Source organism: Rhinatrema bivittatum, chromosome 2 (genome assembly GCF_901001135.1).
Source record: "Rhinatrema bivittatum chromosome 2, aRhiBiv1.1, whole genome shotgun sequence".
Classification (NCBI taxonomy): domain Eukaryota; kingdom Metazoa; phylum Chordata; class Amphibia; order Gymnophiona; family Rhinatrematidae; genus Rhinatrema; species Rhinatrema bivittatum.
The window spans coordinates 327,891,231-329,044,663 of NC_042616.1; the positions used below are offsets into that span (position 1 = coordinate 327,891,231).

At 44.0% G+C, this 1,153,433-nt stretch overlaps 1 protein-coding gene and 3 long non-coding RNA genes across 5 annotated transcripts; 1 reads left to right on the plus strand and 3 right to left on the minus strand.

Moving 5' to 3' along the window:
- Positions 1 to 106,039: 106,039 nt before the first annotated feature.
- Positions 106,040 to 748,743, minus strand: BMPER (BMP binding endothelial regulator). Of its 2 annotated transcripts, none has more exons than XM_029589775.1 (15): positions 748,642 to 748,743; positions 746,722 to 746,807; positions 630,313 to 630,412; positions 618,716 to 618,798; positions 592,925 to 593,015; positions 586,640 to 586,722; positions 441,099 to 441,198; positions 413,750 to 413,859; positions 400,132 to 400,272; positions 399,548 to 399,652; positions 394,873 to 394,918; positions 376,082 to 376,411; positions 337,206 to 337,542; positions 209,159 to 209,289; positions 106,040 to 107,762 (listed from the first exon to the last, which is right to left on the minus strand). In XM_029589775.1, exons 1-15 carry the CDS (start codon positions 748,691 to 748,693, stop codon positions 107,581 to 107,583), a joined length of 1,977 nt encoding a protein of 658 aa, XP_029445635.1. In that variant the 5' UTR covers positions 748,694 to 748,743; the 3' UTR covers positions 106,040 to 107,580. The 2 variants fall into 2 exon arrangements, with proteins under 2 accessions (XP_029445635.1, XP_029445633.1); XM_029589773.1 differs by lacking the exon at positions 748,642 to 748,743 and adding an exon at positions 747,942 to 748,456.
- LOC115084643 lies at positions 432,760 to 435,085 on the minus strand. The gene is made up of 3 exons (XR_003854619.1): positions 434,788 to 435,085; positions 434,002 to 434,092; positions 432,760 to 433,413 (listed from the first exon to the last, which is right to left on the minus strand). It is a non-coding gene; the product is annotated as an uncharacterized LOC115084643 (long non-coding RNA).
- On the plus strand, positions 747,313 to 753,007 carry LOC115084642. Its single transcript, XR_003854618.1, has 3 exons — positions 747,313 to 747,667; positions 750,015 to 750,101; positions 752,200 to 753,007. It is a non-coding gene; the product is annotated as an uncharacterized LOC115084642 (long non-coding RNA).
- A 234,765-nt stretch (positions 753,008 to 987,772) lies between these two features.
- On the minus strand, positions 987,773 to 991,251 carry LOC115086128. Its single transcript, XR_003855094.1, has 3 exons — positions 991,111 to 991,251; positions 990,871 to 990,958; positions 987,773 to 989,838 (listed from the first exon to the last, which is right to left on the minus strand). It is a non-coding gene; the product is annotated as an uncharacterized LOC115086128 (long non-coding RNA).
- Between the last annotated feature and the right edge of the window lie 162,182 nt (positions 991,252 to 1,153,433).

Genomic DNA, 1,153,433 nt, shown 5'->3' on the forward strand with positions numbered 1-1,153,433 from the left:
GATACCTCAGTATCCAAGCATGGAAGCATATTCTCATCCATAAAAGATGAGAACTTGTTAGCTGGTCTCTATGGGAAGGCGATCCAGCAGCACCTCCTCCTTCTCCTGCTCTTTCTCCAGGTGCTGCTGCTGTTGATTCTGCTGCTGAGATGATGCCACTTCCTCCTCCATAACCTGTGTCTGTGTATCCACTGGAATGTCTTCCTGGTAATGGCTGGGACCTGAGGCTTGGCTGCTGATACCTATGGAAACAAAGATGAAAAATATAGAAGGATTGCAACTATTTAGTTCCTGCATGGCCACAGCATCATTACATTTCAGCAAAATGTACACCTGAACATCAGCAGCATAAAAATAAGAAACATTGAATTTCTCAGACTAATGGGGCTTAATAAAATATATTAAAACGTGTCAGGAACAATATGGACGCTTGTGATATCCCACAACCTAAAGCAGTGAGCAATTGTATTCCAGCATCACAACTTGCCCTCAATCTCTCAAGAACAACTAAATCCATCCTATCTAGGTCTTGTGGTTATTTATGTACTTGCAGCCTGCAAGATAAACCCTTCTATTAGTTTGATTCTATCATTCAAAGGGGCTGAAGCTAAAGACTGAGTTAAAACTACATTGAAATTCAGCACAGAGTTTCTTAATGCACAAGCTAATTAATTTTTAATTCCCGATGCAGTACGCAGTGGCGTAGCTAGACAATTTGGCGCCCGGGGCAAGAGACTTCTTCGGCGCCCCCTCCCTCCATCAATGATTTGCATTGAAATCGGTGCTATTTTTCTGCAGAGCCAGGCGTTTTGGCGCCCCCTTAGACCCGGCACATATGCTCAGTGTGCATGGAGTTTATACAGTGTCTAATTAGCATACATGGCTGTTATTACATCCCGTACTTCCACAAGTTTTTGCAGGATGCGCACCAAAAAAATCCACGCAGAAAAATCAGCAGTCTTATTACATTGACCTGTCAGATAGCAGCATCACCCCGCCCCCATTAGACCTTCTGAAAGATAAGAGAAACACGATAGTGGCGCATGTTATCACTGTGGAAGTCTCCAAGATCCCAGTCCAGCTCAGTTCACAGATATACTGATTTCCCTGCTGCCGGCGGCTAACACACAACATTCAGTGTCTGACCTGCACTCAGTACGCGGTGCTGCAGGGGCCCTCCACGGGCACACCCCTTCTTCCTGTACCACCCCCCTTTCCTTTTGGCCACTACAAAGAGGAGTGCAGTTCTGCAACAACGCTGCTGGACTCCTCTCGTTTGACTAACAGGAAAAGCTCCCAAAAAAAAGGCGGCGCCACCACCGCCTCAGTCAAAACAGAAACCAAGCTCGAATGAGCTTCCGCCCGCCGCGGTCTACTTCAAGCAAGTCCACTCGCCGTCTCCCGGGAAACACCTCTGACTGCCGGCCGGCTCCGCCAATCAGAGGGCAGCAGCAGCGAAGACAGATGAGAGACTGCCGCCAATAGGGGACACGAGCGAGCGAGGTTGGGGAGGCTTCACGGCCAGTTTTTCTCGGCTACAGTCTGCGTGTGCCGGCGACGGGAACGATTGGGGTTCCTTCCAGTTGTGCGCGACAAGCTATGGTAAACTGCTGCCACGAGGCGGTGCGCGTGGGAATGTAAAAAGTTGGTCGGAGAGCGTAACAAGAGCTTTGTGATTCCTAGAGCGTATCCCTCACGCGTTTTGGTGCCCCCTTAGACCCGGCGCCCGGGGCGGCCGCCCACCCCGCCCACCCCTCGCTACGCCACTGGCAGTACACTAATGATATGCTACTGCATCAGGAGTTTAAAAATGTACACAAACTAGAAAATGAGCACAAAGAAAAGGCTTATGGCCTGATTTTCAAAAGCATTTACATGCTTAAAAATGGGTTTTACATGTGTGAATGTGCTTTACCCAATTAAGTGGTTTTTGAAAATTGCTACAGTATATACCATAGAATTGTCAATAGGTTTTATCTGCATTGAGTGCACTTAGTGTGGGTGAAAGGAAAATGTGTTCTTACCTGCTAATTTTCGTTCCTGGAATACTATTGATCAGTCCAGACAAGTGGCTCCCACATCCGCACCAGCAAATGGAGACAGAGAAGTTGGCCTCACTTGTTCCAGTAAGGTAAGTTAGAGTTATCCATTCATTTTTCTGTTCTATTTTATGCATTCATGCTTTTTTTGTTTTTATGTGGTTATTAATTTGGTTGAATATTTACTATTTTTTTTTGTTATGAGCAATAGGTTTTGTTGTATGAGGCAAAGAGAGAGAGAGAGAGACTCTATAGAGACCAATATTTAAGTTTAGTATTTATACCACTGTAAGAGGGGGCACTTGAATCAAGCTAGGTAGAGAGTACACTGTAACAAATCAACTCCTCTTCTACCTTTCATCATTCCAAATGAAAGAAAATCTTCACTGATGTCAACTTTGTTGATGGTACTTCTGACTGCGTATGTAAAACTGCCCCCCCCCCCCCCCAAAAACCTAACCACCCCCAAACATCACCATGAGTTATAAATGGCCCCTCTTACAGTTGTATAAATACTAAACTTACATATTGGTCCCCATATAGTTCTCCTCTCTCTCTCTCTCTTTCTCTTTCTATGATAAATGACCCTGTGAAAAAGGTCTTTATGAATAAGGCACTAAACTTTATGTTTGTGTTAAGCATGACAAATGTATTACAGATTTCTAAAACTTGCAAAATATTTTAATTTAGTGAAGGTGCACATTACTACTTCTTATGCAACTTTGAAACACTGTCTTGTACAAAGTAGATACAATTTTTCTTTCAATAGAAGCAGTCAATTTGTGCCTCTTCAAGAGGCTTTTCAAGCTTTGGGAAATAAACTCATCTAGAGAATGAATAGTTTTTGAAAATTGTGAATGTCACATTGTGGCTGATTTGCAGTCCACTTTTCCCTTCAGACAATGCAAAGGCTCAATGAATAAAATGACTTCAGTGAAAATGTCATCTTCAATTTCAGAAGGCAAACATGTTCCCATGTTACATCTTAAACAGGAGTTTCCACCCAGTAGAATAGCTCTGAATTGCCTACGGAAGTTTAGGAGGAAGGCTTTGATTCTATCAGGGTTTTAAAAGTGACTTTGATGTGAATAGATCTGACTAGCGTTGCTGATGACAGTCACAGAAGCCTGAAGTAGAGCCTTTGTTCTGAGGAATAGTAATGATGGGACTGACGTCAGTGTTTATACTTGCTTTATTTTTATGCTTTTCCTTATATGCATTCTCTTGAGTGCTTTCACTAAGTACACAAACTCATAAAGGTGACTTTTTTTGTCAGTGTGCAGTTTGAAATGCTTCCATTTTAGTATTTTTGTTACTAATCTCACATGTAGCATGAGAAACTTGAGTTTGGGGAGGCTTCTGGGGATTTACGATCCTTTCCGATGTCTGACTAGGGATGGGCAGAGGCAAAATTTTTGTTTTGGGTCATTTATTCATTTTGTAGGTCACTTCCATTTTTTTCATTAGTTTCAAATGAAAAACAAATGTTTATTTGTTTCATTTGTTTTCTTTTTTTATTTTTGTTTCCCATTAAAGCTAATAGGGTATGTAATGCATCTTATTTTGAGCTTCATAACTCAGATTTTCTAATAAATTCAAATGAAACTTATGGATGGACAACATCAGAAGAGGGAAATGAAATACGATGCATGAAGACTATGTCAACATGCCACTAAAAGTGGCATGTATAATATCAAGGATGCACAAAAGTTACCAGCAGTTTGCAATAGCTCTCCAAGGCACCATCAGAGGAGCACAACAGCAGCAAGAGTGTCAAGAATATCCCAAGGCTTCAAAAGAGGTCACCAACAATAGTGACATAAAACCCAAAAGCAGCATGAGAGGAGTAAAGTGGCACTGAGATGGCATGAACATCCTAAGACACCATGTAAGGGGAATAAAGCAGCAAAGCTAGCAAAAACAAAACCAAGGCAGTGATTTTCAGAGCAAAACAGCACAAAGAGTGGCATGAAGAAAAGACAACATGAGAGGTGCAAAGCAACTACTAACAGTGGAAAGAATGCCCCAAGGTGTAGAGATTGGGATGTGGCAGCAAGGCAGAATAGCAACAAACTGCAAGGTATAAAGTCTGGGTATATCAGCAAGGTTGAGTCGCAGAAAAACTCTAACTTGTAGAGTCTGTTCATTGGCAACTTGGAAGTGTGGCAGCAAGAACCTCAAGGTGGCATATGAAGGAGTATGGCAACTAGGGGAACACCAGCAAGACTAATGTGTAGCTTCAGGGACATGACAGCTAGACTGAGCAGCATCAAGACCTCCAAGGTGCTTTCTGTCATCTTACTAATGACATGAATATTCTGGAAAACTCAGCAAAGACAAATTGATTTATAAAAAGAACAAATTTTCCATCAACTTTGGTGCCAGCTTTGAACAATTAAAGCTTATGATGAACAGTGCCAATGAAAAATCATTTTCACTGAATAGGTTGGTGAGCAGGAGTCATAATGCTGAGCCACCTTGGCAGTTAGAGCTAGAATGTGGCTATGTGTGCCCAATACACCAATGGATCTGTGTTCATGTTTTTGATGGGCTCTCTTAAATAGCATGACACAGAAAGTTTTGTTGAGGTCTCCTTTACTGGGGTGGGCCAAGGGTCTTTCTTACCAACTGCTTTAGCTATAGCCTGTAAGGATGTGATTCGACCAAACCTTTCGGTTCGGCCTTCATTATCGGCCTGCCACGGGAAATTTTGTTTTCCCGTGATTTGGGCCGATTTTTTTTGGCCACCCCGATTTTCGGGGTTAGAGCCTGTTAACCCCCGTTAGTGCGCACTAACTCCCTGTTAGTGCGTGCTAACTTTGAAATGCGAACATGAGCAGCACCTTATCAGCTACCACTTCCTCCTCCACCTCAATATGCTAAACCTTTATTGTTCCCACAGAACCATCTCTCCTGACAGGGGCTACTAGGGATGTGCATTTGTCCAGGAGGAATTAGGCAATTTCAACAAAATTGATAATTCATCCTGGTTCGGTCACCCTGAAAAACGAAGCAGATTGAAATGTTAGCGTGCTAATGGGAGTTAGCACGCACTGACCCTGTCAGTGCGTGCCAACCCCGAAAAATGAATTTTCAGGAAATTTCAGGAAAATCCGCTTTGTTTTTTGGGGTGGCCGACCCTGGACAAATGCACATCCCTAATAGCCTGTGTCAGTAGAGATGGTTCTGTGGGAACAATGAAGTTTTAGCATATTGAGGTAGAGGAGGAGGTGGTAGCTGACAAGATGCTGCTCATGTTCGTACTACTCTCTGGGGTGGTGATTATGAATGAAAAGATTAAGGGACCGATATTCAGTAAGCAAGTGAGCAGACAACTTATTCAGCTAAAGTTAGCTGGATAACTTGTCCCAGATATTCAGCAGAATAAATGCCCTACTGAATAATCATAATTAAAATTATCTGGCTAACTTTAACCAGATAACTTTTAAATCTAACTGGCATATTTGTGTGACAGCATTCCCAAATTTTAGTCCCTGCCTGACTGAGCTTATGTTGGTACCGAGACAAGAAATTGGGCATGTGACTGAGGCACAAAATGTGCCTAATGGACACTAATGTGCCAGGAACTGCAATCTGCTTCTAGCTTCAGGAACTGTTTATAGTTTAAAATGATCACTGTAAGAACATACCATACTGTCAGATCAAGGGTCCATAAAGTCCAGCATCCTGTTTCCAACAGTGACCAATCCAGGCCATAAGAACCTGGCAAGTACCGAAAAACTAAGTCTATTCCACACTACTGTTGCTAGTAATAGCAGTGGCTATTTTCTAATTCAACTTAATTAATAGCAGGTAATGGACTTCTCCTCCAATAACTTATCCAATTCTTTTTTAAAACCAGCTACACTAACTGCACTAACCACATCCTCTGGCAACAAATTCCAGAGTTTAATTGTGCGCTGAGTGAAAAAGAACTTTTTCCAATTAGTTTTAAATATGCCACATACTAACTTCATGGAGTGTCCCCTAGTCTTTCTACTATCCGAAAAAGTAAATAACCGATTCACATTTACTTGTTCTAGACTTCTCATGATTTTAAACACCTCTATCATATCCCCCCTCAGTCGTCTCTTCTCCAAGCTGAAAAGTCCTAGCCTATTTAGTCTTTCCTCATAGGGGAGCTGTTCCATTCCACTTATCATTTCGGTTGCCCTTCTGTGTACCGTCTCCATCGCAACTATATCTTTTTTTGAGATGCGGTGATCAGAATTGTACACAGTATTCAAGGTGTGGTCTCACCATGGAGCGATACAGAGGCATTATGACATTTTCCGTTGTATTCCCCATTCCCTTTCTAATAATTCACAACATTCTGTTTGCTTTTTTGACTGCCGCATCACACTGAACTGACGATTTCAATATTTTATCCATTAGGATGCCTAGATCTCTTTCTTGGGTGGTAGATCCTATTATGGATGCTAACATTGTGTAAATATAGCATGGGCTATTTTTACCTTTATGCATCACCTTGCACTTATTCACAATAAATTTCATCTGCCATTTGGATGCCCAATTTTCTAGTCTCACAAGGTCTTCCTGCAATTTATCACAATCTGCTTGTGATTTAGCTACTCTGAATAATGTTGAATCATCTGCAAATTTGATTACCTCATTCATTTTATTCCTTTCCAGATCATTTATAAATATATTGAAAAGCACGGGTTCTAGCCAGCTAATAAGATAGCTGGCTAGAAATTAACTCTCTATCTTAAGGGCATCCCAGAGGCATAATTGGAAGGCTTGAGTTTGCCAGCTAAGCTCTAGATTCATCAAAATGCTATAAATATAGTGGAAATAGCATCTGTGATTTAAAAAAAAAGGGGGGGGGGGCATGGTTAGGCTAATTTCCCTCCTCATTCATCAATAATTTTCACAACACGGGGTGAGTTTTGGGGGGCAGTTTTACATACACAGTCAGAGGTACGAACAGCAAGGTTGACATCAGTGAAGAAGTGATGAAAGTTAAAAGAAGACTTGATTTGCATAATGTACTCTCTACCTTTTCAGTTAGGAGCTGCTCATTTCCATTAACTTCTCCTAAACTCCTCCCATGCATTACGGCCTCAAAAGGCCCTAACACAAAATGATAAATGACCCTCTAAGTTAGTCAGCTAAGTCTGATATTTAAGATAGCCAATTATGTTTAGTAGTGTGACTACACTATTGAATATACCACCAAAGTTTGCCGGATAAGTTTGCTATGCAGACTGTGTCTGAAGATGGACCTCCAGTGTTTATAAGTTAAGGTATATTAAGAGTTGCTGTTAAAGCACTGAAGCGACTGTATGAATACTAAAAGGACATGTATATAAGGTGATAATCTTTGTACAAAACCCTCAAGTGTTATTCCATTTTATGCTTTATCCTTTTCCCCTACAATATTGACTGCCTGTTGTATTTATTTTGCTTATCAGGAAATATGATGAAGGCTTGCACTGTCTGGTGACTGCCTGATGTACCTCTGATGCCACTAGAAAGGAGAGTGGTAAGTGTTTATTGGGTGCCTTAGAGCTGGAAAAAGTGGGCAAGGATTCATCTAGCCCTTTTTCTAATAAGCCGCAGCGCCCATCCAGTTCCTACCCTAAGACCAGGACAGGTAGGGTTTTTTCTGTTACAACTTCTCTGCTCTCTTGGCGGCAGTTTATATGCTTTACTTGAGGGTGGTGCAAAATTCAAAAATAGCCAGTTAGTTTTAAAAATTATATGGCCTCATGTGGATAATTTATTATTAATTTTCTTCTTAACTGGTTATATTCAAAAGAATATAGGCAGATAAGTTGTGCCAGGCCTCTTAAAAAAATTTGTTGCAAGCAGGTTGGCAACCTGAATCTGATCCCCTATTCCTGTTGCAATGCGATGGGAGGGAGTGCTAGGGGGTGCTCCCCAGTGCAGGATGAGATGTGTACCCCTGCGGTGAGACGAGCCCCTTCTGGGTAGACAGGAGGAATCTGGAGGTCCTGACCCTCCACCGGACCTGCACACCCCGGTGAGACCATCTCCAAGTGGACCTCTGACCACTCCAAGCCCTTTCGGAACTGCTGCTGGGTAACGGCAAGGGTGGCAGGCCGGACAGAGGTCAAGGCGGAAGAAGACATCGGCACTGGAGGAAGAGACAAAGACGTAGGACTCCGGTAGAGATGTGGACTCAGACGAGGTAGCAGACGAGGACACAGGGTAGAGGCTAAAACTGAAGGGGCTATGCCATGCCACGCACCCTACACAGCCAAGCCTGGCTGGTCACGGACAATGTAGCGGCGAAGCAGACCCCATACAGGCATCGACTCAATTACAAGAGTTCAAAATGGAAAAAGGTACTGACAAAGACTCAGGTGCTGAAGGTGACGATCCATCTTTGACGGGACTTCGTAGACCTGGTGGGAGAGGTCAGAGAAGTTGGAGAGAAGACGGAGTGATCATCAGAAGATGAGACATCAGAGCATCAACAACAAGACATCAAAGTAGGCTAAAACGTCAGGCCTCCAGGTGCTGACGGAGGACATGGAGGATCCTTGGCCCAGATGGAGAGATATCCGCCTGAGTGCCCTACACAACCCAGCTGGGATGGTCGCAGACCACACAGGATGGACAACAGGACCTTGGAAGCCCCAGGATGAGACGAGACGGGCAGGCAAGCAATGACCCACAGTCGCCCTACACAGCCCAGCCGGGCATGTCGCGGACCTCACTGGAAGGACATCAGACATCTAGACAGGTGGACGAGAAAGATCTTCAGCCCCGTGAGATGGAGGGATCCCACCAGTGCCCCACACACCCCAACGGGGGTGGTCGTGGACCACTGGGCCACTTCTTGCCCTACCAACACAGACCACAAGGGACGGGATGACAGAACCTCAGGAGGAAGAACTTCGGGATGAAGACATTGGACATCAGGAATAACTGGGAATATCAAGATGTGAATGCAGAGACTAGAAACAGGACAACGTGTGATCCCATGCAGAGAAAGTATGCCAAGCAGGAGCAGGAAATGAGGGGTCCTCAGGAGACCAGCTCCAGAAGGACAAGCTCCAGGGAGGAACTTGCTCCTTGCGAAGGCAAGTTGGAAGTAACAGGGGAGCCCTTTTGTAGGGCTAAGGAGACAGCGCCCAGGGAGGAGTCAGAGGAGGACCACACTTGCACTGTCCTTTTAAAAGGCAGAAGGAGGCACGGCCCTGTGCCTAAGGAAGCAGGAAGAAGACTGCAGGACCCTGGCAAGATGGTGGCCACGGGCTGCGGAGACCTCGGTGTCCACAGCTTCTACCACGGGAGCCCATGTGGGCGGCCTTCCGGCTGCAGATGACAGCACTGGGGAGGTGGACCAGCTGGCCGAAGAAGGTAAGTGGCGGCTCGCAACAATTCCATGTAGAAAAAAAGTAGCTTGCCAGGCTAAACCCTCTACCCCCCACAAAACCATCGAGATGTGATTTAAAAGAATTGGAAGTTGGACATATGGCACAAACATCCCTCCACCCCCTGCCTCCTGTCCAGTTAACACAGTCTTAAAAGGAATGCCCTCCTCCTCTTCCACCCCTACTCCTACCCAGTATCTTTTATACTATCCTGTGTCTGCACCAGAATCACATTCAGCTGCAATTCTGGTGGCATCCAAAGTTCCTTTGACAGCAGGGCTGAATGTGTAAGCTAACAGCGAGGCTGTCAAACATTTGTCTGATAGCAGCACTGTTAGCTTACACATTGCTGTCAGGCAGAGATTAGGAAGCATCTTACCTCACAATTCGGTGATAAAGAAAACCTTATAAAAATAATGTAGATTTAGAGGAGAAAGCAAGGTGTGCTGTCATAGTTACTGTCACTTTCAACATGGCATTGAAAGAGTGGAGCCCCTAAAATAGGTGAGATTGAGAAGATAGGTGATGGATTTAAATTCACTTTTATAATTATATGATGCACTTTTGAAAAAGGAAGGACATTATAATCGATATAATTTTATTGCACAAGAAAATCTAGAAAAAATAGAGTGGCATGTCAGACTATGTTTATGAATAATAATGGTTTACATATGAAGGAGTATTTTTTTTCATGATAGATAGCTTTACCACAATTTATAAGTGTCCTTGCCCTCTTTTAACTATACCTCTGCTTATTTTCCAGAATATTGCATATCCCTGTCACTTACATGTTATTCAAATCACATGTGATTAGAGTTATTTGTGGTGGATTTCATATTTTTTTGTTCTTTTTTGCCTTTAACATTGTACACTAAAAGCCTCAACATACTAGTGATCTGTTTTAATAAATTCCAGCATGTCACTGGCATCAAGAGACAAATATGACAATGGGAGAAGAGGGAAGGTGATTCCTCCAGAAAGACATGGGGCCACCACAAGTAGCAGTGTTGATGATGAGAGGCACAGGATCATGAGGACTAAGATCTTCCTCTGCTGAGATCAAGAGAGATTTTTTTTTTTTTTAAGATGGGGAAACCAGCTAGAAATGGAGGGTTAAGAGAGAAGCTAGAGCAGTAGCCACCTGCTCCCATCTCCATTATTGGCATGGTACAGGGATGGAAGAAGGCAAACGCACTGGAGGGTGGCCGCAGCAGTGGTGGAGAACAAGGAGGGCATCAGCTAAATCCAACACAGCTCTCCCCATTTCATCCTCACCAGTGACTGCAGCAGATCTTTGAAGAACACTCAAATTCTAATGAATCATGTGAGGGATATAAACAGGGAAACGGGATATTGAAGTCTAGTAGCTGAAGAGGGTACAGTCAGGAATATGAGGTAGTCAAAAGCATGAAGGATTTCCTTGGCCTTTTAACGCCTGATCCACCCATAACAGCAGTGCCCGAGGATCCAGAAAAAGAGATCCTGTGTCAGGATTTGAACATGCAGCCCGGGAAGTTTTTGCCTTTGTACCTGAAATGGTGCTACAGAGGCTGTTGGCTCTCCAAAAAGTCCTAGTATTTTTACCCTTTCTACTAGGGGAGAGCTAGATATGTCTTTGTAGCAGTCCAATTGGACCAGTGCTGGGTGTGCCCAAAATTGACACCAGCATATAAAGAACTTTCAGAAAGCACACAGTCTGATCCAACCAACCTTCTCTTAATCCTCCCAGCAGAAGCGCTATCCATTTTATTACTGATCCCACCCTGTTTTAAATGTTCCTGCCTAGTTATCCTATTCCAATGACCTGCTTGTCTATCTAGTTCCTGTGCTTCTGGCTCCTGTCCTGTCATTGGGATCCACCAACCTGACCCGGCCTTGCCTCTCCTAGGTGCACACCTTCTTTCTGGGGTGACTTCAACTTGCCGAGCTCTGATAGCCCTGACATCCTGAAAGACATTAGTGATATGAAGGTGTTTTAGAATTATGGAGGATCAGCATTTTGTAGCTGCATTTACTGTGGGAAGACTATTAATAGAGGAAAGATACTGAGCCATCTTTCAAAACATGAAGTTAGTTGCAGTGTTGCACTAAGCCATAATTTATTTTCATGGGAGGGGTTCCACTATCATGGGGAGGTGTTGCTTAGATAGTGGCCCTCCCCCTAAAATTCATCACGGCAGTATTGCCGCATTGTTTAGTCTTGAAGAAAAACGCCGTGGGGCAAAACAATGCAGCATCAGTCATTTACGTGCGATGATGGCCCCCAAAGCATGGCATGTTAGAGCCCTACTGTGACTTGCTGCATCTCCCAGATAGTATGCAGTATAAAGTGCAAAAACAACACCCATTAGTGTCAGTTTCGAGGGAGGCTGGTACTAGTCTGGGGTTCCTGACCTTCAATTAAAGCACTGGAAACAGCAGGAATACCATAGGAATGGGGAGTTTTTCTCCCAAGCTGGCACCCTGAAACCTTACTTCAGTGAGATAGTGTTAGGTTCTGTGGACCCAATGGCAGTGAAACAACCTTACTTGAGCTCAAAGTCCAATCCAAGTCTGGGGTGGGCAGCAGGCAAGGCAGAATCCAGGGGCAGTCCGAGTCCAAAGGCAAAGTAAGTGAAAATTGCAGAAAGCAGCACCAGCACCAGCAATTCTGTAGCCAAGGCAAGGGCTTGTGCTGGGCTGCCAAACTAAATAGTCAATTTTCCTGCACTAGCACAGGGACTGTCGGGAGGAATGCTGACATGAGGGGAGGAACATGGCCGCGCTGACTTGAGCACCGTGCCACTGCGCACAGCCGCATCAGAGATGACTCACATCGCACCGGGAATCAACGGCAGAAAAGAGGTACATGGCCGAGACCTAATAGTAGCCCCTCCGCGAGGGCCTCTCCTCTGCTTCTGAGGTCTGGGTTTGAGAGGAAATCGTAAATGAAATTCACAAATTAATTGGGGAGCTTGAATGTTCTTGGCTGGTTCCCAGGAGTTCTCTGAACCATAGATTTTCCAGGATATTAAATATTGAAATGTCCTTCCTTTTTGTCTGATGTCCAAAATTCCTTTAACTTCATATTATGTGTCCTCCTCCACTATTATGGGTAATGCTTGTTTAAGTTTTCTAGAAGACCAAGACAAGATTGCTGGTTTCAGGAGACATATATGAAACACATCGTGAATGCGGCGTGTTGGAGGTAAGCGCAATTTATAGGTGAACTCCCCGATCTGTTTATCGACTGGGAATGGTCCCATGAAGTGGGGAGCGAATTTCAAGGAAGGCATGCTTAGTCTAAGATTGCAGGTGCTCAACCAGATTAGATCTCCAAGATGGAGCTGAGGAGCTGGTCTTCGCTTCTTGTCTGCCTGTCTCTTTGCCTTGATTGCCACCTGTTGTAAGAGGGCATGAGTATTTCTCCACAGATTCCTCAGATTTTGGGTGGCTAAATCCACAGCAGGGCAAGATGAGGATGTAGCGACAGGTAGCGGTATCTGAGGATGCCGTCCAAAGACCAAATAAAAGGATGAGGATCCAGGGGCCTGCCTACAGTGATTGTTATGACAGATCTCTGCCCAGGGAAGTAGTGAGGACCAGTTGCCTTGTCATCTGTTCACATAACAATGCAGGAACATCTTAAGTGTCTGATTAGTCCATTTTGCCATACCATTGGTCTGAGGGTGGTAGGCCAAAGAAAAATTGAGTTGTATTCCAAATTTTTTGCATAGGTTCTTCCAATAGTGTGCTGTGAACTGTACTTCTCTATCTGAAAGGATATGTTGGGGGAGTCCGCAAATTCAGAAGATGTGTTGAACAAAGAGATGGGCTAATTTTGGTGCTGAAGGTAGCCAAGGAAGAGGGATGAAGTGGGCCATTTTTGAGAACCTGTCTACCATGACCCAGATGGTATTTCCTTCAGAGAGAGGCAGATCTGTGATAAAGTCAGTGGCAATGTGAGTCCAGGGTTTGTCAGGTATTGGTAATGGTTGGAGTAAACCCAAGGTCTAGTCCAGGACGTTTTGTAAGCAGTGCAAGTAGGGCAGGACTCAACAAATTTTTTAGTATCCTGTTTCCATTACAGCCACCAGTAGTAGTGGACAAGGAGTTCTCTGGTGCATTGAAGTTCTGGGTGACATGCCACATGATGGCTCCGACGCCCAGGGCAGAGGCGTCCACTTCAATAAGAATGTTGAGTAACCAGGAATGAATTGTTGGTAGTAGTTCGAGAAGCCCAGGAATCATTGTAAGGATTTTAATCCTACTGGTTAGGGCCAGTCTAGAATTGCCTTAAGCTTCTCTGGGTCCATTCATAGACCGGCCTGAGAAATAATGTAGCCTAAGAAGGGGAGTTCCTCCTTGTGAACATACATTTCTCTATTTTTCAAATAGTTTATTTTCACAAAGGCGTTGGAGGACCTGTCAAACATGAAGAAGATGTTGATCCATGGACTTGGAAAAAATAAGAATGTCATCCAAATAACAAGGATGTGTGAGTACAGAAGATCCCAAAATATATCATTGACCATAGCCTGAAAAACTCCAGGTGCGTTTCATAATCAAAAAGGCATTACCAAGTATTCATAATGTTCATCACAAGTTCTAAAGGCCATTTTCCACTCATCCCCTTCTTGGATTCGTACAAGATTATAAGATCCCCGAAGGAACAACTTAATAAAATTTTGTGCACCTTTAAGTCGATCAAATAACTCAGTAATCAGAGGAACTGGATATTGATTTTTCCGAGGGATGGCATTTAGACCTCGATAGTCAATGTATGGTCGTAGAGAACCGTCCTTTTTCTTAACAAAGAAGAAGCCGTCCCCTGCCAGAGATGAAGGTGGCCTGATAAATCCACGGGCAAGATTCTCTTGGATATATTGACTCATGACCTCCGTCTCTGGTCCTGAAAGTGCATAGACTCTTCCTCAGGGAGGAGCTTTCACTGGGAGCAAGTCTATACAACAATCGTAGTCATGGTGAGGAGGCAGTCTCTCTGCTTTTTGTTTGCTGCAGACATTCGTGAAATCTGTGTATTGGTTTGGCAATCCGGAAAGAGTAGATTTCACATAAAAGAGATTACAAGGAAGAGGTTTTATAGGAAGCAAACAGTTACTGTGACATTTAGAACTCCAACTGGCTAATTATAGTGTCTCCCAGTCTATTCTAGGTTGATGCAGTCTCAACCAAGGCAGGCCCAGAATGATCTGATTTACTAAATAAGCAAAAACATAAAGACGGATAGTCTCTTGATGCAGAACTCCAGTAGTCATGGTGATGGGCCTAGTGATGCACAAAATCCTGTCCATCAGGGGTTGTCTGGAGACTGATGAAAAGATGAGGGGCACTTTTAATTGTTCTGTGGGAATTTGAGTGTTGAACTAGATTTTCTTCAATGAAATTCCCGGTTGCACTGGTATCTAAGAAGGCCTGCAAATGAATAGGTTTCTTGGCAATGGAGAGTGCTACAGGAATCAAAATCTGAAGAGAGGAAGTCACATGACCCAGGGAGGCCTCTCTCACCCATCCTAGGTCTGAGAGTTTCCCGGCTTTAGGGCAAGTTTTAGCATAATGGCCAGTGCTAGCACAGTAGAGGCACAGATTCTGTTGTCGCCGCTGTCGTTCCTCAGATGAAATCCAGAATTGGTCAGTCTGCATGGGTTCCTCGGTGGTGACAGGTACCTCCTGAGGCTTGGTAGAGATGATCAGTCACTGAAATGAAGGTGTTAAGCGCATCAGATGACGAAGAGCTGCCCTTTCTCTGGAATGATCCTGAAATCGGAGATCCAGGCAAATAGCTAACCGGATCAAATCTTCAAGGGATTCTGGTGGGTCTTGTTCAGTCAATTCATCCTTTATTGAGTTTAAGAGGCCCTGACTAAAAATAGCAGTAAGGCTCTTCTCTCTCCAATGAAGTTCCATGGCAAGAGTCTGAAATTGGACTGTGTATTCTCCCACAGATCTCAAGCCTTGTCGAATCTAAACAACTCTGAAACCGCAGAGACAGATCACCCCAGTTCATCGAAAACCATCCAGAAGTCCTTAAGGAATTGATCCAGATGATTTAGTAATAAATCATTATGTTCCCAAAGTGGAGAAGCCCATGCCATGGCCAAGCCTTCTAAGAGGGAAAGGATAAATGTGACCTTGGTTTTATCGGTAGGAAATAACAGAGCTTGCAGTGAAAAATGCATCTTGCATTGCTTTATAAAACCACGACAGAGCTTTGGATCTCCATTGAAATGGGGAGGAGGAGGCAGGCACAGAAATGCACTGGGATGAGGGGGCATCAGAGGTAATGGAGGAGGTGCTACCGCCAAGGTGTCCATATGAACTGCCAATCTTTTCAGTATTCATGTTACCTGGTCCAGAATGCCCTGTTGTTTACTTGTGTGGCAAGTCCTGGAATTGCCTACAAGGCTGTTAGATCTACTGGGTCCATGACCTTGGCTAGATGTTAGGTTCTGTGGACCCAATGGCAGTGTAACATCCTTACCTGAGCTCAAAGTCCAATCCGAGTCTGGGGTGGGCAGCAGGCAAGGCAGAATCCAGGGGGAGTCCAAGACCAAAGGCAAAGTAAGGGGAACTTGCAGAAAGCAGCACCATCACAAGCAAGCCTGTAGCCAAGGCAAAGGCTTATGCTGGGCTGCCAAACTAAATAGTCAATTTTCCTGTACTGGCACAGGGACTGTCGGAAGAAACGCCAATGTGAGGGTCCTCACATTGACTCGAACACCGCACCGCAGTGCACAGCCGCATCAGAGATGTCTCACATCACGCCGGGAATCGGGCAACAGAACGAAGGTACAGGTCTGAGCCATAACAGAAGGAGGCTGCAGGCCCACATCTAATGAGGCAGCAAGCCACCAAAGAGCAGGTGGTGTGGTGCTCTACATCACTGTCCTGGGAGAAAAAGCAGCCAGTATCAACAATGATAACACGGTGCATTATGGAAATTATTGTCCTGGATAAGCTGCCCTTGCAGGTGGTTGAAAAAGTGAGATTCAAGTGGCTGTTACACTTTGTAGTCTCCAAATGCAAAGTATCTTCCAAGAAAACATTTAGTAGGTGGGTGATCTCCACTTTGTACAATTAATAATATACCCAGATGCAGGTGCAGCTGGTGAAGGTTAAAGATAGAAGTATTCATTTTACCTGTGACATCTGGACCAGCCAGAATGCAACACATGCTTAACTCTCCCTGAGGGCACATTAAAGGCAGCTGGACCAGACAGGGACAGGTAGCAGTTGTAACAGGGTATATCAGATAGGAATGTGCAGGAAAATCAGGTGATGGATGAGAGCCATCCTTTGGCCTATATCTTGGCAGCAATAAGGGGGATGATGATGGTGGTTAGGCCAGAAACACATAACTGTTGCTGATTTTTTTGTTACAGACATAGCAGCAACATATGGGCAATGGGAGCTCCCAGGCAGTAAGGGCACCCTGGGATTGGAGATCAAGGAAGGTGGTAGCTTTATCCTGTGGGAACTGATAGAGAGGTGCAGGAAAATGGCAGGGCATTTTAACTGGGATGTAAAGGGTAGGCAGCAATGCTGTGAGAAGGAGGAAGCAATGTGTGTGGGTGTATATAGTGGGAGAGCAGTGAGGGGCACCTCATAGAAACATAGAAACATAGAAATGACGGCAGAAGAAGACCGAATGGCCCATCCAGTCTGCCCAGCAAGCCTCACACATTTTTTCTCTCATTCTTATCTGTTACTCTTAGCTCCTTGTTCTATTCCCCTTCCACCCCCACCATTAATGTAGAGAGCAGTGATGGAGCTGCATGCAAGTGAAATATCTAGCTTGATTAGTTAGGGGTAGTAGGGGCAGTAACCGCCGCGATAAGCAAGCTACACCCATGCTTATTTGTTTTACCTAGACTATGTTGTACAGCTCTTGTTGGTTTTTTTTTTTTTTTTCTTCTCCCCTGCTGTAGAAGCAGAGAGCCATGCTGGATATGCATTGAAAGTGAAGTATCAGGCACATTTGGTTTGGGGTAGTAACCGCCGTAACAAGCCAGCTACTCCTCGCTTTGTGATTGCGAATCCTTTTTTCCATTACCTCTTGCTGTTGAAGCTTAGAGCGATGTAGGAGTCACAGTAAGCATGTGTATGTTTATTTAGTAAGGGTATTGTGTCAATAGCCATCATTCTGGCGAGTCACCCACTCTTCATTGGTGGCCTCTTGACTTTATGGATCCGCAGTGTTTATCCCACGCCCCTTTGAAGTCTTTCACAGTTCTGGTCTTCACCACTTCCTCCGGAAGGGCATTCCAGGCATCCACCACCCTCTCCGTGAAGAAATACTTCCTGACATTGGTTCTGAATCTTCCTCCCTGGAGCCTCAAATCGTGACCCCTGGTTCTGCTGATTACACTAGACTATTCAGGATGCAGATATCAGATGGAACTCCTAATCTGATGATGCAGAGATCAATGGAGCAAGATATGCCCCAGGTTAATAGCTCACATTATACTGCCTCTTTCTATTACAGTCCATTTCTATGGTAACATAAGTCTGTCTCCCCCACACACCATTCCCCCTCCTTCCACTGGGAGAGGACGTTCCAGGCATGTATCAGATTATTATTCCTGGGTAGCCCACTCACTGGAGTATATTCAAGTTATTAGAGATGTGTACTAAAAAAAAAATGTGATTTGGTTTATTTTTTTAGTTTATTTGCCATTTTAATTTTATTCATACATTTTAGTTCCCAAGTTAATTAATTTATTTCTTTATGTAGGTTAATGCATTTCCATTTATGTCATGGGGGAAGTAATACACCCTATTTTGGTCTCTCACCTTGAGGTTCTCAATCTATATTTAATGAAACTTGCAGGGAGGCCTCAGCAACAGAGGAAAAAGCAGTCCAAACTACTAAGAGTGATTAAAGTAGAGCATGAATAGCCCAAGACACCATGAGAGGGGCACAAAAGCAGGTGACTGTTATTCCCCAAAAGAGATGAAGAAATGCCTTAAAGGAGGGATACATGCAAAAGGCTGGCATCTTGTAGAGGGCAACAAGAAATTTAAGTGAGGGAAAGTATACCCCCCTTTCTGGGAGGGGAAGTAAGAGAGAACATGCAAACATTGAAATGAATTGAAATAGGAAGAGGCAATGTAATATGATCTGTTAGCCTGGGAAAGTCACAACCAGGCTGAAACAGTGATCAAGACCCTTACTATGAAAGTGACCAAAGCACCATTGTGGAGGTATGAGTCAGAATTTCAGGTTGGAGATTTGCATATGACAACCCCTTGAGCCTTAATGCTGAATTACACTCAATATTACCTCACAAACAAACAAAGGCAAAGTCTTAAATTACAGAACTTTGACTAAAAGAAGAACTTGCATTGGGAATATATTAAAAGGGAGAAGAGGCTACAGAGTTTTAGTAGTACAGTGGTAGAAGCTTGGTCCAGGAAGAAGACTCTGTTTGCTGCTGCTCCACTGCCACTTCTGGCGGTGGTTCCAGGTGCCGGTATTCTTCCTTCGAATCGTCTTCTGGCTTTGACCCCGGCTTGTCTCGTCGTGTGCTGATCTCCGCCTGTCCTGACCCAGGTCTGTCTATGCATCTCTTCCGACCCCAGTGGTCCAGATCCTCACGGGCTCCTCCTGGAGGGATCTCGGGCTTCCAGGGCAAAGTTTTCTTCAGTCTTCAGCTTCAGATCGGCCTGCCGGCCTACTTCCTTCAGCGGAGTTCTCTCCATCCTCTCTCCGCCCGATCGGCCCAAGGATCCACTGCTCTGGTCACAACAGTTTGCAAGGCCATGGATCCGGCGGATATCCCGGGTCTTCAAGCCATCCCCAGAATGGCCCAGCGCCTACAGCAGCAGCAGCACTGTCTGGACATCTTAACTGCTACAGTAGAGCGTTTGGCTAATTGTCTGGATGCCAATCCTCCGGAACCGGTGTTAGTGCAACTCCCAGCTCCAGTAGTGACCGTAAGCACCCCAACACAGCTACCAGCCCCTTCCCATTATTCCGGGGATGCGAGGAGTTGTCGGGGGTTTTTGAACCAATGTTTTATACTGTTCTCCTTGTTACCTGGTCAAGTTCTCACGGACTCGGTCAAAGTGGCCTATATTCTCTCCCTTTAGGATGGGAGGGCCCTGAGCTGGGCATCTCCTATGTGGAAGCGGAGTGACCCCATGTTGAACAACTTGTCCCAGTTTGTGGAGAATTTCAAACAGGCTTTTGATGAGCCTGCCCGCACAGCTACCGCTACCTCTGAGCTGCTACAGCTGTGCCAAGGAGCTCGCTCATTAGCGGACTACGCTTTAGAGTTTCGTACCCTTGTGTTCGAAGTTGGATGGCGCGACGACAGTCTGTGAGGAGTATTCCTGGAGAGTCTTTCACCTCCGATAAAGGATGAGCTAGCTGCCAGGGACCTCCCGGAGGATCTCAATGCTGTAATCGACGTAGCTGGGCGCATTGACCGACGCCTCCAGCAAAGAACTAAGGAGGGGTGTCCTTCTCGCCGAATGGCTCCGTTGGCTCCTGCTTTTTCCAGGCCCTTGACGCCTACAACTAGGTCTGCTGCAGCGCACTTGGAAGCTTCAACAGAGGAGCCTATGCAGCTAGATCGTACCCCCTTGTCTGCTGAAGAGAGACGTCGCCACCGAGCTTTAGGGCTATGCCTTTACTGTGGCAGTAAGGGGCATTTCCTGGCTCAATGCAAGGAACGGCCGGAAAACACTAAAGCCTAGGTGACATAGAGGAGCTACTTCTAGGCTGTGTTAATTCTGCTCCTCAATGTACTGTCATTCGAGACTCTTGCTTTCATAGACTCTGGAGCTGGGGGAAATTTCATTCTCTCTGATTTGGTACAACAACTTCAGATCCCTACTCGTCCGTGTTCTCCTCCACTCCGGATCAAGTCCATTCGTGGAACAGTTCTTCCCGGAAGTATCTCGACTATCACCGTTCCCCTCACTCTCAATTCCGGAGTCCTGCATTCTGAGGAGATTTCCTTCTTGGTTCTCAAAAAGGCAGTACATCCTATAGTCCTCGGATTGCCGTGGCTGCAACAACATTCTCCGGTGATCCATTGGGATACTTTACAAATTGTGCAATGGAGCTCGTTCTGTTTCAAGAATTGCCTCAAGACTCGTTGTGCTCCCTGAGTACCCTTGCTTCACACCTCCATTCTGCTTCTCGTGCCTTGCAAAGAATTTGCGGAGGTATTTTCTAAGGAGAAAGCGGAGATCCTACCACATCATTGGCCCTTAGATTGCACTATAGAATTCCTGCCTGGAACTACACCACCCCGAGGAAGGGTTAACCTCTTTCTCTATCTGAGACTCAAGCGATGTCAGAGTACATTTCTGAGAACCTCGCCAAGGGATTCATTCGTCCCTCCAAGTCTCAAGCAGGGGCAGGATTCTTCTTTGTAGGAAAAAAGGACTGATCCTTGAGACCTTGTATCGATTACAGGGGCTTGAATGCCATTACCAAGAGGGACTGATATCCTCTCCCATTAATCCCTGAACTCCTGGATAGACTTCAAGGAGCAAAAATCTTCACCAAACCTTGTCCAAATTCGACCTGGAGATGAGTGGAAGATTGCCTTCAACACCCGGGATGGGCACTATGAGTATTTGGTAATGCCCTTCGGGTTAAGCAACGCCCCAGCAGTCTTCCAACATTTGATGAATGAAGTGCTTCAGGAGATGTTATATTCCTCGGTAATTGTGTGCCTGGACGACGTATTGATTTACTCCCGCAATTTGGAGTCTCATCGTCAACATGTCAAACAAGTGCTGCAGGTGCTTAAGGACAATCATTTGTATGCGAAATTGGAAAAGTGCATGTTTGAGCAAGACTCTCTGCCATTTCTGGGATACATCGTTTTGGCAACAGGATTCCATATGGATCCAGAGAAGGTATCGGCTATTAAGAAGTAGCCTCGCCCCAAGGGGTTGAAAGCCTTTCAACGCTTTCTGGGGTTTGCGAACTTCTATAGACACTTTATACCTCAGTACTCACGTATAGTGGCTCTACTCACCGCGCTGACTAGGAAAGGAGCTGATGCCAGTGTGTGGTCCGAAGAAGCCTGTCAAGCTTTTGAGAACCTCAAAGAGGCCTTCTTACTAGAAACTTGCTTACATCATCAGGACTCACTCCACCCATTTATTGTGGAAGTTGACGCATCCAACATTGCTGTAGGTGCAGTGCTTTGTCAAAGCTCCAGTTCCGGTCAACTACTGCCTTGTTCTTACTTCTCCAAGAAGTTCTCCTCTACAGAATGCAATACAGTATAGGAGACAAGGAGCTACTAGCCATCAAGCTAGCCTTTGAGGAATACGGATAACAAGAACCTAGAATACGGATCACAAGAACCTAGAATTTCTGTGTCAAGCTCAGCACCTGAATCCCAGGCAGCCTCGCTGGTCCCTGTTCTTCAACCGGTTTAACTTTGTACTTCACTACCGGCCAGCCTCTAAGAACATCTGAGCGGATGCCTTGTCCCGCAACTCAGAGTTGGAGGAGGGCGAGGAGCAACCACAGTACATCATCGATCCTACCAAGATTAACTTGTCTGGCACCACTTTAAGTGCTCAAGGAAGGACTGTCGTCCCTCGTCAAGACCGCAAGAAGGTCCTAGATTGGGCCCAGGGCTCTCTCACGGGTGGCCATCTGGGTCGGAAAAAAAAATTTAGATCTCCTTAACTGCTACTACTGGTGGCCGAACATGCGGCAAGATGTCTGCATCTACGTAAGTTCATGCCCTACTTGTGCTAGACAGAAGCCATTGACTGGATGACCATGGGGGCTTCTGCAACCCCTGCCCGTACCTGTGGAGCCCTGGACCCACATAGCTATGGATTTTGTGGTGGACCTGCCGTCGTCCGAAGGGAACACAGTGATCTGGGTGACAGTGGATCATTTCTCTAAAATGGTTCATTTGGTCCCTCTTCCCAAGCTGCCTTCTGCTCCTGAGTTAGCTCAACTATTTACTCAGCACATCTTTCATGCCCACGGCCTCCCGCAAAACATTGTATCGGATCGCGGTCCCCAATTTACTGCTCGATATTGGAGGGCTATATGCAAAAAGTTTGGGGTACAATTGAACCTGTCTACAGCCTTTCATCCCGAGACTAATGGGCAGACTGAGCGAATGAATCGTTCATTGAAGACATTCCTCCACAGCTTTGTACAGAGAAGCAAAACAACTGGGTAGCGCTGTTGTCGTGGGCCCTGTTCTCTTACAGCAATCACACCCATTCAGCTACCGGAAGATCACCCTTCCAGATTGTCTTTGGTCAACAGCTCAGACCTCCCATTCCATTGCCAATTTCCATTTCGTCACCAGCAGCTCAACTTTCTGCCGATCAATTACAGAGTCTCTGGAGATCAGTGCAGCGCAAGCTCTCCCGGGTGGCAAAACTCGCACAAAGGATAGCCGATCGGCATCGATGACCTGCACCTAACTTTCTACCTGGCGACAAGGTCTGGCTTAGCACTAAGAATCTCCATCTTCGTGTGCCATCTCGAAAATTGGCACCCAGGTATTGTGGGCCTTTTCGCGTGGCAGAGAGGATTGGCTTGGTGTCCTATCAGTTACGTCTTCCCACCACGTTATGTGTGCACAACGTGTTTCATGTGTCTTTACTAAAGCCAGTGGTGCTCTCCAGATTTCATCATCGGTTGCCTGATCCGGCAGCCACCCAGATTCAAGAGGATAAGACATATCAAGTCCGTGAGGTACTCAATGAAGGCTTTTACCATCGGTGATGGGAATACCTCCTGGCATGGGAGGGGTGTGGCCCAGAAGAGAAAACAAGGGAGCCCACCTGAAATATCCTGGATAAATCCCTACTGCACCGATTTCATCACGAACATCCTGGTAAACTGGGGCTGTTAAGAAGGGGGAGTAAGAGAGGGGGTACTGTTGTGGTCCCGGTCACAACCCTCACAACCGGGTCCTTACCTTGGCGCCCGAGGAATTCTGCCGGCAAGTCCGGGGATCCTTTGGGCCTGCTCAGGCCTCCACGGCGGCGCCTCTATGAGGGAGATGCTGCCGAATGCTGAGATGACTCCTCCCCCTTAGGCACATGCGCGCGCAGAGGGAATCCTTTTAAAGGGACTCTGGCGCGAAATCGCAGCCGGCCCCTTTCCATGACGTCAGACGCCGGTGGGGATTTAAACCCGGCGTCTGACCATAGTTCCCTGCCTTGCAACGTGGTCAACTCCTTGTGAGGGATAAGTTTCAGTTCCTGCTTGTTCCTGCCTGTTCCCTGCTTGTGCCTTGACTCCCGCTCTGGATCCGGTTCCTGGTCTTCCTGCATCCAGCCCGTGGGTCCCCTTCGCTGGAGTCTGTCTTGCTGCTGCTCCGCTGCCACTTCTGGCGGTGGTTCCAGGTGCCGGTATTCTTCCTTCGGATCGCCTTCTGGCTTTGACCCCAGCTTGTCTCGTCATGTGCTGATCTCCGCCTGTCCTGACCCAGGTCTGTCTATGCATCTCTTCCGACCCCATGGTCCACCTAAGTCCCAGCGGTTCGGATCCCTACGGGCTCCTCCTGGAAGGATCTCGGGCTTCCAGGGTGAAGTTTTCTTCAGTCTTCAGCTTCAGATCCGCCTGCCGGCCTACTTCCTTCAGCAGAGTTCTCTCCATCCTCTCTCCGCCCGGTTGGCCCAAGGATCCACTGCTCTGGTAACAACAAATGAGACTTGGGGTTCAGTAGGAAATGAAAAAGGGGAAGATAACTCTATTGGCTCAATGGCAATACAAGAGGTTCTTATATATATATATAAATAGATAGATAGATATAGATGTAGCTATATATAGTGATACCTCATGGGAATGAAGATTCCCAAGTAATAAAATGCTGTTTGACATTTTGTAGAAATGTATATAACCATGTAGCCTAATAAAACATGTACATACTTGTTAAATATTGTATTTCCTGTTGATGGTCCCATCTGGTTTTGGGGTTTTCCTGGAGTGAAGGGAAGGAAATACCACCCAATAACTCCTTCCCTAGGTGAAAGCTTCAGGTGCTAAGCACTCGAGGACCAATGGACATAAGAACATAAGAACATGCCATACTGGGTCAGACCAAGGGTCCATCAAACCCAGCATCCTGTTTCCAAAAGTGGCCAATCCAGACCATAAGAATCTGGCAAGTACCCAAAAACTAAGTCTATTCCATGTTACCGTTGCTAGTAATTAGGGATGTGCAGAGGGACACCATACATTGCATTCGTGATTCGGATTCGTTGGGGAGCAGATACGTTGCATTCGATCGTATGGCACCCCGATGCGTTAATACAGCGATTTCTATTCGTGTCCCAGCTAAAATTAAAATTAACTACAACCCCCCACCCTCCTGACCCCCCCAAGACTTACCAAAACTCCCTGGTGGTCCAGCGGGGGGGGGGGGGTGTCCGAGAGCCATCCCCTGCACTCTCACACCCTCGGTGCCGGTTTCATCATGGCGCCGATAGCCTTTGTCACAGGGGCTACCGGTGCCATTGGTCAGCCCCTGTCTCATGGTCATCGGCGCCATCTTGTGCTCCTACCATGTGACAGGGGCTGACCAATGGCACCGGTATCATCACTTTTGAATATAATTTCTAACATGCATATAGCTCTTACTGTTATGAGAGTCTCTGTTTAGTGGACCCTTGGACCGACCTGCTGGAGACTGGGAAAGGTGGTCAATGTCTCTAATGAATAGCAGGCCGGGAGGCAGATTTTCAGGCAGGACGTAGATGCTCTTCACCCTGGAAGCTGGTACTCCCCTGGGAGGAGCCCGTAGGAGCCCAACCACTAGGACTTAGGTGGCTTCACCCTTGGAAGCCAAAGCCCCCCCGGGAGGAGCCTGTAGGAGCCCAACCGCTGGGACTTAGGCAGGTTGTGGAACAGGACAGGTAACTGGAACCAGACTAGGACAGTAGCAATACTGTAACTGGGCTTGGGTTCTGGAACCAGGCAGGAACTGTAGCAAGACTCGGGTACTGGAACCAGGCAGGAACTGTAGCAGGATTTGGGTACTGGAACCAGGCAGGAACTGTAGCAAGACTTGGGTACTGGAACCAGGCAGGAACTGTAGCAGGCAGGCGGGAACCAAGCAGGCACTGTAGCAGGCAGGCAGGAACCAAGCAGATACTGTAGCAGGAATGGAGCGAAGAAGCAAAGCGAGTCACTCCAGGGCACAGCGCAACAGGAAACCGGGAGGCTAACCCGTTGCAAGGCAAAGACTTGCCGGCTGGCTTATGAAGGCCGCAGCGTCTGACGTCAGAAGTTGGGTGGAGTCACCACTGGCGGGAAATGGCCTAGAAAAGCACCCAAGTGGCGCGTGCGCGCACCTAGGAGCCAGGCATCCATGGGAGACCTCGCAGCGGCGCAGCCCCAGTGGGGACACCGCCAATCAGGCTGCAAACCAGGCCTCTGAAAGCATGCTGTGTTGCAAACCTTCCCAATGAGACTGTCATTCACAGCTACAGTATGCCATGGTCAGGCCCGCAAGCGGCTCACTTACCTCCAATGAACCCCAGTGGTGTCACTTACAGATATGGTATGCCACGTTCCAGCCATTTCTAATATTGTGAGCACAGAGTGTGGTCACTTGCTTGAAAGAGAGAAAACCCATGGATCATAGCAGAACCTCAGAATGAGGCTCCAAGGTAGACACCATGGGAGGCAAGCGTATCCAAGCATGGGCTGGACTTGGAACATAGCTTTAGACTTGGAGCTCTCAGACCTCCACTGAACCTGCATGTGTAGTGTGAGAACTAACAATGCAATGCTGGTCGCTAGGTAGCCACTCAATTGCCCTTTCGGACCTGTCACTTGGAACGGCGAGTATGTCAGGATAGATGAAGGATGAGGACAGGATATGGCATGATGAGGAACATGGATGAAGACACTGAAGGCTTGGCACTTGGACAAAGACTTGGCACTTGGATGAAGTCTCTGGAGTTGAGGATCATGGACAAATACTCTGGAGATGAGGAACATGGATGAAGGCTCAGGTTCAGGCTAGAGTTCAGCTTCCATGGGCATTGCACCTCAGTAAGCCCTACACAGCTTGCCATGGTCTGATTGTTCTCCACACTGCCCCACTGCGCACCCTACACAATCTGCCGCAGGCTAGTCATGGACCATTCTGGGAATGGGACAGGCTCAGGATTGAGACTCAGATGAGGACGGGAGCCAGGACATGGCTTAGAATGAGGAAAATTGCTTGGAGTGAGGAACATGGCTTGGAACGAAGAATATGGAGATCCACTGGTTGGACAGGCTCAGGACTGAGACTCAGATGAGGACAGGAGCCAGGACATGGCTTAGAATGAGGAAAATTGCTTGGAGTGAGGAACATGGCTTGGAACGAAGAATATGGAAATCCACTGGTTGGACAAGCTCTATGAGATCTGGAACTAGGAACATGACTTGGAACTTGAAACTCTAAAAACAAGGATGGACTCTGAGGACTTGATCCAGCAAAGTTGGACTTAGAGACAGGTCTAGCACCAGGAGACATCCTACACAGACACCATGGGCTGGTCGCAGACCACGTCACTGGCACGCCTGGAGGAAGGATGAGAGAGGATCTAGAAGGCAGACCTTGGAACAAAGAAATGGACATCAGGAACTTGCTTGAAGATTCAGAAGACTTGGATGAGGCAAGGACTCAGAAGACTTGGACAAGGAACTGATGTGAGACCAGGAACATGGAATATAGAACATGGAGGAGCTCCCACAGAGAGCAAGATGATTATAAACATGGAACAGGAACAGGAAGAGGAACAAGAAGACCAGGAACATCCAAAGAAGAACATGAAGACCATCAAGACAGATAGATAACCACGGAAGACCTTGCAAGAAGAAGAGCCATGGACGACCATGAAGATTCCTTGTGAAGGCCCTGAGGAACTTGCAGAGACATTTTTATAGGGCTGAAGATGTTAATAACTGGTGACATGAAATGGAGCCATGGGGCTTTTCTCACTGTGGGTCCTTTAAATTGCTTGCAGAGATGCGCACACACCCAAGATAATGTCAGGTGCAGGAGAAAGTTGGTGGCATCCCCAGCCACACTGAGGGGCCTGCATTGATGGCATCCCAGCCACAAAAATCATTATTGGTGGCTCCCCAGCTGCAAAGATGATGGCAGGAGCAGCAGCAGGAGCCAGCGGACGCATGCCACTAAGAAGAACAGTAGCTGTGCCAGTTCCTAGTTGTGAAGATGGCTGGAGGCATCAGCGGCACTCGGGCCACAAAGACATGGAGGCACTGGTGTCAGAGCCACATGGGAGCAGCGGCACAGCAGTGCTGGGGCTGCTTGCAGACCACAGCTTCCAGCAGCATTGGGAATTAGCAACGCGGCATCAGGTTGGTGATTGAAGCCGTGCTGCTGAGGCCACGAGCAAGCACAACAACCAATGAGACCTGTCACTTACAGCTACAGTATGCCATGTTCCAACCATTACCCATGAGGCCTGTCTCAGCAGCTACGGTATGGCATGTTCCAACCCTTAAAGTACAAACCAACAAAGGTAGAAAACTTTGATTCCAATAATTCTATTATCTTAAACATGAAGGAATCATAAAATACAGTGAATATATTACAAATGACTTTAATTAATAGTTACAAAAACTTAAAAATATTCCATAATCAAAAAGTAATCAGAATATAATGAAATTACTAGGGATGTGCAGAGCAAAAGTTTAAGTTCATATGTCCATATGTCCAAAGGGGGTCCCATTTGCGGTCAATATGGACATAAACAGAATTCAATGAGTTGAGTATATGTCCATATGTGCAAATAAAAATTTAAACCCCTCACCCTCCTTAATCCCACCCCCCCAAGACTTACCACAACTCCCTGGTGGTCCAGCGGGGTCAGGACGTCATTTCTGACCAACTTTGCAAGGAGCACGTGACGTCGGCGTCACGTCGGAGTGACGCGGCGTCACGTGATTCCTCGCGGGTTCGCGCCGGAACGCTTGTTCGGCCCAAAAGGAACTTTTGGCCAGCTTGGGGGGGCCTCCTGACACCCCCAAGCTGGCCAAAAGTTCCTTTTGGGCCGAACGAGGGTGCCGGAGGGAACTCGCGGGGAATCATGTAACGCCGCGTCACTGCGACGTGGCGCCGACGTCACGTGATTCCCCGCGGGGTCGCTTCCAGGATCCTCGTTTGGCCCAAAGGGAACTTTTGGCCAGCTTGGGGGTGTCAGGAGGCCCCCCAAAGCTGGCCAAAAGTTCCTTTTGGGCCGAACGAGGATCCCGGAAGCGACCCCACGGGGAATCACATGACATCGGCGTGACGCGGCGTCATGTGATTCCCCGCGAGTTCCCACTGGCACCCTCGTTCGGCCCAAAAGGAACTTTTGGCCAGCTTGGGGGGGCCTCCTGACCCCCCCAAGCTGGCCAAAAGTTACTTTTGGGCCGAACGAGCGTTCCGGCGCGAACCCGCAGGGAATCACGTGACGCCGCGTCACTCGGACGTGGCGCCGACATCACGTGCTCCTCGGAAAGGCTTTCAGAAATGGCGTCCTCACTCCTCGCTGGATCACCAGGGAGTTGTGGTAAGTCTTTGGGGGGGGGATTAAGGAAGGTGAGGGGTTTAAATTTTTATTTTGGATCAACAATCGCGATTTCCAACTTATTCAACATAGCTATGTTGAATAAGTTGGAAATCCGATCGTTTATGTCTTATCACTTTTTTAAGTTAAAAAAAAAAAATAAGTAGGGTTTTACATTTATGTTCAATACGAATGCACACCCCTAGAAATTACATACAATGCTTAATCATACATGTACACACATAAAAACAATACTCATATGTATGCTCACACACAAGGAACTACTAACTGATATATTAACCAAAAAGACAGAGTTACACATATATATGTTACAATATATCATTCACTATTATACATTGTATCACTTCAAAACCAGTAGTACAATGTTCTTGACAGCTATAAAACATGTATCCCAAAGTGTAAAACAGATATTAAAGTTGGTAGTAGAAGATACTTGGTTTCAATGTGCTAGGTCAATTATTTAAGTGTTTGTTTATTTATTTATGTATTTATTTATTTAAAATCTTTTCTATACCGTCACTAAGTTATATACCATTGCAACGGTTTACATGTAGGCACATATTTAATGTAGGTAAAAGTGTAGTATAGTACATTCTAACAGGTGCCGTCAAAGGTTCGGTTACAATATATCATTAGAAGGGGAACTTGTAAGTCCTTGACAACTTTTCCTATTCATAGAAATAACTGTAGTGATGTGACTCTATTAAAGCTGCTAAAAAATTCTGTGGTCACGCTGTGTTCTTTTCCTATGTGAAGGATTCACTATACAGATGTTTGTCAAATGAGTCCCAACAAAGAAAATTCTCTTTGTTTCACCTTATCTAGCCTTCCTCAGGGGGTATATGTAAATCAATTGAAACCATGTAAGCTGTAGCACAATCCCAATGTTTATGACAAACTATTGGGAAACAGCCAAGTCAAATTAAAGTTCTTTGAGCTACAAAAGTAATATAAAAATGATTATTTTATAAATAGATTCATAAATGCATTAATTCAAGCATCAATATTAGATGAAAAAATGTTACCTAACGTCAAAATCAATAGTAAATTCAAAGTGTATGACAAATTCCTTGTGGTGAGTTTGATTCCCACAACAATTTCTACAATCAAATAAATGAATGAAATTAATGATAATGCACTCTCAAAAATCATCAAATGTAGACGGTATATTAATTCTTATATTACCTTACCAGCTGTACCCGGCCACGCGTTACTGTGGCTCAGTCTGGTTAAATGGAAAAGAAAGAAAAGAGAAAGTGCACGTTTCGAATATGGTTAATTTCACAATGCTTGTGGGTATGCAATATTTTTTGTTGTTCCATTGTCTGTGCAGATATAGAGATTGTCTGGTTTGCCGACTCTAGAACATACAACATATAATTGTCCATGTGAGAAGCAATCCGTGTCTAGATGCAGAGGCTTCTGTGCTTCAGACAATTTTGAGGCATGCACAGAAGATACTTGAGCGGCAGAAGGTCCTGGAATCACTGGCAGCATCTATGGAGCGCCTCAACGCCCACTTGGATTCGGTAGTTTCCACCACTGCTACCGTCCCTCCCATGCCGGGCTCCACGGCGGCAGCTCCGGTTCCTTGCCCAGTGATCCCTCTGCCAGCTCCGCTCTGCTATGCGGGCCATCTTCAGCCGTGCTGTGGGTTTCTTAACCAGTGCAATATGCACTTTTGCCTGCAACCTGCGCTCTTCCTGAATGACCTCACCAAGACTACATATATCTTGTCCTTACTCGAGGGTAAGGCTCTGGCATGGGCATCACCCCTATGGGAGCACTCGGATCCATTCTTACTGGACCTCCCAGGGTTCCTGGATCGGTTCCGGGTCATCTTCAAGAGCCCCGGTTGGCAGACCCAGGCCAGCACAGAGCTCCTACATATCCATCAGGGAAGATGGTCTTTGATGAACTACACCCTGACAGCCTTTAACACCTGAGATGGCCACTATGAATACTTAGTCATGCCATTTGACCTCTGCAATGTACCCACCATCTTCCATGACCTTCTCTATGACTGTGTAGTCATGTACCTGGATGACATCATGGTCTACTCCAAGACCCTGCAAGATCATCACCAGGATGTCTGTCGAGTTCTGCAATGGCTGCAGGAGAGTCATCTATATGCCAACCTCGAGAAGTGCCTCTTTGAAAAAGTCTCCATTCCCTTCCTAGGATACATTCTGTCCAACCATGGCTTTTGTATGGACCCAGCCAAACTAAAAAGTATCCAAGACTGGCCACGATCCACAGGATTACGCACCCTCCTACGATTTCTTGGATTTGCTAATTATTACCACAGATTTTTCAAGAACTACTCCAGACTGGCTGACCCTCTGACCGTCTTGACATTCAAGGGGGCCCCAGTTAAGGACTGGCAGGGCAAGACTTGGACATCTTCTTGGCCCTTAAGGAGGCCTTCCTGCGCCGACCCTGCCTCTGGCACCCAGATCCCCAGCTCCCCTTCTTTGTGGAAGTGGACGCCTCTTCAGAAGGGGTCGGAGTGGTACTGAGCCAACATGATCCTGTCAGGCCTTACATCCATGCACCTTTTTCTCCAGAAAGTTAATTCAAGCCCAGTGAAACTGTGCCATTGGCGACCAAGAACTCCTGGCCATTAAACTGGCGTTTGAAGAATGGTGCCAATGGCTGGAAGGTGCCCAGCACTGAATTACGATCTATACAGACCACAAGAATTTGGAGCATCTGCAACAGGCCCAACACCTCAATCCCTGCCAATCCTGTTGGGCCCTGTTTTTTACATGTTTCAACTTCTTTCTGTGCTTCCGCTCTGCTATTAAGAAGCAATGAGCTGATGCTCTTTCTTGCTCATTTTCACCGGAAGACCATATGGAGCCAGTATGGCATATAATTGACCCCACACAAATCATCGTCACCTCGTCCCAGACAGTCCCACCAGATATGACAGTGGTACCGCGCAGACTCCGTGATTGGGTCCTGAAGTGGGGACATGACTCCCGTACTGCTGGGCACCCAGGACAGGCAAGGACTCTGGCTCAACTGCAACAGTTCTATTGGTGGCCCAACATGCAGCAAGACATCCATGCGTACATAGACTGCTGCCTGACTTGTGCCCAACAGAAGTCACCCATGGGCAAACCCTGGGGCCTGCTGCAACCTCTTCCTGCACCCAGCAAGCCCTGGAATCATCTTTCGACAGACTTTCTCATGGACTTAACGGCTTCTGGAGGAAACACCATCATCTGGGTCATGGTGGACCGGTTTTCTAAAATGGCCCACTTCACAGCACTACCCAGCCTTCCTTCAGCTACCCAATTAACACAGTTGTTTGTGCAGCACATATTCTGACTCCACAGCCTCCATCAGCATATCAGCTCAGACCATGGCCCTCAGTTTACTGCTAACTATTGGTGAAACCTTTGTAAAAAGTTCCATGTCATCCTGGATTTCACCTCAGCCTACCACGCTCAAGCAAACGGCCAGGCAGAATGGACCAACTGGGCCCTAAAGCAGTTCCTAAGGATGTATGTCAATGCCCGCCAGCACGACTGGGCCAATCTGCTCCTATGGGCTGAGTTATCACATAACTCGCACCCCTGTACAGCGATGAGGGCCTCCCCATTTCAAATCGTTTACGGGAAGCAACCGCTCCCCCTGTTATCTCTGCCTCTATCCGTTCCCTCTCCCGCCACCCAAATGATGGCTGGAAGATTGAGAGAACTCTGGACCCAGGTATGTCGAATGCTTCAGGAAGCGGCCCGCGTGGCCAAGAAGTTTGCTAACCACCACCGCAGACCGGCCTCCCAATACCATCCAGGACAGAAGGTCTAGCTCAGCACTCGCTATATCCACCTGAGAGTCCCATCCATGCGCCTCACATCCTGCTACATTGGGCCATTCTCTGTACTCCAGCAGCTGGGGCCAGTAACCTACCTGATTCGCCTACCATTGTCCCTAAAAATCCACAGTGCCTTCCATACCTCCTTGTTAAAGCCCCTGGTATTATCTTGGCTCTCTAGGAAAGCACTGGAACCTCCTCAAGTCTCCGCAGAGGAAGAAACTACCTACCAAGTCCGGGAGATCCTTGACATGCGAAGAAGAGGAGGGAGATGGGAGTATCTACTGTCATGGGAAGGATTTGGCCCAGAAGAAAACTCCTGGGAGCCCTCCACCAATATTCTTGACAAGAACTTAATCCGACAATTTTACAAGGATCATCCCAAGAAACCCAGAACCCCTGGGAGGGGGCTTAGAAGAGGGGCTACTGTACAGGAGCTGGCTGCGGAGAACCGCGACCAGTTTCCTGCACCTACCACCATCGTCGTCCCTCCTTTGCCAGACCCAGGAGCCTCGTGGTGGCAGGAAACCACCACTAGCACACCCCGTCACACTGCCTTGCTGCTGGACCTCCCTTGCCGATGCCGCATTGTGGCCTGGACGTGGCTGGGCTCCTTTCGGGCCTGCCAGCTGACCCCTGGCCTCCTACATGCGTGCGCCACATGACCCTATTTAATGGGATCACTGTGGGAGGTGCCTGGGCCCCTCCTTCGAAGCGTCCGACTATTTAAGGCATGGCCTGCTCCTCAGGCCTTGCCTTGGATACTTGGCTTCTGCGTTCTGACTTGGAAGCCCATTCCTGCGTTCCTGCACTTCATCCTGCTTTTGGATCCTGTCAAGACCTGCCAAGAACCTTGCCTGCCTGTCTATGAGATTTGCCGCCTGCCAAGACCCTTCCCTGACTGACCATGAGACTCACCACCTGCCAAGACCCTTGCCAGTACTTGGCCTCAAGATCCGCTGCCTGCTCATCCTGCGCCAGCCCCAGGTTGCACATCTACGGTATCTTCCAGCTCAACCCTTGAGACCCCATGTAAGTCCAGCTGGCCCCGGTACCCAAGGGCTCAACCTGAGGGGAACGAGAGCTGATATTGGTGAAGTCTGGAAACCCAGAACCCTTGGGAGGGGGCTTAGAGGAGGGGGTATTGTACAGGAGCTGGCTGCAGAGAACCACGACCAGCTTCCTGCACCTACCACCATCGCCATCCCTCCTTTGCCAGACCCGGGAGCCTCATGGCGGCAGGAAAACACCACCGGCACACCCCGTCACACTGCCTTGCTACTGGACCTCCCTTGCCGATGCCGCATTGTGGCCTGGACGTGGCCGGGCCCCACTCGGGCCTGCCAGCTGACCCCTGGCCTCCTACATGCGCGTGCCACATGACCCTATTTAATTCCCATTAAATAGGGTCATGTGGCACGCGCATGTAGGAGGCCCCGGCCCCTCCCGCAGTGAGGGGCCCCGGCCCCTCACTGCGGGAGGGGCCGGGGCCCCTCCTTCAAGACCTCAGACTATTTAAGGCATGGCCTGCTCCTCAGGCCTTGCCTTGGTTACTTGGCTCCTGCGTCCTGACTTGGAAGCCCATTCCTGCGTTCCTGCACTTCATCCTGCTTTTGGATCCTGCCAAGACCCGTCAAGACCCTTGCTTGCCTGACAATGAGACTCACCACCTGCCAAGACCCTTGCCAGTACTTGGCCTCAAGATCCGCTGCCTGCTCATCCTGCACAGATGCGCAGATGTGCCCCCGGATGCACATCTACGGTATCCTCCAGCTCAACCTCCTGAGACCCCATGTAAGTCCAGCTGGCCCCGGTACCCAGCTGAGGGGAACGAGAGCTGGTAGTGGTGAAGCCCCAGTGGGGTCTCAGGCCTCCCCAGCCTTGCCTGCCGATGGCAGGAACCCGTGGGGCTCCTCCCCACTGGTGGTACCAACTCCCCTTCGGCCCAAGGATCCACGTTCATAACATCAACATCACAATGATGTTACAACTGTAGCTCTTACAAGAATATAATAGTACAATTATTTAACAGGAGCTTTGTAAATGTAAAATAGGTTCAAAAACAAAGTGAGGGTCAATGGTAGTAAATGAGAAGTGGCATGAAATCAACTTATAACAGTGGTAGCCACTCAATCTAGCGATTTAAACCAGATGGGCTCAATGTATTCCATTCATAAATAAATCTCTGCTCCCTGTGTATCAGTATCTCAAATACTTCTCCACCATGGCTGTTAAATATCTGTTGGATCACAAAATATTTCAAATCAGACTCATTATGTGCTTATTTAGCCCAGTGGTCGGTTAAGGGTGCATATTCCTTGTTGGTCTGGATACAATTGAGATGTTCTCTAATACTGACTCCAACAGTGTGTTTTGTTTGTCCAATGTATATTAGATCACATGGGCAGATAATGGCATAAATTACTTGTGATGTTTTGCATGTAAAATGGCCCCTTAAGTGCATATTGAAGTGTCAATGTGGGATGTTGGAATGTTGTGACATTCAAAGAATGAGAACACACTGTGCATTGACCGCAGGGAAATTGACCATTCTGATTCATGGTAGTATTATAAAATGTAACCATATTGGAAGAAATTAATAAGTCCCTCAAATATTTTTTCTTTTGGATAGCAAAAATGGAACACAGTATCACTTGATAGTAAATGCCAATGCTCCAACCCTTATCAATGGGGTCTGTCACTTACAGCTATGGCATGCTATATTCCAAACATAACCAATCAATCTGTCATTTACAGCTATGGCATGCCATGTTCCAACCATTGACAATGAGGCCTGTCACTTACAGCTACAGCATGCCATGTTCCAACCATTGACAATGAGGTCTGGTCACTTACAGCTACACCATGCTGTGTTCTAACCTTTACCAATGAGAGCTTTCACTTAAAGCAACTACAGCGTGCCATTTTCTAAAGATAAACAATGAGGCCTATCAGTTATAGCTATGGCATGCCATGTTCCAACCATTAATACTGAAGCCTTTCATTTACAGGTATGACATGCCATGTTCCAACCGTTATCAATGAGGCCTGTCACTTACAGCTACAGCATGCCATGTTCAAACCCTAACCACTGAGGCCTGTCACTTACAGTTACGACATGCCATGTTCAAAGCATTACTGCTGAGGCACTAGCCATTGATTGTCTTACAGACTTACTGAAACACTCCTTAGGATTTTAATATCATTATTCATCTATGGTTTTCACCTTCTTGCCATTGCTATCCAATATTTTGCACAATTATGATGCGTATTGTGTCTGTGGGCGAGAGAAAGAATGGGAGTGAGAAGCCTGTGTGCATGTTGTGTCTGTGAGTGAGAGAGAGCGTGGGAATGAGAAGCCTGTGTGTATGTTGTGGCTGTGGGCGAGAGAGAGGGTGGTAGTGAGAAGCCTGTGTGAGTGTTGTGTCTGTGGGCGAGAGAGAGCATGGGAGTGAGAAGCCTGTGTGCATGTTGTGTCTGTGGGCAAGAGAGAGCTTGGGACTGAGAAGCCTGTATAGAGCAGGATGGAGCATTTTCATATGCCTTGTGACTCCTGGATTGGCTTTTTCTGGGGACCACAAGAGGCAGCAGCAGCAGTGTGGTGTCAGTGGTGCTGCCGGTGCCCCAGCAGGTGGTGCTGGGAGCACAGCTGCACAGAGCAAAGCCACTCTTCCAGCCCTCGACCTTGCATCTCGGACCTGGACAGAAGGCAGGAGAAGGGCTGACTTGGTGGCAGGCTGTAGTGTGCCCCAACGGGAGGTGTCGGGGATGCAGCAGGACGCAGCTTCATGAAGAAGCCAGTCCGGGAGTCACAAGACATGATGAATGCTCCATCCTGCTGCGTCCCCAACCGACCTTGCATCCCAGGCCTAGACAAGAGGCTTACTCCTCCTCCCAGTCACAGGGAATGTTTGGATTCCCAAGCAGTAGAAGGTTCATTTTGATGAAAACCAATTGCGCTACTAAGTCTGGAGACAAACGTGCACAGTGTGGACTCACAATGGTCCCTGTCATTGAAAATACTCTTTCACTTTGCACACTGGTTGGTGGGCAGAAAAGAAAGTGCTGTGCTACTATGGCAAGATCAGGCCACAATGAAGCTTTTTCTGCCCAATATCTCAGGAGATCTGAGTCCATGCTCTGAACTAGCTCAGAGTGAGAAGCCTGTGTGCATGTTGTGTCTGTGGGCAAGAGAAAGCTTGGGACTGAGAAGCCTGTATAGAGCAGGATGGAGCATTTTCATATGCCTTGTGACTCCTGGATTGGCTTTTTCTGGGGACCACAAGAGGCAGCAGCAGCAGTGTGGTGTCAGTGGTGCTGCCGGTGCCCCAGCAGGTGGTGCTGGGAGCACAGCTGCACAGAGCAAAGCCACTCTTCCAGCCCTCGACCTTGCATCTTGGGCCTGGACAGGAGGCAGAAGCAGGCCTGACTTGCTGGCAGGCTGTAGTGCACCCCAACGGGTGGTGTCGGGGATGCAGCAGGATGCAGCTTCATGAAGAAGCCAGTCCGGGAGTCACAAGACATGATGAACGCTCCATCCTGCTGCGTCCCCAACCGACCTTGCATACCAGGCCTAGACAATTGGCTTACTCCTCCTCCCAGTCACAGGGAATATTTGGATTCCCAAGCAGCAGAAGGTTCATTTTGATGAAAACCAATTGTGCTACTAAGTCTGGAGACAAACGTGCACGGTGTGGACTCACAATGGTCCCTGACATTGAAAATACTCTTTCACTTTGCACACTGGTTGGTGGGCAGGAAAGAAAGTGCTGTGCTACTATGGCAAGATCAGGCCACAATAAAGCTTTTTCTGCCCAATATCTCAGGAGATATGAGTCCATGCTCTGAACTGGCTCAGACAGAAAACTCTTCACATTAATTTCTGAAAGTTTCTCTTGCATGTATTGCTGCTGGTTATCAGCACCACTCACAATTCTGCCAAGAAGTGATGTTCTTGCCTTTGAAATGGCACCCATTTGATGAAATTTGGGAGGAGGATGGGGTGTCATGAGAGGGGAGGAGCTGGTGGAAGCAGTTGAGCAGGATGGAGTTGGAAATGGAGACTGAGATCCTAATTCATCATCCCTCTTTGACATCTTTTCAAACATTGTAGTCAATTTATTTTTCCAGTGTACAAGAGCATTGCACTTGAGAGCAAAACTGCCTTTCACACATGGGTCACACATAGTGGCTAACATTTAGCAATCCCTTTCCATGAGAGGTTTCAACCTTTTCTGTACTTGCTCTTTTAAGCATTTCACAAGCTGCAACACTTGCTTCGAGAAATCTGACTGATGCAGAAATTCTTCTAATACCTACTCCAGATGGTATATTACAGGGATGACATCACCTAACATGGCCATAGCTGCACTCAGTTCATCAGTATATTCTTTGAAAGGCTCAAGGATATCCACCATCTGTGCAATGTTTGTCCAGTCCTGACATCCAAGAGGACTTTCCAATCCAATTTCAGATTCCAATGCCAAATCATGCAGAGATGTCTGCAATTCACACAACCTCTCCAACATAAGATAAGTGGAATTCCATCTGGTAGGCACATCTTGAACAAGGTTGTGCAATGGTGCCCTAACTGCTATTTGCCTCTCTCTGAGTTCCTTCCCACTTTTTACACTGTGATTGAAATGCCCAGCTATTTTGCGAAACTTTTCAATCAACCACTTCAGGAATTGACTAGTACCACATTGCACTTCCTTGCCACTTAGCCCCAAAGCATCCCTCACTACCAGGTGCAGCATATGTGCAAAACATCAAATGCCCTTGAATCCACCATCAGCCAGAGCCTTAACAATATTGGCACCATTGTCTGTAATGACATATCCATTTAAACATGCCATATCACTGCTTCTAAGTAGCCCTTTCCATCCTTCCATCATCCCCTGACTTGCCTGTAAGATTTTTTTGGAAGTGTGTCTCTTGTCTAGCACTTGAGCATGCAGTAAAGCCCACCGGTATCCTGGTGAAACTTTTTTGGAGCTGCTGGTGCTACTGCCACTGCTTACAGTTAATGCCTCATCCAGCTGCCACCAATGTGCTGTTAGAGACAAATATGCATGCATTGCATTCATACTAGTCCAAACATCAGTGGTGAGATATATGCTCCTCCCCTTTGCCCTTCCCATAACAATCTGCATTTGAGCATGACATTGTATTTACAGGGAAGGAATCATCCAACGGCTAAATGTAGTTCTTGAAGGAATTTTGTAGTCAGGGGCTAAAAGATGGATCAGCTGCTTAAATCCATCATTCTCTACAATCTGCAGTGGCTGATCATCCACAGCAATCATTACAGCAATTTGTCGTGTCACCACTTTGGATATTACTTGCTTCCTAATCTGTGAAATTGCAGAAGGACACCACCCCATCTGCTCAATGGTAGCTTGCAGTTGCTGCCGGAGAAGAGGAGAAGTAGACTGCTTCTCCTTCACATGCACTAGGAGGCTAGTGAATAAAATGAGAAGCTTGGGAGTGAGTGACAAGGTGGTGGCCTGGATAGCAAACTGGTTGAAGGACAGAAGACAATGTGTGAAGGTAAATGGAACTTACTCAGAAGAGAGAGTGGTGATAAGCGGAGTGCCACAAGGTTTGGTGTTGGGACCGGACCTGTTCAATATCTTCGTGAGTGACATTGCAGATGGGTTAGAAGGTAAGGTTTGTCTATTTGTGGATGATAATAAGATCTGCAACAGAGTGGACACGCCAGAAGGAGTGGAGAGAATGAGATGGAATTTAAGGAAGCTGGAAGATTTGTCGAAGATATGGCAGCTGAGATTCAATGCCAAAAAGTGCAGAGTCATGCATATGGGGTGTGGAAATCCAAAAGAAATGTATTCGATGGGGGGTGAAGGGCTGATGTGCATGGAGCAGGAGAGAGACATTGGGGCGATAGTGTCTAACAATCTGAAGTTGGCAAAACAATGTGACAAGGTGATAGCTAAAGCCAGAAGAATGCTGAACTGCATAGAGGTGGGTGAAGAAAAAGAGGATTTATAATGAGACAACAACCGATAAGGACTAAATTGGACAGGCTGGGTAGACAAATAAGCATGGGAGTAGCTTGCTTTTTGCAGCGGTTACTACCCCTAACCAATTAGGCTTGATACTTCACTTTTATGCATCTTCAGCACTGCTCTCTACATCAGAGGCAGGGGTGGAAGAAATTTAGAACCAAAAAGTTATCAATAAGGGCCCTGACTTCAGCGGTCAGAGTAACAGATAAGTATGAGAAAAATAACTGTGAAAGTCTGCTGAGCAGACTGGATGGGCCGTTTGGTCTTCTTCTGCCGTCATTTCTATGTTTCTATGTTTCTGAACTACTTTCCTTCTGTGGCTTCCCTGTTGCTTCCCCAGCTTCTTTTGCAAGCAACAGTGCTCTATATTCTCTTTCAAAGTGATATTTCATGTTGCTGTTAGTAAGATGTCCAAGAATTCTTCCACGGCTCACCATCTTTTTACAATGGATACATTTGTCAAATCTCCAATCAGCCACAACATGAAAATGATTCCAAATCTTAGATGTCTTCCTACTGTCCCTTACTCTAGGCTGGACACTTATTGTCATTTTCATAGTAGAAGTAGAAGTAGGAGAAGTAGAAGAAGTAGTTGTTATTGTATTCACTTGCCAATGTTCAAATGGTTTAGGGATGATACTGGCACTGGCAGTGGTTTTTGCAATTGGACTACCATTACCTGCAACTGACAGTACATTGTCATTGGTGGTGTTCTCCTCCTCCTCCTCAGAATTTTTACTAGACAAGAAACCCTGATCATCAACATCGTCATCCTCCTTATCATCATCTAAAATCTGATTCTTCATTCAAGACTTTCTTTACCACTGTTCTTTCATCTAAGAATGAAGTACGCTGCACAGATTTGATTTTTCCCTCATATTGTTCTGAATTTGCTCCTTCCTCGTCCTGCAAGTTACCTTGCGCTTCTACATCCTCACATGCATTAGAAGGGGTAGCATTCTTCTCAAAAAAATTTGCAGTTTTTTTCTTGGGACTGGCAGACTTCTCTTTCTGGTAGCAGTACTAATACTAGCACTTCTACCACCGGTACCCTTCTTACCACCAAACACTTTAAAACTTTAATGCTATAGCAGCTAATAATAGCCCCAGAGTACAGGACAGAGGATTGAATATATATTATATATTATATAATATATTACAATGAGTGATCACTGACTACTTGACTAGTGATCTGACTAGTGGCTCACTGGTAGTAGCACTATAGGAGCGAGTTACCCCTTAACAGGAAATTATACTAGCGCTACTGAGTGATTTATAACAGCCAGCCAGTCTCAGTCAAGCTGCAAGTACAACTCCAGCACCAACAAGTAAGCTGGCACAGCAGTGAGTGAGACACTAGTGTGGTATTTTACTTTTTAAACTTAAGCAGCTAATAGCCCCAGAGCACAGGACAGAGGATAGGATATATAGTTAGTGACACATCACTGAGTAGGGATGTGAATCGTTTATCGTCCGATATTTTCAATATCGTCAGATATCGGGGGGTCCCCGATAGCGATAGGAAACCCCACGATTAATTTAGTGGGTTTTCTTATCATTATGGGGGGGGGGGGCGGGAAGAAAGGACACAACCTAAAAACACAACCTGACCCTTTAAAATGAGTTTGTTAGTATCCCCCCACCCTCCGGACCCCCCAAATTTTTTTTTAAATACCTGGTGGTCCAGCGGGGGTCCCGGGAGCATTTCTCCTTGCTCAGGCTGTTGGCTGCCACTAATCAAAATGGCGCCGATGGCCCTTTGCCCTTAGCATATGACAGGGTATCCATGCCATTGGTCGGCCCCTGTCACATGGTAGGTGCACTGGATGGCCCGCGCCATTTATAAATGATCTGGAAAGAAATACGACGAGTGAGGTAATCAAATTTGCAGATGACACAAAATTGTTCAGAGTAGTTAAATCACAAGCAGATTGTGATAAATTGCAGGAAGACCTTGTGAGACTGGAAAATTGGGCATTGAAATGGCAGATGAAATTTAATGTGGATAAGTGCAAGGTGATGCATATAGGGAAAAATAACCCATGCTATAGTTACACAATGTTAGGTTCCATATTAGGTGCTACCACCCAAGAAAAAGGTAACACATTCAAATCGTCGGTTCAGTGTGCTGCGGCAGTCAAAAAAGCAAACAGAATGTTGGGAATTATTAGAAAGGGAATGGTGAATAAAACGGAAAATGTCATAATGAGTCTGTATCGCTCCATGGTGAGACCGCACCTTGAATACTGTGTACAATTCTGGTCACCGCATCTCAAAAATGATATAGTTGCAATGGAGAAGGTACAGAGAAGGGCAACCAAAATGATAAAGGGGATGGAACAGCTCCCCTATGAGGAAAGACTAAAGAGGTTAGGACTTTTCAGCTTGGAGAAGAGACGACTGAGGGGGGATATGATAGAGGTGTTTAAAATCATGAGAGGTCTAGAACGGGTAGATGTGAATCGGTTACCAGCTTTACCAGCTTTATGGCCTCCTCCTGGAAGACTCATGGTAGTCCTAGATGGCACTGTAGTTTGCTAGCTCAAACTTCAGCTGATTCTGGAAGCACCCACTCCAGGCTATGCTCCTCCATTAATTGTGAGAGGTTGAGGGAGACATTTAGTTGGCTGGGCAAACCCAGGGGTTGCAGCATCACAAATGGGTCTGCAGTCTGTGGCTGCTGCTCCTCCTCCTCTTCCTCAGCACTGACCTGCATCTGGGCATCCACGAGGAAAGGCCTTTCAAAACTTGGTGATGGATGGCTGTTCCATGGCCCTTGCTGGCTTGTCCCTGGGGCATCCTGGCTAGGATGGTAGCTTGGTGGGAGAGAGCTGTGGAAACAAAACATAAGACATAAGTACCAATGGGAGTAAATATCCTTTTTTCTTTTGGCATCAGAGGTGCACTTTGCTTCTTTGCATTGTCATCATCCTGTAGTAGCCTTTGGATTAGACAATTTTCCATTTGGGTGATGACAATGGGACTTGGGGCTTCTCATCCCATCATAAGTCTGTGTTTGTTTTGGACTGCCACCTTGGCTTTAAGCTGGCTTTATAACTCCTGTACCAGTGGGTGACCTGCTCCCTGCTTCTTGGTACGCCTCTGTACATACTGATGGCCTGGGCTAGATTTCACAATATCTGGCCCTTTGCTGCCTTTGGTGTTTTTTTGCCTCCCAGCTGCCAAACAGCATAGCATAGTTTTTCAGGACCCCTGCAATTACCATTTCATTCTCCATGAAGCTGAACTTTATGGCATGGAGGTGAATGCATCCTGCTGGCTGGCTACCAGATGGGGTTGCCACTTCCTCTTCTGTAGAGCTGTCATCCCTGTCCTCACTCTCCGTCCCACTCAACTCTCCCCTCCCTTCCTCTCCCCCCCCCCCCCCCCCGGTCTTGCCCTGTAGTCTCCCTTCCCCTCTGCCCTTTCTCTCTCTATCCATAGCCTGGCTTACTCCTCCCTCCATGCTTACCTGCCTGTCCCCTTCCCCCACCCATCTCCTCCTATCCCTTCCATGCTCCCTCTCTCTGCTCCTGTCCCTGTCCCTACTCTGACTCCTACTCCTTCCCCTACTACTCCTGCCCTTGTCCTCCTGCCTTCTCTCCTCCCTCCTCCTCTCCTCATGACTCTCCTCTCTCCCCACACCTTTCACTCTCTATCCTCTCCACATCCTCCACTACTCCACCCACTACTCCTCTGCACACCACTCCTCCACACATCACTTCCTCCACTCCTCCACACATCACTCCTCCACACACCACCTCCTCCACTCCTCCACAAACCTTCTCACTCCACCACAGAAAAGGACAAATGGACAAACTTCACAGATCAACACAAACCTTCACACAGACTAAAGACAAAGGTAAAAGTAAGCAAAAGGAAGAACAGTTAATCACAAGACAATGCACTCAGAACTCTCAATGTAAACTATCTCCTAATACCACAACAACTACCCTCCTCTCCTCTAAACCACATGTCAATACAAGAGGCAGTACCAGGAAGGCTGTATATATAACCTGGAAAAATAATGCACCATGTGATGATGCAATGCATGACTCGTTGACGTAGCATTGTATGTGCTGCATGCGTTGACGCAACACAAATCGCAATGAAATAACATCACATGCAAAGAAATAATATTTAGTGATTCGCTGCCTCTGGAAGTACATTACCCTAAATACACCCCTTTTTTTTATCGTGGGCACTATTCTCGCAAAATTTATAGCAAAATGATGAATCTAGGTCTAAGGGGGTCATGCTACTTTTCAGTTTATATGTACAAAAGTATACCTGCATATAGGGAAGACAATTTTATAACATCATTTCTGTGGATAAAGCACTAATTAAAACAAATTGTCATTGAATGCATGTTAAAATGTTTTAATGTGATAATGGGTTATTGAAAATTTGAACATTATCATAAATACTGTTTTGCAGGCCAGCAAGAAAAGACAAGTTTCTGCAGAAATAAAAATATTTTGCCTGTAATTGCGTCATGTTATTTTTTTAGGTGTTGAATTCATGCATAGTTCTAAGTGTGAGGGGCAGCCCTGCAGCACCATTACAGAGACAGAGACCAAGGTAAAGAGACGTTCTTTTTGTGGTGCAGCCAGGAAGGGGTACTATCAACTCTAGGCAGGGTATAAGGGAGGTAGAGAGGGGATCAGGGATTCCATATTTCTTCCAGGTTGGGGGGGGGGGGTTGGAAGGATTATTGCTGGGGCTGGGGGTGGTGGTCTTTTAACGGAAAAGCCTAGGATATTGCCTCCCACACATTAATTGACAGCATACAGATATGGGTGTGCTATACACTGCAGGAGGTAACCAATTTAGCAAGGCAATGCACCCGAAATGAACTTACTGCACCTTGGTAAATACCATGATAATTGCTATTGAACTCATTATCACTGCCTTTAATTATTCAGTACATGTTGCAATGCTAAATTTAATGCACTCATGTTAATTTTACCCTTGCAGTAGTCACATGGTATATAGAGCTATATTTTGCCTTCCTAGCACAACAGAACAATCCACTTGACTGCCACCTACCAGCTGAACCTATCAATCCATGATATCATAAATGGTTAACAGTTGTGTTTATGTTTAACAGCACATAAGATATGAGTTTATCAAAGTTATTTTCATTTTCAAAACATATAGGGTCGGATTTTAAAAGGGTTACGCGCGTAACCCTTAAAAAAAAACCCTATGCGTGCCGAGCCTACTTTGCATAGGCTGAGCAGCGCATGCAAGCCCCGGGATGCGCGTATGTCTCGGGGCTTGCAAAAAGGGATGGGGCGTGGGCGGTCTGGGGGCAGGGCGTGTCCTGAGCCTCCAGGCACAGCGGCCATTTGCCGCTATGCCCAGGATCGCGGCCCGGCCATCGGCCGGCGCGCGTAAGTTACGCCTGCCAGGAGACAGGCATAAGTTCTTCAACAAAGGTAAGGGGGGTTCTAGGTAGGGCTGGTGGGTGGGTTAGGTAGGGGAAGGGAGGGGAAGGTGTGGGGGAGCGGAGGGGAAGGGAAGGGTAGGGAAGGGAGGAGAAGTGTGGGGGAGGGTGTGGGGGAGCGGAGGGAAGGGAGGGGAGCGGAGAGGAAGGGAGGGGAAGGTGTGGGGGAGCGGAGGGAACGGAGGCAGGCTGCGTGGCTCGGCGTGCACAAGTTGCACAATTGCGCACCCCCTTGCACGTGCCGACCCTGGATTTTATAACATGCTCGCGGCTGTGCGCTCATGTTATAAAATCGGGCGTAGATTTGTTCGCGCTGGGTTGTCCGAACAAATCTTCACCCGCGCGCAGGTTTTAAAATCTGCCCCATATTCAACAAGACACGTCTCCCAATGAATATATTCAGCCAAAGTTCTCATGTAACTTTATTTGGCTAACGTTAGCCATGCCACTGAATATACATGGGTAAACGTTGTCTGAATAAGTTTGTGGTGCACGGAGTGGCTGTGTGCATCGAGGGCAGCGCACGGAGGAGCAAGGCTCGATAGGGACAAGGAGGACGTCCTACGAGGACGTATGAGGCGGCAGGAACTGCAGCGGGCAGCCGAAGGGACCTGAGGACCCGTGAAAAGGGGAGGTATTTACAGGAACTGCGCCCCCTGCGGCAGCCAACGCTGGGATCACTGCAGCGGCGATACGGACGCTGATTGTAGGAGGCAGGAAGACGGTGGCCACGAGGGCAGCTCAAGCGGCACGGCCGAAGGGCAGAGCAGCCCAGCAAGACAAAGCAGCGATCCGGATCTGGATTCGAAAGTCAGGCAGGCGGTGGCCACGTGGACAGCACGAGCGGGATGGAGGAAGGGCAGAGCAGCGCAGTGCAGCGAACAGAAGCAGCTGCAGGAAGAACCAGGCAGGAGCCGGACAGCTGAGCTGCGGGGAAGCACGTGCGTGTGTACGGATTTCAGCACTACAAGAATTTTAAAGTTACAGACTTATTTCGGGAGGTAAAAGAGCTGGAGCTGCGCACAGAGCAGCCTGAGCAGGGTCAGCGCAGAGAACAGAAGCAGCTGCAGGAAGAACCAGGCAGGAGCCGGACAGCTGAGCAGCGGAGAATCACGTGCCTGTGGGCGGGTCCCAGTAACCCAAGAATTTTAAAGTCGGACATACCCCTGGAGGCAAAGAGTTGGAGCCGAGCACAGAACAAGGTACCTGCCAGCGCTCCTCCCGTTAGAAGCTACAAACCGTGAGTAAACAATAATAAACAATTAAATAAAGAACAGTAAAGAGTCATTTGTATTTGACCGCGAGCATGCCGGGTAGAGGAGCGCAGAAAGCACGGGGAGGAGCAAGGCAGCAGAAACCCCGGGGAGGAGCGAGGCAGCAGAGGGGCGCTGAGCCGCGGGACGCACCAGCGGTTCCTGCCCCGAGAAAAGGGGAAAGAGGGCGAGAAGCCGGGGGGAGGCGAAGACCACAGGCCAGGAACCAGGGCGAGCCAGGATTGATTGGAAAAGGCAAGAAGGTGCAGGCGAGGAAGAACGGAGGCAGGAGACAGCAGGCGAAACCGGCTTCGGCGGAACAAGTCAGCCACCATGGGTCGCAAGGCAGGCAGCTGGAGTCGGGGCAAGGCGGCCCACCGCAGTGGGGATGGCCCATCTGGCCGGCGATGGGAGCAGGAGCCATGCAGCCAGCGGGAGCACCCGGACACTCGCCAGAGCCGATGACACAAGGTGGGATGGGTGCCCAGCCCTGGATGGCCTCAATGGGCAATCCTTACCAGCATCACATGTACCCCTCATGGTGGCAGGTACCTCCGCCATGGTACAACCCGGCAAATGGGGGAACGATGGCGCCACAGGACGCGGGCACTGGAGCCCAAAAGACATTGGGGCCCATACAAGGGCGAGAGAGGAGGACCAAGTCGGGTCACCAACCCAAGAAATGGACCGCGGCGAACGGTGCCGGCAGAGGGCAAGGAGCGGAGAGCCGAGGGGACGACGAGGGCTCAGTGGAGGACGGCGAGACACAGGCACCGGACGAAGCAGTGGACTTGGCGGTCAGATCGGAGGCACCCAGCGAACAAAACAGTGGAGGACGGGGCAAGGATGCAGTGTCCAAAAGAAATGGTAATAAGAGATTGAGGAAGGACCGCAAATCTTCCTCTGATTCGTCAGAGGAGGAATCTGACGTGAGCGAGGGGGAAAGAGGGCCCTCGGAGACAGCTGAGCGCGCAGCAGCGGGCGCGAGAGCGGTAATGGCCTTGCCACCTTTAGCGGAGCTGTGGGAAAGTGTTCCGAGGGTGTTGCGCAGTAAAATAAGGAAAAGGGAATATATAGATATATTCTCCATATTAGAAGGCAGGAAAGGTGCAGCAGAGAGGAAAAAGAGGGGAAAGAAGGAGGAGAAGAAAGGGGGGGAAGTGAAGGTGGCAAAGAACATAATAAATTGGGCTAGAGCCTTTTTGAGGATGATCAGTGTCACGGGAAGGGAGGACCCGTCGCAGTATGCGCCCATGCTTAGCTACGCAGATGCCATACTCGAGGGTTACAAGGAGTATCAGGGCTGGTGCTGGCTAAATTATGATGAGCAGTTTAGGGATAAAATGGAAGACAACAGGAGCATGTCATGAGGAACACAGGACGTTGGTCTATGGCTGCGTCAGATGACTAGCAAAGTCCTGGATACAGGTGGAGCACAGGGGACTGGAAAGGCGGGCAATGGGACTCCTACGCCGGGGAGTAGTTCCTGGGGAGAGAGCGGGAATAACAAAGTGTGTTGGAGATTCAATAAAGCAGGGTGCACCTTCCACGAATGCAAATTTAAGCACGTGTGTTCCACGTGTGCCGGACCGCACCCGGCAAGTAAGTGTCTCAAAAAAGGGCAAGGGCCGGCGGGAAATTTCGGAGGAGGAGGAAAGCAATAGTGTTTTCAGCAAAGCACCGTCGCCGATACAATTGGCAACCATGTTGGAATGGCTGGCAGAATACCCTAGAAGTTTAGACGCTGCCAGGCTGAGGGAGGGTTTCAGATACGGTTTTAGAATACCGTTTAAGGGAAAAATTGGGAGCGTAAGCTTAAGTAATGCGGTTTCAGTAGGGAGACACGCGGGCATAGTACAAGAGAAGGTACTTAAGGAAATCGAATTGGGCAGGATGGCGGGCCCATTCGCGGACCCCCCCTTCCAGAACATGATGATATCACCCTTGGCAGTAGTGCCCAAGAAAGAGCGAGGGGAATTCAGGCTTATTCAGAACCTGTCCTATCCCCCAGGGGATTCAGTTAATGATCACGTGCCGGAGGATGCTTGCAGGGTCCAATACGCATCCTTCGATGAGGCGATCGCTTTGGTAAGGCAATGTGGCCAAGGGGCTTTACTGGCCAAGGCGGACATAAAGTCTGCATTCAGACTGCTGCCCGTGCACCCCGACAGCTTCCCGCTACTAGGTTTTCACTTCAATGGCAGTTACTACTTCGACAAATGTATGCCGATGGGGTGCTCTATCTCTTGTGCTTGTTTCGAGACGTTCAGTACATTCTTGCACTGGGCATTGCAGACAAGGGCGGGGAATGGCAACGTGGTGCATTACCTGGATGACTTCCTGTTTGTGGGACCGGCCAATACGAACACCTGCGCGCAGCTGTTGGTAGAATTTCAGGAAATGGCCCGTGAGTTCGGAGTCCCATTGGCACAGGAAAAGACGGAAGGCCCCGCTACCACCCTGTCCTTTTTAGGCATAGAAATAGACACCCAGACAATGACATCAAGATTACCGTTAGAGAAGGTGTGTAAACTACGGGACTTACTGCGACAGACATTGGCATCAAGGAAGGTCACTTTAACCGCGATGCAATCCTTAATCGGAAGTCTGAATTTCGCCACCCGGGTAATACCCATGGGAAGGGCTTTCTTGAGGCGACTGGCAGATGCGACGAAAGGGGTGAAGCGCCCGCACCACCACATCAGAGTAGCTAGACCGATAAGGGCCGAAATTGTAATGTGGTTGCAATTCCTGAAAAATTTCAACGGAATAGCAATGTGGCAGGAGGAGATAATGTCCAACAGAGACTTAGATATTTACACGGACGCGTCGGGCGGTTGGGGATTCGGGGCGTATTGCCAGGGTGCTTGGTGCGCGGCGCCTTGGCCGCAGGCATGGCGGGACGATGGCTTGGTAAGGAACATAACGTTCCTGGAACTCTTTCCCATATTGGTAGCGATTACGGTATGGGCCCACAAGTTGCACAACAAACGGATAGTCTTTTGGTGTGACAACGCGGCAGTAGTGACGGTGTTGAACAAACAGGCTGCCCACTGTCCCCGGGTGGCTGGGTTGTTAAGGGAAGTGGTCCTGCAGAGCTTGCGATTGAACATGACGTTAGGGGCGAAACATGTACCGGGTGCCCGGAATCAGGTGGCAGATGCGCTCTCGAGGGCTAAGTGGGATGTCTTTCGCCAACAGGTGCCGGAGGCAGAGGCGGAGGGAGTCCCAATACCGGCCCGTCTATGGCAAATTGGAACAAGGTCGAGCAGGGACTGTTGAAGGCGTCGGTTGCCCCGGCGACCTGGAAAGCATACTGCCGGGGATATGAGAAGGTTCAGGAATTCCTGTTAGGGCAGGGCAGCGCGACAGGAGCGGTAGAGGCCAATCAGATAGTTCGCTTTATATCCCGGTCAAAGGAGGCAGGCCGGTCCAGAGGAGCCAGATCAATCAATTGGCTGGCTTTGCCTTCTTCACCAAGGCGCAGGGTCGGGGCGATCCGTTCAGCTTCTTCATAGTCAAGAAGTTGCTAGCAGGGTGGGCGAGGGAGGTAGCATGGGAAGGGGATAAACGACGACCCATCACGCACGAGCTACTGGTCAGATTGTGGCACGCAGTACAGCAAGTATGCACCGAGCCATTTGAGGTGGCGTTGTTCAGGGCAGCGTTCTGTACGGCGTTTTTTGCTGCGTTAAGAGTTAGCGAGTTGGTGGCCCCATCCAAAAACGATAAGGGTAATAACGGGTTACTGTACGGCAACGTACAAGTCCAGGACCGTCTCATTAGACTCAGAGTACACAAATCAAAGACGGACCAGAAGGCAAAAGGGGTGGAGATCATATTGACGACGGGGGGGGCGCAGGTAACTTGCCCAGTAAGCAACATAAAGAACTATTTGCGGATAAGGCCGAAAGGTGGGGAGCACTTGCTGGTGCACAGGGACGGCGTTCCACTGACTAAGTATCAGTTCGCAGCGGTGTTGCGCAAGGCTTTAGAAAGCACGGGGGCGGACCCGAGAGATTATGGAACACACTCGTTCCGGATCGGGGTAGCGACCAGCGCAGCGCAAGCGGGCTTGCCGATGGAGACCATCCGCAAGATCGGTCGTTGGCAATCCGCGGTGGCCAAGCGGTATGTGAGGCCGGAGTTGGTTCAGATGGATAACTAATGCGTTTAATTTCACCCGCAGATGCATGGAACCGAAGGAAGATAGCATGGGTAATAGGTCATTCCTTCGTGAGATGGGCGGCAAAAAGGGCGCAGGAGAGACCTTACGGAGTGCACTTGGGGCTGGCTCCGAAAGGAGTCAGCCTGAAATGGATGGGAAGGTCGGGAATGAGATGGGAACACCTGTTATCGGACCTCCGGCACAAACTATGCACGTTTCAGCATCCAGATGCCATAGTTATTCACCTCGGGGGAAACGACCTGGGGGTGCATTCGGCTAAACAGTTGATTGAGACGGTTAAAAGGGACTTGGCCGCGATTAGGGAGTTGACACCGGGAGCAGCTATCATTTGGTCGGATATCATACCTAGGATTAAATGGCAGGGCAGCAAGTTATGGGGTAGGGGCAGGAAGAAGATTAATAGGCAGGTTGGTTTATGGGCACAACAGAGGGGCATTCACCAAATCAGGCATGATTGGGCAGACGAACCTTGTCCCGGCCTATATCGGCCGGACCAAATACATCTGTCCGACATAGGTTACGATTTATTTAACAACTCCGTTCAAGAATCACTGGAGCGGGTGTTCTGCAAGGGTGGGCCGCAGCAAGTGGGGGAGACTGTGACAAGTGGGGCACTGTCCCAGTCTGGTGGCGGGGGGTACCCGAGCCGGTAGGTAGGTGGGGACATCGAGGACACGGTCAGGACGGACCGGAAGTCCTAGGTAAAAGAAAGTGCATGTATTCAGGCGTGGGCGGCCTGGAGGAATGGCCCCGTGGCTGTGGCACGGCACGGGGCCGGTAAGACGGTGGCAGTCTGGCTTAAACGGCGGACGCCGGTTTGACGCCCGGAATGCACTAGGGTTGACGTACCGACAGCTCGGGTACCAGTAATGTAATTATGTTGATTTATGCTAATTAATGTTAATAAATGCTGCGGCCTTGTTTCACCAAGCAATGAGTTTCTGTGTGATGTGTGGGGGCGGCTGTAAAGGGGGGGAGGGGGGACGACGACACGGAAGTGCGGACTGCCAATGTTAAGAAACTAAACTGTCAAACAAACGCAATCCCAAAGCCCCCAAAATATTTCATAGAAATATTGGCGCCTGTCACCCAGTCCTCACAGACCCAAAATAATTAAACCAATCTTGACACCATAGTGACTTGAGCCCCCCTCCCACCTCCACGAGATATTTATATATTTATTTAAAATGTTTTTATACTGCTCATAAACTTTGCTAAGCAATTCACAATGGTACATTCATAAAAACAAATTATGTAGCATAAAATTTGAAAAAGGTAAAAAATTCAACGACATAAAACTTAAAAAGCCACAGACATACGTACCTCAATCTACCATCAGACCACTTCAAGTATTCCAGAATACAGCTGCCCGAATTTTAACAGGAAAAAAAAAGTTTGACCATATTACTCCGACTTTAATAACTTTGCATTGGCTACCTGTTCATTATAGAATTTTGTATAAGGCTGCATGTATAATCCATAATATAATTTATGGAGAAAGAACAGAGTGGTTGAATGCAGCTCTGAAACTGCATGTTCCACAGCGTCATTTGAGATCGGCGGACAAAGGTCTCCTATCAATTCCCACAATAAAATCAGCACACCTCAGCCAGATCTGAGAAAGAGCATTATCCATCGCAGGCTCAAAGATGTGGAACTCTTTACCAACTCAATTAAGGACACAGCGAGAAAAAAGCAAATTTAAAGCAGAATTAAAGCAGAATGGTTATTTAATGCAGCATACAGTGAAAATTTAGTGCAGGCCACTTTTATTAATTCGCAAGAAAGGCTATAATGTATATAGTTTTATTGTTCTTATAATATAGTTCTTATTAGTTTTATAGTTTTTATTCATATTTTATATTTTAACAGCTATGAGTTTTGTAATTTCTTTCTTTTAGAATATAGCTGTTTTATCTTTTATGATTGAATTGTAAATTCCTTACTGTTTATTTATTTATATTGTAAACCGCTGTGAAGGCTTGCTGAGACAACGGTATATAAATGATAATAAACCTTAAACCTTAAAAAGGTAGATTTTAAAACAAGCGGGCGTGCGTCCATGTGCGTGCGGTTCCTGGCGCTTTCATATGGACACAATCATTTTATATCATGTGCTGTCTTCATGCGATATCCGCGCGCACATGCATGCCGGATTTTAACATCCATGCGCATGTGCGGGCAGCCCGTGACGGTATTCAAGGTGCGGTCTCACCATGGAGCAATACAGATGCATTATGACATTTTCCGTTTTATTCACCATTCCCTTTCTAATAATTCCCAACATTCTGTTTGCTTTTTTGACTGCTGCAGCACACTGAACCGACTATTTCAATGTGTTATCCACTATGATGCCTAGATCTCTTTCTTGGGTTGTAGCACCTAATATGGAACCTAACATTGTGTAACTATAGCATGGGTTATTTTTCCCTATATGCATCACCTTGCACTTATCCACATTAAATTTCATCTACCATTTTGATGCCCAATTTTCCAGTCTTACAAGGTCTTCCTGCAATTTATCCCAATCTGCTTGAATCTGTAAATTTGATTATCTCACTCGTCATATTTCTTTCCAGATCATTTATAAATACATTGAAAAGTAAGGGTCCTAATACAGATCTCTGAGGCACTCCACTGCCCACTCCCTCCCTTCCACTGAGAAAATTGTCCATTTAATTCTACTCTCTGTTTCAGTAAACACTGAAGCAAAGAAATCATTTAATCTTTCCGCTATGGCTTTATCTTCTCTAAGGGACCCTTTAACCCCTCGATCATCTAACGGTCCAACTGACTCCCTCACAGGCTTTCTGCTTTGGATATATTTTAAAAAGTTTTTACTGTGAGTTTTTGCCTCTATGGCCAACTTCTTTTCAAATTCTCTCTTAGCCTGTCTTATCAATGTCTTACATTTAACTTGCCAACATTTATGCATTATCCTATTTTCTTCTGTTGGGTCCTTCTTCCAATTTTTGAATGAAGATCTTTTGGCTAAAATAGCTTCTTTCACCTCCCCTTTTAACCATGCCAGTAATCGTTTTGCCTTCTTTCCACCTTTCTTAATGTGTGGAATACATCTGGACTGTGCTTCTAGAACGGTATTTTTTAACAATGACCATGCCTCTTGCACACTTTTTACTTTTGTGGCTGCTCTTTTCAGTTTTTTTCTAACAATTTTTCTCATTTTATCAAATTTTCCCTTTTGAAAGTTTAGCAGGAGAGCCGTGGATTTGCACACTGTTCCTCTTCCAGTCATTAATTCAAATTTGATCATATTATGATTACTATTGCCAAGCGGCCCCACCACCGTTACCACTCTCACCAAATCCTGTGCTCCACTGAGAATTAGATCTAAAATTGTTCCCTCTCTCGTCAATTCCTGAACCAATTGCTCTATAAAGCTATCATTTATTCTATCCATAGATTATCCCTCGCCCCAACAAGATTTTCCTCCCTCTCCTCACCTTGCAGCTGCTGAGGCAGGAACAAAACAGTTGATTCAGCATTCCCTTCCTCTGCCAGCACCATACAGCTCTCAGAGGCTGAACCTGATCCTGTGGTACCCACGAGACATTTAGACCAATGCAAGAGTTTGGTCACAACAAGCTCACACTCTGAGTACTGTGTGGTTCCAACAAAGAAAGCCACCTCCTCTTCCAATGGCAAAGTGAGGCAGAATAGGTAATCTCGTTGAAGATCATTGTGGGGGAATAGAGATCATTACATAGTGGAGTATGATGACAGATTAATTATTGTTGGGAGATGGTGAGGAAGTGCTGGTGGAGGAAAGAGGTACTGTATGAATGTCGGGGGAGGGAGAAGTGAGGAGAGACTGCAAGGGGTATCAATGAGGAGGGTTTTGGGGATGAGATGGGAATCAGCTGGGGGGGAATTGGAATCAGCTGATAGGGGTGTAGTGAGACAGGAAATCAAATTGAGGAGCATGCGTATATGAGAGTTTAGAACAGGGGTGGGGGGGAGCAGTGTATGTATGTATGAAGTGGACATGATGAGCATCCCAGCTATCAAGATGACCCAGAACCACACCACAAGCAGTGGCTATTGTCTTGCATCTTGACATAACTCATGGGGTTGAAGAGCAGATTTTGTGTCCCCTCCACTTCCCTCTCTCCTCTGCAATCAAACTGACTCATCTAATATTTTCCTGCTACTAGCTCCTCTACCACCACCCCCCCCCCCCAAATGTGGTTCAAACAGCTGATTTGCATGGAAGAGGAAGGATCCAGTGAAAAAGGAGGTTAGAATAATTGGGCCACCAGCTCCCCTCTCTAGTCAGTCTGGATGTGGATGAGGGGCTTGGAAGGTGATGAGGAAGAGAAATGGATTTGTAAGTTAAGGGAGTTGAAATGCACAGGAAAGGAGAAGGAAGGTGGAAGTTGGAGGTTGGAAAGTGAGGAACAGGAGGGATGGACAGAAGTTTAGGAGAAGGGCAGAAGGTGAGAAAGAGATGGAAAATAATTTGGGGTGGGGTGTTTGAGATAGCAGGAAAGAGATAGCTTTTGAGGGAAAAGGCAAGGGAGACAGCTGACAATATTAAAGATAGCAATGTAATGATGGAGAGATGGAAGATTGAGAAGAGACAATAGGGAGTGTGGGGTTGGGGAAAGGAGAAGGATGGATGACATTTAGATATATGAGTATATTGAGGCAAACAGAGAGAAATGGAGAAAATCGAGATGACAGAGAAAGATCTATAAAGAAGGAACTGAAAAAGAACTATAGAGAACAAATCTAAAATGGATAGGAGACCCAGAAAAATAAATTAGGAATCTGACACAAGGAAATAAAAAAAACTAGATGAGGACCACAGTGATTAGAAAAATTTCAACACAACAAAGGTAGAAAAAGCATTATATTATCAGTTTAGTTAATGGAATATGTATTTTCGGAATTGTGCATCTCTGATAACTTTGTATTTTCACAGTACAGGAGGTAATGCTTTTGAGTTTGTTTTTTATTTCTCTGGTGTTGCATTGCATGCAGAGTCTGGCTTCTTGAGTTTCAATTTCAATTTTTGTTTACATATTTGTGTTTCTATTTTGTGGTCCCTCCCTTCTTCTATATTGGTGAGGGCCTTTCTGTGTTTTGTATGTGTACTAAAGGCGAAAGATTTTGTTAAAACACTTTGCCATTGTTTGGTTTTTGTATAGGAATCTGTAGCAGTCCATAAGAGCATAAGAATTGCCATACTGGGTCAGACCAAGGATCTATCAAGCCCAGTATCCTGTTTCCAACAGTGGCCAATCTAAGTCACAAATACCTAGCAAGTACCCAAACATTAAATCGATCTCAAGCTACTATTGGTTATTAATTAATAGAAGTTTATGGATTTTTCCTCTAGGAACCTATCCAAACCTTTGTTAAATCCAGTTACCCTAACTTCTGTAACCACATCCTCTGTCAATGAATTCCAGAGCTAAACTATGCATTGAGTGAAAAAGAATTTTCTTCAATATGTTTTAAATGAGCTACTTGCTAATTTTATGGAGTGCCCCATATTCCTTCTATTATCTGAAAGAGTAAATAACCGATTTACATTAACTTTTTCAAGTCCTTTCATGATTTTGTATATCTCTATCATATTCCCCCTCAGTTGTCTCTTCTCCAAACTGAACGGCCCTAACTTCCTTAGCCTTACCTCATAGGGCAGCCATTCCATGCCTCTTTTGGAATTTCGGAAAAATTTGTTTTTCAGGTTAGCGCGCACTAACTCCCATTAGTGCACGCTAACTTTAAAATGTTAGCACACACTAATGGGAGTTAATGCACGCTAACCCGAAAATCGGGGGTCCCCGAAAAAAAAAAAAAAAAAAGCCTGAACCGTGGGAAAATGAAATTTCCTGCAGCGGGCCGCATCCAAAGCCTGAAACAAATATTTTACCCAATGCATGTCTCTACTTTTTTTTTTTTTAAATGTATTCTTTATTAATTTTTCAATGATTACATCATGCAAACAAAAACAAATATGTATCACAGTACAATTACCGCAGTACACATTACATAATACGGGGGAGAATATCTACTATTTTTTAAGAAAATTATGTCTAATTGGAGTCCTCTATAATCTAATGAGACTCCCTTTAGTCAATAAACCATAAATGAAGACAGGAGTGTACTATTTATTAACAAGGGCCCTTTACCCCTAATTTTCAATTTCACTTGCTGATTAATCAAATAGGAATGTCTCTAAATGAACTGGATCAGTGAACCCAAATTTTTTCCCTTTATAATTAATATAACATAAACAAGGAAATTTTAAGAAGAAAGATGCCCCTAGAGCCACTACATGATGTTTTAATGCTAAAAAGGTTTTCCTTCTTGCCTGAGTGACTCTGGCTACATCCGGGAATATTTGAACCTTAGATCCGCAAAAAGAGACATCCTTATATACAAAGAACTTTCTGAACAGTTTATCCTTATCTTGTTCTGATAAAAAAGTAATAAAAAGGGTTGCCCTATTCTCGATTAAGTCTAGAGCAGTGGTTCTCAACCCTGTCCTGGGGACCCCCCAGCCAGTCGGGTTTTCATGATATCCACAATGAATATGCATGAGAGAAAATCTGCATGCACTGCCTCCATAACATGCAAATTTTCTCTCATGCATATTCATTGTGGATATTATGAAAACCCGACTGGCTGGGGGGTCCCCAGGACAGGGTTGAGAACCACTGGTCTAGAGACTCCTCCAAGAAGGCTGATATACCAATACTTGGAGGTGATTCCAGACTACCACCGGGTATGTTCTTTTCCCTTTTCTTTCTAAAATAATACATTTTTGATAAACTAGGAAATTCTTCATCTTTATACATTAACACTTCCTTAAGAAATTTTTTAAACATTTCTAATGGGGACAAAAGACGTGTTACAGGAAAGTTTACCAATCTCAAATTTTTTATCCTCAACAAGTTTCCCATTCATTCTAGTTCTTTATGCATATTTAAACTATCAGACATAAAGGTATTTTGTGATGACTGAACTAGTTGCACTTTCTCCTTCACCTCAGATATATCTTTCTCACATTTCAAAACTTTTATCCCCTGTTCATTGATCTTTTCAGAGTTTACATTAATAACAGAGGATAAGGATCTGTTCATAAGTACAATGTTATTATCTATTTTTGAAATAGCTTTCCATAAATCTGATAATGTAATGTTATCTGGATTAACATCCTGAACAACGTTACTGTTAAGAACTGAAATAGTTTCTAAATTTGTAACTTTAAGTAAGGATTTCCCACTCCCATGGCTTTCTGCTCGCGAAACCAAGCTTACTTCCAAGGGGTTAAGTCCTACCAGTTCTGTAGCCAGTTCAGTAGGTGGAGTCTTACATGACTGCGGCGGTAAAATGGGACCTCCTTCTGGACTAAGGGAAGCAAAGGATAAGCTTCCCAGAACATCCTCATTCGGATCAAATCTCTGTCTTACGACGTGTTGATCCATGGGGCCGGTGCGATGTTAAGGCACTGGTGACGATGTAGTTGCCTTAGCTTTTCTCTTTTTCCCCATCTATGAAAAAGAGATTACACGAAGACAATCTCCTGGCCAAACTCCCAAACTCTCCCAGACGAAGCCGGACCAAGCCGCGCGCCCCTTCGGCGCATGCGCCGCGTCACTGGCAGATTTCAAAGCCATAGCCATAGCTGAGGACGTCCCCGCTTGCTTTGATGCAAGCGGGGACGTCCTCAGCTGTAGATGGTTATGGAATCAGGGGCTTTCCCTCGGCACAAAGTCCGCACAGCTCTCACCAGATGTCAACAGGTTAAACCCCTTCTTCCTGTGCAAAGTCTCGGGGAGAGATGGCCAGCGGCCCCTTCTGTCTCCTGCTCTCTCCCCCGCATGTCTCTACTTCTTAATAATTCCTGACCTTGTGTTTGCTTTTTTGATCCCCACAGCACACTGAGCTGATGATTTCAATGTTTTATCCACTATGATGCCTAGATCTCTTTCCTGGGTGGAAACTCCTAAGATAGATACTAACATTGTGTAACTACAGCAAGGGTTATTTTTCCCTATATGCATCACTTTGCATTTGTTCACATTACATTTCATCTGCCATTTGGAAACCCAATTTTCCAGTCTCACAAGGTCCTCCAGCAATTCATCACAATCCGCTTGAGATTTATCTACTCTGCATAATTTTGTGTCATCCACAAATTTGATCACCTCACTCATTGTACCCCTGTCCAGATAGATTAAAAAGCACTTGTCCAAGTAGAGATCCCTGAGACCCTCCACTGTTTACCTTTTTCCACTGTGAAAACAGACCATTTAATCCTACTCTCTGTTTCCTTTTAACCAGCTTGCAATCCACAAAAGGACATCTCCTTCTATCCCATGACTTTTTAGTTTTCTAAAAAGTCTCTCATGCGGGACTTTGTTGAATGCCTTCTGAAAATCCAAATATACACATCTGCCAGTTCATCTTTATCCACATATTTATTCACCCCTTTAAAAAACTGTAGGAGATTTGTGAGGCAAGACTTCCCTTGGGTAAATCCATGCTGGCTTTGTGCAATTAAACTATGTCTATCTAAATGTTTTGTGATTTTATTCTTTATAACAGTTTCCATGATTTTTCCCAGCACTGAAGTCAAGTTCATTGGTCTATAGTTTCCTGGATCACCCCTGGAGCCCTTTTTAAATATCGGGGTTAATTTGGCCATCTTTTAATCTTCAGATGCAACAGATGATTTTAACGATATGTAAGAAATTAATTGAAATAGGTCTGAAATGTCATTTTTTAGTTCTTTCAGAACCCTGGGGTGTATGCCATCCGGTCCAGGTGATTCACTTCTCTTCAGTTTGTCAATCTGGCCTATCACATCTTCCAGGTTCACTGTGATTTGGTTCAGTTAATCTGAATCATCATCCTTGAAAACCATCTCCGCAATGGGTATCTCTCCTACATCCTCTTCAGTAAACACTGAAGCCAAGAAATTGTTTAATCTTTCCACAATGGTCTTATCTTTCCTAAATGCCCCTTTAACCCTTTCATCATCTAACAGTCCAACTGACTCCCTCACAGGCTTTCTGCTTCAGATATATATTATTTAAGCAACAAACAAGGGATGCCACAAGAGTGTCTTTCTCAAATTTTAATCAAGGAGACGTAAAAAATTATTGCCCGACTCTGGCCGAGTTTCGCCACATGTGGTGGCTGCCTCAGGGGCTGAATAATCTGAAAACAATGTTCAAGCGATGGTCTGGATAGAGTCAACAACAGTCTGTTCATCCAGAGGAGACGTACACTGTTGGCGTATTCATGAGATATGAATTTTTATTGTGGCATCCCTTGTTTGTTGCTTACCTACGGTTTCACTGGATCGCCTACCCTGCTGTTTTTTGGGTCCTTCTCAGATATATTTAAGAAAGTTTTTATAGTGAGTTTTTGCCTGGCTTATCAATGTCTCTTAGCCTGACTTATCAATGTCTTACATTTAACTTGTATGGGGTTTTGTTTCCCCGGGTGTTCTAGGGCCCTTTGCTGTATGTGCAGTGGGAGTTTGCTTTGCTTTTAATGAAATCTAGAACCTAATTAGGTTAATACAATCACAAATCACACCTTTTACAACTCCTACAAGGTAGAGATCAGTAATCAGTCAGACAGATGTTGTTAAGGGTTTATTTGTGTTCATGTTGCCACATGTGTACAAGGTGAGGGTGCACTTTGCCACTTGGCCATAGATGGCACATTGTCTGGCTATAGACCTGTGATCTAAAGGAAAAAGCAAAAACTCCAGGCCAGCTAAGCTCCAGGTAAAAAGAAGAACACAATTTTTGTTACCTTTACATTTGAAAAATACAGATTTCAAGAATCAGGAAGGGCAAATTGTGAGCTTATTGTTGGGACGCATATAGAACTGAACTATGTGTCATCCAAGGCCACAATAAAATATGAGCATAATATATGCCAATAAGGCATACTTCCAGAACAAAAAAGAGATAAACATTATTTTTCAACTCAGAAGATAAATCTGTCAGAAAGCCAAAAATTCAACTGCACTAATAAAGAGGCAGTTAATGAAAGCTATTCAGAATGACACAGTCATACATAACATAATTATCCTGAGAATCCTGGTGGCTTTCCAATTTAGTTCATGACTTTAGCTTATAAGTGTATTTGTTGACTGATGTGTAGTGAATCAAACAAAGAAGATTTCTTTCATGTTCCATGAAATACTTCATGTGAGCATTGGGATGAAGGTCTTCCGGTGTGCTGAGACGTGGGCCACCACACCAATAGCAGCATGAAGTCACCCAGGGGGACCCAACTTGCATTTAAAATGTATTCTCAGGAGAATAAAACAAAATGTACATCTGGATGCCTACTGTCCCTGAGAGGGACGTAATTCTTTTCAATGCATTTTATGGTTTCAATAACAAAAGCCTTTTTATCAGTCCTCCTGCGACCAGTGAGAATTCATGGCAGATAGAATGGTTTAATTGCCTTTCCAATTACAATATGACTTTTTTTCTTTGACAAAAAAACAAACTGTCTTTCTGTGAATCTTTTAGCATAATTTTCTATTTTAATAAAGAGGCTTTGCCCTAGAATACTGATCTCTTGAAGTTTAGTTGTAAAAATGGCAAAATGCTATTTTTGGAAGAGGAAAAAATTGGGAAAGCAAAGCAACAACTTGGTAAAAATATTTGCCTGACTCTTAAAGTTATTGCTTTCTCTGCATACGTTCCACAGTGATTTTTGCACAAATTTAGCTTCCACAAATCTTTTTTTGTAAATGAATTCCTCTTCCTAATGTTAAGCAAACTGCTTGGTACTTGCAGGCAACAAACATTTAAGGAATCACACTTTTTTAGGGCAGTTTTGAAATAGCCCCATAATTGTGAAGCTTGTTGGTGCTTTTTGCCCATGGACGTCATGTTAATCTTCGAAGAGAAGTCATGCAGGCAATTCTTCTTTGAATATTAGTGTTAAAAGCGGCCACACACTTTGCACCTGCTGTTTTGTGCAGGTGTCTGAAAGGGACAGAATAGCATGAATACTCATTTAGCCAAGTCAAATGGTTTTGAAAATGTTCTTTCCCATCAGCATCATTCCAAAAAGTTATTCTGATAGCCAAGTGACCAGCAGCAAGGAAAAGAAAAGATGGAAGTCGCCTTGATGGCATATTTTTGCTAGAAAGTGTTGCGGTCCCGGTCGCAGCATTCGCGACCGGGACCTTACCTTCTCTTCCGGGGTCCCGGGCCCGGGAGCTCCGCGTTGGTTCGCCGGTCCATGGGCCTGGTTCCCGGCAGCAACCGCTGTGCCCGGGCGGGCCGACAAGACCTGATCTGTGGCGGCGTCTCCATGAGGGAGACGCCGCCAAGTCGCTGAGTTCATCCCCTCCCCTCCTAAGCGCGCACATGCGAGGAGGGAGAATTTAAAGGGCTTTTCCCACCACATGGCGGCCCACCCCTTTCCATGACGTCAGACGCCGGCAAATACTTAAGGCCGGCGTCTGCCTCTGTTTGATGCCTTGCAACAAGATTACCTTCTGGTGCTTGTTGCTGTGTGCTCTGGGTGCTTGCCTGCTTCCTTGCTGTTGCCAGTTCTTCCAGTTGTTCCAGCTCCAGTTGCTCCAGCTCCAGCTGTTCTGTCCCAGTTGATCCAGTTCCAGGTATGGATCTTCCTCTCGTGCTCCAGCTTCTGCTTCAGTTCCAGTTCCAGTCCCGGTCCTTCGTGTTCCAGATTCCTCTCTGCCTCTGTTCCGGTTCTGGATCTTCCCTGCCTGTCCTGGTACTGCTTCTCTGGTTCCGACTTCAGCCTACTTATGACCCTCCGTGTCTGCCGCCTGTCTCGACCCCGGACCGTCTCTACTGGTTTCGCTGATCGCCTAAGCCCCAGCGGCCCGGGTTCCTCCCAGGGGAGCCTCGGGCTTCCAGGGTGAAGTCCTCGTCTCCTAAGGCCCAGTGGCTCAGCTCCTATGGGCTCCTCCCGGGGGACTTTAGGGCTTCCAGGGTGAAGATCTATCTCACCGCTCTTCCAGGTATCCGCCTCCCGTCCTGTGTCCCATCTACGGAGACTCCTCTTCTCACCATCCCTCTTCTCCGTCAGGCCGGCCCAAGGGTCCACCAAAACACTCACAACAGAAAGTGCTGGATGTGCCTCTTTAGAGTTTGTCCCTTCGCTGCATTGGTTGTTGCCTGCCCCTCACTTGTGAGCCCTTCCTAAACTTGCAGAAAATTAAATCTTTAGATAAAAGATGTGCTGTTTCTAAAGCTTGCAAGCAAACTGACTTGCAGGCTTTGGGTACTTTCCTCCCATTGCTAGAAATAAAAGTTAGCCCTCGAAGTAATTTCAACATCATCAGCAATTGTGAAAGGAGCCCAAGAGGACAGGAGAAATTATTAGGCTCTCAGCATCATCATCACCAGCAATATTAGTGTGGACTCTTAACAATTATCATCACTGCAATGTTATTGTACTGTTGTTGCCATCATTCTTACCATATATTATAGGTTTACATGAACACTGTAATAATCCAAGTAACCTTTCAGAAAGGTAGCCTGCCTGTGAGATAAGGGGACATTGTGAGGAATACTCAAGTCAGATAAGCTCCAGTTTAAGGGCACTTTTATTTAACAGTCCAGAAAACTAAAACAAGCACAATTTCAATCAATGAGAGTTAATCATTTATAACAACTAAAAGAAAAAGAAGAAAGAAGGTAGAAAAAAATAGCAGTTGTGAAAAATCAATGAGCATAGTTACAAGCCATTTATTTGCACTTTATTCATTTATTTATGCATGCTTAATTCTAGAAAAGGCAAGCATTAAGAAAACATTTGATCATTTTTACTTTGTACCTGCATTTCCTCTTTTACATTTCTCATTTTAATTGTATTAAAAGGGAAGATTATTTTTTAACAGAATGTTTATTTTATGTTATTTGGGTTGGGTAGTGGGATGAGTTGATTGCTGAATATTTGTAATTTTATTGTAATTTGCTTTGAGGTTTTTTTTTTTTTTTCAAATTATTTTGTATTGCTTCAACAACAGTTTTACATCAACACTACTACTACTACAATTAAGGATCATAACTGTGCAGATGAACAAGCCTTTTTATAAAATGATATCAACCCATGATCCATCCTCCTCCCCCATACACATGTTGCGTGTCCCGGCCGCGTTGGTGCCATGACCGGGCCTGCTCACCTTGTGCTCCCTTCCACCAGCTCCTACTCCTCATCTCTGGCAGCCGCAGCCAGCTCCCACCGTCCGCGGCGCCTCCAGGCATCCCCAGGCCCGTCGGGGCCTTCCGACTCTCAGCGTTCCTCTCGCCAGGGTTCGGCATCCTCCACAACGTTGGCCCCGCCCCTAGGAATGCGTGCGTGGACCACACATCCCTTTAAAGTGCACAGCACAGGAATCCGGTCTGTGGCGCCCGATGAAGACATCACATAGTTCCTGTATAAAAGGCGAGGTCCCGTCCCCAGAACCTTGCCTTGGCAATCGGGTCGACACCTCGGTGTTACTAGTTTGCTGTCCTTGTCCCTGCGTTACCTGCTTCCTTGATCCAGTCTTGTTCCAGTGTTCCTACGTTCCTGTGTTCCTGTCTTGTTCCTGCGTTCCTGTGTTCCCATGGTCCTCTCTGTGTTCCAGCACCTCTCCTGATCCCTGCTCTTCCTTCCTCCTCTTGTCGTGCCTCCTCGGACTGATTCACGGTACTGACCTCTGCTTGCCTGACCACGTTTAACTGCTGCCTGGAACCAACTAATGCCTGCCTTCTGGCCATGTTTGACCGCTGCCTGGAACTGACCACTGCCTGCCTTCTGACCATGTTTGTCCGCTACCTGGAACCGACCACTGCTTACCTTCTGACCATGCTTGACCACTGCCTGGAACTGCCCTTTGCTCATCTTGACTATGTACGGACTGATCTTGGAACTCACCCTTGCTTTGGCTGACCACTCTCGGACAGATACCCTGGCTTTGACCCTTGTGCTACACTTGGATACTCTGTTTGTTCCTGTGAGCACTAGACCAGCGTGTTCGGACACTGCCCACAGCCTACATTGGACTAGACCAGTAGGCGCTGCCTATCTGGACAGGAGGACCTTCATCTCCTGCTGCATTCCAGAAGTCTCCAGTGATCCTGGTTCAGGTCTAGTCCCTCTAGTCGTCACCAGCCATGCCCCTTTGCTCGTGGTGGGCACACCTTTCTGCTACCTCTCCAGGAGACCCTCTGAGGCCCACCTAAGTCCAGGCGGTCTGGGAACCCAAGGGCTCAACCTGCGGAAAGCCTGAAATGCTATTGGCGAAGCTCAAGCTAGCTTCTGTCTCCTTGTGTGCTCCGCCTCCTGGTGGCAGGCGATCTCTGGGTCCGACCAGAGGGCCATACCAATCCTGCACCAGGCCAAGGGTCCACCCCCAGCGCAACAACACACACACCATTACAAAACAAGACAGCTTATAAAATGACTTCTACATATGTTATGGACTACAAGAAAATAGTAATCCACATACTCCCAACTCCTTCACAAAATCCAGCAAGAGAGGTCAAAACAAGGTGATCTCATGGTGTTACAGATTTCCAAGACACAAATACATCCCAAATGCGTTCAAATTTCACAATAGAGTGTCTCTTTATTGCAGTTAATTTGTTCAATTGATAAACAATATCTAATCATTTAATAACCTCTATCGCGGCCGGTGCCTCAATCGCTGGTAAAATTGCTGGTTTATTTTCTTTTTTCACCCACCAAATAATATCTATGACTTTACATACCCCCTACTCCCTACCTCACCTTCCCTACCCTACCGTTTGCCTCTCCTCCCCCTCCTCCCCACCCTCTAAACACTTTCTCCTACCTTTTGATTTTTTTATTTTGATTCTTACTGCTCCAATGGAGCAGTGGTAACTTGTGCACATCTTCCATCCCTTCCCCGATACAGCAGCAAATGGCCGCTGTACTGGCCATCTCCAACCCCGCCACTCCCCGCCCCTTGGCCATGCGTGTAATTCCCGTTTTTTGTGCATGTGGGAGATTTAAAATGTGGCCCTTAGCTATTATTTTAAGATCAATATTAAGTAGTGATTTCAGTCTATATGAGCCACAAAAAGAAGGGTCATGCCCACGTCTTGCTATTATGGAGTTGCTGGCCAAGTTGGCCCCTGGAAACAGAGTCCCTCCATCTCTAAGTGAATTAAACATATTGACCAGGGACACAACCTGATTTGAGGAGAAGCGCTCATAAAATTGTGTAGTAAAACCATCGAACTCTGGTACTTTGCTAACTTTAAGTTCCTTAATGACTTGCAGAACTTCAAAAGCTGTAATTTCTTGATCCAGCATTCATTTATGCTCCTCAGATAGAACCGTAAAATTAACATTTTGAATATATGCCCCAATTTCTTCATCTATAATGTGGTTTTCCCTACTATATAGGTCTTTATAAAACTGTAAGAACTGATGTTGATATTAGTAAAGGATGTCACAATATCTCCTCTCTGGGTCCTAATATTGGTTATGTGGGCTTGTACAATTAACGTCTTTAAGTGTCTAGCCAAGAGATGACCGGCTTTATTTCCCCATTCAAAATGATCTTGTTTAACTTTCTCCATATTCAATGAAATCCTGCCAAGATCCAATGCTCTAATTTCATCTCTAATCTGAACAATTTTTGCATTAAGCGACTGGGAAAGTGTGTGCTTATGTAAATTTACCAATGAAGCTAGTTTAGCTGATAGTGCTTCTCTAATCATCTCCTTTTCTTTTTTCAGATAAGTACCCCTAGATATTCATTTTCCCCTCATCACCACTTTTAAGCAATCCCAAAGAGTGAACAGAGCAACATCCCCACAATTATTAATCTGCAAATGCTCTGTGATCTCCTCAGATAATTGGATGCAAAATGCATCATCTGCCAACAGAGTATCATTAAGCTTCCAATACCTTTTTTTCCATGTCTAAATGAGAGATTGTCAAATCAATCCAGACAGGTGCATGGTCTGACCACTTGATAAACCAATACCAGCACTTGTCACCTGACTATAAATCTCTCCTCCAAGGAAAACTCAATGTGGGAGTATGAGTCAAGGGGCGGATTTTAAAAGGCGCGCGAATAGCCTACTTTTGTTTGCGCTCCAGGCGCAAACAAAAGTACGCTGGATTTTAGTAGATACGCGCGGAGCCGCGCGTATCTGCTAAAAACCTGGATCGGCGCGTTCAAGGCTATGGATTTTGTATAGCCGGCGCGCGCCGAGCCGCGCAGCCTACCCCCGTTCCCTCCGAGGCCGCTCCGAAATCGGAGCGGCCTCGGAGGGAACTTTCCTTTGCCCTCCCCTCACCTTCCCCTCCCTTCCCCTACCTAACCCACCCACCCGGCCCTGTCTAAACCCCCCCCTTACCTTTGTCGGGGGATTTACGCCTCCCTCCGGGAGGCGTAAATCCCCGCGCGCCAGCGGGCCTCCTGCGCGCCGGGCCGCGACCTGGGGGCGGGTACGGAGGGCACGGCCACGCCCCCGGACCGCCCCGGGCCGTAGCCACGCCCCCGGACCCGCCCCCAAAACGCTGCCGACACGCCCCCAAAACGTCGCGACGACCGGGCCCGCCCCCGACACGCCCCCCTCGGAGAACCCCGGGACTTACGCGAGTCCCGGGGCTCTGCGCGCGCCGGGAGGCCTATGTAAAATAGGCTTCCCGGCGCGCAGGGCCCTGCTCGCGTAAATCCGCCCGGTTTTGGGCGGATTTACGCGAGCAGGGCTCTGAAAATCCGCCCCCAAGTGAATAGGAGAAAAAATTATAGTTATAGGCAGTGAGGTTTCGATGTCTCTATATGTCTGTAAGATCCCAGTGAGACATTAAGGGGCAGATTTTCAAAGGGTTACGTGCATAACATACGCGCTTAACCCCCGAAAACCTGCCCCTGCCTGCCCCTGCGCGCACCGAGCCTATCTAGCATAGGCTCAGCGGCGCGTGCAAGCCCCGGGATGCGCGTATGTCCCGGGGCTTCGAAAGGGGCGTTCTGGGGGTGGGACGCTGGTCCGGGGGCATTACGGGGGCAGGGCCATGGGCAGGACGCAGGTCCAGGGGTGTTCCGGGGGCAGGGCCGAGACCTCCTCCGTTGCGGCCCTGCCGAGGGATGACGCGCGTAACTTCGACGATAAAGGTCAGGGGGGTTTAGATAGGGCTGGGGGGTGGGTTAGGGAGGGGAATGTGGGGGCTGGCGGAGGGAATGGAGAAAGGCTACGCGGCTCGGCTCGCCAAGTTGCACAATTGTACATCCCCTTGCGCGCTTCGACCCTGGATTTTAAAACATGCGCGCAGCTGCGCGCGCATATTATAAAATTGTGCGTAGATTTGTTCATGACGGGTTGCGTGAACAAATCTATACCCGCACGTATGTCTGAAAATCTACTCCTAAGGATTTAGGCTGTTTTCTGTGCTGCTTAGATGGTAAACCCCCTCCAGCAGTATTATCCACCGAGGGAACTCTGGTGGCATTAAAATTCCCTGCCACTAGTATCAAATGACCCTCTCCTACAGAGGATAAGATCTTACCCAAAGTGAGAAAAAATGAGCCCTGGTTAACATTTAGAGCATAGATATTAACCAAAGTGTATGTCCCACCCTCCACCTCAATTTGAATGATAATATATCTGCCTGTTTCATCAGAATAGCTCTTCTTCAGATGACATCTAAAATCTTTTGAGAAGAAAATCCCAACTCCTGTATATTTCACATGCTTGGTGGCTGCTGAAAAAAATCTGTGTGGATAGTTAAACAGCCTCAATCGCCCTTCATACCTTTTTTCAGATGTGTCTCCTGTACAAAAGCTTAGTGGCTTTAAATGAAGTTATTTCCCTCTCCAATAATTGGCACTTATGAAAATAATTCAACCCCTTGACATTCAAAAAGATGATATGTATTTTAGCCAATTTAGTCACAGAAAATGATAAACATACATATGCATTTACATAAACCCCACCATTTTCTTTTCAAAATTCCAAACTGCAAACTTTGGCAGAACTCTCTTGAGATACAAGGGAAAGTTCATAAGCCTCTTCCATACCAATAATAATAAGCTGGTCATCAGTACCGTTTTCCCCGCCCTCCCTCCTAGTCCTGAATCCCTCTGCCAAACATCCCCGGCAGATCTCTTCCTAGAGAAAAGAGGGGCAAAGCTTTGACCAGGATTTTACGTACCTCTCCCAAGCCAAACCCCACCTACCAAAGAGTTAAACCAAAAAAACCCCCTAAACTTCCATTCCCATTGATAAACCAAACCTTATAGCATTCCACATTATTCCATTATGTAAACCATCAGGAAAACTTGCCAATTAACCATTCGGCCAACACCACTGAAAGACTTAACCAAGCAGCCCATGTTAGAAAACTAGGAACAGTTAACAAAAAAAAAGAAATGTTAGCCCCCATGTCCTCAGTCGCCAGCTTCTTTCGATGCAGTTGATTCTCCTGACTGCCTTTGAAATCTTTTGCCCTTTTACCCACATGCCACCACCATGAAAAAATAATCTTTCTGGGCTCCTGTAGAGCGATTGCCATACGGGGGACTTGCAATGGTAATTCCTGCTTCCTTTAAGATGGGTTGCCACCTCTGCTGCACTCTGAGCCCGAGATGTCACACCATTAATAGTCCAACAGTGACAGGTAAGTGAAAGCACGCACAAAAACCAAAATCAAAATAAACTTTCACAATAAATTTTCTTTAAATTTTACAAATTAACCAGCATGGATTTAAGAACATTTAATATAAGGAGGCAAAAGACCTCAGAGCCAAATATACAAAGTTCTCCATGGAACACAACACACATATCATTAGGTAGTTCAATCAGAGGTTTTGAAAAATCTCCATGTTAAATTCTTTTATTTTAATCAAAAACATGAAAAATCTATTATGTTCTGATTTTTTCTTTTTTTTACTTAGTCCCATAGAGAAACCACTTGTATAATCATTTGCACTTGAAGAGATGGCATACAGCCGAAAATACAGCTGAAAGATCTTAAACTTTAAAGCTGAATATCAAATATTCCAAAAAATGACTTGTCTTTGTTGTAACAATTCATGTAGTTAAATATTCAGCCATATACTACATTCATAATGGCTATACAACTGAATGCCCCAATGTCAAAACCAAAAGGCTGTCTGCCCAGATGCAAAAAGTTTAACGCTGAATAACAGGTATTTCAAAAAAGAACTCATCTTGTTCTCAAATGTTCAGCAGTATGTTATATTCTTGAAAGCTGTAAAGCTGAAAGCCCCGATGTGAAGACTAAAGGGCTGAATGCCCCAAATATAAAAAGTTCTCTATGGAACATAACACACATATCATTAGATAATTCAATCATAGGCCCAGCGGCGCGCGTAAAGGCCCGGGATGCGTGTAAGTCCCAGGGCTTGAAAAAATGGACGGGGCGGGGAGGTCAGTGGGCGGGGTGGGGCGGGGTCAGAGGCCTCCATACAGCCGCTGGGCTGGGGGATCGCGTGCTGGCACTCGGCCATTGTGCGCAAGTTGCGCCTGCCTCTGGCAGGTGTAACTTCCACAACAAAAGTACGGGGGAAGGGGGGGGTCGGGACAGGTAGGGGAAGGGAGGGGAAGGTGAGGGGGAGGGAATGGGGAAAGCCAGCTGGTCTCCCCGAGGGCTCTGCATGTGCAAGTTGCACTAGTGTGCACCCCCTTGCGCGTGCCGACCCCTGATTTTCTAACATGTGTGCGGCTACGCGCGAATGTTAGAAAATCGGGTGTACATTTGTGCGCGCTGGGTAGCACGTACAAATGTAGGCCGCGCACGTAACTTTTAAAATCTGCCCCTTAATGCTCACAATAAGATAAATCAGCATCCTTAAACAAAAAAGATAGTATAATTTCTTATTAAGGGGAACATAAGAACATGCCATACTGGGTTAGACCAAGGGTCCATCAAACCCAGCATCCTGTTTCCAACAGTGGCCAATCCAGGCCATAAGAACCTGGCAAGTACCCAAAAACTAAGTCTATTCCATGTTACCTTTGCTAGTAATAGCAGTGTCTATTTTCTAAGTCAACTTAATTAATAGCAGGTAATGGACGTCTCCTCCAAGAACTTATCCAATCCTTTTTTAAACACAGCTATACTAACTGCACTAACCACATCCTCTGGCAACAAATTCCAGAGTTTAATTGTGCGTTGAGTAAAAAAGAACTTTCTCCGATTAGTTTTAAATGTGCCCCATGCTAACTTCATGGAGTGCTCCCTAGTCTTTCTATTATCTGAAAGAGCAAATTACCGATTCACATTTACCCGTTCTAGACCTCTCATGATTTTAAACATCTCTATCATATCCCCCCTCAGCCGTCTCTTCTCCAAGCTGAAAAGCTTCATATATCTGCTTCAGGTCTTTACAAAGTTCAATGCTTCTTCACCACAGAACACCCACTGCTAACATCTTTGATGAAAAATGCTGGCGCATGCGCTTTGTTTTTATACACTAGTTTGACCAATGAAATTGATAATGGTAATTTAAAGTCCAAAAAGTGTGTAATCTCAAAAATTGTGAACAATACCAAATATATCAATAATAAAACACACCTTACTTCAGCATGAGATCTATGAAAGATCATATCACTGTATATAGAAAGGTATTGAGATCGAGTGAAACACTCCTGCTGCAAGACAAAGACCAGGAACTGAGAATCGAAGACTAGGAACTCAGGAACAAAGACCAGAAACACTGGAACAAACACTGAGGCAAATTGCTCCACTCAACATAGTGGACCTATTGCTGAGGCATGGACTGCAGGAAGAGAGGGCCTTTTAAAAGCCTAGGCTATGAAGGGGCCATGGGGCCTTTCCTGCTGCAGTCCCTTTAAATTTAGGAAGGAAGCATGCGTGTGCACCTAAGGAAGCTACATCTTGCAGGGATCAGTGGTGGTGACCTGCCAGGAGAAGATTGCTGGTGACATCTTGTCGCGGGCGGCAGCATAGTATGTCAGAGAGTCTTCTCCATGCTGGGACTCAGTGGTTCTGACTGTAAAAGTTTAAAAGTCAGCACGGCAGGGGCGCTCTTGAGCAGCGACCAAGATGGCCGCTTAACCTGTGAGCTCCGCCAGACCCAGCTCTTTATCACTGGAAAACCCCATTTATTTTTATTTTTTCTTCTTCTTACGCTTGAGCGGATACCTTCTGATACTCTTCCAACATGTCTGTGACTAAATCCGGAAAGATTGATGCTGCTTTCGCTGCGGTATCGGGCTCGAAACGCGCCAAACCCGATCCTCCCACGCCGGAGAAGTCTGCTCCTAGCAAAACAATGGCGTCCGCAGAACTCGTCCTTCTAGAACTCAAACAATTGAAGGAAATGCTTCAACTAAATACCGATGCCACGACGGCGATTAGGTCAGAATTGAAGTCAGTAACCCAACAAATGACGCACTTTCAATCGCGCCTAGACGACGTCGAAGCCCAGACTGCTTCACTATTACTTACTACGTCATCTCTCCCTAAATTTCGTCAAGAAATGGAACTTATGCAATCTGAAATAGAGGATTTATCTAATCGAAATAGACGGAACAACCTTCGGGTGCTCGGCGTTCCAGAGGGCGCAGAAGGTACGGATATTACCGCCTTTCTTTTACATCTCATTCCGTCTGCCCTGAAAATGAAATTCGACAAGCCCTTTGAAATAGAGAGGGCACACCGGATTCCGGCTAGGCCTCTACGGGAGGCAAAGTATCCTCGGCCTATCATTTTCAAAGCCCTACGATATCCGCACACACAGCTTATTCTGGCAGCGGCGAAATCTCAAGCTCCTATTAGTTTCCAGGGTAATAACATTCTTTTTGTTCCGGATTTCGCTAAACATACAGCGGCAAAACGGAAAAGTTTTCTGGCGCTTCGTCCTCGCCTCAGAAATTTGGGAGCGCAATATGGCCTTTTCTACCCGGCCCAAATGAAGGTCACATACCGCAATCACACACAGACCTTCAATAACCCTGCAGCGCTTGAAGATTATCTTCGGTCCCTTGACCAAACTACTGAAATGGTAACCTGAACATTCTTTTTATGTTCTCTGTCTATTCAGTACCAGGTAACTTTTATGGCATATATTGTTATACTGCCTAACAAGGGATAGCCCTTTTTAGGGCGTTTCTTTTTTTCTGCCCTCTCTACTCACTGCGAGTAAATATGGCCACCAGTTTCAGCGGATGAAATTTTATGTTATTATACTCCGCATTACAGACTATGTGTTATCGGACTACTCCTCATGGCCTATTCACAGTTCAGTTTTTTTTTTTATATTCTTTCTCGCTCATAGCCATTATCATGAGTCGGTAGGTATGAGCGATTTTCTTTTTTTCTCATTTTTCTCTGTTTTTGTTTTTTTTTTCACTACATAATATGGGGTTATTTATTGTACTACTATATGGTCTGGCGAGAGTGGACGGTTACTTGCGACCTCTGGCACTACAAGAGGCTCGTTTACATACCATGGCCATTATGGCTACTGATTTGTTTTTTTCTCTCCATGTTTTTTTCTATCTCTGTTTGTTTATGCTCTACGGATATCCTTGGATTACACCATACTTTCTTTCTATCTATGGCTTTTTCTCCTCACCCGAGCTACTTCCAACTGTATTTTTGGATGGATACTACCTAGCATGTGATGATTATGTAAAATCATGGCGTCATCAATCAATGCTATTAAGATCACCTCTCTGAATGTCAACGGCTTCACACACCAAATTAAACGGAAAAAGATCTTGACATATCTTCAGACCATTAACACAGACGTCGCTTTCTTACAAGAGACCCACCTTTCTCCTACTGAGTCGCTCAAACTTAAACAACAATGGGTGGGCCATGTTCTTTTTAGCCCCGCAGTTCATAAAAAACGAGGGACTGCAATTTTATTGCATAAGAGATTAGAAGCTAAAATTCTTCATTCCTCTGCTGATGAAGATGGTAGATGGTCTTTGGCGCAAATCCAGATTGCGCAGCAAGCTTATACACTAATGAACATCTATGCTCCAAATGCAGACTCACCTGAATTTTTTCAATGTATGTTTGCCCGTATACTTGCTATTCCATCGGCTCCTGTAATCGTAGGGGGAGATTTTAATCAAATTCTAGATCCTTTCCTAGATCGGACGACCAAGCTACGCCCCCACATATCAAAATCCTGCAAGGTACTACAGGCACTATTGCAATCACATGGACTGTCAGATCCGTGGCGCCTTCTCCATCCTACAACTAAGGATTACACTTTTTTTTCTGCCCCGCATAACACGTACTCTAGAATCGATTTCGTCCTTATTTCCAAACAGTTGGTGCCTTGTTTAACTGCAGCATCCATCCAGCCTATCTTGGTATCTGACCATGCAGCGACTCAGATCACGATTCGTTTATTCTCCAATATTTCCTCGGAACATCGGTGGCGGTTCAACTCTTCACTTCTAGCGGATTCCTCATTTATATCCAAGACACAGGAACAGATACAAGAATATTTCCTGTCTAACTCTACCTCAGATGTTTCGCCTGATATTTTATGGCAAGCTTTTAAAGCGACGATCAGAGGCTCCATCATCAGCTACTCCATACAAAGTAAGAAAATATATCGTGATGCCTTATCTACTTTGCAGAAAGAAGTAGAGACATTGGAACATAACCATGTTGCTGATCCTACGCTCTCCTCTCTAACTAATCTACTGAAAGCGAGATATCGCTACAACCAACACTTGAGTTCTCAGGTTCAACTTGGTCTCACCCGAGCTAAGGCCACTTATTATGCCGAAAATAATAAATGCGGTCACCTCCTGGCCTCTTATCTCAAAAAACGTCAAGAGAAAAAAAGAATTGATATGATTGTCTCTTCAACTCAAGCACCTTTGACCACAGATGCTGAAATCTTACAGGAGTTTCGCTCCTTTTATGACTCTCTATACCGAGCGGAAGTTGATCCTTCCTCAGATGGAATACGTTGCTTCTTGAACAATATCACTCATCCGGCTCTCACTGCAACACAAGCTTCAATGTTAGATGCACCTTTCACTCAAGAGGAAGTTGCTTCGGCTATTTCCTCACTTTCCATTGGCAAGGCCCCCGGACCTGATGGACTCTCTACAGACTTTTATCATGCTTTTAATTCACAGCTTGCTCCACATTTACATGCTTATTTTTCTTCTCTGCATTCCTCTTCTACTGATACCTCTAAATTCACTGAAGCCTGTATAGTGGTTCTTCCGAAGCCTGGTCGTGACCCTACCTCTGTGTCCAATTATCGACCGATATCTTTATTAAATACAGATTACAAAATTTTTGCTAAAATACTAGCTACACGTTTATCCCAAGTACTATACTCAATCATTCATCCCGATCAATCTGGTTTCCTTAAGGGTAGACTTATCGCCAATAACTCCCGCATGTTTTTACACATTCTATCTCAAGCGCCCTCCTTATCCATACCTGCAGTAGCCGTATCATTAGATGCCGAAAAGGCGTTTGATCGCGTTGAATGGCCATTTTTATGGGCCTCTCTGGAATGGTTTGGTTTTGGCCCCGCTTTTTTATCATGGGTCAAAACGATATACTCCTCTCCTATGGCCTACCTATTTGTTAATAACCACTCATCCTCCCCATTTACGTTACATAGGGGCACTCGCCAAGGATGCCCGCTGTCCCCATTACTTTTTAACCTGGCTTTAGAACCCCTTCTATTATCTATCAGGCAATCAGTGAATATAGAAGGTTTTAATATTGGAGATTATACTTATAAGTTATCGGCTTATGCGGATGATGTTCTTCTTTTTTTAACTAATCCTGATCTTTCCCTTCCCTCGTTATTTTCTCTCATTTCTGCGTATTCATTGGTTTCTGGGTATAAAATCAACTGGCATAAGACTGAGATGCTTCCCTTAAACACTCTTGGGTCTCTTGTGGATTTAGGTGATCTTCCGATTCAAAGGGTAAAAGGGGGTCTTAAGTACCTGGGTATTAAATTCCAGATGGATATTAGTTCAACAATATCTCATTGTGAAGAGTCAACTCTCCGTCAACTCAGCGATGCTATCCTAACTTGGTCCCCTCTTCATTTAAGTTGGTGGGGGAGATTGGACTCTATCAAAATGGTTCTTGCTCCACGGATTACTTATGTCCTCTCTATGCTGCCTATTTTTTTTTCTCGATTATTTTATAAACGAGTGGACCAGATTCTTGCTAGGTTTTTGTGGAATAATAAGACCCCTCGGATAGCGTTATCCAAATTAAAGAGAATCACTAAGTTTGGGGGGGTTAATTTTCCAGATTTTTATCAATACCATCAAGCATATATATTGCAACAAGGTCAACGGTATTTTGCTGCAGATAGATCACATCTCACCTCCCCTAGATGGTTATCTATAGAGTTAGCTCTTCTACCCTCTGCTCCATTGGAATATCTCCCTGGAATTCCACTTTCAAATTGCATTAGACGCAATCCTATTTTAAGATCCTTATATATAGCCATGTTTGATTTTGACACTTTACGGCCATCTGAGATTCCGGCTTGGACTTTATCCAAATTTGCCCCAATATGGCATAACCCAAATATAAAAGTAGATGGACGGCCTATTAGCTGGCCTCTTTGGCAAAAATGTGGGATCTGGTTTCTCTCCAGTTTACTGAAACACAACCGGATTGTCCCATTTGAATGTTTACGGGACACATTTGGGCTACCATCATCTCAGTACTATGCCTGGCTTCAATTGAAACATATCTTTAAAGATTTTTCTGTCTCTCTTCTTTTCAATCATACTGAGCCACACTTGCTTTCTTTTTACTCTTTAAATGGGGACAAAGGCCATCTTGCTTCTCGCATATACAGGTACCTTAAGTCCCGCATGCCAATTGGTTCTACCACGGGACTGCAGTCCCTTTGGATGTCTACACTGGCTGTCCGACTGGATGCAGTCCAATGGCATGCTTTATGGCAGAAATCAGTACGCATTTCTTTGTCCTCTAGCTTAACCCAGACTTCATACTTTATTTTGAATCGAGCAATGTGGACCCCATGGAAATTACATAGAGCAGGATTAATAGCTACTCACGACTGTTGGTCCTGTGGTGAACCTAATGGAACTCTCTCACACATGCTTTTTTATTGCACCTATGTTCACCGGTTTTGGCTCCAGATATGGTCTATTATTTCCACTATACTCCCTTTGAAATGCCCAATTTCCTATTCCTTGGTTATTTTCCGTAGCTGGGATCCGATATTGGGTCTCAACCCTGCTCATGGAAGATTATTTGATTTTTTAATGCTTGTAGCTATACACAATATAATGGCTAATTGGAAACAGAGTACTTTACTTTCTGAACACTTATGGTGGAATTCAGTATGCATGTATAGTAAGTATGAAAAGGCTATGGCAATCAAGTTCAGACGGCTTGCGTCATGGTCTCAGGTGTGGAAGCCGCTTGACGATTATGCTTTGTTTATGAATAGGGATGCTGGGTAGGTTATCCATACGACTCAATCCCTGTGATTGTTATTACACCTACTGTATCATTACTTAGTACTCTGGGTGTTTCTTGTTTCTTTATTTTTTCTTTTCTTTCTCTCTCTTCTCTTTCCCTGGTTCTTTTTCTCTCTTTCATTTGTTTGCCGTTCTATCTCTCTAATTCAGGACTCTTGCCCGCTAAATGGGAGGTACCTCCTTGGATATTATACTTGTGTTATGTAAATTATGTATTTGATGGATAATATCAAGCATGTATGGTGTAAATAATTGCTGTACCTTTCAATAATAAAAAATATTTAAACAAAAAAAAAAAAAAAAGTCAGCACGGCAGTTCATGGGCCTAGCCCACGGACCACTAATCATGACAGTATTTCCCCTCTTAAGCTCCTTCTTGAGGCCTTGAGTTTGTTGGGGTAATGGGAAAGAAAGCTTCCTCGGGTACTTGTAGATTTCCTGGCCCAAGCAGTAGCTTCTACAACCAAACGATTGGCTTTTTCCCCTAGTTCATGAAATTTCAGGGAGGGAAGTGGAGCTGCAAGTGAAGGGATGATTTCTTCTGCACCTTCCTGGTGAGGGATAGGCTCTACATAATGGTAAAGGCCTATATCAAAGACTGTTGGATTCCTATTGTTCTCTTCCTTTCTATTGTTGATAGAGGACTCAAGTTTCTTCTTAATGAGCTTGTGTTCCTTTTCCAAATTTTTTCAGTCGGACTTCTCTTGTTCTAATTGTTCTCATAATTTTTCATAGACAGCTTTAAGAGTATTTCTTGGGAGCTGCTCTGAAGCTGTTTGTTTAATCTTTCCACAATGGCCTTGTCTTCCCTAAGCACCCCTTTAACCCCTCGATAATCTAACAGTCCAACTGACTCCCTTGCAGGTTTTCTGCTTTTAATATATTTTTAAAAGTTTTTATTATGAGATTTTGCCTCTGTCCAACTTCTTTTCAAATTCTCTCTTAGCCTGTCTTATCAATGTCTTACATTTAACTTGCCAATGATTATGCTTTATCCGATTTTCCTCTGATGGATCCTTCTTCCAATTTTTAAATGATGATCTTCTGGTTAAAATAGACTGTTCCACCTCACTTTTTAATCATGCCAGCAATCATTTGGCCTTCCTTCCCCCTTTCTTAATGTGTGGAATACATCTGGACTTCGTTTCTAAGATGGTATTTTTAAACAATGTCCATGCCTGTTGCACACTCTTTACCTTTGTAGCTGCACAGTTGTTTTTTTATTTTAACTATTTTCTTCATTTTGTCAAAGTTTCCCTTTTGAAAGTTTAGTGCTAGAGCCATGGATTTATGTACTGTCCCGCTTCCTGTCAGTAATTCAAATTTGATTATGTTATGATCATTATTGCTAAGAGGTCCCACCACTGTTACCTCTCTCACAAGATTCTGGTCTCCACTGAGAATTATATCTAAAATTGCTCCCATTCTCCTGGGTTCCTGAACCAGTTGTTCCATAAAACTGTAATTTATTCCATCCAGGAACTTTATTTCTCTAGCATGTCCTGTTGTTACATTTACACAGTCAATATTGGGGTAAGTAAAATCTCCCATTATTACTGCACTACCAATTTGGTTTATTTCCTTATTTCTCTTAGCCTTTCACTGTCCATCTCATCATTTTGACTAGGTGGACAGTAGTATACTCCTCTTCCCGACAATAGCGAGAGGATGTAGGTAGTCTTTGTCAAATCGTCTAGTAACCATGGTGTGTGCAAGGTAAAATCTGTATCACACTGGTTCAAGAAGACATGGCATTGCTTCAGATCCCTTGATAACTGGGGCAGAGCCGGTAACTGCGGTATGGGATGGCTGGTTACTGAAGGTGGTGTTGGTACCACTACTGTGGAAGGCAGTGCGGCAGGTATGGAGAAGGTGTCCAAACTTGCAGCAAGACGATTCATGTCTACTACAAGGAGTTCCAGAGCCATCTGTAGTGCCTGCAATTTCTGTGGTCTTTAACATGGAATGGTCCACTGGGTCCATGGCCTCAGCAATCTGTTGCGGGCGTGGACCCTTGGACCAAGGTGGAGTTGGTGCAACTTGCAGGAAGGAGCTCTGCATGCCCCTACCATCAGCTGTTGGAGATGGCTGTGGCAGAGGCCCAACTGGAGCTTCATCTTTACCAGCCCTCATTCCCATTAGGGCCATCAGATCTTGGGTGGGGGCATCTGCTGATGAACGGGATGTCTGTGTGTTGCAAGCATGGACCTTTAGACAAAGGAGGAGCTGGCGCAACCTGCAGGGAGGAGTCCTGAAATACCCTACCATTGGTAGGCGGAGCTGACTGGAGCAAAGGCCCAGCTGTAGCTTCACCAATACCAGACCTCATTCCCATTAGGTTGAGCCCTTGGGTGCCAAGGCCAGCTGGATTTAGGCAAGGGCCTCTGGGTTGGTGTAGTTCCAACAAGGTACAAGTGCAACAGGCCAGTATAGGAAAATCAAGCGGAGTCAGGTTCAAGCGAAGGTCTAGGCAGGCAGTGATCAGGCGGAGTCATGGTTCAGGCAGTGGTCAGGACAAGTGGAAGTCAAGCAGCATCAGGGTTCAAGCCAGAATGTAAATCCGAGATGAAGTCAGGAGACGGTCCGATATCAAAAGCCAGAATCCAATCCAAGAGACGAGGAATGAGGAGGGGCAGAGAAGATGAGACTCTGAAGACAGACGAAGGAAGGACTGACCAGGAAATCAGGAACCAGACCTTAGAAAACCAGGAGCCAAGACAGGAACACACTCAAGAACGAGAATCAGGAACAGGAATGCAGGGCAATGGAGTGTTTTAGACAAGACAACCTATTGCCAAGGTACTGCAGGAGCGTGAAGTGTGGCCTTATATAGGCCCTAGCTTATGAAGTAATCTGAAGGCGCCACCTGGTCGTTCCCACCACTGGCTCTTTAAAAATGGGGCAGATGGCTGCATGCACATCTAGGGAGGCAGAAGAGATGGCTGACTGGAAGACAGCCAAGGCCCTGATGCTCCAGTGGTGTCCTTCCATGCCCCAGGGAGATAGAAACTGGAGCAGCATGGCATGGCTTCCTGCTGCACTCAGAAGAGGATGCCGAGCCAAGCCCATTGGAAGCAGGGGAGGCGTGGCATTGTGAGGCCATGGGACCGGGCCCGACTGGCAGGTAGGGGCAGTGGGCCTGTGGGCCACCGAGCATACCTGTACCCCCTCCTCTAAACACCCTCCCTAAGGGTTTAGGTTCCCTGGGATATGAGGTATGAAATTCCTTCAGGAGATTTTTATCTAGAATGTTGGAAGCAGGATCCCAGGTGTTCTCCTCAGGTCCTTAATCCTCCCAGGAGTTAAGACCAAGGACTGCTGAGGCAAAGACCACGAATAAAGACCAGGAACACTAGAACAAGTATCCGTCCAAGGGAAGGCAGGATGGATAGGCAGGATAAGGAGGCAAGGAACAGCATAAGAGGACAGATGAGACACCGAAGTATAACGATTGGTGCTGTGCAGGCTAGTCCCAAGGACCGCTGCTCTCACCTTAATCCCAAACCAGTCAGGAGCGGTCCTTGGGACTAACCCACAGAGCACCAATCGTTACACTTCGGTGTCTCATCTGTCCTCTTATGCTGCTCCTCACCTCCTTATCCTGCCTATCCATCTTGCCTTCCCTTGGACGGATACCTGGTATTGACTTTGGCCTGCCTTCTGGACTCTCCTTGACTGCCGCCTGCCACTGACCACTGCCTGTTACTGGACATTCCTGATTGCTGCCTGCCCTGATCCAAGCTTGCCTGCGACTGGTCCCATTCACCTCAACCTCATCCATGGATCTTCTGTCCTTTGGCGAAGGCCCCCACCCAAGACCTGCAGCCCTGGCATCGGAGGGCTCAATCTAAGGGGAACGTGGGCTGGAAAAGATGAAGCTCCAGTTGGGTCTCTGCCTCATCCCACTCTGCCAGCCAACAGTTGGGACCTGTAGGGCTCCACCCTACAGGTTGCACCAACTCCACTTCAGTCCAAGGGTCTATGCCTACAACATCAGTGGCCTCTCACTCCCTTGGTAGCCGCAGGTTGAGCCAGGGCTCAGCACTGACCCCGATCAAACTCCCCTTTTTTTCCGCAATTTTCTTTTTGGCCAGCAGCCCTTTAAGGCAATGGTGGTCTACTGAGGTTGAGGCCTCCATCCCATTAAAGGGCCATTTGGTGCATTCTTTTCCCCCATGGGGTTTGGCTGAGAAACAAAATAATGCGCCATAGAGCCGTGATGTTTTTTTTATAAGAGGGGCCCCACTATAATAATGACACCTTCCACGATAGTGGGACCCCTCTTGCAGTAAAACATCATGGCTTACTTCATCTAGAGCAGTGGTTCTCAACCAGTGTGTTGCGACACACCAGTGTGTTGCCAAGCACCGGCAGGTGTGTCGTGACTCCCGGTGTCCCACTGCCCGACTTGTGCTTCCCTTCTCCCCAGGGGTGAACTGGCCGATGCAGTTGATAGGGGAGTGCCACCGCCGGAGGCTGGGCCGGTGGCGGCTGAAGAGCAGAGAGATGCTGAGCCACTGCCGTTGGAGGACAGGCCGGCGGTGGCTGAAGTGCAGAGAGATCATGCACGCTGTTGCTGGAGGCCAGGCCAGTGGGCTGAAGAGCGGAGAGACGCTGAGCACCGCCATTGGAGGACAGGCCAGCGGCAGCTGAAGTTCAGAGAGATGCTGCGAGGTGCCGCTGGATGCTGGGTCGGTGGCAGCTGAAGTGCAGAGAGACCGTGTGGGCTGCTACCGGAGGCCGGGCTGGCAGGCCAAAGAGCAGAGAGACGCTGAGCGCCGCCAGTGGAGGACAAGCTGGTGGTGGCTGAAGAGCGGAGGCCAGGCTTATTGGGCCAAGCAATAAGAAGAGGCTCCATGTGAGCATATGTGTGTGGATGGCAGCTTTGTGTGCATGTGGTAGAATGGGTGCCTGGGTGCGTGAGTGAGAGCTTGTGTGTGTGTGTGTTAGAATGGATGCCTGAGTGGCAGCTTTCTGTGTGTGTGGTAAAATGGGTGCCTGAGTGCGTGAGTGGCAGCTTTGTGTGTATGTGTGTGGTAGAATGGGTGCCTGAGTGCGCGAGTGGCAGCTTTGTGGGTGTGTGGTAGAATGGGAGCAAGAGCATTTGTGTGTGATTAAGAGCTTGTATGTAAGTGAGAGAGCATGTGTGCGATTGAGAGAATCCAATAACACACTGGAGCACTGCTTGCACTCTAAATCAATAATATCCACACAAGTGCAAGAAAAGAGTTAGATCCTGGTATACTTTCAAATTTTGAACATATGCGATTTTATTTCGGCAACTCCTTAGTTCAGATACAGATACAGCATAGTATTAAGGACTGTATCTGAACTAAGGAGTTGCCGAAATAAAATCGCATATGTTCAAAATTTGAAAGTATACCAGGATCTAACTCTTTTCTTGCACTTGTGTGGATGTGATTGAGAGAAACCATGGTCGGAGGTGATGTGTTTCTGTGAGATGGAGAGAGACACATTGGTCAGGGAGGTGACTGATGTGTGTGTGTGAGACAGAGACTGGTCAGGGAGGTGACTGGTGTGTGTGTGCATGAGACAGAGACAGGTTAGCGAGGTGACTGGTGTCTGAATGAGTCAGACTGGTCAGCGAGGTGGCTGGTGTGTGTGTGCATGAGACAGAGACTGGTCAGGGAGGTGACTGGTGTGTGTGAGACAGAGACTGGTGAAGAAGGTGACTGGTGTGTATGAGACAGAGACTGGTCAGGGAGGTGACTGGTGTGTGTGAGACAGAGACTGGTGAAGAAGGTGACTGGTGTGGATGTGTGAGAGACAGAGACTGATTAGGGAGGTTACTGGTCTGTGTGAGATAGAGACTGTGTATGAGTGACTGGTTGTGGGCCCTAAGGAAGAGGACTGTGAGGTCAGAGCTTCAGCAGTCACTGCTGCTTCTGGTGAGTGCTGTTGGCTTACAAGGGAAAGAAGTAGGAGAGTTGCTGGACAGGGTAAGTAAAGGTGACTTTTAAAGTTTATTTTTCTTGATTGACTGCCATTTTAATTATTGGGTATTGTGTGATGGGTCTGCAGTTTTGAAATATTTTATTGATATTTGGACAATTTTTAATACTTTTTACGAGTTTTTAATTGGTGGAGTTATTCTGTTCATCAGCTGTTTTGTACCATTTATTAGTATAGTTTTATAATTATTTCTGAGTGGGGATCTATAGCAGCTTGGCTTGTTCTGTTTTCCTAATAGGAGGTGTATTAGTGATTAGGGCCTGGTTAAATATTTCTAGTGTTGACTTTTCATAGATAGGGTTGTTACTGTTTGAGTGTGTTCCATAACACAGGTGTAACTTTGTGTGGGTTAGTTTGTGTGCATTATTGCAGATCCTAGGACTAGGTTAGGTGCTATATTTCTCCAGGTTTGCACTGCATGCAGAGTGGTTGTTTTGGTTTCCCATTCCAGTTTGTCTCCATATTTATAATTTATGGTGAAGGTCAGTTCTGGGTATGTGACCGAGGTGAGGTATTTTACTAGCATGTAGGCATTTGTATCAATCTTATTTGTTGTGTTTTCTCAATAGGACATGCATTAGTGGTAAATTACTTTCTTTTCATAAAAGGGGTATGGGAGTTTGTTTTGCTTTTACCGAAATGTCATCAGAACCAGAATATCATTTTTTTAATGCCCTAGTTCTGCTCTGCACCCATTTTTGGGGGTCGAGGGAATTCCAGAGGATGCAGAATGTATATTTACATTTAGCACCATGTTGGTCACATGTTCAGTGTGTCACGCATGTGAGAACCATCTGTCACCTCACCTCACCTCACCTCACCTCACCTCACCTCACCTCGGCCAAAAAAAGGTTGAGAACCACCTATCTAGAGGATAGTTAATGTTATTTTATTTAAATGTAATGTTTCTTATTTCTTTATTATATTGTCTAATTTTACTTTATTTTTACCTTGCTTTAATTATTATTTATGCTTTTACTTTGGAAATCTGAGGTTGTCAATAATCATTATTGCTCTCACTATTTTTGCCTATTCACCACAGAAAAATGCATATCACAGACGTATGCATACACCAGACTGTTTTTCACGGACTTTTTTTTTTTTTTTTTTTTTTACAGATTATGGTGTCCATAAAACCTGCCAATTTGCATCTTCCAGACATGCTGTGAAAGGCACCATAAAAATATGATGATCATCAGAAACCAGAGGTACAGCCTATAAGAAGCAGAGGAGAGGTGATCAGCATCCTTGGAATATTGGAGAAAACATCATAGGCATTCATCCATAACACTAATCAGATCCAGCACATATCACATGCCACATAACATCATCTCAGGTGACCCTGTACAGGAGCAAAGGCTCCCCTTGTTTCTTAAATAGTCTCCCAGTGTTATGACCGTCGGCCGCGGGTGGCCACGGCCGACCCAACTCATGTCATGTGCTGTTCTGCTCTCCTCACTGGGCGAATTCGCAGCTGTGGTTAGCCGCTGCCGCCGCATGCCATCTGCCTGCCGAGACTTCTCAGGGTGGCTGGGATGACGCCAACCCCCATGTGCGCGTATCACCAAGTCTCTCTTTAAAGACACTATGACATCACAAACGGGTTTATAAGCACCTCCCTTGGCCTACTCTAATCGACTTGGCAACAAGTTCCTTCGCTACTGGTGCTTTTCCTGTATCATCGGATGTCGGTGCCGGACTCGGATCTCTGCCTGCGGTTCTGGACTCTGGCTCGGATACCTGGTCCTCGGGGGCCCTTCGTGCGCTTCCCTGGGAGACTTGTCTCCAACCTCCCCACTCCTCAGGGTGGTCCCTGCACCTCTCCAGAGGTCCTGCCTGCTGGCCTCCCCACTCCTTGGGGTTGCCTTGAGAACTGCCTCACCACCAGAGACTTTGACTCTGCTCTCCCTGCTCCTCGGGGTAGTGTCTTCATCTCTACACCTGCGACCTGCTCATGCTTCCCCGCTCCTCAGGGCAGCATCTATGTCTCTGCACCAGTGACTTGCTTTGCACTTCCCCGCTCCTCGGGGCAGTGTCCACGTCTCTACATCAGTGACCACTCCACACTTCCCCGCTCCTCAGGGCAGTGCCTACATCTCTATATGAGTGACTTCCTCCTGTAGCCTATGTCACTACTGCCAAGATTGATTCTGCGCTTCTCCTGCTCCTCGGAGCAGCCTATGTCACTACAGCCAAGACTGACTCTGCGCTTCCCCACTGCTCGGGGCAGCCCCTACGTCATCATACCAGAGACTCTGATCACTACTCTGTCCTACCCCTCCGGACAGTCTCTGCAACTCGCCTACAGGAGACCCTGTCCTTGCACTCTCCGCTCCTTGGGGTCTGCCTCATGGCACAGCCCTGGGCTTGTCTGCAATCACGTGGAAGTTATGCAGGACATTCTCTCTACTGTACCACTACCTTGTTCCCTGCTGCAGCTGATCTTGCCTCCTGACGGTCTGGACCTGTAGGGCTCCACCCCTCAGGCTGTAACAACCATCACCTCGGGCCAAGGGTCCATGAAACCCATGAATCCTAACACCCAGAAATTGAGGTGCTACTCTATGGCACACACATGGAAAGCTATAACGAAAGAACTTATCAACCAGAAGATAACAACAATTACATATCAAAAGCTACAAGACAAGGGATGGTGGTGGCAAAACAGGGGACATAATGAGCAGGCAAAGAGGAAGTCACTGCCAGAAAAGTATAATGGAAGCATAAACTCACAGTCCTTGCAAATGGTAACCACCCATATGAGAACTCTGATCAGACTATGCTCTTGCAACACTATAGTAGAACATAAAGACACTCTTCCTGCTGTTGTAATCCAGAAGGATGTGTAGTCCACAACAGTTTGTTTTTCAACTTTGCATTGTGCATCTCCCTATGGCTGTATAGGTGTGCAAATGGAGTCCTTAAACCTTGAAAGGTCCAACCTACTAAGTGCTGTAACGCATGTAGGAGAGTGTTTAACTGTAAGTCTACTATATGTGACACCATAACAAACAGACAACAAGGTAGACACCTTTACTTTTACACAATGTGTGTAAACGATACTCATATTGGTTAGTTTGCTTCTTCACTCTACTTAAAGCAATACTGCAGTGTATAGTATATCACTTGAGAGGTGCATAAATGAAAAGAAACCCACAATCCATCATCCCATTAGAAGACAGAATTCCATGCTGACTAATAGCTTTTATGAATATGCCTCAGGCACCTAAAAGCAACCATACACTGTGTCTGCTGAAGAGACACGGTTCTTTGTGGGCTTAGATGCACCTTTGACTATGACTACTCTGACGAAACTTAAAGACACTGTTCAAGTCCTGGAACTTGTACTTCCTGGCTTGCAGCTCCATTTGCATCTTATGCCACAGAAAGGCCACATTTGAAGCACTGCTACATTGTAGAGTCTAAGAAAAGCCTGCGTTTTTCTGATAAGATGCTGTAAATTGAGAACCCTTGGGAGATGCCACTCCTCTGTGCTGTCAACTGGTTCCATTAACATTATTTATTTATTTATTTGAAATCGTTTGTTGTCCACCTATATCGAAACCACTGTGCGAGGTGGAGTACAAAATTAAAATCATTCATATTTCATGGGACAAATGCACAATTATATGTAAATATATCAGACATATCCAAAATAGCACAGATATTATACCAAAAATGCTTCTTAAAATGTTAAGCTTTCAATTGTTTTCTAAAGATACAGTAATCATTTACTGAATGCAGTGAAACAGACAATTGGTTCCACAAAATGGGCCTATAAATGAAAAGTCTCGTGATCTGGTAAATTGCAAATGGCTGTCTTTGATACAGTCAGGAATCCTTTGCCCTGGAAATGGAGTAACCTAACAGCATTAGGGTGACAACAATGACTGAACAATTGTTCTGAAATCACTTCTCTCCGATATTTAGTGAAAATACCACAGCATTTGCAACCTGAAATAACCAGTTATTAAGTCCAATTGTATTTGTGGCCTGTAAGAGAAATGATTATCAAAAAGGAAATCAAGGTTTCTAATTATTCCTTTAAAATGAATAATTTTTAAGATCAGCGGTCCATGGGCTAGCCCCACAGTCTGCCCTACCATCTCTAGCCTGGTCTGGGAGACAATTTGGTGTGGTCGCACACTGCCCCCCGACACGACTGAGATGCCACCAACACCCTGCGCTGAGGCGCATCCCCCTTAGGCAAATGCACATGCTCCCTTGCTAAACTTAAAGGGACCGCAGCAAGAAAGGCCTTGCAGCCCCTTTTGATGAGTTTGGAGGCCAGGATTTCCCCACGGCATAGACAGAGGTTTCTGAAGGTGTGGCAACCCTATATTCAATCACTTTCCTCGAGGGCCCGCAGCTTGGTGATTAATGACTAAATTTCTCTGACAGTATTGATGTATCACCTTTTCTGTAATAGTGTCATGCTGCTCTTGGTGTTCTGATATATCAGATTGGTTTCTCTTCTTCTTCGTAGGGGGGGGGGCGGGGGCGGGGGGCAGGTGTTCAGGGGATTATTGAGATACTTAACAATGTATGTGTTGATTGCAGCTGGGGAGAGCCAAGAGCCTTGTTCTCCCTAGGACTGTTGCTGTTGCTGTAATTTTGAAAAATTCAATAAAAACATTTAAACACAAAGGTACATGACATTTGCATTGCCTGTTTGGTTACAGCTTGCTGACTTATATGAATCAAATTAGCCAAGGAGAGCTGTAACATGTTTATAATATAGTGCAATATGTTCTTTTTTTAAAGCAATGTATTTCACCCACTCCTTTTCTTATCACCAACCAGGTATGCTTTGAAATAATAAAGGTTTTGTTTAAAAAAAAAAAAAAGGCCACTCCTTCCTGCAACCTGTGCCTTGCAATAGGTCCACTACCACTGAGTAGAGCAAGTTGCCTCAGCATCTGTTCCTGTGTTCCTACTTCATGTTCCTGTGTCTGTTCCTCTGTTCCAGCATTCTTGTATTCCTGGCCCTTGCCCTGGCAGTCCCTGATCGTAATTCCTGAGTTTTATGTCTTCATCTTCAGTCTTTATCTTCAGCTTTATCTTCAGTCTTTTTCTTCAGTCTTCAGTTCTTCAGTATATTCTATGTCTCCTGTGTTACGGTTCGCGGGCACAGCACCCATGAGCCTTGCCCATGGCGGCAGACCCCGACAGGACCCCCCTACCGGCTCCGATGCTCCTCTTCACGCTCCGCACCGCGGTAGGCCTCCAAGAGCCTGCCCCATGGCCGCCAACGCTGTCCTCAGCAAGGGCTCCTCCTTGACACGTGTGGAAAACTCTGCCCCTTTAAGGGGCAGTGATGCAACAGAGGATGATCTCATAAAGGAGGGAGTATTTAGACCTGGTAGCTGCTGTGGAGAGCTGCCTTAGCAACAGGTTGTCTCTCCTGAAAGTTCAGTTGCTGTTCCTGCTCCATGCCTTGTTCCTGCTCAGTGCATTGTTCCTGCTCCTGTTCCTGTATCCGATCCTTAGCTTGATTCCTCGGTTTGACCTCAGCTTCGTCTCCAGACGTCCTTCTTGTCTGCCGCCTGCCTTGAACCTCTGGACTGTCATTGACTCTTCTTGTCTTCTGCCTGTCACGACTTGGATTGCTCACTACTTCTCTCATCTCCAAGAGACCTCCTAAGTCCTGCCGGCCCTCTCAGTACCTAAGGGCTCAACCCACGGGGAACAAGGGCTGGTATAGGTGAAGGCCCTGTCATGTCTCCTGGTCTTGATCCACCTCCCAGCTACGAGCATCGCTGCAGGCCTTCCTGCAGTAGTTGCATCTTTCACTCTAGCTGGCCCAAGGGTCCACGAACTCAACATCCTGTCCACTTGTGCTGTTCCTTGCCTGACTTCCTGTCCTGTCTTTCCTTGGATGGATCTCTGGTTTTTACTGCAGCTTGCTTGACTCAATTACTCTTGAACTCTGCCTGCTACCAATCACTGCCTGGTTAACGACCACGCCTGAAATCTGCCTGCCTCGACATCTGCTTGCCTCCTGACCATGTCTGAATGCTGCTTGCCTTCACTACTGTCCATCTCCGACTGCACCAGAACATAATCTACCCCAGACCCTGGCCTGTGACTTGACCATCTCCATGGACTTCCACCTCATCAATGGAGGCCCACACCTAAGCTCTTCCAGTCTCTAGCAGCCGAGGGCTCAACCTAAGAGGAACGAGGGTTGATATAGGTGAAACTCCAGTTGGGCCTCTGCCACAGCCAGCTCCACCAGCCAAAAGGGCTCCTCCCTACAGGTTGCACCAAGTCCATCTTGGTCCAAGGGTCCACACCTAAAAAAAATTGGTGAGCTCATGGACCCAGCACACTTGTCCACGTTAAAGGCCCAGAAATTACAGGCCCTACAGACAGCTTTGGAATTCGTGGTCACAGACATGAATCACCTCACTGCATGGTTGGACACTATACCCATCGGCGAGCTGCTGCTAGCAGCAGTTTCAATCTCAGTCTCAGGAACCGACCGGCCAAATGCTGGGGCTTTCTCAACCAGTGTCAAATACACTTCATGCTCTAAGAAGCCTCTTTCCCAGTGACTCCACAAAGACTATCTTCATACTTTCCTTCCTGGGTGGTAAGGTCCTGACCTGGGCCTTTCCACTATGGGAGCATTCAGATCCTCTTCTCATGAATGCAACACTTCATTTTGGCCTTCAAGCAAGTCTTTGATGCAACTGGCTGGCTGCGCTTGATGGGCTCTGACCTCCTGCTCCTGTGCCAGGGCACCTGGCCTCTAGTGGATTATGCCATTGAGTTCCGAACCCTGGCCACAGAGCTGAACTGGCAGGGAGACAGCTTGCTCGCTATGTTCCTATAAGGCTTAGCCCCCAAGATTAAGGATGAGCTTGCTGCCCAAAAGCTTCCCACCTCTCTCGAGGTGCTTATTTATCTCATGGGGAAAATAAATAGATGTCTCCAGGAGAGAGAAGTCTGAGAGGGACATTTAGCACAAAAGAGCATCTCTCTGTGCCTGACACCATTATGTCACTGGGGATTTCACCTGAAGAGCCCATTCAATTGTGCCAGACTTGTCTCACTCCTGAGGAAAAGATCTGACATTGACAATTAGGCCTATGCCTATATTGCACAGCCCAGGGCCACCTATTAGTTCAGTGCCTGGAGAGAAACATTTTTCCATGCTCCGAGTCCCCTGAGTTTCTTCTGCTCATCACTGTAGAACAATCTGCCATATGCTTCTCCAGCAGAGCCCTGGTAGACTCAAGTTCTAGGGGACATTTCATCCAGCAAGAGTTGGTTGAGTGCTTTTGGATACCTATGGTATCTGATGACTCCACCTCTAGTTGCACTGGAGAAGGTACAGAGAAGGGCGACCAAAAAAGTTAAAGGGGATGGAACATCTGCCCTATGAGGAAAGGCTAAAGAGGTTAGGGCTGTTCAGCTTGGAGAAGAGACGGCTGAGGGGAGATATGATAGAGGTCTTTAAAATCATGAGAGGTCTTGAACAAGTAGATGTGAATCGGTTATTCACACTTTCGGATAATATAAGACTAAGGGGCATTCCATGAAGTTAGTAAGTAGCACATTTAAGACTAATTGGAGAAAATTCTTTTTCACTCAATGCACAGTTAAGCTCTGGAGTTTGTTTTCAGAGGATGAGGTTAGTGCAGTTAGTGTAGCTGGGTTTAAAACAGGTTTAGATAAGTTGTTGGAGGAGAAGTCTATTAACTGCTATTAATCAAGTTGACTTAGGGAATGGCCTCTGCTACTACTGACATCAGTAACATGGGATCTTCTTAGTGTTTGGGTACTTGCCAGGTTCTTGTGGCCTGATTTGGCCTCTGTTGGAAGCAGGATGCTGAGCCTAATGGGCCCTTGGTATGACCCAGCATGGAAATTTCATATGTTCTTATGTATATGGGAAACCTCTTCCAGGATGAGTGATCTGGTCCACCGTTCCATATACTCTCTAGAGCTGTGAGCCCGATCATTTTAGGCCTGCCATGGCTTTGATGACACCAGCCACAGTTTGACTTGTCCACATTGGAACTCATCCAGCATCCAGTAGGGACCCGGGTGTACTAAATCCTGTACGGAATCTGAAGGTTTGGCTCATCCACTAATTATGGCTTCCATCCTTCCAATGTCTCCAGCTCCTTATGCAGAGTCCTGAGGAATTAAAACCTCTCTGCAGCACCTCCATGAAAGTACGTTTAAAATCATCTTTGGACAATTAAAAGAACAATTAGGACAAAAAAGGGATGAACATAAAAGTTTGGAAGAGAAGAAAAATCTTCTAAGAGAAAGTTTGAGAAAGTCACCAAGAAAGATGAACAGATATGAATTCTGTATGCCCGACTTCAACAAGAAGAGGAGGGGAACTCTTCACATCCATTTAGTTCTATCAGGCGAGTTTCCGAAAAGTAAACATCTCCACTTTCATGATGAGGAAGGTCCTCCGGCAAGACAATCCAGATGAGTTCCACCCTTCGCCTGCGGCTCCGCTTCAGTCTCAGTATTGCATGAACTAGAGGAAAAAACCAAACATTTAATTGTAGAAGCTAACCCCCAAGCTAAGAAGCCTGTAAGGGTCTGAAGGATTCTTGGTGGCCAGTACCCCCGCAAACTCATGGCCACAGGAGGAGGGGCTTAAGAGAGGGTGTACTGTCAGAACCGATGGTCTGGGGGCTAGCTCCATGGACTGCTGCTTTCACCTCTACCCCAGTCTCGTAGATGAGGCTGCCATTCAGCGCGGTCATGTGCCACCATCTAAAGTGGATGAGATACTGCCAACACCCCCGTGATCAGGCACTTCCCCCTTAGATGCACACTCATGCTCCCTTGCTAAACTTAAAGGGACAATGGTGGGAAATTCCCCATGGCCACTTTTGTTGACCTCACAGATTTGGCTACAACCTGTGCCTCAGCAATAGGTCCACTACCATTGAGTAGAGCAAGTTGCCTCAGCATCTGTTCCTGTGTACCTGCTTCAAGTTCCTGCATCTGTTCCTGTGTTCCAGTATTCCTGGTCCTTGTCATGGCAGTCCCTGATCTTCATTCCTGAGTTCTTGGTCTTCATCTTCATCTTTTTCCTGCAGTCAGTTGTCAGTTCTTTGGTGTCTTCTGTGTCTCCTGCCACCTGTGCTGTTCCGTGCCTCCCTGCCTGATTTCCTGTCCTATCTTTCCTTGGATGGATCTCTGGTTTTGACTTCAGCTTGCTTGACTCGATTACGCCTGAACTCCACCTGCCACTGACCTACAAGTACACCTGAACTCTGCCTGCCACCGATCACTGCCTGGTTAATGACCATGCCTGAAATCAGCCTGCCTCGACCGCTGCCTACCTCCTGACCACATCTGCTTGCCTTCACTATTGCCCTTCTTCGACTCGCCAGAACACAGCCTACCCTAGACCCTGCCTGTGACTTGACCATCTCCATGGACTTCCACCTCATCAACGGAGGCCTGCACCTAAGCTCTGCTGGTCCCCAGCACCCAAGGGCTCAACCTAAGAGGAATGAGGGTTGATAAAGGTGAAACTCCAGTTGGGCCTCTGCCACAGCCAGCTCCTTTGCTGACACTGATTGCCTGCTGGGCTCCTCCCTACAGGTTGCGCCAACTCCACCTCAGTCCAAGGGTCCACACCTACAAAAATAATGTTGCCATTCGTAGCTATAGGAAATTTAGTTACATCAGGAGTAGTAACAGATAGCTGATATATACATAAGGTAATAGTCTTACTGAGGGTTCAGTAGTAATTTGTTAGAAACTATCCATGAATTAATAGTGGAAAGACAAGATGAAATTTGATCCAATTCAATGGATGATAAACACTGCATGAGAAAAAATACCTGGATATCATCCTTATAAATGTGAAACTCTAGCTCTAATAGCTCAATGAAAACAACAATGGCTGAATATAAACATTGAAGAAAGCCACAGATAAAATCAAGCCTTGAGGAACCCCATGATTCTGTTTAAAACAATTGGAGAAATTCTTATCAAACACCATGTTTTGTTCTCTTTCATGTAGATAAGAGCTGAACTATTCTGGCTTTTACGTGCATGGCTGGGCCTTTCGCCGGGCAAAGTTTTGAATAGGTAGGCCAGGGGGGTGTATTCTGGATGGGGATGGGTGGGGCAGAGGGTGGGCCGGGACAGCACCATTGATGGCTGTCCCAAAGACTCGAGCACCAGCAGTTGGCCAGCGCGTGCAACTTACTTCAGCTCGGGAGCTGAAGAAAGTTGTGAAACAAAGAAAAAAAAAAGGTATGATTTAGGGGGTGGGGAGGAGAGGGGAAGAGGGAAGGGCTTAGATAGGGGGGTAGGGAAGTTCCCTCCCAGTCCACCCCTTAATTGGAGCCGACTGGGAAGAAACCGTGAACAGCCCGAATGTGTCGCCACGCGGAAGTTGCATAATTTCTCTCCCCCCCCCCCCACACTCGCCACCCACACATACGCGCTCAGATTATAAAATCCAGCACACATGTTATAAAATCAGCACGTCCATGTGTGTGCGTAGGGAAGTGAACACACATGGATGCGTGCGCACACTTTATAAAATCTACCCCTGTGTCTCCAATACCTAAGGCATGTAAGCACTGTAATAAAATTATTTGATTGACGGTGTTTTATGCTGCAGAAATATTAAAACAAATGTTAATGATAATACTTTTATCTAACTCTTTCAATAGGAAGTCATTCACAGATACTAGTAATGTTTCTTTACTGTGTTTTTTTATGAAAACTACAACGGAAAGAATACAAAATATTATTGGAAGTCAAATAATCATTGAATTTCGAATACACTGCTTTTTCTAATAATTTATCCAATGTGGTAAGATTAGACCTAGGTCTGAAACTACTTGGACCATCTGTAACCCATTGATCTTTGTTTATAATAGGTCAAATCAGTGCCTGTTTCAAAACTGAGGGAATTAGCCCTTCCAGTAAGGATGTATTAAATAGTAGAAGCAGTATCTTTTTGAAATCATCTCTCTCTTGATAAATTATAGAAGAGGGAAAAGGATCCAAGGTATGAAAAGAGTTCTTTAACTCTGTCAGAAATCTTTCAATTTCAGACCAACTCACTTCTTCAAAATGATCCCATTACAATATTTCCTCACTAGACATGTTAACATATCTTATGATTGAGAAGCAGAAGGTTGATTAATGATCTGTACCAATTGGATTGTTTTCATTTTTTCTGACAAGGAGTTAATTCAATCCAGACAAAAATCGGCAAAATCTCATGGACTAAAATAATCTGTCAAGTTATACGGATTTGCTTTTCTTGAGTATTGGCCAAGGAATCTAAATAACTCTCGAGCATGATTCAAAGACTCATTATCCCAAAGTTGGAAGAATTATTTCCTAGCAGTTTCAAAGGCAAACTTATATTTTTGGCATTCTAAGGTAAATTTACTTTGATCCACTACCAGGATTTTTTGTGCCAGTTTTGCTCCGAGTGCCTTAAATGTAGTATTTTCTCAATATGTTCCTTGCTGAACCATGGAACCTTAAAGGTGAATTTTAGACTTCCAATATGCACCGAAATTAGGGGATGCGTGAATATGGCGGGCTTGTGAGCACCGAGAAAATTTAGAAAGCCACCCAGATATGTGCGTAAAAGCCGCTGCACATAGTTTTAGGAACTTTTCAAAGGGGAGGGGTATGGGGGTAATCTGGGCAGGGCATGGTGGTACATGGGCATTTTGGAACATTCATCAGAAATTTGCATGTAAATACTTACATGATCTGGCGCACACTGAGGTTCCCTGCCTAGTAACTTTACATCTGCTATGGATGGTGTGTAAGTCCTGGTTAGGACTTGGGGCTTTTCATAAAATCTATTTAACTTTAATGCAAATTTTAAAAAGCTATGATCAAACCATAAAACTGGCTGAATGATCAAATCATCAAAAACTGAGTTATTCTGGGAAGAAATTAACAACTGGCCAAGAATATGACCATCATGATGTGTAGGACTAGAAAGTAAGGAAGACAGCTGTATACTTTCCAAACAATCTTGATAGACTTTAAATGATACCACAGGTTTACTATCTGAATCTGCTATGTATAGTGTCATAGCAAGTGGTCTAGAGTCTGCAAGGACAAGCTTTGTAGTCTGCACGTTGATATATGGCGTGCACATAGTTTTTGGTAGGATGGGTCAACCTATTTAGTAGAAAATATAGTGCCCTTGTAAAAAGGTATAGCTATAGAAGGAAAGCTGAAGCTCGCATATCGAAACCACATTGCCGGCTAATGCAACAAAAAGATCTGCAAAACACACTAGGAAAGCCAGTACCAATCTGACACATATCTGAAGGCCTTTTGTTGAGAGAAACTGCTAAGCATACAAGGCTTTATGTTTGAATAGCAGACAGCACCATTGCCTCCAGAATGGTTGCTGCAAATACCTACACTTGAACACTTTCACATATAGTAGTGCACAACTCTTCATAATATTGAGCCTTGTGGTCATGTAGTTGCAACCGTCTGTGCAGTCTCAATCAAGAGAGAGAGACAGAGTGGGCCGGATTTTAAAAGCCCTGCGCACGTAAATCCGGCCGGATTTAGGCGCGCAGAGCACTCGTGCACCGGCATGCCTATTTTGCATAGGCCGCCGGTGCGCGCATAGCCCCGGGACGCACGTAAGTCCCGAGGCTTCGTAAAAGGGGAGGGAGGGGGCGTGTCCAGGGGCATGTCCGGGGGACAGGGGGCGGTTTGGGGTGGGACCGGGGGCGTGGCGCCGGCCCGGGGACGTGTTCGAGGCTTCCGGACTAGCTCCTGGGTTGGGTGATGGCGCGCCAGCAGCCCGCTGGCGCGCGCAGATTTACACCTGCTTTCGGCACGTGTAAATCTGCCAACAAAGGTAGGGGGGGGGGTTTAGATAGGGCCGGGGGGGTGGGTTAGGTAGGGGAAGAGAGGGGAAGGTGAGGGGAGGCGGAAGGAAAGTTCCCTCCGAGGCGCTCCGATTTCGGAGCGGCCTCGGAGGGAACAGGTAGCGTGCGCCAGGCTCAGTGTGCGCAGGTTGCACAAATGTGCACCCCCTTGTGTGCACCGACCCCGGATTTTATAAGATACACTCGGCTACGTGCCTATCTTATAAAATCCAGCGTACTTTTTTCGCGCCTGGTGCACGAACAAAAGTACGCACATGCGTAAATTTATAAAATCTACCCCAGTGTGTTCACACTGTGCCTAGTATTGCAGTTCTGCCCCTACAGAGCATCGGCATGAATGCTGAAGCCTCTTCATTAAATGACTGCAAGATTTTGCAGGAAATTGTGTACACTGAGTTCTGATCCCTTTCCTCTTCTGTGCCCCTAACAAATGATTAATTTCTTTAGGATCCATGTGAAATATTTGCCTATGCAGGCTGCACCGGCTGATACCTGGTTTTGATTTGTACATACATCTCTCAACAGTAAAAGCATTTCTGTGTTACCAAGACTAGTGTCCCCAACAATTTCTTTTCAAACACCAGCACCTGAAAACAGCTAAATCACATACCAAGTCAATCACACACTGTAAAGCTCCACTTTCACATTGCTCCATTAACAAGGGGATGGTTTTACTTTATAAAGTTCCTAGTCACTCAAGGATTTAACCAAAGTGACTATTTACTGTTTCTTTATTAACAGATCTGCTATCCAGTGTTCAAAATAACTCACTCAATATACTTGTCCAGATAGGTTTTCAATATAACTGGCAAAGTGCCTTAACCATCTAAGAGCTGTTTGTCCACATAAGCTGTACTCGTACTTTAAGTTTCTAATCAAATAAAATATATCCGCCTATATGGATATTCTTTATCCAGCTATCATCTCATTAAAAGGAAGATAGTCATCCATTTAAAAAAGTTAACTGGTTATATGTCTGCTTGCTTCCTAGAGGTTGGCAGCTTGGCCGCATGTGCTGGAAATCAGCCAAGATAAATGTTTTCTAAACTTACAGTCTGCTGGTGATTAAAATCTGTAGCTATAACCCACTAAGACCTACATGTGGAATAGTAGGGGAGAAAACCATAGTTATATTCAGGGCACTGTTCCTGTCTGTGCACTTTTTGCATTCTCTGTCATTATGGAGTTCATATTTACCTAGAAATGTTCCTCAATTAAGTTTTGTCTTATATTTTGTCCAGCTGCTGGTGCATCATTTAGTATGTCTGGTAAATCATGTTCTGAATCAGCATCAGAATCAGTGTTTTCTCCATTCTCTCCTCTGGTGCAGGAATCCCTCATTTGATTATAATGTTGTGGAGAATACAGCAGGCCACAAAGATCTGACATACCTTGTCTGGACTGTAAAGTAAGACTCCTCCCATCTTATCAAGACATCTGAAATATGTCTTGGAAATACCAAAGGTTCACTCAATGACAAATCTGGTGCATTTGTGAGACCTATTGTACTTTTCTTCTGCTGGAGTCTATGGATTTCTAGGGGGGATGAACACCCAAGTTTTTTGTGGGTAGTCTCTATCATCTGTGCAGTGGAGAAAAAGAAATGTAGATTACAGCATCTATTCTTTATGGAGACAAGCATGGTGTACATTTAAGATTCTGAAAGGAGGACTCCACACTATCAAGCTTGCTTTGGTGAACTAGTCTAGACAGGAAGCTACTGCATAGATCAAAGGTGACTATGTGCCAGAGCCAAACAGTTCATTTTGGTTGTGCACAAGCTAAAAGAAGTTCCTGGGCATAAATGATAAGGAGAAAGTTATATATCCTGGATTTTCTGCATTATTACCAATGTCACATGCCAGATTGTAAATACTAAACTATACAATAAAGGGCAAATTTTAAAAGGAGCGTGCGTGCGGTAATAAACGTGTGTTAGTGGGCACATGTGCCAAACACAAAGTATTTTGTAAAATTTGCACACATTTGCATATTTTCGCAGCCATGTATGCATGTTCTACAGGCGTGAGTTGTTTTACGTGTACATGCATGCAGGTGTGAAGTGGAACTTCCTAAGAACATAAGAACATGCCATACTGGATCAGACCAAGGGTCCATCAAGCCCAGCATCCTGTCTCTAACAGAGGCCAATCCAGTGCATAAGGACCTGGCAAGTTCCCAAAAACTAAGTCTATCCCATGCTACTGTTGCTAGTAATAGCAGTGGCTGTTTTCTAAGTCAACTTAATTAATAGCACATAATGGACTTCTCCAAGAACATATCCAATCCTTTTTTAAACCTAGTTACAACAACTACACTAACCACATCCCCTGGCAACAAATTCCAGAGTTTAATTGTGCGTTGAGTGAAAAAGAACTTTTTCTGATTAGTTTTAAATGTGCCACATGCTAACTTCATGGAGTGCCCCCTAGTCCTTCTATTATCCGAAAGAGTAAATAACCGATTCACATTTACCCATTTTATACCGCTCATTGTTCCTACCATGTGACAGGAACACATACCCCCCCCCCCCCAACTCACCCTGACCCTTTAAATATAATTCTTTAGAATCCCCCACCCTGCCGACCCCCCAAAAAACTTTCTTAAAATACCTGGTGGTCCAGCTGGGGTCTAGGGAGTGATCTCCGGCTCTCGGGCCATCGGCTGCCAGTAAACAAAATGGCACCGATGGCCCTTTACCCTTACCATGTGACAGGGACAAGGGTAAGGACTGGGAAAGAGACAAAGAACTAGAGTTGGAGGCATAAGACAGAACATTGAGGCACTGGCCAGGCTGGATTAAGTAGGGCTTAAGCTTGGGGATCAGGTGACCAGGAAAGTAGTGACTTGTGCATCTGAAAGCATGTCTTGCTGAGAGCCACTGGTGAAGGGAAGACTGCACAACAGTCTGAATCTTGGCATGGAGAGACTGTGCAACAGGCAAATCCATGACAATACCATGTTTGTGCTAAAACATTGCACTGCATGTGTTCTGCGCCCTGCATGATCTCAGACAGTAGACACAATGTTGCAGAAGTTGAACCGTAAGTTCTTTCCAGAAGGGAGTGAAAACTTTGAAGGAAACTCATGAAGAAGCATCTTCCCATCCAAGATTGGGTACTCTTTTATTGTCTTGCCCTTTCTACCTCTGGTCCATGAATCCTTTAAAATGGCTTCTACTCCATGATATGGATGGTGAGGTAGCTTCAGGAGAAGGGACACATAGTGGTATTCTTGATAACCTGAACTTCCTTTGCTTGCAAATAGTAATAGTCAGTGTGACCAAAGGCAAATGCAGGCATTTTGAGGCTTCAGCATGAATAGCTGGCATCATGCCAATACTGCCATAATAACTTGTTACTCTTAGAGGGGGAATCATCAGATGTTAATGTCTATCTGACAACTTTTCTTCCATGGAATCAATTTGATGGATGTGTCAGAGGTGGATGAGGCACTTTCTGTTGCCAGTCCTTCTCCTTGGCAGATATCTGAGGTGACTGCTTTTCCATTGGTTTCTCTCTAATTGAACTCTCTTCTCTTCTTTCACCTCCTCTCCTGGAATCCAAATGCTTTCTCACTTTTGCCCTCAAATCTGACAATCAGCCCTATTTGCCAGGTTCACTTTCATACAGGGTTGCAACAAGGGGGCTGTGCTATAAGCAACCGAGGACTGCAAATGTGTAGCATAAATATGTGCACAAGTTACGCCAGCCTCAGGCAGGCGTAACTTTTGCAATAAAGGTAGGGGGGGGAAATTAGTTAGGGCAGGGGGCGCGGGTTAGTTAGGGGAAGGAATGGGAAGGTGGAGGGCACCGGAAAGAAAGTTCCCTCCGAGGCCGCTCTGATTTCGGAGCGGCCTCGGAGGGAATGGAGGCAGGCTGCGCGGCTCGGCGCGTGCAGACTGCCGATTTTGCACAGCCTTGTGTGCGCCGACCCCAGATTTTAAAAGATACGCGCGGCTATGCGAGCATCTATTAAAATACGGCGTACACTTGTTTGCGCCGGGTGCATGAACAAAAATATGCGCTCGCATACTTTTTAAAAATCTGCCCCTGAATGTGCAGCAAAGCCCACCTGCAACCTGATGCTCTGTCCTTGCTAGAAATGTTTCTAGCCACTTCCTCAACAACATCCCACTAGTGTGTAGTAAGGGAGATATAAGCATGCATAACCTATGTGCTAGTCCACATATCGCTGGTGAAATGCATGCTACTTCCCTTCTCCTTAACCAGCTGTGCCTGCATGCAATTATGGCATTGCTTGTAAAGGGTGGGGATGACCTTCCTACTGAATGTATTGCTAGAGGGCACTTTGTAATTGGGGGCTAATACATGCAACAGACATTTAATCCCTACATTCTTAACGACCTGCAGGGACTGATTATCAAAGGCAATCATTTCCCCAATGCTTCTTGTTACTACTTTAGAAGCTGTCTGCTTGCCTCTTTCTCCAGGACAATGATATGGAACATCACTCCCTTTCCTCAATGATGGGTTGCCATTTTGGATACATGACTGGGGACTGCTAAATGGTGGAAGGGGCTATGGGATCATCTTGTGGGAAAGTCTTTTCCCTTTTAAACCCCTTTCCTCTGGCTTTTACTTTGATTGACAGAAGTGATCCCCATTCTTAAATTGCTACTCTCCCTTGATGCCAATGCTAGCAGGTGCTGCTTCTCCAAGTGATGCTGCATACCAGCATTTATCAGGTGCCCCACTCTCTTTCCTCAACTGATATCTTTACTGCAGTGACTACATGAGCAAGCGTGGGTCCTCCATCACTTTAAAGTGCATCTAGATCAAGGATGTCTTTTATGAAGTCTTCTCTGCATCATTGAGGACCAATGCTGGAACTAGAGTTGAGATTGTCAATGGACACCAAGGAGAATTGCTAGGGGTATCACTCATGTTCTTTGTCTATACTGCCTGCTTTTGTTGTGGATTGTTCTCATCACCATCAGTATCATTACCTATCTCCTCTATCACAGAAGTGAAGGCTAAATTGCTATTGACTAATCCTCACAAATGTTTTCATCTACTAGGGAATTCCAAACAAGATTCTTCCTCAGAATCAATTGTTGAAAATACTGCATCCATTGTCTGAGAAGCAGTAAGCAAGGTAGAGGAGCATGCAGCTGGTTTTGACTGTTGCACTCCTGCTGTCCCAATCAATGCCCCTACTCTACTACAGAATGCCTTGGTTGGCTCTCCCACCTTTTCTCTCTACTCTTAAATAAGAGGTAGAGGAATAGGTGATGATGGAACATGCTTTCCAAATTTCAATTTCTTCAGCTTTGAGCTATCTTCTATCCCTGACACTCTGAAACCAAAACAGTATCTTTTTAATTTTTGTGGAAGATTTAATATTTTATATCATTGTTACTATGATGGGCTGCCTCTGTATCACTTGCTCTACCCTGCCAAAATTCCATCCTGTACGTTTTTCAGACATTATGGAATTTGTTCAAGTGCACTGCCTACTGCAGGTTTGAATAATACAAATTAATTCAAAACAAAGAGTGAAGATTACCTAAAAACTAAATAAGAATAACTAAAGAGGGAAACCAGAAATATATTAAAAAAGACTTTTGGTCGGCAGCAATGTATAAAGAATATTCAGTGGAAGGTGACACCAAGCTTGTCAGTATATCCAGCTAGATTAGTCATGGATCACCTGGTCAGTTCGATCATTCACCTTCAAAATAATGGGGCAGATTTTTAAAATTACACATGGGGGATACATTTGTGCGCACTACCTGGCGCGCACAAATGTACACCCGATTTTATAACATGTGCGCACTGCCGCACGCATGTTATAAAATCCAGGGTCAGCGTGTGCAAGGGGGTGCCCACATGTGCAGCTTGCACGCACCGAGCCCTAGGGGAGGCCCGATGGCTTTCCCCATTCCCTCCAAGGCCGCTCCAAAATCGGAGCGGCCTTGGAGGGAACTTTTTTTTTTATCCCCCCCCCTACCTTTCCCTCCCTTCCCCTATCTAACCCACCCACCAGCCTTACCTAAATCCCCCCTACCTTAATTTGTTGAGTTACGTCGTAACTTGCGCATGCTGGCTGTCTGCCTGCATGGCAGGCCCTGACACAGGCTGCTGTGTTGGGGCACTCGGCCATACCCCTGGACCGCAGTGCCGCCCCTACCCCAGCCCATGCCCCGCCCATTTTTGCAAGCCCCGGGACATACGCGGGTCCCGAGGCTTGCGTGCGCCGCCGAGCCTATGCAAAATAGGCTTGGCGCACGCGGGGGGGGGGGGGGGGGGGGGGGGGGGGGGGGGGTTTAAGGGTTATGCGCGTAACCCTTTTAAAATCCGCCCCAATATATTTTTTTTAATTTTTTAACAAAGCATGTAAAACAGTCACAACAATTGTGATACTGAATTTCAAACAAATAATGTGAATTAATTTATTTAGTGATACCTTTACTGTATCCCTATTCACAGTACCACTCACTGTATGGAGACCCATGTCACACACACAGACATATATGCTGTGCCTGTGTGCTGTTCTGTGTGCATTAGTGTTGACTAACCACATACAAAAAATTGTTAAGCACTAACAGCACCAAAAAGACTGGCAGACTGATATGACTCTTCTCTTCAGTCTCTGAATGTGTATTGGCTGCTCACTTCATTGGTATCCAGACAGAGCTAAAAAAAAATTTCTATATATACTTCTACTAGCATTGCTGTACCTTCCTCCACACTGTTCCCACCCCAAATCAGCAGTGCACTGCTTCTCTTTCTAGCACAGTGAAAGTGATTCCACTGCAATGCAGAGAAGATCAGAAGCAGCCAAAAACCAATGCCAAATACAAAATTTTCAAAGCTTTTTTTAAACTCTCAGCACAGGTATTTTCCTAATAATTGGTAGATAAAATATAGAGCTTCTTGAATAAGCTCAGTGTTTACAGTGGAAAAATGTCTGACAAGGTGGTGAGGTCAAACAATAAAGAGCTGATTGTTACAGTTATCAATTTTTTTTCTTAGCGGTACACAGCCATAGATTTGAATGGGTCTCAGAAATGAATGGGAAACAAACAAATGAGACGAAGATTATTGGTTTCATTTGTGGGACTCCCTCCATTCATTTTGGGAGCCATAAGAACATAAGAAATTGCTATGCTGGGTCAGACCAAGGGTCCCTGAAGCCCAGCATCCTGTTTCCAACAGAGGCCAAAACCAGGCCACAAGAACCTGGCAATTACCCAAACACCAAGATCATCCCATGTTACTGATGCCAGTAATAGCAGAGGCCATTCCTTAATCATAGTATACCCATTTGTTTCAAAAGAATGCACATCCCTACAATTTGTGCACAAAAACAGGGCAGAGAAGAGTTTGATAAAAAAAATATCTATTTAGAGGATACTAGTAACATCATTTTTAAAAGCTATAAAAGAAACTGAATAGTGACCAGATAACCCTTTTAACAACACAGCTGCTATTTGAAAAATTCCTGCTATTTGAAGCTCCTTCATCTGAAGGAGGCCTGCATCTCTCAAGGTGAATCTGACTCCTATCTTTTTAAGCTGCAAAACCTGTTTTAAAGTTAATGGCTGGATAGGAATAATACAGGTTATATTTTATGAGCCCACTTGTTTTTGTTCCTTGTCATTTTACCATTTTCAATATAATCTCCCCTTTACTGTTTGGTATGTCAATGTGTTAATTTTATTTTATTTTTATTTTGCCACATGAACAAAAAGTGACAGAAATTAAATATCTACAGATAATCTGTCCATTTGCATTGCTGAGAAATTCTGCAAAGTAAGGCCAGTTTGCACCAAGTTGGTTGATGCACTTTTCTTGACATGATTTTCTGCCTATTATTGATGGCTTTCAGAAAATTGGGTCTATGATCTCTTTCTCCTAAAGCATAAGAATTACATTAAAAATACAATAAAATAGCAATTATATATGTAAATGATTTACTCATGACATGCTTGGGTTGACAAGGTTTGCAAACGAATGTGAATGCCTAAGAGAGGGGGAGGAGGGAAAAAGCACTTTAAAAAAAATAACTAGGAAACTAACTTGGGGTGTGATGTTAAAACCACTGAAATATGGGAAAAGTCATACATTGCCACAGATCCTGCCCCAGTCGCCATACTCTTCCTATGTAAATGTCTAAACTTGACTAATTCTGTTTACACTTTTGTTTACAAATTTCATTATAAAGGCATGTACAGAGTATCAAATCTGAAACAGTTTCTTTTTCACTCACCATCTAAGTCACATACTTTGTTGAAAAATTATTGGTCTCTTTTTTGCTCAGATCAAATGCAAGTGCTAAGCCATCAACTTGGGATGGTCCTTTCTTTACTTTTTGGCTGAGATTGAGAACCTGTGAAATAAAGTGGTTAACGCCGTTCCACCCAAACTAACTGGTGGCTGGATAACTTTACAACTATGGCCAAAGCAGGAAGATTAAACTTTAACCTCCTGTTAAAAAAACAAGGATCACTCAAATAGGGGCCGATGCAATAAAGGTGCTTAGAAAGCGGGCACTGAACAGTCAGTGCCCGCTCTCTTAACGCACGCATGGCGCCCCAAAGGGGGGCACCATGCAATATTTAAATTAGGTTTTCGTGACTGCTGTACGCCGGTCATGAAAACCGACACTGATAAACCCGGCGTCAGTTTTCGTGACCGCCGTATGGCAATAAGGGAAACCGACGCCAATAAACTCGGTGTTGGTTTTAGTCGCTAAAAACCAATGCCGAGTTTATCGGCGTCAGTTTCCCTTACTGCCATACTAGTGCAGCGGGCACTTAGCTTTGGGACAATGGAAAGGATCTTTCATTCCTAGCGACAGAGGTGGCAGTAAGACTTCGGGGCAGTCGGCGCATTCGACGGAAGGCGGCAGTAAAACTTCTTTTCTAGCGACAGAGGAGGCAGTAAGACTTCGGGACAGCCGGCACTTTTGACGGTGGCAGTACAACTTCTGCTGCTCTCTTAACTCTCTGGGATGTGGCAAAAGCAACTAGGCCTTCCCCCTCCCTCCCATAGAAAAGCCACTTGTGAGGACGGCCTGCTCAGGGGCTTTCCTGACCGGCAGCGGGCTGCTCACTTTTATATGTGGCAGAAAGCGCTCAGGAGAATCAGGAGAATTGGTTTTTAGCGGTCACAAAAACCAACACCGGGTTTATCAGTGTTGGTTTTCCTTAGTGGCGGACAGCCACAAAAACCGAAGCTGATAAACTCGGCGTCTGTTTTTGTGATGGGCCCGATCATGAATTTTTTTTTTCTTTTTTTTCTTTTCTTTTTCTTCTTTTTTTGATGTGCACATCTATTAATGTCTGCGCCTGGCAGGCGTTAATAGATGACAGTTATATGTGTGTCCGAGACGCACATTTTTCTTTTTGCATCGGGAGTGAATGCCTAATAGCCTCATTCACATGCATTTGCATGTGAAGACCGCTATTACATTCACTCCGTATTAGACGCGCGTTGAATAGGCGCTAATCCCCTTATTGCATTAGGGAATTGATTAGTGCCTATTCTACCCGCATCCAACTGCTCATTAAGAGTGCGCTCGGCTCAGCGCACCATATTGCATCGGCCCCTAGTATTTTAATATGCCAGGTATCAAGCATGCTTTCCCTCCATAAATTGCCTAAGGATAATGAACCTGCAGAGCTTTGCACCTTCTTTTTCAGAGGACACTTTTCCTTGAAAAAAAATTGCAAGTAATTTTTTCTGAGCCTGCCTACTTTTCCCCACAAATAAAAATATGGACATTGTTGATTGATACCCACATGTTTTTTTTTTTACCTGCACACAGCATAGTACATTTTCAGACAATTTTCCCTGGTAAATGGTTTTTGAAAATTATCTTCATATTACACTGGAACCAGCTAACAGTATACTGTGTTTGCAGAATTAATATGGCAACAGCATAGTCCTTCTGTTTAACATAGCCTCTGTCTGCAACAATCATTATTATAGAATCAAGGCTGATTCAGCATTATATGAATAGTAGGCATACTCATAAGCAATAATAATAATTACATTTATATAGTACATTTCATCCAACAGGATCTCAACACAATGTACAATTCTAATACTTCAAAAACATGCATGCAGTCGCTCTCGGTGATAGAATGTCTGACTAGATTATTAAAATGTGTGCCTCATCTGCATGACAGCTTCCAAAGATCAGAAGGGAGATTGACAATGTTCGTTATTAGTTGGGGAAACTGAGGAAAAGAGATATAAAGCAATTTGCCAAGGTCACACAAAGAGTCACTAGTAGAGAGAATTTGAACTTGCATACTAGTAGTGCCCCTAGTTTAGTGCTTTAACAATCAGACTATATTATTAATATGCTTGTGCACATTGAATATATCATAGTTAATGCAATTTTTTCTTTTGATTTTCTAATATATCTTTGTAGTATTATTATTGCCCCCAAAAGGGTCAGTCGGGTCAATAAGACTTTTAAAGCTTCTGAACTGGAAAAGCTGAGTAATTGTTCAAAAACTAAACAGCAGCACCAACCCAATGCTCAGTGGTAGCTCAACAAATTTTTTTTAAGTTTGTTAGAAGAGATTTTTCAAGTTAAACAATGATGTTAATAAATGTACTCTTAAATACCAAGCAAAGCATGGAAATTGAAGAATTATGTTAAGAAATAAAATGCAATAAAACTGAGCACAATAATATTCACAATAATGTAAATGTCTGCATGTGCCGTATGCATTGCTGATAATTTTGGGGAGCTAGTAAAAAAAGGAAAAGCTTAACTCACAAGCCCTGAGCCATATCAATAAATTACTTATGGGCTTTCTACCAGTAGATTACAGCTGAATGAAAAACAGAAAGACACAGGATGGGTGTCCAGGTTTTTAAATCATGCAATTCCCAGGCTTACTCAAGAATAAAGAAAGATCATGTCCATAGCAATCATCCAATCTGTCTTGAAAATGGCTGTGTGCAATGACTCAATAAAGTAGAGAGGCCAATCCCTAGCTTTATCTGCATCATTAAATGCTGTCATCAATCACTTGTCAACTCTAAAGCACACATTACTTTTTTGTGCACATTTGAAAAGATCCTAGACTAATCCAGTCTCTCCAGAGAGGCATGTTTCCCTGTTCCAGCTGTAAGTCCTTGTTCTATGTTGTAGCTATAGCCACAGTCTAGCAATCACATGGCTCCATAAAAGCTTCCTTAGAAAATAGAAGCTTATGCAATCATAAAATCATTCAATATTTTTTCATGCCACAATATTAAATTAAATACATCTGGTTTATTCATAATAGTTACTCAAATAGCTTTCAGATTAGGATCCTAGAAATCATACATAAATCCTAAAGCAAAAAATATACATATAAAAATTCATCCTTCTTTGTTTATAGAAATGACGCTTTATATATATTTATATATATTTATATATTTAATTATTTATTTATTTATAGCATATGTATATGTCCATGTGAATGTGTTTCTTTTACAGACTCTACATATAAAGAGCACAGTCCTTTATTAAATGTGAGCTTCAGAAATATCATCGACACAAGTCGAGATGAATCTAGTGTCACCGTTGTGGGCAAAAGGTTGGTTTGATGCATCTTCCTTTATGATGAACTAAGTTTGCTGGGCAGTGACAACCTGCCACACATGGCTTATTGCATGGGCCAATCTCATTCCAGCTATCACATGTCTTGACACATCCTGGGCCACAAGTATCATATACTGCGCCGTGCTTACACTGGGATGCTGGGGAAAAAGTGAAAGATATGCAATTATTGATAGAAATTCATACTTCCTAATTAAAACAAAGTTACCTTTCATTGTGTTCTTCCACAATTGGTGTGTCATAATATTATTTCACTAAACACATTGCATTCATTTTACTCGTTTGCTTTGTTTTATTTCCATGATGCTTGTTTTATCTACATTATGTCACACAATTATATCAGCAACAAACTTAATAAATATCAACATTTGCTTCTTATCAACATTTTCAAGAAAATAGCATGGGAAAAACTTCACTGTCACTTAATAGAAAATGAGACATTGAAAAAGCCACTTAACACTGTCTTCAGTATACATTGGCTCAAAATCAAAGTAACATGGATTTAACAGATAAACGTCATGTAGGTTGAAATCTCTACGTTATCATGCATTATTCTGGTTGGAATCTCACCCTGTAAGAAGTATTTATTTACACTTTCTGAGTATTAACAGCTGTTCAGTTCTTTGAGAGGCTACCAAATTGCTTAAAAGCCCATGCTGCTATGCTAATGTATTGGTGCTTAGATGTCTTCACTTTTTTGTATATCAGCAGCTGCTTATTACCAATGTTTTTCTATTAATCATATTAATATTAAGAGGCTTCCACTGCATCCATCTAAGGCTTAATTCAAAATGTCTGAAAAGGGATCAATGAAGAATTGATAGAGTATAATACCACTTCTGTCTACTAAACAGTATCACAATTTCCCAACAAAGAATATTCACCGTTTATCCTTTTCTTATATGCCTCAGATAATATGGGCTTAAGCAAGGAATGGTAAGGATGATTTATGAAAAGAGAACCATTCTGACTTCTGACTTCTCAGTCTGGCTGGAATAGATGACAAAATCTTGGTACATATTCTGATGCAATGTGAGATGAAAGCACAAGTGGGATTTGCCTGAAATATCTAGGCAAAATTCAAGTTTCTCGCCTTTTTGGCTATGAACAAATGTAAGGTCTCAGTAATGAGCTAATGAAGGTCCCCATTCTTGGCTTTTTGGTTGAGATTGAGAACCTGTGTAATAAGGAAGAAGGAAAGGATAGCACTCTGCCATCCAGCTCCACTGGGGACACAAAACCATTTGGACTCTGGCCAAACCCGGAGTATAATGTTGAGATTACTTACCTGATAATCTCGTTTTCCTTAGTGTAGACAGATGGACTCAGAACGAATGGGTATAGTATGCTCGTGCTAGCAGTTGGAGACGGATCTGATGTCAGCACGGGTGTATATATACCCCCACAGGAAGCGTAGCAACTTAGTAATCTTCCTTGCAAAAGCTGTTATGGATGTGTGTACTGACGCTCAGTGAAAAGTGAAACAGGATTCTCCTGACCGATTGATAGTAGCTGGAGACCGCCAGCATTCCCAACCGGAAGGCGTTGACACCTGGTAGAGTGTACGCTCTTATGGAAACAGATGACATGGCTGACCTTGCATCGGTGAAACCCATGTACACAGGCAGCTGAGCGGGATGCTGAGTCCATTTGTCTACACTAAGGAAAATGAGATTATCAGGTAAGTAATCTCAACATTTCCTGTCGTGTAGCCAGATGGACTCAGAACGAATGGGATGTACAAAAGCTTTACTCCCAGCCTGGGCGGGAGGCTGCCTGAGGCCCATGTAGGACTCTCTCGCAAATGCTGTGTCCTCCCTGGCCTGGACATCCAGATGGTAGAACCTGGAGAAGGTATGGAGGGAGGACCACGTTGCCGCTTTACATATTTCTGCAGGCGACAGCATCCTGGATTCCGCCCAGGATGCCGCTTGTGCTCTGGTAGAATGAGCCTTGACTTGTAGAGGCGGAGACTTCACGGCCTCCACGTAAGCTGCTCTGATAACTTCTTTAATCCAGCGGGCGATGGTGGGCCGAGAGGCCGCTTCCCCTTGTCGTTTCCCGCTGTGCAGGACGAACAGATGGTCTGTCTTTCGGACATCTTCTGTCATTTCCAGATATCTGGGCAGTATTCTGCCTATGTCGAGATGGCGTAGCCAACGCCCTTCTTCAGATTTCTTTAAACCCGCCGTAGTAGGCAAGGATATAGTTTGGTTAAGGTGAAACTGTGAGACCACTTTAGGTAGAAAGGAGGGAACTGTGCGAAGATGGAAAACCTCTGGAGTGATTCTCAGAAAGGGATCACGGCAGGACAGTGCTTGTAGCTCTGAGACGTGGCGTGCAGAACACACCGCCAATAGGAACACCATCTTCAAGGTTAGAGAACAAAGAGACAGGCCCCGAAGGGGTCTGAAGGTGGATCCCGCGAGGAAATCCAAAACAAGGTTGAGGTTCCACAAAGGCACTGGCCACTTCAGTGGCGGACGAATGTGCTTAACTCCTTTCAGGAAGCGAGACATATCTGGATACATGGCAATGGTCTTGCCATCCCTCCTGGGACCATAGCAAGACAGCGCAGCCACCTGAACTTTGATGGAGCTGAGGGAGAGACCTTTCTGAAGCCCATCTTGCAGGAAATCCAGAACAATAGGGATTGTGGTCGCATGTGGATTGGTGCCATGAGTGTCGCACCATGCTTCAAATATTCTCCAGATCCTTACGTAGGTGAGGGAAGTGGAAAACTTGGGTGCTCGGAGGAGTGTATCTATCACGGGCTCCGAGTAACCTCTTTTCTTCAGTCTAGCCCTCTCAATGGCCAGACCGTAAGAGAGAATTGAGCTGGATCCTCGTGGAGGATAGGACCTTGATGTAGAAGGTCCCGGAGAGGAGGCAGGGGAAGGGGCTCCCCTGCCAGTAGTCTTCTCATGTCCACGTACCAGGGTCTTCTTGGCCAGTCTGGTGCCACTAGAAGAACTAGGCCCCGGTGTTTCTGAATCTTGTGGATGATGGCGCCCAGCAGAGGCCACGGAGGAAAGGTGTATAGCAGAGTCCCTGGAGGCCATGGCTGAACCAGAGCATCGATTCCGCGTGAGAATGGGTCACGCTTGCGGCTGAAGTATCTGGGTACTTGAGCATTGGACTTGTCCGCCAGTAAATCCATGTCCGGAATCCCCCAGTGATCCACAATCATCTGGAAGGCTGTGGGTGACAGCTGCCACTCTCCCGGATTTAGGCTAACTCTGCTGAGGAAGTCTGCCGTGGTGTTGTCCTTCCCGGCAATGTGGATGGCGGAGATGTCCTAAAGATGCGCCTCTGCCCAAGCCATCAGTGGGGCGATCTCCAGAGATACTTGTCGGCTTCTGGTTCCGCCCTGACGGTTGATGTATGCCACCGTGGTGGCATTGTCGGACATCACTCTGACTGCTCTGTTCTTCAGTCTGTGAGTAAATCGAAGGCATGCCAATCGGACTGCCCGAGCCTCTAGACTGTTGATGTTCCACACGGACTCTTCTCTGTTCCACCGCCCTTGTGTGGTGAGTCCTTCGCAGTGTGCTCCCCAGCCGCTCAGGCTGGCATCTGTGGTGAGCCGAGTCCACGTGGGGGAGGACATCTTCGACCCCCTGCTCATGTGATCGGACTGCAACCACCACCGTAACTGGGTCCGTACTCTGGCAGGCAGAGGTAGGCGCGTGGAACAGTTCCGTAGCCGAGGGCTCCAGCGAGAGAGCAGGGAGTGTTGTAGAGGTCTCATATGGGCCCTTGCCCAAGGTACCACTTCCAGGGTGGATGCCATGAGACTGAGAACCTGCAGATAATCCCAAGCTATGGGCCGACTGGCTCCCATCAGGTACTGGATACACGTCTGGAGTTTTAACCTTCTCTTGGTAGTGAGACTGACTGTGTCTGCCTGGGTGTCGAACTGTACTCCCAGGTATTCCAGCGACTGGGAAGGCTGTAGGCAACTCTTGCTGAGGTTGATTACCCAGCCCAAGCTTTCCAGAAGGGCGATCACTCTGTCGGTTGTCCGATGGCTCTCCTCTCGCGATTTCGCCCTGATCAGCCAGTCGTCTAGGTAGGGATGGACCAGGATTCCTTCCCGTCTGAGTGCCGCCGCTACCACTACGACCACCTTGGTGAAGGTCCGTGGTGACGTGGCCAACCTGAAGGGCAGAGCCCTGAATTGGAAGTGGCGGCCTAGAACCTTGAAGCGCAGGTAGGGCTGATGATCCGGATGGATCGGGATATGTAGGTAGGCTTCCGACAAGTTTAAGGCCGTGAGGAATTCTCCTGGCTGTACTGCGGTCTTGACGGAGCGCAGAGTTTCCATGCGAAACCTCGGGACCCTTAAGTATCGATTGACTGACTTGAGGTCCAGTACGGGCCGAAAGGTGCCCCCTTTCTTGGGTACCATGAAATAAATGGAATAGTGTCCAGAATTCACTTCCCAGGCAGGTACTGGGATGATGGCTTTCAAGGACAGGAGCCTCACCAGGTAGCTTCCAATGCCGCCTTCTTGTGTATGGGACATGAAGATTCCACAAACTTGTCCGGAGGGAGATGATGAAAGTCCAGATAATATCCCTCTCGGATAATGGCGAGGATCCACTGGTCCAACGTGATCTCGACCCATCTGGGGTAGAAGAGGGTTAACCTGCCCCCTATGGCTCCGTCCCCCAGATGAATCGGCGGATTCTCATTGTGAGGCGCGGCCGGGACCTGAGCCCGGGCCTGCTCCCCTCTTGCGCTGCTTGGTCCGAAAGGACTGATTCCTGGCCTGAGGACGCGGCGCCTGGTAGTGACTCCTGTAAGGAATGAAGCGCTGTGAACTCCTGCCCCTGGAGGGCCTTGGAAAGGCACGCTGGTTCCTTCTGAACCGATCTTCTGGCAGTCGAGGCACTGGAGAGGCGCCCCATGTGCTGGCCAGCTTATCAAGGTCGCTGCCAAACAGGAGAGAGCCCTTAAAGGGCAATCTGGTGAGGCGTGTCTTTGAAGGTGCATCAGCTGACCATTTCCGGATCCAGAGCTGCCTCCTGGCAGCTACGGAGGATGAGATCCCCTTGGCTGTTGTCCGGACTAGGTCTGATGCAGCATCTGTGAGGAACAAGAGAGCTGACTCCATGTCTGCTGCTGGAGCGTTGTTCCTGACCTGTGACAAACAGGAACGCGTCACCACTGTGCAGCAGGTTGCGATCCGCAAAGATAGAGCTGCCACCTCAAAGGTCTGTTTCAGAATGGCGTCCAGTCACCAGTCATGAGGCTCCCTGAGGGCCGCCCCCCCCCCCTCAACTGGAATGGTAGTGCGCTTGACCACAGCGCTAATCAAGGCGTCCACCTGAGGGCACGCCAGCAGCTCCTGGATAGCCGGTGCCAGGGGGTACATGCCTGTCAGGGCACGACCCCCTTTGAATGAGGCCGCTGGTGCAGCCCATTCTAAATCTATCAGTTGCTGTGCTGCTTGCAGGAATGGAAAATGGCGGGCTGTAGGACGAAGACCTTCCAGCAGGGGGTTCTGCGCAGAGGGTACCGTAGTGCTGGGACCTGTAATATCCAACTCCGCCAGGCACTGAGACACCAGGTCGGAGAGATCCTCCTTAGGGAAGAACCGCCTCATGGTTCTGTATGGCTCAATCCCTGAGGGAATTTCCCCCTCGTCCGGGAGTTCGGACTCGTCCGGTGAGACCTCCTAGTCCGACTGATCCGGACTGTCTAGCGGCGGGAGGTCCCGCTCACGATAAGGGCGTGAGGGTCCAGGAACAGGATCCGCTGGAGCCGCAACCGCAGCAGCCGCCACCACAGTTGCAGCCACCGCAGGAAAAGCAGAAATAGCAGGAACAACAGGAACCGCAGGGCCTGGATGGGAAGCCGTTTGCATCTGTACAAAGGCATGAATCCCCTTAAAGAGATCCACCCAGGAAATGGAAGCGGTCTCCAATCGCTGGGGTACAAGATCCCCCGGGATTCCAGATTGGTCGAGACTGCCCGCTAAATCCGGGGTAGCCCCTGGGGAACTGTCAGCAAATCGGGGCTGAGACTGGTCCTGGCCCGAGGGTCCCACGGCCTCCTCACATTGGGCACATAGGGAGTCTGGCTCTTCACTGTGCGTGGCTCTAAGCTGGCATGCAGAGCAGAGGCCGAGGGCTTTAATGCCGGAGGCAGGAGGCGCCCCCGCTGAAGACACTGAGGCGTTCTGTTCCATTGAAAAGTATGTGCTGAATGATATGCGGCAGCAAGATACGCTTAATACAACAGGCACACAATAATATGTGGCAGCAATATACGCTTAATATAACAGGCGCACAATAATAAGCGGCAGCAATCTACGCTTAATATAACAGGCGCACAATAATATGCGGCAGCAATATACGCTGAATACAACAGGTGCACAATAATAAGCGGCAGCAATATACGCTTAATATAACAGGCGCTTAATAATATGCGGGCAGCAATATACGCTCAATGATATTCAATATGCTCTCAGCAATATGCGGTCAGCAATACATGCTCAATAGTATACAATATGCTCTCAGCAATAAGCGGTCAGCAATACACGCTCAATGGTATACAATATGCTCTCAGCAATATGCGGTCAGCAATACACGCTCAATAGTATACAATATGCTCTCAGCAATAAGCGGTCAGCAATACACGCTCAATGGTATACTATATGCTCTCAGCAATATACGGTCAGCAATACACGCTCAATGGTATTCAATATGCTCTCAGCAAGAAGCGATTAGCAATACACGCTCAATGGTATTCAATATGCTCTCAGCAATAAGCGGTCAGCAATATACGCACAATGATGTATATAATATGCGCTTAGTCATGGACATGCGCCTATCACGGGCGCTCAATACCTGACCAAGGCCCACAAAATGGCACCCTCCACAGCGTGCCACGCCGCCGATCCTCGGTTCCTCGGAGACCAAAAGTAAGAGATGTACGCCTTACCTGATCCTCGGCGCTTCCCGGCTGGAACCCGGGCGGTCTCCGGCTGCGGGGGGAGAGGGCAAGTACCTTCACCGCCGCGTTTGAGGATATGCACCCGCTGCCTCGTCCACGCCGGGACCGAGGCACCTCGTATGCCTCACCCAAACCTCACCCGGGGGCTACGTCCCTGCCGCGATTCGGCCACCGGACCGAGGTCTTAAACCTCCGGGGGATCACGGAAATCACCCCGGGAAACTCTACTGGGAGAGGGACCTTAGGGTATCACCGCAGGAGTGAGGGGCTCGATGCTGTAGAAGTTTTAGTAAAAAGAAAGTAGATTTGGAAAACACGCTCAGCGAGCGTGCAGGCTCTCCAAACTGCTTTGGAGATGGAAATTACTAAGTTGCTACGCTTCCTGTGGGGGTATATATACACCCGTGCTGACGTCAGATTCGTCTCCAACTGCTAGCACGAGCATACTATACCCATTCGTTCTGAGTCCATCTGGCTACACGACAGGAAATTACTTACAATTGCTATGAGAGGTTATTCTTCTAAAAAGATGAAATGTGCTGACAATCATCTGCATGAGCTTTAAAGGTTTATTGCTCAACTTTCAAATAAACCTTCCTCCTTACCCCCTGACAACACTATCTGTTCTGCTAATAGTTTTGCTGATATTTTTTCTCTGATGAAATTGCTGCTATTAGCAAGGACTTTCTGGATAATTCTGGTTCTGTTTGTCCTTCCTCCTCTTTCCATTAGTAGTAAGCTTACCTCTTTCAATAGACTACTAAAGTTGGCTCTGGATTGTTGCTAAAATCCTTGCCCCTTACTATATCCCATCTTGCCCTCAAAATTCTTGAAGAATCCTTCCCTCCTTGTAGCTGGGCTTATTTCTACTATGGTAAATGCTTCTCTTTCTACTGTTTTTTTCCCCTCATTCCCTAAAGAAGGAATCCTTTGATCCATTGTTTTATCTAACTATAAACCAATTTCAAATCTGCCACTTCTATCCAAAATCACAGAAAACATGGTTGTGGATCAATTGAGCAACATTGTCAGTAAGAACAATGTTTTGCATCCATAACAGTCCAGCTGCTGTAATGGGCACAGCAATGAATCTACTATGCTGGCCCTTATCAATGATGACATTAGAATAAGAGCAGATGGGTGGAAGGCAGCAATCATTGTCTTCCTAGACATGAATGCTGCCTTTGACAACATTAATTATATCCTTCTTCTGGAGTGTCTGAAGGAGATTGGTCTTGCTGACATTGCGCTCACCTGGTTCTGCTCATATTTGTCTGATTGGTTCTTCCAGGTTGAATGGAACTCTCACCATCTCTTCTCCAAAGCCTCTTTTCTCAAGTGTTTCTCAAGGCTCCCTTTCTTTCTAACATTTTCTATCTCCACTAGCAACTCTCATTCAAAATTATGATTTTTGGCCCTTCTTATACACCAATGATATCCAAATCACTGCATTTTTACGAGACTAAATCTAATGATTCTCTCTCAGAATTAAATAACTGTTTTGATCAAGTTGCCACATGACTTTTGTTCCACAAACTCAAAGTTAACCCATCAAAATCTGAGGCTCTATAGATCAGCCCAAGGTTTTCCATTCCTTCTTCACCAGTTTTGGGAGTCATTTACTAAGCATTTTTCTCATGGGCATAGAACAGGAGAAAAGGATTAGTAAATCAAGACCTTTGTTAGGCACTCCTATTACAATTAAGGATTGTGTTTGTGCACTGGGTGTTCAATTGGATTCTAAGAGCTAGAGTCATAATTTTGCTATAAATTTTGCAAGAAAAGCACCAGTGATAAAAAAAATGGTTTGGGCAATTTTCCAATTGCAAACTAAGACGTGCCCAGGCAGGCTTTTATTGCATTTTGGACAGCTGCTGGTGAAGGAGAGATGGGGAGGGAGAGAGAGAGAGAGAGAGAGAGAGAAACTCTTTATAAAGCCCTCATAAAGTAAACTATTTATACCACAGTAAGAGTGGCAACTAGTAACTCAGGGTTAGGTTTTGGTGGTGGGCTAGGTTTTGGGGAGCACTTTAAATGCACAATCAGAGGTACAAACAGCACATTAGACATCAGTGAACACTTTATGTGATTTGGAGTGTTGAAAGGTACACAAAGATGAGATTTGTGCATTGTACTCTCGGCCTAGCTTGATAGCAGCTAGGCAGAGAGTGAATTAAGCTAGGTCGAGAGTACATTGTACAAATCTCACCTTTTTATACCTTTCATCACTCCAAATCACATAAAATCTTCAAGGACGTCTACTGTGCTGTTCGTACCTCTGACTATGTATTTAAAACTGCCCCCCAAAACCTAGCCTACCACCAAAACCTCACCCGAGTTCATAATGGCCCCTCTTACAGTGGTATAAAAAGATGCCTAAATTGTGTGCCTCCCCAGAGTCTCTCTCTCTCTCTCCCCCTGCCCAAAACGGGATTTGTAAATATCGCAAATGCGCATAACACACAGCATAATGCCAGGAAAAAAGGTATAGTTATTTCTGGCATTATATCCCACAATAGCATGTGTTACGCTATTGCACGCAAAGTTAAGCACCCCTCATTTTCATAAACTCCGCCCAAACTCCTCCCATTTGACAAGTGTTTTAAAATTTGCATATGCATCTCGCAATGCCTTATTTATCACATGTGTTATGGCATTATCGCAGGCGTTAGGGCCCTAATGCCCACGATAAGGGCCTAATATGATTTGATAAATGATCCCCCCCCAAATTCTCTATGGAAAATCACATATCCTCTGTAGTTCAAAAATCATTCTATTTTCTAAGATACGTCTGCCATCCATGGCCACTTCTTGAGCATAGTGACCTGAAGCTGTTGATTCACCCCATGGTCATTTCCACAATAGACTACAGTCATTTTCTCCTTTCACATTCAACAATCCTCAGATCAAATGGCTCCAAGTGCTTCAAGACACTGCAGCCAACGTAATATTTGGCTTGAAAGAATTCAACAATGTCTCTGCTGTTCTCCAGGAATAACATTGGCTGCCATTAATTTGCCACATGGACCTCTTTATTTTTATCCCTATAGGAAAGTTATTGTATATGCCAGTGCTAATTTTTCAGTGAAGCTTTCTGAGAGAATCACAAAATTGAAATATTTACAAGTGAATTTTTAGAATTGTGCAGGGGTTTCATGTATAAAACTAGCATACACGTGCTGTATTGCATGTAAATTTGAATTGAAGAAAATAAAAGGATGATTTAGAGATATTCCAAGGCAGCGTTGAAAAATATGCACATAAGTTGCTATTTTGTAAGAGGTATACATGCATACATTACTAAACTTGTCAAAATGCTTTTAAACCCACTTAGTGACTCACACAATTAAAATTGGACGTGTCTTTTGACTGTAGTGTTTGGGTGGAATGTCTGGCTGAACTGGTGGGAGTTCAAGGTGAAGTGCTAGAGGATCCAGATGAACTGATGAAGTCTGAGTGAGCTGGTGGAGATAGCGGGAAGCTGGTGATCCCAAGTATATGCACAATTAAGTATTTTCAGAATGGTACACATGTGTATCTTAAAATATACCTGCCTCTGGCTTTAATTCTTTGTTATTATGAGTGAATTGTCACAATGATTTCGCATATAACACATATGCACATATAGGGGTAGATTTTAAAAACAAACATGCGCACGTCCATGTGCGCGCACTACCCGGCGCATGCACATGGATGTGCGATTTTATAACATTCGCACGCCGGTGCGCGCATGTTATTAAATATAAAGTGGCACGTGCAAGGGGGGGGGGTTAGAATTTTTGCAAGTTTCGCAATTAAGGAGCGGACTGGGAGGGAACTTCCCTACCACCTACTCTAACCTCCCTTCCCCTTTCCCTCTCCTCCCCACCCCTAAATGTTACGTTCCTTCAGGGTTTTTTTTTTTTTGTTTTTTAAGTTGCTGCTCCTCCAGAGCAGAAGCAACTTGCACGCACTGGCTGACTACCGGCATGCGCTTCCCCAGCAGAGCGGCAAATGGCCGCTGTACCGGTGCCTCTAGCCCAGTCCTTCCCCGCCCCACCCCTTTTCTTCAGCCTGGCTCTTCTGCACGTAATGAGGGTTACGTGTGCGGCTGGGACCCTTTTAAAATGCGTGCAGCGCACGCAACGCCTGCCCACACACGTAACTCCGTTTTTTTTTTACACGCGTTGGCCATTTAAAATCGGGCCAATATTTTTTAAAAGAGCAGAATAAGTATATGTTTTCCTGCATTAGAAATACTGAATATGTGCATATTTTTGTGGCAGAAGTGTGTGGTATTTTGTAAACTGTGCCGCTCCCACAACATGTTTATAAAATTCCAGCATACATTTTTGCACATCCACTTTACGTGTGCAAATTGTGTATCACAGACGGTTCTGAAAGTTCAGCTGTTCAAGTTTCATTTAACCTAGTACTCCAATCTTAAAGGTGAATTTTACAAGCCTGGAGCATGCCAAAACCAGGAGATACTACACAAGTCAGGCTGGCACATGCTGAGCCGATTTTAAAAGCCACACATCCTTGCTGCTATGGGCACAAATGAAAAGTTCCAAAAGAGAGGCGAGGTGTGGGAATGGTCTAGGTGGGGCATGGGCATTCCTGGACTTTACCTTGAAATTATCACGTAAGTACTTACATGCACAGGTGCGCACCGGGATCCCCTGCCACGTAACCATACTTCTGTTATGGAAGACATACAAATTGTAAAACAAAATGCTCTATGTAGATCAGAAGAATTTTAAAGGTTGGGACTAACAGGAAAGAAGGGAGGCTAATAAACAAAGGGGGTTTGGAAGTCGTATTGCTTACCTGGGCAAACTGGGAATGAACTGGGAAAACTGGTAATGGTATTGGCACGCGCATCTATTAAACTCCCCCCACTTCCACGATAGAAGCAGCATATGCACGCATAGGTGCATGTCCTCTTAAAATTGCACACAGTCAACCTATTTTATAACATGCACTCATATGTGCACATATGTCATAAAATGGCTGCATCCTTAGGCACGGGCTGACAAACGTGCACACATGTGCCCCCACGTGCTAGTTTATAAGTTACCATCCCTGTGTCTTGCAGTGAGAAATTCAAAATGCAGCGCTTTGAAGTTAAATATTTCATCTTTATCCCTTCTAAACTGTACAGAGTAGGGATGTCAGCTCCGGCATATATGCAATTTGCACATATCCTACACAACATGCCATGCCAACCTGCGAAATTGGTATTGTAAGCATCTTCAAAATTTATGATACAGTTGCACTGATCTTGTCTGAGATCAGCAAAGCTGGCCTGTGAATTCTGAAAAGGCATGAGGTGCCAATACTGTAGATTAGAACAGTGTGCCAAGCAGAAGGGAAGTTAAACAAGAAAAGTTGGATTTGATTTGGGGTGGGCATAGACCATGGAGGCATTATTCATCAAGGAGAAAACCAAAGGAGGCAGAATTCATCAGGGGAATCCCCATCAATATACCATCACTCAAGGAAACATTTTGACACATTGTGTTAAAAATGGCACACTTTATTACATAGACCACATAATATGGGTCTAGTCTAGCCAATTATTTTGCTGGTGTTCAACTTCAATAAGATTCATTTTCATGTTCCCATGTGAAAACATTGTTACTATTGCAAATAAGCAACTTCAAGTCTGAGACAAGGAAGATAACTTTTAAACTGTGCATGGCAGCATATGCACATGTATTTTTTTTTTTTTTTTTTTTTTTTTATTTAACAGCTTTTAATATACCGGTGTTCGTGCAAGCACATCACGCCGGTTTACAATAAACTTGAGAAAGGAGGAAATTACAAAAAACAGGGAGTGGGGGAGTGGAGCAGGAGCGAAAAGAGGGGGGGGGAAGAGGGGGGAGAGAGGTAAAGGAGGAAAGACAGCAGCTGAGAAAGGTACAAGGAACATATCAGTATTTACAGGAATGTGTCCAAATGCAGTTTACCATAGTATTTTATAACATGCATGTATTACATATGTGCATATTATAACATATGTGTATTTTTACCACAGAACATATGTGCATATGTAGGCCAATGTACAACCATATATTTCAATACATTGAATGTGCATATTTTACCCATCTATTTTACAAATCTACATGTATATTTTACATGTGAAAATAAAGTAGGACTTCCATTAGTCAGGATTTACTCATATACATTTGTGTATTTTAAAACATATTGTATGTGTATGAGTGAAATTACCAGTATAACCTATTAGTCCACCAGTTTGTCCAGTCCTTCACTAGGTCATTTAGACACTCTTTGTTCTTCAGCCTGAACTCCCCCCAGTTCACCCATCCTGTCTGTACTACACAATAAACATTGTTTAATATCACTTATGCCATCTCTAGCATGTATCATGTTGAAAATTCACCTTTGTGAATTACAACAAAGTGCAACATGCCTCCTATTTGAGCAACACAGAATCTCATCACAATGAGGGCTGGATTTACCTCTGCTGTGCCCCCTAAGTCACAGCAGCAGTGTGAGGGCAGAGGGTTGACCTTTGGAAGCTGTGGCACTGGGACGAGTTGGGAGGGAGTCCCCTCCAAAAATGCATCACAACCAATGGACACCTTCTCCTCATTCCTTCAAGCAACTCTCTCTCTCTCATCTCAGACCTGCTTTCTTTAAGACATATAAACCCCTCAAAGATACAAGATGCCCGAAGATAGCTGCCTGCTCTGAATAATGGGAAATTCATCTCTGATCACAACACAGAAAAGTTCTAGAAAGTAGCATTAAAAACCAGTACCTGCCAAGATCAGGTGCAAGCCATCATATCTCTGTACCCACTGATTATTTTGCCTATTTTGTGCCTCCTTCAGAGCAACATATGTACCTTATGGAATAAGTCAGGAGCTTGAAAACAATGTCTTATATGTTATGGGAGTCTCAGTTTAGTGGACCCTTGGGCCGACCTGCTGGAGACTAGGAAGAGATGGACAATGTCTCTGATGAACATCAGGCCAGGAGGCAGATGTTCAGGCGGGACGTAGATGCTCTTCACCCTGGAAGCTGGTGCTCCCCCGGGAGGGGCCCGTAGGAGCCCAACCGCTGGGACTTAGGTGGCCTCACCCTTGGAAGCCGAAGCCCCCCCCGGGAGGAGCCCGTAGGGGCCCAGCCGCTGGGACTTAGATGGGTTGTGGATCAGGACAGGTAACTGGAACCAGACTAGGACAGTAGTGATACTGTAACTGGGTACGGGTTCTGGAACCAGGCAGGAACTGTATCAGGACTCAGGTACTGGAACCAGGCAGGAACTGTAGCAAGACTCGGGTACTGGAACCAGGCAGGAACCAAGCAGGTACTGTAGTGAGCAGGCAGGAACCAAGCAGGTACCGTAGCAGGCAGGTAGGAACTAAGCAGGTACTGTAGCAGGAACGGAGCGACGTAGCCAAGCAGGTCACTCCGGGGCGCAACGCAACAAGAAACCAGAATGCTAACCCATTGCAAGGCAAAGGCTGGATGGCCGCGGCCAGCTTATCAAGGCCGCGGCGTCTGACGTCAGGAAGTGGGCGGAGTCAGTACTGGCGGGAAACGGGCTACAAAGGCACCCAAGTGGCGCACGCGTGCGCCTAGGAACAGGGCATCCACCGGAACCTTCACGGTGGAGCTGCCCCAGCGGGGACGCTGCCAAACAGGCCGCAAACCAGGACTCCAGAGGTGGGAGCAGGTCCAGGAATCAAGAGATAAGGGCCTGGCCGTGGTGCTCACGGCCAGGACTGCAACAGTACCTCCCCTCTTACGCCCCCTCTTAGCCGGTCCGGGTTTACTGGGGTGGTCCAAATGAAACTGCCGTAATAAGTCCTTGTCAAGGATATTACGGGCCGGCTCCCAAGAGTTGTCCTCGGGTCCGCAACCCTCCCATGCAAGCAAGTATTCCCATCGGCGTTGATGGAACCGGACATTCAAAACTTCACGTACTTGATACGTAACCTCGTCCGGTACTGAAGGGTCCGAGGGTTCAGGAGCCCTGGAATGGTATCTGGACAACATAAGAGGCTTCAACAATGACACGTGCAACACATCATGTATGCGCATGGAGGCAGGTAGGCGTAGACGGTATGAGACCGCTCCCACTCGTTTGGCGATTCGGAAAGGCCCACAGAATTTTGGGGCTAGTCTTCGAGAAGGAATATGTATCTGTAGATTTCTGGTGCTAAGCCAGAAACAGTCTCCTGGGAGGAAGATAAGTGCTGGTTGATGATGCCTATCCACCCACTTCTTGGCGGACAGGGCGGCTTTACGGATCTTTTCCTGGGTAGAGCTCGGAGCTGGCGAGCTGAGAGTTGCACTAGCAGAAGTGTACTAGGTTCAGGTGAAGGTAGAGGTGGACAAAGTTGCTTCCCATAAACAATGAGGAACGGGGAACTTCCCGTACCAGCATGTGTGTGATTGTTATATGAGAACTCCGCCCAAGGGAGTGGCTTGGCCCAATTATCTTGTCGTTCGTTCACAAAGGCACGGAGAAATGTCTTCAGGGTTCGATTGGTTCGTTCCGTTTGCCCATTGCTCTGAGGATGGAATGCAGACAAAAGACTAAGTTGCACATTAAAGCTCTTACATAGGGCTTTACAATAGCGGGCTGTAAACTGTGGTTCTCGATCGGAGACGATATCCTGCAGAAGACCGTAAAGTCTAAAGATGTGCTGAGCGAACAGACCAGCTAGGTCAGGGGCAGAAGGAAGTTTTGGCAAGGTAACAAAGTGTGCCATCTTGGAAAATCAGTCCACGGTTACCCAGATGACAGAATTACCTCCTGAGACAGGAAGATCCACGATGAAATCAGTGGAGATATGTGTCCAAGGCTCCACCGGGATGGGCAATGGTTGTAACAAGTCCATGGGCTTTCCAAGGAGTGGTTTTTGAACCGCACAAGTAGGGCATGAGCCCACAAAAGCTTGGACATCTTGTCTCACCGTTGGCCACCAGTAGAAACGGTTTAACAAATCTAACGTCCCTTTCCAACCAGCATGGCCCCCAGTGAGGGAGTCATGGGCCCAAGCGAGGACTGCTCTCCTGGAGCGATGCGGAATGATGGTCTTTCCTTGGGAGGACACCAAGGTTGCAGCAAGGCTGACTTTTTCAGGGTCCAAGATATACTGAGGTGTATCAGGGGTCTCTTTGACCTCAGAAGAGTGTGAGAGCGTGTCAGCTCGAACATTCTTAGAGCCGGGTCGGTAGCGTAAGGTAAAGTCAAACCGATCAAAAAACAGCGACCATTGGGCTTGTCTTGGTTTCAGGCATTGGGCTTGCTTCAAGAATGCTAGGTTTTTGTGATCGGTGTAAATCGTGACCGGGTGGTTGGCTCCCTCCAACCACTGTCTCCATTCTTCCAGGGCAAGTTTCATGGCTAGCAACTCTATGTCACCTACACAGTAGTTGCTCTCAGCTGGGGAGAATTTATTTGAGAAATATGAACAAGGCAACAGCTGTCCAGAATCAGAGTACTGGCTCAGTAGGGCCCCACGGCCACATTGGAGGCATCAACCTCCACCACGAAGGGCCGGCTGGGATCCGGATGACGAAGGCAGGTATCTAGTAAGAAGGCTTCCTTGAGGGCCTCAAAAGCTTGGCAGGCAGAAGGAGGCCAATCCACCGCGTTAGCCCCCTTTCGGGTGAGGGCAGTTAACGGAGCCACAATTCGGGAGTAGTTGGGGATAAAATGACGGTAGAAATTAGAAAAGCCGAGGAAGCATTGCAATGTTTTAAGACCCCTGGGCTGGGGCCAATTCTTAATAGCCGCCACTTTCTCAGGATCCATTAGAAAGCCTGCTGCAGAGACTATGTAGCCTAGGAACAGCAGGGAGGTCTTCTCAAAACTGCACTTTTCCAGTTTCACATATAGACCATGCTCCCTAAGTATCTGGAGCACTTGGCGGACATGTTGACGATGTGACGACAGGTCCTGGGAGTAGACTAACACGTCATCGAGGTAAACAATTACACAGGTGTTCATAAGGTCCCGCAACATCTCATTCATCAGGTGCTGGAACACCGCCGGGGCATTACATAAGCCGAAAGGCATCACGAGGGTACTCGTAATGCCCCTCTCGGGTATTAAACGCGGTTTTCCACTCATCTCTGGGACGGATTCTGACCAAATTATAGGCTCCTCTTAAGTTCAACTTTGTGAAAATCTTCGCTCCTTGTAGCCGATCAAGGAGCTCCGGGATTAACGGGAGCGGGTAGCGGTCTCGCTTGGTAATCAAATTTAGGCCTCAATAGTCTATACACAGCCTCAGGGAGCCGTCTTTCTTGATGACAAAAAAGAAGCCCGCCCCTGCAGGTGACTTGGATGGACGGATAAACCCCTTGGCCAAATTCTCTGCAATGTACTTGGACATGGCCCGGGTCTCAGGTATGGATAAGGGATAAACCCTTCCTCGAGGGGGCATGGTACCAGGTAGCACGTCAATAGCACAGTCATATGGACAGTGCTGCGGAAGGATCTCCGCCTTGGTCTTGGAGAATACATCGGTGAAGTCCTCATAAGGTGCAGGGGGACCCACAACAGAGTACATCAATGGAAGTGCGGGGGTCCTAGGCACCTTCATACAATTAGCTAGGCAGAAGGGACTCCATTTAACAATCTGTAGCGTATCCCAGTTAATCGTGGGCGAGTGTTTCTGTAACCACAGCAACCCTAGCAGCACAGGGTGGACAGCCTTATGCAGTACTAGGAAGGCTATCTCCTCCGAATGGATCGCCCCGGTGTGGACCGTAATGGGTGCTGTGGACAGCTGGACGGGACCAGGAAGGAGCATCCCCTGGATCGAGGTAATTCATAATGGGACCTCCCGTCTATGCGTAGGGATTCGCAACTGAGAGACTAAGTCGTGCAGGATGAAATTACCTCTGGCTCCAGAGCCCAGGAACAACATTGTCTCAAAGGAACCTCCATGGTATTCCAGAGTAACAGGAACAGTGCATTGAGGAGCTGTAGCACAGCCTAGGAGGAGCTCCTCCCGACCACCTAGGCTTTGGCATTTTCCACACGCTCCTGGCAGCGTGCCAAGAAGTGGCCCTTCTGGCCACAATATAAACACAACTTCAACAAACGGTGACATTGTCTTTCTTCAAGAGAAAGCGGGGCCCATCCCAGCTGCATGGGTTCGCTGGTGGGGATGTCTGGATGAGAGCTCTTAAGAGAGGGCACAGGTCTTGGCCCACAAGCCGGACTATGGCAAGAAGAGCGCTGCTCCTTGGCCTGTTGATGTAGGCGGTGCAGCCATCTCGATCAAGGCATTGAGGTCTTCCGGCAAATCTCGAGCAGCAATCTCATCCTTAATGCGACTGGAAAGGCCTTCCAGGAAGATGGCCTTAAGACTATCATCCTGCCAACCTACTTCCTGGGCTAAAGTCTGAAATTCCATTGCATAGTCTGCCAAGGATCGAGACCCCTGATGAAGTTGCAGCAGATCAGACGTAGCCGTGGCTACTCGGGCGGGCTCATCAAAGGCCTGGCGAAAGTTCGTGATGAACAATTGTAAATCCGTTAGTGAAGAATCATTGTTTTCCCAAAGGGGAGAAGCCCATAATCAAGGCTTTCCCATCGAGCAAGGACAGGATGTATGCCACTTTCACCGCATCTGAGGGAAACTGCTGAGGAAACAAGGAAAACCGTACAAAACATTGGTTCAGGAAGCCGCGGCAGGTCCTTAAATCACCAGCGTAGCGGGAGGGTGCTGGCAGCTGAGTCATCGACGAATCTTGGGCCTTGGGTACTGGTTCTGGGGCAGAAGAAGACCAGGCATTCAGTCGGGCCAACAATTCCCCTACCGAACCAGTGAGGACCTCGAGGTATTGTTGCTGATACTGCAGCTGCTGGGCCAACCCTGGCAGGTCCAAGGGAACAGGCGCATCCACCATGTCCATGGCCTTGCAATCTGTTATGGGAGTCTCAGTTTAGTGGACCCTTGGGCTGACCTGCTGGAGACTAGGAAGAGATGGACAATGTCTCTGATGGACAACGGGCCGGGAGGCAGATGTTCAGGCGGGACATAGATGCTCTTCACCCTGGAAGCTGGTGCTCCCCCGGGAGGAGCCCATAGGAGCCCAACCACTGGGACTTAGGTGGCTTCACCCTTGGAAGCCGAAGCCCCCCCGGGAGGAGCCTGTAGGGGCCCGGCCGCTGGGACTTAGGCGGGTTGTGGATCAGGACAGGTAACTGGAACCAGACTAGGATAGTAGTGATACTGTAACTGGGTACAGGTTCTGGAACCAGGCAGGAACTGTCTCAGGACTCGGGTACTGGAACCAGGCAGGAACTGTAGCAGGATCGGGTACTGGAACCAGGCAGGAACTGAGCAAGACTCGGGGTACTGGAACCAGGCAGGAACCAAGCAGGTACTGTAGCAGGAACGGAGCGACGTAGCCAAGCAGGTCACTCCGGGGCGCAACGCAACAGGAAACCAGAATGCTAACCCGTTGCAAGGCAAAGGCTGGATGGCCGCGGCCAGCTTATCAAGGCCGCGGCGTCTGACGTCAGGAAGTGGGCGGAGTCAGTACTGACGGAAAATGGGCTACATAGGCGCCCAAGTGGCGCACGCACCTAGGAACAGGGCGTCCACTAGAACCTTCACGGCGGCGCTGCCCCAGCAGGGACACCGCCAAACAGGCCACAAGCCAGGACTCCGGAGGCGGGAGCAGGTCCAGGAATCAAGAGATAAGGGCCTGGCTGCGGTGCTCGCGGCCAGGACCACAACATTAGAAATGACTGATTTGAAGGAACTCATGGTAATATAATAAAAGGGAATTTGGCATTTTTGCCTTTAAGTGATGCTGACTTTCTTGTCTCCTTGCATTATACTGGCATGAACTGATTTTGGTCAGCCATTTTAGAAGGCTGCTTTTCATGCACTCATAAAATCTACTAAATCCATAAGTTTGTATATTTCTCCAACACACTGATATTTTAGAGTTAATAACTGAGGGAGATATGAAAGAGAGGGGAAGAGAAAGATGACTTAGTCTTCCAATGAAATGAAAAGTAGTGAGGGAATTGTTAGGAAGGAAGAAAAAGCCATACAAAGACATGCTGTTCTCATGGCTACAAGAACATTCACAGTCACAGAAGGAGCAGCAGAGGCCCTGGCAGCAGAAGAAGAGGCAAAATGCCAGACTATCCCATCACATTCACTATCCCCTCATTTTGTAAGAAAAAAAAGATGAGTTTTTAGCTTTGCCCATCTTTGATTTGTATTCAATAATTACCTGTGTATATTGTTTATATGTCTAGTGCATGCTGTCTATGCATGACTTGCCTTTTGCAGTGCTGCTGTATATGCCAGAACAGATATGAATAATATCCTGTAAGTAGAGTGTATATGATAACGCTGTATGAGTGAAATATGTGTGCAGTAGGCTGGAAACTAGAGATATGACTACTAGAAGCAGGGCTACTTAGTCTTGTGAATAGTTTGTGTGGTCAAGTCCTACTTGCTTATATAAGTGAGCAATATTCAGTACTGTATTTGTCTTCTGATGATCTACAGTCTTCATATTTGCATAGATGTGTGTTATGTATTGAGGAAAATAAGAGTTATGTGATGGGGGCCTTGCCCTTCACTAGTATTTTTCCCCAAAATATATTTTTCCTAAGCTAAGAGTAATTGGAGGAGTTACTGATGGTTGAGTTTCCTCCCATTGCTTTAACCCCACCATTTTGGGGAAAAGGCAAGTTAAGGGGTTTATAATCCCTGGGAGCAGGTCCAGTGGGTTAAAAGGAGTTAGAGAGAGAAGGGAGTGGAAGCGAGAGAAAGGAATTAGTTTGGAGAAATGGATGGCCAGCGCCATCTTAAAAAATGGCGTGGGCCATCCATTGCTCCTATCATGTGACAGGGGCTGGCCATTGGCACCGATAGGCCCTGTCACATGGTAAGGGCAAAGGGCCATCGGTGCCATTTTGATTAGTGGCAGCCAATGGCCCAAGAGGGGGAGATCGCTCCCGGGACCCCGCTGGACCACCAGGGCCTTTGGCAAGTTTTGGAGGGTTTGGGAGGGTGGGGCATTGTAATTTATTAAATCTGAAGGGTTGGGGTGGGTTTGGTTTTTTTTTAATGTGCCCTTTCTCCCCCCCCCCCCCCCCCCCCCCGAAAACGATAAGAAAACCACATGAAATGTTGTGGTGTTTTCTATCATTTTGTTGCAAACGAATGCACATCCCTAGTGCTCATAAATACATATTTGCCTGAGTATGCACCCAGATACAGAGGTAAGTTTACTTCTGCTAGGGACAATGTGTAAGTTAAAAATAAACAGAAAGAGCCATTTATCAAGGGTCTAAGGGTCTGGGGGAACAGAGGAGAGTACAGACTATCAAACCAGGGGGGTTTGGAGAACATAGCGGTTAAGCGGGTGAACTGATGGATGAACTGGTGAAACTGGCAATGGCGTGAACATGTGCCCCTTTTAAAATTCCATGACTTATGTAAAGCGTGATTTATGGGCTTAGGTGTGCAAATTATAAAATGGCCACATATCTGGACTTGCACTGACAAACACGTGCCAAAGAGCACACGCATGCCAGTTTGACATCTCTGTGTAATCTGCAAAAAAAAGATACATCTTTCCTTCTAACCCACAAGTTGGCAACCCTACTACCTGTCTCCTTCTTCTTCACCATCTGTAGCTCTCCCCTGGGAATGGGGGAGGGGTGTGAATGGCAGGGAGATGCATTTGTGGCATATACTCTTACACTCACATCCCCCATATACTCTTGCTTTCTTCTTCTCTCCCCTTTCTTACCCCTCTCCTCTACCCCCTCTACCTTCATGCTCCTTTACTCTCCTCTTTCATCCATCTCTACTTCTTTCAGTCACATTCCCTCCTCTTCCTCTTGCCCCTCTCCATTCCTTTCACTGACATTCCCTCACTTTTGTCTCTCCCTTCTCCATTCCTCTCACTCGCACTCCATCCCGTTTCTTTCACCTCATCTCACATACACTCTCTCTGTTGCCTCTAAAACCGACACTCTTCTCCCTCCCTCACCTGCCTTTAACCCTTACCTTCCTCATCTCCCTCCTTCCACGTTGTCTTACACTCCTTTTCCCTCTTCTCACCCCTGTTCTCCTTTCCTTCTCTCCCCTTCTTTCCTCTCACATACTCTCCTTTCTATTCTCACACCCCTCTCCTCCCATCACTCACATCTCTCACCTCAAAAGATTTCTCAGCTGCAGGGGTTGGGGGACCTACCAACACTTCCTTCTTCTACCCCACAGGCACGCAAGACCTTCTGTCTTGCTGGTGGAGGTTGGAGGCCCCACCAACACTTCCTTCTTCTACCCCACAGGCACGCAAGACCTTCTGTCTTGCTGGTGGAGGTTGGAGGCCCCACCAGCACTTCCTTCTTCATTTGCGGACCCTGCCAATATTTCTTGCTTCCATTGCCACACAAAACTTGTTGTCTTCCGAGCACTTCTTCTGCCACCGCATGTGGTGAAGAAAGAAAAAAAAAAAAGAAAATGATGAAACCTTACTCCATGGGCCAGCTTGGCCATGGGCAGGGAAGTCTTTGGCAGGCTGTGCAAAATTGCCCTTCGGGTTGGATGCAGTCCACTGGCCATAGTCTGGTGATCCCTGCTCTAAAAAGTATATTTTAATACTAAAGCTACTGGACTAACATCCACCGTTTCTGGATCTGAAACAACTTTCCTCAGGAGGAAAGGAATGCATTATAATACCAGGGCTTCAGTTACTAAAAATGTGCAAGGTATCTAATGGGCTTTAATTGACCTGAGAACCACAGTAGTGTAGTTATACAGTAGACTGCATCACACACAACCACAACAGGGCTTATTGTGAAAAACTGCAGTATAATTGTAGTAATTTACCCTAGTAAGCGTGCAGCTAGCCTAGTGGATTATTATATCACATAGCAGTAAGCAACTGGTGGAGCTGCTGGTACTTATATGTAATGGCCACTACTTTAAGCTTGATTCATGTTATCTTGACATCACTTGAATAACGTAATGCATTTTTTAAACATTTCTGACAACTATAAAAGTTCAAAGAGTTGCACACCTGCACCCTATCTGTATACTCATCATTCCTTATTCTTCCAGGTTATCAAGACTGTTAGTCACTATAGAGAATGAAATGGAAAAATGTAATACATTATATTTAAAGTGCTGAGATTTGGCCTCTCAAATCATAATCCTTAAATGATTCAAATATGTATTTTAGCAGATTGTAATATTTTCTCTTTTTTTTTTTTTGGCTATGCATAGCCAGGTCACTGTGGGGGGGGGGGGGGGTGTCAAAATTATACTAGTAATGACAAGAGTTCTCAAAAGCACCAACACAGGTAAAATTTGCAAAATAATAGCAAGAAGCTGAAGCAGGAGAAAGGCAGGACTCAACGAGTGAAAAGGGCAGCAGTAGCATGAATGGCATCTGGCAACCACACAGCTAGATGATGAAGAAACTTCTGGGGCATTGGTTCAATGTAGCTGTGCACTTGCATAGAAATTCATGGAAATCAAACAGAGGGAGATTTATTTTAGTGCAGGCCAACTTTTCCACCAACTCTGGGGCCATCTGTAAATAAATGTGGTCTTACAATGTCCACTGTTAGAAGAATAGGCACACAGGTTGCAGGATAGAAGAGGAAACGCTCGGCTACCTTCTGAGGTCTGGCCAGACCACAGCCTTGTGTGCCCAGTGGAAATGAATCTGCAGCTATATCTTCTATAGGCTCTGCAAGACAGGATGTGACTGAAATTTCTGCTGGGGTCTCTTTTGCTGCTTACTGTTGTATCTATGGCCTGTGTCAGGAGAACCTAATCAGCAGTGGCCATGGGCAGATGTACTGCTTCTCATGCTGACTATATGTGTGGGATGTCTTTCTTGTGCTGCATCCCTGTGCCTCTGGCACTCCCATTTGTGTCCCCTACCCACCAGTGTTTCCTTCTAATGAATTAGACTATTGGATTAGAGAGTGATACTCCTTTTTACCAGTAAGTCACTCTGCATGACTAGCAAATATGTATCCTAGTGAGGGTTTGAATTTATCTTGTACCTGCTTCTGCAAAGAGTCCAAAAACAGTAACAGTATTGCCTTTCTAATTGGACTACCAAACTACTGGATAAGGGCTATTCAATTACTTCAAAATGCCGCTGCCCATTTCGCTGCACATGGTAAATTGCAAGATCATGTTTTGCTTATGCTTGTACTATTGCACTGGTTACTAGAGGAACAACATATTACATTTAAAATGTTAATACTTATCTTTAAATTATTCATGGGGGAAGGCCATCACATTTATCTAGTCTAATTTCTCATTATTGCCCTTCCCGTTCATTATGCTCTTTGAATGACGAATTATTGGTTGTGCATTCTTTTAAATATAGTCATCTTGCAGAAACTCATGCTCAGGCTTTTACTTTTAATGACACTACTTTATGAAATGCCTTATCTAAATACTTATGCCTCATTCCTGATATCAAAACATTCCAAAAACAACTAAAAGCATTTTTATTTGAAGAGGCATTTCTGAATATTTTATTGTGCTGATTAATTTTATTGCTTGTTATTTTTAACTCTTTGTTTTATTGTTATATATCTGATATGAATTTGTTTTAATGTTCTATGGTACATATGAGACATTGTACACCACTTATTACAATTAATTTGTTTCTAGTGATATATAAGAACTCTTAAACAATCACCTGCCTTGGACAGGTGTTAAAACTTTACTGGATCTACTGCTACAAACCACCCTAGCTCTAACTGGCCTGAAGTAAAAGAGCTGGTAAGCAGGGGGTATTTCCTCACCTTCCCTGAACATAATCCCAAATTTGCCATCACCTGTCCCCACAGATTGCTAGCACAACTTCCGCCCTCTGGATTATCAGTCCACATTCCCCTACACATATACAGATCAACAGAACCAACTTCCACCACCAAATTAATCTGAACAAATCCCTCCTTTAACTCACAATACACCCCCCCCCCCACACACACACACATACACAGATAATCAAGTGCATAACTCTTCTATGAATTGTCAGGACTGTAAGAGTACTTTAAAAGGTTTTCCAATAAAGCCAGACTAGTTTGATGGCAGTGAAGAAATAAAAGATAATTGCAGCAATGAGATTGCACTGCTCAAACTTGTAAAACTATTCAAGGCTGCTAAAATGCTAGAAAATATGCTAAAGGTCAAAAATAATATATTAAAGGTCAGCATTGAGTTTTGTTTTTTTATTTCTGGCTCAATTTACAATAAATTAGATAACTTTCAAAAATCATATCTCATTAGCATATATGAAATAAAATTATAATAACCAATTAGTGGTGTGCAAATTAGAGGTGGTTACCTATTTAATTTATTGTATCTCCAACATTCTCTGAGACTGCTCCTGAATTGTCTTGCTGGTAATTGCACTCTCCTGAGATATTTTATTTTAGAACTTTCTCTTTTTGGCTGCCAGTGTTAAGTGTTTATTTACAGCCCACAACAATTTAACTCCTCCTTCTGATCACCAGTAAATCCCACCCCAAGCTACTTTTGAACTTCTCAGCAGGACGTCCTGACAATAGGAACCCTCTGGAATGAAGGTTTACCATTCTAGATGGTCCAACTGTACTTCTGTGGTGAGTTGCCACTTCAGATGCATGGCTGGGAACTGCTGGCCTGCCAACCTATCTGCTGGAAGCAGTTGTGAGTACAACTTGGAGAAATGTCTTCTCCTTTTGAACCCCTTTCCTGTGGCTTTTACTTGGAGTGAAAGAAAAGGTTTCTAAGCTAGTATTGTCACCCTCCCTTCATAACAATGCTAGTGAATCTGCTTCTGCAGGGGATGCTGAATGCCAGCGTTTGTCAAATGCCTTACTTGCTTCTCTTGATCCTTATCCTTCTTTCAATGAATATAATGAACAAAATGTGGGTCCTCCCTCACTTTAAAGTGCCTCCAGATCAGAGATTTTGTCCATGATCTCAATTCTATATCCGTTGAGACTGATGCTGGTACCAGAGTTGATGAAGAGGGTAGACCCTGAGGAAAATGCCTGGATTATTGCTCATGCTCCATACCTGCATTGTATGTTCTTTCTGGGATTTGATCTCAACATTGTCATTTCATCTCTCTCCCCAATCACTACCAGAGGTTAAGATGCTAATGAGTAAACTTCCCAAATTCTCTTTGGCTATTAGTTCTTCAATATCTTCTGATTCAGGGAATCTCAGACAAAATGCTATATCTGAATCAGTTAGTGCTAATACTGCCTTCATTACCTCAGAAGCAGGAACCAAAGAGGAACACATTGCTGTTTTGGGATTGTACTTATTCTACCACTGCCCTGCTAATGTCTGTCTTGGATGGCTCTCCCACCTTTTTCTTCTGCTCCAAAACAAGAGGGAGAGTACAAGGCAGTGATTACACATGCTCTCTAAATTTCAATTTTTTTTTTTTTGCATTGAGCTATCTTTCTTTTCAGTTATTCTGGACCTAAAAAAGTCCCTTTTCAATTTAGGTGCAGGACTGCATTTTCTATTGCTGCTCCTGCAAAAGTTGCCAACCCTGCCAACATTCCCTCTTCTCACTTCTGAGATGATAGAATATTTTAAGGGCATTGCCTATCGGTTGTTTCAATATTACAAAGGAAACTGTAACTATACCCTCACTCAGAGTACCATTCAGCTAATGGAGAAATGTCTGTCTCTTTTACACATACAGTCACATATATCATATATGTATGCGGTGCTCTGTGCCCTAGTGCTGATTGATTCCACACACAAAAAAATTGTTAAAACACTAACATACAAAAAAGACTTGCTGCCTGTTAAAAGTCTCCCCTTCAGCTTCTGTATGTACACTGTTCACTTCTCTGGTATCCAGACAAAAAAAAGCAAAGAAAAAAATCACTAGTACTGATATAACCGCAATCTATATTTTCTAGTGTCTCACACCCTGAGCGTCCCTCAGTGAAGAGAAAATTCAAACAGCAGAAGTATACTGCCTCTCTTTCTGGCACTGTGGGTAGGTGAGACCACTGTAACACAGAGAACAGCAGAAATAGCTCTTTACCAGTGTCAAATCCTAACATTTGTAATCTTAAAAAAAACCAAAAACTCAGTGAAAGCTTTTAGTAGCATGTTCTTCTCCACCAACGACTACAGATGACATAGAGAGCTACTTGGACATTCTCAAACTTTACAATGAGAGTGGGTTAGCTTTCCTTGATTCAGATAGCAGCTTTATGTTTCTTAAAATGATGCTGCATCATGATTTGTCCTCTGGCTAGTCTCCTTGAGAACTTATCCTGCCTTGGATTTGACAAGTCTCTTACAGGACAGTGAGGATACATAAAAGCTGGTTGCAATAGTTACCAGTTGTTTTCTTTTTCTCAGCAGCCATAGAGTTCAATGGGATATAGAAATGAATGGGAAACATAAATGAATAGGACAAATAATATATATTTTATTTGTAGGATCCCTCCATTTGTTTTATCGAGGGGGGAGACACAAATGAAATAAATATGGGCTCATTTGTTATGTTTTACCATTAGTTTCAAACAAATGCACATCCCTACTAACCAGCTCTTTCTGGTCAGAACAGGTAGCATGGGAGGCAAGAATACACTTGATATATTTTTGGGGGAAAATGTGCATGCTCCTACTGTGGACATGCTGAGAGCAATTTTGAAAGGCATCTCCTTAGTAAAACAATACCTAACTCCTGAAAATGACCTATTATGAAACTTTTTAAGTGAATTTTTAAAAGGTTACATGCAGAAAAAATTAACATATTTGCACATAAAAAGCAAGTATGTGCACATATGCTATTTTATAAACATCAGATATGTTAGAACATTTTCCAACTTACTCATGTAAATAAAGACTTACATGGGTAAGTCCTACTTAATTTTCACACATATATTATCCACGCATATCATTTTAAAATAGATTGGAAACATACGCACATTTTTTTTGCAACATATACACATTCAGTAGTTCAGCATTACTTAGCTGGAGAAGTATCAAAAAGTACTACTTATCCCCTGCTGGGCTACCTTTAGAGTTGCTAGGAGGGAGGTAAGCAAGGGTCCACCCAGACACTGGGGTGGGCATTACACAATTGGGGGGGGGGGGTATTTTGGACCAGCATGGCCTTTTTAGAAGATGGCAATCCCATGTGAAAGGGTCACCATTACATAATCTTCCCCTTTCCCTGCATTATTTTTCCTTGATTAATTTTTTCATGTCAATAAATAGAGAAGTTGCATGAAATTTTACTATGGAGGGGAAAAATCCACTGAAATGTCCCCTCCCATGATAAAATACAGTAGCATAGTAAATGACCCTCTTAATATGTTAATTTAACTGGATAAGTGAGTCTTTTTGAGACTTATCTGGCTATCTTACTTATCCAGATAGATCGCCCTTTAATTTTAAATTTATCTGGTTAACTCATTTATATATGCATGCATATTTATATTTACATAGAAATCTTGCAAGTTAGAGTTACATGTATTTTATAACACACATGTATATGATATGCACCGGTTACATGATCCTAGGGTAGATGTGTATACAGCCTTTTACACATGTAGATGGAGCCACACAGTTCTTTAAAAGTTATCGTTTATGTGATTATGTCATATATGCACGTAATTTTAACCAGACTGAATGCAAGTATGCTTGGGGTAGAAGTCAGGGAGATGTCTGTACTTACAAGCATATGCCCCGTAAGTTTCCTCAAAACATTTCCAGGCACACAATAGCAGGTATATTTGGTGGGATAATTTTCAAAGCCAACAGGTGCTTGTAAGTTTGCTTCAAAAATTAGTGTAACTTACACATGTATTTGTTGGCAAATTAAGAAATGTAAATGATGTGGTAAGCATATTCCTTCTCTTCTCTCACTCTCATCTTTCGATCTGCTCTTTTTCCTTTCCTGATTTCTTCGCCTTCCAGGTTCCTTTCCACTCACTCCACAAGTTCCTCCCCACCTCCCTCCTCCTTTTTTTCTTTATCTCCCTTCCCCAGTTCTCTCTTCTTTGGCAAGTACCTCTTTCTATCACCCCCATAAATTCATTTTCTTCTCCCTTCTCATTTTTCCCATCCCCTCCTCTTTCCCAGGATTCCTCTTTATCTCTTCCTTATTTGTTTTTGATTTTCCCCTATGTCCTGTGCATCTCTCCTTTCCCTTGAATATATTCCTATCTCTTCCCTCTTTTCCCATAAGTTCATCTCCATTTCTCCCTCCCTCACTCCAAACATCCTCTACATTTCACCTCTATGTTCCTCTCGGTTTACTGGGCCACAGCACTATGGACAGAGTAGTGACAGGTCATTAGGCCCAAGACAAACTGTGCTCCCTGTCCCCTTGGCTGCTCTTCTTCCATAGTGTATTTCCTTTCTAATTAGGAAGCATAGAAGAAGAAGCCACAAAGACTTGGAGCACATGCTTCTGATCTACCATCACTGCTGCTGAAGTGAGTATCATCCAGAGTATGAGGAGAAGTAAAGTTGCCCTTTTAAATGTAATGTTTTATAACACTTAACAAGGGAATGACTTTAACAAGGGAATGTCCTATATTCTAGAAATGAATGACATCACCCAAAAAGATGAGAGAAAAATAAGGAATACAAACACAAATACTTACAAGATTTATAAACAATAATTTTTCAACAATTTTAATCAATAATAAAAGTAAGAATTTATATATTACATAACATTATACAAAAATATAATAATCAAACAAAAATATAATAATGTTGCAACTATGCTGGAAGTACCTATTTCCCACTCCCATTTATTTAAAACCCACACATGTAACCAACATTTACACTTTCTAGAAATAGTGGCTAACCCAGTAATAAAACTAATAGGGCCAGATTTTCAAAGGGTTACGTGTGCCGGGCCTATTTTAAAAAGACCTGGTGATGTACATAAAGCCCCAGGACGCATGAAAGTCCCAGGGCTTTACAAAAGGGGCGAGGAGGGGGTGGAGTGGGGCAGAGCGGGGGCAGGGTGGAGGCAGGGTGGGCACGACTTGAGGGCATGGCCAAAGGCCTCCGCATGGCCGCTGGGCCAGGAATCGTGTGCCGGAAGTAGGCTGGCGCGCGCAACTTACTTCAGCCCCAGGGCTGAAGTAAGTTCTGAAATAAAAAAAAGAAAAATGGAAAAGGTAGGGAGGAAAGGGCGGGGAAGGTAGGGGAAGGGAAGGGAAGATGGGGTGGGGGTGGTAGGGAATGGGGGAAGGCAGTGCGGCTCAGAGTGGGCTTGACACACACAAGGTGCACAATTGTGCACCCCCTTGTGTGCGACGACCCCTGATTTTATAACTTGTGCATGCCTGCGCATGCAAGTTATTAAATTGGGTGTACATGTGCACACACCGGGTAGCACGCACACATGTACGCTGTGCGTGCATGTTATAAAATCTACCCCAATATGTATATGCTAGAGAATTGGGCAAGCCTAAAACTAAATGAATTCTTTGATCTTTATTGTGAATGATGTTGGGGATATACACAAACTGAAACCATTCTTTGTAGGCAATAATTCACAGAAACTGAATCAAATCAAACTGAACATTAAAGAGGTGCAAGAGTAACTTAATACATTAAATAGTAGTAAATCAACAGAACCTGATGGTATTTTATTAGAGTTCTAAGGAAATTCAATTATGAAATTGCAGACTTGCTATTGGTAATCCTTAATTTATCATTCCAATTTGCCTCTGTACCTGAGGACTAGAGGATAGCCAATGTGATGCCAATTTTAAAAAATGGCTCCAAGTCAGCTCTAGTAACTAGACACCGTGAATCTGACATCAGTCTTGGATAAAATGGTGGAACCAATGCTCTGAACAAAATTACTAATTATGTGGATAAACATGGTTTAATTAGGAAGAGTCAGCATGGATTTAGCAAAGGGAGATCATATTATAGTAGTTCATTATAATACTTTGAAGGTGTGAATAAGCATGGGGACAAAAAGGAGCCAGTTGACATACTGTATTTGGATTTTCAGAAAGCATTTGATAAAATCCTTAATGAAAGTCTCTTTAGGAAACAAGAGTCATGGGATAAGAGGCAAGGTCTTGTTGTGGAGATGTAATGAGTTAAAACAAAGAGGAGAACTAAATGATCAGTTTTCCTAATGGATGGAGATAAGTAGTAGATGTGTATTGGGATGGATCTAGAAAAGAGAGCAATAAGCAAAGTGATCACATTTGCAGATGAAACAAAAATATTAAAGGGAGTTAACCACAAGCAGACAGTGAGGATTTGCAGAAGGACTTTGCCAGATTGGAGAACTGGGCATCTTCACATATTGAAAAATAACCCTAACTACAAACCTTGATGCCAGGAAAAATGATAGAAGCTATTCTGAAGGACAAATTTACTGGTCATCTGGGTAGACATTAGGGATATGCAGATCCAAATTTTTCATTTATTATTTTTCTTCATTTCAGGTTTTTTTTTTTCAATTTTTTGGTTTCTTTAATAGTGTTTTTTTTTTTTTGTTCGGTTCATTTCCCAAATGGAAATAAATCTTGAAATAACCAAAAACAACAACAACAACAACAACAGCAACAACAAAACAGCTTAAATGATACTTCCCAAGACCTTGCAATACTTCTTATATAGATATACAGATTAATGGCACCAGCCAAACATGAGATGGGTGGCAAAGTAACATCAATTTAGTGCCATGCTGAGGGCCATTTGCATTATTTTTAAAGTTCTGAACATGAGTGCAGAAACAAGTTATCATCACTCCTGCCCTTTGGACCCTGCTGACCCCACGAATGGGATATATGGACTGGGGAGGTTCCGGGCGGGAGACTTATTTTATGACAGAAGTGGGGGTTAACAGTGCCTGGAGAGGTTCTGGCCAGACCTAGCTCAGTCCATTGGGGCAGGAAGAACGTTAAGGAGGGCCTTTTTTAAACTATGAAACAAAATTATCCAAAAAGTTTGGGTAAGTTTTTGAAAGGACATGTTTGGTTCATTCCATTTGGAACGAACCAAAAATAGCTTAATTTGTCATGTTTTATTCATGTATTTGAAATGAATGCAATTTTTACTCTACTTTCTATAGCAGAAAGTTGAATGATATTGAATGAACAATTCACAAATTATTAGGGGAGACACATTTATGAGGAAGAGGGGGGTATGCAGATAGATACACCGACATGATGATTTTATAAGGCCAGTTTTCCTGTAGAAAACTAGGCTAAGATAACTGTTAAAAATTGATTTTCTGTGAACTAAATAGTAAAATATGTGGGGACAAATTCAAACCTTTTCTTATCAGTATGTACTCTCTGCACTGAGCAGATTTATATATCACCAAAAAGGAGTGTTAGTTCGACTGTTAGATGATCGAGGAGTTAAAGGGGCTCTTAGAGAAGATAAGGCCATCGCGGAAAGATTAAATTAAATGATTTCTTTGCTTCGGTGTTTACTGAAGAGGATGTTGGGGAGGTACCCGTACCGGAGAAGGTTTTCATGGGTAATGATTCAGATGGAGTGAACCAAATCACGGTGAACCTAGAAGATGTGGTAGACTTTATTGACAAACTGAAGAGTAGTAAATCACCCGGACCGGATGTAGGCAATAATAATAAGAAATTTCAGAAATTTCAGACCTATTAGTAAATATTTGTAACCTATCATTAAAATCATCCATTGTACCTGAAGACTGGAGGATAGCTAATGTAACCCCAATATTTAAAAAGGGCTCCAGGGGTGATCCGGGAAACTACAGACCAGTTAAGCTGACTTCAGTGCCAGGAAAAATAGTGGAAAGTGTTCTAAACATCAAAATCACAGAACATATAGAAAGACATGGTTTAATAGAACAAAGTCAGCAAGGCCTCACCCAAGGCAAGTCTTGCCTTACAAATCTGCTTCACTTTTTTGAAGGAGTTAATAAACATGTGGATAAAGGTGAACCGGTAGATGTAGTGTACTTGGGTTTTCAGAAGGCGTTTGACAAAGTTCCTCATGAGAGGCTTCTAGGAAAAGTAAAAAGTCATGGGGTAGGTGGTAATGTCCTTTTGTGGATTACAAACTGGCTAAAAGACAGGAAACAGAGAGTAGGATTAAATGGATAATTTTCTCAGTGGAAGGGAGTGGGCAGTGGAGTGCCTCAGGGATCTGTATTGGGACCCTTACTTTTCAATATATTCATAAATGATCTGGAAAGAAATACGACGAGTGAGATAATCAAATTTGCAGATACAAAATTGTTCAGAGTAGTTAAATCACAAGTAGATTGTGATAACTTGCAGGAAGACCTTGTGAGACTGGAAAATTGGGCATCAAAATGGCAGATGAAATTTAATGTGGATAAGTGCAAGGTGATGCATATAGGGAAAAATAACCCATGCTATAGTTACACAATGTTAGGTTCCATATTAGGTGCTACAACCCAAGAAAGAGATATAGGCGTCTTAGTGGATAACACATTGAAATCATCGGTTCAGTGTGCTGCAGCAGTCAAAAAAGCAAACAGAATGTTGGGAATTATTAGAAAGGGAATGGTGAATAAAACGGAAAATGTCATAATGCCTCTGTATCGCTCCATGATGAGACCGCACCTTGAATACTGTGTACAATTCTGGTCGCCGCATCTCCAAAAAGATATAATTGCGATGGAGAAGGTACAGAGAAGGGCTACCAAAATGATAAGGGGAATGGAACAGCTCCTCTATGAGAAAAGACTAAAGAGGTTAGGACTTTTCAGCTTGGAGAAGAGACAGCTGAGGGGGGGATATGATAGAGGTGTTTAAAATCATGAGAGGCCTAGAATGGGTAGATGTGAATCGGTTATTTACTCTTTTAGATAACAGAAGGACTAGGGGGCACTCCATGAAGTTAGCGTGTGGCACATTTAAAACTAATCAGAGAAAGTTCTTTTTCACTCAATGCACAATTAAACTCTGGAATTTGTTGCCAGAGGATGTGGTTAGTGCAGTTAGTATAGCTGTGTTTAAAAAAGAATTGGATAAGTTCTTGGAGGAGAAGTCCGTTACCTGCTATTAATTGAATTGACTTAGAAAATAGCCATTGCTATTACTAGCAACTGTAACATGGAATAGACTTAGTTTTTGGGCACTTGCCAGGTTCTTATGCCCTGGATTGGCCACTGTTGGAAACAGGATACTGGGCTTGATGGACCCTTGGTCTGACCCAGTATGGCATGTTCTTATGTTCTTATAATACTTTTTTGAATTTTCTTGGAAGGGTTCTGTTGATACTTTAACCATAGCCCATATGTTTGACATAGAGGGGTAGATTTAAAAAAAGAGCGCGATCGCGTACTTTTGTTCGCGCAGCAGACGCAAACAAAAGTACGCTGGATTTTATAAGATACGCGCATAGCCGTGTGTATCTTATAAAATCCTGGATCGGCGCACACAAGGCTGCCGATTTTGGGCAGCCTGCGCGCGCCGAGCCACGCAGCCTGCCTTCGTTCCCTCCGAGGCCGCTCCGAAATCACCCTCCCCTCACCTTCCCCTCCCTTCCCCTACCTAACCCACCCCCCCGGCCCTATCTAACTCCCCCCCCTTACCTTTGTCCCTCGATTTACGCCTGCTAGAAGCAGACGTAAATCTACGCGCGCTGTCATCCGACCCGGGGGCTGGTCCGGAGGCCTCGACCACGCCCCCGAGCCGGCACCATGCCCCCAGTTCCGCCCCCGAAAAGCCGTGTCCCGCCCCCAAAATGCCGCGTCATTCTGCCCCGCCCCCGACACGCCCCCTTAAAAAACCCAGGACTTACGCGCGTCCCGGGGCTCTGCGCGCGCTGGCGGCCTATGCAAAATAGGTGCGCCGGCGCGCGAGGGCCCTGCTCGCGTAAATCCGGGCGGATTTACGCGAGCAGGGCATTTAAAATCCGCCCGATAGCCTTTTAAATTATTGCCAGACTTATTTCTTTTAAAATGATAATACAAATACCAGTCAATTGTTCACTAGCACTGCTACATGATGCTATGTGGAAGATTGTGATTTGAGTCCTGAACCCTCTTTGTGCTCCACAGGTCAGTTAGGGGGCCTGGGGAATGGTATGGATGTGAGTTGGGGAGGGGGGAGTTGGAGGATCAGGCTCAAGGTGCACATGTGCTTGATTCTGGTTGTTATCTGGTCCAGAATCATCATTGTGATGGTTGGAACAGATAGGAAGGGTTTTAAATATGGAAAGAAGACAATAACCCAGGTCAAAGCAAATACAATTCATATTGGTAGAGTATGAAACACTATTACATTTTCTCCTTTCTTTTATACTGGATAATATACAGTAAGTAAAACCTACACTGGATTTTCTGTAGCAGAAGGAACATAACTCAGATCTCGAGCACCATACATTAAGGCTCCGATCTACAGTATCTGCAATTCACATGACTGCTTAATCTGGAATTTGCACTACTATATTACTATTAATTTTACTAATTATGGATGGCCTAATGAGAAAGAGAATTATTATGTTTTCAACCTGTATACCTATAGAACTGGAATAGTCTTTAGTCTTTGAACAATGAGATCCCCCTAAGCATAATGCTTTTGAGTGCCTCATTTCATAAATCCATTATCCATAAATCTGAAAAATAAGCAATCTGAGCCAGCAAAAAGGATTTGCAGATTGTTTTTATTGGGTCAGGTATATCACAAACTACTACTCATAATTGTATAACAGCCCTGGAAGAAAAACAGCATAGATTATTTTTCATTTTTAAATTGCACTTCTCTACCATATGATGCATCTTATCAGTGATTAGAAATATTATGCATTCATTTTCATTTGCTTCAGTAGAATATGCATGCAGATATTTTAAGCACAAAGAATGGCATTTATGTGCATAAACTACCAAAACGAATGAAATGATCAAACCACATTTAGTGTGTACACATGCCTATTACTGATTGTGTGACGTACCAACTATAATATAGTGGTTTGGCTGTGCCTGAATTCTAAAGCGCCAGAATTGATTATAAATCAGTCTGTCAGCTTGCTCAGTTAACTGACATGATCCTTGCCTGTATTTCTCTCACAGAGTGAGTGCATGCAGAGGAATACCTAACACCCTTTGGTCCTCTTGAAAAAATGCCACTTTGTAAGAACGACTGGAGGTGTGATTAACAATGCCCTTTTCTCTGACTGGCTGTCTGATACTAGCATCTAAAAAAAAGTATTATTTTTTTATTCACAGCAACGGTTAGATACTTGTGCCACTTCTGGAGTATGGCTATTTGTGTAGAAAATCTGATTTGTAGGTTTTTTATTTTACATTTGTGCCCAGAACCATTGTTATATAGAATGACTCCTGCTATGGGTATTATTTTCTGAGATAAGGCATTGACCAAACTGCATTTTTTAATAGATGACTCAAAGAATCAGAAAGATGACAATTCATACATTTAAATAAATATGTGATTAGTTAAAGAAGGAAACCTAAAAATAGCACTATATTGTCAGGTAGTAATAGCAAAACCTTTCCTAGCTGGGCTAAATGCCTTTGGCTTAGCTTTAGGGCTTAAGTGCCACTTAGCAAGTTATTAACTACCAGCAGATGCCCTGACAAGAGCAAATTATTTTCCATATCATAAAAATAAATTCAAGATCTGGACATATATGATACAGCATTCAATATCATTTATTGATCTGATAATAATAGGTAGAGACTTAGAAACTGTAAACTGAGATTTGTGCAATGTTCTTTCAACCTAGCTTGATGGACTCTCTACCTGGGTAACATCAATCTAGGTTGAGAGAACACTGCACAAATCTCATCTCTGAGTGAGTTTCCTCACTCTGAAGGTCATCAAATCTTCACAAGAGAGCACTGTTCTGTTCGTACGTCTCACTTTGAATGTCAAAGTGGCCCCTAACCCCTATACTACTACCTAAACCTCACTTCGAGTTACTAGGTGGGCCTCCCATAGAGATATAAATACCTATCTAGTGTGATGGTATTATGGCTAGGTGCACTCTCTCTCTCTCTCTCTTTTCTCTCTCTCTCTGCCTATTACCATGCCCCTTTTTCTATCTCATGTGATATTTAGTGCATTTTGATAAATCCAGGCCTTAGATTGTAAGCCCTCTGAGAATAGGGAAATACCTACTGTACCTGAATATAATCCACTTTGAAGCACTGAAAAAAGTGCAAAAAATAGTGGAATATAAATCTAAATAAAATCTAAAATAAAATACCGTCCATGAATGACAGAAACTTACCAAACAATTGCAACTCTGTCCCATGTCTTTGTCAAAGAGTAGGATACAGATAGCCCTGTTGAGTATTTGGGATAAAGTCCTTCCAGACAGTGGTCTACCACTTGCAAACAGATTGATTATTAGAGCACTTCAATCAAACACTGAAAATTATGCCTAAGAAATTTATTTCTGAGTGGAACAAGTTGATACTAAAATTGCTTTTCACCATATGATTGGTCCACCAAGAACTGATGCGCTTCAAGTCTTTCCTGTTGATGTATAGATCTCAGACAAGGGTACTTCTAGGCATCATGTAGGAAGTATGGAATGAACCCCAACCCAAAACAGAGTATCAGGTGAATTTTAAAAGCTCTATGCGTGTCAAAGCCGAGAGATATGAACGTGTCTCGAGCCGGCGCCACCGTGCGGATTTTAAAAAGCGCACAAGTATGCACATACCTCTTGATACGCACATAAATCAAAAAGCTTTAAAAAGGGGCAGGGCATGAGTGTGGTCTGGGTGGGACATGGCATTCTGGGAAGTTATCTTGAAATGTGTGCATAAGTATTTATGCGCACGCACTGGTGTTCCCTACGGTGTAACTTTATTTTTGCTATGGGACAGCATGTAAGTTTTAGAATAAAAAAGCTAGGCAAGTCAGCAGGGTTTTAAGAGTCGGGGTTAAAAGGGTAAAAGGGAACCTAAATAACAGATGGGGTTAGGAAATCTGATCCATTAACAGGGCGAACTGGGTGTGAACTGGGAAAAAGGACTATTGCTTTGGTGCACATATCTAATAAAATTTCCCCCACTTATGAGGTAGAGCCAGCATTTGTGTGCACATGCACATATAAAATTATATGCAAAAATACGTGTATAGCAAATTATGTACCACATGTGCATATATGCACATATGTGTTATGATATCGAGGTGTTTGGTGGATTCTCAGGGGCAACAGTGATAGTGTCTCCCAGGGAAGGAGCCCCGTAGGGAACTATAGCACCAGGCTTGACTCAGATACACAAACACAGAGAATATATCTTTATAATGCAGCTTGTATGGTTTACCAGAGGTGGCAGTAGAGAATGGATTGGTTTGCAACAGTCTGTGATCCTTGGCGGAGGAGACCCATCCCACAATGGTGATATAAGGCCCCGATGCAGATATCCAGTGAGGCGCTGTAGGAGAGACAGACTGGCAGATGTTATTACACACTCTCTTGTAGCTGAATAGATAGAGTTCCCAGTAAGCAGTAGAGAGAGGATAGGTAGCAACAGTCTGTGATCCTCGGCAGAGGAGACCCGTTCCACAATGGTGGTGTAGGGGCCGATGCAGATAGACAATGAGGAGCTGTAGATGAACAGACTGGGAGAAGTAGTACTCACTCTCTGTAGCTGTTAGGTAGTGTTCCAGCAGGTAGAAGAATTGGTAGCAGGCACCAGGATAGACAAACAGGCCCTCGAGGAGTGAGTACCTGGATTCAGGATAGGCACCTGTAAATAAGCAAAGGGCCCCCGAGGAGCAGGTACCCAAGTTAGTAGAACCCCGGAGGGTGTAGGTAGCATCCAGCAGTAGCAGAAGCGGCAAAGCAGCTTCAGACCGGAACAAATCCAATCCGTATCCAATCCGTTGCTAACTCGGCGAGAGTCAGCAAATGGGCAACCTTTTGTAGTCGGAAGCAGTGATGTCACTCGAAGGGGACGCCCCCGAGGTTCGCGCCAACACTGCTACAAGATGTGAGGTGTGCGCGCGCCCTAGGAGGCCTCAGGTACAACATGGCGGGACACTGCACCAAAGCCGCTCCGGGACGCCGGAGGGTTCGGCAAGGAGATGCTATGGAACCATTCTCCCTAAGCTGATGGAGAAAGCTGAAATAGAGATGAGGCATGTCGGGAAAAGCCGTCTACCGACAGATGCAACAGTACTCCCCTTCAAAGGACCTCCTCCAGACCCTTTACCTGGTCTTGGTTTCCGAGGATGTGAATGATGATACTGGTTCAGCATCTCTTTGTCCAGAATGTTAGACATAGGTTCCCACAATTTATTCCCATACTCTGCCTCTCTCCTGTACATCAAGTTATAGTGTCTCCTTTGTACTCAATGTCCTCTTCTGCGTCAACAGGAGGGGGATCTGGTGTCTTGGTGCTGAATTTGTTGAGAAAGAGCAGTTTCAGTAATGAGACGTGAAACGCGTTATGGATCTTCATTGCTGGAGGAAGTTTGAGACTGTAGGAGAGATTGCCCATACATCGGAGGATGGGGAATGGTCTGACATAGCGTGGAGCGAAGCGAGCAGATGGCAACTTCAATCTAAGGTGCTTCGTAGACAACCAGACCTTATCACCAGGCTTTAAGTTCAGGAGTCTTGCCGTGATGAATGTCATAGTCTCGTTTTGCTCGAATTCCAGCTTTGATAAGCATCTTCTTTGTCTTCTTCCACAGTTTTTGAATTTCATCGACAGTGGCTTGTGCTGCCGGGGACGACACTGAAAGCGAAAGTGGAAAAGGTGGTGAAGGTAGTCATCCATATACCACTTCGAATGGTGTTGATTCAGTAGATGTTGCTGGATGAGAGTTGATGGAAAACTCGGCCCACGGTAGAAGTTCAGCCCAGTCATTCTGGTGTGAAGAGACATAGACTCTTGAGGAACTGTTTGAGGGGATGGTTCATCCTCTCAGTTTGGCCGTTGGATTGCGGATGGTAAGATGAAGTGAAGTCGAGAGTGATATCAAACTTCTTGCAAAGAGCCTTCCAGAATTTGACTGTGAATTGCACACCTCTGAGACGATGTGCTTTGGTATTCCATACTGGCGGAATATGTGGCTACTGAAAAGCTTTGCAAGTTCACTGGCAGATGGTAAGCCAGGAATCGCCACAAAGTGAGCCATCTTTGAGAATCTGTCCACCGTTACCCAGATAGTGTTGTTGCCCCCAGAGAAGGGTTAGTCCACCACAAAGTCCATGGCGATGTGAGTCCAGGGTTCATCCGGTATGGGTAAAGGTTGTAACTGACCCCAAGGATGTCCAGGCGGAGGTTTTTATCTGGCACAGTTGGTACAGGCTGCTACATAAGTGAAGGCGTCTTCTCTCATAGACGGCCACCAATAGAATTTTTGCAGCTTCACCAGGGTTCTCTGTTGACCGGGATGTCCAGCCAATTTAGAGTCATGAGCCCATGCTAGTACTTTCTTCTGGAGGTTGCTAGGCACAATCGTTTTGCCCGCAGGTACTGGGTAAGTAGTTGATAGACCTGTTGCCAAGGCAGACAACTAGTGGCTGGGCCCTGCCTTAAATACTAAGGCCCAGTGATGTCATCAACAGGGGCCTCGGGATATTTTCATGGCAGGAATCTCGGGGGCTTTCCCTCCAGATGATGTCTTCACTCCATGATACCCTTAAATCAGCTGGCCCTGCCTACAGACGACTTGGCAACGAGTTTCCTCATTGCTGAATCCACTTTGCTCACTACGGACTTCCCGTTCCAGTTCCTGCACATTTGGCGTGAGACGCTCCGGGTACCCACTCCTGGGGGCCTTTCTCATCTCTGGCTATCAGCTCCTCAGAGGGCCTTTTGCCTTGGACTGCTGCCTATCCCTGTTTCCCGGGGCTTCTGCAGGAACATTCATTACTGTGAGTACCTTGACTCTATGGATCATTACTGTACCATCTCTAGTGTGGAATCCTCTCCGGTGTACCCCGCACTGCGGGCCACTATCGAAGCATCTCTAGAAGGAAACCCTCACTGATGTACCCCATGCTGCGGGCCACTACCATACCATTCCTAAGTGAGGAACCCCTCCGATGTACTCTGCACTGCAGGCCACTACAGAGTCATCGCTACAGAGAAACCTCATCGGTGTACCCCACCACACAGACTTTGTGTCTTTCTCCTGCACTCCCTGCTCCTCAGGCAGTGCCTTTCTATCTCTCTAATAAAGACTCTATTCCACAGCTGTGTCTGATGTCCGCTGAGATCTCGCCTCCCGATGGTGAGGCTCACAAGGCTCCTCCCTGTGGGTGGTACCATCCCTCATCTTGGCCCAGGGACCACATACCTATAAATCCTAACAGTGGGATTCAAAAGAGCTTATCTCTGAATGCATATAGGTCAGGGGAAAAAACAACATTGTGGAGATTAGGATTATCAAATGTTTGTGGTTGTTTTGCCCCCAAAGGCAGTTCACTTTATACTGCAGTGGTTAATTCATTGTGCTAGAAAAAAAAAGATATGAAACTGTGAATTGTTTGCTTAAGTGAAGTAAAAAAAAACAATCTTTCTAACATAATGGCAGTTTTTCTGCAATGAAGAGAGAACATCCAGTTTGTTTTTTCTTCTTTTACCTACATATACATTATCCAACATTAGAACTGCTTACAGCATCAGAGGGCACTTGGGAGCAAAGGGAACAATGAGGAGGATGAGGTGAGCTGCATTTCCATGTAAGAGAGCTTTGTGAATCCTTCTGCTGAAGTATGCTTCATCTCCATATGAATCTGCCCCCTCATTCTATACAGCTCTTCCGGCAGATGGGACATGCCACTAATGATCTAGTCAGATTAGTAAGAGGTACTGATGCCTCTTTCACAATGATTACAATATTTATCATTTAAGAGGTATTTCATATTTCAATAGAACCCAAATAGCTCAACATTGGCAGCTGAGGTAGAAAAGGTCATGTGATCTCCTCCTAAACAATAATTCTACAAACAGAGATCTTGGATGCATATGATAAATGTGTGTTTCAATTATCTTCTTTGTATAGAGAGCAAAGAGAAAGCAGATTCTTCATGTCTTTGACTATCTATTTTCCAGCCTAAAACAATATTTATATTCTTGGAGCATGGTTTTTACTTAATGCATTTTACAAACAGACCAAGCAACTCTTATTATTCTACTTCCAGTTAAAATTGGTTCTCGCTTTATGGAGGTCAAATGATTTCAGTGAACTATGCTGGATTCTGACTTCGGTAACTCCAGGTTTGCATGATGTGAGAGGCTGTAAAGTCATTCTCTCAGCAAAACAGAAATAACAACTTAAACTTTAAGACTATAGCAATTCACAATCTTCCAGACAGCGAACTCCAAAAAGGAAAATACACCCTTTGTTCTTTTTGTGGTGTATCTGCACTGTTTACACCATGTTGACGTGCTTGTTATTTTCAGAAAAAGGTCAACCATGCAATATATTCATATAGTACAAACCTTGATCCATGATAACTTCAGAAATGCCGAATAACCAATGTTGCGCCTGTTGGTTGCAGATGGCTGCGCCCTCTGATGCTCACCTCTTTTTTCCCTGCACCAGCGATTTTCGGAAGAATGGCGGCCTCAGCTTGGGAAGGCGTGAGCGATCCCATCTGCCATCTTGAATCGGCGATTACCTAGGGCATGCGCGCGTGTGCCAGAGCCTCTCTTATACGTGTCATGGCGGGAATCTCGGGGGCGTCCCCTCCGCATGACATCACCCGCCAGTGTATTTAAGCTATTTGCCTGTGCTTACTACGAGTTAGCAAGGACTTCCTTTCTGCTGAACTCCATTCTACTCTGGAGATGCTTCACTACCTTGAATTGTGTTCCTGCATTCTGGGACTTGAACGCTATAGGTACCTGCTCCTCGGGGGCCTTGTTGCGTTCTGGCTATCCGCTCCTCGGAGGACCTTCCTGCCTGGAGAGTCTATCTACTTACACCTGGGATTCTGCCTTATTCAGCCTTGTGAATACGCTTCTCATTTACTACCATCTTGCTGACAGAACCTCCGGTGTACCCCATGCCTTGGGCCACTACCGTGCTCACCTCAGCATAACATCTTCTACACTTCGGAGTGAGTACCTTCATCTACCCAGCTCTTCTGACCTCCTGCATCTCTCCTATCAACATCTGCGCTGATTCTCGGCGTACCCCATGCTGCGGGCCACTACTGGATCCAACTTGAGAGGAGTGTGTTATCGGGAGGAGGAATTCCCTGGTGAGCACGCTCCGCGGGCCACTACCAGGGATCTCATCACTGGGAGCCCTTGCTGCTCTGGACTGTGTCTTACTTTCCACTGTGGGCACTTCATCTACGTTCCAGTATAATAAGTTTCGTACTACCTGTGTCCTTTTCTGCTGAGACCATGCCTATCTTGATGAGTCCCCACAGGGCTCCTCCCTGTGGGTGGAGACAGCTCTTACCATGATCCAGGGTTCACAACCATACCACAACATAAGAGATTGCTAACTTCATGGACCCTGCTCAGGTCTCAGTCCTGCAGGCCATCCCTGGCCTGGCCCAATGTATTGCTGAACAACAGAGGACCTTAGAGACTTTGGCTAATGCTTTTAATCAGCTGAACTCAGAACTGAACATCTCTGCAACACCTGATAAAGATACTTCGCCTCAAATGGTTTCTGTACGAACTGTAATACCTTTCCAGCCCCCACTCGCTTCTCAGGAGATTCACTGTTGTGTAGGTATTTTTTAAACCAGTGCTGTATGTACTTTTCCCTACAACCAATTTACTTTCCTAATGCAGTAGCCAAGACTATGTATATCCTGTCTCTTCTAGACGGGAAAGCCCTGGCCTGGGCTTCACCTCTTTGGGAACGCAACGACCCGATCCTCAGTGACTTGCCTAGTTTTCTTGCTCTCTTCAAGTCAGTGTTTGATGACCCTGCTCGCAAAACATTCACTGGATCTGCTCTTTTACACCTCCAACAAGGAGCTAAGCCACTCCCAGACTACGTTATTGAGTTTAAGACTTTATCTTCAGAACTCCACTGGGACCTGGGTTACTTATGTGCAATTTTCCTAGAGGGCCTTAACTCTCGCATCAAGGATGAATTAGCAGCACGTGAGTCGCCTGACACCTTGGATTCACGCATTGACCTCGCAGGGAAAATTGATCGCCGCCTGCATGAACATTCACAGGAGGTAAAGAGTCCTAAGAAACATCCATCAGGGAGTTTGCACTCACATCCTATGCCTGCAACTCAGACCCTGCTGTCACCTACCGTTGAAGAAGATGAACCCATGCAATTAGCCACAGCCACTTAACAACCAAAGAGAGGAGCTACTGTAAGAGATTAGGTCTCTGTATGTACTGCGGACAACCTGGCCATGCGGTTCATTCCTGTCCCATCTGTCTGGGAAGCATGCAGACCCAGGATCCGCTGGAGGACTCTTCCTAGGTCTGACCACTCTGTCTCCTCCACTGCCTCTCCCAGTCTCAATCATCTCCGGGACTCTTGAATTTCAAACTCTTGCACTTATAGATTCCAGAGCAGGTGGACATTTTATACTTAGAAGACTGGTGGAGCACCTACGGATTCCTATCATTCCGAAACCTATTCCACTGCTTCTTCTCCTCTATATACAGCGAAACACTACCAGGAGAGGTTTCATACACCACACAACCAATATGCCTGTGACTGGTTCTCTTCATACTGAGACCATCTTATTTCTGGTCCTTGACAAAGCCATTCATCTAGTAGTACTTGGCTTAATGTGGCTGCAAGACCACACACCCCAGTTTGACTGGGGCACCCTGGAACTATCACAGTGGGGAGTGGCTTGTCACGACAGATGTTTGAAGAAAGTAACACCCATGCCCTGCATGTCTACCACTACTTCGCTCCCGGGTCTGCTGCCCCAGTACTCGTCCTTTCCAGATGTGTTTTCTAAGAAGGCAGCGAATGTATTACCACCTCACTGGTCCTTCAACTGTGCTATTCATTTAAAGCCTGATTCTGAGCCCCCTAGAGGAAGAGTATATCCACTTTCTCTATCAAAGACTGAGGCCATGTCGGCCTATATTCAAGAAAACTTGCAAAAAGGTTTCACCTGGCCTTCCAAGTCGCCTGCCGGAGCCGGATTCTTTTTCGTTGGCAAGAAGGATGGATCACTTGGCCCATGTATAGACTACAGAGGACTTAACAAAATCACCATAAAGGATCGATACTTTTTCACGAAATTGGACCTAAAAGGGGCATACAATCAGATCTGCATTCATCAAGGGGACGAGTGGAAGATGGCCTTTAATACCTGCAATGGCCATTTTGAATACTTGGTCATGCCCTTTGGTGTGTGTAATGCTCCAGCTGTATGCCGAAATATGATGAATGAGATCCTGCGAGATATGCTGTACCAATGCGTGGTTGTGTATTTAGACGACATACTCATTTTCTCCCAAGATCTACCAAGTCACCAGAGTCCTGCAGAGACTACGGGACAACCTTCTCTATGCAAAACTAGAAAAGTATCCCTTCCATCAGGAGTCTGTACCCTTTTTGGGTTACATGGTGTCCAGACGAGGCTTTCAAATGGATCCACAAAAGACCAAAAGCATCATTTATTTATTTATGTATTTATTTGAACTCTTTTAATATACCGATGCTCAAGACAAATATCTTATCGTACCGGTTTACAGCAAAACCAGGGATAACCAATTAAAATAGAAGAAAAGTTACAAAAAACAAGGTGAAGAATTCAGGACAATTAAGAGAGTAAGAGATAGCTTAACATAGCGCTACAATAGCGTAGGGTAAATAACAAGCAACTTATAATGGTAACTAGGTCACTGACCTGAAAGGTAATTCAAACAGAAACAGTTTGAAAAACTGTTTCTGTTTGAAAAACAGAAAAGCATACAGGACTGGCCTCAGCCCACTGGTCTCAAAGCACTTCGCCGATTTCTCGGCTTCACCAATTATTATCGCACATTCATCCACCACTACTCCACCTTGACTGCACCACTTACTGCCATGACGAAGAAGGGAGCCATCCCTTCACAGTGGTCTCCAGAAGTTGTTACTGCTTTTCAAACCCTCAAGGAGGATTTTCTCAAAAAACCTTGCCTTCGCCACCCGGACCCTTGACGACCATTTATAGTCGAGGTTCATGCCTCCAATGTCGGAGTTGGATCCGTTCTTAGCCAGAACAGTGATACCCATACACTGCACCCTTAAGAACATAAGAAAATGCCATACTGGGTCAGACCAAGGGTCCATCAAGCCCAGCATCTTGTTTCCAACAGAGGCCAAACCAGGCTCAAGAACCTGGCAAGTACCCAAAAACTAAGTCTATTCCATGTTACGATTGCTAATGGCAGTGGCTATTCTCTAAGTGAACTTAATAGCAGGTAATGGACTTCTCCTCCAAGAACTTATCCAATCCTTTTTAAACACCGCTATACTAACTTGCACTAACCACATTCTCTGGCAACAAATTCCAGAGTTTAATTGTGCACTGAGTAAAAAAGAACTTTCTCTGATTAGTTTTAAATGTGCCCCATGCTAACTTCATGGAGTGCCCCCTAGTCTTTCTACTATCCGAAAGAGTAAATAACCGATTCACATCTACCAGTTCTAGACCTCTCATAATTTTAAACATCTCTATCATATCCCCACTCAGCCGTCTCTTCTCCAAGCTGAAAAGTCCTAACCTCTTTAGTCTTTCCTCATAGGGGAGCTGTTCCAGTCCCCTTATCATTTTGGTAGCCCTTCTCTGTACCTTCTCCATCGCAATTATATCTTTTTTGAGATGTGGCGACCAGAATTGTACACAGTATTCAAGGTGTGGTCTCACCATGGAGCGATACAGAGGCATTATGACATTTTCTGTTTTATTCACCATTCCCTTTCTAATAATTCCCAACATTCTGTTTGCTTTTTTGACTGCCACAGCACACTGAACCGACGATTTCAATGTGATATCTACTATGACGCCTAGATCTCTTTCTTGGGTGGTAGCTCCTAATATGGAACCTAACATTGTGTAACTATAGCATGGGTTATTTTTCCCTATATGCATCACCTTGCACTTATCCACATTAAATTTCATCTACCATTTGGATGCCCAATTTTCCAGTCTCACAAGGTTTTCCTGCAATTTATCACAATCTGCTTGTGATTTAACTACTCTGAACAATGTTGTGTCATCTGCAAATTTGATTATCTCACTCGTCGTATTTCTTTCCAGATCATTTATAAATATATTGAAAAGTAAGGGTCCCAATACAGATCCCTGAGGCACTCCACTGCCCACTCCCTTCCACTGAGAAAATTGTCCATTTAATCCTACTCTCTGTTTCCTGTCTTTTAGCCAGTTTGCAATCCACAAAAGGACATCGCCACCTATCTCAAGACTTTTTACTTTTCCTAGAAGCCTCTCATGAGGAACTTTGTCAAACGCCTTCTGAAAATCCAAGTATACTATATCTACCGGTTCACCTTTATCCACATGTTTATTAACTCCTTCAAAAAAGTGAAGCAGATTTGTAAGCAATACTTGCCCTGGGTAAAGCCATGCTGACTTTGTTCCATTAAACCATGTCTTTCTATATGTTCTGTGATTTTGATGTTTAGAACACTTTCCACTACTTTTCCTGGCACTGAAGTCAGGCTAACTGGTTTGTAGTTTCCCGGATCGCCCCTGGAGCCCTTTTTAAATATTGGGGTTACATTGGTTACATTGGTTTTAAATATTGGGGTTACACTGTTCATTTTTTTCTCAGCGGTGTTGCATCCGTTGGTCGCAGACGGCTGTGACTGCTCTGCCTCACCTCTCTTTTACCTTTTTCCTCCTCCTTTGGAAAAATGGCTACCTCCGCTGCTGTTTGCCGAAACCCTTGGTGGCCGCCATGCTTCTTCCTGCGGCCTCCTAGGGCATGCGCATACACTCTGCCTATGTTTTTGAATACATCATGGCAGGAACCTCGGGGGCAGCCCTACCACATGACATCAGTACCTCCGGGTATTTAAACTTCCGCTCCGCTCCAATTGAACGAGTTAGCAAGGATTTCGGTTTTGCTACTGACTGCTCTAAGCTGCTCCGGGGTATCTCGCTACTACGGAAGCTCTGGGTACCCGCTCCTCAGGGGGCCTCTCGCTTCTACTCACCCTCCGGGGTTAATATGCCTAACCTTAAGGACACCTTCCTCGGGGGACCTGTCTGCTTTCTTTCAGGAACCTTCAGCGCTTCTAGGTACTCGCTCCTCGAGGGCCTATTCTGCTCAGGGTATCCTGCACCTCGGACCTCAGATCGCTCTTTTCATTCAACTACCGAAGGAAGTTATCAGCACTGTTACTCTGTGAGTATCACTACGCTCCAGCTCTCCTCATTCCACCCTTCAGGTTCACAGCGCTGCGGAACACTACCGGACCTTTGCTACATCTGGGTGAGGCCATCATCTACAGAGACTGTCTGAGCTATTGTGATATCGCTGGATTACAGCACTGTCTGTTCCTTGGGCAAGATTCTACTCATCAACTGCAGTATAATAGAGCTTTATCTCCTCAGTGTCTGCTTACTAAGAGTTTAGCCAATTGATATGGTTCCCCACAGGGTCCCTCCCCGTGGGATGAGTCATCACCACTTCGACCAATATGCCACAAACCCAACAGATTGCTAACTCCATGGATTTGGCTCAGCTCACAACCTTGCAGACCATTCCTGACCTAGCCCAGCGATCACTGAGCAACAAAAGTCTCTGGAAAGCCTGGCTGCTGCCTTCAGTCAGTTACATGCACAACTGAATACTTCGGCAACTCCAGTGAAAGAATTGCTGTCTCCAGTGGTGACTGTCAAGACCACCGTACCGTTATCCATGCCTACCCGCTTCATGGGTGAAGCATGGATGTGCAGAGGGTTTGTCAACCAATGCAGTATGCATTTTTCTTTGCAACCTACCCTCTTTCCCACAGAAGCTTCCAAGACCACCTATATCCTATCTCTACTTGAAGGAAGAGCCTTGGCTTGGGCTTCACCATTATGGGAATGTGAAGATCCTATCCTGAATGACCTATCAGGATTTCTGAAACTTTTCAAGTCTGTCTTCGATGACCCGGCTCGCCAGACCATCGCTGGATCCACTCTGCTTAATCTCCAGCAAGATAATAAGCTGCTAACAGACTATGTGATCAAATTAAATCGATTTAGCATCTGAACTACACTGGGACACAGGATGTTTACATGCTATCTTCATGGAGGGCCTCAACTCTCGCTTAAAGGACCAACTGGTGGCTCGTCACCTGCCTGATACCTTTGAATCTCTCATGGAACTGGCTGGGAGAATAGACCACCATATTCGAGACAGGACTGGAAAGCCCGTCCCGGGAGCTAGCTGTCCCAAACCTGTGCCAATTGCCTCAAGCCTACCGTCTGCTCCCTTAGAAGAAGATGAGCCTATGCAACTAGGACGAAGTCATTTAACTTCTAAAGAAAGACAATTCTGCAAATGCATGGGGTTATGCATGTATTGTGGCCAATCAGGCCACGCCATCCAAACCTGTCCCATCTGTCCGGGAAACTGACAGGCCTAGGATCCACAGGAGGACTCTTCCTAGGCCTCACCACTCCTCAATTATCTCTTCTAGCCGCACTTATCTGTGGAAGCCTCGAGTTTTAGACCCTTGCCCTTATAGACTCCGGAGCCGGAGGAAATTTCATCTTAAAACGCTTAGTAGAACATCTACGGATTCCTAATACACCAATAGCTAAGCCATTGCTATTGTTTTCAATCCATGGGGAACCACTGCCTGGAGAGGTTTCGTTGATTACGCAGGCCATTGGCCTGCGCACCGGAGCTTTACACTCTGAAACCATCTCATTCCTCGTCTTGGAAAAGGCCATGCATCTGGTGGTACTTGGACTGCCCTGGCTACAAGATCATATGCCACAGTTTAACTGGGCAACGCTGGAATTATCCCGGTGGGAACCTGGCTATCATGGCCGGTGTCTCGCGGAAGTCTCGCCGCTAATATGCATGTCAACTACACCATCTTTACCAGGTTTACCTCCACAATACACCTTCTTCCAGGATGTCTTCTCTAAACAAGCAGCAGATGTACTTCCACCTCACAAATTTTTTGACTGTGCTATAAACCTGAAACCCAATTCAGAGCCTCCAAAAGGAAGAGTTTACCCTCTTTCTGTAGCTGAGACTAAGGCCATGTCCGCCTATATACAAGAGAACCTTCAGAAAGGATTTATCAGACCCTCCAAATCCCCAGCTGGTGCAGGATTCTTTTTTGTGGGAAAAAAGATGGCACCTTACGTCCCTGCATCGACTATAGGGGTCTGAATGAAATTACCATCAAGGACCGTTATCTCCTGCCCTTAATTTCCTGTTATATTTTAAGAATGACTTTGGAGATTAGAGGAATTTGTGGAAAAGCATAAAGGAAAAGATTTTTCCAGTCCATCAGAAAAGCATTCCTTGTTATCACTTTTCTTGTGTAAATTCTTAAACAGAATGCCTCTAATTTGTTGCTTTGAGGTGATGCAAAGATATCTATGGTTGTTTTACCTCAATGGACAAATAGATCCTGTAGGACTTGGTCACTGATCTCCCATTCATGTTGATTGAATTTCCAACTGAGATTGTCTGCTATTACATTCTCTTCCCCTGGAACATATACCGTATTTTTCGCTCTATAAGACACACTTTTTTTTTCCCCAAAAGTGGGTGGAAAATGTCTGTGCATCTTATGGAGCGAATATAAAAAAAAAAAATAACTACAACCCCCCACCCTCCTGACCCTCCCAAGACTTGCCAAAAGTCCCTGGTGGTCCAGGGGGAGTCCCGGGAGCGATCACCTGCTCTTGGGCCATCGGCTGCCAGTAATTAAAATGGCACTGGCAGCCCTTTGCCCTTATTATGTGACAGGGGCTACCAGTGCCATTGGTCGGCCCCTGTCACATGGTAGGATCAATGGACTCTTACCTGGAGGGAGGCGACAGGTTCAGCAGCGACCCGTGGAGGAGAGGAAGCTCTGAGTGAGGGCCAGGAGAGGACCAACGGCTTCAACAAGGACACATGAAACGTGATATGGATGCCCATGGCACAAGGTAGCTGGAGTTGGTATGATACCGCTCCCACTCTTCAGATTACAGGAAATGGTCCGATGTACTTCGGAGCCAAGTGATGAGAGTGAAGTCTCAGTCATATGTGTCGAGTGCTTAGCCATACCTTTTGGTCGGGATGGAAGAACGGAGCAGGACGTCTATGGATATCAGAGTTACGCTTGGAGCATTCAGCGGCTTGAGAAAGACGCTCTTTTACTCGGTTCCATACCTGATGAATGGTGTGTGTCAATGGAACAGAAAGAGGCAGGTGGGGCTGATGTCCGAATACCACAGAAAATGGGGAAACATCGGTGGCTGTAGCAACTTGCGTGTTGTGTGACAGCTCGGCCAAGGAAGAAGATCAGACCAATTATCTTGCTGATCATTTACATAGAAGCGGAGGAACGTCTTCAGGGTCCAGTTGGTCCTTTCCACTTGGCCATTGGCCTATAGTTGATAGGCCGATGTATAGCTTTAGGAGATGTTGAACGTCTTACATAGAGAACGCCAATACTTGGCAGCAAACTGTGGGCCCCGATCGGAGATGATCTCCTTGGGGAGTCCATGAAGGCGAAAGATGTTCTTTAAGAACAGCTTCGCTAGTTTCAGGGCTGAAGGGAGGCTCAGCAGAGGAATAAAGTGACCCATCTTCAAAAAACGGTTGATGATGACCCAATTCACCGTGTTGTTCTGGGAAGGAGGCAGGTCCATAATAAAGTCCGTCGAGATGCTCGACCATGGTTCGATAGGTGCCAGGAGTGGTTGCAGTAAGCCCCAGGGCTTTCCAGTAGGAAGCTTCTGCTGAGCACAGATGGGACACGAGTTCACATAGTTTCGGGAGTCTTGCATCATATTGGGCCACCAATAGTGTCTTTGTAACATCTCTAAGGTTCTGGCAAGCCCAGATGGCCTGCTAACTTGGAGTCATGAGCCCATTTCAGAACTCGTTCACTTAATCTCTTAGGAATGACAGTTTTTCCAGTAGGAACTGTAGTGGTCACGGCAAGGGAAATACAGGCAGGATCAATAATGAAGCTAGGAACTTCAAGGACATCTTCAGGTTCGAATGATCTGGATAGCGCATCAGTGCGAACATTCTTAGAGCCAGGACAGAAACAAAGCATGAAGTTGAATCGTTCAAAGAAAAGTGTACATCGGGCTTGACGAGGGTTCAGGAGTTGAGCCTCTTTCAGATGCTGAAGGTTCTTATGGTCAGTGAAGATGGTAAATTTTTGTTGCACCCCTTCCAACCAGGGGCACTACTCCTGGAGTGCCAACTTGACTGCGAGGAGTTCACGGTCACCAACGATGTAACGCTGTTCCGTGGGAGAAAACTTGTGTGAATAGAAAGAGCAGGGAATCAGTTTGCCTTTGGGGGAAAACTGGCTCAAGACGGCTCCTGCGCCAATTGCTGAGGCATCGACCTCCACAATGAAGGGACATGTGGGGTCCGGGTGCTGCAAGCAAGGACCGGAGCAGAACACTTCCTTGATAGTCTGGAAGGTAACAAGTTCTTTGGATGTCCATTCCCGGGTGTTGGCCCCTTTCCTAGTCATAGCAGTAAGTGGGGCAACTAGGGAGGAGTAATTAGCAATGTAGCTCTGGTAATAATTGGCAAAACCAAGAAAATGTTGCAAGGCTCGGAGACCTACTGGCTGGGGCCAGTCGCAGATCCCCTGGAGTTTCTCGGGGTCCATGGAAAATCTTCGGTCAGAAATGATGTACCCTAGGAAGGGTAAGTGATTACACTTAAACAGGCATTTTTCCAGCTTGGCGTACAAGTGGTTCTCTCTTAGACATTGCAGTACGATCCTGACATGATCTCTATGAGATTCCAGGTCTTTAGAAAAGATCAAGATGTCGTCAAGTTATATGACTACGAAGGAGTACAGAAGATCTCGGAACACTTCATTCATAAGGTGTTGAAAGACCACTGGGGCATTACATAGCCCAAAGGGCATCACAGTATATTCGTAGTGACCGTCCCTTGTGTTAAATGCAGTTTTCCATATATCATCAGGTTGGATGCGTACCAAATTGTACATACCCCTCAGATCCAGCTTGGAGAAGATCCGTGCCCTTTCAAGGCGATCGAACAGCTCACTAATGAGGGGCAAAGGGTATCAGTCTTTGCGGGTTATGGCATTGAGCCCCCTGTAATCAATACAGGGGCGTAAACTGCCATCCTTCTTCTTGATGAAGAAGAACCGCACACCAGCAGGGGAGTCAGACGGATGGATGAAACCTTTCTCTAGGTTCTCCTTAATATACTCTGACATAGCCTGAGTCTCAGGTTGAGACAATGGGTAAGTTCTGCCTTTGGGAGGCATAGTGCCCAGCAGGAGTTCAATAGGACAGCTAAACTTGTGTAGTGGAGGCAAGGTATCCGCTTTCTGCTTCAAGAAAACATCATTGAAGTCAGAATACTGCAGAGGCAAAGCAGGTAAGGTAACAGACCTCAGGACAGAAACTACTGGAGATATGGAATGCAAACAAGTCTTCTGGCATTTGGAGCCCCATTGTACCAACTGCAGGGTTTGCCAGGTGAACTGAGGTTCGTGAGCCTGGAGCCAGGGCAGACCCAGGATAACCGGGTGCGTTGATTGCTTCAGTACGTAGAAAGACATCTCTTCCTCATGGAAAGTACCACAGTAAGATGGACAGCCACTGTCCAGTGAGTAATGAGTCCTGGAAGATGATCCCCCTGAATGGAGGCAATGCTAAGACTCACCTCCAATGGCTGGAGAGGGATGTTCAAGAACTTGACAATGTCATCCATAATGAAGCTGCCACTAGCTCTGGTGTCAACAAGAGCAGTGGTAGTGAAGGTGTGGGCCTTGATGCCCAGGGAAACAGAAAGCAAAAGTTGAGGGCCAGTAACAGTTGCGCCCAAGCTCGGGACCCTCGCCGGGCTCAGTGCAGTTTCCCGGTCACACCGGGCAGGACTGCAGATGACGTCCACAAGTGCCACAGTAAAGGCAAAGACTCTCCTTCCACCGACGTAGCTGTTCGGTCGGAGACAAACGCCCACGATTCACCTCCATGGGTTCCACCACGAAGGAAGGTGGTGGTGCAGAATTCTTCTCTGGAGGATTGGAGGTACTTGTGGAACGTGCTATAGAAGAGCATGGAGCTTTTACTTCTAGGCGTCTTTGCTGGAGACGATGATCAATTCACTCGGCCAGGGAAATCAGGTCCTCTAGAGATGTGGGAGTCTCATGGATGGAGAGCTCATCTTTGAGAACACAGGAGAGTCCATCTAGGAAGATGGCTTGCAGACAATCTTCTTGCCACCCAAGCTCCGTGGCTAGAGTTCGAAACTCCACTGTTTACTTGGAGAGGGTCCTTGTCCCTTGATGGAGGTGGAGTAAATTATGGCTGGCAACAGCCTGGTGGCCTGGGTCTCCGAAGGTCTGCTTGAAGAGAGTGATGAATTCAGATAACTTGGAAAGAATGGGATCTGAACATTCTCATAGGGAGAGGCCCAGGCAAGGGCCTTCCCTTCCAAATGAGACAGGATGAAGGTCACCTTAGTGATTTCCTTCAAAAACTGTTAGGGTTGCAGTGCAAACTGCGTAAAGCAGTGATTAAGGAAGCCATGACAGGAGCGTGGGTCCCCATTATATCGAGGAGGTGCAGAAAGTGCCAAAGATGCATTGGGAAACATGGTGGCCGAGAAGCCCACAGGATTGGCCAAAGCTGTAATTTGTAGCTGGGAACGAATTTCTTCCACTGAAGAGGCCAGCATTTCCAAAGCTTGATGATGTTTAACTGTGGCGGCCAAACCTGGTAGGGCCCTGGAGATGGGAGACTCCACCGAGTCCATGGCCTTGGCAACCTGTTGCACTCGGGGGTGGACCCTTGTCCTATGGCAGTGGAGATGCGCCTCCTGGAAGGGACCAGGAGGCAAATTGGGCAACTGCCCCCAGGGGCCAGAGCAGGAAAGGAGACAGAGGCTAGGAAGAGTTTCACCACTGGAAGTCCGAGGTCCCCCCGGGAGGAGCCCATAGGGACCCGGGCCGCTTGGACTTAGGTGGGCCTCACAGGGTCTCCTGAGAGAGTGGAAGTCCGGCGTGCCCACAGACAGAAGGGGAGCACGGTCAGGTTCGAGACTGGAGGTCAGGTGGAACAAGGAAGACCAGAAGAGCGTAGGTGCTAACAAGGCTAGGAACAGAGCCAGAATCTAGAGATGAGGTCAAGCAGGCAGAGGTCAGAGTCCAGGAGTCAGTCCGAGGAATGGTCAACAAAGCAGAGGTCAGGTACTGGAGGTCAGACGAGGTCACAGGCAGGCTGAGGTTAGGAGGTAGGCGGCAGACAGACGAGTCAAGTAGCAGGCTGGAGTCAGGAGGCAGGCAGCAGGCAGGCAGGTCGAGGAGCGAACTAGAGTCAGAAGGCAGGCAGCAGGCAGGAAGGTCGAGGAACAGACTGGAGTCAGAAGGCAGGCAGGCAAGCAGACAGGTCAAGTAGCAAACCGAGGTCAGTACCAGAGAGACAGTCCAGAGGTACTACCTGGGGAGACGAACAGATGAACAGGAGGACACTGGAGCTAGGAAGCAGGAAAAAGGCAGGAACAGAACTGGAACAGAAGGATCCTGGAACGAGACTTGGAACAAGACAGGAGCAAGTACAAGTGCAGAGACAATCTAGCATAAGCCAACCCGATTGCCAAGGCAAGGAAGTGCAGGCAGGAACTTCCTTATAATAGAGAATCAATCAGGGTGCATTGCGGAGCTAAGACCTGCTCTTGGCCCTACAAGAGGCCGGGTGGCATTTCAGCCATTTCTGGGCAGAGGAGAAGGTAGGCAGGTGGGGGAAAAGAGAGAGAGAGAGAGATAGAGAGAGGGAGAGAGCACCTCTGGGAAGGCCTTCACAGCATTTAACTGTTTCTATGGCTATAGGAGGGCCAGCTAATAGCTCAAGGTAAGGTATTGGTGGTGGCTTAGGGGCAGTTTTACATACAGAGTGAGACGTACAAACTGCACAGTACACCTCGGTGAAGATTTGACATCATTTGGGGTGAGGAAAGTTTCACAAAGATGAGATTTCTACTATGTTATCTCATTTTTGCTTGATGGTACCCTGTTATAGAGTCCATCAAGCTAGGGCGATGTCAAATCTTCACCGAGATGCACTGTGTAGTTTGTACGTCTCACTCTGCATGTAAAACTGGCCCCTAAACCCTAAACTACCACCAACACCTCAACTCGAGCTATTAGCTGACCCTCCTATAGAGATATAAATAGTTGATTACTATGAGGGTCTTATAAATGGGTTCTCTTTCTCCCTCTTTCTCACTCTCTCTCTCCTTCCTCAGAATTACCCTAAAAACACCCTTTTCTCATACCATGGGGTTATGCATTTTGAGTTACTGGGCTTTTCTCCTACGAGTATGTTTATGGGGGGAAAGGCTTAGTAAATCTGACCGTTAATATCTAGATTTTCTTCTTATGTTTAATCTTTTGGTGCATCGGGACTCTTTTTTGTCATGTTTTATTCTTTTATCAGATATTCATTTAAAAGTCTTTTATTGCATGACAAGTAAACTTTCTGGCTTTTGAAATTACTTATATTAAGAATGACTTAGCAAGGCCATGGGAACTATTTATTGCCACATTGTAAAAAAAAAAAAAAAAAGTTTTCTTTTAACACACGTCCTCTAATTAGGGAAGTGCAGCCAAAAGCTTTCATTTGTTTTTGTTTCTTTTTTTTTTCATTTGATGTAATTTCATTTTAGCATGCATTATTTTTTTTTAGTGCATGTAAAAATCCATTTAGTGCACACTCAATGAGCTCTTATGTGCACATTCAGTACTGTCTGCTCATACTGAATAACATGTGTGTGTATTCAGTTTAGTGCACAGGACCTTTATCTACTTTCGCTTCCTCATTAATGGCTTTTGCAGTTTTGGAAAGAGCAAGGTCTTAGAGTATTTTCTGTCATCTAAAAGAAAAACATAAGAAAACTTTGAACCACTTCAATTAAAATCTATGAACCTGATTCACATAAAATTGTGGCTGAGAAAAAATATATAGCTAAAAGTTATTTGTTAACCCGGCAAATACAATTAATCGTATCCTATAATTAAAAAAGTAACTTTGAGGCTCTATTCGGAATGTGCAAGGAAAAAAATTGTTTTGTTTCATTATTTCCTTTTGTTTGCCATTTTCTGTTGCTTTGTTCACTTCATTTCCAAATTTATTCCGTTATTGTGTCATGTTTCTTTTGTTCCAATTAAAGTAAAGGGGGGGGGGAGCAATAAATCCCATTTTGGACACCTCCACTGGGGTTTTCAATCCAGATTTAATGGAACTTATAAGGTGGCATCAGCAGCAGCGGGAACAGCCCTTCAAGACAACAAGAGTGGAGCTAAGGGCCACTGACAGTGACATGAATAGCCCAAGAAACAGTGAGAAAAGCAAAGCATCACAAACAGTTGCAAGAATACTCCAGGGCACCATGAGAGGGGCAAAGCAGTATCAGCAGTGGTATAAAGAGTAACACCTCATTGTATATAGTGCAGAGTGAGACAGCAAGCACAATGGCATCCAAACCCCAAGGCATAGAATGAGAAGTAAGACAGGAAGCACCTTTATCCCTCATTCTATACCCTGAGACATAGAATGAGGGATAAAGCAGCAAGCACAGTGCCGTCAACACCCAAGACACCGCATGAGGTATAAGGCAGCAAGAGGAGTGGCACTGAACCAAGAGGCAGGCAGGGCAAGAGGGGCAGGCTGGGCAGAAACAGTGGCACTAGAATGCAGTAAGGTGCTGACACAAGAAAGAAGTAGAGCAGGAGAAACAGGCTGGACATTAGCAGCAACAGGGATACCAAGTTTCTGTTATGGTTTTGCGGTGTTGGAGTGTATTCCTGGGTACTGCAGTGATGGCCACTCCCACGGGGAGGAGCCCCATGAGGAACCTTCCCTAAGAGCCCCTCTTTCATCTAATGGTCCAACCGACTCCCTCACAGGTTTTTTGCTTTGGATACATTTAAAAATATTTTTATTATGAGTTTTTGCCTCTATGGCCAACTTCATTTCAAATTCTCTCTTCGCCTGTCTTATCAATGTTTTACACTTACCTTAACAATGCTTATATTTTATCCTATTTTCTTCAGATGGATCCTTCTTCCAATTTTTGAAGGATTTTTTTTGGCTAAAATAGCCTCTTTCACCTCACCTTTTAACCATGACGGTAATCGTTTTGCCTTCCTTCCACCTTTCTTAATGCGCGGAATACATATAGACTGCGCCTCTAGGATTGTATTTTTAAACAATGCCCAAGCCTGTTGAACACTTTTAACCTTTGCAGCTGCACCTTTCAGTTTTTTTCTAACTATTTTCCTCATTTTATCAAAGTTTCCCTTTTTAAAATTTAGTGTTAGAGCTGCAGATTTACTTATTGTCCCCCTTCCAGTTATTAGTTTAAATTTGATCATGTTATGACCACTGTTGCCAAGTGGCCCCACCACCGTTACTTCTCTCACCAAATCTTGCGTTCCACTAAGATTAAATCTAAAATAGCTCCCTATCTTGTTTGTTCCTGAACCAATTGCTCCATGAAGCCGTCATTTATTACATCCAGGAACTTTATAACTCTAGCAAGTCCTGATGTTACATTCACCCAGTCAATATAGGGGTAATTGAAATCTCCCATTATTATTGCACTGCCAAATTGGTTTGCTTCCCTGATTTCTCTTAGCATTTCATCATCTGTCTGATCATTTTGTCCAGGTGGATGGTAGTATACTCCTATCACTATACTCTTACCCAACACACATGGGATTTCTACCCATATAGATTCTACTAAGCATTTACTCTCTTGTATGATCTTTATCCTGTTGGACTCTATTAGGGATGTGAATCGTTTTACGACGATTAAAATTATCGTCCAATAATTTTAATATCATCTTAAACCGTTATGAAACACAATACAATAGAGATTCTAACGATTTATCGTTATAAATCGTTAGAATCGTGAGCCGGCACACTAAAACCCGCTAAAACCCACCCCGACCCTTTAAATTAAATCCCCCACCCTCCCGAACCCCCCCCCCAAATAACTTAAATTACCTGGTGGTCCAGCGGCGGTCCGGAACGGCAGCGGTCCGGAACGGGATCCTGCTATTGAATCTTGTTGTCTTCAGCCGGCGCCATTTTCCAAAATGGCGCCGAAAAATGGCGGCGGCCATAGACCAACAGGATTCGACGGCAGGAGGTCCTTCCGGACCCCCGCTGGACTTTTGGCAAGTCTTGTGGGGGTCAGGAGGCCCCCCCAAAGCTGGCCAAAAGTTCCTGGAGGTCCAGCGGGGGTCAGGGAGCGATTTCCCGCCGCAAATCGTTTTCCGTACGGAAAATGGCGCCGGCAGGAGATCGACTGCAGGAGGTCGTTCAGCGAGGCGCCGAAACCCTCGCTGAACGACCTCCTGCAGTCGATCTCCTGCCGGCGCCATTTTCCGTATGGAAAACGATTTGCGGCGGGAAATCGCTCCCTGACCCCCGCTGGACCTCCAGGAACTTTTGGCCAGCTTGGGGGGGGCCTCCTGACCCCCACAAGACTTGCCAAAAGTCCAGCGGGGGTCCGGAAGGACCTCCTGCCGTCGAATCCTGTTGGTCTATGGCCGCCGCCATTTTTCGGCGCCATTTTGGAAAATGGCGCCGGCTGAAGACAACAAGATTCAATAGCAGGAGCCCATTCCGGACCGCTGCCGTTCCGGACCGCCGCTGGACCACCAGGTAATTTAAGTTATTTGGGGGGGGGGTTCGGGAGGGTGGGGGATTTAATTTAAAGGGTCGGGGGTGGGTTTTAGCGGGTTTTAACGATTTTAGCGGGTTTTAACGATTTTAACGATTTATCACGATATTTTACCCCCCCCAAACGGCAACAATACGATTCCCTCCCCCTCCCAGCCGAAATCGATCGTTAAGACGATCGAGGACACGATTCACATCTCTAGACTCTATATCCTCCTGTACATAAAGTACCACGCCCCCACCAAGTTGATCCTCCCTATCATTGCGATATAATTTGTACCCTGGTATAGACCTGTCCCATTGGTTATCCTCCTTCCACCAAGTCTCTGTGATGCCAATTATGTTAATCTCATCATTTGCTACTATACATTCTAACTCTCCCATCTTACTTCTTAGACTTCTGGCATTGGCATACAGACATTTCAAAGTGTGTTTTTTGCTTGTTTTAACAACCTGCTTTTAAGTTGTTCGGGATAATTCGGAAATCATTAGCTTTGGTGATTTTTTACATATAGGCATATGAACTATGTTTGCTTTTAATGGAAACTCTCTGTTGGGATGCCCTAACTCTCCTGTTTCATTAGTATCCTTCAAGGATACATTTCTCCAAACCATGCACTGCTGAGTGACTGTTGGCTTTCCCCTTTGTTCTAGTTTAAAAGCTGCTCTATCTCCTTTTTGAAAGTTAGTGCCAGCAGCTTGATTCCACTCTGGTTAAGGTGGAGCCCATCCTTTCGGAAAAGTCTCCCCTTTCCCCAAAAGCTTCCCCAATTCTTTACAAAGCTGAATCCCTCTTCCTTGCACCATCGTCTCATCCACACATTGAAACTCTGGAGCTCTGCCTGCCTCTGGGGACCTGCACGTGGAAGAGGAAGCATTTCAGAGAATGCCACCCTGGAGGTTCTGGATTTCAGCTTCCTACCTAAAATCCTAAATTTGGCTTCCAGAACCTCTCTCCCACATTTTCCTATGTCGTTGGTGCCCACATGTACCACGACAGCCGGCTCCTCCCCAGCACTGTCTATAATCCTATCTAGGTGACGCGTGAGGTCTGCCACCTTCGCACCAGGCAGGCAAGTTACCAGGCGGTCCTCACATCCACCAGCCACCCTGCTATCTACATTTCTAATAATCGAATCACCAACTATGATGGCCAGCCTAACCCTTCCCTCCTGGGCAGTAGCCCTGGGAGATTTGTCCTCAGTGCGAGAGGACAATACATCACCTGGAGAGCAGGTCCTTGCTACAGGATCACTTCCTGCTACACCAGGTTGATGTTCACCCGGTAAGGGCTCTCCATGAATAGAGGACAAAAGTAATAGAGACATCATGGTAGTGGTAGGAATCCGCAAATATTCCCCTAGCCGTTTCAAAATGAAATTTCCCCCTGCCCCAGAGTCCACTAAGGCAAGGGTCTGGTATTTCAGAGGCCCACAGATTAAAGATACTGGAAGAGAGAGTGAAGCAAAGGGGTAGATTTTTAAAAAGTGCGCCTTCGCGTACTTTTGTTGGCGCACCAGGCGCAAACAAAAGTACACTGGATTTTAGTAGATACGCCCGTATCTGCTAAAATCCTGGATTGGCGCGCGCAAGGCTGCCGATTTTGGGCAGCCGGCGCGCGCCGAGCCGCACAGCCTGTCTCCGTTCCCTCCGAGGCCGCTCCGAAATCGGAACGGCCTCGGAGGGAACTCCCTTTCGCCCTCCCCTCACCTTCCCCTCCCTTCCTCTACCTAACCCACCCCCCAGCCCTATCTAAACCCCCCCCTACCTTTATCCCTGGATTTACGCCTCCCAGAGGGAGACGTAAATCCACGCGCACGTGGAGACGCGATCCGGGGGCAGTTCCGGAGGGCACAGCCACGCCCCCGGACCGCCCCGCCCCGAAACCACGCCCCGGGCCCGCCCCTGAAACGCCACGTCCCGCCCCCAAAATGCCGCGCCGATCGGCCCCGCCCCCGGCACGCCCCCCTCGAAAAACCCCGGGACTTACGCGAGTCCCGGGGCTCTAAGCGCGCCAGCAGGCCTATGGAAAATAGGCGCTCCGGCGCACAAGGCCCTGCTCGTGTAAATCCGGGCGGATTTACGCGAGCAGGGCTCTTAAAATCCGCCCCATAGGGTGCAGTTAGACCTAAGAAGAGTCCTTCCACAGGACTTAGGTCTGCCAGTTTCCTGGACATATAGGGCATGTTTGTACAGCATGACCAGCTTGTCCACAATACATGCATAGTCCCAACCTCTTTCGAATTTACTCTCTTTAGAAGTCAAATGACTGTGGCCCAATTGCATTGGTTCTTCTTCACCAGCAACAGGGCCTGGGTGTGTAGGCCTGGGTATAGACTTGACACGAGTTTCTCCCTGAAGTGGTCTTCTGGGACTCTTGACCTCTTGAACCTTGTCGCGAAGTCGGCGATCAATTTTTGCTGCCAAGTTCATCAGTTCTGCTAAGGTTTCAGGCATGTCACGAGTCACCAGCTCATCTTTCAACTGGGAGTTCAGGCCTTCAAAGAAGAGGGTTTTCAGGCACCTAGGGTCCCAATGTAATTCAGAAGCCAACGTCTTGAATTCAATGGTGAAGTCTGGTAAAGGTTTATTACCTTGTTTTAGATAAACCAAAGTTGATCCTGCAGTCGAGTACCGGGCAGGGTAATCAAATACTGATTTGAACAGTTCAAGAAACCCGGCAAGATCATTCAGGATAGGGTCATTGTGCTCCCACAGTGGTGAGGCCCAAGCCAGCGCTCTTCCGTTCAGATACGAAAGGATATAGGTGGTCCTGGCATACGCTGAAGGGAAATGGTTAGGTTGCAGAGAAAAGTGCATGCAACATTGATTAATAAATCCTCTACATTTCCAAACTTCACCCACGAAGCGTGTTGGGGCAGATAGAGGCACTGTAGACTTGTCAGTTCTAGCGGTGTAACTTCTTTACCTGCGGTAGTCGGTGTATTCATATGAGCGTGTAACTGGTTAAAGGCAACAGTCAAGTTGTCCAACGAATTCTGTTGTTCGGAGATTTGCTGGGCCAGGCCCGGAATGGCCTGCAGAGTAGTGAGCTGAGCTGAATCCATGGAGTTAGCAATCTGTTATGGTTTTGAGGTGTTGGAGTGTATTCTTGGGTACTGCAGTGATGGCCACTCCCATGGGGAGGAGCCCCATGAGGAACTGCAGTACTAGGCTAGACTCTATACACACAGACACAGAGAATTTGTATTTATTATACAGCTTGATGGTACTGTCCGGGGAGTGGACAGCAATGAGGTAACCCAGTAGAAGTAGTCCAGGGGTCCTCAGCAGAGCAGACCAGTCCCACACTCGAGTAGAAGGTAGGCAATTCAGGGTATCCAAGGAAGATCCAGGATGAAGACTCCCAGGGCTGAAGCTGAAGGTGAGACTGACCGACAGGGTTACTACTCACTGACAGGCCGATACAGTAAAAATCGCGGGAGAGCGGGCGAGCGCCCACTCTCCTGTGCGAGCGATTCAGTATTTAAATGAGGGCCCTTGGTAAAAAGAGGCGCTAGGGACACTAGCACATCCCTAGCGCCTCTTCTTTGACAGGAGCAGCGGCTGTCAGCGAGTTTGAGAGCTGATGCAAAATGGCGCCGGCTGTACGGCAACACGATTCAACTGCAGGAGGTCGTTCTGGACACCCGCTGGACTTTTGGCAAGTCTTGTGGGGGTCAGGAGGCCTCCCCAAGCTGGCCAAAAGTCCCTGGGGGTCCAGCGGGGGTCCGGGAGCGATCTCCTACGCTCCTGACGTCGGGGGACAAAAAACAAAATGGCGCCGGCGCTACCTTTGCCCTGTCATATGACAGGGCAAAGGTAGCACCGGCACCATTTCTACAACGCACCACAGGCCCGAGAGTAAAAGATCACACCGGGACCCCCGCTCTGGACCCCAGGTAATTAAAGGCATTTTGGGGGGGTTCGGGAGGGTGGGGGATTTATTTTAAAGGGTCGGGGTGGGTTTTAGGGTTATTTTAGTGTGCCGGTTTTTCCGCCCTCCCCCTTCCCCCGATTTACGATTTTTGACGATAAATTGGGGGAATTCCTATTGTATCGCGCTTCTAACGATTTTTGACGATTTAAAATATATCGGACGATATTTTAAATCGTCAAAAAACGATTCACATCCCTACTATACATCCCTACACAGAAAGTACAAAATGGCAGAATACCTCACCTCAGTCCCACATGTGGAACACAGACAGACACTGACCAAATACAGAATAAATTGACCATAAAGCTAATGTTTTTGTTTTTCTATTGTTGCATTGCATACAGAGTTTAGCTTCTTGTTGTTACCAGTTGTTTTTGTCTGCACATTTCTACTTATACATTCCTTAAGAAATATAAAATAATAATTGTAAAACTATTCTAATAAAGAGAATACATGTTTCAAAACAACTAATGAATAATTAATATCCAATAATTACAAGCTAATAAAAATTATTAAAAGTTCTCCAAACACCAATATAATATTTCAAAATAGCAGACACATAACATAATACCCAATAATTAAAATGGCAGTCAATCAAGAAAAATGAACTTAAAAAGTCACCTTAACTTACCCTGTCCAGCAACTCTCCTACACCTTTCCCTTGCAGGCCAGTAGAACACACCAGAAGCAGAAATGGCTGCTGAAGCTCAGTTCTCACTGTCCTCTTCCTTAGAGCCCAAAACCAGTCTCTCTGTCTCTTACACACACACACAAACACACACCAGTCTCATCCCCATGACTAGTTTCTGTCTCTTACACACCAGTCATCTCCCTGACCAGTCTCTCCTGCTCAAACACACACACTAGTCACCTCCCTGACCGTCTCTCTCTGACTCTCATACACACCAGTTAACTCCCTAATCAGTCTCTCACACACACTAGTCACCTCTCTAACCAATCTCTTACTCTCACAAACACCAATATCTCTCTCTCTCTCATACAGAAGTCATCTCTCTGACCAGTATCTCTCTTTCACACCAGTCACCTTCCTGATCAGTCTCTCTTTTTCACACAGTCACCTCCCTGACCAGTCTTTCTCTCTCACACATGCATACCAGTCAACTCCCTGACCGGTCTCTCTCACACACATATATGAACACCAGTCACCCTCCTGACTAGTCTTTCTCTCTCTCTCTCTCTCTCGTGCACACACACACACACACACATAGCAATCAACTCCCTGTCCAGTCTCTCACTCACTCTCACAAACACCAATCTCTCTCTCTCATACAGAAGTCATCTCTCTGACCAGTATCTCTTTTTCACACCAGTCACCTTCCTGATCAGTCTCTCTTTTTCACACAGTCCCCTCCCTGACCAGTCTCTCTCTCTCTCACACACATGCACACCATTCACCTCCCTGACCAATATCTATCTCAATCACACACATGCTCTCTCTCTCTCCTTCACTTGCACACACATGATCTCTCTCTTACTTGAACTCAAGCTCTCAGTCACACACATTCTCTCTCTCATTTACGCACAAGCTGGCTTGTTCTCAATTTCACTCACTCCCCTCTCAGAACACAATGGTAGCTGCAGCAGCCTTCTCCTCCAGTCCCCACTGCCCAAGAAATAATCCCATCTTCCACGGGGACTAACACTGCTGTCTCCCATTGTGGATCATCAGCTGCATTTCTCAAGGCCTGTGCTGCTCCTTGAGCTGATACTGCTGTGACTTTTGATTGCAACATGGCCCAAAGGTTGGAAGAAGAAAAGACCATGCTGCAATTGCCAACTCCCACTGATACTAGTGCTGTTCCTGTCTGAATGTTACGACTGTTACTGCTCGCCGTCTCCACTCCGCCCACCTTACCTTTTTTGCGACTCCTCCTGCGGTCGATGGACAACTGGCTGCCATCCTCTCCGGTGTCCCCCGTTCAGCTTGCGCGCTGCATCCCATGTTGTCCAGTACCATAGGGCGCGCGCGCCGTGTGGCCCTGCTTCTTATTCTCTCTTTGGCACGAACTTCAGAGGCGTCCCCGTGATGACATCACGCATCCCGGATACAAAAGCCTACACTTTTTGCTAGCTAATCAAGTTAGCAAGGATCGGGATCTCCTTACGGATGGGATTCGCTCTCCGTACCTAGCTACTCTGCCTCTCCAACTTTGGACTTTATCCTAACGGGGTACCCGCTCCTCAGGGGCCTCTCTCATTTCTTTCAGGTCACTATCAGGAACTGGTACTCGCTCCTCGAGGGCCCATGTTCCCTGACTCGCTGCCTGAACTTATCTCTTCTGCTTGGAAGAAACCGCTGCCATCATCATCAGTGAGTTACCAACTTTATTTCCTCAGAGTTGCTCCCTGGAACCAGATACTCGCTTCTCGAAGGCCTGCCTCTATTCCAGCTTCTGTGTTACCTTCCGGGAGAAACCGCTGTGTGAGTAACTTAACCAATGAGGCTCTATACCAGAACTCTGTGTATACTCCACTGTACTCACTATCTCAGTTTCTCCACTACAGCACAGCCATAGAGGGAATCTCCACTACAGAATCCTGAGGAACCCTAGCCCAGCCGGGCTTCATCTCTACTCACTACTGCCACCTCTGGTGTCTTCTCAAATCGGTCTAATAAAAAAATATAACTCTGTGTTGTGTGTCCCAAAGCTGAGCCTGACCTGTGGCCCCTCATGGGACCTCCCCCCGTGGGCGTGGTCAGCTGCCACAGTGTCCAAGGGTCCACCCAAATCCTTACAAACAATAACACTGGATTTGAGCATGCTGACAGCCCAGGTGCTAATGGCAGTAGTGCAAGGATGTCTGCAGTCTCTCATTAGGGTAAGAGGGGAAAAGAAGAGCAGTTGGGCCAGAGAGAGTATGTAACATCCCTGCCAGTGCTTGGCGACATACTGGTTGAAAATTGCTCACCTAGACCATGGTCAGCTAGCTCTACTAATATTTCTTGACCTATCAGCAGCCTTTGACATATTTGACCACAGTTTCCTCATTTCTTGGCTTAACAAATTTGGAATTAATAGCCTAGGACTAGCCTGACTCACCTCTCTCCTACAAGATCACACCCAAAATGTTGAACTAGGAAGAGCTCTCTCGGAACAGCAACCACTCACTTATGGGGGTCCAACAGAATCTATCCTATCATCCACCTTATTCAATATTTACATGGCTCCCCTGGCCAAACTCATTAAAGACTACTACATCACATACTATTTTTATGCCGATGACATCCAACTGTTGGGCTCACTCAAAACAAATCAAATTACAGCCATCACCAACGTAAACAACTGCCTGGAAAAAAACTGAAAACTGCTTATGATGAAATAAACTAAGCCTGAATAAAAAAAAAAACAAAAAAAACCAACCCAGAGATGCTATGGATTAGAAAACATGAACCCAGTCATCTTCTTCTAAAAGAGGGAACAAACCTAATCCTAGCTCCCAAGTGCAGAGCCTAGGGTTCATCCTTTACTCCCAACTCACTATCAAATCCCAGATTCAAGCAGTGACCAGAACAACCTTCTTCTAACTTTGCCAACTCCTCCCCTCCTGTATAACAGTGGTCTCTCACCTATATTACTGCAACAAACTATGGGGGTCATTTATCAAAATACGATAAGGCACTTTCGCATGCGGTAAGGGCTTATCACATGTGAAAAGCCCCATTAACGCATGCGATAGCACCATATCGTATGGTGCGATGCAAATTCAGAAAATAGGAGGAGTGTGGGCTAGCCTACACCTCTTTGAATTGTGTTATGCTAAGGCCTATTTGAGGTGAATAGAAGGAAGGAGAGAGAGAGAGAGAGAGACTGGCCATAATGTCATCCCCATAGGTAGGTATTTGTATCCCTATGGTAGGCCCACCTAGTAACTCGAGGTGGGGTTTAGGTATGAGTGTAGGGGATTAGAGGCCACTTTGACATTCTATGTGACACATACGAACAGAACAGTGGTCTCTTGGAGTGAGTTTCCTCACTCCAAAGGTCATCAAGTCTTCACAAGAGATCACTGTTCTGTTCGTATGTGTCGCATAGAATGTCAAAGTGGCCCCTAACCCCCTACACTCATACCTAAACCGCACCTCGAGTTACTAGGTGGGCCTACCATAGTGATACAAATACCTACCTATGGGGATATCTCTCTCTCTCTCTCTCTCTCTCTCTCTCTCAAAAATGCAGAAAATACTACAGGTATGACACCTATCACAATGGGGCGGATTTTAAGAGCCCTGCGCGCCGGTGCGCCTATTTTACATAGGCCTACCGGCGCGCGCAGAGCCCCGGGACTCACGTAAGTCCCAGGGTTTTCCGAGGGGGCGTGTCGGGGGGCGGGCCCGATCCGTGCGGCGTTTTCGGGGCGGGACGTAGCATTCTGGGGGCGGGTCCGAGGGCGTGGTTATGGCCCGGGGCGGTCCGGGGGCATGGACGCACCCTCCAGACCCGCCCCCAGGTCGCATCCCGGCGCTAGCGGCCCGCTGGCGCGCGGGGATTTACGTCTCCCTCTGGGAGGCGTAAATCCCCCGACAAAGGTAAGGGGGGGTTTAGACAGGGCCGGGGGGGTGGGTTAGGTAGGGGAAGGGAGGGGAAGGTGAGGGGAGGGAACGGAGGTAGGCTACGCGGCTCGGCGCACGCCGGCTATACGGAATCGGTAGCCTTGCGCGCGCCGATCCAGGATTTTAGCGGCTACGTGCGTATCTACTAAAATCCAGCGTACTTTTGTTGGCGCCTGATGCACCAACAAAAGTACACCAAATCGCGCTGTTTGAAAATCTACCCGAATGTGTACTAACTTAGCTCTTTGCATAGCTAATTAGCACAAATTGCAATAAACTGAATTTTTGCATAAACCACACCCCTTTTGTTATCGCATGCGGTACTTACCGCATTTTGATAAATCCAGGCCTATATGTCAGAATCCCAAACACATTGAGTCACCATCTACAACCGATATAAAATGCAGTAGCCCATATGACAAAGAACAAAGACAAATCTGAACACATAACAGCTGTCCTAAATTCCTTATATTGGCACCCAACACTATACTATGATACATTCAAACTCCTGACTCCCACCTAAAAAACTCCCAAGGGAATGGCACCTACTTACCAAAAAAAAAAAAAAATTAACTCCATACATGCCCACCCGTACCCTTTGCTTGGCAACACAAGCCTGCCTAACAGTGCCCTCTCCCAGAAAAATGTGCCACATCAAAGGAGAACTTTTGCAGAAACAGTCCCTACCCTATAGAATTCCCTACCACTTTACATCTGACTTTCAGGAAGTTAGTGAAGCCCTGGCTATTTGAGGTAGCATTTTGAACAAACCAGTAACAAACTCCACTTACTATTGCCCTACCTGTACTCTTTGTCTCTCTGCTGATCAGGAAGCCCAAACAGGATCTTCCCAGCCCCTACCAAATGGAACTGCATCTATGCTCCTTGAAATCATTGGTAGCTGAATGTGATGCCCCTTTAAATTACTTTTACCTGATATAAACTGGTCTTCTGAGCTATAGTAACATAGCGAATTTGCCCTAAACTGGTACCTGCCCAATGCCTAATGCAGCAACTACTGTTGCACCTGATTTAAACTGTAATATATCCTTTGCTATGTTTACTCTCTACAAAGTGTTCACAGATCTTTGAATTTGTACTTGTTATCTATTACACTGTAAAACAGCTCTGTCTGTATAAATGCTTTGAACTCTCTGGCTAGAAAAGCGTGTTATAAATAAACAATGATGATGCCAACTCAGAAAAGACGAGGAGTCCTTATTTTTTAGGAAAACGTTTAAAGCTGATGTTTTAGGCATAGTTTATAAGAATTACGTTTTAATGTGTGCATTTTAATGTAAAAATTGTGAATGTTTTGTATTAGATTTACTGCATCTGTTACTTTGAGAGCCACACTGATCAATTTATTTGGAAATTATGGAATATAAGTGCAATAAATAAATAAATGATGATAATGAATAGATTTGATAACAACCTGGAGAAGAGACAACTGAAAGAAGATAGGATAGAGTCTATGAAAGCTTGAGTGGAGTGGAATGGGTAAATAGGGAACAGTTATTTACCCTTTCAAATAGTACTAAGATTAGGGGACAATCCATGAAGCTAACTGGTAGCACATTTCAAACAAATCAGATAAAATATTTTTTCATTCAGTGCACAATTAAAACTGTGGAATTAGTTGTCAGAGGATATGGTGAAAGCAATTAGCAGAGCTGGGTTTAAAAGGGGATTAGACAAGTTCCTGGAGGAAAAAGTCCATAAACCATTATAACTTACTGTATGTAAACTTGGGAAAGAAGGATTGGATCTAATCTTTGGATTCTTACCAGTTTCTTGTGACTGGAATTGGCCACTGTCAGAGACAGGATTCAGGGCTAGATGACCAATCCTGAAGCCCTAGGAGGCAATCCAGACTTTCTACAGACAACTCATGATGGTGTCTGCTACTCCACTATCCTCTGCATCACCAGATAGGTTTGATTTCACCTCCATTACATGCAAACTTATTTCATGGAAATTCATTGTAGATATCCTGAAAATGCAATTAGATGGGGTCCTCCAGGACAGGATTGGGAAGCACAATTTTATGGTAAGCTTTAATAGGCTTTAAAAAGAAATTCTACTGGTCCCTTGCAATAATTTCATCCCCTGCAGCTCCTGAACACTGCCACAAATTAAACTACACATGCTGGAACTGATTGATTCTCCTGAGGCATAATGACCCTAAATAAATCCCACGTACACCAGATAACCCATAGACACAAAATAGGCTAAAAGTCTGCCTTGCACCAAAATTAGAGGATCTGTCAATATGTCGGGCTCGTGCGTGCTGAGTGGCTTTTAATAGCTGCACAGATATGTGCATAAGTGCCGCTTCGTGCACATCTCCTAATTTCTCAATATGGGATGGGGTGTGGGCATGGTCTGTGCAGGAAATGGGCAGTACATGGGTGTTTTCGGACTTTCACCAGAAATTTGCACATAAATACTTACATGATCTGGTGCTTGCCAAGACCCCCTGCCACATAACTTTACTTCTGCTATGGATGGCGTGTAAGCACGAAAAAAATTAAAAAGTCATTTTGGAGGGATTTAAAGGATCTGGAATAACTGAGCAGTCTACAGGGTATCAAACTATAGGGGCTTGGAGGACCAATCTGCTAACTGGGTGAATTGAGAACAAACTGGTAAAACTGGCAAATGCATCGCTGCGCATCCCTTTTAAAATCTCCCCACTTACGTGGTAGAAGCGGCATTTGTGAGCACATATGCTCGTGGCCAAGCTATTTTATAACCTACGCGACCTCTCTGCTGCCAGGTATGGGAGCAGAGAGGTCGCTCCTGGGCCCACACTAGATCACCAGGGATGTTTTGATGAATGGGGAGGGGGGGGGAATTGGGGGAGCTAGGAATGGTGAAGGAGCTCAGGGTTAGGGGCAGGGCCTATGATCAGGGTTTTAACAATTATTACTTTTTCTGAGAAAATGGCCACCTCCAGGGGTAGTGGGGTCTCCAGAGATTCACGGGGTCTGTGAGACTCCGGTTTTTCTTTGTTTTTGGTTTCAGAAAATAGCATGCACTATTGGAAAATAGTGTGCACTATGTTCCGAAACCAAAACCAAAATGAAAAAAGAAAAACTATACACATGAAACGACATACAAAACTACATGATATTTTTTCCTGTGCACACTTCTAATTGAATTGAATTTGAATTTATTAGAATGTATCATCTGCATTGTCACAAAGGCTCAAGGCAGATTACAGAAAAATAAAAACATACAAAAACTTAGCTAAAGAAAATTACAACAAAAGACAATTAGTCTGGACTGTAACAACAAATAGCAGAAATAGCTAATTTGGCATGGAATAATTAAAAAGATCATTGACCTGACTGCTGTCCTTGGTCCATTCCTGATTGTACAGAACTGCCATATAGATAATGCTGTAACTCGGGGATTGATGTCTCAACAGTTTTTCTCTTTTGTGCTTAGAGAACATAGGCCCTAATCTTTGTGACTGCCTCAGACAGTAAAAAGCAGTTCGTGTTGTAATAGGCAGCACCGAAATGCTACCCAAAATGACTTTCTGCCACCTGCTTTAAACACACTGGGGTAGATTTTCAAAAAACGCGAATAGGCGTACTTTTGCTGGCGCATCAGACGCCAGCAAAAGTACGCTGGATTTTAGTAGATACGCGCGGAGCCGCGCGTATCCATTAAAATCCTGGATCGGTGCGCGCAAGGCTATGAATTCTGTATAGCCGGCGCGCGCCGAGCCGCGCAGCCTACCCCCGTTCCCTCCAAGGCCGCTCCGAAATCGGAGCGGCCTTGGAGGGAATCCTCTAACGCCCTCCCCTCACCTTCCCCTCCCTTCCTCTACCTAACCCACCCGCCCGGCCCTGTCTACACCCCCTCCCTTACCTTTCTCCGGGGATTTACGCCTCCCGGAGGGAGAAGTAAATCCCCGCGCGCCAGCGGGCCTGTTGCGCACCGGGACGCGGCCTGGGGGCGGGTATGGACGGCGTGGCCACGCCCCCGGACCGCCCCGGGCCATAGCCACGCCCCCGTACCCGCCCCCAAAATGCTGCCGACACGCCCCCTAAACGCCGCGACGACTGGGCCCGCCCCCGACACGGCCCCCTCGGAGAACCCCGGGACTTACACGCGTCCCGAGGCTCTGCGCGCGCCGGTAGGCCTATGTAAAATAGACTCACCGGCGCGCAGGGCCCTGCTCGCCTAAATCCGCCCGGTTTTGGGCGGATTTAGGCGAGCAGGGCTCTGAAAATCCGCCCCACTGTCTGGAATTTAGCCCTCACCACTGGAAAAATCAAAGACATTTTCACATTCACGCCAGAGAGAATGAGAAAGGCATGTTAAAAATAAAAAGCTGGCATTGGGGTGTGAACCTCATGGACACTCTAACCAATCATCACAGAAAGGTACAAGGACAAAAACATTGGTAGTGTCACAGAATCAATAATCAAATTAATTTTAGACAGTGTCTGATTGTTCCAATTTTTTTTTAAAGAGGAATGTTAATAAAAGTGACACTCCTATAGCACCACTATGTACACAGCACTGTACAAACATATAAAGAAGAGAGTCCATACTCTGTATAGCTTACAATCTAATCAAGCAAATATAATCAAGATACTTTGGAAATGTATTTTTAAAAATGGTTAAAAATGTATGAGGCTGTAAGCAGGACAAACAGGGGTTAAGATTAAAAGCATCCTCAAAAAGGTGGGTTTTTCGATGGGATTTAAATAAGGCAAGAGAGGGAGCAGGACGCACCAGCTCAGGAAGTCTATTCAAAGCCTATGGTGTAGACAGATGAAAAGCAAGGAGTCAGGAGTTCATGGTAGAAGAGAAGAGCATAGATAAGAATGACTTGCCTGTTGAGCAGAGTGCATGTGGAGAGAGAGATGAGCGAGGAGAGGTAGTGAGGAGCTGCAGCGTGAAGGCACTTGTAGATGAGTAAAAAGAGTTTGAACTGTATGCAGGAACAGAGAGCCAATGCAGTGACTTAATAAGAGGAGTTAAATAGGTGTAGTTACTTCAGCGAAAGGTACATTGTGTAGCTGAATTTTGGACAGATTGTAGTGGAGAGGTGGCTTACTGTGAGACCTGTGAGGGGCGATTGGAATAGCCTAAGTGGGAGGAGATGAGAGAGTGGACAAAGATTCTGGTAGTGTGTTCAGAAAGGAAGTGATGGATTTTGGTGACATTATAGAGAAAGCAATGGCACAAGAACACTATTCTCAATAGTTTCGAACCTAACCAGTGACAAGCAAGAATCACCACAAAACCTACCAGAAGCAAAATGTAATGAGATTGCCAAATTTTTCAGTGACAAAATTACTAAATTAAGAGACAAACTTACAAACGCTGCCAACCAAGAAATCAAAATGCAAAAAAGAGATGTCAACCAATGGACATCATTCACTGAGATATCTGAAATGGAAGTGGAACAAATGCTAAAAAATGTAAACCCTGCCCCACACAAAATTGACGCAATACCAACTATTGAACTTAAGAAATCAGCTAACACAGTCACCCATACACTGACTAAAATCATAAACCTATCCCTTGAAGAAGGAACAATGCCAGATATACTGAAAGGAGCAATGATAAAACCAATCATTAAGAAAAAAAACAGTGATCCCCTTATCCTGAACAACTACAGGCCAGTATCAAATCTTCCCTTATTAGCTAAACTAATTGAGAAAACAGTACAGAAACAGCTAGCTGAACACCTAGATGACAATAACATACTGTATCTATCGCAACACGGATTTCAAAAACACTACAGCACTGAGACATTGCTCCTCTCTCTAACAGATAACATTCTAAGAGGCTTTGATAGCGGTAAACACTATATTCTAATAATGCTTGACCTATCGGCAGCCTTCGACACAGTTAACCACAAAATACTACTAAATAGACTAGAAGAAATCGGACTACAAGGCAAAACATTAAACTGGTTCAGCTCATATCTAAAAAACAGGTTTTTCCAAGTTCAGATCAATAACACGTTATCAGAAAAAATCAACCTCAAAACAGGGGTTCCGCAGGGATCAGCCCTGTCTGCGACCCTTTTTAACATATACATGCTGCCATTATGCCACTTACTGGCAGGACTAGGAATTATACTTTACATTTATGCTGACGATATCCAACTAATTCTACCTATAGATGACACAATAGAGAAAACATTAAATCTAGCTAACATGTACCTAAGCATTATAAAACAACTACTGACACAAATGGAACTTGTTATTAATATTGATAAAACAGAATTTCTACACCTAGAACGGAAAAATACTGAAATCAGCCAAACCTCAATAATCCTCAAAGACAACCAGAAAATTGAACTAGCTGGAAAAGTATGTAACCTTGGAATAATAATGGACCCTGAAATCAATCTAAAACAACACATATCACTAAAAGTAAAGGAAGGATACTCAAAACTCATGGTACTCAGAAAACTAAAACCACTACTAACTCAAAATGATTTCCGAACAATTCTAAAGGCACTAATTTTCTCCAGCACGGATTACTGTAATGCCCTGCTGCTAGGACTACTAAATACTACGTTAAGACCACTTCAAATACTTCAGAACATAGCAGCTAGAATACTAACAGGAAAAAGAAGGAGGGACCACATAACCGAAACCCTAGCGGAACTACATTGGTTACCGATTGAACACAGAATTAAATACAAAACCCTATGTACCATCCATAAACTAATCCATGATGAGAAATCAGACTGGCTAAACACAGCATTACGGGTACACGTCCCACACAGAAATCTTCGATCAGCAAATAAAGCACTCCTAACCATCCCTTCAGTTAAAACAGCAAGACTAACCCAAGTGAGGGAAAGGGCCTTATCATTAGCAGGACCCACAATTTGGAACACAATGCCTCCAGAGATCAGATTACAAAGTGATCTCAAGGCATTTAAGAAAAGTTTAAAAACATGGCTTTTTAAACAGGCATTTTACAAGGAGATGGGAGAATAGAAATTATTCAGGAATAAGCAGATAAGCACCGACACACAGTACTTAGGACAACACAGTAGAGTAGTCTATGAACCCCACATCACAACTAGCATATTGATAACACTATGTATGATAAATTTACCCGTAAAAGTACTTTCAGTACACTTGGTCATGACCCACTTCTCTAAAAATTATTTTGTCTAATGATATATTGTAACCGAACCTTTGACGGCACCTGTTAGAATGTACTATAGTACACTTTTACCTACATTAAATATGTGCCTACATGTAAACCATTGCGATGGTATATAACTTAGCGACGGTATAGAAAAGATTTTAAATAAATAAATAAATAAATAAATAAATAAATAAATATAATTTTTGTAGTATTTTGGATCTTTGTAGAGAAGAAGCAAGAGGAGTTCATGACTCCAAGGTTACGGGCTGAGGGGACTGAGAAGATTAGATAAATGAGGAAGAGGGGAACTAGGCTTGAGGGGAAAGATAAGGAGTTGTGTCTTGTCCATGTTGAGTATAAGGTGGTGATGGGTGAGGTATTCAGACAGAAATATCAGACAAGCAGATTCTGGGACTGGATTCCTGATGACATTTCTGGCATAGATAAATCTGGGAATCGTCAGCATAAAAATGTTATTGAAAGCCTTGAGAGGAAATCTGAGCACCAAAGAAATTAGTATCATATCTGGGAACGTTTGATTTCCGGTCACTCTGAGATTATTATGTATTAGTGGGAGGCAGAGGCAGAGGAGAAAAGGGCATGTATGTACATAACTTTCTCTCAAGCACACACACTAACATATATTTTCACTCTCAGACATATACATGCTCTTTCTTCCACTATCACTCTATCTCACATGTTCATTCTCCACCATGCACACACACCTTATTATGTTTGGCGGTTCACAGGTCCATCTTGTGAACCGCCTTACTCACCCTTGACATCACCAGACTTGTGTGGCCAGGATGCTACCTCACTCCACTGTCGCTCAATGCGGCACAGAACACCGCCAGCTTCCAAATTCCTACTTCCCTTAGGTGCGTGTGCACCCGATGGACCCACTCTTAAAAGGTCCAAGGAGGGAACTCAGCAGCGGCACCTGGTGATAACATCACCGTCTCTTCTCTACAAAAGGCTCCTCCCATGAAGCAACAGATGCCTCAGCAACAGATTTCCTGATGTGCCTGTGCCTCCATGCATGTTGTCTTTATTCTTGTGTTCCAGCATTCCTGTCTTGTTCTTGGCCTTGCTCCTGAGTTCCTGTCCACCTTGTCCTTGCCTTGCTCTGTCCCTCTCTGCCTTGCACAGCTATGCCCTATCCATTGTCTTTGCCCTTGTCTTGGTCCTTGTCTTTGCCTTGTCTCTCCTTGTCTTCCCTTGGATTGGCCTTTCTCCAGTATCTCCTGTCTACTGCCAGCCCTGACCTCGGTCTGTTATTGGACTCTCGTCTGCCCGACTGCCCTAGGGACCCACCTAAGTCCTGTCGGCCACCAGAACCCAAGAAGTCAACCTGCAGGGGAGGCAGCTGGTATAGGTGAAGCTCCACTTGACCCATCACCGGGAACATCCACCAGCTGTCAGTGTGGACCTAGAACAGTCACCCGCTAGGCTGTGCCAACCATACCACAGTACTAAGGGCCCACTGATACTGAGTTCATTACACACCTTTACATGCTCACTCACTTCTCTTCTACCTCTACGCATACTTGCATACTCACACTTTCACTTCTGTCCCTCTGTCACACCCACACACACACACTCAATCATTATTTTCTCCCACCAACAATAGCAGTCTCCTCCTGCCCCCACCCATCAATAATTAAGCCTCCTTTATCTCCACAACCCACTGATTGCAGCCTCTTCCTGCCTTCCCCTGACTCACCAATGGCAGCCACATCCTTCCTCCCCCATCCCCAAACCTACTGATCGCAGTCTTCCAATCTCAACAGCCTTCTCTTTTGGGCCTATGTATGATTAATTTTCTCCTTTTTCAGTTGCTGGGAGCTGACACTGCCTTACTTTCATTGTGCAAGCTCCACGCTGTCTGTTTTATTTTTCTTCCTTGTGGGTCCAACACTCCTCCTTCTTCCTGCCCACATGGGCCAGCTGATTTGACATTTCTTCTTCTGGGGCCTATTTCTACCTTCTGCAACAGGTCCTGGAGTTTTTTGTATGTTGGTCCAGAGACCTGGCATAAATTTCAGAGTCTCCAGGCCAAATCTGGAAAGCCCCCAGGTATGATTAGTATGCACAGAAAAGAGGGCCCAGGACAAATCCATGAGGTACATCAACTGATAGCAGGATAACAGCAGAGGAAGATCTGCTAGAGGAAACAAGTACAATGGGAGAGGTATGAAGAGAATCAAGTCATGACAAAGTCCCAAAATCCAAGTGAGGACAGCATATCAAGGAGTAGGTGGTAATCAACAGTGTTAAAAGCAACAGATAGGTCAAGGAGGATAAGGACTGAGTAAAGGCCTTTGGTTTGAGCCATGAGCATGTATTGGAGACTTTGGCAAGAGCTGTTTCTGTGGAATGCAGAGAGCAAAAACCAGATTGGAGTGGTTCAAGAAAGGCTTGATATGAACGCAGGTTCAAGTAGTTTGAAAGCAAAAAGGAGGAAAGAGATGAGATGATAGTTGGCAGGGCAGTTAGGGTTCAGTGAGGGTTATTTGAAAAGTAGTTTATAGTTTATTGTTTTTCTAGACCGTCACATCAGCCATTGTCTTCACAACTGTGTACAATTATATTTAACATGAGAAATACAATAAATTCTTAAAAGGATAACAGCTAAAAATACTAAAAGATGAAGCACAGAAAAATAAATTAGCTGGTAAAATAACATTATAATAGTATAACATTTTAAAAGAATAGTTACAATAAAATTCCTAAACAATTATTAAAATAAATCAACCATCCAATATTTGTGAATATTAAAAGAATAAAAAGAAAAGAGAACAGTAGTGCAATCACAGCATGTTTGAAGGCAGCAGGACCAGTAGCAGTGCCATACTGGGTCAGACCAAGGGTCCATTAAGCCCAACATCCTGATTCCAACAGTGGCCAATCCAGGCTACAAATACCTGGCAAGTACCCAAAAACTAAGTATATCCTAAGCTACTGATGCCAGTAATAGCAGTGGCTATTTTCTAAGTCAACTTGATTAATAGCAGATCATGGACTTCTCTTCCAAGAACTTATCCAAACCTTTTTTAAACTCAGCTACACTAACTGCACTAACCACATCCCCTGGCAACAAATTCCAGAGCTTAATTGTGCATTGAGTGAAAGAAACGTTCTCCGTACCTGGATGGCTGATCAGGGAGCAGAAGGTGGAAGCAGCAGAGGTCTGAGCTGGGTTATGGTAATTTCCAGAGTCAATCACTGAGGCAGCCAGGAGAAGAATGCAGATGGGCTGCAACCTTCCTGATACCAGTGAGTAATATAGCATCAATATAAACATGCTTCCGATAAGACCAGCCAAGGACCCTCACTCCTGGCCTGTTACACTGTTCTGAGGTTTTCTGATTTTGGGCAAATGTGTACTTGGAGCTAGCTTAATGGCAGACCTGTTTTCACTTCAACCTACATTTCTAGGGGTGAGACTCTCAAAGCACTAATCACCTGCAATGCTTTTCTGCAGCTTACACATAATCATCTATGTAGCAAAATAGCTCTCCCAAGTTCTCCCCAGAGTGAACTGAAATGTATATGTTAGTGGAAATTATCATTCACTGTTACCCATTTGCCAGTTATATACTATTTTTAGGATGCACTAAAATAACACTGATTGAGCAATGACAATTCTATGTGTACTTTTGCCTGCATATAGGTGAAGAACTTTCAAAAAGGCCATTTCTGCGGGTAACACATTGTTCTACCCATGGAAACAGCTTTGAAAATGACTTTCCCTGATGTAAAGAGGGGACAGAAACATATATTTTTATTTGTTCATCAGCTACTGTCTAAAAACTAAACTACGGTACAAAACCGTTCAATTTCAGTCTCATTCCTGGAAACACTAAACCTCAGAAATACATAGAAGAGCTAAAAAAAAAAAATCACAACCAATGGTATTTTTCATCTGGTGATTGTATTGTATGAATACAATGCATATTTAACTTGATGTGCCTCTATGTGACCTTCTGTTTTATTTAGTGTATCATCCGACTGTGAACCTTTCTTTTCTTCTCTGTAAACAAGAAACAGAACCTGAAATCTGCCCTGTCCTGTCATGGCAGCCAAAATTAGAGCCAGTGAGCACAAAAGATTATTGGATCTGGGCAAATTACTTTTTCTCCCTGCGTGCAGTTTCTAACTTCAAATGCACACGTACCCAACAGAAGTTGTGTAGTGAACAAATGTCTGTGTAGGTATGCATTACAGCCAGCTGCCTGAGTATTAGCTCTGCTCATGCTTGAAAACGGAACTTGAAGAGAATATCCATGACAGAACCACCCACGTCCCACCAAAGAGGCCTATTCACCAAACAATTAACGATGACCACGTTCAAATCAGCACATCGATGTGTGGTAAATAACACACGTTAATAGATGTTTTTCCCCCGCAATTAATAAATCAAGTCCCTGAATAAGCTGAGCCATGCCATGTGGAAATGTGTTCGAATTTTCATAGCCTGATAAAAGAGATGAATGAATTAATTTCAAATTGTGCACAGGTCAGAGCTGATTGCGGCTCGAATAGGTTGTGAACCTAATCCAAACTGGTGTGCCTGCCCCTGCACTATTGATGTTCCAGAATGCAAAACAGAGTTCCTCTCCCTTTAGTGCAGGGATCATCCGGTGTTTGCAACTGATCCCTCACCTCACACAGACATCCCGCATTTCATCTACCATTTGCAAGTCACACGATACACATATTTTATACATCTAACAACTTAATTTGCATTTAGTGCTCATCAATGTTCTATTACTATTTTTATGGAAAGTGTAATGGAATCACTTAAGAACACTTTACTTTGATAGCCCTTTCATATCTTTCAAAAATAATGAAGGCTTTCAGACACAATCTATTTTTCCATAAAAATATTTTTCACTCCATGATAATGTCATTTCTGATGTATTCAGCACCAAAAGGGAATTCAAGGTCACTAGACTAGCTGCCAGGGATGAGCCTTTCTTTACCTGCACGCCAACACCACAAAGAAAGACAACTAGTGCTGACTCCCTCTGTATATTTTACAAATACCTTTCCACCTTAAGCATGATCCATACAGTTATATCAGGATGCATTTACAGTATAAATTTTAAGATCTGCAAATTTACAACAATGGGTTCTATCTATTACTAAACATTTAGGACCTGGTTTACTCAAAGTTCGATATTCAAAACAAGGCTGATTACCTAAATTTAAGCACCTAAGCTGGGCACTTAAATTATTAGCCTATTTATAGCCAACTCTAGAGTCCTACTTTTAGGACTACTATTTATTTGATTAGATAAAGACACCTAAGTTAGGTTCCTAGTGCTGAATATCAGTGCTAAGCTCCTTTTTTTTTCCCTGCACTAACTCTGCACTGTAACCACTAGGGGGTATGCAAGCCCAAAAAATTGTGTCTTGTGTTTCATGTCACTTGGAGGCAAATTTCTGTGTTGTTTAGGATTTTTCCCAATTACGTATTTGGTTTTTTTAGGTTTTGGAACTAGAGTGCACTATTCGGACAAAAGTTTACACTATTTTTGCAAATAAAGTAAAGTATACTAAAAATGATAGAAGTATACTAAAAATGACAGAAGGAAAGACTCAAAAGTTTGTGTGTTTTTCCATTATTTTGTTTTGAAAATTCCGAGTAGCTACTCACTATTTATGATCTTAAATTTGGAAACCTAATGAAACTAGGAACCTAAATTTAGGTGCTCAGCCCTCGTAAATTTTGAAAAGGGGCAGTCTAGGGTCAGTCTAGGGGCAATAGCAGCTTGGAAACAGCCAGAAGGAATAAGAATGCAGACGGACTGTTTGCCTTTGTGCAATTTTATTTGCAGTGCTATATCCAAGTAAATTCAGCTCACCTTGCAGCTGTAATACACAACACCAACAAACATAGCAACTTTAGCATAGGCTGGGCTCCTGCCTGCCTCCCCAGGGCCTCTCTAACCCTTCTGGGACGTGCCTTCTTATGCTAGGCTTAAGGGATCCTCCCTAGGCCCAGAATCCCTTCCTGGGTTGGGACTTAAGGCACAACGGGTCAGATAGCTATGGCTGGTCCCTTAAGGTGGTCTGAGGAAGTTTCCTATAGACTCCTTCACAGAGGCCTAAATTCTAATGTTAGGCACCTAAATACTTTGAAAATTAACCTTTAATCCTTACATACACAGAATAGGAAAAATGTTTTAATAAATGAGGGACTCAATATACAGGTGGTTTGTCTGACTAAGTTAGGGGCTTAACTGGATAAACCATGAGTTTTAAATTTCTTGCCCCTCTGACAATCTCTGACTTCTCTGACTGTTTAGCCAGATAAAAGCAGGACAAGTTGGAGACATTCTTGGAATGTTCCAGAGCAGAATTATATTAGATAACTTATCTGGCTAACTCCAGTATTCAGAATTAGTTGAATAACTTATCCAGCTAACTCCGATATTTAGAGATAGCTGGCTAACTTATCTGGCAAAGTCTGGTCATCCCAGAGATCAGTCCTATGGGTTGCCAGTTAACTATTTTTTTAGTTTATTTAGATTTAGATTTAGATTCCGCTTTTCGCACTTTTTTCAGCACTTCAAAGTGGATTACATTCGGCTACTGTAGGTACTAAGATTTTATCTGGCTACATAGAGTAGAGCTCCTGATAGCTGTGCATCACTAAATAATACCTGTGACAATTTATCCAGCTTTATTTTGCTGGTTAAAATCTCTGCTCAGCACGCTGCTGAATATTGACCTTGAGATCCTTCCTTATTACAGCATAGTACTACTGGGTATAACCCTGGCTAAGGTCACTAGAAAGGAGAGCTGGAGAATGCTGCTCTCTAGAAGGTTCAACAAAAAGACAGAGAATTCTGTTTCCACGGTGCTCAGCAAGTTGCAAGATCTTCCATATGTAGGAGGGGTTTAGAAGGGATCACAGAAAGTTACACCTCATGTTGAGTGGTAGTAGGAGGTACATCTCCCCAAAGGGGGACGGGTTTGAGGAAAGGGCATACAAGCTGCTTCCACAGGCATTTGTGTAGGAGCAGCGGAAAGAGCTGAAGAGGAGGAGAAAAGAGGTGTTAGGCTCCTAGCACAGGATCCCTAACTGAGAGCAGATTCTTTGGAAGTTAAAAATATTTCCAGACCACTATTTGTGTCATCCAGAAGATACCTTGCTTCAAGGAATAGAGGAACTGTTCTGACTGGGGTAGCCCACAGAAGACATGTTGAAGACCTTTTTATGGCATTTAGCTGGGACCCAATGGATTTGGGACCCTGGCAGAAAAGAGGATCTTCTCCTTGGAATGAGGGAGTTGGAGCAGAAAGACTATACTTGAATGTACCTCTCTTTAATTGCTTTGTCTGTATTTTTTATATTGAGATCTCTTTTGGAGGATTACAGCTTTCTACATTTTGGGGTTTTTTTTGTGTATTTTACAATAAATTATATTTTGTTTGGAACCAAGCTAAAAGGTATGGATATTAAGTTTGTGACAAGTCTCCCCTTGGGTCTCCCAGAAATTCTCTGGTCCCTAAATGGCAAATACTGGTGGACTACCCCATTCTGGGGGGGTAGGGCAGTGTCACTCATACTCTCTGTAGTTCTCTGAAGATGACCCCAGCGGAAAAAGGGGTTATATAGATCTATGCCAGATACCAAACAGTCAACTGTTCTTGTTTTCTGGACCACCAGGGACATTTGGGTGAGTCTTGGGGGAGGGGGGTCGGGAGAGTGGGGGCATTGTATTTAATTAAATTTGAAGGGTTGGGATGGAATTTTTTTTTTTTAAACAAAATTGGCAACAAAAAAAAATGTCCAATCCGGGGATGGACAAATGGCCCATCCCCGAACCGAAAATGAAACGGGGGATGAAAAAAAAAATGTATGCACACCTTTAGTCTATATTTTCTAGTAGTAGGCAATTCAAGTTTTGTCTTTTTTCAAACAATTGTCAGGAAACTTAAGCTCAATTTTCAAAGGGCGCAGACTCATAACTTTTGGAGTTAGGCTTCTAAATTGGCATTTTTGAAAATTTACTAGGAATGAGTGACTACATTTAGGATCCTGGTTTCATTAGGAGCTAAATTTAGGGACCTAAAACATGAGTTGCTAAAACATGAGTTGCTACAGATTTATGGAGGGGAAATAAGGTTATGTGTATAGCACTGAGGTTCAGTACTATACTCTTGGGGGAATTCTGCACACAAAACTTAAAATTCTGCAAAATTCTGCAAGCTGTATATTGGTCAAAATAACACAATTTATATGACAGTCTTTAAGTAATTGAATTTTAAATTAATACAGAAAAAAGTTATTACTTAAAGATGTAGAATTTTAAATATTTTGAGCAGAATTTCCCTAGAAATTCACTGTAAGAGTGTCCCTTCCACTCACTCTCCCTACTCCCCTGGCCACTTTACCCTCTCAGGCCCCAACTGCTACACCTGCCAGTATCTCTCCCATCCACTCCATCGCCAGTCTCAGAGTTTGACCCTGTTCTCAGTATTGCTGCTCACACAAGCTCCCTCTGTTCCTCCCTCTCTCACACACATGCTCCTTCTCTCTAGTGCACATACACACACCCTCATACAGACTCCCTCACTCTCTCTCACACACACATCCCCTCATTCAGGGTCCCTCTCTCTTGCATACACACCCACACAAGCTCTCTTTCTCTCTCACACAAACATCCTCACACAAGCTACCCATGTCTCTCTCTCATGCATCCCTTCACACAGGCTCTGCTTCATACATGCACAATCCCTTCTCACAGGCTATCACCCTCACATACACACGGTCCCTTTTTCATACACACCAACTCCCAATCTCTCTCACACACACACACACACTCCTTCACAATCTCCACATTTAGGCTCCCTCTCTCTGAAACCCACACTCAAGTATCACCCCCCCCCCCCGGTCTCTTATCTCCCATGCTCTCTCTCACCCTCCCCTCGCTTACATCCCTCTCCCTGCTCTCACCCTCCCCTCCCCCACACCGCTCTCTTCTCTCACACCCCTCTCCTTCTCCTCACACACACACACATTCTCTCTCACCAGGGCCTTTATCTTTGCCGCGAGCGGAGCATACTTTGTTCGTGGCACACGGGGGCCTTCCATCTTCGCCGCAAGCAGAGCACACTCCATTCATGGTGCCCAGGCCTTCATCTTCGCTGCGGATGGCGTGCATCCCGCGGCACACGTGGGCCTTTGTCTTTGTGCGCTCCGTTCACGGCATGTCGGGGTCTCCTCTGCTATTTTCTACGCAGAATTTGGCATTTCTATGCAGAAAATGGCAATTCTGCGCAGGAGGGGAATTCTACGCAAATTCTGCACTCCGCAGTAGCACAGAATTCCCCCAGGACTAAGCACTATGCACCTAGCTTAGGATCCTAAATTTAGGCACTCAGAGGTCTATAATCTGCCGCTGAGCAACTAGAAAAGTTAGTCGGATAAATTTACCCAACTACCTTAGCCAGGATATTCAGCAGCACAGGCACACTGCAGAATATACTCAGCTATCTAGAAGTTAACCACCATTTTAACATATCAGGTATCAAGTCTGTAAAATATGCCAAGCACACATTTAATTTTTTTTCTTATGAGTATATCAAAAAGTGTATGCATGATTCAAGTCTTATTTGTCTCTATTTGTCTCTATTCCATAGAAATTAACTTTCCCATCAAGTTTTGGCAAATCCATGAAAAAAATCTGCAGGTCCACTGCATTAGAAAAGTCACATTTTTGGAAAAGTCTGCAACAGACTCTTGGAAATTCAAAATCACTCTGAGGAAATCTGCTGCACATTTTCTTGAATCACTGGACCCATAGAAGATTCTTTTGTGGATCCACTTCTAGTTTTTCAGATCTCCTTCAGATTTTCCCTAGATCTACTGGGATTTGGGGGAAAATTAACATTTCTTGTCAAATTCAAACTAGGCTGAAATCTGCTGTTGTTACTATATTGCATTATTAAACTTGAAATTCTAACCCATGAGTATCATAATATTCAAAAAACCTCATCAGTGAAATAAAGGGTTAGAGCAAGTGAAAGAATGTCTAACTTGCTTGATCCCTATCCAAAGTCTACAGTTTTACCTCCAAAGTATAAAGTAATTCAGGCAAACCCTTGATCACTACACATATTTTTTGACAAGAGCATGGAATATCAAACAAAAACCACATCAGAAGCAAATCTAAACTGTGCTGCTATTTGAAAAAAAGCTGCCTACACTGACATGAATCCCCTGATGAAATGATGGTCAGTTGAATACCAGATGTTGGCTCTTCCACTCACATTAGCACAAGAAGTGTAATTTTTGATAGTGTGTCTATGTGGGCACATAGAGTACATGCACACATTAGTACACCTAATCTTACACCTGTGTTTCAATTAACTGTGTGGCAGGAGCTGTGCAGCTTATAAAAATATTGTGTATTTCTGCACCCCCCCCAGACTATGTTCATATGTGTACTACCATGCACACACATTTTATGGAGGGAATTTTCAATGAGATATGCAGGTTAAGAAGCATGTTCACATGTCTATGCTAATTTGGAATCATCACGAGTATGTGTGAACCTATAATGTCATGAATAAATCCATTTTATAAAATTACGCAAATATGTTTTAAGCATGTAATAATTGTAAAATGTGCTAACCCTGAGTAACATGAGAAGGCAGGTATTTTATAAAGAATGCCTGTACTCCACTTCTGAAAATACTTGTGTGCGTACTCGTAGTTGCCAGTGCGCCAACACCTGTACCAGTTCACCCCAGCACTTAACTCAGACCTCCCACTCAAAAACTACTGAGAAAAGGCAAGTGCAATTTTGCCTTTGTGACTTAATTAGCAGGTATAAAGCGTACAGATGAGTTTTTCAGAAGGAGGAACTTAAAAAAAAGGCACAGCACTTGAGACTTTATGACAAGGGGTGGCTGCAGTAGCTGTAGGGTGACCAGGAGCAGCTTTAATGATAAAGTCACTACTGCCAGTGCCAATTAGTGCAATACTGGCTCTCTCACTCTAGACACTGACAACCTAAAGGTCAGCATTATTTTATTTATATTCTGATTTCAGCACTTCAAAGTGTCAGGTACTGTAGTTATTCCTCTGTCCCCAGAGGGCTCACAATCTAAGTTTGTACCTGAGGCAACAGAATGTACAGTGACTTGCCCAGGATCACAAGGAGCGGCAGTGGGATTTGAATACTGGTCTCCCTGGTTCAGTGCCTGCTGCTCTAACCAATATAAACTTGGCCACTCTATTAAGGGGAAGGAAGGGAAAGATGTAGGGCTGACACTTTAGACACTACCAGGCCATTACAGTAAAAAATGTGGCAGAGCGGGCGCTCAGTGTTGAACGCCCGCGCTCCCGACGCGCACCCAGGCACCTCTCCTGAGCGCGCGCGATTCTGTATTTAAATGAGGTGGTGGCTAATAAGGAGGCGCAAGGGACCATAGCGTGTCCCTACGCCTCCTTATTAGTAGTAGAGGTGGCTGTCAGCGGGTCCAACACCCGACGCTCTATTTTACCGGCGTCGGTTTTCGAATCCTCTGACAGCCACGATTCAGGAAAACGGACGCCGGTAAAACTGAGCGTCTGTTTTGCTGACTAATGACCGGCGGGTAGATTTTTTTTTTACTTTTTTTTGGTTTGGTTTCTCTCACTTAATATCACTAGGATATTAAGTAGGAGGGTGTACAGAAAAGCAGTATTTTCTACTTTTCTGTATACTTTACTGGGTTGCTCAGAAATTAACACTTGCCCTTGGGTAGGCATTAACTTCTGAGCATAAAATGTGCGGCTGGGCCACACATTTTACTTTCAGTATCCTGGGGACTAATAGCCTCAACAACATATATTTGCATGTGATGAGTGCTATTAGTTTTCGGGAGGGGGGGGGGGGTTTGGCTGCACGTTACTGTATAAGGGGTAATAGGCGCGCGTCGAAAACGCATGGCCAATTGCAGGTTAAACGGTGCGCTCGGCCATGCGCGCCTTACTGTATCGGCCTGTATGTAAACTATATGCACTGTGTAAACTATCACTATTGCTACTGAACTCTCAATAGTCTCTGCTTTTTAAAATATTTTCTTACTCTTACAAGGTCAAAATGCCAAGTGGGCATAATAATTGCCACTAAGGATTCAGAGCTAGCAGCCTAAAGGGTAATCTCCACATGGCCAGTATGGATATGCATCTGTTTGTTTTCAAAACAGAACAAAAGAAAAACTTGCAACATTTTGATAGTTTTCCTTTCATTTAATTTTGAATACACGCAATGACAAAAAGCAAAAAAAAAAAAATCTGTCACTGGTGGGGCAGACATGCCAAGTCTCAAGCATTAAGCATAAGATGTATGCATCAGGAGGGGGGGGTCTCATGATCTCACGCTGTGACCCCCTCCTCTCATGCATTTGGCCGCAGGGAGCAGTGGCAGCAAGATAGTGCAAGCCCCTGCCTACCAGTGCCCAAAGAAAAGAAGCGGGGGCTAAAGCAAACTCCATCCAGTCGTAGCCAGAAAAGAGGCCAGGCAGGGCTGCAGCGTATCACATCATGCCATGGGGGGCCACAGCAGACCCATCCTACTGTGGCCCAAAGAGAGGATCAGTGGGGCCACAGTGGACCTCATCCCACTGTGGCCTGAAGGATGGAGGAGGCCCTGAGAGAGTGAGTGTGTGTGAGAGAGTGAGAGCCTGTGTGAATGTGTGTATGTGAGTGGGTGAGGGCTTGTGCATACGAGAGAGGGAGTGTGTGTGTGTGTGTGTGTGTGTGTGTGTGATAGCATGGGTGTGTGAAAGCCAGAGCACTTAAATATAAGTGATATGTTTCCCTCAGAAGATTGTACTTTGAATGTCATTAGAATTGTGTTGGAGAGGGCTATGGGGAGGAAGACTCCAGGCTGTAAGTTTTGTTTAGGATGCCTAATACCCTAATACCCTGGTCGAGAGCTACACATAGAAAGTGCACATGGAGAGAAAAAGGAGGCCATAGCAGCGCTTGGAGCCGCACACAGGCAGAGACAGGAAACCAGGATAGCAGAAAACTGGGAGCTGAGAGGAGCTCAGTGATATATTCCTGAAATCGTTGAGCATACCAGTCTCTAGAAATGTCGAGTGCACTATAAGGTTTAAGGTTTAAGGTTTATTATCATTTATATACCGTTGTCTCAGCAAGCCTTCACAGCGGTTTACAATACAAATAAATAAACAGTAAGGAAATTACAATGCAATCATAAAAGGTAAAACAGCTAAATTCTAAAAGAAAGAAATTACAAACTCATAGCTGTTAAAATATAAAATGTGAATAAAAAACTATATGCTTGCACAATCAGCAAAAATTATCGCACCGGGTTGACACTTCATGACTTCTAATCGTTTATGCCGACCTTCGATTTCTGATCATTTGCTCCCCCCACCCCACCTCTTCGGTTTTCCTCACAATATTGAAATACCCTAGAACCACCAAGTGCACATTGTCGGGCACGTGTACTTGTACTGTACCATATTCCTGTACTATGCTGACATTCAGTGTCAGCCTGTGGTATCTCATGGCTTAGAAGCTCTGCTACCTCTGCTACCTATACAGATCACTTTTTTTGATTGTCATTGTATCTTTGAGCCACTTATCAACTGCCATGTACACATTTTTTGCCTGTGAACTTGCACTGTACTATTTACTGTATTATGCTGACAGCCAGTGTCAGCCTGTGATATCTCATGGCTTAGATTCTCTGCCACATATACAGATCACTTTATGAATGTCATTATGGTTATAACCACTTATCTTCTGGGGGTTTTTTTTACCTTTATCTTTTCTCATTGCTCCCTTGTACAAAAAAATGTCTGGGTATGTAACTTTCTGCAGAGAAACTAAGAGTTGGTAAATTTGCTCTGTTTCAAGAGATTTGGAACAGGTTTATTAGAAATATATAAATGTGCTACCAAGCTGGCCCACAATTTTTCATTGTTATTATTTATTTATTCATTATGGCACAGTAAAAGGACAGCTTTTCCCAATGAAATCCAGGTGCCAGATTTTGCAGTTCATGATTCTTAAGCCAGATAACTACTGCAAGAAATAGAAATGGAAAGAGTACAGATAGACATCAAAGTGCCTCAGAAGATGAATCAGGATGAGTGGAATGAATTCCTTTATTATAAGTCATATGATACTAACAGTAAAGAAACCACTGTTGTCTTAGACTGTGCCATCAAAGTTTAGAAATAATTTGATAGAATGCTTAATTCTTGTCTGCACATATTACAGAGCATCAATTTTTACACAGATATCATGTGTGTTCTTTCAATTGCAGAGCCCAAAACATAGGTGAATAAAAATCTGACGTGGTGGTTCTAGGGGGTAGCCAATCTCTGCAGGTCTAGTGTGTCCTCTGAGAGGGAAAACACTGTCTGCTCCCAAGATACAGGGAGTAGCCCAGATAGGATCCAAGATAGCCCAGATTTGTATCCTAGACACACCACCTGAAAAATCTCTCTTTGGTCTACAATCTCCCTCATTGGGGCGGGACTATTCTAAGCATCCATGGGTCTAGGACTCCTCAGAGCTTCCTCAAGGCCTCCCTAAGTACCCCCCAAGGCCTCTCTATGGCTCTTCAGGTCATTCTGAGCCCCTTTGGGACTCTCCAAGGCCTCCCTGAGGTCTTTTCCAATTATCTAGAGTCTGAGTTTATCCTGCCTGGGCTGAGCCGAGCCAAGCCCAGCAAGGCCTGGCCAAGGCCCCTAAGACCTCCTACCCTGGAAAAGCTTCCAGGGCCAGGGCTGAGGCTGGTGATTTTTGTGGGCCCCTCTGATCCCCTACCCAAAAAAAAGTTGCTTAGGCTGTGGACCTACCTGGCTCCTCTTTCCCTTTCTGTGGGGGTCCTAGAGAGTGAAATGGGCAAAAAGGATGCCTACTTGCCTCCTGTCCCATCAGCATCCCTTTAAAAATGGTGCTAGCCATCCTGAGATTGATGCCATTTTGATGTTATTATAGTGCCAGTCTCAGGACCAGCCAAGCACCATTTTTATGAGTTGCTGGCAAGAGAGGAGGTGAGTGGGCAGTCCCCTCGCTCCTTTCACTATCCAGGACCAACATGGAAGATATTTTATATCTATGGTATTATTCTCTCGTGGTACTTGAATAAGAGCTGCCAAGAAGGGTCCTTGGGTCAGGAAGTCCAATTTCTCACCTGTGTGCATGCTTGTGAATGAGGCAATAAATGCCCAAAGCCATCTTTTCGGGTCCATATCCACAAAAGTGAATGCTTACCAGAAGCAACAACTGTGGCAAACCATGGCTAATCTGCTAGAAGACATCTTCCTCCAACCAAGGGATATCTTTAAGAATGTGGAAGCCAAACAGGCAGCTCTAAGAAAGAATCCTCCTCCTCAGTTGACTCTGACCTCAAGCGCCTGGTGCTGTCCATGTTGGAGGAAGCAACTGTCTTTGGGGTAAGCCAGTGGGATACCTCCCATTCTGAAATCAAGTTTCCTTTCCTGCATTTCTGCCTTCTTTGGGTGAATATATAGCAGCCATATGTACTTTTCCTGACAGAAGTAAGATTGCCCTTGTCTCTAGTCATCGAGGGCCTGTAAGTTATAGCCTGTGACAGAGCTTGCAAGTTTCGCAGTTCTTGGAGAGGGAGATGAAAGGTCAGTGCTGGATTTCTGACAACCCCATCTTGACTCATAGTTCTGGAAGCAGGAAATTTGCATGGGCTGAATTAGCGACTTGGAAGACCATAATGCATTGAGATGTAATTTTAAAAGCAGAACTGGCCACCAAGTCTCACTCGTACAACTGATTACCTTGGTAGCTTGCCTCAGCCTCCTAGCGGACAGGAAAGAGGCAAGCCCTCACAGTGTCCAAATCATTCTTTTCCCATGAAAAGATTCCCGAAGGCTTTTTCAACCTAGACCTGTCGCCTTAGGTTGAAAACGCACAATTGTACAAATAAAGCTTCTGCCTTCTGATTCGATAGACCATTTTCCGGTGTGTTTCTTGGGAGCTATCTTCTGTGTGGCAGGCCACAGATCTCCCTCCAACTGCTGGCACAGGCGCAGAATGGTTACCTTATTGAACTTAAACCTGCGTATCACTTGCTTCTCTGACTAATCCCCAAAAACAGAGTACCAGGTTATGTGCCTTTGTCTTTTAACTATGTTGGTTTTATCTTTGTTTTAGATCTGTTACTATTGTTTGAAATTTTCTTACTGTATGTATCAGGCTATGCTTTAGATTAGCAAGAATTATTTGTAATGATCCCCTGGGGTTCATTACTAATATTGCCCTGGTTTAATTCTTTTAGCTAGGAACAGTACAGGTTAGTGATTAAGGGGAGGCACATTCAGTTCAAACCCTCCCTTTGAGGGTGCTGGGAAAGCCATCTCCTTGTGGCTATAAATGCAGCTCTCTCCCTGTGAGTTTGGGGCAGTACAGTCTAAGTTTGGAAGTTAGAGGAGGTATTGGAGCTTTGACATTTTTTTGGATTTTTGGATCTACCTTTGGGGCTAAGGCACTTTAGCCTGATGAGCCAGAAGGAGATCGGGGGTCTGCTGGTACGGTTTGCATCCTGGGTTGCTTTGGGCTTTTTCTGAATTTTCCATTTTAAGAAGCCTGCGAAACCCCTTGGTGTTGCCCGAGAGAGGTCATGGGGAAAGCTCTCTGCATCCTCTATGAGAACAGAGGAATGGTGGTGACCTGCTGCTGAGAACTTCTGGTGTTTTGGACTCAGTTTTTGGGAAAAGACTTTTTGGTTAGAAGACCGGGGAGGAAGAGTTTTGCTGCCCCCTTCCTATCCTGAAGAAGGAACATCTGAGGGCTGTATGTTCCTGTGTGGACCCTTTCTACCTAGGGAACCAGAGAGTGACTGAGAGAGACATCTGGAGAACCTCAAGTAAGATCAAATTTGAAATAATCCTGAGGACCCCCACTTGAAGTCTTCACCCCTGGAAAAAGAGAAAATTAGGACTCTGTGCAGAGACTGTGTTATTCTTCTTTTGACCAGCTTGGAGGGGATTTTCTGCCCAAACAATGACATCCCTGCCCACTTGGGAGCCTCATTTATCCAAGCCCCAGAAGGTGACTGTTTCCCTTGCCCTGATAGAAAGAAACCCTTGCACAGATAGAGGACGGACTGTGAATTGTAAAGGCCATCACTACTGATAAGAACTGACTGATATGTGCCATTACCTTGACAACCTTTTCAGCAAAGTTTAATTTTAGACACGCCATCAGAGTCTCTTGGGTGTTACTGGCACCTACAGCATTCAGAGCTGAAGGCATTATACCTCTCTCAGGTAAAAGAGCTATAGTGTCACCACTGCCATTCAGGGTCTTTTAGGAGAAGGGAAGGAATTGTATACCGATAGGAAAACCCCATGAAATTGTTTGTGGGGATCTCTTATCGTTTTGGGGGAGGGCAGGAAAAACGGCAACCCCTAAACCCACCCTGACCCTTTAAAACAGATCCCTTAGCTTCCCCCACCCTCCCGACCCCCCCAAAAAAACTTTTTAAAATTACCTGGTGGCCGTCCATTACTCCTACCATGTGACAGGAGCCGGCCAATGGCATGGATACCTGTCACATGGTAAGGGCAAAGGGATATTTGGCGCCAATTTTATTAGTGGCAGCTGACGGCCTGAGAATGGGAGATCGCTCCTGGGACCCCCCACTGGACCACCAGGTAATTTTAAAAGGTTTTTTTTTTTTGGGGGGGGGGGGGGGTCGGGAGGTTGGGGGGAAGCTAAGGGATCTGTTTTAAAGGGTCGGGTGAGTTTTTTGTTTATTGGCTCGGGCGCAGCCGATAAAAAAAAACCCGATCGGACCGCACGAAAAAAATTTCACGATGTGAATCGGAACCGATTCCGGTTCCGATTCACATCTCTAACAGCCAGTAAAAATGTTAGGCTATCAGTAACAAATCCTAAGATTGCCAATAAAAATGTTTCTCAGGAGTTGGCAACCCTGACTAAGACTATACTAAGAAATGTATAATAAACTCCAAAGGGCTACTGAGCTGTTATCTTGGTTATTTTTTAGCCAAGTTTTTAGCCCTACCAATTGGCTAGGTTCCTGTTGAAAATGTTCCTAAATCTAGACTCTCATCTTTTCATGGTTTTGGAGGAGGTCATCCCAGGCATGAGGGGGATTGTTTCTTTGACAAGGATGGGAAGGTGGAGAAGTGAAGCTGGGGTGGGGGGGGGGGGGGGGTGTGGAAGGAGACATGATATTTGAAGAAGAGCCCATGGCATGGCTTCCCCCATTTGTAAACAGATGGAATATCAAATTGATGCACTAGTAAAACCCACCTCCCAAGAGAGACAGAGGTTAAAGAGCATGCTACCATTTAAGTCAACTGCATCAGAGAAAAAAACAGGAAAATGCAGCTATGTAACATGAGCCATGAGCCCAGGAAACCCAGAATGAGATTGAAAAGGTTGCCAGACCAGTTATTGTGAAGGTGCTTAAATGACCATCGAATAGATGAGTCAGAGATTCAGGTAGGGGAATTACATGTCACAGCCCCCTGGACATCTGTTGATAATTTGCAGTGAAATATCACTTTAAATCAAAGGATAACAAAATCCTAAATTACAGAACTATGACTGGAAAAGACTTACATTGGAGAATTTTGAATGAGAGAGGGACTTGTTTGAAAAATATACTGAAAAACAATGCTACGAAATAATCAGATTCTCACCCTGACTAAAAAGGGGAGTCAGACACTTGGTTACCCAGTTCTCAGACAACAGAAAAAAGCCAGGCAGGATGGAGGGATGTGCACACATTCTCTTTACATGGTCCTGCCTGAGTCTTGGCCTTTTAGCTGAGAAAAGACGATCCATCAGGCTGGGCAACAGTGAATGACTAGCCATGAGCTTAGCGGAGCTAATATCACAGAAAGCTGAGATTGTGGAGGACCTGAATCACTGAACAAACAATGAGCCTAGTAAAGCTATAAACCCAAGCCAGGAAAAACCCTCCTACCAAGGGAGAAGAACCGAAGGACTGTGGCAGATCTGGAGGAAGCGTGGTCCCCCAGGAGGGTATGGACTCCAGCAGCATATTGGGAGGTGACCCTGGGTCCCCCTTAAGCAAAGGGACCACAGCAGCAGATTGAGAAATCCCCCAGGAGGGTATGTACCCCAGTGGCAGATCGAACAGCCCCCAGGAGGGTATGAATCCCAGTGACAGGACTGGAGATGGAGTCAGACCCACAGGAGGGCATGGATACCAGCATTGGCATGGACTTTTCAGAGGAGCAGAAGTGGCACTGAGGAGATGGCATCAGTTTAGATATAACGGACCCCCCAGGCCAACACTGCCCACCAGCTTAGTTGCATCTTTTCAGATGGGTGAGACCTGGGAAAAAGGGAGAGGATAATAATAACACTTGATTAAGTGGGAACTCAAAAGGTCCCTTCTATTCTATATGGTGGTATGCTGTGGGGGCCAACAACACCAAATTGCCAAATATTAAATGTTCTTGCTACCTTGTAGAAGTGTATATTAGTTGTGTGGCCTGAGACTATTAACCACAAGTAGATGTGTGCTTGAAAAATGGGCGGGGTATGGGCGGGGAGGGGAAGTGCATGGGTGGGGCCAGAGTAAATAATAAAACAAAGGTAGTGGGGGGGATTTAGATAGGGCTGGGGGGCGGGTTAGATAGGGGAAGGGAGGGGAAGTTGGGGGGGAAGTTGGGGGGGGGCACGGAGGGAACGGGGAAAGCCATCGAGGCTCCCCTAGGGCTCGGCGCGCCCAAAGTGCACTTACATGTGAATATCCTATGAACAATTCAAGGGCATATATTGCAGAGATGTGCTTCGTTTTTTACTATCGGGTCGTTTTTTGAGTTGGACGCTTCGGGGTAAAGTTCAGTTTTCCTCAGTTAGTTTTTTTGACAAACGAATAAAAAACTAAGACAGAAAAATGAAACCGGCTCAAAAAACGACGCAGGATAATTAAGCTAAAAAAACCCCACCCCAAGCATTAAAACTTACTATAAACATTAAATACAACCCCTCCATCCCGATCCCTCCCCAAGACTTACCAACATCCCTGGTGGTCCAGCGGGGTCCCGCGAGCGATTTGTCCCTCCATGCCCAGAGTGCCTGCCTCGCTCAGAATGGCACCGATCGCCTCTGAATTACTATGTCACAGGGGCAACCGGCACCATTGGTCAGCCCCTGTCACATGGCCATCGGCTCCATCTTGTGCTCTTACCATGTGACAGGGGTTGACCAATGGCGCCGGTAGCTCCTGTGACAAAGGCTATCGGTGCCATTTTGATTACTTGCAGCCGATGATGAGATCGCTCCTGGCAAGTCTTGGGAGGGTCAGGAGGCCCCCCCCCAAGCTGGCCAAATGTCCCTGGGGGTCCAGCGGGGGTCCCGGAGTGATCTCCTGCCCTCGGGCCGTCGGCTGCCAGTAACCAAAATGGCGCCGATAGCCTTTGCCCATACTATGTCACAGGGGCTATCGGCGCCATTGGTCAGTTGCTCCTACTATGTGACAGGGGCTCTCCAATGGCGCCGGTAGTCCAGCGGGGGTCGGGGAGCGATCTCGTCATCAGCTGCCAGTAATCAAAATGGCACCGATAGCCTTTGCCCATACTATGTCACAGGGGCTACCGGCGCCATTGGTCAGCCCCTGTCACATGGTAGGAGCCAAGATGGCGCCGATGGCCATGTGACAAGGGCTGACCAATGGCACCGGTAGCCCACTGTGACATAGTAATTCAGAGGCTATTGGCGCCATTCTGAGCGAGGCAGGCATGCTGGACAAATTGCTCACGGGACCCTGCTGGACCACCAGGGATGTTAGTAAGTCTTGGGGAGGGATCAGGATGGGGGGGGGGTGTATTATATTTAATTGTAATGCTTGGGGTGGTTTTTAATTTAAAAAAATAAAATGTTCCCCTCTCCCTGTACAAACCTGAAAAACAGATTTTCCCCGAAGTTCGGGGAAAATCCGTTTCGGGGTTCGGGGCCCCCGACCCACAACGAATTAAACAATTTCGTTGAAATTGCCTAATTCATGATAAACGAACCACATCTATAATATATTGTAGCAATTTCCAAAAGCCTACTTACACAGGTAAAGTGCATTTACATATCTGTAAGGAATCTTTTGTTTCCTTACTAGAAGGAATGTACTAACCAGCAGGGGAAGTTCAAAGCTATTCAGTAAAAAAAAAGAGAGGTTTATGTTTACTTTCTCATGTGGGAGCTGTAGATGGTATGATCTAGCTGTTTATCACCACCAAGCATCATCTTAGGAGGGTGGATTTTAGTTTGTATTTTACTGGGGCAAGAACTTTCAGCTATTTTTTTTAACTTAATGAAGAGAGAAGCTAGTGAATGTTTTCCCTTGAAACCAGCCAGCCAGACTGATTTATTTGAAGCTGTGTTTACTCTTTTTGACCCACATTTTAAGATTGTTCTCTTTGAGAGCCTTGGTGCCCCTTCACAGAGGATTGGGGCTTCTCTGAGTAAAGTTAGATCAAGGGATAGGGAAGACTCTGGCAGTAATAGTATGTTATCATGCCTTCAGGAGACAGACCTGTCCATGACCCAGTGCAAAGAAGTTTCAACTTTCAGTTGTTTTTTTTCTATCAGTAACATTCTCTTCATTTTGGAGTCAAAGAAGTTTTTCCACCCTTCCTGTCTCTTGTTTATTTTCTCCATTTTGAGAGTTAAAGATTATGTTTCTCTTTATTCAGAAATAAGTGCTCTTGGTATCAGGGAACCAGTTTCCTATTCTATGAGGAAAAGACATCTTTCACCTGGGAAGAGCCTGAGGAGGGAAAAGTTTTTCATCTAAGAAGTGGAGTCCTGTCACTTTTCCAGAGGGAAGAAGCTGCAGGCATTGAAGAAATGTGGACTCAGGTGTGATACACTTGATGGAAGAGTGCCCATCTGGTACCTCATAAGGAAAACTAAAGTAATTAGGAAATCTTCAGGAAAAGTAGGAGAGAATTGGAACTTATGTTTTGAAAAGGTATTGGAATGTTATTCTAACCAGAGCACAGTGGGGAGAAAGCACTGGGAGAAAGTAAGAAAAATGGGGGTTGAAAGGAGGATTGGACTATATTCAATCTAAGTAATTTGATTATACTGGGAAGAGAAAGAGATCAAGTGTTAAGATGTGGGCGTCCAAGGAATTAAGAGACTTTGCTAGAAGTGTGGGGTCACAAGTTTATTAATATTTCTGGTGTCCTATTATTTATTGACTTTATCTGAAACCAGAATTGTGTGCTGTAAATATTCTTCAGTCATCAAATTAACTATACTGCTTCTCAGTGTGATTTTTGGATATAAAAGGCTGTGATCATTATCAGTGCTGTTTACAGTGAAGGAAAGGGACTTGTGCTGGGACTATGGAAAAAAGGCCTTGGAACTACTGTTCACTCCCCCGCCCCCCTACAGGAAGCCCTGGCATTCAGAATGGTGAAATGCTATCCGAGGAGAGACTGAGAGACCTGTGTGTGCAGAAAGGCTCCATCTTCTTTTCTCTGTGCCCCTGGATGCAGTTTAAAGGATCTGTCCTGCCCAGGGATTACACATGTAAAACCCAATTTTAAGCATGCAAGTGCTTTTGAAAATCAGGCCCTAAATATGTACTTCAAATTATCTCCTAGTACTGGAGTCATAGAACAAAGCCCGTTAATGACTAATTACATCATTATCATGTTATTTAATGTTTAGCATATGTGGGCATATTTAGAGCTCTTGCACACGCAATAAACAGTATACCCTTTGCGTTGCGTTAGGAGCTCAGTACTAGTGTGTTAATTAGCATGCGTGCTAACAGTGTTTAGCACACATGTATAACATACTTTTAGTAAATAGCATCCCCCCCCCCCCTCCCGCCGTGGGTTGAGATGTATCATGGCTTTCCACACTGAAAATTCTTGAATAAACCAAAGATGCTCTCCTTCACTGGTAAGGGAACCCATACAATTCACCAATGTCTGCCATGTGAAAGATGTGAATTTGTTTCTGATATACGGGGTAAAAAAAAAAAAGCTGTAAAGAGGACAAATATGGCAAACATCTACAGATAGGAATGGTAATTTTTAAAAGGGTGCAAGGGCAGATACACACACATGTTATAAAATGGGCCAGGTGCATGTGTGTGTACTCCCTATTTTAAACATATAAGCACACATCAGGGAAATAACAACATAAGAAATTGCCATACTGGGTTAGACCAAGGGTCCATCAAGCCCAGCATCCTGTTTCCAACAGTGGCCAATCCAGGCTACAAGTACCTGGCAAGTACCCAAAAACTAAGTATATCCCATGCTACTGATGCCAGTAATAGCAGTGGCTATTTTCTAAGTCAACTTGATTAATATCAGGTAATGGACTTCTCCTCCAAGAACTTATCCAAATCTTTTCTAAACCCAGCTACACTAACTGCACTAACTGCATCCCCTGGCAACAAATTCCAGAGTTTAATAGAACATTGTGTGAAAATTAACTTTCTCAGATTAGTTTTAAATGTGCCACATGCTAACTTCATGGAGTGCCCCCTAGTCCTTCTATTATTCGAAAGAGTAAATAACTGATTCACATTTACCCATTCTAGACCTCTCATGATTTTAAACACCTCTATCATATCCCCCCTCAGCCGTCTCTTCTCAAAGCTTAAGAGTCCTAACCTCTGTAGTCTTTCCTCACAGGGGAGCTGTTCCATCCCCTTTATCATTTTGGTCGCCCTTCTCTGTACCTTCTCTATTGCAACTATATCTTTTTTGAGATGCAACTTGAGTACTGTACACAGTACTCAAGTTGCGGTCTCACCTAGGAGAGATATAGAGGCATTATGACATTTTATGTTTTATTCACCATTCCCTTCCTAATAATTCCTAACATCCTGTTTGATTTTTTGACTGCCACAACACACTGAGCCGACGATGTCAATGTGTTATCCACTATGATGCCTAGATCTCTTTCCTCGAGATTAGCTCCTAATATGGCTTTGAGAAACACAAGAGAGGGAATTTTATAACAAGCGTGCATCCAGGACATGACCAGTTTCACCAGTTAGTCCACCAGTTTTCCCAGTCTATATCTAGTTCCTCAAGACCGCCCTGTTTCTTTAGCCTGCACTCTCCCTAATTAACCCAGACCCCTCAAACACTTCATAGATGCCTTAAAATTGTTTTATTCTGACTTACACCTCAATCATAGCAGAAGTAACTTTGCAGAGAAATGGAACTGGATGCATGTCTAGGGGTGTAGCTCCATATGTGCATATCTCTTCTCTCTGTCCTGGAATGCCCATGCCCTGCCCCATTCAACCCTCATTTTCTTGATGGGCAGTTTATAAAATTGGATGGACACACGCATGTGCTGGAGGTGCACCTGCCGGTTTTGGCACAAATCTGGCTTTTAAAATTCACCTTTAAATCTTTAAAACTAAACCCATAATATGTATGTTATGCCTGTCGGTCGCAGACGGCTGTGACCACTCATGCTCACTTCCTTTTTCCCTGCACCATCAATCCTAGGAAGAATGGCGGCCTCCGCCAGCCACCGCTGACCTCCCCGGGGTCTCCGGGACAGCGTGGGCGCTGCCGAAGCCATCTTGTCTCCAGAATCATCTAAGGTGTGCGCTTGCAAGGGCCTCCTTTGTACACATCATGGCAAAAACCTGGGGGCGTTCCCTCCGAATGACGTCAACTCGCTTCTGTACTTAAGCTGACCAGCCCTTTGCTTCAACGAGTTAGCAAGGAGGTCCCTCATTGCTGAATCCACTCCATTCTTGGACTTCCAGTTCCAGATTCCTCTCTTGGCGTGTGGACACTCTGGGTACTCGCTCCTCGGAGGCCCTTCCACATTACTGGCTATCCGCTTCTCGGAGGGCCTTCCTGCCTTGTACTACTACCTGATCCGCTTCTCGGGTCATTCTCCTGGAACTACCACTTGTGAGTACCTTACTACAGACTTCAACAATAATAGCTTTACTGAAGCTTCTCTGCGGTGTACCCCATGCCTCGAGCCACTACCGTGTCCTCTTCAGTAGAAGCTGTTCCAGTATGCCCTGCGCTGCAGGGTATTGCCGTACCAGCTACAAGATCCACTTCCGGGTTCTTGCATCTCAGACTATTTCATGATCATCATCTTCAGTACAGTCATCCTCAGCGTATCTTGCTCTGCGGGCCCCTACCGGATCTGCACTTCTGAGGTAATCTCTACTCTTCTGAAGGGACTTCCTGACGTACCCTGCTCTGCGGGCCACTACAGGATCTTCACATCAGTGGTATCACCCTGGGTATACCCCACTGCACAGAACTGTACTTATTTACATCTCCCGCTCTGTGGGCTCTGCCTTTCCTTCCTTCATAATAAAGTATCTAACATACAGCTGTGTCCTATGTCACTGAGACCGTGTCTACCGACGGTGAGGCTCATAGGGCTCCTCACTGTGGGCGGAGACACCTCGCATCTCGGCCCAGGGTTCACAAACTTACAAAAACATAACAATGTACATATACAGTCTCTCAGTATTTATATGTCAAACAGGGTGGTGTGCTCAACCAAGGTCAGAGAATCTCTTGCCACCTCTTGAAAAATACAGAGAATAATGCCTTTTAATATTTTGCACTGTCGCAAGACACCGATGCTGCAAGCCCAAAAGTTTGTCACAAAATGAATTGTTTCCCAGTTTATTTTTCTTTTCTGCTTATGTTTCAGAAAGTACAGTATCAGCCTGTTCTGCCTGCCTTTTAGTCTCTCACAATCTGAGGATATTCATGCAACTTCCAGATGAGGCTTCTCTGACAGCTGAGCAAAAAAAGAACCATGTCAAGTACATTTTATTTCCGAACTGCAGTAGTCCAGAGACAGCACTCTTCTCCTCTGCCACGAGACTTCTCAGGCTATTTGTAGTCCAGGTGAATGTGGAAAGTGAAAATCCACCTTCTGTAGCTGCATTAGGTTTGCAAACGTTGCTAGAATTTATCTTTAAAACACCTCCCACTGAAGCACTCTATTCCTCAAGCATGTGCATTTCACTCTTAGTTATTGGTGTAATTACAGCAGAGAAGGCAGCATCAAGCTTCTAATAAGTGACATAGTTTGTCCAGCTGGGCTTGTGGTTAGATTGGCAAATAAGCTGATTAGAGTCTCCTTACCTGCACAATTTGGCTCTGGTTTCCAATGGACTTTCACACCTTCCCGCTGACAGGCTCTGGAATAGGCTAGAAATGACTCACAGTAGCAGTTCCTATGCACTGGGCACTCACACATGTCTGTCACACAGGACCTGCAAAAAATAAAACCCAGCAGAACATCAGCAAGGAGGACACGGACAAGCAGAAGTACAGTCAGAAGTAACAGGAGAGAGCAGAGTCTATCTGCAAAGGTTAACATGCTTCTTACTTTTTGTTTTCGTTTTGTAGAATTGATAATGCAATTCAAAATCAATATATATTAGTACCAGATACAGAAGTAAAAAAAAAAAAAAATATATATATATATATATATCTAGTATCTGCTCAAAATAACCCTGAAGATATAGAGGATACGTTAAGTTTTTTGATAGGATAGAAATTCACCTTCTAATAAATAAATGTTATATTTAAAGTTTTAAATTTCCCGCTCAACCCATGGTCACGAGTTCACAATGGGCCAGATTTTCGAAACTACGCGCGCAGCCACGCGCATGTTATAAAATCCGGGGTCGGTGCGCGCAAGGAGGTGCTCGGCCAAGCGCACCATTTAGCCCCCTTTGGCCACGTGTTTTTGACACGCTATTATTACCCCTTTTACAGTAAGGGGTAGTAATAGCGCATGGAAAACGTGCGGCCAACCCCCCCGAAACTAATAGCACTCATCACAAGCAAATGCATGTTGATGAGCCTATTAGTCACCCAAAATACAGAAAGTAAAATGTGCGGTCAAGCCACACATTTTACTCTCAGAAATTAACGCCTGCTCAAAGCAGGTGTTAAATTCAGACGGCACCGGGCTTTTCTGTACACTCTCTGACTTAATATCAGAGCGATATTAAGTAGGAGGCCCCAAAATAAAAAAATAAAAACGTCTTTTAAAAAAAAAGCAAAAAAAAAAAATCGGCCTGCAGGTTGGAAAATGGACGCTCAATTTTGCCAGCGTCCATTTTCCAAACCCGTGGCTGTCAGCGGGTTCGGCAACAGCTGCTGGTAAAATTAAGTGTCTGTTGTCAGACCCGCTGACAGCCACAGCTTCCAACAATAAGGAGGCACTAGGGACGCGGTGGTGTCCCTAGTGCTTCCTTGTTAACGTGGCCCTAATTTAAATACTGAATCGCGAGCCCAGGAGAGGTGCCTGGGTGCGCGTTGGGAGAGCGGGCACTCGCCTCGGAGCGCTGGCTCTCCTGCGGATCTTATTGAATCGGCCTGTTTAATAGATCCCATGCTACTAATGCTGGCAACACGCAGAGGCTATTCCCTATTAATTAATAGCAGTTTATAGACTTCTCCTCCAGGAACTGATCCAAAGCTTTTTTAAACCCAGCTATACTAACTTCTTTAACCCCATCCTCTGGCAATGAATTCCAGAGCTGAACTGTGTGTTCAGTGAAAAAGAATTTTCTACGATTTCTTTTAAATGCACTGCTTGCTAACTTTATGGAGTGCCTTTGGTTGGCCCCTGTCACATGGTAGGAGCACAAGATGGCGCCATCCATCCATTGCTCCTACCATGTGACAGGGGCCGACCAATGGCACCGGTAGCCCCTGTGACATAGTAAGGGCAAAGGCTATCGGCGCCATTTTGAATACCGGCAGCCAACAGCCTGAGTGCAGGAGAATGCTCCAGGACCCCCGCTGGCCCACCAGGGACTTTTGGCAAGTCTTGGGGGGGGTCAGGAGGGAGGGTGGTTGTAGTTAATTAAGTTTAAAGGATTGGTATGGTTTTTTTTTAACTTTAATGGGAAACGAATACCATTTGTAACTAATGGACGAATCGGGGTCCCTCGAAAACGGATGTAATGGTTTGGGTCCCGACGAATACGAATACCGAATTGAACATATCCATCCCTGTTGCACATCCCTAAGGTGTAGATACAGCATTTGAACAGGAGAAGGAGAATTAGAGTGACCCAACGGGATACTATGGAGCCCAAGAGTATCACCAACTACTGGAGCTGCAGAAATTAAATATGGATGGGGCAGACAGGGGTAAAGCAGCACTTGGACTTAGAGAGGCATCTGAAGAAGAGGAAGCCTCTTTCTCTCCATCCTCAATCATGCTATTTAACTGATGTGCTAAGGCTAATCCATAGGGCCTATAGCCGATACAGAAGAAGTAGTAAAAGTCTTACCCATTCTTTTACATCACATTTGCAGTATAGGTGGCTCAAAAATGGAGCAAAGGGGCACGTTCCTTTGGCACGCAGCTTCGGCAGCACAATGGCAGCAGAGCTGCTGCTGCTCAGATCTTGGAGAGGCAATCTGTCAGCAAAAGATGACGTCAGCCTTGCACCAGCACACGGAGGAAGAAACAGTGTCGCTGCTTTAATGTTGTCCCAAAGCTTCTCTCTCTGCTCAGTGAAGGGACTTTGCATTTTTGCTATTTTTGCTCATGGACATTTTTATGTTTTCCAATCAATAAAATGTTGGAAAGCAAATAAACATATAGATAAAGGCGAACCGGTAGCTGTAGTGTATTTGGTTTTTCAGAAGGCATTTGACACTCATTAGAGGTTTCTAAGAATACTAAAACATCATGGGATAGGAAATGATGTCCTTTCATGGATTACAAACTGGTTAAAAGGTAGGAAACAGAGAGTAGGATTAAATGGTCAATTTTCTAAGTGGAAAAGGGTAAACACGGGATTGCCTCTGGGATCTGTACTTGGACCGGTGCTTTTCAATATATTTATAAATGATCTGGAAAGGAATACGACGAATGAGGAAATCAAATTTGTAGATGATAAAAAATGATTCAGAGTAGTTAAATCACAAGTGGATTGTGATAAATTGCATGAGGACCTTGTGAGATTGGAAGATTGGGCATCCAAATGGCAGATGAAATTTAATGTGGACAAGTTCAAGGTGTTGCATATAGGGAAAAATAACCCATGCTGCAGTTACACGATGTTAGGTTCCATATTAGGAGTTACCACCCAGGAAAAAGATCTAGATATCACAGTGGATAATACATTGAAATCTTCAGCTCAATGTGCTGTGGCAGTCAAAAAAGCAAACAGAATATTTGGAATTAATAGAAAGGGAATGGTGAATAGAACAGAAAATGTCACAATGCCTCTGTATTACTCCAAGGTGAGACTGTATCTTGAGTACTGTGTACAATTCTGGTCACCACATCTCAAAAAAGGTATAGTTGCACTGAAGAAGGTACAGAGAAGGGAGACCAAAATGATAAAGGGGATGGAAGAGCTCCAATAAGAGGAAAGGCTAAAGTGGCTAGGGCTGTTCAGCTTGGAGAAGAAACAGCTGAGGGGGCTATGATAGAGCTCTTTAAAATCATGAGAGGTCTAGAATGGTTAGACGTGAATCTGTTATTTATTCTTTCAGATAATAGAAAGATTAGGGGGCACACCATGAAGTTAGCAAGTAGCACATTTAAAACTAATCGGAGAAAATTCTTTTTCACTCAGCGAACAATTAAGCTCTGGAATTTGTTGCCAGGGGATGCGGTTAGTGCAGTTAGTATAACTAGGTTTAAAAAAGGTTTGGATAAGTTCTTGGAGAAGTCCATTAACTGCTATTAATCAAGTTGACTTAGGGAATAGCCACTGCTATTGCTTGCAACAGTAGCATGGGATCTACTTAATGTTTGGGTACTTGCCACGTACTTGTAGCCTGGATTGGCCACTGTTGGAAACAGGATGCTGGGCTTGATGGACCCTTGGTCTGACCCAGTATGGCAATTTCTTATGTTCTTATTGATTAAGCCTCTTTCAGTATGAACTGTGATGATTGTGTGTTTAAGACAGTATGGACTCTATCAAGAGTATTCAGTGCCTGTCATTGACAAAATGCTACATACCAGAAGATGCCTGAATAAAGAGGACATTTTTCCTTAACAAAAGGGAGATCACCCGAGATCCACATCTACAACCACAAGATCAAATTAATGTTATACACATGTCTTAGGTAAACAAAATAGTTTCTCTCTGTTTTGCAAAGTCAAGAAGGAAGAAATTGTAAACTGCCTCAGGTTGGAGTCCCTCCCACTTACGTGTCCTGGGCCAAGGGGGGGGCTGAAGGTAGGTAGGGACTCATGATATTCCCTTGAGGGTATACACCTGAAAAGCCATTTTTCCTACTGAGCTTTCTGTGGTCAAGTATGGCCCACCCAGTCTGTCTTCCGGGGTTAAGGAAGAAAAGCAATGATAAAATTAGGGAAACATCTAGTGAGAGAATTTTAGTCAAAAACACTCTTCAATAAAAGATTCCTGCAGTAAAAGTTTTAAAAGTTTTATTTTACTAGCTAAACAAAATAATAAAAAGAATTTAAAAAAAAGAGCAGGCTGGCAATAAACAATATAAAAGGTACTTGAAATCTTTCAACTAGTCTTTTCTTTTTAAACAATACTTCATGAAAAGGTTTTTTATATACTCTTATATACGCTTAGACAACAATTAGAAATTTCAACCAATTCAAACTTGTTTTTTTCTTTTAGTACAAAATACCTTGAAACACTATGAATAATTATATACTTTTTCTCACAGAACCTTATACCATATGTCAACTAAGAGTCAGATAAGTATTGTCTTTGGATATCTCTTTGCTTTACTTTAACTGTACTTCCAAAGATGTATTTTAAGAAAATGATTATTCATATTGTTTTTCTCCTTACAGGCTCTTCATATACAGAGTCTCTTTAGGTAAATATTCTTGAACTCTTTTGTGTGGGTTTTTTTTCCTGTGTTGCTAGTCTAGCCAAATCTTATGTGTGTTTCCTGGATGTTGGTGTGTACGCTTATCTCTGGTCCTTTGTTTGAGTAGAAGATCAGGTGCAGTGGACTCTGTAGCAGCAGCCATCTATAGGTGACTGGTCTGATGGCAGTGGCTATCAGCCCTTCCTTCCAAGATTCCTACTCTCTGATTGTACAAAATCCACAAGAGAGCCCAACTCCCTGGCACCAAGAATCTTTCACCAACAGGTGTTCGCTAGTAAACCATGCAGAAAATACAATATCCCTCAAGTCTGTGTAAAAAATATTTAAGCAAGATCTTCTCCTACTTTTGACATCAGCCAATATATAAATCTTGGGTCTTGTTGGCCATGTGAATATTGCTTAAGAATTTTGTTTATCTGGTTGGATGGTTGAATTAAGCTGTAATGAGAAAAAGGTGGATCCAAGATGGCGCCATAGAGCAGTCTGTGGGAGTCTCGGCGTCTTTTGTTTCCTGACCAGCTTGCTTATTTATTTATTTATTTATTTAGGGCTTTTTTATACCGACACTCATGATACCAATCATATCGTATCGGTTTACAATAAACAGCTTGGTGCAAATGCCGCATACAGCCCGGAAGCACAGGGCGAAGGAGAGGGCTGACCTCGCAGTCCTCTCAGGAGCCCCCATTTCGGGCCCTATGGACTTCCACGTCCAGCGAGCAAGATTGGATGTGTCGTCCTTGGGGGAGGCAGCTGGAGGAGAGCTACCGGCCTCTCCCCTGGACCTATCAACTTCTTTATCCCCGATCTTTAGAGCTCCACTGGCAAACCCGGCTGCCTTCAGAGCCCCAGGGTTAGCCGACGGCGGGGGCGATCGCTGAGGATGCAGACGCCCTTCGATTCCGTGCGGGGTTGGAACACCCTTTAAAGCCTGGAGGAGAGGCAGGAGATGGCCCTAATGTGGGTAGTGCTGGCTCATCGAAGGTAGGAGGAAATCAGAATCAGACTGAACAAGTTTTTACTACCGATTTGAATCCACTAAGTAAATTTGTTATGCCTACTCTGGTAAGACCAAGCTTAATTACTTTGGACACGATATGGGAGACCATTGTAAATTTGGGAACCTCCATGGCAATGCAACTTAATCCAATAGTGGGTAAAGTTAATAATATTCAAGACAGAGTTGTCATGCTGGAAAACCCAAAAATATCCCTTTTGAAAGAAACTGGGGATTTAAAATAAGATATAAATAATTTGAAGCTTACCCAGGATGTGCTTATAAAGGAGAATCAACAGCTTCAAATTAAAACTGAGAATTTGGGGAACGTAATGTGAGGGAAGAATCTTTGTTTTATTAACTTTCCTAAGCTTCCACATATACCGACGAAGGATATATTTAGAAAATATCTATTAGAAATTCTCAAAGTTCCAGAGGTGGCTATACCACCATTATTTAAGTCATATTATCTGCCCCCATTCAAGAAGCAAGAATCTCCAGAGAATCAAGATGGTGCTCAGGAGATGGATTATTTAATTCCTAATTTGGATATATCCCAGTTACTGGAAACGTCTGACAGTGCTCTGGTGCAGGCGGCCACTATGGTGGTCACATTTGCACTAGAACCTGATCGTGACTGGGTTTTGAGGCTATTTTTTTAAACATCGTACTGAAGTATTTTTCCATCTCAATGTAAGGGTCTACCCAGATGTTACCAAACAAATGCAGAAGAGGAGACAACAATTTCTTCTATTGAGACCCAGAGTTTTGCAGATAGGGGCCTCTCTTGTTTTGAAATATCCCTGTAAATGCAATGTAAAATATAAGGGTCTTTCATATGTTTTCTTTTCTCCTCCTCAATTAACCTTTTTCCTAAGTGACAAACCAAAAGTGTAATGTAGTGGGAATTGATTTATTTCAGTTTTGTTCTGCCTCTTGTACGATGAGTGCTCTATATAAATATAGTATGCTCGCTGTTTAAATACTGCTTTTTTCTTAAATTTCCTTAGGGAAATTTTTCCTTAAATAACTATTTTTGCATTGGATCCATTATTGTGGACTTGTAGAATTGAAGAAGTATGTATTTAATTGCCTCTTTCTTTTTATATTATGAATGTTTTTCCTTTCTTCTTTCTTTTTCCGATCAATAAAAAATGTTAAACATGTTTGTTATGAAACTTCCAACATTTTACATTAAAACAATATGTTTTTGTGGGGTAAATTAATATAAATGTGACATGAAGAGAACATTTTCTGTTACCCTAACATATATATTTTTATAGGATTTGTTTGGTAAAACATTTTTCAAATGTCTCTTATACATCAAAAACATTGTTTTACCATCCAGCAGTATTACAGAAGGTATACCCTGTTGTGCTGGAGGTGGACCCTTGGCCTGGCGCAGGATTGGTACGGCCCTGAGGGTTCCCAGAGGGCGCCTGCCGCCAGGAGGCAGAGCACATGAGGAGACAGAGGCTGGCTGGAGCTTCACCAATAACAGTCCGGGGGCTCCGTGGGTTGAGGCCTTCGATTCCCAGACCGCCTGGGCTTAGGTGGGCCTCTGAGGGTCTCCCAGAGAGGTAGCGGAGAGTTGTGCCCACCAAGAGCAAAGGTGCGCGGCCAGTGGAGAACAGATAAGCTAGACTGGACAGAGAGTACCGGAGACCACTGGAACGGAACAGGAACTGAAGGTCCTCCAGTCAGGATAGGCAGCGCCTAGTGGTTTAGCTTGTAGAAGGCCACGGGTAGCATCAGAACAGGCAGGCCTGGTGGTCACAGGAGAAGCAAGGAGAGTGTCTGTATGGAGCGCAAGGGTCAAAGCCAGGGTATCCATCCAAGGGTGGTCAGCCAAAGCAAAGGTCAGTTCCAGGTACCAGTCTGAGCGTGGTCAGTAGCAAGCAGAGGTCAGTTCCAGGCACCAGTCTGAGCATGGTCAGTAGGAAGCAGAGGTCAGTTCCGGGTAGCGGTCCAAAATGGTCAGAGGCAAGCCGAGGTCAGTACTGTGTATCAGTTTGAGAAGGTACAACCTGGGTAGTGGAACGTGGAACAGGAAACAGGAACAGACACTGGAACACAGGAAGGACAACAGGAACACAGGAATGCAGGAGCACTGGAAGACACAGGAACACAGGAATGCAGGAACACTAGAACAAGCACCGGAACAAAGAACGCAGGAACACTGGAACAAGCACAGGAACAAGGATCACAGGACAGCAACTAGCTTCACACAAGTGTGATGACCCGTTTGCCAAGGCGAGGAACTGAGGGAAGACCCTCACCTTATATAGGACGCTTACGTGATGTCATCAGGAGGTATCTGGCAGAGGTTCCCACTCTGGGCTCTTTAAATGAAGGAATGCCGGCCACGCGCGCATCTAGGGGTGTGGCTGAGGACGCAGAGGATGCGGAGCCCTTGCGAGAGGTCCGCTGAGAGGCCTGTGACGATGGAGGCGTTCAGGGTAGGCGCTGGGGATGCCGAGAGCTGGCTGCTACTGCTAGGGAGGACAGAACGGAGCCTGTGGAGGGGAGCCCGAGATGAGGAGGCCCGGTTGCAGCACCAGCGCAGCCGGGATGCGCAACATACCCACTGTGTTTGTCCAGATTAAATAGCTAACATTTCGATACAATGTAAGTACAGTTGGAATTAGAGCATAAAGGTTGGATGGATTGTGCCCTACAAATAATTTATGGGATCTTTTTGTTTGCTTGCTTCAGCAATCCATTTTTCTTTTAGGTTCCCTGGCTTGGAATTTTTTTTTCTTTAATCTTCTCCTCTTTCCCATCCCCAACCATTCTTTGTCCTGTACGATATATAAAAATGTTTTGTTTTTTTTATTTCTTTTTTCTTTCTCCTCGTTGGAATCTAAGAATGTAAATTTTCACCATAAACGTATACTTATTATTTTGTCTCAAGAAATGTTTTTTCTTGATTGATTTGTTAAAATATTAAACAGATAAAGTAAAAATAATAATAATGTATTGGATTATTGTCCATGTAATTCGGTTCAACAAAATATTCCTGCCCAAATGCACTCAGAATCCACCAATGGATGCAACGTTCTCACATTAACATAATGGGTATCAACAAAAAATGCTTGTTAGTGATGTATTCAGGAGCTGGTTCCCTGGGATCCAAAGCAAATTGGGTGCTTGTGATAGGGCAGTAGAGACAAGCTCCACATCAGTTCTCAAGTTAAATGCCTCATCGCATATTTTAGTGATTTGATGAAACAGGAAAATGGAACTCTAGTACTTTAAATAACTCTTTGTCTTTTTCAGCTCTTGGTGAATCTGGTCATTTTGTGCTTATGTAACCCTTCTTCTCCCACCTTGGGGAATGAGGTGAGGGTCCTAGGATGGACCCCCAGTTTGGATGATACAAACCAATTGTCAGAGACAAACAAATGATGCAATAGTTCTTAAGGGTATCTGTGAGTCTCCTGCAAAACTCCATTTAAAAAGTAAACAAATAGAACCACATAAAAATATAAAAATGCAAACAGCATGAAATTCATTGAAGAACACTATTTATACCCTAGCTGATTAAAAACAGAATTAAACTGGTACTGCAAAAATAAATGTAGACAAACTGATCTAAGGGGCTAATGTGTAAAGCTGAGATAAAGCGTTTGTACATGTTAAATGACAATTTTGACATTTAATACACAGTAAAACATATTATTATGTGCTATTTGGAAATAATGCAAAATTAATGATTATTGCAGCTTTCACACGTTATTTCTGCACACATAAATCAGGAGCAATGTGGCCATGGTAATGAGCTGTGTCAAATGCAAATGCATGCAGAGAATCTCATTGCCATGTTACTGAGTAACTGGCTCATGAAAAAACTGTGTGTTATGTGGTACTCCAGGATAGTTAGCTATACCTCAAAAGACATGGCCAACTTACTTCCAGGATCACTATCAGGCTAAGGCGACTGACAGTACTTCTGAGCCAACCATATTAAAGGGACCACCACAAGGCACTGTTAAATGCCCTGTCCCTCAGTCAAATAAACCCTAGTGACCCATTAGAGCAGAGTTAAAGTCACTTTCTGACTCACTCGGCACATGCATTTATTTATTTATTTGCAAACATTTGGTTAAACACTTTTTGCTATAAACATCTAATTGTGATACAATCACAATAAAACCCATCACCTCTGCCCCAAAAATTCCCACAATTCACATAAATAAAAACTATAGAGGTACATATTCAAAAGCATTTAGCTGGCTAACTGAGACGTTAGTCAGCTAAATGAAAATTTGGTCACTTACTTGGCTAAATTGTAGACAGATAAAGAGAAATTAGCTGGGTAAGTTAGGAGCATTCTAAGAGCATAACTGGGAGAAGTTGAGTTAGCCAAATATGTTATCCAGTATTCACAGCTAGCTGGATGATTTAGCCGGCTAACTCTAGTTGGCTTGTAGAACTATCCTAAAGTTAGTTAAACTTATCCAACTAACATTAAGATAGGCAGGTATATTCAGCAGCACGGTTGCATGCTGAAGATACAGTGATAGTTAACTGGATAAGTTTATCCAGCTAATTAACAGAACTGCTCAGCAGCTGAATATGGACCTCATACTGAATACATTTAATCAAACAAATCCTTTAAAATTAAACAAAGCCATTTAACAATCAATCACAAAGGTTTTCCTTCTCATAATGATCCTAATTCTTAGGCCCAAGTCATCTGTCAACTTTGGGTTATTAAACCCATGCTTTCATTTCCAGAATTAAATTAGTACCAAATGCACCCGCACATTCATTAACCTGAGCTGGTAAAAATCCAGACCTCAATAGGTTTCCTGAACTTCATATAGTTTGCCTCTAGTCTCACCTCTAATGGCAAGGTATTCCAGGCTTTTGAATATATTTAAAAGTAATTCCCATGATTTGGCCCTCCCACCCAGTAAGTAGCCCTCAGCCAACAAATCCTGTTCTCCAGTCACCAAAAACACCCTGTCTTGCCCCCAAGCTCCACTTCTATGAACCCCAACTCCTGTATCTTATTCGTTCATCATAGCCATATCCCCAGTCACTCTTGCCCCACCGGTATTGAAAATCAAAATGGCATCAGTTGCCCCTACACAGGACAAAGGAGAGCCTGGGGTCAGATGGAGCGTTAGAGAGCCTGGGTCAATTGGCATCAGTTTTTGAATACTGCAGCAGTATTCAAGAATAACTTGTGATTTCTCCTGCCCCTTTGGACTCCACAGCCATGGGGTAAGAAGCAGGGAGGGGGGTGGGGATTTTTGAAGACTAGGGTTAGACTTTGGAGACCAGGGGATGCTAAATCACAGAATCTTTTTTAAATATGTATGTGCCAGGTTGGATAGAAGGGGGGCCAGAGGATTTATCTTTGTCCCCACAGGTGATTTTGTGCTAGTGAATAAGGGGATTTGCTATCCTTTTAGACTCACAACTCAGGGTCTTGATGCAGTGCTGTCCTGGGTCATTATGACATGTTCTTTGCTAGCTGCAAAAAAATGAGATTGTGGCATGGGTCAAGGCAGAAGTCACTAAAATGAGGCACATCGATACCACAATTTGGTTAAACCCAATGAATTTTACACTTGTTAAAATGGCAAAGACAGCCCCATTTAAATACAGCTAAGTAAATATGACCCTAAGTTATGAAATCTATAATATTGTCTAGACGACCAAAACTCCTGCCCCAAAGTGGGAGATATCTTCTGATTGAAGATATAGCTACACTGATATGAGGCCAATCTTCAAAGGGACTTTTTTTGGCTAAAGTATTCCATTTCCCACATGAAATTGCATGACCAATATGTGAATAAACTTATGTGCAAAAAATTATGTGCATATGCAGTAGGTCATGCACATTCATTGAGTTACCATAAAAGGACAGGTGAAATAACAAACTCACTCAAAATGTAACCAAGGGAAACAGAGCTATTGAAGAGACCACCATACGTGGGAACCTTTAATCGCTAAAGGACAGAGTTTCACCCAACTTGGCTGGACTATCCAGCGAACCAATATTTTCATTTTATTTTAAATCATAGGTCTCATAAATGTGTCCACAAAAAACACAAAATTTAAAAAAAAAAAAAGTTTTTAGGTATATTTTCCTTTTATCATTTAAAATCCCATAAACTTTTAAAATACTTTCAAAAGAGAGGAAAAATGACTTATCTTTGCGAAAGCATATGCATATATTTTCATTGATTTCTTCTTCTTTTTAGATGAATACACTAATCAGAAACATTTATATCATGCCATGAAACCATGCTACGTGTTTCGATCCTTCATTGGGGGCAATATATTCCAGCATTAAATGTTCCATGCTTTCTCCTCTCACCACAAGATGGTCTCTTTAGTAGCTCTGTCACCCTTTACCACAGAAAAACCAAAAGTCAAGGATAAAGAGATTTACAGTGGGCTCAGGCAAGAAAAGATCTGTGACCCACAGGCACCCATTCTTGACAGCTGTGCAACCCACAAGTCTACCCCTCCTTTCACACAGGGCATTAAGGAACTCAATAAACAACAAGATTACAGAGGGCTCTGGTAGAATTGAACCTCTGTTGCAGAGACACACACTGTATCAAGTGCAACAAGTACAAAAAGCCTTCTCTGTATTAAATACTGAAGAAGCTCTTGAGAAAAAGATCGACGTGTTATCTGAAAAGAGAGAAGAAACCCAATGCATACAGGAATTCCAGATCAGTAACCAAAGGAAAAAGCTCATTGTGCTGGATGAATCTATCATCAAAGGCACTAATCTTTCCCCTTGCACAAATGCAAAGGGAAAGGGAATAGTGGAGAGCAAAACTCAAGTAAAGTCACAAAAGGAGTCCAGGAACAGCAGTAACCTGAACGAGGAAAGTTGGAAAGCTATAAGCACAAATGCTCATAGTTTGGGCAATAAAATCCCAGATCTGCAAGCCCTAATGGTGGAGGCAAACTTGGACATTGTTCCTGTCACAGAGACGTGGTTCACGGAATCTCACGATTGGGATACGGCAAAACCGGGCTATAACTTGTTAAGGAAGGACAGAGAGGATAGGAAAGGGGGAGGAGTGGTTCTTTATATCAGAAACAATATCCAAGCATCTGAGCTGCAAGGAAGATGGGGCAATGAAGAAACACTATGGGCCAACCTAAAAAAAGATGGGACATCCATTTTTATTGGAGTGGTTTACAGGCCTCCAAACCAAAAGGAAGAGCCTGACAGAGATCTGGTTGAAGATATCCAAAAGATGGGAAAAAGAAGGGAGAAGTGGTGATTGTTGGAGACTTTAATTTGCCGGATGTAGACAGGAGAATCCCATCTGCAGTATCTAACAATAGTAGAGAAATAGTGGATGCTCTGCAAGGAGCTTTCTTCAAACTAATGGTAATGGAACCCTCAAGAGAAGGAGCTATACTCGATTTAGTGCTCACTAATGGAGATAATGTCTCTGATGTGCAGGTGGGCGCCCACCTCAGCATCAGTGATCATCAATCAGTATGGTTTAATATCACAAAAATGATATAGAAAAGAAGCACACAAACCCGAATTTTGCAGTTCAAAAACACAGACTTTGATGAAATGGGGAAGTACCTGGAGGAAGAACTAGTAGGCTGGGAGAACGAGAGAGATGTGGAACAACAGTGGACCAAACTAAAAGGAGCAATTACCAAGGCAACTAATCTATATGTTAGAAAAGTAAAGAAAAGCAAAAGAAAAATGAAACTTATCTGGTTCTCCAAGGAGATGGCTGACAAAATAAAGGCTAAAAGAACAGCGATCAAGAAATACAAAGGATCTCAAAGGGAGGAGCACAAAGAAGAATATCTGGTAGAACTGAAGGAGACAAAGAAAGTAATCAAGATGGCAAAAAGTCAAGCGGAAGAAAGGATTGCCAAAGAGATTAAGAGAGGTGACAAAACATTTTTCAGATACATCAGTGAAAGGAGAAAAGTTCAAAGAGGTATAGTGAAATTGAAAGGTGAAAAGGATCAATGTGTGGAGAGAGACGAAGAAATGGCAGAAATATTAAACACATACTTCAGTTCTGTGTTCACTAAAGAAGACCCTGGAGAAGGACCATTGCTAGTTAACAAACTATAGGGGAATGGAGTAGATGTAACTCCATTTACAGTAGAGAATGTATGGGAAGAGCTGAGGAAACTGAAAGTGGACAAAGCCATGGGGCCTGATGAGGTTCATCCCAGGATACTGAGGGAGCTCAGAGATGTGCTGGCGGGTCCACTGTGTGACCTGTTCAATAGATCCCTAGAAACGGGAGTGGTGCCGAGTGACTGGAGAAGAGCGGTGGTGGTCCCGCTTCACAAGAGTGGAAACAGAGAAGAGGCTGGTAATTACAGACCGGTTAGCCTCACCTCGGTGGTGGGAAAAGTAATGGAGTCGCTGTTGAAAGAGAGAATAGTGAACTATCTACAGTCGGGAGAATTGCTGGATCAGAGGCAGCATGGATTCACCAGGGGAAGATCCTGTCAGACAAATCTGATTGACTTTTTTGACTGGGTAACCAAGGAATTGGATCAAGGAAGAACACTCGATGTCATCTACTTGGATTTCAGCAAAGCTTTTGATACAGTCCCGTACAGGAGACTGGTGAATAAAATGAGAAGCTTAGGAGTGAGTGCCGAGGTGGTGGCCTGGATTGCAAACTGGATGATGGACAGAAGACAATGTGTGATGGTAAATGGAACTCTCTCTGAAGAGAGAGCGGTTTTAAGCGGTGTACCGCAAGGATCGGTGTTGGGACTGGTCCTGTTCAACATCTTTGTGAGGGACATTGCGGACAGGATAGAAGTTAAGGTTTGTCTTTTTGCGGATGACACTAAGATCTGCAACAGAGTGGACACGCCGGAAGGAGTGGAGAGAATGAGACGGGATTTAAGGAAGCTGGAAGAGTGGTCGAAGATATGGCAGCTGAGATTCAATGCCAAGAAGTGCAGAGTCATGCATATGGGGAGTGGAAATCCGAATGAACTGTATTCCATGGGGGGAGAAAGACTGATGTGCACGGAGCAGGAGAGAGACCTTGGGGTGATAGTGTCTAATGATCTGAAGTCGGCGAAACAATGTGACAAGGCGATAGCTAAAGCCAGAGGAATGCTGGGCTGCATAGAGAGAGGAATATCGAGTAAGAAATAGGAAGTGATTATCCCCTTGTACAGGTCCTTGGTGAGGCCTCACCTGGAGTACTGTGTTCAGTTCTGGAGACCGTACCTCCAAAGAGACAGAGACAAGATGGAGGTGGTCCAGAGAAGGGCGACCAAAAAAGTGGAGGGTCTTCATCGAATGACTTATGAGGAGAGATTGAAGAATTTAAATATGTACACCCTGGAGGAAAGGAGGAGCAGAGGTGATATGATACAGACTTTCAGATACTTGAAAGGTTTTAATGAGTCAAAGACAACGACAAACCTTTTCCGTCGGAAAAAAATCAGCAGAACCAGGGGTCACGATTTGAAGCTCCAGGGAGGAAGACTCAGCACCAATGTCAGGAAGTATTTCTTCACGGAGAGGGTGGTGGATGCCTGGAATGCCTTTCCGGAGGAAGTGGTGAAGACCAGAACTATGAAGAACTTCAAAGGGGCGTGGGATAAACAATGTGGATCCATAAAGTCTAGAGGACGTGAATGAAGAGTGGGTGGCTCGCGGGAATGATGGCTACTACCTGGAGATAATACCCTTATTCAATAAACATACACACAGTTAATGTGACTCCAACATTGCTCTAAGCTTCAACAGCAAGAGGAAATGTGGAAAAAAGGATTTGCATTCACAAAAAAGCTGGGAGTAGCTTGCTTTTACGGCAGCTACTACCCCAAACTAACTAAGCCTGATACTTCACTTTCAATGCATATCATTATCCAGCATAGTTCTCTGCTTCAACGGCAGGGGAGAAAGACTGATACTTCAAGCATATCCAGCATAGCTCTCTGCTTCAATGGCAGGGGGAATGAAGAAAGGTGGATCTATATACAGACAACAATCAACAAGGACTGAATTATTTAGTCTGGGTGGGCAGGTGGGCATGGGTGTGGTTTGCTTATTGCGATGGTTGCTACCCTAACTAATTGGGCTAGATATTTCACTTAGATGCAGTTCCAACATTGATCTCTCATTAATGGTGGGGGTGGAAGGGTGGGGGTGGAAGGGAAATAGAACCAAAAGGTTACTAAGAACCATGAGAAAAAAAAAGTACAAAACTTGCTGGGCAGACTGGATGGACCATTTGGTCTTCTTCTGCCATCATTTCATTTCATTTCTATGTATTTTTATTGAGACACACTTCGCCAGCACAGGGTGTGGACCAGCAAATGTGTTGTCCCACTTCTTATCCAATGCAACCAGGAGTGCGTGCTCTAGTGAATCCCAAGGTGGTGCTGTAGCAAAGCGGTATGCTTCAACTTCTATTTCCCTGCACATCCTAGACCAGGGTCAGTGGAGATCCCCAAGGGGGTCTTTACATGTGATGTTCTTAAAAGATTCCTTGAGGGAATCAATGAAAAAGAATTTATCATATAATATAAAAAACATGATACGCAGATAATCCAAGTCCTAAACCATCCTCTGAAGCAACAGCACAGCAGTCCCTGTAAACCTTTGCATAATTTGCATTGTGCAATCCTCACACTGAAGCATGAGGCCATTTTCTTCTTTAAATCCTTAGGACAATGCCTGAAAAAGGATTACATCAGTTCTGTGCTTTGTTGAGGGTGAGAATATTTTAGTGGAATCCTAAAGCTATATTCCACTAAAACCAGTCACACTCAAAGGCATCAAGTTAATTACTTACAGCTTCAATGCACTGCCCTTGGTTCTGCAAAATTCACTTTAATTCTTAAAGAAATAATTAAGGCACATATCTTCCATTAGCAATGATATGTATGGTTCAGGCAAAGAAACAAACTGGAGTTCCACCATATATCCTTTTAGTCAACAAAAACAAAATGCCTCATTTCTTGATTGCCTGTGATTAAGATCTTTTACATCAATCTTCCCATGTGATTATAGGAAGTAAATAATCCAACGGGAAAGAAAATGATGAAAAGTCTAATTTACTAAGGATTTTTGTCCCTATAGATGCAATGGTGAAAAAAAAATAATTATTAGCAGTAAATCAGGCCCTAAAGTTCTACTAGCTACAGTATCATGCAGTTTTTTCATTTTGCTGTGAAAATAGATTTGGTAGCTTCACTTGAGTACAGCTGCAGATAAATGTTATGTCCTGGCCTTTGAGTATGGACCATGTGTTATTATGAGGAGTAGTGCAAATAATGCAACTTCTCTGCACATTCTGAAGTGTCTCAGAGCTATAATAACGAGGCTTAGATGGGTGCATAGATAAATTTAGGTAAATAAACACAACACAATGTAAAATAAGCATCACTAGGCATTTCCTACATCTTGAAAAGAGCAACAGAGAGATGACCCGGAGACTGGTTGCTGAGCTCAATGAATCATTAGTTTGACTCAGAATGGCACTTCTTAAGTTCTGATGTTTTATTATTATACCTCACATTTTAATGCCTGGAAACTTAGAGTTGTGGACAATGCCTGGAATTTAATGCCTGGAAACTTAGAATTGTGGACAAGACAAAATGATACACAAAGGGAAACATAATTCCAACTACAGGTACACAATGCTTAAGTCCACATTAGGAGTGCCCGCCTGGGAAAAGAATCTTAGAGTCATTGTGGACAGTACATTGAAATCCTCAGCACAGGATGCAGTAGTAGTCAAAAAAGGAAAGAAAATGTTTGAAACTATTTGGAAAGAAATGGAGAATAAAGCAGAGAGCATAGTAATGCCTCTGTATAGATCCATGGCACCTCGACTATTGTGTGCAGCTCTGATAGCTTCATCTCCAAAAAGATCCAGGGGAACTAGGAAAGGTATAGAGAAGGTAAATAAAAATGATATAGCAGAAAGAATAGTCCCCTTATGAAAAAAGGCTAAACAGGTTAGGGCAGCTTGGAGAAAAGATGACTGAGACGGGACATGATAGAAGTGTATAAAATCATGAGTGGGATGAAACAGGTGAAAAGGAAATTATTTCCTCTTTCAAATAGTACTAGGATTAGGGGACAATCTTTGAAACTAATAGGTATCAGATTTAAAAGAACTGGAGAAAGTATTTATTCACTTAGTACACATTCAAGCTGTGGGATTTGTTGCCGGAAGACGTAGTCATGGCAATGAGCATAGCTGGGTTTTGAAAGGGTTTGGATAAGTTCCAGGAACCTCAGAATTATCATCGATAAAGAACTTTCATTCAAGAACCACATATCAAATAAAACTAAAAAAGGATATCACAGACTTCTAACCCTAAGTCATTTAAAACCTTTTCTTAACCCTTATGATTTCAGAACTGTCTTACAACTACTTATTTTCTCCACCTTCGACTACTGCAACTCCTTACTAATTGGAATACCTTATTCAACCCTCAAACCGCTCCAGATTCTACAGAACTCAGCAGCCAGAGTTCTGACTGGAACAAAAAGAAATGAACACATAACGCCCATATTGATCTCACTTCATTGGCTCCCAATTAAAGCACGCATCGAACACAAATCAATGACCATCATTCATAAAATTCTAAACAATGATCATCAAGGACTAAATGGCTTAAACATAACCCCCCAGAATCCTCAAAGAAACCTACGTTCAAACAACTCAGGATGCTTAAACATCCCCCCCATCAGAGATGCACATCTGACAACTATAAGAGAAAGAGCCTTTTCCATTGCCTCCCCTAAATTTTGGAACTCCCTACCAAAAGATCTGAGAACCCAACCTCAAAACATTCAAAAAAGACCTAAAAACATTACTGTTCGGCAAATTCTACACTGACCTTCATTCTTCTGAACATCCTAACTCCCAATCGAGCTTTCATCCAAAAACCTCAAAATAACTTCTCTCCAACTAGAACAAACAAGCCTCCTCCCAATTAATGATACTTTCTGGACTTGAAATGTTTAACCTCTATTTAATATGCACATTGTTATACTTTTGCACAATTGTTAAAAGAGTTACAATTTAAATTTTGTAAACCGTTATGATGGCTTTACCGAATGACGGGATATAAAACTCAATAAATAAATAAATAAATAGAATAAATTTATAAACCCAGTGATTCCAGGAAACCCACCATTCATCTCTGGGAATGAGCAACAAATAATACTAAAATAAGGGGATATACCATAAAACTAACAGGGCATTTAAAAGAAATCATAGACAATACTTTTTCACTCAACACACAATCAAGCTGTGGAATCTGTTGCAAAGGATGTGGTTAAGGTGACTGCCATAGTGGGATTGAAAACTGGTTTGTACAAGTTCCTGGAGAAAAAGTCCATAAACATTATTAGCCAGGTAAACTAGGGAAAACCATTGTTATCCCTGGGAATGAGTAACAAAAAATAGATCCACTTTTTGGGATCTGTCGGGCAGTTGTAACCAGAACTGCTCACTGTCAGAGACAGGATCCTGGGTTTTATGGATCTTGATCTGACACAATATGGCATGTCTTATGTTCTTATTCCTATATGCTCAGGTTTCCCAATGGAGAAATGTGAATAGTAGAGAGCATAAAGGATCTATCCTTGGACCATTTTTGTTTAAGTTATTCATTAAAGATCTAGAAAATGACGTGGACAAGTTTGCCGATGACACAAAATATGCAAATTAGTTAAAACACAAGTAGACTATGAGGAATAGCAGAAGGACCATGCAAGACTGGGGAACTGGACCTCTAAAAAGCAGATGAAATTTAATATGGACAAGTGCAAAGTAATGCACATAGGAAAAAATCATTCCAACTAAAGGATCACAACGCTGGGTTCCACATTAAGAGTTCACCACCTAGGAAAAGGATCTTAGAGTCATTATGGACAGTATTTTGAAATCATCAGCACAGAGTTCCGTGTTGGTCAAAAAAGCATACAGAATTATAGGAATCATTTGTAAAAGAACTGAGAATAGAACAGAAAATATCATAATGCCTCTATATAGATCCATAGTGCAACCATGTGAGCAGTTCTGGTTATCCCATCTCCAAAAAGATCTAGTGGAACTAGAAAAGGTACAGAAAAGGGCAACAAAAATGGAAAAGGAAATGGGATAACTCCCTTATGAAGAAAGGCTACACAGGTTAGGTCTCATCAGCTTGGAGAAGCGAAGATCGAAAGGGGATATGATGGAGGTTTATAAACTCATGAGTGAAACAGGGAAATAGGAAACAGCTTTTACTCTTTCAAATAGCATTAGGAGTAGGGGATACTTCTTAAAGCTAACATGTAGTAGATATAAAAGAAATTGGAGAAAGTATTTTATCATTCAACACACAATCAAGCTGTGGAGTTTATTGCTGAAGGATGTAGTCAGGGCAACTAGCATAGCTGAGTTTAAAAGGGGTTTTGACAATAGGAATGTGCATTTGTTTTTGACGAATGCAAAAAATGCAAAGAATAATGTCATTTTCGGTTAATTCCAAATGGAACAAATAAAAAATGGCCTCTGACAAAAATACCCCACAAGTTCAGGTATTTTCATATTTGTTGCATTTTAAAAAATGGGCCTCTAGTAGCCCAGTCATGGCCTAGCAGCAGCCCACTTATAGGCTATGGCACCTGGCTGCTGTGCCCAGCACCGTGGACTAGCCCCGATGCCAAAGCCTAGCTCAGGGCTGGTCCTGGCACTGAGGTCTAGCCCTTGAGTTCCAGGCCAAGCCGGGAGCAGATACCTAGCGCCAATGCAGATGTCTAGACCCGGACCAGGTTTAGCCTGAAATGGGCTGGAACTTTCAGAAATGCTGAGCTGGGAAGCTTTCACCCCAGCTGGGTCTTACCCCTTTCCCAGATGCAGCAGGATCAAGTCCCCATCATTCCTGCTCAGGTCCCACTGCTTTAAAAATGGTGCCATCCACCTGTGGACAGCGTCAAAGTGACATCATTTGGCTACCTTCCAGCAGTCCTGCCAGTGTCATTTTATTCTTATGTATTATTAATATTTATAACCTATCTATCAGCAATTCATAGGCAAAGTGGAACCTCATATACATAGGGGTAGATTTTCAAAGGGTTACGCGCGTAACCCCCAAAAACCTACCCCAAACCCCCCTGAGCGCGCCGAGCCTATTTTGCATAGGCTCAGGGCACGCGCAAGCCCTGGGGCTTTCCCGGTGGGGGGCATGTCGGGGCGTGTTGGGGGCGTATCGCGGCGGTGCGTCATCTGGGGGCGTTTCGGGGGTGTGGCCGCGGGCGTGGTTCCAGCCCAGGGGTGTTCCGGGGGGGTGGCCGCAGCCTTCGGACCAGCCCCCGGACCGGAACCTGGTGCGCCGGCAGCCGGCCCATGAGCGCGAGTTATGCCTGCCTCGAGCAGGCGTAACTTTGGGAATAAAGGTAGGGGGGTGTAGATAGGGCTGGGGCATGGGTTAGGTAGGGGAAGGGATTGGAAGGTGGGGGGAGGCGGAAGGAAAGTTCCCTCCGAGGCCGCTCCGATTTCGGAGCGGCCTCGGAGGGAACGGGCAGTGTGTGCAGGGCTCGGCGCGCGCAAGGTGCACAAATGTACACCTCCTTGCGCGTGCCGACCCCGGATTTTATAAGATACGCGCGTATCTTATAATATCCGGCGTACATTAGTTTGCGCCTGGTGCGCGAACAAAAGTACGCGCTCACGCTTTTTTATAAAATGTACCCCACAATAAATAATTAAACATAACAGACATAACAAAATGGCACCAGTCACACTGGAGATCCATGGCCCCAGCACTTCTGAAAAACCTGGCCTGACCCAATATAGTTAGGCAGCAGGGCTAGGCCCCAGCACCGGGACCAGCCTGGGGCTAGGCTGCAGCACCAGATCCAGCCCCGGACTATGTCTCAGCGATGGGCCTGGCCCAGGGCTAGGCCTCATGGCTGGGCTCAGCCCAGGGTTTGGCCTCAGCACTAGGGGTAGGCCTCAGCATAAGGTACAGCCCGAGGCTAGGCCTTGGCACTAGTCCAGGCCTTGGGCTAACTTTTGGCACCAGGCTATGTTTGAGGCAAGGCCTCAATGCTGGGGCTAGGCCTTGGCACCTGGGCCCTTCGCAGGTCTAGTCCTCAGTGCCAGTTCTCGGCACTGAGCCCAACCTTAGGCTAGGTCTTAGTGCTCAGGGCAGTTTTTTGGCTCTGGAAAGTAAGCCAGGGCAGCCCAAGGCCCCCTTTTTTTTTTCAGTGGTTTGGGTTTTTTGTTTTTAGGGGTTTTTTTTGTTTAATGTTGTTTTAGTTTAGCAAAAAAACTGAACTAAAAAATTACATGAAATGTAACAAACAAAAATAAAAAATAAAACCACCCTACTAAAACAAAAAAATGAACACAACTTGATATTTTGGGGCTGCACTTCTTTACTGGAGAGGTTCCTGGAGAAAAAGTCCATAAACTGACTTGGTGAAGCACACTGCTTAGACCTGGGAGAATAACAACCAAAAAATTGGATCTACTTTTTGAGACTGGCCACTATAGAAGACAGAATGCTGAGCTTTGGTCTTCCCAGCATGGCACTTCTTAAGTTCTTATGTTTCTTCCAACTCTGCCAATGTCTTAAAACGGTGTTGACAGATTCTTTACATTGGTGTCCTGTTTTTTGTAAGCCAAATTCCATGTAAAAGGCAGGTCTGTTAAATCTCTATGATTATATAAATCATAAAAAATATTAGATGCACGAATAATAAAGCTGAACTGAAATACTGCATGTTTATAAGTCAGAAAATAACAAGGGCCACTTCACCCAGAGGAGGTCTGTTTTCCTGCATCTAAAACTACAATTATAGCAGCCACATTTTTTTAAATCAGGCCAATGAGAAGTACTTCATTATTCTTGCCTAATGAAAGTCTTAACTTTCCACTGCCCTAGCAATGAGCTGCAAAGCTGCTGGAAGCTTTAGAAAGGATTCAAGCTTCTTTTTATCTATTTAGGGGTGCTCATGAACCTGTACACTGCATTCTACATGCGCTTCGTTTGACACCAATGATGCGCCTTCCAACATAGAATGTTTCTTTTTTGTTTAATGTTGATGGACTTCTTTTTTTTAAATAGCACCTGATACATGATATTTAGGCAGTTCCAGGGTAATTTTGTAACATCGCACATAAATTAGCCAGCAAATATGCAGATAAGTTTCACCATTAGTCAAAGTGGACCTACGTATCTAAGTTCAATTTAAAAATTATGCCACCAATTCTACCCACACCTGCAAATATGTCCACACAAATATTTCCTGAAAATTTAAATGCATACTTTTTAAAATCCAAAAGTATGCACATAAATCCAAACGCCAGTGCAAGTCTGCCCCTGGAAAGGCCTGGGAGCCAGAGAGCAGAGGGAGTTATTAAAATTTTGGGTTGTATCAAGGTAACACAAAAGTTATCTAGGCAAAGCCTTTCATTATTAAGCTCATAGAGTTCTAAACACCAAACCATAGCTGAAAGAAATCAGATTATGTAACCACCATTTCCAGTGATGGTAACTTTTAAATAGACGCACGGGCGCACATGTACGCACATTTGTCAACCCGTGCCCAGGTAGCAGCCATTTTATAACATACGTGCGTATATTCATGCAGCTTATAATATAGCCTGACCATGTGCACGTGTGCATAATTTTAAGTGGGAGTGCGCCTATGCATGCAAATGCCACTGCGATTGTGGAAGTAGGGGAATTTTAATAGGCATACGTGCCAACGACATTACAGATTTCCCAGTTCATTCCAAGTTCACCCAGGTAAGGGTTAGGTCTCCCAAACACCCCTAGTTTAGTAGCCTCCCTTCTCCCCTTTTAGCCCCAACCCTTAAAACTCCACCAATCTATTTGTCTTTATTTTATAACTTACACGTCATCTATAACAGAAGTAACGTTACGCAGCAGGGCACCCCATCGCACACTTGTGCGCGTTAGTATTTTGACAAAGAAATCCAGGAACGCCCAGACCAAGCCCACGCCCGCCCCTTTTTTGAAACTTTTCATTTGTGCACACAGCGGGAGATGCGTGCGTACTCAGGCGCTGTTTAAAATCAGCTCATTGCACGCTGGCCCGACATATTCGAGCCTCCTCTAATGGATATGCGCGTCAGGCTTTTAAAAGTCACCTTTGTGTGTGTGCAAACAGGTCGTGAAACAAGCGCACACAGGAAAACAGTATGCACAGGAAAAGGAAAATAGAATGTTGCTTTAAAGAACAGTGCACACAAATTTGGAGGCTATGTTGCACATGAGAAGTTTTTTTGCATATGCAGCCCACAACAAATGAGAGGGAACATTGCTAATCACCACATCTCTGAAAAGGGCTGAATGATTACATTAAGCACTAGCTGGCCAGGACAAATGAAAGCAGAAAAAGTCATTGTTAAGCCTTCATATAACATACGCCCCCATTGGGCTAAAATATGGCTTCTGCTTCAGCCCAGGTAAACTTATGAGCGAACATGGCATGCGTGCATACATTTTCCTGCATACTGGGGTGGACAATTTTGCAAAAGGGCATCTTTGAATGTAAAACACTGTTTTATCCACAGGCATCGCTTTGAAAATGATCCTCTTGATATGCAGCTGCACACCCTGGCTACATTTTGTCCAAAAAAAAAAACCCAACACATGTAAAAGAAAAAACAGTCAGTCTGATTGGGCTTTTTCCAAGGTAAAGGGCTGAGGTTGCTGCTCATTTTGGCTGCATGGATGGTTCAAATTGAGCCATATTTTCTTATCTTACAGATGATACCCTTCTTTAACTTCTATAACCTTTCATCTCCTGTAGTGAAGCACTTTATAAATGCAGCCCGTGTTATTATACATTACTCTTCATTCATAAGGCTGAAAAATAGCCACAGAGTATCATGGCTGACGTTTCTCCGGGCTGCCTCCATCTGCACAGAATCTGAGACACCTTTGCTTTGTTATAAGAAGATAACTAATGTATGATTTACATATTTAAATGTATATATATATACACAGTATATTTATATATACAAGAACAATTTGTTTTTGTTATAGCTTTCCCATGGATAACCTATAGCTTGAGATCTTAAGGCTTTAAGTAAAATGGTGGTTCGTTGATTCCCTCTAGTGACTACAGGTGGGAACTACAACCAAAATTCAACCTGGGAAATCTCTCACAATAACTGAGAACAGAGAATCCTTTTCCTATTAAACATAAATGAAACAAGCTAATGAACATTCCTACAGACAAGTTCAAGCTGTTGATTTCCCAACGGCTGATTCATAAAAGGACTGTAATTAATGATATAAGCAAACCTTCAGAAATAATTATGCATGCGCACACCTAGAGATTTTTGCTTCATAAAGTTTCTCCCCTTAACGCCAAGCAGGGAAAAAATATAATGAAAGAAAACTTTCATTAGATATTCATGGCACTTGAGAAATTTCACCAAACTCAGCAAAAATGGGGTGCATGTGTTCTCTGTCTAAAGGTGTTTCAAAGAATGATATGGGCAGATGGAACTACAATATTTTTATTTTATACTAGCTCTTCCCGGCCACGCGTTGCTGTGGCTCAGTCTGGTTAAATGGAAAAGAAAGAAAAGAGAAAGCACACGTTTCGAATATGGTTAATTTCACAATGGTTGTGGGTATACAATATTTTTTGTTGTTCCATTGTCTGTGCAGATATAAAGATTGTCTGGTTTGCCGACTCTAGAACATGCAACATATAATTGTCCATGTGAGAAGCAATCCGGGTCTAGATGTAAACCGCATAATTCTAGAAATGAAAAAGAATGAAAAAAGAAAAAACATAAACTATACTCACTAAATGAATGGTATGGTAAACGACACAGCTCAATTCCAACGCAATGTCACACGAAATAATTAAATCAAAATGAAAATAAATCGAAATCTATGAAAATTCAATTTAACAATGCAATCGGAAACATTGAAATGGAATCGTAAAATATTTAGTCCAAGCCGTTAAGCCCGTTAAAACGGGTGAGATTTTTGTCCCCTCTCCTCCTACGTCTTTGCTCTGCTCCACTCCTCCCCACCCCCAGCACCACGAAGGGCCAGAGGCAGCGGCGGTGGTGGTAGGAGCTACAGCGGTGGCCGAGGGGGATCTCGCGAGGCGTAATGGTCCTGCCATCCCAACTCCCTCCCCCCTTCCCCGGTGGCGGAGGGACAGACTCAGACCCCTTTCACTCTATCCTTACAGGCCCCAACTCCTTTGCTCTCCCATTCCCCTCTACACTGAACCCCTTCCACTGTAACCTATAAGTGGAGAGCTGGGGGGTAGAGAATCTTTCTCTCATTCAGCCCCCTACATAGGCTTCCTCTCTCTCTCTCTCTTGCACATACACTCTCCCTCTGTCCCTCACACACGCATGCCCAATCCCTCTCACACACATAAAAAATCCCTCACAAAGTCTCCCTCTCTCTCTGGCACTCACACTCGCCTTCAGCACACATTACCACACTTCTCTCTCACACAGTTGAAACGGGCAGGATTTTTGTCCCCTCCCCACCTAAGTCTTTGCTCTGCACTAGCAAGAGCTTGCAAAGTTCCCATGCCAGTTGTGTCTGGGAGAGAGAGGAAAACACTCCGTCCCCACCCCCACTTGCAAAGGGCAGGCGGCAGGCACTGCAACAGATTTGGGACACATTGCCTAGCTTACTTTGCTCTTTCTGGCAGACCTGTGCCTTTAAGAAATCCGATCAGGGGCTTGAGAGGGAGGAGGGAGCAGGGCTCTGGCTTTCACTGTCGTCACGGTAAGTGGGGGTGGAGCGATGACCATGTAAACTCTTCCCATGGCGGCTGAGACCCACGGGCGGGCTGACAGCACTGCCTTCCCCCTCCCCCCCCACCCCCCCCCCGCAGTTGAGGGATATTTACTTGGCTTCAGGGGGCGGGGGAGGAGGGCGAGCTGTTCTCTGTTCAGCTCTTTGTGCTTTGGCTGCAGCTGCTTGTGATCTCTTCACAGCTGCTTTCTTCTGCATTTGCTCTGCTCCGGCCATCCCAACTCCCTCCCCTCTTGCCCGGAGGTAGACGGACTGGCTCGGCGACTCTTCTACCCTTTCCTCCTCCTGTGTGTAACTGTCTGGCAGTCCCTACTCCCTCCCCCCTTCCCCAGCGGGGGAGGAATGGGCTGAGCCGTTTCTCAGAGCGGCGACTCGTCTGCCCTTTCCTCCTCCCCTCTGTGACACCCAGCACGTAGCGCAGAGCTCAATGGTCTGCACATGCACTGTAGAGCTGCTCTCTACTGCGCATTTGCGGGCCATGGTTCAGAGCCCATTTATATTGTAGACAACGTGTGTTGCTTGTAAATCCAACAGATGGCGCTGTTTTTCCAAAAAAGCATGGTTTTACCTGTCACAGGTGTGACATATATATAATATAGGATTATAAAAACACGTGCGTATTCGAATGCAACGTTGTGTCAAAATTTCAAAGCAATCGGTGAAGAACTTACGGAGATTTAAGATTTTGAACAAACGAACATTTACATTTTTATTTATATAGATTTTTCAAGAATAATGAAAAGCTTTCATTTTTTTCTCTTGGAAAATGATTTTGCTGTGAATTATGTTTACGCACTTTTTATCTAATACAAAAAATGTGTTACATTTACTCTCTAGTGATAGAATGCTATAGCACCTACTGTAATCTTTTCCCGATTAGGCTTGAAACTTGAGCTATTGCAAAATTGTTAACCCCTCAATTTTAAAAAGAGAAAAACAAACAATTCAAATTCATCACCTATAATTATTTGTCAGTTTTCTATTGTAAATCAAAATAGGCTTTATGGGAACACTTCACCACTCTACTGCTCATTCTAGCAGTAGACAAGAAGACAGCATTCATTGATGCAAGCAACAAACCACCAACTTCAATCAACCAGGATCAGTACAGAGATGTCACATAAATGCAAATACTTTATTCAGGATAGTTTAAAAGAATAACCAAAGCTTACATGGCCAGAGGTGAAGGCAAGCTACAGTACCCTAATGACGTTCCCCTTTGTCAAGTTTGCAATGACACTTTGTCAATCGTTTGCACCAGAATAAGCACCTTAATTATTGTATCAAAGAAAACAGATGTACACAAGCCCAGATGAAAGACAAAATAAATTCTGTTCTCTTCTGTCGATAAATTGCTAGCAGAAGAGGTAGAGGAAACTCTCTACCATTATTCCACATACTTAAAAATCACTCAGTCCATTCCTGGGTTGACGGAGGTCAATTCAGAACAGTTTCAAAAACTAAACTGCTCAGATTCAAAAATCATGCAACTCAAGATATAAACTGGTCCTTCTAACAAGGAGCCTGAATCCCTAGATGCCAGGCAGTATTTCAGAACTACAGATGGCACTATATACTTCCTGCATGACTGCAATGTTATGTTTTTTTTGGCCTGACAGTATTCATTTGGCTCCTTTAGGATTCCAACTCAACTTAAACTAGTATTTATTAGGTTATGGAGCAATCCTTCACAACTATCTGAGACATTTTGCCCTATTTTTATATTTCCATTCAGCTATGTCCAGACATCACAGAAAAAATCCCCAGCTTACTCTAAAACCTGGCAAACATGAACCCTAATTCTAGCCACTAGATGTCACCATTGAGCAGTAGCAGAGACTCCCTTTCATTAAGGGCTGTGAACCCTGCTTCTGTAGCACCTCCAGTCTCCACCAGCCTAGGAAGCAGAAGCCTGGCCCTTGCATCAAACATAGGTTCTCCACATGGCCAGCCCAACATAACAACAATTTTAACAGCAAGCAAGATTTATTCCTGTTTTAAAGATCTGATGAGGCTGGTTCACTGAAATCATCCCCAGCCCTGAAGGAATCAAGGTATAAAACAGGGATAGAATTAAGAGGATAACTTTCAAGCAACTGCACATGGCTCCATATATGCGTGTATATGGCAGTGCATAGATTTCCTACAGTATTTTATAACACGCATTCACATATATGTAGGCTTAGGCGCAAATACATAAAATGCATTGAAAGCGAATATATCAATGCATTGAACGCATGTAGTTTACCCACCTTTTTTAAAAAATGTATGTGTGTATATTTTATGCGTAAAAGTAAAATATGATTAACTGCATAAGCTGGTGTAGTTTATAACATGCACACATCAATAAAATGACCAGTTTTACCAATTAGTGCACCAGTTGACCCGGTCCTTCTCCAAGCCATCAAGACCTTCCTGGTTCTTCAGTCTGAATTCCCCCCAGTTCACATAGACTTTAGATCACCATTTTTGCTGTCTGAGAATAGGCCTAGTAAATTAGCAGGTTCTTGGAGCTCCCTCCAACATGGAAGCTTAAAACTGCAGGAAGGGACAATGGCTGAAAGATACTCCTCTATCATCTGGGCCCCCTTTTTATGTTAAATGATGATTTACTTTGGATACTTTGCAGTCCTGGAGAGAGGCTCAGGTGTTTAGTCCAGGGCTTCTCAAACCCAACCTGATGACCTCCACAGTCAGTCGGGCTTTCAAAATGTCTACAATGAATATGCATGAGGTATATTTGCATAATAATAGATCCATAATGTGCGCAAACTTTTCTCATGCACATTTTTCTATGGATATCCAGAAAACCCCAATTGGCTATGGGGACACCAGGACAGATTTATGAGGTCCTGGTCTAATTGGCATTCTTCTTTTCTGATCAGTGTCCTCAGGCTAGCAGAAGCAGTCATCTGCAAGCACTAAAGAGCTTGGGTTTACTAAATTGTATCTCCCTTTTAAGCCAGGAATGCAGTTTTCCTTCCCACCCATGGGCAATTGTTCTGCCATTAGTATATCTGGAAATGTTCTGGATTTAACTCAGAGTCTCCAGGTTCCGTGTGGCTCTACAAGCTTCTTGAAGAGTTTCCAGGTTCTCTGGATCTGCAGATGCCCATGAACCAGTGCCGCTCATTCCATCCAGTGATGTGTAAACAGAACCAGTGCAGTTCCAGAGCTACAGAGAGAGGAACTGTGTGGTAATTAAAACAGGAGGTGCTTCTCTTCGTCTCGTGCTGCTCGTACCTCCCTTTGCTACCTATTTCTCTAAGCACAAGTGCACTAATTGATAGGTTGCAAGAAGAAGTGGGAGAAACACTTACTTGAATTACCAGTGTTGCACCACTGCTATTTATATGACACTGGAAAGGAAAGAAAGGGAGGATAAAACATTACAGGGAAAAGGAGAACAGATGGCAATTGAGGAAAGAGACTGGGAAGCCATAGATAGCACTGTTGTGGGCTAAAGAACTTGTGGCCACTGTTCTGTCTAAGCTGTGTGCAACTGTGCATGTGCAGTACACAGGCCATGAAATCCATGCACACAGCAAAACACAGCACACACAAGAAATCCTGGTACTATTTGTATTATACAGGCTTCTAGTGCACAAATTTTAACTTGTTTAATGCCTGTAGTGGTTGAACCCAGAGGCCACACTTCAATTTACAGTTTTAAACAGTTCACTTTCAGATAGTTAAAGATATTACTGCAGGGTTTACTCAGGAGGGAACGACTACTTTCAAGTCCCTTCGCATTGCAAACTTTTAATTCCCAATTACATGTTCTTGTAAATTGCAGTGATGATAACAGCACAGACAAGCGTTAAAGTCACTAAGCCAAGGAAACACACTGAAGACTTTGGTGGTTTCCAATAATACTTTTACTGATAAGTTGTAAGATGATGAAATAAAGTTCTTTACAGCTGATTGATTCATACTGAGATGGTACAAGTGCTTTTAAATACATTTTTGGACTTATTTAAATTCTTGTGTAAGTTGAAAATGTTAAAGCCAATTTATATAGTCTTTAAGGTCATGCTTTCTTCCTTCCCATGGGTAGAGGGCAAGTTGATTGTTTCCCTCTTACGGCAGGTGAAATATCAAAGCTGGTATTCATGTTATTCAATTAATTAATTCCTTCTTCCTCCAAGCTGTCTCTTCACACTCCTTATTCACCTCACAGTACCTGAAGGGTAACAGTCCTTTGCCTCTTCTCTTTTCAGTATCAAGATGAGGCCTTGTAGTTTCTCTTCTCCAAATCTCCAGTAGATGTTCCTGAGCCCAAGTGTGGGTCCATTCCAACTCCTTTTCTCCTCTCTCTCTCCGTTTTCTTCCTTAGATGACTGGAGGTCATCCTGTTCCTTGGATCTTGATCAATTCAGATTCCTCTTACATGAAGGGGATCTCTCCCATTTGATGGCAGAGCAGAAAAGGAAATTAACTTAATTGAGTGTCTAGATAATGGGTACTCCAAAATGGATTGGGAGGGTGGAAAGAAACTCCCATCCAAATAAAAAGGCTCCATGGAGGCATTAACTCAATATAGAAAATCAGAGGACAGCCAAGAAATTCTGCATCTACAAAAGAAAATAGCAAATCCACACAGTAAGATGGTGGTCTGGCTTTACATATCAGAGGGACTTTCCCAGTACCAGCTTCCACATGGGGAAGCTATACACTCACATGATTACTATTATGTCTCACTCCACAATAATGGAATTTCCTTACTGAATCCTAATAGGGAACTGAAAGGATTCTTATATTTGGCTTACAAAACATTTCACAAAAAGATAAGTTTTGTACACAGTCTTTCAAAGAATTGAGGGAACACTGGTTGTGATCCTGCATAGAGTAGAAAGGAAAAAGAGCACTGCAAGCAGATCCAATAGAGTTAGGAGAAACTAGAGAGAAGAAAGAGTAAGAGAGGAGAAGGAAGAAGGAGTAGTGGGGACTGGAGAGGCAGTGCAGGAGAAGTGGAATAAAATCTGATAGAGAAAGTGAGGCATTATTCAACACTTTTTGCATACCTGATAGAACTAGAAGTCAAAATTGTAGTTCTTGATGTGTCAGCAACATTGAATCTTCTCTTCTCTTCTGTTTACCTTATTGCTAGTAGTAACCTACATTGGCACCTACATGACAATTTCTGGCACTATCATGTACCAAAAATGTTACATGAATTTCCAACTCCTCTGACACCTCACAGCAAATTCATTAATTTTAGTGAGAGAAAAACCTAAAAGTTTCCAGTTATGCCTTCTAGGTCCAAAGGATCAACATTTAGAATTTAATTTCTCCACTCTAGAGTGGCCAGTGTGGATCAGAGCAGTCATTTTGGAAAGGTCTCAGACTCCATTATTAAATTAGTTAGGAATACTGGGATGACTGTTGCAACAAGTTACTTTCATAAAGCCATTTTATTCTCTTAGCTGTCCGAGGGCAAGGAGCAGGAGTGATTTTATGCTGGACAAGGCCGGGTCACCGATCTGGAACCTTATGCTGCGATGGCTATCCACGCTGGCTGAAGAGAAGGAGGCAATATCAGCAATTAATGCAGGCTGAGAGAAAAGAGCCTGCCCAAGGCCTTTTGGGAAAGGCGAGTAATACATGTAAGCAAAGGATTAATGTAATGGTGAGAAATAAATGTAAATGCTGGTTTAATATTTGGCTTTGTGGAACTAAAGTCATGTGGTATGCATTAACTTATTGAGACTCTTGGAAGTTGAGGTAGAATAGATAAAAATGATAAAACAGACAGAAAGAAAATAATCACAAATCAGATGAAAGGATTTGGAAAGATATGCCATTTGAAAGTAAATCACTTCATCATGCCTTGTGAAGACCCAGACCACAAGTACTATGCAGTAGACTTGCGTCTCCTCTGAGACTAGTGAGAAATGGTCTTTCATTACATGTGTGAATTGTGAGGTCTGATTCCTATAAGAGTGCATGGGGACCTGCCAGTTTGGAGCCTTGGGGTCATGCATCAAAGATATTCTAAGAGCCACATCACACACTTAAATATCAATGCACGATGCATGCATGCATATAGGGGTAATTTTCAAAGGCAATGATAGGCATTAAACATTGTTTTATGCATGTAAATGGTTTGTTAGAAAATTTGCCAGTCCATGATTGCAAAACGTATTCCTGTAATTCAATTTCATGTGTACCTTGTCAATGCAATGAAAGAGTCATTCTGGAGGGGGGGGGGGGGGGGGGGGGGGGGGGGGGGGGGGGGGCGGAGTTTAGATTTATGTGCATGCTTTCAATTTTAAATCCACCTGCACAAGTTATACCAGGCCAGCAGGAGGTGTCACTTTGTCCCACAACCTATCTACTATCCCCACATAATGCAGTTGTATTCCTAGGGGCAGGTTAGGGTTAGGGGAAGCAGCAACCCATATAGTTTTGTCTGAGAAAAACTACCTGCAGAAAAAGCAGGCACAAATCCCTGAGGGTACTTTATCCCATGGCAATAATGAAAGCAGAATGATTTCCATAGTTTTGCTTTATTGGTGCAAACCCTGTGGGGTCAAAACTAACTGTGGAATTTACACAATTATAGGAAGTTTAATTATTGCCCCCAAAATGTAGATACACAAGCCCTAAAAGATATATAACAAGTGACAAACTAATTATGACTAATGGAAGAGAAAGAAGAAAATGTGTTGTAGAATAAAATTCTGTTCATGGTATTGGTAATAAGTCTCTTGCATTCCATTTTTTTTTCCACACAACCTCAGTACTCTGCCACCATAGCCCCAGGCCTTATAGTCCAAGCCTTCTTCGTCCTCCTTCCCACACAGACCAGGTACTCACATCCTAAGCCCTTACAGCTCCATTCCCAACACTCTTACAGCCCCAGCTCTTGCTCCTACAAATGACCTCTGACTAAGATTTACACTTCTCCCAGTCCTCCCCTCCTCCAAGAAAGATTGTCAGGTCCTCCATTTAACCCCCCCTCCCCCCATTACCTGTAGATAAATTCTGCTGTCCTCCACCCCCGACTCTGGCCCCAGATGACAGAGCAGTTCCTAATGTTATCAAGTGTCCATCATGATGGCAGCAGAAACAAAGTGTTTTTTTCTTAGGCAGGCTAGAAGCTGCAACTCCATTCACTGCACTCTGTGAAGTGTACATTTCTGGGTTAACAAGAGCTACAGGTATACTGTCTGGTGCCCCAATAAACTGTAGGTAATCTTGTGGTAGCTTGAACTGAGCATACAACTGCAGGCTGCATATATTTTGCAGAAAAGTCGCATCAGAAATGCAGCTGCTGGTATAAGATAACGCTTATGCAAGGGTTGAGAGGGAACAGTAACAAAGCCTCAGGCTGCAGACCCCTGCAAAACAAGAACACTAAGGGGCAGATTTTTAAATGAGCGCACGCGGGGTACATTTGTGCGCACTACCCGGCGCGCACAAATGTACACCCGATTTTATAACATGCACGCGCTGCCGCGCGCATGTTATAAAATCCAGGGTTGGCGCGCACAAGGGGGTGCACACTTGTGCACCTTGTGCGCGCCGAGCCCTAGGGGAGCCCCGATGGCTTTCCCCGTTCCCTCCAAGGCCGCTGCGAAATTGAAGCGGCCTTGGAGGGAACTTTTCTTTCGCTCCCCCCACCTTCCCCTCCCTTCCCCTATCTAACCCACCCCCCAGCTCTACCTAAATCTCCCCCTACCTTATTTCAAGGAGTTACGCCTGCCTCTGGGGTAACTTGCGCGCGCTGGCCAGCTGCCGGCGCGCCATCCCCCGGCACAGGTGCCGGAGGGCCTCAGTCCCGCGCAGGACTCCCCCTGGACCAGCGCCCTGCCCACGACCCCACCCCTTCCCGCCCCTTTTTCAAAGCCCTGGGACATACGCGCATCCCGGGGATTGTGTGTGCAGCCAAGCCTATGCAAAATAGGCTCGGCGCATGCGGGGGGGGGGGGGGTTTAAAGGGTTAAGCGCGTATATTACGCGCTTAACCCTTTGAAAATCTACCCCTAAGATGGTAACTTGCGCACATGTGCGGGCATTCCAGAGATGTGGCCATTTTATAACATGTATACGTATATGTACACGTTGTAAAATAGCCTAACTGCATGCACATGTGCACATAATTTTAAGTGGAAGCATGCCTATGCACGCAAATGCCACTTCTACCATGTAAGTGGGAAGATTTTGAAAGACACAGGCACCATCACGATTAGCAGCTTTCCCAGTTCGCCCAGGTAAAGGCTAGGACTTCCAAACCCTTCTAGTTTAAAAAACTTCCCTTCCCTCCTATTAGCGCAGACCCTTAAAACCCCGCTGATCTATTTTTCGTTATTTTATTACTTACACATCCTCCATAGCAGAAGCAAAGTTACATGGTAGGGGACTTTGGCGCACTCATGAATGTGTAAGTATTGAAGCACTAATATGAAGTTGAAATCTAGGAACACCCATGCCCCACCTAGACTATACCCACATCCTGCCCCTTTTCTAGAACTTTGCATTTGTGCACACAATAGGAGATATGCACGTACTCGGGCGGCTTCTAAAATCCTCTCAACACGTGCCAACCCGAATATTCCCATATCTCTCAGTTTTGGCGCACATCGGGCTTTTAAAATTCACCTATTTCTGCACAAAGATCTAACTCTCCCAACCAAATTTTACATAGGAAGTGAAGACATGACAATGTATAAAATCTTATGCTGAGTTCAGTGAGAAATATTGTCCCAGTGACATCTGAAATCTTGTCTTGAAAAAGAAGCAAGATGTGTCAGATAAGAAATGCAATATCCATTGTCTGCTTCCTTTACACTAAGGCAATGATGAGTGGTTGTATTTGAATCTTTAAGGAAGATATCGGAAGTTGATATTCTCAGGATGTATACATTTTCTCTTTTGTATTCCAGATCATGGATACCAATAGACAAAAGCATTGTAGGGGTTGGGGCTGGGATCATGAGACCCCACTTGCCACCCACCAGAAATTTAAAAAGAGTCATATGTCAAATTATACTATTTTATAAAGTGGTACATGGCTGCTGATGGATTTTCTTCAAGGGTACCTTGTCCACTTCTTTCTCTGTTTCTATTTACTCCTCTCCCCCTTTTCCTAGCATTACAAAATTATACTTTAATTTGAAATGAATCATAAACCAGTCCCACTAAACCCTCACAGGTAGTGCCAACTCCACCTTGAACAAAGGATCCACATTTCTGAAGTCTAACAGTAAACCAAGGCCATGGATTTGGCGGAGGCTTCAGCTCTGCAAGCCATTCCAGGCTTGGCCCAGAAGATTCTGGAGCAACAGCGAGTCTTAGAGTCGTTCGCGTCCTCCATGGAGCAGCTCAACGCCTGTTTGGATTCGGTAGTTGCGACTCATGCAATCCCTCCACCAGCACCGACTCTTCCCGTGATGCGGGAACCCACTCGCCAGGCAATTCCGCTGCCTGCTCCTCCACACTATGCTGGTGAACCCCGCCTGTGCTGGGGGTTCCTTAATCAGTGCAGTATACACTTTCACCTTCAATCCTCCCTCTTTCCGGATAGTGTGACTAAAACCACATACATCCTATCCTTGCTGGAGGGCAAGGCCCTGGTCTGGGCCTCTCCGCTATGGGAGCATTCCGATCCGATACTGCAAGATCTTCCTCGCTTCCTAGAACTATTCCGGACTGTGTTTGAAGACCCAGGAAAACAAGTAGCTGCCGGCTCCAACCTTCTGCATATCTGCAAAGGAGGACGTTCTCTTGTGGACTACATTATAGAGTTCAGAACCCTAGCTTTTGAACTCCATTGGGAGGAGAGCTGTCTTCGGACCATATTCCTTGATGGGCTCTCTGCCAAGATTAAGAAAGAGCTGGCAGCCCGGGAGCTCCCACTCTCGCTTGACTCCCTCATCGAGCTGGAAACTAGGATTGACCACTGGCAGCAGGAAAGGGCTCACGAATTTCAAGACTCAAAAAGATGTACAGCGGTTTCTTCTCCTCCACTTCCATCTTCTCCCACCTCCCAGCCTCTTCCCACCACCAAGGGGACAGCAGAAGAACCGATGCAATTAGGATGAGGACCTCTCTTCCCAGAGGAAAGGCAAAGGCGTCGCAAGGCGGGCCTCTGTCTCTACTGTGGAGGATCAGGCCACCTCATTGCTCTCTACCCAATTCATCCGGGAAACTCCACAGCCTAGGCTACACTGGGGGAGTGACCCTAGGCACGACTTCACCGGCTCCCCCGCTTACCTTGCTGTGACCCTCTTCCTGGGGGGGGGGGAGGGGTTACGAATTTACCACGCTGGCCCTGGTGGATTCTGGTGCTGGAGGAAACTTTATCCTGAGGGACATGGTAGAACAACTACTCATCCCTACCTGTCCGTGCCCGAGACCTTTAAACTCTCTCTTCCATCCGTGGAGATCCCTTCCGAGGAGAATAACGCACTGCACGGTTCCCCTGGAGAACCGCATCACACTGGGCCATACGGAACATATCACTCTGTATGTCATTCCGAAAGCCATCCACTCTGTGGTACTCGGCATATCTTGGTTGCAACGCCACAACCCGCAGTTTGACTGGACATCTTTACAACTAACCCGCTGGGGTTCCGCATGCTATGAGACCTGCCTTAAGAGGTTACCCCTCTCCTCCAGCTGTCTCTGTACATCGCTCTTGGAGGGCTTGCCAACGCAATACAACCAGTTCGCCGATGTGTTCTCCAAGAAGGCCGCGGACACCTTGTCCCCACATCAAGATATCAATTGAGCTATCAATCTGGTTCCTGGAGCCACCCCACCTCGCGGGAGGGTCTACCCACTGTCCCTTCTGGAAACTCATGCCATGTCCGAGTATATTCAGGATAACCTTCAGAAGGGGTTAATCCGATGATCAAAGTCCCCAGCTGGGGCTGGCTTCTTCTTCATCGGAAAGAAAGACGGGACCCTGAGCCCTTGCATTAACTTCCATGGCCTAAATGCTATTACCATTAAGGACCAGTACCCATTGCGTTGATAGCCGAGCTCTTCGACCATCTGCAAGGGACGAGGATCTTCTCAAAATTGGACCTTTGAGGTGCCTACAATCTGATCCGGATACGAGAGGGAGACGAATGGAAGATGGCCTTTAATACCCGGGATGGCCATTATGAATACCTCGTATTGCCATTCGGACTCACCAACACTCCTGCCGTCTTCCAACACCTTATTAATGAAGTATTTTGGGACCTGCTCTATGAATGCATGGTGGTTTACTTGGACGACATCTTGATCTTTTCTCGAGACCTACAGACACATTGACAACATGTCGACCAAGTTCTGCAATGTCTGAGGGAGAATCAACTTTATGCCAAATTAGAGAAGTGCATTTTTGAAAAAGAGTCCCTACCCTTTTTGGGGTACATCTTCTCGAATCGGGGATTTCAGATGGATCCTACCAAGTTGAGATGTGTCCAAGAGTGGCCCCAACCTAGTAGGTTACGAGCTCTCCAGTGCTTCCTTGGTTTCGCTAACTACTATCGTAGATTTATTCGGAACTTCTCTAAATTGACCACGCCTCTCACGGCCTTAACTCGCAAGGGGCAAATATCAAGGTTTGGCCTGTTGAGGCTGAAGAAGCCTTCCGGGCCCTCAAGAGATCCTTCCTGCAGAGGCCCTGCTCTGACATCCTGACCCCAGATGCCCGTTTACGGTGGAAGTATAACTGAAATGCTTCCATAACTAAATACATGCATTCATATTGGAAAGTGTTTGAAGTCACTGAGTTTAAAATACTGAAAGTATGACAGCTGTAGCAGATTATTTAGAAATCTATTGTCAGGTGCGCGCTAAAGTATTTATCAATAAGAGTATAATTATCATGGCTCAGACTTGTATGCTTAGTGCCCACACAAGTTAACCTTGGGCCCAGACAAAAAACTCTGTTCTGGTTATGCCACTACTTTGCACATAGTGCAGGACACATTCAGGACTCCCCACTGAGGGCAATTTTATTAAATTTAATTTAAAAAATTTAAAAATTGCCTTTCCTGATGGCAAAACAAATCATGGTGATGTACAATAAATGATTTATAAAACAAATAACAACATATTTAAGTAGACAATACAACATAACATAAAAGACGACAAATATGTACCTCAGTCAAAAGTAAGTAAAAAGCTCACCATCAGTAGAGTAGACAAAAGAATATAAAAAGGCCCACAATCCATAAAAGCAAGCAATTAGAATGAGACCTACAATCAATGAACAAACAATCCAATCCTGCCAGCCTGCCACAACAGAATACATTTAAATACAGTTTAAAAGAAATCAGAATAGCCAGAATAAGCTTGTTTGTCACCACATTGAATAGGTTATTGAGGGCTTTCTCACTATATGTGGGGTGCTTCAGCTGTTAGTAAGAAACTGAGGCTGCTCAGCCTGTCTGAGAGCAGTTCTGCTTCCCTCTTTTTCCTAGATTGCCAAAATTAATCCAGGCTGAAAACTCAGCAGCCGGCATTCATAGAGCGAGCATCACCTTGCCCCCTCTGCCATTCTTTATATAAATATATGAAGCAAGGAAGTGACTGTATTTATTTACAGTTTTACATGCTACCCTACCCATAATACCTTACAAAGAACTGAACAATGAATAGCAGAGTGGAAACCTGAATGAAGCGCAAACCAGAAAAGTAGCGGCATTTAGCCAGATAAGTCTGAAAAGCATTGGCTGTGCATCTTAGAAGGCTTTCCGGGCTTATGCAAATATGTAAGATAGACAGATAAGTCTCCAAGAAAAGTGCTACTTATCCAGATACGTTCAAATTTGTCTGTCTAAGTAGCAGCAAAGATGTTATATAGCCAGATTAGTCAGAATTTAGCTAGATAAATTTTGCAAATTACATAGCTGCCCAATTTTATTTCAAATTTCTAGTTTGTTTATTATCATTTTGTATTCTCTATAATTGCAATTGTAAAGCACCATTGCTACCTTTCCTGTTGAATTTAACCGATGTGATGTTTTCACTAAACGAATGTCGGTATAGAAAAATCTGCAAATAAATAAATAGATACATTTCAGAGGGATGCATGAGTTCATAGTACTCTTATTTAGATGCATTTACCTAACCCCCCCCCCCCTCCCCCCTGCAAGTTTGCTTTGCACACACAAGTCAGGGGATTTTCTAGCATGCGTGGGATAACAGCATAACCAGTTTTACCAATGAGTCTACCAGTTCACCCAGCTAATGAAGACCCTCCTGGCTCTTCAGCCTGAAATCTCCCCATGTCACCCAGACCCTCCATGTAGTCATTTTTTCATTTTAAAGATGTTTATGATTACTTATGCCAGATAATGACCAGGGGTAAATATACCAAGTAAAAGACTTATATGTATCACTTTGGTAGGCTTACTTGCATAAATGTTGGCCCCTGGCCTGCCTCTTTTTTATATGCACAAATGTATTCGTTGACCCTGATTTACACGTGTATGATGCGGTTTTTTAAATGGCATATACTTGCGTGTGTGCTATTTTACACGTGCAAGTGCCATTTTTTATGAGTGCAACTTTTGAAAATTCACCTTAGGGTAAAAGTTAGGCACTGGGATATGGCAAGTATGAAAAGTGACTTTTGAGTTTAGAGTGCCAAGTGGTACGGTAAGTAGAATCTCAAACATCTGAGAACAGTTTGCTCTAGACAGAGGGTGCTATTAAGAGGAAGGCATGGAAGCAAGCAGTTGCTTGCCTTTTGCAGCGGGTTGCAAAGATCTAGAAATTCAGAGCAGAAAATCTTTGGGAATTCAACAAGACTAGAGGGAGGTAAAGACGAGCCAGGCTTTGCCTGCACTTATATATATAACCTAGGGTTTGACTTGTGCATGATACTCACTGATCAAAAGTGAATAAATGGAGCACAGCTGAGGTGTGATATTTGAGTAGCAAAGAGATTGGAAGAGAATGCATGCAGCTGAATTCCACAGGAGCTGGAGAGGAGGTAATATGGAGTTAGGGAGATCAGCAAGGAGGGCATTGCATCAGAGAAGAGGCTGGCAGGAGCATGCAGATGGAGCTGGAGCTGGAAATCATCAAAGGAGAGGAAGGAACGCATCTTCAAATATTCTAGAGCTTGAAATGAAGAAAGAAGTAGGGAGCAGATTCTGTAAATGAGCTTGAGGGGAAGGGAAGGGTCAGTCACCACCCCTAAGCTTTTATCAGACTACACAGCAGCAATAGATTAGGAATTAATACAGAGAAAGCCTGAGGAAAGAAGTGAAAATTACTAGAAGCCAAAAGTACAGAATCTTCATTTAGAGGGGCTGCATCAAGGAGATGGTGCGTAATAAATTCACATGTATTTAACATTATATGGTGATTTTTTTTTTTTTGCAAAACTGGCCAGCCCTATTTATTCAGTCTGTCAAAAAAGTTCTCATCCACTGGACTGACAACATCTAGGACCTGATTTTCAAAGAATTATTGAGTGTAAAACATGGTTTTATGCACATACATGGGCTTTTAAAAACTAACTGGAGGAGTTGTGTACATAACAGCACAGGCAGAAGTGATTCTGTGCATACATTTATGTGCACTAGAAAGGTGTTCTGGGGCAGATTCAGGGCAGGGAAACCATTTAAGCCCATACTTTAGATTTTTTAAAGTATGTATGTAAATCCACTTGCACACTTTTACACCAAGCAGGACTAAATGTGTATATATATATATATACCATGCTGCTTTGTGCACACAACTAATATTTTCAAAACTGGACTTATGTACATAAAACCTTTTTGAAAATTCGGGCTCAATTCTGCATGGACTTTACAAAATAGTTTCCCAATCAAAAGGCACATTTCACGTCACATGCTAAAAAAAAAAAAAAGGGTTCCAGAATCCCATTACACAACTACCAATCACTGCACATGTATACTTACAGACCAATATGCAGAAAGTAAGCAAATGAACAAGTTATCTGGCTAAAGTGAGATATAACTTGCTCCAGATATTGAACAGGATAAATGCCCTATTAAATATACTCACCTAAAGTTATCCTGCTACCCTTAGCTGCAAAATGTTCAAATCTAACCAGTTCTGTTTGAATATAGTCAGTCTGGTTTCAAAGTTATCTGGTCGGATTTCCTACTTAACTGGCTATATTCAAAATGTAGGAACATAAGATTTGACATACTGGATCAAGCAAAAGGTCCCTGAAGCCCAGTATCTTGCTTCCAGCAGTGGCCAAACCAATCACAAGTACCAGGCAGGATCCCAAAATATCAATAGATTCTATGCTGCTTATCCCAGGGATAAGCTGTGGATTTCCCCAAGACCACTTTAATAATAGGTTATGGACTTTTATTTCGGGAACTTAACCAAACCTTTTTTACATCCATGTACATTAACAGTTTTTACCACATCCTCCAGCAATGAATTCCAGAGTTTAATTATGCTTTTAGTAAAGTAATATTGTTTATTACGCTACGTTATGCTTTTCACACTTTGTTAATTGTAAACCGGGTTGATGTGATGCCTGTCATGAAACTCGGTATAACAAAAACAATAAATAAATAAATAAAATAAATAAATATTGTCTCCTATTTGTCTTAAATGTATTACTTAGTAACTTCATTGTTCGTCCCCTAGCCTTTGTACTTTCTAAAAGAGTAAACAACTAATTCACGTTTACCCTTTCCACTCTAGTTTTTTTTCTTTTTATAGAACTCTAGTCATATCTCCCCTCAGCTCCTCCAAATTGATGAGCCCTAACCTCTTTAGCCTTTCTTCATAGGCGAATCGTTCCATCCCCTTTATCATTTTGGTCATCTTTCTCTGTACCTTTTCCAATTCTGCTATATTGTTTTTCAGATGCAGTGACCTGAATTGCACACAATGCTGAAGGTGTGGTTGTACCATGGAGTAATACAGAGGCATTTTGATATTCTCTGTTTTATTCTCCATGCCTTTCCTAATCATCCCTAGCATTCTATTTGCTTTCTTGGTCGCTGCCATACACTGAGCAGAGGATTTCAAAATATTATCCATGATAACCCCTAGATCCTTTTCCTGGGTGGTGACTCCCAATGTGGAACTACAATTTGAGTTGTTCTTCCTTAAGTGCATCACCTTTCCTTTGCTCACATTAATGTCATCTTCGATTTGGATGTCCAATCTCACAAAGATAAGTGGCTACAAATTGGAACTTTATAAAAACAAAACTTCTGGGCTTTCAGGCCCAATCCCCCAGCCTCCTCTCCCACTCCAGAAATAACATTAAAGTAAGTTAGGCATTACTGAGCTACCAGTTGCAGGGGGAAGGGGCACTGGTGGAGGAATAGAGGATTTGGGGAGTGGGAATGTGGGAAAGAGCAGATCATGATTTTGCATCAATAAAGCAGAAAGGGGTGGTCTCAGAGTGCTGGTCCCTGCTTTTTGTTTTTTGTGAGTTGGGGGTTAAGTAACAATTTATCTGAACACATGCAGCAGATTAAATTTAGGACTGCTGTGAGGTAATCTTAGAGTTGTCAGGCTAACTTAGAGCCTGATTTACAAAGGCTTTTTTCCCATTCTGTGTCTATAGGAAAAATGAGGCCCTTAGCTAGATAACTTTCTCAACCTCGGAACATCCCTGGCTAAAACTTGGGTGGTCAATGGGGACTTAGCAACGATGAATCATTTTTGATTGTGCACCTTTCAGGGATATACATTATAGACTACATCTCTATGATTTGCCATTCTGTTAATGATTTGCAATTCCCTAACCCTTTATGTAAATCTCTAAGCTATTTTGAAAAATATTTACTACAGTATATTCATGGAGGCTTTTTTAAATAACACTTCAACAGAGGCAAGGTGTATGGTTCTTTGATTAATACAAAATCTTCTTTAAAAAAATCTGTAACTAAGAAGGCTTAATAGATTTTCTGTTTTGTTTTATTGCGTCAACTCAAAGTATAAAAGTGAGTACTTTCACAATTTTTTCATTGAAACTTATTGCCATGGCACATAGATTAAGCCCCTGTTTTAAGCATTACCAAGAGTCGCCCAACCTTCACTATTTCCCAGCCCCCAAATAATGTGCTACAGGCTTAAGAAAAGGGGAGTATATCATTTAAATAGTTCCACACAGTCTGACAATCCAACCATTATTCAAGACTTATTAAAAACTTAGCATGACTTTTCAGTAATCTAAGAATCACACGGGGGAGGTCTGAAGCCTCAACCCAAGTGAAATCTAAAGGAAACAGGTTTAGATGTGTGAACCGAACAGGAATCACAAGTCATCTGCAGGGTGCACGGCAGGGAACATGATGCCTCGGACAACATCCAACTCCTAACTTGAAATCAAAGAGTCAGCTCTTGGAAATGTCTCATAAAAATACATCATCACATGCAATGAAAAACAACGGGAAGGCGTGACACGGAAAGCGCTACAGTAATGTAAACACAACCAAAGTCGTCTTCAGTTTCTGATGATGTTTCACTACTGTATATATCTCCTTGGAGGTCTTGCAGTATAATAATAAACAGTCTGTCTGGGGGAAGTCCCACCTGCCTAATCTGTGCATGGCTGACCCTTGCTGGGCTCACCCCAGTGACATTTCTAAGAATGAAAGTAGTGCTATCTTGCGTAAAATGCTGCAGCATTTTATACATCTCAGAAGCCAACAGTCTAAATGACAGGATGCAGTTGTTGTTCCCTCATGACGATGTGCAATTGCAACCTGTCACATTAGCATATAGTAGCACAAGAACTCTGGATGAAGGACATGCTCACCTTTTTAATTTTTGTAATTTGTAAAACCAACAACAGTACAAATGGACAGACTAGGTTTCTGGCTAACAGTGGCAGAGAAGGAGCTCTATTTTCAGGAGTTTTGCCATAGTCACAGAATGGGCAGAACCCTTTTGAAAAGTTCATAATTCCAGTCTTCTCTGCTCTTTGAGAGTGTTCCTGGTTCTTGTTCTAACTGTTAAAACTCTGTGTCTAGTATTTCCCGACAGCCCTTTCTCCTTTGTTGCTTGAGGATGTCTCTGGTTCCTATTTGAGCTGCTATGGCCCTGGCTCTGTTTACCTGTAGCCCTGCCCATTCCTGTTGATGCCATTGGGAGCCGACAATAAGTAGAGACCCACTGGAAGTGATGGAGTGCCATAAAAGGGGCATATCAAAACAGGTTACCCCTTTGGGAGAAAAAGGGAGTGTTAGTGATGCTGTTTCTATTGATTTCAGTTGGAGTAGGAATTGATGTGGATAGTACTGGTTAACTCTGCCTCTGTTCCTCAGTGATAGAAGGGATTGAAGCTAGGATTAGTAGAAAATGCTAGACATTTTTTGAATTTGCGGATTAATTTTGTAATTTTTATTTCATACAATTAGGAACCAGAAAGTAGATCATGGTGAATAGCTATTCAGGAACACTGAAAGAATGAACAAAATGGGATTCAGAACTGGAGCAGAGGCTGTGCAGAAGTCAAATATCAGCAAACTGGGTGACAACGGGAGTATAATTTTAATATTTAGGGATTCATTTATCTTTAATATTGCACACTTTATTTGTCTTAAAGGTGGATTCCAAACACAATCCTTAAAATCATGTACTATCAACAATCATAAAACATATAAACTAAAACACAGCCTACTCTTCATTAGTTCTTGTCCCTCTCCATTTCTAATCCTATTCCCAGTGCTTCAGTTAGATCTAACAGCAAAGGTATGTGCATACCTTGAAGGCCACATAAAACGAGCTGATTTTTAAACCTTCATACATTTTATTTGAAAATTGAGTTGGTATATGGCTAAAAATACAAGTGTACCCTTCACATTTCAAAACTGTGGTATAAGTTAGTCCCATTGGTGGCACTCCTACAACGTGCATACTTGGGGATGCATGAACAAGTTGAGTTCATGCTCGCCTACTGTACTTTAAAAGCCACCTAGATTCAAGCGTATCTCCTGCAGCTTGCATATCTCACTCCAAATCAAAAAGTGGCATGGTCTAGGTGGAGTCTGGGATGGGTATGGCTGTTGTAGGGTGGGGATGAGAGCTGTGCGTGCAAATACTTATGTGTTATGCTCGCCACCCGCAGCAGCCCTGCGGTGCGGCCCTCTCACCTTTCTAATCAACTTCCAGGCTCCAGCTCCCCATTGCTTGCGGCAGTGGGCCACCGGCTCCGACCTCGGGCTCCCACCAGCGCCACCAGCCCTGCTCCACTTCCCGGGACTTCCTGCCAAGATGCCTCCATCCGTCGAGCCTCTCTACGGGGTTCGCGGAGAGACGCCGCCAGCAGCACCACACTCCACCCTAGGCAAGCATGCGCACATCAGTAAACCTTTTAAAGGGCCCGCAGTGGGAACCTGGCCGCGGACCAGGATGCTGATGTCAGATCCTTCAGTGTATAAATGTTCAGGCCTCACACATAGTGTTGCCTTTGCAACAGGTCTCCTCGGGTCCCTGTTTGGTTCTGAGTACTCGTTGCCTCCGTGCTTCCTTGATCCGTGTTCCTGATTGCTTCCAAGTTCCTGATTCCTCGTTCGTTTCATCTGTACTCTGATTGACTTCCTGGTGCCGACCTCTAATACGAGCGACCTTGCCTGCCTTCTCCAAGCTTGACCTCTGCTACGTCCGACCTTGCCTGCCTTCTCCAAGCTTGACCTCTGCTACGCCTAACCATGCCTGCCTTCTTCATGCCTTGACCATTGCCACGCTTGACAACGCCTGCCTTCTCCGTGCCTTGACCATTGCTATGCCTGACCACGCCTGCCTTCTCCGTGCCTTGACTATTGCTACGTCTGACCACGCCTGCCCTCTCCGTGCCCTGACCATTGCTATGGATGACCATGCTATAGACTCCTTTGTGTCCAGAGTTCTACGTTGCTTGTTACACCCTCCAATTGCCGCCAGCTCTAATTCAAGTTCGACAGTGACGCCTCTGGACGTGGACTCCTAAGGCTCCAGCCTTTCTTTGCTCAAGCACCTTCAGTCAATCCTCGTTCCTTGGTGCTTGGGTTCCTATACTGGAACCAGTCCAGGATAGAACTACGCCACCTGCTGGCTGCTGTCTCTGGGCTGAACTACCTGCCTTTGACGTCCAATCTCGAGACCCGCCTAAGTCCAGCCACCCCGGCTCCCAAAGGTTCAAGACGAGGGGAATGTGGGCTGGTATAGGTGAAGCTCCAGTGGCCTCTAGCTTCAGCCCACTCCACCTGCTGATGGTGGGGACCCGTAGGTACTTGCCCTCGGGTTGCATCAACCCCACCTCAGTCCAAGAATCCACCTCCAGTGCAACAGATTGCAAAGGCCATGGATTTGGTGGAGCCGCGTGCCCTCCAGGCCATTCCAAGCCTGGCTTCCAAGGAGCAAGAACAGCAGCAATTCCTTGAAGCACTGGTTTCCTCCATGGACTGTCTTCATGCCTGGGTCAATGCCTTCCGTAGCGATCCGAATCCTCCTCCTCCACAGCCACCTCCATCATCGCCATGAGCCTTGTTGGCTCTCCTAGTGCCTCCATGCTTCAACGGTGACTCCAAGCTCTGCAGAGGGTTTATAAACCAGTGCTATATGCAATTCGCTTTGCAACCCTCCATCTTTCAAGATGATTTAACAAAAGTCACATTTATCTTGCCTCACCTTGAAGGGAAAGCCCTGGCCTGGGATTCTCCCCTGTGGGAACACTCAGACTCCCTGTTGAGGGAGCTGGTTCAATTTGTGGCTGTCTTCAAACGGACCTTTGACGATTCTGGGTGGCATGCTGTAGCAAGCATTAGTCTAATTCACCTTCATCAGGGACAACAAAGTCTTTTTGATTATACAATAGAGTTCTGGACCTTGGCTACTGAGCTCGCTTGGCAAGAAGATTGCCTTCGAGCCATTTATCTTACTGGTCTCTCCTTGCATTTAAAAGTTGAGTTGGCTGCTTGGGAGCTCCCTTCCTAATGGAGGACCTTATAGGCTTGATGGGCCGAATAGATTACCATCTTCAAGAGCGTCACCGGGAGAGTCAGATGCCCAAGAGGCCCTTGTGGGTTCGTTCCCGCTCACCACCCGTTATGAACTCCACATCCAGTGACACTAGAGTGGTCAAGGTGGAGGGACCCATGCAGTTGGGTCATGGGCGACTGACACCGGAAGAGTTCCTCCGGCGAAGACAAACCGGCTTGTTTCTGTATTGTGGAGCACCATGCCACCATCTACAGAATTCTCCCATCCGTCCGGGAAACTCTAGGGCCTATGTTCAGTAGGGGTCCTGAACTTGGGTGCAACTTCTCCAGCTCCTCAACTCTCAGTTTCTCTTACACTAATTTGGGACTCCTGGTCCTTTCCGGTCCTCGCTCTGGTCGATTCCAGAGCAGGAGTTAATTTTATTCTCAAAACTCTCGTGCAACTTTTGGGTATAAAAACCTGCTCGTTAGTTCCCTCCTTGTGTATTGCCTCTATATACAGAGAGCTGCTTCCCGGCCATATCGCCCTGACCACGGAACCTGTCCAGTTACGCACAGGGGCCTTACATCTTGAGGAACTTGAGCTGCTAGTATTGGATAAATCTATTCATCCATAGTTCTTGGACTTCCTCGGCTACAGAAGCACTCTCCCCTGTTCAACTGGACTTCACTACAGTTGGTAGAGTGGGGTCCGGTCTGTCACCAATCCTGTCTTCAGAAAGTGACTCCATCAGCAACAATTCCTTTGGTTACCACCTCTTCTGGCATACCTGCTCCATACACCGCCTATGAGGATGTATTTTCCAAACAGAAGGCCGACCTTCTCCCGCCTCTTCAGTGGTTCGATTGTCCAATTGATTTCCTTCCTGGAACCATGCCCCCTAGTGGACGCACCTACCCTTTGTCACTACCTGAGACAAAAGCCATGACTGAATATATTCGAGAGAATCTGGAAAAAGGGTTTATCTGTCCCTCCATCACCCACCGGAGTGGGATTCTTTTTTGTGACAAGCAAAATGGGTCACTTAGACCGAACATTGACTTCCGGTCTAAATGCTATCACCCGTAAGGATAAATATCCCTTACCATTGATTTCAGAACTTTTCGATCGTCTTCAGGGCGCTACCATCTTCAAGAAGCTGGATTTACGCGGGGCGTATAATTTAGTGAGAATCCGTCCCAATGACATCTGGAAGACCGCCTTTAATACTAGAGACAGTCACTATGAATACATAGTGATGCCTTTTGGCCTTTCCAATGCACCTGCTGTATTCCAGTGAATGATGAATGAAGTTTTTAGAGATCTAATTTACACCAAAGTCATGGTTTATTTGGATGATATTCTCATCTTTTCGAAAGATCTTGACACCTCGTTCAACTCATCTGTACTCTGATTGACTTCTTGGTGCCGACCTCTGCTACTTCCGACCTGCCTGTCTTCTCCAAGCCTGACCTCTGCTACGTTCGACCTTGCCTGCCTTCTCCAAGCCTGACCTCTGCTACTTCTGACCTTGCCTGTCTTCTTCAAACCTGACCTCTGCCATGTCCGACCTTGCCTGCCTTCTCCCTAACCTCTGCTACGTCCAACCTTGCCTGCCTTTTCCAAGCCTGACCTCTGCTACATCTGACCATGCCTGCCTTCTCCGTCCCTTGACCATTGCTACACCTGACCATGCCTGCCTTCTCTGTGCCTTGACTATTGCTACGTCTGACCACACCTGCCTTCTCCGTGGCTGACCATTGCTACGGATGACCACACTATAGACTCCTTTGTGTCCAGAGTTCTACGTTGCTTGCTACACCCTCCAATTGCCACCAGCTCTCATTCAAGTTCAACAGTGATGCCTCTGTCCCTATCCTCTGGATGTGGACTTCTAAGGCTCCGGCCTTTCTTTGCTCAAGCACCTTCAGTCAATCCTCATTCCTTGGTGCTTGAGTTCCTGTACTGGGACCAACCCAGGATAGAACTACGCCACCTGCTGGCTGCTGTCTCTGGGCTGAACTACTTGCCTTAGATGTCCAATCTCGAGGCCCGCCTACGTCCTACCGGCCCTGGCACCCAAAGGCTCAACCCGAGGGGAATGTGGGCTGGTATAGGTGAAGCTCCAGTGGCCTCTAGCTTCAGCCCACTCCACCTGCTGACAGTGGGGACCCGTAGGCCCTTGCCTGCGGGTTGCATCAATCTCACCTCAGTCCAAGTATCCACCTCTAGCACAACATTATGTGCCTGGGCAAATGCCTAGGTCTCGTGCTATGTAAGTTTACTTCTGCTATGGAGGAGGTTTATATTTTAAAAAAAGAAAACTAGCCATATATGTTGCGGTTCTGGCCACGAGCACCGCGGCCAGGCCCTTACCTCCGGGTTCCTGCACCTGCTCCCTCTTCCAGAGGTCGGGTCTGCGGCCTGGTTGGCGGCGTCCCCGCTGGGGCTGCGCCGCTGCAAGCCCTCCCGTGGATGCCCGGCTCCTAGACGCACGCGCGCAACTTGGGCGCTTTTCTAGGCCGTTTCCCGCTACTGGTGACTCCGCCCAATTTCTGACATCAGACGCCGCGGCCTTGATAAGCCGGCCATGGCCATCCAGTCTTTGCCTTGCAATGGGTTAGACTCCCGGTTTCCTGTTGCGCTGTGCCCCGGAGTGACTTGCCTTGCTTCGTCGCTCCGTTCCTACTACAGTACCTGCTTGGTTCCTGCCTGCCTGTACAGTACCTGCTAGTCCATGCTTGCTTGCTACAGTACCTGCTGATTCCTGCCTGCCACAGTACCTGCTGGTCCCTGCTCACTTGCTACAGTACCTGCTGGTTCATGCTTGCTTGCTACAGTACCTGCTGGTTCCTGCTCGCTTGCTACAGTACCTGCTGGTTCATGCTTGCTTGCTACAATACCTGCTGGTTCCTACTCTCTTGCTACAGTACCTGCTGGTTCCTGCTTGCTTGCTACAGTACCTGCTGGTTCGTGCCTGCCTGCTCAGTACCGGTTTGGTTCCTACCAGCCTGCTACAGTATCCGGTTGGCCCCAGTCCGCCTGCTACAGTTCTTGCCTGGTCCCAGTACCCGGTGCCTGCTGCTGTTCCTGCCTGGTCCCAGTACCCGAATCCTGCCAAAGTTCCTGCCTGGTTCCAGTACCCGAGTCTCGCTACAGTTCCTGTCTGGTTCCAGAACCCGAACCCAGTTTCAGTATTGCTACTGTCTTAGTCTGGTTCCAGTTACCTAGTCTCACTACAGTTCCTGTCTGGTTGCAGAACACGAGCTCAGTTACAGTATTGCTACTGTCTTAGTCTGGTTCCAGTTACCTGTCCTGATCCACAACCCGCCTAAGTCCCAGCGGCTGGGCCCCTACGGGCTCCTCCCGGGGGGGCTTCGGCTTCCAAGGGTGAAGCCACATAAGTCCCAGTGGTTGGGCTCCTACAGGCTCCTCCCAGGGGAGTACCTACGTCCTGCCTGAACATATGCCTCCCAGCCTGCTACTCACTAGAGACTTGACCATCTTTCCCTGTCTCCAGCAGGTCGGCCCAAGGGTCCACTAAACAGAGACTCCCATAACAATATATAAGGGTTTTAAGGGTCTGGATTAACTGTGGGGAGTGAAGGCTATTAAACTAGGTGAGTTTCACTCTTAACTGGGTGAACTGGTGGAAGAACTGGTAAAACTGGAGATGGCATGGGCACGTGCCCCTTTTAAAATCCCCGCATTTTCAAGGCAGAAGCAGAATTTGTTAGCACATGTATGCACCCACTTAAAATTGGGCACACGTATGCATAGCCATCCTATTTTATAACATGCACACATGGAAATGTCCCTAGAAAACTGGGACTTGTAGTAAATCCAGTTTTTTCAGTGGGACATTTTTTTTGTCTTATAAATATAAGGTATATCAATAAAAGAAACGCAGAATAAGCAAGACGGAGGATGTTCGCCAGTTCTGCTGATTATCCTTAATACATTTGTTTATTTATTCCTTAGTCACTCTTCTCTCATTCTGTGATTATGGGATAAAACATTACAGATCCGTTTTTCAAAAACCCAGTGTGTGAGAGATAACCAGGGACATTTACCCAGTTACCCCTGAATTTCAACCACACTTACCCAGCTAATTGTGAGGCTGAATATCTGGCTAAATCTACCCTCTCAGACCTGTTAGATAATTAGGGTCTCTGTCAATGTAGATACTTAAATGATTTTATTTATTAATTTCTTTCTTTATATAGTAAATTATCTGAGTTACTCAGGGGAAAAGAAGATATAATTATCAGAAAGATATTTAATGTGGCATCTGCAAGGGTATTGTAACATAAAGGAAGCCCCAATGCTAACACCTCCTGTCTAAACGCAAGAAACCCCCTCCTCCACTCCTGACTAATTCTAGATAAATCTGGGAAAATATGGACTTTTTCACCATATCAAAATTAAGATTACAAACGTAAAAAAATATAACCATACTTAACTCTCTATCAATTATAAAAGAAACAAGCAAATTAGCATGCTCAATTATATCTGGATGTTGTGAGAAAATGAAATATGTTAAAAGAAGGCAAATTAAAACATAAAGAAACTGGAAGAAAAACTGTCTTATTAATAGATGGTAAAGCATCGGCGGAAAATTTTAATACATCCAGAAAATTTCTCTTTAAGGTCCTAATAGGAAGTTCGCCCTTAATCAAAGGGAAATTCAGGAAGCAGAAATTCAGATGACTTGATGAATTTTCCAAAAATTCAAGCCTTCTAGAAAGGTTTCCCTGATCTTGAACCAAATTACACTGAGCAGCATCCAAATTATCCAGATCTTGCTGAAAAGAAAAAAAAAATGTAGTATCATGCTCATGAATTTTAAGTTCATGAAGAGAAACCAGTGTGTCCAATTTGGAAGAAAAGGAGTCCAGCTTTTGGGAAACTGTAGTCAGGTCTTGACCAAAACGAGAAATAATTTCCCATAATGAATCTAGCGATACCTCTGCCGGTTTCATGGGGGGATTCGGGAGCATCCCAGAATACAGATGAAGCAGGAAAGCCCAAAATGGGAATCGAAGAAACAGCTTTCAGGGGAGACAAAACCAACCCCGCCAACAAAGCTGTAGCAGATGCCTACTGCTCGATGGCCCCCTCCCACACGACATACGAGTCCATCATGTTGCACCACAGCGATTGACGAGGGAAAGTCACGTCCAATTGCCGGCAGGAAGACTCGAGCGCAGGGGCTGAGAGAAAGCTCTCCCCGTGCAGAGACCGGCACTTCTCCACTGGAACTCTCAATGGGGACCAAGCTGCCCAGGACTTCAGGGGAAGGAGACATGAAAGAGGTGATTAACTGCTGCCCCTCAAGGTATAGGGTTTCTGGAGAATAAACCCTAACATTTCCTTTCTGTTTAGGCGCCATGTAAATAAGAAATCAATTAGAAGCAAAATGGAACTGGGAGCAGCTTTCCGCATTTCCAATCTCGTGGCCATCTTGCGTCGCCCACTGGATTTTTTTCAAATATAATTTATAGTTGCAGTACCTCCAAACCTTAAACATGTTAAACAACTTTCAGAAAATCTTTCACATTAACAGTCTAAAACTAAATTTCTGAAAAGTTGATCAAATAGTCCAAAACCAGATTTCTCAGCAATTGGTCAAAACAGGATGGTGTAATAGTTTCCTTGTCTTAATCAGTGATGACTTTCTTTCTTTTAAGAAGCAACAGCTTGTCTTTATTGATAAGGTTATTAATCAACCCATGGATGAATGATGAAACAAACATTTATCTTCTAAATAGACAGTAGAATACCAAAGTCTAAACTCTGTCTACGTTTGTCCACCGCAAACATGATTGCCCCTTAAAAAAGTATCTATTGGTACTCAGCATTGTATACCAGTTTAAAAAAAAAGAGGGGTTATTTATTCATGTTTAGGTTTGTATCATATAGAGAATATGTCAGATTTGATTCACTTATTTATTCATTTTTTTAAATTTATATTCTGCACATATCCACTATTCGTGGTGGATCACATGATTAAAAAAACATACAATTTGACTAGGGGTACCTCTATCTATATGTTTGTGTGCAAAGAGTCAAAGCCATTTTCATTAAACTGTAATTGAGTCAGTATCATTGCTGCTGAGTACCAAACCATGCATTGTTGTGATTGTTTTCAATTTTTCTCAATCAAAATTTTCAACCAAGTAACATTTTTAAGAACCCTGCAGCAATGTACTGGTGAAAATGTTGTTCGTTTCCACTTATATCCCTCCCATACTGAGAGCTCGATGGGAAGGTTAAGCTGGCTGTTAGACTGTAAAGAACTCCTTTTCGTGTGTGTGCCTGGGATAATAGTTTTGCAAATGGAAGGCTGCCATGAAAAATTCAGAAAAAAGGGGATAGGGCAGAGGGGAAACACCTGGAATGCTATCGTGTTTCTGTTTTACTTCCGAATGACCTAAATCCAAATCCAAACTACATAAAATACAAAATACTTTAGGTCTGTTGCCTTACATTATCTCCCTAAGCACATGCAGTACACTGAATGATGCACGCAGAGCTGGGCAAAACTCATATGCTGAACCCCACGAGGAAATTTAAGCCGATAATTGCTTCAGAAAGGAGAATACGTGAAGAATTCAAACCATACAGTCTACACCAACATGTGTTTTCCAGTATGTCCTGTGGAGCACAGGACATACAGTACAGTTACTATTATCAATCACCTGTTAGCCAATAAAATATCAGTGGCCTCAGATATTTGTATATGTTAAGAAATCTTTCCCAGGGTTGAAAGCTGGCAGAAACTACAACAGGCTCTCTTTATTCTCGTCTTGGAAGAGTAAAATAAACAAGTGGTTAAAAACATATTAGCGTCTGGTACAGCGTGACTGAGACAACATGACAGTCAGAATGGAAGGAACACTCGGTTGGTTTCATTGGAATCCCTTCCATCAGTCTGAAGAACGGGCCTGGCAACCTGGGATTCACTCTATCACCAGCAACCTGCATATAGTACAGTTCCCCACCTGAGATCAACAGGCACCCCTGGGAGTCCGCTGGCAATCTCAGTGCACTGCAGTGTGCCGTCCACAGACCACACCAAGGTACCCACAGAAATCACAAACTCTCTCTTGCTGCAGTGCAAATTGATAGGTCACTGATTCCTGCAGACCTCCCCAAGGGTACACTATGAACACCCAACTTTGTGCAATGTGGGTGTATGCATTGGAAACACACTTAACTCGATCTTAAAGTTGCCAACTAGGACAGAGGAAGACAGAATGATAAACTAGTTCTGTATCCAGCCATGACAGTGGAACAAATAAGCCTGAGTCCCTGAAAAGGGGTGGCTTGTGGTTCAGAGTTTCTCTTTCCTCACTTGTGATAGTGCTCCTCCTCGAACTTGGATTTCAAGCACTAATTAATAGACTGAGGGCAGAAGCAGAATTATTGCCAAGTCTCTGGGGCCACAAATCCATGCAGCGCCTGGTCAACGAACACAGCAAACAGACGATTCCACAGCTATCAGAACAGCAAGGGGGAGACTTCACCGCAGCAAAACATCAGTCCAGCATCTCAGCTGGTGCTGTTACAAAAACAGTTCCTTTTTTACACAAATCACCCTCTGCTCTTCTAACACTCTTTAATCTTAACACAGCTGCAAGCCTGCTTGCCCAGGGAAGCCTTCTAGGACTCTGACCTTTGGATAGATGCTTGTGTGTTCTGTCTGGTAGTATTTATTGTTACAGTCAAGCTAATGATTCACTTTCTAAAGGGGCTTCAGAAGAGATCACTCTTTCCGGCAGCCCCGCAGACCAGTTGATGTTTTCTATTGCACCTGTAGCTGCAATAAGGCAAGAAAAGACAAAGCACCCTGTGTATTTCTCATGCAGTCACTTTGACTTCTATTTGGATTTAAACAAAACACAACAATAAAAACAGGAAAAGCTAATATTTATTCTTGCAGGATACCAAGAGGGTCTTCTACAAATCGTAAAACCGAGGTCAATGGTTGCAAGTTACATTACTCTGAATGAAAGTTAGGCACTGGCTGAAGACAGGGAATAATGGGTTTATCCAGGCAGAATACAGTTTGCTTACAGCTCTTCTGGGGCATTTTGTTGCAACAATACCTCAAAATTCCCTCTACCACCAAGAAAAAAACCATAACCCAACTTCTTATTTTAAATTGTAAGCTGTCATCTGAGTTTTCAGTTATAACTAGGGGCTCAGTGCACATAAAATCTTTCTATCCTCTGGAAGAGAAAAAAGGCTGAAAAAGCCTGAATAGCTACTGGTATACATACAGCTATTTGGAAGAAACGCAACAACAACAAAAATAAAATTTAAAAACCCATTTGTTATGGCCTGGACAGAGATATTCAGAGTGTAAAAAAGTTGTCAACATAGACACGTCACTGATACTCTCTACTCCACCTACCAGACATATCAAACGGTTGATATAGTGCATTTAGATTTTCAAAAGGTGTTTAACAAAGAACCTCATCAAGAAAGTAAAGGGTCATGGGATATGGGGCAATGTCCTAATGTCCTAACTGGCTAAAAGGTCATTGATAAGTGGCTAAAAGTAGGCAACAGAGAGAAGGACTCAATGGTCATTTCTCTGACTAGAGAAAAGTAAATAGCGGTGTTCCCCTGGGATCTCTACTGGGACCAGTGCATTTTAATACATTTGTAAATGATCTGGAAAAGGGATTGTAGAGTAAGATGATCATATTTGCAAATGACACAAAAATATTCAAAGTAATTAAATTGCAAATCGATCATGAGGAATTGTAAGAGGACCTTGCAAGCATGGGAGACTCGGCATCCAAACAGCAGATTAAATTTAATGTGGACAAGTGCAAAGTGATGCATATAGAAAAGAATAATCCAAAGTACAGGTACATTCTGCTGGATTCCATATTAGGCCTAATCATCCAGAAGGATCTTGAAGTCACTACATGTAATAGGGATGTGCATTCATTTAAAACAAATATGGAATCCAAATCAAATAAAGTAGATTTGTTTCAGATTTTTGAAAACAAATACAAATGACCAGTGCCCTCAAACATCCTGAAAAGTTTTAGGTTCATTTGTTTCATAAATAGTGCAAACTATTTTCTGAAACAAACAAAAAAAATATACAAAACAAATAGAAAACTACGCACAAATAGAAAAAAAAATAAAAAATAAATGAACTGAAATAAAATTCTGTGCACAACCTTAATGGATAATACATTGAAATCCTTAACACAGTGTGCAGCAGGGGGAGAGGAAAGGGGGGGGGGGGGGGGGTCAAAAAACAAATAGAACTTTATGTATTATTAGGAAAGGAATGCAAGATTTCATAATGCTTCTGTATTGATTCATGGTGCAAACGCACTGTGAGTATTGTGCGCAGTCCTGGTCATCCCATCTCAAAAAAGATATAGCAGAACTAGAAAAGAAGGGTGACCAAATGATAAAAGGAAAGCCAAATAGGTTAGGGCTTTTCAGCCTGGAGAAGAGATGTGACAGAGGTCTAGAAAATCATGAGTTGGGTGGAATGGGTAAGCAGGGAACAAATAGTACTAGAACTAGGGGGAAACTCACTGAAGCTTATAGGTAGCACATTTAAAACAAATTGGAGGGCATATTTTTTTCCCACACCACATAAGTAAACTGTGGAATTTGTTGCCAACGGATGTGATGAAATCTGTTGGTGTATCTGAATTTAAAAAGGGTTTAGATATTGCCCTGGAGGAAAAGTCGCCATGAGATGTGCGTACAAGTAAGTACATGCCTGGACACACACCCGGGTCCAGTGCTGCGTATGTTTACTTTTGCTATGGAGGACGTATAAGTTTTAAAAAGCCCAAAATATATAGGTATCCCTAAAGGGCTTAAGGAGTCCAGGGTAACAGGGGGGAGTGCAGGTTAAAGATCCAGGGGTAGTTGGAGAAACTGCTACATTGGGTGAATTGGTGGATGAACTGGTAAAACTGGTCATGGCATGGGCGCTCGACTGGTATAAAATGTTCACCACTTGCATGGCTCAAACCTGACTTTATACACCCGCTTGCAAAATTAGGCACACACATACATGCATCTAGGCTATTTTATTTATTTTATTTATTTATTTAAATTCTTTTTAATACACCGATGCTCAAGACAAAGTCTTATCGTACCGGTTTACAGCAAAACCAGGGGAAACCATAATTAGAAGAAAGTTACAATGAACAGGGAGTACAATTCACGAAAATTGAAAGAAAAAGAATTAGTTTAACATAACGCTTCTAAAAGTAATGTGAACAGGCAACTAAAACAATTGATTAGCATGGAGAGCTAATTTAGCGGCTAAATTAACTAAGTGATTCGATCTTAACGGTTCCTTTAGATAAGTGGTAGAGGAGGCTTCATACCGGGGAGACGACAAGGGCTAGAGATGGGGCAGTGGCAGGCAGAGGTTATGGGCTCGAGGCGAGGAGGGAAGGTGATGGGGGTGGGGGTGTAAGAGTCATTGCTAGTTGGGGAGTGTCTCATCAGGGGAAGGCTAGAGAAAACAGCCAAGTTTTCAGTTTCTTTCTAGAGGAGGAAGACATTGTTCCTGGCGTAGATCTGGGAGTAGTGTGTTCCATAGATGTGGTCCAGCGGTGGACAGTGCTCGTACGCGTGTATGTGCGCGCATGTTATAAAATTGCCACGTCTTTGCATGCACATGAAAATGTGCGCCCACCCGTTTGAAAGTTACCATCATACTTTTTAAAATCCAAAACTATGTATGAGTACATTTTCAAAATAGCATATAAATATGCTATTTTTATAAACATCAATAGTATGTACATATTTTCAGTTTCGTGCATACATTTTATACGTGCAAAAACTAGGTATTCCAGGACGGGGTCAAGATGTACATGCAGAAGTTACTATTTTATTATATATATATATGTATAAATTATTGAACTTTTTCAAACTATTTTACACCCGCCATTTATTTATTTATTTAGGATTTTTTTTTTATATTACACTTTTCGGCACTTCAAAGCTAAATTACATTCAATATTTTCCTATTCCAGAAGTCTCACAATCTATAATTGACGAGCACATGAAATTGGGCTTGGGCTTGTCTGTTCTCTGCCATTTTTGGGTGGGTGGTCTGCATGAACTGTTTGGGGTTCAGGGTGAACTTCCAGGGCTCAAGGCGGATTGGAGAGGGACTGGGAGAACTGGCAGAGGTATCAGCAAACTGGTGATTTCAAGTACATGTGCAAGTGAGTATTTTCAAAACAGAGAGACGGTAACTTTAAAAACAGTGCCTGGGCACAGATGTGTGTGCATTTGTTGGCCCGCGTCCGGGGACGTGGCTATTTCATAACATACATATGTATATGTGTGCATTTCATAAAATAGTCTGACCACACACACATATGCGCTCAATTTTAAATGCACAAATCCTGCATCTACCAAGCAAATGTGGAAATTTTACGAGATACGCGCCGATGCCATTGCTACTTTTTCTAGTTTGTTCTCAGTTCACCCAGTTAAAGGATAGGACTTCCAAACCCCAATAGTGTAATCGCCTCTCTTTCCTCCTGTTAGCCCTGACCCTTAAAACACCACTGACTTGCTTAGATTTTTCATCCCCTAACTGAGACGTGCGTCAGGCTTTTAAAATTCACCTTTCTACGTGCCTACTTTATAAAATACCAGCCTCTGCTTATGAACTGAGGTTATCACGCATACATATTCTATTTTTTTCACACCTAAAATATAGGTGTGTATGTTTATCAAATAGGTAGAGAAAGAAAGTAGTTTCATTGTGCTGAAATTATATGTGTGTTCTTTCAGAGGAGAACTACTATCTCTGCATGTCCACTTACTTGTGCAAATCCAACACTGCAAATGGGTTTGAAAGTTATACTCTGGTGTGTAAGTCCAGACCCCTCTCAGCAACCTGCACCCTCTCAGCAAGCACCCAGCAAGCATCCAGTCTGCGCACTCATCAGCAAGCACTCAGCAAGCATCCAGTCTGCGCACTCATCAGCAAGCACTCAGCAAGCATCCAGTCTGCGCACTCATCAGCAAGCACTCAGCAAGCAACCAGTCTGCGCCCTTTAGTCTGCGCCCTCTCAGCAAGCACTCAGCAAGCATCCAGTCTGCGCACTCATCAGCAAGCACTCAGCAAGCATCCAGTCTGCGCACTCATCAGCAAGCACTCAGCAAGCAACCAGTCTGCGCCCTTTAGTCTGCGCCCTCTCAGCAAGCACTCAGCAAGCATCCAGTCTGCGCCCTCTCAGCAAGCACTCAGCAAGCATCCAGTCTGCGCCCTCTCAGCAAGCATCCAGTCTGCGCCCACTCAGCAAGCACTCAGCAAGCAACCAGTCTGCACCCTTTCAGCAAGCAACCAGTCTGCGCCCTTTAGTCTGCGCCCTCTCAGCAAGCACTCAGCAAGCATCCAGTCTGCGCCCTCTCAGCAAGCACTCAGCAAGCATCCAGTCTGCGCCCTCTCAGCAAGCATCCAGTCTGCGCCCTCTCAGCAAGCACTCAGCAACCAACCAGTCTGCGCCCATTCAGCAAGCAACCTTCCAGCGTTCTTCCAGAGCACTAACCAACCAATTATTTATCTCCTAATCCCAGCCTATCCTCCCATCTGCCTTCCGCCTACACTCTGCGCCAGCCAGCTAACCATCCACAATGTCTCTTGCTCTTCCAATACCAACTCTACAATACCGCCTCCTACCTAAAAGAACATCTACCAGACGAGCCCTTCACAATAACTTAAAAACCCTCACCCCAATCTTGATTACACCAATCACCCAGCTTCTAGGCCTCTCCCTCTTCTCACTCTCTCTTTTCAATGCACAATCTCTAACGAAGAAATCCCTAATTTTCAATGATTATCTCACCGACGCCAAGCCAGATATCTGTGCAGTTACCGAAACATGGCTTAAGCCCTCAGATACAGCTTTAATAAACCAACTACCTACACAAACCTATGATTTCTTTTCACTCCCGAGACTGAAAAAAAGAGGAGGTGGTATCCTTCTGGCTACCAAAAAAAGCCTCAACTTCTCCCAACATCCTTTCAGCTCTAACTCTAAACTGGAAGTCGGCTTCTTCACCTCACAACATCTTCAAATCCTTCTTATCTACGCCCCCCCGGGACTCCTAGAATCCAATGTCTCCCCCATCCTTGAAATCACCACCATGCTCATCAACCTGGATACTCCAGCAATCATTTTAGGAGATTTCAATCTGCACATAGACAATCCCTCACCATCTAACAGCTGTGTAACACTCATCACAGCCCTGTCTGCTATGAGATTCCAACAACTAGTCAACGAACCCACACACAAAGCGGGTCACACTCTGGACTTGATTTTCGTCAACAAGGGCATTACGACTACATCCAATCTGAAGAACAAAAAGGTTCCATGGTCAGACCACACTCTCATCTCTACTTCATTCACGCTGAAAAAATCCAACACTCCCTACATCCCCTCTCCTTCATTCCACTACAAGAGGCGATGCTCACCAGAAGACCTTAACAACCAATTGGTCTCACAGCTCCCCCTATTAGACCTCACCGACCCGAACACTGCCATTCGCTCCTGGAACATCATAACAGAAAACATAGCCAACAAGCTCTGTCCTTCAACTACAAAAAAATCTCACACCAATGCATCCAACAGACAACCTTGGTTCACTAATGAACTCAGAAAACTAAAACAAAGTTTAAGAAAAAAAGAAGCGACTTGGCGCAAAACCCCTTGTGACATCACCATCTTTTCATACAAATCCACACTATACCAGTACAAATCCCTCACTTCAAAATCAAAAAAAGACTATTATGCTTCTAAGATTCACAGCCTGGTCTTTGACGCCAAAGCCCTCTTCGCTTATGTCTCCAGCCTCACTCAAACCATTCCGCGAGAAATCCCCGGCAACATGGCACAACCCAAAGCGGAAGAACTCGCTCAGTTTTTCCAAGATAAAATCACCAATCTCCTAACACAACTGCCTCCCAATACAGCCGACCTCCAGACATATCAACAACCTGCCCACAAAAACGTCAGCTTAAACACCTTTGAACCCGTCTCTTCCACGGAAATACAAACCATCCTGAGAAGAATGAAACCTTCGTCTCATCCTGCAGACCACATCCCCTCCAAACTACTTCTATCTGTTCCAGACACAATAGCCACCTCATTGAAAAATATCATCAACTGCTCTCTAGCCCAAGGAACCTTCCCAGATGATCTCAAAATGGCCTCAATCTCACCGCTCCTAAAGAAACCTAACCTAGACCCGAAGGACCCTAACAATTTCCGCCCCATAGCTAACCTCCCATTCATCGCCAAGATCATGGAAAAACTAGTGAACTCCCAACTCTCAGATTTCATCGAAGACAACAATCTTCTCTTCACACCACAACACGGCTTCCGAAAAAATCGAGGCACAGAATCCCTCCTCACCTCGCTGACAGACCATATATTACTGGGCCTCGACAAAGGAAACTCTTTCCTATTGATCTTGTTAGACCTATCCGCAGCGTTCGACACTGTCAACCACGCCATCCTCCTAAACCAGTTGTCGTCCATAGGAATCTGCGGCACCGTCCTATCTTGGTTCAAAACCTTTCTCAATAACAGAGGTTACAAAGTTAAACTCCAAAACAAGGAATCCTCAAGATTTGACTCGGCCATAGGAGTCCCACAAGGTTCTTCATTATCTCCGACTCTATTCAATATTTACCTGCTTCCTCTCTGCCAACTTCTCACTGACCTCAATCTAAAGTACTTCCTATACGCAGATGATATTCAAATCATCATCCCCATCAAAGACTCATACTCTAAAACTCTTGACTACTGGGAATCATGCCACCAAAAAATCAAACATCTACTCAACAGCCTTCACCTCATCTTAAATTCCTCCAAGACAGAAATCCTACTCATCTCTCCTGAGAACAATACACCTAACATTGCTCTTCCTACCAACCTACATACCACACAAGTTAGAGACTTAGGAGTGTTATTGGATAACCAGCTAAACTTCAAGGCACACATCAACAAAACAACCAAAGACTGCTTCTTTAAACTCCAGGTTTTGAAAAGGATAAGACCTCTCTTCCATGCTCAAGACTTCAGAACGATCATCCAGGCAGTCATTTTTTAAAAATTAGACTATTGCAATTCCCTATTGCTAGGTCTGCCTTCTTCCTATTCCAAACCATTACAGATGGTGCAAAATTCAGCAGCCCGACTACTAACAGGCACAAGAAAAAGAGACCACATATCACCCATCCTGAAAGAGCTGCATTGGCTACCTGTATACTTCCGTATCATGTACAAAGCCATATGTATCATTTTCAAAACTATACATCAATGCACTTCCCTCGATCTTCAATTCCCTCTCCAAGTATACAACTCGACAAGACCTACCAGAGATGTTTATAGAGGCACACTCCAAGTTCCCCCTGCGAAAACGACTAGACACATTACCCTAAGAGATCGTGCCACCTCCACAGCTGGCCCCCTTCTGTGGAATTCCTTGCCCACAGATCTCAGACTAGAACCCTGCCTCCTAACTTTTAGGAAAAGACTTAAGACTTGGTTATTCAACCAAGCTTTCCCAGACACAATTTAATGACACAATTTAATGACACAATCCAAGGACACAATCCAAGGACACAATCTAAGGACTCCTCTAAAACATTCAGCCATTAATCATGCCATTTGCACATAACTTGTAATTTGACTTGTATATCGTTTAACCAGTTTATTCTTTCCTATTTCTTCCTCTTCACCAAGTTTTGCTACCCTTGTTAATTGTAACTGTACCTTCGGTCACCTCAGTTCTAGTTTGATGTATTTAATGCACTCCCGTTTCATGTAAACCAGCAAGATATGTTCTCATGATTGCCGGTATATAAAAACCTTAAATAAATAAATAAATAAATAAATAAATAAAATACCACCTCTTAGAACAGGTAAACTTACAGAGGAATATTACACACACTTGTAAGTCTACCCACAGATCAGATGGGCCAGTTTATAAAAGCCCATTCCTGCAGGTAAAACACTGTTTTACCCATGCAAATGCTTTTGATAATTACCCTCTTAGGGTGAATTTTCAAAGCCATTTATGTGGATTTCTGCATGAAAATAGCTTAGAATAAAAATGACTGGGGTTTGTGCATTCGCAAGTAAACATGCAACCTGTTTTTGGCATATGTTTGTGAGCACAAAACAAGATGCGTTTGGTTGGCTGGGGGGAGGGGGGTTGGGGGTGGAATTTGGATTTGCATGCATGCTTGTCAATTTTTCACAAGTATTCACGCAAATTCTTAAGCACAAGTTATGCTATGTAAAGAGAAGGTGTATCTTTGTGTAGGAGCATTTGCATAATTTTCAAAGTGAATTCACGCACATAATTTTGCTTTAATAACTGGTGTAACTTATGTGCACAGCTGCCACATAAATTAGTCACAATGTTATATAATTACTAGGGATGTGAATCGTGTCCTCGATCGTCTTAACGATCGATTTCGGCTGGGAGGGGGAGGGAATCGTATTGTTGCCGTTTGGGGGGGTAAAATATCGTGAAAAATCGTTAAAAATCGTTAAAAATCGAAAAATCGAAAAACCGGCACATTAAAACCCCCTAAAACCCACCCCCGACCCTTTAAATTAAATCCCCCACCCTCCCGAACCCCATCCCTCGCCGGAACATCGTTAAAAATCGAAAAATCGAAAAACCGGCACACTAAAACCCCCTAAAACCCACCCCCGACCCTTTAAATTAAATCCCCCACCCTCCCGAACCCCCCCCCAAATAACTTAAATAACCTGCGGGTCCAGCGGCGGTCCGGAACGGGCTCCTGCTCCTCAATCTTGTCGTCTTCAGCCGGCGCCATTTTCCAAAATGGCGCCGAAAAATGGCGGCGGCCATAGACGAAAAAGATTGGACGGCAGGAGGTCCTTCCGGACCCCCGCTGGACTTTTGGCAAGTCTCGTGGGGGTCAGGAGGCCCCCCACAAGCTGGCCAAAAGTTCCTGGAGGTCCAGCGGGGGTCAGGGAGCGATTTCCCGCCGCGAATCGTTTTCGTACGGAAAATGGCGCCGGCAGGAGATCGACTGCAGGAGGTCGTTCAGCGAGGCGCCGGAACCCTCGCTGAACGACCTCCTGCAGTCGATCTCCTGCCGGCGCCATTTTCCGTACGAAAACGATTCGCGGCGGGAAATCGCTCCCTGACCCCCGCTGGACCTCCAGGAACTTTTGGCCAGCTTGTGGGGGGCCTCCTGACCCCCACGAGACTTGCCAAAAGTCCAGCGGGGGTCCGGAAGGACCTCCTGCCGTCCAATCTTTTTCGTCTATGGCCGCCGCCATTTTTCGGCGCCATTTTGGAAAATGGCGCCGGCTGAAGACGACAAGATTCAGGAGCAGGAGCCCGTTCCGGACCGCTGCCGTTCCGGACCGCCGCTGGACCCGCAGGTTATTTAAGTTATTTGGGGGGGGGGTTCGGGAGGGTGGGGGATTTAATTTAAAGGGTCGGGGGTGGGTTTTAGGGGGTTTTAGTGTGCCGGCTCACGATTCTAACGATTTATAACGATAAATCGTTAGAATCTGTATTGTATTGTGTTCCATAACGGTTTAAGACGATATTAAAATTATCGGACGATAATTTTAATCGTCCTAAAACGATTCACATCCCTAATAATTACCCTTCCTGTGTGTACAATTCTACCTCTTTTCCAAAAGTATTTTTGCATTTGAAAAGCTTCCATTAATTCTAGGATCACTTATTTTCAAGTTTTAGAGACTTATACTTTTTTTCTTTTTTTTTTTTTAATGTAAACAAAGTTCTGTATTAAAAACAGATACAAATTAGTCAGTTTTGACTTTACAGTCAATGGAAATATTTGCTTTCCCTCCATTTCCTCTTCTGGAAGTGAATGAGTTGTACATTTTTCAGCTTAATGTGAAATCCTATACTAATCTTTGAATAACATTTGGAAAACTGGAGCAACTCTGCATGGGTTGAAAAGTGTATTGCACAGCTCCACTGAAATTCTGGTATTGAAGACTCCCAGAAGAACCTAAATGCAAACTGTGGAAAGGCACTTGAGATCATGAATGAGACCATACAGCGGGGCTTCCCATACCTGTCCTTGTCACCCCCACAGCCAAATATATGTAAATGTATCACATACATAGTCACTGTGGATATCCTGAAAACCAGGTCTGGCTTTGGAGATTGCCAGAAGAACCGTGGGAAGCTCTGCCATAGGATGTCACCGTGGTTTATGTAACTATAGCTTTCATAGGAAAACCACACTTGTTTAAAATGTCTCCAAAAATGAATATTCTTTTGGGCAAAATACTGAATGAAGTCGTATCATAGATATGTACATCAGAGATAAAGGTTAACAAACACATTGTAGGAGATACCTTTTGTATTGGAATAAATACATTTTTTATTAACTTTCAAGAGCTATACTCCCTTTATCAATGTTGACCTGACGAAGGAAGCACAGCTCTCAAAAGCTAGTCAAAAACATTAACTTAAGGGAAAAGATTAAAACAGTAAAACAGGGTTTTTTGTAACATCGCAGTACAAGATCCACAAACAGATTTGGTTTTCATGATATCCTTATAAATTTTGAGGGTATCCACAGTAAATTTTCATGGGATATATTTGCATATATTTTTCCAAGAATCTAATTAATTTGTGTATTGTGGTTACCATTAAAACCAGACCTGTGTGTTTCCCTTGCCGATGGAAGTATCCCTGTATTAAAAACAGCAATAACAAAAAAAAAATCACTGAATCCAAAAGTAGCAATGAGCTGTAGATCTATAGCACTTTAAACATACAATATGAATCGCTGTGTTCTGGCCAAATCCCCTTCCCCATGAAGCTGTGACTTCTATATACCAAAATTGCTGACAAAAATATTTTTGAAAGCCAGAATGCTGTGCCCTGAAGGTGGTCCTGAATGGGTGGTCTTGGATAAATATTGTATTTTCTATACAGAATACAGTGCCTACTCTGTACTATGTTAGAAAACTCTTTGGAGATGTCCAGTACTAAGTTCAATGCTATTAGCTGACTTGATTGAGAGCTGCATAAATAAGAGTAAGGATGTCAGAGAGAGCTTTCATTAGCAAAAATCCTAGCCAGAAATACAACCCATTTACTATCCAGGGTAACAAAGTTAACAATCAGCCTTTATTATCTCATCTGCCATGGCCGCATTATGCTCTATTAGTATTCAATCCACAATCAGTTGTATCAAGGACAAAGACAAAGCAAGTGAGGAAAGCAAAGGCCTGCTTCATGAAGGCTTTCCAATACAGATTTGTAGAAGAGGTTTGTGGAGGTGTGGAGTGTGACTGTGGGAGGGCTTGTGATGGGGCTGCATTAAGAGGAAAGGAGAGGCGTATAGATGGAGTGTGTGGGATGGGATGTGTGTGCAGTTGGGTAGGATTGTGTATAGGAGACACCTGAGTGTGAGCGTGGATGAGTGGTGGAGATCTGTGTTTAAGTACAGGGTAAAGAACTATGTGCAGAGTGTGTGTGTGTGTGTGTGTGCAGAAACAATTGGAGTGATGGATATGTGTGGGAGGCATGTGTGTGGACTGTGTATGGGTGAAGGTAGGTGGAAAGGGTATGTAGGGGGCAGTGTGGAGGTTGGGGGTTGTGTATGTAATTTAGAAGCAGCTTTTGTGCCATCCTTTGCCAGTTACTTCAGTTATTTTTCCCTGTCTCTGTCTCTTTTTGCCTGTGGTGGTCTGTTGCAAAGATCTGGAAGGGTGGCATTTGGAATGGGGAACTGCTCAGTATTGTAACATAGTCTGAGATAGACATATTTTCTTTCTATTGGCCAAATATGATGAATTTATATTCTTTTTTTAGAGAGTAATTGTGCCTACAGACAGACAGAAAGCCATCAATATATTTTATATAATTCTTCCAACATTCCATATGTTAAAAAGCACAAAAATGGAAACCAAGCCAATATACAATTACAAATCCCATCTTAATGGAGTTGCACTGTGTCAATCATATTGCACAGATACTCCGCAGGTCCTTATCCAGGGTTATAAGAAATAACATGTATTTCTATTTCTATTTAACATATAAGGGAAGAGAAAGAATGATATAAGTGATGAAGTGGAAAACATGAGATTTGGAGAGAAGAAATCACAAACAGTTGAGAAGTTTAGATACTTAAAACCACCAATAAATGCAAGTGGATCCCTTGCAGACATATCAGAGCAAATGCCAAAGATGAATGTCCAAAGTGGAAAGAGGGAAGTGGTGTTATTTGTTAGAAGGGAATTGTGGCCTGATCAAAAGAAAGATAAGGCAAGATGGTAATACATTTAGTACTAGTCTATCACGCAGATTACTGGAAATGATAAAGACAACGGAACAAGAAACAGGTGTGATAGAGGAGGATACTATGCTTTGATATGGTGTGAAGGTAGAAGACCTCATGTGTCACCTACATAGGATTGTACAGAGTGTTGGGGAGGAGCCAGCAGTTGTAGTAATTTTAGTTTTATTTATTTAGCCATTTTATATACCGTCATTCCAAGTGAAGTTCACAATGGTTTACATAATAACATAATTATAGGTAGCCAAATACATTCACTGGATGAGTTCATATATCATATTTTTTAGCTAAAGCCACGTACGTTGACTAAGGTGGACAGGGGAGGGGAGATATTCAGGGATGAGGTAGCAGGGATGAGGTAGCACTTTTAGCATAAGGTGCTGAAGGGATATAAAGGGGGGGGGGGGGGGTGAGAGAAGATGTGGTTCCAGTGACATAGGAAGGTGAAGAAGGAAGGTTCTGGAAGCTAAATTTAGAATGTCGAGTAGGTAATTAAAATCCAGAAACTCCAAGCTTGCATTCTCAGAAATGCTTCCTGTTCCATGTACAGGACTACAGAGGCAGGTTGCATTACAGAGTCTCGGTGCATGGATGAGACGACGGCGCAGGGAAAAGGCTTTTAGGTTTGTTAGGTACTAGGGAACATTCTGGGGAAGATGAAGCCTATTCCTTCAGGATGGGCTTTGCCTTAACTAGAGTGGAAACAGGCTGCTGGCACTAACTTTTAAAAAAGAGTTCGAGCAGCTTGTAAACTAGATGATGGAGGAAAGCCAGCAGTTGCTCGGAAGTGCTTGGTTCGAAATAATATATCTTTGAAGGATAATAAAACACAAAGGGAAGTTAGGGTATCCCAACTGAGAGGTTGCAACAAAAGCTAAAGTAGCCCTAGTGCCATAAAGTAAAAAGGAGACAGAGAAGAAAAATTCCAAATTACCCCATCATCTGATAAGCAGGTTGTTAATGCAAACAAAAAATACAGGGCCTGATTTACAGGGACAGTAACTTTCAAACTGGCACGGTGCACACTTTGGCGCATGTGCATTGAGGCACGCCCAGATATGTGCCCATTTTATAACTTGTGCCCACATATACATGCATGTTATAAGATAGCCTGGCTGCGCAGACATGTGCGCCCAATTTTAAGTGGGCTCGCAAATCCTGATTCTACCTCGTAAATCAGGATATTTTATAATGAGCGTGTGCCCAAGCCATTGCCAGTTTCACCAGTTTGTCCACCAGTTTGCCCTCCGAAGTCCTCTGGTTTGATAGCCTGCACTTTTCCCAGTTACCACAGACTCTATAAACCCAGAAGAAATGGCAAATTTCTTTTATTTTTTAGATTATTCCTCCTCCATAGCAGAAGGAAATTTATGCGGCAGTGGACCTGGGCGAGCACCAGGGCACATAAGTATTTACATGTACATCTCTTGACCATGCCCCAAAATGCCCACACCCCACCCAGTCCATGCCCAGACCATGCCCCTTTTTGAAATCAAGTGAGATGTGCACGCAGTTGGAGATTCAGGCACATCTGGGCAACTTTTAAAATTAATTTTTAAGGCTTTTCTCCCATTCTATGTCTATGGTAAAAATGCTTAGTACATGAGGCCCATAGTTTGAAATGTCTGTATATAAATGCTAGAAGTCTAAAAAATTAAAAAGGAGAGTTAGAATATAAATTATTGAATGAAGAGAAGATATAATTAACATTTAAGAGATCTGGTGGAAAGAAGATAACCAATGGGACACTGTAATACTAGGGTACAGATTATTTTGGAATGATAGGGTGGATCAACTTGGTGAAGGGTGGTGTTAAATGTTAAAGAGGGCATATAGTCAAATAGGAGAAAAGTTCCTCAGGAAACAAAATCACTATAGAATATTTATGGATAGAAATTCCATGTTAGAACTCGTGGGTTAGTGGAACCTTTGGCTCGAGGTGAGAGATGGTACCGCCCACGGGGAGGAGCTCACCATCGGGAGGCGAGGTCAGCAGCAATAGGTGAAACAGCCCAGAGAGTACGGAGAGAGGGATGTGGATACAAATGCCAGAATAGGTCCCCCTAGTGGTGAGGAGCTGGGCAGACCCTGAGGCACGGGGATGGAAACTGAGTAATGAGGAGTGCAGAGAGAGAGAGCGTCCCCAGGGGGCAGAGCCACGGAGAGCGTCAGCACGGGAGGTATAGCGTAGGCTTACCCAAGGAGTGGGAAAGCCCAGGGGTCTCTAGCAATGATTGAGAGAGAGCTACCCCAAGGAGCGGGGGAGTGCTGTGCGGTCCCTGAGATGCCGCAGGGCACTACCCCAAGGAGCGGGGAGCAAGGTGAAGTCACTGGTATACTCAAGGCGCTACCCTGAGGAGTGGGGAAGCGTGGCACAGTCACAAGATACACTACGCGCTGCCCCGAGGAGCGGAGGGTGCCACACAGTCACAAATGAAAGGCAATGGCCCGCGGAGCAAGGTACACCTCCGTAGATCTCCACGAAGCAGAGTAGTGAGCAATGGCCCGCAGGACAGGGTACACCTCCGGTGGTCTCCACGAAGCAGAGTAGTGAGGCAATGGCCCGCAGGATGGGGTACACCTCCGATGGCCTCCACGAAGCAGAGTAGGAAGGCAATGGCCCACAAAGCAGGGTACACCTCCATAGGTCTCTACAAAGCAGAGTAGGAAGGCAGTGGCCCGCAGAGTGGGGTACACTTACGTGGAGTCTTCACAAGGCGGAGTGGTTCCGGAAATGACCCCGAGGAGCAGGAAAGCTGGAAGGCAGAGTCCAAGGCGCAGGGCCCTCAGAGGAGTGGATAGCCGGAGACAGGAGCAGGGCCCCTGAGGAGCAGGTACCCAAGAGTGTCTCATGCCAGGAAGAACAGGAACCAAGAACTGATGTCTGTAGAGAGATCAGCAGGATTCAGCAAGGAAGTAACTCATTGCCAAGTCGATTAGGGCCAGGCCCCGATGAAGCTTAAGAGTCCAGGGCTAGTGATGTCTCAAGGGGAGACGCCCCTGAGGTTCCCGCCCTAGCGTCCATAAGAGGGGCCATGCAGCGCACGCGCGTGCCTAGGGAGGCCTGGAGATGACATGGTGGTCAATGGTGTCCTCACCACCTCGGGGAGTCCTGGAATGGAGCAGTGAGCGACAGAAGCGGCTGGCCACAGCCATGAGTTTCCTCAAGGGGGAGAGAAAGAGGCAGAACACGCTGTCATAACAGTAACCCCCCCTCTTAGGGCCCCCCCCCCGGGGGTTTGGGTTTTTTCAGATGTGTGGCATGGAACTGCCTAATTAGATCCTTGTCAAGGATGTTGGCCGCAGGTTCCCAGCTGTTTTCTTCGGGCCCTAAGCCCTCCCATGAGAGGAGATATTCCCACTATTCCACGCTTCCTGACGTTCAAGACATCTTGCACTTGATAGGTAACTTCCGCCTCTGATGACAGAGGTTGGGGCTCAGGTGTTTTTTTTGAGAAGTTGGACAGTACCAGAGGTTTTAATAGCGAGACATGGAAAGCACTTTGGATTTTGAGAGACGAAGGCAAACGAAGACTGTAGGTAACTGGGCCCAGACAGTGAAGCATGGGAAAAGGCCCAATGTATATGGGGGCGAACCGGATCGAAGGCAGATTAAGATGGATAAACCGAGTGCTGAGCCACACTTTGTCTCCTGGATTAAATTGCGGAGCTTCCCGATGATGAGCGTCATAGAGCATTTTAGATCTTTGGGTGGCTTGCTGAAGGAGTTGTTTAGTGTTGTCCCAGAGTTGATGCAACTCCTGCTCGGTGGCCTGTGCAGCTGGGGACGGCACTGAAAGTGAGAACGGCAGAGGAAGCAGCGGCTGGCGTCCATAAACCACCTGGAAGGGTGAAGACCCGAAGGATGCGGACTGATGAGAATTCAGCACAAACTCCGCCCACGGCAGAAGGTTAGACCAGTCATTCTGCCGTGAATTTACATAAGCTCAAGGAACTGTTTTAAGGTCCTGTTCGTTCTTTCCGTCTGACCATTGGCTTGGGGATGGTAAGCTGAAGTGAGATCCAGGGTGATGTCAAACATTTTGCAGAGGGATCTCCAAAACCGGGCAGTGAATTGTACTCCTCGATCGGAAAGAATGTGTCTGAGGAGACCGTGGAGGCGGAAGATATGGCAGATGAACAAATTAGCTAGCTCTGGGGCTGAAGGAAGGCCAGGTAGTGCCATAAAGTGAGCCATTTTCGAAAAAACGGTCCACGGTGACCCAAATCATGTTATTGCCACTTGAAAGAGGAAGATCCACGATGAAATCCATGTCTATGTGTGTCCACGGCTCACTGGATATGGAAAGAGGTTGTAGGAGGCCCCAAGGATGACCCACCAGAGCCTTATGACGGGCACATGTAGGGCAAGACTCAACATAGGCTTGTGTGCCTTTCTTCATGGTGGGCCACCAATAGAACTGTTGGAGAGTGGAAAGGGTTCTCGACTGTCCCAGGTGGACTGCTTTTAGGGAGTCATGAGCCCAGCGGAGCATCTTCCGTCAAAGTTGTCGGGGAACAACCGTTTTCCCAGGTGGCACAGTGAACATGGCAGAAAGGAGGACTTTAGCTAGGTCAATAATGTGTCGTGGAACATCAGGAACATCCTCAGTGACAAAAGCCCTAGAGAGTGCATCGGCACGGCAGTTTTTATTGGCTGGACGGTAACGTAACTGGAAATTAAATCGAGTAAAAAAAGGGCCCTTGATGATTTAGTTGAGCACGGTGCAAATACTCAAGGTTCTTGTGGTTAGTAAATACAGTAATCTGATGTTGCACCCCCTCGAGCCAGGGACGCCACTCTTCGAAGGCCAGTTTAATTGCCAACAGCTCCTTATCCCCGATTGCGTAATTATGTTCCGCTGGAGAAAAGCGTTTAGAGAAGAATGAGCAAGGGTGTAAGGTATGAGTGGCCGAATACTGGCTGAGTACTGCTCCTACGCTGACATCAGAGGTGTTGACTTCGACGATGAAGGGCCGTCGTGGATCTGGATGGCGTAGACATGGCTCCTGGAGGAAGGCGGCCTTGAGGTCCTGGAAGGTGGAAATGGCCTCGAGTGACCACTGAGACAGGTTAGCCCCCTTGCGAGTCATAGCCGTGAGTGGAGCGGTTAGCGTATAATAGTGATGAACAAATGATCTGTAGTAATCGGTGAAGCCCAGAAATCTCCGGGTTGAGGCCAGTCGTGGATACTTTTGGATTTTTGAGGATCCATCCGAAAGCCTTGGCTTGAGACCACACAGCCCAGGAAGGGAACGGACTCTTGTTCAAAAGAGCACTTCTCCAGCTTGGCATACAACTGGTTATCCCGCAATCGCTGAAGGACACTGCAGACGTCTCGATGATGGCTCTGAAGGTCTTGAGAAAAGAAAGATGTCATCCAGGTATATTACGACGCTCGGTAGAGCATGTCTCTGAAGACCTCATTCATCATATTCTGAAAAACTGCTGGAGCGTTACAGAGGCCGAACGGCATCACAAGATATTCAAAGTGGCCGACAAGCATGGTAAACGCGGTTTTCCATTCATCACCCTGGCAAATTTGGACCAAGTTGTAGGCCCCTCTAAGGTCTAATTTGGTGAAGATTTTAGCACCCTGAAGTCTGTCAAAGAGTTCAGAAATTAAGGGTAGAGGGTAGTGATCCTTCAGAGTGATCTCGTTCAAGCCACGGTAGTCAATGCATGGCTGTAGTGAGCCATCTTTCTTCCCCACAAAAAAAAAAAAAGCCCGTTCCAGCAGGAGACTTGGAGGGCCGGATGAAGCCCTTGGCTAAATTTTCACGAATAAATTCCAACATGACTTGTGTCTCAGTCAAGGACAGTGGGTAAATCCAACCCCGAGGAAGCTCGGTGTTGGGTAGAAAATTTATTGCACAGTCAAAGGAGCGATGTGGGTGTAGGGTATCTGCTGTCTTTTTGGAGAAGACATCCGCATATGAGGAATACTGCGGCAGAAGACCCGGAAGAGAAGCAGTAGTGTTTAGGCAAGGGACAGGTGATATGGTCTCCAAGCATTTGTCATGGCAGGAGCTACACCATTGAGATAGCTGTAATGTGACCCAGTCAAACTGCGGAGTATGTAGCTTAAGCCACGGCAGTCCCAGAACCACGGGGTGAATAGCTCTTTATCCAGAACTAAAAGTGATATGGTCTCCACGTGTAGAGAGCTGGTACAGAGTTGGATAGGAGCCGTGGAGTAAGTAACCTCGCCTGGTAAAAGTTAACCATGAATGGAAGAGAGTAATAAGGGTACTGGGGAGCGGATGGTGGGAATTTGAAGATGTACTACAAGTTGCCTCAGAATAAAATTCCCGCTGGCCCCAAAGTCCACTAAAGCCAAAGTGTGAAACTCGTGTGTCTAGTTTTATGGAAACTGGCAAAGTTTTTGGAGGAGAGGGCGAGGTTAGGCCTAGGAGTAGTCCTCCAGCTAAACCTGGGCCTGGGAGTTTCCCGGACAGACAGGGCATGAGGAAATAGCATGTCCGGGTTGGCCACAATACAAGCAGAGGTCTGATTGTTGGCGGCGACGTCTTTCTTTTGGAGATAGCCTACTTCGACCCATCTGCATTGGCTCTTCCACTTCTTTATTCGGAGTGATGTTGGGCTTGGGAAACTGAGTACAATGAACTCGGGGTGAGCTCAGTGCCATCTTCCTGGATGCTCTTGCCTCTTGAGAACGTTCTCGAAGACAGCGGTCATTGCGACTGGCAAGGTCTATCTAAGAATCCAGGGGTTCAGGCAGTTCCTGGGCCACCAACTCATCCTTGATCCATGGGATGAGACCTTTGAGTAAGATAGTATGTAGGCAGTCCAAATTCCAGTGAAGTTCAGACGAGAGGGTCCTGAACTCAATGATGTAATCGGTCAAAGACCTAGCTCCTTGTTGGAGATGAAGGAGGGAAGATCTGGATATGGTTTTTCGACCAGGATCTTCAAAAACAGAGCGAAATAAAGCGAGGAAGCCAGGCAAATCTCAAAGAACTGGGTTCACTTGCTCCCAAAGTGGTGATACCCAGGCCAAGGCCTTACCATCCAGGAGTGACAGGATGTACATCGTCTTGGTAATCACATCTGGGAAGTAGGCAAATGTGCATATTAAACAGGTTCAGGAAACCCCTGCACATAAGAGGGTCTACTGAGAGATGTGGGGGTGCCGGCAAGGGCACGGTAGGCCGGTGAATCACCATGTGTGTAGCAGGAGTAGGTTTGGCAGACGTCAAGGGGGAGTCCAACCTAGTATTCAGGTTATCTAAGGCGGATGCCAGTGTTTCCAAAACTTTTTATTGTTCAGAAATTCGTTGTGTCAGACTAGGAATTGCCTGGTGTGCCAAGACCTCTGCTGGGTCCATGGACTTGTCAGTCTGTTAGACCTCATGGATTAGTGGACTCTTGGCCCGAAGTGAGAGATGGTACCACCCATGGGGAGCAGCCCAACTGGGCCTCACTGTCGGGAAGCGAAGTCAGCAGCAATAGGTGACATAGTCTAGAGAATATGGAGAGAGGCATTTGATACAAATGCCGGAATATGTCCCCCTAGTGGTGAGGAGCTGGGCAGACCCCGAGGCACGGGGATGCAAGCTAAGTAAAGAGGAGTGCAGAGAGAGAGCGTCCCCAGGGGGTGGAGCCGCAGAGCCACAGAGAGTGTCAGCATGGGAGGTATGATGTAGGCTTACCCAAGGTGCAGGGAAGCCCAGGGACCTCTGGCAATGATAGAGAGAGCGCTACCCTGAAGAGCGGGGGAGTGCGGTATAGTCTCTAAGATGCCGCAGGGCATTACCCCAAGGAGCGGGGAGTGAGGTGAAGTCACTGGGATACACAAGGCACTACCCCGAGGAGCATGGAAGCGCGGCACAGTCACAAGATACACTACGCACTAGAGATGTGAATCGGAACCGGAACCACATCGTGAAATTTTTTTCGTGCGGCCCAATCTTTTTTTTTTTTATCAGCTGTGCCCGAGCCGATAAACAAAAAACCCTCCCCAACCCTTTAAAACAGATTCCTTAGCTTCCCCCACCCTCCTGACCCCCCCAAAAACCTTTTACAAGTACCTTTTACAAGTACCCTATCACATGGTAGGAGCACTGGATGGCCCGCGCCATTTTTAAAGATGGCGCCAGCCGTCCATTACTCCTACCATGTGACAGGAGCCGGCCAATGGCACAGATACCCTGTCACATGGTAAGGGCAAAGGGCCATCGGTGCCATTTTGATTAGTGGCAGCCGACGGCCCGAGAGCGGGAGATCGCTCCCGGGACCCCCATTGGACCACCAGGTACTTGTAAAAAGTTTTTTTTTTGGGGGGGGGGGTCGGGAGGGAGGGGAAGCTAAGTGATCTGTTTTAAAGGGTCGGGGTGGGTTTAGGGGTTGTTTCTGTGTGCCGTTTTTCCCGCCCTCCCCCAAAACCCCACACACAATTTCGTGGGGTTTTCCTATTGGTTTCGGGGAGCCCCCGATTTCTGACGACTTTGAAAATATTGTATGATATTTTCAATCATCAGAAAAACGATTCACATCCCTACTACACACTGCCCCGAGGAGCGGGGTGAGCGACACAGTTACAAATGAAAGGCAATGGCCCGCAGAGCGGGGTACACCTCCGTAGGTCTCCACGAAGCAGAGTAGAAAGGCAGTGACCTGCAGGGCGGGGTACACTTATATAGAGCCTTCACAAGGCGGAGTGATTCCGGGAGCGACCACAAGGAGCGGGGAAGCTGGAAGGCAGAGTCCAAGGCGTAGGGCCCTCTGAGGAGCGGATAGCCGGAGTCAGGAGCAGGGCCTCCGAGGAGCGGGTACCCGAGAGTGTCTCACGCCAGGAAGAATAGGAACTAAGAACCGATGTCCGTAGAAAGATCAGCAGGATTCAGCATGGAAGGAACTCGTTGCCAAGTCAATTAGGGCAGGGCCCCGATGGAGCTTAAGAGTCCAGGGCTAGTGATATCATCAAGGGGAGACGCCCCTGAGGTTCCCGCCCTAACGTCCATAAGAGGGGCCATATAGTGCGTGCGCACCTAGGGAGGCCCTGAGATGACTTGGCGGTCGATGGTGTCCTTGCCGCCCCGGGGAGTTCTGGAATGGAGCAGTGAGCGAAGGAAGCAGCTCGCTACAGCCACGAGTTTCCCCAAGGGAGAGAGAGCAGCAGAACACACAATGAGTAATAGCGGTCGCAGCTGTCTGCGACTGATGGTCATAACATTCCACGTGAGAAGGTAAATAGAATATCAGTGGTAATGTTCTACTGTCCCCCTGGCCAGAATGAATAGCAAACAATGAAATGCTAAAAGAATTTAGGAAAGCTAACAAAATTATCAACCCAGTAATAAATAAATAAATGACGCCTTCTTGGAGCAGTTGGTACAAGAACCAACAAGAGGGGAAACTATTTTAGACCTAGTCCTTGGTGAAACACAGGATTTGGTGCAAGAGGTAATGGTGTTGGAGTCACTTGGCAATAGTGATCTTAACATGATCAAATTTTATTTGAATGGTGGAGGGAGGCCACTAAGGAAATCTACTGTGATAGCATTTAAATTTCAAAAGGGAGACTATGATAAAATGATGAAAATGGTATTGAAAAAACTGAAAGGAGCCACTTCAAAGATTAAGAGATTATATCAGGTATCGATTGTATTTAAAACTACATTTTGAAATCCCAGACCAGATATATTCTATGCATTTAAAAAGGTGGCAGGAAGGCCAATCAACTGCAAGCATGGTTGAAAGGTAAAATGAGAGAGGCTATTCTAGCCAAAAGAACATCTTTCAAAAAATAGAAAAGGGATCTGATTGAAGAAAACCAGAAATACCATAAGCTCTGGCAAAGCATTGATAAGGAAGGCAAATCAGAATTTGAAAAGAAGCTTGCTGTGGAAGCAAACTCTCATAATACAAGCTTTTTTAGGTACATGCAAAGCAAACAGCCTGCAATGGAGTGAGTTGGACTATTAGATGATCAAGGGGTAAAAGAAGCAGTAAGTGAGGACAAGGCTATAGCAGAGAGATTAAATTGATTTTTTGCTTTGTCTTTACTAAGGAAGATGCCAGAAGTGATATTTAAAGGTACTGTATGATTCTGAGGAACTGAAGAAAATCTCAGTGAAACTGCATGATGTACTAGAGCAAATTGGTGAACTAAAGAGAAGCAAATCACCTGGACCAGATGGTATACATCCCAGAATGCTGAAAGAACTGAAAAATTAAATTTCAGACCTAATATTAGTATTCTGTAAACTATCATGAAAATCAGCTACAGTGCTTAAATATTGGAGTGTGACCAACATAACACCAGTTTTAAAAAAGGTGTCAGGGATGATCAGGAAACTACAGACTGGAGAGCCTGATGTCAGTGCTGGGAAAAATGGTTGAAACTATTATAAGGAACAAAATTACTGAACATATAGATAGTCATATTTGAATGGGACAACAGACTAGAGACATCCTTTTTCAGTTTTTATTTTATTTTGCTTGAGACTTTCATTGTTAGGACAAAAAAGAAATCATTAAAAAAATGACTTTTCCACTGATGTTTCTCCTGTGTGTTATATCAAAGTCAATTTTCCACTAACCTTTTTTTTTTTTTTTTTATAACATTGTAACTCTCAGGCAAAATAAAATAAAAACTGAAAATGAAGTTCCCTAGAAGCCAACATGGATTTAGCCAAGGGAAGTCTTGCCTTACCAAGCTACTATTTTGTTTTTTGAAGGCATGAATAAATACGTGGATAAAGGTAAGCCGGGTGATTTTCAGAACGCGTTTGGCAAAGTTTGTCATTAGAGACTCTTGAGGAATTAAAACGTCATGGGATAGAAGTCAATGTTCTAGTGTGGATTGAGAACTGATTAAAAGAAAACAAAGAGTAGGGTTGTATGTCAGTTTTCTCAATGGAGAAAGGTAAATAGTGGAGTGCCTCAGGGATCTGTACTGGGATCACTGCTCAGTGCTTTTTAACATATTCATAAATGACCTAGAAATGGGAACAATGAGTATGATGATCACATTTGCTGATGATACAAAATTATTCAAAGTTGTTAAATCACAAGAGGATTGTGAGAAATTGGCAAGCAAACCTTGTGATACTGGGAAACTGGGTATCCAAACAGCAGATCACATTTAAGATGGACAAGTGCAAAGTGATGCATTTCAGCAGGAATAATCCAAATTGTAGCTACACAATGCAAGATTCCACATTGGGAGTCACTATCTAGGAAAAGCATCTAGGCATCATCATGGATAATATGTTGAAATCCTCTGCTCAGTATGCGGTGGCAGCCAAGAAAGCAAATAGAATGCTAGTAATTATTAGGAAAGGAATGGAGAATAACACAGAGAATATCATAATGCATCTGTTATCACTCCATGGTATGACCACTTCTTGAGTATTGTGTGCAATTCTGGTCACCACATCTCAAAAAAGCATAGCAGAATTAGAAAAGGCACAGAGAAGGGCAACCGATATGATAAAGTAGATGGAATGATTCCCCTATGAGGAAAGGCTAAAGAGGTTAGGACTCTTTAGTGTGGAGAAGAAACAGCTGAAGGGAGATATGATAGAGGTCTGTAAAATAATGAGTGGAGTGGAAAGGGTTAAAGCGAATTGGTTGTTTATTCTTTCAAAAAGTAAAAAGACTAGGGAACACACAATACATTACTAGTTAATAATACATTTATGGCAAATAGGAGAAAATCAGTTTAGGAAGAACTTTTGGGATCCTCCCAGGTACTTGTGACCTGGATTGGCCTCTGTTAGAAACAGGATCCTTGGACTGATGAACCTTTGATGTGCCCCAGTATAGAAATCTTACGGTTAAGAATAAAGAGATTAATAAAGGCTTAAAGTGCCTGAAAATATAGGGAAGTTGAGTGAAAGAAGAAAGGTATGGTTTAGACATGTGGACATTTGAAAGTTGAAAGTTACAGTAACAGGAACATATTGGGAATGTATATGGAATGAAAAAGACATTAGAAATGTAGGTGGAAGGAAAAATCCCAGATGAAGAACGCTATTACACCAGGATATTAAAGCCCTTAGCTTAGGCAAGTGATGCACATAACTAGTTATCATGGTAGAAGGAAGCATGCATCAAAGGAGGAAGAGGAGGGATATGCACTTTTGTCTTCATGACAAATGGTATTATGATTATTAATGCTATTTTAAGCCCCAAATGAGGTTTACTTACTTTTATATGATGGGGGAATTTAAAATGCATTTCAAATTAGTCAACTTTGAAGGTCAGCTAAATTGAAATTTTACTGAAAGCTATACAAAGTCTTCAGCCCCTTCCAAAATGTAAATTCATTTTTGCCTTGTAGCCGCAAAAGCAAAATCCATTAAAATAGTGTATGCGGCATGTATCCCACAATTGTTAAATGAAAAATATATTAGGGAATTCCTTAGAAAGGAGCTACAGACTTACTTGGTCAAGATTGGTCAAAGTGTGTATATGGCAACAATAGCACAAGCAGCCCACAAATTTGAGGGTAGATTTTATAAAAGTACGCCCGCGCGTACTTTTGTTTGAGTACCAGGCGCAAACAAAAGTACGCCGATTTTAATAGATATGCGCGTATCCTTTAAAATCCAGGGTCGGCGGGCACAAGGCTGCCCAAAATCGGCAGCCTTGTGCGCCGAGCCACGCAGCCTGCCTCAGTTCCCTCTGAGGCCGCTCCGAACTTTTCTTCCACCCCCCCCCCCCCCCCGCACCTTCCCCTCCCTAACCCACTCCCACAGCCCTATCTAAACCCCCCACCACACACACACACACCTTTGTTTTAAAGGTTACACCTGCCAGAGGCTGGCCGGCGTGCGATTCCCCGGCCCGGGAGCTGTTTCGGAGACCTCGGCCATGCCCCCGAAACGCCCCCGGGCCGGAAACACGCCCATGGCCCCACCCCCGAATGACGCGCCGCTGTGACACGCCCCCCCCCCCCCAGGAAAGCCCCGGGACTTACGCACGTCCTGGGGCCTGTGCGCGCTGCCGAGCCTATTCAACATAGGCTCGGTGCGCGCAGGGGGAACTTGGGGCAGGTTTTAGGGGGGTACGCGCGTACCCCTTTGAAAATTTGCCCCTTGGCCTTTATGGTGGTGTGGCAAGAAGGAAGCCTTTGCTCAAGTAAGCCCACTTTGAACCTCATTTGAAGTATGCAAATAAAAAAACTCAGGATTCTGTAGCCATATGGGAAAACGTTTTGTGGTCTGAAGAAATTAAAATAGAACTTTTTGTCCTGAAGGCAAAACGTTATGAGGATAACTGTCATAACTGCTTGTGTGCACTCATTTACATGTGTATATGGGGAAACACAAGTTTACTAACTGTATTTTATAACCTGCGAGTAGATTATGGGGTGGATTTTAAAAGGTGCGTGCGCTTCCCGCGTGCCCACTCGTACGCGCCAATTTTATAACATGCGCGCACCTACGCACGCGTGTTATAAAATTCCATGGCCACATGCACATTCGCGCCGGATTTTATAATCCACATGTGCATGGGCGGGTGCTGCGCACAGGGGGGCTTAATTTTGTAAGATTACGTGCGGCAACACAATCGGACCTCCCTGAGATCCCTACCCCCCTACCAATAGTCCCTCCCTCTTCCCCTCTCCTCCCCACCCCCTGAACCCTCTCGCCTTCCTTTCTTTTTTTGTTTTATCGCTTACTGCTCTGTTGGAGCAGAAGCAATTTGTGCGCGCCGGCTGACTACCAGCGCGCAGTTCCCCGACACAGCAGCAAATGGCCACTGTACCGACCACCTCCAGCCCCACCCCTCCCCATCCCCCAGACCGCCTCTTTCTCTGGGCCTGGCACTTCTGCGCATAACGGGGCTTACATGAATGGCCAGGTCCCTTTGAAAATGCGCGTGGCGCGCACAAGGCTCGGCCACACATGCAACACCTGTTTTTTACGCGGGTGGCCGTTTTAAAATCCAGCTGTATATGTGCACATTGGGACCACCTAGGTCTCCACTAGATGGCCCTACATCCTTTCCTTGACGTTGGCCAGCTAAGAGGGTGATACCATTCCCAACAGCACTTCCCCTAGAGGATTTCTGTGATGGTTATGTCCCAGCTCAGAAGTGGGGGGAGGGCTAGGAGATTAGAGAACTTAGTCATTTTTGTTTAGCTTCTGGAAAATGAGGAACTGTTTTGTTGACTTCTGCCTTGAGTTAGGACCTCCCAGCTTAACTTGATATTTGAAAGGAGATTCCTGCAGTGCCCTCCATGCCCATTGGAATCTGCCTCCAATTTTGTGGCAAGAGATGTTGGTTACAGATTGGGCACTTTGGGATTTCATTTGTGGTGAAACTCTGGTCCAATCTGGTGAGGGACAAGCCCCGGATCCAGAGGCCACGGGTTGCAAGATCTGTGTACCCCTTTCCCTGCAAGTAAGGGGTTGCAGTGACTTATCACCTCAGAGGACGTTTGACTTTGAAAGTGGTTTTCCCTTTTTGCTTGTGAGAAGGTTTAGTACCCCCCCTCCTCACAATGACGCTGGGCTATAATAGTTGTTTTGTTTTTCCAGTAACCGACTTTTTCTAATAAGAGGTCACTTAAGCAGGAGTCCAGAGTAAGAAGCACAAAGAGAAGAGGCAAGATCTTTGGAGACCTATCCCTGGGATTCCCACCCTTTTGGGACACTGGAAACAGGCTGGGGTTAGACAGAACTGGACTTTCGTGGACCTCAGGTGTGATTTTGAGACTAAAGTGACCTTCCTCGTGCATAGGGATTTCTCTACCCTCCTGGGATATTTTTCTCTCACTCTAGCCCACAGTATCCTGTACTGAGGACACATACACAGAGATAGAGAGGGGAGAGGAGATCAATGAAAGAAGCCAGATTGAACACAGATGTACTGTGGACCAGTTATTCATAATTGATTGTACCTTATTTATTCTGAAGAACATCACACTAAACTTTAATTTGAACACCCAAATTGTGTCCTGTCTGTCCCTGCAGCAGCATCAGATCCGAACACACAAGTAGAGATGTGAATCGGAACTGAAATCGGTTCCGGTTTCAGATTCGTGGATTATCGGGAGATTATTTTTCCCGTGGTCCAATCGTTGTTTTTCTTTTAATCGGCTGCGCCGAGCCGATAACCCAAAAACACAGCCCGACCATTTAAAATTAGTTCTTTAGTATACCCCCACCCTCCAGACCCCTCCAACCCCCCAAACAATTTTTTTAAGTACCTGGTGGTCCAGTGGGGGGTCCCGGGAGCATTCTCCCGCTCTCGGGCCGTCAGCTGCCAGTAAAGAAAATGGCGCCAATGGCCCTTTGCCCTTAGTATGTGACAGGGTATCCGTGCCATTGGCCAGCCCCTGTCACATGGTAGGAGCAATGGATGGCCGGTGCCATCTTTAAGAATGGCGTGGGCCATCCAGTGCTCCTACCATGTGACAAGGGCCGGCCAATGGCATGGATGCCCTGTCAATACTAAGGGCAAAGGGCCATTGGCACCATTTTGTTTACTGGCAGCCGATAGCCCGAAAGCAGGAGGACGCTCCCAGGACCCCCACTGGACCACCAGGTACTTAAAAATGTTGGGGGGGGGGGGGGTTGGAGGGGTCCGGAGGGTGGGGGAATACTAAAGAACTAATTTTAAAGAGTTGGACTGTGTTTTTGTAAGTGCCCCCCCCACCCCATAACAATAAGAGAACCCACAAAATTAATCATGGGGTTTCCTATCGCTATCGGGGACCCCCCGATATCTGACGAGATTGAAAATATCATCTGATATTTTTCAATCGTCAGGTAAACGATTCACATTCCTACACAGTAGCACACCGGAGGAAAGAGGATTCCACCAAACCACCTGGGTCTTGAAGGTCATCCTTCCCTCCAAGAGAAAAGAACCCACTCCTTGGGATAAGAAGACTGGGGTATGAAAACTGGAATTAGCCACAAGAGATAAGTATTTTATATGGATACTTAGGACACAGCCCATCTACTAAAAGGGGGTTACATGCAGATTATAAAATATGAGTATATATGCATGCACAAATGCTCGCATATGTAAAATCCATGAGTTGTACAAGTTCAGACTTATCCAGAAAAGTAGTGGCACTTATCCAGATAAGTTCCATTTTAACCGGCTAATTAGTGGCATTAAGCTGGATAAATCTGAAAAGTGCTACTGATCTGACTAAGTTAAGTAGTGCTTTTTGGACTTATCCACGTAGGTAAGATAGCTGGATAATTCTAAAAAACAATGCTATTTATCCAGATAAGTTCAAATGTGTCCAAGTAAAGGCAAAGGAGCTATTTAGCCGGATTAATTGGAATTTAGCCGGATAAGTATGTGTAAATGATATAACCACATATTTGTACTTTAAATTTAAAAGGGATATGCTAGCAGATTTTACTTGTATTATTTAGATACATTTACCACCTGTAAATCAGCTTTTATATGCATAAGTCAAAGGATTTTCTAACATGCGAGTGGCAAAGAAACAAACAGCTTTACCAATTAGTCTACCGGCCCACTCCATCTACAGCTCATAAAGACCCTCCTGGCTCTTCAGAATGAAGTCCCCCATTTCACCCAGAACCCCCACCCCCACCCCACACACACACACCCCGTGTCATTTTTTCACTTTTAAGATGTTTACAATCATTTACTTTTGATATTCAGCAGCATTAAATATAGCATCATCTACAATTAGCTTTAATGGCCATGCTTTAATACTTATCATAAGAACATAAGAACATGCCATACTGGGTCAGACCAAGGGTCCATCAAACTCAGCATCCTGTTTCCAACAGTGGCCAATCCAGGCCATAAGAACCTGGCAAGTACCCAAAAGCTAAGTCTATTCCATGTAACCATTGCTAATGTCAGTGGCTATTCTCTAGGTGAACTTAATAGCAGGTAATGGACTTCTCCTCCAAGAACTTATCCAATCCTTTTTTAAACACAGCTACACTAACTGCACTAACCACATCCTCTGGCAACAAATTCCAGAATCTAATTGTGCGTTGAGTGAAAAAGAACTTTCTTCAATTAGTTTTAAATGTGCTACATGCTAACTTCAAGCAGTGCTCCCTAGTCTTTCTATTATATGAAAGAGTAAATAACTGATTCACATTAACCCTTTCTAGACCTCTCATGATTTTAAACACCTCTATCATATCCCCCCTCAGTCGTCTCTTCTCCAAGCTGAAAAGTCCTAACCTCTTAATCTTTCATCATAGGGGAGTTGTTCCATTCCCCTTATCATTTTGGTAGCCCTTCTCTGTACCTTCTCCATCGCAACTATATCTATTTTGAGATGCGGCGACCAGAATTGTACACAGTATTCAAGGTGCGGTCTCACCATGGAGCGATACATAGGCATTATGACATTTTCCGTTTTATTCACCATTCCCTTTCTAATAATTCCCAACATTCTGTTTGCTTTTTTGACTGCCGCTGCACACTGAACCGACGATTTCAATGTGTTATCCACTATGATGCCTAGATCTCTTTCTTGGGTGCTAGCTCCTAATAGGAAACCTAACAATGCGTAAACTATAGAATGGGTTATTTTTCCCTATATGCATCACCTTGCACTTATCCACATTAAATTTCATCAGCCATTTGGATGCCCAATTTTCCAGTCTCACAAGGTCTTCCTGCAATTTATCACAATCTGCTTGTGATTTAACAGCTCTGAATAATTTTATATCATCTGCAAATTTGATTACCTCACTTATCGTAATTCTTTCCAGATCATTTATAAATATATTGAAAAGTATGGGTCCCAATACAGATCCCTGAGGCACTCCACTGGCCACTCCCTTCCACTGAGAAAATTGTCCATTTAATCCTACTCTTTGTTTCCTGACTTTTAGCCAGTTTGTGATCCACGAAAGGACATTGCCACCTTTCCCATGACTTTTTACTTTTCCTAGAAGCCTCTCATGAGGAACTTTGCCAAACGCCTTCTGAAAATCCAAATATACTATATCTACCTGTTCGCCTTTATCTACATGTTTATTAACTCCTTCAAAAAAGTGAAGTAGATTTGTGAGGCAAGACTTGCCTTGGGTAAAGCCATGCTGACTTTGTTCCATTAAACCATGTCTTTCTATATGTTCTGTGATTGTTGCGGTCTGTACCGCTTCCCCTCTCTTCCCCGTGACCAGCGCCTACCTCCGCGTCTGGGGACGCCGCACTCCGCGGTCTCCAGGACCCAAGGACGCGCTCAGTTCCATGTGGCATCCGCCATTTGCCTGTCTCTCTCACCAAATTGACGGGCGCTCAAGCTAATGAAAGCACAGGGACGGGCGGGCATGACGCCCTTGGCTTTGGCGCTCAAGCCCATGAAAATACGCTTCGCTTCCAAGGCCATAACTCAGCAGTCTTTTGGGGGGGGGGGGGGGGGTGTTTAGCTGTCAGCCAGAAGTCGAGCTGGCTCCCAGCTCCTCTCGAGTTTAGCTGGGAAATGTTATTAAGTGGGGCCGTGCACTGTCCCGGACAGAGGAGCTTTGCTATGGATCCCGTTGCCATAATCTCTGCCTGTAGATGGTTAAAGGAAACCGCGCCGTGGAGTACCTGCTGGAACATCATCGAGAGCCAGGAGAACCGGGACCTGCGCGGGGAGGGGGGGGCCGCTGCAAGCCACTTTCGCCGCCGGCTGCCCCCTCCAGAGGATGGCAGAGAAGGTTGAAGGGGCTGAAAGCAACAAAAAGTAAGTTGATAACATGTCGAGTAGCTTCGGGAGGAGGGGATTTTAGGTTTCCTTTTGGGGGAAAGTTTGCTGTCTACCCTTACCCCTGCTTCTAACGCAGGGGTAGGGGTAGGCGGTAAATTAGCAGGTTAAACGCGCGGCTAAACTCCAGGTTAAAAAGGCGGGGCATGCGTTACTGAATGGGGGGGGAATAGCTAATCCGATCGTTTACATCTAATATACATGCCGCGGGCGGAAGGGGTTACGCATTGATTTAAAGAGGCGGTAAGAATGGGTTAAAGGGGATAGTGAATCGCGGGTTGGGCTAACGCGGCCAAATTGTGAGTAAAAGGCGGGTTAGAAACAGGGTAACCGTGGCCGCACTTTACTGTATTGACCTGTAAGAAAAGCAATAGGAGTACTAATCAAGATAAGCCCCAGCACACTCCTAACCATATCATTTAGGGCAGGGGTTCAACCCAGTCCTCAGGACACACCTAGCCAGTCAGGTTTTCAGGATATCCACAATGAATATGCATGAGATATATTTACATGTACTGCCTTCATTATAAGCAAATCTATCTCCTTATGTTCTTTGAGGATATCCTGAAAACCTGACTGGCTAGGTGTGTCCTAAGGACTAGATTAGAAACCTTAAGTCTCAGGTCTTATTGTTTTTGGTGTAGGCCCCACACCAGTTTGGTAGCCTGTCTACATCCTTATGCAGCAAAAGCCTCCAGGATTGGAAACAAAACAATATTGTAGCTAAGGTCACTAATGATCAGTACAGAGGCATTATCAGCTTACTATACTTTAGCCAGCTTGCTCCTATCCATTCTCTTATTTCTTTATCCTATAATAAGTAAACCATAGTCAAATTGTTCATATCAACACATGGGGAAAATGTATGCATTCTATTATAGCTGTTCTTGAAAATACTGAAAAATGTTGAATTATGAAATAATTTTTTATGAAAAGTCAAGCATTCTTTCAGGACAGGGTATGCTTTGGTTTTAGATTCCATTGACTTTTTAATATCTCTCAACCCATGGGTCAGAAGTCACATATGGAACTTCAAGATCTTCAATGTGGCTCTTGCACTCCACAGTTTTTAGCCCACTACAAACTAAAATGGAATGAATGCCGTCAGCATTCAGATAAATCGTGTTGAACAACTTTAATATGTCTTTTCTGAACCAAATAACATGACAACCACAAAAGTAGAAAATGACTCAAATTAAGTTATTTGAGGTTTATTTCTGAGTACCATGCATCCATCTGCTCTCTATGCCCTGCAGAGACTATCACAGAGCTTTAGATGGCATGCTTGGCTCTCTTATAGACTATACAGAGCCTAGGAATACTGGCATTGGTCGAAGAAATTATTTTTGGGCATATGCTGAACCCCAAAACTCAGAAAAAAAATAAGTTTTCTTTAAAAAGTATAGATGGGCAGAAAAATCTTGATTAGTGATCACAAACTCAAATGCTGTCCAAGTTCTGGGCATTGTCCAAGGATTGACTGCTGATCACAATATCATCACCCTAGGAAGCTGGGGATTTAATGATAAAGTCCCCTAGTATGGTCAGAAACTTTGTCATGTTTAGGCGGATGTCCTGGGCTTTTTTCTTCACCTCCAGAAAATTATGAACATGTCTTATGACCCCTTTTCATAATGTTTTGCCTCATCTGTATTTAATAATATCTTCTTTATAAAGTCCCCTAGCATTTTAATTCAATTGTTTTTGGGAATCAGGAGGTTGAAATAACTTCTCAACTTAGACCATGTACAACAAAGAAGGCTTAAAAAATGTAAGAAATGATCTAAGCAACATTGCTCCAATTGAAAAAAGGTGACAAAAACAGAAATTCTAATTCAAAGTATTTTTTATTTTGGCCACAAGCTGATGTTTGCCATGTGTAGAGAAGTAAATTAGTCACCCAGGAACCATAAGCTTTTTGACTTTGCCAACTATGTTAATCAATTAAAATGTATTAAAATGTAGTATGTTTCTTCATTAAAGTACAGTAAGAATTAATTTACCATTTTACCCGTGCTATACTTCTGAGCTATCAGTAATAATGCACAACAACCAGTCTTCCCTTCCCCCCTAATCTATTTTGTACTTTGATTTTGATTTGTATTTAATTGTGCTTTAAATTTGATTTTTATTTAATTACATACAACTATAGAATTCCAGTCATTCTGTTTTACATACATAAACAAATTCAAAGTCGAGCACAAGTAAATAAGTCTGAGAATGTGGACAAAGTTATTTTACCATGACTAATGTTTTTGATCTACATCAGAACTTTCAATTTGATGCTTGAAAAAATTGAAAACAATTTTTCACTAGAACGATAAAGCATTTACGTTTCATACAGAATAACATTGAAAAAGCCTCTTGAGAATTGTATAGATGAGATTAATTTCTGGGTTTTTTTTTAATAGGGGTGAGCATGGTGAAGAGTTATTTGAGGACTGAAAAGAGAAGATTGGCAGCTGCAGGATAGAATAAAGGATATTTAGAGAAAAGGATGTGAGTTGCATGCTGATTGAACAACTGCTATGAACAAAGCAATGTAATTGGTTCTTCAGTGTCAACCAATGTCATGTGGAGGGCAGATTGGCTCCATGGTGCAGCATTCCAAACAGATAAATGACCAGACAGTTGGTTTTGGAATACAAGAGAAAAATGAGAAATGCCCAGAGATGACAGATGAAATGAAAGATGTGGAGGCAAAAACTGGAAATTGTGACTGGATAAAGTCTAAAAATATTGATCCTGAGATCTAGTCTTACTTGAACAAACTGTTGAAATTCAGCTGCATCTGGTTTTCTATTAAAAAAATGTTTTTACACACATTTGTGCCCTTTGAAGGAGCGCTGAGCACTTGTTCATCGTGTAAAAAAGAAAATGGTTTGATAATTACTAACCAGGTCATTCATCAAAATGCGTTAGGGCCCTAACACGTGCGATAAATCTCACAACACATGTTGGTATGCAAATTTTACTTTTAGTATGCAAGTGAGAGGAGTTAATGAAAGGAGGATCTGCTAGCAAGGAATGGGGTAGAGTAACGCACACACTAAGGTGGGATTTAACATCAGAAATAATTACACTTTTTTTCTGTGTGTTCTACCCGTGTTAGCAGGGAAATGTTTTTATTGTGGAGGGGGAGGGAGAAAGACAGAGAGAACCTCTGTAAATATGACATGCTAAATATATACCACCTTAAGAGCTGACACTTTCAACTTGGGGGGTTTAGGGGTGTTTAACAAATACAGTCAGAGGAATTAACTACAAATTTGATATGACTGGTGAATTTGTATCATTTGAATAAATGAGAGGTACCAACAAGAGGAGATGATTAGTTCAAAGCAGTCTCTATCATCCCGAGTTGAAAGTGTCCCCTCTTACAGTGGTTATATATATATATATATACCATGTCAGATTGCCTCTATACAAAAACTCACTTTCTCTCTCTCTCATTCACTCTCTACAGCTACAGTTAGGTGTTGCAATAATATACTGTGTTTATTTAAAAACAAATAGGGGCAGATTTTAATACCTACACCTGATTTTATAACATGCGTGGGCCGCGCGCATGTTATAAAATCCGGGGTCAGCACGCGCAAGGGGGTGCACACTTGTGCACCTTGCATACGCCAAGCCCTAGGGGAGCCCCGATGGCTTTCCCTGTTCCCTCCGAGGCCTCTCCGAAATCGGAGAGGCCTCGGAGGGAACTTTCCTTCCGCCTCCCAGCCCTACCTAAACCCCCCCCATACCTTTGTTTTGCAAGTTGAGCCTGCCTCTGGGCAGGTGTAGGTTGTGCGCACCGGGCGAGTGCCGGCCCATGATCCCCTAGCCTAGAGGCCCTATGGAGGCCTCTAGCCACACCCCGCCCCTCACCAACTGCTCACACCCCGCCCCTTTTTTCAAGCCGTGGGACATACGCGCGTCCCGGGGCTTGCGTGCTTCGCCGGGCCTATGCATATTAGGCTCGGCACACGTAAATCCATCTGGATTGTGTCCAACGAGGGTCCCGGAGCGAACTCGCGGGGAATCACGTGACGCCGACGTCACGTGCTCCTCGCAAAGGAATACAGAAATGGCGTCCTGACTCCCCGCTCGACCACCAGGGAGTTTTGGTAAGTCTTGGGGGGGGATTAAGGAGGGTGAGGGGTTTAAATTTTTATTTAGGATCAACAATCGCGATTTCCAACGTATTCAACATAGCTATGTTGAATAAGTTGGAAATCCGATCGTTTTCGCCTCATCACTTTTTTAAGTTAAAAAAAAAAATTACGTTGCGTTTTACATATGCGTTCAAAACGAATGCACACCCCTAGCATTCTGGTTGTCAGATGCCAGTGGTGAAATGTACACTAGCCCCTCTTCTTTAGCCAGGTGTGCCTCCATCCAGACACAGCATTGTGCACACAAATCAAGCTTTCAGAGACTAAGTATTTTTTTACTCATGCTGGAAGAATGGATTGAGAGAAATTTGGAAACAGCAAATGCCAAGTAAGAGGGATGTGATAGCCCAGGAACCATGTGTTGATGTTTGTGAAAGTCACTGAGAGCATGATTTGTTAGAATAAGAAGCCATTGAGGAGAGCACAGCATGTGACAGCTTGATACAGAGGTGAATGTGGCTACAGTAACTGAAACTCAAAATTAACGTTCTGTGAGAGCTTGGGAGCCTGTGGTTATATAATGTGAAAGCCATTGAGAGCATGATGAGCAACTTGTAGAGTAAGAGAAGGCAGGCTTAGGAGATCACAGCATGTAACAGTGTGATAGAGAAAGGATTGTGACTGTAAGAACTGAATTCCCACTGAGCACTAATGAGCCCCTTTGAAAAAGCCTACTGAGGCAAAACATAGCTAAGTTGGAGGGTTGTAAAGATCTACAACAGGATATACTGATGTCAACACCATAAGGAGTATGGAGAATTATACAGTCTCATAAGATTGTAAAATTAAAAAAAAGAAAAATTGAACAGTTACAATATAATAAGTTGGTGACATTGTAAAAAACGATGTATTTACTAAGATGTTGAATGTGGATATTATTGTGATGTACGAGATTAAAGTGAATGATGCCTTTAAAAAATTTTTTAAAAATTTAAAAATTTCTAGACCACCAATCACCATTTCTTGGCAGTTTACAATAAACATTTATAATATTAGCTCAAACAAACATATTTTAAAAACGTATTCAAAAACCATTAAAAAAACTATTAAAACATACATATTAATAATAACGGCCCTCCAAACTCTTATTTACAATATTGCAAGATCAAGTTTAAAGATATGTAAAAAGTAAATAAAAATGTAAAACTATTTTCTTATGAAAAAAGTATTATATCTATTTTGTTGTTGTATTTTATACTATATATAATATAAGGATTTATTTGTGAATTATATATATGCCTTCTTTTCTACATAATTCTACCATGCATGAAATGGATGTTTGAAAAAAGTAATCACATTTCAATAATCACATTTCCATAAATTGAAAAGAAAAAATGTTATTAGGAAAGTATTGAATCAACTAGAATCAATCTCTTTAGCTTTTCAAGTGGCAGATACTTTGTGTTGATATAACAGTAGGGGATGTGTCGCTGGAACTGATGATATTCATTGTCCTTTATCTGAATCAGTTGCTAAGAGACAATAAATCTACCCAATTACAGCAGTATGTTAAGTTTGGTGGCCCTGTGAGCCACGCTCTCACCACAAAGAACCCTCGACCCACCCGACGCAATCCTCTGCACCCTCTCAGCTGTATGCCACTGTCTCTGCGAGTATTTGCTGCTTAAGAAGGCCCCACAATGGGACTGGCTCTGGCAGCACTGGCTGATGATATTAGGGAAGGCTGCCTCTTAAGCCCAGCCATCTCATACTCCAGCACCTCAGTAATAGTCTCCTGCTTTGCAGTTCATGTTGCCATGCCTACTTCATCCTTGGCTCGTCCAAGCCTGCCTCATTTTCACCTTGCCCAATCATGTCTCAACCAGGCTTTCCTTCACCAGCCTTGCCTCATTCCATCCAGCCTCGCCCTGCCCCTGCCCTTGACTGGTCTTTCTGGTCTCGCTCCGTCCGCCTATCTTGTTCCTGCTCTCTGTGTCCTGACTCATCTTGTCTTATCAGTCTTGTCTTGTCTTTCAGTGCCTTGTCAGTCTTGGCCTGATTCTCCAGTTCTGACCTTAGCTATGGATCTTGACCACCCCATTGCTTGCCACCTGGACCTGATCTTAGCCTAGAACTTTTAATATCTCGCCTGTCTGCTGCCAGCACCGATTCTTGGCCCATCTCTGGACTTTGTCTTTGATCCCTCAAGCCACCTGCCAGCTGCCAGAACCCAAGTGTTTAACCCGCGGGAGGAGGTGGCTGGTCCAGGTGAAGCTCCAACCTGGGCAGCTTCAAGGCATATTCTCCAGCTACCAGTGTAGGCCTCATGAGGACGTCCTCAAGGCAGCGTCAACTACACTGCAGCACTAAGGGATCATGCTCATGCCACTCCTTAAACAGTCAAACCCATAATTTTCCAAGGAGCAGAGGAAGAGAGTGTGGGAGGAAGGACCAGAGGTAAGGAAAATGAAAGGGAGATGGGATGATGGGAAAATGGAGGGATGAGAGACTATGACAATGAGTATGCCTTGAAATGAAGTGTGAATAATCTAAGAGACCATCATATAAACCCCTCACTTTGATATCTTTTAGAGCCTTGCGTTGTGCTCTATCGATAGATCAAAGGGGTGCACTTTTAATCATTGGTCCAATTTTTAAAGAATTTTTTGAAGCATTTTTACAAAAAATTATAGTTACTAATAATATATCATTTTTTGTAAAAATCCTTCAAAAAAATTCTTAAAAAATTGGACCAATGATTAAAAGTGCACCCCTTTGATCTATCGATAGAGCACAACGCAAGGCTCTAAAAGATTTATTTATTTATTTATTTATTTAAAACTTTTTTTTTATACCGGCATTCGTAGGACACATCATGTCGGTTTACAAAAAACTGAGAAGGAAAGGAAATTACAATGAACAGGGGAGGGGATAACTGGGTGAGTACACAAGTAAAAGAGAGGATATTTAACAAGCAGCGATACAACTATTTGCATTCGGGTAGGGTTATATATGCAAATGAACTAATATACAATGTTACATGGCATGTGCACTTGACACATTTAGCATGTGGAACTTGATTACAGTAGCGCGGGGCTTGTGCACTTGATATACAGTGACGGTTACAGAGGGGGGGGGTGTTGTGGGGGGGGGGAAGGAAGGTATCTAAGTGAGGAGTATCTAAGTAAGGAAGATATCTAAGGTATCTAAGTAAGGAAGATATCTAAGTGAGGGGTTTATATGATTGTCCCTTAGATTATTCATTGTAATTTTTGGTGGATATGTCTTTTTGTATTTGATTGTTATATTGTATTGCCCATTAAGGCTTTTTCTATATCATGAAATGAAGTGTGACAGACAATGTAAATTGTATCACATATATATAGTATAAAATGAAATAAAGATGCAGTACTGTTTCTTTAATATTCTGGTTCCTAATAAGTTTTCAAGGGGAAAGAGAGGATGGCAGGCCTAAAGATAATAGGGTAATGGAGTCAGAGTTCAACTGCTATGTTATATATATATTGATAAATCCTATAGCTTCTTCCAGTTCACTGAGCACAGTTATGGACTGTGTGTTATTTTTTTCCATTCTTTCTTCAATGTATTCTGCCTTTAACAGAATAATTCTGTCAAAATATTGCAAGTCAGGAAGTCTTCCACACCTTAAATTAAAAACTGTATCTGCACTTGCACATAAAATCTGTCTGGCTCTTTTCAAGCTAATGTCTGAAGTACTGTTTCAACAATCCTGTTGAACTATGTATGAGCTGTGAGCAATTCAGCAAACATGACAAGAGCATGTAGAGAAAATACAGTTGTTCTGAGATCCTAGTCTTGGCAGAAGGGGGAGGGAAAATTGCAAGAATATATTTTAAAAATTATGGGGTCATTTACTAAAGCGATCGTGTGCGATCACTAAATGTGGGCGGCGTCAAGACAGGAAGAGGAGTCGTCGGGGCGGCACCGGGGCGGACGCCGCGAAGACGGCGCTGATGGCGAAATGGTAAGCTGCCTATTTCGCGCCGAATAACTACACATTTTATGGTGTAATTATTTGGCGCGATCGCTGCCGGCTATCGCAGGACCGACCCCCCCCCCCCCGTTTCACCCCCCTGCCCCCTTGTACCGCGGAATTCAGAGAGCCCGGCGGTGTTAGTAAATCCAGGCTTAAATGAGAGAGAATTTCAAAGAAAGTATATTTCACTCGATGCACAATTAAACTGTGGAAAGTGTTGCCAGAAGATGTGGTGAAAGCAGTTAGTGTAACTAGGTTTAAAAAATGGTTTAGACAAGTTACTGGAGGAAAAGTCCATAATCCATTATTGACTTGTAGACTTGAGAAAGCCACTGCATATCCCTTATTATAAGCAAGAAGAACTGGATCTATTCTTTGAGATCCTGCTGGGTTATCTGGATTGGACACAAAGACAGGATGCTGTGCTTGATGGACCTTTAATCTAACCCAGTATGACATTTCTTATGTTCTTATAAAGGCCCTGATTCATTAAGGCTTTTCTTCTCTTCTTGTATTTATGGGTGAGGCAGAACATTAATTTGACAATAGTTTGCTTGACATTTAAAATTCCTTTTACTGGACAGCAGGTGGCAGTGTTCCAAAGTCACCAGTAACTAGGCTGAAGGGGTTAATCTTAGACAGAGCTAGGTGATAATGTCAATTTGCTGCTGCTGCTGCTGCATCTTGAAAGATTGACAGTAAAAAAAAAAATACTATTTTTGAAAGACACAGCCAAGAGAGACATACAGATGGAGTCAGACTACCAAAAGTTACTCAGCATTGTTACTGATAACTGAGTCAGGAGCAACATTCGGCCCTGCACTAAGGTTCAGTAAATTATTTATGTTGTAATTATTTATGACACAGTTGTAACACTTATTAACTGGCTGTCATTATAAACAAGTTACAATAGTCACATAAGAAGAAAATAAAACAGATAATCATATAAAACAATGCCATTTATTATTTAATCAATAATTCAATTTAGAAGCTGCTTTCCTGATTTAAAATTAAGGGCCTCATTTTCCAATATCACATTGGTATCGCATGCGATACCAAAAAGGGGTGTGGCTTATGCTAATAAGCATGTGTATTGCAAATTGCACTATCAGCTCTGCGAAAAGCTGTTATTGCAAGTTGTTCTATTAGCCCAATTTGGGCTACATTGCCAGTATATCACAGTTCATGATGTCTCTGACAGGCCTGTTCCAGTATATGAGAGAGAGAGAGCACCTTGTCATAGTGCCTCCTCCCTAGACAGGTATTTATACCTCTATATGAGGCCCACCTAGTAACTCGAGGTGAGGTTTAAGTATTAGTGTAACTGCTTTTTAATATACCGGTGTTCGTGCAAGCACATCACGCCGGTTTACAATAAACTTGAGAAAGGAGGAAATTACAAAAAACAGGGAGTGGGGGATGGAGCAGGAGCGAAAAAGGGGGGGGGGGGGGGGGTTAGGGGCCACTTTCACATTCAACATGAGACGTACGAACAGAACAGTGGTCTCTTGTGAAGATTTGATGACCTATGGAGTGAGGAAACTCACCCAAAGATGAGATTTGTGCAATGTTCTCTCCACCTAGCTTCATGGACTCTCTACCTGGGTAACAACAAGCTAGGTGGAGAGAACATTGCACAAATCTCATCTTGGAGTGAGTTTCCTCACTCCGTAGGCCATCAAATCATCAAATCTTCACAAGAGACCACTGTTCTGTTCGTACGTCTCATGTTGAATGTGAAAGTGGCCCCTAACCCCCTACATGAAAAAAAAAAAACCCGAACTGTGGGAAAAACTAAATTCCTGCAGGGGGACCCTGAAACGAAGCCCGACACGATAAAGCAACCCAAAGCACATCTCTAGAAGCAGACAAGCAGATACATGCAGGGTCAATAATATGGCAAGGTTCTTCAGGGATGTCATCTGGTTCAAAGAAGCGAGACAGGGCATCCGCCCAGAGGTTCTTCTCTGCTCAATGATACCACAGTTTGAAGTTGAATCTAGAAAAGAACAGTGCCCAGCGGGCCTGGCGAGTGTTGAGATGCTGGGCATGACGAAGATGTTCAAGATTCTTATGGTCTGTGATGAAAGTGAATTTATGTTGAGCGGCCTCCAGCCAGGGATGCCATTCTTCCACAGCGAATTTGATTGCAACTTTCTCTATCACTGATGCTGTAGTTTTGCTCAGCCGGAAGGAACTTGAGGGAGAAAAAAGAGCACGGATGAAGGGTTTCCTGGGTCAAGGGTTGTCTCAGAACCGCCCCAGCCCCTATGGCAGAGATGTCCCACTATGAAGGGGAAATTCGGGTCAGGGTGGCTTAAGCATGGTCCAAAAGGAAAGCGTCCTTAAGTTTTTGGAAGGCAGCGAGGGCTTCAGGTGTCCAGTTCCTTGTGTCGCTGCCCTTGTGAGTAATGGCCATAAGAGGCACTGCCAGCGATAAAATGGAAATAGTAATTTGTGAACCCCAAGAATCTCTGGAGCGCTCGGAGGCCTATAGGCCGGGGTCAATCTTGGATTCCTTTGAGCTTGCTTGGGTCCATGGCGAATCCTTGCTGAGATATTATATCCCTTAGGAAGGGTAGACTGGACTGCTGGAAGAGGCATTTATAAAGTTTAGCAATTAAATAGTTCTCACAGAGATGTTGGAGTACTGTGCAGATGTCAGCACGGTGTGTGGAGAGATCCTTGGAAAAGGTAAGGGTGTCATCTAAGTATGCGACGACCTTGGTGTATAAGAGATCACGGAAAATCTCATTTATCATGTGTTGGAATATGGCAGGAGCATTACAGAGGCCGAAAGGCATGACTAGGTATTCGTAATGTCCATCCCTGGTATTAAATGCCATCTACCAGCTTTCTTCTGGGCGTATGCGTACCAGGTTATAAGCGCCTCGCAAATCTAATTTAGTAAATATGGAGGCGCCCTGAAGACGATTGAACAGTTCTGAGATCAATGGTAAAGGATACTTGTCCTTATGGGTTATGGAGTTTAGACCACGGTAATCAATACATGGCCTCAAAGACCCAACCTTCTTTGTCACAAAGAAAAAGCCCGTGCCTGCGGGCAAGGTTGAGGGGCAGATGAACCCTTTAGCCAAGTTCTCTTGAATATACTCTGACATGTCGCGGGTCTCAGGTACCGAAAGTGGGTATGTCCTACCTCTGGGAGGTGTTGTGCCCAGTAGAAGCTCAATGGGGCAATCAAATTTGTGTAGAGGCAGAAGGATGTCAGCCTTCTTCTTGGAATAAACATCTTCATAATCTGCGTATGGAGACTGAAGGCCAGAGGCAGTTACTGCCAAGGAAATCACAGGAGGAGGTGCCACCTTCTTCAGGCATGTCCAATGTCAGGCTGGGCTCCACTCAGTGAGTTGTAGAGCTCCCCAGTCAAACTGGGGAGAGTGCCGCTGAAGCCAGGGCAATCCCAAGTCCAATGGATGGATAGATTTTTCCAGAACGAGGAGTTCAACTTCTTCCTCGTGCAGAACTCCAGTGAGGAGATGGATGGATGCCCTCATGAGGGAAATCTTGCCGGGCCACGGCTCACCATAAATGGAGGCAATACATAGAGATGTCATGAGGGGGCGAGTGGAGATGCCCAGGAGATGCACCAGGTCCTCAAGGATGAAATTCCTTCCTGCTCCAGAGTCAATCAGAGCCAGGAACAGGAAGGAGCTAGAGTCCCAGGTCAAAGTAACTGGCAAGGACAGTTGAGGGGCTGGAGAAGTAGCGCACAAGTTCAGGACCCCAACCGAACTTAAACCTGGAAGTTTCCCAGATGAATAGGACAAGACTGGAGGCGGTGGCCGGGAGCCCCGCAAATCAGACACAGACCTGAATGCCTCCGTCTAAGGCGTTCCTCTGGAGACAAGTGCCCTCAACCCAACTGCATAGATATTCCGCTTTTGTGGAAGGCGGGGGTTCCACTAACAGCGGATCCCGCTGTTGGTGGTGAGTGGGAACCTCCATGGTGGATCATCTGGGCATTTCTACCTCTCAGTGATGCTCTTGGAGGCGATGGTCAATATAGCCTACCAGGTCGATAAGATCCTCAAGGGAGGAAGGTAGTTCATGAGCCGCGAGCTCGTCCTTAAGTTGAGAGGACAAAACCGTCCAAATAGATGGTTCAGAGGCAATCTTCTTCCCATGATAATTCTGTAGCGAGATTTCGAAACTCAATGGTGTAATCATTAAGAGCTTGTTGACCTTGCCACAGGCGTAGGAGACTGGTGCTTGCCATGGCCTGCCCCCATGGATGTCGAAGGTCCAACAGAAGACAGCTACAAAATGAGACAGTTCCTGCAGGAGAGAGTCAAAACGCTCCCACAGGAGGGAAGCCCATGCCAACACCTTACCCTCTAGTTGAGAAAGAATGAAGGTAACCTTCGTGAGTTCATGCTGGAAGATGGAAGGTTGCGGAGCAAACTGCATGAAGCATTGGTTGATAAACCCTCTACAGAGCTTGGAATCCCCATTGAAATGGGGTGGAGCGGATAGGGCCAGCAGAGCCCTAGAAGGTGAGGGCAACGGCTGATGGCTGGCTGGCTGGCTGGCACCGAAGTTTGTGCTGAAGGGCCTGCGTAGGTATCAAGTCAGGCGTGGATGCGCTCGACGGAGGTGGCCAGATCCTCTAAGAACTGCTGCTGCTCCTGGACCTTGGAAGCCAGGCCCAGGATGGCCTGGAGGACGGACGGCTCCGCTGAGTCCATGGCCTTGGAAATCTGTTGCACCGGAGGTGGACACTTGGCCCAAGGTGGGGTTGACGCTACCTGCAGGGCAATCCCTATGGGTCCCCACCATCAGAAGGTGGAGCTGGCTGAGCGACGGAGGCCAGCTGGAGCTTCACCAAAACTAGCCCTCGTTCCCCGCAGGTTGAGCCCTTGGGTGCTGGGGCCAGCTGGTCTTAGGTGGGCCTCCATCCAAAGACTTCCAGTGGATGATGTAGGATTCATCCAGGAGCCAGCAGGGATCACAGGGAGGAGAAGACGAGTCCAGATGAGGCAGGAATCCAGAGACCCGAGCACCAATGGAGAAACAGAGGCAGGGACAGGAGGCAACCGAGTAAAGAAGGCTGAGGTCTGCAAGGCCAAGTCCAGGGTAATAGCAGAAGCAGAGATAGAGAGCAGACTGTAGTTGGGACAGGTGGCAGACAAGGACAGGTGGTCGAACAAGCAAGGGTCAAAAATCAGGAGTCCGTCCGAGTATGGTCAAATGTAGCAGGTGTCAAGCCAGAAGTCAGTCTAAACATAGTCAAGCGTAGCAGAGGTCAAGCCAGAAGTCAATCCAGATGTGATCAAGCATAGCAGGGGTCAAGCCAGAAGTCAATACAGGCATGGTCAAGCGTAGCAGAGGTTAAGCCAGAAGTCAATCCAAATAAGGAGAGGCTGGGACTGGGTATGGATCAGGAACAGGAACCAGGAACGTAGTCAGGATCAGGAACGAAGACAGGATCAGGAACAAGCAACGAGTACACGACAAGCGTGGAGAACTGTTGCCAAGGCAAGGAACTAGTGGCTGGGCCCGGCCTTATATATCAGAACCCAGTAATGTCATCATCCGGCGTCGCGGGTTGGATTCCTGCCGTGACCCCTTTAAAATCTGGTGAGGCAGCATGGTGCTGGGCGGCGGTGTCTCCCCGTGGCAAACGCGGGGAGACCTGCCAAGGAACCAGAGAGTCCACGGAGGAACCAGGGATGGCAGAAGAAGCTCAGGTGTGCAGGTGGCTGCCTACTGCCACAAGGGAGGTTGAACCGGGAGCAGGAGCTGGAAGCAGAGGGTAAGTGGGCCCAAACACAGGCCTGCCGCGGGTGGCACACTCAACAAATACAAAGATCAGGGGGGGTTTAAGGGTCAGGGATATCAGGGGATAAGAGAAACGGTTTAATTAGGGGGGTTAGGAAGTCCTGTCCCTTACCTGGATGAACTGGGAACAAACTGACAAAATAGGCAATTGTGTCGGCGCATGTGACTTTTAAAATCCCCCCATTTGCGTGGTGTTCGCAAACTTAAAATTGCATGCACATGTGGACGCTCTAAGCCTAATTTATACCATACACGCATATACGCATCCATGGGTAGAAGCCGGCAAATGCGCGAACATGTTTAAAATTTACCATCCCTGAGGGTAATTTTCAGTGACCCATGTAAGGCTAATATCTGTGCACACTTTATAGCCGCAAACTTTAGCATGGATTTCAAACAGATTTATGTGCATAAATCCACTGTGAAAATGTATGGGTGTGTGCAGAACCTGGTGTGGCACACACAAACACACACACAAAAGGTTACACTCGGTTAACAGCAGGTGTATCTGTGTGCATGTGAAGTTCAAGCACACTTTTGAAAAGCGAAAGTTATGCATGTAAATCCTGTCGTCATCGCAACTCCCTCCCCCCCCAATGTCTACTTACTATGCAAGTAAAAGTGTGCACAAAATCATGCTGTGCACCTACTTTTACTCACAGAGATCCTGACATTATTTTCAAATAGCAATCGATGCGCAGAGCGTGACGTTTCTGCTTGTAAATCCTTTTGAAAACCAGGCCCCTAACAACATTATATTTTCTGTTATCTACTGAAGAACTATTAGGACTCAGAATTGGATCCTAGACATGCGAGTCAAAGAGGGGTGGAGGGAAGAAGAACGTTCTGTGCATGCCATTCTTTTAACAACAGAGACTTAGCTTGATTTCAATTACAGAAGAGTGTGTTGGTGCATATGGTTTTTCCATAAAGCATATTTGAAAAACCATTCATGTTCCAAATACGGAAGTGCAGACTGGGTCATAAGGGGATGCCTGCCTGGCTTAGCCTGGAAGGAAGCCACTCAGACAGTCCCAGGTGAGTGCTATCTATCCAATACCACTGCATAGTCCGATAAGATTCTGAAAAAGCAGAACGGTCCTCTTGTTCCGAACCCCCCTCCCTCCCCCAACCTCACACCCTTGTTCTCGTTCTTTCCTATTCTCTTCCACCACACTGTCTTTTGCCCCTCTTCTTTCCTTCCCACTCTCCCTTCCCTCCCCTGCTCACTCCACCCCACCCCAGCAGCAGGAAAGAAGACATCTGTGAGTACTCTGGCAGTGCTTCAATCTTTCACAGCTGTAATAACCACCGACACAAAGAGAAGAATGACTTCTGCTCCGGGAGTCCTGCTGAACCTTTTCCAAGTCGATAAGTGTGTGGGGCTCTCCGTACAGTGACTAACTCAATGGCTGGGGTAGGGAAGAAGGAAGCAGGAGTCACGGACATCTGAGGTCAGCATGGGGTCAGGCTGATTCTCTAGACCCCTAATCTATGGGCCTTGTAATCCTAAATTCAAACTTTTTTCCTGGTATCACGTTTATTCTCATTCTCAGTTCCATATGTGTTATTGCCTCTGGTGTGTCGGAAAAAAAAAAAAAGTCATCCATATATATTTGAAGAGCTGTAGAACTGCTGTGTTTGGCTTTCAGTATGTAGTATGTACACATTAATATCTGTGCTGTTCGCAGCCACCGCAGTGCTGTGCATATGGATTTGATTTTGCTTCTGGAATATACATTGTGTAGCTGATCCAAGATGAAAATGTGAGTTCTCAATAGAGAGTTAGCCACCCCATAGCAACAGATGTGATGTTGCTTTATTTTATTATTCAACGTGATAAAATACCGCCCTCCACAAAAAAGCTTTTTATGACAAAACTTAGCATTTAAAGAGGAACACATTAATATTTTTTGGTATGCATATCAACATAATTGAAAACAGTCATAATATATATTCCGTGTTGGACATTTAAATAAGGCAGCCTGTTATGGACATAGGTATGCTAAAGTTTCATCCCAGGTCACATGCCAATATGATCTAGGGACATAAATCTACTTGAATCCTTATAAGGGGTTTTCCCATCCATGTTATGACATGTATATTTAGAATCCAGATGCTAAAAAGCCCAACACCAAATGTTAAACTCAGTAGTAATCTACCCCTGTATAATCAAAACCATCTGAATGAACCATCCAGCATGAAAAAAAGGGTTGTCATATATTCTCACGCTTAGACTGGTATGCAGTAAACCATATATGCCTGCATTAACAAATCATTTGACCCTTAAATGGAAGGCTGTCCTTAATCAGGTACAAAGGGCTCATACATAAAACACTTCCATTCTTCCACCAGCTTCTCAATGTATATGCTTTTGATCATTCTCGCAGATCCTGGGTTAACCAGAATCAGCAGTGTATGTATAAATTCAGCAGAAACAATCCTGGATTCAAAGAGGCACTCCCCCCCAGTGCTGGACACATCAGCATTTAAAACAAAATCTGTTTTTCTTAATTCAAAGCCAGGTCTGTAACCTCAAGAATGTCACCATTCAAATCAGTAGGTAGCCTATCTTCAGCCATGGTGGAGCGCCTCATGTAGCCAGCCAAATTTTGGCAGACTAGATTTGAGTGGATTTTCAGTCGAACCTAGCCAGCCACATTTTCAAAGGAAAATCAGCCTAAATTTAGTTAGCTAGATTTAGATCACTCACACTTGGCCACCTAAACTTATCCAGCTAAAGATAACCAGCTAAATGTGGAGATCCAGCTCTATAAACATAAACATTGCCATTGATCTTTAAGACAGCTGAAAGCATGCTCAAAATTAGCTGGCTAAACTTAGCCAGCTAGCATTAAAAATCTTCTCCGTCTAGCTAAATCTTCTCCCTGCTCCTAATCACAACTTTAGGCCCACTATTTGGACAACTAACTTTACATGCCTAGGTTAATCTAGATGGCTAAAATTTAGCTGCTCAGCCCTGATCCATTTTCAAAGGCATCAATTTTAACTGGTTAGATCCCTTTGAAATTTTACATTTTATATATATATATATATATATATATATATATATATATATATATATATATATATTTAAAATTTAGCATCCAAGATAGTAATAGTGCAAAAGTATGGTCACTACTGTGATAATATCAAATGGGATAATGGCCAAAATCACAGAATAATGGACTTATTGTGACTTGGAAATCAAGTTGTCAACCCTGAGGGTATTAATTTGCACGGTACCCTAGCATTATCCAGTGAACTGGATAATGCTAGGGTATCCAGTGAACCTTGAATATACTGAAAAAAAAAAAAAAGACAATCCCTGAAAGTTCCACTGCTGATCTGCCTGTCCATGCATGACATGCCAGAGCAACCCAATTCACAATAAAGCCAAACGTGGTATATTATCTAGCAGCCAGTGAACTGTTAGAAGGGAAACCGGAAAGCAAGCCCTGGCTGCAGGGAGAGGTAGAAAGGGGAAAAAAATAATCCCAGTCTATTATTTAAAGTTTTAAACCTGGAAAAGATGAGAAGCCAGAGACAGGAAAGTGGATTATAAGCACAAGCGTGTTTCACGTCAATTGGAAGATAGCATAAGGAAGAAAATAACTTGTTAAGGAGACCAAATGTATTCTCTGTGGCCTCAGCTCTAAGCTGTTTGAATGTCCGGTTATCTGGGGGCATTCAGCCCATTTCATTTTTTGTCATACTGCACAAAAAATATTTGAGTTGGATCAGGGGAATTACAGTTTTATTCCACAGTTTGTATCACTATGTATAGTACCATCACAAATCTGATTTACTTATCTACAATGTATCTCTGGCCATTGTAGCATCATGGAGGAATAAAGGTACCATTTTTTTCAGTTTGGACTGTCCATTAGGCAAACTTTGGCGGTCGCCTAGGGCGCCAAGCCATAAAGGGCGCCGAAGAGCAGCCACGTGGTGCCACAAACGGGGCCTATCCTGCTCGCGGCAAAGAGAAATAGAGAAACAGGTAGGGGGGCAGGACAAGGGTCGCCTAGGGTGCCCAATACCCTTGCACCAGCACTGGTCCTACTACAATCTATTAAGTGCAGATGTCATCGGGCCTGTTTCTCACACAAAACCTATGTCTAGAAAGCTATGGATTGTCAGATTTCCAAAAACATAAATTATTTATATTTGTTCCTGAGAACAAAAAATGACAGTTTATTGCTGTATAAGAATACCCCATGAATGAATCTGGAAGCTTCTAGCAGCTCCTCAAATGCAGTGGACATGCCAAATTTCTGTAAAAGTCAAAGCACCTGAAGAAAAATGTAAAAAGCAGCAGCTTTTTCAAAATCATTTTAATGTCAAGCAGTTGATTTTCAAAGCTGGCAGCTGAAAGCTCTTTGGTCAATGTGATTGACAACTGCTTTCAGCAGCAGACATTTTGTATTCATTCTTGGATGTATGGGCATTGGAGTTGTTGATGAGTCCAAACAAGGCCTAAACTAAGCGGTTATAAATATTTACTCACCTGGTCAGGAAATGTTCTCAATTCAATCAAAAGCTTCCCAAGTCTCAGGCTGCTCCCTAGATTTTGATTCTCTGGTTCAGCAGAGCTTGCAAGGAGTGGGCGTGCAGTGGGGCCACGTGCCCAATGCCTGGGGAGGGAAGCCAAACTGCTGCTTGCCTCCTGCAGCCAGCATCTCCAGGCAAAGGAAGCTCTGCTGAAGGTAAATACTGGAGGCCAAGTATTTCCCAGCCCTACTAGCAAGCAAAAGAACATGTGTATCACCAGCACCTGATGGTTTGGGTGGAAGGGCACATAAATAAAAGGGAGATAAAAGCATTCAGGATTCTATTTCAAAGATAATCAGCCAAATCAAAGAATAAGGGAGTGCAAGTGAAAATACAGATGTTCCTTTATCACATGACCTAAATTAGGCTCAGACCATGCTCAATAGGATAAAGCTAATAATAATCGTAGACACAATTAAAAAGAAAACTTGGTAGCAAAAGTTGCATGAACGTCTATGTTGATAACACAGCAAAAAAAATAGCCTTCTCTTAGTTTTGATCAAATCATAATCCGTGTCAAGAAAATGTTATGCTTATCTCTTTTCCTTGTTACACCAATCTGAAAAATGTACTTAACATTTACCTCTCCAGTTTATTCTCAATTCTATATCACTCTCTCTACCTTCCAGAAAAACACTGAATAAACCTCCATGAACTATTATCTGAATTACACTTATTTGTTTTAAGAATGCCATGTCATTGTTCCATAAAATATCAAAAAGGTCAAGGGATTATAATGTAAAGTTGGAGGGGAGGAGAGCCCAGATGAAAACTGAGCAAATGCTTCTTGAAAAGGTGGCGGATGCCTAGTACAGCCTACCAGCAGAAAAGGTAGTAAAAAAAACTGGACTAGAATGTAAGCGAGCTTTAGATAGATACAGAGGAGAATGGTAAGAGCCTGGGTGTGGGGAGAGATAGGGGTAAAACACTAAGCATGGAGATCCACAAGTTCATTTACCTGGAATTATAGAAGGATTTGAACAGGAGGGGGAAAGCCAAATCGGCTTGCATAGAGCAGTGGTACACCTGTCTGAGTTTCCAAAGCGAAGGAGGCAAGATCAAATAATATATCATTTAGTCCATAACAGACAGTGTGGAGCAATCAGGTCAAGTGTATGTGCATGCGTATTATCCATCACACTTTCCTAAACACAGCCTCTCCCAGAGGGGCTGAGCAATTACAAGTGCAACATTTCAAAAATGTCAAATATAAAAGACAATTTGTGTTTAAGGGGGGGATGTGTGTACTGCTGCGTGTGCATTTCCGAAAACCCTGCACATTGTATGGCAGATGTTTGTATTGCTGGAAGCGATCGCAAAGTTAACCCGCTTCCCAATCATGAAACAAATGTAAACATCCATTAAGCAATTACAGATGAGGCAATCCAAGTTTGTTTGTTTTATCATTTGCAAATCCAAATTTAGTAGTAAGAAAGAGTGAAAGTGAACATGAGAGGGAGAGACAGAAAGAATGAAGGTAGCATGGGGAGGACTGGAGAGAGAGGGGATGGCCCCCAGATAACTCAGAGTTCGATCTGTTGCAACACAATTTCATCTACTAGATTTTATTATTAATGCATTTTATTCCTAATATTATATATCCATTTTCTTCTCTATCAGCACATAGCTCTTTGCTGCTGACGTTTTTGTTTTGAGCAGTCACACTGGCAATGGCAATACAATGCTTATAATACAAAAGGCTAAACTAGAAAGCAAAGGTAAGATGGAGAATAATCACCATCAATAACTTATTCATCTAGAGCTGCATTTTCAAATCATCTAGACACCTGACTTTGACAGTAAGGCAGCTAGATTGGCCCATTAAAAATTATACACATCTGGGTAACTATAGCTGCTGTAAACGTGGGTGGCTCTTGGGGTAGAGTTTGACTGGGGGAGGGAAGTAGGTGCCCTGACCTAGGCATGGGGATGGGGGCACTTTTGAGTAGCCTGCATAGTGGATGATTATTCCTATAGGTCATGCTTTGTAATTAATTTTAAAAGAAAAAATGACTGGGTACTTTCTATTTGAAAATTTTCAGCTGTAAATTGTGCATGCTAAAGAGTGCTTGGGCATATTATACTCGCTGTTTGTGTGGGTAAAGTGCCATGCATACATACATATTTAGATGCTAAGTACATATGCTGTTTCCTTCCCTTACCTAAACACATACCAAGGAGCCCCTCTTTTTAACCCAATTAATAGTGCATGCACAGTGGAAGCCTACACATCACTTCAGCCACTCTGAGCATGGCAATTGTCAGAGAGGCCATTTTACCTGGGTAAATAACATTGAAAATTGCCCTCAGGGATTGCAGACAAATCAATCTATTTATGCCTGCACACTTGGATTCAGAGTTCAAACTCCTCCCAAACCCACAGTAGTCCCAACGTAATCAAGAAAGGCCCTCAGACCTCAATGCTGAACCTCTCTATCACTTCCAACAAACCATGATGCACAGAATGGCCCCATACCCCCAAGTGTCCCATCAACTACCCCAGCAAACCCTGGAGCTTTAGAATAGCTCCCACAAATCTGCTGTCCACCATCCCATCCTCTTGGGAACCTCAGTGATAAGAACAGTTCCAATGTCCTTCCCTTTCACCCCCTGATGCTTAGATGAAAGGTCCCCACAGACTGGATGATCTCTCTCCTACCCCAGCAAACCCTTATGCTTAGAAGAATCACTCCTTCCCCCAAACACTGGCAAACCGAAAAGCTTGGAAGAATTGTCTCGCGGCCCTGATGACTTTGCTCCCACCCTGGCAAAAACCACTGGAATGGAAGAATGGAATCAGAGGCCCAACGCCAAACCCCATTCCTAGGAAGGAGGAAGAGGGGTGATGGGCAAGGGGTGGAGGGAGGGTAGGTAAAGAAACATTGAGCAATGGGAGTTGAGTACCAAGGCTGCAGCCCATTCTTGATCAGATTTTGGGTGAAAGAGGGGCATTGGAGCTACTGGGAGTGAAATATGGTAAAGATCATGGCTGTGAATGTGTAGCCTAAATTTTCTAGGAGTCCCGGTTTTGGCACATGCCAGGCTTTTAAAATTCAGCTATAAGTGAACGGAGAAGTCCTCATGTATTCTCAAAGGGACATTTTTTAATGAGGGATAATCACATATTAACCTGGCTATATTCTTCTGAAAATTATCCTCAGAGTTTCTGTAGGCAATGGCATCCCCTCATTATAAGTTAAAGATGTTTATAAAAAAAAAAAAGAACCAGTCTTCCCCTGTGTTTTTCTGCCTCTTTCATCCTCTAGTCTAAGGTCCCATCTGACTTTGTGATCTGCAAATTGCTTTTGCTGCTATCAGGACCATGTGAATCATTCCATATTCACCATCCGAGTGAAAATCCTTACAGGATGGGTTCCCACACTTGTCACACAGATTCCACAGCCAGTTTTCAGAAGAGCCACAATGACTGAATATCCATGAGAGGCGTATTGGTCAACACTGGAGACCCAGTGAATGCCAATTTATTAGGGGTGAGCATTCGTTTGCAACGTATTGGTAATCCGCAACGTATATGCCATATTCGTTGTATTCATGGGGGTCGCGAAACATATGGCGAACCCCACGAATACAACGTATCACTAATGAATAAACCCCCACCCTCCTGACCCCCCCCCCCCCGAAGACTTGCCAAAAATCTCTGGTGGTCCAGTGGGGGTCCTGGAGCTATCTCCAGCACTCGGGCTGTGGGCTGCCGGTATTCAAAATGGCGCCGATAGCCTTTGCCCTTACTATGTCACAGGGGCTACCGGTGCCATTGGTCGTCCCCTGTCACATGGTAGGAGCACAAGATGGTGCTGGCCGTCCATTGCTCCTACCATGTGACAGAGGCCGACTAATGGCACTGGTAGCCCCTGTGACATAGTAAGGGCAAAGGCTATCGGCGCCATTTTGAATACTGCAGCCGACGGCCCGAGTGCAGGAGATCGCTCCGGGACCGCCGCTGGACCACCAGGGACTTTTGGCAAGTCTTGGAGGGGGGGTCAGGAAGGTGGGGGGTGTAGTTAATTAAATTTGAAGGGTTGGGATGGGGTTTTTTTTGGGAAACAAATACATATGTAACTAATGAACGGATCGGGGTCCCCTGAAAATGGATGCAATGGATTTGGGTCCTGAAGAATACGAATACCGAATGGGACAAATCCGTCCCTGCTGCACATCCCTACAATTTATGCCATGCATTCGACTGTGGCTCTCCTAAAAACACACCTGATTGTGGGGTCAACAGGACAGGTTTGTGAACTGCTGCCCTGAATCAAAGAAAGTTCAGATTTTTCCAAATTCCATGCCCACTTTTATAAATGAATGCTACTTCTCAGTTGAACTGGTTACAGAATATAATCTTTTGGAGTTCTTAGCTCTGCCTTATGCTGGAGGCAAAGGTATCACAGAAGATAAATTGTTCAAGGTCCTTCAAAAGCACAATATGTTCACTTATGTAAGAACAAAAATTTAGAATGGTGATGTAAACCAAATACTGTAATGCCGTGAAGCAGAAATTATGAAATGGAAGCATTTTACATCTTCATGCATAATCTTGCATAGTTTATGAATGCCTCAGATTACTACAATGAACATCTTTAACTTACAAGCATTAGATATATTTTCATTCCCACCTGCTCATCCTCCACTTACATATTCTCTCTCTCTCCCTCTCTTTCCTTTTCCCTTCATTCTCTCTAAACTTTGTACATCCCTCTGTACATCCCTACTTCCCAGAAGAGTTCATCCCTCTGTACATCCCTCTGTACATCCCTACTTCCCAGAAGAGTTCTAGGACATTGGTTCTCAACTTTTCATGAGTACTATATACCCCTTTACCTTGTGGGCCAATTTTGATAAAATCCACCAACCTAATATTTTTCTACAATCCACCCCTGTGCCCATCTACAGTGGTACTTATATAGAGAGTCCTAATTCACCCTATTAAAGTTCTCTTTCTCTCTCTTTCTCTTCCCCCATGTGATAACGGCTGTGGTTGTGAGATAATGGGGCGGATTTTCAGAGCCCTGCTCGCCTAAATCCGCCCAAAACCGGGCGGATTTAGGCGAGCAGGGCCCTGCGCGCCGGTAAGCCTATTTTACATAGGCCTACCGGCGCGCGCAGAGCCCCGGGACTCGCGTAAGTCCCGGGGTTTTCGGAGGGGGCGTGTCGGGGGGCGTGCCGGGGGCGGGCCCGGACCGCGCGGCGTTTTCGGGGCATGCCGGGAGCGTTCCGGGGGCGGGCCCGGGGGCGTGGCTACGTCCCGGGGCGGCCCGGGGGCGTGGCCGCGCCCTCCGGACCCACCCCCAGGTCGCGTCCCGGCGCGCAGGAGGCCCGCTGCCACGCGGGGATTTACGCCTCCCTCCGGGAGGCGTAAATCCCCCGACAAAGGTAAGGGGGGGGGCTTAGACAGGGCCGGGTGGGTGGGTTAGGTAGGGGAAGGGAGGGGAAGGTGAGGGGAGGGCAAAAGGAAGTTCCCTCCAAGGCCGCTCCGATTTCGGAGCGGCCTTGGAGGGAACGGGGGTAGGCTCGCGGCTCGGCACACACCGGCTATACAGAATTGATAGCCTTGCGCGCGCCGATCCAGGATTTTAGTGGATACGCGCGGCTCCGCGCGTATCTACTAAAATCCAGCGTACTTTTGCTTGCGCCTGATGCGCCAGCAAAAGTAGGCCTATTCGCATAGTTTGAAAATCTACCCCAATATATGGTGTGTTGTGATAAATGACAATGCGGCAAGTCTACATTTGCCTAACCATGCCCATTTTTTTATCAAGACCCATGATTGCACCGACTGGTTGAAAATCTGATAAAATTATTCAGAAAAAAGCACCAGTGCTGAGGTCTTTTTTCCTCTAAAAATAAATAGAAAATATATGAAAGACTATCATTTCATGCAGTCATTAAGTTAAAATATTACCAATGTACACCAGCCATTTTGATTTTTTGTGTTGTGATAAATGACAATGCGGTAAGTCTACAATTTGCCTAACCATGCCCATTTTTTTTTATCATGGGCGCTATTACTCCATATTTATATATTTACTTATTTATTTATTTAATTTGTTTATTTAGTTATTTTATATGCTGTCATTCCAAGTAAAAATCATAACGGTTTACAAAAGTAACAATCATACTTTAGGTCAATACATACTTTGGTATAACAGAAACTTTGGAATAACACATATTTATAGCATTTTGATGAATCTAGGGGTTTATTAGATATCTGGAGTGACTGTCAAATGTCAAAGCAGAGAGAAACTTATCAACAGGGAGAAGTGAGAGGATAATGATATTCACTTTAGCAATATTGAGTGATAGTCTATTGTGACACAGCCAACTGTGTATGGCAGAAAAACAGAGAGATGTGAATTTAATAGTTAAGGCCCAGAATGACTTTATGGGAAAAAATAATTTTATATTGTCTGCATAAAGTTTGAAGAAGACCCCAAACCTGGCCTGAAGGTGGCAAAGTGGTATAAAATATATATTGAAGAGAGCCGCTGGCAAGTTTTAGGGACATCAGGAGGAAGAAACTGGTACGTTATTAGAATTCCAGTCTTAGCAATATTCAGGGCCAGCTTATTGGCAGTAAACTATGCCTTAATTGACTGCAAACAAAAAGATAAACTGGTAAATCCTTCATCATAGGTGGTGGAGCATAATGCAGATATGAAAAACTGGATATTGTCTGCATAACGACAGTATCCAATGTCTGGATTTGCCAGCAGTAAATTTACAAAGAGGTGAAATGTAAATGCTGAAGAGCAGAGCAGAAAGGGCAACGTACTCGGGATGAAATTCTTCTCCATAGACTGATCCCAGTGCTATAAGAAGGTATTTTAGTGCCAGGGGCAGATATTCAGATTTGTGCCAGACCCCTCCCCCATAAGTAATCTCATTCTAGCTGTCTGCCCTCTCCCTCCCAGTGCTCCAATCACAGCCAACTTCCCTCCCACCTCCCACTGCCCAGCAACCTCCCCCTTTCTTCCTAACATCTCCCCTCTCTTCCTTCCTTTCTCCCATACCAGCAGCTCCTCTCTCACTCTCTATCCCCACACAGTATCTCCCCTCTTCTCTCTCACCTTCTACCTTTACCCAGATCTTCCTTCCCCTGTGGCATTGGTAAATCCAGGATTCTGGCCCTGCACAGAAGCAGCCACTAAGAAAAATTCAGCACTGGGCCTCATCCCTCACACAGGTTTCCGAGATAACAGGAATTCCAAGTAGAGAGTGGAGTGGGGATACTGTAGGGTCTAAGAGCCTTGTGCTTAGTTTCTTAGTTAGCGCTGCTGCACAGCTTACACTCCTTCAGCAGGAGGAATTCACAGCACTGCCTGCTCTCCTCCTGCCCAGTCAACAATCTTCTGGCTGGGGCAGGGGCAGGGAAAGGAGTTGATTGTGCTGCCTGTTCTCCTGAATGAACACTGCCTCTCTCACCCTCCCTTTTGGGTCGGCTTCATCCTCCTTACCACCCTGTTTAATGCTGTCACCCTCTTAAGGAACCTGCTGAATCCTAAAAAATATCAACTTCCTGTTTATTTTATCTGTTAATATTTCCTTTTATAGTCCTTTCACTAGGTCTTCCTTCTTTTTTTACTGTGATACATCTTATTAAAATGCACTTTTTTTTTTATTGTAGTCATGCCTCTACTTATCACATTTCAAAAATGTGAAAAGAGCTATTTAATTGGTTGTAGACATCTAACTTTCTATTTTTCTGTATGTCCATCACAAATGCAGTCCAGATCGTAGGAATTATACTGAACTTACCATGTTTGCATGAGTTTCCAGTGAGCTCTAGAAATTTTTTGTACCAAGAGTGGTAGACATAGAACAAGTGCTCTCTTAAGGGTATCCATCTTTTTTCTGGTATTCTCAGCCTTTAGCAAGGAGATGCTGCTGCTAGGGTAGCCACAATATCCCATAGACCCAAGGGTCAGAAGACTGGCAATTGTTGACATCAAAATGGCAGAGTCTGTGTATTCCGTGATGTCACACTGAGCAGGCAGGCCTGGCACTGTTCTGATGATGGCTAAACTTGGGAAATGAGCTTTCCAGGGTTGCCACATCCTCAATCAACCAGCCATACAACCTTCTTCCCCCCCCCCCATATACCCAACATTCAGAAGATTAGTAATGTTAATGTCACAATAGACCTTCCACTGCCCAAGAAGCATACTTTAATAAACCCTTGAGTTTATCAATCATACTTGTGTAGAGACTCCCTAGGTCTCCACTACATATTTTGTCTCTTGTTCAGGCTCTGTTAGTTCTTAGGAGTAGGAGAGGATGGACCATCCTTGACTAGCCCCTCCTTTGAGGCTGCTGGGTTGGTAAACCCAGACTATATAAATAAGGTCAAGCAGAGTGAGAAATCCATGTGAGACTTTTCAAGTTCGTTTTGAAGGAGGAATGTGCATTTTGGATCTAGTCTCCAAAATTAGGCCCCACAGCCTTATACCAGAGAGAGGGGAAAGGGGCAGATTTCTGTCCAGTACCCAACCAGTCTGATAGGGTTTGTTTCAGTTTTCTGAGAGCAGGGTTTTTTGGGGGTTTTTTAAGAAAATTTTTGATTTTGTGAAGAGATTTGTGGATCCTGGTTCTGCTGCTGTGAGGATTTTTCCCCATTCCTAGAGATGGTTAGGGAAAAGAAGATTATGTGGTTCCTATCCTACAACACAGGAAGGGATAGTAGTTTTATGGCCACAAAAGAGATGTGTGCATTTTGCAAAGAGAATTGTTGTTCCTTCTTGTTGGGAGGAATTTTTACCACCATTCCTGACCAGGAAAAGGAGCTGAGGAGTACTTTTCTTTTGTTGTTGTTGTGGGACATTCTACCAGAGAGATCCCAGGGAAAATCAGAGAAGGGACAAAAGACCTAGTACCCCCACTAGGAGCCTGGCTTCCACCACCTGGAAGGAAAAGATTTTTCCTAGAAACTGCCAAACTGAGGGGCACTCACATGGGGAAGAAGGACTGACACTGTTATCACATCTGAATTTGGTTCACAAAGATTAAATGTGAAGATTTCAGTGATTGACTTTTGAAGATTTGTTTACAGTAAGGTTTTATGTGGAACAACCCATCTGAATGTCCTGTGAGTCATTGGTACTGGGGCAGAAACTGTTAGAAGAATTCATCAAACAGTGAGTACGCCCAAACAGAAAGAGAAAAATGTTCTTCCTATAGGCCTTGGAGGTTCAGCCTCCCCACCATTCAAAGAATCCACACCATGGGGTTAAGAGGACTGCTGACTGTGAACTGGTACTTAGGCCTAGGACTGAGTGTGACCCCTGCACCCAATCTGACTTTCATATCAGGGGGCAACACTATTAAAAAAAAAACAAAACACCTTTCCCAAACCACTATATTGTTCATATTATTTTCAAGCTTTATCAGTCTGATGTCTTCATGGGGTCCAGAAAAGGAATAGCGCTGCAGTCTCCAATGTGCTTAGCTTCATATTGGTGGGAGGAGGTTTCAGGAAAATAAAAACAATAATATCTCATTAAGAAAGAAATTTTAAAAGCTGAAAATAAAAGGTGGATATAAATGGCTTTGTTTTATTGCTAAATGAATTATATTAGATATTTTTTTGCTAGTAGTTCTTTTGCATTAATCAAAGGCTGCCTGTGTTTCAGTCATTCCCTGTTTGGGGGGTTTATTTAAAATTTTTTCTCTAACATTTGCATTTTCACCCACATCGAACTTCTCAGGCTCATGGGGAACCTGCAGCAGAATGCACGTGGGGGACAAGCAGAATACAGGAACACATGGAGACTGGATGCTGAGAAACCTTCTCTTTCTCTGCTTTGCAGTGCTGGATAGCAAGCATGGTTTAAGAAACATGGAAAAGAGAGAACTTTAAATGGGGCATACTGGAGCAAAGAATTTGGGATGGAATGGGGAATAGCCCAGACCATCGACAGTTTATGTCCCTCAGACACCCCAGTGCCTGGAGGTGTTGCTGTATAACCTTGTATGTATGTATATTTATTTATTTATTTATTTATTTATTAATAATTTTTGTATACCGACATTCTTGATAAAAATGTCAAATCATATCGGTTTCTATTGAAACAGAACAGTCGCAGCTATGGCGTTACATTGAAACAAGTCGACAAATCATTAAATAACAGGTGAATATAGAAAATAATAATTGTAACTAAGCAATTGTAACTAAAACAGGTGAATATAGAAAAAAATAATTATAGATAAGCAGTTATAAATAAAACCATTATAGTTAAAATTTGATTATAAACAAACAGGTCGTCAAAAACGAATGACAAATATAATGGGGCAGCAAAAACAGTGGAAAACAAGCGATACATAAAGAAAGGCGACTGATATATATTGCTGTGCGTAAGCGGAATAGAATGGGCGTGGTGGGGCCCAGGGGAATCGGGTGGCCATGAGGAAGGAGAGGGTTGAGAAGCTCCGGCTGAAAGGTGGATAGAGAAGATCTGGTTGAAGGATGGGGGAAAGGAAGAGCGAGGAGGATGGGGGAAAAGGAAGAGCGAGGAGGGGGAGGGATGAGTGGTATGAGTGTATAGGGTCCTAGTGGGATCACTATTTTTTATTTATTTATTTATTTAAAATTCTTATATACCGGCATTCATGATACAATCACATCATGCCGGTTTACATAGAACAGGGGTGTACAAAGAACAAATGAGTAACCTATTAGTGAGGAGGAAGCAGTTACAAATAACAAGGTACTAGAACTGGGAGTAGAGAAGAAAGGGAGAGGATAACATTAGATAAAGATATTTACATTAAATTAACATTTTTACAATGGGAGGTAGTTCAACAGGCTGCAAGGGTTAATCAGTGTCCGGGAATGCTTTTTTTGAACAGCCAGGTCTTAAGTCTTTTCCTGAAGATTGGGAGGCTGGGTTCTTGTCTGAGGTCTGGTGGGATGGAGTTCCATAAAAGGGGGCCGGCTGTTGAGAAGGCCCGATCTCTTAGAGTGATGTGTTTAGTAGTTTTGGCTGGGGGTACTTGGAGGTATGGCCATGCAGAATGGCCGTGCAGTTAGAGGAGGAGAGAGAAATGCACCATCCCTGTTACAGCACCCCTATGTAAAGTTGCTGCCATGAGCTTATCCTCCTGGTATAAAAACAGCAGAGGCATGCAGTAACATTTATAACAGGGGAGTCAATCTTGCTCCCTCAGGCCCCGCTCCCTTTCCATCCTGCCCCAGTCCAGGTCACCAGTAATCTCACTCCCTCAGTGCCCTCTCCCCTCCCATATCCGTTGCCTGTACTCCCTTCCCAGTCTCTAGCAGTCTTGCTCTCTCAGACCCTCTCTCCAAGACACAATAGACACATGTAACCCATATGGCATTAGGCCTGCTGTAGCATGTAATGGGTGTGGGCTTGGCCCTCAGAAAACCTGAATAAACAATTACAATATAGTAAATCTCTCATACCAAAAACAGTACTAACTGTCAGCATTCAAACAGTAGCAACCCTACCTATGAAAAGGCAACACTGCAAATATTACATCAGGCTCTAAATTACCAATACATTTCCTATTTTGAAAACAAAACAAACCAGGCTGCCTAAAATACCTGTAAAATAAAAAATACATGTACCCAAAAATATTGTACAAAAGCTTTTAAATCTACATAGGTTTTATCTTCAGATGTCAGATCGCAGACATTCACATTTATGGACGATTCCAATATGTTTCAATAACTCATGTACAATATTTGTGGATAATACTTACATAGATCCAATAAAAACTAATCACATCCTGCCAAGAATATAGTTTACCCGAAGAGACAAATTTGCCATATCAAAACAACACTAACTCCCAGGACTCAAACAGCAACAACCCTACCCAGGAAAGAGCAGCATTGCAAATATTATATCAAGCCCTGGAAAAACAATGCAACTCCTATTGAAAACAGAACAAGACGGACAGCTATAGACACAGAAACTATACATTAGCAGAATCCTTCACCTCAGTCACTCATATAGAACACAGACAGACCCTTACCAAAGACAAAATAAGAGACCAATAAAAAAAGATATAAAACATCAATAATAAAAGTAAAACCATACTAATAAAAAGAACAAATATTTCAAAACAGCTGGGATGTTTTGATTTCCAGCCACTAAGATTGTTATGGATTGAGGGAGGAGGGCTGCACAAACTTTATCCTCTCGCTCACCCCCTCACACACAAACACTCACACATAGGGTCTCCTCCATACACACAAACTCATACACACACACACACACCAACTGCCTTTCTCTCTCTCTCACTTACACACATAAACACACACACACATACAGAGCCAGGCTCTCATCCACCCACTCACACCTCACACCCACATGCACAGGTAGTCATACACACACAGGCTCCCACTAACACACCTACCCATCACCTCTCACTCATCCACCCACACATGTACACACAGGCTTTGCCCACCCACTCAGTTACACACCCACACACATACAGCTCTCACTCACTTACACACAGCCTCACACCACATACACATACACACATAGGCAGTTACTAACCCATACCCACAGGTAGTCATACACACAAAGGCTCTCACCAACACTTCCACTCACTGCTTCTCACCCACCACCCAGCCACACACCTCCACACCCATATGCACACAGCTTCTCACATATACACACACGCACACAGCCTCTCACCCCCACCCGTACATACCAGCTTCTTACCCTCTCACATACACACAGGGCTTGGGCCTCTTCTTCAGCTGCCAGCAGGATGGGGTCTGCTGGGTCATACCTCTCTCTTCAGCTGCCAGTGGGACAAGGTCCACTGGTACCCACCCCATCTTCCCTCTCTTACAGGCCGCCAAAGAATGGGCTCCACAGTGACTTGACAATCCTCTCTTGTTCTTCATCCGCCAATGGGATGAGGTTCGGCAGCCACCGGGTCCTCTCTCTCTCTTCGAATGCATTGAAGGGTGGGCAGCAGCAGGAGCTGCATTTATCTAAATGTCATCTCCTGCTACTGAGGGGCCAATCTTGCAGTAAGAGCTGGGGGCTGGGCTCCATAGCATCAGGAGATGATGTTCATTTAAACATGTCTCCTGCTGCCATGTGAGGAAGCGCGTTGCTACTGATTGGATTGGCAGGGGATTCGGCACTTGCCACTCCCTAGCAATGCATATGAGCTGGGGATTCATTGAATCCCTTGAAGGCCCTGACTGCATGCCATGGAAAAATAGGTGTCTCCTAGTGGACTGTGTGGATTTTGAGTTGGCTTTTGAGAAAGAAGCAGCTTCTAAGTTCTGTTTCTGTTGATTTGTAAAAGAAAGGCCCTGAGCTTTAGGGTAAGGAGCCCTAGAAGATGTAAGGATGTTTTTAATCCTAAACTCACACCCATTGAATAATAGATTTATGCCTAAGTGATTTTTGAGTGTCATTTCTGAGAATCTGATTTTGGGAGGAAGTTTTCAGTCACCCTTCCTCCCCAACCAGAGCAGAAAGGAGCCGTTTGTTCAGCTGTGATTTCCCTAATGCAGAGGATTGAATTGCTCAACCAGCAAAGGAAGGAGAAGAAGTGGATACCCAACTGGTTCCAAAGTCTGGGAGGAAAGAGAAGCGAGTCATCCACTAGGTGCTTGTCATCAGCTAATTGTGGTCACGGTGCCCATCTGGTATCAGAGGAAAGTAGAGAGGTGACAGTGAGAATTCCAAGAGGAGCTGTGGATCCCAGGTATTTTAAGGGGGCCTTTAAGGGAAAAGAATAACCCAAGTCCAAGGTACCCAAAGAAGATTCATGTTTAGTTCAAAAATAAAGAAGGGACCCTAAGGAATGGACCAAAGGATCAAAGGATCACAGTTTTATCAGTACACAAATGTTTAGTCTAAGAAAGAAAGGTGGAAAATGCCATTTTTTTACGTTTGAGTGATCTCCTCAGTAAAGTTTTGTTGGAACACCAGTAGTGTGTTGAGCCTCATCATTGGCATTTAGTAATGGACAGTTAACTAACACCTAAGACCCGGGACACGATCATCCTACTCCTTCAACCCTACCCTCCTTCCCCTTCGCTCCCTGGATGGAGGATCCTGCACCAAAGAATAGAGATTGAAGATGCTGTGGAACCATAGTTTTACCTCCAGTTTTAAAAGTGTCCCCTGTGTCTCAGTGGGGATGTTGTGAATGGGAATCAGTCCTACATGTCTCAGATCAGGCATACCTTATGACCTGTCACAACACACTGGTGAAGTGACTGTTATCTATCATTTGGTTTTGGGAAGAGTTTTTGATGGGGAGGGAAACTCAAGAGTTCTCACTTAAACTCCTATTCCCCCCCACCCCCCCCCAAAAAAAAAAATAACAAAGACATATTATCCACCATGTCATCATTTAAAGCTCTCAAGATATTGTGAGGAAAGCACATCTTATTATTAATAGAATAAGGCCTGGGGGGGGGGGGGGGGCTGAATGTCTAAGGGATAATTATTCCCTTTTTTGATGAATTATTTTATATGCTATTGCATTTGATATGCTATTGTATTTGATGTTTTTGATGTGTATGATGCTATGTTTGATGTATACTGTGTATTTTGAAATGTTGTAAGGCACCCTGAGTTCTTTGTTGGAGTAGCGGACATATAAACCAAAGTGTAATATAATGTAATGGCTGCATTATACCTATTAAAAATAAAGCAAATGTTATTAGAGAGGCCAAGTTTTCTTTGTCAACTGCAAGGGTACTGTCATCTTCTTGTAGAGAGAAGAGAATCCACTTCTGATACTGAGATCCTCCTTTCTTTTTATGTTTATTTTATCTCCTTCTCTTCCTTCCATTTTTTCTCTTAGTTTTTCTTCTCTATTATTCTCTATGTTATCTTTGTGGCTCTATAGTCTATAGTATTCCAACTTGCTTCTGCAGCACTATGGAAACTAGATGGCATGATAATGCTATTATTCACTTCTGGGTTCTGTGACACTTGGGAGGTTAAAAGGTTGTGCTATGTGTTATACTGTGGAAATTTCCAGAGTCATTGGTCAAGTGAAGTGCATGAAGGAGTGTGTCAGTTTATGGATGGCAGTGTGACTCAATACTATAGGGGAAGGTATTAGAGTAGTATAAAAGGACGTGTTCCTTAGGTAGAGGGAGCTGGTCATTGAGGAAGGGGTCTCAGGGAAGGAGTTCCTGGTGGATCCAAGCCAAAGACAAAGGAACATGCGCTACAGCCAGTGGTGCTACAATTTCCTGAGGTGGTTATCTGAGAGCTGAGTGGGGTTTGGGGTGCCTCCACAAGCACTCAGGGAGTCGAGAATCAGGAGAGGAGGTGGAAGAAGGAGACTGATGCCAGAGGCAACTGAAGTAAAAGTGAGAAGCTGTGTGGAGTTCTACAGGACCCAAGGGAGCAAGGTGCCTGGGAGAAATTCCAAATTTTGGCTAAAGAACTGCATCCTCCTACTGAAAGGGGTGAGATGCTGGGGGGGCAGAGTAGTGGGCTATATGAGGATTAGGCTGAGAAAGAGGCTTACTGAAGAGACACAGGTGTGGAAGATTTAAGATAAAGAAGTCCTGAGAAAAGAAATTGAGAAAGATATTGTGTATTAAACCTGGGTTCCCAGAGGGTCTGCAGAATAAAGAGCAAGAGTAATAGAGCAATGTGTGGGAAGTAGAAGAGAGTGGACTGTGATATTTTGTGATTTGACCAGTATGACCAGTGAATTCATTATGGAAACAAACTGGGATTTGAACGTGATGTTTTTCCTACTAAGTTTTGTTTTTTTTTCTAAATAATCTATTTTTTGGAATACAATGCTAGTCTGGACAATGGATTTTTTGTAGCTGTGTCCTCAGTCCAGTTTGGGCCATGAAGGTGGTCCTGCCCCCCAGTCCATGGTGCCTGAAGATTTTGAGAGTTTCCTCACACTGGTAGAGCCACTCCAGTGCTCCCCAGGGCTGGGAAGGTGTCCCCCGAGGAAGGTGGGGTTAAACTTCTGAGAAAGACAACTGGAAGACGGCTGAAGTGAAATTCCAACACTTGTCTCCAGTCGTATTGCTGGATGAAACTCATTTCAAACTTTGATCAAGCCTGGTCAGTTTCTCTCTCCCTGCAATCCCGTTGTATCTGACCTGCCCTGCGACCCCACAGGTTCCTTCAACCTAGGCACTAGTCATGCATTGCAGACCCGCTGGGGTCCTTCATAGGTGCTAAAACTATCAAAAATGTCTTTTTCTTTGAGAGGTCATAATTCATGCAACTATTTGATTTATTTGATTTACATTCTGCTTTTCAGGAATTTCAGATACCGTAGGTATTTCACTATCCCCAGAAGGGTGTGTTCCAGGCTCCGAATGGATCATCAATGCCACTTTTGCAATTAAGGAGGGGTCTGGGGGTGGGCTAGAATGAGAGTTGGGGTTCCATTAGTTTGCCAGGGATGTTTTTAAGTGTAAGAAGAGGTCTGGGAGGTGGGAGTGCGGTGGTCTACTGGACAACTAGGGCAATTTTGCTCTTCATTGGGGGGTCCAGGGGGTGGGGGTGGGGTTTCCAGTCACCCAGTCTCCAGGGGCCAGGTTTTTTTGAGTGAAGGGTTGGGGCTTTCATCATTCTTTAAAACAGTTTTTATTAATTTATTAATTTATTTATTTACATTCTTTTAATATACCGATGCTCAAGACCAGGTCCTATCGTACCGGTTTCCAATAATCTTTACAACTATGGGCCATCAGCAAGGGCAGTGAGGGGGTGGGGGACAGTGACGTTTGTGCAGAGCCACAGGATTTTCACTTCTTGCAGAACGTGCTTACTTGGAGCCGAGAAGCCTCTTTAAGACAGGGCCCCGCATGCATTTGGGATGTGCGTTAACATCCCGATGCACCCAGGGGAATTTAGCTACAGCTCTTGAGTTATAGCTAATTTCAATTCAAATAATGCAGCTTGCGAATTCCTCGGCAAGTGGCATCATTTGATCAGCATAGTTTAAGAGATTAATGAGCTCATTAGCATTCATCTGCATGCTACTGAGTCACTTTAATACATGCGGTGTTGGGGATAATTTACCATGAGATATTTGAAATATGTCATGCTATCCCCTGTGATAAATGACCTATCATGGCTTAGTGAGTGAGCCCCCAAATTTGTATCTGAGGCAATAGAGGGTGAAGTGACTTGCCCAAGGTTAAAAGGAGCAGCAGTGGGATTTGAACGATGGCTTTCCGTGTTCACAACCCACTGCTCTAACCAATAGGCTACTCCTCCATTCTATTGCGCAGTGTTAAGTTATCTGCATATATTCTCATTAATAAAAAATACAAAGCTAACTCAGACTATAGAATGATCAAGTGCAGGGGCAATACCAAAAGTTTTTTTTACACAATAATATATGTTTATCCAGGTAACAACGCATTTTGAAAATTGCCCATCCACCTATATGTGGGAAATAGCATGTGGACAGTTTCACAGTCCGCATACTAGTACCCACATGAAAAAAAAAAGGGACAGGGGGGACAGGCTGAAGGAGTCAAAGTAGGAGTGAAGATTGCGTTTTCTAATTTCTGCATGTACTTTACAATGCACACGTTGCTTCTGCTCCCAAGCAGATGGCAAAGTATGCAAGCACCACTTTCTGTGCGATGGACGTACTTTCAAAAAGGAAACTCCAGGGAGAAGGACAGCTTTACACACTAGAAGTGCATTCCTCTGACAGCAAGGAGGCGAGAACCTCGCTTTACCTTCAGATTCAGTAGTCCAACCCTAATGTAAACTTTGCAAACATTCTTTCTCTTCTTGCAGTAAGGCATAGATAGTAAATATACATTAAGCATTTGCCCTTTCAGTCCTGTCGAAGTTTAGAAGAGCCAAAGCTGAACTGTCTGTGGGGTTCTTTTTCCATGTGGTTACATTACTGAGGTCTTTCTCTCCACCTCTGCCAAGATATAAATCATGTTCCTTCTTGATGTCAAGGAGAATATAGCAGTACATTAATCACAAACCACTTTAAAAGGCGAAGAAGAAAAAAAGATCAACATTGCAATGAAAGGGAAATTGAACGATCTGGTGTTCAATTTCATAGGGACCCATCTTTTCGGTGTCTGCTCTCCATTTTCACTTCTATCATTTTGACTCTAAAATATTTCAGAAGGCATTTGTATATATTCACCAAATCCACTTCAGACGCATCCCTAGATTCCATTCCCCCAGCTCTCATTGTAACTCACAGCATCAAGGAAGTACATGTTGCAAGTGATGGGGATTCTCAGGCCCCCATGCGGTGTTTTGTTACTAGTTCTGCCCACCAGAGTGTTTTTGCTCTCCCTCAAGAAAGGAAAGAAAATCTTCTTACATGAGGTTCTCAGACCATAAACTAAGTTCTTCATTCAATGAAGACATTCTCCTATTGCACACGGGATGGTTCTGACCACATAGAGTGCATGATTTTGTAGGCTGCCCCCTCTAAAGAAATGAAAGCTACAAGCCCACGTATGCAAAGAAGCAAATCCAAGACTCACTCAGTCCATCCTTGATGACCTGGACTTAGCAGCTAGCCCAAATAGAAGGGTGACTACCTAGCTTCCTAATCATATGGAACAGATCAGTCAATCTTGCTTTTCCCAATTCTAGTTTCCAGGTGTTGCACAATGAGAACCTCCCCGCTCCTAAAATATGTTTTGAAGTAATCGTTGAATAAAACAGGACTGAGCCCCTTTTGTCATGATCTGGATAAAAGTGACCACATTATTTACAACACAGACAGATGATGTTAAAATTCTATGCAATCACTATGCATCATTTACTAAGAAGGAGGAGCACAGTCACTTCAGTGCAGCTGTCTCTTTCCCCCTTCTCCGGTCTGATCCAGAACTCAGACTGCTCTGTCACATAGGAAAGACTCTACCCATTCCCTAACTCTTGCTAAGGTATAAGTAGGGGTGGATTGGCCTATCGAGGCATCGGCATCCCCTGATGGGCCGGTTGGGCCAATCACATGGTTCGTGGTGGACGCGGTGGCCCCATGCTTGTGGAGTTGCTACAACCAACAGCAGCCCTGCAGCAGCATTTCTCGCAGAGCAGAAACCTCCCCCAAGACATTCTGCTCACTTCTGTTTCTTTATTTTACCCACAGCGGCAGTCATGGATTCAGCTTCGCTCCAGTCTCTCTTCACCCTTCCCCCATCATCATCATCATGGCAGCAGGAAACTTATTCAGAGGTGGAGGGGGAGAAGAGTGTGAGAGAGACCATGTGTGAGTGAGCATATCTGTGATCATCTGTGAGCGAACATGTATGTGAGAATGCGAGAGAGCGTGTGTGTGTGAGAGAGCATGTCTGTGAACATGAGAGTGTGTGTGAATGTTTGTATGAGTGTGAGAGAACATATATGGGTGTGTGTTTGTGAGCGTAAGACAGTCAGTGAGCATATATGTATCATTTGTGGGGGCACAACCGATTGCATGGATTGAAGGGGAGCTGCAACTTTATTTGCTTACCCCTGGTGTAGTGTGTGCTCTACTACGTAGTTATTTAGGGAAAATGTGAAATTTATGCTGGAGATTTTCAGTCTCTTTTCTGCCAGACTTCTGGACTCTCAAGATCATCCTGGCTAACTTTTCAGAGCTGTTCAAACACACGTTACATGGATGGGTACACAGGAGAGTCAAACAGATATCCCGTTGACTGATTTTGAAAAAGTTCCCTGGGTTTATATTTTCCTGAAATCCACCCCTGGGCACAAGTAAGGGTAAGGGCTGATGGTAAACCTAATCTGTGTTGAATGGACATTGCAGCACTCTCATTCTGCCTTGGGTTTCTAGGTAGTTCTATTTTTTTCATGAGAGGCAGATCCAGTCCTAGCTTTATTCCATTGCCTGCAGGGACTTGCAGTTCTGATTTTCATACTGATTTCTCTGGGAAAAGCAGGCCTGTAAGTCCATATATACATAGGCCAATGCAGTAGCAGGTGTTCAGTTCAGCGCGCCACTAAATGTGTGGGTGGAGACATGTTACGGACATGCTAGACTTACACCCAATGCAATACTGGGATCAGCGCATTCAAAACGTGCATCCAAATCAGTGAGTAGCTAATAGCGCTCATCACATTTAAATTCCATGTAGATGAGGCTATTAGCTATTATCCCGTGATACCAAAAATTGCTGCGTATCCAAGGCACTCATTTTAACACGGCAAATTTTACATCTGCCCAGGAGCTAGCATTAAAGCATGCCACACTCAAGGGCTCACCGAAAAAAAAAATCCGGCTTTCTGTGCTTCCTCATAGGGGCAACCACAGAAAGCAGCATCCCCAAGGTCTGGCCCAATTAGAACCCCTGAAGGCAGTAAATGAAGGAGTGAATAAATTAAAATTAAGTGCTAGACACTTAATATTGATTTAGTCACTCCTTCAGTTACTGTTGATTGGTCCATTCACTGTCACATGTCAGTGAAAGGACCAATCTCCTTTCAGAAGGCTGTTCTGAAAGAGGATTGGTCCTTTCACTGACAAATGTCAGTAAAAAAGACCAATTGGGAACAGCCCTGCTGGGAGTGGGGAGGGAGCACTGGCCAGGCTGCTGTGGGCGCACAACCACAACTCCTGCGCACCCAGGGGTAGATTTTATAATTTAGCGCGAACGTGTACTTTTGTTCGCGCACCAGGCGCGAACAAGAGTACGCGGGATTTCAATAGATACGCGCGTAGCGGCACGTATCCATTAAAATCCGGGATCGGCGCGCACAAGGCTGCCAATTTTGGGCAGCCTGCGCGCGCCGAGCCGCGCAGCCTGCCTCCGTTCCCTCCGAGGCCGCTCCGAAATCGGAGCGACCTTGGAGGGAACTTTCTTTCACCCTCCCCTCCCCCTCCCTTCCCCTACCTAACCCACCCCCCTGGCCCTATCTAAACCCCCCCCCCCCTACCTTTATCGCCGGATTTACGCCTGCCGGAGGCAGATGTAAATCTGCGCGCGCCAGCGGGCTGCTGGCATGCCATCACCCGACCCGGGGGCTGTTCCGGAGGGCGCGGCCATGCCCCCGGGCCGAAACCACGCCCGCGGCGCCACCCCCGAAACATCGCGTCGCCCGCGCCACGCCCCCGAAACGCCGCGTCACTACTGCCACGCCCCCGCCACGCCCCACGGCACGCCTCTCCATGCAAGCCCCGGGACTTATGCGCGTTCCATGGCTTGCGCACGCCGCCGAGCCTATGCAAAATAGGCTCGGCGCGCACAGGGGGGGGTTTGGGGTAGGTTTTCGTGGGGTACGCGCATTTCCTATGCGCGTACCCTTTGAAAATCTACCCCCCAATGTAGAGTGCTAGGGATGCACAGATTACCTATAGTGTGTCCCTTTTTGCATAGCAGCTCATTTGCCTATTGCATCGAGCGCCCAGGAGAGGTGGGTGTGCGCACATTCAAAAAATTTGCGCCCAATTTGGACACACGTTTTTGCACAATGATATTGCATCAGCCTGACAGTGGGGTTAAAACCAGGACTGAATCAACCTACCTTGAAAAAAAAATGGCAACCTTAATTCAGCACCAACTGGTTAATGCAGTGTCTGCAGAGCAAAAGCAAATTTTAGTGCCTCAGGGAAAAGTTCACAAGACAGAACTTAATCTACAATCAGCATTGTATTGTAAACTGATCAGTATGGCTTTTTTTTTTCAAATCTGCCTTCAAAAACTACCTTTGTTCCTATTAATTGCCAAAGTGCTAATGAACAAGAAATCCTGGAAATTCAGCACAGTTTGCAAAACTTCCTATACACACGTAAACATCCTGCGATTACAGCCTACTTCGTTTTGGGCCTCTGTGTTGCGAAATTGTAAGGTGTACAAAATGTTATGCAAATAAGGAAATCTGTAGAGGATCGAGTCAAATATCCCACCAGCCAACCCAAGTCACATGCTTGCATCTTGGGAAGACAATAGCAGAAGGCTCTAGGCCAGATATCTCAAGATACAGGTCCTCGTATGCCATTTAGGTCCTTTTGCAGTATAGAAACCATAGCCCTGAGGTGAAATTATCTGCAGTACTAGAGAACCTGTAATCAAAGGTTTCTCTTAATAAAAATAAATTAAACAAATGAAATATATGCACAAATGACCACAAATTTGAGTTTATTAATTTAAATGACAAATTTAACAATGAAGAGCAGGTACAAAAAGATACCATTTGTCTCCAGCAGACACTCTGTCAACAGGGCCGGCGGAAGCACTAGGCGAGCTAGGCCAGTGCCTAGGGCGCCAACAGTTAGGGGGCACTGCCACCGCTTCAGGCAGCAGAATTTTGAAAGGGCAAAAAGTGCCCCTTCAAAATTCTGCACCTCCCCCTCGTCGTGCCACCTTCCCGACGCCCTCCTAATAGTCCAGCGGAGGGCCTGGGAGCGATGTGCTGCTCCCAGGGCCTCGGCTGCCACTAACCAAAATGGCACCGGTGGCCTTTAGCCCCTACCATGAGACAGGGGCCAACTAATGGCACCAGTAGCCCCTGTCACATGGTAGGGGCTGAAGGGCACCAGCGCCATTTTAATTACTGGCAGCCGATGGCCCAGGAGTGGCAGATCACTCCCGGGCCCCCCGCTGGACCACCAGGTGATTTTATGAGTTTTGTGGGGGTTTGGGAGGGTACGGGAGTGAGGGAGTGGCAGCATGTGGTCCTCGCCCCTAGAGTCGGGGCTGCGACCGGGGGCGGGGCTGGGGGTGGCACGACGGGGGAGGGGGGGGGGGGCGGCGCAAGGCTGAAGGTGCCTAGGGCGCCCAATCCCCTTGCACTGGCCCTGTCTGTCAACCAAGTGACGTCTGGTTCTATGTCAGCTTCTAAAGCAAATTTTGTTTTCTGAATCTTTTTTGGGCTACTTACCATCTGAGAGGTATTTTTATAATTTTATTTTAATACTGAAAAAGCTAAAATTAAAAAATGAAATCCCATACTGTCATTCAACTATGTATGTTGTGTCTTTTTAGCACTGCCATTGGCCACTTTAGTTGCGAGTCACATTTCAGAGTCACAATCAAAGACAACCTTCCCCTTAAAATGTAAGTATTGTCTCCATTTCACCCTATCTTATTTCCTAAACTCTGAGGTGCTAAAGAGGTATATGTGGCTCCTTAGTTATGGCTCACGAACCACTACCATATGCTGTATATTTGTCTCCAAGCACTGTCATGACTGATGCCTCCCACGTTTTGCTTACTGTGGTTGTACTTACCGATAAAACATGGCGTAGTCTAATGTAGAATGGCAGTTTTGAAACTCCCATGCTTTAAGCTTCTGGCATTCACGGTGGGCCCGGAGTTTGACCTTCACCGTCCCTTGGCACAGTTCAGGCACCGGCTTCCTTTGTAAACGATTACAGAATTCATTGGATTCCACCCTCCAGGACTCGGCAAACTCATCTATACCAAATTTGAAATTGCCATCTCCTCCGATCAGGTCGTCTCTTTTGTGCCCATTGTAGTTGCCACAGAGGCCACAGAGCTTGCCTTTGAGAAGTGGCGTGGCCATAACTTCAACAAAACTGTCTCCATCCCAAGAGATTTCCAGTCCTGAAAATAAGAGAACAAGAAACAGGTGCTTGGCATCATGTAGTTTAAATGTACTCCATCCAGCCCTGGATTTGTCATTAGGCACCACTCATTATACTTGTGCCTAGAGGCAGCAGGCTGACTAAGATTTGCTGCCTTCCAGCTCTGCCGAATCTCATTCAGCAGAGAACAGCCTCCTGCTGCCCTATATCAGAGCCTTACAGGAGGTAGTGGGTTTAAAGCACCATAAATCCCTAGGGGAGCCAAAATCCATCCCTGATTCTATCAGTTATCAGTATAGTGCAAATGAGAACATTTTCTAAAAGAGAAATTCCTGACTATCCTTTTCTTATTTTAAGCATTTTACTGACGTCTTGCAATTCTGTAGCTTTCCTCCTTTTTGTTAAATTGATCTTGATACACAATTGGCACATCCATCCAGAGCAATGGTGCATCATTCAGCAAATGGCTGACCTTTCTGTATTAGTATTAGAGAAGCTCAACAGAATCTCTGATTGCAATGTAAGGTGTACCAAAATACTTCGCACGTGAGTTTTGGTGGCTCTGAGCTAAAATCATCTCCCATGCATGTGCTAACATGTTTGTTGGCACTATGCAGTGTTTTAGACGCAATATAAATTGTGTTTCAAGATATTGCTATGACATTTAATGCAGAATCACAATGGGGGTCAAGCACGTGTCAGGTAAAAGCAATATTTTTCACACATTCTGTACTTTGAAGTGAACAGGACAATGGATTAGATGTATCTGTCATTTGAAGTAACTAGATAACTAGTTATCTGGCTAGAATTTAGATGTATAAGTGGCTGAATATGCCAGTTTGCATATCAAACTGGCATATTTTATACTGTTGTATTTATGATTGTCCCTTTAGGATATTTTTATGGTTGAATTTACATCTGTACATTGCACAGATTTTGGGAGCCAAACCGTACATTTTGTATGCATTTTTTTAATGGGAAAATTAAATTGCTTACATGTTTATCTCCTGATATCTTTACTGTGTTTACATCAACATGCATAAGAGTTTAACTTTTCATGTATCTATAAGATACACAAGTACTACACAAATGGTCCTCATACACAAGAATCAATATTTAACGAAAGTAAAGAATTGCTGAAATTATAATTCAGTGGGGCATTGGGGAATAGTCTAATGTTTAGAGCAGTGGGCTCAGAATTAGGAAAACTAGAGTTCAAATCCTGCTTCTTTCAGTGATGCTCCTTCTGACCTTGAACAAAGTAATTTCACCTTCCATTACCTCAGGTGCAAACTTAGGGCCTGATTTACTAAAATCAACCACAAAAAGACATCACCTATCACAATCCACTTACACCCATTCTAGACAGCCTCAAAAATACATCCTACGTAAGAGACTTAGGCGTTCTTCTGGACAATCAGCTGAACCTAAAAAGATTTGTAAACAACACAACCAAAGAATGCTTTTTCAAATTACAAGTTCTGAAAAAGCTAAAACCCTTACTACACGCTCACGACTTCCGCCTCGTCCTGCAATCAATTATCCTCACCAAAATTGACTACTGCAACGCGCTACTACTCGGTCTACCAGCCTCCACCATCAAGCCTCTCCAGATGGTACAAAATTCTGCAGCTAGGGTCTTGACCAATTCGAATAAGAGAGACCACATCACGCCTATCCTCTACACTCTCCACTGGCTTCCAATTAAATATAGAGTCTTCTACAAAGTCCTGACCCTCATACACAAATCCTTAAACAATATAGCACCAATCGATCTTACCCATCAACTACGTACCATTAAATCAACAAGACCAATCAGAAAAGCCTACCAAGACACCCTGGTCATCCCTCAAGCCAAAACTCCGCTAAGGAACAGGGCTTTTCCCACCGCAAGTCCTTCCCTTTGGAATTCACTGCCACCAGAACTCAGACAAGACTCTTGCCACCAGTCATTCAAGAAAAAAGTGAAAACCTGGCTATTCAGCCAAGCATTTCCCTGATTACTAACAAGCCGCTTTCAACTTGCATTTTTACATCTGTTTTGCTCTAAATGTATAACTCCACCTTCCTCCCCACCCCTTTAAACTTCATTCCCCCCCTTATAAATACAATTTTACCCACCCATCCTGACCCCCCCAACCCCTCGCCCCCCTCGCCCCTGTCCTACCCTTTCCTATCCCCCCTGTACCTTATCACTACTGTTCGTTCGATTCACTCACGCGGAAGTTTAGTTATCTAAGGCCTCTGTCTGCAACTTCTTATAAGACATCGGTACAATTAGGAATAGGAATATTTCCTAATACCATGTTTCTTTTTTACACATTGTTTTTTTGGTCATTTATTTTTTTCTTCTATTTAACTGCTATTTATAAAGGTCTATTTAAAACATTAAGACTTTTAGACATTTAAGACGTTTTTTGTCATATATATTTTTCTTCTATTTAACTGTTTATTTAAAAAGTTCTTCGTTATATGTAATTGCCCCCAAGCAAGTTTTTCAACTGTTCTATGTAAACCGATTTGATTTGCATATAATGTAAGAAGATCGGTATATAAAAAACATAAATAAATAAATAAATAAAATATTTTCCCCATAGAAACAGAATGGGAGAAAAGCCTTAGTAAATCAGGTCTTCTGACTATAAGTCCTCCTACCGACTGTTGAATTTGTAACTTGTCTTGAGCTTGGATTTGGAAAGGGGAGTAATTAAATCTAAAACAAAATCTAAATCCAAACTTCTAATGAAATATTCCCAGGACATAACTCTGATCACTATGAGGAAACCAACAAATAAAGAAGAGACTAAAAACATAAACAATTGAGCATCAAATTAGAATTTAAGATAAAAGAATGAACGGTATATCAATAATTGTTGATAGGCCTGTCCTCCAGAAACTTGTCCAAGCCTTTAATAAACATGACCTCATCCGCCAGCAACAAATTCCACAGTTTGATTGTGTGATGTGTGTTGACTGAAAAAAAAAAAACTTTCTTAGTATTAATCTGCTACCACTTAGTTTTCTTGGAGTACCCCTTAGTCCTAATATTATTTGAAAGGGTAAATCACCATTCTCAAAGAACTTGTTCCACAGGACTACTTGTAGAACTAGGAATCATAATATGAAGTTCCAAGGAAGTAGACTCAGGAACAACATCAGGATGCCTGGAATGCCCCCCCAGAAGAGATGGTGAAGGCAAGATCAGTACAGAATTTAAAGGGACAAGCGAAAAACATATAGGATTCCTAGTAGAGATGTGAATCGGAACCGGAATCTGATCGGTTCCGATCCAAATCTTAAAATTTTTATCGCCCAGCCCGATTTGAGTTCTGATTATCGGCTGCGCCCGATCCGATAATCAAAAAACCCTCCCCCACCCTCCCGAACCCCCAAAAAAGGTTTTAAAATTACCTGGTGGTCCAGCGGGAGCGCGGGGAGCGATCTCCCGCTCTCAGGCCATCGGCTGCGTTAATAAAAATGGCGCTGATGGCCCTTTGCCCTTACCATGTGACAGGGCAAAGGTAGCACCGGCGCCATTTTGAATATTGGCAATACGGCCTGAGTGCAGAAGATCGCTCCCGGACCCCTGCTGGACCCCCAGGGACTTTTGGCCAGCTTGGGAGGGCCTCCTGACCCCAAGACTTGCCAAAAGTTCAGTCGGCCCCTGTGACATAGTGAGGGCAAAGGTAGCGCCGGCGCCATTTTGAATACTGGCAATACGGCCCGAGTGCAGGAGGTCACTCCCGGACCCCCGCTGGACTTTTGGCAAGTCTTGTGGGGGTCAGGAGGCCCCCCCAAGCTGGCCAAAAGTCCCTGGGGGTCCAGCGGGGGTCCGGGAGCGATCTCCTGCACTCAGGCCGTATTGCCAATATTCAAAATGGCGCCGGTGCTACTTTTGCCCTGTCACATGGTAAGGGCAAAGGGCCATCGGCGCCATTTTTATTAACGCAGCCGATGGCCTGAGAGCGGGAGATCGCTCCCCGCGCTCCCCCTGGACCACCAGGTAATTTTAAAAGGTTTTGGGGGGGGAGGCTAAGGGGGTCATTTTAAAGGGTCGGGTGTTTTTTGTTTTTTTTTATCGGGCCATCGGCGCTATTTATATTACTGGCAGCCAAAATGGCGCCGATGGCCCAAGTGCGGGAGATTGCGCCGGGACCCCCCCCCACTGGACCACCAGGTAATTTAAAACATTTTGGGGGGGGGGTTCGGGAGGGTGGGGGATTTGTTTTAAAGGGTCGGGGTGGGTTTAGGGGTTGTTTTGGTGTGCCGGTTTTCCCGCCCTCCCCCCTCCCTCCTCCCCCTCCCCCGATTTACGATTTTTCACGATAAACCGGGGGAATTTCTATTGTATCGCGACTCTAATGATTTTTGACGATTTAAAAAATATCTGACGATTTTTTTAAATCGTCAAAAAATGATTCACATCCCTAATTCCTAGTATAGCAAACATACATTACGCATTTGCCCTTTTAGTCCCATTGAAGTATAGAAGAACCAAAACTAAACTGTCTGCAGGGCTCTTTTTTTCAGTAACAGGATGGAAATGAAGAACTGGAGTAATCTGTGGTAAAGTTTGGTATTACATTTCTGCCTCGGGGTAACCTAAGGGAGCAGCAGTTGCAAACCTCAACAGAATGTATGGGGATAATCTACATGGACTAGTAGTTACAATCCTAAACAGCCTGCTGGGCAGACTGGATGGAACATTATTCACTAGTTAAGTCCACTGTCAAATGTACAGAATTATCAGCCACACAATAATGAATTTAGATTATAAATGAGAAGTAAAAATAATATAGCAAATAATGCCAATGGCTGACCACCCATCACACATAAATTTTTACTCAAAACCATGAAAATATTCACTTCCCATTGTATTCAAAAATCTATCATGAAGTACAGAGGTCCTCCCCTTACAAAATTTAGATGAATCAATTGAATATCTGCCATTCTATGTTGAAGTTCATACCATGCAGATAAAAGGAGTTGAGTTTATAAAATATGCACTGCTGTTCCATCATAAATGCTTATCAATATCACCCCCCTCTCCAATAATCCATTTTATTTAACCAATAATAAAATACTTAAGTTGGTGAAAGGTATGTCCAAGGGCTTAACAATGATTGACCATTGGGGCTTCAGTTTTTCTGATATTTAAACAACTTTGATTTTCAACTAGGCAGACTCATATATGGTTTTAAGAGAAAGAGAATGAACCTCCGTTGGTAAAATATGGTAAATGATAAGTTTTCTTAGAAGTCAAATGAATAAATGATTTTAACTTAACATTAATCACACATATGGAATATGAGCCACAAGGAAATTGGCCGAAGCACAGAAGACCCTACACTGAATTTATTCATGTTTCCATGTGTAAACACAAGCAAAGTTTCAGTTCAAAGGACTTGATGTAATCTCAGACCAATATGTTTGTATTATCTGCTTTACTGTACCCGATAACACAGAATTCTTGATTGTTTCTGTCTTAATAAATTGTGGTTTAAAACAAAGCCTATTTATAAGCAGTATGGATAAACTGAACCGTGTAACAAAAAATGTAAGCTCAGTTCCTGTTCTCATTTAGAATTGTCAACACTACCACTGTTATGATCCTGCGAAGTGGACCCCTGTTCCGAGGTAGAGTTAGCACTACCACAAAAGGGTATAACCCTTTAGGTCTCTACCGTCGGAGGGCAAGGCCTGCAGATGCAGATGTTGAAAGAAGACTTCACCCTGGAAGCTCGTGATTTCCCCAGGAGGAGCCCGTAGGAATCCGGCCACTGGGACTTAGGAGACTCACCAAAGACTGATTGTAGATCTGGATGCAGGCGCCTCCTGCGGGTCGTGGATTCCAGACGGCTCGTGCCTCCAGCTGGTCGTAGACAGTCAGGGAGTCAAAGAATAGTCAAGAGCCGGTCCAAGGGTCAAAGTCCAGAGAAGGGTTGTATGCCGGACCAGAAGCAAGTCAGGAGAATCGTCCAAAGCCAGTCCAGGATCAAAGCAGGAGAAAGGTCCGAAGCCAGTCCAAAGGTCAAAAGACGTGGAAACAGGAAGCAGGAACAAGACATGGAACAGAACCAGGAACATGGAGCACAGGCAAGCTCCCTCCAGAGCCTCAATACCAAGGCAAGGTCTGAGGAGCAGACCTTGCTTTAAATACCTAAGATGAGGAAGGAGTCCCAGGAAGGAGCCACGACACTTCCTGTCGTGGCCCCTTTAAATCATATCTTCAGCCCCGCGTGCAGCCTTAATACAGCCAGCAGGGGGAGGAGTAGTCCCGGCCGAACAGAGACCTGCGGCCTTCCTTAGCAGCAGCCATGACCGTGGGGGGAATGTCGAGGGAGGCTGCCTGCTCCGGCAGGAGCCTCAGAGCTCACCCGATGCTGTGGGTGAGTATTAGATCCAGACCACGGACCGCTGCGGCTGGCGGCCATGACGATCAGCCCCAGTTGTGGCTTCCCGCGGCCGACATTCATAACAACCACAAAGTTATCTAATCCACAAAAATTTTCCTAAAGGAAGATTTCATTTGAATTTATAAGAATGAAAACTTTCAAAATGCAGCAAAGCATTACACTCAGTTGGCTTATTAAACACAGAAGTACACAAACAATTTCTGTTCTATCTATTCATGTATCTAAAAAAGAAATGGTATGCAGATCATAGGAAGTAAAACATTTAAGTTTCAATCTCATGAATCAAAGCCACAATAAAAACATCTCAAGCTCTTGCACTGTAACTTAAAAATATCATCTATCTACCTCTTCTAAAGATGGGCTATATCAGGGGCCACAGTAAACCCCACCACGTAGCTGCTGCTCTAATTTGGAGAGAAAAATCTCTTTCAAAGATAAAAAAAAATATTTTACATAAAGCCAATGGTGAGGCCTTAGTGATGGATTCTGTTGTAATACATTGAGGCAATGGTCAGAAATGCAGTGTTTGCAGGATGATTTCCAAAGCACTGTCTTGAGGAGTGTTATATCTAAGGCTTCTGTGTTAAAGGTAACCAAGAATACAGATAATGCAATAGGAGAAATAGAGGCTAAAATGTTAAACATGGGAAAAGAATCTGTAACATTAAATAGAATGATTGATACCAAGTGGTTCCAAAAATGTATCCACACAAAGTTTAAAACAGCAAGTAAATTATTAAAACTATTGGATGGCCAGGTGGTTAGTGTTATGATTTGTGAATTTTTGGCAAAATATTCAAAGTAGGGGTCCTAGGGTATGAAACCAAAAGAAAGGAATACTCAATAAGGCAACCAGATTCTCAACCAGAAATAATAAGAAAAGTCACTCCTTTCTGAATCTTCCTAGTAGGATCCTCTGGAAGATGGGTATGACAAAAAGCATCATTAACTCTGTGAATTTCTGGAAGCTAGCTGGAATTGGATAAGACCACGAAATGTCCCCCTTGGTCAGCAAATGTTAGAATTTTCTCAGCATCTCATGATAAATGTTTCAAAGCTCCACATTCTTAGTGTACATTTTGAAAAGGTTTGGCATTTCACTTTTCTTTCTCTACCATACCACACAAAAAATGTTGCTTAAATGTTTATAGTGGATCTGTGTTATTCCATGATGACAAATATATCTTCTATTACAAAGAATTAGACTTAGCAAAAAAAAAAAAAAAAAAGGCATAATTTTGGTCTGTAAAATTCTAACCTGAACTGAAAGGAACCATAGATTGATGAAGGAATAAAGGATCTGGTTACTAGACAAAGGGAGACCAGATATGTTAGCTCTAGCTGAGTGTGTGTAGCTTGTTTTATTTGTGTTTTAAATGCTTTCGGGCGGATTTTAAAAGCCCTGCTCGCGCGCCGGCGCACCTATTTTCCATAGGCCGCCGGCGCACGCAGAGACCCGGGACGCGCGTAGGTCCCGGGGTTTTTGGAAGGGGGCGTGTCGGGGGCGGGGCCCGATGATGCGGTGTTTCGGGGGGCGGGGCGCGGCGTTTCGGGGCGGGGCCGGGGGCGTGGTCCAGGCCTTCGGACCAGCCCCCGGGTCAGAGCACGGCGCGCCAGCACTCCGCTGGGGCGTGTAGATTTACGTCTGCTTCTCGCAGGCGTAAATCTACGGACAAAGGTAAAGGGGGGGTTTAGATATGGCCGGGGGGGTGGGGTTAGGTAGGGGAAGGGAGGGGAAGGTGAGGGGAGGGCGAAAGAGAGTTCCCTCCGAGGCCGCTCTGAGGGAACGGAGGTAGGCTGCGCGGCTCGGCACGCACCGGCACGCACCGGCTGCCCAAAATCGGCAGCCTTGCGCACGCCGATCCAGGATTTTAGAGGATACGCACGGCTATGGGCGTATCTTATAAAATCCAGCGTACTTTTGTTTGCGCCTGCTGCGCAAACAAAAGTACGCGATCGCGCTGTTTTTAAAAATCTACCCCTTTGTGTTTTTATTTATAATTTGTATTTTAAATGTTTAATGTTTTCATATATAATCTGCTTTAAACAACGTTTAAAACAGCAGAATATAAAATAAATATAATCCCCTCTTCAGGGACCTCCCCAGGGCCACTTCTACTCCCAACTCTCTGACTCCTCTCAGTTCACAGCATGACACTGGCATGCTGAGGTTTGTTCTGGCAGGAAGGAGGGTAAACCTCTGGGCCTCTAGGCTCACAGGGATGGGGACCCACATACAGTCTCTCACTTCCTTTAAACTCTTAGGATCCACAGTACTCACACGTGGGATGTCCTTGGCTTGAGGGCAGTCTTGACACTGAAGAAACCACACTGAACATTCTGGTGATGTGTTCAACATATATTTACTGCAACCAAGAATACTTAAAGGTCCAGTTCATAACAGAAATTCTTCAGATAATCTTCACACAAAAAAAGAAACAGTCCCAAAGTGCCTCTTTCTCAGATCTATTAGCTGAGACACTGTCCCTTTGGATGACAAGCACAAGGAAAAGATTTATTGCTCTGGGATGATAGAGCGTGGGCTCCTAGTAGGCCTGGAATCTTCTTATCTCTTTCTCTGATTTTAAAAGCTGAAATTCTGGTAGTAGAACGGCCCAAAAAGTATTCAAAATCTATAATCTCTCTCTCCTTCTCAGTGGGAAGGAACTGGTAACAAATATTCCTCCCAAAACCAGAACCAAATTCTTAGCAAAAATATGTCTTTCTTCTTCAGGTCACTGCTGTCCCGTCTTAGCTAGGCAGAAGGAATCACAGCACTTTCCTGACCTCCCAAGGCAGGGGTGGCAATCCTCTTTATGCAGGAGGATCCAAAAGCAAAACTGTATCCCCCCCCCCCAAAAAAAAAAGAAAAAAGCAAGCAGCTTTTCTTACTTCTTTTAAACTTTCTTCACTCCTCCCAGACAATCCTTTACAGGCCGTGGGATACTGGCCAGGGTACTGGATCAGGCAGTGAAGCCCAAAATAGGGATCAGCCACCACACTACTCCAACTCAACAAAACTAGAAAAAAATCAAAAAGCCACTTCCCCTGGTTTCCGGCTGAGGGCCAAAGATGGGGTTCACCATCCTTGAATCCAACTAAAAATGCCACTCTGCTCCTCGTGCAGCTCCTGCTTTTATAGTGCACTGTTGACTAATCCAGAAAAGCCTCTGTGGAGGTGCTGGCAGCAGGGATGGTCTGCAAATTACAAAACTCCTAGCCTGGGGATCCAGCTAAGGACCATCCGCCTGGATAGTGGAGACCTAGGGGTCTCTACATAAATAGATACATTACAACTGTGCTGGGTCTGAATGCAAGGCCAACTTCAATTGTAGTTTTGGGATATAGATATTTTGTTTCTGTTGCATGGCCTCAGACAGGGTTTGTAAATGTCAGGATCTGTGGACCAAAAAAAAAGGAAGCATTCATGGAATTTTGGCTATGATAATCTCTAGGCTTGTTATCCACACTAGAGGATCTGGATAAAAGATCTCTTATATTGGTATATTTATATGAGTCCCTTTCGTATGTTTCTACATTTGAATTTAAACGTTGATAGAAAACCATTGTTTCTGTTTCTTGTGCCTATAGTTTAGTTTTCAGTAGGAGTGGGCACAGAGATTTTTTTTTTATTTGGGTTCCTTTCCATTTTTTCCCCCCCATTTCATTTGTGACTTGTTTTAATTAAACAAAAAGAAACAAAAGTAAGGAAAAAAAAAGGAAAGGAAAAATAAATGGAGCCTGGCAGAGGCAATAAAGCGTCCCATGTCCCACCCCCGCCGAATCGGCTTACTATATTTTTCTTTCTTCAAGGGGCAGGAGCGATCGCCAGTCACTTCTGCCCCGCCAGTGGCATGCAATGGAGCCAGCAGACTGAGGCTGCCATCATTTTTTTATGTCTTCCATATAAAACGGTGCCAGCCTGGGTGGTGCCATTTTGTACAGAAGAAACCAAAAAATGTCACTGGCCTTGGTTTGCCAACACCATTTCTAATCCTACCACCGGTGGAGCAGGAGAGACCGGGGTTTGCCTCTGGCCTGGGAAAGGAAAGAAATTAGGGGAAGAGGGATTGCTGGTGATTTTTATTTGGAGGTGGTTTTAGCGGTGGAAACATTTTTAAAATACAAAGAATGAAAAAGAACCGTTGTGATGGCAAAACCGAATGGCGGTATATAAAACTCGATAAATAAATTAATAGATAAATAAATAAATAAATAGATTTTGATCTCTCTTTTTTTGTTTTTAAAACATATTAAAACAAAAAGGGAAATGATGCTAAAATTTCCTATTTCATTTCAAATACAGTATATGCACATCCCTAGTTTTCAGTGCGGTCCCCCTGCGCGCATAAAGCTGCTGCTTTAGAAACAGAGAAAGAAAGACCTTTTAATGATGTCTGCGTATTTATGGGCCAGGCAATCTGTTCTACATATGACACCACTAATGGAAATTCTAGATTTGTGCATTCCAATGATGGGAGAACTTTAAATGTCATATTGATAATTGAAATTTCATGTGAAGCATGTCATTGGAAAGCTCTCATGCTGAGCTTTAACATAATACCAGGTTCATCTGGCAACTCCTAACTGTAATGAGAAATAACTGAATCTAAACAAGTGTCAGATATTTTCCTACATATTCCAAGAGAGAAATGATAGCACATTTACTTAAATGGCACTTTTTCTGTTACCACTTAAAAGACAAGCTGGTGTCATTATAAAACACAGTCTTGAAATTTCAAGCAATTATAAAGGTCATGGTATTTAAGATCAAAACTGTTCCAATCTTTTGTTTTAGAATTCTTCCTCCTCCCATAGCCTGACTTGAAACCTACTTGCACTTAAATTGTCCCTTTGCTGTAACCTGGCCTGAATAAGAACAGGCACAGGGAGCCAACCTGGTGATCCATGCAGGGGATGCAGATTCTGTTCTGGACCCAGCTTCTGATCCTGGAAACGGGTAGGGCTGCAGACGCTGCAGTGGTCATTTTTAATACTACCATAAAATAGGCTTCTTTGATTCTACACTTTGAAGGGTTTCTTAAGCCAAGGTTATAATAGTAGCACTGTCCACATGTCCCTCTCAATAAATCAAAGTTTCATTGAAGAATATGCTCCAGGATAGGGGGTCAAAATCATTCCTCCCTGTTTGGATACAGAGCTAAGAAAAGTTCCGGGAACTGATGTGCTTATCTGATTAGCAGAAAAATTACCCTAGTTCGGCATTGTGTACATTTTATATGTCACTATATTTTGACTTCTTTTTCTAATTATACTTTAAGACATTGTTTCCTCCCTCACTACTACAGGTTTCCTCCAAGAAAAATATGCAAGGCAAAATAAATTGTCCAAAAAACTGTCCAGCATATTACTTTAACTGCCAAGCAGCAGATATTCTATATACAATGTGTATCTGTTTAAAATATAGTGTGTTACAAATGGGAGACAGAGAAGATTTACTTGACAAAAGGCCATCTTTTAACCTTTAAGTACTTATTTGTTGTGCATTCCATATTCATCTTTCTCTAAACTACATACTAATCCACCTCAATTTCTGATGAACAATGGGAACAGTTAAAATAAGTAGAAACCATCCACAGTTTCTGTCCAGGTTCAAGAAAAGTCCAGCATTAAGTAATCATGATGGAGCTTCCGCTCAAAGGAGACAGAAACCCATAGAGATTATTTGGGCGAATAAAACTAAGGCTAGTGGATGCAGATGTTATAATTTATATTCCACTTTTGAGGCACTTCAAAGCAGATTACATTCAGACAATGTAGGTATGTTCTGTCCCCAGAAGGCTCATAATCTAAGTTTGCACCAGAGGCTATAGAGGATGACATGACTTGCCCAAGGTCACAAAAATCAGCAGTGGGAACTGAACACTGGTTTGCAGCCCACTGTTCTAACCACTAGGCTACTCCTCTACTCCCAAATAATGAAGTACGCCATGTTGTACCCACACCTGAGAAGTGCAAAACAGCTTTCACAATCTTATAATATGGGCATGTCACATAAAAATGATTGTTAAGGAGACTGGAGAATGGGCCTAGAGAGAGCATTCTGTCACACCTGGTCTAGTGATATGACCCCAAATAGCAGAATTCCTCAAAAGAGAGCCAAATGTCAATCCATTAAGAGCAATACTAGTCAGAGAGCAACGAACCAACTACTCGCTTTACTCTTCAACTGGGGGGATAAAGTGGTGATGGCCGCAGTAGGAGTTCTATCACTTGTCTTCATGACCTTCATTGCTCTATCAGAAGTGGTTGCTAGGAGACAAATCTCCCCTGTGACATCTGTCAAGATTCCAGTTTTCACATGTGTAGCAGAAGAGAGTATGAGATGAAGAAACCAGAGGTGAAGACAAACATAAGAAAGATGGGGAAAGGTGGAGGGATGAGAGATGAGAGATGAGGAGGAAGAGGGCTTGGGAAGTCAAAAACAAAGAGGAAGAGGAAATGAAATATGGAACGATAGAGAGCTTGAGATTGAGATATAAAGCTAAGTATTAAAAAAAAAAAAGATTAAAAGGCAACGCAAATTTTATGAAGTATACCTAGTTTATTCATACTTGTAAGTGATACTGCTCTAAGGGCCGGATTCACTAAGCATTTTTCCCATAGACACAGAATGGTAGAAAAGCCCTACGGCCAGATTTTAAAAGGGCCACACGCATAAAAAAACCGGGGGTTATGCACGTGGCTGGGCCTTGCACGCGCTGCGCACATTTTAGAACAGGCCCGGCCACGTGCGTAACCCCCGTTAGGCACAGAAGTGCCGGGCCCTGCAAAAGGGGCGGGCTGGGGGCGAAGTCTGGGTGGGGGTGGGCCGGGACAGTGCCATTAACTGCTGTCCTGAGGAAGTGCATGCCAGTAGCCAGCTGGTGCATGGTGATTACATTTGCTTCCGGGCAGCAGTAAGTATTAAAATAAAAAAAATAGGGATAGGTATGGTTAGGTAGAGTTAGGTTAGAGGTCGGGGAGGAGAGGGGAAGAGATAGGATGGATAGGGTTAAGGATAGGAAAGTTCCCTCCCAGTTTGCTTCTTAATTGGAGCGTACTGGGAGGGAACTGGGGAAGGCGTGAATGTGTTGCCACATGTATTTTGCTAAAATCCCCCCCTTGCGCGGGCGACTCGCGGGCGACCCAAACACATGTGTGAGCGGATCTTAAAATCCAGCAAGCATGTGCATGCAGCCATTGGATTTAATAGCATGCGTGCGCCAGTGCGGTCATGTTATAAAATCAGTGTGTTCATGTGAACGCGTCGGGAACCGCGCGCACATACACGCACGTGCGCAGGTCTTAAAACCAACCCCTTAGTGAATCAGGCCCTACGAGAGCAATTTTTAAACTGCCCACTTTGCTGCAAAGTCCACAAGTGGTGCATATTTCTCCATTCCCGGGTGACTGGATGAATCAACTGATGAAATGAGGATGGAGCAAAGCCTTGAATCTGAGGAAGGAGGCATATTATTATATTATATCATAATGTATTGCTAATGTTCCACATGTTTACTGTTTCCGCATGTTCATTGTACCACTTGTTTCGCTGTATCCGCCCCTCGGCGACAGTTCAGTTTCATGTAAACCGGCGTGAAATGTATCCTATACAGGAACATCGGTATATAAAAGCTAAAAATAAATAAATAAATATTGAGGATCTACAATGGAGGACCAGTGGCATGGAAACTAAGAATGGTTGGAGAAGGGGAGGGAAGGAAAGAGGGAGAAAAGCAAAAGCAGAAGGACAAAACATAAGGGAAGCAGTCTAGAATTTGTCACAGACACACAAAGGATCAATTAATTGTATGATTTTAATGTTGTTATGAATTGATGTCATTTTTTTTATTATTTTTTTATTTTGCTGATATGATTGTCATACCTGGGAACTCTCCAGAAGTTTCCCAGAGATTCTGAAATTCTTAAGTGAATTGCAGGGTCTCCTGGCCACCTTGGCTAAACTCCAGGTGGACTGAGGAAACACCCTGCATGGCCCAGGTGACTTCCCTGACCGCAATGGCAGGAACAAAGGAACAGTGATAGTAGCGGCCAACGTGGCCGCAAGCAGAAGGATGTTTCCTATCAGTCACGCGGGCCCAAGTGAGGATTCTGCTGCATCAACCGAAGGAAGAACAGACTGCAGCATCACTCTGCAAGCCTAGAGAAAGAAGAGGCTGCTGCATTGCCCCACGGCCTGAAGGAAGAGGAGGAAGAAGAGGCTACTGCACCAGGGGCCCAGAAGAGAAGAAACTGCTGTTCCTGGTAGGTTCAGGATGGGGAGAGAGGATGAACGAACATGTATATAAGAATAAGTGATACAGAATGTATGTGTTGAAGAGGAAGGAAGTGAGAGTGTGAGTGAGCATGTATATGTGAAAAAGTAAGCAGGTGGTGGGCATGTGTGAGAGAAAGTGATTATGTGTAAGTGAGCGGGCATGATTTTTAATGTGTGCGAGAGTGTATTAATGTTCATGTGTGTGTGTGTATAAGAGATAGGGATGTGCAGAGCAAAAGTTTATGTCCATATGTCCATATGTCCAAAGGGGGTCCCATTTGCGGTCAATATGGACATAAACAGAATTCAATGAGTTGAGTATATGTCCATATGTGCAAATAAAAATTTAAACCCCTCACCCTCCTTAATCCCCTCCCCCCCCCAAGACTTACCACAACTCCCTGGTGATCCAGCGAGGAGTGAGGACGCCATTTCTGAAATTCTTTGCGAGGAGCACGTGACGCCGCGTCACTCCGACGTGGCGCCGACGTCACGTGCTCCTCGCAAAGGATTGCAGGAATGGCGTCCTCACTCCTCGCTGGATCATCAGGGAGTTGTGGTAAGTCTTTGGGGGGGGATTAAGGAAGGTGAGGGGTTTAAATTTTTATTTTGGATCAACAATCGCGATTTCCAACATATCCAACATAGCTATGTTGGATATGTGGGAAATCCGATCGTTTATGTCTCATCACTTTTTTCAGTTAAAAAAAAAATATAAGTAGCGTTTTACATATGCGGTCAATACGAATGCACATCCCTAATAAGAGAATCTGTACGCATTAACATCTCCTCGCCTCAATTCACAATAATCTCAGGATGACTAAATTCAAAAGTTCCCAGGTATGATGACCGTGAGTTGCCCAGCATTTCCTTTCAAAACTTGTGTGACATAAATGCAAATACATTAATTTAATTAAGCATTCAGGACACTCAGAATGAAAAGGATGACCAGGACAATATTCTTATGACCATCCTGAGACATAAGGCCGGTAGTTGCTGCAGCTGTGAAAATGAGCCCTGGTTTGAAGGCTTAGTCATCTGTTATCATTTCTTGCACAGGCAATAGAAGGTGCAATCATGCAATGGATGCTAGAAGGTACAGATTTTGACAGTAGAAATGACAAGAATATCTGTGAGGCAGCACACAGATGACAAGGCATGAACCCAAAACAGGGAAGTTGTAGGAGACTGGAGAAGGCTGAGACCACCAAGACAGTCATTCCTATGAACTCCCTCCCCTTCTGCCTCTTAACAGTCTTGCGTGTATTTTTAGCTACGAGTCTGCGGTCAGGCTGAACCCGCACCACGCTGCAGAGAGGAGAACAGAGAAGAGGGTCACACTCGGCAGCAGTGGAGATTCTACTCCGGGAGCCCCATATTTGTTTCTGTGTTTAAAATAGTATGGTTGTGCTCACAGGTCCATCTCCTAACCCCCTAAAATAATGAAAAAAAAAAAAAATGAGGGCCATACTACCCGATCCCTCCCCCCCCCCCCCAACCGCAGCAATCACTTCAAAAAATTAGCTGAATACGTGTCTCCAATTCCATCCCCATTCCCTAACTTAAACAAATTATTAGTGGCAATCACCACTGCTCTCCAAACCCCGGAACCACCAAAATATTCCCCAATGTTGAATTTTGAACAGGGATTTTATTAATGAATGTTTTATGTTATTTAATACTTTTTATAGTCCACAATTTCCTTAATAAGGTCAAAGTGGAGAACAATAAACATTCTTCAAATGTAAAGATAAAATGGACAATAACTATCACATCAAACAAATACAACTAACATATTAAAATGTAAACATCTCGTAAAACTTATTTCTAACATACCAATGCTGCTATAAAATGCATTGCTCTTAACTTTTTAAACATTCTTTATATTTTTCTAAATGTAATCCCACTGACAGACTGTTCCACAAAAGGGAAGAAAAACAGGAAAAGGTCAGCTGTCAGTGAAGGTCCAATCACAAAAGAAGTGAAGTGAACACAGTGTTTGGGTACTTGCCAGGTTCTTATGGCCTGGATTGGCCACTGTTGGAAACAGGATGCTGGGCTTGATGGACCCTTGGTCTGACCTAGTATGGCATGTTCTTATGTACTTATTTTTGTGTGAGTTTTAGTACATAGTCCCCTTCACCTGAATCAGTTCACTTCTCCCTAGGTTGAATACCATCAATCTGCAAAAGACAGGCCTTCTGCATCGAGAGCCCAACAGACATCAGAAAAAAAAGAGGGGAGGAAACTATTTATAATCTGCAACATTTTCCCTTCTCTTTATCTTGTCTTGAGTAAAAAGGCAGCCAAAAAAGTAAAACAAAACAGTTTTACTTGAAAGTTTTCCTTCCAATCTTTGCTGGAGATTAGTTAGGATAAGACCTTTTCCCCAGAGATCAAATGGTTTTATTTTTAACAAGCCATGGAACAAAATGGGTATTGTACTTGAGAGAATGTGGTAGCAATTTCAACTTTTGAAAAGAGAGCCTTACCCGAATATTTTGCTTTTTGGAAACAAGTTAGAATGTATGTTCCTTGGTTCCCTATTCTGGTTGGTAGAGATTGTGCCAGCTACCGATGAATGAAAACCACCTGCTCTCCAGCAAACTTGTGGAGCGTTTTAACACATCGCTTCAATGGATGAGTCACTGCGGAACAGTACACCCCATTACCACGCTGAGGCCTGCATTTTCTAATGTGTGGCAGACGACATCTCACCCCCTCGCCAGGCGGAGGTCGCTAATGAGAGGGCTGCAGGCAGCTCTATCTGTACCTTTCTCCAACCAGAGGAGAAAGAGAGCAAATTATGGCCTCTGGATCTGCCAGCCTGATCTTGGCCTCAATTCCACTTCCGGCAAGTTGCGAATAGCCATTTGAAAATTATTATGGCCTTTTGCCTGGAACACACAGATGTTCCCCAGTTTAAAAGAAAAACTATTTCGCTTTTTCCAAGCAAAATTGCCATTTATTTTCAGAGCAAGACAATTGTTAAAAGAGAAAACAAATCCAGAGTAGCATCAACAGATGGTGGTTAGAATGATTAGTGATTGTGCTTTTTATTTTCCTTTTTATTAGAGAAGTATGAAACATGCTGCTTTTATTACTCTGAAGTGGAACAGCTTCTAGCTTAAACAATTATTTCCAAAAGCAAGTGCAGTGAATAAGGGAGAAATATTCTTTTCTGTAATTGTGCTTCATTATGGGATTTAGCTATTCAGGGCACTGTAAGCTGCACTGGAATTCCTGACTGCAAATCTCAAACATCAGAAGACAATGGCTCCAAGAGAAATGACCTGTGGCACTCATGCATTCACACAGCACACCCACGGGTGCAAGTGCCAAGGCTCTCACGTTCAGCAAGACACTTCCCGCATCTGGGACCTGTCCAGAGCCAGAACCAGGCAATTTGGCACCTGCGGTCAAATGGAAAATTGTCCTCACCCTTTTACACACCACACACCACCTCAAGGTGGGAGCCTAGGTTAAATGTTTAGCTTTTAAAATGTAAAACAAATCATTATGATTATTTATAACCTACAGTAGACACAAGTGTGACTCTAGTCCAAAAGTGTGACCCTTGTGTCTGTATGGACATGATCCTTAACCTTTACTAGAACTGACAGAGTGTGCCTTTAAACAATGATGAAGTGATGTCATCCATGACCTATCATGGTTGTAAAGGGTGAGAGGCAAAGGGGGGATGTGTTCCTTTTTGTGGGGATTTTACTGAAGAATTTCAGTATATAGGTATTAAATCTACCATCAACTATTTTGACTATGTCATTTTTTAATGTGACAACAAAAATTAATTTTAAAGGACATTAGTAGAAATATGCAAACATTTTAAAAATTTGCCATTACAAAAGTCAGTTAAAGAAATGTTTTTTGGCGAATGATAAGAAACTGCCATACTGGGTCAGACCAAGGGTCCATCAAGCCCAGCATCCTGTTTCCAACAGTGGCCAATCCAGGCCATAAGAACCTGGCAAGTACCCAAAAACTAAGTCTATTCCATGTTACCATTGCTAATGGCAGTGGCTATTCTCTAAGTGAACTTAGCAGGTAATGGACTTCTCCTCCAAGAACTTATCCAATCCTTTTTTAAACACAAAGCCAAGTGCTCTTGAAAGCCTTTATCAGTGGAAGCATTGCCTTCGAGCTTCTACTGAATTATATGACTTTTTTATTATATTAAACTAATTACTTTCCAGATGTCATTAACAGCTAAGCAAACTTCCTCCACTGATATTGCAATGCACCACAAAACCCTGCTGAAAACACTCTCAGAATTTTTGTAGCAAACCTGCCAGACCATAATAATAATAGCGCTAATAGATATGTCTTGCATAGCAACACCCCTGCCTATGAAAACAAAAGGCAGCACTGCAAATACAGTAACCAGCCCTAGAACCCCAATATACCTTCTACTGGGAAAACAGAGTAAGCTGGACCCCTCCAGATCTGTGCACAGAAACAAACCACTGGCAAGATCCTTTATTCTTTCACACATGCAGAACACAGAAACACCCTCACCAGGTACAGAATAAGGAACCACAAATTAGGAATAGAAAGAAACACACAGACCCAAGAAGCTCACCTGGGAACTTTTGAGTTCTGGTCACCCTGAGACTCCTGTGGTTTAGTTGGGGAGGGGAGAGACCCTAGTATTCTCCTCTTCCCCAACCCCTATGACAGACTCCAGCACTTTCCCCTCCCCAGGTTCAATTCCTCCTCCCCTTTTCCTCCTCTAGACAGATCCCAGCAATATCACCTCTTTCATCCCACATTCCCCCTGGATGGACTCCACTACTATCTCCCTTCCCACCACACCCTCACTTGGATGGACCCCATTTTCTCACTCCCCTTCGTCCTCCACTGGCTAGACCCCAGCATGTTCCCCTGCCTTCCCACCCTCCTCAGGCTGAACCTCAGCACTTTTCCCCCCTTCTCTCCTTGCCCCCAAGGCTGGACTGGGTACTCTTCCCCTTTTTCTCTCCACCCCAAGCTGCACCCATTAGCACCATCTCCCTTCTCCCCTCCCCAAGTCTAATACCAGCCTGCAATGTCTCACTCTCCAATCCACCTGGCGGGAACCCAGCACTCCAGCCTGCACCCCGACTCAGGCTGATCAGCAGCAACAGCAGCACTTTTCTCTTTAATACTCTCTCCCGCAGGCTGCCTGCTCCCAAGCACTTTTCCCATATAATCCCATCCCCACCAGAGATCATATCCTTCCACATTTCTTATTGCTTGCCTCTATCAATGTTCCATTACTCTCCCTTTCTTCCCCTTCAGCTCTGTATCTATCCCCCCCCCCCCCCAGCCTCTGCTCCTTCCCCCTTCGCCTTTCCCTAGCAACCTCTTCCTCTTCTCCAGCATTCCCCCCCCCCCCATTACCGCCTTCCCCAAAATCTGCCCCATGCTTCTACTCCCTTCACATCTAACCCTCCCTGTGCAAGCACTTGCCCCCAGGCTGCCTCCCTCTCCCCTTCAGCAATATCTGCCCCTGCCTGCCTGCCTTCTCCCTTTCCTCAGCATCTTCCCCTGCCTGCCTGCCCATGTTCCTTTCCCAGTATCTGCTCCTACCTGTTCCTGCTCATGTACCTCCTTTAATTTCTACGACAACTCCCCCCCCACTTCAGAATGAAGTATCAAGCTGCACCACAAAGTGACAAGCAGGTTCAAAGATTAGGGGCAGCTACTTCCTGCTGGTGATGTCATGCATTGTGAGATGAGCACCAGGAACTGCCAGCTGGTGAGGTTTGACTCTGCTAGTCACTATGCTGCAGAGAGAGATGGTGCAGAGTGACAGCAAGAGACAGGCTTCCATTCTGCTTTTCTGTGGACAGAAGTTCCACCACCACCTTCAAGGGATGAGGAGGAATAGGGTGTAAGTGTCACAAAACTAAAACTAAGCGGTGCTCCCTCTCCACCACTGGCCTGCCATTGATAATAACTGCATGAAATGGTCCGGTGGCACAGAGCTATTGTGCCTAAGGGCAAAGCCATTTTGGCCTTAGGCTCACCACAACTCTGGGCCTGTCTGCATTAGAGATGTGAATCGGAACCGGAATCGGTTCGGATACCGGTTCCGATTCACATCATGGGTTTTTTTTTTCCGTCCGGTCTGATCGCGGTTTTGTTTATCGGCTGCGCCCGAGCCGATAAACAAAAAACCCACCCCGACCCTTTAAAACTAATCCCTTAGCTTCCCCCACCCTCCCGACCCCCCCCCAAAAAACATTTTACAGGTACCTGGTGGTCCAGTGGGGGTCCCGGGAGCGATCTCCTGCTCCCGGGCCGTCGGCTGCCACCAATCAAAATGGCGCCGATGGCCCTTTGCCCTTACCATGTGACAGGGTATCCGTGCCATTGGCCGGCCCCTGTCACATGGTAGGAGTAATGGACGGCCGGCGCCATCTTTAAAAATGGCGCGGGGCATCCAGTGCTCCTACCATGTGACAGGGCCCGGCCAATGGCACGGATACCCTGTCACATGGTAAGGGCAAAGGGCCATCGGCGCCATTTTGATTGGTGGCAGCCGATGGCCCGGGAGCGGGAGATCGCTCCCGGGACCCCCACTGGACCACCAGGTTCCTGTAAAATGTTTTGGGGGGGGGGGGGGGGGGGGGGGGGGGGAAGCTAAGGGATTAGTTTTAAAGGGTTGGGGTGGGTTTAGGGGTTATTTTTTTGTGCCGTTTTTCCCGCCCTCCCCCAAAACGATAAGAGAACCCCCACGAACAATATCATGGGGTTTTCCTATCGTTTTGGGGGAGCCCCCGATTTCTGACGATTTTGAAAATATCGTACGATATTTTCAATCGTCCGAAGCCCGATTCACATCCCTAGTCTGCATCACTCCCATAGATGCAGAAGTAACCCCCATGAACGCGGGCAATCCTTGCTCCCTTCCCCTAAGCTTGATCTAATGCCTACTTCTATTCCCTATTCTCCCACTAGCATGAACACCAGTCCTCACCCATCCACTCCCTCTCCTCTTTCCATTTCCCTCCCCTTCCCCATGCTTCTAGGTCCGTATTCCCCTCCCTATTTCCAGCTGGCAGAAATAGAGTGACTTTTAATAACCATTTATTTATTTATTTATACAGTTTTCTATACCATTGCACAGGAAAATTCCATCTCAACGGTTTACATAATTATACTAAAAGGAAATACATGAAATGAGTAATATTCACATAAAATTATCTAATATAAATTATTAAAGACAATATTAACTACCACTAAATAACCTTAATAAAGATTAAAAAGCCTCATCTACTATCTGGTATGAAATACATTGGACCCCACAGATCTTGGACTGTTCTTGTGGGAACTGCTGGCATCATTCTACATCTACAATTAAACAAGCTTTGCTGTTTTTCACATTTTGACAACTGTACTTCAGGTCTGCATGAAGATAAGCAACTTTGCTGGGCTCTCATAACAACCCCAGGCTAGGGAGAGGAGGGGAGTGAGGGGTGAGCCTAGGGATGGGGAAGAGACAGGGGATGAATTGGGGGTCTCAAGCACGCATGACTCTGAGGGAGATAAGCATTGGGAGAGATTGAGAGGGGGGTGAGGGGGGTGATGGCGGTGGGAAGTCTGTACAAATCCACAGTGCAACTGTACCTTGAGAATTGTGTGCAGTTCTGGTCACCCCATCTCAGAAAAGACATAGCAGAGCTAGAAAAGGTGCACAAAAGGGCAACAACAATGATAAAAGGGGAAGGAATATATCTCCCATGATGAGAGACTATGCCTGCTTGGGGAAAAGAGACAATTGAGAGGAAACATGATAGAAGTTTATAAATTCATGGGTGGGGAGGAGTGGGTAAATAAGGGACAGTTATTTATCCTTTCAAATAATACTAAAACAAGGGGACAGGCCATGATGCTAACAATCAGAAGATTCAAGACAGGTCATAGAAAGTGCTGTTGCCAGAGGATGTGATCAAGGCAACTAGCAGCATGAAGGGGCAGGTGAGGGTTAAAAGAGGTCTGGACAAGTTCCTGGAGGAAAGGTCCATAATAAATTAGTCATGTAACTCTTGCTACCCCTGGGAGTGAGAAACAGGAAACAGATCTTATTTATGGGATCTGCCAGGTATTTAAAACCTGGATTGGCCACTGTCGGAGACAGGATGCTGGGTTCCATGGACCTTGGTCTGACCCAGCATGGCATGTTCTTATGTTCTTATGTACTACTGCTATTACTACTACTTACTCTTAAAGTGCTGCTAGACATACACAGAGCTGCACAGATACATTTAAAAAACAGCCCCCCTCTCCACGGAGCTAGTCAAGACAAACAAGAGTCTGTGGGGAATGTAATGATTGTAGAGAAGTGATTTGCATTTAAAAGCAGCATCAAAAAGTGAGATTTTAGACTAGACTTGAATATGGCCACAGAGGGAGCATCACATGCCAAATCAGGAAGTCTGTTCCATGTACACAGCATGGCACGGTGGCAATCACGGAGTCGAGAGTTGGCAGGGGAGGGGAAGGGCACAAACAACAGTAACTGCCTCAATGAACAGAGTTCACGAGGAGGTGAACAGAGAGAGAAAAAAGAGGATAGGTAATGAGGAGAAGCAGAAATGTTTTATATTGCTGTTCTTTGTATTACCAATCTATGTGTATTTTTATTGTATTCACCACTTGCGTAAAATATTTTGCAGGTGGTAACTAAAGTTTAACAAATAATAATAATACATTTGTAGACAAGTGGGAGAAGTTTAAACTGTATGTGGAAACAGATAGGGAGGCAAGGCAGCTTGAGGAAAGGGTCATAGAAACATTGCAGGAAGATAAGTTGTGCGGAACAATTTTGAATAGCTTACAGTAGAGAAAGATAATTCAATGGGAGGCCCACAAAGAGCAAGTTGCAGTAGTCTAAAGTGGAAGGTGATAAAAGAAAAGGGATGTGCAAACCAAAAATTTTGGTTCAGTTTATTTTTCCATTTCAAGTGGCAGGGGTGGAGGACTTCATATTTTCAGATCATTTATTTTTTTATTCAGTTTAGTTTGTGTCCCAATAAAAACAAAACAACCCCCCATCCTGGCCCCCCTGGAGATGGGGGCCTACCTGGCTGGGCTGAGCAGGGCCCAGCCAGGGCCTTCCTAGGCCCTTTTCATGCCCCTCCTGCCCATTAAAAATCTAGCCCAGGGCTCAGGCCTACATGGCCGGGGACTCTCTTGACCCTCTCCCAACCAGTAGAAACATGGACCATGGCAGGGTACCTTTCCCCTCAGCCCCAACTTACCCCCCTGCCACCACAGGTAAGGAATTAAAAAGATAAAAAGTTCAGGAGGAAGGCCAGTACTCTTGACCCATGATGCATGTTTTAAATTGGTGCCAGTAGCCCACATGCTAGTGCCAAATGTCACTTTGGCACCAGTGTCAGGTGCAGCCAGTGCCATTCAACACAATGTTGCTGGCTGCACCTGCAACTTGCAGTGAAGAGATGTCACAATGGTGCCAGTGTCATGGCTACTGGTGAAAATTTTAAAGATCTGGGCATGGGGCAGGAGCAATGGTCTTTTTATTCTTTTAATTTTGAACCTATTTGGGATAAATGGGAGCTGGGGAATGAGGACTCCAGCCACAATTCAAGTTTCTGGGGGTATTGTAGGGCCTGGGGCCCAGCTGGATAGACCCAGGCCTTGGGCTAGATTTTAAAAGTGCGGGAGGGGGTCAGAGGGACTTGAAGAAGGCCTAGCTCAAATTAGCCAGGTAGGCCCAAGCCTGGGGTTTTCTTGGGTGGCAGGAGGAGGTTTGGTGGGTCTCAGGGAGGGGCATTTGTTGGTGGGATGTGCGCAAAATTAAAATTTGGGGGTATTTTCATGAGATGCCATTTTTGTTTTATTTCATGTGCAATGAACTGAAAATTGTCCGATTTGACACATTCATGCTAAACAGATGTGCATCCTTGGCTCAGTGGGTAGCAGCAGTAAATAAAAAAAAGCAAATAGAATGTTAGGAATGATCCAAAAAGAAATGGAGAATAAAACACAAAATATCACATTGCCTCTGTATCGCGCTGTAGTGCAACCGTACCTTGAGCACTGTATGCAGTTCTAGTTGCTGCAACTCAAGAATGACAAAGCAGAAGTAGAAAAGGTGCAGGTGAGGATGACAAAAATGATAAAGGGGATGGAACATCTCTCTTACGCTGAATGGCTACACAGGTTAGGGCTCCACAGTTTTGAAAAGAGACAGCTGAGAGGGGACAAGATAGACATTTATAAAATCATGGATGGAACAGATAAACAAATAATACTAAAACAAGGGGACACTCCATGAAACTAACAATTAGCAGATTCAAAACAAATCGTAGAAAGTACTTTTTCACTCAGTGCATGATCAAGCTGTGGAATCTGCTGCCAGAGGATGTGGTCAAAGCGACTAGTGTTAAAAGCGGTTTGGACAAATTCTTGAAAGAAACGTCCATAACATATTAGCCAGATAGACTAAAAAAAATAATATTGATATCCCTGGGAGTGAGTAACAGGAATTAGATCTATGTTATGGCATCTGCTGGGTACTTGTGACCTAGATTGGCCACTATTGGAGATAAGATGCTGGGCTCGATAGACCTTTGTCTGATTGTGCATAGCAATTCTTATATTCTTATGATCTTAACAGAGTGGATGAATATTTTGGTAGCATGCTCAGAAAGGAAAAGATGGAATTTAGTTTAAGTTATAAAGGAAGAAATGACATACTTTAGTAGTGTTTTGGAAATGGGGGAAGAGAGGAGGGCGAGGGATGATCTTGGGGATAGAGGCAGGGGCTAACATGGAGGGATCAGTCCAGAAGGAGAGTAGATGAGTGGTTGAGTCTGAAGAGCTGATCCTAGAAGACTGAGAGGGATTGAGTCTGTGGTTGTGTTGAGAAGGAAGGGTTGAGCTGGATATGGGTTGAGAGAGAGGGAATGGGCATGCAGTGGTGTTTGTCAGAAAGGGGATGAGTCTGGAGAGGTGAGTCTCTGAGGAAGGGTCACAGAGCAGGAATGAGCCTGGGGTTGGAGGGATGAAAGAGAAGGAATGAACCAGAGGTGAGCAGTGAGAGAGAGGGGATGAGCCTGGGGGTGAATAAGAATGAGGAAATGTCCCGGGAGGGTGAACCTAAAGAGTGTGAGAGAGAGGGGATGAGCTGGGGGGAGGATGGGGCAGTGGATGAGTGATTGATTCTGAAGGAGGTGATCCTGGGGGCATGAGAATCTCAGAGGGGAAGGAGAGAAAAAGGGGATGTGCCTGTCACGGTGGTTGAGAGACAGGAGATGAGTCTGAGAAGGTTAGCCTGCTAAAATGGGGTCGCAGTGGAGACAAGTTTGGGTAGTCCTGGTGTATGCATGTATGTATCATTGAAACTTTTCTATATAATGTGACCTATCTAATGAATATACATGTGCACTGCCCCCTCAGAAATGAATGTGGGCAATGTACATCTGACCCACATGCCACACTTTGTAAAGGCATGGAATAAACAGTGCAATGTGCATACAGGGATGTTAGCAATATTAAATCTGTTTCCTTGTACAGTTTCCTTGTAAGCATTTTAGGAAGGTTTTAAATGCACAGTTATTTTTTGAAGCTTTTAATTTACCTCTTCTGTTTTTATTATAATTATGTATGTTTTAATCTTTGTAAACCGCTTAGTTCCACTTCGTGTGTATACGCGGCATATAAAAATCTTTCAAATAAATACATAAATATATAAATGTCGATTTTTAATTTTATATTAACTGATTGTTGATGTTTTTATTGTGTGCTCTGTTTGTAATCCGCCATGAGCAGATTCTGGTAAGATGGAAAACTATGCTGTACATTTTATAAAATAAATACAGTGCTATACAGATTTCTGAACAACTGTGAGAAATCTCAGGGATTTTTATGGAACATTCTGTAAGTGTAAACATGGTAAAGCCTTGCTGAGCTAGCAAATGTTAAGCATTTTTGAATGGGATGGGCAAACCAGTTTGGATTTAATCTGAACCCCCAAATGAACAGAACGAGATGGGAGACTGGATAATTAGAGTTGAATGGGGACAGGTCATGAATCAGATACAACAAACCCAAGGCATTCACTTTTTTTTTTTTACAAATCTAGAAACTTGCCAGGCACAAATCAATCCTTCCTGTTTACACCTTTCTCTTCTAGGTTGAATGAGAATATTCACAGGTTCATGCGTTTATTGAAAGATGTAAAAATGTGTATTATCTTCAAAATGCAGAAGTGTTTACATAAGTACAAATCCAGATTACATATATGTATATCTATATAAATATATTTATATCAATCACATTTGAACCAGCTGAAACTAACACAGATTAAGTAAATCTGAGCCAAATATTAAGAGAGATGCACCTGAATCTGAATCAAATCGAAGGAGGTTCATGCATGCTCAGAGTCTGAAAACATAAACACAACTTTGCTTAATTCACAAAGCACTCTGACATTTTACCATGGTTACAAATGAAAAATCAAGGCAAGCTGCAAAACATGACATTATCTTCAGTTTGCTTCTTTTACAAGAACATTTCTACCCCCACCCAAAAAGTTGTCTAAATTTTGAAGCCAGTATGGATGCTGCTATGCCCCCTAAGCACAGCATAATATAATTATTAAAAACAATTATTCCTGGTCACTTTGGATGAGAACTTTGCTTATTTGCCTTCACTTGCTTGTAAAATCATTTAGCTCTAAACCATTCTTTACTTTGGAACAGTACACTATTATGTGTCCAAAATCCCCATGGGCTAGTAAACATATGACACGCGCTAATAGGAAGTTTCTCAGTTTCCAGTCTATGTTTATCTATACCACGATATTGTGGACTTGGATCAGTTTAGCTTTTTAAGCTTTCCAGTTTAGCGTTTCGACAATTAGCATATCTTCTAGGATTCCGGGGCCTGTACAGTCTGTCTATTCACTTTGAGTTACTCAAGGGAAAACGCCAGATGTTCAAATTGTTATTCAGTGTGGACTTACACAGCCAACCTAGCACAAAAAAATAAAATTGAGCATGCTGCAGAACATCAGAGACCCTTTTCCTGGAAAAGGCAACAGGTCAGGCCAGAATTTCACAGTGACCCCACAGTCAGTTGGGTTTTCAGGATCTTCATAATAAATTATGCATAAAATAAATTTGTATATAATGGGTCTACAATGTATGCACATTTGTCTTGTACATATCCCTTGTGGAGATCCTGAAAACCCAACTGGCTGTGAGTTTGAAAAGACAGTTTTGGAAAGCCCTGAATTAGGATGTAGAGACAAAAGGGGTAAGCATTTCTCCCATTTTACATCTGTGGGAAAAATGCTTAGTACATAGGGCCTCAAGTTTTGAGGAACTGTGAGGACACTTCAAGAAAAGCTGGACTAGAGAAATGCCTAGTGGTTGGAATAAGGGGGGGCCAGAAGACCTGAACTCAAGTTCTGCTTCTGCCACTGACATTCATTGTGACCTTGCACCAAATCACATTGCAGAACATAAGAAGTGCCATGCTGGGACAGACCACAGGTCCATCGAGCCCAGCATCCTGACTCCAACCGTGGCCATCATATTCAGGAAGCTAATAAGATTTGATGACTATTTCCAGTATTTTTGCAATTCTGAGCTAATTTTAAACTAGTTTTATTAACTATGGTAAAAAAAATAGTAAGTTAAAGGTAGCTTTTAAAAGCCCTATACGCTCCAAAGCTGGGAGATACGCACGTGGCTCGGGCCGGCGCTCTCCGCATGCATTTTAAAACGCGCGAGAACACACAAATCTCCCGGTACACACACACACACATCTAAAAGGCTTAAAAGGGGGTGGGGCGTCGGTGCACATTGTTTTTAAAATCCCTCCGCTTATATGGTAGAGGCGGCATTTGCACGCACTTGTGTGCGTCCACATAAAATTATGCACACATGTACACACGTCAGCTGATTTTATACCATGCACGCATATTACACCTGTATGTTATAAAAGGGCTGTGTCCAATGGCACTAGCCAGCAAATACGTATACATGTACGCCCATGCAGCTGTTTGAAAGATACTGTCATAGTGTAGTAAATGACAGCAGGTGAAGACCAAAATGGTCCATCCAGTCTGCCCAGTAGAGATTCCTCCAATGTAGGTATATATGCAAAAAAAATCCCTTCTGCAATCCACCTTCTTAGAAAATTCAAGGGATTTGGGAATGCAATTGTTTGCAAGGTAGCAATATTTAGATACAAAAAGTAAATATCCTGAAGGATTCAAACCTTTAGCGAGAGTGCCATTTTTCCTCACTATGGGCCGGATTTTTTTATTTATTTATTTATTTATTTATTTAAAGTCTCTTATATACCGATGTCCGTTCGCACATCGCATCGGTTCACATTAAACAAAAACTTTTGGGCGGAGCCCTTACATAAAACTGAAAAAATACAGGTAACTATAGGGAGGAGCCCTTACATATAACCAGCGGAGAACAAAAACAAGGGGAAGGGTTATGGGTAGGGGAGGTGAGGTGAGGGGAAGGGTTAGGGGTTGGAGGGGTCATGGGTAGAGAAGCATAAACAATGAATTGGAGAAACTATAAATTATATACAATAACTAACAATAAATAATTTCAATAAAGTACAATGTACAAAATGGGGATATAGCGTATTCCGTATTCAGACCGCTTTCATAGACGTAAATCACAAAAATACGCGTGTAAACCCCTCCGGATTTTACACGTGTAAATCCGGAGGGGTTACGCACGCCGGGCCTATTTTTAAAAGGCCCGGCGACGCATGTAAAGCCCCGGGACGCGTGTAAGTCCCAGGACTTTACCAAAGGGGCGGGGCATGGGCGGGGCGAGGGCAGGTGTGGGTGGGGCGGGGCGGTCTGGGGGCAGGGGCGGGGTTAGAGGCTCCAGGCACTGCGGCCATTTGCTGCTGTGCTTGGGATCACGTACCGGCAGTTGGCAGGCGCAAAAGGTAAATTAAAAATTTTGGGGGGAGGGGGTTTAGAGTAGGGCTGGGGGAGGAAAGGTTAGGGGAAGGGGTGGGAAGGTCAGGTTAGGGGGAATGGGGGAAGGCAGCACGGCACGCAAGTTATAAAACTGGGTGTGCAAGTGTGCGCGCCGGGTAGTGCGCGCACATGTAGGCCGCACGCGCTCCTTTTAAAATCTACCCCATGTGTTCAGCCAGCTGCATGAGAAAGAACTGCAGTTCGAGAGACATGGTCTACATTGGATTGTAACTCTCAAGGTTCTCACAGGTAGCCATGCATAAAGGGGCAGATTTTCAAAGGGTTACGCGCGTAGATATGCGCATAACCCCCGAAAAGCTGCCCCTGTGTACGCTGAGCCTATCTTGCATAGGCTTGTTGGCGCGAGCAAGCCCCAGGACGTGTGGTATGTCCCGGGGATTCGAAAAAGTGGCGGTCTGGGGCGGGGCCAGGGGTGTGGCGGTGGTCCGGAGGCGGGTCTGGGGGTCAGGGGGTGGTCCAGGGGCGTGGTTGAGGTTTGGGGGCGGTCCGGGGGGTGGTCCCAAGTCCTCCGGCACAGCGGCCTGTGCCGGTGGATGGCGAGCCAGCGCGCGCAAGTTACGCCTGCCTCAGGCAGGCATAACTTCGGAAATAAAAGGTAGGGGGGGATTTAATTAAGGTTGGGGGGTGGTTAGATAGGGGAAGGGAGGGGAAGGTGGAGGGGATCGCAAAAAAAGTTCCCTCCAAGGCCGCTCCGATTTTGGAGCGGCCTTGGAGGGAACAAATCTATGCCCGCGCATAAGTTTAACAATCTGGCCCAAAGAGTGTAAAACGACATCCACCCCTTTCTCACCTGTCTTCCTCTCTGAATTAGACTAGCTCCTCCCAGAATAACTTAGACACATTATAGGTGTTGTATTAATATGAGTTTTTTTTAATTGTATGCCAATATTGATATTTTAAATGTATATGTTAATTTTGTAAACCATTGTGACCTTTTAGGCACAGATGGTATAGAATGAATGTTTAAATAGAAAAATTAAATATGGCTACATAAATAAGATGGCTACCGTTCATGGCATTACTGTTTTTGGATGCTGGACAAGGAGCAACGCACACCAGAGAGTGAGGCTATTCCTAGAATCTAAAGCAAGTGCACAGAGGTAAAACAAGGAAGAAAAAGGTCACAGGACAATGCTGCTTGCTTTCTCAAAGTTGTATATACTGTAATAAATTCCATGAAATGTTTATTGTTTTTAGACCATATATTGGTCTGTTTTGGATGTTCTGCTGCCTCTGCTTACACTAGCTGGCAGATCATCATTTCCACCCATTCTTTTCTATATACATTCTTTCTGTGCAGCGTGTGTTACTTATCAGTCTTCAGTGCTTGGTGTGTTAATCAAAGAATTCCATCTTTTTGTTGTGGTGGTAGTAGGATGGGGCCTGGGAGAGGGCAGTACGTCATTTGAATAAACACAAGAGACAACTTTATAACAATTTCTAAGTGATCTAACTTCTGAGAGCTTTCAAGCTGGAATGTGAGTTGCAGTCCAAATTTGTCATATACACATATATACAGTATATGAAAAATATTTATTACAGAGCTGCTTGTTTTTCTGGCATCACACAGACCCTGTTGCTCACACACACCCCTCCTCCTCTCAGTTTGGCATCTCTTCTCCCAAGGTCAGACTTCAGCCCTTCTGCTACCTTCATATTTGTGTATGTATCGTTACTGCACTACCACAGCACACATGCATGCAGTCGTCTGTGTAAAAAAAACCAAACAGCATCAACTGTCTCAGAGCTTAAAACACTGCATGAAAGTTTCAAGAATGGAAAGCATGAGCAAAATATGTGTACACTGGCAGTGTTGTGCCCTGTGATAAGAAAATTATACAGAAGGGGCTTGTGTCGTTTTACTTCCCAGGGCACTATGACAAAGGTGTGAGAGCTCTCTATCATTTGTTTGGAACAGACATTTGGAAATAAAATGGTTTTGCTAGCTGCTATGAGATATCTGAAGTCAGATGACAACAGAAATAACATTCAGATATAGGAGTTGAATCCCAGACAAATGAGAGCATGGGAAAAGAGTTACATTTCCAGCAGTGGTCCCTCTCAGCTGACAGACATGGTTAGGTTGGGTTAGATTATTTATTTATTTTGTTAATCACCTTTCTAATATAAAATGAAAGCGATGTATATCAAAAAAAAAAAATGATACAATAGACAAAGGGAGTTCACCAAAAGTTAATATCCTGAAGGCAGCGCTTTATGAGTCTGTCTGAATCATGTTTAGTGTTGACAGTTACTGCTGCAACCCTTTCCTGATACTCTTTGGCTACACTTGCAGCTTTCCGGTCCTTATAGCTTTAACATATCCATTGGCTGTACAGAAAGACAGTGGTTGTAAACCTACTAAACGGTAGATCTAAATCTGTAGAGTAGGAGCCTTCCATGGGTTTTATAGAGATTGGACCTTTGTTCATAGCATCAATATTTTTGTTTATTTTGTATTATTTGTTTTTAGGGTCATTTTCAATGGTGTATATAACTCAGCACACACGAACAAAAGTAGGTGCTCCTAACATTATATAGGGATGAGCAGGAGAAAACGTTTTGATTCAAATTTGTGTTTTTAGTTTCAAAAGACAACAAAAAAATATTTGTTTTTTAGTATGTCTTTTGTTTGGCATTAAAGTTATTGGGGGAAGTATTGCAGCCAATATTGGGCTATAGAATTGGGGTTTTCTAATCAATTGTCTTAGACATTATGGAAAAAAATCATCAAATGAAGAAAGAATCCAAAGTACCTAGAAAGACTGTAGAAAGTGGCATCAAAAGTGGCATGAATAGCCTAAGGCTACGTCAAGGGACAAAGGGGTTAGAAGCATTGGCAGAATTTCTCCATATCACTGTGAGAGGAACAAAGAAGCAGCAAAAGTGGGAATAACTTCCCAAGGCTCCAAAAAAGGGCACCAGCAACAGTGACATGAACCTTTGATGGCATCTTATGAGAGAAAATGGCATCAAAAGTGGCATCAGTTTCCTAAGGTACCACAGAAGGGAAACAAAGCAGAAAAGGTGGCAGAAAAATACCCTAGGAAGGCACTGCTAAAGGGGCCAGGCAGCACAGAGTTTCATCAAGACACCAAAACAACATGAGAGGTGCAAAGCAGCCCCCGAGACTGGCAAGAATAAATCAAGGTGTAAGGCCTGGTGTATTTATTTATTTATTTATTTATTTATTTATTTATTTATTTAAAAAAAAATTTATATCGGTATTAGTCGAAACATCATATCTGTTTACAGTGGAACAATAGAATGGAAAATACAATGAACAGGGGAGAGGGGAGGGGGTACAATGAACTGATAAGAGTAGCATGGAAAGAGCAAAAGAGCAAAAAACAAGGTGCAAGGCAACTTGGAAACAAATGCATTGCAATTATAACATAACTATGTACAAACTAAATACAAGGGTTGGTTAGTGTCTGAGGGCATGGGGGCGCGATTAGGTGTATGACAGCAAGGTGCAGTGGCAAAAACAACTCCAAGGTATAAGGCCTTGGCATGGAATCAAGGCTGAGTGGCACAAAAACCCCACGTGCTGGGTAGAATTTTGATTTCCTTATAAAATAGGGCTTCCAGATGAAACTGATATCACATTCAGAACATGAAATAGTTTTACAAATAATTGTGATTAGCTTTTATATTAATTTGTATGGGTTGTTTGTTTTAGAAACTTTTCCCATATTCTGCAGCAGAACTCTGTTCTATTTCCTAGTTTCTGGTTTTGCATGAGTTCTCTTGCTATGCTAGCTGTTATGACATTCAGTAAATGGTTTTTCTTGGGCATCTTTTCTCTTTTGCTTGTATATCTTCCTTCTATAAGAGGGCTTTTTCGAAAAATCACCTCAGTATAATCAACCATGAAACAGGAGAGCAAGGTTGAAATTGTGGAGGGGTTGGAGAAAAGGAAGAAGTATAGACTAGGTGCTATGTCATGGTAATGAAACTGTATCTGTTTTTATTTTTTCAAATTTTTGTTCTGAGTTCAAAATATCCCAGTATAACAAACCAAGAAGAAAGAAAGTGTGGGTGGGAAGAATACCCCAAGGCTTCAAAAGAGGGCACTAGCAACAGTGACATGAATCCTTGATGGCAGTGGTATCAGCATTCTAAGGCACCGTGAGGGGGGAATGTAGTAGAAAAGGTCGCAGAAAAACTATGAGACAGGCACTGATGAAAGGGCCAAGCAGCAAAAAGAGTGGCTTCAAGAGATCAAAACCACTTCAGGGTGTAAAGTAGCCCCCTAAACTGGCAAGAGTTACTCAAGATTAAGGTCTGGGGTACAACAGCAAGGTACAGTGGCAAAGAGAACTCCAAGCTTTAAGACCTGGGCATGGAAGCCAGGCTGGGTGGCACAAGTACCCCCAAGGTGCTGCTAGGTGGAATTTTGGTTTTCTTGTGAAATGGACCTGCCAATGAAAATATCACATTCTGAACATGTAAATAGTTTCCCAAATGAGTATAGATAAGTTTTATAGTAAGTTGTGAGGGCTGTGATTTTTAGAAAATGTTTTCTATATTCTGTAGCTCAATTCCAACTTTACTATTTCCTGATTTTCTGGTTTTGTATGAGTTATCTCTGCCTGACTACTACTTTTAACATACTCAGAACATATAAATGGTTATTCTAATGAGTGTGGTTAGGTTTTATAGTAAGTTGTCAGAGTTTTGGGGGGTTTAGAAACAATTTCTCATATTTACATCTGAACTCTGTCTCTTCCATTGACTGATTTTCTGGTTTTGCATGAGTTCTCACTGCTCACTGATACTTTTAAAACACACAGTACATTTAAATGGTTTCTCTCCTCTATGTTTTCTGTTCTGCCTGTATTTCTTCCTTAAGATTGAGGGCTTTTATGGACAACCAGTCACAGTATAATCAACAGAGTGGAAGAACCAGGTTGTGAACACTGCAGATGAGTTAGAATAAAACAAAGAACAGTAAATTACATGGAGAGGAGGAGAACTTTTTTTATTTCTAAATTTTTCACTTTTTTTCTGGGGAAAAGCAAATACCCAAGTATCAAAAAGAAACAAACAGCAAACAACAAGGAGGCTCCAAAACCCCCATGCTCCTACATAGTAGGCAGGCATAGCAGGTAGGCATAGCAGTAGCATCAAGACCTCTGTGGTGATATAAGGGGCACAGCAGGCAGATAGAGTGGTAGCAGTCAGGTCCCTGTGGTGGTATAAGAGACATGGCAAGTAGGCTGTGGCAACAACTTGCAAGTTTCCTATGGTGGCATAAGTGGTGTGGCAGGTAGGCATGTGTCACCAAGTCCCCTATGGTGGCATAAGGGGCATAGAAGTTAAACATATGCTAGCAAGTCTCCTTTGGTAGAATTAGGGTCATTACAGCTAGACATTAGGCAATAAGTCCCCTATGCTGGTACTAAGAATATGACAAGTGGGCTTTAGGCAGAACTAGATGAATTGCAGCTGGGCATCAGGCAACAAGACAACTATGCTGTACTAGAGGTATGGCAGCTGGGCATCAGGCAACAAGTCCTTTATGCTGATTCTATGGGTATAGCAGGCTAGGTAGGTATCAGGCAGCAAATCCCCTATGATGGTAATAGGAGAATGGCAGGTAGGCATGTGCCAGCAAGGTCCCTATGGAATAATTAGGAACATGGTGGGTAGGCATGTGCCAGCAAGTCCCCTTTGGTGGAATTAGGGGTATGGCAGGTAGGAATGTGCCAACAAGTCCCTCTTGATGGTATTGGGGTATAGCAGCTAGACATGTGGCAGCAGGTTTTCTATGCGCTACTAGGGCTATGGTAGGTAGGCATCAAGCAGCAAATTCTCTATAGTGGAACTAGGGGGTACAGAAGCTGAGCATCAAGCAGCAGACAGATATGACAAAAACTACAGAAGGAATGAACACTTTGTACAGCACATCTCAGACATGCTCAGTCTTCAAGATCAGAATCGCAGAACAGTGATGATAGATGAGTTTAGAAAAAATGCTTCACTGTGATATGTTTTCTCCTTGACAACATGTCCTGTCAAGGTCTAACAAGGCATACCTCTTTTTTTCCCTAGACTATAATGGCTATTTAATGAATGGGGGGAAGAATGAATGAAATCATTAGGATTTGTTTAATTCAGGGGTCCCTGTCAATTCATTCTGGGGACCCCAGAAGGAAACAAAAAAGACCCAGTTCTTTTTGGGATGCCCATTTTTTTTAATCGCATGCACATCCCTAACATTATACTTGTACTTTATCAACTCTGCAATGGGAGCCACATGATTTCTAAAATACTGCATAAGTATGTGTGCATGTTTCAGTCTACACATGCTTTGTTTGATGTGAGGATCTGCATAGTTTGTACACCTATTTTAAATGCAAAATAATTGCAACATGTGCACATATCCCTGAGTTTATGTGCAGTGGCAGGTAGTTTTATAAAGTGGCTCATATAAATGCATATCTTGCTTATAAAAATACCTATTGGTGCACACACTTTCAAGGACCAGTTTGTTGAGACCTCTGGCACTTGAACAATGCCCTTCACCAGTCCACCCACACCTGCATCACGTGCCCCAGACCACTTACCCAACAACTGCAGACAAAAGAGAAGTCAGAATTAATTTCTATAACTTGATTAGCAGATATAAAAGTGTGCATGCATGTTTGATGACTTATGCATGTACTCCACTTATAAAATACACGAGTGGACAGACACTTTCCTGTCCTACTCCACAATGCCTTTGAAATGTCCTCTTTATCTGTGCATACATTTCCATATGGCTGCGGATGTACACATGTTCTTGTGGGCTTCTGAAAATGCTTGGCCTACACAAAGGTTGCTTACAAGCATATATGTCGATTTTACGCATACAAATCCTTTAAAAGTCTTTGAAAATGTATCCCTTTATGTTACTTATATTGGAGTGTTTGATGTATATAGATAGACAGATAAATAGATAGGGGCGGATTTTCAGAGCCCTGCTCGCCTAAATCCACCTAAATCCGGGCGGATTTAGGCGAGCAGGGCCCTGCGCGCCGGTGCGCCTATGTTCAATAGGCCTACCGGCGTGCGCAGACCCCGGGACTCGCGTAAGTCCCGGGGTTTGGCGAGGGGGGCGTGTCGGGGGCGTGTCGGGGGCGGGCCCGGTCGGCGCAGCGTTTTGGGGGCGAGTCGGCAGCGTTTTGGGGGCGGACCCGGGGGCGTGGCCACACCCTCCGTACCCGCCCCCAGGTCGCGTCCCGGCGCGCTAGCGGCCCGCTGGCACGCGGGGATTTACGTCTCCCTCTGGGAGGCATAAATCCCCCGACAAAGGTAAGGGGGGGTTTAGACAGGGCCGGGCGGGTGGGTTAGGTAGGGGAAGGGAGGGGAAGGTGAGGGGAGGGAACGGGGGTAGGCTGCGCGGCTCGGCGCGCGCTGGCTATACAGAATCAATAGCCTTGCGCGCGCCGATCCAGGATTTTAGCGGCTACGCGCGTATCTACTAAAATCCCGCGTACTTTTGCTTGCGCCTGATGCGCCAGCAAAAGTACGCCAATTTGCGCGGTTTGAAAATCTACCCCATATTGTGTTATTTATGTTTTAGCTATATGTATTTTATTTTTGTTTTTGAGCATTTTTTATGAAAAAACAATTAATTACATTATTTAATTGCATAAATAAATAAGTTCTGTGTCTTAAAAATTGTTTGTGTATCTCTTGTCTCCCAGTAGAATGGCTGATGCAACAAAAGCTTTAATTCACTCCTACGAGTTGATGCCATGTAACACTGAGTGTAAATCACTGAGAGGCCGAAGGTATTAATATGCCTAGTTCACCTAATGGGATGCGTCAGCCCTGCTGCCTCCTTGTTATAGCCCAGCCATAAAGGCAGGAATGGCCCTGAAAGAGCACACTAATGTGAGGGCATCAGAAGATATAAGGAGGCAAGACAAGATGGCAGTTTGAGGAGGAGGGCTGGAAGAAGGTGGAGATTAAGAGCTGATTTCAAGAGAAGAGCTGTTATTTAAAAAAGCTTCATGGGAGGTCTGATCCTCACAGTTTACTTAGAAGCCAAATGGCTTCATGTCCCCAGTGTCTTTAACCTCCCATATTGTACAGGTTCTCAATCTTGCTGAAAAGTGATCATCCTCAGTTCAAGATCCATACCTTACAATTGATTTTAGCAAAAAAAGAGGCAAAGCAGCAATCAAACATGCTCCTGGGTTGTTGTAGATAGCAGCCTCAGCTCATCACATAGCTTTATGCCGGATGCAGCCAAGCAGAAAGTGAAATCCTGAGCCCTAGAATTGAACAATAAACTATCTGCTGGTTACAACCTTCCATATGTGATGAGAGAGTCAGAGAGACTGCTGTCTGAGTGGCCTGACGTGCATTACAGAGTCCACCCAATACTTTGATTAGTACTCCAGTTCCTACAGCAGGCCAGCTGAGCATAGTTCTCCACTTTACTTCTTCAGTGTTAACTGTAAATAGTTCCACAAACAGGCATAGTCTGCCAAATATTTGCACAACTGCTCCTGAAATAAAAATCATTCTTCTCACATATACTTAGTTATAGTACACAACAGGAACTAAAGTCAAAGTTAAACCTGAAACAGAGTCAGAACAATAATTTAAGATCATCAAAAGACAACTTTGATTAGAATGGTATTTCTCTGATGGTAGGGTTGTAGAAAGAGGATCATGATAGCTTTCATGAACTGCACTGAATTTAAAGATAACGGAGAATTGAGATGAAAATGTTCTAACCCTTCATAAATAGGATTGTTTGGGGGACACTGTAGAAGAACACTAAAACAGCTCAAGTTCCTTCCATGAACAATCTGATAGGAAGAGAAAAAAATAGCTTTTCAAGCCTCACCTATTTTCGTTGTCACTCTTAGCAAATAGCCATCCAAGTCAACCTGAAACTCTGGCGTTTCATAGGGCAGTGATATGCGTGTCCCATTCCACTTCACTGACAGGTGCTGCTGGAGGCTGATAGTGCTCTTGCCTAGCACAAGGTCCACAGATTTGGTCCAGGAGAAAGAACGGGTCCGACGAGCATCATTTTTTACTAGCACTTGAAAGGGAGAGGCAGAGGAGGAGCAGTCTTTTGTCAGAACATATTGACACGTTCCCTGAAAGTTAAAAGTCCGTCCATCAAAAGTATTGTAGTGGGGATCTCCAAATACAGTGCAAACTCCAGGCTCTGCAAATGAATAGCAAAGAAAAGTATGATGAAGTTTAAAAAAATAAAATAACATATGCTAGAAACTGAAAACATATTGTACATACAGTATATGGCAAACATTTTCTTTGCATACTCCTGCTATGTCAAATACAATAACCTAATGGTACATAAGAACATAACAGCAACAACAAGGAGCAGGTGGTACACCCAAACATATCTAAGAAGAGATTAGGAGGGTGTAACAATAAACATAGGCAAGCTCATTGATGAAGTTCAGGGCATAAAGAACAATTTATTAAAACATGCACAAAGTGTTGAATGGAGAACATAACTTGATGGATAATGGTCACCAAATTGCATTGATGGCTCGGAGGATTTTTAATTCGGCAACAATTATTCATCAACTTACGTTCTCCATTTACCACTTTGTGTGTTTTTAAATAGATTGTTTTTAATGCTCTGAACTTCATTAGTGAATGTTCCTATATTTGCTGTTACAGCCTCCTAATCTCTTCACATAAGAAATGCCATACTGGGTCATCCCAAAGGATCATCAAGCCAGCATCTTGTCTCCAACAGTGGCCAATCCAGGACACAAGTACTGGGCAGAATTCTAAAGAATAGATACAATCCTTCTTACTCCTAACTAAGGTTAAGTAGTGACTTTCCTGAGTTTACATAGCTAATAATTAGAGGTGTTCAGTCATTTGCAATAAAATAGGAAATACCAACAATATTTCCTATTTTGTTTCACTTCATGATTTAAAAAAAAAATTTCCCTAGTGTTTTTTTGGGGGGCCAAAAAAGCAATATTTTATTTTAAAAAATGATCATAGGTCCCGCCCAATCCTTCCATTAATTAAAATATTCAGCCGGGCTGCCCAATGCCCCTATCATATGACAGGGACTGCCAAATGGCACCAGTAGTCCCTGTCACATGAGAGTGGCAAAAGGCAGCCAGCGCCATTTTGAATAAAGGCAGCCACCATGCTGAGAGCGAGAGGTCACTCTCGAGCCCCTGCTAGACCACCAGGACATTTTGGTGAATTCTGGTGGGGAGTTGAGAGGGTGGCTAGGGTGGGAAAGGGGGGGTTAACTAGTGGGAGAGGCTGATTATTTTAATAAATGGGAAGGGTTGTGGCAAATTCTGGGGGTTTTTTTTTATAATGAAACAAAAAGAAAAAAAATGATTTAGGGTACACCCAAAATGACCCACTCCCAAAACTATATGAACAATGTAATGAAATTGTTTTTTGCTACCACCCCTACTAATAATAGTTTATGGACTTTTCCTCCAGGAACTTGTATAAACCCTTTTAAAACCAGCTATGTTAACTACTTTCACCAGGTCCTCTGGCAACAAATTCCATCATTTAATTTTGCAAAAAAATTTCTTCAGTTTGTTTTAAATGTGCTACTTGTTGCGTCGGAGGTAGGCCAAGGTGGGGTTGAAACAACCCGTAGGTAAGAACCTACGGGTCCCCATCGTCAGCAGGTGGAGTAGGCTGAAGCTAGAGGCCGCTGGAGCTTCATCTATACCAGCCCTCGTTCCCCTTGGGTTGAGCATTTGGGTGCTGGGGCCGGCAGGACTTAGGTGGGCCTCGAAGTTAGTTAGAGATGAGAAGCGATTCAGCCCAGAGACAGCAGCCGGTAGATGGACTGGATTCAGTACTGGAACTCAGGTGCCAAAGGAACAACGAGTAACTGGAGGTGCTCAAGCAAAGAAAGGCCTAAGCCTTGTAAGTCCACGTCCAGAGGAGGCGTCACTGACAGGCTAGGATCAGAGCCGGCGGCAAGTGGAAGTTGTGGCAAGCAATGTAGAACTCTGGACACAGAGAGATCTGTAGCGTAGTCATACAAAGCAATGGTCAGGGCACGGAGAAGGCGGGCATAGTCAATCAAGGCAATGGTCAGGGCACAGAGAAGGCAGGCGAGGTCAATCAAGGCAATGGTCAGGGCACGGAGAAGTAGGAGAGTGGTCAAGTGTAGCAGAGGTCCGGGGCTGGAGGGAAGCTGAAGAGTAGTCGGGCATAGCGGAGGTCCAGGGCTGGAGAGAAGCAGAAGAGTCATCAGGTATAGCGGAGGTCCGGGGCTGGAGAGAAGCTGAAGAGTAGCGAGGAGTAGCGAGGCGTAGCGGAGGTCCGCGGCTGGAGGAAAGCTGAAGAGTAGACAGGCGTAGCGGAGGTCCAGGGCTAGAGAGAAGCTGAAGAGTAGTCAGGCGTAGCAAAGGTCAAATTCAAAGAGTCAGTCCAACATATAGATGAAACAGGAACAATGAAGACAGGAACCGGGAACCACAGGAATCAGGAACACAACGAAGAGGCGATTCTAGGATCAGCAACGAGTATGAGGAGACCTGTTGCAAAGGCAACGCTATGGAGCGAGGCCTCAGCTTTTATACGCTGAAGAGTCTGACGTCAGCATCCGGGTCCGCGGCCACGTTCCCGCCGCGGGCCCTTTAAAAGAGCTAGTGATGTGCTCGTGCCTAAGGAGGGGCATGGCGCCGATGGCGGCGTCTCTCCGCGGGTCATGTGGAGAGGCCCGAAGAACAGGGATATTTTGGCTGGCAACACTGGGTAGTGTGGCAGGGCCGGAGGCACTGGAGGGAACCCGAGGTCAGAGCTGGTGGCCCACCGCCGCCAGTGAAGAGGAGCCAGGAGCTGGAGTCTGTGTGAAAAGGTGAGAGGGCCGCACCGCGAGCCTGCTGCGGGCGGCACGCATAACACTACTTTTTAGCTTCATGGAGTGTCCCCTAATCCTAGTATTATTGGAAAGAGTAAATAACTATCCCCTGTTTACCCGCTCCATCCCCCTCAAGATTTTATAAACCTCTATCATATCTTCTCTCAATCATCTTTTCTCCAGGCTGAGGAGCCCTAATCTATTTAGCTTTTCCTCATAGGGGAGCAGTTCCATCTCCTTTATTGTTTGGTTACCCATCTCTGTACCTTTTCTAGTTCCACTAAATCTTTTTTGAGATGGGATAACCAGAAATGCATACAGCATGCAAGATATAGTCACAACCTGGATTGTTAAAAAGGGCATTTTGATATCCTCAGTTTTACTTTCCATTCCTTTCCTAATTATACCTAACATTTTATTTGCTTAATTAACAACCACTGTGCATTGGGCGGAGGATTTCAAAGTAGTGTACACAATGATTCTAAGATCTTTTTCTGTTGATGACACCTAATATGAGACCCAGCATCATAAAACTATAGTTTGGATTATTCTTCCCTATGTACTTGTCCACATTAACTTTCATTTCCCATTTAAATTCCTAATCCCCCAGTTTCACAATTCTTCACAATCAGCTCATGATCTAACATCTCTGAATAGTTTTATGTTATCTACAAATGTGTTCACCTTACTCATCACTCCCTTTTCAGATCATTGATAAATATATTAAAAATCCCCATCCAAGTACTTATCTCTGGGGCACGCCACTGTTAATCTTTCTCCATTCAGAGAAATGACTATTCAGTCCTACTCTCTGTTTCCCTTCTTTTAACCAGTTACTATCCACAATAGGACATTGTCTCTTATTCCATGACTTTTTAATTTCCTGATGAGTCTCTCAGAAGGGATTTTGTAAAACACTTTCTAAAATCAAGATATACCATGGCCAATCCTTGTGATCTGGTGCATCCCAATAGGCGAACTAGGCGGTCACCTAGGGCATCAACCATTAGGGGCAGCAAAGAGCAGCCATGTGGGGTCACAAGTGGAGCCCATCCCACTCTGGGGCCCAGCCTGCCCTCTGTGCAGGATGCTGGGCTTGATGGACCATCGGTCTGACCCAGTATGGCAAGTTCTTATGTTCTTATGTTCTTACTAGCCCCTTCAAAATTTTTTTTAAAGATTTCTAAGACAAGATTCCCTTTCCTAAATCCATGTTGGAATTGCCTCATTAATCTATCTATCCAGATGGCAGGTAATGTAGTTCTTTAGAATAGCTTCTACAATTGTGCCCACCACCTATGCCAAGCTCACTGGTCTGTGGTTCCCTGGATCATCCTTGGAGCCCTTTCTAAAAATGAATGCTATGTTGGCCACCCTCCAAGAGATAGGAGATAAATGGATTTCATCCTTAATATTTCACCTACATTCAGAGTGAAGCACTAAATGTGACCTATGTCAGCGGGATGAGTGAAATATCAGAATAAAGAGTTAATTATTTGGCTTTATTATCTTAAACTTTAAATAAGACTTTGAGAAGTTAAATTTAGAAGTACTTGTAACATTGATAAGTGAATAAAATAGCTGTAAAGACTATTTTCATCATTTAAAAACATATCAGTAAAAATAATGTTGGAAATCAAGTCAGCTTCTAGTATGCTTTTTACTGCCTAATGACTCTAATTCTCATCAGTGCTGTTATTAGTGCTGTATACAAGAACTGTGAACTGGGACTTAAGCATTTGCAATGCACAGGGCCTTGAAGGTTTCCCCCATCCCTGATCAGAGAATCCAGGAAATGTAAGTACTTTAATATCAAGGGAAGTGTACCACGAAGTACTGTAATTTGAGATATGGCCTCAGGATTACTAGCTCAAGGATTACAAATGTTACACTTTAATTTGGTGATTTGCTCTATTACATCTTCCTGGTTCACCATTATTTGATTCATTTCCTCTGAATTACCACTCTCAAATAGTGATTTTGGCTTAAGTATCTCCCTAACACCCTCCTGAGAAAAGACCAAAGCAAAGAATCAATTTAATTTTTCTGCTATGGCCCTGTCTTCCCTGAAGGTCCCTTTCACTCCTTGGTCATCTAGCGGTTCAACTGACTTCCTCATAGACTTCTTGCTTCGAATATCCTTGAAAACATTTTTTATTTTGAGTTTTTGCCTCTCTGGCTAGCGTCTTTTCAAATTCTGTTTTGGCCTGACTTATTAATGCTTTATATCTAACTTGTCAGTGGTTATGTTTTGTCTTGTTTTCTTCATTTGGATCCACTATCCAGTTTTTGAAAGATGTTGTTTTGGCTTTAATAGCCTTTTTTACCTCACCATCTAAGCATGCTAGCAGTCGGTTGATCTTCTTTCTATCTTTTCTAATGCATGAAGTGCATTTAGACTGGAATTCCAAGATAGTAGTTTTTAAACAGCATCCATGCCGCATGCAAACTTTTAACCTTTGCAACTGCTCCTTTTAGTTTTTTTCAAGTTAATTTCCTCATTTTGTCATAGTCTTCCTTCTTAAAATGAAATGCTACTGAGGTAATTTTACTTAATGTCCTCCCTTCAGAGAGCATGTTAAATTTGATTATGTTATGATCACTATTGCCAAGCGGCAATAATAAATGCTCTCTCTTTAGCTGTGCATGATCATAATCTGATCATCTGGATCCACTTTTGGTAATTCCATTTATGGAGAGGTCACACAGAATAGACTCAGTTTCTTTATTTCTTCTCTTCCCCTTTATCCAGTTTTGTTTCACACGTCCCACTCCTGTATGTCTTCTGAAATCTCTGTTACCATACCATTCACACCCAGAACTTTGTAGTAATCTTTGATCACTCTCTTTCCTTTTCAACTTATATTTTTCTCAGCTCAAAACATGCTATAAAAAGTCTCATGCATATTCACACTTTGACATCTGCAACTCATTTCTGCCCAGCCTTCCCAATTATTTTCACTACAGTGCATTCTCAATTTTGCTCATGCTTCTTCTCATTTACATTCTTTTCATGGGCTTCTCATTGAATTATGTATTCATAGTGCTGCAGTCAGATGCGGCTAGATGTAGGTTAAACCTACCTATTTTCACAAGGCATGTGTACCTATAAACTTCAGCAGAAAGCTCAAGTCTCCTGGACCTTTTGAGAAACTCAGGCTGTTGAACCTCAATCCTGCTTCACAGTTTCACTGTTGGATCTCATGGAGCAGCAGTACCTGCAGTCCTGGAGGAATTCTGCACAACTGCAGAATGCAGTATTTGCGCAGAATTCTCCCTTCCCACAGATTTCCTCCCTCACCTTGCAGAATCACAAATTTCCTCTCTCGCCTAGCATAGCAGTCTCAGCTACACTGCCGCCAAGGCTGCTATGCTAGCATGCTCACCTGCCGGAAGAGGAAGCATCACCGGAAGTGAGCAGTGTCATCACGGCACAGGCGAGGTTCTCACGGAGGCATTGTGGCACGGGTAAGATTCATGTGGGGAGCAGAGGCAGCGCGGCACGGGTGAGGTTAGCAAGATCCACCGCGCGAAGGCCAGGACTTAACAATTGGTGAGAGAGGAGAGGGGCGAGGGAGAGAGAGGGGGGAGGGCGAAGTGAGAAAGAGGGATAGAGAGAAGGGGGAAGGAGGCAGAGAGGGGAGAGTCTTTATATTAGGGGCTCGAGGTATGAGGGGAAAGCAGGTGAATGGGGATGGGCAGAGGTCAAGAGCAGGTGAATGGGGACAGGGGCAGAGATCAAGTGGGGGGATTCATATTTCCATTTGTTCTGGGCCAGAGGTCTGCAGCCTTTTACATGTGTGCTCTGGCACTGGACAACTGAGCGGACTCTGACTTCACCCGCAGGGATTGCGTTTAACCAAACTTTATCTCCTGCTGTGTGAGACCAGCCCTACAGCAGCTGGAGATGTTTGGTTAAATGCAACTCCTGCTGCTGCACGTGAGGCTTGGAGCTAGCTTCCTGATTCAGTAGCTTCCTGATTCAGTAGCAGTGGAGGTCATTGTCTGCTCTGCTGTCCAGTGCCTTGTCGTGCCATACCATGGGTTGCTGCCCTGGCCTAGAGCAGGTAGAGATGTGAATACTCCTTTGACCTCTTCTTCTGTTCCTGTTTACCTCCTCTCATGCCACCCCCACCGTGGTGAAAGCGAGAGAGAACCCAGGGGCTGCCAGAAGACCTCATCCCGCTGGTGGCTGAAAAAGAGGCCTAGGCCCAGGCCCTGAGAGTGTATGTGTGAGCCCGTGTGTTTGTTGTAAGCTGATGTGGGTGGGTAGGTGTCTGCCTGGGAGTCTGTGTATGTGTGTGTGGGTGGGGGGGGAGAGAGAGAGTGTGTGTGTGAGAGAGAGAGTTGTATGTGGGGGGACAACATGTGTGTGACAGATGGTATGTGAAAGCATATGACTGATAATTCGCAAAAAATAGTGTGTTATTTTGACAAATAAATGCGCAGAATTTTGCAGAATTTAGAAAATGTGTGTAGAATTTTAAATTTTTTGTTGCAGAATTTAAATTTTTTTGCGCAGAATTCCCCAGGAGTAAAAACTGAAACCTTTTCTTCCACCCAGTGAAGGTGGAGCTGCATACCCTCAGCCACTCCCAGATGCAGAAGAGTGTACATGCCATCTTCTTTGATCTTGACAACATCCATCAGGATATGCCATATGGCTGGTTTGAGAGCCAGTAGCCATACAATGATGGCCATGAAAAGTTGGTAAATGTCCCATGCCTAGGTAATCACCTTTTGGGAAAAAAGCTTAGCGAGACGGTTGCTCAAATAAGGAAACAGAATGTGTCAGTTCAGTCCCACTCTATGGAATAAGAAAAACAGTCTTCCACAAGGTGCCCTTATAAAACTCTTAAAAGACCATATTCCCAGACACATCCCTTCTGTCAATTTGAAAGATACTAGATGCTGCCTCTGCTCCCACAAGAGCAACAACTTCTGGCTCATACTTGCTAACATGTTATCAACCAAAAACAATGTATCAAGCCCAGCCAAAATCTGGACCAAGTTTTAAATTATCTTTGAAAACCAAAACCCATCCTCATCAGAAGGGGGGAGAATCTAGCACTACCTGGAGGAATGGTGCAAGATCACTAGGTTCTCAAGACTGTGGAGTCTGGATACTGCATGCATTTCTCCAGGCTTCCCATGCTTCCTCATTGCTCAGCCTTCAATCTGGCTCCATCTCACTTGATGCAACTTTGCCTAGAAGTAGAGTAGCTCCTCAAACTGCTGGCAATAGAACCTCTTCCTCCCCATCACTATAGCCAGAGGTTCTACTCCCAGCTGCTACTTCCTTATTTCCAAGAAATCTAGGAGACTGAGGCCCATCCTGGATTATGAAGTCTAAATAAGCATATAATCCTGGAGAAATTTGACATGAATTCTCTCCTCGCAATTCTCCCCTTTATCCAGAAGGGGGAGTAGATGTAGCTTTGGATCTAAAGATGCTTATGCACCTATTTCCATCCATCCCTCCCATTGATATTACCTGCCATTTATAGTGAACTCTTCCCACTGTCAGTACAGAATGCTCCCCTTTGGCCTCTCAACAGTACCAATGATCTTCACCAAGAGCCTGGCTGTAGTAACAGCACATCTGCAGGATCAGGACATCTGAATCTTTCCTTATCTGGATGATTGGCTTGTGATGGCAAACTCTGAGAAGGGTATGCTATTCTCCCTGTAGAAGGTGGTATAACTGCTTCAATCCATAGGATTCCTAGGGAATTCAAGAAATCAACTCTGATTCCCTTCCAGAAAATCAAATTCATTGGGGCGTGGATAGATTCTCTATGAGAGAGCTTTTCTTCTGTCAGACCAGGTGGATATTCTCAGGTTCCTTGTGTATAAATTATTGACCTCAGATCAGTCAATGGCCAGAAACGTTCTAGTCATTCTGGACCACATAGTGGTGGCAATTCACATAGTTTCACTAAGTCACCTTCACATATGGCTCCTGCAGTGGGACCTCCACTCTCAATGGAACCAGCTCACTCAACCCTTGTCAACCAAAGTGACAATTTCACAGCAAATGAAACAGGATATATACTGGTGGTGAGATCCCTAATATTTTTCAGGAGGTATTGCCACTCCTCCTACTTCTTCACCAAGTCATATTGGCAACCGATGCCTCCACAATAGGTTGAGGGGTCCATACGGGACCTCTTTGAACTCAAAGAATGTGTCATTCATAAAAAGACAATTTCAAATCAACTTCCTAGAATTGAGAACAATCAGATATGTGCTAACAACTTTCAACCACTTCCTCCAGGGGAAGAGCATTCTAATTCAAACTGACAACTAAGCAGCCATTTTCTATCTGAAAAAACAAGGAGGCACAGGGTCATGGACTCTGCCATAAAGTGATAAAGATATGGGAATGGGCAGGCAAACATCAGGCTGTCTTACAAGTGACCTACCTTTTAGAGATATCCAACATGTTATCAGATTGCCTCAGCAGAGTTTTTTAATCACATGAATGGTCTCTACAGAAGTCAACAGCCGACAGACTATTCATTCTATGGGGTTGCCCATTAACTGACCTGTTTGCATCAAAGCAAAATAGAAAACTGGAAAAGTTTTGCTCCATTTTTCCAAGCAAATTCACATCAGGTCAGGTTGTTTTTCTGTTCAATTGGAATGCAAATCTCATGTATGCTTGTCTACCAATTCCACTGATAGTTTATGAGCACTTTTTACATTTCTTTTGCTATCTGATCCTCATAGCTCCAGCATAGCCCAGAAAAGTTTGGTTTTCATATCTAGTACAATTAACCAGCAATCCTCCAATTCCTCTTGATTCATATTCATCCTTGTTAACTCAAGAAGAGGGAAATCTATTTCATGTGAACCTTCCCTAACTCAACTTAACGACTTGGATATTGAGTGCTCAATAATCAAGGAATTGTCCTTACTCAAGGAAGCTGAGTAAATTCTGGTGTCTGCCAGAAAACTATCAACTAGTAGAGCCTATGGGTTTAAATGGATAAGATTATATACATGGTGTCTATAAAATACCTTGGCTCCATTCGCATGCAAACCCAAGGAGTTACTGAACTATTTACTCATTCTGTCTAATTCAGGATGTCATCAGTGAGAGTATTTCTCAGTGCCATAGCAGCTTACCATGCTCAAATCAAGGGCAAGCCTATCTCAGTTCATCAGTTAGTTTCCAAATTCATGAAAGGCTTATGGCATACTTAAATCTCCGTCATTGAACCACCTGTTCCCTGGGATCTAAATACGGTTCTGACACAACTCATGAAGCCACCAAATGGAGTCTGCTTCTCTCAAGTTCCTAACATGGGAAATAATATTCCTGGTAGCAGTAATCTCAGTGAAAAGACAAATCTTCTACAATAGAGGGGTGCTTTTTGTCCACCCAAAGTTTCTACGAAAGATAGTATCTGCTTAACATATTAATCAAGCATCATGTTGCCTATGTTCTTCCCAAGGCCACATGCACATGAAGGCGAGAAAGCCCTTCATACCTTAGACTGTAAATGGGGCTTTGGCCTACTTCAAAGAAAGAACTCAGCCTCATCATCAGGCTTTTCAACTATTCATCTCTTATAATACGAACAGACTGGGCCTAGCAGTGGCTAAACAAACATTGTCCAACTGACTAGCAAACTGAATTGTGCACTACTATAAGCTAAAAGGCTTACAAATTACAGATATCCTCAAGGCTCATCAAATTAGAGCCATTGCCACATCCATGGTTCATCGGTGAGCCATGCCTCTCGAAGACATCTGCAAAACAGCAACTTGGTCATCAGTACACACTTTTGCAGCCCATTGCTATCAGAACAATCAAGGAATGATAGCAAATTCAGACAAGCAATTTTACATACCCTGTTAACCTAGTAGTCCACTTTCCACAGTGGGGTCTGGGTTATTTTTTACAATAAATGCTCTGCCATAACCCACCGCTTGGCACTCCCTACATCCTCCGTAGAATAGCAGGATGAAATAGCCATACCAAATAACCGCCTGCCTCCCCTCTACCTCTTGCTTATCTTCCTTATGAGAAGAGTGTCTGCACAATAAGACATGCTAACACAAGTTATCTTAGATTGTAAGCCCTCTGGAGACAGGAAATGCTTGAATGTGATCTGCTTTGAAGTAGCTGACCAGTGACAAAAGGCAAAATATAAATTTAAAAAAAAATTTAAATTAATTGTATTACTACATGGAGTGTTTCATGCAGAAATCATTTATAAAGGAGACACTGGAGGTGTCATTCTACACAATATGACCAGGAGAATGGTGAAAAATGGAATTCCTCAAAATGCTATCAAATATCAATAAATTAAAGAAAACAATGCCATTGATAAAACATTGAACCAATTGTGTCCTTGGCTCATCAACTAGAGCAGGGATGCTTAAACAGTCCTTAGGGAGTCCCCAGCTAGTCAGGTCTTCAGGATATATCTAATGAATATACATGAGATTTATTTGCATGCCCTATTTCCTATGTGTGCAAATATTTCTCATCTATATTCATTAGGAATATCCTGAAAATGTGGAGAGGGAGGAAAAGGACACCAGACCTGCAGCTGGGCCCCAGAAGTGAGAAATAACAGAGGAAAGGAGAGGGAAGCAGCCCAGCTACTCATACAGAGTAAAGAGGAGCATGATGCAGGGGACTTGGAGACGGGGGGCCAGGCTGGAAAGAAGGTTCTGAAGCAATTAATCTTGAAGGAGACAGCGATACGGAACTCTGATATGAGACAGAGGGGGAGAAGTTGTTCATATTAGGGCTAACAAGTTTAGCTCTGACACAACTAACTTTGTTGTTTTGTCTTATAAGAAACAGTTTGTTCATTTATGGGTGGAATCTGACCACTGAACCATTGCTGGCTGTTTAAGATCCCCATGCCCCAGTAAAATGCACGAATGAATGATAAAACATCCTTCCATAACTTTTTTTTTCTCTGAAACTTCATACAACCAAGTGTTTAAGAATAGATGAGGCATTTTCACTCCCATAAACATTCCTGAACTGAAACAGAAGTGCAGAAATTCTGCACTTTTAAGCAATAGTGTTTCAATACAAAGGCAATTATGGATATACAGAATTTACAGGGGGAAATTGTAATCTCTCTTTGAAACTGTTATGTTTGCTTAGTTTCATACAATATGTGTCAATGTGTCTTATCGTACAGATAACGTTCCATGAGGATCCCAGATAATGGATCACATACAGCCTTCTATGTAGTGCCTGAGGGATACAGTATTCATGCACAAGTTATATTTTTGACTAAATTACAAGTTTCATTATTTCCTTCCAAAGGTTTTCTTACAATTTCTCTTGGCGAATAATATTATTACATCTTACATCATTTACTGATCAAGCAATAATACTGACTTTCAACAGGAATTGCAGGTAACACAATTTACATGTAAATGTTTTACCATGCCTTCAGATTTTCATGTTATCCATTTTTAGGTGACACAGCATATTATAAGAGCCAATATTTTTTAGATAACGCTAGCACATGGAGAAGGATGCATATTCCCCAGACTATAAAGTGCATCTGGGATTCAGAGCTGACTGTCTGGGTCCACCCCCTCTTTCCTTGTAAAAACATTATCTAAGCAACAGACCACATTACTTCATTATATTTTCTAACACTAGATGAAATGTATGCAGGAATGTATAGCAAAACTGTTTAGCACATGACAATGCACTCCTGTCCTCGAAAGCTTATGCCTTGACAAATATGTTAGTCTATAAGCACAGTGCCTAATCTCCTGAGGCAGATCAAAGGCACTTTCTGCAGTAAAGATTTTTAAATTCTGGGACAATTATGAAGCACATTTGTATAAATGTGTACATGAAATAATGCAAAGCTGTAATTTACTTCATTTAAATAAAGTTTTTTGACATATCTTGGGTGCCTAGATAATTTATTTGGTTCTTTTTTTGGAGAAAAGGAATCTTAGTGATCAGTGCTGGGAAGGGGGTAGGATGATAGCGGATAGGATAGGGAAGGAGTTCTGGGGGATGGGCAGGAAGTAGGGATCTTAGAGGAGGGAGATGGAGTAGGGGAATGTGACAGATGGATAGGAGATAGAGAGGGGTTGGGAGACTGAGGATAGGGTGAATTGGAAGCAAAGGAAATGTGGATGGGGGAGGGAAATTTAGAACGAAGGAAGAAAAGGTAAGAGGAAAAAGAGAGATTGTGGATCATGGAGGAGGAGATTGGGATAAGGAAAGAAAAGGTAGACACATCCACTCTCTCACATTCTTCCTTCCAACTCCGATCTCTTCTATCACTCACACACACAAGCCTCTCCAGTTCTCTCACTCACTCATATATTCCATGCCCCCTCCAAACCCCTTAGTCATTCACACACATCCCAAAACCCCTATGTTCCTCTCACACATTTATTTACTCAGTTTTATTCTCAGCCTCTCTCACATATATACAAGACAGCTTACATATTAAACAATGAAAGCATTAGAAAGCAAGGCCAGATTCAGAATGAAAGCATTAGAAAGCAATGAAAGCAAGAGATTGCTGGTTCAAACAAATGCTTCAACTCTGTACCCATGAACTCTACATCCTACAACACCAACAGCCCTCAAAGACGACAGAGCAGGCAGAGGTGTGGGCCAATTTTTTACATTATATACAACCCAAGATTAAGGCAACATAGGTGATGTAGATGGGAAGAGCTGGCAGGTTGCTCTCCTCTAGCTTAATTGGTGAACTGATATATGGGGTACTCTACTAAGCCAAGGGTCTTAACAACTGCACTCCCCCCTCAAACATCAGCTGGTAAACGTCTTCCGATTGCTGAGGTGTCATAACTACATACTTACTACCTTTGTTTTTAAGCTGTATATAACACCCAATGTTACTATCTCTCGCTCTCTCTCGTGGAAACATTTTGATCCCCATCAGAGATGCCCTATTTATATTCCCATTCATCAATCAACATATATTACCCAACTGAGTTGGGGGGGGGGGGAGAAGGGGGGATTACAGTTACAGACACGGAATATCACAGGTCGGGTGCCCAGAAGGAAAGTTCAGTGGCTTAGTGCCAATCTTTGATTTTGCCCTGTATCCTGTATGGGGCCCGCATAAGGCCTAAACATTTAATACATATTAGATAACAGCTGCGTTTACCAAGCAGAATTGTTGAATAGCAATATAATGTTGTCCTTTTCCGAAGATGTTTGGAGGTTTCATGGTTAAGTGTCAGATAACACACTGTTAACATGTTACAAATATGTATTCTCCTATTGCTCCATCTTTCTTATATGAAAATTCTAATAAAAACAATACAAAAAAAAAAAAGAAAGCAATGAAAGCAAGGCCAGATTCAGAATGCAAGAACAGATAATTGAGTAACTCTTTTGGTTCTCATGCAAATGGCTCCAAATTGCTAACCTTTTCCATTTAAAATCATAAGCAATTCTGGTTAACGGGTTTTTTTTTTATGGATATTAATGTCTTCCACTGCTTTAGGTAAGGACAAGTCCTTTATCAGTGAGAGTTCAATATCGAAGTTGTCAAGTTCAGGGAGAGAAGATTCAGATGAAATAAACGTTCCTCTTCTTGAGTTAACAAGTATAAATCTGATCCAAGAGGTATTGGAGGATGACTGGAGAGCTGTACTAGATAAGTGAACCAGACTTGTCTCAACCATGCTGGAGCTATGAGGATCAAAAAGGCTGCTCTTTCAATACTTTTTGTACTGTTCTGGCTATCATCGGAATCAGTGGAAAAGTATACGTGAGATTTGCATTCAATTCAAGAAGAAAACATTTCCTGAGAAGCTCTGAGTTTGCTGGGAAGAATAGTGCACAACCTTTTGAGCTTTCTATTTTGCTCTGACACAAATAGATTGATTGCTGGAAATCCCCTGAGATGGAATCATCTGTTTGTTAGCTGTGGATTATTGAAAAGACCATTCGTGTGGATAAAAGATTTTGTTATGTTGATCTTCCATAATGTTGGAGATTCCGGGAAGGTAGGTTGCTTGTAGTACTGATTGTTGTCTGCATGCCTACTCCCAGACTTTTATCACTTCTTAGCACAGAATCCAAAATCCTGTGCCTCTTGTTTGTTCATGTAAAACATGGTGATTTGATTGTCCGTTTGGATTAGAATTTTCTTTCCTTGAAGAGGGAGAGTGAAAGTTGTTAGAGTATACCTTATCACTCCCAACTTGAAGAAATTGATTTGAAATTTTTTCTCAAAAATGACCACGTCACTTAGAATTCAAAAGGGGTTTGTTTGGGCCCCCAACCCTTTGTGGAGGCATCCATTACTAAGGTACTTGGTGAGGAGCTTGCTGCAGTGGTATCTCCCTGCTGTCTCTCTATAGCGTCCCCGGGCCGGCTCGATGCTGCAGATCCGCCATGTTGCTTGAAGCCTAGGGCGCACACGCACGTGCGTGCTCTGAGTGAAGTACCAGCAAGGGCGCGAACCTCAGGGGCGTCTCCCTGAGATGACGTCATCTGCTTCCGATATTTAAAGGTCTCTGATATCACTACTAGTTGAGTTAGTAAGGGCTAAGGACTCGAATCCGTTCCTGTCTAAGCTACTCTGCCTCCTCGGACTTACCAGAGGTATCCACTCCTCGGGGGCCTCGCTCTCTCTCTTTGCCTTTCAGGTTACAGACAGGAACCGGTACTCGCTCCTCGAGGGCCCTCGTTCCTGACTATCTGCTGATTCTCTTCTGTCTGGAAGTTATCATTATCTACCTCATTGTGAGTTACCATCGCTCTCTCTGAGCTTTCCTTGGAACCAGGTACTCGCTTCTCGAGGGCCTATCCTTTCCAGCTCCTGAGACCAATATGTGAGTGTTGTCATCTAGTTCTGTTCATGAACTCTGCATACCCTACCTACTCATTGTCTACAGTTTCTCAACAGCTCAGCCTTCCAGGGATCGCTGTTACAGTATCTGAGGGACTTCAGCCCTACCGGGCACTTCAGCTCACTACTGCCACCTCTGGTGTTTTCAAGACCCGTTTAATAAAAGAACTAGTGTGTGTCTGTTTCCATACTCTAAGCCTAGCCGGTGGTCCCTCTCGGGATCTTCCCTCGGGGTCGTGGTCATCTGCCACAGGCCAAGGATCCACTTACTACCTTCTCCGGCAGTCTATAACAACAGATTGCTAAGTCCGCCTACAGAATACATCAGATTGACACTCCTATCTGATTGCTCCTCCCATCAGCATAGCGGATCATGATAATAAGAAGTATAGTGATAGGAGTATACTACCATCCACCTAACCAAAATGATCAGACAGATGATGAGATGCTAAGAGAAATCAGGGAAGATAACCAATTTGACAGTACAGTAATAATGGGAGATTTCAATTACCCCAGTATTGACTGGGTAAATGTAACATCAGGACATGCTAGAGATGTAAAGTTTCTGGATGGAATAAACAATTGCTTTAAGGAAGAACTGCTTCAGGAACTAATGAGAGAGGGAGCTATTTTGGATCTAATTCTTTGTGAAATGCAGGATTTGGTGAGAGAGGTAACGGTGGGGGGGGGGGGGGGGGGGGGCAACTTAGCAATAGTGATCATAACATGAGGAAATTTGAATTAATGACTGGAAGGAGACAATATATAAATCTTCAGCCCTAACACTAAATTTTCAAAAGGGAAACTTTGAAAAGAAGGAAAATAGTTGGGAAACTAACTAAAAAGTGCAGCTGCAAAGGTTAAAAATGTACAGCAGGCATGGATATTGTTTAAAAATATAATCTTAGAAGTTCAGTCTAGATGTATTTCACTCAATAAGAAAGGAGAAAGGAAGGCCAAATGATTACCGGCATAGTTAAAAGGTGAGGTGAAAGAAGCTATTTTAGCCAAAAACAATCCTTCAAAAATGGAAGAATGACCCATCTGAAGAAAATAGGAAAAAACATAAGAAATGTCAAGTTAAGTGTAAAACATTGATAAGACAGGCTAAGAGAGAATTTGAAATGAAGTTGGCCGAAGAGGCAAAAACTCATAATGGAAACTTTTTAAAATATATCCATTGCAGGAAACCTGTGAGAGAGTTGATTGGACTGCTAGATGACCGAGGGATTAAAGGGGCTCTTAAGAAAGATAAGGCAATTGCAGAAATACTAAATTAATTCTTTGCTTCTGTTTTTACTAATGAGGATGTGGAGGAGATACCGTTTCCAGAGATGGTTTTCAAAGGTGATGAGTCAGATGAACTGAACCAAATCACTGTGAACATGGAAGATGTAGTAGGCCAGATTGACAAACTGAAGAGTAGCAAATCACCAGGACCAGGTGGTATACACCCCAGGGTTCTGAAGGAACTAAAAAATGAAATTTCAGATCTAATAGTTAAAATTTGTAAACTATCATTAAAATCATCCATTGTACCTGAAGACTGAAAGGCAGCCAATGTAACTCCAATATTTAAAAAAGGTTCCAGGGGTGATCCAGGAAACTATAGAGTCTATAGACCAGTGAACCTGACTTCAGTGCTGGGAAAAATAGAGGAAACTATTCTAAAGATCAAAATTGGAGAGCATATAGAAAGACAACGTTTAATGGAACATAGCATGGATTTACCCAAGGAAAGTCTTACCTCACAAATCTGCTTCATTTTTTGAAGGGGTTAATAAACATATGGATAAAAATGAACAGGTAGATGTAGTATATTTGGTTTTTTAGAAGGTGTTTGACAAAGTCCCTCATGAGAAGCTTCTAAGAAAACTAAAAAGTCATGAGATAGGAGGCGATCGCCTTTCATGGATTACAAACTGGCTAAAAGACAGGAAACAAAGAATAGAATTAAATGGTCAATTTACTCAGTGGAAAAGGGTAAACAGTGGAGTGCATCAGGGATCTGTACTTGGACTGGTGCTTTTCAATATATTTATGAATGATCTGGCAAGGAATATGATAAGTGAGTTAATCAAATTTGCAGATGGGTCAAAATTATTCAGAGTAGTTAAATCACAAGCAGATTATGATAAATTGCTGGAGGACCTTGTGAGGCTGGAAAATTGGGCATCCAAACGGCAGATGAAATTTAATGTGGGCAAGTGCAAGGTGATGCATGTTGGGAAAAATAACCCATGCTGTAGTTGCACATTGTTAGATTCCATATTAGGAGCTACCACCAGGAAAAAAGTTCTAGGTACTGGTTCAGAAAAAGCGGCTAAACAATGAATTAAATTCTTTGATACCATCATGGGATCCAATTATCTTGGCCATCCCAGACCTTCAACAAAGAAGTTTTCTAAAATTAAAGCCATGGTAGTGACAGTTTACCCAGCAGCAGTGGCAGTATGAATGGGGAGGAAAGAGAAGAAAAAAAGTTATTCCCTATAGAACAGCCTCCCAGTGGAAGTGGTGGAATATAGGTACAATTTCATTTTCTCTGATACAAGTCCCTGTACAGTTATCAAATAATGGGACTTTTCTCTCATTATGACTCTATGGGAATAACGATTAATAAATCAGGACCAATGAAATGCATATAAAATACTGTTGATTTATGTTTAAGTGAAAAAAATTCCAAAATGACTGAAGTGAAAATAAATGTGTGTGTTATTTCCAGTATAGCTTCAATGTAAATTTAGAAAGGGTACTAAAACTGTTGATCTGAACTGACTCTCAAGCTTTTCCCAATGTCAAACATTTGTGGATTTTCTACCAAATCAGGAGCATAACGTTCTTATTCTTCAGTGCCCCAGCTCCTGATTACTAGAGGATGACGCAGCAAAGAATGATTGTTATAGATAATATAGACTACAGTATACAGAAATTAAATAGAAAGAATGTACTCACTTTCAGTGCAAATAGGACAGCACCCTTTTCTGTTCAGGATTTTACCCTAATAGGGGAAAAAAGCAATATTTTCATAAAGCCCATATCTGTCACATGTATGATGAGCCAAAGTAACATGGACTTCACAGTAGTAAGTCTATCTACTTAGGAAAAGGCAAAATAATGTGTTTATAACAAAATTCATACTTGCAAGAGGGTAGATACTTGTGTGTATGGGCATTGTTCAACTTATAAGAACGAATCACATTTGGTGAAGTTTTGTTTTTACAGCTGCCACTGGAAAGAATTGCCCAGTTCTAATGCGGTATGCTTTCAGTTCCTAAATATTATATTGATGCATACTATATCTATTTAAAAAAAATCAACAATCACAACCACCAACAGAAGGCCATAAGTTCAATTGAGGTTAGAATTTTCGGCCTAGTCTGCCAATCATTTGAGCCCCTACACAGGTACATGACCTTGTTTCATCCTTACAGCACAGAAGATCTTTGTAGCTCACTTATGCTGCAGGGGTAAATCAGCAGCTCTGTCCCTTATAAATAAGGCCCATTGGTGTATTTTTGCATACCTGTGTTACTGAGACCATGCAGTATCTCTGCTTTTTTCTTGGTAATAACCAATTTCTTTGATATGGCAAGATCAATCTGGATACTGTCAGTGCTAATTAATATTATTACTTCAATTTTTCTGGTTGATTGGTTCAGATAAGGTGAGCAATGACTTGGTGCACAAACTTGTGCACATGTGGGTGAAAGATGCTCGCACACAAAAATCTAGTTGGTATCCCAGGAAAGAAACCTGAAGGGGATATTGGTCAATTGCAAGATTTCCTCCCAGTCCTTCTTACCAGAAGTAAGAAAAATAAAAAGATTCCATTTCTCTTGATAAATATTTTTGATCAGGCCACATTTGAGGGTTTTTTGTTTTTTTTTTTGAGGTTTGGTGTCTGAAGGTTTTCAAGGCAAGAATAATTATGTTTGTGTTTGGTCGTACAACAACAACAGCTGTTATTTTGTGTGCCTTATTTAGGCACTTGGAATAAAAACAGCAACTTTTTAGTTCTAATAAAGTGCAGATGTACATGGAATTAAATATCTGAGTATAATAAGCAGGGGAAAACATGTGCCAGAAAAATGTACAATTCACTCACATCAGAGATTCAAAACTTATTTGTGGAGCTGAACTGCTTTCAAAGGGCTCATATTCTAAGAACATAGTCCTTTGAGATTTCAGTACCTAGATCACATAGGAGGATGTCATGTTCCACAAGGGGTGTCAGGTTGATAACACAGTATATAATCACCAATATCAATAAAGACCAGAAAAAGATGCTCCTCTGTGGAATTTCTTGTTGAGTGACCTCAGAACACAATTATGCACTTAGAGAAAAACAGAAAGAATCGGGAGGGGGTAGGGAAGAAAGAAATGTGAGAAAAGCGAGGGGTGCTGAAATGAAAGACAAGAAAAGAAATGACTAAAGGACAGCACAGAAAGAGACAGTAAGGGTTTTAATGGAAAGAGTCAGAGAGAGTAGGAAGGCTCAGGGGAAGTAAGGTGAAGGTGCAGAGAGTCAGGGGGTAGAAGGAAGTAAGTGCTAGTCTGTGTAAGAGCCAGAAAGAAAGACTGCGGGAAGCAGAGAAAATGACTTTGGAAATGAGTAAGAAGGCTGAGAGCCTTCCAAAATATTAAAGAAAGATGAAATCAAATTTAGACAAAAGAGTCTGGGAAACAGAGATGGCGAGGACAATTTTCAAAGCCATTTCAGCACATAAATCAGTGTTTTACACAAGGAAATGGGGTCTTTGAGAACTGCCTAGCCTCCTGTCTGTAAAAGAATGGACATAGTGCCACTTCATGGGGACTTTTGTGTGCAAGCAGCGGTAGAGCTCCTGAGGGCTGAGCCAGGAAGGGATTAGCACCTCCGCACCTTTGTGTGCACACAACTGGGCAGGAAAAGGCAGGTGCAAGCATTGGCGACAGAATGGGGCAGTCCACAGGTGCCATGGCCCCACTAACTTTAGAAGGCGATTCGTCCCCCAACCCCCTCCTGCCTCCCTGAATATTCAGTGCAGAAGGCAGAAAGCCATGGATCCCACTCAAAGCTGAAAGTTTGTTTTTAAGTGTTCGCTGCATTTAGGAACATGACAGGAGACACTGAAAGCTGCCGAGAGATAAACCCAAACCCTCCACCTCCCTGAAAACCTCCCCCATTTGGGCAGCTTGTTCACAGCAGAAGATTCGTAATTTCTGCCGCAGGCAAACTGCTCAGAAGGTGGGGGGGCATCACCACATACAGGGCCTGCCGAACACCGCAGCTGCTCTCACCGGCCCAACCTACTCAACGCTGCCACTGCTGCTGCTGCCTCTGCCACCTGACCTGCCGAGTGCTGCCGCAACCAGTAATAGCGTTTCCACAAGACGCTAGGAGTCACATCTCCTGCCATTGCCAGTACTGCTTAGTGGCTGTGGCTCCTCCATCGTCCCCCGCCTGCTCCAGACTGGAGACACAGAGGTGAACTGGATGACGAGCAGAGGATGGGGGCAGGACGAGGTACAGCGAGGAGCAAGAGGATGACAGAGAAAGAGGAAAGTTGGAACCAGGGCAGAGAGAAGAGGGAGGCTGGGGGCAGGGGAAGAAAGGAAAGGGAGGGGTTAAGGGAAGGGAGGAGGAGGGGGGCTGGCTGATGCAGTGAAAACAGGGGGCTAGGGAGAGAGGATGGGGATCTGGAGAAGGATAAGAGAACAAGGGTGGGATGGGGAGAGAAGAAGGGGGCTGAGTGGAGAGAACAGGTCCAGAGGAAGCGAGCAAGAAGGTGTGGGATAGAGGGAGAGAGAAGGGGGCTGAAGGGAGAAGAGAGGGATGGGGGAGAGCAGCGGGGAGCTAAAGGGTGGAAAGGAGGAATCTGGGAATGGGGAAGAGAGCAAGAAGAAGGGACTGGTGGCAGGGGAGAGAAGGCAGGTAACTGGGAGCGAGGGGGGGGTTGAGGGGAGAGAACAGAAAACTCATCGATTTTATTTGGAGTATTATGTTGCAGCCACTGAAACTTTTTTGTTTTCTTTGGTTGGGGGAGGGGGGGGAGTAGATTGGTATTAGGTTGGGCCTTCTGAGTCTACATTGTTTTTCTTGTTGGGGGAGGGGCAGTATTAGGTTGGGGCTGCTGAGTCCCCAGCAGCATTCTTGTGGGAGGTGTTAGGTATCATAACAATCTCCGCTCCCCACAAGAACAATGACTGGGACCTGGCTTAGTATAGGAGAAAATGTATTTCTCTTTCTGGCGCTCTAGTACTCTGCTGCAAGCAGAGTTTGGCTTCTTGTGGTTACCATTTCAGTTTGCGCCTGCATGTTTTTGTTTATAATTTGTGCTCACTTATTTTGTATTTGGTGACGGTCATTTTGCATGGGTGACCAGGTGAGGTATTCTGCTAGTGTGCGTTTTCTATGTAAGGATCTGTAGCTGTTCATCTTGTTCTGCTTTCCAGTCTGCACCTCCCAATAGTAAGTGTTTTGATGTTCTAGAGCATGTTGAAATATTTGTAGGGCTGTTCTACTTGATGGACATCGCTGAAATTGGTTAACAGAGTACCTTGCTGAGACATTAATACAGGTGTCAAATTTCAGCGAGATTGTTCAAGTGGAAGGGTCTCTGATGGTAGTTTGGCTCTGCATCCATTATTGGACTGGGGTGGGTGTGGCGGGGGTCGATGGACACAGAGTATATATTTACAAGGTTTACACTGTGTTTGTCTTGCCCACACCATGACAAGAATGAACTTCACTCATAAGCCAGGGTAAGTTGGGTATCATCTCAGTCTCTCAAATTTGCTGCTCTTGATCTTCAAAATACATGAATTGTGCCAGAGAGCTTCTTTCTGAAGTTTGCACGGTGTAATATATACAGGCATCATATCAAAGTGAGCTTAGAGGTTATTAGCACACATATATACTGTAGAGAGAAAAGGCAAGGTGGGGAGATATGTCGGAGATTTAAGTACTTCCAAGGTATTAATGTATAGGAGGTGAGCCTCTTTCGGTAGAAAGGAGACTCTGCAACAAGGAATCATGGGATGAGGGTGAAAGGTGGTAGACTGAGAAGTTATCTAAGGAAGTGTTTCTTTACAGAGAGGGTGATGGATGCATAGAACAGCCTTCAAGTGGGGGTGGTGGAGAAGAGCACAATATCTGAATTCAGGAAAGCATGGGACATGCACAGGGTTTCTTTGCTGGTCTATTGGGACTGTATAGCTGAGTAGTTATGTGGTGGGCAGACTAAGTAGACCTTTTTCTGCCATCATGTTTCTATGTTTCTTTTTATTCAGGTGAGGGGTGCACAAAGAATTAGGACAGTTTCTGTATCATTAGGCCTTACTTTCTTGATCTCTGATTAAGAGTGGAGTAGGGGCAGAGATTAGCTGCCCCCCACCCCATCCCCCAACCATAAAGGAATTCCACTGCCCCTGAATACAGGTCTGTGTGAATCCTTTTTTCTGACTCCATTTTCAAAGAGAACTTGTTCCCTTTGAGGCACTTGCAAACTTTACACTTTTGTACACAGTTCGAATGTTGCCCTCTAAATGCATTGAAAGAAAATAGTCAAACCTACAAAGAGAGAGGGAAAATATAAGTTCAAAGGGCATCACTTGGTTTCCATTACAAGTCCAGAGAAGTACTCACAGGAGGGCAGCTGTTGATGGGAATACACTGCTTCTTGCGACACTCTGTCTTGCCTTTCACACAAGCACAGATAGTGCAGTTAACAGAGGACCACATATCTCCATCCTGTGACACAAGATGATAAAGCAATCATCAGCTGGAGCTGTATGTGGAAGCTTACTCCTTCTGAAATGTGATAGCAAAATAGTCTTTGACCTCTTCAAATCCAGACTCAGATCTATGAACATCTGTCTCAGAATTACTCAGATACACCCTGCTTCAACCCAGCTGATAATAACAATAATAATTTAAATTGTTAATCAGAAAAGCCAAATTAAGACAAATACTTTGTTTTCAAGTGGGTTCTGCTTGGAATCTGACATGTTTTTCAGAAATCTATTCAAATTTCCATGAATATTTGGTGTGAGTCATCATATAGATGTAAAAATCTTTCAATATTTTCATCCAAACAGATTCAAAATAATCTGATTCCAATACAAACATTTTATTCAAGCCTTAAATGACATAGATTTACCCTATCCTATCACCAACTCTCAACTCTGTGCTTTCCACCTTACTGTGCTGTAAGCTTGAAATAGACTTACTCTGAAGATTTTGTTGCCATATTTGCATACTTTGACTTCCTCTTTGGGCAGGTACGAGACACATTCATCGCAACAGGGCTCTCTGCTCTTAATGCAGGTTCCAGGCAGTGAACATCTCTTCTTGCAAACCACCGTGGAGTCCTGTGTGAATGGGCAAAAGGGCATTAAATTGTGCATTCCATTGGCTTGGCATCATTTTTAGAAGCATTCACTACTTCCACACCCACCCCATATCCTCTTTACCTCTCGAACAAATATTATCACTCACATCTAAAGAGAAAGCAGGAGAGAGAAAACAAATGGCCATGTCATTTAACTTAGAGTGTATAGTGTCAGCCAAAAAATAACAAGAACATTGATTTCTGTGGAAAACCACAGGTCCAAGGCATCTGGCAGTAGGAATCCTGATGGTCGTGGCAGTTAGGTTACCTCCTGGGGCTACCATGTCTGCTACTTGCCACCTAGAGCTTCCCCCCAGAGGCAAAGATGCAAATTGTAAAGCTGGAAGCCTGAAGGACTGCCCCACCCCATTAATCGACCCGTCGCTGTTTAACTTCCAGCACTCTCCAATCTCCCTCGAGTGGAAAGAATGATTAATTCAGCAACTATCCAAGCGTGGCAATGTGTTTTCCACCCAGGAGTGGGATGTGGGGTTGGCCAAAGGGGTAGAGCAAACTATACCCCTGCACGACACTCATCCTTTCCATGAGAGGTTATGGCGACTAGCCCTAGGCAACATTGAGGACAGTCAAAAGCATCTCCAGGACCTGTTGGCTGCTGGAATAATACAAGAATCAAGAAGCCTCTATGCCTCCTCATAATGAGGGTTAGGAAGAAGAATGGGGCAGATCAGATGTGTATAGACTACCAGACACTGAACCTGAGAATTATTCCAGACCAATACATCCTGCCGAGGTTAGATGATGTATTAGATTGTCTGACAGGAAGCAAATGGTTCTCTATGTTAGATCTAAGAAGTGGGTATTACCAGATCCTCTTGAAAGAAAATGATAAGGAAAAAAAACGTCTTCATCTTTCCCCTGGGTTTCTACCAGTTCAAGCAGATGCCCCAAGGAGTTACAGAAGCTTGGAGCATGTTCCAGCAACTTATGGAAAAAACTGTGGGAGACATGAATCTCCTGGAAGTGTTGGTGCATCTTGATAATATTCTGGATTTAAACAGTTAAATGATGAAATTAATGAAACAGCTTTGCACAAGTGAAAGAATGTGATTTGTCATTATGAGCAAGAAAAACAGTCCTTGGATGACAGGCAGAAGCAGGTTGCGTAGACAGGCAGAAGCAGGTTGCGTAGAAACTTGTGTAAGAAACTTGCTGATGCTTCAAGGCCTGGCTACTGAGTAGGGAAAGGAGTGTACCAAGATAAAGGCATTGTGACATCATTAGTTTTAGTAGACATGTATATAAGACAATGATGTATCCTGTAATAACTGAGCAGGCTAGGTAATATGTCACCATTAAGACTATTACGCTGCTCCCAAGAAACCTGTTGTATTTACTCTCACTTTCTTGCTTACTACTAATAAAGATTATTTATTTTAAAGATAAAAAGTAGTTGTTAATTATTAAGAAGGGCCTTCTCTGAACTCTCTGTGAGCGTGGAGAACACAGGTAATGATTTTTCTTTGAAATCTCTGCGTGCTTAAAGCATTCAGATAAAAATTTGAACTCCCTGTAAAAGCAGGTAATGATACTCTTGAACTCCTGGAGCATGGCAGCCCTCCAGTAATGAACAATCTAGATTAGGGATGTGAATCGTTTTTTGACGATTTAAAATATCGTCCGATATATTTTAAATCGTCAAAAATCGTTAGGGCCACGATACAATACCAATACCCCCGATTTATCGTCAAAAAATCGTAAATCGGGGGAAGGGGGAGGGCAGGAAAACCGGCACACTAAAACCCCCTAAAACCCACCCCCGACCCTTTAAATTAAATCCCCCACCCTCCCGAACCCCCCCAAATGCTTTAAATTACCCCCGCTGGACTTTTGGCAAGTCTTGTGGGGGTCAGGAGGCCCCCCCAAGCTGGCCAAAAGTTCCTGGGGGTCCAGCGGGGTTCCGGGAGCGATTTCCTGCCGCGAATCGTTTTCCGTACGGAAAATGGCGCCGGCAGGAGATCGACTGCAGGAGGTCGTTCAGCGGGGGTTCGCGGGGGTTCCGGGAGCGATTTCCTGCCGGCGCCATTTTCCGTACGGAAAACGATTCGCGGCAGGAAATCGCTCCCGGAACCCCGCTGGACCCCCAGGAACTTTTGGCCAGCTTGGGGGGGCCTCCTGACTCCCACAAGACTTGCCAAAAGTCCAGCGGGGGTCCGGAACGACCTCCTGCGTCGAATCGTTTTGGTCTATGGCCGCCGCCATTTTGCGGCGGCCATTTTGCAAAATGGCGCCGGCTGAAGACAACACGATTCAATTGAGGGGGCCGTTCCGGACCGCCGCCGTTCCGGACCACCGCTGGATCCCCAGGTAATTTAAAGCATTTGGGGGGGGGTTCGGGAGGGTGGGGGATTTAATTTAAAGGGTCGGGGGTGGGTTTTAGGGGGTTTTAGTGTGCCGGCTCACGATTTTAACGATTTTCACAATAGTTTACACACCCAAACGGCAACAATACGATTCCCTCCCCCTCCCAGCCGAAATCGATCGTTAAGATGATCGAGGACACGATTCACATCTCTAATCTAGATGACCTCATTGTCTCTCGAAAGACATTAGAAGTGCATGAGGCCAGGCTAATGAAGACCATAGATCGGTTGGAGGCTCGGGGGCTCAAACTGCCCCTGGACAAGTGTCAGTTCTGCCTGCCTCAGGTGAAATATGTGTGGCATATTGGGTCGGAGAAGAGCATCGCTACTGACCCTGACAAGATTGCAGCAGTGGCTATGTGATTGAGGCCTACAATTTTGAAGGCCCTGAGATCCTTTTTAGGATTTGTGGTCACTACAGATTTATTTAGAACTATTCCTCAATAATAATAAGACCCCTGCAGACCTCACAAGGAAGAATGGAGGAGTAGCCTAGTGATTAGAGCAGTGGGCTATGAACCAGGAGACCAGCGTTGAGTCCTGCTCTCATTCCTTGTGACCTTGGGCAAGTCACTTTACTCTCCATTGCCTTAGGTACAAATTTAGACTATAAGTCCTCTGGGGATAGGGAAATACCTCTAGTACCTGAATATAATCTGCTTTGAAGCATTAAAAAAAGATTTTTCCACAAGAAGTTATCCCCCAGAAAGAAAAGATAAGACCAAGGCCCCTGGCTTAAGAGTGAAGTATTCAAACTCCTTGAACCTTTTGGTGCCAGGAGGACCACAGACTGCAAAGAGGCTTTCAAAGAAATCATTTATCGACTAACATACGCCCCTATGTTGGCTTTTGCTTACAGCCATCTGCCGTAAATCCTGCACATTGACCTTTGCCTGGAGGGGTTGGGCACAATACTATATGAAGAGCACTACAATTGCATGTGCCTATTGCTTTTGCTAGTAGGAAGCTGACTGAATCTGAGAAAAAGTACCCAGTGCATCAGCTTGAATTCTTACCATTAAAATGGGCTATAGTGGATAAATTCTATGATTACCTATATGATGCCAAGTTCACTGTGTACACAGTCAATAATTCATTGACCTATGTACTCCCCACTGCTAAGCTCAATGCAACAGGGCACTGATGCTTGGCCACTTTAGCCACAAATGACTTTGACTTAAAATATCATCCTGGTAAGACCAATATTGATGCTGATGCTCTGTCATGAAGGGTCTACAGTAAGAAAGACTCAGACCAATGGATACAGGAGCCAGAGGATAGCATAAAAGCCTTGTGTCACCCCCAGATGAGGTAGAAGCTATAGTTTTGCTGCTCAAATCTGTCACTGCTTGCCAGTTACCTATATCAGAGTTGCTAGTCTGAAAGGGGAAGGGTTAACCTCCCTACGGAAAGCTGATCTCCAACAGGCTCAGAAATGTGACCCTGGCCTTGGGATGTCTGGCAATCTAAGAAGTACCACAGGCCAACTCCATCTGTGGTGTCACAGCACCCAGATGTTCCCCTGTGGCTGAGAAAATGGGATTGCATAGTAAGGACCAGTGACTTACTACACTGAATCATTTAAGACACTGAATCTAAAGTAAAGAAGCAGCTAATATTGCCTCAGACGTTCCAGAGGTGTGTACTGAGGATCTTGCATGATGATACTGGACACATGGAGATAAATCGTATTACTGAATTAAGGGCCATATTCTATTGGCCCCTGCAGTCAGCAGATGTGGAAGCATATGTAAAGACCTGTGGGAAATATATTGGGGTAGATTTTACAAATTTGCGCATATGCGTACTTTTGTTCGTGCACCAGGCGCAAACAAGAGTATGCAGGATTTTAATAGATAAACGTGTAGCCGCGCGTATCTGTTAAAATCCGGGATCGGCGTGTGCAAGGCTGTGCAAAATTGGCAGCCTACATGCGCCGAGCCACACAGCCTGCCTCCGTTCCCTCCGAAGCCACTCTGAAATCGGAGCGGCCTCGGAGGGAACTTTCCTTCCCCCCCCCCCCCCCCGCACCTTCCCCTCCCTTCCCCTACCTATTCCATCCCCCCAGCCCTACCTAACCCCCCCTACATTTGTTGCACAAGTTACGCCTGCCCAAGGCAGGCGTAACTTGCGCGCGCCGGGCTGCCACCGGCACGCGATTCCCAGGCCCGGGAGCCGTTTCACAGGCCTCGGCCACGCCCCCGAAATGCCCCTGGGCTGGAACCACTCCAGCAGCCCCGCCCCCGAATGACATGCCGCAGCGACACGCCCCCCCAGGAAAGCCCCGGGACTTATGCGCGTCCCGGGGCTTGCGCGCCCCGCCGAGCCTACTCAACATAGGCTCGGCGCGGGCAGGAGGGAACTTCGGGCAGGTTTTTCAGGGGGTATGCGCGTATCTTACGCACGTACCCCTTTGAAAATCTGGCCCATTATGTGGAAGACCCTCCCTACTAGAACTGCCCCCTTGACTAATATCACCAGCAAGGGCTCCCTTGATCTGGTTTGCATTGACTTCCTGTGCTTAGAAAATGACACCTGCAATACTGGTAACATCCCAGTAGTTACTCAACACTTCACTAGATATGCCGAGGCATTCCCCAACAAAAATCAGCATGTAGTTACTGTGATCAAGGTACTATGGAAGAAATATTTTGTCCATTATGGACTTCCTAATCATATCTACTCAGATCAAGTTTGAGACATTTGATTAAGGAAATGTGTCAGATTTGTGATATCAAGAAATCACATACCACCCATTATACCCTCAAGGTGATCCCCAGCCTGAGCGATTCAATCAAACCCTGCTAAATATGCTGGATACTCTAGATCCCTAGTAGAAACTTCAATGGAGCCAGCATGTGAGCAGGTTGGTTCATGTATATAATTGTACAAAGAATGAAGCTACTGGATATTCTCTCTACTACTTCATATTTGGTAGAAAGGTTCAGTTGCCAGAGGATTTATGCTTTGGAGTGTTCTCTAATGACAACTCTGCAAGAAGCCATCTCAAATATATTGAGGACTTAAAGGAGCAATTGAACTTGGCCTACCAGGCAGTCTCTGAAGCAGCAAGAAACTGAAATGCCAGTAACAAAATCCGATATGATGCCAAAGTTAAGAATCATGAACTGATTGATGGGTATTAGGTACTGATGAAAGCCTAAGTTGATCAATCAGTGGCACAAAGAAACATATCTCATTTTCTCCAAGTTACCAAACCTACCTGTCTACTGAGTAATGGCCAGAAAGTGGTCAAGGCCCTGAAAGAACATTACACCAGATTCACCTGCTCCCCCTAGGGCAGATGCTGCAATTGCCCTCACTTGACAGTAGGGATGTGCAAAGCCTGAACCTTTCGGTTTGGGCTTCGTTTTTGGCCCACCGCAGGAAATATATTTCCTGCAGTTTGGGCCTTTGAAATTCAGGGGGACCCAAATTTTGGGTTAATGCACGCTAACATTTCGGGAAAAATTTGTTCGGGTTTCATCCTAAATGAATGCACATCCCTACTTGACACTGCTCCCTCATTTACACCTTAGCCACAGCCACTCCGGCAACTGAGGTTCCAGACATGGTAGCACACCTGTGAACAAAAAGGTTCCCCCAGACCAATTAGTAGAACCATCAGAGAGTGAGGGCTCTCAATCAGATTCTGCTGCAGTCTCATGAAAGAAGAGTTCTGATCCCATCGCGTAGGTGAGACATTTCACCCAAATACCATCAGTTAAACCATTGGGGGCACTATGCCCTCAGACAAAATCTTGCACTAATTCAAGCTTCTTCTCTTTTTACCTCATTGCTTCCTATGTCTGAATTTGTTAGGGCCACCCCTGATGAGTCGGGTGAACCTGAACCCCTGTCTGAGCTAATCAGTGGGGAGAGAAGCCTTTCAGGCAGTGCAAAAACACATGAAAATTCAGAAACCAGTGGGCCACCCCAGGTAGTACTTGAAGCCCCTTGCTATAGTAATGGTAGAGAGGATGATCCACAGTTGGAAAATGGTGGGGGAGGTTAAGAACCATTAGGAAAAAGGGTGATTAAGCCAGTACAGAAGCTCACTCAACCAACAGCCTCCTGGGGGATAATGGCAAGTATGAAAAGAACTCTAAGTTTGAACTGATTTGAGAAAGTGAATGCTGTTAATGTTGCTGTTTTATTAGTTAGTGATTGAATTGTATTAGACAAAGGATGTTTAACCCTTTTCCTTATCAGAGACATGAGGACATACTCTGCAGTTAAGTGAGTGGGGAATGTAGCAAGCTAACATACAGCAGGTTCCTGCCCCCACAAGCTTATCATGTGTTGAAGCCTTACAATGTGGACCAAGCTGTGTCTAGATCTGAGTGATGTGTTTTGGGCCTGTCAAAACAGGGTTTTCAAACCTGCAGAGACTACAAGCTATTGCAGCCAAGGTGAAAGAATATAAAAATATGTCAAAACCCCCTTTGTGCTCTTCTGTGAAGGACACATGTTCTGTCAGAACCAGCATCCAGCACTCACAGTGTTAACAAGTTTAGAAAAGGGCTGTACTGTTTAGCCTGCCCAGAGGACAGCACTACATAGCTGGCAGAGGAGGAAGCCAAAGGAATGCTGGGAGACCATTTAAAGAAGAAAAGGCACAAATTGGATGGCTCTGTCTGTCTGTGAGGGGCAGGGATGGCCAGGAGTTGGAGCCAGGAGTCAGGAAGAGAGGAGTGCATCTGGAAGCTCTGCAATCAGTTCTCTTTAAGAGCGAATTATCAAGAGGAAGAGACAGAAGCCTGTACTCTGAGGAAAAAGAGAAACAGACATCTCTTCTTGCTTCATAGCCGAATTACATGTAAAATTTCAACAAGGGACAGAGAAGCCGGGTACTGAGAGACAAAGAGACTGAGAGAATTCCTATCCAGGCCCAGGAGCACATGGCTGGATCACCCTCCTGAGAGACTGAGTTCAGTAATCTAAACTTTGCACAGAGAGTATCTTAGCAAAGGAGGGAGAAGGTTTATTTCTTTGCTTTTGTTACAAATTCAATACCTCATTTTATCTTTCTCAGCCTTTCTTGCCACAGCCACACAAATTAGGACAGGGAAAGAGAAGCTAATGGACCGTGGTCTTTTTGTAAGAGAGTGGAACCAGGCCCACTTTCTGTTTAGTACCAAGTAAACCATTTGAGGAAGTTTCCCAGGAAAGAGAGTACTCAAAGGTAAAGACAATTTTTGAAAGTTGTGTACTTCACTGTTTCCCCCCCCAACCTTTCTCTATTAGCATTCCTTATATTTTTCTGACTATCCACATGAGTAAGTTGGTTGCCCTGGCAAACAGGCAATATCAGTGTTGTTTTTGCATTGCTTGATTTAAAATGAGAAAAATGCAAGTTCATATTATTCTTCACTACTGTACTTTTCCTATTTAATGTTCTGGTTGGAGTTACTGTCTACTTACATAATACTGGTAAAAAGATTAATTACGGTTCTTTTCTGGTGTGATGATTTTATCTGTCCTGTGCTGCCACAAGTGAGAGGTTGTTTGGGGACGGCACAGAATTGTGATATCGGGAGACCAGGACCTTGTCTCATCTCCCACTCAGGCTATGAACCTGAAGATAAATCATTTAGTAAATATAATTTCTCATGTGGTACTCCCCACCCCAAGCATAGGGGTAATTCATAGTCTGGACCGGGGGTGGGGGAGGGGCATATTTATATTCCAAAATTACTGAAATCAAGAAATAGGCATAAATCCCACAGCAATTTCATAGAATATTTTGCTTGCAATGGTTTTGTCTGGGGAATATTTTTTTCCCTTCCAGAAATCGCAGCAAATTGACTATTTCAAAATTGTGCAAACTAACCAGCAATGTCACCTCCTGAAACTTAAATCTGGCCATTAGGGACCCCGAGAGTAACAGGGGCCAGCACGGACACACAAGCTTATGCTCAGAACCAAGGTTTACTTTGCGCAGTGTTAGCAGGAGAAGACAAAGGCTAACTCAAGCACAGGAAACAATGAAAACATTGGTCCAAATTTCTCATAACTACAACTGCATATGCTTCCTATAAAACTAGAGAAAAAAAAATAACCTAGACAGGCTTAAATGCGCAGGAGGCAACAAAAATAGCAAGGTAATAGAAAGCAGAATAAAAAGCACGTGCATAGAAAGAAAACCAAAATAAAACAATGGATTATCTATGAAGCTGTACCAGCATGCATTTCAAAAAAAAATTATTTGGATGGCAACAGTAGGAATTAAGTTGATGTTACAGGAAAGTTTACACTTCAGCCTCGAGGATCTCTTACTTGAGACATGAAATACTTGGCGCTACAGCAAGACGTATGCCCTATACCAATGCTGCAGCTATTTTTACTACATGTGGTATTTATTATTCTGATAAACAATGCACTGGGAGCCAAAGCCTGTTCCAGACAATAAAATCTCAGCCTGAAGAGGGTTTCATGCAGGACTGAGATGCATTTTTTCCCCCTTACCATAGCAAACTCATATTTGGCACCCATGACAAGAAGTATCGGTATTAATGTTTTAGAACAATCCTTTCCCTTAATTCAACCACTTTCCCCATCAATAAGCTCAGTAAACTTGGGGGGGGGGGGGGGGGAGGCTAGGCTGGGCTGATCCTTATTAAAAGAATCCACAGAAACGACAACAGAGGCATATGACAATACTTAAATGTGCATACCTTTTCTTACAGGAAAATGTGAAATATAAAGAAAGACTCTGGATCAGCAGGAGTGCTTACAATATGATTGAGCAACCCCCCCCCCCCCCCCCCACCTTGCTGACTGGGAGCTTTCTATCTTTCTTCCATAGGATATGCCCTCCCCCTCCCCACCCCATTCTATTAGTTTTGGCTGGGCTAGGAATGGTGGTCCCAGTAGGGGGATGAGGGCATCTAAAGGGGAAAGGGAGGGAGGTATTGGGCATCGGCTAGCCAATTGGAGTCAGTGCAAGGAAGGGGTGACATTAGGGATGTGCAGAGGGACGCCATATGTTGCATTCGGGATTCGGATTCGTCGGGGAGCAGATACGTTGCATTCGGCCGTATGGCGCCCTGATGCGTTAATACGGCGATTTCTATTCGTGTCCCAGCTAAAATTAAAATTAACTACAACCCCCCCACCCTCCTGACCCCCCCAAGACTTACCAAAACTCCCTGGTGGTCCAGCGGGGGGTCCGGGAGCCATCCCCTACACTCTCACACCCTCGGTTCCGGTTTCATCATGGCGCCGATAGCCTTTGACCTACTATGTCACAGGGGCTACCGGTGCCATTGGTCAGCCCCTGTCACATGGCCATCGGCGCCATCTTGTGCTCCTACCATGTGACAGGGGCTGACCAATGGCACCGGTAGCCCCTGTGACATAGTATGGCCAAAGGCTATCGGCGCCATTTTGATTACTGGCAGTCGATTGCCTTTGCCCTCACTATGTCACAGGGGCCAACTGTTGATCCCTGTGACATAGTGAGGGCAAAGGCGATCGGTGCCATTTTGAATACTGGCATCCAACGGCCGGAGTGCAAGAGGTCACTCCCGGACCCCCGCTGGACTTTTGGCAAGTCTTGTGGGGGTCAGGAGGCCCCCCCAAGCTGGCCAAAAGTCCCTGGGGGGTCCAACGGGGGTCCCGGAGCGATCTCCTGCCCTCGGGCCATCGGCTGCCAGTAATCAAAATGGCGCCGATAGCCTTTGCCCATACTATGTCACAGGGGCTACCGGTGCCATTGGTCAGCCCCTGTCACATAGTAGGAGCACAAGATGGCGCCAATGGCCATGTGGCAGGGGCTGACCAATGGCACCAGTAGCCCCTGTGACATAGTAGGTCAAAGGCTATCGGTGCCATGATGAAACCAGCACTGAGGGTGTGAGAGTGCAGGGGATGGCTCCCGGACCCCCCTGCTGGACCACCAGGGAGTTTTGCTAAGTCTTGGTGGGGGGCAGGAGGGTGGGGGGTTTTTTCAAATTGATTTATTTAGGCGGCCATTCCATGCCCCTTATCATTTTGGTCACCCTTCTCTGCACTTTCTCCAGTGTAGCTATATCCTTTTTGAAATGCGGTGACCACAACTGCACACAGTATTCAAGCTGTAGTCTCACCATGGAGCGATACAGAGGCATTATGACATCCTCCGTTTTATTTTCCATTCCCTTCTTAATAATTCCTAACATTCTGTTTGCTTTTTTGATTGCCATAGAACACTGGGCTGACAGTTTCAATGTATTATCCACTATGACGCCCAGATCTCTTTCCTGGGTGGTAACTTGTAAGATAGAACCTAACATTGTGTAACTGCAGCAAGGGTTATTTTTCCCTATATACATCACTTTGCACTTCTCCACATTAAATTTCATCTGCCATTTGGAAGCCCAATCTTCCAGTCTCACAAGGTTCTTCTGCAATTCATCATAATCCGTTTGAGATTTAACTACTCTGTATAATTTTGTATCATCCGCAAATTCGATCAACTCAATCGTTGTACCCTTTTCCAGATCATTTATATCATTAAAAAGCACCAGTCCCTGAGGGACTCCACTGTTTACATTTTTCCCCTGTGAAAACTGACCATTTAATCCTACCTTTTGTTTCCTGTCTTTTAACCAACTAGCAATCCACAAAAGGACATCACCTCCTATCCCATGACTTTTTAGTTTTCTTAGCAGCCTCTCAGTCGAACACCTACTGAAAATCCAAATATACCACATCTACTGGTTCACATTTGTCCACATGTTTACTCACCCCTTCAAAAAAATGTAGGAGATATGTGAGGCAAGACTTCCCTTGGGTAAATCCATGCTGGCTGTGTCCCATCAAACCATGTCTATCTAAATGTTTGGTGATTTTATTCTTTATAACAGTTTCCATGATTTTTCCTGGCACTGAAGTCAGGCTCACCAGTCTATAGTTTCCAGGATCACCCCTGGATCCCTTTTTAAAAATAGGGGTTACATTAGCCATCTTCCAGTCTTCGGGTACATCGGATGATATTAATGATAGGTTACAAATTTTTACTAATAGGTCTGAAATTTCATTTTTTTAGTTCTTTCAGAACCCTGGGGTGTATACTATCTGGTCCAGGTGATTTACTACTCTTCAATTTGTCAATCAGGCCTAACATATCTTCCAGGTTCACCATGATTTGGTTCAGGTGATCTGAATCATCACCCATGAAAACCTTCTCTGCAACGGGTATCTCTCCAATATTTTCTTCAGTAAACACTGAAGTAAAGATATTGTTTAATCTTTCTGTGATGTCCTTATCTTCTCTAAGTGTCCCTTGACCATCCAACGGTCAAACCGACTCCTTTGCAGGCTTTCTGCTTTGGACATATTTTTAAAAGTTTTTATTGTGAGTTTTTGTCTCTATGGCCAATTTCTTTTCAAATTTTCTCTTAGCCTGTCTTATCAATTTCTTACATTTAACTTCCCAATGTTTATGCTTCCCAATGTTTATGCTTTATCCTGTCTTCTTCTAATGAATTTTCCAATTTTTGAATGAAGATCTTTTGGCTAAAATAGCCTCTTTTACCTCACCTTTTAACTACGGATGTGCATTTGTTTATCACGAATTAGGCAATTTTGATAAAATTACCTAATTCTTAGTGGTTCGGGGGACCTGAACCATGAAATGGATTTTCCCCGAACTTCGGGGGAAATTCATTTTTTCGGGTTAGTGCGGGGGGGGGGGAAGGGGCATATTTATTTAAAAAGAAAAACACCCCAACCCTTCACATTTTCTGTATTACAACCCCAAAACCCCCCCCCCCCCCCACCATCCCGATCCCTCCCCAAGACTTACTAAAAGCCCTGGTGGTCCAGCGATCTCAAGTATAAAAGATTTAAGAGTTACTGGTTTGTTACAAATGGACAATTTAGTTCAGATGAGAATGGTTTCTTTCAGGCCGATACAGAAAGAAACGCTCTGTTCTTCCATTTGCACACACCTCCAAAAGGAAACATTATGAAGCTGGATTCTCCTTTTCCTTTTCACAATGATGATGAAGGAGAAAAGTGTCATCTTAACTTTCCTTAGCTAGATTCTATAGAGGTTGAGACCTATGGAAGGGCATAATCCTCTCTTTCTCGAAGTCCCCCCTTCTGCTGTTCATTCTGCATTAATGTACGCATGTGTATATATACATTAATGCAGAATGAACACATGCATAGCAATGCAAGAGGGATCCAAACAGCAGCATCTTTAGCTACATACATTCAACGCGGCAGAGGCAGTTTTTAGAAACATTACAGCACTACTTTAGAATGAAATAAAAATCAGAAGGAAGAGGGAGGTCGTAACTATTTTGTTTTGTTTTAACCAAGTGCAATTGAATGATGTTTCCTACTGCTGCTTTGATTTTCTTACACTACCGCAGAAATAAAATAATCATTCCAGCTATCCACACACCCAGCTGCCTGTAAGAGCGCACCATGAGCAAAAGAAGAAATATCCCTGCAGGATGTTGTGTTTCGCAGACCCTAACCAAGCATTCTCAAAAAAAGACTGCAAACCGCCAACAAAAATGTCACATTCTTAATGTGTGTGGGAAAAAAATGCCTCCTGCTTCTTCGCCTCCACATTGAGCTTTGTACATTTGTCTTTTACTGTAGGATTCTATTTGGCTCAGGGTTTAAATTTCCTGCCAAGCGAAACACAAATTACTCTGCATTTGCTTGCAATTCTGCCAATTTTTTTCTTGTGGCAGGAATTTTGCCCCAGGTTTAAATCTAACCCTGAGTCCTATATTTATTTTTCATTGGCAGATGTCCATTCCTTTTAAAGCTGACTAGCCTAATAGCCTTGTTCTTGCCTGTGCATCTTTCCTATTAATTAGGGACATTTTGTTTTCAGCTTTTACTTTCTTTTCCATGAGAATTTATCAGTGTTTATTATTATAACCAAACAAAAGAAAATGATTATACAAAAAGAAGTTATCCGGCTAAGGGGCAGCTGCTGACCCTGGGCAGATATTCAGAACTGCTTCCCCCCCCCCACCCCCTCATGATTTTCTCCTGTTTTTGTTGGTTATAATAAACAAAGGTCCCTGCCTGTATTACAAGGATAATAGGTAATAAGTGACTTACCATACAGGTGCATGTCGTGCAGCCATCATACGCAAAGGTGGACTGGTTGTCGTAAACTTCACTGCGGAAGAGGCAGCTTCCAAAAGGGAGGTCAAACACTTTCCTCTGGCCTGCAGACAAACCAACAGCAAGAAAGCAAGAAGATTTAGAGCACAACCCTGGTGAAATACTGCCATGCCATCAACCGTAAATGCAGCCAGGTGAAAATGAGCAGGAACAAGCAAGTCCCACATAGTAACATCTAGAGATACAACGAGTCATGCTTTTTCCTGCCCCTTGCTTAATATCCCTTTAATGGTGAGGAAAAAAGGTCCCGCTATTTTAGCCTACTGCAATAAGATCGTAGGGTAATAGTACTGTAATTAAATGCAAAACTGTGAAAAAAAAAAGTGAATGGAATCTTTAATTGTAACCCCTTTGACTGATTTGTAATGAAATGTAACATTATATTATATAATATTATTATATTAAATCCGCCCCTAAGTTTGTATCTGAGGCTATGGAGGGTAAAGTGACTTGCCGAAGGTCACAAGGAGTTACAGTGGGACTTGAACGCTGGTCTCCTAGTTTGTAGCCCACTGCTCTAACCACTAGGCTACTCCTCCACGCAGAAAGACAGTGGTATATCTTTTCAGTGGCAGAAGAGTCAGCTGCATATTGTCATGAAAATCCCCAGCAAATCTGAACCATAAAGGTAACCAAGAGCCCCTCTTCAAACCAGACCTACAAAAATTTAATTTTGGGTCATCCCCTGAACCAAAGAGCATTAGTAGGAAGCCATATTGACTAAATCCATGAGAAAGGAATACATATTTTGAAAGAATCAGTTTCCCTATTCGCAAAAATGTAAAGCATACGATTTGTCAAAGCATTTTTATACAAATAGTTTGTGTATACACAAAGTCCTACTTGTTAAAGAATAATACAAAAGACTTCAATTAGCACCTCACAAGCATATTTTCTTTTGCTCTAGGTTAAGTACTGATCCTGCTTCAACGTGACTTAAGCAGTAACAAAAAATGTTCTCCACTTCAAATTATGGATTCCAGAGCCTTATTTCAGTAATGCACCCAAAGGAAACTGATCCTATGGTAATGCTGCAAAGGGAGTATAGGAATGCCAATTCCCACAGACCAGTATGGTGTGGTAACCTCATAATATGCTAGCAAAACTGCAGGAGCAGGGGCGGATTGAGGGAAAATAGTGGCCCGGGGGATTTTTCTCCATACTGGCCCGTGGGTACCCAATTACATTTACATATATAATTTACATATTTAATTTACATATATATGTACACACCCTTATATTTCAGCATGCTACTCCCGTATCAACACAGTACTATTTGCCAAAACTCAAAGAATAACAACCCCACCTATGAAAAAGAATACCACAAATATTACACCAGAATCTAAAATATCAATACACCACCTATCAGGAAAACAGAACAGGCCAAGCTACTACAGATCACTACAGAGAAACCACATGCTAAAAGAATGCTTCCTCTCAGTCTTTGCATGCAGAACACAAACTCTCACCAAATACAGAATAAAGCCACATAAAGTATAAATAGAAATGTGCAGACAAAAACTAAACTGTAAAACGTATCATGCCAGACTCTATACAGTGCAACAATGGAAAAACAAAAATGTCACCATTCCTCATGAAACAATCAATAAAATCAAGATATATAAATCATGACTCATAATTATAAAATCATACTAATAAAATAATTTCAAAACAGCTGATGAATAGAATATCCAATAATTAAAGACTCAAGGAAATTTTGAAACCTTTACCAAACACCAATAAAATATTTCAAACAGCAGACACATCACATACTACCCAATAATTAAAATGGTAGTCAGTCAAGAAAAATGAACTTAAAAAGCCACCTTTACTTACCCTCTCCAGCAGTTCTCCTACTCCTTTCCCTTGCAGGTGACGCCAGAAGCAGCAGTAGCTGCTGAAGCTGTCCTCATGGTCCTCTTCCTTAGGGACCACAACCAATCTCTTCTCTCTCTCACTCACACACACACACCAGTCATACCCTCAAGACCAGTTTCTGCCTCTCACACACCAATCATCTCCCCAACTAGACTCTCTCTCTCTCACTCACACATGAGCACACACATACCAGTCATCTCCCTGATCAGTCTCACACATACACATGTCACCTCTCTGGCCAGTCTCTCTCAATCGCACAATGCTCTTGCTCTCTCTTACTTACACAAAGGCTTTCAATCATACACATGCTCTCTCTCTATTTCACTTACACACAAGCTCTCAATTATACACATGTTCTATCTCACTTACAAACAGGCTCAATCACACACATGCCCTCTCTCACAGCCACAAGTCAGGCAAAAACATGCTCCAAATCTCTTGCACACACACATTGACACACAGAAGCACCCTCCCTGTTTCACATACACATTACACTCACAGAAGCACCCTCCCTGTCTCACATACACACTACACTCTCACAGAAGCACCTTGCTTTCAGACTTGCAGCATTTTTCACTTTTACTAAAAGTGAAAGTGATAATCCCAACCATTAAATAAGAAAACCACATTCCTATCAGAAGCCGAAATGACACCCTTCCTTCAGGTTCTGTCCTCCCAAGGGAAAGCCACCCACACCGTACAGCTTCTCTTGTTTTGCGCTTTCAGGCAATAAAGCAAGTGTCTTTCTTCAAACTATCAGTCATATGATTATTCATGTGGGAGATATGGAACCGAAAAACATCCTTAGTCAACTTCCCTTTTAAATGGGAAGATTCCAGTCTTAGTCATTTAAAAATATACATTTTCTAAAGGCTTAAAAAAAATGGCAAAACCATTTCAGATTGGAACTATTCTAGTCTTCATGCTTAAATTATGCTAAAAAAAAAAACAAAAAACCAACCCACCTGGCATCAGTATCTTAAATTTGTGATTTTGCTGAGATGAACATTTTAAATAGTTTAATTTTTTTTTTTTTGCTTTAGTATTTGTCTCTACCCACTTTGCTACATTTTATTTTCTAGAAGAGGGATGCTTAACATTCAGTAATTTAATCTTTCATCCAACTTTTCAAAAGTTGCACTATTCTCATACACACACACACATACAAAAGCACCGTTCCTTTCTCACATACACACAGAAGCACCCTTCCGATCCAAGGCTTAACAGCTTGTCTCCAGCGGCGGTTCACTTCTTCGGCCCCTGCCGGCCTCGATTTTTATTTCTTCGGCCCCCGCCGGCCTCAGTTTTAATTTCTTCAGCCCTCTTGGCCTCCCAGCCAGCCCCCGCTTGAGGCTGGCTGGGAGGCGCCCATCTTCTTTTCTTCGGCCGCCGCTGGCCTCGACTTTAATTTCTCCGGCGGGGGCTGGCTTGGAGGTTGCCATCTTCATTTCTTCGGCCCGCGCTGGCTGATCTTCTTTTCTTCGGCCCCCGCCGGCCTCGATTTGTATTTCTTCGGCCCCTGCCAGCTTGGCCACCAGCAGGGGCTGACTGGAAGGCGCTGAGACTGGGCTGAGGAAGAGCCACGCGGTCGAGACCACGTGACAAGGTAGACTGGCCCACCGGGGGATGCCCGATCCCCCGATAGGTCAATCCACCCCTGTGCAGGAGGCATCAAGTGCGCCCAGTCCCTGGCTTCTGAAAAGATGAGGTTCTTCCTTATGTACAATGTATGATAAAAACGCTTCTTTTGTAGCTCTCAATTTTGTGTTTCAGCTGTAAACTATTAACAGGCAAATTCAACACTACCTTTATATAGCCTGCTTCCAGCTACAGGAAGGTAAAAAAGAAATGTGTCCTTTAATCCTTAAGGGTGAATTTTCAAAGGAGCTGTGTGTGTAAAATCAGCATGTAAGTAGCTTGTACTTGTGTTCATGCTATTTTATAAACATAAAATATATGCATGCATTTTTGCCTTGGCATGCATATTTACCTTAGCAAAAAAAGGGCAGTCTCTAGCAGTGTTTTTGCATGTAAATTGCTATTTTATAAGAGACTTGCGTGAGTACATTAGGAAACTTATTCGCACAATTTTACACCTGCTAAGTAGTGCTATTGATATCAGACTCATCTCATCTGCTGCCTACTATTGTTGGGTTGGAGGTCTGGGTGAACTGGGGGGGGGAGTTTTCAGGGTGAAGAGCGAGGAGCAAGGAGGATCTCAATGATCTGGAGAGGGACTGGGTGAAGATATTGGCAAACTGTTGATTTCAATTATGCAACTTCCGCCTGTAAATCAGGCTTTTACGTGAGCAATCATTGGGGTAGATTTTTAAAGTTATACGTGGGCTTAGATTTGTTCACGCAACCCAGCAGCGTGCGCATGTTATAAAATCCAGGGTCGGTGCACGCAGGGGGGTGCACAATTGTGCAACCTGCGTGCGCTGAGTCGAGCAGCCTGCCTCCGTTCCCTCAGAGGCTGCTCCGAAACTGGAGCGGCCTCGGAGGGAACTTTTTTTCTGGCCCCCCCGCACCTTCCCCTCCCTTCCCCTATCTAACCCACCCCCCAGCCCTAACTAAATCCCTCCCCACCTTCGTTCAGAAAGTTACGCCTGCCATTCCCAGGCCCAGGGGCTGGTTTGGAGGCCTCAGCCACGCCCCCAGGCTGGTACCACACCCAGGGCCCCGCCCCCAGAACGCCCCCCAATGCCACGCCGCCCCCGACACACCCCCCAAGCAAAGCCCCGGACTTACTTGCATCCAGGAGCTTTGTGCGCGCCGGTGGCCTATGCAACATAGGCCCCTGTGCACGTAAATCCAGCTGGATTTACGCGTGCAGGGCTTTTAAAATCTGCCCCATTATTTTTAATGTGTGTAAAATATAATCACATATGTTTATAAAATAGGCAGAGAAAGCATGTGCTTTCAATGCATTGCAGGTGTTTGTGTGTAAGCATGATTATGCACATATGTTGGGGGACAGGTATATGCTTATTTGATAATCTGCACATATGTGATACTTGAAGGTTATAAAATCCTGTAATATATCTCTTTGCTGCCATATATGCGTGTATATGCAGCTGAGCAGAGTTCTCTGAAAGTTATCCTCTCAGAGTGAAGCAGCACAGGCCCTTCTGAGACACATTGGCCACTGCAGTTGAATACTGGATTTCCTGACCCATAGCAATTCACGCCACAGTATAGAGTTATTTAAAAAAAAATAAAGTAAAACAATGAAAATGTTTACTTGCCAAAGTGCTGTTATCTTTGTTTTAACATCCAGGCAAAAAAAGTGCAGTTCAACCTGCCTATCTCAGAACAGAAAGCTTCACTTCTTGGCTTAGTATGAACAATTTATGGAAAAACAAATGGAACGTCATGAGACTTGCTAGACTTCTCATTGTAGAAATCAAGGACTCAATTTACCCCCACTGAGGACTTAGAAAAATGTATATAGTTCAAATCTGAAAAAAAAGCAGAACCATATCCCTTAATGTAGACTTGTTGCATTCTGTTGCGTCCGTCGGTCTCAGACGGCTTTGACCCCTGTGCCTCACCTTTCTTCACTCTCTCTCTCCTCAAGCCTTGGGAAGATGGCTGCTGCCGCGTCTTCATGCCGCCCTCTCCGGCGTCCCCGGAACGGCAAAGGCGTCGGTGTTCGCCATGGATTTCCTGAGGACATCCTAGGGTGTGCGCTCGCACGCCACCCACGTCTTTATCCATGTCATGGCGGGAACCTCGGTGGCGTCCCCTCTGAGTGACATCATGCCATCCAGGTATTTAGCCTTCCCTTCGTTGCTGACTAATCGAGTTAGCAAGGACTCAGATTCGGACCTGTCTCGTACCGGTCTAAGCTGCTCTGCTGCTCCCAGCTGCCGCTGGAAGCTCTCTACCCTTCGGGGTCAACTCTAACCTGGGTACCCGCTTCTCGGGACCCTTTTGCTTTCTTTCAGATACCTAACTGGGATATCGGGTACTCGCTCCTCGAGGGCCTGCTCTCCCTACTTGGTACCTACTGCTCTACTACTTCTCAGCTTGTGTCATCTTACAGCTTCAGTGCTGGGAGTCTACATCTGGGCTCCCTCTTCCATCCTGCACTGCCACATGAACGTGGGACTGGTCTCCTCTTCCGAGGATCCCTGGACTACCTACTGGGTTACCTCACTACTGCCACCCCTGGGCAGTACCATCAAGCTGTATGATAAATACGAATTCACTGTTTTGTGTATTGAGTCTAGCCCAGTACTGCGGCTCCTCACGGGGCTCCTCCCCATGGGCATGGTCATCACCGCAGTACCCAAGAATCCACTCCAACACCTGAAAACCCTAATACATTCTACCTTGCAAAAAAGAAAAGAATCATTGTAGAACAGTACTTCCGATACTAATCATCCTTAATCCCTCCACTGATCCCTCAAGGCAAACAAGTGTTGAAAACGGAAGATGTATCAATTTGAACTATTATTCCTGTCTTCTTTCTGTCTAACCTCCGATAAACATCATCTAATCACAATAACAGAGTTTTGACTCCTTGACCCTTTCTAAAGCCAAACTGCTTCTTATCTAATAACTGGGAAGTTTCCAAGTAATCATGTGTTTGATCTAAAATCCAATTCTCTAATAGCTTATGAAACCAACCAAATTGCTCCTGACCATTCCTGAATTAATAGCTCCTCTCATTGCCAACATTATTAATTGCTCCCTAGCACTAGGTGAAGCCTCCACCGTGCTCAAACAAGCCATCATTAAACCCATATTGAAAAAACCCAAAGCTGATGCCTCCAACCTGACCAATTACCGCCCCATTTCCAACCTGCCTTTTCTGGTGAAAATCCTAGAAAAACTGTGAGCATACAACTCACTGAATACCTTGAAAAACATAATTTTCATTCACCCTCTCAATTTGGATTTCATAGACACTTCAATACTGAAACCCAACTTATCTCGCTTGCCAACTCCCCTCCTCACTGGGCTAAACAAAGGACAATCATACCTACTAGCCATGCTCGACATATCTACTGCATTCGACACCATAAACCATAACACCCTCATCAACCGTCTTAAAGAAATAGGCTTATCAGATACCCCCCTCTGTTGGTTTGAGTCTTACCTTCAAAGTAGGCAATATAAAGTAAACTTTGGAAACAAAGAATCACAACCGTATAATCTATCCCACGGAGTCCCGCAAGCGTCCACCCTCTCATCTACCCTCTTTAATATATACATTCTTCCTCTCTGTCACCTTCTTTCCGAGCTCGGCCTCACATATTTCATATATGCGGATGATGTGCAAATCATCATCCCCATTACAGACTCTCTACATAATGCCCTTAAAACCTGGAACAATGCCCTCGCAGCTATTAGTGCACTCCTTACCAGCATTAACCTTGCTATCAACCCTGACAAAACTGAAATCATGCTTATCTCCCCCCAGAGAAGCAATTTTATTGACACTTTGTCCCCTACCCAATTCCCCGCAATCACCCTCGCGCAAAGTGTAAAAAACCTTGGAGTCACTATTGACAACCAGCTAAATCTTAAAAAACATATTAACAATACAATAAAAGATGGTTATTTTAAATTGTACACTCTAAAAAAATTAAAACTTCTACTCTATCAATGTGATTTCTGTACCGTTCTTCAATCCCTTATCCTCACAAAAGTAGACTACTGTAACTCCCTCCTTCTTGGCCTCCCCAAAGCGACCATCCTACCATTACAAATGCTGCAGAATGCAGCTGCATGCATACTTACCAACACCCGCAGATCTGAACACATCACTCCTATCCTCAAAGAATTACATTGGCTTCCCATCGCACAACGGATAAAATACAAAACACTATCTTTAATACACAAAATCCTACATACCGAAAACATGCTCTGGCTCAATAATGCTCTATACTTCCGCAAACATACCAGACCATCCAGAACATAACACGCTGCTACATTACACAGGCCTTCTCACAAAACCACCTTATTCAACTCAACTAGAGAACGCGCCATGTCTATAGCCAGGCCGGCAAGCTGGAACAATATGCCCCCAGACCTCAGTCAGGAATCATGCCCAAAAAAGTTTAAACAAAAACTTAAAACATGGCTTTTCTTGCAAGCATTTACCTAACGATCCTTCTCCCCTATAATAGCAGTAGACATTTTCCCTTCATGCCCCCTATAGTTTACCATTTATTGCCAATGCGTTAATAACCTACCTCCTAATTGTACATAGCTTCAATTTATTGCTCAATTTTTGCAACTTATAGCATTATCCTGCAATATTCATTATATATCTTAAATATGTATATCCCATCTATTCCTTACACGTTCCACCTTATTCTTGTTTATCCCCTTCCTGTCTTACATATACCAAATCTTTCCGCTTACATTCTCAATTTATTTCTCTTTACACAATATGTAGTATGAGTTTTAATCATACTAGTTTCTCATCCTCGCAATTTTTTGCAACTTGTATTTTAACTTATTTTATTTAATATGTATTTTGATCTTTTAACTTCTTAATCTCTGATTTATCTAGTTTATACTTCTTTATCTTCTTCAAATGTTCCTTAGATGTAACTAGTATTGTTATTATTTCTAACCAGTTCAACTGTTCATGTATAAAGCACCATTGCTACTTGTTACGTTATTTGTAAACCGATGTGATGTTACTAAACGAATGTCGGTATATAAAAGCTACAAATAAATAAATAAATACAATAATCTGAAAATACATCTGACAAATGTTTAATTAGCAAAAAGGCCATGGGTCTAAACAATTATTAATTATCCTAATCTTATCAAAAAGATCTTCAAGTCCATTTTTATTTATCAACCGGAAACTATCCAATGTGTTGTCTGTTGCACACAATGAAACCACATCATATGTTTCAATTCTATTATTATCTATATCTAACTTATGTTTTAGCTTTTCCATCTTCTCAATAGAAATCTTTGCAAGATCCTATCCACTAGGGTGCTCATTCAGCTAATATTTAGGTTGGGCAAGAGCAGTTGTAATCATTGTAAACTGCAATGGTTTGTTGACAGCATTACATATTAATAAGTAATTAATATTTTGTTAATAGCTCTATATGTCAGCACTACAGCATTATAATGTTTCTTCTCCTCAGCTGATGGTTTCTTCTGCCATTTTCTCTCAGCCTTCTGCAAAACGCTTCTCTGTACACACAAATCTGCATTAACCAATAAGCCTTTATGTTAATGACATTTTTCTTCAAAACCACAATTACAGGAGCTACCTCACCATAAACCTTAACAAGAGGCATGTGTTACAACCCTTTGGAATCAACTCGATAAGACTCTAGTCTTGAACCCTGTGAGTTAGGATGGGAAAGGTAGTGGAGGGAGGGGTGCTCCATTTCTGAACAGCTCCCCCACTGAGGTTGCTGGAATGGCCAGCCCTCTGCTGCTTATAAAGGCAGGCTGCGGTATTGCTGGGTGTGGCATTTTGGTTAGGAGTTAGAGAGACTAGGAGTGTTCTTCCTGAGCTGTTCCCCTGCGTGGGTTCTGGGTTTCGCAGCCTGGGCCAATTCCTGAGTGGGAAGGGGATCTGTGCCTCTCTGGTTGCTGATTCTGTTTTTGAATAGGACTTTTGGGATGTTTTTGCTATTTTTGAGAATTCCTTCCTTGAGAGCCCTGGCTGGAGGAATTTGGGATATCCACCAGTTAGGTTAATTCAGGAGGTAGGTAAGATTCCAAATGGTGACCCGCTGCAGAGTAGTTCTATCTTTTTGCCTTTTTGTGAACATTTTTTTAAATTCTCAGGAAGAAGTTTTGGCCACCATTCCTGCCTGAAAAGGGAAGACCTGTATAGAGATTTTGTGTTCCCCGTTACTGGACTTTTCCTAAGAAAATTCCTATTGAGACAACTGAGGACACATAACGGCGGCGTCACACTGGGAGAGAGAAACTTAGGGGCGGATTTTCAGAGCCCTGCTCGCGTAAATCCGCCCAAAACCGGGCGGATTTACGCGAGCAGGGCCCTGCGCGCCGGGAAGCCTATTTTACATAGGCCTACCGGCGCGCGCAGAGCCCCGGGACTCGCGTAAGTCCCGGGGTTTTCGGAGGGGGCGTGTCGGGGGGCGTGTCGGGGGGGTGGGCCCGAACCGCGCGGCGTTTTCGGGGCGTGTCGGGAGCGTTCCGGGGGCGTGGCTACGGCCCGGGGCGGCCCGGGGGCGTGGCCGCGCCCTCCGGACCCGCCCCCAGGTCGCGTCCCGGCGCACAGGAGGCCCGCTGACGCGCGGGGATTTACGCCTCCCTCCGGGAGGCGTAAATCCCCCGACAAAGGTAAGGGGGGGGTTTAGACAGGGCCGGGCGGGTGGGTTAGGTAGGGGAAGGGAGGGGAAGGTGAGGGGAGGGCAAAGGAAAGTTCCCTCCGAGGCCGCTCCGATTTCGGAGCGGCCTTGGAGGGAACGGGGGTAGGCTGTGCGGCTCGGCGCGCGCCGGCTATACGAAATCGATAGCCTTGCGCGCGCCGATCCAGGATTTTAGCGGATACGCGCGGCTCCACGCGTATCTACTAAAATCCAGCGTACTTTTGTTTGCGCCTGGAGCGCAAACAAAAGTAGGCTATTCACGCTCGTTTTAAAATCCGCCCCTCAATGAAGACGCTGCGGATACTGTAATTCTTTTTGCCAATCAGTATTTTTGGAAGGGATTTTTCCATCCCATCTAAAAACACCCTGCCCGACTGAGATCCTTGCTTGTCTAAATCATAGTGGGTGAGAGTTTCCCTGCCTAATAATGAGAGACACTTGCACAGTTAAACTGAAAAACTGTAAATTTGACCTGTTTCAAGTCAAAAACTGGAATAAGCATTAGCAGTGCCAATTTGCTATTTATGAACTCTGACAGTAAAGATTTAATTTTGGACATTCAGTCACTCCAGAGTCTTTTGCGGCACTCACATCCCTTGAAGTGAATAGTGACTGGCTAACCCCTCAGGGCAACAAACTGAGAGTCCCGCGGCCATCTTGGGCCCTGGAGGATCTAGTCCTCCCCCCCCCCCCATTGGAAAAAGAACGCAGTCCCAGGGCCCTTGGACTGTGTCAGAGTGCGAGAAAGTTAAAGGATTCTTCCCAGGACTTTTGTGTGCCTCTTCCCTCCTGGCTCATAAACTGAAGAGGGGGTTACACATATACCATCCTGCTACAGCTTGATCCCAAGAGTCAAAACTTTCAACTTTATTTATGTCTTGCCAACATCAATTAAATTCTTCTTTTTCAAACTTTTTACTGTATCATACATTAAATGTAACCGAAGAATTTTTTATCTCAGGATCCCTCACTTCAAATAACAATAAACATGATCTGACCAGGAAACAAATGCATTTTGCAACTTTGAAATCATGTTACACTCTACAAAGCTTTCTTCTTCTACTAACAGGAAATCCAAGATGTGACCTGCTCCATGTGTAGCCTCTGTCTCAAGCTGTTTTAATCATAAAATATCCAGAGCAGCTGAAAATTTCTTAATTGTAGAAGATTAGTATCCTCGTGGTGCATATTAAAATCACCAATCAGGAATAATCTTTGATGCCACAAATATAAGGAACTAATAACTAATAATTACATCTGCATATCAACAGTCTGACAAGGTAGTATATAAAGCAAAAAATTTGTAAATGATTGAATCTGAAACAACGTGCCCTCCATATTGCCAATATCTGTAAAATTTTCCTCAACTACCTTCAATCCTTTTCTTAAATTACTAAAACCCCACCACCCTGCTGCCCCAACTTGGATACACCATCATAAGTGCACCCTGGGGGACACAAACTATTTATGAAACCTATGTCACTATCCCTATGTCATAACTCATTAATACATAGCACATCCACATTACATTGCACTAATAGATCTGCAATTTCCACATCCTTTTTCTGAACAAAGCAGGCTTCAATATATGCTACAACCAATGTTTTATCAAGCTTCACATTACTCCCCACACACACACAAACACACACACAAATTCTTGTTGATTATACCAAACATTGCTGTCATCCAAAATCGGTACTAAACTTGGAAACTGAGCCATACCTTCCTTTACCCAATACAACAGAAATATTCTGGCCAGTATCACTGGTCATATAATATCTTATTAAAATGAAGCTTACTCACAAAGCAAACCATACGTGCAAAAATACAACTGCAGTCACACAGTATCTTATGGCCCCACTAATGCTGTATGATTATATAACATCAAATAATGCATGATTTCTATCAAATTGCACATTTCCTCTCTATATGGGGCTATTGATTGCAGTCATGTCCCTATAAGGGTCCCAGGGGGAGATGAGGCTACCTATTGCAATCAAAAGTGCTTCCACTTCCTCATTATTGCAGGTGGTCTGCGATGCCAAAGACACCATCTTTGATATTATGCCCAGATTTTCAGGATCCACACATGATGCCTACATCCTTTCACAATCAGGAATTCATGACCACTTCCAGAATAGACACATCACTGGGGCCTGACTTCTTATAGAAATGCACTTATCACTACCACCACACACCAACTAACCTCTTCTTATTGTCTCCCTCATATTTAGGTGGACTGACAGCTTTGGCACAGGAGTACTGCTCTAACCCTGTTCTGTGCACTGTCCCGCTGCTCAAACCAGAGGTATATCTAACTGCTCTTCTTTGCCTTCTCCCCTACAGGTGATAGAGGATATCAACTCAAAACCTGGCTCATGATCCCTGATGGCTAACCCACAGACTACTGCAGAGGTTCACCACATCGGGGTCCACCAGCAGACCAGGGAAGTCATCAAAAGAATCTTCGGCCTACGAAAAACAGAATTCTGCTGCCTGAACATATCTGTGTGATGCCTTCACTACACTCCACCTAAAGTATGTGAGATCTTTCTAATTTGCTGTATACTACATAACCTGGCCAAAACCAGATGCCTGCCTTCTCCAGAGGGACAAAGATAATCCAGATGACAAGAAGGAGGAGGAAAAAGAGGAGTCGAGTTAGGAGGAACTGCAAGAAATACATTGCATGAGTCAGTAGCAAGCTACAGATGAAATTATCACTCCGAAACAAAGACATTTTAGATGATGGTTAATTTATTGGTATGGTGTACTCTATGTGATGAATAATACAAGATTTAATTTGCCTGCCCTCTTTATCTGAGTGGCTCAACATCAGTTTCTTACATTGTCCAATTCTGGTGCTCCTCCATAGTGGTGTCCTGTCGCAGCTGACGCTGCCTTCAGAGGGCATGGCACATGGGGGTAGTAGCACATCAGACCTGCTGGAGGGGTCCATAGGACTCAGAGTCTGGCCAGAATATGGCCTGGCAGCTATTTATCTATTTATTTATTTATTTGCATTCTGGCTTTTTTGGCACTTCGAAGTGGATTACATTCAGGTACTGTACATACTGTAGTTGTGGTAGGCCTTTCCTCCTCCTCAGCCATGTTTTTGTTTGGAGAAGTGGAAACATCTCTCTGAGATGTATTGCTGCAGGCTTTATAGTTGGAGGCGGAAGTGACATAAGAGGAGCAGCCAAGGGGTCAGGTGGAACTCTGGGCTGGGGAGATGCCATCCAGGAGCCTAGTGTGGCAAAGGATGTTGAAGAATGGATCCAGGGACCCATGAAATAGTATGGAGTAGGTGAGGGCTGCAGCTGGCAGGGGGCATCCTTTGCAGTAACTCCCTCTACACTGCTGTCTTGGCCTCCACAGAAACATCAATCTTCCCTAGCTCCAGGTGAATACCATGCATCTCCTGCTGCATGCCCTGAATCTCGGTCCACAGTTCTGCCATATTGTCTACTAGTCTGACATTCAGTGCTATTAAATGCCACTCTGCACCTCCTCTTCTTCAGGAGATGAGTTCTTCCTCTACAGAGCTGTGCTCCTCCTGAACACCTGCAAGCTGCCAGAGATCTGACATCTGGAACTGAGTATCTGTTACCTTGATTTCAGTCACCTCATCCTCTTCCTCCTCCTCCTCTCTCATGGCAGATGTTTCTCAAGTGTTTGGTGCTCCTCTGCAAGTTCCTCCTCCTCAATGCCTTCTTCAGGACTAGGATGAAGCACCCAAGAGCACTGCCTTGCCCATCAGATGCCATTTGTTCTCGACCTACCTAATTTCTCAGCTGGCTGCTCCCTGGTAAAAGAAATTGTGTACATTCTTTAAATATACAAGAAATCTGGCTTGTTCTCTTCACAATCACTGGGGCTTTCTTTCTGCCTAACTGAGCAGCTCCCTGGGCCCATTTCCAGTATTTCCATTATACCACTAACTGTATAGAAAACATTCCCATTGTCTTTCTATTTGCCTTTGAAGCATTTGTACAGCTCCAGCAGCCATCCCTGTTCCCTTCCTTCCACCCTCCCCTCATCCTCCTCCCCTCTCGCCAGCCCCATCTTCCTTCTACCTTTCCATTACCGCCCATATACCCTGTTACTACCTTTCCATTCCTTCTACCTCTCCATCACCACCCATATACCCTATTATCTTGTGAATAGTTAATGAACCTATTCCCTTTTACTCTCCTCAAGAGTTTATCATGTAACCACCTGATAAACCACCTGTCTCAAGTTGAGTTAGTTGTCATAATGTTTATATATTTTAATTTATTGTAAAGCTAAATAATGTTTTATGTTTATCTATCCTAAATTATTGTAAAGCCTGTTGCTACGTTACGTTACATTGTGAACCGGGGTGATGTTTTTAACGTGCCCCGGTATATAAAAGACTGTTAAATAAATAAATAAATAAATAAATAAATAAATAAATAAATATGACTCAGTGCTTCATCTGGACCTGGATTAAGGTTGACAACAAGATCAATATTTCTGGACTGATTGATACAGTCCTTGATTTATCCTATAGCAATCTGGGAAGAGCAGTCCTAAAATGCCTATGGCTTTTCCTTTGAACAGATAGATTACTAGATCTGGCATTCAGTGGGCTAATACTAGAACATCTAGCTGTTCACAATATATACAGCCACTTGGCTTCCTTATTCTTCTATGCTAGCCCATTCTGACTAATACAACATATGATATATCAAACCTGAAACATATGTCTATATAAGTAGGAGAAATGTGTGTACATCAGTGTTTATTCCAACACTTTACAAAAAGCCAATATGTGCCTACTGCAGGTCCGAGTGCTCTCAGTGAGGCTCAAGTTTCTTCATATATAGCCTGTCAGCTGACAGGATTGTGGCAGTATGCCATGGATGTATAGCACTCCTCCACTGGGTGCGTTGTCTTTACTGAGTGGCTGCATGGGGACAATATCTTCTTAGATATTGTCCCCATGTAAACAAACTTTTCCAAATTTTTCATGCCTAATATCCATTAAAGAGAGGTTGGCTCCTAGCCCCCTCCACTGTATATAGTATTTATTCTATTTTATTGCACTTTATATATTTATTGCTCCGTTCACCCCTTCTTTATTTTCCTACTCCAAGTTAAGGCTTCCTTGTTATAATGTAACTGTATGCTCTGTATCTCTTGTTGATTGGTTAATTGTATATTCTACTTAGTTCATTGTAAACCGAATTGATTTGATTTGTATCAAGAAATTCGGTATATAAAAGCCTTAATAAATAAATAAATAAATAGAGGAGTCTCTGAACAGATTTAAAGATAAGGTTTCTAGATATGTAAAAGAGTGCACACAGAATGAGGGTCCAAAAAGATGTAGAGCAGTGTAAAAGGAGGTACTATAGGTATGGTATCCATGCCAGGGAACACCCACCAAATTTGGAGTCTGAATTCAATGCATGCAGCCCTAGACTATAAGGAGAGGGAAGATGATATAGCAGGTCATGGTTACAACTATCATCTATGGTGGGACCTAGGATAGAAGTGGTACCTGTCCCAAAGAATCGACCAATGTACTGGGACTGCAAATGACAAAGCAAAGGGATATTGTTGTTTCTGGGTGAAAACAGAGACTGTAGCAACACTAGACAGATAAGATGCCAGGTGATACCATCACTGCTAACCCATCATTCTAGAAAGCTCTATATTTGCAATGATAAGCCAGATGTGCTGATGGTTTAATAGGAGATAATGACAAAGGAGCAGTCCAAGTCTCAGTGCTTATCACTGCATTAAGCCAAATGCACTGCTTTGCTTTTCCCCACTGTCCATGACCTCAGGAAGGTCATGAGGCCTGGAGTGGCACATCGCCCTCCTTATGTATCCAAGTACCCAGGACCAACACTGGGTGAGGAGCACATATAAAAATATTTATCTTGAAACATATAAGATTTATTTACATGCATGCATCTTAATGAACTTTCCTATATCATATGCTCACCTTGCTGGCTTTGAGGTTGGGAGGTGTCCAGTCAGCCATTCCCTCCCACAGCTGCATCTGAAATGGTGCTCAGTACCACCTGTTCAGCTGTGGTGAATTTGATCTGGCTGTCAGGCCCCTCAGCTATCATACTGGCCTGCTTCCTCTTGACTAGATGTCTGAGGTGCAGCCTTTGTGCTGAGGTCTTTCACACTGCTGTTACTGTGATAGATTGCATTCAGCCTGTGGTGGATCTTCTCCCATATTGGCTCCTTCCTGTAGGATCCTGCTGTCTTGAACTGGGGTCATACAGAAGATGCTGGACTTTCATGACCTCATGGACAAGAAGGCTCACTTTCCTGGTTAGGAAGTTGGTCTTCCTCACAAGTGTTCCACTCCTTTGGAACATGGTACAAGTAGGAAGACATGGACTGGGAGACAACATTTTATACCCATATGCACATGTAAATTGCATGCATTTGCATGCATAAAAGGGCAGGGCATATGCAAATAAACAGTACACATTAATATGCTTAAAATAGATAGCAAATATATACACATTTGTTGTTACTGGTGTATAAAACAGTAACATACATGAGTTTATTTTTTCACATGTATTTTGTGCACTATTGGTATATGTGTTTTTGTGCACTAGTGAGTACAGAGTTGGTCAATACAAGGGATAACAGCTTGAACTATCAGCTCTGGGATATTAGTATCTGGGCCAATGTTTCTTCCTATATTTTGTGATTTGGGAAAGACCTCGCCTAGACCTGGGCCAGACTTGCAAGTCCCTGATGCAATGGAGCCTGCTGCTAGGACACGTCCACAAGGTATGTCTTGGATACTGGGATAGCATGGAATGTATTCAAAAAAGCATCATCATCAGAGATCTGGTTGATAAATATATTAGGATTGCCCTTAATCCCAGTAAACCAGTATTTCTCACCATGGAAGTGGACCTTATGTTTGGCAGTATGTGTATCTCATAGTCTTTTATCTGTGTCCTGCGTATCTGGCCCAGATTTTTATCAGATACTCAGTAGTTTCCTTTACCCTTCTGACCTTTTGTCCTCTTAATTTAATATGAATAAGTGATAGCTGATGACAATGACACTTCAGACCAAGTTCCAGGTACGAGACCAGCTCTGATGATAGCCTTAAATCTGTTCAGTGTTGTAATCCATACCATTTACCAGTGGTGGAAGTGGGTGAAGTGGCCAGCTTATTTAATCACCAAGGGGTGACTGATTGCTCTAAGCTGGGGACTTTGGTCTAAGAGTTCTCAAAAAAAGCACAGGATCCTGGATGTCTTGTAGAACAGAAGGTTTACAGTAATCTAGTATGCAGATTTCCTTTGAAAGGTAGAAGTATTTGTGGTTAAGTCTTCAAAGAAACTGGCAGATGGGAGCTCAGAGGCTTCCAAAAAAACAGCAGGGCCCTAGCAGTATTGATAGCTAGGGGTGTGCATTCGTTTGCAACGTATTGGCAATCCGCAACTTATAGAGCCATATTCGTTGTATTCGTGGGGAAGCGAAACGTATCGCGATTTCCACGAATACAACAAATCTTCACCGAATTATTCGGCCATCTAAAGGAGCGAATTTAAACAAAACTCCCACCCTCCTGACCCCCCCAAGACTTTCCAAAAGTCCCTGGTGGTCCAGGAGCGATCTCCTGCACTTGGGCCGTCGGCTGCCAGTAATCAAAATGCAACCAATAACCTTTGCCCTTACTATGTCACAGGGGCCGACCAATGGCACTGGTAGCCCCTGTGACATAGTAAGGTCAAAGGCTATCGGCACCATTTTGAATACCGGCAGCCGACGGTGTGAGTGCAGTAGATGGCTCCTGGACCCCCGCTGGACCACCAGGGAGTTTTGGCAAATCTTGGGGGGTTCAGGAGGGTGGGGGGTTGTAGTTAATTAAATTTAACCGGGAAATGAATAAGAATGGAATGCATGAACGGATCGGGGCCCCCCCTTTGCTGAATGCAACGTATCTGCCCCCCCACAAATACGAATACTGAATGTAATGTATGCGGTCCCTCTGCACATACCTATTGATAGCCATTGTGTTAATGGAGAGGGGTAGGCTGGATTCTGCTCATTAATCTGACACCTGTTTTAAGGCAGGTAGGCATTCTATCTCTGAAGTCTAGAGGACATGAAGGTTACTTAATAAACTTTTAAGCAGCAGTCTGCTTCAAGTGACTGTTGCTCCTACCAGAAGATCTATATCAAACCTCTTCTCTGTTGGCAAGTGTAGAGATTCAGAAAGAGCCATTTCATTGTTCTCCTAATCACCCAATGCTGTGATTTTATTTAAGGAGATACCTAAAATACTAGAAACTTTATACACAAAACCCCTGCTTATGGCTCTGCTGCACTCACATCTGGTGCCTTTCGGGGAAGTAAGAGATACCTGGGGATATATACCTTTTGATTTGTAGTATACTTTATTACCGGCAGTTTTAGGGGTGCCAGATTAATACAAATAAATCAACTACATATGTTGATGTAAGGGTAGATAAGAGGAGTCTAACAATTATTGGACAAGCCAATATGACAAGCCACATGGAGGGCTATGTGTGGTTCAAAGAGTTATGAATATTCCTAAAGGTACTTTACTGTTGTAGAAAATAAACCATAATATTTAGCAAATAATGGAGACACATACCCAAAGTAAAAATAAACTTGTAAAACGTTTATATAAATTATAAAAAAAGATAAAACTTTGTTACAACCATGTACAACATGTATAAAAAAAAAAAAAGGGATAGGGGTGGGGCATTCTAGGGTACAAACTATTTACAGAAACGAAAAAAGGCCCTAGGATCAAGGGAAGCCAGGTGCTGCAGGCATAGGAGTCTGAATGGTGTGGTGGGGGCCTCATGACAATAAACTGCAGAGCTATCATGAGGTGGTCTTGAGTCTCACAGAGATGGTCGTCACACTGAGCAGACTCCTGTGGTCAGCTCAAATCCTGTTCATCTCCTCCATCATCATCTGCATACCCTCCCCAAAAACCCACTGAGACACTGGCTTATTTCCTAGCGTGAGTGCTCCAGACAATGAGCCAAGCTCAGAAGCCCTTAGCAGGGTACCAGATGGTGGATAGGGATAGATGGGGATCAAGCTCTCCTTTGACCAGAAACGGATGGCGTATATGAGTCCCAGCATCCCTAGATCCTGGGGTAGAGCAGGGAGGAGGTCCTACCAGGATGGGCAGAGTGATATTATCTTCTTCAGGCCTGGGGTTTGCTGGCTGGGAGTGGAGAAGGCTGTAATGACCCAGCAGGGTCTCCTGGGGATGGGGAGGAACAACCTGCTCCTCTTCAGCAATGGTACTGGCAGGAGCTGCAGGAGGAGCCAGGACCTCACTACTGTCTTTCTCCTCCTCCTTCTCCTCTTCCAACAAGGAGGAACTCTCACCTGTGAAGAGAACAACAAATGTATGGCAGTCCATATGCTCATATTCTGCAGGGTGTGATGTGCACAAACATACAAGCAGTTAGAGGGCATTCCTTTTCTGGGAAAGATATAGGCAAAGGGAAGTTCTCCTAGCTACGGGACACCCATGTCATATAGGTGGTGGCAAGTCCATAAAATGATTCCTTGACATATGAAAGTTTGATTTCAATGGTATTTTATGTGATGATGGCTCACTTGTGTTATGGGATCAAAGTTAGGGTTTTTAGCATAGGGTTGTGGTCTACCTAGCAAAGCACCTAGAGCCAGGAGACAGGACTTAGTTGCATAGCACAGGGAGCATATACTTTCAGTGAAAATAAAGTTAGGAGTGGGTGCGAACACCATGAAGGTTTTACAGATAGGCATGAGGATAGGCTTCAAGATAGTGCAACTCATGTCCCAGAAAAATGCCAAGGATTAAGTATGTTTGTATGAGGGTTTGTTTAAGTTCAAGGCAGAGACAGGGTGGTGCTGAGAGAATGTGCCCGATGATGGAGACAGGACATAGAACTTGAGAAAATCTTCCTGGTGTCAATATCATGATCTTACCTCCAGCCTCATCCCACCTGGCTTGCAGTCAGTCCAGCCACCTTCTCCTCTTCCGGCACAACTCCCGGGCCTTCTTCTTCAGGATCTCAATCTATTCAAAGAAATAGGAATACAATGTTGAGTGTGCACTGCAGCTGCTCCTGTCATCTCCACATTGATATGCATCTATGTTTTCTACTGATATCTGGAATAAGCAGCATGGCTCTTGTATTCCCTTAATGCACCTAGAAGCATTGTGCTAAAACAGGCCCAAAAATCACCCAGACCAGGGACATTCCATGAACCATCATGATATACCTTTTGATAAGGAAGCAAGTTGGACATTCCAGCCAGTGGGAATATTCATTTCCATAGAGCACACAGCTGTGGAGAGTAACTGGAAGCATGCAACAGAGCTAAATCTCTCCTTTCTAAAGGAAACCATAGGTTTTCTCTGCTATTGGGACCACCATTAAATTAATGACATGTCCTAGAGGAAGCTGTAGCTTGTAATTGCACCTTTACTATATTTGTGACTATTGGTTTAAGTCATCCCTTGTCATATTTGCCTATGATTTCACTCTTACAATCTATGACATTGGCAATACATGTACATCCATCATGCTGTGGATGGAAAGTGTATCTGTTACCTATTGAGTCTTACCCTATTTGAAGGCCACATAGAAGCCCCCTCTAGTGACCTAGCCATACACACCCCAACCTGCCTCCATACCCCTAGAGCCCTCCCTAGTATCCCCCAGGCACACCCTAATCTGCCCCCACCCCTATTACCTGCTATCTACTTACCCCACATGAGTATGATGCCCAGTGATTAAAGTCTTGCTACAGGCCCCTCCAGGCCCGCCTCATTACATGCAGGTTCATCCTCTGTCCCAGGAAGGGGAATAACTCCTGTTTGTGCTCCACCACTAGGGACACCAAGCAGGCAAAGTCTCTGATGGTGAAGTTCATCTGCTTGGCTGGTGGTGGCATCATGGAATAAGCCTGCCCTGGAAAACCCAGAAATTGTGTGTCGTGGAAGCATACATTAGAGAGGTGATTTGGGTAAAAATTTTGTATCGGGCTTTGTTTCAGGCCGCCCCCCCCCATGGGAATTTCGGTTTTCCCGTGGTTTGGGGTGGTTTTTTTCGGGGGCCCCGATTTTTGGGTTAGTGCGCTGGCAGAGTTAGTGCGCACTATCGGGAGTTAGCGAGCACTAACGGGACTTAGCACACACTAATTCCCGTTAGCGTGCACTAACTCAAAAGTGAATTTTTCCCTAAATTTCAGAAAAAAATCAATCATTTTTTGGTTTTCCCAAACCATTCCAAATTAGGCAATTTCACATACACATGCATGATTTATGCTCAACATTGCACAGCATACAACATAGCAACCATACATAAATGTACATATTCACACATGAGTACATTAAAATTACCTGTATTTTGAACAAAGTGTGCAAATGTGCATGCATGATATAAAATACATGCGCATAAGCATGTATTCTAATATGCATGCAAATTTCTGCTCACATGCAATTGTTTTGAAGGTATCTGCCCTGTGTGTGAGCCACTTTCCTCTGTGTTGATTGATTTAGCTGTTAAAGTTGGTTTTCAAGACAAATACGTAACCAGAAGTAATCAAGACATAAGATTCCTAATTTATTTTATTATTTTTTAATTATGTTTCTAGCAATTGTAGATGTTAAAATGATTCTAAGCATCTTTCGCCTCAGTTTTAATTTTTATATAATTCCTGAAATGATATAAGCAAATTAAATCATTCCTTCAGATTTAAATGTTTACCTTGGAAAAAGAAATATCTTTGCAATAGAGTTCAAAATACTATAAAAACCAATTTACCAGTTTGAAATGCATAGTGGGAAAGTTAAAAGTTTGTTCATTGTTTTTTCTATTTAAAAATCTGATTACATGGCTTTGGAAATGTTTAACTATTTCATATGTATTTTTTTAAAACTCGAGCTGTACACCTGATATTAGCAATGTTCTACTTTTGTTAGCTCTATGTCTTGAAATTTTGGGTAAGGGGTGGTACATGTACTCTAGCATTTGCTTCTTTCATTTGCACCTCAATCCCTGTCTCAGAAGAAATCCATAATCTAAACTTGGGCTGCTTAAATGTGCATTATACATTTTCTTCTCAGAGTATCCCAGAACTAAGCTGTAAGGTACAGCAAAATCAGCCTCTGTTACCACCCTCTTAGCAGAACTCCCTCAGTTGCTCACTCCTGTTGCCCTTCTGTGGCATTCCCTACTTCCTCCCTACCACTCTCCTCTATTCCTTACTGCCATGCTGGGCAGCCATGGATCAGGTTATGGGCTTGGCATGATCACACCTTGCAATATCACAGCCCCGCCTCCTTGTTCTTCTGGGCATACTTACAGGCTAGGAGGAGGAGATAGGGCCATATCACTGTGGCTTACTACCTTCACATTCAGGCAGGTATCATATCATCCAGTGTATTTTTGAGGAGCTGACATCCAGATCCATCTCTCGGCATCACAATTTCATCCAGAATCCAATACCAAATCTCAGTATGTCTAACTAACAGGTCGATACTCTAAGGCCGCGGTAGAAAGAGTGCGGCAGTGCCTGGCGCACCCTCGTTCCCCGCACGCACAGTTCTCTTCACCTACCGCTCGATACTCTCTTCTAATTGCATGCAAATGCATGCCGCGTCTGCGAAGTGTTAGGGAAGCGTTAGGCCCGTGCAACCCATTTTACTGTAAAGAGCGCCTATACAGTAACCTGGGTGCTCAGGCCTAACGCTTCGCGGCCACGCTGGTATCTGTCATTTCAAATGTCATTTGAAATGAAAGATACCAGGAAGTCGGGATTGCCGTCCCCTCTCCCCTCCTCCCGAAGCAAAAAAAAAGTGAAAAAAAAGTTGCGAGAGAAAGAGGGGAGAGGACGGCAATCCTACGCTCGGCGACTTACTTTTGCAGCCCCCCTCCGGACATCGTGGCTTCCCCCGTGCCAGTTCCCCTTCCCCTCCTCCCGAAGCAGGGCGCGAAAAGCGTGAAGCGACTTACTTTTTGCAGCCCCCTCCGGACATCGGACGACCTCTCCTGCCTCCAGCTGCTCGCGAAGATGGACGCCTGCACGGCCTCTGAAGACGTGACATCACGACGTTTGGCGTCACGGCATGTGATGTCACGTCTTCAGCGGCCGTGCAGGCGTCCATCTTCGCGAGCAGCAGGAGAGGTCGTCCGATGTCCGGAAGGTGCTGCAAAAGGTGAGTCGCTTCGTCGCTTTACACTGCCAGTCCCTTCTTCCCTCCTCCCGAAGCAGGGCGCGAAAAGCAGCCTTGCTCCGGGAGGAGGGAAGAAGGGACTGGCAGTGTAAAGCGGCGAAGCGACTTACTTTTTTTGCAGCCCCTTCCGGACATCGGACGACCTCTCCTGCCTCCAGCTGCTCGCGAAGATGGATGCCTGCACGGCCGCTGAAGACGTGACGTCACATGCCTGACGCCAAACGTCGTGACGTCACGTCTTCAGCGGCCGTGCAGGCATCCATCTTCGCGAGCAGCTGGAGGCAGGAGAGGTCGTCCGATGTCCGGAAGGGGCTGCAAAAAGTAAGTCGCTTCGCCGCTTTACACTGCCAGTCCCTTCTTCCCTCCTCCCGGAGCAAGGCTGCTTTTCACGCCCTGCTTCGGGAGGAGGGGAGAGGGAACTGGCTCGGGGGAAGCCACGATGTCCGGAGGAGGGGGGCTGCAAAAGTAAGTCGCCGAGCGTAGGATTGCCGTCCTCTCCCCTCTCTCTCTCTCTCACAACTTTTTTGTGGGGAGGACTGGGGCTGCCCTGGAGGCCAGCGTCCATGGACGCGGCCAGGGCAGGTGAGAGGGGGCTGGGGGAAAGCTTGCCGCCTACCCTTACCCCTGCCTCTAACGCAGGGGTAGGGGTAGGCGGTAAGTTAGCAGGTTAAACGCGGGGCAAAATGGCAGCGATAGTCGGGGCGTGCGTTACAGTATCGGAGGGGAATAGCTAATTCCTTCATTATACAGCTAATTCGTTCATTTACATATCATATACATGCTGCGTGCAGAAAGGGTTATGCGTCTGTTTTAAGAAGCGCTAAGGACGCGTGAAACTGGAGACTGAATCGCTGGATCGCCTTACGCGTCCGAATTGTGCGCTCCCAGCACGTTACAGACGGGAAATCTTCAACCGCACGTTACAGTATCGACCTGTTTGTTCTCTGGGTGTCCCATCACTATTTTGAACTAAGCATGGCCAAACTAGAACTTCTTATCTTTCCTTAAAAAACCAACATCTCTCCTTTTTACCTCTTTCCATCTCTATTGATAAACTATCATCCCACAGGTGCCCTAGCCTGCAATCTTGGGGATCTTCTTCAACTCCATTCTCTCTTTCTCTTCACACACATCCAAAACACTGTTAAAGCATATTGTTTCTTTTTCTATATTATCAAAATTCATCCCTTCTTTTCTGAATGCACTACCACAATCCTTAAGTATTCTCTAATCCCCTTCTACTTAGACAACTTCAATTTGCTCCTCCCAAAGCTCTTACTGATCCACCTTTCTCCCCTACAGTCTATTCAAAATTAGGCTGCTGCTATAATCATTTAACACCTCTTCTCAAGTCACTACCCATGGCTCCCCATCCAATTTCACATTAAAGTCAAGCTTCTCCCACTCATCTGCCTGTATCTTCATTCTAGGGATGTGCTTTCATTTGAAACAAAATGCATAATGACAATGACATTATCTATATCATTTCATGTTATTTTTTAAAAGAAACCGTATAAAAAGAACATGAATTTTCATTTATTTCTTCTTTCATTTATTTAGTGTACTATTTCTGAATAGTGCACATTACAATGTGGTAGATTTTAAAAGATGCGCTCGTGCGTCCATGTGTGTGTGCGGTTCCCGGTGCGCCCACATGGACATGCCAATTTCACCGGCGCGTGCATGTTATAAAATCCATTGGTCGTGTCCACATGTGTGCCAGATTTTATAATCTGCACATGCATGTGCGGGCGGCGTGGGCAAGGGGGGATGAATTTTTGCAAAGTCCACGCTGTCCTGGCCGGCCTCCATCCCACCCCTCCCCGCCCCTTTTCCAGGGCCCTGCACTTGTGCACGTATCAGTACTTACGTGCATGGCCGGGCCCTTTTGAAAATGCGTACAGCGCCCGCAGGACCCGGCTACACGTGTAACTACCGATTTTTATGCATGCCGGGCATTTAAAATTCGGCCAAATATTTGCAAAGAGTGTGCACTAAGAATGAAAGAAAAAAAAAAGACTGTCATTTCAAATGAAGCATATTTCTAGAGTGAAGACATAGTTATATAGAAAGATTAATAGTAACCTATACAGTAAAGTACTAATGATGACAGATAAAGACCAAATGGTCCATCCAGTCTCCCCATCAATTTGTTAATGGCAGTAACTGCCACTCCGTGCAGGTTAACACTTGTAGATCAATAGGGGAAGTTTGACCTTCGTGTGGAATTGGATGGGGAGCTATGGTAGTGGCTTGAGAAGAGGGGTTACATGATCATAACAATGGAGAAAGATACGTTTTGCAGCTTAATTTTGAATAGGCTGTAGGGTGAGAGATGGTTCAATGAGATGTTTGTGAGAGGCAGATTGCAGTAGTCTAAGTAAGAGATGAAGAGAGACCGGTTAACGATTTTGGTGTGCATTCAGAAAGAAAAGGATCGATTGCAAATAGTGCATGCAAATCGGGATTGTAAATTCTAGGGTTTGCAACAGTACACGCCATGCAGAAATACTGCACACAATTTGCAGGAAAAAAATGAAATAACAATTTTAAAATGCCCCCAACGTAACGGAATTCAGACAAGAACATTCCCCCAACAAAATGAAACAAAACAATATTTTTTGGCCTGCATACCCCAACTTCACGCTGTAGTTTCTTGTTACCTCTCATCTTTTATTTTCTCCAAATCTCTGATCGTGACCTCTGTTCATCAGGTAAGTTACTCTTACCTGTGTTGCTCTCTTCCATCGCCAAATCCAGACTCTATGCCTTCCACTTTGATTTTCCATATACCTGCAACAGCCTTCCTGAATTGATACATCATGCTCCTTATCTGAGTGTATTCAGACCCTGCCTAAAAACCTACCTTTTTGAGGTTGCTTTTAAATCTTAAACCCTGGCTTTTCCCAGTTATAGCCTTGTAAATTTTAACCACATTTAAATACATTTCCTGAAATCTCTTATTCATCTTCTCCATGCATCTTGACTAGACTGGAAGCTCTACAAATGAGGGACTGTCCCTTTACTGTCTCTAATTTAGATTCAGGCCTAAAGGCACACTTTATTTTATTCACTTTCTTGCAATGTTGTATTGAGATGCAGCCACTATTCAAATTTTTTATTCCCTCAAAATGTGAAGCGACAAGTGACCTATTTGACATACTGTAACCCATTTTGAGTGAATTACATTTTCAGAAAAGCAGGATATATTTCCAAGTAATAAATAAATATTGTTGCAGTTCTCTGTATGTCTAATAGTGCAACAGAAATTATAAGCAGCAGTAGGACTTTGCCCGTGTATAATATTATAGCTTAAAAGGGAAAGTTCCTTGTTACAGTCATAAAATGAATGATTTGAAAAGAGTGCAATTGACTATCAGATGTTTTGCATCTGGATAAACATGGTTGGTGCTCCGTGTACATCCGGGTCTTTTGGTCTGAGTGCAGCAGAGCTGCTCTGGGACAGCATTAGACACCTTAGCTGTCCTTCATCTGTTAGCACGTAAACAAAAACCACCCGGTGTTTAAGCAAGACGTTACAATGTCAACCAAGATATTTCTATAGCCAAGGTGATTTTATAATTTGCTCATAATTGTTTGACTCTTTTTAAATATTATAACAGATTGTGCTTTTATATAGAACCAACAAAAACATGCTCAGGTATGAAGAGAGAAACACAGACTCCTGGAATTCAGTGACAAATTTATTAGCATATGCTGCTTCCCCATGCCTCCCCTCCCCCAACTCCCCTTCTCTCTTTCTCCATCCCATCTTCTCTCCCCAAACATGCATAGCAAAATCTTGGGAACCATATGCTTCCCTGTTAAAATTACCACTCACCTAAGCATTTGGGGCAACACTGTCCGGAGGGGATGTGACTGAGATGCTGGGGACATGACAGAATGGGGCAGACTTCTCTTATGCACTGTGTCCTGCCTCCCTAGAGGAAAATAGGCTTCAGTTAGCAAAAAAAAAAAAAAAAAAGTGAAGAAAGACATGGGCAGATAGAAAGAATTACAGATGCCCCCGTTCCCGCTCTAATCAGGCCCAGCCCTTTAAACAGACTCATCTGCATTGCTTGCATTTAAATACTTATGTATAGCACTACATGAAGCTTGCACAACTCTGCCATTTTCCTAACTAGCTATTCACACCAATTTCCATGCTTGGCATGTCAGTGCTCATCAGGACATGGGATTCTGCAAGAGACAGCAGGGGTAAAACTATTGCAGGTTGGCGTAAAACGTATTTTCTTGCTGGAACTGAAAGGCACACATGCAGTCTATGTCATTCACAGAGGGGTAGATTTTAAAAGAAGCGCGATCAGCCTACTTTTGCTTGCGCATCAGACTCAAGCAAAAGTACGCTGGATTTTAGTAGATACGCGCGGAGCCGCGCGTATCCACTAAAATCCTGGATCGGCGCGCGCAAGGCTATCGATTTTGTATAGCCTGCGCGCGCCGAGCCGCACTGCCTCCCCCCGTTCCCTCCAAGGCCGCTCCGAAATCGGAGCGGCCTCGGAGGGAACTTTCCTTTGCCCTCCCCTCACCTTACCCTCCCTTCCCCCTACCTAACCCACCCACCCGGCCCTGTCTACACCCCCCCCTTACCTTTGTCGGGGGATTTACGCCTCCCGGAGGGAGACGTAAATCCCCGCGCGCCAGCGGGCCTGCTGCGTGCCGGGCCGCGACCTGGGGGCGGGTACGGAGGGCGCGGCCACGCCCCCGGGCCGTAGCCACGCCCCCGTACCCGCCCCCAAAACGCTGCCGACACGCCCCCGGAACGCCGCGACGACCGGGCCCGCCCCCCGACACGCCCCCGACACGCCCCCCCCTCCGAGAACCCCGGGACTTACGCGAGTCCCGGGGCTCTGCGCGCGCCGGGAGGCCTATGTAAAATAGGCTTCCCGGCGCGCAGGGCCCTGCTCGCGTAAATCCGCCTGGTTTTGGGCGGATTTACGCGAGCAGGGCTCTGAAAATCCGCCCCAGAATGAATACCACCTTTTCCTTTGCTCTTTTCTCCCTCCTTCCCCTCCCCACCCCACTCCACCCCACCCATGAATTATTCATTATTATTTCAATTGAAGGACTCTTCTTTCTCTCTTAGGGGGTTATTTTCTAAAGCTTTATCGTGTGCGTTAGGGCCCTAATGCACGCGATAAGGCCATATCGCATGCGAAAAGGGTCTTTTCGCATGCGATATAATGCAAATTAGGGGGAAGGGAGGAGTCAGGGCAGGGAGGGGAGGAGTTGAGGCAGGGAGGGGGCGGAGTTGGTGGTGGCTTCGCTACCAGCAATAATGTTACTAACGGTGGCGCTGTTCGGTGCGAAAGCCGGCAGCCGGTGCATCGCCATTGTGCGAAGGTTGCGAGCTTTCGCAGGCCTAAACCCCCACCCCCCCTGCCCCCCGTTTTCGCAGAATTCATCATTCTGCGAAGAATGATGAACACAGGCCTTAGTTTTCATGTTCCTTCAACAAGGTTTTTAGATAACCTAAGAAACTGGAGAGGCAGCACCACTTCAAAAAAAGGAATAACAGGAATTAATAGCAGAAAGAAAAAGGAAAGAAAAGAAAATGAAAAAAAAAATATATATATATGATTAAATCTATCAGAAACATTCATAAAGGTCAGGACTATGAGGTTTAATCAAGGTGTGTATATATCTGTATAAGTGGCCATGTCAGGACTTATGTTTAATTTTTTTTTTTTTTTTAAACTGTTCCTTATATTTATTTTTTGACTTTAATTTTCCATCTATGTTATTCTATTTATATTCAATTAAAGTTTGCTTACATTGCTATGCTTTATTCGTAGGCTTTAGTCATGTGATTTTTGAACCATGGTGGCCTTTTGTTTCATATATAACTGATGCATATCTATATCTATATCCATCTGTTTTATTTTCCTACTTTTTTTGTGATATATTAGGGGGGTTTTTTTCGGTTTTTTTTTAATGTTTTGCTCAGTACACAGTATTTCAATTTAGTGTGTACTATTTCAATGTAATGCACACTGGGCCGTATTTTAACATGTACGCATGGGCGTACATTTGTGCACGCAACCTGGCGCGCACAAATGCACGCCCGATTTTATAACATGCGCGCACAGTTGCGCGCATGTTATAAAATCTGGGGTCGGCACGCACAAGGGGGTGCACACTAGTGCACCTTGCACGCGCCAAGCCCTAGGGGAGCCCCGATGGCTTTCCCCGTTCCCTCCGCCCCTCCCACCTTTCCCTCCCTTCCCCTACCTAACCTGCCCTCCAGCCCTACCTAAACCCCCCCAACCTTTGTTTTACAAGTTGCGCCTGCCTCCAGGCAGGCGTAGGTTGTGCGTGCTGGCCAAGTGCCGGCGCGCAATCCCCCCACCTAGCGGCCCTACAGTGGCCTCTGGCCATGCCCCCGCCCCACTCCACCCCGGCCCGCCCATACCCCGCCCCTATTTTCAAGCCCCAGGACGTACGCGTGTCCCGGGCTTTGCGCGCGTCATTGGACCTATGCAAAATAGGCTCAGCGCGCGTAGGGCTTTTAAAATCTGCCCCACTATGGGCTTGATTTTCAAAAGCATTTACACACTTAAAAATGAGTTTTACATGCGTAAATGCACTTTACCTGTGTAAATGGGCTTTTGAAAATTGATACAATGTATGCCATTGAATTGTCCTTAGGATTTACCCACATAAATGCACTTTACATGGATAAATGATTTTGAAAATTGTTGCAATAGTAGTAACCTCTTGAAAATTAGCCCTTCTGTGAGGTAGTGCACACTATTTGAGTTGTCATAATGTGTACTAACTCAATATTGTGCACTAAATCGAAATACTGCACAATAAATGAAGAATGTATAAAAACAAAATATCATCAGTTGTTTACCTTTTCAGATTAGAAATGAAATGAACTGAAATAGGCAATGTCAACATGTCATTAAAAATAAAACATAAGAACATAAGAAAATGCCATACTGGGTCAGACCAAGGGTCCATCAAGCCCAGCATCCTGTTTCCAACAGTGGCCAATCCAAGTCACAAGTACCTGGCAAGTACCCAAAAACTAAGTCTATTCCATGTAACGATTGCTAATGGCAATCCCTAATGCATACATCCCTAATGCATACAGACATACATGTCTAATGATATATACACATCTTAATGAACTTGTCATAGCCCTGTCCCTCTGGAATATTTTAGTTATATTTAATTATACATAAATACCTTGTATTTCTTTTTCCCCCTTTTATTCTGCAAGTCATTTCTTTTGTTCAAATGCTCTAAAAATATTATTCCAATGTGATTGTTCACAAATAAAAATTTATCCATGTTGAGCTTACCACTGTAAACATTTTCTGGATCATTTAAATGAGAGAGGGAAGTTTGACTGAATTTTGTTTTAGTGGGGTTTAGTTTTTTTTCATTTTGGGAAAACAATGCACACTATTTCCATTAGTGCACATTATTCAGAAATAGTGCAAACTATTTCCCAAAACGAATAACCTGAGAATTTTCAGGTTTTTCAGAAACACCATTGTTTTGTTTTTTAAATTTAAATTGAACCAAACCAAAAAGGGGCTTTTTTGATTCAGATTCCAAAATGTATAACTCTCCCCCTGACTCAGTGCACTGAAACTGGGAGACAATAACAGATATGATGCACTTTTTGATGGCTACCACAAATCAGATAATTGAGATTCTAGACTAGGGGAGGTGTTGGATAAAATTAAAAAGATGGCATGCGAGCTGAAAGGCAAACAAAAGAAAAGAAAAGACGGCAGGTGGTCTGAAATGCTCAGTGGCATAAAAAAAATCTTAATTAATCTTAGGGTATACATGGAAAACAATTTCATTTTGTATTTTTTGTTTCATTTTATTTAGTTTTTCCTCTATTCCGTTTGTTTTGTTCATTTTGGGACGGATTTTAAAAGGGGTATGCGCGTAGCCCTTTTAAACCCCCACTGTGCGCGCCAAGCCTATTTTGCATAGGTTCGGCGGCGCATGCAAGCCCCGGGACGCGCATAAGTCCCGGGGTTTCGTAAGGGGGCATGTCGGGGGCGTGTCGGGTGGGCGGCGCGAATTTCGGGGCGTTCTGGGGGCATGTCGGGGGCGTGCTGCCAGCCCAGGGGCATGGTCAAGGCCTCCGGACCAGCCCCCAGGTTGGGTGATGGCGCGCCAGCAGCCCGCTGGCGCACGCAGAGTTACGGCAGCCACCGGCCAGCGTAACTTTAGCAACAAAGGTAGGGGGAAGGTTTAGATAGGTCTGGGGGGGTGGGATAGGTAGGGGAAGGGAGGGGAAGGGAGGGGAAGGGAGGGGGGGGGGGGGTAGAAGGAAAGTTCCCTCCGAGGCCAATTTCGGAGCGGCCTCGGAGGGAACGGGCAGCGCGCGCAGGGCTCGGCACGCGCAAGTTGCCCAAATGTGCGCGCGCGTAGATTTATAAAATCTACCCCTTTTTGTTTCATTTTGGTTTTAGTTTACACTGTGTTTTTAAATTTATTTATTTGACATTTATATGCTGCCAATGCCAAAGCTCTAGGCAGCTAACAATGCTACTTATATAATCATAAAACTAACAAATAATCAGCATAATAGACAAAATAAAGCAGAACTGTATAAAAATCCATGGTCAAAACAGGTTACAAAAAAAGCCTGCCTGAATAGATGTGTTTTCAATGACAACTTACAACTTTTAGTACATGTAAATATTTACTTATTTATGTATTTAGATTTTTATATTCTGCTTTTTGGCACTTGAAAGTAGATTACATTCAGGTACTATAGGTATTTCCCTATCCACATAGGGCTTACAATCTATGGGGGTCATTCATCAAATCACGTTAGGGCCTTATCTAACGCTCATGATAATGCCATGATGCATGCGATAAATAACGCATCGCGAGATGCATATGCAAATTTAGTCAAATGGGAGGAGTTTATGAAAATGAGGAGTGCTTAACATATGCTATCATGGGATTTAACACTGGAAATAACTACACCTTTTTTCCTGACATATGCCCAAAATGAGATTTGTGATCTCTATTGCAAATCCTAGAGGAAGAAGGAAAGGGAAAGAGAGGGAGAGAGGGAGAACCTCTAGGGAGGTGCACATATTAGGCAATTATTTATACCATTGTAAGAGGGGCCATTCTGAACTCGGGGTGAGATTTTGGTGGCAGCCTAGGTTTGGGGGGCAGTTTTACATGCACAGTCAAGTACAAACAGCATGGTAGACATCAGTGAACCCTTTATGTGATTTGGAGTGATGAAAGGTACACAGAGATGAGATTTGTACATTGTACTCTCGACCTAACTTGATAGCAGCTAGGTAGAGAAGAGTGTGCATCAAGATAGGTAGAGAGTACATTGTACAAATCTTATCTTTGTGCACCTTTCCTCACTCCAAATCACATAAAATCTTCACTGACGTCTACTGTGCTGTTCGTACCTCTGACTGTGCACGTTAAACTGCCCCCCAAAACCTAGCCTGCCATCAAAACCTCATTCTGAGTTACTAGTTGCCCCTCTTACAGAGGTATAAATAGTTTACTTATATGACAGCCTCTCTCTTGCTGACATACACCTTTTTTTTATTAGAGGTGCTACCTTATAGTAATAATGATGAATCTAGACATATTTTTGCAGTGGGGGCAATGTGACTTACATACAGTCACAACACATAGATTTGAACAGTGGTTTCCCTGCATCAGAGCCCCCTGCTCTAACCACTAGGCTAATACTCAACCTTTTTGTGCCTTCCTGTCAGTCACACATGATTAACAGTAGGGACTGTCAAGCAAGCTTCTTTGAGATGACTGCAAAGTATGTGATGGAATTGTAAACACACAGGATGGTGTTAAACAAGGGAAAAGAATCTAATGCAAGGAGCTTATGCACAAGCATTGCTACCTTGTACATCACCCTTCCTTCACTTGGCAATCAGTGAAGAAGGTACAGTCCTGGAGAGATATGATCTCTCATAACGTGGCCAGAAATCAGATGGGCCGCTTCCTTAAATAAAAGTTGCAGAGCTCATAGCAACATAGCAGGAAAACCTATATATGCAGCACCGCAATAGTCCAGCATAGCTATAATTAAAGATTGTACAACCACTCAAGAGTCCTTAGCCATCAATAATGGTTCTAAACCATACAAAGTACATAGTTTGAAAAAAGTGTTCTATTGCAACTAGCATGTGCTAATATGACAGAAACTACAAAAAAGATATTTTGTTATGTCTGTGTGTCATTTCTGATGGAAAATTCAGCATGGGTCTTGCAGTCATGCTCATAAGCCTTGCAGCAGCTTCAGCCTCTATATATATTTGATGAAAAAGGGATGGATGATGATCCCTTTACTATACTATTCTTTTCAGTCATGTGTTTTGTAGAATTGTTTGTTTTAGATGATTTTAGATTTGTAATTTTATTATGCATGTTTAGTTGTACACTAGTTTGGACAGGTATTATTTAGAACTGGGGAAGCACTTAATAAGCAATTTTAAATATATACATTAATGAATTAGATCTATAAATAGATTACGAAAAGCATGTGAGGGAGGAGGGGGTAGGATGGCTCACAGGCCCAACACTGAATTTTCTTTACGTGGTTGCAGCTACTGTGGGACAGTGCCACTCTACATGACAAGCAGGTAACTCAAAGGGGAGGGGAAATGCTTGGAGAAGGGGGGATCTGAGAGGAGGCTCCTCCCTCCTGATGACTTCAGGGGAAATGCGCCCCCCCTACTGAATATGGGCACCCACATTTTAAATCCACCTTGACCTCAACTACTTCCACTGATAGGCTAATTCTCGACTTTTTCATTTTCCTTTTTGGTACTTACAAGTCTCATAATTTTTTTAAATAATAAATTTGAATTAGTGCTGGCTGTACAGAGTGCATACATATAGAATAAATCCAAGAGATTAAATGTTATGGCAATGCCGTTGGCTTCTAGGGATAGAGGGCTGATTGCCATATTTTTAATAAGGATGGGACTGAATTAGCTACATATGCATGGGGAGGGGGAGAGAGGAGGCCCACCCATGTAGAGACATGAATATAGGGTAACTATAGAGCACCAGGTCGGATAGAATGAGCCAGACCCGATTTTACACCATGGCATGTATGGAGATGTAGTTCTGGCTTCCTTAAGAAAACCAGGACTAAATTTTCATGCATGTAGAGGAGCGAAAACAGACCTGACTTAAGTTGCCACATATGGCATGGACATTGATATTTTTTATTTTGCCCACTGGCTTTGGTGGAAGCAGATGGGGGGGGGGGGGGGGGGGACATGGAGGGCAGGGATAAAACCAGGAGTGGAATAGCCTGTTCAGACTTACCTGGGTGAGTTGGCAACCGCATTCAGTGATCTTTAACTCTTCACCCTTTAGAAATGCCCTTTTCTCTCCTCTCTGTCTCCCACACTTTGTTTCTCCTCTGCAGCTTCCCAGTCCCAGCAGTATGTTAAAAGCCAAGCAGTCTCATTTGCAAGCTCATAGTTTGAATCCCTAGACCTTTCCCCATGACACCAAGGAGAGTGAACAATCTGTTAGCAAAAGCACTGGAAAAGGCAGTTGAAGACACCAGCACACTTCAATGAACCTAGACTCAGGGATCTTGGACAGCAAATTCCTCGATTATCTGAATCCAGAATTGGGTCTTGGGTCTTAGAGCCCCTGATTAGGGGTACGGTCTATTCATCCCTATTAGAGTAAAGCAAAATAAAATCCACTTTGAAGGAATGCTACTTTAAACTTCGTGTCTTAAAGAAACTAAGACCCCTCTTACATTTCAATGACTTTCGCACTGTCCTACTGTAATTCCCTCCTCCTAGGCCTCCCCTCCGCTACCATCAAACCCTTCCAATTGTTACAGAATGCGGCCGCCAGAATACTCACCAACACTCGTAGAAAAGACCACATCATTCCCCATCTGGAGGAGATGGGGAACCACTGGCTCCCCATCTCCTCCAGAATTCTCTACAAAACCCCCTCCCTTATACACAAGACCATATATAACCAGAACATCAATTGGCTAAACGACTCACTCCACTTCAGTACATCCAACCAGATCTGCCTATAAAGGAACCCTTCATATACCCTCTCCTAAAATCACACAATGCTCTTCCACTAAGGACAGAGCACTCTCAATAGCAGGTCTCATAAACTGGAACTCAATGCCACCTGACCTCCGCATGGAACCTTGCACACAGAAATTTAAAAAAAAACCTAAAAACGTGGCTCTTCAAGCTAGCCTACCCCTAACGCCTCCCCCTCACCCCCCTCCACTGCCTTCCCTCGCCCTCCGACCCACCCTACCCCACCCCCTCCTCTCCCCATGCCTTCCTCGCTCCCCCTTTGTATCACTTCTTAATTTATTTGTACACTATCCCCATTCCCCCTCATGCAAACTGCTAATTCTCTGCTCAGAAAATTACCAATTCTTCCAAGCTTATTTAGCATTATGTCCAAAGTTACCAGTTATTACTAAGTTTTTAGTTAGTGCAAACGGTTATCAGTATATAAAAACCTTTAAATAAATAAATAAATAAATATTTTTTAGGTGGTACCGTGATAATAGGCTTCTGGCTTATAATGTCACTACATGCATATGGCAACTGTAAGTGAATTTCCATATAAAAGAGCCAAAAAATATGAGTCAAAATATATGCATCAATGTCAAAAAATAAATCTTGTTTTCCACTCAATGCAAAATCTGCTCACCCCCACACCTTCCATAAATCATTATTATGATTTATAAGATGGATATTTGATCAGCTTTACATTTCTTATGTATGCAGACAATTATTAAAACCTCAAAAAAAAAAAAAGATTTGAGTATGTAAACTTTCAGTAATATATATTCAAAGATAGATATATATATATATATATATATATATATATATATATCTACCTTGGGACGAAACGGTATCAGAAATTGTAATGCTTTTATGTTTTAATCTGCAGGCTCTTGCCGGCAATGGGCTTCAAGCATTATCATTAACCAAGCATTCAATTCATGTCATGTGCCTTTTCCCAAGTTAAAATCTACTTTTTAATAGTTCACAAAAATCTTCCCTAATTTTTATTTTCTATATAAAACCACTTAGCTTATAAATCCCAGTCTTCTAGTCCCAACATTGCCAATGTTTCAGCATCCTATGATGCCTGCAGCAGGGGAAATCTTGAATAAATTCCTCCAATATACAACCTATCCAGCACTATATGGCAACTGAAAATTATTTATTTATTTGTTTATTTATTGAGTTTTATATACCATTGTTCGGTTTCGCCATCACAACGGTTTACAAAGTATCGATGTTTAACAGAGTGTACAGAAATTCATGTGCTTGTTAACATTGTTATCGTAGTCGTTATAAGCATAGTTCATTTGATAAACTGTACAGGTTAATTACGTGCATTGGATTGGTTCTGCATGTTTATATGTAGCATAGAGTCATTGGGTGTTTTTAGTTCTTTTTTGAAGGTTTTTAAGTTTTGCTTTGTTCTCAGTTTGATTGGGAGGGTGATCCAGAGTTCAGTGCTTCCTAGGGAAATGGCTCTCTTCCAAGTTGAGGTAAGTTGTATGTGGTATGTAGGTGGAATTTTTAATAGACCTTTGTTAGCTGAATGGAGATTTCGGTTTGGTGAGTGTAGTTTTATGGATGCACTTAACCAGTTTGTTTGTTCTTCATATATTATTTTGTGTATTATGGATAGTATATTGTAGTCTATCCTGTATTTTATTGGGAGCCAGTGTAGTGAAATGAGAGTTGGAGTAATGTGATCGTATTTTTTCATTCCGGTGAGTATTCTGGCGGCTGTATTTTGAAGGAGTTGGAGAGGTCGGATGGTGGTAAGAGGTAAGTTGAATAGCAGGGAGTTGCAGTAATCCAGGTTGGAGAAGATGAGTAGTTGGAGGACTGTTCTGAAGTCGTTGGGGGAAAGGAAAGGTTTTAGATGTCATAGGGTTAGGAGTGTGTGATATCCGTCTTTGATTTTAGTGGAGATGTGGTTCCTTGTCGATTATGAATCCTAGGTTGCGGGCATGGGTGACAGGGGAGATTGCAGTCTTTTGATTCATTTTGTTTAGTGGTGGGAAGTGTGTAGGGTTGTTCTTTCTATCCAGCATGATTATTTCTGTCTTATCAATGTTTAGGATAAGTCTCATGTTGGTTAGTAGTTGCTTTATTTTGGTGAGGTAATTGGCTGTTTTTTTGTAGGTGTCTTCCAGAGAGTTGTGTATTGGGATAAGTATTTGTATGTCGTCAGCATATATGAAGTGAGTCAGTTTAAGGTTTGAGAGGAAGTGGCATATAGATGTTGAAGAGTGTCGCCGATAGTGCTGAGCCTTGGGGAACTCCAGTGTCAAGGTTTATTTTCTTTGAGAGGGTGTCGTTGATTGACACCTGGCAGGTCCTTTGTGATAGATAGGATGAGAACCATTGAAGGGTTTTTTTCGGTTACACCAATTTCGGATAGACGGTCAATCAGTATTGAATGGTTTACCGTGTCGAAGGCTGCTGATAGGTCTAGTAGGACTAGAAGGTAGCTGTGGCCATTGTCAAATCCTTTAAGCACGGTGTCGTTTAAAGATAGGAGTAGTGATTCAGTGTTTAGTTGTTTCCTGAAGCCGAACTGCGTGGGGAGTAGGATGTTGTTCCTTTCCAGGTGGTCACTGAGTTTGGAGTGGACGATTTTTTCAATAATTTTGGCAATGAATGGTAGGTTTGATATGGGTCGGTAGTTTAATGGGTTTTCTGGATCAAGGTTGGTCTTTTTTTAGTATGAGTTTGATAATTGCTGATTTTAGGCAGTCAGGGTAGTTTCCTTCTGTGAGGGATAGGTTTACGATGTCGGTTAACATTTTTGTTATTGAGGGTTTGATGGCTTTGATCATCTGTATGGGTATGCTGTCGATAGGGTGCTTAGCTGGGATCATTTTTTTGATATTTTGGATTTCCAGTGATGATGCTGTATCGAAGTTGGGCCAGCTTGGTGTTTGATTGATTTGTATTTTCGGGTCTTGCGTGTTGTTGAGGATCTAGGTGGGCTTTTTTCTGTTGTAAGTTTACAGTTGGAAGACAGGTTGGCGTAGATTAGAGAGTGGTCTGACCAGGGGATATTAGTGGTATTTGTGTGGTAATTAGCCCATATGTCAGTATTGATGAAGATGAGGTCTAGTGTGTGACCTGCTTTGTGTATTGGGCCTTTGATGATTTGTCTTAGTCCTAGGGTTGATAGGGCATCTGTATTGCATTGCATGTGGGGGAGTGGGGGATTGTGTCAACATGTATGTTAAAGTCTCCTAAAATGATGATGGGTTTGTTGATAAGAAAATGCCATACTGGGTCAGACCAAGGGTCCATCAAGCCCAGCATCCCGCCTCCAACAGTGGCCAATCCAGGCCACAAGAACCTGGCAAGCACCCAAAAACCAAGTCCATTCCATGTTACCATCGCCAATGTCAGTGGCCACTCTCCAAGTGAACTCAACAGCAGGCAATGGACCTCTCCTCCAAGAACCCATCCAATCCCTTCCCAAACACAGCCACACCAACCGCACCGACCACATCCTCCAGCAACAAACTCCAGAGTCCAACAGTGTGCCGAGCAAAAAAGAACTTTCTCCGATCAGCTCCAAATGTGCCCCATGCTAACCCCATGGAGTGCCCCCCAGTCCCTCTACCATCCGAAAGAGCAAACAACCGACCCACATCTACCCATTCTAGACCTCCCACGATTCCAAACACCTCCACCACATCCCCCCTCAGTCGTCTCCCCCCCAAGCTGAAAAGTCCCAACCTCCCCAGTCCCTCCTCGTAGGGAAGCCGCCCCACTCCCCCCAACATCCCGGCAACCCCTCTATGCACCCAAGAATACTTCTATTAGTGGAGAGCAGTTCCAATCTAGTGAATTGGGAGGGCAGTATACCAGACAGATTTGTATTAAAGATGAGTCGAATAGTGCAATTTCCAGTGGTGGGTGGGTGTTGGTTGGGAGTAGTTTCATGTGTAGGTTATTTTTGACGATTAGCATTAGACCTCCTCCTTTCATTTTTGGTCAAAATGTTCTGTAGATAGGGTTATTGATTTGGTTGATTAAGACTTGGTCAGTATTTCTTATCCATGTTTCCATGATGGCTATGAAATCTGGTTTGTGATCGTCGAGTAGGTCAGAGATGACTTGTATTTTCTTTACTATGGATTGTGCATTGAATAGAAGGAATGATAGTGTTATGTAACTGTTGTAGGTCTTAGTGTTGATGTGAGTGATGTTTGAGTGTTAGTACTTATAATCTTTCTTTGTTTTTTTTCTTGTTTCCTTCTGTGGGTTTTCTGTGCTTTGATCCTTTCTTGTTTCTTTCTGAGGGTTATCCGAGCTGTGATCTTTTCTGTGGGACCTGAGGTGGATGTAGTCAGGGGTTTGAGTGTTTGCCATTTCTTGTGGAGTGTAGCAGTAGATTTGCTGAGTTTGGGGTCTGCACTAAGGTTTGCACGAAGGGGTGCACAAAGGGGAGTGCCCCTTTGTCGCGCACCTTCAGAACACGCCACACAGCGTGCAATGCCTGGGAGCGCGCCTCCATTTGATGTGCATCCGGAGCCGGCGCTTCCGATGATGTCACTGGGGGGGGGTGGGCATCCCAGTCGAGGAGGCAAGCCCGCTGCTCCGGTATTCCTCGGGGCGTCCCTTCCTTTCTTCTTCCTCAGGCTCCTGCCTGCCCTTCTTCCTCAGGCTCCTGCCTGCCCTCGTTGCGGGCGCTGCGGGCAATGGTATCGGGCTATTCTAGTAGGGATGTGCATGTGTTTCAAATTAATTTCAAAAATACAATGAATAAGGGCTATTTGTTTCATTTGTGGAGTCCTGAAATGAATTGAGGGCTCCTCTGAATGAAACAAACCTAACTCATTGCTTTCTTTGAAATTAATGCATTGGGCCTAAGCCTAGGCCTAGGCCCAAAGCCAGGCCCTCACTTAGGACATAAGCCAAGGCCCAAAGCAGGGGCCATGACCTAAGCCCAAGCAAGATACCAGGATCATAGCCTAGGCACAAGCCAAGGCCGGGGCCTCTGCCAAGACCCAAACCCCCAAATAGATCCTTATCTGATCCATCAGCTTTCTGATGACTACACCGGGCCTTGGTCCAGGTCCAATACCAGGGTCTTGGCCCAGACCCAAGTCCAATGCTGTGGCCTGGCTTGGACACCGGTTCCCAAAACCTGGACCTTGACCTAGGGTCAGGTCCAGGCCCAGAGCCCAGGCATCACAGCTCTTCAGGCGACGTCCTCTTCCTCTTATTTCTTCTTTCTTCTGAGGCCGTGCACTGGGCTCATGCCGATTCCCCCCCCCCCCCCAATGTGGGAACCCTGGGAAGTCATGGGACCTTTCATAGTCCGTGGCCCTCCCTGTATGTCCCATGCCCAAGAGTTGATTATACTGTGTATATAAACATATATATAAAATATGATTGCAGACGTTTTACATGGCAGTCCTATATTTTTTGATGTATCACTGTGGTAGCTGTGGGGAAATGCTATGCTGTTAGCATGCTACATGATCTATGTGCTTTATAGCACACATATTTTTGTGAATAGTGTCTGTTATTTCAAGAGTACATGTGCTGTAAAGTGCAAAGCATGCACTAAACCAATGTGCCATGGCTCACTCCAGTGCTTTAGACCTGACCAAGTGTGCCACGGAAAAGTCACCACTGCCAGTGCCTGATGATAAGATTCAGGCCAGCACCTGGGCTCTGCTCTCAGTACCTCACAGCAACAAGAGCAGTGGCTCCTAAACATATAGGAGCTCCTTTCTGAGAGCAAGTGTAATCAGGCCTGAACCCCAGAGTATGGTAATTAATGGACAGCATGCAGGGCATGAATAGCTGGGCACTGTTTTGTTCAGCACACACAGTGCCCATAGCACCTCCTTATCTTCCCCTTCTTCCTTTGAGTTTTTCCAGCCTCTAGCTTATCTCCATGCTGAATGAGACAGGGAGAGCATTGACTGAGCTCTGGATATGACTCACTTTGAGTGCTGGGGGTCAGGAGCAGCAGTAGTGGAGGAGCTCTGGCAGCCACAGACAGCAACCGAAGTAACTAACTGAGCAGGATGCCCACATCACCTTGATTTTGTCCTTCTCCTACATTTGTATATAGAGGTACCTGGTCACTGCTACATATTTGTGTATAATTCTGACCTTTCTCTCCCTTTGTTTTACAATTTGGAAGGGAAATCGATTAGAAGAGAAACCTCTCCATGCTCTTTAAAGGCTGGGGTGCCACACAGCATTTTTGTTAATGTAGGTGTGCCTAGGGATTGAAAAGACTGGGAAACACTTGACTAAATTATTTCAGTATACATTGTTTGCCAAGCCATACAACCCTGTGGGTTAGAAGAAAACACAGCCGCATGGCCACAAAGAACTGGATCCAGCAGCCCATGTAGACTGGAGGAAGGACTAGGCAAAGCACTGCAGATACGCTGGGGGAAAGGGAGCCAAGGCTTGGGTTGAACTGGGGAACTGAGGGGATGAGCATGCTCAGGGTAGCCTGGAGAGGGGGCAGAATAAGAGTGCTGAGCTAAGATGAGGGAGAGAGAGTACTATGGTCTATGGTAGGTGGGACAGAGAGGGCTGGGTCAGAGAGAGGCAGGAGAGAAAGTTCTGGAGGTGGGTTAAGGGAGTGGAAGAAAAGAATGTGGTTAGCATTGGAAATCTGTAATATGTTCCATTGATTTTTCAGTGAGTTTCTATCTAGTTTTTGTTTTAATGCACTTGCATAGTAACCAAACTAGCATCAATAATTCTATTTGTATTGGTATTCAATATCATCCCAGTCCTGCTTTCCTAATAACTGCAGGCTTTTATGCTGGAAAGCAAATCTTTGGATTTTAAAATCACACATAAAATGCTGTCTTTCTCACCATAATGCTACTGTAAAGAGGGGTATAGCAGGTATTTAATTTTTTGGGGGGGCCCAAGGTTGGTGGGCACTGTGCTAGCCCCCATTCTCCCCTTCCCTTATCCCATCCTAAGTCTTCCTGCCAGTGGCTACAAAACCCTTTAATTTCTGGCAACACTCTGTATCTACTGTCATTTCATTCTCTCCTTGCCGTGTCTGTCTGTTTCTTACAAGTCTGTTTCTATACAAGTTGCTGAAGTGCAATGATGTAAATAGGCTTCCACCCAGCCCAGGCATTCCTGAATTTGAAGGTGCTGAGAGAAAGGGGATAATTATCTACCAAAACTAAACAGAAAGAATTTTATGGCCTCAGACTTTTACAGGATTAGTACAAAGGCAGTGTTTCCCTGTTCATGTTCGCCTCCTTAAAGGCATAGGGGACAATGGACTGGAAGTAATTCCAGTATTTCCGGGTCCTCTATCTCAGGGCTTCCCAAACCCATCCTTAGGACTTCACAGCCAGCCGGATTTTCACAGTATCCACAATGAATATGCATGAGATAAATTTGCATGTACGGAATCTCCATAGTATGCCCATTTATCTCGTGCATATTCATTGTGGGTATCCTGAAAACCTGACTTGCTGTGAGGTCCCCAGGACAGGTTTGGGAAGCCCTGCTCTAACTGCTGTACACAGAAGAGTTGACTCAGATGGGGCATGACGCTGCTTCTAGCGCTGGGAGCCTGAGCCAAAAATGAGGATGCACAGTCCCTTGAGGCCCAACCAGAGTTACGCCCCTTCTGTAAACAGAGATAGCATTAGGGCCAATACAAAAGATACTGTATGTTATAGGGTAACTCCACCTTACTGTCAGGCCGATACAGTAAAAATCGCGGGCCGCTCTCCTGTGCGCGTGATTCAGAAAAAAAAATTATTCAAATTAGGGCCCGCAGTAAAAAGAGGCGCTAGGGGCACTAGCGCGTCCCTAGCCCCTCTTTTTGGACAGGAGCGGCGGCTGTCAGCGGGTTTGACAGCCGACGCTCAATTTTGCCAGCATCGGTTCTCAAACCCGCTGATAGCCACGGGTTCGGAAACCGGACGCCGGCAAAATTGAGCGTCCATTTTCAACCCACAAGCCGCGGGCCGATTTTAATTTTTTTTTTTTTTTATTATTATTTATTATTTTTAACTTTTGGGACCTCCGACTTAATATCGCCATGATAATAAGTCAGAGGGTGTACAGAAAAGCAGTTTTTACTGCTTTTCTGTACACTTTCCCGGTGCCGAGAGAAATTAATGCCTACCTTTGGGTAGGCGCTAATTTCTAAAAGTAAAATGTGCGGCTTGGCTGCACATTTTACTTTCTGTATCGCGCGGGAATAACTAATAGGGCCATCAACCTGCATTTGCATGTTGCGGGCGCTATTAGTTTCGAGGGGAATGGACGCGCTTTTTCGACGCGCTATTCCCCCTTACTGAATAAGGGGTAAAGCTAGCGCATCGAAAATGCACGTCCAAACGCGGGTTAACTGTGCGCTCTGTACTGTATTGGCCTGTATATAGGAAGCCCATCGAAAAATAGGCAAAGAATATTATAGATTTTACATGCTAAGCATGTGCCATCTCCTCCCACTTCTCTAGCCCCACATACCAATCTCATTCCACCCCTCTCCCCTGTACTCTCACTCCCCCCCACCTCCCAGCTCAACCCAAGCACTATCCCCCCTTTACCCCATCATATCTGCAAGGCTGCCACTTTGTCACTCCCTCACCCCACTATATCCAACTTCTTGCGGCTGAGTGCATGTGTTTTCTTCCAGCTCTGTGGCCAAGTGGCTTGGCAAATAGCATGTGCTAAAATAGTATAGTGTGCTTTGAGGTTTAGAACACATGTACTTTTCAAATTGTGCATGCTGTTTGCAATGTATGTGCAGTGCCAAGCAGATAGCTTGCATTAACAGCATAGTGCCCCCCTGCAGCCACTGCCAGAATAGCATCTCTCCAGACGAAGGATGAGCATGCAAAACGTCTGCAAGATAGAAGATTGTAAAGGTAACTGCATTGCATGATAGGGATGTGCAATCGTTTTTTCCAGAATTAGGCAATTTCAATTAAATTTGCTAATTTGGTATGGTTTGGGAGAACCGAAAAACTATTGAATTTTTCAGAAATTTCGGAAAAAAAATTCATTTTTGCTTTAGCGTGCACTAACGGGAGTTAGTGCGCGTTAACTCCCCTGATTGTGCGCACTAATGTGGCAGAATTAGTGCTCATTAACCCCACCTTAGTGCGCAATATCGGGAGTTAGCTCGCACTAACTCCTGTTAGTGCACACTAAAGCGAAAATCGGGGCCCCCGAAAAAAAAAAACCCTGAACAGTGGGAAAAATTAAATTCCCGCGGGGGGGGGGGGGGGGGGCCCGAAACAAAGCCTGACACGAAATTTGATCCCGAAGCACATCTCTGTTGCATGAAAGAAATTACATTTTTTACCAAAACAAAAAAATAAAATCATCAAGTTTCCCACAGAAAAGAGCACTCAGTCTATCATTTGTACAGTACATTACTTAAAATCAGTCACTGATCTGCTCACCTTCCAACCCTGTGTTTAATTTCATGTTTATCTTGTTGCTATAGTGTGGCGTGGTATATATTTATTCAGGTTGGGATTTTTTAATACAGACTTTTGTTTGAAATATTCCATTTGGTCTTATAGCTGAGGGGCCTTCCTGAAAGATACAAATCTCATTCAGAAAAAAATAACAATCGCTCCCAACCCAATGAGCACGCCCACAAGCATGCAAATGCACATGCACACATGCAGGCCCAGAACAAGGTCAGTCCTATGCTATGATCATGGAAAGAATTGAATCCCGACAGATGTGGCTAAAAATATCTAAGATCAGAAGACAAGCACAATATCCTGACACATAATGGGGAGTTGGAATGGCTCGCAATCTGGTTTTATTATTATACTGCACAGAGAACATAATTGCACTCTCCTCAATTCTGCCAAACACCTAAGCCACATCATTGGCCGAATATCTGGAGACGTTTGGCTCACAGCATTTTTTCATAGGCTGTAAAAGAAGATGCTTGTCTCTATCCTGCAAAGCCTTATATTTTTGCATAAAACCTTCCTCAGAACGGACTTTTTCCCATTCTCTGCCAAGGGGAGAATTCTCTTTCCAAGAAGAAGAGACCACTGTTATTTACCTTTACATGAAAAAAATGAAAACATTAAAGTCTGAAAATGTTACCTTGCCTATAATATTACAAATCAGAAGAAATCAAATCAGCGTTGTCCATAAGATGGCAGCATAGGTTGGTGCACTGAATGCCTCACAACTTCTTTTTTTTCCACTATTATGAACTGGGACCATCCTTCATATATTATTGTTCTGTAAAGTCTTTTTCAATGATCATTTTGTAAAGCCTTGTGGGGGCTACTGCCCAAAGAGATAAGATCTTGAAAATGAAGATCTTACATTTTCTTATTTTACAGCTCAGCACACCAGTGCATCAAAGGGCCTATCTATGCTAATGGCCATTAGTGTTAATGCCCGCTTTTAGCATATGTTGATATGTTAACGAGGGTGTTAGCTAACACACTTTCGGGCCGATAGAGTAAAATCATGGGAGAGCGGGCGAGCACCCGCTCTCCCGGCGCACGCACAGGCCACTCTCCTGTGCGCACGATACAGTATTTTAATTTATTAAAATTAGGGCCGGCGGTAAAAAGAGGCGCTAGGGACACTAGTGCGTCCCTAGCGCCTCTTTTTTGACAGGAGCAGCAGCTGTCAGTGGGTTTGACAGCAAAATTGAGCGTCCGGTTTTCGACCCACGAGCCGCGGGCCTATTTCAAACATTTTATTTTCTTTTTTTTTTCTTTTTTAACTTTCAGGACCTCCGACTTAATATCGCCATGATATTAAGTCAGAGGGTGCAAAGAAAAGCAGTTTTTACTGCTTTTCTGTGCACTTTCCCGGTGCCCGGAGAAATTAGCGCCTACCTTTGGGTAGGCGCTAATTTCTGAAAGTAAAATGTGCGGGAATACCTAATAGGGCCATCAACATGCATCTGCATGTTGCGGGCGCTATTAGGTTCGGGGGGGGGGGGGGGGGTGTTGGACGCACGTTTTGGATGCGCTATTACCCCTTACTGAATAAAGGGTAAAGCTAGCGCGTCCAAAACAAGCGTCCAAGCGCGGGTTAACAGTGCGTTCCACCGGAGCGCACTGTACAGTATCGGGCTGAAAGTGACCAAGTACATACCTGCACCAGAGGAAGACCTGACAAAACAGCCCAGGATGCAAGTGATTGCAGGAGAGTGAAAACGAGATGAAATCGTAGGCTCAGTGTGCTGCAGCAGTCAAAAAAGCAAACAGAATGTTAGGAATTATTAGGGAGGGAATGGTTAATAAAACAGAAAATGTCATAATGCCTCTGTATCGCTCCATGGTGAGACCGCACCTTGAATACTGTGTACAATTCTGGTCGCCACATCTCAAAAAAGATATAGTTGCAATGGAGAAGGTACAGAGAAGGGCGACCAAAATGAAAAAGGGAATGGAACTGCTCCCCTAGGAGGAAAGACTAAAGAGGTTAGGACTGTTCATCTAGGAGAAGTGGCGGCTGAGTTGGGATATGATAGAGATGTTTAAAATTATGAGAGGTCTAGAACGGGTAAATGTGAATCGGTTATTTACTCTTTCGGATAATAGAAGGACTAGGGGAACTCCATGAAGTTAGCATGGGGCACATTTAAAACTAATCGTAGAAAATTCTTTTTCACTCAATGCACAATTAAACACTGGAATTTATTGCCAGAGGATGTGGTTAGTGCAGTTAGCGTAGCTGGGTTCAAAAAAGGTTTGGATAAGTTCTTGGAAGAGACGTCCATTACCTGCAATTAATCAAGATGAGATAGAAAATAGCCACTGCTATTATTAGCATCAGTAGCTTAAGATATACTTAGTTTTTGGGTACTTGTCAGGTACTTGTAACCTGGATTGGCCACTGTTGGAAACAGGATGTTGGGCTTGATGAACCCTTGGTCTGACCCAGTATGGCAATTTCTTTTGTTCTTATGTTCTTAAAAGGAAATGACTGATGAGCAAAAGAGTGAGCCCATGGGATTAGCTTTAGGAAAGAGAGGGACCAAATTCCAACTCCAACCTAGCTGGAGGACTAGAAGAAGGGAATCAGACTATGATGTTTGAATAGGGAATGATTACTGAACACATGCTGGGAGAGAGAATGCAAAGGTTCTAACCAAGAAAAGAGACTCAGAAATTAAAGGAGATGAACAAGCAGCATATAAAATGATACAAGCAGACTTGGGGCCCACCTAAACAGCAACATTCCTGAACCCAAGTGGGTCCCCAGATGACTGCTACATGGAGGCCAAGAGGCTGCTAGAGGGTTGTGTTAGGTGCCCCGGCCCTTAGGGAATTGAGCTGGGTCCCCTCACCTGTGCGGGCAGGAAGCCCGTTCCAGCGTTCCCCTCTGCTGCCGCATCCGAGCGCAGTTTGCCACTGTTGTGGCCTGCTCTCAGTGCTCCAGATGCCACCGATTCCGGAGTGATCCTTGGGCCCCCTAGGTATAAATACCCTGCCTTGCCACTTCCTCTTTGCCTCGGCAACAGGTCCAGCTCCTGATGAGTGCGTGTTGTCAGCGCCCTGATCCCGCAATCCAGTGGTTCTCCTGCCTCCTGCTCTGGATCCTGCTCTCGCTCCAGCTCCAGTTCTAGTTGCAGTTCCTGCTTTCGTTCAGCTCTTCCTTGTCCCTGGTTCCTTGGATTGATCTTCTGGCTCTGACCCTGCTTGTCTCCTGGTTTCTGCTTGTCCGCTGCCTGCTCTGATCTTCAGCCTGGTTCTTCATCCCTGCTTGTCCACTGCCTGCTCTGACCTCGGCCTGGCCTCCATCTTGTTTTGTCTGCTGCCTGCCTCGACCCAGAGACCTGTCTCCTGCCTGCCGTCCCAGAGACCCGTGCCTAAGTCCTACAGGCCCCGGCCCCCAATGGCTCAACCCGTGGGGAACGTGGGATGGTATAGGTAAAGGTCCTGTTGGGTTCTCTCTCCCGGATCTGCCTCCCCATGATGAGGACCACCAGGGGCTTCCCCTTGGTGGTAGCAACAATTTTGTCTCGGCTCAAGGGTTCACCTCCCTTACAGGTTGTTTATCACATATAGTGGCAGAATCAGAATTCTTTCCCTTGGACATCCCCATGAGCTGAACCAGGCTGGTGATCACAACAGAGAATCAGATGTACAATCTATGACCAGAAGCAGCCAGAAAAGATGCTGAGCATGGCTCCTCTATGCATAGAAAAGGATACATTGCAGTCTTATTCACTTTTATTTTGTTAGTTGTGAAGCTCCCTACCAAAATGAGTGCTGGTGTAAATAATAAAAAGAAATATTCTCTCAGTATGTAAATGATCAAACAAAAGGGCCAGCATACCTAACTTAGGCGGTCATTTTCTAATGGGATCGCAAGCAAAAAGGGACTTTTCGCACACAAAAAGTCCCTTTTCACGTGCGATAGCTAAATCAGGGAGGAGTCGGGGCGGCGTCAGCACTGGAAGAGGAGGAGTCGGGGCGGCACCGGGGCGGATGCGGTGGAAACATCGCTGGCTGCGAAAAGGTAAGAACCCTTATCGCTGCCAGTAGCGCGCCCAATAGCACCACCTTTTACGATGGCGCTATTGGGTGCAAAAGCCGGCAGCGATTGCACCGCGGAGGTGCGATCGCTGCCGGCTTTCGTAGGCCCGCCCCCTGCTTCACCCCGCCCCCCATTAGTACCAGGATTCAGGAAGCCGCGGTAGTTTAGAAAACCCGACCCTTAGCTGGCCAGATTTTAATCAACTAAGTTAAACACATTTCCAGCCAGCTCCTTGGCCCTCTCAAGGGTTAGCAAAGTCTCATTTTGAGCAGTTTGGGAACCCTGATTTAAAGACCTTGAACCTGTCCCAGAGCAAGTAAAGTCTGTGCCACCATCACCTCAGTGAAATTCATGTAGCCGCAGCAAAACCCTGATAAAACTGCCAAGTATCAACAGTGTTTTATGCTGATTTTGTTAGATACTCTTTGGAAGGGATGAAGCCCTTCACTTTGATGACAAATGAGGTGTGAATCTGAAAGGCAAGGCTGAAAAAGAGCAGACACTAACATCCTTAGAATTAGTACTTTTGCATTAGAAGGTACATCTGTCATCACCCCCCACTTAGAAGCGCAGTGAGGCACTTGTCTAAATAAACATAGCAGCTGCTCCACTCAATTAATGCAAGAATTCCTGTTTCATATATATATATATGTAGATATTGATTTAGAGACATAGTATATGGATATATATAGATAGATAGACAGATAAATATGATTAATATTATGGATATGTGCTGGTTGCTTCTTCCGAGCCCCGTGCCCTTCCACAGAGGTGACCCCCACCCTTAACCCCTTCTCCTAGAGAGAAATTCAGGCAGCCCTTCTTTTGCTATCAAAATAAGCAGCAATACAGCGAGGACAAAAATAGTCTAAACAAGGCCAACTATTGGTTAATGCTTCTGAGAACACAATGTACATTGTACATATACCAGGCTGTAAGAAATAGCAAACTATAGTTATTCCACTCTGAGAAGCTTCAAATAATAATATCCAACTCATGCATTTCATGAACAAATAAACTCAGTCAGAAGCAGGCATGATACAGTAACTTTAAATAAAAGGTATGCTAGGCATATATACCATAGTATAATCTCGTACTAGAACAGAGGACTTTGATTTCCCAACTGAATATGACTTCCAAAAAGATAGCCTATTTGTGCAGTAGAAAGAAAAATACTACTTAGCATTATCAGATGGTTCCAGAATATATTATATTGCTTGAAACACCTTAAAAATCAATTTGCTTGAAACACCTTAAAAATCAATTTAGCACTAGCAGCAGGCTGAAATTAGCAAACAAAACCAACAAGCAAGGCCTCTGGAATGAAATATATGATGAAGAGAAGGAGGAAAGAAAATAAGTGGACTTTCCTCCTCAAGCCACCCATTTGTGATGGCGCGACTAAAGAAAAAAAGAAGCTGGAGTTGGCATTTTGTCTCCAGCACTGAGACACAGAGCAAATTTCGTTATAGCTTATTTATTTACATTTAGCTCACGCCTTTTCATTGATAGCTCAAGGTAAGTTACATTCAGGTACAGCAGGTATTTCCCTGTCCCCAGAAAACTTTCAGCATAAGAAGCAGATGCAAAAAGCTGAGCATTAAAACTATGTCTGAAATTAGAACATAAGAAATTGCCATGCTGGGTCAGACCAAGGGTCCATCAAGCCCAGCATCCTGTTTCCAACAGAGGCCAAACCAGCCCACAAGAACCTGGCAATTACCCAAACACCAAGAAGATCCCATGCTACTGATGAAATTAATAGCAGTGGCTATTCCCTAACTAAACTTGATTAATAGCAGTTAATAGACTTCTCCTCCAAGAACTTATCTAAACCTTTTTTGAACGCAGCTACACTTACTGCACTAACCACATCCTCTGGCAACAGTTTCTTAATGCACAGCTAACTTTTTTTTTAATCACAATAAGTTATTCCCATTATACAAGTGAGTAACGACCCCAACAACTCAAACTTTCATTAACATTCCAGTGTTATTCCCAGACATTGCTCACTATGCAGGGGATCACTATCATGGAAGTGTCTTCTAAATATCCTTTTCTCTCTCCTGGGCCATTCTCATTAGTGGTTCTATACATATTGCTTTTTTTGTGTGGTAATATTCATATATATATGTGCTCAGTTACCAGCTAAGGCAGCATATGATCAGATGTTTTGCTATTAAATTACAAATTGCATTACTTAGGATTTTGGGGAAGGGTTTGCTGTAAGTTATATTACTGCTATTAGCCAACAAGCCAACAAGAAACAGGGAGCAGGTACATAATATATATAAGATGATAAATATTTTTTTATCTTGTCACAGTATGCAGTATACAGAGCTGCTTTAATTTAATTTCACTTCACCGCAGTGCTGCCCACTTATATTTTTGGTTTAGGTACAACATGGATGGCAGGCTTGCTATCTGTACTTTTTCCAGCTTCTGAGGCTCTGAGGTGGTCCTGTCTGTTTCATGAGTGCTTTAGCTTAGTGGCATCACCCACAGTGGAAGAAACTACTGATTAAGTCGTTGGAAAGCCAGAAAATGTCCTATTTGGAGGTTGAGGGCTTGAAAATTCATGGTGTTGCCACTGCCACTGCTGCTGCTTCTATTAAAAGTTATAGTACATTTAGAGCTGCCAAGCCCGGTTGTTGATTCCTCAAAATTTTACCTACCACCCACAAAAGGAACAAAAAAAAAAAAAGGATGCCAGCCTCGCCGGCTGCTAAATTGGTTATCTTGACAAAGAACCTTCTAGCACACACTCTATTGGCCTGGTAATATGTTTATGTATATAATATATACTTTCATATATTATCATTTTCAGAGATGAAAAATTTCTGTGCATAAGTATTCATAAGCACATTTTTGCGGTCGGTACTTGGCAAACAGAAGGTCTAATTCACTAAGCTTTTTTCCCCATAGACAGAATGGAAAAAAAGCCTCTTAAAAAATCAGGCCCATGGTAAGCAACTACTGTGCTAGCCACTGCCTTCTTCAGAAGGTTTATTTTTTCTTATCTATCCTTTTGTTTTCTTTCTTTGTGGGGAGATGAATCCCCTTCTATTTTTCACTTTCCTTTCTTTACAATTGTGACTCTGGTCCAAACGTGTGACCCTAAAGTATGCAGAAAAACGACGTGGGTAGATTTTCTTTTTGAAATTCCTGAGGGTAATGTTCAAACTGCTCACGTGTGCACGTAAACTCGTGTATATGGGTGCATGGTAGTTTGCTATTGTAATTTATAACCTGTGCGCATATGGTATAAATAGATTATATAATAGGAGTACATATGTGCACACAAATGCTCGTGCATGTAAACCCACGAGCCGCGCATGTTCAGAGTTATTCAGATCTATAATGATTTATCCAGCTAAGTAGTGGCCCGTAGCCGAAGAAGTCCAAAAAGTGCTACTTAGATGGACAAGTAGCACTTTTCAGACTTATCCAGTTAAGTAGGCCTGCTGCTAAATAGCTACATAAATTGGAATATTGCCAGGTAAGTGCCGCTACTTATCCAGATAAGTTCAAATTTGTCTAAGTAGCAGCAAATGCTTAACTTAACTGGAAAAATTGTAATTTAGCTGGATAAGTGTGCGGAACTGATATACCCAGATATTTGAACTTTGATTTTTAAAGGGATATGCGAATAGATTGCACGCATATTATTTAGGCGCATTTACCCCCTTAAGTCAGCTCTTATATATGCAAGTCAGAGGATTTTATAACATGCGCGTGGCAATGAAATTACCAGTTTTAACAATTAATCTACAAGTTCACCCAGTCCAACCGCAGCTTGTAAAGACCATCCTGGCTCTTCAGCCCGAAGTCCCCCATTTCACCCAGACTCCCCAACCCAGTCATTTTTTCACTTTTGAAATGTCTGCGAACACTTCTACCAGATATTAATGCACTTTCGTTATTTCAACCAGCACCCACTTTGGTAAGAGCTGCACAGCCAGCAAAAGACAGGAACCAAAGCAAAGAGAGTTCCAGCCCAGATCCTGAACAGTCCATATCACTAGAGCGCCCCTTGCTGCATACATGGTATGACATTAACAATACTGTGAGAAAAGCACTTCCCATGGTATTTCCAGTCTGGAGGTATCCTTGGTACATTTAAAATTCGAACACATGATTTTTTGTTTAAGTCAGAATCATGGTTATTTCCCCCAGGTCAATATAAAGTTTATTTTAGAAATCTAAACATGGGATCCAGAGAGGGACAGGGGCTTCATTTTTTTGGGACATCTCTCAAAAACAGGACTGTGTCCTGTATGATATCCCAGTGCTATTTTACATATAAATTCCTAGGGAGTCGGAGCTATCAATCATGATTCAATCTATGGTGCTGGCATTGCCCACAAAATAATTTATTAAGCAAAAATATTTTGATCAAAAAATGGTTAAACAAAGATAAAGGTAAATTTTAAAACATGCAGTTCCCGGCGCATGCACAAGGACACACCAATTTTATAACATGCGCATGCCGACGCACGCATGTTATAACATCTGCTACCCGCGTGTGCATGAGCGCCCGATTTTATATTGGCGCATGCGGGTGCCGACTCACGCACGTAACGGGCGGGGGAATTTTTTAAGAAGGGCGCGGCAACGCGATAGGCCCTTCCCCCCCAGATCCCTCGCAGTCCGCGCCAATAAAGGATCAGAACTTCCTAAAGCCCCTAGATAACCTGCGTCCCTTTTCCTCTATCCGCCCCGACCGCTAAAACCCCTCTATCTTTTTTTTTTTGTTTTAATATTTACCTGCTCTCTGGAGCAGTAGCAGGTTGCGCGGGCAGGCATGCGTTTCAGCAGGACAATGCCTAATGGCACTGTCCCAGCCTGCCCACACCCCGCCCCCTTTTTTTTAGCAGGTCCTTCGGCGCGAACATGAAGATACGAGGGTAGCTGCGGGCCTCTGAAAATCCCTGAGATGCGCGCATGGCCTGGCCACGCGTATATCTCCTGATTTTAACGCACGTAGGCTTTTTAAAATTAGGATGATAATGAGCAGAACAATTTCCTTACAGCTACTATTTTCTAATCCTATGGACTTAAGTGTTCTGATTTATGAACTGAACACTGCAGTTCTGATTAATTTTAAGCATTCTGTGGGGAATTTATATCTGTTTTAATGCTTTTCAAATTCTGCTTTCTCTTTTCACAGTCAATTATTTCCCACCTTTGTTCATCATTCCCTGTAGTCCCTGCCATTTCCCATGAGCAAATGGTTACACACAGGTCCACACAAATACACACAAAGACAGCACTGTATATATCCCCTCAAACATATGGCAAAGGGAGTTCCTAAAATTGCTTCACTCTATCCCTCACCATAAATTCCCTCTAAGCTGAGTGTGTGAGCAACTGCTCATATATTTCAGAGCATCACGCACAGGTTTTACATGATCGCGCACACACATTTTTCTTTGTGCTATATAGAGAAATGCAATGCTAATACTGGCGCTCAAAAACTGTTGGTTTAAAAAAATTGTTTCTCACACGAAAAAAAATTTGCACATACCTAGTCACTCCTCGGAGGGAGCATTTGGGCCCTCACTGGCCATCTGTGATTCCACAAAAAAAAAATAAAAAATTCCCTAGAATAAATGAAGTTGAGGCTTTCATGTGTCCAAATTTGCTTAAAAAAAAAAAACAAAACAAAAACACTAGCATAACCAAATCTATCATGTGCTGTCAATGAAATCCATAAAGAAGATAGATGTGAGTGACACATTGCAAGCATAAAACATTTGGTGAGAAAGGACCTATCTTCAAAGCAAAATGATGTTTTCTCTCTAACATCCTTTCCATCCACTGACTTTTCAAACATTTGTATTTAATTTTACTGTTTTTCAAATGTCTTTCCAAGCTGGATCATATCATTTCAAATCACACACATGCATCATTTTTTTTAAACTTATATATTAGTGTTTGGGGAAAAGTTTGAGCAGGAAGTAAAGAAGGAGGTGGTGATCATTGCACTACCATCACTGCAAAGAACATGAATCGGGCAGAGTTAGAATGAATCAGATAGACAATTGTGCTATTCCCCATACAAGAACTCTGTCTTAACTAATCAAAGAAAAAAAAAAAAAAGGTAGGGGGGAAGAGAAAGACTGACTACCTGCTCATTTGCCCCTCCCCCCACTGATGCCACCTCCCCTCACTATGGGTACCTGCCTCAGAGCATAAAAAGCGGCGCACAGCAGCGCGCCACCACCAGCGCACCTAAGTCGTACAACGAAGGGGCGCGCCCCTGGGGAATTTTCCTTTCAGCATCTCTCTCAGTTTCTTGATTCTGCTATGGGGAAGAAGAGAAAAGGGGACCTCAGTACTCTCCCCTCCACATCGGTAGCTCCTTCTCCTTCCCCACAGGTGACTAGTGATAATTTTTTCAACCACAAGCAACAGGCACAGTAGGCATTAGAGCTTCTAGCTCCCTCCATGATGAGACTCTGATCTCTCTGAGCAGTTGGACCTATACCTCCGCAGGCTTTTATTTTGGCTTCGGGGGGGTCTCTGTTAGCAAGTCTGGAGGGATGAGTGTTCCCACCTCCTCTCTCCTTGCAAGTGGGGGAGACACCTATTAGGAGGTATAAATCCTCAGCCAGGGTTGGTTTTGTGGTTTGCTATCACCAAAATGGACCAGTCTGTTTCTAACAAGATTGACTCCTTTGTTAAAGAAGTCCAGGGAATTTCTCTATCCTTAAATGAGCATTCTCTGACTCTAAAAGATCATACTGAGAAAATTAATGAACTTAAAAATCAATGTGTCAAACTGCAAGAATGTGATGCTGTTCTTATTTGGGACACACAGTCTATCCACCATAAACTGGAAAATATTGGAAACCATCTCCGAAGACTACATTTGCATTCCTTAAATTTCCCTACATGTCCTCTCATTTCTCCTAAGGAAAAATTAAGGAATTTTTTTTTAGAATTTCTTAATGTCTCTAAAGAAATAATTCCCTATATTAATAAAGTATATTACTTACCAAGCAATAAGAAACTCATCTCCTTTGGTTGGAGTTCCTCCTCCTAATTTAAATATCTCTGCCTTTCTGGCGCAATATAGCTCTGAAATGGTGGAGAGAGCTACTCTTTTAGTGAGTTTTTCCTAAAGCGTCTGACAAGCAGTGGACTCTGCATCTTTTCTTTCGACAAAAAAATTCTTCTTTTATGGGTCAAAATATTTCCTTATTTCCAGTTGGGGTGAGAGAGACGCAAGAAAGACATTGTTTTTTTTTTCTTTTGAAGACACCTAGGGCCAGATCTTAAAATCTATGCCCGATTTTATAACATACACGCGCTGCCGTGCGCATGTTATAAACTCTGGGCTCGGCGCATGCAAGGGGGTGCACACATGTGCACCTTGCACGTGCCGAGCAAGAGGGAAGCCCCAATGGCTTTCCCTCTTCCCTCCAAGGCCGCTCCGAAATTGGAGCGGCCTCGGAGGGAAATTTTTTTCGGCTACCCCCCACCTTCCCCTCCCTTCCCCTATCTAACCCACCCCCCAGCCCTAACTAAATCGTCCCCCCCTACTATTATTTCAAAAGTTACGCCTGCCCAAGGCAGACGTAACTTGCGCACGCCGGCTCGCCATCCCCCAGCACAGGCTGCTGTGCCGGAGGACTCAGGACTGCCCCCGGACCCGCCCCCGGACCGCCCCTGAACCGCCAATATACCCCTGGACCCGCCCTCGTACCGCCCCCGGACCCGTCCCCTTCCCGCCCCTTTTTCGAAGCCCCAGGACATACGCGTGTCCCGGGGCTTGTGCGCGCCGCCGAGCCTATGCATAATAGGCTCGCCGCTCGCAGGGGCAGTTTTTCTCAGGTTACGCGCATATGTTACGCTCGTAGCCTTTGAAAATCTGCCCCCTAGAGTTTTAGCCCTAGGTGCATCATTTGTATTGAGGTTTCCCTATAAGTGCATTCTTAAGTGCCAAGGAATGCAATATGTTTTTTGATTCTATCCATTTGGAACATTTTTTGCAAAACAGAACTGCCTCTTTAGATGTAATGGATTCCCACTCATAAGCTTTGTAGGTCCTTATTTAATTAAATAGAGATGTGATTTGTTTACTTCTATCGGTTCTGGCTTCGTTTTTTGGCCCCCGCGGGAAATTTCATTTTTCCCGTGGTTCGGGGGTTTTTTTTTCATGTGTCCCGATTTTTGTGTTAGAGCGCACTAACATGAACTACGAAGTTTTCCGAAATTTCGGAAAAATTCCGTTCGTTTTTCGGTGCCCCCAAACCATGACGAATTAGACAATTAGACAAGCCCTAACCTCTTCAGCCTTTCCTCATAGGGGAGATGTTCCATCCCCTTTATCATTTTGGTTGCCCTTCTCTGTACCTTCTCCATAGCAACTATATCTTTTTTGAGATGCGGCGACCAGAATTGTACACAGTATTCAAGGTGCGGTCTCACCGTGGAGCGATACAGAGGCATTATGACATTTTCTGTTTTATTTACCATTCCCTTCTTAATAATTCCTATCATTCTGTTTGCTTTTTTGACTGCTGCAGCACACTGAACTGAAGATTTCAATGTATTATCCACTATGACACCAAGCTCTTTTTCCTGGGTGGTAGCTCCTAATATGGAACCTAACATCGTGTAACTACAGCAAGGGGTTTTTTTCCCTATATGAAACACCTTGCACTTGTCCACATTAAATTTCATCTGCCATTTGGTTGCCCAATCTTCCAGGCTTGCAAGGTCCTCCTGCAATTTATCACAATTCGCTTGTGATTTAACTACTCTGAACAATTTTGAATCATCTGCAAATTTGATTACCTCGCTCATCTTATTCCTTTCCAGATCATTTATAAATATACGGGTAGATTTTAAATGCCCAGCGTGCGTAAATCCCGGGTGTTACGCACGTGGCTGGGCCTTGCACACGCTGCATGCATTTTGAAATGCTAACTCAATTCTTCCCAATTACACCCCTGGAATGTCCCTAACTTAGGGGGTCATTTTCTAAAAGAATCGCATGCGAATATTCCCTTTTCACGTGTGTTAGCTAAATCGGGGCAGAGTCTGCACTGGAGGGGGAGGAATCAGGGCGGCATCAGGGCGGACTCCACACCAACTTCGCTGACGGCGAAAAGGTAGGACACCTTATCGCTGCCAGTAGCGTGCCTAATAGCACTACCTTTTACAATGGTGCTATTGGGTATGAAAGCCAGCAGCGATAGCACCGTGGAGGTGCAAAAGCTGCGGCTTTCACAGGCCCACCTCCCACTTTGCCCCCCCTCCCCCCCCGGTCCCCGTTACCACCAGATTTTCTAAGGTCTGTGACCTTAGAAAATCTAGGCCTTAGCCGGCTAAATTCTAGCCAGTTATCTTAACTGGCTAGAATTTAGCTGGATAAGTGCCCAGATATTCATTTAGCCAGCTAACTTCTGAGTTAGCTGGCAAAATGCTTTTGAATATGGGACTCTTTGTTATTAGATATAGACTGTAGCAATCTGTCATTGAAACTGTATTTTTTTGTGCATAGTTGTAGGGAGAGATGTTTTCTATAGTACTCCAAAAGTATAATTAATATATTGCTCTCATTTTTTTTTCTTTCCCTCATCTTGTCAATGTTTTTGCATTCTCTGAATGAAAGATAGTCAGGTATGCAAGCAGTCGTTTGTTTTATGTGTACTTTTCTTCTCTGTTGCACTTTAAATATGTGTCTGTTGGTATCTGTCCCTTCCTTCCTGGTCTCCAAATCCCTGTCTCTCCTACTGATAATTGTTTTTCTTTGCTAGATGATAGTCATTTGGTTGCATTTTTTCTGTTTTCTTTGTTTACCTTGTTATCTGAGATGCTGCTGCCATGTTGATGAGATCTTTTATCTGTTCCGTCTATACTACTATTTTTGGCATTAGCTAATGAATGTGAGCATGCTGTTTAATGTTTTTATTTTTAACTTCTAAAAATATTAACTCCCCTTAAAATGTGTTTCTCTTAATATTAAGGGATTGAATCATACAATTAAAAGAAAAAAAGGTTCTCTCATTCCCAAGGAAAGAAAAACCTTTGTTTTGTTTTGTTTTGTTTTTACAGCAAACATGTTTGTCAGCCACTGAATCTGTAAAGTTAAAAGGGAATGGTTTAGTGAATGTCTTTTATTCACTCTTGTTTCTCATACTGTGGACCTTGCACTTCGGATTTATGTGCATGACCCCCACCCCCACCCCCTTGGTCTGGATTATGAATTACCCCGTATTTATTAATATGATATATTTTCAGTTTTGTAGCCAGAATGGGGGATGGGGCAGGGTCCCAGTCACAATTCTGTGCCCTTCCCAAACAACCTCTCACTTGTGGCACCACAGCCCAGATAAAATCATCACACCAGAATAAAACTTTAATTAACCCTTTTACCAGTATTGTGCAAGTAGACAGTAAATCCAACCAGAACATTAAATGGGAAAAGTACAGTAGTGAAGAATAATATGAACTTGTAATTTTCTTATTTTAAATCGAGAAATGCAGAAATAACACTGGGTATGGCCTGTTAACCAGGGAAACCAACATTCTCACATGGATAGTAAAACAAAATAGGGAATGTTAATAGAGAAAGGTTGGGGGGGAAAGCAGTGAAGTACACAACTTTCAAAAATTGTCTTTACCCCTGAGAACTCAAAAAGGGGGGAGAAACAGATCCACTCTAATGTCACCAGTTTGTAAAGGGTGCACCCTGGCCCAAACACAAAATTGTGTGGAAAAAAAACAATCAAAAAAATGAAGAAGTCCCTCTTAATGGTGCAGTTGGTTAGATGGCAAGCCAAATAGACGAGCACTGCAGTGTGTGAAAGGTCTCTCTCTCTCTCTCTTGGGGAGATTTCCCAAATGGTTTACTTTGCACTAAACAGAAAGCGGGCCTGGTTTCAGACTCTTTCAGAAAGACCACGGTCCACCTGTTTTTCTTTCTCTGTACTTGCCAGCAAGGGTTACTGCTTGACTTCAGCTTATAGGCTGAAGCAGTTAAGATGAGATACAGAGTTTGTGAAAATAGACAAGGAAATAAACCTTCTCCCTCTTCTGCTAAGATACTCTCTGTAAGTTTAGATTACTTAACTCAGTCTCTCAGGAGGGTGATCCAGTCATGTGTTCCTGGGCCTGGATATCTCTGGAAAGGAAGTATGTCTCTCTCTGAGCTCCTGGCTCCTCGGTCCCTTGTTAGGATTTTACATTTAGCTTAGCTATAAAGCAAGAATAGCTTCTGTCTCTCTATTTCCTCAGAGTGCAGACTTCTGACTCTTCCTCTTGTTAATTAGTTCTTCAGGAAAAAACTGATTGCAGAGCTACCAGATGCACTCCTCTCTTCCTGGCTCCTAGTTCCAACTCCTGGCCATCCCCGCCCCAGAAATACAGACAGAGCCAGCCAATTTGCACCTTTTCTTCCTTAAATTGTTTTCCAGCATTCCTTTGGCTTCCTCCTCTGCTGGCTATGTAGTGCTGTCCTCTGGGCAGGCTAAACAGTACAGCCCTTTTCCCAACTTGTTAACACTGAGAGTGCTGGATGCTGGTTCTCGCAAAACATTTGTTATTCATAGGAGAGCACATAGGGGTTTTTGATGATTTTTATATTTTTTCACCTTGGCTGTGGCAGCTTGCAGTCTTTGCATGGCTGAAAACCCCTTTTTAACAGGTCCAAAACACATTATTCAGATCCAGAAGGAGCTTGGTCCACATTATATGGCACCAACACATGATAAGTTCATGGGGCTAGTAACCTAATTTATAGTGGCTTGCTACACGCACAAATGATGATTGTGTTGTCCTCAAACTCTTATTGACTCTAAGAAATTTAAAAGTGTCATCGCCCCTGCCTTCTGATTTGGAAAGAGGATGGATGTGGGAAAGTCAGCACTGTTTGTGAATAGTAGAGGTATCCTCTCTGAAGGTAATTTCTTTTTCCCTTTCTATGCCAGACATTTCCTTGTTTTTTCTCTTTTTTACCTAATGGGCTATAGACTGTAAAGGTATAATATGAATGTTTCAGTGTATTGTCTTTTTATGTTTATTTCCTGATTTGTATGTATTTTTTCTTGTGCCAGTTATGCTTTTCCATTTCAGTACATGAAATTCAAAGAGAAAAAGAAAAAACAAAAGCTTGAGAGAACTCAGCCATAGGCCCATTTCCACCTAGAGCCTTACACAAATTAAGGAGCCAATGTCATGCATTAAAACTGTGCACCGAAATTCTTAATGCATGCGCTATACAATATTTAACTCCTGATGCAATAAGCAAATTGTATACTAATGCATCAGGAGCTAAAAAGTGTTCAAACATAAATGTGCGCACAAATCTGAGTTAAAAAGTGTGCTCAAACTTTGGCACTGGCTGAGCGCACATTTTAACTCAGGCGGAAAAAAGGAGTCCCAGAATCATGATTTAGGTGCACAAAACAAACACAAACCATTGTTTTGTGCTTGTTTTGTTCTCATAAATCAGGAGACAGGAGAGGGAAGAACAGAGCCAAGGAAACAGAGACTGCAGGGGAGAAAGTAAGAGGGCCCAGCTCTCAAGTCCCTGTATGGCTGCTGTCTCCTTCCCTCCAACTTAAACACTGCAGGCAGCTTCCTCCCGAAAAGAAGGATTCCCCACTCCTGTCCCTGATGTCACTGCCCTTTTTGGGAAGAAGCTGTGGCAGGCAAATCTTTTTTTAAGCAGGAGAGAAGGAGAGCCTGAAACCTTTTGGAGAGAAGGAGAAAGTAGCCCTGCAGGGGCATTAAAAAAAATTAATGGAAAGAGGGAGAGGAAGGCAAGATTTATGCGCACAAATTAACATTGGACAATTTAAGCAAACATTTACATGGGAAGTTGAAGTAAAAAAGTTACGCCAAGGTCAACTGCTTCTTGGCGCATAGCTATAAATCTCCTCCTTCAGTCTTGTGTAACCCTACATAGATCCAGAAATATCCCACAAATAAAGCCTGTAGGTTCTGCAAATGCAAATGTAAAATTATCCCAGTCCTGAGGAAACACAAAAGTTAGCAAAAGCATAGCTCTGTAGGACTGGTCCACCACTCATCTTTCTAACACCGCTGATAGATTCAAACTGTTTAAACTGATTAGCCTCATCCATCGCATCTCCCACAGTTTCAGAGCTCTTCCCAGAAGGAAGAAAACAACTCTTAGTCACTGGAGCTATTGCTTCCTGAGACATTTTTAACACAGGAGAAAAGCAATGTATTAGGAAAGTTCAATACTCAGACATTAAAAGATTTAACAGTGTTCTCTAAGTGTTCAATCCTGAAAAGAATTTACTAATTTATCCTGAGCAAGAATTATCTGAACAGCAGACAATTAAGTAGTACTCTGCTCTAAATTACCAATTTTCTCTGTGTGGGAAGACAAGATAGGTTCCTGTACTTGAAAGTGGGAATGAATTTCAGTGGTTATCACAGCTAATGCAGAAATAGATTTTTCCAATGAGGTCAAGACCTCAGAAATGCCCTCCAGGGTGATTGAGGAAGGCCTGGGTGTAAGGGCTTGCTGCTGAGGAATGCTATAGCAGCCAACACCTCAGGGGAAGAACCAGATCCTCCCTCAGAAGGGAGACTCATAGCTCCTTCACTTTGAAATACTTAATTTAGTTTATTTATATCAAACCTTGAGTGGGATGCCAGATGTCTTCCCCCACCCCAGCAGTCTCCATTGATTTAACATTGCAGCCAGACTCTAACAGGGATGCACCCCCAGACAGAGCACCCCTGCTATTACACCAGATAGAAGCCATCACATTAGGCACCGGTGTCTCTGCTGCTACGACACAAGCAAGAGGAGCAGCTCTGCTGTCAGGGCTTGGCAGCGCCTCAGTGTCTTACATTCAGCTGTGCCACCTCTCCTGCACTGGCATCAGCAATGGACCCAACCAGTAGCACAAGAAGTTCCAAGATCGAGAATTGACACATGTGGGAGGGCACTGAGATGCAGGAGGACGTTCACAGACCTTCCCTTTCCTTTTCACCATGACATGTAAAATAATTATAGCCTATCCCCGGGAGCTTCTCGCAGTACATCTTCTCCTTAAGTCATAAGACCCTTTGGTTCTTTGTTGGCTCCTTGGTTATGAAAACCTTATGAAGAGTTCTCAAGAAAGGGTATCGCTGAAGCTATTATTGTTTTGCATAAACTGGGGGGTGAACCTTTATTCTCACATAATTACAGACCCATCTCGTTATTAAATTTTGATTGTAAGATTTATGCTAATGTAGATAGGTGAGAAAATAAATAAAATAAATAAATATCTGCATCCATGGGGGGGGGGGGGGGGCTTAGATGGTGGCTTCATGTAGGAAGTGACCCGTTTTTTTTAGGGTCTGGCTGACTGGTCAAAAAAAAAAAGAGTTCCAGCAGCTGAACGCCATGGTTTTAAAAGTGAAAGCGGTAGGTGCCACGCTGGGTCCTCTGGTGGCATGATCGCTGCATTTTGAAGGAGGGATGGGCCATGAGAGGACCAAGCCGGTGGCGACTGAAATGCCGCGTTTGGTTTTTTTGTTTAGCAACTTGTGCCGCGAGTGCAGAAGGATTTTGTGAGTGATGTGAGTGATGAAGGAGTGGATTTGATGTGTATATTTCATATTTTGGAGAAGGTGACATTTTGTTTGGAAAATATAGATTTTAATTTTATTTAAAAGTTTGGTCTCTGTCACTTATTTATTTATTATTTATTTATTTGTTTTTATATACCGGTGTTCGATTTTACATATCACATTGGTTTACATACAATTTAGTGGTGCAGGAAACAAGCGTTTCCTTTTGTTTAATACAAGGAACATCTAAAACAGAAACATGGATAATGGGTTAAACAAATAGTCAAAGGTGTAGATATTGCCAGAGCATGTGGTTAGTGCAGTTGGTATAGCTGTGTTTAAAAAAGGATTGGATAAGTTCTTGGAGGAGAAGTCCATTACCTGCTATTAAGTTCACTTAGAGAATAGCCACTGCCATTAGCAATAGTAACATGGAATAGACTTAGTTTTTGGGTACTTGCCAGGTTCTTATGGCCTGGATTGGCCACTGTTGGAACAGGATGCTGGGCTTGATGGACCCTTGGTCTGACCCAGTATGGCATTTTCTTATGTTCTTATGTTCTTATCAATAGCTATCCAACATCGGCATCAAAGGCACTGCACTGAATTGGTTCAAGTCTTTCCTCACAAACAGATTCTATAAGGTAAAAATCAACAATAAAGAATCTCAACCGGTCAGCTCATCCCTGGGAGTTCCACAAGGCTCCTCCCTATCCCCTACCCTTTTCAACATATACCTTCTCCCGCTATGCCAGCTCCTTTCCAACCTAAAGCTAACTCACTACATATATGCAGATGATGTGCAAATACTTATTCCGATTACAGACTCCCTTCACAATACCCTCTGCTTCTGGAACAATTGTCTTAAATCAATTAACCACTTACTCGCAAGCCTTAACCTCATACTTAACACTAATAAGACGGAAATCCTCCTCATCTCTCAGGATGCCAATCATGTTACTGCTAACAATCTGCTTTCCACAATGCAATCCCCTCTAGCCACACAAGTAAGAAACCTCGGAATCATCATGGATAATCAGCTAAACCTAAAAATTTATCCACACCACCACGAAGGATTGCTTTTTTAAACTACAAGTCCTAAAATGGATGAGACCGCTCCTCCACTTCCAAGATTACCACACCGTTCTTCAAACAATCATCTTCTCAAAAATTGACTATTGCAACGCGCTTCTTATCGGGCTCCCAGCAAATTCCATCAAACCCTTACAGATGTTGCAAAACGCCACAGCAAGGATTCTGACTAAGACCAATAAAAGGGACCATATCACACCCATCCTACGGAACCTGCATTGGCTCCCAATCAAGTTCAGAATCATGTACAAAGTCCTTATGGTCCTACACAAAGCTATCCACAACACCGCTCCACTGGAACTTACTATCCCACTTCGTCCGCACTTACCCTCCAGACCAGTAAGATCTGCCTACAGAGACACCCTCATCGCTGCCCCCGCAAAAAGCACATTAAGGAAACAAGCTCTTTCCACAACTGGCTCGCAGCAATGGAATGCTCTCCCACCAGATCTTCGGTGTGAACATTGCCCGATTACCTTCAAAAAAAGACTCAAAACCTGGCTATTTGAGCAAGCTTTCCCTTAATTTCACTTGTGCATTCCACATCCACTCTTCAGAAGATGAGTTCCGTATACAGGTCCACTGTGTACATGACACCTTCAATTTCGCAGGTTCCCTAGACATAAGACTCTTTTCAGCTTTTTAGGCACCCTTTAGGTACAGTCAATTTGTTCAGTTCTTTATCTTCCGGCTCTCCGGAAGAGCCCATTCTTCTTTTCCCCGGTTGATCCCAGTTTAATGTATCCCTTGTTGTGATGTAATGCATGCTTACATGCCAGTTCACGTTCTATTGTAAACCGAAGTGATGTGTAATTTTTTACATGAATATCAGTATATAAAAATGCTAAATAAATAAATAAATAAATAGCTAATAAACGGTTAAACAAATATTCACAGGTATACCTATTGTATATCATATCAGTATACACTTGGAAAAACAGTTCCACCAGTTCAAATTTCAGAACAGCTGGGCAGGGAAAGCTGTTACTATGGAGTCTCCTTGACAACATAATCTTATCAAAAATTCTTGAAGTAAAAAGGCAGAGTAATGTTACCATTTAAAAGTCAAAGCACTTTTAACATATTTTTATTTGTGAAGATAAACAAAAGTAAAAATAGATTAAAATTTTCTTTAACTTTATTGTTCACTAATGGGATGGTTAAGTAATAGATATATGTCCTTATTTACCTTAAATGAAGAGGCAAGGAACTATTTTGTTTAGTGACCTCATCGAGAGTAATAATCTCTTAAAGTTACAATTTAGAACATTGGGAGGATTCCTGACCTGAAATCCGAGAGAGAAGGATCTGTGCTGCTGATGATGATGATGATTCTTTGAGGCCTAGTAGAAAAACACTTTAGCTGACGATAGTTAGCAAACACACTGAATGTTTGTGATGAATGTTTGTGAGAGTGTGTGAACATACTTATTATATTTCTGGAGGTAGCAGGATTGATTGAAAGTTTAAAATTAACTTTAATTGATTCGGGGGAAATTTTTGTCAGTCTTTGATAGTGAATGATTGATAGATGAATGAATGTTAAAGTAATTTTATAAAAATCCACAAAGATTTAGAAAAATCTTAATTGATAAATTATATCATTGAGAGAGAAATCTGGTGTGGATAACCCAGTATTCTAGTTGATACAAAAAGGGTAAATCTAATATAGCTAAATTAGAACCTTTACTGTTGCACTCGGAGGTGGACACTTGTCCTGGAGCAGTGGAGAATGGCTCCCTGGTAGGGACCAGAAAGCATTTGCCCCCAGGGGGCGGAGCACTGGAGGAAACAGAGCCTAGGATGAACTTCACCACTGGAAGCCCGTGGTCCCCCTGGGTGGAGCCCGTAGGGACCCAGGCCGCTTGGACTTAGGTGGGCCTCACAGGGTCTCCTGGAGAAGTAGTAGAAAGGCGTGCCCACGAACAGCAAGGGAGCACAGTCGGACTCGAGGCTGTAGGTCTGATGGAGCAAGGAAGACCAGAACAGCGTAGGTGATGACAAGGCAAGGGACAGAGTCAGAATCAGGAGACGTGGTCAATGGCAGCCGAGGTCAGAATCCGAGGATCAGTCTGAAGAGTAGTCAATGAGGCAGGGGTCAGGTTCTAGAGGTCAGACAAGGTTACAAGGCAGGCAGAGGTCAGAATCCAGGCAGTAGACAGAATGGTCAAGGAATAGGCCGAGGTCAGTACCAGAGAGACAGTCCGAGGGTTCTACCTGGGAAGACGGGAGAGACGGACGCTGGAACAGAAGGACGGAACAAGACTTTGAACGTGGAGGCAAACTAGTACACTTACAGTGCCGACCCGATTGCCAAGGCAAGGAAGTGCAGGCAGGAACTTCCTTATATTGAACATTCAATCAGGGCGCGCCGCGGAAATAGGACCCGCCCCTGGCCCTACAAGAGACCAGGCGGAGCACATGTGCACACGTCGGGGCGTTGCCAATGCCACTGGAGATGCTGAACTCCAGCGTGAGGCCTGGTGCGTAGTGGAAGGCCCGGTGACCGCCGCTGCAGGATGCCGAGGCCTGGAGGAGCTTGAGGCTGCCACTGGGGAGGCCAACTCATGACCTGCAGAGGAGCTAACAAGGTGAGCAGGCCCGTGCGCGGGCTGGGCACGGATGGGGCACGTAACATTTACTAACTGTAACTGAATTTTTTTTTTTATTTTGCCCGAGAGTAACAGTAAATATCTGATACCCTGAATAATTATATAAGGGATTTCTTGATATGTGTGCTTGAGTGAGTTTGTTCCTGGAATCCTGATATTCTTGATTGATCCTGAAGGAGAAGAAGATCTTCAATCAAAACAAACACTATAACAGGGTCATTTATCAACTCGTGTTATGGTGTTTTCACATGCAATAAGCACCATAACGCATGGTGCGATGCAAATTTTAAAAGGGAAGGGATTGGGGAGGAGTTGGGGCAGGATTTCCACAAACGTAGGCTGGCTTTGTGAAGCCATAATGCACAGTTTTAATGCCAAAAATAACTGCACCTTTTCAATTGTGTTAAGCTGTGTGATCTCATGCATTATGACCATTATGCAATTTGTGATTTTTTTGAAAATTCTATTTGGGGCATTTTTAGGCTGGGAAAGGGCCTGAGATATGGGGAGAAGAGAGGAGGGGAGGGGAGAGAAAGGTAGAGAGCCTCTGGGGATGGTTCCATAGTAAGCAGCTATTTATGCTACTATAGGAGGCCTACCTAGTAACTCGAGGTGAGGTTTAGGTAGTAGTGTAGGGTTTAGGGGCAACTTTTACATGCAGAGTGAGACGAACGAACTGAAAAGTACACTCTTGTTAAGATTTGATATCCTTCGGAGTGAGGAAACTCACACAAAGATGAGATTTGTACAATGTTCAATGTTCTCTCAACCTAGCTTGATGTTACCCAGATAGAGAGTCCATCAAGCTAGGTTGAGAGAACATTGTACAAATCTCATCTTTGTATGAGTTTCCTCACTCTGAAGGACATCAAATCTTCACAAGAATGTACCGTTCTGTTAATAGGTCTCACTCTGCATATAAAAGTGGCCCCTAATCCATACACTACTACCTAAATGTCACCTCAAGTTACTAGGTGGGCCTCCTATAGAGATATAAATAGATAACTACTACAAGGGCCTAGTAGGTAGTCTCTCTCTCTCTCTCTTTCTCTCTTTTCCCATCACATGCAATATTTACTACAGATTGATAAATCTATGCCTAAAATAGATTAGGTCACTGAGAGTGAGGGAAATATTTATTGGGGTTTTTTTTGCAATAGTTAGAATTCTAGTACACTAAGGTTCATGTATTGCATAAATGCAGTAAGACTTTAATCAACGGAAAAGAAGAATTGAAATAGGGAGTTAGGTTTTCCCTTATTGGTTTATTAAGTGAGGATAGTAGGTGAAAGAGACTACGAGTTCATGAGGTGCCAGATTGAATACGAGTATCAGAATCAGATTTCCAAGAAGTGTGGGTAAAGAGTTGCAGCCTGCGCTAGCTAGCATTGCAAACCAGCATTTCTTGTCACGAGCCTCTAAAGCTTCTCATCTGCCTATGATAAAGGTTAACCTATGGTAGCCAGCTAAGGACGCAAGCATCGTATTTTTATTTATTTATTTATTTAGAGGCTTTTATATACCAATGAACGTTGGGAACATCTCATCAGTTTACAGGGAACAAAACATGCGGCAACACAAGCTTTACAAAGAACAATGAACAAAGCACAGAAACAAAGTGGCAAGGCAACTAGGGCGTACCGCAAAATTAAAACTGAACAAATAACCATATATGTGGTAACAAAATATAATTAATAAAAGATAATTAAAATATAATTGAGATATAATTTACTAATTACGTAAAAGAAGGCCATATAAGTAAGAGTATAAGGGATTATGTACTCAATCATCCAGTGAAGACTAAAGCTAAGTTCATTAGATTTCGTCACATGAGACATTAGACATTTCACATGCAAGCTTAATTCAAGTTTGGTACCAAACCAAGTACTAGTTATATTATATTACTCTGTTAAAATATATATATCCATTTGAGATATAAAATACCAAGATAAAGGGAATATACTATACTTGACCATCAGTGATTCATGATTGTTAGTTGAAATATCTGTCATGATATGCTATGTACATGTTTAGTGAATTTAAGTATATGAATCAAGAGTTCATGCTAGAATGAATACATATGTATGAGAGATATAGGGGTAGATTTTAAAAGGTGCATGCACATGTCCATGTGCACGCACTTCTTGGTGCACATACAAGGACATGCCAATTTTATAACACGAATGCTGGTGTGTGCATGCTATAAAATTGATGCGTCCATGTGTGCGCGCCGGGAAGCACACGCACATAGTTGCGCGCATGTACCTTTTAAAATCTACCCCATAATTCGTTATAAAATATACCTATGTAAAAAATTATAAGAACCACAAAGTATATGTTAGAGAATTGTTTTCTTCATTAAAGTTAAGATGTGCCTTTAAATAAGAATTTACACAAATCCATAAGTGTTTGCTTATGCTTCTATAGTTCAATCACTCTACTTCATAATACATAAGATTGTTTGGATAACAGTTAAGCTGTATAGAATAAAGATTGAAAATTCTAAAGAATGTTGATTTTGTAACATTAATATTGGCACTTTTGAAAATACGCTCTTTTCACGTGAAATGCATCTGAATTTTTGGGGCTTTGAAATTGAAGTTGGATGAGAATATCTCCTTTAAGTTAATTATTTTTAGGTCTCATTCAGGCCGATACAGTAAGGACGTGTAAGAAAGAGTGCGGCAGTGCCGGGCGCACCCGCGTTTGCCACACGCACAGTTTAGATCACATACCGCTCGATACAATATTTAAATGACACACAAATACAAGCCGCGTCCAAAGCGCGTCCATGAAGCGTCCATGAAGCGCAATCCATTTTACTGTATAGAGCGCTATACAGCGCCTACACAGTATCCTGGGTTCGCTGGTTCCTGTCATTTCAAATGTCATTTCAAATGACATTTGAAATGACAGGTACCAGGAAGTGGATGGTTCACCTGTGCGTGCAGCTCCGATTTTCCGCCTCCTTTGGACGGGCAAGAGACGAAATTTCATGGGCACACTTTCCCCCCGCCCCCGCTCACCTGCCCTAGCCACGGCCATGCAAGCCCCCAGCAGCAGAAGGGCGTCCATGGGTGCCGGTCTCCCGTGCGGGCGCGCTGACAGCTCCGGAGCTGCCCCAGTCCTCTCTCCCCTCCTCCCGAGGCGCGCACCGCAGCTCCCCTGCCTCTCGGGGGCAGCCGGCGGCGAGAACGGCTTCAGCAGCCCGGGGCAGATCGGGCGCTCCCCATGCGAAGTGCGGCTTCCAGCAGCCCCCGCCGGCGAAGGTGCATGAACGCCCGCCTGTACGTGCATGAGCGCACGCCGTGACCTCGGACGTCCAGCCGGGCGCTCAGGTCACGGCGTGCGCTCATGCACCTTCACTGCCTTGAGCGCCCTGTACGTGCATGAGCGCACGCCGTGATCTGAGCGCCCGGCTGGACGTCCGAGGTCACGGCGTGCGCTCATGCACGTACAGGCGGACGTTCATGCACCTTCGCCGGCGGGGGCTGCTGGAAGCCGCGCCTTGCATGGGGAGCGCCCGATCCGCCCCGGGCTGCTGAAGCTGCTCTCGCCGCCGGCTGCCCCCGGGAGGCAGGGGAGCCGCGGTGCGCGCCTCGGGAGGAGGGGAGAGAGGACTGGGGCTGCTCCGGAGCAGTTCTTGTTTCTGCTGGCGACATATCTGTTTGTCATTCTAAAGAAAATTCACATGCAGTATGTTTGTTACAATTTATTCACTATAATAACATGTTGAGTCATTTTCTCTCTTTTGTTCCTGGCTGACAGCTTAATAGCATCATTTCAGCTTTGGTATTGCTGCCACTTTAGTAATTATTTCTCCTTTGCAGTGAGCTTTAACACTGTTCATTTTTTAATTTCGTCTCTCTCTGCTAAGTTCACCACACTAACGCCAGGGTAAGGGTAGGCGGTAAATTAGCAGGTTAAAGACGCGGCAAAACAGCGGGTTAAAAAGGCGATAATCAGGCTGCACGTTACTGTATGGGAGGGAGTAGCTAATCCGATCGTTTACATATCATATACATGCCGCGGGTGGAAAGGGATATGCGTCGGTTTCAGGAAGCGGTAAGGATTGTTAAAAACGGATAGTGAATCGCGGGTTAGACTTTCGCGGTCAAATTGTGGGTACAAAGCAGGTTAGAAACAGGGTAACCGCGGCCGCACTTTACTGTATCGGCCTGATTGTTTGCCAAACTATTATTCAAAGAATACTAAAAGGTTGCATGATATTTTGATTGTGCTATCTTTGAAAACTATGTTGAATAATGTTCAAATACAGTTTTTATTACAACTAAAAGTTAAACTATCAGTAATCAATTTCTGTTCATAGGGGAGGTAATTTTTTAAAAATTATTAGATGGGTAAATGTAACATACTAATGTAGCAATTTTCAAAAATTCATTTACATGCTTAGGGCCTGATTTTCAAAAGCATTTTCACACTTAAAGCTGGGTTTTACATGTGTAAATGCACTTTACCCATGTAAATGGACTTTTGAAAATTGCTACAATATATGGTATAGAATTGTCCATAGGTTTTACTCACGTTAAGTGCACTTTAATTAGTGTGTAAATGGTTTTTGAAAATTGCTACAACAGATTGTTACATTTGTATGCATAACTCCTTTGAAACTTCACTTGATAAAGTGTTCTTACACTTGTAGAACCGATTATTAATTAAATGGCTTATATTGGAGCAATTTTCAAAAGCCCACTTACCTGCATAAAGTGCACTTACACATGTAAAATCCAGTTTTAAGTATGTAAATCCTTTTCAAAAATTACCCCTAAATGTACTGTAATTGAAATTCTGATATTACTGCATCTCTCATGTTTTGCCTGTTTTATTTTCTAGTATTGGTGTTTTCAGCTTTACTTGCATTATGTATTAATTCTATGGATTTCATATTGTTAAATATATAAAAAGTTTAAAACTTAGAAAAATACATTATTTGTAATTTAAATTTTTGTTTCTTCTCAGTTTCATTATGGAGCTAATCACTTCAAAGTGCTATTCTTTGGTATCTTTCCAGCATTCTACTCTAAAAATGAAAGTGTAATCAAAGCCTTGGAAAGGGCTTTAAGGACAAATATAAAACAAAAGGTCTCACAACCAACATTTTTATGACATTCTGCAAAAACACAGATGACTTGAGTTAGCAGCAGGTTTACACTAAGACCTGCCACTGACCTTATAGTTTAAAATATTAGGTTGTATTCAATTGCTGTAAGTCAGAAATACTGTGAATCTTTGTACAAAGGGTAAACCAAGATGGTATCACCGACTTTGTTATGAAAAGTTTGATGACCGTCTAAGTGCAGTCTTGGAGAAACTGGATTCCATGCAAAGTGAGATACCTTTTATTGGACCACCATGTAAATTACGTAAAAATATTGTTGTACAAGGGCTTTCAAGGCCATGTGGGTCCCTCCTTCAGCGGGAACATGTCTTTGCATAAGTTGCATGAATTCAAAAGAAAACACAGAGCAGTTCATGCAAAATATAGATTAACGGTTTGTAGAACCAGATATTGTTAATTAAACTACGCAATATTCTTATATGCAAGAGTAAGATTATAATGTTTGATTGTAAGTGACTGAAGAAAATGCTGATGGGAGGAGCCTCTGCTGATCAGAGGGAGACACTGCCCTATAACAGCCAGACTAAGAATGAAAGGGATTACCTTTGCTGGTACAGGAATTTTGAACAAGTGGAATTTCATTTCAGTTCATTGTGTTTTTCAGTTCTGGGGCTCTGTTTACTAGGCATTTTTTCATAGATACAAAATGGGAGAAAACCATTAATGTATAGTGTCTTACTGTTACTTGTATTTGTATAAAATTATCAGGCCCTTGGAAACGGTTTTAGTCATTGCTGAGGTTGGAATTTGAAACATCTTCAGTATTTGCGTAGGGAAAACCTGTTACCTAATTTATGGTGGCAACTTTCAAATATTCTGCATAGTCAGAAAGTATGTGGGTGCTTTTAGCACATGCTTTAGTGTAATTTTTGAACAGAAGCTATCTGAGTAGTTACTCCGTGTGAGCAGCTGAAAGGGGCAAAAAAGCATGCCGACTTTGGTAAATATCATGAATGCTTGCTATTTCCCTCCTGACTTAAAACATACACACACACACACACACACACACACCAGGAATGCATCTCACAATTCGGCACAGTGTGGAAGCCTACACTGTATGTACTTTGAAGCGGCAAGTTTCAAAGCGACGTGACAATTTTATAATATGCACATTTATGCGGGCATGCATAAAATCAACTATCCATTTATCCATAATAAATGCATGCACAATTTTATATCGCTGTGCATGTGTGCGTAAATGCTGTCTCATGCCATCTCAAGTGCATTGGGGGGGGGGGTGGATTTTAGTGGGATGTACGCAGTGATGCCAATATCCATTTTCCCAGGCCGTTCCCAGTTTACCCAGTTAAAGTATACGATTTCCATACTCCCCTAGCTAGCCTGCCTTTCTTTTCATCTCCCTGCCCCCACCCTGAAAACCCCACTGACTAGGTTAGATTGTTTTATTTTTCTACTTACACGCCATCCACATCTGAAGTAAAGATACGTGGATTGGGAGCCTGGTGCACGCTTGTATGTGTCAGAGTTTCACGCTGATGTCACTGGGAAAATCAGGAAAGCCCATGCCCCGCTCAGACCACATCCACGTCCCGCCCCTTTTTTGCAATACATTTTTTTATCTGCGTATGGGGAGATATGTGTGAGGCTGCAGGCCTTTTAAAATCCACGCAGCCCACGCGCATCCAAATCACACGCATATCTCCCGGTTTGTCCGCGGGCAAGCCTTTGAAAATATGCCTCTTAAGGCAATCGGAAGAGGGCAATTTTCAAGCAAGCCATTTTACCCAGGTAAATACATTTTTACCTTAGGTAAATGGATTTGAAAATTGCCCTCCAGATGTTCATCTGCTATGGTCTGTACAGAGACTAATACTATTAATGATATTTCAATACTTTACAGAACTGGAATATATATGATCATATGTCACCCATGCTTATGTCCCTTCACAGGCTCCCTATTGAACAAATAATTCAATTCAAAGATCTCTCTTATGGTACACAAGGCCATAAGTGGCAAAGCCCTGCCAGCATCAACTCACTGCTAAAAATCTACCAACCAACAAGTTCACTAAGATCTTTCAACCAGTGTCTAATAGACATCCCAAGCTTTTGGGTAATCAAGACTTGATGAAACCAGGGAAAGAATCCTTTCAGTTGTAGGCTCATCACAGTGAAATTGCTTGCCAATGTTAATCCGCAAGGAAACCAATTCCAAGACCTTCAAGAAACATCTTAAGGCACAACTATTTAAGGAAGAGAGAGAGAGAGAGATAGAGAACCTAGCCATGATGCCCTCACACTAGATTGGTATTTATATCTCTATGGGAAGCCCACCTAGTCACTTGAGGTGAGGTTTAGGTATTAGTGTAGGGGTTAGGGGCCACTTTGACATTCAAAGTGAGACATACGAACAGAACAGTGCTCTCTTGTGAAGATTTGATGATCTTCGGAGTGAGGAAACTCACACAAAGATGAGATTTGTGCAATGTTCTCTCAACCTAGCTTGAGAGAACATTGCACAAATCTCATCTTTGGCCGCTGTGCCGGAGGCCTCGGTCACACCACTGCCCCACCCTGCCCACTCCCCGTCCCTTTTTTCAAGCCCCGGGACATACGCACATCCCGGGGCTTGCGCACATCGCCAGGCCTATGCAAAATAGGCTTGGCGCGCGCAGGAGGGGTTTAAAAGGGTTACATGTGTATGTTATGCACGTAACCCTTTTAAAATCCGCCCCATGGCTTTATACTCCATCAGCAAAAGAGACACCAGAACAAATATCAATCACATACTAGCTGGCAGAGGCCATAGATCCATTGACAAATTTGGCACACAAGACTACAATATGACCAGACATTTCCAATGTGGGTCAATATTTCCTGTCCTAACCAGCATGCCTAGTGAACATGTATTCTCAATAGCAGGGACATCATGAGTCCATGTTGTGCGGGCTGGTACCAAAGAAGGTAGAAATGTTCATCTTTCTTTCAGGGATGGATTTATGATTTTTCCACCCCTAGGCACTGAAGGTGCTATGCTTCCTCCTCCTTCCTCTGGGGAAAGGTTGGGCAACTGAGGTCTAAGACCCAGACCCAGAGTTTCTTGCAGCAGCTGAGGGATAGATTCTGTACCAAAATTTGAAAATTCTGAGATACACTGACAGTCAATTCCTTCCTTTACTTTACATTATAAACCTCGCTTATGTTGGTATAATTTATTTTCCTTTCATTGGCTTAAGAAAAGGGTTCTCAAGTACCTGTACAGGGAAGAGAAGTCAGGGATGAGGAGAGGAGAAGGAGAAGGTGAGAGGTTGATGGCTGGGGAAAGGAAGGGAGGAGGACCAGAGATGGGGAAACGTGAGGGGGGAAGGTGAGATTAGGAATCTGGGATGGAAGAAAAGGAGGGAGAGGGACAGAAATTCTGGGATTGAGGGAGGTGAGGGGCTGGATAATGAAACAGCTATTCTCTGCTGAAGGAGATTCAGCACAGCTGGAAGGCAGTAAATGTTCAGCCAGCCTGCTGCCCCTCCAGATTTTTGTCTCCCAAGGCACAGGCCTAGTGTACCTATTGACAAATCCAGGCCTGCTTTCTTTAACAAAACCTCCCTCTGGTGGGTTTCCTAATTTACTTTCCTTTAGTGGGTTTAAAACTGACTTGCTCTCACCAGAGGGGAAAATTCTACTCCTGTATCTTTTCTGGTCCCTAATATTGCACAAAAAGTTCACAGTTACAGTGCATAAGTCACACATTAGCCTCTCTGAGGCCAGTTTTCAAAGGGATCTATCCAGAGACGTAAGACTTTTTCTGGCTACATCCCTCAGAGTGAATTTTCAGGGCTAGTCAGTTCCTCCTTTACTAAATATTTTTCTCATAGACACAGAATGGGAGAAAAGCCTTAGTAAATCAGGCCCTAAGTTAGCCAGCTATCTTTGAGCGCACTTATAGCTGACTTAAATCTAGCTAAGTTTACTTGGCCTGATTTAAGAAAATATTTAGCTTATCCTAACTATGACAGCAGATATTGATCTATAGGTGTACTAAGATGAAAGCCATTAAATCTTCTCACAATACACATCTGATGTTTTTGGACTTACTGGCACTTGCTTTCTAACATCCATTGGCTAAGTTGATTTTACCAGTTTAATTTTTGTTCTGCCATATGATGGACAAGTCAATAAAATGATCTGCTACATTGCAAACTAATGCAATGCTGATAGAGGGCACTGAAACAATGGTTGATAGTTTGCTACAGAAATACCTTTTCTTCAATTATATATTAGAAAGTGGCACTCTCTCCTCGCATTCCTATGCTTCACCAGATAATAAGGTGTTTACATCCCTCTTATGTAAATCACAATCTTCTTTCTGTTTTATAATTTGTACCTAAGGTCTGCATCCCTCATCTCCAATAAAACATTTTGATTCATGACCTTCGTGCATAGAATACTGTGCAAATACAGGAACACGTTAAAGCTTTTAACAGGGAGATTCTTAGTATCCTATTGAAAAACCATGGACAAAATAGTGCTTTAAGGGAAGGAGATGGTGAAAAAAAAATATATGGCAACATTTTTGGCTTAAAAGTTAGAGCATTTCTCTCCCAAACAGGCATGTCAGGCAACAATGAAGCTATCAGTAGCAGCTAATGAATCCCTGCAGACCCTGCTGGCTGTGCAGAAGCAGGTGGGAAAATGACCTCCAGTTGGTTCAGATTAGTTAGTTCTTGCTGTGTCCAGGTATCACTGAACACAGAGCCCTTGTTTTCTCTTACTGAACTGTCTCATACTTTTCAGCTGCATGCTACAGTGAGTGGTTATGATGACACCACTTTATGGAGAACATTGACCCTTGGTAAATTTTATAGGATTATCATCCTATGCGGTACTGTTTAATAGACTTTTAGAAGCAGAGGGAAAGGACTTTCAAAGTAATCCTTAAGCGCACTGCAGTCATAAAGGCTTCATTTGAAATATGTTGTACAGTTCTTATCCCTCTAGAAGTGAAAACATATTCATGAGACCAGGAAACTCATAGAACAATAAACTATAGGCCTACTGGTAAGACTAGGAATATTTGCTCTGGAAATGCAGAGTTGTGATGAGATGGGGGGAGGAGGGGAGGTATAGCATAGTGTTATACAGGGTTTGGGGTTTTTTTTTTTAGAACTTTACAAAAAAAATGTTCAGAGTCTTTCAGAATACAATAACTGGCAGAACAAGTGGACACACTAAAACTGATTGCAAATAAACTAATTACAAACCTGGTGAACTAATTACAAACCTGGTGAAATAGTCAAGACTGTCTGCCTTTAGAATTGGGATTCAGTCTCAAAGGACTGGTTGGGAATTACACAGTAAAAATGGGGGTTATGGATGCAAAATGTCTGAGTCTACCTAAGTGGATTTACAACCAGTTAAAAGTGTACATGTTTAATTTAGCCATATAACAAGTCTATATTCAACCTCAAAATACATAGATACCTTGTGATTTAATATCAGCGAGATATCAGTAGGCTAAAATATTGATTAGTTAGGCTCCCTATTAAAAATAAGTGCTATTATACATTGCAATAATATTAATTTGCACAAGGATGCAAAAGCACAATACAAAATGAATTAATGAAGAATTTCAAATTAATCTGGGGCCTGACGATTGGTGCAGCATATGATAATATGAACACAAGATCTCCATGTGCTACAGAAAAAGCAAATTGATGTACAGATTGCTGCAGAGAATCTAAAGATACAGTATCCTTGTTTTATGATAAATATAGCAGATCAAGCTCCCTCTATTGAAGAAGATATGGAGAGGTGCGTTCTCATATACACATGTAATGGCAATGTTAATACTTAGATTTTGGTTCATAGACAAAGATATTAAGTTTATCACTAGTGCTGATGCACCTCTCTCTCCCTCGATATGTAACCTGGGATAGGGCAATATTACCTCCAAACTGAAAGTAGTTGGCCACCCAGTTATTCCATGCTAGGTTTAATATTTCCTACTTTTAGAAAGCTGTATCCCAGCTTGAATCTTGGAGACAGGACATAGTAGATACTGTATAGTAAGCACTGAAAAATTAGCTTCCGCTCTTAAAGGTTCTAAACAAATTTGGGACCTATTTTGGACCTGATGTTTTCGAGCAGAAGAATTTAATTAGTACATCATTGTGTAACGAATATAAGATGTCAAACAAGTCTCTATATAAGAACTTATTTAGACTGAGTTTTTCTCTTGACTTGCACTTTGACAGAGAGCATAAAGCCCACCTACTAAGGTGTACTGTACAGGGACATTTTATTTCATAAGAACATAAGAAATTGCCATACTGGGTCAGACCAAGGGTCCATCAAGCCCAGCATCCTGTTTCCAACAGAGGCCAAACCATTGCGGTTTGTTTTCTTCAATTTTGGATCAATTTTTATTCTTTTTTTCATTTCTGTTTGATTTAGAAAATAGCACATACTGTTTGCAAATTTTATTTTCCAAAATGAATGAACCTAAAATATTTCAGTAGTTTGTGTGAATTTCTTATGGGGTAAAACAAACTAAAATGCTTGCTTCAGTTTTGATAACCATTTTTTTTAAATGAATGCACATACCTTCCATATACTATAAATGCAAGCTACCTGTCTAATTTTGTACAAGTGTACATTCCAGCCAATATTCACAATATCTGCAATGCAATGCATGCAAATTTTGCACAAACTTTACAAGTGCTCTTTCTTCAGGCAGTCAATTGGGAGTAAAACAGCATGAAAATAGTTAAAAATGAATTTGTATAGCTTTTACTAAAACCCTGACCATAATGGACACATATTTCTTCTTTGTCGTCAGTCTAAAAACTATTGATATATTCCCCTCCTAGAGGTCTGGGAATCCACTTGGGGCCAACACCATTTGTCCACCTAATTTCAGACTTAGCTGGACAAATGAAGAGATTTGAAAACCTCTGCTGGTGAGCACCTTTGAGTTATCAGCTAAGTAGTTAGTTGGATAAAAGTTAGATGAACAGCCTGGAGACAGAGTTATGTTAGCTAAATAACTTATCTAAGGCCTGGATTTATCAAAATGCATGTGATAGGAAAAGAGGTGTGTTTTATGGTAATAGGCAGTTTATTGCAATAATATCTATAGTTTTAGGTTCCTGGAGAGCCAGCCTAGCCATCAGGGCCCTCCTACAACCACTGGGGAGAGAGGGAGAGAGAGAAAGAGAGACTAGCCATTATGGGGTGGATTTTAAGAGCCCTGCTCACCTAAATCCACCCAAATCCGGGCGGATTTAGGCGAGCAGGGCCCTGCGCGCCGGTGAACCTATTTTACATAGGCTCACCGGCGCGCGCAGACCCCGGGACTCGCGTAAGTCCCGGGTTCTCCGAGGGGGGCGTGTCGGGGGCGGGCCCAGTCGTCGCGGCGTTTAGGGGGCGTGTCGGCAGCGTTTTGGGGGCAGGTCCGGGGGCGTGGTTACGGCCCGGGGCGGTCCAGGGGCATGGCCGTGCCCTCCGTACCCGCCCCCAGGTTGCGTCCCGGCGCGCTAGCGGCCCGCTGGCGCGCGGGGATTTACGCCTCCCTCTGGGAGGCGTAAATCCCCCGACAAAAGTAAGGATGGGGTTTAGACAGGGCCGGGCAGGTGGGTTAGGTAGGAGAAGGGAGGGGAAGGTGAGGGGAGGGCAAAATAAAGTTCCCTCCGAGGCCGCTCCGTTTTCGGAGCGGCCTCGGAGGGAACGGAGGTAGGCTGCGCGGCTCGGCGCGCGCCGGCTATACAGAATCCATAGCCTTGCGCGCGCCGATCCCGGATTTTAGCGGATACGTGCGGCTCCGCGCGTATCTACTAAAATCCAGCGTACTTTTGCTTGCGCCTGATGCGCCAGCAAAAGTAGGCCAAATCGCGCGGTTTGAAAATCTACCCCAATGTGTGCACACTAGATAGGTATTTATATCTCTAAGGGAGGCTCACCTTGTAACTCGAGGTGAGGATTAGGTATTAGTGTAGGGGTTAGGGGCTACTTTGACATTCAAAGTGAGACGTACGAACAGAACAGTGCTCTCTTGTGAAGATTTGATGACCTTCGGAGTGAGGAAACTCAGCCAAAGATGACCATCAAGCTAGGTTGAGAGAACATTGCACAAATCTCATCTTTGGCTGAGTTTCCTCACTCCGAAGGTCATCAAATGTTCACAAGAGAGCACTGTTCTGTTCATAAGTCTCACTTTGAATGTCAAAGTGGCCCCTAACCCCTACGCTAATACCTAAACCTCACTTCGAGTGACTAGGTGGGCCGCCCATAGAGATATAAATACCTATCTAGTATGAGGGTATTATGGCTAGTCTCTCAATCTCTCCCTCTCCCTCTCCCCCCCCCCCCAGTGGCTGTGGGCCCTGATAGCTAGGCTGGCTTTCCAGGAGCTTAAAACTACCAAAAATGGCATTTGCAAAACAGCACAACACATGATAAAGCCCTATCACACAGCTTTACACAAAAGAAAAAGGTGTAGTTAAAATTCACATTAAAGCCATGCAATATAGCTTCACAAAACTGTGAGCCCAGGCCACATATCCTCCCCTTTTTCTCATTTGCACCGCACCATGCATTATGGTGTTTTTTGCATGCGAAAACGCCTTAACGCATGCGAAAACGCCTTATAGCACTTTGATAAATGACCCCCTAACTTTGATATTCTGCTAGCCAGATAACTTAGCCAATTAACTCTATTCATGGCATACAGTAGCCTTAAAAGTTACAGGTTCATTTTTCATTTAGCTTGATGCATTCTTGAAGCTAGGTAGAGAGTGCATTGTACAAATCATCTTCTCTTGTACCTTTCATCTATTGAAATGATAGAAAATCTTCAGTGATGTCAGCTTTGCTGTTTGCTCCTCCTCCTGTGTATGTAAAACCACTCCCCAAACCTACTCCAGACCCCACTTCAAATTAAAAGTGCCCCCTCCTACAGTGAAATAGAGTGACATTGTTCTCTCTCTCACACTCACTCACTCTCTCTCTCTCTTTCTTTCTCTAACGTAAAAACCTTTCCCCCAGTAACGTATCCTGCATCTATCAGTGCATGAAGCGAAAAATAGCACAGGTTCAATAAATGTATTGCACCTTGTGGAAATTACCTATGCAATGCGGGAGAAGGGTAATTAGTTAACCACGCCCATTTTTTAGCACTGGTGCTATTTCCACTATATTTAGAGCATTTTGATAAATCTAGGTCTTAGTTGGATAAAGTTAGCCATCTATCTTTAAGATAGTCAGGTATATTCAGTGGCGCTGCTGTACAGTTTAATACCCTGACAAAGTTAGCCAGACAGGTTACCTGGCTAAACTTTGCTGGCCAGTGGCTGAAAATGGACTCCTTTTATTTTTTTATTTGGATTTTTATATTCTGCTTTTTGCACTTAGGCAAATAGTGTCCAAATATCAAATTTTCTCATATATCTTCAGTTGAAAAAGGGGATATTTGGCTATTCATGGTGATTGGAAACATTTAAATAGTTATTCAGAAGGATAAAAAAAATATTCAAATGCACAAGAAAATAAGAAGTGCATGCTGGGTCACACCAAGGTGCATCAAGCCCAGCATCCTGTCTCTGACAGTGGCCATTCCAGGTCACAAGTACCTGGCAGATCCTATAAAGTAGATCTAATTCCTATTACTCACTCCAAGGTATAGCAATAGCTTTCTTCAGTCTACCTGGTTAATAATAAGTTATGGACTTTTCTTCCAGAAACTTGTCCAAACTTCTTTTAAAAGTTACTATGCTAAGTATTGGGCCTCACTCCACTTCCATCTCGGACCCAAAGGATTATTTATAGCTCTTATTTACTTCCTCAGGGCTTGTACCCTGAACAGATTTACTCCCGCACAGAGCAGGCATGTTTTTGTGTAACCTTTTTTGTCCACATATTGCCACTTCATGCCACCCTGTTTCCTTTGACTCTCTCCAATTGCACTGGAATGAAAGCACAAAAAAAAGAGTCAGGAAACCAATCCCTTTCCCATCACCTTTAAAAAGGCAGTAGCATGATTACTGCAGCACACTGCAGCACTTGTCTGTTTACAGAGGCTTTGAAAGTCCCTATCTACGGGGCAAGTTTCCCAACCGATTCACTAACCACAAATCACCCTCCTCCACTCCCATCATTCATTCCTCAACCTCACAATCATTCTCATAACACGTTCACTACTAGGAACTATACTGCACACATGCATTCACACTCCAGCACTCAGTCCCATCATTCACGTTCACATATCACTAAACCTATTCATTAACAGACATAGGACATTAAAGTTTTGAAAAACAAAGCACATTTATTTTTAATCCACAATTCTACCTCCCTCTCCCCAATTCTTGGAAGGTAGCCATGTTCCCACCATCTCTTGGGGTAGGGGATTGAGATTCCTCTTTCACTTTTGAGGGGCCTTCTCCACCCCACCCCACCCCCACACACGTACATACTTCTGGAGGCAGAGTAGGAGTATATCAAGGTAGGCTCAAGACAAAATAAAGGATAGTCAGTGAGGATGCCCCGTGAACAACACAGAAAGGAGCAAGTGCAGGGGGAGGAGATTTATAAGCAAAGAATAGAAGGATAAATGTCCAAAAGGAAGAAGACATATCACCTAAACAAGAAAGACTAACAGGTCGATATAGTAACGTTGAGTTAAAGATTCCCCATCTGTAACGTGCTGGGAGCGCACAATACAGACGAGTAAGGCCATCCAGCGATACAGTCTCCAGTTTCACGCGTCCTTAGCGCTTCCTAAACCCTTTCCTAAACCCTTTCCGCACCCAGGATGTAAATGAACGAAAAAGCTGTATAATGAAGGAATTAGCTATTCCCCTGCGATACTGTAACGGGCGCTGATATTATCTCCTCCGTAACCCGCTGTTCTGCTGCGGCCTTAACCTGCTAGTTTACCGCCTCCCCCTAGTAGGAGTTAGTGTAGTGTAGTGTAGTGTAAAAACATTGCTTACCCGCCCTGGTCCCGTCCGGTCTCCTGCAGCCCCGTCCGGTCCCCTCCTCCCGAAGCAAAATAAAAACAAACGAAAAAGTAGCAAGGCTCGGGCCTGCTACGGTAAGTGTAAAAAGTGTAAAAAACAAAAAACCTGTGTGTTATATAAAAAAATAAAACAATTTTAAATACCTGTCGGAGGGCCGTGGGTCCAGGCGGCCAGTGGGCGGCGGGCAGCCATCAGCGGCATCCGGTAGTCCCTTCTCCCTTCCTCCCGATTTCGCATGGGCATTCATCCAGGCAGAGGGAGCCGACGGCGAACGACCTCCGGCTCCCCCTGCCTGGATGAGCACCAAAATCACACGGGCGGGTCGGCAGCGGGGGGGGGGGGGGGCGGCAGCAGCAGCGGGGGGGCGGCAGTAGGATCCGGGAGCGGCGGGTAGGCAGCAGCGGGGTCCGGGGGGCAGCGGCAGCAGGATCCAGGGGCGGCAGTGGCAGCGAGATCCGGGGGGCGAGTAGCGGCAGCGTGTTCGATCGGGCAGGTAGGTGGGAAAAAAAGATGGCCGCCTGCACGGGGGAAAGCTGCAATTGGCCGCTGAAGACGTGACGTCACACCCCGTGACGCCAAACGTCGTGACGTCACGTCTTCAGCGGCCAATTGCACGATTTTCCCGTGCAGGCGGCCATCTTTTTTTTGCCACCTACCTGCCTGCCCGATCGAACACGCTGCCGCTACTCGCTTCCCGGATCTCGCTGCCGCCCCTGGATCCTGCTGCCGCTGCCCCCCCAGACCCCGCTGCTGCCTACCCGCCGTTCCCGGATCCTGCTGCCGCCCCCCCCGCTGCCGCCCCGCCCGTGCGATTTTGGGAGAAGGGACTACCGGATGCCGCTGATGGCTGCCCGCCGCCCACCGGCCGCCTGGACCCACGGCCCTCCGACAGTATTTAAAATTTTTTTATTTTTTTATATAACACACAGGTTTTTTGTTTTTTATACTTTTTACACTTTTTTACACTTTTTTACACTTCCTGGTGCCTGTCATTTCAAATGTCATTTGAAATGACAGGTACCAGCGCACCCAGGTTACTGTATAGGCGCTGTTACAGCGCCTATACAGTAAAATGGGTTGCGCGGGCATAACCCTTCCCTAACGCTTCACAGCCGCGGCATTCATTTGCATGCAATTAGAAGAGAGAATCAGGCGTTAGGGTCAGGAGAACTGTGCGTGAGGGAATGAAGGGTGCGCCTGACACTGCCGCACTGTTTTTACCGCGGCCTTACTGTATCGAGCCGTAAGACAGGTAATATGACAGACACTGCTCAGGGAACATAATAAAAGCAAGTACTTTTCATTTACATGCAACAAAGAACATTAATAAAAGCACAAAAGGAACCAAGCTCACACCACACACAAAGGCACAACTGAAGGGGACAGAAAGAAAGTGCATGCACTGTGGACAAGTTGAACACAAAGAAAGACAGGTTTACACAGCAGGCAGTGGCACCTTTAGGGAAGGGTAAACTGGTAAAACACCAAATGATCCACACTTTAGAGAGCCCCATTGTTTTACAATAATTTTTTGGGAGGTGAATTTTTTTGCAAGGCTCTATTTACATTTTAAATATTCATCCGATTCCCTCATAGAATATTAAAAAGATCCATGATACAACGGTGCTGGCTTCATATTTTCCTAACTACATACATCTTGCTTCTTGTTTTGTATAGTCTCTAGGAATAATAAGTAGATGTGAACAGATTTTGTTAATATTTGATTTATTCAGCAACCTATAAGAGAAAATGGGCTCCATGATAGGAGGGGAAGAGATTTAAGTGTTCTCTGACTGGCTTTATGCCTGTCTTTGTGCAGCCTGTATTGGGGTAAACAATTGAGGTGTGAATGAGATAGCGCTCATCACATGCAAATGCATGTGAATGAAGCTATCACTCATTCACTCCAAATGCAAAAAAATAAATGTGCATCTCAGACACACAGTTATCGCTCAGATATTAACGCCTGCCTGGGCGAATATTCATTAAGCCATAGCTTTCAAGTCTGCACTGAAGAAAACATGGAAATGGTTAGCAATGTTTGGGCCTATTTCATCAAGGAATTTTCCCATAGACACAGAATAGGAGAAAAGCCTTAGTGAATCAGGCAGTTTTTTTGAATTTAGGAAGTAATCTCCAACATGCAGTACTTTGTAATACCACCCTGTGGGAGGATGTTCCATCTTGGCCAAATCCACTCTTATGTTACACTTTACATCAATGAAATGGCAAAATGAACCTGGAGCAGGCGTTAATAGTGAGCGTATTTTAAAAAGTACAGAAAGCTGAAAAAACTGCTTTTCTGTACTTTAAAAGTTAAAAAAAAAAAGAAAAAAATCCTCTGCCGGCTGCTTTGAAGACCGATGCCGATATGCTCGGTGTCAGTTTTCATAACCAGCCGGCTGCAGTTATGAAAACCAACGCCAAGTTTATCGGCATCGGGGTTTATAACCGGCAGACCGCCGGTAACCGCCTCCTTGCTAGCGTGACCCCCTAATTTGCATATAGCATGGCGCTCCCCCCCCCCTTGCGGACGCCATGCGCGCATTAAGAAATCAGGCACTTACTTTTCAGCACCTGCTTTCTGCATTTTTTATAGCATCGGCCCCACTGGTTAGGAAACAGTGCCCCAAGCTATTCCAACTCCAGACAGTATCACTGCAAGTTAGAATTATAGGAGCAATGCAGAAATGTCCTATAGGAGAATTCAGATAGAATGGATTACTTAGTTTCATTAGAATTGTCAATTTCATTGGCAGGCTTGAAAGCATTGATTATAAAAGCTTGCTAATTTCTCAACATATAGACCCAAACTGAAGATGCATTTATAGGATGGCAGTAAAGGGTAGCTCCCTTGTTGGATCTATCTGTAGACCAGTCAGTTTGATGGTTTTTTTATTTAATTATTTTATAATAGCTGTTACAAACAGAAATGTGGCCAAATAAAAATTCAAGCCACATTCTTTGGTAGACCAACTTCAACCCATCTAGGTTCAGCTTAATCTGCAGGTGAAAGAGGTGTTGAGCTGAATCCAGATGGGCCTCTGACTCTCTTGTATAAATAACAGAACTAGTAAAGGCAAGTCCTGGCTGGGCTGAAACACACTTATTGGAGGCCAGAGAACGAGCTCTAGTTATTGGCTTTTATTGGCTTTTTTTCTTCTAGTAAAGATTTTTTTTAAAATGCTATGGTATGATGGGTTTTCCTTTATCATTTTGAGGAGACATTAATCTAGAGGAAAGAGTGCTGTTTTTGAACAGCTATCCTCCGTTTCATTTACCAATGGAGAAGAGGTCCAGGGATGCTTTGGTAAAGCTCCGCTGAAGCAGGTTGCCACCCAAAACACCATCAATGCCAGGTTGTTAGATATTTGGCATTTTCTTACTTTAAGGGTGTTTCATGAAATTATTTCAGCACAGTGAGTGATATATTTAGTAATAAAATTTGATTTTGGAACAAAGATTGTATTTTTTTAAGAATGAACTGATGGACTTTGTCAAGATTACAATACAATATTTTTTTACTTAATAAAATTAAATGGATTCTCTAAGCATTAGATTATAATCTATGCCTTTTGTTGCATGTATTATAAGATAGTAGCAGAATCACACATGATTATGTGAAAAATTACTTTTAATTTTTATAGCCGATTTGTTTGGGATGTGTTTCCTACATTTTTTTGTGCATTGGCACACCCACCACCAGCTTCACTTTGTCACAACACACCATCATCTTCCCTCCTCCCATCCACTTTCTAGCATCATCACCTTCCCTTGTTTCCCTCCACCTCCTGGCATCATCTTCTCATTCCTCCCTCCTTTGCACCCCCCCCCCTCCCGCTCCGCTCATCATCACCATCTTGCCTTCCCCTTCCTCTTCCCACACTGTCTATGAAAGCTCATATTTCCACAATATCACAAACCTATTTAGCAAAGCTAAAATTACTTTTGCATTTAACACCTCTACTTAATTATAATGATTTCCGTACAGTTCTTCAAACACTTCTATTTTCATCCCTTGAGTATTGTAACTTCCTCTTCATTGGATTACCTCAGAGTACAATATGTTCATTACAAATTATCTAGAATTCAGCAACCAGAATGTTGACAAGAACAAGAATCCATGATCATGTCATGGATCCCATACTTTCTTCATTACATTGGTTACCTGTGCACTGGCGTATTCAGTATAAGATGGTGTCTATAATACACAATTTACTGCATAACGTTTCCCTCCCATGGATCTCTTCCATCCTCAGAATTCACATTCCTTGTCGTTCACTACAGTCATCCACTCAAACCCTTCTAGATGTACCTGGCCTGCGTGTTGCCCGTCTAGACTCCATGAGAGAAAAAGCTTTTTCATTAGCTAGACCAATACTATGGAGCAAATTACCATTACAGCTCCAGTTTATAAATGACCCAAAATAGTTCAGGAAGGGTCTGAAAACATTTTTATTCAAAGAAGCCTTCCAGGATTTCCAGGAACAATAGAGGATCCCAAGCAATTAATCTCCACCTCGCAGAGTATTAAGTCATCTTCTGCAGATTTTTAAGAAATGTTTAAATTTTGCAGCCTTTGGCTTTGTATCTCTTTGTTGTCACTTATGTAAGTCATTGCTGATTGTGTGTGTTTTTATGAATTCTGCCCCAAACGTTGAAGGGTGCAGAATATAAATAATTTTAAAATAAATAAATACTCTAGCACCCAAACTTCACCAATTTCCCTTCCCTCCTATCATCCACTGGCATGATGGCACTACCACTTCCTTCCCAACCCCCCCCCCCCCCCCACGCAACAACAATTCCCTTTCCTCTCCCCACCACCTAGCATAACTACCTTCCATTCCTTTTCCTTCCCCCACTCTCTTTACTATCTTCCCCTCCCTCCTCAGGATCATCTCCATCGAGCAAGCCGCACTCCTTACTTGCTGCTGCTGCTGCCTCTTCCTCCTCCTCTGCCTGCTTCTCACAGAAGTTGGAACTGTACAGGACCTTATGGTCTATTGGTTCCAGAAGATTTTGTATTTGCTCAGGGGAGGGGGGGTGTCATAGAGGAAGCACAATGAATTTCAGATTGAGCAAGAACCAATTTCTTTTCCTTGCCAACCTAAGGGGGTCCTTTTCAAAGGCTTATCGCATGCGATAAGCCTCTATCGCAAGCAAAAAGTCCCTTTTCTCGTGCGATAGCATGCTGGGGGCGGAGTTGGGGCAGCGAGGTGGTGGACTCGGTGCTGTCTTCGCTGGCGGCGATAAGGTTAGTAACATTATCGTCGCCAGTAGCGCGCCGAATACCACCACCTTTCTCGGTGGCGCTATTCGGTGCGAAAGCCGGCAGCGAAGACACCGCAGTGGTGTGAAGACTGCCGGCTTTCGCAGGCCCACCGCCCTCTTCGCCCCCCGCCCCCCTGTTTTCGCTGGATTCATCATTCTGCGATAGAATGATGAATCCAGGCCTAAGTGATCTAGCTAGACTGGGGAAGCAGCTATGGGGCAAGCTCTTTGTCTGGGGGAGCCATGCCCTCCTGCCTCCCTCTAGAATTTCTCCTGCCATAGTCTTGTGAGGATCACAGGCCCCATACAGCAGCAGCAGGTAAAAAGCAATGCTCACTGACTATTCCTGTTGTCAAGGAGCCATATATAGGGGAGTTCGGGAGTAGGAAGGAGGAAGGAAGACTTTGCTAATGTCAGCTGGTGGAGGAGGGCGCAAACATTTACAGCATGCCATTGGGTACTGCTGGAATAGAGTGTGGAGAATATTGTTGTACATCCACTTGTTTTGTATACAAATATCAACTTTGTCAATTCTGGTTGTAGGTGACTGTTATTCAGGTAGTTCTACAAACACACGAGAATTCAGAAAGTTCTATTGCCACTGTAGCTCGGCATGAAAAGTTTCCAAACCCCTTGTACCACATCCAAAAGCAGTCAAGCAATTAACACAAAGTAGATTGTATATAGGCATCTGCTGACCTTTTATGGAAAAGTGTTTTGAAATTTTTAGAGGTGCCCAAAATAATATTTATCTGGACCGTTTAACTAATGTTTTGAGAGCTATTACCAGGTTGGCATGTTGAAGACCTCTCAGAAAGCTATTTGCTCACTGGGTGGTCTCTTACTGCCAGACATCCTAGCTTCCCAATTCAATGTTGATCCTTTTCCATTCTATGGTACACAGTTATGGACTCATATGGACCCCAGAAAAAAAAAACTCTGCTTTTAAAGATGTTGACACCTAATATTAGAGCAACATGAAAACAGTACACAGATGCTGTTGTGCATGAGTTTTTGAGACCATGGACGTTCTTCCTTCAGATATCCTTTTTCAGTTACCTGAAGAAGGGACCTATGTGGTTTTGAAAGCTGTTGAGTAACAACGTTCTTTGTAACATTTTATTGTTGACCCAAGGAAAAGTATCACAACCTGCAAAGTATTCCGATCCAAAGTTTCCTTAGTTCATACATATGCCTAGAGTTTGTACTGCACTGTCCCAAATAACTAATTTGTTAACCAAGAAAATCAAATGCCTTTTTAAAACTGGGTCTCAGTGTCATGTGGAGAGTTGCTTAAGGTCCCACAGACTGATAGAGCGGAATTTTGAATTAATCTCCCCTGAATTTTCCTAAATCATAGCCCAGTGCTCTACCCATTTGTCCACCCTCTTCCCTAAACGGAGCTACATTCAAGTAAATGTTTACTGCCTCAATCCCACCAAATTTATTTCCATAACAAAATCATTCCAACCACTAACAAACAAACAGACCCAGATTACAGCATTCCAGAATGTGCTATGTCAGTTTCACCAAGATGATGTTATACCTGATTTAGGGCTTGATTCACTAAGCTGCTTTTCCCATGGACACAGAATCATCATCATCATCTTTAGCTCATCCTTTTCCAGCAGAAGAATTCAAAGCATGCTACAACAGAGTTTAGATTTGCACTAGGTATATCAATAATGGAGTTTCAAAGCCAAGTATAGCTACAGTAGAGATAACAAATATAATGGAACAAGTGTAAAATACATTTGAAGTTTCTGTTGTGGTGGGCTGGATTAGGAAGTCAGGGTTCCAGCTGTAAACAGAAGGCTGCTATAAATAGTCAAGTTTTCTATTGTCTCCTAAAGGTGAGGAGATCTGGCACAAGCCTGTTGTCTAGAGATAGAGGAGTTACAAAGGGTGTCGACTGATTCCTAAGACCAGTGGCAGGACCAGCTTTGGTGCACCTGGGGCAGGTATTCCATTGCAAGTAGGATCAAAATTGTATTTTTTTAATTTTTTAATGTATGTATATTTTCAAATGCATATCAAGAAAACACTTGAATTGCAATCCAAGAAACTTAGTAATAAAAAAAAGGAAAAATTAAGAAAAAAGGAAAAAGAAAACTATTGTTTCACATAATCCAAGTCCTCAATAAAGGGAATTCCATCATCACAACATCAGGAAACAACAAATAATTCTGTTAAGAGGACAGGACTAGCAGCCAGAGAGGCCCAAAACATTTATGAATGAGCATCATTACTAGTCAATTGCGTCCTACCTAAGCATTAGGAGAAGAACAAGAGACAGAAGAAAATGTATTACTCAAGAAGGCAGAAAGCTGTGATGGTAAGAAAAATATATAGGAAACATTATGATATTTAATGATACATTTGCAAGAGAACTTTGAAATAAGAAAAAGCTCCCAACTAATGGATCTCTGGGGAAATTAATACATCGTAAATTTCTCCCCTATACTTGAATTTCCATTTGTTCTAATTTAGAAGTAAACAACTTGTTTTGCTTAATCATGATTTGTTGTAGGTCCTTTATATTGCCAAAATCACTTTTTAGAGTCTAAACTTACTTTTATTGGTCAAAATCTCAGATTCCACAGTTTTCAGGCAACTGTCCAAAACACCCAGGAAACTAACCACTGGCCTTATCTGATTACAAATATTTGTATTCAAGGCTTGAATTGCATTCCAAATTACATCTAAGGTAATTGTAGCAGGTCTTACCAATTCAATGGTCTGGATATAAGGTAACTTGAATGTATCTTATCCCAATTGCCTGGGAGCAACGTTGCCTGCAGTGTCTCCTGCAACAACGAGATCTTCAATCGGCTCTGGGGTGCTTCCTGCTTGATCCGCAGTCTCATCACAGTTCCTGGCACCTTCAACATCTTTTGCTGGTGTCAAGCCCTGCAGTGGGTCCAGCACTCGCGCCTCTGCTGGGTCTGCAGGGATAGTTCGTCCTTCCGGGGATAAAGAGATCAAAAGCTCAGGGAGGGGGTCGCGTTCAACTTCTTCCCGGCCAACCTGCAGCGAGCCAACTCCCAGCACAAAGCCTCCCCGACTTACATGGGCATCCATCAGGCCCAGCACAACAGTTGATGAAGAAGGAAACTGGGCTTCCTGCTCTCTGGCTCTTCTTTTCCTGCCAGAGTGTGGCATCATAAATCGGTTCAGGGATACGAGGGAACAAGCTCAGGTAAGTCATGCTAGTTCAGCTGTCTTGGATTACCCCCCCCCCCCCCCCCCCCCCCACCGTAGGGTCAAATTCTTGATTGTGTGCCCTTGGGTCCATTATTCTGGATTTATCCTACCTAAGAGTTACACCTACACAGAACCTACATACTAGCAAAATGTTTTACCTTGGTCTCATATACAGAATACAGATCCTCACCACAAACAGAATAAGGAATCACAAATTAGAAATGGAAATATGCAGATAAAAACTGAATTCTTCTTTATTCTGCTAACCACTGTAGCTTCGTCCCATCGTCCCTCTCTCCATTCCAGTTCCAGACAGACAGGAGGAGAAGAGGGAACAAGAGGAGACTAAGAGCTGGATTAGGGAGCAGAGGGCTCTTCTTTGCTTTGCACTGTGCTTTGTCTGCTCCAAGCTCACTCCTGTTCCTCCACCCTATTCCTTCCATGCTGCTTGGAGGGGAAAGTCAGGAGCAGGAAGCAAAAGGTTGTTCTCCATTGCCTGAGATTCGGGGAACTGGCCAATAGAGTCATTAGGGGCAGAGCCTTATGTGCTTATGCCCATAGGTAAAATTAGCCCTGCTGACGATGCACACATGGGCTTGACACCTAGGATAGCCATTCTCTTGTCCCCCGCTATCCCCCCCCCCCGACCCCCCTGACATGACTCTGCCTGAAAAGACTCTCTTCCTAGTTTTGTTGAGCCACATTTCCTGAGACAATGAGCATAGTGGGTGGGTACAGGGTGAGTTGGTAGTTGATGTAGGATGATGCCAAGCCCTTGAGTGCCTTGAAGGTCAGGACCAAGATTTTGATTATGATGTGCTAAAATGGAAGAAAAGTCTTAGTGAGTCAGGCCCTTAATTACCTAAGATTTCTGTTAATATGCCAGCATTTACAGCGCCTTTATTATAGCTATTTTATTCTCAACCTATTGGAAGTTTAGCTTTTTTTCTCAATATATTTTATTGAAGTGATTAAAAAATAACAAAATCATGCAGGTACAGAAGAAGAAGTGTTATAAAAATATGGTAGCCTATTAGCCTATGTGATACAATAACATCAACATCACTTCTGTTTTCATATATTACAAAATCCATTCACTTACACCAAGCACACCACATAAGTAGTGCACCATTCATACCCCAAGCATTCAGAAACAATTCAGAACAAAGAAACCGGTTACACATACATTGTTTCCTACATGACATGTTTAACCTTATCCCACATGTGAAAATATCTTCTTTGTGATATTACAGATTTGTGACCCTGAAGATCTTCCTGGCGCAGAGTTTCAACTGAAGCAAAATGAGCCATTTCTATTTTCCAGCATCTAAATGCAAGCAACTCATTGTTGTGCCAAGAAGATAAAATAATCTTCTTGCCAGTGTGAGAGAAATATAGACAAATATATTTCCCCCTACAGGAAGTACAACTGATCTGTCAAATAGATATAAATATAACAATTTTCCATTCTAATCAATAGAACTGACCAGCAAGCTCTCTAAAAAAGAAAAGATTTGTCCCCAAAAAGCTTGTAGTTTGTGGCATTCCGTAAACATATGACACAATGGACTGCAACGGTAATTACATTTTAAGCATAGATCAGATGACTAAATTTGCATTTTGGCCACCAGCGCTCATGTTAAATATAAGCGATGAAGTATTTTAAATTGTATCTCTTGCAAATTTGCCGACAAAAGATATCGATAAAGAATTGTGAAGGTGAAGCAAATGTCTGATTCCTCCAATGAGATTCCTAAATCAGGCCCCCATTGAGAAGCAAATTTAATCAATTGAGGAAGAGGAAGCTGTTTTTTTTTTATTGATGGGATCCAAATGCTGATCTTATTAAACTTGGTAATAGTATCCACCCCGGGGTGGATCTGACAATCAGAGCTTGCCTTGGCAATGGGTCTCCTTGCTCTCGTTTGCTCAAGCTCCTGAGTTGCTGTTCCAGTTCCTGCGCTCCTGTTTCTGCTGCTTGCCTTCTGACCTCTAGACCGGATTTGACCATGCCTTCTGCTGCCTGACTCTGACCTCTGGAACAGACCTGACCATGCCTTCCGCTGCCTGCCGCTGACCTCTAGACTGGACCTGTCTACGCCTCATGCCTGTGTCCTTCTGGACCAGGTCTGGCCAAGGTCTCCGCCTCTCACCTGGCCCACTGGACTGGATCTGATACCACTCTTGGCTTTGGCCTCAGACCTCTCTCTCCTGGTTGCCACCATGCTCCCTCGTCAGCTCCCTGGGATCATCCATGCAGAGGCCCACCTAAGACCAGCTGGCCCCAGTACCCAAGGGCTCAACATGCGGGGAACGTAGGCTAGTAGTGGCGAAGCTCCAGCGGGGTCTCTGCTTCCCATCTGACCTCGCCACCCAATGCTGGGGATGTGGGGGTTTCCCCCACAGGTGGCGCCAACACCACCTTGGGCCAAGGGTCCACTAACGCAACATGTGTATGATTCTGGAAATAACATGTCCTTACTCAGCTTAGGAATCAAAACTATCATGACAAAATGATGTCCCATATCAAAATGTCCCCACTCCTTAACCTCAGAAAACATGGCTAATAAAGGTTTAAGAATACTATCCCCCAATATTTAAAAAAACTTAGGTCCAAAACCATTGGCCCCTGGTGCTCTCCCTAGTCTCAACTGCTGAATAACCCTGCATATTTTATTCTCAGTTGTCTGAGCCCCATAAATTAGTGTTAGATACCCCTACTAATTTATGGGGCTCAGACAACTCAGGAATGGTTATATCCTGAAAAAAATTCTTTTATATGCTAAAGGACGGCTGAGATTTTTGCTATTTTCAATAATTTATCATAGGGCGGTTCTGATACAGTGATGCCTCTAGAAAGGAAAATATTTGAAGCAATTTACATGGTAAAAAGTATTTTGATCACATTAATTGACTGATAATTGCCTTCCCTAAATGTAGGTAAGACTCCACAACAAGCAATGTTAGCTACCTTGAGAAAAGCATTTCCAGGGGCGTGTTTAGGTCAGGTAAAAAAAAAGTATACATAAATACAGCATTGTCAAATCTGTGGATCTTCTTTTTCATGAGAAACGTGCAAATGTCATAATACCTGTGGCAAAGAGTGCCACAGGTATTATGACAGAAAGAGTGAGAAAATTGCTCCCAAAATATGCACTGAGTGATACAAGGAAAACGATAACTTGGACAAGTGACGCATTGAAACAAACATTGCAAATTCTTCAAGTTTCATGCAAATGGAATTGGCTACACCGAAGAGTGTAGCGCCATCAGAATGCATGGAAGTGAAGGTAACTTTGAGAATTACGTCTCAGCCAAAGAGAAAGTGTTGGAGTTCCATCCCTCTCCCAAAACAAAACTGAAAAATCAAAATAGTTTGAGGCCTGCTTTCATACTCTGCTCAAAAGTATAAAGTCTGTGGCGCTATTTTTTCTTGATTATTGCATTTTTATCACAATGTTAACTGCTTTGGCTTCACATTTGTGAAAGAAACGAGGCCATATAAAACTATACAATTTAATGAAATTTATAAACCACGTTCCTCATTTAAAACACATTGTTTAAATGGGTGTACAATTATAAATTCATTAATACAGAACATATTAAAATCAAAAAATCAAAGTAATTCAGTATTACAGACAAACTACAAATTTACAATGTAATGTAATATAACTGACTGAAAATGGCTAAAGATGAAAGTGGCTAAAGACTTAAATGGCTGAAAAATGATGAGCAGGACCATAAAATTGTGCTATTTTCCCCCCATCCTTCCCAAAGGTAAGTCCTTCCTTAATTACTAGAATACTTCATTCTTCGTGAAACATATGACTTTCCTAGCTTCACTTTAGTGAATTAACTTGCTGGAATGAATTAGTGGTGTACTTGGACCTGCAATGCATAATTTAGGGCCTACCAAACTGAACCTGTATCTCCCCTGCATTCTGAGTGTGCTGGGTAAAACAAGACTTCCTGGGGCCTACAAGTCTGCATCACCTGAGTTCATGTTCACAGCAGAAAAGCTGTTTCATGCTCATCTGTAACTTCACTACCTTTAAGCAGATGCTTTGTTTTGAATCCAAGTTGTTCAGTCGGGATAATTTTTTTTTTTTGGGGGGGGGGAGATCATGGGGCTGCTGTGCTTAATAGGAATTCCCTATGTCTTTTCCCATTCTTTTTTGCTAATGACCTACAGACTTATATTTTCACTCTGCTCATTGTCAGACGTTATCCTCTCCTGAGAGTTCTCAGCGCTCGCATGAGTTTCAATGGCGGATGCAGTTTTCCCTCCCTCAATTAAATGCATTTCAGAAATAAGATGTGCTCAAACGGGGTTCACCTCACTTGACTTGCGATTTTAAGTTTTCCTGAATTGGTTTCATAGGAAATGAGTTCCTGGCTAGAAACATCAGCTTGGAAAGCTTGCAGGGATAGATCACAATCTAATGTGGCTTTGATTATTACAACCCTTTGCCATGTAAAATAAAATATCCATTGCTGAGAAACGGATAATTTTCTCCCCATGTATCTCATCAGGACCCTGGAAGTGAAGCCCTGGCCAGTGTAGTGAATGGGCTTTCTCCCCCTGATCTCATTTGGCTTGGTGACATTTTCTGTCAGCCTTCCTTCCTCTACCAGCCTGATCCAAACACAACATACATTACATCATGCTACCAGGCCCCTGACTGACACCAGAAAAAGGAAGTAAATACTTCACGCTCATTTTTCTGATTTCTTTCTAATGACATACGGGCCTACATAGTAAAGCTTAGAATTCATACTAAGGCCATTTGGTGTGCACAAAAAAATAGTATGAAATCCATTATGAGCTTGATATATTCAGCCAGCCATGTGTGGACAACATTAACTGGACAACTTTGCCCAATTTACTCTATCTGGATATTCAACCCAAATCTGACCGCGTACAGTTAACCAGGTAACTTTGAATATCAGTGCTGACCAGCTAAAGTTTTACCATGTCCTGGGAATGACCCCAGGATGTCCTATTTTCTTCTGGATATATTTTGTTTGGGCTATGATTGGCCCAGACAAAATCTAACTGACAGCAGGGAGGAAATTTAAAACAGCAGGGTTTGTACATTTAAATCTCACAGTTATTCAGAAAAATATCTTTGAATATCGACTTCTTAGACCCAGGTGTATGCATGTAAATCGGCTTTTGAAGCTCATCCAGTGAGGGTTTGTGCAAAGAAAATTGCACACATAACTGCAGTAGGAGCTCTGGAGGCAGAGTTGGAACAGGGAAAGAAGTTACATGCATACTTGCAATTTTTTTAAAAAATGAGCATAAATGAACATTCAGAAAGTTACACCTGCTTAATGGCATGTACAGACACATACTGCCTCACCCGGGGAATTTTCCCAACAGACTTATACACATAAGTCTGCTTTGCAAATCCAGGCTAGAGTCTGCACTACAAAGAGGAAAAGGTGAGACAAGAAGAAGAAGCTCCAAGCAGAGCTAACAGAGCCTTCATTCAGGGATGCATGGAAACACATATAAGTGGACCCCAAAAGAATATTCCTGCCAGAATCCTCTTGACATACCCTGTCATACCCTGACACATTCTGAAACTCTGGTAAGGGATAGGACACCAAGCACAAAAGTTATTGAGAGACACATGGACATACACACAGTAATCTCATAAGCTTATATTAAAAAAAATAGAGGAAAATAACTTTACAGGATGTACATGAAGACTCACGGTACCATAGCCCCAATAAGGCTAATTACAAATGAATCGGACCCCCAACACACACACGCATACATACACATACACACACACACACACACACACACAAACACTAGGGATGGGCATTTGTTTGAGACAATTTTCATTTCATTCATGGACCCCCAAAATGAATGAAGTGTGCCCACAAATTAAACAAAAGTTGAAGTTTCATTTGTTTAGGTTTCCCATTCAAGACTATGGCCCATTGAAAAGTGCTGCAGTGAGACTGGAAAGTATAGCAACCAAGAAATGCCTGAGTGAAGTAGTAGCCAGGCTAGAGCCGAGGTGGGAGAAGAGGGCAAGTAGGCAGGCCGGATGACCAATCAAGATGAAGCTGCCCCGCTCCTGACAATACACCTTGGAGTTCTTGCTACCACTCAGCCATATCACCATACCCCAGACCCTATCCATCAGGGGTCTTGAGGCAATGGAGTGTGAAGTGACTGCCCAAAGTCACAAGGAGCAGCAGCAGGATTTGACACCTGGCTTCTCTAGTTTGTAGCATTTTGCTCTAAACACTAGGCTACTCCTCCACTCCTTGCTGCTGTACCCTTTATACTATACTTAAGAATATTGCTGCTATTCTTCCTTTCCAATGTTCCCTTATACTACACTTGTGGGTCTTTCTGCCATTCTCTCTTGCGGCCATACCCCAGACTCTACACCTTGGGGTGTTTTTGCCATTGTGGGTGGCTGCTTTTTATCTTTCATGTGCTTTGGGTCTTCATGCCACTCTTTGTTCTGCTTTGTCCCTCTATCAGTGCCTGGGGTTTTGGTTTGGGTTTTTTTTTCTATACCTTGGCTGCTTTGTTCACCCTTCATGGTGTCTTAGGATGCTCATACCACTCTTGGTGGCACTTTTGTGCTACCTTTGGGTGTTCCCACCACTGCTATCAGTGCCCTCTCTTTTTTTTTTCATTTTTTATTTATGCAATTTAATTGAGCTACAAGAAAGAAAAACAAAAAGCTTGCATGGAAAAGGAAATAAGAGTGAACTGAAACATTGAAGTCAAAAGCATTCAAAAAGTAATAACATCTCTTTTGTCCGAAAAGTCCACAAGAAGAGAAATCCTTTTACACAATGTAAGAAACAATCTCAAAGAGAATAAAAAGAAAAAGCAGTGATAACAAGGGGAATTATAATTGAAGAGGACACTCGCCAACAATAAGGTGTTCAGAGAGAGGGGATCCAACACCGTCTGGTTGCTGAACCTCTTTATCACAAAGAAACGAAGACAGTTGAGATGGTACATAGGAAACATATGAATTACCCTGATATTTTACTACACATTTACAGGGGAATTTTAAAAAATAGGCCCCAACTTGTAGGACCCCAGGCCGCATTAGCAAAAATTGTTTCTTTTTCTTCTGAGTTATTCTGGAGACATCTGGATAGATTCAGACATTAAGCTGAAGGAAAGATTCCGGGTAATGCTTAAAATATAGCCTTAATACCTGATCTCGATCAGGCTCTAAAATGATAGATACCAGCATAGTAGCAGCTTCTGCCATGACACTATCCAAAGTTTCCAGCCATTGTGAAACATCAGTATTTGATGGCATCAAAAGTTCCATTTCTTGCTGACCCACAACTTCATTTCCCCTTTTAAAAGAGAGTAAATAAAAGGATTTCGCAAAGGGAGGTATTGCCTGCTCAGGAACTTTAAGCATATCCATAAGATATTTCTTGAACATGTCTTTAACTGATTCTTGGGATAATTTGGGATAATTTATAAAACATTAATTTTTCCCTGGAGACATATTTTCCAAATTTTCCAGGTTATTTTGTAAGCGTTGATTCTCTTTTATTAAAAGTTCCTGAGTTGTTCTAACAGCTTGATATTCCACTTTAATTTCTTCATTCTTTTTCAGTGCCCTTTTTTAAAGCCTTGGGAGTGTTCTTGACATTCCTGCAGCTGCTTTTCTTCTCTGAAGGTGCCTTGGAGAACTCCTGCCACTACTGGTACCCTTTCACCCCTTTTATGGTCCCAAGAAACAAAGCGGAAGCCGATCCAAGATGGCTAGCAGCGATAAACACAAAGAGAAGGATCGGTAAAAAGGACTTTTATTGAATCTTGCCTGACTCTGGCTGAGTTTCGCTCTTCTAGGAGCTGCTTCAGGGGCTTATCAGCCACATCTGTTGGCTCTTCCACGACGCATCGCGACGCACCGCAGTATGGTTTCAAGCAATAAGTATATTTCTCATACATAGTCCATATGTAAGAAAAGAGTCAACATTTAATATCTTGTAAACTTAAAAAACAGTGTGCCCGTGGAAGAGCCAACAGATGTGGCTGATAAGCCCCTGAGGCAGCTCCTAGAAGAGCGAAACTCAGCCAGAGTCGGGCAAGATTCAATAAAAGTCCTTTTCACCGATCCTTCTCTTCGTGTTTACCCCTTTTATGGTGCCTTAGGCTGTTCATGGCAATTTTGGTGCCATTTTGCTACAGTCCTGGTGTCTTGGAGTTCTCTTCCCCCTTCTGATGTTGTCTACCGATACGTTTCATTAAAACTGATTAGAAAACCCAAATTTTGAATTTCAAGAGAGGCTGCATTGCTTTCTTCACTGATTTTAATGGGAAGCAAATGAAACAAATAAATGAAAGGCTTTTTTTGTTTTGTTTTGGGGTTTTTTTTCATTTGAAACTAATGAAACAAATTGAGTTCACCTACAAAATGAATGAATGAACTAAAATTAAAATTTTGCCTCTGCACATCCCTAACACATAATGTAGGTTGTTTCTAATGTAAGATGATGGTTAAATAACTCTGTTTCATAGGATATAGACTAAGTAGGTCCTGGTTTTACCACACTTCACAAAGGGACTTGTAGCTCTGCATTTCTTGGGGAAATTGAAACTAGAAGTGCATAAATGCAATGGGGGAAAAACAATGATGGGCTCCGCTTGCCTCTTATTATATAGAATGGTATGGCCACCTTAAATTAGAAACAAAGGTATAAAGAATTGTTCAACTATAAGTTCACAACATTAAAGAAAAGAAGAACAATTTACAGTAATAGAAAAGAAACAAAAGTGTAGCTATAAATTATATAGAGAATTAACAAATCAAATATTAATGTTAGAGAAGGTACCAAACATGGAGCTTCACCGAGATTTCTTAAGTGAACATATGCAAGCCATGTCATCATATGCCAAAAATAAAGCCTTTTTTAGTTTGCTCAAAAACATTTTCAGGCCGATGCAATAAGAGGTTCGGGAAAGCCGGGGCTCTGAGCCGAGCGCCTGCTCTCCGGACACGCGCAATTTTGAATTCAAATTAGGCCGCACGCTAATAAGGAAGCGCTAAGGACACTAGCGCGTCCCTAGCGCCTCCTTATTAGCGGAAGTGGCGGCTGTCAGCTGGTCTGACAACCGACGCTTAATTTTATCAGTGTCAGTTTTAGAACCCGCCAACAGCCATGGGTTCGGAAAACGGATGCCGGCAAAACTGAGAGCCCATTTTCGAACCCGCCGACCAGAAGGTAGATTTTAATTTTTTTATTTTTGGTGCCTCGACTTAATATCACTATGATATTAAGACGAAGGGTGTACAGAAAAGCAGTATTTTCTGCTTTTCTGAAAACGTTTCCCGGTGCTTTCAAGTTAACGCCTGCCCTTGGGCAGGCATTCATTTCTGAGAGTAAAATATGCAGCTTGGCCGCACATTTTACTTTCAGTATTCTGGGGGAATAACTAATAGGCTCATCAACATGCATTTGCATGTGATGAGCGCTAATAGTTTTGTTTTTTTTTTTGGGGGGGGTTGGCTGCGTGTTTTCCACACGCTATTACCCCTGTTTATTGTGTTTAATTTCACAGTGTTAGTGAAGCTCAATCCAGAAAAATGCTTAAACATTTTTAAATGAAGCCACAAATGACAGTCACACATAGCATAAATTCTCAAAAATTACTTAGCTTCTTAAATGTGTCATCAAATGCATTATAATCCAAGGGTTTTTTTTATCAAACTAAAAAGGACTTTATTCTTGCCATATGATGACTGGGGTGGATTTAAATAACTCGCAAGCAAGATCCAGAAGGTGTAGAAGAGCGGAGGTGCGCGTAGTGCATCTGTGGTCACGAAGTTAAAAGGACTTTATTCTTGCCATATGATGACTGGGGTGGATGTCCTCACTTATGAAATTCATGGTGATGTTTGATGCCTTCTCTAACATTCATATTTGATTTGTTAATTCTCTATATAATTTATAACCAATGTTTTTGTTTCTTTTTTATTTTGTATTCACATGGATCATTTGTTACTTGTATTCTTTTGATTTTCAGTAATTACATCAATGCATCTTTTTAAAGTACCCACCAAAAAGTGGATTACAAACAGTAAAAAAAATAAAACTAAAGAATAATCAGTCTTTCTGAAAAGCAACAGACAGACAACAAGGAAACAGAAACAAAGCAGGATTTGATACGGCACAAATGCTGGGTATGTCTTATTGCCTGCGAAAAGACCATAGTAGAATGAGACTCTACGATTTTGACAGCTGTACAATCCAAGGAGAGCACTGACAGGCCGCATACTTTTTCTCTGTTTGACTGGAATACTTACTAGTGCTTTCCCCTTGACATAGAGAGCAGAGGGGATTGAAACTTGTTCCATTCAAGGTTTTCATTTCCTTTGGCTTTTGGCACCTCTCTTTTACAGGGGAGTGATTAATTGCATAGTCCTTGTTCAAGCACAAGTTTTTTTGGCCTTAGTAGACCTGTGTTTTATGAAATTCCACTTGTTCCTCTCATTTTTATTGTAAATTGTTCCTAATCCACTTCTTTGGAAACTCCTTAATGTAGTTACTGCAGCTCTTTCATATTTTCCTTCCACCTTACTCTGACTACATGCACTTCACTCTCTGTCCTGCTGATCTTGCCATCTTAGATTTCTTTGGACACACCAAACCTTACTCAACTTTGCTGCATATTGTGAGACCTGCTCTTTATTTTTGTAAACTGATTTAAGCAGGGACTCCCAGGAACCCCCTCCAGCACCTCACTGAGCCCTGCAAGTAGAAAGAAGATATTTTACAGGCTTTTGAATGTCGTAAAACCAGCTAAAGAGGAGGAGCGTGGACAGGACCTTCAGTCTGCCTCTGATTCTTCTTCTGCTGCTGCTGTTTTATAGTCATAGACTGTTGAGTGAGTTTTATCTTTAATGTTTCACAAGCTCATTTAACAGCAGCGACTAGTACAAACCAAGCAAGCCCCCCTTTTCAACAAAGCTTTCTTTTAATGTAAAGCAAAGTGACTGGCTATTGTAAAACGAATAGTAATATTGCCTGTAGCATAGTTATCAGCTCTGGCTCTTGAAAATAATTGCAAAAGTTTGAATATTAATGAAATCTCCCCCTTTTGGGAGTGTCTGATCACATTTGTGAGCAAAGCCCTAGTCTCTGTGGGTTGAAAAAATATAAAAAATGGTCAAGCAAATTGTATAGTGGAGCTGGTACAGAGGCATGGATTTTATTTCTCAAACTGGCAGGGAAAACTCTGCTCTTCGACTGACTACAAGATGCCTCTCAAAGACCCACACCTTGGGAATAAGGAGTGTCTCACTTAAAGGTATTTTCAAGGTATTTCCCAATCAGGGTATTCTGGCAGTCATGGAACAAACTCTTAAAATGCACCGACAGACATCTGAGAGGATAAGGTGCTCGGCTTTCCCCTGAGAACAAAGCAGCGTCTTCACTTGGACACTAGATGGGGCTGGAAAAACAGCAAAGCAGGGTTGCTCAGCAGACTGGCTGGCCCGCTAATCGCCAGGACCTCACCAGCAGATTTCAGCAGAGGGCCATGCTGAAAACATTCACTGGCTCTGCAGCAGGGAAGCATAGGGCTGCCCTAACTAACACTGCACCCAGCCTGCCAAGTTCATGGGGCGTTTTAAGCAAAGACAGCATGCTCTGTGCACCATCAGCCTGAATTTGTTCAGCTCCACAATATGCAGCACCTAGCAAAAGAGGCTACTCAGCTGTTCCCACGTCGTAGGGGACAGGTGACCCTGCCTTAATTTTCCACTCCTGTTTTAAAGTTTTGCGGCGTGGAAACTCCTTAGAATGCTTAGAAACAAGATTCGAATAATCAGGACTGTTGTGCCCCGGTTCATGCGTTCTTTTCTGGCAAGCAGGATTCCTCTGCACCCGTGAACTGCAAGCTCAATTGATATCTGCCTCTTCTGGGACTCTGGCTCAGCCAGAGGGTTTCCCCCTTGAGTCTAAGCATCCAAAACTCAGGATTATTCGGTTTTAAAACGGGCTCAGGTAAATGCCACTTCATAGAATACATACGTGTACCTATATTCTTCCCCTGGGCAGAGGAATGCATAAATAAACACAAAGCGTGATGTTACAGTGAACTTCAAATGTGACAAACAAATTACTTCATTCTAGAACGGTCCCAGTACACCCCTAGAACAACATAAAGGCCACACCACTACAGGGCCATTTCAACAAAATATGCAGTATTATTTCAAATGCACCAAAGAAATTCAGAGCAGAGCTCCTAACTTGCACTTAATGCCTGTAAACGTTATCCTCCTAATACATTTATGAAAATTCCATCTAGAATTACTCCATTTAAAATAACAGCCTTTAAAAGCTTGATATGTTTGCTTCTTAGCTCCAATGCTTCCTTGTTAGTTTTCTTCTTAGGCTTCTTTACTTTTTTATCTTAATGTAGTTTACTCTGTACATTTTTACTGAAAAAAGTGTATTATGGCCACAAATAATTCCCTTTCTTCAGTCTACTCATAATTTACACTTGTTCATCTACAATTTCATGCTTTCCGTCTATCAGCATGACTGGAGATATTGATAAGGCCCAATATCAGAGCCCCATGATTCACTTCAATTCACAAATGCTGGCACAGCTGAGTATTAACAGCTTTCAAACGATTCAAAATGGATAATGCCTCAGAAATTTTATAGTATTTAGAAGACTCAACACCTATATTTTGCATTTAGAAAAATGTACAGTCAAAAATGAATTGCAATCTTTTCCAGCTAAAATATTCATATCCTATGTAAAAAACAAACCAACTCAGAGGCTCTGAATATTGCTTAAAAATATTTTCAAATGGCCTCATTATGTTTTAATACTGGATGTAATATCTAATCCAGTGGTTCCCAACCCTGTCCTGGGGACCCCCCCAGCCAGTCGGATTTTCAGGATATCCACAATGAATATGCATGAGAGAAAATTTGCATACAAATTTATTTTTGTCTCCTCTGACCTTTTTAGGTTGCTTGCAAAATGGAGAATGGATGGACTAAATTGCAGGTAGTCCAGCAGAAGCTGCAAGAGATCCTTTGCAGACACCATAAGAACATAAGAACATAAGAAATTGCCATGCTAGGTCAGACCAAGGGTCCATCAAGCCCAGCATCCTGTTTCCAACAGAGGCCAAACCAGGCCACAAGAACCTGGCAATTACCCAAACACTGGATCACTGACCCCAACTATAAATCAGACCTGTTAAAAAGGTAAAATGGATAGCTCTGCAGATCAGAAGAAAACAAATGCAGAAGTAGCGGAATCTCCTCTACCTTTATGCCCCAAACGGGTACTACAGGAACAAAAATTTTCTATAGGCGGCTAGGTCTGCAGTCATATCACTCTGCCCAGGTGACTAACCCCACAGTTGCTGTACCAGAAGCTGGTTGGAATAGATTCTGTCATCATTAAGACATACAGGAGAGTATCCATGAACAGTAAGAAACTAACCAGCAGTAAGTGAATCCGTTTCTGCTTATTCTGGAGAATACTAGACTGCTTGGTACAGCTACCTCAGTAGAGTATCCAGGACGAAGGCCAATAGGATGGACATGAGATAACCAAAAGGTCAGTAGTTCAGTCCAGGATCTGAGATGGGACAATAAGCACATTGCCAGGAAGTTGCTTAAAGAGGGCATAATATCGGGGATGGTTAACATGGATACATTTTATGAAAATGTTATGCAATGCCCAGCAAAGGCACATAAAACAAGAGTCCTTGCACCAAGGGTTCTTCTCTTAGCACCTGGTCTGTCGGATCAAAACCTAGTTCAGTAGCTGATGAAATGGGCCAGGTTCAGAAGGAATGAGAGATTGAGGATCTCATACAGGTCAGGGAAATAGGAAAACAAAACGTATTTCCCCTCTGAGATTGCTAACTACCACCCTCCATCCCCCCAAAGTGGAACTCTTGCCATGTTCTTCAAACCTTCCAATTCAGATTCTGGATCTCAAACCCCCACCCTGGAATCCAATAAACTCAAGTGCACACAGAGGGCTTGGTGGCTCCAACTTGCAAACTATTAATTTATATCTTCTGGGGAATCAGCAGTTCATTAAACAAAACAGTGAGTCACAACTCCTAAAGCAAAGATATCAGCACAATAGCCAAGGAGGGAACAGAAATTCCCCTACCTCTTAGCAGCCAGACAAACAAAACATCCTTTAGTTCTGATAACAACAAACATTTAATCTGTCTCCTATGATTACTCACAGATTACTCAGGCCTGAGCACTGAGTCCATCAAGTTGAGGACTATCCCAGAAAGAAAAAGGTCTGTTTATTTATTTTTATATTTAGACATTTTATCTACCGTCGTTCCATGTTATTAATCATAACGGTTTACAAGATGGCATTCATAGTTATAAACTCAACAGACAAACATAAACAAAAACATAGCAATTGGTTACTATGTTGTTATTCGTATGTAGGTATTAATTTCCATATATCTAAAGATGGTTTCTGGGATATATGGAATTACAACTAGTACGTAGGGCAAGGAGTGTGGGTAATCTCAAATAAAGTGATAGTTTTCACATCTCAGTCTGTGAGTTGTTTGAGAATCATGCATTCTCTCATTTGATTTATTCTTCATGATATGATTATCATTTGTCCTTCTTGCCGTTGTGGCTCCATATATTCGGAGGTTTTTAGGTTAAATTATATACATTTATGAATAGCCAATTTTTTAATTCAGTTTTAAATTTTTTTCTCTCTGGTAAGATACATAGTGTTTCCGGTAGGGAACTCCAGAGCTTTGTACCCGCTATGGAGAATATTCGATCTCTTATTTGCATCAAATGTTCTTGCTGATGTCTGCATTCATATTTCCTCCTAAGACACCTTGAATAGAAACTAGGCTTTAACACCAAGGAGCTGTACCTTGGCAAGACAAATGAAGCCACTTCTGTACTGGCCTCTAGGGAAATTAGCAAAACTCCTAACAGGCTTTGTTCCCTTGAGTTTCAAAAGCAGAGTCCTCCTCATTTGAAAAAATCTGTGTTGCACACCCCTTCTAGGGGTTATCTGTAACCCCATACTCACATAAGGCAGAGTGATATGACTGCAGACCTAGCCGCCTATAGAAAATGGACTGGTCACAGTTAACTGCAGTACAAATGAGCAGAAATATTGAGTTCCAGAGACTGGGCTTAATTTTGAGCGGGAGAAGGCTGAACTTGAGTTTTAACTCTTCAGGGTATGAGTCTGAGAATGGAGGGGAAAGTTCGAGATTGCTGAATAGAAACTGGCAGGTAAAAGGGTTCATGCAAAAACCCTGAGTTAAGTGATGGGAAACACTGTTGTTCCTGGAAGTTTCCCCTGTATTCTGGGATCAAACATGCGCTTCCAAGGGTTCCAGCAGAGAATCCTCTCAAAAACAGAAAAGGAGGGATGGTAAACAGCAGAGCCATGGACAAAGAGCAGGTTCATCTACCTCCCAGGCTAATGAAATGGGTGCAGAAGGTAAAGGTGATGAGAACTTAAAACAATCTTGTGCTCCAAAGCAAACAGCGGAGGTTTTTGGTTTGTTTTTTTTTAAAGGGTGGAGCAAGTTCACCCTGAAAAGGATAAATAGGAGAGCAGGTTTTGGTGATGTGTGAAGGCCACTAAGGTCATACTTAGACTGCTAGCCTTAGAGAGGGGCTTCAATGCGAAGACGCAGGGCTCTTTGGAGACTTAGGAAAACACTGAGTAAGGAAAGCCTGTGTATATGAAAATGTTTAAGGAATGAAAAAGAAATGGGTATCACTGCCAATGAACAGAGGGAACATAGGAGCTTCGCTGCTGATGAGCAGACATGGTGGCAATTCAATGGTGAGAAAGAGAAGAACTCTGATAACGAGCAGGACTGGTCGTCTGAGATCAGAAAGAGTTATATCCTGCAGCTGGAGAACAGGAACATAAAAGCCTGCTTGTTGACAGTAAAGGCAATAAACAGACAACTGTGGGTCTGAAATATAGTGAAATCAATTTATTCCAGCCAAACATGGACTGCAAGCTAGAAAGTAAAGTCCTCAAATGTTCTGACAGTTGCTTAGAGGAATCTCTGGTTGCTGAAAGTAGACAAAATAACAAACACAACCTGAGGGGTTAGAAGATTCAGGGTATATGTTTAATCATGTAATTTGTTGCACGTCCCGGCCGCACTGGTGCCGCAACTGGGCCTGCTCACCTCGGGGGTCCTTCCACGAGCTCCGTTCCATCCTTTCCAGCAGCAGCAGCCAGCTCTCAGCGTCCCCAGTGCCTACCCCAAATGCCTCTGTCGTCACAGGCCTCTCAGCGGAGCTCTCGGAGGGGCTCGGCGTCCTTGGCTCTGCCCCTAGGCACGCGCACGGCCGGCACTCCCTCATTTAAAGGGCCCAGGGCAGGAACCTCAGTGCGGACGCCCCCCCCCCGATGACATCACATAAGCGTCCTATATAAGGTGAGGGCCTCCCTCCAGTTCCTCGCCTTGGCAAACGGGTCATCACACTTGTGTGAAGCTAGTTGCCGTCCTGTGTTCCTGCGTTCCTTGTTCCTGTGCTTGTTCCAGTGTTCCTGTGTTCCAGCATCTGTTCCTGTTTCCTGTTCCACGCTCCACTACCCAGGTTGTACCTTCTCGGACTGAATCATGGTACTGACCTCGGCTTGCCTCTGACCACGTTTAGACCGCTGCCTGGACCTGACCTCTGCTTGCTACTGACCACGCTTAGACTGATACCTGGAACTGACCTCTGCTTGCTACTGACCACGCTCGGCCTGATACCTGGAACTGACCTCTGCTTGCTACTGACCATGCTCAGACTGATACCTGGAACTGACCTTTTGCTTTGGCTGACCACCCTCAGACGGATACCCTGGCTTTGACCCTTGCGCTCCATATGGACACTATCCTTGCTTCTCCTGTGACCACCAGGCCTGCCTTTCTGATGCTACCCGCGGCCTTCCTCAAGCTAGACCACTAGGCACTGCCTATCCTGACCGGAGAACCTTCAGTTCCTGTTTCGTTCCAGTAGTCTCCAGTACTCTCTGTTCCGGTCTAGCTCATCTGTTCTCCACTAGCTGCACACCTTTGCTCTTGGTGGGCATACTTCTCCGCTATCTCTCCGGGAGACCCTCAGAGGCCCACCTAAGCCCAGGCGGTCCAGGAATCCAAGGGCTCAACCCACGGAACACCCGGACTGTTATTGGTGAAGATCCAGCTAGCCTCTGGCAGCAGGTGCCCTCTGGGAACCCTCAGAGGGCTGTACCAATCCTGCACCAGGCCAAGGGTCGACCTCCAGCGCAACAGATTGCCAAGGCCATGGACTCGGCAGAGTCCTCCGCCTTACAGGCTATTCCAGGCCTGGCTACATGTGTCCGGGAGCAGCAGCAATTCCTCGAGGCACTGGCCAACTCGGTAGAGAGACTACGATCACAACTCGAAGAGTCCACCATGGCCAACCCAGGGACTCTAGCTAACAGCACTTCCTTTGCCTCATCGCCCTCACGGGCACTGCTGGCCCTCCCAGCTCCTCCCCGTTTCAATGGGGTTTCTCGTCTCTGATGGGGTTTTATCAACCAGTGCTACATGCAGTTTGCATTACAGCCTTCTTTATTCCCAGATGAAATGACAATGATCACCTTTATCTTATCTCGTTTGAAAGGGAAAGCCCTGGCAAGGGCCTCCCCGCTTTGGGAGTGTTCTGACTCCATACTCCAGCAGCTCCCACAATTCATTTCCACATTCCGATGCACCTTCAATGATCCAGGCCGACAGGCGGTTGCAGGCCACCTTCTCCTCCACCTCCGCCAGGGGTCCCACTCCCTCTCAGAATACACCGTGGAGTTCCGAACCCTGGCTATGGAATTGGGATGGCAGAAAGACTGCCTGTGGGCACTCTATCTTGAGGGCCTTTCACCCGCTCTGAAAGATGAGATACCCACGTTGTTGGAGGACCTCATCATTCTAGTTGGGCGGATTGACCACCGCCTCGGGAATGGCACTGGGAAGTAAAAGCCAGCCGACGACCGGCCCTGGGACCACCTCGATCCATTAGCCCCAGATCAAGGGCATCATCAGCGGCTTCCCCGCCAAATGAAGAACCGATGCAAATAAACCGTGGTCGTCTTACTCCCGAGGAACGCCTCAGAAGACGGAAGTCCGGTCTCTGCATCTACTGTGGGCACCATATCCAGACCTGTCTGGTGTGTCTGGGAAACTCCATAGCCTAAGCCCGAGGGGGGTCCCGAGCTTGGGCACTACAGTTACCGGCCCTCAACTTCTGCTGCTTGTCTTCCTCCTCAGAGAGGCACACTCCTTCTCCACCACTGCCCTCGTGGATACTGGGGCTGGTGGGAATTTCATTCTTGAGGATCTAGTTACACTACTCCAAATTCCTACACAACCCCCCCAATTCACAAAGGCCTCCATGAATGGAGGCCTTTGTGAATTGCCTCCATTCATGGAGAACCTCTACCTGATCGCATCACCCATCGCATCCTAGCCATATGACTGACCATAGGGACTCTCCACGAAGAAGAGATCACCCTCCTGATCCTCAAGTGGTCAGTACACCCCATTGTCCTCAGTCTACCATGGCTACAATTGCACTCCCCACATTTCAACTGGGAGTCACTCCAGCTTACCCAGTGGGGCCCCCGGTGCCAAACCCATTGCCTATGGCAGATGTCCCCATCCATGCCGGTGCTAGCATCCATGCCCCTTCTTGGGCTACTTACACCCTACACTGACTATCAAGATGTCTTCTCCAAGCAACAAACTGACATCTTACCCCCAATCCAGAAGTTCAACTGCCCGATCGAACTATTACCCGGCAGCACACCTCCCAAGGGCAGAACTTACCCGCTCTCACTTCCAGAGATCCAGGCTATGCCTGCCTATATTAAAGAAAACCTAGCCAAAGGTTTCATTACACCCTCTACATCCCCGGTGGGTGCCGGGTTATTTTTTGTGAAAAAGAAGGACAGTACCTTAAGGCCGTGTATCGACTACCGAGGCCTGAATGCCATCACCCTTAAAGACCGCTACCCACTGGTGCTCATCAGTGAGCTATTCGATCAGCTCCAGGAGGCTCGAATCTTTATCAAGTTGGACCTATGTGGGGCCTATTATTTGGTCCGCATTCAACCCGAGGATATATGGAAAAACACGTTTAATACGTGGGATGGACACTACGAGTATGTAGTAATGCCCTTTGGGCTATGCAACGCTCCTACCATCTTCCAGAGGATGATGAATGAGATCTTCAGAGACCCTCCTATACTCCTTCATTGTAGTCTATTTGGATGAGATCTTGATCTTTTCCAAAGATCTGGAATCCCATCGCTCTCATGTCCAGACCATTCGTCAATGACTTTGGGACCACCATTTCTATGCTAAACTTGAAAAATGCCTTTTTGAACAGTCTAGTCTCCCATTCCTGGGTTACATCATTTCCAGCAAAGAATCTACTATGGACCCGGACAAGCTCCAAGGTATTCATGACTGGCCTCAGCCAGTTGGTCTACGGGCCCTACAAAGGTTCTTAGGATTCACGAACTATTACGTCTCTTTATCACAGACTACTCCTTGCTGGCAGCTCCAATCATCGCCATGACTAAGAAGGGATGTGACCTCTGGGAGTGGAGTCCTAAAGCCCAGTCCGCATTCCAGGCACTTAAGGAGGCCTTCCGTACCCGCCCATGTCTCCGCCATCCAGATCCGAACCTCCCCTTCATTGTCGAGGTTGACTCGTCCGCCATTGGTGCCGGGTTGGTCCTCAGTCAATACTCCACTAAGGGATCCCTTGTTCCGTGTTCTTTTTACTCCCACAAGTTTTCACCTGCAGAACACAATTACACAATTGGGGTCCACAAATTCCTGGCTGTGAAGTTGGCTCTCCAGGAGTGGCATCCCTGGCTCAAGGGGGCCCAGCACAAGTTCACCATCTACACCGATCATAAGAATTTAGAACATCTGAAAGAGGTTCAACTACTGAAAGCAAGACAGGCCCGCTGGGCTCTCTTCTTCGCATGCTTCAACTTTGAACTACACTACCGCCCAGCTGAAAATAATCTCCACGCCGATGCACCCTCATGCTCTGTGGAGCCAGAGGATACCCCTGAAACTCCAGCTCATATAATTGATCCCGCATGTATCTCCATCGCAGCGACTACCACCGTGCCTGCTGGTAAGACGGTGGTGCCTCGCCACCTCCGAGAGCGAGTGCTTCGTTGGGCCCATAACTCCCGTCTTGCTGGCCCTCCCAGCCAGGCCCAGACCCTGGAGATGCTACGCAGATCAAGGGCATCATCAGCGGATAGTGGACTACTATGACAAAGGACTCCCGTAACTACATAGACTCCTGTCTGCGCTCAACAAAAACCGCCTACTGGATGTCCGTGGGGGATTCTCCAGCCCCTTCCTGCACCCACAGAACCCTGGACTAGTCTTTCTACAGACTTCATTGTGGAGTTTCCCCCCTCCAGGGGCACACCATAATCCGGGTCATAATAGACCATTTTGTACCTTTACCCGGCCTACCATTGGCTCCTGAACTCGCCCGACTCTTCCTGAATCATGTCTTCCATCTCCACAGATTGCCACAAGAGAGCATCTTGGACCATGGCCCTCAGTTCGTGGCAAAGTACTGGAGATCCCTCTGCAGAAAATTCAATATTACCTTGAACTTAACCTCCGCCTACCATCCGCAGGCTAACGGTCAGGCCGAGAGAACCAATTGCTCCCTGAAAGCCTTCCTCCGGTCATATGTGAACGACCAACAAGACAACTGGGTCAATCTTCTCCCATGGGCAGAGTTGTCACACAACACCCACGTTGCATCCGCCACTGGGACCTCTCCGTTTGTGGTGATTTTTGGTCAGCAGCCCTGCCTGCCTCTTCCAGTCCCACTCAGCGTGCCATCTCCTGCAGCACAGTCCATGGCCCAGACCATCCACCGGCTATGGGACCAGGTTAAAGAACGCATCTGTCAAGTGGCCGATCGTGCCAAACAGGTAACAGACACCCATCGTCGGGCCACCCCAGTATTTTTGCCGGGACAGAAGGTCTGGCTCAATACGTGGCACATCCGCCTCCAGCTGCCCTCTCAAAGATTGGCCCAAAGTATGTGGGACCATTTCCCATATTACTCCGAGTGTTGGCTGTAACATACCAGCTGAAGCTACCGGCAAGCCTTGGAATTCACAATACATTCCATATATCCCTGCTGAAGCCCTTAGTCTTGTCCTGGCCGTCTCGGAGACCGCCACCACCCACTCAGCTCTCAGCTGAACCTGAGGCCACCCTCCAGGTCCTGCGTCCCTTGTTCCAGTGTTCCTGCGTTCCGGTGTTCCTGTAGTCCTTCCTGTGTTCCAGCGTCTGTTCCTGTTTCCTGTTCCACGCTCCACTACCCATGTTGTACCTTCTCGGACTAATACACGGTACTGACCTCGACTTGCCTCTGACCACATTTGGACCGCTGCCTGGAACTGACCTCTGCTTGCTACTGACCATGCTCGGACTGATACCTGGAACTGACCTCTGCTTGCTACTGACTATGCTCGGACTGATACCTGGAACTGATCTTTACTTTGGCTGACCACCATCGGATGGATACCCTGGCTTTGACCCTTGCACTCCATACGGACACTCTCCTTGCTTCTCCTGTGACCATCAGGCCTGCCTGTTCTGACGCTACCCACGGCCTACTACAAGCTAGACCACTAGGTGTTGCCTATCCTGACCGGAAGACCTTCAGTCGGTACTCTCTGTTCCGGTCTAGCTTATCTGTTCTCCACTGGCCGCGCACCTTTGCTCTTGGTGGGCACACCTCTCCACTATCTCTCCGGGAGATCCTCAGAGGCCCACCTAAGCCCAGGTGGTCCGGGAATCCAAGGGCTCAACCCACGGAGACCCATGGACTGTTATTGGTGAAGCTCAGCTAGCCTCTGTCTCCTCATGTGCTCTGCCTGCTGGCAGCAGGCACCCTCTGGGAACCCTCAGAAGGTCGTACCAATCCTGCGCCAGGCCAAGGGTCCACCTCCAGCGCAACATAATTGTCTTCACCTGACTAACTGAAAGCCTAATGAGTAAATCAACCTTTAGGGTCTTATTAGCAACTTTTAAAAAAAATAATAATAAATCAGTTGGAAAATTGTCTAAACTTTTGCACAAGCCATATTCACTGTTTTATTATTATCAATCTGTTAAAATCATCAAATTGTAATGATTAGCCAATTGCGGGAATCTCTCGCAATCGGCCCCACTCACCCCAGGACGCTGCCAGCTCACCCTGATGCCATGGTTCCTCCTCTGTGGCAAGGACGCTGCCAGCCACTGCCTGCCTCCACTTGCTGCCTCCCTCTACCCGCTGCTGCTGCCTCTAGGCACATGTGCACTCCATGCACTAGACTATGGAGACTACGCAGCAGGAAAGCTCTGCTACATCTACTGATAATATCACATGGCTGGGGATTTAAATTCCAGACATGCTTCCCTCAGCAAAGATTTTCCTGCAGCCTTGCAGTACATTTTGCTTTCTGTGTGCTTTGTGTCCTTGTTTCTGTGACTGCTTTGCTCCTTGTCTCCTTGCCCTGCCTGTTGTCCTTCTTGCCTTGCCTGAGGTTCCGTGTTTTGCCTCCCCATGCCTTGCTCCACTGGTTCTTACCTTGCATTGGTTTCCTGTGCCTTGTCTTGTCATGTCTGCCTGACTCCTGGTTCTGACCCCCTGCTATGGACACCGACTTCTCCTTTGGACTTCTGCCTGCCCTGACCTTGGCCTGGACCCGGATACCTTTGCTCACTGCCAGCCCTGCCCTCTGTCCTTGACTCGACTTTGTCCGACTGCTTCTTGCAGGACTCTCATCTAAGCCCTGCCGGCCCCTGGAACCTAAAGCCTCAACCTGAGAGGAACGAGGATGGTATAAGTGAAGTCCCAGCTCCAGTCCTAAAATGAGCGAGTCCACAAGCTATCAGCATGTGCCTATTAGATACGCCTGCTAGGCTGCATCAACCATGCACTCACATCTGTGACTCAAATAAATAGAAAGTTTGCATTAAAAACTTTAGAAGTATGTCAAGGACAATTTTCATCGTGTCATGCATTGCGTCACCATATTGCATGTTGCGTCACTGCGTACTGCATCATTTTACAGAGCTAGTGTAGATTAGTACATGGGACGTTATTTCTTCAGTTTATATATCCCGGCTTCCTGCAGCTGCTCTTTGAGGGTGTGTCAGGCGTGGAAAGTGAGAGCTCCAGCATGAGGACTATCTGGTAGACAGATAAGGCAGAGGAAGGTAAAGTGGTGCTACTACCATTTCATTAATGTGCTGATTTTTAGAAAACTTATATGAAACTCAGAGAATGAGTAGGGTTCCACAGTAGCTCAGATTAGTTGAGTTCTTTAGTGTGAAAAGGAGGATTTCCAGTGTATAGTTAAGGATACTGCTCTCTATGCCAATCTTAAGAAGTGTGGAGAGGTTTGTGAATAAAAACCATGCATTAAGCTGCTCATTATGTGATGCTCCTTGGCCACCTCAAGTGCCTCCAGTGACTAAAGAAAAAGGAATATTTAGGAAAGCTATTGTACTAGGTGCTATCCAACTTTAACATATATGAAGCTTAATGCAGCTCCTAACATTGCAAAATTATTTCCATCTAAGGATCTCTGGGCCCCGTTCCTTACTCCTCCCCTCCTCCTCCCCCCACTCTCCTCCAACCCCCAAAAGGCTGCCAGGCCTTAATCCCCCCCTTCCAAAAACCAAAGAAGGTCTTGGCCCTAAAGTCCTTCCACTTTCGAACACCAAAGTTGCCCCTTGGTTCCCAATTCCAACCCCTGAAAAATAAATTGGGCCACCCAATCCTCCCATGCTCCCTTGAACACCAAAAAAGGCTTCTGGGTTACCCTCTACCCCGTACCACTGATCCCTTCAAAAAAGTCATTTTTGGTGGCAGGTCAGATTGTAAGCAGCATGGTTTTGAAATTGCTGCAGATACTGGCTGGAGAAAAGCCAGTTTCGTCTTCCTAACAAAGAAGGTACGGGGATAGGTATGGAGCTGGGGAAACAGAGGCCCATTTTCATGTTTGGGAGAGTGGGTGGTGAGACAAGGAGTATCCTCCAAGGAGAGGTAGTGAGAACAAAAACAGTAATGAATGAATTCAAAAGGGCATGGGATAAACACTGCAGATCCCTAAAAGTTAGATGTTGGAAACGAAAAAAGGGGTGCATGGAGGTAACCTGTACAGATCTGCAGGTACTACCCTTAATGGAAGGCATGGGAATAACTTGGAGTGGCAATTAGAACCCAAGATTCAAGATAACTTGCAGGAAGCAGCAGTTACTACCATGAGCAACTTGCTGGGCAGACTGGATTGATCATTTGGTCTTTATGTGCAGTAGTTACATAAGAACATAAGAAATGCCATACTGGGTCAGATCAAGGGTCCATCAAGCCCAGTATCCCGTTTCCAACAGTGGCCAATCCAAGTCACATGTACCTGTCAAATATCCAAAAATTAGATCACAAGCTAATATTGTTTATTAATTACCGTAATAGCAGTTTATGGATTTAACCTAAGAACATAAGAAAATGCCATACTGGGTCAGACCAAGGGTCCATCAAGCCCAACATCCTGTTTCCAACAGTGGCCAATCCAGGCCATAAGAACCTGGCAAGTACCCAAAAACTAAGTCTATTCCATGTTACCATTGCTAATGGCAGTGGCTATTCTCTAAGTGAACTTAATAGCAGGTAATGGACTTCTCCTCCAAGAACTTATCCAATCCTTTTTTAAACACAGCTATACTAACTGCACTAACCACATCCTCTGGCAACAAATTCCAGAATTTAATTGTGCGTTGAGTAAAAAAGAACTTTCTCCGATTAGTTTTAAATGTGCCACATGCTAACTTCATGGAGTGCCCCCTAGTCTTTCTATTATCTGAAAGAGTAAATAACTGATTCACATCTACCCATTCTAGACCTCTCATAATTTTAAACATCTCTATCACATCCCCCCTCAGCCTTCTCTTCTCCAAGCTGAAAAGTCCTAACCTCTTTAGTCTTTCCTCATAGGGGTGCTGTTCCATTCCCCTTATCATTTTGGTAGCCCTTCTCTGTACTTTCTCCATCGCAATTATATCTTTTTCTAGATGCGGCGACCAGAATTATACACAGTATTCAAGGTGTGGTCTCACCATGGAGCGATACAGAGGCATTATGACATTTTCCGTTTTATTCACCATTCCCTTTCTAATAATTCCCAACATTCTGTTTGCTTTTTTGACTGCCACAGCACACTGTACCGACGATTTCAATGTGTTATCCACTATGACACCTAGATCTCTTTCTTGGGTTGTAGCACCTAATATGGAACCCAACATTGTGTAATTATAGCATGGGTTATTTTTCCCTATATGCATCACCTTGCACTTATCCACATTAAATTTCATCTGCCATTTGGATGCCCAATTTTCCAGTCTCAGAAGGTCTTCCTGCAATTTATCACAATCTGCTTGTGATTTAACTACTCTGAACAATTTTGTGTCTTCTGCAAATTTGATTATCTCACTCGTCGTATTTCTTTCCAGATCATTTATAAATATATTGAAAAGTAAGGGTCCCAATACAGATCCCTGAGGCACTCCACTGTGCACTCCCTTCCACTGAGAAAATTGTCCATTTAATCCTACTCTCTGTTTCCTGTCTTTTAGCCAGTTTGCAATCCACGAAAGGACATCGCCACCTATCCCATGACTTTTTACTTTTCCTAGAAGCCTCTCATGAGGAACTTTGTCAAACGCCTTCTGAAAATCCAAGTATACTACATCTACCGGTTCACCTTTATCCACATGTTTATTAACTCCTTCAAAAAAGTGAAGCAGATTTGTGAGGCAAGACTTGCCCTGGGTAAAGCCATGCTGACTTTGTTCCATTAAATCATGTCTTTCTATATGTTCTGTGATTTTGATGTTTAGAACACTTTCCACTATTTTTCCTGGCACTGAAGTCAGGCTAACCGGTCTGTACTTTCCCGGATCACCCCTGGAGCCCTTTTTAAATATTGGGGTTACATTATCTATCCTCCAGTCTTCAAGTACAATGGATGATTTTAATGATAGGTTACAAATTTTTACTAATAGGTCTGAAATTTCATTTTTTAGTTCCTTCAAAACTCTGGGGTGTATACCATCCGGTCCAGGTGATTTACTACTCTTCAGTTTGTCAATCAGGCCTACCACATCTTCTAGCACATTACCCAAACCTTTTTAAACCCAGTAACACTAACTGCTGAAACCACATACTCTGGCAATGAATTCCAGAGTTTAACTATGCGCTGAGTGAAAAAGATGTTTCTTTGATTTGTTTTAAATGAGCTACTTGCTAACTTCATGGAGTGCCCCCTGGTCCTTCTATTATCCGAGAGAGTAAATAACTGATTTACATTAACTTGTTCAAGTCCTTTCATGATTTTGTAGGCTTCTCTCATATCCCCCCTCAGTCGTCTCTTCTCCAAACTGAACAGCCCTAACTTCTTTAGCCTTTCCTCATAGGGCAACTGTTCCATGCCCCATATCATTTTGGTCACCCTTCTCTGCAGTTTCTCCAGTGCAGCTATATCCTTTTTGAGATGTGGTGACCAGAACTGCACACAGTATTCAAGTTGCAGTCTCACCAGTGGCAATATGACATCCTCCGTTTTATTTTCCATTCCCTTCCTAATAATTCCTAACATTCAGCTCGATCCAGTAAAGTGTGCTCCGTCGGAGCGCACTGTCACCCTGCTCTGGACGCGTGTTTTCCCTTACCCCTTATTCAGTAAGGGGAGGAAAACACGCGGCCCACCCGCGGCACCTAATAGCGCCCTCAACATGCAAATGCATGTTGATGGCCCTATTAGGTATTCCCGAGCGATCCAGTAAGTAAAATGTGCAGCCAAGCCGCACATTTTACTCTAAGAAATTAGCGCCGCCCAAAGGTCGGCGCTAATTTCTTCCGGCGCCAGGGAAGTGCACAGAAAAGCAGTAAAAACTGCTTTTCTGTGCACCCTCCGACTTAATATCATAGCGATATTAAGTCGGAGGTCCCCAAAAGTGTAAAAAAAAAAAAAAAAAAATTTTTTTGAATTCGGCCCGCGGCTGTCGGGCCGAAAACCGGACGCTCAATTTTGCCGGCGTCCGGTTTCCGAGCCCGTGGCTGTCAGCGGGCTCGAGAACCGACGCCGGCAAAATTGAGCGTCGGCTGTCAAACCCGCTGACAGCCGCCGCTCCAGGCCAAAAGGAGGCGCTAGGGACGCGCTAGTGTCCCTAGCGCCTCCTTTTCCTCGTTTGCACCGCGTCGCCTAATTTAAATACTGGATCGCGCGCACCAGCAAGGGGCCGGTGCGCTCGCCGGGAGAGCGGGCGTTAGTCCGCTCTCCCACGGACTTTACTGGATCGGGCTGATTCTGTTTGCTTTTTTGATTGCCACAGCACACTGGGTGACGATTTCAATGTATTATCCTCTATGACGATTACATCTCTTTCCTAGGTGGTAACTCCTAAGATAAAACCTAACATTGTGTAACTACAGCAAGGGTTATTTTTCCCTATATGCATCACTTTGCACTTGTCCGCATTAAATTTCATCTGCCATTTGGAAGCCCAATCTTCCAGTCTCAAAGGTCCTCCTCCAATTCATCACAATCCGCTTGAGATTTAACTACTCTGCATAATTTTGTGTCATCCGCAAATTTGATCACCTCACACTTCATACCCCTTTCCAGATCATTTATAAATATATTAAAAGCACCAGTCCAAGTACAGATCCCTAAGGCACTCCACTGTTTGCCTTTTTGAACTGTGAAAGCTGACTATTTAATCCTATTCTCCATTTCCTGTCTTTTAACCAACTTGCAATCCACAAAAGGAGATCCCCTCCTATCCCATGACTTTTTAGTTTTCTTAGAAGCCTCCCATGTGGGACTTTGTTGAATGCCTTCTGGAAATCCAAATACACCACATCTACCAGTTCACCTTTGTCCACATGTTTATTCATCCCTTCAAAAAACTGTAGGAGATTTGTGAGGCAAGACTTCCCTTGGGTAAATCCATGTTGGCTGTGTCCCATCAAACCATGTCTATCTAAATGTTTTGTGATTGTATGCTTTATAACAGTTTCCATGATTTTTCCCAGCATTGAAGTCAGGCTCACCAGTCTATAGCATATAGTTACTATGTTAGTATGGCCATTTTAATGCTGTCCCGTTCTGCATCTCATTATTTTAGTACATCAGCTCCTAAAGCACTGTAAAACTGTCACATTATTGTGCTTTACCTTATCAGTTCTAACCAGAGTGTTACATTGGGCACCCACCCTCAAATTTCATCCTAGGTTACAATTGAAATACAGGTTTGTTTACCTATTTATAAAATTTATATCCTGCACTATTGTCACTTTAATCTGAACATTCGTATAACAGGCATATATACACCTATATACAAAAATTGATTAAGTCACAACAAAACAAGACAAACAGCAGGAACCACAGCAACTCAAGGATGGTATGACACAAGTCATAACAATAAAACTTGCTCAAGATCTAAAGGCAGTCATGCTCCATGCTGTCGTCAAAACCGAAGATTTCCTAGTTCAAGGACATGTGATAGTCTGGGCTTAAGGCAGGTATGATAATAACAATACATTTCTAATCTGTCTTTCAAATTTTAGCTCAAAGCATTTTGGTTGCCGAAGTGAGCCCAAGTGAATACCTTGTGCCAGTTCACTGTATACAATTTTGTCAGTATTTTCAAATGCTTTTGTATACAATAATCACGTCTGTCTGCAAGTGAGAATTCATGGACTGTTTTATAGCACATGTTTGATAACATGGCTGGTTTTGTGAATTTCTTGCATGTCAGGCCAGCCAAGCTGAACGTTCAACAGACTTATGTTCTGTCTAATGCAAGCATGGGATGGTCAAGTGTCAGGTAATGTATGGTCAGCATGTGTTACGGTGGGGTGTGAGGGACAGAGGAAATTATTCAGCCATTCAATATTGTGCTACAGCTTTGGATCCTCAGTTCATCATCAAGCTTTCCTTTTCCTCTTTGCTGTAAGGTCAGATGTCATTGCCACATACACGTATGCTCTGTTCTGTTTACCATTTCCTTCCTTGGACTCTACTTTCCTCCTTGTTGCTAGAGTTTCAGGTAGGGTTTAAGTACCTCCTCTCATACTCTGTTTCTCATCTTTTGCAGTTGCTTGATGACATGCTGAGCCGTAGTGACAGCTAAAGGATGAGAGGGGACCCCCAGCTCACTCAGCAGCTGCAGGGGGGGGGGGGGGACAAAGACGCAGTCATACGCACTCCAATCACCACTGTTTCAGTCCTCAAGAGGGAGGCAAATATTTCCTGTAAATATGTTATTTTATTTGCAATATGTGTTTCTGTTCCTATAAGAATAGCTTTTTTGCTGTGTTATGGCAGAAAAGAGATTAGAGATTAGCTATCAATAGTAGTGTAGCATGAATTAGAAGTATGAGTGAAGCATGTAAAGTGTAATTTATAGATGCCTGGATCTTTTCCAACACTTTATTAATGCAGAGACGTGTCAAGTAAATTGCCCGACTAAGGCCGAGTTTCGCAGCTTTACAGCCGCTGCCTCAGGGGCTCCACTATTCCAATCAATGATGCTGTTTCATCCAATCAATTGTACTAGTATGCCAGCAGTACAAGAACAACTTGTGCACGAAGGTTCAAAACGCAAGCCAGCATAACAGATCGCAGTCTCTTATGCTGGCTTGCGTTTTGAACCTTCATGCACAAGTTGTTCTTGTACTGCTGGCATACTAGTACAATTGATTGGATGAAACAGCATCATTGATTGGAATAGTGGAGCCCCTGAGGCAGCGGCTGTAAAGCTGCGAAACTCGGCCTGAGTCGGGCAATTTACTTGACACGTCTCTGCATCAACAAAGTGTTGGAAAAGATCCAGGCATCTATTCTTTTGTGTTCACCTGACGGTATCATAAATTGCCTACCTCTTTGTTTTCTTGGACCAAGTGTAATTTATAGACTATAGAAAAGCTTGTATGTGACAGTGCAATCTGGTGCTATGAGTAGTCAGAGTGGGTGAGTCATATTTGCTAATGCAGCAGAATAGCAAGCTAACATCATGTGTGTGTTCTACTGTCCATACAGTACTGTTGATCCATAGTATCATGGATTCGTGTTGTGCGCTTGTTTGAGAAGATAAATAGATATGTACAGTATAAAAGGATTTTTGTGCATAAAGAAAGCATGTGGAGTCGAAGTATGTACTGAGCCCAGAATAGAAAAAGGGAGTCAAAATAATTTTGTTTTAACTGCCAACTGAATTATCTATTAAACAAGTTACTAGCAATGATGCTTTAATGTTTTCATCTTTGACAAGTGAAATAGATAACTAAACTGAAGTGAGTGTATTAGAAATAAAATCATTTTACCAATTTCAGACTCTCTTATTTTGTAGAGGCAGGAAGAGTAAATTCTATACACAGTACTCAAAGGAATCAATACGTTTGTGCCTCTTGAAAGTGAGACAAAGGGGAAAAAATGGAATGCTAAAATCTGCTGAAAATCATTAACATTAAAAACTTGTTTTGAGGAGAGGAGGCAGTGTAGGACAAGCAAGAAAGAAGGGCAGATTGGGAGAGTACTGAGGAACACATTTTTAATAAATGTTTTCTGACTTCAGTGCTTTCATCCCTGTATACCTCCCTTGCTTTTTCCCTCTGTCTGCGGGAGGGGGGTGGGGGGGGGGGTCAGTGGTGACTGTCACAGGAGAACTTGGTCTGCCACTCCATCAAGCTGTGCTTAAAAGTCCCATCTTCGAAAATAGGTGGTCAAAGTCAATCGCGCTGGGTGGTAGCCAGAAGTGCTGTGCAGTGGTCAGGCATGACACGAAAATCCTCAGCCGCGTGAGCCTCGCTAGGATTAATGATGATTCCAGAGCTGCTGGCAGTGACAAGGGCTACTACCTTTCTGAGACAAAACAAAAGGTTTAGCCCTATTCCTGACCTCATCAGCGGGGCCTTTACACTTTTGGGGGGAGGGTGGTACCTGCAGGCTAGCAGCACAAGCCCATCAGCCTCTGAAAGAGTCCAAAACTGTGACTGGTGTCAGAAGCTGACATTTTATATATTTCTTTCCTGTTAAATTCCAATTGTTTGATAGCTTGTCAAAATGATTTCTAATTCATTGTAAAACACATCTGTTTAACAATGCTATTTGGCTCTGTGTTATGACAAACTATTATATAGGACGTATAGAGCCAGATGTATTCAACATTTTTCCAGAGACTCAAACTGGGAAAAACCCTTTGGTACAGCAGACCAATAGTCTGTTTAGCTATCTGTCCTCATGAATTTGGCCCATTTCCCTCATGATCTGGATCCAAAATAATAGAATGTATTCTGTGAGTGTCTACATAGTCTTCCCCTCCCTAATGATTGCTTAAAAAAAATCAGTTAGCCAAACGATGACGATGTGACTCAGAAGACTTTATGAGAGAAAAAAAAAAAAGAATACAGCAACAAACTAAGGTTACCAGCTAGCTACATACATTAACTTGTCCCGGGTTTGTCCCCACTGCATGTCAGGATTTCTACTTCAGCTTTTCAAAAGAAAATCTGAACTACAAATCTATAACTGCAAAACTGAGCACTGGCTCAGCCTCAGTCTGATAACCTGGACACATCTGGGAACCCTAATGATAAGCGACTAACACAAAAGTCCCGCAGCTAACATGCATCACCATGGAGTGCAAGTCAGCCAATATAATTCTTCTGCTTCTACTTTTTTTATGGTGCGTAAATCCCCTTCCATGTATGGGACAGATGCCAGCAACAAAGGTTGGAATCTACCCCATAGCGAATGTGTGATGGTCCCATTAGACAATTTATGGAGTTTCATTAGCGTCAGGACAAACTCATTATATGCCTCCTGCTCCGAGGCTGAACACGGAACTGCTCGTCAATACAAGGGAGACAGATGGGGAGGAGGGGGGGGGGGGAGATATATGGGAGAAACGGCAGTCAAAAATGAAGGGAGCGGGACAGTTTTAACAGGACCCTGTCTGCACTTGCTTTCAAGCTGGTGCCAGGGGAGGATCACACCACAAAAATTCTCAAGCTTCTCGGATCGCACATTGGTGGCTACCACATGCCGAGAAGCCCTCCCCATCAAAGCCAACTTCTAGCTCTTCAATACGTACTACACACTGTACTCTCTCAGAGCAAATCAGTACAAGGGGTCAAAAGGCTACCGATAGAGATTTAAGACCTCAGCATCAGGAAAATAGCTGTGTGTATCATATTAATCACAATCATATTGTTTGTGGCGGGGGGGATTTCTTTGTAATGTTCTAACTGATAGACTGGATAATTTCTCCCTTCCATTGGAGGATGTTTTATTTATAAAGCACAAATACTTAACAGAATTCTGCAAACCATCAACTTGCCTATTCTTTTACTTGGTGGCTTCCTCGATTGATCTTATATCCGGACCTCCTTTTTTGGTCGACATCAAATTCTATTTCTTATATGTAGGGTCCCTGTGGTCTCTTGCTAAAATGTATTTAAATCCCTGCTCTAATTAGAGCTAAAGGGCTCAATATTCAGAAGGAAATGGCTGGGTAAATTAGCTTGCTAAAACTTATCCAGCTAACTTACATGGGATATTCAGCAGCATGGGCTATGCTGCTGAATATCCCAGTATTTGGCGCTACTTAGCCACGTAACTTATATCTGGCTCAGTTAGACCTGCTCTATGGCAGGTCTCACATATTTGATTAACTTAATTAGATAAGTATGAATATCGCAACTTATCCAGCTAAGTTAGCTGGTTAAGTATTGTCATCCCGATTCGTCCACTGCCTTCCCATTCAATATCCAGCTAAGTATTTAGCTGGATATTTTACAGCTAAGTGGTGGCCACTGAACATAGCCAGATATTCAGTGGCTACCACTTGGCCAGATAAGTTGCTATTTAAGTGGCACTGAATATCAGCCTCAGATTTACCCTATTTCAATGTACCACTGTTTAAATGTGCCAGTCAAGAGTTATGAAGAATTCCAAGTTTGCGGCTATGTTTGAAAGGAGGGAGTATTACCCGCAGGGCCTCAGAGAGTGAAAATCTGCAGAAGCTGATTTCCAAAGTTGCCTGTGGATGCAACAATGAAGGGCTAGAAAAGTCTGTTTTGTGAGGTAGCTTGATAAACGTAATTCAGGTTCTCTTGTTTCTTCACTTATAGATTCTGCCAAACAACATAAGGCACTGGCCTCAGGTTAACCAGCGGTTATTTTGAAAATCCAGAACTGCAGGGTAGGAGCAACTGGGGATCACTCCTGCCCCTGGAAGACCCACCAATGGAGTAAAAGGTTGTTGGAGGAATGTGGTGCGGTCAGAGGGGTCTGGGGACTAGAGGGTGCCTTTTATTTTTGCAGGTTTGGTGGACTGGAGGAGGAACCAAGACTAGATGGCTTTTTTTGTTCTTTAAAGGTAGCAGCAGCAGTTTCAAAACTAAATGAAACATGAACAAAATTGTGTTTTTCATTTTGAAAACAAAGCAAAAAAGAAAATGTCATTAATATTTCCTATTTCATTTTAAACGATAGCGCATCTCTAATGCAGAGCGAGATCACAGTGCATCTCAACAATAGGGTATTGAAACATGTTTTCCACTATGTAAAAGACCCCTTGAACCTGTCTCAGGTCTCTGAGAGCTACTGGGCTAAATATAAGATTCATATCATAGAATAAAATGTATGCACTTTTTATTATGGCCAGGCATTCTCCTTCCCTAGTGTTCCAAAGGCAATTAATTGTTGCGCATCCCGCTTGCGCCCAACCCGCTCTGGGGCCTGCTCACCCTTCCTCCTCACCAGCCAGTCCCGGGTCGGCCTCCCTCGCATCTGCCGCCAGCTCCACTCGGCCTTGTCGTTCTGCGGCAGCATTCCCCAACGCTTCACCTCCCAGCTCCAGCCAGGCCCACGGCGGGGCTCAGCGTGCTCCGTGGTGTCGGTCCTGCCCCTAGGCGTGCGCGCGAGGAATGACCAGCCTCTTAAAGGGCCAAGGGCAGGTCCCAGCTCTGTGGCATGCCCGGATTGAGTCTTGTATTAAAGGAAGTGCCTCACTTCACTTCCTTGCCTTAGCAATCGGGTCGATCACCTAGTGATAGCAAGTTTGCCTTCCTGCATTCCAGTCTCTCTGTTCCAGTGTCTCCTGTGTCTCCCGTTCCAGCGTCTCCTGTTCCTTCATCTCTCCATTCCTGGTAGTACCCTTTGGACTGATCTCACGATACTGACCTCCTTGATTGCTGCCTGACCTGACCTCTGCCTGGAACCCGACTACTCTTTGATTGCTGCCTGACCTGACCACTGCCTGGAACTCTGACTACACACGGACAGACCTCTGTTACCAACCCTGACTGGCTGACCATTTTACGCCAAGACTCTGGCATTGCTCCTCACTATACACTCGTACAGTCTATTCTGGCCTCCTGTGACCTCCGGACTTCCTTGCCTGAACACCGACCGCGCACCCTTGTTCGTGGTGGGTACTCCCTTGAACTCTCTAGGAGACCCTGCGAGGCCCACCTAAGACCAGGCGGCCCGGGTAACCAAGGGCTCAACCTGAGGTAATCCCGGGTTGCTATTGGTGAAGCTCCAGCTAGCCTCTGTCTCCTCCTGTGCTCCGCCTCCTGGTGGCAGGCGCTCTCCGGGTCCGACCGGAGGGCTGTACCAATCCTGCACCAGACCGAGGGTCCACCTCCAGCGCAGCATTATTCATGTTATATGCATGCTTTACATGTATCATTAAGATCTCCACATAAGAATCTAGTAAACATAGTAGCAGGCCGATTTATCCAGTTCCACAATGACGACAGTGACTAAGAAGGATGAACCTTCAAATAACTACTGTTTTCTCAAGAATTAGCTAAAATTAAGTGCAGAAGAAGAGAACTTTATACTTAAACTGCCACCTGAATTACCTAAATAATTTTATTTTTTGTTGTTGATTTTCAAAATGAAGACATTGTAGTGCTTTGGAAAGGCACTATATAGGATCTTGAAACGTTTTGTATGGTTGGACCAATTCCAATTTGAAATTTACACACACTGCAACTAAGCGAATTTTCATTTCTGGATATCACCATATCGATAGTTACTGACAAGTTTGTGTTTTCTCTTTTTTGAAAAGTGATAAACAGGAATATTCTTCTACAGTTTGCTAGTTGTCATCTTTGTCATTTAAACGTTTTTGCGCCTTCACTACTTGCATTCTGATATTGATGAGTCTAAGGTACAAGCCAAAGGGATGGCTAGCTCTTTTGTTATGCCCTATTAAAAAAAAGAACATTGACAATCCGCATGTATTTTACCATTTTCTACTGGAGCATCTTGAATACAAGCTATTATTTGTAAATATTGGCAAGTTTTTAAAGTACATATTATCCTGAAAAGTTCTCCCTTATTTGCATTTAAATGGGTTTGCAATCAGTGAGCTATGCTATCACTTTGAGTTTCATTCTGATGGGACTTCTGATACTACGGGCTATGGACACCAGCCCTTTGTACATTGTTATGTATGAAATGAAGCATTTATTGGCTCTGCTCTTCCCTGTATCTGGAAGACAGAATATTAAGTTGAACTTTGCAAGTACCTATGAATCCACAGGTGCAATATATGCTATCAATTGCCCTGTGGACATTGGGAAAAACCATGTGAGCTTTTAAAGCTCGTATGATAGAGCGCCACAGTTGTTTGCGCAAGGCTAAAACTGAGGCTCTTATTGTTGCACACTGTCTTTTGAACAACCATCTAGATTTACTGGCCCTGGATGTTTTGGGGTTTTGGGGGTTTTTTTCTTTACCAGTAGAGTTCAGCCTGCTTTTTTTCAAATGAGATAAGTTGACCCTGCATTGTTTTTAAATTTATTTTTATATTCCATTTTCTGGCATTTCAAAGCGGATTACATTCAGGTACTGTAGGTATTTCCCTATTCCCTGAGGGCGGACAATGTAAGAGCTTGATTCACCAAGGTATTTTTTCCCATAGACACAGAATGGGAGAAAAGCCTTAATGAATCAGGCAGTAAGTTTGAACCTGAGGCAATGGAGGCTAAAGTGACTTACCAAAGGTCACAAGAATTAGCAGTGGGATTTGAACCCTGATCTAAGAACATAAGAACATGAGAAACCTGGTTCATAGCTCACTGCTCGGAAGTGCATTGCCTCCCAGAAGATTGTTGCTTTTCATTTGGACAACAAACTAAAGATTGTGGAGTGATCCTCTGAGGCAGGCAATTGGATCACAGGCATCAGGTTTGTATTTTATTGTACAATCCACTGATCATTTCTATTGAATGTATTGGGTTAGTGGATTTTGTGCAGAGTTCTCTGAAGAGATTTTTTTATGAAGAACATGTGTGATACACATTTAAATTGGACTGTATTTGAAAAGTAGAAAATGAAAGAGATATTTATTAGGTGAATGATTATACAACACCGTGGCATATTATGAACTATTACATGACACCAATTTAATCTTTTATGTATGAAATGTTGTCATTGACCCACTGTTTATAGCAGATTTTTGGCATTTTTGGATGCGGGATTCTGGTCATTCTTTTATTTTTGCTCAAAACTAGTCCATTTAGAGAGTTAAGGACAGGCAGCATACCTACGCTCTTTTCCAACAGCTCTACTTATTTTTGTCTTTTACAAACAATGTAACACTATTAATAATTGTGACTGATACATGTATTCTGTCAAAACAGGAACCAAAATCTTTACCAATTAATGCATTGGTTCTTAACCTTTTTTGGGTCAGGGCCCCCCTCTAAGAATCTGATCAATCCTATGAAGGCATTCCCCAGAAAAATGCACGTAAACACATACTAGGGTTGTGCATTTGTTTTAAATGAATGGGAAATCTGAACCAAAAGAGTCCATTTATGTTTCAGTTCAGATTACCCGAAATAAATGCATGGGCCAAATCAAAAATTTTCAGGTGATTTTTGTTTTAAACACATCCAGCTGGGCTGAGCCAAGCCAGGCCAAACCAGGGCCTCACCAGGCCCCTTCAACCCCCCCCCCCCCTCTCACCCCCTGCCAAGAATCCTGGGCACAGGCTTACCCAGCTGGCCTGAGCCAAGGTCAGCCAGGGCCTCACCAGGCCCCTCCAAACCCTCTCTCAGTCAGGTCAGAGAACCTCCCCAGCTCCTACTTAACCCCTTCATGGGAGATTCTGTCCCTGTAGGAGAAAGGAGCAGGAGCAATCTCCAGTCATTTCCACCCCTGCAGTGGTTATTTAAAAATGGTGCCTGGCTTTGAGACTAGTGCCAAAGTGACATCAAACTGAAATAAATATTAAATGAAATGAAAAAAAAAACCAAAAAACCCCTCCAAATGAAAAATGAACTGATATAAAATTATATTGGCTACACATCCCTAACACATGCACACCTTTTCTTTGTTACTGATTCATGGGCCATATGACATCTATCTATGGAGCCCAGATTAAGAACATCTGACCTAATACATCAACATCATGCACACAATAAAATCAAACTGGGAAAAGAAGAGAGACCACTGAGCTTGCCTGGAATTCACATTTTGCGTGGTCTTCAAGAATTCTAAATTCTTGTGGTCAGTGAAAACCTGGATTGGTGACAGGCTCCATACAGAAGATGACACCATTCCTCAAAGGCAGTCTTTATAGCCAGAAGTTCCTTCTTATAAATGTGATCATTCTTCCCAGCAGCTGTAAGCTTATGAGAATAGAAGGAACATGGATGAACGAGGTCTTTAGGTCCCCTCTTCTGCAATAGTGTAGCCCTGACAACTACCCTCAGTGCATCAGCCTCCACTACAAATATTGTTGTGGGTTTGGGTGTACTGGAATTGGGGTCATCATAAAGGCCTTCTTCAGCTGTTTGTGAGTCCACTTGAAAGAGATCCCCTTCTTAAGGACTCTGTTAGAGGAGCTGTCAATTTGGGAAAACTCAGGATAAAATATTGGTAAAAGTTGTGAACCTCAGGAAGTGTTAGATTTCCTTAATATTTTTTAGGACAGACCATTGAGTCACTGCACTGATCTTATTGGGGTCCATTTGTATGCCTTCATGGAAAATTATGTGTCCCAGGAATTCTACTGATCACTTGTCAAATTCACATTTCTCGAGCTTGGCATATGATTTGTGCTTCTGGAGCCAATCCAGGATCTGACAGACCCACTGGTCATACTTTGCAGATTTTTGAAAAATATCAAGATGTCAACCAGGTAGATAACTACATTATGACTAAAATGCCATGGAATATTTTATTCACTAGATTTTTGAATCTAACAAGAGCATTTCTGAAACCAAACAGCATCACCAGGTATTCAAAATTTGAAAAGCCATCTTTCATTGATCACAGTCCCTAATCCGGGCAAAATTATATATTCCTCTCAAATCAAGTTTAATATGGGCTGCCTGAAAGCATTCCAATAATTTATTAATAAGAGGCAGGGGTAGCAGTTGCTAATCATTACTGCATTTAAGGATTGATAGTCAAGACAAGGACGGAGGAAACCATCCTTCTTGAGCACCAAAAATATGGACACCCCTACTGGTGAAGTCGAATAAGAACATAAGAACATAAGAAAATGCCATACTGGGTCAGACCAAGGGTCCATCAAGCCCAGCATCCTGTTTCCAACAGTGGCCAATCCAGGTCATAAGAACCTGGCAAGTACCCAAAAACTAAGTCTATTCCATGTTACTGTTGCTAATGGCAGTAGCTATTCTCTAAGTTAACTTAATAGCAGTTAATGGACTTCTCCAAGAAGAATGTCAAATGAATCATTTCTGCAAGTTTGCCTTTAGATATTTCCAGAGGGCCTTCAGTTCAGGCTGAGATAAAGAACAGATTCTTTCCGAAAAGATTTCTGCTCTGTCAGTAAATCTATTGGGCAATTGTATGGTCTATGTGGGGGGAGAGTGTCAGCTCTTTTTTTGTCAAAAACATCTTAGTATGCTGCATACGTTTCTGGCAATTGTCCAATCCCATCTTCGAGTGCCAGATCACACAGATGGTCCAGATTCTCTTCTTCAGACCCTACTTCCTCAGCTTCTTCATTGGGCATACAATTCTGTTGACAATATGTTGATGGGAACATCACCTACCGAATCTTCCAAATGATCTGCGGCTCATGTTCTTCCAGCCATGAAAGACCAAGAATGACTGGGAAATGTGGCGCTCTGATGAGGTCAATGACAAGAATTCACTGGTGGTTATGTATTGATGTTAACACTAGAGATGTGCTTTGGGTAAAAGTTTCGTGTCGGGCTTCATTTCAGAGCCCCCTGGGGGAATTTCGTTTTTCCTACAGTTTGGGGTTGTTTTTTTTCAGGGGCCCTGATTTTCGAGTTAGCGTGCACTATCGGGAGTTAGCAAGCGCTAACGGGAGTTAGCACACACTAACTCAAAAATGATTTTTTTCCGAAAAAATACAATCATTTTTCGGTTCTCCCGAACCATTCCGAATTAGGAAATTTCATTGACATTGCCTAATTTGGGAAAAACAATTGCATATCCCTGGTTAACACAAGAGTTTCCATCTTAGTGGTTACAGACCTTAATAATAAAGGATGAGCCATCGATAGTGTCTACCATGATGCTTAATCCCTTCTATTGTATGACGACCTGGTATTGCTGAGCAGATGTGAGGACCAAAAAACAAACAGATGCTCTAGAGTCAATCATGGCTAGAGCTGGAATTCTGTTATTTTCCCAAGACAGTTTGACTGGAAATGTGACATGAGAGAGACATGTCCCCAAGGCAGTACTGATACACAGAGCGAAAATTACCTCCTGACTTGTTCCCTCTATTGGAGCTGGGAGTCTGTGTTTCCCTGCTGGGGATGACTTTGATTCTGAGGTATGTTGTGGCAGGAATTTTGAAAATGCCCTGAAAGGCACAGGCCTTCTTGACTCTTTTTCTTCCTCAGAGAGGTGGTAATTCATGCCAACGAGCAGCATGGATTCTTCAGAGTTTAACTGCTTTTGGTTTGGGTAAGCGGTTCTTTCAGGATTTGTAACTCTCTTTCCCTCTATTGGCTCTGCTTTCCCAAGCATCTTTGAATTCTTGTGCAAAAGGTGAACAGGACTTCTAGGGTGGTGGTGGGTTCTATCTAGGCCCATTTGTCCTTGATGTGGGCCTCTAAATGCCACCAGAAGTCAGCAGGCAGAGCTTTTTCATTCCAGTCCAAATAATTTGCCGACTGATTGAACTCCATGGTATATTCAGTTACACTGAGCCAGTCCTGACGAAGCTCCAGGATCTTAATTTCTGCCAGTTAATGAATCTACTTGGTTCATGACTGGACCATTTCACTACAGAAATGTCCTACCCATGTCAGAGCTTTCTTTATAAGCAGGCTGATCATAAAATCCACCTTCATTGATTCTAAGGGATAGCAGTATGAATGTAAACAGAATCATAACTTGCAATCATGGAAGAACTCCCGCAACTCACCTCTATTCTAATCAACTTGACAACCTTTACAGTCTGGGGTACTAATAAGCATGGGGGTAACCTGTACTGAGTGGCAGTTACTACCCTTAACAGAAGGCATGGGGATAACTACCCTTAACCAATAAGCCTAGATGCTTTTGACGCAACTGCAACATTGCTCTACACTTTGACAGCAGGGAGGAAGAAAGGGGAATTTAATTCAGATGATGACCATCATGGGCCCTGACTTTTATGGTCTGGGATACTGATAGAGTATGCAGACTTAAGGGAAAAAGCACAGGGCTGCTTCTACGTGAGCAGATCTGGCTCCAACAGGTGGCAGCTGACACAAGATGGCAGTGTGTGCAGAACCAAGGAAGGCATAGTAATAGTCAGGCATGAGTCAGGGCAGCTGGAGTCTGTTCCTAGACAAGAAATACCAGTCCGAGATCAGGGCAGTCAGCAAGTAAAGCGAGGCCAGAACAGTCCAGGTCAAGGCAAAGCAGAAGCATGAAGAAATGAGTACTCTGGTACAGGAATAACAGGGCCTGCTGCTCAAGCAATTGTTGAAGTGAACTGGGCTTCTTTAAATACTTTAAACAGGGCTTATGTCATCAAGGTGTGCCACAGGATTTCCTGTCTTCGAGCTCTGTAAAACTCAATAGTTCCTGGGCATGACTCTAGTCAGCTACAGGATGCAAGGCAGAGCCAGGATGCCAGAAGCCATGCTGGAAGGCCACAGGGAAGCTCAAGACACCACACTGGAGCTGAAAGAAAGAGATACTGAGGGCTGGCCGCAGTGCAAGCAGCTGGGATCGGAGATATGTTACAACATTTCTCTGGCATTGAACTTTTTTATCCATCTCATTTCTTTGCATCTCTGTTTACTTATAACTAGATTTCACCCATCCTTCTTCTCCAGGTCTTACTGCCCCAGTTTTTCACTTCCCTAACTCTGCCTTCCATTGCCCCTTCTCAGCCCATCTTCTCTTCACAGATCTCCTGATATCTGGGTCTATCATCCTTATTCCTCAACTGCCGCTTCTCTTTTGATTCCCTCACCCCCCCCCCCCCCCCACCCACTATCTTCAAATTGATTCTCTAATCATCCTTCTTCATGCTCTCTCATACCCATTTCTTTACATGTCTCCTTGAATGTCTCTACATTTTGTTTCACAACCTCCCTCATCTCTTCTCATCCTACCTCTCTACCTCTTAACCTCATTATCCTTTCCAGTCCTCACAATCTCACTATTTTCATCTCTCACCTACCTGCCAGCTTTCAATCTCCCAGTCACACCCACTTTTTAATTCTTCTTCCCTCTCTCACTTCCTCCCCATTCTCATGTTCCCCAGTCTCCTGTTTCTCCCCTCTTTCACCCGCTCTCTAGTCTCCCATTTCCAGTCTCTGAACTCAATCCATCTAATTTCTTCTGCCTCTCATCCTCTCACCAACTCAAGCTCCTTCCCTGTCACTCACTCTCTCCCCTGGCTTCAGTTCCTTTCTTTTGCTATCTTGGGTCCTTTCTCCCTTTTCATCTTTCCGTCCCTAATCCGCCACTCGATTATTTAAAGCTCGTTCCCTAAATTTTTATTACATTGTATACTTAGTTCCAACCAGTTATTGTTAAATGCAAATTTTTGTTACATTGTATACTCAGTTCCAACCAGTTTTTGTTAAATGTAAAATAGTACGACCCTTGTCATACTAATCCAATTGTTGTTATGTGAACCGATGTGATGTACGCCAACGAATGTCGGTATATAAGAGCAAATAAAATAAATAAATAAATAAATAAATAATCTGCTTCAGCTCTCTCCCTCCCTGTGCCCTCTTTATTTGATCCTCTTTCTCTTCAGATTTGATCTGCCTGTACACTCTCAATCTTCCCTCCTTCCAAATGTGGTCATCTTTCCTTCTCTATTCCATCAGTTCCAGTCTTCTATCTGTGATCATTTTGTCTTTTTTCCCTCTCCATCCTGGAGTTATGGGGCTGTAATTTAACTGTATATGTTGGGGCATTCCAGGGACAGGTGGGAGGCGTTTCGAGGAGGAGTGGAGTTAACAGTGTAAGTTGTGTGGCTAATTTCAATATTCTTAGTTAGACGCTTAACTTATGCAGTTAACTCTGTTCATACCATATTGAGATTAGTATCTAATAGGACACCTAGATTGTGTACATATGATATTGTGATTGTATGGTATCCAAAAGTGAATTGTGGTAATTTGTCGGTAAGGGATCACCAAGTCAGATAGATGATTTCAGTTTTTAAAATAATAAGGGTAAGGCAGTTGTAAAATAGATATTTGTCAATAGTAGTGAGATAAATCTGTAGGTTTCTTTAAGGTATTAGTGACTGAGGGGCCGATGCAATTAAAATGTGCAGAAAGCAGGCACCTGCTCTAGGCAGGTGCCTGCTTTCTGCACATGCCGATGCAGTGCACATGCCGATGCACATGCCGATGCAATACAGTGTGCTCGGTTGAGCACACTGTATTGCATCGGCTACTGAGTTAATAACTGGAAATTAAGAACATGCCATACTGGGTCAGAACAAGGGTTCATCAAGCCCAGAATCATGTTTCCAACAATGGCCAATCCAGGCCATAATAACCTGGCAAGTACCCAAAAACTAAGTCTATTCCATGCTACTGTTGCTAGTAATAGCAGTGGCTATTTTCTAAGTCAACTTAATCAATAGCAGGTAATGGACTTCTCCTCCAAGAACTTAGCCAATCCTTTTTAAACACAGCTATACTAACTGCACTAACCACATGCTCTGGCAATAAATTCCAGAGTTTAATTGTGTGTTGAGTGAAAAAGAACTTTCTCCGATTAGTTTTAAATGTGCCTCATGCTAACTTCATGGAGTGCCCCCTAGTCTTTCTATTATCCGAAAGAGTAAATAACTGATTCACATTAACCCATTCTAGACCTCTCGTGATTTTAAACACCTCTATTATATCCCCCCCCCTCAGCCGTCTCTTCTCCAAGCTGAAAAGTCCTAACCTCTTTAGTCTTTCCTCATAGGGGAGCTGTTCATTCCCTTTATCATTTTGATCACCCTTCTCTGTACCTTCTCCATCACAACTATATCTTTTTTGAGATGTGGCGACCAGAATTTACACAGTATTCAAGGTGTGGTCTCACATTCGAGCAATACAGAGGCATTATGACATTTTCCGTTTTATTCACCATTCCCTTTCTAATAATTCTTTTTAACCGAACACAATATTCTTCATGTTAATCAACACGGATTTAGAAAAGGTCATTCCACAGAAACACTCCTATCTTCTTTCGATACATTCTTCCATGCATTTGACTCATATACAGACTACATCATAGCCTTTTTAGATATATCAGCAGCATTCGATACCGTTAATCATCAGATTCTCATTTCAGATCTCAAATCCATAGGTATCACAGGTATAGTTTTAAATTGGTTCTCATCATTCCTTTCCAATCGACCCCAGCAAGTTAACTATAATCAACAACATTCCGCCCCTTACACCATTAATTCCGGTGTACCTCAAGGTTCATCACTTTCCCCCATTCTATTTAATATATATCTTCTCCCTCTATGCAATATTTTATCCTCTCTCAACTTACAATTCAAAATATATGCAGACGACATCCAATTCTTTGTCCCATATAAAACATCATGGTCAGCCACTCTATCCCTGGTTTCTCTCTATTTAGCTACCATTAACTCCTGGTTTTCTCACAATCGATTAAAATTAAACCCTTCAAAAACCGAGCTAATACACTTAACTTCCATCTCCGACTCTTTATTAGGTCCACCATCACATCTGACAATTAATAATACTTCTATTCCCATAGCACGCTCTGCCACAAGTCTTGGCATAAACATAAACTCAGACCTCTCCCTAAAACAACACATCTCCTCACTCACAAAAAACTCTTTTTACAAGCTACGACTTTCTAAAACACCTCCGACTTTTCTACCGAGATTATAGAACCATCCTTCAATCTTTAATTTTCTCCGGTCTAGACTACTGTAACGCTCTTTATTTAGGATTACCAGACTCCTCACTCTACCCACTCCAACTGATCCAGAACACTGCTGCCCGAATACTAACTAGAACCTCTACACGTCATCATATCTCCCCTGTTTTACAATCTCTACATTGGCTACCCATAAAGTTCAGAATAAAATACAAAATTCTCTCCATTATCCACAGCTTAATTCATAATCATACATCCACTTGGCTTTGTTCACTACTCCGGATCTATAAACCAACACGACATTTAAGATCACTTAACCAAAATCTCCTAGATATCCCCTCTCCCAAACAAGCTAGATTAGACCTCACCAGAAAAAGGGCCTTTTCAATAGCCGGGCCAATACTTTGGAACTCTTTACCAAACCCCCTACGCTCAATATCTAACCCTTCTCATTTTAAAAAATCTCTCAAAACCCACCTTTTCAACTTGCATTTAACATTTCATCTAATTAAACGATTACTCTTACGCCAAACTATAATTGCATAGTCATCTGCACCCCTTTTTAACCCTCATTTTTCCATATTTTCAATTTGTCATTCTCCTCCCTACCCCCCCCCCCTGCAATATTAATACAATCTTTATTTTTTCTATTTCCACCCCACCCTCCACCTAGAAAAATTAAGCCCATGGCATCAAATCTTTTATTTTATAAAAGTCTTTAATCCTAGCATTCTGACTAGTTATTGTTTATTTTATGTATATTTGAAACCTCATTTTATTTTTGATTATTTTATGTTTATTTTAATCTTGTAAACCGTTTTGATAAAATTTATTTTTAAAATACGGTATATAAATGCTTTTAAATAAATAAATAAATAAATTCCCAACATTCTGTTTGCTTTTTTGACTGCCACAGCACACTAAACCGATGACTTCAATGTGTTATCCACTATGATGCCTAGTTCTCTTTCTTGGGTGGTAGCTCCTAATATGGAATCTAACATTGTGTAACTATAGCATGGGTTATTTTTCCCTATATGCATCACCTTGCACTTATCCATATTAAATTTTATCTGCCATTTGGATGCCCAATTTTCCAGTCTCAGAAGATCTTCCTGCAATTTATCACAATCTGCTTGTGATTTAACTACTCTGAACAATTTTGTATAATCAGCAAATTTGATTACCTCACTTGTCGTATTTCTTTCCATATCATTTATAAATATATTGAAAAGTATGGGTCCCAATAGCTGAATGTTGACTGCATATACAGTATACAAAAGTTGAGACCCAAACCACCAAGCAATTTTCATATCGGGGTTAAATATATATATTGAATAATGACATTGAGACTGCAGATGCCTCAGGGACCCTGGTATTGGTGAGGGGGGGGGGCACTCTGATGATGAGTCATCAGTCTGATAGGCATGATGAAAACCATTTGAAGACAGTATCGGATATACTGATCTGAGCTAGATGTATTGTAAACATACCGTGGTTTATGGAATCAAATGTGGCCAAGATGTTACATAACTTAGCCCATAATCAAAGCCATGCCACAGTATTTTGGTGACTGAGAGAAGAAGGGTTTCAGTTCTGTGGGTTTGTTTGTTTTTTTTGAAAGCCACACTGATTAGTATTAAGTAGTGCATTATCTTCAAGGTAGTTGGTAAGTTGCTGGTTGACTACATTCTCGAGAATTTTGGTGAGAAAGGATAGTGAGGATATTAGGCGATAACTAGAAAGCACTTTATGGTCAGCAGATTATGTCACGGTTGTAAGCACTTAGGTTGTGGCATGATCGACACAGCCTAGTAGGCGAACCCACTAGGCCCACATCGACAGCTGGCAGCATGCCCTTACTAGGATAGGAACTGGAGCTTCACCTGTACCAGCCCCATTCCCTGCGGGTTGAGCCTTTGGGCTCCAGGGGCCAGCAGGGCTTAGGTGAGTGTCCCCCAAAGAGTGGTCAGAGAGAATCCATGTATGGCTAGCGGTCAAAGCTGACAGCGAGCAAACAAAGTCCAGATCCAGGCCAAGGGTCAGGGCAGACAACGAGCAAATAAAGTCTGGGTTCAGGCCAAGGGTCAGGGCAGGCAGTGAGCAAATAAAATCCGGGTTCAGAACAAGGGTCAGGGCAGGCAGCAAGCAAGTAAAGTAAGAGTCCAAGGCAATGACCATAACCAGGGAATCAGTCTAAGAAGGACAAGACCAACAGGGACAAGACACTGAGACAAGACAGAGGCAGGAGAAAGACTGCAAGGAGGGAAGAGCTGGTATAGTAAATAGGCAAGGCAAGACTGCAGGAACACAGGCAAAAACAGCGAGATGTCGATGGGGTGGGGGTGGGGGCAGGATCAGCAGCCCCACCAGATCTCTGGAGGGAGAGATGATCCGGTGTTGGAGGTCAGCGTAAGGCTGGAATGGAACTCTAGCGATGTCAGGAGGCGGCAGAACGAGGCAGTGGCAGATGCCTTTGGCGTTTATCCCCCTCCAGATGACCTGGCACCCCAGACATGATGTTGATAGGTGGAAGGGACATTCTTCAAAAGTTTGACTTATGGGAATCTGACCAATGTTTTTAATGTAATACGTTTTCTTCTTCGTCTTCATTTTGAGTTGGGACTTGCATATTCTTATGCAGCAAGGGTGGGATTAACTTTCTTACCTATAAAGAAATTGTCAGTATAGTGCTACGGAGATTTATTGTGGCACATTAGAACATCTGTAAAATATATTATCAAACACAAGAACAAACCTTTTGACTTTAAAAGGACAAGATGTGGGATGGAAACCTATAGAGGACTATCCTCAATAATGAATCATTTACAAAGCATCTTTTTTACACACACAAACCCAAATGCAATCTTCAAAAATATATGTTCAGTCACTTCTGGAGTGGGTAAGATTTTATGCTGGCTCTTTTTTTTTTTTTAACCTAATAGGCTGATTCAGTCTTGATTTTAACCCATTGCATGCATGGAATTGAAATGTTGCTTTTGTACACAATGAGGGAAAATCAGGACTGGATCAGCTGGCTGGTAAAAAAAAAATGTAGTCAACTGTCAGCCCCATAATCAATCGAGTTCTCAGACTATTCACAATGTTTATGCATGAAATAAATGTATATATGATGCACTGCTAATGTCTAGAGATTTATCTCATGTATAGTCATTGTGGATAGCCTGAAAGCCTGACTGGCTGTGGGGTCACCAGGCCAGATCTGGGAAGGCCTGACTTGCATTTACAGCTCGTGAGGATTGCCAGTTGACTCCATATCATAAAGGACAGCTTAATTCAGTTCTGGCTTTGCACATCTCTATATACCCCTTTCTCTCTCTTCCCCTGCCAACATAATGAAATAATATGACATTAGTAATTACTCTTACATCATGGATCATCAGACAATAAATTAAAATCTTTTTCATATATGTTTTAGCATTAACTTTTATTTGCACTCTTCACTGAAATGTTCAGTTTTAAAAGTAATACTTGACAGTAATACTTGACAGAAATTCACTGAACAGTAACAGCTCTATGACTTGTGAAGTTTATTTGGCTCCTTGATTTATTTATTTTTCTTACTTGGGTGCATATAGCATTTTTAAAAACTGTATGTACTCTTTCAGATGGTTGGGTTCATTTTGTTACACTTAGTTGCCTTGGGAACCGCAACTCTGAGACGTTGATTACAGCAACTACCTCACTGTGAGCTCCAAGTAAAGACAGCAGGCAATATGAATCCCTTACTGGCTTGGTTCCTTACAAATACAATGCTCAGTCATACCAACAATGCAGTAATCCAACCTTGGATTGTTCTCTTAATAAGGGGAACCTATAAGCTAGGTCCCTCTCACTGCAGGAGGTTTCAAACAGGGACTGGTCTTTGTCCGAAGCTCATGAATATCCCTACCCACTCTCTCGGTGTGGTACCACCTCATTTCAGTACATAACTTGCATGCCAGAGCTCTCAATGCCTACAGTCAGGGTAACATTGGCATATGAGTAGTTTTACAATCAAAGGGGTCAAGTTATGAGTTTGAAATACTACCTTTGACGGTATCCTTCTCCATGGCAACCACCAGGTCACTTTTTTATCTGGCCTTACCTTTCTAATATGCTACATCAAAAGAAAATATTTAAGATAAAAAAAAAAATGTTCAGAATTTAATTATCTAGACTGTGAGAAAGAAAACGTATTAAGCTAACCTTTTCTACTGTATGAGCAGGAGTGTATACATGGGGGAGAGGAGGTAATACCTCTTTCTTTCAAAAAATAAGGCCTTTATCCAGAGAAGCATTGTTTAAGAAATGAATCAACAGTAGCTTTGTGTCCCCTGCATGTGCAGCCAACATTTGGAGGTACAAAATTTGGGGCACTATTTAAAGGGCCACCAGTAGCCCAAAATGACCCCCTTCCCACCGTAACAAATCCCACTACAGAGGTCTAATTAGACCCCTGCCAGAGGTGGCTCAGTAAGGGCAAAAACCCAGAAAAAGATTTTAAAGCCATGTGGTGATACCCTACCCCCTTCCTAAACCTCTCCCCTTTCCAAAAGTAACCACCCTCTATTTCAAACAACCGACCCCCCCCCCCCTCCCAAAGTCATCCAACCTCCACTCCGGACTCCTTCCCTGCTTCCTTAAAGTAAGTCCCTGGTAGTCTAGTGGCCCCCTCCCTACCCTAGCTCACCCTCTGGAACCCCTCCTACCTTAGAAGAGTTCCCTGGTGTCTAGTGGGGCCTGGAACTCCACTTATGCTATGGGCTGGTTGACATCATTTTGAAAAATGGTGCTGTCCAGCTTTTGCTTCTTTCCAAGAGTCAGTGCCATGTGACTATTCTGAGGATCGTATGGAAAAAGAGAAGATCCCTGAGTACTAAATGATGCAGTCACAGACCAAAAATTGTGATAGAAGGATAAAGAAATCATTCCAATTGTATTGGGTGCCATTGGCCTGATTAAATAGAACCTCCAGGTGCATGGAGACATGTTGCCTGTGCATATAGCGCCCTATGAACTCCAGAAGGAAACTCTCTTTGGCACAATGCAAATATTAAAAAAGGGCATTGGCAATTGGTAAATTGGAGGGTCTGAGATCAGACTCAGCATACTTTGGCTTACGAGTAATGTTCATTCTTATCAAGGGAACTACATATTCTGAAAAACTACATATTCTGAAAAAGCTGAAACCTCTCCTGCATTTTCAGGACTTCAGAACAGTCCTCCAAACAATACTATTTTCCAAGATCGATTACTGCAACTCTCTGCTTATAGACCTTCCAACCATAACCACAAAACCTCTACAAATGTTGCAGAACTCCGCCGCAAGGATTCTTACTAACACCAGCAGAAGTGAACACATAACACCCATACTAAAACACTTACACTGGCTCCCCATCAGATCCAGAATCATTTTCAAAGTGCTAACTATAACACACAAGAACATCCATTCACAAACGTCGCTAGATCTAAGCCTTCCACTTCGCCTACACGAGTCTTCAAGACCAATCAGAAACAGATACTTAGGCACCTTACACATACCTTCAGCCAAGTCCTCACTCAAGAAACGTGCATTCTCGACTGCCAGCCCCCTTCATTGGAATGCCCTCCCCACGGACATTCGCCTCGAAACGTGTACTCGAACATTCAAAAAGAAACTCAAGACCTGGCTCTTTACAAAAGCCTACACTTAAAGGTCTAGCTCAGAACCACATCCCAGAACTTGAATCATTCTCGCTTTTATAATCATATCAAACAACTCCTAATTTTATCCTTGGTCTCACAATTCCAAATCATTAAATATTTGAGCATGCTACACCAATACCTCTTAATCCAGATGTAACCTCAGTTTTTGAAGTCTTCACTCCTATAGAAATAACCGCCAGTTCTTATTTACTTAACCCTATTCTGTAGACGTAAACTTTTCATGAAGACTGTAATCTGTAAACACCTGTATTTATTATAAGAATTTGTATTTACTATTTATATTTATTATTTAGCCATTAACATTGTTCTGTTACCACTTGGTACTATTTCTCTCCTTTACCTCAAACTCTAAGTTCCTACTAAGTTAGCCATGTTATTTATACCCAATTGTTGGATGTAATTGTATATTTGTTTAATTGTTCAATCTGTTTGATGTAATTTTCTGTTCCTTGTTCTGTGTAAACCGAAGTGGTATGCACAAGTGCATGAACTCCGGTATATAAAAGCCTTTAAATAAATAAATAAATAAATAAATAAATAAGGGTGCAAATTGCAAAATTAACCCACTTGGAGACATTACCCCCAAAGGTTCTGCCCAGGAGAAACAGGAAAGGTGAAGTTTAGAACATTTTGAAGACAAGCAGTGGACCACAAGTATTTGGAAAGGGGATATCCATCAGAAATCCATTCCATTCTGCCCTGAGTAGCCTAACATTCCACTTATAGGAAGAAAGAGAAACCCTGGGGAGAATAGCAAGGGACCACAGACGCAGGGTAATTTATAGACTTGATTTATTGAAGTATTATGGATGTAACAAGAAGAAAATGTGTTTGGTGCCAACAGATTTCCATTGACCAAACTGTACACACCAATCAAGTGTCCAGCCTGGTTAGTGGCACAGGGAACTAGACCCACATTCAGAGAATTGTTACACAATGCTTTAGGCCCTGAGGGCATATCCTCCTCTCCCTCCCCCCCCCCCCAAAAAAAAAACAAACAAACAACAAATTCAGAGAATCCACGCCAAACTTTGCCCAGACCAATCTCTGATTTTGAGTTTGACACTTTCCTTCATAGCAACCATTAGAAGGGTGGCTGCACACATATAACACAGCTTTCCAGTATGTTTTTTAGCACCATGCCATGGTAGCAAGTAGATGATAAAGATTCATAGAGCCAATATCAAAATAAAACACTCCAGCAATCAGAACTATAGTTTCAAGATTCAATATGTTATCCAGAAACATTCTAAGTTGATAAAAACCCCAAAACACTGGTAGAAATATTTAGTTGATTTTTCCTATCCCATTTCAGAGTTTCAGGTGATCATGGTCCTACAGTTGACCTTTCCTTTGCAGGACACTGCCATTACTTTCTGGCACCTGGCTTTTCTTGATAGCCCCCTTCCTGGTACTAGCCTTGGCTTGAGAGATCTAATAAGCTTGGCTTCCCCTAGGCCAGTGTTGCTAGGGTGCTCATTAGAAAGTCTAACTATTTAATTAAATTACATCATTTACGAGCCACCTTTTCCAAAATTAATCCGTGCAAAATGAGTAACAATATCAAAATATAACAGTAACAGTCAAAAGTGAAAATAATACAAATTAACAAAAACAAATAAAACATACCGGTAAATCTAAACACATTAATTGCATCCAATATAAAATCAAGTATAATTTGGTGAGAATGCATATAATTAATAACCTAAACTGATAACTCAGATCGCTGAAGCATTATATAATTCTGACAAAGTTTTAGTTGTTGCAGTAACTCATTCCACCAAATGGGACCAAACCAATGAACATTATTAATCTAGTTTTAGTTTTTCCTCACCTCTTTCAGGGATGGCACTGCCAGTCTACAGTCCCAACAACAACAAAGAGCCCTAGAGGAAACATTATAAAGTGGGCCAGAACCAGAGGCATCATCAAAGGTGGGCCTCGGGAGCTTGTACCCCCTCACTTTTGGCTCAGGCCTCCACCCCTAGCAGGAGGGTCATGTTCTACCTTGGTCATCTCGTTATTAAAGGTGCAGCTATTAGATGGTGGGAAGCATGCATGCAGCCCCTCAGTGCTTGGAAGAAAGGAGGAAGAGGGTAAAAAGCAGGAGGAGAGCTGCAGCCGTGGCAATTAGTGTTAGGGTCTTCACTTCACTGTCCCAGCACTGCCCCATTGATGGTCTTCTGTTTTGCAGCCCCCGGCAGCGCTGCTCCTTTCCTGCTGCTCCTCCACACTGCGGTCTGCGTCTTTGCAGCCGAAGACAGGCCGTGAGGAGAGCAAGAGCTGAAGGGACAGAGAGGTGGCAATGGTAGGAGATTGATAAGGGAAGCTGGGCTGGGGGAGGGGGCTAGTACCTGAGTTTGGAGGATGGAAAGGTTAGCGATCAGGCCACAGAAGGCAGTGAATGGTGGGGACACGAAAGGGTGGCAAAAAGGATGAAAGAGCGAAGGAGTGGCGGGAAGAGACTGCCAGGGAGAGATGGAACAGGGGGAAGAGACTGGTAAGGGTGAAACAAGAGAGAGGGAGAGACTGGCAGGGGGAGATGAAGATGGAGGGGTAAGAGATCAGCAGAAGAGGAGGGCCTTTAGAGGGGAAAAGTGGGCAGTGGAAGGGAGAGGCAGTGAAGGGGGAGAGCTGCAGAGAGAAGCCAATAGGGAAAAGGACACATTGTACAGAAAATAGACAAAAAGGATTGGGGGGGGGGGACGGGACAGGGAAGGATTGGCCTATCCGGGTTTTGAGCATGCCCCAGTGGGCCGGTCAGGGCAGTCACGTGACACCAGCGTAAATCGCAGTGGCCCCGTGCCTGCAACAACTTATTCTGACAGAGCAGGAGCTTGCCTCTCCACTCATTTTTGGTTTTTTTTTCCTTTCCCGCAGCTGTAGCCTCGGTTCCATGGACCTGCATTTTTCTTTTTCTTTCTTTCCCGCGGCGTTGCTGATGGCTGTGGGATCGGTCCCTGCCTCTCCCCTCATCGCTGCAATGGTGGGAAACACTCCCAAGGCCTTCCCTCACACCACCCTGTCACTTTCTTTCCCTCCCGCGGCTGCCTCACCACAGCTAAAGGTCCCTGACTGATATCTGCCGACGGCCCCTCTAAAATAACCCACACAGCTGCATTGGGCCTTTCTGCTACCTCTTCCCACAGCAGGGGCATCAGCTGGTAGCCCTGCCTGGATCCTGCCTGCCCACCAGTGTAAGTAATTTTTCTTTTAATATATTTTCAGAGATGGCAAGGAAAAGAGAGAGTGGGAGTGTGTGAGGAAGCATACACGTGTGCGTATGTGTCAGAGGGTGCAAGGCAGTATGTATATATATATCAGCAGGTGTGTGTCTATTTGAGCCAGTGGGTGAGACTGACATGTGTGTGTGTGTGTGTGCATGTGTCAGCATCAGCAAAGGGAGCATGAGTGTAGTGGACACAAGGGACTGTGTGTGTCAGTGGATGCAAGGGAGTGTGTGTATGTTGGGAGGGAGGGAGCATGTGCATATGTGTGTCAGCATGCATGTAAGGAAACAGAAAGTCTGTGCACTCCTTCACCCCCACTAATCCAGAACAATCGTAGGGTGACTGGAAAGTATAAAAAGCAGAGGATTTTTTAAATTCTTGTTGGTTTTAATTACTGGATGTTTTCTGATGTCTGTTGTTTTAAAATATTGTATTAGGTTTTTTTTGGAAACTTTTAAAATTATATGATTTTAATTATTGGATGTTCAACTATTTTGTAATATTTCTTTTTATTAGCATGGCATTTCTATTGCTGATTTCTATTTCTTGATTTAATTGTTTGATGTTTTATGAGGAATGGTGATGTTTCTCTTTTTTCTATTGTTGCACTGTATACAGGAGCTGGCTTGTTGCAATTTCCAATTCAGTTTTGGTCTGTACATTTCTATTTATACTTTATTATCTCTTTATTCTGCATTTGGTGAGGGTCAATCTGTGTTCTGCATGTGTGACAGAGGTGAGATATTCAGCTAGCATGTAGTTTCTGAGTAGGGATCTATAGCAGCTTAGCTTGTTCTGATTTCTAAATAGGTGTGTTAGGACCTGGTGTAATATTTGTAACATTGCCTTTTCACAGATAGTAACAACCCTATTTGAATACTGCCTGCTATTGCTGTTTTGGTAGTGGAGTTTTACTATATTTTAATTGTAATCAGTTTACCCAAGGCTTTCTGATTGTCGAGCCCACATCCAACATCTATTACAATAAGCTTAATGCAAGATGGGATCCAAATGTCTATGTTTTATTTTTCATGGTTTTCTCATTGGCATCACAGCAGTGCATGTAAATATAATATATATGCTGTAAGTGAGACTTTTACCTCATAAGACTGTTCTTTGAATGTCCTTTTTAATGTAAAAACAGTTATAAATGCATCATTTTAATTGTGTGTGGGGAGTGAGAGACTGGGGGTACAAGGCTGTAAGGTTTACCTATGATGCCTAATACCCTTGCACCAGCCCTGGCTGCACTGGATGCACGTGGGAAATCAGGATCCTGAAGCCGTACCGCTTTGGGTCCTGTGGCTCTCTCCAGTCTCACCCAGGGTTTCATTTTTCTTTTTAAGCCCTGGAGGAACAGACATTCTTCGGATCTTCCCACCCTTCCCCGGGAGTAGGTAAGCACTCCAGCAGCAGACCCTGTAGCACTCAGTCAATAAGAACATAAGAACTTGCCATACTGGGTCAGACCAAGGGTCCATCAAGCCCAGCATCCTGTTTCCAACAGTGGCCAACCTGGCAAGTACCCAAAAACTAAGTCTATTCCATGTTACCTAATAGCAGTGGCTATTTTCTAAGACAACTTAATTAATAGCAGGTAATGGACTTCTCCTCCAAGGACTTATCCAATCCTGCAGACCACCAGTCCTGTGCCGGACCTCCAAAAGCTGCTGCTGCATTCCCTATCTGTTCCAGTGACATGCTCCTCCAAAGCACGGAGAGTAAGGCATGGGGATTAGACCCGCTCTAGACTTCCATGCAGGGAGCGGGGTTTATGCACGCAGACTGAGTCCCCACCCTGGTACGTGCGCTGCATTAGAGGGGCACGTCGTTGAAGCGGAGGTCGGGGATGGAGGAGCATGGCAAGGCTGGGGGGAAGAGGAGGGAAGGCAGCAGAGGGAGCGCAGTACGGTTTGGAGGTTTGCTGGTAGTGGGGAGGGTGGATAGTGGTATGGGAGTGGCACTTACAGTACCTAGGGGTGATGTCTGCCCAAATATATTTCTGTGCTCTACTCTCGACTAGGGGCCTGAAACGCAGAACTTTCGCTCTCTCCCTGACTCTGCCGAGCTTGCTTTTTATGATTTTAATTTTACCTGTAGCAACAAACTGTCTTGGCCTTGTCTTTATCTGTTCATTTAAATGTATATATCTGTTGTACTGAATTAAACTTGCAAAGCGACTGGGTATGTACAACCTCACTTTCATCTATTTGCAATCCACTTTGAAGTGGCTGCCCAGCCACAAAAGGCAGAAAAGAAATCCCAAAAAATTAAAAGTAAGGTAACATGTACTCTGATTGGCACAGGGCCACATAACTAACAGATGGAGGTTCAGGGAGAGCCAGCTTCCCTTCTCAATAAATAAAATAAAAAGCAGCCCCAGAAAACCTGACCTTGCAGTTTCCCAGCAGAATATTTCACAGCTGTTAAGCAGGTTAGAAAAGGAACCCAATGCCTTGTATCAAGGCAGAAGTCATCTCTGTGTCCACCTTCCTTTAACCTGAAATTCTTGTCACTGTATCTTAAAATTATTCTTGAAGCACCTAAATTTCAGAGTAAAAAGCTGACAGACGCCTTCGCTGTTGGTATCCAGCTTTGGCGTAAGAACCTCCGCTCTCAGAGCTGCTGGGAGTCTTGCTGGCAATCCTGTGAAAAACATTTCTGTGCCCGTGCAGATGCGATTCTGAGAGCACAGACACATTCTTGTATAGAGATGTGCTTCCGGTCTAAATATCGTGTCGGGCTTCATTTTGGGGGCCCCCGCGGGAATTTCATTTTTCCCGCCATTCAGGGTTTCTTTTTCGGGGGCCCCGATTTTAGGGTTAGTGCACACTAACTCCCAATAGTGCACACTAACTCTGCCACGTTAGTGCGCACTATCTCAAAAATGAATGCTTTCTGAAATTTAGGAAAAAATTTGATCGTTTTTCCGTTCTCCTGAACCATTCCGAATTAGGCATTTTCGTTGAAATTGCCTAATTCGGGAAAAATGATTGCACATCCCTACTCTTGTTTACTTCAGCCATAGAGAACGCAGGGCTGCAAAATGAATAAAGGTGAATTTTAAAAGAGATATTTGCACAGAAAGGGCCACATGCGTGTGTGTATGTGGCCCGTGCCCGGATACCATGTATTTTACAAAGGGGTCACATACACGTCCATACAGGTGTGCGTGAGCAAAATAGCCCGTGTAAAAAAAAGGGGTGGCCCAGGGGCATTCCCGGGCAGAAACATTTACCAGGATAAGTTGTTGCGACCCCAGTCGCTTACGCAGCGACCAGGGCCCTTACCTTCCCCGCGGGTCTCCTTCCTGCGCCGCGACCCGCGCGATTCCGGGCTGGCCTGGCCGCATGGCAGCGGCGTCCTCCTCGTGGGGACGCCGGCAAAGCCCGAGGATAGCTCCGCCCCCTGCAGGGGAACGCGCGCGCGCGCGCGAGGGCTGTCCTTTTGAGCTCCCAGCACCCGGATGTGCCGATCCGCCCTCCTTCTGACGTCAGCCCCGGAGGGGGATTTAAACCCGCAGCTTTCTTCTTTGCTTTGCCTTGCAACGTGGTCACTCCTTGGAGAGAGTTAGTTGCTGCAATCCTGCGTTTCTTGATCCTGGTTTGTCTCACGATTCTGCCTGCCTGCTGCCTGTCTTGATCCTGGTTTTGCTTTACGTCTCTGCCTGCTCGCTGCCTGCCCCGACTCTGGTTCGCTTCTCGGATCCACTGCTTGCTGCATACCCAGACTCCGGTACGCCTCCTCGTTCCTGTCTTCAGCTGCCAGCCCAGACTTCAGTCTGCCCTCGGTTTCCCTTCACGCCTGTGACTCTCCTAAGTCCCAGCGGTCCGGGTCCCTACGGGCTCCTCCTGGGGGGACCTCGGACTTCCAGGGCGAAGCCACCTAAGTCCTAGCGACCCGGGCCCTAACAGCTCCTCTGGTGGGGTCACGGGTTTCCAGGTGAAGATCCATCCCTCACTGAGTGTGTCTGCCTTCCGACCGTCCCATCTTGCCGGTCGGCCCAAGGATCCACACCCGGAGCTCAACATAAGTTGCTATTTTAGAACCTGCAAAAGCGACATGCATAAGTCCGTTACCTGCGTATATTTACACCTGCTGATTACCTGGTGTAAATGAGAATAAAAGTCTTCAGTGCCAAATGCTGATTGCGTGAAGGGTGTGAGTGAACTGAGGAGAGTTCAGGCTGAAGAAGCAGGAGGATATCGATGACCTACAAAAGGACTGGGCAAACTGGTAATTTCCGTCATGCGCACACCTTTTATATCATGCACGTGCATTTGCACACACTCTATCAAATACATGCGCATGAAACCAAGCACCCCTATGCATGCATATATGGGCACGCGTCCACATGCTTTAAAGTTATTCATATTTTCTAAAGTAAGTAGAAACATCTACTAGCTGCTAAAGTTACCATTCATGTTAATTTGAACTACTTTGAACCTGAGATAATATTGTCTCAGCATAGTTTGACCTGGCTTCAAAATTTACAAATACTAAGAAAAAATATACTGCAGGCATTCTGCCTACAGGAAATAGTATATACAGAAACACATGAGTTCATATGCAAATTGGTTTTCAGTTTTCAACAACAGTCTTTAAAGAGGTAAACTATCATTGTTCAACAAAATATATATGTCTTAGCATCCATTTAAAACTAATCGGAGAAAGTTCTTTTTCACTCAACGCACAATTAAACTCTGGAATTTGTTGCCAGAGGATGTGGTTAGTGCAGTTAGTATAGCTGTGTTTAAAAAAGGATTGGATAAGTTCTTGGAGGAGAAGTCCATTACCTGCTATTAAGTTCACTTAGAGAATAGCCACTGCCATTAGCAATGGTTACATGGAATAGACTTAGTTTTTGGGTACTTGCCAGGTTCTTATGGCCTGGATTGGCCACTGTTGGAAACAGGATGCTGGGCTTGATGGACCCTTGGTCTGACCCAGTATGGCATTTTCTTATGCTTTTATGTTCTTATGCTTGGAAAGAAATGATTTTTGTCTTTGCACACAAAAAGTTCTAACATTTATTCCTTTTCCTCCTGCTAGACGAGTCCTTACACTTGGGATTTCCCTATTCCTCGGCTGCTGGAGAGAGTGAGCACACTCCTTTCGTGACCTCATTCTTGACCATAAAGGGGGAATGGTTGGAGGCCCTTGCCAGTAGTCTCTGTCTCCTGCAGCTGCGGGCAAGTGTAGACGGACTTCTCAAATTCCTTCCAGTCAAGGTGCGGCCCCCAGCCGGGTAGAGCTTGCTTACCTCCTGGGGCAACAGTCTCTAGGGGTAGATTTCCCCAGTGGAGCTGCCTCCGAGGAAGGATCCTGGGAGTAAACAACATAGGAGTGGATCCCTTTGCTCTAGGGAATTGGGGATCCAACCTAGGGGGGGACCCCCACTTCTTGGGGAACAGATGATTCCGGAGGACCCGGCCATATATATAAAAAAAGGTTTTATATAGGGAACTCGAGGTCTCTCTCTGCCTCTCTATTCTCTCCCCCCCCCCCCCCCACCCTTCCTCTGCATTTGCTCCTCCAGCATTTGTGATGGAGAAATAAAGCATTAAAAAAAGGTAGGAATGGGCAGGGGAGCCACGTCATGCAAAGAGACTGTGACTGGCCATCCACAGGAATTCCCCGGAAGTGGTGAGTACCTCGGGAACCTTATAGGGGAAATGGGAGTGGGAGAATTGCGCTGAAGTCCGCGCATTGGGTCTCTTGCTGTTAGGAGCTCGGCACTGCAGACCGCTTTAAAAAATAAAGAGAGGAATTCTGCATGGCCACAGGTGCTTCGCCTGCAGCTCCAAAAATGTCCGCAGCATTGCCAGCTGCTTTTGCTCAGTATGAGATGAGGGTCTCAACCAGCTTCCCCAGACAGGACCAGTGAAGGACTGATCTAACAGGACTCGAGCAAAGAAAATTATCAGATATAAACAAAGTTTACCTATATTATACAGTAGCAGGCCAATGCAATAAAGTGCATTCAGCTGAACGCAGTTTTACCCTAATTTAAATGCACATTCTGTGCAGGTAAACATTACTCCTGATGCAGGAAGACATTTTACCTGCACAGAATGTGCATTTAAAAATGTGCGCTCAGCTCTGCACCCTCACATGGAAATTCCATTCAAATGAGGGCATTAAGCAATCCCTCCCAACGCAGAGAGGTGCGATGGCTGAGCGCACATTTTCTTAATGCTAGAAAATTGTATTCCTGTTCAGAGGAGGAGTAAAGTTTCTAACGCTGGATGCACTGCTGGGGCTCCCCACCACCACCACTCGATCATGGCGACAAGCAGCAGTGGCTTGACGGTGCTTTATTTTTTAAGCCCAACCACGTCCAGATAGCCAGATAAATTAGGATAAGGAAAAATATGCTCCTATACGCTCTCTCCCAATCAGCCCCACTCCCCAAGTTAAAATGTGCAATCATCCTGGGCTAAATGCACGTTTTAACTCAGTGTACGCACATTTTAACTCCCGATGCACTAGCATAGCATTAGCTTACTGCAATGGGAATTTTAAAAAAATGTAACCTGTGCACTGAAACTCAGCACACAGGCTCTTAACACACAGGTTATTGCATCGGCCTCTATGCCTCCTTGACATAAAAACAGGGTTTTCCCCAAACCTGTCCTGGGGACCCCACATCTAGTTGGGTTTTCAGGATATTCACAATGACTATGGGGTCGATTTTAAAAGTATTGCACACGCTAAAATGCCCATACACGCGCATATGTGAACCGTGCGTGAGCAACGTGGATTTTAAAAGTCGCTAATTGCGTGCATATATATATGCATGCGTGACCAAAAACAGGGGGTGGAAAAGGGGCGGCGCATGGGTGTTCCAGAGCAGGGCCAACAGTTACACGCATAGCTCCATGTTTTAAAACCAGAGGTCGCGGCGCACGTCGGCTTGGTAGCTGCGTATTTTTACTGCTGCTTCTCACGAGGAGCAAGTCTGCCAAAATCACGTTTTAGGCCCTAACACGCCAGGGTGAGGGGTCGGGGTCAACCGGGGGAGGTGCAGGCTGAAAAGCCAGAGGGGTCTGGATGATCTTAAGATTGACTGGGCAAACCGGTGCGAGCATATGTTAAAATACGCTTACCTATGCGTGTTAACGCCGACAAAAGTCCTAAGGAAGAAACGCGAAGTACATTTGCTCGAGTAACCACTTAAAATTAGTGGCAAACTTACACGCAGTAGGTGTATCTTAAATCATGGGGGCGCAAATGCATGCACAATTTAAAACTGAAGCATACGTCTGCTTGCAAACCCATATGCGCTCGTTGTAAAATGAGCCTGTATGCGTGAGAAAACTCTTCATACATTGGAGACCCAGAGCTTGCACATTTGTCTGCTACTCACGGTGGATCTTTTGAAAACCTGACTGGGTTTGGGTTCACCAGGACAGGGTTAAGAAACTCCTGCAGAAGCGTAATCAGTTATGTTCATTAAGTGATGGCAAACTCCAGCCTTTTGAGTGCAGCAAACAGGTTTTCAGTCTCGCCAAAAAGTGCATTTACCTTGATTCCGATATCAACGTTCAGGGTTTCATGAACTCTTATCCACTTGGAAGGGTGTACAGCCAGAGCATTTTCATTTTGTTTTGGGGTTTTACTTTTGTTCTGTTAGGTTTCCCATTTTCATTTTTTTATTTCTATTTAGTAGGCACTAATTCCATTTAATGCATGCTAACTTTGATTTAATGCGTACTAACTTTTTTTCAGTGTGCACTAAAAAACAAAAATGAATGCACATCCCTATTACAATGCAGAAATGCTTGATACAAGGGGAAAACTTATTGGTTTATAGACTGAAAACATTAGCTGCATGTGGATTAAATTTGAAAGAAAATATATCTCAGTATCTTTTTTTTTTTTCTCCTATGGAACCTCATCAAAAGTTCCGTCTGTCACAATTTTCTTAGAACTTTCCACCCTGTGAAGCCTTTCTATGTAATTCTACACCCAGGCAGGTTTATATCGACTCTCTGAGAAAGTCAGAAGTTCAAATCCGAAACTCAGTTTTCAACAACATTGTGAATCAATCTGCTGAGCTGTGATTTCTCCTTTGATCTAGATAGATGGATATCACTTTATGTTTATCCTGTATTTTCGGTTTGTTTAAGCCAAGAAAAAATGAACTATTGCCCTCTACAACAACCAAGTCACAGAGAGGACCCAGGTAAATGGGCTCCCGAAAAGTACTCACCTGAGAATGACTACGAAGGGTGCCCAGACCTTTTTGGTGCCAGTAATTGGGACTTTTCTAGGGGCATTGCTAGGTCAGGAGAAGGGGGCAGTGGGATGCACGTGGAACCGAATTTTCAAATCTGTTCACCTACTTCTCCTCCCTTTCCTCCATCGGCAGAGAAAGGAGGTGTAAAGTGCGCAGGGATGTTGTGTCCAGGGACCTGTGTAAGTGAATTCTCAAGGAAAAGCTATGCAGGCAGATTCTGTTTGAAAATTGCTATGGGGGTGGCAGGGGCTTAGGGGAAAGAAAGGGGGAAAAGAGAAGGGAGACAGGGGAAAAAGGAAAGGTAAAAAAGTGGAAGAAGAGGAGAGGGGGAAAAGGATGCCCTCCCCCCCCCCCCAATCCCCTTCCTCCTTCTCCACCTCCTTCATGATTCTCCCCTTTCCTCCTCCCCCTGGTTCATTGTCTCTATTTATTTACTTATTTACTTATTTGGGCGTTTTATATACCATCGTTCCAAAAGAAGATCACAGCAATTTACAATATCCGCATACATAGTCATGGTCAATGATCACATACTGTGTGTCAGCATTCACTTTCTAGTTCGACACCATAGCGTATACATATGCTTGTTCATACTCATAAATATTCTAGGATATTACACAAGCAACTATATAATCTAGTTCGTATTCATGCATTTTCTTGGTCAACCTAACAGTAAATACAGGTTCTTATCCTACTAACAATACACCTCGCATCATTCATTACTTATTGCTCGCTCCATTCACATTATCTCTGGGACTGATGTAGCTGCCATCATCAGTGTATTGGTCTTTTACATTAAATCGAATGCTTTTCTAAAGAGCCGTGTTTAGACCTGTTCTTTGACTTTGGTTTTATACGTTTTTGTGAGATGTCGTGATTAAGCTGAAGAGTGAACTTTTTGTTTAAGTAGAACTCAGCTGTCCACCTATGTGGCAGTCATCAGAAGGAGCTTTAATCATCTAGACATTCTTCTAGCCCCTCTCTTGCTTTTCTTCCCCTTTTTTCCTCCTCTCTCCTTTCCCTTCCCCTTATTTCCCCCCCTTCCTGCCCTTGCATGGGGATTTTTTTTTAATTCTTTTTTGTTTCTTTAGTTGTTCTATTTTCAAGCATTTTATGGGGAGGCCTGGCCATTCCAAAGGTTTTGTTGTGTTGCTGTATGAAGGACTCAGCTGTCCACCGATGTGGCAACACAAGAAAAGATGCCGACAAAACCCTTCCAGGTTCAGTTGCTAGCATTCATGCTGCCCTTTTGCTGACTGCACAATCCCTCTATGATTAATAATTAAGGTAAAACCTTTATTTGGTTAGTATTTCTGCTGCCCCACACTAGTGATGTCAACTCTTTGCAATCATGCTTTCCCAGACTGTTTGGTGTACATTATTTTTAGCACTAAAAATATTTTTTATGAGAACGGACACTAGGAGTTAAAGGGACTGTGATGTGACTTTGGCAGAAAGAACACTACATATTAATGTATTCATTTTTTTTTTTGCGGGGGGGCATATTTGCATGCTTCTATCCTGGTTTCTTAGTACATGTTTTTCATATTTCTCATATTGTTTAGATTCCCAGCACATAAGGCTCCTAAGTAATTGATGACTAGAATCAGTGCCCTCCTCTACCAGTAAACTCAGCTATACACCATTGCTGAGTGTGTTATTCTTTTTGAACTGGCAACATATACACAAAAATTAGTTCATTAATTTTTTGATGAATATCATAAGGTGGCTTGTGTATATAAATCTTATATTTTTGTTGGTGACCTGAATGTAGAGGCCTCTCTTTGCTCTGAGGAGTCCAGCCACCAACATTCCAACCCTTCAGCCAATGGACCTTCTAACCAATGGGTCTCTGTTGGTGCAAGCCATTTTAGCTGCTGTTGAAGGGACTTCTAGAGATTCCTGTTGAGGATGTTGGGATGACTTTGCAGAAGTCCCTGGATGTTTGGCTGGAGTTGGCATGACTGGGGGGCCAGGATGGAGGAAGATGTTGCCCCAAGTAGTAGCTGTGTGAAACAAGGGCAGAAGTTTTTCATGCAGATGGAGAATCTTGGTGCTTTTGTGGGCAGTGACCATTTGTCTTCTGACTCTGTCATTGCCCTGGATTCCCAGATCAGTGTTAGCTCTTCCAACCTGGTGAAGTTCCTGATACCATCTGCTATTCTACCTCTTGTTGAGTGTACTGGGGACCTTGTAGAACCTGGTATTATTTCACTTAATGATGTGTGGAGGGTGGTTACATGCATGCAAAAGATTCTGACATCATCTATCTCTCAGCTTTGTAATTCCACTGGAGGTACAAGGTCCGAACTTGGAGAAGATGAGAAACATATAAGTGAGGTTGAAGATACTGTATCCAACTTAGAGGGTCATTTATCAAAGTGCTATATGGCGTTTTTGTATGCGTTAAGGCATTTTCGCTTGCGAAAATCGCCTTTAACGGATGCGAAAACACCTTTAACGCATGCGAAAATGCCATAACGCATGAGGCGATGCAAATTAGGAAAAGGGGAGGAGTTTGGGGCGGGATTTGTGGCCAAGTGGGCTGGCTTCATAATTTGCAAAGCCATATCGCACGGCTTTAACTACACCTTTTTCATTTGCGTTAAGCTGTGCGATATGGCTTTATCGTAAATATCGTTTTAGTATTTTAAGCTGCTGGAGAGCCAGCCTAGCTATGAGGGCCCCATACAAGAGAGAGAGGGAGAAAGAAAAAGAGAGAGAGCCTACCTATAAGGCCCTCATACTAGGTAGGCTTTTATACCTCTATATGAGGCCCACCTAGTTACTCGAGGTGAGGTTTAGGTATTAGTGTAGGGGTTAGGGGCCACTTTGACATTCAAAGTGAGACGTACGAACAGAACGGTGCTCTCTTGTGAAGATTTGATGACTTCAGAGTGAGGAAACTCAAGCAAAGATGAGATCTGTGCAAAGTTCTCTAAACCTTGCTAGGTGCTCTCTCTCCCTCTCTCTCATTACAATTCTGGCACTTATTACAAGTGCAAAAAAGTTATTGCAGTTTGCGCTAATAACTATGTGAAGTGCTAAGATAGGCTGTTTATTGCAAAGTGCACTATTACCATAAAACACATCCTTTTTCCTATCGCATGCGATATTTAGTGCATTTTGATAAATCTAGGCCTTAGTTCCCAGCTAACCTCCCTGCAAGCCACTGGAGTGGTTAATATAAAAGACCATCTAGTACTTCACAATCAACTGAAATCTTTGGAAAACAATTTGAGCGTGAAGAATTTAAACTATTCTATGACTAGACTGTTGTCAGCTCATGAACTGTTGAAGAAATATCCACAAGAGGTTTTGAATGCTTCTGATATGAGGGAAATCGCTCTGTCTAATATTTCTTATATTCCAAAGTTTATAAAGGATTTGAAAGAGCTAGAAGGTGGGTTGGATACCGTGTCCCAGATAGTCCAAATAGTCCTGAATTGTCTGGGTTTTTTTAGAGTCATCTTTGGACAATATACCTACTCGAATTACATTATTGGGGGGGGTGGTGCTGAACAAGACAAGGACTTTGTCCTCCAGAAATATTTCGTAAACAACTATTTTCTTTTTTCTGGATAGAAAATTCAAGTTTTTCCAGATATATCTCAGCCAACTCAACTATGGAGGAAACAGTTCCTGCAGTTGAGACAGGTTATGGCCATAGGGGCCAAGTTTTTCCTTAAAATGTCCTGTAAATGTTCAATTACTTTTCAGAAGAAAACATTTGTATTTTCTGATCCATTACATTTGCAAACATTTATTCAAGATAAGGATGTGCAGAATTGAAAATTGTATTGTGTTTGCGATCCTCTATCCCATCTACTGGGGTGATTAGGTGGTAGGTGGAATTGGATTTGGCTCATCTTTATATGATATCAAATTTGTCATATAGGCCACATTTTTTTAAATTGCACCTTTTCTCCCAGTTGAAGAACTTTTTGCCTATTCGCAACTTCCATGCAGTGTTGTAGGCATTAATAATCGTGCCCATAGATTACTGCAACCCTTTGTACATCGGTGCCCTGAAAGCTCTATTAGGACTTTGCAGATGGTGCAGAATTCAGTGGCTCAGTTAGTAACAAATACTGATGCAAGGGAGCATATTACACCTGTACTTCGCTCAGGCTTCCTGTGAAGTCACATGTGCAATACAAGATTTTGTCTCTAATACATAAAATTTTAAACACTAGTGTTCTTCCTTGGATCTCAGCAATGTTGCAGGTATACAACCTTCTTGTGTTTCTTTTTCCTTTTTCTCTCCCCTTCATTTTCTTCATATTAGGGACTTGCCATGATGTCTTAATTCTTAGTTTGTGTTCTGTATATATTTCTTTCAATTTACTTTCATTGCATATTCATGATTGCTGGAGGTTAATTCATTTGATATAAATGATTTAACTACTAATAAAAATTAAATTTTAAAAAAGTTCTTATATTTTACATTTATATATTTATGTTTTTATAGTGCCAGCATTTACAATATATAAGTCCTCACAATATTACCAGGGATTGATACCCCTAGATTTGTCCACTTGAGCTTTGCACTACTGTAGGTTATGACCTTTTGCCTATTGAATTAGTAATTATGTTTTCTAATGTTTGCTCTTCTTATCTTTTATATCTTATTTGTAATAACAAGTTTTTATGCTTTTATAATTTCATTTTTACATTATCTTTCAATTATTTACTATTTATAACTATTTAAGCATTTTAATGATTTATTGTATCTTTTGAGCTTCCATGTTATTTATTGTAAACTGTTGTGAAGCTTCCCACTGAGGCAATGGTATATAAAAACCAATAAACATAAACATTTCCTTTTCATAGATTATAGATATATAAATATAAACCTTTTTAAAAATAATTTAATTTTTAATACATTGGTCCATCTCCTTCTGATGAAATTGCCAGTTACTTCTCAGAAAAACATGAGATTTGTGCCAGCTTTTAAAATATCATTGCAGATACTATTGTTACATATGCGGCACATTGCGAGCTTTAAGTCTGTTACTAGTATCAAAGAGATTGATCAAAATATATGTGCAATGAATTTGGTTTCATGCCCATTTGAACCCCTGTGGCAATGCCACATTAAAGCTTTCTGGACTGAGATCTGTGGGTCCTTAGCTAAGCTGTGAATTTGTCCCTTTCAAAAAGTTATCTGCCTGCTGATTTCCAACATATGTCTGCTGATTTCAAACATATATCTTTTACTGCCTATGTTGAAAAAGCCTTCTCTTGAGCCTTCTAAATTGAAAAACCAAAGACCTGGAGTGACCAACTCTGGTCCTCGAGAACCACAAACCGGCCACGTTTTCGTGAGATAGATTTAAATGCACTGGCTCCATTGTATACAAATCTATCTTATACATATTCATTCTGCATATCCTGAAAACCTGGCCTGTTTTTGACTCTCAAGGGCCATAGCTGGCCACCCCTGCCATAGACCCATTTCTTCACTACCTTTCCTTGATAAAATAATTGAGGGTGCTGAGCTAACGCACCTGTAAATCTTCTTAGATCCGCATTAAATTATCAATCAATATCAATTTGGTTTTTGAAAGTTTTTCAACTGCGAGATACTCTTGTCAACTATGAATAATTTTAGGTGTGGTTCTGAGTATGTTTTAATACTCTTGGACATGCTGTGGCATTTGATGCACTAAACCATGCAATAATTTCTAGACTAAAGCAAATTTAGATCACAGGCACTATTTTGGCCTGGTTTAATTCATATCTGACCAAGAGGCACAGCAAGTAAGGATTAGCCTCATTACTTCTTCATGTCATAAGATTTACTTAGGTGTCTTATGGGCTCAGTGTTATCCACTTTCCTATTTAACACCTATATGACACTCATTTGGAGGCTGTTGGCTAGCTTGGAAGTAGGGTATCAAATTTATGTAAATGATATCCAGATCTTTGCTCCTAAATCTAAAACCTGGGACCATACCCTTTTCCTTGTTGTGGCCTATCTGTTTGCCAGCAAACAGTGGTTGTGCCATAAGAAATTAGCATTAAACCTTGATAAGACTGAGATGATCCTCTTTAGTCGATCTCCTTTGTACAGCACATTCCCTGCTTTGCAGGTCAATGGAGACTACATACTTATTGTAACATGGGTAAAGAATTTAGACATGTGGATTAAGTCTAACCTCTCTCTTTATATGATATCAAATTTGTCATACAGGCCACATTTTATTTAATTGCGCCTTTTCTCCCAGTTGAAGCCCTTTTTGCCTATTCGCAACTTCCATGCAGTGTTGTAGGCATTAATAATCATGCCCACAGATTACCTCAATCCTTTGTACACCGGTGCCCTGAAAGCTCTATTAGGGCTTTGCAGATGGTGCAGAATTCAGTGGCTCAGTTAGTAACAAATACTGATGCAAGGGAGCATATTACACCTGTACTTCGCTCAGTGCATCGACTTCCTGTGAAGTGACATGTGCAAAAGAAAATTATTCCTTACCTGCTAATTTTCGTTCCTGTAGTACATAGGATCAGTCCAGACCGTGGGTTATGTCCCCCGTCCAGCAGATGGAGTCAGAGCAAACTTCCGAGGGTGCTGACATATAAGCAGGTGCACCCTCTAGGGATCCTCAGTATCGAGAATATCAAAGCCCAGAGAAAACAACACTAGACAGAAAAGTAGGATGGATCAAGCACCAATCAAATTGTAACCACAGAACATCTAACCAATGCAACTTGCAAGGAGAACTGTGAAGAACAACAACAAAACCTCAGAATGTAGGAGTTGGAGGGACAGGAGATAGAACGTACACGAGCAGGCGTCTGACCATTACTTAAGAAACCCGGGTGGGCGTCTGGACTGATCCTATGTACTACAGGAACGAAAATTAGCAGGTAAGGAATAATTTTCTTTTCCCTGTACGTACTAGGATCAGTCCAGACCGTGGGATGTACCAAAGCTTCCCTAAACCGGGTGGGTCCCTGAAGACCCTGCTCGAAGAACCCTGTCCCCAAAGGAACCCGAATCACCTACCGGCAGTTGCAACCGGTAATGCTTCGAGAAGGTATGCAGCGACTTCCATGTCGCCGCGCGACAGATTTCCTGAATGGGAACATGTTGAGACTCAGCCCGGGACGTGGCCAGGGCACGCAACGAATGAGCCCGGACTACCTCCGGGGGCGCCTTCCCGGCGCCGATGTAGGCTGAGGAAACCGCTTCCTTGAGCCAACGTGCGATAGTCGTCTTAGACGCCTGCTGGCCTTTCTTATTACCGGACCAAAGCACAAAGAGATGGTCGGAAGCCCGGAACTCATTGGTCACCTCCAAGTAGTGCAGCAGAGAGCGCTTCACGTCGAGACGCCGGAGGGCCTGAGGCGCATCCGACGGGAAGGCCGGCAATTCCACCCACTGGTTCAAATGGAAGGACGACACCACTTTAGGTAAGAATGAAGGCACCGTACGTATAGAGACACCCGAATCCATGAAGCGGAGAAACGGTTCCCGGCACGAGAGTGCCTGAAGCTCGGAGATGCGTCTCGCCGAGGCAAGGGCGACCAGGAACACCGTCTTAAGTGTGACGTCTTTGAGGGAGGCCTGCCGTAGTGGTTCGTAGGGAGCCTGTCCAAGGAGACGGAGAACCAGGTTGAGATTCCAGGAGGGATAGGGATGACGCACCGGCGGCCGCAGGTGCTTGACTCCCTTGAGGAAGCGCGAGACGTCCGGATGAGACGAAAGGTCTGGATGTCCCGTGGTACGAGCCAGGGAGGCTAGAGCCGAGACTTGCACACGCAGGGAGTTGTAGGCGAGACCCTTCTCCAGGCCCTCCTGGAGGAAGGCCAGGACCTGACGGAGCGAAGGCGCCGTCGCGGAGGCCCCATGTCCAGCACACCAGACCTCAAATACCTTCCAGACCCGTACATAGGCGACTGAAGTGGATGTCTTACGTGCCTTGAGAAGAGTGTCTACCACGGCTACTGCGTATCCCTTGCGCAGGAGACTCTGCCTTTCAAAAGCCAAGCCGCGAGACAAAAGTGTTCCGCCTGGTCCGAAAATACCGGACCCTGATGGAGTAGCCGCGGAAGGTGTGACAATCGCAGAGGTCCGTCCACCACCAGGTTGAGTAGGTCCGCAAACCACGGGCGCCGCGGCCATTCTGGCGCCACCAGAATGACCTGCCCTGGATGATCTTCTATCCTTCGCACCACCTTGCCCACCAGGGGCCACGGCGGGAAGACGTACAGCCGAACATGAGGTGGCCAGGGTAGCACCAGGGCGTCCACTCCTTCCGCCCCGTGATCTCTCCTCCGACTGTAGAACCGCGGAGCCTTTGCGTTGCCCGACGTTGCCATGAGGTCCATGGCAGGAGTTCCCCAGCGCCGCGTGATGAGCGACATTGCCTCGTCGGAGAGAACCCATTCCCCCGGGTCCAAAGTCTGCCGACTCAGGTAGTCCGCCTGAATATTGTCCACGCCTGCGATGTGGGAGGCCGCCAGGCGGTCGAGGAACCGCTCTGCCCAGGCCATGAGGCGGGCCGCTTCGAGTGCCACCCCCGGGCTCTTGGTGCCTCCCTGTCGGTTGATGTAGGCTACCGTGGTCGCATTGTCCGAGAGAATCCGGACCGCACGCTGCCGGATGAGAGGCAGGAATTGGATGAGCGCCAATCGGACAGCTCTGGTCTCCAGGCGGTTGATCGACCAGGACGCCTGTTCCTGTGTCCACTGCCCCTGAGCTGAGCTTCTGAGACACACTGCCCCCCAGCCGGTCAAACTGGCATCGGTTGTGACCACAATCCAATCCGGCGACTCCAGGGGACAGCCCTGCGCCAGGTTCCTGGGATCTAGCCACCAACGAAGGCTGAGTCTGGCAGCCGGCGGAAGAGGTAGTATCGCCTGATAGTCCTGCGAGACCGGTTTCCACCGCGAGAGTAGCGCCATCTGTAGGGGCCTCAGGTGTGCAAAGGCCCAAGGTACCAGGTTGATTGCGAAGGCCATCGAACCCAGGATCTGCAGGTAATCCCTCGCTATTGGGACCTGGAGAGCGGCAAAATGGAGGATTTGCTCCCTCAGCGACTGGGCCTTGTCCGGCCGCAAGAAGACTTTGCCTTGAGCTGTGTCGAAGCGTGCTCCGAGAAAGTCCAGCTGCCGAGACGGAAGGAGACTGCTCTTGCCGAAGTTGACTACCCAGCCGAGAGACTGCAGAAATTCGACCACCCGGTCGACCGCCTGTCGCCCCTGCGAAAGGGACTTCGCTCGGATGAGCCAATCGTCCAGGTAAGGATGTACTAGAATGCCCTCCCGTCGGAGCGCAGCCGCCACCACCACCATGATCTTGGTGAACGTCCTGGGTGCCGTTGCCAACCCGAAGGGGAGGGCCTGGAACTGGAAGTGCTGTCCCAGTATCTTGAAGCGGAGGAGCCTGTGATGGGCCGGATATATCGGAATGTGTAAGTAGGCTTCCGTCAGATCCAGGGAAGCTAGGAACTCCCCCGGATGAACGGCCGCTATGACCGAGCGGAGGGTTTCCATGCGAAACCGGGGTATCCAGAGGACCTTGTTGATTTCCTTGAGATCTAAAATGGGACGGAAGGATCCATCCTTCTTGGGCACCACGAAGTAGATGGAATAATGACCCGAGCCCACCTCTCCGGAGGGGACGGGTGAGATGGCCCCCAGGGCTAGGAGCCGGTCCAGCGTGCTTTGTACTCCTAGACGTTTGTGACTTGACCCGCAGGGCGAGAAGACGAATCTGTCTTTGGGGCGATGCCGCAAATCCAACGCGTAACCGTGCCTTAGAATATCCAGGACCCATTGATCCGTGGTGATGTTGGCCCACTCCTCGTAAAACCAGGCTAGTCGTCCACCGATCTTCGGGAGGGGGGAGTGGGCCGGCCTGACATCATTGGTTGGGCTTGCCGGAAGCTCCCTGCGCCGAGGAATCCCTTGGTGGTCTGCGGCCACGAAAGGACCGGGTCCAAGACTGAGACCTGTTCGAGGGGTTTCTCGGACCCTGGGGCTTGGAGCTCCGAAATCGCCGTTGAGAGCGGGACCGATTCCTGGAGAAGGAATTGGACGGACGATATGACCTCTGGCGGTCCTCGGGTAACCTATGTACGGAGTTTTCCCCCAGGGATTTAATGATCTGGTCAAGATCCTCGCCGAAAAGGAACCTACCCTTAAAGGGTAGAGAACCTAGGCTGGACTTGGACGAGGCGTCCGCCGCCCAATTCCGAAGCCACAGCAGTCGCCTGGCGGAAACCGCCGAAACCATGGTCCTCGCCAGGACCCGCAGCAAGTCGTGGAGAGCATCGGCCCCGTAGGCAATGACGGCTTCCAGCCTGTCCGCTTGCGCCGCTTCCTCAGGTGGCAATTGCTGTGAAGTAAGGAGCTGCTGCACCCACCGTAGCCCCGCACGCTGGGTGAGTGAACCACAAATAGCTGCGCGGACCCCCAGCGCAGAGACCTCGAAGATCTTCTTGAGGCAGACTTCCAACTTCCTGTCTTGGACATCGCGGAGGGCCGTTCCCCCTGTAACGGGAATCGTGGTCCTCTTGGTGACGGCAGAGACTGCCGAGTCGACCTTGGGTACTTTAAGCAGGTCCAAGAAGTCTCCGGGAAGAGGGTAGAGCTTGTCCATGGCTCTGCCCACTCTGAGCGACGCCTCCGGCGTGTCCCATTCCCGTACCAAAAGGTGTAGGAAAGACTCATGAATCGGGAACGTTCGCGCCCGGGGACGTAGGCCCGCCAGGACAGGGTCCCCTTTGGAGCTTGCTGAGGCTACGGAGGGAGCCGGAGGCCCAGGCGGTTCGACGGGCGGGTCGAGATCCAATTCCTGGAGGACGTGTGGGATGAGGTCAGACAGCTCCTCCTTTCGGAAGATCCGGAGCACCCGTGGGTCGTCACACTCCAGGTGCGCTGCCAGGACCGAATCCTCATCAGCCGTCGAAGCCGGGTCACTTCCAGGGTCCTGCGGTGGGGTCGCTCCGCTGGGTGGAAGAGCCAGGAGCGTCTTCTGGCCGGCCCCCGAGGGCGCTGGATTGGCCCCCCCCACCCCCACCAGCCGGGGCATCTTCGCGGGCGTGGGGTTCGCTTGGCCACCGCCGGGCGACCCCCCCACCGGCTGCAGACTCTGGCGGTACGCCTGGTGCATTAGAAGAACAAAATCCGCCGTAAACCCCCCTGCCGGTGGGGGGACGGCGAGGGCAAGGTCCGTGGAGGGGCCCGAAGCGATGGGGGGAGAGGATGGGGCTCGAATCGGCCTCAAGCGCGGCGAAAATCCATGCTGTGACTCCTCAGCTTCCGAGTCAGCAGCGCTCTCTAGCTCCAAGATGGCCGCCGCTCCCGCCAAAGGAGGGGGCGGGGCCCTTCCCTTCAAGCCGCGGCGCTCCGAGCCTGACGGCGAAAAAGGCGGGGAAGACGGCCCGGACTCCCCCCCGGGGAGAGCGACGCCGGAGGAGACATCCCGCGATCCGCCCTGCCCCGGGTCGGCGCCCGGAGCCCCCTGAAAGCGCTGCATGGTGTCCGGTCGGGAGGGAGAACCCCTTCAGGGACCGCCCCTGGGGCCGGATCCGGGGAAACCGCGCCGCGGGAGGAGCGGGCTCGTCCGCCCAGGCTCAACTCCGCGAACCCTCCCCTCAGGAGCAGCAGGGGAATGGGACTTCCCTGCTGCCGCGGCCCCGGGGAATGAAACTTCGCAGGGCCGAGGGGGAGGGGTTCGAATCGCGGCGCTCCGAACAGGGGAGAGACTGGCTCCACCAGCGTGCCCCTGAGCCGTCCGACGGCGAAGCTGTGAAGAAAAAATTAACAGCAACACAAAAACTTACCGCCGGAGAGAGGAGGAAACAACAGAAGAACAGAAGACAGACAAATGAGAAAGCAGTCCCGCTGGCAAGCTAACCAGGGCTGCGAGACCCGGGCAGGGGCTCAGAGAGACTCCCTGAGAAGAGAAAATTTTTTTTTTTTTTTTTTTTTAAACTCTATTTAATAATTTAGAACCCAGGCCTGCTTGATCCTGTCCTGAAAAGAAAAAGATAGAAATAGTGGGGCAGAAGCCACCAACTGGGGAAGCAAAGGTTCCCCCACTCGCATCTGCTGGAGTCAGAGAGATACTGAGGATCCCTAGAGGGTGCACCTGCTTATATGTCAGCACCCTCGGAAGTTTGCTCTGACTCCATCTGCTGGACGGGGGACATAACCCACGGTCTGGACTGATCCTAGTACGTACAGGGAATACAAGATTTTGTCTCTAATACATAAACTTTTAAACCATAGTGTTCCTCTTTGGATCTCAGCAATGTTGCAGGTATACAACCTGCCATGAGTCTTGAGTTCCCTTGATCGTCATTTCTTGAGGTTCACTCTATGTGGTTAGCTCAACTATCAGGCTTCAGAGAAGGCTTTCTCAATGGTGGGTCCAGGCATTTGGAATGCCATGTTTATGGCCCTGCAGCTAGTCACATATACGAGTTCATTTAAATGCATTTTGAAGGCACATTTGTTTAGGAAAGTCTTTGAGCTATAGGCAGTCCTGTCCTGACATCAGTTTGTAACTTCGAGCTATAGGCAGCCATTCTTGAAATCAGTCTGAATCTCCCAGGCAGGAGTTATATTTGTTTGTCAGGTTTTATTTTGTATGTACATAAACTGGTTGTGGTTGTTGTATCGTGACCTGGTTTGAACTTTGAATGAAGTAGGAATCAATTATGTTAAATAAATAAATAAATAAATAAATAACTAAAATAATATTATTGTAATATAATATTTTTTTATTTTTTTGTTTTTAATACAGTTTTCACCATATTTATCTACAAGACAATAGATTCAGCGGATTGTAATTGCCACTATATAATTTGACACACTATATATATCATTCTTTTTACAGATGATCTCAATTTCTACATTTTCATTTCCTTTTCACAAATGCATTGTTTTCAAATTCTCTCTCTTGTAGGGGAATTTCATTCCTTTTGATTACATTTTGCTGAGCTGGATATTTGCATGAAGGGATTTTATGTTTTTACCTTAATTGTCCTTATTAATCGTATTATAATATGTATTTTTACCCCTGGTGCAGGCATATATTGCAAACATAGCCATGTCAGGTTTTAGCTAAATTTCTGGTTTTATTTATGAAATTCATGTGATTATAATTTATTTCATTTATGAGATTTTATAGTAAATTCTTTTAATTATTATTTAGCATTTCTATTTATTTCTTTATTTTGATTTACTTATTTATTTGTCTTTTATCCCATTTTTGTGGACATACACTATACCCCCACATCTTCCATTGTGTGCCTCATCTGCATTTTCCTATTTATCCAATGGATTACAAAATTCAAGGCAGATTGGTTTTACCAGAGGTAGGCCTAGTTAGACTAGCTGACCAGAGAGTTAGATCAAGGAAGATTATTAAATGCAATGTACTTGGATTTCAGCAAGGCCTGTGACAAAGTTCTGCATTGGCAACTTATAACAAAAACTGAACACTCTAGGTATGGGCCCTAAAGTGACTGACTGGGTTAGAAACGAGTTGATTAGGAGGTGACAAAGGGTAGTGGTAACACAGTTCATTCTGAGGAAAGGGGGGTTATCAGTGGTGTGCCACAGGCAGGGTCAGCTGTAGGACAAATGTCATCCTCCTCAAACATTCTCCTCTTCCTCCTTCTTCCATGCAGTAGACAGCCCTACTGGGCCTCTGCTAAGAGGCTTGTCACATATTAAAAGGGGAAATAGATGTGGAGGTTTGGTTGGGTTTAGCTCCTGCAAGTGGGAGGCTGAAACAGTGGAGTCCATACAGTATGAAAGCCAAAGCCTCTATTTTGCTGTATGAATTTTAAGTTATCCCTTAAAGAGGGCAGGGTGTCTCTGTTCCTTCTCCTGGTTTAGTTGTTTTTCCTTTTGATAAAGGACCCTTGGGCTCTAAGAAGAAGAATGGAAAAGGAAAATGAGTGCCTTTTACCAACAATAATCATGCCAAGTTTCACCTTTTTTATTTGGGATGAAGGAAGTTTTCTTCCTCTCTTTTGGTTGCATTTTCCAGATAACTTTATTTTTACCATCTATCTGATTTCCAATGGATCCAGGAACTTAGAGAAGTAACATCATGAAGGAGTTTGGAATTTCTCATTGAGGTAGATCCAATAGACTCTTGGAAGTCCTACAGGGAATGAGTTGCAGTTCATTCCTGGGAGGAGGAGAAGTCTATTTCAGGGAAGACCAGTGGCACCCATCCAAGGTTAACCACTATATTATTATCTGGATATTGAAGAGAGGAGTTGGGAAGTACCCTCCAGGTACCATCAAGGACATTGAAGAGAATGAATAAGAAATAAGAAGTAATTTCAGTATATCAATATAAAGATATGAGACGTGGGGTTTTAATTTCTTACACTTGAATTTAAGAACCCTATCTACCAAATCTTAAGAGAGAGCTTTAAAACTACCTCAAAAATTAAATAGGATCAATAATATAAGAACAAATTAACTTCAGTTATAAAATGACAGATTTATTGGAAAGACCCAGAGTATAAATGGTCTGTATAGAATAAGAAACTGTAAATGAACACTTTCATCAAATTCCATTCAAATGAGTCATGGATGTGAACCCTTGGGCTATGGCATGGTTGACGCAGCCCAGAAGGAAAATCTACTAGGCCTATGCCAACAGTATGTGGACTTGCTCTTACTAGGACTAGTTCTAGGGCTATATCTATACCAACCTTGTTCCCCGCAGGTTCAACCCTTGGGTTCCAGGGGCTGACAGGGTTTAGGTGTGAGTCCTATATGGAACGGTCAGATGAAGTCAAGTAGTGGGCAGAGGTCAGGGAAGGCAGCAAATGGTGTCGAGGACCAGACCAGGATCAGGCCAAACAGCGAGCAAGCAGTGTCAAGGTCCAAGCCAAGGTCAAGGCAGACAGCGAGCAAACAGTTTTGAGGTCCAAGCTGGGGTCAGGGCAGGTGGCAGTCCAGAAGAATAGTAAATATCCATAGCAGATGTCAGAATCAGGAGTCAGGCAGAGATGGACAGACAAAACAAGACAAGCCACTGGCGACCAAGACACAAGCAGCCTGGTCAGGGTAAGACAGCAGCGAGGCAAGAGTAGGCAGGGGAACAATGAGGCAAGGCAAAGCACGGCAAGATAATAAACGAGGCAAGACAAGGTAATAACAAAGCAAGACACAAAGCAAGACACAAGCAACACTCATTGCAAGGTGGAAGGATCTGTTGCTGAGGCAGTGAGGGAAGCATGGCTGGGGTTTAAATACCCAGCCACATGATGTCATCAGGAGGTGCTGCTGCAGGGCTTTTCTGCTGCAGGTCCTTCATAGGCCAGTGTGTGGCGCACACGTATACCTAGGGGCAGTGCCAGAGGACTAGAGGGAGGCAGAGAATGGCAGCATCCTTGCTGCGTCGGGATTCAATGCTGTGCTGGGTAAGTGCGACTGGTCATGGAGCCGTCCCACAGCCGGCTAATATTATAAAATGTTAGTAAAATTAAGTTGGAAACCATAATCAGCTTCTAGCATGATAATTATTGCTTTATATAAAATACTGTGATGTGTAAATGTGGATTTAACAAAGCTCAAGGTCTTGGAGAAAATCTCTCCCACCTCCCCCGAACAGGGTATCTTGGACTCAGAGGGACTTAACGTCAGTGAGGAATGCTGAACTACCAGAAGCCCTGTAATTGAAGGTGGCCCTGGGAACTCTTGCGGAGAACTTTAGCCCAGTGGTTACACAATCCCTCCTCACGTCATCCTTCCTCTCTTCATCCATTCTAAAAACATAAGAGATGTCATACTAGGTCAGACCAAAGTCCATCGAGCCTAGTATTCTGTCTCCAACAATGGCCATTGTGGATCACAGGTACCCAACAGTTTATCTGTTTCTTCTATCACACTCCCAGGGATGAGCGCTGGCTTTCCCAAGGCTACCTGGCTAACAGCTATGTATGGCCTTTTCCTTCAGGAACTTGTCCAGTCCTCTTTTGAACATCACTGTGTTATCTGCCTTGACCACATCTTCTGACAAAGTATTCCATAGCTTGATTGTGCCCTAAGGGGTCAAATTTAAAAGGCGCATGCGGGCATCCATGTGCACACGTGTGCCTGATTTTATAATATGTGTGCGTTGCCGCACGCATGTTATAAAAGATGATATCCGCATGCACATGTGCGCCTGATTTTATAATCAGCATGTGCAAGTGCGGACGGGGTGCCCCACTCTCATGCATTGGGGGGGGGGGGGGGGGGATTTTTCAATTACGCACAGTGACATAATCGTCCTTTTTCCAGGTTCCTTCCCAGGCCGCTCCAATTAAGGAGCAGACGAGGAGGGAACTTCCCTACCCCTACCTAACCTTTCTCCTTTTCCCCTCGCCACCCTGACCCTTAACCCCCTACTTAGCTACCCCAAATTTTTTTTGCCTTCATATTTACTGCTCCTTGGGAGCAGAAGTAAACTATGCACGCTGACCGGCTGTCGGCGCACACTTCCCCGGGACAGTGTCTAATGGCACAGTCCCGGCTCGCCCCCCTGCCCTGCCTCTCCCTGCCCAGGCCACGCCCCCGGCCTGCCACTTCTGCACATATCATAAAAAGAGTCCCCCTGCAGGGACAGAGAGTCAGCGTGGGATGTAATATGCTAGCCAGAGCAGCCTCTGAATAAATACATTAGTTTGTATGCCCTTCGGACTTAAACCTCCCCCAGTAAGGGTTACACATGTAAGAATGCAAGGGAAGTGGCAGTGCCCACAGCATGGAAAAGAAACATACTTTCAGACAAGTGGAATACAAATCAGATAAATACAACAAATAAATAAAAATAAATGCCTAACCACGTGATCCCTACATATCAAAGCCCTCTCCCCTTTCCATGAACTATAAGCCAGAGTCAGTAGTGTCTGAGAAACAGAAATCTTTTCTAGCTGGCATTGCAACATTCTTTCAGTTGGTTTGGCTTACATTACACATCTGTCATAGGATCACAGTTTAAAAATACCTCATGTGTTGAAATCCTCCAGGGCTTGGATTCACAGGATCAGAGAGCAAAGGGTGAAAGGTGATGCACCGAATCCGGCCCAGGCCTCCAGACTGTTCCGGGGGACTCCTTGCTTCTCTGCTATCTCTTTAGCCTCCCACATTCTCTCCGGCGTCCACCCCCTTTCCCCCTCCCCCACCAGGGATGCCATCAGTGGTGCCAGGGAAAAGCTGCATCAGTCATGCAACCGAACAAGGAGCAGGCGACAATAACAGCAGGCAGGGGGTGCTGGGGGAGGTGAGAGGGGCACTGACCCTGAGGCGGCTTCTCCTCCTCTCTCTCTCTCTCCGCAGCACACACTTGAAGGAACTCCTCACCCATGGAGAGAGGAGGAGAGGATGCCATGGGGAAAGCAGACCTACAGTAGATTTTACCTTACTCTCCACACTTCCCCTACTGCCCTTGCTATCAGCATTTGGAGAGGTGGGAGGGGTGATAAAGCAAAGTAAGGGGAAGAGGAGGAGGAAGGTTAAGGGGGGAAGGGTAGCCATAGAGGATTGGGGACAGGCAGGTGAAAGGGATGAGCCAGAGAGGGGAAATGAAGTATTGCAGGATGGCCAATGAGAGTGTCTGACTTCCTGCAGTATGAAATTGTATATTATATGCTCATTTTATTCTAACATTATTTTTTCAGAGGCATGAAGGGGTAATCACCCTGCCCCCTCCCCCCCCCCCCCCCCCCCCCCCGGAATCAACCCAACCCCTCAGTCTTCTTCCCTTTATACTTGTATTTTAAATATACAAATGCATACAGGAGTTCATTTATAAATAAGCCATCTGATGGGGAAAGGGAGCAGGTGCTTATAAGCCTGCATAAAAAAGAACAATTTTCAAACAGAAGATGTCTGTCTATACAGAGTCTGAATACCAGGCAACTGTTAGGGGATTTAAAGCACCCGCCCACCTGTTCACAGCTCAAAGCCAGGGCCTCAGTTAACCACCACGGCAGCGTGCCTACCACAGGCATGTCAGTTGGGAAATTTAAATGGATGCACATGCTTCCAAAATGCCCACCCCAGAACGCCTGGCTCCTATTCGGCCAAAAGTGTGCACGTTGTGGTAGTATGCGGCTCAAACTCCACCTACCTTGATACGGCTAACTTACAGGCCGATACAGTACAGTGCGCTCCTCTCTGGCTCATCCCTTTCACCTGCCTGTCCCCCGCCCTCTATGGCTACCCTTCCCCCTTTAACCTTCCTCCTCCTCCAGGCTCCAGTCCTCCTCCTCCTCCCCTTACTTTGCTTTATCACCCCTCCCACCTCTCCAAATGCTGATAGCAAGGGCAGTAGGGGAAGTGTGGAGAGTAAGGTAAAATCTACTGTAGGTCTGCTTTCCCCATGGCATCCTCTCCTCCTCTTGCCATGGTGAGCAGTTCCTTCAAGTGTGTGCTGCGGAGAGAGAGAGAGAGGAGGAGAAGCCGCCGCAGGGTCAGTGCCCCTCTCACCTCCCCCAGCACCCCTGCCTGCTGTTATTGTTGTCTGCTCCTTGTTCTGTTGCATGACTGATGCAGCTTTTCCGGCGGAGCGCTCTGTTAATCCGCGGTTGGACGCGTGTTTTCGACGCGCTAGCTTTATCCCTTATTCAGTAAGGGGTAATAGCGCGTCGAAAACGCGCGTCCAACCCCCCCCCCCCCCCCCGAACCTAATAGCGCCCTCAACATGCAAATGCAGGTTGATGGCCCTATTAGTTATTCCCGTGCGATACAGAAAGTAAAATGTGCAGCCAAGCCGCACATTTTACTTTCAGAAATTAGCGCCTACCCAAAGGTAGGCGCTAACTGCTTTTCTGTACACCCTCTGACTTAATATCATGGCGATATTAAGTCGGAGGTCCCAAAAGTAAAAAATAATTAAAAATTAAAAATCTGCCCGCGGCTTGAAAACCGGACGCTCGATTTTGCCGGCGTCCGGTTTCCGAACCCATGGCTGTCAGCGGGTCCGAGAACCGACGCCGGCAAAATTGAGCATCGGCTTTCAAACTCGCTGACAGCCGCCGCTCCTGTCAAAAAGGAGGCGCTAGGGACGTGCTAGTGTCCCTAGCGCCTTTCATCGCGGGCCCTAATTAGCATAATTTTATTTACTGTATCGCGCGCACAGGACACGTTTCTTTCTGTATCGGCTTGAAAGAAAGGTTAACTCTCTTTTCACACACATAAAGGGCACCTAAGCCTGAAAAGTTTTCGAATATGTGGTATCTGTGTGTCTACATATTGAGCTGTATATATACATGTTTATGTTATTTTAACACAATATTAAGTGTTGATAGATGGCAGATAAAAATAAAACAGTACTTACAAAACAGGAGCACTTCAGACACTTTTTCCCTTCAGGCTGAAACTCCTCCCCTTCCTGATACTGTCTGCCTTCAAATAAACAGCCTAAAAATAGAAACAGGAAGCAGTGAGCTAAGCAACTTATCAACAAATTGGTTTCTGTGCAAAATGCAGTACACAGCAAAGTCACCGAGGCCAGAAATCTCAGGCCGGCATCCTTACAAGTTTCCCATGCTGACCTCTCTCTTTGATCACTTCCGTATCTTTAGCTCATGCCTGCAAAATATGGGCCAAAGTTCAGAAGGCCTGGGCTGCAAGAACAGCATTGTCCTGTGAGTAGCAGGAGTGTGCCTGTGACCCATTCATGCAGGGAAGAATGCAAACTGGTCTACAGCGGTGCTTTACAGAGCTGCCAAGTTATCCAGTTCCAGGAGGGAGATTTGGTTTTTTTTGGCCAATCTTAATTTTGAAATGACATCTCAGTGCAAGGGGATATTTGTAGTCCCTTCTGCTATCCATTTAAATCATCGATGCAAGTACCAGAAAGCCTAAGTTTGAGGGTTGTCAGAAATCCAGGATTGGCCTAAAATCTCATGGAACTGGGTAACTTGACAGCTCTGGCTCTGAAGAAAGCACAAGTAACTGGATGCTTAAGAAACAGCAGATAAACATTAAAAAGTCAGCGAACTGCATTCAGCCCTAACTGCCATCTGAGGTTTAATGGGTATATATGTTTTATGCTAACTAGGGTTTTAAAAAGTTGGTTATGAAATTGTCTATTTTATGATGCTGTTATTATTTATGTTTATATTTTTATTGTACAGCATTTCAATTTTGGGGGAAAACTGGTGTACTAAAATAAAATTATCATTACCATTATTGTTACTCCAATGGTGGGAATAAACTTGCTTTAAAAATTTTAGACCCAGAGGAAACCGTTGATAATAAAAAAAAAAAAGGTAGCTCTTGGCCATCACTATTTATCAGTCCACTTAAGCTGACAAGATTTCATGTTTTTATTTTCTACGTATATGCAAGTCAGTTACTTAGCAAAATTTTTGCAGAAAAAGCATCAGGAGTGATCATGTACAAAACATCACAAGGGAGGAAATGCTAACACTGCCACTTAAAACTTTAAAATCACGAGACAGGGGTTACAGAGCAGTCACAGATATATTTTGTAATTGCATTCTGTGTTTGTGTAGGAGAAAGGGAGGAATACCTTCTAGGAAGTTCTCTCATAGAGCATGTAAAGCACAGCTAAGGACAAAGCATTTTTGTTCTTTGCTGATAACGTTGCCTTTAAGGGCAGAACAATTAGGAACTCATCCTGGAGACAAGGAGTGTGGGTTGTAAATCTGGAAAGTCCCCAGGTAAGGCCTTTACCCATAACCCCTCATCCCAAGCCTTTCACTTCCTCCTTCCCTTCACCTATCGCCAACCCTGTCTTCCTCGCTCACTCCTCCACGATGTTGCCCTCTGCTCCCCCTGCATTCCTCTCTCCTCATTGTGCCTCCGCTCTCTAAGAAGAGCCCTAAGTAGCAGAGCTTGCAGACCCTACCCAGCAGTGGTACAGAGGACGCTTTGCACTGTTACAAAACCATCCTGCGTTCCCTCAATGAAGGGTGTTGGGGTTGGAGACTGTGTGGTGATACAAAGTTTTCTATTTGCTGCCGCCAGGTAGCTGGGTGATTTATTACAGGAACACCCATAGCCAGAGATAAACTCAAAGATATAATTGCGATGGAGAAGGTGCAGAGAAGGGCTACCAAAATGATAAGGGGAATGGAACAGCTCCCCTATGAGGAAAGACTAAAGAGGTTAGAACTTTTCAGCTTGGAGAAGAGACAGCTGAGGGGGGATATGATAGAGGTCTTTAAGATCATGAGAGGTCTTGAACGAGTAGATGTGACTCGGTTATTTACATTTTCGAATAATAGAAGGACTAGGGGGCATTCCATGAAGTTAGCAAGTAGCACATTTAAGACTAATCGGAGAAAATTCTTTTTCACTCAACGCACAATAAAGCTCTGGAATTTGTTGCCAGAGGATGTGGTTAGTGCAGTTAGTGTAGCTGGGTTCAAAAAAGGTTTGGATAAGTTCTTGGAGAAGTCCATTAATGGCTATTAATCAATTATACTTAGGGAATAGCCACTGCTTTAATTGCATCAGTAGCATGGGTTCTTCTTAGTGTTTGGGTAATTGCCAGGTTCTTGTGGACTGGTTTGGCCTCTGTTGGAAACAGGATGCTGGGCTTGATGGACCCTTGGTCTGACCCAGCATGGCAATTTCTTATGTTCTTATGTTCTTAGGATATTCTAACTCAAACTCCACAGCAAACCCAGAAAGAGTTCCCAGAAAAGCTCCTGATTTTTCAATCCCATTGCAAAGTGCTTGCACTGCAACAGAATTGCAGATACTGTGTAGTTTTCCATACCATGTAAGTCGGAGGAGCATCCCCTAGAATTCCCCACCATAACCTCTTAATTGTCTCTGGCCATAATATCTTTTACAGGCACCTATAGGGCTGTAGCTCCTCCCACTCTGTCATACAGTTAAACCAGCAGTTGGGTCTGTCTGCGAGGCCTCAAGTTCTAAAATTAAGGACGGAAAATTAAGGAAGGCTAAACAGGGGACCTAAGAGGTCAGGTGCTTGGGCACCAGCAACATTAATATTGCTGGCTATTTAGATTATTACAGAGATTTGTGGTTCAGCATCGGAAAAGTGAGTGCTGGAGGGAACCAAGTGGGGATCTTATATGCTCTTCTACTAAGATGGTGGCGCACAAAGGAGGAATATCAAAAAAAAAATAAATACTGTCCTGGATAAGGATAAATATTGAAGGTAATAACATTTTGTATCTGGCAGTTGGGATGTATTCTATGCAGTGGTGACAGAGTAACTGGTCAGACCAAATGGGCCGAATCATCTGTTTCTGCTGGCATTTACTATGTTATTATGTTAGGGTTGATGTTCTCTTGAAAGGCAAGGCTTAGGTCATTTTCAGGTATATTGCCAGTTAGTTAAAATAACAGTCTCACGGTATGTTCTAATCACAGTAATACCTACCTGAAGTCAGTGGCTCTATTGTTAAAGGGAAACAGTTTCTGTTTTTGCTGGTTTTAAGCAGGGAGGGATGAACCTAGTATGGCCGACGCTTTGGTCAGCCACTAGATGGCACTATGTCCCTGCACATTAGAAATTATAACAGCTTAGAACTGAGATCACAATCCTGATGACCCCTCCTCCAAGGCTGGTTGTGATTGGTTCTTTCAGGTTACTTAATGGGACTATGAAAGGAGCATGTGTGCCATTTGTTTAAGTCTTGGAAGAGTAAGAACTACCTTGGAATTTTCCTTTAGAGTGAGGCCTAACCCCTCATTGTTTCTTTGGAGGCTAATCTCAATGGGCAGCCCCTGCCAACAGGTTTTGCCTTTGTGCCCTTACAGACTCTCCTTTAGTCTGGAGTGGATGCCTGTTTTTCAGTGAAAGCCCATTCCCCGAGCTGGAAGCCAGGACACTGAAGCTGTGGTAATCTGTCTCGGGGCAAGCCCAACCTGCAGTGAAGGTGATTTTTGTTCCCTCCATGAGGCTTCAAATTTGTTAAAGTATTGGTTTTTGAATATGTGGGAGTTTTTTGTCCACCCCTCCCTACTCTGGGACGTAGGGCTGCAGGCGCCAGATTTTTGTCATCAGATCATCCCGTCTGGAAGATCACATCAAACTAGAAGCAAGGAGAAAGGGAGCAGAAATATCTGAAGATGCTCTATCATGATCTTCACCCTCAGTAACAAGGACACAAACTAGGTAGAAGAGACTGAACAGTTTGGACCAAGGTAGGATTTTTCCCTGGCTAAGGATCCCATCACCCATAGGATTTTTTTGAACATCTGGAATAGTTTATTCCCTGAGTGAAGAAGTGATAATCTAAATCCCAGGGATTTGAGACAGGACACATACCCAGAGAAACAGAAACATCTGTAAGCCATTGGACATTGGTTGCACTTTAAGAGAATCAGTATATTTTATTTTGAACACCCAGCAAGTTGTCCAGTCTGTTTTGTCCCCGCATCTCACCCCATGAGATCAGCAAATAACTGCACACATTCAGGAAATTGAACTCCATCACCTGGGCCTCAGAGGACTACCTTTACCCCCACAGAACGATCCACCCTTTGGGAGCTGGGGAGAAGGGGGAAATGCATATGGAGACAGCCCCCAGCAAATGAATAGTTTATGGCCCCGAGGGGACACCCAAACCCCGGACACACAAGTCAGATCGGTTTGGAATCCAGGCTCAGTTCTGCAAATACCCGACTCAGATTTATTTGCATGATCAGTCAGCTACCGCCCAGTTCAAATCTAATTCAGATGTTTTAGATAAATGTCACTCTGAATTGCCCAGATTGATGTGGATTTATACAAATATTCACAGATTCAAAGTATTTAAAGTGTTTAAATGTATTAAAAATATTTGAGAATTCACATCACTTCACATTCAGCTTAAGTCAACGAGATCCAAAACAGAAACCTGTGGAGATTTGACTCAAGCCACAAACAGTTTAGGTATATCAGAAAAGGTGCTTGACCCATTCTGTTGTATCTGTGGACCCTTGGGCTGAGACTGGATTGACTCTACCTGCAGGGAGGAGCCCTGCAGGTTCTCATTGCCAGCAGGTGGACCCTGGTGAAGCAGAGACCAAACTGGACCTTCATCCTTACCAGCCCATGTTCCCGTCAGGTGCTGGGACCGGCAGGACTTAGGCAAGGGTCTCTGCTGATAACTAAGGATGTGGTCCAAGGCCGGGCTAAGGTTGTAGGCAGGTGGCTGTCAAGCATATCGAGAGTCCAGGAAAGGGTCAAAACCAGGTATCCGTCTGAGGGAGAGGAAGAGGAATGGATAGGATTGAGGTAGGCTGGGCAGGCAAAGCAGGAGCAGGCAGGGCAAATGAAGGCAGGAAACAGCTGGGCAGACAAAGGCAGGAACAGGCTGGGCAGACAAAGGCAGGAAGCAACACATACCACAAACATAGCTGGACTGGTTGCTGAGGCAGGATGCATCGGGGAAGCTACCCTTATATTTATTTATTATTTATTTTTAATTTTTATATACCGACATTCTTGTATAATATACAAATCATAAATTATAAAGAGCAATGATGAAGATGTCATCAGTAAGGGCCAAGGAGACTTTCCCACCATGGTCCCTTTAAATGGCCCGAGGTCGGGAGTGCGTGTACCTAAGGGGAGGTGTGGGCAGCGTCCTGCTGCATGGCATCCAGAGCCTCTCACCAGGGGAAGATATGGCAGCGTCCTGCCACACAAGAAAGAAGAGCAGCCGACTCGGCCGCAAAGGTGAGAGTGGCAGTTCACTGGATCAGCTTGCGAACCGCCAAACATAATACATTCTTATTTATCTCTGTCTTAAAACTGCCTGATTTGGAGGCCAATTTTGCCCACTCCTAATTCTGATCTTTTAAAGGTAATCTGACTCTTCTTCCGCCTGGCAGTTCAACAGTAAATTTGTCGAAAGAGCTTCTAGATTAATGGGAGCAGTGGAAGCAGTAGTAGGGTTTCATGGCACACAGAGTCACACATTCCTGTACACTGCCAAAAGCAGAGGAGGAAATCTTTCATAATGCTGCAGTATTTAAAAAAAACAAAAAAAACCCATCTTTGCAGGCATCTGTGGCTGCTCATTTCAAGTTTTCAGCATGTTCTACTTCAGTTATTACAGTTTAACTGTCTTTCTGCGCCTAATACTCAAGTGTGTCTCTTCCAGCACTTTCCATGCATAGGGTGGAATTGGGGGGGGGGGGGGGGGGAGACGGTCTTTGTACCTCTTGGAAACCAGAATAGCCATCTGCCTGTATCTATTTCACTGCTTCTTCAGTTACATGGTTATTAATCCTTTGGCAAATAAAGTATCATACATGAGAGATGTTCAACACACGCAACGATTTTTAGGCTTTGCAAGTTTGAGATTTTCCTTTAAAATCCTGCATTACAAAACTTACTTTTTAGGCACATACTGTTCTGACTGACATTTAGGGGTACTACTCATACTGGGTTACCAAATAGTTCCACAGTATCTCATGAGAGACAGGTTGGATCACTCCTGTTTTGCCCCTACTTGGATGTATGAATCTGTAGCCCCCACTTCTCTGCAAGAAGCTTGTAAACTTGAGTTGAGCGGTAAACATTAAATGCCTAAAGCCTTTACCAGAGTCTTTGCTCTCATCCCCATTGAAGAGCTGCCGATTGATCAAGAAAAAGTCATGCCTTGAATTTTTCTAAACATGTTACCTGAGCACGTGGGGCAGCATAAGCCTGGCTGCTTCGAAGGGTTTTTACAATGAACGACGCACTGCAGCTGAGATTCGGTAATGACTCCTTCCTGAAAGAGAACAAGCACACCGTATGAACTCTTACTACCTGGACCATACACACACACAGTTTGACAACAAAATATGTAAAGAATCTAGTATGTCTTATTTGTAGTGTGTTGTCCACATCCAGACATTTCTATACCCAAAGCGAGAGGCAACACAATAAGGGATGGGCAAAACAATTCCATTCAGTTCAAACTCAAACCAGGTGGCTTCCACCACAAAAGCTGCAACTATACTACTATACTTGATATCTTCAGAAAAATCTGTCTGATATTATTCCTCTCAGGTCTCAGTAGAAATCTAAAGTAATGTAAAGCAGGTCTGATGAAAACCAAACCATAGGTCCATGGAAATCTAAAGTTGAGTTTCTGTAGATCAGTGGTGGATTTCCATGGATTCACCAGCAACCAGTGCTTCATGTATTCATTTGATGAGCCTGTGCATTTTATGGAGATGCACTGAACTGACTTCAGAACCTCTTTTAAAGAAGTTTACACAACCTTAACCACAATACAGTATAACACAGCTGTTGCAATGTAGGCAGGTGGTGTAGAGGCATAAGCAAACATGATGCTTACCTCAAGGGCTTTTAATCAAACAATAAGTTGTTTATTCCCAAATTTGCTGAGAAATTTGCCCCCACTGAACCCTTTGATCCAAAAGTGCCTGCTTTGACTAACATGACCATATAATTCCATGTGAAAAACAAAAAGACTGAAGCAGTTCTGATTTTACCCCACTGCATACATAGAAATATAGTGTTACTTTTCTAAGGTAAACCTGAACTACATCTCCATGCATTAGTTCGGGTAACACTAGGATTGGATCAGCCTGTTCTTCCTCCAATGGAGTTAATGATTTTTAACTTGATTTTGACCCAAATGAGCATACAAAGAATACAGGTTACAGTCAACCTCTCAGTCTCAAATCACAGTTCTGAATGTTAAGGTCTTTATTGTTTTAACTGTGTTTGACTGGAACTTGGAACATAGCTCTTAATATAGTTGGCCAGGTTTTAACCAGCTATCTTTAGCTGATATATGCAGCTGCTACTTAGCCATCTAGGTTGTGGCTGAAAAGAACCTTAGATCTAGCCATCTGGGTAGATTTTAGAGATGTGCATTAATTTGAAATGACATAGACAATGTCTATATCATTTAATTTCATTTTCCAAACAAAATGATAGAAAAAAGCATGAAATTTTGTGTTTTTTCTTCCATTGTTTTAGTACACACTACTTCTGAATAGTGCACACTCTTTCAGAAACATAAAAGATGGAAACAAAATCAGAAAACATTACTGAAAATGAAAATTGAACTCCAAATGACACTACACAACACGAAATGACATTTTGTAGGTCTGCACATCCTTAGCAGATTTAAGCCTGCAGTAGCTGTGCCTCAGTTTGGCCAGCTAACGTCCTCTCCACAACCCCACCCCTCGGACCACCCACTTTTTGAGTAGCTATATCGAGCTGGGCTGCTCAACAGGAATACAAATGTTTACCCCTGGGAATCTAACCCCCTAACTCCAAAGCTAGGTGGATAAAACCTTTAAAAATTCACTCCCATGTTGTTAGTTTCATTTTTTTTGCATTCATATACATTCTAAGGAACTGATACCCATGGTTGAAAATGAGAAGCTTGCACTCTAAGAGCACCAGAAATGCAAACAGAGAAAAAATGCAAAATAAATGGCACATCTAAACTTCTTCTAAGCACTCTCCAAGCACAACAGTTGATGGCACATTAGGACATGCTAAGGAGGTGACGTTCCTAGATGAAATAAACCACTGCTTCATGGAGTAGCTGGTACAAGAACCAACAAGAGGGGAGCTATTTCAGACCTAGTCCTTAATGGAATAGAGAATTTATTGCAAGAGGTAATGGTTTTAGGGCCACTTTGCTTAAAATAACTGGAGAGAGGACACTAAAGAAATCTACCATCATAGTATTTAACTTTCAAAAAGTAGACTATGATAAAATGAGGACGATAGTTAGGAAAAACTAAAAGGAGCAGCTGCCAAGGTTAAGAGTTTACAGCAGGCATAGACCTTGTTTATAAATACCATCTTGGAAGTCCAGACCAGATGGATTCCACGCATTAAAAAAGGTGGAAAGAAGGCTAAACGACTACCTGCATGGTTAAAAGATGAGGTGTGAGAGGCTATTATAGCTAAAAGAACATCTTTCAAAAAATGGAAAAGGGATCTAAACAAAGAAAACTGGAGAGAGCACAAGCATGGGCAAGTTAGATGGAAAGCATTGATAAGAAAGGCAAAGAGTGAATTTGAAAAGAAGCTTGCCATGGAAGCAAAAATTCCTAATATAAAGGCTTCAAGGGTGTCAATGATCAAGTTGTAAAAGGGACACTTAGGGATGACAAAACCATATAGGTGTTACGTTCTGCATGTCTTGAACTAATAGTGGGCCCTTGGGTCGTGGTGAGTGAAGACTCCACCCACAGGGAGGAGCCCTGTGGGCCCTTACCACAACAGGCAAGGTCTCAGCAGTGAAGGACAACAGAAGAAACAACTTTATTATACAGCCAATGGTGATCTGAGGAGCGGATCAATAGAGTCAGTCCCGAGAGAGTGACCTGCAGCTGGTCTGCCAAATAGTAGTCCTCAGCGTGGAGTAGTCTGGTGAATACCTTTTCTAGGTGTAGTTCATGCTGGCACAGGGTAGGCTGGAAGCCAATGGGAAGTTGCACAAGACTGGAGGGATCCGGTAGTGGCCCGCAAGCGGGGTAACCCGAGGATCCGTGCCACAAAGGTAGAAGAGCAGGTTCTGTACTAATGCCGGTACTGTGGAAGTAGATGGAGGATCAGGCACCAAGGAGGGCCGAACAAGAACAGCAAGGGTCGTCCGAGGATGATGTAGGAACTCACTGAAACAGAGAAGCAGAAAGAAATGGCTCTCCAGGGAGCAGATAGCCTTGAGTGCGGCAAGGCCCCCGAGGAGCGGGTACCTAGGTCACCCAGTGGAATAGCGAGACAGAGTCTCAGTGTGGCAGAAATAGCAGGACAGGAATCCTTGCTAACTCGTCTTGCAAGAAGTCAGCTGAGTTTAAGTATGGTAATCACATGACATCATGCAGTGGGGACGCCCCCGAGGTTCCCATGATGCGTTTAAGAAGGGGGCAGGCACACGCGCGCATGCCTTAGGTAACCCCGGATATAAGATGGCTGCTAGGAGCGCCCACACCGTCCTGGGCACACCATGAGGGTCGGCATGTGGAAGCAGAGGCCGCCATTCTCCCCAGACTTGGAGCTGCAGAGAGAAAGGAGATGAGCAGCAAAGGTCGCAGCTGCCTGCAACCGACGGGCGCAACAATAGGAGAGACTAAATTAATTCTTTGCTTTAGTCTTTACTGAGAAAGATATAAGGAAGATACCCATGACACTAGTGATATTTAAAGATGACAATTCAGAGGAAATGAAGCAAATGTCAGAGAACATGGAAGATATATTAAGGCAAAATGACAAACTAAGGAGTAGCAAATCACCTAGATCAGATGATATACATACCAGAGTGTTGAAAGAACTGAAAAATGAAATTGCAGACATATAATTAGTAATTTTTAAACTATCTTTAGAATCATCTACGGTACCTGAAGACTGGAGAGTTGCCAATGTAACACCAGTTTTTAAAAAGGATTCCAGGGGTAATCCTGGAAATTAAAAACCGGCGAGCCTGATGTCAGTGATGAGCAAAATGGTAGAAACTATCATAAAGAACAAAATTGCTAAACATACAGATAGTCATAATTTAATGGATCAAAGCCAACATAGGTTTAGCCAAGGGAAATCTTGCCTCACCAATCTGCTACATTTTTTTGAAGTGTAAATTAACATGTAGATAAAGTTGAGCCTGTTGATATAGTGTATCTGCATTTCCGGAGGGCATTTGACAAAGGCTCTCACTAGAGACTTTTTAGGAAATTAAAAAGTCATGGGATAGGAGGCAATGTCCTATTGTGGATTGGGAACTGGTTAAAAGATAGGGATATGCATTCATTTAAAATGAAGGCTAAGGTGCCAGCATCACGTTTGGCTGAAGCCCAAAACAGGGACCACAGCCTAGGCTTGACCGCAACACTGGAGTCTTCGCTAAGGCCCCCAAAAATAAAAAATAAAAAAATAAACAAGAACTTACCTGATCTGCTGGGTTCCATTGAATGCCAGGTCTTGAGTCCCTAGCTTGATGCTATGACCTGACCCAGTGGCTGGGTCCCAACACTTAGGCTGAAGCCCAGACCCAGGCCTGCACCGTGTCCTGGCCCAGAGGCCAGGTCCCAACTTCGGGGCCTCGGCCCAGCATCAGGTCCAGGCCTCAGTGTGCAGGCCTGGGAGCTCCCCCATTCGATGTCATCTTTCTTCAGCTCGTTATTGCCAAATAACGGCATCTGAAGGGATCGCACCAGAGTGAATTAACTCTGTCATATTTACTCCAGCGGATTGCGCCATTTTGATACACGGCATGTGTATGGCATTGCCGTATATCAAAATAGCGCCATCCTTTGGGGTTAATATGCCAGAGTTAACTCACTCTGGCGCAACCCCAGTGGATGCTGTCATTTGGCAGTGAAGAGCCAAAGAAAGAAGATGTGAGATGGGAGAACTTCTAGGCCTGGACACTGAGGCCTGGGCCTTACTCTGAGCCAGCCTCCTACCTGAGGCCCCGGTATCACGACCTGGCCTCTGGGCTGGGTTGTGGCATCAGGCCTGGGTCTGGTCTGTGGCCCCAGCATCAGGACCAGGCCTCCAGGCCAGGACACAATGTCAGGCCTGGGTCCAGGCTGGGACACCAGCATCAAGATGCATCCTCTTGGCCAGTTTGCGGCATCATGCCTGGATCCAGGCTGAGGATCCCAGTGCTGGATCCTGGCCTCTGGGTCAGGTTGTGGTGTCAGGCCTGGGTCCGGAACCCGGCCTAGGTCAAGGCCCAGTCATCAGGACCTATCCTCTGTGTCAGGCCAAAGCCTCGGCTTTGTGTAGCCCAATTTTGTGGCAACATACCATGCCCTCGGCCTATGAGAAGCTGGGTCTTCGGCCTGGGCCTAGGCCGAAGCTGGAAGATCCTCACCGGACTAAGAGGAGTCTAGGGGGGATCCTGGCCCCAGCATGTTGGTGGGTAGCAGGCCCTGAGTGACTTCATTTTCATTTATTGGCCATTTTGGGTTTTTCTTTTTTGTTTGATTCATTTTTTTCTCATGAATGAAAATGAATCAAACAATCCAAGAACCAAAATTCATGGAAAAAACCTCCCAAAAACAAACCGAAAAACAAAAATGAAAATTTTTTCTCTGCACATCCCTATTATAAGATAGAAAATAGAGAGTAGGGCTAAATGGTCAATTTTCTCTGTGGAGAAAAGTGAATTGTAGAATATCCCAGGGATCTGTTCTGGGACCACTGTTTTTTAACATATTTATAAATGAACTGGAAATGGGAACAAGTGAGCTAATACAATTTGCAGATGACAAAAAATTATTAAAAGTTGTGATTTCATAAGAAGACTGAAAAATTGCAAGAGGATCTTGCAAGACTGCGAGACTGGGCATACAAATGGCAGATGACATTTAATGTGGTCAAGTTCAAAGTGATGCACTTAGGGAAGAACAATCTAAATTTTAGCTACACAATGCAAGCTTCCATACACTATTAGTTGTTGTAAGTAATTATTTTGTATTTTAACTTGTTGTATGTTATGAGATTGTGTTTGTTTTACTATGTAAACCGCCTAGATGGATAGACTACTACCCCATGGTGCGGTATATAAAAACTTTTAAATAAATAAAATAAATAAATATTAGGAATCACCAATCAGAAAAAGGATCTAGGAGTTATCATGGATAATATGTTGAAATCCACTGCTCAGTGTGTGCTGGCGGCCAGGAAAGCAAATAGAATAGGGATGTGCATTTGTTTTTCACAAATTAGACAATGTCAACGAATTCAACTTAAAAATGTTAGCGCACACTAATGGGGTCCCCCCCCCAAAAAAAAGTCCGAACTGCAGGAAAAACTAAATTTCCCACGGCAGGCCGAAAACGAAGCCTGAACCGAATCTTTTTACTGCTGCACATCTCTAAAATAGAATGCTAGGAATTATTAGAAAAAGAATGAAAAATAAAACAGAGAATAACATAATGACTCTGCATTGCTCCATCGTGCAACCTCATCTTGAGTATTGTGTGCAATTCTGGTCACCGTATCTCAAAAAAGATGTATCAGAATTAGAAAAGGTACAGAGAAGGGCCACCAAAACAAAAAAAGGGATGGAACGATAACCCTATGTGGAAAGGCTAAAGAAATTAAGTCTCTTCAATTTGGAGAAGAGACAGATTAGGGGAGATATGTTAAAGGTCAATAAAATAATGAGTGGAATGGAACTGGTAATTACAAATTGATTGTTTACTCTTTCAATAAGTACAAAGACCAAGGGACTTGCAATGATGTTACTAAGTTGTACATTTAAAATAAGTAGGAGAAAATATTTTTTTATTCAAGCTCTGGACTTTGTTGCAGAGGATGTGTTGAAAGCTGTTAGTGTACCTGTATTTAAAAAACATTTGGACAAGTTTTTGGAGGAGAAGTCCATAAACCAACTTTATGGTGGACTTTGAGAAATCCCTGGGATATGCAGCATGGAATCTATTTACCTTTTGGGATCAGGTATTTGTGACCTGGATTGGCCACTGTTGGAAACAGGATATTGGACTTGATGGACCTTTGGTCTGACCCAGTATGGAAATCTTATGTTTTTAAGTAGGGCTGTGTCATCTGACCTAGGTCAACCCTCAATTCCAGTTTGCACTATCACATCTATGGATGTGTAGTTCCAGTTTGTCTGTGAAGTCAAGGTTACAAGTCATAAATGAAATATAGACTAGAACAGATCAAACTCTGAGAGCTGACATCAGTAAGGTACCAATCTTACTTCCAAACTCTCCAATATTTTTCTGGATTCTCAAGCATTTTTGTTTCTTGCAGTTAATGTTTTTCTTGAACTTCCAGCATGTTCAGCACCTGGGAATCCAGCTAATAAGTCTGAGTCTCCTGCATGCTCAGTAAACCTCCATCAAAATTCCTGCTCTAAAAGCATTTGACAGGTGGCAGAGCGAGCATAAAGACATCGGCAGAGAATTAAATAATTAAATCAGCAAATGCCTTTTATGCCTATTCAGGTATTATAGAAGAATCCAGTTGTTCTTGGATTTGATCATAGCCTTAGCTTATGGTGCTAGTGCTCCAATATCAGCCATAATATGCAAAGTAATGTAAACAAAGGAGAAGAAGGAGAAAACATATTGGAACTGGCATTTTTTTCTTTTATTGCAATCCATTCTGGGTAATTTTATCCCTCTCTCCACTTCCGACAGGCTATTATTTACCCTGGTCTTTTTGGGCTCCTGAGGCCAAATATCATAAGGCAGTTCGAGTTTGCTAAATATCAATTGTCATAAAAAGTGAATATTTAAGAGATATTTGGGATTGTTAGAAAAATAAATATTCAGCATTGCTGAAAAAATATTGGGGGGGGGGGGGCATACAGGAAGTGGAGTAACCACAGGCGCTCCATTGACCCTCTCTGATCTACTCAGCCCACAAAGGATTATTCCTTCACAACCAGAAGCACCTTTAATTCGCCACCTACATGAATATCATGGTTATGGTAGACTGCACATTCAGAAGGGCAGTAGATGAAGGTATAGCATATCTTCTACTATAACCTCACAATTATTATCTGCCTTTACAAAAGAGACACAGGAGGAGGGTGCCTTTCTTTTCCAGTTGGCTACCCGTTGCATCCAGGATTATATACAAATCCATTACGCTAATACACAAGGCCATTCATAACCAAAACATGCAATGGTTTTCTGAACACCTGTATTTCAAAAAGACAAACCGACCAACAAGATCGCAGCATCTGGCCAAACTGCCGATCCCCTCTCCTAAACTTACCAAACATGCATCTACAAAAGAATGCTCGCTCATCATAGCAGGAACCACAATATGGAACAGTATGCCCTCTGAACTGCGCCAGGAACCTTGCCACAGAAAATTTAAACAAAACCTAAAAACCTGGCTGTTCAAAAAAGCATACCCATGACTGACTGGGCCCCACACAGGCTGCATACTTCGCTGTTAACTTCCCTCCTGTTTCCCCCTCCCATCCTTACCCGCACTTGTTCCCTAGAAAAGCTCTCTACTGTATATTTCTATATGTAAATCAAATTCTCGGTAATCCTTGTTACTCTTACGTCAATGATATTTATTTGCTAAGTTAACTGTTAAATATGCTATTTGTTTTTGCTCCGTTTAATATTTTATTGTAAAGCCTGTTGCTGCATTGCTGTTTGCTGTAAACCGAGGTGATGTGCTGCACGTGCCGCGGTATATAAAAAATCTCTAAATAAATAATTAAATGAATGAATGAATTTTACATTAGGTATACCACCTTGTCTCCGCAAACTCATCTACTCTTTTAAGGATGCATTGAGTCTCCAGAAGGAGGCCCAGACTAGACTTGAAGAAGCTGGCTGAAAGCACGTCTTACTAGGTTCTGCTTGACCAGACCTCTTACTTCCTAGTTGTGTGAGAAGAATTTGCATGATTATCTTTGCTACTATTGAGGTTAACATAATGACATGTGGCACAGGTGCCACTAAATATGCACTACAATATGGGACTACATATTTACATAGATTTATTCTGTACAGTGTTTGAAAACTCAAAAGTGCAGGGTTATCAGTTGAGAAGGTTGTGGTCTGGGCAAGCCTGGGCAAAATATGTTGGTGGGAAGACACTTTGAGGTAGCCCTTCCTCTAAGGGGATGTTCAGATTTTTTTTTTTAATTATTTTTAATAAAGATTAAAAGTTTATCCTATTTTCTGAACTGGGAAAATTCCAGATAGTGTTCTAGGGCAGCCCCAGAGAGTATGTGTATTGTGTGAGTGGCAAGCATGAAGTTGGACTAATGATTGAAGTTTGTGTCTGGTATAAATCTGTGCATGGCCTGTGAAAGTGGCCTGTCACTGAGGAAGGAGCTCATGGGTTGTGAGTGTCTAGAGAGTCCAGGCCACTGAAAGAGAGAAAGGAGAACAACTGGTACTTCAACCAGGAGCGCTGCTGGAAGTGTGCAAGTGGATTAGCAGTGTGAAAATTCACATGAAAGTATACCATCTGCTTTCTTGGATTTAGAAAAGTGCTGCAGAAGTCAAGGTTTACTGAGAGAAGAAGTTCTGAACTTGGAGATTTCTCTGAGGAACTGTGTTGGAGGTGGGGAGGCTGGGCCTAGGGGAGATGCTGTGGCTGGCTATTTCTTCACAGAGCTTGAAACTAGTACTGGCTCCAGAAGGGAAGTATCTGAAATCCTAACAGCTTCTAAAGCGTAACAATTTGAGATTTCTCTGTCAGAAAAAGACATCTATCTAGACCCCCCCTTGGTTCATAAGTAAGAAAGAATGAGTCTGAGAAGCAAAAGGAGTGAGGAATGTGGAGTGGATTTGAGTGGGCCTTCTATGGGAAAAAAGTGAGCAAAATCTGAAGTTGTGTAAAGGTGAACTCAGCCTTGTATGCGTTGGGAGTAACCTCTACAAAAACTGACCACAGGGGAGGTGAACAGGGTTTTCAAAAGTCTCAGGGAGTAACCTGCAACCAAAGAATGACTTTGAGAAAGAGTAAAAGTTTGGGACTGATTTTCTTGTGATTTGAACAAAATGGGAAGTGAAATCATTATCATTTTGGACTGTAGAATCATTACAAATCTGTTTTGGCTACGTCTTTTTACTGTACTAATAAAGAGGGTCACTTATCAAATCGCATTAGGGCATTATGGTGCGTGATAACACCCTAACACATGTGATAAATGCCGCATTGCAAATTGCATATGCAAATTTTTCATTTCTATTCAAATGAGAGGGATTTGGGAGGCATTTGGACGGAGTAAATGGAAATGAGGGTCAGTTAGCGTGGCATGCGATAGAGTAATACATAGCAACGCGGGTTTTAACTACACCTGTTTCCTATGCGTTGTGTCTGCATTACCACCCAAAAACGTTTTTATCACGAATTGCAGTTTGGGGAGGGAGAGAGGGGAGGGGAGGAGAGAAAGAGAGAGAGATGGCCTCTGTGGAGGCTCACTTATATCTGAACTTTTTATTCCACTGTAAGAGGGCGCACAAGTAACTCAGAGTAAGGTTTGTGGAGTGAGTTGGATTTTGGGGGGCAGTTTTACATGCACAGTCATACGTACAAACGGCTCAGTTACCATCAGTAAACATTTAATGTGATTTGGAGTGATGAAAGGTGAAAGAAGAGTAGATTTGTTCCATGTTCTTTCTAGGTAGAGAGTTACTAGTGCCCTCTCTTACAGTGGTATAAATAGTTAACTTTTTTGTGATCCTCTACAGAAGTTCTCCCTCTCAGCCTATTCCCTTAGAAACAATAGACTCCAGGGCTGGGAAGGTGGCTCCTTGGCACAGGGGACCTAGAAGGCTGCATATCTGGACAATGGCCATATTGGTCTGAATAGTTATTTAAATTATTACCAAGCTTTCTGAGTAGCCATGGGAAGAGCAAGACACTAGGTTTAAATGAAGTGGTAGATCTTGGATGCTCATCTGCCTAAAATGATGGAGTACAAGTGAGGAAAACATTAAAACTGTCTTCAATAAGGAGCGATATTACAGGTGACTATGCTTTACAGCTGGCAGCTGGGATATATCCTTGTAGTGTGGACAGGAATAACTGGGCAAACTGGATAAGAACATAAAGATATGCCATACTCGGTCAGACCAAGGGTCCATCAAGGTCAGTATTCTGTTTCCAACAGTGATCAATTCAAGTCTCATGTGCCCAAACATTAAATAAATCTCAAGCTACTATTGCTTATTAATTAATAGCAGTTTATGGCTTTTTCCTCAAGGAACGTATCCAAATCTTTTTTACACCCATTTACATTAACTGCTGTAAAATCACATACTCTGGCAAGGAATTGCAGAGCTTAACTATGCACTAATGGCCAGATTTTTAATGGCCCACACATGTAAAGTACAGGTGTTATGCACGGGGCTGGGCCTTGCACGTGCCACACGCATTTTAAAAGGGGCCCGGCTGTGCACGTAACCTGTTGCGTGCACAAGAGCCGGGCCTCGGCAGAAGGGCGGGGAGGGATGGGGCCAGGCAGGGCTAGAGGCGCCAGGTACAGCGGCCATTTGCCACTGTGCTGGGGGATTGTGCGCCGGCAGGGTGCCAGCGCACGCAACCTGCTCCAGCTCCTTTGCAGGAGCAAAAAGTAAGCTGCAAAAATGGAGGGGCCTAGGATAGGGATAGGGGGCAAGTAGGATAGGGAAAGTGGAGGGGAGGCTAGGGTAGGGGAGTAGAAGTTCCCTCCCAGTCCACGATAGTTTGATGAATCTAGCCCTTAGTTAGAAAACAAATGCATTTCCCTAACAGTCACTGCCTACTCTGCCTTTTGATATTCCAACTCTGCAAATATTAAGTAGGGATATGTGTTCATTTTATATGAATGACACATTCAGATTCTGGAATTGTGGCTGATGGACTGTCATAAGACATTTAAAAGAATGGCCAAGGTATTTTTTTTATTAGACGAGCATTTTCGTAAGCTTCTGATTCACTATAGAATTGCCATGCAGTAGTAATCCAGGGCTTGGGTCTTTTGTTTGTAATAATTTCCATGTTTTTGGTTTGAGTGTTTTTAATATGTATATGAGCTTGTACACCACCTAGGACAATGATTTTAGGTGGCATATAAATTAAATAAATACAAATACAAACTGAGAAAGGCCATTTTCATTTTGTTCTCAGTGGAACAAACCAAAAATGTCTTTGCCCAAAAATACTCCAAATACTCCAAAATTGTTGTGCATTTTTGTTTCATTTTTTTATAATGACCACTCCAGCCCCCATAGGTCCTCACAAGCCTGCATTGCTAATTCCCAGGGTCTCCCCGAACCACTCTTATCCCCTCCTGCCCCCAAGGAAACGGTGGAGCCCGGACCTAGCTGGCTGAGCCAAGCCAAACCAAGTCCTGCCCAGACCCTTCTGACCCATCTGACTCCTCTCCCATCCCCTGAAAATATTTTCCAGGGCTGTAGACCATATGATCCTTCCTTACACCTTTTCTAAGGGCTCCTGGTGAAAGAAAGGGTCAGAAGCAATGCCAATTTCACTTCTGCCCTACTATAATCCTTTAAAAAATGGCGCCAATGGCACTAACACTGGCACCAAAGTGACATCACTTTGGCGCCAGTTTGAGGATCAGCCGGTGCCAAACTGTGGTGCTGCTCTTAGGGCCATAGGTACCATTTTTTAAAAAGGAGTGCAACAGGGCAGTATAGAAAGGAACATCATTCCTACTCCTTTCTTTCTCCAGGACCTCCACGGTCTCCAGGACCTCCACGGAAGGGCTAAGAAGGGTCAAGGAGGTCCGCAGCTTCAACAATTTTTTTCAGTAGGTAAGAGGAGGATCATAGGGGCCTGGAGTGGCCCCAGCTGGGCTCAGCTCAGCCCAACTGAGTAGGCATGGGCCCTGCCAGTCTCTTGTGGGGTGGGAGGCAGGTTAGCACTCCCCAGGGAGGCCCCCCTTGTTTTGGGCATAGTTTTAATATTTAAGTTTGGCAAACAAACTGAACCAAAACAAACATTAAACAAATCAGAAAACAAAAGAGAAAGAAACAAAACGAAAAAAAAAAAAAAAACAACCCAAAATCATGGTTTGTTGCCTGCACATCCCTAATAGGAAGCCAGAGCACCTGTATGAGTATGTTTGATCAAGATGGACTGGAGGAAGTTCCACTGGTTAAATGATGGAAACAATGAGCATTTCAGTGGTGTTAGAGATTTTTTATTAGCCCCTTATCATTTTATGGTGTGCCACTTTTTCTCTGTGCTCATAGCTGATAATGGTTATCTCATGTTGTCCCGACTGCTAATGCGGATCCTCCTCCACTTCAGAAAAGCATTTCTACAGTGCAGGCGGTTGTTACAGAGCATACCACTGAGCGAGGCAAAACTCATTTTCACACACTGGAAATTTCCTCCCCTAGCTCTTGCTAGATTCAGCAAGGTCTTTTGTTTCTGCCATCATCAATCTGCATCGTCTAAAGTGTTTCTTATGGGACCAGAAGAAAGGGATCCACAGGAATCAGTTGAGGATGGGGAAGGATCTACTACGGGTTCTGTACCTCAGACAGCTCAACTGATGTGACAATATTTCAGCTGCGAGCTTTCTGGTACCTGTGAAGGTCTGTGGAGTGTAAGTGATGTCAATGCTGTTTCCATGGCCTGCTATGTTTGCATATTCCCCCCCTCGTTTTCAGGTGCTCTTGTCTTAGACATCAATGGCATGGTTGTTTAGACAAATAGGTTTACTTTTCACTCTGTCCCCTGCTTTTCAAATGCTAATTTGCCTTGTTTGTTTTATGTGTTTCGGCACTGTTAGGTCAACCTTGCACTGGTCTTTCTGAGGATAAGAAGAGTGTGCTTTGCCATCAGAGCAGCCAGTATTGCACACTTCTCAGCAGGAGAACTATTAAGTAATTAAGGAGAAGAAAGAATGCATCTTTTGAAAAGAGATTTTTTTGTTTTGCTTTGGTTACATTTGCCTTCCATGCAAGGAGATCTTAATGCTTTGTACCTTCCAAAGACAAGGCTGCTTCATTTTTGTTGCATTTTCTGGGGAGAGGCAGCATTTTGGGAAATGCAAGCTTTCCTCTGTGTTGCCATACTGGCTTCAGACTTGTAACTCAAGCACCTAGAACACTTGCACTGGCCCTGGGAAAACAGGGCCTTTGTTATCACCATGTAATCAGCTCTCAGGGACCATGGAAATGACTGCACACACTGTGCACAGGCTGAAGGGAAGCAGACCAGACACCAAACAACCTCCAGCCTCTCCCCTTGCAGAGGCAAAAAAAGGGCTTATGGAGGAGATAAGAGGCTCCACTCTGGGCAAGATACTCTTATCTTTGATTCCACTTCTCAACGGCTGTAAATTATTGTTTCCTGCCCTGCTTGTTCCTGGAGCCCAGAGTCGCCAATGACTTCTTTTTTTTTAAAGGTTTATTTATTTATTTTTTGAGCTCAGAGTTAGTTTCTTTTTATTTTATTTTATTTTTTTTATGGGGGAGAAGGTTGTATCTTATTCATAAACATTTTCCCCTTCAAATCATTTAACTATCTGGCCACCAATAAAATAAGGTCACAAGTGAAACCCACAACTATAATATGTGATGGGGATGAAAAGAGGTAATAGGAAAAAGAAAAAAAAAATGCAGAATCGCCACTTGCTCTTGTTTGAACAGCCGGCACTCTCTGGTTTGGAAAAATATTATTTTCCAGTGTCTTTCTTCTAAATATTTGCCAATTCTTGTGCCCTTCCAAGTCCTGGGAGTCAGAAAACTCTTGGTCTGAACCAGTATGGCAAATCTTATGCTCTTATATACATACGTAATTCTCAAAATATAAATTAACAATATTTAATTTTTAAAAATGTACATATTTATATTCAATGTAATAAAGAGAAGTTTGGGATAGGAAAAACTGTATATCAATTATCAAATAAATCCTTCCAAAGGAAACTATGAAAAGAAATGTTTTAAAAAGGAAAGACCATCCTATTGGCAGGCATCGTAGTTTGCTGCAAATTTCACTGCAACTATTTTTTACCACCTGAACATTTTTAATCATTGGTCTGCCCACCAACTGTCCCAGTTTTTTAACCAATTTTTCTTGCTCATAAAATGTTTTAAATATATCTTAAATGTCCATCAGAATGCCCATCTGGACTGCACAAATTTATTATTATTTATTTATTTAAAAATGTTTATATTCCACTTCTATTCAGATGATGTGCTAAGTGGACCAACATAACAACGTAGTCCACATTTTGGAAGTTACCAAAATTCCTACCTCATAGAACCAGCCTGTATCTTTCCTATGGATGTTCCTTTAAGTCAAGGAAATGAGCCTTTGGTCTTCCTCTTTCTCGTCCATTGCCCATCATCCTTGCTCTACCATTTGAGTGTTACTTCTAAGGTGTTACTTCTATGTTGGTATGACAGTCCTTCTCCTTTTGGAGTAACAATCTGTGCAATAGAGATGGGAGTTCTGATAGACATTTAAGATAAGTTTGTTCTGTTGGACATTTAGGATAAGTTTCACTTAAATGTCTATCAGAATGCCCAAATATGAAAAGGCATTTTTAAAATATGTCTTTTCATAGTTTCCTTTGGTGCTAATTATGTTGGAAGGATTTATTTGATAATTTACATATTTATATTCATTCATCACAAAATTCAAACATTCAATAAAAACCAAATAATAAATTCATCAGAACTAATCAAAAAATCAACAAAATCCTAGCACCATTTTGCAAAAATAAGGCACATGATGAAACTCCCCAATCAAATACCTATATATCCATAGAGAGGAACTAAACCCTCAAGACATAGAATATATTGTAAAGAGGAATCACTTGTCACTAAAGGACTACCCATTGAGCATTGTCATTTAAACCAAACAGGGATACAGGGATTTAAATCAAAGATCCATTGTTGTTCTAAATGTAACAAAAGCTAATTAATGTCCTCACCTGCTTAAAAATCACTTTCTGAAAGACAAAAAAAAATGGTCTTTCACATCATGATGCCAGGATTGTTGGCATTTATGTGTGACATTGAATCAGTTCATGATGTTGAGTTTTTTCGTGTTTTTCTTCATTTTGAGTAAAATAAATATATATAGATGTGCTGTACTGTTATGTTTGTAGGCTAAGTTCAGTGAAAGATGGATGACAATGTATTTAAGTGAACTGGTAAAGCCCAAAGAAATAAGGAAAACAAGTGTTTGTGGTGTTACGCGTGCTGCCTGTGGCAGCCCCGCAGTGCAGCCCTCTCACCTTTCCAGACAGACTCCAGCTGCTGGGCTCCTCCTCGCTGGTGGCGGTGGGCTGCCAGCTCCGACCTCAGGTTCCCTCCGGTGCCTCCGGCCCTGCCACACTACCCAGTGTTGCTAGCCAAGATGTCCCTGTTCGTCGGTCCTCTCCATGTGGCCCGCGGAGAGGCGCCACGCCCCTTCCTAGGTGCAACGCATCACTGATTCTTTTAAAGGGCCCATGGCGTGAACCTGGCCGCAGACCCGGATGCTGACATCAGACTCTTCAGCGTATAAAAGCTCAGGACTCGCTCCATAGTGTTGCCTTTGTAATAGGTCTCCTCATAATGTCATCTCCCATCTCGTACAATTCTTTGTTTAGTTTTATCGATTCTTCGTTTTTCTCTCTTTTCTGAGTTTTTAAAAGTTGATGAGTTAGGCTTTATTTTATTTTACTTTTAGATTACAATATTAAAATATGATTGTATTTTTCTTCAATCTTAATTTCTTTTAATGGTTTTAGTTATTGTGTTTTTGTTTCTGCCTCTCTCTCTCTTGAGAAGTAGGTTTATGTCTTAGTTTATGCTTTGATTTATATTGTTTTGACATTTTTTAGTTTTAAGGTTACTAAATTGTGAACCGTTTTGATCAATGACACATTGCTATGACGGTATATAAATGTTTTAAATAAATAAATAAAATACATACATTGAGTACTCGTTGCTATTACTGAAGCGTCTCATTGTGTTCCTGTCTTCCTGGTTCCCGGTTCCTGTTCTCCTAGGTCTTGTTCGTCTATGTGTTGGATTGACTCTCTGGATTTGACCACCGCTATGCCTGACTACTCTTCAGCTTCTCTCCAGTCCTGGACCTCTGCTACGCCTGACTACTCTTCAGCTTCTCTCTAGCCCCGGACTTCCGCTACGTCTGACCGCGCCTATCTTCTCCGTGCCTTGACCATTGCCTTGATTGACTATGCTTGCCTTCTCCGTGCCCTGACCCTTGCTTTGCATGACTACGCTACATACTTTCCTGTGTCCAGAGTTCTACGTTGCTTGCCACAGCTTCCACTCACTGCCGGCTCTGAACCTAGCCTGTCAGTGACGCCTCTCCTGCACTATCCTCTGGATGTGGACTTTCAAGGCTTAGGTCTTCCTTTGTTTGGATGCCTCCAGTTCCCCATTGTTCCTTTGGCACCTGAGCTCCATAGTGAATCCAGTCCAGGATAGAACTGTGCCATCTACAGACTGCTGTCTCCGGGCTGAATTACTATTCATCTCTAGCTAACCTCGAGGCCCACCTAAGTCCTGCAGGCCCCAGCACCCAAAGGCTCAATCCGAGGGGAGTGAGGGCTGATATAGGTGAAGCTCCAGTGGCCTCTAGCTTCAGCCCACTCCACCTGCTGACGGTGGGGACCCATAGGTCCTCACCTACGGGTTGCGTCAACCCCAACTCAGCCCAAGGGTCCACCTCCAATGCAACAGGTGGGAGGCTGCTGTAATGTTATAACCATTTGGATGCAATTGTGGCAGAGCAAATTGTTCCCCTGAAGAAGCTTGAAGGAGCGAAACATGTTGGAAGTGTTTTCTGTGGAAGTTTTGGGAGACTGTTAAAGTTCTGGGACTTCTTTTTTTGCTGTAGGAGTTCCTCTGGCCACAAGCTTCTTTGTCACCATCTTGAAAGAATATTTGATCAATTGGATTATGAACTTTGAAATGACTTTTGTATGTTTTTTTTATTATTTATTTGAGCTGAATTTGTTGTTGTCTTATTATTCAGCTGAATTTTGTGATGCATGAATATAAATATGTAAATAATTTTTAATTAATGTTTGCCAATTTATATTTTGGGAATTAATTACACATCATCTCTATTTTCTAGTATTCATTTTCCTAGCAACACTAATTCAGCAGTCAGGACTGAGTCACTAAACTCATTATGATTTTAGTACCAAATATCATACTTGCTAGGGGTGTGCATTCGTTTGCAACATATTGGCAATCTGCAACGTATAGGGCCATATTCGTTGTATTCGTGGGGAAACGAATCGTATTGCGATTCCCACGAATACAACGAATCTTCACCGAATTATTCAGCTGTCTAAAGGAGCGAATTTAAACAAAACCCTCACTCTCCTGACCCCCCAAGACTTACCAAAACTCCCTGGTGGTCCAGTGGGGGGGTCCGGGAGCCATCTACTGCACTCACGCCGTCGGCTGCCGGTATTCAAAATGGTGCCAAAAGTCCCTCTGACATAGTAAGGGCAAAGGCTATCGGCGCCATTTTGATTACTGGCAGCCGACGGCCCGAGTGCAGGAGTTCACTCCCGGACCCCTGCTGGACCACCAGGGAGTTTTGGCAAGTCTTGGGGGGGGGGGGTCAGGAGGGTGGGGGGTTGTAGTTAATTAAATTTTAGCCGGGAAACGAATAAGAATGGAATGCATGAATGGATCGGGGCCCCCCCTTGCCGAATGCAACATATCTGCCCCCCCCCCCCACGAATATGAATACCGAATGTAACGTATGCGGTCCCTCTGCACATCCCTAATACTTGCATTTACTTGTGGCAATAAATATGCTCCTATCTCCTCCATTCCTTATCTATATAATTGTAGGGCCTCGTAAGGTCCCTATTAAGTGTTTTTTTGTTTTCCAGAAATTCATATAGGCAGAGTGTTAGTGTTAAGAGCAAGCCACCTAGTGTTCAGTTCCCCCTTGTGGGTTCATGCCATGGTACTGACTCTCTGCTGTGGACAGCAGAGCCTGTGGCAGTAAGTGTGGATTTTTAGTTTCATTTTGCAGAAGGCAGGAGTTTTTAATTACATTTCTTTTTCTTTTTCCTTTTGTTTATTTCTGTTCAGTGAAGATTTTTATCCACCCTTCCTCTATTTTATAGATTTCTAGTACTGTGTTTATGCAGCTAACTTTATGACAGGTCAGCAGCACGACCATGGTTAGCTGCATATGTTAAGCAGAATTAGCTGCTTAACTCATTTGGCTAACTCCACTCCTCCATGAAATGCCTTCTGCCCAGATTATCCTTGACTTATGCACCTAAATTCTAGCCACATAACTAGCTATATGGCTAAAAGTTAGGTGCATAAGTCTTTTAATATGCCGGTTTTGCCATTTAGATGGCTAACTTTTGAGTTAAAACCTATCACGCCGATGTTGATAAAAAAATTACTAATCCGTTTTTTTGTATGATTTATAGCGTCAACTTAATGCACCTACTTAATGTGAAATATGTTTCAATGAAATAAACTCTGTGAAATAGAATAATGAAATATTAAAAGGAGTTAGAGGAAAGTTTCATACATAAGTGTAGGTGCCCCCGCACCACTACTTTGTGGTGTATATAATCATAAACTCTCCTCCTCCTCCCGTGTAAATTTTTTTTGTATATATAGTCAAACGAAATTTTTTTCTTCTTTTACTTTTCTTTATGGTATCATAACCTAGAGACTCTGCCGAGGCGAAAGGGTGGGTGAACTTTCAATGCAAGCAATGCATAATAAAGACTTAACAAGCATTAATGCTAAGTAAATCAGTAAAATGAAAATCAGACTTCCCCGTTTGATGTTGGTGTGAAATGTCCGTCTGCTGATAACGGTCCCGACACGAACTATCCGTGTTTCAGATGTCGAATCTTTCCTCAGGGGTGTGCAAATGAATGCTGGACAACCAACTGCTGGGGTCTGAACTTCTCCACATCGTTAAATTCGGTGTTGGCCTCTGGTAGATGTTACTCCATACTCGCCTGCGGTCAGGTAGTCTGTAGGTATGCTGTGACCCCTTTTATATGGGACGCTGGAAGTAAAATTAACCAATGGAATTAAAAGAAGAGCGTAAGCAACTAGTGACGTAGCTGGGCCGACCTGGTCGGGAACTGACCGACCTGGTCGGGAACTTCCCAATGCTAGAGGACGCTGATTGATGTGCTATTGGCGAAAGATTATGACGCACTAGGTTGGACGTGTTATAACCTGGATAGATGCGGAGCGTTTAGAACTAGATGAATTGAAAAATCAAAAGATTGTAATTAGAACTAAATCATTATAGCAGAGTGTTCCAATTAAGTTCATCATTCATACCCCGGGGGGTAGATGAAGAAAGCGTAAAGATCCAAAATGCTTCACGGTTGTTGAGGAGGAGCCGAACGTCACCACCCCCCCCCCCCCCCCCCCCCCCCCCCCCCCCCCCCCCGTGAAGCATTTTGGATCTTTACGCTTTCTTCATCTACCCCCCGGGGTATGAATGATGAACTTAATTGGAACACTCTGCTATAATGATTTAGTTCTAATTACAATCTTTTGATTTTTCAATTCATCTAGTTCTAAACGCTCCGCATCTATCCAGGTTATAACACGTCCAACCTAGTGCGTCATAATCATTCGCCAATAGCACATCAATCAGCGTCCTCTAGCATTGGGAAGTTCCCGACCAGGTCGGTCAGTTCCCGACCAGGTCGGCCCAGCTACGTCACTAGTTGCTTACGCTCTTCTTTTAATTCCATTGGTTAATTTTACTTCCAGCGTCCCATATAAAAGGGGTCACAGCATACCTACAGACTACCTGACCGCAGGCGAGTATGGAGTAACATCTACCAGAGGCCAACACCGAATTTAACGATGTGGAGAAGTTCAGACCCCAGCAGTTGGTTGTCCAGCATTCATTTGCACACCCCTGAGGAAAGATTCGACATCTGAAACACGGATAGTTCGTGTCGGGACCGTTATCAGCAGACGGACATTTCACACCAACATCAAACGGGGAAGTCTGATTTTCATTTTACTGATTTACTTAGCATTAATGCTTGTTAAGTCTTTATTATGCATTGCTTGCATTGAAAGTTCACCCACCCTTTCGCCTCGGCAGAGTCTCTAGGTTATGATACCATAAAGAAAAGTAAAAGAAGAAAAAAATTTCGTTTGACTATATATACAAAAAAAATTTACACGGGAGGAGGAGGAGAGTTTATGATTATATACACCACAAAGTAGTGGTGCGGGGGCACCTACACTTATGTATGAAACTTTCCTCTAACTCCTTTTAATATTTCATTATTCTATTTCACAGAGTTTATTTCATTGAAACATATTTCACATTAAGTAGGTGCATTAAGTTGACGCTATAAATCATACAAAAAAACGGATTAGTATTTTTAAAAAAATTAAAAAATTTTTTATCAACATCAGCGTGATAGGTTTTCACCTATGATTTTTTTTGCATTGTTGTTTACACGCTGACATAGTGGTGTATCACATTGATAACTTTTGAGTTAGCCATCTAAATGGCTTTTGAATATAGACCTCCTAAAGTTAGGTATGAGGAACTGGGAACTGGATTTGGATAACTAGTGAACCCCTGGAGATCATCCTAAGGCTGGAGGGAAGTTACAAACTACCTTTTGAGATTGGGAAAGGATTTGGATGAATCAGAGTCACGAGTTTATATCGGAAGCTTTTATCTGATGTAAAGAGCTGTTTGTGAAATGAATTTATTTCAATAATGCTCACTTTATGCTTGAATATACCTCAGTAAAGTTATATTGGAGCCACAGCCTGGTGTCCAGCATGATATTAAGAGACTGTGACACAACACCCAGGGTCTTCGAGAGCAATTCTTCCCCCCCCCCCCACCCCCCCATGGAATCCTGCAATAGACTGGGGTTGTAAAGGATCAGAGACTGAGATCACATTCTACATCCCTCCCTGCACTGAATGGTCAGCTGTTGAATCCTAGAAAGGTATATAGAAGCCCAGGGGGTTAAATAACCAAATCTTGCAAGACAGAAGTGTCTCTTTTGTAATGTTGGACAGGTGCCTCTTCATGGTCTTATAGTGCTGGTCCCCTTTGGCAAATCAAAATTACAAGTTCATGCATATAATGGGATAAAACAGGACTATATCAGCCTGTTCTGAAAAGTTTGCCAAAACATAAGCATCATGGCCCCACCACACTTCCTGCTTCTATCCCACAAGGAGACCATAGGGCTCCATGTCATAAGACCCAGCCTGTCATGGGTTTACCACCATTGTATCTTTGGGCTTGAGGTCCTGCTGTTCTAATCAAATCTGACTGGCAGTGGGGTTGCCTGTTTGCTTAGCATCCAGTTCAAAAGATGATTATTTGGTGAGAGATTTCACATCAGACTCCCTTTATTGGAGTGTGACAGACAGGCAAACACTGGCTTTTATTATATAGGATTTGCTTCAAGCACTGCAGTCAGCAGCTGGCAGTGATGTCTTTAAGGTGAATTTTAAAAGCCTGATGTGTGCATTAATTAGGGGATGCGCGAATAAGTCGGGCTCATGTGTGCTGACCATATTTTAAAAAGTTCCCAGATAAGCACGTAAATGAGGCGGAGTGCACATCTCAAAATTTTACAAAAAGGTGCAGGCAAGGGCGGGGGTCTGTTTGGGACATGGGAGTTTTGAGGCCTGGCCAAGAGATGCATGCAGAAATACTTACACGCCTCAGCGTGCGCCAAACTCCCTTGCCGCAAAACTTTACTTCTGCTGTGGATGACACGTAACTTATAAAAGAAAAGGATCGAGTTATTTCTGAGGGGTTTAAAGGATCTAGGGTGACTGGGGGGGGGGGGGAGTGTAGGCTATCAAACCAGAGGGTTTTGAAGGATCTAGCTGATAACGGGGTGAACTAGTGGACGAACTGGTAAACTGGCAATGGCGTGGGCGCATGCCCCTTTTAAAATCCCCTGACTTACGCAGTAGAAATGGAATTTGCACACCCATAAGCACACTTACTTAAAATTTGGCGCACATGTGTGCATGGCCAGGCTATTTTTTTTTATTATTTTTATTTCTCATAATTTTTAATTTTACAATCAAGCATTCTTGATGACAATACTGGAATAAGCCATTCTAAGTCCACAAAACGTGAGGAACGGTTTCACTTATATTAAAGGCATTACAATAAAAAACAAGCAATGAAACTAAGCAATAATAGACGGTCAACCAGGATAACCATATTAACTGTTACTTAGAGTTTTCAGCTATTTCACTTGGGGGGTTATCGATAATTCCTGTAGTTTGTTTTTCCTTTATAAATCTATGCAAATGCGACGGTTGAAAGAAACAATATTTCACCTTTTCATATAATATATCGCACTTATATGGATATTTTAACTTAAATATCGCACCCATTTGCAACAATTTTGGCTTTAATGTGAGAAGTTCCTTCCTCCTATTTTGAGTTTCCTTCGTTACATCCGGAAACATTCTCACTTCCATCTCACAAAATTTCTCTTTAATATTACGAAAAAACAGTTTCTGAACCCATTCTTTATCCGTTTTCAAAAAAAATGATATTATCATAGTAGCTGGTTGGGCTTTTTCTAAGTCAGTGGATTCAAGAATATCAGTAATATTCAACGGTTTCAAAAATTGGTAATGATCTTTTTCAGATATTTTTTTCATAGAAGGTACATAATATACTTGAGATAATGGGGGTAACGCTTGTTGTGGAATCTTTAAAAACTCTAAAGCGAATTTATTCCACATTTCCTTAGCTGACAAACTTACCATTTTAGGAAAGTTTATCAATCTTAAGTTATTACTCCTTAATTGGTTTTCTAGATTCTCCATTTTCCTCGTCAAAAATTGATTTTCTTTCATTATTAAACCATTTTGGTTATTTAATTTTTTTATTTCATGAGAATTCCTTCCAATTTCCAAATCTCTCTTTTTTATCATCACTGATTATTTTATTTACTTTTATTTCTATCTTTTCCATATTTTTAACTATTGATTTTAATTGGAGAGATACATTGTTATCTAAAACAACAAACGTTTCCCATTTCACCTCTAATGAAAAAGTATGTGGTCTCACAATAGGTATCATTTCAAATGTCTTACTTTCTAAAACAGATTCTTGAGATAACTCCCCTCTCATAGCTGCCCTTTCTGACCCACTAGAATTCCTAGTTTCGTCTGCTACAGGAACCTCATATGTTTCCAGAGGACCCTCCATGTCATCACCCTTTCTCAGGGATAACACAGTGTTCTCTGTAGATTCAGATCTTAAAGTAGCAGGATTTTCAGGGGGTACTCTACAGTCCAGGGATAAAGAGATTTCAAGGTCATGAAGGTTTGCATTGCCTTCTTGCATTCCTTCAAGCGACAATCTACCCGGGATCATGGGAATCCTTCTGATATGGGTATCCATAGGGCCCAATATCGGACTAGCTAGTTCCCCTTGAATAACAATTCTCTCTCTTGCCCTTGGTTTCTGGGCAGAGTGAGGCATAATAATTAAAAAACAATCAAAGAAAAAAAAGGGGGTCTTAGCTGAGTTGATCGTCTCTCCTGTTTCCTCACGTGGGGTCTTTGAGAGTACGCAGCCTCTTAATCAAACCAAAAAAGAAGAAAGATTCCTTGCGCTCCTTGCGATTCCCTGTGAAGCCCGGCAAAGCTTGATAACCGCGCGCCCCTGGCTTTGGCGGCGCGCCGGCATCAGCTACGCGCCGCAAGCAGCCCGCTGTTATAGGGCTGTTTCCGGGTCCACCCTCAGCATCAGAATGGTCACGTGGCACAAGAAAACTTCAGGGCACTGAGGATCTTCTTACCCCAGCAACAAGTATGAAAGGCAGTCCTTCCACTCTCGACCCGCAGGGAGAGTAATACAGCCCACTGTTATAGGGCTGTTTCTGGGTCCGCCCTCAGCATCAGAATGGTCACGTGGCACAAAAAAACCTTCGGGGCACTGAGGCTCCTCTTACCCCGGCAACAAGTATGAAAGGCAGTCCTTCCCCTCTCGACCCACAGGGAGAGTAATACAGCCCGCTGTTATAGGGCTGTTTCCAGGTCTGCCCTCAGCATCAGAATGGTCACGTGGCACAAGAAAACTTCGGGGCACCGAGGCTCCTCTTACCCCCAAGTATGAAAGGCAGTCCTTCCCCTCTCGACTGGCCAGGGTATTTTATAATGTGTGCTCATATACATGTGCAAGCTATAAAATGGCCCCATCCCTTGGTGTGTGCCAATGTACGCACACCAATGATTGCCCGCACGCTGGTTTGAAAGTTACTGTTACATTTTCAACAACCCTCACACATAGGAGAACATTTCTTGTAGGTGCAGCATAGGAGGATTCCACTTTGTCCTTACCAGATACCGATCTCTGAAGGAGAGGCTGGCACCAGTCAGCAAAATCCACTTCCAGTTCATTGTTCAGTTCACTCTGTGGGCTTCTACCAGCAACAACCCATAAACTCTAAGGACAGCAGTTCTAACAGTCATTCTAAAGCAAGTCTTCCAAGATAAGAAGAAGAAACTTCTCTGCTATCAGAGAAAGGCTGAAAACACTCCATACCAGAGCTGAGCAACTTCTGTTCTCAAGATCTGCAACCAGACAGCCAGGTTTAGTGTTTTGGATGTCTGCAATTAAGGTTTGTCTGATCTGTCACCACACACTGGGCTCTGAACCTTGCTAATCTGCATATTTTGGTTCTCCTCAACCCCTCATGGACTGAAGCTCCTCATTGCTGCCCCATACAGCAGCTGGAGAGTGCGATGCAATTTTCCTATCACCAACTTGTGACCCTGATCAGAACACAATGTCTCTGTGTTAAAATTGCATTGTGAGTTCATAAGGGCAGGGTTATTAGTAAGCAAAGAGCACTGTGCACACGGATAGCACTACATAAATAACACAGTACTTTATTTCATGTATTATTATTAATTATGATAATAGTATTAAAGCTGCATTTCTGACCTTCCGCCATGCTAGGTTCCAGATACATGCTTAGTGGTGTACTGTACAAGCTGTCCTTACCTGGCACTGCTGAGTGATGCAGGGGTTGCTTGGGATGTGCCACTTCATGGAACTGTTGTAGGTGTTTCCTTCAAAACTGCAGGCTGAAGAGAATCATCATTCTTAGTTACCAGGATTGTTATAGGATACTACAAGCAAGCTATAAAAAATGAATAAATACTACTGAAGCACTGGACCCAAAGAAATGGGATAAATCTGTGCACTATTAAACTGTGTTGTGACCTAACTTGTCCACCTTTGATGAGATTTAAATATTTGAACAAGGAAGCGGAGGAGTAAATCAACCCAACTGTAACTTGAGTGTTAAGAAGCTCGAGGCTGAATTGGAGTGTACACAGTAAAGACGGGCCATCATTTTAAAATGACATGAAATCATGAACAAAATTTGCTGTTGTCATTTGAATCTGAAATGGCATAAACTTCCTAACAAAAGTTTGTTAACGTTCCTGTTTGTTTCAGAGCTACAGGTTGGCAGGGAGGATTTCCTCTTTCCTGCCCTCCTGTGGCCCAGATGAGCCCTGTATGAGGCATTTCCCTCTCTCCATGAAGAAAAGCCTCCCTCTACAGCACTCTTCCTTTTCCTCCCCAAGTAAAGTCATGCGCCATCTGAGGAATTCCCATCCCTCCTTCCCTCCCATCTGATAGGCAGCCCCATCCTTCCTTTCTTCCCACAAGAGTTTTCAAGCCCACCCCTTTTCTGGCATCCATGTTTTCCCTCAGCCCAGACCCCCTTCCAGGAACTCCCAACGACCCCACCTCTCCAAAATGAATATAATATTCACCATTTTGGAGGTCCTCTTCTTTGCCAACAGGGGCAATATGGAGCCCTCCTGATAGCACAGGCCCCCGACTGCAAATTACACTGCCTAGCAGTATGTAGCATCGTTTGTAGTCAGGCAGCCATGCCCACCCAAAAGAGGGCCCTACAATCCCTCCTGCTGGTGAAGAAGGGGGATCTCTGGAATGGTGAGTATCCATTAAGGGGGTGGGGGTAAGTGGCAGATCATCAGGGGGAGTCTAAACAGGGAGGGAGAGGGGATGCCTAGAGGGGATGGGCTTGACTCTTCCTGGGATGTGCGATGGAGAAATAGAGCAGAGATGCCCTAGAGAGGGTGGTCTTGACCCTTCTGTGAGAATGGTTGAAGGGTTCAGGTGTGGTGAGAAGGTGCAGGGATGCCCCAGAGGGAGGCTGGCTTGGCTCTTCTTGCTAGTGGGAGGAGTAAGGATGGGGATGCCCCCCACCGTGGAGTTCTTAGTCAGACAGAAGGGACAGGGATATCCTGGATGGGCTTGAATTTACCACTGTTAAACCTCAGCAAGTTTTGCTCAGGACTTCAGGCGTTTATTCTCTCTGGCATGTGCTACTGCAATTCTTCGCTTACCAGAATTCCCTCGCATGTTCTCAGAGCATTTGAAATTATTCAGAACTCTGCAGTCACGGTTTTTATGGGAACAGGTATTTGAGATCATATAACTCCTGTGCTCCATTCATTCCACTAGCTGCCGACTGAGTGGCGGATCAAATACAAAATGTCCATGTTGCTTCACAAGTTGTTTGGTGATATCTAGAAGGCCTGGATTAATTCAACTCTACTTTTGTTAGCTCCTAATGGTAAAGGTAATTTTTTTTTGTTTGTTTTTGATAAACTGATTTTCACAATCACCTCAAACCAGTTTGTCCATTGAGGCCTTTTAGAAATACCTTCGCCACAGGTTGCCCATCTAACAGAATTCCATAATAGACCCTTCTCGGTGGCAAGCCCTGCTTGCTAGAACACACTCCCTGAGCAAACTCAGATCAAGACCTGTACTTGATTCTTTTATAAAAGCTTTAAAGGCTTTTCTCTTTTAAACAGGCTTTTGGTTTTAAACTTAGATCAGGGATCTCTCAGCAGTTTTTAGCTTAGTTACAGCTGAACTAAGAACTGGACTGTGTAACAGCTAAGTATTGTCAGTCTGGTTGGCTCCAGTTCTATAGCCTCTGTGATTTAATGACCTGCTGTCCAGTTTAAATCGATAAGAACTTCACTACTGCCTGTTGTAGCAATGCCGTTCTTGGTGTAGCCAGAACTGTGTATTGTGCTCCTGGAGGATTTATGCTTAGGCTGCCTCAACATGGGAACACTGTTGAGTGCACTATAGGTCCATCTTTTACATTTCTCCAGGTCTTCATCTAACAGATGTTGTTAAATCTTGTGGAAGTTGTATATGCATTTTGTTTATTCTGTACTTTTCTTTCTCAATTTATATATGTCTAGTTTGTTCTCCAACATAAACAGTGGATGTGTGCAGAATTTTAAATGTTTTTCAAAGAAATAAATGGTGGGGGGAAGGTAGACCAGAGGGGGCATTTCTTCACAGAGGCAGGGAAGGCGTAGAAATGCTCTTACAGGGTTCATCTGTACCATAAGAGAAAGGGTGGGAATCTTCCCTGTTAATTGGCCCTGTCACTTTGGGCCAGTTAGCATGCAATATTTTAACTACTCACAGATGCTAAACACATAAACAGGAATTACTCATTGCGTCCTCTATTTGCTTTGATGGAGATGACACAAATGACAGAAATGACATTAGAGAGTAGTAAAAAAAAAAAAAAAAGAAAGAAAACCCATAAACAACATAACCCGAAATATTGTTTCATGCACAGATTAAAAGCATACATTGCTATAAAATCCACAATGAATATGTATGAGGAATATTTCCATGAACTTCAATGCAAAAATATTTCATGCATATTTATTGTGGATTTCCTCAAAACCCAACCAAGTCAGGATCCCTGAGGAAAGATTTGGCAGCTATTATAATAGTTCATTTTTATGCATATAATACAAAAGGGCCTATTTATAAGCTGCAAAATTGCAATAACTCACATTAGCAGCCAATTAAAGTGCTATTTGCTGATAACATTCATTATTGGGGGATTTCTAGCTTGGCACAAAAAGAAATCAGGTGCAACGCCAGTTAAAGCTAATGAGTTACATTGTATGCAATTGCTTGTAAAATGGTTCATTCTAATGGAAATAAAGTAGCATGGCTTGTAAAAAAAAAAAAATACAAGGATGTGCAGAGGCAAGATTTTTGTTTCAGTTCATTTATTTGTTTTGTAGATCACATCCATTTGCTTCATTAGTTTCAAATGAAAAAGAAGTGTTTCATTCATTTGTTTCTCATTAAAGTCAATGGGGAAGCAATACAGACTACTATGAGTTTCAAAATTTAGGTTTTCTAATGAATTCTAAAGAAACTTGTGGGTAGAGAACATCAAAAGGGGGAAGACTACTCCAAGGCACCAACACTGTAGCAAAGTGGCACCAAAAGTAGCATGAATAGCCTATGGTACCATAAAGGAGCAAAAGGCTGCCAACAGTGGCAGAAGTTCTCCAAGGCACCATCAGAAGAACAAAACAGCATCAAGAGTGTCAAGAACACCTGAAGGCTTCAAAAGAGGGCACTGATAACAGTGGCATGGACCCTTAAAGGTAGCATAAGAGGGTAAAAGTGTCACCAAGAGTGGCATGAACCACCTAATGCACTATTAAGGAGGAACAAAGTAGCAAAGATGGCAGAAAGAAACTCATATACTGATAAAAGGTCACAGTAGCACTAAATGTGGCATGAAAACTCCAAGATACTCACAGTGGCAAGAACACCATAAGGTGTAAGGTATGGGGTCTAGCAGCAAGGTAGATTAGCAAGAGAACCCCCAAGTTGTAGAGTTTAGGGTGTGGCAGAAAGACAGAGTGGCAGCAAGACACCCAAGGTATAAAGTCTAAGATAGGGCATCAAGGCTGAGTGGCTGAAAGACACCGAAGGTGTAGAATCTGGGGTATGGCAGTCAGGCTGAGTGGCACCAAGATTACAAGGTGATTCAACAGGAAAATGGCAGCATGGCAGATTGATGGCAAGACCCTCAAAGTGCAAAGTCTGGATAAGGCAGCAATGTTGAATTGAAATATGACCCCTAGGATGTAGGATAAGGGGTATAGAAGCAATACAGGATGGCATGGATTGCATACAAGAGTATGATCTCTCATCAGTATTATTTTTGAGACTTTTTTGTTTGAAATCTTTTTTATTGAAATTTTACATAAGATAACTGTAAAACCGTGGTTGTGTTGAGTTCTCTCTTTCATATATGTTTTTAATACATTTGCTACTTGAAATTGATCTTGCTGCTAGGTGGAAATTTGGATTTCTTGTGAGATTTGCTATATGATTGAAACTCTTGTCACAAGCAGAAGACATTGGTCTCTCATCAATGTGGCTTTCCTGGTAATTTATGAGTATTTCTTTATATAGAAAGATTTTCCCATATTCTGTAGTTGAACACAGTCTCTTCCCTTTGTTGATTTACTGTTGTATTAATTTTCTCTTCATACTGAAAACTTCCCCACATTCAGAACATGTAAAAGGTCTCTAATATGCATGTTTTCTGTTGTGCCTATACTTTTTCCTTCTGAATGAGGATTTTGCTATAGTCTATATATGTATTTTATTTCATTCCATTGATATTTATCAATTGGTCTTCAGATAAAAATCACTCAACAAAATCAAGTATACAAAATTACAGCATACGTATTACATAAATATGCAAAACATACAGCAATCAAACAATGACAATATTTAAAACTCTGCCCATGACTCTACCTGATGCTTGTCCAGCAAACATGATATACCCATGCACAGATATTAGCCAGTAATGGCCCAGCAAGAACCCATCTAGAACTGTTTACTAACCATGCAGTGGTATTCTGCATAATCTGTAGTCTACAAGTCAACCTTCCTGGAAGATCTAGATACAGGCATTGCAATAGTCTAGCTGGGATAAGACTAATGCATATGTCATTTTTCAAAGCAACTATATTGACTATCAACCTTAATTGTCTTATTAACTTCAAATTCAAATACACTTTTTTTTTACCACTGCCTTTCCATATTCATCACCTTTCCATATTCACTGCCTTTCCATATTCATCACCGAATCCAATCTTACACCCAGGGATCTTATTTCTTCTGTCAATAGATGACCACCACTTGATGGAGCTAGCTGTGGAGAGCCAAATCCAATTTCTTAGAATTCAAAATCAAACCATTATTCTTCAACCAACCTTTTATCACCGCTAAATACTCATTCACCTGGGTAAAAGTTTTTATGGGGTCCTTCCCCAGAGGTTCTATCAATTGTATCTCATCTGCATAAATATAGGAGGAAAGCCCAAAATAAGCCTTCCCAAAGACATCAAAAAGATGTAAAAAAGAAGTGGAGAAACTGAGAAACCTTGGGAAACACCTCTATTCACTAAAAAAAAAAAAAAAAAGACCACAACACGAGATCAGAATAGAGTGGTCCACTTGATCAAATGCACTGGACAGGTCTAATACAATTAAATACACAGTTTCCCCCAACCTATTCTAGGTAGTACCTCACCTAACAAGCTAGCAACAAAGTCTCCAAGAACCCATAGGGGTAGATCTTTAAAAAATACGCGATCTCGTAGCCGCGCGTATCTTATAAAATTTGGGGTCGGCGCGCACTAGGGGGTGCACATTTGTGCAACCTGCGCGCTCCGAGCCCAGTGCGCGCTGCCTGTTCCCTCCGAGGACGCTCCGATTTCGGAGCAGCTTCGGAGGGAACTTTCCTTCACCCTCCCCCACCTTCCCCTCCCTTCCCCTACCTAACCCACCCCCCTGGCCCTATCTAACCCCCCCCCCCTACCTTTGTCGGCAAAGTTACGCCTGCGCGTAACTTTGCGCGCGCCGGCCTGCAGCCCCGCTCCGTCCTCCGGTCCCGGGGGCTGGTCCGGAGGCCTCGACTACGCCCCCAGGCCGGCACCACGCCCCCAGGCTGGCCCCCGAAATGCCAAGGCATGCCCCCGAAACGCCGCAACGTTTTGGGAATGCCCCCGGACACGCCCCCTCCTGCCCCTTTTCGAAAGCTTACGTGCACCGGCGGCCTATGCAAAATAGGCCGCCGGTGCGCGAGGGCCCTGCGCGCGTAAATCCGGAAGGATTTACGCGCGCAGGCCTTTTAAAATCCGCCCCATAGTGTATAAGGTCTATTACTGTAATGTATATTGTTTGCTTTCAGTATCAAATTTCTCAAAGGCAGCTGCACTGCTGATGATGCCACAAAATGGTTTAAAATCAGGCAGCCTCAGAACATTTGTTAACCCAGAACACATTCATACCCCCAAGGATAAAAGCACTGGCCCTTGGGAGGCTCAAAAGGGGTTGCTGGGAAAAGCCCAGTGTTTGGGCAACTACATGGCTGAGAGCTGCAGGGTGGGGCAAGGTGGTACACTTGGAGCACGACAGTTAGGCAGAGTGTCAGAAAGACCCCCAACATGGGGCATAGCAGCTAGGCAGAGTGGCAGCTATAGTTACGAGTTAGACCCTGCCTGCACTTGTTATTTGTTCAGCACAGCCACAGAACTGAATAGGAAACATAAACAAATAAGACAAAAATGTTCATTTCATTCATTTATTCATTTTGAGGGTCCATGAATGAAAAACAAACGGACTAATTTGTTACATTTTACCCATTTGTTTCAAACAAATGTACATCTCTAAAAAAACACTGCACACTGCACTGCTGCAGAAAAGTTAAGTTACATGTCAAGAGGTGCAGCTAATTTCCCCCTGGAGCGTCGTCAGGCTAAGAAGCCTGGCGATGCTCCCAGGGCTGCCAAATTAAAGGGACCTCAAGCCCCTTTGAATCCCCTCTCCACCCTCACCCTCCCATATCCAAATGAGTCCTGGTGGCTCATGGTGCCAGACCCCCTATCTCCTTCACCCCAACCTGACTGGCATAAGAATAATCAGCACCCGAAGCCATGGCCATTAACTCTGTCAAAGTCATTAACACTACCTCCTGCTCTCCAAAATTGGCCCTCCCCAACATAAATCTAAATCGAACCTATTTTAAACACTCCGCTAGCCCCAGGAATCCTCCCTTCCCCCATCTGAACCCCTCCCCCTCCCAGTTTACCACAGTGCACTCAAGTCCACAAGGGGTAGGCATGATCCCCACTTGCCAGATGAAGTGTCATAGTGGCTGGTGCCATTGTGAAATTTGGTATCAGTGGGGCAGGAGCAAGTGGGCATCTCCCCTACCCTATGTGGACCCAGGGCTGAGGAGGGTGTGTGATTTGGGGTGGTGGGGGAGGGAGGATCCCTGTCAAGGATATTTGAAAAAGAATGATATTAAGAGCCTGTTAGCTGGTTAGCAAAGATTTTCAGCACTAATCACTTAACTTACATGCCTAAAATTAGTGAAACAATTGTAGGCTTAAGTCTAACTGGTCAAGTTTGATCAGTTAGATTTAGGAAAAATTCTCAGTCAAAAAGCTAGCTAGGTCTGACTGAAAATGCACCTAAAGAAAAGGGTTTAAAATGAACTGGTTCTTTTCTTCATGGTTCTGCAGCTTTTTGAAAATTGACCATTAGGTTTATAAGTTTAACACATAGAGATATTATAAGGTTCTTGGCTATTTCTAGTGATTTCTCTACGTTGTTCTAAAAAAAGATAATGTGAGACATTCTGCTTAAATATTGTTCATACTAAGTCTATTGGAAAGAAATACACAGCTGCTAGTCATTCTTCCTAATTCATTAGGGTGCACAATGCAACTGACCAAAGAGCCCTCAAAAATAATAGAATACAATAAACATTCTTTTTTTTTTTTGCCAGACTTGGCCCATATCTTCAACACAAAGTCCTACAAATATCATTTAACAAATATATCCATCATTCCGATGCTCTCTCGTTCAACAGTCGGGTAATTGGTCGAGCTCTGTGAGGAGATGGGCCTCCATTCGCCTCTGGGAACACTTTTGGACTTGATTCCTCTCGGCTTGTCTATGTGATCTGATACCATGACTCTGTGTGATACTTTTCTTTCTGGGCTGCTGGTTCTCAAACTTCAATATTTCAGCTGTCAGCTACATGGTCCAGCACAGCTGTCTCCCTCCCAGAGGTTCCTTTTGGTCTGTTTGTCAACAAGGGAAATCGCACAGTAACAATTTTCCTCATTTGTACTCTAAGCAGGACCTTTCTCCTTCTCCAAGGCTCCCCTTCTCCCCCACTGCCACAGCTTTTCTAGGCTCAAGGCTGTGGATACTCAGGTCCTTGCTATTCTTGAGCTCCACCCAGGGACTCTCTTCATATTTCTGGTTCTCTCCTTTTCTCTCTCTCTCTCTGCCAAGCTTTATTGGCAAGCCCTCTCCTTTGTCTCTGGCTTGCTGTATTTGTACCTGGATTGCCTGTTGTGCTTGTCAGGGCCAGCAATAGAGATACAGGGGACCAAGGCAGAAACTAAGAAGTAGTCCCAGCCAGTGCTAGATGCCCTCAAAATCTGCCTTGGTGATATCACTAATCGTCAGCAAGCGAGTTCCTTATAGCAATGGGGCCTCATAAAGGGGTACCCTTCCTAAACATGTGCAGGACCTGGTCCACCTTAAATCTCATAAAGGGAGAGACCTCTGTGGGTGGAATCCTGCTGGGATCAGGAGTCCTCCTGTTTCCAGGAGAAGGAGCTCCTGATTACATCTCTGTAGTAAGGTGATGATGGAGGTACACTGCTGAAGGTAAACAGTCTACCTATCTGTATGCTGATAAGTGTAAATAAAGTAGAATCTGTTAAGAAGTCTGAAATTCATGATTACATGCCTCCATCCTAAGAAACGGGCCAATACAGTAAAGGTCGCGGGAGAGCGGGCGAATGCCCGCTCTCCTGTGCGCAAGATTCTGTATTCAAATGAGGGCCCATGGCAAAAAGAGGCGCTAGAGACACTAGCGCATCCCTAGCGCCTCTTTTTGGACAGGAGTGGCAGCTGTCAGCGGGTTTGACAGCCGACGCTCAATTTTGCCGGCGTCAGTTCTCAATTTTTTTTTTTTAACTTTTTTTTAACTTTCGGGACCTCCGACTTAATATCGCCATGATATTAAGTCAGAGGGTGCACAGAAAAGCGAGTACCAGTTCTAGACTGCGACCTGAAAAGCAAGAGAGAGAGCGAGGCCCCCGAGAAGTGGGTACCCCTGGTAAAGTCCGAGGAGGCAGAGTAGCAAGGTATGCAGAGAGCGAATCCCATCCGCAGCGATACCTGGAGGAAGCCCTTGCTAACTCGAATAGCTAGCAAAAACGAAGACCTTAAGTATCTGGTGAGGATGACGTCATCTCAGGGGGACGCCCCTGAGGTTCGCGCCACAGCTGGTACTTCAGCCAGGGCCACACCACACGCGTGCCCTTAGGCTTCAGGAGAACATGGCGGAAGGCAGCGTCTAGCCAGTCTGGGGACGCCGGAGGAGGTTGGCAAGATGATGCCGCGGCAGCCAAACTTCCATCAACCAAAGAGGGAGTCGCAAAAGTGGTAAAGTGGGCGGAGTGGAGACGTCAGGCAGCGACAGTCGCAACAGAAATCTTGCCTCACAAATCTGCTTCATTTTTTTGAAGGGGATAATAAACATGTGGATAAAGGTGAGCCAGTAGATGTAGTGTATTTGGATTTTGACAATGTCCCTCATGAGAGGCTTCTAAGAAAACTAAAAAGTCATGGGTTAGGAGGCAATGTCCTTTCGTGGATTACAAATTGGTTGAAAGACAGGAAACAGAATAGGATTAATGGTCATTTTTCTCAGTGGAAAAGGGTAAACAGTAGAGTGCCTCAGGGATTTGTACTTGGTCTGGTTCTTTTCAATATATTTATAAATGATCTGGAAAGGAATACGACGAGTGAGGTAATCAAATTTTTAGATGATACAAAATTATTCAGAGTAGTTAAATCACAAGTGGATTGTGATAAATTGCAGGAGGACCTTGTGAGTCTGGAAGATTGGGCATCCAAATGGCAGACTGAATTTAATGTGGACAAGTGCAAGGTGATGCATATAGGGAAAAATAATTCATGCTATAGTTACATGATGTTAGGTTCCATATTAGGAGTTACCACCCAGGAAAAAGATCTAGGCATCACAGTGGATAAGACATTGAAATAGTCGGCTCAGTGTGCTGTGGCAGTCAAAAAAGCAAACAGAATGTTAGAAATTATTAGGAAGGGATTGCTGAATAAAATGAAAATGTCATAATGCCTCTGTATTGCTCCACTTTGAATACTGTGTACAATTCTGGTCGCTGCAACTCAAAAAAGATATAGTTGCAATGGAGAAGGTACAGAAAAGGATGACCAAAATGATAGAGGGGATGGAACAGCTCCCCTATGAGGAAAGGCTAAAGAGGTTAGGGCTGTTCAGCTTGGAGAAGAGATGGCTGAGCGGGGATATGATAGAAGTCTTTAAAATCATGAGAGGTCTAGAACAGATAAATGTGAATTGGTTATTTATACTTTCGGATAATAGAAGGACTAGGGGGCACTCCATGAATTTAGCAAGTAACACATTTAAAACTAATCGGAGAAAATTCTTTCACTCAATGCACAATTAAGCTCTGGAATTTGTTGACAGAGGATGTAATTAATGCAATTAGTGTAGCTGGGTTAAACAAAGATTTGGATATGTTCATGGAGGAGAAGTCCATTAACTGCTATTAATCAAGTTGTCTTAGAGAATAGCCATTGCTATTACTGGCATTAGTAGAATGGAATCTACTTGCCAAGTCATGTAACCTGGATTGGCCACTGTTGGATACAGGATGCTGGATTTGATGGACCCTTGGTCTAACCCAGTATGGCAATTTCTTATGTTCTTAAACTCATTGAGGTAGATCTTCAAAGGGGTACGCACGTAAGATACGCGCGTACCCCCCGAAAACCTACCCCAAACCCCCCCTACGCCCGCCGAGCCTATTTTGCATAGGCTCAGCGGCGCGCGCCCGGGACACGCATGGAGGGGCGTGTCGGGGCGTGTCGGGGGCGTGTCGGGGCGTGCCGGGAGTGACGCGCCATTTCGGGGGAGTGTCGCGAGTGAAGCGGCGTTTCGGGGGCGGCGCCGCGGGCATGGTTTCGGCCCGGGGGCGTTCCGGGGGCATGGCCGCGGCCTCCAGACCAGCACCCGGAACGGAACATGGAGCGCGGCAGCCGGCCCGGCGCGCGCAAAGTTACGCCTGCTTCCAGCAGGCGTAACTTTGCCGACAAAGGTGGGGGGGGGGGGGTTAGGTAGGGAAGGTGCGGGGGGGTGGAAGGAAAGTTCCCTCCAAAACCGCTCCAATTTCGAAGCGGCCTCAGAGGGAACGGGGGCAGGCTGCGCAGCTCGGCGCGCGCAGGCTGCCGATTTTGGGCAGCCTTGCACGCGCCGACCCCGGATTTTAATGGATACGCGCGTATCTATTAAAATCCCGCGTACTCTTGTTCGCGCCTAGTGCGCGAACAAAAGCACGCGTGTGCACAGATTTATAAAATCTGCCCCAGCATGTAGCTCTAGGCAGAGCTTTGCCAAAATGGAAAACAATTCCTTCATGACCCTAATGTGGTGATCATGCTTACGTTCCTGATCAGTACTTTTCCCTAGGGGCTATGCTATCACATCCTACTATCTTTTACTCCTCATAAAACTCATCTCATAATTTAACAATATAACTATGACTAAATCCATTGCACCAGTCTAAAAACTCACACAGGGAAAATGTTTTTAAATCTGCTCGTACCTTTGCAGTGCTCACAGCAGGTTCCCTTTTGCTTAACCACCAAAGCGCATTCCTTGGAGAGCACTGGACACTTTTCTCGTTTGCAGGTCACTTCTTTATTCTAAGCAAGAAAAAAAGAAAGAAAATAAAACATTACTTTAATTTCTTAGCAAACTGTAACAACACTGCAAAATTCATGCGCTGCTTAATAGTGGGAGATATTTGGACTATAACACTTTCTAGCATTCTCCAATGATATTTAAGTCTGCTCAGAGAGAGTATTTGCCTCTATTCCAGGGAGAGTTACTCTTGTGCACAATTGTTTGCATCCTATTTGGATTTTGCAGAACAGAGGTGAATGTGCTCCTGAGTCTCACGTGTGTTTTTTGCAGTTCACAAATACTGTCTTCTTCCCTAATAGAAATACAGTACTTCCCTTATTTACCTTTCCTTCTTTTGAATCTGAAGTGCAGTACATTTGCATTTCAAATACCTTTTGATCAAAAGTGTGTGGAGCTCAAATGGAATACAGGTCAAAACTCCCCTGAATTATATCAAAATAAGACCTCTGGGGGTTGCTTTGCTTCTCAGCTGCACCTTAAGCCTCCAGCTAGGCCTACAGTTGATCCAGGAGCACAAAACGTACCCCTACATAAGATCAGCATAGTATCAGAGCGCTGACCTCCAAAGAGGCAGCTCGTGAAACTTGACATGCATACGCCTCACATTTTGGAGAAAATCATTTATTTTATTAAAAAGTCGTTTTCAATGTCTTTCTTCAATAAAAGCTTTAATTGCAAAAACAGTTGTTTCCTCCTTCTAAGCTATATTTTAGGGCCATGCAGCCTCCAGAGAGGACATGAATGTAGTTGACTTGGCTGAAGTATTGCTTTAAAAAAAAAAAAAAAAAAAAGCATGTCTAATTTATATCTCTTCATGGAAACACTACTTTGCATAGTGATGATATATCTCTGCTCTTCGGAAGAGATAAATATCCATCTACTCTGTCCCCCAGTAATGAAAAAAGCCATTGTTACTGTATTATGTGCACAGGAACTTTCCTGAAGAAGGCATATTGGCAGAGGTAAACAGCGGCAAGGAGCATACTACCAAGAATTAAGAAAGAAACGAATCAAATGAATCAAGGACATTTTCTCCTAACTCTTAATCCTGTGAACTAATCAGGACAACACTGTGACACATGATATCTCTAGAAGGTCCTTGTGAAGTGAGCGCTACCTCTAATTGCTGGTTTAGTCCATTAAGTGCCGCAGGTGGCCCTTAGCAGACAGCAGCATCCACTTCTTTGGTTCCTATTACTTAATTAAAGACCAAGAAATCAAAGGAAGCAAATAATTATAACAAATACCGTGTCAAGAGTCACAGTACCCCACCCAGAGTGCATACCCTGTGGCCTTCATTGGGTTTCTCAGTTTTGGGTTTCTTTTTTTGGAAATGGGTGAAGGCCACCAGCGGCACGGAAATTAGACCAAAAATGACAGCTTTACTCCTCCTGCCTTCACTACTGCTGTACAGGATATTTTAAAAAAAATGCCATGCATCCTTAATTTATTACATAATTTTGTCCACCTGCACATGGAACTGTTTAACAATAAACTATCTTCTTTAAAAGTGTAGGACTTTCTTCATTGTGCCGCTCTTACTCCCTGCTACTCTCTGACCCCCCTGCAGGTCTGGGGTATTAGAATGCCCCTGCAGGGTTGCATAGCTCCCTGATGGATTACACAGAAGGCAGGAAAGCTATGGGGGAGAAGGGAAGATGCTGTCTTGGTACCCACTTAGCTCCAAATTCTGAGAAATACAACCTGTCAAATGAAAAGTTATTTTTTATTCAGAAGGCTATATATCACTGTATTTTAGTACTACACATCCATGGAGGGCATGCCAACTTTATAAGCTTTTAGAGCTAGTGAGGTTGAATTTCTTCTTCAAGTAATAATACCTCTACAAATTGTTGCTTTATAAATAAATTCTTCTTGTTGAACTTCACTAATAGGTATGCCTAAGTTAGTTTTGATTCATTCTTGTACAGTGTTTTTCAATCAGGGATCCATGAACATCCCTTTAGGGTTCTATGCAATTTTATATATATACAGTGGGAGAAGAGCAGGAAAAAAATATTTTGGGAGGGAATTTTAAAAGCTTTTCTTGTGCTAAAAGGCTCAAATACATGAGCATCCGGGCCATGTGCAAGCCATACGTATTTTAATGGCCATAAATTATGTATGTATATACGCAGACGCGAGAAAAAAAAAAAAAAAAAAAGAGGTGGAGTTAGGGCATGTCAGCGGGCATTCCGGGGCAGGCCCAACAGTAACATGTATAAATCCATATTTTAAACCCAGCAGCCTCAGTGCACAGCGGCTTGTTAGCCGCGTATATTCACTGCTGCTCCTTACAGGGTGAGCGGTCAGGGTCAACTAGAGGGAGAGAAACCAGAGAGGTCTGGATGATATTGAGACAGACTGGGCACACTGGTAGACTAATTGGTAAAACTGGGACTGTCCTGTATGCGAGCATGTTTTAAAATCCATTTACCCGCGCTCGTTAAAGCCAACAAAGTTCTAAGGATGATACGTGAAGCACGTTTGCTCAAGTAGCAACTCAAAATTAGGAGCACACATACAAGCAGTTGGCAGGTTTTAAATCATACGCTTGCAACTGTGCGCATGATTTAAAATTTCAGCACATGTCCGTTCACGTGCCAATATACTTGTGTATGGGCACACGCGCGCTTGTTTTAAAGTTACCATCTTCATGTCCTGCAGAATTTCACAGTATATTATAATAGGGCCCCTTAAGAAAAAACAAGTTTGCAAACCACTGTTCTAAAGACATCATCATTAAAAGTGCTATTGAGAATTCAGGACTCCACTGGGTTACAAAGATGGAATTTTATATCCCTCATCACGCTGCTGCAAACGGAGCATGGCATGAACAGTTATGCCTTTGCCAAGTGGAAAAGGTATAAATTCTAGCATTGTCTCTCAACCCCTTATAAGAATTAATGATATTAAAGCAACATGACTTCCACAAGTATTGTTTACAATTTTATTTTTTTTTTCTCGTTTTAATGAATGTTAATGCTTATGAAAGGTGCCAGACTGACAGCACTACATACCAAGGTCCTCCATTTATCCACAGTATCCAAACAACACTAGCAACAGCAGTGCAACCTTCTGCACATTCTCCTACCAATGTGTCTCAGTCCTGCTCTATAGGCAGAAGGTAATTCAGTCTGTACGGTTGGGCAGTCTTTGGCCTCTCTGCTGAGCTGCCAACCATGGTGTCAAGCAGGGATGAAGTGTGATGGTGATTTAAGTGATGTGGACACCTACCCACTGGGAATTGACCAGTGACTTCCTTATTTCCCACAGGACACCCACCAATTTGAGTCAGATTTGAAAGACTGACCTAGAGTTGAAAGGCTCTTTAGCAAGCCCATTTTTAAATACTTCAGTCAGCAGATAGGACAGCTAAAGTCATGCATCCCATTTCTCATGCTCATTTTAATTTTATTCACCAAGAGAAAGAAATGTTTAATGGATTTGAAAGTGCCCCCCGCTCAGTCATGCCCACCTCTGTAGACTTAAGTAGATTTATGGTCTATTTTCTTATCCCTAAAATTCTGCAGTCTATTTAACTATATCTACCACCAGCATGTTTCATCTCCATTCCTTCTTGGACTACTCAATGTGCAATCTGCCAATAACAAAGCTCACCTCATCCTGGCCCTATCAACTCTGCCCACCAGGTTATCAAGTGCATTACACATCCTGGCTCATGGACCAGGCTGGGGAGTAGCTATCAACTTCATCCACTCTCTGGCTCTTGTTCTAATACAAGCAAAAAAAACCAGACAAGTCAGATTGCCTTGTGCTAAAATTCCAAGGAAATGAGACCCAAGCTAGTGCTAATCTACTTCCCACCAGACAAGCAACCTTTTACCTTCCTCAGTTTCTCAGAATTCCTATGTGACCTTGCTACCTCAGTCCATAAACTTACGGGTAGATTTTCTAAGGTGCACACGCGCTTCCTGGCACACACAGATGCGCCAATTTTATACCATGTGCGCACCGGCGTGCACATGTTATAAAATCATTGGGCCGCGTGCACATGCGCGCCGGATTTTGTAATCCGCGCGCACATGGGGGGGTAGACTTTGGCAATTTCACACAGCGACGCATCGCGACCTTCTCCAGTTCCCTACCACCTACCCTAACCTTCTTTCCCCTTCCCCTCTCCTCATCCTATCTATCCCTGTTTTGTTTTTTTTTTACCTTTTGCTCAACAGGAGCAGTAGCAAGTAGAACGCGCCAGCCCCTTCTAAAATGCGTGCGGTGCGCCCAAGGTCCAGCCACGCGCATAACCTCCGGAATTTACGCATGACAGATTAAACATGTGCCCTTTATTGTATTAGAAGACTTCAACTGTCATGCAGAGGCCCCTCTCAAAAGTAACACCAACAGCTTCTAATGGAATATGGAGTGTCTCTGCATTACACAGCTAATCAAATTTCCTACTTACCAGGGTAGACACTCCTCCAGCATTAATTTAGATCCCAACACAGTAAAGGTGATTCCTGTCTCCTGGTCAGACCACTACCTAGTTAGAGCTACACACCCAGCTCAGAAAAAATTATCACACTCTGGAGCCCAACCCCCAACCCACCAGAAATATGACCCTTGTCATATGTGACAACATAGGCAAGCTCCTTAACATACCAAAATGCCTATCATTTCAGAATCAGAGGAACTTTTTGTACAACAATGGAATGATGTCATTGATACCCTAGCCTCCTGAAACCAAATCTAACCAGGCCTCTCAGGAACTACCCTTGGTTCTATGAAGATGTTCTGCTCTCCAAGCTATAATCCTATCAACTTGAACTGAAATAGTGCAAACAAAAACCAAATACCAACTTAATTATTGGACACGTGTTTTCGATGCACTAGCTTTACCCCTTATTTAGTAAGGGGTAAAAGCGCGTCGAAAACGCGCATCCAACCCTCCCTCCCCCCCTCCGAAACTAATAGCGCCCGCAATATGCAAAACATATTGATGGCCCTATTAGTTATTCTCGCGCGATTCAGTAAGTAAAATGTGCAGCCAAGCCGCACATTTTACTTTCAGAAATTAGCGCCTACCCAAAGGTAGGCGCTAATTTCTCTCAGCACCGGGAAAGTGTACAGAAAAGCAGTAAAAACTGCTTTTCTGTACACCCTCCGACTTAATATCATGGCAATATTAAGTCGAAGGTCCCAAAAGTTAAAAATAATTAAAAATTGTAAAAAAAAAAAAAATTTGTAATCGGCCCGCGGCTCGTGGGTTGAAAACCGGACGCTCAATTTTGCCGGCGTCCGGTTTCCGAACCCGTGGCTGTCAGCGGGTTTGATAACCGATGCCGGCAAAATTAAGCGTCGGCTGTCAAACTCGCTGACAGCCGCCGCTCCTGTCAAAAAAGAGCCGCTAGGGACGCGCTAGTGACCCTAGTGCCTCTTTTTACCGCGGGCCCTAATTTGAATAATTTTATTTACCAAATTGCATGCACAGGAGAGTGGCTCACCCACTCTCCCGCGATTTTTACTGTATCGGCCTGTAAGAAAGACAGTGGTCATCAAACCCATCTTAGAAACTGAGTGCTGACCCTGCAATAGTCAATCACTATTGCACAGTCTTCTGACTGCCTTTCCTATTCAAAATAATGGGAAAAGTAGTTTACTTTCAAATCCTAAACTTGCTAGAAGAGGCCAGCATCCTTCACACTTACCAATCTGGCTTCAGGAAAGGTCACAGACCCGTTAGTGTTAACCAACAGCATCCACCTGCATGCCAGCTAAGGCTGCGACTCCCTTCTAGTTCAATTAGATTTTTCTGTCACATTTGACAGTCGATCACTTTCTCCTATCCCAGTGCTTGTAAGACCTTGGTATTAAGGGAACTGTCCTTAAATGGTTCAAACTGTTCTTGATTTACAGATCACAGTCTGTTTCATGGTACAACAAACTGTTGTCACCTAGGGATCTAATCTATGGAGTGTTTTCTTCAGTCTTCAATAATTTTCTATATTTGTCCTCTGTGAACGCATCCAATTTTCAACATTGAATGTCATCTATTTGCCAAAATTACCCAACTCTGCATCAAAATAGGAATGGATTGGGCCACATCCAGCACTAATCTCCATAATTGTCTCTTTGCAGTAACCAATGGCTTAACAAACAAAAACTCTATCTTAGCCCCTCCAAATCCAAACTCCTCTGGCTGAGCCATCAAGCGCATTCCCTACTACCTTTAATATCCCTTTTAGGAGCCCCCTTTACAACCTAAGGACTACATGCATAGACTGGGGGTCATCTCAACTGTGAAAAAGATCTCCGTTTTGTATCTATGCCAGAATCGCCAACTGCACAAATACTTTGAGATGCATGACCTTGCTACCATCACATACTCATTGATCAACCAAATAGACTATTGTATTTCTCTATTTACAGTATCTCTCAATATAAGGCCACTGACCATATAAAACTAATCTTGAGGAAATTACATGGCCCCCAGTTGAAACTAGGTTAAAATTTAAAACCTTCTGCTTTGTCTTTAAATGTGTGAATCAACTGGCCCCCAAATTCTGTTCTCCTAAACTCCCATGAGCGAAATTTCATCCTCACATCAGGCATCCTTCTTTCGTCCCTTTTGCATACTTCTACAAGACTAACATAGACAAGATTTTTTACATTCAGCTTCTTTGTCTCAAAAATATGGAATAGCATCTCTAAAGAGCCTTAATCCTTGTGATCTCACCTTATGGAAAAATATCTCAACTTGCCTATTCAGCCAAGCCTTCCCCTAGATCCAACAGCAGAGACTCCTTACTCTACTACCTAACTCCCAGAGCTCTTTCTTAATCAAGCCTGCATTTTCATCCACCACTGGTTCTTTATATCTTTGTATGTATCAGGTACCTATATAATCAGGGGTGGTTCTAACATGAGGCAGGATGAGGCGACGGCCTTAGATGGAAGAATTTTGAAGCGACAAAAAGTGCCCCTCCAAAACCTCTACCACAGCCACTGCCTTACCCTGCCTCCAGAGTCAAACATTGGATCAGGCAGGGATAAACCAAACCCTTGCCCGATCCGCTCAGTGGTAACACACATCCCTAACCCCGGGCAGCAGGAGTTGTGTTTATCCCGATGTCATCTCCTGTTGCCGCGGGGCCAGTCTTGGAGCTTTTACAGCATAACTGGCCCCTAGCAGCAGGAGATGACACTCGGATAAACAGAACTCCTGCTGCCGCCCAAATTACAACTGGTGACCTAAGAGAGGAGGAGGACAAGGTGGCTGACAGTGGACCCCATCCAATTGGCAGCTGAAAAAAAGACCTAGGCCCTATGGGTATATGGGGGTGAATGCCTGTGTGGGTGTGCGGGTGGGTGACTGCCTGCCTGGGTAGATGGGTGACTGCTTGTGTGTGTGTTGGAGGGGGGTGATAGCCTGTGTGTGTATTTGAGAGGTTGAGTGGGTAAGGGTGTGTGTATGTGTGGGTGACGGGGATGTGTATATGTTTGAGTGGGTGGTATGTCTGTTTGTGAGAGAGTAGTGGGGGTAGTGTGTGTGTGTATGAGAGGGTGGTGGGGTGTGTGAGTGTGTATGATAGGGTGGTGTGTGTGTGTATGTGTATATGTGAGAGGATGTGTGTGTGTGTGTATGTGTATATATGAGTGAGTGTGTGTGTATGAGAGGTGGGTGTTTGTGTATATGTATATATGTGAAGGTTTTTGTGTGTGTATATGTGTATGAATGTGTCTGTGAGAGAGAATGCCTGCGTACATGTATGTGGGTGTGTGAGAGTACCTGAATATTTGTGTGTGAGAGAGGTTAAAGTCTGTGTACCCTCTTCAAATCTACGACAATCTCAAGAGGTCTGGAAATCTAAAGTTCCTAGGTACGGAGAGTGGGAGATTTTTTTTTTATCCTTGTGAGTTTTAATTATTGGATGTGATGTATCTGCTATTTTAAATTATTTTATTAGTGTTTGGTAATATTTTAAACATTTTTATACATGTTTTTAATTGGCTGAATTTATCAGCAGATTTGACATGCTTTTTATTGGTATGTTTAATGTTTTATATTTCCTAATTGTGTTTGCATTGCTTACAGAATTGGGCTTCTTGTGATTTCCAATTCCGTTTTTGTCTGCATGTTTCAATTTATATTTTATGGTCTCTCTATTCTGTATTTGGTGAGAGTCTGTGTTCTGCTTGTGTGACTGAGGCTTTAGGTATTCTGCTAACTTGTAGTTTCTGTGTAATGATTTACAACAACCAGGCTTTAATTTGTTTTCCTAATAGGAGGTGTATTGGTGTTTAGGGCCTGATGTAATATTTGCAGTATGGCTTTTTCATAGGTTGAGTGCTGGTAGTTATGATATGGAAGGCTTTCTATATTGGAACTGTAGTTCAATTTATTCCTGGCTTTCTGTGGGCCAAGTCCACACCCAGTGCACTTTACCATAGGCCTAATACCATGTCGGGATCCGGAAAACTGCCTTGATTACTCTGAGAAAGGTTGTTTATTAAGTCTATTAAACTATTATTGAAAGTGTGTTATTTTTTTGCAGTGTAGGCCTATAGAATATATATGTTGTAAATGATATTTTTACTTCAGAAGATTGTACTTTAAATGTCTATTTTCCACAATCTGCCTTTTTAGGTTGGGGAAGTTGTTAAATTTTAAAATGGAAAAAAATGCATAAGTTTTAATTATGTGGGGAGGGGAGGGGAAATGAAAGGCTGTAAGGTTTGTCTAAGGCATCTAATACCCTTCTATCAACCCTAAGAGAGAGTGTGTCTTACACACAGACCCCCACCATTCACCAACCTCTCACACCCCCAGGGGGCAGATCTTGGAGCAGGGTGGGAGGCAGGCAAAAGGGAATGGAGGATTCCTATTTCTAGACCCAGGAGGTGGGCAGTCAAAGGCCGCCCCACCCAATTAAACATTTCTCCAGCGCCCCCTAGTGTGGACATCGAAGACTGAGAACAAAAAAATAACAGACTCAAAAACAAAGTGGTTAGAGCAGTGGGCTGCAAACAAGGGAAGCCAGGGTTCAAATCCCATTGCCATTACTTGTGACCTTGGGCAAGTCACTTCACCCTCCATTGCCTTCCCCCTGCCCTGGCCCTCAGTGATTTCACCTGCACTGGGCTACAGGTTGGGGGGGAGGGGCACCATTTCATCCCTTGCCTCAGGCAGCAGATTGCCTTGAGCCGCCCCTGCTTAAAATATATATTTATTCATTGTGGGGCGGATTTTAAGAGCCCTGCTCGCCTAAATCCGCCCAAATCCGGGCGGATTTAGGCGAGCAGGGCCCTGCGCGCCGGTGAGCCTATTTTACATAGGCCTACCGGCGCGCGCAGAGCCCCGGGACTCGCGTAAGTCCCGGGGTTTTCTGAGGGAGCGTGTCGGGGGCGGGCCCGAACCGCGCGGTGTTTTCGGGGCATGTCGTGAGCGTTCCAGGGGCGGGCCCGGGGGCGTGGCTACGGCCCGGGGCAGTCCGGGGGCATGGCCGCGCCCTCCGGACCCGCCCCCAGGTCGCGTCCCGGAGCGCTAGCGGCCCGCTGGCGCGCGGGGATTTACGCCTCCCTCCGGGAGGCGTAAATCCCCCGACAAAGGTAAGGAGGGGGTTTAGACAGGGCCGGGCGGGTGGGTTAGGTAGAGGAAGGGAGGGGAAGGTGAGGGGAGGGCGTTAGAGGATTCCCTCCGAGGCCGCTCCGATTTCGGAGCGGCCTCGGAGGGAACGGGGGTAGGCTGCGCGGCTCGGCGCGCGCCGGCTATACGTAATTCATAGCCTTGAGCGCGCCGATCCAGGATTTTAGCAGATACGCGCGGCTCTGCGCGTATCTGCTAAAATCCCGCGTACTTTTGTTTGCGCCTGGAGCGCCAACAAAAGTACGCCAACGCGCCTTGTTTGAAAATCTACCCCTGTACTCTTTGTGCCCATTATTATTTATTTATACTTTTTACTTTTTTATTGCTACCCAATGTACCAAATGCATCCTCAGCCTATCTACTTATAGGATTACTTATACTCAAAATAACGGTTCAAAATCTACCTCATATCTTTAAGTGATCTGCATTATGCATCACTACATGCTGTATGTTCTTTAGTTTATGTAAATCACCTTGTGACCAACTTGGAAAAGGCAGAATATCAAATGTTCAATAAAATAACTAATACTGCTCATTATTGAAATCTGTGCTATTATCAATTTCTTATATCTAACACATGAGTATAGCATAAATAACCCAAAAGAAACATATAAAAGGAATTTTTTTAAAGCAAAGTCTCTGGCCATTACTAGAGTGGTCCATATTTTAATTCTAAAGGAATGACAAGAAAAACTATATCTGTGGTGAAAATAAAAAAGAGGCCTTAGGCATACAGCCAAGAGAAGGAAAATGAAGTCATGTAACAGGCAGGTTGGAGCAGCTCAGTACCTTACAGGTACTGTTGCCATGCAGAAGGCCTGGGTCTGATTCCTGAGCCAGCTCTCTGCTCCCTGGGCCAACCGGGAATAGGGGTGCTGTGGAAGCAGCATTCACAGCCCCTGGTGAGGGGACAAAGTCCCAGACATCTTACAATGTCAACACCTACAGGTCATTCTCGGGGTGTGCATACTGTATCTACCAGGTTCCAGAAGGAGCTGTGATCTGGAGCAGTGGTTCTCAAACTTTTCTCTGTCGCGGTACACCTGACAGATGGATCTGACATGCAAGACACACTGAACACACGACCGTCACGGGGCTAAATGTAAACATATGCTCTGCTTCCACAGAAACCACCCCAACCCCCCAACAATGGGTGCAGAATAGAACTAGGACATTCCCCGTACAACTCACCATACAAAAAAAAGATATTTCTGGTGTAACCTCAGTAAGAGCAACATAAACTCTCCCTCTTACCAGGCACAATAGCCCTCCTTTTGAAAAGGCAGCAATTTACCATCAATGCATGTCTATATGAGAAAACACAATCAATAAGACTGATACAAATGTCTACGTGCTAGTAAAATAACTTATCTCGGTCACACACACAGAAGCAACCTTCACCAAGTTCAAAAAGACCACAGGTTACAAATATGGAGACAGCAACTGGAATGGAAACCCAAAAAAGTCACTCTGCATGCAGTACAAAACTGGAGAAATGGAAACAAATATAGCACTTAACATAATCCTAGGATCTGCAATAAAGCACACAACCTAATCTGCACAAAGTTACACCTGTATTATAGATCGCACTCAAACAACCCTATCTATGAAAAGGCAATGCTACAAATATTTAACCAGGCCCTAAATACCAATACACCTCCTATTAGGAAAACAGAACAATGATCCCTACACAGAAATTACAAGTTTGCAGAATACCCTTACCTGGGTCACACATGCAGAACACAGAGAGATCCTCACCAAATACATAATAAAATGACCATACATTTGTTTTGTTTTTACATTGTTACACTGCATACACTCAGTCTGGCTTCTTGCTATTTCCAGTTCAGTTTTTATCTACACATTTCTATTTATACATTCCTCAAGAAATATAAAATAATAATTCTACAACTAGAATAATAACTAGAATAAATGTTTCAAAAGAATTGATAAATAGAATAACATCCAATCATTAAAAACTTATAAAATTGTTAAAAATTCTCCAAACACCAATAAAATATTTCAAACAGAAGACACATTACATAATCCCCAATAATTAAAATGGCAATCAAGAAAAATAAACTTAAAAAGCCACCTGTACTTTCCCTCTCCAGCAACTCTCCTAACTTCTTTCCTTTGTAGGCTAATAGCATACACCAGAAGCAACAATGGTTGCTAAAGCTCTGTCTTCATGGTCCTTTTCCTTAGGGCCCTCGACTAGTCTGTCTCACACACACACACAGTGTTTCTGTCTCTCAAACATCAATCATCCCCCCGACCAGTCTCTCTCTATCTTTCAAACACACCAGTCATCTCCTTGACCTAACTCTCTCACATACACACCAGTCACCTCCCTGACCTCTCTCTTTCTCTCACACACACAGACACCGGTCACCTCCCTAACCAGTCTCTCTCTCTTACTACCTCATGCCTTCTCTCTCTTACTTACACACACACACACAGTCTCAATCACACACATTCTCTCACACACTTACACATATACTGGCTCACTCTCTCTGTCTCACTCACTCACCCCACCCCCAGCACACAAGGCAGCTACAGCACGAGGCATCCTGGATGTGCCCTGGGCAACTGAGAAGGGTAGCCAGTGTCCTACCATTAAAGCAGAGTTGTGTCAGGCTGGGAACCTCAGCAGGAATGACTCCCCCCAGGCCCATGGTTATATTCTCAGCCGACTTCCCCTCTGCGATCATCATGATGCAGAGCAGAGGGGCAGTCAGCTGTGAATGCAGCCGTGTGCATTTCCTGCCTCTCAGCTGTCGGGGAAATCCAACGATTAGCTGCTCCGGGCCTGCGGCAGTAAAAGACTGCCTCAGAGAGGAGACGGAAGTGCTCTGGAGGGAGCCTTGGGACACTTGATCTCTGCAGCGGCGGCAGCAGCAGCATTGGCCTTTCTTCTTTCCACCTACCCACTAAACATCACTTCCTCTTCTGGGTCGCAGGGGCGGGAAGAAGAAAAGGCCATGTTGCTGTTGCTGGCTTCCATGAACACTGCTGCCATTTCTCTCTGGGCTTGATAGCCTGGACAGGAACGGCAGCAGTGTTCATCGACAAAATGTGTGCATCTCGCTGGAGTGGAGGAGAGGGAGGGAAAAAGCAGCGGGAGACCAGGAAGTGCGTGACACACCTGCTGGTGCTTGCCGACACACCTCTGATCTAGAGGGTGTGTGTGAGTGGGAGGCAGGGGGTGTGGGGAATTGGTGAAAAAAAGCCCAGATAGTTGCAAATGAAGGCTTACGGCACCATAGCCAGTAGGGGGCAGTTATAATTTAGTGGCAAACTCAAAGGAGCTGAAGGAAATAAACTATAGGGTCAAAATGAAAAAGATGAGGCAAGTTAATGGAAGACTAAGCAGTACTTTGAGAAAGTGCCTAGGTGAGCAATGAACCTAGATCAAGTTGGGGTGGAAAAGGTTAATATTTCACCTCGCAGTCATCACATACAGCATGCAGAATTGTGTTAAGTAAATCACTGTTGTGTCTATTTTTGTCTGGGGATGTGCAGTTCAGTCTCTCGTCATCCCTCTAGTGTGCAAGGACAAAACATTACCACAAAAAAAAAGAAGTCACTTTCCTTTCTATCCCCCAAGATGACCTCTCAACCATTTCTCATAATTTTTAATGCTTCAACCTAACCTCTCCTCTCTTGCCCACTTTCCATCCCTCTTGTTGTTATTACCTAGGTGGGGTATGAAAGAATTCATCCAAACAGACACTAGCAAGGGGATGTTAAACTGACTGAGTAAAGGGAGCCTGTGCCCCCGTTGCTGCCAGCAATGGTTTCCAGAGCTGCTGACAGCTCTCACATGCTCTTTTGTCGCTAGCTACGCAACAAAATCCTTCCCAGGCGGCAGAGACACCAGAAGCCAGCAGTTCCAGAGGGGAGGGAAGGCGTGGGGGTCGCTTTATTTATTATTTTGTCATCAGACAAGAACTTTGGCATGACTACTCCAAAGAAGCACATGGCCCATAAATTCAAAGCGTTTGCTTCATCACAGTCGCTCATCCCCACAATAGCATTCCAAGATGCATAATAAATAACTGGTAATCACAATTCTGCACATTGTTGATGTCAAACAGATGCTTTATAGGATTCACCTCAGGGATAATTTTTTTTTTTTAGTTGTTATTGTTGTCTAAAGAATAAAACTGTAAGCTTTCCTTTTTTTTTTTTTTTTACCTTTGATTAGTATCAGGGAAAAAAAAATCTATATTTTAAGCGGCTAGGTTAATGAGAACAAAACTGTCTTCCTTCATTGCCAGTCAGCCAGTACAGCCTAGGTATTTCTAACTGAACATGTAAAAATAATTTTGAGAGTGTAAGGAGAATACAGAATGTAAAAGCAGCATTCCACCTTAATTGAATATGTGTTTGGCTTTAAAGGAAATATATCTGGATGCAGCAACTGGCATGTTAATGAGTAGTGTGAGGAGTTCATTATCCTGCAGACTTACTGAAAAGCACCACTGTGCACACTCAGTTACCCAAAAGTTATTTTTAAGCCAGGCACACACACACAAATATTTCTTTCCATGCTGCTGTATCCCTCACGAAAACTCCTGGTTGTTAATCAACCGTCCTTAGAACCTAATTAGAAAATACCTTGGCTACTGCTTAAATTATCATCTTTTATTTATCAATCAAATGAAGTGTATTGCTTCTTTTGAAAAAAAAAAAAAATTAGCTGAGCTCTTTAGGTCTCACAAAAGCAAGGGCCTCACATTGATTAATGCCATGTGCAGGGATTTCAAAGTTAAGTAGAGACTTGAAATCTAATTACTTTGCTAAGTACAGTACAAGATTCCTTTTTGGAAAAATAATCAGAACAAGTAATTAGGTTATTTTTAAGGGCAAAAGTGATGCAGATTATTTGGTTTACTGTTCTCTACTTTCCCCCCATTAGCTGTTTAGATTGAAACTTGGCATTTCCCCTACTCTCCTGCAAATTGATTGATCAAAGGATTCTTCTAATTCTGTGCCTGTGATTAGGGCCAGAACAAATATGGATGTAACGTGTACCCAACAGGGTGGCAAAGCCTAGGGGGATAGCAAAATACATCCCCATGCACAACTGCCGCATGGACCTTAAGTGGAGTGAAATTGGGCTTCCTGTGTGCTGCTGATGGAGAGTAGTGATGGAGGCTGATGGAGAGTAGTGATTAATGGAGGAGGCAGTGACTTGGTAGTAGGGCCCAAAACAGTGGGTGGAGAAAAATGATAATAGAAGAAGAAGACCACCATGCTACCAGCTGTACAGGCGGATTCAATATCGGCATGCAGAAAACGGGTGCTCATGATTGAGCGTCCGCTCTCCTAACACACGCCGATCAAGCTCTCTGGGGCACCCAATGCAATATGCAAATGGGCTGCCACAGTAAAAAGAAGGCACTAGGGGAAATTGTGTGCCCCTAGTGCCTCTTCGGCAGCAGGCGCACAGGAGAGGTGGCTGTCAGCCGGTTAGGAAAATAGCCGCTCAGTTTTACAAGAATCCATTTTCCTAACTGTGCACAGCCACAGGTTAGGAAAAAGGATGCTCGTTAATTGAGCATCCCTTTTCCTAACCTGACCTCTGCCATACCTTTTTATAAAAAATTTTGACAGTTCTCCTTTTTGTGTTCCTCTGACTTAATATCGTCACAATATTAAGTCAGAGGAAGTACAGAAAAGCAGTATTTTCTGCTTTTCTGTACACTTTTTGGGCTCCTTGAAAATCTTTGCTCTGGGCAGCCATTAACTTTTGAGGGTAAAAATGTTTGCATCAGGCGCACATTTTTTCATCACGGGAAAATAGCTAATAACCACATCAATGTGAATTTACATATGATGAGCACTATTATCTTCACGGGGGGGGGGGTTGAACGCACGTTTTGGACATGCTAATCCCCTTATTGCATAAGGGGATTAGCATCCAACCATGGGTTAACCAGTGCGCTCAGTTGAGTGCACTGCATTGCATTGGCCCAGTAGTGGAGTGAGATCCCAGGGCTCTGCCTGCTGGAGTAGAAAGTAAGCCATGGGATGGGAGTTGAAATCAGCTCCATGCTAGCTGTGCACTTCCTAGTGTGAGTTGCAAGGCCAGGGTTTATGCTGACTACTGAAAGAGAGGAAATGATAGCACCCAACCAGCAACCCTGCCCCACAGCCAAGAAAACAGTCAAGTTGAATTGAACTGGAATGGAGCTGGATATGTGCAGGGCATGTCAACAAAGAAGGGATATGAACAAGGGCAGTTGGCTAGGAGGGGAATGAGACGGGACTATGTATTGTGAGAAAGATCCTGGAAAAAGGGAAGCAATTCCCATTTCTTCCTCATTTGGCAGTGTTCTCAGGTTCCTAGACTTGTCAAGAAAATTGTAAGGTGCTAATACAACATGTTCTCAGGAACCTCATCCCCTTTAACTAATCCTGCCAAACCTTTTCACTTAACAGATTATAGCATTATTGGTGCTTGTTGCCACATTTTGGAAGACAGAGAAAAATATTTCATTTTGCTGCTCATAACCCTCCTCTTCCCATTTAAAAATCTTTAAACAAGTCATATAACTGTATTTTATTTTCCTAGCTTTAATACTGAATTATGTATTACCATAAACCCAAGGTGTTAACATTATTATTATTATTATTATGACCCATATAGTTCAAGAATGGAGAAAAATAAAATATACACTTGATAACTCCTCCAAAGATGTAGGCTAAATTTATGGCCGTAACATAGTATAGAGTTCTTCACTTCACTGAACTTAATGACTATATTATGTATGTATACATAAATAGAGAGCACCAGCCAATTCATAAGATTAGCGAGACCTTCATATCACAGGGCTATATGCATTGCAACTAGCTTAAAAGCAACTTCTGTTGCTTGCCCACAATTGTAATCACAGGTCTGCCATATCACTCAATTTTTTTACATTTTATTTCTTGCAATTAAAATGAAAACTAGACCTCTTAACTCTGATTAAATATAGGTCTTATGTGCCATCACTGCTGATCTTTCTTCAATGTACCTGATATGCAAAATCCAAATATTCCAAATATAAAGTTCAAATGTTCCTGACACACCACATTTCGTAAGTTGACTTCTTGCATCAAGGGGACTGAAAGATGGCGAATTGTGTTTGAACCAGCTGGTGAACTGAGAGATTTTATACTCAGTGTGTTGAACTAGTGTATCACATATTCCATTTGTGTCAGACCAAGCTGGATAAATTACATGAAAAAAATCCTGCAGCTAATTACAGATTTCCATGTCATGAAAGTGATTTCAAAATGCATCACTGTAGGGAAACTATAAAATGTGAAAAAAATGTTACAATGTGACAAAGCTTTATTGGCAACAGTAAAAGAATGAGCATTGTGCCCTGATAATGTCATCGACCCTGATAACAATATCTAAAAATGGTATATATTGCTAAAAGGAAAGTACTCATAAACAGACTTTAGATAAACCTGAAAATAGAATAAAAATAAATAAATAACATAATAAAAAATGCAAAAGGGTCTACTGTATTTAATTCATGTATCCAGTTCTGTTCCCTTGTGTTTAGCAAAGCTTCTTTGTCTCCACCTTGGAACAAAGAACTAACATGATTAATTATAACTGAACACAATTGAGCATAACTATCAGTCTGTTGTATGCAATGTAATATGTTAGACACCTTGGTCTTCTATGTCACTAAACAACTTCTGTGTTCATTAAGGTGTATTTTCACCATCCTTTTAGTGCGACCAATACATTATATTAAGTTGCACTGCCAGGCCAAGGCATAAACTACCCACTGAGATTGGCAATCTGTATGGTGACAAAACTTGATATGCTATCTATTGGGAGGGTGCCATTAGCTGCCCACAATAGTTTGATCACAGTGAAAACATTGGTTATATCTCTGATGTCCAGAAGGAACAACTAAGGACTCACATACAGTGGGAAGAGCCGATATGACCTTTTATGTTCTTGCCTCTGGAAAATGCAAAACAAGTAATATCTTAGAATATAATGTACCATTGCAAGATATGTCAATGTTTTTTGATGATGGCCATAATGGCATGGGATTGGTTATGGTATCTAATAATACATTTAAGTTGTGTATTGATTCCTGAAGATTGATATTTAAAGGCAAAATCCGATTGGCATTTCTGGCTCTCTTATAAGCCTTACTAATAGTTTCCAAGGGATACCCTCTTTGCAAAAATTGTGTTTTGTGTCCTTGGCTTATTTTTTGAACTTACTTAAATCTGAACATAAATGACAGTCGCAAAAATTGACTGATAGGTAAACTTATCGAAGATTTCATGAATGAAAACTCTCATATCTTAAGACATTGTTACATTCAGTAACTTTTCAATGAATAGTTGTAACAATTATACCTTTTTCAATATTTATCAAAATATTCAGAAATGACAGAGATGTACTACTGTATTCCATAGAGAATTTAACAAATGGTGAAAATAAATTAACTCTGTGAACGATCCATGCCAAATAAAAAGCACGTCATCGATATACTTACACCATTTGAACAAGTGGTCAGAGCATCTGGACAAGTAGATGTATTTTTCCTCAAAATCAAGTTGGCTACACTAACAGCCACGGGTGAACCCATGGCGATACCATGAACTTGAAAGAAAAATTCACCATGGAACATAAAGTAATTTTTGCTTAAAACAATCTCTGCCGATTGGACTATAAAGTCAGATGGCATTCTCTGAGAACAAGGTCTTTGAGATACCACATCTTGGATTACCTCCAAAGCTGACAATTGAGGAACATTGGTATAAAGTGACATATATCCATAGTTACTAATAAGGTGCCTGATGGGACTATGTGTAATTTGTTGGAGCAACAGCAACATATGGATGGAATCTTAGACATAAGATTTAGCACTAGTAACTGAAGGTTTCAAGAAAGTATCTATAAATGTCACAAGAGCTTCCAAAACAGATCCTCTGGCCAAGAACATTGGTCTACCTGGAGGTACTGTCAATGACTTGCGAACCTTCTGCCCCAAGGTGGAGACAGAGAAGCTTTGCTAAACACAAGGGAACATTACCGGATACATGAATTAAGTAACATACACACCTTTGGATCAACCAGGAAATAGACTAGTGTAATTTTTTTACTGTTATTTTTTATTCTATTTTCTGGTTTATCTAAAGTTTATTTATGGGCACTTTACTTTAAGAACATAAGAAGTTGCCATACTAGGTTCGACCAAGGGACCATCAAGCCCAGCATCCTGTTTCCAACAGTGGCCAATCCAGGCCACAAGTACCTGGCAAGTACCCAAACATTAAGTTAGATCCCATGCTACTATTGCCAGTAACAGTAGTGGCTATTCCCTAAAAAGTTAATTTTCAAAGGGCCACACGCGTAAAAACAGGGGTTATGTGTGTGACCGGGCTTTGTGCGCACTGCATGCATTTTAGAACACACCCAGCCATGCGCATAATCCCTGCAGAAGTGCTAGACCCTGAGAAAGGGCCAGGTCGGGGGCGTGTTCTGTGTGGGCAGGGGCGGGACAGAGGCTGGCTGCACCGGCACACAGAAAATACTTCTGCTCCAGAGAAGCAGTAAGTAGTTTAATAAAAAAATTTGGTATAGCTAGGTAGAGGTTAGGGGTCGGGTTAGAGAGGGAAAGGGAAAGAAGGTTATAAGAACATAACAACATAAGAAATTGCCATACTGGGTCAGACCAAGGGTCCATCAAGCCCAGCATCTTGTATCCAACAGAGGCCAAAACAGGCCACAAGAACCTGGTTAGGCAAGGGGGTAGGGAAGTTCCCTCCCAGCACGCTCCTTCATTGGAGCGTAGCATACTGGGAGGGAACTGGAGAAAAGGCCAATTGCATCGCCTCGTGTAATTTGAAAATTCCCTCTCCTTGTGTGTGTGAGTCGCGATCCACCCGCATATGCGCATGTGGATGTTAATATCAGGCACACTTGTGTGCGCGGATATCAGATTTTATAACATGTGCATGCCAGCATGCACATATAAGAAAATCAGTGTATCCATGTGCACGCGCTGGGAACCGTGCGCACATAGACATGCTTGTGTGGTTTTGAAAATCGACCCCTAAGTCAACTTGATTAATAGCATCTGTTGGGCTTCTCCTCCAAGAACTTGTACAAACCTTTTTTAAACCCAGCTACACTAACTCTCCTAACCAGTGTAGCCACATCCTCTGGCAACACATTCCTGAGCTTAAATTTGCGTTACATGAAAATTAATTTTCCCCGATTTGTTTTAAATGGGCTACTTCCTAACTTCATGGAGTGCCCCCTAGTAGGGATGTGCAGAGGGAGGAATTAAAACTCAATCAAAAAACCCTCAACTAATCTTGAAACTATATATCCATCAGAAAGAACTACTGCTACTAAAACGTACCACTTCTATAACACTACTTGAAATATGCAGTGCTATACAAATCACATAAGTGACAGTTCTGCTCAGTGGAGCTGACAGTGTAATCAAGACAAACAAACAGGGCAAAAGAGACTTTAGAAATGTCATTTATTAAGATGATGGTTAAAATCAACAAGGCTGTAAGTGGGATAATCAGGGTTAAGATTTACTAACAGCTTAAAAAAAAGACTGGATTTAAATAAGACAAGAGTAGGAGCAGAACAATCCAGCTCAGGAAGTCTATTTCAAGAATACGGTGAAGCCAGGTGGAAAGCGTGAAGTCAGGAATTGGCAGTAGGGGAGACAGTCATAGATAGGAGTGACTTATTTCATGAGTGGAATGCCCGAGGAGGGTTGTAGGGAAAGATAAGAGAGAAGAGGTAGTGAGGAGCAGCAGAGTGAAAATTGTTGTTGGTAAGAGGAGCTTGAACTGTGTGCAGGAATGAATAGGGAACCAGTGTAGTGACTTGAGAAGAGGGCTTATATGGGTGTAGCGACTTTTGCGAAAGATACATTGTGCAGCTGAATTGTGGATAAGTTGTAGTGTAGAGACATGGTTCACTAGGAGATCTGTGAGGAGAAGGTTGGAGGAGTCTGATCAGGAGGTTATAAAAGAGTGCCATTGGTCAGCCCCTGTCACATGGTAGGAGCACAAGATGGCGCCGGCCATCCAGTGCTCCTACCATGTGACAGGATCTGGCCAATGGCACGGCACGGATACCCTGTCACATGGTAAGGGCAAAGGGCCATCGGCGCCATTTTGATTAGTGGCAGCCAACGGCCCGGGAGCGGGAGGACAGCCCGGAGCAGGAGATCGCTCCCGGGACCCCCACTGGACCACCAGGTACCTGTAAAAAGTTTTTTGGGGGGTCGGGAGGGTGGGGGAAGCTAAGGGGTTAGCTTTAAAGGGTCGGGGTGGGTTTTTTGTTTATCGGCTGGGGCGCAGCCGATAAACAAAACCGCGATCGGACCCAATGGAAAAAACCCCACATGTGAATCGGAACCGGAATCCGAACCGATTCCAGTTCCAATTCACATCTCTATTAACTATTACTCCCAAATGTAGAGAGATGACTTACCTCATGTTTCCTTAGCACTGGAAAGTTAACTCCTAGTCCGAGGTAAACTTTCCAGGACCTGTCAGTCTATGGGCAGAACATTGAGTTCTGGTGCCAGGACTTGTAGTTGGGATTTTATATGCAGAAAACATGCTTTGTGCATTTGGATAAGTCTGCATCGATTCTCATGAGATTTCATACAGTAGGGGTCCAAGGAAGCTCCATTTCATTTTTCTTTTTTTGTTCTGAGGATATTTTTTAATGTTTAATTTGGTTCAGCAACCTAAGCAAACTGAAATAAATACTAAAACAAAAACAGTTGGATGGAATAGTAGGGATGTGGAGTGTGTGTGCAACTGGTAATAGGGGTATGAATGGGAAACAAGGCAAGCCTGAGTTGTATATGTAAGTGGAGTGTATGAGGAGGAAAAAAGGGGGAAACTTCTCTGAAATGGGATGATACATGTTTGCAATGAAGAGATTGGATGACGATGGATGTTTTTGTATTACAATGTGTTATTGGTATACTTTTCGGTAAGTTTATATCTTTCTATATTTGAAATTCTGGTTGTATTTCCTGCCATGGAAAAAAAAAAAAAGATTTAGAAAAAAAAAAAAAAGAATTGAACCAAAACTAAAAAGTTAGGGATGCACATCCCTAAAAGCCATTATGGCACGGTGAGAGGTTGCCAAAGTCAGTCTATATTGCATGAAATAATTATGGGGCCATTCTATATCAAGTGGACCAGGGGTCCATGCTCAACTTCCTCCAAATCAAACAAAATTTTACATGGATGTTGTCTAGGGTCTCAAACAAAACCGTACTAAATTTTTCACCTGGATCTCTATTGTAAAGACAGCAAAACTGACGCAAGTAAGAGAGAGAGCTCTATCCCTAGCCGGTCCAATATTATGGAACACACTACCACTCGAAATAAGACTAATGAAAGATCTAAAACTCTTTAAAAAAAAGCTTAAAAACATGGCTCTTCAAAAAAGCTTTTCACTATGAGAGTGGAGAGTAAGGAATACTAGCGGACAAGAAAGAGAACTCCGGCACACTGTTAAAAGTCAACAAATAGCAGTTATCCCTCCTTTATTATTTTTTCTCACACCTAAAGATTAATTTAAGAGTACAGTATTCTCATATGGATATCTATCAACCTAATAAATGAAGGTTGACCGACGTGCCGCAAATGCGCAGTAGAGAGCAGGTCTACCGCGCATGCGAGCACGTCGGTCACAGTGTGCCTCTTAAAAATAAAAATGGCGCTGTAGGAGCGGCGGCCTGAAGACCCGGAGCGGCGGCAGCAGCGGCGGCACCGGCCCGAAGACCCGGAGCGGCGGCCTGAAGACCCGGAGCGGCGGCGGCACCGGCCCGAAGACCCGGAGCGGCAGGAGCGGTGGCCCGAAGACCCAGAGCGGCAGGAGCGGCGGCGGCAGCCCGAAGAGCGGCGGCGGTGGCACCGGCCCGAAGACCCGGAGCGGCAGGAGCGGCGGCCCGAAGACCCGGAGCAGCGGCCCGAAGACCCGGAGCGGCGGGAGCGGCGGCGGCGGCACCGGCCCGAAGCCCCGGAGCGGCAGGAGCGGCGGCACCGGCCCGAAGACCCGGAGCGGCAGGAGCGGCAGCCCGAAAACCAGGAACGGCGGCCCGAAGACCCGGAGCGGCGGCGGCCCGAAGAGCGGCGGCGGCAGCACCGGCCCGAAGACCCGGAGCGGCGGCGACCCGGAGCGGCGGCGGCGGCCCGAAGACCCGGAGCGGCAGGAGCGGCGGCCCGAAGACCTGGAGCGGCAGGAGCGGCGGCCCGAAGACCCAGAGCGGCAGGAGCGGCGGCCCGAAGACCCAGAGCGGCGGCGGCATGCGCGCGAGGGAGGGACAGACGGACGGAAGGAACACCCTGGAGATCGACTGAGGGGAGGGGGGAGAGAGGAGTGACTCAGGGGAGGGGGGAGAGAGGAGTGACTCAGGGGAGGAGGGGGGAGAGAGGAGTGACTCAGGGGAGGAGGGAGGGAGGGGGAGGAGTGACTGGGGGGAGTGACTGGGGAGGGGGGAGGGAGGAGTGACTGAGGGGAGTGACTGGGGAGGGGGGAGGGAGGAGTGACTGAGGGGAGTGACTGGGGGAGGGGGAGATAGGAGGGAGGGGGGAGGGAGGAGGGGGGAGTGACTGAGGGGAGGGAGGAGGGAGGGAGGAGTGACTGGGGGGAGTGACTGGGGAGGGGGGAGGGAGGAGTGACTGAGGGGAGTGACTGGGGGAGGGGGAGATAGGAGGGAGGGGGGAGGGAGGGAGGGGGGAGTGACTGAGGGGAGGGAGGAGGGGGGAGTGACTGAGGAGAGGAGTGACTGAGGGGAGAGGGGAGAGAGTGGGGAGGTGGGAGGGAGAATGAGGGGGAAGGAAATGATCCAAAAAAATGTTAATGTAGCCCGTTTTAACGGGCTTAACGGCTTGTTATTCATATAAATGGAACTTCCAATCCACAATCCAAATAGCGTATATTATTTGAATCATGTAACCGAAACTTTATTGGCACCTACTAGCTAATTTATAATCCTAACCAGACTTATTTATGTGCCTATCTGTAAACCGTTGTGATGGTATACCTACTAAACGATGGTATAGAAAAGTTTTTAAATAAATAAATAAATAGTTGGAGAGCCAGAGGCAGTTGAATGGAGGTCACCTCTGAGTGCCATGCTCAGCGCAACCTAAAATGGCCATTTTGTCCAGGTGCTGCAGCCCAACACCACCTCTCAGGGGCTTGAAATTTTGTGGATTAGTCTAACCTCTGGTGATAAGTCCCAATGCAAAGTTTGGAACATAATGTGAGTTTGCCTCCCTTATTACGGGCCAGCAAAGTATGTGACAAAATTTACAAAAGAAATATAAGGCCTACTTTGACTCCTCATTGCTCCTGACCTATACTTTGATTCTGGCCCTGACTGGACCAGTAGTCATGGGCCATGGTATATACATACAAGATTTGTACTAAGAGGCTTTACAGGTAACTGGAAGCAAAGATATAATTACATAAAGACTCTATGTCACTTTTTAATGCATATTTTAGCCAATTTATAGGTGCAAATATCTCTACTGTATAGTTTTAAAATCATTTCTTTGTAATGTCATTTAAAAGAGCATCCTTTTTTTTCCTACAAAGCTCGCCCTCTTTCATTTTGGACTTGATCTTGCTTTGGTCAGAATTAAGGCCCCCAACGATATGCATCATTTGCATGCGTGGGCACGCCATGCTGAAAAGAGGCATCTTTGGCGCCCTGCTGGGTAACACGCAAAAGAGCTAGAGAGGTGCAAATGGGGTAGGCTGCAGAGACCAAGGCCCCCACCGACTTTTAGGCTAGAAAGCCATTTCTTAAAAAGCCTTAGGCTGTGGGGAATCTTTCCCACTCCCTCAACCCCCCCTCCTGCTACCTGTGCCAAAGACAAATGCTCTGATCCTCCCCCTTCTGTGCAGCCTGCTCTTGGTGGAAAGTTACAAGATGTTAACTACCAGCATGAGCAAGCTGTGCATATAAAGAGAGCAGCAGCTCGTACATGCTCCCTTTTCCGCTGGGCCAAACTGACTTGTGAAGGATCCACTGTGTTGCCACTGGTTTGCAGTGACCATTGGGGGTTCTCTCTGAGTTGTGCTGACCATTGACGCTTTCTCTTTGGGAGCTGGGGTGACGGCAGTTTCCCGAGGATTGAAGTGATTCTAAACAAGTTCCCCAGGAAAGTTTGGCTATGGCATTCATTGGTTATCCCTACTACTGTGCCATGGGTCTGGAGAAAGAGTCACATGTACCAGGGTCCGAGGAGCTGGAGTGCTGCAAGCCGAGAGATTGGCTGCCCTGAGCTGACAGGTCTGGAGTCATCCTGAGCTGACGTAAGAGGAGCATCAGGCATCCAGTGCCCTCGCCTGCCTCTTCTCAGAGATGGAGGCCAGCTGGACATGCGGCACCACTACAAAGTGTCCATTGCCTTTTAGGTGGAGCGAGGGCTGACGGACAGGACAGAGCAGGGGGGGGGGGTTCACTGTCATCAGTGCACATGGGCTTCCTGTAGAAGAACGATGCTCTACCTGTGGGCACAATCTGATTGCAGAGGTCAAGGCCATGGTTGCTCTGGGGCTGAGGGGAGCCTTGGAGAGTCTGCTAGAGCCTCCCGTGAAGATGAGAAACATGCCAGAGAAACCAAAGGAAAAAACAGAATCACCTAGGTGCTGGTAGTTCTATTCTTATTTCAATGTAAGAGACCTCAGGTCTTACTATAAAGCAGTGCTTCGCAACCCAGTCCTTGTGGCACACCTAGCAAACAGGTTTTCAGGATATCCACAATGAATATACATGAGGAAGATATGCATACACATTGTATATAGTGTAATGGTGCTATAACGAATAATGGTGTATTGGTTAAAATTAGGAACTTTCCAGAATTGGGAGGTTTCTGGAGGTATGCACAAGTGTGGACTGACAAGGCTTCCCTCAAGGGGACGGGTTGGGAGGATGATTATAAAAGGTGCTTTCACAAGCACTTGGGAGGAGTTACAGAGGAGATGACCAAAGGTTGTGGTCTGAGAGAGTGACTTGGAGCTGCTTGAGAAGCAGAGGGTTGAGACTCCCACAAGTCAAGAGGCCTGTTGTGCTGAGGCTGAGACAGCCTTGGTGGGAGAGTGAGAACTATTCCTATTTCTGGAGAAGACTTGAGTGCATAAAGATTCTCAAGAAGGTTATCAAAGGTGAAAAAAATCCCTCAGTAATCTGGGATTTCACTGTTCTGCCTTGGGGAGCCCTTAGATTGGGACAGAGGCGTGTCAGGAAAGGAAAATCCAGAGCTGCATGTAAGGATCCTGAGGAATAAAAAGATCTTGATAGGGTTGGCCTGGGGAAGTCCCTGATCAGAGGATATTTTGTGAAGTAAAGAGAAACTGTGAGTAACATCTGTGCTGTTGTGGAAGATCTGGAAGTAAAAAGCTGTTTGCCTTTTGTTTTGGGACTGCTTTTCTGAAGAAGTATTTCTTCTGTTATTCTGCTCTGCCTGGACTTTTATTTTTTTGCGGACTTTGATTAAAACTATCTGTTTTGGAAGAACAATCTAGTCTGGCCCTCTGTGGATTTTTGGTTATTGCAAGTCTCCCCTTGGGCCTCCCAGCTTTTGCTGTTGCTCACGTGGCCTGAATCATGGTGTTTTCTCATTCTGGGGCTGCAGTAAGGTCTTTTACCACCCCTGTGGCCACCGAAGGTGACCCCCGATGAAGTGGGGTTACACCAGGATTAAGTCTCAAACAAAGCTTTGATGTCAACTGACCTACATCCTCCATTAGTCTGCAAAATTAGAAATCTGATCTTCTGTGGGGACATTTTTCAAATAATTTTTCAAATAATCTTCAATTAGCCGTGAGTATTAGAGACTTTGGTATTATTCTAGATCCTGAATTTAGCTTAAAGAAACATATTGTCACGAAAGTAAAGGAAGGGTACGCGAAGCTCCTAGTATTACGTCGCCAGAAGCCTTTACTTAATCAGGGTGATTTCCGTACTGTGTTGCAGTCCCTACTATTTAGTAGTTTAGACTACTGTAATTCTTTGTTTTTAGGATTACCTGCGTCCACTACTCGACCTTTACAAGTTTTACAGAATGTAGCAGCTCACATTCTGACCGGAAAAAAGAAATCCGATCATATCACCCCCAACTTTGATCAACTTACATTGGCTGCCAATTGTATCTAGAGTTAAATTTAAATCAATTTGCATTGTGCACAAATTAATTTATGGTGGCCAGGGGGACTGGCTTAATGCTGCCATCAAATTACATGTCCCCCAGAGAAATTTACGTTCTGCCAATAAAGGTTTACTTACTATTCCAGCAGTACAATCAGCACGGCTGAATGAAGTGAGAGACAGGGCTCTGTCCGTGGCAGGTCCTAAAATATGGAACATGCTCCCCGCAGAGATTCGAATGGAGACGAATTTTAAACAATTTAAGAGGGCTTTAAAAACTTGGCTTTTTAAGGAGGCCTACCCCAACCCATCTTAAATTCTGTACTTATGTCATCATTTTACAGTTTTAACTATTTTTTCTTGTTTTATAGAAGATGGTTTGGGTGTTAATGTTTCCACCATACATTGGTTATAAGATAGGAGGAGGGAGGGAATAGTGGTAGGATAAGTTTATTTAATTGTTTTATGAGTTGTTTTTATTTGAATGGTTGTAATTTGTTTTATTTTTTAGTCCTATGAAGTTGATTTTAGTATATTTATTGTGTATTATTATTTATTGTTGTGAACCGTTACGGTGGAACCTGAGTGACGGTATACAAAAAACAATTAACAAACAAACAAATAAATAAATAATCTGCATACCTGTAAGGTATGTGGGCACTTTTAGCATTCTTACTTAATGCTAATTTTCAGAAAGAAAGAACAAGTATTTTCTCTTTGAAAAGTAGCAAAAGTAGCAAAAGTAGAGGGAGAGAAATTAAGATGGCGTCCTGAGAGGATGTAACTCCGTTAGCTCCGTGTTTCTCAAGATTTTTTGATTGCTTTTGTTAGTTACCTCGAAAAAAATGCCTCACAAGAGAAAAGGTAAAGTCCGGGTATACCCACCCGACCCGGACCTTGCTTCGGGGCAACAATTGATATCCGAGTTCGCCTCTTCTTCACCCGTTTTGAGGGCTTCAACCCCCACTGGCGAGCAGGCAAGAGGAGAGCCTTACTCCCCTGGGGAGCTTTCGTTGAGCCCTCCCGCTCTGAAAACACCGTTGGAAGCTTTGCCATGCACCGACGACGGAGGAGCCAAGGCTCATGTTGATGACATCATCCGGAGCGCTTGGCTGGGTGACCCAGAAGCTTCTGGTTCGTCGGGAGGAGAACCGAGACCCCAAACGGCTGCTTCACAAGGAGGAAAGGGGCAGGAAGCAGCTGAAATCCCACTAACATCGGGTGAAGGCAGCGAGTCTGCAGGGTTACGGTGGTAACCCTCGATACTATCTGGGACTTTATGGTGAGGATGTCGGATAAACTAGACAATCAGGCCCTAAAGTTTGATGAGTTTTCTACAAGATTTGTGACACAAGAGCGGGACAACCAGCAATGAAATGAAACCACGAAATGACGGAAAAAAACGCAGAAATGTCAGCGTTTTTTAGTTTTGTGTTTGTGCGCACTAACCACAAAAATAGAGGAAAATGAAAAAAATAATGAACCATTTTAAAACAGAAATCAAGCAAAAAACAATACGAAACAAAAAAAAAACCAGAAAAAAACCAAAACACTGCACACCCCTGCTATTTGGCCTTTTAATCAGTGGCCAACCCAGAATAGGACATATGTGTATATGCAACATTTATGAAAACACATTTACCGTACTTTAAATATCATAGCACACTAGCTCATGTGATGACATATACAAACTAGCCAATCACTTGTTGCCACGTAAAAGTGGGCAGTTCACAAAATTTTAGTAAAACAGAAAATATGCAAAATGTCCCAAATCAAAGAAATAAATTCCATTTAATCTCAGAATTTAGACCATTTAGAGGAAGGCAGCACGGCTCGGCACGCACAAGATGCACAATTGTGCACCCCCTTGCGCTCAGACTCCTGATTTTATAACTTGCGTGCGCACATGTACGCCCGCGCGCTGCTTTGAAAATCTACCCCTATGTCTGCAAATACTCAGTCTTGCTAACAAATTTTTAATTTGGTTTCATCTCATTTCAATTTGTTTTTTCATATTTGCAATTGCTCCTCAAAATGGATTACAATAAATACAAAATACAAATCTATACAAACAGCCCAAAAACACCACCCTCAGAATAAAACTTAATACTAAGTTGCAAACATAGGGGTAGATTTTAAAAGATGCACGCTACCCGGCGTGCTCACATGTACGCTTGATTTTATAACTTGCATGCGCTGGTGCGCGCAAGTTATAAAATCGGGGCTTGGCGCGCGCAAGGGGGTGCACAATTGTGCACCTTGTGCGCGCCAAGCCTGCGTCGAGCCACACTGCCTTCCCCCATTCCCTACCCCCCACCCCACCTTCCCTTTCCTTCCCCTACCTCCCCGCCCTTTCCCCCCTACCTTTTTCTTTTTTTTTTTCTTGTTTCAAAACTTACTTCAGCCCTATTTTAATTCTGCTGGTTGTTAATTTCATGGGGCGTCCCTTTCTTTTAATTTTTTGAAAGGGTAAACAAATATCTTTTAATTACCTGTCCCACCTCACACAAGATTTTAGAAACTTTGATCATGTCCCCTCTTAGCTGTCTCTTTTCCAAGCTGAACAGCCCTACCTAGTCTGAGTAGTTTCTCATCATAAGAAGCAATTGCATCCCTTTTATCATTTGTTGTCACCCTCCTCTGTACTTTTTCTACTTTTTCTACTTTATTTTGGAGATGGGGTAATCAGAAATGAGCATAATACTTAAGATGCGGTTGCACCATACATAAATACAGAGGCAATATGATATTTTTTGTTTTATTCTCTGTTCCTTTTCAGATAATTCCTAACTTCCTATTTGATTTACAGACTGCTGACACACACTTAGCTGAGGATTTCAACATATTGTCCACAAGGATTCCAAGGATCTTTTCCTGGGTGGTGACTCCCAATACAGAACACAGCATTATGTACCTGTAATTGGGGTTATTTTTCCTTATGTGCCTCAGTTTGCACTTTTCCACATTAAGTTTCATCTGCCATTCAAATACTCCAACAATGACCTTTCTCTATTTGGAAAACTGACTATTTAGTAAGGGTGTACATTTGTTTAAACAAAATGGTCGATGTCAATAATGTTGCCTATTTTGTTTCATTTCATTGGAACCACGAAATGACGGAAAAAAACGCAGAAATGTCAGCGTTTTTTAGTTTTGTGTTTGTGCACACTAACCACAAAAATAGAGGAAAATGAAAAAAAATAATGAACCATTTTAAAACAGAAATCAAGCAAAAAACAATACGAAACAAAAAAAAACCAGAAAAAAACCAAAACACTGCACACCCCTGCTATTTGGCCTTTTAATCAGTTGCCAACCCAGAATAGGACATTGTCTCTTATCCCATGAATTTTTAATTTCTTGAGGAGTCTCTTATGCTTTCTGATAATCCAAATGCAGTGTATTAACTGGATCATCTTAACTTACTTCCTTGAAAATCACCTCACTCTAATTTTAGTATACTTGTGAAATCTTAACTAGCAAAATATTTAAATTTCTCAAACTGTAGAGATTATAGGAAATTGCAAAAAAAACCTTATCTTAAAAAGGTCAAGGTGCTAGAAAACACCAACATGTACACATTTCACTCCAAGCTGCATCAGGGCACACCTTATTTTCTAAAAAGAGAAAACCTCTTATTAATGCTGGAAATGTAAACAAAATGCGTATATGCAACATTTATGAAAACACATTTACCGTACTTTAAATATCATAGCACACTAGCTCATGTGATGACATATACAAACTAGCCAATCGCTTGTTGCCACGTAAAAGTGGGAAGTTCACAAAATTTTAGTAAAACAGAAAATATGCAAAATGTCCCAAATCAAAGAAATAAATTCCATTTAATCTCAGAATTTAGACCATTTGGTTCTAAAGTGTTTAATCTGAGATTCCATTATTATGTGGCAACAAGCGATTGGCTAGTTTGTATACGTTTCCCAGAAAGTGGTTCCATAATTGGGTCCAGTAACAGTAAAATCCTTAGTTCGAGTGTCGTCCAAATGAACATGGCATGCAGAAAGGATGCCTAGCAAATTTCTGTTGCCTGAGAGCATAGCCAAGCAACTAGCATAGCAGAGTTTAAAAGAGATTTGAATAAGACAGTAAAACATTACCAGCCAGGTAGGCGAAAGAAAGCTATTGCTATTCCTGGGAGTGAGTAACAGGAAATAGATCTACTTTTTGGGATCTTCCGAGTACTTGTGACCTGGACTGGCCACTGTCAGAGACAGGATGCTGGGCTTAATGGACCTTGGTCTGACTCAGCATGGCACTTCTTATGTTCATATCTTCAGCCTCTGGGCAAAATTCCTTTTCCACGACAGGTCAGTCTCTGGATGAAACGATGTTTGAAGCAAAGGTTGCTTTCAGTGCCTCACCCTCCCTTTTGGGCTCCAGTGCTCATAGATTGACTCAAAAGAGCAATATGGCAGACCCACAACCTTGGCTTGATGCTCAGAGCATTTGTCCTGACTGCCCATCCCTTGTAACAGGTCTGCTAGGAGGTTTATATTAGTGTACGTGGGCAGTTTGAAACTGTCATGTATCTTTGGTGCCCCCATCAGGGTGTTCAGGTCAGTTTTAGTTTATTTGCACTTGTATAGCTGAAGGGTTTTGGTGGTTGTAGGGGAAGAGGGGGATATTGGGCCTCTCAAACCGTAAGCATACCTGGGAACTTTTGATTTTCAGTCACCCTCAGATTACCGTAAATGTGGGGGAGGGGGAGCATGAGGGACCAGATGTGCACAAACTTGCTCTCATACACACACACATATTAGCACACTCACATATTCACTATCACTTTCACACACACACACACACACACACATACACACATGCTCATTCTTACATGCTCTCATTCCTTATTCTCTGACACATTCTGACATTTCACGTTACTCCTCTCATTTACCCACATACATACTATCTCACACACGTTTACTCACTTCTCTCCCTTTCCCACAGACACACATGCTCATTACACCCATGCTCATTCACACTTTCAGTTTCTCCCTCACATACACACATATATGTTCCTTCACATATACAAACATGCACACATACCCCCCCCCCCCCCCCCCCACACACACACACACTCACTACCTCTCCCCACCCCAAACTCACAGTAGCAGCAACCTCCTCCTGGGGTTGATGGGAGGACTCCTTCAAGCTGATAGCAGCAGCAGTGCTGCTGCTGCTGCTCCTGCCATTGGCCTCCTCCCTTCTTCCTGTCCCCACAGGCCAATTGGAGGCCTCCTCCCTTCTTCTTGCCAGCATAGTCAGAGAAAAGGAAGGAGGCAAACCATTGGTCCGCAGACTCAGGAAGAAGAAAGGAGGCCTCTGATTGGTTACAGGGCAGGTAAAAAGAAGGAGGCATTCAATTGGCCTGTGTAGGCCGATCAGCCGATTTCTAGTCTGGCTGCATCACTAGTGCAGCAGCACCAGGGCATCGAGATTATAGATGTTGGACCGAGAACCAGCAATTCCATTAGAATGCTGGAGTCTCCAGGTGAAGTCCGGAGAGTTCCCAGGTATGACCATAAGGCATGAAAAAAATAAACCAAAAATGCATCCAGATTGAAACAGGTGTGTGTGGGGAGAGAGTCACCATTTCCAAATTATTTGCAAAAGTTTGCCATTTACATCTTAATCGTTCACTTCAAACTTAGAGAAACATAAATCACCTGCAGGTTTTATATTATATTTTGCGAGAATTTGTCATACATGTCAGTTTCTTCATTATTGTAACCTAGAAAGGTACAAGAGTGTGCTTCAGGTGCCTGCTTTTAATAGTGAATATTTAATATGTGTGCAAATTACACTAAATAACATGCCCTATCTTCCTTCAGCAGATTTAGCCTAGGCCCAGTCATTTAGATCACCTTCTATGACCATCTCCTGAGCTCTGATAGTTCTGATGCCCCTCAGAAAAAGCAGGGGTAGAAGTACAAATGGAAATGATTTTCGTTTCCTACTGAATCAGAATAATCTGCTGTGGACTGGTCATTCTTTGTGATAGGAAGAGATCTAACCAATGCTGACTGCAGCCTACATACCAAGTGGTCAGTTTAGATTGAGAATTTACTATTTACCTGTGCTCCAGAGTGCTGTATAATTTGGAAGATGCAGGAAAAAGGCCACTCCACCTTCCAGATGAGACTGACTGCAGACAAAGTCCTCTAGTACTATCTCATCTGTTTGTTTCCACTTCCTGCTGCAGTATTGCTGACTCCTTATTATGCGTCCTGGACGTGGTAGGCCCATGCCCAAGCCTACTTATCCCAGGAATCCAGCTGCCAGCTCTGGTTCACCTTCGCTCGCTGTGGTGGGCAACCGCCTCCGTCCCTGAGCACCTTCAGCTGCCTCTGCCGCTTCTGACTCCTCTGCGGTTCCTCCCTGCGCCCGGCGTGTCTCCCCGTGCAGGCCGCAGAGTGATGCCACCATCCTGATTCCTCTAGGTGCTGGCTTAGGCGCTCACACGACTCACGCACTCTTAAAGGGGCCGCGGCGAGAAAGTAGCCCATGGCCCCGGATGATAACATTACTGGGCCTCTGTATAAAGGCAGGGCCCAGCTACTTGTTCCCTGCCTTGGCAACAGGTCTCCACAATTGCTCGTGTGCTCGGTACTGACTCCTGTTCCTGTTGTCATTCCTTGATCCTGTTCCTGCTTGTCCCTTTGCATTCTCTGGTATTGACCCCTGCTTCGCCTGGACTACGCTTGGACTGATTCTCTGGTACTGACCCCTGCTTCGCCTGGACTACGCTTAGACTGATTCTCTGGTATTGACTCTTGCTCGTCTGGACTACGCTTGATCTGATCTCCTGGCTCTGACCTTAACTCTGCTTCCAGTACCTTGCCTCCCTGCCGCCTGCCCTGACTCCACCTCGCCTTGGACTCTCCTTCAGAATCCTTCGGATCTGGCCTCTCAGGCTTCAGCCTATCTTTACCTGGACGCCCCCTGCCCTGCTCTGTTCTTGTTGGCGTCTGGGTCTCTGGAACCCTGCCTTGTCCAGACCATCCTCGGCCCACTAATATCTCTGCTGGTTCCTGGCATACCCTTGTCTACACTACCTGGGAGTCGTCACATGGAGGCCCGCCTAACTCCAGCCGGCCCCGGCACCCAAGGGTTCAACCTGCGGGGAACGTGGGCTGGTATTGGCGAAGCTCCAGTCGTCCTCCGTCTCCTAGCCTGCTCTGCCTCCCGATGGTGGGGACCCATAGGGCTTGCCCTATGGGTAGCGTCGACCCCACCTCGGGCCAAGGGTCCACCATCAGCGCAACACTCCCCATTGCCCCTCCCTCTACCTCCCTCTCCCCCACCCCTGCACATATTCTCGACCCTGAACTTTTTAGTTCTTATTCCAGGCCTTTTGCTCTGATGACATTTGGACCTCCACCTCCTCTACTGGAAGCTGTCCTACACATTCATCACTCTTCCTCTGTAGAAACTGCATATTTTGAAGCGACTCCTGAGTATCATTTCCTCTCCCCCAACACTAATACCCAAACTTCATATATTATGGAACTTTTCTAAGAAATGGGTAGCCAGCTCTGTGCCTGCAAGGGAGCCCTATAAGATTGATAGAATAATATACATGAGAGAGATTTTGCATGGGAGGTTGCTCTAATTCAAATAAGATGAAGGTTTCAGATCCATTCTTTAGCTGTTCTGAAATTACGACTGGTTAAGAACTTTTGGAGGACCTGCACTGGTCCTCTCTGTGCCGTCAGACACAATCTACAGCAGACGCATGAAAAGACCTTGGTGACTTTCACAAATTTTATTTCAGGAACATATAAATGAAATAAGTGCTCACAAAGGACAAAGGTGATAAAAGATATCATACATATGAGCTTATTCTTCTTCTTCTATTAATAATGTGTCTGGTTCTTCAATTTCTCTCCTGATTTCCAACAATCTCACCCTATCCCTTCTTCCTATATTTCTATCTTTCTGAGGTACCCCAGCCTACCCTTCTCTCCTATCTTTCTTTGTCTCTTAATCATACTTCACCAATCTTTTTACCCTCTTCCGTAACCTTTCTCCATTCCCATTTTCCCACATCTTCATTTCTTTGTTATTCTGGTCCCAGTCTCCCTTCCCTGGATCTCAGTCCCCTAGGCTAGAAACTCATTATTCAGAAGAGCTTCTTCCTGTTCCTCCTATCTGCATAATTGTGAACGCTTGTTTTTATTTTAAACAAACATGATTTGCCTCTGTATCTGCAATTCACATGTTTGTGAATTTCTTATCCTACATTAGTTCATTAATACAACTGCTCTCCTTTCATCATATGAGGTTTTCCACATTGTAATTTCTTCTCATTAGAGATTTCCTGTAACAAGATCAGGATTCTGGAGGCCTCGTACTTTTAGTAAGCTTCCTGCTTGAGGAGGGCTCCTCTCTTGATAATCTCCATGGCACACTCCTCCTTGGGTGCTGGCAGCTGATATAGCACATCGCTGAAAGCATTCAAAGCCATTTCTGTATCTATAAAGCTTATAATGTAGAGAGTGATGGAAACACTGATGCTTTTCAGGGCAAATTCCTGTCTTAGAGAGCTGGAAAATCCGTCCAGTGCAAATTTGCAGAGTAGGGAACCGAGAGAGAATTCTAGCTTTTCCTGCAACTGCAGAGACCACGATAGTAATGCTATTGGTACCTTTTATCATACAGGGCTGCCACTGTCATCGAGGCATAGCTAAGAAAATTAATCTACAGGGGTTTCCACAAGAGTTCAATATCTCTGTCAAAGAAACTGAAATAAGCTTTTCTGATGTGACTGAGGATTAACATATCCAAACCACCAATACTTTCTCATCTTCCATTACTACGTTCTCAACAAAGACTATGTCATCCATGCTGCTTGCAAAATAGTGAGCGGAGGGAGTTTCTAACATCAAAAATTTTGCCACAACTTTTTTGAGCTTCTTCTCTGTCAATGCAGTTGTCAGAACAAGGGATCCCAACTGGGCCAGACGATAAGCCATCTGCCTGCCAATACCGGAAATGGCACAAGTTATAATGACCCGCTTCCCTTTCAGTAGCTCTAGGATGGCAACGTGGGCAATGGAAAGCACTTGCCATGAAATTAGGATGGAACTGCCCTTTGGAACCTCTCTCACTGCCTCTCCCTCTCATTAACTCACCTGACTGAACTGGCATTCCTCTCTGAAGGGTAGTTCCTTCTGGAAGGAAACTTCAATATAGCCCCTAACCCAGGGCTAGACAGAATGGGGACAGGGAACAACATGGCAAAGGGGATAGCAGAAATCTTCAGGTGTTATATGGAAGATAGTAGGCTCATAGGTTTATGGATGCAAATTCACAAAATAGAAAAAGGAATATGCCTTCTATTCTCCTCCCCATAACTCATACCTGCATATGGACTTATGGCTTCAGATAAACAATTGGTTTCAGTAAGGGAGATTAGTTTGGTCCAAACATGCTATAATACCTGCAATATGTACCCTCAAACCCAATTACCAGGGCCTGAAATAATGGATATTAGACCCATCCTTACTTAAAAAATCTGAATACACTAAAGCCATTTAAAAAGCTATTCTAGATTTCTTTGATCTTAATGAGAATCCAGAAATACCTAAGCACATAGTATGGGATGTGGCCAAGGCAACTTATATCACTTAGAAAGCAACTTCTGAGGCACAAGAAGTGCGAGAATCCTAATTGAAAGGTGAACTATGAATTTTAGAGGGTAAGAACATAAGAAATTGCCATGCTGGGTCAGACCAAGGGTCCATCAAGCCCAGCATCCTGTTTCCAACAGAGGCCAAAACCAGGCCACAAGAACCTGGCAATTACCCAAACACTAAGAAGAACCATGCTACTGATGCAATTAATAGCAGTGGCTATTCCCTAAGTATAATTGATTAATAGCCATTAATGGACTTCTCCTCCAAGAACTTATCCAAACCTTTTTTGAACCCAGCTACACTAACTGCACTAACCACCTCCTCTGGCAACAAATTCCAGAGCTTTATTGTGCGTTGAGTAAAAAAGAATTTTCTCCGATTAGTCTTAAATGGGTTACTTGCTAACTTCATGGAATGCCCCCTAGTCCTTCTATTATTCGAAAGTGTAAATAACCGAGTCACATCTACTCGTTCAAGACCTCTCATGATCTTAAAGACCTCTATCATATCCCTCCTCAGCCGTCTCTTCTCCAAGCTGAACAGCCCTAACCTCTTCAGCCTTTCCTCATAGAGGAGCTGTTCCATCCACTTTATCATTTTGGTTGCCCTTCTCTGTACCTTCTCCATCTTTTTTGAGATGAGGCGACCAGAATTGTACACAGTATTCAATGTGCGGTCTCACCATGGAGTGATACAGAGGCATTATGACATTTTCTGTTCTATTAACCATTCCGTTCCTAATAATTTCTAACATTCTATTTGCTTTTTTGACTGCTGCAGCACACTGATAAAGTATTATCCACTATGATGCCTAGATCTTTTTCCACTATGATGCCTAGATTTATCCTGTTGGGGAAGACTGGGTAAAAACAAGAGTGCTCTCTCACGGGTCTTGAAGGTTAGGATAAGCCCACAAATGGGAGCAGTTGAATTACCTTCTTAGCAGGGAGGTAGAAATTTGCTTACAAAGAACTAGGTAAAAGTATTATGCATGGGCAACAGCAGATGAACTGCTGGCTTACAAATTGAAAAAGCAATCTAGACCAGGGGTGATAAAACAACTTGAAACAAAAGATGGAATCTCAGTAGGAAATTGAAATTATAAAATAGTTGCATATGCTGACGACTTGTTATTATGCCTATCGCACTCTGATCGTACCTTAAATGATTTATTGATCTTAATGGGAGAATATTCAATCTTCTCTGGTTTTAAGGTAAATTGGAATAAAACTAATCTAATGTCACTTAATATTCAATGCACTCAATCTTCACTTCAATTTTTACAATCAAGTGGTCTCCCAGAGGTTTTAAATATTTGGGGATTACTTTTATTCCTGATGAAGTGTTAATGATGGACTCTCTAATGACTTATATTACAAATTCGTTAAAGACAATGATATGTCATTGGTCCCCATTATATTTATTCTGTTGGGGAAGACTGGAAGCCCTAAAAATGGTACTTGTTCTGCAAATCAGCTATATTTTAAGTATGTCTCCTTTTCTTTTTCCCAAATTCTTTTATAGCAAAGTTAACAGAGTGATAACTTTGTTTTTGTGGGGGGAAAAGCCCTTCATGTGTAGCATCTCGCAAGTTGAAACTTCCCAAAGATCAGAGTGGGATGGATCTGCCTGACTTTCTAAATTTCCATTATGCATTTCTTTTAAGATATGGTAGCCATTGGTTTTTAAGTATAAAATAATTATACTATGTACCAAAGTGGCTTACTCTAGAAAGAGATGTGGTTGCTCCCTTACCACTGTGCTTGTTGCCTGGTATAATAACACCAAAGATTGTGAGGAAATTCCCAAACTTGTCTGCCAAGCACGATGCTCTATGTGCCTTAGATACATTATTACAAAACAAATGGAATTTCAGCAGGTTTTCTCCATTGTAGTATAACCCAAAGTTGAAAATTAATTAAAAAAATAATTAATTGGTCAAGCTGGCAAATCAAGGGGATATGGTCTCTTAACCAATTAATAGACAGTGAACGAATGATACCCTTTCATGATCTAGTTCAATTCTATCAAATTTCTAGATCGTAACATTATAAATGGCTTCAGCTATGCCACAGAATAAAGCAATCAGTTTCTCCCTTAAATATCTTGCCTGACAGCCCTGAACTCTATCATTTATGTCCCCCCACAAAAACAAAGTTATCACTCTGTTAACTTTGCTATAAAAGAATTTGGGAAAAAGAAGCCGAGGTTTCTGGCTTCTTTCGTGATTGGGGGGTGAGATTGGTGGAGGGGGGTCTCAGAGAAGATAATATCAGTGGATTTGTGGTTTATTAGTAGGACTTCTGTTTTGTTGGTGTTGAGGGTTAGTTGCATTTGGTTGAGAAGTTGTTTGATGGAGGAGAGGTGTATGTCCCAGAGATGTAGGGCTTTGGGAATGGAGTTGTGGATGGGAAGAAGGATTTGTACATCATTGGCGTATATGAAGAAGGTGAGTCCTAGGTCGGTTAGGAGCTGACATAGGGGGAGCAAATAGATATTGTAGAGTGTGGATGATAGGGAGGAGCCTAGGGGGACGCCTTGCGTCATTTTGATGGGGTTAGATTCAGTTTTGCCGATTTTAACTTTGTACTGTCTGTTTTCGAGGTAGGAGGTAAACCATTTTAATGAGATGCTAGTTAAACAAATTTCTATTAGTCGGTCGATGAGGATGTTGTGATTAATGGTGTCGAAGGCTGCTGATATGTCAAGCATGGCTAGGATGAAGGATTGACCTTTGTCTAGACCTCTGAGGATGGTATCAGTGAGGGACAGCAGTAATGTTTCAGTGCTGAAGAATTTACAAAAGCCATATTGGGAGGAGTGTAGTACATTGTGTTTTTCTGAATGTTCTGTTAGTTGAGTGTTGACTATTTTTTCAAGGAGTTTTGCGATAAAGGGGAGGATGGAGATGGGTCTGAAGTTATTTGGTTTGGCGGGGTTTAGTTGAGGTTTTTTTAAATGGGTTTGACGAGGGCTTCTTTTATGTCAGTGGGTACAAGTCCCTGTGACAGGGAAGAGTTGATGATGTGTGCTATGGGTTTAGCTATGATGTTTGGGATCAGTCTTAGATGTTTAATTGGGATAGCATTGGCTGGGTGTGATGCGGGGTTGATTTTTCTGATGAGTGGTTCTAGCTCAGTGGAGGAGATGGTTTCGAATTCGTTGAGTATGGTGTTTGGGATTTTAGGTAAGGTGATTTTACTTGTTAAGGTGGTGGGGATTTTGTCCATGATGTTGGCTACTTTATCTTTGAAGAAGGTGAGTTTGTTGCATTTTGTTTTGGTTTCGTTGTCTGGTGTTGATGGTGGGGAAGATTTAGTGAGATTAGTGACGCAAATACATCTGCTGTATTTGCCCAACCATAAAGATTTACAAGTCGTAAATTATTAAATGGATTTCCCAAATATTGGGGATTAGATTATCCCTAGATCCAATAATGATCCATTAGGGCCTTCCTATAGAGAAGATAATACCATCCATAAAAGGTGGAGATTAAATTGGTACCCCACATGCTTGAGGACGCTAGGAGGAATATAGCATACTATTATAATTGCCCTGTAGCCCCTTCAATAGAGTCTTCGGCACACTTGCTGTGGAAGGTGTACACAGTGGAGCGCATTGCATTTTATATAAGGGATTTTTACTGTAATGTCCCAAAATATGGGAGTCCTTTCGTCAGAAAATGGGATCACAGTTTGCAGTTGATGGATTAACAATTGAGTAGATAAGAAGTACAGCTACCTGCAGTAGAGCTAAATGACAATCCCAGCATAGAAGAATGTGTCAAGAATTGATTGAATTGTGTCTGTTCTTCTGCCAACAGCTTTCTGCATCGAGAGCTGATTCTTAAGTTTGTTGGATCACTTTTATCACATTATGATTATGTGTATTACTTATTACAAGTATGGCAATGCAGAAATCAGGTATTCATGTAGTTTTAAGTATTCTGACCTTGATCGTGCAATATTGAAATTCCAGTGACAATGTGCTTGTTGCTTTTTTGTACCTTTTGAATAATTGTACTGAAGTGAACTTTCATTAAAAGTTTAAAACAAAAATTTTAAAAAATTAGTGTTACATAGGCCACCTTCCAGTTTACATGAATTACTAGTAACCGATATTCAGTTTCATGTTTGAGGTCTTTTAGAACTCTGGAGTGAATACCATCTGGTCCTGGTGATTAATTACTCTTGAATTTGTCAGTTTGATTTATTACATCTTCAAATATCACAGGGATTTCCTTTAATTGCTCAGAATCAACACCATCAAAGAATAGTGTTGGTATGATTATGTCCCCCAGCATGCTTTTCAGTAAAAACAAAAGCAAAAAAATTAATTCAGTTTTTCTGTTATTTCCTTGTCTTCCCTGAGCATCTTTTATTCCATGGTCATCTAGTGGTCTAGGTTTTTGCTTCAAATGTACTTGAAAAAGATCTTATTTTTAGTTTTTGCTTCTATGGCAAGTCACTTTTCAAATTCTTTTTTGGCCTGTTTCATTACTGTTTTACATTTAACTTGTTAGTACTTATGCTCTTCCCTATTTTCCTAAATACAATCTGCTTTCCTTTTTTTGAATGATGCTTTTTTGACTTTAATTACTTCTTTCACCTCACTATTAAAGTATGCTGGCAGTTATTTGGTCTTCCTTCAACCATTTTTAATGCATGGCATCTAAGATAGTGATTTTAAACTATGTCCATGCCCCATGCAAATTTTTAACTTTTGCAACTTCTCCTTTTGGTTTCATTCTAACTAATTTCCTCATTCTGTCATAATCTCCCTTTTTAAACTTATATTTTACCGTGATAGTTTTACTTAATGTCCCCCATCCAGTGATCATGCCAAATTTGACTGCATTATGATCATTAAGGCTAAGCATCCCCACCACAGTAACACCTTGTACCATGTTTTGCATTTCACTGATAGCTAGATCTAAAAGTAGCTCCCTTTTTTGTCAGGTTCTAGGACCAGTTGCTCCATAAGCAGACATTTATGAAATCTAAATGCTTAGCTTCTCTAGCAAGTCCTGATAAGACACTGACCCAATCAAAACCGAGGTAACTGAAGTCTCCCATTATTATTTTGTTGCCAATTTTATTTGACTTTCTAATTTCTGCTAGTCTTTCAATATGTTTCTTCATCTTGACCAGGAGGATAGTAGTATAGACCCACTACTACATGTTTACTCTTCACACATGGAATTTCTATTCATAAGGATTCCACAGTGCATATTGTTTCCTGCATAACCTTTATCCTGCTCGATTATATATAATGCCTTTCCTCCATCAATTTAATCTGCCCTGTCATGTGCAAATGGGGGTAGAATTTAATACATGGACATGCCGATTTTATAATCTGTGCACATGTGTGTGTGCGGTGCGTGCAAGGGGGGTGTACTTTTGCGAAGTCCATGCAGCGACGCAATCGGCACTTCCCCAGTTCCCTCCCAGTTCACTCCAATTAAGGAGTGGACTGGGTGGGAACTTCCCTAACCCCTTACCAATACCCCCTCCCTATTCTCCTCTCCTCCCGACCCCCTAAACCCTACCTTTTGCTTTTTTTCTTTTTTGTTTTGCAACTTACTTCAGCTCCCGAGGTGAAGTAAGCTGTGTGTGCTGGCCGGCTGCCAGTGCGCGAGTCTCTGGGACAGCGAACAGTGGCACTGTCCCAGCCTGCTCTCTTCCCCACCTCTCCCTGCCCAGAACACGCCCCCCCCCCGGGCCACCTCTTCTAGGAAACCCAGCACTTGAGCACATACCAGCCTTTACGCTCGTGGCCGGGCCTCTTGGAAAATTCACCCAGCACGCACAAGGCCCGGCCACGAGTGTAAAGGCCAGATTTTATGTGCGGAGGAGTTTTAAAATCTACCCATTAATGTTTAACCTGATATTACAGTGTTCAATTGATTATCATCCTTAGAACATGAGAACATAAAACATGCCTTACTGGGTTAGATCAAGGGTCCATCAATCCCAGCATCCTGTTTCCAACAGTGGCCAATCCAAGTCACACGTACTTGGCAAGTACCTAAACATTAAATAGATCCCAAGCTTCTATTCCTTATTTATTAATAGCAGTTTATGGACTTCTTTTCTAGGAACTTATCCAAAACTTTTTTAAAACCAGTTACACTAACTGCCATAACCACATCCTCTGGCAATGAATTCCAGAGTTTAATTATGCATCGAGTAAAAAATAATTTTCTCCAATTTGTTTTAAATGAGCTACTTGCTAACTTCATTGAGTGTCCCCTAGTCCTTTTATTGTCTGAGAAAGTAAATAACTGATTTACAATTACCTGCTCAAGTCCTTTCATGATTTTGTACACCTCTATAATATCCCCCCTCAGCTGTCTCTTCTCCAAGCTGAACAGCCCTAACATCTTTAGCCTGTCCTAATAGGGGAGCCATTCCATCCCCCTTATTGTTTTGGTCACCATTCTTTGTACTTTCTCCAGTGCAACTATATCATTTTTGGGATGCGGTGACCAGAATTGTACACAATATTTAAGGTGCAGTCTCACCATGGAGCGTTACAGAGGCATTATGACATCCAACGTTTTATTCGCCATTCCCTTCCTAATAATTACTAACACTCTGTTTGATTTTTGACCACCACAGCACACTGAGCTGAAAATTCCAATGTATTATCTACTATGTTGCCTAGATCTCTTTCCTGGGTGGTAGCTCCTAATATGGAGCCTAACATCGTGTAACTATAGCAAGGGTTATTTTTCCCTGTATGCATCACCTTGCATTTGTCCACATTAAATTTCATCTGCCATTTGGACAGCCAATCTTCCAATCTCATAAGGTCCTCCTGCAGTTTATCACAATCCACTTGAGATTTAACTACTCTGCATGAATTTGTGTCATCCGCAAATTTGATCACCTCAGGTGTTGTACCCCTTTCCATATCATTTATAAATATATTAAAAAGCACCAGATCAAGTACAGATCCCTGAGGCACTCTGTTTACATTTTTCCACTGTGAATAGAGACCATTTAATCCTACTCTCTTTTTCCTGTCTTTTAACCAGTTTGCAATCCACAAAGGGATTTCGCCTCCTATCCCATGACTTTTTAGTTTTCTTACAAGCTGCTGTAGCCACTAAGCTACAACTTCACTCCATAATATATAATTTATATCCTGGTTTCATAGTATCCCATTGGTTAACCTTCATCCACCATGTATCTAAAATGCCTAAAATGGCTATATCCTCTTATAATTCCATACATTGTAACTCTCAAAACTTCTGACTTCTAACATTTGCCCCTCTGGAAGCACCTGTGGCAGCAGCAGCCATTTTCTTCAGCCCCCATGGCTGACAGGACTCTTCTTCTTTCTTCCGTCCATGGAGGCACCTGCTGTGCCTTCTGCTCCAGAGGGCCACCAGGCCTGGCAGCTTCTCCTCCTGCTATTCCTAAGGGCACATGGGCCACCCTACCCTTCTTCCGACCTCTCCTCACTACCACAGGGCCTGATACTGTTCCTTACTATGGCGCAGCCCAATACTGCTCATTTCTATTGAGCGGTCAGTGCTGCAGCGGGCACCTGCTTCTGATGGAAGCAGTGATAGCATCTCCTCCTTCTCACCCATATGGGCCCATGCTACACTACATCCTCTTTCTGGCCCATGGAGGGCAGGAAGGAGGAGATAGCAATCCTGCATTGCCTCCAGAATGGTGGCTGCCTGGTCCACCTAGTGCTTCCTCCAGCCTTGCTACCTCTCTCCCAAAACTTTAAAGAGGGCTCCCTTCTTCCCCAGTCTCTCCCCTCTCTTTACCATATGAAGCAGCCTCAATGTGTCTTCCTCTGCAGAAGAAATTCCCAGTCGCTCCTTCCCCACTGGCAACAAAATTCAAAATGATGACACTCCTCTTGGCATCCTTTCATGAAAATTTGGGACAAGCTCAAAAGTAGGAATTGATTGGAAGTATGAACCATCGAACATATCTGTTTGTCTGGGCAAAAGCCTTTGCTATTAATTCTGGTATTTGTGGAAAGTAGGCAACTGAACTACAGTAAGCTCTGTAACTGCAGTATTCAAAGAAAATTTGAGGAAACGTCATTGTTACTTCATCTATGTTTAGCTCTCAAGATTAAGAAGGAAGATTGCCAGACTTAGGGTTTGTGCGGCAGGACTAGCTCTTGTGACTCCTCCCCCTCTGAGCAGATGACCATCAGCAGTGTTCAAACATCTGAAGGGTCCCTTCTCCCCTCCCTGAGCCATCATCCAGCATACTCCTAGAGGCAGTAGCTGGCTGTGGAGGTGATCACATAATTTGGCAGCCCAAGCCCCTGAATAAAACAGGACCGTCGGAATGGGTGGGTGAGAGAGGCAAAGGAAAAGGGGAAAGATATGGAAGAACTGTTGGGAGAAGCCAAGGGAGGCAGGGAGAATAATTTGAAGAACAAAGCCCCAAGTAGAAGAAAAGGAAGAGATCAAACCTTTTTATGTAACCCCCCCTCTCACACATATACACACACACACACTCCTTTTAGTGAACAGCGTCACTGTTGGATTGTGTTGAACTCTGACAAACTCAGTGCATCACCTTGGATTTCTCCAGATATTGGAGAAGCTATAATTATACAGAGCCCTGAAAATTAGGACACAATTCACTAACAAAAAACTCTTCACAAACCAGAGTGTTGTTCCAATCAAATAAAGTTTCCTGATACAAAAATGTAAATAGGAGCTGCCTGAGCAAGAGAAATACATACTTCTGCCAGAATTATAGTCCAGTATAAAAACCATAGAACAAGCAGGCATGGAGGTTACTGAATCCTTTGTCCTAAATTTCCTCCAAACTTTCCATATGAATAAATGTGAGATCCTCAGCTGCTCTTACAGACTCCCATTTTGTTTTGTTTTTAGCATATGCTAAATCGTTTTAGCACACCATTTACCAAAGGATGTGCTTTGTAAAAAAAATAAAATATATATATATAGAATGTATTAAAATTACACAAATGATACCAAAGATATTTTATTAGTTTTTTTATTTTGTTGCAGATAGAAAATGACAGAAGATGAAAAAGGAAGTATTGCAGATGTTTTCATGTCATTTTATAATGGCAGTGTACCCCTAATCTTCCACCATCTGTTAGGTTTTATAATGGGACACGGAAAAACTACTAAAGGGATGGGCAATTTTGTTTTTTCAATTAACTAAAGCCCTATGTGTGCCAAAGCCAGAAGATATACACAGAAGTCAGATCAGCGTACACCATACAGATTTTAAAAGGCACTTGAGTATGCACATATCTCCCAGTACACACATAAAACTTTTTTTTTAAAAAGCGCAGGGCATAGGCATTCATGGATTTTTTAATGAAACCAGCGTGTTAAGTATTTACACGCCCATGTGCATGACGGGGTCCCCTACTGCATACATTTATTTCTGTTATAGATGGCTTGTAAATCATGAAACAAAAAAAATGGGACATATCAGAAGGGTTTTAAGGTTTGAGGCTAACAATGTAAAAAGGAGGCTATTCAACTAGAAGGGTTAGAAAGGGTTAGAAAGTTTTATCCTTTACCTGGGCGAACTGGGAATAAACTGGGGGAACTGGTAATTGTGTCAGCGCGCGTATCTACTAAAATATCCCCACTTACGCAGTAGAGGCAGCATTTGCTCACACATGCGCGGGTCTATATAAAATTGTGCGCACATGTACGTGCATACAGTCTATTTTATACCATGCGCGCATATATGCGCATATGTTTTAATATGGCCATGCCCATTGGCACAAGCCGGCATACACATGTACATGTGCACCCGCATGGCTGTTTAAATGTTACCATCCCCATTCTCACACAATTGGGAACAGATTAGTACCTAAAAGTGTTTCAAATATGAATCAAGTGGTCATAAATTCATGTATTGATTACCTCAGTAATAGTTTCAGTGGGTCAAACAACATTTAGAATCAAAGGGCCATGCTCAAGAGAGACAGTATGAATCTTTAAAAGACTTTTGGAAACCCATTGAGCTTTACTAGTTTATTTTATGCACAAAAAAGGAAAAAAATGACAAAGAAATCATACAAAGAAATTCACTCCCGTACTATACAGGGGAGAGAAAAAAAATCCAATGGAAAATAAATATACAGGATTAGACCTCCCTGTGGATTTTTCTGACTAAAACCATGTCTTTGAGCAGCGTATTCTCCAAAGAAATGATGTTTTGATGATCTATTACCCTCATCTATCATTATATGACAGAGGGTTTCTAGATAGCTCTGAAAATGTTATGCCTGCCAGACAAAAATCAACAGGGGTTCTATGCAGTTTTCTTTATTATCTGTGCAAGTTAAAAATGTAGAAATCTTTTATTCAAAACTGCCAACTAAATAATGCATTTTCCAACTATGGTACACTAGTGGTTTCTGTCTTGCCGTGAAATCTCTCTTCGGACGGCATGAGCACTGAGGGCTGGACAGTATGAAATGCCATGCTAAATTTAAACAACCAGAAATGGCAGCCGTTCCCAATTTTGCTTTGCCAGGTTGGGAGACAAGTTGACACAGTGAAAGAAAACAGGACAACACCCAAGACACCAAAAATTGTAGGTCCCAGAAATAAAAAAAAAAAAAAAAGAAAGACTATGATTTGCAACCATCATAAACTGTGTAAGGTAGAGATGAACTGGCTCTGCTGTTACAGGGTAACTACAGCTGTGATGAGAAAAAGACACAGCTTTCCCTAGAATGCCAGATTCCAGACCCAATTCTGCAAGCAAGGTGCAAACATAGAACATATTCAGTGGCTAAAGTGCATTGGTACATGGTGCTAGAAAGCACATTTCAGTTAATGCTATCAAGACAGACAGTACTAAATCAGCTGTGTTGTCCATAGTATAAAGTGATCCAATAATGATCCAATAACCTAAAAAATGCTACCTTTTCATTTTCTACTGAAGTATCATATGTAAATGTTGATTAAAGAAAGAAAGCACTAGGGATGGTCACTAAAACCATTTCCACATGCTGCCTGTACTAGAAGCAGATATACATTCCAAGCAAAGTGGATGAGAGGACTGCACAGCAAAGCTAAATTGTCCTGACTAAGGTGGACCTAAAAGGAAAACTTGTAGAATACTCTGAAATGTCTGTGATAGGGCAAAGAGCTCGATTGGAAGACACTCTTCAAATACAGGACAGTTGGTCACTATAGCCTGCTGCACTGCATGGAGTGGAGGAGTAGCCCGATCAGTGGGCTCCAAACTAGGGAAACCAACGTTTAAATCCCACTGTCACTCCTTGTGACCTTGGGCAAGTCACTTTACCCTCCATTGCCTCAGGTACAAAATTAGATTATAAGCCCTCTGGGGATGGGAAAATACCTACAGTACCTGAATGTAATCCGCTTTGAAGTGCTAAAAAGCAGAATATAAAGATCTAAAATAATGGAAAGACATTTTGCATCCTATAAGAATAAAGGTGATCAGCTAGCTCCTCCTTGTAAGGGACAGAGTTATGGTTTTATTCCAATGCATCTATGGACTGGAGATCTAGTACCTTTCATGGGTAATGCACAAAACATTTGTTATTTACATTTGATATTCTGCTTTACCATAGGTTAGCCTGAAGTGAATTTACAATTTATAACATATCACCAATGTAAAACTAGCTTTATCATGTGTTGTGAATTAGAGAGAGAGAGAGAGAGAAAGAGTTCCTGCAAACATATATAAATTATTACAATTTTGACATAAACACACGAGATACAATTGCTTTAAAAATTCAGGAGGTAGGAGGCGAAAGCAACTTTCTATATTACCTGAATACAGCTCAGCCCGGGGGTAAGCGGAGGCTTGCCCCAACGGAACTTTGAACATCTTCGCTGTTGTTGCCAGACGAGGGGCACTTCCTGCTTCCGGGAGGAGGCGGGACCCGGACTCTTACGTATAAATTGCAGCTTGTTGCTGAGCTCCACCGAGGTAGGAGTCGAAAGCAACTTTCTATATTACCTGAATACAGCTCAGCCCGGGGGTAAGCGGAGGCTTGCCCCAACGGAACTTTGAACATCTTCGCTGTTTCCTGCTTCCAGGAGGAGGCGGGACCCGGACTCTTACGTATAAATTCTCATTCTGCTGCGGCGCGCTGCTGAAGCCGCGCGTGCTAAAGGGGCGCGCAGCTAAGCAGGGCTTTGCCGGGCCTCGCCGGATTCGCTGGATTCTTGGACCTTGTCTACTTGATCCGATAAGTATTGAACTTTGCAAGTACCTTCCTATTTCCAAGAAGTGTTCATTCTTGTATATTATTGTTTATGCATCTTCCAATAACATTTTGAGCTCTAAGTGTGTATTATCTTTACCCCTGATATGCCACACACTAAAAGGAAGGCTAGGCTAAGGCCTTCCAGTGATTTGGCAAATACAGAGGTTGGGCAAAAAACTGTTTTGGAATGGTTAGATCCCCAAATTGCCCCATGTGGGCTGGCCGCTGAAGGAGAGTCACTGGAACGGGGTGCCTCTCCTCTGGCCATAGAGGCATCATTGAGCCCGGGGGCTCCGGCACCGCCATCTCCCCCCAGGAGAGAGGGTGTAATAACCATAACTCAGACAGGGGTTTGTCAAGAGGATTCATTAAACTCACCAGAGGTAGAGAATAGTACCGCTCAGTTAAAAGGTATGTCAGAATTAAACCAGAAATGTAATGAAAGACCTCAAGTTAGTATTTTGCAAAGTTCCCCTAAGGAGTTTAGTAAACCAAAAGATGGTAAATCTGATAAAGAAAAGAAAGAAAGTATCAAGGTAGTTATTGATGTTGAGAAAGTTTTAAAAAAACCTACATGCATTACTCTAGAAACACTGTGGAATTGTATGGTAAAATTAGATATATCAATTAATAGATTAACAGAAGTGGTAATGCAGACATCTACTTCGCTGGTATCTAATACCGCTGATTTGGAAAAGCAGAAAAAGGATGTAAGCATATTAGAAAAAAGAGTATTGCAAATAGAAAAGATTCAAAATCAACAGATTGTATCTGGAGAGGATGTGAATAAAATGTTAGAGATCTTAGAAAATACAGTGAGATCGTTAAATTTAAGAGTCAATAATTTCCCTATAATAAGAAAATTAATCCAATTGAATTATTCAGGGCTTACTTGATACAGATTTTAAAAATGTCTGAGAAATGTCTCCCTGTCATCATAAAGGCGTATTATTTAGGAGGGAAAATAAATAAAGTAGATCAGAACCAGAAACTAGAAGTAGATAATGAACGGGAAGTTATTAGTAATTCTATAGATTTGTCAGATCTTTTGCAAAAATCCCAGGATGAGATAACAGTTAAATCTAGGGGGATATTACTAGTTCAGCTGGCTTTTTCCTCAGATAAAGATCTTGTTATGAGATCTTTTTTTCAAAACAGGTTAAGTACCTTTTATGGTGACAAAATTTGGATATTTCCAGACTTAATAAAGATAACTCAGATTCGGAGGAAAAACTTTTTACAGTATAGGTGAAAAGTTTTGGAGAAAGATGGTTATTTCAGTTTGAAATACCCATGTAGATGTATCGTAAAACTGAACGGTAATAACTATTCATTTACTGATCCGGAAGGGTTGAAGGATCTCCTTGCAATGTAATGTCCGGTATAGAGAAATGTAAAGGGATTTAATGCATACATTTCATATTCGTCTTGTTTCCTTAAGACCGTTCGAATAAAAAGGAATGACACTTCTATTGCCTTAAAATAGTCTTATGAAAATGTTAGGTAATAATTTTCCTGTGTAAAACATTGCTTTGGTGAAAATTTCATTTATCTGACTCATATGACTATATTTTTAGTTGTATTGTACATGTTTTGTAGTTTTCTTTTTGAAAATAATAAACAGAGAATAAAAAAAAAAAAATTCAAAGGTCCCTTCCAATAGTTCAAGAGCCTATACAATAGACTTTCTGTGAATAACACAAACCATTTAAAATATTATTCGTCTCAGTTAAAGAGTATAGGTACAGGTATATGTACCAAAACTGCCCTACTAAGTAAAATGATCAACAGTCTTCTTCATAAAGCATATGGGGATAGACTTAAAGATCTAAACATGTATACCCCTGGGAGAAAGGCTGAAAAGTGTTGCGCTCCCCGGCCGCTTCCGCAGCGCGGCCAGCCCCGCTCACCTCGCAACTCCGTCCACCAGCACCGGGCTCACCTCCTCTGCAACCTCAGCTAGTTTGCAGCATCCCCGGCTTCCCCGCTCACCTTCGGCCGACCAGGCCTCAGAGCGGAGCTGCCGCCGGGGCTCCGCATCTTCCTGCTCCTCGGCCCCGCCCCTAGGTGCGCGCGCAGACAACGTCATCCCATTTAAAGACCCTACTGCCGGGTCCGACGCTCCCCGATGAGGTCATCACCTTGCAGTATATAAGGCAGGGCTCATTCCCTTGATCGTTGCCTTGGCAATCGGGTCGACACCGTGAGTGTTTCTAGTTTGCCTCTGTGTTCCAGTCTGTGTTCCAGTCTCGTTCCAGCCTTTGTTCCAGTCTCGTTCCAGTCCTGTTCCAGCATCCTTCTGTTCCAACATACTTCTGTTCCAGCGTCCCTTGTCTCCTCGTCTCCCCAGGTAGTACCTTCAGACTGTCTTCTCGGTACTGACCTCGGCTTTCCTTGACTACATTTGACTGCTGCCTGCCCCTGACCTTCTGCCTGCTTCTACAACCATGTCTGCACGATGCCTGGAACACTCCTCTGCCTGAACTCAACCACGTCTGACTGCCTCCTGGAATTTGACCCCTGCTTTGGCTGACTACCCATGGACTGACTACTGGTAACTGACCTCTGCTTTGCCTGACTATCCACGGACTGATTATTGGCTCTGACCCCTGCATTGGCTGACAACACTTCCTTGAACCTGGCCTTGATCCTTGATATACATTCAGAGACACTCTTCCAGCCTTCTCAGGCACCCAGGAAGTCTGGCCTAAGAGTCGACCATGCACCCTTGATTGTGGTGAGCACACCCCTGAACTTCCTATCAAGGAGATCCTGCGAGGCCCAACTAAAACCAGGGGGCCCGGGTATCCAAGGACTCAACCCAGGGGTACATAGGGTTGCTTGTGGCGAAGCCCCAGCTAGCCTCTGTCTCCTCTTGTGCTCCACCTCCTGGTGGTAGGCGCTCTTTGGGTTCAACCAGGGAGCCTACCAATCCTGCACTAGGCCAAGGGTCCACCTCCCGGTGCAACAAAAAGGGGAGATATGATAGACACTTAAACACATCCAAGGAACAAATGCACAGGATTTCAATGGAAAAAGACTCTAGAATGAGGGGTCATGGGATGAGGTTCAGACAAGGTAGATTCATAAAATATTTCTTTACAGAAAAGGTGGCGGATGCATGGAACAGCCTTCCTCTGGAGGTGGTGGAGACAAGGACAATATCAGAATTGAAGAAAACTTGGTACAAGCACAGAGGATCTCAGAGGAAGAGAAAGGGATTATTAAGCTGAGGAAGAAAAGTGAATGGGCTGACTAGATTGGCCATATATTTATTTATTTATTTAGCATTTTTATATACCGACTTTCCAATAACAGAATTACTGATCAATTTGGTTTACATTCTAAACAATAACAATGACAAGTACATGTCTTACAATGAACAGGTCGATAGAACTTGGATACAGATATATGGGGTTAACACCAAAAGTAACTGAAATGGAGCCTAATGTAGGCTAGAAAAACAGGTGAAGGGTATGGGCTGGGTTTTGATTTTAGACTGCCAAGGATTCATCTGTTGTCATGTTTATGTTTATATGAATTTTCTAGTATCTCCTACCCCAAACAACTTATGAAGTGTCATGTTGAAGACCATTTGTATATGAAGAGCCATGTTCTCCAAGAAGTAGGTCTGGTACTGCAGAATTCAGCAAACCTAGAAAAGTGATGATGGATACCTTGTCCATTACAGCTTTAGTTGATCACACACAGCCCACCATTCTTGACAGAACATTGCAGTGGTTTGCCATTGCTTTCTGCATCATACAGCCCTAAGGGGTATGCATCCAGCTATTAGCAAGAGTCTGGCTATGGTTAGCTTCCATAGTCTGATATATTTAAACTAGCCCAAGGCAGCATTTTGAGGAGGGGGGAGGGGTCATAAACAAGTAAACCTCAGAAATAAATTCTGTTATTGATCAGAAATGAAAGAGTAATCTAATCAGGAAGAAGAACACTAGATGACTGTTTAACAAGCAGAAGGCTCCAAAAGGAGGAATAGTTGTGAAATTAATCTTATTTATAAATTTATTTTAAGCTTATGCCTAATGAGCAGACCTTGCTAGATGCATTAGTTTTACTGGAATTCTGCAGCAATCAACCCCTGAGTATAACTATTTAGGATGTGTACAAGAAAATCCTTTGGTTCATTATGTTAATTTCCTTTAGGGGGGGCTTTCTTTTTAAGGGTGATCTTTTTAAAGCTGAGAATTATGTGACTGGCGTCTGCTTCCACGTTTGTGGCCATCTCTCAAACGTATTGAAGCAGCACACATATTAGTGAAGTATGGCTGTGTCGGCATTTCTTTTCTGAAAGATAAGTATTGTTTCAAGGACTTTACGCTAATGCATTTCTGATGATATGTGGTTTATTAAAGAGAAGAATTCATGTTGAAAAGAAATGTGATAGATTAGAAAGGGTTTTTTTTCTTGTGATGGCAGCTTAAATGGCTAAGTAAAATAAGAATTTAAAAAATCTTTTGTTCTATGGGAGCGCTATCTGAGGTTTTCCCTTTTACATTGCTGAGTATTTAGTCCTGGAATTAAAAAAAATTATTGTAAAAATGTTTTAATAAAGAAAAATAGAAAAAAAAAGAGATTAAAAATATGAATTTGAAAATTCTTAAAAAATTTAAATTGATCTTGGTGTTTATCTTGATTTGGATTGTTCTGGCACACCATGTGAGCTTAATTGGAGTTAAGTGATTTATCTACTTATCCATAAATACATGCAATGCATTGAGACCGAGTATTTCAACGCATTGAACACGTGTACGTTTCATATCTATTTTAAAAATATATACACATATTTTAGCCATGAAAAAAGTAGGATTTGCTTGTATAAATCAGTAATTACATGTGAAAGTTGGTATATTTTTAAATATGCATGATTAATTGAAATTACAAATTTTTCAATTACTCTACCAGTCCTTCTCCAGGTCATTGAGACCATCCTGGCTTTCCTATCCAGGCAAATATACACAATAAACAGATTTGATATCAATTATGCAAGATAATTAGCAGGCATAAACTTATGCAATAAGCTGCCAAATGTACACGTGAAGATCTAATAAAATAGCAAATTATGGGCCTCATTTTCTAAAGTATCGCAGGCCTGCGATACTTTGGGGAATGAGGGGTGGGCGGCCAAAACGGGGGGCGGGCCTGCACTAGCCGGCAGTGATCGCACCGTCGCGGTGTGATCGCTGCCGGTTTCGCACCCAATAGCACCACCATAGGAGAGGTAGCTATTGGGCGCGAACACGGACGCGAATAGGGCCTTACCTTTTCATCGTCCGCGGCGTCTTTGCAGAGTCGGCCCTGGTGACGCCTGGACTCCTCCTCTTCCGGGGTCGACTCCGCCCCCACTTTGGTATCGCACTCGAAAAGGGACATTTCGCTTGCGGAACGTCCCTTATTGCATGCGATACATTTAGAAAATAAGGCCCTATGTGTATAACTCTTTGCCCGCCTACTCCACCCCTTTTTTTGCATATACAGGTGCATGACCAAAAGTGCACAAATACTTTCAATTTTTATAAAATAATAACATAAGTACAGGCTACTTATGCATGTACATACTAATGTTTACTCATCTAACTCTTTAAAAATTCACCCATGTTTGTGAATTTTGCATGCTATTTGCAAATTGTGTGCACAATTTGCTGAAAACAAATTACAAGGACATTTTTGGTTTTTTTAATTTTTGTGTAATATGAAACAAAATGAAAATGGTCTCATTCATTCCATTTTACACATTTGTTTCACATGAATGCCTATTCCTAATAACTATGGTATCTACTACATACATAAATTAGATTTTGGTAAAGTTGGGATGCACAAATCAGCCTGTCCCTCTTCCTAAATAACGAGTATAAAGAAACTCACGTATTGTGAGTAAAATATGGAGAGAGAGACAGCAGTTCTGATTAGAGTCAGTCTGACACTCTCTATATATGTACCACTCTAGAGGTGCTAGCTGCATTGTACAAAACTACTCCTTTTCATCACTTATAAGGGCTATAATTCTTTACTGATGTCAATTTTACTATGAATGCCTCTGAATCTGTCTGTAACAACACCTCCCCTAATTCCAACCCACCTCCCCTAAAGTGTCAGGGTGACTCTATACAGAGTCTTTCTCTCTCACACTTTCTCCTGCAGCAATAAAGTTTTAGGGTACAACTAAAAGTTTAGACTGAACTACAGTGGGCATTATGATATAGATACGCACCAGGGAAAAGTAGGAATCTAGCAATTCTGACTCAATCACTATATTATGTGTCGAAAATAATTGCTCTCATTGTTACAGATGTAAAAAAATATAATTTTGGCCTTCCCCTAGATTACTAGGTTGAGAGACTTAACAGGAAACAGAAGTCTGTACCTGATGATCCTTTGTTTTTCTTTCAACCTAACCACCTACGTATATGCAAGTATTATTATTATTTACATGTTTATATAGTGCCCTAAATCAAGGTGTTTTACAGCAAATTACATACAGGTGCCATAAGTTCCTGCTTCAGAACGGTTACAACTAAAGAGAGAAGGGAATTTTCACTAAGCCACCTACAGGCTAGGGATACATACAGTATGTCCCTGGAGATTGTAAAATTGTGAAGTCAGAGGATTCATTTCATTGAACGAGGGAAGCAGATGCCTCAGTACACTCATAAAAACAGAGAAACAAAGAAACAGAGAATATGACTCCATTCACATTAGGGGAGTTTTGAGATACAAACTCTTGGGATTACGTAGGTTTCTTTTTCAGGCACTGAAAGCAAATTCCTTCCAGAGTCAAATGCACAGTCGATGGAAAAAGGTGCATTCAGGCCCATGCACAACTTTATCTGCATCTGATCACTCATTTGGTGAGCATAAACCTTACTGCCAATGCAGCAAGCAATTTTACAGTCAAATAATGAGCTTTCTAAAATGGTAGCAGTGCTTAGTGCACTGCATGGAAATCCCATGCAAATGAGGACATTAAAAAGTACTCCCCGATGCAGAGAGATGTGCTGGCCAAACATGGTCCTTCTTAGCACTGGAAACTTAATTCCTGGGTCAGAGATGGAGTTAACTTTCTAGCACTACTTAAATCCCTCTAAAACGGACAACAATGAAAAAAAAAAAAAAAGAAGTCTGGCATTCACGGGCTATCCGCCACCATTTAGCCGGATAAATATGGTCTTATCCAGATATGTAGTGATAGCAGCTAACGTGCCAGATGCACATTTCACAATCAATGAGCTTTTTTGAAATCCCAGTACATTTGTATATCATTAGCTTACTACAGCAGGAGTTAAAAACAAATTTAATCTGGGCATTACAAATGTATGCTGAAATCCAGTGCACAATTTCTTAATGACCAGATTACCTCATTGGTCTGACAATGTCCGAGGAAGATACCTTAGTATTCTTGAAAGCTGCACCTTTTACCCTTCATTAGTCTTCTAAAGAAATAATCGACTAAATTACATGGTTGATTTGTTTTCAAATACACTCTTCTATTAGACTTTAAAAATAACTGATAAAACCAAGACATGAATGACTCATTATAGTAGCCCGAACAACTTCTGCTTACAGTCTTCAAGTGGTGCTACTTTAATACCTTGTTTACAAGAATTATTGTAGCAGTGACTGCTAACTGATTCTCATTAATGCTGATCCAATCTTCAGCCTCCACTTGGTCACCTCCTAAAGCCCTCTCCTGCAGGGATTCTTACCTCCCTTCCCCCTGGCTTCTGAGCCCACAATACCGCCTTCCTAAAAACACTTCCTTCCTTCAGCCTTGTAATTGAAGAAGAGCCCTATCTACTCACGAATGGTCATTAGCTCAATATCTTTCCCACTGGAGCAATAAAACATATTGACATACCAAGATTCCAGTTCTTTTTAACTCATTTAATTTTAGTAGGCTAAACCAGCTAGCCTTTCATGATTCTGAATTAGGGGAAGTTTAATTCTACAAATGGGAGTAGAGAATGAGCAGTCTTTCAAAAGTCTAATTTTGCAGCACTTCAGGGAAGCTAAATACATTTGTAATGCTTCCTTAACCGCTTACCTCACAGGGCATTCTTGGGTCTGGGACCGACCTGGTGGGCTCCCCCCCTAGGGCAGACTTTGCCGGTCCTCACGTTCTTGGTGCCTGGTGCCTCCACTTGGAGAGGAATGTGTTAGTGGGTGGGATTTCCCTCCCTTCACCCCAGGAAAATAAATGGGACTGTGAACAAGGCTGGCAGTATTTGCAAGTAAATACAAGTTTATTAGACTATATAAGTATATACATTTCTTCATGACCTTGTACATCGCTAATAGAATGACAAACAGCACACATCTACTCATGGCTAATAGTCTCAGGCCACACAACTATATACATTTCTACAAGGTAGCAAGAACATTTAATATTTGGCAATTTGGGGTTAATGGCCCCCACAGGGTACCACCATGCAGAATAAAAGGGAACTCTTATGTTCCCACTTAATCAAGTGTTATTAATACTTGGTTATTAATACCATGTGAAAAGATGCAACTGGGCTGGTGGGCAGTATTGGCCTGGGGGGGGCTCAGTTATATCTAAACCACTGCCATCTCCTCAGTGCTACTTCTGCTCTGCTTAAAGGTCTGTGCCAATGCTGGGATCCACTTCCTGGTCTGTCACTGGGGCCCATGCCCTCCTGGGGGACCCAACTCTGCTTTCCAGTATATTCCTGGGATCCACTCCCTCCTGGGGGACACGACTGTGCCTTTGCACCTGCTAATAGGGTCCTTTTCCTCCTAGAGGACCACATAATCTGTCGCTGCGGTCCACACCCTACTGGGGGAACTATTGATCTGCTGCTGGGGGCCACATCCTCCTGGAGTACTACTCAAACTGTTGTTGGGGTCCATGCCCTCCTGGGGGATCACTTGATCTGCCGCTGGGGTCCATACCCTCCTGTGAGACTGCTCAATCTGCCACTGGGGTCCCCTTCCTCCTGGGGGTCCTCTCAATATGATGCTGGGGTCCCCTTGCTCAAGGGGGGCTCAAGGTTACCTCCCCTCAGCCAAAATGCCAAGACCCAGGTAGGACCATGGACAGAGAACATGTGCACACCCTTCCATCCTGCCTGGTTTTCTTCTCTGTTGTCTGAGAACTAGATACTCAAGGGTCTGACTCCCCTTGTTATTCAGGGTATGAATCTGTTTGCTTCCTAGGACTGTTTTTCAGTACATTTTTCTCAAACATCCCTCTCTCATTCAGAATCCTCCAGTACCCAACTTTTCCAGTTATAGTTCTATAATTTAGGATTTTACTATCCTTTGATTTAAAGTGATATTTCACTGCAGGTTACCAACAATAGTCCAGGGGGCTGTGACATGCAAATCCCATACCTGAGTTTCTGACTCATCTATTTAATGGTCATTTAAACACCTTCACAGTAAGGGGTCTGGCAACTTTTTCAATCTCATTCTGGGTTTCCTGAGCTGGTGCCTCATGTTATATAGCTGCATTGTCCTCTTTTTTTTTCTCTGCTGCAGTTCACTTAAATGGTAGTATGCTCTTTAACCTCCATCTCCCTTTGAAGGTGGGTTTCACATTTTAAGAAGCTATTTCAACAGTTCATTGCAAATTAATCTGAAAACCAACTTGGTTGAAAATCATTGTCATAAACACTAGTGCTGGGTTTGTGGCATATTGTGGACTATTGGTCAAAGTGGCGATGACTCCCTCCCACAACAATTGGCTAGACTCTAGTAAGCAGACACTGAGGAAAGAAAGCTTTATTATACTGCTGTTGATGAGTTGAATCTTGCCTAAGGAACAGACAGTGCTGTAGTCCAGCGATATCTCAGTAAGCTCAAACAGTCTCTGTAGATGAGAGTTTCACCCAGATTTAGTAATGGTCCAGTAGTGTTCCGCAGCACGGGATAGGCCGTGAACCTGAAGGGTGGAATGAGAAGAGCTGGAGCTCTGAGATACTCACAGAGTAGCAGTGCTCATAACTTCCTTTGGTAGTTGAATGAAGCAGGGGCCAGAGGTCCAAGGTGCAGGATACCCTGAGTAGAATAGGCCCTTGAGAAGTGAGTACCTAGGAGTGTCGAGGGTTCCTGAAAGAAAGCATACAGGACCCCCGAGGAGTGGGTGTCCTTAAGGTTAGGCAGATTAGACCTGGAGGGCAAGTAGAAGCGAGAGGCCCCCGAGGAGCGGGTACCTGGAGCTTCTGTAGGAGCAATGAGGTAATGAGGAATCCAAGCGAGCAGCTTAGAAGCGGTCAGACTAGCAAAATCGTAGTCCTTGCTAATTCGTTGAATTGGAGCAGAGCGGAGGTTTAAATACTCGGAGGTATTGATGTCATGCAGTGGGGCTGCCCCCGAGGTTCCCACCATGATGTATTAAAAAACATAAGCAGCGTGTGCGCGCGTGCCCTAGGAGGCCTCAGGAAGAAGCATGGTGGACGGGGATGCCCATGATGGCTCGGAGACGCCGAGGGTTTCGGCAGACAGCAGCAGAGGCATCCATTCTTCCAAGGGAGGAGGTAAAGGGTAGAAGAGAGGTGAGGCAGAGCGATCGCAGCCGTCTGCAACTGACGGACACAACATTACCCCCCTTCAAAGGGCTCCCTCCAGGACTTCTTCCTGGTGGTCTGGGTTTCCGAGGGTGTGCGAGATGAAATTGACATACCCTGTCTTTATCCATGATGTTTACCAAAGGCTCCCATGAGTTTTCTTCTAGTCCATAACCCTCCCAGGACATGAGGTATTCCCATGTCTTGCCTCTCTTATGGACATCAAAGATTTCATCTACAGCATACTCAATATTGTCCTCCGTGTCCATGTTAGTGGGTTCTGGGGTCTTCTTAGAGAACTGTGAGAGCATCAAGGGTTTTAACAGAGAGACATGGAAGGCATTATGTATTCTCATTGATGGGGGTAGTCTCAAACTATACATCAGATTTCCCAAGCACTGAAGAATAGCAAAGGGTCCTACATAGCGAGGTACAAAACATGCTAAAGGTAGTTTAAGATGGAGGAACTTGTTACTCAGCCAGACTTTGTCTCTAGGTTGAAACTGAGGCGCCTCTCGATGGTGAGAATCATAGATTTTTTTTTGCTTTCTGTCCTGCTTTAAGGAGTAGATCCTTCATTTGCTTACAAAGCTAAGATAACTCTGTTGCAGTAGCCTGTATGGCAGGAGAAGCCACTGATAAAGGAATTGGCAGAGGAAGAAGCGGTTATCGTCCATAGACAAGTTGGAAGGAGAAGACCCCATAGATGTAGCAGGATGCGAGTTGATGGCAAATTCTGCCCAAGGCAGCAGTTCCGCCCAGTCACTCTGTCTTGAATTAACTTAGGACCATAGAAATTGATTAAGTGTTCTGTTCATTCTTTCAGTCTGTCCATTAGACTGAGGGTGGTAAGCGGAGGTCAAGTCCAAGACGATGTCAAACTTTTGACATAGAGCTCTCCAGAACTTAGCAGTGAATTGTACTCCTCTGTCGGACAGAATATGCTTAGGTATTCCATGAAGACAGAAGATATATTTGATGAGGGTAACCCTGGTAAGGCTACAAAATGTGCCATCTTGGAGAAGCGATCAACAGTGACCCAAAAGGTATTGTTCCCATTGGAGAGTGGTAAGTCTACCACAAAATCAGTTGCTATATGTGTCCAGGGTTCATCCGGTGCTGGCAGGGGTTGAAGCTGACCCCAAGGACGTCCGGTTGGCAGTTTTTGCTTGGCGCAGACTGCGCAGGAACCTACATAAACTTGTACATCCTTTTTCATGGTTGGCCACCAGTAATACCGCTGTAACATGGCCAAAGTTCGACTCTGACCAGGATGGCCAGCCAGGCGGGAATGGTGCGCCCACTTCAACAGTTTCTTCCTTTGATTTCTAGCTACAACCGTCTTCCCAGCAGGTACAACATGAGTGGCTGCAAGAACCACCTTCCCAGGATCACTAATGTGACGGAGTTCATCAGGCACATCCTGAGGAGAGAAGGATCGTGACAGGGCATCAGCCCGGGTGTTCTTCTCTCCCGAATGGTATTTCAAAAGGAAATCGAATCTGTTAAACAACAGGGACCATCTTGCTTGACGGTCATTGAGTCGTTGGCATGTCTGAAGTACTCAAGTTATTGTGATCGGTGTACACTACTATCTGATGTTGTGCGCCCTCCAGCCAAGGACGCCACTCCTCAAAGGCCAGTTTAATTGCGAGTAACTCTTTGTCTCCGATTCCGTAATTTCTTTCGGTGGACGAGAACCACCTTGAGAAAAACGAGCAGGGATGGAGCACATTGGATTTGCTGTACTGGCTCAAAACCGCTCCACCGCCAACATCCGATGCATCAACCTCGACGATGAATGGACGGTGCGGATCTAGATGATGGAGGCACAGCTTTTTTGAAAAGCCTTTTTGAGAGATAGGAAGGCTGATATAGCTTCAGGAGACCAGTTGACAGGGTTGGCTCCCTTTCTGGTCATTGTAGTGAGAGGGACTGTCAATGATGAATAGTTCTTGATAAAGGAACGGTAGCAGTTCATGAAGCCCAAAAAATGGCACAGTGCCTTCTGGCCTGTAGGTTGGGGCCAATCTCGGATGCTTTCTAATTTCTTGGGGTCCATCTGAAACCCGTTTTTTGAAACAATGTATCCTAGGAAGGGTACAGATTCCTTGTGGAACTCACACTTCTCGAGTTTCACGTACAGATGATACTCCCATAGGCATCTTAAAACCTTCTTGACATCCTCTTGATGTGTTTGTAGGTCCTGGGAGAAGATCAGAATGTCATCAAGATACACTACTACACATTGATATAGTAAGTCCCGTAAGAATTCGTTCATCATATTTTGAAAGACTGCAGGCGTGTTACTTAGTCTGAAGGGCATGATGAGATATTCAAAGTGTCCATCATGGGTGTTAAAGGCTGTCTTCCATTTGTCACTTTCACGAATGCACACCAAGTTGTAAGCTCCTTTGAGATCCAGTTTAGAAAATATCTTGGCTCCCTGGAGTCTATCAAATAGTTCTGAAATTAAGGGCAGGGGATACCGGTCCTTGATGGTAACTTCATTCAGACCCCTAAAGTCGATGCAGGGATGTAAGGTGCCATCTTTTTTTCCCACAAAAAAGAATCCTGCACCAGCTGGGGATTTGGAGGGTCTGATAAATCCATTAGTCTCAGTTGCAGAAAGAGGGTAAACTCTCCCTTTTGGAAGCTCTGAATTGGGTTTCAGGTTTAAACCACGGTCAAAAACTCTGTGAGGTGGAAGGACATCTGATGCTTGTTTAGAGAAGACATCATGGAAGGAGGCGTATTGTGGAGGTAAACCTGGTAAAGATGGTGTAGTAGGCATGCATATTAGCAGTGAGACATCCGCAAGACACCGACCATGACAGTCAGGTCCTCACCGGGATAATTCCAGCATTGCCCAGTTAAACTGTGGCATATGATCTTGTAGCCAGGGCAATCAAAGTACCACCGGATGCATGGCCTTTTCCAATACAAGGAAGGAGATGGTTTTGGAGTGTAAAGCTCCAGTGCGCAGACCAATGGCCTGGGTAATCAACAAAACCTCTCCAGGCAGTGGTTCTCCATGGATTGAAGATAATAGCAATGGCTTAGCTCAGGGGTCGGGAACCCATGGCTCGCGAGCCAGATATGGCTCTTTTGAGGGCTGCATCTGGCTCGCAGACAAGTGTCGCCATACTTCGCGGTTCCCCGCTGACCCAGCTGCTCCCCGGTCCTCCGCTGCCCGGGCTTAAAATGCTGTCAGCCCGGGCGGAACGCTGGCAGGACAGCTGGAGTCAGCGGCACCGGCGTGCTCTCTTCTCCCCCCCCCACCCCCGTGGCCCGGAAGAGGAAGTGGAGAGCATCGGGTGCCTGCGCGGGAAGAAGAGACCACACTAGCGTGGTCTCTTCTTCCGCGCAGGCACCCGATGCTCTCCACTTCCTCTTCCGGGCCGCGGGGGGGAGGAGAAGAGAGCACGCCGACTGGAGTCATCCGGGTGCCTGCGCGGGAGTCATCGGGTGTCAGCCGGGTGCCAGCGCTGGAGTCATCGGGTGCCTGCGCGGGTCTTCCCGCGCAGGCACCCGATGCTCTCCACTTCCTCTTCCGGGCCGCGGGAAGAAGAGAGCACGCCGGTGCTCTCTTCTTCCCACGGCCCGGAAGAGGAAGTGGAGAGCATCGGGTGCCTGCGCGGGAAGACCCGCGCAGGCACGCTAGTGTCCGACGGGAAGAAGACTGCAGCGCGGCTCGGAGGAAAATGAAAATCTTCAACCGCGGCCGATGGGACTCCGCCTTCGCCTCCGCGAGGGCTGAAAATGAAGGAGGTTAGCGTTGGGAGGTGGCTGCTGCTGCCGCGAGTTCCCGGGGGGGGGGGGAGAGAGAGAGTGAATGAATGAGCGAGCAAGCATGTGTGTTTGAGATCCTGTGTGTGTGAGTGAGAGATTGCATGTATGTGAATGATTGAGAGCCTGTATATGTGAAAGAGAGTATGTCTGTGATTGAGATCCTGCCTGTGAGAGAGAGAGCATGAATGTAAGTTTACCATTGGGAACCTGTATGTGTAAGTTTGTAATTGAAAACCTGTTTGTTTGAAAGAGTATGTGTGTATGATTGAGATCCTTTGTGTGTGAGAGAGATCATGTGTATGTATGATTAAGAGCCTGTGTGTATAAGTAAGAGAGAGATCATGTGTGTCTGTGTCTGATTGACAGCTGGTTTAGGTGATGGAGCATGTGAGTATGTGATTGAGAGCCTGTGTTTAAATGAGAGAGAGAGACCATGTGTGTCTGTGTGATTGAGAGCTGATTTAGGTGAGGGAGCATGTGAGTATGTGATTGAGAGCCTGTGTTTAAATGAGAGAGAGAGACCATGTGTGTATGTGTGTGATTGAGAGCTGATTTAGGTGAGGGAGCATGTGAGTATGTGATTGAGAGCCTGTGTGTAAATGAGAGAAAGAGAGGACATGTTTGTAAGCATGTGAATGAGAGTCTGTGTGTGAGAGAAAAAGACAGCATGTATTTATGTGATTGAAAGCCTGTGTGTGTGTAAGCGTGAAAAGATAGACAGCATGTGTGTAAATGTGTAATTAAGAGCCTATATAAGTGAGAGAGAAAAAACATTTGTATATGTGAGTGACTGAGAGCATGTGTGTATAGGTGTGTCATTGAGAGCCAGTGTGAGAGAGAGCGCTGGTATGTGACTGAGAGAGGAGAAAGTTCCAAGCAAACCACCCCACCTCCTGCTAATTCAGAACAATCTCAGGACACCTGGATATCAAACGTTCCCAGGTATGCAGAGCAAAAAAATTTTTGTATCCTTATTATTTTTCATTACTGGATCTTTGTGTCTGCTATTTTGAAATATTTTGTTGGTATCTGGAAATGTTTTATATGAGTTTTTAATTATTGGATATTCCACTCATCAGCTGTTTCGAAATATGTTCTTTTTGTTAGTACAGTTTTACTGCTGATGATTTTATATTTCTTGATTTGTTTTATAAGGATGTGTGATGTTTCTTTTTTCCTTTGTTACACTGCATACAGAGACTCTGGCTTGTTGCAGTTTCCAATTCAGTTTTTGTCTGCATGCTTCTTGTTATGCGTTTTGGTCTCTTTATTCTATGTTAGGTGAGGGACAGCACGTGATTCAGGTGAGGTTTTCTGCTGGCGTGTAGTTTCTGTGTAGGACTCTATAGCAGCCTGACTTGGTCCGTTTTCCTAATAGGAGATGTATTGGTGTCTTAAGGCCTGGTGTAATATTTTCAGAGACTTATTGTACTTTAAAAGTGTGATCTTACATAAAATGCACACATTTACTTGTATTTAATTTTAAACATATTGTATGGCTCTCATGGAATTACATTTTAAAATATGTGGCGTTTATGGCTCTCTCAGCCAAAAAGGTTCCTGACCCCTGGCTTAGCTATTGGTATGGTTGGAATCCGTAGATGTTCTACTAAGAGTTTTAAGATGAAATTTCCTCTGGCACCTGAGTCTATGAGGGCAAGGGTTTAAAACTCAAGGCATCCGCAGAGGAGTGAGACCAGTAGAAACAATGGAGGAGTTGAAGTGGTGAGGCCTAGAAAAAGTCCTCCTGCAGATCCTAGGCCTGTCAGTTTCCCGGACAGATGGGACAGGTTTGGACGGCGTGGCCTGATTGGCCACAGTACATACATAACCCCATGCGTTTGCGGAATCGCCTTTCTTTAGAAGTTAAGTGACTTCATACTAGTTGCATAGGCTCATCTTCTTCTAATGCTGCAGACAGTAGGCTTGAGGCAATTGGCACAGGTTTAGGATGGTTAACTCCTGGGACGTGCTTCCGGGGACTCTTAGTCTCTTGAGTCCGGTCTCGAATCTGGCGGTCAATTCTCCCAGCCAGTTCCATGAGAGATTCAAGGGTATCAGGTAGGTCGCGAGCCACCAGTTCATCCTTTAAGTGAGAGTTGAGGCCCTCCATGAAGATAGCATGTAAACATCCTGTGTCCCAGTGTAGTTCAGATGCTAAAGTCTTAAATTCGATCACAAATCTGCTAGCGGCTTATTACCTTGCTGGAGATTGAACAGAGTGGATCCAGCGACAGTGTGGCGAGCTGGGTCATCGAAGACAGACTTGAAAAGTTTCAGAAATCCTGATAGGTCATTCAGGATAAGATTTTCATGCTCCCATAATGGTGAAGCCCAAGCCAAGGCTCTTCCTTCAAGTAGAGATAGGATATAGATGGTCTTGGAAGCTTCTGTGAGAAAGAGGGTAGGTTGCAAAGAAAAATGCATATTGCATTGGTTAACAAACCCTCTACACATCCGTGCTTCACCCGTGAAGTGGGTAGGCATGGATAACGGTACGGTGGTCTTGACAGTCACCACTGAAGACAGCAATTCTTTCACTGGAGTTGCTGAAGTATTCAGTTGTACATCTAACTGATTGAAGGCAGCAGCTAGGCTTTCCAAAGACTTTTGTTGCTCAGTGATCCGCTGAGTTAGGCCAGGAATGACCTGCAAGGCTGTGAGCTGAGCAGAGTCCATGGAGTCAGCAATCTGTAGGGTTTGTGGCATATTGTGGACTCTTGGTCGAAGTGGCGATGACTCCACCCACAGGGAGAGGCCCCGTGGGGAACCACAATGATTGGCTAGACTCTAGTAAGCAGACACTGAGGAAAGAAAGCTTTATTATACTGCTGTTTAGTTGAATCTTGCCCAAGGAACAGACAGTGCTGTTGTCCAGCGATATCTCAGTATGCTCAAACAGACTCTGTAGATGATAGTCTCACCCAGATGTAGTAAAGGTCCAGTAGTGTTCCGCAGTGCGGGATAGGCCGTGAACCTGAAGGGTGGAATGAGAAGAGCTGGAGTGTAGAGATACTCACAGAGTAGCAGTGCTGATAACTTTCCTTGGTAGTTGAATGAAGCGGGGGACCAGAAGTCCAAGGTGCAGGATACCCTGAGTAGTAGGCCCTCGAGGGGTGAGTACTTAGGAGCTTCGAGGGTTCCTGAAAGAAAGCAGACAGCACCCCCGAGGAGCAGGTGTCCTTAAGGTTAGGCAGATTAGTCCCAGAGAGCAAGTAGAAGCGAGAGGCCAACAAGGAGCGGGTACCTGGAGCTTCTGTAGGAACGAGATACCCGAAGGGTAATGAAGAATCCAAGCGAGCAGCTTAGAAGCGGTCAGAGTAGCAAAACCGTAGTCCTTGCTAACTCGCTGAATTGGAGCGGAACTGAGGTTTAAATACCCGGAGGTACTGACATCATGTGTGGAGCCGCCCCCGAGGTTCCCGCCATGACGTATTCAAAAACGTAGGCAGCGTGCCACGCGTGCCCTAGGAGGCCTCAGGAAGAAACATGGCATCTCCGAGCCAGCCCATGCTGGCTCGGAGATGCCAAGTGTTTTGGCAGACTGCAGCGGAGGCAGCCATTCTTCCAAGGGAGGGAGAAAAGGGTAGAAGAGAGGTGAGGCAGAGTGGTCGCAGCCATCTGCGACTGACGGACGCAACAACTAGCAGTTCAAATTATAGGGCACCATACAAAAACTGAAATGCACGCATGTTTATGCATGTAGCCCAATGTTATTGCTTTTGGCGGGCAAGAAAATTCCTTTTTAGTTTATAATTTGGTTAAAGGGATTTAAAAGTGAAGTTCCAGGATGAAAGGTACAGAAAAAAAATTAATGTATTTTCCTGTTGTGGTTTTCCAATGAGAACAGAAGCTGAGAATGTTAACAAGACTTCAGAGAACTAGCTGCCACTGACCAGAGGTGTCTCTATCATTGAAAGGCTGATGGGCATCAGCCTTGCCTAACTTCTTTCTACTCCTATCTAGTGCTAATTCCTCAGCTGTTCAGTGGGCTTCAAATCTCCTTGGCATTTTGGAGACAGATGTTTTGAACTTTTTCAAGACTACTCTTTTTTTTTTTTTTTACTTTTACGAACAGTGGCTGCTCAGAAATCCTAATCTCAGACATCGATAAAGAGGAAAAGCATCAAGTTAGTCATGTGGCTACCAAATGTAAGCATGCTGTGATATTTGGAGCATTCATCTATGCCACATTTGATTAGCATTCAGTTCTCAGGAGGTTTTGTGGGTAACTTTATGAATGACCTCAACAGAAGCTGATTTAGCTGCTTGAATACAGCAAGCACCAATATGAGAGCTCCTATTTAGTTTTCTGCATAACATATAAATTGTGCATAAGATTTAAAAAATAATAATAATTGTCCAATTTTAACACAGCCAGTCCAAACCTGAAATCCCCTTGTGCCCACTTTAGTTGAGGCTGTGCAGGCTCAGTAAGTTTAATAATTTGCTTTTACATTTTTATTGGAACGTTGACTGTTTAGTCAGGAGGATTTTCATCTTATCTAATGGCCACTGAATGAATGCATAAAGCAGCCCCATCGCCCTACCATCAAGGAAACATTTCCAAGAAATATTTAAGACACCTTATTTCATATTCACCTTTCATTCTGTTGGTAGTGGCTAAAAGACTGGCACTGTAAGCATAACGCCGGATTCATTCTCATACCATTTCTGCAGCCCCTTGTGCTCTATTTTTAAAAACTGCACAATTAACAGATTTTTTTGCTTACATGAAGTGCTTAATCCAAAATATACAGAGAACATTTCTTTTCATGAGAGTGGCTCCATCCTTATTTAACCTCAATGCATAGTAACCTAGCTGATTAGCCTGAAGGAAGATCATAGATCCAATCTTCTTTTAATTGCCTGAAACAGAATGCTCTAAGTACTAATCCTAGAGAGGCCAAAAAACCAATCCCACTGGGTTCAATTTACATAAAATCATTTTGGACCCTGGAAGCCAAACCACAATCAATTGTCATAAAGACAGAGATCTGGCACAAAATAAAGATATTTGGATCTGACACCATAGATGTTCCCTTTATGCCTTTTCCCTCCACTTACCCATATGCCTACACGTCTATTCACCCAGATGCATAAACACATTTCATTCAGCTCCCTAGCTCTTAGAGCAATGCCAATCATGTAGCTTCCTTTACTTTATAGAGAGCAGTCCTAACATTTATTTCTTAAATGGGTAAAAAATAGGAAAACTGCCAGTGATAGCTTATTTTTTTATTATAATCACATAATACTTCAAACCATAACAATTGTACATTATCTTTGAATACTAACGTTTCCCCACTAAAGCCATTTTTAAAGGGCCAGTGCTCTACAACCCTCTGATTTCTGAAGCGGAGATCTCCCCCCCCCCCCCCCCCTTTCCATTGCCTATGTGCGCTCACATTCCAAAACTGGCCCTGATCCATATCCTATATCTTAAACTAAGTGACAAAGCTTGAGATGGAATCCTGTTTTCCCTACATGGAACCAGTGCAGCTGGGGCCAATAGAGGGGTATTAGACACCCAATGTAAGCCTTACAGCCTTGCAGTCCCCACCCTCCCCACACCCAACCAAAATGTAGGCATTTATAATAGATTTTACAAGAAGTCTGAGGTAAAAATATCATTTAACTTGTACATTATATTTACTGCCAACCAGAAAACTCTGCAAAAAAAGACACTTGGAACCCATATGGTGTCACACCACAATAAAACTGTATGTGGCACTGATATTGTCAAGTTTAGATTACTGTAAATCTCTGTATTTAGGACTCCCCAATTCCACCATTCGACCACTTCAACTTATTCAAAATTCTACAGCACGTATCTTATATAACTTAACACGCAGAGATCACATATCACCAATTTTACAACAACTTCATTGGCTTCCGATAACTTATCGAATCTCCTACAAAATCTTATCAATAATTCATGGTCTATTATATAATGCAAACTCCGTATGGCTTTGTTTCTTACTCAGAATATATAAACCATCAAGACAACTACGTTCTTTGGATAAGTGTATTCTAGAAGTACCCTCGGTAAAAAACGCAAGACTGGATATGACACAGGAAAGAGCCTTTTCAGTGGCAGGCCCGCGGCTCTGGAACTCTATACCAGAATATATCAGATTAACTCAAAATACAGGAGAATTTAAAAAACATTTAAAAACTTACCTATTTAAGTGTGCTCACAACCCCAGATAACTGAGCCAATACTGATTACATAACCCAAAGAATAATCATAATAAGAGTCAATAAACACTTTGTTTTTACTACAACTATAAGTCAAGTTTCTGACCATAATAACTTACTGCAATACTGATGTCGTATTTATTTTATATTATGTTTTTGATCTAATTTTAATAATAGGTAGAATTTTTATTTTTACTTTTATTTTTATTTTATTTTCATTTGTATTATTATTATTTGTATTTTACTTAGATTGTATTGCCTTTTATCATGAACGCTTATTTAATTGACAAATTAGTTTAAATGTATACTCTTTGTTTGACATTTTAAATTGTGTGTTTGCTGTAAACCACCTAGATGGCCAGATCCTGGCCAATTCACGGTATATAAAAACTTTTTAAATAAATAAAATAAAAAATACTGGGTTTGACCAACAGATGTCAATGCCCCTGCATTAGAACTAATTTTGTAAGAAGCCATCCATACCCCTTAGTCCCTCTCACCTGAAGGCTCTGGATTGGATGCTTCACTGATATTTAGCCCCGCATGTTAATACATGGTGGTGTGGGGGGGGGAGGTTCAGTTTGAGGAAGCAGTCAGAGAGTAAGGATGTATTTTTTACACAGTCTGGTAGGGCCTCTCAGCATTGCCCTAAGGAGTTTTCTTTTAGATGAGATACCTCATTGTGCACTCCATGCCTGAGGGTCCTCAAAAGGGCAAAAGGGCTCTCATCAGGAGACCAAAGACCTGTGTGCGCAATCCGGCAAGCACCAGTGATGGATCCTGCTGTGAGAGACAGTGAAGGCTGGAGGAATCCTGTTTTAGAAAGGACTGCACTTCACCTCGTTTCTTTGGGGGAAGTCATCCTCACTCTCTGTACTCAGAGGACAGGGGCTGAAGACCAGTGAGCCCATTCACAAACTGAATGCAGCAAGCACCTGTGACAGCATGAGTGCCAGTCTAAGAAGATGTATCCTGTTAAGCTGTAAAGTATTTTTTGGACTTGAGTTAAGTGGGGAAGTTTTTGGATCCCCCCTCCCCACTGGGATTTCAGCACAGGAGAAATAGCCTGATCCCACTGACTGATCCTCAAGAGATGTGCCCTGAAATATCAGAGAATAAAGGATGAAAGAACAACTGGCTAAAGTAAGGAAGAACAAGATCAGGAGATCCCATCCAGATGTCCACCTGAGGGACCAAGACAGGCTGGGTATCCAGGATGAAGATGTGTAAAGGTAGAATTTTTCAGTAAAGTTGGGGACACCTACAAATAGGATTCCCACACAGCTGCTGGGAGAGTTATGCGTGTTTAAAATCTCTGTGACAAGGATTCCTACTTACCCAAAACTGTCTTGTAACACCATTCAGATATATACTCATCAATTTGGATAAATGGACTTTAGTTAACTTTACCAATCAGTAAACTTTATTTTAACACCTAGACCTGATCCTGTCTGAGTTATTCCAGTCTCTCATGTCATGGGAAGCACCCAAAGTACAGCACACAGACTGGCGACCGTTTCTCATCATCTGGGCCATAAGTGAGAGCTTCCGCCCAGGGATTAAGAGTCAGCAAGGGATGGAATAGTTAGCCAGAAGAGCCCCAGAAGAGATAAATGAGTTGTGTGCCTTTAGCAGTAACAATCCTCCAAAAAAGGGGCTACAAGTAATTAACCCTTTTAAATCCAACCAGAACACAAAATGGGAAAAGTACAGTAGTGAAGTATACTATAAACTTATAGTTTTCTTATTTTAAATCAAGCAATGCAAAACTAACACTGGGTATGGCCTGTTAGCCAGGGAAACCAACTTACTCATGTGGATAGTAAAACAAAAATAGAGAATGCTAATAGAGAAAGGTTGGGGGGGAAAGCAGTGACGTACACAACTTTCAAAAACAGTCTTTACCCCAAAGGACTAAAAAAAAAAATAAAGGGGGGGGGGGGGCAGATCCACCCCTGTACCAAACACAAACTTGTGTGCAAAAAAAACCAATCAAGAAAATGAAGACGTCCCTCTTGATGGTGGAGCTGACTAGATGACAAACAAAACAGATGAGCACTGCAGTATATGGAAGGTCTCTCTCTTTCCTGGGGAGCTTCCCCAAATGCTTTACTTGGTACTAAACAGAACATGGGCCTGGTTCCAGCCTCTTACAGGAAGACCACGGTCCTCCAGTTTTTCTTTCTCAGTACTTGCCAGCATGGGTTTATGCTTGACTTTGGCTGAAAGGCTGAAGCACTTAAGAAGAGATACTGAATTTGTGACAAAAGGCAAGGAAATAAATCTTCTTCCTCCTCTGCTAAGATACTCTCTGTGCAAAATGTAGATTACTTAATTCAATTTCTTAGGAGGGTTATCCAGGCATGTGCTCCTGCACCTGGATAGCCCTGGAAAGGAAGTCTCTCAGCTCCTGGCTGCTCTTTTCCTTGATATTTTACATGTTGTTTGGCTATGAAAAAAGAAAACCTGTCTGTCCATCTCGATAATTAACTTTTCCAGAGAAGAACTGATTACAAGGATGCCAGATACACTCCTCTCTTCCTGGCTCCAGCTCCTGGCTGGAGCCAGCCAGATTGCAACTTTTCTTCCTTAAATGGTCTCCCAGCATTCCTTTGGCTTCCTCCTCTACCAGCTATGTAGTGCTGTTCTCTGGGCAGACTAAACAGTACAGCCCTTTTCCCAACTTGCTGGATGCTAGTTCTTGCAGAACATTTGTCATTCACACGAGAGAACTCAGGGGTTTTGATGTATTTTTATATTCATTAACCTTGGCTGTGGCGGCTTGCAGTCTGTGCAGCATTTAAAACCCTTTTTTGACAGCTCTAAAACACCTCACTCAGATCCTCACTCAGATGCAGCTCCAAAACACCTCACTCAGATGCAGCTCAGTCCACATTCTAAGGCTCCAACACAAGATAAGCTCATGGGGGAAGGAACTGGTTTACAGTAGCTTGCTACACCAAAAAGAGACATGAGCCCATGTGTCCATAGGCCTGCACAATGGCTAAAGGGTGGGGAGAAAGGCCCAGGCCCATGCATCACCAGCAGGATATGGAGAGTAGTCTCAATTGGATCCACCATGGGATGAGGAGGAGGAGGAGGAGGAAGATGCTCAGGGAAGACGAAGCAAAGAGAAGGTGAAGGGAAGACAAATGGGTGAAGCTGGAGGGGAGTAGAAAAGAAAAGGGAACTGAGGGGGAGAGAAAAGTGGTGATGTGGTGGGGAGAAGGGGAGATATTATGGTAGGAAGGGGAAGAGAGCTGGGGGGGTGGAAGAAGATGGCTTGGCTGTCAACCCCAACTTGCACATAAGAGACACTCGAAAAGTTTTATTATTGTCTGCTTTTTTCTTTTTTTCCTCAGTTATGGTGAAAAGGAAAGGCAAGGCCCAGGTTTTCCCCACTAAACCCAGGCTTGCATCAGATTTTCTGTGTAGACAACACTGTGCAAATATATCATATGTGGTAAACATGATTTGTGCATATAAACCACGTTTTCTGTGCCTAAAATATGTTTTATCAACATAAATCATGTGTTGCTGTACACTAAGCCTTTTCTTTGCACACATTTTCTAGTTTGTGCACATTTTTAACTCCTGATGCAGTAGCATACCATTAGCTTACTGCATCAGGAGTTTAAAAAATTAGCTTGTGTGTTAAGCAAAAAATCATATGGCCCATCCAGTCTGTCCATCTGTCCAATTAATTTAGCATTATAATTCTCATCACTTCCTTAGAGATCTCCTGTATTTATCCCATGTGTTGAATATCAGCACACAGTTTTAACACTCAGCTATTTTCATCAGCCCTTAAAATTGATAATTTCTGCATCACTGGAAAGTGGAGTGTTATTCAATTCCTTGAAAGCAGTCATAACTAATCCTCATCTGAAGAAAATCTTGTTAGTCCAAATATTCAGGAATAGGGGTAGCCAATGCTGGTCCTCAAGAGCCACAAACAGGCCTAGTTTTCAGGATACCATAATGAATATGCATTAGATTTATTTGCATATAATAGATTTGCCTGCACTGCCTCCATCTGGTGCATATTAATTGTAAATATCCTGAAAACTAGACCTGTTTGTGGTTTTTGAAGACTGGCGTTGGCCATCCCTGATCTAGAACATTACAGACAGATTGTCAAACATTCCTTATTTAGGGAAATTAGTGGAAAAACAGTCGCCATTCAGTTACAAAAGCTCATAGATGAACCTGAGGTGCTAGAGTTTGCAATCTGGGTTCAGTATAGAGTGTGTAATGGAAACAGTCCTCTTGGCATGGTGGATATTTTGTGAAGAAATGTGGAAAAAAGAATGATTCCTTTCTGATTTTACTAGACTTACATGCCACATTTCATATAGTTGACCATCATATCTTAATTAAACAGCTGGCAGATCTGGACACTTCTGGCTCCGTTTTGCAGTGGTCTACTTCCTTTTTAATAACTATACAAAATAAAGTTCATATTACAGACAAATTTGTTTTCTTCAAGAGGTCTAGAGTATGGAATGAATCCCTCAGGGATCCATCATTTCACTAATACCTTTTAATTTATACCTTTGACCCCGTGCAAAGTAAATATGGCCATTTGATTTTCATTTCCACTTCAATGCAGACAATCTGCAACTGATTGTTAGTTACTCTGTGTCCCTAATGGATAAAGGCTATAAATAGATTATATATGTTTAGAAGTTACAACAAATTGGCTGGGATTCAATATGTTGCAACTAAATGTGCCAATGTCTGAGATGATGTGAATAAAAAAGGGTAATAAGTGATACATAAGTGTCCTGTAATTAACTGAGCAGTTTTGCCTTTTACAGAAAAAGTTTGCTATCGGTGTAATTCTGGATTCTAAACCTACTATGGAATATCAGGTTAAGGCTGTTGTCAAAAGGAGTTTCCTACAGATGAAACTTTTGCAGTAGCTCTGTCTCTTTTTGAGAAAGACAGGTTCTCTATTCTTATGCATGCTTTTAAAACAGTACTGTAATGTCCTGTATACATGAATCCCTAAGAGAGTTATTCATAAACTCCAACTCATAACACAGCTGCATGGATCTTAACCCGGCACCTGAGAGAGGGAGCATATTTTCCCTACTTTGAATGCACTCCACTAATTGCCAGTTACATTCTGTGTACATTTAAACTGGTGGTCTTGTTCTTTTAGGCCCTTCGTGGCCTGGAGCAAAGTTACTCATAGGACAGATTATGTATAATCTTGTATAATCCAAGGTTTGCTTTTCCATCAGTAAATGAATTCCTGTTGATACTACTCTCCCCAAAGGCAATTAAATTAGTGGGAACACTGAAACGTGCCTTATGCATGATTGCATTTATGGAATTCCCTTCCTAAAGAATATTGCCTAATAAATGATCTTACTAGTCTGAAGTATATAATTAAAGCCTGGTTGTTGCACCAGGAATTTCCTGAATAATTTCATTTTAAGCATGTTGGTGGTAGCAGGCACTGTCCAGCAAGACCATGGGGTCCCGGGAGGCTGGGTGTTCAGCAGCAGCCTCGCTAGTTTTGGTAGCTGGTTGGATGGCTGCAGGACTTGGTGGTGAGACTCGTGTGTCAGGGGGAGGGGGGAGGGAGGAAGGTGTTGGATAAAGTAGCATTTACCAGAGGCAGTAGAGAACTAATGAGGAAGCAAACAAAACTGACCTGGATAAGGAATGATATCCCGCATGCAGTCAAGATTCTAATGCTGGCAGCTGGAATATATCTTTGCAATATGAATGGATTAGTTGGACAGACAAGGTGGGGCATTTGGTCTTTCTCTGCAGTTGTCTACTATGTTATCATGTTATTATGTTTTTTCTAGATGAAAATATTGACATGTCAAGTGGTAGATGTGGCTTTTAAAGTAATTCTGTTCACTATTATAATTTTTAGTATAATTGTTCTTTCTTTGCTATGATATGACATGGTTTTTCCCCCCCCAAAAAAAATTGTCAGCACTTTGGTATTTTAAGGAGTTTTTCTTTTTTTTAAAGTTGCTTTAAAGGCAATAGAACAACAGTATCACAAACAGTAAACCTAAAAAATGCACCTTTTCAAACAGTGTGAGAAAGAAACCCAAAGGCTTATAAAACCTCAACAGCTACCAAAATGCCTCTCAATTACTATTTCCATATCAGACCGGCTATTTTTTATAACATCATTCTTACTGGCAATAGAACTAGACTATCTCAATGTCCTATAATCTATTCTATTCAGAAGGGGAACATTCCATGAGCATTTACCAATTGCAGTACATTTTATTTTCCACTCGATTGATAGCGCATTACATGTAAGGATGGGCATTTGAGAGAAACAAAATAGAAAATGAATTAAAATTTCCTATTTCATTTCTTTTTGTTCTCAAAGTGAAATGACTGAAAATCTGACAAAATGTCATTGTTTTTCATATTTTATTTTGAAAACAAAAAAATTGATCCACTGGGCCTATGTGTAGGCCAAAGATAGGATAAAGTATTGCTTTGGATTTTGGCCTACGGAATAGGCTGAAATACAATGCAGGGGCCTCAGCCTATGCCCAAGTGCAAAGCCAGGTCCTGGGCTTTGCTAAGCATGGTTCGCAGCCTGATGCAGAAACCATGGCCTAGGCACAGGCATGATGCTGGGGTTTCAGCCAAGACCCCAAAACTGAACAAACTTACCTGCCCCGTTGGGAATCCAGCATTGTGGCCCAGGTCCAGGTGCAGGACTGAATCCTGGAATTAGGCCTGGATGCAGGTCTGATGTCGCAGCCTGGAGATTGGGTCCCAATGCCAGGACCTTAGCTGGTACCCACGTTCAATGCCACAGCCTGGCCCATAGGCTGGGTCTCAACACGAGAGTCTCGGCCCGGTCCTAGTCCTGACGCCGTGGTGTGGCCCAGAGGCTGGATCCCAATGCTGGCACCCAGGCCTCAGAGATTTTCGGTCCCATCTTCTTTCCTCTTTCTTCTTAGATGAAACGATGCCATCCTCTTGGGGAGTGCTAGAGTTAATTAAGTCCAGCGCCTCCTCCCCAGCAGGGGGCACCATTTTGATATTCGGCAGCACAATTAGCTTTTATCCCTGTTTCAAACAGGGATAAAGTTATCCGGGAATGTGTTCCCGGATAACTTTAACCTTAACTGGCTATATCCAAAGAATATAACAAGTTAAGTGCCAAATAGGAAAAAGAAAACACAACCAAGCAGGCCTGAAGGCTCAATCCCACACACAACCCAACTAAGTGAACCAAATGTTGCGCCTGTCAGCAAAATCCCTCCTTCCCCTCCAAGGCCTCTCAAAGATTTAGAAATAATTCATGTAGAATATGATTGATCACCACCCTTCTCCCCCACCCAGCTTAACAAAAACATTCATCTCCAGCCCACTGCTCTTTCCCCCTTCTCCCTCCCCCTGTCACTATCCCAACCCTAATTCTTCTGCCCCACCCAGCACCCTCCAACATCCTTTGCGGTGCCGCGATCATGGTACACTCATTCAGAAACCCCAGCAGCTTCCTGAACTGCTTTGGTAGCACAATGCTGGAAGCTGCTGGGGTCACGGTATGAGTGTACCCTGATCCTGACACTTCAGAGGGTGTTGGAAGGTGTTAGGGAGGAGGAAAGGGAAGGAGAAGGAAGAAGGGGGAGGAAGGGAGGAGAAAGGAAAAGAGGAGTGGACAGGAGGTGTTTTGTACTAACCTGGGAGGGGAAGGATTGTGATCTGCCACATTCTATATGACCATGTAGGGGGTTTTAGAAGATAGGAGGAATCGAGCTGGTAGGCCCAATATTCAAATATTGCAGTTAGGTTTCAAAGTTATCTGGGTAATGGTACTTGGATAACTTTATCTGAGGATATTCAGCAGAACTTTTATCCTGTTGAATATTCCTGATAACTTATTGGACTAAATGTATGATTTTTTAAATATTGATTTTCTTGATTTTAGTGGCCAGTCAGACTGAAATAGCAGCAGTTAGAGCAATGAATGCACAGTATAAATAGCCCACTGGCCATCAAACAATTCATTTTATATGGCTTGGCATTACATCACTCTGCTGCCCATAGGAGCGAAATGAATTATCTTGTGTACAACAGCATAAAAAGAATGTATATGAATTAGAGCAAATGAACTAACAAATATTGGGCTTGGTTTACTAAACTTTTCTCCCTTAGACATGGAATGGAAATAAAGCCCTAGTAAATCAAGCCCATTGTTTGATAATTTAGTTAGCAGAAACAACAAACAGTCATTAAGGACCCCCTTCAATTAGATTTGTATTTTTTTTTTTCTGAGAAGAATCACAGAAAGATAAGACTGAATTGCAGTCATCACATCCATCCTCTTACCCTCCGGCAAGATTCACTGTACCTAACCAGGGTAGACAGATATTTATCTAATCTGCTCTTGCATAGCTACAGTGATGACCATTCCATTACCTCCCCCCCTGGGTAACTCCTTCTGGTGTTTAACTACCCAACAGTTAGAAAGCTCTTCCTAATGTTTAACCTAAACCTCCACTGCTGCAGTGTAAGCCCATGCTCTTCTTGTCCTGTCCTTGGAGGAGATGGAGAAGAGCTCGTCAATATTCACTTTATAAAATTATTTTCTGTATTTGATTAATGCTATCACCTCGCCCCTCAGCCTTCTCTTTTCCAAGTTAAATAAACTCAAATACTTCAGCCTTTCCTCCAAGGTCATATTATCCACACTTCTTAACATTTTTTTTTTTTGCTCTTTTCTGGACTTTATACAAAATTTCCACATTCTTCTTGATTTAAGAGGCCTTATTATAGTGGACACAGTACTTCAACAAGGGCTTTGTCAATGTCAGGTAAAGTCAGAGAATCATTTCAGTTTTTATTTTTATATAATCGTATTATTTTCAGATTTTGATAATAGCAATAAAGCATAACAATTACACATAATATTTGATAATATGGCCTGTTGGGTGTAGTAGTACATTGCTAACTTTTATTCAACTGGAGCCTACAACATCTCCCAGACCCTTTTTTTCTACAGTATTTCTGCCTTGCTATTCATTTATGATTTTTAGAGCATTTTTCTCAAAACAATTTTGTACGTATTCACTTTGTCTGCGTGTACACTAACTTCTGAATCATTCAGCCAAAGGGGTCGATTTTAAGACCCGCGCATGCACGTCCATGGGCTCGGTTCCCGGCGTGCGCGCATCGGTGTGCCGATTTTATAACACGCTCACGCCTGTGCACGCATGTTATAAAATCCGATGGCTACGTGCACATATGTGCCGGATTTGAAAATCCGCGCGCGCATGTGTGGGTGGCCCGCGACACGTGCATGTGGGGAGGGATTTTAAAACCTGTGTGCAGCGACGCAATAAGGCCTCCCCCAGTTTCCTCCCAGTCCGCTTAAATTCTGGAGCGGACTGGGAGGGAACTTTCCTATCTCTATCCCTACCCTTCCTACATCTTCCCCTCTCCACCCCGACCCCTACCCCCTACCTAACCTCTTACTTTTTTCAAATTTTTTACCTTGCTCTGGAGCAGCAGTAGATTCCACACGCCGGCCAGCTGCCGGCACGCACTTCCCAGAGACAGCATCGAATGGTGCTGTCCCAGCCCTCCCCCCGCCCCACCCCTTCTGAGAAACCTGGCACTTCTGCGCGTATCGGTGGTTACGCGCATGGCTGGGCCCTTTAGAAAATGCGTGCGGCATGCGCAGGGCTCGACCATGTGCATAACCACTGGTATTTGTGCGTGCAGGCCTGCACATTTAGGAAAAACAGAGGGCAATCATCCTGCAATTCGACTGCAAAGAAAGTCATCAAAAGTATTCAGAAATCATGTGAGGCTGAACTGTGAAATCATATGCTAATATTTTGGTCAGTATTTAGATGGAAATTTTGGGAATTCATTTTTAATTTGCTCGAACTGAGAACTGTGAGAATAGCAAGGATTTGTGATATTCTGGTGAAATGTTGCAAAAAGCTAATTTTTCTATCTTTTTCCACAATAAATTCTTCATTTACTATAATACCATGGTTTATCTCTCCTATAGAATATGAGTCTAAATATGATATGTAAATGTGCATGCACTGATTTTATTTATATTTGTAATAGTAATAGTTGTGTTTCTTATTTTATTTTTGTCTGCTCCCACCTTTACTCTCCGCCTGTAGAAGAATCTTTAATTGTTTCGGCAGTTACACATGCCCATTCTAAACCACACAGATGAGCTGTGGAATTATTTATGTGTCCCTTCCCATAGGTGGACTTTTACATTTGTCATCATGAGAAGGATCTAGAACCTGATTCTAGGCCATCATCTAGAGAAGAACCTAGAACATTACTTTAGAACCCTCATCAAGAACATGATTCTAGAACATAATCTACAGTGTAGTCTGCAGCATGATATGAAGTGTCCCTACAGCATACTCTAGAGCATAGTCTAGTACATGGTTTTTAAACTGGTTTTAACTGAGATCTGTGTTTTGTGCCATTAACTGAGGTTACATTAAAGAACTCAGTATCCTTACATGGGGTACTCTGTGTTCTTGCTGAATAGAAGAGAATGTCTGAATTGCAAGAACTTCCTGGGCTGTCCCATGGAATGCACATTGACAACAAAATTCAAGTCTCTAATGGTAACCCTGTCATTCTTTTTAACACTGTCAAATCCTTATCTACCCAGAAGCCAGATACCTTTTGAACATCAACAACTCTTTTTGTAATAATGATGCACATTATTTCAGGACCAAAGTTATTGCCATCTCAGCTGAATTTACCCATTTGCCCATTCCTAGTCCTAAACTGCCTCCTGTTACCTATACTTGATTCTCTTTTGATGACATTGACCCTTCTATTGTGTCCCATATATTATTCAAAATGAAAGTTTCCTCTAGCCCTTATAATCCATGCCCAGACTTCCTCCTAAAAGCTATATGCGAACATATTTCAATTCCGTTAGCTCACTTAATCTTTCTCTGAATTCCAGTATTTTTCCTGATACCCTCTAATAAACTTCCATTCGCCCAATTCCAAAGAAGAAAAACACAGATGTAACTGATCTGAGCAACTTACATACTATAGTCTCACTGACTTCACTAGCAAAGGTCCTAGAGTCAGATGTTTTACATCAATTAACCAACTATATTAACGAGAATGCCATATTTCATCCTAATCAACATGGCTTCAGGAAAGGCCATAGTACCAAAACCCTATTTCAGTCCTCATTCATCACCATCCCTTGAGGATTTGATGCAAATACATATTACTTACTAATACTGCTAGATATTTCTGCCACTTTTGACACTTTAGATCATACCATCTTACTATCCCATCAGCATTTCCAATAATGTTCTCAAATGGTTTACTTACTTTCTGTCTAATTACTCTCAAAGATTAGCATTGGTCCATTTATGTTGTGATCCTGCTCGCGGAGTTCATCCCGCGAGCAGGCCCCCACTTACTGCCTGAGCCACCAACAACTGTCTCCATGGCGGGCTGCCGCAGCCTAGGCCGCCTCCGATCCATGCCGCTGCCGTCCTTCCTGACACTGCCCTCCATGGTAGGAGGGCCGCTGCTGTCTCCTGCCACCTTCCGCGGCTAAGCACTGCTGCCTTGGTCTTCATGGCCTGGTGCCGCCCCGGGATGCCCTCATCTTTGCGGCTCTGAGCCACCGCCGCTGACTCCACCTCCAACAGGGGAAGACATCGCCAGGATGCTTTCAGGCAGCAGGAAACTGCCGCTGCCTCCTATTCGGCCTGTACGCCACTGCCAGGACCTCTGCCTGCTTCTTCATCACGCGGCAGGACCGCCTCTGTCCATGGTCCTGTGTCCTCTTCCTGGGCCTTCTTAGGCACCATCATGCACCTCTTCACACTATTTAAAGGGCCAGCGGTGGGAAAAGCCTGCAGCCCAACTGGACGTCTTCATTCTTCAACTTCCTGCTTCAGCCCTATAAAAGGGCTCACTTCCAGTTCCTCAGGGCCTTTGGATCCAGAATCCACAGTTGTCTATGTTCCTCTTTGGGTCAAGGACTGCCCTGAAGGACCCTGGAAGACCCTAAAGTACTACACGGACCTCCTTCTCACCCAGCAGTCCCTTTTGACCCTGAGGTATCGCCGCTCACTTGCCAGCCTCTCAGCCAAGACCCATCCAGCTCCAGGACCTCCGAGTGAGTGGGCACCTCCTCAAAGTGCCTATCCCACCTCTCACAGGTGCTCATGAGCCTGCCTCCCAGCCACTGGACTACTCCCCCTAACACCTTAAATTGCTCTATTCTGTTATTTGTGCATGTTATCTAAGCTGTATAACCTGCATTGTCTGACCTGCATTGTATAACCTGCATGGTACACTATTTACACCTCTTACCCTACCTAATCAGCTTTGTGCCCTTTCCTCAGTGCCCTTCTCTCAGTTTAACTCCTTGATACCTTAATCCCCGCCTTGTACTACCCTATATCCTCTCAGTTTCCTTTTTACCTACCCCCTCTCCCTCCCTCTTCCTTTGCCTACCCACCCACTATGACCACACAACACATCAACCGCATCCACCTCCCCCACAACAGACTCCCCCATTCCCATCCCCCCCGTCCCACCCCCCCCTACAAATCCCTCCTCCCTATCCTCACTACCCCCCTCAACCAATTCCTTGGACTCACTACCCTCTCCATCATTCTGTTCAACGCCCAATCACTCTCCAAAAAAACCCCCATCCTAAATGACCTCCTCACTGACACCAAGCCAGACATCTGTGCCATCACGGAAACCTGGCTCAAAGAAACAGACATTGTCCTCCTGAACCAGCTACCTACACAATCCTACGAATTCCTATCCATTCCAGACCAAGACCAAGAAAAGAGGAGGTGGCATCCTCCTAGCCTTCAAGAAACACCTTAATCTCAAACTCTCCCACACCACATCACCCTCCAAGCTAGAAATTGGCCTCTTCAAAGCCCCCTCACTGCAAATCTGTCTCATTTATGCCCCTCCTGGATCCATCGAACGGGACCCCTCCCCCTTAATTGAATTCTTATCTGCCAACATAAACATTGAAATCCCTTCCATCATACTAGGAGACTTCAACCTCCATGTCGATGCCACCCCCCTTACCCCTTCTTGTGAGGCATTCCTTACTGCACTCCAAGCTCTAGGCCTTAGACAAATTGTTGCCTCCCCCACGCACCAAGCTGGTCACTCCCTTGACCTTATATTCATCAACCACTGCTTCCTACCATCCCACCCCCCCACCTGCTCCCCTGTACCTTGGTCAGACCACTTCCTCATAAAAGCCCTCCTCCCCCTTAACTTCCCTACTACCCCCACTCCCTCAAACAACACCACCTTCACCTTCAGGAAACCCTGCTCTGGAGATGAACTGGCTCTTGCCATTTCCAACACATCCACTAGCCTTGACTGCTCCAGTCCAGAGACTGCCATCAAATCCTGGCTCAGCATGACTCTTGAAATTGCTGACAAACTATGCCCCATCTCCAGACGTAACATTACCCAACCCACAAAAATCATCAACCCTGGTACACGACTGAACTAAGATCCCTAAAGAATACCCTCAGGCAGCGTGAGAGAAACTGGCGTAAAGCCCCCTCACCCCAACTCGCCTCAAGTTTCAAAACTACCCTTCACCAATATAGAATAACCACCCTCAAAACAAAAAGAGACTACTTTTCAGCTAAGATCCACCAATACATGTACAACCCGAAAGCCCTTTTCAATTATGTTGCCAACCTCACCAAATCCTCTCAGCCCACTATCCCTGAGAATGATGCCTCCACTAAGAGCGAAGAAATCGCCCAGTATTTCCTCACAAAAATCACCAACATCCTCCGCAGATTTCAACACCCTTCTCCATCCACCTCCCCTTCCCCCTCCCTCCAACCTTCCCCCACTTCACCCACCCTCCAAACCCTTGACCTGACTTCCGCTAAAGAAGTGGAATCTATTCTCAGAAAACTTAAACCAGCTTCCCACCCTTCAGACACCATTCCCACAAAATCCCTCCTCTCCATCCCGAACACTATATCCAAACCCATCGCAGACATCATAAACTCCTCCCTCTCTTCAGGCTCTGTCCCAGATGCTCTTAAACAAGCTATTGTCAAGCCCCTCCTAAAAAAACCAACACTAGACCCTAAAGACCCCGCTAACTTCCGCCCTATCTCTAACCTGCCCTTCCTATCCAAAATTATGGAAAAGATTGTAAACATCCAACTTACAGAATATCTAGAAAGCAACAACATTCTGCATCCAGCCCAATACGGCTTCCGTAAATACCTCAATACAGAAACCCTCCTGCTCTCCCTCACGGACCACTTACTCATAGGCATGGACCGAGGCAACTGTTACCTCCTCGCCCCTACTCGACATCTCAGCTGCCTTTGATACCATCAACCATAACCTCCTCATCAACCGGCTATCCGAAATAGGCATCTCAGGCCTAGCCCTACTATGGTTTAAATCCTACTTATCTAACAGAAAGTTCTCCGTCAAGATAGGAAACGCCAACTCCACACTCTATCCCTTGTCTCAAGGTGTCCCACAAGGCTCCTCCCTCTCCTCCACCCTTTTCAACATTTATCTCACACCTCTATGTCAGCTCCTCACAGACCTCGGCCTCAAATTCTACCTCTATGCAGATGACGTTCAAATCGTCATTCCCATTCACAACTCTCTCTCAGATGCCCTTGCCTTCTGGAACACATGTCTTGCCAACATCAATGACTTCCTCACCAACATCCACCTCGCTCTAAACTCCTCCAAAACAGAGCTGCTCCTTATCTCTCCTCACCTCCCTCCCAAACCACCGATCTCCAACGATCCAGCTTTCAACGTCATAACACCCCAACCCACAGTAAGAGACCTTGGGGTTATCATAGATCAACAACTCAATCTCAAAAAACAGATCAACTCCATCCTCAAAGAAGGTTTCTTCAAGCTTCACATCCTGAAGAAACTCAGACCCCTCCTCCACTATCATGACTTCCGCACCGTCGTCCAAGCCACCCTTTCCTCAAAGCTGGACTACTGTAATGCCCTCTTCCTTGGCCTACCCTCCTCCACCACCAAGCCCTTACAAATGCTCCAGAATGCCATCGCCAGGGTCATCACCAACTCAAGGAAAGCTGATCACATTACCCCAATACTCAAAGAACTCCACTGGCTCCCCATCGCATCCCGAATTCTCTTCAAAATTCTAACCATAGTGCACAAGTCCATCCACTCGCACAATTCCAATTGGTTGGATGAACCCTTTCGTCCTATACGCACTGAACGACCCACTCGCACTGTCAACAAAGGCACCCTCTCCATTCCCCCTTTGAAAAAAGCCCACCTCTCCTCTACTAGGGACCGTGCACTATCCATTGCAGGCCCTAAACAATGGAACACCCTCCCTACCACTCTCAGGCTAGAGCCATGTTACGCCAAGTTCAGAAAAAAACTTAAAATATGGCTCTTCCGACAAGCCTACCCTGATTAAATACACCGACTTCTGCAAGTATCTTGCCTACGCCTTGTATATTCCTGTAAATAGTCTGTTGCAGTTTTTATTTATTGCTTTAATTCCTCCACCTCCTGCTCTTTGTATACTCCTCCTTGTTCGCCCTCCCTGTTCATTGTAATTTCTACCTTTAAAGTTACATTGTAAACCGGTATGATGTATGCATACTAATACCGGTATATAAAAGTTTTTAAATAAATAAATAAAGGTCCTCCATGGTCTTCACTTGTCTTAATGGCTCTTCGTTCCGTGTTCCTGATCTCATCCTTTGTCGGAGCTCCTTCGTTGCCTATGCCATGTCCTGATGTTCCATGGTTCCGTTCCTGAGTCCTGATATTCCAGATGTTCTGTGTTCCTGATGCCTTCATTTTTGCCTCTGCAACCAGTTCCCAGTTTCTTGCATTCACCTTTCCTGGATTGCCACCATTGTGGTCTGTGACCAGCCCATGGGGGGCTGTGTAGGGCGCTTTGTGGTATAAGGCCTTCTTCTCGTCTGCAGCGCAAGTCTTTGGAAGACCCTTGTTTTTAATGTTCCGAGTTCCAAGTTCCGAGTCTTGAATCTTGAGTCTTGAACCCTGAGTCTAGAATCCTGTCCCATTCTTCAGAGTTTCTTGCCTGCTTCCGTCCATGCCCAAGACTCTGCCAGAACCTGCTCCACTTCAGTGTGGTCCGTGACCAGCCAAAGGCAGCTGTGTAGGGTGTGCCTTGGTGCAGGCCTCTACTGAATCTTCGACATGTTCCAGTCTCAAGTTCTACTACTTCGCCTGGAGTCTGCTTCGTGCTGTGTGGTCTGCGACCAGCCATGGGCAGCTGTGTAGGGTGTGCTGCAATGCAGTTCTCACCCAGTACTTTCGCCTGAGTCCTGAAACCTTGCCTGAGATCTTTTGAGTAACCTGAATCCTTATCTGAGTCTTCTGAGTAACCTGAGTCCTCGTCTGAGTCCTTCCAAATTCCAAGTCTTCATCTTGTTCCTGCCCTCAGCCTCCATCTGGCCTCACACACTCGTCGTTCTCAAGCGGCAGGTCCAAAAGGGCTTTCACGTGGCCGGAGGGCTATTCCTGAGACCAGCATTGCATTGCTGGGTCTCCTTGGTGCGTGTGGGTCCAGCGGAGGGCTGATCCTGGTTGGTGCCTGTTCCGAGTTCCTTGCTTTAGTCCCAGTCCTGCTTTGTTCCTGCTCCGCCCATGCTTGCAAGTGCTCACCTCCCACGGTGTGGCTCGGGGCTCCTCTCTGAGTCGTGCCATGGTTCAGGGGCTCATGCTCTCCCATGAGCTAGCGGCCACCCCCGTATCAGGATCTGTATGTCGCGGTCGCAACAATTTAGTTCCAAATGGTATACTATTCCTAAGGGTATCCCCCAAGGAGCATCACTTCTGGCTATTTTGTTTAATATTTATCTGTTAATCCTATGTCATCTCTTAGCTTGGTTAGGTGTAGAATTCAATTTTTCATACCTTACAGCGGCTCCTGGTCCAAGACTTTATCAATAGCTAGTCTTTACATTAACTCCATTAACACCTGGTTATCTCACAATCTTTTAACACTTAACACTGCTGAAACAGAAATCTTACATTTATTCACCATTCCTTATTCTCAATGCAGTCTACCATCTCACCTAACATTTGGCAATTTTTCTATTCCTATCATATTCCTATGTTTGCAGTCTCAATATCATGCTGGACTCAGCCTTATCCATGTCAAAAATATTTCTTCTGTGGTAAAAACCTCTTTCTAAGGGATTCACTTATTCAAATTTCTAAAACTTTACCTTGCCCCAATGACTTTCATACTGTTTTCCAGGCCCTGCTTCTCACAGGGTTAGACTATTATAATGCATTATACCTAGGGTTCCCGGACACTGCACTACAACTTATACATAACACAGCTGCTCATATTCTTACAAACTCAAAACACCGAGATCATATAACTTCTGTTCATTGCGTTGGCTCCCTGTTCTTTTTTAATACAATACAAAATTCTGTCCATTATCTACAGCTTCATATACAAGAAATCTGCTATCTGGCTATGCTATTCTCTACGATTGTATCAACCTTCATGTCATCTCCGCTCCATGAATAAAAGTCTCCTAGAGGTCCTCTCTCTTAAAGTAGCCAGGTTAGACATCACTAGAAAGCATGTCTTCTATGTAACTGGTCCCATTCTATGGAATTCCATCCCCAATTCCCTCTGGCAATTAACAAATATTAAGGAATTTAAGAAAAACCTAAAAACTTACTTATGTTTCATAACATAGTGGTATATAAAATATTTTAAATAAATAAATAAATAAAATAAGAATTTGAATCATCCACATCAAGCGTTAGAAGGCAGATGACAGAAGTGAGAAACACCAAACAGGGGAAGAAAAAGGATAAGACCTTTGAGAAAAGCCCTGTCCTTGTCAGGAAGATAAATGGTGTGGAGACCAAATGCTATTTAGACACTGGTTATGATGTCACAGCTACCTCTGCAAGTCAACTCTACAGTAATTTTGGAGATGCTCACTGGTTTAAGATAATTGCAGTCAATAGCATGGAATTGTCCATAATGGGCTGTAAAGAAGCTGAAGTAAAATTTTTGGACAGAGACTGAAGTCCAGAAGCATTTGCATTGTTAGAGACGATGTCCAAGCTGATCCAAAGGCCAAGGAAGAGGTACCAGGCTGTGACAGAATGACCCCGTTTCCCCTCTGTCTGTATGTGCAGGACCAGGCTAGAAGCCTGGTCCACCTTAATTCCATGGAAGGAGAATGCTCTATGGGTGGGACCCAGTTGGGGCTGAATTAAGAGTGCAGACCCTGCTGTGTTCAGGAGGCCCCCTATGCCTCCAGGAGGAAGGCAGCTCCTGTAAAGTGCTCTGTCCAAACCAAAGGGAATGAGTATACACTGACCAGAAGCAAGACAGTCTACAGCCCCTGTGTATGTAAGTGACTACTGCTAAGGAAGGAAGTATATTGCTAATTATTGTGTTTGTCTAATAAAGTTTTATCTGCACCAAAAAGGCTGGAGTCAGTGTGGATTTCTGTCTCCAGCTGGGGAAACTCCGCTCAATCTCCCACATTGGCATTCTGGATATGAACATCATTCAGAATTTAGAGGGATTCTTTGAGAATTTGTCTAATTTGTTTAATGACTCTGAGGAGAAAGGAGCTAGATGTGCGTTGTGGGCTAAAATCTAGCAGCACCAATGAATCAAAGCAAAAGCCAAGGGATTGAACTGTGGCAAAATGATGCATATCAGAGATATGATGGTACATAGAGAAGTCAAAATATGTTTAAAGTTTCAACTGTATGGGTGTGGTACAACAATCATCAGTCATAAGGAAAAGAGAGAAACAGGAGGAGGCTCCAAGCCCTGTATAAAGCCTACTCTGGAGAAGCAAAGCAAGTGCTGGATCAAGTGAAGAAAAGGGACCCTAATGTCCAAACAGAAAATAGAGATTTAGAGGATGAGATCCTCTAAATGAAGAAAGAAAAATCTGGAAAGAAAAAAAGTTCACCTGTAAACATCTCAACCAAAACACAAGAAGCACGCTGAACCAAGTTTCAAGAGACCTGGGGGATAAGACCAGAATGCAGTAGACCAATTGCTTAGTAACGAGCTGCTGTGCATGCATTTGCAAAGTAGTTCATTACTATTTTGATGATATTTGGGTTAAAATAACACGATAAATGCATAATGAAGTTTAGTAAATATGAGGGGTGGGAGCCCTGAAAAATGTTGTTACCGTATGGTTTTTGTTCCGGGGGTGGGCCATTTCATGTCCACTGCTGGATCGCTGTTTTTAATTTCATTGCCTATTTCATTTAAAAATAAAATTTAAAAATCAGAACCCTCCCCCCCCCCCACCTCCTTACCTGACCCCCCAGAACTCACCACAAAACACCTGGAGATCTAGTGGGGGGCCTGGGAGAGATTTTCCACTCCCAGGTCAGCAGCTGTCCTCATTCAAAATGGTGCTGGTCAACCTTTACCCCTACAATATGACAGGAGCTGCCCGAGAGCACCGGTAGCCTCTGTCACGTGTTAAGGTCAAAGGGCGGCCAGCTCCATTTTGAATGAGGGCAGCCACCAGCCCCAGAATGGGAAATTGCTCCTGGGCCCCTTGCTAGACCACCAGGTATTTGTGGTGAATACTGGGGGGGGGGGTTGGAAGGGTGGGGGGGGGCTCTGTTTTTTTAAATAAATAGTAAGGGTTTGGGTGAGTTTGCTTTTTTTTTTCTTTTAAAGTTTACATTAAAAAAACCCAAAACAACAGTAAAAGCAACACAAAATGTTATGGTTTTTCCTATTGTTTTTTGAAGTTCCCAAAATGCTACAAAATAGGAAATATCATCTGTATTTCCTATTTCATTGCAAATGACTTCCCATCCCTAGTAAATATATACCTAAGGTTGTACCTGAGGCAATGAGGAGCAAATTGGCTTGTCCAAGATCACAAGGAGAATCAGCAGATTTGAACTCTGGTTCTCAGCCTGCTGCTCTACCTTCTATGATACTCTTCCACTTCATAATATATAATTTATACCCTGGTTTTACAGTGTCCCATTATCCACTGTTCATCACATCTCTGAAATGCCTATAATGGCTATATCCTTCTGTAATGCCATGCATGCTAATTCTTGTCTGTGTAGTGGGAAAATAGACTTTGATTCTCTGAGCTAGTAAAAGATAGTATTTGTCTGCCAATGTTAGAATTGTGAATTTGGAAAGGTCACTTACTTGATCTGAGAAGGTGAGAGTACTGGTTCCTGGACAATTAGTTCCTAGATTAATTCCCACCATCTCAACCAACCCAGTCTCATGTTTTGATAAATAGATTATCATCCTACTATGATGAAAGTGTTCAAAATAAGACAATTAGTCATTTAAACTAAGTGAATTACTAATTGTATTCTTGTTGCTGGTTATTCACTAATATTTATAACCTAGAAACTGATATATTAAAAAAAAACCTAGCCAGATAAGTCAGATTTATCTAGCTAAGTGGCACCGCTAAATATCTGACTACGGTCAGCAGGTGCCACTTAGCCAGATAACTGACTTATCTGGATAAGTTTTTAGCAAGGTAACTCAGGGGTGTGGAATGAGCAGATCAGGGAGGAATCAAGTTAAACAGATATATCTCAAAGGTTTCCATGCACAGGAGGCTATAACAAGGGGTCATGGGATAAGGGTGAAAGGGAGCAGACTCAGAAGTAATCTTAGGAATGATTTCTTTAAGGGAGGACGGTGGATGCATGGAAAAGCCTCCTTTTTGGCGAAACAAAAATAGTATCTGAAGTCAAGAAAGCATGGCATAAATACAAGGGATCTCTGAGGGAGTGATGGTAACTGTAAGGGCTACATAAATTGATGGTTGGGCATCGTGTTTCTATGTTTTTCCATTTTTAAAAGATGTTCTTTTGGCTCAATCTGACTTCACCTTTTAATCATGCCAGCAGTCACTTGGCCTTCTTCTTTCAACCTTTTAAATGCATGGAATACTTCTAATTTGGGCTTCCAAGATGGTATTTTTAAACAATGTCTATGCTTGATATAAATTCTTAACCTTCATATCTGCACCTTTTAATTTTTTTCTCTTTCTCATTTTATCAAAGTCTCCCTTTGAAAATTAAATACCAGAGCAGGAGTTTTCCCTTTAGAAATTAAGTCATATTTGATTACATTACCTTCACTGTTACCAAGGGACCCCACTACCATTACCTTTTGCATCAAATACTGCATTTCAAGAAGAACTAAGTCTAAAAAACCTTCCACTTTTATCTGTTCCTGGGCCAGCTGTTCCATGAAGCAGTCATTTATTTCATCTAGAAACTTTACGTCCCTAGCATGTCCTGATGTGACATTAACCCAGTCAATATTTGGGTAATTGAAATCTCCCATTATTACTGTGCTGCCAAATGTGTTATCTTCCCTAATTTCTGTTAGCATTTCATTGTCCTGGTAATGCCTTCAGCTGAGGAAAATCAGCACAGGAGCACCGTGATTTACTCAATTTAGAATGATATAATTGATGATGTGGGAAGAGCTTTCAAAAACCTGCAATTCTAACAAAAGGGGGCACAAATCTTGTTAGGGTAGCATTATCATCTCTAGTTTATTCACAGCTTGCTTTTAGGCATGTGTAGGTCAGCATTCTTTAACCCTTAAAGCTTTATGGAAATGTATGGGGAATACACACTGTGAGTATACAAACTGTCTTACAAGCAAAGGTAGCAAATTTTAGTTGCTGATGTTTTTCTTTAATTCTTTTTTTCATTGGCCAGGTGAATGGTTGTATACCCCTACCGGTATACCCTTCCCCATCACACATGGAATTTCTGTCCATACAGATTCCGCACTGCATTTAGTCTTCTGCAGGATCTTTATCCTGTTTAACACTATGCTACCCCTAACATATAATACCACCTCCACCAATTTGATCAACCCTATCATTGTGATATAATTTGAATCCTGGTATAGCACTATCTCATTAGTTATCCTCCTTCCACCAAGTTTCTGAGATGCCAATTATGTCTACATCTTCATTCAGTGCTATACATTCCAACTCTCCCATTTTACTTTTTAGACCTTTGGTATTTGCATGCAGACATTGTAAAGTATGATATGTTTGTATACAGTATAAAACCTTTCTTGTAGTTGATAGGGATAATTTGGAATCTTTGAACTCAATCTGCTCTTTACTTAAAGGCACCTGGGTTACTCCTGCCTTTTTAGTGGAGTCTGTCTGTCAGGATACTCTATCTTCCCTGATTTGTTAGTATCGTTCAATGATACCACCCTCCAAACCATGTGTTGTTGAATGACTGTTGGCTTTCCCCCATGGTCTAGTTTAAAAGGTGCTCTATCTCCTTTTTAAATATTAGCACCAACAGCCTGGTTCCACTCCGGTTAAGATGGAGCCCATCCTTTTGGAATAGGTTCCCCCTTCGCCAATATATTCCCCAGTTCCTCTATATACTTCCTTCAGGTCACCCACTCTAGCCTCATGCCACATGGTTCAAAGTGCAACTCAGACCCTTCAGCAGAAGAAAAGGAGGATGATGTAGACGAAGGCACTATAAGGCTGCCGTCCTCCTCCTATTTTCAGATAAGAAAGGTGAATAAGGGGATTGGGAGCAGCAGAGAAACAATGAGCCATCCCACTGCTACCAATGCATTTCTCTTTCGGGGGGAAAGAGAGGCTGGAAGAGGAACACTGTGCCATCCCACTGTCAACAACACATTTTTTCTTTGGTCTTCTGCGGCAGTTTGGCCAGGATTAGCCAGTGTCGCAGTGAGGGCCAAATATTGCAGCCCTTACCATGGCTGTAGAATCACAGTAGACTGGGAGCCTTGGCTACAATCATTCTCTCTCATTCTGATTTCATCTCAGTCCTGAGAAGAGTTGCAAGTTTTTGAGAGCTCCTCCCATGTCACCAATATTGAAAGCCTTTGTGTCAGAGCTTTTTGAGCTTTGTGCATGAAAACAGAACTCTGAATGGTTTCCCATTCCAAATGCTTAATTTTTTGTGTGCAGATTTTATCCACACTAAAAGGGGTGTCAACAGAGGCGTTCCGAGGTTGAGGTATAAGATTACCCAGTGAGTGAGCATATTCAGTACTTTCTGGCTAAAGTTACACACATAAGTCTGATCATAAAAATTCATGATACAGATAGTTACCCACACAACTTTTTTCCGAGTATATTCAGCAGGAATGTTATGCACATATTTTCTGCTGAAAATCCAGGACATGTTGCATGCATAATTTTTCCTGGATAAATCTGCTACTCACTGCGTCACTGAATGTTCACTTCTTATTTTTTTTTTTGTCCTTTCTTTGCCAATGAAAAAAAGAATTAAAGAAAAAACATCATCAACTAAAATTTGCTACCTTTGCTTGTGAGACAGTTTGTATACTCACAGTGTGTATTCCCCATTCATTTCCATAAAGCTTTACAGGTTAAAGAATGCTGACCTACACATGCCTAAAAGCAAGTTATAAATAAACTAGAGATGATAATGCTACCCTAACAATATTTGTGCCCCCTTTTGTTAGACTTGCAGGTTTTTGAAAGCTCTTCCCAAATCAATTATATCATTCTAAATTGAGTAAATCATGGTGCTCCTGTGCTGATTTTCCTCAGCTGAAGGCATTACCAGGATGCATCTAAAGTAGGAACCCAGCACAATCAACTGGAAAGAAGAGGTGAAAGATGGTCTCTTATAAGCAGGTGAAATATCAAACCTAAATATAGCAAATCTTCAGTTTCAAAGCAAAGAACATAGTGGGAAAAAGTGCTAAAAGTAGCACTTCTGATTAATTTCACTGATAGTCAAAGGACATAATGAATGGGTGTCCGCTGAGACTAGCACCATGCCAGCCTGGCAAGTCCAGCTGTCTAGCACATGATTTGGCACCTAAACTCTGAAAAGTTCCCCACTACTGAATTATTACAATCATGTGGCCCTGGTACTAATTAAATAGGGTGGATAATAGCCCGGATATGATTTATTTATTTATTTAAAAATATTTCTATACCGTCTTTCACAAACACAGTTTGACCAAAACGGTTCACAACAATTCCAAGAAAAACAAAATAAAAAAAATATATAAATAATTAAACATAATTCAACTAAAACAAATATTGTGTAGAAAATTAGTAAAATAGAATAAAAAAATAAAAAAACAGATAAGAAAAAAATTACAAAGTATATTTATAAACCCTAATTCTAAAAAAAATCTATACTATTTTTACCACAAAAAGATAGTCAGAAATGTTAAAGTAAAAATAAAATAAAAATTTCATCATTATTTTGCAAGTATGCACCTTAGACTGTTGATTATCAGGCAGATGGTGTGACTCTTAGGAGTTATGGCCTTCTACCCAAGGTCTACACAACAGAGCAATTTACATAAAAATACAATTTGTGTCAATTGAATATTATGCGGTTTTTTAATTTTATTTTTGAGAATTTAACATTCCAGATCAAATAAGTAGATATGAAAGCCTTTTCCCACTGCTGTTGCTTTATTTCAGCAAAGTAATTATAGTTTGCTACACGTGTTTATTTATTTATTTTTTTAATATGTTTCTTGGTCAAGCAGTGTCCTCCTGCCCTTTTGGGATTTCAGCTCAAATGGAACTGTCCTTTGAGTTCTGTAGTACATGAGCCTTCATCTGCATCTACTCAGGGTTTTTCCCTATTGTCATCCTTCTCCCCACTTAACTCCCCACTTAATCCAACCATTACTAGCGACACTCCTAATCTGAGGGCCAAAAAAAGGAGCACGGTAACATGGATTCTTCTGAGTTTAGCCACTAGGTGTCGCCATCAATTAATGGCAGAAATTCTCTCAATGTCACTCCCGCCCCAGGCTATAAACCCTGCCCCCATGATATCTCTAGTTCTGGATGACCCAGGAAGCAGACACCAGAGCTGCGAACTGTGCCTTGGCCTTCCACATGGCAGTCTATAGCACTGCCACTAGCTCACAGCCCTCGTTATACTTTTTGATCAGTCATTTTAGCTATTTTTATATATTTTACTGTGTTTTACCACACATGGAAATGCAATTGAACAATACTGTCAATTGTAATATGTGAAAATAATGCCTTTATAATGCCATTGGTTATTATTACTCTTAACAAAAATCTTCATTACCAGGCACTAATTAAATAACCTTTCCCTTATGAGTATTCGTTTGTAAAACTATCTAAAGGGAAGTAGCATCTGCAAATTTTTCTGCAGTGAGAGAGACAATCCAGGTCCAGTAGCCTTATGGGATGCAAATGAGCTGCATTAAACAGAACTGCAACTAAATAATTTCCATATTGTTATTTAATATACTGTCTTGTCACTGCCTAACAGAAAAAAAGCATCTGGAAAACATTATGACCCTTTCAAGCCAAAAAAAAAGCTGAATCTTGATGCTCAAAAACATTTCTGTTTGCATCAGACACGTTAAGCACTTCTCCAAGACCAACTAGCTTGAGTGACAGAAATTTCCTGCAGCTAATTTTTGCAAAGAAGACAAATGCTTCATTAAGATCAGACTGAAAATATTACGATGTGTTCCAGTTTCAGCATACTACTCATCCAGGATGGGTAGACCACCAGTTACATTTTAACACCAAATCTCTTTGTTCTAGGGCAATCTTGAATTCATGTTCCTTGTTGGATTGAAATAATGAAAGGTTTAGCTGCAGCATGACGCGTCACGCGAAATACAATAAAACAAAAAATAAATTTAAAATAAATCCCTGACCTCCAGTTTCCTAAGTTCAAACCAAGGACTGAGTTAGGATTTTATATTTTGAGGGAACTGGAGAGGCTGGACGCCCAAGTAATCTGGGTGAGATGATCAAATTTGACAATGACAGAAAATTATTCAAAGTTGCTAAATCACAAGAGGATTGTGAGAAATTGCAAGAGGACCTTGCAAAACTGGGAAACTGGGAATGCAAATGGAAAATGAAATTTAATGTGGACAAAGGCAAAGTGATGCACTTAGGGGCAGATTTTCAAAGGAGTACGCGCGTAACCCCCGAAAACCTGCCCCAAGCTCCCCCTGCGCACACCGAGCCTATCTTGCATAGGCTCGGCAGCACACGCAAGCCCCAGGACGCGCGTATGTTCCGGGGCTTCGAATAAGGGGCAGGCCAGGGCGTGGACGAGGGCGTGGCGGTGGTCCATGGGTGGGGACAGAGGCGTGATGGCGGTCCGGCGGCGGGGCAGGGAGCCGGCGGTGTGCGCAAGTTACGCAGAGGCAGGCGTAACTCCATGAAATAAGGTAGGGGGGATTTAGTTAGGGCTGGGGGGTGGGTTAGATAGGGGAAGGGAGGGAAAGGTGGGGGGGGACGAAAAAAAAAGTTCCCTCCAAGGCCGGTCTGAAATCAGAGCAGCCTCGGAAGAAATGGAGGCAGGCTGCTCGGCTCGGCGCGCGCAGGTTGCACAATTGTGCACCCCCCTGCATGCGCCGACCCTGCATGCGCGCACATGTTATAAAATCGGGCGCAGATGTGTTCGCGCCGGGTTGCGCGAACACATCTGCGCCTTGCGTAAGTTTTAAGATTTGCCCCTTAGGGAAGAGTAACCCAAATTATAGCGACATAATGCAAGGTTCCACATTAGGAGTCACCATTCATGAAAAGGATCTAAACATCATTGTTGATAATATGTTAACATCTTCTGCTCAGTGTGCAGCAGCAGCCAAAAATGCAAATAGAATGTTAGGGATTATTAAGAAAGGAATGGAGAATGAAACAGAGAATATCATAATCCCTCTGTATCACTTCATGGTGTGACCTCATCTTGACTATTGTGTGCAGTTCTGGTCACCACATCGCAAAAAAGTGTAGCAGAATTAGAAAAGATACAGTGAAAGCAACCAAAATGATAAATGGGATGGAATAAGTCCCCTATGAAGAAAGGCTAAAGAGGTTAGAACTAGAGATGTGAATCGTGTGCCCGATCGTCTTAACGATCGGGTTCGGCTGGAGGGAGAAAAAAATCCGATCGCTGGAGATGTGAATCGGTTTAGTGAGGCCCGACCCTTTAAAATTGACCCCTTACCTTCCCCCACCCCACGAACCCCCCCAAAACGTTTTACGAGTACCTTGTGGTCCAGTGGGGGCGCAGGGACCGATCTCCCGCTCTCGGGCCATCGGCGCCATTTTGACTGCCACTCAAAAATGGCGCCGATGGCCCGATTAAAAAAAAACCCCACCCGACCCTTTAAAAATGACCCCTTAGCTTCTCCCACCCTCCCGATCCCCCCAAAACATTTTTAAATTACCTGGTGCTCTAGTGGTGGTCTCGGGAGCGATCTCCCGTTCTCGGGCCGTCAGCTGCCACTCATAAAGATGGCGCCGATGGCCCTTTGCCCTTACCATGTGACAGGGTATCCGTGCCATTGGCCGGCCCCTGTCACATGGTAGGAGCACTGGCTGGCCGGCGCCATCTTTAAAGATGGTGACGGCCATCTTTACGATGGTGGTGGCCGTTTATACGTTAATTCTTATTCGTTTACCCGCTAAAATTAAATTAACTACAACCCCCACCCTCCTGACCCTCCCAAGACTTAACAAAACTCCCTGGTTGTCCAGTGGGGGGTCTGGGAACAATCTCCTGCACTCACACCCTCGGCTGCCAGTATTCAAAATGGCGCCGATAGCCTTTGACCTACTATGTCACAGGGGCTACGGTGCCATTGGTCAGTCCCTGTCACATGGTAGGAGCACAAGATGGAGCCGGCCATCCGTTGCTCCATGTGACAGGGGCTGACCAATGGCACCGGTAGCCCCTGTGACATAGTAGGTCAAAGGCTATCGGCGCCATTTTGAATACTGGCAGCCGAGGGTGTGAGTGCAGGAGATACAGTTCGCTTCCCCACGAATACAACGAATATGGCCCAATACGTTGCAGATTCCCAATTCGTAGGGAATGAATGCACACCCCTAGTTCTTATTCCCTTTCCCACTTTCTCCCTTATCCTTCTCTGTCTGTTACTTACTCACGCCACCTCTGTTTTTTTAGCAGACAAAACAGAAATAGCAAATTTGTACCAACATACAATGCTTATTTTATGTGCATATTATTTATAGACCTTCCAGCCTGATAATTAAGAGGTCAATACTCCATGGCAAATTTATTGAAGAAAAGTTGCACATGTAACTTGTCCAGATATTTAATGGTACTTACATGCATACGTTTTCTGATGAAGACTCTGGATAAAGATATGCATGTAACTTTATTCAGTTAAGTTTAGGCCTGTGATTTCTCTGATCAAGACTTGTGCATGTAACTTTAGGGGGTCAGCGTTGCATTTGTGCATGCACTGGCTAAAGTTTTGTCCCAGGCCCTGAGCACCTCCGTGATACCACTTTAAGTGTGCACATACCATTTGTGTGCATACACGGTCAGCAAGAAGAAATACTGAAATCTTGTTTTTTAGGTGGGTAACTCAAATAGTTACCTGTTCGGATGCTTTCAATACTGACCTCTTAATGCTAGTTTCGTTGTGTGAGGGATCATGCTGTCACTGATCCTCACATAGATGCAAATACTAGATTTGCAAAGTCGCAAAATTATTATTTAAATCAATGTAAGTAGGATTTCAAGCTAACTTTCCTTGCAGACATTGCAATTTACAAACTGAAATATTTTCCTGAGCTGATTAAATTAGCTCTTCTTTCTTCGTAAGCAAAATTAACAAAAGCACCCTTTCCTTTCTCTTGCTCACATAAATACAGACATTTCAAGTAAGAGAGAGGAAGAGATTGTGTGTTTGTATGTTTATCTGGCTCTTTGTTCCCTTCTGATCTGTCTCATTGTCTTCACCTGAGTCCCAGCTCTCCTTCCATCTTTATCTAATTCTCTCTTACCATCCTAATTCATCATCTTGCTTCCATTTCTTTTATTCCATGATTGTGCTTCTCCTTTTTCTGCCCAGATATCTTTTATCTCTCACCATTTAGCCCTAGCCCTTTCCTGCCCCTTACCTGTTTGTATCTACTATATCTCTTTTTCTCTCCCTCCGTCTCTCTCTTTCTCTCTCATCCCATTCTCTTCGCTACCTCTGTCCCTGTGCAGACTGTCTTCTCTCCTCCCAGCTCTCCTTACCCACTCTACTCTCCAGCAGGCTAGGGAAAGGAATCCCCAGTCCTGCTCATGAACTTGCCAGCTACCTAGCAACCATACAGTTTTGCGGGTAGAGCTGTGGAATTTTTTTCCCCTCCCTGAAGTTTCAGGAAATTCAATCCTTGGCCAAAAGATGTGCTATTTCAGAACTGTGCAGCCAAACAGACTGGCATACTTTTCTTGCCCAACTCATGTCTGAAAGTAAAATCTGGCACATGGGACCTGACTCACTAAAGGCCCGATTTTAAAAGGGCCACACAAATTTGCACACGCTGTGCACCTTTTACAAAGGGCCCGGCCACGTGCATAACCCTCGTTACAAGCCAAAGTGCCGAGCCTGCTGAAAGGAGCGGTCTGGGGGGCGTGGTCTGGGCAGGGAGGGGCGGGCCAGGACAACCCCATTTATCTGCTGTCCTGGGGAAGCGTGTGCCCGAAGCCAGCCGGCGCATGGAAGATTCTTCTGCTCCAGAAGTATCTCCTGACCTGCCGCAGGAAATATCGTATTTCCCACGATTCGGGCCTTTTAAATTCGGGGAGACCTGAATTTCGGGTTAGTGCACACTAATGGGAGTTAGTGCTTGCTAACCCCTGTTAGTGGACACTAACTCCCGTTAGTGCGCACTAACCCGAAAATGAATTTTTCCTGAAATTTTGGGAAAATTCCATTTGGGTTTCGGGGTTCCTGAACCAGGATGAATTAGGAAATTTCAATGAACTTTCCTAATTTGTACTGAACAAAGGCACATAACTAGTAAGTATTAAAATAAAAAATATGGGGCTAAGTAGGGTTAGGTTTGGGGGTCACAGAGGAGAGGAGAGGGGAAAAGATAGAAAGGGTAGGGTTTGGGTAGGGTTAGGGAAGTTCTCACCCAGTCCGCTCCTTAATTGGAGCCAACTAGGAGGGAATTGGGGACCGGCCGATTGCATCGCCGCGCATAGGTTATAAAATTTCCCCCCGCGCGCGAGTCACAGGCCACCCACACGTGCACGTGAATTTTAAAATCCAATGCACATGTGTGCGCGGCCATCGGATTTTATAACATGCATGCACTGGCATGTGCATGTTATAAAATTGGCATGTTCATGTGATCATGCCGGAAACCGCGTGCACATGGATGTGCGTGCGTGGGTCTTAAAATTGTCCCCTAAGAGAATAACTTTCAAATAATGGTATGTGGTGGCAAATATGCGTGTCTATGGCCTTGCACAGATTTATGATAGAATTTTACAGCCCTCCCATATCAGATATGTTTGCATTATAAAATACAGGTATCTTTACCCTGCAACATATATGCATATTTGAAAATACCAGTTTTACCAATTATTTCACCAGTTCACCCAGTCCTTCTCCAGGTTATCGAGACCCTCCTGGTTCTTTACCCTGCACTCTCCACAGTTCACCCACTTCACCAATAGTAGACAATAAACACATTTAATATCACTTATGCAAGACAATTAGAAGGTGTAAAATCACATACATAAGTTGGCAAATCTACACGGGTGACTAATCTTTTAAAATAGCAACTTAAGTGTGTAAATGTTGGCTCCCACCATAAAATGCCCTTAAACCGCACTCTTTTTATGTGCATACATGTGCACGTGTATTTTGCTGTTTATAAAATAGCATGTACCTGAGTGGATGCAATTAATGACCATATATGGTAATTTTTATGCACATAACTCTTTGAAAATTCACCCCTTTGGTTTTTCTCCACTTTGGGTCTATGGGAATAAAAGAGTTAGTGAAGAATTTCCAAAGTGCCCTAAAAGCAACTGCACCTTGAAATTTTGATCTTTTGTCATCCAAATGTAGATCAGAAGATAGTACAAATATATGGCAGAATATATTCTCATCTTTGTAGTGACAAGTTAATAAATTGTTGGCGGTATGAGTACAGGAAACTGGAGATCTAATATTCAACATCTTTATTTATGCACACTCATTTTTAAAAGTAAACTCCCCAATGTCATACTGTTATGGTTCTGGACCCTTGAGCCAGAGCGAGCGGTGATGGCCACCGATGGATTGCCCCCAATGGAACTCGACTCCGAGAGGTGGAGCTGGTGAAGAGAAGCATTCACACGGAATGGTTACAAGAGATCAGGCGGGACGGCCCTCCAAGGAGCGGATAGCCTATGAACGTGGGAGAGCCCCCAAGGAGCGGGTACTCAGAGTGTTCACCCAGCGTGACAGGAACCAGGAACTGAAGCTCCACGGAGAAGCGGATGAGGTCCAGGCAGAAGATCCGGGGCAGGCAGCGAAAAAGTGGAACGGAGTCACAAGCCAAGGGTCAGGACGGAGAACAGACGATCATAGATGAGAAGACAAGCCGAGGTCGAACTGAAGAATCAAGCCAAGGACTGGATACAGGAGCAGGAACAAGGCACGGAGCAAGAACAAGGCACGGAGCAGGACCGCAACTAAGGACTCAGCAGAGACAACCCGTTGCAAAGGCAATTCTCCATAGCAGCTGTGGGGTTTAAATACCCCTCCTTGATGACATCATCCTCTGGGGCCGGGCTTGGCTTTCGCGCCACTGCCCCTTTAATGGGCGGAGCTTTCTCATGCACACGCCTAGGGGAAGCCCTGTTGGGGAGAGCAGGACGGCATCGGCGGCCATGCGGCAGGCTGTGGGAGGCCTGCCGCAGCGCAGAGTGTGCCATGCCGAGCCACGGCGAAGAGAAACAGCAAAGCCGGTAGGGGGGAGGGTCCCGTCGGGGGTTGCTATGACTGCGAGCCACAACACATACTTCACCTTTTAACTGTGCACCACTTTGGGTAGCAAAATACAGCCGGGGAAGCGGTGTATAAGCACCTTCAAAGAAATAAAGAAATGTTTACTAAGCCAAGAACAGGAATACACTTATGCAATGACCCCAGCTGACCAATCAGCTGTGACTGATGACCCAAAGTCAGCCCTGAAGGAGCTTGTGTTTTAAGCATTTTTCTCATAGACACAAAATTGGGAAAAAAAACCTGTTAGAAGAGTTTTTCTCAACCTTTTGTATGCCAGGGACCAGCTAGCTACCTTCCTTAAATTATGTGGACCATTTGCAGTAGTGCTGAAGAGCAGGGTAAGGATCCCCCAGAAACTTAAATAGTGAGGGGGAGCTAATCCTCCCTGCCCCTCCAAATCTTTCATTTGGTGGCTCAGCCCTGCAGCTGATCTGTGTCCTTTTCAGAAAGTAACTAGCCAGTTTAAGAAATCTGTTTTCTAATACAAAGGTGCTCTCTGCCCCCCTTTCCTTTTCCCAGCCAGCTAATAGTACTGTCCTCAGAAAAGAAAAACAATCTCCCTCTTCCTCACAACTCGCCACCAGTTCATCTTTGGGAAAAAAAAAAATCCCTGGGCTCTCTTCCTGTCCCATATCCAGTCAGCCACTAGTTGGTCATTTAGAGGAAGATAAGAAATCCCTCCCCCCCCTACCAGCCAGCATCTCTGCTATAATTAAAACCCCCAAACTGTGAACATTTTTTTTCCAGGCGGGGCTGGTCCCCAGGCCTGATGACCGGGAGGGGAGCAACTGCAGCTGAATATTAATGGCCCGGCGGTGAAACTGAGTCAATGTCTGCTCCACTGCCAGGTCCCATGGTGGCCCCTTCCCTCCTTGGGCCTGAAAGAGGAGCAGACATGAACTCATTAACATTCAGCTGCAGCTTCTCCCTGTCCACACATGGAGACTCAGGAGTAGCCCCAACTGGAAACAAAAGGTCTGCAAGGTTAGGAATGGTCTCTGCTGGTCATGGTGCATGGTGCAGCTGCAGGGCAGGTCTTTCGTCTTCTTCATCCTCTTGCATTGATCATCGTTCTGCGGACTGGCAAAAAATGCTTCCGGGGTCCAGTGCCGGCCTATGGGCTGGTGGTTGAGTGAATTGCAACCTGGTTGACTGAGAGGAGACGCCGTGTAATAGTAAATGGAACCTACTCTAAAGACGTAACTGTATTAAAAGGAGTGCCTCAAGGATCGATTTTGAGACCAGTTCTATTTAATATTTTTGTGGGTGACATTATGGAGAGGTTAAAAAGAAAATTTTGCCATTTTGTGCTTGATATTAAAATCTGCAACAGAGTGGACACGCCAGAAGGAGTAGAGAGAATGAAAAGTGATTTAAGAAAACTTGAAGACTGGTTGAGGATTTGGCAGCTGGGATTCAATGCCAAGAAGTGCAGAGTCATGCATCTGGGGTGCAGTAATACAAAAGAGCGGTATGTGATGGGGGGTGAAAGACTAATCTGCACGGACCAGGAGAGGGAGATGCTGGGCTGCATAGACAGGCTGATGCAATATCAGCGCGCCCATCCTCCTCTCCTGGGTGCCCGATTTAATATTTAATGGCCTGCCACAGTAAAAAGGAGGCGCTGGGGAAACGTTTGCGTCACTAGCGCCTCCTCAGCATTGGGTGCCCAGGAGAGGTGGCTGTCAGCGGGTTTGGAATATGGACGCTCAATTTTACGAATGTCCGTTTTCCTAACCTGACCACCAGCTACACTTTTTTTTTTTTTTTACGGTTCTCCTTCTTTTGGTTCCTCCAACTTAACATTGCCACGATATTAAGTCAGAGGAACTACAGAAAATTAGTATTTTTTTTGCTCTTCTGTAAACTTTTGGGGCTCCTCGAGAATTAACGCCTGCTCCAGGGCAGGCATTAATTTTTAAGAGTAAAAATGTACGTGTTGGGCACACTTTTTTTTTTTTTTTTTTTGAATTGAGGGTAATAGCTAATAGCGGCATTAACATGAATTTACATGTGATGAGCACTATTAGCTTTGAGCTGGTTTGGACATGCATTTTGGACACGCTAATCCCCTTATTACATGAGAGGTTTTGGACGCAATATTAAGTCAGGAACTGAAAAAAGGAGAACTGTTAAAAAAAAAAAAAGTGTCACCAGCAGTCGGGTTAGGAAAACGGATGCCCAATTAATGAACAACCGTTTTCCGAACTTGTGGCTGTGCGCAATTTAGGGAAACAGATACTCGTAAAACTAAGTGTCCATTTGCCTAACCTGCTGACAGCCTCTTCTACTGGGTGCCCACTGCCAAGGAGGTGCTAGGGATGCAAAGTTTTCCACAGCGCCTCCTTTTTTGCCATGGCAGCCCATTTAAACATTAAATCGGGCTCCCGGGAGAGGTTGATCGGCATGCGTTAAGAGAGCAAGCGCTCAATCATGAGCACCCGTTTAACGCACACCGATATTGCATGGGCCTGTATATTGCATGGGCCTGAGAGAGAGGTATAACCAGCAGGAAAAGGGAGGTGATAATGTCCTTGTACAGATCCTTGGTGAGGCTTCACCTGGAGTACTGTGTTCAATTCTTGAGACTGTATCTTAAAAAAAGACAGAGACAGTATGGAGGCGGTCCAGAGGAAGGTGGCCAAAATGGTGTGGGGGTCTGTTTCAGAAGACCTATGAGGAGAGGCTGAAGGATCTAAATATCTATACCCTGGTGGAGAGGACGTGCAGGGGAGATATGATACAGACCTTCAAATACCTGAAAGGTTTCAATGATGCACAAACATCAAATCTTTTTATTGGAAAGGAAACTGTACAACTAGGAGTCATGATATGAAACTCCAAGGGGGAATGACTCCGAACCACCTCAGGAAATATTTCTTCACAGATAGGGTGGTGGATGCCTAGAATGCCCCCTTATCCACCGGAAGAGGTGGAAGACAAGAACAGTAAATGAATTCAAAAGGGCATGGGATTAACACTGTGGCCTAGAGAATGAAAAAATGAAGGAATGGGTAACCTATTTTAACTATAGGTGTAACATTTCTGTATGGGGGTAATCTGCATGGAATAGGAGTTATTACTGTAAGCAACTTGCTGGTGACTGGATGGACCATTTGGCCTTTATTTGTCATCATGTACTATGTTACTACTTTCAAAAAGACTGACGACATCACAAAGATACTATGGGAATTTAACTAAAACAGGCTACACTAAGAGTTAAAATTAAACCAAATACCCTGCCATGCAGAGGAGCTGGACACGATTCATGAGTCAGCTCTTCTGTATATTGAGTCAGCTCTGTATATGAGTCAGCTCTTCTAGGCTAGGGATGGAGCAGAAACAGCTCTCACAGATGGAGTGAGCCCCCTTCATAACACACCTTAGGGCCACACCTAGGACCTATGATTGAAAGGTCTAGAAGGAGCCCTGGTGCGTGGTCCCTGGTTGAAGACTGTTGCTGCAATGACTGAGTTAGGTGAGTTGTGGGGGGGATGAAGGTGATGGAGGGATGAAACAGGTTAAAATAATCCTGAGTAGGGAGAGAGAATTCTTGTGAACTTGACCAAGGAGGGAAAAAGATCTGCTGGGCGCTCTGAGGGTAAGGTTCCGCTGGACCTGGCCCCGAAGGCGACCCCGAAGCCCCGCCCTCCCGAGTGACGTCAGCCCAGCTGGAACCTGTTAAAGTCGGTAAGACTGTGGAGCATCGCGTCCGCTGGACTTAGCTTCAACTTTGCTTTGGACTTTGATTGGGACTTTGTTTGAATTGCATTTGGTTTTTGATTTCTTTTCTCTCCTCACATAGAATGGTTTGGATAATTTATAGGAAGGAGGATTAAAGGTGGTAAACTTTCATATTATATGATAACTATATCATTATGCTTCATATTAAGCGGAAGGGGCGTCTGAGGCTTGAGTCCGCTGCCTCTGCCCCAAATACCCCCTCCCAAATGAAAATTGAAGGTTTTTTCCACCCCAGTTGCAGCTTCAACACCGGGAGAGTTGTCCGCTGAGGGAGTAGGCAGGGAACAAAGCCTCTCACTCTTGGACAATCAAACATCTTTGTCCCCTGGTGCACCGGTTATCCCCCCACCTCCAAACCTTGGAAATTCACAAAGACTCCTCCAAGGCCCAGGGGCAATGTACCGAGCGGACATTGGAGGCAGAGGGAGTTATTGTGGAAAGTACAAGAGATTTGCCCAATATGGAAGTTGTTGGAGGGGTAAATAAGATTAAAGAACAGGAGGAGGGTGGAGACTCGACAGGGGAAATTCAAATGATTTCCAGGACCAGTCGAGTAGGGGTGGTACCAGCTGGTATAAATATACCTAGGATAGATAAACCCAATATAATTACACTAGAGTCAATTTGGCAAGCAATAACAACATTGGAGAAATCAATCTCTTTATTAGCTAGATCAATGAATAATTCACAAGATATCTTACTTTCGATTGAACCTAGGATAAATAAGCATGTAGAACAAATTGAGGATATTACAAATAAGATAACATCTGTTCAGAAGGTGCAGACTACAATGATTCAGTCAGAGTTTGTTTTGAGAAGGAGACTTGAAAATATGGAGAATAAAATGTGATATCTGAACCTGAGAGTTCTTAATTTCTCTAATGTTAAGTTAATCTCTCCTAAGGAACAATTTAAAAAATATCTTAAGGATGTTTTATTATTGCCTTTTGATAAGTTGCCATTAATTTCAAAAATTTATTTCGCTCCATTGATAAAAAATGGTAGTGAAGTAAAGAAAGAACTGTTACAGTTTTGGCTGCAGTGCAACCGCCTCACCACCAGGGGTCCCTCTAGTGCTGGCTCTCCTGACAGGCCCAGGCCATCTCCCCTGTCCACTCTATGTTCTGGGTTGGCCCTTATAACCCTGCCTGACAGTTCCCTCGGTGCTTCGGCATCGAGCTCTCCTGGGCTCCCTGCTCTAGCCCTGCGCGGCCTTCGGGCCTTTCCTTGCGCGGCCTTCGGGCCTTTCCTTGCCTTGCCCTGCGTGGCCTTCGGGCCTTCTTCCTCGCTTTTCTTACCTGGCCTACGGGCCTTCTGACCTGCCTGCTTTGCTTACGGTGTGTGGCCTACGGGCCTTCTGTGTATGTGTGGCCTACGGGCCTTCTGACCTGCTTGCCCTGACTACGGTGTGTGGCCTACGGGCCTTCTGTGTATGTGTGGCCTACGGGCCTTCTGACCTGCCTGCTCTGCTTACGGTGTGTGGCCTACGGGCCTTCTGTCTGTGTGTGTGTGTGGCCTACGGGCCTTCTGACCTGCCTTGCCCCGCTTATGGTGTGTGGCCTACGGGCCTTCTGTGTGTATGTGTGTGGCCTACGGGCCTTCTGACCTGCCTTGCCCCGCTATTGGTGTGTGGCCTACGGGCCTTCTGTGTGTGTGTGTGTGTGGCCTACGGGCCTTCTGACCTGCCTTGCCCTGCTTACTGTGCCCTAACCCAGCCTGGACCCAGACACTGCTGACTGCCGCCTGCCCTGACCCAGCCTGTACTTAGACACTGCTACTGCTGCCTGCCCTGACCCAGCCTGTACTTAGACACTGCTACTTGCCGCCTGCCCTAACCCAGCCTGAACCCAGACTCTGATACATGCTGCCTGCCCTGACCCAGCCTGGAACCTGACACTGTTTCTAGCTTCCTGTCTCTCTCCACCTGGAGCCACCCTGCTGGGTGGTGTTCACGACTCCTGACCGGAGCCCAAGCGTAACAGTATGCCGAAGCCATCAATTTTCCAGGGGAAGAGATAGGTCTTGGTACTACCGGTGAGCCAATTTTTCTTTTACCTCTACTCACATTATGCCTCAGCCTCCAAGTTTTTATGTCTGTGCTTGTTGCCAGACTTTGAACTATCTCAGTTACAAGAACTGTCTTGCATGTCAACTCTCAGACCAAGAACACTGGGTATGCAGTGGTTGTCATAAGAGGAACGTCTCAGTCTATCAGGAATGTTTAAATTGTTTAAATCCTAAACCAGGGTGGTGGAAATGCTCCTGTCTTCCGTGTCTGTTACCACCAGGCAAACCCTGCCCCCGTTGTTCTGCTTTAGGATCAGCTGTTCCATTAGAAAAAACAATCAGCTCTCCTAACCGGTATTCTGCTTCTGGCTCCACTAAAACAGACATTTTAGCTGGCAGTTTGTGGATAGAAAAACCCAGGACTTACCTGGCCAAGAAGGTTTCTGTGACACCAGTGCTAGAGCCTCAGGAACAGGTTTCTCTCAAACGGAGAGAGTTGATTAACTCTAGCAGGGCTCTGCTTCCCACAGCTGCTGTTGAGACACTAACGAGCACATTCCCTAGACGTCCTAGAACTGCCTGTGCCTTCTCTAAACTGCTCCTCCAGAAACAAAATAAGGAGCCTCAGAGTTTGGCTCGGGGTATCAAGCCCACAGCAGTGCAATCTGTGTCTTCTATGTGCACTGCTTCTAACCTTGCTGCTCTGCCATCTGAGCCTGTTTCATCACCCCAAGAGGGGGCCAAGCCTGCTGCGTCGCCCCAAGAGGGGGCCAAGCCTGCTGCATCACCCCAAGAGGGGGCCGAGCCTGCTACATCACCCCAAGAGGGGGCCGAGCTTGCTACATCGCCCCAAGAGGGGGCCAAGCCTGCTGCATCGCCCCAAGAGGGATCCAAGCCTGCTGCATCACCCCAAGAGGGGGCCGAGCCTGCTGCATCACCCCAAGAGGGGGCCGAGCCTGCTGCATCGCCCCAAGAGGGGGCCGAGCCTGCTGCATCGCCCCAAGAGGGGTCCGAGCCTGCTGCATCGCCCCAAGAGGGGTCCGAGCCTGCTGCATCGCCCCAAGAGGGGGCCGAGCCTGCTGCATCGCCCCAAGAGGGATCCGAGCCTGCTGCATCGCCCCAAGAGGGGGCCGAGCCTGCTACATCGCCCCGAGGAGGATCCACGCCTGCTGCATCGCCCCGAGGAGGATCCACGCCTGCTGCATCGCCCCGAGAGGGGTCCGAGCCTGCTGCACCACCCCAAGAGGGGGCAGAGCCTGCTGCATCGCCCCAAGAGGGGGCCGAGCCTGCTGCATCGCCCCAAGAGGGATCCAAGCCTGCTGCATCACCCCAAGAGGGGGCCGAGCCTGCTGCATCACCCCGAGAGGGGGCCGAGCCTGCTTCATCGCCCCGAGAGGGGTCCGAGCCTGCTTCATCGCCCCGAGAGGGGTCCGAGCCTGCTTCATCGCCCTGAGAGGGGTCCGAGCCTGCTTCATCGCCCCGAGAAGGGTCCGAGCCTGCTTCATCGCCCCGAGAGGGGCCCGAACCTGCTACAATGCCCGGAGAGGGGTTCCAGCCTGCTGTTTCATCCCGAGAGGGGCCCGAGCCTGCTGCACTACCCCGAGACGAGCCTGCCAAAACCGGTCCTGCTGCCACCCCCGGAGGGGCTCAAACCGGTACCACTAACAGACTTTCTGACTCAGCCATCTGAGCCTGTTGAATTGCTCCAGCTGTTGCTGCCCTTGGAGGGGTCTGATTTCATTTTTGAGTACCCCCTGCTAAGATGGGACCCAGGAGGAGGGGGAGGCCTTGCGGAGGGGGTACTGTTACAGTTTTGGCTGCAGTGCAACCGCCTCACCACCAGGGGTCCCTCTAGTGCTGGCTCTCCTGACAGGCCCAGGCCATCTCCCCTGTCCACTCTATGTTCTGGGTTGGCCCTTATAACCCTGACAGTTCCCTCGGTGCTTCGGCATCGAGCTCTCCTGGGCTCCCTGCTCTAGCCCTGCGTGGCCTTCGGGCCTTTCCTTGTCTTGCGTGGCCTTCGGGCCTTTCCTTGCCTTGCCCTGCGTGGCCTTCGGGCCTTCTTCCTCGCTTTTCTTACCTGGCCTACGGGCCTTCTGACCTGCCTGCTTTGCTTACGGTGTGTGGCCTACGGGCCTTCTGTGTATGTGTGGCCTACGGGCCTTCTGACCTGCTTGCCCTGACTACGGTGTGTGGCCTACGGGCCTTCTGTGTATGTGTGGCCTACGGGCCTTCTGTCTGTGTGTGTGTGGCCTACGGGCCTTCTGACCTGCCTTGCCCCGCTTATGGTGTGTGGCCTACGGGCCTTCTGTGTGTATGTGTGTGGCCTACGGGCCTTCTGACCTGCCTTGCCCCGCTTATGGTGTGTGGCCTACGGGCCTTCTGTGTGTGTGTGGCCTATGGGCCTTCTGACCTGCCTTGCCCCGCTTATGGTGTGTGGCCTACGGGCCTTCTGTGTGTGTGTGGCCTACGGGCCTTCTGACCTGCCTTGCCCTGCTTACTGTGCCCTAACCCAGCCTGGACCCAGACACTGCTGACTGCCGCCTGCCCTGACCCAGCCTGTACTTAGACACTGCTACTGCTGCCTGCCCTGACCCAGCCTGTACTTAGACACTGCTACTTGCCGCCTGCCCTAACCCAGCCTGAACCCAGACTCTGATACTTGCTGCCTGCCCTGACCCAGCCTGGAACCTGACACTGTTTCTAGCTTCCTGTCTCTCTCCACCTGGAGCCACCCTGCTGGGTGGTGTTCACGACTCCTGACCGGAGCCCAAGCGTAACAAGAACATCCCAATGTTAATTTAGATCTAGACCTGACGGCTTATTTAGAAACCCCCTCAGAGGAACAAATAGAGCAACGAGGTACATTATGAGTGTCATTTAATTTTTCAACAGATAGAGCTTTGGTCTTAAGGACATTTTTGAAATATCGAAATAAAATGTTTCTTGGGCAAAAACTCCAGATATATCCTGATATTGTGAAAGATACACAGATTCGCAGGAAAGCTTTCGTTGGGTTGAGTCAGGAAGCCAGAAAGATGGGGGCACATGTTAATATTAGGTACCCGTGCAAGTGTTTGATGCAACATGAAGGGAAAAGGTATATTTATTATGAGCCTGAACATATGAAAAGCTATCTGGAAAGTATAAAACAAAGGCCAGCAGTACCTAACCAATCAGGTGAAAATTGAAATAAGCTGCAATATCCCTCCTAATATTATGAGTGTTAATTAGATTTATTTATTTTATTTAGCATTTTTTTATATACCGAGGTATAGCAGAAGTTGCCTTCACTCCAGTTGACATTTACAACAACCTGTTACATTAAAAGTATTTAACAAAGAAAACAGAAACTGGTTCTGAACAATAAATTAATATCAATCAAAATATACAATATAGTTAGGTATATATCTGTGCTCTAAGCATGTAAGGGGACAGCTGATACAGAGAAAAAATCAAGAAGGTTTCTGTGAGTCAGAGTGGTAGTCGTTGGAGGGAGATTGCATGCCCAAGGAGGGACACGCCAAGGGTGTGGACTGAAGTCTTATCCCTTACTGTCTGAGTGTTTGGCTGAGTAGCCAAAGCTTTAAGATCTTTTTTAAAAGATTTAAAGTTTTCTTGAGAGCTCAGGTGATGAGGTAGCGAGTTCCATAATTTGGGGCCAATGATGGAGATAGCTCTGTTTCTTGTGGAGGTCAATTTGGCTTGTGGTAGAGATGAAACATCTAGATGAAGTTTACTTGTTGACCTTGTCGTATGTAGTGACCTATGTATATGTATGATATTGTCCAGGGCTGTGTAGTCTACTTTATGAATTGTCTTGTGTAAAATTGTAAGGACTTTGAACTCTATTCTTTTCTCCACCGGTAGCCAATGCAAATTGTTGAGTACGGGGGTTATGTGGTCAGATTTTCTTTTACCAGTCAGGACTCTGGCAGCGGCATTCTGAAGTAACTGCAGTGGTTTTAAGGTCATTTTAGGTAGACCTATCAGGAGAGAGTTGCAGTAGTCCAGACTGGAAAAGATGAGGACTTGTAAGACGGTTCTGAAATCGTGGAGGTGAAGCATCGGTTTTAGGTGTTTGAGTATTTGAAGTTTATGGAAGCCTTCTTTTGTTCCAAATTGTGCATTCTATGACTCTTCTATTTCTTTATAACTGTTTAAGTGAAACTTAAGTTTGCTGATATATTGATGTAAACTTTTTTTCGCACTGTATTGTTAAAATAATCTATAAATAAAGAATTAAAAAAAAAAATAATAATAATCCTGAGTAATTGCAAATGAAGGCTCCTTGAATTGTAGCCAGTCAGAGGCTGGTTTGGGTTGAACTGGAAGCCCATAGGAGCAGGAGAAATCTTTCAGGCCAAAACCCCCTCTGTTGTGAAGCTTTCCTAATGAAGCGAGCAGCAGCAGAGCTGATGATACCATTGCCTGCTTGCCTGCATTCTTTTTCATGCGCTCAGCCAGTGGTGTAATTGCCACTTCAACTCCATCTTCCCTTTGGGCGAACTAGCTTTACAGTGCCAATGTTATTGTTTTCAAAATTACAGCAAGATTTTTAGGCCATGCAAGATGAACAATAGCCAGAGGTATATTTTGAGAATGAAGCAAAGGATAGAAAAGTAACTTCCTTTTAAAGGAAAGTGCTCGTTGTATAGGGTTCCATATAAGAGTGATTTACAAATCCAGAGAAACCCCATGCTGGCCTTGTTTTAGGAGTCCCCTCTGGGAACATATATGGAATGCATTTTCATATCTTTGGTTCTAAAAGCCAGCTTAATTTGCATATCTTGGATACTCTGTAAACCAGACATATCTGAGGCTCTCAGGGACCAAAATCTGAAAACCACAGCTACACAACAGGAACATAAACCAGTGACTACCTATTACAGTTGATCTTTCAAGTTCCCTGAAGAGAAAGGAGGTTTATTCATATATATATATATATATATATATATATATATATATACACATATATATACATACACACATACACACATATATATATATGCAACTCACGGCTTCACCGCTCCTAAGTTGCAAAGGCATCTTCCCTCATTACAGAAAACAATTACAAATTCCAACCTGCTGTTAGATCAAAACGGCAGCAGATAATCAAACCTGGCCCCCACGACAAGAAGAGAACTATTTTAGCTGCAGGACTAACAAATGAAACCTGGAGTTCCCGTTCGCAGGCCATCATTAAGTGTCTACCTGTGATGTAGGATGTACTCACCCAGTTCATTGTAATTAAGAGAAAGAGAGTCACTTCTCGCCATTCCTTTGAACTCCTGGACTGAAGTTTTCTTGCCCATTTATGTTAAAGCTGAACAAATCACTAGGCAATGAACCTACTATTCTCAGCTTGCCCACCCTCTGCCCACCCCCTCCAGACCCCTTGGTGCTGGCGGTGTATGGGGTTGGGGGGTGGGGTGTCTCTGTAGATGATGATAAATGAGGATGAAATTACACATTTCTCCTCATCACTGCTACCACTGTGATCTTCAAACAAAGGCTTCCATCAGGCTATAAATGAGGGTCCGTTCAAACATTTAAGCAAGACTAGGTGTATGCTGTGGCGCTGTTTTATATATCACATACATTCGTATTCAGGTTAATATGCCTCTAGTTTCCCATTCATGTTTTATGTGTCTTTTTTTTTTTAGGCTTAGGTAGACGGTTTTTTTGTATTAAAGGCTGGGATGTCAAAAGCTAGCTACTTATTTGGCTGTCATCAGCCAAACAGCAAATTCCAATGAGCACCAGTCCTTGCTGCCCATGTATTGCCCTGCGGTTGCTGCAATCTCTTTTACCTGCATATCTTCATGCCTACTCTTGATTTGTCTAACTGGGATATTCCAGAACTAAGAACCCTGTTTCTTTAATTTACTGGACACAATTTAAGAGTATTTCAGGGTTAAAACACCTCAGAACATAAAAAAAAGGTAAACAGTTTAGAAGAGTATTTCACCAGGACCTCGTGCCATACTGGTGGAGCTCTAAGTTACTTCTCATCCCTTTTGTTGCAACTCTAGGTTTACAAAACTCATTTTCATTAACCTGCTATAACTAACTTTTCACAAAGAAAAAAAGTCAGCCAAAACAAAACCCAGTAAAATTATCTATACAGTGAAAAGAAGTAGGCCTACAGCATGGACTTTCACAATATGCCTCGGAAGAACCGACCTACAAGTAAAATCTTTGGCACGACAGTGAGAAACCGATCGATGTCTTCCATTTACTGTCATAAAGAACTGCCAGATAAGTGGATAAAAATGCATATAATAATATTTCTTTGTATTGTGCCCATCAGTGGACACTTTGATGTACAACAGAATTCTCCCATACTTTAAAGTCCCTGGCCTGAAGAGCTTCCTGTCTAAATTTGAGTATGGGCAGCTTAAGTGTGGTGACAGTACTCAAGGTCATACGGTGAGTGGGGTGGATAGGGAAACCAAATTGGGGTCTCCAGGTTGCCACCTCTATGCTCTAACAACTAACGACTAACCCTAGACTATCAGCCCAACAATTTGACTATTATTTGCATGCACTTTTGAAAGCTCTTGTTTACTTTGTTGCTCCCCCACCCCTGCCTCCAAACAAAGCTTTCAAAATCTAATCATATGGAAATGAATTTCGCTGCAAACATTAACGAACATAAAAACGGGTCGTTCATCGGATCAGTACCACCTATACGTGAGCGGTGTGAAGGTTGCTGAAGGACAGGCAGCTCGCACAGCCCACACGTCGACCCCATCGGAACATCTGAAAATATGGACATCGCTGGGGTGGAGGGACCCAAAGAGAATAAGAAAAGTCATCTTGGCTCCCATCGTGGAGGGCTGACACATGAAGCACCTTTTGCCAGTGCGACTGAGGCAGGTTGCACCTCATCTCTGAAATTTTCAGTGAAGGTAAAGAAAGGGATAGCGAATTGTTTACATAAGAACATGCTATATTATACTGGGTCAGACCAAGGGTCCATCAAGCCCAGCATCCTGTTTCTAACAGTGGCCAATCCAGGCTACAAGTACCTGGCAATTACCCAAAAACTAAGTCTATTCCACGCTACTGATGCTAGTAATAGCAGTGGCTATTTTCTAAGTCAACTTAATTAATAGCAGGTAATGTACTTCTCCTCCAAGAACTTATCCAAACCTTTTTTAAACCCAGCTACACTAACTGCACTAACCACATCCTCTGGCAACAAATTCCAGAGTTTAATTGTGCATTGAGACCTATAATGCCTGATAGTGCAATCTGTATCGTTTTTGTTATTTGATATAAAAGATGCAAATAATTTGTGGGGAAGGGGAAGTTGTACTATTTTCACTTCCAAAAAAATAACAATGCTTGCTGATTTGCACAAACATTTTCTTCCTTGGAAGGGGAGGGTGGGGGCAGAGGGAGTGAGGGGGGGGGGAGATCAGAAAATGATATCTAAAGCCCTTACTTTTGAATATATTCAGCAGGCTAGAGTAGCAGCTTCATTCCAGCCCTTCCTTCCCTTGCACACAACCCTAGGAAACAGGGGAAACTGCCTCTGACAGACGCTGGCTGGACAAGATCCCTCCTGAGTTGGCATCCCTCCAACCTTCCCAGCGCTCAAGCCTTAATTGCACTCCCTCGGCTCTCACCACCGTTACACGTGCTCCCAGCTTTAGGTACCATTTTTTTTTTGTTTTCATTTTTACAGCAGGTGGCCGAAAGGAACTTGGAAGCCACCCTAGAAATTTGCAAGCAACTTTCTCCAGGCCAAAATCAAAGCTTTTTCCGAGGACCAGATTCCTGGGTGGCAGCGCAGCCAGCAGCCACAGGCTGGCGACTGCAGTAACGAGAACAAAAAACCGGCAGAGTCAGCAGCAGGCAGGGTCACCACAGCTGCCGAAATGCCGGAGCCCACTTGGGGCTCTCCACTGCTGACGCCTGCAGCCCTGGCTAGCCCAGGCGCGCTAAAGCCGAGCCCGCACTATATTTAGACAGGGTCTCCAGTAGTCAACATCTGCTAGGCAAAGCCGCAACTTTTTAAGTAGCCCATGGCAAGGTAGAGATGGACCGGGTTCCCCCCGCCCCCCACCACCACACGCACAACTTAATCAATACTCCTGTGCCGGCCTCGCCCAGCCCACACCTTAAATGTCGTGAAAGCGAAAACCTCAGGTTTCGGCAGAGATGGGCACAGGCAACCTGATTCCCCAGGGTCTGTGCGCATTCCTATTATATAGTAGAACAACTTATTTAAAAAATAATCAAAATAAATGCTCGGGCTAGTCTTAAATGTGTGTTCCTTCAACTAATTTGTGGGTGCCGTGGGTAAGATAATAAAACCCTAGAGATGATCCAGCCAGTCACAGCACTCAAGCGACAGCAATGACTTCGAGCCTCTAATCTCAGTAGCCACAGACACCTGCACGGGCTACTAATGGATGTGGATGGACTACCAGGAGAAAATGATGCCCTTTAATTTCTGTGCCCTATATCTCCGAATGATCTATACAGATGTGTTGCTCTTGTTCTACTTGAACATGAGATGTTAGCAAAAGTTGTATTTATTTACTTATTTTACACCAACTATGCCTCAAGAATGCCTAGAGCAGTTTTGTTTCCTTCCTTAAAACAGAAGTGGCAGCCTTGGAGCTCGGTGTGGCGTTTGCTTGAGTTGGACTTGGCCGAAAAATCCAGGAGACTGTGCAAGGGTGCGAAGGTTTTACAAATTTTGTGTACTCTTGGAACAACTGTTAAGAGAACTTGCTTAACTTAACTTTCATATATATATATATATATAGGAAATTATAACTTCTCTGCCCCAGTTCTCCAGAAGGTCACTGTGTCAGGTTAAGTGCAAGCGGAAGGCAACAAGACCTTAGCATTTTACTGTATGATGTTATCTCTGCTGTTTACACACTGTCTGTCAGCATTGTGGATATGCTATCGAGAGGAGGAAGAGAAAAAGTCAACAAGTTACACAGGGGAAAACGCTGGGAGAAATAAGTAGACTGTGGCACGTACCTTGCCCAAGTCTAAGGGTTTACAATGTACTTTCTAAGCTATAGGGGAAAGTACAGTCAGACTGATGGACAGAGACGGGCAACCAGAGGAGAAGGCTCTTCTGTCAGTGGAGCAATGAAGACCGGGGACCTTAAGTAGTGAATGAAATGAGAGGGAGGGGAAAACGAAGCCCATGAACCGTTTTGCACTGTGTCCCCTTACCCCTGCTCTCGCCACCTCTCCAGATCAGGGAAGCGAGCAGCCCCGGCCAGAACTCCAGCTGCACAGAGGGGGGGGGGGGGGGGGTCTGATGCCCTTTACATAGGTAACTCATTTCTGTCTTGTAAACCGGATTAGTGTACGAACCTATCATTAGTATAACCCTGTATCTGATTAAAGACAGTTTCTTGACACGAGATTTGATTTTGTTTCTGAATTCCTCCTTTGTACCTCTGCCGTAATTGCATGCCTTGCGCCCTGATTCTCAAAGTCTAACTTACCAAGCAGACACAGGTTATACAAGGGTTGTCTGTGATAAACGGGATCTGCAGAATCTCTCCTTCGTTTTCACATTTGGCCACAGACCCTGCATTTGGAACCAAAGCAAAGAAAACAGATCAGAATTCCGTGCAGGGGGAGCGAGTTTTTGCCCTGGCGTAAACTCCAGCTCTTGCTGGTTCGGCTTGCAAAGGTTCCAGATAAACTGCACTCTTCCACCTGCAGAATTAGCAGGCGAATGGATTGACACGGGACACACTTGTGTGTGTGTGGTTTTTGGAAACGACTGCATTTGCTTAAATCAGTGCTACTCAACCTAGTGTCAGGGAGCCCTGAGTGGCGCTTCGGGACTCTTCCACGGAACAGGGTTCCGGATGCTTTTAGTGCTAAAGTTAACGGGAAGACAATGCGCAGTGCTTCTAAAAAAAAAAAAAAAAAAAAAAAAAGGGGTTTCCCTGCCCCGCAAAACGGCCCCAAAGTGACTAGCACAACGCAGAATGAACCACACGATTACAGGGGGCTCTCTCCCAGGAAGCAGTGCCGTCTTATGATACGTTTTGCTTTTTTTTTTTTTTTTTTCGTCTGGATGGAAAGCGGCGAGCCCGCACAGGCACAGCCGGGCCACCCCATCCGGGATCTCCCCCACCCCCACCGGTCCCTGATCAGTGCTACATTCAATTATCTTCCGCGGGGATCGCGTTCCGAAGCTGGATGCTGCTTGCTTTGCTGCCTAAAATCCGCGCGCGCGCCCCCGCTGTGTTTTTCGTGCATCAGGTGTCAGTAAAATATGTCCTCCGGAACAAGACTTGGATCCTCACCTGCCTGCAAGCCTGCAATTACATTCTACAGTCCTGATCTCTAAACAATAATAATAATAATAATAGTAGTACAGCAGCAGCAGCAACACCGGGCTTCCTTCCATTAAACTGCAGCGCAGGAGGTTGACCGGTAAGTAACTCTGGGTGGGCAGTGCCCGGCATAAACGCTGAGATCCGGACCCCCTTTCTATACTTTTTTTTTTTTGCAAAGCGATGTCTTCAATTCGGGGGCACGATCTGCCTTTAGTTTTCCAATTCGCAAACCACTGCCCTCGGCTAACTCGCCAAGCTGTTATCTGACAGGAGCCACCGATTTCAAACAAACCTACACCAAAAGTCGCTATGAAGGTGGGCGGACTGCCTGGAGGGGTGGGGAGGCTCTTTTTTTTCCCCCCCCCTCTTACCTGTCAGGAACGAGGAAGCCAGCGACCTCTGGAGCAAGGTGCCGAGCAGGAAGCAGAAGCCGGCGACGGTGCCGATCCCGGGGGAGCCGAGCCTCCGGGCCAGGCGGCAGCCCCCGGCGAGGAGGAGGAGGAGGAGGCGAAAGCAGAGGGAGAGCATGGTGGCCGCCCCCGCCCGGCCGGGCTCCGGACAGGCGGCAGACTTCCCCCGGGGAGGAGAGGCTGGGGAGGGGGGAGTGCTGCTGCTGCTGCTCCTTCCAGCGCCCACCTTCGGGCTGTCGCCGCCCCGCAGCCTGGCCCGGCCCGGTGGGGTGGGGGGAGCCGGGGGTGCCCGCAGCCGGAACGATCGCCCTCCTGGCGCGCAGGTCAGGGAAACCTTCCTGACGCCCACCCTCCCGTTCTCTGGTACCACTGTAAGCACCTCTCAGATCCAAATGAACCTAAGCATCCCCTCCCAGCAGCACCGCACACACCCTTTCCTCTCTCCTCGCTGACCACAACCCCCGCCTTGCTCCCCCCCCCCCCTTCCCTTTCTCCTGATTGCTCTCCGGACGGCTCAGTCGGGACAATGCGCGGATCTCTCTTCACTTCCATCTCATGACTCCGTTTTCTTTTTTTCTGTGAAACTTTTTTTTTTTTTGGTGGGGGTGGGGGGAAGAGGGTTTGGGAAGGTGAAAAGGGGGTTGGTCTTTTGCTGCCTTACATGCACCCGTAGGCAGGGCACGAGGGAGATGCTGTCGGAAGCCCGGGGCCATTGAATCAGCAGCAGCATGAAGTCCGGGTCTCGGAGACTTCTCTCGGCGGCACTCGCAAGCGTTATACACACACACAGGCGGATGGGGTGGGCGGTTGCAGGAGACTCGATCTTTATGGGACGCTATCTGACTTCCGCCAGGCCTCGGCTAGAGCAGGGGTTTCCTTTTTGCCCTCCGTTCCCTTCAGGCGCTGGACATGTTCTCACTGCCCGCTTCGCCTTGCTCTCCGGCCTGCAGCGGGAGAAGCAGCGTGCGGGGGGCAGGAGGGAGAGGGGCCGGGGCAGCGTGAAGTGAGCAGCATACAACCAAGGGGGGTGGGGGAGGAGAGCTGCAATCTGAGGGGAGCCCAGAAGATCCCCCCTCCCAGAGCCGGGCTCCCACCAGAGCAACCCGCCCCATGTGCAGAGAGAGAAAACGCTTTAGGGCACTATCCTTCCTTCCAACAGGCCTCCTTTTCTGCCCGGGTAGGGACCTTTGTTTTGGGTTTATCTTTTATTTCCCCCCCCCCCCCTTCATTTATCCGTGTTTGTTACAACAAGAGCAAACTCGACATTAACCTGTAAAAAAACGGCAAGTCACTTTCTTCCACTGATTGCTCCCTTTTTTTTTTTTTTGTTCTTGTTGGAATAAACACGGCTACATTTCCGGGACCAAAAAAATAATAAAAGAAAACGGAAACTCTCCGCATGGATAGCTCACTTCATTCACAGCAGCGCCCCCTCCTGCCTGGGTGCCGCTGCCCTGCGCTCGGGAGGTGCAAGCAGCGAGACGCAGCCCGGAAACCTGCGTGCCCGCAGGGGTCTGGCACATTCGCATGCGCGCCCCTAGTGGTGAAAGGCAAAGACGAGGGTTACAAGTACTGTCTCTGACTTGACTTTCCTTTCTGTGGGTCCCCCACACAGGAGAAAATCACCTGCCTGGCCTGAGAGCTTAGCAGAGACAGCAACTATTTCAGCTCTGGTGCTAACGTATTCTGCTCTTTCTCTAGTAAGCGAAGCGGGGCGGGGGTTGCCAAGGAGAGTACGATTGTCTGAAAGTTCCTTCAGTGTAACACATTTCCGCCTGGTACATGGAAATTGCAATGCATCCGTTTTGTTTTAGAGCAGTGATACTATAATTATAACATTTTATGGTGCATCCTTTGACAGAAAGGTAAAGACCTGTATGAGCTACTCTTTCCTGACTCGGTAAGAATAGTGCTTACAAAGGGCACCTCAGAATTCCCTTCCCTCTTTAAAGAAAACCCTGCAGTTTCTAGTCTTCAGTGTCTTCTTTCCCTCTTATTTCTGTACATGACTAAATAAAAATATATCCTTTTCAGCAACAATAGAAGATTATTTGTTAAGAAAATGCAATGGAATTCAGCTTGCCAGCCATCAATGTGCATATGAAAGGTACCACGATCAAGGTATAATGAAACTTATTGTGTGGATATTCTAGATAAGTGGACAGTAGATATGTGCAAATCACTTACTCCTGAATGGACAGAGTGCCAAGTGCCTCAAGGTTATGCCAACTTGTTATGTCCCGTGGCTTTAAATTGCAATAAACTAGGAATAAAGGCAGCATGCAGGTAAAGACCTCAGTTTGTATGTAGTCCTGTTATAAACTCATGTTGTTTCCCTAATTAGTCCCATATTAAAATACATCTGTGCTTAAACAGCATAGCAAGGTGCCTGGATGATACTTTGAAATCAACGGTTCAGTGTGCTGCAGCAGGCAAAAAAGCAAACAGAATGTTAGGAATTATTAGGAAGGGAATGGTTAATAAAACTGAAAATGTCATAATGCCTCTGTATCACTCCATGATGAGACCACACCTTGAATACTGTGTACAATTCTGGTCGCCACATCTCAAAATAGATATAGTTGCGATGGAGAAGGTACAGAGAAGGGCAACCAAAATGATAAATGGGATGGAACATCTCCCCTATGAGGAAAGGCTGAAGAGGTTAGGGCTGTTCAGCTTGGAGAAGAGACAGCTGAGGGGGGATATGAGAGAGGTCTTTAAAATCATGGGAAGTCTTGAATGAGTAGATGTGAATTGGTTATTTACACTTTTGGATAATAGAAGGACTAAAGGGCACTTCATAAAGTTAGCAAGTAGCACAATTAAGACTAATCAGAGAAAATTCTTTTTCACTCAACGCACAATTAAGCTCTGGAATTTGTTGCCAGAGGATGTGTTTAGTGCAGTAAGTGTAACTGGGTTTAAAAAAGGTTTGGATAAGTTCTTGGAGGAGAAGTCCATTAACTGCTATTAATCAAGTTGACTTAGGGAATGGCCTCTGTTATTACTGGCATCAGTAGCATTGGATCTTCTTGGTGTTTGGGTACTTGCAGGTTCTTGTGGCCTGGTTTGGCCTCTGTTGGAAACAGGATGCTGGGCTTGATGGACCCTTGGTCTGACCCAGCATGGCAAGTTCTTATGCATTTCTTTTACCTTCTGCCCCCTCTAAACATCTCTCCCCTATTGGGTTAGTTTGCTTCTTTAAGTGATCCTTTCAGTGGGCTTTTCAATGTTATATTTCACAAATATGCATACAGCTACTGCCATTTTTTGCTTTGGTATCTGTTATGACAGTTTCCCAAAAAGGTGTTTGTTGGGGGTGGAGCAGGTTCAATGCTGTTATTTTCCAACTAGGAGTAGGCAAACTGAGATGAAGCAATAAAACCACTTGCCCAATTCATACAGTCAGTGTAAGAGTGGCATTGGCACTCATAGGTCCCAGGAGTTGTTAGCTTAGACCATCCGCTCAGATCCCATCGCCTCCCTCATAGAAACTCGTTCTTTGGTGAACAGGCATATGGTGGCATGCAACAAAGGTTCTATGGTAACAAAAAAGCAAATTCTGAAATGCCAACCTCTGAATATGCTCTGCCATTGTAGCTGAAAGTTTAAGAATAAGTTTGATAAGAAAGCTCTTCCTTTTAGCTCCTTTATCCAAAGCATATCCACCCTTAGGTGGATATGCTTTATCCATATCACCCTTAGGTGATTAGATATTTTCCCTACACAAAAACATACTAGTAGTGCATATATGAAAATATATCTAATTATTTAATCCTCTACACCAAATAGATTCACACCGTAATAGCAAATTCCATTCATGATTGGTGGAGATTTGTGGCTATAAGTAGCTACCTCTACATAGATCACAGACTCTACATACTAACACAAACTCTTTTTTTTTTATTCAGAGAACACTAGGGTGCTTGATGTTTATTTGTGTTCTTGTGCTGCTGGTGAGATTTGCATTTAAGGTGAAAGAAATGTGAGCTGTGCTCAATGCGGTATCTGTTTTCTCATCAGGAAATAATAAACTCAGAACTTTGTGATAGAATAGAGTTTCCTATTGTCAGATCATTCAACATTTTAAATAGCACCCATTAAAGTGCAGTTATGTATGCAAAGAATATTTTTTTATTATTTTAACAATTTATTGGTTACCTCATCTGTCGTCACAATATTCTAATGGAGGCTGCCAACTGACTTATTTTTTCAGGATGGATTGAACCAGTCCTGGATTTGCCTTGCTGTATACATGGACCTGGAGTCCTGTTTTTCTGAGAGAAAGAAGAGAACAACAAATCCATACATGCAATGTGGAAAAAGCTGCTCTGAAAAAAATGGATCCAGTGCTCAAAACTAATTCTAATTACAAAACAGAGCATCAGCAACTCTCCATTGCTCAGAGCATCAGATTGCCTGCTTCTTGGTGCTATTACTTTCTCTTTATGTCTCTTTCCAAGATCTTGTTTGTGTTATTCTCTAAAGGTATTTTATTTGTTGTGATGTTCATATTCAAAAGCATTATCTGGCTAATTCAGAAGTTAGAAAATATCAACACCACCTAACAGTGATCTGTAAATTATCTCTTGATCAAAACGTGAACAACACTGTTCAATCACTGTAAATTATTGATTTTTAATTATTACTTATCAACTTTTCTTATACACTTGATTTATGTATATTGTTATATTTTTGTGCCTATACATAAATTATTAAAAATAACTTTTGTACCACTTCCAATCATACATCAAGACACTTTTTATGAAAAAAAATTTTTGAAGTTGGTTGAAAGTTTCATATACTCGTGTAGGTGTCCCTGCACCATCATTAACTTCCAACTGCCTCCTTATGTGAATTTTTTGAAAACATTTTTTTTACAATTTAAAGTCCCAGTGGTGATATGTGACATCCATTAGGCACCATTCTTTATATAAAATATGCTGAGGTAGATCTTAAATAAGTACGCGCTAGCGGCACGAACAAAAGTATGCCGGATTTTATAAAATACGCGCGTAGCCGTGCATATCTTATAAAATCTGGGGTCGGCGCGCGCAAGGCTGCACAAAATCGGCAGCCTGTGCGCGCCGAGCCACGCAGCCTGCCTCCATTCCCTCCGAGGCCGCTGCAAAATCGGGGCGGCCTTGGAGGGAACTTTCCTTCTGCGACCCCCACCTTCCCCTCCCTTCCCCTTCCTTCCCCTATCTACCCCAGCCCTACCTAAATCCCCCCCTATCTTTTGTTGTGCAAGTTACGCCTGCTTGAAGCAGGCGTAACTTGCACGTGCTGCCTCGGCATCCCCCGGCACAGGCCGCAGTGCCGGGGGACTCGGGACCGCCCTCCCGGCCCGCCCCTGAAGGATCACCACACCCCCAGACTGCCGACACGCCCCCTTCCGGTCCTTTTACGAAGCTCCGGGACTTACACGTGTCCTGAGGATTTACGCGCGCAGGGCTTTTAAAATCTAGCCCTGTGTGTACAGCTTTGTAGCTATTAGCTTCTTCAATCAATTGTAACTATTTTCAAAAAAAGTTTTTTTGGTTTTTTTTTAAATGTTACCTTCTTTTCTCAATTTTTCAAATCCGATGTTGCTGATTATTTTAAAGTATGGATACCTTAAACCTTCCTGTTAATTCCGAATCTTTTATGAAGATCCCAACACGTACATGTTTCAGACTGTCCGTCATTCCTCAGGGGAATTATTCTCTGTAAAACAAAGCAACAACAGACGGATTGTTACCACACTGATCGTTTTTCAAAACCATATCCCGGTGTAAATCTCTCCCATTCTCCAATATTCAAACCAACGCCATGACTGTCAGCTGACCCAGTACGTAGCCAATCCCCTATACACGTGACCGTGATTTATTAAATTTGCCAATCCTGAGCTCTAAACATGAATGAGCCAATCGTCAATGCACTGACGGATCCGTTGTGTCACTCTCATTCGTTGGTATATCCACCATATAGTTTCTCCATTCTGAAATGTCCATTCTGCAATCACTTACTTGACAGGTTGGTTTAGTACGCCCCCCCTATGATTTCACATGTTTATTCACCACTACCTACGAATCGGACCTGATTGGCACACCTCGGGTTTCACTTATCTATTCGCCGCTACCAGTAAATCGGACCTGATTGGCACGCCTCTAGCTTCTCTTCTCAAATGCCTTGATGGTACTATGCCGAAAGTGAACATTTATGCTGTGCTATGCTGGGCAATCCCTTTATGTTATAACACTGTAGTCAGATTGAGTTCTTCATTCATGTCTGTGGGATCCGATGTATTCAACATGTAAATCCAAAAGGCTTCGTGGTAATTTATTTTAATGCTTAAATCTCCACCGCGAGAAGAAACATTGACTTGTTCAATATGGTCCACCTCATCTGTATCTATCAAGTGTTAGACCATTGGAGCTGTCATTTTAGCAGTGTTGAACCGGGATTTGTGTTCCCCCAAACTTACTTGTACCGGACGAGTGGTCCAGCCTATATAGATCTTTGGGCAAGGGCATATTACTGCGTAGATGACATTACTGGAATTGCAGTCAGTGTTTCATTTTCTCCAAACTCTGTAGTTGGTGATGGGAACCACCCATTCCTTCCCTACTATAGCCTGCGTGCACCAACTGCAATGTCCACAAATCTGGTGGCCTATGATATTACCTGGGGGAGCACTGAGATCTAATTGAGTGTGCACTATTTTATCTCTAATATTTTTGCCCTGTGTAGCGGCAAACAAGGGAAATTCTTTGAACACATCGTGAAGTATATGAAACTTTCAACCAACTTAAAAAAAAAATTTTCATAAAGGGGCGGATTTTAAATGCCCTGAGCGCGTAAATCCGGCCAGATTTACGTGCGCAGGGCCCTCGCGCGTCGGTGCGCCTATTTTGCATAGGCCACCGGCGCGCGCAAGTCACGGGGCTTTGTAAAAGGGGTGGGGAAGGGGTGGGGAAGGGGTGTGCCCGGAGCGACGCGGCGTTTTGGGGGCATGGCGTGGCGTTTCGGGGACGTGGTGCCGGCCCGGGGGCGTGGTCGAGGCCTCCGGACCAGCCCCCGGGTCGGGTGATGGCGAGCCAGCAGCCCGCTGGTGCGCGCAGATTTACGTCTGCTTTTAGCAGGCGTAAATCTGCCAACAAAGGTAAGGGGGGGGGTTAGATAGGGCTGGGGGGGGTGGGTTAGGTAGGGGAAGGGGGGGGGAGGGCGAAGGAAAGTTCCCTCCGAGGCCGCTCCGAAATCGGAGCGGCCTCGGAGGGAACAGGCAGCGCGCGCTGGGCTCGGCGCGCGCAGGTTGCACAAATGTGCATCCCCTTGCGCGTGCCGACCCCGGATATTATAAGATACGCGTGGCTACGCACGTATCTTATAAAATCCAGCGTACCTTTGTTCGCGCCTGGTGTGCGAAGAAAAGTACGCGATCGCGCAAATTTTTAAAATCTACCCCAAAAAGTTTCTTGATGTATGATCGGAAGCGGTACAAAAGTTATTTTTAATAATTTATGTGTAGGCTCAAAAATATAACAATATACATAAATCAAGTTTATAAGAAAAGTTAAGTAATTAAAAATCAATAATTTTCAGTGATTGAACAGTGTTCACGTTTTCATCAAGAGATAATTCAGAAGTTAGCCAGCTAAATGAATAATTGGACACATATCCTGCCAAATTGTAGCTAGCTAATAAGTTAGGGGGCTAGAATTTAGCAGGATAAGTTAGAGGCATTCTGGAGATGAAACTTGGAGGAGGTGAGTAAGCTGGCTAAGTTAATTGGCTAACTCCAATATTCAGAGTTAGCTGGATGACTTAGCTGGCTAAGGTTCATCATTCTTCGCAAAATGATGAATACTGCGAAAATGGGGGGGGGGGGGGCGGGCCTGCGAAAGCCCTCAGCCTTTGCACCACGACGGTGCGATTTCAGCAGCTGCGGTGCGCCGGCTGCCGGCTTTCGCACCGAATAGCACCACCGTGAAAGGTGGTGCTATTCGGCGCGCTACTGCGACGATACTGTTAGTAACATCGCCGGCAGCAAAGCCACCGCCGACTCCGCCAGGTTAGATCACACAGACCAGTCTTGCTGGAGATCATAGTGCAGTGGGTGGTGACACGGGAGGCATTTCTTGCATGCCATGGCCACCAGGAAGGTCACAAAAGCTGATTGGGTTATGAGGGGACTCAGCTGAAGCTTTGCCGATTCTAGAAGGAGTACAGAAAATTGTCTTTGGAGTTCAAACGCAAGCAATAAGGCTGAGAGCGGGTAGTGGGAGTAGAACAACTATGACCAGTGTGGAGGTGGCTCCCGTTCACCTGGCCAGGGGTCTTGGGCTTCCAGAGAGCCCCACTGGCTGTGGGCAGGTTGGAGCCCGAGGACTGAACTTAAACCAGTCACTAGCGAGCAACTTCTGAGTACCTTACCTGAAACTAGCAGAGTTTCTATACCTAGGAGAGGTAGATTGCGGAAAACAACATTCCTGGCTGTGTGTGCCAATGTATAAGAAAATAAAGGTCTGTGTAAAATTTGTTAAAGACTGTTCATATCTCTTGATTTATTTTCAGTAACGTCCTTCTCTTTAAGGCTTAGGTTTTTATAATTATATAGACAATTTTGCCTCAGTTAACACTTCTAGCGAGAATAAGGTGTGAAAGTCAGTTGGGGTTTTTACATTTATTGCAGTGTTTATTAATTGTTCCATAATGATTTTTGAACTGCATATGTATTGATGTGTTAATATGTTTTACTTAATTCATATTTATGGAATTATATATTTTTGCATGCTGTAAGCTGCTCTGGGTGGTCCTATGGGTCCAGGAGGTCAGGATATCAATTGAAGATGAGATGAGATTACATAAATTAGCGACGTGACATGGGGGGGATACCTATTTTCAGTTCTGTGTATTAGCCTAGCAGGTGCTGGAGATACTTTGGAGGAAACATTCAAAGTGCCCTGTCCCACCTAGCACTCACCAGTGATTCTTGCAGGATGGATTCAAGGTGCGCACATAGTAGCTTTTGAAAGGAACTTTGCTCTGGCACCCTACTGAGGACCTTAGCTAGTTTGGTCTGGAAAGAGTAGGATAAGGATTAATGGGGGGGGGGGGGGGGGGGGGAGTTTCCTGGTGACTGGAATAAGGGCTCATAGCACCTTAGCTTTGCACCTCCTGTCAGCAGTGACAGTGAGCAGGGTTGAAGCAGGCTTAGACAGAGCTGAAAGCCCAGGCATGGAGGAATGCAACCCAATGTCAAAACACAAAGAGTTACAATTTTTATTTATCCATCTATTTGTTTATTTAATCATTTCAAGTACACCCCTTACAATCAGAACAATAACAAGGTGAGTTGCCAAAACATTTTGCACACAAAACAATAGGCCTAAAGCACACACACACCTCACTTCCAGAAGTGCCATGCTCTCCTCCATGTAATTAAAATCAATATAGAAAATGGAATAGTTACCTATTAGCTAAGCTTGACTTTCCATGAAAGGAACCCAGTTCTCCAGAATGTAACTTTATGGAATGAAATTCTGTTTGAGACTGGTTACAATTCCTTTAAAAGGTAACTCCTAAACAAAAAACCAGAATGTTTCAGTAAAGGAATCCTGTATTCACTCGTCAAAGGAGGCTCTGAGGGGCCGATGCTGATCGCACTGTATAACCCGCAGTCAGATGCAGGTTAAATAGGCGATAATCCATCCCCTAATGCAATAGGGGGATTGGAGCCTATTTAACGGACGTCCGACGCGGAGTGAATGAGTTACGGCTCAGCACGTGCAAATGCATGTGAATGAGGCTATTACTCATTCACTCCAATGCAAAAAAATAAATGTGCATCTCAGACTGCTTTTCTGTACTACTTTTAAAAGTAGAAAAAAAAACCAAAATACCTCAGCTGGCCGCATTGAAGACCGACGTCGTCATGCTCGGTGTCGGTTTTCATAACCGGCCAGCTGTGTTATGAAAACCAACGCCAATAAACTCGGTGTCGGTTTTCATAACCTTTTCCCCTCTTTACGTCCTCCCGCTCCCGGCACCAGCCGCTCCTCTTCACCTCCTCTGCTGGGGCTCTCAAGGCCCAATCGGGGCAAGAGCCCGCTCGCCGAATCAAGGCGAGCCGTGCAGAGGAGGCACTCGGGAACCAAAGAGAAAGGAAGTGAAAAAAAAGAGAGGAAAAGACGCAGCCAAAATCACGGTGAGTCAGCCGCGCCCCCTGAGAGGCAGCAGGCCAATCAGGGTGGGAAGTGAAGGGCTTTAAATTTTTGCGCCTCCCGGCGGTGTCGCATGCCCAAAGGAGTGTGACCTAAGGGGCCTGCCCCTTAGCGCACCCCTTGGAGTGCCCCAGGACCAGGATCTCTCCCTTTAACAATCTGCTTCTCCAATAACACCCCAAACGTCCAAAATTCAGCACTCACAAAACCTTCCGCTGAATTCTCTCAACCTCAGCAAGCATCCAGACATCTTCCACCAGCAATCACACAATCTACTCGTACCTCCTCCCGCACTCATACCAACCTCTTCAAACTTTCACTTCTCTCATACGGCTCTCATCAAGCATACCCCAGCCCACATTGCCTGCTCCACCCAGCTTCAAACAATCAATATGACAACATACCTAATCCAGCACACTACAAAACCGCAGCGAGCACGCCCTCCACAGCCTCCAGCACCCGCTCTACCTCCCTTTCAGAAATCTTTCAACTCATCAACAAATCTTCCGGAGCACATCCATCTGCATCCAAATCCTGACCTCAGCCAGTTCTCAGCCTACAACTGCTCTGATCGCCTACAACACATACCCGGACCACCTCAAACAATAAGCTTCCATCCCCACTAGTATTCCTGACAACACCCAGCCGCATTCAGAACCAACACCCCACCTTGCTCTCATCTAACCTCATACAGCTACAACACTCAACCCAACCGCATCCAGCAATCATCCTGATCGCGTCTAATCACGCTCCATCCAGCACAACTTCGGACCTCCTCCAGTACTTATCCAAATCTCTCCCTACACTTACCTGATTCTCAGCCAACATTCATCTGAATCTCAACTTTCAACATCTCTGATCAAATACTCCACTAATACAGTTCTCCTTCAGAAATCATCCCGCATGAATCCAGCCTCTATCAGTACCTACACTCATCCTCCGGATCTCCTCCCAAACATCGTTACCTCTCCTGATATGATTCAACACTGCAAGACCCTCCTGCATGACTCTCCCAGCATCCCACAACACCCCCTCAGCCTCCCTCTGCCTAGAATCATCTTCTCAACACAGCCACTATCAATCCTTGACACCTAGACGAGGGGAACACTTGAACACTGCAAGAAATCAACAATCAGCACCAGCATGGCTCCTCCCCCCACCTTGACTCATCAGATGAGAAACAGATACCTAATTAAAATCCCACTTTTGAAACATGTCAGAAACCTACTTTATCTCACCTTTTTCTTGATAAATGCCCAATCTCTGACCAAAAAATTCATGCTAATTTCAGACCTAATCCAAGAAAAGAACCCCGACTTCTTTGCCATAACCGAAACATGGTTCAAAGATACCAATCAAGTCCTTACGAATCATCTAACCAACAATGCTTACAACATATTCTCTATCCCACGCAAGTCCCACAGAGGAGGAGGTCTACTCCTTATCATAAAAAAACACTTCGCTATGAAGCTGATCCCCCACAACCTCCCAAAGAAATACAAAATTGCTCTACTCGACTCAGAATTCCTACAACTATGTCTAGTTTATTGCCCCCCCAAGCTTCTTGACAACGAGATCTCCCCACTACTAGAATTCTTAATAAAAAACAGCATGAAAAAGCCCTCTATAATACTCGGTGACTTCAACCTTCATCTGATGCCAACCCCAGATCACAAAACTGCCAAACCATGCTCGACATGCTGTCCAGCCTAAATATGACCCAACTTGTAAACAACCCCACTCATAAAGCAGGTCACACGCTAGAAATGATCTTCACCAACCACTACCTCTCCAACACTACAATATCTCACAAACCAGTCCCCTGGTCTGATCACTACCTCTTACAATGCAGTACACAAGTAAAAACTAACAAAATGACAAGATCAAATGAACAGCTATCATTCAAAACCCCGAGAAATTAAAACAGATAAAAAAAAAACAGAGAGAAAAACAACCCTTGGTTCAACTCTCACCTCAGAACAATGAAATCCAACCTCAGGAAGATGGAAAAAGAATGGCGTAAAGCCAAATGTCCAGCAACCCTACAAAGATACTGCACGCAGCTCGCCGACTATAAGAAAATTATTCTGAACGCCAAACGTGACTACTATAGTCTAAAGATTAAAAACTCCACAAATAAATCCAACTCCCTCTTCAACATCGTGAAAAACTTCATAGACGAGAACAACAACACCCCCACAACCGAAACTAATAACCTAAGCCAAGACAAAATATGCAAAATAACTGGCACCTTCAACAATCCTTCAATCACAGAAGAGCCATCTGACCCATCTGACACAGCAACTATAACACCTTGGTCGAATTTCGACCCAATTTCAAAGACCGAAACGGAAAAGCTGTTAAGAAAAATAAACCCAGCTCGGCATGATCTTGATATTATCCCAACCGGCAACTTAAAGGAAATAGCACATATTATTGCCCCAACCTTAGCAGCTATAATAAACAAATCACTTGAAGATGGTGAAATACCAGCTAACCTAAAAATCGCAACAATCACTCCAATATTGAAAAAAAAGAACCTGGACCCAAAAGATTTGAATAATTACCATCCTATCTCTAACCTTCTCTTACTTGCCAAGATGACAGAGAAAGCAGCACTGATACAACTCAATGAACACCTAGAGAACAACAATATTCTTCATCCCTCACAACATGGCTTCAGGAAGAACCGCAGCACAGAAACCCTGCTGCTCAATTTATCTAATAAAATAATAAGAGGATTTGACAACAAATTAAGCCACTTACTAATCCTACTCGATCTCTCTGCGGCATTCGACACCATAGACCACAAAAGCCTAATATCAAGACTTGCTAGCATAGGTCTATCAGGCAAAACTCTGGACTGGTTCACATCATTCCTAAAAGACAGGTTCTTCAAAGTCACCCTCAATGACATCTTCTCTGATCCCTTCCCCTTGAAACTGGGGTACCACAAGGGTCCACCCTCTCGGCCACCCTCTTCAACATATACCTACTCCCACTCTGCCAACTCATCTCAAGTCTAGGCATCACATATTTTATGTAAGCCGATGACATTCAACTCCTCATCCCAATAACCTCTCCGATCGAAGATGCACTCAGCCTTACAGCAAACCACTTCATCTCAATCAGAAACACGCTGAACCACCTAAAGTTATGCCTCAACATGAACAAAACAGAATGCATCCTCATTAAAAGAAACAACTCAGATCAAATAACCCCAATGCCCTCCTTACAAATTGACAACATGACATCCAACTGAAGAACTATGCAAAAGACCTCGGTATTTGGATCGACAATGAACTGAACCTCAAAAAGAACATTGCAATGAAAACAAAAGAAGGATTTCACAAACTTCACATACTCAAACACCTTAAGCCGCTTTTACACCAACAAGATTTCAGAACCGTCCTGCAATCACTCATTTTCTCAAGCCTCAATTACTGCAACTCGCTTCTGATTGGCCTTCCTAAGTCTACATTAAAACCACTCCAATTGTTACAAAATGCCGCAGCCAGAGTACTTACCGGCAAGAAGAAATCTGACCACATCACCCCTGTTCTGAGGAGTCTTCACTGGCTTCCGGTCGAACAAAGAATCAAATACAAAACTCTAACTATCCTACACAATGCAATCTATAAAGCAGGCAACACCGCCTTCGATAACATGATTCAACAGCACAAAACACTTTGCACGACAAGAACCACCCGCAAACTGCAACTAGTCATAACCCCCCCCCCCCCCCTACCCTTTGCTAAACTGTCCAACACCAGGAACAGAGCCTTCTCTATTGCAGGACCGAAAGCATGGAACTCTCTACCTGACTACCTAAGCACTATCAGTGACACCAACTCGTTCAAAAAGGAACTCAAAACATGGATATTTAGACAAACATTCACAGATGGAGTTGGTTAAACCAAACCCATTTTCTCAGACAGGCCATCCCTCTCAGATCTGCTTAAACTAATTTTCTGTGTGATCCCCCTCATGACATTTCTCACTTACCCATTGACTTTAAATTTGTGTCCTTTGATTAATTTTGTATTTTGATTAATTTTGTCCCCCACTGTTTCCCGAGAATCCTTCTTCCCCTCTACCCCTAACCTACCTATTCAAGAGTCTTATAAACACACCAGCTGCTTGATGATTCATTTAAGTTATAACGTTATATGCTTAGCTTTATCTGTCTTTACACTGTTTACACACAGTAAGGCCAATTCTCTGGTTGTACTCTAATACCTGTTTTACACTATTGCTATATGCTTTAAATGGAACCAGTTGTTTGTTCACGGTTTCTCTATGCGTTATCTGTAATAAGTTGTTAAAACTGTAAACCGGAGTGAAGGCAGCCTTCTATACTTCGGTATATAAAAGAGTCCAAATAAACAAACAAATAAATAAATAAATAACTAGCGGAATGCAGTTATGAAAACCAACGCCGAATTTATCGGCATCAGTGTTCATAACCGGCAGAATGCCGGTAACCGTGGGGTCACATTAGCAAGGAGGTGCTAAGGTCGCGCAAAGCGCCTCCTTGATAATGCAACCCCCTAATTACAATATAGCATGGCGCCCCCCCTTGCGGGCGCCTGCATGCATTAAGAAAGCGAGCGCTGACTTTTCATCTCCCGGTTTCCGCGCTTTTTTTTTTTTTTTTGCATTGGCCCCTGTGTTTGGAAACAGCATATGTTATAAAATTCAGCCCTCCCCTTTTTTCCATGTGTGTTCTGATAGGGTGCTTGTAATGGATTCCAATAGTGCTGCGGCAGATGGAAATGGGCAGCTGCTATCACCAGGGCATGTAGCTCCCGCTGCAGCAATATCAGCACTGGGAATGCTACTGCATCTCTGGAACTGCAGCAATGTCACTGCAGGAATTTCATGCCAACAGTGACATGCGACACCACATTTCCCACTGACACAGCTCCGCGTGACAAGTATTAAAAAATGAAGGGTAGCCTTTCACAGCAGACACCGCATTCAAAACTGTCAACTTCACATGCTAAGCGCTTACTGGATTCATTTCCAATAATAGACCTTAAAACTCTGCAGTAATCCTCCTTGTACAGCCTGATTTGCAGATTATGCGCAAAATATATTTCATAAGAACATAAGAACATAAGAAAATGCCATACTGGGTCAGACCAAGGGTCCATCAAGCCCAGCATCCTGTTTCCAACAGTGGCCAATCCAGGCCATAAGAACCTGGCAAGTACCCAAAAACTAAGTCTATTCCATGTTACCATTGCTAATGGCAGTGGCTATTCTCTAAGTGAACTTAATAGCAGGTAATGGACTTCTCCTCCAAGAACGTATCCAATCCTTTTTTAAACACAGCTATACTAACTGCACTAACCACATCCTCTGGCAACAAATTCCAGAGTTTAATTGTGCGTTGAGTAAAAAAGAACTTTCTCCGATTAGTTTTAAATGTGCCCCATGCTAACTTCATGGAGCGCCCCCTAGTCTTTCTACTATCCGAAAGAGTAAATAACCGATTCACATCTACCCGTTCTAGACCTCTCATGATTTCTGGATACGGTTCTGGATACGTTTGATCAAAGAAGCAGGTTAACTGATGTGTTTTACTACCTTGAAACCTGCTTTGGGAACCAGAGGAGCCTGAATTGAGAACTGCTGCTTTCAAGGAGTACTGGCCTTTGATTTGATCCTGAAATTTTAATTCTTTACTGAGGATATTGGGTACAGCTGGTGGAGAAAATTGTTAAAAAATGTTTTATATTTTTTTGTACTGTTTGTATTTTTTATGCAGTTGCAATAAAAATGGTTTAAACATAAAAGGGTTTTTTTTTAAAAGATAAGCCTTGTTTTTTTGTTTTAAGAAATAGAAGTTGTTTTACAGTACACATTAAACATATTAATTATCAAAGCTTTGCCGTGAAAATCAATGTAGCTTTTCAGTATACAGCTCTCTTTCTAAACTTTTTTTTTACCACAGAGAAGTCCCTTGAAAAGAAATGCTGGGAACATTTAAATACCATACAACAACCAAATCAAGACAACCATTACAATAAAATGGCCAAAGACACACACACTGACAGAAATATATCTTATAAAATGTTTGTTTCCCATTATAACCAAGAAACTGTACACACTGAACATTCTACAAGCCAGTTCCACCTCCTCAACAGCTCAAGAGAGACTGTTGAGGAGCTTGGCTCCTCAACAGTCTTCAGCTGCTTGGCACTTTAACATGTCTGACAGAATATTGTTGCAGCTTTCATTATCATCAGTGCTTCTAGTTCATCAATCTAATGCACCTGGCAATGGTACTGGGTTTTATGCTTCACCCCATTACATTATCTTACACTCTTCTTGATAGTCTTATTGTTTCCTGGTTCTGTTTCAGCAATAAGCATACATTTCTTTTCTCCAATACAAGTTCTTCCTTCCAAAGTTCACTGCGTTTGCCTGTCCCCAAACCGTACTCATTGACAGACCTTTCTGCCTTTTTTTATCTGCTCAGGGACATTAGCCCCCTTACTAGGCAAAAGTAGGGCACCTGGGTAATAAAGACCAACACTGTTTGGCTAACACTGTCTTTCTTATGTCCCTTTTTATAGCATATGCAATTAATTCTTGGTTGGTTGATAACTATCCAGGTCATACTTTCGTTTGTAAAATGTATGCTCCCCATACATGGTTACTCATTTTGCCTTGATAGCTCTTAGATTTAATTCCCCAGTCCCGTGTTTTTTGTAAAGCCTGTTGCTGCATTATGTTATATGTAAACCGATGTGATGTTCCCAACGACTGCCGGTATATAAAAATGTTTAAATAAATAAATAAGTGAAAGGGATTCACATTTTTAAAGTCGGTCTGCTTGCTTGGATCATTAGTTTCCTCGATTGGTGGCCACCTAGTTCTCTGTTATCCATATGCTGGCTATGGCTAGGCAGGAGCTCACAGGGAGCACAACATGAGCACTGATCTATTATTTCTCATGTCCTTCTTTGAGAACCTGGGTCTGTGTCTGTCTAAGTATGGACATGATCTCAGAGGAGGTGACTGGTAATGATTTCTTTACCCGTGTTTTCCCAAGCTCCATGTAATCCAATCTGTCTTTCACATCATTGATTCACATCTGGGCCAATATAGTGGGATCTATACCTGAACCTGCCACTGACCTTCTCATCTGCTTATCAGACACTGTGTCATTCTTTATTATCTTTGCATACTACTGTATTCATGTTTCTGATACTGAAGTTTCCCATAAGTACAGTCTGCTTTGCCGTCTTCAGCTGCTTGGCACTTTAACATGTCTGACAGAATATTGTGCATACTTAACCTATTATATGGAAAATCAGAGTTATATATCTGTGCATGACATATACTGTATGTCCAGAATCTTTATTACAAATATAATCAAAGTTAATTTCATTGGGGAAAAGTTTCTCAGTGGCTCGGTGAACATCTAACTATAGATTACCCCCTATAGGTCACAAAATATACAAATCATACTTGAAACAAATAAAAGCTGGGGGTGCAAAAGAGGGATCACAAGCTTAAACCATGAAAATAAAGGAAGCAAAAGATATTCCTCAAGGCATTGAACCCGATGCTGAAAATATAACATCTGCATGTACTGGGAAAAGAACTGCTGGCAAAACAAAATTCAGAGGAAAGACAGAAGAGCTGCAAAAGACCAGATGTGTTTTTATGCAAATGTCAGGGTCTAAGCAATAAATAGGATGAGCTGGTGGCAACCGTAATGGTAAGTAAAGGAGCCACAGAGACGTGATAAAATGGGGATGATATATGGGGCAGTGGTGACTTTAGGGTTAATGGGGCCCCTTACAGGCTTAATTTTGATGCATTACAAGCAAGCTGAGCTTTTATTTCATTTTCACTTTGCCCTATCCAGGAAACTGCAATGAAAGTAGAATTGTGGATGTTTCTAATTCTCTTTGTGGGAATTATACAAATAGTAAAATGCTAAAATGCAAATAGAAGTACTTCCTTACAAAAACTTCAGCCAACTACAGCAAAATGTAGGGGTATCCTAACGTGTGGAGCTTCAGGTGGTCACCTGGTTTGCCATCCTCTGAGGCCACCACAGCATGGGAAAAATATAGAAGGCTATAGAGAAATGATAAAGAGGAGAAAAGGCTACTTTGACTTATAGGGCAAATGAATATTTGTCCTGGCTAAAGGAATTAGAATAACCAGACACAAGTGATGTCAACATGGATCTGGGATGAAACAGGCCAAAGCAAGGAACACTTCTTGGTAGGAATGTATGACGAACCCCAACCCAAGATATGTGGATAACGAGACGAAAGAACAACTAAAAATCAGCTGGGAGCCTCCTATAGGTAGATTAGTTCTTGAAGATCTGTGCAATGTATTCAAAGGCATACTGCATACTCTGGAAATCTACATATGCAGGATCAGAAAATATAACAAATAAGAAAAATATGTCCTAGGTGACACATAAAATAAATTTTAAGAAGGAATAACAGCTAAGAAAAAAAGAACAAGAAGCAAAGCTCAAAACAGTGGAAACCAATGTTACAAATAAGAAGGAGAAAGAGGAAAGAATAGCCACATGACAAAAGAAAATCACAAGAATTCCTACCAAAATGTAAAAGGACTATTGGAAATCTGTGGCAAGACTATCTTAGTTGAACAAGGTACAAGAAGAAAAGTTAATATTTCTTTACTGTTCTCAAAAGCAGAAGATGATGGGGGGTGAGAGTCACTACAAGTCCTTGGATAGGGAGGTAGTGTGGAACACAATGGATGAAGAAAAGATTCAGAAGAAACAATCAGGAAAATTGCACATGAAGTTAATCCGAGTCTGGCAGAGTGCACTGTAGAAACCCTCAGAACCTCTTCAAAGTCCGGTCCCAGCTGCCTGGGCCTGGTCCACCTTAACACAGGGCATCCGTCGTGCGGGGGGGGGGGGGGGTGTCTCTTCTGAGCAGGAATATAGCGTAGGCTCAGAAGAGAGCAAGAGAAGCCCTAGGAAGACAAGGAGAACACAGCTCCATTTGAAATACTGCTTGGTTGATGTGTTTTGGTAAGAAGTGATTGTATATGATAAAAGTGTGCATGAGAAAACTGGAGCCCAGACTGTAATTTGTCCTCTAGCCAGCCAAACACTGCTCGTGCTGTGTAATGCTGAGTAAATCACAAGAACTGTTTCTGAGATTTCCAAAAAGAGTTGTCACTAGACCAGGCAAAATGTGTTATATGAATCTGTAATGAATCATTAAGGGTCTATGTACTAAAAAGGGTTAGCATTAATGCAGACATCAGCTAACACCCATGTACTACATGCTCTGTTTGCATGCACCACATACATATTTCCTAAAACAACAACGAACATTGTAAATGGTTTATTCAACATCAATACCTGTGAGGCTTAACTCAGTCCACCTAATGCTGCAAAGTTAATTATATTTCAGGAAGCTGTCTTAAGTCAGTCCTTTCAGCTCCAACGCCTTCCTTCTCTATCCCTGAAGCATTAAATTTAGACTCTCAACCTCCTTACATATCTCCCCCAGCCTAAAAAAATAATCATGCAGGCTTCCGGGCCCATACTCTCTCTCTCCCCCTCCCCCTCCCCCCCACCCTTTCCCCCCCACACACAGATATACATTCACCCATCCCAAAGCACAAATAGACATTCTGGGTCCTAGCTCCACTATCCTGGTCAATGTCAAAGGGCTTCTGAGCTCCCCTTCTCTCCACCTCCATGATATCAAATGGACTCCAAACCATTTACCCATCTTCCCCCGTACCCAACACATTTTACTTATCCCCAAATCTTCTGGATTTCTCTCGTGCGAGCAGCAGTGCCAAACTGAAAATGGTTCCACCATCACACTGACCCACGAACCAAAACATATTACCATGCCAATGTTAGCAAGGCATAGTACAGTATATAGACCAGAGAGAGAGAGAGTATCTGGAGAATTGAATTAACCTCTGAAGTTCTGAGAAACTATGAGTTCCAGAATTTGTTGAAAAGAGGGCTAAGGTACAACAGCAGAAATAAATCACATCTCTATTCTCTCAGGTCTAAGAGACTAACATTTCTTACTCCCCGAAAACAGATAAAAATCTGCCAGCTTGTTGACAACAAAGGAAGAGCTTTGGAACACGAGGTAAGGGCCTGCTATCAATGGAAACCAATTGAAACTAGAATTTGATTTCATGAAGGTTTTAAAAAATGAATCTATTTTTTCTTTATTCCATTTTGCTCTGAAGCAGAAACGAAGAATCTAAACTTTGCTGATCAGAGTTCATACATATATTAGGATCGGGCACCCTCTTTCCTCAAATTAAACGCGCTTTCTCCCCTTGATAGGAGGATGCCTTAAAACTGTGGCAGAGACTGCTGTCCTGTGTCCAGCTGAGCAGCTGAATAATGCCAACTTTTGTTCTCCAGTTTTGATGATGTGAAAAAAAAAATGTTTGGAAAAAGAACTGGTGAAAATTACAGAGAAGGACGAGGTAAGGACCGCAGCTAAGGACATTTCACAGGAAGAATCTTTTTCTCCCAGTGGCAAGGCAAAGTCAGTATAAGATATTCCTCTGTGAGGATTTTAGGTAACCAAGAGAGAGCTGGTGCCACATCACAAAAATTGTAAATCCAAAATAAGGTAGTATAAAAGTAAATATAGATACTAAATAGCACTTCCTCTACATAAAGAAGACACAATAAAATGTGAAATTAAGGGGTGTCAGCAAACCACAATATGATACACTGATCTGAATGCATGTACTGGCATTGGTGAAACAGATCTGACAAATGATTACGCAGGTTGGGGTAGATTTTCAAAGGGTTACTCGCGTAACTTATGTGCGTAACCCTGAAAACCTGCCCCTGCGCGCGCCGAGCCTATTTTGCATAGGCTCGGTGGCGCATGCAAGCCCCGGGATGCGCGTATGTCATGGGGCTTTGAAAAAGGGGCGGGGTTATGGGCGTGGCACTGATCCGGGGGCAGTACGGGGCGGGACCGAGGCCTCCGGCACAGCGGCTGTGCTGGGGGTTGACGCGCCGGCAGCAGGCTGGTGCGCGCAAGATACGCCTGTCAGAGGCAGGCGTAAAAAATATAACAAGGTGGGGGGATTTAGGTAGGGCTGGAGGGTGGGTTAGCTAGGGGAAGGGAGGGGAAGGTGGGGGGAGCAGAAGAAAAGTGCCCTCCAAGGCCACTCCGATTTCAGAGCGGCCTTGGAGGGAACGGGGAAAGCCATCGGGGCTCCACTAGGGCTCAGCACGCGCAAGGTGCACAAATGTGCACCCCCTTGCGCACGCCGACCCCGGATTTTATAACATGCATGCGCAGCAGCGCACGCATGTTATAAAATCGGGTGTACATTTGTGCGTGCCGGGTAGCGCACACAAATGTACCTCGCTCGCTCGCACTCGTTTAAAAATCTGCCCCATTGAGTGCAAAGGCTCTGGGTGAAAGTTGAAAGAAAATATCAGGATAGACATTTGTGGTGTAACTTTTTATAAGTATGTTTCCATTTTGACCACCAGAGGGCAAATGTTGGCAGATATTCTTTTTTTTTTTTTTTTTTACCACAGAGTTGCATCTCCCAAAAAAAGAAAAGATATTCAGGTAGGACAAAATATTTGATACCTTTCAAGGGAATGAAAAAAATTATTCTTGGTGTGTAATAGGAGGGAGTGCCTTAGACACTCAATTAATGCCTTCAACTCTGCCCATGGCCAGGCCTCCTAGGAATGGTTCATGCAAATATATACACATTATTTCTACCACTCCCAGAGCCCTCTCAACAAAAGTATATACTCCTGCCTTAACGGCAGCTTGGACATCTGCCATAGACACAATACTGTACAGTGAGATGTATAACAAGGGTTTCAGTAAATGAGCCAAATAGTAGGGATCTCTTCCTTCATTATCATATCTCACACCTTACCCCTATCTTTGTCACTCTGTCCTCTTTGTCTCTCTCCTCTCCTCCCACCCACTGCCCCTTTTTGTGCCTCTCTCACCCCTTCCTTCTCTGGCTGTCTCTGACTCCCCCATTATTCCTTTTCAAGCTCTGTACCCGCCTCCTATCTGGGCTATCTGTCTATCTCTTCCCCTGCATTGCTCTGCTTCACACTTCTTCTCGTCCCAGCTCTGGCTTTCCCTCACATCCTCCTTTCACCCTTTCTCACATATCATGGCAGAACAGAAAAGAGCAGCAGCTAGCAACACAGGGACAATAAAAGCAATTCTGGTGTCTGTCTCTCTGTCTCTTCCTCCTCCCTTGGATGCACTTCCATCCAACAAGGAAGCATACACTGCAGAGAAAACGGAGGAGGTACGGCATCCCACCATCTAGAGGTTTTTGCTGTCTGGCAAAATGGGGTCCACCAGTCTTACCACAGCACCATGTCTCTTGCAGTTTCAGCAGCTGGTGGGATGGGGTTCATCAGCTACATGATGGCACCAGGCAGCCCACAGTCTTTGATGGCTAATACGGATGAAATCTGTCAGCCACACTGTAGCACTGATCCTCCTACAGTCTTGGACAACTGGCTATTGGGTGAGTGAAAAGAATGAACATACTTGACTCTCCTGTCCTGCAATGCTACCAGCCCATTCAATTGGGGTTGTTGCTCTCTCTCTGAATAAAGGGATTTAGCAGGAAGGGAGAGGGGCTTGTTGCAGCTGAACTGCTCTGCTCCCAGTTCTTGGGCTGAAGTTTTGCATGTGGAGTCTGTGTGTGTGTGTGCATGCATTGGGGATGAGGAGAGGGAATCTTGATCACTTTGGGATTCACTGATTCCCTTGAAAGCTCAAACTAGTAACTACACACCACTGTATAGATTAGGGCTTCCCGAATGTGTCCTGGGGACCCCACAGCCAATCGGGCTTTGAGGATATCCACAATGAATATGCTTGAGATAAATTTGTATATCCTGGAGACTTAGTTTAGGAAGATTTATCTCATGCATATTCATTGTGGATATGCTGAGCACCTGACTGGCTGTGGGGTCCCCAGGTCAGGTTTGGGAAGCCCCATTCATTTCTATGGACATTGTTTTTTTAACACTTTAAAAGTCTCCCTTCAATTTTTACACATGCCTTGTCTTTCTCTTCCAAGGCATCATCTTATTACTCTATTCAAAAAGCCTACTGAGCAATGTTCACACACTGTTCCCATTTTTAATGACTTCCTATTTTCCAACCTGTCGAAGCCATTTAAAGCAACAGAGCCATCTTTCCAGGGTATTTTTGGGTCCCCCATCTGTTGAAAAGCACTTCATTCATATACTGAAAGGTTTCCGGTAAGTGTAAAAACCTATAAATTGTCCTTCCTCTTTTTTTTCCAGCTTTCTCTGCCTTCCCTCGACAATATAAGGCAGTACTTGCCTTCAGCTCCCTTTTAAATGCAGATGCTCTAACCTTCACATTTTCACCGATGATGTTTTCGGTGTGGCCATGGACCTCCTGTTGCTTTGCATAATCTAGTAATAGAGGCATTACGTCTACCACACGTACTGTTTTTTTCTTTACTTTTTCCATGCCTTTATAAACTACTTACATGAAGGCAATCATAATACATAACAACCTTCCTACATTGCTTGACACATTCTAGCCCTCCCTGGACTGGACCATGTTTCTTTGAACAAGGTAACAGGCTAACTGTAGTGTCACACATGACTGGGTAGGCTACGATCATGCTGTTCTCCAGCCAGAGAAATGCCACTCAGTTTCTCACAGCTGTGTTATAGTATATAATATGCAAATAAGGGATGCTGATTCTTAGTGGTTCCTAATATGGATGTGGATTGAGTTTTGGATTTGGATTTAGACCCAGAAATTTCCTCATGTTCTTTTCTTATTTTCACATCGGTCGGAACCAGGGCTGGGATTTGATGCCATGAGCCTTCATTTGCAACCACCCAGGAACTGCCCCTAATTTTTTCATCCACCTGCCCCCATACAGTCCTGGGCCAGGGATCATGCAGTGGGGATCTTTCTGGAATTCTGCAATGACAGGCCCTGAATCCGGCCACTAGGTGTCCCCCTTGAGCAATGACCGCGATTCCCTTCCTCCCCGGGCGACTGTGAACACTGCATCCACACTATCCCCAGCCCCAGCCAGTTTGGGGAGCACAATATCCCACTTGGACTTGGAACTGGGGATCTTCTATGTAGCAGTGAGCAGCACTGACACTGAACTGCTGGGCCAGCCCATGATCATCCTTTCCATGGTGGGCAATGCTATAATATTTCATTTAAGCTTGTATGCATGGTTTGAAGTTTAATGAATGCAGTGGTATGAGTCTTATAATATGAAGATGTTTGATTTCATTGTTCTACTATACAGGCTAGAAGCAAAGGATGTTTAACATTTATACGACCTCTATTATACAATTATGTTTAGTAACGGGGTTTGTTTGTAACTGAGTAGCTTCATTTTTGCCAAGTTATTTTTAGTAATCCTTCACCACACAGGGTAATTAGAACTGTACTATGCATGTTAGATCGTAGATAGTCTAATTTTCATTAGGAGCACACTAGGTCAGCAGAATGGGTAAGTAACGTTTCTCTTATGACTGCAATCACTGGCTGAGGTTTCAAAGCAGCATATGGAATTTTATTAATACGCACAGCGAGTCGAGGAGAATGGGTGACTGATCTAGTTAGCACAATTAGGTCTACTGCGGTTTTCTATAGAGAAGGCAATTTTTCAAAGTTTGTTTTTTTTTGGAGGGTAAAACTGCTTTACCCATGGAAGTGGACTTTTTAGGACCTATGTCTGCATACATTTCACCTACAGTGGCACGGACAACGAGGAATTTACTTTTACATTTTCAAATGCATGCTCACAAATCTCCGCAGAACTGCCCGTTCAAGATTGTAAGTGTACACATGACTGTGTAGTTTTCCTGGGGCCATTTTCAAAGTGAACATGCCTTTAAAAATAATATAAGTGTTACTGGACTTGTTTCCATACAAGTTCCACTATGGCAGCCATCATTATTTAAAAAGGGCACATTCAAGACTGCTTTCGACACAGCTTTATAAAAAAAAAAATACCTAGGCACTATAAAAACAGACACACCTTTCAAAAAGTGAGGCTGTCTGTGTGCCAGATGAATGGAATACTCCTGGGGGAATTCTGCACACAAAATTTGTAAAATTAAGCAAAATTCTGCATGCTATATTTATCAAAATCTTCATTACCTAATAAATATAAATAAAAATAAATAAATAAATAAATACAGTGTATAATTTTCACTCAATCTTTCTCAAATCTCTACAATCACCTTTTTCCTATGGAATATGAAATATGATATCAGAAAAATGCAGTGTTACACAAATTTACATCCACCGCCTCTCGCCAGGCAATGGGCCCCAAGCAGTATCAGCAAGAAACTCTTATGTTGTCACTCATTTGTCGGTTCCATTAGAGAAATCCCCTTACATTTTTATTCCAATCTCATTATGTATTATGTGCTAACAAATGTTTAATCAGAAAAGAATTTGCACTTATCTTTAAATAAAAGATCGATCACAAGGTCCCACTATCAAATAAGTTCTCCAAATGGAATCACCCAACATGAGCTCACGTTTCAGCAGACATAGCCGCCTGCATCAGGGGTTACCATTCTTATTCAACTATGTTGACCTATATCACAAAATGGTGAAAACGCTCTGCTTGGTTGTATTATATTTATTAAAGTCACACAATGAGATCCATATTTAGAAGCATTTAGCTGGAAATCTCAGAAGTCACCCGGCTAAATAAAACTTTGGGCAGTTATCAGGCTAGATTATAATAAGTTGTCCAGTTACAATTTAGCCAGATAAGTTAAGGGCGCTATGGGGGTGTAAATGGGAGGAGATGAGTTAGCCAGATCAGTTATCTGATTAACTCTAGTCAGCCTGTAGACCTGTCCTAAAGTTAATCAGATAAACTTACTCACTCACTATTAAAGCTATTCTTTTTAGTGCAAGCGCTAAAAAAGTAGAGCATCACATGTTAAGTGACATGTATTGTGTACATGCTAAATTTGTTAGCATGTACACAACATGAGTTATAGTATATAGGCCTTCAATTCTCTCCAGGACCAATACAGCCACTGGAACTGCACTATATAATGGAAGATATCTCTATTAGCTCTGTTACTTAGAGTAAAATAGATAACTGCACTTTAAGAAAAACACCTGCCAAACATTAAGATCCATATTCAGTCACTGTCCAGTAGGGATGTGCAGAGCAAAATTTTATGTTCATATTTTTTATGTCCGAAAGGGGGTCCCACTTGCGGCCAATATGGACATAAAAAAAATCCAATGAGTTGGGTATATGTACATATGTGCAAAAAAAAAATTTAAACCCCCTCACCCTCCTTAATCCCCCCCCCAGACTTACCACAACTCCCTGGTGATCGAGCGAGGAGTGAGGACGTCATTTCTGCAATCCTTGGCGAGAAGCATGTGACGTCGGTGGCACGTCGAGTGACGCGGCGTCACGTGATTCCCGGCTCGTTCGCGCCGGACGGCTCGTTCGGCCCAAAAAGAACTTTTGGCCAGCTTGGGGGGGCCTCCTGACCCCCCCAAGCTGGCCAAAAGTTCTTTTTGGGCCGAACGAGCCGTCCGGCGCGAACGAGCCGGGAATCACGTGACGCCGACGTCACGTGATTCCCGGCAAGTTCGCGCCGGACGGCTCGTTCGGCCCAAAAAGAACTTTTGGCCAGCTTGGGGGGGCCTCCTGACCCCCTCAAGCTGGCCAAAAGTTCTTTTTGGGCCGAACGAGCCGTCCGGCGCGAACTTGCCGGGAATCACGTGACGTCGCGTCTGAGTGACGCGGCGCCACGTGATTCCCGGCTCGTTCGCGCCGGACGGCTCGTTCGGCCCAAAAAGAACTTTTGGCCAGCTTGGGGGGGCCTCCTGACCCCCTCAAGCTGGCCAAAAGTTCTTTTTGGGCCGAACGAGCCGTCCGGCGCGAACGAGCCGGGAATCACGTGACGCCGGCGTCACTCGACGTGCCGCCGATGTCACATGCTTCTCGCCAAGGATTGCAGAAATGGCGTCCTCACTCCTCGCTCCATCACCAGGGAGTTGTGGTAAGTCGGGGGGGGGATTAAGGAGGGTGAGGGGGTTTATATTTTTATTTTGGCTCAACAATCGCGATTTCCAACATATCGAACATATCTATGTTCGATATGTGGGAAATCCGATCGTTTATGTCGAATCAATTTTTTAAGTAAAAAAAAAATATGAGTTGCGTTTTACTAATGCGGTCAATCCGAATGCACACCCCTACTGTCCAGATAAACTTATCTGGCTAACTTTGTAGGTATGTTCGATAGTGCAGCCACACTATTGATTATAGTTAGCTGGCTAATTTTAGGACAGCACTTTGGCCAGACCAGATGTAGCTAGCTATGCTATCCAGCTAATTCTGAATATCGGAGTTAGCTGGATAACTTAGCCAGTTAACTCAATTCCTTCCAGTTATGCCCCAGACCATCTCTAATTTAGGGGCTCATTCACTAGGCATTGTTCCCATAGACACAGAATGGGAGAAAAGCGTTGGTGAATCAGGCCTTTAGCCAGCTAGAATTTAGCTGGAAAGTTCCCAAATCTTCATTTAGCTAAATAACTTTGGAGTTATCCAGCTAAATGCTTTTGACTATGGACCTCCTTGTGACCCATCAGTCACTCATTTCCTGACTGACCATGGCAGAAGCCAGAGCTGCTGATGAAAGCCTGAGTCAGCAAAAGCAAACCTCTTCACATTTCTTCAAACCTTCAGGCTGGGAAAGGCCCAGAACCTGCTGAACGCCATGGTGAGTCTTCTTCTTACCTTTACAAGAATAATGTTTCAATAACTTACATTTTCTTTAAGTAATAAATAACTTAATTGGCGTACAGGTAGTTGATCTGGATGAAAAGTTGCAGAGGATGTCTAGCATATGTTGTGATTTTCAAATTTTAATGTCTTTTTTTCCCCCATACACTCTTTCTCCACTACTGGGAGGAGGGCCACAGTGTCCACAGAGTGCCAACAGAGCAGCCATTCCATCCATTTTTTTTTTAAATTATTTCTTTATTGAATTTTCATTTAAAAATTTTTAAACAAAATTTCAAATAAGTAATACAGAAAACCATATTTAACATTCATATAGTTATATAAATCAAAATCAAAAAGGTATTTTTTCTCATATTACATTACCTATAAAATGGGGGAGACATAGCATAACATTATTCAAAGAATATTTATCAATCATTGAGAGAGAGAGATGAAACAAATTCAACTTTGTCCTTCTTGACTACTTCCTCCATTCCTATCTTTATCTGACATAAAAGTCTCTAGATGTAATGGGTCTATGAAACTGTATTTCTTCCCTTTAAATGTAATAATACAAATTGCAGGATATTTCAAGAAAAAAGTTGCACCAAGGGTTATTACTTTACTTTTTAAAGAAAGAAAATGTTTCCGTTTAGCCTGAGTGGCTCGGGACACATCTGGGAACATTAGAACCTTTTGTCTACAAAAACACATATCTCTATATTTAAAAAAGTCCCTAAAGACTTTATCTTTATCAGATTCCAATAACATTGAAACAAATAAAGTAGCCCTCTTTTGTATAATGTCAATTGACTCCTCTAAAAAAGTAGAGACTCCAATCGACGATATCTCCGGATTTTCCTCCTCAGGCCTACCTACTTTCCTAGAAAAGTAGAAGGCCTTAGAAAATACAGGTAAATCTGTCTCTGAATAGTGCAAGATTTCTCTAAAATATTTCTTTAACATTTCAGCTGGAGATAGGAGTCTGGTTTGAGGAAAATTAACTATTCGCAAGTTTTTATATCTAACCAAATTCTCGATATTCTCCAACTCTCTACGAGTGGATAAACTATCTTTGATTTGGGCAATCCCGGTATTTTCCAATAATTTAATTTTAGATGTTACCTTACTCATATTGTCCTTCAAACTGACTACTTCTTTTCTCTGCTCTTCTATCTGCTGTTTATTCACATTTACAGTTCCCAACACAGACTCATTCATTTTTGAGACATTATTATTAACAGTAGCCATCAATTTCCATATATCTGTTAGGGACAGATTATCAGGAGGATCCAGAGGCCATATCTCAGGCCTTATTGAATCCCCCGTCCCTGTCCCCATTGCCATAATTGAACCACTTATCTGATTCTCTGAAGGAGTTGAACAGTCTCTTCCTCCAGGTGGACTGCTCGCTTCTAACTGCAGAAAATCATCTGGTATTGATGGTTGCGGTTGTGGTGGAAGCGAAGGTCCTTCAACAGGACTAAGAGAACCAGAAAAATGGTCCTCTATATTGTCCTCTCGTGGTGACTCAGTCATTCTTACGACATGACTGTCCATGGGGCCCTTAGATGTTATTGGCGATACTGGGAAAGATTTTAATTTCCTTTTCCTCCCCATTAAATCCTATGGGGTACTCGGGATGGTTCCTCCAGTCGCTTTGGCCAGACACGGAGAAAAGCCTTCTCCCGCCTTCTCCGGACTGAGCCGGACAGAGCCGCGCGCCCCTTTGGCGGTGCGCGGCTTAGGTGGCGCGCCGTTGACGGCGGGGCGCCGTCTGCTGTCTGAATTTATACAGCAGACGCCGACTGCTGATGTCGCTGGTGCGTCTCCGCCGGGTCTCTCCAAACACGTGATGTTCTCTCCGGTTTCGCTGTTCCCTCCGGGTCAGTGTGGTAGCAATTCTCCGGTTTCAGAGCGCCAGGGGTCAGTATCAGATGGTCTTTCTCCGTCGGGGGCGTCTCTCTCTCTGCTCCCACGCTCCCCCAGCCATTCCATCCATTTTAACATTTTAGTTACTCTTCTCTGCACCTTATCTAACTCAGCAATATCTTTTTTGAAATGGGGGTAAATAAAACTGCACACAATCCTCAAGCTGCGATTACACCATAGATCAATACAGAGGCAATATGATGTCTTATATTTTATTTTCCATCCCTTTCCTAATAACACGTAATATTCTGTTTGATTTTTTGACACTGCCGTGCTCTGGGCTGAGGATGTCAAAGTATTGTCCAGAATGATTCCTAGGAGGTGATGGCTAATGTGAAACCGAGCATCATGTACCCATAATCTGGATTATTCTTCCCTATCTGTATCACTGTGCCCTTGTCCACATTTAATTTCATCTGCCATTTAGACACCCAGTCCCCTAGTCTGACGAGATCCTCTTGCAAATCCTCACAATTGACTAGTTATCTGACAAATCTGAACAATTTTCTCTCATCTGCGAATATGATCACCTCACTAATCACTCCTTTTTCCAGATCATTTATAAATATTGAAAAGCACTGGTCCTAGAACAGCTCCCTAGGACACTCCCTATTTACCTTTCTTTAATGAGAAAAATGACCATTCAATTCTGCTCTCTGTTTCCTATCCTTTAGCCAGTTATCAATCCACAACAGGAAATTGTCTCCTATCCCATGGCCTTTAATTTCCTGATTAGTCATCTATGAGGGACTTTGTCAAAAACCTCCTGAAAGTCCATATATACAATACCAGTTGACTCCCTCTTGCTACATATTTCTTAACAAATTTGTAAGACAAGATTTGTCTTTGCTAATTCCATGTTGGCTCTACCCCATTGGTCTGTGTTTATTCAGATGGCCAGTAATTTTGTTTTTTTAGATTAGCTTCTAATTTCCTGGTACCAACGTCAGACTCACCGGTCTGCAGTTTCCCAGATCATCTCTGGAGCCCTTTTGAAAAATGGGTTTTACATTGGCCATCCTGTGTCCCTTAGGTATCGTAGCTGAATTGAATAGGAAGTTATATATTATTAATAATGTCTGAAATTTCATTTCTTTCAGAACTCTTGGGGTGTACGTTGATTAGCCTTATTATATCGGTAAGGGAGACTTTGCTCTCTTACCATTTTCTCTGCTTCCATCTGATGGGTGAATTTTGCATGTTTTGATCCTTTCCAGCCATTGACCATCCCCCTGTTTTGGGATTGGTCAAATTTCCCTATATAAATTGGGTTGAGCATGGTCAAATCTTGTTTGGAGATTTTCCTTGGTTAGGTTTTCTTTTGGCTTGGAGGTGGAGTGGAAAGACTGTTGCTTGCTGTATCCCAGCAGGCCACACTGCCTGCACCAGAGAAATAGACAAGGATTTGTAGCACTGCTAGACGTCTCCTCTCCTTGGCATGAGAAAGTGCAGAATTTAGGATTTTCAGAGATTTGGGTGTTTTTTTTTCCTGCTCTCAGCTCAGGACGGCTGTTACCCCTGCATGAGGGGAAAGGATGGAGCTCCTGTACTCTGCCCCAGTTCAAGCAGAGATTCAGTAGCCCAGGTTCTGCATTGCCCTATACCCAGAGAAAGCTGTAGCTTCCCTGGAAGAAGAACTGAGATGGAAGAAGCTGTTTTGTTTTGGGAAGGAAGAAGATGCTTTTTCTACCACCACCTCCTTGCCTGCTTGCCTATCCCTGGGGAAGCAGAGTTGGATACTGATCCAACTGGGAGATAGATAAGTTGATAGTAATACTAGGAGTCATTATTTTTTTGTTCATAATGATGATTTTTACTAACCTGGCATGGATATTGTTTTTTAAGTTGAATTAAACCATTTTTTGGTGAATACCACTCCCAGTCTACTGTGTGAGTTTTGTTACCTCCCACTTGAGACCTTTTTGGAAAGAGAGTACACTTGTAGACACTGAGAGTGAGACTGTGTGAGACACCATCCTGCAACACTATGGGCCCTGGAGACTTAGATCCTCCTCCCCACCAGTAGAATCTCTGTGCCCAGGGTTGGAAGTATGCATACATGAGCTAAAGATACGAGGTTTGGGATTTTGAGAATTGCCCCGGGCTTTGCTATAGTCTCTGGATTACACATCTTCCCGGTTCACTGTGATTTGATTCAGTTCCACTGAATCATAATACTCAAAGAATGTTACTGGTGTAGGTATCTCCTTGACACCCACCTGAGTTCCTTTAGAACCTTATGGTGAGTATCATCAGGTCAAAGTGATTTGTTACTATTTAGTTTGTCCATTTGCTCTAACACCTCTTTGTTAAAGTTCCTCAGAATCATCACCTACAAAGAATGGATCCAGTGTGGGTATAAGCCCAATATCCTCCACAGTAAAGACTGAAGCAAATAATTAATTTAGTTTTTCTGCTATGACTTTTCCAGGGGTTGGGAAAAAGCAAGTTATGGTTGTAATTTAGTTAGCGGAATGTTTAATTTTCTGTTATACATTCTACTGAGCAGGTGGGAGGATGAGGAATATGAGGACAGAAATCTGGGGTGCAGTGTGTAATGAGTCAATCCCACAAATATTATGCAGAATAATCCTAATTTTGCAGTAGCTACTACTTTTTATGTGAAGAACCTTATTTATTTATTTATTGAGTTTTATATACTGTCATTCGATTTCACCATCATAACGGTTTACAATTTCAATGGAATAGAGTATGTTAATGGGTTAGCATATACATTATAGATAGCATACAGTTACAGTAGTGATAAGGTTGTTATACATTTTCAAGGTCAGTTATACAATTTCTTATGGCTGCGAGAGTCGGGAGAGATGGTGAGGATAAGGTTGACATGGCTCATCTGGGTGCTAAAGATAAGTGTCTAGATGTATGGTTGCCAGAGTATGTTTTGGTAGGCTTTGGTGAATAGCCAGGTTTTCAGTTCCTTCTTGAAGGTTTTTAGGTTGGGTTGTGTTCTGATTTCAGTTGGAAGGGTGTTCCAAAGTTTGGGGCTTCTGATGGATATGGCTCTTTCACGAGTTGTGGTTTGTTGTGTGGTTCGAGCAGGTGGAATTTTCAGTAGACCTTTGTTGGATGAGCGGAGGTCTCATTTTGGGGCGTGGAGTTCAATTGTTTTACCTAAGCAGTCAGTTTGATATCCAAGGATTAGTTTGTGTAGTATGGTTAGTATTTTGTATTCTATTCGATATTTTATTGGGAGCCAATATAGGGATATGAGAGTTGGGGTAATATGTTCGTGTTTTTTTATTCCTGTTAGGATTCTGGCGGCTGTGTTCTGTAGGATTTGGAGTGGATGGATGGTGGCGAGTGGTAAGCCGAATAATAGGGAGTTGCAGTAGTCAAGGTTGGAGAAAATGAGTAGTTGTAAGACTGTTCTGAAGTCATCCGAGGAAAGAAAAGATTTAAGTCGTCTAAGTGTTAGTAATTTGTGGTATCCTTCCTTGATTTTGTTAGTGATGTGGATCCGATCCTGTAGGATAGTTCACTGTCGATGATGATTCCTAGGTTACGAGCATGCGTGACTGGAGAGATTGTTGCTTTTTGGTTCTCCATTTTGAGCGGTGGTGGGGGTGAGGTGCTGTTTTTTCTATCTAGGATAATTATTTCTGTTTTGTCGATGTTTATTATGAGTTTCAAATTGGTTAGTAGCTGTTTAATTTCGGGAGGTACATGGCTATTTTTTTGTAAGTTTCTTCCAGGATATTATGAATTGGGATTAGTATTTGTATATCGTCCATGTATAGGAAGTGGGTCAGACCAAGACTATCTAGCAGGTGACATATTGGGAGGAAGTAAATATTGAAGAGTGTTGCGGATAGTGCTGATCCTTGGGGAACTCCTGTGTTTAGGTTTATTTTCTTCAAGAGGGTGTTGTTGAAAATTACCTGGTAGCTTCTGTGTGACTGGTAAGATGAAAACCATTGTAAAGTTTTACCAGTTGCTCCTATTTCGTCAGCCGGTCGAGAAGGATTGACTGTATCAAATGCTGCTGATAAATCCAGGAAAATCAGCAAGTAGCTTTGGCCGCTGTCGAATCCTCTGAGTACGGTGTCATTTAATGAGAAGAGTAATGTTTCAGTGCTTAGGTGTTTCCTGAAACCAAATTGGGTAAGGTGTAGGATATTGTTCCTTTCTAGGTGGTCGGTGAGTTGGGAGTGGATGATTTTCTCGATGATTTTGGCAATGAATGGTAGGTTGGATATGGGTTGATAGTTTAGAAGATTTTCTGGGTCTAGATTGTTCTTTTTTATATGTCAGTTATCATTTTGGTTATTGAGGTCTCAATCGTTTTGATTGTTGGTATGAGAATGCTGTCGATGGGGTGATTTGCTGGATTCATTTTTTTGATGATTGATTGGACTTCCAATGAGGAGACCGGGTCAAAGTTTGACCAGCTTGTTTTTAGTTTAGGTAGCAATTTTATGTTTTGAGTGTTTCCACTGAGATCATTATTTATTTTATTTATTTATTTTATTTATTTAATGGTTTCTTATATACCGAGGCACGTTTGCAAAACATCACCTCGGTTCACAATGTAACATAACTTAGCAACAAGCTTTACAATAATAATAATAATAATAATAACTTAGGAACAAGCTTTACAATAATAACATTAACAGGTAGCGGTTAATAGGGCAGGGGATGATAATACGAGATATATATACAAATGTACATGTTAGTTTTAACAATAAAGTTATATAAAGCAATCAGGAAAATCAGCAGGGTGAAGTGAACGATGGAAGGGGAAGATGAGGAGAAGACCTAAAGAGGTTGGGAGGGGGGGAGAGAAGATAGCGAGGGTGAGGGTCAATTGGGTAGGGAGAGAAAAAAGAAAGGGCGAGGGTCAGGTGGGCAGTCGGTTAGGCGGTCTTGATTTTTTCGCTAAAGAAGTCTGCAAATTTGTTGCTTTTATTAATGTTGGGTGGTGTTCTCGGCTCATTTGAGGATTTGGTGAGGTTTTGCACAATTGAGAATAGCATTCTGGGGTTATTTTTGTATTTATTTATTTTGTTCGAGTAGAATTCTTTCTTTGCATTGTAGATACTTTTTTGTAGAAGGCTAGGTGAGTTTGATAGGTGGTGAGAAGTGGGGTTGTTTTGTTCTTGCGCCAGGCTCTCTCTTTTTTTCTGAGTTCACATTTGGCTGTTCTTATGCCTTCGTTGTACCATTGATTTTGATGTTTTGGGTTTTTTATTGTCTTTTTGCTGGTGGGGTTATGTTATCTGAGATAGATTTGGTAATATTGAGCCAGGAGGTTGTGGCCGTTTCAGAGTTCGTTAAGTCTATGTTTGTTAGTTCTAATTGTAGTTTTTGTTGAAGAGTTTCAATATCAAAAGGAGGACGATAGGCGACTGTCATTGGATTGTTTTTTTCATTGTAAGTTTAGAGTTGTACGTCAGGAAGGACTGAATTAGAGAGTGATCTGACCAGGGGATTTCAGTTATATTTGTTTGGTATGTTGACCAGGTGTTGGTATTAATAAAGACGAGGTCTAGGGTGTGTCCTGCTTTGTGTGTTGGGCCATTAATGATTTGCTTTAGCCCTAGGGTTGATAGAGTGTCTCTGATTGTTGCACATGTGGATGAGTGGGGGACAGTGTCCATGTGTATGTTGAAGTCTCCTAGTATAATGATGGGTTTATTAAGTGTTAAGTTAGCGATCATGAATTCTATTAATGGGGAGAAGTTCTGGTCTAAAGAGCCCGGGGAGCAGTATACTAGGCAGATTTGAAGTTTTGCCAAGTCGAATCGTGCAATTTCAAAGGTGGGACATATTTTTGTTGGGATTAGTTTCATCTGTAGGTTTTTTTTGATGATTAACATAATTTCTCCATCTTTTTTTTTATTTTAGGAAGCTGACTTCTGAACAATCTTTTAATTTCAGTTTCTTTGAAGACATTTTCAAAATCATTTACCCAGGTAAATCGCCCTTTCTGAAAATTATCTGCCTCAATGTGACTAAAGAATGCACATTCTTTCACAACATGTGGACTTTTAGCTCCCTTCCCAGAAGGATACAGTGTGCATAGATTTCATTTTCAAAGCAATACGTGTTGTCTTGCAGCCATTACAGGTGCTAAGCCGTGGCAGACCTTTTAGGTAGTTTTCTAAGGGAAACTATGTGGGTATCTTCCCTTTGAAAATTAGCTATGAAGTCTAGGGGAAACAATAACTGCTATGTGGGCTAAAGAAAATTGTCCCCATAATAATTCCTTAAAACATTGCTATTCATTTTTTTTTTTTTGTAGTTATTTTTTATTTAACAGCTTTTCTAAACAATAACAACCATAACTGCTCGGAAATACCCCCACCCCACCCTCAGTCCAATAAGAATGGCTCACTTTTGTCAGCCAACCAAGACTGAAATGACGACCAAACAGCTTGGAATTTCTCCATCTTAATCAAAGTCTTTGCTGAATCTTCTGTAATAGGTTAAGTTATAAGCTTGCCTAGCATGTCCTTCTAGTTGCCATTCTGCAATCCATGTCTGACTTTAGCAGTCTTCTTTACTACCCTCTCTCTCTTACACTTTCTAATGTGGCAACCTGTGTGCGAATATGAAAAATATGTGGGTGGAATAATGATCTCTTCTTTTGAGCTGGAAAAAATCATGTTAATAAAGATTAAGATCCTTTTGGGGGTTTTTTTTTGTAATTTTAATGCATTCTCTTTCTTGCCTGTGGTTGCTTGAGATAATCACACCTAGACTTCTCAACAGAGAACTTAAGGACTTTTCCATTCAAAGTGTGTTCACATCACATCTATCAACACAATCTCCTCTGCCATCTTTCAAACTATGTACCTAGTCGATTGAATTCTTGTTCTTTGGTATATCTACAATAACTCCCTCTTCATTTTAGAGCCATTTGCAAACTTTGCTATTCAGTTTTCTGTGGCCTCCTCCAGGACACTTATTGTATGTATAGGATGAACAGAGCCAAGCCCAACATCCTCATATCCTTCTCTTGAGAGCCTAAGTTCTTTTCTATGGTCCTTTTTATGGATGTGCATTCAGATGATCTGAATGTGAAATTTGATCTGAATGGTTTTCAGTTCAGTTCATGTGAACCAAATGGGCGCAGTCCTCTGAAATTCTGAATTCATTTTTGCTTATTTGGTTTGTTCCATTGCAGTCTATGGGAGAAGCAAAACCAGACAGAGCAGAGCTGACTGGGATGGGACAAGAAAGGAGCAGGACCAATCATATTTCCATGCTTTTTCAACCAGTCTATCCCAGCTGGCAGCTGCATGGATTGACTTAATCATTTTATTGTATTTTAAAATGAAACTAAGAGCACTTTCAGCAACCAGTGATCATTTTACTTTCAGTCATTCCTCTGGTGAATCTCAGAGAGAGAGAGAAAGCAGAGATTTTGAAGCTTTTTTCTTCAAAGTTCTAGAGCTACAGAAAATATTGGAAGAAAAGCTTTTTCAGTCCTGTCACTATCCTAGCTGTACTGCTTGGAAAAACGAGAAAACCAAGGTTGATCAAACACAGAGTATGTACCTAATCTGAGAAAATATCATAATAAGGAGCTATGAAACATTTGCTATACAGCTGTTTCATGCACGGTGATAGGAATGCTTAAGAGCTCACAGCTTTATGATCATTTGTCTCTATTAAACAGAATTTTTTGTTCTTTTTTTATGCTATTTTCTTAAAGAATGTCCATATGAAACAAATACAAGTGCAATTAAAAATTATAAGATATCCACTTATCTAATATTATAGAATGAAATATTCAGACTTTTAATGCGGACAAAGTACCAAAGCATACTCCAGATGGAAACCCACTGAATGCCCACATGCCACACATTTCTAATCTTCCTCAGGAGTGTCAGGTCTTCACTGGAATACTAAAAGAACAGCAATCATTAGTGGGTTCATCAGTTACAGGATTAATCCATTCAGATATAAATTGTCTTTAAACCTTCTTATTTAAGAGAAAAGTTAAAAAAAAACAAAATACAAAGAGGGCTCCACACCGCAATCCCCTTCATGTTGATGTGACATATATGTGCATGTGAACGCTTTTTAACTTTTAATTATAAAATGGACCAATCCCTACAAAAAGATTTAGTAATGGACCCTTGGGCCAAGGTGGGGTTGAGGCAACCCGTAGGTAAGGACCTATGGGTCCCCACCATCGGCAGGCAGAGTGGGATGATGAACAGAAGCCAGCTGGAGCTTCACCAATACCAGGCCTCGTTCCCTGTGGGTTGAGCCTTTGGGTGCCGGGGCCGGCTAGATTTAGGTGGGCCTCTGTATGTGGTCGATGAGGAGATCGAGATCAGCCCAGAGACAGCAGGAGGGAGATGATACAGTCTTATACTGGACAAGGTAGTGTCCTGGAGACTCAGGTGCCAAAGGAATGAAGGCAGACAGGGAGTGCCCGAGCAAGAGCAGGCAGAAGTCTGAATAGACCAAGTCCAGGACGTAGGCTGAAGAGGCGTCAAGGAACAGGCTTGAGTCAGGGCTGGCGGCAATCTGGAAGCAGTGGCAAGCAAGGCTGAGGTCTGATCATGGAGATAGTCAAGCATAGTCAACTGATGCTGAGGTCTGGGTCTGGAGAAAAGCAACGATGTAGTCAGGCAATGCAGAGGTCTGGGCCTGGAGAGAGGCAACAATGTAGTCAGGCAATGCAGAAGTCTGGGTCTGGAGAGAGGCAACGACGTAGTCAGGCAATGCAAAGGTCTGGGTCTGGAGAGAAGCAACTGCGTAGTCAGGCAATGTAAAGGTTTGGGTCTAGAGAGAGGCAACGGCGTAGTCAGGCAATGCAGGGGTCTGGGTCTGGAGAGAGTCAACGGCGTGGTCAGGTGAAGCAGAGGTCAGGGCTTGGAGAGAGTCAACGGAGAGTCAGGCAAAGCAGAGTCTAAGTCCATGTAGGCAATCTGAGGAAAGGTGAAGAGTAGGAACGTAGAAGCAAGGAGTCAGGAACCAGGATCAGCGAGGAACAGGAACAAGGGAGTGAGACAAATCTCTCAGGAGGCAATGAGTACTCGACCAGCGAGGACACCTGTTGCAAAGGCAAAGCTAGGGAGTGGAGCCCGGGCTTAAGTACCGGTGCTCCACTGACGTCATCATTCGGGGCCGTGACTCGGTTCCCGCTGCAGGCCCTACTTAAGCATTAGTGATGCACACACACCTAGGGAGGGGCGTGGCATCGAGTAGCAGCGTCTCTTCGTGGGCCTCACAGAGAGGCCCGACATGGAGCAATGGACGTGGTGGCTGGACCGGGAACGCCAGGGACTGTAGCTGAGCCAGAGGCACCAGGGGAGGCCCAAGGACGGAGCTGGCAGCCCACCACCGCCAGGGACGAGGAACCAGGTGCTGGAGTTACTGCAGAGAGGTGAGTGGGCCGTGCCACAGGTCTGCTGCGGACGGCACGCATAACACCAATGAAGTAAAGCTACTAGAGATTGCTGCCAATCCTGGAATGGCCTTTTTACTAGACCAAGGTGTACCAATCAATAGCTTCATTCAAGGCCATTGGTGACACAGTGTTCAATTGAAATATTCACTGCTGCTCTTTGAATTTGAGTAGTGCTGATACATCTCCATCCCACTTGGGGGTTGTAACAGTGTCTATTACTGTCCAAATTTATGTTGAAATAAAAAACAATGATTGACAATTGGAGCCTCCTCCTTTTTTGTGTTCAATTGACTGTGATGTTCATATATTCCAGTCTTTATAGACTATATATATATATAGCAGGGTACAAGTGCATTGAATTAAATACACCACATTTAACAAATTATAGTCAGTGTGACAAGTTCTTTTAAAAATGGTGTGTGTTAATGGATGCTCCCAGGAAAACCCAACCAAAGAATTCCTGCACATATCACAATTATTACATAAGTGATAGCCTACACAGGGTTCTTGTTGTATTTCTCTGGTCAAGGATGGTAAGTCTGCTCTCATGATTAAATTCCTGATATTTTTTCTCCTGCTATATGTGATTAAAGGATATTCCGTAAAAAGTGGATGGAGTGACAAAATGTTCCAATGCCGTCAAATACTAAATATCACTAAACCAGATTTATTGGATTTAGCTGAACTGCTAGTAGCAAGAGAAACTATAGTCTTTCCAATAGAGGAACAAAATCCACATTGGCCTGTCTGTTCCCGAAGCACAGGCTGTGCTTCCTTTGTTAAGTCCTGTCATTCAGGACTCATGTCTCAATGTTTGCATTGGCCTGTACATTCTCAAAGCACAGGCAGTGTTTCCTCTGCTAAATTCTCTTAATCAGGATTCATGAAAAAAACAGGAAAAGTAATTAATGATCATTTCCTTAGGCCCCACTCACTGAGGCTCCATTCGTAGTAAAAACAAATAATTCCCCCAAACAGTCTTTTTCTGGGCCCTGCTCACTGTGGCTCCACTTGTAGCAAACACAAAAAGTCTTTCATTTATGCCCTGACCTTCTGCTGCTGTCTATTTGTAGCAAATAAAATGTAAATACTCAGTTATAAGCATTAGGCCTTATACCCTTTTTGGCAATTCTCAGTCTGCATCCATTTACCTGCCATCCACTTCTAGCTTACTGGTCAGATCCCATAGACTGCTTTCCTGCCGTAGCTGAAAGGTGATGAACTCCATGTCTTCCTCCTCCATCAACCGGCTCTGCCCTGATCTCAGAAACCCCACCCACCGTGTCTCATTGGATATTCCAGTCTCCTTGTCTCTTTGAAAATGTAGTCCTGGCTTTATTTCTACTGGCCATGGGTATGTATAGCTTTGCTAAGCCTGTCTAACCTTGCCTGGTGCTGAAACTCTTTACTCTCCTGCTTTTGGTGTCAACCAGGTACTGGGACAAGGTAGTCCATCGCATCACACTGTATATCAGTAGGGATAAGACTGCACTTCTCTTCCACAGCAGGCAGGCAGCATGTGTGTCAGTGTCCATAAGAAATAGAGACAGATTGATTTTCCTCTTGCAACATCTACAAAGTGAATAGGGACTCACCGTGAGAGGGAACAGCTTGTGTTCTTTATGTAAAAGAGTCATTAACATGCTGACAATGTACTAATTCTTATATGTGTGACTGACTCTTGTACTAAGTTCTTAATGTACATAGCAAGCATCAGCAGCTCACTGTGCTGTGCTCTGCTTGTAATAAAAGTGACTGTGTGTACACGGTAATTGTAACACTAAAAACCCTTGTCCTCATGCTATGCCTTGAGGGATTCATGCCACTGTTCTTTCTTCCATACTCCTCAAATGTTAATGGCCTGTTGGTGCCCTTTCCCCCTCTTTTGATACTTTAGGATGTTCATGCCACTATTTGTGCTGCTTTGACCATCTCATGGGAACTTAAGCTCATCATTCCACCTTTTTGTTCTTTGCCTCTCTTTGGGTGCGGTGGGGTTTTCATGTAAGTCACTGGGGGTAATTTTCAAAAGGATTTACAAACTTAAGACTGGCTTTTACACATGTAAATGCACTTTACCTGTATAAGTGGGCTTTTGAAAATTGCCACGATAAATGTCATTGAATTGTCAGTAGGTTTTACACTTTTAAGTGCACTTTAAATGGGTAAATGGACTTTAGAAAATTGCTACAATCGTATGTTACATTTACGTGTGAAACTCCTTTGAAAATTATCTCCTTAGTGTCTTAGGCCTGGATTTATCAAAAGCAGAGGCCCAACTGAAGCTTCGCCAACATCAGCCCATGTGGAGGGAGAAGTGCATATAGCACTGATTAATAAATTCTAATATTGTTTCAGGACCCTGGTCTACCAGGGAGGAGCAGGCAAAGGAATTGAGGGATGACTTGCAGCTGCTGGAGTGGAACCACCAGGGGCAACATCAATGCAGCTGGAACCGCCATGGATTCTAGTCAGGCATTGAGACATTCCATAGAGGCTGCCACAACCTCAAGAAAGCGCTGTTGCTCCTGGATTGTAGGCCAAGCCTGGAACAGCCTGAAGAGCAGTGGCCTCCACTGGGTCCATGGCCTCAGAAATCCTTTGCAGATGAGGACACTTAGGTCAAGGGGGAGTTGGTGTAACCCACAAGGAGAAGTCCTGCAGGTCCCCACTGTCAGCATGTGGAGCTGGCTAAAGCAGAGGCCCAACTGAAGCTTCACCAACATCAGCCCATGTTCCCCTTAGATTGAGCCCTTGGGTGCAGGGGCCAGTTGGTCTTAGGTGTGTCCTTTGTGGAGGTAAAGATTCATCAAAATGAAGTCGTTGCAGGCCATCACAAAGGAGGAAGTGCAGTTGGAGAAGGAGTGGTTGGAACAGAGAGCAATTGCCAGGGTCAGATTCAGGATGTGATTGGAGGAAAACAGTATTCTAGCAGCATCATGGTCCAGGCAAGGGACGGGGCAGGTGGAGTATAATCAGAAATGGAAGCAGGCAGTGATCAGAGGCATTGAGAGGGTCAAGCAGTGTTGAGGTCCAAACCAAAGTCAAATCCAGAAGTCTAATCTGAATGAGATGAAGAAGGGGGGGGGGGGGGACGAGGACCCACAGGAGCAGGACGAGACACCAAAGACAGACAAAGAGAAGACTGACTATAAAGACAAGAAAACAGAAGACAATCCAGACTGCCAAGGACCAGGACCAGGACACAGGAGCTCAGGAAGACACACGGTGAAGACAGGAACCAGTAAGCTAGGATCAGGAAGTAGGAATGCAGAGGCAAAGCACTACTCCAGAGTCCTATTGCGAAGGCATTGAGAAGGTGTCCTGGCCTGCTTTAAATAGTGGCGTCCCCATGAATTCATCAAGCAACGCCAGCCATGGCTTCTCACCAATGGCCTTTAAAGGGGACAGGATCGCCATGCGCACGTGCCTAGGAGGTCCCAGGACAGAGGCGGTGGTGGCGGCTGGCTGAGCATGGCGGTGTGCCACACGGACGAGGAGGAGCAAATTCAGAAGTCCATGGAGCAGGGAAGGCTGGCAGCTTGCAACAGGCTGTAGCCAGAAAGTTGGGTGGTCTCCCCCGGCATCTGCAGGAATCAGTCCGGGTCCGGGGCTGGAGATAAGAGCAGTGGTCCACGGGACAGGCCTGTGGGACCACGGAACACAACAGTAGACTAGTAAAGTGAAGTCTCATTAACTATTCCTTGTAGCTAAGTGTAAGGCCAGCCACACCAGAATACAGGAGCAACAAAAATGATCCGTCTCCTTCAATTTTTAAACCAAAATGCCACACTGATATTACACCCTACCTGCTCTTGAGCAGACAGGAACCAACCACAAGGGGACGCTGTAGCCAAGTGATGTGTTCCATTCCTACTTCCTGCACAGGGTCCTATACTAGGGCCCAGTTCTAGTAGTGATCTCAAAGGGGGGGGGGGGGGGTGTCGCTATGTATTTTAAGCACTTCATTCATATATTACTTTGGCAACACTTGTACATATAGGAGGCAATATTCAGTAAGGCAGCCAGTGAACAAATTATGTGGCTAAAGTTAGCCGGACAACTTGTCCTGAATATTCAGTGAAAGAAATGTTTTGTAAATTATATGGTTAACTTTAGTCAGATTACTGTAAACCTAACCAGCCAGCTTTTGAATATGCCAGTTACATTTAAAATTATCTGTCCTTTTGTTGCCAGATAACTTTCCACTTAACTGGATTTCAAGATATCTGATTAAGTGATTCTCTTATGCTTTAAAAAAAAAAAAAATATCATGACTACAAACCTTCCAGCCTGATTCCCACACAGCCCCGCCCTCAATACACCTGAGCCCCTACCTCTCCAATGAAAAATGAAAAAAAAGAAAATGACACTCTCAGCACAGCCCCCACCCCTGTGAATGAAACTGAAAATAAGGCCTCCTCCTCCCACTTCAACCTTAACCCTCCCACCCACCCTCTACCAGTTTCCAGCACCAGAATCACAGCAAATTGCAGTCCTGGGCCTTTCCAGCATTCAATAATATCTGTGGCAGCAGTGCTGGAAGCGTACGTGGGTCAACGTTACTGCCCAGCCCAGCCATTTGTGACTTATTTGACCCCATTTTTATGTCAATAAGTTTTATCTGAATCTCTTCTGCTCTGTTCGTTCTAGCTTGGTGAGGAAGGGGAAACTACAGGAGAAGAGAGGTGGATCGGGGGGAGAGGGGCTCTTCCTTATTTTGTTTTCTTCACTGTAGCCTGGGAGGGGAGGGCATGGAGCAGGAAGCAGAGTACTATTCTCTGTTGCCTGAGATTTCCTGGCCCAGTAGAGTTCATCGGGCAGAGCCGTTTTGCGCTCATGCAGAGCGAAGCCCCCTGGTGGTGCCCTCAGAATTGCTGTGTTCTAGATGATCACCTAGCCTGCCTAATAGAAGAGCCGACCCTGGATGCAGTCATCTCTTCTTTCATTCTCTGGAAAGATTCAGCAACCAGGAAACAAAGAGCTGCCAGTACTTTCTCCTTTTCAGGCAAGCTGTCAGGATGGTCTATATAGGATGGCAGTTATCCTCTCACCTGCTCACAAAGCTGAGAGATGAGAGGTCTTGTCAGTGTAAGGTTAGTCACTGTAAGCTTTTCCAGATCCAGTCTGAGCTTCTATACACTGCAGGCTTATCACCTCCTCAGATTTTCATCAAAATGCAGGTCAGACTCAGAGTCACTGAAATATACTTCAAGGACAAATCCATCCTAGCAATGCCAAGGGTGAATAAAGTCCATTCACAACCCTCCACCTCTTTCCCTCCTAGCCTGCTCTTAATTTAATTAAGTTAGTCATGCATCTCTATCAGCTGGAGACCACACAGATCCCTTCTACAGGTGGGTCTCAAAAGTTCATGAACTACAACATCTGTATGGTTTCAAAAGTTCACCGACTACAATACAGTATATATATTTTTTATTGATCCCTTAAGAGACACCACAATCCTGTAGGAGGACTAAACGGTCATGGGGTAATTTTGTTAGGCCTCATAAATGAGATGGCAATTGACAAATATAAGCATAATTTACACCAATATTCATAGGGAAAATATGTGTGCATATTTATACTTTCCCTTTTGAAAATTACCTCACCAAAACTACCTGCACACAACTGCACCTGCTAAATTGTGCGCAGAAATTTTTCGGACAATTTTATGCACATACTTTTGAAAAATCCCAAAATATGTACAGTAAGTGCAAACCCAACTCCGGGAATTCCTCAGCTCAGTCCGAGTACACTTATTTGTGAACATGAGATATTCATATAAGTTCACCTGCCTATCAGGTCGGCATTTCTACGAGTAAAACACCGGTTTGCTTACAGAATTTCCTTTGATAATTAACTCCCCCCCCCCCATGTTAGCATGCACCCTAAAGCCATTTAGCATGCATAAAGGCATGACATACATGAAGTCCCTAGCGTGCATACTAAACCAGTATGAACATACATTAGCATACATGTATTCCAATTAGTATGTTCATGCATGTAAATGAAGGAACATCAGATGCAAATGAGGCATGCAAATATGTGCTCTCCTCCATGCACAGTTCATCAAACCCTCACTAAGGCCTAAACTTTAACATCCACTTTGGACCAGGTTTAACTTTTGAGCTCACATACTACTTCAAGGGCCCAGCTAAGTTTATTTAGAGGAGATGGGGCTGTTAGAAAAGGAGATGTTGTGAGAAGTATAGAGAAGAGGACAGGCGAGAGGGATAGAAAGAAAGAAAAGAAGCAGAACATGCACTCAAAATGTTCACCAATAACAACTGTTTTCCAAACATTGTTGTGAACTGCACATTGTAACAAGTGACAATAAGGACTTATCCCAAACATAGACCAGGATTCATCAAACTATTGCATGTGATAGGAAGAGGGGCATGTTTTATGGTAATAGCCTATTTATTGCAAAGTGTGCTATCTTAGCGCTTTGCATAGGTATTACCACAGAGTGCAATAACTTTTTCACATTTTGTGGTAAGTACCACAAATGTTGGAGAGAGAGAGAGAGACTAGCTATAAGGCTCTTATAGTAATTAGGTATTTGAAATTTTCTTCCTCTATATGAGGCCCACCTAGTAACTTGAGGTGAGGTTTAAGTAGTTGTGTAGGGATTAGGGGCCACTTTGACATTCAGAGAGAGACGTACGAACAGAACAATACACTCTTGTGAAGATTTGATGTCCATCGAAGTGAGGAAACTCACACAGTGTTCTCTCAACCTAGCTTGATGTTACCTAGGTAAAGAGTCCACCAAGCTAGCTAGGTTGAGAGAACATTGTATAAATCTCATCTTTGTGTGAGTTTCCTCACTCCGATGGACATCAAATCTTCACAAGAGTGTACTGTTCTGTTTGTACATGCATGGGAAAACAAAACAACTGAAATGACATAAAACTCATAATGAAGTGACATGACAGGACACAACAGTTTTTTCCATGCACATCCCTAGTGTACAATATTGTTAGCATGTTCCCTTCAAAGATTTCTTAATTAACATATTCCTTTGAAGATCAGAAACTCCATAAAATAAGCTTGAAAATGAGCTTGCACCCATGGCAGTCACTGGGCAAAATTGTGTCCTGGGTAAGGTTTGCTGTTGTTGGTGCCTTCCTTCCATTTTGAGCTTGCATTCTCACAGACTCACAGACTGACTCAAAAGAAAGGTAAATGACACTTATCCTAACTTGGTACCCAGGGTGGTTGCCCTTCTTGCCTGCCCTTTGGGAAAGTCCTTCCTGTACCTTTTGTTAACTGCTTTGAAAGGACACTACAAGTAGGTAAAATACTCCCATGTCAATTAAAAATATTTGCTAAATCATTATTTTAACATCTTATTTAAATAACTCGCTCACAATTTGGTTAACTTCTGAGAGCAATGAAGTTAGCAAAAGGATGATGTCATTAATTACAAGCACCAATCAAATTCCATTCCATGTGAGGTCATTTAGAACACTACTTTGAGCATTTTAGGGAAATAATGGGGGATCTGCACCAAAGATTTAAAAAAAATAACTTCCATTTTTTAAATGATAGAAGGTAAGTATTATGTGTACTTTTAAAATACTGCTCCAGGCCTAGGAGTTAAAGCCTCTTTTTTTCACTGCATTGTATGGAGAGAGCATAAGGAAAAAAATCTTTAATCAGTGCCAACCAGGTTTGATTTAAGGCCTAGGCTTTTTTCCCATTGACACTGCCCTTAAGTTTCAACAGTGCAAGGAAAGGAACTGATTGTTATAAGGTGCTACGTGCCATAGCTGCCAGAAGGTGGCAGTATGGAGAGCCACCAGGGTAAGTCAACAAGACAAAGCCACCAGCAGCATCCAGAAGCACAGGCTTATTGTATGGTGGTTCATTATAAAAATACTAACATACCTGTATTTTGTCTCTTCATTTCCCATTTGCAGTCACACTGCTCCACCTGCAAGGCTACCTGCTTTATTTTGCGTACAATATACAGTTTGCAGCAGGCCTTAGCTAAACTGAGTTCCCCGAATGAATTAATTGCAAGGAGTGTTCTACTTCCATAATGTTAACATCCTGCAAAAAAGCAAGAGAATAGATTTTGCTGCATTGTTTTCAAAATTCTGGGGTGATTCTGCTGCACATTTATATAAATTTGCACATAGGTTTAATCACTTAGTGGTTGATTTGCAAAGACACGTGTGGGCGTCCATGTGCATGCAGTTCCCAGTGCGTGCACAAGGATGCTCTGATTTTATAACCTGGGGCATGTTTATAACTCCAGGGGCATGTTACAAAATATGATATCCGCGCGCACATGTGCACCTAATTTTATATGTGCGCGCGTGTGGGCGGGTTTCATCTCCCACGTGCAAGGGGGGAGGGGTATTTTACAAAAATATCTGCGGCGACGCAGGTAGGCCTTTTCCAGTTCCCTCCCAATTAAGGAGTGGACTGGGAGGGAACTTCCCTATACCACTGCCTAACCTTCCTATCTTTTCCCCTCTCCTCTTCTCTCCTCCCCAACCCCTAACCCCTACCTACCTACCCTACTTTTTTTTTGTTTGTTTGTTTTTTTGACTCACCTGCTCTTTTGGAGCAGAAGTAAGTTACACATGCCGGTCGGCTGCCTGCGCACGCTTCCCCGGGACAGGAACGAATGGTCACTGTCCCAGCCAGCCGGTCACTCTCCCAGTAATGCAGCAGGCTCATGTTTAAGACTATTGGACACTGAAGCTGGCAGGGCTCAGATTATGCCGCAGAGGCATCACGCTGGAGTCTGGACGGGTTGGGGGATGGAGAGAGAGAATACAGTGACAGTCCTGGTTAGTCATAGAGCAGCCTAAGAATGACATTTGGAGTGGGGGGATTCACAAAGGAAAGAAAAATGTTGAAAGAAAAAAAAATCATACCTTAGTTCAGGACCCAATTAGTTAAGGAGCTTTTCCCATCAATACCAAACAAAATAGTATCCTTAGGCTAGGGTCACTGACAGGTTCTTCCTAAACAAGTGCATGCATGCATGCAGCGGAAGTAAAACAGGATTGGATCAAACTGGCCCGAAACAAAATGGAGCCAGATGGCGATCCCTACTTAAGACCTGAAGAGCCTGTCCAGAAAGAAACTGGCAGGCATATGGGGAGTGCCACTTCTATAGTGACTCCCAATCACCTTGTAGGATTTTGTAAGTGTATTGCTAAAGCTGAGAGATAGGGGCTTTGAGAGTCAGTTTTCAAATAGCATGCATCATTCCTCTTTAAAAATTTGTAGAAAGTGTGATCTCTACAAGCAGCTGTGAATTTTGCATCTGTTCTTTACTGCAGTTGACAAGGAGGAGATGAAAATGTCATGTATGCACCTAATTTTTCTCCCCTGACCAAAATACACCCAAACAGGCCGATACAGTACAGTGTGCTCCGACGGAGCGCACTATTAACCTGCCCTTGGACGCGTGTTTTCCCTTACCCCTTATTCAGTAAGGGGCGGAAAACGCGCGTCCAACCCGCGGAACCTAATAGCGTCCCCAACATGCAAATGCATGTTGATGGCCCTATTAGATATTCCTGCCTGATACAGAAAGTAAAATGTGCATTCAAGCCGCACATTTTACTTTAAGAAATTAGCGCCTACCCAAAGATAGGCGCTAATTTCTTCCGGCACTTGGAAAGTGCACAGAAAAGCAGTAAAAACTGCTTTTCTGTGCACCCTCCGACTTAATATCATGGCGATATTAAGTCGGAGGTCCCGAAGGGTAAAAAAAGTAAAAAGAAAAAAAATTTTAAATGGGCCGGCGGCTGTCGGGCCGAAAACTGGACGCTCAATTTTGCCGGCATCCGGTTTCCGAGCCCGTGGCTGTCAGTGGGCTCGCGAACCGACGCCGGCAAAATTGAGCATCGGCTGTCAAACCCGCTGACAGCCGCCACTCTGGGCTAAAAGGAGGTGCTAGGGACGTGCTAGTGTCCCTAGCACCTCCTTTTGCCCATTTCTACCGCACCACCTAATTTAAATACTGAATCGCGCACACAGGCGAGTGGTCTGTGCGCGCGCCAGGAGAGCGGGCATTCGTCCGCTCTCCCGCGGACTTTACTGAATCGGCCTGTTAGTAATAATGCCTTATCACAGCCTTGCTAAATGTATTCACACTATGGAAGACCACAAATACTTTTAGCCAGTAAGAGTGGGTCATTTTTTTAGACAAACCAATTTACCCAGGTAAAGTAGGAAAGATATTTTCTTAATGTTGAACCTACCTATAATCTAAAGCATAATGATTTATTCCTCCTCAACGTAGGACTTCCTGTTCCCACTTAGAGTTGAGTGTTGTTCAGAGTTGAATAAAGAACCGTGTTAAGTATTCGTGTTGTCACCAGCTTGTAAGAGAAATAACACAAGTTGGTTAATAGCTTTCAAAATTGTCCTCCCCATTAATATTATCACTGGGGGGAAACAAATTAAAAACTTTAACTGGCTTAGGGCCTGCTGGAGCTTTCCGTGCACCGAAAGAAGTCATCCAAGCCCCAGGACCCTTTGTATTCACAACTGCATTTCTGTAAAACTACCTGAGTATTGACTGTGTTGTAATATCTTGTTGTGAGTAAGAATCAAATAAAGTGCACCATAAACTATAAAAATGAAAAAGAAAGTGTGGACATAAAGGAACAATCATATACTTAAAAGGACATGCATGATGACATGTCTGGGTATTAATCATCAATCCCTAAGTGATAGATACTAATGTAGCTCACTGAAATAAAATGCTTAAAGACAACAACTATGGAGAAAACAAACGTCTTTTATTAAAATGCTACAACATAATATATGGTGTACCTCGGAGAGAGAGGCAGTGTGCTATGCCAAGCACCAATATAACATTCTCTCTCAAGTGATTTTACTGATTTGTTTCAACTACCCCTAAACAAAGGGGCAAGTGCCACCCCCCTAATCTACCCCCTAATGAAATAGCGGGATTAGCGCCTATTTAATGCACATCCAAAGTGGAGTGAATGAGATAGCGCTCATCACATGCAAATGCAAATGCATGTGAATGAGGCTATTACTCATTCACTCCAAATGCAAAAAAATAAATGTGAGTCTCAGATGCACATTTATCTCTCAGATATTAATGCCTGCCCGGAGCAAGCGTTAATAGCTGAGTGCATGTAAAAGAAGTACAGAAAAGCAGAAAAAACTGCTTTTCTGTACTTCTTCAGTAAAAAAACAAACAAAAAAAATAATACCTCGGCAGACCACCGAGTTATGAAGACTGACGCCGGTAAAGTTGGCGTCAGTTTTCATAATCGGCCGTCTGCCAGTAATGAAAACGGCCACCGATAAACTCGGCGTTCATTTTCATTACTGGCAGACAACCAGTTATGAAAACTGACACTGAGTTTACCGGCGTCGGTCTTCATATCCGGCAGCCACTGCAGGGACGCGTTAGCAAGAAGGCGTTAAGGTCGCGCAAGTGACCCTAGCGTCTTCTTGCAAGCGTGACCCCCTAATTTGCCTATTGTAAGGCACCCCCCTTGCGGGCACCAAGTCAGCACCCGCTTCAAGCGAAAATTATTGCATCGGCCCCTAAGTTTCATAATTGTCAAAATTTCTATGACTGGTTTTCTATTATAAAAAAATAATCAAAATGGGCATATGGTACTTTGCTCTCCATGCTAATTATCCTCACCTCGATAGTAAATGAAAAATGCTTGAAATGGTGATTGTATTGCGGTTGCCATTTCTATTTATGTGCTTTTTATTGTTTTAAGTTATATTTTTGTTTATATTTATTTTTATTAGAAATTATGATTGTTTTTTATTCTACTGCTGCTTGGGTAATATGTTTTATCAAGTGGGATATTAATTTTTAATAAATGAAAATTAATAAATGAAATCTAGGGCTCACAATTAGATGGAATGTCCACTGGTCTTGTATATGTTCTAAACTGTTCTAATGCTCAGTTGTTTTCCTTTTAATGCAGCATCTTTATCTAACTTGTAGCATCTGTTTGTCTAGCAAAACAAGTACAAGGCTGAAGCACAAATGGCATGCTATAATGTTTTTAGTAATTATTAAACCTTAGAAGGACAAGAATAATGAAGTGCTTCACTGCCTCTTCACCAGTTTCCTTTTCAAGTCACATCTGCAGTGGAGGCTGTAAGCACCACAGCAATTCCCCTTTTCGTCACTGGTCTCCTCATCGTGGCTTGGGTTGGTTCCAAGGCGTGTCTATCCCAGGAGCTAGGACTGGGCCTTACCCATTGGTGGGGACAGAGGAGATAGCATATATTTTGAGGCCTTTAATTTCCTGAAGGACTGATGCCTATTAATGTATGAATTCATTTTCCGGAGGAAGTAGAAGGTCAAAAATCAGGTGCTTGCTGATTCATTAAAGTTAGAGGTGGACTTATGGCAGAGATTAAATGCACACACATTGTAGTCAAGTATAAAACCAAAATTAAAAAGTTAACAAGTTAAAGTAAAAATAATTTAAAAAAATAGTTTCATGAGTAGCTTTTCTAACAAAAATATTCTAGTCTATATGCAAGCCTACTAGATAAGGTCTCACAGAGTAAAATCTATTTGTGTATTTCTAAATTTCTGAATGAAATATAAAAGATGTTAGCAATCTTAAAAAGTAAAAATGTCTTTATGCTGTATTTCTACTTATAAATGTATTTATTTTATTTATTTATTTATTTTTAATTTTTATATACCGAAGTTCTTGTAGGGACTACAAATCACTCTGGTTTACATAAAACGAAGAACTGCTCAACAGAGAGCTGAGCTTTACATGGAACAGTAGAACATATGGAACAGTATAACTGGTTGACAATTTAACATAGAGCTAAATAAAGAAATAATAATTTAACTGGTAATAAATATTAATAAGTAAAGAAATATAATATATTATATAAGCAGTATAACTATTTAACGTAGCAATAAATATAAATATAAGCAATGCCAAATATATATATGAAATAAAGTAAATTTTTGATCTCAAAGATAATTGTCCAGTTGTAGATATTTTGGAATTAGTACTGGATACAGTGACCATAATTAGGGTAATTAGGATACTTAGTAATTAGGGAGTCTGTCTGTCACTTAAGCGTCTGGGAAAGCTTGTTGGAAGAGAAAAGTCTTCAGTCTTTTTTTGAATTCTTGATGACTGGGTTCTAGTCTAAGATCTGGGGGAAGCGTGTTCCATAGGTGTGGGCCTGCTGAAGATAGCGCTCGTTTGCTCAATGATGATTTTATTTGTGGAGCAAGCAGTGTTCCTCTGTATGCGCTTCTGATTGGTCTGGAGGAAGTGTGTAGTTGTAGTTGCGAGCTTAATGTGATGGGAGCTAGTTTGTTTGTCGCTTTATGGATGATAGTGAGTACCTTATAGAGTATCCTTTGTTTAATGGGTAGCCAATGTAAGTTCCGGAGGATTGGGGTGATATGATCTTTTTTGTTAGTGCTAGTTAGAATTCTAGCCGCTGAATTCTGAACCATCTGTAATGGTTTGATGGTGTTGGCGGGTATACCAAGTAGCAGGGAATTGCAATAGTCTAGCTTAGAAAGAATGATGGATTGTAGTACTAGCCTGAAGTCGGAGAAGTGAAGGAGGGGTTTAAGTTTTTTGAGGACTTGCAGTTTGTAAAAGCAGTCCTTTGTGGTATTGTTTACGAACTTTTTTAGGTTTAGATGATTATCAAGCCATGCTCCGAGGTCTCTGACGTCAGATGAGAATGAGTTGTTTGTGTTTGGTAGAGAAAGGCTGGAAGAGATTGTGCGTGGATCCTGGGAGACAATGAGCATTTCGGTTTTATTAGCATTCACTACTAAGTTGAGGCTTGAGAGTAGGTTTTAACGAATGCCTACAGCCCATCAAAAACCTACTCTCAAGCCTCAACTTAGTAGTGAATGCTAATAAAACCGAAATGCTCATTGTCTCCCAGGATCCACGCACAATCTCTTCCAGCCTTTCTCTACCAAACACAAACAACTCATTCTCATCTGACGTCAGAGACCTCGGAGCATGGCTTGATAATCATCTAAACCTAAAAAAGTTCGTAAACAATACCACAAAGGACTGCTTTTACAAACTGCAAGTCCTCAAAAAACTTAAACCCCTCCTTCACTTCTCCGACTTCAGGCTAGTACTACAATCCATCATTCTTTCTAAGCTAGACTATTGCAATTCCCTGCTACTTGGTATACCCGCCAACACCATCAAACCATTACAGATGGTTCAGAATTCAGCGGCTAGAATTCTAACTAGCACTAACAAAAAAGATCATATCACCCCAATCCTCCGGAACTTACATTGGCTACCCTTTAAACAAAGGATACTCTATAAGGTACTCACTATCATCCATAAAGCGACAAACAAACTAGCTCCCATCACATTAAGCTCGCAACTACAACTACACACTTCCTCCAGACCAATCAGAAGCGCATACAGAGGAACACTGCTTGCTCCACAAATAAAATCATCATTGAGCAAACGAGCGCTATCTTCAGCAGGCCCACACCTATGGAACACGCTTCCCCCAGATCTTAGACTAGAACCCAGTCATCAAGAATTCAAAAAAAGACTGAAGACTTTTCTCTTCCAACAAGCTTTCCCAGACGCTTAAGTGACAGACAGACTCCCTAATTACTAAGTATCCTAATTACCCTAATTATGGTCACTGTATCCAGTACTAATTCCAAAATATCTACAACTGGACAATTATCTTTGAGATCAAAAATTTACTTTATTTCATATATATATTTGGCATTGCTTATATTTATATTTATTGCTACGTTAAATAGTTATACTGCTTATATAATATATTATATTTCTTTACTTATTAATATTTATTACCAGTTAAATTATTATTTCTTTATTTAGCTCTATGTTAAATTGTCAACCAGTTATACTGTTCCATATGTTCTACTGTTCCATGTAAAGCTCAGCTCTCTGTTGAGCAGTTCTTCGTTTTATGTAAACCGGAGTGATTTGTAGTCCCTACAAGAACTTCGGTATATAAAAATTAAAAATAAATAAATAAATAAAATAAATACATTTATAAGTAGAAATACAGCATAAAGACATTTTTACTTTTTAAGATTGCTAACATCTTTTATATTTCATTCAGAAATTTAGAAATACACAAATAGATTTTACTCTGTGAGACCTTATCTAGTAGGCTTGCATATAGACTAGAATATTTTTGTTAGAAAAGCTACTCATGAAACTATTTTTTTTTATTCTAAAAGTGTTTTTTTTCTAAATGAATGTTAAAAGTGATGTGTGAATTCTAAAAACTCTAATAAAATAACTAAGGGATTCAGAGCTGAAATCATATACTTGCAAAGTAGGAATAGGAAACTTTAAAATAATCTTTGTTTTGTATACATACATATATATTAATTCATTTATCTTTTAACAATTCATTCAGTTTCATCCCTTTTGTTCAGTGAATTGTAAATATAGAGAACAAAATTAGATAGAAAATAAAGGCACTTTAGCATAATAATATTATTAAACTGAGCAATGTCAAATCTTGTATATAGCTTGTTACTGTTGAAGTATATGTTAACAGTTTATTGCTTCTAAATTCAGGAGTACATTTTTATCTGTAGCCTTGTTTCTTGCAGATTTTAGCTAGTAAAAGAGTCAGAGGGTTGCAGCAAGAAATAATTCACTGGGTTTTTATGTTTATTTGATGTCTATTTGCAACATATCATTTTCTTTTTCAGAGGAAGTAGGAGGGCAGTCAAATTCCATAGGATAAATGTCTGCAGAGCAAGGTTCAGGACTGTCAGGTAGTATAGTTATAACTGCAGGAGCCATCAGCTTTGAAGTGGATTTATGGCAGAGGTTCAATGTGCATTGTCAAATGAGGCATAATACAATACAAAAGATTAACATCATAGCAATAAAAATTATTAGATACATTAAATTCTTTCCTATGCTTTCAAACCAGGTTCCTATACCTAGGAAATCCCATTCCCAAGAATTAATCGGGGATATGTGAGCTTGGTGGGCAAGGTCTTGAAAGATAGTGGAAACCTTTTTTATTTCATCAGACTTAACAATAAACATACAAGAAGAGTTAATGAACTGGCAGATTCTCCTTTCTCAGCTAACAACATATCAAAGGGCCTGTCGGTTTTATAAGACTACCCTGGCTAGACTGTATTACTGTTTATGGAATTTCTATTCCATGAGTAGTTTCATAAGCTAGTGATTCTACTATAGCTGAAATATTGCAGATGGCAGGTTCTAATTCTGCAACTCTTAATGAAGAAATAAAGTTCTGATAAAACTGTGAAAGCGAGCGGATCTTACAACTAAGGGATTGGTTTGGCAGTGTGAATGTGTGAGATGAGAAAGGTTAGGTTAAAACGAGATCAATTATTTGCAGGAAAATTGAGAAATGTTGGTGTTATAAAACTTATAGTAACAGTTCCTGCCCTGTTAGTACATTATTTACTCATCCATGTCCAAGAAAGTAAACTTCTGGGGAGGTAATTAATAAATTTGCTGGAGGATTTTTATCAATAGTTTCTAACCATCTCCTCATAGTAGAAGATAGGGGTTGGATTTCTTTTTTACCAGAAATATCACAAGTTTGAGTAAGAGAGGTAATATTTAATAAATGGAAAAAATGTGTCTGATTGATAAAACATATGGGGCAGATTTTAAAAGCCCTATGCATGTAAATCCAGGTGGATTTACGCCTCTGGCAGGCGTAACTTCTAAAACAAAGGTACGGGTTTGTTTTTTTTTTCAGGCTGGGGGGTGGGACAGATAGGGGAAATGAGGGGAAGGTTGGGGAGGGAACGGGGAAAGCCAGCTGGTCTCTCCAAGGGCTCGGTGCGCACAAGATGTACTAGTGTGCACCCCCTCGCGCGTATGTTTTAAAATCTGCCCCTATATGTGTAGGTATAGTACCATTACAAAAACAGTCTGAGCAAATCCAAGCCTTTGGCATGCTCCTCGTACCATTGGAATATACTTTAATAGTTTTATTACGTTTAAGTCCAGTGGAATATACTTTTGCTTGTGACTTGATCCACGGAACACATAAACTTGCAGTAGAATCAGTGAGCTGCAATGGGAAATATCAACACTGTGCTGCATTATAATTGAGAAGGTAGTTTTATTCATTGAATCAAGAAGTGGTTTGAAATGACCTACATCTTTTTGTCCAGATTACATGCAAATCCAACAGCTAGTTAAGTTAAAGGAATTGGCCCAATTCATAAGTAAAGCAATATCAATGTTTGTAAAGTATGGGCAGCCCAATGGTATGCTACCAAATAGAAAATAGATAAGAACATAAGAACATAAGAAATTGCCATGCTGGGTCAGACCAAGGGTCCATCAAGCCCAGCATCCTGTTTCCAACAGTGGCCAAAACCAGGCCACAAGAACCTGGCAATTACCCAAACACTAAGAAGAACCCATGCCACTGATGCAACTAATAGCAGTGGCTATTCCCTAAGTATAATTGATTAATAGCTATTAATAGACTTCTCCTCCAAGAACTTATATATAGAAATGCCATGGTGTGATCTTGAATCACTATATAAGACAACAGGCAAAGGAGGAGGGATTATTATGTCCACCATCCTTGCTTTAAGAATTCATCTGCTTCTGTTCCTGGTCTGTAGTTTGGTGTATGGTCATCTGCTTCCTGGTCTGTTACCATTTGCTTCTATTCCTAGTGTTGGCTTGCAAGCTTTGATGTGAGAATCATGAATTCAGGCTTTTTTCTCTTTGACTTTTATAGCCATGGATGCAGTGAGAAGAACTTGAAAGAGCCCTTCCTAGTGAGAGTCAAGAGTTCTTCCCTGGAAGAAATTTCAAAGAGAACGGTATCACCAGGTTGTATTTCAGGTGCAGTATCCACTCTGGGTTTTGGCAGGGTCTCTTTGACCTGGTGAGATGTTCTAGATATAGCTTCAGTTAGTATTTTGCAATTGAGATCACTGAATCCGTTAATCAAGATAAATCACATTAAATTCAATTCATTCCTGGAGCAAGGGGTACTGGCAAAGGGCATCCACTTTGTCAAATGGGCTTAAATTTGTGGTTCGAGCTGTTGTATCCCTAAGTAAGGCTGCTGGTAATAATTCTGGCCAGAGTAACCCAGTTTCATCTAAAGCTTTAACCATTCTCGTTATAATAGTTTGGTTTATTCATTCCACCTGTCCAGATGAGTGTGGATGTTACAGACAATATAGTTTATGTTTCATACCCATTTCAGCAGTTACTTGCTCAATTATCTTATTATGAAATTCTGGACCTTGGTCACTTTCAATACATTCAGGTACATCCCATCTAAGGATATATTCTTTTAATAAAATTTTGGCCACTGTGGCAGCTATATTGATGTTTATGGGATAGGCCTCAACTCATTTGCTAAAGTGGTCTACAATTACCAAACAATATTGATAACCTTGATCTTTTGGCATATGTATAAAAAAATGGGACTATCTACTGAGGGGACCAATTGTAACTGTCAATGGAGGTGTACGAGAGCAAACAACCCTTTTATTCATCACTCCTTTCACAGGTTGCGTCTGATCTGACAATGGAGCCCCTTTCTTGTGATGATAGCTTACCATGGGGAGAGGTTGCTCTGCTCCAGTGTCAATCATCATTCTGAGAAGAACGCATTCTAGATCAACTTCTATAGTTAAACCAATAGAAGTAAAAGAACCAGACAACACAAAAACAACACCAATAAGAGAAATGCCAGTGCATGCCCCCCCTTTCTAGTCCACTATAACCATTTAAATTTTGGGGCTGTGTAGGTGGAGCGGCCCATGGATAATCAGGCTGATCTCCGTGACCCACTGCAGGAGACTGCCGTCTAGCACTTTTTGAAGGCATTTGTGGCTGAGGACCTGAGTGTGGCCAGGGAGCACTGTTCCATATCTCAGCCCTCCTCCCCCCCCAACATTTCTGTCAGCCTGTCTCCTTCTATACTCCTTTCTCTGGTGACCTTGCTTCCCATAAGATTAAGAATGACCATTTTGATAGTTGGAGGCTCCCCTACTTTTGCCTCAGCTACTTTGTCCCCTTTCTTCATTACTTGAGGAGGAAGTGGGAGTGACGGAATTATCACTTTTTCTGCTACATCTGTGGTGTTGACAGATCTTTCAGCTTATAAAGCAATTTGTACAAAGCCTTCCCAATTTATGGAAGTATAAGTAATCAAGGCTTCAACCACATTTGATCTGAATGCTTTTGTTTATGCAAGCCTTTTGCCCAAAGTTTTATTCTGACCCACAGGCGTATGCCAAGCTATAATAGCACCATGTGCAAATATAGCTTTGTTACTCGTACATATTTAACAAGCGTGGACACTTGCCAAGTCTTGTTAAATATATTGATAAAAGTACCAAATTGTCATGTACAATTTGTTGTACAATCTTGCATTTGTCTTGAACAATCAGTTCACACCATCTGAGGCTTGACTGAATATTAAATTTATGATTACAAGAAGTATAAAAATAGTTATTTATTTTAGATAACTTATTAAGTTAGAATATAAGGCCTCAAAGACATGTCCTTGGTGAAGTGTACATACTGATAAATTGTCTGTGCCGTTAATGGGCTCCTGACTAGACTTAAGATCACAAAAGGACATGAATTATTTTAAAATGTAATACTTAAAGTTTAAAGATATTAGATCTTTAAAGTTAGTAGATAAAATAGAAAAGACATTAGACTTACTTCACTGACTAACAGAAACAGTCCTGAAGGCATATGCCTACGTGTAATAACTCAGTTGTATTTTTACTAATTGAACTGAATGCCCTCTAGTGAGAGATTGAAAGTTAAAGCCCTGGGGGTTGCCAGTTGATCCAAGTCAACACAATGAGGCAGAGCCAATCCAGGTTCTGTCTCACTACAACTACAGTATATAGATAAAGAATAAACCTGAATTTGTAGTACAGTTATCAGACAGCTTCATGTCATCAGACACAGGTGAGTTAGTTCTTCCTGTGGTACACTGGAGATAAATGTGTATATACTGGAGACCAGGTTTATACAAATTTACTTCATGCATATTCATTGTCGATATCCTAGAAACTCAACAGGCTGTGATGTCAACAGGACAGGATTGGGAAGCCCTGTCATGGACACATTTTGCCAAAAGAACTAACTCACCTGCCCCTGATGACATGAAGCCAAGTGATAACGTCTCTGAAAATGCAGATTTATTCTTTACCTATTACTAGTGTTTCATTATAGCTATTTGATATGCTTAAGCAATAATCCTTATTGACAGCAGGCTGTTTCACTATAATCCTAATCCTAAATTAGATGCCACAAATTGAAGTAGAAAACATTTCATGGGAACTGTTTTTCTCTGTACCTTCTCCATTGCAACTATATCTTTTTTGAGATGCAGAGACCAGAACTATACACAGTATTCAAGGTACAGTCTCACCATGGACCAATACAAAGCCATTATGACATTTTCTGTTTTATTAACCATTCCCTTCCTAATAATTCCTAATATTCTGTATGCTTTTTTGGCTGCTGCAGCACACTAAGCTGACGATTTCAAAGTATTATCCACTATGAAGCCTAGATCTTTTTCGTGGGTGTTAGCTCCTAATATGGAACCAAACATCGTGAAACCAGCAAGGATTATTTTTCCCTATATGCAACACCTTGCACTTGTCCACAGTAAATTTAATCTGCCATTTCGATGCCCAGTCTTCTAGTCTTGGAAGGTCCTCCTGTAATGTATCACAATCCGCTTGTGATTTAACTACTCTGAATAATTTTGTATCGTCCGCAAATTTGATGACCTCACTCGCCATATTCCTTTCCAGATCATTTATATTCCAGATCATTTATATCCAGATATTGAAAAGCACTGGTCCCAGTACAGATCCCTGAGGCACTCTACTGTTTACCCTTTTCCACTGAGAAAATTGGCCATTTAATCCTACTCTCTGTTTCCTGTCTTTTAACCAGTTTGTAATCCATGAAAGGACATCGCCTCCTGTCCCATGACTTTTTAGTTTTCTTAGAAGCCTCTCATGAGGGATTTTGTCAAAAGCCTTCTGAAAATTCAAATATACTACATCTGCTGGTTCACCTTTATCCACATGTTTATTAAACCCTTCAAAAAATGAAGCAGAATTGTTAGGCAAGACTTCCTATGGGTAAATCCATGTTGACTGTGTTCCATTAAATCATGTCTTTGTATATGCTCTTCGATTTTGATCTTTAGAATAGTTTCCACTATTTTTCCTGGCACTGAAGTCATGCTCGCTGGTCTATAGTTTCCCAGATCATACCTGGAGCCTTTTTTAAATATTGGGGTTATATTGGCCACCCTCCAGTCTTCAGGTATAATGGAAGATTTTAATGATAGGTTACAAATTTTAACTAATAGATCAGAAATTTCATTTTTGAGTTCCTTCAGTATCCTAGGATGCATACCATCTGGTCCAGGTGATTTGCTATTCTTTAGTTTGTCCAGCTGGCCTACTACATTTTCCAGGTTCACAGTGATTGGGTTCAGTTCGTCTCACTCATCACCTTTGAAAACCATCTCCGGAACTGGTATGTCCCCAACATCCTCAATAGTAAATATGGAAGCAAAGAATTCATTTAGTCTTTCTGCAATGGCCTTATCTTCCCTAAGAGCCCCTTTAACTCCTCGGTACAACCGACTTCTTCACAGGTTTCTTGCTTCGGATATATATTAAAAAGACTTTTTTATTAGAGATGTGAATTGGAAGCGGAATCGGTTCTGATTCCGGTTTCGATTCATATCGTGGGTTTTTTTTCGTCCAGCCCGATCGCGGTTTTGTTTATCGGCTGCGCCCGAGCCGATAAACAAAAAACCCACCCCGACCCTTTAAAACTAATCCCTTAGCTTCCCCCACCCTCCTGACCCCCCAAAAAACTTTTTACAGGTACCTGGTGGTCCAGTGGGGGTCCCGGGAGTGATCTCCCGCTCTCGGGCCGTCGGCTGCCACTAATAAAAATGGCGCCGATGGCCTTTGCCCTTACCATGTGACAGGGTATCTGTGCCATTGGCCGGCCCCTGTCATATGGTAGGAGCACTGGATGGCCCACACCATTTTTACAGATGGCGCCGGCCATCCAGTGCTCCCTTCATGTGACAGGGGCCGGCCAATGGCACGGATACCCTATCACATGGTAAGGGCAAAGGCCCATCAGCGCCATTTTGATTAGTGGCAGCCGATGGCCTTTGAGAGGTCAAGGAATTGAATGTTCGGTGCAAGGGCTAACTGGATCTTCACCCCTGGAAGCCCGCGGTCCCCCCGGGAGGAGCCCGTAGGGTCCCAGGCTGCTGGGACAGGTGGGCTCTTGGAGACGATGGTCCAGAAGAAGTCTGAGGTCAAGTGCCAGAGGGTCATCACTTACCAGTCCGAGGTCTTACGCCAAGGGATCACCGCTTGCCAGTCCGAAGTCACACACCAGGAATCACCGCTTGCCAGTCCGAAGTCACACACCAGGAATCACTGCTAGCCAATCTGAAGTCACACACCAGGAATCACCGCTAGCCAATCCAAAGTCAGGAACCAGGAACACCAAGACGAAACAGGAACAAGGATCCGAAGTACAAGAACTCACTGAAGCAAGCAGACCTGACTACGAGGAGCGTTGCCAAGTCAGGGAATGAGCAGAGGAAGCCTCCTTTTATACTTCCTCTGCTCTGGCTCATAGGGAACAGCTGTGGGTAGTTAAAGGGATCAGGTCCCTTTAAATCTGATGAGGAGGCACAGCCTCACACCGAAAGATGGTGGTGGCCATCTTGGATTTCCTCCGCAGAGGAAACACTGCCGGACACCGTGAGGGAGGAGCAGGGACGGCTCCCCACCCAGCGACCATCTCTGGGGCCCATGCCAGAGCAACAGGCACAGGATCAGGGACTTCCACCGGAGCTCCCGCGGCAGGTCGCCGTTGCGGGCAAGGTAGGGGGCCACGGTCATGGCCTTTCACGGCTGCGGAACACAACAGTACCCCCCTCTTTAGGACGCCTCCCCGGAGGCCTGGGCTTAGACGGATGGTCCCAGTCTAAGATGTTGGTCAACGGCTCCCAGGTGTTTTTTTCGGGGCCGAACCCCTCCCATGCTATCAGGTACTCCCATTTCTTCCTATGCTTTCTCACGTCCAAGACCTCTCGGACTTGATAGGTGAGGTCATCTTCAGAGGCAACAGGTTGGGGAGTCGAAGGCGTGCTGGAAGGCCATGATAACACCAGAGGCTTCAAGAGGGAAACATGGAATGTGTTGTGTATCTTGAGGGAAGGCGGAAGACGAAGCTAATACGAAATGGCACCAACCTGTCGAATGATGGGAAACGGCCCAATAAATCAGGGGGCCAGTTGCGCTGATGGCAGCTTCAGGTGGATGAACTGTGTGCTCAGCCATACCTTTTGGCCCGGCCTGAGGGGCGGATATGGTCTTCTTCGCTGATCAGCATAACTTTTTGCTGCCTGACTGGCTTTGATCAGCGCGTGCTGTGTGGAGATCCACAGGCGGTGTAACTCATCTGCAGCGTGTTGGGCTACAGGGGACGTAACTGAAATGGGAACTTGCAGCGGCGGGCATGGCTGCTTCCCATACACTATCTGAAATGGCGAGGATCCAGTAGCCATGGAGAGATGAGAATTGAGTGCAAATTCTGCCCAGGGTAGCAGGCTAGCCCAGTCATCCTATTTTTCATTGACGTAAATACGGAGGAACTGCTTTAAGGTTTGGTTTGTTCTCTCCGCAAGACCATTGGTCTGTGGGTGGTAAGCAGACGAATAGTCTAAGGTAATGTCGAACTTCTGGCAGAGGGCCCTCCAAAACCTGGCAGTAAATTGAGGCCCTCGATCCAAAAGGATACTTCTTGGTAGGCCATGTAGTCTGAAGATGTGCTGAACAAACAGCTGGGCCAGCTGTGGTGCAGACGGCAATCCTGGGAGTGGCATGAAGTGTGCCATTTTACTAATCTGGTCGACGACCACCCATATGACTGTGTTGCCACTGGATAATGGCAGATCGACCACGAAGTCGGTCGCCAAATGGGTCCATGGTTCCGAGGGCGCTGGTAAAGGCTGAAGCAAGCCTGGGGTCGAACTGGGGATCCTCTTGTGGCGAGCACATGACTGGCATGACTCTACGTAAGCCCGGACATCTTTGTTGACCTTTGGCCACCAGTAGTATCGGCGCAGGGTCTGTAAGGTCTGAGATTGTCCTGGATGACCTGAGCAGCGGAAATCATGAGCCCACGCCAGGACTTGTTTCCGCAAGTACGGCGGGACCAGAGTTTTCCCGGGAGGGATGGTCATGGTGGCGGACAATAGAATGCGTGATGGCTCGATGATGAATTGCGGTTCATCAGAATTCTCCGTAGACTGGAATAGGCGTGATAAGGCGTCGGCCTTGATATTCTTCCCGGCAAGTCTGTAACGGAGAATAAAATTGAACCAGGTGAAGAATAGGGCCCAATGTGCCTGTCGTGGGTTGAGTAGTTGTGCCCGATGCAGGTACTCTAGGTTTTTATGGTCTATGTAGACCGTAAACTGGTGTTGTGCCCCCTCTAGCCAAGGGCACCACTCTAAGGCTACCTTTATAGCTAAGAGCTCCTTGTCGCCTATGGCGTAGTTCCGCTCTGCTGGAGAGAACTGGCGAGAGAGGAAGGCACACGGGCATAACTTATGACTTTCGGAAGTCTGGCTCAGAACATCCCCTACGCCTTCTGAGGACGCGTCCACTTCGATGACAAATGGCCGCTGCGGATCCGGATGCTGAAGGCACGGTTGTTGCAGGAAAGCCTCCTTGAGGCGACGAAAGGCGGCCTCCGCTCCCAGAGGCCAGTTCCAGGGATCCACACCTTTCCGGGTCAGGGCTGTCATCAGGACAACGATGGGCGCATAATGGGGTATGAATGATCGGTAATAATTGTTGAAACCCAAGAACCGTTGGAGTGCCTTTAGTCCGGATGGCTGCGGCCATTCCTGAATGGCTTTCAGCTTCTGGGGGTCCATGCGGAATCCCTCACTGGAGATGATGTACCCCAGTAAGGGAAGGGACTCCTGCTCAAAAAGGCACTTTTCAAGTTTCGCATACAGTCTATGTTCTCGGAGGCGTTGCAATACTTGGACGACATGCTGACGGTGAGCAGTCAGAGAGTCCGAGAATATCAAAATGTCGTCCAGATATATGACCACACACTGATACAAGAGATCACAGAGTATCTTGTTCATGGTGTTCTGGAACACCGCTGGAGCATTACAGATCCTGAACAGCATCGCTAAATACTCATAGTGGCCGTCTCGGGTGTTGAAGGCCGTCTTCCATTCATCACCCTCCTTGATACGGATCAGGTTGTAAGCCCCTCGGAGATCCAACTTGGAGAAAATCCTCGCACCTTGCAGTTGATCGAAGAGCTCAGAGATGAGGGGCAAGGGGTAACGGTCCTTGACGGTTATAGCATTCAGGCCCCGGTAGTCAATGCAAGGGCGAAGGCTTCCATTCTTCTTTCCGACAAAGAAGAACCCAACCCCTGCTGGGGACATTGATTTCCGAATGAAGCCCCTCTCCAGGTTCTCTTTGATATATTCCATCATGGCCTGCATCTCTTCAGGCGAGAGGGCATAAGTGCACCCCCGAGGAGGCTCAGTACCAGGGAGGAGGTTGATGGCACAATCGAACGATCGATAAGGTGGAAGTATCTTGGCCTTTTGCTTTGAGAAAACTTCTGCGTACGAGGCATAAGAGGCCAGCAGGCCCTGAAGACTGGTGGAGGCAATGGAACAGGAAACTGGAGTCACAGATTGGAGGCAATTGCCATGACAATTCGGCACCCAGCGAGATAGCTGCAAGGTCTTCCAGTTGAACTGAGGAGCGTGCTCCTGAAGCCAGGGAAGGCCCAGGATGACCGGATGTATGGAATACTCCAAAACATAGAATGGCATCTGCTCTCGATGAAGGATCCCAACCCTCAACTGGATGGGAACCGTGGTGTGTGTCACACGTTCCGGAAGAGGTTTACCTAGGATCGAGGAGATGACCAAAGGAGCTGGAAGACAAACTTGTGGGATCTTTAAATGTCCACCAGGCTCTTCATAATGAAATTGCCACCGGCGCTGGAGTCCACCAAGGCTAACGTGTGGAACTCACCGTCCGCAGAGGTTAACGCCACTGGCAGCGTTAGTGGAGGTGCAGGTGAAGTACGGCCCAGGAAGAGACCTCCTTCAGGTCCTAGGCCCGGAAGTTTCCCAACCATGTCGGGCATGTGGCTAATTGATGGCCCGCTGCACCGCAGTAAAAACAAAGTCCTTTCTTAATTCGCCGCCAGCGCTCTTGTGGAGACACTCTCCCACGGCTCAACTCCATGGGCTCCTCGGTGGGTGATCAAAGGGTTCCCGATGTGTCCTTGGGGGAAGGCGAGGGCCTCCTTGCTGCCTTTACTTCCTGAAGGTGAAACTGCATACGACGATCCACTCGATTGGTCAATTCTATCATGCCATTGAGATCATCCGGGAGTTCCTTCGCTGCTAGTTCATTCTGAAGGAGTGAGGCTAGCCCTTCTAAGAAGATCCCGTGGAGGCGATCCTCTCTCCAATTTAGCTCTGCGGCCAGGGTGCGGAACTCTGTTGCGTATTTGGCCACTGTCTGAGTACCCTGTCGCTACCGGAGTAATTCTGAGACAGCAGTAGGTTTACGGACAAGCTCATCAAAAATATGTCGGAAAGCAGACAGAAACTGATTCAAGTTTCCAAACACCGGGTCTCTTCTCTCCCATAGGTGAGAGGCCCAGATCAAAGGCTTCCCATCGAGCAGGGACATAATGTAACTGGTTTTGATCAGGTCGATAGGAAATTGAGCGGGCAACAAGGAAAAACGGACCTGGCACTGGCTAAGGAATCCCCGACACAACTTCGCATCTCCAGCGTATTGAGAGGGCGCCAGGAGTTGCGTAGGAATCACTTGCCCAAGATTGCCCATGGTGGTCTGCATGGGGCCCTGACGAGTAGAGTGGCCCCCTGGAGCCACAGGCGGTGACATCAGAATGGGGTTCATGGGCCCTAACGCCTCCAGGCATTGGTTCAGGCCCTCCACTGTAGAGACAAGGGCATCCAGGGTCTTTTGCTAGTCCATCAGACGCTGGGCCATTCCCGGAATGGCCTGGCGGGTGGATGCCTCCACCAGGTCCATGGACTTGGCAATCTGTTATGCTCAGGCTTGTGAACCCTTGGGCCGATGGAAGGATGGTATACATTAGGAGGAAGATCCGTAGGTTCTCCCGTCGGGGCGAGGCAGAGCAGAAGATGCGACCAGCTGACCCTCGGCACTGGAGACTGAGGCGACTGTGGAAGCAGACGAAGAGTCATGATGTCAAGGAGAAGAATGGAGTCTTCGCCACTGAAAGTCCGCGGTCCCCCCAGGAGGAGCCCGTAGGGACTCGGACCGCTGGAACTTAGGTGGACCTTTGAGAGGTCAAGGAGTTGAGTGTTCAGTGCAAGGGCTAACTGGAGCTTCACCCCTGGAAGCCCGCGGTCCCCCGGGAGGAGCCTGTAGGGACACTGGCCTCTGGGACATAGGTGGGCCCTTGGAGACGATGGTCCAGAAGAAGTCCGAGGTCAAGTGCCAGAGGGTCGTCGCTTACCAGTCCGAGGTCTTACGCCAAGGGATCACCGCTTGCCAGTCCGAAGTCACACACCAGGAATCACCGCTTGCCAGTCCAAAGTCACACACCAGGAATCACCGCTAGCCAATCCGAAGTCAGGAACCAGGAACACCAAGACGAAACAGGAACAAGGATCCGAAGTACAAGAACTCACCGAAGCAAGCAGACCTGACTACGAGGAACGTTGCCAAATCAGGGAATGAGCAGAGGAAGCCTCCTTTTATACTTCCTCTGCTCTGGCTCATAGGGAACAGCTGTGGGTAGTTAAAGGGATCAGGTCCCTTTAAATCTGATGAGGAGGCGCGGCCTCGTGCCTAAAGATGATGGCGGCCATCTTGGATTTCCTCCGCAGAGGAAACACTGCCAGACACCGTGAGGGAGGAGCAGGGATGGCTCCCCACCCGGTGACCATCTCTGGGGCCCATGACGGAGCGACGGGCACAGGATCAGGGACTTCCACCGGAGCTCCCACGGCAGGTCGCTGTTGCGGGCAAGGTAGGGGGCTGCGGTCGTGGCCTTCCACGGCCACGGAACACAACATTCCCATTATTATTGAACTGCCAAATTGGTTAGCTTCCCTGATTTCTCTTAGCATTTCATCATCTGTCTGACCATTTTGTCCAGGTGGATGGTAGTATACTTCTATCACTATACTCTTACCCAACACACATGGGATTTCTACCCATATAGATTCTACTGAGCACTTAGTCTCTTCTATGATCTTTATCCTGTTGGACTCTATACCCTCCCGGACATAAAGTGCCACACCCCCACCAAGTTGATCCTCCCTATCATTGCGATATAATTTGTACCCTGATATAGCACTGTCCCATTGGTTATCCTCTTCCACCAGGTCTCTGTGATGCCAATTATGTCAATCTCATCATTTACTGCTATACACTTTAACTCTCCCATCTTACTTCTTAGACTTCTGGCATTGGCATGCAGACATTTCAAAGTGTGGTTTTTTTTTGTTTTTATTTATGCATTTTATCCAAATACACACAAGCATAACTTGTAATGGAAATTCTAAAGTACAGAAAGCAAAATCCAAATAATAAACAAACATTTTCAATTCAAAATTGTATTATTACTGTACTTTAACAAATAAAGGAAATACAGGAGAAGCCTTAATAATGGAGCATAATTACAGGAAATATTAGAAAATTAGGAAAACTAGGCCGATCATAAGAAGTTCCACCATCTTTCTAGAAACCTAACCAAGCTATGGGTTTATGAAGAAGGATGAGAATCTAGAAAAACCCTCAATTGTTGCGGATCAAAGAAAATGTAATTCTGATCTTGAAAAATTATACAACATTTACAGGGAAATTGTAGTTTAAACCTAACACCTCTTTGAATCGCTTCCCCCCTCATACTAAGAAACAACTTCCTTCTTAATTGTGTTGCCTTAATCAGATCAGGGTAACACCATATTTTCTGTCCAAAGAAATTAGCCTGAGAATTTCTAAAGAAATATTTAAATATGTTGTTTCTGTCCATAAGGAACGCAAAAGAGACTAATAATGGTCTTCTTAAAGTCACCACCATTTCCTGTGAAGATTCAAGTAATGTTGTTAAATCCATAGGAGTTTGTTCCTCCAGATTACCCCGGTCAGCTCCAGAAAAAGGAAGATAAAATGCTTTAGTGATCACAGGTTTTACCTCTTCTGGAATTTTCAAGATCTGTGACAGATATAACTTGAACAAATCTATCGGGGAAATATTTTTCAGAACAGGAAAGTTCACAAATCTTAAATTATGTGATCTTAAGTTGTTCTCAATTTTTTCAATTCTTCTATCCACTTCTGTTTCCTTTAATATTAAATTAGACTGTATCTTCTCAATTTCTTGAAGCCGGCCTTCCATAGTTTCAACTTTTAAATTTTGTTGAACTAGTCCATTAGCATTTTGGAGAACTTGATTTTTTGTATCTATTACCTCCTTGGTCAATGTATGTATTGATTTTTCTATCGATTGCAATGCCATCCATATTGTTGATAAAGTTATTTCTCTCGACGGTCGAAATATCTTTTCTAAATTTAGAGTTTCCTGTATCTCACCTTCTCCTCCCCACGCTTCACCGGCTCCATATCCCAGTTCTAACGATCCCAGCATTTCAACAACATTCAGCCCCTCACCTTTCTCTCCTCCGGGGGGCTGTATCTGTGTTGAATCCTCCACGGTGTTAATTCCTCCAGTTGTTAAACACTGCAACGACGCTTCCGTCCCTCTTCGGGTTGCTCCCGTCGGGACTGCGACCTCCAAACTCCGTCTCTCGTTAAGTCCTGGTGGAGCCGGTCTGGTAGGAGAGCGGGGGCTCAATGATGTATTTCCGGTCAGGAGGAACGGCTCATGCTCCAGAGCCGCTCCTTCAGTGACCTGCCCGCTCGGCAATGAAGGTGAAGCCGCCGCAAAAAAGCTCCCAATGCGGGGTTGCGGGGTTTCTAACGGGGTAGAGGTGTCTTCCCCTCCCCGTACCCTCGCTTTGTGTTTTTTGTTTGTATTAACAACCTGCTTTTCAATTCTTAGGGATAATTGGAAACTCTCTGTTGGGATGCCCTAATTCTTCTGTTTCATTAGTATCTTTCAAGGATACATTCCTCCGAAACATGCACTGTTGAGTGACTTTTGGCTTTCCCCCTTGTTCTAGTTTAAAAGCTGCTCTATCTCCTTTTTAAAAATTAGTGCTAGCAGCTTGGTTCCACTCTGGTTAAGGTGGAGCCCATCCTTTTCGGAAATGTCTCCCCCTTCCCCAAAGGTTTCCCCAGTTCCTGTCATTTCATTTGTCTTTTAGACAACCACCACACACGGAGCCGTCAGTTTCAAGGTATTGTCCACAATGGCTCTGAGGTCCTTTTCCTGGGTGGGGCCTCCTAACACAAAACCAGGCATCATGCATTTGATTGATTGAGTAAAGTTGTTGGAAACTGACACTTTACCTAACTGGTGAATCAGTAAGAAATTAAATCTTACTATAGAAAAAATTAATACCAAAAAAAATAAAGCAAGGGTTTATTTTGTACATCGCCTAGGTATAGGTGATCAATACATTTTATAAACAAGAAAGTAAAAGTAAATTAGGTGAGGGGAAGGATGAGAGGTAACCCTAAGACAAATGTGCACTTCTGAGGAAATGCACTTGATTAAACTATAAATTTATATTCAACACAAAAAACACCTAATAATATCTTAACTATATGAAGCCAGCATTACAGCAGTAAATTACACAAAAAGATAACAAAACAGGTAAAAAATTCCTGAGGTCTCCCAGCCAACTGCAGCTCCTGTGTTAGCAGGGACAGAAACTGCACCGATGGATGACACTCACCCCGGGGACACTTACTGCCTGTCTCTTTTATGCCTGGTTAAACTTGTGGGCCTTGTATATTTAGCCAGACAAATGTAGGGGGGGAAGGATGCATTTTTAACCTGTTAGATTTAACTGGCTAATTACTGATGTTACCCAGTTGAATCTTTTGAAAAGCTAGCCCTATATATTTTTGATGGAAGAAGCTAGAAATGGTAGCTCATTACATATTGGGTCAATGCTGTGCAACTGAACCTCCAGTACGAAACTGCATGGGGAAAAAAAAAAAAGAAACAGCAAAATCGAAAAACCACAAGCTAAAAAGAGTACAGACCTCACCAGAAGCTTGTATAAAACCAATTTTAAATTAAATGGCAATTAAAGACTATATCTACAATCTGATTTCTGCTTAGAAAGAAGCTTTTACAAAAAATACAATGGCTCAAATAAACCAAAAATATATCAATAATAGAGTCCTTATTTGCAAGTAATTCAGTGTTTGTATTTAAACCATTTAATTTTCAGCTGTTCTGAATGAGGCATAATTTTCTTGTTAATTAATGTGTCTTACAGACTTCTCTCTGGACACCGACTCATTACAGTGAAAACATACATGCATCAGTGGACACAGGAGCCTTTTTTTCTGGATGGTATACTGTATATGATTTGAGATAAATGGACTCTGACACCCCTGGCTTCTGTTTGTGAACAGCCCATATGTTTTGCATACAGAGCAAACATAGTTTAACATATTTTCTATGGGACTTTCTTTCATCAGTGATTATATTTTGTCTGGCTTCTTTGATAGAAGTTCTAGGATTAGGATGCATAGTGGTTAAATGTCAAAAGAGTATTCTTTAAAGCCAAAACCACAGTCTAGCTTACAAATGAGGCCTTTTTTAAAATTATATTTGGCATTGTAGTTTGTGTAAAATCTTTGTTCATCTTGCTTATGATTATCAGTTTGGTGCAACAGACTTTTTTTTTTAGTAATTTAGTATGAAATTATTTTTCCGCGGATTTTTGCTTGGAAGGGTGCGTGGAACCCTGGTTTTACAAGGCGGCAGTTCTATACTCAAATCTCTTCTCTACGTTAGTGTTAACTGCGTTCTGATCAGGATCCTTTCTCTTCTGTGGGCCAAAGTCTTTCTTGAGGCTGGTGCAGATGGTGTGGCCGCATTGGGCTCTTTGGCTGGAGGGACCCTGTGGCGGTTGTACCTTAGCAGGCCAAAAGATGGACCAATGGGAGCCGTGACAGCTTTGGGTACTGTTTGGGGCCATCAGTAGGAAACTATTGGCAGGAAGAGGCAGGGCAGGCAAGAGACACCAGAAGCAAAGCCTCTCTCTCCTTTTATTTACTTCTTATATTTATATCCTAGCTATTCTAAATGGCATGCTGCCATGTATACTGATGTGCAAAGCCTTGTAAGAGGCAGTGCCATAACAAGTAGTACTGTATTCTCTACCCATAGCTTTGCTTATCCTTCATTTAGTAGTTGACTTTTAGTACAGTTGAAGGCTGTAATGAGTATCAGCGTTTTATTAATTTCTCAGACCTCATTTAGTAAAGCATGACCAGTCACTATAAATATTGCAAATAAATAAATATATCATAATAATAAGTAAACAAATAAATAAACACTACATTAGATTGGAGGAATTGCAAGGAGTTATTGCTGAAGTTTCCTTATCAATGACCAAGTTTCTGGTTTATAGGAGACTTTAATGTATATGTGGATCAAATAGCTAAGTCAATTTCAAGTACATTTTTAAAGCATATGTTAGATTTGGGTCTTAGCCAGAGAATAGAGGGTCCTTCCCATGTCTTGAGACATATTCTAGATCATCCACCAGATGAATCAGGCTGAAGGCTTACAGATAAAAGATATAGGATTGGTGTTAGTTCTTTGCTCAGACAGTATTGTGATAAATTTCGTCTTAGCTCAGGTTTCTTTAGAGATGACTTGGCATAAAAAATTAGTGAAACAAATGAGGCCCATTCAAGATCGGGAACCAGCTATGTTCTTAAGAAATGTTAGGTCCCCCTGAAGACATATGGATAGTAAAACTTACAGAGTCTTTGGAGTTCTTCCTTTAAATAAGCTTATAATATAATGGGGCCAAGAAAATAAATTAGAGTAGGTTCAAAGAGAGCAGCTCCTTAGTTTAGAAAGAAGTTATGTCTTATGAAGCAGACAGGAAGCTGGTTGGAGAGAAGATGACATGAAAAGAGAGGCTGAATTCAGGAAAGCCTAGAAGACCCATGCAACTATACAATGTAGGGGGATTAAGGCAGCTAAAAATGATCTGTCCAAGGTCATTAATACTGCTCAGAATAGACAAAGAATTTTTGTTGAAAATTGAAAAGACTGTGTTTTGGTGTTGTGGTAGTTTTGAACCCATCAAACTCACAGGATCTGTTAGCACAGTATTTAGGAAAAATGATCAAGTTGATTAGTGTGGAGATGGAGAGTGAGAGTATTGGTGGGAACTCTCCAAATATAATTTCAGATAATTTTAAACTGCAGAACCTTACTATACCAGCTGAGGGTTCCCCTTTATTACATGGGATATGTAAGGATTGGACAGAATTCTTACTTGTTAATAAGTTACTATTGCATATTATCCATCTGGTGAAACCAAAAGTGTGTGTTTGGGATCGTTGTCCTGCGACTCTTACACAAACAGCCATCATAAACTTAAAGTCCCTTCTTGGTCCAATTGTGAATGCATCTTTAGGTGGGGGATTTTCCAGCTGTTTTGAAGAAGGCAGCATTAAGACCAATTATTAAGAAGCTATCACTTGACCCTGAAGGGTTAGATAATTATAGGATCAGTTTCTAATCTAATATATATAGGAAAGGTGATTGAAAAATCGGTGGTGCTACAATTAATTTATTTTTTTGACTGTGATCTTTCAGATTCACAACAATCAGGATTTAGGGAACATTTTAGTTCCAAGACCTTATTGGTCTCTGTTTTAGTTCATCTCTATTGTTATCTCAATAAAGGACACAATGTGGTAGTATTACCACTCAACAATTTGGCAGCTTTTAACCAATATGATTTTTTGCTTTCAAGACTCAAAACTAAAGGAATCAGGAAGTCCACCCTATGTTGGTTCTCTTGTTAATGATAGAACACAAGTGATGGTGGGAGATGAGTGTTGGACTTCAACCTATGGAATCCCACAAGAGTCTTTTCTATCAGCCTATTTTTTTCAATAACTTTATGGCTCCAGTTTGTCAGGTTTTATGGTTAAAAAGGCTGAGATTTTATATCTTTGCATGGTGTAAAATGAATACACTAAATCTAAATATCACAAAAACAGAGGTACAACAAGATCATATTTCTCTCCTATTACTTTTTAATGTCAATTTAAGGTCCTAATATTAGCTTTTATGGGCCCTATTTATCTGCAAGAGGAGCAATCTTTATAAATGTCTAGACATAATGTGAGGCCTCAAACTGAAGAACTATTGATATACTTTCAAAAAAGACAATTCACTTACAGCGGACATGAGATGGAACATTTTCTTACAAGCCCCCTGTTAAGCCTCTTATCTCCAAGTGCTTCCAGCACATCATCCCACTCCATGCTCTGTCCAAGGAGCATGTATGAGCTGTTTTTATAGGCCCTGCAGCCAGGACTTCCTGGAGCACTGGCTGATGATATCACATCTTGTCTAAGTATATAAGGAGGTCCTCTGCAACTAGCCTGTGCCTCAGCAATACGTCATCCAGTGCTAGTAGTTCATGCTATGTTGCTACTGTCGCTGCTTTGTCTAGCCTTGCCTTGTTCCAGCTTTGCCCATTCTTGTCTTGCCATGTTCTTTATTTGCTCAGCCTTGCTTAGCTATGCTCCTTCCCTGCCTTGCCTTGCTTCTCTGCCCTGCTTTGTCTTGCCTTGCCTTCCTGTTAGCCTTTCCTTGGACTTCTCTTCTGTTTCTGACCCAGATCATCTTCTAACCTTAAGAACATAAGAACATGCCATACTGGGTCAGACCAATGGTCCATCAAGCCCAGCATCCTGTTTCCAACAGTGGCCAAGCCAGGCCATAAGAACCTGGCAAGTACCCAAACACTAAGTCTATTCCATGTTACCATTGCTAATGGCAGTGGCTATTCTCTAAGTCAACTTAAGTAATAGCAGGTAATGGACTTCTCCTCCAAGAACTTATCCAATCCTTTTTTAAACACAGCTATACTAACTGCACTAACCACATCCTCTGGCAACAAATTCCAGAGTTTAATTGTGCGTTGAGTAAAAAAGAACTTTCTCCGATTAGTTTTAAATGTGCCCCATGCTAACTTCATGGAGTGCCCCCTAGTATTTCTATTATCTGAAAGAGTAAATAACCGATTCACATCTACCCGTTCTAGACCTCTCATGATTTTAAACACCTCTATCATATCCCCCCTCAGCTGTCTCTTCTCCAAGCTGAAAAGTCCTAACCTCTTTAGTCTTTCCTCATAGGGGAGCTATTCCATTCCCCTTATCATTTTGGTTACCCTTCTCTGTACCTTCTTGATCACAATTATATATTTTTTGAGATGTGGCGACCAGAATTGTACACAGTATTCAAGGTGCGGTCTCACCATGGAGCGATACAGAGGCATTATGACATTTTCCGTTTTATTCACCATTCCCTTTCTAATAATTCCCAACATTCTGTTTGCTTTTTTGACTGCCGCAGCACACTGAACCGACTATTTCAATGTGTTATCCACTATGACGCCTAGATCTCTTTCTTGGGGGCGGATTTTAAAAGCCCTGCTCGCGTAAATCCGCCCGGATTTACGCAAGCAGGGCCTTGCGCGCCGGCGCGCCTATTTTCGATAGGCCGCCGGCGCGCGCAGATCCCCGGGACTCGCGTAAGTCCCGGGGTTTTCAGTCGGGGGTGTGTCGGGGGTGTGTCAGGGGCGGGGCCGATCGGCGTGGTGTTTTGGGGGCGGGACGTGGCATTTCGGGGGCGGGCCCGGGGGAGTGGTTTCGGGCTGGGGCGGTTCGGGGGCGTGGCCGTGCCCTCCAGAACCGTCCCCGTATTGCGTCTCGGCACGCCAGCAGCCCGCTGGCGCGCGTGGATTTACGTCTCCCTCCGGGAGGCGTAAATCCACGGATAAAGGTAGGGGGGGTTTAGATAGGGCCGGGGGGGTGGGTTAGGTAGAGGAAGGGAGGGGAAGGTGAGGGGAGAGCAAAAGAAAGTTCCCTCCGAGGCCGCTCCGATTTCAGAGCGGCCTCAGAGGGAACGGAGGCAGGCTGCGCGGCTTGGCGCGCGCCGGCTGCCCAAAATCGGCAGCCTTGCGCGCGCCCATCCTGGATTTTAAAAGATACGCGTGGCTACGCGCGTATCTACTAAAATCCAGCGTACTTTTGTTTGCGCCTGGAGTGCGAACAAAAGTACGCAAACGCGCCATTTTTAAAAATCTACCCCTCGGGTTGTAGCACCTAATATGGAACCTAACATTGTGTAACTATAGCATGGGTTATTTTTACCTATATGCTTTTTCCCTATATGCTTGATCTCTGCCTGCCTCAACACCTGCATGGACACTAATCTTGCTAGTTCTCTGCCAGCCCTGACTCTTGCCTGTTCCTGATGCTGCCTGAATTCTGCTGGACCTGACTCCAACCAGCCTTGGTCCTGTCTAACTCCTTGTTCTTTGCAGCCCATCAGAGAGGTCCTACTGGCCGCCAGAACCTGTGGGCTCAACCTAAGGGGGGAGGGGACTGGTCAGGCAGAAGACCTTACCTTGAGGGATGTCAGCTGCTAGCTTCTAAGGCCTGGCCCATATTCACATGCCCCAGGCTGCATCAACCTAGCAGCAGCCCATGGGATCATATCCCCTGGAGTATGACAGATTCAGCTATTAGCTCAGCTAATACACATATGCCTCAACTGCAGCAGGATTTGGCCTACAGAGTACAGCAGCAACAAGGCCAACTCGAGCATATCACAGGACTCCTGCAGGACCTTTCCAACTGCTTGAACAACCTACAGGCCACCAGTTCTCCAGTCCTGACTCCTTCTATGGTGCCGCCAACATCAACACATCCCTGGCTCCTCCAGGGCCTACTCTTCATCTCGTGTCTCTACCTTGCTATGAGGGGGATCCCAAGATCTGCTGAGGCTTTCTTAATCAATGACTCATACAATTTGAGTTGCAGGCCTCCAGCTTTACTACCAACCAGACCAAAGTGATCTTGATTATTTTGCTTCTGTCCAGCCAGACTTTGGCTTGATGTCTCCCCTGTGGGAGAGGAATGACCCAATTCTTGCCAACCTCTAGGAGTTCCTTGCCCAATTTAAAAGGGTCTTCAGTGAGCCAGGCTGATTTTCTTCAGTTGCTGCATACCTGCTTTGTTTGTGCCAAGGATCCAAGATGATGGGGCAGTACGCAATCCAGTTCTGCACATTGGTTTCAGAGGCCCTTAGGAAACATGGCAAACACCGTTGCCGTTGCCGATCCGGGAACACTGGGGAGAGCGGCATGAAGACGCGGTGGCAGCCAACTTCCCAAGGCTTGAGGAGAGAGAAGGAAGAAAGGTGAGGCACAAAGGTCGAAGCCGTCTGAGACCAACGGACGCAACAATCAAGAGGCAAGGATTAAGATCAGGAACGCAGAGGCATACTACTGCTCCAATGGAGTCGACCTATTGTCGAGGCGTCTGTGGAGAGTTGGAGAGGGCCCTTTATAGGAGGAGGATCCGACATAATCAGAGAGCACCCTGTGGAATTTCCCGCCATGGGCCCTTTAAATGGCAGCAAGTTCAGTGCACACACACCTAGAGGCACCCAGGGACGCTGGTGGCGACGTTCCTCAGGCCAACACATCAGCCTGTTCAGGCGCAGCGGCATGCTGCACTTCTATCCGGGGGGGGGTGTCCTGTCCCGATGTCAGAGAATCCTGCCCATGCTATGGAGCTGGAGGTAACTGCAGCTGGTCGCAGATCCGTCCCGCAACCAGCCGAATGAAACAGTTAAGGTAATTAGCAAAAACCTTTTTTTAAAACTAAGCTTTTATTAAAATAAATTAAGAGGGAAGTTGATGGGAATTTTAGTAGAGGGAAATATTGTATGGAGAGATTACATGTAAATTAAGGAGCATATTTTAAATTTTGAATGGGATTGTCAGTGTTTGATGATTATGCTATGGTTAGACTACTGTGATTGATATGTTTAAATTTGTTTTAAATTGTATTTGTATTTTGTATACATTGATATACTATTATGATTGTTATGTCTCAATGTGTTGTAACATGTTTTATATAGTGTACATTGCCAAGAGTATTGGAGAAAAATGTGATAAATAAATATAAATAAATAAAAAATATCTTAGGACCATTTGTGCCCATTGAGAAAAATGATTAACAAATTTGGCTAGTCATATCATTCACATGCAGATACTATTCAGGTCTATGACCTTTAGAAACACCCATCCCCCACCCCTCAGAATCAATAGCATTATTAAACAATTGCTTAACAGCAATTTCTACTTGGATATATCAGAATATAATAAAGTTGAATCCAAATAACTCAGAATTGCTATGGATAGCCAATCTAGATTACCAGAGTTTGAGATTTGTCCAGTGAATGATGGATGAGGTAACTTCACCCCACAGTCTCAGGTCAACAGTTGGGAATCCAATTAGATTCAGCATTAAATAGCCTTACTAACATGATCAACATTCCAAAAATTACACTTAGTCCATCAGCTCAGAATTCTATCTAGAAACAGATTATTTAAAAACAGTGTATCAGGCTGTAGTGCTGCTGCAGGTAGATTACTGCAATAGGCTATATGCTGGACTATCAAGGATCATGAATTAACTGCAAGGACAAGTGTCTGCAGGTGTGGTTCCCTAGCTATGGAAAAAATTCTCAAGAGACATTCAAGGGGAACTGAATTCTCTCTCATTTAAGCACAATCTCAACACAGCTTTTTAGTGAAGCATAATTTTAAGGAAATTACTTGGGTTTCGTTTTCACTAACAGAAATCTTGCATATTAATTATGTAACCCCTGAGCTGGGGTCATTTGTCTGCAGTCTAAAGGTACACCTCGATTACAGTAGCTATAGATGTCTTCACCTCCTCCCATACTTTCCATAAGCTGCTTTCTCTTCCAGGATTCCTTGTAAGGAGGGAGGGAGATTACTTTCTAAATCCTTTGACATTCTCTAACAGTCTCTAATGTAAACAGTAATAATCGTACTGCTCTTTTGATGTGGTTCCAATATAACTTTACTGATAGCTAATGTTAACATGAAGTAAACAACAATGCACATGTCCTTGTTCAGTACAATGCATTGCACAACTCATTCTCAATAAATATGTGACCTCTGTATTACTGTTAGTATCTGATCTTCTCATAGAGCCCTTTCCAGTTTCAGGGGTAGTTTTGGAGCCTCCTCCCAAAATGGTGGATATGATACTTGGACTGGGCTAGATGACACACTTCAAACTCCCAATTTATCATACTTTAGTCAAGATGTCTTGAGTTCATTTCTTATAGCTTTTCCCACCTCTTCCATTCCTGAGTTGGTACTTGGATGGCACTTCCCAGCTCCTTTCTAGAATATCTATGATATTTCAAGTGTATATACAACGAATGGGTGCCACTGTTCCTCTTTTCTACTTCTCCCTTCCTTGACCGTGGCGGTAAAAAATCTGCATTCAAAAAACCCTCACTAGCAGCGCAGCTCTCTGCATTGCCTATGATTAGCTAATCGCCTCCTTTGCATGCCATTAGCATGCATTCGCAATAGAAAAACCGCGGGTCTATAAGCACATTCATACATGCTTTTTCCCACATACAAAACCCTTATTACATCCCTGTATAGGGCTTTGTGTGGGAAAACGCGCATACAAATGCACGTATATCTGCGCACAAACCTGTGACAACTTCAGTGCACCTTATTACATCAGACCCATAGTGTTTTAAAACAATCTGGGACCCAAATAAAACAGCAAAATCTCACATAAGAAGCACAGACATCATTCCCTTTTTCTCATAACAAGAAAAAGAAAACTAAGATTGAGCATGCTCAGAATATCTATTAATAATAACAAGGGATGCTTCTTTTTTTTCTTTTAATAATTCTGGTCAGTCCTACTTACATTGTCTCTATGCAAAAATCAGAAGTTAAATCTGACATGTTCCAAAAATGCAGAGACTCTTTAGATCTTTTCAAAAAGACTACAAAATTAGAGGTAAAATCTTGGCGGTTTTGTACATACTTCGCACAATTAATTATGTTGATTTTTTTCTAACAGGGTCTGAAAAAAATGCAGCTTATTCTAATAATTTGCTAGTTAAGGAAATTACATATATGTGTTTTCTGGCAGTTGAAAAATCCATCTCATTTTCCTTTTTATGACCTTTATAATATTTGTTTCAAATTTAGAAAGCTAAAAAACTTTTCTTGCTTAAAAAAGAATTATATAAAAAGGAAGCTGCTAGGCAATTACTAGAATTATAAAGGAAATAAAAAGTAGTCAGTGATTCATGATGCAGTTTGTCCAGAACAGGAAGCTATTTCGCATTTAACCAGAAGTATTAGAAACTAAAATTATTTTCCAGGCACACATAAAATTAGATATAAAAATAACTATCTTTCCTTCCAGTGAGATCTCAAAAAAAGTTTAAATTGATATTGGAATTCACATCTGACTTCCAGGTATGCAAAACAAAAGGGCATTCATATTTTCTGATAATTAATATGATTATAATTATAACCCATTCCAGGCTTTCTTTCTAAACAGTACATTTGCAGAATATGGGTTTCACAAGGGTTAACTGTTATCTCTTGAAAATGGAGCTCTGCATGTTGGCAGTTGTGTGCTGCTTGCTGCTCTTTTTTTTCATTGAATTTTTCTGATTAACACAGGAAAAATATATAAAGTTGTTTTTAACAAACATTCGTTCTCATGGTTTGTATCTCCTGGGATGCAATACATATTTTAATATGTAGCAAAGAGAACATCGCTGATACACATTTTGTGTCAGAGGTAGTGAGCACACTAGGACAGCCTGAGGCCTAGATTTTCAAAGGCCTGCACGTGCAAAAATCGGGATTTATGTGCGTTGCCAGGCCTTGCAAGCACTGCATGCATTTTAAAACGTGCCCCTCCTCGCGCGTAAAGCCCGATATGTGCACAAGTGCCGGGTCTTTCCCGAAGGGGCAGGCAGGAGGGGAGGAGCGGGCCAAGGGGTGGGCTTGGACAGCGCAATTTTGCGCTGTTCTGGTGACTCGCGCGCCGGCAGCCGGCCAGCACATGTAACTTACTTCAGATCCGGGCCGGAAGTAAGTTCCGAAACAAAAAAAAAAAGGACAGATAGGAAAGATTTAGGGGTCAGGGTGGAGAGAAGAAGAAGTAGGAAGAGTAGAATTAGGGATAGGGCGGACTGGGAGGGAACTGGGGGAGGCCTGATTGCGTAGCTATGCATAATTTACTAAAATTCAACCCCTCCTGCATGCGCCGACAGCACATGCGCGCGTGGATTTTAAAATCCGGTGCACATGTGCACGCGGACAACGGATTTTTTTTAAAGCAGCACGCGCGCATGTGCACGCGCCAGGAACCATGCGCAAATGGACGTGCACATGCTGCTTTTAAAGTCTATCTTTAAATATGCCCCACAATACTTGAAATCAGGGACTAGGGTTCCACATCTGAGGCAACCTCTGTTTGACCCTCACAGAGGGCAGTACATCCAGATTTGCCCCAAATTCTAAATTTCAGCTTGCACATTTCATTCGATTTTGTTAAAACCTATGATAGAGGATCAGGACAGGAGGAATCAATGACTGGAAATAAAGAGACAGGGGTATATCAAGGAGGGGCTGGATTATGGGTACCAAAGTTGGGGGCAAGCCCTTTCTAATAGGGATGTGAATCGGGCTTCGGACGATTGAAAATATCGTCAATATTTTCAAAATCGTCAGAAATCGGGGGCTCCCCCGAAACGATAGGAAAACCCCACGATATTGATCGTGGGGGTTCTCTTATTGTTTTGGGGGAGGGCGGGAAAAATGGCACACAAAAATAACTCCTAAACCCACCCCGACCCTTTAAAACTAATCCCTTTGCTTCCCCCACTCTCCTGACCCCTCAAAAACATTTTACAGGTACCTGGTGGTCCAGTGGGGGTCCCGGGAGTGATCTCCCGCTCCCGGGCCGTCGGCTGCCACTAATCAAAAAGGCGCCGATGGCCCTTTGCCCTTATCATGTGACAGAGTATCCGTGCTATTGGCCGGCCCCTGTCACATGGTAGGAGCACTGGATGGCCCGTTATTATTATTTATAGTTTATTAGAGTTTTACAAATTATAAAAATGCAAAAAATCAAAGAAATACAATTGCATATAGTGAAATTAAGTCAAGAACCAGTATTACAGGCATCCATCCTCTATATAACAATATTATAGTCCACTAATTGGGAGGATATGGACAATTAATACATAAACAAATATAAGAAATTGTAATTCAAAATTACATTAAACTGAATCTATTTTTATTTTGGTCTAAAATTGCCTCACACTACAATACTAGATAAGGATATGATTGAAATCGAGATAAATAAATCATGTTCTAGTGATGAGCTTATTGCTAATTTTCCACTAGCAGTTCAATCTCTCGATAGATCTAATATTGCCAATGCAGTTACATCTTGGGAAGATGCTATGACGGAACTTTCTAACACATTATGTCCTATCAGTACAAAATTGATTCCTGTACATGGTAAATCCAAAACCCCATGGTTTTCTGCCCAACTAAAGGATCGTAAGAGAGGGTTAAGAAAACTTGAACGGATTTGGCGGAAACAGCGTAATGATACCTCTTTAGGTAACTATAAATCAGCTCTTCATGAGTATAGGGAAGCTATTAATAGTGCTAAACGTAATTTTTACTCGGAAAAAATTCATAAATTTCAATTTAATTCGAGGTTGCTTTTTTCATATGTATCCGAGCTTACCCAGCTAAAAGGAAAGTTTTCTTTTGGGTCTTCTAACCTAAAAGAAAAGAGCGATGAGTTTGCACTCTTTTTTAAGGAAAAAATCTTAACTGTTTTAAAAGAGGTTAATAGTCAAGATTCACATAAGATTATCTTACCAATGAATCCATCAGTAAGCTGGCTAACTTTTGAATCAGTCTCCTCTTTAGAAATTCTTAATGTAATAAAAAAAATGAAACCTGCCAAACATCCCCTAGATAAGATGCCCATTAAATATCTTAAGTTAGTGCAAGATATCATTGCTAAACCTTTGGCAGACATAGTAAATCTATCATTGGAAGAAGGTGTTTTTCCTGATTGTCTGAAAAACGCAGTGGTTAAACCCATTTTGAAAAAAGCACATCTAGATCCTGAAATGCTGGCCAATTATCGTCCAATTTCAATAATTCCTTTTTTGGCCAAACTTTTGGAGAAAGTGGTGAATCGACAATTAATGGAATATTTGGAGGATCACCAATTATTGTATCCAGCACAATATGGTTTTAGGAAGGCCCATAATACTGAGACCCTTTTGATTTCATTGTGTGACACCATTCAAAGAGGATTCGATCAGAATACTTCTTATTTATTGATTTTACTAGATATATCAGCGGCGTTTGACACCGTTAGTCATGATGCACTTGTTTTAAGACTTCAAGAGATGGGACTTGCTGATACTACATTGGCTTGGTTTAAATCTTTTCTCACCAATAGATCTTATGTGGTTCAGCTAGGAACAACCATTTCAAAAACGGTTGATCTTCAAACGGGAGTTCCTCAGGGATCATCGCTTTCTCCAACCCTGTTTAATGTCTACATGGCCCCGTTATGTAGACTCTTATCAGGATTGGGTGTGGTCTATTATTTGTTTGCTGACGATATCCAGATTTTGATTCCCATAAAAGATTCATTAATGGATACGTTAAAACTTTGGGATATCTACTTTAAGTCAATTAAACAGCTGTTGACTCATATGTCTCTAGCCTTAAATAATTCAAAAACAGAAATTCTTTTTATTTCCAATAAGGTTTCTGAGAATATAAAAGCAGATATTACCACTCTTCCATCAACTCTTAAGATTCTTTATGATGTTAGAGATTTAGGTTTCATTCTGGACTCTGAATTAAATATGAAAGCATCAATTAAAGCTACATTAAAAGATGGCTTTTACAAATTAAGAGTTTTAAGAAAATTGAAGCCTTTACTACACACTAATGATTTCCGAATTGTACTTCAGGCCTTGATACTTCCGAAAATAGATTATTGTAATGCCTTGTTTCTGGGAGTTCCACTTTCTACTATTCGCCCTCTGCAATTATTGCAGAATGCGGCTGCTCGATTATTGGCTAATTCTAATAGATGTGATCACATTTCGCCTGTGCTGATGAAGCTACATTGGCTTCCGGTACATTATCGTATCCAGTTCAAGTGTTTGACACTTATTCATAGAGCCATCTACGGCTCTAATTCTGAATGGTTGAACACTTCTTTACGTCTACATGTGCCAGCTCGGAATTTGAGATCATTGGGACAAGTTTTGTTAACAATTCCATCTCCTAAACTGGTTTGTTTGGGTTCAGTCAGAGAGAGGTCTCTCTCCCTGGCAGGGCCCAAACTCTGGAACTCTTTGCCTACTGATATCCGACTTGAGGACAATATCAATAGTTTCAAGAAACAATTAAAGACCTGGCTATTCCAGCAGGCTTTTAGCCAGATCAATTGATCTCCTGTTAGGTTCTGTGATTTGGGGAAATGTGGCATTGAAAGAATAGCGATGTGGGATGACTGGGTAACTTCTTGGTGGGTAATTGAGGCTGATGGGTTTATGTATTTTTTATTTATTTTTTTAAAATGTGCTAGTTTTAAATTAGTGTTTTTATTGTTCTTACTTATGTATTTTTTTAAGAAAAGTATGTAAACTTAGATTAGTTTTTATGAAGAATGTTTTTTTGAATTTGGTACTGCAAATTCAATGATTGTTAACCGGCTTGACATATATTTGAAAGTCGGTATATAAAGTTGTATAAATAAATAAATAAAATAAATATATATATCTCAACCTGTTTCTTTATCAACCAAAAATGTTTCCAGGTGTGACGGATCCTGAAAAATAAATCTATTCTTTTGATAAACTATAAGGCATTTACAGGGGAACCTCAAAAAGTATGTTGCCCCCAAGGACATTACTCTAGGTTTCAATAAAAGAAATTGCTTCCTCCTGTATTGCGTGGATCGCAAGACATCTGGAAACACTTGAACCTTGTAACCACAAAATAAATGTTCCCTATTTTTAAAATATTTTTGAAGAATATTAATTTTATCTTTCTCTCTGCAGAAAGTCACTAATAACGTAGCTCTCTGCGGAATGTCATCAACTGATGACTCTAGGAAGGAGGTTAAATTTGGGGACGTTTGCTATATACTGTCCATTCCTTTCTCTCCTTCCTGTCTCTTAATTCTTGAACTCAATACATAATAAATTTTTGAGATAGATTGATCATCTACATTTAATATAGATAAATTTTCAACTAAATATTTTTTCAACAATTCAATAGCAGAGAGAAACCTAGTCATGGGAAAGTTCAAAAACCTTAAGTTTTTAGCCCTTTTCTCATTCTCTAGGTTCTCTATTTGTCTATGATTAACCAGGCTATCCTTAATAAAATAATTATTTACTGTTTGTAAAGATGTAATCTGCACTGTATTAGCCTTTCCTACTTCCTCTAATTGTTTCAAACGGTTAACATACGTCTGCAATACATTTTTCATCTCCATATTCCCTTTATTAGTTTGGTCCATAAAGCCAGTCATTATTTTCTGCAGGTCATTGATTGCTTTCCATACATCGGCTAGAGTAACTGACTGTGGATCCAGTCACATCACTAGACCCTGAGTCTTTCACTTCTCCCACTATAGTGGGATGTATATTTACATCATTCATGTCTGCCACCTCTAGTCCAGATTCAATAGGGACATCTGACTCCAACTGTGACTGAGATTGTAGTTGATGGCATGGGCTATCAGGGGCACCAGATGAAAAAGATATGTCTGGAATCATTTTGCAGGCTGTTTGACTTACCCGCCTTACAATGTGCTGATCCATCGGGCCCCTAGCCTCCATAGCCGCCGGGGAAGATGACCAAATCTTCGGTTTCCTTTTCCTACCCATAGAATAGGAAAAAGTCACAAAGAAACTTCCAAACGAAAATTTTTACCAAGGGGTGCGCCCCTTTGGCGCGCAGCTTTGGCTGCGCGCCGGCGGCTGCGCGCCGCTACTGGCTCGGCTTTATCCCGGCGTTTTGGCCCTTCCTGATGACGTCAGTTTGGGGGCGTGGCTTCGGGGCAATTCGCTGGAACAGCTCACCAGGTGTAATCGGTGCTCTTTAATCTGCCCTCCTCTGCCTACCTCTCGGACGAGAGGTTTCCAGTTGTAAATCATCCGGGGTATCGCCGCTACTGGCTCGGCTTTATCCCGGCGTTTTGGCCCTTCCTGATGACATCAGTTCGGGGGCGTGGCTTCGGGGCGATTCGCTGGAACAGCTCACCAGGTGTAATCGGTGCTCTTTAATCTGCCCTCCTCTGCCTACCTCTCGGACGAGAGGTTTCCAGTTGTAAATCCTCCGGAAAGGGGATTAGTTTTAAAGGGTCGGGGTGGGTTTTTTGTTTATTGGCTCGGGCGCAGCCAATAAACAAAACCGCAATCGGGCCCGATGAAAAAAAACCCACATGTGAATCAGAACCGGAATCCGAACCGATTCCGGTTCCGATTCACATCTCTACCTTCTAACCTCTCATCTCTATAGAGCTGCAGATAACAGAAAAAGGGACACACATTTTCACTTCATCTTTTGATTTTTCACTATGCCTGGGTGCTACTTCCTCTTTTGCCTTTTTTGTTTTTTGTTTTTTTAAACTTGCTATAACAGATTTATACTTTATGCTACCTGTGCTTATAGGCTAACCATTCACCTGTACTAACTCTTTCAGGCTGATGCAATACGGACATGTTAAAACTGTGCATCCACACTGGGCATCTGCAGTTTCAATGCATGCACAGACTCCTCTCCTGGGTGCTCGATCCAGCTGGATTTACGTGCGTAGGGGGGTTAAGCGCGCCGAGCCAATTTTGCATAGGCCCGGCGACGCGCGCAAGCCCCAGGACGCGCGAATGTCCCGGGGCTTTGTGAAAGGGGTGGGGTGGGGTGGGGTGGGGCGGGGCAGGGGCCGGACCAAGGCCTCCGGCACAATGGTCGTGCCAGGAGATCGCGTGCCGGCTTCCCGCTTGATCAGGCCTCGCCACCCAACGAAGGAACCCGAGGAGCTGTCTCCTCAGGTAGTACCAACCCCTCACTGGGTTAGGGGTCCACATCTCCTTAATCTACAGAACATATTGCCAAGTCCATGGACCCGGCAGAGGCCTCTGTCCATCGGGCCATTCCAGGGATGGCTCAACGAATTTTGGATCAACAGAAGACCCTGGATGCTCTCGTCTCCGCCGTGGAGAACTTGAATCAACAGTTCTATGTCTTCGGACCTATGAATCCTACCTTGCCATCAATACCAACAACCTCTGACTCCCATCCAGTAATTTGCCTACCAGCTCCTCCATGTTTCGCAGGCGAACCTCGCTCCTGTAGGGGCTTCATTAATCAGTACAATATGCACTTTCGTTTGCAACCAGCCCTCTTTCCAGATGACATCACTAAAACAACTTACATTCTCTCTCTTCTCGAGGGGAAAGCCCTAGAGTGGGCATCTCCCTTGTGGGAGCATGACGACCCTGTGCTACGCAACTTGAGAGAGTTTTGGGAACTTTTTCATATCAGTGGCGATCCCACTTGGGAGGTATCCTCCCGAGCCAATCTTCTTCATCTATGCCAGGGCTCTCACACTCTCGCAGAGTACGCAATAGAGTTCAGAATATTATCCTCAGAACTTGGTTGGGACTCCGACTGTTTAAGAACCACCTTCCTGGAGGGACTTAGCTCAAGAATTAAAGATGAATTCGCTGGTCAAGATCTCTGAACTCCCTCATCGACCTGGCCGGACGCATTGATAGACGCCACCAGGAATGCTCTCAAGAGGTCCAGCTCTCTAAAAAATGTTTAGTATTGTCAGATACCCTCGATGCTCGCCATCCCCCAAGAGTGAACCTGGGACCTCACAGGTGTCAACTGAAGAGCCCATGCAACTGGAACAAGGTAAACTCTCCTCTCAGGAACGTCATAGACGTATGAAAGATGGACTCTGTCTCTACTGTGGTGCCGCTAGTCACCGCCTAGCATCCTGCCCAGTGCATCCGGGAAACTCCTGGGCTTAGGATCTGAAGGAGAACTCTTCCTGGGCCTGACATCACCTACACCTCCACTAACTCTGCCAGTCGCGCTGACGTCAGGGGGGCACGAGTTCCATACCTTAACCCTGGTGGACTTGGGAGCCGGGGGAAATTTCATCATGAAGAGCTTAGTGGACCACCTCAAAATTCCACTTCTTCGTGCCCAGGTTCCATTGGTCCTCTTGTCCATTCAGGGTAAACTGCTCCCGGGTCGTGTCACCCACGTCACCACGCCTGTTCATGTCCGCACCAGATTACTTCATGTGGAACAACTTTACTTCCACATTCTCGAACGCTCGATCCACCCCATGGTCTTAGGACTCCCCTGGCTCCAAATGCATTGCCCCCAGTTCAACTGGAAAACTCTACAATTGGTCCGATGGGGATCAGCCTGCCAAAGCACTTGCCTCAATGCTGTTGTTCCGGTACAATGCTCTACTACTGCTACCTATCCCCAGGGTCTACCAAGCCCCTATGCTGCCTACTTGGACGGCTTTTCAAAGCAAAAGCCATTAAGCTCCTACCGGGCACAGAATCCCTTAGAGGGCGCACCTACGTCTTCTCCTCCACTGAGACCCAAGTCATGTCACGTTACATTCAGGAGAACCTGGATCGAGGTTTCATACGTAAATCGACTTCTCCACTGGGGGCTGGCTTCTTCTTCGTTGAGAAGAAAGATGGGATGCTCCGTCCCTGCATTGACCATCGAGGCTTAAACGTCATCACCGTCAAGGATTGTTATCCGCTTCCCTTAATCTCGGAGCTGTTTGACTGTCTTCAGGTTAGAAGACTAGAATTTTCACTAGAATTTTCAGGCTAGAATTTTCACTAAATTGGACCTTAGGGGAGCTTACAACCTAATTCATATCAAAGAGGGGGATGAATGGAAGACGGCCTTCAACACCAGGGACAGCTATTACGAATGCTTAGTCATGCCGTTTGGACTCTGCAATGCCCCCGCTGTGTTCCAAAACACTATGAACGAAATCTTCCGAGATTTGTTATACCAATGTGTCATCATTTATCTCGACGACATCCTAATATTCTCAAAAACCCTATCTGCTCATCGTCAACATGTCTCCAAAGTGTTACAGCGGCTTAGAGAAAACAAGCTTTATGCCAAACTCGAAAAGTATCTTTTCGAATGGGAAACCCTTCCATTTTTAGGATATATCATCTCCAGTCATCGGTTCCACATGGACCCTCAGAAACTGAGGGCCATAAATGGCCACAAACATTTGCATTGAAGCCGCTCCAGAGATTCTTGGGCTTCGCCAATTATTATCGCTCCTTCATTGCCAATCATGCCTCCATTGTGGCGCCTCTCACAGCCCTTACCCGGAAGGGTGCTGATCCCAAGCACTGGTCCCCAGAAGTGATATCTGCCTTTCTTCGTCTCAAGGAAGCATTTCAGAGTCAGCCGTGTCTTCATCACCCCGATCCTCAACGACCATTTATCGTTGAGGTAGATGCCTCCTCTGAGGGTGTAGGGGCTGTACTCAGTCAGATATCTGCCACACACACACACTCCATCCCTGCTCGTTTCTCTCTCATCAGTTTACCCAAGCAGAACGTAACTATGCCATTGGAGATAAAGAGCTTCTTGCCATCAAGATCGCCTTCGAAGAGTGGTGACCCTGGTTAGAGGGAGCTCAACATTAGATCACGATCTACACAGACCATAAGAATACTTGCATCAAGCTCAATGTCTCAACCCCCGACAGGCCCGGTGGGCCTTATTCTTCGCTAGGTTCAATTTCATCTTGTGATATCGTCCGGCAAAGAAAAATATAAAGGCAGATGCTCCCTCTCGAGACTTTGACACCACATATACCCTTGAACCTCCCGAGTTCATCATTGAACCATCAATAGTACTTCTGGCTGCCACTACGCGCATTCCCCCGGGAAAAACCTTCGTGCCACCTCATCTCCGGAATCAGGTATTGACTTGGGGCCACGATTCCCGCAACTCAGGGCATCCGGGACAACAGCAGATACTGCTCGCCCTTCGTCGATACTATTGGTGGCCTGGAATGACTAAGGATGTCCGTTCCTACATGGAATCTTGCCATATATGCGCTCGGCATAAGAATCCTTCGGGACCACCTCTTAGCCTGCTCCAACCCTTGCCTGTGCCCACCAAACCGTGGACACACATCTCTACAGATTTAATGTAGACCTGCCCCCGTCTAGTGGCAACACTGGGTAATCGTGGATCGGTTCAGTAAAATGGCTCATTTTGTACCCCTTCCAGGGTTACCTTCTGCTTCTCAAATGGCGCAATTATTCATTCATCATATCTTTAAATTGCATGGCCTACCCAAGAATATCCTTTCGGATCGAAGACCTCGATTCACTGCCAAGGTTTCGAGATCGCTCTGTCAGAAATTTGATGTCACGCTGGAATACACGTCTAGATATCACCCGCAAACCAACGGTCTAGCAGAGAGAACGAATAGAACCCTCAAACAATTCCTTTGTATCTATGTCAACGATAAACAGGACAATTAGGCAAATTTGCTTCCATGGACTGAGTTTGCCCTCAACTCACACCCATCCGCAGCCACTGGCTCCTCTCCATTTCAACTAGTCTACGGCAAGCAACCTCGACCACTACAGTTACTCGACCATCTATTCCAGTTACCGTCCCCTCTCCTATGGCCCAACTCTCCGCCGATGAACTGCATCAACTTTGGACCTCTACCAGACATGCCCTGCTTAAAGCCAACCAAATGCTGAAAAGATATTTCGACCGCAAGTGGAGACCTTGTCCTCCCCTGCAACCTGGTCAGAAAGTATGGTTGAGTACACGAGACATCCGTTTAAAGCTTCCATCAATGTGACTTGCTCCGAGATTCATTGGTCCATTTCCCATACTCCGTCGCATAGGTGCGGTAGCTTATCAACTTCAATTACCTCCTTCACTCAAAATCCACAACACCTTCCACATCTCCCTCTTGAAGCCATTGGTGTTAACTTGGCTATCCAGCCTACTACCAGTACCACAACCTCTCTCCTCGGAGGACGACATCACTTATCAGGTCCACGAGGTACTGGGTGTACGGAAACATAACAAGAGATGGAAATATCTCCTGGCATGGGAAGGGTTCGGCCCTGAAGAAAATACGTGGGATAGGAGACTGCTTGTTCAATTCCAAGCAGAAACCACCGGGGAGACGCCCTAGAGAAGGGGGTACTATTAATGTTTCCAGCCGCGGTCGCCCGCGGTCACCCACTAATCGATGTAGATATAACTTTCCACAAATGACTCCTACAAACCTGGCACAAATATACAGACGGAAGGAATGGAAGGACAAAGGAATAGGCCACAGGTAGATAGCATACACAGCAAAACCAGCATTTAATCAAAGGATATGCATTATTTGTGTGTTCATGTACAAACCACAGGTGCTGTTTTCCCAGAGATCCAGGACCTGGGTGCCTGGGTACAGGCCCGTAACGGGCACCCAGGTCCTGCTCCTTTTCTGGACATCCAGGCAGGGCCAGTGTAAGGGTATTAGGTGCTGTAGGTAAATCTTCTGCCTTGCACTTTCCCCACCCTCTGGTCGCACTCCCCTGGTATCGGCCCCCCCAGTCACACCCCCCCCCCCCCCGGCCCTGACTCCTACCTCATTCGTGTCTGCCAAGTGTGTGCTTCTCTGGGCTGTGAGGAGAATGGGCACCACTCGCAGCCCTCCAAATCTCTATTCCTCTTTGCTGCGAACGGGATAGGCTCTGCGTCCAATGCATGTGTAGCAGTGCACTGGCCAGAGCGCCCGATATTGCATTGGCCTGTTTCTATTTTTTTTAAAATCTTTTCCAGGCATACAATTTTATCCCAATCAAAAGTTCCCTCAAGATGAAACTGCATCTGCCGATTATCTTTGGTACAAGAATGTCATCTCTTCAAGTAAGAAACATCCGTGGGTTCATAGTGGTGCCACATCCAATAGACTAATGTTTTAACAGGTGGTTCAGGTACAAGCATAGAAAAGCCATGACTCATGACAAAAATAAAAATCTAGACCACCAGGCACTTGTTCTAAAGTATGTCAGATACACTGCCACTCGCACACAGCAGTCCCTTATGACACCCACTGGCAAAGATGTAGCAGAAGTCCCCCTCTCCCTGTCTGGCTCTCCTTCTCCTCTTTTGCACACTACAAACACTAGACATATGTAAGACACTACAGAAATAGTTTTTCAAGACACAACTTTCCCAAGACACAGTGCCGAGTGTCTGCACTTCTCCCCTTCCCCAGGATGGACTGCCACTCCTCTGTGCCAGCTGGTGGGGAAGATACAAATTACAAGGTCCACCAAGACAGACACTTTACCTTCTTACCTTTTTCCTACTGAGGATGCTGCCCGTTACCACAATTTCACCAAGGGGCACCCAACCACTATTTATCTAAGGGATGCCAGCCTTTTTCTCAGCAAGTGGGACAGCACCCTGGCTTTTAGAACAGGGGACGTAGCCCCCTTATCACAAGATGGGGACCCAGCCCACATCTACTTCCTGAACCCTGAACCCAGATTCCCCCCCCCCCTGTTGGCTGTGGTGGAGGGCAAAGACCTCCCACTGGAGCCAAGAGGAGAGACACAAAGACAAACCCCCCCCCCCCCCACAAAAGTCACAGGGAAAGCAAAAGGAACGTAAATCACACTACACTTGCCAAAAACTACTTGGGGAGAGCCATGGGGGAGTAAGGGGAACAACTGATACACCAAAGCCAAAACACACAGCCAAAAAGATAAGGTGGAGAATGCAGGCAACTATGAGCACACAATCATAAGCAACTAACCACGCTCTCCCGGCGTGCGCCCAAGCCACTCTTCCTGGGCGCGCGATTCAGAAAAACAAAAAATGCAAATGAGGGCCCACGGTAAAAGGAGGCGCTAGGGACACTAGTGCATCCCTAGTGCCTCCTTTTTGACAGAAGCTGCGGCTGTCAGCGGGTTTGACAGCCGATGCTCAATTTTACCTGTGTCAGTTCTCGAACCCGCTGACAGCCACAGGTTCGGAAAAAGGACTCCAGCATAATTGAGCGTCCATCTTCCAACCCGCAGGCCGCGGGCAGACTTTTAATTTTTAATTTAAATTTTTTTTTTATTTTTGGGGCCCCCGACTTAATATCTCTATGATATTAAGTCGGAGGGTGTACATAAAAGCAGTTTTTTCTGTTTTTCTGTACACTTCCCCGGTGCTAGCCGAAATTAACGCCTGCCTTTGGCATGAGTTAATTTCTGAGAGTAAAATGGGCAGCTTGGCTGCCCATTTTACTTTCTGAATCGCGCAGGAATAACTAATAGGCCCATCAACATGCATTTGCATGTTGCGGGCGCTATTAGTTTCGGGGGGGTTGTCCACGCATTTTCGACGTGCTATTATCCCTTACTGTATAAGGGGTAAAAATAGCACATCGAAAATGCGCGGCCAAACGTGGGCTAACAGTGTGCTCCATCGGAGCGCACTTTACTGTATCAGCCTGTTAGTTTATTATCTCATCAATCATGCACAGATAGTACAAAGGAGCAGTTGGGTGACTCAGTAATATTTCACACTTAATAAATGATGGTGAGAACAAGCACTTGATAAATCAACAGCCAGCATATCTTACTCTACATGAATATTGATGATATTTCATCAATATTCATTAATTCCCAAGAATCTTATACCCAACTCCATATAATTAATACTTATGCAAATGCTTACATTTTTCCTAAGAAATGACTTAAATTTTGGAGTAAACAATTTTAATTTCCCACATAAATGGTGAGGCTTTTGCTACTAAAGAATAAGATTATATCAATTTAGAATTCTTAGCATAGCTGCAGATTTGTCATTTTCAGTACTTCTGCCTTAAGCTGTTTCTATCTAGGCCTAAAAAGCACAGTCTCAATCCTTATGAAGGCAGTTAGCATAAACTAAGAATTTCAAGCCTGAAAACCAGACATTTTGTTACGTGCCACGTCCGCGGCCGCCCCGCGCACGGGCCTGCTCACCTTCATGGTTCCATGGCAGGTCCCGGGTCGGCCTCCCTAGCGGCAGCTGCCAGCACTTCCAGGCTCTGGCATCCCGCGGCGGCGGCCGCTGGGCCTTCCCCTGCGTGCCAGGCCTCACGCCGAGGCTCGGCATCTTAGGCGGTGTTGGCCATGCCCCTATGTATGCGCGCGCGGACCGCCCGGCCTCTTGTAGGGCCAAGGGTGGACCTTATCTCCACGGCGCGCCCTGATTGATTCCCTGTTACAAGGAAGTTCCTGCTGCTGTTTCCTTGCCTTGGCATGTGGTGCAGTGCGCCTAAGGTGAAGAGACCTTGATCTGAAGGGTGTGGGTTCACGTCCCACTCTTGGCACTTCCAATAATTGATTGCTAGTTTGTGGGTCCTAGCCCATACGTGCCTGAATTCAAAAAACACTCATTTCCAAGCTTGTGGGTTCAAGTTCCCACTTCAAGAATTCCAAGAGCATCTACCTTGACTGGAATCAAAATATCTCTGTTCTGTTTAGCTGCTTGCCTTGGACCTTGCTCCTGTAGATCTGTTTTTCTGATGGCTGGAGACGTGGCCTGGTAGGATGAAGATTGAGCACTGCTTTGGGTCTGTGTGTATGCTAGATTGCATCTGCTCTTGTTTTGTTCCTGCATCCTCCTCTTCGTCTAGAACGGGTAGATGTGAATCCATTATTTACTCTTTCGGATAATAGAAGGACTAGGGGGCACTCCATGAAGTTAGCATGGGGCACATTTAAAACTAATCGGAGAAAGTTCTTCTTCACTCAACGCACAATTAAACTCTGGAATTTGTTGCTAGAGGATGTGGTTAGTGCAGTTAGTATAGCTGTGTTTAAAAAGGATTGGATAAGTTCTTGGAGGAGAAATCTGCTATTAATTAAGTTGACTTAGAAAATAGCCACTGCTATTACTAGCAACGGTAACATGAAATAGACTTAGTTTTTGGGTACTTGCCAGATTCGTATGGCCTGGATTGGCCACTGTTGGAAACAGGATGCTGGGCTTGATGGACCCTTGGTCTGATCCAGTATGGCATGTTCTTATGTTCTTATGTCCCAGGTAGTACCTCTGGATTGTCTTACTGGTACTGACCTCAGCTTGTTCCTTGACCTGCCAGCCGCCTGCCTTCTGACCTCAGTTTGTTCCTTGACCTGTCTGCCGCCTGCTTCCGGATCTCAGCTTGTACCCTGACCTGCCTGCCTACCACCTGCCTTCTGAACTCAGCTCGTTCCTCGCCTGCCTGCTGCCTGCCTTCTGACCTCAGCCTGCCTGTGACCTTGTCTGATCTCCGGTACCTGACCTCTGCTTTGTCGACCGTCCCATGGACTGACTCCTGAACGCTGATCTCTGCTTGCCTGACCTCATCCCTAGATTCTGGCTCTGTTCCTCACCTTGTCATCACCTACGCTATTCTGGTTCTCCTTGTTACACCTGACCTCCAGTCTCGAACCCGACCACGCTCTCCCTTTGTCTCTGGGCACGCCAGACTTCTACTCTCCCAGGAGACCCTGCGAGGCCCACCTAAGTCCAAGCGGCCCGGGTCCCTATAGGCTCCTCCCATGGGGGACCTTGAGCTTCCTGTGGTGAAGCACTTCCCAGACTCTGTCTCCTGCAGTGCTCTGCCCCCTGGGGGCAGTTACCTCCTGGTCCCTGCCAGCAGGTGTCTCTCCACTGCCTCAGAACAAGGGTCCACTTCCGAGCGCAACACATTTACCACAATAAAGGTTTTATAATCATGTAACTGATATAAAATACTGCTGCTATTAGAAAAATCATGAATACTGTGTGCAATTCTGGTCACCGCATCTCAAAAAAGACATAGTTGCACTGGAAAAAGTGCAGAGAAGGGCAACCAAAATGATAAGGGGTATGGAATGGTTCCCCTTTAAGGAAAGGCTAAAGAAGTTAGTGCTGTTCAGTTAGGAGAAGAGACAACTGAGGCGGGATATAATAGAGGACTACAAAATCATGAAAGGACTTGAAGAAGTTAATATAATTCGGTTATTTACTCTCTCAGATAACAGAAGGACCAGGGGACACTCCATGAAGTTAGCAAGTAGTTCATTTAAAACAAATTGTTATGGTTATGAGGTGTTGGAGTGGATTACTGGGTTCTGCAGTGATGGCCACTCTCACGGGGAGGAGCCCCGTGAAGAACTGCAGCACCAGGCTAGACTCTAGACACGCAAACACAGAGAAGTTGTATTCATTGTACAGCATGGTGGCACTGCCCGGGAACTGGGCAGCAGTGGAAGATAGCACCAGCAGTAGTAGTCCAGAGATCCTCTGCAGATAGGACCCGTCTCACTCTGTAGTAGGTGGAGACAGCATGAAGAACAGGAACAAGTCCCGGATGTAGAGCGCTGAAGCCGTAGAGGAGATTGGTATGTTAGTACTCACTGGAGCAGAAACTGTATCTTTGGAGTTGCTGGCAGGCAGAAGTTGTAGAGTGGCAGGCACCAGATTAGGGAGAGCAGGCTCTTGAGGAGTGAGTACCTGGTATCCCAGGATAGGCACCTGAAAGAAAGCAAAAGGGCCCCCGAGGAGTGGATACCCAAGTTAAGGTAGAATTACCCCGAAGGGCAGAGAGAGCTTCCTGCGGCAGCTAGGAAGTGGCAGAGCAGCTTAGACAGGAGCAATTCCAATCCTTGCTAACTCAGTTTGTTAGCCAATGAAGGGCAGGCTAAATACCAGGATGTGCTGACATCACTTGGAGGGGACGCTCCCGAGGTTCCCGCCATGACGTGGATAAAAACGTGGGTGGCATGGGTGGCATGGCAAACACCATCGTCGTTGCCAATTTGGGGATGCCAGGGAGAGTGGCATGAAAACGCAGTGGCAGCCAACTTCCCAAGGCTTGTGGAGAGAGAAGGAAGAAAAGTGAGGCACAAAGTCGAAACCTTCTGAGACCGACGGACGCAACACAAATCAAAGAAAATTCTTTTTCACTCATCACATAGTTAAGCTCTGGAATTCAATGCCAGAGGATGTGGTTACAGCAGTTAGTGTAAATGGGTTTTAAAAAGGTTTGGATAAGTTCCTAGAGAAAAAATCCATAAACTGTTATTAATTAATAAGCAATAGCAGCTTGTGATTTATTTAATGTTTGGGTACTTGCCAGATTTTTGAGACTTGGATTGGCCACTATTGGAAACAGGATACTGGGCTTGATGGACCCTTGGTCTGATCCAGTATGGTATATCTTATCTTCTTACTGTTACTCGTTCGCTTACATTGGGCCGGGCTGCAGCACACCCCGGATGTCGGGTATCTAATTTAATGGCGGCGCATGTGGGAGTTAGTCGGGGAGTGGTGCAGTTTCTGACAGGCGCCCCGGATGTCGGGTCTCTAAATTAATTTTGAGTTTGCCTCTGGGATCGTTTGCTGTGGTTTGCTGCGAGTCCGAGGCGATTGTGTGGTCAGGGCTCCGTCGTCCTCCTCTCTGTTTCCGGGTGTTCCTGACGTCAGGTTTCTAAGGTTCCGCGATTTGTTTACTTTTGTTTTTAAAGGAGCAGTAATTCATTTTTTTTTTTATTGAGCCTATTTCTGTCATCACAATGACATCACAATGCAGGGATTATATAGGAAAGTTCCAGCACAGCACTAGTGTTTTGGTAACATTTTCTTTCAAGTGTCAAGTCCTTTATTTTTTATCTCCTGTAACTCCTGAGGTTCTGGGTTTTCCTGTGATATCTGGACTTGCTGTAATTTACAGATTTTTCCTTGTATTTTCTGATTCCTGTTGTCAAATACCAGTATTTATTTTTTAATAAATTCTTTAATTTTTGGCTGACATTAATTGATCTTCGCTGCCTACTTTGATCCACCTGTCTGTGCTGAGCCCGGTTCTCAATCTGAAATCCCACGTAAGTCCAGCTGACCCCGGCACCCAAGGGCTCAACCTAAGGGGAACGAGGGTTAGTTCTGTTGAAGATTAGTGGGGCTTCAGTGTTGTCCGCCTCCTGAAGAAAGGATTTCAACTTACTTCCTGGTCACCTTTCTTCTGCTTAAGGGTCCACTTTATAATAGTCCAGGACATTTATTAAATCTTTAGTTATGTTAGATGCTTTTGCTGTGTTTTCTTGGGTATTTTTAATTTGCTCCTTAGATATGGTAGATGCTGCTCTATTTTGTCCTCTGGAGAGTTTTAACTTAAGTGGAATGTTTGCTATTTATGGATGATTAATACTTTTATATGGTCTACATATTTTATTGCTTGTTTTACTGTTTATATATTTGAAACTATATGTTCTGTAAATTGAAATTATTGGTATGCTTATTGTTGGGTTATCAGTCATTAATTGTTAGCTGCATTGTTCACATATTTGGAAAAGTGGATTATAAATTCATACATTAAATTAAAGCAAATCAAATGCAAAGTTTGAAATGTACCTGAGATATAACTCTTACCATAATCTGTAGGACACATAGGACCTGATATTCAGACTCAGCCAGACAACTGATGGGATTTGAAAATTCCCCCTGGCTGATCTCCTTCAAGTTATCCGGTTAAGTAATTAATAGTGGTAGTATGAGCCAGACAAAATAGTTGGATAACTTGAAGGCACTCTGGGGCATTTTGTTGCAGGGTTAAGGTAGCTGGATAAGTTATTCAGCTATCTCAGATCTAACTCTGGTCGTGCCATAGAGGAGTCCTAAAGGTACCTTGATAAAGTCATCAAGCTATCTTTAAGATAGTCTAGGATATTCAGCAGTGTCGCTGCACAGCTGAATATCCCAACAAAGTCAGCCACATAAGTTTGCTGAAAATGGACCTCATATATTAATTATTTTAACTGTATTTAAAAAATATGATTAATGTATAGTTTACGCAAAACTACATAAGGCTGAAAGCGTTATGACAACATCAAAAAATTTTTGCTGACCAGTCTCAAGTATTCTTGCAGCGTGATGTTCTCTATGTTCTCTTCTGTAGGCTATCATATGTAACATATGTGCCATTAAATTCTCTTAAAGGTGAAATTTAAAACCAGAGCACAGGCAGACATGTGCAGGAATATGTTGGCCTGTACCTAGGGACATGGCTATTTTATAACAAATGTGTGCACACAAGTGTGCCCAATTTTAAGTGGACTCACGCCTGTGCTTGCAAAAGCCACTTCTATCGCATAAGTGAGGACATTTTAAAAGGGACACACCAACACCATTGCTTGTTTTACCAGTTCCTCCCCAGTTCTCCCAGTTACCAGCTAGGTCCTCCAAACCTCTCTTGTTTGATAGCCTGTACACCCTCCAGTTACCCCAGACCCTTTAGACCCTCCAAAATATTTCTCTTTTTTTTTTTTTTACTCACAAGCTATCCATAGCAAGGGATCCCGGCACGCATCAGATCACGTAAGTTTTTACACGCTAATTTCTGGTTCAAGTACAAAACACCCATGTACCATCCTTGCCCCACGCAAACCAGCACCCGTGCCCTGTGCCTTTTTGAGAAGTTCTGAGATGTGTGTGCCACGGGAGATACACGCATATCCGTTTAGGGGTAGATTTTTAAAAAAAGGGCGATCGCGTACTTTTGTTTGCGCAGCCTGCCTCCGTTCCCTCCGAGGCCGCTCCGAAATCGGAGCGGCCTCGGAGGGAACTTCCTTTTGCCCTCCCCTCACCTTCCCCTCCCTTCCCCTACCTAACCCACCCCCCCGGCCCTATCTAAACCCCCCCCTTACCTTTGTCCCTAGATTTACGCCTGCGAGAATCAGACGTAAATCTACACGCGCCAGCGGACTGCTGGCGCGCCGTCTTCCGACCCGGGGGCGTGGTCCGGAGGCCTGGACCACGCCCCCGGGCCGGCGCCACGCCCCTGGTCCCGCCCATGACACGCCCCTGACACGCCCCTTGGAAAAACCCTGGGAACTACGCGCGTCCTGGGGCTCTGCGCGTGCCAGCGGCCTATTGAAAATAGGCCGCTGGCTCCCAAGGCCCTGCTCGCGTAAATCCGGGCGGATTTACGCGAGCAGGGCTTTTAAAATCCGCCCGTTAGCTTTTAAAATCTGCTTGGTGCCTGCCAGCCCAACATATTCACCCATCCCCTAATTTTGGCGCACGTCGGTCTTTTAAAATTCACCTTTTATTTAGCATGAGCAGTGATCAGTGTGCAGAGTCTAAAGGCAAAAGCATGCCAGCCTCTAAACACTGATCAGTGTCCAAGCTCTTTTAAAAAATCTGAATGGCACATCTGCAGTATGAAAGGACACAGAGCTGAAAATGTGCATTATGTACTTATACAAACAGATGTTCATCTTAAATTCAGGGATCCATAACTTCAGAACAGATTAACAAATAAGGATGTTGTGGGACTCATATGAAAGGAAATTTCATTACACAATCATTTTTATGTTATGAATGTTATGATGAACCCCACTCTGAACTTTGGATTTATGTAGGTTTACATTTTTTAAATAAATATATTTTTAACAGTACAGCTGAGATTTTTTTTTACTGCAGACGACTTTATGACCAAAAAAAAGCCCTATATGGTAGCTGGCCAGGCAGCCATATTGGAATCAGCAGTCATATGGGATTTCTGTGTCAAAATGGAAGTGTACTTTTGTATCCATATTCCTTGTACCTAATTTTCAAAGGGAAATTACCTATATAGTTTCCCTTTGAAAATTATCTACAGGGTACAATCCAGAGTAACTTGTGCACCTGCACAAGTTACTTAAAATTGCCACTCTAATAAGTATAAGCCAGGGATCATTTAAATTTGGGACTTCGGAAGTAAAAAGAAAAGTCCAAGTGTCTTGGTTTGGAAGTATTTCCAGGTTTTTCAAGAAAAGTATCTTTTGTGTGTCAGTTATATCTACTTCAGGCTCTTGTTTTTGCAGGTTTTCAGATATTTTTGGAAGGAAATAAGTACTCCAAATGGATACTAGCTGAAATCCTGCAGATAAAATTAAGAAACCAAACACTGCACTATATTTATGTCTTGTGCATCTGGCACTGCTTCAGACCTGACCCATAGAAGGTATTGAGCATATTTTGCTGTGAGATAGAAGGATCTGATTAGCTAACTACAAGGGCAAATTTGCTATTTGATTGCTGTAAAGGCACTGGTGGTCTTTGTTGCTATTGTAATATACAACTGAAAACCCGGTCGTCAGACTGAAATGAAGCACTCTAAGGCAGAACATTAATTCTCCTCATATGGATGCTACCCATATGGAACATTTCTGAATAAACAGTCAACCCACGCAGTCCTATCACAGACTGCCCATTTTTGCTCCACGTGCATTTAATAATGGCTGCCCAAATGGAGCTGTTTATATTGGCTCAGTTCCCATTGTTTGAAGCTTATTGAATTCCACCGAGTATAGTGCACTGGAAGACGCAGAATGTTTGTTCCCCATGTCAGTTTCGCTCTTTATGCATTGCACCGTATTTAGAAAAATCATAGTTTTTTTTTAAATTTTATTTTTAGCAATGATTTGTTTATTCATGCAAAACCACAGTACTATGTGAAGTGGCAAACAATGCACTCAAAAATACATCCGGAATGTATATACAGCAGCTATTCATCACTGGCTTTTGGATGACTATTGCAAACTCTAGGAAGTTTACCACTGTTCGCAAACCACTGACAGGGGAAAACACCCTCCACTTTTATAACTGAAGATGTATATTTTAAAATAGTCTTTGTGGTTTGTAAAACTATTTCTACCAGATGGAAAGGAGGAATATCACACGTGTATTGTGCAGACTGTTCTTCTGGAAGAACTATAGATCGAATGTCAGCCAAACATTCAGGACTTACAAGAGGGCAGAAGTAAAAAAGATATTTTCTTTTTTCTGGAGAAAAAGCAAACCCTAAAATTAAAGGAGAAACAGAAAAGGATTGCTTAGCTTATCCAATCTGTCCATTTCTGCCTTCCTATTGTGCTGTCACAGTTCTTATTCAATCTGTAGTCTTCTCTCTCCCTCTTCCACTAAGGCCACTTTGTGTCATGCATGTTTGATTTCTGCCACTGTGATGGCTCCTAGAAATGTTACTAGAAGATTGCTTCTGATACCCACCAGTGTCTTAGTGAAAAAGTATTTTCTCACATTCCTTCTGAGCCTGCCTTCTTTCAGCTTGATGGTTTTTGTCCTTCAGCTTTCCTTTCTATGGCAAATACTGTCCTCTGGTGATTTTTAGAAGCTTACTAGATATTTGAATGATTGTATCATTATCTCTCTTTTCTCGTCTATCTACTAATCTACAGGCCCCTTATTCAGTAAGGGGAGGAAAAGGCGCGTCCAACCCACGGCATCTAATAGGGCCCTCAACATGCAAATGCATGTTGAGGGCCCTATTAGGTATGCGCGCGGGATACAGAAAGTAAAATGTGCAGCCAAGCCGCACATTTTACTTTCAGAAATTAGCGCCGACCCAAAGGTCGGCGCTAATTTCTTCCGGCGCCGGGAAAGTGCACAGAAAAGCAGTAAAAACTGCTTTTCTGTGCACCCTCCGACTTAATATCATAGCGATATTAAGTCGGAGGTCCCGAAAAGTAAAAAAAAAAAAAAAAATTTGAATTCGGCCCGCGGCTGTCGGGCCGAAAACCGGACGCTCAATTTTGCCAGCGTCCGGTTTCCGAGCCCGTGGCTGTCAGCGGGCTCGAGAACCGACGCCGGCAAAATTGAGCGTCGGCTGTCAAACCCGCTGACAGCCGCCGCTCCTGTCAAAAAGGCGCCTAATTTAAATAGAGAATTGTGCGCACCAGCGAATGGCCGGTGCGCGCACCGGGAGAGCGGGCGTTCGTCTGCTCTCCCGCGGACTTTACTGTATCGGCCCGCTAGAGAGTAAGAGCTCAATATTTAGTAAGCCAGAGAATGGTAAAGTTATTCAGATAAATTTACCTGGATAACTTCTGCCAAAATTTCAGTGGAACTTATCTTCCACTGAATATATTCAGCTAAACTCACCTGGTAAAGTTATCTGGATAACTTTACCACTCACCAGCACATATGCAATATTTTATTTACGTCACTTTGTCACTGATTGTCCCTTCACTGACTAATTTTTGTTCAAAACTGAGTGGGGATTTTCACAAATATTTTAAATTAGACCCTTAAGGTTGGCACCCTTTTAAGAACATAAGAACATAAGAAATTGCTATGCTGGGTCAGACCAAGGGTCCATCAAGCCCAGCATCCTGTTTCCAACAGAGGCCAAACCAGGTCACAAGTACCTGGCACGTAACAAAACTCTCTGTATCACTCCATAGTGTGACCGCACCTTGAGTATTGTGTGTAGTTCTAGTCACTGCATTTTAAAAAAGAGATAGCAGAACTAGAAAAGATACAGAGAAGGGTGACCACAATGATAAAGAGAATGGAATGATTCCCCTATGAGGAAAGGCTAAAAAGGTTAGGGCTCTTCAGCTTGGAGAAGAGATGGCTGACGAGAGATATGATAGAAATCTATAAAATAATGACTGGAGTGAAATGAGTAAACATGAATCAGTTGTTTACTCTTTCAAAAAGTCCAAAGATTATAGGACATGTAATGAAGTTACTAGGTAATATAAGACAAATAGGAGAAAATATTTTTATTATTCAATGCACAAATAAACTCTGGAATTCATTGCCAATGAATATGGTAAAAGCTGTTAGTGTTTGGCCAAGTTCCTGGAAGAAAAGTCCGTAAATCATTATTAAGGTGGACTTGAGGAAATCAACTGCTTATCCCTGGGATAAGTAGAATGTAATCTGTTGACCTTTTGGGATCCTGCCTGGTACTTTGACCTGGATTGACTACTGTTGGAAACAGGATACTGGGCTCGATGGACCTTTGGTCTGACTCAGTATGGCAAATCTTATGTTCTTATGTTCTCAACACCTGGAGGTTGGGGGTGCAAGCTTAGCAGTGGAAACAGACCCTTAAAGGGTTTTTCTTTTCATGGCGGGGTTGGACTTAAACCTTTTCTGTAGATATGAGATTGAGAAAGTAATGAACATTTCAGGTTCAGACAACATGGGGAACTGAGATTGTGGCTAACTGGAATTCACAAACTTACTTCATACCTTGGATCTGCATTGAGGTTTATTGAATGAAAATGAATTGTGATTGATGCCATGTCTGGAGTTCAGACAATTATAGTTAGGTTACCAATTTTCAACCAAGATTCCATGTCATTTCTGAACAGACCCAGTGAGAAGACAGAACAGCATTAAAGCATTAGGTTTTAGGGATGTGCAGGGGAAAAAAAATTAATTTCATTTTTGTTTTGTTTTCAGGAGGTCTTTTTTCCTATAAAGTTTGGTTTGTGGATTACATGATTCGTTTCATTTGAGTGAAAAAAACAAATCAAGAAGAAAAAAAAATGGCCACAAAACGAAAACGAGGCCTCCCTTTCACCCTCTTGGAAAATGGCAGGCCAGGATCTCCCTGGACCCCACTTACCTGGTCCGGTGGGGATCCGACAGCTGGGATTAGGCCAAAGCCTCAGACTTGCATAGGCCGAGGTTGTGGTAGGATGCCACGGCCTCGGCTTACTCAAGGCCGATGTCTCAGTCGTACACAGTCCCAACGCCTGGGCCTCAGCCTAGGCCAGAGCCCTGACCTCAGCCTGAACCTAGGCCCAATGCCATAACCCAACCCGGAGGCTGGATTCCAATGCCTGGGCCTCAGCCTAAGCCAGAGCTTAGTCCCAGGCCAGACACCATGACCCGACCCGGAGGCTGGGTTTCAATGCCAAGACTTCGGCCCGACCCTGGCCCGACACCGTGATCCAAACTAGAGGCCGGATCCTGACACCTGGGCCTCAGCCTAGGCTGGAGCATAGTCTGAGGCCCAACGCCGTGGCCTGACCTGCCGTGTCCAGTCATGGCATTGGGCCTGGGTCCTGACCTGCCATCTTTGGTCATGGCATTGGGCCTGGGTCCAATCTGAGGCCCCAGCATTGGGCCTCAACCTCTGGGTCAGGTTGGGCATTGGCCTGGGTCCAAGCTCTATTGTAGGCCAAAAAAAATTTTCAGGGCTTTCGGTTGAATTCCCTGCATCAGCCCATGGCATTGCGCTCAGGCCTAAGTTGCAGTCCCTGCTTTGGGCCTCAGCCTATGCCCTAGGTGAGGCCCCGCACTTGGGTTTAGACCTAGGCCAGATGTATTAGTTTAAAATGAAATAAATTAGCCTTATTTGTTGCATTTTGCACTTTCATTTTAAATGAATGCACATCCCTATTCGAAATAATAAACTTTCATAATTTCAGGGATAATTTCTTTGGGGACCTTAAGGAAGTCTAAAATTTCCTGAGCATCTCTAGAGTTGAAATCAGAGAACATTTGGGAAAGTAAAGAAAACTTAAATTGCATCTCTTAAGATAATTGCCCATATGTTCCAACTTTTCATGTATTAATTGACAGAACGTTATTAATACCACATCACATTTTTTGGAGTTTAATACACTGATTTTTTAATTCTGTGATGTTTTCATTCTAATCTATCAAATTTTTAGATTGTTTATTTAAACTCTTGGATGTGCCTTGGATAGCTATAAACAGAGGATCAAATTTGAGTGTAACAGATTGATCCAGTTTAGAGATTGCTGTCCATAATGCCTCCGAGGTGATTACTGTAGGCTTCTCAAAAGATGGACAAATTGATGCTTCAGAACCAGAGGGGGGTCATTAAAATGTCACCCCCAAGCAAAGTGGGCTCCCCATCTGCAGGGGGAAGAGGTGTAATAAAACAAGCCCCTTCTAACTCACTGGCAGCACCACTTGACACTGAAGTACCAGCTTGCGGAGGAATAGCCTATCAGGATTCAGGGAGATACTAGTACCATTTTGAAAGGAGCTAAGAATTCCTAGTTCAACAGGTCCAGACATACCTTGTGGAGAATAAACTATCTCAGTGATCATTTGGGAAGACACTAGGGTCAACCCAACTTGGATGGGCAAAAATGAACAGTCCCCTTCCTCTTCTTCCCCATCTGAATTAGCAAACACACTAAGGTAAGACAAATTGGATCCAGGGGTGTGCCCCTTTTGCACGTGGCTTTGACATGCCAGGAGTGGAGCGCCACTATGTGCCACCTTTTAACATCTGTCTCAATCAGATGACGTTAGGGAAGGGTTGTCTACACCATGGTGGGAGCAAAACAGGCTCACTCTTATTGCCTCCCTCAATGCCCTCCCAGCTCATAGCTGCTATGCACCACCTTTTAAGAGCAGTCCCACATTGATGACATCAAGGAAGGGTTGCCCACACCATGATAGGAGCAGTACAGACTCACTGGTAATGCCTCCCTCAATGGTCTCCCCTCATTTGAAGTTTTACTGCCAGTACTCCTTGTACTTTGCCCATCTTTTGGTACCTTAAAGGTGAATTTTCAAAAGTTGTATACATAAAAATTAGCAGCTAAGTGTGTAAAATAGCATATATGTGACTATATGCTCTTTTGGAAACCTCAACATGCACAAGTAAATCAGGGTCCATGAGTAAGTTTGCATGTGTAAGAATGGGGCAGGCCAGGGGCATTCTGGGGCAGGGTAAACATTTACGAGAGCAAGTTTCTATTTTCTAAACAATTTGGGGCAGATTTTAAAAGCCTTACGCGCGCAGGGGAGTTACGCGTGCCGAGCCTATTTTGCATAGGCCCGGTGACGCGTGCAAGCCCCGGGATGTGAGTATGTCCCAGGGCTTGAAAAAAGGAGTGGGACGAGGGCGGTCTGGGGCGGGGGCATGGCCAGAGGCCTTCATGGGGCCGCTAGGATGGGGGATCGCACGCTGGCACTCGGCCGGCGCACGCAACCTACACCTGCCCGGAGGCAGGTGCAACTTGTAAAATAAAGGTGAGGGGGGGGGGGGTAAGGTAGGGGAAGGGAGGGGAAGGTGGGGGTGGTGGAAGGAAAGTTCCCTCCGAGGCTATCAGGGCTCCCCTAGGGCTCGGCGTGCGCAAGGTGCACAAGTGTCCATTCCTTTGCGCGAACCGACCTTTAAGGTACCAAAAGATGGGCAAAGCAGAAGGAGTACTGGCAGTAAAACTTCAATCGGGCGTACATTTGTGCGAGTACCTCTTAAAATCCGGCCCTTTATGCATGTAAATTTGCCAGCTTATTTGCTCAATCTCTGGAATAATTGATCATAAACATCTTAAAGGTGAAAAAATGATTGGTTGGGGGGATCGGGGTGAGGTTGGGGTGGGGGTGGGGGGCTTCAGACAGAAGAACTAGGAGGGTATCGATTATGAATAGATGGACTGGGCAAACTGGTAAACTAATTGCGGCATGTGTTTTTTACATATGCATACATGTTTAAAGGCATATTTGCACGTATTTTCTAACCTGTGCATATCATATATGTGCAAAGTGTAAAACAGAGTAGTACGTGGGTTCATGTGCACAGGTTCTAAAGTTATCCTCCCTGGGTGCTGATGTCACTCCTCTTGCCGCCTTGCTCCGCACCTCTTGTTTGGGGTTTTGTTAATGCCACTACTCCTGCTATTGTGAGCCTGTCTTGGTGTCTTTGGGTATTACTGCCTCTGCTCCTGCTGTTTCCAAAGTTCTTTTCACATTTCCTCATGGTACTTACTGACTATTCATCTTCCCATACTGAGCTGATGCTTTGCGTCTGTGCTGCATCTCTCATGTTGATATTATTGCTTCCCCTTTTTAGTATCTGACAAGTACATTTTAAAAGAAGCCTGCGTGCACACATAAAACCCGTGCTTTGGGCATGCGATAAAAAATACGCTCAATTTTATATCGTGCAGCCCTACCGTGCGTATGTGTTGGAGCCTTTACGCGCATACTTACACGTGACCGGGGGGGGAGGGGGAGGGGGAGGGGGAGGGGGAGGGGGAGGGGGAGGGAGAGAGAGAGAGAGAGAGAGAGAGAGAGAGAGAGAGACAATCTGACACTCTATATATCTCCCACTTTCAACTCAGGGTGGGTGGGGGTGGACAGTGTTACAAGGGTCTACTAACCCTTGCGCCCTAGGCAGACCAATGTAACACTCGCCCCCCCCCGCCAAAAACCCACCCTAAGTTGAAAGTGCCCCTCTTACAGTGGGAGATATGCCGAGGGTCAGATTGTCTCTTTAAAAGAGCCTGTCTGTCTCACTCTCTGTCCCTCTCAGGACTTAGGATCCCTGTGGCTGCATTGCCGTAGTCAGCCCTGCACAATTCAGAGATTATGCACATGGCTTGGTCCCAGAACACCCTTTTCTGCCTCCTTATTCTTGATGCATGCACAGGTGTGCACGTGTGTACTTCTTAACATTCATGTTGCTAGCAGGTGGCCCACATATGCATGCACGGGGCCATTTTTGCATGAGCAACGCTTTTAAAATGTACCTGGCTGTTAGGGTGTCGCTGCCACTCTGCTTGCCGACTTGCTCTGCATCTATGCTTTGAAGATTTAATGCCAGTTCTCCTTCTCCTCTGCCCCTCGTTTGGTGCTTTAGGGTGTTCTTGTTATTGTTGGTACTGCTTTCCCTGTCTCATAGTGCCTCTGTTTGGACTACTTGTCTTGCTCATGGTGGCTTTAGTAACACAGCTACTGCTGTTACTCATGCAAATGTGCTCTTTACCATTCCTGCATTGCACTAGGTTTTTTGGGGGAAGATAGTATGGGGTATTTGAAATATCGCACATTAACTCCACATTAAGGCAAGGTAAGCACTGTTTACCGCATATTAAAGCCCTAATGTGATTTAATAAATGACCCTCTGAGTCTGAACCTGAAGCAATAGAGAGAATTGATTCAGTGAAAGAAGTAGGTTTGCAGCCTGGGCTTCTCTGGGTCTCAGGACACTGCTCTAACCACCAGACTACTCTTCTTCTTCCCAACATTTGTATCTGTCACTGTTTTGCCTGGTTGGTGGAAGTAGCTGTGGAGGCAGAAGGGATGGATATAGAGAAGCTGAGTATGGAGAACAACCTTAGCATAATGTCCTAATAGGTCAGCTTAAGAGCTGTTAGAGAGAGTCAAGAAATATATTGTTAGTCCAATGAAAAAGTAATCAGCTTTTATATATTTTTAAATGTTTGTTTTCCATTTCCTAATCTTCATTTCTTTGCATTCAAATGGACTAAACATGGCAACAACCAGATGACATTTAGGGGTAGATCCTTAAAAAGTACGCTGGATTTTATAAGATACGCGCGTAGCCGCGCGTATCTTATAAAATCCGGGGTCGGCGCGCGCAAGGGGGTGCACATTTGTGCAACCTGCGCACGCCGAGCCCAGCGCGCGCTGCCTGTTCCCTCCGAGGCCGCTCCGATTTCGGAGCGGCCTCGGAGGGAACTTTCCTTTGCCCTCCCCCCACCTTCCCCTCCCTTCCCCTACCTAACCCACCCCCTCGGCCCTATCTAAACCCCCCTCCTACCTTTGCGCGCACCGGCCGGCAGCCCCGCTCCGTCCTCCGGTCCCGGGGGCTGGTCCAGAGGCCTCGACCATGCCCCCGGGCCGGCGCCCTGAAACGCCACGGCAAACACCCCCAGACACGCCCCTCCCACCCCTTTTCGAAAGCCCCGGGACTTACGTGCGTCCCGGGGCTTTAGGCGCGCCGGCGTGCGAAGGATTTACGCATGCAGGCCTTTTAAAATCCGCCCCTTAATGTGGAGAAGTGCCAAGTGATGCTGAAGGGTAACCGAAATTAGAGCTACACAATGCAAGGTTCCACATTGGGAGTCACTACCCAAGAAAAGGATCTAGGCATCGTTGTGCATAATATGTTAAAATATTCTACTCCTTGTGTGTTAGTGGCCAAGAAAGCAAATAAAATGCTAGGAATTATTAGGAAAGGACTTGAGAATAAAACAAAGAATATCATAATGCCTGTTTATTGCTCCATTGTGAGACAACACCTTGAGTATTGTCTGCAGTTCTGGTCACCGCATCTCAAAAAAGATATAGTGGAATTAGAAAAGGTACAGACAATGGCAACTAAAATTATAAAGGGGATGGAATGATTTCCTTATGAGGAAAGGCAAAAGAAGTTAGAGCTCTACAGCTTGGAGAAGAGCAGCTGAGAGGAGATATAACAGATTATTAAATAATGAGTGGCGTGGAATGGGTAAACGTGAATCTGTTGTTTACTCTTTCAAAATGTACAAAAACTAAGAGACACACAATAAAATTACTAAGTAATACATTAAGATAAATAGGAGAAAATATTTCTTTTTACTCAAAGCATAATTAATCTCTGGAATTTGTTTCCAGAGAAAGTGGTGAAGTGTTATTGTAGCTGGGTTTTAAAATGATTTTGACAAGTTCCTGGAAGAAAAGTCCATAAACCATCATTAAGGTGGACTTGGGGAAATCCATTGCTTATCCCTGGGATAAGCAGCTTGGAATCTATCAACTTTTTGGGATCTTGCCAGGTACTTGTGACATGGATTGGCCATTGTTGGAAACCGGATACTGGGTTTGATGGTCAGACCCAATATGGCAAATCTTATGTTCTTATGTTATGTACTTTATCCAAGATGTGTGGTGTGCAAGTGTTATGACATACTGTAACTGATGAGATTTTTAGTTTGTTAAGTGAGTTTATGTTGTTGTCCTGTTGTGACAGTACTTTGTTGTCCTGCTTTTTAGATACTTTTTTTTTTGTTAAAGATGCCCTGGTACATGCTTGCAAAGGCAAATAGGGCATCGTTTTACCCTGCCCCTATATTTCTGATGCTACTTTGCCCGGTTTAAGTGTATTTGATCTGACAGGCCATCCTAGCATTGGAATAGTGAATGGGTTGCTTTCTTAAATTGATAGAAAGGTGTGTTTAACTATCTGAGGAAGGAATGTAAGCCCTCGCTCTCTGCCCCCTCCCCCCCCCCCCCCCCCCCCCCCAGCCACCATCTTCTCATGGCCAGGATAGATCTTCATTAATCACAAAGATGATAAGGGATGGGTTTTGCATTCATGTTTCATTAAAAAAAACTGCAGCATATATAGTGGCATAGGGTGACTGCTGAAGTTAGTGGTGCACCAGAAAATGTGCTGTTGCCATATGACAAAATGAAAAACTATGCACACATAATTAGACTTGCTATTTAGCACATTACAACCCAACATAAAAAAAATATTCAAATTCTGGTGGCACTTCAGCACAAAGACTTCCTCCACTGCAAAACGTTTTGGGGTAGATTTTCAAAGGGTTACGCGCCTAACCCCCGAAAACCTACCCCTGCACAGCTACGAGCCTATTTTGCATAGGCACGTAGCTGTTTAAATACATTCAAATTACAAGCTCCAATTGTGGCTCGTTGTATGCAATATCACCATGCATTCCAGGCGGGTAATAGAGATGGTATATATGAACCCCAGAGGTGGGAACGCTAAAACCCATCTCAATTACAGAGAACAATTCTGGATCTACAAGCTGAATTCAGTGCATCCTAACGGATTAAATCTTGCAATTGAATGGTACACACTAACTTAATGTGCATTACATCATCAAGCAGCCATGTTGATACCCCTATATATTAAGACACATTTCCGGCGCCCGTACAGGAAATGAAACTGATTCGCCATCATTGAAATCTCGATTCCGTGAATCCTAAAGGACTACAAATACAGTAAGTGCTTGCCTCTGGTTGTTTAAAACTGAAGTATGGCCCCATTGATATAGATCGCTGTGAATGTTTTTATATTGCCATTGAGATAATATCTATTTTACTTCTTAGACGCTGTTGAACAAATACTAGCCCTTGACAAAGAACAAGGAGTGTTCGAAACATGGCACCATGTTGGGCATACTGATGGCTTCAGCGACTGCACTAAGTTAAGTTACACGAATGGCACTAAGCAAAAGAAAATACTAAAAAAATTACTTGATGTATATAACATTGGCCGATGATTAAGCATAAGGCATATCATCTAGCAAACTTGCTGATCAGATGAAGCCTATTATGACAGGTCAAAATTAACCTAAGCGTCTGTCCAATAACATTTTTAGTACTGGTGAATTTTTGATGTATTACAGAGTAACTATTATGTTATCCATCTAAATGGCTTTTGAATATGGACCTCATAGTAACTCTCACCACCAATCATCTTCTGTTTTGAAAACAGTAAAGAAATATTAACTTTTCTTCTTCTACCTTGTTCATCTAAGATAGCCTTTCTACAGATTTCCAATTTTCCTGCCTAGCATGATTGTTTCGCAAGAGGTGGAATATAAGAATTACTAAATAAATAAATAAATCATCCTTTTACATTTTGGTTGGATTTCTTGTGATTTTCTTTTGTCCCATAGCTATTCTTTCCTTTTTCTTCTTCTTCTTATTTTTAACATTGGTTTGAACTGTTTTGAGCTTTGTTTCTTGTCCTTTTTTCTTTGCTGTTATTCCTTCTTAAAATTTATTTTATCTGTCACCTAGGTAATATTTTTCTTATTTGTTATATTTTTTGATCCTGTATATGTAGATTTCCAGAGTATGCAGTATGCCTTTGAATACATTGCATAGATCCTCAAATACTAATCTACCTATAGGAGGCTCCCAGCTGATTTTATTTAGTTGTTCTTTCATCTCTTTATCCACAACTTATATCTTGGTTTGGTTTTGGTAGTACATTCCTACCAAAAATGTACTACCAATAGTAGTGATGGAAAGAAGTGCAAAAGTGGCATTGTAAGACTCAAAGGTGAAGGGGAGAAATATTCAGACCTAGTTTTCCTAGCTTTCCATTACTAATATAGTATCCTTGCACTGGCATGTTAATCAATATACAAGGGGTTGCATTAGCTCCCTTCGGATTACCTTCATCAAAGTTCAACAATGTTATCTCTCTCACATCTGGTTTCTTATCTTGCCTCCATGCTCTTTTATACTGCTCCTCGGACTACTTTCACCCAATGTATTTTCTCATCCTATAGCTCAATGTATGTAACTTTTACCCGCACACTATACCCGTTTTATTTTATGATTGTATATTCTCTCCCATCAATTCATTTTGGCGGTTTCCCGGACCGATACATATTTTAGAATATTCAGTTTTGAGTTCCTTTGTACCAGTTCTTGTATTCACATGTTTTATGTACCATATTCAATTGTTTTATGTACAGCCTTTGTGCGAAGTTGCAGTTTTTATGTAAACCGGGGTGATTTGTATTTCATACAGGAACCTCGGTATATAAAAGTTAAAAATAAATAAATAAAATAAATAAATGTAGAGGCTGATAAGGAAAAAGCAAAATTGTTTAATAAATATTTCTGTACGGTGTTCACTATGGAAGGACCTGGAGCAGGACCACATAAAAACAAACACAAATAAGATTGGAAGTGAGGTAAAACTTGATCGTAATTTTTCTAATTTTTTCTAATTTTCTTGTTCGATGTAATTTCCAACTTTGGTTCTATGTAAAACGACGTGATATGTACCAGTACATGAACATCGGTATATAAAAGCTCTTAAATAAATAGATTTTCAGAACAGTGTATTCATGAGGAACTAACTAAACGTAAAGTAGATAAGGCGATGGGGCTGGATGGGATACATTCAAGGGTACTAATGTATCTTAGAGATATCCTGGCAGCTCCACTGCCTGACCTTTTCAATGCCTCTTTAGAGTCTGGAGTAGTTCCGGAGGACTGGAAAAGGGCAGATGTGGTTCCTATTCATACAAGTGGAAGTAATGAGAAGGCTGGGAACTACAGGCCAGTTAGTCTGACCTCTGTGGTGAGCAAACTAATGGAATCGCTGCTAAATCAGAAGATAGTACAATTTTTGGAATCCAATGGATAACAAGATCTGAAGCAGCATGGTTTTCCCAGAGATAAATCTTGTCATACGAATCTGATCAATTTATTTGATTGGATGAGAGCTGGACCACGGGAGAGCGCTAGGTGTAGTGGTTCTTGGATTTCATCAAGGCCTTTGACATGGTTCTGCATAGAAGACTTATAAATCAATTGTGTACCCTTGGTATGGTTCCTTGAGTGACTGACTGGGTTAGAAACCGGTTGAGTGGGAGACGACAAAGGGTAGTGGTAAATGGAGTTTTCTCTGAGACGGGGATTGTTACTAGCGGTATGCATCAGGGATCGGTCCTTGGACTGGTTCTTTTTAATATTTGGTGAGTGACATAACAGAAGGGATGTCGGGAAAAGTTTGTCTTTTTACCAATGATACCAAAATCTCTAATAGGGTGGACAGCCAGGAAGATGTGGAAAACATGAGGGGGGATCTGGCAAAGCTCGAGAAATAGTCTAAGGTCTGGCAGCTAAGATTTAATGTTAAAAAATGCAGAGTTATGCACTTAGGATGCAAAAACTCTAGGGAAACCTACAGCATTGTAGGAGAAATTATTCTAAGCAAGGAAGAGTGGGATCTGGGAATAATTTTATCTGCTGCTCTGTAGTGGAGCTCAAAGTCAAACTGATTGAAGAAGAAGGACCACCGGGTATGCCTTGGATTAAGATGTTGTGCCTGTTGTAAGTACTCCAGGTTCTTGTGGTCATGTAGATTGTGATCTGGGTTTGGTCCCTTTTAGGAGATGTCACCATTCTTCCAGTGTCAATTTGACTGTGAAGAGGTCACAATCTCTACCAGAGAGAATTTCCTGGAGAAAAAGGAAGATGGCAAGAGTCCCCTTGGTCACTGTGTTGACTGAGGGCAGCCCCTTTCCCAAGGATAGAGGCATCTAAATTTAGAATGAAGGAACAATCAGGACTTGGGTGCCATAGGCAAGGTCCTTGGGAGAAAACTCGCTTGAGAGCCTGGAAAGTGTCAATGGCATCTGTGAACCAACAATGGGTATCTGTTCCCTTCCTAGTTAAGGCAGTGAGTGGTGCTGCGAGGGTTGATAATTGTGGAATAAATTGGTGGTAGTAGTTAGTGAATTCTAGAAAATACTGTAGCATTTAAAGGCCTATTGGATGAGGCCAGTCTAGGATGGTGTTTTGTTTTGCAGGATCCATGTGGAAGTTGGTTCGGGATGAGAAGTTGTTCTTGCTCGAAAAGAAATTTCTCTAATTTTGTTTAGAGATGGTGGTCTCATAACCTCTGCAGCACCTATTTAACATGTTCCTGGTGCTAACTCAGAGATTTACAGTAGATGAGGATGTCGTCGAGATATACCAATATGTGGGAATGTAGGAGATCCCAGAATATTTAGTTCACCATATTTTGGAATACTGTGGGGACATTACAGAGACCGAATGGCATAACTAGATATTTGTAATGCCCATCTTGGGTATTGAATGTGGTTTTCCATTTGTCTCCTTTGCCGATGCAGATAAGATTGTAAGCTCCAAACAGATCGAAGATGGTGAAAATATTTGCCCCTTGTAGGCAATCGAAAAATATCAGAGATGATAGATAAGGGATATTGGTTCTTTTTCATGATGATGTTGAGTCTCCTGCAATTAATACAGTGCCTGAGAGAACCATCCTTCTTGCCCATGAAGAAGAAGCCTGCTCAAGCTGGGGAAGAAGATGGCCAGATAAAGCCCCTTTCCAAGTTCTCTTTGATATATATTGATTATGGCCTCAGTCTCGGAAACTAATAGAGGGTAGACCATTCCCCATGGGGCACAGTCATAAGAACAATGTAGGGGCAGGGTTTCAGCCCAATATTTGAAGAATACATCAGAAAAGTTGGCATATTGTGGTAACAGCCCTGGTATGGCAGTGGCAACCATCAAGGCAAGTGATGGATGGACAGGAATGAGACAAGTGATAAAACAGGTAGGTCCCCAATATGCAAGCTTCAAGGATTTCCACTCAATGATTGGCTGGTGCTGTTGAAGTCAGGGAAATCCCAAAATAACAGGATTCACCACTCTGGATATCACATGGAATGAGATGATCTCTTTGTGGAGAAGTCTGGTCTGGAGTGTGAGTGGCAAGGTCATCTACATGAGGTAGCCTGGGAGAGGATCCCCGTACACAGAGGAGATGATTACTAGGTGTTTCAAGTGGATTGTAGGAATCTGGTGCTGACAGACCAAGGCTTCATCAATGAAGTTCTCACCTGCTCCAGAGTCAAGGAAGGCTTCTGCAGAAAGCTGGCAGTGTTGCTAGAAGAAAGAGATGGGAACCAGAAGTTGCAGAGAAGAGCGTGTTCGGCCTAGGGTTGCCTCCCCAATTAACCCTAGGCATGAGAGTTTCCCAATTTATCAGGGCACTGTGATGCCATGTGTCTTCGTTTGGCAATGTATAGACAAAGCCTAAAGTTTCCTATGGAGTTTCTCCTCGTGGCACAACATAGTGTGGCACAGCTGCATTGGTCCTCTGGAACTCTTGGTTTTGAAGTAGGTACCAGAACTGGAGAATGCTGAAAGCAGGGAGCCAATATAATAGGGCACTGGATAGCCTTAGCCTCCTGAGTCCATTCTTGAAATTTCCAGTCACTGAGATTAGCTAGCGAGATTAAGATATCCAAAGTTGTGGGGTTATCTCAGCCAGCCAGCTCATCTTTTACTTTGCCGAAAAGGCCCTGCCAAAAGATGGCAGTAAGACTGTCCTCTCCCTATTATAGCTCTGACGTGAGGGTACAGAACTGTATAACATACTCTCTGACAGTTCAAATACCCTCCTGAACCTGGAAGAGCTTGGCTACCATGGAAGATGCTCAGCCTGGTTTCTCAAAATTGAGGTGGTACTGGTGAAGAAAATCTGAGAAGTTCTGGAGCAAAGGATCATCATGTTCCCATAGGAGAGATGCCCAAGCCAAAGCTGTGCCACTCAGCAACGATAAAATGCAAGTCACCTTGCTATGGTTAGTGGGGAGCAAGAATGACTGAAGTTCAAAATGTTTCTATATGGAGAGGATGGTGGAAGCTTGGAATGGCTTTCCAGAGGAGGTGGTGAAAATGAAAACAGCGAAGGAATTCAAAAGGACATGAGATAAATACTGTGAAATCCTAAAGGCTAAGGGATGGAAATGAAGAAAAGAGTGCATGCAGCAAATTGATGGTGCGGCAGTTATTAACCTTAACCAATAAGCCTTGATACTGTAGATGCATTACTCCATCATTGTTCTCTGTTTCAATGGCAGGGGTAGAAGGAGAAGTGGATTAATTCAGCAACTGAGGGCCCGACTTTTATGGACTGGGTAAACAAGTATGGGTGTAACTTGCTGATGCTACTGTTACTACCCTTAAACAACAAGACCATTACTGTGATGCAACTCAAACATTGTTCTCTGCTTCAACAGCAAGGTATAACAGGGAATTGGATTTAACAGCAATCAACGAGGGCTAGTAAGGCAAACTGATAAGCACAGGGGTAATGGGGAGCTGGATTCAAAAAGCAACCAACAAGGGCCCTAACTTTTATGGTCTGGGAAACATATAAGCCTGGGATAACCTACAAGGCACAGGCTTTCTGGACAGACTGGATGGACCATTTGGTCCTTTTCCGCCATCATTTCTCTGTTTATATATTTCTATGTATGCAACATTGATTTAATAAGCTATACACTCTTTGGTGTCCTCATGATAGCGTGATGGTGGCAGAAGCTGAGGGACCGGTCTGGAAGGAGCAACAGGTCTCAATGGGGGTGGAGCCACTGGAAGACGAACCTGCACTGGTGTGGGGTGTCCATGCAGGCTGTAAGTCTTTGGAGGATCCCAGTGACTTGATCAAGAAACCCCTGCTGCTCCTGAATGTGTTGGGCCAAGCCTGGAATGACCCAAAGTGATTTAAGGTCTGCTAACTTCATGGCCTCAGTAATCTGTAAGCAGTATGAACCCTTTTTGCTGTGGTGAGGTTGATGCAGTCTATGGGGTGAACCCCTTAGACCCACACTAACAGCTGGTGGAGGCTTACTGGCAAAAGACTGTTCTAGGAATTCACCTGTACCAGTCCTTTTCTGTACAGATTGAGCCCTTGGGTTCCAGGGACCAGCATGACTTAGGCAAGAGTGTCTATGAGAACAGCATAGGTGGTGGTCCAGGGCCAGACAGGGATCAGAGGCAAGCAAGGAAAGTCAGAGTCCAGGAAAGGGGGGTCAGATGCAGGCAGCAATCAAGAGTAGTCAGTATCCAGGCAAAGGTTAGAGGTAGGCAGCAAACAGGAGTAATCAGAGTCCAGGCAAGGGTCAGATCAAAGAGTCAGTCCATAGGGCAGACAAGGAAGAGGAGGCCTTGCATTACAGGGGGAGTTGGATAAGATGAAGTAGGGCTGGCTGGAGAACTGAGACAAGTTGGCATTCCTACTCTCAATCCCCCCCCCCCCCCCACCCCTCACTCCTGGCAGTTACCATCTCTCTGTCTCGCTTTCTCTCTATCAATGTCCAATGATCGTAGTCTCACTAATCCCCCCTCATCCTCAGCTGTCACGTATTCTCACAATCCCCTCTCACTTCCAGCAGTCACTCTATCAGATCCTCCCATACATGAATACAGTCCCACCAGCAGGCAGCAAGTACTTCAACGGGACCCTTTATGAGTGGGCATGCCACCTCAGGTCACTTCCTCCCACAGATTAACTCCAGTGCAGCCTGAAAACATCACTTCCTTCCTCTATAGCTCTCATGTGCCAAAGATCAATAGAGGAAGGAAGACTGATGCTGCTAAGTCTGTGGCCTCCCCTGCCACAGACTTAAACTAGTGTAGGCCAAAAACATCCTTTCCTGTTTTGTCCTCACAGGCGATGATGCTTCCTCAGGCCTCCTCCCACAGACATCAGGGTAGGCCAAACACACCACCTGTTGAACTTTGGCTTGCGCTGGCCAATAAAGCTGCCTTCTTCACCATGGGCCTATGGTGCTGATGATCACCTTCCTTCTACTGCAATGCAGCCTCCATCTTCAAGAGCTGCACAGGCTGATTAGAATGTCTCCTTCTCCTGCAGCCCACATGGCTGAAGATATTGCCCCTCTAAACTGGGCTTGTGTGGGCCTGATAAGGACATCCTTTCCCTGTGGCTCACACAGATAACTGATGTTAGCAACATGGCAGCCACAGTCAACTATTTAGAGTGCCACATGAGGCTTGGGAGCAGCGGGTTGGTGAACCGCGCTATCACAGTTTCCAAATTCAGTTCACTCACTGAGATAGTAGGGATAACCAGGCACAGTGCATCCAGAAACATTTTCTAAAGTGTTTCTTTCTGAGGGCTTACAGCAGAAGAGCTTCACACCACATGGTCAGGGGAATCAGTTCAACCCAATTTACATTTGTATTGAATCTGCTAGATTGAAATACTCCTTTAACGTAATCTACTATTCACCTACAGAATGTAAAATCTAATCATTTTGATGATTCCTGGCCTTTTTTTCGTGAAGCTGTGTCTGCATTCCCTATTTGTATTAAACCTGTGGGGTTGATGTTTTGATTCTTTAAAAAAAAAAAAAAAAAAAAAGCATTAGCAGATTGCTTAGGAACAAGACCCAGCAGTGTAGACTAGGATCAGAATTTTTGGAGCTCAAGTCAAACAAATAAAGTTTGTCAAGCTTTATGAATGCCCACCCTGTCCTAATCCCAGTTCAGGGAGGGCAAGCAGTCAGAGCAGCCTCTGTCCAAATGCACCGCCAATGTGTAAAGCCCAGGCAAGTTTTGTTCCCTCTTGGTAGTCACGTGGATAAACATGACCCCAGGTTTTGGAAAATTAGGGTTCTCAAAGGTCACAAAAGGGTTAAGTCAACCACAAGGTGCACGTGCAAACATTGTACAAATACTAGAGGGTCACGGTTAAAGAATTCAGAGTACAGAAATTGTGATGTCAAAGTAATCGCATACGAGACTAAAGTAGTCACATTTAAGGAAGGTGACAAGACAGTAAAACAGAAATCCAGCTAGAGAACTGTGCGTTTTCCATATTTATACAGCTAGGTTTTCTGAGGGTGCAAATAGCAATCTGAATGCTTCAGTTTAAAAAGATGTCAATTAGAATATGATGAAATGATTGCAATATTATTTTTCTGCAGAGAAAAGGCATTGTCTATGCATCTCAAGTAGATGAACTTACTTTAGATTTCTCCTGACAATTCTTCATCTAAGAAGACAAACTTATACTTCAGTGACATGGACGTGGTCTTACAGAAATCTAAATTTGACACAGTAAGACTACTGCATGGAACATGGGTAAGAAATATGGACACAGGAAACAAGCATGCAGTGAGTTTGCATTTTTGTTTTCTGTTTTACTGTCTTGTCACCTTCCTTAAATGTGACTACTATAGTCTCGTATGCAATTACCATGACATCACAATTTCTGTCAGGTCAGGTGGAGGAAGGTTTGCAATACTATAGGAAAATTTGGTTTGTTGAAAATACAGATCAGTTTCAACAATGAAAACAACTTATTGCGGCAAGAGAATCATGTAAAAACTGTTCAAGTCCGCTAGTGAAGACAGTCAAGGAATACACAGCAAAGGTTTGCTACCTACATCAACAGCTACTGAAGTTCAAGATCTCTAAGTTACTCAATTCACAATAAGGGTCCATAAAAACCCTTTTAATTTATGTATATATTCTTCTTTCACAGGAAAATGTTCAGAACTGCAGTAAGTTCATTTTAGCTAAAAACAGCATGCATAAAATAAAAACTGGTAATTTTTATAACTTTAATAACCCACTTGAGGACTTTTTGGTTTTAGGAGTGTAGCAGACTTTTAGCAAAGTCATGCTCTAATGCAGTAATTCTCAACCTGGGGTGATGGGTGGGAGAGGCAGACACATGACAAAGGGGAGGAGCCAGACAGGGGGAAGGGTTCAAGCCACCCAGCACTGTGGGAAGTAGCCTACCATGCACCACATCGTCAATGCACACACAAACTGTTTCCACTTTCCTGCCCACTGTAGCAGAAAGAAGCCAGGTGGATCCTTTCCCTCCTTACCCACCGAATGAAGGAGACAGAAGCTAGGGATGAGCATGGTCATCTTCTTCTACCTTCCTGCTCGCCCCTCTGCAGCAGAGGGAAGCTGCGTATGAGCATGATCATCTGCCTCCACTCTTAGCCTACCCCCCCCAAACAAAGAGAGAGAAGAGGACCCACTGAGCTTTCTATGACCACCTGAATGAGGTTATCACCCTGTAGCCACAGATATATTTGTCTCCTATCCATGAAAAAAAGAACGGCGAGAGAATAGAGCAGCCACTTGCTTACTGCCACAGATAGAGAGGAGCTAGAGAACAGACGTACCACATGCCCCATTCCTGCCAAAGGAGAAGGGTGCCAAAGAAGTAAATCATCTGGCCCCACCATCACCAAAGGAGAGAGGACCCAGAGAAGGAAGCTACCTGCCCCACTACCAATGGAAAGAAGAGTCAGAGATTTGCTACATTTATATGGAAGATTAATCAGGTTGGTTGCAATAATTAAATTATTGCATTTTACAAACCAAAGTGTGTGCATTTTATGGGAGGGCAGGGTTCAGAGCCTATGTGAAGTTATTGACTTTTGAGCTATTATTTAAGGTCTTGTTAGATTGCTACTTGGACAGAGAATCAATTTGTGGGAAGAAGATGGTGATAAAAACATTCTTAGTTTAAGTCCAGGACTGCATTCAAATCCCAAATGCTTAACTCAGTGGAAGCTCTCAGAATCTCAACTGGATTTTCGGTTATTGTGAAAGTAATCCCTTCAGCATGTTATACTAAAGCAGTACAATGTACACCCCTCCTCCAGCCAAAAAAAAAAAAAAGAACCCTGGAACCAACACAGGCAAAACACAGGGCTTTTCAACTTTTAGTCTGCACAGAGAAAATCAGCTGCCCATGGGACGATGGTCACAGTTTTATTTAATGCCTTTAAAATTGGATAAATACAATAATAAAGAAAAAAGAAAGCATTTCCAACCCTGACCCTAATTGTAAAGGTTTATAATGGGTTGGACCTTGAAAATTGAAAGTGTGGTAAGGGACAACAACAATCCCCTAATCAATTTACATTATAACATTGAATGGAACTATCTTGGGCACGGCTGAGATATTCTGCCAAGGCAAAGCTGCTTATATTTCTACACATGAAAACCATAGATTATTCACAGCTATGTATTTTTAAATGTGAATAACTAGAATTCAAAATCAGTTATAGACTCCTGTTAAGTTTGCTTGGTTTTTCCTTTGTTCATTTTATTTCATTTTTGTAGCTGTAAATCCTACACACTTCAGCCCCAGTCGGCGATATCTTTTCTGGCCTCAAAAATACAATGCTTAACTGTAAACATCTGGTTCCCAAAAATAAGCATTTCCTTATAGTTTTATTTTGGCTTAAGTGACATAAAGTTATTCTAACATAGAATGTTCCTTTGTGCAGGCAGAGCGGACACTTGAGAGGCTAGGATAATATCATCACATACTTTCTTTATAATATCTTTCTGTTAGTCAGACGTTTGGTGTAGTGCCATATTGGATCTGAGCTTGATATTTGGTCATGAGGGAAACAAATGGTTCTATTATCCCATTAAAAAAATTAATTTCTGTTTTAGAGCACTAGTATCAGATGTTAAAGACAAACTGACTGTAGAAATAAGCATAACAAAAAGCCTGTTCTCTAGAACATTCTTGAGTGAAGTGGCAGCTCATGTGTAGATGTGGTGGTACAAGCAAATCATCCAAAATAAATGAAGAGACCACAGATGCAAACATTTAATGTTTACATTTATTTGTTATATTTCACAAAATCTAATACAAATTATTCAGGGTGGATAACAGTAAAATCATCTACAGTCAATGTCTATAAATAAAACACAGTGGGGGAGGATGATGGCAAGAGAGATAGAGTTGTCTAGTATGGGAGAGGGCAATGGAGGGAGGAGTGTCCAGAAGGGTACCAGGCATCAAGGGATGGTGAGAGACAGGGAAAATAGAGGAATGACAATAGTGTTAATCAAACTGTGCACTGGAGATTAAAAGAATATATTTTTACCTGTTGGAGGGACACAGGGAGGCATTTGTCTGCTGCTGGAGTGCTCTTCCTCTACCTCCCAGCGACACATATAGAGAGGAGGAAGAAGCTTCTGGCAGCCATGGGAACATTTTCCCTGCCACCCATGGCCCTTAATTCCTCAGGAGGAGGACAAAGTGGGAGACTGTGCTGCTGCTGTGGCTCTTTCTACCAGCCAAGGCAGAGGGAAAAGACCCATGACACTGCTCTCATCAACATAGGGCCAAGACAGGAAGGTAGGAGAAGCGGCAGAGAGCCTGGAGGAAGATCTTGCCACTGAAATGAAAAAGTGGCTAGGAGCTCTGGGGAAACTCCTGCCGATAGTGTAGAGATAAAGCTGGGTCCAGGCTGGCAATGATATAATCACTGTGTGACCCTTAAAGGGGTCATGGCACCACACAGGGGCAGGCCCAAAAGGAAAAAAAAGGAAAAATAAAACAAAAAGAAAAAAATGTAAATAAAAGTCCCCGCTGCAGTAATAAGCCCCCAGGTTGCACCACAACAAAACAGAAGGACATGCACTGCAACAAGGGGAATTGGGAAAGCCCTTGCTGTGCTTGGGAGACTCAGAAAATTGAGAAAATTGGACCCAGGCCTGATGTGGGCCTCGGCCAGGAGACCGGATCCTGATGCCCCAGGGTTGGGCCCAGGCCTCGGATCCTCTTCTTCATCCTCTTCTTTCTTCAGCACTTGCAAGCCAAATTACGCCATCTGCAGGGGCCACACTGGAGTCCATTAATTCTGGCACATTCACCCCAGTGGACAGTGCCATTCTGGTATATGGTAATTGTACGGCATGATCCCAGCAGATGACGTCATTGTGCTGCGGATCGAAGAAAGAAGAGGATGCATAAAGAAGAGCTCCCAGGCCTGGACTATGAGCCCTGGGCCAGACCCTGGGCCGAGGCTTAGGCGTTGGGACCTGGCTCCAGATCGGGTCTTGATTGGGCCGAGGTTCCGGCATCGAGATCCCGGCATTTGGGTTGGGTTGCAGCATTGGGCCTGGTTTTTGCCAAATCTGCTGTGGCAAAGACAGAATGAGGACATCATTCATACTACAGTCACTTTGAGATCTGTCTGCCAAAAGACAGCATGCGATAAGACAGTAGAAGCTAACCTCTAGCTTAGCATGAGTCTTAAAAGCTTATTTCCTTACCCTAGGTGCATGCCACCTTTTTCTGTGATACTATATGACCAGTTAATATAGCTGTGTTTAAAAAAGGATTGGATAAGTTCTTGGAGGAGAAGTCCATTACCTGCTATTAAGTTCACTTAGAGAATAGCCACTGCCATTAGCAATGGTAACATGGAATAGACTTAGTTTTTGGGTACTTGCCAGGTTCTTATGACCTGGATTGGCCACTGTTGGAAACAGGATGCTGGGCTTGATGGACCCTTGGTCTGACCCAGTGTGGCATGTTCTTATGTTCTTATGTTCTTACCAATAGAACTTTAGCTGAATCTAGGTCAGATCTTCCAGACTTTTAAACTGCATCTGGGGATTCCACCAAATGAATGGCAGCCCCTCACAACCAAGCTAAGGCTACTCATTCGTAGCAGTCATCAAAACTTGAAACAGTACACCAGAGCTGCCATACCTGTCCTAGCAGAAAAAACTCAACCTCATGGTCTGAATATCCAAGCCTCTGGCTGCTCTGCAGTATTTCCTCCAGAGATACCAATTTGTGAGCCCTGACACAGAGAATATTATAGGCCCCCAAATGCACAGGCCACTGCTTCAGGTTTACCTGTATGATGGGCAAGACAAACTGTGCCTAACTTCCTGGCTGATCCATCACTAACAGGGCACACCTAATTAACAAGTACCAGCAGTGTGGACATTTGTGATTAACCAGTGAGATTTCAACTGCTTCAAATGGGAAGAATGCAAAAAGCCACTATTTAAAGTGAATCCATAGAAAGTGTGTAGTGCCTGCTCACACACCAAGCTTTATGGCAAGTGCATTGTTTTCCCTCACAAGATTAGCAGGCCTATGGAGCATGGGGAGAGAAAGCCAGGCCCTGGCGCAATGGTGTATAGACCTAACTGTACAAACCACTTGTCATGTCAGTGATGCTGTTACATCCATCACAGTCCCCCCACCCTCCATGTCCGTGCTGTTTGCTGCTAACAAATAGCCAGAGATGGAATAGAGAAAGCAGCATCTCTCTTATCTACAAGCCAACCGTCACTGTAGAGGCCGTCCTCAAAATTTTCATACAGGTCCGATTTCCTAAAGGAATTGTGCACAGCTCCCGGATACTTGGCCACCACATCGAGGATGTGCAGTTGAGCATCACAGACCACTTGCACGTTGAGGGAGTGGAAGAGCTTTCTGTTGCGGAAGATCTCCTCCTGTCACGGGGTGGGATGATGGCTATGTGAGTGCAGTTGAAAGCTCCCAGAACATTGGGAAAGTTAGCAATGGTATAAAAGCCTTTCTTCAATTCCATCAAGTCCTGCCTGTCCTGAGGAAATGCTATGTAGAGATTCATGCGGTCAGATACAGTTGTTATGAACTGGTTCAGACATTCCTCCCATGACCCCTACAGTCATTTGAAAGGAGTCACTTGCCATGAAATGCAGGCTGGCCAATAGTTTGGTGAGGCCAGGCACAGCATGGGACCTTTCTGTGACTGGATCCAGATCAAATAATTCTAGGATAGCCTGAAAACTGAGGCAATACCTGCTAACCACATAATCCTCTGGCATGCCCAGCAATGAGGCTCGTGGAAGAAAGGTGTGTTTCCTTTTATCTCCTTCGCTGTGCCCGCATGCATGCCAGGCACTGCCGTGGGCCCCACCAGTGGCTTGGGCTGCAGTGCAGGGACTTCCCTAGGAGGGGTTGTTACTTCTCTTGCCTGTTCTTATGGTTGTTGTTCTTCTTGTTGGTGTCTGTGGTGAGCCTCCTGAAGCATCCAGTATCCCCAAAAAAGGAAATTTGGGATTAGGAAGACAGGCCAGGTAAGAACAGGTATTTTTATTTGCCCAGGAGGGCCTGGTAGGAGAGTCTGATAGATGACCTCTTTTTATCATGAGTGATAATAGCCATGATCCATATTAACGGCCACACGATAAAAACGTTTTTCCCTTGTACCACAAAAAAAGGTGTAGCTATTTCTCACATTAAAGCCCACATTAGTGTGCATTAAACTATCGCGGAATGTGGTAGGATACCTTAATTTGTATTGACTCCTCCCACAAGCAAACTAAATTTAAAATTTGCCTGCTAGCTTGCATTGTGCTACTTATAGCGCGCACAATGCATTTTAGACCCCATTTAATGAGAGTTTGGACCCTAATGCACTTTGACGAATGACCCAGTAAGTAAGCTAGCAGGATAAGTCTCAAAAAATCCTATTTAGCTGGCTAAGTAGGGCTTTTTCAGACATATCTGACTAACTTAGAGGGGTCATTTTCTATCGATAGCACATTCCTTTTCGCAAGTGATAGCTAGATAGGGGCAGAGTTGGGGTGGCGTCGGGACCGGAAGAGGAGGAGTCGAGATGGTGTTGGGGCAGACACGGTGGAAACTTCGCTGACGGTGATAAGGTAAGACCCGTTATCGCCGCCAGTAGTGCACCCAATAGCGCCAACTTTCACGGTGGCGCTATTGGGTGCGAAAGCCGGCAGCGATAACATCACGGTGGTGCAATCGCTGCTGGCTTTCACAGGCCCAACCCCTGCTCCCCCCCCCCGCCCTCCATTACCACACAATTCAGAAAGCCGTGCAACGTTAGAAAATCTAGGCCTTAGTTGGCTAAGTAGTACATTTTGAGACTTATCCAGCTATGTGGCAGTGATTAGCAACCTTCACTTAGCTGCAGGACCGGCGTGTCCATTAGGCGAACTTCGACGGTCACCTAGGGTGCCGAGCCATAGGGGGCGCCAAAGAGTAGCCACGAGGTGCTGCAAGTGGGACCTATCCCGCTCACAGCAAAGAGAAATAGAGACACTGTTCGCGGTCCTGAGAAGCGCACAGTTGGTGCCGAAACAGGTAGAGGGGGACGCGAACAGGGGAGGGCAGTGCAAGAGTCGCCTAGAATTCCCAATACCCTTGCACTGGCCCTGCTTAGCTGGTATAGGTGGTACCCCCAAAAATGTTCAGCTTGTTTTCAATTTGAGTCCAAGATGGGCAATTTCGTTATTAAAATTGTTTTTTTTATTTTTTTTAAACAAAACCCGAAACCTGCCCCAACCCTTTCCATTCACTAAAATAAGGAGCGCCATCACCACCAGCAGAGCCCTCTTCCCAACCTTCTGGCCCCCCAGACTCACCAAAAATCCCTGGTAGTCTAGCAGGGGGCCCGGGAGTAACCTCCCACTCCTGGACTGGCAGCTACCATTAGACAAAATGGCGCCAGCGCCCCTTTGCACCTCCCATGTGCCAGTGGCTACCGGTGCCATTGGGCACTCCCTGTCACATGGAAGGGGTAATGGATGGCTCACACCACTTCTCAAAATAGTGTTGGCCAGCCCTTACACAGGACATATTTTTATTCCTGTTTTTCCTCCCTACCCCTGGGAAGATTGGCTGAGAAGGTTACATTCAACCACACTAAACCCAGCAGGAAAGAGGACTTTTAATGGATTCCCCCTCAAGGAAACATCATGGTTCCTTCCTACCTTGACTCCCTTGGCCTGGGACACTAAAGCAAGAGGGACTCCATACTGAGGCAATTTACAAATCCATATATGTTTTTGACCAGCCAGTTACCACATCTTGAGTGAAAAATCTATTTTTAAAATGAGAGTACAATACTTTTTTATCCTTCAAAAAGCAGTGGGAGCAAAACACAATGGATACAACCATCTCAAATGCTGTGCAATAAAACAGTTGATTCCTTCCACTAAATACATCATATGCCTAAATTGGATTTATTTTGTGCTTTTTTTGTCTGCTCAATGACAGAAAAGTTATCAGCAATAGCAGGTTTTTATTTATATTGGCATGATGCAGGCTAAAAAATCAATGTCCATACAACAACATACATCAACTGCATAATGGCACTTGAGCACATTCATTCCAGTCTTCAAACCCCCCTAAAAGTGTTAATTAAAAATAATTGCAATAACATCTGAAGCACATTTCACTGAACATAGTATTTACTTTGGCTTTTATTTTAGTATTTTTCTAGCTATTATTTTATTTTATTTGCAGCCCACATGGCTGAAGATCTTGCCCCTCTAAACTGGGCTTGTGTGGGCCTGATAAGGACATCTTTCCCCTGTGGCTCACACAGGTAACTGATGTCAGCTACATGGGAGCCACAGTCAACTGTGCTTTCTTTTCTTGTTTTTTTTTTTCCTTTGTTTATTTCACATTTGAGATGGAAACCTTATACACGTCATCTATTCCCATTTCTCCTAACTTCCCAGGTAGAAGTCAGATGTTAAAATGTTTGCAACTATGCAACAAAGCTCGGCTTGCACAGGGATGTGACCAAAGTGACCCTTTCCTTTTGGTCCACCAGATTAGTGTTACATTCCCTTGCACCTCTCCAAATTTCATATTCTTCTCCTCTATTATCCACCTTCAAATACCTCTGAGGCAAGGGGCAATGTGTACAAAAGGCCCTTTCGCCTAACATCCTAGCCATCTCAGTACAAAAACAAGATTTTTCCAAAACAAAACACTTGTGCTGAAAAACCATATAGCAACATAGTTGCAAATGTTATCAACAGCACAAAGAGTATGCAGATGCCAACATGACATGACTATAATTCTCTTATGCAACTGTGCACAAGGAAAATGTCTCCACTGAAGACCAACATCATTGGTGGTACTAGCCAGTCAAAGATAGCGAGAAAGTGCAAAATTCACAATCATTCAGCAATAAAGCATCATGGGGAACTCTAATGTCCCATTAGTACTTAACCTTTGGACAGCAGCCTCTGCCCCCATTAAATAATGAACAGCTCAAAGCCTTCCACCTCTGGTCATCTGTTATATCATTAATGACCTCCAGGTTGGTGTGGACTCGGTTGAAGTGCTAGATAACTGTGTTGTATTAAGAGGTAGTCAAAGCCCTAGCAGAAGAAGCGGAGTATGAAATTGGATATAGCTTTTATCTATAAGTCTTTCCATGAACCATTGTTCCTGATCAGACTGTTCATTCATCACCTGTATCGTTTTGTCCATGGACTTCAGCAATACCTGTATCAGACAGGTCTGCAAATGCATCTGCACTCTTAGAGACTTGAAGCCTTTACGGACTGTAATCTCTAGTTCCTGTTGGCCCAACACTACTGGGTAGCCAGCTAATGTGGAGGGTGTGATAATATAGCCTTCCAACATCTGTGTAGGATGACTTCATCCAGGTTTCAAGGCAGTTAGCTTTAAGAGTCTAGTGTGAGATGCTTCTGACTGCAGAAACTCTGCTGCCAACTCGAGGGTAAAGCTAGCTGGAGTCTTCAGGTCTAGCAATAAAAGGCTATGTTGCACAGGTTCAGGAACCAGAGATTCAACCTCCCTCTTGAATTTCACATGTTGGCTATATTTAGGCTCCTTCACTTGCATGGTCCTGACTAGAGCTGAAGTTGCATGCGTGCTTTGCAAACATAAGAACTTGAGAATATGAGATATAAATTGAGCCCAGTATCCTGTCATGAACAGTAGCCAGTTCAGTTCACACATATTTGGTAGAACCCCCAAAACAGATGTATTTCTTATTGCTCACCTCCAGGGCTAAACAATGGCTTTCTCAAGTCTATCTGGTTAATAACTATTTATGGACTTTTTTTCCATGGAAGTTATCCAAACTTCTTTTAAACCCCACTTTGATAGTTGCTTTGACCATATCATCTGGCAACAAATTCCATAGCCTGATTCTGTGCTGAGTGGGGAAAAAAATGCTTTCTACAATTTGTTTTAAATTTGCTGGATGTCAGGGGCATTGGAACACGTTTTTTTGGTTGGGGGGGGGGGGGGGGGAGGTGAACCATGCAAATAGCCTCCAACTCCATCCCATCTCCACCCTCAAAAAGAACATACCATACTGGATCAGACCGAGGGTCTATTGAGCCCAGCATCCTGTTTCCAACAATGGCCAATCCAGGCCATAGGATCCTGGCAAGTACCCAAAAACTAAGTCTATTCCATGTTACTGTTGCTAGTAATAGTAGCAGCTGTCAACTTAATTGATAGCAGGTAATGGACTTCTCCTCCAAGAACTTACCCAAACCTTTTTTTAAAGACAGCTATACTAACTGCACTAACCACATCCTCTGGCAACAAATTCCAGAGTTTAATTGTGCGTTGAGTGAAAAAGAACTTTCTCTGATTAGTTTTATATGTGCCACATGCTAACTTCATGGAGAACCCCCTAGTCCTTCTATTATCCAATAGAGTAAATAACCGATTCACATCTACCCATTCTAGACCTCTCATGATTTTAAACATCTCTATCATATCCCCCCTCAGCCGTCTCTTCTCCAAGCTGAAAAGTCCTAACCTCTTTAGTCTTTCCTCATAGGGGAGCTGTTCCATTCCACTTATCATTTTGGTAGCCCTTCTCTGTACCTTCTCCATTGCAATTATATCTTTTTTGAGATGCGGCAACCAGAATTGTACACAGTATTCAAGGTGCGGTCTTACCATGGAGCGATGCAGAGGCATTATGACATTTTCCGTTTTATTCACCATTCCCTTTCTAATAATTCCCAACATTCTGTTTGCTTTTTTGACTGCCGCAACACACTGAACCGACAATTTCAATGTGTTATCCACTATGATGCCTAGATCTCTTTCTTGGGTTGTAGCACCTAATATGGAACCCAACATTGTGTAATTATAGCATGGTGGGGAAGAACCGTGAAAGAGGGATAGTGAGAGAATGGTGTGGTTAGAAGAGTGAGGGGATCATGGTGGAAGAGGAGGCAATGATGGTAGAAAGTGATTGAGAGAATATGGGGGGTTTAGCAGAAAGTAAATGAGAGATAATGAATGAGGTGATCTTGTGGCTGAGTGGAAGAATGACTGAGGGATCATGGGGTGGAGGGAAGAGTGAGAGAAGAAAGTGATGTATGGTTTACGGGGGAATGGGGAGAATGCCATTGTGAAAGTGAGGTTGGAAATGTAGAGAGAGAAAGGAGATTGGAGTGGGCATGGAGAGTGAATGAGGGGTTCTCCAAGGATGCAAGTGACGTGAGGAGATTAAAGTGGATTATAGGATGTGAATATGAGAATTGGAGGGGCTATTGGGGGGGTAAGTGGATCAAAAAGACTTTGGAGGTGGGATAAGGGAAAGAGGGGATGGGATGTTTTTGAGCTGTGTCTTCCTTTCTATTCCATTCCTATTCCAATCTCCCTGTTCCAATCTCCCTGTTCCAATCTCCCTATTCCAATCTCCTATTCCAACCTCCCTGTTCATTGTAATTTCTACCTTTAAAGTTACATTGTAAACCGGTATGATGTATGCATACTAATACCGGTATATAAAAGTTTTTAAATAAATAAATAAATAAATAAATAAATCTAGCCCCATCCCCAGTTCTCCTTCTTCATCCTGATTTTCCCTCATTCTCTTCCTCCACCATTCAAAATACTCCCTTTTTTCCCAACTCCTCTTCTTCCTCATTCCTGATTCCTTTTCCCTCCCCTCCCCTCCTCTTATTCCCTTTCCTTATCCTCCCCGATTCCCCTATCCTCTCCTCCCTCACTGCATCTTTCCTCTTCTATCCCTTATCCCTCTGCCTCTCCTGCCTAAGATTCCTTCTTTATTTCATTCTTCTGAGATCTGCTTTCCTCATTGAGATCTCCTGTCTCTCATTCCAAGATCCTTTCCCCTCCTTCCTCCCCAGCACTAATCACTAAGATCCCTTTCCTTTAATAAAGAACCAAATAAATTAACTGGATACAGAAATGTCAGAAAAAGACTTGATATATATATATATATTGTGATGAAGCACAACCCTATATGGGGCAGAAAAGCCGGAATAAGGTGGAGAAAAGCCTAACCAACACTCGAATTAGACATCAGGGGGTGCTAGCGAGGGCTAAAAGGACCACAACTCCCAAGCTCTTAGAGGCACAGCTTGACCCATGGGTAGGAGAGGAAACAGAACAGCCAGGTGTACGCCATAATAGTGAATCAGATACATCTGAACCGATGGTGATCGAAGAGGAGGGTGTTCCCGAGTGGTGGAGCTGGCCTAAAAAGCCCAGCTCTTCAGAGCAAGAGGAGAGTGACATGGACATAGATACTCTAACAGAGGAGTCCTCCTTATCCAGCATGGAGATAGAATAAGTGACCTGGTTGGGGGATGGGGTATTCCCTAAAGGTTAAAGGAATGTTTTTGTTTATAAGTTTGGGAAACCTATTGTGTGTAACTTGATTTTTGGTTTGGGAAGACCGCTGACCGAAGCACAACATAGGGGAATTGGGGAGAGTTGTGCAATCCCCTAGCAGGGCGGCTGTGGCTGGCTAAAAAGCCTGAGCATTACTTTTGTGTTCTGAAGAACAAGAGATATTTTGAAAACCCAGCTGTTGGACTAGGGGGGAGTAGCAAAAGGACTTTTCTGGAACAATACAGACTGTTTATATAACTTGTGTTTATATGTTATTTTGGGGGGAGAGCTTGGCTAGCTGTATTTACTAACCCAGTTCCAGGAGGGGCCTTAGCCAGGCTAGGGCAGCAGAGGCCTATTTGAAGCCAGGGACTTTGAAAGGGCTGCAGGATGGTGCAAAAGGAGGCCAGAGACAGGAGTGGCCTGGATCTGAAGGAGTGGCAGACCGGAACCGCGGTGGCGTGGATCAATCGCAATATAGATATATATATATATATATATATATATATATATATATATATTTAAATTGTAAATATATGCAAATTTGTTACAGAATTTGCTAACTCTTGCTGCAGAATCTTGAAAACTCTGCTGCAAGAAACCAGGGGCTCTGCCTATGGGCTTTTTCATTTCACAAGGAGTCTTTCATAAGGACATTATCAAATGCCTTCTCAAATCCAAATACACTTTATCAACTGGCTCAGACTTATCTATATGCTTATTTATACCTTCTAAAGTGTTCATTTCCGTTAAGCCATGTTTTATACAGAAATTCTGGCCTTAACAGTAATTTTTCACCAATGTCAGCTTCACTGGACTGTAGTTTCCTGGCTCATCCTTGGAACTCTTTTTAAAAAATTGCATTATGCTGGCTACCCTCCAGTTCTCAAGTAGAATGGTAGATTTTAATGATAGGTTACATCTTATCACTAGCAGGTTTGCAATCTCACATTTAAGTTAATTCAGAACTCATGGTCTAGAAGAATGGGTTCCATTTAGTTTGTCAGTTTGCTCTAGCACTGCCTTCAGGTTCCTCTAAATCTTCCCCAGCATAATCTGCAATAAAGACTGAAGAAAAGAATATATATATATATATATATATATATTTTTTTTTTTTTTTTTTTTTTTTTTTTTTTAATGGTCTTATGGTACTATGAATTCCTTTTACTCCCTGTTCAACTAATGGTCCAACTCACAGCCTTCTTGCATTTGTGATAACGCAATCAATTCATGGTTCTATTTAACAAAAATAAAAAGTAGCTGATAATTGCTGCCCACTTATTAAAAAAGATATTTCCATTAACAAAAAACACCAGACCCCATGGTACAACAATGAATTAAGGATATTTAAAACAACACTGAGAAAAGCTGAGAGACATTGGAGAGCTTCTCCTTACACCGAAACACTAACTACAAATCTCTATTTCATAAATACAACGAAGCCACCAATAAAGCAAAAAAAGAATTATATTCTAACAAAATAAATACATTTCAATATAACCCTAGAGCTCTATTCTCATACGTAAAAGACATGACCAGTCCTATTGAAACTCCCACATCAAACAACTCTTCTAATTGCGATACAATTGCTCAATATTTTAAAGAAAAACTTTAAACATAATGAAAAACATAGCTCCCGTGAACTCTAACCAAATTGTACTACCAAGCAATCCTAAGGACCATTTAACCTCCTTTGACACAGTTTCATCTCTTGAGGTCGAAGGTATAATTAAAAAAATGAACCCAGCTGTCCACCCAATTGACCATATCCCAATTAAACTATTAAAATCAATCACCAATATACTATCTAAACCTATTGCCGATATAATTAACTTGCCCATAACCGAAGCTAATGTCCCACTCACTTTAAAATCAGCAATAGTAAAACCAATCACAAAAAAACCACAAGCAAACTCATATGATCTCTCAAACCTAAGACCCATTTCTAATTTACCTTGTATATCAAAAATTCTCGAGAAAGTAATTAACAATCAACTAACAGATTATCTTGAAAAACATAGTACCCTGTACCCAACACAACATGGATTTAAAAATTATTTTAGTACAGAGACCCTTTTAACTTCACTAGAAGATATCATCCTAAGAGGAACCGATAACAGCCAATCTTACTTCCTGATCTTACTGGACATCTCGGCAGCCTTTGATACAGTTAACCATAATATCCTCCTTGATAGACTAAATGAAATAGGCATTAAAGACTTAGCGCTCAAATGGTTTAGCTCTTACCTAACAGATAGAACCTTCAAAGTAAAATTTCTTGATAAAGAGTCACATCCTATCGATCTCAGCTTCGGAGTGCCCCAAGGATCTTCTCTATCCTCTACACTATTTAATATCTATATGCTCCCTTTATGCAATATTCTATCAGGCCTCGGTCTAACACATTTTATCTATGCCAATGATGTTCAAATTTGAATACTGATCCAAAAGTCCAATGACCAAACTCTAAAGCTCTGGGACATATACCAATCCACCATTGAAAAGGTATTAACCCAAATTAATCTTTCCCTAAATACTAAAAAAACTGAAATCCTATACATCTCCCCTAAATTAAGCAAGACAAAAGAGCTTGAAATTCAAGAAGTGGTTAAAAACTACCCCATCTCCCTAGAAGTACGAGATCTAGGGATTCTTATAGATTGCAAATTCTCCATGAAATCCTGTGTTAAAAAAATCATAAGCGATGATTACTTCAAATTAAACATACTCCAAAGATTAAAACCCCTCCTATTCCCTAAAGACTTTAGAACTGTCTTACAGGCACTTGTCTTATCAAGATTAGACTACTGTAACTCACTATTCTTAGGCCTTCCCGCAAATATAACAAGACCATTGCAACTTCTGCAGAACTCTGCAGCTAGACTCTTGACAGGTACTAGAAGATCCGAACATATCACCCCAATATTAAAAGAACTTCATTGGCTGCCGGTCAAATACAGGGCCCAGCATAAAATCTTATCACTAATACCCAAAACCCTCTACAATGAAAAAATTGAATGGCTAACCTCTTCACTTCACTTCCACACCCCGTCAAGAACCACCAGATCAACCAGAACAAGGATGCTACCAATTCCTTGCCCCAAAATTGCCCACCTAAATAATGTAAGAGAAAGATATATCTCTATTGCTGGACCCCTTCTATGGAACTCCATCCCGCAGGAATTACTAGAAGCTGACATCAAATTATTTAACAAACCTACCAAGAGCTGTTAGCATAATTATCTTACACTTCTGATTTAATACCAAGGTAATGTATATTTTTATTTTTATTATACTATGTCTACCCTAACTATACTACCTCTCTAAGGGCCTTATTTTCTAAAGCTATCGCAGGATTGCGCTAGCGAAGGTAGCACACGCCTGCGCTACCTACATTGGGGCGGAGTCAGCCCCGGAAGAGGAGGAGTTGGGGTGTCACCGGGGCTGACTCTGCGAGGACGGCATGGACAGCGAAAAGGTAAGGGCCTTTTCGCTGCCTATTTCATGCCCAATAACTACACCTTCTATGGTGTAGTTATTGGGCGCAATGCCAGCAGCGATCGCACTGCGGAGGTGGGATCGCTGCCGGCTAGCACAGGACCGCCTCCCGTTTCAGCCCACCGCCCCTCATTACCGCATTTTTCTAAAGTACCGCAGGCCTGCGATACTTTAGAAAATGAGGCCCTAAGTGTTTAAATTTTGATTATTTAGCATACTATTTAGTTTGCTATGTTAATTATATTATGAAATAATATATTTACTTCTTTCTTCTTTGGAAATGCAAATAATTTTAAATGATTAATTGCTAACTATTGTAAACCGATTTGATATTCTTGAATGAAAAGTCGGTATATAAACATTATTAAATTAAAAAAAAAAAAATAAAAAAAATAAAACAACAAAAAAACCCCATTATTTATTACTTTTTGCCTCTTTACCAATTTTCTCTTTGAATTCGGTCTTGACCTGCCTTATTAATGTTTTACCTCTAATTTGCCAGTGTTTATGCTTTTTCCTATTTTCCTCAGGTCCCATTTTCCATGTTTTTAAGGATGTTTTTTGTTTTTAATAGCCTTTTAAAGCACCCCTTATCCATGTTGTCACTCAGTTGGTCTTCTTTTGACCTTTTGCAGTTTATAGAATACATTTATTTGGACTTCCAAGATGGTATTTTTAAACAACCTGAATCTCCAAGCCATATGCAAACTTTTCATTCTCATAACTACTCATTTTAGTTTTCTGCTTATTCCCTCATTTTAGCATGGTCTCCCTTTTTCAAAATAAAATACTACTGCAGCATTTCCATTCATTTTTTCCTTCAGTGACTGTGTCAAATTTGATTGCGTTAGGATCACTACTGCCAAGCGGCTCCATTACTATTACCCTTTGTACCCGGTCCTGCACACCACTGAGAGCTAGGTCTCAAATAGTTCCCCCCTCTTGTTGTTTCTAGAACCAGCTGCTCCATGAAGCAGTCAATTATGAAATCTAGAAACTTTACCTCCTAGAATACCCTGATAAAGGCATTCATCCAATTGACATTGAGTTAATTTAAATCTCTCATTGCTACTGTTTTCAATTATGTTAGCATTTCACAGTCTGTTTCACCATCCTGGTCAGGCGGATAGCAGTGAGCACTTTCTGTTATAGTCCTCATTGTCACACATGGAATTTCTATCCAGAAAGATTCCAAAGTGTAGTTTGATTCTTGCAGAACTTCTATCCAATGCTCCATGCTCTCCAGCTTCTCTTCTCTGTTGCAAGCCTTAATAAATGCATTAATAAATGTAACCCCTGGGCTAATGTCCCCGTATAGGACACCAAATTATGAAATTAAGGGTGTAATTTTTCTCTCTTGGTGTAAGCCTCTCTGAAAGTCCAAGATTCCCTGTCTAGGATGAGGGTGGGAGGGGGGGTGGTGGTGGGCGAAGATTACTTCCAGTGCCCTGAGAATTGTTCATTAGTTAATTCAACATTTAAAGTCCCTTGAATACAGCAGTAATCATGCTGGAAACAATTGATGGCTTCCAACTTAACTTTTACTGATTATAGATGGAAAATTCAATAAAAATGTTTAATTACAAGTTCTTGGTTTTTACAGTCCATTCACGGGTTTTGTTCTTCAAATAAATCTATACTGTTAAGCTTCCAATTAATTTATGCCAATTAATTATTTTATCCTTTTCAATTAATTTTTTGATCCTTTCCAATTAATGGAGTAGTTTTAAAGCTTCCTCCCAGAATTTGGTGGAAAGGATGATTACTCCCAATTTAGATAACATAAGTGTGAGTCCAATTTGTCATACTTTAATCCAGTTGTTCAGTCATTACTTTTTCTCCTTTCTCCTTAATTCCCTGTTAGTACCTGGAAGATACCTCCACAAAACCTTTGTCTTCAATATTTTGATGATGTGATGGTAGTTAACACCAGATGGATGCCACTGGTCTCTTCTGTACTCCCCCAGGAACGAATGAATATTCATTCTCCTGCAGGATTTCCAATAGTCCACTGGACCTCACTGAGTAACAGACTCCAACGTCTTACAGATGTACTGCTCTGAGTTCCTAGATCCATGGGAGCTCAGACAGATGGGAAAAATAAAGTTACTGAAAAACAGGAAATAAAGAGGGAGAAGAGTGGAAAAAACTTCCTTCACCCAACTCAAATGGGAAAAACTGACATTCTTCAATAAGTAAAAAAGCACCCATTCCTCTATTCCATACCCAGGCTTCAACCCTAGAAGCCAAGGGTCCTTTCCCCATGAAACCATCCAAAAAGTGTTGCAATTGCGGGGATGTGGTCACTTGCTCTAGAAGGATGTGAACCCTTGGATCACTGCACGGTTCAGGGAGGAGCCCCAAGATGCACACCATGGGAGGTGAGAGTGTCCATGCATAGGCAGGAGCTGGAACAAGGATGGATGAGGATTGAGATGTGGAACATCGAGGAACTGGAACAAGGCAAGCTCAGACCTCCACTGGACCTGCATGTACAAGTGAGACCCAGCAACGCAATGCTGGTCTCAAGAGTAGCCCTCCGGCCCCTAGGTAGCCCTTCCGGACCCATCGCTTGGGAATGACGAATGTGTGAGGCCAGACAGAGGCTGAGGTCAGGAACATGATGAGGTGTAGAACTGAGGAACTTGGGAGACTCAGACGAAGGCTCGAGGAACTTGGGAGACTCAGACGAGGATTCAAGGAACTTGGAAGACTCAGTCGAGGATTCAGGCACTAGTACAGGGTGAGTACTGCACCGCAGTGCACCCTACACAGCTGCCCATGGCTGGTCGTGGACCACGCCGGAAGTGAAGTAGACTCCAGATGAGAAGATGAAGATTTGAATCTGGAAACATGACGAAGATTCAGGAGAGTCCTGCACCGAGGTGTGCCCTACACAGCCACCCATGGCTGGTTGCGGAACACACTGAAGCGGAGCAGGCTCTGACTTGAGTCTAGGGCATGGACAGAAGCAGGAACAAGGAACTCCAAAGATCGGGAACAGGATTCAAGGATTGAAGACTCAGGATTTAAGGATTCAGAACTCGGATTCAGGAACAGATCTCAGCATTAAAAACAAGGGCCTTCTGGAGCCTTGCGCTGCAGACATGAAGACAGGCTTTGTGACATGAAGCGCCCAACACAGTCCCCCATGGGTCACAGACCATAACGGTTGCATGCCAGGAAAGGTGGACGAACAGGAAACCTGGAAGCAGGACGGAGAGCCGGAGATGGGAACATCAGGACCAGGACTGGAACAGCAGGAACATGGAACGCCGGAATCATGGAACATCAGGAACACGGAACAGGCGATGAAGGAGCTCCGACGAGGAACAGGAACATCCACAGAGACCAGGAACATCTAGGAACATCTAACGAAGAAAACAAAACCATCTGAACAGGAGCAGACCACGGAAGACCTTGTCGTACAGAAGAAGCATGAAGATCTGATGCGAAGGCCCCAAGGAGAACAAGCAGAGCCCTTTTATAGGGTTGTACATGGCACAGGAAGATGACATAATTCGTTGGGGCCATAGGGCTTTTCCCACCGTGGGCCCTTTAAATATTAAGAAGAGAAGCGTGCGTGCCTATGCAGGGCCCGGGACAGGCAGGAGTGGAGAGGCAACTTCAACATCACCTCCTGCCGCAAGGTGAGGCACAGCAACAGCAGCACCAGGGCCGCGAAGAAAGGAGCGACGGTGGAGGTTTCCTCTGCCATGAAGAGTGAAGACTGTGGTACCCCTCCTGCCATGCACAGCGGCGTCAGACTGCATGGGAGCAGCAAGTGGCGGCGGGCCACATCAAGAGCAGGGGAACCAATGGCGTTGGTGGCAGCTCCTTATCCACGGAGATGGGAGAGGCCTGCAGTGGCTTCGGACAGGAGTTTCCGGGAAGGTGAGGGAGCTGCTTGCGGGCCTGTCCCATGGCAGCAAGTGCAACAAAAAGTTTTATGTTTGGTGGCTTGCAGCACTTACTGTGAAGCCACCAATACCCGGGCCCTTCCTCTGCAGCAGACACCCTTGGAACCATCATCTCTAGCTCCCTGCATAGGTGCATGCGCACCCAATGTCTCAACCCTTAAAAGGCTCATGATGGCAAAATTCCGTGGTGCCCAAGGATGACCTCATCATCTTCAGCCTTGTTAAAGGGTCCAGTAGATATCTATACCTTGCCTCAACAACAGCATGTTGCTATTCATCCAGCCTTGCCTCATCCAACCTTGTCTCATCCTTCCAGCCTACCCTGCCTTGTTCAGCCTTGCCTCATCCATCCAGCCTGCCCTACCTCATCCAGCCTTGCCTCATCTCTCCAGCCTGTCCTCTTCATCCTTGTCTTCTCTTCAGATTGGCCACTTGAATTGACCCAATGCCTTGATACTAACTACTCTTGATTGCTGCCTGCAACTGACCCCTTGCCTAGACACTGACTTCTCTGGATTGCTACCTGCCACTGACCCAGTGTCTGGCATTGACCTTATTTACTTGCTGCCTGCCTCTGACTCTTGCCTGGGTCTATACTACCGTCTAACCCGTTCTCTGAGAGACTCTTGCCTAAGTCTTGCAGGCCCCTGGAACCCAAAGATGCAACCTGCAGGGAAAGGGCTGGTAAAGTTGAAGCTCTAGACCAGTCTCCCACCAGAGAACCTCTGCCAGCTGTCAGTGAGGGCCTATGGGGCTCACCCTATAGGCTGTGTCAACTCATCACAGCAGCAAGGGTTCACCTTGCTTACAAAAAGAAGGGTAGATATTGCGACATCCTGCCTCCTGAAAGGGCTAAATAAAAATCCACACCCTAAAATGGTGGAACTGGGTTTTATAGTCTGGGGCTCCACCATTACAATCTCCCACATGGGGGAGCTAAAACCCAACGCTTATCTTACTTCTGTTATCCCCACTAACAATGAAACAATCCTCTTAGTGGGAACCCATAGGGTTCTCTATACAAAATTTGAGACAAACAGAAACCAACAGACAGGTACACACTCATAGGCACACAGAAGACAAAGAAAAAACAATCGGCAAGAAAATGCTGATGAAACAAGAAGTACAAGACACAGTACATCAAACTCATTAGCAATCATCTCTTTTCCTTCAATTGAATCCTCCATGCCAAATTACTTTCCCTTTTGAGCACACAATATTGATAACAAAAGGCTTATATGGCTAACTTATCAGAGATATTCAACAGCATGGCTATGCTTCTGACTGCGTAAAAGTTGCTAGTTGAACAGATAAATCTTACCCAGCTAACTTTAGTCCCTGATATTGAGCAGGTCTAACTTATCCAGATAACTTAATCAGATAAGTCCGAATATTAGCACCTATCCAGCTAAGTTAACTGGATAAGTAGCTCCTCTCTGATCTGCCCACATCCCTCCCACCATTTATCTATTTAGCCAGATAAGTATTACAGTATCTGATCACAGATGGATAGTCAGCTGCCACCACTTAGCCGGATAAGTTGCTACTTATCTAGAGTAGCCTTGAATATTGGCCTTAATGTTTTTTTCATGGGCAGAGAAGGAGTTGAGAGAAAAAAATGCCCTGTGAATAAACAAAATTGCACATAGGTGGTCAATAGCACTGCAAGCAAATGTATAAATGCTTAATCATTAATTTCCTGCTGGCAGGCACAGTAAACATTTAGGAGGTAATTTTCATAGTCATTTACATGGATAAAACAGTACTTTACTCATGGAAATGATATTTTTGAAAATTTCCCACCCTATGTGCAGGTAAAAGGATGCACTTTTACCAACAATGAGCAGAGGCCTTCCCAGGGGCAGGGTTAGAAAGAGGTTTGCAGTTATGAGCAAAGCTTTGAATTCTCAAAAGTATGCATGCAAATATATTTTGGAAAAGTACCAGCACAAATTAACAGGTGTAAATGCGCACGGGTAGTTTTCCCAGCATAATTTTCCAGTGAAAGCATGCACCTATGTTCCCTTTGAAAATGAATGCACATCCACAGCTAAAAATATCCACAGACTTTGCACTTATGCGTCCAGTCTGAAAATTAACCCCTTAGCTTGCAGATTAAAAAAAAGTAAAGCTTTATGTTCAGTGATCGCATGCTCTGCACAATCCTTATCTTAGTGAATGTGATTTTAGTGTGAACTATAGTGACTTACCCCCTCTGAAAACTGAAGCTTAATGGTTCTTCCACAATTATGGGTAAGAAAGAATTAAATAAAAATATGTTTTTTTTGTCTGATTTCCATAGACATCAATGCTTTTACCTTACTAGGCCCTTCAGTTTCATTGGGAGCACAGAAATTTGAATGAGGCTTTTTTTTTTTTCTTGTATCTGTATTTTCCAGCCCTGTGGATTTATTTGGCAGTCTGATACATCCTGCATAAGCTCCTCCTTGCACTGCAACCTCTTACAAATGAATCTTTGTGACTCTTTTCCAACATGGCTGCTTCCAGGGCTGCAGGGAACTGCAAGGGAGTAGCTTGAAGACATTCAACAGCAATGACTTAACAATAATGTTTTTTAATTGAAACAGGGTGAGCAGTATTTATTTTTTTGCCACATATCCTTTTTGAAATTGTACACTAAATATATAGGGTCTGATTACTCCCATGCTGTGCTTAAGGAGAAAAAAAAACATTTTAATGTGCCCATCCATTAAAATAAATCACTTTGAATAAACGTTATAATGGGAACCTATTTCTGCAGCATACGGTCTGTCAGTAGTAGATTGGCATACTGTATTTCACCTGATGAATGTTCAACTGAAATTGGCATGCCTTTAACTTACTGCATCTTGGTGAAAATGTGTTTGCTTTAATTCCAAATATCAGACAAGGGGCATGTTGTGTACCCAGGGCTTTAATGGCATCCTCTTGACCCCTGCTTTATCCTTTGGATTTTGGGGAGAAGAGAAAAGGGGAGGGGAAGGGTTGGTAAAAAAAAAAAAAACCCATGAAACACACTGCACTTTTGTGCACTATTTTCTTTCGCGCTTGATGAGAATGTGAATGAGTCCGTTGATAAAAATCTATCCCCCCATGCTAGAATGGCAAAAGTAGCCAGAGCCAAGCTGCGGGATGTGCCAACAGGGAACTGGCATCTGCCATTAAGACTCAGTAGAGTTCTTGGCTAGTGGTCAGTCATATCAGGGCTGATGAGAAGGAGCCTGTATGGTGGAGAGCCAGGACTACCACCACTTCCAAGAGGCTAGTAGCGTGACTGGTGTGGCTTTTGGCTTTCTACTACCAGGTAACAGAGACGTACTGTATGGCAACCTCATGTTTGTGGTAGGCAAACAAAAACAATTCAGAAGAGAAAGCACTAATGGGCAAGAGGTTAAAAAAAAAGTGCGTCCTCATCATCATGTGGCTAAATGATAACACGCCAATTTTTAACCTTTATACTTCCCTCTTTTCCTTTCTTTGAAAATTCAGCCTGCCAGCGTTTCTATTCAAAAGCAAATGCACAAAGAACAAAGTTAAGTGTTTGTAGTACACTCATTCATTGGTCAGGTCTGCATTATTACTTGTACTTTGTCTCATCCACTTATTTATCCTCTCCGTCAAAAGTCTTAGAACAGATCACCCACAGAGCTACTCCAAGAGGCTCCTTGTACTGTTGTGTTAGGGCTCAGACTGAAGAAAACTAACTTTTAAACATATTTCTTGTGATTTACCCAGTAACAAAAGACAAGCTGGCATCCTGTGTTATCCAAGGAATAAAGTAGCCAGACTTTTTCTTTTCTTTTTTTTTATTAAGGGCATAGGTTGAAGCTGAGGAGTTGGAGGTATGAGGGGAGCAACTCATTTGCTAAAACAGTACCACTATCACAAAAGCTAGAACAACTCTAGTGAAACCACTTGAGTAGACAAAATACGATGCCGCAATATTATAAAATGATAAGACATATACCCTAAACAAAGGTTGCTTTAGCTGTGTCAACAGTCTGTGATTATCAACAGAGTATTTTTTTTATTTGTTTGTGTAGAAGGAGCAAATATTGCTAAGAACATAAGTGGTCACTATAGGGTTTTGGTTAGTGATCAGTTACGCTCACAGGAGAGTAGCCAAGGACCAGCTCTTGGTAAGGTGGCAGAGTTCAACCTGATGGTACTGAAATGTTTTTCTACAGCCAGAGGAATTAGGAATGTGAAATTAATGCAGAAAACAGAGACCCTTCCATGAGAACGTCCTCAGCCTTCTTCTAATGGCCTTGAAGTCAGACATGGAGCGTGATTGACAATTGGATAAAGCCTGTGAAACCATGATTTGTTTTCTCATTAATTTATTTGTGGTTAGAAAAATACACTGATTAGCATCTCCTTTCCCTTTAAATTCTTGTTAAAACAGCTATAAATTCAGTGCTCACTATATTGCAAATGAAATGTTTCTGGCCTCCCATGAATCACTGGCAGAGTTCACTGGATGCTGTTGTACATCAGTATACCGGCATAAGCAAGTCGTGCCAGAGCCAGGCTTCAAGTGCCTGGCTGATCCAATACTCCCTACTCCACATGTTTCAAATGGTGAGTCAGAGGCAGGGCTATTACAACACAAGGCTATTTTGGTTTGAAATTATGTTTTTAAATTAATGCTGTACTCTCCATGCAAGTTAGCAATCAAATGCATTTCAATGAGTTCAGAACCATGAATTGGCACAGGGTATATATTATTAAGAGACTTCAGAACCCCAGGGCACCATAAAACCTCATGCATTCAGCTCCCAGATAGTGCATTGAAATCCTTTAATATATACCCTGGGTTGCATTATTGCCCTCATATAACATCCCGGTACCAAATAAAATATCTCACCATGCTTTGTTCTTAAAACTAAAAACATCAGCTTTTAATCTTTTTTTTTAAACCCATAATGTTCACCTGTCTCACTAAGGCCTAGAATCATCAAAATACTACAAATAGAGTAGAAATAGCACTCACATTAAAAAGGTGTGAAAAGGGGTGCAGAGCAGGTGACCCACCGGTACCGGGACATCAAAGCCCAACTGAAGACCAAGGTGGCAACCCGGAATAAGTATCTGCAGCAGACCAGAGGAGAAGCCCCATTGTCATGACACCAATGGAAGAGCGCCTTATTGAACAGCTGGGACTGGATGTCTTCAAGGGGATGGATAAGTGGCTGGACATCACGAGCCAGAGCCAGGAAGTTTGCCTCACCTCTAAATTTCAAGGTTTCTACAGATGTCCACATATTTTGGCATAAGCTGCTCACATTGATAGATGCAAAGTGCACATCTTATGCCAGACAGTACATGTGTACTTCATAGGATTTGTTCTTATGACTTCTTCTTTGTTTTAACAGCTCTCATCCAGGAATCTGCTGGTCCAGCCGTCAAATCCCAGGGATCACCAATGATACCCCAGGGACCAGGAGCACTACCCCACTTTTACATGCAACCTTACAGTTGAATGCAGAAACACAAGTCAGCGAGGAGGAGCAGCAGTAGCAGCCTGAAGAACTACAGTTGCAGATGCTGGCACCCCTGGGCTCGGCAAGCCTTCTGAATGTAAGCTGCAACAATTAGGCTTCATGAAAGATGCCAACCTGCAGTGGGAGGCAGTGGAGTCATCGCAACCAACCTCCAGCATGCTACATCGCCAGTAGGAGACAGCAGGCACTGAGCAGGAGCAGCCCACAGCCCCATCATACCACATTTGGAGACCCAAACTGCAGCTCCAACACCAACAGAACCCTCTATGCATGAGCAGCTGGCCCCCTGGAAAGGAGGCATGGTGTATAGCTCCACCACATACTGGCAGTGCTAGTGCGCTTGAGGAAGGCTGTCAACATTCAGACCCAGGCCCTGCACAATCAGACAGCAGCCAACATGCAAGCTCTAACCACTGTGTCAACATTCATCAACAGCATTCTCCAAAAATTGCCTGAGCCTCCACTTGTACCTTCCCCTGCATCCCAGGACTCCACCATTGTGTCCATCGGTGCCTGACGCCCTCTCTCCACCCTCCTTATCTCTCTGGCGCCTCCCTCTCCGACCGCGGGAAGATTGGCTGCCTCGGCTGCCAATTCCTGCAAGTCTTTGGGCGTTCCCGGACCGGCTCGATGCTGCTATCCACCATGTTCCTGGAGGTCTAGGGGCGCGCGCACGGCGCGGCCCCAACTGAAGTACCAGCTATGGCGCGAACCTCGGGGGTGTCCCCCAAAGATGACGTTACCCGCAACGGATATTTAAGGTCTCAGTATTTGCTAACACATTGAGTTAGCAAGGATTGACAATGGACTCGCTTTGTCTTTCTAAGCAACTCTGCCTCCTCGGACTTACCAGAGGTACCCGCTCCTCGGGGGCCTCGCTCTCTCCTTTGTTTTTCAGGTGACAGTCTGGAACTGGTACATGCTCCTCGAGGGCCCTTGTTCCCAGACTTGCTTCATATACTCTTCTGCCTGGAAGTCATCACTACCAACTATATCAGCTACATCAGTGAGTTACCATTGTTCTCTCTGAGCTTTCCCTGGAACCAGGTACTCGCTCCTCGAGGGCCTATACATTCCAGCGCCTGGGCTTTATTGGGACATTATGTGAGTGTTACCATCTGCATACCCTGCCTTCTCACTATATCTCAGTTTCTCTACAGCTCAACCTCCAGGGATCGCTGTTCCAGTATCTGAGGGACTACAGCCCAGCTGGGCTTTCCAGCTCACTACTGCCTTCTCTGGTAGTTCAATATATTGTTTAATAAAAGAATTAGTGTGTTTCTGTTTCCAAACTCTGAGCTTGACCAGTGGTCCCACTCGGGATCTTCCCCCGGGGGCGTGGTCATCTGCCACCGGCCCAAGGATCCACCCACAGCTATCCCTAACTATAACAGAGACTGTTAATTCCTCACGGAGAACAGATCAGATTGCTAACTCCTATCTGATTGCTCCTCCCATCAGGCATCAGATTCTCATCAGATTGCTAACTCCCTAGCAGATTCACATCAGATTGCTAAGTCCATGGATCTGGCACAACTCAGTGCTTTGCAGGCCATACTAGGCCTGGCCCAATGCATTGTTGAGCAGCAAGACGCTTTGGAGAAACTTACTTCAGTGTTTCATCAACTACACACACAGAAGGCTCAAGGCACAACCTCCAACCAAGAAAGTCAGTCACGGAAGGTAACTTTGAAGACTGCTGCACCACTGGTGGCTCCAATCCGTTTTTCCGGAGAAATCCAGAAGACCCGGGGCTTTTTTAACCAGTGCTGCATGCACTTTGCCATACAGCCGTCTCTATTTCCTATTGCGCTCTCCAATACTACCTACATCCTTTCATACGTGGATGGTAAGGCTCTGTCTTGGGCATCCACCTTGTGGGAACGCAAGGATTCTCTTTTGCAGGACATAGAAGGATTTATGGACTTGTTTAAATCCGTTTTTGATGACCCTGCTCGTATGTCTGTAGCCGGTTCTGCTTTACTGGATTTGAAGCAAGGCAGCAGATCATTGGCTGAATTTGCCATAGAGTTCAAAACTCTTGTGGCAGAACTTTGCTGGGCCCCAAATGTCTCAAGACTCTCTTCTGCAGAGGCCTGGATAACCGTTTGAAGGACGAGCTGGCCACTCGCCAGACACCTGACTCACTGGATGAATTAATAGCCTTGGCCACTCGGATTGATCAACGACTCCGGGACAAGGTGAAGGAACTCCGATTTAGGGTGTTACCTGGGTTGAAACAGGCCCGCACTGCCTCTACACCTCGGATGGTTCCAGTAACCCCTGCTGCTGATACAGATGAACCTATGCAGCTTGGTTGTGGACACTTGACTACCAAAGAGAGAAGATTTCGGAAGAAGAGTGGTCTTTGCATGTACTGTGGTCAGCCCGGCCATGATGTCTCTACATGCTCTAATTGTCATCACTACCAACTATATCAGCTACATCAGTGAGTTACCATCGAGGGCCTATACATTCCAGTGCCTGGGCTTTATTGGGACATTGTGTGATTGTTACTATCTGCATACCCTGCCTACTCACTATATCTCAGTTTCTCTACAGCTTAGCTTCCAGGGATCGCTGTTCCAGAATCTGAGGGACTACAGCCCAGCTGGGCTTTCCAGCTCACTACTGCCATCTCTGGTAGTTCAATATATTGTTTAATAAAAGAACTAACATTTAGGAAAAAACTCAAGACCTGGCTATTCCTTCAAACGTTCCCATAACCTTCAGAAACTTCAAAATGTCACCTAGTCCTACCTAGTCATACCTAGTCATACTCAAGCAGTTCGGCATCCGCTGCCAATCTAGTTGCTATTTACCTTGTCTATCCTTTGTTTTCCAGCTACCTCAGCCTCCCAAGTTCTACCCTCCTTGTTTAATGTAACTTTGCTTCTTGTAAAATGGTTTGTTTAAAGTTGTTTACCCCCTTGTTCTGTGTAAACCGATGTGATATGATACATTTCATGAATGTTGGTATAGAAAAGAGTTAAATAAATAAATAAACTAGTGTGTTTCTGTCTCCAAACTCTTAGCCTGACCGGTGGTCCCTCTCGGGATCTTCCCTCTGGGGTGTGGTCATCTGCCACCAGCCCAAGGATCCACCCACAACTATCCCTAACTATAATAGAGACTGTTAACTCCTCACGGAGAACAGATCAGATTGCTAACTCCTATCTGATTGCTTCTCCCATCGGGCATCAGATTCTCGTCAGATTGCTAACTCCCTAGCAGATTCACATCAACCATTTAGCTGTCTGCACCTACAGGAACGATCCAGGAGAAGGCCCTCCCAAAGGCACACCGCCCCCCCCCCCCCCCCGAAAAGCCACAACGCAGAAAAGGACCATGAGGCTGCAGTAGTGGTGCCATATATATATCCAGCTTACAAGATTTCTGGAAACAAGCATGGCCAGGCCTCTATACAGAGTTCCTATGCTGCCTGGGCTTTATTGGGACATTGTGTCAATGTTACCATCTGCATACCCTGCCTACTCACTATAAGCCTCATTTTCCAAGGAGTTACCATGTGTGATAATTCCGCAAACCACGCTAACAGCAGTTAACGCATGCAAATTTTTAATTTTGTATTCAGGGGGCGGAGTAAATGTAAAGTAGGGAGGATTTATCATGTGCCGCAAAGTTAGCACGGCCAATAACTACACCTCTTTCATTTGTGTTACGTTGTGCGATCGCATGCGGTTCACAATGTCTCCTGACAGGCCTGTTTCAGGAGAGAGAGAGAGATAGAGAGAACCTTACCATAGTGCCTCCTCCCTAGACAGGTATTTGTATTCCTATGGGAGGCCCACCTAGTAACTCGAGGTGAGGTTTAAGTATTAGTGTAGGGGGTTAGGGGCCACTTTCACATTCAACGTGAGACGTACGAACAGAACAGTGGTCTCTTGATGACCTACGGAGTGAGAAAACTCACCCAAAGATGAGATTTGGGCAGTGTTCTCTCAATCTAGCTTGTTCAAGCTAGGTTGAGAGAACATTCCACAATTGGATCATCACATCTGAGGTATCACCCTGGGAATACCCTCAGCTCAAGAACTGTACTTTGACTGCATTACCTGTTCCACGGGTTCTGCTCAAGAACTGCACCTTTAACTGCATTCCCCAATCCACAGGTTATGCTCTCTCTCTCTCTCTCTAATAAAGTCTATCTTACAGTCTATCTTACAGCAGCACCTACCAGTGGTGAGGCCCACATGGCTCCTCCCTATGGGCGGAGACATCTCTCAACTCAGCCCAGGGTTCACATCCATACCAAAACATATCACTGTGGGCAACATTTGAGAGCTTGCTGCCCGTTCATAAGACTACACTTTCAACACCAATCTCTGTCATGACAGCAATCCCATCCCACAAGGGCAGCGGTTTACATTTTTGGCATAGTTGGCAGGATTCGGAAGACATTTTATTTTAAAGACAGGATTTGAAGACCTTTGCAAAGATGTCAATACATTCATAAGAACTACAGAGTCTCTTGGAGTGAATGGAAGATAAATGGTGGCATATGAAGAAAGAGAGAGACTCAGAGAAGAAGATTTAAGAAGATGAACAAAGATATAGGTATGCTGAAGGCCAGAGAACTACGTCTATGTACATTCCTATAGACAAAAAGATTCCAGATTTTCAGGTGTTCTAAAGAAGCAAGGAGACCTTACCATAAAAGAGTGGATTGACAGGGCAAAGGCTGTGCTCATGGTAATTCATATCCCAGAAGATCAGCTGGAAGTTGTAAAAGATCATCTAATAGGTCAGACACTGTAAAATTCATGGTGGCAGATCAATTAAGAGACATAGAAGAGTTATTTGAACAACTAAAAACAGTTTATAGAGATAAAATACCTATCAGTGTAAGAGTTCAAGAATTTTATAACCATAAGCAATTATATGATGAAGATTTAAGAACTTATGTATATTATCTACAAGAAAAAATGAATATAGCTGGGGAAAATTCTTAAAAAGACAGAATATATAAAATGTGGGCTAAAATTCAGCAATCTGAACCTGAGAGGATTGCTTTTGTAAAGTTAACGGGAAATAATCATTCAGTATTAGCTGCATCAAATGTTGAAATGTAGCAGGAGTGTTACTGAGGCCAAATGGGATGTTCATCCATTGCCACTTAAATATATCCCGAGGTTAAATCTAATGACTGATTCCATCATTTTACCATATATCCCGAGGTTAAATCTAATGAATGATTCCATCAATTTACCATCAGAAATTTTGATAGCAAATGCTTTAGTCTCTCTGAAAGAAGGAAACGTTCCTATTAGAATTCTAAATGCTAGCCAGAAAAATATACACCTCACTCCTAGACAAGAGTAGCAGAGATAGTCAGGCCAAAGGCATTATATGTACCTGCACCTATAAGCCTTAAGCAGGAGGGACAAGTTATCAGAATATGTTCAGATGAAATAACTGCAATCTCAGAAGGGAGAATTTATCAGTAACCCAGACCACAGCATTACAAGAATTATTATGGAAACATAAGAAAGCATTTTTGATAAACGATACGGATATAGGATTTACGGATGTGATCAAACATACTATTAACACAGAAGATCATGTGCCTATTAAACAAAGATATCAGAAAGTATTTCCACATGTGTTCAACAAATTTAAAAGGCATGTCCAAGACCTAGTGGCTCAAGGAATTCTACAACAAAGTAGTAGTCCATGGGCATCTCCAGCTGTCTTTATTAGAAAAAAAGATGGTGCAATAAGGTTCTGCTGTGACTATAGAAAATTAAATAGTTTTACTGTAAAAGATGCCTATCCGTTACCCCGGATTGATGAAGCATTGGACGTATTAAGTCAGGCAGCATGGTTTTTGTCATTAGATTTAACGTTGGGATATATTTAAGTGGCAATGGATGAACATGATAGAGTTTTAGGAATGGACGAACACCCCATTTGGTCTCAGTAATGCTCCTGCTACATTTCAACATTTGATGCAGCTAATACTGAATGATTATATCACTGGTCTACATTTGAAAAAAGGTTTTCTGCTAACCTAATTATTTTTGCTGATTTTACCCAAATGAAAGGTGCTGATTCCAAATATGAAGTAAAAAAGTATGCAATACGTCAAATTTTTTCACAAATGAGAAATGTTTAAAGATTATAAAGTCGAAAATCAAGAGTAATAACAGGTTCTGAAGAAGTGATAGCACGTAATATATTTGTTTCATGCAAAAAATGAGTCTATCATCTAACCAAGAGAGCAATAGTTGTGTAAATGTTAATTGTTAGGGAGAAAGTTTGGCTCCAACATTAGACCATTACTTATAACTTGTGGCTTATTTTTCTTTTTTTTTTCTATTTTTAAAAATGTTTCCGTGTGTGCACACCTCTTAATTTTTATCACCGTCAGTGTAGCCTAAACAATTGCTTATGTTTTTTTCACTTTTAAATGTTAACTTAACTTTTGCTTTGAAAGTCCCTGATAATTACAAATGCTCTTCAGCACAATCCCCGATGGTAATGTTGCAATATTCCTGTTTTAGTTATTAAATGTTTACTTAGCTTGCGCTTTGAAAATCCCTGATGGTTACAATGTTCTTCCACACTAACCCCGATGGTGGTGATACAAAGTTCCAACTTGTACAAGTTTCGGCATGAAATGCCTTCCTCAGGAAATCTTTTTCTTCTTTTATTTGAAATGCTGTCTTGCAACTGAAATTTCTATATCTCCTTAGACAGTGCTCACACAGCGCCTCCACCTGACGCTGACCGATGGTTCTCTTCCGCTGACGGAAAAACCGTACATGACTGGAGGAAATGGATGTGATTTTTTGATTCCGTACACTAAAATACATAAAGATCACGTTATCATGTAGTCACCAAAATTGATGTAGAACAGTGTTATCTTTTCAGTATCCTATTGCTTTCTTTAGATGATATTTTAGTCTTTGCAAAAGACTTTGACACCCATTTTGTTATGACACCGCGATGACCGGTGCCACAACGACCGGTCGGCCCTTCTTACTCAAGCTGGTCCAGGGTTATGACATCTCAAGGATTATGACAGGCCGGCCCTTCCTACTCAAGCTGGTCCAGGATTATGACATCTCCAGGATTATGACATCTCTTCAGAGGGGTATTTAAACCCTGCAACTGCTTTTCTTCTTTGCCTTTGCAACAGACTTTCTCTGTTGCACCTGGGCTGTGCTTCCTGTGCCTGGGCTCAGTGTCTCCGTGCCTCCAGTGACTTCGTGTTCCTGTGCTTCAGTGTCCTTAACCCCTCTGATCCTCGCCTCCGAAGTTTCCTGTCCTTGACTTTGGATCCTACTGTTCCTGTGCCATCTGTTTGTTTCCTCAGTTAGTACCTTCAGACTATCTCTGGTACTGACCTTGGCCTGCTTCTTGAACTCTCTGTCTGCTTTCCGTTCCGATGCCTGGACTTTGTTTCCTTTTGCTGCCTGCTCTGGATCTAACGCCTGAATTTCACGTCATCTCTTCATTGCCTGACTTGGACCTTCTGCCTGGACTTTACACCATCTCTTGTGAAGATCAGTTCCTGTCTCGCTGGGTGAATGCTCTGAGTACCAGCTCCTCGGGGACTCTCCTGCATTCATAGGCCATCCACTCCTTGGAAGGCTGTCCTGCCTGATTCCACGGAACCAGTCCTTGTGAGTCCTCCTCCTCACCTACACCACCTCCCGGAGACGAGTCCCACTGAGGGGATCCCTCGGCGGTCTTCACCTCTCGCTCTGGCTCAAGGGTCCACATCTTCAGCACATTTAGTACATTTAGATCAGGGTCTGCAAAGATTATCAGACAGTAGATTAAAATTAAAGCCTACCAAATGCAAATTGTTATATAAAGAAGTCAGTTATTTAGGATATATAGTCTCAGAGAAAGGTGTGGCTGTAGATACATCCAAAATGTGCTGACTACAAGATTTGCCAATACCTAAGTATATAAAGGATATAAGAAAATTTTGGGGATTTGTGCGGTACTTTCAATGTTTTGTTCATGCATTTGCACAGATAACTGTACCATTGCCCAAATTGACAGGCAAGAGTAAACAACAACCAAAGTAGAAACATTTTCATGGACATAAGAATGTCAACTGGCATTTGAAACTTTAATAAGAAAGTTAACAACTGCACAAATTTTATCATATCCTATATTCGAATTGCCATTCATCCTAATGACTGATGCAAGCAATAAATGGTTAGGAACCTTGTTGAGTCAAGTTCAAAAGGGACAAGAAAAAATCATTTCTTATGCAAGCAGAGGTCTCAGAAAATCTGAAAGAAATGATAGTAACTATAGTGCATTTAAATTGGAGTTATTAGCACTAAAGTGGGCAGTAACGGATATGTTTTGAGATTACTTAATGTATAAAAAATTCACAGTCAGAATGGATCATAATCCATTAAGATACCTGAAAACAGCGAATGTTCAGGCAGTAGAGCAAAGATGGCTCGCACGACTAGTAGAGTTCTTGTTTGAAATAAATTATAAGCCTGGAAGACAAAATCTAGTAGCAAACGCTCTATCTAGAATACCCACAAAAGAAGAACCAGAATGTGAAGATATTGATAAAGATTTCTTAATTATAAAACCTGAAGAAATCAAAAATTATCTTTGGTGAAAGGAAAAGGAAAAGGAAGAGTAGTTGTTAAAGCATAAATGTCATGAAACAGAATTCATTTCGATTATACAAAAGAAAAATTAAAATTGTTACAACAATCAGATTCAGATTTAAATTTAATTTTAAAAGCTTAAGTCTCTGAAAATACACCTGACATATCAAATTGAACAACCTCACAGAAGAAGCTCTGGAGACAGACACACCGATTAATGTTACAAGAACAATTGTGGTATAGAATAATAAAACACCACGAGACCAAATTATTGTCAAACAATTAGTAGTACCATCTATATTAACCAAAGAAGCTTTTACGATGAAACATAATTATGCTGGGCATTTTTCTTCAGAAGTTACACTCAAAAGTCTGAGATAATATTATTATTGGCTGAATATGACCAATGATGTTAACAAGTGGGTGAAAGAATGCGAAAGGTGTAAATTCGCAAAAGACTTAACTCCACAAGAATGAGCAATGCTACATAATCTTTGTGCCAGATACTCATTAGAAGTGCTAGCTATAGACTATACGGTGTTAGAACCCAGTGATTTTAGAGTAGAAAATGTATTAATAATAACTGATATGTTTACAAGATTTACGATGGCAATACCTATCACTGCCAGAGCCTTAGTACAGCAATGGTTCACACATTATGGATGTCCCTCAAGGATACATTCAGATCAAGGGAGTGCATTTGAATCAGAAATAATTAAATAGCTTTGTCAGATATATGGAATTGCAAATCGTACCACTCCATTCCACCCAGAGGGAAATCCCCAGTGTGAACATTTCAATCACACTATGCATGACATGTTGAAAAATTTGGAAAAAGAAAAGAAAAAGCAATGGACCAAATACCTACCAGAGTTAGTACTAGCTTATAATAGTCATGTACACAGTTCTACTGGTTTACACGCTTTTATCTGATGTTTGGCAGAGATCCTAAAACCATGTATGACTTCCATATGAAAGAAGACGAGAATAATGAGCCTAACATGGACAAGTGGATAGAATCCCATAGAAGACACTTAGAACCAGCATGTGATATCACTAGGAAAGAAAGTTTGAAAAAGTTCACTTTTCAAAAGAAATATTTTGACAAGAATTGTAAAGTTCAATAAATAGACTAGGGGCAGCGGTGTCCAGACAGACAAAATACTTACTAGTAATGCTACAATCTCCACACTATCTCCTACCTTGACGCTCCCCCAGTGAAAATAAAAATAAAAAATAGCAATACTGCCACTGCCTCTGTCCTTCTGGCACAGTGAATGAGACCACAAAACACAGAGAAAATCAGAAACAGCGCTTTACCAGTGCCAAAACCCAAAGTTTCTAGCTTTTTTAAAACTCTGAGAAGAAGTCCCCAAATATGTCATTCTCTATCAAGTGCTAGAAAGGAAATACAGAGCTTCTTGCACATGCTCAGAGTTTACATTAGGGGGTAGATTTTCAGACGAGCGCGAACAGCCTACTTTTGTTTGCGCTCCAGGCGCAAACAAAAGTACGCTGGATTTTAGTAGATACGCGCGGAGCCGCGCGTATCCACTAAAATCCTGGATCGGCGCGCGCAAGGCTATCGATTTTGTATAGCCTGCGCGCGCCGAGCCGCGCTACCTCCCCCCGTTCCCTCCAAGGCCGCTCCGAAATCGGAGCGGCCTTGGAGGGAACTTTCCTTTGCCCTCCCCTCACCTTCCCCTCCCTTCCCCTACCTAACCCACCCGCCCGGCCCTGTCTACACCCCCCCCCTTACCTTTGTCGGGGGATTTACGCCTCCCGGAGGGATACGTAAATCCCCGCGCGCCAGCGGGCCTGCTGCGCGCCGGGCCGCGACCTGGGGGCGGGTACGGAGGGCGCGGCCACGCCCCCGGGCCGTAGCCACGCCCCGTACCCGCCCCCAAAACGCTGCCGACACGCCCCCGGAACGCCGCGACGACCGGGCCCGCCCCCCGACACGCCCCCCTCCGAGAACCCCGGGACTTACGCGAGTCCCGGGGCTCTGCGCGCGCCGGGAGGCCTATGTAAAATAGGCTTCCCGGCGCGCAGGGCCCTGCTCGCCTAAATCCGCCCGGTTTTGGGCGGATTTAGGCGAGCAGGGCTCTGAAAATCTACCCCTAGGAGTAGATCAGCATCATTTGATCCAGATAGCAGTTATAGGCTAGATAAAAAGATGCTGCACTGTAATTTGTCTTCTGTGTGGTTTTCTTGCCAACTTGCCCTGCCTCAGATATGACAAAGCTGTGAATTCACACAGGTAAGAGTTGATTGCTATAGCTACTAGTTTTGTTTTTTTTTTTCTCAGCAGCACACAGCTATAGACATCAATGGGTCATAGATTTGAATGGAAACATAAGTGAATGAGACAAATATTTTTGGCACATTTGTGGAACTCTCAGTTTGTTTCAGGGAACCACAAATGAAATGAAAATAAACTAATTCAACATGTTTTACTTATTTGTTTCAAATGGATACAAATCTCTAGTCTGTAACAAAAGCCAGATGAGACCAAGGAACCCAATATGTATACCCAAGAGGAGGTCAGATGGGAGGAGGAGTGATAACAGAGACATTTAAATAAAGGAAGATTATGTTAAATGTTATTCTGCTTGTTTGTTGGTTAATAAGATATTTTATTATTAGTTCTTTGTAATTGTTCACATTTGAAGCTCTGTTAATGTTCTATGTAATTGCTTTCATTTACCGAAGCACTGTTTTTGTTCAATGTAAACCGAACTGATTTGTAAACCATTACAAGAATTTCGGTATATAAAACTGTTAAATAAATAAATAAATAAATAAATAATAATGCAGGATTGAGATAATCTAAGCATGTCTTCAAGCAATATTCCTTAAGCAGTTTTGTTGGTCTGATCTTTGTGGTGGGACAAGGTGTGACATGTTGCACGATGAGGAATTGGGCACACTTAGTAGGCTCCATCAATTATTCTCCTTAATGCATCTTTTGTTGCCTGTACCATTCGCTTTGCCTGGGGTTACAGTGGGAACAACCCTAAAAAAATTTCTTTGCACAATATTCTTGAAGTCATCAATTCTGAAAACAGCCCTTTTGTCTGACAAAACCATATTCAGTAGCCCATGAATTCTAGATAGTTGTAAACGTCCTGTAATTTTTGTTGCTGAACTCCCACTCTCAACCCCATGGAAGCAATGCCAGTTCTGTCCTGTGTTCCCTCTAAACCCACCCACCAACTACTAGAATCCCCAAAATATGACTTTAACATTGCAGGCTTAAAGTCCCAAAAATCTTCCCTCTCCTCCCAAAAAGTCTTTAAATAATGGCATTGCAGGTTCAAAGCTGGAGAGCACCCTTCCCTTCTCTCCTTAGCCCTGTCAAGCCCACTCTAACCCTACCACCCAACCCAGAACTCCTCAAATCCTTTCACTGCCACTGGGAACTCAGTACTAATGTCCAGCTCCCATGCATCCAACATTGCTCTGATATAATTTTTTGATGTGTTGTAAGCTGATTTGGGCAGTCTTTTCAGATTGAAAAGGTGCACTATAAGGGCCGGATTTTAAAACACCTATGCGCAAAAAACCCGGGGATTTATGTGCATAGGTGGCTTTACACGCGCCGGACCAATTTTCAAAGGCCTGGCTATGCACGTAAACCCCCGGGATGCGTGCAAGTCCCGGGATTGCTGAAAGGGGTGGTCCGGGGGCGGGGCAGGGTAGAGGTGCAAAAGGTAGGTTAAAGCTATTGGAGGGGGTTAGGATATGGATAGGGGGAGGGGGAGGGCAGAATAGGGAAAGGGTGAGGTGGGTCAGGCTAGGGGGGTTGGGAAGTTCCTGCCTAGTCCGCTCCTTAATTGGAGTGGACTGGGAGGGAATGGGGAAGGCCTCGATGCATCGCCACGCGTAACAGCAAAATTTGTCCCCTCCTTGCATGCGCCGACCAGCGCGCGCATGTTATAAATTTGCGTGTCCGTGTGTGTGCACTGGGTAGCGGCGCACATGGACGTGCACACACACTCTTTTAAAATCTACCCCCTAAGTGTAGAAAGACACAAAAACAGGGATACCTTGGAAACACTGAACTAGCTTACTCAAAATGCCTAGGACTTTGCAATAAAATTCTTGCTCTCCCACTGATTAATCCTCTTAGACGGACATTTTGCATTTATCTCTTGCAATTTATGCATTTTCTAGTATTAGTTATATTCTCATTATTTCATCTCTTCACTCCCCTTAGCAAAGTCCTATGCAAATCAGTCACCTGCATTTGTAGCTAGATTCCTCCTCCTTCCTGCCCTCAAACTGCTGGCTGTTTCTGAAGCAAGATAACTAGAAAGCACTTTGGGGATAAAAGACACCACAGAATAAAACAGAAAACAATTATATTACTATCACTATCAGTAGCCATAATGATGGAAGTTACTGGGTTGAGAAGAGCAAAGTTTTATCAAATCTTCAATCACTTTATTTTATCTTGGCAGTGAAATGAAAACAGGAAGCAAAAAAAATAGGAAGAATGTGTTTGGCTTGACTACTGACAGAATTAAAATATATTTGTCCCAACACTTTAGCTACCTTGCTATTCTGAAAAGGATTTTTGGTTGTCTGAGTTTTTATTTACTGTACCTCTTTTCACTGCCATCACCATAGGTCAGGTCCACAGTATACAAGCTGGTACTGGGTAAGACTGACTCAGCACTCTCCACAAGTATCATCAGCATTTTAAGACCTTATCTTGTACTTGCTTCTTAAAATGTGAAAAATAAAAAACATTTACTAAAAAAAAAAAAAAATAGCTGAACCAAGCAACCATGATTGGCATGATTAATAGTGAAGATTTTCCCAGCACCTTTAAACTGCATAATCATAATTTCCCTCAATCCATTCATTGTTCAGAGCTTTCACTATCAATGCAAAAATGCTGGGGAAAGGGTAAGAAGCTTCCCTTTCCTTTACATGTAATCTTTCTCCCAGGAATGTGTGCCAAGAAGGCAATTTTGGAACGTCCAAGGAGGTAACAATAGCTTTGAAATTTGAAGAAACCTCAGATTTGAAGAGTACCTTAGATACCGTAGTAGGAGAGAGCAAAATGAGAGCTGGACTGAGGTTTCAGAGAACCTAGCCTGCAGCGGCCCTTTTCCAGTTTTCTAATTTCCCCTATTAGGAAGCTACAGGGCCTATTGTTAATCAGATTCCCCAAGCACTGCCTGAACTGCCCTTCTATTAATCCAGCTCGGACTGGAAGAATTCCATGGTGGCGAAGCTGATTCTGCTTAAGAAGTTAAAAACAGCAATCGGTAACAGGCAGGAGCTTTCTGCAATGCTTATTTCTACAACTCGCTTTAACAGTAGAAATGTTTCTGGCCTACCTTGGAAATACTATAGAGGAAATTTGCAAAAGGATTTACACATGTAAAAGTAACAAAAATTGCATCAATTTTCAAAAGCTCATTTGCATGCATAGAATCTTTTGAAAATTCAGCACCATGAAGTGAATTTTCGAAGGAGTGACACACATAAAAATAGCAATTTTCTAAAGCCCATTTACACTTGTAAAACTTTAAACATACATAAAATTCCTTTTTAAAATTACCGCCGACATTTTTCGAGAATTCTTTTCTCCAGTGAATACCACTTGTCCAATCACCTCCCCCTTCTCACAGGTACATTGATGGCTCATCTCTCCCAATAGGTACATTGATGGCTTATGGGAATGTGCCACCTCTAGCCCATGGGTTTTATAAGGCTGGACCAATCATAATCATAGCATGTTTGCACATTCCAAAAGGAGTTATGGCATTTTCAGAGTTGGAGTGGCACATTATCAGGTAGAGTTCACATTATATATTACGTTGTTTTTAATTGCACCTTTGCAAACCTCTCATGATTGATTATTATTGAACAGGGTGGAATATTAAACACTTTAAAATAAATAAACAATAAATATATTTCAACCTGTTGCAATCTGTGTTGGTATATGCCAAGATGCTGTGTGGCATGAAAAGTCGGTATATAAAAATTATTAAATTAATTAATTTATTGGCATGGACTGGGAGAGAACTTGCAGAGGCCCGCTTTCATCACCACACATAAACTAGGAAAATCTTCTCCCTCCCTGTGCGCTCCGGCCCGGATTTTATAACATGCACATGCCTCTTCTAAAATGCGTATAGCACGCACAAGGCCCGGCCACTCGTGTGACCCCCGTTTTTACGTGTGTGTGTGGGGGGGGGGGGGTGTTTAAAATCAGGCCTTAAATGTGTCAGCTTTCACTGGAACTGTGGGAGATATGGTATGGTACTTATAAACCAGAACAGTAAATGAGGCAATTCCAGTTTACCTCTTTTGTCCAGAAAAAAAGAGGTAAACTGGTGTTGCCCTGCTGAGTAAATGCTACAGTTTTGCCAAACAATAATGGGCATTTGCACAACTATGGTATTTATTAGGGATGTGAATCGTTTTAGGACGATTAAAATTATCGTCCGATAATTTTAATATCGTCTTAAACCGTTATGGAACACAATACAATACAGATTCTAACGATTTATCGTTATAAATCGTTAGAATCGTGAGCCGGCACACTAAAACCCCCTAAAACCCACCCCCGACCCTTTAAATTAAATCCCCCACCCTCCCGAACCCCCCCCCCAAATAACTTAAATAACCTGCGGGTCCAGCGGCGGTCCGGAACGGCAGCGGTCCGGAACGGGCTCCTGCTCTGAATCTTGTCGTCTTCAGCCGGCGCCATTTTCCAAAATGGCGCCGAAAAATGGCGGCGGCCATAGACGAAAAAGATTGGACGGCAGGAGGTCCTTCCGGACCCCCGCTGGACTTTTGGCAAGTCTCGTGGGGGTCAGGAGGCCCCCCACAAGCTGGCCAAAAGTTCCTGGAGGTCCAGCGGGGGTCAGGGAGCGATTTCCCGCCGCGAATCGTTTTCGTACGGAAAATGGCGCCGGCAGGAGATCGACTGCAGGAGGTCGTTCAGCGAGGGTTCCGGCGCCTCGCTGAACGACCTCCTGCAGTCGATCTCCTGCCGGCGCCATTTTCCGTACGAAAACGATTCGCGGCGGGAAATCGCTCCCTGACCCCCGCTGGACCTCCAGGAACTTTTGGCCAGCTTGTGGGGGGCCTCCTGACCCCCACGAGACTTGCCAAAAGTCCAGCGGGGGTCCGGAAGGACCTCCTGCCGTCCAATCTTTTTCGTCTATGGCCGCCGCCATTTTTCGGCGCCATTTTGGAAAATGGCGCCGGCTGAAGACGACAAGATTCAGAGCAGGAGCCCGTTCCGGACCGCTGCCGTTCCGGACCGCCGCTGGACCCGCAGGTTATTTAAGTTATTTGGGGGGGGGTTCGGGAGGGTGGGGGATTTAATTTAAAGGGTCGGGGGTGGGTTTTAGGGGGTTTTAATGTGCCGGTTTTTCGATTTTTCGATTTTTAACGATTTTTAACGATTTTTCACGATATTTTACCCCCCCAAACGGCAACAATACGATTCCCTCCCCCTCCCAGCTGAAATCGATCGTTAAGATGATCGAGGACACGATTCACATCCCTAGTATTTATAAAGGTATCAATTTACTTTTACAGTTGCCATTGTGAAAATTGTATTTAATTATTTTATTTATAATTTACACTTATCAAACACAACTACTGGCCGGCATACAGCAATTTCAAATAGTAAAATAAAATCCATATATATTTTTTAAAAATAGTATACAAATCTCAGTATAAAATATAACACAATTATATTTCATCCTAAAAACCACAGGGGTAGATTTTAAAAGAAGTGCACGCAGCCTACATGTACGCGTGCTACCTGGCGCGTGCGCATGTTATAAAATCCGGGGTCGGTGCGCGCAAAGGGATGCACAATTGTGCACCTTGCGAGCGCCGAGCCGCACTGCCTTCCTCTGTTCCCTTCCCCCTAACCTAACCTTCCCACCCTTCCCCTAACCTTTCCCCCCCAGCCCTACTCTAACCCCCCCGACTCTTGTCTTACCTTTTGTGCCTACCTCCAGCAGGTGCAAGTTGCACGCGCCGGCAACCTGCCGGCACGCGATCCTCTGGCCCTGCCCTCAGACCGCCCTGCCCACGCTCCACCCCCGGACCACCCCTTTTGTAAAGCCCCGGGACTTACATGTCTCCCAGGGCTTTACACGCGTCGCCGGGCCTTTTTAAAATAGGCCCGGCACGGGTAACCCTTTGAAAATCTGGCCCACATTCTGTCAACTGTTTAGCTGTACAGCTCATGCCATAATCATAACATTCCAGATATAGCACCAGATTAATATCCATTCAAAAACATAGCTTAACCCCATAATCTCATCATCCTTAAAATCCCAGGACTCTGCACTAGAAACCAGTCACAACATTCTGTCCTTCCATCCCACCACACTCACATAAGCTAATGATGTATACCTCTGATCAGCAGACTCACCAATCAATCTCCTTCCCACAGCAGCCAAACCACAAAAGACACAGTTTGGACGGAGAGATCTCCCTCTTCATAACACACAGAAACAGACATGTCATCGCCAAAGCAGAAGAGATATGAAGGGGGTGCAGGGGATTTATTTTCCTATTTCAATCACCGCAAACAAAGACATGGCATGTATCTGGGGAGCCTTTCCCTGCAGCAGCAGAGTGCAGTACACTGGCTTAAGAAAACCAGGTCTAATTTAGGTTGATACAAATTGAACCCCCAGCTGCTGGAGATTCCAGTCATGAATACAAATTTAAAGCGAATTTTCAATAGTTGTGCATGTAAAAAAAATAGCACATGTGCGCATATAATATCATATACATGAGTATATAGAAACATATAACAAAGAAACAGAGAAATAATGGCAGAAAAGGACCAAATGGTCCATCCAGTCTGCCCAACAAGCTTATGGTAGCACCAACCATACCATACAGGTCTCCCTTATAATGGTATCACCAAGGAATGGCAACTGCCGTGCCATACAAGTTACCCCATACTTAGTTTCTCAAACTGTTAAAGTCAGGGCCCTTGTTGGTTGCTGTCTTAATTCAATTCCCTGTTATCTCTTGCCGTTGAAGCTGAGAGCAATGTTGGATTTACTTCACAAGTATAAGGCTTATTGGTTAAGGAAAGTAACAGCTGTATCTGCAAATTACCCCCATGCTTATTTGTTTTCCCAGACTGTAAAATTCATGCTCTTCTTGGTTTCTTTACGAAACTAATCCCCTTTTCCTCTTTTCCCCCTACTGTTAAAGCAGAGAGCAATAATGGGTTGCATCAACAGTATGAGGACTTGTTCATTAAGGGTAGTAACTGCCACACCAGCAAGTTACCCCCATGTGCTTTTTTCCTCATTTCCATTCTCTAGCTTTAGGGATCCACAGTGTTTATTGCATGCCCTTTTGGAATCGTTCACCATTTTCGTCTTCACCACCTCCTTCAGAAGGGCATTCCAGACATCTACCACCCTCTCCGTGAAGAAATATTTCCTGATGTTGGTTCTGAGTTGCCCTCCATGGAGTTTCATTACATGATCCCTAATTCTACTGCTTTCTTTACAATGGAAAAAGTTTGTTGATTGTGCATCATTAAAACCTTTCAGGTATCTGAAGGTCTGTATCATATCTCCCCTGCATCTCCTCTCCTCCAGGGTATACATATTTAGGTCCTTCAACCTCTCCTCTTAAGTCATTTGATGGAGAACCCCACCATTGTTGCTGCCCTTCTCTGGACCACCTCCATCCCGTCTCTGTCCCTTCAGAGATACGGTCTCCAGAGCTGAACACAGTAGTCCAGGTGAGGCCTCACCAAGGACCTGTACAAGGGGATTATCACCTCCTTTTTCTTACTGGTTATTCCTCGCTCTATGCAGCCAAGCATTCTTCTGGCTTTAGCTATCGCCTTGTCACATTGTTTCACAGTCTTCAGATCACCAGACACTATCACCCCAGGGTTCCTCTCCTGCTCCGTGCACATCAGCCCCCCCCCCCAATCACATACAGATCTTTCAGATTACCACATCCCAGATGCCTGACTCTGCACTTCATGGCATTGATTCCCAGCTGTCATATCTTTGACCACTGTTCAAACTTCCTCAAATCACATCTCATTCTCTCCACTTCTTCCAGCATATCCACTCTATTGCAGAATTTAGTATCATCCACAAAATGACCGTAATGTTGCTCACAAAGATGTTAAGCAGGAACGGTCCCAACACCGATCCTTGCGGCACTCCACTTAATACCATTCTCTCTTCAGAGTAGGTTCCATCACATGCTGTCTTCTATCCATCAACCAGTTTGTTATCCACATCACCACTTTGGTGCTCACTCCCAAGCTTCTCATTTTATTCACAAGCCTCCTATGTGGGACTGTATCAAAAGCTTTGCTGAAATCCAAGTAGATCACATCTAGCTCTCTTCCTGGATCCAGTTCTTTAGTCACCCAATCAAAAAATTCAATCAGATTTGTCTGACAGGATCTTTCCCTGGTGAAACCATGTTGCCTTGGTCCAGCAAGCCTCCTGACTGTAGATAGTTCACTATCCTTTCCTTCAGCAGAGTCTCCATTACTTTTCCCACCACTGAGGTGAAGCTAACCAGCCTGTAAAACCCACAATATTACCATGTAAAGCAGGGTCAGCAAGTAAATTAACATATGTAAAAAAGAGGTGGGCCAGGGGCATTCTGGGGAGGGGGGGCCCAACATTTCCGCAAGTAAGTTGCTATTTTATAAGCAATTTTCGCATGTACATGTGCCACTTTACTTGAGCATATTTATTCCTACTCAATATCAGGAGGAAGTGATCATAAACATGATAAAAGTGAAAAAATGACTTTGTTGGAGTTCTGGCTGAAATGGGGGGAGACTTCTGCCTGAAGAGTCAGCTGGGTCTTCAGATGGACTAGGCAAACTGGTAGACTAATTGGTAAAACTAGTTATTTCATTGCGGCGTGCATGTTAGAAAATCCACTGATTTGTGCATGTAAAAACAACTTACAGGGGTTAAATGTGTCTAAATTGTATTGAAGTACAAATATTCAGTTATAATATCTGCACTTAACTTGAGTACACTGATATCTACACTTAATATCTACACTTAATATCTACACTTAACTTGAGTACACTGATCTAGCTAAATACTGACTTATCTGGCTATGTAGCATCTTTGCCGCTACTTAGAAGGACAAATTTGGACTTATCCATATAAGTAGCACTTTTTTTTAGAATTATCCATCTATCTTACATACCCAGATAGGTCCAAAAAGCACTAATTAGACAAACAAATAGCATTTTACTGACTTATCCATCTATATGTCACTACTTTAGCTGGATAAATCAGAACTTATCCAGATAAGTATCGCTACTTTTTCTGGATAAGTCCAAGCTTGCATGGCTTGAGGTTTTACATAAGAGCATTTGTGCATGCATATACACTTGTATTTTATAACCTGCACATATTGTATCCATGGCGGTTACAAAATACAGTAGTAAATTTGCAAGCATCCATATATACACGTAAATGAGCAAATATGATCAATTCTGAAATATATCCTCCCTGTAACTACTTCAGAAAGGAACAATGACATTTTGTACTAAAATAAATCAAACAAATTGCAGTTATTACATGACTGTAAGTCATAAAACAAATAGTGCTTTAGAAGAATAAAATATTCGGAGATAAAACATAATCTTAAGGGACAGATGATCAAGAGATCATGTTGTTAGTGCCCACTGATTGGTCAAGGTATCCACTAAGCAGATAGACACAGCAAAATAGTGCTTTGCTCAGTGGATTAGATCATTGAATGGAACAGGATCCTACAGTCCAAAGATATCTCCCCAGCCAAGCACTACATGCTGGTCTTGTAGAGGGACATTTTCACATTTTAACTAGTTATCTTTAGCTGAATTTTCATTTGAAATTAACAAAATAGTTTTGGGGCTGAAAATCCAGATAAATCTTGTTTATCAAATTTTGGCCAGTTAGATTTAGGATTGCTATTTGTGTAGCCAGAATTGAATAATTAAACTTAGCCAATTAACGTTGTAAATATGTGCTGTCAAAAATCCACCCCAAGAATGCCTTTGGCTCCACCAATTCTTTTGTCCAGCTAAATATATACTAGCCTTTCGGCTTTGCAACGTCCCTGTGGTCTTTCAGCGTTTGATGAATGAGATCTTCCGGGACCTACTATATTCATTTGTCGTGGTATATCTAGACAATATACTGATCTTTTCCAAAGACCTGAAGTTCCACCGCTCACATGTTCAAACAGTTCTCCGTCTCAGAGACAATTGTCTCTACGCAAAATTAAAGAACTGTATCTTTGAACAGACTCATCTTCCATTTCTAGGCTACATTATCTCCAATCGTGGTTTCACCATGGACCCTGAGAAACTCCAAGGCATTCAAGATTGGCCCCAGCCAGTAGGCCTCCACACCTTACAAAGATTTCTTGGATTTACAAATGATTACAGGAACTTCATCACTAACTACTTCACGCTAGCTTCTCCACTCACGGCCATGACTAGGAAAGGTAGTAACCTTCAAGTTTGGAGCCCCAAGGCTCAAGCTGCTTTCCATGCCTTGAAAGAGGCCTTCTGCACCAGACCCTGCCTACGTCACCCGGATCCTAACCGCTCCTTCATCGTCGAAGTGGACACCTCCACCATTGGAGCAGGGGTGGTCCTGAGTCAATATTCTTCCAAGGGGGTCTTAGTACCCTGCTCCTTCTACTCACACAAATTTTCCCCCACAGAACAAAACTGTATGATTGGAGACCGTGAACTCTTAGCTGTAAAACTGGCCCTTCAAGAATGACATCCCTGGTTAGAAGGAGCACAGCATAAATACACGATCTTTACAGACCACAAGAACCTCGAACACTTAAAGGAGGCTCAGCTATTGAATCCCAGACAGGCCCGCTGGGCGCTGTTCTTTGAACGTTTTAACTTTGAACTCTGCTACTGTCCAGCAGCAAAGAACACCTGAGCGGATGCTCTTTCCCGCTCTCTCGAGCCTAAAGATATGCCTGAAACTCCTAGGTACATCATCAACCCAGCCTGCATAACCCTTGCAGTTACCAATACAGTACCAGCTGGGAAGACGGTGGTCCCACACCATCGTCCTCCGCTGGGCCCACGACTTGAAGTTGGCAGGTCATCCTGGCCTGGCTCAGACCCTTGAGATGTTAAGAAGACATTACTGATGGCCCAGCATGGTTAAGGACTCCCGCAGTTATGTAGACTCCTGCCCTTGGGGACTCCTCCAACCTCTTCCGGCTCCCACCGAACCCCGGTCAAGCATCTCTACTAACTTCATCGTCGATCTGCCCCCATCAAAGGGCAACACGGTCATTTGGGTTATTATCGACCGCTTTTCAAAAATGAGTCACTTTGTTCCACTACAGAATCTCCCCTCGGCTCCCGAATTGGCAAAACTCTTCCTAAACAATGTATTCCGCTTACATGGGCTACCCAGAGAGATCATCTCCAACTGTGGACCACAATTTGCTGCCAAATACTGGAAATCCTTGTGTAGAAAGTTCGACATTACCCTGAACCTGACATCGACTTATCACCCTCAAGCGAACGGCCATTGAAGACATTCTTGAGATCCTACATCAATGATCAACAGGATAACTGGACCGACCTCTTGCCCTGGGCCAAGTTATCCCAGAATACTCACGTCGCCTCTGCCACTGACGTCTCGCCCTTCTCAGTGGTCTTTAGCCGCCAGCCAAGCCTGCCCCTTCCAGTGCCGCTTTCAGTCCCCTCACCCACGGCGCAGTCCACAGCACAGACAATACGTCACTTATGGAACCAAATCAAAGAGAGACTAACTCACGCAGCTGAATGTGCCAAACAATTCATGGATGCTCATCGTCCCACTGCACTCTTGTTCCGACCTGGCCAGAAGGTTTGGATTAGCCCCAAGCACATAAAGCTCCTACTTCCATCCCAACGTTTGCCCCCAAGTACATTCCTGATTCTCAGGCACATAGGGGCAGTAACGTATCAGCTACAGCTACCTCGCAACATGGGCATTCACAACACATTTCATGTTTCCCTCCTTAAGCCTCTGGTACTGTCGTGGCCCTCCAGACATCCTCCAGCTCCACCGCAAGTCTCCACAGAACCTGACGCTACCCTCCAGGTAAGAGAGGTCCTTGACGTCCATCGGCGTTGAGGCTGTTGGGAATATCTTCTTGCCTGGGAGGGGTTTGGGGCCGAAGAGAACTCTTGGGAACCCTCACATAATATCCTAGATAAGAGTTTGTTACAGAACTTCCACCAGCCTCATCCAGACAAGACACAACCGAGGAGGGGGAGGCCTGGGGGGGGGGGGGTACTTTTGCATGTCCCATCCATGCTCGGCCCACGCCCGGGCCTGCTCACCTTGTCCATGCTCCAATGGGTCCCGGGCAATCCTCCCCCGCTGCTGCTGCCAGCTCTGCTCAGCCTTGGAGTCTCACGGTGGCAACCGCTGGGTCTTCCTCCGTTCACCAGGCCTCACGGCGGGGCTCGGTGTCCTCCGTGGTGTTGGCCCCACTCCTAGGCGCACACGTGGGGACCACCCAGCCTCTTAAAGGGCCAAGGGCAGGTCCCAGCTCCGCGGCACGCCCTGATTGAGAGAAGTACATAAGGAAGTGGTCAGACACCACTTCCTTGCCTTGGCAATCGGGTCGTACACTCCGGTGTCTCTAGTTTGCCTTCCAGCATCTCTTGTTCCAGTGTCTCTTGTTCCAGAGTCTCCTGTTCCAGTGTCTCTTGTGTCTCCTGTTCTAGCATCTTCTGAGTCTCCTGTTCCTTCATCTCCTGTTCCTTCATCTCTCCATCCCTGGTAGTACCCTTTGGACTGATCTCATGGTACTGACCTTTGCTTGCTCCTGACTATTCTTGATTGCTGCCTGGACCTGACCTCTGCCTGTTCTCTGACTACTCCTGATCGCTGCCTGGAACTGACCTCTGCCTGGAACTGACTATTCTTGATCGCTGCCTGGAACTTGGCCTCTGCCTGGCCTGACTACTTCTGAATTGATTATAGGTAATGACCCCTGCTTCAGCTGACCATTCTGGACTTGATTTTCGCTATCCACTCAGACTCTCTGTTCTGGCCTCCTGTGACCTCTGGACATTCTAATTTGGACATCAACCACGCACCCTTACTTGTGGTGGGCACTCCCCTGTGCTTCTTCTCTAGGAGATCCTGCGAGGCCCACCTAAGACCAGGCGGCCCGGGTAACAATGGGCTCAACCTGAGGGAATCCCGGGTTGCTATTGGTGAAGGTCCAGCAAGCCTCTGTCTCCTCCTGTGCTCCAACCCCTGGTGGCAGGCACTCTCTAGGTCCGACCGGAGGGCCGTACCAATCCTGTGCCAGGCCAAGGGTCCACCTCCAGTGCAACAGAAACAGGATGGACCCTTAGTCTGACCCAGTATGGCAACTTATGTTCTTATGAAGAGACAGAAATGTCACATGGACGATGAAAATCAGCAATAGTAAAAGCTTTTCGTTTAAGAAACTTTCTTTTAGAGAGCTTTGATTAGTTATGTTTATACTGCTTGATATGTAATAATGGGTTAAGCCTGAAAGGTTTGTTATTGTGTTTATTATTGATGTCTGTTATTACAGATATTTACGTTTTTTATGTATCCCGTATAGCACGGTAAGTCTGCTACAGATGGGATATAAATATTTTAAATAAATAAACATGCAGGTGCAGACCATGCTCCCAGCAAGAGAGGATTGGCTGGGATACAGGTAATACCTGACTGAGGCCGATATTTAAATATAGTAGAATCCAAAGCATTTGCTGGTACAAACAAGTCCTGGGAATACTTGGTTGCTGCCCCTTAGTGTTATGCTCAGGCTTGTGGACCCTTGGGTTGACGGGAGGATGGTATACCTTGGGAAGAAGATCCATAGGTTCACCCGTCACGTGGCAAGGCAGGAACTGAAGACATGACCAGCTGACCCTCGGCATTGGAGACTGAGGTGACTGTGGAGGCAGACGAAGAGTCATGACATCGAGGAAAGGAACTGTGTCTTCACCACTGGAAGTCCGCAGTCCCCCCAGGAGGAGCCCGTAGGGACCCGGACCGCTGGGACTTAGGTGGACCTTTGAGAGGTCAAGGAGTGATGCAAAGGCCGACTGGAGCTTCACCCCTGGAAGCCCGTGGTCCTCCTGGGAGGAGCCCGTAGGGACCTGGGCCGCTGGGTCTTAGGTAGTCCCTTGGAGGTGATGGTCAAGAAGAAGTCCAAGGTCAAGTGCCAGAGGGTCATCGCTTACCAGTCCGAGATCACACGCCAAGGGATCACCGCTTGCCAGTCTGAAGTCACACACCAGGAATCACCGCTAGACAATCCAAAGTCAGGAACCAGGAACACCAAGCAAGACAGGAACAAGGATCCAAAGTAGCAGAACTCACTGAAGCAAGCAGACCTGACTACGTTGGAGGACGTTGCCAAGTCGAGGAATAAACAGAGGAAGCCTCCTTTTATACTTCCTCTGCTCTGGCTCATAGGGAACAGGTGAGTGTAGTTAAAGGGATCAGGTCCCTTTAAATCTGAGGAGGAGGCGCAGCCTCATGCCTAAAGATGGTGGCGACCATCTTGGATTCTCTCCATGGAGAGAAACGCTGCTGGCCGCCGCCAGGGAGGAGCAGGGACAGCTCCCCCTCCAGCAAGCATCACTGGGGCCCATGCCGAAGCAATGGGCAAGGATCAGAGGCCTCCCCCTGAGCTCCCGCGGCGGGTCACCATCGCGGGCATGGTAGGGGACCGCAGTCGTGGCCTTCCACGGCCGCGGAACACAACACTTAGTCTTGCCTGACTCTGGATCTTGGCCCTTGGCACTTGGACTCCTGTCATATCTCAGAACCTTTTCTTCTGGCTGTTACTCAGATTAAGTGGAACCTGGGTCGAGACCGCTTACCTTGAACCCGGGACGCTCAGGAATGGACCCTCTCCAGGAGCAAGACGTGGTAATGCGATCCGTAGAGTATCCAATGGACAGTCCAGGTCAGGGCAGGCAGCAGACAATGAACCAAGGTAAACAGATCCGGTAGGCAGGTAGCAGGCAGAGTAATCCAATAAGGCAGTCCAGGTCAGGGCAGGCAGCGAACAACGAACCAAGGCAAACAGATCCGGTAGGCAGGTAGCAGGCAGAGTAATCCAATAAGGCAGTCCAGGTCAGGGCAGGCAGCGAACAACGACCCAAGGCAAACAGATCCGGTAGGCAGGAAGCAGGCAGAGTAATCCGATAAGGCAGTCCAGGTCAGGGCAGGCCGCGAACAATGAACCAAGGCAAACAGATCCGGTAGGCAGGTAGCAGGCAGAGTAATCCGATAAGGCAGTCCAGGTCAGGGGAATCGGGAATGGGCAGAGGCTGTTACAACCCGAAGGGTTTTCGTCGAGGAGTCTTTTGTGCAGCACAAACGGGACAGGAATCCACATATCGTTTGACATCAGTCTCCCAACGTGGCCACCAATAGTGTCTGGAGAGGAGGTCCTTGGTCCGGGAAACCCCGGGATGACCCGCTAAGCGCGCATCATGAGCCCAGCGAAGGACCTGTAGGCGTAAGCGTTTAGGAACAACGGTCCGTCCCAAGGGAACCGTAAAAGTGGCTGCTATCTGGATACGAGCTGGATCTATGATATAACGAGGAGATTCCGGAGTGTCGTCCAGATCAAAATTGCGGAAGAGAGCGTCGGCCCGAACATTCTTGTGGGCCGGCCGAAAATGGAGTACAAAATCCAATCGGCTAAAAAAAAGTGCCCATCGGGCCTGACGAGGATTCAGGCGTTGGGCAGTAGCTAGATATGCCAAATTTTTATGATCAGTGTAGATCGTAACCGTGTGTCGGGCGCCTTCCAGGAGATGCCGCCATTCCTCCAGGGCTAATTTAATGGCTAGAAGCTCGCGATCTCCGATGGTGTAGTTCTTCTCCGCAGGGGAAAATTTTTTGGAAAAGAACGCACAGGTCACCAGACGACCGTCGTCGGTTTCCTGAAGAAGAACCGCCCCAACCCCTACTGCGGAAGCATCGACCTCCAGCACAAAAGGTCTGGTGGAGTCAGGACGCTGGAGACATAAATCCTTGGTGAATTCTTGTTTAAGGCGAAGAAAAGCCTGGACCGCCTCCTCGGGCCAAGTGTGTGTCGAAGCTCCCTTCCTGGTGAGCAGCGTGAGAGGAGCCACTAAAGAAGAGAAGTTGGGAATAAACTGCCGGTAATAATTAGAAAAACCCAGAAAACGTTGTAAGGCTTTCAGTCCCACCGGTTGTGGCCAAGCCAGAATGGCCTTCAGTTTGTCGGGATCCATAGACAGTCCTTGATTGGAAATAATATATCCAAGAAAGGATAACTTGGACACATGAAAAACACATTTCTCTAATTTGGCGAACAATTTGTTCTCCCGAAGACGCTGAAGTACCTGGCGAACATGGAGTAGGTGTTGTTGCAAGGTATCAGAAAAAATGAGAATGTCGTCTAAATAGACAATGACATGAGAGTACAACATATCCCGGAAAATGTCATTGATCATATCCTGGAAGACAGCAGGAGCGTTGCATAAACCAAACAGCATGACTCTATATTCATAGTGGCCATCATGGGTGTTAAACGCCGTCTTCCATTCATCCCCTTTGCGAATTCTAATTAGGTTGTAAGCCCCACGTAAATCCAGTTTAGAAAAAATTTGGGCTCCTTTAATGCGATCGAATAATTCAGAAATAAGCGGAATGGGGTACTTATTCTTCCTGGTGATGCTGTTGAGACCTCGGTAGTCGATGCAAGGTCTCAACGACCCGTCCTTTTTTTTGACAAAAAAGAACCCTGCACCTGCAGGAGATGTAGATGGTCGAATAAAGCCGTTAGCTAAGTTTTCCTTGATGTATTGTCGTAACGCCTCGGATTCCGGCTCTGACAGCGCATAAATCCTCCCTCTGGGTGGGATCTTTTCCGGAAGAAGATCTATAGCACAATCATATGGTCTGTGAGGTGGTAAAGTCTCAGCTTGTTGTTTACTGAAAACATTTTTGAAGTCTTGATAAGGCGCAGGAATATCGGATGAGAGTTGCGTGGTCTGGATGGCGGTTTTTTGAAGAGAGGTTAAACAGTTCTGAAAGCAAAAGGAACTCCAAGAGGTGAGTTGCAATGACCCCCAGTCCAACCGGGGTTGATGAATCCGTAACCAGGGTAGACCTAAAATGATATGATTGACAGAGGATGGTAGTACGTATAGCTGAATGCGTTCTTGGTGCAATATCCCTGTGGATAGTAGGATGGGTTTGGTGACGTAGCAGATCCACATTCCTACAGAATGTCCGGAGACGGAAGTGACTGAGAGAGAAACGTCTAAGGGCTTGACCGGAATTTAATATAACTTAACCAGTCTCTCCTGAATGAAATTGCCGGCCGCTCCGGAATCAATGAAGGCCTGGACAGAATGTGCTTGCTCCCGAATCCAAAGGGTAACTGGAAGTAGTAATTGTGGAGAGGAGATAGTAGGACCCAGGGAGGCCTCTCCTACCCGTCCTAGGTCCGAGAGTTTCCCGCTTTGTTGGGGCATTTATTGACGAAATGCCCTGCACCAGCACAATATAAACAGAGATTTTTGGCTCTCCTTCTGTGACATTCCTCTGGCGTTAAGCGAAGCCTGTCAATCTGCATGGGTTCATCAGTAGCACCCGAGGGTTCTGCCGCGGATGGAAGAGAAAGGGGCTGCTGAAAGATTGGAGCTAGACGAAAAGTCTTTCGGGAAGCAGCGCGCTCTCGTGCTCTCTCCTGGAAACGTAAATCCAGCCTAATAGATAGACGGATTAAACCCTCCAGGGTTTCTGGAGGATCCCTGCCAGCGAGTTCATCTTTAATGTTCTCCACAAGGCCCTGTCGAAAAATTGCCACCAAAGTATCCTCTCCCCAAGCGAGTTCAGAGGCTAATGTCCGGAACTGGACGACGTACTCTCCCACGGATCGAGATCCTTGTTTGATGTTAAGTAAATCATTCGCTGCAGAATTTGAACGTCCAGGTTCGTCAAAAATTAAGCGAAATTCCTTTAAAAATAGCTCCAGGTTAGAGAGAAGAGGATCATCTCTCTCCCAAAGGGGAGAAGCCCAAGCCAGAGCGGGTCCTTCCAATAGAGAAAGGATAAAAGTAGTCTTGGTTTTATCATTGGGAAAGGAAGCAAGTTGTAACGAGAAGTGCATACGACACTGATTGATGAATCCTCTACAAAGTTTTGCAGTTCCATTAAATTGAGGCGGAGGAGGGATCCTGATAGGAGCAGGACTCGCTGTAGTACTGGTTAGGGAGATTGCCGGGGTTTGGGCTAACGCATCCATTCGAGCAACCAGACGATCCAACACTCCGGTGACTTGATCCAGGACCCCCTGTTGCTGCTGAATGCGATTGGCCATTCCGGGAATTGCCTGCAATGCGGCCAAATCGACTGGTTCCATGGCTTCGGCCAACTGTTACTCAGATTAAGTGGAACCTGGGTCGAGACCGCTTACCTTGAACCCGGGATGCTCAGGAACGGACCCTCTCCAGGAGCAAGATGTGGTAATGCGATCCGTAGAGTATCCAATGGACAGTCCAGGTCAGGGCAGGCAGCAGACAATGAACCAAGGTAAACAGATCCGGTAGGCAGGTAGCAGGCAGAGTAATCCGATAAGGCAGTCCAGGTCAGGGCAGGCAGCGAACAACGAACCAAGGCAAACAGATCCGGTAGGCAGGTAGCAGGCAGAGTAATCCGATAAGGCAGTCCAGGTCAGGGCAGGCAGCGAACAACGACCCAAGGCAAACAGATCCGGTAGGCAGGAAGCAGGCAGAGTAATCCGATAAGGCAGTCCAGGTCAGGGCAGGCCGCGAACAACGAACCAAGGCAAACAGATCCGGTAGGCAGGTAGCAGGCAGAGTAATCCGATAAGGCAGTCCAGGTCAGGGCAGGCCGCGAACAACGAACCAAGGCAAACAGATCCGGTAGGCAGGTAGCAGGCAGAGTAATCCGATAAGGCAGTCCAGGTCAGGACAGGCAGCGAACAACGAACCAAGGCAAACAGATCCGGTAGGCAGGAAGCAGGCAGAGTAGTCCGATAAGACAGTCCAGGTCAGGGCAGAGCAACAGGCAGGAAGAGCAACAATGACACTCACCAAACGCACTGTGGCCGAAGCGACGAGCTGGAAGGAAGCTCTCCTTAAATCTCCCTCATTTCCCGCGCAATTCGCAGCTGAACGGCGTCTGACGTCAGGGGGCGTGGCCTCGGCGCGATTTCGCGCGAGACTTGTCTGCGGCGTCGGAGTTGATTGCCGACGTCCTAGGAGAACGTCGAGCCGGTGCGTGAGGCAGACATGCTGCTGGCGTCGCGGAAGCAGGGGTGGCAGAGGCGGAATCACGCTGGCCGCGGGGAGGAAGCTTGCCGGTATGGAACATGGTAACACTGGCATTCTGTTCCCTGGAAGTTGGACTGTGCCTAGGGATTGTTGCCTGGGAATGCTTACTCCAGGTTAGGGGGGCCACTTTCTTCCAGACCATGCTTCTTGACTTTTGGCTGTTGCTGCAGACAGACTTCAGGACTATGGGTGCCCTTTCATGGGACCTGGAAATATACCTCCAGAATCCAATCACCTATGACCCTGGTTAGTTCTGACACAGAAATGTGCATGCTTACTTTTTGTTAATATATTTCCTGACCTCCCAAATTTGTTAATTGCCACAAAAAGGTTCTGTACAAAAGAAGAAACTCCAAAATAGTCAATCCATTTGGCTGATTCTAGGCTTATGATGTTATAAAGTAATCTAAAGGTAGATTACTATTTAAATCTCAGTGAAGCCCAAAATATTACCTATTTCTTTATTTGTTGCCTCGCAGACTCTATCTACTTGGGCTTCCAGCCCATTTGGAACCTGCTCACTGCGGCAACATCTCTCTAGTCGAGAAGCATGAACCTTGCCTCCCTCCAGAACCTAGCATAAGTGTGCCCTTAAGCCAGCCAGCAGGTGTCACTGTTGAATAACAGTTGGGACTCCTCCTCTTTGGAGGCAGTGTATGTGGCTACTTCTGCACCATCTCCCAGCATCCTGAAGAGCAGGTGCTAAAGCCAGCAACTGAATCTGAGCATCCTGCACAGCAGTGTACAGCTTTGCTATTGAACCATCAGGACAAGCCCCAATGTACAATATAAATTGCTTTTCCTTTTCATATAAAAGTATTTCAAAGGGTTTTACAGGGGCAATGACAGACACAATAATATATTTTCATACTGGTCCACAGAGAGGAAAAGAGAATGAAAAATAGCACAGTGGGATCAAAAGAGAAAGTACATTTTAATATTTGAATAATTAGGGATGGGGCAGATAAGTGATTAAGATGAAGAAGGTAAGAGGCAAAAAGGAAACCTGAGCTAGTGGATGAGCTAGGGGAGAGTCGGGGAAAGGGATAAAGAGAAACCTCTCTAAATTTATGGTCTGAGGATTAGCAGTGATGCGATGCAATATAGTAGTATACTTTGTTCTTTCTTCTTTAGCATTTTGTTCCCTAAGCACTTTTTAGAAATTAGTTGCTACTCTAAAGTAAGATTAACCTGTTACGGATATAACCAGTAATTCATTAAAAAACTAATGTTCTGCATGGGCTAGTCATCCAACATTAATGCTGCATGCTACCTTGCAGGCAAACTCATGGGTTTGATTTACAGTTACATTTTATGGTTTGTAGGATGGCAGGAGCTGGAAGCACAGAGCAAGGGAAGGAGAGAATAGCAGCTGTCATTCCTATAGTAACGCAAATAGTTGAGACTTGGCGTGGATGTGGGGTGAGGTAGCACTGATCAGCTTCCAGAGGAAAAGGTTTGAGCTTTATTCCCTGGCCCTGGTAAATTGCTATGGAGTATGGGGGGATGGAAGGTAGGGGTAATAAAGTCAGGAGCCTTGAATAATGATGCCAGTGTATTAAAGCTTGGCACTTCCTCCCCCTTGCACAAATATAATGTGATAACTGGCTGCTACAGCTCAGTAATGCAGAACTGGTTTGACCTGGCAGTAAGTGGAAGCTGCTCTTGAAATATCAAGTTAGACCAATAGTGCAGGAAAGGACTGGATAAGGAGGGGAGGGGGCTGGAGTGGATCAGAGTGAGGAATTAAGGAGTTTTTGGAGATATCTTGGCAAAGTACAAAAAAAAAAAAATGCAATGCTTATATTTTAGATGTGAGCGCCTTACACTCGAGGTAAACCTTAAAAGATAAGAGGTAGATTTTAAAAGGTTGCTCGCGCAAAAAAGGTCACATACGTGCATAGGTGAGCTGCGCGCGAGCAAGGCGGAATTTTAAGAAGTCACAAAATATGGGCATGCACACCCGTGCGCACGTCAAGAAGAAGGGGGGGAGGGGGCTGGGAATGAATGGGGCTTGGGCGGGTCCTGGGCATTCCGGGGCGGGGCCAAAACTTACATGCATAACTCCAAATTTTAAAAAAGCTGACCATGGCACGCATCGGCGTGTTATCCGAGTAACTTTACTGCTGATCCTGAGGAGGAGCAAGTCTGGAGATCTCCAGTTTTAGGGCTTTCAGCACAGCGTGAGGGTTCGGGTTCAAGTGGGGGGCTTGCAGGATGACGTCTTCAAGACTTCAATATCAACTGGACAAACTGGTGGACTAATTGGAGAAACTGTTTTTTTCCCTCGTGTGAGCACGTTTTAATATCTGCCTGCATATGCTCATAAAAGCCACTAAATCCCTAGCAGAAATACGCGCGGAACATTTACTCGAGCTGCCTCTTAAGATTATGCACACGCATACGCACAGAGGGGGATTTTAAATGACAAGCGCCTACTTGCGCGCAGGATATAAAATTGCAGCATATTTCCAGGCGCACATGCATTCCTTTTAAAATTAGCCTGTAAGATGATAATGCTCAAACCGGCACGCGGGGCACTTACTTCTAGCACCGGATGCTTAAACCTGGTGTGGTTTACACTTCCAGCGCGGCGTTGTGCTGTGCTGGACCTTGCCAGGAGCAGGTAAGTACTGACCCCGCCCCTGGTGGGGATTGTTTGGCCTCGGGAAGTGGGGGTAAGGACCGGGGGCTTGGGGTGTGGAAGAGCGCTGTTAAATTGCTGGGGGGGGGGGAGGTGGAAGGTCCTGGCCTTGGTGACAGGTTGCTCTCTGAAGAAGGGGAGAGTCTGGGGGAGATGGGGGCAACGGCTCTATCAGATTTAGAGATGTGGGGTGGGGGATGCAAGACCTAATAGGGCAATGTAATATTAGGTGAGGGATAGAAAAAAATCTTGGGTTTTTGTGAGGAAAAGTGCTACTTACCCGGAACGTCTCAGTACTGCCCCCTTTTTATCAGGCTAAGTTATAGCCAGATAAATGGTTATCAAGCAATAATTTAGCCAGATAAGTGGCTGAATATGCCAATTGTGCCATTTAGATGGATAATGTTTGAGTTAACCATCTAAATGGCTTTTGAATATGGACCTCCAGATGTATAATTATTTCCAGTTCTGTTTGACAGAACCTGTCTTTCTCTATACTGTAGGGGCAGCAATGTCTCAATCCCTGAAGTCTCAAAGCTATACAGAAAGAGCTGTACACTCAAACTCACTGAATTGCAAGACCTGAAAAAAGCCACAAGGGATTGTGGACGCGTGTCGAAATCACGCATCCAACCATGGGTTAAAACAGTGCGCACAGTTGAGAGCACCGTATTGCATCGGCCCCTAAGTGAATAAATGCAGATTTAGTTTCTAAGAATTCAAGTGTTTGTTGGTGTCTTTTCCTCTGTCACCACCTTCTCTTTAAGTGTTGCTCACTCCCCCTCCTCCATCTGTCTCCTGTCCTGTACTTCACATCTCCTATAACTCCTTTTGCTGCAACAGCCACATCTCCTCCAACACTAACCCCCAATGCATCCAGACCTGGCCCATCCTATCTGTTCCTGATTGCTGTTTGCAATCTACCTTTTTGTCTTTTTCTCTACCAGATTCTAAAATGTAATGTGAAATGTCTATACAGGATTGCCTAGGTTTCACTAGACATGTGTGCTCTGTTGAACACAGTGACTGTATTATTGATATGATGGTTTTGATAAAGTTTGTATCACATTATGCTTTAAAAAAATGTTAAAAGGAGGGAGATCTGCCAGCTCCAACTCCAGAGGGCACTGGCATCCTGCCATTTCCACTTTATGGCAATCTGTAGTTTTGTGGTCAGGAACAACCTTTGTTTTGGTGGTGCCCCGGGTGGGCAATCTCAAGATATTGGCAGGGGAGCGGGGTTTATGTTGCAAAAACCCTGCCTGATGCTGCAGCAGCAATGGGAGAAGGAGATGTGTATGCAATTGGAGCCTAGGTTGAGGCTGCAATTGCAGGAAAGAATCGGAGCAGATGAATCTGAAATCTCTGTTGTCAAACTAACAGGGTGCTAAAACTTCATGGCCCAGATCATAAAACCACTGTGCCTTCTATATTGTGAAATGTACAACCATGTTTACCCTTTTTTGAAAGCTATTTTTATGGTGTAAATAGATATGGAATTGTGCGGGGAGTTTTAACAGTGGGCCTGAATTACTAAGGTTTTTCTCCTATTCTGTGTCTATGGGGAAAAATTCTTAGAAAATGAGGCTCAGTGTGTGCGGGTGCCTTTCTTTTTCCAAGAGAAGCACAGGAAGATATGTTATAACTCAGAGGCTTTAAACTTGTAGCATTATCTCTTGAACTCCATCTGTAATCCCAACGCTTGCTGTTGGCTGAGCCCTTTCAATAGTGTGTGTGCTAAAATGTTAACATCTGATGCAAGGCAGGTGTTAAATTTAGTCTTTTTGGGTGCACATAAATAGTGATGGAGAAGAATAGACCACACTATTTTCCATGCACCTTCTAAAGTCTAATTATCCATATATTCAGAGAAATACCTACAGTACTTGAATGTAATCTGCTTTGAAGTATCACACCATGTGAAATATAAATAAAAAAAAATATTATTTATATGCAGGTATGCGCTAATTTCATCATGTACCCACTGCCATCTGGTTCTGGATTGAGGTACATTCTAGGGCCTAAGGGGTAGATTTAAAAAGAAGCACGCATGCATTCCTGTGCATGCGGTTCCCGGCGTGTGCACATGGACGCGTCAATTTTATAACATGGTGCGCCTTCAAAAACATCATGAACATAAAAACAACATGACTTGCAATAGGAAGGCATAACATTAGAGCAAATCAGGCAAAGATACAAAAAGACCTCAGTAAATAATATACTAGCATTTGTAGGCCATTGTTAAAATATAATGCTCCAAATAATATTTATGATGCAACAGATTTGTAGTTCTGATCTTTGTAAGCATTTTCAAGATGTTATATTTTCTTCAGTTCCCAGGAATGCTGCAGAATACCTTTGCAGAGATTGTTTTCTTAATAGTCAATATATATATATACTTGGTCAGCAATCCGCAAATTTAAAATGTTTGCAACTTTAGACTTACTCGACCTCCAGTTACCAGGAGATGTAATCACAAGTCACAGGTGACTAAAAGACACAGCAACTAGGCTGGGAGCACTAGTCAGGGAAATACCTTTATAGCTATGCCTATCATTTTAAAGCATCTACAATTGTTAAAGTCACAAATGCCATATTGTGGTCAACCTGTCTCTCCCAAGGCACCAAGAAGAGCACTGATTATTTGACTACAGGGACTGAACAATGAAATGTCAATGGTTCTCTTATCAACAAACAGATAGAAATAGCCCGTGTATAGTATGCACAAATGCAGACAATCAAAAAGCTGTAGAAAATTAGTGTGACAAAACTTAAACTCTTCTGCATTATAGAAGTTAGTCAACTTTCCCTGGTGAGACTTGCTTCAAAGTGCATTTTTATTATGTTTAGCAAGAGGGCGTGAACTGAGTACATTGCAATTAACGCAGTCTCTCTCTCTTCTTGCAGACAAGTGATTGCTGTAGCAGACAGGCAAAACTGTAGGGGTGGGATAGCTTTAGGGCAGGCATTTTCATATGAATGGCACTAAAATGAAAGCTCCTTCCAGGGGGCAACCATCCCCAGAGCCTGGGCCTAAGGGACTATAAGGAGAAGCCGCTTTAAGGACATGTGAAAGTCCCTCACTCTCCATATTGTTGGCTGATATCTCATCTGTCACATGTGCATGCCCTAGAGCGCCTCTGTTAGAGCCCTCCCTTCCATCAACTACTCCCTGGCACTTTGGAGTGACATTTCTGCCCACATGTCTGCATGGCAATTACTTTGTAACACAGCATGGCCAGTGACATAGTGCTCTCCTGCAAGTATACTGAGACACTTTCTATGGGGTTCTTTTAATCAACAACCACAAAAAAACGGAGGTCACTTCCTGAAGAGCTAATAAAATAAAACCACATGAAGGGTGAAAACCCCAAATTTCAAACCTACAACTCTCGTGAGGTTGTCTCAGACTGCGCCATGTAAAAACATGCAATAGGCAGGATGGCATCATTAAAATAAAAGCCATCCAAAATATTGTCCATACAATCCGGCAGGAAATGATACTCATAGAAAGATTTGCCTCTGTCCCATATTCATAATCAAGTCTTTAAATACCAATAAAAAGAGGGTGAATGTTAGAATGAAAAGCAGCAAAGACTACAACTATTGGATGAATCTGCAATAGGGTATTTTATATCAAAGTGTTAGATTGTGGGAGAATGAAAATGAAAATCAATTAATTTACTCTACATTCATGACATTAGGTATGCTAAAGAAGATCTGGCTGAATTATTAAAGCTGGGGGCTTAGTCCTACTCTGTTTCAGATAAGTTCTTTTCCTGCAGCGTTAAGAAACTTAAACGTTCACTCCAAATAAAGATCAATATGTGTTTAAAATCTGTAAAATGTGGAGCAAGAATTGAAAATCTCAGAGAAAGGACTGCAGCTCCAAAACCTAGACTTCTTTATTTTAGGGTTTTCCTCTCTGTACCATGGGAAAACTCTCATGACCTGCCTGATGTCCTTTTACACAGAGAGCTGTGGAGCTGGGACTCATCATGCTGTGTGACAAAAAGGTAATGCTGCAGAATGATGTCAGCTCCACCCCAGGGGCACAGTTCAACTAAATGACTTCTAAAGACTGATGATTGCATTCAGCTTAAAAGCCCACCCCGTACTCCTGCAACTATTGAGAGCTTTATCCCATGATGGCTATCAGGAGAAGGCTCCATGATCAAATGCCAGCTCTGTGTAGCTGTTGAAATATTAGCATTTAAATGGATTATTTGCAAGGATTTTAGGGGGCATTTTTTTGACTAAAAGATTCCAGAATTCCTATTAACTAAAACAAACTTTACTGCATACTTTAATAATAGCTGGTTTTAAAAAAAAAAAGGTTTAGAGACAACTTAGAGGTCCATATTCAGTCACTGTCTGGATAGCAAAGTTAGGGCCTCATTTTCTAAAGTATCGCAGGCCTGCGATACTTTAGAAGATGAGGGGCGGGGGGTCGAAACGGGGGACGGGTCTGCGCTAGCCGGCAGCGATCGCACTGTCGTGGTGCGATTGCTGCCGGTTTCGCACCCAATAGCACCACCATAGGAGGTGGAGCTATTGGGAGCGAAATAGGCAGCGAAAAGGCACTTACCTTTTCGCTGTCCACGGCGTCGGTGCAGAGTCGGCTCCGGTGACGCCCCGACTCGTCCTCTTCCGGGGCCGACTCCGCCCCCATCCTGGGATCGCACGCGATAAGGGACTTTTCGCGTGCGAAAGGTCCCTTATCGCGTGCGAGCGACTTGGAAAATGAGGCCCTTAGCCAGATAAACTTATCCAGCTAACTTTGGAGGTATATTCAATAGTTCAGCCACACTAACAAATATACAGGGTCATTTTTCAAATCGCGTTAGGGCCCATACTCCCTTGAAAACGCATGCGTTATTTTTTGCATCAAGAGATGCATATGCAAATTTTGAAAATTTTATTGAAGGGGAGGAGTTTATGCATACGATAGCATAATCCATGTTTTAATACTGGAAATGACTCTACCTTTTTTCCTGGTGTTATGCCCAAACTGAGATTTGCAATATTTATTACAAATCCTGTTTCAGGGAGAGAAAGAGAGGGAAAGAGGGAGAGAGCGAGAGAGAGAGAGCACCTCTGGGGTGGCACACATATTTGTCATCTATTTATACCACTGTATGTATGTATGTATTTATTTATTTATTTGACATTTTTATATTCCGGGATTCATGTAGAATATTACATATCATCTCGGTTTACATTATAACGGTAGCAAGCATGTAAGAATGCAATTACATTGAAACAGGGTGTAGAAACTTGGGACAAATAAATGGGGAATAGCAAAAGAAAAAACTTTCATTGTTCTTTATATAAACAATGAATAAGACCTGTTTTTTTTGTTTTGTTTTGTTTTTTGAGCCTGGTCTGGCTGAAGATCTAGGTATATACTGGAAATAGTTTAAGGTCAGGTACTATGAGTAAACTTGGATTGCTCAGCTGTAGAGTTGGGATGCTAAACTATGTGTATAGACTGAATGGATAGGTAGTCTGATATTTGGCCTGTTGGCTAGTAAGATGATGGAGGAGGTATCTCATTGGCATAAATGAAACGCTTGTTCGAATAGCCAAGTTTTTAGTCTCTTTTTGAAAGTGATCGGGCACTGTTCCAACCGGAGTTCTGGAGGTAGAAAGTTCCATTGTGCAGGACCTGCTGTGGACATGGCTCGTTTGCTGAGAGAGGATTTGATGAGTGGGACATGGAGAGTGTCTCTATATATTGCTCTCATTGGTCTAGAAGGTAAATGTAGTCGAAATGGCATGTTGAGATCCAGTGGAATGAGCTTGTGAATGGCTTTGTGTATGATCGTTAGTGCTTTGTAAAGGATTCTGAACTTGATTGGGAGCCAGTGTAGGTCCCTCAAGATAGGGGTAATATGATCTCTTTTGTTGGTCTTAGTTAGAATCCTTGCTGAGGCGTTTTGCAGCATTTGTAAGGGTTTAATGTTGTTAGCAGGGAGGCCGAGTAACAGAGAGTTGCAGTAATCAATTTTTGAGAAAATGATTGTTTGGAGTACTGATCGGTAGTCTTGGAAGTGGAGAAGTGGTCTGAGTCATTTTAGGACTTGCAATTTAAAAAAGCCCTCCTTAGCTGTATTATTGATAAATCTCTTTAGGTTTAATTGATTGTCCATGATTACTCGGGGTTTCTAACTTGCGAAGAGAATGATGGTTGACTGATATGTCTCAAGTTAGGCATTGCATAGTTACCGTCCTGTGAGATGAGGAGTATTTCCGTTTTATTGGAATTAAGGATTAAGTTAAGGCTCGAAAGCAGGTTGTTGATGGCTAGAAGGGCAGTTGTTCCAGAATTCTAGGGTTTTTTGTAGTGATTCTGTAACCGGGATGAATATTTGCACGTCGTCTGTGTAAATATAATGATTAGGGATGTGAATCGTTTTTTGACGATTTAAAAAACTCGTCAGATATTTTTTAAATCATCAAAAATCGTTAGAGTCACGATACAATAGAAATTACCCCGATTTATTGTGAAAAATCATAAATCGGAGGAGGGGGGAGGGCGGGAAAACCGGCACACCAAAACAACCCCTAAACCCACCCCGACCCTTTAAAACAAATCCCCCACCCTCCCAAACCCCCCAAAATGTTTTAAATTACCTGGTAGTCCAGTGGGGGGGTCCCGGCGTGATCTCCCGCTCTCGGGCCATCGGCGTCATTTTGGCTGCCACTAATATAAATGGCGCCGAAGGCCCGATAAAAAAACCCCCACCCGACCCTTTAAAATTACCTCCTTAGCCTCCCCCCTCTCCCGCCCCCCCCCCCCCCCCAAAACCTTTTACACATACCTGGTGGGAGCGATCTCCCATTCCCACGCTATCAGCTGCGCTAAAGAAAATGGCGCCGATGGCCCTTTGCCCTTACCATGTGACAGGGCAAAGGTAGCGCTGGCGCCATCTTGAATATTGGCAATACGGCCCGCGTGCAGGAGATCGCTCCTGGACCCCCGCTGGACCCCCAGGGACTTTTGGCCAGCTTGGGGGGGCCTCCTGACCCCCACAAGACTTGCCAAAAGTCCAGCGGGGGTCCGGGAGCGACCTCCTGCACTCCGGCCGTATTGCCAATATTCAACATGGCGCCGGTGCTACCTTTGCCATCACAATGTCACAGGGTCACAATACAGAGTGGCCTCCAGGCTGTGAAACGAAGACAGACAGCGTCGGGGAGCCGGACCGGCTAAAGGTGAGAGGCTGCCCACAGGCAGAATCACAACACATACTAAATTGAAACAGTGTGCACTAAATCAAATTAGTACAAACTCATTCAAATGGATTGAATTTTTAAAGGAGTTACTAGGGATGTGAATCGTTTTAGGACGATTAAAATTATCGTCCGATAATTTTAATATCGTCTTAAACCGTTATGGAACACAATACAATAGAGATTCTAACGATTTATCGTTATAAATCGTTAGAATCATGAGCCGGCACACTAAAACCCCCTAAAACCCACCCCCGACCCTTTAAATTAAATCCCCCACCCTCCCGAACCCCCCCCCAAATGAGTTAAATAACCTGCGGGTCCAGCGGCGGTCCGGAACGGCAGCGGTCCGGAACGGGCTCCTGCTCCTGAATCTTGTTGTCTTCAGCCGGCGCCATTTTCCAAAATGGCGCCGAAAAATGGCGGCGGCCATAGACGAACACGATTGGACGGCAGGAGGTCCTTCCGGACCCCCGCTGGACTTTTGGCAAGTCTCGTGGGGGTCAGGAGGCCCCCCACAAGCTGGCCAAAAGTTCCTGGAGGTCCAGCGGGGGTCAGGGAGCGATTTCCCGCCGCGAATCGTTTTTCGTACGGAAAATGGCGCCGGCAGGAGATCGACTGCAGGAGGTCGTTCAGCGAGGGTTCCGGCGCCTCGCTGAACGACCTCCTGCAGTCGATCTCCTGCCGGTGCCATTTTCCGTACGAAAACGATTCGCGGCGGGAAATCGCTCCCTGACCCCCGCTGGACCTCCAGGAACTTTTGGCCAGCTTGTGGGGGGCCTCCTGACCCCCACGAGACTTGCCAAAAGTCCAGCGGGGGTCTGGAAGGACCTCCTGCCGTCCAATCGTGTTCGTCTATGGCCGCCGCCATTTTTCGGCGCCATTTTGGAAAATGGCGCCGGCTGAAGACAACAAGATTCAGGAGCAGGAGCCCGTTCCGGACCGCTGCCGTTCCGGACCGCCGCTGGACCCGCAGGTTATTTAACTCATTTGGAGGGGGTTCGGGAGGGTGGGGGATTTAATTTAAAGGGTCGGGGGTGGGTTTTAGGGGGTTTTAATGTGCCGTTTTTGCGATTTTTAGATTTTTAGATTTTTCACGATTTTTCACGATATTTTACCCCCCCAAACGGCAACAATACGATTCCCTCCCCCTCCCAGCCGAAATCGATCGTTAAGACGATCGAGGACACGATTCACATCCCTAGGAGTTACATGTAAAAAATTAGCATATATGTGCATAAGTAGCTTGTATTCATATACAATCTTTTTTATAAACATAAAAAATGCATGCATATTTTCAGTTTCATGTGTACATTTACCTAGACAAAAGGGGAAATCTGGTGCATTCTGTGGCGGGGCCAAGAGGTACACACAAAGTTGCTATTTTATAAGAGATTCATGCAAATGCATTAGGCAACTTATTCATACAAATTTACACCTGCTAATTAACTAGCCCAAATTATATTAGACTCGTCTCTTGTCTGCTATTGTTGGGTGGCAGATCTGGGTGATCTGGGAACGTTCAGGGTGAAGTACTAGGAATATCTTGATGAATTGGAGATGGATTGGGTAAACCAGTGGAAGTATTGGCAAACTGGTGATTTCAATTATGTGCATATGTTTGAAAATATACAGTCTTCTGTGTATAAATCAGGGCTTTACGCAAGCAACTTACATTTTTTTATGCATAAAATATATACATGTATAATTATAAAATAGGTAGAAAAAATGCTTTCAATGGATTGTAGGTATCATGAATAACCAAATATATGTGAATAAATTGGGTGGGTAGACACATGCACAGATTATAAATTCTGTAGTAGATCTCAATGCATTTTTAGATTTTTAGATTTTTCACGATTTTTCACGATATTTTACCCCCCCAAACGGCAACAATACGATTCCCTCCCCCTCCCAGCCGAAATCGATCGTTAGACGATCGAGGACACGATTCACATCCCTAGGAGTTACATGAAAAATTAGCATATATGTGCATAAGTAGCTTGTATTCATATACAATCTTTTTATAAACATAAAAATGCATGCATATTTTCAGTTTCATGTGTACATTTACCTAGACAAAAGGGGAAATCTGGTGCATTCTGTGGCGGGGCCAAGAGGTACACACAAAGTTGCTATTTTATAAGAGATTCATGCAAATGCATTAGGCAACTTATTCATACAAATTTACACCTGCTAATTAACTAGCCCAAATTATATTAGACTCGTCTCTTGTCTGCTATTGTTGGGTGGCAGATCTGGGTGATCTGGGAACGTTCAGGGTGAAGTACTAGGAATATCTTGATGAATTGGAGATGGATTGGGTAAACCAGTGGAAGTATTGGCAAACTGGTGATTTCAATTATGTGCATATGTTTGAAAATATACAGTCTTCTGTGTATAAATCAGGGCTTTACGCAAGCAACTTACATTTTTTTATGCATAAAATATATACATGTATAATTATAAAATAGGTAGAAAAAATGCTTTCAATGGATTGTAGGTATCATGAATAACCAAATATATGTGAATAAATTGGGTGGGTAGACACATGCACAGATTATAAAATTCTGTAGTAGATCTCAATGCAGCCATATATGCACACATATGGGGCCGCATAGAGTTGTTTGAAAGTTTTTTCTCTCTATGCACACTATTTGCATTAGTGCATACAATTTCAAGTTGAAAACCTAACCATTTAGACAGATAACTTGTGAGTTATCAGTAAATGGCTTTGAATATTGACCTTTGAGATACTATACCAATTACAAATCATCTTTTGTCATTTATGTGATCATATGCTCCTGTCAGTCGCTGTATGTCAGTAAAGACAGGCATCTACATGAGTTAAAATGTTTAACCACTGGCATTGTCTTAAACAGCAAGGTACAGACTGCTCCTATTATTGATCATTATTTGAAATGAGTTCATTGACTGGAGAACCTAGGATTTTTCCTTTTAAAGTGATTTTAAGATCAAGATGAGGAAACACTGAGAGGACTCTTTTCAATGGCTGGTAGCAACTTGCAGGCCTATGAGCACTTTGTGCCTGCAAGTTGTTTTTCTGAAGGGAAACTCACCAGGGAGGTTCCCTTTGAAATCCAAGAGTAGGTCCATACTGTGGGGAGTATTTAACCTGCTTACTCTGCAGGTGCAAAGTATGAGGGTTAAATCAGCGAAAAACAGGCATGAGAATTTATTTAAAAAGGAGATCCCCACATCTGCTTTTCCAGTCTGCCCTAACCCCGCCCCCAGTACCCTCCTCTTTTCCTGTTGAGGGCCAGGGGCAATTTTTAAAGGGTCTTGTTCCAAAGGCAAACATTTTTTATCCTTAGAAATCCCTTTGAAAATCACCTCCTGAATGCAGGGCCAGATTTAACATTTTGGTGCCCATAGTCAGAGTACCACAGCAGCACTTTTTTGAAGCTGGGTTGGTACACAGCCCTAAAGTAAGCAGAAGTAGGCTCAGGTATTTGGCGCCTTCAGAACTGGGTACCCTAAGCAGATGTCTATGTTTCCTACGCCTAAATCTCGGGCCAGCCTGAATATAATCGACAGATGGAGCAAAGTTAGCTTTTCTCATTCAACACAGTGAATCTCTGGGTTTGGATGTTAACGATGATTACAGTGTATTCTTTATAACATGTGATTGCATCATTGCAAGGCTGCATATAAAAAAGAGTGTTTTACAACTTGCAATTATTATAGATTTGGATGTCAGGATTCAAGTCTGGAAGATTGTATCCCTTGTGTGATCCTTTTTGTTTTATGCAGGGCAAAACTCTGGCATTCAGTATTTCAGGACTATGATCTGGCATCTCTTGGTCAGTTAGAGACACTTGAGTCGATAAATAGGTATCTGTCTTAATGGGGCAGACATGCCAGAGAACTGTTCATGATGGGTCCACTCACATGCAATAGTTTTGTACCAATAACTTTGAATAGGTGTTACATTGGTGGACCCTTACACTAAAGCGAGGTTGGTACCACCTACAGGGAGGAGCCCTGTAGGTCACCGCTGTCGGCAGGCGGATGTTGGCAGGTGTAGAGGCCTATCAGGAACTTCACCACTACCAGCCCACATTCCCTGCAGGTTGAGCCCTTGGGTGCCGGGGCCAGCTAGACTTAGGCACAGGCCTCTGAAAAGCATGGTATCCAAAGAAAGAGCAGGCTAAGAGGAGATCCAAACAGGCCGGGGTCGGGTCAGGCAGCAGAACAGCAAACAAAAAGATGAACCATTTCAGGGCAGGCAGCAGTACAGAAAACATGAAGAAGAACCATGGACAGGGCAGGCAGTAGTACAAGCAAAGTCAAGAGGAGGTCCGAGGTCAGCAAGAAGTCAGTCTGAGAAGATGAGTCAAGGCAAGCTGAGGTCCAAACCAGAGAAACAATCCAAGGAGAAGGGTAGCAGGAACACCAGGACGGGACCGGAACAGGAACGCAGGAGTCGGGAACGCAGGAGTCAGGAATGCAGATAAGCAACCAGCTACTTGCAAGGAGTGGGACCTGATGCTGAAGTGTCTAAATAAGGTCCAGGCTGGGTTTATAAAGGAAGCCCTGATGACATCAGTGGGAGGGTGCCACAGAGGATTCCCGCTGTGGGCCCTTTAAGTGCTGGGCGGCATCCCCAGCATTGCGTGACCAGAGTCACATGGTGGCCTGCCGTGTTTTGGACTGGAAGGGCATCTTGCTGGGAGTTCCCAGCATCGGAGGTGAGGTGTCTGGCTATGGGGATATCCCATGGTTGGTTACACATAACGGTACCCTCCCCTTCTAGGCCCCCTCCCAGGAGGCCGGGTTTTCCAGGGATGAGATGTGTGGAATACTTTTAAGAGGTCTTTGTCCATGATGTTTGAGGTGGGTTCCCAAGTATTCTCTTCTGGTCAATACCCTTCCCATGAGATCAGGTATTCCCATCTCTTGTTTCGTCGATGGATGTCCATTATCTCTCTGACATGGTAGATCTGGTCTTCCTCGGACGATATTTCTTGCAGTTCTTGTTGTGACCCGCTGCCCGCGGGCCCCCTCCCGCGAGCAGACTTACCGCGACTCTGCCCTTCTTCACCCGACGTGGCAGGACGCTGTCGTTGGGCCTCCCACGTGGCTGGAGCCACAGCCTGTCCTTGCTCACACGGCCCGGAGGCTCCCCTGGATTCTCTCCACCCCTGCGGGCTGGGAGCCGCCACCGGACGCCATGACCACCTTCACGGCATGGAGCCGTCCCGGGTCAGCCCTCGCGGCAGGAAGCCGCGACGCCATCATGGGGGTCCTCGTGGGACAGCCATGAGGCTGCCCCGAAGCCTGCCTCTCAGCGTCTGATGTCGGTGCAGGCCGCTGTCCGCGGTCTTGCACTGTTCTCCTGCTGCTTCTTAGGCGCCGGCCCGCGTCATTCTGCCTGATTTAAGGGGCCAGCCACAGGAAGTGTGGCTGACTCCACCTCTAAGTGGACTTCCTGCCTCTGCCCTATAAAGGGCTGCTTCATCAGCCTGTTCTTCACCTTGCATCGGAGTGTCAGCCTTCTGGAGGCCCCTGCCTGCCAGAGCTCCATCACGCCTTCCTGTCTTCTCCAAGGAGTTCCTGTTCAGTTCCTGTTCTTTCATCTTGTCTTCGTGCCTGAGGTTCCTGTCTACATGTTCCGTCCAGATGTCCTGTCCAGATGTCCCGTTCAGATGTCCCGTCCAGGTATTCTGATGTTCCTGTTCTGATATTCCTCCGGATGCCCTGCCATGTTCTTCTACGTCCAGATGTCCTGTCTTCCCGGATGTTCTTCCCTGCTCCTGATCTCTACATATCTGAGTCTTGCTACAATTCCTGATGTCTTCATTCCCGAGTCCTGTTGCAGTTCTTGTACCTGAATCTTACTGCAGCTCCTGTCTGGTTCCAGTACCTGAACCCTGTTACCGTATATATCTACCATTGTCCTGTCTTCGTGTCAAGGTCCTCGACTGCCCTCTACCTCAGGCCAGGCCTGCTGCTCCATGCTGTTCGCAGCAGGTCCGAAAGGGCTCGGAATGGTCGGAGGACTATTCAACTTCCAACATCCTCGGATGTTGGACTTGGGAGCTTGCAGAGGGTCAGCCCACCAGCCACGATGGAATATGCCGTCAACCCTCGGGTCGGCCCTGGATGCGCCTGGGGTCGGGCTGAGGCCCAAGGGCACACTAAACAATGCAGGCCTTTGAGGCCGATCGTGACAGAATGCAAGGCCATGTGCTCGACGGTACTTTCAGTGTTGGACTTGCCTTGTTCTGACTCTTCCCCGTGTTCCTGGATGGTGTTGGGACCGACAAAAAATTTTCTGGACTGTTTTTGCTTGTTTACGACCTGCTGGAGGCACCAGCTGTCTGGATTTCTTTTTTTTTTTTTTTGAAACGACCTACAGGAGACGCCTGTATCCAGACCCTTTTTTTTTTTTTTTGCTATCCTGTTATCAGTTGCTCTTTGGTCCCGTTCTTGTTTTGTTTCTTGCTTGTTCCTTGCCTGTCTTTGTTTCCTGCTTATGTGCTCCTCGTTCCTGTGCTTGGTTCCCTTGTATCCAGCCCTTGTTCTGTCGCTTTTTCGCCCTTCGCTCCCCGCTCTCTCGCTCCTTGAGTTCCTCGCTCTCTGTTCCCTTGCCCGCTGTTTCCTCACTCTCTGTTCCCTTGCTTGCTTCTTCCTTGCTCGCTGCTTCCTTGCTCTCTGTTCCCTTGTTCGCTGCTTCCTCACTCGCTGTTCCCTCGTTCGCTGCTTCCTCACTCGCTGCTCCCTTGCTCTCTGCTCTCTTGCTCGCTGCTCCCTTGCTCTCTGCTACCTTGCTTGCTGCTCCCTTGCTCTCCGTTCCCTTGCTTCCTCTTTTGTGTTTTTGTGTGGTCGGTCGCGCGGTCACCATTCGCTCGGTCGCTGCTCCCACGGTCACCGTTCGCTCAGGCGCTGCTCATGCAGTCCCCGTTCGCTCGGTCACCACTCCTCGGTCCCGTGTTCGCTTGGTCTCGTGTTTCCTTGGTCTTGTCTGCTCTTGGTCCCATGTTCTTTGTCTCTCGTCGTGTCTCTTGTGTCTTTGTGGTTCCTCCTTGCCAGCTACAGTACTTGCTTGGTTCATGCTGTCCCCAGTTTTTACCAGCTTCCATTTTTTGGACTCTTGAATACCTCTATTGCTATAGACTGTTCCCTTCTCCTCAGTATTGCTGATTGGACGTTTGAGGAGGGGGGCCTTTGAGGAGGGGGTACTGTTGTGACCCGCTGCCCGCAGGCCCCCTCCCGCGAGCAGACTTACCGCGACTCTGCCCTTCTTCACCCACGTGGCAGTACGCCATCATCAGGCCTCCCACGTGGCTAGAGCCATGGCCTGTCCTTGCTCACGCGGCCCAGAGGCCACCCCGGATTCTCTCTGCCCCAATGGGCTGGGAGCCGCCACCGGACGCCATGACCACCTTCGCGGCATGGAGCTGTCCCGGGTCAGCCCTCGTGGCAGGGAGCCGCGACGCCATCATGGGGGTCCTCGTGGGACAGCCGGGAGGCTGCCCCAAAGCCTGCCTGCCCGTTTCCTTCTTCTCAGCATCTGACGTCGGTGCAGGCCGCTGTCCGCGGTCCTGCACTGGTCTCCTACTGCTTCTTAGGTGCCGGCCCGTGTCATTCTGCCTGATTTAAGGGGCCAGCCACAGGAAGTGTGGCTGACTCCACCTCTAAGTGGACTTCCTGCCTCTGCCCTATAAAGGGCTGCTTCATCAGCCTGTTCTTCACCTTGCATCGGAGTGTCACCCTTCTGGAGGCCCCTGCCTGCCAGAGCTCCATCAGGCCTTCCTGTCTTCTCCATGGAGTTCCTGTTCAGTTCCTGTTCTTTCATCTTGTCTTCGTGCCTGAGGTTCCTGTCTACATGTTCCGTCCAGATGTCCCGTTCAGATGTCCCGTCCAGGTATTCTGATGTTCCTGTTCTGATCTTCCTCCAGATGCCCTGCCATGATCTTCTACGTCCAGATGTCCTGTCTTCCCGGATGTTCTTCCCTGCTTCTATGTTTGGGCTCCTGGCCTTCTGACCTGTTGGGCCTAGGAGTGGCCAACAGGTGGGATTCATCCCTGCGCTTGGCGCTTCTGTTCCCACCAGCCGTCGGAGCTTCGGATGTCTCTGTTCCTGTCATCGGAGTTCCTCTTTGCCTGGATCTTCCCTGCGCATGTCCCGCTCTCCTCGTGGTCCGTGATCAGCCTTCGGGCTGTATAGGGTGCGCAGTGGGACAGGGTGGTCTGCGACTCAGTCCCGCGGGTGGGCTGAGTAGGGCGCCCTGAGAGACTGTGCAACTCTCCTTCTGCCCAAGTGTCTTCTGTGATGTCTTCATACCTGAGTCTTTCTACAGTTCCTGATCTCTACGTTTCTGAGTCTTGCTACAGTTCCTGATGTCTTCATTCCCGAGTCCTGCTGCAGTTCTTGTACCTGAGTCCTACTGCAGCTCCTGTCTAGTTCCAGTACCTGAACCCTGTTACCGTATATATCTACCATTGTCCTGTCTTCGTGTCAAGGTCCTTGACTGCCCTCTACCTCAGGCCAGGCCTGCTGCTCCATGCTGTTTGCAGCAGGTCCGAAAGGGCTCGGAATGGTCAGAGGACCATTCAACTTCCAACATTCTTGGATGTTGGCCTTGGGAGCTTGCAGGCCTGGCAGAGGGTCAGCCCGCCAGCCACCCTGGAATATGCCGTCAACCCTCGGGTTGGCCCTGGGTGCGCCTGGGATCGGGCTGAGGCCCAAGGGCACACTAAACAACGCAGGCCTTTGAGGCTGATCATGACAGTTCTGGAAGTTTTTAGGTTGGACATGATAGAACCAAATGATTGAGGAGAGAAACATGAAATACATTATGAATCCTCAATGAGGCAGGTAGGCGTAATTGAAAAGTAATGGGTCCTATTTGTTGGATGTTCCAAAAAGGGATGATGTAGCAAACTGCAAGACTCATAGGGGGTACCCTGAGTCAGATATGGTGGGTACTTAACCAGACCTTGTCCCCTGGTTTGACCTGTGGGGCTGAGCGCTGGTGGTTATCTGTTGTATGTTATGCTTTTAGGGCAGCCCTTTCGATCATTACCTCTGTTCATACTCATAGCTCCAGAAGTTCCTGTGCAGTTAACTGAGTCGCTGGAGGAGAGATGGACAGAGGTAATGGAAGTGGATGAATTGGTTGTCTCCCATATATGATCAAAAATTAAGAGGATCCTTTGGCAGTGTTGATATGTGATTATGGGAGAACTCCACCCAAGGGAGGAGGGTAGCCCAGTTATCCTGATGTTCATTAATGATTGCCCTTAGGAAGGTCTTAAGTTGGCAGTTGGTTCATTCTGCTTGAGTGTTAGCTTGTGGGTGGTAGGCCATGGTGAAGTTTAGTTTGATATTAAACTTGCAGCAAAGGGAGCGCCAGTATTTGACCATAAACTGGATGCCTCAGTCCAAGACTGTGGTAAGCCATGTAGTTCAAAAACATGGGCAGTAAACAATTTCGCTAGTTCCGGTGTGGAGGGAAGACCTGGAAGGGCGATGAAGTGGACCGTTTTAGAGAATCAATTAAAATCAACCCAGATAATGCAGCAGTCGCAAGAGAGGGGGAGGTCCACCACAAATTCGGTGAACAGGTGGGTCCAAGCTTCCTTGGGGGCTGGCAGCAGCTGTAACAGCCCCAAAGATCATCCTACAATAGGCTTTTTCTGGGCATAGGTAGGACAAGAGTCCACTTTGGCCTTGATATCCTTCTGTATCTGGGACCACCAATAGTACTGCTGGAGCAGTATGAGGGTCCAAGCTTAGCCAGGATGACCTGTTACTCAAGAGTCATGAGACCATTCTAACACCTTATGATGGTGTCAGCTGGGGTGACCATCTTCCCTGGAGGGGTGTCTGGGCAGCAGCCAAGAGGATTCATGCTGGATTGATGATGTAGCCGGGAAGATCAGGTATATCTTCCATCTCAAAGGACCCTGAGAGGGCGACTGCCTGGGTATTTTTGGTTGCTGGCCTATATCTTACCATGAAGTCAAAGTAACTGAAAAACAAGGCCCACTGGGCTTGACAGGCGTCCAGCCACTGGGTGATGAAGATGCTCAAAAAAAAAAGGGAGTGGGCTATTCAGCTTTGGGCAGGTGACTCATAGTGCATTGCAGGGGGCAATCAAGTCCTCAGTCTGCTTTGAACTTCAAGGAGACAGCCATAACTACAGATTCTTTGGGAGAGCTAAGGAAACATTTTAATTTATCCTTTGTTGTGCCCCTACCCACGGAACCCGCGGACAGGGCCTTACCTCTGCCACCCGGGTCACCGCTGGGCCTGCCCTGTTCCCCGACGCCACTCCCGTGACGCGGTCTCCACCGACTCTGCTTCACAGCGGGATGCCGCTGCTGACCTCCTCTCCTTGCGGCTGGAACCGCTGGTGAACGCCGCTCATCCCGGCCTGGAGAGGCTGCCACCCACGCTGAGGCTGGCCGTGCAGCCTAGCGCCATCCCTCTGGCTCTTCGCAGCTAGGCCGCTGCTGATGTTCCCCCTTGATGCGGCCGAGAGGCCGCTGTCATCCTTCCTCCGCGGCCCGGTTACTGCCGCAGACCAGGTGCTCTTCCACGGCCCAGAGGCTGTCTCGGAGCTCCTCTTCTTGCGGCAGGGAGCTGCTATCAGCTTCTGCCTTCATGGGAGCCGCTGACAAGAGGCCTGCTTGCGACAGGGACGCCGCTGCAGCCTGCCTCTAGCATTCCCTTAGGTGCGTGGCTGCGCCTCCTTCCTTCTTTTAAAGGGCCAGTAGCAGGAAGAGGCTGCTGCTCCACCAGATGCCAGTCTCCGCCTACTTCCTGGATTAGCCCCATAAGAGGGCCTTGCTCCAGTCCTCCAGTGTCCTTGTATCAGCTTGGATGCTTGCTCCTGAGTTCCAACTCAGATGCCTGTTCCTGAGTTCCTCATTTCCAGAGGTCTCCGCTTCTTCCAAGATGCCTTTCCTGAGTTCCTTCTTCCAAGCGGCCTTGCATCAGAGTTCTCTTTCCTAGAAGCCTGTCCTGGTTCTTCACTTTGTCTTAAGTTCCTATTATCTCTATGTCCCTGGCCTCCTCATCTGGATATTTCCTTCTGTTCTTCGTTGGAGCTCCTTCGTTTCTTTCCTGCATCCTGACATCCCTCATTGTCTCTCCGGTATCTTGATCTCCTTTGTTCTGACGCTCCATGTCTAAGATTTTCCTTGTCCGAGAGGTCTGGATGTCCCAAGATGTTCCATGTCTGAGATGTCAGCTGTCCTCAGATGTTCTGTGTTCCTGGTGTCCAGCTGTTCCAAGCTGTTCCGTGTCCAAAAGGTCCCTTCTCTTAGAGGTTCCTCGCCCTGCTGTCCAACCTTCCAGATGCCTCTGATGTCCAGAGGTCCTGTTGTTCCTGATGTCAACTCCAGAGGTTCCGAGGTATCCTGATGTACCAGTCCTGATGTTCCAAGTTCCGAGTTCCAAGTTTTAACCCTGAACCTTGTTTCCTGTCCCAGCCTCGGAGGGTCTTGGGGCTGCTTCTCCCCTGACTTGTGTTCTGATGTCCATAGTCTGGTCCTAATCCTGAATAGTTGCTCGCCTCGGATCTCATTTCCAGCTGACTGCTCCTGGGAGTAAATCCGTCCTATCCGGTATCCGCTTTCCTGGTAGTTGGAGTCCTCTTCCAGCAGGTTTGTCATCGAGCACTGCCCAGACTTCCAAGTTCCAAGACCTCGTCTGAGTCCTTCCAATGTCTGAGTCTTTCCAAGTTCCAAGTCCTTGTCTGAATTTCCAAGTTCCTCATCTGAGCCTCAAGTTCCAAGTTCCAAATTCCTCATCTGAGTTTCCAAGTTCCTCGTCTGAGTCTCCACGTTCCAAGTCTCTCGCCTAAGTCTCCAAGTCCCAAGTTTCTTGCCTGAGTCTCAACTCCCCAAGTCCTGCATCCTGACATCCCTCATTGTCTCTCCGGTATCTTGATCTCCTTTGTTCCGATGCTCCATATCTAAGATGTTCCTTGTCCGAGAGGTCTGGATGTCCCAAGATGTTCCGTGTCTGAGATGTCAGCTGTCCTAAGATGTTCTGTGTTCATGGTGTCCAGCTGTTCCAAGATGTTCCATATCCGATAGGTCCCTTCTCTTAGAGGTTTCTCACCCTGCTGTCTGACCTTCCGGACGCCTCTGATGTCCAGAGGTCCTGTCATTTCTAATGTCATCTCTAGAAGTTCCGATGTATCCTAATGTACCAGTTCTGATGTTTCCTTTGTAGCAGCCCACGCCTCCGGAGGACCCTTGTTTTTAGAGTTCCGAGTTCCAAGTTTTAAACCTGAACCTTGTTTCCTGGCCCAGCCTTGGAGGGTCTTGGGGCAGCTTCTCCCCTGATTTGTGTTCTGATGTCTGTAGTCAGGTCCCGATCCTGAACAGTCACTCATCTCCATCTGACCACTCCTGGGAGTAAATCCATCTATCCAGTATCCGCTTTCCTGGTGGCTGGAGTCCTCTTCTGGCAGGTTTGTCATTGAGCACTGCTCAGACTTCCAAGTTCCAAGTCCTCGTCTTAGTCCTTCCAAGTTCCAAGTCCTCTTCTGAGTCCTTCCAATGTCTGAGTCTTTCCAAGTTCCAAGTCTTTGAGTTTCCAAGTTCCTCATCTGAGTCTCCAAACTCCAAGTTCCTCATCTGAATTTTCAATTCCAAGTCTCTCACCTGAGTCTCCACATTCCAAGTCTCTCGCCTGAGTCTCCAAGTCCCAAGTCTCTCACCTGAGTCTCCACGTTCCAAGTCTCTCGCCTGAGTCTCCAAGTCCCAAGTCTCTCGCCTGAGTCTCCACGCCTCATATTCCTGCATTCCTACGTTCCTGTCTCTGTCCCAGTGTTCCTGTCTCTGTCCCAGTGTTCCTGTCTTAGCCTGTTCTGGTCCTCAACCTCCGTCTGGCCTCCCGCACTCGCCGTTCCCAAGTGGCAGGTCTGGAAGGGCTATCAAGTGGCCGGAGGGCTACTCTTGAGACTAGCATTGCATTGCAGGCCTTGCTGGTGCGTGGAGGTCCAGCGGAGGGGTGTTCCTGTCTTGTTCCTGTCCTATCATTCCTAGCCTCTGTTCCATCCAGTTCTGTTCTTGTTCCGCCCATTCCTGCACACACACATCTCCACAGGCTGTGGCTCGTGCCCTGCCTTGTGTCGTCTTGTGGCCTAAGGGCTCATGCTCTCCTATGAGCTAGTGATGCACTTCCGAGCGCTTGCCATCAGCACCAGAAGGCTGCGCTTGCAACATCCTTATTTTAGAAGGCTTCTTGGTTATATTTTTCATGGGATAGGAGGCTATGTCCTTTCGTGGATTACAAACTGGTTAAAAGACAGAAAACAGAGAGTAGGATTAAATGGTCAATTTTCTCAGTGGAAGGGAGTGGGCAGTGGAGTGCCTCAGGGATCTGTACTTGGTCCGGTGCTTTTCAATATATATATAAATGATCTGGAAAGGAATACGACGAGTGAGGTTATCAAATTTGCGGATGATACAAAATTATTCAGAGTAGTTAAATCACAAGCAGACTGTGATAAATTACAGGAGGACCTTGCAAGACTGGAAGATTGGGCATCCAAATGGCAGATGAAATTTAATGTGGACAAGTGCAAGGTGTTGCATATAGGGAAAAATAACCCTTGCTGTAGTTACACGATGTTAGGTTCCATATTAGGAGCTACCACCCAGGAAAAATATCTAGGCATCATAGTGGATAATGCTTTAAAATCATCGGCTCAGTGTGCTGCGGCAGTCAAAAAAGCAAACAGAATGTTAGGAATTATTAGGAAGGGAATGGTTAATAGAACGGAAAATGCCAAAATGCCTCTGTATCGCTCCATGGTGAGACCGCACCTTGAATACTGTGTACAATTCTGGTCGCCGCATCTCAAAAAAGATATAGTTGCGATGGAGAAGGTACAGAGAAGGGCAACCAAAGTGATAAAGGGGATGGAACAGCTCCCCTATGAGGAAAGGCTGAAGAGGTTAGGGCTGTTCAGCTTGGAGAAGAGACGGCTGAGGGGGGATATGATAGAGGTCTTTCAGATCATGATAGGTCTTGAACGAGTAGATGTGACTCGGTTATTTACACTTTCAAATAATAGAAGGACTAGGGGGCATTCCATGAAGTTAGCAAGTAGCACATTTAAGACTAATCGGAGAAAATTCTTTTTCACTCAATGCACAATAAAGCTCTGGAATTTGTTGCCAGAGGATGTGGTTAGTGCAGTTAGTGTAGCTGGGTTCAAAAAAGGTTTGGATAAATTCTTGGAGGAGAAGTCCATTAATGGCTATTAATCAATTATACTTAGGGAATAGCCAATGCTATTAATTGCATCAGTAGCATGGGTTCTTCTTAGTGTTTGGGTAATTGCCAGGTTCTTGTGGCCTGGTTTTGGCCTCTGTTGGAAACAGGATGCTTGGCTTGATGGACCCTTGGTCTGACCCAGCATGGCAATTTCTTATGTTCTTATTTTCTGTTTTTTATGTAGTGCTAGCCTTATCTCTATATTTTCCTAGATATTGATATTGCTGCATTAAATTGCTGTGTGTTTGTTTAAGCAAAAAAAAACAAAAAAAAAAACCCCCAAAAAAGGGAGTAGACTATTCAGCTTTGGGCAGGTGACTCATAGTGCATTGCAGGGAGCAATCAAGTCCTCAGTCTGCTTTGAATTTCAAGGAAACAGCCATAACTACAGATTCTTGGGGAGAGGTAAGGAAAAAGCTTAACTTAGCTAGCCAATCTGGGGGAGGGACTGTTCAAAATAAATAGATACAGTATCCAGTGAACAGCCCTGGCCAAGTGTTAACTGTTTATCTCCCTCCCACCCTGCCCCTCTACCCACCCTCCCCTGGGTTTGTTTTTCTGATATAATCTGCCTGAATACATAATTGGTAACAAGATAAATTGAAAATTTGAAAATTCCTTAGGTGTTATCCATCAAATAAATTTACCAAAATGAGGACTATCCAACATAACTATTGTGGAACCTTTATTCTGAGGAGAATCATCTGGAAACTTAGGGCTTGCCCCATTTGTTCAGAACTCTCTTTCTTGAAAAAGGAGCTGGCTGAAGTTAAAGCTGAATTAGTTGCAATAAAGAAGGTTTCACCCATTTTACAGTATTCAGGAATTAATTCCCCATTACCACAGAAAAACCAAAAGTCAAGGAAAAAGGGGTTTACAGTAGGCTCAGGTATGATAAGACCTGTGACCCACAGACACCCATTCTTCACAACTGTGCAGCCCAAATGTCTATCTCCCACACTCACATAGGGCATTAAGGAACCCAAAAAACAACAGTATTACAGTGTGCTCTAGTAGAGTAAGACCTGTGATGTGGAAACACATGCTCTTTCAAGTGATACAAGTACAAAACGCCTTCTCTGTATTATATAATGAAGAAGCTCTTGATTGAAGTGGTGTCTGAAAAAGAAGAAACCCAATGCATACATAAATTCCATAATACAATCAATAACCAAAGGAAAAAGCTCATTGTGCTGGGTGACTCTGTCATCAGAGGCACTCATTTGGGAATTCTTTTCCAGGGAAACACTACAGTTAAAAGCCTCCCAGGATCATTCGCTGGCAGAAATGCTATTCAGATAGTCAAAGTGATCAAAGAAGAAAGCAAAGACTCTAAAGTTGATATTATCATCCATTTGGAAACCAACAACCTTGCTAGAAACAGCATCCAAGCGGTACAGAGAGATTTCCAGTCTCTAGCAAAGCAGATTAGTCACATGGCAACAACCATTGCCTTTTCAGAAGTGTTACCTGTTCATGGAAAGGGGAAGGAGAGGCTAAGCCATATTGATAACTTCAATGTATAGCTCAAATCCTGGTGTAAGGAACAACGTTTTGGATATATTGGGGGCTGGAGCCATGTATGGAACAAAGATGGTTTATATCTGTCTGTGGCAGGAAAAAGGATCCTAAGAGATAAATTCAAATCCTATGTCATAAAGCATTTAAACAAGATGCCAGGGGTGGCAGAAGGAAATTAGAATGTCACCCCCCAAATACCACTGCAAAGGAAAAGGGTAAAGTGGATAACAAAAGTCAGTTAAAGTCACAAAAGGAGTCCAAGTAAAGCAGTAACCTGAATGAGAAAAGCTGGAAAGCTATGAGCACAAATGCTCATAGTTTGGGCAATAAAATCCCTGATCTGCAAGTCCTAATGGTGGAGGTGGACTTGGACATTATTGCTGTCATGGAGACATGGTTCACGGAATCTCATGATTGGGATATGGCCATGCCGGGCTATAACTTGTTAAGGAAGGACAGAGAGGACAGAAAAGGGGGAGGAGTGGCTCTTTATGTCAAAAACAATATGCAAACATCTGAGCTGCAAGGAAGATGGGGCAAAAAAGAAGCATTATGGGCCGTCCTAAAAAAACATGATGGGGCATCCATTTTTATTAGTTTACAGGCCTCCAAATCAAATGGAAGAACTTGACAGAGATCTGGTTGAAGACATCCAAAAGATGGGAAAAAAGGGAGAAGTGGTGATTGTTGGAGATTTTAATCTGCCGGATGTAGACTGGAGAATCCCTTCTGCAGTAGTAGAGAGATAGTGGATGCCCTGCAAGGGGCTCTGTTCAAAAAAATGGTAATGGAACCCTTGAGGGAGGGAGCTATACTTGATTTAGTGCTCACTAATGGAGATAATGTCTGGGTGGATGCCCACCTCAGCACCAGTGATCATCAAACGGTATAGTTTCATATCACAAATAGGATACGAAAAAGTCGCACGAAGACCCGAGTTTTACAGTTCAAAAACACAGACTTTGTTGAAATGGGGAAGTACCTAGAGGAAGAACTAGAAGGCTGGGAGAAAATGAGAGATGTGGAACAACAGTGGGCCAAACTAAAAGGAACAATTACCAAGGCAACTAATCTATATGTTAGAAAAGTAAAGAAAAGCAAGAGAAAAATGAAACCTATCTGGTTCTCAAAGGAGGTGGCTGATAAAATAAAAGCTAAAAGAACAGCAGTTAAGAAATATAAAGGATCCCAAAGGGAGAATCACAAGGAAGAATATCTGGTGGAACTGAGGGAGACGAAGAAAGTAATCAAGAAAACAAAAAGTCAAGCGGAAGAAAGGATTGCAAAGAGGTAAAGCGAGGTGACAAAACATTTTCAGATACATCAGAGAAAGGAGAAAAGTCCAAAGTGGTATAGTCCCAAAAAACAAATCGGAAGCCGATCCAAGATTGCTGTGTGGTGGTAAAAAAGGTTGGAGATCGGTGTATAAAAAAGAGATCTTTATTAAAACTTGCCTGACTCTGGCCGAGTTTCGCTCACAATCACTTGAACACGCATCTGCTACAAATCCCACGGATGAGACCGTCTCTCAATATTAACAATCAGCCTGACAGCTTAATTCAGAACATATTATCCAGTAGTACGTGCCAAATTATTATGACATGTTAAATCACCATATTAAAAGGAAGCTTCATTGCTAACAGAGTAGTTGTTTCGGATACCGGTGTGAAAGCTGCAGCGAGTATTGAAGTGTTACCATCACAGAACTCCCCCCATTTTTCAGAAGTCTCACCCTCTGGTGGGACTCCTACCCTCTCCCTAGACAGGAAATCAGCATTTAGGTGTTCTTTTCCCGCTCTATGGATCACAGCAAAGTCAAACACATGTAGGGCCAAATAACAGCAGATGAGCCGCGCATTGGTATTTTTCATTACGTTTAGCCACTTAAGTGGGGAATGATCAGTAACTAGAGTGAAATGGCAGCCCAACAAATAGTATTCAATGTTTCCATGGCCCACTTTATGGTCAAACACTCCTTTTCTACTGTGGAGTAGTTCTGTTCAGCCCTTGACAGTTTCCGGCTAAGATATAGTATGAGATGTTCATCCAGCCCCTTCCCCTGACTCAGGACCGCCCCGATTCCCACCCCCGAGGCATCGGTCTGTAGGATAAAAGGAGCTGCAAAATCTACTTTTCTTAGCACGGGCTGACGGCAAAGTGCCACTTTCAGTTCCTGAATGGCTGCTTCTTGTTCCGGGTCCCAGGATATTAGGTTAGCATGGTTCTTTTTCAACCGTTCCGTTAACGAACTGGCTAATTCTGCAAAGTTGGGAATAAATCACCAGTAGTACCCTATCAATCCCAAACATGCCCTGAGTTGTTTCTTTGTCTTTGGCGCTGGACAGTGTAGAACGGCCTCTACTTTTGATGGTATTGGCTTCACCAGTCCATTCCCCACTATGTGGCCCAGGTACTGCACTTCTGTCATAGCCAGAACACATTTTTTGGGTTGGCCATGCCCGCCTGCCTCAATGCTGTACAGATGGTGTTCAAATGTTTTAAGTGACTATTCCAATTTGGCGAAAAAATCACCATCGCGTATGCTTGATGTGGTTCCAGGACCTGATTAATGAGGTGTTGAAAGGTCACTGGGGGCCATTGGAGCCCAAAAGGGAAGACTTTAAACTGGTATAAGCCCTGGGGAGTTATGAAAGCAGTTTTCTTCTTGGACTCCCAATCCAAAGGGATCTGCAGTAGTCCTTTGTGAGATTGAAGGTGGAAATATATTTAGCACTACCCAACTGCTCTATGATCTCATCTATGTGGGACATTGGGTATACATCAACTGGGATAATGAATTGACCTGTCAGAAATCGATGCAGAACCACGTTGAACCATCCAGTTTTGGGACCAGAACTATGGGGCTGGCCCACTCACTATAGGACTTCTCTATGATGCCTAGATTCAACATCTCTTCCACCTCTTTATTCACCAAGACCCTCTTAGCTTCAGGGGGACAGTAGGGCTTCTGTCTAACCACCTTCATGGGTTTCTCTGACAATTTATATGATACCCACATGGGTTCTCCCGGATAGTGCGGAAACCACACACCCAAACTTGTGTAGAAAATACAAAATATCTTGATGCTGCCCAGGGGGTTAACCCTTCCCCTATTTGGATTTTTCCCTCAGCCCTACAATCATGGACAGTTGGGCCCAACCCTTCCGCCTCTGGGGTACCTTCTGATATTAAAGCCTCCCGATCCACCCATGGTCTCAGTAAGTTTACATGATAAACTTAGGTTTTCCTACCTCCCAGCGCAACCTCATAAGTCATCTCACCTATCCGTCTTCGAATCATATAAGGCCTGTTCCATTTGGCTAGCAGCTTATTAGAGGAGGAGGGAAGCAACACTAATACTTTCTTGGAAGATCCTGAGCCGGGCACCTTTATCGTAGTACACCTGATCCATGGTTGTCAGCAAACCTTTTCCATTGGAAACAATTTAGAAGAACTAGGGGGTCACAATTTGAAACTCCAGGGAGGAAGACTTGGAACCAATGTCAGGAAATATTTCTTCACTGAGAGGGTGGTGGATGCCTGGAATGCCCTTCCAGAGGAAGTGGTGAAGACTAAAACTGTGAAGGATTTCAAAGGGGCATGGGATAAACACTGTGGATCCCTAAAAGGCTAGAGGATGGGAATAAATAAAAAAGCTAAACTGGCACAGAGCCGCAGTTACTACCCTTAAGAGAAACATGGTGGTAAACTGCACCCTATCCGTCAACACCTCCCTGGGGAATCCTACCATACAAAACAGATGTAAAAGTTCCCTCACGATTACCCGCATGGTGGGTGTTTTTAACATACCACTCAGGGAAATCAGGGTAGCATAATCTATGGCCACTGGAATATATTGATTTCCTCTCGATGTACAATCCAGTGGTACCACAATGTCCATGGCTAGTCTATCTAAGGGTTGCTTTACTATTGGTAATGGAATCAAAGAGCCTTTTGGTGGCATCCGCTGAGGTACCACTTGGCACTGCGGACAGGATCTACAAAATGTTCTAACACTTTGATATGCTCCTGGCCAAAAAAAAAACTCGGAGGAGCCGAGCCCCTGTGCTCGCTTCCCCCATATGTCCTGCCAATGGATGGGCATGGGCTAAATTCAATAAAGCTTGTCTAAATGATTGGGGGACTATTAATTGCCATTTCTCCCCTCCCCCTGTTTGGGCATCCTTCCTATACAGTAACTGATCCTCTTGTTTCACCACAAAGCTAGGGCCTTGCTGGCCTTGCGCGGAATCTCCTCCCCCTGCTTCTTTCCACAATGGTGGGGTCCGCTTGTTGGTGTTGTCAGAACTGGGGAAACTGTTATATGATTTCCTCCCCCAGGGGTTCCACTGCCTCCACTCGGGGAAGAATTCCTCTCCACCTTTCAGCCCTTTGAACTGCTTTGCTCTTTCTAGTTTTTCCTGGCTCCCCTACGTTATCCTGGCCCGTAAAAGGAAACAGGTTCTCCAATCTCACCTCCTCTTCCTCACTCTCTGAATAGTTTCTGGCCCAAGTGGATACCCATACCCCTTTCCCTGTGGCCTCATAGAGAAACAACCAATCCCTCCCCAAGAGTAGAGGGTAGGGAAGGTTTTCCACTATCACCATCCTTAATGTCCGAACCTTCCTGTCGGCAGTAATAGGACCCCAATATGTAGGTTGTTGCCTACTATCTCCAGGCACACATCGCACCCCCACTCGTCCCGTAAATCTATTCCTTTGGTTTGGTACCTTAAGTGCCAAGGGCCAATGATCCAGCCGTAAGGGATTGATTACTTCCAGTGTCGATGATTGCCGTAAGGACCTCTCTCTGAATCTTAAATGCTTTCTTGGTGGGGGGCTGTTCTGCAATCCATACTCCTGAGTTTATGATTCTTACTCCACAGAAGTTACACTCCATGAAGGGACATTCCCGTTTAACATGTCCAACCTCGCCACATTTAAAGCAGCAAAAAGGGATTTTGGTCTCCTGTATGGGTCTCCCTTTTTCCCTATCGGGGATTGACAGGTTCCCTATTCCCCTTTTTGACCCCATTGGGGGAAGCTCTCAAGCAAGGGTCCCTATCCTCCTGTCCTCCTGCTTCCTCCGGTTGGCTTCCTTCTCTGATGTTGTCCAACCCCTTCTATCACCCCATCCCTCCTCGGCCTCCATATACTTTTCTGCCAAAGTAATGGCTTCCGTTAAGTTGGCGGGGCCCTGTTGGGATATCCATTGCTTTAGGGGTTGGGGTAGAATCTCAATGAATTGTTCTAACACTTTAATCTTCACTATCTGACTGGGGTTATGCTCCAAGGGAAGGAGTCACCAGGAGGCACAGTCACATAGCTGTTGGGCTACTGCCCTAGGTCAGTCCATCTTTTGAAACATCCGGAGTCAAAACCGGCATCAATAGGCCTTGGGGGAAAGCCCCAATCTGTCCTGGATAGCTGCCCTTACTTCTCCATACTCCAGAGCTTGAGTTGAGTCCAAGCTCCTGTAGGCATCCTGGGCTTTCCCTGTTGAAAAAGGTGCGAGCCAGATGGCCCACTGAGTACTTGGCCAGCCTGTAGCTTCAGCTACTCTTTCAAATGTAACTAAGAAAGTTTCAGGGTCATCCTATGGACCTAACTTTGCAAGGCCTACTCCATGAATCCCCCCATTCCCCCCCCCCCCCCCCCAGCGTTCTCCAAGGGGTTCTTGTTTCGCCTTAAGTGAACCTTCTTTTTCCCAGATGGTCATCAACCTGTTGAAGCCTTGAGTGAGTCCATCTACCATCTGGAGCATTGCCTGTTGTTGTCTTGTTTGCTGGTCCAGTGTATGTTATACGAGCTGGGCTGTGGCCGCCTGCTGTGTTTGCATTTTATCAACCACCCACTTCACCAACTCCTCGGCTGTCATGATGTCTGAAAAGAAAACAAAACATAACCGAAGTGTGATATCTTTTTTTTTTTTCACTTTCCAGCCCTGTGTAATTCACCAGCGTCCCCCCCTTCTAGGTACTCTTACCTCCCAGGGCCCCTGGACCATGCGTTGAGCTGGATGACTGGGTCTTTGTCTCCTGTGGCAGTCACTTCCAGCTCTTGTCCTGGCGATTGTCAAATACCACTTTTGACATCACTTTTGTCATCTGCAGGGTGACAGATGAACTCCAAATTGGCTTTTTCAGATCAGGTACCTGGTAAGGTACCTGATCCCATCCAATCTTTGAAAGTCCATTGGTAGTCGATCATAAATCAATCCTCCGGTACCCAGAAGGTTCCCCTGGTGTGGCTTGAACCCACAGTGTCTGGCTGGCGGGAAGGCTGAAGCTCTCCAGGTGAGCTACCAGCTCCAGTCAGCAGCTGCTGAGCTTGGCTTCCTGTCTGAGCCCCAGCCTTCTATATTATAGTCCTCTTTTATGTATCAAACAAGTCCCAATAAACAAAAAAAAAATGTCCCAAAGCTAACCAACAGGGAATTTAAATCAGACCCTGCTGGCCTATCTGCCACCTTCCTCATACCTCTGAGCCTCTACAGCTTTTCACAGAGGTAACTCCACCCACTTGGCAGTTTTAGAAATAGTAACTTCACCAGAGGGAAAAAACAAATGGAGGCCTCTGAATTCCCCGGCTCACCTTCCTGGCCTCAAGGTTGCAGTCCTTCCTTCTTCGGCCTCCCCTACATATGCAGATTCCTGGGAACAGAGGTATTCAAATAGACGGGCATCATGGTCTGGGATCCATCCTCTTTTGTCCCCAAAAGGAGACTGGATCTGACTTGGTTGAGACTCGCTTTTATAGGTTGGAGGCTCCTCCCCTAGTGGCCAAGGATTGGTTCCCGGGTCTCCACCCCCTTCCTCCCACACCTGGGTCTCTTGTTTCTCTACTATCGGGGGGGGGGGGGGGGGAGGAAGCCAGTTTGACTCTCTGTCTGTCGCCTGGTTTTCCTTTTCTGCTGAATTCCTTCCCCAGGGATTTGTAGTCCCTGGGGTTTCCTAGCTGGTTGGACGCCAACAACTGGGGTTTTTAACCTCCTTCCCCTGGCTGACATATAGACCCCGTCACAGACGTGAAGGGTAAAATGAATCCTCTTTCAAGGTTTTCCTGAATATACTGGGACACAGCCTTGGTTTCTGGGAGGGATAGGGGATATACCCTTCCTCGCGGTGGTATAGTGCCTGGGATTAAGTTGATGGCACAATCGAAGGGACGATGCTCCGATAGTGTTTCAATATTTCTCTTGGAAAAGACATCTGCATTGTCAGTGATGGCAGGTCCAGTGAGGTAATGGCCTTAGGCACAGGCCTCTGAAAAGTGTGGTATCTGAGAAGGAGTAGGCTAAGAGAGCCAAATAGGCCAGGGTTGGGGCAGGCAGCAGAACAGCAAACAAGAAGACAAACCATGATCAGGGCAGACAGCAGTACAAGCGAGGTCGAGAGGAGGTCCGAGGTCAGTCAGAAGTCAGGCAAAGAAGAAGATGAGTCAAGACAAGCTGAGGTCCAAACCACAGCATCAATCCAAAGAGAAGGCTGCTCAAAACAGGAGAGCAGGAACACCAGGGCAGGACCGGAACATAATCGTAGGAGTCAGGAACACAAATAAGCAACCACCAGCTACTCGCAAGGAGAGGGACCTGATGCTGAGGCATCTGAATCAAGTCCTGGCAAGGAAGCCCTGATGATGTCAGTGGGAGGGTGCTGTGGAGGATTCCCACCATCGACCCTTTAAGTGCAGGGAAGGCACTCACGCTCATGCCTAGGGACACCCACTCAGATGAGCTGTGTCCCCAGTGTGGTGCAGCCAGAGTCAGTGTCTCGGACCAGGAGGCTGTCTTGCCGGTGGTTTCTGGCATTGGAGATAGGCATGGCTGACTACAGGGATAGCCCGTGGTTGGCCACACATAACAATAAGACATTTTGAATGGTCTGCTTAATATTATTTTGTAGTCTATGACCACTCATGGTTTTGGGAGATCATATGATGCGGTTGTGACAACTTAAAATTAATTTATACACATTTCTAAAGATAACACTTGCACATCTTATGATGGAAGATGCCAAACATTATATCTTTTTTAAAATTTCAGAATTATGAGAAGAGGAGAAATGCAGATTCCTCCACTGAAAAAGTCTACAGATGGCAGTCCATTGAAGCATGAGTATATCAGGGCCATATGCATTCATTTACCTTGTCTTCAACCCACCAATTATTTGGCTATTTAGCTGGATAAGTAGTTATCTGTTGCGCTGGAAGTAGACCCTAGGCCTGGTGCAGGATTGGAACAGCCCTCTGGTCAGACCCAGAGAGCGCCTGCCACCAGGAGGCGGAGCACACAAGGAGACAGAGGCTAGCTGGAGCTTTGCCAATAGCAATCCAGGGTTTCCGCAGGTTGAGCCCTTGGGTACCCAGACCACCTGGACTTAGATGGGCCTCATAGGGTCTCCCGGAGAGGTGTGCCCACCACGAGCAAAAGTGCGTAGCTGGTGAAGAATGGAGGAGCAAGACTGGAACCAGGATCACCAGAGACTTCTGGAATACAGCAGGAGATGAAGGTCCTCTGGGCAAGGTAGGCGATGCTTATAGGTCCAGCCAGATGTAGGCTGCAGGTAGTGTCCAAGCAGGCTGATCTGGTGGTCACGGGAGCAAACAGAGTATCCGAGTGTAGCGCAAGGGTCAATGCCAGTGTATTAGTCCGAGGGTGGCCAGCCAAAGCAAGGGTCAGTTCCAAGGTCAGTCCATAAGTAGTCAAGAGAAGCAAAGGTCAATTCCAGGCAGCAGTCAAATGTGGTCAGAAGGCAAGCAGAGGTCAGTTCCAGGCAGGGTCAAACATGGTCAGAAGACAGGCAGAAGTCGGTTCCAGGCAGCGGTCAAACGTGGTCAGGCAAGCAGGGGTCAGTACCGTAAATCAGTCCGAAGAGGTACGACAAAGAAGAACGAGGAACACAGGAACTCAGGAGCACTGGAACACGACAGGAACACAGGAGCATTGGAACAAGAAAGGAACACAGGAATGCAGGAACACTGGAACAAGAATGGAAGCAGGTAACACAGGAACAAGGAACAGCAAACTTGTAACACTGAGGTGTCGACCCAATTGCCAAGGCAAGGCTCCGGGGACTGGGCCTCGCCTTATATACTCAGACTAAGTGAGGTCATCAATGGGCGCCGCGGACTGGCTTCTCACGCTGGGCCCTTTAAAGGGATGAGCGGTCCGCGTGCGTCTAGGGGCGGGGCCGACACCATGGAGTGCTGCGAGACTGAAGACCTCGTGGGCCTAGAGACGCCCAGGGGTACCGTGGGAGAGAGGCACTGGCGGTGGCTGCGAGTGACGAGGAACCGGAGCTGGTAGACAGGAGCGCTAGGTGAGCAGACCCGGTCACGGCACCAACGCGGCCGGGATGCGCAACATTATCCGGCTAAGCGGCTGCTGTTGAACGGGACTGAATATTCAGCCGCCACCACTTAGCTGGATAAGTAGCGCTGAATGTTTTTCAAATTCCTTGGCACTGTCCCTTTTAAATACCAAGTTAATTACTATTCATAATTCTTTTTACATAGTACTAGTCATCTTAGCTAAAAACTCAGGGTTAATTACAGGTTCTTCCCTTTTCAGACATGTTCATAGTGAGGAAGTGTGCCTTATAATGAGATCTTTGCAATAAGGACCATTTTTTTTCTCCCTCTTTCCATAAATGAGACGTGCACCGTAGGTCTGGTTTCTCTGTGTACACACTAGCAACTCAGTTTTACATTTCACATCATTACAGCAGTCCAGGCATACACCTAAAGATTTAAATTCTGCTCCACATATTATTTGCAATTAAATAATAACTGCTACTATAAACTGGCTAGTTATTTGAATGCCTTAATATCCTGGTATTTAAATGGAAACTCCCCACCAATGATCCACCCTCGGGCTATCTGCTTCAAGGGCTGTCTCGCTCTCTCTCCACTGCCATCTTATCCCCTGTTTCTTTCTTGCCCTTTCTCTGCTGGGCATCTGCCTTTGTTACTTTCCACTTTCAGTTTCATAAATACCTTCACCTATCTTCCAGATCAGATTCCTTCAAAACTATCCTTCCCATCAGGCTTTGCTCCAGAATGAAAACCACTTCTTTCTGGTTGTTAGAATTCTCCTGGTAGTCAGCTCTCCAAATCTCATGAAAGATATGTTTGCTATATGAGGAAACATTTCATAATTGGATACAAAGGTGTAGAGTTTCAAAAAGCTGCTGATCAGGGAAGTTAACTGATGAGTTTTAGTGGGTAACTTTGTCCAGGTATTCAGACATAGCGAATGGGCTAAAATTGCAGCTGAATAGCAAGCTAAATCTAACCATACAAAACTTGTAAAGTTAGATTTATTCCAGCTATTTATATGGCTACACTTAGGTGAACAAATGTAGTCAGCACCAAATATTGTGCTAACTGGCTAAATTTGAAAACTCTGCCCTAGGCATCTCCTAACTTGGCTTCATTTTTGCCCAGCTAAGAGATTTTAAACTTGTTAGATTTAAGAAGTTAATACAGAATATTGTTCAAGATTTTACAACCTTGGATTTCATAAGTTAGTAACCTTAATATAGCTGCAGCACTGAAAGATAAACACAGTAAAATAGTGTGTGTCTTGGCAGGATTTTATACTCTGATGGAAAGATATTCACAATTCATTTATAGCAGATGATTAACAGATATAGGAAGTCTGACAGCCCTTATTAACTTTTATTATTTTTGTGCCTACACTTTATTTTATTTAAGATTTTGAAAAGTCTACTCTTTTACAAAAACAGTTTTAAAATAATTCATTTATAACGAGGAAACAAAAAGATGCATTTTCTCCAGTTTTTCCAAACTATTTGAAGAGCTTGCTGGTTCCATGTACGTTGCTGTTTGGCTGCTAGCAGTTGAGAATGAAGTGAACAGCTTCACATGATACTGCATTTTACACTTCTCTACTGCCTAACTTCACAAATATAAATCCAAAGCAGTTTACATCACAGATGAAAAAGGAAAAATAGAAATTAATAATCAATACAAAATAAACCCTAATGTACAGAATAGCCCCACCCCCTACTCTCACTGGTGGATAGACCAACTTTGTAATACAAAACTAAAAAACAGCCATTTCAAATAAACACACAATATCCCATCCCACAGTTGCCTATCTATTTATAAATAATCTGGAAAGAAATAAGACAAGTGAGATAATCAATTTTGCAGATGACACAAAATTGTTCAGAGTAGTTAAATCACAAGCAGATTGTGATAAATTGCAGGAAGACCTTGTGAGACTGGAAAATTGGGCATCCAAATGGCAGATTAAATTTAATGTGGATAAGTGCAAGGTGATGCATATAGGGAAAAATAACCCATGCTATAATTACATAATGTTGGGTTCCATATTAGGTGCTACAACCCAAGAAAGAGATCTAGGTGTCATTGAGATCGAATGTCGGTATATAAAAATAATAAATAAATAAATAAATAGTGGATAACACATTGAAATCATCGGTTCAGTGTGCTGTGGCAGTCAAAAAAGCAAACAGAATGTTGGGAATTATTAGAAAAGGAATGGTTGCTACCCCTGATTGAGCTGGATGTTCACTGGGATGCGGATACGGCGCTGCTCTCTGCATGGTGGAGGGGTGGAAGGGAGTTGGGGCCGGAGGGTGCTGGAAGCCAATAGTGATGGGTGGGAGGGAGAAAAAGGGTGGGAAAAAAAAATAAATGGATGAACTGTGTGGCTTGCTGGGCAGACTGGATGGGCCGTTTGGTCTTCTTCTGCCGTCATTTCTATGTTTCTATATGTTTCTATGAATAAAATGGAAAATATCATAATGCCTCTGTATCGCTCCATGGTGAGACCACACCTTGAATACTGTGTATAATTCTGGTCGCCGCATCTCAAAAAAGATATAATTGCGATGGAGAAGGTACAGAGAAGGGCTACCAAAATGATAAGGGGAATGGAACAGCTCCCCTATGAGGAAAGACTAAAGAGGTTAGGACTTTTCAGCTTGGAGAAGAGAAGACTGAGGGGGAATATGATAGAGATGTTTAAAATCATGAGAGGTCTAGAATGGGTAGATGTGAATCGGTTAGTTACTCTTTCGGAGAGTAGAAAGACTAGGGGGCACTCCATGAAGTTAGCATGGGGCACATTTAAAACTAATCGGAGAAAGTTCTTTTTTACTCAACGCACAATTAAACTCTGGAATTTGTTGCCAGAGGATGTGGTTAGTGCAGTTAGTATAGCTGTGTTTAAAAAAGGATTGGATAAGTTCTTGGAGGAGAAGTCCATTACCTGCTATTAAGTTCACTTAGGGGCGGATTTTAAAAGGCCTGCGTGCTTAAATCCTTCCGGATTTACGTGTGCAGGGCCCTCGCGCGCCGGCGCGTGTAAAGCCCCGAGACGCGCGTAAGTCCCGGGGCTTTCGAAAAGGGGCAGGAGGGGGCGTGTCCGGGGGCGTTCCCAAAACAACGCGGCATTTCAGGAGCGTGCCGCAGCATTTCGGGAGTGGGCCCGGGGGCGTGGCACCAGCTTGGGTGCGTGGTCGAGGCTTCAGGACCAGCCCCCGGGACCGGAGGACAGAGCGGGGCTGCCGGCTGACAGGCGTAACTTTGCCGACAAAGGTGGGGGGGGTGGGTTAGGTAGGGGAAGGGAGGGGAAGGTGGGGGGAGAGCGAAGGAAAGTTCCCTCGGAGGGAACAGGCAGCTCGCGCTGGGCTTGGCGCTCGCAGGTTGCACAAATGTGCACCCCCTTGCGCGCGCCGACCACGGATTTTATAAGATACGCGCGTATCTTATAAAATCCAGCGTACTTTTGTTCGCGCCTGGTGAGCGAACAAAAATACGCGATCGCGCAAGTATTTAAAATCTACCCCTTAGAGAATAGCCACTGCCATTAGCAATGGTAACATGGAATAGACTTAGTTTTTGGGTACTTGCCAGGTTCTTATGGCCTGGATTGGCCACTGTTGGAAACAGGATGCTGGGCTTGATGGACCCTTGGTCTGACCCAGTATGGCATTTTCTTAAATTCCAAATCACGATATGCTAAACTACAAAAGCCCCTGGAAATCTTATCCCCTCACTTTGCTTTCCTCCCTCCCCCACCCCCTCCACCCCCAGTATGCCTCCCTTTCCCAGTTTAAGCAAACCAGTACCCAGCTAGACCAACCGTGATGGACAGGGGACACAAACCTTGATTTCTGTTTTGTAATGCTCCTGAACCACAGGGCTAGCACAATCAAAATTTGTTAGTGATTTACTCCATTGCATTTTGTGTTCTAGGATGTCACCTACCCATTTAACTTTATAGTTCGAGAATGCATTCATTTAACATTCATTGCTATGTAGAATAACTTCCTTACAATATCAGTCTAAAAATATCTGAAAAATGCCAATATATCATGATACAAGTTAGAATAAAGAGCAAATAGCAAAACATTATATTATATTATAGCCAGATTCAGATATCACAGATATATATCACTGCACCAGCTTTCCAAAGATATTCTTACACCACTGTCATGACTGCATTGCTAAAAAGAGAGGAAGTCCTTTCTACAGTAGCATGAAGATCGCTGACTGAAAATTACCCATGCAGAACACAGTTTCAGACTTAACTGAGAAGTGAGAGAATGTGAGAATTTATTTTGGTTGGTGACAGTGTTACCCTGTTGGGGAAGGAATGAAGTTGAGAAGTGGGGTTGATCAGGCCACAGCAGACTATCTTGACTTGGGGCTTGGTGGTGGGTTTTCTTCAAACCATGAAGAATCCTTGATCTGATTGTCCAAGTGTGATGATGGGGTTACTTCAGGCTATGCAGACCCTTCATCTGGACATCGAAGGTACAGAGGACTTACTTTAGGCCATGGTAGGCCTTGCTTATTCACTTGGGAGAACCAGCAAGGAATCAAAGTAACACATTAAATGAAAGCAGATAAATAACAAAATGGCTGATCCAATCTGCCCAGCAAAGTCTTTAGGCTGGTAACTGCCACTCCATGCAGAATACCCCCATGCCTTCTGTTTAGGTTTGTAACTATCGCTCTATGCCATTTACCCCCATGCCTTCTTGGAAATAAAATGCAGTCATTTCACTGCTGTTTTTGGGATGAGCAATCAGAGATCCCATCAGAGCTGGCTTTACTGCCATTGTTAATGCTTACGCGTTATCTGACACAAAAAAACAGTTTTAATGACAAAATTACTTGCACTTTTCAGTAAATCAGGCATTCTATAAGCAGATAACACCCACAATAAAATTTCCCACTAATGCACATGTACTCTACTAAATAGGCCCCTGTTTGTAATAAAATTAAGTCTTTAAAAATATGAAAAGTAACCAAAGGACAGAAGGCAGGAAAAACTAAAGCAATGGAGGAACAAACTCACAAAATTTAAGTCTTGGAAGTATTTTTGTAGTTCATAGAATAAACAGTGAAAATCTACATTTTAGAAGATTGCCAAATGGATGAAAAGCCAATGTTAATGAGGGGAATTTTAAGAGCAGTGACATAGAAGATACCTATAACTTAAGGATTTAGGACCATTGTATATGAAGATTATTAACCAACACATTTTTATTCTTTAGCGTTTTCCACGTGATCTGCATGGGTAATTTTCAGTCTGCAATCTTCATGCTACTGTAGAAAGGACTTCCTCTCTTTTTAGCAATGCAGTCATGCCAGTGGTGTATGCACGAGCGTTTTCCTTTGCCGGCCCCTTGTTATGGAATACTATGCCCACTGAACTACACCTTGAGCTGTCTCCCAAAATTTTCAAGCAAAAACTCAAGACATGGTTATTCACTCATGCTTATACTTGATATACATATGCGTTTCTACTCCCTATATATGCCCTGCCTTTATTTACCCAATACATCTTCGTTATGCACCAATTCTGATTACTCCTTATAACTGCTTACTACATTCAATACCCTTTATTTAACCGCTCCTACTTGGACTCTACTTGCCATCTCTCCCCTATTTGCCATCTCTAACTTATAATTCCATTTTTTCTTTTATCCTTCCCGAACTTCATACCTAGTATTCCTAGGCTCCCTATATTCTTTAGCTTTGTTTAACTCAGTTCAGTTAAGTTGCATCTAAATGATTGTTTCGATTTAATTACTTTCACTTGTTTCATGTTCAAGAATTCATATATTAACCCATGTTAAATGTATAACGCTCCGGCGTATGTTCCTGTTCTCTGTACACCGACGTGATATCTCTGATGAGCGGCGGTATATAAAAAACTTTAAATAAATAAATAAATAAATAGACAAGTTTATTTCCAACAACAACACAAAAAAACAATTCAGTACTTGGTTTAGGCAGGCTAGGGATTCCTGTAGTGTCTCTGTGCTAGCTGGAAAAGAAGGTGACCTAGAACAGAGGATCCCATGACTGTTCTGTTGATCCCATGAACAATCAGGTTTTCTGGATAGCCACACTAAGGGGCAGATTTTAAAAGCCCTGCGCGTTTAAATCCGGCTGGATTTACGCGTGCAGGGGGGTTACGTGCGCCGAGCCTATTTTGCATAGGCTCGGCGCAGGGGGGCAGGGCCGGAGCCTCCAGGCACAGTGGCCATTTGCCGCTGTGCCCGGGATCGCGGGCCGGTCATCGGCCGGCGCGTGCAACCTACACCTGCCCAGAGGCAGGCGCAACTTGTAGGATAAAGGTAAGGGGGGGGTTAGGTAGGGCTGGGGGGTGGGTTAGGGAAAGGAAGGGAAGGGAAGGTGAGGGGGGGGGGGGCAGAAGGAAAGTTCCCTCCGAGGCTACTCCGATTTTGGAGCGGCCTCGGAGGGAACGGAGGAAGGCTGTGTGGCTCAGCGCATGCAAGTTGCACAATTGTGCATCCCCTTGCGTACGCCGAGCCTGGATTTTATAACATGTGCACACAGCCGCGCGCATGTTATAATATCGGGTACTAAATACTGTATGTGTAAGATACATTTGCATATACTGGAGAACAATCATGCAAATTTATCTCATGCATATTCATTGTGGGTATCTTGAAAATCTAACTGTGGGATCACCGGGAGAAATTTAGAAATTCCTAACCTAGAATCTAATTTCCTTCTGCAGAGGACATTGATAGTATTCCTGGTGGATATTGGCATAATGGTTAGATCAAATAGCTACAAACTAGGGAAACCTGGGTTCATATCCCACTTCAACCAATAACACATCTCGGCACATTACTTTTTCTCTTGCTGCCTTAGGTACCCATTGTAGATTATAAGATCCCTGGGGTAAAGAATTATTATATCTGAATTCTAAAAATGTTGTAAGTCACCTTGAACATTCCTTGACAAGATGGGCAAAAAGTCCAAATTTTCCATTCCCTATTAGTAGAAAAAAAATAGAGAAACTAAATTAAAAAGTGAGAAGTAAAAACAGAAAACTGGTATATTCTTTTCCTTAAATGGAATGATGTTCTAGTCTGCTATTAAATCTTTCCCTAAAAGAACATGGTCCAGCCCTGCTGGCTATGAAAAGATTTCTCATTTTTATTGCTCACTTGATAAACTGAACACCGATGCATTCGCTTTGGACTGGGAGCAGAAATTGGTCCGCAAAGTTCAGCAGACTGGGTTACCTCAAACCATGAGTCAAGAAGGCTGATTAACTTTGTCCTACCCGTAGGTGTGACTTCAGTTGTTAGATAGGTCTATGACTCTAAGGATATCTATCTAAGCCAGCCAAAACATATAAGAAAACATCCAAACCAAACTGAAACTTGCCAAATTGTGCAAATAATACATGACATATTGTGCTGTGTCTATAATAGCATCCAAAGCAACGTTTGAAGGGTCTAACCACACCTGTCGGCATGTCTGAAATAGAGTTAGGCCTAATCATTGCAGTCTCCTTCATTTATAGCCACTTAAGGCCTGATTCACTGAGGCTTTTCTTCCATTGTTTGTCTATGGAAAAAGAAAATTGTAGTGAATCAGGCCCATAGTCATTTATAGAAACATTTGGCGCCATAAGACCTATGATTTAATACAACAATAATAATCTAGACAGTGGCTCAAACATTAGCGGTGTATCTAGATTGTTTATTACTATTGGCATCTGCTTCACCAGTTGTTTTAAGTACCTTGTCAACTCCGTGATACCAAAAGATGTATTTAGGTTTTTTTTACTTGCAATAAGAATTCAATACTATCCTTAAAAATATTTGTCTTCACAATAATTTCCTTCCCCTTACTTAAGTTGCAGACTTCTGTAGTGATTAAGGTATAGAACTTTGAAGCATTAACACCTGAGTTCAGGTCCTATGTACGCTTGGTCAGTCACATTTTGTTCTCATTAGCTTATGCTTCATGTCTACAGGTTGCTGCTCTCAGTCACAGTAACATAGTAGCAAAGTAGATGATAGCATAAAAACACCAATCGATCTAATCCAGCCTACTCAATTATTCTGCTCTACACTGAAGCTTGACAAGTTGCAAGATAGCACTCCTTATCCAAATTAGATTTTTCTTTATTTTCCTTTATGGTTCTCTACCACCCAGCACCCAATAGTCCTCCATATCTTACCACCAGTCCAGTACCTGATTTTATTATATTGAATTGTTATACACCAGCAGTAATAATTTCTGAGTGTGACATATCTAGCCTTAAAATAATGGAATATGGAGATGATGCACATTACAGAACAAATATGCTTGACTTTGTGGAGGTTGTGGTGGCCTCAGTCCTCTAAGTCATTCTTCACATACTGCCTCTTCCATTGGCACCCTGCTGGTTTCTCCTTGGCCTACACATTGAGAGATTGATATTCAAAGGCATTTATTCATAAAATTTGTGAGTTATATGGATTTATGCTGATGTTTGAATATTGGCACATATCCATCTAAATTTTATTTGGATAAGTTATTATCCGGGTAAAATTTATCTGGATAACTTAGGGGCATTTGGAGGGCATTTCAGGGTAGGGATGAGTTTGCTGGGTTACATATCCAGCTAACTCCAATATTTGGCTAACTCCAATATTTGGAGTTAGCCAAATAAGTTATTAGGCTAACTCTAGACATGACCATCAGCAAATGTAAAGTTGGACGTCCAATTTTGTGAATATCTTGGCATCCTGTAGACAGTCAAAGACCTCTTTTATTAGAGATAATGCAACGTGATCCTTCTTAGTGATGATGTTCAGGCCATCTGAGTGATCCATCCTTCTTCGCAAAGAAGAACCTAGCCACTGGAGAAGAGGAAGGGCGGATAAATCCCCATTCTAGATTCTCCTCGATGTAGGTGGACATGGCCTGGGTTTCTGGGAAAGACAGGGGTAAACCTGTCCATGGGGAGGCATGGCCCCAGAGATGAGTTCAAGGTCGCAGTCATATGTGCGATGCACTCATTTTTGAGAAGTCATCCTTGTAGTCCACCTTCTGAGGAGAAGAGGCGGCTGAGGGGGGATATGATAGAGGTCTTTAAGATCATGAGAGGTCTTTAACAAGTAGATGTGAATCGGTTATTACACTTTCGGATAATAGAAGGACTAGGGGGCACTCCATGAAGTTAGCAAGTAACACATTTAAGACTAATCGGAGAAAATTCTTTTTCACTCAATGCACAATAAAGCTCTGGAATTTGTTGCCAGAGGATGTGGTTAGTGCAGTTAGTGTAGCTGGGTTCAAAAAGGTTTGGATAAGTTCTTGGAGGAGAAGTCCATTAACAGCTATTAATCAAGTTTACTTAGGGAATAGCCACTGCTATTCATCGCATCAGTAGCAGGGGATCTTCTCGGTGTTTGGGTAATTGCCAGGTTCTTGTGGCCTGGTTTTGGCCTCTGTTGGAAACAGGATGCTGGGCTTGATGGACCCTTGGTCTGACCCAGCATGGCAATTTCTTATCTTCTTATGTTCTTATATCTGGGAACGTGTTCTCGGATAACTTTAATATTAACCTGATATATTCAAAAGTGCTTAGCCAGTTAAGTGGTGCTCTGGTTACAAACAGCCCAGCAGACCTGTTCCCCAATTTCCTGACCCTTACCCCAATACCACATAAATGGAGCCAGTCGGCCCAAGCCTCCCCACTCTCCAAGCCACTCCAATAATTAAAAAATTACCTCTGGCACCTACTTATACTCCCCTCTACACCAGAGCAATGCTACCCCTCCCATCCCACCTGCTACCCTCCAAAACCCTTATCACCACAGGGACCGCAGTACTCTTCTACTGCTCCTGGCAATTTCCGGCATTGCTCTGATAGCAATGCTGGAAGTATAAGTTATCACATTGCTGTCAAAGTATTATTCTGACAGCAACACCTGGCAATTTTCAAAGATAGGTTTCAAAATTAGCTGGCAGTGTGTAGATGGATAACTTTATTCAAGGTTCTTCAGCAGGATGTTTATCTTGTTGAAGATCCCTGTTAACTTATTTGGCTAACTTCAGCAGGATAAGTTACCTGTTTTCTGTTTCTTTGAATATTGGCTTCCTAGAATTAACACATTCCATTTCCTGACATGGGGACACCGTCCTTTGTGCCTTATCCTTCTGACTCAACTGTTTTACTGCTGTTTGTGAATCTGTCTATTCATTCCCCCAGCACTGAAAGTTTGGGGTCCAAATGTATTACATTGATTTCTGTTTAATTTAATTGATTTAATTATTTCTAATTCACTTTTTATTGTTTTAAATACTGTGTATATTGTACATTTATTGTAAGCTGCCCTAGGCAGGTGCCAAATCATTATTAATAATATAAGTTGCTCCCAAATAAACTATGACCTTCAGAAAAATAATGAATGCCTTCTCTCAACCTACCTAGACCTCTTAGTAGTGAGTTTCAACCTTTTAACCATGAGATAAATGTCCTTATGTCCATTCCATGGAACCTGAATTATTAATTCAATATATTGTTGCTTAACTATTTTAACTTCTATCCTATACTTTGTGACCTGATCCATCCAACTACCCTTGGCCTCCAAGATCTTGCTTACTCACTACTTCATTTCTAATCTCCTATACATCTGCTTATGGCTTCTTAAATCCTTATTATACCAAGAAGTTGATTTCTTGAGACCTTCATTAATTAGGACCACCTCGGGCTTGGAATTCCATGTCTCTACCAATTTCTTAACATCCGCTTGAAGACAGATCTCTGGGGTGGACCCAATAATTCTAAAAATATATATATAACCCCAACTTCACCATGGCTACCTATCCTCCGTGTTTGGAGGCAGGTTCACTTGCATGGTGAAAGTTTTGAAACTGGGCCAAGGATACCTTGAAAAACACAATTCCCACACTATGGGCCAGATTTTAAAAGGGTTACATGCTTAAGATAAGCGCGTAACCCTTAAAAAAAAAAACCCCTGCATGCACCTAGCCTATTTTGCATAGGCTCGGCGGCGCGTGCAAGCCCCGGGACGCGCGTAAGTCCTGGGGCTTTGCTAGGGGGTGCGTGTCGGGGGGCTGCGTGACATTTGGGGCGTTCCGGGGGGCATGATGCCAACCCAGGGGTGATCCGGGGGCATGACCGAGGCCTCCGGACCAGCCCCCAGGTCGGGTGATGGTACGGCAGCAAGCCATCGGTGCAGGCGTAACTTGTGCGATAAAGGTAGGGGGGGGTTTAGATAGGGCCGGGGGGGGGTGGGTTAGGTAGGGGAAGGTGCGGGGGATGGAGGGAACTGGCAGCGCGCGCAGGGCTCGGTGCGCGCAAGTTGCACAAATGTGTACCCCCTTGCGCACGCCGACCCCGGATTTTATAAGATACGCGCGGCTATGCGCGTATCTTATAAAATCCCGCGTATTTTTGTTCGCGCTTGGTGCGCGAACAAAAGTACGCATGTGCGCTGTTTTTTAAAATGTACCCCTAAAGTTGTACTCCAAAGGAAAAATAGTTTACTTCAAAAAATAATCAATTATATCAAGATAAACAAAATTTCACAGTTCTCAGGCCAGTACATCAGAGAAGGTAGAGAAATAGTTCAAATCACAAAATCACAATCCACACCCTCAAAAATCTACTTCCCAAAAATCAGATTTTTTTCATCTTCACTCTCTGTGATTTTCTACAGATCCAGGAGTGGGGAAATCAACTCTTAAAAGTGTAAAAGGGATGGAAGGCTCCTATGCATGTTTGTGTGTATTGAACTATTGCACAGTTGTGTAAAATAAGATAATGTTAAAATGATTTCCCTCTTTCCCTTTTAGCACTTACTGCTTGTGATTGGACAAGGGGGTTGGGCTAATGTCATAAGACACATCTTAGTTCTTTCTCTCTTCCTGTTTCTGCTTTCATTTTCACCTTCTGATCTGCCCTGCAACTGTGCTGCAGCTTCTATATAGAGTAGGCATTATTGTTCTGCGTAGATATTTTGTTTCTCAAATAAATATTACACTGTTTTTCATTTTTTTAGAACTTGCTATTAAGTGGCAAGTTTGCCACTTTCTGCTGGACTACTTACTTTGAACACTGAGCCTCCAACACCAGGAACAGCTCAGCGTCTCTCGGATTGGCTCCAGGACAGCTCATCCCCTGTCCTTAGGCAGATGCAGCTTCCCTCAGCCTTGCACTGAAGCTCCATTCAGGCACAGTTCTCTTCTTCTGGTCCTGCAGGCCTCCAGCACAGTTCCTTGTTACTCTCTGTAATCTCTCTAACTTCTTCAAGTTCTTACTACAGCAGATTCCCTACACGTTAGACTCCCTTGAGGGCTTGTGAAAGCATCCCAAACTCCTCTAAAACTATACAGTTACATTTTAAAACAAGCGCGCGTGTGCCCATAAATGCACGTATTGGACATACAAGCAAAAATACATTTAATTATATATCATGCATGCAAGTACATGTGTATCATTTAAAATATCCCTATCATGTGTATAGAACCTTTATGCATGTACTATAGAAAGAGAGAGAGAATTAGAGAGACAATCTGACACTCTCTATATATCTCCCACTGTAAGAGGGGCACTTTCAACTCAGGGTGGGGTTTGGAGGTGGGGGCAGTGTTACAAGAGTCTACAGACCCTTGCATCCTAGGCAGACTAATGTAACACTGCCCCCCCCCCAAAAAAAAAACACCCCACCCTGAGTTGTAAGAAGCAAACTGAATCCCTTAACTAAAAAATAAAATCTGGAGAATGACCCACTGTTTGAGTTGGAGAATGTATAATCTGGGTAAAACGCATTTCTGACATACTTACCATAAAATTAGACATCCCCTATGAGCCCTAAGGATTTGTGAATATTGAAGTTATTTAACACTAGACTCCAGGGCCCTAGACGGTGGGAGGAGTCTCTAACATAGTCACTCTTAGCCACTCATCAATTAGTATTCACTGATAGTAGTCTTCAACAGCCAGGAACAATATATCACACAGCAGGCTTGGATGGTGTTCAACAAAAAGAGGGTTTACTTTAATTTAAAGAAAAGAATCCATGCCAATATGGCAAACGCCATCATCACCAACACAAGAATTACCCCAGTGCTGTGGTTTCTTTATCCATTGTCCTCTTTTCATCTCATCTCTAGCTCGGAAGCAGCGTCGTTAACCTCTTCCCCATAGAGTAGGGAATTCTTCCTCTTCAACTGGCATAGACTGAATGAGATGATATGAGATGAGTAAACTCTCTTTTCTCAAATATGTGTGTGCTTCAAATCTCTCACAAAAATCCCAGTTGTTTAGTCCTACTGTTAACTGGTCATAGGCAACACAGCTGCAATGCAGTCCCTTTGAGCAGGGGGTTTCTGAGTGACTGGTAGGAGCTGGTCAAAATTCTCCACAAATTCACCCAACTCTCTTAAACAAGCAAAGTATTCCTTCTAACAAGGCAGCAAAGTTGACTTCAAAAGGGATTCTTTAGCTACTGTCCTGGATGGTTGCAGAGGCAACTTCCAAATACTCCCTCTCTCCAACTGTGAACATCCAGCTCAGAACAGAATTGAAGTCAGAACTGAAACTGAGCATGCTCAACCCAATATTTATAGGAGAACAGGACCAATCCCAAAATAGGGGAATGGCCAAAAAGCTAGGGAAGGATTAAAAATGCAAAAATTCCCAAAATTCCTGTCACAGGAGGAAAATTTAATGAGGGGTTCAAAGCTACCATCACACACAGGGGGTCATTTACTTAGCATCTTTCCCATAGACACATGTAACAACCCCACTGGGGTTCATGACTAATAGTGCCATTAGTTAACTCTTTTAGCTATTTTTATTGTAAAAATTGGAAAGCGATTAACAAATTACAATAAATAAATAAATAAATAAATAAAATACAAAGAGATAGAGATGGTGGGGAGGTACCATTCAGTGCAACTTCTCCCTTTGAGGGAGCTGACATGGCTGTCCCCCTAGTAAGGTAATAAAGCAGCTTTCTACTGAGAGACGGGAGGCAGTGCTTTTGAGTTCTGGAGTTAGGTGGAAGTGCGGGCTGGTTGTTCATGATCTGGATTTTGAGCCTACTCTGAGGACTCAGGCAATCCCTGTCTGGGGTCCTAGAGAAAGAGCTGGCCTTCCAATCCACTAACTGGCTGACTGGGTTTACCTCCACGTTTGTTTTGGGATTTCTTTAGATTTTTGCTTTGTAGAAGCCTTCGAGACCCTTTTAAGACCTGTCCTTCTGCAACCTCCTAGAGAATGGAGGAATGGTGATGACTCACAGAGAAATATTTAGGGGGAATATCCATTCATGGACAGCCCTCCCCCTGGCTGAGCTGTAATGGATACCCCTGATCCTGAGGTTTTATAGTAGAGCTCTGCAATAGGCTCTGATGGCCTTATTATTTGGAAGTCCGAGAGAGAGGTTGTATTATTCCTAAGTTGGATTTAGACCTACCTGGAGCCTCAGAAACCCTCCGAGACCCCTCCGGGATAGGTCAAAGGGATTCACTACTGTATTCTCCCCATGAGGAGCAGAGTGGCTGCTCTGGGACTAATTTGGGATTTTTGGGACTTGTGTTGAGAGGAGCCCTGCTGGAGGCCTGGGCCTTTCCGAAGCCAGGGATTAGGGAAGCCAGAGCTGAAGACACACAGGGGCAGATTTTAAATATTTACGCGATCGAGTACTTTTGTTCGCTGGATTTTATAAGATATATAAGATAAAAGATAGCGTAGCCGCGGTTATCTTATAAAATCCGGGGTCGGCGCACGCAAGGGGGTGCACATTTGTGCAACCTGCGCGCGCCGAGCCCAGCGCGTGCTGCCTGTTCTCTCCGAGGCCGCTCCGATTTCGGAGCGGCCTCAGAGGGAACTTTCCTTCGCCCTCCCCCCCACCTTCCCCTCCCTTCCCCTACCTAACCCACCCCCCCCGGCCCTATCTAAACCCCCCCCTTACCTTTGTCGACAAAGTTTTGCGCTCGTCGCCGGCAGCCCCGCTCCGTCCTCCGGTCCCGGGGGCTGGTCCGGAAGCCTCGTCCATGCCCCCGGGCCGGCGCCACGCCCCCCGGGCCCGCCCCCGAAACACCACGGCCCGCCCACAGACACGCCCCCTCCCTCCCCTTTTCGAAAGCTTTTCGTGCGCCGGCGGCCTATGCAAAATAGGTGCACCGGCGTGCGCGGGCCTTTTAAAATCTGCCCCACAGTGTTTAGGGAAGACCTGCCCAACAGAGATGGTGACCATTTCAGCAGATTCCTGCAGTTATTTAAGTTGGGGAAAGAAGATTTGTTTTCCAACATCTGGGAGGAAGTGTTTTTCTGCCCCTCTTCCTGCCCATCAAGGGGACTGGCAAGAACTGCAGTTCCGGTAATAACAACGAAGGTAAACAATATGTGACACAACGTCAGAAGTAATTGTAATTGTGTAATTATACAAATAATTTGAGCTGAGCTAAATTTACATGTATTTGTAAAGAAAGACTTTTTTGTTGAATTTTCTAATATTATGTTTATTGTTTTTTGTTTATTAGAAAATTCAACAAAAAAGTATCCTGATGAAGACAGTCTTGTACCATTGAAACTAGGGTCCTAGTTGGGGGTTATGTATGTATAGTGGGGATCTTGTATCTTTTCTATATTTTAAAATTTTGGTTGGGTTTCATATTTATGTTTGGTATATTCTAATTCTATATGTTATGTTAATAAAATGATTAAATATAATGTGACATGAGAGTATGGGTGATATCTGTATGAAGGACTGCAGTTCACAAGGATTATTTCCACCAGGGATCCTGCCAGAAGATTAATCTACTAACTGTGAGAAAAGAATCAATTCAAGGGAGAACATCAATCTGGCATCTACCAAAGCCCCAAGGGATAGAGATATTAAACTCTGTACTAAGACAGATTTTTGTGCCATCAGGAAGGGTTTCCCATTCATCCAAGGGGGCCTATCCCAGAGGGACCACTGCACAATCTAATCCAGAAGTGTGGATGGATTCCTGGCATAGTAGAGGCTAATGAACAGATAGTAGGGATGTGAATCAGTTGCCTGATCGTTCCCGCTTTCGGGATCGTCTGGCTGCAGGAAAATCTCGCTTTCCCGTGGATCCCCGTTCTTTTTTTTAGTGAAAAATTGTTTTTCGGGTTAGTGCGCGCATACTCTCAGCCAGGCTGGTGTAAGGGCATTAGATACCCTAGGCAAACTTTACAGCCTTGTGCCCATGACCCCTTGCTCTCATCACACACAATTAAACATTCTGCATTTGTAATAATCAATTTTACATGAAAAAGGACATTGAGAGTAGAGATGTGAATCGGAACTGGAATCAGTTCCGATTCCGTTTCACATCGTTAATTTTTTTTTGTGCGGCCCGATTGCGGTTTTGTTTATTGGCTGCACCTGAGCCGATAAACAAAAAAAAACAAAAAAACCCACCCGACCCTTTAAAACTGTTCCCTTAGCTTTCCCCACCCTCCCGAACCCCACCCCCCCAAAACACTTTTTACAATGGCACGGATACCCTGTCACCATCTTTAAAAATGGCGCCGGCCGTCCATTACTCCTACCATGTGACAGGGCCTGGCCAATGGCATGGATACCCTGTCACATGGTAAGGGCAAAGAGCCATCGGCGCCATTTTGATTAGTGGCAGCCGACGGCCCAGGAGCGGGAGATCACTCCCGGGACCTCCACTGGACCACCAGGTACTTGTAAAAGGTTTTGGGGGGGGGTTCGGGAGGGTGGGGGAAGCTAAGGGAACAGTTTTAAAGGGTTGGGGTGGGTTTAGGGATTGTTTTGGTATGCCGTTTTTCCCGCCCTCCCCCAAAACGATAAGAGAACCCCAGTAACAAAATTGTGGGGTTCTCTTATCGAGAGACCCCGATTTCTGACGATTTTGAAAATATCATCCGATATTTTCAATTGTCTGAAGCCCGATTCACATCCCTAATTGAGAGTATAGTCTTCTGAGGTAAAACTATCACAACCCTGCAAAAAAAAAAAAACACTTGGAATACATATGGTATTAGGCTTATAGTAATGCATGTTGGGTGTGGGCTTTGCCCTCAGAAAGCCCAGAGTAAACTGAAATACAATTACAATATTTGTAAACCTCCCATACTAAAAGAGCACTAACTTCCAGCCCTCAATCATTAAAATTCTAATTATGAAAAGGCAGCATTGCAAATTTTATACCAGACCCTAAACTACTAATACACCTCCTTTTAGGAAAATGGAACAAGTCAGGCTGCTATAGATCCCTACACAGAAACTACGCACTAGCAGAATAACTCACCTCAGTCACACATGCAGAACACAGACAGACCCTCACCATATACAGAAAAAAGAAACGATAATTTATAAACAGAAATGAACTGGAAAACTCAACATGCCAGACTGTATGCAGAGCAACAATGGAAAAATAGAAATGCCACTCCTCAAAACAATAAAATCAAGGAATATAAAACATCAATCATAATAGTAAAAATATACTACTACAAAAAATATTTCAAACAACTGATGAATAGAATAATAGCCAATAATTTAAAATTCATAAAAATTATAACATTTCCCAAAAAATAATATTTCAAAATAGCAACATTAAATAACACCCAATAATTAAAACTACTAAGGTTAAAAAAATATCCCCACTTTCCACACCTGGGAACTTTTGTTTTTCAGTCACCCTGAGATTTCCATGGATAATTGCACAGGGCTGTTGTGCCCAGTCGCAGATGGTTGTGACCTCTCATATCCACCTCTTTTTTCGTTGCACCATCAAATCTAGGACAAGTGGTGGCCTCCACCAGTCACCGCCGACCTCCCTGGCGTTCCTGGGTCGGTGTGGGCACTGCCGACCACCATCTTGCTTCTGGAGTCACATAGGTGCATGCGCATGGGAAAGCTACGTACACTTCATGGCGGGAACCTCGGGGGCATCCCCTCCAGATGACGTAGTCTTGCTACCTGTACTTAAGCAGACCGGCCCTATGCACTGACGAGTTAGCAAGGAGTTTCCTCTTTGCTGAATCCACTGCTCTTGTACTTCGGTTCCAGTTCCTGGCTTGCTGTGTGAATGCTCTGAGGGGCGGATTTTCAGAGCCCTGCTCGCGTAAATCCACCCAAAACCGGGCGGATTTACGCGAGCAGGGCCCTGCGCGCCGGGAAGCCTATTTTACATAGGCCTCCCGGCGCGCGCAGAGCCCCGGGACTCGCGTAAGTCCCGGGGTTCTCGGAGGGGGGCGTGTCGGGGGGCGGGCCCGGTCGTCGCGGCGTTCCGGGGGCGTGTCGGCAGCGTTTTGGGGGCGGGTACGGGGGCGTGGCTACGGCCCGGGGGCGTGGCCGCGCCCTCCGTCCCCGCCCCCAGGTCGCGGCCCGGCGCGCAGCAGGCCCGCTGGCGCGCGGGGATTTACGTCTCCCTCCGGGAGGCGTAAATCCCCCGACAAAGGTAAGGGGGGGGTGTAGACAGGGCCGGGTGGGTGGGTTAGGTAGGGGAAGGGAGGATAAGGTGAGGGGAGGGCAAAGGAAAGTTCCCTCCGAGGCCGCTCCGATTTCGGAGCGGCCTTGGAGGGAACGGGGGGAGGCAGCGCGGCTCGGCGCGCGCAGGCTATACAAAATCGATAGCCTTGCGCGCGCCGATCCAGGATTTTAGTGGATACGCGCGGCTCCGCGCGTATCTACTAAAATCCAGCGTACTTTTGCTTGAGTCTGATGCGCAAGCAAAAGTAGGCTGATCGCGCTTCTTTTAAAATCTACCCCTGAGTACCCGCTCCTCGGGGGCTCTTTCACTTTCCTAGGCTATCCGCTCCTTGGAGGGCCTCCCAGCCTTTGAACTCTGTTTGTTCTACTTCTCAGGACTTCCGTGGAACCATGCTTCGTGATACCTTTTTCATACTTCAACTCTACCTAGTCTCGCTGGGATTCTCTGCGGTGTACTCCGTGCCTCGGGCCACTACCGCGCTCTTCTCAGCAGGATTTGCCTCACCATACCTATGCTACAGATTGCTGCCTCAACCTCTTGAGGAACCTTCTGAGCTTCCGTACCTCTGACTATCTCAACTCCACCAGCACTCTACAGTCATCCTCGGCATACCTCGTGCTGTGGGCCACTACCGGATCTGCACACCTGAGGTACTAGCGTCATCATTGTAAAAGCTGTTTGGCGTACCCTACTTTGCGGGCCACTACCAGATCTACACATCAGAGGTAATTGCTTCACTACTACAAAGGCTATCTGGCATGCCCTCCACCATGGGCCACTACCGGATAATTACATCTGAGGCATCACCTTGGGCATACCCCTTACTCAAGAACTGTTCTTCAACCACAGTTTCCCACTCCACGGGTTTTGCTCTTTCTCTTCCTATAATAAAAGTCTCCCTTACACTTGTGTCCTAAGCCTCTGAGACCATGCCTACCAACAGTGAGGCCCACAGGGCTCCTCCCTTTCGGTGGAGTCATCTCTCACCTCGGCCCAGGGTTCACATCCATACCAAAAACATAACATATTGCTAAGTCCATGGACCCAGCTCAGGTTTCAGCCCTCCAGGCCATTCCTGGCCTGGCCCAACAACTCTCCAAACAACAGAGGACACTAGAGACATTGGCTAACGCTTTCAACCAGTTGAGCTCTCAATTGGACTCTGCTTCCATGTCTGACAAACTCTCCACCACGCCACAAGCATTGCCTATACAGCACTCTGCATCCTTGCCTGCACCTACACATTTTACAGGTGATCCCCTATTATGTAGAGGCTTTCTGAATCAGTGCTGTATGCATTTTTCACTGCAACCTACCTACTTTCCAGACGTAGTATCAAAAACTACATACATCCTGTCTCTTTTAGATGGGAAAGCCCTGGCATTCGCATCACCTCTTTCGGAGCATAATGATCCAATTCTCATGGATTTGACCGGCTTCCTTGCTCTCTTCCTTTCTGTTTTTGATGATCTCGCTCTCAAGACTATCGCTGGATAATTACATTTGAGGCATCACCCTGGGCATACCCCTTACTCAAGAACTATTCTTAAACCAAAGTACCCCACTCCACGGTTTCTGATTTTCTCTTCCTATAATAAAAGTCTCCCTTACACTTGTGTCCTAAGCCTCTGAGACCACGCCTACTGACAATGAGGCCCACAGGGCCCTCCCTGTGGGCAGAGTCATCTCTCACCTCGGCGCAGGATTCACATCTTTCTCACACATATATACACATAGATGCTCTCACACATGCTCTTTCACTCATTCACACAGATGCTCTTACATATGCTTTCACACACACATGCACACAGATGCTCATGCACATGCTTTTTCACACACATGTAGATGCTCACAAACATGCTCCTTTGCACAAAGATGCTCACACTGTTGTGTTTGTGCCTCTTCTCACCCCACGCTCCACCCTCTCTACCTGGGATGCGACTCCCTTCGGCTCTGACGGACAGTGCAGCTGCGGCTTCTCTCCGCCTCCTTGGTCCCGGTTTCCCTGGGCTGGCCTGATGCTACGGCTCCGCCATGTTCCTGATGACGTAAGGGCATGCGCGTTCCAGACTTTGTACCAGCAAGGGCGTGAACCTCGGGGGTGTCCCCCTGTAGTGACGTCATCCATTTGCACTTTAAACGGTCTTTGTTTGCTAACCTCTAACGAGTTAGCAAGGAACTCCAATGGGACTTGCTTCGGCAGTCCATGATACTTGAAACAACGATCCGAGTTAGCCGGGGAACCCGTCCCCACTGCTCGGACTTTTCAAACTTACCAGGAGTACCCGCTCCATGGGGGGTCCGCTCTCTCTTCTTGATTTCAAATTGCCAGAACACTTGGAAGACTCCTCATATCCTGGAAGCGATCGCGGACGTGAACACAATGAGTTCTATTACATAGGAATCGGTACTCGCTCCGTGAGGGCCTACATTCCTATTGCTCTGAAGACTCCCTTCCATCCAAGATGTTATCGCAAGTACAGAGATCAAGAGTTACATTGGCAAGATTACAGACAGGAACCGGTACTCGCTCCACAAGGGCCCATGTTCATAGAATCTTATACAGACTCTCTTCTACTCTAGAAGCCATTTCATATACAGCAATTGTGAGTTCTTATTACAGACTGTTTGTGGGAATCAGTGCTCGCCTATGGCTCCTGTTCCTGAATGTACTGAAGACTCTCTGTGGCATACAGACCATTGCAGACATCTACTATTGTGAGTGCACCATCTTGTATCCAGTATACCCTGTCTACTCACTACTTCTAGTCTCTCTCTACAGCTCAGCGACCCAGAGATTATATTCCAGTATCAGAAGGACTACAGCCTTGCCAGATACAGCGACTCACTACTGCCACCTCTGGTGGTCCAGCTTCTAGTCTAATAAAGAACTATTGTGTTTATCTCATATTCTAGCCTAGCCAGTGGTTCCTCTCAGGATCTCCTCCTGGGCGTGCTGTCATCTGCCATCGGCCCAGGGATTCACCATTTCCTCCAAGTGGTCATTCCTTTCACTATTGTCACCTTGTGGGAGCCAACTAATACAGACCACGGACTCCGCTCACGGAAGTATTATATAGACAGTTACTCCTCTTTCTCTGAGACTTGCCAGCAGCTTATATATATATATATATACAGATTGCTACTCCGTAGCGGGGGACATGATAGATTGCTTTCTCATAGCAAAGTACTATATACCTATTGCAAACTCCTCTTCCTTGGAGAGTTGATCCATAACAGATTGCTACTCCTGTTGTAGTCGTGGACCCTTGGGCCGATCGGAGCCAGAGGAAGAGCTGCTGTAGGTGGTTGCAGCAGTGACCCCGACCGGGAGGCGGCAAAGACAGACTGGTGGCTGGCCGAGGGTGGAACTCTGGGAGCCCTATGCGACCAAGAGCTCTGGCGAGGAAGGAGGTGATGGTGGTGCTGGCACTGTGTTGAGAGGACCTTCGCCCTGGAAGCCGATCCTCCCCCGAGAGGAGCTCGTAGGAGTTTGGCCGCTGGGACTTAGGAGATTCACCCTGGAAGCCGGAGTCCCCCCAGGAGGAGCCCGTAGGAACCCGGCCGCTGGGACTTAGGAGGACCCGCGAGGGCCGAGTCTGTTGAAGTCCAATTGCCGAAGAGTTGTCACTCGCCAGTCCAGAGTCAGGAACCAATGGGTCACTGAAAGCCAGTCCGAGGTCAAGAGCCGAAGAGTCAACGTAAGCCGGTCCGGGGTCAGAAGCCAGAGAGTCGTCGTAAGCCAGTCCAGGGTCGAGAGCCAGGGAACGTCGTAAGCCAATCCGGGATCAGGAAGCACAAGGAACAAGAGAACAAGAGAACGCAGCAACTGGAAGCAGGAAAAACCTGGGAACCTCGTTGCAAGGCAATGTCTGGGCTGAGCTGCAAGGTATAAATACCCTGCAGCGTCTGACGTCACTCGGAGGCTTCCCCTGCATTTTCCCACGCTGGCCCCTTTAAATCTGGCTCAGAGACGCGCGCGTGCATCTAGGGGGCGGGGCCAGCCGCCGAGGAACGCTGGCTGCTGCGACGCAGCGAAGAAGGCCTGGCAGGAGCTAGTACAGGCCCGGGTGAGGCGGGGGAACGCCGAGCCTGCGGTGGCTGACGTCCCCGGAGGTCTGGGGAGCGCGGGCCCGGCGCGGGAGTCCGAACAAGTGAGTAGCGATTCCGGGGCCGACCCGGAATCGCAACAACTCCTTAGCAGATTGCTACAGCTTGCTACTTCCTTTCCTTATAGGAGCATCTAACAGCAGTTCGCTAATAGAATTACAGATAGCTAACTCCTCCCCTCTGGAGGAGCAGGTCATTTCATATCGCTACTCCTTCCCCTTTCAAGAGCACAGCAGAACAGCTTGCCAACTCCGTCCTCCTGGTGGAGTGAGCGACAGCAGAATGCTAACTCCTCCCCTCTGGAGAAGGAGAGCGTAACACACACACACTCTCGCACTTTACTTTAGTATATTCCTCATCCATGCTTTCACACATGCTCTTTCACACACAGATGCTCACATGCTCTCTCACCCATACACATATGCTTTCTCTCATATACACAAAATGGAAACTAACATACCAAAACAATTAACATTGAATTTTAGTGACCATCATATTTGGGCAATATGTGTTCATGAATACACATCATTGAATGTGCATCGCAGATCTTATCTTTGCCACATAATTTAATCATCGGTCATTTTTTTCAATTTTTAGTGATGCAATACTTAAGGTGATTATGTCATCTCTTATAATGTGTATTCTTAGTCACGAAGTAATTACGCCACTTAACTTGTGAGCTTGCATTATTCACGTAGTCAGTCCAAAAAACTGACTACGTGAATAATGCAAGCTCACAAGTTACGTGGTGACTTTTACATTCTGGACATTGACTAATCAGTTCTTTGGTTGAGAGATCTAAGGGATTTTCAAGTGATGGCTGAAGGACTGTACGCTAAGCCATGGGGGCCGGGGGGGGGGGGGGGGAATTATCCAGCTGTTATGGTTTGAAACAAGTGCTATTTCCTGTTGAATCCCGTGAATTCTGAGTACTCAGTATGGACAATTTTTTACCCTATGCCAGAAATGTGTACATAATCGTTAGCTGGAGAAACCCAGAAATAAAGTTAAAGAGTTGGTATTTTGAAGGTGGTGTATACAGTGTTTCATTTGGGCTAGCACTAATGGGTAGCATGGGACCAGAGTTCATGGAGGGAAAACTGGGGTGTTTTCCCTTTCCAGTCAGAGAAAAGAGTTTTGGTGTACTGCCACTCCTGCATGCCACTATACAAGTCAATGTCACCATCTGCATGACCTAACTTCAGAATCCACAAAATACATTTATGAAGATGACCCTTATTTAAACAGGGAAATTTCTCCCATCATTTTATGTATCTGAAATAAAGGACTACACAATGACCCCATTAATATTTATTTATTTCATTTGTTGTCTGTATAGAATAGCAATATGTCAAGCTAAACAGTTCACAATAACAAAACAAAAATAATAAAATTGCATCAACATAATGCTAAAAACAACTAAAACATACAAAGCATAAAAACAGTCTCTTGCCAATATCCAAACACTTACTGGAATGTCTCCTTAAAAAGACAAGTTTTAAAGTTTTCTGGAATAATTTTTAACCAGAAATAGCTTGCAGTTCAGGTGCCAAGCTGTTCTAGAGTTCGACTCCGCCAATAGAAATGCAGCACTGCCTTGTTTCATGAAAATGGACTGCCTTAACAGATGGTATTTCAAGATAATTATCTACTGAACATAGAGCCCTGTTAGGCACATAGAACTTGAACAGCTCATAATAAATCTCCCTTCTTCATTCTGTACTTGTCTCACTATTACAAATCTAAACAACCAACAACCATTCAAAAGGGAACTTCTTGTTATGTGGTTTCTTTTGTGCGGTGGCTAGCGTAGCGTCAGCCTTTGTGTTGGCTTGACTCTGTGTGCTAGCTTCCGCGTTTTTATTCTTTATTCTATTTGGAAATCACTTTTTTTTGTTTCTATTTTTTCTATAACTGTTTAAGAATAGTGCTTTATGGCGCTCCCGTTTGTGCAGGCTGACCCGATTTCAATGGTAAATCTTTATCTTAAGGTCACACTTAGCTTAATGTTTGTCTATTGCCGCTGCTGATCGGGATCCGCTTCTGCTTGCCCGACATGGACCATGTTTCGGAAGATTTTACTGCCTGCTTCAGGGGCCACGGGAAACCGTTCTGCTGTTTCGGTTCACAGGTTCGCCATTCAGAAGAGCACTAAAACTCCTATCAAAACATTTCATTAAACACTTATTGCCATATTATCTCTATGTGTGACTAATGCTAAAACCACCGTCCAAGTAAAGTGTACTTACTGTTACTGCATCCGAAACCTTTACGTGAGCGGCGCCTTCACTTTGAAATCCGGCGTCTCTCTCTATTCCCGCGTTAATATAGCTTCTCTAGGCCAACCCCTTGGCCAATCACTATATCCTCCTCTGATCCTAGGTGCTAGCACCCTAGGGTGCCATGCTATGATGTCACCTATATATTTCTATGTTTAAACCATTCTTATGTGCTAAATACGGCTGCCGTGTGTTCAGATCATTCTTCGTCTTATATACGGATGCAAACACTTTTCTCAAAATTATTTTATGAAAAAACAGATTGGCTCTAGCCCGCTATTAGGCGGGTTTTTTTAATTTATTTATTTTATTTGTGGTCTTGACAGAAGACCCCATGATCTTTATTTTACTGTGGTTCTACAACGATCTTCTGTGTGCTATTTTGATTTTTATTCTCTGCTATTTTCTCAAATTTATGTATGTTTCATGTGTGAATTCTCAAAGATTTATGAAAAAACGGATTGGCTCTAACCCGCTGTGAAGCGGGTTTATTTATTTATTTATTTATTTTATTTGCGGACCCCTTGGTCTCTATCCTACTGCGGTTCTACTACGATGTCTGTGTATTATTTTAATTTTGTTCTCTACTTCTACAATTGTTTTTGAACGTGCTGTTCTTGCTCTCCTTGTAAAGGTCTCTTTCTTCAGCACGTAACTATCCGTTGAACCACTTATCTAAAAAATTATACTAATAAGAGCCGCGATTTCCTAATGGACCTGTTGTATGTTACTTAGCCAAAGCGTTATCCTATGTGCCAATATAAAATAGAATCCTACTTGCCTGCCGATATTGACCTTGCTAAACACACCGTAAATTGTTATAAAATAGAATCCTACTTGCCTGCCGATATTTATCCATCAGCTGAGGCTTAGGTTACATTTTGGAGATGCCCCACAACAAAAGAACAAGGATCAGTTAACATCACGTTCAACATGGGTTCCGCCAGGACCCATAGATCCAATCATACACACATTCACGGAAATAGTACGTCAAGAGAGTTTCTCTAAAAAATTCAAACATTTAAGGATCTCCAATCTCAGCAATATGGAAAAACAGGCGTTAAAAACGCTACAGAATAATCCAAATATAATCATAAAACCAGCGGACAAGGGGGGATCATTGGTGATACAAAATAAGACACAATACATCACAGAAGCTGAAAGACAGTTGAATGATAATACAGCATATCTAAGAATTGATACAGATCCAACCAGGGCCATTAAAGAACAAATAGATCAACTAGTAGATCAGGCATCTAAAGCCAGTTTGCCCTGTATTTTATATGGTTCCAAAGATACACAAATCATTAACTAATCCACCAGGACGTCCTATTGTTTCATCCAAAGGGTCCCTCCTTGAACCACTGTCTAGATTTGTGGATCAAACTCTGCGTAAGTTTGTACCTCAAATCCCCTCATAATTAGGGATTCATCCCATCTCATAACTATTTTACAAGATTTGCCATTAATACAGCAACCATCATTTCTAGTGACCATCGACATAACGGCGTTATACACCAGCATCCCTCAGGATGAAGCACTAACAACGATAGCTGTGGTCCTCACCATGGAACAAACACCATCCAGAACACCAAATGAGTTGATCATAGAATTGGGCAGTTTAGCATTAAAACAAAATTACTTCATGTTTCAAGGACAATATTATTTTCAAATCAAGGGAACAGCTATGGGGGCCACCATGGCCCCCGATCTTGCCAATCTGTATGTAGCAGCATTCGAGAAAAAATGGATACAAGAGAACCCATTCAGTGCGCACATCAGCCTGTGGAAAAGATTTATAGACGATATATTTGTGATCTGGCAAGGGGAGGAAGATCATCTGCAATATTTCATACAGTGGCTCAATACACGGAATCAGAATTTACAGTTCACAAGCCAATATCACAAACAAAGTATACCCTTTCTAGACATTCAGATTCAGTTAGTTAGTGGCAAGTTTCAATTTTCAATTTTTCGGAAACCAACGGATAGAAATATGGTTTTACATTATTCCTCATACCATCCTGAGCATCTCAGAGACAATCTTCCCGTAGGTCAATTTCTCAGGCTACGGAGGCTGTGCTCCACAGTGCAAGAATATGAGAAACAAGCCGTAGAGATGACGAAAAGATTTCTTCAGAGGGGATACCCAGCCCCGGTAAAAAAGGGCATACAAAAGAGCCAGATGGGCAAATAGAGATCTACTTTTACAAACAAAACCAGCACAAACAATTCCACAATTGGTATGTGTATTACCATTCACACCACAAACATACAAGTTGAAAAAGAGTATTCTTAGACACTGGCCTCTGCTGCAAATGCATTCGGTGTTTCAAGAGAAACCCATGTTCGTGCTCACAAGGGCAAGAAACCTGAAAGACATCATGGTCCACTCCAACCTACAGGCCCAAGTAGAACACGAGGAGACACACACAGCAGGCCATAGTCCATGCAAAAAATGCAATGTCTGTACACATATGCATGAAGGATCAAAACTTGAAATTCCCGGACGGAGAGCATTCTATTTTAAGGACCATTTCACATGGTCTTGTGGTGCCCTTGCAATTTGGTATATATTGGAAAAACCTCATGAAAGATAAAGATAAGGATTCAGGAACATCTAAGTCGGCTACGCAATCTGGAACTCCCTCCCCCCCCTCTTACGCCAAGAGACATCTTTTCACAACTTCAAGAAAGGAGTCAAGACATGGCTCTTCTGACAGGCCTACCCCGACACAAACCAAACCTAACTTCCCCCCCCCTCAGCTCCCCTGCTCGACCTTTTCCCCCCCTGCCCCCCTTCTCAACTCCTCCCTACTCGGCCTCCCTCCTTTCACCCTACCCCTCCGCCCGACTTTTCTCTTTTCTCCTCCCCCTCAGCCTCTCCCCTATTCCTTGTCACCTAGCCGACTCTCCACCCTTAGCAGTCCCCCCCCTCGCTACTCCCTTTATATCATCTAAAAACGTATTTCCTTGTGATTCCCAGTGATTACCGACTCTCTACCCCTACGTATCTCTACGTAGTTAAAGAGATCCTTGTATAGTTTAAACCTCTGTACCCCCTCCCCGCCCTACTCACCCTGCCCCTCCACTACCCCCCTTTGCTAACCCTTTTGACCCCGTTTCCCTTCTATGCCGCCCATCAATTCCTCTCAACCCCCATCTTATTTCATATTTAAGTGAATACTTTTAAATAAATGTCTCCCAATACCTCCTTAGCTCTACAATTTGATAGTGACTGTACCTATCATCAACTGTATATAGTTGCATCTATTCATGTTCTCTCACTCCTATCAGTCCAACCTTTGCCCTTCCCCATAGCCCCCCCCCTCTCCCACTCTCCCACTCTCCCACTCTTCCGTTTTCCTCCCTTCCCACTCCCCTCCCCTGTATTATTTCTCTATTGTTTTATCTATTTATCATTTTTACTGTTTTATTGTTATATTGTAACTTTCCTCCTTTGAGTTTTTTGTAAACCGGCATGATGTGTTTCACGAATGTCGGTAAATAAAAGTTAATAAATAAATAAATAATAAATAAATAAATCACATGGAAGGGGCGCCGTTGGTGGATCACTGGCAAGAGATGGCACATCAGGTTCAAGATTTCAAAGTAGCCGTCATTTTCCAGATTAAGCAGCACCCAAGGGGAGGAGATCTTAACCTCAAATTGATGCAAATGGAACAACGGTTCATTTATACATGGGGCACAGTAGCCCCAAGGGGTTTAAATTGCGAAATTAACTGGTCCATTTTTGGTTAAATTTTTACAGTAGTATAGGGCAACATTTTCTCTGGTGGGGCACAGTAGCGTCAAGGGGTTTAAATCGCGTAATTAACTGGTTCATTTCTGGTTAAATTCTCACAGTAGTATAGGGTAATATTTTATCTGGTGGGCTCCATAAGGTCCAATGAACAAGTCAATTAAATGTAGAGGAGTTACAGTAACATCATGCTTGATTATGACAGTACATTATACAGTAGGTGAAGAATTCACATTCATTTAAAAGACTGATCATAACATGGTTATGAATAAATAAATAGCCTAAGGATCAAACCCCCGGTCCTAATTTATGGTGTGTTTAGCAAGGTTAATATCGGCAGGCAAGTAGGATTCTATTTTATATTGGCACATAGGATAACGCTTTGGCTAAGTAACGTACAACAGCTCCATTAGGAAATTGCGGCTCTTATTAGTATAATTTTTGAGATAAGTGGTTCAACGGATAGTTACGTGCTGAAGAAAGAGACCTTTACAAGGAGAGCAAGAACAGCACGTTCAAAAAACAATTGTAGAAGTAGAGAACAAAATTAAAATAATACACAGACATCGTAATAGAACCGCAGTAGGATAGAGACAAAGGGGTCCGCAAATAAAATAAATAAATAAATAAATAAAACAAACCCGCTTCACAGCGGGTTAGAGCCAATCCGTTTTTTCATAAATCTTTGAGAATTCACACATGAAACATACATAAATTTGAGAAAATAGCAGAGAAAGAATAAAAATCAAAATAGCACACAGAAGATCGTAGTAGAACCACAGTAAAATAAAGATCAAGGGGTCTTCTGTCAAGACCGCAAATAAAATAAATAAATTAAAAAAACCCGCCTAATAGCGGGCTAGAGCCAATCCGTTTTTTCATAAAATAATTTTGAGAAAAGTGTTTGCATCCGTATATAAGACGAAGAACGATCTGAACACGGCAGCCGTATTTAGCACATAAGAATGGTTTAAACATAGAAATATATAGGTGATGTCATAGCATGGCACCCTAGGGTGCTAGCACCCAGGATCAGAGGAGGATATAGTGATTGGCCAAGGGGTTGGCCTAGAGAAGCTATATTAACGCAGGAATAGAGAGAGACACCGGATTTCAAAGTGAAGGCGCCGCTCACGTAAAGGTTTCGGATGCAGTAACAGTAAGTACACTTTACTTGGACGGTGGTTTTAGCATTAGTCACACATAGAGATAATATGGCAATAAGTGTTTAATGAAATGTTTTGATAGGAGTTTTAGTGCTCTTCTGAATGGCGAACCTGTGAACCGAAACAGCAGAATGGTTTCCCGTGGCCCCTGAAGCAGGCAATAAAATCTTCCGAAACATGGTCCATGTCGGGCAAGCAGAAGCGGATCCCGATCAGCAGCGGCAATAGACAAACATTAAGCTAAGTGTGACCTTAAGATAAAGATTTACCATTGAAATCGGGTCAGCCTGCACAAACGGGAGCGCCATGAAGCACTATTCTTAAACAGTTATAGAAAAAATAGAAACAAAAAAAAGTGATTTTCAAATAGAATAAAGAATAAAAACGCGGAAGCTAGCACACAGAGTCAAGCCAACACAAAGGCTAACACTACGCTAGCCACCACACAAAAGAAACCACATAACAAGAAGTTCCCTTTTGAATGATTGTTGGTTGTTGAGTATAATAGACAAGGGAACGAGGTTGGTTATAGATCACTATTACAAATGGCAGTTGGTTGTGCATTAAAATGGCCACCCTTATTTGCCTCTTGGAATAAGAAGAATAATGGCACTATCCTATCCATTTTCACTTTAATTTAGTATGTTCCTCATCCATTAAATGTTTTCCTGAAGAAGCACAATATGCATCCTTTGATATATTTAAACACACTTAGCAATTTTTATCAGAGAATGGATGCCAATCACATTTAGGACTAGGAGTAAATTATCATACGGGTTTCGGGCATAAAAATAACATATATGCATATAAGTAGCATGTACAGGCTGATATGCTATTTTATAAATGTTGAGCATACATACGTATTTTCCATTTCAAACATACATTTTATCAGTGGTAATAAGAGGTGGCCTAGATGCATTTTAAGGAGTGACTCAGAAATGTGCATGATAGTTGCTATGTTGAAAGAGATATTCACGTAGACATTACTGAACTTATTTGTACATATTTACACCTTCTAATTGATTGGTGAATGTTGCATTCGGTGGTTTGCAGGCTAACCCTGCAAACTGCTGCCCTCACGTCTCAGACTGGCTCCAGTCACAGCTTGCCTCGTGGCACGACACCGCTGACTCTATGCTGCCATGCCTCCCCTAGGCGCGTGTGTGGCTGAAGCTGCCCAATTTAAAGAGCCCCCAGTGAGAAAGGTCCCACAGTGTGCTCTTATGACATTCCACAGTTAACCCTATAAAAAGCATGCCAGACCTCTACTTCCTTGCCTTGGCAACAGGTCTCCCTACTTTCTAGTAGTGCAAGTTGCTTCAGCGTTTCTCATTTTCAGTTCCTGTGATTCTTGTCTTAATCCTCCTGTTCCAGTAATCCTCATCTTCATCCTTCAGTTCTTCAGTATGTCTCTGCCTCCCTTGCTGCCCACCAGTTCTTCTCCATGCCTTTCTGTCCTACTTATCCATCCCATTTTCCCTTTGGATGGATACCTGGTATTGACTACAGCTTGACTCCTGGATATTCTTGATTGCCACCTGCCACTGACCACAGCTTGACTCCTGGATACCCTTAACTGCCACCTGCCATGAACTTCTGCCTGCCATCATTCAATCCTCATATGCCCACTCTGACCCAGCTACCTCAATGGACCCCATCATCATCAACAGAGGCTCCCAACTAAGGCTGACGGCCCCATCACCCAAAGGCTCAACCTGAGGGGGAACATGGGCTGGTAAAGGCGAAGCTGCAGAGCTGGTAGTCCATTTTCTTGTGGCCCACAAATAAGGAGGTTTCAGGAACAAGTAGTTAGTTACGGCTATACACCCCCCCCCTTTTGAAGAAGCATGTGACTTGGCCAGTCAAAGCTGGCACTGCCCCACCCACCACAAAAAGGGGATGCAATGGAAAACATAATCTGTGTCCAATGTATAGTACATATCTTTCTTCATGGAAATAAGAATATAATTACCTTAATGTCTTTCTATCAGAGTATTTCTTTTGTAGATTGCCTGATACTGAGTCTGAAGCTGTATATCCTCCATTTACACTGCTTCCATATGTTTCCCATCCTCACCATCGGGCACTGTGAGATCTGGGTCCTCAACCTCACAGGAGGCAGGCCACAGGCTTTAGTGAGGTTATGGAACATGCAGCTGGATAAAAAGATACTGCAGGGACTGTAGAGGAGACATTCCCAAAATCTGTCCAGCTAGAGGAAGCATGCTTTGTGAAGGCCAAAAATTCTCTCTGTGTCTGCCTCGGCCTGCCTGTCGATCCAGTTGCAGCATTCATCGATCTCTCTCTGAGGGTGTGCAAGGGGACTCATGAGCCAAGTTTTGAATGGATATCCTCCATCATCTGTAGGGGGGGGGAGGCAGAGAAGAATGAGAGATCCCAAAGTGTTGTGCTGTGTGACTGGCCCATGGATGAAGCTCAAGCAGCCCTCCTGAACTCACAGCTGAAAGACCACCTAGAGACAGAGGGAGAGAAAGGGCTCAAGTTAGTTGCAAAGTAGTTATTTTGAGAGGAGAATGCATACCTAGAAGCCATCTCCCAGTGATGTGGCAAGTCTGGAAGCAGTCATGATTGAATGTATGACTGTAAGAGGATAAAGTTATCGTGGCAGGACCCAGGAAACCTGCGGACCACCTGCTTGTTTACTGAGTGGAAGCCCTTGCAGTTGTGGACTGTGGCCTCATACCCAGCAGGTGCCTTCATAGTCACATGTGTGAATCGATAGCCCCCAAAACTGGGGGGAAGCAAGCAATTTGGTAAAAGTGTGTCCTAATTTGCTGCTGTTGGTGTCTGCTCTGTTGTAAGGATATATTAATGTGTTCTATTGAGAAAAGCAGCCACAAACTGGTCCATACACATAAAGGTGGCTGGCTGACTGACTTATTCCTGCAATTATTCCGAGAGAGGTTTGGAAGGTGCCAGTGGAAAAAAAGGCCAGGGCCATGGAGGCCTTAAAGTGCATTGGGAAAGTGTGGCCTTTCTAAATGGAAGGGTACAGGTTATTTTCCAAATGCTGGCAGTGGTACAGTAAGGTTTCCTTGTTGAATCTGAACCTGCAAATGATTTGATCCTCTGACAGATCAAAAAACTGTGTGTTCAGGGTCTGTATACCCTCTCTAAGGGATATTTCCTCCTCCTTTACTGTTTTCTTTCCTTTGTCAACCACTGCTCCCTGAGTATCCACCATTTATACTACTTATTTTTTCCATTTACTTCACCATCAGTCACCCACCACTCCCTACCATGGATTCTCAACCCCACCACCATGACACACATCCAGTCACCTCCATACACCCACCACTCCCCCACCACCACCACACACTCAGACATACATACTCTCCTAAATATAGTGACACCCACAGAAGGGCACCCAAACATCATGAAAAAAAATAAGGCAAAGACAATATGACAGACAAACTGGAAGAAAACCCACAGATCAAGTTTAAGAGATTGTAAAAAGACATTATATACAAGGAAAACAAATTACCATACAATTACCCTACAAATTCTTCAAATATTCCCACCAAATTGCTCCCTCCACTTGCCACCAGAATCTAGCATGCCAAGCACCAGATCTGAAAAGAACACAAAGTTAAGTCAGAGCATTAATAGCTGGTGTAAAAGTGTCAGTACATATTTGATGATGTTCAGATATACATTGGTTCTAAAATATAGAAGTACGCACATACGTGATAAATATGTTCTAAGAAGCCCTAAACACACTCACTTTGGCAGGGCTCATCTTTTCACACGATCACGTGGGTATGCACTCTCACGCTGCCTCAAAAATTCCATATATGTGCGGATGTGGAATGTGCATGCATATAGAGTGCTTTTATTCATGCAAACCCTTTGAAAATTACCTCCTAAAAATTGATAAAATGAATACTTTTAGAAGTTTCCTTTTATATTCTATTCAAAACACGGTTAAAGACAAGGTGCATTTCATCTGTCACTGAACATAATCATCATAAAAAACTTACAAATTCCTCTAACAAGCTATCATCTTCTTTCAAACGTTTTACACGTGCAGCATAACCAGATAGCACGCTATCAGTTATTTCATTATTTTACTTTTTTGCGGGCTGGAAAAACATAGACATATAGAAAATTGAAGTTTGTGCGCTTCTTTTAAACAAAGTAATTGGCCCCTTTCTCTACATAGCTTAAACTGTTTTAAACACATTTGCCAATAGTGAACAGATACGATAGCAAAATAAAAAAGGAAGATGTCTTTGGCACAGCCAGAAAGGCTCTTGCTTCCATCAATGAGTTTTGTATATTTCTGTAAGTTGAATGAGCATCAATGAGTATTTCTGTTGTGTAGCTTGACGAGAGTGTCAGAATCTAGAAAAAGAGGTTTGCTGGAAACATTTATTTATTTATTTATTTATTTTTAATTTTTATATACCGGAATTCCTGTATACAATACAAATCAGTCCGGTTTACATGAAACGAAAAGATAGCCCTGGTCTGGGAAGTCAGACCGGGGTATTTTACAAAGAACATTGAACATTAATATATAATACATTGAACAATAACATAATACAATCCTTGAACATTGAACAATAACAATAAATACTTAAATTAAGCCATTTAGCATGTTAAACTTAAATTATACTTAAATCTAAATTGAATTTTTTAATTTTGGAAAATATTGTGTATTATTAACTGTAATAACATAGTCCACTTTCTTTGACTGCAGCCAAACCTCATTTCAAAACAGGATGGGCACATGCTCAAATAAAGCGGCCATTCTGTGTACAGTGATTTGCTGCAATAATAAAGCTAAGAAGCAAGTCACAAAGTCATTGGCAATCTCGCCTTTATACAATGTTGCTCTCTGCCTCAGACTTTGTTTAGTGCTGCACATTGTATTGTGTGCCTGGGGGCTAATATTATGTTACTCATGTCCCCACGGGCAGCTGCACTGAATATTTATTATGCTAATATTTTGGCTTTCACAGTAATCCACAACATATTGCAAATGCCGTGCAATTTTGACAGGTTGAAAATTCTACATGATAAATTTTGGTGAAAGGAACATTAAGCATATGATCTACCTATAAACAATATCAGTGTTGCCTGAAATGCCTAGAATTTCTATATCTGGCATGCAATTGGCTTTTTTGCAGACACTGTAAGCGGCTTTCTGTGCATAAAATTGCTCAGATGAGTGAACGTAAAGTTTATGCTTTTGCAAGAAGGTGCAAGACACCATATAATAAACTAACTTTCAGAATTTACAGGGGGCTATATTCAGCCATTGGCTGACTTACTAAGTTAGCTTGGTAAACTTATCCAGCTAAGTTTGGCAGGATATTTAGAAGTATAGCCACAGCATTGAATAGACCTGACTATCTTAAAGTTAGCAGGATACGTTTATCCGGCTAACCTTAGGTCTACTCTAAGGAATCCCGCTAATTCTGAATGTCAGAGCTAGCTAGATAACTTATCCGGCAAATTTAACTCTGTCCCAGAACACCTCCAGAACGCCCCAATGTGATCAGCTAAACTTTAGCCAGAAAAGTGGTGAAAACATTCAAAAGTCGGCATTTAACCAGATAACATACAAGTTATCCATAGAAATGTCTCCCCAATGTCCAGCTCTAGTATTCTCAGAATTACAGGCTAGTGAGGTGTAGCGGGACCTCCGTTTGGTTGTTTGACTTCATCCGGGGAGCTACATTTGCCAGGGTTCGTCTGGAGGGGGGGGAGGCGAGGGGAGCTCAACTTCCTAGGTCCTAGGCGCAGCCAGGGGTTGATCAATCTTCACAACCCTACAATTAGAACAGGTGGTGCAATAAATGTGCAGGACGAAACTCAGAAAAATCAATAAGAAAAACCCAATTTTCAGTTCCAGTCACTATCCATTCACCACAGGGGGAAACAACAACAACAAAAACACCAAGGGGAGGAAAAGTAAGATAGTTTGAGTCCATTGGGTGTTCACACAGAAAATGTTTTCTTTAGTTTAAATATAAAGTATCCAAGCAAGTGTTGTGAAAATAAGAATCAGCATAAAAACATATAAGGATCAGAAAAATCATAGTTTTCTTGTCCACTTTGTTCCTCCTGGTTGGTCTTCTTCCAGTTCTTTCTGTACCACCATCCATACCCAAGAATTCCTCCCCTTGAAGAGCAAGATAACTTGAATATAATTCCAGCATAAACTTGGAAAAGGTGACAACAATCTCCAGGTTCAAAAATAGTCCTCAAGATCAAAAACAGGTCTTCAAACTCCAAACCAACTCCAGAGAAATCCTACTGTGGAAGGGCAAAATTCTCAAACTTCTTGTCACCCTTGCCTTTGACTAGCAGCTTGGGCAAAAAGATCAATGACCCAGCCCTTCTGGATACCGGGGGTGGGAGAATGTCCTTCCTTCCAGACTGGTTAAAATCCAATTAATGTTAAATCCATTAATGTTAACTCTAACATAACATGAACTTAAGTGAAATAAATATTAAGGAGCTGCATTGCACATAAATATTCTGCAACATAAGTCAATAATATTAAAATGTGTGAAGTAATGGGATTTGTGTTAACCCACTAGCTAACACTAGAACACCTCAGGAGACAGGGCTGGTGGAAGCATTAGGTGATCTAGCTCTGGGCCTAGGGTGCCAACCATTATGGGGTGCGAGCCATGTCAGGGTGTGAGTGGTGGCGGCAAAGAGCAGAGGAGATTCAAGGAGAAGGAGTGGAGAACCGAGAGTAAGGAGTCAGGGTCGTGACCGGGGGGCAAGGGGTGTGTCCGCATGGCGGGGGGAGGGCATGACCAGAGACTGGGGGGTGTCAGCACAACTAGGGGGCATGATTGGGGGGAGGTGGTGCTAGGCAGAAGGTGCCTAGAGCAACTAATCCCCTTGCACTGGCCCTGTCAGGAGTTACAGTTAAGTTGTAGTGTTAGGGTCAGGCAGCTATTGCAAAACCCAATATGGGCAATGATCTGACCTCCTACCCTCCCTATATGAAAATAAAGTGCATCCATGGTCCAAAGTACCCCAGACTCCCTTCTTGAGTCAACAAGAGGTGCCTTTGTGGCTTGATCTCATCATCTCACAGCCTCTGAATCAACAATAAGTGTCCTTTTGGCCCAAGCTCAAAACCCCACCCACTGACATCCACAGCAAGTGCTCCCAAGGCTGAGCCCCTGACTCATTTGAAGGGGGATTGGGCAGTGAAAGCCTTTGACCAGGCAGTCTGGTGGTGGGTTGGGCTACGAGTTCTCTTCACAATTCATGTGGGGCCTACCTTCTTCTTAAAGTCAGGAGATGGAACGTTGGGATGAAGGCCCCTCACTTTCAGTCAGGGATGAGAGTGGGGAAAGACTGTGAGGGTCCCTGTCCTTACAGTTAGAAATTGGGGTTTGGGTGGGCTATGACTACATCTCAGGATTAGAGTAGGTCATGAAGGCCCTTCCTCTTGCATTTTAGGGGGGGGGGGTAGGGCTTGAAGTTATCTGCCAGTCCCTTTCTACTTATAGTTATGGGGCAAAGGTGACAAACTCAGCACCCTTCTTTCTTTAGTCAGGGATTGGGGGTAAGGTGGGGATGGGCGTGGGAGTTGACCATGAGGGCCCTTCTTCTCACAGGCAGAAAATGGGGTCTCTCAGAATAGGTTGAGAGGGTCACTCACACTTGAGCCAAGGGGGGGGGGGGAGAGTGGGCCATGAGGGCCTTCTTACAGTTGTTGTGGTGTGTGTGTGTGTGTATGGGGGGGGCGGGGGTTGGATCACAGCTGCCTTGAGCCTAGTATTAGCTGTGGTCGAAAACAGTGGTACATTACAGGTAGCAGCAACACATCAGCGTTAACTAGCTCACAAAAGCGGTTTTAACATTAGATTCACAAAAAGCTTCATGCCCCTTTAATAAACCATGCAGTAAAATTGCATCTAATGCCAAAGTTAAAATCATCTTTCTAATGCATTTTAACAACCTTTTGTTATGTGGCATAATAAATAGATTTCTAGATTACTGCACAGAGCATCCTAACGCTTGGATCATGGACATGTGCTGTGTATTAGTCCTGAATGCTTAGTTTGCCTTGGGGAATTACTTATCAAGTGAGTAAAAAAAGCTCAAGGGAATGAAAAGATGTTTGAAACATATATACTGCTAATCACATAATCTCTTCCCGAGTGCCGTATTGTCAGGGTAAAGGATTATAGTACTGGGTCTAGCCCACTGTCTGAGGAAGCTGTCATTGCTGTGGTAGTCAGTGTGTTCGATTTGTCAGTGCTGGGAGGATTAAATCTCGACAGAGTACGTATCTGAGGAAACTCGGTGTCCAACACGGATCCAGTTTCCTCGTTTGTCAGGGAGTGCTGACAGATTAAGGAGATAGGTGATGACACCAGTTGAGCCCTCTGCATACAAGAGCTGAGGAATTTTTATCTCCAAAGTATCATAAAAATGTATCTCTGAAAGCCCTCTGATCTTATGAAAAAAAAGAAAAAGCAACATTTAGGATAATTTAAAACTTGCTTGAATACTCACAGAACAGATAACATGAATTACCTGGAGCCAGCATGCAAATTTTAAGCACAAAGTTTACCTCAGCAGATAAACGGCAATGCCTCAAACAAAGCAGTTTCTTCAGGAATTTTTAAAAAGGAAATCTTATCAACGGAGTTATCTGATTGATTTTTATGACCATTAAATTGCAGCCTACATTTGAAGTCAGTAGGCCTTGAATTTCCTTAAAATGGAAATGAATCTGATTTGCATCATGAAATATTTCAAAAGTATATGAGGCGCATAGTAAGCACATACTGTACCAGGTGCTGATAAATTTTGCTCTAAAGCATTATTGATACATTTCTTGAAGGTGTTCTCCTGAAGCTGAGTTGCATCACTTAGAGTAACCAACTTGGAAGACAATCATTCAATTTCACACAACAGTATAGGATTAATTTAGTGAATTGCGTTTTTGTGTTCACTAGTTCAGTGTGTAATACCAGGATAAGCAGAGGAAAAGGAAGCTTAGGGGTGGATTTATCAAAATGCGGTAAGTACCGCATGCGATAGCAAAAGGGGCGAGAGCCTGGCCGTAATATCATGGCCCATAGGTAGGTATTTATATCCCTATGGTAGGCCCACCTAGTAACTCGAGGTGGGGATTAGGTATGAGTGTAGGGGGTTAGGGGCCACTTTGACATTCTACATGACACCTACGAACAGACCAGTGAAGATTTGCTGGCCTTCGGAGTGAGGAAACTCACTCCAAGATGAGATTTGGGCAAGGTTCTCTCAACCTAGCTTGATGGAACCATCAAGCTAGGTTGAGAGAACCTTTCCATCAAGCTAGGTTGAGAGAACCTTGCTCAAATCTCATCTTGGAGTGAGTTTCCTCACTCCGAAGGCCAGCAAATCTTCACAAGAGACCACTGTTCTGTTCGTAGGTATCATGTAGAATGTCAAAGTGGCCCCTAACCCCCTAAACTCATACCTAATCCCCACCTCGAGTTACTAGGTGGGCCTACCATAGGGATATAAATAGTTAAATACCTACCTATGGGCCATGATATTACGGCCAGGCTCTCGCCCCTTTTGCTATCGCATGCGGTACTTACCGCATTTTGATAAATCCACCCCTAAACTTCCTTTTCCTCTGCTTATCCTGGTATTACACACTGAACCAGTGAACACAAAAACATGTTAACAGGGCTTTACGCATGCGAAAATGCCTTATCGCATTTTGATAAATGACCCCCTTAATGAGCAGGAGGAAATAGAGAGGAAGAATGACACTGCCTGCCGCAAAAAAATTTATTTACTTAAATACCTTGCAAGAAAAAATGTAAGAGTCTGATTTCCAGAGTTTCTGCCAATAAGGGCCATTGTTCTGCTGTTTACCCACAGAGAAGTCCCTTTAAACGCTGCCTTCCTCCCTTCTCTGGGGGAAAATGTGCCTGCGGTCAACAGCATGTGTAAATTTCCCATGGGGAAAAGAAGTAGAACTGGTGCAGGCCAACTGAGGTACATGCAGGGATTTAATTTTGAAATCCCCATGCATAGTTTGCCATGTTTTACCCGGTATCCTTTTCAGTTGCAAAGTACACCCAATGGCACCAAATGCTGGGGGATTTTACTTTACTTCATTTCAAGCAAGGAAAATGAATAAACAGGAGAAACAGTAGGCCAACTTCCCTTCATATCTGATAACCCCAAAGGTTAACCAATAGGTCAAGTTGCAAAAAAGGGAACATCAGGAGTCCAACAGCTGAACATCCAGGCAGGTAATTCTCCTACTGTAGTAATAACAATATGCTGTTCTCTTGCAGGACGTGCAGAATGCATGACTGTAGGGAATCTGTATTTCCCAAAGAGCTGTTGCAAATCCAACTTTTCAAAGTTTGTTTACGTTGAAGTTTTTTTTTTTTGGGTGGGGGGTGGACCAGGGATTTGCAAATGCATTTTGATATGCTTTGTTTTAACAAATGCCTTGAAATGACTGCTTTGTCCTATCCAGGCACAAGCCTAATGCAACATAACAGCTCATTCTTGGCAGGTTCCCCTTTCTTCTCTTGTAATATCAAAGAACTTGAAGTTGAGATTTAAATTAGCGGGTTCCTAGGCATACTGCAGCAGACATTTTTGTAGCTTTTTCCCAGCCAGGTTTGGAAAGTCCAGGTACATCTGCCTTGCAATGTTACAATTCTCAATCAGATTTATTTATTTATTTATTTTTAATTTTTATATACCGGAATTCCTGTATGCAATACAAATCATTCCGGTTTACAAGTAACGAAAAGGTTGCCCTGGTCTGGGAGGTTAGACCGGGGTTTTGTACATAGAACATTAAACATTGAACAATAACAATCAACCATTAAACATTATTACAAGGAACATTGAAGGTAAAAATAACATTTAGCAAATGGCAGTTAACATTATTAGTGTTTTGGAATAGAATGTGTTAGGGATGTGAATCGTTTTCCATATCGTCTTAACGATAGAAATCGTGTGGCAGGGCAAGAAAATCGTCTTAGGCACGATTTTTTAGTTAAAAATCGTTAAAAATCGTTTTTTCCGATTAGTGCGCACTAACTCAAGTTAGTGCGCACTAACTGAAAATGATACAATTTGACACTTTTCAGGTCAGTTAAGGTCAGTTTAGGAATGAATATGTATTCCTATTGGCTGCCCTCTTATTTATTCATGTTACCAAGTTTCCTACTGACAGTATATGGGGGATGGGAAATGGAAACAGTTGGTAGCTTGACAAAACAAGTAATGTGATCAGTCAATGTGACTAGAACTTGTGCCCTAACCCTGATACCAGGGGTATTGTGATCTTCCTGCACACAGTGCCCTATCCCTATTAATACCAGGAGTGTTGTGATCTTCCTGCACACAGTGCCCTATCCCTAATACCAGGGGTGTTGTGATCTTCCTGCACACAGTGCCCTATTCCTGATACTGGGGGTGTTGTGATCTTCCTGCACACAGTGCCCTATTCCTGATACCGGGGGTGTTGTGATCTTCTTGCACACATCCCGGTATCAGGGATAGGGCACTGCATGCAGGAAGATCACAACACTCCTGGTATTAATAGGGATAGGGCACTGCATGCAGGAAGATCACAACACTCCTGGTATTAATAGGGATAGGGCACTGCATGCAGGAAGATCACAACACCCCTGGTATCAGGGATAGGGCACTGTGTGCAGGAAGATCACAATACCCCGGAGGAGTGAGGGTCAGGCAGCTCCCCCCTGTCTGTGAAGCCAGCCTCTCACTAGTAATGCAGGGAGGGAGCTGTCTCAGACTTCACCATCCTCCCCCCCCCCCCCCCACCCACACACCATTCACTAGCTGGGACATGGGGGAAGTCAGGAGTGAGGGTCAGGCAGCTCCCCCCTGTCTGTGAAGCCAGCCTCTCACTAGTAATGCAGGGAGGGAGCTGTCTCAGACTTCCCTCCCCCCCCCCCCCCCCCCTCACCCACACACCATTCACTAGCTGGGACATGGGGGAAGTCAGGAGTGAGGGTCAGGCAGCTCCCCCCTGTCTGTGAAGCCAGCCTCTCACTAGTAATGCAGGGAGGGAGCTGTCTCAGACTTCACCATCCTCCCCCCCCCCCCCTCACCCACACACCATTCACTAGCTGGGACATGGGGGAAGTCAGGAGTGAGGGTCAGGCAGCTCCCCCCTGTCTGTGAAGCCAGCCTCTCACTAGTAATGCAGGGAGGGAGCTGTCTCAGACTTCACCATCCTCCCCCCCCCCTCACCCACACACCATTCACTAGCTGGGACATGGGGGAAGTCAGGAGTGAGGGTCAGGCAGCTCCCCCCTGTCTGTGAAGCCAGCCTCTCACTAGTAATGCAGGGAGGGAGCTGTCTCAGACTGGTATCTGGGTTAGGGCACTGTGTGCAGGAAGATCACAACACTCCTGGTATTAATAGGGATAGGGCACTGTAAGAGATGACTGTAGTAGATTGAATAAAGATCTGATGTTTCTGCTCTCCTCACACCAAACAAAAACAACACACAAGCAGAGAAGCCCTTCTTACAAAGCTGAGCTAGTGAGTTAAGTAGGAGGAAAAGTAACATACTTGTGCCAGTGTGGCTACTTAAAAAATACACTTACCAACAATCAATTACATATATTTGAACTGTGTACAGTTCCAGCCAGGACCACCTTTCTAAAATGCACAGTGATTGGCAAATTCAACATGCACTAGCATTTCAGGTGCCTGCTAACAAAAATAATAAACAAACAAGTTCTAGTCACGTGAGTGCTGATCATTACATTACTTTTTTTGTCAAGCTTCCAACTGTTTCCATTTCACATCCCCCCAACCATTACCTCAGTATTAGCCTTGGTAACATCAATAGATAAGAGCACAGCCAGCCAATAGGAATACATACATACATATTCATTCCTAAGTGACCTTTACTGACCTGGGAAGTGTGAACACTTTGTTTCATTTTCTGTTGGTGTTCGTTAGTTTCCAGTTCCATTTCCCATCCCCCCAACCATCACCTCAGTGGTAACCTTGGTAACATCAATAGATAAGAGGGCAGCCAGCCAATAGGAACACATATTCATTCCTAACTGACCTTCAGTGACCTGGAAAGTGTTTATTTGTATCATTTTCAGTTAGTGCGCACTAAATCGAGTTAGTGCGCACTAACGGGGAGTTAGTGCGCACTAACTCGAGTTAGTGCGCACTAACACGATTTAACGATTTTTAACGATAAATCGTTAGAATTTCTATTGTATCGTGTTCTATAACGATTTAAGACGATATAAACATTATCGGACGATAATTTTAATCGTTGAAAAACGATTCACATCCCTAGAATGTGTGTGTACAACTTTTTACAAGGAACTTAAGTAGTGAAGATAATCTGCAAATGTACTGTTATATAGTATGTAAATAATGACTGTTAAATAAACATAACGAATAAGCAAGTACATATATGTAATTAAGTGCAAGGTGTTAATGTCAACCTGCAATGGTTGGAACTGAGAGTCATGCTGAGGTGCCTATTTACCCTCTGGGAATTGAAAGGCTTGACTGAAGAGCCAGGTTTTTAACCGTTTTTTGAACTCTGGTAGACTAGGTTCGAGTCGTAGGACTGGTGGGAGCGCATTCCATTGGTGTGGTCCAGCAGTTGAGAGTGCTCTTTTTCTTAGAGTTGATTTGGTTGGAGCTGCGACTAATGTGCCTTTGTAGGCGCTTCTGATGGGTCTGGAGGGTAAGTGTAGACGTAGTTGAGTTTGTAGAGATACAGGTGCGATGTTATGAATTGCTTTATGAATAATAGTTAAGGTTTTATATAGGATTCTCTGCTTGATGGGTAGCCAGTGGAGGTTGCTCAAGATGGGGGGTAATATGGTCTCTTCTATTAGTGTTAGTTAGGATTCTGGCTGCGGTGTTTTGTACCATCTGTAGAGGTTTGATGCTGTTGGCGGGGAGTCCAAGTAAGATTGAGTTGCAGTAATCAAGTTTCGAAAAAATAATGGATTGGAGAACGAGGCGAAAGTCATTGAAGTGAAGGAGTGGCTTTAGTTTCTTTAGGACCTGTAGTTTAAAGAAGCAATCCCTGGTGGTTGTGTTTATGAATTTTTTTAGGTTAAGTTGGTTGTCGAGCCATGCTCCTAGATTCCTTACGTCTGCAGAGAGCTCCATGTTTAAAGGTGTGGGTTGTGCGAGGCTAATTGGGTGGGTGTTCGGGTTGTGTGAAATCAGTAGCAGCTCTGTTTTGCTTGAGTTTAGAATCAGGTTCAGGCTGGAGAGTAGTTGTTTAATTGGTTGGAGACAATTATCCCAGTAGGCGAAGGCTTTTTGAATTGATTCTGTGATGGGGATGAGGATCTGGATGTCGTCTGCATAGAGGTAATGCGTGAGCTTGAGTTGTGATAACAGATGGCAGAGGGGGAGGAGGTAAATGTTAAACAGGGTGGGAGAGAGCGATGAGCCTTGTGGTACGCCTTGATCTGATAGGATGGGGTCAGATTCTTTGTTGTTTATTCTGACCTTGTAAAACCTATTTGATAGGAATGATTTAAACCAATTGAGAGCTGTGCCTTTAATTCCTATGTTTGATAGTTGGTTTAGGAGTTGTGAGTGATTTACCGTGTCGAACGCTGAAGATAGATCTAGCAGTACCAGCAAGAATGACTGTTTTTTCTCCAGGTTCAAAAGTAATTTATCTGTGAGAGAGAGCAAAAGGGACTCTGTGCTTAGTGATTTCCGAAAACCGTATTGTGCAGGGGTGAGAATGTTGTGCTCCTCGAGATATTCGGAGAGTTGTTTATTTACAACTTTTTCCATCAGTTTGGAGATCATGGGCAGGTTTGCGATGGGTCTGAAGTTGGCTGGGTCAGTGGGTGAAGCAGTTGGTTTTTTCAGTAGGGGTTTGAGGATAGCAAGTTTTAGCTGATTAGGAACTGTGCCCATGGTTAAGGAGGTATTAATGATTTCTGCAATAGTTTTTGCGACGGTGTTAGGGATGGCGGTGAGCAAATTAGTAGGGAGTGGGTCAGAAGGATGTGCAGATGGTTTAATTTTCTTAAGTAAATTTTCAATCTCCAAGGCGGATGTGGTCTCAAATGACTCTAGTTTAGCATTCAGCGTGGGTTGGAATGTGCTCTGAGGTGTTGGTAGAGTATGATGAGTTGTAAGGGAGCGAGTAAGGTTTGAGATTTTTGTCTTAAAGTAGATGGCTAATTCGTTGGCCTTGCTGAGCGCTAGTTGGTCTGGAATGGACGGGGGCGTTGGTTTGGTGAGAGATGAAACGTAAGAGAATAAAGCTTTCGAGTCGAAGATGAAGTTATGAATTCTTTTTGCATAGAAGTCCTTTTTTGTTTTGTGGATAGCGTTTCTGTAGGTGTTAAGGATGGCTTTGTAGTCCAGTCTGGATGTATGTGAAGGGTTGTTTCTCCAGTTTTGTTCTTTGTTTCGTAGTTTTTGTTTTAGTGCTTTGAGTTCCGGGGTGAACCAAGGTTTTCTGTTGTCTCTTGTTGGTTGGATTATCTTTGAGGAGGTTGGGCAGAGTTGATCAGCTATTTTGTTAGTGATTTTGATCCATGAAGTGGTGGCTGTGTTGGCGTCCGAGAGGTCTATTAGTTTGAGATCTTTGGAGCATTGTTCTTTGAGTAAGTCCAGTGAACATGGTTTCCTGAAATGAATGGTGGTTTTGGAGATGTTTGGGGGTGGTGTGTTCTTCATTTTGAGGGTTGTGTCTATGATCTGATGGTCTGACCAGGGGATTGGCGTGCAGGTGGGATTGGTATAAATGGTCCAGCTATCGTTGATAAAAATGAGGTCTAATGTATGACCTGCTTTGTGAGTGGGTCCACTGATTATTTGTGTGAATCCAATGTGACTGAGGGAGGTAAGGAAGGTTTCGCAATTAGAGGATTGCGGGATGGCGTCCACGTGAATGTTGAAGTCTCCCAGTATGATGGTTGGTTTGTCTGAATTGTAGTGTTTGGCTATCGTCTCTATCAAAGGGGAGGGGTTAGCCTCTAGAGTTCCTGGTGTGGCATAGATGAGGAATATTTGTAGATGTTGAGATTTGAATATGGAACATTCAAGTTTAGGAGTGGAGTATGATTGTTGTAGGGTTATGCCCAATTGTTTTTTTGCAGCGAGTAGAATTCCTCCTCCTTTCTTTTTTGGTCTAGGTATTGAGAAGATGTCGAATGCTTGTGTAGGTAGTTGGTTTGTTAGGGATATGTCCGTGGGTTTTAACCATGTTTCTGTTATTGCACATATGTCTGGGTTGTTTTCAATGAGGTAATCGTTGAGTAAATGCATTTTTTTGGAAAGTGACTGTGCATTGAATAAGGTTAGAGTGAATAATGAGAGATAAACAACTGGCAGATAAACAACTGGCAGGCAGACAAAAAGAGCTCTTTCTTTTTATGCTACAGGCTCTTACGGGCCGATGCAGTAAAAATCGCCACTCTCCTGTGCGCGCAATTCAGTAAATTAATTTATTTAAATTAGGGCACAAAGTGAAAAGAGGCGCTAGGGACACTAGCGCGTCCCTAGCGCCTCTTTTTGGACAGGAGCGGCGGCTGTCAGCGGGTTTGACAGCCGACGCTCAATTTTGCCGGCGTCGGTTCTCAAACCCGCTGACAGCCATGGGTTCAGAAACCGGACGCCGGCAAAATTGAGCATCCGGTTTTCAACCCACGAGCCGCGGGCCCATTTTAAACTTTTTTTTTTAATTTTTAACTATTTCATAACTTTTGGGACCTCCGACTTAATATCGCCATGATATTAAGTCGGAGGGTGTACAGAAAAGCAGTTTTTACTGCTTTGCTGTACACTTTCCCGGTGCCGAGAGAAATTAAAGGTAGGCGCTAATTTCTGAAAGTAAAATGTGCGGCTTGGCTGCACATTTTACTTTCTGAATTGCGTGGGCATAACTAATGGGGCCATCAACATGCATTTGCATGTTGCAGGTGCTATTAGTTTCGGGGGGGTTGGACGCGCGTTTTCGGCGTGTTATTACTTCTTACTGAATAAGGGGTAAAGCTAGCCCTTCGAAAATGTGCGGCCAAATGCAGGTTAACAGTGCGCTCCGCTGGAGCGCACTGTTAACCTGCATTTGGCCTGTTAGTAATTTACCCCTTAGCTTCTTGAAGATAACGAGAATAGTAGCTGTGTTCTTAACCCAAGCAAAGAATTTGTTAAATTAAAATCACAAGTTAGTGTTTCTTCTTCTCCTTTCAAGACTGTTTCATCTAAGTGGAAAGGAGCGTGATCAACCTCAAACAGAGATACGGGCTGTGTCTTCAAAGTAATTCCAGCAGAGAGATTTTTCAGTGAGAAGGGGCAAGGGGGTAAGGGAGGCATCAAAACACGGAAGGAGTACTGGGGGAGGGGAGCCCAGTGAAATAAGTTTAGAATAGGGGCAGATGAATAAGCTGGAAAAATACATTGAAGTCTTCTGCAAGGACCTTTGGATGAAGCAGAACTCAAACATTGTTTACATTTCCTCTTCAGTTATTAATTTTTTTTTTTTTTTTTACATAGATTTTATCCTGAAGGGCTCCTTTTGTAAGGTATCTTGCCCCTCCCCCATCACTCCCCAGCGTGCTAAAGGCTATAATTCTTGGAAACCCCCCTCCCCCAGTCAAGACCCTTCACAAAGATGTGTACCACCTGCACTAAAGGACCATTCCAGCTGCCAGGCCACAACTGCATGAGATGTGAATAGGCACCCTTAATGAGGGAATCCCAAGAGTCAATAACAGCAATATTTTCCTTTTCATTAGCATCTTGATCCAAAATGGGAAGTCAAAATGCTTTAGCAGACACCATCCCACAGGAATATAACCATTTCCAGCTGCTGAGCATGAGACAGTGGAGCATTTTTCAGAACTTGTACTACACATGGCAGGTCATGAGATTGGGGAAGGGAGAAAATATTGCTAAATAAGTATATTAACACACTGAGCAAGACAGATCATTCAGGATCATCCAAGAAAGCCTAGAGCAGAGCTGAGACTAAACCCCCAAGCACCCTGACTTTTAAACCTCTCAAATCGGAAAGCATGCGTAGCCTTTACTTTTCCACAGAAAACTTACTTTGGGATAGGACAAGTAAGTTACATGTGCCTACCTGATTGCTGCTGTCTGAAACTGAAAACGTCTTCTACTTGAATTTCACCATGAAGCTGGAATTATTGGCCCATGTGCAGCAGGAATTCAAAGTGTTTGCACATCGCCGTCAGGGCTGGTTCAATGGTATTAGGCACTCTAGGTGAACCTTCAGGCTTGCACGTACACAAACACACACACACGCGACTAAATTTTAGAACCTTAGACCCTCTCCCCTGAAATTTTAATAATTAAATTCAATAATCACCCCACTACCAAGCCTCTCAGAATGATCCTGTAATTGGACATAAGACTTTGAAATATTGAATTTTGCTTCATAACTATATCTATTTATCTATCTACCTATATACATTTCAAAAATCATGTCAGTGTCTGATGAATGTATCATCTATGAATTTTGAGGGTAGCTTGCCATTAAAATCAAGAAATGCATACATTTATAAAATCCATACCACAATGGTTAATCTAATCTATCTCTGAAATGTTTGCCTGGGCTGAAGTAGGTTGTTTCCCCTTACTAATTACCATACAAAAAAAAAAAGTCAAATTCTGATATCACTTCAGTAACAATGATGCCCACTCCCATTACCAGACACTATCGGGTGGATTTTAAAAGCCCGACACGTGCATCAAGCGGATTTCAAAAGCCGCCCGAGTATGTGTGTATCTTCCGCTCCACGCCCAAATGAAACGTTCCAAAAAAAGGGGTGGCGTGTGGTCTTGGTGGGGCATGGGCGCTCCTGATTTCAACTTCAAATTAGCACAGAGGGGTCCCCGCCACATAAGTTTACTTCTGCTATGGATGATGTGCAAGTTATAAAATAAAGATAACTAGACAGATCAGCGGGGTTTTAAGATTCAGGGATAACAGGGGAGAAGGAAGGCTATTAAACTAAGGGGGGGGGGGGGGGCGTTGGAAGTCCTATTCCTTACCTGGGCAAACTGGGAACAAACTGGTAAAGGTGTCGGAACGTGTGTCTTTTAAAATCCCCCCACTTACACGGTAGAAGTGGCATTTGCATGCATAGGCACGCATCCACTTAAAATTGCAAGCACGTGTGTGCGCGGTCAGGCTATTTTATAACATGTGCGCATATACACGAGTATGTTATAAAAAGGGATGCATCCCTGGGGGCGGACCTAAAAAAAACACCCCCACAATTGCGCCCATGTGCCTGTTTAAAAGTTATCGTCCCTGTGAAGTAACCAAAACTTAAAAAGATGCTAAGAAATTATACAGCAAACCTGCCAGGCTAAAAGAGCACTATGGTTTTGCTGTGACTGCAGCTGTTTTTTGGCACTTTCCAGATGCTGCTACCCTAGGCAACCACCCAATCTGCCTAATGGTTAAACTGGCTCTGTAAACAGGTAGATCATAAATCCATGTCAGAAACTATTCTATTTTGTTTTTTTCACAAGACTGGCTGTCTTCTCAGCAACATTACAGGGTTACTGGATTCAGCAGATACTATTGTAGCAAAGTGAAAGCTAGCAACCCCTTGGCTCACCCAGTCTTCATGCCTACTGAGATCTCATCTCCATTCTCTCTTACTCTTACCCAAGCCTAAGCTGGAGTCTTAGACGAAATTAGAAGAAGCATAATTTCCTGAGAAATAGGTTAGTGCCTGGAATTGCCTACTGCCTGGTAGTATCCAAAACAGTGACCAAATTCAAACATGATTAAGACATATTCAGACAGGCTTGGATTTGTCAAAGGCACACTAGACCGGTGCCTGGAGTGACAAAAATTTGGCTGAGAATTGGTTGAAGATTTAACACTTCACAGCTGCTCTGAATCTCACTCAACAGAGAATAGCCGTGTGCTACCTGCTTCAGTCTTTCCCCCTCAAAGGCAGTTGCGGAGAACAGAAAAGGAGGGGATGGCATTGGAGCAGAGAAAGGAAAGCAAAGGAAAGCTGCTCTGCCCCCTAATTCAGATTATGCCACCCTGTTCTGCTCAAGGAGATGAAGGAGGAGAGGGAAAGGGAATGGGGAGACAGCACAAACAGTGAAGAGAGACTAGGAGTGTGCAGAAATAAAAATTTTGTTCTGTTTTGTTTTTGGGTTCATTTTCCCCCACAAATTTCATTTTTTTAAATGTTTATTTCATTCATTTAGTCTAAAAAAATAAAAGAAAAAGAAAAAGGAAAGAAAAAGAAAAAGAAAAAGGGTCTCCCAAGACTTCCCGTGCCCACCACCCATCTCTCGCACCAGGAAAAATGCCAAAGCCTCTAGTCCTTGGAAAGGCATCGTGACCTCGAACTAGGCCCAGGCAAGGTCAGGCTTGGAGCTGTGGTATCCAACCATGGGCCTTGGCCCAGACACAGGCCTATTGCCGGGGCCTGGCACGAAGATTTGGTCCTAATGCCTAGGCCTTGGCCAAAGCACAGGCCTGATGCCAAGGGTTGGCCGGGATACCTGGTCCCGAATGCATGGGTCTCAGCCTAGCACAAGGCCTGGACCCAGGCCTGATGCCAGGGCCTGGTCCAGATTCCAGGTCTAGACCTCGGCCCAAGCCCAGGCCTGATGCCGGGACAAGGTCCAGGGGTTTGGCCCGAAGGTTGGAGTAGACATCGGGCCAACACAGAGGCCTAAGTCTAGAGTCAGGCCCAGGCCCAAAGCCCTGGCCTCGGAGATCTTCATTCGATGCCTTCTTTCTTCATTCTCCAAATGGCGACATCCAATCGGGAAGTGCCGGTCTTAATTAACTCTGGTGCATCCTCCCCAATGTAGATTTCCATTTTGATGCACGGCAGTTAATTGAACTTCCATATAACAAAATGGCGCCCTCCACTGGGGAGGATGCACCAGAGTTAATTAACTCTGGCAGATCCTAAGTGGGTAGTATCATTTGAAAAGAGGAAAGAAGAAAATAGACATAAAAAAGAAGATCTCCAAGGCCAGGGCTCTGGGTCTATGCCTGACCCTGGGCTGAGGCCCTTGCATCTGGATGAGGACATGCATTGGGCCTTTGCTTGAGCTGAGGCCTAGGATTCTGGATCGGGCCCTGGCATTGGAGGGCCTTGGCCTAGGCTGAGGATCAGGCATCAGGACTCAGCTTCCAGGCCAGACCCTGTTGTTAGGCTTGGGTCTGGGCTCGGGCCTAGGCATTGGGACCAGGTCTACAGGTCAAGCCCCAGAGTCAGGCCTGGGTCCAGGCCAGGGCCAGGTCTTGCCATTGGATACCTGACAGAACTGGGAAGGTCTTTTTCAGGTTTAGGCCTTGGTCCAAACCTATGCAGAGCTCTCGCAATACACTCAGACCTAAGCTGCAGCCCCTACTTTGGGTCTTGGTTTAAGCCCTAGGCAAGGTCCAAGCTTAGGGCCTTGGCTTAGGCTGAGGTGCCTGATTTGCACTAGGTCATAGGCCGCAGCACCAGCTTTGGGTCTTGGCCTATGCCTTAGCCGAGACTTCGGCTTCAGACCTAGGCTTTGGCCTGATGCATTCTTTTCAAACAAATGCAACGAATAAGGTTTGTTTCTTTCGGGGGCCCCTGAATTAAATGAATTGCCCTTATTCGTTGCATTTTTTAAATTTGTTTGGAACGAATGTACATCCCTTGTTTTGAGAATTGGTGCTAACAGAGGAGAAGGGAGGCTATTAAACTAGGGGAATTTGGAAGTCCTATTCCTTACCTGGGTGAACTTGGAACAACTGGGAAAATTGGTAATGATGTCGGCATATGTGTCTTTTAAAATCCCCCCACTTATGCGATAGATGCGCATTGACGCATGGCCACTAAAAATTGTGCACTCATGTGCACACTTTCAGGCTATTTTATAACATGTGCACATATACGTGTGTATGTTATAGACTGGCTGTGTCCCTGAGGGCGGGCTGATGATTGTGCGCACATATGCACCTGCGTGCCTGTTTAAAAGTTATCGTCCCTATTCCTTTGAAAATTAATTCATTGTTTTTTTCTCTACTGAAGGTCTGTCTATGTTTTGCATGTGTGATAGAGGTGAGGGGGTTCTGTAACATGTAGATTTCTGTAGCAGTCCAGCTTCTGTTTTCCAATCTGCATCTCCCAATAGGATCTGTACTGATGTTCTAGAGCCTGGTATAATATTTACAGTGCCACTTTTTCATAAATAGGAGGAGTTGTTGCTGTTTAAGTCCTGGGAATTAGTGTTTTGGTAAGGCAGGTTTGCTACATTTATGCAGAGTATAGTTTTTTGAATACTTTTGTGTTACTTCACAGAGTGCCTGGTAGTGGAGGGAGTTTGTGTTGCTGTTATTAAGATGACACCAGAATTAAAATATTCTTTTTTATATTCTGAATAGTATGGGAAGTGTCTTAATTTTTCTCTGCACCCATTATTAGGGGTGTTTCTGTGGACATGGAGCATTTATTTGAAAAACTGGAGGGCAGGATTTCTACTGGGGTCCTGTCCCATTCTGTATAGTTTGGGGTTAATGAGGATTACTATTAAAATAATTTTAGTGGTAGTTTTTAGGGATGTGCAGGGAAATGTTGTTTGTTTTAGTTTGTTTTGTGTTTCTAGGCTACTTGTAGGACCCATGACTTCCCATAGATTTCTAGCAGGTTTAAATTCTTTCGTAGTCTTAATTTCAGTCCTGGGGCTAAGGATCTCCCAAGTACCTTGGAGGGATTTTTAATATAGATGTTAAAGAGAGTGGGGCTCAGGCTACATCCTTATCCCATTCCTTGCTCCTGTCCAAAGCTATCTGATGTGGTTTATTTTTTCCTTACATTTGACGGATGAATGCATGGGTTTAATTATATCATAGGTTTCCCCTCCTCTCCCTACCCCTGCAAATTCCAGTTTGCAGTAGTTTAAAGTTGAGGCTAGGGTGCTAGATAGAATTGAAAGCTTTTGTAAATTCAATAAAACATGCAAATATTCTCCCCGTCAGAATGGGTTAGCATGTAGCACATTTAAAACTAATCGGAGAAAATACTTTTTCACTCAACGCACAATTAAACTCTGGAATTTGTTGCTAGGGGATGTGGTTAGTGCAGTTAGTGTAGGTGGGTTTAAAAAAGGTTTGGATAAGTTCTTGGAGGAGAAGTCCATTACCTGCTATTAATTAAGTTGACTTAGAAAATAGCCACTGCTATTACTACCATCAGTAGTGTGGGATATACTTAGTTTTTGGGTACTTGCCAGGTACTTGTAGCCTGGATTGGCCTCTGTTGGAAACAGGATGCTGGGCGTGATGGACCCAGTATGGCAATTTCTTATATTCTTATACGTTTCTTATTCAGTGTCTTTAAGGTAGAGATATGACTGGCAGTTTGATGTTTTGATTTCTATGCAAACTTTTGTTGTTTTTTAAGAACTGCAGTATTCATTTGTTGAGGACACTACAGAAGAGTTTGCTAATGTTACTGTTGATACAGATCCCTCTATAATTATTCGGGTTAGAGGTATCCCCTTGTTTATAGATTATTGTAATTAACCCTTCTGATCATGTCTTAGAGAAATGGCCAGAAAGTGGAATCAGATTAAATAGTTTCACTGGTGCTTCCTGGACTTGTACACTGCTACATTTGAGCATTTCATTTAGCATCCTATCTGAGCCCTCAGCTTCCTGATCCAGCCCATCCACTTGCAATCAGTGCAGAAAATAGGAGAGGAGGGGATAAGGCTGGAGCACACCATGGAGAGTTAAGAAAAAGCTTCCCTGATCCCTAATCTAGCCCCTCCCTTCCTGTTCTGTGCAGGGAAGTGTGTATGTGGAGAGTGGGAGGTTTCGGGAGGAGGGGGCAGGGCACTATCACCAACAGTTTCTAGTGGTGGCAAAAAAATATCCATCACTGTATACAGAGGGTGGTGATAAGAGCAAGAGAGGGAGATGATGTGTGGTCTCAGTAGTAACCAAGAAAGGCATGCCTCAAGAAAACAGATGTAAGCCTCATGTGAGAAGGTGACCACTAACCAAGACCAAGTTAGTAGAATTCCCAGCATGGATTTGTGTGACCAAGGATTGCATTTTGACTCAAGTCATCCCTGACTGTGCTTTTAATATAATGTGATAAGGATATTTCAAGTGCTAGCACTTGGCCATATTTATGTAAGGAACCCTTGGTTTCCTTACCAGATGGAATGTACTAGCCCAATTGGATGGATTCTGTGGTGATTGAGCACTATCAACATATAGAGTTCCCGGGTGCTCTCCCTTCTGGATCCTCCATGTGTCCTCTGATTTTGGGAGGTCCCCACCCCTCCCTGTGAGGCTAAGGGGAACCTACATTCTCTCTCTTATAGTGCCCTGGCTTCCCACACCTGTGACACACACCAGAATGTTTAGTGTTTCTTCCTGATGCAAGTGCATTGTTTTTGGATTGTCTGGGCAGTATTTCCTCCTTCCAATTCCTCTAGGGGAGGGGAGCAGCTCTCATTGGAGAGTTGAGTCTGGTCTGAAGGGCCTCCAGCCTTGACTCTAACTCATGGATCCTAGCCTAGTACATTTCTGGGGTTGAGGTAGGTTCATGGTGCCCTCCCCCACTCCTTCTGGACCATAGTAGGGGTTTTTTTGGATCCTGGATGGTCTTAACCTCTTGTACTATTCTCCCTTCCAATTTGGGGTGGGGACACTTCTGTTGGGATGACTTAGAGAGCTCCTCATAGCCTCTCAGTCTTCCTCTTCCCTGATTCCCCTCATTATAATAGCAAACAGAAGAGGGTCCCTCCTCTTTTCTGCTAACCCAATTTTCATCACAGTCACATCTTAATATAAGGCTTTCCTGACTATTTGTTCAATTCGAGCCCTGTCCATGTCTTGTGACATGATTGCCCCCTTTCTCACAGCTTTAAGTAGGACATGCTCTAGACGGGATGCATATTGAAAGAGCTTTTCCGCAGGCCTCTGCATGGTAGTTTTGAAGTGGATAAAGCAGTCCTCTTTGTCTTCTGTACTACCATACATGCCCTCTAAAATGTCCAAGCAATCCTGGGCAGTAGAATCAGGCTTGGAAAGGGTCAGAGACATTACTGCATCAAGGGCAGGGGCACGCAGACTCTCTACCACCCTCTTCTTTTTCTCCAACTCAGTGCATTGCATTCTTGAAGCATCTGAAGGGTCAAATTCCTCCTCTCCTGGTGGTGTGGGCTCAACTCCTGAGAATACTCTCAACCTCTTGTATGGGCTGGTATCATAATGAGGCTGCAGGCATTTCTCTAACACCTTCCCCCTTGGTACCATTCAGTGAGTCAGGGGAATAGGCTGCTGTCCCGCCCGGGGGAGAATCCCTGCTACATCCTGCAGAGTTTTACCTTCACTTCTTAGTAGGGCCTGTAATTTTTCCTGCCAACTACCAGGAGGCTGGGATAGAACATCCACCCTCTCCACCATAGTGACTAAGGGAACAGATACCCCTTCTCCCAGCAAAACTGTAAGGGGTGGTTTCTTAGGACCTAAATACATAGAACAAGTACAGAAAACTTTCACCTTCCCATGTGCATCCTCATAAAATCTCCCCCTAACCTTTACTTGCCCTAACAGCTGGAGATCTTCTAGGGCCTGCTCAATGGCAGCTAACTCCATGTCCTCGGGGACATCATTCACCAATATAGCCCATGACATGTTAACCCCTTCAACTCTTCACCAATTTTTCAACACCAATACCATCCTTTTCATCTATTTTTCCCCCAATCTGCTAGTCCTATTCACAGTAAGAAAAATCAAAATTAATCAAATTGATCCCAGGAGTGTGCCTCCAAAATTTTACGTAATGCCTCCTTGACCGCTTACCTCTCAGGGTGTTCCTGGGTCCAGGACCAACCTGGCGGAAACCCCCTAGGGTAGATTCTGTCGGTCCTCACGTTCTTGGCGCCTGGTGCCTCCACTTGGGGAAGAAGGTGTTAGTGGGTGGGATTTCCCTCCCTTCACCCCAGGAAAGCAAATGGGACTGTGAACAAGGCTGGCAGTATGTACAAATATATACAGTTTTATTAGACTATATGAGTATATACATTTCTACATGACTATGTACATTGCTAATAGGATGTCAAACAGCACACGTATCTACTCGTGGTTAATAGTCTCAGGCCACACAACTATTTACATTTCTATAAGGTAGCAAGAACATTTAGTATTTGGAAATTTGGGGTTGTTGGCCCCCAAAGTATACCACAAAATAGAATATAAGCGACCTCTTGTGTTTCTGCTTACTCAAGTATTATTATTATCCTCTCCCCTTTATCCCAAGTCTCACCCATGTGAAAAGATGCAACTGGGCTGGTGGGCAGTGTTGGCCTGGGGGGGTGTCTGAGCTATATCTAAAACATCTCCTTCCGCTCTGCTGAAAGATCCGTGCCAGCACTGGGGTCCACACCCTTCTGAGGGACCCGACACCACCTCCTAGACTGCTGCTGGGGTCCACACCCTCCTGAGGACCTGACTCCACCTCCTAGTCTTCCACTGGGGTCCACGCCCTCTGCAGGACACAACTCCACCTCCCAGTCTGCCACTGGGGTCCATACCCTTCTGGAGGACCTGACTCCACCTCCTGGACTGCCACTGTTGTCCACACCCTCCTGGGAGACCTGACTCTGCATCTCAGTCTGCTGCTGGTGTCAATGCCCTCCTGGAGGACCCAACTAGCCTTCTGGACTGCCACTGGGGTCCCATTGCTCAAGGGGGACCACCACATCTGGATCTCCTGCTGGGGTCCAAGCACTCCTGGAGGACTCAACTCTGCCTCCTGGACTACTGCCGGCGGCCCCTTGCTCAAGGGGGATTGCTTGATCTGCTGCTGGGGTAACCTCACTCAAGGGAGAGGGACCATTCCACCTCCAGGCCTGCTGCTGTCCTTCAGTTCTCCTCCCTTAGTAGGAAGGTTTTCCCTGGCTTGGGTTTACAGCTCCTCTAGGCTCATGGCTATTTTAGCATTCAGTGGTTCTGGCCCTCTACAGTCTCAGCTTTCAGTGATTTTAGCTCCACTAAACTCATGGCCAGTCATATGCTGTTACCCAGCCTGGATAAGTCACCTTCTCTAAGCCTGGCTTTTGCTTTATCTGTGGTCTGACCCTGTATGGATCACCTCTCAACCAAAAGGCCAAGACCCAGGCAGGACCACACACAGAGATCATGTACATGCCCCTCTATCCTGCCTGGTCAATCCCCCTGTTGTCTGGGATCTCGGTGTACACATGTCTGAATACCCTTGTTAGTCAGGGTAAAATTCTGTTTGCTTCATAGGACTGATTTCCAGTACATCTCTCTCATAAATCCCTTCCCTAGTCACAGCTCTGTAATTTAGGAGTTTGAATCCTCTGATTTTTCAGTGACATTTCCTACAAAATCACCAGTGACATGCAAACCCCCTACCTGAATCTGTGAGTCCTCTATTCAATGGTCAGTTAAGCACCTTCACAGTAAGGGGTATTTTAGGTTTCCTGGGCTGGCGGTTCAAGTTACATAGCTGCATTGTTCTCTTTTTTCTCTGCTGCAGCCTATCCAAATGGTTGCCTGCTCAAACCTCTGTCTCTTGTGAGTGGGGGCCTCACATAGATCAAGGGGTAGGGAAGATCTAGCAGTGATCTATCAAGACTCTAGGGGATAAACCAGTCTGTGACTCAATGCAGCAGAGTTTCAGCCTTTCTTCAGTAACTATCTTCTCATTTTGAGGCAAGTACATTTTTCCACTCTTCCTATGTCTGGTTTGTTTTCCCACATTTTATAAAGGACTATTTTTGGTCCACCTGAAGCTGACTGCCCTAGATATCAGGGGATCAGTTTCCAATTTATTAGGGAAGAGGTGTCTTTCATCTAGAAAGAGCCTAAAGAGTGGAGGTTTCATCAGAGTAGAAATGTATTCCTGTCCATTGCCAGAGGGAAGGAACCACAGGTATTGAAGAACTAAGTTTATTGCTGCTGACTCGGGTGTGCTGCACTTGAGAGGAGAGTGTCCACTGGCACAGTCCTAAGGAAACCTATAATATTTAAGAAGACTTCAGGAAAGGTATGAGGATTGGGACTTATGTTCTGATAAATAATTAGAACTGTATTCTAACCATTCTACAGTGGGGAGAAGATGTGTAATAACTTTGGGAGTTGGAAGGAGGATTCACCTATCTTCAATCTGAATAAAAGGAAAGAGAATGAATTGACTTCCATAAAATTCAGAGACTTTACTAGGATAACGAGGTAATACATTTATTCATCTTTCTTCTGCCTTATTTTTTCATCGACTTTATTTAAAATCTGAACTGTGATGCTGTAGATATTCTTCAGTCAGTTTAAATCAACTATCAGTAAGAAGTTGGAAACCACATTGCTTCTCAGTGTGATTTTTGGATGCAAGAAATGGTGAATATTATCAGTCACATGGTAGGAGCAATGGACGGCCGGCGCCATCTTAAAAAATGGCTTGGGCCATCCATTGCTCTTACCATGTGATGGGCCAACCAATGGCACCGAGAGCCCCTGTCACACGGTAAGGGCAAAGGGCCATCGACGCCATTTTGATTAGTGGCAGCCGATGGCCCGAGAGGAGATCGCTCCCGGGACCCCGCTGGACCACCAGGGACTTTTGGTAAGTCTTGTGGGGGGGGGGGGGGGTCGGGCAAGTTTTGAGGGGTCGGGAGAGTGGGGGGTTGCAATTAATTAAATTTGAAGGGTTGGGGTGGGTTTGGGGGTTTTATTTTTTTTATGTGCCCTTTCTCCTCCCCCCCCAAAAAATGATAAGAAAACCACATGAAATTTCGTAGGTTTTCTTATCGTTTCATTGCCCCCCCCCCCCGAAACGCGACGAAATAGGAAATATTGTCTCTATTTCCTATTTTGTCGCTAACGAATGCACATCCCTAGTGTTAGTTATAAGGACTGGAAAGGTGCTGTGTATTGTGGTATTGCAAAATGGCCTTGAAGCTAAACTTCACCCCACATGGAGCCCTGGAACTCAGAGGTAAATAGCTATCCTTGTGTACAGATAGGGTCCAACTCTCTTTCTATGTGTCCCTGGGTTTGGTCTATGGGAGCCATCCCATCCAGGGGTTACAATTCCATCTGAAATTATTGCATGGTAAGTTTAAATAGGTAAATTGCAACCGTAAGGATTTTTAATATAGTTTCGTCTTAAAGGTCACCATTTCTGATTTTTAATTTTTTATTATTTTTAATATATTCTGTTTTTTTAATGTTTTATTTGGATTTTGGAGTTATTAATATTTAACTATTTATCAATTATTTCATCTTAGTTTTATTTCTATTAAACACAGTGTTTTGTATGATTTATTTATAGCCCCTGAGGCAGCCGCTGTGAGAGCGGCGAAACTCAGCCAGAGTCAGGCTGTATTATTTTAGACACGCCTCCACTTCAATAATGAATTGAAAAAGACCTTGGCATCTATTCCTTTTGTTTTCCTAATGGTAAGTATAAATGCCAGATAAGTGGAGTTTTCTCACTATTTGAAAATTTACTAATAATTCATTTTTTAAACCACTATGTACATAGTATTTTTCAAAGACTGTTAAAATGTTCCATCCCTTAACATCTTATAATTTAAGTCTGAGCCCAGGAAAGTTAAGTGACTTGATTGACATGTCGAATGCCTTAGTTCTGCAAAATTCCTGTGCCACATCAAAGGTGCATTATGTGGGCATATTCAGTCTTTGGCATTTTGTCTCATGCTGCCAAATGTATATTCTCTAACCACTCAATAGATATTGTACTCTGTCCTGCAGAAATGTATTCCTGTGAATAATTATTTTACACTCCCCTGTGCTGGATTACTAAGAAGAGAGGCCATGGCCATGAATCTTATTATTATTAATTTAAATTCTGCTTTTTGGTTTTTAAAAGCAGATTACATTCAGATACTGTAGGCATTTCCCTGTCCCTAGAGGACTCACAATCTAGTTTTACCTGAGGCAATGGAGTAAGAAGTGATCATAAGGTGTGGCAGTGGGTTTTGAACTCTGGTTTCCCTGGTGTGTAAGCCCACAGCTCTAAACACTAGGCTAGTGATATGGGTGGTATTCAAATGTGAGCTTTTAGGTTTCTCATCTCTGTGTGGTATTTTTTGTGTCCTTTCACTGATGGGTAGGTTTCATTGCATTTCATTTTGAAGTACTCTTTTTCATTTAGAGGGTGCTTTGGGAGAATTTTGCCAATAGTCTGCACTAAAACCACCAAAAATGCAAAATCCTACTTAAAAAAAAGGCTCCCCCCACCCTTGGCCATCCACCTATTTTTACCCACCCATGGACCCTACTCTCAACCTCTTATGCCAAGTGTGTGTGGGAAAAGGGGCAGGAATGATCTCCAGTCACTTCAGTCCCATTGGTACTGTATTCCAAAATGGTGCTGGCCTCAGCACAGCCAGTGCCAGTTTGGAGTATGGCACTGGTGGGGCAGGAGCAACTGGAGAGCTGTTCTCTTTTCCATCCAAGATTTTGGTAAGAGGCTTGGGGAGGGTCCAAGGGTGGGGGAATGGGAAGAAAACTTAGGGACTTTTTTTGTTTATTTGATTTGCATGGGGGGGGCAGGAGCCTGAATTTTAAAATATGGAAAAACATTCTTAATTTTATATTTGTTTTAAATATTTGATGAAATTTGCTATTTCTTTTCCAATGCAAGTGCATCCCTGCGAACTATCACTGCAAGACATATCTTTCATTGGCAACATAAAATTATAAATTAAATTTTCACTTTGTCCCAATCGTTACTTACCATCACCTCTGTTTTGCTTTTGGAAGGTTTTCTGTCTTAAGTTCTTCTGTTTTCCAGGTCAACTATTATAATATCAACAACAAAAATTAGGGATATAACTAGTATACACTCTGAATAAAAATTAACTAGCTATGTAAATCAGCATGGACTGCAAAATGAGTGAGTGAATGAGAATGATCTCTATGATTGATGATTAAGTATTATGACAATAATTTCTATATAGAGATAAGACCTCAGTGTTGGCAAGAGATCTGAATTAACAGAAACTTCATATGGCCAATAGGTCCAATCATCGGTCTTATATTCTCTATTTTTGGTTTTAAATAAAATTATTTTATTGTATATAATTTAACTTTTATTACAAACTTCCATTTTAATTTATTTTGTTTTTGAATTTGAATTTTAACTTTTTTAAAAATTGGATACATGTCCATGGACAGTTATTTAACAGCACTGTAAACTTCAATTTATTTACTGTTCTAAAAATCGTTTTGATCAAACTTAGATTGTCTTTTGTTTCATTGAAAGATTTTACTGCTAAATTGAATTTTAAATAATGCTACAATGCTAGCTATATGTAAGAATGATGTTACAATATTGCTTTGATTTCTTGAATGATGATCATGAAGCAATTGTTTTTGTAGCTTATTATAGCTGATTTAAAGACATTAAATGACCAATTGTTCACAAAATTAAACAGACGGCTGTGCTGCTTAATTGGACCCAATCATCTCAAAGGAATTGCATTTTGTTACACTTCAACAACTGTGTAACATTTTGTTGAACTGCAATAACTTAATGTGAATGAAGCACAGTGTTGACTGGTGGAGTTTTTACCAAACTAATCCAGTGGCATAGTATCTCAAAGACAATGTACAATTCTCTGCAGCCAGGCTTGTAATGCAGACTTTAACAATCACATTTCAGTCTCATGTTTTGAAAATCGGACGAACGGTATGAATCACCTCGTCTCTCATGTAATTTGTAATCCCGACAGATTAGAAAACGGCAGAACACTTATCTGAATTCTTGATGATCTCATGCATTTGAGATTTTTCATCACTCGGCTCTGCCGTGACTTGGACCCAGAGGGTCTGCTCACCGCCGCCAACGCGGCCGGTGTTTCGCAAAGGACGCTGCTTCAGGGCGGACTCTGAATTTAAACAACACATATGAAGAAAAAATTAAATTCTGTTTTCCAGGTCAACTATTATAATATACCTTTATTTTTCTAGATATGTTTATTTTAATATTTTTTAATTTTGGTGAAATTCTGTCTAAATTAATAGCACCCACATTGTATTTCTAGTAAAAAGAAAAAAATCTGAATCAATAAGGATCCCAATCAAGTACCTGTCATATATATATTTTAAAATAAATAGTCCAAATACCACCACATTTTTAAATGATATTTATGAAACTGGAATGAAGAGAAGCTAGAACAAGACAAAATGCACAGGCTTGCTAACACAAAGTCTGCCACACAAAGTTTACAAAGGGGTACACAAGAGGTGTTAGGATCAGGTGAGGGCATTCTAATATCAGATTCATCAGCACAGTTACATTTTTCAGTGTCTAACCTTTCTTCCACTCTACCTCCCTTAGAGGTAGGAGATGTGGGGGTCTTCTCATTAAGTTGTCTTGCAGATATGACATTCAGGACCTCAACTACAGGGGTATGCACTCAACATCGCTCATTTAACAAAGGAGACACTATCAGGCAATCCTAATTGGGGGTTTTGTAGATTCATCACTGAATTTAATATTAATTGTTGCAGCACAAATACTATTTGATATCAATTGAATTGCTGTTTTAAATTGTTTTTTATGATCATGTGATCTTTGTAGGACATATAAAACACTTTTGACTTTAAGGCAATTAACCCCTGAGGCAGGAATAGCAAAAGGTGCACTGGGGTCTGTTTTATTTTGTCCACCTGCTGATCTTTTAACCTACCATTATACTTTTGTGCTACAGCAGGTATTAAATGCTGTGATGGATCTAACAGCATGAGGGTAGTCCAACAGTTTCTCCTGTTTGAAACAAATGTGTCCTGCCTCATTCTGCTTTGCTCTTTTCACAAGTGGATGTATTGATGGTGAATTAGTCCTTGAAGACACATTCTTTGGCACAATAAATGCCAGGCATGCTGGTTTAAATAGATTAGACTCAGAACAGTGCAAACATGCTTATCAGCACAACCTCACTGGCAAGGTACTCCCAATAAAGTATGTACTGCAACAGGAATGAAAATGGAAAATACTAGTTGGGTCTTGTGTTCTTTATCTATTCTGTGTTTCAAAAGCATGTGTCATGATTCTCTGCTTCCTGTGAAGGCAATAGCAGGCTAAGACCTGATTAATTCTCTTGAATTTCTTTTCATTTTCTTGACCTACTATATTCTATCAGGTTTTACTTGGAACTAGTATCCAGAACTCCTTATACTGTGGGACTTCAAGTCACTTTAGTTCTCAGCTTGTTTTTCTTAAATCATGGAAGATTCCCCACTGTTCCGAGCACAGGATTTTATTTTCTTTTGCTTCTAAATGAGATTGAACCCATTTCTGCACCCTTTCCTACACTCTAACCCAACAGTTCTCAACTGGTGGGTGGCCAAGTACCAGCAGGTTTGTAACTAATTTCCTGGTCTCCCGCTGCTCTTCCCTCCCTTTCCTCACCCCAGCGAGATGCACACAATTCTTCAACAAACACTGCTGCTGTTCCTGCCTGGGTTATCAGCACATTCAAGCCTGGGGAGGAACAGCAGCAGTGTTCATGGAAGCCAGCAACAGCAACATGGTTTCTTCTTCTTCCTGTCCCTGTGGCCCAGAAGAGGAAGTGATTTTTATCGGGCACATGGGAAGAAGAAAGGGCCATGCTGCTGCTGCGACCTCTACAGAAATCTTGTCCCAAGACTCCCTCCACCTACCGTGATCATTGGAGCACTTCCATCTCCTTTCTGAGGCAGTATCACCGGATTTCCCAAACAGCCACATGGCAGGAAACTTCTGCGGCTACATTCTCAGCTGACTGCCCCTCTGCTCTGCACCATGATGATCGCAGTTCTACCTTCTTACCACTGTGGGGCTGGGGGAAGTCACTCTTGCTGCAGTTCCCAGCCTGTCATGACTCTGCTTTAATAGCAGCAGCATATCGGCTGCCTTGTGCTGGGTGTGGGGGTAAGTGAGTGAGACAGAGAGATTGAACCAACATATGTGTAAGTGTGTGAGAGAATGTGTGTGATTGAGACTGTGTGTGTAAGTAAGAACAGAAAGCATATGTGAGAGCAAAAGACTGGTCAGGGAGGTGACTAGTATGCGTAAGAGAAAGAGAGATTGGTCAGGGAGGTTTGCTGGTGTCTGTGTGTGAGAATAAGAGAGATTGGTCAGCGAGGTTACCAGTGTGTATATGTGGGTGAGAAAGAGAGATTAGTCAGGGAAGTGACTGGTCTATGTATGAGAGAAAGAGAAATTGGTCAGGGAAGTGACTGGTATGTGTGTGAGAGAGAGAGACTGGCCAGGGAGATGACTGGTGTGTGAGAGACAGAAAGTGTGTGTGTGAGTGTGAGACAGACTAGTCATGGGCCCATTGCTGCTTCTGGTGTATGCTATTAGTCCACAAGGGAAAGGAGTAGGAGAATTTTGGAGAGGGTAAGTAAAGGTGGCTTTTAAAGTTTATCTTTCTTGATTGACTGATATTTTAATTATTGGGTATTACGGGGCAGATTTTCAAAGCCCGGCACGTAAATCCGGGACGATTTACATGCGTAGGGGGGTTATGTGTGCTGGGCCTATTTTCAAAAGACTGGGCAGCGCGCATAAAGCCCCAGCACGCGTGTAAGTCCTGGGGCTTGAAAAAAGGAGTGGGGAATGAGTGGGGCATGGGTGGGGCAGTCCAGGGGCAGGGTCAGAGCCTCTAGGCACAGTGGCCATTTGGCGCTGTGCCCGGGATCGCGGGCCAGCCATCGGCAGGCACGCATATCTTACGCCTGCCTGGAGGCAGGCGCAACTTATAAAATAAAGGTTAAAGGGGGGTTTTAAGTAGGGCTGAGAGGCAGGTTAGGGAGAGGAAGGGAGGGGAAGGTGGGGGCAGCAGAGGGAAAATTCCCTCCGAGGCCTCTCCGATTTCGGAGCGGCCTCGGAGGGAACAGGGAAAGCCATTGGGGCTCCCCTAGGGCTCAGTGCTCGCAAGGTGCACTAGTGTGCACCCCTTGCGCGCACCGACCCCGGATTTTATAACATGCGCGCGGCTGCATGAACATGTTATAAAAACGGACGTACATTTGTGCACGCCGGGTTGCGTGCACAAATGTATGCCCGCGCATATGTCTTAAAATCCGGCCCTATGTACTGTGTCGGCTGTTTGAAATATTTTATTGGTATTTAGAGAATTTTTAATAATTTTGTACGTTTTTAATGATTGGATATTATTCTATTTATCCGTTGTTTTGAAACATTTATTATATTTATTATTCTGGTTTTAGAATTATTATTTTATATTTCTTGAGAAATGTATAAATAGAAATGTGGAAACAGCAAGAACCCATAAGTGTATGCAGTGCAACAATGGGAAAACAAAAACATTAACTTGATGGTCATTTTATTCTGTATTTGATGAGGGCCTGTCTGTCTTCTGCGTGTGTGACCCAGGTAAGGGTATTCTGCATGCTTGTAGTTTCTGTATAGGAATCAATAGTAGCTTTCCTTGTTTTGTTTTCCTAATAGAAGGTGATTTGGTGTTTAGAGCCTGGTTAAATAATTGTAGTGTTGCCTTTTCATAGGTAGGTTGTTATTGTTTGAGTGAGTTCCATAATGCAGGTGTAACTTTTTGCGCATTAGTTTGTGTGCATTATTGCAGGTCCTGGGAGTCTGTTAGGTGCTATATTTCTGTTTCCATTTCTCCAGTTTTGCACAGCATGCAGGATGGCTTTTTTGGGTTTCCATTCCAGTGTCTGTCTCCATATTTGTACTTTACAGTCTTTCTGTACTTTTTGAAGGTCACTTCTGTAAGTGTGACTGAGGTGATGTATTTTACTAGCATGTAGGCATTTGTACCGATCTTATTTGTTGTGCTTTCTGAATAGGACATGAATTGATGATAAATTACTGTTTTTCATAAGGAGGTCTATTGCACTGGGTAGGAGAGTGTTATTAACACAGTTCTAAATAAATAACTATAATAACATTCAGAATTCAAACAAGGAAAGGAGGGGAGCGGGGAGGAAAAGGAATTACTTCAGCTTAAAACGCCTGTTCAAAAAGCCATGTCTTCAGGTTTTTTTTTAAAGTGTATGGATGGGATTCCAACCTTAATTCGCCTGGGAGTTCATTCCATATTCTTGGGCCAGCGAAAGACAATGCCCTATCATGAACCATATTTAAATCTAGCAGTTTGGGAGATGGAATAGACAAGAGAGCCTTACCTAAGGATCGTAAGTTACATTGAGGTGCATGTATGTGCAAAACTGCCTTTAGCCACTCTATTTTTTCCCCATATATTGATTTGTGAATTAATGTAAGCATTTATACTGTGTTCTATAATAAATGGGGAGCCAGTGCAGTTCTTTCAGGATTGGAGTAATATGATCATGCTCTTTACTTCCTGTTAACAGCCGTGCCGCCGCATTTTGCAAAAGTTGCAACAGACGAATCATCGATATTGGAAGGCCCAAAAATAGGGCATTGCAATAATCTAGCTTGGAAAATAATAGTGCCTGAAGGACCATTCTAAAATCATTCATGTGTTACAAAGGTTTTAATTTTTTTTTTTAATTTGTAGCTTGTAAAAACCTTCTTTCATAATTTTATGTATTGCCCCTTTAAAATTAAATTCCGTATCTAAAATAAAACCTAAATCCCTTACTTCATGGGTGATAGTATGGGGGTTATTTAGTCCTCTAGTTTCTGTTAAAATCTTATCGTTTATTTGATTGCAAATCAGTAAAATTTCTGTTTTTGAATGATTTCATGATAGATGCATCTGTTTCAGTAAACGTTGAATAGATTTAAAATACGTATTCCAAAGTTTTAGTGTGGAATCGAAAGAACCTTCTCTCGGAAGTAAAATTTGTATGTCATCTGCATATATAAAATGTACTAATCCTAAACCTGCTAAACCTGAGATCACACCAGAAATATCTTTTTTTCTATGGTAAATTAAATGGGGAATGTCCTAGATCAGTTCTGCACCCATTGTTGGGGGGTCAGGGTAGTTCCTGTAGATGCAGAGTATATGTTTACATTTAGCCCTATAGCAAGCATGTGTTCAGTGTGTCACGCATGTGAGAACCATTTGTCAGGTGTGTCTTGACAGAAAAAAAGTTTGAGAACCACTGCTCTAATCTGCCTTCTTCTCAGCAATTCTTTACCCTATGGCTCCTTGGCTTAACGTGGCTTCCTTAGCCCCACAAGTCGAAGGGGAATATAGATAGCCCAGCTTCATCTTGAACTGGAAATGTAATATTGACTAAACCCATTAAGTCATAAATCTGTTCTTTTTTTTTTTTTTTTTTTCCAAAATCATCTTAATTGTGAAGATGTGCAGTCCAAAAATCCCACTTCATCCTCTGAATTTGTATACCTTTATATCATCAAAAAAAATCACCTGGTAGATTTCATTTCACAATCCAGTCATATTTCTAGAACATTCACAAAGAATCTTGTATATTTAGGATGTTACTATAGTCTTCTTACCTAAAACTTTGTATGCTTCCATGCGGCAGGGAACATTGTCGCATCATCACTTCCCATGAGTAAGCATGAAAAATATATTACAGGAGAGCTCATCTGATGACTACAGTTACTGACATGTCCCTCTCTCATAAAGGCCATTATCCACACTCAGATAGTCTTCATGGTATAGGACTTTAGTGGAGGATCCTACACTAGGATGTCTCAAACACTGTGTCCAGAGACATGGTGCATATTCTTTTATTTCATACCTTGGCAAAATTCCTTTCATTATGGTAGCGCTTCTATTCTCAGAATGTCAAACAAAAACCTGCAGAAAATCAAAACGAGAGGCATATAATCAATCAAACAGGAGGACCACATAACCTCATACACTGAATTCAGTAATGTGTGATTTTGATTTATTATTTTGAATAAGGTTGAGGTTCTGCTCTGGAAACAAAATCCAGCCCCATATCTAATAGCCCCAGACAGAACAAGACATAAGCAGTTACAGCTGCTGCTCAGCACCTCAGGACCGAACCTTTCTGCTGATAATGCGTTAGAAGACATGGAGACCCCTTGAATAATGCATTCTAAAACCCTTGGCCATTTGGGGATAAAAGATCCGTAAAGAATGAAAACAAGATCATTTTAGTATTATGCAAGGGTCTGTTGTATTTTAGATAGTTTCTCAAGGGTCTTTGCTTGACTCACGTCAACCCTGACAGGCTGAGCCAGGGCTGAGACTGTAATATTCACACTTCTGTTTCTTAAAGAAACCGGCAAGCCCCAACTTCCCGCACAGAGTTCCTGGCCCAGCACCTTTCCCAAGCCTCCACTAATTCCACACCCTGCACAAGTTCTGGAGAACCTAAACCACATCAGAGTAAGGGTTCGTACGCTGCGGCTTGGAGGACAATCCAGCCCCACTAACCAGGACAGATGAGGAAAAAAGCAAAACAGCAGCATCAACATTGTCCAGGCTGCACAGCAGAAAGCTGGAAAATCAAGAAAAAAATATCCTCTGCAATCAGCTGCAGAAATTTTTTACTTCCCTGGGCTCTCATCTATTTTTAAGTGACAATAATCTTAAATATTAGTAAAACCAAGTTACTGCGTATATCTGTTTTCAAATATAGAAATGTATATTTTGCTGTCATTTCCATCTCAGCAAACAAGCTGCAGCGTTCTCGTGGTCCTGGAGAATGCTGGATGTTTTGCAGGTTGCCATCCTTTTCTTATCGGACTCACATAAGAATTACCCAAGGCGAAGTGATACCCAAGCTTCTGGGGCTGCGGATGTCTCTTCATTTAGATTTATTTATTTATTTATTTTATTATTTTCTATACCGGCTTTCACGACCAGAGGTTGCATCAAGTCGGTTTACATTTAACAAGTCGTACATTGAACATAGAACTAGAGGTATTGAACTGGTGCGGAAAGTAATAGTTACAATGAACAAGGAAGTTAACAACTGGGATAGGAGGAAAAAAGAGAATAGGGACAGGAATATTTACATAGTAAAACGCATTTACAGTGAATATTTACATAGTATGCAATATTGGATCTGTGTCTAGAGGACGTCGAGGGCTAAATGAATTCAAGGAAGTGGTGGAATATTGGGGTGGTGGGGTTTACACTAGGATAAAGGGAAGAAGGAGGTTAGGGGCGACTCATTTAATGGTTGAAAGGGAACCTGGATCAATCTGAACTCTGGTAGGTGTTTTTGAAAAGCCAGGTTTTTAGTCTTTTCCTAAAAGTTGGTAGGCATGGTTCCTGGCGAAGCTCTGAAGGGATGGAGTTCCATAGGCGCGGTCCTGCTGTGGATAGAGCTCTGTCTTCGAAAGATTTGTGTTGGAATGTTTTGGCTTTTGGAACATGAAGTGATTCTTTGTAGTGTTCTCTAGTTGGTCTGACAGAGGTATGTTTCTTGAGGGGTATTTGTAGATTTAATGGTGCGAGTTGATGTATGACTTTGACAATGGTGGTAATAGATTTATACATAATTCTGTAGTGAATGGGAAGCCAATGAAGGGTTTTCAAGATGGGGGTGATGTGGTCGAATTTCCTGGAGTTGGTCAGAATTCTGGCGGCTGTGTTCTGCACCATCTGTAGAGGTTTTGTATGAGAGGCAGGGAGACCTAGTAGAATAGAATTACAATAATCCAGCTTTGAGCTGGATTATTGTAATGTAATAGTGGAAGAAAAGTTCTTCTGACTGGTCAATTTTAAAAGCTCTATGCACGCCGAAGTCGGGAGATACATGCATGACTCGGTGCGGGGTGTGTGCCACGCGGATTTTAAAACCTGTGCGGGTATGCACGTATCTCCCAGTACGCGCACAAAAAATAATTTTTACCAAAAGGGCCGGGATGTGGGTGTGATCTGGGTGGGGCATGGGCAGGACATGGGCAGGCCGGAACTGTACAATGAAGACTGCGTGTAAGTCTTTACGTACACAAGTGCGCGCTGGAGTCCCTACTGCGTAACTTTACTTCTGCTGTGGTTGGTGTGTAAGTTGTAAAACAGAAGAATAGGGAAGACAGTGGGGTTTTAAGGCTCAGGCCTAATAGGGTAAAAGGGAGGCTAGTTAGGGGGGTTAGGAAGTCCTTTTCTTAACTGGGGACAAACTGGTAATAGAGGTAATTGCGTCGGCGCACATGTGTAATAAAATCTCTCCCACTTACGTGAGCAAAGTGGCATTTGTGTGCAGATGCGCACATCAATATGAAATCATGTGCACATGTATGCACGAATAGCCAATTTTAATACACGTGCTTGTATGTTTTAAAATCTCCGCATCTAGGTGTGCTCACTGACAAACATGCACATGTGTGCCTGCACGCTGTTCCTAAAATCTACCTCTGAGTGCGCAGCCTACTGTACTGCTGGGCCTAGAAATGTCTAGATCTCAATGGTGTGGTGTGCGCTGACTGGTCTAGTTCTCAGAACTAGCATGAAGGGGTTTGAAATCCTCAGCTCAGTGTGCAACAGCAGCCAAAAAAGCAAATGGAATGTTAACAATCATTTGGAAAGGAATAGAAAACATAACAGGGAATATAATAATACCTCTGTATTGATGCAGGGTGTGACTGTACCTAGAGTACTATGTGCAGATCTGGTTGCCACATCTCAGAAAAGATACAGCAGAACTTGTAAAGATTCAGAGAAGAGCAACAAAAATGATTAATGGAATGGAATAGCTCCCTTATGAGCAAAGATTTAACAGGTTATGTCCCTTTAGCTTGGAGAAGAAATGACTGAGGGGATATAATAGAGATTTACAAAACTGTGAGTGGTATAGAACAAATTAATAAGGACACTTATTTATTCTATCAAACAATACCTAGGCTGGAGGACATGCTTTGAAACTAATAAGAGATTTAAATTAAACTTAAAAAAGTATTTTTTCAATCAATGAACAATAAAGCTATGAAATTTGTTGCCAGGGAATGAGGTCAAGGCTAATAGTATAGTCAAGTTTAAAAAAGGTTTGAACAAATTTCTGGACAATGAATAGTCACATAAACTTGGGTGTTTCCAGTTCATACTTCTGGGAGTGAGAGATAGGGAATAGATTTTCCTCTTAGGATCTTCTGGGTTCTTCCAAGTGACCCAGAATAGATACTGGCCTGTGTCACATTGAAGCTCCAGGGAGGAAGACTCAGAACCAATGTCAGGAAGTATTTCGTCACGGAGAGGGTGGTGGATGCCTGGAATGCCCTTCCGGAGGAAGTGGTGAAGACCAGATCTGTGAAGGACTTCAAAGGGGTGTGGGATAAACACTATGGATCCATAAAGTCTAGAGGACGTGAATGAAGAGTGGGTGGTTCGCGGGAATGACGGCTACTACCTGGAGATAATACCCTTATTCAATAAACAGACACACGGTTAATGCGACTCCAACATTGCTCTAAGCTTCAACGGCAAGAGGAAACGTGGAAAAAGATTTGCATTCACAAAAAAGCGGAGAGTAGCTTGCTTGTTACGGCGGTTACTACCCCAAACCAAACAAGCCTGATACTTCACTTTCAATGCATATCCAGCATAGCTCTCTGCTTCAACGGCAGGGGAGAAAGTCTCATAGTTAACTTTCAATGCATATCCAACATAACTCTCTGCTTCTATGGCAGGGAGAAAGACTGATACTTCATACATATCCTGCATAGCTCTCTGCTTCAACGGCAGGGGAGAAAGACTGATACTTCACACATATCCAGCATAGCTCTCTGCTTCAACGGCAGTGGGAATGAAGAAAAGTGGATCTATATACAGACAACAACCAACAGGTCTGAATTATTTAGTCTGGGTAAACAAATAAGCATGGGTATAGCTTGCTGATTGTGGCAGTTACTACCCCTAACTAATTAAGCTAGATATTTCACTGCTCTCTACATTAATGGTGGGGGTGGAAGGGAAATAGAATCTAAAGGTTTCTAAGAGCCAAGAGTAACAGATAAGTATGAGAAAAAAAAGTGCAAAACTTGCTGGGCAGACTGGAAGGGCCGTTTGGTCTTCTTCTGCCGTCATTTCTATGTTTCTATGTTTCTATAAAATGCTGGGCTCAATGGAATATTGATCTGCCTCACTAGGGCACCACTCATTTACTGATGAAGCCTTTTCTGAGTTGTGGTGGTCAGATCCCACACAGCTCTAACACTTGAAATAAATGTACCACATTGGTGCCATGGTTTCTAAGGATCACTTTTTTCACTGAGAGATATTATTAAAATCAAATGGCAGCATTGATTTCAGATTTGGATCAGTGCGGGATCTATCCAGCACTGCTCATAGAATGCTTCAGACATCCTAAAGCTGGTTTTGAGACCTATACCAGTCAACACACACCACACTGTTGTCATTTAGATCTTTCCAACTCCAGCAGTGCCATAGGCTGCTCACGGAGACAATTTTTTCTCACTGGCTCTAGATCAATGGGTGGCTCTAAATTTGTTTCCTACCATTTCCTGAGTTCAGCTGTAGCTATTTCTTTAGACGGCACCTGTTTCGTGTTTTGCTCAAAGAAAATAATAATGCAAAGGACAAACAATACCACATGGTACGCAGTTTCTGCAAGCAGGAAAACAAAGTCACTTGTTACCATATTACTGCCCTTTGGCACTCAAACCACATGCAAATCTGGCTGCCTGCAAAAGCCAGCCAGCACGTTAGGTTTACGGCATTTTGTCAAGCATTGAGATGGAGATTTGTTTATCAGAGCAATGAGAAAGTGAATCAAAAGTTGGCTGTGTAAACACTGGGCTGGTCTGTTTGAAACCAACTCTGTTATTGTGGAAGATCAAGATAAATCAAAATTGGCGAGCTGCAGGACTCTAGCCATAGCTTCCTTTCTGGATCTCTCTTTTCATGTACATAAATTCCCAGGGGAGAAAAATGAAGAAAAAATAATTGAACTGGAAAGTAGCTAGAAAAATATGCAAAAATATTCTCTTTCAATAAAGCAGTAGTCGAAAATGTCCTAGTATTGAACAGTATGCTCAAAATCTTTCAGAAGGATTGTGGTCTGCCTCATGTACGGGATTCTCTCTTAAACAACGCATTGTCTCATTTACTCACTTAACAGGACCCGGGCACAAAAGTCTTTCTCCCATTTTGTGACAGAGGGAAAATTGCATAGTACACAAAGGGCCCAAAGTGAAATTACAAAACAATTCCAGGAAACATAAGAACATAAGAACATAAGAAAATGCCATACTGGGTCAGACCAAGGGTCCATCAAGCCCAGCATCCTGTTTCCAACAGTGGCCAATCCAGGCCATAAGAACCTGGCAAGTACCCAAAAACTAAGTCTATTCCATGTAACCATTGCTAATGGCAGTGGCTATTCTCTAAGTGAACTTAATAGCAGGTAATGGACTTCTCCTCCAAGAACTTATCCAATCCTTTTTTAAACACAGCTATACTAACTGCACGAACCACATTCTCTGGCAACAAATTCCAGAGTTTAATTGTGCGTTGAGTAAAAAAGAACTTTCTCCGATTAGTTTTAAATGTGCCCCATGCTAACTTCATGGAGTGTCCCCTAGTCCTTCTACTATCCGAAAGAGTAAATAACCGATTCACATCTACCCCGTTCTAGACCTCTCATGATTTTAAACACCTCTATCATATCCCCCCTCAGTCGTCTCTTCTCCAAGCTGAAAAGTCCTAACCTCTTTAGTCTTTCCTCATAGGGGAGTTGTTCCATTCCCCTTATCATTTGGTAGCCCTTCTCTGTACCTTCTCCATCGCAATTATATCTTTTTTGAGATGCGGCGACCAGAATTGTACACAGTATTCAAGGTGCGGTCTCACCATGGAGCGATACAGAGGCATTATGACATTTTCCGTTTATTCATCATTCCTTTTCTAATAATTCCCAACATTCTGTTTGCTTTTTGACTGCCGCAGCACACTGAACTGACGATTTCAATGTGTTATCCACTATGACACCTAGATCTCTTTCTTGGGTTGTAGCACCTAATATGGAACCCAAACATCGTGTAATTATAGCATGGGTTATTTTTCCCTATATGCATCACCTTGCACTTATCCACATTAAATTTCATCTGCCATTTGGATGCCCAATTTTCCAGTCTCACAAGGTCTTCCTGCAATTTATCACAATCTGCTTGTGATTTAACTACTCTGCACAATTTTGTGTCATCTGCAAATTTGATTATCTCACTCGTCGTATTTCTTTCCAGATCATTTATAAATATATTGAACAGTAAGGGTCCCAATACAGATCCCTGAGGCACTCCACTGTCCACTCCCTTCCACTGAGAAAATTGCCCATTTAATCCTACTCTCTGTTTCCTGTCTTTTAGCCAGTTTGCAATCCACGAAAGGACATCGCCACCTATCCCATGACTTTTTACTTTTCCTCTTAAACTGTATTAAACTGTATTCATTTCAATTCTAAGATGAATTGACTTTATAAAACAAAATGATCCAAGATCTAATTGCAATACTACTACTAGGGATGTGAATCGTGTGATCGATCGTCTTAACGATCAAGTTTGGCTGAGGGGGGGGGGGGGGGGAAATCTGATCGTCATGGTTTTTTTGGTTAAAAAATCGTTTTATCGGGGGAGGGGGGAGGGCGGGAAAACCGGCACACCAAAACAACCCTAAAACCCACCCCAACCCTTTAAAACAAATCCCCCACCCTCCCGAACCCCCCAAATGTTTTAAATTACCTGGGGTCCAGTGGGGGGTCCCGGCGCAATCACCCGCTCTCGGGCCACAGCTGCGTTAATAGAAATGGCACCGGTGGCCCTTTGCCCTTACCATGTGACAGGGCAAAGGTAGCACCGGCGCCATTTTGGCTCCTGGTACCCGACGTCACGAGTGCAGGAGATCGCTCCCGGACCCCCGCTGGACCCCCAGGGACTTTTGGCCAGCTTGGGGGGCCTCCTGACCCCCACAAGACTTGCCAAAAGTCCAGCGGTGGTCCGGGAGTGACCTCCTGCACACAGGCCGTATTGCCAATATTCAAAATGACGCCGGTGCTACCTTTGCCCTCACTATGTCATAAATTGTCTGTAGTAATTTGTGAACTTCAGGAAGCATTGCAGCACCTTGAGGCCTACCAGCGAGGGCCACTCCAGTATGGATTTTAATTTCTCTGGGTCCATCTGAAGGCCTTTATGTGAGACAAAGTATCCCAAGAAGGGAAGTTCTTCCTAGTTCAAAGATACACTTCTGTAACTTAGCATATAGGTGGTACTCATGGAGTCTTAGGGGGATCTGTTTCACATGATGTCGATGCTCAGACAAGGACTTCAAAAAGACTAGGATGTCATCCAGTTAAATTACCACATGGGAGTAGAGCAGGTCCTAGAAGATCTTGTTTGCCAAAAATTGGAAGACAGTGGGAGTGTTACACATTCCGAATGGCATCACTGGGTACTCATAGTGTCCATCATGGGTATTAAAGGCGATCTTCCACTCATCACTCTCTTGGATTGTTAACCCCCCAAAGGTTCAGCTTTGTAAATACTTGTGGCCTTGAAGGCATTCAAAGAGCTTGGAGATCAAGGGAAGGGGGTAACAATTTTTCTTGGTAATAGAGTTAAGACCTCGATAATCAATGCAGGGATGCAAGGATCCTTCTTTCTTCCCTACAAAAAAGAATGCAGCCTCTACAGGTGAGAAAGAGGGATGAATGAAGTCTTTTTCTAAATTCTCCTTAATGTATTTGGACATAGCTTCCATTTCTGGAGCAGAAAGTGGGTATATTCTGCCTCTGGGTGGAATTTTTCCAGGAATCAAGCCTATGGTACAGTCATAGGAGTGATGTGGGAGAAGGATCTCCACCTGTTTACTAAAGAAATCAGTGAATTTGGTGTAATGTGGGGGCAGGTCTGGAAGTTCTGAGGTAACTGTCCAAGCTGCAGATTCTGTAGGGGAGATTTTGGTGACAACTAGGATCCCCATGTGGCAATTTGCAAAATGGCTTAGTCAATGTGGGGATGATGTAATATGAATCATGGCAGGCCCAGGGTAATTGCATTGATTGCTTTGGGCAACACATAGAGGCTGATTTGTTCTCCATGCAAAATCTCTGTTTGCATGGTCATTGGTACTGTGACTCTTGTAACCAGTCCAGGTAGGGGTTCTCGTGAATGGAGGAGATCAAGAGCTGGGTGTCCAAGGGAACCGTGGGTAGGTGGTAGTTTAAACCAGGGCATCATGGATAAAGTGCCTCCAGCGGTATCCAGAAATACAAGAGCATCGACAACAATATCCCCAAGAGACAGACATACTGGGACCAATAGTTGGGGAGAGGTGCATGGATGACCTGGTTTCTCCCACCAGGCATAGGTCCTTGAGTTTCCTGGTTTGTTTGGCTAGTGACTTGTGAAATGTTTGGGTGCAGTGCAGTATAAGCACAGATTAAGGTTACAGCACTCTGCTTCTCCTTGGCTGATAGCTTAAAATGATCCACCTGCATGGCTTCAGCTGTTGCAGGTCCTGATTCCAGAGGTGGCTATATGATGCTGGAAATTTGGAGCAAGCTGGATGGAGCATCAAGCCAAACCTCTCTCTTTGTCCCATTCCTAGAACATCAGGTCAAGTCGTACAGCCTGGCTAATCAGGCCTTCCAAGGTATCTGGTATGTCTCGGGCAGCCAGCTCATCTTTAATGCAATCTGAGAATCCTTGGCAAAAAAGCGCAATCAGGCTGTCATTGCCCCACTAAATTTCAGAGGCTGATGTGTGGAAGTGCACTGCATATTCTCCTACCGACCAGGAGCTTGCCTAATCTGTAGGATCTCCGACACCTTGGAGGTTGTGCGCTCAGGCTCATCAAAAATCTGTTGAAACGCTTGGAGAAAACGTGCCAGATCCCCCAGGATTGGGTCATTCCTTTCCCAAAGGGATGAGGCTCAAATAAGTGTGGTGCCGCCCAGCAGGAATAGAATATATGTTACTTTGACTCAGTGTGTCAGAAACAAAGGTGCCTGCAACTCAAATTGTATCCAACATTGGTTGAGAAAATCTCTTCAAATACTGGGATCCCCATCATCTCTTGATGGCGGAGGCAGGTGGAGCGTGAGAGTAGCAGGCTGCAAGATGGCTGACAGAGCAGGTTGAGCCGCAATACCTTGAAGGTATCCAGCCATGGTGTTCAACTGATCTTACTGTTGTTGAAGCTGGTGTGCTTGGCCGGTGATACCCTGTTTCCCCGAAAATAAGACAACCCCCGAAAATAAGACCTAGTAGAGGTTTTGCTGAATTGCTAAATATAAGACCTCCCCCTAAAGTAAGACCTAGCAAAGTTTTTATTTGGGAGCATGCCCGTCGCACAGAACACCAGAGCATGCAGCTGTGATTTTTTTTACCCTGCAGGATTCACAGTTAGTTGTCATCACAAACCAGCATAACCAGACAAATATTCAGAATATAATAAATGTTCATTTTTTTGTTCAACAATATATGTGAATTCTTCTTCATGGAAAAATAAGACATCCCCTGAAAATAAGGCCTAGTGCATCTTTGGTAGCAAAAATTAATATAAGACACTGTCTTATTTTCGGGGAAACAGGGTAGCGGAGGGAGGAGGGGAGTCTGCCAAGCTTATTGCCTCAGAAATCTGTGAAGGGTAGTGGGTGTCCTTAATGGTGCGGTGTAGTTGACGCAGCCTTGAGGGTGAGCACCTAGGCCTACGCTGGCAGCTGGTGATCAATCCCTGTAGTGGAACTGTCTGGAGCTTCAACTTAAGTAGCCGTCACCCCCGCAGATTGAGCTCTTGGGTTCTGGCAGCTGGAAAGACTTAGGCGAGTCTCTAGGGCAGTGGTGATAGCTAGAGTCTAGAGACACACCAATGCCAGAGCAGGCAGCAGACTAACAGAGTCAGAGATGGGCTAAGGTCGAGGCAGGCTGCTAGCAAGAATAGTCAGGGCCAGGCAAGGGGCCAGAGCTAGGCGGTGGGCAAACATGGTCAGATCCAGGCAAATGGTCAAGATCTGGAGAGACAAGATGAGTAGATGAGGACATTGGAGGAGATAGTAAGGGAGAGAAGGTGAGGCTGAATGAGGCAAGGCTGGAAAATATAGGAACCAGGAACACAGGAAGTAGCAACACGTACTGCAAGCAGGAGACCAGTTGCTGAGGCAAAGGAAGGGTGTGCGGCTGGTGCTTAAGTATCTAGCTGTGCTGACGTCATCTTCAGGCGCCTTTCCACAAGTTACCGCCAAGCGTCCTTTAAATACTGGTGCGCTGCATGTACCTAAGGACCCAGCAGGGCAAAACAGGCAAGAAGCATCAGTGACGTCATGGGCTGTGGTTGATTGTACTATTTGCTGGTGGTGTTGGGGGTGAGTAAGATGGCTCACAGGACCATCCTGCAAGTCGCCGAATGTAACAATAGTATAATGCCTTGGAACAAATGGCGATTCAGAATGAATATAATCAAAGTTTAAATCTATAAAGGTTTTCTGTATAGAAATTGATGAATTTGGGATCTTCTAATGGGTGCATGCATCAGAATATCACACACAATCCTCCCCACCTTCCCCACAGTAAACTGCAGACTTTGTAAATAAAGCACTAAAAACACCATTGGGCATGTCAACTGAAGCCATAGAATAAAGCCAAGTCTGCACAATATTTAGAAATATATTTTACTTTTTTTTACAATGATAATTGTAGCTTTACAACTTTTTTCAGTTTCAGGTGCTCAAGCGTAAATCAAGCATTGAGTAGTGCTGAACGCTAGCAGGCTGATTTAAAGTACTTCAGCATGTGCTGACTGCCTCTCGACTTTATCTGCCAAAGCAATTATGGAGCCTCTGAATTAAAAGTTGTGCTACATTTTAAAAACTATGCACACTAAAAATTGACTTAGCATCTGATGCACTAAGTTACTGAGATAGTTTCTGCACATGCTGAAAAGTATGTGCTAAATGGAGCATGGGTCTAGTGGTGATTTCTTTGAAAAAAAAAAAAAAGGAGTTAATAGGTTGGAGACAGAAGCAGTTTACCTTTTCCAATCCAGTTGCAGTGAGGAAAAGGAAGACATTTCCTACATTTCAAAAAGATTCCAGGTCAGTGACCTGGCAGAAAATCAGCACTGCATGGGGCCTTTAATTTGTGCCAAGTTGCATAACAATATATATACCTGGTACTAACTGGCACAAAGTGAAATCCCTGATGCAGTCCAGATCTCTTCCACAAATCCCCAGAGCAGCTCAGACCAGATCACTCTACCACCAGAAACCTGATGAAGACTGGAGGCCCCCCACAACTCCCGTTCCCATTTTTCTGGACTTCTTACCTACCATTTCAGAGGGTTCACATCTTCACTGGCAGCACACCACCAGATGATGTTGCTTAGTGGTGCTTTACCATGTATCACAGCACTGCTGTTACACCCATCGGTCACAGATGGCTGCGACCGCTGTTGCTCACCTCCTTCTTTGCAGCTTTGACTCAGTTGGGAAAACTTGCGGCCTCTGGGAGCTATCACTGGCCTGTCTACTGTTCCTGGGTCTCCCTGGATGCCGCAGATGTTGCCGACCGCCATCTTGCCCTTGGCACGCGCACGGGTCAGTCTTAAACAAGTCATCTCTACTGAGAAGCCTCATCAGTATACCTCGCTCTGTGGACCATTGCCGTATCTTCACTACAGAGGTATTCTCCTTGGATATACCCCACCGTACACTCTGTGACTTTCTTCTCCACTCCCTGCTGCAAGGGCAGTGGCTTTCCTTTTCTCTAATAAAGACTCTATCCTACAGCTGTGTCTGACGTCCGCTGAGACCTCGTCTCCCAACGGTGAGGCTCACAGGTCTCCTCCCTGTGGGTGGTACCATCTCTCACCTCGGCCCAGGGCCCACATACCTACAAATCCTAACAACTGCTAGGAGGTATCATTTGCTGGTGTACTGCAGTACAAGCAGGAAGACTCTCATATGCTTCTTTCTAGTGACAATAAGGAGTAGAGGCAAAAACTCACAGTAAAAACTTTAAAAAATATATCCGAAGCAGAAAGCCTGTGAGGGAGTCAGTTGGACCGTTAGATGATCGAGGGGTTAAAGGGGCACTTAGAGAAGATAAGGCCATCACGGAAAGATTAAATACCAGAGAAGGTTTTCATGGGTAATAATTCAGATGGACTGAACAAAATCACGGTGAACCTAGAAGATGTGGTAGGCCTGATTGACAAACTGAAGAGTAGTAAATCACCTGGACCGGATGGTATACACCTCAGGGTTCTGAAGGAACTAAAAAATGAAATTTCAGACCTATTAGTAAAAATATGTAACCTATCATTAAAATCTGAAGACTGGAGGGTGGCTAATGTAACCCCAATATTTAAAAAGGGCTCCAGGGCGATGCGGAAAACTACAAACTAGTTAGCCTGACTTCAGTGCCAGGAAAAATAGTGGAAAGTGTTCTAAATACTAGGGATGTGCAGGCGGAAATTATATGTTGGATTTGGGATACATATTCGTCGGGGCCCAGATACGTTGCATTTGGTCAAGGGGGGGAAAGCCCGATCCGTTAATACGTTGAATTCGGCATTCGTTCCCTTTAAATTTAATTAACTACAACCCCTCACCCTCCTGACCCCCCCTAAGACTTGCCTAAAGTCCCTGGTGGTCCAGCAGGGGTACTGGATCATCTCCTGCAGTCGTGCCGTCGGCTGCCGGTATTCGAAATGGTGCCGATAGCATTTGCCGTTACTATGTCACAGGGGCTACCGGTGCCATTGGTCAGCCCCTGTCACATGGTAGGAGCACAAGATGGCGCCGGCCGTCCATTGCTCCTACCATGTGACAGGGGCTGACCAATGGCACCGGTAGCCCCTGTGACATAGTAAGGTCAAAGGCTATTGGCGCCATTTTGAATACCGGCAGCTGACGGCGCGAGTGCAGGAGATCGATCCAGGACCCACGCTGGACCACCAGGGACTTTAGGCAAGTCTTGGGAGGGTCAGGAGGGTGGGGGATTTATTCGATCAGGATTCGTTGCATTCGTGGGGGTTTGCCATACATTTCGCGAACCCATGAATGCAACGAATAGGGACCTATACGTTGCGGATTGCGCATTCATTCACAACGAATGCACATCCATACTAGTAAATATCAAAATCACAGAACATATAGAAAGCATGGCTTTACCCAAGGCAAGTCTTGCCTCACAAATCTGCTTCACTTTTTTGAAGGAGTTAATAAACATGTAGATAAAGGTGAACCAGTAGATGTAGTGTATTTGGATTTTCAGAAAGCATCTGATAAAGCTCCTCATGAGAGGCTTCTAGGAAAAGTAAAAAGTCATGGGATAGGTGGCAATGTCCTTTTGTGGATAACAAATTGGCTAAAAGACAGGAAACAGAGAGTAGGATTAAATGGACAATTTTCTCAGTGGAAGGGATGGGGCAGTGGAGTGCCTTAGGGATCTGTATTGGGACTCAATCCCTGACAAGCCCGGTGGGCCCAGTTCTTTACCCGTTTTAACTTCATTCTTCAATACAGACCGGCTGAGAAGAATACCAAGGCTGACGCCCTATCACGGGTATTTGATTCCATGGAGGCTTCTGAGGAACCACGGTACATCATTGAGCCATCCCGGATCCACTTGGCAGCTACCACCATCCCACCTGGAAAAACCCTAGCTCCACCGCACTTGCGGAAACAAGTGCTGGTGTGGGCCCACGATTCCCGCTGTTCAGGCCAGCCAGGGCAATCTCGCACCCTGCAGCACCTGCGCCGGTACTACTGGTGGCCCAAGGTGAATAAGGATGTCCGGGCATACGTGGAGTCCTGCCAGACCTGTGCATGCCTCAGGAGGATCTCCGGTTCAACCCCAGGCCTACTTCAACCATTCCCTGCCCCTGCAGAACCGTGGACCCCTGTGGCAACTGACTTTGTGGTGGAACTGCCACCCTCCAATGGCAACACAGTAATATGGGTTGTTGTCGACCGTTTTAGCAAGATGGCGCATTTCGTGCCTTTGCCAGGATTGCCATCTGCACTAGGGATGTGAATTGTTTTTTGACGATTTAAAATATCGTCCGATATATTTTAAATCGTCAAAAATCGTTAGAGCCGCGATACAATAACAATTCCCCCGATTTATCGTCAAAAAATCGTAAATCGGGGGAAGGGAAGGGGAGGGCGGGAAAACCGGCACACTAAAACAAACCTAAAACCCACCCCGACCCTTTACAATAAATCCCCCACCCTCCCGAACCCCCCCAAAATGCCTTAAATTACCTGGGGTCCAGAGGAAGGGTCCCGGTGTGATCTTTTACTCTCGGACCTCCGGGTGCGTTGTAGAAATGGCGCCGGCGCTACCTTTGCCTTGTCATATGACAGGTCAAAGGTAGCGCCGGCGCCATTTTGTTTTTTGTCCCCCGACATCAGGAGCGTAGGAGATCGCTCCCGGACCCCCGCTGGACCCCCAGGGACTTTTGGCCAGCTTGGGGGTCCTCCTGACCCCCACAAGACTTGCCAAAATCCAGCGGGGGTCCGGGAACGACTTCCTGCACGCGAATCGTTTTTCCGTACGGAAAATGGCGCCCGGACCCCCGCTGGACTTTTGGCAAGTCTTGTGGGGGTCAGGAGGCCCCCCCAAGCTGGCCAAAAGTCCCTGGGGGTCCAGCGGGGGTCCGGGAGCGATCTCCTATGCTCCTGACGTCGGGGGACAAAAAACAAAATGGCGCCGGCGCTACCTTTGACCTGTCATATGACAAGGCAAAGGTAGCGCCGGCGCCATTTCTACAACGCACCCGGAGGTCCGAGAGTAAAAGATCACACCGGGACCCTTCCTCTGGACCCCAGGTAATTTAAGGCATTTTGGGGGGGTTCGGGAGGGTGGGGGATTTATTGTAAAGGGTCGGGGTGGGTTTTAGGTTTGTTTTAGTGTGCCGGTTTTCCCGCCCTCCCCCTTCCCCTCCCCCCAACTGGACCCCAGGTAATTTAAGGCATTTTGGGGGGGTTCGGGAGGGTGAAGGATTTATTTTAAAGGGTCGGGGTGGGTTTTAGGGATGTTTTAGTGTGCCGGTTTTTTATTTACACGATTTACACGATATTTAAAAAACCCAAACTGCGACGATCCGATTCTCTCCCCCTCCCAGCCGAAATCAATCGTTAAGACGATCGATCACACGATTCACATCTCTAGTCTGCACCACAGCTGGCTCAGCTATTCATCCAGCACATCTTCCGGCTTCATGGCCTGCCTAAAGGCATCCTGTCCGATCAAGGGCCTCAATTTACCGCTAAGTTCTGGAAGGCCCTTTGCCAGAAGTTCGAAGTCACCCTAGATTACACGTCCGCTTATCATCCACAATCCAACGGCCTCACAGAAAGGACGAACCAGACCTTAAAGCAATTTCTTCATCTGTATGTTAATGAAAAACTAGATGACTGGGCCAGCTTGCTACTCTGGGCCGAATTTGCGCTGAATTCCCATATCTCAGCAGCTACGGGGTCGTCACCATTTCAGATAGTGTATGGGAAGCAGCCACGCCTGCCACTGCCTGTTCCCATCACGGTTGGATCTCCAACAGCTCAGCTCTCCGCCGATGAGTTGCATCGCCTGTGGATATCCACGCAACGCGCCCTGATCAGGGCTGGTCAGGCAGCTAAGAGATATGCAGACCAGCACAGAAGGCCGTATCCGCCTCTCAAGCCGGGCCAAAAGGTTTGGTTGAGCACGCAGTTCATCCGGTTGAAGCTGCCATCATCACGACTGGCCCCGCGGTTCATCGGACTGTTTTCCATCATACGGCAAGTGGGTGCTGTCTCGTATCAACTTCATCTCCCTCCATCCCTCAAGATTCACAACACGTTCCACGTCTCCCTACTGAAGCCTCTGGTTTTGTCATGGCCTTCCAGCACGCCTCCAACCCCGCAACCTGTGACCTCGGAAGATGACTTCACCTATCAAGTCCGAGAAGTTCTAGATGTGAGGAAGCACAGGAGGAAATGGGAATACCTGATAGCGTGGGAGGGCTTCGGTCCCAAGGAGAACTCCTGGGAACCATTGGCTAATATCCTGGACTGGAATTTGCTGGAGCAGTTCCACAAGGACCATCCAGCTAAACCCAGGCCTCCGGGGAGACGCCCTAAAGAGGGGGGTACTGTTGTGCCCATGGCCGTGGCACTCCACGACTGTGGCCCCCTACCTGATTCGCGGTGCTCTCTTGCTGTGGGAGCCCCGGGGGAGGGCTCCAATTTGGGCCGCTGCATCCGCGCGGCCTCCGATCCTGCTCACTGCAGGGGAAGCCGTCCTGCTTCCCCCCTCGCCGTGTCTAGCGGCGTCTCCCCTCCGCGGGCGGAGGGGAGACGCCGCTAGACACGGCCGCTGCCATCCTTAGGTGCGAGGCCGCACCTCCTCCACTGATTTAAAGGGACCCAATCCTTTTAAATGCCTTCACCTGTTCTCTATCAGGCAGAGCAGAGGAAGTATAAAAGGCAGCTTCCTCTGCTCATCCAGCGACTTGGCAACGTCTACTAGAGCTGTCTAGTCTGCTTGCTTCGGTGAGTCTTTAAGCCTTGGATCTTGTTCCTGTTCCATCTTGACGTTCCCAGTTCCTGACTTTGGATTGGCCTTCACTGATTCTCTGGTTCCTGACTTCAGATTGGCCTTCGGTGATTCTCTGGTTCCTGACTTCGGATTGGCAAGTGGTGATTCTCTGGTGTACAACTTCGGACTGGTGAGCGATGACCCTCTGGCACCTGACCTAGGACTCCTTCAAGACTACCGTCTCCAAGGGCCCACCTAAGTCCCAGCGGCCCGGGTCCCTACGTGCTCCTCTCGGGGGGACCGCGGGCTTCCAGGGTGAAGCTCCAGTCAGCCCTTGCACCATCACCTGACCTCTCAAAGGTCCACCTAAGTCCCAGCGGTCTGGGTCCCTACGAGCTCCTCCTGGGGGGACCTCAGACTTCCAGTGGTGAAGAGACAGCTTCTCATCCCGTCTCTTCATCGCCTTAGCGCTCGCCTCACTCTCCAGTGCCAAGGGTCAGCTGGTCCTGTCTCCTGCTCTGCCTCGCCACCCGACGAGAGAACCTACGGACCCTCCGTACGACAGAAAGTTCTTAAATGGGCTCATGACTTTCGCCTGTTTGGTCATCCTGGTATCACTTGGACAATGGAATTAATTGTACAACACTACTGATAGCCTCGGATGAAGACTGACGTTAAAAATTATGTAGAGTTCTGCCCTACGTGTGCCATGAATAAAGCTATGAAAGCATGTCCTTGGGGGTTGTTACAGCTGCTGTCAGTCTCCAAGGAAATCTGGATTCATGTGGCCACTGACTTGATCACTGACCTTCCCTTCTCTGGTTGTAACACCATATGAGTGGTAGTGGTTATAGTCTCAAAAATAGCACATTTCATACTCATTCTATCCTCCCATCTGCACCTGAATTGGGTAAACTCTGTGCAACACATCTTTTGGCTACACGGCCTGCCACCACATCCTTTCAAACCAAGGGGTTCAGTTTACAGCCTGATATTGGAAAGTCCTGTGTTGCAAGTTTGGAATTACATTAGATTTCACCACCTCTTATCACCCCCAGAGCAACAAACAAACCAAAAGGGTGAATCAAAGCAAGGCCTTTCTCCGTGCCTACGTGAACCAACAACAGGATAGTTGGGCTTTCCTCTTTCTGTGGGCAGAATGTGCCCATAACAATCAAGTGAATAATTCCACAGCATTATCACCCTTTTACATCATCTTTGGATGCCAAACCCATATGTCTAAACCAGTTTCTATCTCTAACAGTTGTCTAGTGGCTAACCTGATAGAGCAAGAGATCCAGAAAGTGTGACAAAAAACCCACCTTCTTTTCGACCAAGCAACAAGATGTTTTAAAGCATAAGCTAATTGAAAACATTGTCCAGCACCTTAACTTCACCAGGGAATTCTGGTCTGGCTTAACACTAAGAACTTAAGACTTAAACTGCCTTCCATGAAGTTCGCTTTGCGATACGTGGGCCCTTTTCCCATCGAGTGACAACTGGGTCCTGTGGCATATAGATTGCCACCATCTTTTAAGGTTCATGATCTATTCAACATCTCAGTGGGAGCACTGAGAGGAGATGATCACTTTGTAGTGGATAGAAAGAATCAGTAAGTACTACTTAGAGAAATTTTTAAAACTAAAAAGTATTGGGGAGAAGTAAACTATTAGGGTATAATATTTAGTGTATTCATGTGTTTTGTTTTAAATATTGAAATGTATATAATCATGTTTCTGTTCACTGTAAGCTCCACTAAGTTCCTCCTTGCACCTTCATGTTTCTTGTTAACTGTTCAGCAAATATCTATTAATTGTTAATTGTTTAATCTGTTCAATGTAAACCGCCAACGAGGCGATAGTTCTTCTTCCTTGTAAACCGGTGTGATATGTATATTATACAGGAACATCCGGTATATAAATCCTATAAATAAATAAATAAATAAATAGGTAGTCAGAAAGTCAGGCAAAGAGCAGTTTGTATGTTTTATTTTAAACAGATAGTCAGAAAGTCAGGCAACAAACAGAAGCTTGTGTGTTTGTATTTCCCAACCCACCCACCCACCCCTAGCTCATCCTTTAATTTATAGGCAGGCGTCAATTTCACACGTAGAAATTTTTTTTTTTTTTTTTTTAAATCAGCCTTTTAACTTAAATTCAGAAATTCCCCACAATTGGTTCAGGAACTGATAAGGGAGGGAACAATTTTAGATCTAATTCTCAGTAAAGTGCAGGATTTGGTGAAATAATAACAGTGGTGGAGCCGCTTGGCAATAGTGATCATAATATGATCAAATTTGAATTAATGATATGGGTGATGATTCAGATCAACTGAACCAAATCACGGTGAACCTAGAAGATGTGGGAGGCCTGATTGACAAACTAAAGAGTAGTAAATCACCTGGACCAGATGGTATACATCCCAGGATTCTGAAAGAACTAAAAAATGAAATTTCAGACCTATTAGTAAACATTTGTAACCTATCATTAAAATCATCCGCTGTACCTGAAGATTGGAAGATGGATAATATAACTCCTATATTTAAAAAGGTATCTAGGGTGATCCAGGAAACTATAGGCCAGTGAGCCTGACTTCGAGCTGGTAGAAATTGTAGAAACTGTTTATAAAGAATAAAATCACAAAACATTTAGGCCTGGTTTCACCATTCTTTCGCAGAATGGTGAATCCTGCGAAAACGGGCAGCGGGGGGGCGAAGTGGAGGCTGGCCTGCGAAAGCCCGCAGACTTCGCACAACTGCGGTACGCTGGCTGCCGGTTTTCGTACCGAATAGTGACACCATAAAAAGTGTAGTTATTCGGCGCGCTACTGCAGACGATAATGTTAGTAACATTATCGCCGGCAGCGAAAACATCGCCGACTCTACCCCTCATTGCCCCGACTCCTCCCCTCCCCTTAATTTGCATCATATCGCATGTGAAAAGGCCCTAATGCACGCGATAAGGATTTAGAAAATAACCCCCTTAGATAGACATGGTTTGATGGGACACAGCCAACATGGTTTTACCCAAGGGAAGTCTTGCCTCACAAATCTACATTTTTTTGAAGGGGGTGAATAAACGTGGATAAAGGTGAACTGGTAGATGTGATAAATTTGGATTTTCAGAAGGTGTTCAACAAGGTTGCACATGAGAGGCTTCTAAGAAAACTAAAAAGTCATGGGATAGGAGGTGATGTCCTTTTATGGATTGCAAGTTGGTTAAAAAACAGGAAACAGAGTAGGATTAAATGGTCAGTTTTCACAGTGGAAAAAGGTAAACAGTGGAGTACCTCAGGGACCTATGCTTGGACTGGTGCTTTTTAATATATTTATAAATGATCTGGAAAGTGGTACAGAGAGTGAGGTGATCAAATTTGTGGATGACATATAATTATGCAGAGTAGTTAAATCTTAAGTGGATTGTGATGACTTGCAGGAGGACCTTGCAAGACTGGAAGATTAGGCTTCCAAATGGCAGATGAAATTTAATGTGGACAAGTGCAAAGTGAAGCATATAGGCAAAAATAACCCTTGCTGTACTTATACAATATTAGGTTCTATCTTAGGAGTTACCACCCAGGAAAGAGATCTTGATGTCATAGTGGATAATACATTGAAATTGTTGACCCAGTGTGCTTTGGCGATCAAAAAAGCAAACAGAATGTTAGGAATTATTGAGAAGGGAATGGAAACTAAAACGGGGGATGTCATAAGGCCTCTGTATCACTCCATGGTGAGACTGTACCTTGAATTCTGTGTGCAGTTCTGGTCTCCGCATCTCAAAAAGGATATGGCTGCACTGGAGAAGTGCAGAGAAGGGCAACCAACATGATATGTGGCATGGAACGGCTGCCCTATGAGGAAAGGCTAAAGAAGTTAGGGCTGTTCAGTTTGGAGAAGAGATGACTGAGGGGGGATATGATAGAAGTCTACAAAATCATGAAAATACTTGAGGTTAATGTAAATTGGTTATTTACTCTCTCAGATAATAGAAGGACCGGGGGGCTCTCCATGAAGTTAGCAAGTAGCTCATTTAAAACAAATTCAAGAAAATTATTTTTCACTCAGGGCCGGATTTTAAAAGGGTTACGTGTGCTGGGCCTATTTTAAAAAGGCCCAGCGACGCACGTAAAGCCCCGGGATGTGTGTAAGTCCCGGGGCTTTACAAAAGGGATGGGGAAGGGGCGGTACGGTCCAGGGAAGGGGCGCTGGCAGGGTCAGGCTCCCGGCACAGCGGCCATATTTGCTGCTGTGCCGGGGATCGCGCGCCAGCAGTCGGCCAGTGCGTGCAACTTCAGCCCCAGGGCTGAAGTAAGTTTTGCAACAAAACAAACGAAAAGGAAAAGGTAGTGGGGAAAGGGTGGGGGAGTTAGGGGAAAGGAAGGGAAGGTGGGGTGGGGGGGGTAGGGAACGGGGGAAGGCTGTGCGGCTTGGCGCGGTGCGCACAAGGTGCACAATTGTGCACCCCTTTGCGTGCGCCGACCCCCGATTTTATAACTTGCGCGCGCTTGCTAGTGAAAGTTATAAAACCGGGCGTGCATGTGTGTGCGCCGGGTAGCGCACACATGTATGCCCGCGCACAAGCTTTTAAAATCTACCGCTCAGTGCATAGTTAAGCTCTGGAATTCATTGCCAGAGGATGTGGTTATAGCAGTTAGTGTAACTGGGATTAAAAAGGTTTTGGATAAGTTCCTAAAGGATAAATCCATAAACTGCTATGACGGTAATTAATAAACAATAGTAGCTTGTGATCTATCTAATGTTTGGGTACTTGCCAGGTACTTGTGACTTGGATTGGCCACTGTTGGAAACAGGATGCTGGGCTTGATGGACCCTTGGTCTGACCCAGTATGGCATTTTCTTATGTTCTTATGTTATGTTCTCCCTATTAAAACCAGCCATTCTGTCTTGACTGGACAGATCACACCTCCAAACTACTGAAGTGGCCATGGAAGAAGATACCCAGTTTGAGGTACAGGAGCTTCTGGACTCTAGAAGGGTCCAAAATAAATTACAATACCTCATTTCTTGGAAGAACAATGGACCCGAGGAAAAATCGTGGGAGCTGGCATCCAATCTACAAGCTTCCCAACTTGTATCAGAATGCCACAAAAGATTGCCCAGTAAGCTCAGTTCCAGAAAACTGGGGAGGTGGCTTTGGAGGGGGAGTACTATTACATTCATTAGGTCACAGGACAATCCCACAAACCAACTTACTCACCCCCGATGCTGCCAGCATTTAGTGCTGCTGACTATGGCCCAAGACACTGCTGACGCTTCCTGCCTGTCTCGCTCTGCTGGGTCGTTAGGCATGCACGTACGCACCACACTGTTATTTAAAAGCCCTTTGGTGGGAACTCAGGGAAAGTGCATGAAGATGATGTCAGCGTGGTGAGGTACTTAAGCCCCAGCCAGACGCCCTACTTTTGCTTCAGCAATGGGTCACCTGCTGGCAGTACATATTGCTGTTCCTTTGTTCCTGGGTCCTCCATTTTACAGCCTTGCCTCATCCAGTCTTGCCTCAGCCAGCCTTGTTCTCCAGCCTCACCTTGTCTCACTTAATTATCTCCTCCCGGTGTCTTCATCCACTCTTGTCTTGTCTGTCTAGATCTTGACCTTTTACCTGGACCTGACCACATTTGTTCGCCACCTAGATCTGACCCCCTTGCCTGGCCCTGACTATTCTTGCTAGCAGCCTGCCTCGACCTTGGCCCATCTCAGACTCTGTTAGCCTGCTGCCTGCCCTGATGCTAGTGAGTGTCTGGACTCTAGTTATTACCACTGCCCTAGGGATCCGCCTAAGTCCTGCCAGAATCCGGAACCTGCATGGGAGGTGGCTGGTAAAGGTGAAGCTCCAGACTGTTCCACTCAGGGCGCATTTGCCGGCTGCCGGTGTAGGCCTCGTGGATTCGCCCTCGAGGCTGTATCAACTACACTGCAGCACTAAGCGCTCACACACCGACTACGCTTCGTAGCTGTGTTCTTAATAACCAGTTTCATTTTAAAGTATTCCTTATTACTTCTTCACAGGTTTCCTTGACACTAGAGGCATGCTATCATTTTTAAATTACTTGAAAACATCAGCAATATTTACTATTTAATTTTATATCATTTTCCATCTGACATGACATAAAACATGTTTTAGCATGAGCTAAATAATAAAGCATGTGCATTGTTAAAATATTAGCGCAAGCTAAAGCAAAACAAACACAAAGATTTATTTATTTATGTTCTTTCATTTGGCTAAAATTTCAATATATATTGATTACAGATATAAATGGGCAAATGATAGAAATGTCATAAATCGTAAAAAAAAATTATATATGATACAAAACTACATTTTTTTCCACACATACCCCTACTTGACACAGACCTACAGACTGGAAAACAGATACATCATTATTTGGGACTCCTGATCCAGTCAAGGGATTTTTGACTGTCTTACGAGTGATTTTCCAGGCAGGGCTCTGCTGTTGTTTTCAATGTTTTTTCAAGTAACCTTTTGCTTATAATTTGTGCAAGGCTTAACAGAGTTGACAGGAGATGTTTCTTCTCCCTTAAAGTCAGTAATTTATCAAAACCAGGATAAGCAAATTGGGACCTCTGTTGTTGATTTAATTTATTAACCTGGTTGCCCATTTGATAATTTTGTTTTTATTTTGTGTTTTCACTGCTGTTTTTGCTGCTTGCTCTATTTGACTTTCTGATAGTGGTGCTTATAATCATCTTCATTTTTTAGCTCTACAGATTGAAGTTATGATGAAAAAAAAAGAGAAATACTTATCTAAAATGATTATAAATCTGAACAAAAAACAGAGCTCAGAGGAAAATTAGACACAGAAAATAATCTATTTTCATCAAAGGAAAAATAGTTTTGTAAAGACAATAGACAAGGGAAAAAATGTCCATCAAACAAGTGAAGTCTTCCATGGTGATTGCTTTATAGCCCATGAATGTCTTAATTCAAGTTTGTAAAGAGGTGATAACCCTAGGCATAATCCTTTTTGGGGTTGTTTTTTTTTCCTTACCTCACCAACGTTTTCTAATCAAGATGAAACGCATGGGGTACATGTTGAAAGTTAAGATTATGGCAAATTACATCCATAAAAAGAGAATTCTTTCATCAAGAGGTCTCGGGTTCAAGTTTGGTCTTTTGTTTCTGCTTCATGAAACTCAAAAGAATCCAAAAATGCTTTTATGTGGGACTTCAGCTTTTTTCTTTTTAAAGGGTAGGACAGGGAAACTGAAATGTCTAGATGTATTCCTGCACAGCTGATCTATTTAGCGTTTGGATGCAAAGTCAAAACGAGTCCTTGGAGAGCACTACACAACCCATCATTACAGACGACAGGGGTACTTCAGGTTGGCTGTTTCCCTTATGGCTCTGTTGGAAAGAATAGGAGCCCTGAAACAGCTACTGAGCAGGTGCTCTACTCCAGTAACTCTCCAATCACTGCAAGCAAATCCAGTCTAGTTAAAAACAATTTAAAATATTTCAGTAACTTTAATGAAATTAGGACTGCTCAAGGCAGCTGTAGGAAGTATGTTTGATGCTTGGGAACATTTGTTACATGCTAATTAGACTGTGGTTTGAAGAGTTTGATCAAAAGGAAGCCTACATCTTTTGTCCATATATGTATTATAAGCATTAGTTGTAAAAGTATTTTGCACTAGAATTTTTAAACTAGAAATGTGTTTATGATATGTATTTTTTTGTATTACATCTGATCATCTATAGTCAAACATGATTTTAATAACTTGAACGAAGAAACAGCCATGCAACAAATGTGGCTTGTGGAAGAATCAAGGATTTTCAGAAATAATGCCATGCTACCTCAAGACTAAAAATGTTAGTGCCTGAAATGAGATTGTTGAATGAAATATGTTGCTCTTTCCTGCAGCTCCAAGGGTGGAACAAGGGTGTGATTGTCATAGTGGTTGCAGAGCACATTGTTTTGGTGTCTACGCCCTGGTGTGATCTCTGTCTATACCACAGTCTGGCACATGTTCTGCTTTACTATGTTGTCTGTAACAATCAGCTGCAAAATATCTGTAGAAGCAATTATTTCACTCAGTCTGTGTGGATAGCTGAAGGGAAGCCAGAGTTTTTCTAACTTGAGCCTCCTGTTGGCCAAGAGAGAATGGGAAACCATAGAGAAAGAAATCACTGACCATGAGAAAAACCTACAGATCTAAACAATACATTATGTTAGAAGTTATATTATTAACAGAAGTTGATTTGGTCTGACAGAACATAAAATTGCAACTAAAAAAGAGAATATTTTTGCTTCGTGTTCAATTACATTTTGCAGATTGATTAGTTTTCTAGTTTCCATAATTACATGGAATGCTTCTACTTTTACAACATAATACTTTTGTTAAAACGATATTAACTTTCACTTTAAAGTAGCTTCTATGTCTAGTAGCAAAATATGATGAAAAAAGTAATTGTAAGCCATTTACTTCACATAAATCAATGTTTGATTGACACAGATTTGGGATGATGCAACTCACACGGCTTATTCGGCTAACTTACAACGGATATTCAGCAGCATGTCTATGCTGCTGAATATCCCCAGTTAGAACGTTGGTTAGCCAGATATTAAGTCGGAGGATGTACAGAAAAAAAGTATTTTCTGCTTTTTCTGTACACTTTTTTGGGCTGCTCAGAAATTAACTCCTGCTCTGGGTAGGCGTTAATTTCTGAGCGTAAAAATGTGTGGGTCAGGCGCACATTTTTTTTTTGGATCTGGGGAGAAGAGCTAATAGCCTCATCAACATGCATTTGCATGTGATGAGCACTATTAGCTTTGCAGGGAGGTTGGACGTGCGTTTTATGTGTGCGAATCCCCTTATAGCATAAGGGGTTCTGGATGCACTTCCAAAACGCGCATCCAACCATGGGTTAATCAGTGTGCTTGGCTGAGCACACTGTATTGTATTGGACCTAATGTGGGATAGCTGCTCTATTAAATATAGCTGGCTGCCCAGCTAACTTTACCTGGCTAACTTTAGGATTGCTCTTTGGCACTACCAGAGTTAGCCAGATAAATTATCTGGCTAAATCTCAATATTGGAATTAGCTGGAAAACTTAGGTCCTCATTTAATAAGCATTTTTCCCATAGACACAGAATGGTAGAAAAGTCTTAGTAAATCAGGTCCTTGGATAGCTAACTGCATGGGAACAACCCTACATTATCTGGCTAAATGTTAGATGGATAATGAGTTATCTATTTATAATTTAGCTGAACAACTTCAGACTGGCAGCCCTGGTGCTGCCTTGGAGGTAGAAGGTCTCATGATTGGAGAGCATCAACCTGGTGCAGCAGGAAAGGATCCTGTAGCAAGGACCTGCTCTCCAGGTGATGCATTGTCCTTTCGCACCGAGGATATATCCCCAAGGCCCACAGCCGGGGAGGGAAGGGTTAGGTCGGCCTTCATAGTTTGTGATTCGATTATTAGGAATGTAGACAGCTGGGTGGCTGGTGGGCGTGAGGATCGTCTGGTAACATGCCTACCTGGTGCGAAGGTGGCGGACCTCACGCGTCACCTAGATAGGATTTTAGACAGTGCTGGGGAAGAGCCGGCTGTCATGGTACATGTGGGCACCAACGATATAAGAAAATGTGTGAGGGAGGTTCTGGAAGCCAAATTTAGGCTCTTAGGTAGAAAGCTTAAATCCAGAACCTCCAGGGTAGCATTCTCTGAAATGCTCCCTGTTCCACGCGCAGGTCACCAGAGGCAGGCAGAGCTCCGGAGTCTCAATGCGTGGATGAGACGATGGTGCAAGGAAGAGGGATTCAGTTTTGTAAGGAACTGGGAAAACGTTTGGGGAAGGGGGAGTCTCTTCCGAAGGGATGGGCTCCACCTTAACCAGGGTGGAACCAGACTGCTGGCGCTAACCTTCAAAAAGGAGATAGAGCAGCTTTTAAACTAGAATAAAGGGGAAAGCCGACAGTCGCTCAGCAGCACATGATTCGGAGAGATGTATCTTCAAAGGATACTAATGATGCATTAGAATTAGGGCATCCCGACAGTGAGGTTCCAATAATAAGAAAAGTAGTCCAAGTGCCTGTAACTAAAAACTCACCTGAGCTAAAAAATTCTAACTTATCCCTATCAATTAAAAAGCAGAATGAAAATACAAACAAAAAACAAACTTTGAAATGTATGCTAATGCCAGAAGTCTAAGAAGTAAGATGGGAGAATTAGAATATATAGTAGTGAATGATGACATAGACTTAATTGGCATCTCAGAGACATGGTGGAAGGAGGACAACCAATGGGACAGTGCTATACCGGGGTACAAATTATATCACAATGACAGAGAGGAGCACCCGGGAGGCGGTGTGGCGCTTTATGTCCAGGATGGCATAGAGTCCAAAAGGATAAACATCCTGCATGAGACTAAGGGGTAGATTTTCAAAGGGGTACGCTTGTAAGATACGCGCGTACCCCCCAAAAACTTACCCCAACCCCCCCCCCCCCGCGCGTGCCGAGCCTATTTTGCATAGGCTCGGCTGCGCGCGCAAGCCCCGGGATGCACGTAAGTCCCAGGGCTTGCAAAAAGAGGAGGTCGGGGGCGTGGCCAGGAGGCGCGGTTTGGGTTTGGGGGCGTGTCCGTGGGCGGTCCATGGGCGTGGCCGAGTGCCCCGACACAGCGGCCTGTGTCGGGGCCTGCCGTGCGGGGGGTAGAAAAAAAGTTCCCTCCGAGGCCGCTCCAATTTCGGAGCCGCCTCGGAAGGAACGGGCAGCGTGTGCTGGGCTCGGTGCTCACAAGTTGCACAAATGTGCACCCCCTTGCGCACGCGTAAATTTATAAAATCTACCCCTAAATGCACAATTGAATCTTTATGGGTAGAAATTAGAGATGTGAATCGTGTCCTCGATCGTCTTAACGATCGATTTCAGCTGGGAGGGGGAGGGAATCGTATCGTCGCCGTTTGGGTGTTTAGAGTATCGTGAAAATCGTTAAAATCGTGAACCGGCACACTAAAACCCCCTAAAACCCACCCCCGACCCTTTAAATTAAATCCCCCACCCTCCCGAACCCCCCCAAATGCCTTAAATTACCTGGGGGTCCAGCGGCACACTAAAACACCCTAAAACCCACCCCCGGCACACTAAAACCCCCTAAAACCCACCCCGACCCTTTAAATTAAATCCCCCACCCTCCCGAACCCCCCACAAATGCCTTAAATTACCTGGGGGTCCGTAGCGGCGGTCCGAAGCTTAAATTACCTCCGTAGCCTTAAATTACCTCCATAGCCTTAAATTACCTGGGGGTCCGTAGCGGCGGTCCGTAGCTAAATCGGGGGAAGGGGGGAGCAGGAAAACCGGCACACTAAATCGTGTAGTCTTCAGTGTATGGCCGCCGCAAAATGGCGGCGGCCATAGACCAACACGATTCAACGCAGGAGGTCGTTCTGGACCCCCGCTGGACTTTTGGAAAGTCTTGTGGGGGTCAGGAGGCCCCCCCAAGCTGGCCAAAAGTTCCTGGGGGTCCAGCGGGGGTCCGGGAGCAATCTCCTGCTGCGAATCGTTTTCCGTACGGAAAATGGCGCCGGCCATACACGTATGGCCGGCGCCATTTTCTGCAGGAGACTGCAGGAGGTCGTTCAGCGGCGCTGAACGACCTCCTGCAGTCGATCTCCTCCCGCGCCATTTTCCGTACGGAAAACGATTAACGGCAGGAGATCGCTCCCGGACCCCCGCTGGACCCCCAGGAACTTTTGGGCAGCTTGGGGGGGGCCTCCTGACCCCCACAAGACTTGCCAAAAGTCCAGCGGGGGTCCGAAACGACCTCCTGCGTCGAATCGCCATTTTGCGGCGGCCATTTTGCAAAATGGTGCCGGCTGAAGACTACACGATTTAGTGTGCCGGTTTTCCTGCTCTCCCCCTTCCCCCGATTTAGCTACGGACCGCCGCTATGGACCCCCAGGTAATTTAAGGCTACGGGGGTAATTTAAGGCTACGGAGGTAATTTAAGCTACGGACCGCCGCTACGGACCCCCAGGTAATTTAAGGCATTTGGGGGGGTTCGGGAGGGTGGGGGATTTAATTTAAAGGGTCAGGGTGGGTTTTAGGGGGTTTTAGTGTGCCGCTGGACCCCCAGGTAATTTAAGGCATTTGGGGGGGGTTCGGGAGGGTGGGGGATTTAATTTAAAGGGTCAGGGTGGGTTTTAGGGTGTTTTAGTGTGCCGGTTTTCCTGCCCTCCCCCTTCCCCCTTCCCCCGATTTACGATTTTTTGACAATAAATCGGGGGAATTGGTATTGTATCGTGGCCCTAATGATTTTTGACGATTTAAAATATATCGGACGATATTTTAAATCGTCAAAAAACGATTCACATCCCTAGTAGAAATCCCTTGTGTGTCGGGGAAGACTATAGTGATAGGAGTATACTACCATCCACCTGGTCAAGATGGTGAGACTGACAGTGAAATGCTAAGAGAAATTAGGGAAGCTAACCAAATTGGTAGTGTGGTAATAATGGGAGACTTCAATTACCACAGTACACTGGTGCAGGGTAAATGTTTATTCACCATCAACTTCTATGGTATGCTAAACTTGAAGAATTCAGAACATCAAGAATATATATAATTCAAACAGGCAACTCCATGAATTCCAAATAATGCTTTAAACTCGGTCCCCCGACACGGTCCCGTGTTTCGCTTAGGCTGCGTCGGGGGGGAACCAGGGGTACATTCAAATCTAAAGTGTAAAAGCAAATAAAAGTCAACTCAAGAAAATGGTGAGAGCGGCTACATTATAACATCCGTTAAGCAAAGGTACATACCTCTAAAATGTCACCCGGAGCGCGCAGGCTCTCACAGGTGTCAGCCATTTAAACACAGGAAAGAGCGCGAACGTGACAGCTTTCGCGAGAGCTGTCAAAAATTTGACAGCTCTCGCGAGAGCCGTCAAAGGCCAGCAAATCTCGATGACCCCACTGAGTCACTGAAGAATAGTATTAAATCAATAGTGCAACATGCTGCTGACCGATGCATGATTACTGCCAAGGAGCAAAAGTTTTTGACGACACCCTTCCCTATAATGCCACAATTCTATACATTACCCAAAATACACAAAACCCTTATACACCCCCCGGGTCGCCCCATCGTCGCTGGCATTGGCTCTCTCCTTGAACCGTTGTCACAATTTGTGGATTGTTTTTTGAAGCCCTTTGTGCCACAGATTCGTTCTTATGTGAGGGACTCTACACATCTCATTTCATTGTTATCTGAACTGTGTTATCCGCCTGGCCCTTTTTTTCTGGTTACGTTGGATGTGGTCTCTTTGTACTCCAATATACCCCAAAATGAGGCCTTACAGGTTATCTCACATACTTTAGATAAATGATCCCATCCGCATCGCGTGTCTACCACTTTTTTGACCCAACTAGCAGAGATCGCGTTAACCAATAATTTTTTCCGGTTTCAGAATGCCCACTTTCAACAGGTTAAAGGTACAGCTATGGGGGCCACTATGGCCCCCAGTTTGGCTTGTTTATTCATGGACCATTTTGAGTGTCAGTATGTTTACCCCTCCGACTGGTCTCAGTTCATATACGCATGGCGTCGTTATATTGACGATGTACTGCTTATCTGGACTGGGACGGATATTCAGTTTTATTGTTTCTTGGATTGGCTTAATTCAGTCAGTTCACATATTCAATTCAACTTTTGCATTGATCCACGGACAATAGCATTTCTTGACATCACTATAACTACCGGGGCAGATGGGTTTGACACCACCCTATATCGTAAAGACACAGACCGTAATACTTTGTTACAGTATCAGAGCTGCCATCCTCGTGTTTTGCGGGATAACATCCCTTCTGGACAATTTTTACGTTTACGCCGATTGTGTTCTACCCGTTCAGAATTTTTAGTACAAGCGCGCTTGATGAGTGAACGCTTTATAGAGCGCGGTTATCCGCACAGAGTGGTTAAACGAGCTTTCAAAAGGGCGTTGTACTCTAACCGGGAATGGCTATTTCTACAGTCCACTCACTTAGAAGACGACACTAACAACTGTATTTTACCATTTTCGATTAAGGGGAGAGCCATTTCCACGATGATCAGGAGACATTGGGCAGCTTTGGCTATGACTGAATTGTTAGACAGTTCGCTTCGTTTTACCTTTAGACGTGGCAAAAATCTGCGGGACCGGCTGGTCCATACATCCCCTTCAGATGACAGTCTTGACAATTTTGGAATACACGGTCCATGCGGCCACTGCACCATGTGCAGCCACACGACATCGTCCTCTGAGTTTACACACCCCAGCACGGGGCGAGTTTTTAAACTCCGCTCCACATCAGACTGCCTTACAAAGGGTGTGGTGTATATTGTAAAATGTCCTTGCTCTCTACTCTATGTTGGCAAAACCATGCGAATGCTAAAGACCCGCATGATTGAGCATTGTTCAAACATTCGCCTTCATAGAGTAGATGAGCCCCTGGTTTCGCACTGGATTGACTCTGGTCACACCGTCTCTGACCTCTCCTTTTCAGTTATCGAGGTAGTACGTCCCCCCCTTCGGGGTGGGGACTTCCCCGAGGTTCTGGGTCGGAGGGAGCAGAGGTGGATCTTTACGCTTAATACGGTTGCCCCCCAGGGTCTGAACAGAGAAATTGAGTGGTACCTGTTTTATTAGGACGGACTCATCGAGATTTGCTGGCCTTTGACAGCTCTCGCGAGAGCTGTCAAATTTTTGACAGCTCTCGCGAAAGCTGTCACGTTCGCACTCTTTCCTGTGTTTAAATGGCTGACACCTGTGAGAGCCTGCGCGCTCCGGGTGACATTTTAGAGGTATGTACCTTTGCTTAACGGATGTTATAATGTAGCCGCTCTCACCATTTTCTTGAGTTGACTTTTATTTGCTTTTACACTTTAGATTTGAATGTACCCCTGGTTCCCCCCCGACGCAGCCTAAGCGAAACACGGGACCGTGTCGGGGGACCGAGTTTAAAGCATTATTTGGAATTCATGGAGTTGCCTGTTTGAATTATATATATTCTTGATGTTCTGAATTCTTCAAGTTTAGCATACCATAGAAATTGATGGTGAATAAACATTTACCCTGTACCAGTGTACTGTGATACTTGCTTACGTGCAAGGTTTTGCTTCTTTTCTCTTTAGACTTCAATTACCCCAATATTGACTGGGTAAATGTATCATCGGGACACGCTAGAGCAGGGGTGGGCAATTCCGGTCCTCGAGGGCTGCAAACCAGTCAGGTTTTCAGGATATCCTTAATGAATATGCATGAGAGAGACCTGCAAACACACTGCCTCAGTTGTATGCAAATCTATTTCATGCATATTCATTAGGGGTATCCTGAAAACCCGACTGGTTTTTAGCCCTCGAGGACCGGACTTGCCCACCCCTGCGCTAGATAGATACAGTTCCTGGATGGAATAAATGATAGCTTTATGGAACAATTGGTTCAGGAACCAACGAGAGAGGAAGCAATTTTAGATCTAATTCTCAGTGGAGCACAGGATTTGGTGAGAGAGGTAACGGTGGTGGGGCCACTTGGCAATAGTGATCATAATATGATCAGATTTGAATTAATGACTGGAAGGGGGACAGTAAGCAAATCTACGGCTCTCATGCTAAACTTTCAAAAGGTAAACTTTGATAAAATGAGAAAAATTGTTAGAAAAAACTGAAAGGAGCAGCTACAAAAGTAAAAAGTGTGCAAGAGGCATCCTAGAAGCACAGTCCAGATGTATTCCACACATTAAGAAAAGTGGAAAGAAGGCAAAATGATTACTGGCATGGTGAAAGAAGCTATTTTAGCCAAAAGATCTTCATTCAAAAATTGGAAGAAGGATCCAACAGAAGAAAATAGGATAATGCATAAATGTTGGCAAGTTAAATGTAAGACATTGATAAGACAGGCTAACCAAAGATTATCTCCCTTTGTTGAACTGCGAATATTAACCAAATATTTAACTCTCCCTGTCTTCCTATTTTCTAAATGTCCCAACTAACCCATTCCCTGTTAGATATGAAATTTATTGTAAAGCTTATTGCCATGTTATGTTACACTGTGAACTGAGGTGATGTTGCTAACGTGCAACGTATATAAAAAACCCTTAAATAAATGAATAAATAAATAAATAAGAAAGAATTTGAAAAGAAGTTGGCTGTAGATGCAAAAACTCAAAGTAAAAACTTTTAAAATTATATCCGAAGCAGAAAGCCTGTGAGGGAGTCAGTTGGACCGAGGGGTTAAAGGGGCACTTAGAGAAGATAAGGCCATCGCGGAAAGATTAAATTATTTTTTTGCTTCGGTGTTTACTGAAGGGATGTTGGAGAGGTATCCGTACTGGAGAAGGTTTTCATGGGTAATGATTCTGATGGACTGAACCAAATCACGGTGAACCTAGAAGATGTGGTAAACCTGATTGACAAACTGAAGAGTAGTAAATCACCTGGACCGGATGGTATACACCCCAGAGTTCTGAAGGAACTAAAAAATGAAATTTCAGACCTATTAGTAAAAATTTTTAACCTATCATTAAAATCATCCATTGTACCTGAAGACTGGAGGATAGCTAATGTAACCCCAATATTTAAAAAGGGCTCCAGGGGCGATCCGGGAAACTACAGACCGGTTAGCCTGACTTCAGTGCCAGGAAAAATAGTGAAAAGTGTTCTAAACATCAAAATCACAGAACATATAGAAAGACATGGTTTGATGGAACAAAGTCAGCATGGCCTTACCCAAGGCAAGTCTTGCCTCACAAATCTGCTTCACTTTTTTGAAGGAGTTAATAAACATGTGGATAAAGGTGAACCGGTAGATGTAGTGTACTTGGATTTTCAGAAGGCGTTTGACAAAGTTCCTCATGAGAGGCTTCTAGGAAAAGTAAAAAGTCATGGGATAGGTGGCGATGTCCTTTCGTGGATTACAAACTGGCTAAAAGTCAGGAAACAGAGAATAGGATTAAATGGACAATTTTCTCAGTGGAAGGGAGTGGGCAGTGGAGTGCCTCAGGGATCTATATTGGGACCCTTACTTTTCAATATATTTTTAAATGACCTGGAAAGAAATACGACGAGTGAGGTAATCAAATTTGCATATGATACAAAATAAGCAATACAATGATTACTTTTATTTAATAATAGACAACCTTTCTTAGTAGCATTAAAATCTTTTTCTTTAAAAGTATACTATAACAATTGTTTTTGCATTGTATCTCTTTCTTTCTTTATTGTTATTCACTTATTTAAAAGGTTTCTATACCACCTAGCCAATAGATTCAAGGTGGTTTACAGTAAAAAAAACAAAAACAAAAAAAAACCCATAAATCAACCACAATAAAAATGATAAATGATAAAAATAATAGATAAAATTCATAAAATGACTAAAATGCAGTGAAATGAACATCATACAATAAACTAACAGCACTAATGAGTAAAATTAATTGACAGGACCAGCAATAACTTAAGGTCAAAGAGAGACCTTCAGGGACATAGTAGTCCAGTCCCAACTTCAGACTGGCAGCCCTGGTGCTGCCTTGGAGGAAGAAGGTCTCATAATGGGAGAGCACCAACCAGATGTAGCAGGAAAGGATCCTGTAGCAAGGACCTGCTCTCTAGGTGATGCATTGTCCTTTCGCACTGAGGATATCTCCCCAAGGCCTACTGCCCAGGAGGGAAGGGTTAGGTCGGCCGTCATAGTTGGTGATTCGATTATTAGGAATGTAGATAGCTGGGTGGCGGGTGGGCGTGAGGATCGCCTGGTAACATGCCTACCTGGTGCGAAGGTGGCGGACCTCACGCGTCACCTAGATAGGATTTTAGACAGTGCTGGGGAGGAGCCGGCTGTCGTGGTACACGTGGGCACCAACGACATAGGAAAATGTGGGAGGGAGGTTCTGGAAGCCAAATTTAGGCTCTTAGGTAGAAAGATTAAATCCAGAACCTCCAGGGTAGCATTCTCTGAAATGCTCCCTGTTCCACGCGCAGGTCACCAGAGGCAGACAGAGCTCCGGAGTCTCAATGCGTGGGTGAGACGATGGTGCAAGGAAGAGGGATTCAGTTTTGTTAGGAACTGGGGAACCTTTTGGGGAAGGGGGAGTCTCTTCCGAAGGGATGGGCTCCACCTTAACCAGGGTGGAACCAGACTGCTGGCGCAAACCTTTAAAAAGGAGATAGAGCAGCTTTTAAACTAGAACAAAGGGGAAAGCCGACAGTCGCTCAGCAGTGCATGGTTCGGAGAGATGTATCTTTAAAGGATACTAATGATGCATTAGAATTAGGGCATCCCGACAGTGAGGTTCCAATAATTAGAAAAGTAGTCCAAGTGCCTGTAACTAAAAACTCACCTGAGCTAAAAAATTGTAACTTATCCCTATCAATTAAAAAGCAGAATAAAAATACAATCAAAAAACAAACTTTGAAATGTTTGTATGCTAATGCCAGAAGTCTAAGAAGTAAGATGGGAGAACTAGAATGTATAGCAGTAAATGATGACATAGACTTAATTGGCATCTCAGAGACATGGTGGAAAGAGGATAACCAATGGGACAGTGCTATACCGGGGTACAAATTATATCGCAATGACAGAGAGGAGCAGTCGGGAGGAGGTGTGGCGCTTTATGTCCGGGATGGCATAGAGTCCAACAGGATAAACATCCTGCATGAGACTAAATACAAAATTGAATCTTTATGGGTAGAAATCCCTTGTGTATCAGGGAAGACTACAGTGATAGGGGTATACTACCGTCCACCTGGTCAAGATGGTGAGATGGACAGTGAAATGCTAAGAGAAATTAGGGAAGCTAACCAAATTGGTAGTGCAGTAATAATGGGAGACTTCAATTACCCCAATATAGACTGGGTAAATGTATCATCGGGTCACGCTAGAGAGATAACGTTCCTGGATGGAATAAATGATAGCTTTATGGAGCAATTGGTTCAGGAACCGACGAGAGAGGGAGCAATTTTAGATCTAATTCTCAGTGGAGCACAGGACTTGGTGAGAGAGGTAACGGTGGTGGGGCCACTTGGCAATAGTGATCATAATATGATCAAATTTGATTTAATGACTGGAAAAGGAACAGTGTGCAAATCCAAGGCTCTCGTGCTAAACTTTCAAAAGGGAAACTTTGATAAAATGAGAAAAATTGTTAGAAAAAAACTGAAAGGAGCAGCTACAAAAGTAAAAAATGTCCAAGAGGCGTGGTCATTGTTAAAAAATACCATTCTAGAAGCACAGTCCAGATGTATTCCACACATTAAGAAAGGTGGAAAGAAGGCAAAACGATTACCGGCATGGTTAAAAGGGGAGGTGAAAGAAGCTATTTTAGCCAAAAGATCTTCATTCAAAAATTGGAAGAAGGATCCAACAGAAGAAAATAGGATAAAGCATAAACATTGGCAAGTTAAATGTAAGACATTGATAAGACAGGCTAAGAGAGAATTTGAAAAGAAGTTGGCTGTAGAGGCAAAAACTCACAGTAAAAACTTTTTTAAATATATCCGAAGCAGAAAGCCTGTGAGGGAGTCAGTTGGACCGTTAGATGATCGAGGGGTTAAAGGGGCACTTAGAGAAGATAAGGCCATCGCGGAAAGATTAAATGATTTCTTTGCTTCGGTGTTTACTGAAGAGGATGTTGGGGAGGTACCCGTAATGGAGAAGGTTTTCATGGGTAATGATTCAGATGGACTGAATCAAATCACGGTGAACCTAGAAGATGTGGTAGGCCTGATTGACAAACTGAAGAGTAGTAAATCACCTGGACCGGATGGTATACACCCCAGAGTTCTGAAGGAACTAAAAAATGAAATTTCAGACCTATTAGTAAAAATTTGTAACTTATCATTAAAATCATCCATTGTACCTGAAGACTGGAGGATAGCAAATGTAACCCCAATATTTAAAAAGGGCTCCAGGGGCGATCCGGGAAACTACAGACCGGTTAGCCTGACTTCAGTGCCAGGAAAAATAGTGGAAAGTGTTATAAACATCAAAATCACAGAACATATAGAAAGACATGGTTTAATGGAACAAAGTCAGCATGGCTTTACCCAGGGCAAGTCTTGCCTCACAAATCTGCTTCACTTTTTTGAAGGAGTTAATAAACATGTGGATAAAGGTGAACCGGTAGATATAGTATACTTGGATTTTCAGAAGGCGTTTGACAAAGTTCCTCATGAGAGGCTTCTAGGAAAAGTAAAAAGTCATGGGATAGGTGGCGATGTCCTTTCGTGGATTGCAAACTGGCTAAAAGACAGGAAACAGAGAGTAGGATTAAATGGGCAATTTTCTCAGTGGAAGGGAGTGGACAGTGGAGTACCTCAGGGTTCTGTGTTGGGACCCTTACTGTTCAATATATTTATAAATGATCTGGAAAGAAATACGACGAGTGAGATAATCAAATTTGCAGATGACACAAAATTGTGCAGAGTAGTTAAATCACAAGCAGATTGTGATAAATTGCAGGAAGACCTTGTGAGACTGGAAAATTGGGCATCCAAATGGCAGATGAAATTTAATGTGGATAAGTGCAAGGTGATGCATATAGGGAAAAATAACCCATGCTATAATTACACGATGTTGGGTTCCATATTAGGTGCTACAACCCAAGAAAGAGATCTAGGTGTCATAGTGGATAACACATTGAAATCGTCGGTTCAGTGTGCTGCGGCAGTCAAAAAAGCAAACAGAATGTTGGGAATTATTAGAAAAGGAATGATGAATAAAACGGAAAATGTCATAATGCCTCTGTATCACTCCATGGTGAGACCGCACCTTGAATACTGTGTACAATTCTGGTCGCCGCATCTCAAAAAAGATATAATTGCGATGGAGAAGGTACAGAGAAGGGCTACCAAAATGATAAGGGGAATGGAACAACTCCCCTATGAGGAAAGACTAAAGAGGTTAGGACTTTTCAGCTTGGAGAAGAGACGACTGAGGGGGGATATGATAGAGGTGTTTAAAATCATGAGAGGTCTAGAACGGGTAGATGTGAATCGGTTATTTACTCTTTCGGATAGTAGAAGGACTAGGGGACACTCCATGAAGTTAGCATGGGGCACATTTAAAACTAATCGGAGAAAGTTCTTTTTTACTCAACGCACAATTAAACTCTGGAATTTGTTGCCAGAGAATGTGGTTCGTGCAGTTAGTATAGCTGTGTTTAAAAAAGGATTGGATAAGTTCTTGGAGGAGAAGTCCATTACCTGCTATTAAGTTCACTTAGAGAATAGCCACTGCCATTAGCAATGGTTACATGGAATAGACTTAGTTTTTGGGTACTTGCCAGGTTCTTATGGCCTGGATTGGCCACTGTTGGAAACAGGATGCTGGGCTTGATGGACCCTTGGTCTGACCCAGTATGGCATTTTCTTATGTTCTTATGTTCTTAATTTAAGGAGATGGGTTTTTAACATCTTCTTTAATGTTTTAGGACAGGTAATGCTCCTGAGTGACAGAGGCAAGGAGTTCCACAAATTGGGACCAGCAACCAAGAAGGCGCATTATCTTGTCTCAGAGAGATGTGCTAGTTTTAAGGATGGTACAGTGTGATGATTGAAGCAATCTTGTTGGAACATATATTTTCAATAATGCACTGTTCCATGGTTGTTCTGGACTTTTAAGGAGCTTGTGAATTGTACTGTTTACCTCTACTGAATATGTGATACTACATGTAGCCAGTGAAGATTATATAATACTGCTGTGATATGTTCTCTTTTGTTTGTACCTGGAAATAGATGAGCATATATATTTTGAGCAATCTGTAATGGTCAACATGTAGTTAATGGAATTCCGAAATAGAGTTCATTACAATGATAAAATCCTGTCAAGCGGAGAGCTTGAAGCACTGCTCTAAAATTATTAATGTCAAGCAGAGGTTTGAGCTGTTTAAGAATTTTCATTTTAAAAAAGTTTGCCTGCATTATTGCATTGATTTGTGGTCTCATTGAAAGTGTAGTCAATTATTATTCCTGAATTCTTGACCTGGGAAACAATGGGGATCAGAATTCCCTCAAAGGTGAAAAAGTTGTTGATGAGGGGCAGGAATACTATTAAAAATCAGAATTTTAGTTTTATCTATATTTAAAGTTAGTTTGTTGTGTGTTAAGTAGGCTCTTACAGAAGATAGGTAAAGGGCAAATATTCCAGCTGTTTCAGACCAACTTGAAAAAAAAATTGGATGTCATCAGTGTACATACAATAGTTATATGAAGACAGGCCAAACGTTACAGATGGTTGCAAGATATATGTTAAGTGTTGTTTGCTAACTCTTGTTTCTATCTGTGTTTGTTGTGATCATAAGTTTACATACCCCTGGCAGAATTTATAAGATGTGTAGCATTTTAAGAAAACACGAGTAATCAGACAAAACACACATCTGTTATTAACATGTTTCAAATTAAACTATTATACATCACAGAATAGCACAATCATTAAACAAACCATAGAAATAGAGGAAATAATAAAATGGTCCTGTTCAAAAGTTTGTATACCCTTGAAGGTTTGGACTGATAATACACTCAAATTGACACACACAGGTTGAGATGGCAATGAAGCATAGTTATCCACACCTGTGCCTTGTTCCATTATAATTAGTGTAGGTATATAAATATTAAATGAGTTTCTTAGCTGTTGAGAAACTTTTGTGCATTTCATCCAGGGCTGCACTGACTTTGATGGTTACTGAAGTATGGGAAAAGTAAAAGAACTATCAAAGGATCTGCGAACAAAAGTAGTTCAACTTTACAAATCAGGAAAAGGATATGAAAAGATATCCAATGATTTGAAAATGCCAATCAATGCTGTTAAAACTCTGATCAAGAGGTGGAAAATTATGAGCTCTATTAATAACAAGCCACAGTCAGGTAGACCAAGAAAGATTTCAGACATAACTGCCAGAAAAATTTGTCAGGATGCAAAGAAAATCCCACAAGCAACTTCTACTGAAATACAGATTTCTCTGAAACAAAGTAGTGTGGGTGTTTCAGCATGCAAATAAGGAAATACTTGAAGAAAAATGGGCTGAATGGTAGAGCTGCCAGAAAAAAAAACCATTGCTGCACCAACGCCAAAAAACAGCCTGCATACAATAAGCCAAACAACAGCTAGAGAAGCCTCAAAACTTCTGGAGTGATGAGAACAAAATTGAACCTTATGGTCATAACCATAAATGCTATGTTTGGAGAGAAGTCAACAAGGCTTATGAAGAGAAATACACCATCCCTGCAATGAAGCATGGAGGTGGATCTCTGCTGTTTTGTTTTTTTTTTTTGGGGGGGGGGCAGCTAAGCAGTACAAGGAATTTAGTCAAGATTAATGGCAGGATGAATGCAGCATCTTATCAGAAAATATTGGAAGAGAATTTGCATTCATCAGTCAGGAAACTGCACATAGGGCACCCTTGGACTTTCCAACATGACAATGATCTAAAACACAAGGCCAGTGGCTGCAGTAGAAGAAAGTGTAGGTTCTGGAGTGGTCATCGCAGTCTCCTGACCTCAATATCATTGAGCCATTTTGGGGAGAACTCAAACATGCAGTTCATGCTAGACAACCAAATTATTTACAGGATCTGGAGGCTTTTTCCCAAGAGGAATGGGCAGTTTTACCATATGAGAAAATAAAGGGCCTCATTCAAAACTATCACAAAATACTGTAGGCCATTATTGATGCAAAAGGGGGCAATGCGTGAAATTAAGAACTAATGGCCGAAGTTTTAATCGGCCATGCACATAAAAACGGGGGTTATGTTTGTGGCCGAGCCTTTGTGCGCTGCGCGCATTTTCAAAGGGGCCCAGCCATGCAAGCAACTCTGGTTACGTGTAGAAGTGCTGGGCCGAAAAATAGGAGCGGTCCAGGAGGTGGAGAGGGGAGGGTCAGGTCTGGAAGTGGCCGGTACAGCGGCCATTTGCCGCTGTGCCGGGGAAGATACTGCCGGCACATGCAAGATGCTACTGCTCCAATGGAGCAGTAAGCAACAAAATAAAAAAAAATAAGGAAGGAGAAAGGGTTTAGGGAGGAGAGAGGAGAGAGGAAGGGAAAGGAAAGTTAGGTAGGGGGGTAGGGAAGTTCCCTCCCAGTCCGCTCCTTAATTGGAGCGGACTGGGAGGGAACTGGGGAAGGCTGGAATCCGTCACTGCACGAAAATTACGGAAGTCTCCCCCCCTTGTTCATGCCGCCTGCACATGTGCGCGGCCCCCGGATTTTATAACATGCATTCTGTGCTAGTCTGTGATGCATAAAAGTTTAATTTGAAACACATTGAAAATAATAGACATGTTTTGTCTAATCACTCACGTTTCCTTAAAATGCTTCACATTTTACAAATTCTGCCAGGGGTATGTAAAATGAGTACAACTTGTTAAGCATGCTGCCCGCAGTAGCCCCGCAGTATGGCCCTCTCACCTTTTCAGACGGATTCCAGCTCCTGGCTCCTCTTCACTGGTGGCGGTGAGTTGCCAGTTCCGATTTCGGGTTCCCTCCAGTGCCTCCAGTCCTGCCACGCTACCCAGAGTTGCTAGCCAAGATCTCCCTGCTTGTCGGGCCTCTCCGCGTGGCCCACGGAGAGAAACCGCCATCAGCACTGTGCCCCTTCCTAGGCGCGCATGCATCACTAGTTCTTTTAAAGGGCCCGCGGTGGGAACTTGGCCACGGACCCAGATGCTGACGTCAGATTCTTCAACGTATAAAAGCTCAGGCCTTGCTCCATAGCATTGCCTTTGCAACAGGTCTCCTCGTACTCCAAGGACTCGTTGTTGAACCTAGAATTGTTTCTTCATGGTGTTCTTGTTTCCTGTGGTACCCGGTTCCTGTTCTCCTCATTCCTGTTCGTCTATGTGTTGGACTGACTCTTGGATTTGACCATTGCTACACCTGACTACTCTTCAGCTTCTCTCCAGCCCCAGGCCTCCACTACGTCTGACTACTCTTCAGCTTCTCTCCAGCCCCGGACCTCCACTATGTCTGACTACTCTTCAGCTTCTCTCCAGTCCCGGACTTCCGCTACATCTGACCACTCACCAGCTTCTCTCCAGCCCTGGACCTTTGCTACACCTGACCACGTCTGCCTGCTCTGTGCCCTGACCATTGCTTTGATTAACTATGCCCGCCTTCTCCATGTCCTGACCCTTGCTTTGAATGTCTACACTACAGACTTTCCTGTGTCCAGAGTTCTAAGCTGCTTGCCACAACTTCCACTTACCGCCGGCTCTGATCCTCACCTGTCAGTGATGCCTCTCCTTGCCTATTCTCTGGACGTGGACTTACAAGGCTTAGGCCTTCATTTGCTTGAGCGCCTCCAGTTACTTATTCTTCCTTTGGCGCCCGAGTTCCAGTACCGAATCCTGTCCAGGATAGGACTACGCCATCTACCGGCTGCTGTCTCTGGGCTGAATCACCTTCCATCCCTAGCTAACCCAGAGGCCCACCTAAGTCTTGCCGGCCCCAGCATCCAAAGGCACCCGAGGGGAACAAGGGCTGGTATACGTGAAGCTCCAGCGGCCTCTAGCTTCAGTCCACTCCACCTGCTCACGGTGGGGACCCATAGATCCTTGCCTACGGGTTGCGTCAACCCCACCTCAGCCCAAGGGTCCACCTCCGATGCAACAGGTTGCAAAGGCCATGGATTCGGTGGAGCCACGTGCCCTCCAGGCCATTCCAGGCCTGGCATCCAAGGTTCAAGTACAGCATCAGTTCCTTGAGGCATTGGCCTCCTCCATGGATCGTTTCATGCCCGGCTTGATCCCTTACGAATAACTCTGCTCCTCCTCCTCCACAGCCACCTCCATCGATGCCTCGAGCCTTGTTAGCACTTCCAGCACCCCCACGTTTCAATGGCGACTCCAGACTTTGCAGAGGGTTTATAAACCAATGCTACATGCAATTTGCTCTGCAGCTTTCTGTCTTCCAGGACGAGTTGACAAGGACAAGTTGACAAAAGTCACGTTCATCCTATCCCACCTTGAAGGGAAAGCACTGGCCTGGGCTTCTCCTCTGTGGGAACACTCAGATTCCTTGCTGAAGGAACTGGCTCAGTTTGTGGCTGTTTTCAGACAGATCTTTGATGATACTGGGCAGCACACCGTGGCAAGCACCAGTTTACTACACCTCCTTCAAGGACAAAGAAGTCTTTTTGATTATACCATTGAGTTTCAGACTTTGGCTACCGAGCTCACTTGGCAGGAAGACTGCCTATGAGCTATCTACCTGGATGGACTCTCTCCGCAGCTAAAATATGAGTTGCCTGCATGGGAGGTCCCTTCCTCTCTGGAGGACCTTATAGATTTCGCATGTCAAATCGACCATCATCTTCAAGAGTATCACCGGGAGAGTCGGATGCCCAAGAAGCCTTCGTGGGTTTGCTCCTGCAAACCACTTATCAACCTTGCATCTGCAGTGACACTAGAGTGGTCAAGGCGGAAGAACCTATGCAGTTGGGTCACGGGCAGCTGACTCCAGAAGAGTGCCTCCGGCGAAGACAAACCGGCCTGTGTCTGTATTGCGGAACAACTGGCCACCATCTACAGACGTGGCCAATCCATCTGATAAACTCCTTGGTCCAAGTTCAGTAGGGGTCCTGAACTTGGGTGCAACCTCTCCGACCCCTCAATTATCCGTACCAGTTACTCTAATCTGGGACTCCCGGGCCTTCCTGGTTCTTGCTCTGGTAGATTCCGGAGCAGGAGGTAATTTTATCCTTAAAGACCTTGTGCAACTTTTGGGTATAAAAACCCATTCGCTCGATACGTCATTGTGCATTGCTTCTATCTATGGAGAGTCGCTACCCAGCCGAATCTCCTTGACTACGGAACCTGTCCAGTTACATACTGGGGCCTTACATCTCGAGGAACTTGAATTTCTAGTATTGGATAAGTCTATCCATCCTATAGTACTTGGGCTCCCCTGGCTACAGAAGCATTCCCCCCAATTCAACTGGGCCTCATTGCAATTAGTAGAGTGGGTCTCTGCCTGCCATCAGTCTTGTCTCCTGAAAGTGATACCATCTCCTGTGATTCCCCTGGCTACTACGTCCTCTGGCGTACCTGCTCCGTATGCTGCCTATGAGGATGTGTTCTCTAAACAGAAGGTCGACCTTCTTCCGCCTCTCCAAAGGTTTGATTGTCCAATCGATCTCTTTCCTGGAACCACGCTCCCTCGTGGACACACCTATCCTTTATCGTTACCTGAGACAAAGGCAATGACTGGATATATTCAGGAGAATCTTGCAAAAGGATTTATTTGCCCATCTACATCACCCGCTGGGGCAGGATTCTTTTTTGTGACCAAAAGAGACGGGTCACTTAGATTGTGTATTGACTACCGCGGCCTAAACACCATCACTCATAAGGATAAATATCCCTTAATGCTGAATTCTGAATTACTCAATCACCTTCAAGGTGCCTCCATCTTCCCAAAGCTGGATTTACGTGGGGCGAATAACCTGGTGAGAATCTGCCCTGATGACATTTGGAAAACTGCCTTTAATACCAGGGAAGGTCACTATGAATACTTGGTGATGCACTTTGGCCTCTGTAACGTACACGCAGTATTCCAACAAATGATGAACGAAATTTTTAGAGATTTATTGTACATCAAAGTCATGGCTTATTCGGATGATATCCTCGTCTTTTCCAGAGATCTTGATACTCATCGGGCCAACTTACGAACTGTCCTCCAATGTCTTCGTGAAAACCATCTGTTTGAGAAATTGGACAAATGCCTTTTCGAAAAGTCCAGTTTGCCTTTCCTTGGCTATATAATCTCTCAGCAAGGCTTCGCCATGGACCCAGCTAAATTAAAGGGAATCCGGGATTGGCCGCAGCCAGTGGGACTCAAAGTGCTCCAGTGCTTTTTGGGATTTCTCAACTACTATCGCCACTTCATCCCACATTATTCAACACTGGCTGCTCCCTCTGACAGCCTTGACCCAAAAAGGCCAAAACACATGAATCTGGCCACCTGAAGCCATTGCTGCCTTCCATCGTTTGAAAGAAGCCTTCCAGAAGGGGTCCTGTCTGCACCACCCAGATCCGACTTGTCCATTCCTAGTCAAAGTCAACGCCTCCGCCATAGGGGCTGGGGCCATCCTAAGTCAATGTACCACCACTGGTACCGTAGTTCCTTGTTCCTTTTATTCCCATAAATTCTCATCGGCAGAGCAAAATTACAGCATCGGGGACTGTGAACTGCTCGCCATAAAATTGGCTCTCAAAGAGTGGCGCCCATGGCTAGAGGGCACACAACATAAGTTTACGGTGTTCACTGATCATAAGAATCTGGAACATTTGAGTCAAGCACAACACCTCAATGCCCACCAAACTCGATGGGCCTTGTTTTTTTCTAGATTTGATTTTGAACTCCGCTATCGCCCAGCCAACAAGAATCTCTGGGCAGACGCCCTATCATGGTCCTTTGAGCCTGAAGACATTCCGGAAGAGTCAACCCATATAATTAATCCAGTTTGTATATCTTTGTCTGCCACCCATCCAGTTCCTACTGGAAAAATGGTAGTGCCCCGATGACTCCAAGAAAGGGTTCTTCGCCAAGCACACAATTCCAAATTTGCCGGTCACCCAGGACAAGCATGAACCGTGGCACTGTTCCAGCGGTTCTTCTGATGGCCTACCTTAGTCTCTGATGTGAAGGCGTATGTAGAATCCTGTAATGTTTGTGCACAGCAGAAACCCCCAGTCAGGCAACCTTGGGGTCTTCTTCAACCATTTCCAACACCCGAAGAACCATGGACTCACCTGTCTATGGATTTCATTGTGAATCTGCCACCTTCTAAGGGTCACAATGTAATATAGGTCACCATAGATCGCTTTTCTAAAATGGCCCATTTTGTACCTCTACTGGGCCTATCATCCGCTCCAGAGCTCACCCAATTATTCTTCCATCATATTTTCAGATTGCATGGTTTACCCACGAATATCATTTCAGATCGAGGTCCTCAATTCGTCGCCAGGTATTGGCGCTCTCTCTGCCGAAAATTCGGTATCAACATCAGCCTTACGACCGCCTATCATCCCCAGGCCAACGGGCAAGCCGAACGGATGAACCACTCTTTGAAGGTGTTCCTGCGCACCTACATCAATGACTGACAAGATAACTGGTCAGACCTCTTATCCTGGGCAGAGTTTTCTCACAACTCCCACATTGCCACAGCTACTGGAACGTCCCCATTTTCAATCATCTATGATAAACAATCATGACCACTATTACCCATACCTCTATCCAATCCATCCCCTGTGGCACAGGCCACTGCGGATACCCTTAAGACACTATGGAAACAGACAAATCTTTGCCTGCGTCAGGCTGCTTCCTGGGCCAAGAGAACTGCTGACAGTCGACGCCACTCAGCTCCTGAGTTTCTTCCTAGCCAGAAAGTCTGGTTAAGTACCAGATACATCCGACTTCACATTTCGTCGCAGAGATTTGCTCCCAGATTCATTGGACCTTTCACCGTTACCTGACGCATCGGACATGTTACATACCAGCTTCGGCTGCCTCCTACAGTAGGTATACATAATTCCTTCCATGTATCACTTCTAAAGCCTGTGATTTTGACTTGGCCTGCCCGGAAGGCCCCTGAGACACCTCCTTTGGTGGCAGAAACTGACACAATGTACAAAGTCCACGAAGTCCTAGACGTCCGCCATAGGGGCCGCCGATGGGAATACCTCCTTTCCTGGTAGGGATATGGACCCGAAGAGAATTCGTGGGAACCAGCCTGAAACATCCTGGATAAAACCCTCCTCTTGAATTTCCACCGTGCCCAACCTGGCAAACCCCGATCTCCAGGAGGGGGGAATAAAGGGGAGTTACTGTTACGCATGCCACCCACGGCAGCCCCGCAGCATGGCTCTCTCACCTTTTCAGATGGATTCTAGCTCCTGGCTCCTCTTCACTGGCAATGGTGGGCCACCAGCTCCGACCTCGGGTTTCCTCCAGTGCCTCCGGTCCTGCCACGCTACCCTGTGTTGCCAGCCAAGATGTTCCTGCTCGTCAGGCCTCTCCATGTGGCCCGCAGAGACACGCTGCCATCAGCATCGCGCCCCTTCCTAGGCACGTGCACGCATCACTATTTCTTTTAAAGGGCCCACAGCGGGAACCTGGCCACGGACCCGGATACTGACGTCAGACTCTTCAGCGTATAAAAGCTGAGGCCTCACTCCATAGCATTGCCTTTGCAACAGGTCTCCTCATACTCTGAGTACTCGTTGCTGATCCTAGAATTGTGTCTTCATGGTTCCTGTTTCCTGTCGCTCCCGGTTCCTGTTCTCCTCATTCCTGTTCATCTATGTGTTGAACTGACTCTTGGATTTGACCATTGCCACACCTGACTACTCTTCAGCTTCTCTCCAGCCCCAGACCTCCACTACGCCTGACTACTCTTCAGCTTCTCTCCAGCCCCAGACCTCTGCTATGTCTGACTACTCTTCAGCTTCTCTCTAGCCCCAGACCTCTGCTACGTCTGACCACTTGCCAGCTTCTCCACTCCGTCACACCTGACCATTACTTTGATTGACTACGCCCACCTTCTCCATGTCTTGACCCTTGCTTTGAACATCTACGCTACAGACTTTCCTGTGTCCAGAGTTCTATGCTGCTTGCCACAACTTTCACTTGCCACTGGCTCTGATCCTCGCCTGTCAGTGACGCCTCTCCTTGCCTATTCTCTGGACGTGAACTTTCAAGGCTTAGGCCTTCTTTTACACAGAAACATAGAAATGACGGCAGAAGAAGACCAAATGGCCAATCCAGTCTGCCCAGCAAGTTTTCACACTTTTTTTTCTCATACTTATCTGATACTCTTGGCCCTTATTAGTAATTTTTTGGTTTTAGTTACCTTCCACCCCCGCCATTGATGTAGAGAGCAGTGCTGGAGCTGCATCTAAGTGAAGTATCTAGCTTAATTGGTTAGGGGTAGTAATTGCTGCAATAATCAAGCTACTCCCCACACTGCAGTGTCTATTCCCTAAGTCAACTTGAATAATAGCAGTTAATGGACTTCTCCTCCAAGAACTTATCCAAACCTTTTTTAAACCCAGCTACACTAACTGCCCTAACCACATCCTCTGGCAACAAATTCCAGAGCTTAATTGTGTGTTGAGTGAAAAAGAATTTCTCCGATTAGTTTTTAAATGAGCTACTTGCTAAATTCATGGAGTGCCCCTAGTCCTTCTATTATCCAAAAGAGTAAATAAACAATTCACATTTACCTGTTCTAGATCTCTCATGATTTTATAGACCTTTATCATATTCCCCTCAGCCATATCTTCTCCAAGCTGAACACTGGTGACAGTGCATGAAAATCTGCTCATGCATATTTATTGCAGATATCCTGAAAATCAGGCCTGTTTATGGCTCTTGAGAAATGGAGTTGGCCACCCCTGAGATAAGGGAAGTAGAAGAACAGTGGGAAAAAATAAAAAGAGATATTGTAAAGGCAACAAATATTTTTGTTTGGAAGCTACAGTGTTTTTCTAATGATGTGGCTGAAAAGAAAGGAGAAAAATATTAGCATTCATAAACTACAAGAGATTAAAGAAAGAGGAAGATAGGCAACAATATCTGGAGAAGCTAAGAGAAGTTGAAAAAGTAGTCAGAGGAGCGAATGGAAAAAATTGTTAATACAGTAAAAGAAGGTAACAGTAGAGGAGGACCGGAAGGCTCATCTGCATACTGCTCCCAGGATCCCCCGGGAGAGGAGACCAGAGGTCACCGCAAGCGATCCAGGGATTGTCTTCTATGGCCCCAGTTTCCAGAAGCCCCGCACCATTTGCAGTAGAGAAGGACTGGAAGTGCGTGCCGTTAGGCACGCGAATCTCAAACCCTTCCATTAACTGAGTGAAGATTAATTTAACCGTGGTTAAAGAGGATTGGTAAGTACAGCTTTCAGAAATTTTTGGGCTTATAGAAGTTTGGTGAAAGGTGAAATTAAGGAATATATTACTTAGAGTTTGTGTGTGTCCGAGGTAATAAGCAAGCCAGAGATAGTTAATTCTAGTGTCTGTCTTTCCCACCCTCTCAACCCTTGATTCTTAGGCACGAGACACTTTCTCATTATAAATCAATCAGGGTCTTATCTAAATCATGCTATTGTACCAGCCCTTATTGAAAGTTTAATCATGCCCTTGTAGGACACTAGCTGACTAATTAGTAAATTCACCTGTAAATTTAAAGTACTCTCATTTTAACTCCCTTAGTATCCTAAACTTAACTAGGAACTCAATAAAACTAAGATGAAGGCAGCAGTCCAGCAGCAAGAGAGGGGCTTTCCAGTCTTTTGCATTGAATGTTACATGTATGATTTTTTACCCGCCGGTGAGGGATTGTATGTGTGCACTCGGTGCAAAGAGCTCCTGGCTCTCAGGGAACGAGTCCAATTTCTAGAGGCTAGAGTAGCAGACTTGGAGGAGCTGAGGGAGACAGAGAGGTACATTGATGAGACCTTCAGGGACATAGTAGCCAAGTCCCAAATGCAGTCTGGCAGCCCCAGTGCTGCCTTGGATCAGAAAGGTCTCCCAGTAGGAGAACATCACTCTGGTGCAGCAGGAAGTGATCCTGTAGCAAGGACCTGCTCTCCAGGTGATGTATTGTCCTCTCGCACTGAGGACAAGTCTCCCAGGGCTACTGCCAAGGAGGGAAGGGCTAGGCCAGCCATCATAGTTGGTGATTCGATTATTAGAAATGTAGATAGCAGGGTGGCTGGTGGATTTGAGGACCGCCTGGTAACTTGCCTGCCTGATGCGAAGGTGGCAGACCTCACGCATCACCTAGATAGGATTATAGACAGTGCTGGGGAAGAGCCGGCTGTCATGGTACATGTGGGCACCAACGACAATGGAAAATGTGAGAGAGAGGTTCTGGAAGCTAAATTTAGGATTTTAGGTAGGAAGCTGAAATCCAGAACCTCCAGGGTGGCATTCTCTGAAATGCTTCCTGTTCCATGTGCAGGTCCCCAGAGGCAGGCAGAGCTCCAGAGTTTCAATGCGTGGATGAGACGATTCTGCAGGGAAGAGGGATTCAGCTTTGTAAGGAACTGGGGAAACGTTTGGGGAAAGGGGAGACTTTTCCGAAAGGATGGCCTCACCTTAACCAGAGTGGAACCAAGCTGCTGGCACTAACTTTCAAAAAGGAGATAGAGCAGCTTTTAAACTAGAACAAAGGGGAAAGCCGACAGTCACTCAGCAGTGCATGGTTCAGAGAAATGTATCCTCGAAGGATACTAATGAAACAAGAGAGTTAGGGCATCCCAACAGAGAGGTTCCATTGAAAGCAAACATAGTCCATATGCCTAGTAAAAAAAATCACCAAAGCTAATGATTTCCGAATTATCCCAAACAACTGAAAAGCAGGCATACAGACACTTTGAAATGTCTGTATGCCAATGCCAGAAGTTTAAGAAGTAAGATGGGAGAGTTAGAGTATATAGCAGCAAATGATAAGACTGACATAATTGGCATCACAGAGACTTGGTGGAAAGAGGATAACCAATGGGACAGTGCTATATCAGGGTACAAATTATATCGCAATGATAGGGAGGATCAACTTGGTGGGGGTATGGCACTTTATGTCCGGGAGGGTATAGAGTCCAACAAGATAAAGATCATACAAGAGACTAAATGCTCAGTAGAATCTATATGGGTAGAAATCCCATGTGTGTTGGGTAAGAGTATAGTGATAGGAGTATACTACTGTCCACCTGGACAAAATGGTCAGACAGATGATGAAATGCTAAGAGAAATCAGGGAAGCAAACCAATTTGGTAGTGCAATAATAATGGGAGATTTCAATTACCAAAAGTACATGCTAGAGCAAACTGCACTTTAAGGAAATATCACATCATACGAGAAGTGCAGGGAAATTGTCAATCCTGACAGAAGACTCCAATCGGATCTCAAAAGTGCAATAACCTGGCTTAGATACATTGACGATGTGTTTTTGGTCTGGCGAGGTACTGAGATACAATTGTTCATGTTTATGGACTGGCTTAACTCCCGTGATTCTAATTTACAGTTTAATTTTTGTTGGCATCAATCCCAGTTAGCTTTTTTAGATATTACGGTTTCAGTCCATGATGATCAATTCCAGACCACAATCCATCGTAAAGACACAGATAGAAACACGTTGTTAGCTTATCAGAGTTGCCACCCGAGTTCACTAAGGAGTAACATACCCACGGGCCAATTCTTTAGACTCCGTAGATTGTGCACCACCCGAGAAGAATATTTACATCAAGCTGAAATCATGTCAGCACGGTTTCTATCCCGGGGATATCCTAGGCGAGTGATAAGACACGCCATGAAACGAGCGTTATACACTAATCGAGACCTGCTGTTCCTCCCATCCTCTCATTCTGAAACCCCAGTTACTAACTGTATACTCCCGTTTTCCACCTTAAGTAGACAAATTACCACCATGATTCGTAGACATTGGCGAGCACTGTCCATGGAAACGGTATTTCCAGGTCCCCTACGGTTTACATATCGTAGGGGGAAAAATTTGCGGGACAAGCTTGTTCATGCAGACCTTGTACAGCGGCAGAATTTATCTAACACACCAGGACATTACCCGTGCGGTCATTGCACGATATGCTCTCATACAGCACCCACTACATCGTTTACCCATCCGGTCTCTAAGAGAATCTTTGATTTACATTCACACTCCGATTGTACTACCTCTGGGGTTATTTATGTGATTACCTGCCCGTGCCCACTAATATATGTTGGAAAAACCACGAGAATGGTAAAGACACGTATTATAGAGCACTGTTCGAACATTAGGCATTCCAGAGAAAATGAACCATTGGTAGATCATTGGGTAAAAAAATCTCACAATCTCACAGATCTTAAATTTATTGTCATTGAGGTGTTTCCACGACCTGCTCGCGGTGGCTGTTATGCAGAACAACTTGGCCGCATTGAACAGCGGTGGATTTTTATTTTAGATTCAGTTACCCCGAAAGGACTTAATCGGGAAATAGAATGGTTCCTTTTCACCTAGATCTCACAGTTAAGCTTGGTCACATTCAATGCTGCTATGACGAGCTACAGGAATGGGAACCAATGAACGGGGCTATCAGCTCCGCGTCATTGGTTCACCTGTAGTTTTTGGCGCCATTTGCCATTCTTTAAATACCTGACAGCGTTCAGAGCAAGTGCGCTCCCTGTCAAAATTGAACACACCAGCTGTCAGGTAAGAGTGGTGTTTAAATTGTTTGTATTGTTGTTCGGCTGTAAGTCCTATATAGCATCCTGACCTCTTAATTATTTAATTTTAGTACTTCATATGTGAATTCCTGCTGGCGAGCCCTCCCGATGCAGCCGTAAGCGAAACACGGGACCGTGTCGGGGGACGCCGTAAAGTTACCTGTGATTTAAATCAGTGGAGCTGCCTAATGAATCAATAAAAACTTATTGCACTTTTGAGATCCGATTGGAGTCTTCTGTCAGGATTGACAATTTCCCTGCACTTCTCGTATGATGTGAGATTTCAATTACCCCAATATTGACTGGATAAATGTAACATCAGGACGTGCTAGAGTCATAAAGTTCCTGGATATAATAAATGATTGCTTCAGGGAGCAATTGATTCAGGAACCAACAAGAGAGGGAGCTATTTTAGATTTAATTCTTAGTGGAATGCAAGATTTGGTGAGAGAGGTAATGGTGGTGGGGCCACTTGGCAACAGTGATCATAACATGATCAAATTTAAACTAATAACTGGAAGGAGGACAATAAGTAAATCTGCAGCTCTAACACTAAACTTTCAAAAGGGAAACTTTGATAAAATGAGGAAAATAGAAAAAAACTGAAAGGTGCAGCTGCAAAGGTTAAAAGTGTTCAACAGGCTTGGACATTGTTTAAAAATACAATCCTAGAGGCGCAGTCCATATGTATTAACCATCATGGTTAAAAGGTGAGGTGAAAGAGGCTATTTTAGCCAAACAAACATCCTTCAAAAATTGGAAGAAGGCTCCATCTGAAGAAAATAGGATAAAACATAAGCATTGTCATGTTAAGTGTAAAACATTGATAAGACAGGCAAAGAGAGAATTTGAAATGAAGTTGGCCATAGAGGCAAAAACTCATAATAAAAACTTTTTAAAATATATCCAAAGCAAGAGACCTGTGAGGGAGTCAGTTGGACCATTAGATGACCGAGGGGTTAAAGGGACATTGTGGAAAGACTAAATGAATTCTTTGCTTCCGTGTTTACTAATGAGGAAGTTGGGGAGATACCAGTTCCGGAGATGGTTTCCAGCAGTGATGAGTCAGACGAACTGAATGAAATCACTGTGAACCTGGAAGATGTTGTAGGCTAGATTGACAAACTAAAGAGTAGCAAATCACCTGGACCGGATGGTATGCATCCTAGGGTACTAAAGGAACTAAAAAAATGAAATTTCTTATCTATTAGTTAAAATTTGTATCCTATCATTAAAATCATCCATTGTACCTGAAGACTGGAGGGTGGCCAATGTAACCCCAATATTTAAAAAAGGCTCCAGGGGCGATCCGGGTAACTATAGACCAGTGAGCCTGATTTCAGTGCTGGGAAAAATAGTGGAAACTATTCTCAAGATCAAAATCGTAGAACATATAGAAAGACATGATTTAATGGAACACAGTCAACATGGATTTACCCAAAGGAAGTCTTGCCTAACAAATCTGCTTCATTTTTTTGAAGGGGTTAATAAACATGTGGATAAAGGTGAACCGGTAGATGCAGCATATTTGGATTTTCAGAAGGCGTTTGACAAAGTCCCTCATGAGAGCCTTCTACGAAAACTAAAAAGTCATGGAATAGGAGGCGATGTCCTTTCGTGGATTACAAACTGGTTAAAAGACAGGAAACAGAGAGTAGGATTAAATGGTCAATTTTCTCAGTGGAAAAGGGTAAACAGTGGAGTGCCTAGGGATCTGTACTTGGACCGATGCTTTTTAATATATATATATAAATGATCTGGAAAGGAATACGATGAGTGAGGTTATCAAATTTGCAGATGATACAAAATTATTCAGAGTAGTTAAATCACAAGCAGACTGTGATACATTACAGGAGGACATTGCAAGACTGGAAGACTGGGCATCCAAATGGCAGATGAAATTTAATGTGGACAAGTGCAAGGTGTTGCATATAGGGAAAAATAACCCTTGCTGTAGTTACACGATGTTAGGTTCCATATTAGAAGCTACCACCCAGGAAAAAGATCTAGGCATCATAGTGGATAATACTTTAAAATCGTTGGCTCAGTGTACTGCAGCAGTCAAAAAAGCAAACAGAATGTTAGGAATTATTAGGAAGGGAATGGTTAATAGAACAGAAAATGTCATAATGCCTCTATATCGCTCCATGGTGAGGCCGCACCTTGAATACTGTGTACAATTCTGGTCGCCGCATTTCAAAAAAGATATAGTTGCGATGGAGAAGGTACAGAGAAGGGCAACCAAAATGATAAAGGGGATGGAACAGCTCCCCTATGAGGAAAGGCTGAAGAGGTTAGGGCTGTTCAGCTTGGAGAAGAGACGGATGAGGGGGGATGTAATAGAGGTCTTTAAGATCATGAAAGGTCTTGAACGAGTAGATGTGACTCGGTTATTTACACTTTCGAATAAGAGAAGGACTAGGGGGCATTCCATTAAGTTAGCAAGTAGCACATTTAAGACTAATCGGAGAAAATTCTTTTTCACTCAACGCACAATAAAGCTCTGGAATTTGTTGCCAGAGGATGTGGTTAGTGCAGTTAGTGTAGCTGAGTTCAAAAAAGGTTTGGATAAGTTCTTGGAGAAGAAGTCCATTAATGGCTATTAATCAAGTTTACTTAGGGAATAGCCACTGCTCTTACTGGCATCAGTAGCATGGGTTCTTCTTAGTGTTTGGGTAATTGCCAGGTTCTTGTGGCCTGGTTTGGCCTCTGTTGGAAACAGGATGCTGGGCTTCATGGACCCTTGGTCTGACCCAGCATGGCAATTTCTTATGTTCTTATATTTTAGAGCTATTAGTGAAAAAGGAAGTGCAAAAATGGGACTGTAAGACTCAAAAGTAAAGGGAGGAAATATGAAGATGCAGGTTAGGAGAAAGCAGAATTGCTTAACAAATATTTCTATTTGATGTTAATTTTTATTTGTTAATGTTAATTTGATGTTAATTTTTATTTATATTCCACTTTTCAAGCAATTCAATGGAACAGAAGCACAGAAAATGTTACGATCCTGCTCGTGGAGCCAATCCCATGAGCAGGCTGTCACTCATCCTGCACGCCGCCGGTTCCCTTTTGATGCAGCCTATGCAGCCCCGGAGCGCTGCTGCCATTGCATTGCAGCCTGACACCACTGTCATGACAAGAGGGGACACTTTTCTTCTCCATCATGGCTGAGTGCCACTGTTGTCTTGCATCTTTGTGGCCCTGGAGCCACTGACGGGATCCTCTTCGCGGCTGCGAAGCCGCTACTGCTCCTCTACCTTCGAGCCCTGGTGCCACCACTGGGATGCCTCCTCATGTGGCCCTGGTGCTGCTGCCATTGTTTCCCTAGCGGCAGGGACGCCACCGTCTGCTCCTACCTCCCGGGCTCCTCTCCATGACATTTAAAGGGCCAGTGGCAGGAAAAGCCCCGTGGCCCCAACGATGATATCATCAGTCTGCTCCTTAGTCCATCCCTATAAAAGGGCTCTCTTCCACTTCCTCGGAGCCTTTGAATCCGGACTTAACAGTGGTCTGTGGTCTTCCTTCCAGTCAAGGTCCTCCGTGGTCTTCTTGTGTCTTGATGCCTTCGTTAGATGTTCCTGGTCTCCTTCATCCTGATGTTCCTGGTCCTGTTCTTCGTTGGAGCTCCTTCATTGTCTCTTCGGTGTCCTGACATTCCATGTCCAGAAGTTCCGATGTTCCATGTTCCAGACCTGGTCCTGATGTCCTCGTCTCCGGCTCTTCGTCCTTTTTCCAGTTTCCCTGCTTTTCTACATTTCCTGGCGTGCCACTGTCATGATCTGTGACCAGCCCATGGGGGGCTGTGTAGGGTGCTTCATGGCACAAGATGTCTTCAAGTCTGCAGCGCAAGTCTCCAGAAGGCTCCTTGTTTTTAATTCCGAGATCTGTTCCTGAATCCAAGTTCCGAAGTCTTGAATCCTGTTCCCTGTCTTTGGAGTATCTTGTGCCTGCTTCTGTCCATGCCCAAGACTCAAGCCAGAATCTGCTCCACTTCAGTGTGGTCCGCGACCAGCCATGGGCAGCTGTGTAGGGTGTGCCTTGATGCAGGCCTCTCCTGAATCTTTGACATGTTTCCAGTTCCAAGTCTTCTCTTTCTCGTCTGGAGTCTGCTTCGCTTTCAGCGTGGTCTGTGACCAACCATGGGGACTATGTAGGGCGCACTGCAGTGCAGTACTCACCCTGTACTAGTGCCTGAACCCTGAATCCTCACCTGACTCTTCCAAGTATCCTGGATCCTTGTCCGAGTCTTCCAAGTTCCAAGAAACCTTGTCCGAGTTTTCCAAGTATCCTGAAACCTCATCTGAGTCTTCCAAGTTCCACGTATCCTCGTCTGAGTCTTCCAAGTTCCTCGAGTCCTCGTCTGAGTTTCCAAGTTCCTGGGTTCCATGTCTCATCTTGTTCCTGCCCTCAGCCTCCGTCTGGCCTCATGCACTCTTCGTTCCCAAGCAGCAGGTCCGGAAGGGCTACTGAGTGGCTGGATGGATACTCTTGAAACCAGATTGTGTTGCTGGGTCTCACCAGTGCATGCAGGTCCAGTTGAGGGCTGAGCCTGCCTTGTTCCAGTTCCTGATGTTCCAAGTCTTGATCCTAGTCCAGCCTTGCTCCAGCCCATGCCTGAATACTCTCATCTCCCACGGTGTGAGCCTTGGGGCTCCTCCCTGAGCCGCACCGTAGCCCAAGGGCTCGCATCTCTCTGAGCATGTGACCGCAACTCTGCGCTCGCAACAGATAACTTACACGAATAGGAATGGAAATTACATATGCCTCAATCCGTTTTCAGAAGACTATGTTCACAAGGAATCATCAAAACTAAAAGTAGATAAAGCAATGGTGCCATATGTGATACATCTGAGGGTATTAAAGGAAGTTAGGGAAGTTCTAGCAGCTCTGTTGTCTGACTTTTTCATCACTTCTTTAGAGTCTGGAGTGGTTCCAAACGACTGGAGATAGGCAGATTTGGTTCCTCTTTACAAAAGTGAATGTAAAAAGTCTGAGAACTACAGGCCAGTTAATCTGACCTTGGTGATCAGTAAATTAATAGAATTGATGCAAAAACAAAGGATAGTGCAGTTTCTAGAATCCAATGGCTTACTGCATGGTTTTACTAAAGGTAGATCTTATCAAATGAATCTAACTATTTTCTTTGCCTGGGTGACCAGAATTAGATAAGGATTGAGCACTAGATGTAATGTACTTGGAATTTAGCAAGGGCTTTAACACGTTTCAACATAGGTTACTTATAAATAAACTGAACATACTAGATATGGGCCTTAAAGTAACTAAGTGGGCTGGAAAGTGGTTGAATAGGAGATGACAAAGAGTAGTGGTAAACAGACTTCACTCCAATGAAAGGGGGTTTACCTGTGGTGTGCTATGCGAATTGGAACTCGGTCCAGTTTTCTTCAACATTTTTTAGCAATATTGCAGAAGGGCCATTGAGAAAGCTTTGCCTTTTTTGTAGATGATATCAAAATCTGAAACAAGGTAGACACCCTGGAAGAAATGAAGAAATGAGGAAGGATCTAGTGCAGCTTGAGGAATGGTCATGAATCTGGCAATTAAGAATTAATGCTAAAAAATGCAGAGTCATGCAGATGGCTCTGGAGGCCAGGTGCCATTGCCAAAGCACTAGGCCCAGACGTGGAGGCCTAGGACCAGGCTTCACAATATCTTCTTCTTTCTAAAAGTCCTCTTCAAATGATGCTGTCTGCTTTAAGGATGCATCCCAGTGACATCATTAGGGTGCCTTCCTCCTAAGCAAAGGGTACCATTTTGATGTAGGCCAATCAAAATCATGGCCACACATCAAAATGGCACCCTCCATTCAGAATTAAGGTGCCATAGTGATGTCACTGCAGTACGTCCTTCAACTAGACAACATCATTTGATGAGCACACCAGGTAGAAGAGGATGTTGTGAGACTAGTCCTAGGCCTCTAGGCTTGGGCCTGGACTGAGGCAATGGGACCCAGGGCTCTGGGATCAGACCTGAGCCTGGACCGAGGCCTTGGTGAGTGAACCCAGCCTTCGGGTCAGGCCCCAGCATGGACCTGGGCATGAGTGTGGGCCAGGGCCCTGGTAATGGGTCCTGTCCTCTAGTTTTGCACCTGGTGTCAAGGCCTGTACCTGAGCATGGGCCTCAGCAATGGGACCCAGCCTTGGGCCAGGGCCTAGGTTTCGGCCTTGGGCCAGGGCCTAGGTTTCGGCCTTGATAAAGGGCCTTGATAAAGGGCCTTGATAAAGGGATCTGGCCTCCAGGCCAGAACCCGATGCCAGGCTTAGGTATAAGCCTCAGCAACAGGTCCAGGCTTAGGTATAAGCCTCAGCAACAGGTCCAGGCCTCAGGCAAGGCCCCAATCTCAGGCCTAGGCCTTGGTGATCGGACCCCCCACACGGATGGGGTAAGGAGGAGGGGCCTGGTAAAGCCTTGTTTCAGGGTTTTTGTGTTTTTTTTTTAATTTTTTTAAATGTTTGTTTCATTTTTGCAATTAACCTGTTCTCAACTGTATTGGTGTTCATCCATAGTTATGCTCATGGTTTAGATACTTAGTTGTTACCCCATCCCTCCTCCCCGAGAATATTTATCTTACGCCTGCTACCCTCTATTATGTTCAAATGTTTTATGTAAAGCCTGTTGCTACGTTATGTTTCAATGTAAACCGAGGTGATGTGCCAAACGTGCCGCGGTATATAAAACCTTTAAATAAATAAAATAAATAAATAAATAAAACATTAAACAAAACAATACCTAGAGGGAAAACAAAACAAAAAGACGAAACAAAATATTTTTCCCTGAACATGCCTATTGATTGTCAGCACCTGGATTCAAGCTCTAAGAAGCAGCTGAGCCAGTGCTGGTTTTTCAAGGCATATTTCTAAACGATCTTTGCAAGTGGAATCGGCAGGTCAGGGCTCATTGGGCTGGTGAGGATCCAGAACTGCAAGTGAAAATGAATTACAGAGTTGCCAATTCTTGCAGGGCGTTTAGAACAGTTCTGTTTTTTGAACTTGCGTCTCAATGCATTCTGGTATTTGTTGTCTTTGCTTCTACAATTTCAAATCAGCCATACAGGTATCAGAATACATCAGGATGGGGTTTGTCAAAAAGCAGGACTAGCCTAAAATATCTCTCCAGGAATTGGGTGACTTGGCCACTATAAACATTTTCTTTCTGTGCATTCATTATTCAGCTGTAAATAGATTTATTAATATATTTACTTGTTTATTTGTAATATTTGCTGCCCGCACCCTCCAAAGTTCAGGGCGGGGAACAATATAACATTCATAATAATAAAAACAAAGGCTAACAAATAAAAACAAACAAAAAAAAAAAAAGACAAGAAATATAGGAGGTGATACTTTTTTTTATTAGACTAACACTGCATTTCTTGATTAGCTTTCAGGAGCTAATCCTCCCTTCCTTGGCTCAGAACAGAATCTATTAAAAGGTATCATCATTTATAATTTTTGTGTTGATTTGTTAAACCTTTACTCCCATGCAGTAAATGATGGCAGGTAAAGGTCAATTGCCCCATTTAGTCTTATTAGAGGGCAGAGTCAGAAACGGGATCATAGTGGGTCAAGGATACCAATAAAAATTAAAATTAATTTGTACCCCTGACCCTAAATGATATGAAGTCAATATTCAAAGCCAAAATGCAAAAATGTTAAGAACATAACTAAACACTCAAGATTAGCCACAAAAATGTCTGTGCTGTGCTTGAAACCCTGAGGTCTCTAACCAGCTCATATCTCGCATTGCAAAATTAGAAAGTGAACAAGTCTATGAGCTTACATGAGAGAGCATCTATTTCACCTCTGCTGCTGCACACAAGCAAAACAAAAAAAAAATTCCTCCTCTGTGAGGTTTGCAGGGATTGTATGCTGCCTGTTAACTCTCACATGAAGTAGTGCCACTCATGATGCCTTAAGTAGGTGAAATCATGTCACTATGGAACATATATTATGTTATCTTTTCTATATACACATTTCCCAAATGTATAAAGAAACTAATAAATAGCACATTCTTTTTCACTCAACACACAATCAAGCTCTGGAATTCATTGCTGGAGGATGTGGTTAACGCAGTTAGGGGTAGATTTTCAAAGGGATATGCGCGTACCCCCCAAAAATCTACCCCCAACCCCCCCCCCCCCCCGAACACGCCAAGCCTATTTTGCATAGGCTCAGCGGTGCGTGCAAGCCCCGGGACGCGCGTAAGTCCCGGGGCTTGCAAAAAGGGGCGGTCGGGGTCGTGGCCAGGGGGGCACGGTTAGGGATCGGGGGCGTGTCCTGGGGCGTGTGGGTGGTCTGGGGGCGTGGCCGAGTGCCCTGACACAGCGGCACGCGTAAGTTACTACTGCCCGGAGGCAGTAGTAACTTTTCCGATAAAGGTAGGGGAGGGGGGTCTAGATAGGGCCGGGGGGGGGTGGTGTTAGGTAGGGGAAGGGAAGGGAAGGTGCGGGGGGGGGGGGGTGAAAAGAAAGTTCCCTCCGAGGCTGCTCCAATTTCGGAGCGGCCTTGGAGGGAACGGGCAGCGCGCGCAGGGCTCGGCGCGCGCAAGTTGCACAAATGTGTAGGGATGTGAATCGTGTCCTTGATCGTCTTAACGATCGATTTCGGCTGGGAGGGGGAGGGAATCGTATTGTTGCCGTTTGGGGGGGTAAAATATCGTGAAAAATCGTTAAAAATCGTTAAAAATCGAAAAAATCGAAAAACCGGCACATTAAAACCCCCTAAAACCCACCCCCGACCCTTTAAATTAAATCCCCCACCCTCCCGACCCCCCCCCCAAATAACTTAAATAACCTGCGGGTCCAGCGGCGGTCCGGAACGGGCTCCTGCTCCTGAATCTTGTCGTCTTCAGCCGGCGCCATTTTCCAAAACGCGAATCGTTTTCGTACGGAAAATGGCGCTGGCAGGAGATCGACTGCAGGAGGTCGTTCAGCGAGGCGCCGGAACCCTCGCTGAACGACCTCCTGCAGTCGATCTCCTGCCGGCGTCATTTTCCGTACGGAAAATGGCGCCGGCCATACGCGTATGGCCGGCGCCATTTTCCGTACGAAAACGATTCGCGGCGGGAAATCGCTCCCTGACCCCCGCTGGACCTCCAGGAACTTTTGGCCAGCTTGTGGGGGGCCTCCTGACCCCCACGAGACTTGCCAAAAGTCCAGCGGGGGTCCGGAAGGACCTCCTGCCGTCCAATCTTTTTCGTCTATGGCCGCCGCCATTTTTCGGCGCCATTTTGGAAAATGGCGCCGGCTGAAGACGACAAGATTCAGGAGCAGGAGCCCGTGCCGGACCGCTGCCGTTCCGGACCGCCGCTGGACCCGCAGGTTATTTAAGTTATTGGGGGGGGGGGTTCGGGAGGGTGGGGGATTTAATTTAAAGGGTCGGGGGTGGGTTTTAGGGGGTTTTAGTGTGCCGGCTCACGATTCTAACGATTTATAACGATTCTAACGATTTATAACGATTCTATAACGATAATTTTAATCGTCCTAAAACGATTCACATCCCTACAAATGTGCACTCCCTTGCGCGCGCTGACCCCGGATTTTATAAGATACGCGCGGCTACGCGTATCTTATAAAATCCAGCGTACTTTTGTTCGCGCCTGGTGCACGAACAAAAGTATGCGCGCGCATATGTTTTTAAAATCTACCTCTTAGTGTAGCTGGTTTTAAAAAAGGTTTGCACATAGACTGTTATTAAGTAAACTTAAGAAATAGCAACTACTTAGCAGAACATGATAGCAGCATGGAATTTATTTACTCTTTGGGATCCTGCTAACTTGTGACCTGGATTGGCCACTGTTGACAATAGGATACTGAGCTTGATGGACCCTCAGTCTGACCCAGTAAGGCAATTCTTATATTCTTACTCACAGATCCTCACCACTTCAGGGTACTGACATCATTCCATCTGCCACAATAAGACAGCATTCCACGCAAACTGTTCTCATGTCTGATGCATCCATTTTCATGAAAAATCATCAGGTTGCACATTTATGGCTGGATTTTAAAGCCCCAGCGCGTGTAAAGCTCGGGCTTTACGCTCGTGGCCGGGCCTTGCGCACGCCGGGCCAATTTTCAAGCAGGCCCGGCCATGTGCATAAACCCCGAGATGCAAGTAAGTGCCAGAGCCTCAAAAGGGGGTGGGGCGGGGAGGGCCAGGACAACGCCATTCTTCGCTGTCCCTGAGCCTCGCGCGCCGGCCAGCTGCCCACGCATGCAAGTTACTTCAGGTTGGGCCCTGAAGTAACTTGCAAAACAAAAGGTAAAAAAAATGTAAAGAGGGTTTTAGAGGGTGGGGAGGAGAGGGGGAGGGGAAGGGATGTTAGGGTAGGGGGGAGGGGGAGGGAACTGGGGAAGGCCCCAATGCGTCGCTGCATGAAAGTGGCCAAAGTCGACCCCCCCCTTGCGCGTGCCACCCCCAATTTTATAACATGCACGCACCAGCATGCGCATGTTTAAAAATCTCGCATGCATGTGAGTACGCCGGGTAGCGCACGCATATTTTTTATAAAATCTACCCCTTATTGTCTAATATCCACAAAGGCGTTGAACTAGCACAAGTTTGTAACAAATCATCAAGGCTTCAATTTGTCCTAATGCAACCCGTTGTGTGTGTGTGTGTGTGTGCTGTCATTGTACAATAATGTCCACAGATCTTTTCTTCTAAAACCCATAAGCAGATTTAAGAATCCCCCCACCCAATAAAAGCAAGTCCTTTTCCCTGCGTTCAATGCAGGCTCTGTGCAGCTACCAACTCACCATGTGAAAAATAAGCGATCATGCAGATAAGCTGTACGACTTCCAGCCACACATTTGATTTCGGCGTCCTAATGTGCTCAGGGGTGTTCTTTAAAAGCCTTAAATGTTAACTACAAATATACTATTTCTCATTTTAGATTCATTTTTAGTAAAATGCACTCCTTGTAAGCAGGAATATACTGTAGCGTTGAATTTAATAAGAAATTGAATTAAGCCCAACACAGAAAATTCCTCCCTTCTTGCCAATGAACTAGTACTTGGGGAAACAGAGAACTACCATTCATCTGCAGCACCCTCGGCCCCATACACATTATTGGAACTCCCACCCACCCCAGTTACTATATTACCATTTTCAAAATCAAATGTTTGCTGATCACATTGTATTAATACCCTGCCCTTGTGTTATTGCTTACTTATTTCACTTTGCCCTGTTTCTTGATATTGACAAAGCATGTTATGGGAGTGATAAATGAACCTGCGATATGCATTAACATACATTAAACACAAGTTAATGTGCATTATTTGCCCCAGGTCCCATTATTTCAAAAGGGACCTATTCATTAATAATACACATTAACCTGCATTCATGGTTACCGCAGGTTAGTAAAAGAACCCTTACATTTTCACAGTATTGTTTGTTAAACAGGGATACATTTATCCATGTAGCTATATTCTGTGTGTGTGTGTTTATTGTGATATATATATATATATATATATATCACAATAAACATGAATGAAATAGTGTCCAGATATATTCTTACCCGCATATATCTGGGCACTATTTAATTCAAATAGTGGGTGGTTTATTGAAACGATTGATATTTAAAACAGTTGTGATGTTGATTTAATGTTTTTCAGTTAGAGGCAGTGTGGGGACCATATGCATGGCATGGAGAGCTATATGATATTATTTTAAGAAGACACGAAATCAATTTATGATATATGATCAGCGGAAGGAATGGTTATCATTAAATCATAGGATGAAAATTGATTCGCAAATATTACTACATTTAACCCTGGTATATAATCCATGGAGTTTCCCTGAAGAAGCCTGTTTGTGCAGGCGAAACGAGAAATCTCGTCGGAATATTTTAACACAAGTTAATGGGTTTTCTTTGATGGATAATATCATATTATAGATGATGTATATATTCCAATGAATGTATATGTATATGTATAATAACATTGCCCTATCAACTTCAAAAAAAGACTAAAAACCTGGCTTTTTATTCAAGCGTTCGAATCATGTTAATAAAGCACCTCATCTTCCACGCACTAGCAAACATTCCATCCATAGACTCTCAATCAAACCTGAAACATAACACTTCACAATCAAGATAATTTCCAGTTTTCACATTTTTTATACTATGTTAAGTTAATTTTACCCATGTATTCGTTCCAAGTTTTTTAGTCCCTGTTCTATGTAAATTGCGTTCTTTATGCATGTCTTTTTTCAGTTACACTGTAAACCGAGCTGATATGCAATCCTGCATGAAGCCCGGTATATAAAAATGTTAAATAAATAAATAAATAAATAAATAAATAAATAAATAAATGTACTATGGTTTTTATGGATGGATGGAATGTATGAAGTATGAATGTGGGTTTAATATGTTAAATTAATTAGATTTTAGACTTATTGTATATGCATAAGTGTCCTACACATGTCTGGATTGTATATATTGATAATTTTTGTATACACAATAAAATAAACAAATTTTGGGCATTTGATTTTGCCTAGTTTCCTCTGGCATAATATTACAATTTCCAAGATAGACAGAGGTATTGCACGTATATAATGTACCTGTTGGGCTAAATAATGGTCAGACAACCAATCCAGACTCTCCAGGTAGGAGGGACTGAGAGGGATGGATGGCTTCTTACTAAGTGTGCTCTAAGGACAGTAACAGTGACATTTGGTGGCCAGAGTGGGAGGGACTGCTACAGATGCACCGAACACACTCCCCCTAGAAGTCGTCTCTCCATAGACTTATTTAAAGAGCTAGGCAAAAACTGCCATCCTCTTCAATATCACCGTACTACCAACACACCCAAAGCTAGAGGTTAAGTGAGAAATTCTTGGACCAAGTTGAAAGGACACACTACTAGTGGCATAGGACCAGAGTTTTGGGCCTGGGCTACATGAAGACTAAAGCATAAATACAGCATGAACTGCAAAAAAGTGAACTATGGGAAGGTCAATTTTATAAATGGGGTGTGGCCATATAGATCATATCTCATTTACTCCAAAAAAAAAAGACTACAAAAAAATAAGAAATACTAAAATATAAAACAAGAGAGATAAGACCCAAATAGGAAGCCAAAAAAACAGGCAAACGGTTATTTTGAGAAATAGAACCAGGTAATTTAAAAACATTCCCTCTTAACAGGAAAGAGAAAGGATCTCACTGTGTATAGGCTTAATCTGAAATTCCCATAATCAAAATTAAAATAACAAGAAAGTTACCTGTTTAAGGATATGTAATTTGCAGTATTTGCAACATAAGCGGATACAGAATTTGTTCCATGCACAGAAGCGGAAGGGGCTTGATATATTAAGCTTTTTTCTCATAGATATAGAAGGGGGGGGGGGGGGAGCCTTAATTAATCAGGCCCGATGTATGTTTCTTCAGTCCTCAAATTGAAAAACACAGACTAACAAATGGTATTAAAAAAAAAAAAAAGAAAAGTCTGAAAAAAAGTCAGCATAACCCTGAACTGTGGACAGTCTTTCATTCACTGCAATTCATTTGTCACATTCTCTTACAGTTCAGAGTTGCTGCCTGCTCCATGTAGACACCATCATGCTTAGGTTAATTGAACCATATTTTTTTATTTTTTCTTAGGACCCTATAAAGATCTTATTGATAAGCTGCCTGTTAAGATAAACATTCCTGCACTCTTTTTTCACTACCATTAGTCACAATTTGCTAATGTTGATATTTCGCCAGGAAGGTAAAGGAAACAGTTACAAATGCAAGTCGTTAGTATGTGTGTGAGAGCTTTGATGCAGAGCCTTGATCAGTCACTAACTAGCTAATGAAAATATTCAGCTGGGTTAAGGGCACCTTTGTGCCCTTATCCAGTGACACAAAAAATTTGAATTCTTCCTGGCAACTTGCAACCGAACAGTTCATTCCTCCCCTGGTTTTTGGTCAATATATACAGTATATGCATTACACTAGTTTCTAGTGCCATTATTGTTATAGTTTCTACATAGAGAAGTTTGCAGATTTGCTGCACAAAATCAATGGGAGCACTGGCATTTTTCTTTCAAAAATCATCTAAAGGTGCCAAGCAATTAAAATTTTATAATTTGGGGATTTTTAGCCTGTTTTTTCAAATGATGCTCAAGGCAGTTTACAGCATGATTAGAATTCAGGAACAGTAAGTTGTTAAAACATTGTATAAATTTACCACTATGTGCAACAGGTAGAGAAAAATAAGTACTGGCCCTCAATTAACTCATTAAATGCAGGTTCCAGGAAATCACTGGGATCATATGTGTCACTATAGTACATCAACATGATTGTGCAAATACCTTTAATTAAATTAAATAGGAAATAACTTACATAACATCTGATTCACACAAATTTAAAACTTTGAAAAAAAGATGGGCACAAATTATTCAACCACTTTGTCAACTAAAATTAATTATACTCTGTGACTCACGGGCCCTGCATATCTTAGAAAAGTTGAATAAACTCCATCTGTACTCCCTTTGTAGACTAGGCCACACTTGGAATAAAATAATACAATATCCATTTCATTAAAATAGGCCAGGCTTGCATTATCTCCTTTCTGATATGTAGTTACCCTCATGAAATTTCAATGTTTCTACCATCAGGAATTGGGTGGTGGAAGAACAATGAGCATGCTCACTCTGTGTTATCTGCTTGAATTAAGGGCAAGAAATCAAAAGGCATCCTATACATCAATCACCATACTGCTTCAATTAGATATGATTGTTACGATTCTGCTCATGGCTAGGGCCGCGAGCAGCCTCTCACCTTGCTGTTGTCCTGCCTCTGTGGCCCAGTGGCCACTGACATTGTCTCCCTGCCGTGTTGTGGCAGGGAACCGCTGCCGTGTCCTCGCGGAGCTTGGATGCTGCTGTTGTTCTGCCTTGAGGCAGGGAGGTCGCCCACATCTTTCCCTTGCATGGCAGGCTGGGCCACCGTGCTTCCATACGGCCTGGAGGCCGCCGACTTCGCCTTCTCTCCTACGTGGGGAGCCTCCACCGATAGTTTCCTCCTCAGCGGCATGGCGCCGCCCCCAGCCTCCTTTCCGCAGCCCGGAAGCCGCCGCTAATGCTGGGTCCTGGTTTTGCGGCCTAGTGCCGTTCCTGCTCTTCCTCCGTGGCATGGCCCCCATTGTCCTTGGTCCTGCCTCCTTAAGCGCGCGGCCATGCCTCTCCTGCCTTCTTAAAGGGCCTGTGGTGGGAGTAGCCCCACGGCCCCTCCTGATGTCGTCATCCTGGGTGTTCTTCTTCAGCCCTATAAAAAGGGTCCTTTGTCAGTTCTTCAGCGCCTTTGCAAGGAGTTGCCTGCTCCTGGATTCTCTGCTGTTCCAGTTCTTCTGTCCAAGAGGCTCCGAAGTCCATCTCTGCTTCTTCAAGACACTCTGTTCTTCGTGGGAATTCCCTTTCTTCGTCTGTGGTTCCAAGTCCTGGTCTCTCGAAGGATACTGTATCCTTGTCTATCTTGTTCTCCAGATGTTCTTGTCTTCAGATGTCCCTGTCTTCGGTTGTTCCTAGTCCTGATGTCCCTGGTCCAGAAGTACCTGATGTTCCATGCTTCACGTTCCAAACGTCCCTGATGTCCAGATGTCCTGATGTCCAGAGGTACCGGTGTCCTGTTGTACCTGTTGTCCTATGTTCCCATCCTGACCTTGATGTATCCGAGTTCCAAGTTCCAGTTCCGAGTCCTGAACCTGATGTCCTTGACGTCGGCAGTGCAAGCCTCCGAAAGACCCTTGCTTTTAATGTTCCGAGTCTTGAATCCTGAGTTTTGAATCCTGTCCTGGTCTTTGGAGTACCTTGTGCCTGCTTCTGACCTTGACCTTGATCCTGAGCCTTTGTTGTCGTCTGAGTCTCCCAAGTCCTTGTCTCAATATCCGGAGTCCTCGCCTGACTCTTCTGAGTCCACGTCTGATTTCTATCCACGTCAAGTTCCAAGCATCATTGTCTCGTCTGAGTTCCAAGCATCCTAGCCTCGTCTTGTTCCAAGTTCTAGTACCATTGCCTGTCCTTGACCTCTATCCATCCTGTCACATCTGCCGTTCCCATATGGCAGGTCCAAAAGGGCTATCAAGTGGTCAGAGGGCTACCCCAGAGACCAGCATAACATTTTGGGGTCTCTTCTGATGTGTTCAGGTTCGGCAGAGGTCAGAGTTCCTAGTTTAAACCTGTTCGCCCGAGCTTGGACACGTCTTGCCTGCCTCGGCGCTTTCTCGGAGCCCCTCTGCAGTCGTGCCGTGGTCCAAGGGCACACAACCTTCCCGAAAGTGGGACCACTCCCTAGCACTCCCTCAACAATAATTAAAAACATTTACATATTTCAACTCCATAAGCATTAATGGGGAAAGGGAAGAATAAATTTAGAAAATAAGAGGTCAATATTCAGACATAGGAGGCTAAGTAAGCCGCACCTCTGAATAATCTCAAATAAATTTAAACTTAGCCGGATAACTTAACTGAATTGCTTTGAATATTGCTACTTATCTGGCTAAGGACTATATTCATCAAATAGCTATATTTATTACAGGAATATGACACGTTAGTGGCTATAATAAAAAAAGGGGTGTGGTTAGGCAGATTTTTTACATTCCGCATCACATAAGAAAAAAATCATAATCTGCATTATTTTTTTGCATTGCAAGATGCAGTATCACAGTGTGCAAAGCAAGAGCAAGTTGCACATCCAAACCATGAGATACGTGCACTAACCTTCAGAGTGCAGTGTCTCTTATGTACTCCAAAGGCAAATCATAAAAAGAATCACACATTTGACATTTTTGCCTTCTTGTTTCCTCTCAATCCTCCTCTTGCAGACCTGAACAAATCCACACGATCCCCTATCCCATTCTTAACATCCCCTAGTTACATGATGGAAGCAGGATTGGCGTGCAAATGTGCTCACACATTTCAAATAGGGCACACATGTATGACTATATATATATAAACTCTTAAATAAAATAAATAAATAAATACTAGTATACTTCCCCCTAACATAGAAGACTTAGGAATGCAGAGTAGGTAACAAAAGGTTTTTTTATGGCCCAGCAGGGCTGTGTAGGTGTGTGTCAGAAAAGTCTTCATTTTATCACTCGCAATAATAGCTGCCATTATAGCCATGATGGGTGATAATGGTGACTATTCTATGATAAAAAATCTTTTTTTCCACTGTACCACGCAAAAAAAGATGCAAGTATATATTATTTATCCCTGTATATGCTGACTTTTACATCCACAACTTTTGAAACTTCACCTTTTAAATTTTAAAAGACACAAACTAACATGTCACCTAGTTATCAAATTAAAAACCTTAGAACCTGATTTTCAAAGGCATTTACATGCTTAAAACTGAGTTTTACATGTCTAAATGCACTTTACACATGTAAGTGGGCTTTTGAAAATTGCTACAATATGTGTCATTGAATTATACATAATTTTTACCCATGTTATCTGCACTTAACTCAGGTAAATGGCTTTTGAAAATTAATACAATAGTATGTTACATTTACATGCATAACTCCTTTGAAAATTCATCTATCATAATTTTAAATCCCTTAAACTGAGAGACATACCAACTCCATAATCAGCTTTAAATCTTTAGCAACTTAATAAAATTAAGATGCAGACAGAAGTCCAGTAGTGATTTGGGAACTATCCAGTCTACTGCACCAAGTGCCACGTGTAAGATTATCTAATTATTGGTGTATGTGTGCACACCCCATGCAAAGAGCTCCTGACTCTCAGACAATGAGACCAATTTCTGGAGGCCAGAGTGGCAGACCTGAAGGAGCTTAGGCAGAGAGAGAGAGGTATAGAGAAGTCCTTCAAGGACATAGAAGAGAGCTCCCATCTCCTGTCTAGCAGTCCTTGTGCTGCTTTGAAAGAGCAAGGTCGCTTGGCAGGCAGAAGTGTACTGAGGGTTTTTGGAGCCAATGCATTTGTGTTACCTTCCTGGCACCCCCCCCCCCCCCCCCCGCAATCCTCCTTGTAGAAATGGATAACGGCAAGAAAGTCGCACTAATGCCAACCCCCCCAAAAAATGAACTGACAGACTGCTGTGAGCAGTCTATGGGGCAAAAGCTTCCCTGCCTGCAGACAGGTTGCCAACATTGCCCCTTTCCTCCATCGTACAGCAAGCAACTGCACATCTAAGAAAAAAAAACACCCCAATCCTTCAAATTTAACTAAATGGAAAGCCCCCCACCCTCCAGATCCCCCAAGACTCACTCAGTGTCCCTGGTGGTCCAGCAGGGGGGGGGGGGCCGGGAGCTCAGAGCAATCTCCAGCACCTGGCAGCCATCAGCTGCCATTATTAAAAATGGCATGGGCCATCCAGTTCTCCTACTATGTGACAGGGGCTGGCCAATGGCACCGGTAGCCCCTGTCACATTTTAAGGGCAAAGGGCCACTGGCGCCATTTTGAATACTGGCAGCTGACAGCCCCTGGGAGCTGGAGATCGCTCTGTGCTCCCGCCCCCCCCCCCCCTGCTGGTCCACCAGGGAGTCTTGGGGGGATCGGGAGGGTGGGGGGGCTTTCCATTTAGTTAAAATTGAAGGATTGGGGTGGGTTTTTTTTCTTAGATGTGCAGTTCCTGAAAAAAAAAATGATAGCAAAACGCACAAAATTTCGTGGGTTTTGCTATTGATTTTTTTTCTTCTTCCTGAAATGCAACAAAATAGGAAATTTCGTCTTTATTTCCTATTTCATTGCAAATGACTGCACATCTCTAAATGGAAACCCCTAAAAGCCAGACTCTGCCTGCAGTATAACACAGAAAAATAAAAACAATTGCATTTGCTCTGTACTGAAAAAAGATAGAAATATTCAGATGCACATTTCCCAAAAATGAGAGAGAAAATCAAATTCTTCCCACTTCCCAACACAGAGAAACAAAAGCAATGGTAGTTTCGCTCTCCTACTCTCCCAGCCCCTGGCAGTCTTGCTCCCCATCCTCTCTCACCTCTCCCAGTCTTCCCAGCTAGACTCATGCAGTGGAATAATGCAAAAACAGAACATCACCATTCCTCATAAAATAAAATCAAGATCCATCATAATAGTAAACCATACTAATAAAAAAACAATATTTCAAAACAGATGACATCTAGTAAACAATAAGGATAAAAACAATAAAATATTTCAAAAAAGCAGACATGCTGAGGTCCATATTTGAAAGCATTTAGCTGGATAACTCAGAAGTTTTCCAGCTAAATGAAGATTTGGGCACTTATCCTGTTAGAATTTAGCTGGATAAGTTAGGGGTATTCTGGGAGCATAACTGGGAGGAATTGAATTTGCTGGCTAAGTTATCTAACTCCGATATTCAAAGTTAGCCGAATAAGTTAGGTGGCTAAGTCTTGTAGGACCAAAGAATGTCCTAAAGTTAGTTGGATAAAGTTAGCTGGCAATATTCAATAGTGTGGCTGCCCTATTTAATATACCTCCAAAGTTAGCCAGATAACTTATCTGACTTACTTTGCTATCCAGATAGTAACTGAATATGAATCTCATTAAATAACACCCAATAATTAAAGCTAATAAGAATAAAAAAATGTTCCCTTCTCCATACCTGGGAACATTTGAATTCTAGTCACCCTGAGGTTATCCTGGATTAGTGGAGGGAATAAGAGACAACACAAACTTTCTCTTCTCTTTCTTATACTCACATACCATTCCACCCTTCTACCCTCTCCTTCTCATTCCCCATCCACTACATCACTTTCCTTCCCTTTCACTCATTCACCCCTTCTCCCTCCCTCCAACTCATCCCCTTCCCTTCCCTCTCAATCATTCACCCTCTCCCTCGCATTCACTCCCTTCCCTCTCAATCATTCACCACCCTCAACCCTCCCTCACCCTCCTTTCCTTTATTTCCCCCACTCATACCCCTTCCCTTCCATCTCAGTCACAACCCACCATATGACTCACTTTTCCCCCACAGTGGCCCTCATCTTCTTCTGCATATTAGCCAGGTGCAGAAAGCCTGCTGGCAGGTCACCATTTGACCCATCGCTAGGCATCCAGTTCCTAGCTCCCTCTCTCTCATATACCCAGGCTCTCTCACACACACACAAGCTCTCTCTCTCTCATACATATATGCACATGTTTTCTCTCTCTCTCTCATACACACACATGCTCTTATACACATAAGCTCCCTCTCTCTCATATACACATGTTCACACAAATGCTCCTTCTTTCTCCTTCACATAGGATCTCACATAAACAAAAGCTCTTTCTCATATGCACCGGCTCTCACACACATTCGCATGCCCTCTCTCTTCTACACACATGCAAACGCTGCCTCTCTCTCATACATGCATGCTCTCACACATATACACACAAGCTCCCTCTCTCTCATGTACATATGCTCACACAAACGCTTCCTCTGTCTCATACACACAGGCTCTTACACACATGCTGCCTCTTTCTCATACACACATGCTCTCACAAACATACACACGAGATCCCTCTTTCTCTTGTACACACATTCACATTCACACTCCCTCTCACCTGGGCCTCTCCCTCTCTTTTACATGGAGTCTGAGGGAGAAGAGGGAGGTCCAGCAGACTCCTCCTCACTCAGGCTGCCAGTGGGTTGGAGTGTACAAGCGGGACCCATGGCCTCTTCTTGAATTCAGCTGCTGGCGGGTTGGGGTGCATGGCTTCATGACCTCTTTTTGATTTCGGCCACTGAAGGGGTGGAGTGCACCAACTGCCCTGATGGACCACTTCTTTGGCTGCTGCAAGATGGGGTCTACAGCGGCTTCAATAGACCTCTCCTTCATGGCCCAATAGCCACCAGAGGAGACTACATATATGGGCCCCATATGCACAGGGTTAAGGATATGCCTGCTTCACTTCCTTGGGCATGTGGCCTGATGGCACACACCTCTTCCTTCCTTCTGGTGCATGGGGCCCAGGTGACCTTTTCTTCTGGGCCTGCTTCTGTAGCAGGGCCCAGAGTTTTCCAGAATGTTCCCAGTTATGTGGCTGAATAAAAAATTACAAAAACATGTCCTCAGATATCCCAGCCCCCTTCCCGCCTCCCCCCCCCCCCCCGATATACTACGGCTGGCATGAGACCATGACCTTGGTGTGGCAGGAAGTGATCCAGTAGCTAGGACCTGCCCTCTAGGTGAAGCCTTATCTTCTTGCCCCGAGGATGTGTTTCCAGAGCAAGTGCCCAGAAGGGAAGGGTTAGTATGGCTGTAATAGTGGGTGATTCAATCATTAGAAATGTAGACAGCTGGGTGGCTGGTGGACATGAGGATTGCTTGGTAACTTGCCTGCCTGGTGCAGAAGGTAGCATACCTCACACACTACCTAGATAAGATTTTAGAGAATGCTGGGGAGGAGCTGACTGTCATGGTATATGTGAGTACCGATGATACAGAAAGGTGCAGGAGGAAGGTTCTGGAGGCTAAATTTAGGCTGCTAGGCAGGGGCGAATTAGAGGAAAATATCAGCCAGGGGAAATTTTTCAAAACTGGCCCAAGAGGTATCATGTGCATTTTCTCTGCAGCATATGCATCAACATGCCAAGTTGACTCTGAAACCCGGCAGAATTAAGTCCAAATATCTTCAAAATTAATTTCACATTTTTCCCTAAATAACTAAGAAACGGAGCATACCCTAGATCAGTAGTGAGTAAACAAAGCTGTAGACCCCCATTCCATGCAAATCAGTTGAGGCCACCCCGCAAGTCTGCTTAGCAGAATACCTCACCTTATCATACATGTAGGACACAGACAGACCCTCACCAAATACAAAATGAAGAGATAATAAAGTATAAATAGAAACATGCAGACAAAAACTGAACTTGAAACTGCAACAAGCCAGACTGTATGGAATGGAAAAACAAATATCATTCCTCACTAAAAATCAAACAATAACATCAAGAAATATAAAGCATCAATCATAATAGTAAAACCAAACTCATAAAATGAATAAATATTTCAAAACAGCTGATGAAAAGTTCATCCAATGATTACAAACATATAACATTATTTTTTTGTTTCCCAAACATCAACAAAATATTTCAAAATAGCTGACACAGCAAACACCCCCCAATAATTAAAATTAAAGCTAAAATAAATCCTCTGCTCTCCTTATCTGGGAACTTTAGATTCCAGTCACCCTGAGATTGTCATGGATTAGTAAGGGGTGGGAGATAAGCACAACTTTCTTCTCTCTCTAATACACATGTTCATTCTCACACAAACTCCCTTATATTCCCTCTCACACATGCTTACTAGATCACTTGTTATCTTTCGTACATGTTCACTGGCTCACATGCTTCTCTCACAGACGTTCACTGTGTCACACACATGCTCACTAGCTCATTTGCTCTCTCATATACATGCTTACACACATGTTCACTGACTCTTTCTTGCTCACACACATGCTCATTGGCTCAATCGCTCTCTTTTATAGTCACACAAAGCCCACTGGTTTAACTAGTCCTCTTGCTCAAACATATGCTCATTGGCTCACTCGTTCTCTGTCACTCACAAACATGCTCAGGTAACCACCTCAAGCCCGACTGTATTATGCAGTACAACAATGGAAAAAAAGAAACATAATCAGAATTCACAAAACATTAAGCAATAAAATCAAGAGATATAAGATATTCATAATATTAAAACCATGAAAAGAATGAATATATCAAAGCAGCCGACAAACATAGGGGGCCCAATATTCAAAGCGCATGCAGCACAACTTAGCCAGATAAGTAGGACGTATATGGTTAAGTAGTGGCCACGATATATTCAGCACCAAGTTTGCTGAATATATCGTGTAATTTCGCCGGATAAGTTATAGCAAGCCAATTTACTTAATGTTGCATGCCCCGTCCGTGCATGGGCCTGCTCACCTCTCTGGCTCCTCTGCAGTTCCCGGGTCGGCCTCCCCAGTGGCAGCCACGAGCTCTTCCGGTGTGAGGCCTTCCACTGTGCACCAGGCCTCACACCAGAGTTCGGCGTCTTCCATGGTGTTGGCCATGCCCCTACATGCACAAACCGCCCGGCCTCTTGTAGGGCCAGGGGCGGGTCCTAGATCCGCGGCACGCCCTGATTGAAGGAACTACTTAAGGAAGTCGCTGCCTGCACTTCCTTGTCTTGGCAATCGGGTCGGCACTGTATTGTGTGCTAGATTGTCATTGCGTTCTAAGCCTTGTTCCAGGATCCTACTGTTCTAGTCTTGTTCCTGCATCCTACTGTTCCAGCTTCCCTCTGTTCCTGCGTCTGTCCATCCGTCTCCCAGGTAGTACCCTCGGACTGTCTTCCTGGTACTGACCTCGGCCTATTCCTTGACCTCTCTGTCTGCTGCCTGCCTCCTGATCTCTGCCTGCCTTGTGACCTCATCTGACCTCCAGAACCTGACCTCTGCCTCGTCGACTACTCCTCGGACTGTCTCCCGGATTCTGACCTCTGCCTGATTGACCACGCCTCCGGATTTTGGCTCTGTCCCTTGCCTTTTCATCGCCTATGCTGTGCTGGTCCTCCTTGCTCCATCAGACCTACAGCCTCGAGTCCAACCGCGCTCCATTGCTGTTCATGGGCACGCCTGTCTACTACCTCTCCAGGAGACCCTGCGAGGCCCACCTAAGTCCAAGTGGCCCGGGTCCCTTTGGGCTCCACCCAGGGGGACCGCGGGCTTCCAGTGGTGAAGCTCATCCAAGCCTCTGTCTCCTCTAGTGCTCCACCCCCTGGGGGCAGGGGCTTCCTGGTCCCTACCAGGGAGCCGTTCTCCACTGCTCCAAATCAAGGATCCACCCCCGAGCACAACACTTAAACAGCTACGTTCAATATTAGGCTCCTAATGATTTAAAAAGTCATGTAAATTTGATCTAATATTACCCAAACACCAATTAAATATTTCAAAATAGCAGACATGAAATAACATCCCAAAATTTAAAATAATTAAAAATTTAATAATTAAAAAATCTCCAGCTCTCCCTACTATTAAATAAATATATACCTGGCATCTTTTGATTTTCCAGAGATTGTTGTGGATTTGGGTGAAGAAGGCCACACAATCTTTATCCTCTCTGTCTCCTTCACACACATAGGCACTCTCTTTCACATACACATGCAGATTCTCTCTCATACACACATGCAAGCTCTCTCTCTCTCTCTCTCTCTCATGGACACATGCAGGCGCTCAATCTCATGCACATAATCAGGCTCTCTTTCATATACACCCATAGACATTCTCTCTCATGCACACTTGCAAGCTCACTCCCATGCAGATATTCAGGCTCTCTCTCTTTCGTATGCACATGCTGCTGCTTTCTCTCATACACACACACACACATACACACCTCTCAAGTGTCCTCCTTTCTTCTGGGCCTTGGCCGAGCCGCGCTGCTCATTTACTGCCAGAGGGGGAAGTGGGAGGAAGCGGCTCTGCAACTACCAGATACTTCCTGTTGCCAGATGCTTCGGGCTGAGACCTCCCTTGGGCCGCATGGCCCCCCCTCCCCCAGACCTCCCTCAGGCCACGCGGAGACCTCCCTCGGGACACACCATCACTTCCCGCAACAGGTTGGGCTCCGTTGTGGGCCCACCGACTCCTCCCTCGAGCCGCGTTGAGTTTCGCAGCAGTCCTTCAGCAGGAACTGAGATAACTACATGACCAGTGGCACCGGCACACCGGGGGATGCCTGATCCCCCGATAGGCCAATCCGCCCCTGCTGCTAGGTAGGAAACTGAAATCCAGAACCTTCAGGGTTGCATTTTCAGAAATGCTTCCTGTTCCATGCGCAGGACCTCAGAGGGCGGTTCAGCTCCAAAATCTCAATACATAGATAAGACGTTGGTGCTGGGAAGAGGGTTGGGCTCCAACATAACCAAAATAGTACAAGGCTTTTGGCATTAAAATTTAGAAAGGAGATAGAGCTGCTTTTAAATTGGATGATGGGGAAAGCTGACAGTTGCTCAGAAGCATATCTTTGAAGGGAAAACCGAAAACAGGCAACCTAGGGCATCCCAATAGAGAGTTTGCAATAAATGCTGAATTAGCTCAGGTGCCTTTTAGTAAAGAGCAAACAGAGCTGAAAATTCCAAAATTACCCCTGTCAACTGATAAGCAGATAATTAATACATACAAAAAACATATTTTGAAATGTCTATACAAATGCTAGAAATCTAAAAAATAAGATAGGAGAGTTAAAATTATAAGCACGCTTAAGAAGTTGGGTTTTCAGGATATCCATAATAAATATGCATGAGATAGCTTTGCATACATTAGAGACCCATGGGATGGCAATCCTGAAAACCTGTCTGGCGAAGTGTGCCTCCAGACAGGCCTGGCATGACCAGGTGTGCATATCGAGTATTTGCAAGGGGCGGCACACCTGGGGAGCGGCGGCAGCAACAGAAGAGGCCACAGGGCCACCAGCAGAGCCAAACCCACCAGTGGCTGAAGAGGAAGAGAGGTCGCCAGCAAAGTTCAACCTGCTGGCGCCTGAAGAGGAAGAGAAGCTGCCACAAAGTTCAACTCGCTGGCGGCTGAAGAGGAAATACTGTGCCACCATAGTATTCCCTGAAAATATTCCGCGCGTGCGCCCAAGCACAACATTTCCTGTTTCAGTGCCAACTCTCCCACCCAGGGGCCAATGAGAAGAGGAGCCCTCCAGGCTGTGGTGGAGCTCATCCCACCATAGCCTGAAAAGAAGTGAAGCCTGTGGAGCTGTGGTGGAGCTCATCCCACCAGGCCTGAAGAGAACATCATGTATGTCTGTGTCTGAGTCTATGTGAGAGCTTATGTATCTGTGTATGTCTATGTTCGAGCCTGTCTGTGTCTGTGTGAAAGCTTGTGTGTGTGTGACTGTGTGACAGCCTGTATGCTTCTGTGTGGCTGTGCGAAAGCTTGCATGTGTGTGTGAAAGCCAATATGCATTGTGTGTCTGTATGAAAGCTTGAGTCTGTGTGTCTGTGTGTTTGTATATGTGTGGGTCTGTGTGAAAGCTTGTGTGTGTGTGTGGCTTTGCGACAGCTTGTATGCATGTATTTGGCTGTGTGAGAGATTGTGTGTGGCTGTGTGAGAGCCCAAGTTCATATGTGTGTGTGAGTGTCTGTGAGTGCCTGTGTGCATGTCTGTGTGTGAGTCTGTGTATATGTGTGTGCCTTTGAGAGCCTATGTATCACATATAGGCTCTCACAAGCATGCATACACATACATTATATATCTGTGAGGGAAAGAGGGAGTATGCGTGAGAGCATCGGCATGTATCTGAGACAGGGAGTATGTGCGAGAATCAATGTATTCTTGTGTATGTGTGTGAGAGAGAGAAGACAAAGTTTATATAGCCCTATCTCCCCAAATCCCCCAAAATCTCAAGGTGACTGGAAATCAAAGGATCCCAGGTATGGAGACTAGGAGATTTTTTAAAATCCTTATTAGTTTTAATTATTGGATGTAATTTGATTTTTTTGCTGTTTTGAAATATTTTATTGTTTTTTTGGGAAATATTAGAATATTTTTTAATTATTGGATTTTTTGAAATATTGTATTGGTGTTTGGGAAATTTTGGATAATTTATTCATTAACTGGTTTGAAATATTCTTTTTATGAGTATGATTATACTATTATGATTTTTTATATTTCTAGATTTTATTATTTAGTGTTTCATGAAGAATGGTTATGTTTTTGTTTTTTCATGGTTGCTCTGCATATAGAGTCTGGCTTGTTGTAGGTTCCAGTTCAATTCTTCTCAGCATGCTTCTATTTATACATTCTGGACTATTTATTCTGTATTTGGTCAGGGTCTATCTTTATTCTGCATATGTGACCAATCCTTTACACTTCTTGAATGCTGTTCATTTTGCCTTTAGTTTTTCAGCCACCACATTTGAGAATCAAATTGTTTTCTTTTTCCTTGTACATTTGGTTATTTTTCTAGCATATAGATTTGTTGCCTTTGTAATAGCTCCTTTTAATTTGGCCCACATTTGTTCCACCTTGCCCATTTTCTCCCAGTCTTCTAGTTCTTCCTCCAGGTAGATCCTCATTTTCTCAAAGTCCATATTTTTTAATTCAGAGCTCGGGTTTTCTTGTGACTTCTCAGCATCTTATTTGCGATATCAAATCATGCCTTCTGATGATCACTGGTGCTCAGAGACCTACTCACAAAGCAGGACACTCACTGGACCTCACATACATCAACGATAGCTTCTTTGAACACATGAACACTAAATATAATCAAATTCCATGGTCAGACCATTTCCTAATTCAGTCCACTATTAAATGCATAAAACCAATCGAAATACAGAAAAATGAAACATTAGAGTTTAAATATCGTCCACCTTTTAACATTGAAACATTAAAAAATAAACTAGAAGAGACACTAATACACTTTGACCACAAAGTCTGTGTAACCGCAACTACAGAATGGCTGACTAGCACAAGTAAATTGGCTAATGACATTAACTCCACAAAAACAATGCAAATATACGAGCCTAAGACAAAAAACCCATGGTTTAACGAGAGGATAAAGGAAGTCAAACAAAATCTGAGAAAAAAAGAAAAAAAGTGGAAAAAAGACAAATCAGCAGAAAATTTAACCACATTTAGGAAACAACTAGCGTATTATAAAAAAGTAATTCTCAACGCAAAAAAACAATTCTTTAGCGCAAAAATTGAGAAATTTACAAACAACCCAAGAGCACTATTTAACATAGTAAAAAATCTGACTAATGATAAAACAGAGGCATCCCAAACCACACAAGAAAATAAATGCAATGAAATAGCACACTATTTCTTAGACAAAATCACAAGCCTAAAAGCGAAAATTCCGATCTTAACTAAGCAGGAAATAATGATGCACAAAAGAGATGTAACACCATGGGCCACATTTGACAATGTATCCCAGAACGAAGTGGAATCCATGATAAAAAATTTGAACCCCCGCCCCACATAAAATTGACACCATTCCCACCATGGACATCAAAAAACTAGTTGATATAGCCTCCTATACTATAGCAAAAATAATTAACCTATCACTTAGTGAAGGACTAATGCCAGACTCTCTTAAAGGTGCAATAATTAAACCAATACTGAAGAAAAAGAACAGTAACCCAAATGTCTTAAGTAACTATAGACCTGTTTCAAACCTACCTATGCTTGCTAAATTAAAAAACGGTACAAAAGCAACTGGCAGAACATCTAGACAACAATAACATATTTTACCCCTCACAACACGGCTTCAGAAAACACTATAGCACCAAAACATTACTAATATCACTAACAGATAATGTACTACGGGGGTTTGACTGCGGAAAACACTACATTATGATACTACTAGACCTGTCAACAGTATTTGACACAGTAAAACACAGCATACTACTGAAAAGGCTTGAAGAAATAGGACTACAAAACAAAACAATTGAGTGGTTCCGATCCTACCTAAACAATAGATTTTTTCAAGTACAGATAAAAAACATAATATCAGACAAAATCAAGCTAAAGACTGGGGTCCCACAGGGGTCAGCATTTTCAGCAACTCTATTTAATATCTACATGCTGCCTCTATGCCACCTCTTAGCAGGGCTAGGGATCATACACTGCATATACGCTGATGACATTCAGCTAATTCTACCAGTAGAGGAAACAATTGAAAAAACACTAAACTTAACAATGTTGTACCTAGATATAATTAAACAACTACTAAGCCAAATGGAACTGGTAATTAATATTGAAAAAACAGAATTCATACTCCTTGAAAGAAAAACCACTGAATTAATACAGAATCCCATCAAACTTAAAAAGGATCAGATAGTGGAACTAACTGAAAAAGCCAGAAACCTAGGTGTAATAATTGACAATGAACTCAATCTTAAGCAACACATATCAGTGAAAGTTAGGGAAGGCTACACCAAACTAATGGTCCTTAGAAGGCTAAAACCCCTATTAACCCAAGCGCACTTTCAAACTGTTCTTCAAGCACTTATATTCGCTAGCACAGACTATTATAACACACTTTTGCTAGGATTACCATATACAACACTAAGACCACTACAAATCTTACAGAACTCTGCAGCCAGAATACTAACTGGAAAAAGCAGGCGGGATCACATCACTCAAACACTCGCTGAATTACACTGGTTGCCAATTGAACAAAGAGTGCAATTTAAAACACTATGCACAATCCACAAACTAATCTATGAGGAAAATACTGATTGGCTAAACACTGCACTACGACTACATGTCCCCCAGAGAAATCTAAGATCAGCCAATAAAGCTCTACTAACCATACCCTCTGTAAAGACAGCAAAACTGACGCAAGTAAGAGAGAGAGCACTATCCCTAGCTGGTCCAATATTATGGAACACAATGCCACTCAAAATAAGATTAATGAAAGATTTAAAACTCTTCAAAAAAAAGTTTAAAAACATGGCTCTTCAAAAAAGCTTTTCACAGTGAGAGTGGGGAGTAAGAAATACTAACAGACAAGAAAAAGAACTCTGACACTCATTTAAAAGTTAACAAATAGCAGTTATCCCTCCTTTATTATTTTTTCTCATACCTAAAGATTAATATACGAGAGTACAGTATATCTCATAAATGGATATTCTATTAGACATATAAATGGAATTTTCAATCCACGATCCAGATAACGTATATTATTTGAATCATGTAACCGAAAATTTATTGGCACCTACTAGCTAATTTATATTCCAAACCAGACTTATTTATGTGCCTATCTGTAAACCGTTGTGATGGTATATCACTAAACGATGGTATAGAAAAGTTTTTAAATAAATAAATAAATAGATCTGTCCAGATATTAGAGACATTAACCCCATTATTGAGCACTAGGTCGAGTATCACACCCTCCCTTATGGGTTTAACTACTGCTTGTTTTAGCAGAGCCCCCTGAAGTGCATCCACTATCTCTCTACTTCTTGCAGATTTCTGCTGAAGGGATACGGGATACTCCAATCCACATCTGTCAGATTTAAATCTTCAAAGATCATCTCTTCTCACTTCTTTCCCACCTTTTGAATGTCTCTCACCAGATGTCAATCCAGGTCTTCAGTTTGGGTTGGAGGCCTGTAGATCACACCAGTGTAAATGGAAGAACCATCGTCTTGTTTTAGGATAGCCCATAATGCTTCCTTCCTACCGAAAGTCCTTTGTATTTTGGTTGCATTGACATAAAGTGCTACTCCTCCCCCCTTTCTGTCTTCTCTGTCCTTCCTTAACAAGTTGTAGCCCAGGATGGTCATATCCTGTCATAAGACTCCATGAACCACAATGTCCAAGTCTGCCTCTACCATTAGGGCCTACAGATCTGGGATTTTGTTGCCCATACTATGAACATTTGTGGTCATAACTTTCCAGCTTTCCTCCCTTGGTTTCTGTTTCTCCAGAATGCACATCTTTGACATACATGCATAAGTAGCCTGTGCTCGCACAATTTCTATTTTATAAAAGTCAAAAATAGGTTCATACTCTATGTTCACATATACACATATATACACGTAAAAAAGGCGTCGTGGGGCTAAGTTTTTATTTTAAAAGACATTTTTGCATGTACATTTGGCAACTTATTCACATAATTTTACACCTGCTAATCATCTTGTGTAATTGATATCAGACTTGTTAATGATTATTATTGGCTGGGTGGGAGGACTGGGTGAACTGGGGTGAGTTCAGACTGAAAAACCAGGAGGTCTTATGATTTAGAGAAGGACTGGTCAACTGGTGGAGTAAAAGGTTAACTGGTAATTTCAATTGCATACTCATGTTTTAAAATATACTTCCACCTAAGTTGAATGATGTTAATGTTACCAATGTTTCTGAAGCAGTATATATTTGGAACAATTCTATAGAAGCTACTCTAGATGTGGTTGCTCCTTATGAAAATAGATTTAAATGTAGAATACATAAAGCTCCTTGCTTTACTCCAGAATTTATTTTTCTGAAGCAAACCTTGAGAAAATTAGAACGTCGCTGGAGGAAATCAAAGTTAAAGCAAGAGAAAAAGGATTTTGTATTGCAGATGAATGAATATAGGGTTAAGGTGGATAGTTATAAAAAACTATGCATCTCCAAAAAGATTCAGGAGGCACAGAATCAACCAAAAGAATTATTCTACATTGTCAAAAACAAGACTAAATTGTCCCATGACATTTTACATGATGACTTTGCAATTGATCCATATTTAATTGATCAAGTTTTTATTGACAAAATCCGTTCCTTGTTGCCCACAATGACAGATGAGTTCTGTAACATAATAGGAAAGCAAAAAAAAATAATTTTTTTCCCCATTAAGCGATTCTTCGAATGTATCATTTAAATGTCTCAGGAAAGAAATTGCACCATTCCTGAATAACCTTGTAAATTGTTCTTTGAGAGAGGGCAAAAGAGAAGGAGATTACTATACCATACACACAGGTTTCTGATACCAGATTAAATATAACATAATGTGAGTGCTTAGTAGTATATTTACTTCACATTATATTTTTGTTATAAAATATTATCATGGATCTATATGCAACCATATTTGCACATTTATGCCTTCAAGTGGAGTTGTTTGAAAGTAATCCTCATTGTGATAACTTGTGATTTATGAAACTTTACAGGTAGAAACCCATGAAAAATCATAGAAAAGATTGTTCTTTTAATTTTGCCCTGTTCTAATTGTTTTCTTCTCTTGGGGCCTTGCAGGTAAAACCCTGGAGCTGACTTTTTTTTTTCTCTTGCTGGAGCCAAGGAGAGAGGGAGATACTTGGATCCTCTTCTCAGATCCTAGAGGTATTATCTGACCCACCCTATCTTCACAGGAAGGTGATCCCTGGATGGTGCCAATTGACCTCTCTCCTCCCAGGATCAGGATCCCCCAGCCCTTGCTGACCATGAGACAAAGAAATCTAATCGCATTGTGCATCTGCCATTTTTACAGCAGATATTTTAACTTCTCCTGTGCTAACCTTTTTTAAACTTTGCCTTTGGACCACGTATCACGTTTAAAGAAAATAAACTTCCATTTCAAAGGATACCTCAACCATGTCTGCATAGTTGATACAGATCTACCATGCAGAAGGGATTTACATACTGGAAAAGTTCAAATCAGTCAGACTGATTCATTCTGCCTCTTCTGGTGGGAAAATTCTAACTGAAGGATATCAAAATGCTTGAACTAAGCTTCAAAGGTTTGTTAAATAGGAATACATTCAGAGCTAACATTACAAATGTTTGTGATATCACTAAACCTGTCAGTCAACCATAATGGGAAGCTAGGACGTTGCTTCCAGTCCTGGGTAATCTGCAGAAGAATAACTGGATCTGGAATTAAACCTCAGTTTCCAAAAAGATGGAAAAGAAAATACGTTAAAAAGTTTAAAGTAGAAACCATATTTGCTGAATTAAATTAAGGAGCAAATCACATTTTTGTATGTACAATGATGAAATAGTGAGAAAAGGTAATGTGAAAAGTGACCCTTTTTTAACATAGCATATTAAAAAAATGATTAAATCTACATTCCATTTTTCAAATGACATATTCCAACTCTTTTCCCTGCTTACATTTGTAAAGCCCTCCCCATTAATTATAGAGGTTTCGATGGCCAGTTCGACAGCATATCCCTAAAATTTCTGAGTGACATTTTCTATCTAGAAATCCTTAAAAAATAGTAAAGAGCTTGGAGTTATATAAAAAAAATAAACAAATAAAAATATGGTAAAAAAAAAAAAAAAAGAGATGCTTTCATCTTTCATGGACCCAAGGCTGTTTTTGTTGATACATATGGGAAAAATTAGATCCAATTATATGTTGTGCTTTGGCAAGAGGGTCCCAGCTTCGCCACAGGCTCTCTGTTTTTTTCATAGATATACCATTACAGCCCATTCCACTCCTGAACATTTGAACTCAGACCTTCAAACACTGGTATTTTTGTTGCTAGATTACACATGTCCAAATTGAGACACTTTGTAATACACTAAAGCTGTATTTAGAAGTTACAGGAGGCTTACCTTCACCGACACTTGCAAACAAATTTGCTACTTGTGTGCGAGAAGGAAAAACAAACTTAATACATGCGCAAAGCAAACCCGGGGGTAGTTTTGTTCTACATTATTGTCTACCATAAAACTCCTGATGCTTCTCAATGCCACATGCAGGCTTCAGCAACACGGTCTGTGGCATGATCGTGAGTACTCTCTAAGGGAGAAATGGTATTCCACTGCCTACTGGTCGATTTTAAAAGCCCTATGCGCGCCAAAGCCGTGAGATACGTGTGTGACTTGGTCTGGTGTGTCCCACATGGTTTTTAAAACCAGTGTTGGTACACATGTATCTCCTGGTACATGGATAAAAATGTTTCTCATCAAAAGGGGACGAGGGTGGGTGTGGTCTGGGTGGAGCATGGGTGGGACATGGGTGGGCCAAGTCTGTAGCATGAATCCAGCATGTAAGTATTTATGTGCACAAGCACGCACCGAGGTCCCCTACTGTGTAACTTTATTTCTGTTATGAATGGCGTAATAGGGTAAACGGGAGACAAGTTAGCTAGGGGTGACCCGAGAGTGAACTGGGAAAATGGGCAATAGCGTAACCACGCGAACCTACTAAAATTCCCTCTGTTTACACATTCGCGCTTACATGCATTCAACAATATAAAATTGTGTGTGCATATACGAGCAGATAGCCGGTTTTTGAACGCGCGCATATATATGCATATACACGTGTATGTAATAAAATCAGCGCACATATATGTTCATGTGCACGGGTCTTTAAATTTTACTTCCTAACTTATAATTTTCTCAATAAAGAAGTCCAGGACCCTGGAATAATGTTCACATTTCCCTAATCTCTGAAAATATCAATTCTATTTCTGGTTTTTTACACTCACTCTCTTTTCATTAATTAAAAAAAAATCATTACAGGCAATCGCAAACATTATAATTCTAACAAAAACACATAAAACTTAGGAAATTCAGAGTTGTACCTGGTTGTCTTCTATAATGTTTTAGCATTATAAGTGATATCACAAATAGTTTTGTATGGCACCATCACATAACCATGTGAAGAGCAGACAGAATTCTTTACTTACAATCTAAGATCACCAAGTCAAATTAAAAATGTTGTTATTTTTTTGTGAGGTCATTCATATATTAATTGAAATATGGTATTATATTTAGAACCCACATTCCAGTTGTGTCTGGTGAATTAAAAAGTAGGTGGTGAAAGAGAACTATTATCATTTTGCCACCCCCTCATTCTCCTCCTCTCCTTCCATTTGCTCTCAACCCATAACCATCATCCTGTATCCCTTTTCAACCTTTCCCCTCCATTGTCCCTTTCCCCACTGGACCCATCCATTTTCCTTCTGTTACTCTCTGTCATCTTCTCCTCCATTACCTTTTTGCTTCTCTGGCCTCATAATCTATTTTTGTCAACTACCACTACCATTATCACATTTATATATGACACTCTTAAAGCAAAGTCCTTTGTTTTCATCAATCATGCTTTCACTGTACCCACAGACTTAATATCAGTTGCATGGGCATTTATACACATATTCATGAACAGGTGCTGCCCCATATCCTTCCATATCAGATATGATAGGACTGAAATTATTTGATGTATCATATTTGTAAAGTGGAAGAAAAATTATATGAATATTTCAAATAATTATAAGATGATGTCATAGAAATTAATTTGTGATGTAATGACCTTACAAAGGCATAGTGCATTATTATTACTGGGTGTGTTTTTTAAAAAACCATGATGTTAAAAACAGTAATGAAAAATGCCAATAGGATTAATTGAAAGTGCAACAAAAATATATGATAGATGTAGATCTTTATCTAGCTAATATGGTATCACATATGTCTGTAATCTGGCCTTAGGTTTAACATTGCAACATTAGTTATATTCACATACCCATAGTAACAACCAATTTTATTTGAAAGTAACTAAAATCACTTCTTTCTATTAACACATCAGGTGCACAAACTTTGAAATGTATCAACTTCAGCTCAAAGTCTAAACCCTTCAATGCAAGATATGAACTTGACACTGGTAAAGAAATGTGCATAGCAGACCAAGACCGGAAAGAGTATCAACAGTAGTCTTCTAGATAACTCTACCCCCAAGGCAGGTGTGATATACTAAAAAACCATTGCTGAGTCCATATATTTTCTGAAGGGCTACATTTTGAATTTAATTTGACACATTTCAAAGATTTGTATGCTTCATAGTGGAAAAGAAAGAAGTGTGTTTAGTTAGTTTCAAATGAAATGTTATTACTATTATGGTACATCATTATAACTTGTGTTGCAACACATAAACCTATAGCCACATTGAACATGAATATGATTCCATGTTAGTTAGAGATCTGAACCTAATCATACCTTTTTTCTCTTCTTTTGATAAAGACTATGTGGTATATTCTTTTTACTAATTGTGATACTATGACTCTGAATTCTTCTCTTTTTATCCTTTGATATGTTTTTCAATGAATTTTCAATATAATTGCAGTATAAACTCCCAAGGCTTAAAGTACAATCAATTGCAAAAAGCACAAAGGTGTTAAAACTCCTAAGATGTATAGTGCAGTCAATTACAAACATCACAATGGTGTCTAAACCCCCAAGGCATAGAGTATTGACAATTGCAAAGAGCACCAAGATGACAAAACCCCCAAGGCATAGAGTGCACTCAATCTGAAATAGCACATAGGTATCCAAATTCTCACGGCATAGAAAGCAGTCAATGACAAACAGCACAAAAAAGTCAAAACCCCCAAGGTATAGAGAATAGGCAGTCATGAACAGCACAAAGGTATCATAGGCCTCCTAGGAGTAGAGTGAAGTCAATTACAAAGAGCAAAAAGGTTTCAACCACTTCTCCCCCAAAATAAAATTATAGAGTTAAAGCAATTGCAAACAGAACAAAAGGTATCAAAACCACCAAAGTGTACAGTAAGTTCAATCACATAGAGTTAAAAGGCTTAGACAGCAAGATGTAAAATCAGAAAAGAGGTAGAGTAGTTAGAGAAACTTGTATCGTTTTTTTCATTTTCCACATTGGGAAATGTAAAACACTCCAGTAAAGAAGCAGAGTAGGAGAACAAAGCAAGGATTTGTAGAGGAGTAGAACAAAACAGCAAGGTGGAAAACCAAAAATAAGGTGGAGTGGGAGGAGAAACGAGTTATTTTTTTGTTTCACATTTTTATTTTGGGGACAAAATACCCCAGTATAACAAAGAAAGAAGTAGAGGTGCAAGACTAGACTGGGATCCAAACAGCAAATGATAGAGACGTACCAAAACTGCCATGGTGGTATGTCTGGGGCATGGCAGCTAGATGTGACTAGAGATGTGAATCGTGTGCCAGATCGTCTTAACGATCAGATTCGGCTGGGGGGGGGGGGGAATCTGATCGTTAAGATATGTGAATTGGAATCATTTCCAATTCCAATTCACATCGCTAATTTTTTTTTTAGGGAGGCCCGCGCCGCTAAAAAAAAAAAACCCCACCCGACCCTTTAAATCGACCCCACCCTCCTGACCCCCCCAAAACCTTTTAAAATTACCTGGTGGTCCAGGGGGGCCTCGTGGAGATATCCAGGGGTGCCTCGGGGAGAGGAGAGATCCAGGGGGGCCTCGGGGAGAGATTTCCCGTTCCCAGGCATCAGCTGTTCTAAAAAAAATGGCGCCGATGCCCCTTTGCCCTTACCATGTGACAGGGTATCCGTGCCATTGGCCGGCCCCTGTCACATGGTAGGAGCACTGGATGGCCGGCGCCATCTTTAAAGGTGGCGCCGGCCATCTTTACTCATCAGCCCCTATTATACTATACTCTATAATAGGGGCTGATGAGTAAAGATGGCCGGCGCCACCTTTAAAGATGGCGCTGGCCATCCAGTGCTCCTACCATGTGACAGGGGCCGGCCAATGGCACGGATACCCTGTCACATGGTAAGGGCAAAGGGGCATCGGTGCCATTTATTTTTAGAACAGCTGATGCCTGGGAACGGGAAATCTCTCCCCAAGGCTCCCCTGGACCACCAGATAATTTTAAAAGGTTTTGGGGAGGGTGGGGTCGATTTAAAGGGTCAGGTGGGATTTTTTTTTTAGCGGCGCGGGCCTCCCTAAAAAAAAAGGGTCGGGAGGGTGGGGGAGGCTAAGGGGGGGTCGATTTAAAGGGTCGGGTGGGTTTTTTTTTTTTATCGGGCCATCGGCGACATTTTAATTAGTGGCAGCCAAAATGGCGCCGATGGCCCAAGAGCGGGAGATCGCGCCGGGACACCCCCCCCCCCCCCACTGGACCACCAGGTAATTTAACATTTTGGGGGGGGTTCGGGAGGGTGGGGGAGGGTAAGGAATTGGTTTTAAAGGGTCGGGGTGGGTTTAGGGGTTGTTTTGGTGTGCCGGTTTTCCGGCCTCCCCCAAATAATTCCCGTGCCCTATTTAACGATACAATACAAATGCCCCTGATAATAAATCGGGGGCATTTAGGACGATTTTAAAATTATCTGACGATAATTTTAATCGTTCAAAAACGATTCACATCCCTAATAGTGACAGCAAGACAGCTAAGGTAGTACATCAGGGGCATGTCAGAAAGGCATAATGCTTGCATGTCCCCCAAGGTGGCACAGCAGGAGCATTGCATGTAGATGTACTAGCCACAAGAAGAGTATGACAGGTAGGCATGTTGGCAGCAAGACCCCAAAGGGGTACCTCAAGGGCATAGCATGAAGGCATAGTAGCAGCAAGACTCCAAAGTTGGTACATCTGGACATGGGAGGTAGGCAGAGTGGCAGTAAGACACCCCCCCCCCCCCCACGGTGCAGCATAAAGGGCATGGTAAATAGATAGAGTGGCAGGAGGACCTCAAAGGAGCTTGATTGATTTTCAATAAGACCAACTTTTCTATCAAGTGTATTGCCAGCTTTGAACAATGAAGGCTCATGATGCGCCCTGGCATTGAGAAGACACAGTTGCTAGGCATACTGTTTGGTGGGCAGGATAATACTGACCCACCTTGGCCAAGTCAAGCCAGACCATAGACTTGTGTGTCCAATATGTCAGTGCATCTATGTCCATGTCCTCAATGGGCTTTGGTAGATAGTATGTCATAGATCTTTCTGCTGGGGTCTTCTTTGCTGGGGTAGGGGCAAGGATATCTCTTGCTGCATGCTTTATCTGTGGCCTGTGTTTGGAGAGATGGTTCTGTGTTTGGAGGTGGGGAGGAAGTGTTAGCTGATTGGGTGCTACTCATTCCTGTACTACTCTCTGGGATGGCCACTCTTTCCTGCGCTGCATCCCCAATGTGCCTTTGCCGCTCCTGTTCACACACCCTGCCTACCAGTATCCTTCATATATGTGAAATGCTGGGACTAGTTTTCCTTTCAACAGCAGATCACACGTTGTGCAAGCATGAATGCATTCTTTTGTGTCAGAGATTTGAGACTCACTTGTACCTGCTGCTGCAAGGAGCCCACAAACTGCAACACCTCTGCTTGTATTCCTTCTTGCTCATGGAAACTGTCTAACTTCTCCTCCAGAATTTATGATGATGCCACCAAGGGTGGTGCTTCTAGAATTCAGATCCTCTGTGGCATAGTGAAGGCTTAAGTAGTTGAATCAGTTCCCTCATCCCTACACAATCATGATGCTCCTGGAAGCTATCCACAATTATCTGTTTCCAGAGACATGTGATGAAGGGGTGTCTCCTTCTCCACAAACCTCTGCAGCATCATATAGGTGGAATTCCAGTGGGTGCCAACATCTTGAATCAGATACTTATGAGGCATGCCATATTCTTCCTGCTTGTCAAAGAGAAGCCGCCCCCCCCCCCCCTTCGCACATTGATAGAAATGCCCAATTAATTTCTTGCACCTCTCTATCATGTCCTTCAGGAATAGACTACCATGATTCTTAGGCCCAAGATCAAGGGCATCCCTCACTGCCAGATGAAGCAAGTATGCAAAGCAATGTATCCCCTGAAAGCTCCCATCTTCCATTGTCCTTATCATATTTTTCCCACTCTGCCACAAAGTAATCTGCATGAAGTCTCTTGTCTCTCCTGTCTAGCTGCCAACCCTTCAGCATTTTTCTTATAGCTGATAGAATATTGTATGAGGTGTGATAGCTATCCATCACCAGGGTGTGCCAGAACAGCCAACCCAGCACACTGATGCTTGGTCTACACTAAACAGAGAAACATAGAAATGATGGCAGAAAAGGACCAAATGGTCCATCCAGTCTGCCCAGTAAGCTTATAGTAGTATCTGCTGTGCCCTGTAGGTTACCCCATGCTTATCAGTTTCCTAGACCATAAAAATCAGCAATAGAGCTGCTACCTACCCCTGCCTCAGCCAGGACCCTCCAGTGTATTGTCAAGGAGAAGTAAGTATGCATAGGTTTCACGCTGATCCATATATTGCTGATGAAATGCATGCTACTGCCTTCTGCCTTAACCAGTTGTGCCTATAGGAAACTATGAAACTTGTCACATATTATGTAGTCTTGAATGACACTTTATAATTGGAGGATGTGGTAGCTCAAACAGATACCATCAGAGAAAATCACAATTAGACTCTGACTGTGCTTCAGTGCTCTTTATTTATAGTGGTATTATATGCAAACAAAATGGCAGCAAATGAAAAGGAAATACTTTAGAAGTTTGCCACTTCAAAACAGGCAGAAAATGACAGCAATACACTTCAGCAGTTCCCCTGTTAGCCTCAGATACTTCAGTCTTCACACAGAGAAAGTCTTTGCACAGAGAAAAGTCTTTAACCAACCTTTAGATGTAAGTGGTGTTACGGTCCCAGGCCGTGCCCCGGGACCTGCACTTACCACGCGGACTGTCCGGCCGCAGGAACGTCTTCCTTCCGGCCTCCCAGGCCGAAGACGCGGCCCTCCGCGGCGTCCTCCCTGCAAGGGAGATGCCGGCGCCGATCCACAGCTGGCCCTGCCCCCTAGGCACGTGCGCACGCCGGGGCTTCAGCCTTAAAGGAGCCAGCACGGGAAAACCCGGGAACAGCCCTTGATGACGTCAGATGCTGCCGGGCCATTTAAACCCGGCAGCTGCAGCTACACCTTGCCTTGCAACGAGGTTCACACAGTTCCTCTGTGTCTCTAGTTGCTGCGTGGACTCCGGTTTGTCTCTGCTGATTCTTGACTCCTGGCTTCTAACCCGGCTTCGCCTCCTGACTTCGTCTTTGGCTTCCGCTCCTGGTTTTGGTTCATCCTCTGACTACTGGCTCCCGACCCAGCTCCGTCCCACGACTCCGTCTTCAGCTTTCGTCCACTGGCTTTGGTTTGGATCGCTGACTTCTGGCCCGGCTTTGCTCTTGGACTCCAACTTCAGCTTCTTCCACCACCTCAGGTATCCAGTACTTGCTGGCCCAGAGGATTTTCCTAAGTCCCAGCAGCTCGGGCTCTCATGGGCTCCTCCTGGGGGAGCCGCAGGCTTCCGAGGGTGAAGACTCTTCCAGCCTCCTGGGCCCAGTCGTCCTCTCCGTCTACCTCTCCGGACACCAGGATCCTTGGTCGCATAGGGTCCCGCCTAAGTCCAAGAGGCCCGGGTTCCTACGGGCTCCTCCCGCTTCCAGTGATGAAGTCATCTCCAGAGTCTCTTCAGCGCCGCCTCCCAGCTGTAATGCTTCCTGTGGGCTCCCACAGCATTCCATCTACCGTCTCAGCTGGCCCAATGGCCCACAACCGTAACAAGTGGTCTTAGCATATACTGGATCTCCATCAGCTCCCCAGGGTCTATCTAACCCTTCCAGGGTCTGAGATTTTATCCTCTGGGAAAGGGCTCTTCCCTTTACCCAGGATTCCCTGCACAGCTCTCTATCTTAAGGAGGACCAGGAGAGATAGCTGTGCCCAGTCCTTTAAAGTAGACTTAGGGGGTTTCCTATACACTCCATCACAGGGGCTAACAATGCAGCAGATCACTATCTACAGATCACTATCTACAGGGGCTGATCCTCCAGGGCAATCATTTCTCTGATTCACCTCATTACTACTCTCGATGCTGCATGCCTTTTACCCCAGGGCAGTGATATGGAACACCACTCCATTTCCTCTGTGGTGGGATTCTGCTATTACAGATAAATGGTAAGGGGCTGCTAGCCTGCCACCTGACTGGTGGAAAGGGCTGTAGGATCAGTTTAAGGAGAAATCTTCTCCTTTTCAATTCCTTTCCTCTGACTAATACATTGAATGGCAGAGGGGGTTCCTAGGCTAGTACTGCCACCTTCCCCTGATGCCAGTACTAGTGGGTGCTACTTCTGCAGGTGATGCTGCATATCAGCATTTTTCAGATGCCCTAATATCTCCCCCTCCATTGATGGCCTGTCTATATTGAACACACTAGGCAAAGTTGGGGTATCCACCATTTTAAAGTGATTCCAGACCAAGGATGTCTTGCACAATCTCTTCTTTACATCCTTGGTAACTGTTGCTGGCACTGGAGTTGAGGATGAGGATGGACCATGAGGGAAAAAGCCAGGGGCATCACTCAGACTATCTACCTGCACTGCCTGAACTCTTCCTGGGAGTTGCTCTCAATACAATCGGTATCATCTCTCTCCCCAATCACATCACTGGAGTCTAAGATGCTACTTCCTAAACCTCCCAAATTTTCTTCAGTTACTACTTCAATTCTGATTCAGGTAATCCCAGAAAAGATTCTTCCTCAAAATTAGTTGTTGAAAATACACTTTACATTGCCTGAGAAGCAATAATATAGAGAAGTGTGCTGCTGACTTCTGATCACCCTGTTCATGGTCCTGCCCTGCTATTGATAGCTTTGGATGGCACTCCTACTTTTAGCCCTGCTCCAAAACAAGAGGAAGAGGAAGAAGTGGTGGTGGCACATGCTCTCCAAATTTCAATATTTTCTGTCTCAATCTGGCTTCCACTGCTGGCATTCTGTGGCTAAAAAAGTCTTAAGTTTAGGGTCAGGACTGCCTTTTTTCTTGCTACTGCCTGCTATTGTTAGGCTGAGCTGGCTCTGCAGCAAATTATTTGCCCTTTCCTCATAATGGCATGATGAAATTTTAAGTGCTTACTAGGGATGTGAATCGTGTGCCCGATCGTCTTAACGATCAAAATTGTCTGGCAGTTAGTGCGCACTAACTCCCGTTAGTGCGCACTAACAAAAAAAAATGATTTTTCACGATAAATCGGGGGAATTTCTATTGTATCGCACTCTTTACCGATTAATGACGATTTAAACCTTATCGGGAAGATAATCTAAATCGTTGAAAAACGATTCATATCCCTAGTGCTTACTGGGGGATTAAATATCACAAAGGAATGTATTGATACAGTACACCATTCACAGTACCACTCTAGTATGTGTAAACATGTCTGTCACACACACTGAGACAAATATAGGGGTAGATTTTAAAAGGTGTGTGCATCCTCCGGATTTATGCGCATAACCTATTTAAAATCTGGCCCTTTGTGTTTTGCACTTTCGGTCTCCAAATTATCTTTTCAAATTATTAATGTCTTATACTCTGATTCGTGTTCTCTGTTCATCTCAAATGGGGTTTCTTCATCTTCTGTCAATTTGTCTTGCGTCTACAAGAGAATCGTTGTTTAGTTATCAAGCCCCTGCTTTGTGGAACTCACTTCCTTTTGATATTCAGCTAGAACTGGATTATCTAAAGTTTAGAAAAGCTTTAAAAGCATGGTTCTTTCATTAGGTCTTTGAAGATTTGGATTGATTTATTTTAAGGTGGTTTCAATTTATAGTTCAATGGATGTTATTAATGCAGCTTATTGTTTATTTTATGATTAATCTTTTTATTTGTTATGTGGATATTTTGTTTTATTTTTTGACTGATTATGTATGCTTTACTATTGCTTTGTATCCACCTGAACAACATGTTTCTACAGGCAGTATATAAAATTTTAAGGAATGAAATAAATGAAAAAAATGTGTCTTTTGCTAACCTCACTGCACTACTCCATGTTATGTCAGTCAGAGACAAAAAAATTCATTGGTACTACTTCAGTCTCTTCTTCACTCCTACTCTATCCCCAGTGCACCCAGAAAGCAGTACCACTGCCTCTTTGGTTCTCCCAGAAACTTCATTGTGTGTCCCCTGGCCTTTGTACTTTTCAAAATAGTAAAAAACAACTGTTTAACGTTTACTGTTCCATTCCATTCATTTTATAGACCTCTATCATAGCTCCCCTCAGCCGTCTCTTCTCCAGGTTGAGGATTCTTAACCTCTTTAGCCTTTCTTCATAGGTGAATTGTTTCATCCCTTTATCATCTTGGACACCCTTCTCTGTTCCTTTTCTAATTCTGCTACAGATCCTACTATTGCAGCACCTTGAGGATATTTTTAAAAGTTTATAGAATATTTAGGAAATGGAAAATGCTCTTCTGATCCTTGCCCTGCACATCTTCATAGGAACCTGTCAGAGTCAGGCTTATTCCATATTGTCAAAATTGTCCTTGTTCAACAAGGATAATACTCAAATATCTTAAAATTAACTAATGTTAGACTTGACACTAAAAAAGCCCTTGCTGGGCTCCTCTGAATGTGACAGCGACATCCAGTTTTATAAAGAGTTCCAGGGGTGAGCCAGAAATCTAAAGACCTGATAGCCTGAAGTCAGTGCCAGGAAAAATGGTTGAAACTTTTCTAAAGAGCAAAATTACTGAACATAGAGATGGTCATAATTTAATAGGACAACATCAAAATGGATTTAGCTGTGTCTTACCAATTTGCTACATTGTTTTGAAGGCGTGACTAAATGTAAATAAAGGTGTATCTGGATTTTCAGAAAGCATTTGACCAAGTGCCTCATGAAGAAATTAAAAAGTCATGGGATAAGAGGCAATATTTTATTGAAATGTTAAAAGGTAGAAAAAACAGAGAGTAGGGCTAAATGTTCAATTTTATGAATGGAGAAACGTGAATGGTCGAGGGTCCCAGGGATCTGTACTAAGCACATTTCTTTTTGAACATATTTACAAATGACCTAGAAATGGCAACAATGAGTAAGGTGATCAAATATTCAAAATTGTTAAATCACAAGAAGATTATGAGAAACTGCAAGAGCACCTTGAAAGAATGAGAGACTGGGCATCCATATGGCAGATGGTATTTAATGTGGACAAGAACAAAGTAATGCATGTAGGGAAAAAGCAACCCATACTACAGCTACACAATGCAAAATTCCACATTGAGAGTCGCCATTCAGGAAAAGGAGCTAGGCGTCATAATGGATAATATGTTAAAATCCTCTTCTCAGTGTGCGTCAACAGCCAAGAAAGCAAATAGAATGCTAGGAATTATTAGCAGAGGAATTGAGAATAAAACAGACAATATCATAATGTCTCAGTAGTGCCCCATAGTGCAACCACACTTTGAATACTGCTTGCAGTTCTGGTCACCACATCTAAAAAAATATTTAGCAGAATTAGAAAAAGTACAGAGAAGGGTGACCAAGATGATAAAGGGGATAGAATGTTTCTCCTATGAGAAAAGGCTGTTTCAACTTGGAGAACAGATGGCTGAAGTCTATAAAACAGATGGCAGAAGTCTATAAAACAATGAGTGTAGTGGAATGCATAAACGTGAATTGGCTATTTACTCTTTCAAACAGTAAAAAGACTAGGGGACAGTCAATGAAGTTACTAGATAATACATTTAAGATAAATCGGAGAAAATATTTTTTTTACTCAATGCATAAACTCTGGAATTTGTTGCTGGAAGATGTGGTGAAAGCTGTTAGTATAGCTGGGTTTAAAAAGCTTTGGACATGTTCCTTGAAGAAAAGTCTATAAACCATTATTAAAGTGGTTTTGGGGGAAATCCACCGCTTAGCCCTAGAATAAGCAACATAGAATTTATCAACCTTTGGGATCCTGCCAGATATTTGTGCGACCTGAATTGGCCATTGTTGGAAACAGGATTCTGGTCTTAATGGACCTTTGTTCTGATCCAGTATGTCAAATCTTATGTTCTTATCCAATATCAAATTGTCCTTTGATGATGAAACTTATAGAATCTATGGCCACCAAACAACTTAGAGACTTCCTTGAAGTAGCTAACAAATTAGATCCAGCCCAATCAGAATTCTGAACTGAATACAGCACTGAAACAGTACTCCTCTCACTCACCAATGACATGTGACTACTGATGGATCATGGAAGATCAGGACTATTGATCATCTTTGTTCTCTCAGCTGCATTTAACATTATCAATCACCAAATAATGCTGACCAGACTATCAGGCATAGGTTTCTGGAAAACGTTAAAATTCTTCCTTACTCACAGATAACAGAAAATAACCCAATACTCAATATCATCTAAATTTTGGCTCCTGCAATGGGGTGTATGCCAAGGCTCCACATTATCTCCCTTTCTTTTCAATGTATACTCTTGCCATTTGAAGCCATCATAAGAACTTTGCGTTCAAGGTCTACCTGTACGATGATGACATACAGAGCCTCCTGTCACATTTGGCCACTAGGAATGAAACAACAACCCTCTTTAGCCAATGCCTTGGGGTGATAGAAAACTGGATGATGAACTGATTTCAGATAAATAGAGAACTAATGGACTTTCTATAAGAATATAAGAATTGCCGTAGTGAATCAGACCAAAGTTCCTTCGGGTTCAGCATCCTGTCTCAGATAGTAACTAAGGGGCGGATTTTCAGAGCCCTGCTCGCGTAAATCCGCCCAAAACCGGGCGGATTTACACGAGCAGGGCCCTGCGCGCCGGGAAGCCTATTTTACATAGGCCTCCCAGCGCGCGCAGAGCCCCGGGACTCGCGTAAGTCCCGGGGTTCTCCGAGGGGGGCGTGTCGGGGGGCGGGCCCGGTCGTCGCGGCGTTTCGGGGGCGTGTCGGCAGCGTTTTGGGGGCGGGTACGGGGGCGTGGCTACGGCCCGGGGCGGTCCGGGGGCGTGGCCACGCCCTCCGTACCCGCCCCCAGGTCGCGGCCCGGCGCGCAGGAGGCCGCTCGCGCGCGGGGATTTACTTCTCCCTCCGGGAGGCGTAAATCCCCGGAGAAAGGTAAGGGGGGGGTGTAGACAGGGCCGGGGGGGTGGGTTAGGTAGAGGAAGGGAGGGGAAGGTGAGGGGAGGGCGTTAGAGGATTCCCTCCAAGGCCGCTCCGATTTCGGAGCGGCCTTGGAGGGAATGGGGGTAGGCTGCGCGGCTTGGCGCGCGCCGGCTATACAAAATCGATAGCCTTGCGCGCGCCGATCCAGGTTTTTAGCAGATACGCGCGGCTCCGCGCGTATCTACTAAAATCCAGCGTACTTTTGTTTGCGCCTGGAGCACAAACAAAAGTAGGCTATTCGCGCGCCTTTTAAAATCCTCCCCTAAGTAGATTCCAAAAGTAGATTCAATTTATTGTGGCTCACTCCCTATGACAAATGGTGGGTTGGCCCGAGTCAGCTGCTTACTAATTATTTATAGTATTTTCTTCCATGAACTTGTCCAATCCCTTTTTAAACCCAGTTATGCTAGTTGCCTTAACAATATCTTCTGGCAATGAATTCCACAGCTTGATTGCAGATTGAGTGAAAAAATACTTTCTCTAATTTGTTTTAGATCTGGTAGCCATTAACTTAAAGGTGTTTTCCATAGTCCTGGTGTTATTTGAAAGGGTAACTAGCTCTTCCCTAATTACCTATTCTACTCCACTCATGATTTTGTAGAGTTCAATCATATTATTTCACCCCTCCCTCCTACCCCCTACGATCATCTCTTTTCCAAGCTGAAAAGCCCTAACCTGCTCATAAAGGAGCTGTTCCAATCCCAAAACCATTTTTGTGGCCCTTCTATGTACCTTTTCTAATGCCACAAGATCATTTTTAAGATGGGGTGACCAGAATTGCACACAATACTCAAGGTGCAGATCCACCATTGGTCTATACAGAGGAATTAAGGTGTTCCCCATTCCTTGCTATAGGTGAGCAATTCTCCATAATTAGATAATGCCCCTCCACTTATCTTGAATTATATCATTCTGTGACTCAACATGAGGTGAAAAGCCTAGAAATCATCCTCATTTCTGCTCTGACCACGGAGAGTCACATATCAGCAGCAACAAAGAAAGCATTCTGCCCTTTTCTACAGCCAATGGACTGCATATCAGTCATACAAGCACTAGTATTCACCCAATTAGACTACTGCAACACCATCTATTTCAACATAGCTCTAAAGACAATTACCAAGCAATAGATATGCCACAATACTGCCACTAGAACAATTACTGGCAGAAGAATTTGGGAATGGGATTCTCTGCAGTTAATTTCCCTTTACATTGGTTCCCAAACTCTCAGCATATTACATTCAGGGCACTGAAGGGTATTGGCCCCTCTACCTGACTGAGAAGGCGAGTGGGTATCACCATCTCCAGAAATCTTCAATCAAACCAAAACTAGCATCTGGCTACCACATCTCCCAAAACACTACAATTCAAGAAAACAAGATCCAGAGCCTTCAGAAGAGCAGCACTAGATCACTAGAACTCCCTCCCTCCTGACAAGCCATTATTTATTACTTGGACTTCCAGCACTAACTGATAGCAGGGCTGGATTGAGACATGTTGGCACCCAGGGCAGGCTAATAATTTGGTGCCCTCCCCACCCCATTGGCCAGTACAAGGTTATTAGATGCCCTGGGCCAGGAATTCCCAAACTTTTAGCCAATATGATCACATTTTAGTACTTGAAAATTCACATGACTCCAGAGGATGACTAAAACAAATTGGCGAGGGTATGGTCTCCCTCTATTAATCACTATACTCTCAGCCTCCTTGCATGCCAGCTAATCCCCTCTTTCATCCTCCACCCTCTCCAGGAGGACTTCTCTCTCTTACATTCCTACCCTTCAGTGAACCTCCTCTCTCAACCTACATCTTTCTAGCTCATCCTCTCTTATATTCCCCAGCTCCTTTCACCTTTCCAGCCCAGCCTATTCCCTCTCTCTCACTTCTTCATATCATTTGGCATATCCCCCAGCTTATCTTCCCAAATCCCTAAGCTCTTCTTATAACCCCCAACAGATTCGTTGTCATTCCCTAACTCTGAACCCATCCCTTCTTCACTCTCCTTCACCATTTTATCTCTCTCACCTCCTGCCCTCCAATCCTTCTGTCACACACCTCCAGCTGATCCTCCCAGCTCCTCTTACATTCCCCAACCTTTTGTCATTTCACTTCTCTCACGCTACATATCCAATCCCTTTCTATCTGATCCAACCCTCAAGCCCCTCCTGCATCTGATGCTTCCCTTCACAAGTATTTTTAAAAAATTGATGATAAAAGATCCAATAATTAAAAACTCATGTACAATTTTTTTAAATTCCCAAACACCAATAAAATATTTTAAAATAGCAGAGACATCAAGAACACCCAAAAAATAAAAATTATGAGCTTTGAAATTTTCATGATATTCATATCTTGGATTGATTTCCAGGCACCCTGAGACTGCTTCGTATTAATGAGAATAGGAATGCACAAACTTTCACCTCTCACTTAAATATACACACACACCTCCTTCTCTCTCACAGACACACAATCCCTCTCTCACATAAATGCTCCCTCTCTCACACACATGCTCCCACACACAAGCACTCCCACTTTCACACATACATGCTCGCACACACCCACTCCCTCTCAAACAAATATGCTTGCGCACACACATACTCTCTTTCATACAATGCTCAATCACATACAGGTACTCCCTCTCTGACCCACAAGTTTGCACATACGAATGCTTCCTGTCTCACACACATCCTTACACACACATATGACACTTCTTGTTCATACATACTCATATGCTTCTTCTCTCACACATATGCTCACTCATACACACACACTCCCTCTCTCAAAGACACATGCTCACACACACACTCCCTCTCACACACATATTCCCCAACAGCTTTTATTTGATTGGGATCTGCCAGCAGCCCTGGGCTCTCCTCTTTATTTCAGCCACATGGTGAATTGGGAACTTCCAGGCAGCCCATGGCTTCTTCCTCATCCTGGCTATCAGTGGCTTGTTATCCGCCGGGCACATGGCCTCCTTGGAATTTCAACCGCCAGTGGGTTGGAGTCTGCCTGGCAGACTCGCAGTCTCCTCAGATCTTCAGTTGTTGGCAGGTTGAGATCCATTGGGCAGCCTGTGGTCTTCTCAGATCTTGGGCCACCAGATCTTCCATAGTGCAGGAACTAGAAAGAGGCAACCAGCATGGCAGAAAGATGGTGAGGTTTCAGCAACATTATTGGTTGTCAACTTAGATTATTGCCTGCTTGGCCAACCCCTTAATTTGGTCCTGACTGAAAGCATGGCTCTTCAGTCAGGAAACCAGCACAGACTGAAAACATGATTTATCCAGGCAGCAGATCCAGAGAACAAACATTCATGATCTATTACCAGTTCTTACAGAAACTGAATAAGTGATATAATCTTGAACTCTAATTTACATAAGATTATGCAAATTATTCTGCTACTTACAGTGCTGAAAAAAATTGTGAGCACCTAGGATGGTCTGTATTTTAGCACAATTTATTCCGATAATATGATTCGATCCAAATCTGAACCTTGATAAGAGAAAATGATAACCCCATTGAATAAATCTCTGATAAAAAAAGATATATTTTATTAATTCAACAATAAACATCGTGTGAAAAAGTATGTGAACCCTTCATTCAGTAACAGGTGGCACCTACCTGAGCAGCAGTAGTTTCAACTAAACATTTCCTGTAACTATTGATCCATCTCTCACATTGCCCTTGAGGAATTTTCACCCATTCTTCCATATTGAACTGTTTCAACTCTGTGACATTTGAGAGTTTTCTTTCATAAATAGTTCACATCAGATCTTGCCATAGCATTTCAATAGGGATTAGGTTAGGACTTTGAATTGGCCAGTGCAAACCACAAAATTTCTTCTTCTTCTGCCATTCTGTAATAGACTTATTTGAATGCTTAGAGTTGTTGTCTTCCTGCTTGATCCACTTTCAAGTCATCTTCGGCTCATGGATGGAGGCCTGATGTTCTTTTCTAGAATTTTCTGATCTGAATCATCATTCATGGTTTCAACAATTATGGTAAGCTATCCAAGTCCTGATGCAGCAAAGCAGCCCCCCACCATGATACCTCCACCGCCATATTTGACAGGATGAGGTTCTTACTTTGGAAGGCACTGTTTGTTTATTCCAAACAAAACATTTATTGTGGTAAAAAATTTCAATTTTTGATTCAACTGTCCAGAGAACTTTATTCTAGAAGTCTTGTGGGTCATCCAGATGCTTTTTGGCGAAGCTGAAATGGGCATCAATGTTCTTTTTAGAACACAATGATTTCTTCCTAGCTATGTTCCCATGAAAGCATTCTCATTCTGTTTTTTTTCTAATAGTTGACGCATGAACCCTCATGTAATCTGTAACACATAACACTAACTTTTTTGATAAAGACCAAACCAAAAAATATTTGGACCCTTACATGGGACAGGATGCCCAATCTCAAATGAGCAGATTTATTCTGCAGGGTGGTTTATTTGCTACCCAATTATTTAAGCACCTGATTCTAATTAGCAATTCATTTTACTAAGAAAACTAGGGATTCTCTTACTATTCACACCCATTGATTCTGAATTAATCTTATAGAGGTCCATATGCAAAAGCATTTAGCCAGCTAACTCAGAAGTTAGCCAGCTAAATGAATATGTGGGCACATATCTGACTAAATTCAGCCAGGTAAGTTAAGGACATTCTGGAGGTATAATTGGGAGGAGTTAAATAAGCTGACCAACCCCTAGATTCATTCTTTGCATTTCTTTATTTTTTGACTACTGAGTGAGAGAGAGAAAGAGAGATTCTTTATAAGGCTCTCATATAAGTCAACTATTTATATCACTATAGGAGGGTCATCTAGTAACTCAAGGTGAGGTTTTGGTGGTGGAGTAAGGTTTTGGGGCCAATTTTACATTCACAGTGAGACGTATAAACAGCACAGCACAAATTAGTGAAGATTTGCTGTGATTTGTGCAATGAGGAAAGGTACACAAAGATAAGATTTCTACAATGTACTCTTGCCCTAGCTTGAGGTACTCTTTACTCTATGCCCCTGTAGCTGGGGCATTCACTCCTAGGCTACACTTGGACTCCTAAGGCTCGCAAATTTGAGTCTGGCTTGGAGAAATAAGGAGGGACACTGAAAGTAGATACCAGTCAAGCTTTTAATCAAGTTGACTTAAGGAATAGCCTTTGCTATTACTGGCATCAGTAGCACAGGATCTACTAAGTGTTTGGGTACTTGCCAGGTACTTGTAGCCTGGTTTGGCCACTGTTGGAAACAGGATGCTGGGCTTGATGGACCTTTGGTCTGAATCAGTATGGCAATTTCTTATGTTCATATCAGACCTTTCGAATGGATTCTGAGAAAGTAAAAGCCATTTCAGAATGGTCCAGGCCAGTAGGCTTCAAAGTAATTCAATATTTTCTGGGTTTTGCAAGTACTACAGACAATTTATACCTGGGTATTCCACTATGGTGGCCCCACTCACAGCTCCTACTAGAAAATGTGCTGACACCAAGAATTGGACCTCAGATGCCATTCAGAAATTTAAACGGTTCAATTCACTGCCTGATACTGGAAAGGCCTGTGCCAATAATTCAGAATCACTTTGGACTTCACCTCTGTGTACCACCCTCAGAGCAATGGACAAACTGAATGGGTAAATCAAAGTATTAAGGCCTTCCTATGGGCTTATGTGAATCTAGGTTCAGATAACTGGGCCTCCCTCCTCTATGGGTCGAGTTTGCTCATAATAATCATATAAGTAGTTCCACAGGATCTTCACCTTTTTATGCAGTCTTTGGGTTTCACCCTTGTGTACCCAAACTACGACCTATCTCAAACAACTGTCCAATAGCCTGATGGGAAAGGAACGTCAAGAGCTGTTGGCTAAAATTCACCTTGTGCTGGACAAGGCTGCAGAACATTCTAAGAAGCAAACAAACAAAAAATGCCCTCTAGCACCTCAGCTGCACCCAGGAGTCTGGCTTAATACCAGAAACCTGAGTCTCAAGATGCCTTCTATGCTCCACGGTCCATCAGACCCTTTCTACTAATCATCAATTGAGCCCTTTAGCTTACAAACTCAGATAACCACCACCCTTAAGGGTCCATGATGTATTCCACATGTTATTGTTGAAAATGACCATTCTCACTTGGCGTGGCAGATGGTGCCTCCAGACCACTGAAGTTGAGGCAGAGGAAGACACTCAATTTGAAGTCCAGGAAATCTTAGATTCTCAAAGAGTTTATAACGAGTTGCAGTACCCTATTGCCTTTAAAAACGATGTGAGGGAAACAAAGTAGAATAGAAGTCCGATGTCTGATCAGAATCTTTATTCTATAGAGACGTGATATTAAAATAAGCCCAACTCTGGCTGAGTTTCACCCCTTACATTGGGGCTGCCTCAGGGGCTAAAATACACAAACAAATAAATGTAACTCAATAACAATACAAAACTAAAATAATATTTGAAAACATAATTAAAACATGACATGTAAGATGACATAAAATGGCAACATAAATACTTGTGTTTAGGTCACTTTGAACATAGGGTGGTAGTCTAATACATTACTAATGAGTGAAAGGAAATGAAATTACTAGATAATGTAAATATTTTGTTTTTACCTGCATGCAGTCAAAAACGTATTGAACTCAAGGTGCAGTACAATGAGTACTCTGGTCCATAAGAACATAAGGATCTAAAATAATATAATTAAAAATTGTAAAATATATTTGAAAAAATTAATTAAAATTAATTAAAATATGAGGTTCATAGACAATATATGCAGTGTGCAAATAAGCAATTTTAATTATATTAATTTCATACACGGTGGCTAAAAACATGGGGGTAATAAAAATAGATGATTAAAAAATAAATTATTAAATTATTAAAAGTAACACCGTGGTGTCAAAATTTAATGCTATACGTGATAACTGTGGAGCTAAGCAAATCCATAGTATATATACTAGAGAGGGAATGAACTATATAAAAAATATATGCTTACGAGTACACGTTCCACAAAGAAACCTCTGCTCAGCAAACAAAGCACTACTAACAATCCCTTCAGTAAAGTCAGCAAAATTAACCCAAGTGAGAGAAAGGGCTTTATCATTGGCTGGGCCCATACTATGGAACACGATGCCCCCTGAACTCAGATTACAGAATAATCTCAAAACTTTTAAGAAAAATCTAAAAACATGGCTCTTTAAAAAAGCCTTCACTAAAGAGTGTGGAGGGTAGAGAATGAAAGTGCAAGGTAATGCAGATGAGAATGAATTTAATCAATCCTACTTTTAAGAAGTAATATTTCAAAGCGATAGTAACTCAATAATATACCTGGACTTGACCAACATTACTCAAATAATGATTTTATTTATGAAATTGTAACCGAACTTTATTGGCACCTGTTAGAATGTAAGATATCCTACATTTACTTACCTTAGTCTATGTGCCTATTTGTAAACCGTTGCGATGGTATAGAAAAGTTTTTAAATAAATAAATAAATAAATAAATAAATAAATTGTGTGTACAAACAATTATGTTCTACCTATTTACTGCGGTGATATACCTTAAACCTATCAGTTTTGTCAAAACGTTCCTCTAAGAAGGGTGTATTGGCATGAAAATGATAAACAAAAACACTTTAGATTACTCACATTGTCACAATATGGGATAGTGTAAACAGTCTCACTTCCATGGAATCAAAATACTTGAGTCACCTCTTTTAATTACTATAAAGCACCATAAAAGATATGTCAATCACAAATAGGGGTGTGGTTAAGGAATAGACTAATGTGACAGGAGAATGCATTAAATCGCTAAGAAGAACTAAAAAATTAAAAATTAATAAATAAGCCCGATTAAAAAGCATGACAAAAATAAAACAATTACCAAAAAGTAAAGCAAAAAAATATATTAGCACTTAAAAATAAACCCGAAGACTATTTTGAAAAAAAGTGGACAGCAAATAGAAACTAAAAACGTGAAACCCCGGCAAAATGGTGCTAAATAGAGCAATGCAGGATACCTAGCGACCTTAATAATGAACTATTCTGTGTACTACAAAGGGAAGTAACTTAGTGTAACAAGACACATATCAAAATAACATTTTCTGTGTGCCACAGTGTCAACATATACAAGAAACGTTACTTGCTTACTTATTTAAAAACGAGAGGGGGGGGGGGATGGAAACATCGAATGCGCTTTAAAATACTCACTGTCACTCACAAATAAAAAAGTGGCTAAGGAATACACTATCATAACAGGAAAAACTATGGCCCGGAGGAAAACTCATGGGAACCAGCTTCTAATCTTCAGGCCCCCCAACTAGTCCAGGACTTTCACAGAAGATTTCCTAGGAAACCCAAACCCAGAAGACTGGGGAAGGGCTTTGGAGGGGAGGTACAGTTACGTTTGGCAGCCTGCAGAACATCCCCACAGGCCGCCGTACTCATCCCTGATTCCATGAAATGCCGGGACTCCTCTCTCCAGCGAGACCATTTTGGACCTCACAGATGTGGCAGGACACCACCAGGACTGCTGCCTACAGACTTCCCTCTAGGCGCATGCATGCCTGACATCACCGGATTTAAAGATGCCAAAGTGGGAAAAGGCTGTGGTGTTCTTAGATGACATCACCACTGCTGCCCTATATAAGAGCCCACTCTTCAACTCTGTAAAGGGTCTCCTGCATTCCTTTTCCTTGCAATGTGTATTGCCAGCGTTCCTATGCCTTGTCTTGACTTCCAGTTCAGCCTTGCCTCCTCTTGTCTTCCAATCCGACCTTGGCTTGTCTTCCAGCCCAGCCTATCCAGCCTGCCTTCCTTGCTGTTACTGTTAGTGTTTCCTGAGTATCCTCCTCTCCCATGGATTGCTGCTTTGGATCTTGACCTCTAGCCTGGACCTGACTACTCTTGCTTGCTGCCTCCCTTGATCTTGGCTCTCCTCTGACTTCCATAAGTCTGCTGTCTACTTTGTCTCTGGTGTGTCTCTGGACTCTTATGTACCACCTCTGCCCTAGAGGCCCACCTAAGTCCTGCTCACTGCCAGAGTCCAAGAGCTCAACCTGTGGAGGGGCTGGCTGGTAAAGATGAAGTGTACAGGGTGTGTTCGCCAGCTGCTGGTGTAGCCCTTAGGAGCTCACACTAGAAGCTGCATCAACTATGCTGCAGCACTAAGAGCTCACACACCCCATATTAATTTCACAGTCTTTCTCATGTGAAGGTAAATAATCCATGTGTTAAACTCATTTTGCAGTGAAAGATATATATTTTATTTTCTACGATGACTTCCTTGGCTGAACAGATACACATGAGGAGGTTTAGGTAAGGGGATTGACAGCCTATTTATCTGGGTAAATGCTTTGAATATTGCCCTCTATTTGTACTGCAGCCTGTGTAAATACAGGGAGACTCAAGAATATGTGTAAACAACAGGAAGTACAAATAGAGGGAAATTCTAGGCTTTATGGAAGCAATTTTCAAAAAGGTCATAAAGCTGAAAACAGAGGATGAGGCAGGCAGTTTTAGCAGAGATACATTTTGCAAACTTTTAAAGAGAAACTTCTTACATTGTTTCTCTTTGAAAATTATAAAGTGCGAAGTATGAGTATTAAAAGCCACCCTATACTTCATACCTGCTATTTGCACAAGTAGTGGGGGGGGGGGGGGAGCAGCAAAATAGCACATGTACATTTAACAATTTCATGCCTGTGTGCTAATTAATTAAGCCCCCTGACCTAACCACAACCACAGGAGTGCCTCTTTCAAATGCAGCTAAAATGTGCATGGACTTTGTAACCCGTTCATACTGTTAGCTGCGTTCGAGGAGGCCAGTTTTCTATCAGGCCATTTTTCCTGAGTAAATGCCTTAACAATTGCCCTCTCTGTGAGGTAGATCTTCAAAACATATGCGCGCGCGAACAAAAGTACACCAGATTTTATAAGATACGCGCGTAGCTGCGCGTATCTTATAAAATCCGGGGTCAGCGCGCGCAAGGCTGTGCAAAATCGGCAGCCTGCGCCCGCCGAGCCGCGCAGCCTGCCTCTGTTCCCTCCGAGGCCGCTCTGAAATCGGAGCGGCCTCGGAGGGAACTTTTCTTCCGCGTCCCCCCACCTTCCCCTCCCTTCCTCTATCTACTCCACCCCCCAGCCCTACCTAAATCCCCCCCCCCCACCTTTGTTGGGCAAGTTACGCCTGCTTGAAGCAGGCGTAACTTGCGCGCCCCACCCCGGCATCCCCCGGCACAGGCCGCAGTGCCGGGGGACTTGGGACCACCCTCCCGGCCCACCCCCGAACCATCGCCACGCCCCCGGACCCGCCCCGGACTGCCCCCTGCCCCCGGACACGCCCCTCAGGCATGCCCCCTCCCGCCCCTTTTACGAAGCCCCGGGACTTACGCACGTCCCGGGGCTTTGCGCGCGCCAGCGGCCTATGCAAATCAGGCGCACCAGCGCCCTGCGCGCGTAAATCAGGGAGGATTTACGCGCGCAGGGGTTTTAAAATCTACCCCTGTGTGTATACACAGGTGGACTCTAGGCCTAGAAGGCAATTTTCAGATGGTCCACACGGAGAAATCCACGGGTACTTGTTACTCACAGATTTTGCTCCAGTGTTCAAAAAGAAAACCCACATGCACTTTCCCTTTGAAATTTACTTCAGCTAGAAAGCACAGTTCTAAAGGAAATGAGGAAAGCATGCATGGGGGTAACTTGTTGGTGCGGCAGCTACTACCCTTATCAGAATGCAGGAAGATTACTACCTTGAACCAATAAACCTTGATGCTATAAATGCAAGTGTAACATTGCTCCCCACTTCAACGGCAGGGGAAAAAGGGAATTGGGTTCAGACAACAACCAGGAGGACCCCGACTTCTATGATCTGGGGTATTGATACGCAGATGTAAGGGGAAAAGCACAGGACTGCTTCTATGGCCAAGTTCATAAGCAAAGCATGTCGACCAACACTGTGTGGATTTTCAGGAACGCGCATCACCCAGTAAAAAAAATGTTACTAGCTGAAATTTTTATGGGTATCATAAGGTTTGGGGGTAACTACACAGTGCAACAGTTACTACCTTAAGCTTGCTGGGCAGACTGGATGGACCATTTGGTCTATTTCTGCGGTCATTTCAATGATTTATGTTACTTTGTACCTCCTTTGTATGCAAATTATTTTGCCATGGAAAATAATGTGCAATAGAGTTGAAGGTGCCAACTCCATATGGTAATTTCCTCCCCTGATCAAAATACCCCTGGGCATTCCTCCTCTAAATACATCTAAATGCTGTGCATTGCAGAACCATGCACATAACTGCAGATCATAAAGGGATGGAAGTTTTCAGGTGATTGATTTATGCACATGAATTGCTATTTACCCATGTAAGTGGGCTTGAAAATTGCCCTCATTGTGTACTTCAGAGTGTGTGTATGTGTGTGTTTACAGAGACTTTAGGCTTTATGTACACTTCAGAATGTGCATAGTATCACAGTCACATAGACAGGGAGACTATAAACTCTACTTGTCTGCATTTTGAAAGATGAAATGCTTTCTGAGGTCAGGAGTTTCCTTCTGGAAATAACTGTGAAAACACTTTACTCAAATGATTTGTATGCTGCTTTTATAAGCTGTTGTCTAGTTATCTGTCTGTGGCACAATTGTTTTCAAAGCAGGGCTGTTTTCTTCTCAGATGTTTTGTCCATATCTATGGGGGGACAAAGGAGGCTAATGAATTAGATTTGACTTCTCTGGTCTGTGTTTTAAAACGTTATTGGATGATTAGGATTGCCAGCTGCCGTGTTCTAGGTAGTTTACAACCATTAAGAAAAGACATGCAAAATTACTTTTGTTAAGAGCCATCCTATGGTTCACTTAACTGACTGGTTGTTTGGCTGTAATAAGTCTGATCTGATTTTGATTTGATTTATTCATTTCTATCCACTTTTCCAAACCAACATATAACAAATGACGACAACATTGGTCAACCATAGAAAGAAAATAAATTGTTAATAACAATCCTTAGAACCAAGTATCATCCATTAAGAATATCAGAAAATAGACCTAGTAAGTATCATGTAATTACCCTGACAGCAGATATACAATAAGAAGCTTCTAAGCATGAATCAATCAATAATACAAAAAATAAAAAGAAATACATTAATAACAATATTTACAAACAAATAGCATCTATTAAACACTTCACAGAATAAACATAAAGGTGAATTTTCAAAAGTTGTGTGCGTAAAAAAAAGCACATAATGCGTGTAAAATAGCATAAACATGAGTTTATCCTATTTTAGAAACCTCAACGTACATGAATAAATCAGAGTCCATGAGTAAATTTGTGTGTGTATGAAAGGAACAGGCCAGGGGTGTTCTGGGGAAGGGCCAAAATTTAGACAAGTAAGTTGCTATTTTATAAGCAATTTACACATGTACATTTGGGGCCGGATTTTAAAAGTCCTGCGGGCGTAAATCCAGCCGGATTTACACGCGCAGGGCACTCGCGTGCCGGCGCGCCTATTTTGCATAGGCCGCCGGCGCGCATAGCCCCGGAACGCGCGTAAGTCCGGCTGGATTTACGCCCGCAGGACTTTTAAAATCCAGGGCAGAGGGGGCGTGTCCAGGGCGTGTCCGGGGGGTCAGGGGGTGGGACCGGGGTGGGACCGGGGGCATGGCACCGGCCCGGGGACGTGGTCGAGGCTTCCAGACCAGCCCCCAGGTCGGGTGATGGCGTGCCAGCAGCCCGCTGGCGTGCGCAGATTTACGCCTGCTTCCAGCAGGCGTAAATCTGCCAACGAAGGTAGGGGGGGGGTTAGATAGGGCCGGGGGGGTGGGTTAGGTAGGGGAAGGGAGGGGAAGGTGAGGGGAGGCGGAAGGAAAGTTCCCTCCGAGGCCGCTCCGATTTCGGAGCGACCTCGGAGGGAACAGGCAGCGCATGCTGGGCTCGGCGTGCGCAGGCTGCACAAATGTGCACCCCCTTGCACGTATCTTATAAAATCCAGCATACTTTTGTTCACGCCTGGTGCATGAACAAAAGTACGTGTGCGCGTAAATTTATAAAATCTACCCCTTGGTGTTATGCTCCGCAGCCACAGACGGCTGCAACCGCAGCTGCTCACCTCACATTTTACTACTTTGGCTCCGCTGGGCGAACTCGCGGTCTCTGCCAGTTACCACTGGCCTCCCGGCCTCTGTTCCAGAGTCTACCTGAGCAGCATGGATGCTGACGACCGCCATCTTACCCTCGGGGTTCCCTAGACGCACACGCGTGCTCCCCGACCGGTTTTAACCACGTCATGGTGAGAACCTCGGGGGCGTTCCCATCAGATGACATCACTCATCTTCAAAATTTTTAGCTCGCCAGCCCAGACAATCAGCGACTTGGCAATGAGTTCACTTTGTTGTACCTACTTATTGTTGTGATATCTATGTGGAAATCCTCTCTGGTGTACCCTGCACTGTGGACCATTGCCGTGATATCATCAGAGCAGCCATCTCTGGGTGTACCCCTGCTCTATGGACCCGTGTCATGATATCGCTGGAGGGACCCTCGCCGGTGTACCCCGCTCTGCGGACCACTACCGTGATCCCCCACCGAGGAACCCTCTTGTGTACCATCTCTACAGACCCAGTATAACATCATTGACTGTAACTATCTCCCGGCACCCCCTCTCCTCGGGTATTGCCGCAGCCATTGCCTGACTCCAGTCATCCGAGCTGAGTCTGACGTCAGTATCTGCGCTGTCGCTCCGTGGCCCGCTGGGGTCACCCTCTCTTTCTCCTTCTCTACCTCTGCTGTATTCTATCCCGCAGCCAAGACTCAACCTCCTGACAGTGAGGCTCAGCGGGGCTCCTCCCCCTGGGCAGTTCCATCCCTCACCTCGGCCAAAGGGCCCACATGCTTACAAATCCTAACACTTTGCCACTGCTTAAAAGGACAAGCTCTAATTTATCTGACTAAGCAGCAGCAAGGAGTAACTTAGCCAGATAAGTCTGAAAAGTGGTACTTGTCCGACTAAGTAGCGATTTTTAGACTTACCCAGCTAAGTAAGATAGCCGGAAAAGTCTGAAAAAAAGAGCTACTTAAAAAGGTAAGCTTTAAAATGCTACTTATGCTACTTATCTGGCTAAGGGGGTCATTCTCTAATGCTATCTTGGGGTGGACTTGGCCCCGGAAGAGGAGGAGTCGGGTGGCACCAGGGACCAACGCTGCGGACACATCGCTGGCGGTGAAAGCTAAGATTCCTCATCGCCGCCAGTTTTGCGCCGAATAACTACACCTTTTACGGTGTAGTTATTTGGCGCAAAAGCTGGCAGCGATCGCACCGCGGAGGTGTGATTGCTGCCGGCTACCGCAGGACCGCCCCCTGTTACCACTGGATTCTCTAAGGTCTGTGACCTTAGAGAATCCAGGCCTAAGTCAGATAGCTGGATGAGTGGCTCAAATGAGACAGCCTTTCTCTCCTGAGGAGTCCCTTGCTAAATCAATGAACCCAGGGGTTGTGACACTGGATTCCCTTTGGGAGCTGGTTGCTGAATTTGGGAAATTTTTGAATGACTTGCAAGTAAGGGCCTTATTTTCTAAGGCTATCTCACGCTTGCGCTACCAGCTCGAAAGCATAGCGCAGGCCTGCGCTTGCTGCATCGGGGCAGAGTCAGCCCCGGAAGAGGAGGAGTCGGGATGTCACCGGGGCTGACTCCACAAAGAAGAAAAGGAGCCTTTTCGCTGTCTATTTTGCACTGAATAACTACACCTTTTATGGTGTAGTTATTCGGCGCGACGCCAGCAGCGCAGGACCGCCCCCTGCCCCCTGTTAGCACCAGGATTCACTAAGCCTTGCGGCATTAGTGAATCCAGGCCAAAGATAGATCATTTGTCAACTAACTTGGAACCACTGGTTCAGTTGCATGAACGCCAACTATGAGAACATAGCAGCAAAATTTTTGTTTTGGAAAGGGATATTAAAGATATTAAATCTTTCAATGCTGAAAATGTAAAGGAATGGTAAGACTATTCTAGGAGACTTGAATATCTAGGAAATTATTCTATGCATTTGAACCTCCATATTTTGAACTTACCTAAAGTCATAGGTGAGATGACACTCACAACGTTAAGGAAGTATTCATTTTGAGCCCAATCAAAGTCCACTAATTAATAAAGCATCAAATTAATTAATTGTTTAATTAAGCATTTTTCTTGCCTAAGTCTACCTGCTTAAATACGCAGCAGAATCAGTCTGCACAACCTGCAACAAACACATTCAATTTGATTCCTTTTTGAGAATATTCAGGGCCTGAAATTATTAAGCGAGGTATTTTGCTAGTATCTTGTGTCACTAAGCATGATCTTAGCAAAGTAATGAAATTGCATTTAAGGAATTTAAGCTCTTTATTTCATGGTCAAGTTTTAAGAATTTTTCCAGCGTGATTAAATATAATGGTTGTTATATCTTTTTTGTTTTGGAGCAAACAAAGTTTTTTTTTTGGACTCTAGAAGCTTGGCAGCTTCTCCGGTTCCCCTGCAGGATCAATGTTGGAATTAATGTGTGCAGATTTTAGTTCATGCTAAGCCATTTTTCTTAAGGTTTTTCTTAGGTGTCTTTTATTTCTCCACCCCCCACCCCCCTTTCCTTATAGATTATTTGACTTGAGAATGACAATTGCATTGTTAATAGGTGTTACGAAATTCTTTTTATTGTTATGATTTATTGATTTGCAGATTTCCATGTGTTCCTATATTCAAAGTTCTTGTACTTTGTTCAAATCAATAAACAGAATGTTAAAAAAAAGTTTTTGTTGCTGCATAAAAAAACATAGACATTTCAGTCCTTAACAAAGATCTCTCCTTGGACGGAAAATGGACTTTTGTCTCCAGTAGGAATAAAAGCTCTACTTACTTTGCAGAGTACCTGATGTATGAGCACATCTTTCTCCCTTACATATCATGTTACACCATAGTTTCATCAATCTTAGCTTTTTACTCGGTCTGCACATTTAACCTATCATCTACAGTAAAGTGAGGCTCTAGCAGGTTATTCAAGAAGTATATTCTAACCCTTAGAAGAAGCTAGAAAACATCAGAAAACCCACTCTTATTTATTCAGAAGTGAATAAGAAAAGCATTCTTAAGAGCAAATAGTTTACACGAGGAAAGAGAAATGTATCTTGCCATGGCTTTTAACAAAAAATGTATCACCCAACTTTCTACCAACTGCAAAAACATTATGTCTTACACAAATATAGTTTGTAGGTTCTCTGTATAGAAAACATTTAATAGAATATTGCTCCCTCCAAATGATCAAACATTTCTGCTGAAAAATAATATCATCCAAGAATTTTAACAATGTAAATCACCAAAATGAGTGAGCTGGACCAAGCTCTTTATGAATTCAAAACTGCTGACATGAGGTTAAGGTTAGTTCAACCACCATGAAAAGAACTCAAATATCCCTGCAAGTAAATTTGTGTTAATGGGACTATGTCTTCCTGTCTTTCAAAAGAAAATATTGTGAAAGTCTATGATCTTGACAGTATGTATAGTCAGTCCTTGATAAGATCACATCGTCTGGACAGGGCAAAATTACTTAACTATTCAGTCTGTTGCTTGCTTTCACTGTGTACAAAAAGATAAATTGAGCTGAAAATCACGATATGGTGTAGCATGTAGTTCTTACAGCAACAATCCTATCAGTCCTAACCCATGTTCAGCTTAAATAGTCAACACCTTACAAGTAAGTAAAAACTGGCTTTGAAAAATAACTGATAAAAAAAGAAGTGAACCCCTCCCACAAAACAGCCTAAACCATTGTTCATAATTTGCTACAGCTGGATATTTCGGTAAACCCAGAAGGAGAAAAAAAAAAACATTTCTGAACAACCAACACAGAGTAACTTCCTCAGTTGTTCTGTGTCAGAAGGCAAAACCTCAAAAATGTTATTGTAAGCAAAAAAAAAAATAAAACAACTAGAATCACAATCAGCTAATAGATCTGGGCTATAAAATACATTTAGGAGAAAATAATAAGATGCTATAATGTGCTATGCAAGCCATAGTTCAAGAAAGGTAGGAAGTAAAACAGATATTACTGCCCGACTCCAGTTGTGTGTAAGGCATAAGGCAAAGTACAATGAGTTTTACTAAATCTAAATTACACTACCATCTATCTTACTACACACCCAGGAATGTCCTACCACATTTATTCAAAAATATTAATTAGGCATTCAAAATACTTACACAGCCCCTTTAAAAAAAACAAAAAAACAATACTTTTATTAATGATCCTTCCCCAGAAGAAATCAGAGTGCATGGGAATTTGATCTTTTGTTTTGATTTTTTGGGGGCTATTTCAGAAATATTTGCATAACATTAAAACAATTTATGCATTTCAAACCCCGGAGCTGAACCAAAAAAGGAGATTTACTTGAACTAATCTGCCACACAAACACATGCCTTACATCATTTAACACAACCTATTTGTCTTTGGGACAAACAGTTCCCGAGATATCTCAGTATAGAAATACCCAAAAATGGAAGTTTCAATTACAGAGAACCCGCTGAATTCCAGCAGCATCTCAGACACCCTCTATGTTCCAAAAAGCTGAAGATCCAAAAAGAAAAGTCTGAAGAAACTGTGGAAAAAAGAAAAAATATGTTGTTTTCACTCAAGCAGTTGGCTTTAAGTTGGCTGCTAAGTGAATACTCCCTGTGATGGAGCTTTGATCAATTTTCTTAACAGCTGCTTTCAACAGGATTGTTACATTTACAGTATTTGTGCAGACATGAAGGACTGTGATGCATTCAAAGCTACATCCGGACTGAGTAGAAAGAAAAATGATATTGAACAGGCATATGGTGTGGCTTAACCAATCAGGATACTCCATTTTATAATAGCAAAAGAGATATGGGTACTTAAAAGGGCCTGATTTATACATATTTTTTTTTAAGTTTTATTCATGGATAGAAGATAAGGGGGAAAAAACCCTTTTGCATATCAAATTCATGGTTTTAAATGTCATTTTCACAGGAAAATTTGAAATATTCATTTCAATTGGTTCAAAAATGCTGGTGCCATTTTGGAATTCAGCACAGTGGGGCAGAAGCAACTGGGGATCTCTCCTGTCCCACTTTGCATCATTTAAATCCACAGACGAGGTAAGTAGTGGTGGTGGTGGCGGCAGCAGTGAATACATGGAACTGAGGGGCCAATTTATTTTCACAATTTGGATGGGGGAGGAGAGGCCCAGACACCATTTTGTTTTCTTTTGTGTTTTTCTTCCTATTTTTCTTTTAGTGTTGTGGATTTTCTTTTAAATGAATGAAATACAACACAATAAACAACAAATAAAATGGAACAAACAAAAAAAAAGAAAAATTTTCCCTTGCACACCCCATCAGTAGCCTCTGTACCACAATTCTAGAATTATATCCAGCATTAATACATACTGGGGGGCATAAAAAATATTTGATTTCATTTCAGTGGGATTTTCAAAAGACACATACATGTACATTTTCATTAAGAAATGCAGTGACTGACTAAGTCACATCGGGGTGAGTATCTAGGAAAAAGCGCAATTGTGACGGCTCAAAAAATACATAAGTTGAACTTGCATGCTTAAGTACACATTTACATGGGTACCGGAGAGTAAATTTTGTGCTTTTCAACAGCGCTTCAGGCCTCATCTCTATAAATCGCTTTCTCCTTTCCTGTATAATCCATGTGAATCAGGAAACAACCAGACTTTGTAACCATAATACAACTCAAATCTGTTGCGGAAAAATAGTCTTAAGACATTATTCTTTTCACTTAAGAAAGCAAAAGTTACAAAAAGAACACCTCTTGAGTCTACTTTATCTTCATGGGATAACTCAAGTAACTCCATTACATTCATCTGTTGTTGAAAATCTATATTCTCATTTTTCTCTTCCTTTTTCTTCTGCGGTAGATAATAGGCTTTTGTTATTAATGGCAGCGCTTCCGTTGGGATTTTTAATACTACATTTAAATAGCTTTTAAACAAATCCAACTCAGGTAGTTGAGATACTCACCCCAATGTGACCTTAGGGCCTCATTTTCCAATATCGCATTGGTATCGCATGCGATACCAAAAAGGGGCATACCTTATGCTAATAAGCATGTGTATCGCAAAATGCGATAACAGCTATGCAAAATGCTCTTAGTGCAAGTTGCACTATTAACCCAATTTGGGCTACATTGCCAGTATATATTGCGGTTCATGATGTTGTGTGAGAGAGAGAGAGAGAGAGAGAGAGAGAGAGAGAGAGAGAGAGACTTGCTATAGTGCTTCCTCCCTAGACAGGTATTTGTATCCCTATGGGAGGCCCACCTAGTAACTCGAGGTGGGGTTTAGGTATGAGTGTAGGGGGTTGGGGGCCACTTTCACATTCAACATGAGACGTACGAACAGAACAGTGGTCTCTTGTGAAGATTTGCTTGCCTTCGGAGTGAGGAAACTCACTCCAAGATGAGATTTGGGCAATGTTCTCTCCACCTAGCTTGATGGACACTCTACCTGGGCAACAACAAGCAAGGTGGAGAGAACATTGCCCAAGTCTCATCTTGGAGTGAGTTTCCTCACTCCGAAGGCCAGCAAATTTTCACAAGAGACCACTGTTCTGTTCGTACGTCTCATGTTGAATGTGAAAGTGGCCCCCAACCCCCTACACTCATACCTAAACCCCACCTCGAGTTACTAGGTGGGCCTCCCATAGGGATACAAATACCTGTCTAGGGAGGAAGCACTATAGCAAGTCTCTCTCTCTCTCTCTCTCTCTCTCTCTCTCTCTCTCCCCCCCCCCCCCCAGCATTCTGAAACAGGTTGTCCAGAAACATCATGAACCATGATAAACCTTTACCGGCCTCTAGCACACAAATGAAAGAGGTGTAGTTATTGGCCGCGCTAACACTGCGGCTGTTTCACAGCACATGATAAATCCTCCCTACTTTACATTTGCTCCGCCCCCTGAATACAAAATTAAAAATTTGCAAATCGCGTTAACGGAATTATCACCCGCGGTAACTCCTTGGAAAATGACACCCTTAGTCAGCCCAGATGGCAAAAGTAGGCACTCATTTGCAGGCATCTAGATTCTTTTTTCCTGTATGTAATAATTCGGATCGCTCTAAATATTTCTGAATTTCATTCCACCCTCCCCATTTATTGCTTATTTTCAGATAGTTGGATTAAGGCATTATAAATTTATCTGTAAATTACTTTTTTCTCCTATGATGTATTTCTTTTTAATATGTAATCCACCTAATTCTTTCTAATCACAATGGTTTGTTGTGTAAAATTTAAAATGCAATAAAAATAAAATAAAAAAAGAAATAAAAAAAAGAAATATAGTGACTTACTATAAACCAGAATTATGCTTAACAAAACATAAAGCTCTTCAGTCAATTTCTATATTACCTCAAAAGAAAATTAATAAAATAGGCAATTCCATTTATAAGTCAATGTCTTTTTAGCCCACAAAGCAAGCAATAAGAAAATAAAAGGAAAAAAAATCAATTCACCAACTATTCACACAATACTTAGCAGTCAGCAGAGTAACCAAAATTCCATCTAAGCAGCAAAACAACCCATTCATTATTAAGAACCAGAGGAAGATGTAATAGGAGGAGGCACTCCAAGACTCCTCACAGACTTGTTTCTAGAAAGGATTTCAAATGCAAGGGATCATAAAAAATATATCTTACACCATGAAAATTAATGAGACACTTAACAGAAAATCAAAATACAACTTGTGCGGCTAGGGCCAAAGCCTCCTGGTGCATCATAAGAAAGAAACTACTTGCGTCTCTCTTGGGTACTCTTAGAAATAGCTAAGGAAAAAAGTAGTTTACATTTCAAAAATAGTTTCTCTTGAAGATGAAAATAAATCTTTAACACCCAGTCCCGATTACAGTGTATGAGACTACCAGGATAGTCATTATAAAATTTGCTTTTAAGGGATGCTTAACAAACAGCTCACATCCAAACTATCCTAGAGAGTTTTTAAAAAATGAGACCCTTCTGTCTTCTTCTTGTGCTTTTTCTAGGGAGATAAAAATAAGTAGAAATGACTGATCTGGCATTTTCAAAATCTCTTTAAGATACTTCTTAAATATCTCCCCAGCAGAGATCACCAGAGACTTGGGAAAGTTTAGAAGCTCAGGGCTGATATATAGCTCCACGTTTTTCAAATTGTCAACCTTGGTTCTTAAAAGTAAATCATTCTGGATCACAGATTAATTCACTGACTGTATTTCTGAAACTTGAGTTTCAAGAGAAACCAGCCTTGTATCATTATTTGACAACAGAGAGTCACACAAGAAAGTTTTAAACTGAAAAATGTTTATGAAACTGAGATAGTATCCAACCAGTGATTAACTATAGAGATGTATCAGAACAATTTTCAGTTCAGTCCATTCATTGCAAAAAAAAAAGTATTAATTTGTTTTAGTCATTTGGTCATTCATTTTTCATTCAAGTCAATGGCAAAAACAATGCATTTTATTTTGGCTCTAAAATTGGGAGTTTCCATCCAAGTTTTATGGAGACTTTCAGGCAGGTATCAAAAGCAGAGAAAAGAACACTCCAAGACACTAAGAATGGAGCAATGTAGCACCATGAGGGACAGAATAACCCAAGGCACCATGATAGGAGCAAAGCAGCCGAAACACAGGCACCAACATCCAAAGGAACTGTGAGAGATACAAAGCAGTACCAACAATGGCAAGAACACACCAAGACACTGTAACTGAGTCAAAGTCACCAACAACAGTGACATGAAGACCCCAAGAAACCAAAAAAGAGGCAAAGAATCCCAACAGTGGTATGAACAGGCCAAAGTATTGTGAGAGGGGAAAAAGTATATCAGCAGTAGCAGGAGCTCTCAAAGGTACCATGACTGGGTCAGGAGCAGGCTGAGTAGTAACAGTGGAAGAACAGCATAGCAAGATGTTGAACCAGGAGAGAAATGTGGGAGGAGAAAGTTTTTATTTATTTATTTGGGGGGGGGGGAAGAAATACCCCAGTATAGCCAAGAGAGAGGGTGGACCAGGCCAGGCCACAAGAATGGTACATCAAAATAGCAAGACACTGAAGTAAGTGATATGGAAGAAGGAACAGATCACTTCTCTCAAGAATGGTACAACACAACAGTTAACTGTAGCTGTGTATTCAGTTCTCCTGCCACTCACATGGAAATTATGAGTAACCCAACAGAGAGGTTTATTTAAAGAAAGACCAACTTTTCCATCAACTCTGTTGCCAACCAGGAATGATGTGAACTCATGATGGATCTTGCCACTGAGAATACCTATTCACTAGGCACATCAATTAGTGGGCAGAAAAGGAAATGCTGGGCCAACTTGGCCAGGTCGGGCCAGACCACAGCCTTGTGTGTCCAATACGCCAATGGATCTATAGCCATGTTCTTGATGGGCTCTGTGACAGAGCACATGACTAAAATTTGTACTTTTCACTTTGCACAAGCCAACCTGATATTCAAAAACAAAATAGCCTCATAGTGTTTCTTTGAAGCTCAGATTGTTATGTGTATCATAAAATACATGCGCATTTTAAGTTATTCCAAATGAAGGCATAAACGGGTAGATTTTCAAAGGGATACGCGCGTACCCCCCGAAAACCTACCCCAAACCCCCCCCCTGCGCGCGCCAAGCCTATTTTGCATAGGCTCGGCGGTGCGCGCAAGTCCCGGGGCTTGCATGGAGGGGCGTGTCGGGGCGTGCCCGGAGTGACACGGCATTTCGGGGGCGGCGCCGCAGGGGTGGTTTCGGCCCGGGGGCATTCCGGGGCCAGGGCCGTGGCCTCCGGACCAGCCCCCGGGACCGGAACATCGAGCGGGGCAGCCGGCCGGCGCGCGCAAAGTTACGCCTGCTTCCAGCAGGAGTAAATTTTAAAAGCGGATTTTAAGGAGCGGATTTTAAGGAGCGGATTTTAAAAGCTGCCCGGATATGCACATAAATGCCACTGCACGCATATTGTTGCACTCGGAGGTGGACCCTTGTCCTGGGGTGGTGGAGAGATACCTCCTGATAGGAAACAGGAGGTAACTGCCCCCAGGGGGCGGAGCACTGGAGGAGACAGAGGCTAGGATGAGCTTTACCACTGGAAGCCCGAGTTCCCCCCAGGAGGAGCCCATAGGCCCCGGGCTGCTTGGACTTAGGTGGGCATCACAGGGTCTCCTGGGAGAATAGAAGTCCAGCGTGCCCACAGACACAGGGAGAGCATGATTGGGTTCGAGACCCGCCCTTGGAGCTATAAGAGGCCGGGCAGTCCGTGCACGCGCGCGCGTAGGGGCATGGCCAACATCACCGAGGACACCGAGCCTCAGCATGAAGCTTGACACGCAGTGGAAGGCCCAGCGACTGCCGCCGCGGGACGCCAGGGCCTGGAAGAACTGGCAACTACCGCTAGGGAGGCTGACCCGGGACCTGCTATGGGACCATGAAGGTGAGCAGGCCCGAGCACAGGGCGGCCGCAGATGGGGCAAGTAACACATATCTCAAAAAGGGGCGGGACATGGGTGGCACATGGGTGTTTGTCCAGGAAGCTCAGCAGAATCATCTTTTCATGTTTTCTTACCTGATAAATTTTCTTTTAAAAAGAAAAAATGTTACTTAACTGTAAAATAAGTTAAAATAGATTAAAGAAATAAACATAATAAATAATTTAAAATTTAAATAAAACCTTACTTGCTTTGACCTCCTACTTATTTATACATATAGGGGTAGATTTTAAAAGGTGCGCGCGGATGTTATAAAATCGGGGGTTGGCGCATGCAAGGGAGGCACAATTGTGCACCTTGCGTGCGCCGAGCCACGCTGCCTTCCCCCATTCACTCCCAGACCAGTCCAAAATTGGAGCAGCCTGTGAGGGAAGTCCCCTTCCCCCTAGCCTGACCTTCCCACCCCTTCCCCTAATCTTTGCCCCCCTAGCCCTAGTCTAACGCGCCCCCCCCCGACCTTTTTCTTACCTTTTGTGCCTGCCTCTGAGCAGGCGCAAGTTACAGACTCTGGCAGCCTGCCGGCACGCGATCCTCTGACACAGCGACAAATGGCCACTATGTCGGAGGCTTCTGGCCCTGCCCCCAGACCGCCCCACGCCCCACCCCCGGACTGCCCCTTTTTGCAAGTCCCGAGACTTACACACATTCTGGGGCTTTACATGTGTCGCCGGGCCTTTTGAAAATAGGCTCGGCATGCAAACCCCCCCCCCCCCCCCCCGGCGCATAAATCCTCTGGATTTACGCGTGCAGGGCTTTAAAAATCCGGCCCATAGGGGTAGATTTTAAAATAAGCGCAAGCGCGTCCATGTTATAAAATCGGGGGTCAACGCACGTAATTATGCACCTTACACACGCTGAGCCCACGCTGAGCCACGCTGCCTTCCGCCATTCCCTACCCCCCCCCCCCCCACCTCACCTTCTCTTCCCTACCTCCCCTGCCCTTTCCCCCCTACCTTTCTCTTTTTTTTTCTTCTGTTGCAAAACTTACTTCAGCCCTGGGGCTGAAGTAAGTTGTGTGATCCCTGGCACAGCGGCCGTGTGAAGGCCTCTGGCCATGCCCCCGCCCCGGACCGCCCCACCCCCTCCCCTCCCCAGACCTCCCCTTTTTGCAAGCTCCGGGACTTACACATGTCCTGAGGCTTTATGCACGTCACCGGGCCTATTTTCAAAAGTGTGTAACCCTTTGAAAATTCAGCCCATAGCATATGCTTTTATTATGCAAACTCAGTCTTCATTTGGACACATGGAAGAAAAGTTTGGTACAGAGATTTGCAATTTATAACATGCTTGTAGCGTGCAGCATTTTTAATGTCTTGCTTACAATTTATGACTAATTTAACTAAGATTAACAGTAGTCAAAAGCAGACGCAAGACACATGTAAGACAAAGTGAAATACATTCCCAAATGAAAAAAAAAGTTGTAGAGATATTAAAAATTGATTTTAAACATTTAAAAAAGTGTTTCTTTGGAAAGAAATTAATAAGAGGAACTATAAAATGCCAGAAATTCTAAGCTGTATGCTGATTTAACAATCCAGTAGAACACAGTGGCTGTTTCTCTTTAACATTTATCTCATGACTTGATGTGATGATCCACTAATTCCATTCAAAGACAGATAGAGCTTGCAAACTGTTGCACTGGAGGTGGACCCTTGGCCTGGTGCAGGATTGGTATGGCCCTCTGGTCAGACCTAGAGAGTGCCACCAGGAGGTGGAGCACACAAGGAGACAGAGGCTAACTGGAGCTTCACCAATAACAGTCCGGGGTTTCTGCAGGTTGAGCCCTTGGGTACCCGGACCGCCTGGACTTAGGTGAGCCTCTGGTGGTCTCCCGGAGAGGTAGCAGAGGGGTGTGCCCACCACGAGCAAGGGTGCATGGCTGATGAAGAGTGGATGCGATAGACCCAAACTGGAAGCACCGGAGATCTAAGGGAGTCAACAGTTTAGGAAGGTTCTCCGGGCGAGACAGGCAGCGCCTATGGTCTAGCCAATTGGAAGCCGCGGTTGGTTTCCAAGAAGGTTGGTCTAATGGTCACAGTAGGCCAGAAGAGAGTGTCCGAATGAAGTGCAAGGGTCAGAGCCAGAGTATCAGTCCAGGAAAAGTCAGTCAAAGCAGGGGTCAATACCAGAATCAGTCCGGGCGTCGTCAAGGCAAGCAAGGGTCGGTTCCAGGTGGCAGACAAGAGAATGGTCAGACAGGCAGTGGTCAGTTCCAGGTGGCAGGCAAGAGATTGGTCAGGCAGGCAGTGGTCAGTACCAAAGGTCAGTCTGAAGAAGTACTACCTGAGAAGGATACAGGAACACACGGAGCCAATGGGAATGGGAGACACAGGAACACGGAGATGCAGGAACAGGAGATGCTGGAACTTGAGACACTGGAACAGGAAAACATTTGGAACACAAAGGCAAACTAGCACAACAATGGTGTCGACCCAATTGCCATGGCGAGGTCCTGGAGACAGGGCCTCGCCTTAAATAGTAAGACTATGTGATGTCTTCGGGAGGTGCCCCCATGGGTTTTCCCGCCTTTGGCCCTTTAAAGGGCTGCAAGTCGGCCACGCATGCACTTAGGGGTGTAGTCGAGGACGCCGATGACGCAGAGCCCCGACTGGAGCTCCTGCGTGAGGCCTGCGAGGAGGATGGTGTTGCGCCCATTGGTCGCAGATGGCTGCGACCTTTGCTGCTCATCTCTTTTTGCCCTGCAGCTCCAAGTCTAGGGAGGATGGCCACCTCGGCTTCTGCATGCCGCCCACCATGGCAGTCCCGGGACGATGCTGGTGCTCCCAGCAGCCATCTTACTTCTGGGATGACCATGGGCACGCGAGCCTGCCCCATAACCTCATCTTGGCAGGAACCTCGGGGGCATGATTTCACTGCCTACATGTATTTAATCTCATCGGGCCAGCATACCATCAAGTTAGCAAGGATTCCTGTCCTGCTCAATTCCGCCATTCGCTTCACTGTTCTATGCTCCTGTCTGAGTGATCTAGGTACCCGCTCCTCGGGAGCCTTGCCGCACTCAGGGCTATCCGCTCCTCAGAGGGCCATCTCTACTTGCCTCACTTCTCTAACCCAGTGAGTCTCTTCCTATTTCCACAGACGACCCTTCAGTGCTCTGTATCTCGGGTCTCCTTGGTGCCTACCTCTACAGCGTTTTACTCTTTTCAGAGTGAGTACTGTATCTGCTGTACTACTTCCTCCTTCTTCTCTGTGTGGATTCTCGGATTATCCCGGTCTGCGTACCACTACCGAATCCACACTGTCTTGGTCAAATGTCTATCACCAGTCTCCGGTCTACCCCGCTCTGCGGACCACTACCGGAGACAGCCTGCACAAGTCTCTATGAGAGAGGGTATTCCCCGGGTTACCCTGCGCTCCGGACCACTACCGGGACCACCTACACAAGCTTCATCTAGAGAAAGTATTCCCCGGATTACCCTGTGCTGCGGGCCACTACCGGAGAGACCAGCTTACAGGTCATCTACTCTGGACTGAGCCTATTAACCCGCATCTCGGGTTATCTTGCTGTATAATAAAGCTACTGCCTCTGGTGTCCATCACTGCTGAGACCCCCGCCTGTCATGGTGAGTCCCCACAGGGGTCCTCCCTGTGGGTAGAGTCAGCTCTTGCCATGGCCCAAGGGCCCACTAACTGTAACAGATGATGAGCGGAGAGCCCGAGGACGCCATGAACTGGCTGCGGCAGCAAGAGAGGGGTGCCCAGAGCTGGTCAAAGGAAGCACAAGGTGAGCAGGCTCGGCCACAGTGCCAATGCGGCTGGGACGCGCAACAGTACTCCCTTCTAGGCCTTCCCCTTAACGGTCTATGTTTCTCTGGGTGGTCTCAATGGAATCTTTGCAGCAGGTCTTTATCGAAAATGTGGTGAGAGGGTTTCCAAGAGTTTTCTTCTGGGCCAAAACCTTTCCATGAAAGGAGGTACTCCCAATGGCCATGGCGGCGTTGGACATCAAGGACCTCCTTGACCTATAGGGTGTCCTCAGTTTCCACCGTATGCTGAGTAGGAGGAGAAGATTTTCAGGAAGGCCAGGACAGGACTAAAAGTTTAAGTAATGATACGTGGAACGTGTTGTGGATTCCCATGGAGGCAGGGAGTTGTAGCTGGTAAGTGACTGCGGCAAAATGTCGAAGGATAGGGAATGGACCAATGAATCTGGGGGCTAGCCTTTGAGATGGCAGTCATAATCGACTGTGCTTCGTACTGAGCCAGACCTTCTGGCTAGGTCAGAACAGCGGTGAGGCCCGACGATGGACGTCTGTAAAACGTTTGGCTCGTTAGGCTGCTTGCCTTAGTCTCTCTTTGACTTGGATCCAGAGCCTGCGTATAGCTTGTGCTGTAGACTGGGCTGCAGGTGAAGGTACATTGAGTGGTACCAGTAGAGGTAGGCATGGTTGACGGCCAAAGATTATGCAAATGGTGAGACATCGGTGGCAGAGGCAATGTGAGTGTTATGGGATAGTTCTGCCCATGGCAGGAGGTCAGCCCTGTTATCTTGCTGGTCGTTGACATATGATCGCAGGAATGTTTTCAAGGAACGATTTGTCCTCTTGGCTTGGCCATTTGCTTGCACATGATAGGCTGAGGTTAAGTTCAATGAAATATTGAACTTTTTACAAAGAGATCTCCAATATTTAGCAGCAAATTGAGGGCCCCAATCAGAGACAATTTCTTATGGTAGTCCATGCAGATGAAATACGTTGGTTAAGAAGAGCCTAGCTAGTTCTGGAGCTGAAGGGAGACCAGGTAATGGGACAAAGTGGGCCATTTTTGAGAAGCGGTCAATAATGACCCAGATTACAGTATTTCCTTTTGAAGGAGGCAGGTCCAAGATGAAATCAGTGGAGAGGCTTGACCAGGGTTCAGTGGGTGCAAGAAGAGGTTGGAGGAGGCCCCATGGGCGGCCAGTCGAGGGTTTTTGTTGTGCTCAAACTGGACAGGAGTCCACGTATTTGTGGGAGTCCTTTATCATTCTAGGCTACCAACAGTGCCTTTGAAGCATCTCGAGAGTCTGGGCTCGACCGAGACGACCGGCCAGTTTAGAGTTGTGGGCCCAACAGAGCACGCGCTCACAGAGACGGCGGGAGACCACCATTTTCCCGGCTGGTATTGTGGTGGTGAGTGCAATTGATATGCAAGCTGGATCGATGATGTGCCTAGGAGTCTCAGGTGTATATTCTGGCTCGACAGAGCGAGAAAGCACATCTGCCCAGAGGTTCTTAGCTGCCGGGCGATAGCAGAGCTCGAAGTTGAAGTGTTCAAAGAACAGGTCCCAGCGGGCTTGTCTGGGTTAAGTAACTGGGCCTCTTTTAGGTGTTCTAGATTCTTGTGGTCAGTAAATATTGTGAATTTGTGTTGTGTCCCTTCTAGCCAGGGGCACCATTCCTGTAAGGCTAGTTTCACTGCTAGGAGTTCACGGTCCCCTATAGTATAATTTTGTTTAATGGAGGAGAAGTTATGTGAGTAGAAGGAGCATGGTACTAAAGTTCCTTTAGTGGAGTATTGACTCAAGACCGCTCTGGCTCCGATGGCAGATGCGGCGACTTTGACGAAGAAAGAACAGTTAGGATCCAGATGACATAGACAAGGACCAGTATAGAAGGCTTCGTTCAAGGCATAGAATGTGATTGGACCTTGGGACTCCACACTCGGAGGTCACATCCCTTCCTAGTCATGGTGGTGAGTGGAGCGGCCAGAGAGGAGTAATTAGCGATAAAGTTTCAATAGTAGTTTGTAAACCCAAGGAATCTTTGTAGGGCACAGAGGCCCACTGGTTGAGGCCAATTTCGAATACCCTGGAGTTTATCGGGGTCCATGGTGAAGCCCGGTTGGAAATGATGCAGCCTAAAAATGGAAGACTGGGTTGTTCAAAAATACACTTCTCTAATTTTGCATAGAGGTGATGGTCTCTGAGACATTGGAGGACTGTTTGGACGTGGGAACGATGGGACTTTAGGTCATTGGAGAATATTAGTATATCGTCCAGATAAATCACGACAAATGAGTATAAAAGGTCCCAAAAGATCTCGTTCATTAAGTGCTGAAATACTGCAGGGGCGTTGCATAGCCTGAAGGGGATTACTACATACTAGTAGTGGCTGTCTCTTGTGTTGAAGGTGGTCTTCCATATGTCTTCTGGTTGGATTCGTACAAGGTTATATGCCCCTCGGAGATCCTATTTCGTAAAGATTTGTGCGCCCTGCAGACAATCAAATAGTTCACAAATCAATGGCAGTGGATAACAGTCCTTATGAGTTACTGCGTTCAGCCCTCTGTAGTCTATGCAAGGTCTCAAGCTGCTGTCCTTCTTCTTTATGAAGAAGAACCCAGCTCCTGCCAGAGAATTAGAGGGTCTAATGAATCCTTTATCCAAATTCTTCTTGATGTACGCTGCCATGGCTTGTGTTTCAGTAAGTGAAAGGAGATATGTTCTGCCCTTGGGAGGCATGGTTCCAGGTAAAAGTTCTATGGGACAGTTAAACTCCTGGAGTGGAGACAGAATGTCAGCGTTTTGTTTGGAGAAAACATCTTTGAATTCCGAGTACGGGGCAGGTAACGCAGGAAGAGTTGTAGAGTTTAGAACAGTCACAGATGGAGACACTTGCCGTAAACAGTCATTTTGACATTGAGGGCCCCACTGTTAGTTGCAGGGATTGCCAGTTGAAGTGGGGTGCATGTAACTGGAGCCAGAGAAGTCCAAGGACTACGGGATTTGTGGACCATTTCAGGATAACGAGAGAGATCCCCTCTTCATGGAGAGTTCCAATGGTGAAGCGAATGGTCGTGGTACAGTGAGTGATATGACCGGGAAGATGCTGTCCCTGGATCAAGGCGATACGGAGTGGTACT

Coding starts and splice junctions, on each gene's coding strand:
- BMPER (XM_029589773.1), bottom strand. CDS start 748,098: ATGCTCTCCCTCTGCTTTCGCCTCCTCCTCCTCCTCCTCGCCGGGGGC. Junction 746,808..747,941: donor GGCTTCCTCGTTCCTGACAG/GTAAGAGGGGGG, acceptor TTCCAAATGCAG/GGTCTGTGGCCAAATGTGAA. Junction 413,860..441,098: donor GTGTTGCCCCAAATGCTTAG/GTGAGTGGTAAT, acceptor GTTTGTCTGCAG/GCCAGAGGAAAGTGTTTGAC.